This window comes from Schistocerca serialis, chromosome 7 (genome assembly GCF_023864345.2).
Source record: "Schistocerca serialis cubense isolate TAMUIC-IGC-003099 chromosome 7, iqSchSeri2.2, whole genome shotgun sequence".
In the NCBI taxonomy this organism is placed as follows: domain Eukaryota; kingdom Metazoa; phylum Arthropoda; class Insecta; order Orthoptera; family Acrididae; genus Schistocerca; species Schistocerca serialis.
In genome coordinates, this window is record NC_064644.1 from 600967735 (window position 1) to 602061153 (window position 1093419).

Below are 1093419 nucleotides of genomic sequence, written 5' to 3' on the forward strand. Positions count from 1 at the left end.
ACAGACAACACGAGCCGTGTAGCTCCTTCCTGGTCGAATGACTGGAACTAATCGGCTGTCAGACCTCCTTCGTCTAATAGGCGCTGCTCATGCATGGTTGTTTACATCTTTGGGTGGGTTTGTTCAAATGGCTCCGAGCACTGTGGGACTAAACATCTGAGGTCATCAGTCCCCTAGAACTTAGAACTACTTAAACCTAACTAACCTAAGGACATCACACACATCCATGCCCGAGGCAGGGTTCGAACCTGCCACCGTAGCAGTCACGAGGTTCCGGACTGAAGCGCCTAGAAGTGCTCGGCCACCGCGGCCGGCTTGGGCGGGTTTAGTGACATCTCTGAACAATCAAAGGGACTGTGTCTGTGATACGATATGCAACGGTCAACGTCTGTCTTCAGGAGTTCTGGGAGCAGGGGTGATGCAAAACTTATTGTGATGTGTGTTGTATTGTGAAGTCCTGAAACATAGGAATGTACAGTGGTAATGTAAGTTTCACAGAGGACGTGTGTCAAGAGAACGAAATCTCTTAAAAAATTCACTGTGCTGTCTTTGATGGACAGATCACTAACGGTTCCTTATCACCCCCCCCCCCCCCCTCCTCCCTCGACCGACTGCGAAGTGAACTGAGATACTCTGCGCTGTCGAAACTAGATCGTAACAGACGTGACTAGTACAAATTGTGCATAGGCGGTTCCAAAATGTATATCTCTGCAGGGGCCGCGTTTTCAGGACGGGGGCAATCCTCCTTGTTGCCAACAGAAGCGTCGATAGTTGCGTGAGCGTCATAAAGTGATTCTTTACATAGTCTACTTAAAAGTCGACAAAATCATAATATGTAGTGACTCGAGGGATACCCTATAGTTTGTTACAAAGAGACGCGAATGAAAAACTGTATTTTCCTTGGCAGATGATATTCTGAAAAGTTTCAGTCGAGCAAAGCAGCTGCGTCAACTGATTAATTGAGAATGGGTACCGAGACCTGTTGACTTTAGGACCAACAGTCGTTCAGACCTACTGGCGACCATGCCACAGCACCTGCTTCCCACCGACGTAACCCAGACGTACGCGATTTTCCTAGTAGACACGGCAACAAAGCAAAAACGGAATGGATAAAATGGACATGGTCCATAACATAAAGGACGCATGGTGCTGGGCGACTTAACAGGTTTCATGCTTCCTTGGTTTCTTAACTCGGCGCTCACGAGAATAGAAAATATGGCTACTTGTAACAGTCTAAGAGCAGGCCATGTGTGTACTAATAAAACGAAACATTTATTAAAATTAAATCGCTCCAAAAGTAGTGATGCCTGCCTCACTGAAGAGGATATTGTGGTTATATAAATGGAATGTTATTAATGCGATCATCCAAGAAAAATTACGCTGTATAATATTTCAAAAATTAAGAATAATTCTTCCCTTCGTACCATGAATAGATCCGTTGCCAAACGTATTTGACATCTCTACTGCCTCTACAAAAACTTCAAAATCCGAATATCATCCATTATGTGTCAGTACCGGTGCGTATATATCTGAAACCAATAACATAAAAAATTAACACAAAATACATCAGGCTTTCCCGACCAGTGTCACAACGCTTTATTGTCTGCCATAGTCCTAAGAAGTGTGTTCCGAATGTTCGATCTATTCTCACGTGGTAAGTTTATAACAGGACACATTTTACTTTTTAACTTGAAGTGTAATGATTTGGACACTGTGCGCACAGATCAGAGGCAGCGGAAGAATTGCCAGTTCTTCCCGCTGATTTCACGCTTATTTGTATAGAGCTAATAACAGTTGAGTAATGTCGATTTTGTTGCACACATAATAGTTCAGGAATGACCCTGCATAGTTCTGTTAGGGCTTTAAATGGTGAAATAAATATTTAGAAGACGGTATTTTCTCAACTTATGAGCAAATAAAACCTTACATATAAAAGAATAAAGGTATTATAGCTGTATAGGTTCCCAGAGTACACAGCACGCGACCTTACGCCGGCCCAGACGGTAGCAAGGACACCAGAACGAGAGCGAGTGTCTGCACCTGTTGCTATGGACAGAGGTCTTGAATATACAAAGGGGTGCCCATCGATCAAATACATTTATTCAATTTATAGACAATAAACCTTCAGTCCCTTTCAGACTACTCTCCATTCGCTCTTATATACCAGTCTAACCTTTTCATTCCACAGTTCGGAACATGTTTAATTTCGTCGTCTCGTTCTCTTCTTCACCTCAGCAACATCGGCAAAACGCTTTCTTTTCATGTCTCTCTTCATTCAGCTAGGTAAACAAATCGTAAATGGCGAGAACAAGGTGCTTCACAACTTCTTAAATGGTCCGTCGTCTGTCTTCCAGGATGATTTCGCGACTTTTTTCAACATTTTCATCTGTTCCGGCTGTGGAAAGACGACCGGACCGACATTTCACCTCTTTCAGTGCGGGAAAACCACTGACAGTGTTTTATCCTTGAAGACCGTTATTAACATTGCAAGAGTTTCCTTTTCCGAGCAAGAAGGAAAGTTTTACCGCTGCACGCTGTTTACGAGAATTAACCAGTACAACAACAACGCACACCAAGTAGCTGTAACCAAAAAAATTCACACTAACCAAACCGAACCTTCTTTAGCTTACTGAATAGTGATGCATCACTTTCAGTTTGAAGTACATACTGCTATATGTATGAGCACAACGCAATACTGCAAGAGCTCTGCAATCACATCAACATAGGATCGTTTTCTTTTCGGTACCCCCTCAGACAGAGAGCACGGTATTGTGATCGTACGGAAACAGTGAGCCACAGCGAAAACGTGTGTGGCATTACACATGGGCATTGTAGTATATTCGTAATACTGTCATCTTTGGAGCTTGCTAGGTATGTCACAGATGAAATCTCCAATAGCGTCATTTTATGGCTATGGAAACAGTTCCAGGATGGAGAAACATTCAGCAGCGGTACATGCAATACCTACCCAGTCTGGTACCGAGCGCCGCGGGTTTCGAATCCGCGCCAGACGGCATGGACCTCGATTACCACTAGAGGCCTCTGCAGCCGTCGCGCCGTAAGTCGTCGCTGCACGCATTCCTGGCCCGCGTATAGCGTGAGGGCGCCACGGTGGAGCACGTGGTCCCAGCGGCCAATAGCGGTGTACCCTATCCTGTATTTAAGCGCCTGCCTCTCGCTCAGCTAGGCATTCGAGGGTTGGATTCCCTCTCTTCTTCATCGAAGAGTTTCACTGCCTGGGCTACTCTCAGGGTGCGCCTTCGACGTGGAAGATCCTTGCCGTGTCGTCTGTTTGCCGCCGCCGCCGCCGCCGCCACCGCCGCTTGGTCGCCGCCTTCCGGTCCTTGCCGCCGCCGCCGCCGCCGCCGCCGCCGCCGCCGCCTGGTCGCCGCCTGCCGGTCCTTGCCGCCGCCGCCGCCGCCGCCGCCGCCGCCGCCGCCGCCTGCCGGGGCTCGTCGCCCGTCGCCCCCGCCTGGTCGCCGCCTGCCGGGGCTCGCCGCCCCCGCCTGGTCGCCGCCTGCCGGTGCTCGCCGCTGCCGCCGCCGCCGCCGGTGCCCGCCGCCTGCCGGTGCTCGCCGCCGCCGCCGCCGCCGCCGCCGCCGGTGCCCGCCGCCATCCGGTGCCGCCTGGTCGCCACCATCGCCGCCGTCCTGACCCTGGTCTACGGCCGTCTTCGTCTTCATCCGTCTTCGTCTTTGTCTGTCCCCGGTTTCTGTCCTCTCCTCTTCGTTCTGTTCGTTCTTGTTTCTCTCTCCCGTCATGTCCGCCCCCACCACCACTGTCACTACTACCACCACCGCCATTGTCTATACCTCCCCTTCCGCCGCCTCCACCACTATAACTTGGTTTGCCCAGTCCCACCTCCCTCCTTCCATTCCACCTCTCCTCACTGTCCCTTCACCCTCTATCTTTGTCGCCCCCTCTCCCGCTTCTTCCTCCCGCTCCTCTCGTTCTGATCCCTTCCCCCCACTCCCCCAGCCTGTCACTGCAGCTCCAGCTCGGGTGGTGGCCCGTCGGGCCACTGCCCACGCCCAGCTCTCCCCGTCACCTTCGCCATCACCGCCGCCTCTGCCGCCGTCATCGTCATCGTCGCCTTCACCGTCACCGTCACCATCTCCGGCGCCGACTCCGGCCCCGGGACCTGCCCCTCCCCGCCACATTCCCGTTGTTCCCATCCCCCACACCTCCTCCACCGCCGTCAAGCGCCCCGGTGGCACCCCTGCTTCCTCTGCTTCCAAAAAGGCTGCACCTCGTCCTCCTTCCCCCACCCTTGATGCCATGGAAGTCTCCCCGCCTGTCCCTGCCCCCTCATCCTCCTCCTCTCTCCCTTCCTCCTACCGCTACCTCCTCTCCCGTCCTGATCCCTCTCTCCTTGAAGCCCGGAACCTCACCCTCTTCCTTCGCCAGCATTGTCCTGGTGCCCCCATCTCCCTCCTCACTCCTCGCCGAGATTCTGTTCTCATCTCCTCCCCCAGCCCAACCCTCCATACTGACATCCTCTCCCGTCTCCCCATCACCCGTTTTGGTCCCAACGCCTCCCTTACCCCTGCTCCTTCTCCATCTCCTACCCGCCAACCCCAACCCCCGCGTCGCCCGCCGACCCTCACCGCCGTGATCACGCGGCTCAGTCCGTCGATCACGGAGGAGGAGGTGTTGGCGGAGCTCCAGGCCCATCCCACACTGGAGGTGCGGGCGGTCCGCCGCATTTTCAACTCGGCCGGCCCCACCCGCCTTATGCGGGTTTTCTCTGAGGACGCCCCCTCCATTGACCGTCTCCTGAAGGAGGGTGCCCTCCTCTTCCACCAGCGGTACAAGGTCGACCCTTCCCGTTCCCCTCCTCAATCCCTGCGCTGCCAGAGGTGTCTGCGCTATAATGCGCACCCCACAGCTGAGTGCCGCGAGGCCCCCACCTGCCCGCATTGTCGGCAGGCGCACTTCCTCCGGCAGTGCCCTAACCTCCAATCCCCTCCCTCCTGTAATACCTGCAATCTCCCTCATCCCACCTACTCCCAAAAGTGTAAAGCCCGACCCCCTCCAACCACTCCTGAACTCACCGTACCTGTCCGTCCTCTGGACGCCCCCACCCCTCCTGGCAATTCCCTTCGTCCCCCACCCACCGCTGAGGACATCATCAGGTTCCTCACCATCGTCCTCCAGAATGTTCATCCCTTTCAGCGCCCTCACACCCTCCAGCAGATCTCCCTTGCTGCCCGTTCCATCTTCCAACTCAAGATGTACGCCACCTACTCCAACAACCAGGCCCATTTCACCTTCTCCCGTCTTGACACCCTCGTTTAAATCCCAGTCATGGCGCGACAGCAACGTATCCTTTTCAACAACATACGCTCCCTTCCCGCCAACAAAAACCTGTTCCTGCACACCCTTGCCACCCACCGCGTGGATGCCTTCCTCCTCAATGAAACCTTCCTGCAACCCCACCACACAGTCCACACTTCGCCCTACCTCCTCCACCGCTCCGATAATCCCCTCCCGATTGCGCGTGGCGGAGTTGCCATTGGTCACCACCGCCAGATCCCCGTTCGGCTCCAACCTCTCCTTCCCGACCCCACCGAACACCTGATCCTTAGTCTCTTCTTCCCCGGCCTTACCGTTACCTGCGCCACCATCTATGTCCGCCCCAACGCTCCTATTCCCTTCGACTTCCTCTCCCACGTCGATCGTACCTTTTCCTCCTACGTGATCGCCGCCGACCTCAACATCCATAGTCGTTCCGCTGCCCAGTTACGGCGATGGCATCGGTTCCTCTCCACCCTTCAAGGTGACCTCGTCCCCATCCCCCGGCATACCCGTCCTGAATCCAACTCCACTCCTGATGTTATCCTCTCCTCCCCCAACCTCCTTGGCCGCATCACGGTGGATGTCCTGGAGCCTATTGGTAGCGACCATCTCCCTGTCCTCCTCACCGTTTCAGACGGTCGTCGCCCTCGCCCCGACCCTCGTACTGACCCTCCCCCTAAGTATGTCCACGACTATTCCCGAGCCGACTGGAATGCCTACCGGGATACCCTTTCCACCCAGGTCGATAGCCACCCTCTCACCTACCACCACCCTGACGATGTCACCCATGCCGCCTCCTTTCTCCAGCGGACCTTGTCTGAGGCCGTGGAGGCCCACGTTCCTACTGTCGCCATCCACCCCCACCGTCCTACCTTACCCCCACAGGCCGTTCTCCTCCTCCGTGAATCCCGTCGTCTCTACCGTGCCTTCCTCCGCACGCGTGACCCGGACACACTACGACGCCACCGGCAACTCCAGCGACACGTTCGTAATTTGCTCGCGGCTAAGAAACGCCGGGACTGGCGACAGACATGCACCCGTTTAAATGCAACCCTACCAATCAACTCGTCCAAGTTCTGGTCGGCCTTCCGTCGCCTTACCGGAACTAAACCCTCCCCCTATTATCCTCTTCTCCATGATGATCACCCTTTCCCTGACTCCCTTAGTAAGGCCAATCACTTTGCCTCCTACCTCTCCGATGTATTTTCCGTCCCCGATGATCCCCAGTTCGATTACTCCCTCTTCCCAGATATCCGCGATCGAACTGACACCTCTTCCCCTCCCCTCGCTCCTGGCTTCCAGTACTTGGACAACATTACACACACGGAACTCAATGCCCCTATCACTACACAGGATCTCATTGCTACACTCCGCACAAAACGCAACACCGCTCCTGGTCACGATCGTGCCACCTACCGTCACCTTCGTGAAGCTCCTGTCTCTTTCCTCTCCACCCTGGCCAGGCTCTACAATGTAGTCCTGTCCACCGGTTACTACCCCGACCTGTGGAAAACCTCCCGTATCCTCATGTTCCTTAAACCTGGCAAACCGCCGTCCGCCGTCTCCTCCTACCGTCCCATCAGCCTTACCTCGGTCTTCAGCAAGGTCCTAGAATCTATCCTCACCCGCCGCATCCACCAGCATCTCCGCCAGCACCGCCTCCTTCCTGTCACCCAGTGTGGCTTTCGGCCATCCTTCTCTTCCGACGATCTTCTCCTTCACCTCACTCATCTCCTTTCCGAACAGCTTAATTCCCGTCGCTCCGCCATCTTCCTCTCACTTGACCTCGAACGCGCTTATGACCGCGTCTGGCATTCCGGTCTCCTCTTCAAGCTCCAAACCTTTGCCCTTCCCATTAACTACGTCCGTCTGATCGGTTCCTTTCTCTCCCGCCGTCCTTCCTATGTCACCATCCATAACACTGATTCCTACACCTTTTTCCCCTCCGCCGGTGTGCCCCAAGGCTCCGTCCTCTCCCCCCTTCTGTACCTTTTGTACACGGCGGACATGCCGCCGCCGTCGCCCCCCGTCCACCTTCTCCAGTTTGCCGATGACACCGCCTTCCTCGCCCTTGCCCCCACCCTGCAACGCTCCCAACGCCTTCTCCAATCCCATCTTGACCGGTTCACCGCTTGGTGCAACCAGTGGTTGCTCAAGGTCAATCCCTCCAAAACCCAGGCGATCATTGTAGGCAAAACCACCCCTTCCTTCCGCCTCCTTGATTTCTATCTCACCGTCTATGGCCGTCCTATCGCCCTCACTCCCACCCTTAAGTACCTTGGCGTCACCCTCGACCGTCGCCTCTCCTGGACTCCCCATCTCCAGACAATCCAAGCCAAGGCACGTTCCCGACTCCGTCTCCTCAAGCTCCTTTCCGGCCGCACGTGGGGTCTGGACCCCTCCACAATCCTCCACACCTATAAATCCATCATCCGCCCTATCCTTTGTTACGCCCATCCAGCCTGGATCTCCGCCCCCCCTACCTTCTATAAATCCCTCCAAATCCTTGAACGCCATGCTCTCCGCCTTGCCTATCGCATCCGTCTCCCCTCCCCCACACGGATCCTGTATGATCTCATCCCCTTCCCCCACCTCCTCCTTTTCCTTGAAAGGATACGTATCCTGTACACCTCACGTAAACTTGATCCTCCTCACCCGCTCGTTTCCTCGCTCCTCTCCCACCCCCGCCCGCTGCCGCGCCTGTATTCGCACGTCCCACCCGGTCTCCATCTCTCCACCCTCCATACCCTCTCCCAAGGTGGCTTCCGCCAGCTCCCCCTCCCTGATGATGTCCTCGTCCCCTCCATCTACCCCTCCTATCAACTTTGACCCTGCCCCACCCCCCACTTCCCGTGTCCTTTCCTTTCGGCACCCTCCCTCCCTTCTCTTCCCTTCTTTTTCCATCTCCCTGTCCCCTCCCTTCCCCCTCTTCCCCCGGGCTTCCTCTCCCCCTTCCTCCCTCCCCCCTATCTCCCCTGCCCGTGGCATCTCTGCTCTCCCCTCTCGCTCTCCCACTCCCCTTCCTCCTCCTCCTCTCTTGGCAGGTCCCCGGACTCGCACACGTATAGTGAACATTCGCGCGCCAGAGATCGTCGCCTTTTGTGCTTCGTGTGTGTGACGTCATATAGTGTTTTTGGTGTCCGCCATCCCACTCCTACGTTCACTTGTGCCGTCGGACTCACCAGTGTTTTGTGCGCCGTGCCGACGTGTTTTCCGTGTTGTTATCGTCACATGTGAACGACTCCGTGTTTTTTATGTCTCTGTGACCTCTCTCTTTTGCCCCTCACTTTGTTCTTTGTCATTCACCATGTTTTATACTCTTGTAAAACGCTATGGCTGAAGAGCGGCGTAGTGTGCCGCTGCCAGCCTACCTGCATTGTACAGGTTTTAAAATAACAATAAAGTAAAAAAAAAAAAAAAAAAGCTCAGCTAGGGTGTTTTACAGTGAGTGTTCCGTGTTGTGTGTCTTGGGAAGTGTTGCGAACGGCCATCATACTGTCGCTGGGTGTGATTTTTTATCTCTTGCGAACAGAAACCAGACTGTCGCCATGTTTTTTTTTTTTAAATTGTGTGTCTACTATGTTACTTGTCTGCTTCCTGCGTATTTTATTAACAGTGCCAACCCCTTTGCTTTATGTTTTAACTTCCCACAATTTTCCGACGTTTTACAATTTAAGTCACGGTTTTATCGCCTGTTTATCTTGTTTCTTTTCTACTTACGTTTTTAAAAAGTCTGTAGGCTGTAGAGCAGCGTACTAAGTTGCTGCCAGCCCGCCCCCTTCGGGGGGGAATTGAAATTCAATAAAGGAAAAAAAAAAGCTCAGCTAGGCAGTTTGATATTCACGTGAGTCTATATCTCGCCTACAGACAGCGTGTTTACATTACTTGTTTCCGTGTACGAGTGAACGTTGTGGATTCGTTAGGTTGTCGCGTGTGACCCCGTTGCTTCTTGAGTGTTGTTGTTCGTAAGGCCTTGCTCGGTCGTCCGTCGTTGTTCGTGTCCGTCCTTTCCCATTCGTTTGTTTGTTCGCGGCCGTTCCCCTTTGGTCCCACCGCGCTTCGTTCTCGGCAACCGCGCGACCGGAACGGTCGCGGTTACTACACTAAGTGCCACATCGAAGTGCCAGGATCATTACCTTATGTCAAGTGTCCGAATATGTCCAACTGGCACAACACCTGCCGTGGTTGGAGACCTCACAGCGCTGAGCCATACATTTCACGTCATGTCACCAGTCTTCACGCTGGAGATGCATTTCTGGATGCTCGGCGACAGATACGGAGTCAAGAATGCTTCTGAACTCGAAGTACTGTATTGAAGGCATCAAGTGACAAAAAATGTTTGACAGTAGCCGAGGTGCCCGTGCCGGTGTCGGACGATTGACGTCTGCAGACGTACGGTCAGACAGCGTCACCTGGCGGAGTGCAGCGATCCTGTTGACGCATTCCACCTTGTCAGCTTGGCGACGCAAGTACTGCCACCACTCCGTGACGCTGGTGGGAAGTGTTCAAGCCCCACGTCGAACCCACGATCGATAGAGACTGGTTGGAGTGACAGATGGTGGCACCTACTCGACAGTCTCGCATTGGAGGTTTCAGTTCAAAAGCACTCAGCCATCAGCAATAGCTGACACAGCAGCCCATTTAGTGACGTTGCTCGATTAGGAAGGATTATCGTAACCGTACATTCGACCGATGACTGAGGCGGAGTGCACAGTGTCAGAGGAATGATACTACCGGCTGAGCTGGGTGCATTCCTGCTCCTTCTGGCCGCGTGCGTTACCACAGGTGCCAGGCTCCCGTCACGCAGTCGCGTGCGGGAACAGCGTACTGTGCAGCACCAAATACCAACCCAGTCATCCACTGATGGCCGAACGCCTCGAAGCAGGGTACTGCACCAGCGCTGTTCTTGCAGCCAGCTGCAGAAATACGTCAGTGGCTGCCCTGCGCGTCACTTGGCCGGTTGCGAAGGCCTGCCAGAAACTCACACCACACCAGTATGATGTCTTGTCCACCGCGAGCGAGTACGATAGCAAGGGTCATTCTAGATTCAAAGGGACGCGATTTAGAGACACGCAATTTAAAAGAGTTTGATTTTAAGAGAGAGAGAAGATAAGTAGTGTGGGTCCTAGACATAGTGGGAATTGCTGATACGGAGAGTATCAGATTACACCTTCCGATGTCTTGGTTACACGCTTGTGCTAGCTGCATATTCAAAGTCACCGACCACTCTCCTCCATCCAGGGAATCACCGGCAAGTCGACTAGTTATACTCAGTTCATGACGTAGCGAGAGACTGGGCACGTGTGATATAAAATTAGAAGGAAACCCACCCCTCCTTTACCTTCCCCCTCTCACACACAGACTACTCTCCCCCTGTACCAATAAAGGTTCAGGCACAAACCTGCCCCCTTCCTACTTTTGTAAGACATCATTTGAGCGGGTGGCTTCATTCTGGAGTTGTGAACCATGGGGACAGATAAGTGTGTCACTATTTCTTAATAACAAATTAATCTAATTGTAATTACGTCAAGTCCCATTACTCGAGGCCTAGGGTGTGGTTATTTGTTAATAACAAATTAAGTTTAATGTTACGCGACTTTCGTCATTCGAGGCACCAATTTACGAGACCACTCATTTGTCAACTTTTTTTTTTTTTTGTATTTTCCACATATTCCTCAGTTATACGTATTTTTCGACATTTTTTTACAATTATTCGCATTTTTACTATATTTTCCACAATTTTAGGTATTTGTTCAATTATCCGAGTTTCACGCCACTGCTTTTGACGTCACGTCAACGTCGTGTCGTGTCGCGTCGCGTCTCATCGATGTCTCGATGCTCTCAGTTGATAACAATGCAGCATGTGCACAAAAGTATCCGAATTATTTACCGCTGCGAAACCCCCTCTTCAATACTCGTGTGTGCGTGTGTGTGTGTATTTTAGAAAGCGAACATGTACCCCTAGTGGTGAAAATAATAATATCAAGACATTTACCACAAAACTAATGACGTCACACCAAAAAACTCTGACATTCACCCATTTCTGAAAGTGCTGCGTGCCACCACTAAGTTAATAGATTGTCTAACTTCACAGATTATGTTATAAAATGAACATATTCTTCCAGAAAATGATGTCACAGTATATTTGTGATGTCGTAGCATGATTCTGACATTTACTGATTTCCAAGACAGTCAACCAATGTTTCGTAATGTGTTTATAAGAATTAATACAACACTACAAAATACCCAATTTGAGAGCTGATCAAATTCCTCAACCACTGTGGATCATTCGAGGTAGATACATCCAAGCAACGGTACAACTCTACAACATAAGCACAACGTGGCATTTGTTGGGGTAGACCGCGAATCAAACGTGACAGGTGAAGTATGGCCAGGCCTGTGGTCCCAGAAAAGCTAGAGAAATTTGCGTTACGTGTGTGTGTATTCGTCCGTGACGCGAACGACCTAGTTTCTTCAGGAAAAGACACTGGTACTACATCAAGCATTCAGTGAGGGGCTTTTAGCCCACTTTAATTACAAGGCTTCCTTATCAAGCCAGTGTCTATGCGTTTGCTGGCGGATATCTGTGGCCAGCTTTTCAGATTAAGTGCCAAGGACTCACCTTCCCTCTCCGTTTTTCTCTGGATCAATAGCCACTGAACTTTTAGCACTGGAGAAAAAAACGCATAGGCAACGTCAGTTGATCTAACAGAGCTCCCAGACAGAATAAAAAGGCACGTAACCTACCAAAACACTATATAAACTACTGCATTATTAGTGAGTTTGAGACATTGCTAGAAGATTCGTAAGTAATTACAAAAAGAAATCCAAGCAAGAGTGCTGCCAATCCTTCTGTATCTATCACGCTGATAAGGTTGGTCTAGTTTTTCCCTGAAACATGGGCATGAGTCCCCTACACACGGTCCATACTGTGCATATCAGGAAAGCCGTAACGAAAAATACAATTCTACAAGTTCAGTGATGATGGGCGAGATCTGCCAGTGCTCCCAGGCAGAATAAAAGGACATGTAACACGAAATAAACTCTTGCAATATTACTGTGTAATGTCACGCAAATGAGACTAACCGATGCCCACAGTGCAGCAAAAGTGAACTATTTCTACATACAAGGTCATCGACGCACAGAGGTGCTATACGATGGTAGTCACTATTGCTGGGTGCGCACTGTAGCACAGAGGTGCTATACGATAAAATGCGACGTTGGAGAGCTGTAGAGCTCACGCACTGTATGTCGATACGAATATTAGCTATACTGATTCTCCAAAAATGTAACCACAGTTGCAATGAACCGACCACCAACGGGATTCAACTTGTGAACGTCACATGCACATTCATTAATGAGAAAAAGTAACCTTCTAAACATGGCCCTACGTCTCACTCTATTCCACAGAGCCGCCACCCCCCTACCCCCCCCCCCCCTCCACCTCTCCCTTTATACATCGGCATATCTCCCCTGTATGCCACCCGTGTCTAAAACTGCGGACATCTCAAACGTTGGCTGCTGAAAAAGAAGTTCTACACGTACGCGATAACTGTAGAGTCACTGCCACTCGATAGAACAAAACAAAAAACGCTGTTGAAAAACCTACACACATCCTATATTCGTAGCTTGCTGGCTGAAGATGGACTGATGCTCTCTGGAGCTGTGTGCTGGGTCCTACTCGTCTCTGCCCGCAGTAAATACGGCAGAGAGGTCCTTAAAAGGATATGGCAGCATGGGTAAGTACCGCGAGTTTGAACGCTACCGCCTGCCAATTACTGCCGAACATACGAGAAGAAATACCTGCGACAGTGCGCACCCAGCAATAGTGACTACCATATGACAAGCCGTCTCTATATCTTGCGTGTACGTTAGCTACCTAGCGGGCTCAACGCACTTACGCACTGACTCAAATAACCGCGGGAAATCATCTTCGCGTCAGAGACTCCACGCCCTGTGTGTCGCTCGTGGTAATAGTCCAGAATTCCTTTCACCGACACAACGCACGAACCTGTTTCACGCAGATTTAAATCCTCAAAAGATGGCCGCCCGATAGCAAACCCACGCGTGTTAACAGAGGCGCTTCCTTGCACTACAAACCAGTCACTGCACGCGGTATGAAGACGACCTTAAAACGCTCTAAAATTATTTTTATTCCACAGATCAAGTATGACATTGACCCTGTCTGTGGGGTGCTGGAGTTGCCTGTACAGTCTTATTAACAGAAATACCCGATATCCAGCTTTAAGGAAAATTCATTATGTAATAACAAATACATTCCTAGTACTCGTCATAATAAAATAATCGGGTTTAAAGTGTTGAACGTTAAGATTTACCATGAATTCTCTTCTCTTGTTTTTCACGCATTGTCAAAGTTCCGACAAAGCCCTGTCTACGACAGAGTCATTGAAGACTAAGCAGGAATTTACTAAAATAAAAGTCAACTTCACTGTCCGATGCTGCCGAGAGGGGGGTGTCTGTAGAGGATATTATTAAATCTTCAGTTTTCTTCTAAGATGGAAAGTGTCATAGCTCATCGTCTCTTCACTTTTATTTTAGGTAGGAAGCATTTAAAATAATTATATACCACTTTTATTCATGCAAACTAATAAGAATCCGAGCCTGAAGAGCAAGTCATGTTACCTTACGTAATACGCACGTCGGGAAACGCACTTGAAAATTCAAATCATTTCACGAACCATGGAATGTCAGTGGTAAATAATAATTACAGATTAGACTGATCTTAACGGGGTAATGGCGGGTACTTTATGCCAGTATACTGACTTTAGCATAGCGTCGTGGAACTGAGGTGCTACCCTAGCGCTACTACGGATAACATAATATTTGTAAATGCATCAAACACACAAATAGAAAACTTCATGTAACGTGACTTGTTGGTTCGTGATTTTTTTGTCATCCATTGTGTAAATACATATTCTAACTTTTTTAGAAGTCACGACTTGAAGTGATTTCATGATCACATGATCGACTTACACTACACACATAGTGGTTTACAAGGCTAGAAATATAGTTGCGTACATTTATCTGTAATCTTGCAACTCAGTGCCCTTACCGTCCTGAAACTTCTTGAACTTTGATTTCTCAAGGAATTTCACTTCCACCATACGATGAGCGTCATGAAATCATTCACACGTACACCCCTCGAGAGTAATTACGCGTGTTCTTGATTAAGAACGTGTGGAAATAACCATTTACCAAGAGACCTTTAAAACCGAGTCAGTTTCCGAACGGTACGCAAGTTATAGATTAGTTCGCCTTTTTGGTAAACATGGGTAATGTATCAATGTCAGTTTGAAGTACATACTGGTAATTTGTAATGATGGACACGGAACTTTACTCGTCTTCAAGTTTTTGTGTTTTAACTCTGCTACAATAAAGCCATCATACTGCTATGCATTCAGTTTTGTGTATTTACCCATTTTTTCCACAGCATGACGTGATGGAAGCGCTGATGCTAATTTGCAGGCGATTTCTATTTACTGTGCTGAGGATGTGAAGCATCTTTCTGCTGTTGTGGTATTAAGTAAACTACAATTATTTATTGCATAATTGTCGAAAGCAACCTGATTACAATTTCTGTAAGTGTGCATAACTTAATGGAAAGTGCTTGTGCTCACAGCAGTCAGGAGGAACATTGTAAAGAAATGTCTCAAACTCTTTCAATTTAAAATTTTGAATGAACAGTGCACCACCTCTGGGTTCAGGCGCTTATCAGCCAGTTCAGCATGTCTTCACTACAGCCAGACTTCAACACATTGCCTGCAATACCTTCCTTAAAGTTTTAAGCACATTAGCGTAGGTATAGGTAACCATGTGTGTTAGGTAAGCACCCAATACGTTTAACTGAGAATCCAATATGAGTCGTGGATAAGAAATGTGAAAGAACGCTCAATTTACTGGAACTGATATTCTTAATAATTTCGAACGTGAAAAAGTATACCATGCAAGAGATAAAAGCATTTGGTCAGATATTACACATGACTGACATGAATAGCAAGGGCAACCCCTCAATGAATGAAAGCATCAAAGAGTGACAAATACAAGAATGTAATAAAACCAGCGTTAGCAGATGCACATGGTGCAGGCAAAGGAGTTGAAGTTCAACATAAGACAGAACAATATACCCCTTGAGAATATGTGTTACGATGACCCCAATGAAATCATAGACTGATCAGGATACACGCAACATCGGCAGCTACAGGGAATACAGGTCACACAAACGAAATCATGTCAGTCGTATCGGAGCTTCAAGATAGACACATCACTGGGCAATTATGGAGATCATTGTTCATGAGCTTTACAGGCCAGCACACAGAACATTCCCACGCAGACATATGATAACGTAAGGATTGAATGACTTAGGACAAGTTAATCTCACAGATATGTGATACTACTCACGATCGGATAAAGATTTCAGGCACAGTCTAATGGCCACAAATACACATTCCAGATTCACTTGGGCTCTGCCTGTGAAGGTAAAGACAGGAAATAGATTGCAGACTTTTTTGAACAACTGCTGCAGATGGGAAGAAATCACTGTCCTAACAACCTTCAAACCGACCATGGAAGTGAATTTTTCAATAAACAATTCAAAGTGGTAATGGAATGTTACGCACCACTAATCGACACTCTCCCATCTGAAAGCTAGATATGCTGAACATTTAAACAGGATGATTAAAAACCAGATGTGAAAGCAATTTGGCCGGTCGTGGTGGCCGTGCGGTTCTAGGCGCTCCAGTCCGGAGCCGCGCTGCTGCTACGGTCGAAGGTTCGAATCCTGCCTCGGGCATGGGTGTGTGTGATGTCCTTAGGTTAGTTAGGTTTAAGTTCTAGGGGACTGATGACCACAGCATCTGAGTCCCATAGTGCTCAGAGCCATTTGAACCATTTTGAAAGCAATTTAATCTTCAAGGTTTATAGAAATGGCTTAACACTCTACTACAAATCATTGACAAGTGTAGTTGCATCACTCGTCATACAATGAAGAAGAGGCCTATTGGTGTCCATTATAATGGGCTTCAAAATACAGTTCGCAATCATATTAAGATGAAGGATCCATGCAAGCAGAAGTTCAGTGTAGGTGATTTGATACATATTTCGAAATACAAAACTGCATTTGAGAAGTCCTACTTTCTGAACTAGTCAACAGAGATCTTTGCAGTTTCCAAGGAACAGCACACTAATTTGAGAATTTACATCTTAAAGGTCAGTGATGGTGAAGAAATTGCATGAAATTTTTACAGATGGATTACACAAAATCTCTGAACCTGATGTGTTCCTCACAGTACGTGTCATGACTTTGAAGGAGCAGGAGCAACTAAGCTTCTCATCAAGGCACAACAATTGTGTGAATGCTCGCAATTTGGTATATGACAGAACATGCATATTTCAAACCACACAACAGCATTAAGTGGGTGTTAGGAAACGTATCAATAGAGGTGGGGGCGATATTCTCGAGAATCCGTCAGCACACTAATTTGAGAATTTACATCTTAAAGGTCAGTGATGGTGAAGAAATTGCATGAAATTTTTACAGATGGATTACACAAAATCTCTGAACCTGATGTGTTCCTCACAGTACGTGTCATGACTTTGAAGGAGCAGGAGCAACTAAGCTTCTCATCAAGGCACAACAATTGTGTGAATGCTCGCAATTTGGTATATGACAGAACATGCATATTTCAAACCACACAACAGCATTAAGTGGGTGTTAGGAAACGTATCAATAGAGGTGGGGGCGATATTCTCGAGAATCCGTCAGCACACTAATTTGAGAATTTACATCTTAAAGGTCAGTGATGGTGAAGAAATTGCATGAAATTTTTACAGATGGATTACACAAAATCTCTGAACCTGATGTGTTCCTCACAGTACGTGTCATGACTTTGAAGGAGCAGGAGCAGCTAAGCTTCTCATCAAGGCACAACAGTTGTGTGATTGCTCGCAATTTGGTATATGACAGAACATGCATATTTCAAACCACACAACAGCATTAAGTGGGTGTTAGGAAACGTATCAGTAGAGGTGGGCGCGATATTCTCGAGAATCCGTCAGTCGAACTTCATATTGCTGGATAAAAATTTTGTGGAACTGGAACGAAGTTGAAAATGTGTCTAGTTCATGATGGTAAGGGAATTAATATTCTAGGCGAAGTATGCAAGGAGTACAATATCGCTTATGCAACAAATAAAGGTCGTAACATTGCAGACCAAATATGAGGAGTATCCAGAAAGTAACAGGCGTTTTGAAACGAAAAATTAATAATGTGGAAAAACCAACTATTATTATATACATTTTAAAGGTAAACCCTTAAGCTATTTTTCTACATAATCTCCGTTCAAACTGAGGAACTTATCATATCGCGCCACAAGTTCATCGATACTGTCTCTCTAGAAATCAACCACCTGCGATTGCGACCAGTGGTATCACCCAGCACGCAGTTCGACGGCAGTATCAAAGTGTTGTGTAGCGAGCCATATCTTCACTGTTGGGAAGAGGTGGCAGTCTCTTGGCATCAAATCTGTATTTTATGGTGGATGATCAAACACTTCCCATCCAAAACCCCATAGAAGCTATTGGGTACAAATGGCCATATGTCTTGTCGTGAAAAAACGAAACTTGTGCGCTAAGTTTTCCTCAATGCATGTTTTCATCACCAGGCTTAACGTTATCAGTGTCTGTCGTTGATTTCATTGGACATGGAACAACAATGAACTTACAGAAGTACTGACAATCACTTTCTAAACTAGACCCAACCCGATTTTCTTACAGGAAATTGAGAAAGTATCTGCTTAAACAACTAATGGTACAGCAAGAAAAAAATCTTTTATTATTATGAATATTTCTGCCTACATTTAATAATGGAAACTGCACTTCAAATATATCCTTTCATAAAGTGAAAACATCGCGAAGATAGGAATGATTATTTTCGGATCAATCTATATTTTACTGTTACAAATAATTATCTCTGTTGTGGATATTAAATATTTTTCTTTCTTACTCGAAATAAATTGAAAACTCTTTTAATTCTGAAATATCACTCCGTCAGGCTCAAACCAAAGTTAATACAAGCTTGTGCTAGAGTGGTTTTATGTAAAGATAAATTTTCAACAAGATAACCGCTGCGTTAACTGAAAATCGGACTTCGTAAATAACTGTGAAATGTATGTTGTTCAGACTGTGGAGCACGAGAAATGAAAGAAAACTAATTTTAGGGTACTTTTGGGAATTAAATACCACAAGAGCTTACAAACCATTGGCCACGCTTATGTAAATGGGAAAGGAGAGGAAAAGGTTCCCGTTTCACAGCAAGAAATTTTTTTTTAAAATTCATCGGTGATGATTATTTAACGGTATTTCAACTTACATGAGTAGGCAATAAGCCCCCATACGTCGAATGGCACCCAGAGCCACAGGCGCAAGACAAATGCTAAGCAACAACATAAAAAGTACAAGAAATAACATGACGTCTTTCCTTTATATCGTAGTTCACGGAGTCCACATATGTCACAGAGAAATCTGAAGTTTCAATACACCACTTGTGATATATATTCTCTGTTAAGCATATATCACTGTACCAGCAGGCTATTGTGTGTATACGAGCGTGACACTTATCAGCTCCTTTTTTTTCTTTTTTTTTTTTTTTTGTTTAGGGGTATTGACACTTTATGGAGGCAGGTATGCTGCACCACTGCCAGACTCATCTTTCTATTGGAATGAGATTTTCACTCTGCAGCAGACCCGGCACACAGTTTTAATGTGCCAGGAAATTTTCATCTTTCTGCTGCCTCCATAATAGCTGTAGCATGGCAGTACCATCGATGTTTAGAGTCTTTTAGTAAGCATGTGTCTAGATATACTAGTGTGTGTGTGTGTGTGTGTGTGTGTGAGTGTGTGTGTGTGTGTGTGTGTAAGAATTACTAGACAACCTGATATTGCCACCATTGCGAAATGAGGCAGGCTAGCAACACTATTGCGAGACCCATCATTGGAGTGGTCATTGACATCTGGGTCGCCTGGACTACGGCCATCTGTCTATCGTTCCCAGCCTAGCGGCAGCAGGGCAGTACTGTCGACACCTGAGCCAACTTTTGTCTGGAGCCACCTGCCCACTGCCACCAACCTAGTGCTAGCAGGGCGATACAGTCGACGTCCGTGCTACCTTGACCCCAGTTTAGCACTAGCGGCCCCACAGCCAATCCAGTTCACCAACACCACATAAATCAGCCAACCACATTACCCACCTCTGATGGTTGCATATGCTCTCTGGGCAGGCATCCTGCAGTCCAACATTGATAATGTCATTGCTCGAGTTAGAGATCTAGCTACCTTCCTTTGTGAACGACAAGCAGCGTTGGAAAGGGAACTCCCAGAAATCATTAACAGTCGCCATATGCTGCCATCACTGTCAGGTGCAGAGCAGTTCTCTACTGCTCGCCGATGTATGCCCCTAATGAAGGCAGTAATGAGGCTGCACGGACAAGCATTGTCAATCTTTGGGGGAAGGGCATATCACATGCAAAGTTTTTACTAAGATGGTTATACTGAATCGTTTTTCTGGCTATCAAGGGAAGTGGGTCTCGTAAGGCACTCAGCTGGGTACTTCACCTTCATGTGTACCCCCACGGTTTTGCTGCATTTAATGGGAGCGGGAGTCCTTTTCCTCCAAACACTTCCGCTAAAACGCCATGTCTTATGCCTCAGAATGAAGATGAGAATGATAAATACTGCTTCGCATGGTCTCTTCTGGCTTGCGACAAAAATACTCAAAAGATGCATGTTGTCTGAATACGCACGAAACAACTGATGTCTGTGGGCGTTATAACTTCAAAGGCATCTCAGTCCCCATCACGATCTCAGACCTGCCAAAATCTGAGAGGCAGAAACTTAATTATTCAGTTCATGTTTATGGTCTGGATGTAGATGAGAAAAAAAGAAAGCCAGGAGATGTGAAGTATAAAGTAGTTTGACCCATCTACTTTTCCAAAGCAGCTGGTTAGCATCCTAAACATGTAGATTTATTGTTGTCCTCCAATGGTAACAAGCATCACTACGTCTGGATGAAAAATATGACCCGCCTAATTTCCGCACAGTTGTCAAAACATCATGGCACAGGCATTTTCGCAACATATGGCTGAACTCCTTTACTAAGTGTGAATATTTAGAAAGACAACTAAGACTGCTCATTCCAGGAACCACTACATGTGGAAATGCCCAAAGAGTCTAACAATTTCTTAAACTTTAAGAACTCCAGCAGTGATATTCCTTTGTTGTATACGCTAACTTTGAGTGCTCATTAGTTCCTGAGGCGAGTTGTGGACATGATTCCAGTGCCTCTCACACCAATTTCACAGAATGGCACATACCATATCCAGTGGCCTTTCAGTCGCAACAAATTTGAATCATATGTTATGGATGATCCTGTGAGATGGTTGCTTTCTGAGTTCGTGAAACTTGTGCAGGATATTGATGGGTTGTACAGCAAAATCATTCCAATGACCAATTCGCACGAAAACGATACCTTATCTAAGCAGGTAGTTACACGTAATATTTGTGATCTGCCTTTGGACAGAAAAGCGGAAATTCCATGTAGAGACTGTCATCTAATGTGGAAGTTCTGCGGTGCAGCTGGCCGGTGTGGCCGAGCGGTTCTAGGCGCTACAGTCTGGAACCGCGCGACCGCTACGGTCACAGGTTCGAATCCTGCCTCTGGCATGGATGTGTGTGATGTCCTTAGGTTGGTTAGGTTTAAGTAGTTCTAAGTTCTAGGGGACTGATGACTTCAGATGTTAATTCCCATAGTGCTCAGAGCCATTTGAACCATTTCTGCGGTGCAGCTCACAGCACAGGCAACTCGAGGTTTGAACTGCCAAGACTCACACCCTCCTTCGTTCATATTTTTAACAGGTATTACGCTCACTTTTTCGTTGAGCACCGGGGAGTTTCCGGCTGGAGAACAATAAGATCAGTATCATACCTGACAATACAAAAAAAAAAAAATACGTTTCATTCTCCAAGCGAATCACACCAACAATAAATATCACTCCACTTCCTGGATTCTTAAAATTTACGCAGGCACCTTGCTCAGACGATGCAGCGGAAGGATTTACTTATCATTAACCTGCATTTCCTACCTATACGAATACCTCGATCTGATGGAGAGCCTCCTTCAGACCACATTTCCTGATATACACACATTCACCACCAAATTCACAGGCACTGCCATAATGAATGTGAAGTAAAGGCACACAGTGAATCTTTGCCAGAAGTTCAACATCCATGATTCAGATGAATATGCTAAATTGTACATGGAGACAGATGTGTGCTTGCTCGCAGATGTTCAAAAATGTTCAAATGTGTGTGAAATCTCATGGGACTGAACTGGTAAGGTCATCAGTCCCTAAGCTTACACACACTTAACCTAAATTATCCTAAGGGCAAACACACACACCAATGCCCGAGGGAGGACTCGAACCTCCGCCGGGACCAGCCGCACAGTCCATGACTGTAGCACCTGAGACCGCTCAGCTAATCCCGCGCGGCTTCTCGCAGATGTTTTTGAGAAATGCTGGAGTGTATGCCTGGGCACACACACTCTGAACCCTGCCTTCTATTACACTGTACTAGGGCTTTCGTGGTATGCAATGTTAAAAAAGATCTGTATCAGTATCAGATTGTTGATTGATGCTGACATGTTGCTTTTTTCAAGCATGGGATTGACAGGGGGCTTTGCCAGTGTGTCCACAGGTACATCAAAGTGAAGAACTTGTGACTGAGTGAGGAGTAGTACAGGCCATTTATCGGTTTGAGTGACACTGAGTTACATGCCATGCAACATGCTCTGCCATTTATAGGGTCCCGATGGCTGTCCAAAGATGAAATCGTCAGACTGAAGGATAGGATCCACAGAGTCGCTGCCGATGCTGGTAGAAGACATGTGCTGGAGGCAAACCTGGAATATCCCACCGAATTGCGTGACGAGCACAGACTTACAGACTTGCCATTGCACCTGGAAAGCCTAGTCCCACGATATAGTTCGGTCCCTAAGCTGATGACAATGCTGGGGAATAAGCAGAGGAATCTACATTCTACACCAGAGAAACTTCCAGCAGTGTCTCAGGTTGGGGATGCGACTTCTTGGAATCACTCGCTGCATCTCTCTTGACGAGCATTCGTGGTTGAACGTGTACACTGACGTTAATACCGAAAACAGGGTTCTCATGACGTGTGATTTTGAAAATTATTTTTTAAATTAATAAATAATACAGATTTTTGGAAAAACTATGGGTAATGTTTGAAACCGTCACACAATTGTTCCAGTTTACCATTGGGATGGGCGTTATGGAGCAGAGTTTACACCAGGCTAAATTTTAAGCAGATCATATTCTTCAACGACGGACTAGCCACTGTTGAGATGACTTAGGTTTAAATGGAGATTACGCAGTCTGTCTGTATCAGTACGTCCTAGACCTTTGCAAACTCCATATTTGCTGATTCCACTATAAGTTTGCAATTCCAGATTTTGCCAATTGCAAGTTACCTTATATGGACACAGAAAATTTCATCTACTGGGTAAAAGGCTGCAATTCATATGAAGTAATTAGGTGCAACCCCAAGGAATTCGACAGTCTGGATATGTGGCCGATAATTCTTGTGGGATAACAATGCAGTCTGTGTGCCATTCGCTTCGCCTTTCATCAGGAACCTTCTTGATCTGAAGAGTTTTTAGTGGTCAAATCGAAGATGTGTGCATAAGATATAGCTGCAGATGCCACCCAGAGACGGGCTAAGGGAGTGCATTGTGCAGCCTCACAGGCTCTCAAAGTTGAAGACTACAGAGTGCCTGCTTGATGATGATGAAGTAGTCTTTCAGTCACAGGTTCTTACTGCACTCCAACAGAAAATTGGTCTGTCATGCCATGGTAAATGATTCATCTTTGTGGATGAGATCAGGAACACCCCATTTTTCGCATAAGCAATTTGTGTGTGTTTGTGTGTGTGTGTGTGTATGTAGATGAAGAGTTAATCATAGTTGTGCATATGTGAGTTAGTACAAGAGAATTACTGCACACTATGTGTGCTTGGCCCCCCCATGAACCACAGACCTTGCCGTTGGTGCGGAGGCTTGCGTGCCTCAGCGATACAGATAGCCGTACCATAGGTGCAACCACAACGGAGGGGTATCTGTTGAGAGGCCATACAAACGTGTGGTTCCTGAAGAGGGGCAGCAGCCTTTTCAGTAGTTGCAGGGGCAACAGTCTGGATGATTGACTGATCTGGCCTTGTAACACTAACCAAAACGGCCTTGCTGTGCTGGTACTGCGAATGGCTGAAAGCAAGGGGAAACTACAGCCGTAATTTTTCCTGAGGGCATGCAGCTCTACTGTATGATTAAATGATGATGGCGTCCTCTTGGGTAAAATATTCCGGAGGTAAAGTAGTCCCCCATTCGGATCTCCGGGCGGGGACTAATCAAGAGAACGTCGTTATTAGGAGAAAGAAAACTGCCGTTCTACGGATCGGAGCGTGGAATGTCAGATCCCTTAATCGGGCAGGTAGATTAGAAAATTTTAAAAGGGAAATGGATAGATTGAAGTTAGATATAGTGGGAATTAGCCAAGTTCGGTGGCAGGAGGAACAAGACTTTTGGTCAGGTGAATACAGGGTTATAAATACAAAATCAAATAAGGGTAATGCAGGAGTGGGTTTAATAATGAATAAAAAAATAGGCGCTAAGGTAAGTTACTACAAACAACATAGTGAACTCATTATTGTGGCCAAGATAGACAAGAAGCCCACGCCTACGACAGTAGTACAAGTCTATATGCCAACCAGCTCTGCAGATGACGAAGAAATTGAAGAAATGTATGATGAGATAAAAGAAATTATAAAGATAGTGAAGGGAGAAGAAAATTTAATAGTCATGGATGACTGGAACTCGGAAGTAGGAAAAGGGAGAGAAGGAAACGTAGTAGGTGACTATGGATTGGGGGTAAGAAATGAAAGAGGAAGCCGCCTGGTAGAATTTAGCACAGAGCATAACTTAATCATAGCTAACAATTGGTTTCAGAATCTTGAAAGATGGTTGTATACATGGCAGAAGCCTGGAGATACTAAAAGGTATCAGATAGATTATATAATGGTAAGACAGAGATTTAGGAACCAGGTTTCAAATTGTAAGACATTTCCAGGGGCAGATGTGGACTCTGACCACAATCTATTGGTTATGAACTGTAGATTAAAACTGAAGAAACTGCAAAAAGGTGGGAATTTAAGGAGATGGGACCTGGATAAACTGACTAAACCAGAGGTTGTACAGAGTTACAGGAAGAGCATAAGGGAACAATTGACAAGAATGCGGGAAAGAAATACAGTAGAAGAAGAATGGCTAGCTTTGAGGGATGAAGTAGTGAAGGCAGCAGAGGATCAACTAGGTAAAAAGACGAGGGCTGGTAGAAATCCTTGGGTGACAGAAGAAATATTGAATTTAATTGATGAAAGGAGACAATATAATAATGCAGTAAATGAAGCAGGCAAAAAGGAATACAAACGTCTCAAAAATGAGATCGACAGGAAGTGCAAAATGGCTAAGCAGGCATGGCTAGAGACAAATGTAAGGATGTAGAGGCTTATCTCACTATGTGTGAGATAGATACTGCCTACAGGAAAATTAAAGGGACCTTTGGAGAAAAGAGAACCACTTGTATGAATATCAAGAGCTCAGATGGAAACCCAGTTCTAAGCAAAGAAGGGAAAGCAGAAAGGTGGAAGGAGTATATAGAGGGTCTATACAGGGGCGATGTACTTGAGGGCAATGTTATAGAAATGGAAGAGGATGTAGATGAAGATGACATGGGAGATATGATACTGCGTGAAGAGTTTGACAGAGCACTGAAAGACCTGAGTCAAAACAAGGCCCCGGGAGTAGAGAACATTCCATTAGAACTACTGACAGCCTTGGAAGAGCCAGTCCTGACAAAACTGAATCATCTAGGGAGCAAAATGTATGAGACAGGCGAAATACCCTCAGACGTCAAGAAGAATATAATAATTCCAATCCCAAAGAAAGCAGGCGTTGACAGATGTGAAAATTGCCGAAATATCTGTTTAATAAGTCACGGCTGCAAAATACTAACGCTAATTCTTTACAGACGAATGGAAAAACTGGTAGAAGCCGATCTCAGTTTGGATTCCGTAGAAATATGGGAACATGTGAGGCAATACTGACCCTACGACTTATCTTAGAAGCTAGATTAAGAAAAGGCAAACCTAAGTTTCTAGCTTTTGTAGACTTGGAGAAAACTTTTGACAATGTTGACTGGAATACTCTCTTTCAAATTCTGAAGGTGGCAGGGGTAAAATACAGGAGAAAAAGGCTATTTAGAATTTGTACAGTAACCAGATGGCAGTTGTAAGAGTCGAGGGACATCAAAGGGAAGCAGTGGTTGGGAAGGGAGTGAGACAGGGTTGTAGCCTCTACCCGATGTTATTCAATCTGTATATTGAGCAAGCAGTAAAGGAAACAAAAGAAAAATCTGGAGTAAGTATTAAAATCCATGGATAAGAAATAAAAACTTTAGCGTTCGCCGATGACATTGTAATTCTGTCAGAGACAGCAAAGGACTTGGAAGAGCAGCTGAACGGAATGGACAGTGTCTTGAAAGGAGGGTATAAGATGAACATCAACAAAAGCAAAACGAGGATAATGGAATGTAGTCGAATTAAGTCGGGTGATGCTGAGGGAATTAGATTAGAAAATGAGACACTTAAAGTGGTAAAGGAGTTTTTCTATTTAGGGAGCAAAGTAACTGATGATGGTCGAAGTAGAGAGGAAATAAAATGTACTGGCAATGGCAAAGAAAGCATTTCTGAAGAAGAGAAATTTGTTAACATCGAGTATAGATTTAAGTGTCAGGAAGTCGTTTCTGAAAGTATTTGTATGGAGTGTAGCCATGCATGGAAGTGAAACATGGACGACAAATAGTTTGGACAAGAAGAGAATAGAAGCTTTCGAAATGTGGTGCTACAGAAGAATGCTGAAGATTAGATGGGTAGATCACATAACTAATGAGGAGGTATTGAATAGGATTGGGGAGAAGAGGAGTTTGTGGCACAACTTGACTAGAAGAAGGGATCGGCTGGTAGGACATGTTCTGAGGCGTCAAGGGATCACCAATTTAGTATTGGAGGGCAGTGTGGAGGGTAAAAATCGTAGAGGGAGACCAAGAGATGAATACACTGAGCAGATTCAGAAGGATGTAGGCTGCAGTACTTACTGGGAGATGTAGAAGCTTGCGCAGGATAGAGTAGCATGGAGAGCTGCATCAATCCAGTCGCAGGACTGAAGACCACAACAACAACAACAACATGTGTGCTTGTAGATTGTATGTATGTTATTACATGTCTATGTATGTATGGTTCTTCATCTCCTCCTGCTAGTCCTTGTGTAAGATGTCATGGTCCCCTGAGCTTTATTGCTTACATATTTAGCCCTCACAATCATATTCGGTACATCAAGACGCTTCATTCGAACCCAAACTCGATAAGATAAAGTCAGTGTTGTATGAATACATGTAAACGATGTGAAAATAACTAGTAAATCGCAAATGCGCTCCGAGATAGAAATACTTGAGGCTGGTGTACACATACACATTCAAGACACGACGGTCGCAGGGGCTTTTAGTTTGGGAGACGCAAACTGCTCGCCGGGGGACCTGTCCCTTCAGAGGACGACTCAACCCATCTATGTCAGCCGGTGACCGCCCATAGAGAAAACAGCGTTTGCCGGAGTGAAAGGAAGAACGACCCTGTGTTCGGCTTAAAAGAAAATTCGACTACATTGTGTGGGAGTGCCCAGCCTATGCAATTCTTTACAAAAATAGCACGCAGTTTCAGATATTTTCACAGGGACACAGCAAACGCCAAACGCCGATGCTACAGATTTCCAGATTGGTCGCCTTAAACGAAGCGTCATTCTCCCATTTTAGAAGAACAATGCTGATTGGCAGACGATATTTCTGATGGCTTGAGCTGAAGGAGTACTGGAAGAGACTGAAAGATATATCCCTTCACGTCTGGAGTGGAGAGGAGCCGTACCGTTGTCGCTCTTGGAGCGAGAACACGTAACGAGAGTGTGCGCGCTCGTACGTGTACTCAAAGAGCGAGGAACAAGTCTCTCCTCAGTACTTCACTGGGAGAGCACCTCTGTCAAGAGCGAATTGGACTCCGACTCTATATTGAGTCCTTGCAATTAAGCGTTGTTCACTGTGTTGGCCGCCACACTTCTTGTGCGGTGTGAACGGACAGAGTTATAGTTAAATGCCTGCGAGCGAATTTTTTAGTTGCATCACGGTGGACTGGTTATCTTCCTGGAGTGCCACGCCAATAGTTAGACTAGGGGCGAATAGGAGTCCTTGACATCATCAAGGTATAGGGAGAGTTTGATCGGCGAAGGTCAATCCAGATAGAACGAGAGTTATCTTATTTGTCAGCAGCGAGCAGCGCAGACAGCAGTCATCGCAGCTTACGGTATTGTGTGTTACAGCTCTTGCGAGCCCCATATTTTCTCCACAACAGTACACTTCACTGCATTTCTCACACGGCAGTCTCGACCGTACCTAGCAACATTCTAATGGATAATTGTTCAAGTTTAGTAGGCACGGTGGCTCTCAGCCATTCTGCCAAGTCAATAACAATCTTAAACTTTGTATAGAAATTTCATTAGCAAATCCTATCCTTGAGAAGTAACTTCACATTCCGAAAAGAACCCAGAAATAACTTGTTCAGTTCATAACTAAAAGTGCCATTGTGATTTCTCAGAGTTTTTGCAAAAATAAATAATAATTTTCGTTAGTTTCATGTTTTTGTTACACTAACTAGCACTACTCCAGTACCCAAGTATCCCACTAGTTACGTAAGAAATTTTGTGAATTTTTGTGTCATTTCCTTCCAGCGGACGACTCCAGAAGATATTTATTGCTAAAAGTTTTTCAGGCATTTCTCTTTAGAACGTTAGGAGCCTCTGTCTGACTTCTGTAGTAGTGTTGGGGTGGAAATTGCATCTTGCAGGAGCCACAGGGTAAAGGGTACATCTCAGATTAATCCGTTGTGCAGAATGACAGAATAGCACCCACACGCTCACAATATTACATGATAAAACAGATAACTCAACGAGAACGAAGCGCTAGAGAGAGAGAGCTAAGAGTGTTCGTTTTATAAATTGAAACGCCTTTTTCTTGCTGCAACGTATATTTATTTCAATTCGGTACCCTTTTCGCTTTTTACATTAACATATCTTCAGTGTACTTAATCTGGAATGATAGAAGATGCTTTAATGTAAATGGAGAAACGCCTCTGGAACATCAATAAATATAGGTTGCAGCAAGCAAAAGCTGTTTCAATTTATTGGACGATACTTCTTTACTTCCTGAGGATAATGGCCACTCAGATATACTTGTTAGCTACGACTGGGTGGCTGCTGACCCCTGCGACTCGATTGAAACGTTAAACACAAAGTATTTTAATAGGAATACGCAAGTGTAGTGGGAAAGGAAATACAGTGTGGCTGCGGCGTTGTTATCTTGGCAGGAGCAAATATCTGACTGACTGTGTTTCTGGCGCTACTGCAATCCCTATGATGAATAAAGGTGATTCTGCTCTGATATGTACACCTTGTTCCTTGCAGGTGTCGGTGGAAGTGTCAGCAGAAAACAGCATGGCCGCAGCAGTTGCGGTTCTCTAATGCTTCATCTCATCGCGAGTAGATTTTGTTCAACATTTTCAGTGAAACAGATAAGCTCATGAATATACTGCTGTAGGATTTCTGACCACCTGCTTAATGTATGTAATGGGATCAGAGACAGTTACTTAATAAGGCAACTCTGGTTTACCACATTGACTCAGTTTTCCCACAGCGGAAAATGGCTGTTTCCCGTTATTTTGAAAAGTCGGTATTTTGAGAATATATCACACAGAAGGAAAACTTGATGCGTATGTTGAAAACAGGTAGGAAGGTGCAAACGAGCTTGGTGGCAGACACACTTTTCTGGTCTCTTTACTATCATTTTCTAACTTGTTCCACCTCTCTTTTCCGTACATGGCAAGTTGTTTACGGGAGTTTTCACTTCCACATAGATTTTATGGGTTTTTACTAAAAAGAGTCAATAACAGAATTTCAAGTAAGTACAAAATGGCTTATTGTGTGCTCAGAGCGGACTGGAAGAAACTCATAACCGAAGCGTTTCCGTGACTTACCTCATCTGAAGCAAATTATGCGCCCGGTGAACTGCAGCGGCGTCGTCTACCTTGTCCCAGAAGGGCGCTTGGTGGGTACATATAGTGCGAAATGTTGGCAGATCCTATCTGATAAACACACGTTTCCCGGGCATTCAATTTTATCTTATGGAATAACGTACATCAGTCATTTAAAACAAATGCCTTGAAAAAACGGAAATCCGAAGTCAAATGCTCTTTTTGTTACAGAGGTAAATAGTGGTTGGCACATTTATGCTATATTGCTCTCTTTAAATTTCCGGAGTTATTTAAACAGCAGTATTATAAATAAAGCATTTTGCTTCCAGAAACTGATGTTATCTCACGCCAAACAGAGTTTTCAAATAGCGGTATTGATTGCAGTAACTCTCGAGCGCTGCCCTGAGGCAGTCAACCCCTGCACTGAACGAAACAAGGCTTTCCAAGTACCGCTGTTGTCGTTTCATGCAGCCGACGGAGGACATACGAGGAAGTCAAATGGGCAAATACCCTCCATATTAATGTATAAACAAGTTTATGTGAACTTCATCTTGTCACTTTTACGCCATGCTGCGAAGTATCTGCAATCTGATAAACTGATTGACAAATGCAGTCTCCTTATTTCTTTTCTTTGACTTGTTGCGTAGGATGAGTCATTATTCAATCCCATATCTGCTTCATAAGTATGCCATTGAACTTACTAACACAAATTTGATTAGGTTTTTAACTATGATGAAAAGCTTCCGAACAGCAATGGAGATTCTGTGGCAACAGATGTTAATGAGGCAGGTGACGCAATGTAAGGAAGTGTTAGCTGACATTTCTGTGTTGGTTACAGGATATTTAGAGCAGTGTATGGGTGGGCGGAAGAGGGGGGGGGGGGCATATATGAAAGAAAGTGTAATAAGGAAGAGAAACTAGTTCAACAACTAAAATGAGATTCGGAAGCTGGACGAGACCTGAAATTAATAAATAGTTCCTAGCCAATTCTCTGTCACTAAACCTTGAAAAAACATACTGTATGCAGTTGAGAACTTATAAAAGGTTTCCTCCCAGTATATACCTAAAATATGACGACAAGCAGATAAAAGGTGACAGTGTTAAACTTTTGGGATTACAGCTTGACAACAAATTTAAAAATATATTTTTTGTCAAACCAGAGGCTCAGTTAATGGAATCAATGTTAGAAACAAGAATAACTTTGACAAAGATTTAAAATTACTTACTTTGGGTCAGAACGGTGTTCACTATTCCCAGCGCACATATTCAGTAACATATTCAGCCATATAATTTAACTAATAATAAAGCTCAGTTTGAGAAGAGTCTAAAGGATTTATTGGTTGCCAGCTCCTTCTACTTCACTGATGAATTTTTTAGGAGAACCGATAGATGCATGTATATTATTATTAATATCACATAAAGTGAATATTTCGTACAATCTGACTACTGTACAAATTTTGTGCAGTAATACTATAGTTGTAAATAAATGCAGTGAAGTTTTTATTTTATTTTTTTTATTTGATGATGTGTGGCTACAATAGCCTAAGAATTACTATATGCACTTAGGTGTACTGAACATTTAATATTTGTTGACAAGTTTTATATCCTATTTGAGAGGGGTGTTACGATTAATCAAGGGAAACCCCCAGTTGGGAAACGGGGCCAAAATTAGTTGGTTACTGTCGAGTTGCAATTTACAATTTCTTTCTTCAACCATTAAAAGTCATTTCTTTACCACTTGACCAGGAACAGATCCAAAAAACTAGCAGGCATGAGTGCCTTTTCAAAACAATTTACTTTACAGTCAACGGCCAAGCCATTTTATTTAAAACCGGCTTTGATAAAACATTTGATAAAAAATCAAAATTTTCCAAGTAATGAAATTAAACTTTACTTTACCGTCAATAGCCAAGCCACTTTACTTAAAACAGACCTTGATAAAGCATTTAATAACAAAATTAAAACTTTCCAAGTAATGGAACAAAACATCAATTTGCATACAATTTCGCTACCGAATATGTAGGGAGCCACTTATTTAAATTTTGGCACAACAAGATATTAAATTACAAGGGCTCGCTAACAGGGAGGCAGAACTAACAAGGATGCCAAGTAGATTAAAACAATCAAAGTAAAGATACAGTCATTCACCTTTCACAATAACTAACAATTTTAAAGCCACGTAATTTTAAAAAACCCTCCAATGAAAGGCAAACTTAACCTTTTTAAACAGTGGCCAAAAACAATCAGAGTAAAATACAACCATTCAACACTTTACAATAACTAACAACTTTAATACCATGTCCTGCCACCAAAATGTCCTGGGATAGAAATAATTAACCGACCGGGTGTAAGGGCGGCCACAATAGTCTCCGGAAGGATGCTCAGGCTAAAAGCGGACTAACAGACCCACAACGCCTCACATTCAGCAATCACATCGACCTCACGCGAGGCCAGGGGAGGAGGAGGAATCAAATCAGGAACCATAATCCCTGGAAGTACTAATAAGAAGTGAAAAGATCACCGTCTATAATTACACCGGCGACAGGGACAGGAAATCTGAACGCAGGAGGCCACAAGGCAGAAAAAATTTAATCTAAAATAATAATCCCTGCCCAAAAATACAGTTCCTACCGGGCAGTACTAATAAGAAGCGGAAAGATCACTGTCTATAAATACACCGGCAACAGGGACAGGAAACCCGAACGCAGGAGGCCACAAGGCAGAAAAGGCGATGGTTGCACAAACCAAAATTCTTCAATTAACATCTAAACCTTTAACCAACAACTTGCAGTTTATCAGAGAAACAGCAGGTGAACTCCGATGCAAAGGTTCCTCACACCTGACCGTGTCCACGTCGCCAGCGTACCCAACTCGGCACAGTCACGCAGCCACGCGCTCTGTCACCGGAGCCCTCGTCTTCTCTGCACCCACGGCGGCGAAATACGACTCCTCAGGTTAGGCGAGTTACTAGTCCATCATTCCCGCCTCCAGACGGACAATTTAAAGACATCCGTTGCCGCTCCCACCAAGTAGTGACTCGGAACCACAGCCGTGGCCCCCGGGTGTTCACAGCAAGAGCTTACAACCTTGTCCCGTCAACTCGTCCCACTCGTCTCGCACCGCCAGGATAGACCACGTGGCTTCCAGGAACAACAGGCAACTCTCCACCGCCACGCCACACCGCAGTCTCATCGTACGACCTTCTCTAATTCCCCATTTTAAAAAGCAGCCGACCGACTCGTCACCGCTAGGCAACCAACCGGCCATCCCCCCAAAGATCTTATTCCCTTACACAAGACTAACAGGAAGCAACGATTCGAAGATCGATAAGAACAGACACGCCGCCAGAGGGGAATGTCAACAGAATCGTACGCAGCATAACTATAAATATGAAAGAATCAATTAACGTTGGAATGGAAGGACTCAGAACAATCTTAACAGCGCGATATATGTTGAGAGCCGACACACGGCTCACTTTTAAACGTAAATGTGCATTTCACATCCACAAGGGCAATTTCATTTGGAATCTATGGAAGGTACGTTAGCATATCTATTCTTATTTTGTAAATATTTATTGTATATTCTTGTTGCCTGACATGTTTCACATCCCAGAGGATCTCCTCACTATGGATGAATTGGAAGGAGAAGTACATCTAATCTAATCTACGCGAAAATCCAGTGGGAAGCCCGGAAGACAGGAAGGAGTACTTGACAAAGTGTGTGCTCGATATCACGTATTGCGAGTCACTTACGATCGTCTTCGGGGGGCAGTTGCAACATTCCATAGACTTGGTGCTGCACATACTGATGAGGCGTAAAGGCAGTGGGGAATATACTGAAGACTGGCTTCGGAACAGCTGGTGCCGGCGATATAAGGCAGGTTAATGACACTTGAGTACATCTGCAAATCTTGTCTGAGTGGCGTACGACTCAACTCGCTAATCTGGAACAGGTAGTATCGAATAACACTAGATTACTACAGTGGATATCTACGGAGCTCCCTAACTGCGTCAAGGGGTTATATGATTCATGTATCAGGATTTGTTGTTGTACATGCGTGATTAGACGTGTGTTAGATACAGATGGCATCGGCGAGAATTTTGCGCGCCCTTTCTGACAGTATGGCAGATACGATCTAGCAGAATTACAGGAGGCCTAACATCGTGAGTTGTCTCCAGATGCATGCATGCATGCAAGCATGCTGAGGAGGTTAGCACTCCTTATTAGTGTATAGTCGATATAGGCCTCATAAATTTGAGATTCTGGTGATATAACAAACGATCAAGAAGCATAAGAAGAAGAAGAAGAAGAAGAAATCTATAGTTAACGCATGATGGAGCTTCAGACGGAAGGAACGTGACACAATTTGCATACATCACTTGTGCTATCAGTTCTGTAGTATCGTTGGATCCCATACCAAAAAGGTACTGGGAAGAGAAAAATGATCATCTCCTAAGGAATGTGTGCTTAAATTCGACACAGTTCTGCACTTAAGCATGCCATACTGTTAAAGCAGTGTGGTTTCCGATATATTAGTCGCATGGAATGAAACGCAGAAAATATATTTTCAATACCTGACCTACATTTACCCTGCAAGTTTTCTCTCCCACTCACTATGGTGACAGACTTTAATCTTATGGGGAAATAGCCAGACGCACAGCAGCTGTGTTTGACATGTGCAGTTACACGCCATACTGCACTAATGTTGCAAACAGAACACAGTCTCTTCCACACACACACATCTGTCAAGCCAGATGCATACAGGAATTGCAGTACCTCACAAACCTCTGTCACTAACTTAGAATCACTGCACTTATGAAACTGAAAACTAGATTTATGTCAGAGACGTGGCAGGAAAATGAAGTACTTCGCATGCATCTTTATTTGTGTAGATGAGGGTGCGGAAATAGGGATTCCATCGGTTTGGAAGTCCTCCACTGACTGTGGTATGCCGTTAACGATTAGCCGGCCGATGTGTCCGAGCGGTTCTAGGCGCTCCAGTCCGGAACCGCTTGCCTGCTACGGTCGCAGGTGCGAATCCTGCCTCGGACATGGATGTGTGTGATGTCCTTATGTTAGTTAGGTTTAAGTAGTTTCTAAATCTAGGGGACTGATGACCTCAGATGTTAAGTCCCACAGTGCTTAGAGCCATTTGAACTATTTTTTTGCTAACTATTGCAGGCAGGGTGGATAGACTTTTTCAAACCATGTCTACAGTATGTAGGTTAAGGACGCAGGTATCATACACTGCCGCCATTCACGCTAATGGACCATAATTTGCGAGTAATTTACCAAAAAAATCGTAATTTTGTATGACAGTAGCGTTAAAAAAGTTGCATGAAATAGTCTGGTTGCGTGATGTAATGGATAGGATAGTAGCTTCCCATGCAGAAGGTTGTGGGTTCGAATCTCGACAGATGCAAGCAGAGCAGTGGAATGTGGGACACCTGCAAAAGGATGGTCGCAGTGATGAACAGAACACCGTCAACCATTTCAATCACAGCACTCACCGTCCTTCCGTTTTGTTTCCAACGGCAAAACTGGTAGCCACAATGTGGCTATTGGCGATAACAGCCCAGTCGGTCATCACGGGAAAGCAAATGGACACATTGAGTTTCCTGATGAACCCGTAGGAGGAGAACACGTGGGCAAAGCAGCACAAAAGGCACCGAGCCACATTCCAGAGCCGCCTGGAGATCCCACTGACTGCAGCCTTCAGGTACGATATCCGCAAACCGTCGCCGACTCCGGCGCCAACCACTCATCGCGTGACAGCCGCCGACGCCAACCACGCAACCCGTGACAGCCGCCGACGCCAACCACCCAACCCGTGACAGCCGCCGACGCCAACCACCCAACCCGTGACAGCCGCCGACGCCAACCACGCAACCCGTGACAGCCGGGGACGCCAACCACGCAACCCGTGACAGCCGCCGACGCCAACCACCCAACCCGTGACAGCCGCCGACGCCAACCACGCAACCCGTGACAGCCGCCGACGCCAACCACCCAACCCGTGACAGCCGCCGACGCCAACCACCCAACCCGTGACAGCCGCCGACGCCAACCACCCAACCCGTGACAGCCGCCGACGCCAACCACGCAACCCGTGACAGCCGCCGACGCCAACCACCCAACCCGTGACAGCCGCCGACGCCAACCACGCAACCCGTGACAGCCGCCGACGCCAACCACCCAACCTGTGACAGCCGCCGACGCCAACCACCCAACCCGTGACAGCCGCCGACGCCAACCACGCAACCCGTGACAGCCGCCGACGCCAACCACCCAACCCGTGACAGCCGCCGACGCCAACCACGCAACCCGTGACAGCCGCCGACGCCAACCACCCAACCCGTGACAGCCGCCGACGCCAACCACGCAACCCGTGACAGCCGCCGACGCCAACCACCCAACCCGTGACAGCCGCCGACGCCAACCACCCAACCCGTGACAGCCGCCGACGCCAACCACCCAACCCGTGACAGCCGCCGACGCCAACCACGAAACCCGTGACAGCCGCTGACGCCAACCACCCAACCCGTGACAGCCGCCGACGCCAACCACCCAACCCGTGACAGCCGCCGACGCCAACCACCCAACCCGTGACAGCCGCCGACGCCAACCACGCAACCCGTGACAGCCGCCGTCACCAACCACCCAACCCGTGACAGCCGCCGACGCCAACCACCCAACCCGTCACAGCCGCCGACGCCAACCACGCAACCCGTGACAGCCGCCGACGCCAACCACCCAACCCGTGACAGCCGCCGACGCCCACCACCCAACCCTTGACAGCCGCCGACGCCAACCACCCAACCCGTGACAGCCGCCGACGTCAACCACGCAACCCGTGACAGCCGCCGACGCCAACCACGCAACCCGTGACACCCGCCGACGCCAACCACCCAACCCGTGACAGCCGCCGACGCCAACCACGCAACCCGTGACAGCCGCCGACGCCAACCACCCAAACCGTGACAGCCGCCGACGCCAACCACGCAACCCGTGACAGCCGCCGACGCCAACCACCCAACCCGTGACAGCCGCCGACGCCAACCACCCAACCCGTGACAGCCGCCGACGCCAACCACCCAACCCGTGACAGCCGCCGACGCCAACCACGCAACCCGTGACAGCCGCCGACGCCAACCACCCAACCCGTGACAGCCGCCGACGCCAACCACCCAACCCGTGACAGCCGCCGACGCCAACCACCCAACCCGTGACAGCCGCCGACGCCAACCACCCAACCCGTGACAGCCGCCGACGCCAACCACCCAACCCGTGACATCCGCCGACGCCAACCACCCAACCCGTGACAGCCGCTGACGCCAACCACCCAACCCGTGACAGCCGCCGACGCCAACCACCCAACCCGTGACAGCCGCCGACGCCAACCACCCAACCCGTGACAGCCGCCGATGCCAACCACGCAACCCGTGACAGCCGCCGACGCCAACCACCCAACCCGTGACAGCCGCCGACGCCAACCACCCAACCCGTGACAGCCGCCGACGCCAACCACGCAACCCGTGACAGCCGCCGACGCCAACCACCCAACCCGTGAAAGCCGCCGACGCCAACCACCCAACCCGTGACAGCCGCCCACGCCAACCACCCAACCCGTGACAGCCGCCGACGTCAACCACGCAACCCGTGACAGCCGCCGACGCCAATCACGCAACCCGTGACAGCCGCCGACGCCAACCACCCAACCCGTGACAGCCGCCGACGGCAACCACGCAACCCGTGACAGCCGCCGACGCCAACCACCCAACCCGTGACAGCCGCCGACGCCAACCACGCAACCCGTGACAGCCGCCGACGCCAACCACCCAACCCGTGACAGCCGCCGACGCCAACCACGCAACCCGTGACAGCCGCCGACGCCAACCACCCAACCCGTGACAGCCGCGACGCCAACCACCCAACCCGTGACAGCCACCGACGCCAACCACGCAACCCGTGACAGCCGCCGACGCCAACCACCCAACCCGTGACAGCCGCCGACGCCAACCACCCAACCCGTGACAGCCGCCGACGCCAACCACCCAACCCGTGACAGCCGCCGACGCCAACCACCCAACCCGTGACAGCCGCCGACGCCAACCACGCAACCCGTGACAGCCGCCGACGCCAACCACGCAACCCGTGACAGCCGCCGACGCCAACCACCCAATCCGTGACAGCCGCCGACGCCAACCACGCAACCCGTGACAGCCGCCGACGCCAACCACGCAACCCGTGACAGCCGCCGACGCCAACCACGCAACCCGTGACAGCCGCCGACGCCAACCACCCAACCCGTGACAGCCGCCGACGCCAACCACGCAACCCGTGACAGCCGCCGACGCCAACCACCCAACCCGTGACAGCCGCCGACGCCAACCACGCAACCCGTGACAGCCGCCGACGCCAACCACGCAACCCGTGACAGCCGCCGACGCCAACCACCCACCCCTGACAGCAGCCGACGCCAACCACCCAACCCGTGACAGCCGCCGACGCCAACCACGCAACCCGTGACAGCCGCCGACGCCAACCACCCAACCCGTGACAGCCGCCGACGCCAACCACGCAACCCGTGACAGCCGCCGACGCCAACCACGCAACCCGTGACAGCCGCCGACGCCAACCACCCAACCCGTGACAGCCGCCGACGCCAACCACGCAACCCGTGACAGCCGCCGACGCCAACCACCCAACCCGTGACAGCCGCCGACGCCAACCACGCAACCCGTGTCAGCCGCCGACGCCAACCACCCAACCCGTGACAGCCGCCGACGCCAACCACGCAACCCGTGACAGCCGCCGACGCCAACCACCCAACCCGTGACAGCCGCCGACGCCAACCACCCAACCCGTGACAGCCGCCGACGCCAACCACCCAACCCGTGACAGCCGCCGACGCCAACCACGAAACCCGTGACAGCCGCTGACGCCAACCACCCAACCCGTGACAGCCGCCGACGCCAACCACCCAACCCGTGACAGCCGCCGACGCCAACCACCCAACCCGTGACAGCCGCCGATGCCAACGACGCAACCCGTGACAGCCGCCGACGCCAACCACCCAACCCGTGACAGCCGCCGACGCCAACCACCCAACCCGTGACAGCCGCCGACGCCAACCACGCAACCCGTGAAAGCCGCCGACGCCAACCACCCAACCCGTGACAGCCGCCGACGCCAACCACCCAACCCGTGACAGCCGCCCACGCCAACCACCCAACCCGTGACAGCCGCCGACGTCAACCACGCAACCCGTGACAGCCGCCGACGCCAACCACGCAACCCGTGACAGCCGCCGACGCCAACCACCAACCCGTGACAGCCGCCGACGCCAACCACGCAACCCGTGACAGCCGCCGACGCCAACCACCCAACCCGTGACAGCCGCCGACGCCAACCACGCAACCCGTGACAGCCGCCGACGCCAACCACCCAACCCGTGACAGCCGCCGACGCCAACCACGCAACCCGTGACAGCCGCCGACGCCAACCACCCAACCCGTGACAGCCGCCGACGCCAACCACCCAACCCGTGAGCGCCGACGCCAACCACGCAACCCGTGACAGCCGCCGACGCCAACCACCCAACCCGTGACAGCCGCCGACGCCAACCACCCAACCCGTGACAGCCGCCGACGCCAACCACCCAACCCGTGACAGCCGCCGACGCCAACCACCCAACCCGTGACAGCCGCCGACGCCAACCACCCAACCCGTGACAGCCGCCGACGCCAACCACCCAACCCTTGACAGCCGCCGACGCCAACCACCCAACCCGTGACAGCCGACGACGTCAACCACGCAACCCGTGACAGCCGCCGACGCCAACCACGCAACCCGTGACACCCGCCGACGCCAACCACCCAACCCGTGACAGCCGCCGACGCCAACCGCGCAACCCGTGACAGCCGCCGACGCCAACCACCCAACCCGTGACAGCCGCCGACGCCAACCACGCAACCCGTGACAGCCGCCGACGCCAACCACCCAACCCGTGACAGCCGCCGACGCCAACCACCCAACCCGTGACAGCCGCCGACGCCAACCACCCAACCCGTGACAGCCGCCGACGCCAACCACGCAACCCGTGACAGCCGCCGACGCCAACCACGCAACCCGTGACAGCCGCCGACGCCAACCACCCAACCCGTGACAGCCGCCGACGCCAACCACCCAACCCGTGACAGCCGCCGACGCCAACCGCCCAACCCGTGACAGCCGCCGACGCCAACCACCCAACCCGTGACAGCCGCCGACGCCAACCACCCAACCCGTGACAGCCGCCGACGCCAACCACCCAACCCGTGACAGCCGCTGACGCCAACCACCCAACCCGTGACAGCCGCCGACGCCAACCACCCAACCCGTGACAGCCGCCGACGCCAACCACCCAACCCGTGACAGCCGCCGATGCCAACCACGCAACCCGTGACAGCCGCCGACGCCAACCACCCAACCCGTGACACCCGCCGACGCCAACCACCCAACCCGTGACAGCCGCCGACGCCAACCACGCAACCCGTGACAGCCGCCGACGCCAACCACCCAACCCGTGAAAGCCGCCGACGCCAACCACCCAACCCGTGACAGCCGCCCACACCAACCACCCAACCCGTGACAGCCGCCGACGTCAACCACGCAACCCGTGACAGCCGCCGACGCCAACCACGCAACCCGTGACAGCCGCCGACGCCAACCACCCAACCCGTGACAGCCGCCGACGGCAACCACGCAACCCGTGACAGCCGCCGACGCCAACCACCCAACCCGTGACAGCCGCCGACGCCAACCACGCAACCCGTGACAGCCGCCGACGCCAACCACCCAACCCGTGACAGCCGCCGACGCCAACCACGCAACCCGTGACAGCCGCCGACGCCAACCACCCAACCCGTGACAGCCGCGACGCCAACCACCCAACCCGTGACAGCCACCGACGCCAACCACGCAACCCGTGACAGCCGCCGACGCCAACCACCCAACCCGTGACAGCCGCCGACGCCAACCACCCAACCCGTGACAGCCGCCGACGCCAACCACCCAACCCGTGACAGCCGCCGACGCCAACCACGCAACCCGTGACAGCCGCCGACGCCAACCACGCAACCCGTGACAGCCGCCGACGCCAACCACCCAATCCGTGACAGCCGCCGACGCCAACCACGCAACCCGTGACAGCCGCCGACGCCAACCACGCAACCCGTGACAGCCGCCGACGCCAACCACGCAACCCGTGACAGCCGCCGACGCCAACCACCCAACCTGTGACAGCCGCCGACGCCAACCACGCAACCCGTGACAGCCGCCGACGCCAACCACCCAACCCGTGACAGCCGCCGACGCCAACCACGCAACCCGTGACAGCCGCCGACGCCAACCACGCAACCCGTGACAGCCGCCGACGCCAACCACCCACCCCTGACAGCAGCCGACGCCAACCACCCAACCCGTGACAGCCGCCGACGCCAACCACGCAACCCGTGACAGCCGCCGACGCCAACCACCCAACCCGTGACAGCCGCCGACGCCAACCACGCAACCCGTGACAGCCGCCGACGCCAACCACGCAACCCGTGACAGCCGCCGACGCCAACCACGCAATCCGTGACAGCCGCCGACGCCAACCACCGAACCCGTGATAACCGCCGACGCCAACCACGCAACCCGTGACAGCAGCCGACGCCAACCACCCAACCCGTGACAGCCGCCGACGCCAACCACGCAACCCGTGACAGCCGCCGACGCCAACCACCCAACCCGTGACAGCCGCCGACGCCAACCACGCAACCCGTGACAGCCGCCGACGCCACCCACGCAACCCGTGACAGCCGCCGACGCCACCCACCCAACCCGTGACAGCCGCCGACGCCAACCACCCAACCCGTGACAGCCGCCGACGCCAACCACGCAACCCGTGACAGCCGCCGACGCCAACCACCCAACCCGTGATAGCCGCCGAAGCCAACCACGCAACCCGTGACAGCCGCCGACGCCAACCACCCAACCCGTGACAGCCGCCGACGCCAACCACCCAACCCGTGACAGCCGCCGACGCCAACCACGCAACCCGTGACAGCCGCCGACGCCAACCACCCAACCCGTGACAGCCGCCGACGCCAACCACGCAACCCGTGACAGCCGGCGACGCCAACCACGCAACCCGTGACAGCCGCCGACGCCAACCACCCAACCCGTGACAGCCGCCGACGCCAACCACGCAACCCGTGACAACCGCCGACGCCAACCACCCACCCCGTGACAGCCGCCGACGCCAACCACGCAACCTGTGACAGCCGCCGACGCCAACCAGCCAACCTGTGACAGCCGCCGACGCCAACCACGCAACCCGTGACAGCCGCCGACGCCAACCACCCAACCCGTGACAGCCGCCGACGCCAACCACGCAACCCGTGACAGCCGCCGACGCCAACCACGCAACCCGTGACAGCCGCCGACGCCAACCACCCAACCCGTGACAGCCGCCGACGCCAACCACCCAACCCGTGACAGCCGCCGACGCCAACCACGCAACCCGTGACAGCCGCCGACGCCAACCACCCAACCCGTGACAGCCGCCGACGCCAACCACGCAACCCGTGTCAGCCGCCAACGCCAACCACCCAACCCGTGACAGCCGCCGACGCCAACCACGCAACCCGTGACAGCCGCCGACGCCAACCACCCAACCCGTGACAGCCGCCGACGCCAACCACCCAACCCGTGACAGCCGCCGACGCCAACCACCCAACCCGTGACAGCCGCCGACGCCAACCACGAAACCCGTGACAGCCGCTGACGCCAACCACCCAACCCGTGACAGCCGCCGACGCCAACCACCCAACCCGTGACAGCCGCCGACGCCAACCACCCAACCCGTGACAGCCGCCGATGCCAACCACGCAACCCGTGACAGCCGCCGACGCCAACCACCCAACCCGTGACAGCCGCCGACGCCAACCACCCAACCCGTGACAGCCGCCGACGCCAACCACGCAACCCGTGAAAGCCGCCGACGCCAACCACCCAACCCGTGACAGCCGCCGACGCCAACCACCCAACCCGTGACAGCCGCCCACGCCAACCACCCAACCCGTGACAGCCGCCGACGTCAACCACGCAACCCGTGACAGCCGCCGACGCCAACCACGCTACCCGTGACAGCCGCCGACGCCAACCACCAACCCGTGACAGCCGCCGACGCCAACCACGCAACCCGTGACAGCCGCCGACGCCAACCACCCAACCCGTGACAGCCGCCGACGCCAACCACGCAACCCGTGACAGCCGCCGACGCCAACCACCCAACCCGTGACAGCCGCCGACGCCAACCACGCAACCCGTGACAGCCGCCGACGCCAACCACCCAACCCGTGACAGCCGCCGACGCCAACCACCCAACCCGTGAGCGCCGACGCCAACCACGCAACCCGTGACAGCCGCCGACGCCAACCACCCAACCCGTGACAGCCGCCGACGCCAACCACCCAACCCGTGACAGCCGCCGACGCCAACCACCCAACCCGTGACAGCCGCCGACGCCAACCACCCAACCCGTGACAGCCGCCGACGCCAACCACGCAACCCGTGACAGCCGCCGACGCCAACCACGCAACCCGTGACAGCCGCCGACGCCAACCACCCAACCCGTGACAGCCGCCGACGCCAACCACGCAACCCGTGACAGCCGCCGACGCCAACCACGCAACCCGTGACAGCCGCCGACGCCAACCACGCAACCCGTGACAGCCGCCGACGCCAACCACCCAACCTGTGACAGCCGCCGACGCCAACCACGCAACCCGTGACAGCCGCCGACGCCAACCACCCAACCCGTGACAGCCGCCGACGCCAACCACGCAACCCGTGACAGCCGCCGACGCCAACCACGCAACCCGTGACAGCCGCCGACGCCAACCACCCAACCCGTGACAGCCGTCGACGCCAACCACGCAACCCGTGACAGCCGCCGACGCCAACCACCCAACCCGTGACAGCCGCCGACGCCAACCACGCAACCCGTGACAGCCGCCGACGCCAACCACGCAACCCGTGACAGCCGCCGACGCCAACCACGCAACCCGTGACAGCCGCCGACGCCAACCACCCAACCCGTGATAACCGCCGACGCCAACCACGCAACCCGTGACAGCCGCCGACGCCAACCACCCAACCCGTGACAGCCGCCGACGCCAACCACGCAACCCGTGACAGCCGCCGACGCCAACCACGCAACCTGTGACAGCCGCCGACGCCAACCACGCAACCCGTGACAGCCGCCGACGCCAACCACGCAACCCGTGACAGCCGCCGACGCCACCCAAGCAACCCGTGACAGCCGCCGACGCCAACCACCCAACCCGTGACAGCCGCCGACGCCAACCACGCAACCCGTGACAGCCGCCGACGCCAACCACCCAACCCGTGACAGCCGCCGAGGCCAACCACGCAACCCGTGACAGCCGCCGACGCCAACCACCCAACCCGTGACAGCCGCCGACGAAAACCACCCAACCCGTGACAGCCGCCGACGCCAACCACGCAACCCGTGACAGCCGCCGACGCCAACCACCCAACCCGTGACAGCCGCCGACGCCAACCACGCAACCCGTGACAGCCGCCGACGCCAACCACGCAACCCGTGACAGCCGCCGACGCCAACCACCCAACCCGTGACAGCCGCCGACGCCAACCACGCAACCCGTGACAGCCGCCGACGCCAACCACCCAACCCGTGACAGCCGCCGACGCCAACCACCCAACCCGTGACAGCCGCCGACGCCAACCACGCAACCCGTGACAGCCGCCGACGCCAACCACCCAACCCGTGACAGCCGCCGACGCCAACCACGCAACCCTTGACAGCCGCCGACGCAAACCACGCAACCCGTGACAGCCGCCGACGCCAACCACCCAACCCGTGACAGCCGCCGACGCCAACCACGCAACCCGTGACAGCCGCCGACGCCAACCACCCAACCCGTGACAGCCGCCGACGCCAACCACGCAACCCGTGACAGCCGCCGACGCCAACCACGCAACCTGTGACAGCCGCCGACGCCAACCACGCAACCCGTGACAGCCGCCGACGCCAACCACGCAACCCGTGACAGCCGCCGACGCCAACCACGCAACCCGTGACAGCCGCCGACGCCAACCACCCAACCTGTGACAGCCGCCGACGCCAACCACGCAACCCGTGACAGCCGCCGACGCCAACCACGCAACCCGTGACAGCCGCCGACGCCACCCAAGCAACCCGTGACAGCCGCCGACGCCAACCACCCAACCCGTGACAGCCGCCGACGCCAACCACGCAACCCGTGACAGCCGCCGACGCCAACCACCCAACCCGTGACAGCCGCCGAGGCCAACCACGCAACCCGTGACAGCCGCCGACGCCAACCACCCAACCCGTGACAGCCGCCGACGAAAACCACCCAACCCGTGACAGCCGCCGACGCCAACCACGCAACCCGTGACAGCCGCCGACGCCAACCACCCAACCCGTGACAGCCGCCGACGCCAACCACGCAACCCGTGAGAGCCGCCGACGCCAACCACGCAACCCGTGACAGCCGCCGACGCCAACCACCCAACCCGTGACAGCCGCCGACGCCAACCACGCAACCCGTGACAGCCGCCGACGCCAACCACCCAACCCGTGACAGCCGCCGACGCCAACCACCCAACCCGTGACAGCCGCCGACGCCAACCACGCAACCCGTGACAGCCGCCGACGCCAACCACCCAACCCGTGACAGCCGCCGACGCCAACCACGCAACCCTTGACAGCCGCCGACGCAAACCACGCAACCCGTGACAGCCGCCGACGCCAACCACCCAACCCGTGACAGCCGCCGACGCCAACCACGCAACCCGTGACAGCCGCCGACGCCAACCACCCAACCCGTGACAGCCGCCGACGCCAACCACGCAACCCGTGACAGCCGCCGACGCCAACCACGCAACCTGTGACAGCCGCCGACGCCAACCACGCAACCCGTGACAGCCGCCGACGCCAACCACCCAACCCGTGATAGCCGCCGACGCCAACCACGCAACCCGTGACAGCCGCCGACGCCAACCACCCAACCCGTGACAGCCGCCGACGCCAACCACGCAACCCGTGACAGCCGCCGACGCCAACCACCCAACCCGTGACAGCCGCCGACGCCAACCACGCAACCCGTGACAGCCGCCGACGCCAACCACCCAACCCGTGACAGCCGCCGACGCCAACCACGCAACCCGTGACAGCCGCCGACGCCAACCACCCAACCCGTGACAGCCGCCGACGCCAACCACGCAACCCGTGACAGCCGCCGACGCCAACCACCCAACCCGTGACAGCCGCCGACGCCACCCACGCAACCCGTGACAGCCGCCGACGCCAACCACCCAACCCGTGACAGCCGCCGACGCCAACCACGTAACCCGTGACAGCCGCCGACGCCAACCACCCAACCCGTGACAGCCGCCGACGCCAACCACGCAACCCGTGACAGCCGCCGACGCCAACCACCCAACCCGTGACAGCCGCCGACGCCAACCACGCAACCCGTGACAGCCGCCGACGCCAACCACCCAACCCGTGACAGCCGCCGACGCCAACCACGCAACCCGTGACAGCCGCCGACGCCAACCACCCAACCCGTGACAGCCGCCGACGCCAACCACCCAACCCGTGACAGCCGCCGACGCCAACCACGCAACCCGTGACAGCCGCCGACGCCAACCACCCAACCCGTGACAGCCGCCGACGCCAACCACGCAACCCTTGACAGCCGCCGACGCCAACCACGCAACCCGTGACAGCCGCCGACGCCAACCACCCAACCCGTGACAGCCGCCGACGCAAACCACGCAACCTGTGACAGCCGCCGACGCCAACCACCCAACCCGTGATAGCCACCGACGCCAACCACTCAACCCGTGACAGCCGCCGACGCCAACCACCCAACCCGTGACAGCCGCCGACGCCAACCACGCAACCCGTGACAGCCGCCGACGCCAACCACCCAACCCGTGACAGCCGCCGACGCCAACCACGCAACCCGTGACAGCCGCCGACGCCAACCACCCAACCCGTGACAGCCGCCGACGCCAACCACGCAACCCGTGACAGCCGCCGACGCCAACCACCCAACCCGTGACAGCCGCCGACGCCACCCACGCAACCCGTGACAGCCGCCGACGCCAACCACCCAACCCGTGACAGCCGCCGACGCCAACCACGCAACCCGTGACAGCCGCCGACGCCAACCACCCAACCCGTGACAGCCGCCGACGCCACCCACGCAACCCGTGACAGCCGCCGACGCCAACCACCCAACCACCCAACCCGTGACAGCCGCCGACGCCAACCACGCAACCCGTGACAGCCGCCGACGCCAACCACCCAACCCGTGACAGCCGCCGACGCCAACCACGCAACCCGTGACAGCCGCCGACGCCAACCACCCAACCCGTGACAGCCGCCGACGCCAACCACGCAACCCGTGACAGCCGCCGACGCCAACCATCCAACCCGTGACAGCCGCCGACGCCAACCACGCAACCCGTGACAGCCGCCGACGCCAACCACCCAACCCGTGACAGCCGCCGACGCCAACCACCCAACCCGTGACAGCCGCCGACGCCAACCACGCAACCCGTGACAGCCGCCGACGCCAACCACCCAACCCGTGACAGCCGCCGACGCCAACCACGCAACCCTTGACAGCCGCCGACGCCAACCACGCAACCCGTGACAGCCGCCGACGCCAACCACCCAACCCGTGACAGCCGCCGACGCCAACCACGCAACCCGTGACAGCCGCCGACGCCAACCACCCAACCCGTGACAGCCGCCGACGCCAACCACGCAACCCGTGACAGCCGCCGACGCCAACCACCCAACCCGTGACAGCCGCCGACGCCAACCACCCAACCCGTGACAGCCGCCGACGCCAACCACGCAACCCGTGACAGCCGCCGACGCCAACGCCAACCACCCAACCCGTGACAGCCGCCGACGCCAACCACGCAACCCGTGACAGCCGCCGACGCCAACCACCCAACCCGTGACTGACGCCGACGCCAACCACGCAACCCGTGACTGACGCCGACGCAGGCCACCTACTCTCGCTCCTCTCACACCCCACGTTTGGTTGACGTGACAACGCGTCGATAATGGTGGTTTGGATATCCAGTAATTGGGTAAAATGCGTTGAAATTACGGAAAACCAGATAAAATTACGAAAACTGATGGAAAATACGTAAAACTGATGAAAATATGACAAAAATCTGGAGGGATGAGGGTACTTATATGCTTGCTTGGGTGTATGAAAAACATTCCGTTCCTCCACCGGTGAGATTGACAATCGATGGTGTACACTATGCACGCTCAATGGGTTTACGTCCTGCAGAATACCCCCGTGTTCCACATTTGGTTAGTCATTATAAGTCATCGAAAAAAAGGACGAAGTGTCTAAAGATCTGAAGGTCAGGATGTCCATCGCCTAGGACACCAAAACACCGATCATATACCTGCGTGCATTAAGCACCACCAATATGAGGAGTCAATGTTCTAGGTCTCTTCGAAAACTTAACACTGACGTCTGCTGCCTCGTCATTGTGGAATATGGGATTAAATGTAGAAGTCATCGCCTTTGGACAGTTGGTTGGAAACGCTCCACAGTGCCACAAGCTCTTCGAGTTTCCATATATTGCGATGTCTTCCACATTATTGTCAATAAGAAACACTGCCTCTGTCTTTTATTTCAACCATCCTGCGTTTTGTGGGAGCAGTTTAGTTTACACCATGCAATGTCCAGATTTCTGCGAGAGCCAATGGATGCAAACGTGTTAATCTCGGTTTAGCACCTGACACAGGCCTCAAAGTCATGGTACAAAAACGAAATGTGTGGCTGTGTACACAGCTGTATTCGTACACTGCTTCAATGTGTTACAGCAGAAAACAGTGTGTCAAACTGCTTTTGAAACAACGCAAGAACCCTCTATTGTGATTGATAGCCTAGCCTGAGGGATATGGTCTTCCTCCATTATTGGCAACAAAGCTTTACACAGGTCCGTGGAAGTGGCTTTGCTCACTGGCCACCCGATCCAGTGCACCAATACATGTGTACATTTAATTGGATCATCACACATGGTCAATGTCAACAAGCAGGTGGTATTTATTTCTGATACGTCAGGAGAGAGATATACAGTAAAATCTTATTGAGTTCTGTACCAGATGACGATATAGTTCGTAGTTTTACTCTGTTGGATGTTACAAAAATAACGAGAGTGAGTCTTCGTTGACAATACGATCTCTCTCTCTCTCTCTCTCTCTCTCTCTCTCTTTCTCTAACACTACTATACTGTCATATTTCTAGCGTGATGATTATAGGAATACAATACAGGAGATTAGAGCATGTACAGGAGGATATTTATAGATTGTCATTCGATATTGGAGTGTAAAGTTACTTTTGTATCCCACCTGGTAGGCGGCGCGTGTGTCTGCTCCTGTAAACTGAAGGGTAGGCCGAATATAGGATGTGAGTAGGAGCAGGAAAAGGTGAAATGCTTTGGAACTGCTTTTAAATTTAAATCAGCTTTACTATAGGAAGAATTAGGATTACATTAGGCTTACGTAGCTTTGGCTGAGATGAGCACGTAGGTGCGAAGCTGTACAGGTATCAGCGCTAACACAAGTTACACAGGCAAAATCTTTAGTGGCTCGCCCACTGTGAAATAGAAACAATGTTGCTTGGTCGTCTACTCGGAATCAAATGGACTGAATCTGAAGTGGCGCTCGTAGAGTTGCACAGCGCCAGCTAGAGGGCGCTGTCGTCTGTGTCGGTGTCGTGGTGCCAACCTACGAACTTGCACCTACGCCGTGGCATCGCAGCTATCGATACCACAGTTACTGTGGTCAGCGTTCCGACATGTCGTTGAGTGCACCCACTTTCCGAATGGAAGATAACCTGAGGAATAGATTTGATGTGGAAAATTAAGAGTTCAATGCATCGATAGCCGTAAGGCGTATGAAAGATTTTACGTGGAAAATTATGTCCAGTCATAGAGAGCATATAGATTTACATGGCAAATTGATACACTATGAGATCAAAAGTATCCGGCCACCTGACGTCTTAAATCGGTAATGGCGGAATTCGATATGGTGTTGGTCCACCGTTAGCCTTGATGACATCCTCCACTATCGCATGCATACGTCCAATAAGGCTGGAAGGCTTCTTCGGGAATGGCAACCCATTCTTCATGGAGTGCTGCACTGAGGAGAGGTATTTATGTCGGTCGGTGAGGCCCGGCATGAAGTCGTCCTTCCAAAACATCCCAAATGTGTTCTATAGGATTCAGGTCAGTACTCTATTTAGGCCAGTCCATTACAGGGATGTTATTGTCGTGTAACCACTCCGCCACAGGCCGTACATTATGAACAGGTGCTCGATCGTGTTGAAAGATGCAATCGCCATTCCCGAATCGCTCTTCAACAGTGGGAAGCAATAAGGTGTTTAAAACATCAATAAAGGCCTGTGCTGTGATAGTGCCACGCAAAACAACAAGGGGTTCGAGCCCTCTCCATGAAAAACCTGATCACACCATAACATAACCGCCTCCGAATTTTACTGTTGGCACTTCACACGCTGGCAGATTACGTTCACCGGGCATTCGCCATACCCACACCCTGCCATCGGATCGCCAAATAGCGTACTGTGATTCGTCACGCCACACAATGTTTTTCCACTGTTCAATCGTCCAATGTTTACCCTCCTTACACCTAGCGAGGCGTCGTTTGGCATTTACCGGCGTGATGTGTGGTTTATGAGCAGCCGCTCGACCATTAAATCTAAGTTTTCTCACCTCCTGCGTAACTGTCATAATACTTGCAGTGGATCCTGGTGCAGTTTGGAATTGCTGTGTGATGGTCTGGGTAGATGTCGGCCTATTCCACATTACAACCCTCTTCAACTGTCAGCGGTCTCTATCGGTCAACAGACGAGGTCGGGTTCTACGCTTTTGTGCTATACGTGTCCCTTCACGTTTCCACTTCCCTATCACATCAGAAATAGTGGACCTAGGGATGTTTAGGAGTGTGGAAATCTCTCGTACAGACGTACGACACAAGTGACACCCAATCACCTGGAACAGCGCTACCGCTACGGTCGCAGGTTCGAATCCTGCCTCGGGCATGGATGTGTGTGATGTCCTTAGGTTAGTTAGGTTTAAGTAGGTCTAAGTTATAGTGCTCAGAGCCATTTGAACCATTTGAACCCAATCACCCGACCACGTTCGAAGTCCGTGAGTTCTGCGGAGTGCCCCATTCTGCTCTCTCACGATGTCTGATGACTACTGAGGTCGCTGATATGGAGTACCTGGCAGAATGTGGCAGCACAATGCACCTAATATGAAAAACGTACGTTTTTGGGGGTGTCCGGATACTTTTGATCACATAGTATACTTCTAGAGCCACACCCGTCATCAAGAGGTATTTCTGATACTTCACTCATTGTCTAATGTCATCAGACTGACGCTGCGACCGTAATATTAATGTATGTACACTGATAAATATGTGGCTTGTTTCTTAGGAAGACTCTGCTTGGCTTCCAGACACATAGCTGGTGGCCAGAACGAATGGACATTTCTGGGTTAAGGAAATTTGAGAAGATTCAATAGGGTGAGTGTTCGCACTGGACCCCGATGTAAATTGACCGGTGGACTGATCGAAAGTCGTGGTAACAGTCTCTCCAGCTCTCAATGTCCGGTATGGCTGCATATGTGCACACAAGAGTCGGCGTCCCTGATGCGTGCGCCGACCACTACTGACTGACTTTCGTGCGGGAAGACACCATGTCCTGGCTGGCGACGCCTGTCGCTCCAGCAGTTGGCAAATGGTAAGTGCTTTGCAATCATGAATACGCGCGATCAGAGGATTTTTTCACCAGATATGCGTGATGGAAACGTTTTGGTGGAGGAGGGTGCCTGTGTTCCAGTATACTGAAGCATACAAGACCTTAGATATGTTTAGCGCTATGATCCATTTGCAGTAGAAATGTAATTACTAGATTTGCATAATGTTTGCGTGTGATTCTCAAATGTTGAAACCGTGCGGTCTAGGGCGCTGCAGTCATGGACTGTGCGGCTGGTTCCGGCGGAGGTTCGAGTCCTCCCTCGGGCATGGGTGTGTGTGTTTGTCCTTAGGATAATTTAGGTTCAGTAGTGTGTAAGCTTAGGGACTGATGACCTTAGCAGTTAAGTCCCATAAGATTTCACACACAATTTTCAAATGTTGAAAACACGTTTTATTACAAAGAAGGTGGTGGCGAGCGTTTTAAGCGATCTGTTTGACCCCTGTAAATCGTTAAACTATTAATTTCATAGGGTAGTGCAAATGGACTATTTCCCACCATTTTTATATTACAATTGAGCAAGCTCTCCCTTTGTCCCCTAGATTAGCCAACAGCAATACAGTATTCAGAGGAGGGATCAAAACCTCCATTTTCGTGTTTGGAGACGTTGGTTCACACACAAGCAGGAAGTAGCCACTTGAGAGAGCGCGGATGTGGTTTTCCAGGTATCAAATGTCAAAGGACGCCAACTTCTGCTCCATAGTCGCTGAACTATCCAGGTTGTGACGCTCAACATGCCCTCGTGGTGGGTGAATAGTGAACTGATCGCATGGGTTATGGGCAATACATGGAGGAGAGTGCTTGTGCTCTCAAACGTCTCTGCATACAAGAGCCCTCCAGTATGGCGAATGCTTGTGAAATTAATTAATTATGTGATTTGCTTTAGTCTGTCTATACACGTGGGGATGGACCGTATCACTCTTTGTGATGTGGTCAGTGGTTCCCGCCAGTGTTGCTTGGGGTGCTGGGATCATCTGCAGGCCTGGGCGCAAGGCTTCTTGACACTATGAGAGGCAGGCATGTTGTTGTGATGATGTCAGCAAAGAGCAGAAAGGGAGTTATTTTGCTGTTGCCGTGCATCTGCTTGGAACCGTTAGTGGGTATGTGTTTTGTGGAGTCTATTTGTGGTATGCGTGTTAGGCAGCGTTTTTTGGCAATCTTTGTGGAATGTTTAGGTCTTTACAGCGATGTTTTTTTAATGATATGTTATTTCCACAACCAATCTGTAGCACTGTAATCAGAGCAGGACATCACATCTGATATTTGTGGGAGAGGAAAGCTAGTGCTGCCCACAACCTCTACCTGCCAGCACAACAGCATAAAGATTTGCCATCACCTGACACTTCGTTCCTGAATTAGCGAGACTTCTGGTCTGTGTGCCACGAGCCGCGCAAACCGTGACAAGGTGCCTGAAACCGTGCGGCTACCCCGCGTGGCCGCTGCAAAATTCATAGCAGGATTGAAAGTTGAATTCGCCAACCATGTCAGCACCAAAAGAACACGAAGAGAGCTCCATAAGCTGGAATTGCAGGACTAGCTGGAATTCCAGAAGCACAGATTAGTGATGCAAATACCCGTGACAGAAAAAGGTGTTGCCGAAGCAATAACATTTAGTCTGTAGAACAATGGAAGAATGTCATTTGGTCGGATAAGTTTTGTTAGACACTGTTCCCAATTTCTGGCCGGGTCTACGTCCAAAGAGTGAAACATGTCGGGCTTCGGTGACGATTTGGGCAGTCATATCGAGATATTCCATCGTCCCCATAGTTACTCTGCAACGTCGCATTATTGCAATGATCAGGTCCATTCTACGGTACAATATTTGTCCACCAGTTGTGATGGTGTGCTGCAGTACTCCTGTTCACACAGCTTGCATTGCCCAGGACTGTTTCTGACAGAAAGAGGACGGACTGTCATATTTCCTCTGCTCACCACAGTCACCGCATCCTAACATTATTGAGCCTTTATCGTCTGCTTTAGAAAGAATGGCGTGTGGTCGATATCCAACTACATCATTGTTATCTGAACTTGCCACTATTTTGCAGGAAGAACAGTACAAGATTCCCTCAAAAACCACACGGGACCTATATTTACCCATTCCTAGACGACAAAAAGTCATTATAAATTCTAACAGTTTTCCTGAACCATTTTAGGCATGGTAATCTGTTGTATTTTTTATTTTTCCACATTTTTGTCTAATCCCCTGCAAATACTCCTGGACGAGGCGGAAAAATTATTCAGCACGCCACGCGCACACGCAGCAACCGCTGTACTGATATATGAAGTCAGAAGTGGCTACCCCATAACAACAAATAACACATTTTCCATTTCTGCAGAGAACTAATATCCCAGATAATACACTGAAGAGCCAGCGAAGCTGGTAAACCTGCCTAATATCGTGTAGGGCCCCACGAGCACGCAGAAGTGACGCAACACGACGTGGCCTGGACTCGAGGGAACTGACACCATGAATCCTGCTCCTCCAAGGTTCTCCCTAAACCGTAAGAGTACGGGGGGGGGGGGGGTGGAGGTCTCTTCTGAACAGCATGTTGAAAGGCATCCCAGATATGCTCAATAATGTTCATGTCCGAGGAGTTTGGTGGCCAGCGGAAGTGTTTAAACTCAGAAGAGTGTTTCTGGAGCCACTCTGTAGCAGTTCTCGACGTTCGGGGTGCCGTATTGTCCTGCTGAAATTTCCCAAGTCCGTCGGAAAGCACGATGGACATGAATGAATGCAGGTGATCAGACAGGATGTTTAAGTACGTGTCACCTGTCAGAGTCGTATCTAGACGTATCAGGCGTCCCATAACACTCCAACTGCACACGCCCCGTACCACTACAGAGCCTCCACCAGCAGTCCCCTGAGTCCACTGTTGACATGCACACGTCCATCCACTCGACACAATTTGAAACGAGTTTCGTCAAACCAGGCAACATGTTTCCACACATCGACAGTCCAATGTCGGTGTTGACGGGCCCAGGCGAGGCGTAAAACTTTGTGTCGTGCAGCCATCAAGGGTACACGAGTGGTCCATCGGCTCCAAAAACTCATATCGATGATATTTCGTTGAATGATTCGCACGCTGACACTTGTTGATGGTCCAGCACTGAAATCTGCAGCAATTTGTGGAAGGGATGCAGTTCTGTCGCGTTGAGCGATTCTCTTCAGTCGTCGTTGATCCCGTTATTGTAGTATCTTTTTCTGGCCGCAGCGATGTCGGAGATTTGATGTTTTACCGGATTCCTGATATTCAAGGTACACTCGTGAAATGGTCGTACAGGAAAATCTCCCCTTCATCTCTATCTCGGAGATGCTCTGTCCCACAGCTCGTGCGCCGACTATAACACACCTTCAAAATCAATTAAATGTTGATAACCTGTCATTGTAGCATCAGTAACCAATTTAACAACTGCGCCAGACACTTGTTCTCATATCTCTTTATTTGAATACGCGTGCCTGTACGAGTTTCTTTGGCGCTTCAGTGTAAATCGTAGACGATTGTTGTCTTCTGTATGTGACTCTCATTATTAAAATTCCTCAACAAACTAGAAATTATAAGGATACGAACAGATGGACTGCTGATACACCGACACACACTTTTATCAAGATCTGCGGAGAGCTAAAGGTAAAATGCAGAAACTACAGCTTATTTAAATAAATTTTGTATGTTAGTATTTAAATGTAAATACTTAAAGATAAGAATATGAAATACGATTATATTCCTCGAAGGGTCAGCTAAAATTCAGAAAAAGTGTTCAGGTGAAATGGCATAAAAATATTTGAGAGGTTCCTAACTCCTTCTCATAGCTAAAAATCGGAATTTAGGGCTTAACCTTCCATGAACATTTGTTTTTTCCTGACATTTGCATCTTTGTTTCAAAAGAAGAAGGTGTTGCACATACATTTTTCACCGTTGGGTTCGAACAGCATGCGAGTATTACGAAAACGCTCTATGAACATAAATGGGAATGCCTGGAGGGAAGAAGACGTTCTTTTCGCGATGTACTACTGAGAAATCGTTTGCAACAGACTGTAGAACGACTGTAGTGCCACCAACGTGTATCTCATGCAAGGAAAACCAAGACGAGTCAAACCAGGGCTCGTACGGAAACAAGTAGACCGTATATTGTAACAAATAAGCCCTCGGTCACAAATATTAAGTCAAAAATTGACCTGGTTTCGACGCTACTATGAGCGTCGTCTTCAGAATTAGACTAACTGTACTAAAACATTAGGTATATAGCACATTAATAAAATTAAAGTTTGTGCTGACTCGAAAAGATGCAGTACTTACAAGTCACATATTAAAAAAGATCTCAGCCGGAAAGGCGGCGTCATGAACACTTGTCAGATGGCGAGCCGCTAAGGGCTGCTCGTACTGTGGACAAGGGTTGCAAGAAGACCGTAGTTTCTCCCTCGCTCCAACAGCGAGGAACCGTTTTGTGTAGATGTAGATAGATATTTTCATCCATATGTATATAATTATGGAGCCGTCAATATCACTCAAAAGCGGCTCATCTCACAGATTTAAATGACGATAAAGCTTTCGTTGCTAACATCAGCTGAGTGACTGGGGTCGTGTTCTCTTTACTTTTGATGACACAAAGTGTTGCCTGAATGACAGTTAAACAAGCACATCGGCGCTCAGAAGAGACCAGGACCATGCATTTCGAGCACCGTGTATCTGCCCATGGCAGGCGGGTGAGTGGGTGGGTGGGCCATACATGGAAAGCAGGCAACGAAATATTCTAAGATCTAACAAACCTCTTAAAGCCTTGCGCATGCATATCATACCTCCAGCAGCCTGTAGAGGCCGCGTCACACTCTCTGGTCAATTTTCCCTTCTAGTGAATAGCCCCATTGCGACTGGCATATATCATCATTGCTGAATAGGAATAGAAAATGAAGAAAGTCATTCATGTTCTCCTAAAGTGAATGAGCAATTAATCACTGAGAAGTGCGCTGCGTCCCTCAAGTGCAAGTTTCCCAAATCACACATACATTCGAAGTAACGATTCTTTAAAGAACTGCGTGGCTGGTGAAGAGTAATAAAGGAGAGATAAAGTAGGGGAACTCAACGAAAAGTCGTGAGCAGTGCGCTCACTGCCATTACGAGTCAGCGACGCGTTTCACATGGCGCCGAAACTTTTTCGCAGAGCAAAGATTCGAAATGATCACGGCTTCATAGCCTTTCACGAAGTTTACCTCTGCAAATCATGACATATCTCTTCATTTTCTACATCCAGTCACAAATTACCTAACATCGCCGTGTCCTGGCGTGACATTCGTGTAAACCTTGTAACCAAGCCAACTACTTTTTCCCTTAAATACGTGACACACTAACTTCCACTGTGACCGACTACATTCACGGAGGAAAAACGTTTTTATTTTTGAATGGACAGTCCCACATTTTGCACGCGTGAAGGTAAATGCAAAGAAGGTACTGCATTACTGATAGTTACTCGCGTCGTTGACTTGATACATACAGGGTGTTTCACTATTATACGTACAAACGAAACGATCAAGTAGAGGACAATGAAAAAAGCAAACACTCCTAATAAACAGAAGTATGGAAGCCATTGGTTTCCCCTATACGACGTATTACGACTAAGTACAAAATCAAATGGATCTTAGCACTATGAGACTTAACATCTGAGGTCATCAGTCCCCTAGAAGACTAAGTACAGGAACACCTCATGTAACAGAGCCCCCAAGGATCCAAGCTACACGTGTGTGTTTGACATTCGCATTACAACAATTTTGATTTTTGCATATCTTAACGTTTGGTACGTTCGCTCGATAAAGGACTGAACTTCTTTTCGTTATTCGCCATAATTACTGTGCTGCATCAAATTAAATAAGGGACAGCACAAAATTTTAAAGAGTTTCCAGAGATAAAAACGAATTGCGTAAACTTCGCATATGCTTTATTTCAGGCCAAACATTACTTTCTATTAAATCTAGATGGGATGTCGAAGATTTATTTAAATATGAGAGCAGAACTGTATCACATTTGTTCTAGAGATATTTGCTTTTATATCCGTAAAACGGTCGCGTACGACGCGCCCATTTAAGCCCCTGCGCATCGGGCTATGTGCTCGTAACAATCGTCATATTTTATAAATAGTTCAAGATATTGAAACGAGATATTTCGCAAATGATTGCACACAGAGCTGCATGTATATTTTATGACAAATACTCGAAACTTTTATTCGCGGAGACATAGAAGTAATTCATCCACAGCCGCGAGAAGGTCGGTGGAACAGGACGCGAGAACACTGCAATACTGCTTTGTTCTCTAAGAATAAAGTATGACGGATTTTTGAGAAATAGCTCACATATCAGGTCTGTAGCCAACTGGTTAAGCTTACAGGCTGTCAGTTTGTCGACTTCGGTTTGATTCCCACTGCTACCATGATTTTTCAAATTTTATTTTATTCTTCACAATGTTAAACGATTAACTGCAAAATTTAAATATATTTAAATAGTTCAGTTTATATACGTAAAACGAATATATACGTACTTACGATTACTACCCTTGTAAGTCAAAAAATTGCAGCAGACTTGTAAAATTTTGGATGAGGTGCCACTCGTAGAAATAAAAACATTAAAAAATATGACGCAAAGGGCTTGTTTGCAGAGACATTATTTTAATGAGTGTCAGCCACTGACTTTAACTGTGAAGTATATCTGATTTTTTTTCGATTAATTCCACATCTTACTGGCCTGGAATTTCACCCATTGTTGGGATATGTTGTACTTGCACATTGGGACGCCGGCACATTTTAGATGCTGATATAAGACATCTAACGCGCCAAAATGGTTCAAGATGGATAGATTTAGCATGGCCTGTACCCTGGCCTCCACAAGCACTATGATAATCCTCTGGACTTTGCGTTTGGGCTCATCTCGATTGTCTTTACTCTCGTTGACAAGTCTGAAGCAGCGACTTTTACAGTCTTATCAAGATTTACGAGACGATCCGGAAAAGTCTGAAGGAATTACTATATCACTTTAAAAACACAAATGCAGTATTACCTAGAGAAGCGAAACAAGTGGAACACCTCCTTTAACAGATATGAGTGTCCAGTAAATTGTAACATGTAACATTCTCAAGCAGTGTCGTATTGTCGATGTAGGCTATAGACGAAATTTGAGCCCAGTTATATAGCGCCTTTATCGAAAAAATTACATTTCAAATACATTAAGTCATAAATGAGACATTAATTCATACTCAATGATACATTCACAGTTACCATGACAGTGCTTCATCTGTCTGCCCATGTTTACTGGGACATTTTAGATTATATCGGCATGTACTTTCACCAGAGTCAGTTTTCACTATTAATTGTGACATTCCCTGCATAGTATCTACGCTAATATGGTAAAATCAAAGACAGGAACTGCTATATCCGCGAGTCGCAGGACACCTGTGCACACGTCAGCGAACGGGCAAGAAACGATGACTATAACAGGCTAGAAATGACGACGACGACAGGCGGGAAGACCGCCCGCGGTCGGGACTCAAACCGACGCCGGAGTGGAGCAGCACGGCAGACGAACGGCCGACCCGACACTGGAAGAGGAAGGCAGTCTAGTGTGCAACGAAGTGCGATGGATCTTCGGCGCAACGCTGTCAACGGATCAAGTACAACAACAATCCAAAACGAGATCAGAGAGAAAAACCAAAATCAAAGCGAAGTCGTCGGCGAGCAGTTAGTAGTAGGGTGGAGATAGAACGCGAAGCTATCGGTCGAAGTACACGACTGACTCAGCGGTCTTTCTTTCACTTTTCACTGCCATCTCTGAGGATGATGGGCGGGCTGTTTGAGGGCTTGCATTGCCCTTTTGAGTCTTTTGTTTTCCAGGTACATTTCATTTCCTTATTAGTTCAGATTTCTTGCAAAAGTGCAGTTAATCATTTTTACAATACAGAATTACTGAGTCATATTGAGATCGGAGTGTGGAATGTTAGATCCCTTAATCGCGCAGGTACGTTAGAAAATTTAAAAAGGGAAATGGATAGGTTAAAGTTAGATATAGTGGGAATTAGTTAAGCTCGGTGGCAGGAGGAACAAGACTTTTGGTCAGGTGACTACAGGGTTATAAACACTAAGTCAAATAGGAGTAATGCAGGAGTAGATGTAGTAATGAATAGGAAAAAAGGAATGCGGGTAAGCTACTACAAACGGCATAGTGAACGCATTATTGCGGCCAAGATAGATACGAAGCCCACACCTACTACAGTAGTACAAGTTTATATGCCAACTAGCTCTGCAGATGACGAAGAAATTGAAGAAATGTATGATGAAATAAAAGAAATTATTCAGATAGTGAAGGGAGACGAAAATTTAATAGTCATGGGTGGCTGGAATTCGAGTGTAGGAAATAGGAGAGAAGGAAACGTAGTAGGTGAATATGGATTGGGGCTAAGAAATGAAAGAGGAAGTCGTCTGGTAGGATTTTGCACAGAGCATAACTTAATCATAGCTAACACTTGGTTCAAGAATCATAAAAGAAGGTTGTATACATGGAAGAACCCTGGAGATACTGACAGGTATCAGATAGATTATATAATGGTAAGACAGAGATTTAGGAACCAAGTTTTAAATTGTAAGACGTTTCCAGGGGCAGATGTGGACTCTGACCACAATCTATTGGTTATGACCTGTAGATTAAAACTGAAGAAACTGCAAAAAAGTGGTAATTTAAGGAGATGGGACCTGGATAAACCGACTAATCCAGAGGTTGTACAGCGTTTCAGGGAGAGCATAAGGGAACAATTGACAAGAATGGGGGAAAGAAATAGTGTAGAAGAAGAATGGGTAGCTTTGAGGGATGAAGTAGTGAAGGCAGCAGAGGATCAAGTAGGTAAAAAGACGAGGGCTAGTACAAATCCTTGGATAACAGAAGAAATATTGAATTTAATTGATGAAAGGAGAAAATATAAAAATACAGTAAATGAAGCAGGCAAAAAGGAATATAAACGTCTCAAAAATGAGATCGACAGGAAGTGCAAAATAGCTAAGCAGGGATGGCTAGAGGACAAATGTAAGGATGTAGAGGCTTATCTCACTAGGGGTAAGATAGATACTGCCTACAGGAAAATTAAAGAGATAAGAGAACCACTTGTATGAACATGAAGAGCTCAGATGGAAACCCAGTTCTAAGCAAAGAAGGGAAAGCAGAAAGGTGGAAGGAGTATATACAGGGTCTATACAAGGGCGATGTACTTGAGAAAAATATTATGGAAATGGAAGAGGATGTAGATGAAGATGAAATGGGAGATACGATACTGCGTGAAGAGTTTGACAGAGCACTGAAAGACCTGGGTCTAAACAAGGCCCCCGGAGTAGACAACATTCGAATGGAACCACTGACGGCCTTGGGAGAGCCAGTCCTGGCAAAACTCTACCATCTGGTGAGCAAGATGTATGAAACAGGCAAAATACCCTCAGACTTCAAGCAGAATATAATAATTCCAATCCCAAAGAAAGCAGGTTTTGACAGATGTGAAAATTACCGAACAATCAGTTTAATAAGCGACAGCTGCAAAATACTAACACGAATTCTTTAGAGACTAATGGAAAAACTAGTAGAAGCCGACCTCGGGGAAGATCAGTTTGGATTGCGTGGAAATACTGGAACATGTGAGGCAATACTAACCTTACGACTTATCTTAGAAGGAAGATTAAGGAAAGGCAAACCTACGTTTCTAGCATTTGTAGACTTAGAAAGAACTGTTGACAATGTTGACTGGAATACTCTCTTTCAAATTCTAAAGGTGGCAGGGGTAAAATACAGGGAGCGAAAGGCTATTTAGAATTTGTACGGTAACCAGATGGCAGTTTTAAGAGTCGAGGGGCATGAAAGGGAAGCAGTAGTTGGGAAGGGAGTGAGACAGGGTTGTAGCCTCTCCCCGATGTTATTCAGTCTGTATATTGAGCAAGCAGTAAAGTAAACAAAAGAAAAATTCGGAGTAGGTATTAAAATCCATGGAGAAGAAATAAAAACTTTGAGGTTCGCCGATGACATTGTAATTCTGTCAGAGACAGCAAAGGACTTGGAAGAGCAGTTGAACGGAATGGAGAGTGCCTTGAAAGGATGATATAGGTTGGACATCAACAAAAGCAAAACGAGGATAATGGAATGTAGTCGAATTAAGTCAGGTGATGCTGAGGGAATTAGATTAGGAAATGAGACACTTCAAGTAGTAAAGAGTTCTGCTATTTAGGGAGTAAAATAACTGATGATGGTCGAAGTAGAGATGATATAAAATGTAGACTGGCAATGGCAAGGAAATCGTTTCTCAAGAAGAGAAATTTGTTAACATCGAGTATAGATTTAAGTGTCAGGAAGTCGTTTCTGAAAGTATTTGTATGGAGTGTAGCCATGTATGGAAGTGAAACATGGACGATAACCAGTTTGGACAAGAAGAAAATAGAAGCTTTCGAAATGTGGTGCTACAGAAGAATGCTGAAGATAAGGTGGGTAGATCACGTAACTAATGAGGAGGTATTGAATAGGATTGGGGAGAAGAGAAGTTTGTGGCGCAACTTGACTAGAAGAAGGGATCGGTTGGTAGGACATGTTTTGAGGCATCAAGGGATCACAAATTTAGCATTGGAGGGCAGCGTGGAGGGTAAAAATCGTAGAGGGAGACCAAGAGATCAGTACACTAAGCAGATTCAGAAGGATGTAGGTTGCAGTAGGTACTGGGAGATGAAGAAGCTTGCACAGGATAGAGTAGCATGGAGAGCTGCATCAGGCCAGTCTCGGGACTGAGGACCACAACAACAACAACAACATAGTTCTGTCTAGTTTAGTTAGAACGGCTTCTTACTAGCTGAAACTAGATGATACTGATAGCCTTAGTTACAACTAGAATTTACAGCTGGTCAAAATCGAAAGTCTGTAAAACTAGTTTTAACTAGGCAAAACGCGTTTTGACGAAGTGGCTCAGTAAAAACTAGTTTTAACTAGTAAGAACGCGTTTTAACTGAAAACGGGTTTTGACTGTAACTCATACACTCAATTGAACCGTTTTCCGCTGGGTGGTACGCTGTGGGCGACCGCTACGGTCGCAGGTTCGAATCCTGCCTCGGGCATGGATGTTTGTGTTGTCCTTAGGTTAGTTAGGTTTAAGTAGTTCTAAGTTCTAGGGGACTGATGACCGCAGATGTTAAGTCCCATAGTGCTCAGAGCCATTTGAACCATTTGGTCGTCACATTTGTGGAATCGTCCTCGATAATCGTCTGACTAAGCTTTGTCTTTTCCTTGTCTGGCTTAGCAGATAGGTGAGGTGTGTTTTCCAGTCTAGATGTCTGTCTAAGAACACACCTAGGTACCTGACACTATCATTAAGTCTCAGTGGTGTGTTCCAGAGCATCAGTTGTATGTCATCTTATTGAGCAGTCGGGGCACTATCGGCGAGACGGTGGTGCACTCACTAGGCGAGAACAGAGCTGGGGCGGCACTGCCCTCTATCGGCCATCGAGATCCACTTTTCTAGCGGGCATTCAGCTTCCGCGCAGCCCGAGTCTTACTTTGAAAAACGGAATCTAGCAAACCAAGAGCGGAGAGGTACCTTGGAGATACATTTGAAACACATAACGGCGGAAAACTACTGTGAACGATCACAAGATAAAAAATTGACGAGGTGCGACAACTGGCGCACGTTGCGTACAAACTTAATTTCGTATATAAACAGTTTACCCACACCAGAATTCGAGGATCTGACGATTTTTGTCTGTTACCGACACTGATACTGGCAAGATAGCGGTCTCAGGAATTCCAAGACTTTTGAGAATGTTTTAATTTTAAGTTTTAAGAAGGATAACAAATGACAAAAGAAGTTTTTTGCGATATAATTACAGATTAATAATTTCGAAATTTTTTCGTTTACTTGTGCTCTGAATCAGTGCTTTTTGCCACATTTCACGATACTAGGTGAACGTGAACTACCCGACTCGATGAGTCAATTTTCAAGTATCAAAATGGCCGTATCCCTTGGTTGAACTGACACAGAAGCTTAAAACTTTTACACCGCCAAGTACCATAGACCTCGGAACGTGACCGAAATATGAACTTGATACCCAACGTGTTCCACAGAGCAAGTGTCTTGACAGACGGACGGATACAAAATGACCAAGAAAAATTATTTTCTGGATTTTTCCTTTACTTGTACTGCGAAACTTTGCTTCTTGACAAACATCGTCTACATCTACTGGAAGTACTTTATACCCCGAAGAGCCAAGGAAACTGGAACACCCGCCTAATATAGTGTAGGGTCCCCGCGAACACGCAGTAGTGCCACAACACTATTTGGGATGGCGTCGACTAATGTCCGAATTAGTGCTGGAGGTAATGGACACCACGAATCCCGCAGGGCTGTCCACAAATCCGTAAGAGTACGATGGGCTGGAGCTCTTCTGAACAGCACGTTGCCAGGCATCTCAGATATGCTCAATAATGTTAATGTCTGGGGAGTTTAGTGGCAATCGGAAGCGTTTAAACTCAGAAGACTGTTCCTGCAGCCAATTCTGCACGTGAGGAGTGTCGCATTGTCCTGCTGGCATTGCCCAAGTCCGTCGGAATGCACAGTGGACACGATTGGATGCAGATGATCGTACAGGACGCTTACGTACGTCTCACCTGTCAGAGTCGTTTCTAGACGTATCAGGGGTCCCATATCACTCCAACTGCACACGCCCCACACCATTATGGAGGCTCCACCATATTGAACAGTTACCAGCTGACATACAGGGTCCATGGATTCATGAGGTTGTCTCCATACCCGTACACGCCCATGTGCACGATACAATTTGAAACAAGACTCGTCCGACCAGGCAATATGTTTCCAGTCATCAACAGTCGAGTGTCGATGTTGACGGGCCCAGGCAAGGTGTAAAGCTTTGTGTCGTACAGTCATCAAGGATACAGAACTGAGCCTCCGGTTCCTTAAGTCCATATAGGTGATTTTACGTTGAATGGTTCGCACGGTGACACTTGTTCATGGCCCAGCATTGAAGTCTGCAGCAATTTCCGGAAGGGTTGCACTTCCGTGACTGACGTTGAGCGATTCTCTTCAGTCGTCGTTGATCCCGTTCTTGCAGGATCTTTTCCGGCTGCAGCGATGTGGGAGATTTGAAGTTTCACCGGATTCCTGATATTCAAGATAAACTCGTGAAATGGCCGTACCGGAAAATCCCCACACTTCATCGCTACCTCACAGATGCTGTCTCCCATTGCTCGTGCGCCGACTATAATACCACCTTAAAAATCACTTAAATATTTATAATCTGCCATTGTAGCAGCAGTAACCGATCTGACCACTGCGCCAGACCCTTATTGTCTTATACAGTTGTTGCCACCCGCCGCTAAGCCTTGTTCTGCCTGTTTACATATCACTGTATTTGAATGCGCATGCCTATACCACTTTCAGTGTAAATTTTCATGAGAGTTTTCGAGTACCAAAATGAATGATATAAATGCCCGTGTCTTTGGACTGCATTGACTTAGAAGCTTAAAATGTTTACATCGACAAGTGACTACAAACCTTAATATGTGACATAAATATGAACTTGATACATGTACTCGTTTCTGAGAAAACGGGTTCTTAAAAGTCGGTCACATAAACAGGCAGGCAGGCATACAAATGGATAACAAAGCGGTCTCACAGGGGTTCCGTTTTTACAGACTGAAGTGCGGCACCCTAAAAAACGGTGCAATAAGACAAATCAAGAACGCATAAAACTGATGTCATAAGACGAATAGCAAGCCCATGACAACAACAATGGCTTGCTGCATTAACTATTGTGGGTGAAATAGGTAGAGTCATAGGATGGAAAATTAATCTAAAGAAAAAGTTACTAAAAGCTCACTGAGGATATGACAACTGTGGTGGAACACATCTGGGCAAACGTAAACATACACTGTCCGTCCAGAAAGTGCAGAGATTGATTCCATTCCTGACGTAAGTGCAGTAACTATGGCGGCAGCTCGATTCTCATTTTACCAGTCAAATGTTGTTGTGTCACAAGCTGTAATGGAGCAGCGAACTGAACATTTCTAAGTCAAGTGTTCAGGACGTTCTCCCGAATGTTTTTAGGAAGAAAGAAGTGTGTGCAATTTTCGTCGCACTCCCGCTGTCTCCTGAACAAGAGCAACGACGCGCTGACGCCTGCCGCAACTTGACTGAAATTAAAAACGCAGAAAGTTGTTTTCTGGGCAAAATCATTACAGGTGACGACACTTGGTGTTATCATTACGAACTTACCACAAAACGACAAAGCGTAGAATATGTTTCTGATGGTTCACCGAGAACGAAGAAGGTGTGATCAGCTTTCCTTAGAAGGACGTTTCTGATAGCTTCACACGGTTGTATGTGCGTTCCGTGCGCTGTTTACAACTAGAGAGGAGACTGCGTAGAACACCTGAAGCATTAAAAACCACCATCTTAACTCTTCTTGTTTCAATAATCCAGCCTGGAAGCTTTTTAATCATATTTTACACAGCACTAGCTTAAAAATCCACGATGATTGGCTCCGTTTCTTTTTTTTTTTTTTTTTACGTCGGGTGGGAACATATTGAAGAGCTTGTCACGAGAACACAAAAACCCCACTCTGATTCCTAGCCCAGTTGACAAACTTAGCAAGAAAATTATTTTTCTCTATTGTATTGTGAACGTGTAAATCTAAATTCACCTGAAACGACAAACGTCAACAAGGATTTAACATACCGTGGCTTGCGGGTGCGAGTCACAACACATTGTCGAAGTCCTCCGCAAAGCGCTACATTATTCACTCGAGTATTCTCGTTGCCCTTTTTTCTGAATGAACACTTTCCGTACCCAGAAGAAAATTTCCAAGTCGACAGAGCGAAATTACGGGAATGAAGTAGTAAGTACTATCCGTAGGGGGTCTCAAGTTAATTCCATATTTCTACATTTACAGAAGCCTTTTGACGCCATGTCACACACGTGGCTTCCAATCTAATAACATGCCTATTGAGTAACGTCTCAGCTGTGCGACTGGATTCGGTATTTCCTGTCAGAGATGTTAAGCAACTGACGAGAATTCATCGAGTGATACCGATTTGATATCTGAGGTTCCCCAAGGAAGTACTATATGTCTTCTGATGTTTCTAATCTGTATGACCGATGTATGAGATAATTTGAGCAGCACTCTTAGATTGTTAACAGATAATGCTGAGGTTTATCTTCTAGTAAAGTCATCAGAAGATCGAAACTAATTGCCAAGATATCTGTATGGTGTCTAAAGCGGCGATTAACCCTACACAACAAAGAGTGTAGGGACCCACACACAAGCACTAAAAAAGTTCGTTAAGTTTCGGTTACACGTAAATTACATAAATTTAAAGATGGTCGATCTAACTGAATGCTTATGGATTACAATTACGAAGAACTTAAATCCGAACCATGACATAGAAAACGTTGTGGTGAGAGCGAACCAAAGATTGCGTTTTATTGGCAAAACACTCAGCGGACGCAATAAATTTTCTAAAGAGATTGCCTACGCTACGCTTGTCCGTGCTCTTGTAGAGCATAGCTACGCAGTATGGAATCCTTATCTAATAGAATCGACAAATAACATCGAAAAAGTTCAAAAAAGGCAACACGCTCTACATTATGGTGAAACAGTGGCAAGAGTGTCACGAATAAGATAGGCCAGTTGGGGTGGCAACTATTAAAACAAATACGTTTCTCGTTGCAGAAAGACCTTGCCACGAAATTTGAATCAACAACTTTCTCCGCCGAATGCGAAAATATATCGCTGACTAACACCCACATAGGAGAAATGATCTTCGTGATAAAATAATAGAAACTAGATTTGGCACGAAAAGTTTTGTGTGTGTATTTCTCCCACTTGTTATTCGAGAGTGTTATTTGAAATCGGTTCTATCAACCCTCTGCCAAGCAGTTAAGTGCAAATTCAGGAGCAGTCATATAGATGTCGATGTAGAAATTGGGATAGGGTTACCGAGAATAATTTTAATTACCTTTGTTTTCAGCGCTAGTCACAGTGTTACAAATTTACAGCAACATCCCCTTCATTTTTGGGCATATTAAAACGTAATTTCGCCCTCAGAACATTTTAGTGTGGTGATTCCAAAACACTACGTCTTCCTCTAAAGACACACGGCAGTTTTAATTGCTGCTGTCCGTCCGACTTCGCGTTTTATTTACACCAACACAGGGGAATGACAGTTGCATTAACATTTTGAAAAACAACTAGTATTATTCATCCATAAGCGATCCTTAAGTAGAATGGGCCCTTTTTCTCCAGCCGTTACAATTACGGCGGGATCTTTATCTTGACGTATTCGTCACTAATGACGGAGGGGGAAAGAAGTCTGTTGTGGGTTGGCAGGAGAGCCAACACCGGTTTACTAGAGGAAGCCGAAAGGCACGCGTTTTAGCTCACGCAGGCTGGCGTGAGGTCTGGAACAGGACAAGGAAATTAGACTTTAGAAAAAAAGGACGTAGCTGGTGGAATACTTAACTTTAACACATTAATGATGAACATCGCTCTTGACGGTACATTATTCATAATCTCAATAGTAACTGGTAATGGCGCCTTGCTAGGTCGTAGCAAATGACGTAGCTGAAGGCTAAGCTAACTATCGTCTAGGCAAATGAGAGCGTATTTTGTCAGTGAACCATCGCTAGCAAAGTCGGTTGTACAACTGGGGCAAGTGCTAGGAAGTCTCTCTAGACCTGCCGTGTGGCGCCGCTCGGTCTACAATCACTCATAGTAGCGACACGCGGGTCCGACGTATACTAACGGACCGCGGCCGATTTAAAGGCTGCCACCTAGCAAGTGTGGTGTCTGGCGGTGACACCACATTCCTCCCCCGCCAATCGGCGCACGGTTGTGGCATAAAGCTTCCGCCCGCCGTGGGGAGGACCCCATGTTGACGTATGCGACGAGGTGGGGAGCCTAACAACAGGCGAGGCTGTGCCACCCGAACCCTGCCATTCGGACCGCTGGGAGCTAGGAAACGCCTGAAAACCTGCTCCAGGGTGCACGCCAACATGCGGTGTATGCGCCCGTAGAGAGACAGGAGGGGCCGAAGGGTCGACCTCCATCGGGCCGGGGCACCCGACCGGCGAAGACGACATATGGTCCGGAGCGGGCAAGAGCTCCATGTCGGAGGACAACTGGTCACGGGAAGCGATCGGCGGCGCGTGACCCAGGGAGGCGCCTGGCGGTTGCAGCGACGCGTCCACTGCGGGCGTCGCCGGCGGGAGAACAGGCGGCGGCGGCGCGTCACCATGGGGAAAAATGGAAGGTAGCGTCGGTAACACCTGGGGCTGAGGCGAGCCAGTAGATGGGTCCCCAGGGCACTGACCGGACGGCACCGTCGCTGAAAGCAGACGGGAAGCGGCAGATCCCGTGCGGCGACTGAGGCGCAGCTGATTGAGATGCCGACGCACCTCACCAGAGGCCGCCAAAACCAAATACATCGCGCGGCCGAGGCAGCGAAGAATGCGCCCTGCGAGCCAACGCCGTGATCCTCGATAGTTGCGGTAGTAGACAACGTCGCCTGGGGCAAAAGCAGGTGTCTGCCGCTGCACAGGAACCTGATGCGGCGGATGTAGCAAAGACATCAAGGTTCGATGAAGGCGACCGTGGAGCAACTCAGCCGGCGAGCGACCATCTCGGGGCTGAGAGCGATACGAGGACAAAAAGAGCAATAACGCGTCCTCCCGAGAATGCGACTCTTTCAACTTCAACATCTGTGACCAATCGTTCAGCGGCACCGTTTGACTGTGGCGAAAACGGCGCGGACGTCAGATGTTGAATACCATTGGCCTTGCAGAATGACTGAAATTCTGCGGACACGAAATGTGGGCCATTGTCGGAAACAATAGTCTGTGGAAGACCTTCAATGCAAAAGATAGCAGATAACGCTTGGATGGTGGCAGATGACGTCGTGGAAGACATCCGGACAACAAAAGGAAAATTACTGAATGAATCTACCACAACCAACCATCGAACATTCCAGAACGGACCAGCAAAATCGATGTGTAAGCGTTGCCAAGGGGAAGTGGCTTTTGGCCATGCAAAGAATTTCCGCGGTGGTGCTGATTGTTGTTCGGCACACTCTATGAAAGAGGAGCACATATTCGTAATCGCGGCATCGATTCCGAACCAAGTACACTGCTGACGAGCAAGTTGTTTCGTTCTCACTATACCCCAATGTCCTTGGTGGAGAAGCTGTAAGACAGAGGACTGTAACGAACGTGGTACCACGACCCTGGACGGATCATTATCAGAACGCAACAGCAAAACACCACGTCGTACAAAAAGTCTCTCCTTGTGAGCAAAAAATCGGCGAACCAACGGATCCCTGATCCGTGACTTTGACAAGGGCCATTGCGTAGCAACAAAACGCAGAACGGCAGCAAGGACAGGGTCGGCAGCTGTGGCTGTAGCTACACGACGAAAATCAATCGGAAACGATTCGACCACGTCATCGGTTTCCGAATCAATGAACATGCAAGCAAGTACGGAGGAATCGAATGCTCTATCCTCAGCAACAGGCAAATGGGACAACGCATCGGTGTTTCCGTGCTTAGCAGTGGACCGATACAAGATATCGTAGCGATACTGCGAGAGGAAAATAGACCAGCAAATGAATTTCTGAGCTGTCCGTGGAGGTACAGGCTTGGTCGGATGCAAAATCGATGTCAAAGGTTTGTGGTCGGTGATGATGGTAAAGTGACGACCATACAAGAAATCATGAAACTTTGTAACACCAAATACGAGAGCCAATGCTTCTTTCTCGATCTATGAATAATTTCATTGCGCAGACGAGAGCAATTTGGACGCAAAGGCAATAGGGCGATCGTGCGAACCATCTTTGTGCGCAAGCACAGCACCGATCCCGAAATCCCATGCATCCACCATCAACAAAAGGGGCTTCCGGGGATCGAATGGCGTAGGGCAAGTATTGGAAAGCAACGCCGATTTCAACTGGCGAAAGGCCCATTCGCATTCCGTCGACCAGACGAACGGAACACCTTTACGGTGTAAGCGATGAAGCAGAGCTGAAATGGAAGAAGCCTGTGGAACATATTTGTAATAGTAATTTATTTTTCCCAGCATACTCTGTAGCTGCTTCAAATTCTGCGGCGAAGGCAAGTCTTGTATGGCACGGAGGTTCTCTGGACTGGGATGTATGCCTTGGGCATTGAGTACATGTCCCAGATAGGGTAAGTCACGAGCAAAAACCACACATTTCTCCTTCCGCAAGCGAAGATCATTTTGTCGCAAGACCTGAAATAATGTTCTGAGATTGGCTAAATGTTCTTCTTCCGTCTTTCTGGAGATCACAATATCGTCCAGATAGCTTGCTGCAGTAGGGACCGACGCACAAACAGTTTGTAGATATTGCTGAAACAATGCAGGGGCGGATGCACACCCGAATGGCAGTCGTTTGAATCGATACAAACCAAGATGCGTGTTAACCACCAAAACGCGCTGTGATTTTTCGTCCATCGGTATTTGCAAGTACGCATCTGCTAGGTCCAACTTCGAAAAATATTTACCCGGGCACAGTTTGTCAAAAAGATCTTCCGGGCGGGGCAAAGGAAAAGTTGCAGTCACCGGTTCTGGATTCACTGTTGCCTTGAAGTCCGCACAAAGTCTCAATTTTCCAGAAGGTTTTGGCAGAATTACTAAGGGTGATGCCCAGAGAGAAGCCTGCACATGTTCAATTACACCTTGTTTGCGACCTCATTACGCAGTGCGTGGCGAACATTGTGCGCTCTGAAAAATTTCGGTTGTGCGTTTACTTTCAGTTCCAAATGTGCTTTATAGTTCTTAGCGCAACCGAGGCCCGGTGCAAAAATGTCTGCAAATTCTTCACACAGACGAGAAGCACTGTCTGAAGGCACAGTCTGGTTCACTGATAGGACCTGATTTACTATAGACAAGTTAAACAACTGAAATAAATCGAAACCAAACAAGTTCACTGCAGAAGAAGAACGAAGGACGTAAAATGACACAAGTTTTGTTTGTCCCTTGTATGTTGCAAGAAGACTGCACTGTCCTAACACAGGGATCTGGTGAGCCGAATAGCTAGTTAACAGTTGCGGCACGCAACGGAGGTGTGCCCAGCAGTTTGTAAGTGTCTTGATTGATCAGTGAAACTGCAGCCCCAGTATCGAGCTGGAATGGTATCACTTTGCCGTTAATGTCCAAGTCCACAAAAAGTTTATAGTCGTGCTGACGACAAGAGCGACTGTCTCATGCAACGTGAACTGACACTGGTACAAAATCACTTGCGACTTGATGGGAGTTCCGGCGATGTCGATGCACACTATTTTTGGGATGAACACAGTCACTGTTAGAGAGAGTGGCACTGGGCGGAGTGGCATGAACTATATGAATTTCCATGGGCGAAGCGTCGCGAGCCTGAGTATCCTTGGTTCGATTCCGATTCCGGCGCGAAGCAAAGGGCCTGGAATGGTTTTGAGCTTCCGATCTGAGCTTTTTCTGGCATACACTTTGAACATGTCCTTTCTATTACAGTAAAAGCAAATAGCTCGGCGTGATGGGCAATTCTCATGCGAATGCCTAGTAGCACACCGCGGGCATGATTCTAGCACTGCATTTGCTTGCCGGCGTGGTACACATGGATGAGAACCTGGCGGCAGCGGCACAGAGGGCGCGAGGGCTGTTTGCTGTTCCGCGCAGCTCGCCCGGCGGGCCAGCTAACCTGACACATGGGTGGCGAAGTTTCAAATGATTCCTGAGCAAAGTCAAGTGTGTCCTGCCGATCCAATATGTCCATCACTTGTTGATTGGAGGGATTGACTAGTTTCAAAATCTGTTCCCTTATACGAACATCAGAAACATTCTGTGCAATTGCATCACGCACCATAGTATCTGAATAAGGGAGTTCACATTGACACTCAAAAGCACAATCCCTAGTAAGGCCTTGCAAGGTTGCAACCCACTTCCGATTAGTCTGACCTGCCATACGTTTTGTACGAAAGAAGGTATACCGTTTGGCAACTACATTGACTGATTCTTTGAAATATGCATCTAATGCAGACAAAATTTCGTCGTAGGACAGAGTTGCTACGTCGCGTTGGGGAAATAATTTGACTATCACATGGTACGTGTGCACCCCTACGGAGGACAATAAAAAAGGCCACCGCTCGTTACCTTGAATTCTGTAGGCGGCGAGATGGAATCCAAATTGCCATGACCACTCCGTCCAGCTTTCCAGTGCAGCATCAAAAGGACGAAAAGTCGGTGCAACTGCGTGTTGTGGCTGCGTTAGTGGCGGAGCGGCGGCTGCTGCGTCGTTTTGCATTGCACGTTGACCCTGGATGAGCTGTCCCAGGGCATCCAGTAAGGCCTGCGTCTGCTGATTCTGTATGCGATAAAATTCGGACAGTACATCTGGAGATGGTGGCGAAGCCATTACACAAGTAAATCAGGGCAGTATAGTTACGAACGTGGTGTTGCTTCAACGCCAGTGTTGTGGGTTGGCAGGAGAGCCAACACCGGTTTACTAGAGGAAGCCGAAAGGCACGCGTTTTAGCTCACGCAGGCTGGCGTGAGGTCTGGAACAGGACAAGGAAATTAGACTTTAGAAAAAAAGGACGTAGCTGGTGGAATACTTAACTTTATCCATTAATGATGAACATCGCTCTTGATGGTACATTATTCATAATCTCAATAGTAACTGGTAATGGCGCCTTGCTAGGTTGTAGCAAATGACGTAGCTGAAGGCTATGCTAACTATCGTCTCGGCAAATGAGAGCGTATTTTGTCGGTGAACCATCGCTAGCAAAGTAGGTTGTACAACTGGGGCGAGTGCTAGGAAGTCTCTCTAGACCTGCCGTGTGGCGGCGCTCGGTCTACAATCACTGATAGTAGCGACACGCGGGTCCGACGTATACTAACGGACCGTGGCCGACTTAAAGGCTACCACCTAGCAAGTGTGGTGTCTGGCGGTGACACCACAAAGTCTACTAATGTCTTTTAAGACCAGGGTATAATACACATTAAAGCGGAGAAGCAGCGACGAGGGATCTTGAGTAGAAAGCTCAGAGCTATTTGCAAGCTCTACACACTGTGAGATGTGGATTTACATCATTTCTCCAAGTTTTTTATTTCATCTTCACTTTTGCATGAGTTGGAATATTATGGGAGTAGGAAAAAATTTCAACAATGGTTCACTTTATACGTATCCGGAAAATAGGAAACAGAGGAATATCACTCCAGTGTGAAGAAACACGAAAGAAGTTTGAGTGACTTGAGTCCTATAAAATGTCAAATGGGTCTGTTCTGGCTCAAATATTTTTCCTGATACACGGTATATCAATGATCTGCCACTAAAAATGAGAGATGACTAAAAAAAATTTCTTTTTGCAGGTGTTATGTGGAACGTCTTTTTGCGAAAGACGTGGAACGTAATATTAATGATATAGTTAACACTCAATAACTTATGCGCTTGGCTTCCCTAGAACCAATTAGCACTTAAAAATGCAATTTGTACGGATTCTGACGCGAAACTCTTTTAAAACTGAAATTTTACTGTCCCAAGGTGGTCAAACAATCGATGAAGTCGCCCATTGTAAATTCTTGGGATTGAATTTTGACGAAAAGTTTGCTTGGAACTGCACGTTCAAGATTTTGTGTAGAAACTGAATGCGCTGTCCTCACTACTGCAAACGCGAAAGCTTGTTTACTTTGCTTACTTTCACTCTGGTTTCTCGTACGGTGGTTCCTATTAAAAATAGGAATATTCTTACCAACGAAAGGGCTGTCAGACTCATCTGTGGTGTCAGTTCGCGAACTTTGTGTAGGCCATTGCTCAGGTACTTTGATATTTCAACTCTTCCATCCTTGCGTATATTTTTCATCGTGGGCTTTGTTGTTGAGAATTTTGACTCATTCAGAAGGAAGTGATACTGTTGTGGCGTAACAAGCTTGCTACGCCACACTGGGAAGGGAGCCGAAAGGCACGCGTACACACACGCCGACTGGCGTCAAGTCTGGAACAGGATACGTTATGACTGCTATAAAGAAAATACGTAGCTTTGGAATATACTTAACTTTTAATCACTCCTTGTGATACGTCTCTCTTGACTATACAAATGAGACTCGTAAGATACATGCACTGTTACAATTGGCGCCTTGCTAGGTCGTAGCCATGGACTTAGCAGAAGGCTATTCTAACTGTCTCTCGGCAAATGAGAGGAAAGCTTCGTCCGTATTGTCGCTAGCAATGTCGTCCGTACAACTGGGCGAGTGCTCGTCCGTATCTCGAGACCTGCCTTGTGGTGGCGCTCGGTCTGCGATCACACAGTGGCGACACGCGGGTCCGACATGTACTAAATGGACCGCGGCCGATTTAAGCTACCACCTAGCAAGTGTGGTGTCTGGCGGTGACACCACAGATACATTGAATTAGTGAAAACTAGACGGAAAAACGATACGCACTTGTCCTTTATCTTTAAAAAATGTCACACTACCAAAACTAAATAAATAACACCTTCTTAAACACTGTACAATGTAATACTAGAATCTGTTTCGATGGCTTAAATAAACTTACATTCGATAATCTAACCATGCAGGCTCATAAAAGCCATACAATGTGTGTAAAAATTTCTTAGATCGTCGCTGAGCAGCGACCACCCGATATTTCAAAAAATACCTTACGCGCCATGGCGCAGAATACGAATTGTTCGTAAATTGTATCGATAGCGATATTTTGTGTTTCTTATTTTTTGACAGCTGAAGAATTGCAATCCTCTTCTGTTACCACAGTCCTGATATATTTTTTAAAGACGGCGGACGGGTATGCGGCGTGGTCCGCAATCACTAATTAGTTATTATAAAATATTACTATTTTTCAGTGCTATATAAAAATTAACGTGTGCATCTAAGATGAAATATCGAAGATGTTAAAGGACTTTACTTAAAAAACAGCCATCAAGATAGACAATTGAAATTGTACGGAGCCTATTGTTAGCAATACTGACTAAGGTAATTAAATTGGTTATTGTGCTCTCAGTTGCTGTAGTGCCTGCTTATTACTTGAAGTATTTCCATGCTGTCCATCTCCTATTAATGTCAACAGAAATAACAGTGTTTTTATAGTTTTCATACAGCTACCAGGGACCGACTACGTATCTGCAAACGTCGTAGTTCAGGCCGAAGGCGCATTGCCATATACCTTGCTAGTGATTTAAATCCAATTTCTTTTAACGTGTGGTGTAGTATAGCAAAGAAAATTTGCAGCTCTGTCTGTTCCCTTAGGTTTCTCTGTCCGTAATTGCTATGTCTCATATCCGGTCGTGATCGAACATGATCACGCCACAAATAAAGTAAGTGGCAATGCGAACTCTGTTCTTAATGTTGAGAACGCTACGCCTTCTGCAAACGATTTCGGATGACACATAAACTACCACATACAGTACTTAAGTTGTTGAAAAGTCTTTGCTCTTCCCGCCAAGAAATGGTTCAAAACTCACAACAAATTTCTGAATCTTCACAAGAGAATAATAATTTAATAAAAATATAATTAAAAAAAAAAACACCAGACTTGGCGCCCGAACAGGAACTCGACTGAAATCACAAAAATCAGTTCTCTTACGTTTGCTACTAATATAGATCTATCTAACAATACATTTATTTTTCATGTGCACGCTATACGCTTAAAAATTGTGAGCGAAAATTTCACAGAGGAAAGACGAGCCGACGGCGGAAAACGGAGAAATTTTATATCCAGTTTGCCGACTTTCAAGACATCAAACGATAGTTACGAAAAAATTTTCATATGCAGTTGTGACGCTTCAGTAGTACAGTTGTCTTTCGAGCTACATTACAATTCTTCCTTTTATTTCCATCTGCACATTTAAAAAATCAGCTTAAAATAGTTTTTTTAGTCAAAATTTAGTAGGGGTTGCAACGTAGTGTCCAAATTCCATTGTTGAGTCTTGATTTCAATGTGTAAATATGGCGTCATGTTACATGTAAAACGCTAGCGCTGTGGGCTAATTCAGTTGTTTAGTGTTCCCGTCTTCCATCTTGTCTTCTCCGCTTCAGTTCACAGTCGTTTATTAGGCGAGTGCAACTCCCATACTAGACAGACAGCACGTGACCTGACGTCACAAGCCAAGAACAGACGAACCGCGTTGCAGAACACGTGTAGCTGACGTAATATTGTTGACAAACAGACACCGCGAGATGGCGGAGGGTAAACAGAAATTAAACACTACAGCAGGTGATACTGACAATATGAACAGCGCTCAATATTCGTTGCGCTCACGTGCAATTAGCATGCGGGTGGAGGCGGAGGCTAACGCCGGTGATATGGCTGACACAGACCAAACAATTCAAACGATTCCCGCAGGTAGCAACCCAACTGTGGATACGAATGCAATGCTCCTTCAAATCCAGAATTGGATGGCAAACAATGATAAGGAAAAGAAAAAAATTGCGGTTAGAAAAGGAAAAGAAAAATCAGGAAAAGGAACAATTGCGGTTAGAAAAGGAACGAAAAACAAGAGAGAGAGATGAACGAGAGGAGGAAAACAAAAAACAACTAACGCGAGCTTCTACCGATTTAAATAACCAATTTGATGCAGTAAATGAAAAATTTGAAGTGGTAGATGGAAAATTTGACACAGTAAAAATTGAAATAACTACCGACTTGAAAACTGATCTGATTACCCAATTGGGCAAGGTCAAGTCGGAAATAAGTGGGCAAATTGAAGTACTAAAAACTGAGATCCGTAAACAGGTTGAGAATGAGATCAAGCTGGTATCTAGTAAATTTGATGCAGCACTAGGAGCTGCCAAGGGTGAAATTAATGCCACGGTAGAAGCATACCATAGCGAAACTGTAGCATTAAAGGGTAATTGTGATACAATGTCAAAGGAGGTCAGCGCCGTGAAACTGGTTGTCAATAATATGGGAAAGGAGATAGATGATTTGACGAAACAGATAGAATCACTTGACGCAGAGGAGCAGGTAAAAATTACGTTAAAGGCTCACGCTGAAGCGTTATCCGACCACTACACAGAGTGGATAAAAACCAAAGACCATCTGATAGTAATAAAAGGTAAAGACATAACTGAAAAAAGTAGTAAGTGAAGTTACTTATGATCTTTTGGCGGAACCAGGAAAATCGGGAGACACCGTGTTATCTGAGTTAGGACAGATAACGCGAACTTTGGCACAAGACCTTCCTCAATGGAAGCAGCAGGTCATTGAGGAAGTGCAGACACTAAGGAACAAAGTGGGAATTCGCCTATCCGATGGGTAGCGAATGGAATCACTCCCCATACCGAAATGACAAAAGCTAAATTCGTTCAGCGCCCCGCCTGATCACACGTCATACCACAGTCCGACAGACACAGTGCATAACCACACTGAACAGCCCACCAACACTCATAACCCAAAAGCAGGAAGAAAGTGTATTGAAACACAAAACATTTCCAACGTTACACCCGCAAAAACGTGGCATACACTCGATCGTATTTTTGCGAAACTTCTCTGGAGTATTTCCGAACAGTTGGACAGACAAGCAAAGAATACAGTTTGCAACAGGGTATATAACAGGATATGCCGCCTTATGGGGAATAGAAATGATAGACAAGTGCAGGACCTATAATGAATTCGAGCGGATGTTTCTGAACAAATTTTGGAGTGATGGTGTTCAGCAGCGCTTAAGAAAAGAAGTGTTCAATGCCGAAATGTTCAGTTCGAAACACGGCAGTGTCAGAAGATATTTCGAAAAATATTTAGCAAAAATTAAATTCTGGGACTCGCCAATTACTAGTAAAAACGCGATCATGATTTTGAAAACTAAATTGCCCATCTCTATAAATTAGTTAATGTTTCCGAGGACGATACCGAATGCCGGCAGGAGTGGCCGAGAGGTTCTAGGCGCTTCAGTCTGGAACCACGCGACCGCTACGATCGCAGGTTCGAATCCTGCCTCGTGCATGGATGTGTGTGACATCCTTAGGTTAGTTACGTTTAAGTAGTTCTAAGTTCTAGGGGACTGATGACCTCAGATGTTAAGTCCCATAGTGCTCAGAGCCATTTGAACCGTTTCTGAACGATACCGAAGTATTTCTTTCCATGTTGGACTCACTGGATTTCATTCGCGAAGACGCGGTAGCAAATGTTGGTAGCGCTCCGAATGAATTGAGCTGGCGAAACAGTGGAGGTTACTCGGTCAACAATGGCAATGAGGGAAGAGCGCGCGGTAGCGACGCTTACTACCAACCGTCCGGCGGCTACGAATATCAACAGGTGTCGTACGGAAATGGACAGTTTCGACCGGAGGATAATAATAAACAACGGTACAATCCAATGAACAGTACACAGTACGCATACTCAACACACAATTGTCCACAAAAACAGTACGGAAACAAACCACAGCAAGGAAATTATCAGAGTGGACCAGCCTTTAACAGGAAGCGTGAGTGGAAATCAAATAAATGGCATGGGACGAGTGGAGGACAACAACATTTTGCTAATAATGACAACACAATACACCACATGGCCCAGGGCACATTCCGACCTCCGACAAATATAAATTTTTCCGGTCACTCAAATGATTATGCAGTAAATCTGAAGCCGAAACGGCAATCTGTTATGCGCGAAGTGGATCGTACATGGGACAAGATCCTTGTCCACCACCCTTCGTGCCACAGTCACAACACCAACACGAAACGGAGGAGACGTTAAAGGCGAAAACTAGAAACAGCATTTCTTAGCCTCCACAAGAATGCTGCAGAACGAGACGGGGGCACGGAATCTATCAACTCATTTCAAGTATATGCAATAAGGTATGACAAAGGCACCGACTTACGTGATGACTTACTTACTGCAAGTGACTGACAATAAGGTCAGTGACAACATATGGGACGAACAACTTCAGATTTCTACCAAGATTTCAAAAGTCAACATGCCCATAATCGCTATTATTGATACAGGAGCCAATGTTAATGTTATATCTTCATGTTTGTTCAAGCAAATTTCTTCAGTGAGTAAACTTTTATCGCTCCAGTGTCTGGAGCAATAGGGCCTACGACACAGCGTGTAATCTTGCAGGCGCAACTTCAAGTAAATATTGATTATTTCCGTTACGTGCAATTTTCTTATAGTAAAGAACCTATCGGTACCATGCCTCCTTGGAATGGAGTTTCTCAGACTGACAAAAGCAAAAATTGACATTGAAAATGGGACTTGTAGATTAATGGTGAACCAGCAGGAGATAACAATAACGTTGTTACGCAGCAAGGTGAAACAAATCCTGTAGATATTTGTGAGGACGAATATGTTGACGTACTACCTGACAAGACTGTGTTAAATAACAAAGCATTTGAGGCGACTGGTTTGACTAAGGATCAAAGGAGTGGACTTTTTGACTTGCTAGTTAGTCATGTGCAGATACTCTCCAACAAATCAGGAGTATCGTATGGACGTGCTTCCCCATAAGACCTACTGCAAAACGAGCTACGCAGTTCCCCAATCACGACGTGAAGCTGTCAAACGTGAGATTAGGAAAATGTGACTCTGGAATGTGATTGAGCCGTCACTTTCTCCGTATTCGAGACCCTTGTTGTCAGTTTTAAAATCTGATAGAAGTGTAAGATTAGTTTTAGACGCAAAGCTGATAAACAAAATAATAGTGCCGATTCGAACGAGACCCGAAGCCCTGGAAGAACACTTGCTGAAGTTTAATGGAGTTAAATTCCTCAGCACAACTGACTTAAAAAACAGTTATTGGCAGGTGAGATTAGCGCCTGAGTCAAGAAAATACCCGGCATTCATATTTGCAGGCCGATCTTATCACTTAACAGTCATGCCCTTTGGACTGAATGTGAGCTCGGGAGTTTTTATCTCAGCGTTAGACTATGTTTTAGGACCGGAGTTATTGGGTGAAGTAACTGTGTATGTGGATGGCATCCTAACAGCTTCGAAAACATGGTAAGACCATGTGATGACACTGCAGAAAGTATTTAAAAGATTTATAGAGTCACGGTCAATCTTCAAAAGTCAAAATTCGGTAAGAGTGAGACCAAGTTCTTAGGACATATCATCACAGCAGAAGGGATTAGGCCCGATCCTGAGAAGTTGGCAGCGATTAAGAATTTTCCCACACCCACAACAAAAAGACAGCTGAAAGGTTTTTTAGGCACTGCGTCATTTTTCAGACGTTTCATATCGAATCAGGCAATGACCAATGAAGCTCTTCATAATCTGTTGAGAAAGAATATGTATCGGAATTGGGATGCTGAGTGTCAGAAACGGTTTGAACAAATTAAAAATAGTCTTGTTAACAGCAATATTCTTCATCATCCTAAGATGGATATAGAATTTTGTATTATGTCCGACGCTTCGTTTGTGGGCAATGGATCCTGTTTTTTCCAAATCGACATCGTTGATGGACGTGAGCAAGTTCAAGTAATCAGCTTCGCGCTAGTCGAGTCTTATCAGAATGTGAGAAGTCGTATTCGGTTACGGAGGTCGAAGCCCTTGCCATCATCTGGGCATTTAAAAGATTTAACTACTACATCTATGGTAAGAAGATCAAAGTCTTTTCTGATCACTAGGCACTCTCTTTTCTACAAACGTTTAAGCTTCAACATCCCTGCCTAACCAGGTGGTGCATGTTTCTACAGGAATATTTATTTATTTATTTAAACTGGCAAGATTAGGGCCATCAGGCCCTCTCTTACATCTAACCAGGTATTCTACTTATTTTACATTCATTTGTTTTAGTAGGCATGTTAAACTACATCTAGTACAAAAAGTGAAATAAACAATTAGAAAGGTACACCTGGAAAAATACATACATATAGAGTTTATATTCGTAGATCATAAGTACTATTATAATTAGACATTATTTAAGAGACAGATTTTAGACAGGAGTGCTGGCAGCAGGGAGTATGAGGGAGACTCATGGTGAAGGGAGGAGAAGAATAGAGACATGATGAAACATAATTAAGGAAATATAAAGGAAAAGAAGATTGCGTGGCTAATAGAGATAGATGAAGAGGAAGGCATCTCAGGAGCGAGATAGGAGACGCTAGCTTTGCTATTTGACAGATGAGAGGATTGGCCTGGTACATTAATTTTGTGGAGAACTTTATGAGGATGATAGTAGGAAATGCTTCAACTTCTTCTTAAAAGCAGCAGGAGATTGAATTTTGCGCAAGGTAAGGGGCAGTTTGTTCCAGAGGCGGACAGCGGCAACTGAGGAAGAGTTTGCAAAAGTTTTTGTTTTGTGAGTTGGCACAGTTAGGATACCAAATAAGAGTGACCTCGTGTTTCGATTATGATGACATGACAGGTTTTTAATCTCTGAAGCAAGGTACTGGGGTGCTTGCGCGACGAGGAGTCGGTGATTTTCAAATAGTATATATTAAATGAAAAGGCAATCATTGCCAACGCTTTATCCCGATCACCAGAAGGGTTGCCTGAAACCAGCGAGTTAGGGGAACAAATGTCTAATTACCGGATACTCTTAATAAAAGACCCGATCCACAGGAAACATTTTCTTCAGTTGTGTAAAGATATCCGAGCTCTCAAAGATACTATTCGAAAATGGAAAAAAGTTAAGCAGATCCTCACAGAAAAGCCTAATCATAAAGTGTCGAGGTTTTATAAATTGCATTATCAGTTTCTATTTCACAAAACTTCCGGACCGATCGAAAGATGGTATGTATGTATTCCAAAAGGTTTTGTTGAACATCTATTGTGGTACACACCCATTTTCATATTATGTTCCAAAGCTGCATCACGAAGTACATAAGTTGCTAAGAGATTGCATCATCTGCCAGAAGGCAAAAGCACTAAATATTTCTACGTTGATTCCCCTCACTCCTATTCTTCAGAAAAAACCAAACGAACTCCTGAGTATTGATTTGGCTGAACCGTTCCCGACTGGACGGAGAGGTGCAAAGTATCTAACAGCCATTCTCGACAATTTCACAAAACACATTAAATTGTATGCAGTAAAATCTTCTTGCGCCAGGACAATTGTACGGCGATTAGAAAGTGATTATTTCCCACGATTCGGCGTACCCGAGTCGATGCTGTCCGACAATGGTTCGACCTTCACTTGTCCTACTTGGCGTGAATTCCTCGCTTGCCGCAGCATTCAGCAAATTTTAATATCCTTTTACCTACCTCAATCGAATCCGACTGACAAGGGGAGGCCGCCAATTGTGAAATTCAGATTCGATTCATACTGCGCATATTAAAAGCTCATGGGCAGAGGTGTAATGTGGCAAAGCACCAAGATGCACTTCTCAGCCGTTGTCGAGGAAATCGACAGTTAAAAGAAACGGTTGCGGCGAAATACTCTCTACGATTAATAATTTTATACAGCGTCGTGGCGCAGCGGTAAGCGCTCGGGTTCGTAATCCGATGGTCGCTGGATCGAATCTCGCGCTATGCAACATTTTTTCTATTATTTGTTTTTTGTAATTCATATATATATATATATATATATATATATATATATATATATATATATATAAACTATTAATGAATTGCTTATGCATGTTGGTGAAGGCGGATCGCTCTCCAATTGTACCGCCTCCATTTTTCCGTTTGTTTAACATGGTGTACCAAAGCTCTCAAGTCCGCACTGATTTTCGACGATGTTATAAGTTGCGCTAGGGACCGCATCTACCTTCTTTCGAAGTTAGCAGGCTGTTATGCGGCGGCTCGTTTCGGCCCATTCAACATCTGTCCTTCAAGTGTAACGAGCGAGTAACGGAGTTCACATTTCATACCTGCCACAGCAATTTTGTGTTCGTGGGGTTTCTATTCTAATTCGAACGTTTAACTTACGCTATACGTATTCGTTTCGGAATACCGTTTCTACGTCTTCCGTTAACTATACGTGGTTAACCTTATGAAGACAATTAATAACATTTGTGAAATACAACTTTGTTTACGCAATACGTAATGATGTTCGAAGTCGCCAGTTTTTCCACGACAAACGACTTCCAACAACTTATTATATGCATAATTGTTGCAACTGATTGCATATATATATATATGTGTGTGTGTGTGTGTGTGTGTGTGTGTGTGTGTGTGTATGTGTGTGTGTAACACACATTTGAATTACAAAAAACAAATACTAAAAAAAAAAAAAAAGAACTTACATGGCGCGAGATTCGATCCGGCGACCTTCGGATAACGAACCCGAGCGCTTACCGCTGCGCCACGACGCAGTAGATAAACATTAATCGTTGAGGGTATTTCACCGCAACGGTTTATTTTAACTGTCGAATTTCTCGACAGCGGCTGAGAAGTGCATCTTGGTGTTTTGCCACATTACACCTCTGACCATGAGCTTTTATTATGCGCAGTATGAATTGAATCTGAATTTCACAATTGGCGGCCTCCACTTGTGAGAGAATATTCAGGGAATTTAATCGATTCATTAGGGCCAATGTTCCTAACAGGCAGACTAAGTGGGTCGAATTTGTTACTCCGTTTGAAGAGATTATTAATAATCTCCCATACTTGTCAACAGGCTTCACACCGCATGAGCTCATGTCAGCCAACAAAGAGCGAAATGAATGGATCAATCCTCTTCCTAAGGTGGAAGACTAAGAAACTAGTTTAGACACCAAAATCAGGCAGGCGTTGATTTCACTGACAACGTATGTAAACCTCCATAAGAAAGCATTTGACAAAAAGGTAAATAAGTTTATTGAATACAGAGAAGGTGAGAGAATCTTACTAAGGACTCATTTTAAACCATCGAAGCTACGAAAGAAAAATCGTAAGTGGCAACGCGTTTATGAAGGCCCATATGTTATTGTCAGGAAGCCGCACACAGGAAGATACTTGCTAGCCGACCCCGTGACTGGAAGGATTAAAGGTCTGTTCCACCATAGTGACTTAAGAAAATTCCACAATAGTAACACAAGAAATTTACAAGTGTTAGTAGTACGAGGCAATTACAAAGCATCATCAGAGAACAACGTAAGTCGTCGTCGTCGAATGATAACTCAAGAAAAATGACAAGCCAGCATCTGGAGGACATCATACACTGCTGACTGTATGAGGAAAGTTTGTACCGATCTGTTAATTGAGTAGACGTAAAGGAAAATGTCAAAGAGAGAACTTAGTACTAGTTTAAAGTTAGTATATAAGTATATGATGCATGCCCGAGATGTTTAAATCAAAGAGGAAGGAGTGATCAGTGCACTTCTCTCAGGTCTTCTAATGAAGTTTTTTTTCATAACTTTTCATGACTAGAATCAACGAATAACAGAGGATATCGTATTGAGAGCGACACATTACCTAAAAAAAAGAGTAAATTATAATATACTAAAGAACATGTGCAAGATCCGATACTTAGAAGTAATGTATGTGGAAAACTTCATTACGAACAGAGTTTTAAAGTCTATGGGAGATAAGTTATGCTGACGCAAATTCGAAGGTGTAGCAAGTAAAAGAAGGGGTAGAGATAGCGCTATATTATAAGTTCCATGGAAATATTATACTTAGGAAATGCCAGCCGCGATTAATAACAGGAGTCCTCAATGCTTTGCAGAGTGATGCCGCAGAAAAAAAAGTAGAAGGCTACAGAGTCACGTAACCGAGTAAATAATTGGTCAAACAAGCACATGCATAGAGGCATGTAAATGAATCAATTATATTTTCTAAGTAGATGACACGCTAAAAGCAATTGCAGCAGCACAAGCGCTCGCATATTAATGTTTTTTGTTTAGCATGATGATTTTTATAATGCCCAGATTATTTAAATGCTGATTTTTGCGTTCCTTTATAAAATCTTATCCAAAATACCGACACCTGATAATCCTTCAAACATTCAATTCCAAGGACCGGCTCGTAGCGGTTTACTTGTACTGTATGGGCGAAGCAACTCATATGAAAAGCGTCTAGGTTCGCGATGAGATCTGTTAACTTTTGCTTGTTGAAGCCAATTAGTCAAGCCACTTGTTTGGCATGCAATTGAGTTTGTTGTCTTTGTAACGCGCGATTAGTCAGCCATCGCCCGTATATTTTTAAGCGAATAGTAGTCCGCATGGAAAAGGAGGCAGTCTCTCTGTCTGGAGGCTGTATTCAATTTAAATAACACAGTAAACTCAAGTTGATTGACACATAACTGAAGAGAGTAATGAAAAGAGGCGTGTTCTCAAAGAGGAAGTCAATTAGTTTGTCTTTGAGTCAATTAAAAATGTAATAAGATTTTGACGGTAAGGAATAAATGAAACTTGTAGCTGAGTTTATAAGAGGAGACTGAAAAATGGTATTAGGTGGAAGACGTAAATTTTAACAGGTAGGCAAGAGAGAGCCATAAAGAAAATGATCGACAGCAGTTCTGTACCAGACGTGACCATCAGATTTAAAATATATATGTATATATGAGCAAACTATGTAAATATTATTAGTCAAGGTATTTTGTTATCCTTCTGTGAAAGTGTTATTTTTGCAAAGAGAAAGTGAGATGAAGGACGACGTTTAGTTCACGAACACCTATCAAAGTGAAAGTGAAAAATTTGTGCGTCGAAAAGCGAGTCTGTGTCACGACTCTTTATACCATGCCTTGTGTGTATCAGTTTTATTTTTAACTTATGCAACGGTCAGTGAATAAGTATCGTTCGCCATGCAGCCCTCGCAATCCAGCAAAATAACTTCCTTTCACTTACCTGTGAGTACTTTACGAACAGTTGACAAGAGGTACGACGAGACGACTTCGTGCGGACTTCCTCGGTGAAGCAACAGCAGCATTCCTCAAACAACGTGCTTTAAACGCAGCACGTTGTCGGCGGACAACACACACACACACACACACACACACACACACACAATCTACAATTGCGCGCGCGATACTGGCCGGTGTTGGTCTGTCAACATTGCCGCGGAGGGACTTATGACGAAATAATGGATATTTGAAACGTTAATAGCCGGGTCCGCGTCGCTCGCTCCGACAATAATTGAGACTTCGTGCTACTTTGAAGGACATTGTTCTATATGTACATACAAACATATTTTAGAGACTGAAAGAGAACGATTTGTATTAAGTAAAGAATAAAATGGTCACGACTAGAATAAATTTCGGTCATGGTCAGAACGAGGTTGATATTTGCCTTGCCGCTGTCATAAACGAGAGCAGAAATCTGTGCGAAATGAAAGAAAGAAAGAAATGATCCTTAGCCATCCTGACCCCATTGTAAATAAACCGATAATTTTAAGTAATACTAATGCAGAGTATTCTCTATTTATGTTCTATATTCCATGAGTTGATGGAGAACGGCAAGTTCCATTCAGTGAAATGGTAGAAAGGGACCCCCATCGTGAGCGATTCTTGACAAACAATTCGACGGCACAGTGTGATCCACGAACCAATGTACAATGTGTGTAAAATAAGAAGGAATATTACGATGAAATAAACACGAGCCTATTGAGCTTGTTGAGACATTGAAAATTTGGATAACATGTGAAAGAATAATGAAAATGTCATGTCAATTTCATAGTTTGTAAGTATTTTAGAATTATATAGGTACTTCTATGTATATGTATTTTTTTTCTCTGCGACAATGCTGTCGATCTCCACTTAATGTATATAGCTCTTTACTGTGAATAGTAATACTTTCCATGTTGCGGTAGATGTTAAGAAACCCTGTGACCAAAACACAGATGCAGATGATCTGCACAAAGACAATTTTTACTAATGGTCTTAACAATGAATATTTTCTCTATTATGGTAAATTTATGAAACGTGAAGTGTATATCACTATATGACTACTCAGTTTCAGCAACAGACATGTATTAAAAGCCACTAATATTACTAGTGACATGAGGACGGAAGTAATACCTCCGGTATTCCTCCCCTCCTCGTGGGAGGCAGTGTAATATTAGTATCTGTTTCGATAGCTTAAATAAACTTACATTCAATAATCTACCCATGCAGGCTCATAAAAGCCATACAATTTGTGTAAAAATTTCTTAGATCGTCACTAAGCAGCGACCACCTGATATTTCAAAGAATATGGAACGTCAACGCACTTCTTAAATGTGGTAAACTGGAAAATTGAAAATGGAAATAAAACGAATGGATATTGATGTACTGGGAGTCTCAGAAATGAGATGGCCAAACGCTGGTGACATTTGGTCAGGGGATTACAGAATCATACACAATGGAACAGCACAAGACAATACCGGGATTGTGGGAGTGGAAATCATCCTCAATAAAGAGATGGGGTTAAGAGTAAAAGGATTTGTTCAACATAGTGAGAGGATAATTTATGTCAGATTGGAAACTAAACCAAGAGACACAATCAGAATCCAAGTATACATGCCAACTACGGGGCACGAGGATGATAAAATCGACATGATGTATGACCACCTTGAAGAAGTAATTGGCAGAATTAAAGGAGCTGAAAACCTTGTCATCTTGGGAGATATGAATGCCGTTGTTGGGGAAGGTAAAGAAGAGGGTGTCGCAGGGAATTTTGGATTAGGATTAAGAAATGAAACAGGGGATAAACTTGTAGAATTCTTCCAAAGAAATAAACTTTGCATTACAAATACCTTCTTTAATCATCATCCAATAAGAAGATGTACTTGGAAAATGCCTGGTGACATTAACAGATATCAAATTGACTTCATATTAGTGAAGCAAAGATTTAAAAACTAAGTTAAGGAGAGCAGATCATATCCAGGCTGTGATGTGGAAAGTGACCACATACTCGTTATGATGACGACTGAACTAAAATTCAAGAGCATTAAAAAAAGAAGTACATGTAAATGGGATTTTACAAACCTGAAAAATGAAAATACACTGAAACACTATCAATTAGAAACAGACAAGAAAACAAATACAGAGGGCTGCAATGAATCCAAAGCAGCTGGGAAAAAATAAAAACTGGTATTTTAGAAGCAGCAGAAGAAGTAATAGGAAAAGAAATGATGGAAGAAAGAAGGAAATTAAATAATTCTGTGAAGAGGGAAGACCAAGAGAAATACAAGAGTCTGAAAAACAGAATCAACAAAGAGGCAAAACAAGCAAGAGAAAAATACCTTGATGATCTCTGTATTTCAGTTGAGGACAACATGAGAAAGGGAAATATTGACAAGGCATATAAATGTGTGAGACATTTCTTTGGAGACAGAAGAAACAAGTGTAGGGCTGTGATGGATGAAAATGGCAATATGTTGGATGACGATGATGAAGTTTCAAGAAGATGGAAACAATATATAGGAAAACTGTACAGCGGACCAGAACTGTCTGAAAACATCATAGAAGAAGAAACAAAAGTAGATGCACACAACATATGTGAACCTATATTAAAGGAAGAGTTTGAACTAGCTCTGAAAAAATTGAAAAACAACTAATCGCCTGGTATAGATAATATCCCAGCTGAACTACTGAAATCTGGAGGAGCAAAACTGAATCAGGAGTTGTATAGTCTTGTTTTCAATATGTACGAGCAGGGTAAAATTCCTACAGACTTTGAGAAAAACATTATGATCCCCATTCCAAAGAAGGCACATGCTACAAGATGTGAAAATTATAGGACGCTCAGCCCAGTTACTCACGCCTCTCAAATAGTAACCTCGATTATCCTAAAACGCATAGAACAAAAAGTCGTAGCTACACTCTCCGAAGACCACTTTGGATTCCGGAAAGATAGAGGAACCAGAGACCAATATATGCTGTAAAACTAATAATAGAGAAACGACTAGATAAGAACCTGACAAAATACATAGCTTTCGTAAATGTAGAGAAAGCCTTTGATAATGTTAAACGGGATAAGTTGTTTGAGGTACTCAAAAAAGTAGGAATAGACTATAAAGATAGAAAAATTATATGGAACATGTACAAAAACGAGACAGCAGTTATCCGTGGACGGACAAAACAAGAAGAGATGCAGATACAGAAAGGTGTCCGGCAAGGTCGCGCACTATCCCCTGTTGTCTTTAACCTATACATTGAAGAGGCGCTGAAAAAAGTAAGGGAAAATTCACAGACAGGTGTAGTAATTCATGGCCAACGAATAGATATGATAAGATATGCCGATGATATAGCTGTCCCAGCTGAAAGTGAAGATGATTTTGTAGTCCTGCTGAATACAATGGATAAAGTCATGGGGGAAGAAGATAATATGAGAATTAATAAAGCAAAAACAAAAGTAATGGCATGCGACAAAAAATATCAAGTGAAAGTCCAAGGTCATGTAGGCAATGAACTTCTTGAACAAGTTGATAAATTTACTTATCTGGGCAGTAATATTACCAGGGATGGAAGGAGAAGGCAGAAGTGAGAAGTAGAATTGCTCAAGCAAAGTCTGCTTTTAACAAGAAGAAAAACATCTTAACATCTAAGAGCATCAGCCTTGAAATCAGGAAAAGATTTTTTAAATCATATGTGTGGAGTGTGGCGTGCTATGGGTGTGAAAAATGGACTCTCGGGACAAAGGAAGACCAGAAGCTAAATTCTTTTGAAATGTGGTGCTATAGACGTATGCTCAAAATAAAATGTATCGACAAGGTCACAAACGGAGTGGTTCTGGAAAGAGCAGGTGAGAAGAGAAGCTTCTGGAGTTTCATTGTTAAAAGAAGAGTGCAATTTACAGGCCATCTATTAAGACATAAAGGACTCCTGAACACAATCATAGAGGGATATGTCGAGGGAAAGAGACAAAGAGGAAGACCACGGCTGAGGTACATGGATCAAATCGTGAAAGATGTGGGATGTAACACCTATAAAGAAATGAAGAGAAAAGTTGAAAGACGCACAGAATGGAGACAAGCTGCCATTGTAGCTGTTGCAAACCAATCCTTGGATTGACCACTACAGAAGAAGAAAATCTTACGTGCCACGGCGCAGAATAAGAATTGTTCATAAATTGTATCGATAGCGATATTTTGTCTTTCTTATTTTTTGACAGCTGAAGAATTGCAATCCTCTTCTGTTACCACAGTCCTGATATATTTTTTAAAGACGGCGGACGGGTATGGGGCGTGGTCCGCAATCACCAATTAGTTATTATAAAATATTACTATTGTTCAGTGCTATGTAAAAATTAACGTGTGCATCTAAGATGAAATATCGAAGATGTTAAAGGACTTTACTTAGAAAACAGCCATCAAGATAGAAAATTGAAATTGTACGGAGCCTATTGTTAGCAATACTGACTAAGGTAATTAAATTGGTTATTGTGCTCTCAGTTGCTGTAGTGCCTGCTTATTACTTGAAGTATTTCCATGCTATCCATCTCCTATTAATGGCAACAGAAATAACGGTGTTTTTATAGTTTTCATACAGCTACCAGGGACCGACTGCATGTCGACAAATGTCCTAGTTAAAGCAGGAGGCACATTGCCATTTACCTTGTTTGTGATTTAAATCCAATTTCTTTTAACGTGTGGTGTAGTATAGCAAAGAAAATTTCCAGCTCTGTCTGGTCCCTTAGGTTTCTCTGTTCGTAATTGCTATGTCTCATATCCGGTCGTGATCGAACATGATCACGACACGAATAAATTAAGTGGCAATGCGAACTCTGTTCTTAATCTTGAGAACGCTACGCCCTCTGCAAACGATTTCTGGTGACATATAAACTACCACATACAGTACTTCAGTTTTTGAAAAGTCTTTGCTCTTCCACATCTACATCTACATCTACATCCATACTCCGCAATCCACCTGACGGTATGTGGCGGAGGGTACCCTGAGTACCTCTATAGGTTCTCCCTTCTATTCCAGTCTCGTATTGTTCGTGAAAAGAAGGATTGTCGGTATGCTTCTGTGTGGGCTCTGATCTCTCTGATTTTATCCTCATGGTCTCTTCGCGAGATATACGTAGGAGGGAGCAATATACTGCTTGACTCTTCGGTGAAGGTATGTTCTCGAAACTTTAACAAAAGCCCGTACCGAGCTGCTGAGCGTCTCTCCTGCAGAGTCTTCCACTGGAGTTTATCTATCATTTCCGTAACGCTTTCGCGATTACTAAATGATCTTGTAACGAAGCGCGCTGCTCTCCGTTGGATCTTCTCTATCTCTTCTATCAACCCTATGTGGTACGGATCCCATACTGTTGAACAGTATTCAAGCAGTGGGCGAACAAGCGTACTATAACCTACTTCCTTTGTTTTCGGATTGGATTTCCTTAGGATTCTTGCAATGAATCTCAGTCTGGCATCTGCTTTACCGACGATCAACTTTATATGATCATTCCATTTTAAATCACTCCTAATGCGTACTCCCAGATAATTTATGGACTTAACTGCCTCCAGTTGCTGGCCTGCTATTTTTTAGCTAAATGATAAGGGAACTATCTTTCTATGTATTCGCAGCACATTACATTTGTCTACATTGAGATTCAATTGCCATTCCCTGCACCATGCGTCAATTCGCTGCAGATATTCCTGCATTTCAGTACAATTTTCCATTGTTACAACCTCTCGATACACCTCAGCATCATCTGCAAAAAGTCTCAGTGAACTTTCGATGTCATCCACAAGGTCATTTATATATATTGTGAATAGCAACGGTCCTATGACACTCCCCTGCGGCACACCTGAAATCACTCTTACTTCGGAAGACTTCTCTCCATTGAGAATGACATGCTGCGCTCTGTTATCTAGGAACTCTTCAATCCAATCACACAATTGGTCTGATATTCCATATACTCTTACTTTGTTCATTAAATGACTGTGGGGAACTGTATCGAACGCCTTGCGGAAGTCAAGAAACACGGCATCTACCTGTGAACCCGTGTCTATGGCTCTCTGAGTCTCGTGGACGAATAGCGCGAGCTGGGTTTCGCACGACCGTCTTTTTCGAAACCCATGCTGATTCCTGTTGTTGTTGTGGTCTTCAGTCCTGAGACTGGTTTGATGCAGCTCTCCATGCTACTCTATCCTGTGCAAGCTTCTTCATCCCCCAGTGCTTACTGCAACCTACATTCTTCTGAAGCTGTTTAGTGTATTCATCTCTTGGTCGCCCTCTACCATTTTTACCCTCCACGCTGCCCTCCAATGCTAAATTTGTGATCCCTTGATGCCTCAGAACATGTCCTACCAACCGGTCCCTTCTTCTTGTCAAATTGTGCCATAAACTCCTCTTCTCCCCAATCCTATTCAATACCTCCTCATTAGTTATGTGATCTACCCATCTAATCTTCAGCATTCTTCGGTAGCACCACATTTCGAAAGCTTCTATTCTCTCCTTGTCTAAACTATTTATCGTCCATGATTCACTTCCATACATGGCTACTCTCCATACAAATACTTTCAGAAACGACTTCCTGACACTTAAATCTATACTCGATGTTAACAAGTCCCTCTTCTTCAGAAACGCTTTCCTTGCCATTGCCAGTCTACATTTTATATCCTCTCTACTTCGACCATCATCAGTTATTTTGCTCCCCAAATAGCAAAACTCATTTACTACTTTAAGTGTCTCCTTTCCTAATCTAATTCCCTCAGCATCACCCGACTTAATTCGATTACATTCCATTATCCTCGTTTTGCTTTTGTTGATGTTCATCTTATATCCTCCTTTCAAGACACTGTCCATTCCGTTCAACTGCTCTTCCAAGTCCTTTGCTGTTTCTGACAGAATTACAATGTCATCGGCGAACCTCAAAGTTTTTATTTCTTCTCCATGGATTTTAATACCTACTCCGAATTTTTCTTTTGTTTCCTTTACTGCTTGCTCAATATACAGATTGAAAAACATCGGGGACAGACTACAACCCTGTCTCATTCCCTTCCCAACCGCTGCTTCCCTTTCATGCCCCTCGACTCTTATAACTGCCATCTGGTTTCCGTACAAATTGTAAATAGCCTTCCGCTCCCTGTATTTTACCCCTGCCACCTTCAGAATTTGAAAGAGAGTATTCTACTCAACATTGTCAAAAGCTTTCTCTAAGTCTACAAATGCTAGAAACGTAGTTTTGCCTTTCCTTAATCTTTCTTCTAAGATAAGTCGTAAGGTGAGTATTGCCTCACGTGTTCCAATATTTCTACGGAATCCAAACTGATCTTCCCCGAGGTCGGCTTCTACCAGTTTTTCCATTCGTCTGTAAAGAATTCGTGTTAGTATTTTGCAGCTGTGACTTATTAAACTGATTGTTCGGTAATTTTCACATCTGTCAACACCTGCTTTCTTTGGGATTGGAATTATTATATTCTTCTTGAAGTCTGAGGGTATTTCGCCTGTGTCGTACATCTTGCTCACCAGATGGTAGAGTTTTGTCGGGACTGGCTCTCCCAAGGCTGTCAGTAGTTCCAATGGAATGTTGTCTACTCCCGGGGCCTTGTTTCGACTCAGGTCTTTCAGTGCTCTGTCAAACTCTTCACGCAATATCGTATCTCCCATTTCATCTTCATCTACATCCTCTTCCATTTCCATAATATTGTCCTCAAGTATATCGCCCTTGTATGGACCCTCTATATACTCCTTCCACCTTTCTGTGCCTCGTGATGACTGGGTGTTGTGTGCTGTCCTTAGGTTAGTTAGGTTTAAGTAGTTCTAAGTTCTAGAGGACTGATGACCATAGATGTTAAGTCCCATAGTGCTCAGAGCCATTTGAACCATTTTGAACCTTTCTGCTTTCCCTTCTTTGCTAAGAACTGGGTTTCCATCTGAGCTCTCGATATTCATACAAGTGGCTCTCTTTTCTCCAAAGGACTCTTTAATTTTCCTGTAGGCAGTATCTATCTTGCCCCTAGTGAGATAAGCCTCTACATCCTTACATTTGTCCTCTAGCCATCCCTGCTTAGCCATTTTGCACTTCCTGTCGATCTCATTCTGATTCCTATAGAGTAGATTTCTAGTCTCCAAAAAAGTCATTGTACTCGAACGTAATACGTGTTCGAAAATTCTACAACTGATCGACGTTAGAGATATAGTTCTATAGTTCTGCACATCTGTTCGACGTCCCTTCTTGAAAACGGGGATGACCTGTGCCCTTTTCCAATCCTTAGGAACGCTACGCTCTTCTAGAGACCTACGGTACACCGCTGCAGGAAGGGGGGCAAGTTCCTTCGCGCACTCTGTGTAAAATCGAACTGGCATCCCATCAGGTCCAGCGGCCTTTCCTCTTTTGAGCAATTTTAATTGTTTCTCTATCCCTCTGTCGTCTATTTCGATATCTACCAAGAAGTGGTGCAAAACTCACAACAGATTTCTGAATATTCACAAGAGAATAATAATTTAATCAAAATATAAATATATTTTTTTAAACACCACAACAGAAAGGTGTGCAGTATTCGGCAGGTTTCATTTTCAGCAGACTTCCAGCAGAACTGGAAAAGAACTGAGAAACCCCAAGTCTTCAGTTTGAAGCTGAAATGTTTTCTTAGAAGCGCACTGCTTCTGATCTATAATTTTTCTTCTTACTGTGTTATTGATTCGATTACTCTCTCATAACTTTTGTGTTTTGTTAATTCTTTAAACCTTTTGTTTATAAATTTTCTAGCCAGCATTCTGCAAACTATGAATCTACATCTACACCTATACTCTGCAAGCCTCTGTGAAGTGCATAGCATAGTGTTCGTACCATCGTACCAGTTACTTGGGTTTCTCCCCGTTCCACGCACGTGGAGAGCGCGGGAAGAACGATGTTCAAATGCCTCTGTGTATTCCATATTTAATCTAATCTTGTCCTCACGACCACTATGAGAGCGGTACGCAGGAGATTGTAGTATATTCCTGCAATCATCATTTAAAGCCGGTTCTTAAACCTTGTAAGTCGGCTTTCCCGGGATAGTATACGTCTATCTTCAAGAGTCTGGTATTTCATTTCTTCAGCATCTCTGTGACACTCTGGCTTGGGTCAAACAAACCTGTGACCATTTGTGCTGCTCTTCTCTGTACACATTCAATATCCCCTGTAAGTCCTGTTTGCTTTGGGTCACACACACTTGAGCAATAATCTAAAATGGGTCGCATGAGTGACTTATAGGCAGTCTTCTTGTAAACGGGAGTGACCTGGCAAAGTTTTTTGTTCCACGGATCTACGATAGATTGTAAGTTAAAGATAAGCTAACACAGCCGCAAATTCAATACTGGATCTGATAGGGATTCCGTCAGGCGCTGGAGCATTGTTCAGTTTTAACAGTTTCAGCTGTTTCTCAACACCATTGACACTAACACCTACTTCACTCATCTTTTCAGTGGTGTGAGTATTAAATTGAGGCATTTCTCCAGGGTTTTCATTTGGAAAGAACCATTTGAAAACTGAATTCAGGATTTCAGCTTTTGCTTTATTACTGTCAGTTTCATTTCCTGTCAATAATGTACATACCTACAACAGCAGGAGAAAATATGACATTCATTATAGCGTATTAAGATTTTTAGCATTACATGGACAGACCCACCTAATTTTATGTAAATGTAGAAAAAACAACGGAAAGCACAAAAATGTACACTTATCTATTTATTTATTGTAAATAACTTCAAATCTAAGTAACTTATGTAAATTAATTTGTGAAATGTAATCATTATTTCATAAATAATATTTCAAACATATAGCGCCTGTCAACCTGTGGCTGATTGTGATCGATTGTAATAGTTTTTTGTTTTAGAAAGTAAGTGGAAAGCTTTCTGGTCGGATCTCTCTCTATCTTGTCTGTTAGCCTTTATACTGATAGGACGCACTATAGCTGGGTTCCTTGAGTATTATTAATTAATCTTTCATTTGGGTAGGGAAATGTGATGTAATGTATTTGCTTTAGAACCATTTGCAATTAAATTAATCTAAATTAGTTAGGCCTCCTAAGTGCCCATTTTAACAATTCTCCTAATAGATATATGGTACGTGAAATGTTTTAATGCTTTATTGTTACAGCCAAAGACCAATACGAGCTTAACGGATCGTGGCGTACAGACGCAAAGGCCGAATACAGTTAGGATTCTGCCATTGTTCATTGGCAACTTGCTGCAGCGTCCCTGACATTAACTGCTGATCATCACTCCGATGCAAGCGCGGAATCTTAAATGATCTGGCCACAGACTACAGATTCTGTTTCACCCGTAAATAACGGATACCGACCCTTCAAAACTGAAAGATGTAGTCTGTTCTAACTTTTACAGCAGTTTTCTAGAAATCCATTTGGCCACTAACTAAGATGCATCCATCACTGTTTGACATTCCAGCACGCTTCTTCTCGCGAGCTGAGCGAGATAATTTAATATGGCCAACTGTTGTATTTATAAGTAGCGCTAGTGCAGGCAAAGCGAGTGAATTTAACCCTAAAATATATTTTACGGTATGACTAAAATTGGTAAAAGAGAAATCATGGACCCTACAAATAAAGATCAGTCCCTTGAAAATGTCGAAAACGGCAATATTGAGGCGCAAGACGCCGAAATTGTAGGCGCGGCAGCCATTGAGATTGAGGCAAAAGTTCATGCACGTCCTGTAGAAACAGTTTCGCAACAACCGTCTGTAGCGCCAGATCCTTTGACGTCATTATTTCCAAAATTAAAAAATACGATAAAAAACTATTTCGTGCTTATGGCACCGAATCTTGACAATAAAACAGACGCCAGAATAAAACAGAATTTCGAGAAAGTAAGAAACGAACAAACCGAACAAATAGGAGTTACCTTTGATCACATCGTAAAAGAGCAGTTGGAACAAATTGCCGCAAATTTCACGGTAAACCTACTTACAAGAAGCATACCGCTCAATGCCGCAGACATTTAAAGGAATTGGGTGAAGTAGGCGCAAGCAATGAAAACAGAGGAGACCAGTTTTAAAAAGACTTCAATACAGCGACTTACCAACCAGTTCCAAACTTTAGTTATGGAACATGAAAACAAAATCGAGGAAAGTTATGACGCACAGCGCCAGCAACTGATAACTGATGCTTCCGCATAGTCGGAGGCACAGGAAAATCATATAACTGATTCCCTTAATACCAAATTACTGCGCCATAAAAAAGCCAACCGCCAAAATCGTTTACAACCTATATATAGATGGTCCCAAAATGTAAACTAAACAGTAAAATATGTACATATTCCAGGCCACAGAAGATGCCTCGCAACGATAAAGGCGAAATGCGTATGGCACGAAAATGGTGTTTCATTCAGTTGCAAAACTAGGCGGTCCAAAGGTAAAAATTATCAATATACTGTAATACTACACGCAACTGAGGACGACAGGACTACAAAAGTTGATGTTACTTGAAGAAAGCCTAGTAAAACATAGGCAATTCCAGGTATTCTTACCCGAAAAGAACTCACCCCACCCAGTCGTATTTAGAAGCCTCAGAGGTGTCCTACCACAAACGTGCGGTGATCAACAGAAATAATGTTTGTCATAGGATACATACATGATGAGGGAGCCCCAGGCAACGGACGCGGCCGAGAAATACACAAAAATGTTAAGTTCGAAAAGGCTTTCCTAAATCAGTACTGGTCCAAATCAATTCAGGAATGATTACGGAAACAAGACTATGATTCGGAGTCCTAAAATCCAAAACAAGTCAACCTCCGGAAATATTTTGGTTGTTATTTAAATAAAACTCGGTACTGGGAAAGAAAGACGAGATTAAGTTGTCGAAGTACAAGTTGTCAGTGCACATTAAGGAGAAACCTGTAGGGGAGAGTCTGATAAAACAGGGTAGTCTGATGAAACAGGGTATCGTACTTTTCTCGTCTGATAAGTGCTGCCATCTCCCAGGGGAAATAGTAACCTCTTTCTCACTCGATGACTTTCATTCTTAGAGTAGCTGCAGTCCGTTATAAGCAATCGTGAGTTCTCTCGGTGGAAAAATATATTTTTACAGTGTTGTGTTGTAATATTCGACTGTGAATTGTGCGTCTATATTTGCAAGACACTATTTTGAAGACTATAAAGTAAGTATGATATAAGTTAAACGTTGTCTGCACTACAATCGTTCAGTATTTCAAAATGTTTGTCCCGCTCAAGGCCTGTTGAAATCAACTTGATCTTAACATGGCGTTGTCGGATAAAATAGGGTTTCACTAAGCTTGATAAAACAGGGTAGTACCCCATTTTATCGAACTGATTTAAAAATCGCCGTTTGCGATTTTCAAATTGCTTATTTAATTTGTCCTATTAGAAAATTTATTATTATTATTTCTTTCCTTTCTCAGACGTTATGTCTGGTTAAAAATGGAAAGTGACGCGGACCTTGATCAAGCATGACTTCCTTTTAACTGTGTGGTATATGTTACATTGCATTTAGGAACTTTCTGGTAATTGAACATGTATCAATAATTACAGAGGTCTGTAGTTGTATATATACATTTGGATGTAGCTGATTTGCGTTGATGTACTGGTGGATATTGTGTGGTATGACTCCTGTAGTTGACAGTATAATTGGTATAATGTCAACTTTATCCTGATGCCACATGTCCTTGACTTCCGCAGCCAGTTGGATGTATTTTTCAATTTTTTCTCCTGTTTTCTTCTGTATATTTGTTGTATTGGGTATGGATATTTCGATTAGTTGTGTTAATTTCTTCTTGTTATTGGTGAGTATGATGTCAGGTTTGTTATGTGGTGTTGTTTTATCTGTTATAATGGTTCTGTTCCAGTATATTTTGTATTCATCATTCTCCAGTACATTTTGTGGTGCATACTCGTATGTGGGAACGTGTTGTTTTATTAGTTTATGTTGTATGGCAAGTTGTTGATGTATTATTTTTGCTACATTGTCGTGTCTTCTGGGGTATTCTGTATTTGCTAGTATTGTACATCCGCTTGTGATGTGATCTACTGTTTCTATTTGTTGTTTGCAAAGTCTGCATTTATCTGCTGTGGTATTGGGATCTTTAATAATATGCTTGCTGTAATGTCTGGTGTTTATTGTTTGATCCTGTATTGCAATCATGAATACTTCCATCTCACTGTATATATTGCCTTTTCTTAGCCATGTGTTGGATGCGTCTTGATCGATATGTGGCTGTGTTAGATGATACGGGTGCTTGCCATGTAGTGTTTTCTTTTTCCAATTTCCTTTCTTCGTATCTATTGATGTTGTGTGATCTAAAGGGTTGTAGAAGTGGTTATGAAATTGCAGTGGTGTAACCGATGTATTCATATGTGTGATTGCTTTGTGTATTTTGCTAATTTCTGCTCGTTCTATAAAGAATTTTCTTAAATTGTCTACCTGTCCATAATGTAGGGTTTTTATGTCGATGAATCCCCTTCCTCCTTCCTTTCTGCTTAATGTGAATCTTTCTGTTGCTGAATGTATGTGAGGTATTCTATATTTGTGGCATTGTGATCGTGTAAGTGTATTGAGTGCTTCTAGGTCTGTGTTACTCCATTTCACTACTCAAAATGAGAAGGTCAATATTGGTATAGTAGAAGTATTTATAGCTTTTATCTTGTTTCTTGCTGTCAATTCAGTTTTCAATACTTTTGTTAGTCTTTGTCTATATTTTTCTTTTAGTTCTTCTTTAATATTTGTATTATCTATTCCTATTTTTTGTCTGTATCCTAGATATTTATAGGCACCTGTTTTTTCCGTCGCTTCTATGCAGTCGCTGTGGTTATCCAATATGTAATCTTCTTATTTAGTGTGTTTTCCCTTGACTATGCTATTTTTCTTACATTTGTCTATCCCAAAAGCCATATTTATATCATTGCTGAATACTTCTGTTACCTTTAGTAGTTGGTTGAGTTGTTGCTGCCAGTAGTTTTAGATCATCCATGTATAGCAAATGTGTGATTTTGTGTTGGTATGTTCCAGTAATATTGTATCCATAAATTGTATTATTTAGGATGTTGGATAGTGGGTTCACAGCAAGGCAGAACCAGAAAGGACTTAATGAGTCTCATTATTATTATTATTATTGTTATTCACAGGATCTAGCTTAAATTATACCAAATTATGGAGCCTTATCAAAGGAAAACTGACAGACAGCCATGGAGCCAAGAGAGTATGAAAGAAGCTGTAGTGGCATTTATGGCCCAAACAATTGGCTATTTGAAAGCATCAAAGTCTGTCAGTGTTCCTCAGATTACTCTGGAAGCACATGTAAAAAAAGGCCTGGAGTGGAATTTGTTTAGAGGATGTTACAAAGTAAGGTAGGCCTATTTACTATTTTAGAATAAATTAATTAAACTGTTGCAGTTATTATTATTATTATTGTTGTTGTTGTTATTGTTGTTTTTGGTCTAGGCTGCTACAAACCTGTATTTAATCAGGAGAGGGAAAATGAACTGGCTGAATATATCCTGTTAATGGAAAGCAGTTTGTTTGGATTGACCATCAATGAGGTGCGGAGTCTTGCTTTCGAACCGGCAGAGAAAAATAACTTGCCACATAACTTCAGCAAGACTAAGAAGATGGCAGGTAAATGCTAGTTCTATTCGTTTTTGAAGAGGATTCTGGAAATAAGCCTGCGTTCTGCCAAGCCAACATCTCTTGCCAGGGTAATGGGCTTTAACAGTGCAGTGGTGAAGCAGTTCTTTGGTTTGCTGTTAGAACTTTATCGGCTGTGACGTTGTACCTATTATAGAGTCTATAATGTGGATGAGACAGGAATAACAACAGTCTCTGATAAACAATCGAAGGTGCTTGCCTTGAGAGGAAAACGTCAAGTTGGCGGTTTGGTTTCTGTGGAGAGAGGCATCTTAGTGACTGCTGTAGCCTGTATGAGCGCTTCTGGAATTTATATGCTTACAATGCTTGTGTTCCCTAGACTAAGCGCCAAGCCTGAGCTCCTGGATAATGCTCCGCCAAGATCTACTGCGGAGTATGACCCTAGCAGATGGATGCAGAAAGAACTTTCCCTGAAGTAGTTTCACCGATTTGTCCAATTTTCTAAACTAACTGCAGAAAAACCCGTTCTTCTGCTCTTAGATTGTCACTCAACACACACACAAAGAGTATCGAACTTATTGATATGGCTAGAGAAAACCATGTTCATCTCTTATCCTTCCGCCCATACTGCATCCAACGAATGCAGCCGCTGGATGTTACATTATTTATTACTCTTAAGAGGTTCGAAAGTGGCTTCAGTGTCATCCTGTACGAGTGATAACCATCAATCAAGTTGCAGGGCTGTATGGGACAGCGTTCATGGAAGCTGATTCCATTGAGACTGCTGTAAATGCATTCTGTAAAACTGGAATCGTTCCACTGGATGCAGATATTTTCCCTGATTGGATGTGTCAGCCTGCTCAAACAAGAGACACTGACCCACCGCTGGAGAAAGGTGATGTCTGGCCTTTGGAACCTACTTCAGAGTCATTAAACAGAGAAACATATTTTCCAACCACACCAAGGTCTTCCCAGTCAGATAGACCTAAGCCTTCAACTTCAGCTTTCCACGTCTCTCCGAAAGACATAAAAGCAGTGCCATAGCTGAAAGAAAGGAACAAAAATCTGACAAAGAAGAGGAAAGACAGCTGTTCTTACAAGTTCACTATGTAAGGAAGAATTAAAGTCTTCTATGAAAAAGGGGAATGGGGCCACATTTCAACAGTTCTAGACCTATTGAAGTCAGAAATGTTGGACAGAAGAAAGTATAGATAGCTGGAAAAGTACGAGAGTATAACACATCGTCAGAAGAGGAAAGAGAAGATAATAATACAGCTTGCATTTATTGTAACGAACGTTTCTCCAATTCTAAGTCTGAAGAAGGATGGGTGAAGTGTTATAAGTGTAGTGAATGGGCTCATGAACAGTGCGCCAGCATTAATGATGATGATGAACCATATAAATGTTATTTTTGTACATGAAGTAATTGTCAGGGTTTGTAAAAGGAGTTTTTTTAAAATTTTCATTATAATGTAGCACCCTCTTTTATCTAACTAGTCTGATAAAATGGGGTAGTTGACACAAGTGTAAAAAAATTATCTTCTGTGATGAGGCATTTTCTTTAAATGTATGTTTTTCATGCCCAATTGTAAGTAGACAGATTGGACAATTAGTCATTAAAAACTCGACAGATTGGTACACATAGTTCATTACATAAGCCACTTTGTTTATTAAGTACCCTGTTTTAACCGACTCTCCCCTACAGGTGCAGGACAATGACGTGGAACGATTCATGCCAGTACTGGATTTGTCAGATTTCAAGACGCAGCTAGTCGCATACAGCAGTTGCATGTGTGACCTCCTAGTTTTAAAGTGGCGCAACTGAAGAGACGCAACTTCTGTCATGCCACAAAAAGTTCAACTTCATTCTACTTTGTTAATCCTGTCTCCTCCCTGTTAAAGTAAATTCATTTTATTAACGTATTTAAAAAGAAGTTTTGTGTTAAATTATTAATTAACATCATATATGAGCATAATGTTTTGTTTATCTCTGTTTTTTGTTTTGAGTCACAACACTCACACTTTTACTCTTAGGTGTTTTTAGAAGCTCTTTGGTCAAGTAACTTCTTGTGTTAACAGTGCCTCAAGACTCAGAAATAAATCTAAGTATTTGAAAACCAAACTCTTTGTTTTTTGTCAGCACCTGATCTTTATTGAGAATAAATAAGTTATGGGTCCCAGTTACGTGTGTAAAAATGTGTGCAAAAAGTGACAGATACAGTTTTCTCTTAACTTGTATTTGAGAGTGTGTTTTTGGTTTTAGAGTTGAAATGGATCTGGTAAAACATATCAAGCTGTTGAATAGTGAAATTGATTGGCCATTGTGGAAGAGAAAAATACGAGATCTAATTGACTATCATGAAGGAGCTTTAGACGTAATTGATGGCAAGTTAGTAAAACCTGAGCCACTGTCTGAAGGTGCTAATGATGCAGCAATAAAGGATCATAAAGCCAAGTCAGATTTTTATCGTAAAGTGAACAGTTATGCCAAATCGATGATTACAAGTGCAGTTACAGACACTGCGTATCAGAAGATCATGGACAAAGAAACGGCCCATGAAGCATGGGAGACACTGAATCAGAATTTGGAAGCGTCATAAAAGGACCTGCTGTTCAAGATTTGTTCAGATTTCTTCGCATTTAATTGGACTCAGGGACAAGACCTCTCTACACACATAGCGAAGTTAACAAGTCTGTGGAATGAACTGAACAACGGGCTTGAAGCAAAGGGAGAAACTGTGCTACCTGAGCTGATATTGGTATGTAAAGTTTTGCATATTCTACACCAAGCTTTGATTCTTTTAAATCGAGTTGGATGTTATTAACGAAAGATGATAAGAAAACGTTTGATGAATTAAAGGACCAATTGTGCATGTTTGAGAGAAATTTCGCAAAGAGTAGTGACAAAATCGAACAAGAGGCATTAGTAGTCAAATCAGGTGTACAAAACAAAATAAAAACTAACAAATTCAAAGTTAAAGGAAAATGTAACTATTGCAAAGAACCGGCTCACTGGATCAAATATTGTAAGAGGTGAATTGCTGATGGAAGACCAGCTAAAAATACAACTGTGCAGAAAAACATGGACAGAACTGTAGTAACGAATGTAGCATCGTTTACTATTTGTGGCGAGGCTTGTTCATTACAAGTGGATGTATACAATTAGTAGACTGACAATGGTGCAACGAAACATATGACAAATAGTCCTGATTACTTTGTCAGCTTTGAAGCATTCAACAATCCCTGCTGTATAAAGGGCGCTGGACTGGAGTCTCTAGAAGCAACAGGAAGAGGATCAATTCGGATTCTATCAACAGTTGGCAGCAGATGTGAAGAGTTGATCCTGAAGAGTTGATCCTGACTGATGTCTGGTATGTACCAAAAATTTCCAAAAACCTTACTTCTGTTTTAGCTGCCCAAGATCGCAACAAAAATAGTATATTTCAGTCAAGTATTACATATTGCTCTTTGTAGAGTGAGACTGTGTAGAAATCGTAAAGTTGGTGGCACTATATGCAAAGCAGAAATTAAGCCCTTAGTGCCAGAGAAGGATGCAACTGTGAATCTTTAAGTGGAAGATAGATTTGATCTACTTCAACTGTATCATGAGAGATGGGGTCATCAAGACAAGTGTCATGTTAAAACTCAAAAAGGAATTTAACATTGATGTTAAGAAAGGAACAGAGATTTGTAAACCATGCACATTTGGGAAAGTGCATCGTCTACCATTTCGAACTAGAGAAAAGTCAACATGGCCTGCTGAGTTGATATCAACTGATCTGTGAGGACCTTTTCATGAGTCATTCCAGAAGAAACGTTATCTCGTTTAGTTCAAAGACAATTACACCAAGTTTCGCTGTGGTTATTTTTCTGCAGAAAAATCAGAGTTGAGTAAAATTCTCAAAGATTTTCTCTCATGTAAAAAAGCATCGGGGTAGTCTGTTAAAGAGATACTAAGTGACAATGGCTAGGAGTTTGCTAACAAAGGGGTTAGATCCATCTTAAGTTCAAATGGTATAATACAGTGCTTAACTGCTCCCTATACTCCTGAGCAAAAGGGTATTTGTGAGCAGGATAATAGGACAATGGTTGAGGTGGCCAAGACACTTAAGTATTCAAATCCAGATGTCACTTACCCAAAACAGATATGGGCTGAACTGGTTAACACAGCAATTTACATCTTCAATAGAACAGGCAAGTCATCTGTAGAAGGTGTTAGTCCTTACGAGTTGTGGGAACGGAAAAAGCCTCGAACTAAACATCTTAGGATTATTGGCTTGACATGTTATGCACTAATTCCAAGTGAAAAACGAAGGAAAATAGACAAGAAAACTGTGAAAGGACATCTCATTGGTTATGATGGTGATGAACGCTTCAGGATTTGGATACAAGAAAGTAATTCAATTGTGCTGTTCAGAGATGTGCAATTTGGAGAAAAACCAGGATGCTGTACTGAACAAGTTACACTACCATTTCAAGATGTTGAAAAGCCCTTTGCAGATCCAGATTATATTAAAAATCAATCAGAGAGTGAGGAAAATACACACTCAGAAGACAGTTTGGAGCATGAAACTAGTTCAGACACAGAATCTGATGATGACATTCTGGAAACTTGTAAAGAGGAAATAGGGTTCAAGTTAAGAGATCGTACATCATTAAAGAGACCAAAATACCTCAATGATTATGCAATGATAACAGAAGATTTCTTTGTCACAACCGAGGTTCTGAAACCTATGATGGTGCACTTAGAAGTGAAGACAGTATCAAATGGAAAGAAGCAATGGACAGAAAAATGGAATCTCTGATCGAAAATGACACCTGGGAGGTTGAATACTTACCGAAGGGTGCCAAGGCAATACCATGTAAGTGGTTGTTTCGACTGAAAACAAATGAGGAGGGTCAGCTCGAAAATTTTAAGGCTCGACTGGTTGCCAAGGATTTCAGTCAACGAGAATGTGTAGATTACAGTCAAACCTTTAGTCCAGTTGCGAAAATGACAAAGTTTCGGTCTATTCTGAGTGCTGCTGCAACTAAAAGAATGTATCTCGGACAGTTTGATGTGTCAATGGCCGTCATATATGGAAAACTTGAGGAAACGATTTATATGGCACAACCAATAGGTTATGAAGATGGTACCAACGGAGCTTGCAGGTTGAAGAAAAGCCTGTATGGTTTTAAACAAGCACCAAGATGCTGGAACAAGCGATTCAGAGAATTTTTGGTCGGTCTAGATTTCAGAGTAAGCGAAGCAGATCCGTGCTTGCACATTCAAAATAAAAATGGCAAAGAACTTCTAGTAATTTTGTATATTGACGACAGGCATTCTGTTGGTAGCTGCCACTGATTCAAATGATATGAGCATTTTCTTTCAACAGTTCCAAAAGGAGTTCAAGATTACAATGGCACCTGCAAACTATTATTTAGTTCTGCAAATTGAACATGGCAAAGATTGCTGCATCAAGATCCACCAGAAGGCTTATGCACAACGAATTTTAAAACGTTTCAACTTTTCAGAGTGTAAAGCAGATTCTACCTCAATGTTGAAAGTTACAGATGTTTCACAGTCAGGGAAAGGTGATGCGGTAGAACAGCCTTTTCCATATAGAGAAGCAGTTGGAGCATTAATGTATCTGATGCTTGGCACAGGACCAGACCTAGCCTTCAGTGTTGGCGTTCTGTCAAGATCTCTAGAGAATCCCACCAAAGAAATATTAAGAGCAAAAAGGATCTTTCGTTTTGTATCAGGAACGACTGAATATGGAATCATATACAAATAGAGGAAAGAACACAACTCTGGAATGCTACAGTGATGCAGATTTTGGACGCTGCCCAAAATCAGGCAGATCAACTTCTGGAGTAGTCATCAACTACGCAGGAGAGGCGATATCATGGCTAAATCAGCGACAAACCATGATAGCAACATCTACAACTGAAGCTGAACTAGTTGCCGCAAATGAAGCTGTCAAGGAGATTATTTGGTTAACTCGTCTATTCGGAGAAACAACAAGACTATATGAAATTCCACTCCTCCAAATTGACAATTCAGCAGGAGAGAAGTTGGCAGAGAATCCAGAATTTAGTCGCTGAACCAAATATATAGGCATCATGTATTTCTTTATTCGTGAAAAACTTTATGAAGGAAGAATTAGAGTTCATCAAATCCCATCTGAAGAGCAGGTAGCGAACGTCATGACCAATGCTCTACCCAAGACAGGTACGAATATATTGTTATCAAATGGGACTGTTGTAAAACTCAGTTTTGTTTTGTGAGTTTGCCTGTTTATTGATTTCTATTTAACATGGGAAAGTGTTAAAGTAAATTCTTTTTATTAACGTATTTAAAAAGAAGTTTTATGTTAAATTATTAATCAATATCATATATGAGAATAATGTTTTGTTTATCTCTGTTTTTTATTTTGAGTCACGACACTTGCACTTTTACTTGTAGGTGTTTTTAGAATCTCTTTGGTCAAGTGACTTCTTGTGTAAAAAGTGCCTCCAGATTCAGAAATAAATCCAAATATTTGAAAACCAAACTCATCGTTTATTGAGAATAAATAAGGTTATTTTTCTCGGCAAAATACAATACTCCCACAACTGCTCCCTGCTGGCAGTATTTCGAAACACAGGCATTCTGTTGCAGTTATCACGGTGTAAGTGCTGCTGCACTCCACTCGATTTCTGCGCGTTCTCATATTACCAATTACGTATCTCACAACCTTAAAGAGATATTTGGATAAACAAGTAAATAACATATGTTGTCAAAAAAGGGAGTCATATAAACTTTATGAATTGTGAAGCCAAACATTGTATAAATTTTGGATTATATGCAGGAAATGCTACCGAGTGTGATGCGGTAGCTGTTAAATTGAAAGTTAATAATCCTATATGCCTATATCAAGGAATGTAATAAAATCCAAAAATCTTGGAAAAGTGACATGTCTGCAGGTGATATTTACGCGCCAGTTCTCGGTTAGTTTGCCACTACAGACAGCATTTTCATCTCCGAGTGTTTTTTCTTTTATAAATGTGTTTGTGACACCTGATTTGTTCCTGTGTGAAAGCTACTTTTGATCGAACATTTGGGCTTCCTTGTATTTAACTCTTGTCTCAGCTTTGATGCCATAATGCACTCACTATAACATTCATACCCGCCCATACGATTTCAGTTAACGCTATATTGAAAGCTGTGCAACAATTTATGGCGTCCTGCATGAACGGTAGCTCACGACTGCGCTATAGAAAGCCACAAGCTTTGGCGTCACGTTAGTTGAATTTCTTAACCCAGCTTAATACAAGGGAAGTTGTGGCGGCAGTGGTGGCGCACTAGCGACATCTAGTAAAGGCAACGGTAACCGAAGGCTAGCGCGTCAACAGCGAGCAATCTCACGTCGAATCTGTGAACAACAAACCTCCCTCCACATAGTAAGAAAACTCCCTGTTACAATAGGAGGAGGAATGATAGCATGTGGAACCAAGGTTACAGTGGTAACGACAACCCACAGGAAACAGTAATCAAGACTGCCAAAATCAAAGATGGAGCGCCTGGGGCAGAACAGACTATTAGGTAATGCTTCGCCCCACGCGAATCAAACAAATAACGACACAATCAGACAAAACAGCAACCCGAACGGGTCACTGTAAAATAATCCGGACAGGGTATAACAACAAAACCATTCAGTAAGAGTAGTGGAGGTGACAAACGAGCAGACTCCACTAAATCAATTCGAATAGACAAATTAAACAGGCAGCACAGCTTAGCCCTCCAGTGGGTTCTGAGGATTGGTGTGACGGCAGCAGACAAGACGACAGTATAAAAATACTGCGGTATAACGATGATCTGGATATTTGAGATGAATTGTCTAATGACGCAGTCACAGGCAGTGAACAAATGACAGGTCTAGTACACGCAGCTACGAGTGCAAATATAGGATTTTCCACTGTCGTAATAATTGATATCGGAGCAATGACGAACGTTGTGGATAGCAACCTTTATGATAAACATTCCTGATAGTAACAGGCGTAACTGCAAGTTACATAATTGGGATAGAATTCTTAAGAGAAAGGAACAGTATAATTTATCTTTCTCGTGGTGTGTGGATTTTAAATGTTGATGGCGGACAAATCGTTGGAGAACTGTTAAGGCCGAAAGTACGATATGGCAGATACTGCCAAGGGAAATGCATAAAGTTAATACAGAAGATACTGCTGTATATTACCGAAATACGCTCTCACTTCTAGGATGAACTGGAGCCATGTAAAGATAACAGTACCGATGTAGAAACAAACAGGAAACACATTAGGGATAAGGGATCGCAATGGCAGTGCCTCAACTTATCACAGCAAGCGGATTTAATCAATTTGTTTCGTAAATATATGGAGGTATTTTCGGAAAAATGTGGGGCAGTCGAAGGATATCGGTATAATATGGAAGTGATACCGCACAAGGTCTACTATTCCTCAACATATCGCATCCCACGGACAAAGTGTGAGGATGTAAAAATAGAAATAATAAAAACACTTAAGTGGAGGGTAACACAACCGTCTATATCGCCGTACTGCAATCTCTTCGTAGCATTAGCAGTAATATTTTTTTTAATTATTTAGTTATATATGTAAAGTCACGTACATGCTACTGTGAACTAGTAGTAATAGGGTACATACAGTTCTTCTAATATCTGAAATATGGTATGTAATGATTCTTTAAAGTGTGAACAGAGATAAAGATATCGACGACGTATATAATGCTAAGCTGTAATCAGTATGGGGTACTGTACCAAGCACCATAAATTAACAGCGAACAAGGACAGTTATTTACACGAACTGACAATAAGATATCTGTATGCGGTTTGTTGTAGTGTAAGAAATATCTTTTTCCATGAATATTTATATGCCTAATTTCAATATAAAGGTGTACACTGGCTAGCCAGAACGTTATGATCATCTGTCCAATACCCGGTATGTCCACCTTTGGCACAGATAACAGCGACGAAGCTGTGTGTCACCTAATCCGTAATATCCCGGGATAAAGGGGTGGTAGGGGGGGGGGGCTATGAGCTCTGACACACACACACACACACACATACACACACACACACACACACACACACACACACACACGACACCGACACTCAACGATGCTTTGTTCCTACCGATGAAAAGTACTGTTTGTAAAAGATTAGTTACCTAAAAACTGAACTGAATATTGAAACTGTTATTTCATGTATAATGTTACATTTAATAGCATGGATTATTTTATTATACGGTAATATGAAAGGCCTTTCATGAATATAGCTAACTGTTTAGTCATGAAACAAAGAACATAGTTTCACTATGAACACTCTAACTGTTCGGGCGTAACATAAAGCACCAGCACGTCGGCCTGGACCGCTACAGCAGAGAGGGCTGTGATACGACGTCAGCCAATAGTACGCTGACTAGTACGAGACCACGACAGGAGAGGAGCGGCCCCTATACGAAGAGAATAAAAGCGCCGCTCCGTCTAGCCGCGGCTTGACCGGTTCACCACTTGGTGCAACCAGTGGTTGCTCCAGGTCAATCCCTCAAAAACCCAGGCGATAATTGTAGGCAAAACCACCCCTTCCTTCCGCCTCCTTGATTTCTATCTAACCATCTATGGCCGTCCTATCGCCCTCACCCCCACCCTTAAGTACCTTGGCGTCACTCTCGACCGTCGCCTCTCCTGGACCCCACATCTCCGGACAATCCAAGCCAAGGCACGCTCCCGACTCTGTCTCCTCAAGCTCCTATCCGGCCGTACGTGGGGTCTGGACCCCCCCCACCATACTCCACACCTATAAATCCCTCATCTGCCCTATCCTTTGTTACGCCCATCCGGCCTGGATCACCGCCCCCCCCCCTACTTTTTACAAATCCCTTCAGATCCTTGAACGCCATGCTCTCCACTTCGCCTATTGCATCCGTCTCCCCTCCCCCATGTGGATCCTGTATGACCTCATTCCGTTCCCTCACCTCCTCCTGTACACCTCCCGTAAACTCGATCCCCCTCACCTGCTTATCTCACTCATTCTCTCCCACTCCCGCCCACTGCCGCGCCTGTATTCCCACGTCCCACCCGGTCTCCATCTCTCCACCCTCCTTACCCTCTCCCAAGGTTGCTTCCGCCAGCTCCCCCTCCCTGATGATGTCCTCCTACCCTCCATCTACCCCTCCTATCAACTTTGATCCTCCCCTCCCACATCCTGTGTCCTTTCCTTTGGGCACCCTCCCTCCCTTCTCTCTCCTTCCGCACCCCTTCCTCCACCCCTCTTTCCCCGGGCTTCCCCTCCCCCTTCCTCCCTCCCCCCTATCTCCCCTGCCTGTGGCATCTCTGCTCTCCCCGCTCCCTCTCCCACTCCCCCTCCTCGTCTCTTTGCAGGTCCCCGGACTCATACACGCTTAGTGAACATTCGTGAGCTGGAGATCAACGCCTCGTGTTTCTGTGTGTGCCATCGTTTGTGCTTAAGTGGTTTAGTGTTATTCGTTTTGTGCACCTATGTTCGCGTGTTTCAATTTTCGTCTATGTGTGTGTCCAAGTGTCTGAACAAATTTTATCTTGGACTCTACGCCCGTGAATGGCTCCATGTATTTTAAAAAGTGTTTGTCTCCATTTATACGTCCACCGTATTTTTTTCTCTAATTGTCTTCATTTGTATCTTTTGTGTTTCTCTGAGACCAAAGAGCGGCGTAGTATGCTGCTGCTAGCCTGCCTGTAAACAGGTTTAAAAATAACAATAAAGGAAAAAAAAAGTAACCGCGGCCGCACTAGAAGACGAGCCGTGATATAAAAGCTATAGCAATGACTTGTGAACTGTATTATTTGCTTGCATGGAGATTGCATGTATCGAAGGACATCGATAATTTGCTTGTCGTCGTTTGCTTGCGACCCACCTATGTAAATATACAAAATTAAATACTGTCAATTTAATTTACTGTAATAAACTCCATTAATAAGATTTGCTTGAACTGTTGTCTAGCTATCCGAGAAAACAGCTTCCTAGGCACCCTATATTATGCGAGTGGGCAGGATATGACACTGACAACTTTTTCCAGTATAACAATAATTACCATTTGTTAAAGACTTTTGCAGTTTCATATCAAATGAGCAAGTGGTGCACTACTCTAGAAACATTTTATTGTATTATTATTGTTTGTAAACATACCCATTATCACAGACATATTGTAAAAAAAATCTGTGTGATTCTAGTAGTTTCAGCAATCATACTGAGGTTTTGCTATTAACGTGTTCACCCATTTTGGTGCGATACCAAGGGAAACAGATCATAAATATTATCGGGGCACAGCTAAATGTAAATAAGTTTCAGATTACAAGAGCATGTCAGTTGAATGCTCAAACATATGCTCCGAAGTGACAAATTGTCAATTTAGAACTTGGGTGCACAACAAAAAGTAAATGTAATATCTGTTCAACTGAAAAAGCCCCATTTAATTAGTTACTCTTAGCTGAACCCTGGAAGAAAGGTCATGTGTAACGAAAACTTCCAGAATATAGGGGGCAATGAAGTGTAAGAAGTAAAATATTGTGACATTCGTTTTTATTTATCCATACTGTCATAATAAAAGGTACACCATCCAGGCGCAAGATAAACAGAGAAAAGACAATTTAATTGTAGTAAAAGGCAAAGTATCATCTGTAAGAACTGACAGTTGTTGAGAGACGAAGCTCCTTCCTGTTAATCGCTCTTATTGGCCCCATCCCACAAACCAAAAGTAGATATGAGTAACTGGCAAATCTTGTACACTGGAAGCTCGCTTCACGAGCACCTCCCACAACACGCAACACATTTCATTATTGGCTGCACTGCTACGGTCGCAGGTTCGAATCCTGCCTCGGGCATGGATGTGTGTGATGTCCTTAGGTTAGTTAGGTTTAAGTAGTTCTAAGTTCTAGGGGACTGATGACCACAGCAGTTAAGTCCCATAGTGCTCAGAGCCATTTGAACCATTATCGGCTGCAGTATGTGAACAATGTCTTTGGTACCTACTGCAGTCTGGGTTTAGCGCTCTTTCTGCCACCATCTTAGATAAGGCCTAGCTTGTGATGACACATTTTTCTAAACTTGTGTTTACATAGTGTTTTTGTGTCCAAATTTTAATAACCTTCGTAGAAATGTCCCCGAAAATAAAGCCGCAAGAAGAAGATCATAGGAGAAAGAAATTGACCTACAAAAACAGGTCAATGGAGAGAGACTCTTCCTCCCCCAGCCATTAAAATTTTATGACATTGTCAATTTTAGGTACATTTCTCTCGTGAACGGTTCAAGATAAATGCTTCTCTCTTAAGGAGATAGAGGGTTCAAAGGAAGTGACAAGAATATTGAAGCAACAGTTCCGTATTCTGAACGATGTCGAAAGGTTGCTCGTTATATGGATAACTGAAAAACACTTTTAACGAGAATATCATTAGTGAGAAGGCAAGAATGATTGTCCCATACACGTACATCCGCTAGATAAAATTTGAAACGAGACTCGTCCGACAGGCAACATGTTTCCAGTCATTAACAGTCCAATGTTGGAGTTGACAGGCCAAGGCGAGATGTCAAGCTTTGTGTCATGCAGTTATTACAGGTACACGAGTGGGCCTTCAGCTCCGAAAGCCCATACTGATGATGTTTCATTGAATGGTTCACACGCTGAAACTTGCTGTTGTCCCAGCATTGAAATCTGCAGCAATCTGCGGAAAGGTTGCACTTCTGTCACGTCGAACGATTCTCTTCAGTCGCTGTTGGTCCCATTCTTGCAGGATCTTTTCCCAGTCGCAGCGATGGTGGATATTTGATATTCCACTGGATTCCTGATATTTATGGTATATTTGTGAAATGGTAATATGGGAAAATTCCCAGTTCATCAAGATCCAGTTTCTGCCTCCCAACATCACTTGATTATTCCAGCCTATGAACCAGCAGATTATTTCTAACTTTAACAAGCTCTACACTAAAGCACTCTTCAAGTGTTGCTTTGAGTTGACTGAAGCTACCAATCTCTCTCTCAGATAGTTTTGGAAAACTAGATAAGAGGAAAGATGAGGGAAGGGATTATCAAGAGAGCTCTCACTTCTGCTTGAAAGAAGCTTTGGCCAGAGTGTGTTGTCGAATGTGACTCTGAGGCATTTGAGGTAGCACCTACATTAAACAAGATTGTGTCTTTGGCCAAGAGAATGGGACTAGAAGTGGGTAACAATGACATAGATGAGATTGTGGAAGATCACAGACAACAACTGACTACCGAAGAGCTTATGGAGTTCATTGTGTTTCACAGCAGGAAGTTGTGGAGAGCAATTCTTCAGAGGAGGAGGAGGCTGCAACAGCAAAGTAGCAATCTTCTGGCACAATGAGAGAAATGCTGAAAGCATGGGAATCAGTTGCACTGTACCTTGAAAATCATCACCCCAATAAGGCTGTGGCTATGAGGGCTACAAATTTATTTGACAATAATGCTGTGTCACATTTTTGGTAAGTGTTGAAGCGTCGGGAGAGACAAACGAGTATAGATAACTTCCTAATAAAAAGAATTAGTTAGGTATCATGAATAATAAAGTACATAATACCGTATATATAATTTTCTTTGAATAAATAGCATGAATAGGATAACACTTTGAGTACTTTTTCTGCATGGAACGCGTTAGCGTATTTTACATTAATTTATACAAGATAAATTGTTTCGCTTAACAAGTGTTTTGCACTAAAAGTAAGATTTTGCAACGAATTATGCTCGCTTTGCGAGGTTCCACTGTACTTTAAACTGTTCTGAATAATAACTTGGATTGTTTATCAAAAGTTTCTATCATTGATGTGCTCGCCTATAGATCCCTCAAATATGTTTTCATGTTGTTATTTTCCGGTTTCGGCATGGAGTCAGGAAGTGCAATGTACATTGTTCGGTATGAATCAGATGATGCAGATTGTGTCTCGCTGTTTGAGTATTGTATTCTGAATAGACTCTGCGTCTTGAATTATGAAATTAGATTCAGTTTTGCTACTGCTGTTCACAGTAGAAATTAAAGTAAGAATTTTCAGTCAATCTGCATATCGAACAATGATAAGTTCGTCAGCACCCATGGCCCAATACACTCACCAATCAATAACTTTTTTCTGACAGTAATTCACATTAGTGGGCGAATACAAGGTCTACCTGTCAGGAGGCAAAGCAGGAATAGCACAATGGGCTGTACGGCTTTACATCACGAAAGAAATGGAACCCAACATAGTTGCAATAAGGTATGTAAACGAACGACTGATGTGGTTAGATTTGACAGTGTCTAACAAGAAAATTAGGATTGTGTCAGTATATTCGCATTGTGAAGGGACAGATCAAGATAAGATGGATAGTTTTTATGAGGCACTCAGTGATGTAGTTGTTAGAGTAACGGACAAGGACAGTGTTCTGCTCATGGGTGATTTTAATGCCAGGATTGGAAATCGAACAGAAGGGTATGAAAAGGTTATGGGTAAATTTGGAGAGGATACGGAGGCCAACAGGAACGGGAAACAACTCTTGGATTTCTGTGCCTGTATGGGCTTAGTAATCACAAACTCCTTTTTTAAACATAAGAACATTCACCGGTATACTTGGGAAGGCAGAAGAACCAGATCTGTCATTCACTATATAATAACAGATCAGGAATTCAGGAAGGCTGTAAGGGACACACGTGTATTCAGGGGATTCTTTGATGACACTGATCATTATTTAATCTGCAGTGAAATTGGGATTGTGAGGCCAAAAGTGCAGGAGGTCAGGTCCATATGTAGGAGGATAAGAGTGGAGAAACTTCAGGATAAGGAAATCAGGCACAAGTGCATAAAAGTGATCTCAGAAAGGTACCAGTTAGTTGAATGTAGTCAATTACAGTCATTGGAAAAGGAATGGACAAGGTACAGGGACACAGTACTGGAAGTGGCTAAAGAAGGTAGGATGAAGCCAACAGCTTGGTGGAATGACACAGTCAAGGCAGCCTGTAAAAGGAAAAAGAAGGCATATCAAAAATGGCTACATACTAGAACTCAGGTAGACAGAGAAAGTTATGTTGAAAACAGAAACAAACTCAAACAGATAATTGCAGCATCCAAGAAGAAATCTTGGGAAGACTTTGGAAACAGGTTGGAGACTTTGGGTCAAGCTGCTGGAAAACCATTCTGGAGTGTAATTAGCAGTCTTCGAAAGGGAGGTAAGAAGGAAATGACAAGTATTTTGGACAGGTCAGGAAAACTGCTGGTGAATCCTGTGGATTCCTTGTGCAGATGGAAGGAATATTTTGAAGAGTTGCTCAATGTAGGTGAAAATATGACCAGTAATGTTTCAGATTTCGAGGTACAATGGGATAGGAATGATGATGGAAATAGGATCACATTTGAGGAAGTGGAGAAAATGGTCAGTAGATTGCAGTGCAATAAAGCAGCTGGGGTGGGTGAAATTAAGTCGGAACGCATCAAATGCAGTGGAATGTCAGGTCTTAAATGGCTACACAGGATAACTGAAATGGTCTGGGAGTCGGGACAGGTTCCATCAGACTGGACGAAAGCAGTACTCACACCAATCTTTAAACATGGAAACAGAAAAGATTGTAATAACTACAGAGGTATCTCTTTAATCAGCATTGTGGGTAAAATCTTCTCAGGTATTGTTGAAAGGAAAGTGCGAGTATTAGTTGAGGACCAATTGGATGAAAATCAGTGTGGTTTTAGGCCTCTTAGATGCTGTCAGGACCAGATCTTTAGCTTACGGCAAATAATGGAGAAGTGTTATGCATGGAACAGGGAATTGTATCTACGCTTTATAGATCTAGAAAAGGCATATGACCAGGTTTCTAGGAGGAAGTTATTGTCTGTTCTACGAGATTATGGAATAGGAGGCAAACTTTTGCAAGCAATTACAGTGGATAGTCAGGCAGCAGTTAGAGTTGATGGTAAATTGAGTTCATGGTTCAGAGTAGTTTCAGGGGTAAGACAAGGCTGCAACCTGTCTCCACTGTTGTTCATATTATTTATGGATCATATGTTGAAAACAATAGACTGGCTGGGTGAGATTAAGATGTGTGAACACAAAATAAGCAGTCTTGCATATGCGGATGACTTAGTTGTGATGGCAGATTCGATTGAAAGTTTGCAAAGTAATATTTCAGAGCTAGATCAGAAATGTAAGGACTATGGTATGAAGATTAGAATCTCCAAAACGAAAGTAATGTCAGTTGAAAAGAGATATAAACGGATTGAGTGCCAGATAGGAGGAACAAAGTTTGAACAGGTGGACAGTTTCAAGTACTTAGGATGCATATTCTCACAGGATGGCAACATAGCGAAAGAACTGGAAGCGAGGTGTAGCAAAGCTAATGCAGTGAGCGCTCAGCTACGATATACTCTCTTCTGCAAGAAGGAAGTCTGTACCAAGACTAAGTTATCTGTGCACCGTTCAATCTTTCGACCAACTTTGTTGTATGGGAGCGAAAGCTGGGTGGATTCAGGTTACCTTATCAACAAGGTTGAGGTTACGGATATGAAAGTAGCTAGGATGATTGCAGGTACTAGTAGATGGGAACAATGGCAGGAGGGTGTCCACAATGAGGAAATCAAAGAAAAACTGGGAATGAACTCTGTAGATGTAGCAGTCAGAGCGAACAGGCTTAGATGGTGGGGTCATGTTACACGCATGGGAGAAGCAAGGTTACCCAAGAGACTCATGGGTTCAGCAGTAGAGGGTAGGATGAGTAGGGGCAGACCAAGGAGAAGGTATCTGGATTCGGTTAAGAATGATTTTGAAGTAATAGGCTTAACATCAGAAGAGGCACCAATGTTAGCACTGAATAGGGGATCATGGTGGAATTTTGTAAGGGGGACTATGCTCCAGACTGAACGCTGAAAGGCATAATTAGTCTTAAATGATGATGATGAGTAATTCACATTAATATTCAACAAGATTAATTAATATCTTTGGGTGCTTCTGTGATGTGTCCTTCTGATGGTAAACCTTTAATTCATGCACTGCATATTATTGAGCAGGTTCAGTTAGCTTTATCATCTTCAAATTTGCTCACTGTTGTGGCGATTCGTGAATGAGTCGTTCATTCGAATGAGTCTAAATAAAGAATCGTAAGAATCGAATCGTGATACGGACGAATTATCGTTCAAAAGAATCGTAAGAACGATTGCGTGTTTCCGAGTCGTGACGATTCCAACTTCCAACGATTCATCGATTTTTAGTACGCTATGGTACGAAGGCAACTTCCTAATCATGCCGAGCCGTGCCGAATGATTACGACCGCCAGATGGCAGTCAAGTGGAGAATGTGTGTGAACAAAGGAAGCTCAGAACGAACAAACGAAGTTCATGGACCTTAATATTACTCGTGAAATCAAGCTGACACTTGGCGGTGGCTGACGGGAACGAGCGTAAAGGCATTTCCCATTTACTATCGCTACCATCAGCAACCGCGGCGACGTCAGCTTAGTTTGTGCGAGTAATACACGAACTAGTGATGACAGAAACGATATACAGCTCCCAATACACACGACTAAAATCAAGAAATCCAAGTATGATGAATAAATACGTATCTCTTATTTGCTGCAGATGCAATGCAAAACACACACACCTTTACACACAAGCAATAGCACTTGGATTATGTATTATGTTTCGCGTATCTCAAAAACGGCCATTACGATTTGGATGAAATCTTATATTTAGACTGGTTTTTGCTTTTTGAGTTCACCTACATAGTTCCATTCTTTCGAAAAAACTCAATTTTACAATATATATATCCTACATAGTTTCATTTGTAAAAACGCAATTTTATATTATAAAAACGCTACCGTATTTCACATGTTTTTATAACGCCATCTCGTAAAACTTTGTTAGTACGTATTGAATGTAGTTAAGGTTTTGGTTTTTATGTTTATCTGTATATAAGTGTCCTTCCTTATAGCACGCGATTTCACACAAAAGAATTTTTAAAATAAAAACGCGAATTTCGTGTTCCTTGGGAATGGCTTTAACAGTTTGGATAAAATTTTATATTTAGATACGGATTTTGATTTAAGTTTATCTATATTAGTGTGTTTCCTGAAAAAACTCGATTTTACACAATAAGTATTTTGTATCGCAAATTCGTAAATCTTTGTTACTATTGGATGTTACAGTAGAGGTGTATCAAAATTTTGTGAGATGGCGCTATAACATTATCCGAATGCGAACACGTTGGACTTACCGTACATCCTGTAGTAACAATCATCCTAGATGTGTTTTATGTTAGACGTGGTTTCCTCTGATCGCTGGTATCTCGGAAATGAAGCTTTATATTTAGTTAACTGTTTGCTTTCAGCTTTATTTGAATAAGTAGCTTCTCCCAAAAATACGATTTTACAAAAAGAAACAGAGCTAAGCTCGGTCATCCACACATTATGGTATAAAAACTTAAGCTACATTTGCTATGTGCAAGGGCTGTCAGCTGCGTTGTGAATTACAAGGGTGATGTGGACTTGGAAAGACATCTTAGCACAGAAAAACATAGGATGATATGAGCCAAACCACGTCTGCCTCACTGCTAGATTTTGCTACTATAAAACAGACGTCTTTAGTTAGAAACGTTCAAGCCACACAACCAAAATGGCATACCACGTAATTTTGCACCACCTGTCGCACAAATCGACTCCTCTTTCCTGGCATACTGAAATAAAACAATACATGCAATCAAATCAAACGTGACCTTTCATCAATTAAGGCATTACACGTATAAATCGAGAATCACACTTGTAACGTCATATGCATGTTTACTCATAAATAAACTATTTCTTGCATATCTTAAGCATGACACAGTTCGATTCTAACCCCATTGACAATTTCAGACATGCCCTGCCATCTGGGAGTAAGATGTAGAACTTTTTGCATTCCGTAGGAATCGTGCCATTGCAGACTAGAATGAATCGTGAACGAATCGTAGGAATCGATTCGCAATGTGAGATTGAATCGTAGGAATCGAATCGGAGAGAAGAATCGTGTTGCCGAACTCTAACTGCTGCCCAACAAAGTACACATTACACACTGTATGACGCTAATACCAAGACGGATTTTACACCGATGCTACTGGTTACAGGACTAGTGTAGTTCGATTGAAAATACAAAAAGGTTCTAAGAAGGTGATAGCTTATACAGGGTGGTCATAATTAAACTGACAGTGCTCCAGGTGCTGCTCTACAGACTATATACAACGCAGGGTGCTGAAACATTGTACATTCGTTAATCAATGCCTTTGCAGAGTATGCTGAGCCAATAATAGTTCTGCTTTCTGCAACCAGGTGAAAATAAGGCCCAATAAGCAATCAGATTATGGCATAGGTGCAGGAAAAGGAGAGGAAATATCAAATATATGCATGTCTATTTGGATATGGTTACTACTTCGAACATGTGTTCCATATGGTCTCCTGATTGAGCAACATGCTGCATCTGTTACATGATATGGCTGACAGTTGGTTGCAGCATATACAGAGTGCAGAGATAAGCTTATTTGTACCACTTTGTTTCTCACTGGCAACAAGCTGCTGTAGACCAAACAATGCCCATGGTGGAGGGTCCATTTATACCAACAATAATTTGAATCTGGCATATTCAATCATAGACCTCACAAGTCTGTCTGTTGAAGGACGTTTTGAAGCATCTGCCATGGTTATACACACTCAATATTGCAAAAGTTTGCGGACTACCAGCTTCTGATGAGGAGATATTCGCAGAAAAACTATCTGACTTAATCTTACTAACTGCCAAATATAAGCAATATAAAACATTTATCACAGGCAACATTAGTATGGATGTAAGGGTACAGAGAAAAATTGTGGTACACATCTTAAATATCTTAAGATCAATGAATTACTACTGCTTAAATGAAAAACTGACCAGAATGGAGGCATGCCTTGACATTATAATTAGCAATGTTTGTAGGAATCACGTAGTGTGGGACACCATCAAATTAGGACTATCTGACCATGATGGCACGTGGCTCAAAATTAGAAATCTGACACTTGATGATAATAGGATGCTAATTGCATATAGAGCTCTCAAGGAAGAGAACACTGAAATAATGAGGAATGAACTGAGTAGAATAGAATGGGCTACAATACTAATGATCGACAAAGATATAAATGAAAGCTTTTCTGCATTCATATCCAATATAAAAAATACTTTCGACAGTAACAGAGATTTAACCCTAGCAATACGCCTAAACCACAACATACAAATAAGTAGTACACCAACCCCACACCTCAATAAAATTAGAATCCTTTTACTCATGCTGAAGGACAAAATTGAAGGCAGTCAACAAAATAAGAATAGATATATAAACTAAAGAAAAATATACAAATCTGAAATTAAACCAGCAAAAATGAAAGCAAGTGAAAAGTATATTTTAAATTCTAAAAACAATGTAAAGCTACCTGGATAAACATGGGAAAGGAAGAAATCAGAAATCCAATTAACTGTAATACTCTCAACAAACACTCCATAAATTCAGTAAAGCCTATGTACCAAAAAGTGATAATTTAACTGATGTGGAAGCTTTTTGTTTTGCAATCACAGAATAAAACAGGTAAAAGAGTTAACTGGAATAGAATAACTGCTAATCTGTAAACAAGCTGAACAACTCTAGAATAGAAGACTGCTATGGATTCAGAAACTTTGTAATAATGGTTATAATGAAGGAAATTAGAACTTCTCTACTCTACCTTGCAAATAAAATCCTTGATGATGGCATTTTCTCTGCTTGCCTTAAAATTATGATAAGACTCCCCATATATAAAATGGGGACATAGAATAACAGATAACTATAGACCAAGATCAATTGTCCCTATACTGGCCAAAATCATAGAGAGCTGTTCACACACAGATTTACATGTATTCTGACAGCAACAAATTACTTACGACAGCCAGTTTGGATTTAGAACTAATCAATCAATCAACCTTAAAAGCTACTGAATGCCAGATAACCAAACTCCACAATGGTTTTGAAACAGAACTGACCACCTCTGCAACACTTATAGACTTAAGCAAAGCATTTGATTCAATATCACACAAGATAAGTGTTAAAAAATTAGAACATTGTGGTATTGTAGTCAAACCACTTATTTTGATTAAATCATGCCTAAACAACAGGCAAAAGTTAGTGTATGTGAACAATGAAAGGTCAGAACTAATGAAAATTAAGAGAGGAATTCCACAGTGCTCAATTCCTGGACCCTCTTCCTCTTTATTGTCTATGTTATTGACTTCTCAAACTGTATAGCCTTCAAAACTGTCTTATATGCTGAAGATATGACCATGAGGTGAGAGTGTGCAATAGGTGGTAAACAAAAATAATGAACTTTTTGAAAAATGTACGGTGTGGTGTATTGCTAACCAGTTATGTATAAACAACATAAAAATGGTGGAAATTTATTTTAATCTGAAGGTACGGAAAGAAGAGAATCACAGAGTCAAACTACTGGAATTAAAAATAGACCAAAGATATAAGCTATCCGACAGGCAAACTTGCAAATGTGATATTCCTGCTGTATAAACTACTGTACAATATTCTGTCAGTAAAAGTTTATTGACGCTTTGCAACTATGCAGTCTTTCAGTCACAGCTACAATATGGGATTCTGTTCTGGGGTAATTTAACAGGCAAAACTGTGTATTCAAATGGAAAAAAAGAAAGCAATTAGATGTATACAAGGATTGGGTCCAAGAGAAATTTGTAAGGGGCACTTCAGCCTATTAAACATAATGACTCTCCCAAGTCTCTGTATGTATAACTGCTAAAGTAAACATAAAAGAAAATATGAATCAATTTACACAGAGAATTAATTTACATTTGCACAACAATAGAAACAACTGCATGCTTGATATACAGTATTCTAGGCTGCCACTGACACACAACAGTCACAAACACCTAAGTCTAAAGCTATATAATAAACTGCCACAATCAGTCAAAACCCTCACCCTCCTTAACTTGAAGGAAGTATTAGACACATGGTTTAAAAATAAAGCACACTACTCAATTGAAGAATACCTTGGAAGTAATTTGTAAGGAATGTATAAGCAATGAAATAATGCAACTCTCATTAACTAAATGTGTAACTGTGTAATTAATTCTTGAATGTAAACTATATAATGATTAGTAAGAAGTTTATGTAATTATGCATATATATATAATATGGTGATGTGTGTAAAATGTTAAAATTACTAACAACTACTAGAAAGATGTATGTAACTGATATTCCCAGACTGCAGCACTGCTATAGCTGCTGTTCTGATAAAACAACATTGCCAGCAGTGCATGGTCTTTCTTCTCAATAGCCACTGCATTTCATATGAGAAAAACTTTCTTGATCTATTACAACAACAGTCACTTCACAAAAAACATCAACATATGTTGCCAAGCAACAAATACCATATAGACATTGAAACAGGAAACATTTCCTATTCTGACTGCTTAAAGCACTGTATTTTCACCTGGTGGGAGGAAATGGCACTATTATTTTACAGCACACTTCATGAGCGCACTGACTAATGAACACACCTATGATGTTTCAGCATCTTGCAAAGTATATAGCCCACACTGCAGCACTCAGAATATTGTCCATTTAGTTATAGCTACCTGGTACTTCTAGCGTACATTCCAAGTTGGAGAAGAACTATTCTAAAACTGAGAAAGAGTGCCATGCAGTTGTTTGGGCCATCAATAAGTACCAGTTGCATTTGTTTGCCAAATCATTCACTGTTGTGACAGATCACCATTCCCTATGCTAGCTGACTAGCCTGAAGGACCTGTACGACGCTCCCGCGCGCTAATTCAAGCGCGCCGGTGTGTGTGTGTGTGTGTGTGTGCGTGTGTTTGTGCGCATGTGTCAGTGCAGTGCTGTGCGGTCGTAATTACTGTACACGACGTCAGTGTAGTTCCGCACCCAACCTCTAGGGGCGCTGTGTTTTCTAGCTTTTATATACGTTCTGTTTCTTATTATTATTCTTTGTTTTTTGAGTTAATAGGTAGGTCCTTGCCTCCTGGTTGGTGTGGACGAGTACTGTTTTCTCTCCAATAACTACGGACGTTTTCCCAGGATTAAGGATCCTTCTGTAGAGACTGGAAGCAAATTTTATAACTCCGATCAGTCCATGCATGCCAGGCATCATCAGATACCCGCTCCCAATAAAGTTATTGTTGCTGAACTGAAGTTCTTTATTCTTCTGAATCACGTTAAGCAAAGGTCGGACAGCCACCACTTTAGCTGAACCCGACAAGTGGTGACCCCGACGTTATTCAAGCAGAAACCGACGTGATTAAGAAGAAGCAGGCGTGAGCTATGTAAGTAACGAGCACATAATGACCGAACAGCAGGCCGTCTCCAGGATTGCAGTCCGTTTGCTGCCGTTCTGGCCCGACAACCCGGTACTCTGGTTCGCGCAGGCAGAGGCAAGTTTTAGCTGCGCTGGAATAACGGTCGAAGCAACTAAATTTGCGCTGATTGTGAGCCAACTCGACCAACGTTACGCAGCCGAGGTGCAGGACATAATCATAGCACCGCCCGAGGCTGGAGCTTATGCCAAGCTAAAATCAGAGTTGATTAGACGGGTGGCCGCGTCACAAGAGGACCGAATACATCAGGTTCTGACACAGGAAGAAATTGGCGACAGGAAGCCCTCTCAATACCTGAGACATCTACGCAACAAAGTTGACACCGTTACTCTGCCAGACAGTCTGCTCAGAACGCTATGGAGCAGTAGGTTGCCGCCGCAAATAAAAGCCATAATCGCCTCACAAACGGACATGCCGCTGGATGACGTGGCGCAGCTAGCAGACCGAATTCAGGACGCTATAACACCGGCTCAGGTCAATGCAGTCGCGGCGTTGGACAACAGTACAAACAGTACTACGTCTGTAGCACGGGCCGACCATGATTCACTCACGGCCAAGGTTGAGCTTTTGTGCTCCCAGGTCAGTGCGCTGCTGGCACGTGACGCCGACAACAATAGAAGAAGCCGATACAGACGGCGGCGTTCGAGAAGCAGGTGGTACTACCACTCCGCAAGGCGAGGTACCGTTGTGCTGGTACCACCGACGATTCGGCGATCAGGCAAGGAAGTGCACATCGCCATGCTCGCACCCAAACGCCACCGGTGGTCGACAATAGGCGCAACCGACTGCCAGTTATCCTCCAAGCGCCTGGTACCGATAGGAGTTCCGGCGTTAAGTTTTTAATTGACACTGGGTCGGACCTGAGTACCATACCACGAACAGCCATACATCGTTGCCGGCCGCCAACTGCCTTCCGTCTGACGGCTGCCAACAATTCTTCCATCGCAACATATCGCACACAGAGGATGGAGCTTAATCTCGGCCTACGTCGCGCGCACGAGTGTAATTTTACAGTGGCTGACGTCACGGAGGCGATCGTCGGGGCTGACCTCCTGGCGCACTACCACCTGCTGCCGGACGTCGCGAACGCACGCTTGGTAGACAGCGTCACTGGCTTAGCAGTCATGGGTTTCCGTCGCAACACCGCAACGCACAGTGCCAAGTTGGTCCAAGCTACGGAGGGTGAGTACACTGAATTACTGCTCAACTATCCGAACTTGACCAGGCCACTCGGCGCTCCCAGGTTCATACCACATGACACGGTGCATCACATTCAAATGACTGATGGTCCCCCAGTAGCATGCCGACCTAGGCGTCTCGCTCCGGACCGATTGAAGATGGCGAAGGCAGAATTTGACGGCATGATTCGCGAGGGCATAATGCGGCCATCTAAGAGCCCGTGGTCCTCCGCATTACATCTTGTTCCGAAGAAGGGTGGAGCTTGGCGCCCGTGCGGTGACTACCGTGCGCTTAACGCGCGAACAGTGCCGGACAGATATCCCGTTCCGTTACTGAGGGATTATAATCACGCTTTACATGGTGCCACGGTGTTCACAGTTCTGGACTGCGCTAATGCGTATACACAGATTCCGGTGGCCAATGACGACATTCCAAAGACTGCAATAATAACGCCTTTCAGTTTATTTGAAAGCAAATTTATGACTTTCGGTTTACGCAATGCCGCTCAGACCTGGCGAAGGTTTATAGACTCGGTTCTCCAGGGGCTACCGTTTTGTTTCGCTTACCTGGACGATGTGTTAGTGTTCTCTGCTGACCACGAACAACATCGACAACATCTGCGAGAGATTTTCGAGCGATTGGAGCGTTACGGTGTCGTCTTGAACGTGGACAAGTATGTTTTTGGGCAGTCAGAGGTGACATTTCTTGGCCATAAGATTTCTGCTGAAGGCTCTTTTCCTCTGTCCGAGAAGGTGGACGCTATCTTGCAGCTACCCCGACCAACTACGATCAAAGAATTACGTCGTTTTTTGGGGATGCTCAATTTTTATAGACGACACCTTCCTCACGCTGCGGAGCCGCAGGAACCTTTGACGGCGGCATTATCAGGTCCTAAAGTATATAGCAAGTCTCTGAAACAGTGGACAGAGGACATGTGTTCTGCGTTCGAGGCAACAAAGAAGAGCATGGCCGACGCGGCGCTTCTCGCACACCCACGGCTCGACGCGCCATTAGCAATTGTCGTAGACGCGAGCCAGACGGCGATTGGAGCCGCGTTACAACAATGGTCGGACAACGCATGGCAGCCACTGGCGTGTTATTCCCACAAACTTTCGCCTGCACAGAGAAAATGGAGCACATATGACCGTGAGCTCCTGGTGGTATACCGAGCAGTGAAATATTTCCGCCCCCAAGTGGAAGCGCGAACTTTTACAATATATACAGACCACAAGCCACTCACGTTCGCCTTCCGTCGGAATAGTGTCAACTGCTCCCCCCATCAATTTCATCACCTTGAGTTCAAATGGTTCAAATGGCTCTGAGCACTATGGGACTCAACTGCTGAGGTCATTAGTCCCCTAGAACTTAGAACTAGTTAAACCTAACTAACCTAAGGACATCACAAACATCCATGCCCGAGGCAGGATTCGAACCTGCGACCGTAGCGGTCTTGCGGTTCCAGACTACAGCGCCTTTAACCGCACGGCCACCTTGAGTTTGTTGCCCAGTTTACTACCGACATTAGACATATTTCTGGGATCGAAAACATTGTTGCGGATTGCCTATCACGGATCAGCAGTATTTCCAGTACCATAGACTTTCCTGCACTGGCACAGGCACAGAGAGACGACGAAGAACTCCTTGCCTATGTTAAAGATACGGCTTCCGCATTGCAACTGAAAGTCGTTGATGTTCCGGGGGAAGATACACAGCTATACTGCGACGTTTCTCGCGGCCGACATCGTCCTTTTCTGACGCCGGCTTTTAGAAGACAAGCCTTCGATACAGTACATGGATTGTCCCATCCGGGAGTACGCCCGACATTCCGCCTAGTATCGCAACATTTCGTGTGGCCGGGCATGCAAAAAGACTGCCGCGAGTGGGTCCGATCCTGTCTTCAGTGCCAATGCTGCAAGATTAACCGCCATGTACACGCACCGATCGGCGATTTTCCTGATACCACCGCCCGCTTTGCCCACGTTCACTTGGATGTAGTCGGACCACCTCCACCTTCGAACGGACAAAGATATCGGTTTACAATGATCGACTGTTTTACACGTTGGCCGGAGGCAGTGCCGGTGGATAATATCACAGCAGACACATTAGCTTCCGCTTTTGCAAGGACTTGGTTGGCAATATTTGGGTGCCCACTACATATTACCACTGATCGCGGACGGCAATTTGAATCAGACCTGGTCTCGCAGCTGGCCAAGTTCTGTGGTTACACCCACCATAAGACCACAAGTTATCACCCAGCAAGCAACGGAATGATCGAATGCTGGCACCGTTGTTTGAAGGCCGCGCTGATGTGCCACGAGGAAACCTGGACAACCGCACTACCAGTGGTCTTGTTAGGCTTACGGAGAGGACTTTCAAACCGGACCTGGGGTCGTCAGCGGCAGAACTGGTTTATGGAGAAACACTGCACCTTCCTGGTGACTTTGTAGATGCGGATGCCACAGAGACAGTTGCTACTGGCCAGCCGGATTTCTTGCGATGCTTGAGGGACCATGTATCAAAGATTCGCCCTCCGAAAGCCACACGTCATGGCAAGCCGCCCACTTTCGTGCACCAGGACCTGGAACAATGTCGTCACGTCATGCTCTGCACTGAGGGCGTTAAACCGCCTCTACAAGCTCCTTATTCTGGTCCATATGAAGTGCTACGCCGCAGTGCCCACACGATGGATATCCTAGTGAACGGCAAAACCACGACTGTTGCGTTGAATCTGGTTAAACCTGTGTATGTTTTTCCTGACACCCCACTAGCGGCACCTCGTCGTAGGCATCCACCTACCGCTGTTCCACATCTCCGGCGCCGGCTCTTCAACATCCGCCGCCCAACGCAGCACAACATCCGCCCCCTGACGCTGTTCCTCCTCCTCCGACGAGGACGACCCGTTCTGGACGTCGGGTGCACTTTCCGGCGTGGTATCTCGACGCCGATGCTTCGCTTCAGCCCGGGGGGCTGATGTAGCGACGCTCCCGCGCGCTAATTCAAGCTCGCCGGTGTGTGTGTGTTTGTGTGCTGTGCGCGTGTGTCAGTGCAGTGCTGTGCAGTCGTAATTACTGTACACGACGTCAGTGTTGTTCCGCGCCCAACCTTTAGGGGCGCTGTGTTTTCTAGCTTTTATATACGTTCTGTTTCTTATTATTATTCTTTGTTTTTTGAGCTAATAGGTAGTTCCTTGCCTCCTGGCTGGTGTGGACGAGTACTGTTTTCTCTCCAATAACTAAGGAAGTTTTCCCAGGATTAAGGTTCCTTCTGTAGAGACCGGAAGCAAATTTTATAACTCCGATCAGTCCATGCATGCCGGGCGTCGTCAGATACCAGCTCTCAATAAAGTTATTGTTGCTGAACTGAAGATCTTTATTCTTCTGAATCACGTTAAGCAAAGGTCGGACAGCCACCGCTTTAGCTGAACCCGACAGACCCATTAAGTCTACTGGTGAGATGGGTACTGAGGCTTCAGGAGTATGATATCACTAATGGGTGCAAACACAAGGAAGCTGAATGCCTTTCAAGGAATCCTGTGCTAGAACACAGAAGCGTAGACAAAATCTGAGCCATTGTTGCATTAAATGACTGTTACTGAAAAGATGGAAGCTCCAGCATTATTGGTAACCAGAGAAGTCTTGAAGAATGAAAAACTGACCAAAAGAGGATTCCAATTAATAAATGAAACATGCATAAGAGGAATTATTATCTGATGTGGCAGAAATTGTTGCTCATCATTTCAGCACATCAGCAGCCATCGATTCTGAAGTATTTTCATGGTGCTCTAGCATCTGGTCACCTGGAATTTGTGAAGACTCTAGACCGAATCAGGCACAGGTAGCACTGTCCAGTTCTCTCCTGATTCATTAGACACCATGTGAGCCATAGTAAGGAATGTAAGAAATGTCAATGACAGACTCATCTGTTACGATTGCCTCCAAGGCATCTGGTACCAATCCTGCCTGCAGCTGCATCATTCTACTGAATTGGAATTAATGTCTTTGGGAGGTTCTCGAAGCCAACAGACTGAAGGATAACAGTCTGCACTGACTACCTCCCCACTACACTGTGACCAAAGCTATGCTGACTACTGAATCTCCAGAAATTGCGAAGTTTCATATAGAAGACATAATTTTGAAACATGGAGCACCCCGTGTGATGATATCAGGTCATGGGAAAGTTTTCCAGTCGAGGCTAGTATCAGAGGTAATTTCACGTTGCAGAATTACCCACAGGCTGACAACTGCCTAGTAGATCAATGGTCTCACAGAATGCTTTAATAAGACATTGGCAGATATGCCTTAGACATATGCTGATGTCGAACATAGAGACTGGGATACAATACCACCCATCATTATATTCGCCTAAAACACAGTGAAGTAAGACAGCCATCACTCCATTCTTTCTGCTCCATGGTTTTGAGCCCATAACGACACTGGATACACTATTCCTGTTTCAACCAGACAATACACAGGATGACTAAATGATATACTTGATCACCAAGACTGAAGAGTCCAAAAAGCTGGCTAACATACAGACCCTGGATCAGCAGGAGAAAGAATGGGAGCACTATAAAGACATGCACTGGCCAGTGAGATGCAAACAGGGAGACTTAATATGGATTTTTACACCAGTGCAGAAGGTGGAACTATCATAAGTTACTGAAGCCCTACTTTTGGCTGTGTTGCCATCCTTCGTCACTTGTCAAATGTCACATAGAAAGTCAAGATGTGAGGCCCTGCTACAGTCCTGAGGCACAGATTGAAGGAGAAGACCCAATTGTCAATGAAACTGAAGACCCATTCAGTGATCACAAAGCTCTGATTCAAGTAGCTACCTCCAGTAGTCATCATAGTGAAGATGGTGTGACAACACTATTAGAATTTGAGGATGTGCCAGCACTGCTGCACTGAGAACCATTGAAAAGGTCTCCATCCAGTATACTCAATTCCAATGAGAACTTCTGATGCAGATGTTTGCTGTTTCTCCAGGAGAGGGAGCAATACCTGGAGCTGTAGCGCACGCAGTACGGCATGCCATGAATCACTCATTCAAACCCAACCACCAGTAATTATTTGTTATCAGTAACTATTTGTTACATCATTTCCGGAAGGTTCTTGAATTTTCTCATGTGTGTGTATTCGGGAATATTTGATGTCTGTGTAAACAGCAGCACTCTCCATCTAGGAGTTCAGTCCTGTTCTGATGTTCATAAGAAATGTGCTAAGAGCTATACTTCACTGATGACTCTGCCATTTAATTTTGCTTGAATATGGTTATGGTATGGTAATACAAAATCATCTAAAAACTTTTAAAAATGATAAATATTATCCATCAAAGAGTATTTTATGAAACTTTATTTACTTTCATCTTCATCAGTATACATGTCTGACTGCTATGTGGAGGAGCTGGGTTCAATTCCTGATGCTGCCAGGGATTTTTCCTTGTTGGGAGGACTGTAAGAGTGTGTACTCAGCCTTATTATGTCTACTGAGGAGCTATTTGAGTGAGAAGGACCAGATCCGAGGGCTGCGAAATGCAACATCCAGGAGAGTGGTGTGTTGATCCCGTGCCCATCCGTAACACCTCAAAATGAAGTCTTTGGCAGATTACTCCGCAGCTGGTCAGTATTGAAATCATGAAATACTTTGCATGAGCACCAATTTTATCCATTACCAGCCCACTTCTTCTTACAAAATTGAACAATAAAGAAAAACAAGCAGTTAGCCACAATGTTACCTGAAGATGACATGCAGATATGTTGAGGAAATTAAGTGCATTTTAGACAGTACAATCAGATCCAATAACCTGTCAAACAGAAACAAACTGTGTTGACATTATTAGCAAGTAGTGGTAATTAATCTGCTACATTCTATTTGAACTTACGTGGTTTAATGATGAACATAATAAATTAGCTCCCTGCTATGCCCAATAACCAATGTGTATACACATGGTGTCTCTCCTAAGAGTCATTAGGCATATTTCCTCTTGTGTTTCAGCAGGTATTTGCAGCTCCTTTCTTGCAGTGTGTAGCTGAAGTTTGGGAGTTTGACCAAGCAAATACGGTTCATCACATCTCTCATGCAATACCCATTGTCAACGGAAAGCGTCAGTTTGTTTCCGACTATGAACAAAATGATTTTTAAACCAGAATTTTATCTGCCCATTCGATAGAGTGCCCCCAAATTAGTCTAGGCAATTTTCATTTTAATGATATCAATTAACGTGAACAATTAAACATGAAGAATATCAGTACTGCAGCAGCGACTGAACAGTGCGGTGCTGCATGTCGGTCGTGGTCAGCACTGGCCGGGTCAGTGATGTCACTGCTGGACTACTGGCTATTCTTTGACTATTACTGTTGCTGTTACTACATACTGACAAGATGAATATCGCACTAAACTAATTTGTCATTTTGTTCATAAAGGGAAACAAACCGACACTTTCTGTCGACACTGGACATCAGATGAAAGACACGATGAGCAGAATTCTTTTGTGCAAACTCCATCCACACACTGCAAATAAGAAATTACAAACACCAAAGAAAATGTGCCTGGTGACTCTTAGGAGGGACACCATGTATATTGCTGCTTGGTTAATTTTTACATGAAGAGAGCAATATGTGGCAAATAAGTGCCCACCCCATGCTGTAGGAATAAGCATACAATTGCAGTTAACATTATTACATCTCATGCCTCTGACACAGGTATTTTTTAGCCATGAATACAGATCATTAGAACAAAAGGAAAAAGATTTGAAATCGATGCCCAGTCACTAGTGAGGTCATTAGAGATGGAGTGTGAACTGATATAGGAGAAACATTGTGCAACAGATCAGACGTGACCTTTTGAAAGGAAACACTGCAGCAATTTTCTTCAGTAGTTAGGAAAACTATGCGAAATCTGAATCAAGATGGCAAAGCAGGAGCTCTGTCCAGGGTTATGGCCACTACCTCGGCCACTCCAACACAGGTGATGCAACACGTCACCTCCTTCTTGACACAGCATCATCAGTTGGTGAATGAACTGACAAGACAGGAACTCTGACCTCATGGATCAGAAAGAAAACATGGAGCTACCACACACTTACAGTACTGGGTCACACATCCCAGCTCCAGTGTTCAATAAGAATGGGGATTCTTTCCCTTAGAATAACAGATTTTCAACATATGGTCATTCTGTACTTACGATACTTTTAAACTTTGCAAAAAGTCCAAAATACTTAAAATACATTTCAGTGTGCACTGTCTGTACATTCTCATTATTAACTCATTGTTGGACATCAGCCTACATAATTAGTTGCAAATAGCTTCCATGTATCTCAACATGTTGGATTTTGGGATTAAAATTTTGGATATTTGTCTCTGCAATGACTTTTTGGAGAGAGAACCAGAAGTTCTGCCAGTACTACAAATTTCTCATCTTGTCTACAACTATACGACAGCTTTTTACTAGAAGGAAAACAAACACTGGATTTTATGGTGGATTTGTACACAGACATTTTTGACATGCTATAACAGCGGGTTGGTGGGCAAAGAAATGTGAGACGACAAAGTCTTCTCTTTTTCAGTTCTAGTATGTTTCATCTTTTTCAGCTTTTACTGTTACATCAGTGTAATAAGTCTCATTGTCATTATTCTTTTAGAGCTTCAGTCTCCACCACAGAAATTATGTTGCAGAGGCTACTTAAAACTTGTAGTCTTGTTACTGTATGGTTGTCTGAAGTAAATATCTAGCATGTTTTTCAATGCAACAGTAAGTTGTGAATATTGAAATAATGTCCAAAATAGCAATTACAAGTTGTCTGTTGTGTTTTTGAATATATTTGCTTAAACCAGGAGGCATATTCAACAAGATTTTACCCCTGCATCTCCTGCAAGATTCGTCCCTGAAGCACCATATAAAAAAAAAAAAAAGAGAGATGACGGATTGCATAAACATAGGTGGTATTTCTATTTTGTGGACATTTATGGGTGTTAGTGTGCCTATTTATTTTTTACATTTAAATCTGCCTGTTGGAGATCAACATTCTGCAAAATACAAAGTATTTACAGCAGCCATCTTTCTAGTGTTTAAATTCTTCAAATATATTCCAGCAACTATGAGGCATATTTTGTTGGTCTAGTCTAAAAATACATGGTAAATGCAGTATAAATGTGAACATTATAATTCTTTAATTTGGTATTTCAGTTTTATATATAACAGACATTCTGCTCAGGGGGCAATATCTGAAGAAATACTTTGGACCCAGGACTGCATTTAAATATTTATTTTCAATTGATGACTAGTTTCAACAGTCCTTTGCTATCATCTTTGCAAACTTTCTTTTTCGAAACAACGCCATATATTTTGAAAATGTTGAAAATTTTAATAGTATGGAAATGCAAGTGCTACCAGCAGGTAGATCACACCAAATCAGTGAGTTGTTAGTAGAATTGCTATTTACAATCAAGTTGTCATGCAACTTTCACTCATTAAGTGCTCCAGGTGAACATGTGACTGGTCACATGTAATTGGCAGAAGTTGCATGGCAGCATGATTGTCAATATTAATTTTATTAATGAAATGCTGATTAACTGTGATCTACCTGCTGGAAGAGCTTGCATTTCCAAACTATTTAAATTTTCAATATTGTCCAAATATAGGGTGGTTATAATTAAAGTTTAACTTTCAAACTGCTGTAGAAATAACATGACTGGTCAGAATGACATCAAATTGCAACAGAATACTGTCGGAAAAGGGGGAAAACATATGCAGAAGAAAAATAAATAATTACAAACTGTATCAATAGATGGTACTGTAAGCATAATGCTTTAATAGTGGTCAACTACAAATGACAAATGAATCATACAACAATGCCTAAGCTGTACATTTGAGGCTAAACAAGTGTGCATGTGTGTACAAGTGTGGTACTGTATGTTACACAAGCCCATACATCATGGCAAGGTCATATCCACATAGGATGGGAAAAAATTGGTTTTTAATCGTCCTGAGACCAAAAACCGCATAAAAAGCATCACTCACACCAGTTTTTAATTGCCCTGAGGCCAAAAACTGCATAAAAAGTATCAAAATCAAATCGGGTTATCAGTTTCCATGTGACTGCACAAACCACGTTTGATATACAGGGTGATTCAAAAAGAATACCACAACTTTAGGAATTTAAAACTCTGCAACGACAAAAGGCAGTGCTAAGCACTATCTGTCGGCGAATTAAGGGAGCTATAAAGTTTCATTTAGTTGTACATTTGTTCGCTTGAGGCGCTGTTGACTAGGCGACAGCGTCAGTTGATGCTAATATGGCGACCGCTCAACAGAAAGCTTTTTGTGTTATTGAGTACGGCAGAAGTGAATCGACGACAGTTGTTCAGCGTGCATTTCGAACGAAGTATGGTGTTAAACCTCCTGATAGGTGGTGTATTAAACGTTGGTATAAACAGTTTACAGAGAATGGGTGTTTGTGCAAAGGGAAAAGTTCTGGACGGCCGAGAACGAGTGATGAAAATGTAGCACGCATCCAGCAAGCATTTGTTCGCAGCCCAGGAAAATCGACTCGCAGATCTAGCAGAGAGCTGCAAATTCCACAATCAACTGTATGGAGAGTCCTACGAAAAAGGTTAGTTATGAAACCTGAACGTCAAATACCCGAGGTGATGGATCGGCCGCCAGGCAGCACGTGACAGAGCACTTCATCACTGGCCTCCAAGAAGCCCTGATCTTACCCCCTGCGATTTTTTCTTATGGGGGTATGTTAAGGATATGGTGTTTTGGCCACCTCTCCCAGCCACCATTGATGATTTGAAACGAGAAATAAAAGCAGCTATCCAAACTGTTACGCCTGATATGCTACAGAGAGTGTGGAACGAGTTGGAGTATCGGGTTGATATTGCTCATGTGTCTGGAGGAGGCCATATTGAACATCTCTGAACTTGTTTTTGAGTGAAAAAAAAAAACCTTTTTAAATACTCTTTGTAATGATGTATAACAGAAGGTTATATTATGTTTCTTTCATTAAATACACATTTTTAAAGTTGTGGTATTCTTTTTGAATCACCCTGTACTGTCCACCATTTTCTGCAACAAGTTGAAATCAAGATACAGCATAATCCCAACCAGGGTGTATACGCAGACGAGGAAAAAAAATTCCCGGATTTCCCGGTTAAAAATACACTTTCTCCTGGATGAAAATACACTTCTCCCTGATGAAAACACACTTTTTCCATGTTAAGTAACAGTATACTTTTCCTCGGAACTGTAAATCTTATCAATCCTTTCAATGGTTGTGGTTTTATACACTGGTGTAGAATTTCCTAGCACTTTAGAAAACAAAACTCAGGGGGAAAAAACACATTTTGGAAAGATGTCTGATGTGCAGCAACATGTACACTGCATATTTCGTATTACGAAAGTATTAATTCGAATTCCACCAAACACCACATGTTACTTTCCAAAGGATTGAGATCGAGATTGCGATGGGCTTTTGTAAGCCAGTCGTATCTCATGTCAAGCAATCCCGCCAGCCGATGACAGTGCACACTCAGAGCATAGGACACATGATGTAGTCAGCCAATAGCAACATCACTGTTATGTAGTGCGAACACACAAACAGGGAAAGGTAATTGTTTAAATTAATATACATAGTGTTGCTAAAAGAAAAGAAGAGCTTTCATGTAGCCTGTAATATTGGCCTCTAAAATTAATAAGCTGCAAGAGAAGCTAAGCTTTCACACATAATGTTGATCTTTTTTGCGCTTGTTGCACCTTAAGATACATCACACAAATGTGCCAGTAAAATTTTTAACAAAGACATAAATGTGTGATCTTCTGGGCTCAAAAATATTCTAAATGGTCGTTCTCAAAGATCTGAATTTTGAATGAGAGTCAAACGCTCTGTGATTTAAGAAATTCATTGGACATTGGTGGACAGAGTTCATCTTGTGTAAAAGGAAATTTACTTTACTTGAAAGTAACGCTTTTCAAACAACCATTCGGAATATTTTCCCACGACCTGTTAGAAAGAGATTCGTTTCAGCAGTTGCACCAGATGACAGGCGTCACCACACTTGTGCAGCTGCGATGACGCAGGAAGCCCGTATGTTCGTACGTGTAAAACATTAAAAGATCTTACATTATGTCATAAGAGAAACAAGACATTAGAGGATACTCCAAGAGCATGGGAATTTTGTGAACCCTACTAACATGCATAATTCGGCTTAAAGTGCACATTCATATGTTCAGATTCAGATGTAAATTTTCTTGGAGTACCAGTACTGCATTATCTCATGTTTGGTACTTTATTATGGGATAATGCCATACGTGCTAGACAATGAAAACGCGAACTTGAAATGTAGCGAACAGTTGAAACCAGGCAATAGTGTGGAATTAAACATTTCGTTTCAAATAAATTGACTGCCTCAGCAGAAAATATTAATAGAAGTCAAATTTCTTTAACAAACCGACAAAGATAACTTCATTGTTCTGCAAAGCGATTAACGCTTGACTGTCAGAAAGGTAGAAATAAAATAAAATCTAAAACTAATAAATTATTTTAGTTTGTGAATGTATTTTAATTCACTTGATAGCTCCCGACCACAGAAATCCATTTTGTTTTCGTTTGACGTGAGAGCAATAAACGAAGAGGAAACAGCAAAATCATTTAACGTAAACACGGGTCACATGGAGACTACCAACTCCCCACTACAACTCAGACTGTTCTGTGCATCAGGTCTGGATCTACGATATTTCCGAACCGGGCCAATATTAGATAGTGGTAGGACGCAAAAAATTTAAAAAATCAACTTTTCAAAAATATCTTCACATTGTAGCGCACATCTTTCTGAAGGGTCTGATACATAAAATATATATGATTGAGGCAACGTAATACATGTTATTTGTCTTAAGTGTCCCGAAGTGCAGTGCCACTCCTCTTCACAGAATTCTTCCATCGCACATCCCTGTATTTTGCTCTGAGGAATTCAAACGTGTAATATTTTGTAATGGGTGCCATCAAACTATATTCAGTCTAGTGGAAATTAAAATGTCCTGTGGTGCCTCTCCTGCTTCTAGTCGGCCGGTTTGACATCTTGACCCTCTTAAAAAGATCTCGCAATTAGTAGTGTATGGGATTATTTGTAACCGGGAGGACAAGAGCTCTTCAGAAAATTAACAGTCTTTACTGCCTATTAGCTAATAAATTGCTGTTCTGTGTGACATAAAATTAAATATAGGCTACATAAAACGAGTAAAGACATGGGACAAGCAAGGCAGTACACATTTCTTCTATCCTTAAGTCCTAGCTTTTTTCCTCTCTAATCTTGCACAGCCTTATATGGTGTACTTTACTTTCTGGGAAAGAATCTATTACGCCATCAAAGTTTGTCAACGTTTTGCTGCATGAAAAAATGCAGGAAAGCTGTTAATACAAATAGTACCCAAGACAGGTGTGGTTTCTTGGTCTGATTACGTGTATTTTGTCACTGTCTGCTAGATAAAACGAAATAGGCCTGCCTAATATTGCAGCAATTGTTACACGCACCAAATAAACGAGACTGTTTTGGCACAAATGGTCATTTTTATAACACTACAGAATATAATTCACGAAGTACCAATATCAAATGCCTATTAGGCCTACTACAAGCAAAAGGTTTTATGTTAGGAAATAGTTTCACATTTCTTTCATACTCTCTAGCTTCTGAAGCATGAGATCGAAAAGTACTAGTAAGAAATTTTTGTATATATTTGGAATCGTCATTTTCTTCCATAATTTGTGAGTCTCCGTTTCTTCTCCTTCCTCATTCTAATAAACAATCTTGTAATCACTAATTCTGTAACTATTACTGCATGGCAAAATTTATTCTCTGGTTAACTTCACCAACCCTGCCGCAATCACCGGTTTAGTTATCCCACATTCGTTCTCTAGTTAGGCGTTATTAAAGTGTTCGTACAACGCGTTTTCCGCGCTACTCCCAGAATAGAACTTTAGCGGCTGCTAGCCGTGGACTGTATAAGTGGCCCTTAGTAGTGTACCGGTCTGGCCAAAAATTTTCTGTCAAAATTTCATTTTCTTAGATACATGAAGAAGACAATACATAATCTTAGTTGTCTGTTATTCCTGTTAGTCGTTTATTTCCACTCTGGTAGTCTGAACCTGTGAATTCGCTAGTAATTATAACAATGCTGATCATTTGCAAACCCAGTCAGCCACATAAACAGCGATTGTCATTCACTCTTTCGGCTTTATTCGCTCAGCTCGTATAGACCGGTCCCCTTTTGTCTGCAGGAAAGTTTACTTCTAGATGCGACGGGGATTCCCCTGGCAGAGACATCACGTACACTATGCACGCATTCAAAAATCAACTTACGATTCATTCAGAAATCAACTTAGAATTTGATAAAAAATGTTCAGAAACCAACAGGGATGCATTGAAAATCATATGAGTAATCAATAGGCCAATGTGCACTGGATGCTAGTTGCTTTATGAAACAATAATATGGATATGGCTCTGCCCCCTAGTTCCAGGCCTGTTGCGCATTCGTGAATCTGCCAGTTCAGGTGCACCACTAAAATTTTTCCGGATAGCATATGGCTGCTTTCTGCTATTGCTTATACAGCTAACTGCCACACTTCTGTAGCCAGAAGAGGGAGATAGTACTACTCATACGCGACTCAACTGCACATGCACATAAGCTCGCTCGCAACCGCTCAAACGAATCTAATGTAAATAGTTGTGACGTCATGCTCATCGGAGGCAATTTGTTGTTATGAAACATTGCATAGTCTTCCTAAAGCCTTTGACACAATTTGCTGTTGGCAGACGCTTGTATGAGCACTGTGCTTTGTTCCTGTATATGGCGCATTTCCTTTGCAACTTAGGTTTTATTTTCTTTTTTTTCTCTCGTCCGTGTTTTATTGCTGCAGTATTATTCTGCAGTAGCGAGATACAGTAATATACTTTGTTAGAGTATTGGTTCTTACTAGTTAAAGTTACAAAAATGTAACCAAAAACTAAAGCAATGAAAAATTCCCGGAATTCTATAAAAATTCCCGGGTTTTTCCCGGTTGTCCCGAGTCGTATACACCCTGACAACTGATCGAAGTGTTTCCGGGGTCACGTTCAGAATGTGTCTGCAGTGCGTGCCTTCAATGCAGCTAAGTTTGCCATTGGAACACTGAACATCTTTCAGAAGTCACATGGGCTAAGACCAGGTGATCGGGATGGCCAGGCTGTAGGAAAATGGCGGCTGATAATTCTAACATTGCCGAAATGGCGCTTCAGCAGCTGCTCAACTGGATTTTCAATGTGCGGGAGTGTGCCATCTTTGCATAAAAATGATTCCATCCACACTGTTGGAGAGCTGGAATGATGTGGTTGCGCAAAAGACAATCATAGCACTTAGCAGTGACGGTATAGGTAACAAGACCAGAAGCACCTGTCTCTTCAAAAAAAATATGGCCCTATGATAAATGATGCCATAAACCTGTACCACACAGTGACCTTTTCAGGATGAAGTGGTATTGGTTGATTTGTATGTGGATTTTCTGTTGCTGATATTCAACAATTCTGTGCATTGACATGTCTTTTCAGATGGATATGGGCTTCGTCTGTCCACAAACTCTTCCACAGCCAATCATTGTCCACTTCCATGCGAGCAAGAAATTCTAAAGCAAAGGTCTCTCTTGCTGGCAGGTCTACAGGAAGCAACTCGTGCGCATGGTTAATTTTGAATGGATAGCAAAGAAGTGTGTTTCATAGGATTTTACGCACCATGCTCGTGGGCATGTCAATGTTCGGGCAATTCTCCGTGCACTACACGTTTGCACACCACCACTCATCTCCTCCTGCATTGCTGCGGCCACTGCTTCCACTGATGTTAAATCAATTTGTTTCCTCCCTCTCCCAGGTTGCACACCAAAAGAACCCATCTTTTCAAATTTCCGAATCATTTTCTTCAGACCCACTGCAGTCATTGACCAATGCCTTTTTTCAAACCCTTCCGTGTCTGGAACTTCTGAAGAGTGACATGTGCACAGCCCTCATTCTTGTAATACAGCTTTACAAGCAGAGAGCGATCCTGCATGGAAACAGTCATGGTGAATGTCACAGATGTGAAAGGTGGAAAGGCCGTGTGCCCAGTATGTTCATACCAACTTCAATGCGTCGTGCGCATGACAGGTGTTTTCATTTACGTATTCTGACAAGTCCAGCGCCACCTACTGATCAATTTTCACACTATTTTTTTTCTTCTGCCATACATTTTCCCCCTTCTCTGATAATATTCCATTGCAATTTGACGTCATTCTAGTGGTGTTATTTCTGCAGCATTTTGAAAGTTTAACTTATATTATAATCACCCTGTACATGGAATAGTTTCAAGAAAGATGAGATGACATCAAAGTACTGTTGAAACTGGTCATCAATTCAAAATAAAAATTTAATGTGATCTTGCCTCTAAAGTGCTTCTTCAAATATTATTTCATTTTTATTTGTCCTACAGATCCAATAAATACAAATGCTTACACTTATTTGAAAGTGGGTAAGGGCATCTGTGTCCCATGTTTGTTGTTCTAACTGTAATGTGTCAATTTGATGACTCAGATTAAAGAGCAGTGTTTTTAGACACAATATGTGCATAGAAGGCTTAAAACCTGCAAGACAGCAATGGGATATTCTTTTTCTGTGCAAATGAATCTTGTCTCATCTTTTGTATTTATGGAAGTAAACATTATTCTGTAAATTTAAAGCCACAATGTATTTTGTGCTTGTTTTAAGTAAAAGCTGATTCTTCTACAAAATAATGCTCAAATCAATATTATGTATGTTTTATACATTCAAAAATAAATATGTAGATATCATTGCAATTCTTGCAGTTCTAACACCTTTGCACTGTCTTTCAGTGTGACCACAAGAATGAAATAATGCATCTTCTTTCCAAAAAAAGTTGTTCTATAAACTAAATTTATTGTAAAAAAATGAGAGCTACAATTTATATTTGGACACACAAACTCTCTCTCTCTCTCTCTCTCTCTCTCTCACACACACACACACACACACACACACACACACACACACACACAGCCACACACACAGCCATACTTGAATAAATCTCCCACTTTTGAAACAGTAAGCAATAACTATTTACACTTCTTTGTATTCTTTCAGTTAGAATATGCCAAACTTGGAAAAATCATTCATGAGATGGGCACTTGAGATAAGAGATGAAGGAGAAATAACATAACTGTTGCTTGTTTGCACATATTATTACCAGGATGAAAAATTTTCCTATCTTAGCACAAAAAAGGTGAATATATCCAGAGCAGAGTTGGGGATGTAAAAGAAGGGAATTAGCTTTTTGACTTATCTGGCAGCTTCAAAGACATTTAATTCAAAACATCTTGACACATTCACCCTTATTTTGCTTGTGAATATTAGTACCGATGTCGTGCAATGTAATGCACTATGTCAAGTAATGTAATGTGATACATTATGTCATGTCGTACAAAATTCCATGATGGATGACATGGTGGCATGTGTCATTTGTCATGCCGTGCAGTATGACACAGTGTGTCATCAAAGTTTAAGATTTGTGCATCCCCTCTCTGGGATACCTCCTATTGTAATACACCCCCACCACTCTCGGATACTTTCTATTCTAAATGCATCCCACTCTCTAGAAACATATAAATTTGTGTATATTTGTTTGAACACCTCTCATCACACATGTAACAGCGGGTGGATCTAAAAGAGCTCACTGTGCTGGGGAAGTAGGGGTAACTCATAAAAAAGTGTGAATATTTTAAGATATTTTAATTTAAATGTCTTTGAAGCTGCTACGTAAGTCAAAAAACTAGTTCCCTTCTTTTACATCCCCAACTCTGCTCTGGATATATTCACCTTTTTTGTGCTAAGATAGGAAAATTTTTCATCCTGGTAATAATATGTGCAAACAAGCAACAGTTATGTTATTTCTCCTTCATCTCTTATCCATGAGTCTGTCCAGGACATATTTGCCTTTTTTGTGCTATGACAGAGATACACTCCTGGAAATGGAAAAAAGAACACATTGACACCGGTGTGTCAGACCCACCATATTTGCTCCGGACACTGCGAGAGGGCTGTACAAGCAATGATCACACGCACGGCACAGCGGACACACCAGGAACCGCGGTGTTGGCCGTCGAATGGCGCTAGCTGCGCAGCACTTGTGCACCGCCGCCGTCAATGTCAGCCAGTTTGCCGTGGCATACGGAGCTCCATCGCAGTCTTTAACACTGGTAGCATGCCGCGACAGCGTGGACGTGAACCGTATGTGCAGTTGACGGACTTTGAGCGAGGGCGTATAGTGGGCATGCGGGAGGCCGGGTGGACGTACCGCCGAATTGCTCAACACGTGGGGCGTGAGGTCTCCACAGTACATCAATGTTGTCGCCAGTGGTCGGCGGAAGGTGCACGTGCCCGTCGACCTGGGACCGGACCGCAGCGATGCACGGATGCACGCCAAGACCGTAGGATCCTACGCAGTGCCGTAGGGGACCGCACCGCCACTTCCCAGCAAATTAGGGACACTGTTGCTCCTGGGGTATCGGCGAGGACCATTCGCAACCGTCTCCATGAAGCTGGGCTACGGTCCCGCACACCGTTAGGCCGTCTTCCGCTCACGCCCCAACATCATGCAGCCCGCCTCCAGTGGTGTTGCGACAGGCGTGAATGGAGGGACGAATGGAGACGTGTCGTCTTCAGCGATGAGAGTCGCTTCTGCCTTGGTGCCAATGATGGTCGTATGCGTGTTTGGCGCCGTGCAGGTGAGCGCCACAATCAGGACTGCATACGACCGAGGCACACAGGGCCAACACCCGGCATCATGGTGTGGGGAGCGATCTCCTACACTGGCCGTACACCACTGGTGATCGTCGAGGGGACACTGAATAGTGCACGATACATCCAAACCGTCATCGAACCCATCGTTCTACCATTCCTAGACCGGCAAGGGAACTTGCTGTTCCAACAGGACAATGCACGTCCGCATGTATCCCGTGCCACCCAACGTGCTCTAGAAGGTGTAAGTCAACTACCCTGGCCAGCAAGATCTCCGGATCTGTCCCCCATTGAGCATGTTTGGGACTGGATGAAGCGTCGTCTCACGCGGTCTGCACGTCCAGCACGAACGCTGGTCCAACTGAGGCGCCAGGTGGAAATGGCATGGCAAGCCGTTCCACAGGACTACATCCAGCATCTCTACGATCGTCTCCATGGGAGAATAGCAGCCTGCATTGCTGCGAAATGTGGATATACACTGTACTAGTGCCGACATTGTGCATGCTCTGTTGCCTGTGTCTATGTGCCTGTGGTTCTGTCAGTGTGATCATGTGATGTATCTGACCCCAGGAATGTGTCAATAAAGTTTCCCCTTCCTGGGTCAATGAATTCACGGTGTTCTTATTTCAATTTCCAGGAGTGTATTTTTCATTCTGGTTCCCAACTTTTGCTCTACCATAATTTTGACATTAGACCACTAGAGCTTGGCAACTAATGTAGATTTTTGTAGACTCAGGTAATGACTGATCTGGTACAAGTTTTGTTATTGTCTTTCGAACTATGTTGGTTACATTGTGGCAACAGATAATGCTGTCACAAAATGATAGGATGACCATTAATTACACGTATTTTTCTACTACAAAATCTGAACCAATTCACATAAGTTTGAAACACGGAAGTGGCGCCATAAAAAACTCACAAATACATATTTTTTGCATGTAAAATCCAAATAAAGCAAGATTCTTTTCAGACAGTTAAAACTTGTCTTGGAACAATTTTCAATACACTGATGGGCCAAATTTTGACTATCAGTCTTGCTCTAGTGCGGAGTTATTTAACAGTGAACGAGGTTGACTGTTTTTGCATGTAAAATCCAAACACAGCACATACAAATGGTGCAATTAAATGAGCATTAATTTCAGCTGAATTAAAGTCTTTTACAAGAGGAGCTAATCAATTTGCACAATTTGCCTGGTCATACAAAATTTGCTCAATTTACTGTAATGTAGCTAGAGTAAGACAGATGTTCAAATGATTATATAAATGGGCACTGGTCCATGCTAAACTGAAAACCTTTTACCCAATGTTCTTAGCTCAAATAGGAACCAAGCATCAAGAGTGCCCCAAATTGTGATTCTGCATGCAGCCTTTTCAGACCTATTTGTTAAGAGTCCTTTCACGCTGTAATTATTGTACAAAAATGAATGCTCAATTTACTGTAATGTAGGTAGAGTAAGACAGATGTTCAAATGATTATACAAATGGGCACTGGTCCATGCTAAACTGAAAACCTTTTACACAATGTTCCTAACTCAAATAGGAAACAAGCATCAAGAGTGCCCCCAAAATTGCGATTCTGCATGCAGCCCTTTCAGACATATTTGTTAAGAGTCCTTTCACGCTGTAATGATTGTACAAAAATGAATAAAAAAGAAAAATACTGATGGCTGACAGATCGTTTCATTTCTCTTTTTTCCAAAACCATATACAACTGTTACAAGTATACAAACTTTTATTTTTATTTTTGTTGTGAGCTCTCAGAGTGAGCACATTTTCAGATTGGAGATGAATTCATATGGATCACAGTGCCGTGTAAGCCTTTCTGATTGACCCCACCTCGCTGGCATGCATGCTATGTGCCTCAAGTGTAGCTGTATTGTGGGTCTGGTGGTGTGTTGTGTGCATGTGTTGTTAACAAAGAATGAGAAGGGAGATGGCAGAGCCTCAGAGTCAGGGGAGGCAGCAGCTGATGGGTGAGTCAGAAGGGCAGATACTTCACAGATGTAAAGTTTAAGTTTCTTAATTTTTTTTTTTGCATTGATTTTTGAGATATGTAAAATAATGCTTAATTTACTTATGTTGGATTGTCCTATTGTGATTCAGAACATAAAAATAAGTGTGACTTCCTATTAAGGAGTCCCTATTCACATACCAGGTAAAAATATTCAGTTGCTTTATGTGGATGGTATAAATAATCATTGTATAGTAAAGTAGAAACTGCATTACGTATCAGAGTAACAGCAGACAAAGGAGTGACACATGCTCAAATTTGCGCTAGATTTTCGCAAAATGTGATAAATTGCACTTATGTACCTTACCTTCTTGGGTGCTTCATTTTAAATTTACATGAATGCCCACTTTAGCACAGAAAAGAATACGTCACTCCCTTAGCATGAGTACAGAATGTACAGTGATAGTGATACAAACCTGCACAGAGACTGAACACTGCCCATCTTACAAAGCCAATCTCAGGTCTGAGAGTCTGGGGAAGATGACTGCAAGCAGTAACACTCATCCAGAGGAGGCTCAGAACTCATGCCAGCAACCTCACCCACACAGCTCTCCACCACTGAAAATGTGTGACCAATAATCCAGACACATGCTGTCCAACATTCCTTTGGGTTGAAACTTACATGTGTTGCTACAACGTAAGGATCTACTTAAGCGTGGGTAACGGCGGCATCTTTATAGAACTTGGCAGCCACATATTTCCACGTGTAACGGCACACAGAATTGCATCAGCTCCTAAATGTGATTGAGTCACATAAAGGCTCTTGCCATGCTTCCAATCTGTAAGTTAAACTGATGCTCATCTGTGACAGGAAATGTGCCCGACTGATCTGTAGTCTAGCATAGTGGTGGTATCCCCACTGCAAACATTCCCCCAACAGCTGGCAGTGGCCGATATTGTCATGGTATTTCATGCACATCTTCATTATAATAGGACTACCATGCTGTCCCTACTGTTGAATAACAGCAAATAATCTGTCATAGCCTGGGTGTGTGACATGATCCATAAAAGCTTCTCACGACACATATTTACTTTGAAGGGACATTACAGAGTTCTTCCTGCAACTAAAGCTACATATTTTCCAGTTTCTGTAATGCATATCTAGTTAAAGTGCACTTTCCAATATACTTATCACTGTGAGTACCACAGCTCCCACAGGTTGGTGAAACATATGGAGCCTCATCCCTTGTCACTTTGTGTCTGTTCGCTTACTACCTGTTGGCTTCGACAAGAGTCCAGGAGGAATATTAAATAACAAGATTTACATATTTTCTTGTATTAAATGCTTGCAGGGAAAGGTTAAGAAAATTTGAGATATTTAGAGTTTATGTAACAATTTTAATGTGATTTTGGCTAAAGCAATGAAATGGTGGTACTCCTACAGAGACATAATTAGAGAAAAATGTACGACTTGAATTACAGTTTCTCGCTGACAATGAGTCAGACATTTTCATTGAGACTGGAACATGCACATTTTAAAGCTATGAGCCATTGCAACACATACAATAAATTAATTTTATACAACACATACAACAAACAATGAAATTCATACTAACATACATAATTTCATTTCTTAAAGTAAAAGTAAATAGTGAGTATCAGTAATATTTGGGACAGAGGAGGAGTATCTCACAGGCCATATGTTAAATCAGAAACAACTGGAGTACAGTTCACAGACAAATAATTTACCGTTGCTGAATGTCTAACCTTGGGAACTAAATAGAAGTAAATAAAATAAAAATTAAAAAATAAATAAATATCCTTTATGAGGAGAAAGAATATTGTAAGAATTCCTTCATGTACCATGTCTCTCCTCTGACCATTACTACGAGAGATTTTTCATGTTCCGCACTTCTGCATCTCCTTTCCTTTCTTCTAACCACAAAGTAGACCCTTCTGTTTTCACTAAAATATTGCTAATATAACACCAAGACACAGTACATGTTCATTCTCAGCACATTTGATGCAAAATATTTGTTCAATCATTGCTGATACCTATTTTGAGATCATTTTCATATTATGGACTAGAGTAAATATGGCACAATGACTGGTTTTTGGCCAAGTTCATTAAACACAAATATATACAATCAGAAACACAGGAATCTCACCAGATAAAAGTTTTTGATATGTTATAACACCAAATGACAGAGACTGAAGCATTTAGTACAGACTCCAAAAGATGAAGTTGGATTGACATTCACTCCCTACTTGTGCTGCAATGGCATTTCCATTTTCATTCCATTCTACAGTTGGGGAAACAAACAGTAATAAAATAATGAAATAAATAAATGATGAATCACTGCCACACTTCACCACCAGAGCACTTCCCTTCTGGATGGGCTCCCTGGTGTGGGCCCATCTGTTCTGTCACAACCGAACGTGGATCTGCAGAGTGATTTCCATTCACGATGGGTCCACACTGTACACTGTAGCCTCTGCCCATGGACATCTGCAGGGTCACTGAAACTAACTTCACCTCTGCCATTGTCGTCAGCAGCCACCTCCTTCGCCACCCCGTGTGGATCCTCCAGCCCCGTGGCAACTCGAGCAGTCCCATCGAGCCCTGTCCTGCCTCGGCCTTCAGCAGCAATGCCTGTGGACCTAGACCTGCTGCCTTCCCCAGTGGTTGCTCCTCGAGACCATGCACTACTTTGATTTTTCCTCGGGTGGTCACTGTTTTGGAAGGAGGAACTGTAGTGAGGCCACCCGATGTTACCACGAAATACAACGTTGTTACTGACAACTATAGTGCCACCACTCAGATGGTATGGATCCATGCCCTCTGACAGGATCATGCGAGACTCTGGCACATAGACTGGCCCAGGACCAGTCTAAACCAGTGTTGATGCAATCAGTGGAGTGCGCACCGCGAGTATTGTCATATTTGCTACGGTGTTATTCTGATGGACTCTATCTGTAAGAGGCAGAATTCTGATACAATTTGGAACGGACTTTACTTGGGAACATGGCTTGCACTGTTCCTAGTAGGATTTATCAACTCGAGAAATAGTACTGAAGCTGCTATTGTATCAATTAGTTTAGACATATTAATAAAGATATGAAACAATCTGCCTATCAATTGGTTGTAAGCTGTGTGGAAAATGGTGCTCACATTGTAGGACAAATTGTTTGATTTTTCTTTCACTTCATGTTGTCATATATCAATGTAAATCAAAGTTAACAAATGCCGCATGGATTTAAACTGTGATATCCTTTCTGAAACATTACAATTACAGTTCACTCATAACTGTAAATATCTCATGCTGGTTGGCCCTCAAATTCTACTGACTTGAATTGCTCAGTTATGCACTACTGAATTATGAATCACAACTTGATTTGAGGCACATCCTAATTAAAGCTCTTTCTAACTACAATTTATCACAGACAGGGGTACATACACTAATCTTATCTCAGAAAGACTATGATTAATCTTACTTTACACTACAATACTTTTTTCAGCTTTCTTTTCCTTTTTTAAAAAAAATGTTTCTCCTAAGATACTATTTCAAAAAATACTGGGTATTGTAGTGTGTAGGTTGTGACACTTCTGTAGCCATCTGGACTGGTGCTTCAGCTGATACAAATTTAAATAGTCCTTTATACAAAGAATTCTTTCTTTGGCCCAAGTTCATACTCAATTTCGTCATTTTCTATCATTGTAATGAGCTGTAAAGAAAGAAAAATTATCATGTGTGATAAGAGCTCACCTCAATGATCCAGGAATAAGATAAAGACATACAAAAAATTTACAGTTTCTCACACAAGCATCTTATTAGTATGCAATAAATGTGGAAAAATAAGAAAAACATACATAATAGCTACAATGCAAATAATATTGTTGTATACTGAATGCACAGCAATGTGGTATCTGTATTGAGCACACAGCACACAGAGAATACTTTGCAATACATCGGTTGTGGCCTTTGTGGCTCCATACTTTACAGACAAGAACTTATGTTACAGCATGTATTTTGTTGGTTCCCCCTTCTGTAATTTAGTGCTTGTTTCCTACAAACTACGTGAACTCAGCTTACCATGATCATTTCTGTTGTTCACTACATTTTAATTCCCTCTACCCTCATTCTGATATAATTTTCTCACATTTAGTTACTTATGCCAAACATCTGTCTTCTATTTTTATCATTTTCACTTTACAGCTGAACTTCGATTTTACTTTCTCTGACTTTACATTTTCCTGGTCCTATGTCATAAATTTGTAGCCCTTGTGAAAAATCGATAAGCTCAGAGTTAAAAATTAACTGATTTTACGTTTCTTCATGGTACGGTTTACCTCAAATTATGTTCTTACTAGAAGCTTCAATTGACATCACATCGTTTTCCTCCTATTGACATTGGATCTGACTGAATGAGTTGTAAGTGGCACAAGAGATAGACAGATTACACTGCAGTTGGTGGCAGAGTTAAGAGAATATCTGAGGCAGCTGCTGAGAGGGGAGATGCAGGAGAGCAAATGTTGATGTAATCCATGATTGGCACTGCCAACACAACTTGCAACATTTAGCTTCACTGCACAGTTATGATACAACTACAGATAGGTTGGAGCAGCAATGGAAAAAAAGGACAGTCAATGTGAAGTTTTCCGAACTCAACCAATACATGACAAAGAGGTCCTGCCACCATCTTTTCTTGTGCCACTCATAACTCAGTATCGTCTTTTTGCATGTATTTCTGATGTAGTGTATTTGGCAACAATACTGATCATCAACATTTTAAATTTAAACCATGAGTCTCGAAGAATATGCTTGGTCTGAATCAAGGAAACAATGGCCATTTCTGGCTAGTGAGCTCTTACTGGCTGGCGACTTTTTATGTCATCCAACAGCAAGCACTGCCACCACACGACCCTAAAGCCCATTTTACACTAGTGACTTTCTGGTCAAAATCGACTACTCGAAGTGTGTGCACATTTCGTGCCCTCATGTGAATCGGCAACCAGCCGCGACGCAAGTGTATCTATGACATCTATGATCTATAGATTGTGCTGAGTGTAGAGTTCTAAATTTCTGAGTAAGCTACAAGCTGCGCATGTGCAGAGACAAGGGACTATGGTGACGTCTGCTAACATCAGAAGTTATAACCTATTCTGGTCGAGCTCATTCCTATAATAGAAATGGATTTTGTGCTTTCATGTCTTCATCATTTTTGTTAGGTTGTTTGCTTTGTTTTCATGACACACTGAAAAGTAACACAAGGTTGTGATATTCTTCCTACCAACTAGTGTTCTCCTACAGGATAGCCAAATACCTGGAAGCAAAAATCATTCACATTTTACAGAGAAAAAATCTACACTGTTCATAAATAAGAATGTAAGTAGATAAAAGTGCTTTAATGAAAATTATTTTGACAGTGAAAAAGTCAGAATTAATGGACAAGAAAAATAATTTTTGTTGTTATTTGGCACTTGGCAAGAAAACAAAATACAAAGCATAATGCAAAATGGCATTATTTACTGCATTCTACATGTTGTCCGGTGTGTTTGCAAGTATATGTTTCCTCGAGGAAGTATGTGTTCATGTTCTGAAATGTTTAGATGACACTTTTCTTATTCTTTCAGTTCTCAGGAGTGTAGAGAATTTACCACATGACTTTTGGCAAGAACTCCCACAAGGAATTATGCTTAGGTCATTAATGAACTCTACTGTTATTGTTTGTTCCTACATTTTATTATTATATTTCGTTTTTTTGTAAATAGAAAAGTCTCTTATGACCTCACTTTCACCACTCAGATGCCAAACTGCACAGCAGACAGTACGACAACATGGGCAATTTTGGTGCTGGCATGTAAATGAAAATATCCACTCAAAGCAGACAGTGAAAAAGTCAGAATTAATGGACAAGAAAAATAATTTTTGTTGTTATTTGGCACTTGGCAAGAAAACAAAATACAAAGCATAATGCAAAATGGCATTATTTACTGCATTCTACATGTTGTCCGGTGTGTTTGCAAGTATATGTTTCCTCGAGGAAGTATGTGTTCATGTTCTGAAATGTTTAGATGACACTTTTCTTATTCTTTCAGTTCTCAGGAGTGTAGAGAATTTACCACAAGACTTTTGGCAAGAACTCCCACAAGGAATTATGCTTAGGTCATTAATGAACTCTACTGTTATTGTTTGTTCCTACATTTTATTATTATATTTCGTTTTTTTGTAAATAGAAAAGTCTCTTATGACCTCACTTTCACCACTCAGATGCCAAACTGCACAGCAGACAGTACGACAACATGGGCAATTTTGGTGCTGGCATGTAAATGAAAATATCCACTCAAAGCAGACAAGAGTCGGTACGGGAATAAAGCACTGCAATAGATGTGCTTGTCCTGAGTAGCCAATTGAAACAAGAAAGTTGATTGTGTAAAAGGGACTTAACATATGGAAATTGAGCTCACCTACTGTATGTGTGGTGAGAGGAAGTGCAGGTAGGGGTGAAAGCATTTTGTGACATGCTGAAAATATACTTTTTGTGCAGATAATGTGCTATGGCAGAGATTGCACATTTTAAAGGCTTCCATGTTCAATTTGACACAATAAAGTTGCAACAACTATATACACTACTCACTTATATACTTTGCACCACACTGTAGATCATGAACATTGGCAGCACTGGTGGAAGGCATGAAGCGAAACTGTAGCACTTATGTTTTCTTCGAAATTTACATTTTGCACAGTGTACAGAAACTCACACCCTCGCATCAGATTCCCATGCCTTTCACCGTACTTCACAGTTTTCAGTTTAATTTACCATGTTTGTCAATTTTTTTATTTTTTCTGAGTGAGCACAGAGGAAAGATCTCTCAAAAATGTGTCTCTTGACGTATAATTGTTGCCATAGCATGTCAGAATATATCTCGATTACCTTGTATCCAATACCAATTTCAATTTTTTGACCAATTCTGCATTTTCCTCAATTTTGTGTTTTGTAAGTCTAGACTGCATGAAACTGTTAATTAGGGGTTTCACTGTGATTGCTTCTTCTCAAACTGCACCCTTCTGTCCTTATGTTCTATTGCTATCCACCTTCATCGCATCCATACTTGTAGTATCATCCATCCACTCATACATTGTGTTACATGGATCCTTTTCTATCCTGTATGCCATAGGCAGAAACTGATTATCATCATTTGCTCCAGTGGATACACCAAACCACAACGAAAAAAAAGACACATTCCTATAATTCCAGAATAGAGTGAGTTCACAGAGTGAATGAAGCACTAACAAGTCTGGAACATAGCAAAGTCAGTGCAGCAACACAACAGCTCTAAATGAGTAACCACTCAAGACCCGAAACAAACTAAGTTAACTTGACCATGCACTGGCACGATATAAACAATTACAAAGTACGGCAAGCAATGAACCATGTGACAAGCCTGGTCCAAGGCTCAGCCGCAAACAGTCGCCACAGGGAGGCACCACATAATGTGCATATCTCGGTGGCAGCTTCGCTTATGACAGCGGCCCACAGCCACTACTTGCAGCCTTAGTGCCTCTGACATGTCCACATCTGTGCTAGGTGGGGAATCTGAATCACTGTCAGATACAAAAGATCCCACCACAAATAACCTTTCGAGATGCAAAACAAACTAAAGTAAAGCAGCTGTTTGCAGTTTCATTAAAAATTAACTCTACCCGAAGTGCAACAAACTATTTGGGCTTATTCAAGCAAAAACATGTAACAAAGCAAAAGAAACACATAATGAGTACTTTAAGAAAAGCCACAGCTTCCTCAGTTATATAGAAGTACCAAAGGAATAGAAACCTGTTTACTACAATCTGCTGTTTCATTCTACAGTTAACAGAAATCTTCTACGCCGAAATCTAGATACATAATTCATAAGGGTGGCTAGTAATGTATGATTTAATTTACATTTGAATTTGCAGGGATTGTCAATGTCTTGTTCTATGCCAGATAGGAGCATTTTGAAGGCTTTTGCACCAGAGTGAAGGAGGACAACAAAGAGTGAAAGTGAGCTGTCACCCGTATATTCAAGTCAACACAATGCATGATACTCCTAAGTGCTAAACACGGTGATTAGTTTTTTCTTTCTTTTCTTAAGTCTTGGCTCCCTTTTAGCAAAATTTTCCACTCTTTTATTTGTCACCTGCCACCTTTCCTTCTTATAACCTCTCATGTTTACAGAGCTGAATCTTTAAATATTCACTCTCTTGTGGGAGGTGGTGCACTCAGCCTCGTGATGCTAACTGAGGAGCTACTCGATTGAATAGTAGTGGCTTTGGTCAAGAATACCATCATAACGGCTGGGAGACTGGTGTGCTGACCCCACAGCCCTCCTATCCGCATCCTTCACTGAGGATGAGACGGTGGCCGGATGGTTCCGGTAGGCCACTCGTGGCCTGAAGATGGAGTGCTTGTGGGAGATGAGGTAAGACATACTTTCTAAAGCTATAATCTCTGTTATCTTCTACTTGTAATTCTGTCTGCACCATTGTGGCATTGTGGTAAATTGACTGAAAATCATGTATTTGACTTTGAAACTGTCTCCCTCAAAAGATACTTAGCAGGAACAGTTTGTTTATCGCCACAAAAAATATACTAACTGTAAATCCAGTAATGGGACTCCAGGCAGAATTGTGTGAATCTATATTTTAAGGGAAGCATCAGAAAATTATGGTCATTATCAGATTTTTCCTTAGCACCTTGGAAGAATAATAGAATGATGATGCACTGGATGGTGAATTTGCACATGACTGCTGAATGTTCAGAAACATCTATTATTCCCTTGATGGATCCCTAAAGACAGACATGATTTTCCACAACTGCAATGCAATGCATAAAATCATGTTTCACAAACATCACACGGGAATTGAATCAACTATTACAGTTACAGCAATGTATAATAAGTTTTCTAAAAGTGTAATATTTACTATATTTCAAAACTCTAGCTGATTTTTATGTTCATAAAATAAATGTGTGTCTTGCCATAAGCTTTGTTGTAGCTTCATAAAGCTAAATCTAGAGATATTCTTCAACCCCCCTACATAGTGATAACATAGGGATTATGGAGACATGATTAGACTGATTACACAGCACGCACAGAGGCAGTGGACCAATCAGCCTTCCCGTACTCCATATGTGGATGGAATTAGAAGAAGCCCTAATAAGTGGTACAGTACACAGTACTCTCTGCCATGCACATCAGAGTGGTTTGCATAGTATAGGTGTAGGTGTAGAATCAACACAACAAGTAGTTAGCCCCCTACATAAAGTCTTTTACTACAGTCAATTAGTACTACTTCTGTGAGGGATGGCAAGAAGAAAATAGAATGGTATGTATGTCTGCAATGACCATGCCAACATCAGGTTAGGAGTAAGCACTTTATCCAAACAGTTGCTCCTTCTGTGATGTATCCATGAGATTAAGACTATGGTGGTGTCAGTGAGATGTGTCAGTGAGATTAAGACTATAGTGGTGTCAGGTCTGCCTACAGGGGGGCAGATTTATTGTATGCTACAGAGGTAGCTTGCAAGCACTGTGGAGCAAATCGGCAAATGCACCCTAATGACTCTCAATGAATTTTTTAATCATGGACCTCTCTACACCATAAATGAAGACCTTAGCAGAAACTGACAAGGGTGTCTGGCATTCAGATAATGCAGTACACATCAGAGTTCAATTATCTGTTTAGGGTACTTTCTCTGGGTTCCCAGAGTAACCCCCAAGAAAGTACCCAAGACAGATCACTGAAATCTCAAATGTACTGCACAGTCCAACTGCCCGTGAACCAAGGATCTCATCAAGGTGTGGTGGGTTGTGCACCTCACTGATACAGAGAGCAGTACCATAGATGTAATCACAATTGAAGGATGGTTCCTGAAGAGGGGCAGCAGCCTTTTCAGTAGTGGCAGAGGCAACAGCTAATGTGATTTGACTGATCTGCCCTTGCAATCCATCCTGGCCTTGCTGTACTGGTACTGCGAGTGAATGAGTAAGGGAAAACTGTAGCCATTATTTTTCCCTCAAGTGTATGTAGCTGTACTGTATGGTTATAATGATAGCATGCTCTTGGGTGAGGAATTCCAGCAGTAAAATAGCCTCCCATTTGGATTTCTGGACATGGAATATTAAGGAAGATGGTGTCATCACAAAAAATAAAAATGATTCTGTGATTCAGAGCATTGAATCTAGAACCCTTGATTGGATAGGTAGGTAAGAGAATTTAATAAGGGAAGTGGATAAGATGAAGCTAAATATAAGTGGAATAAACAAAGTGTGGTGGCAGGAGGAATAGGACATCTAGTCAAGTGAGTACAAGGTTATAAATACGGAATCCATTATGGATAATGCAGAAAAAGAAAATAGGAATGTGGGTAAGCTACTATCAACAGCAGAGTGAATGCATTTTGTAGCGAAACAGACATGAACTCAATGCCCACAATAGTAGTGTAAGTTTATGTACCAACTGCAGAAGATGAAGAGACTGAAACAATGAGTGACGAGATAAAAAAAAAAAGTTATTCAGATAGTTAAGGAAGGGAAAGAAAAGCAGTACAAGAAAATGGACTGGAGGGGGAAAGGAATGAAAGAGCAAGCTAAGTGTTGGAAATTTGCATGCAGCATAATTTAATCATTGCTGACACATGGTTGAAGAATCATGTAAAAAGGTTGTATACATGGAAGAGAACTGCTTATATAATAACTGTTTATATAATAGTGAGGCAGAGATTTTGTAACCAGATATTAAACTGTATGACATTTCCAGGGCCAGATGTGGACTCTCCCCATAATAAATTGCAGATTAAAACTGCAGAAACTGAAAAAAGGTAGGAAATTAAGGAGATGAGACCTGGATCAAGAGTAACAATGAGAGGTTATTCAGAGTTTTGTTGCTTTGAACAATAAAATAGTGAAGGCTGGAGAGGATCATACACGTTTTTTCTTTTTCTTTTTTTTTTAATGGTTTAATAGAAATCCTTGAACATCACAGGAGATATTGAATTTAACTGACAAAAAATGAAAACAAAAATGCAGCAAATGGAGCAGGTGAAAGGGAATACAGACATCTGAAAAGTGACACTGACAGAAAGTGCAGAATGACTAAGTATGAATAGTTAAGAGGACAAATGCAAGACTAAAAGCATGCATGAAGTGGAAAGATAAAATATGCATATACAAAAGTTAAGGAGACCTTTGCAGAAAAGAGAAGTACATTTATGAATCTCAAGAATTCAGATGACAAGTCAGTACATATCTAAAAATAAAAGCCTGAAGGGCAAAAGAAATGTACAGAACCGATATTACAGGAATAAAAGAGAAAGTAAATGAAGATGAGATGGAAGATACAAAATTGCAACAAGAATTCAACAGACCTACTTAGACTGTAAGAGGTAAGTCAAAACAAGACTCCTAGAAGTAGTCGATATTCCCTCAGATTCCTTCAGAATTACTGATATACTTGGGAGGGCTAGTAATGACAAAACTATTCCACCTGCTGTGCAGGACGTATGAGACAGACAAAATAACTTCATACATTAAGAAGACTGTAATAATTCTGATTCCAAGGAAGACAGGTACTAACAGGTATGAATATAACGAAATATCAGTTTAGTTAGTCACACTTGCAAAACATTCGTACAAATTTATTTACAGAATCGAAAAACTAGTAGAAGCCAATTTTGGGGAAGACTGCTTTTGGAGATAAAGATATAGGAATGCAAGAGGCAATGATGACTCAATGACTTATCCTAGAAGATTGGTTGAAGAAAGGTGAGCCAACAGTTTGTAGACTTAGAGAAAGCTTTTGACGATGTTGATTGGACTATAATGTTTGAAATTCTGGAGGTAGTATGAATCAAATACAGGGAGCAAAAGGTTATTTTCAGCTTGTACAAAAAACTGACAGTAACTGTAAGTGTGGAATGATAAGAAAGGGAAGCTATATGAGAAGGGGGCCAGACAGGATTTTAGCCTGTCCCGCGTGTTATCTAATTTGCACATTGAGCATGCAGTAAAGGAATCCAGGGGTAAATTTGGAAAGAAAAAAAGCTTGTGGAGAAGAAATAAAATCTTTGAGGTTTGCTATCACTTCATAACTATGCCAGAGGCTGCAAAGTAAAATAAAAAAAAGTAAAACACAGGTAATGGAATGTAGTCACATTAAACCAGGTGATGCTGAGGGAACTAGTTTAGGAAATAAGACACTGAAATTAGTAGAGGAGCTTTGCTATTCAGGCAGCAAAATAACTGATGATGGCATAAGTAGATATGATACAAAATACTGATTGGCTACAGCAAGAAAAGCATTTCAGAAGAGGAGGAATCTGTCTACATATAAAATAAATTTAGTATTAAGAAGGCCTTTTCTGAAGATATTTGTCTGGAGTGTAGCCTTATACGGAAGTGAAACATGGAACAGCAGTTTTTGAAATGTTATGATAATAAGTATGCTGAAGATTGAATGGGCAAATCAAATAAATAATGAGAAGGTACTGTACTGACCTGGGAAAAAAGCAAATTTATGGCACAGCCTGATGAAGAAAAGCAATCAGTTGATATTACACTCCTGATGCATCACACAATAATTAATTTCATAATAGACAGAAGCGGTAGTAAAAATTGCAGAAAGAGACCACAGGATGAATACAGGAAGCAGGTTCAAATCAGTGCAGGTGGCAGTAGTTATTCAGAGACAAAGAGGCTTGCACAGGATAGAACTAGAGTGCAGAGCTACATCAGACCGAAGGCCACAACAGCAACCAGAGTAATAAGTGGATTTACAGCTTGCCGGATGTTTGGAATCGGGGAAAGGGCATTTAATTTGATTTTTTGTTGTGAGTTACAGTGTTCTAATGGAAAACACATCTGTGATGTGGGTATATTTTGGCTCCTCTTACATACCATTACATTCATAAAGCAAGTTAGGATACCCACAGTATTTTAAGGATTTTGGCTACACAATACATCAAACATGAATTGGGCTAATAGTTATAAAGCACTAGCATACTGAAGCTGAGGCATATCAAGGTGGCTCAGGGAAGCTGAGTCATTTGGCAAGGACAGCCTACCAAACCTCAGTAGCTGCAACATAAGGAATTTTGTCAGTCGACATGAGGTGTTGCTGCCAAACATGGCAGTGCTACTCACACTCTGCAGTTCAGCGTTGACGTCAGCAGCCTGCTGCTGGTGCTTAAGGGTCAGCTTCTCCCTCTCCCTGTCTTGCCTCATGTCAGCCACATTCCTCTCTTCCACAAACTTCCTTGTATTGTTCTGCTGCTTCTCACGTAGTGTGCGCTCTCTCTCTCCTTTCTTTAATGACTTGTCCTTGCTGACTGTTCTCATTGTTTCGATGGAAATTTTTGCTTGCTGAGTGTACATCTTCTTCAGTTCCCTGAAAATTATATTAAAATGACAACAAACTGCTGCTGAATGAAGTGACTGTGAATATCTGTAAGATGATGTGTTCAGTTTTCTGAGATGCAATGAAAAAAAAAAAAAAAAAAAGATCTAATTGTGTCAGTGTTATCACTAAGATGTAAAGATGGTTTGAATCACCTCCCATAACTACATAAATCTGTAGTTGTTAATGTGGATGTTACTGGCTTAAAACTGAATATTTGAAAACATTTTTGAATTGATATGAGTTTGTTACAGATATGTCTGTAGGTGGCATCATCTATCCCCCATTTAGTCCACATTTAGCTTGTATTCTCCAATAGATAAGTATTTTTCCTACCTTTTATTCTGAGAAAGCTCCCTCTCATAGTCAGTCGCACTGTGAGTATTCTTGATCATGTATTGGCAATATAATACTATGAAAGGGGTAGTTGCTACTCACTATATCCACACACACACACACACACACACACACACACACACACACACACACACACACACGAGACCACTGTCTCTGGCTGCTGAGGCCAGACTGCGAGTAGCAGTGCATGATGGGAGAAGCAAACTGAGTGGTGGGGTTAAGGAGAAGGTAGGGGGTGAGGAGGGGGTGGGATAGCAGGGTAGGGGTGGGGGACGGTAAAGTGAAAGTGCTGATTGTGGGAGCATATAGGGATCAGGTGGGGAGAGGGAAGTGAAGCTAGGTGCAATCAGGAGGTTAGACAGAGAGCAGGGGACAGGAGCAGGGGAAAAGGGGAAAAATAAGAAGACTGGGTGCATTGGTGGAAAAGCAGGCTGTGTAATGATGGAATATAAACAGGGAATGGGATAGGTGAGGAAAAAACAATGACTAACAAAGGTAGAGGGCAGGAGGGTTATGGGAATGTAGGATACATTGCAGGAGAAGTTCCCACCTGTGCAGTTCAGAAAGGCTGGTGTTGGTAGGAAGGACCCAGATGGCGAAGGCTCTGAAGCAGTCACTGATATGAAGAACATTGTGCTGGGCAGTGTACTCAGCAACAGGGTGCTCAGCACAGTCACGAACCTTTCCTCCAATAGCCTTAGCCCCACAGAAGTGTCAGTCCCTTCCAAGTCCTCACCTTTTGCCCCACTCCCAAATTATAGTCATGCAGGACTTGTTAAAGACCCTCTCTCCTTCTCCAGGTCTCTACAGTGGAAACAGTTTTCCCCCACCAACCCTACCAGTCAGAGTCAACCAAAGACCAATGTTGAATCCTGCCTGACTCAGTTCACTCCTCCATCCAAATGTCATGCACCCCCACTGCCCCAAAATCACCTCCTGTAACTTTTCAGAATTTCTTAACCTTGAACCTTGTCTCACCATCATTCCCCGATTCCCTCAACATGCAAGCAAACCTTACTTCCGCAGAAAGAACCGCACTCCACCACCTAAAATCTGGTCCCGCCAACTGTCAGATACATGCTTGTTCATCATTATTACAGAGGTCAAAGGGTGGGTCTCCTGTTTATAAAGCTACTGATAATGTGTTAGTGACTACAACGTCTAAAGTTGGTTCTCAAGTTATTTTGCAAGGGCCATCGTTGTTTGTCGGTTGTGTCTTCAACTTTATTGAGATTAAAATTGATGACGCGCAATGTGGTAATGGTTGGGTAACTGCTGCTGTAGTACATTGTTCTGATGCTCAAAATGTTGCTGGTCTTGATGACTTCAGGAGTCATGATGTCATTGCTTATTGGACATTTCAAATTGGAGAGGCATATAACAAAGATATGGGTCGTTCGTATCTCGTTTCTAGTATGCATTTGATTTTGAGTACTAGGAATCATTATAAGACAAGTGAGACTGAGGGAGTTTTCATTTGGTTTAAAGGTGATTTATATTGTAAAACTATTAAGATTATTGGTGATGTAACATTTTATTACTGAAACTGAAAAATAAAGGTTAATAAAACTACACACTGATCTTTCCAAAAGCCAAGAAATAAATTGTTTTCCTTTATTCTAGGCCCATGGGTTCTTTGGGTCTCATGGTTCTCAAAACAGTACACTGATAACATAGTGTGCCTGCTGACAAATGTACTAAGGTGGTTTGGTTAGGGGGTGGTGTGGGTGGCAAATTCGTGTCATAAATTCTGCGAGCATTGGCCTCGGAGATGTTACAGCATGTTACGTAATCTAGTGTAAATAGCACGTGACCTTGAGTGCTCTCCAGTCTCTCCTCATATCCTTACGCCCATCCCAGTAGCTCTCCCTGTTGTCCATCACTCTCCTCACCCTCCCCAGAGTCCATAACTCTCCTCACTCCTGCCACCCCCCACACTCCTACCTTCTACATCCATAAACCCAACCACCCAAGACACCTCATTGTGACCAGTTACTGTGCCATAATGAGAGAATCTGCTCTCATAGACCAATACCTCCAGCCTATTACCCACCCTACCCTCCTTTATCAAAAGGTACCCACCATTTCCTACACTGACTCTCCACAGCCACAGTTTCTGTTCCTTTACCACATGGCGCCATACTTGTCACTGTTGATGCCATATCACTAACACCACCAATGTCCATGGCTTTACCACTATTAAACACTATCTTTCACAATGCCTGATGGATTCCAAATCTATAACCTCCTTCCTAGTCACCATGACCAACTATATCCTCGTCCACGATTACTTCTCCTTTAAAGGCATCACCTACAAACAAATCCAGCATATGGCTATGGGTACAAGCATGGCACTATCCTATGCCACCTATTCATGGGCCATCTAGAGGAATTTTTTCTAACTACCTAGAATCCCAATCCCAAACCCCTCACCTGGTTCAGACTCACTGATGGCATCTTCATGATCTGTACTGATGGAGAGGACATGCTATCCACATTCCGCCATAACCTTAACATCTTCTCCCCCATTCAATTCACTTGGTCCTCTTCAGCCCAACAAGCCACCTTCCTCGATGTTGACCTCTACCTCAGAGATGGCTACAACAGTATCTCCATCCATAGCAAACCTACGAACCACCAGCAATACCTCACTTCGACAGCTGCCACCCATTCCATACCAAGAAGTCCCTTTCATACAGCCTAGTATCTGTGTCTGTCGCATCTATAGTGATGAGCAGTCCCTCTCGAAATACTGAAACAGGGAATGCCCTATCTACTATCCTTACCATCCCTCCCACAGTGGTATTCTGCTACCCACAAAACCCCCACAATATCCTCCTTGCCTCATGGTTCATATCCCTGTAATAGACCTAGATGCAAGATCTGTCCCATACATCCTCCCACCACCACCTACTCCAGTCCAGTCACAAGCATCACCTTTCCCATCAAACGTGTGGCTACCTGATAAATCAGTCATGTGTTCTATCACTGTGCTGCATTCTACATGGGCGTGAAGTGCAGTGTTACATGCAGTGTAATGCTGTGTGCAAGTGATTGTCATTTGTAATTATTATCTCTGTCACAGTCTCTGATTTATGTTTCTTCATTTGTTTTTATGCTGTTCTGTTGCTTAATTTTCTAGTAAAGGAGTTGTATGAGCTACGGTGTGTTTTTATGTTGCAATTAAGTAAATACAACTTGTCCCACAACATTGGTGACCCCGACGTGATGTCCGATGGTAAGTAACGTGAAATTCAACAATCACTAACAGTCCGTATCATGCCATGTCATGTTAAATACGAACATCTGTGTCAGCCACGTCACGCATCTTCCGTGTTTCATTTCGCCGTAACTCATGATGGCAGACCCACCACCAACTGCAGAAGTGTCTACTGGCGCAGTAATTAATCGTGTGACAGTAAAACCACCACCATTTTGGCAACAGAATCCCATGCTGTGGTTTGCTCAAGTAGAAAGTCAATTTGTGCTAGTGCACATAACTGCAGACGAAACAAAGTACAGTTATGTAGTTGCTGCACTCAATGAAGATATGGCCGCAGAAGTACAAGATATCCTGGAGTCACCACCGAGTACTGATTGTGACACAACCATCAAGAACGCTCTGATACCTGGCTCTCGCAGTCTGAGGCGAAGAGATTACAGAAGCTACTCCGCACAGAGGAGCTAGGCAATCGCACGCCATCGCAGCTACTACGCTGACTGCGTACATTAGTGAGCAACACCGTCAGTGATGACATTTTGTGGAATATTTGGCTATCGCGTCTGCCCCCGACTCGCAGAAAATATTGACAGTGTGTGCTGGCGATCTGGATGCTCTCACACAAACCGTGGATCGCACAGCGGAAATGTATCCATCCTCATGCGTCGCAACAATTTGCTCACAAACTTGGGCAGATAACACTTGCCGCGCTACAAGCACAGGTTGCCGAGCTCACCACACAAGTAGCTGCATTACGGACCCATACTACCAGCTGCCGATCTCGCTGCCACCACTCACCAGGTAAGTGCAGCTGCTCACCTTTATCAACAAGAGTCTGTTGGTATCACAGATGGTATGGTTCCGAGGTGCGCAAGTGTAAACTGCCACGTGAACAGGGAAACTCAGCAGGAAGTCAGTGATGATGGCCATTGGCCCTCCAAGTGGCAGCCGTCGACTGTTTGTAATGGAACATAGCACAAAGTTACAGTATTTGGTTGACACGGGTGCTGACGTGTCAGTCTACCCATCTGCTTGTCTGCCACATCGCAAATGTGATGACTGCCACCTTTTCGCAGCCAATGGTTCCACAATAACAAGATATGGTCATGTCACATTAGTTTTGGACTTGGGCCTGTGGCGCAGATTTGAATGGCAATTTGTTGTAGCAGATGTGATGCACCTCATACTTGGAGCAGATTTTTTTATAATATTATGGACTCCTGCCTGACCTCTGTCACCAATGCCTTCTTGACACTACTACCAACCTAGCAAGCCAAGGTCAAGTGCATTGTGTGGAAGACACAGCAGTACGAGTGGTTACTGGCGATTCTCCATTTATAGAACTCCTCAGACAGTTCCCAGAGATCACATGCTAGACTCCCACACTAGCACCTGTGCAGCCCTCGACAGTGCACTATATTTTGACTATACCTGGGCCACCACTACATGCTTGACTGCACCGCCTGATGCCCCAGAAACTGAAGATAGTTATGCAGGAATTCTCATACATGTTAGCACAAGGAATCTGCCGCCCATCGAGCAGTAGCTGGTCATCTCCTCTACACGTGGTACCAAAGAAGAATAACGGATGGTGTCCAAGCGGCGACTATGGACAGCTCAATGCCAGAACCATTCCAGATTTTTACCCAGTCCCGCATATCGAAGATCTTACTTTCAATGTTTACGGTAAGTCAATCTTTTCTACATTGTACTTATTTCGTGCATTTCACCAGGTACCTGTGGCACTAACGACACTGCTAAGACTGCCATCTGCACGCTGTTTGGGCTCTTTGAATTTACCTGAATGCCTTTTGGACTTTGTAATGCTGCCCAAACATTTCAACGGTTCATGGATGAAGAGACACGTGACTTAGACCTCTGTTATGTGTATATTGACGACGTTTTGGTCATGTCAAATTCAGAGGCAGAACACCATCACACTAACGACAGAACTCCACTCATTTACGTGCACATGGCCTGCTCGTCAACCTGTCAAAGTGCATTTTTGGAGCAGATGAAGTACAGTTTCTAGGCTATACTATCAATGCTCAAGGCATACGGCCACTACAGGAGAAAGTAGATGCTATATTGAATATTCCCCAGCCTACGACAGTTAAAGAATTACGTAGATTTCTTGACATAACCAATTTTTACCATCGATTCATTCGCAATCATGTCTTCCTAGCTGCGCCACTGGATAAGTTCTTGCAAGGTTCACCGAAGCCGAAACACAAACTCCAGTGGGACAGTGAGGCCAAGTTGGCATTTAAAAAGCTGAAGACTGCCGTCACAGCAGCTACATTGTTAGTGCACCCAGTTCCGCAGGCGCCTCTCACCCTGATGGTTGACGCATCTGCAACTGCAATTGGTGCTGCACTGCAATGGCAAATAGACGGGCACTGGCAGCCCTTAGCCTTTTTCAGTAAAAAGCTATCGCCATCTCAAAACAATTGGTCCACATACGATCATGAACTGTATGCTGCATATGCTACTATTAAGAAATTTCGTCACATGTTGGGACAGAAGCTCACTCCCATCACAGATCATAAGCCACTAACATATGCTTTCTGCCAGCATCCTGAGAAGGCATTGCCAAATCAGCTGTGACAGCTTGATTATATCAGACAGTTCACCACCAATATTGTCCACATTGAAGGAGAACTAAATGTGCCAGCTGATGCACTCTCCAGGATTGAAGCAATCACTGAAGCAGTTGATTTTGAAGCTCTTGCCGTAGCGCAGCAATCTGATAGTGAGCTCCGAGATTTGTTGGTGCAACCATTGGGCCTACAACTCTGCTGTATTACACTGCCACTGTCAACTGTGCTGCTATGTTGTGATGTCGCCACCAACAAACTGAGACCTTTTGTGACTACTGACTTTCACCAACAGGCAATTGCCTCTTTACATAACTTGTCGCACCCTGGAATACGAGACACTACCGACATGGAGAAGTGAGCTTTTGTCTGGCCACACATGGACAATGATTGCAAGCAATATGTGCAACAATGAGTGGCCTGTCAATGGAATAAAGTTAGCTGGCATTTGGTTACCTCTTGGCACATTTCTTCCTCCAAATCAGAGATTTGATCATGTCCACCTAGACCTAGTAGGACCTCTCCCAACATCGAAAGGATACACCTACTGCCTTACAGGCATCAATCGTTTTACATGCTGGCCCGAGGTGTTCCCGATCGCCAACATCACAGCCGAAACTGTTGCGACTGCATTCTTCAGGAAATGGATTGCCCGTTTTGGAGTGCCGTTACAAATCACAACAGACCAAGGAAGACAGTTGGAGTCGTATTTGTTCAAAGCACTCTCTATCCTACTGGGTACAAGGTGCATTAGAAGTACAGCTTACCACCCATCAGCAAACGGTTTAATTGAACGCATGCACCACCAACTGAAAGTGTTGATTCATTGTCACGACTCACAGCTGTGGACAGAGACATTGCCCATTGTCCTCCTGGGTCTCTGTGCGTCGCTGAAAGAAGACCTGAATGCCATGACTGCAGAACTTGTTTATGGTCAACCGATATGGCTTCCCAGCGAGTTCTTTGCTAATGTGCCAGACAACAGCATTGACACTTCAGATTTTGTACAAAAGCTGCGTACACAAATCCAGCAACTATGCCATGCTGTTCCAAGGGACCAGTAGACCCGTCGCCCATTTGTGTTTGACGAGCTACGGGAATGCCAACATGTCTTCTTACAGCATGACGCAGTACGCAAGCCGCTGCAGCCACCCTACAACAGACCTTATCGTGCCATCAGTAGGGAGGACAAGATAATCAATGTTGATGTGATGGGTACACCAACCACCGTCTCTGTCGACAGGCTCAAACCAGCTTTCTGCACTCGCTTCTCTGGTACGGACGCATCTACATACACTAAGGACACGACCAAAGCTCCAGCCACTCCGCTGCACATCGCAGGTCATCCTCAACAGACGTCTGAGGCTACCTCTAATGCACCATCAGCAGCCTGCGCATGACCTGTTGTAACCCGGTCCGGATGACGTGTCCGTTTCAACAGAAAGTACAATTGACACTAAGGGGGGAGTGGTGAAGTGCAGTGTTATGTGCAGTGTAATACTGTGTGCAATGATTGCCATTTGTAATTATTATCTCTGGCACAGTCTCTGACTTATTTATCCTCATTTGTTTTTATGCTGTTCTGTTGTTTAATTTTCTAGTAAAAGAGTTGTATGAGTTACGGTGTGTTTTTATGTTGCAATTAAGTAAATACAACTAGTCTGGCATAAGGTACAACAACCAACGAACTGTCTGTCTGCATGAATGACCATTGACAAACTGAGAACAAGAAACAGTACCACCCAGTTGCTCAGTATGCTGCCCAACATGACGTTCCTCATTTCAATGACTGCTTCACAGCCTGTGCCATCAGGAACCTTCTCACCAACACCAGCTCTTCTGAATATTGCAGGTGGAAACCCTTCCTTTGTTAGTCATTGTCCTGTTTCCTTTCCAGTTCTACACAGCCCTCTATTCCACCAATGCACCCACAGTCTTTTTACTTTTCTCCTTTTCTGCTTCGTTCCTCCCAACCCTCCCCCCCCCCCCCCCCTCTACCTTCTTCCCAACTCATCCCAGTATGGCCCCACAACCAGCAATTTACTGTTACCCACCCCTACCCTGCTATCCCTCCCCCCTCCCCTGCCACAGCCTCCATATTGCTGCTCATCACCACCCAGTTTGCTTCTCCCATCATGCACTGCTGCTCGCAGTCTAGCCATGCCAGCCAGAGGCTGTGGTCCTGTGTGTGAGAGAGTTCTGTTTGTGTGAGTGTATATTTGTATGTTGTCTAATTCTAATGAAGGCCTTTCTCGTGAAAAGATTAACTGCTGACAGTCTATCTGCAACTCAGCATCTTCACTATATGGTGAGTAGCAACTATACTTTTCATAATATGTCATTATTCCATTAAAGATTTTCCATTGTTTGATTTTGTATTTGCAATTTTAAGGTTATCAACGTTATATTATAATTTAGTTAACTGTAGCCTTCAGTTCTAACAATCAGAACACAGATATGTTTACAGTGTGAGTGGTTCTCTGGGCCTGTTTAGTTGAAGGGACACTATATAATGTATTCCAATACATTTTGTGATGTATAGAAGTTAATTTGTTTTGTGATTAAGTTTTTTAGTACTGGTATCCCCCTCTTTTATTATTTTTAAACAGATCCTCTAATGATGATGTGGTAATATGTTGAAAACAACAATGATATTACTTATGTGATCTGCTGCACAAATATATTATACAAAGTTTTTGCAAGATAATCACTGAGTTTCCCTAAGGCAGTATGTCTAGTATCAGCATTTTTGTATTGCTGCTGGTTACTGTTGATTTCAAAGTGCACTATACCTACTGGGAATCAGTCACTTGCTTTCATATCAGCCTTTGAAGACTCACATTGGCTTCCTATGTCATTTATCCATGTGCTGTGCACATTTTGCCCTGTCAAAACATAACAACATTTCTTTTTAGCATTTTTACCAATGATGGTGCTGCTCATCATAACGGATGGTGATGAACATTTTCTTGCTAGGATCTGGATGTATATGTGAAATGCATTCTGCACATTAACAAATAGTACAACATTTGTTAAGTAAACCTACCATTCTATTCAATGAAGAAATTTAGACACAATGATCATCGCAAGCTGGTCTTTTATCATTAATTAAGACAGGCATTACATTCTTCTGCACCAGATATCAATTTTTCCAAATAATCTGTTAGAGAGATCACAGAAATTATCAGGTCACTGAAAAGCAGTACATCTTCTGGTTATGATGGTATTTCAGTCATAGTACTAAAATCTTTCGTTGATTTGGTAATGCCCCTCTGGAGTTACCTTTGTAACCAATTGAGGAGTGAAGGTGTATTTCCTGAAAGGCTGAAATCTGCATTAGCAACATCCATTTATAAAAGTGGATATAAGTAACTGATCTTCCTCCCAACTGAATGTTTTTTTTTTTTTAGTATAGCTTACAACAGAACATTGAACCATTTTTCTGAGAATAGTATTTTAGCAACAAGTCAACTTGGCTTCAGTAAAGGCTTCAGCTGATTTCATGAACTCAGTTTTGGTAGAACTAAGGAATAACAATAGGCAACAAATTAAACCCACATACGGCTTTGCACAAAATACTTAATACTTTATTTTTCCAACTTGGAAAAGAAATCTCACAGAACTAACAGTCAAAGAGTAAAAACTTGTATCTAGCATCCACTGCTCTTGCATAGAGTAAACTAAGCACACATCACTGGCTACTCAACCCCCCCCCCCTCCCCCAAGTACTGATTTATCCCAGGCGCTCTGCACTTTAACTTGACTTGTCTCCCTGCTCTCGTATGGAGGCCTTTTTGCTGCGAGGATGAGGGAGCCAGTGTGGGCTGTTGTGTTGTGGTTCCATGTCCTCTTGTCATGGGTTCTTCTGCCATATCATGCATAGTGAGTTCCAAACTTTGGTCCCTCCCCATCTTCTTGAGTCTCATCATACTCCAGTTCTGGTAAGACCCATACTGGTTTTACTCTCTCTATGGACACTCTAATAGTTTTGTCATTCTGTGAGATGTCCATAGTATGGGTGTTGTGTCATACTATTCGATAAGGTCCAGTATTTGGAAGGTGAAGTGGCGCTGTGACTGAATCTGTGTGGAGCATGACATGTGTAAGTCTGCCAACGCCTTATGCATGAAAACTGGTCGCTCACCATGTCTAGATACCGTAGGCCTTCTCATTGTATCCACACACTCACAGATTTCATGTATTAGTGATGAGAGGTTTCTTGGTCTTGGTGATGCGGCAGCAGTTAGGTAATCAGCCGGGATTCTCAATGGTTCCCCATACACCAATTCTGCCACTGAAGCACTGCTGTCCATCTTGTATGCGGTCCACAGTCCAAGGAGAACCAATGGTAATGCTTCTGACCAGCTTCTCTGATGACACGTGAGAGGTGCCTTCAATGTCCTGTGCCACCTCTCCACCATACTATTGCTCGCTGGATGGTAGCTCGTTGTATGGTGGTGCTGGAACCTACATAAATCAGCTAGCTTGTTGAACAGACTAGACTCAAACTGGCAGACTTGACCTGTTGTGATATGAAGAGGGCACCCAAAGCAAGCTAGCCACTGAGAGACAAACATCTTTGCAAGGTTTCTGCCGCTATGCCAGTTTGATCAGAATGGTCTCTGCCCATCTCGTGCATCCGTCTACCACTGTTAACATGTATTTATAGCCATCTGAAACTGGAAGTGGGCCCACTAAGTCCAGATGGACATGGCAAATCTTGCTGGTGATCCTGTGAAATTCCCAATTTCTGCATGAACGTGTTGTCCTATTTTGCAGCACTGACATTGTAAGCATATGTGAGTCCATTCCCTGGTGTCCTTTTTAATTAATAGCCAGATGAAACATACTGTTCAGTGACTTGATTGTGGCATTTGCCCTGGGTGTGCCAGGTCATGAACACTGTCGAATGGTGCCTTACGAAATTGTTGTGGAATGTATGGGCGTGGCTTCTGCCGTGATATATCACACCTTAACTTAAGCCGTCTTCCTGGCATGAGTACCGGCTGTAAGTGTAACCCTGTTGTGTGATCTGTCAATAACTTTTGTAGATCCAGGTCCACTTCCTGTGATGTAGTGAGTTCTTCGTAGTTTATTGTGGTGGTCACAACGCAAACACAAGAAAAGTAATCTGCAACCAGATTCTCCGCACCTCTGGTGTGTCTTATATCTGTGGTTAATTGATTGACAAACTCTGTGCCAGAACTGCCTTTGTGAGCACTTATCGCTGACGTTGCTGAAAGGTTTGTGATCAGTGAAAATTGTTACTGGCCTAGCTTCAATATTTGGGCGGACATGTTTGATGCTTTCATATATTTCCAACAACTCTCTGTCATATGCATTCCATTCTGTCTGTCGGAGTTGGAGCATCTTTGAGAAGAAACTAAGAAGTTGCTAATGTCCATCAACCTGCTGTTGCAAGGCTGCACCAATTGCGACCTGGCTTGCGTCTACTACAATACTCAATGGTGCACGAGTAACGCTGCCTCCTCTAAGCTTCTTTGCAAGTCGCCAAAAGCTTTGGTCATTTCTGGTGTCCATTACAGCTTACACTTTCCTGTGGTATACTTGCCAGCAGTGCGTTCGTAAGTGGTGCCTGTGTTTCGGCAGGAACTGGTAAATGACACTGGTAAAAATTTACCATACTGAGAAAATGCCTAAGTTGTTTGTAGTCCGTAGGTTTGGGTAGGTTACACAACAAGTAGATCTTCTCCGGTAATGGCTGTATACTGTCAGCTGAGACTACATAGCTGAGGCAAGTTACTTGACTCTTGGCCACGACGCATTTGCGTTCATTTAGCATTACTCCATGTGTATCAAGCCTTTGTCATACCTCCTGAATAGGTCTATATGTGATTGCATATCCTCTGAGAATACCAAAATATCATCCAGATATGTATAACAGGAAGGCAATCCCTGGAGCACTTCATCAATGAATCTTTACCAGGATTGGGCCACATTTTTGAGTCCGAATGGCATAAACGGAAATTTGAATAGCCCAAAGGGTGTGATCATCGCTGTCTTTTCCATGTCAGGTGGAGCCACAGGAATCTGATTGTATGCCTTACGACAATCCCGTACTGAGAATACTTTCACACCCGCTAGACCACAGGTAAATTCTTCAATATTTGGTATGCGGTACTTGTTCAGGATTGTTGTCATGTTCACTCGATGGTAGTTGCCACAGGGACACCATGTGCCATCTTCCTTACATATTAGGTGGAGAGGGGACGCACAAGAACTGCCAGACCTTCTTATTACCCCAGCTTGGAGCATCTCCTCAAATATCGCTTTTGTCTCCGCTAATCGCTCTGGGGCTAATCTGCGGACGCGTCTTATTACTGGTGGTCATGGTATGGTGTGTGTGTGTGTATAAAGCACTGTATTATGTTTAACAACAGGAGTCTTTATGGCTTCTTGTTGGGGAGACTGTATAGCTGAGTTACTGACTTCTCCTAAAACAGCGTCTGCCGTACTGCACCGAAAGCCTTGTATCATGCCGCTATTTGATCCAGCAGTATGAGAGTTATTTGTCAAGTCCATGGTGAGAGCAAAATGAGACGAGAAATCTGCGCCTAAGATTGGCTGTAAAATATCTGCCACTAGAAAATTCTACTTGTAACGGATAGATAAACCAATATCTATAGAGAGATCTTTATAGCTGTTCATGTTTATACTTGAATTGTTAACTGCTATCAATATCAAAGGCTCCCTTGTGTCCTCCTTAACAAAGCTTGGAGCCAGCAAGGTAATCACTTCCAAGACGGTGTTGATCCAGAAGTTGAGGCCTATGAGTCTATCAACCACTTGTAATCTGTGCAATGTTAGCTTATACTCCCAGGGTGACGCTGAGTGTCATAAAGGTATACTATATAAGAAGCCTTCAAGTGCCTTATCTTGACTGTGCGTGTTGCTGCTTGCAACTGTCACCTGGTTCCTCGTTTGTATATGGCGCTGTTCATGAGTGCCGCAGCCCATGGCGCCTAGAGTGGGCCTTCGCCATTTGGGTGTCCACAAGCAATCTTGTAGCTTGTGGCCCGAATCATCTGTGATACCAGCAAAAATTGTCAGTGTAAGCTTGATCCTGTTTGGAGTGTGACCTTCTCTTGTTACTGGTGGACCTGGTGGACGTCTGCGGCTCCAAATCATGTAGGCACGTAGCCATACTTTCCATCACGTCTTGCAGTTTCCTGATCCCCTCATCAAAGCCTGGTTTTTGCCTGTAACCTGTGGCTGCACAGCTTAACTTAGATTCTTCTAACCATTCTGATTAGTCATCACTGGCTTCCATTGCAGAAGTGGCAGATGACATTGCTACAGATGCTACAAGTGTCAACTGTAGAGTAGCGAAAGCTCTGTCAGCTATTTGCAGTTGTTTGTCAAGAGACTGTCATTTGTACGCAATCAACGTCAGTTGAACTTGATGAGGAAGCTGCCATTGCCAGACGTGCAGTAACAATTCATTGGATATCATGCTTGCATCGACTATAGTGAGTAAATGTCTCCAAAATTCAGATGGACTTCTGTTCTGCATTTCTCCTGATATGTCATCTGGGAAAGTCGCTGTTCAAGTAATTTCATGCAGCGAGTGATTGATACCATTTTAAGTGTGGTGTATGGGTTGCTTAGGTAACGGTGCGTTCGTGCGTGAAAAATCATCTATGTGTGACTATGTGGTGTGGCTGCTACTACTGGCATTTGCAAATTCATGGAGTCTGCTTTGCTATCATTCTTCAGTGCTGCAAGCACCAAAAGCCCAATCTGTTGCTTTAGCTGTCGCTTCTCATTGTTTGTTTCTTGCAGAATTTTGTTAGGTTCTCCATCTTTGGTGGAACTGTCACACAATATTAAGTTGCGAGAGTTTTTCTTGTTTTTCCTGGGGTCACCAAATATGTAGGCAAGAAATTAAACCCACATACAGCTTTGCACAAAATACTTCATTTTTCCAACTCAGAAAAGAAAACTCACCGAACTAGCAGTCAAAAAGTAAAAACTTATATCTAACATCTGCTACACTTGCACGGAGTAAACAAAGCACAAGTCACTGGTTACTCCCATGCTCCCACATAACAAATACTCTGTTAGCATTTTCTGCAATCTTGTCAAGCATTTCACTTGTGTAGCTTGTAAGATTCTACTGAAGATACTAAAATGGTGTGGTATTAAAAGCATTCCCCTCACATGAAAGGAATCTTATCCTAACAATAGAAAACAGAGGGCCACATTAAGAAATGTTATGACACAAATAAGACTAAATTCTCAGTGAAGCAACATTAAATATGGTCCCACTCCTGTTTCTGGCTTACGTAAATGATGTACCTGGTGCTCTTCAATAACTATAAGATTTGCTGATGACACAGGAATATTAATAAAGGGCCCTTACACATTCATACTACAAACAGTTTAAACTTCAAAACTTCCTGGCAGATTAAATCTGTGTGCCAGACCGAGACTCAAACTAGGGACCTTTGCCTTTCGCATGCAAGTGCTCTACCAACTGAGCTACGCAAGCACGCCTCACGCCCCGTCCTCACAGCTTCACTTCTGCCAGTACATCGTCTCCTACCTTCCAAACTTTACAGAAGCTCTCCTGCGAACCTTGCAAAACTAGCACTCCAGAAAGAAAGGATATGGTGGAGACATGGCTTAGCCACAGCCTGGGGGATGTTTCCAGAATGAGAATTTCACTCTGCACCGGAGTGTGCGCTGATATTAAACTTCCTTGCAGATTAAAACTGTGTGCTATACCAAGACTTGAACTCAGGACCTTTGCCTTTCGCAGGCTAGTTCTGCAAGGTTTGCAGGACAGCTTCTGTAACATTTGGAAGGTAGGAGACGAGGTACTGGCAGAAATGAAGCTGTGAGGCTGGGGCGTGGGTCGTGCTTTGGTAGCTCGGTTGGTAGAGCACTTGCCTGTGAAAGGCAAAAGTTCCGAGTTCGAGTCTCGGTCTGGCACACAGTTTTAATCTGACAGGAAGTTTCACATCAGTGCACACTCTGCTGCAGAGTGTAAACCTCATTCTGGAAACACCCCCCAGGCTGTGGCTAAGCCATGTCTCCGCAATATCCTATCTTTCAGGAGTGCTAGTTCTGCAAAGTTCGCAGGAGAGCTTCTGTAAAGTTTGGAAGGTAGGAGACGAGGTACTGGCAGAAGTGAAGCTGTGAGGACAGGGTGTGAGTCATGCTTGAGTAGCTCAGATGGTAGAGCACTTGCTCGCGAAAGGCAAAGGTCCCGAGTTCAAGTTTCGGTCCGGCACACAGTTTTAATCTGCCAGGAAGTTTCATATCAGCGCACACTCTGCTGCAGAGTGAAAATCTCATTCCAGTTTAAACTTCAATCATATAAAAAGTCATCTTCTATACTACCATTTAAAGACAAATCGGTGTTTAACGTTGTTACCAAAAAGATCAAAAAGTTCTTGACCAATTTACTTCAAATATTTACCCAAAGCTCTAATATAGATTCCAACAAGCATAAGCTGTATACATTTTAATACATATGGTATATAACTGTGTATGTAATATATAAAGGGGAACAGTTGTCACCAAACTTCTCAAAAAATTCTTGACTGATTTACTTCAAATTTTTACACAACCCTCTAATAAATGCTTGAATGGACAAAGCCTATATATTCTTTCAAAGTATACAGTATAGTATATGGCAATATACATACTATGTAAAATGTAAATGTTAGTATCAAAAGTCTCTAAACATTATTGACCAATTTATTTCAAATTTTTCCATGATAATCTAACAAACATTCAGACTGACTTGTAGTCTGCCGAGCATTGGAGGCTGATGTTAGTTCCCCTACAGTTCACTGCCTGTCCTGTTTTATCAGTCTGCCCAGCCTACGACATCTGTAATGATGGGTGGCCACCTAATTCCATGATGTCTGTCCGTGGTTTCACCTTGTGTTGAAGACACTCGCCACAGCACTCCTCGAAAACCCGACACGCTGTGCAGTTCCCAAAGGGCCCACGCTGAGCCTCTGGACCATCACAATCTGCCCTTGGTCAAATTCAGATAGATCACGCGCATTCCCCATTCTACACATGGACAGCACGCTCATTAATACAACATACACTGTGTGTGTGTCTGACTATCAGTCATTCCTCATGAGGTGATGCTGCTATCAACTGGGATGAGTTTATATTGAGAGTAGAGCAGTGGTTATAATGTTCTGGCTGATCAGGAGGTTATGGACAGAGAGGGGTGGAGGGAGGAGGAGAAGGATAAAAAGAGGTGTAAGGCAAAGATGGACAGAAAGAAATAAAGACATATATCTGATCCCTGGACATATTTAGCAGTTGCAAAGCATTGCTGGATCTGCTGGTATTATACAATTCAAAACAAATCAAAATAATTTACAGATTAATGGACATACTGAAAGAGGCTCTATGTGTATAGTTCCCAGACATCCAGATGGATAACAAACTGAGATAGCACCAGCATAGGGATTATTTAATCAAAATGCCCAGTACTGCTGGCTCTGCACTCAGAAATATGTCTCACTGTGTTGACCTGCAGACAGGATTGCTAGCATACTCAGCATGCTTTCACTCATCACTTTTCTGTGACATAACCTCTGACACAATACAGCTAAGATCAAGAAAATATTTATTCTACTGAAGCACACAGTAAGAACATTGTATAGAGATGATAACTAAACATCTTGCAGAAACCTCTTCAGGGACCTGGAGTGTGTTACACTCTTGTGCCAATACATACACCAACAGGTGGTATTTCTGCTAAATAACAAGAGTGAATTCAGGATGAACTGTGAAATTCACAACTGCAACAGTAGAAGCAAAGGACATATCCATATAGAATATGCATTCCTGTCTAGGATTGAGAATAGAGTTTTATATACTGGTGTAATATTATATAAATATATGCCCGCAGGCATCTGGCAGAAAATTTAAAATCCCAAAAGATTCAAAAACAAAATAAAAGTGTAAGCACAAGCTGCTCCTTCTACAGTTCATTAGAAGATTTGGACTTATGGGGAATGTAAATGCTACAATATTCCAATGTTTATGTTAAACAGATTTTGAGATTGCCAATTATTTATCTACTCATTTAAAAGGGCGTGCTAAAAAATAATGCCTCCAAATGTTTTATTCTATTCTCAATATTGGTTAACGCATTACAGGTCATTTATATTACTCAGTCAACATTCCCACTTTGAATTTAACGAACAACTTCAAGGACTTCACTTTAACAGTGATGAAGCAGTGAAGGCATAGATGAGATTGTGACTCCATCAGCAAAACCGAACATTCTACTGTGACGCTATCAACAAACTGCTCTTTCATTGAGAGAAATGCATTTGCGACCAGGGTGGCTGTTGAGATATAAATATGTTGATATGAAGAATAAAGATGCAGAACAATAATAAAGATTTTTATTTAAAAAGCTTTAAGAGCTTTCACATAAAAAATTCAGTGGCATTACTTTTCAGTATGCCCTTGCAGCTTTCAAATACTGCTATTATAGTCTTGGCATTTCTGCACTCAGTTCAGGGTTCCTAATCTGTTTGTGACACTATGCTTCAAAGATAGTAAGAACAATGATTCAGTCAGTGGCCAAATAAAATATTTGTTTGTGAATCACATCTTTAGGTCATAATTTTTCACTAGACCATTGTTTTATCTATTAAATAATATAAAAAATTAACATCTATCAAAAATTACCTGTCATGTTTCAACTTTAGCTGCTTTATCTGGGAACCCTGTACATTCTCCATGATTTTATGGAGGATCTCCTAGAACATAAAGTAAAGTCACATGAAGAAATATATATTTGCTCATTTATTTACTTACTGTACTATTACTCATCATACATGGAGCCCTCGCACACAGGTTTTTCATTATCTGATGGTTAATAAATTAAAATGAAATGTTCACATTGGTATTTTTATAACTACATTCCACCATTTTTTCTAGTTAATGATCTTTCTTGTTAACAACAAAAATTGTTGTCAACAAAATATTACATAAACGTTCCACACAACTTTTGCCTCATTTTCAGACGTGTTGTATTCTTATTTTTGGGCAAAGCTCTGTTTTGGGCTAAAAGAAACTTTAAAACAGAGAAGAAGAAACCAGAATTTTAAATGTCCGTTTTTATCATTTGCTATACTATTCACAATGAAATAATTTTCTAAGCACATCACTGAGAGCAAAATTCTTTAATAGTTAACCAGAACATTTGCTTACAAACATATGCATCCTACTAAGACAATGGCACCCCTCCTGCATATGGGAGTCTCCAAGGAAGCTAAGGCAATAAGGCTCCCACCTTAGGATTACAAAAGAAGGCCTCACTGAAACCTACAGTGGAGGATATGGACTCCTGCACAGTGGAAATAGGACATTACGATGCAATGTGGTACTCAGTGAAAAATTCTTCTTTTCCATGTTGAAACACTCTGACTGTTACATTCTTCTAAACCTACACCCACATGACTAACTGAAATTCACACCAAAGTGTCTGATAGACAGTTCATCAAACCACTTTCATACTATTTCTCTATTGTTCCACTCTCAGAGTGTGGGAAAAATGAACGCTTACATCTTCCCATGTAATCTCTTATGTATCTTATTTCATTACAATAATCGTTTCTCCCTATGTAAGTGGGTGTCAACACAATATTTTTGCATTTGGAGGAGAAAGTTGGTGATTAAAATTTCATAAATGATTTTGGCAGAATCAATATTGCCTTTGTTATAATGATTGCCATCCTAACACTCATATCATATCCATGATCCTCTCTTCCCTATTTTGCAATAATACAAAACAAGCTAACCTACTTTAAAATTTTTCAATGTCCTCCATCAACTGTATCTGGAAAGGATCCCACACCACATAACAGCTCTCCAGCAGAGGCTGGACAAGTTTAGTGTAGGCAGTATTGTTAGTGGATTTGTTGTATCTTCTATGTGTTCTGACAATAAAACAATATCTTTGGTTTGCCTTCCCCGCAATATTATCTGTCTTATTGTTCCAATTTAAACTGTTCACAACTATAATCTCTACCTGTTTAGATCAAAAGACTGCCTTTAGGTATGTGTAATTTATCAAAAAATGGTTCAAATGGCTCTGAGCACTATGGGACTCAACTGCTGAGGTCATTAGTCCCCTAGAACTTAGAACTAGTTAAACCTAACTAACCTAAGGACATCACAAACATCAATGCCCGAGGCAGGATTCGAACCTGCGACCATAGCAGTCTTGCGGTTCCAGACTGCAGCGCCTTTAACCGCACGGCCACTTCGGTCGGCTGTAATTTATCGAACTGAAATGAAAGGATATGTCAATGACCTCACACTTTTCATTGTTTAGGGTCAATTGTCACTTTTCATGTAATACAAATATCTTGACTAAATCATTTTTCAATTGGTTTGATCTTCTGATGACTTTATAGATGGTAAATGACTAGACTATATCATCTGCAAATAATTTAAGAGAGCTGCTTAGATTATCTTCTACATCATTTATATGGATTAGGAACAGCATGGGGCTTGTAATAGTCCTTTGGGGAATGCTTGATATCACTGTTTTACTTGATGACTTTCCATTACCGTTAGTTACCACAAACTTTGACCTGTCTGATAGGAAATCACAAATCCAGACATACAATTGGTATGATACTCCATATGTATACAATTTGATTAGAAACCGCTTGTTAAGGACTGTATCAAAAGCATTCAGGAAATCTAAAAATATGGAATCCACTGGAGATACCTTGTTGATAGACTTTATTACTTCATAAGAATAAAGAGTTACTCATATTCCACATGAATGGTACTTTCTGAAACTGTGCTGACTATGTATCAATATATTGTTTTCTTCAACATAATTCATACTGATCAAGCTCACTATATGTTCCAAAAATCTACTGAAAATCAATGTATGTGATGTGGGTCTGTAATTCAGCTGATTACTCCTATTTCCTTTCTTGAGTATTGGTGTGACCTGTGCAATGTTCCAGTCTTTAGGTTCATGTCTTTCATCAAGCAAGCAATTGTATATGATTGCTAAGTATGGAGCTATTACATCAGCATATTCTGAAAGGAACCAAGCTGGTATACAATTTGGACTTGAAGATTTGCCTTCTTTTAAATGACTTGAGTCACTTCACTATATCAAGGATATCTACATCTAATTTACTCATGTTGGCAGCTGTTCTTGATTCAAATTCTGGATATTTACTTCATCTTCTTTGGTGAAAGAATTTCGGAAAACCATATTTAGCAACACTGTTTTAATGGCACCGTTTTCGATAGCCCCAGATCTTCAATATTTCCAAACTGGGGCAAAACCTTGATCAAAATTTAAGAAAATCAGTTCTCCAAAAATATGTTCATTTTGTAGCACACATCTTTCTGAAGAGTTTGATATGTAAAACATTTATTTTCAAGAAAATGTAAGATATGTTATTTGGTCTTAAGTGTGACAAAGTGAAGTGCCATACCTCTTCACACAGCATCCTTCTATCGCATGTCACTGTATATTGCTCCGCAGAATTAAAATGTGTATACTTTGTAATGGATGCCATCAAACCTATATTAAGGACAGTGGAAGTTAAAATGTCCTGTGGTGCCTCTCCTGTCCCTAAGTTGGTCAGTTTGACATCCTAGCCTCCCTTCTGTCAGGAGAGTTAATTTGGAGTTGGAACGGCTACTTGGGTGGGGTGCGGCGTCACATACTGGTTTGGTTCCTGTTGATTCTCTCAGTGGGTGGGATTATACTAGACATGGCCTACACCTCAACAGGAAAGGGAAGGGTAAACTGGCTGGGCTAATAGCAGGAAATGTAAGGGGGGAGGGGTGGGGGGGGGGGGGGGGGAGGGTAGAGGCACTGCCAAAGTGGTAATATACCAGTGGTCATAGGTGTTGGAGCAGCACCTTTTTAGGATAGGCAGGACAGAACGAAGTCAAGTTCTGAGAGAAGTAAAGATTGAAACAAACCTTCAGTTTGAGAAACAAATCAAACAGCATAATCCTGGCACACTGGATCAGTGAACACAGCTGTTGGTTAAAAATTTACAGCAATCAGCAGAAATTTTGTTTCCACCCAATTTCATCTCAGCAAATGTGAAATGCCAACTATCTTTAGTGCATCAAAATATTCGAGGGCTTAGAAGTAAAATTAATGAACTACTTATGTGCACTGATGAATTATAGTCATCGAACCCAGTTGATATAATCTGCCTCTCTGAACATCATGTGACCACTGATATAGATATGTTAAACCTTACAGAATTTAAATTAGCCTCTTACTTCTGTAGACAAAATATAGAGAAAGGAGGAATTGCCACATTTGTTAAAAACAGTTTTAAATTTAAGAATAAATAAGAATAAATGTTACTTAGAGGAGTACTTAGAAGCATGTGCAACAGAGATAGAATTTCATAATAGGTAGCCATATACAGAGCACCTTCATGAAACTTCAATCTTTTTATAAACGGTCTTGAAGATTTATTATCTCATCTAAAATTAAAAAACAAAGAACTAGTGGTTGCTGGTGATTTTAATATAGATGTCCTGAAAAACACTGTCAGTGAACAGTTACTGAAATCAGTTACATTGTCATTCAATTTAATTTCTACGGTATATTTCCCAACTAGGGTATACAAATGTTCGAAGACTGCCATTGATAATATCTTTATAGACAATTCTAGGAAACTAAGCCACATTATAAAACCAGTAGTAAATGGGCTATCTGACCATGACATGCAACACCTAACAATAAATTTTGAAAATTGTCAGGGTAAAACATCTATCAGAACTGAGTACAGAAGGCCAATAAAACAGTCAAAAACTGAGAAATTTAGGAGATTGCTCAAAGAAATTAATTGGATGGATCTTTACAGCATCCAAGACACAAATGGAAAATACAAAACATTCATTAATAAAGGTAGCACCTTATTTGAAAACTGTTTTCACCTGAGGGTGACTCAAATTAAGCAGAAGTCAAATAAGAAACAATGGATCACACAAGGGATAAAGATATCAAGTGAGACAAGAAGGAAACTCTATCTGATATGTAGGGACACATTTGATATTAGCATTATAGCTTATTACAAAAATTACTGCAACATACTGAAGGAGGTTATCCAGAAATCTAAACACCTGCATTATAAGAAGAAGATAAATACATCCCACAATAAAATAAAAACTATATGGGATGTAGTTAAGTCAGAGACAAGTAGAACCAGAAATGAGGAGGAACAAATAGCTCTAAAAATAAATGAAACCCTGGTAACAAATGCATGTTGTATTGCAAACCATTTAAACTAGTATTTTGTCTCTGTTACTGATAGCATGGGATTGTCAGGTTCAGTAAATAATGCAATGGAATATCTGAGACGAGTGCACACAAGCTATCTCAGTAAAATGGAATTCACACTTACTTCACCCAAAGAAACAGAATCCATCATAAAGGCCTTGAAATCAAAGCATTCTAGTGGTTATAACATATCAATAAAGTTAATAAAAGAGTGTTCATATGAGCTTAGTCATATTTTAAGTTATTTGCGTAATTAATCACTTATCACAGGAACATTCCCGGCCTGGCTTGAATATGCTGAAGTTATACCTCTCCACAAGAAAGGGGACAAAGAAATGCAGTCAAATTATCAACCGACCTCACTTTTGCCAGCTTTTTCAAAAATCTGTGAAAAGGTTATGTTCAGGCTACTTAAGCACCTTGGTGAAAATAACATACTGTCAAAGTCATAGTTTGGGTTTCTTAAGTGTTCTGATGTTGAGAAGGCTATTTACACTTACAGTGAAAATATCCTTAATTCGTTAGACAACAAATTAGAGGCAACTGTCATATTCTGTGACCTGTCAAAGGCTTTTGACTGTGTGAATCACAGCATTATCTTACGTAAATTGAAATATTTTAATATTATGGCATCACAGGTAGTGCTGCAAAGTGGTTTCAGTCATATCTTATTAATAGAAAACAAAGGGTGTCATTACGTAACACTTCAGCAGTAGGCAATCAGACATCATCTGACTGGGAAGAAATTACATGTGGCATTCCCAAAGATTCCATACCAGGGCCACTACTTCTTCTTGTGTATATTAATGACCTGTCATCTGTTACATTACCAGATGCCAAGTTTGTCTTATTTGCAGATTATACAAACATTACAGTAAATAGTAAATCAAATATAAATTTAGAAAGGGCAGCTAATCAAATTTTTACTGACATTAATAAGTGGTTCATAGCCAATTCACTGTCATTAAACTTTGAAAAGACCCACTATACGCAGTTCAGAACTTCCAAGAGATTTCCTTCTAGTGTGTGTATAAAATATGACGACATGCAAATAGGAGAAGTTGAGAGTGTAAAATTATTGGGATTACAACCTGATAATAAATTCAGTTGGGAGAGGCATACTAACAAACTGCTAAAGCGCCTAAACAAGTCTGTGTTTGCAATGCGAATGATATCAGACATAGGAGATATAAATATAAAAAAACTGGCATATTTCACTTATTTTCACTCCATTATGTCATATGATATCATATTTAGGGGTAACTCCACAAACCGAGAAAACATTTTTAGAGTACACAAGTGTATAATAAGAGTGATGTGTAGCGTAAATCCAAGAACATCATGTCAAAACCTATTCAAAGAATTGGGCATACTAACCACAGCTTCTCAGTATATTTATTCCTTAATGTAGTTTGTTGTAAATAAAACATATCTTTTTCCAACTAACTGCTTAGTACACAGTATCAATACTAAGAATAAGAACAATATACATAAAGATTTAAAATTCCAGCATTCAGCAACGCATATTTTCAATAAGTTACCAGCAACCATTAAGAGTTTAGTTTCAGACAATGCACAATTCAAACAAGTCTGTAAATTGTGGAAGTTTAATTTTAAATCTTGTACATAATTTGACTGTTCGTAACTGAGGATCATTGAAATGAACAATTTATTTTAATTTTTGACAATACTTGGTTGTAATAGCCAAGTAACTAGCTACTGTGTGAATGATGGATTTAATGAAAGCAGATATAAGTATTAAACCTGTAAATATTAGAAGTTTAATTTTAATTCATGTACATAATTTTACTGTTTGTTGACTCAGGATCATTAAAGTTAATGGAACTCAAGTTTTTGTAATTACATTTTTGTAATGTGTTTATCTGACATGTTCCACACCCAGGAGGATCCCCTCTTTTGTGGGTCTATGGAATGAATAATTAGCCTAATCTAATCTATACTGGGTGGGATTGTTTATAACTGGGAGAACAGGAACACTTCAGAAAATTTTCACTCTGTATTGCCTATTAGCTAAAAACTTTCTCTTTTGTGTGACACAAAATTAAATATAGGAAACATAAAACCCATAAAGACAAGACACAAGCAAGACAGTATACATTTCTCCAATCCTTAGGTTACAGCATTTCTCTCTCTAATCTTGCTACAGTTTTACACAGTGTGCTTTTCTTTTTGCAAAAGAATCTATTACCTCATCAAAGTTCATCAAATGTTTAGCTTTCATGAAAAATAAAAATGTCATTGTCTAATACTGGAAAAGCTGTTAATATGAATAGTATGCAAGACTGATGTGGTTTCTCGATTTGATTACATCTAATGTGTCATTAGCTGCTAAATAAAACAAAATAGGCCTTTTTAATACTGTAACAATTGTAACACATGCCAAATAAGTGAGACTGCTTTGGCACAATTGGTCATTTTTGTATACCTCATTCACATAAATAACAAGACAGAATGTAATTCATGAAGTACCAATACTAAATTCCTATTATTCCTACTACAAGCAAAAAGATTTATGTTAGGAAATAGTTTCACACTTCATTCATGTACTCCAGTTTCTCAAGCATGAAATTGAAAGTAGTAGTACAAAATTTTTAAATAAATTTGGAATCGTCATATTCTTCCATACAATTTGTGTCATGTTCCCATTTCTTCTCCTTCCTCACTCTAAGAAACAATCTTGTCATCATTAATTCTGTAAATGTTCCTGCCATTGTCAAAACTTATTCTCCGGTTAAATTCACTAACCATGTCGGGATCACCAGTTCAGTCATCCCATGTTTATTCTCCAGTTAGGTGTTATTACCTATTCATACAATGCATTTTCCATGCTATTCTGAGAATATAACTGGAGCGGCTGCTAATCTGGGACTTTAGAATTGGACATTAGTGGTGTAGTGATGTGGTAAAAATTTTCTGTCAAAATATTTTCTTGACTACACCAAGAAGAGTACATATTAATCTTTCTTACCCATTCTTCCTTTTAGTCATTTATTTCCGGTCTGGTAGTCTTAATATGTGGATTCCACTAATAATTATAACAATACTAATCATTTGCACACCCAGCCAACCACCTAAACAAACAGCAATTGGAATTCACCTGTTCAGGTTTCTTTGATTCAGCTCCTCTAGCCCCATCCACTTTTGTCTGCTGAAAAGCTTTTTAATTTATAGATCTGATGGGGACTCCCCTGGCAGAGTTACCTTGTACACTATGCATCCATTGAAAAATCAACTAATGATTTGTTCAGAAATCAACTTAAAATGTGTTCAAGATCTTCTAACCTTCAAAGGTGGTTTTTTTAGTTATGCTGGGAACTGCATTGTACTGTTTTTGGAAATATATGCCCACACATTGATATTTAAATTCTGTATGTATGAAGAAAATAATAAGAACCTGCAGAGGGCAAAGCAGTCAATGAGATCTCCTCTATAGGCTTGGCTGATGATAGTAATATAAATGTTTTATTGTGAAACATCTTATTCTTTATTCAGAATTGGTATGGTCATTAGAAATACAGTTCATTCAAATTTTAGAATGTATATCTTTCAAAAATCCAGTCTTATCAATTTGTAACCCTAGTTCTTCTGCACCCAAAAATGTGTATTTTTTATTGGAAAAAAACATGCTAGATAGTGAATAAATAATTTAAGAGTGAAGGAGGCCACTTGCAGAATAGCAGAAGCATTGCCTTTGCTTGCCCTCAGTAGAAATCCTTTGATGAGCTAACACAGCTGTGTACCTACATTTTGCTGTCTGGACTGCAATTAGTGTTTTTTGTTCATAATATTGCAGGTGTTTCTGCCTCATTATTTATTCATATTACAGTGAGACATTTATTGTGTTGACTTTGGTTCTTCTTCTGTGTGCCAGATACTTTTATCTCACACTGCTGAGTACTGTTCTCTCCTGCCATAATTTGCACACCATTGAGTTATGTTTTATTTGTGACTTACATTTTACTCATATGTTTCATCAGCTTTTCTGTTCGCACTGTCACTCCTTTCCCCTCTTCCTCATCATAATTCATTGACATAAATGACTGTCCTAAAAGGCAGTTTCCACAGTCACTTCCCATGCTCATACTGTGAGGTACCAATGTGCTCTACTTTGATCTAGAATACGGATGTATCTAGCTGTGTGAGCAAGTTAGCCATGTCTGCATCTTCCAAGTATCAAGTAATATCCAAGTGGTGCTGGTGCATATTCAGAAAGGTAAACAAACTAAAGCCAGAGATGGGTTAGACTGGAATATGAGGCAGAGCTAAGATGCGTGGGATAGGTTTTGTATCTTGGTCTTGCACAGACATGTTAAACTTACAAGTAGGGCGTTGGGAGTAGGGGGGCAGGATTTTTGCATGGATCAATTGGGAAGGAGATGGTTTCTAGGCTACCCTTCACAACAGAGCTTGATGAGGCACAGTAGGAGTCCTTATGTTGTGGGCAGCACTGAGTGTGTCTTCACTACATAGTACCTCATCTGTTTGGTGAGCAGTTACCTACTCTCACATGTGCATTATATGCCATCCTGAATTTTAGAACAATAAATAACATGAAATATTTCCTGAAAATTAAAATTGTTTTGTAAAATGTTATTTAGTAATATTTTGTAGTTGTTTTGGGATGGTAAATAACAAATAGTGAATGTTGTAGTGCTGTAGAATCTATGCATCAGTGAACTTGCATGTATTTCACCCATGTCTACAGTGCTTATGCAGATTTACTATTAAAGAAATATTTTTCCATCAAATGCAAACACAAAATTGATTCAGTTGAAATCTCATTGTGTGTCTTGCAAGAAAGTAGTTTTGACGCTTTTCCAAGTCCACCATTCTGGAATTTTGTGTCTGTGCATACAATGTGACATCTAATCAGCTGAGAATTGATGCTAGGACTGTGAAAATGTTTTCTTTCAGTTTATACCTCTTAAGTCAGGCATCAGGCAATCTGGAATTACAGATTTCCTCAACTGTAGTACAGACAGGGGCTATGATTGCTGTCTTAGGATGTGAACTGATTGGATAATCCTTGGCTCACAATTCCAGGCAGTTTTATGCTGTTGTAATGGGCATCACTATGTGTCAGGAGGGTGAGAGTAGGGGGAGGGGGTGGGGGAGGAGAGAGAAAATGCAGTGATCCAAAGGATGTCCAGCACTTCCGACATGTCCCCTGATCGGTTCCCTACTGTGGCCGCCCCTATTTCAGTCTGTACTGAGGTTGATCCCTCACCCATGGTTGAGTGAGGTCCTCTTGAAGTGTGACAGGCTGTGAAAGATTTTCAGGGGTGGGGTTGGCAGTCAGAAGACCTCCCCAACTTGTCTGACAAACAGATTTCAGGAACTATCTGTGGCTACTGAACATCCTGAGTCACATGCTGTTACTTGTCCTGTTCAGAGGAAGCCTCTTAGCTTGTAAGAGCTGTATATTCACAGAGAGTGAGTTGAAAGCTACAACGTTTGGTGCATAATGGGGCTCCTTGGGGATATGGGGATACGGCTGCCATGCAGGGAAAGAAGTCCAGTGTGCACTATTGTGTGCATAGTGGGACGAAACATCCCAGATGTGGAATAGATCCTCCTTCCAGATGCCTGAAGAGCACAGGGTGCAGCCATCTAAAGATGGGGGCCCATGTCAGTACTAATGATGTGTGCCACTTTGGATTGGAATAGGTTCTCTATGGTTTCTAGCTACTATATGAACTGGGAAAGAGTGCCAGTCTTGCTTGTGAGATAAAAGCAGAGGTCACTATCTGTAGCACCACCAACAGGACATGTAGTTTCATTGACATGACTGATTGAATGCAGACATTTGATACAGATCTGATGGAGGATTTGAATCAGATGCTCAGATGCGACCATGTAGGCTGCAGGTTCCTAGACTTACGTTGTAGGTAGTTTCTGTGTATTAGTGTGGGTAGATATTAATAAATAATTAATTAATTAATGTTTGTGTTATTGACACTCCTGAAACAGATTATACAGTTACTGAAAGGTTCAAATAAAACTTGAGTATCATTTCAAATAGCCAGTTATACAGTAACAGTTTGTGGCTTTAATCTGCGTGGTAGGCATTAAAATCGTAAAAAAATGTTATAAACACTTTCCCTGAAAAGTATTTTGGGCCATTAGTTCAGCAGCCCAATCAAAGTGTAAATGGTCGTGGAAACATTCTTGAACTCTTAGAAACAAATAATCCTGAACTAATAGGTAGCATCATGATAGATACATAGATTAGCAACTACAAGGTAGCTGTAGTGAGACTGAGTACCATAACATCCAAACCTACCAAAATAAATGCAAGCTATACTTATTTAACAAAGCAGATAAAAATTCACTTGACACCTCCTAAAAGACAGTCCGTCTTCCTTCTGAACTAACTATGTAAGTGTAGACCAGATATGGCTTGAATTCAAAGAAACAGTGTCAGCAGTGGTTGAGAGATTTATACCAAAAAAATTAATAAGAGACAGTGTAGTTAATCCACATTAACTGCTTCGATGCTCTTGGCAGCTGACACTACTTCTCTTGATTGTTGTAACAAACTGAAAACTGTAAATGACAAAAGCAATAGTTTCAGTGATGCAGCCACACAGTATTTGAAGTTTGAAACCATTCACTTTTACATCCAGCAGTGACATATTTTCAAACAATGGCCAGTTCAACATATTTTCAAACAATGGCCAGTTCAAGTTCCACAATTCTCTGTTGCATGCAGGTAAGGGAAGACCACATATTGTACTTTGTTACAGTTCTTGCTATCATGTTTTTGTGCAGTGAACATGCTCTTGATGAAATAATTAATGATAGTCCAGTGTAGTGAAGGACAGCCAATTAAATAACATAAGCACTGTAACATAACTGATTGGCATAATAATTTCACCAGAATAACATACTGTTTTTTACGTTGGATAGAAAACAATCACATTTAAATGTGATTGTACAGTGAAAAAATGTTTGCACTGATTAGCACTTGTCTGTACCAGGCTGACTAAGACAAACCTACCTGTACAGATTGGCATAGTTACTGGATCTGTAATTTTTGTCACAACCTCTTTCAACATAGGTGTTACACTGTTCATATTTGAAGGAAGACTCTGACACGAAGTGGCATAATGAAGTTACACAATTGCGCGCTGCTTGCAAACTAGCGATTCTGCTCGAGGGGTTGCTATGTAAAGACAAATGTAAGAATATGATGTCATTCCTGAAACTATTTAATGTTTTGAAAATTGGCTAAATTAAATTTTCCCCTTTTGTACAGACTGTAAGACCTTACTGTTATCTGGTTTAAAATATTCAAGGTTTATAAATTATAAAAGTGTATGGAACATCATTAAACTTATGAGTTAGAAATCCCCTACTTACGACTATGACATCCATCTTTTAAATGATCTTTTATAAGTATCAGTTATTCAATATCTTAAATAGTGTCTTAATTACTGAGATGCATCCTCTGATTCGGAAAAATATAGCAACAAAAGTACAGTGTTAAAGTTCAGAATTTTCACTGTCATTATCTTATAAGTTAATTAGTTTCAAGCGATTTTCTAATGTGTCTGTAGCAAGAGTGAAATATCTAATTTCAAGTGAATGGAACAGCACTTCATGTTCTGTATATTTCCTCAAAGTGCTTCCCACTACTTACAACAGTTGAAATGCAAATTAGCCAGAACTTGTAATTACAAATTTCAATGAAATTTGTGCAAATAACAATTTCACATACTCAAGTACATTTTATGTGTTGCTTATACAGCTGCACTACATATGGACTGAAAAGGTGACAAAATTTTATTCGTGGGCTCAGAAAACATAACAGACAGAGGACCTTCCAATGTGCTATGCTTCAATGGAAGTGATCATCCACAGTACACAGATTAGGTCAGAACACTCTTGCAGAAGCAATGAAAAAAGCATGTCAGATTCAAAAGAAAGTTAACTCACCAAGAATAGCGAAATTTTACAAAAGCATGGACTTAAATACAATGTGCTTTTAATAGTTTCTACAATGAAACTCTGTCTTGAAACCTGACAGAAAATCTGAAGAGATTCTAGTCATATTTTAAGTACACCAGTGGCAAGACACAATCAACACCTTAACTGCATGATAGCATTGGTAATGTCACCCATGACCAGGTTTGAATCTGTGTGTGTGTGTGTGGGGGGGGGGGGGGAGGGGGGGGGGGGGGCAAACTGGGGCATCTGCCCCAGTGCCCCAGGCAGAAATTAATGTTCTTGAAGAAAAATACCTTGTTTCACAAAGTGCCTAACACCTGGCATGTACTGGTCTGTCGAATATTCATATGATTTTGAAACACATCACATGTGTTCCAGCCACTGGTAAAAACAAAACATTTTGAGAATATTAATATATTACTTGTTAACTGACTGTGTAACATGTTGTTGTTGTGGTCTTCAGTCCAAAGACTCATTTCATGTAGCTCTCCACACTACTCTATCCTATACAAGCCTTTTCATCTCTGAATAACTACTGCAAACTACATCCTTTTGAACCTGCCTACTGCATTCACCTCCTGCTTTCCCTCTACAATTTTTACCTCCCACACCTCTCTCCACTACTAAATTGGTGAGCCCTTAATGTCTCAGAATGTGTGCTATCAACAGATACCCTCTTTTAGCCAAATTGTGCAACAAATTTCTTGTCACATACACCAATTCCATTCAGTAACTCCTCATTAGTTACTTGATCGATCCACAGAATTTTCAGCATTTTTCTGCAGGACCACATTCCAAAAGTTTCTATTGTCTTCTTGTCTGAACTGTTTATCATTCATGCTTCACTTCCATACAAGACTACACTCCAGACAAATACCTTCAGAAAGGAGTTCCTAACATTTAAATATGTATCCAGTGTCAAAGTTCTCTTCTTCAGAAATGCTTTCCTTGCCATTGTGAATTACATTTTATACCCTTTCTACTTTGGCCATCATCAGCTTTTAAACTGACCAAATAGCAAAGCTCATGCACTACTTTTAGTGTCTATTTCCTAATGTAACTCCTACATCACTTCATTTAATTCTACTACATTCCATTACCATTGTTTTGCTATTGTTAATGTTCACCTTAAATATCCTCCTTTCAAGATCCAGTTCATTCTGTTCAACAAGTCTTCCAAGTTCTTTTATGTCTCTGACAGAATTACAATGTCACTGGCAGATCTGAAAGCTTTTATTTCTTCTCACTCAATTTTAATTCCTTCTCCAAAATATTTTTTTTTAATTTTTTTTTTTATTGCTTGTCCAAAATACAGATTGAAGAACATCAGGGATATGCTATGACTCTGCTTCACTTCCTTCTCAACTACTGCTACCCTTTCATGCACCTTAACTCTTGTAACTACCATATGGTTTCTGTACAAGTTGTATATAACCTTTTGCTCCCTGTATTTTACTCCTATTACCTTCAGAATTTCAAACAGAGTATTCCTATCAACATTATCAAAAGCTTTCACTAAGTCTGCACATGTAGGTTTGACTTTCCTGAACCTATCTTCTAAGATTAGTATTAAGGTCAGCACTGCTTCATTTGTTTCTACATTTATCTGGAATTCAAACTGATCTTCCAATGGTTGGCTTCTAACAATTTTTCCATTCTCCTGCAAATAATTCATGTTAGTATTTTGCAACCACGATTTATTAAACTAATATTCACACCAGTCAGCACCTGCTATCTTTGGAATTTGAATTATTACACTATTCTTTAAGACTGAGGCTTTTTCACCTGTCTCATACGTCTTGCACTCCAGATAGAATAATTCTGCCCTGGATGACTCTCACAAGGGTATTCTTGGTTCTGATGGAACGTTGTCTATTCTAGGAGCCTTTTTTAACTTAGTTCTTTCAATGCTCTGTCAAATTTTTCTCACAGTATCATATCTCCTATCACCTCTTTATCAACATCCTCTTGCCTTTTTACAATATTGCCTTCAAGTTCATTTCCATTGTACAGACTCTCTATATACTCCTTCCACCTTTCAGCTTTCCCTCCTTTGCTTAGTATTGGTTTTCTGTCTGAGCCCTTGATAGTCACACAGTTCCTTTCCTTCTCTCCAAATATCTCTGATTTTCCCACAAGTAGTCTCTTTCCCATATTTTAATATTCTTTTATATCCCTACATTTGTTCTCTAGTCATTCCTCCTCAGCAGTTTTGCACTCCCTGTCAATCTCACTTTTTAAACATGTGTATTCTCTTTCACCTGCTTCATTTGCACATTTTTATATTTTCTCATTTCATCAATTAAATTCAGTATCTACTGTAACATCCAAGGATTTCTGCTAGGCCCTCTCTCTTTATGTATTTGATACTCTGCTGCTTTCACTATTCCATCTCTCAAATCATACATAGCAGAATAATCTAGAAATTGTAATGTTGCTGGTTTGAATCTTACTAGTAACAACATTTTCTTTTTTTACTTTTATTCAAATTTCATATTTATTACTAAAATGAAATATTGATTATCAAATATTGTTATCATCTTATTTGTAGTAAAAATGCCATCTTTAAATTTTAACTATTATTCCTATGAAAATGCTAGTATTCACAATAAATAAAAGTTTGGTCAAAAATGCTAACAATGAACACAATATAAAGTACTTTTGTATTTCTAGAGATTGAATAGTATTACTAATGTACATAATTTCTTTCATTTCACAAAAGGATGTTTCACATATTTGTATCAAATTTTAATTTTTTTAGATGACCAATAACTGAAATTAAAAAGGCAGCATTTTTTCTAAAAAAAGTTTGATCAATATTTGTTAATAACATTTTCATTTCATTTCATAGTTAATATGGACTTAAATAACAATTTTTTAAAAAGTTACTATCAGCACATTTCAAACAAGTGACTTTAGGATAACAGGAATTTTACACTATACAACCAGATACAACTATGTATAATAACAATTTGCAAATGTTTTATACTTAATGGAGTTCAGAAAAAAACTCTAAAAAGAGGGCAGAGCAGTCCATAAAGTCCCCTTGTAAAAAGTTGCATTCTGAACACAAGGAATTATAAAATTACAGCTCTCGCCATGATCCATGGACCTTGCCGTTGGTTGGGAGGCTTGCGTGCCTGAGCGATACAGATAGCTGTACCGTAGGTGCAACCACAATGGAAGGGTATCTGTTGAGAGGCCAGACAAACATGTGGTTTCTGAAGAGGGGCAGCAGCCTTTTCAGTAGTTGCAGGGGCAACAGTCTGGATGATTGACTGATCTGGCCCTGTAACACTAATCAAAACGGCTTTGCTGTGCTGGTACTGCAAACGGTTGAAAGCAAGGGGAAACTACAGCCATAATTTTTCCTGAGGGCATGCAGCTTTACTGTATGGTTAAATGATGATGGTGTCCTCTTGGGTAAAATATTCCGGAGGTAAAATAGCCCCATTCGGATCTCCGGGTGGGGACTGCTCAAGAGGACATCGTTATCAGGAGAAAGAAAACTGGCATTATACGGATCAGAGTGTGGAATGTCAGATCCCTTAATCGGGCAGGTAGGTTAGAAAATTTAAAAAGGGAAATGGATAGGTTAAAGTTAGATATAGTGGGAATTAGTGAAGTTCGGTGCCGGGAAGAACAAGACTTTTGGTCAGGTGAATACAGGGTTATAAATACAAAATCAAATAGGGGTAATTCAGGAGTCAGTTTAATAATGAATAAAAAAAATAGGAGTGCAGGTAAGCTACTACAAACAGCATAGTGAATGCATTATTGTGGCCAAGATAGACACGAAGCCCACGCCTACTACAGTAGCACAAGTTTATATGCCAACTAGCTCTGCAGATGATGAAGAAATTGAAGAAATGCATGATGAAATAAAAGAAATTATTCAGGCAGTGAAGGGAGACGAAAATTTAGTAGTCATGGGTGACTGGAATTCGGTAGTAGGAAAAGGGAGAGAAGGAAACATAGTAGGTGACTATGGATTTGGACTAAGAAATGAAAGAGGAAGCCGCCTGGTAGAATTTTGCACAGAGCACGACTTAGTTACAGCTAACACTTGGTTCAAGAATCATAAAAGAAGATTGTATACATGGAAGAAGCCTGGAGATTCTGACAGGTTTCAGATAGATTATATAATGGTCAGACAGAGATTTAGGAATCAGGTTTTAAATTGGAAGACATTACCAGGGGCAGATGTGGACTCTGACCACAATCTATTGGTTATGAACTGTAGATTAAAACTGAAGAAACTGCAAAAAGGTGGGAATTTAAGGAGATGGGACCTGGATAAACTGACTAAATCAGAGGTTGAACAGAGTTTCAGGGAGAGCATAAGGGAACAATTGACAGGAATGGGGGAAAGAAATACAGTAGAAGAAGAATGGGTAGCTTTGAGGGATGAAGTAGTGAAGGCAGCAGAGGATCAAGTAAGTAAAAAGACGAGGGCCAGTAGAATTCTTGGGTAACAGAAGAAATATTGAATTTAATTGATTAAAGGAGAAAATATAAAAATGCAGTAAATGAAGCAGGCAAAAAGGAATACAAATGTCTGAAAAATGTGATCAACAGGAAGTCCAAAAAGGCTAAGCAGGGATGGCTAGAGGACAAATGTAAGGATGTAAAGGCTGATCTCACTGGGGGTAAGATAGATACTGCGTACAGGAAAATTAAAGAGATCTTTGGAGAAAAGAGAACCACTTGTATGAATATCAAGAGCTCGGATGGAAACCCAGTTCTAAGCAAAGAATGGAAAGCAGAAGGGTGGAAGGAGTATATACCGTATTTACCCGAATCCAAGCCGCATTTTTTTTCCAGTTTTTGTAATCCAAAAAACCGCCTGTGGCTTAGAATTGAGTGCAAGGTAAGCGGAAATTCTGAAAAATGTTGGTAGGTGCCGCCACAACTAACTTCAGCGCTACACAGGCATGCTTTGCAGGCACAAAGATAAATACTGGTGCCAAAACCTCTGTGTCAGTAAATAAATTTAAAAAAAGGTGGAAGACGAGCTTTTTTTCTCCACCCCGAGTTTCGTCCACTGCATTTTCATACATTATCCAAGGAAGTAAATACAAATTCCGTATTGTTCAGCTTTGAATGTAGCAGCATTTCAATGGTCCGACTGGCAGGACTGTTTGGGATGTTAGTCATTATGGCCAACTCTACGTTCTGAATTTTTTCCTAGCTGTGAGAAGAGCTGGTTGTTAATAGGAACTTTTATGAATTGTGAATCACATGCAGTATCCTCTTCACCATAAGAATAATACAAATATAAACATTTTGCCATGTATTCTTTCGTGTTTGCTGTTATCTCATTTAAATCCTGTCAGCCTAATAAACTACGAAACTAGTGTGAGACAACAGCAAACGCGGAACAATATACATATCATGTCATGTTTATATTCGTATTATTCTTATGCCTTATAGTGATACAGGCAGAAATGAAGCACGGCAATTGACTAGATTTTTAAAAATAAGATGACTCTAATTTCTGTGCAGAATGTAATGTACAAAAGAGGTGTCTGCAAAGATTTTCAAATGGAGAAAAATTTTAGCTAAACTCTCATTCAGAACATCTTCTATCATACGCAGTCTATTATTTGCTTCTTGTTGATCAAAGAAAGCAGCAGTGTAAGTAACAAAAAATAGCAGTCTCTTGCCATTGTTTCGCTAATGAGACAATCCCTCTCTTTTTTTTTATTGTAAGCGGCAGTACCGCGCACAAAAGCAAGCCATGCCGCGAGCGGCGACAGGTCGTAAACACATATTATCACAATGCGACAAACAATGCATATCACAGTACAATAATGCATTTTCAGCTTAGAGTGACGTAAACACCTATAACAAAGAGAAAGGAACTTATCAGATCAAAGAAAAATAAGCAATCGATTCAAACCAGACGAAGCACGTGAAAAAGGAAGGGTACCCATATAAATATGGATGGAGCGTCTGACGCATAGCAGTGGCTACCTGGTAAAGCTTAACTGCTAAGCTTATGACTCGAACCAAACTACTGTAGCTGTATCGTCATTCATTCGACCTAAATTGTGTCACATATTACAATGGACCAACTTTGTTTCGGTTTGGAGGTGCGGCCTAAAACTTTTCCCTCCCCTTGAATTTCGAGTCTCAAATTTCAGGTGCGGCTTAGATTCGGGAAATTTTTTTTTCCCTTGATTTCTAGTCTCATTTTTCAGGTGCGGCTTAGATTCGAGTGCGGCTTAGATTCGAGTAAATATGGTAGGGGGTCTATACAAGGGCAATGTACTTGAGGGCAATATTATGGAAATGGAAGAGGATGTAGATGAAGATGAAATGGGAGATATGATTCTGTGTGAAGAGTTTGACAGAGTACTGAAAGACCTGAGTCAAAACAAGGCCCCAGGAGTAGACAACATTCCAAGATGTATGAGACAGGTGAAATACCCTCAGATTTCAAGAAGAATGTAATAATTCCAATCCCAAAGAAAGCAGGTGTTGACAGATGTGAAAATTACTGAACTATCAGTTTCATTAGTCACTGCTGCAAAATACTAACACTAATTCTTTACAGACGAATGGAAAAACTAGTAGAAGCTGACCTCAGGGAAGATCAGTTTGGATTCCGTAAAAATATTGGAACACGTGAGGCAATACTGACCCTACGACTTATCTTAGAAGCTAGATTAAGGAAAGACAAACCTACATTTCTAGCATTTGTAGACTTAGAGAAAGCTTTTGACAATGTTGACTGGAATACTCTCTTTCAAATTCTGAAGGTGGCAGGGGTATAATACAGGGAGCGAAAAGCTATTTACAATTTGTACTGAAACCAGATGGCAGTTATAAGAGTTGAGGGACATGAAAGGGAAGCAGTGGTTGGGAAGGGAGTGAGACAGGGTTGTAGCCTCTCCCTGATGTTATTCAGTCTGTATATTGAGCAAGCAGTGAAGAAAACAAAAGAAAAATTTGGAGTAGGAATTAAAATCCATGGAGAAGAAATAAAAACTTTGAGGTTCGCCGATGACATTGTAATTCTGTCAGAGACAGCAAAGGACTTGGAAGAGCCGTTGAACGGAATGGATAGTGTCTTGAAGGGAGGATATAAGATGAACATCAACAAAAGCAAAACACGGATAATGGAATGCAGTCGAATTAAGTTGGGTGATGCTGAGGGAATTAGATTAGGAAATGAAACACTTCAAGTAGTAAAGGAGTTTTGCTATTTGGGGAGCAAAGTAACTGACAATGGTCGACGTAGAGAGGATATAAAATGTAGAATGGCAATGGCAAGGAAAGCCCTTCTGAAGAAGAGAAATTTGTTAACATCGAGTATAGATTTAATTGTCAGAAAGTCGTTTCTGAAAGTATTTGTATGGAGTGTAGCCACGTATGGAAGTGAAACATGGACGATAAATAGTTTAGATAAGAAGAGAATAGAAGCTTTCGAAATGTGGTGCTACAGAAGAATGCTGAAGATTAAATGGGTAGGTCACATAACTAATGAGGAGGTATTGAATAGAATTGGGGAGAAGAGGAGTTTGTGGCACAACTTGACTAGAAGAAGGGATCGGTTGGTAGGACATGTTTTGAGGCATCAAGGGATCACCAATTTAGTATTGGAGGGCAGCGTGGAGGGTAAAAATCATAGAGGGAGACCAAGAGATGAATACACCAAGCAGATTCAGAAGGATGTAGGTTGCAGTAGGTACTGGGAGATGAAGAAGCTTGCACAGGATAGAGTAGCATGGAGAGCTGCATCAAACCAGTCTCAGGACTGAAGACCACAACAACAACAACAGCTTGTAAAAGAACTCCCATGTTTCAAAACTAACCTGCATATGGATTAGATAAATAAAAAAAAGATAAAGAAAGAAACAAAGGTAGTACTTTTTAGGAGTGATATAAGAGCAATGTAGCTATCCCAACTGACCACATTCCACACTCGACTGTCAGTTATCAGAGTATAATTGTTCACCTGAAATTGTGATAAAGAGGACATTCTGCCTACAGAGAATGAGCTGTGTTTCACCTTACCAACTGCACACCTTTTCAGAGAGGTTCAGGGATCATTGGAAGGGAGATCCAATATGCAGGAAGAGTGCTCAAGGCACAGCAGCGATGGGGACAATGATGAGGGGGAGGGGGGTGGGGGAGAGGGGGGGAGACTTGGGCTGTAGTGATACTAATACCAAACTCTGAATCCACAGCAGATTCCAAAAATGAACTTTTTACTTGTGCGGAAAGTCTCTGTATTGCAACTTCCAGTACAAACAAACTTCAAACAAAAACTATATCAAGAACCATACTTTGCAAGCATTCACCATGAGCAAGTATTTGTGGAATATGGAGACACGATACGAATGCTGCTGCTGCCTACCTGCTGATCCTGCACATGCCTCCTCAGCATCGCCCACTCCTCCCTGTGGTGCCGCTCTAACATTGCTGACCACTCAGAAGTCTGTTCTGCTATTACTTTCTGCACCTGTGGATCTGATATAAGCTCATCTTGGCTGGAACAAAAATTGCAAACAAATACCGGATCAGACAGAGAACTATACTGTGAAGGCAATATCTTACATCTTCTAGACACAAATGTCCCTCAACTTTTTGGTTCAGGCAACACAGAATGCTGCATTGGTGACTGCAATTCTGTTAAAACATGAGTGACTAGATGAATTACAGGAAAGGGAATGTTAAGAGAGGTAGAAGAATGGTTTCGCTTAACAAGTGTGACAGGCAACATATTGCATACTATCTCAGCCATCAACAATGAACATTCAACTCCTTTTGCTTTATGTGGAGTTCACAGGAAACTGACATGTGATGTTGATGCGGAGCTTTGCAGTTCTGTTCACTGTAATGTACTGGTCAATGATCAGTGACCATGAGAAGATGGCAGCAGAACTGCAGACAGCCTCAATGCACTTAATTGTAACAATTAAAAAACATATGTATGTAAAGGCATTGTAACTGTACTATGTATTTTGTGTCTTAAAATTTGTTAATTATAGCTTAACTGTCAGGACAGAATATAAAAAATTATGACACAGAACTGTTCAAACAAATTTTGGGCTTGCAGCTGGTCGTCGTCTAATACCTCGCATGATATTTCAACTGGGCACCTGCCAGTCATCTTCAGGTGAACTGTCGCAGTTCCCTTCTGCAATATATACCATGCTGTAACTATTCTGCGCATGCGTCGAAAACTTGATAGATGGACCACACTGCCCCTGCAGCACCCTCCCTGGTGGAGTAGCGCAACTCAGTCGCCATCTGCATTGCTGTTTGCCGCAGCCGTCAGCGCACTCTAGCGTCTTTGATTTGAGCAAATCGTGGAGATGACCCTTTCTGCAGAGGTTAAGTTACTGCATTGAGTAGGAGGCCTTCAACAGAGCACAGCAAGTTTCTCTTCTTATTTCTTCTGCAGCATCCAAAGGAAGACTTTGTACAGTTTCTTCAACACCACTCAAGAAACTTCTTAATGGCGATGCTGTAGGTGTAGGTGCAAAATTGAGTCCCTTACTCAATACACACAGCATTGCATCATCCAAATTCTTCTCCGTGAAACTGACAACGGAACGTCGTACTATTATCCCTTCTGGTGGTAGCTTCTGTGACAACAGGCGTTCAAATTTTGATATCTGCTGACAATCAGCATCCTTGTGGATCCACTCAAACTTGGTCGAAGTCACTCCATAACCTAGTCCCATGATACAGGAGAAAAATACCTTGCAACATTTAGATGTAACTGGTAAAGATCTGCTGAAATAGCATCTAACCATCTTGTATAGCAAATCCTCTCTTTGACAACAAACAGCATGACTACCCTTCTCAGTAATTTTCTGTGCAGCGGCGGTCTTAATGCAATGAGTCACTCTAGCAAATTTTGGTATAATGCCATGGTCCCAACATCTCAACAAAAACGTTAAAGAACTTAAAAGCTTTGCTCTTTTACCACGTAGCTTCTCGAAAGTTCAGATCTGTGAGGCCATCTTCTCCCCGTAAAGGTGTCTGATGTGAATTTTAAAATTTTCCCAGAAAATTGACTGTTCAAACAAATTTCGGGCTTGCAGCTGGTCGTCGTACAATACCTTGCATGATATTTCAACTGGCCACCTGCCAGTCATCTTCAGGTGAGCCATCGCAGACTCACAAAAACGTCCACCATTCCACAATATATAGCGCGCTGTAACTATATTGTGCATGCGTTGAAAACTTGATAAATCGACCACACTGCTCGCCAGCAGCGCCCTCCCTGGTGAAGTGGCAGAACTCAGTAGCCTTCTGTGTTGTTGTTTGCCACAGCCATCGGCACACTCCATCATCTTTGATTTGAGCAAATTGTGGAGATGATGGGATTTGATGCACTGCCCAGCTGGTAGCCACTGTCATGGTTCAACAGATATTCTGCCAGGTGTATTTCTACAGATTCTTTAATAATGGAGTCCCAGAAAGATGTTGCTGTGGACAAAATCATTATTTTCTCATACTCCATTGACTGTCCAGTGGAAATACAATGTTCAGCAATAGCGGACTTGCTTTGCTGCAAAAGGCGGGTGTAACGCTGATGTTTAAAATTCAGATCAGACGCCTTTATGGGGAGGAGATGGCCTCACAGATCTGAACTTTCGAGAAGCTACGTGGTAAAAGAGCAAAGCTTTTAAGCTCCTTAACCTTTTTATTGAGATGTTGGGACCATGGCATTATACCAAAATTTGCTAGAGTGACTCATTTCATTAAGACCATCGCCGCACGGAAGATTACTGAGAAGGCTAGATATGCTATTGTCAAAGAGAGGATTTGCTATACAAGATGAAGGTTAGATGCTATCTCAGCAGAACTTTACCAGTTACATCTAAATGTTGCAAGGTATCTGTCTCCTGTATCATGGGACTGGGTTGATGGAGTGACTTCGACCAAGTTCGAGTGGATCCACAAGGATGCTAATTGTCAGCAGATATCAAAATTTGACTGCCTGCTGCCACAGAAGCTGTCGCCAGAAGGGATAATAGTATGACGTTCTGTTGTCAATATCACAGAGAAGAATTTGGATGATTTGATGCTGTCTGTATTGAGCAAGGGACTCAATGTTGCACCTACACTTACATCACCACCATTAATAAGTTTTTTGAGAGGTGTTGAAGAAGCTGTACGAGATCTTCCTTTGGATGCTGCAGAAGAAATAAGAAGGGAAACTTGCTGCACTCTGTTGGAGGCCCCTAGTCAATGCAGTAACTTAACCCCTGCAGAAAAGGCTGCATTATGAAATCTGAGAGGGGGCCCTGACATAGTGGTATTGAAAGCTGACAAAGGTAATGCAACTGTTTTGTTACCTCATGGTGTGTATAAAGATAAGATGTATGGTCTGCTAAGTGACTCTACCTATAGGAGCATTGATTACGATCCTACAGGATGTGTGCAACGGTAAACTTCAGCACTATTAAATTCCTCCTCCTTACCGCAGGATACCATCAAGAGGTTAAGATCACATGGTTGTGTACCTCCTAGACTGTATGGCCTTCCTAAGGTCCATATCTTCCTCTGCGTCCAATAGTGAGCAACGTTGGAGCTCCTACATATGATTTAGCAAAACATCTTGCTTCCTTGCTGAGACCTTTCGTGGGCAAGTGCTCACATCACACAAGCAACTCAGCTGATTTTATCAATAGACTGGTGGCCCTTCATCTTAGTAGTGTAGATGTTCCAGTAAGTTTTGATGTGGTCTCACTTTTTACAAAAGTTCCTCTTGCAGATTCTTTGACACTGATTGGTAACATGTTTCCTGTTGATATCACTGCTTTGTTTAGGCAAGCTCTTTCCTCAAATTCTTTTATGTTTAATCAACAATATTTTGAACAGACTGAGTGTCGCCATGGGTAGCCCCCTGTCTCCCTTGGTGGCCAACCTTGTTATGGAGGATTCTGAGGAGAGAGCACTTGAATCAGCTGCCATGAAACCAACAGTTTTTTGGAGTTATGTGGATGATACATTCATAGTGTGGCCTCATGGAGAAGACAAATTAATGGAGTTTCTACATCACCTCAACTCCATTCATAGCAACATCCGGTTCACCAAGAGAAAGATGGTTGTTTGCCTTTCTTGGATGTCCTGTTTTAAAGGAAGAATGATGGTTCTCTAGGGCATTCAGTGTATCGGAAGCCCACTCATATTGATTTGTACTTGCAAGAATCGAGTTGCCACCACCCATTGCAAACCATGAATGTGCTTAAAAAACTTGTTCATACAGCTCATACTGTCTCATATATAGATAGCTTACCTCAGGAACTTGCCCATCTAAAGGCAGTATTCAGTGAAAATGTTTATTCTACCCAGCAGATTAACAGGGGACTAACAGTTAAAAACTAAGAAGCAAGAAGTGGATAAAGAGGAGAACATGCCGGAGGATTGTATTTAGTTTAGGAGATATGCCAGTAGAAGACTTCATGGATAGTGTTAAGTTCTTAGGTATTGTTATAGATAGTAAATTGACTTGGAGACCACATATTAAATACATTATCGCAAGGCTGTCTAGAGTGGTGTATTTGTTAAGGAATTTAAAAAACCATGTACCTGCGGTCTATGTAAGATTGGCCTACTTTACTTTTTTTCAAAGCATTATATCTTATGGGCTTTTAATATGGTGCAATAGCTCACACCTTCAGGACATTTTGGTACTTCAGAAGAAAGTAATTCGAATGATCACAAACAGTGAAAACAGGCCCACTGCAAACCACTGTTTATGAACTTAAAAATATTAACTGTTATAAACATGTATATTAACACTGCCCTACTGCATATAAAGAGCAACTTATCAGAATACTAGCGTGGAAGAGATGTACACACACATGCAACCAGAAATAGTAGCTGTAGTAACCAAAACCAAATGCGGGAACGCCTTGGGCTGCGGATCGGAGCCGCCAGGCGGGGAAGCCGCCGGCAGTGGAGTACGCACCACCGGGTAAACACAGGACGAGTCGGGCGACAGACCAACGACAAATGACAACAACCGACCACGACCGACTATGACCGACACAACAAGGAAGAGATAAACAATGGAGGCTTGTGGAAACCACAACACCAAGCACCAACAGTAAATCCACTCAGAACCAGAGCCAGGCAAATATCAACAACGAGCAACGACCAGAACGCAGTACCGCCGAGATAGAAACGAAATCCAGAGTGAGTACCAGACTGACGGGACTAGGGCAGAGCGGGTCCCTATATATGAAGCCGGAGGGAGCGGCTATTGGCCGCTGTCTGCACGTGGCGTAGCGGTGGCGCAGTCACTGCGTGAGAGCCATTGCACGGAATAGCCGCCGCGGAGGCGGAGCCCTCTATGGGCTGACCACGTCCATTTGTTCTGGCACGTGTTCGACTTCTGCGGTGGAAGGTACTAGAGTAGCCATCTGGACATACATTACTACTGATTATCCAAGTCATTGAACAGCCACGAAGTGATGGGTATGAAGATGTTTAACAAACTGCCACTAGAATGGGTAGAAGCTCCATTTGATTTATTTACGGTCAAATTATTCCATTTGATTTATTTAAGGTCAAATTATTCAGTTGGTTAGCTGCAAATCCTTGTTACTCACTTCAGGAATTTTATGACTGTAAAATATCATAGTGGTACTGGTATGGAGAGTACAGCATAATTTCTTTAACTGAGTAATTTATTATGCAATGTTTTCATATTATTTCGTTTTAAATATTGTATTTTATGGAAAATCAATAGTAACATATTGATCTCCAACCCATGTATAAAGGGTGGTCCATTGATCGTGACCGGGCGAATTATCTCACGAAATAAGTGTCAAACAAAAAAACTTCAAAGAACAAAACTTGTCTAGCTTGAAGGGGGAAACCATATGGCGCTATGGTTGGCCTGCTAGATGGTGCTGCCATACGTCAAATGGATATCAACTGCATTTTTTTTTTTAAAAGGAACCCCCATTTTTTATTACATATTCGTGTAGTATGTAGAGAAATATGAATGTTTTAGTTGGAACACTTGTTTCGCATTGTGATAGATGGTGCTGCAATAGTCACAAACATATGGCTCACTATTTCAGACAAACAGTTGGTAACAGGTAGGTTTTTTTAAATTAAAATACGGAACATAGGTACAATTGAACATTTTATTTTGGTTGTTCCGCTGTGATACATGTATCTTTGTGAACTCTCCATTTCTGTGAGTACATGCTGTTACAGCATGATTACCTGTAAATACCACATTAATGCAATAAATGCTCAAAATGATGTCTGTCAACCTCAATGCATTTGGCAATATGTGTAACGACATCCTCTCAACGGCGAGTAGTTTGCCTTCTGTAATGTTCACACATGCATTGACAATGCGCTGACGCATGTTGTCAGGCGTTGTCGGTGGATCACGATAGCAAATATCCTTCAACTTTCCCCACAGAAAAAAATCCGGGGACTTCAGATCTGGTGAATGTGCGGGCCATGGTAAGATGCTTCAATGACCAATACACCTGTCATGAAATATGCTATTCAATACCGCTTCAGCCGCATGCGAGCTATGTGCCAGACATCCATCATGTTGGAAGTACATTGCCATTCTGTAATGCAGTGAAACATCTTGTAGTAACATCGATATAACATTAATCAGCATACATTACACCATTTAGATTGCCATCGATAAAATGGGGGCCAATTATCTTTCCTCCCATAATGCCGTACCATACCTTAACTCACCAAGTTCGCTGATGTTCCACTTGTCGCAGCCATCATGGATTTTCTGTTGCCCAATAGTGCATATTATGCCGGTTTACGTTACTGCTTTTGGTGATTAGAACGCGTGCAAAAAAACTGTCATCATCCCGTAATTTCTCTTGTGGCCAGTGGCAGAACTGTACACGACATTCAAAGTCATCGGCATGCAATTCCTGGTGCATAGAAATATGGTATGGATGCAATTGATGTTGATGTAGGATTCTCAACACTGACGTTTTTGAGATTCCTGATTCTCACGCAGTTTGTCTGCTACTGATGTGCGGATTAGCCGTGACAGCAACTAAAATATCTACTTGGGCATCATCATTTGTTGCAGGTCATGGTTGATGTTTCACATGTGGCTGAACACTTCCTATTTCCTTAAATAACATAACTATCCGGCGAATGGTCCAGACACTTGGATGATGTCGTCCAGGATACCGAGTAGCATACGTAGCACACAAGCGTTGAGCATTTTGATCACAATAGCCATACATCAACACAATATTGATCTTTTCCGCAGTTGGTAAATGGTCCATTTTTAACACGGGTAATGTATCACGAAGCAAATACCGTCCACACTGGCAGAATGTTACATGATATCACGTACTTAGACATTTGTGACTATTACAGCACCATCTATCACAAAACGAAAAAAGCGGTCCAACTAAAACATTCATATTTCTTTACATACTACATGAATATGTAATAAAAAATGGGGGTTCCTTTTAAAAAAACGCAGTTGATATCCGTTTGACCTATGGCAGCGCCATCTAGTGGGCCAGCCATAGCGCCATCTGGTTTCCTCCTTCAAGCTAGACAAGTTTCATTCTTTGTAGTTTTTTCGTTTGATGTTTATTTTGTGAGACATTTGGCCCAGTCACTATCAATGGACCACCCTGTATATGCTGTATAACTTGTATATATGTAACTTGACTTTGTCAATTACTGTAATAGCTAAACGAAAATAAAATTTCATTCATTCATTCAATCTTTAGCTTTTCTTCCTTTTGTTGGCAACACTTCATTTAAAATAGCAAGAATCCTCCGAAAATTTATGGTAAAAGTGGTTTTCCGCCCATCATTGAAGATTGCAGACCTTGTGGGATCAGTAAAGGACAATCTGCTACTGCGAAAGGCTGGAATTTACAAGATACCGTGCCAACGTGGTATGGCTTACATAGGTCAAGCCACATGCACCGTGAAAGAATGCTGCACTGAACATCAACGTTACACCCGCCTTATGCAGCCAACCAAGTCTGCTATTGCTGAACATTGTATTTCCACTGGACAGTCAATGGAGTATGAGAAAACAATGATTTTGTCCACAGCAACATCTTTCTGGGACTCAATTATTAAAGAATTTGTAGAAATACACTTGGCGGAAAATCTGTTGAACTGTGACAGCGGCTACCAGCTGGACAGTGCATGGAATCCCATTGTTTCCATGATTTGCTCAAATCGAAGACGACAGAGTGCGCCAACGGCCGCGGCAAACAGCAACACAGACAGCGACTGAGTTGTGCTACTCCACCAGGGAGGGCACTGCTGGCGGTTAGTGTGATCCATCTATCAAGTTTTCGGGAGGGCACTGCTGGCGGTTAGTGTGGTCCATCTATCAAGTTTTCGACGCATGCGCAGAATAGTTACAGCACACTATACATTGCGAAATGGAGGACGTTTTCGCCAGTCTGCGACATCTCACCTGAAGATGACTGGCAAGTGGCCAGTTGAAATGTCGTGCGAGGTATTGAATGACGACCGGCTGCAAGCCCAAAATTTGTTTGAACAGTCAATTTGCCAGGAAAATTTTAAAATTTACATCATACAGAACTGCTTGTCAGTACTTACTTTCAGATGAAATGTTAGTACTGCCCCAAACTTGAACACATTAGTTTTAGGCACTGTGATCCACAAATATCTTATGTGGAAAGTTCATATCAGCTACATCGGTAATAAGATTAACTACATCACTTACTTATTAATACATCCCCCAATGGTAATAACTACTCCAGTACTACAACAAAACTACTATAGATTAATCGTCTCACTTCTGCAAAATGGGACTGATTCAGGTTGGGAAATAATTACAATTATCTTCTTAAAAGAGAACTAAGGAAATAGCATAATGAATTGAGACATTCAACATTACAGTCAATGAACCACAAATGAAATTAAATGATCATATTGCGCTGATGGCCGAGAGTCCCCAAATGGGGATGTTTGGCTGCCGACTTGCAAAATCTTTTCAGTCGACACCAGAACGGGCGACTCGCTTCTCGATCATGATGAAATGATGATGAGACCAACACAACACCCAGTCCCAAAGCAGAGGAAACCCCCAACGCAGCCACAAATTGAATCTGCTGTGTGGCATCCAGGTGCACTGACCATGAATCTAAGGGGTCAAATGTGAGCCAGAGGTGATGATCTATGATATTGAGCAATGAAGAAACAACAATATGGAAAGAATAGACTGCTATTCAAAACACACAGGAGGAACTGAGTTGTAGACAGCCATGATGCAAAATAATAAATTGAAATAGTTATGAATTAAAAAGTATTTTACACTCACTTCCAAATTCCATTACATCTGGCCTCTTTTATGTATAATCCAAATAACAATATACTGGTGGTAATAAATGGTGTATCAGAAGGAAACTTCCCTCATATGAACTATAAAATTACAAGGAGACAAAATAGGTGGCCAGTATTTGTTCTTAGGAGATAAAATTCCATGTACAGACAATACATGCACCAAAGTAGAAAAAACTATTACATCTTTTGGAACTTTAAATTCATTCCTAATGAAGAAAAGTGGGACAAGATGGAGGGAGGTTATAAGAGAGGGCAGGTCACTCAGGCTCCAGGATGAGAGGGACCATCCTGTTGTGAGAACAAGGAGAGAAAAAAGAAGAAGGAGGCTTCCGAGACAGCAGGAAGACAAAAAAGGTACATAAATGAAAAATGAATAGAACAGTGCAATTAAAAACTAGTGGGAAAGTGGAAAAGGAGACAGAAAAAATCAAAATGAGAGAAAAGAGAGAGAAACATGTAGATAAAACAAGTAAAAAGCAATTAAATAAACAAATGAAGTAATTCTTAACATGGGCTACCATTATCGTCGACTTGTTCTATGAAGTAAAACTATCCCCTGTTCTACATAATAAAAATTATTATTTGACAAAAATAAAGTTTGAGACTTGCAGGTGATATAATTGGAACAGCGTACCAATGCACATCACCAGGAGACTAACTTTCATCTCATAGCATGTAGGAAGTAATTGGTTTTTAAAATACTGAACTTCGGATTTGGAGTGATTAGGGCTTGGTTTGTACATTAAATAACTTGGCAACTTTTTGCATTTCATCTTATTTTTATTGGTTCCAGTAGCACCAGCTGCAAATACACACTCTACATCTACATCTACATCCATCTCTGCAAATTACTGTAAAGTGATTGCACAGCATATATCTCATTCTATCACTTATTTATGGCTTTTATGTTCCATTCACGTGTGGAGTGTGGGAAAAATGACTAGATTAATTGCAGTACACACAGAGGCATTTAAACAATCTTGTCCTCATTGTCTCTATGGAAGTGGTTCATAAGAGGTTGTAGTTCATTCCTATAGTCATCATTTAAAGCCAGTTCTTGACAGTTTGTAAGTAGACTTTCTAGGGCTAAGTTACAACTAACTTCAACAGTCAGCTAGTTCAGCTCTTTTGCTATCAATGTGATACTCTCCCACAGGTCAAATAACCTGTGAGCATTCTTGCTGCCCTTCTCTGTACATGTTCAATGTCCCCTGTTAGTTCTATTTGGTACATATAAACTATATTCTAGGACAGGTCACACAAGTAGTTTGTAAGTAATCTCCTTTGTAGACTCATTCATTTTCCCTAGTGTTCTAGCAATAAAACAAAGTCAACTACATGCATTATTTACCCACAACTGAGCCTATGTGATAATTCCATTTCATGTTCCTACAGTGTTATAGCAAGGTGCTTCTATGAGGTGACTGATTCCAACTGTGACTCACTGATTACTCATAGGATATTATACTGCCATTTTTTTACTTTTCCACCTTTCTGCCTTCCCTTCTTTGCTTAGAACTGGGTTGCCATCTGAGCTCTTGATATTCATACAAGTGGTTTCTTCTCTCCAAAGGTCTCTTTAATTTTCCTGTAGGCAGTATCTATCTTACCCCTAGTGAGACAAGCCATTCGTCTGTAAAGAATTCGCGTTAGTATTTTGCAGCTGTGACTTATTAAACTGATAGTTCGGTAATTTTCACATCTGTCAAGACCTGCTTTCTTTGGGATTGGAAATATTACATTCTTCTTGAAGTCTGAGGGTATTTCGCCTGTCTCATACATCTTGCTCACCAGATGGTAGAGTTTTGTCATGACTGGCTCTCCCAAGGCCATCAGTAGTTCTAATGAAATGTTGTCTATTCCCGGGGCCTTGTTTCGACGCAGGTCTTTCAGTGCTCTGTCAAACTCTTCACGCAGTATCTTATCTCCCATTTCATCTTCATCTACATCCTCTTCCATTTCCATAATATTGTCCTCAAGTACATCGCCCTTGTATAAACCCTCTATATACTCCTTCCACATTTCTGCCTTCCCTTCTTTGCTTAGAACTGGGTTGCCATCTGAGCTCTTGATATTCATACAAGTGGTTCTCTTCTCTCCAAAGGTCTCTTTAATTTTCCTGTACGCAGTATCTATCTTACCCCTAGTGAGACAAGCCTCTACATCCTTACATTTGTCCTCTAGCCATCCCTGCTTAGCCATTTTGCACTTCCTGTCGATCTCATTTTTGAGACGTTTGTATTCATTTTTGCCTGCTTCATTTACTGCATTTTTATATTTTCTCCTTTCATCAATTAAATTCAATATTTCTTCTGTTACCCAAGGATTTCTATTAGCCCTTGTCTTTTTACCTACTTGATCATCTGCTGCCTTCACTATTTCATCCCTCAGAGCTACCCATTCTTCTTCTACTGTATTTCCTTCCCCCATTCCTGTCAATTGTTCCCTTATGCTCCCCCTGAAACTCTCTACAACCTCTGGTTCTTTCAGTTTATCCAGGTCCCATCTCCCTAAATTCCCACCTTTTTGCAATTTCTTCAGTTTCAATCTGCAGTTCATAACCAATAGATTGTGGTCAGAATCCACATCTGCCCCATGGAAATGTCTTACAATTTAAAACCTGGTTCCTAAATCTCTGTCTTACCATTATATAATCTATCTGATACCTTTTAGTATCTCCAGGATTCTTCCAGGTATACAACCTTCTTTTATGATTCTTGAACCAAGTGTTAGCTATGATTAAGTTATGCTCTGTGCAAAATTCTACAAGGCAGCTTATTCTTTCATTTCTTCACCCCAATCGATATTCACCTACTATGTTTCCTACTCTCCCTTTTCCTACTGATGAATTCCAGTCACCCATGACTATTAAATTTTCGTCTCCCTTCACTGCCTGAATAATTTCTTTTATCTCATCATACATTTCATTTATTTCTTCATCATCTGCAGAGCTAGTTGGCATATAAACTTGTACTACTGTAGTAGGCATGGGCTTTGTGTCTATCTTGGCCACAATAATGCGTTCACTATGCTGTTTGTAGTAGCTAACCCACACTCCTATTTTTTTATTCATTACTAAACCTACTCCTGCATTACCCCTATTTGATTTTGTATTTATAACCCTGCAATCACCTGACCAAAAGTCTTGTTCCTCCTGCCACCGAACTTCACTAATTCCCACTATATCTAACTTTAACCTAACCATTTCCCTTTTTAAATTTTCTAACCTACCTGCCCGATTAAGGGATCTGACATTCCACGCTCCGATCCGTAGAACGCCAGTTTTCTTTCTCCTGATAACGACGTCCTCTTGAGTAGTCCCCGCCCGGAGATCCGAATGGGGGACTATTTTACCTCCGGAATATTTTACCCAAGAGGACGCCATCATCATCTAATCATACAGTAAAGCTGCATGTCCTCGGGAAAAATTACGGCTGTAGTTTCCCCTTGCTTTCAGCCATTCGCAGTACCAGCACAGCAAGGCTGTTTTGGTTAATGTTAGAAGGCCAGATCAGACAATCATCCAGACTGTTGCCCCTGCAACTACTGAAAAGGCTGCTGCCCCTCTTCAGGAACCACATGTTTGTCTGGCCTCTCAACAGATACCCCTCTGTTGTGGTTGCACCTACGGTACCGGCCATCTGTATCGCTGAGGCACGCAAGCCTCCCCACCAACGGCAAGGTCCATGGTTCATGGGGGGATGACGCGAATTCTTTACAGACAAATGGAAAAACTGGTAGAAGCGGACCTCGGGGAAGATCAGTTTGGATTCCGTAGAAATGTTGGAACATGTGAGGCAATACTAACCTTACGACTTATCTTAGAAGAAAGATTAAGAAAAGGCAAACCCACGTTTCTAGCATTTGTAGACTTAGAGAAAGCTTTTGACAATGTTAACTGGAATACTCTCTTTCAAATTCTGAAGGTGGCAGGGTAAAATACAGGGAGCGAAAGGCTATTTACAATTTGTACAGAAACCAGATGGCAGTTATAAGAGTCGAGGGGCATGAAAGGGAAGCAGTGGTTGGGAAAGGAGTGAGACAGGGTTGTAGCCTCTCCCCGATGTTATTCAATCTGTATATTGAGCAAGCAGTAAAGAAAACAAAAGAAAAATTCAGAGTAGGTATTAAAATTCATGGAGAAGAAGTAAAAACTTTGAGGTTCGCCGACGACATTGTAATTCTGTCAGAGACAGCAAAGGACTTGGAAGAGCAGTTGAACGGAATGGACAGTGTCTTGAAAGGAGGATATAAGATATAAGATGAACATCAACAAAAGCAAAACGAGGATAATGGAATGTAGTCAAATTAAATCGGGTGATCCTGAGGGAATTAGATTAGGAAATGAGACACTTAAAGTAGTAAAGGAGTTCTGCTATTTGGGGAACAAAATAACTCATGATGGTCGAAGCAGAGAGGATATAAAATGTAGACTGGCAATGGCAAGGAAAGCGTTTCTGAAGAAGAGAAATTTGTTAACATCGAGTATAGATTTAAGTGTCAGGAAGTCGTTTCTGAAAGTATTTGTATGGAGTGTAGCCATGTATGGAAGTGAAACATGGATGATAACTAGTTTGGACAAGAAGAGAATAGAAGCTTACGAAATGTGGTGCTACAGAAGAATGCTGAAGATAAGGAGGGTAGATCACGTAACTAATGAGGAGGTATTGAATAGGATTGGGGAGAAGAGAAGCTTGTGGCACAACTTGACTAGAAGAAGGAATCGGTTGGTAGGACATGTTTTGAGGCATCAAGGGATCACAAATTTAGCATTGGAGGGCAGCGTGGAGGGTAAAAATCGTAGAGGGAGACCAAGAGATGAATACACTAAGCAGATTCAGAAGGATGTAGGTTGCAGTAAGTACTGGGAGATGAAGAAGCTTGCACAGGATAGAGTAGCATGGAGAGCTGCATCAAACCAGTCTCAGGACTGAAGACCACAACAACAACAACAACTGCGTCATTTGCAAGGTCATTAATACGTAACGTGAACAGTAAAGGACCAAAAGAACCCCAGGCCCCGATATAGGGGGGGGATAAGGTATATCTGCCCTGAGCGGCAATTTCTGTGGGCGCCAAATTCATATTCTTGAAGAAAAAGAACCTTGTTTCACAAAGCACTTAGTATCGGGCATACATTGGTCTATCAATTATTCATATGTGGAATGTTTCTTTCTATTATATTCATATCAAATTATTCACATGATTTTGAAATGCATCCCTGTTGGTTTTTGAGCATTTTTGAACACAGTCTAAGTTTATTTAGGTGATGTCTCTGCCAGGGCAATCCCTGTCACATCTAGAAATAAAATTTTTTTCTGCAGACAAAATGGGACGGCCCTATATGAGCTGAGCTGAATACACCACAATGGATTAATGCCAACTGCTGCTTGTTTATGTTGTTGGCTTGGTGTGCGAATGATCAGCATTGTTATAATTATTAGCAAAATCCATAGATTCAAACTACCAGAGTGGAAATAAATAACTAAAAGGAATAACAAATAAGAACAATTACATATTATCCGAGAAAATGAAATTTTGATAGAAAATTTGTGCCAAATCACTACACTACCAAGGACCAGTTGTACAGTCCTCAGTAAGCAGCCACTTTAGTTAAGTTCTCAGAACAGTGTGGAAAACAAGTTGTACAAACATGGAATAATGCTGAACCGGAAAATAAATGCAGGATAACTAAACCAGTGAGTCTGGCAGGGTGTTAACCGCCGCAAGGGATTAGCCGAGCGGTCTAAGGTGCTGCAATCATGGACTGTGCGGCTAGTCCCGGTGGAGGTTCGAGTCCTCCCTCGGGCATGGGTGTGTGTGTTTGTCCTTACGATAATTTAGGTTAAGTAGTGTGTAAGCTTAGGGACTGACAACCTTAGCAGTTAACTCCCGTAAGATTTCACACACATTTGAACATTTTTTTGAAGTAAACCGAAGAACAGTTTTGACAATGGCAGGAATAGTTGCAGAATCGGTGATGGCAAGATTGTAAAAGTGAGGAAGGAGAGGAAAGGAGACATCACACAAATTATATGGAAGAATATGACCATTTCAAATTTATATAAAGAGTTCGTACAACTGCTTTTCAATTTCATGCCTGAATCTGTAGCACATGAATAAACTGTGACACTATTTCTGAACATAAATCTTTTTACTTGTAGTAGGCTTAATAGACATTTGATTTTGGTACTTCATGAATTGTATTCTGTCATGTTATTTATGTACATGAGGTGTATAAAAAGGATCATTTGTGCCAAAATAGTCTCGCTTATTTGGAATGTGTTACAACTTCTGCAATATTAGAAAGGCCTAATTTGTTTTATCTAATAGACAGTGAGAAAATGAACATAACAAAATTTGGAAACCACACCAGTCTTGGGTACTATTCATATTAACAGCTTTTTTAGCGTTAGACAATGACATTTTGATTTTTCATGTAGCAAAACATTTGATAAACTTTGATGAGGTAATAGATTATTTCACAGAAAGGAAAGCACGCCACGTAAAGCTGTAGCAAGATTACAGAGAAAACAAAAAGGTACTGTCTTGCTTGTGTCTTGTCTTTACTGGTTTTATGTTTCCTATATTTAATTTTATGTCCCACAAAAGAGAAAGTTATTAGCTAACAGGCAACCAGGAGCATAAATTTTCTGATGAGTTCTTATTCTCCCAGTTAAAAAAAATCTCACAATTAATACTGGATGGAATTATTTATAAGGAAGGTAGGATGTCAAACTGGCCGACTGGGAGCAGGAAGGGCACCACAGAACATTTTAATTCCCACTCTCCTGAATATAGGTTTGATGGCTTCCATTATAAAATACATGCTTTTGAATTCCACAGAGCAAAATATAGTGACATACGATTGAAGAATGCTGTGTAAAGATGTGCGGCACTGCACTTTGGCACACTTAAGACTAAATGACATATCTTACACTTCCTTGAACACATATGTTTTATATATCAAACTCTTCAGAAAAATGTGTAGTACAAAATGAACATTTTTTCCCCCATCCTATCCTCCATGTTAGATAAGTTGCTGCATCCTTCCTACCAAAAAATCCTCAATAGTCACAAATTTTGCTTGATGCCCCATACAATCATGCTTTTGATAGTAAGTGTAAGTATGGTAATATGGCAAATGCTTTTTGAAAATCGAGAAATGCTGCATCTACCTCACTGTCTTGATTCAAGATACCTCATTATATTTGAGCTCAAAATATGTCCTAAGATTTATAATATCCCAACCAAATCTGTGCTAGACTGAGATATTTTATTTGTTTCTCTTTTTAAAGCTGCCCCAGTCGGCTGATGGGTCAATGAGTCTCATATCGTTAAAGCTAAAACTGATAAAATAAGTCAACAGCACATTTCGAGTGTGCGAGTGATGCGTTTACTCCGAGAAATAGAGTTGCTCCATGCTGCAAGGTCGACTATAGTAAAAATTTTGTGATTTAAGAAGGACTCGCTATAGAGGTGCATTAATGTATGGACCTATGCGAGTCAGATGCACATAACTATTACTTATTTGGTATCATTTTGTAAAAATAAACTGTTACAGAGTTGTATAAAGAAAGAGAGAGAGAGAGAGAGAGAGAGAGAGAGAGAGAGAGAGAGAGAGAGAGAGAGAGAGACCTGAGATTTTATCATTGTAAACCTATGCGAGAATATATCGTAATTCTATAAAAGATAATTCAATCAATCTCAATTTTTTCTGAAATTAATTTCGAGGAAGTAAATCATGCTAAGCCTCTATAGCAACTTTGGACATTTGGTTGATGATGTCTGCTGGTGGATTTGCAAGCACAAAGGAATTTCGATGTGTTACCTGTTATTAATAGAAATCTGCAAACAGCTGCACTTCATATAACCAAATGCGGACTAAGTCCTACAGAATCAGTATCAGAGGATCCTATACAACCTTCCCTATTTATGAACAGTAAAAGTTTTACAGGCAACCAGAGAATATCAGCACTTGCTTCTGCTCTATGAGATAAAAGAAATTTCACCACTACAGGTTTAATATTCTTTCTAGGTTAAAATCTTATTGCCAGACATTTTTTCACGAAGACTGAATGATATATGCTCATATTCTGTAATACTGTGGAGGTACAATAAGAACAGCAATTTGTGCCCTAGTAATTGAGCCTTTCAAGCATTAGCAAGAGAGTTTTTGCTTATCTGTGACACAAACTTTCTCAGGCAGTACATAGAGATTTAGACATTAGTGCATCGCTATTAGCTTCAAGTTATAAAAGTTTAATTGTTTTCCCTTCATGATTAATTGCACCTTCAGCACAATATTTCCGCACACTCATACAACAATATACACAAACATAATAAGAGATATAATGTAGATTGTGCAACACATGGTTGTGAGGGATACTGGACAGTGGGTTTGTGGATCATTTCAACTACTCTTCTTGGAGACAAGTGTGACCCAAGCTTTCTTCCAAAAACTGGGCATGGGTTTTTGTTTCAGGAATCTGTGATAGATCATAGTTAACAGAGGGGTTAACTCTAGCACAATTGGAGATAAAATCTGTCATCGCACCCAGAAATTTCGTTCAGTTTTAATGATTTCAGCTGCTTTTTCATCACTGACGCCAATGTCTATTTCACTCACCTTTTCAGTTATTCAAGAATTAAACTGGGGCAATACTATTTACCTTTGACAGCAGACTTAAGCATTTCTATTTTGGTTTGCCACTCTCAATTTCTGCTCCAGTCTTGTCCATGAGTGACTGGACACCAACCCTGGTGTCACTAGCATCCTTTATATAAGACCAGAAATTCTTTGAATTTCATGAAACATCTTTCCACAACATGATGTCTGTTTACAAAAACCAGAACTTTGTCCACAAAATTTTTCTACACTTTTCTTTTACTTATTGTGCATGTTCTCCTTCAAACTACTCTCCTCCACAACTGATACACCACTTCCCATGCCATTTTCACTTCTGGATGCAGTCTTGGTACATCTCTTGCTGGATCGCGTGAATTGCCATTTGTGAATTTTCTTTTATTTTGTCTATCATTCCAAGTCTTCATCCTTTTAATGGGGTTTTCAATTTTGTAAATTAAAAAAAAAAAGTAGACAGGTGCCAGGTCTGGAGAGTACGGAGGATGAGGCAGAGCAGTGATTTCATTTTTTGTGCATAGTCACACATCAACAGGGATGAATGCATGGTTGTGTTATTGTGAAGCAAGAGTCATAAATTGTCATGCCATTTTCCAGGCACACCCATCGCAACACGTCCCGATAGGACCACAGATTAATGGTTTGTCCCTGTAACATGAATTCATGATGAACTAATCCTTCAACGTAAAAAAAAAAAGCTATCAGCATGGCTTTGACATTTTGACCTGATCTTACAAACTTTTTTTGGTCTTGGAGAACTTTCCCAACTCATTGTGAAGATTGAACCTTGGTCTCAGCATCATAACTGCAGACCCAGGTCTCATCACCAGTTATGATTCTCTTAAAGACCATCTCATTCTCATTTGCACGATCCAAAAGCTCTTCACAGATTGTGAGGTGAAGAGCTTTGTTTGTGGTTTTGACTCATGAGTTGTGGGACAAACTTGGCTGCAAAACAATGCATTCCAAGATGCTGTGTCAGGATTTAATGACATGATCCAATGGTCCAACTAAAATGTTACATTCTTCTGTACTCTCTTGGACTAGTCTTCAAATGGCACATACAATTTCACTGACATTCTTGACATGAGCGTTGTTAGTAGATGTCGAAGGGTGTCCTAAACGGAGGTCACCTTTAACTTCTGTCCAGCCATTTTTAAACCATGTGAACCATTTGTAATACACAGTACAGCTTAAGCACTCACCACAATAGGCTTCCTGCATCATTTGGTAAGTATGATTTAGTGTGTCTCTGGAAAGGTTTTCTCAAATTTCATCTAAAATTTAATGCAGATGCAATGCTCCTCTAACTCTACTATATCAAAATTCGCAAATTGTATGACACAATGTTCTACTCTATACAGCACTGAACAATAACAGACATACAACAATGAAACTTCCAGCAGTTACACATTAAACAAAGTTGTGTATAGGGATGCCAATCACATTTCGCGCCAACACATCATTTGTGCAAAATTAGAAATGTTTCAGAATTTTTTGAACAGACCTCTTATTCTGCTGTACAGAAGTCACTGAAGATGTCACACACAGTTCTCTTGATAGCCAAATGTGTTTCATTCAGCATCTCTCTATCTATACTCCCATGCTCTGTTTTACACCTATTATGCAATAGTCTTTGTTTCTATAGATGTTTCTTTACAGTGATTGTATACCATGGAAGACCTCTCCCATCATGAAATGCTCTACTCAGTAAATATCTATCCAGTGCATGGTCAACTATTATTTTAAACTTGAGCCACAGTTCCTCTACATGATCCCATCCTGAGATAAAATTTCAAGTTCCTCATTGGGACATGACACTATTGCTTCTTTGTCTAGTTTGCTGAATGTATAAATCTTTCTGCTTGTTTTAGTGGTCCTTTGCATTTTTGTATTCATTGTTGCTATAACTGCCCTAATATATTTCCATCATGAGTGCAGTTCCAAACCATCGATTCTAGGTAGTTTTCATAGACGTCATTTAGTAATGTTTCACAGTATTTTTTTTCATGTCCCCTCACTAACAACACTGTAATTTTCCCAGTTGATATTAGATGATTAAAGTCTCCTCCAATGATTACAGTATGTTCACGGAACTTAGGTACAAGCAGGGGATTGCCTCTAGGAGCGAGGTACAGTGAGGACTGTGTGTGCCCTGGGATCTCTACGTTAGCTATGAAGGTCCTACAGGAAGCCTGAAAAGTGGCAGCTAACGAGGCTCTGGTGGAGCTACTATAGGCCCAGCAAGGATTGATGGAGGACATCAAAAAATTCAAAGAAGGGCAGACTAGTTTGTACTATTGTGAAATAGGGGCGAGAGAGTCAGAGAGTTGGGGTGGCAATCATTAAAACAAAGGATACATTGTCTGAAATTCTTACTCTGCAGTGGAGTGTGTGCTGATATGAAACTTCCTGACAGATTAAAACTGTGTGCTGGACAGAGACTCAAAATTGGGACCTTTGCCTTTCACGAGCAAGTGCTCTGGAAGCATCCTCCAGGCTGTGCCCAAGCCGTGTCTCCACAATATCATTATTTCCAGGAGGGCTAGTCTTGAAAAGTTTTTCAGGAAAGCTTCTACAAAGTTGAAAGATAGGAGACAATGTACTGGTGGAAGTGACGCTGTGAGAACTGGTCGTGAGTTATGCTTGGGTAGCTCAATTGGTAGATCACTTACCCGCAAAAGGCAAAGGTCCCGAGTTCAAGTCTCGGTCCAGCACACCGTTTTAATCTGCCACAAAGTTTCATATCAGTGCACACTCCACTGCAGAATGAAAATTTCATTCTGGAAACATCCCTCAGGCAGAGGCTAAGCATTGGCTCCACAATACCATTTCTTTCAGGAGTGTTGGTCCTGCAGGGAGAGCTTCTGTGAAGTTTGGGAGGTAGGAGATGAGGTACTGGTGGAAGTGAAGCTGTGAGAACAGATTGTGAGTCATGCTTGGGTAGCTCATTCAGTAGAGCACTTGCCCACGAAAGGCACAGGTCCCGAGTTGAAGTCTTTGCCCAGCACACAGTTTTAATCTGCCAGGAAGTTACATATCAACACACACTCCACTGCAGAATGAAAATTTCATTCTGGAAACATCCCCCAGGCTGAGGTTAAGCCATGTCTCCGCAATATCCTTTCTTCCAGGAGTGCTAGTCCTGCAAGGTTTCACAGGAGAGCTTCTGTGGAGTTTGTAAGGTAGGAGACAAAGCACTGATGGAGGTGAAGCTGTGAGGATGGCTCGTGAGACATGCTTGAGTAGCTCACTTGGTAGAGCTCTTGTCCACGAAAGGCAAAGATTCCAAGTTCGAGTCTCGCTCTGGCACAGAGTTTTAATCTGCTAGGAAGTTTCGAAGGTTTCATTTGTTGCGGTGAGATCTTTTCATGAAATTTCAGTCATCAGCATTCTCCTCTGAATCTGAAAATATTCTGTTGACACCCTCCTGCATAAAGAGAAATGACCATCATAATAAAATAAGAGAACCAGGCACTTAGGTGTGAATTACAGAGTAGTGAAGTAAATTTAGACGTAGACCTAAACTTTTGTGAACTCTTAATTTTCCATTATAAATTAATTACTGTAAAGGTTTCAATAATGGACTCATACATTTACATTGTTACATATTTATTTATAGCATGGTGGCTATATGTGCCAAGTTAGTTCATCCCAAGTCAGTTTTAGCTAATTGAAGTTTTAGTTTGTTCCAGGATGAGCTGCAGATCATGTTTGTAGTCATCAGCACACAGTATGTTCTTAATCAGTGATAAGTTTTGTCATCCATTTGAGAGCAAAAATGAAGTTTATACAAAAATGAGAACTATAGGATCCCCCTAAATGAGTCAGGTCTGCACTACACATCTTAGGATCAGGGACAGCTACACAGGTGGCTGTCTGTCTGTAAGGTGCGCAGAAGTGTGTTTTAGATTAGATGAATTTCCATCTAATCCAGATAATGATGACTTCAGGAAACCTGAAAATATCAGTGTAAGAGCCAAAGAAAGGTCCCACAGGTGACCATATTAAAATCCTAGTGGTTAGCTGCTAAACCATTCACAAGAAAGTGTCAGAGTTTGAACCACATCTAAAAACTATATTTGCATAATATTAGATATAGAAAGCTAATTAGATTCTGAAACTAGCAGCAGTGAAATTTCAGAGGAAAATTTTAGCATATACTGAAAGGACAGGCTAATGGCAAATGGAAGTGGTATGTGTTTCGCAGTAGACATAAAACTCAAATCAACTAAGATAGAAGTTGAAGCTGCATGGGAGATTGTTTGGGCTAGATGAGCATAAAATTATAATTGGATTCTTCTGTCAACCACTATTCTCCACTTCCAGTGTAACAGAAAATTCTTGCTTGTACCTCATCAATCTCATCATCATCATCATCATCACCATCATCATCTTGGTTAGTTTCCAGCCTCTTGCCGGGTCTGTATGGAACATAGGCCTCTCCATCCTCTTCTGTCTTACCACCATCTCTCCGTCTTCACCTTGGTCCAGTCTTCTCCTTTCTTCTGGACGCATTCCTCTATTCCTTTCAGCCATCTGTCTCTCGGTCTTCCTCTTGGTCTCTTTCCTTCCAGTTTCATCTCGTGTATCCTCCTGGGTATCCTCCTCCATTCTCATAACATGTCCATACCATTGCAGCCTTGATTTTTCTATCTCCTCCTGTAATGATTCCACCATCATTAACTATCTGATCCTGTTATTTCTTTGTCACTGTTTCGCAAGAATTTCATCTCACTAGCATGTACTTTGCTTTTCTCTCTTCCTTTCATAACCCAGGTTTCTGACACATGTGACATGATTGGGACATAGTGTGACTGCTATATAACCTTTTTACTGATATGGGGTACATCCTTGCTCCATATCAGGCTTCTGACACTCTTCTGAAATGCTTCTGCTTTCTCCCCCACTCATTTATTTCTCTGTCGTTTTTTTCCATCTTCCTGTATCAAGTTTCCTAGGTACTTGAAATTCTCCATTCTCCTCAATCGTTCCCCACCAATTGCTATTCCAGTTGTTCCTCTCTCCTTCTTTCTTGTTGTATAATCATCTTACTCTTACTGATACCAAATTTCATCCTACATTCTTGTACTGTTTATTCCCATACGCCCAACTGCTCTTGTACTTCCTCCACCTTATCCCCCCAAATCATCAGATCATCTGCAAACACCATAGCTTTCATCTTCCTTTCACCAATTACTTGTGCTACTGTACTCATTATATCATCCATCACTACAATGAAGTGTAATGGTGAAAGTGCGCTTCCCTGCCTCAGGTCATTCTTCTGTTCAATCCAAACTGATCTATCTCCTCCCACTTTCACACAGCTCACACTTCCATGGTACATTTCCCTTATCCTCCAAATATTCTGTTTTGCTACTCCTCTGTTCTCCAGGGCTTACCACACTTTGCTTTTACATACACTATTTTACACTTTCCCAATGTCCAGAAAGGTCATTAGTAGATCTATTCCATATTCATAATGCTGTTCCTGCAGTTGTCTTAGAGCAAAAATTAGATCCACCGTGGACCTTCCTGTCCTGAAGCCATGTTGCTCTTCTCTCATTCTTACTTCTAATTTTGCCTGAAGTCATGCTTACAAAATTTTCTCAAAAATCTTTCCACAATGACTCATCAGTGTTATCCCCCAACAGTTCTTTCATTCTTTTCTATTTCCCTTCTTTGAGATCGGAACAATTATTCCCTTCTTCCAGTCTTCTGGGATCGTCTTCTGTCTCCACACAATTTTCATTACTCGATATAGCCATTGTATCCCCACCTCTGCTGCTGCTCTCACCATCTCTACACTTAGCTCATCCAGACCTGGTGACTTCCCTCCCTTCATCTTGACCAATGCCTCTTCCACTTCTCCCCATGTAAGGTCTTTTTCTATTTGCTGTTCCTCCTCTTTTTTTCTCCTCAGCTTGTTCCTCCTCATCCAGGTCTCCATTCAGGCTCAGGAGTTCTTCAGAACACTCCTTCCACATGTTCTTGAGCTCCTCCATATTCTATACATGTTGTCAATGTTTGTTCACCATTCGAGCATAATCTGTCATGCCGTTCTTCCTCTTACTTTTAATCATCCCATATAACACCTTCACTGTCCTCCTCCATCATTCTGGTCCACTGTTACATCCACTTTCTTCTCTTCTCCGCCACCACTCTTTTTGCTTATTTCTTTCCTGCCTGATACTCTTTTCTTGTCTCTACTGCTCTCTTTTGGAACCATACCCTAAAGGCTCTATTCTTCTTCTGTACTATATTCTTTGTTTTATCATTCCACCAGGGTGTTTCTTCCCGTCTCTTTTTGTTGCTTGTCCTTCCCCATATTGCTTCCCCCGTGCTTACTAATGTTCCCTTGAATCTACCCCATTCCTCTTGTATCATTTTTGGTTCATCCTTTGGGATGCTTTCCTTTGTACTTGTAGGTACTGTAGCCTGCTTTTTTCCTCCTTCAACTTCCATACTTTATACATCTTTCCTGGTTTTCTGTCCCTTTATTATCCTTAGTCCCTCTCAGGTTCATTACCAGCAAACAGTGGTCACTATCCAAGGTCTCTGATGGTATTACCTTAATGTCAATGATGTTCCCATTCATCTCACTATCAACTTTCTCTTTAAGTCTTGACTGTATCAGGTAATCTTGTGGCTCTCCCTTTTCCTGAACCAAGAGTTCCCAACCAGCAAGCCATTCCTTTGACAGAACTCCAATAGTCTTTCACCTTGATTGGTGACCCCATGGAGTGCTGTGTGCACAACGACCATATATGTTAAATTAAAAGTAAGGTCCGCGTTTGCCATAATATTGATGTTTTAAGGATGTAAAAATTGATTTTCAATCACATAGTGATCGTCTTCAGTGCTGTGATGTACAAATTAAACTCATAGACACTGGTATCTAGTTATCATTAACCAAAGCTGAAAAGCGATCACAGTAATCTTCAGTTATTGTGATCACTTCTCAGCTTTGGTTAATGATAACTAGATACCAGTGTCTATGAGTTTAATTTGTACACCACAGCACTGAAGATAATCAGTATGTGATTGAAAATCGATTTGGCCATCAATAAAACATCAATATTATGGCCAACACTGACCTTCCTTTTAATTTAGTCCTTCACCTTCCTCATTTTGGCAGCCCCAACACTCTGGTTCAAGCACACTTTCGCAGCCTTGTCTTTCTCTTCCAATGTGTGTGTTTAAATCCCCAATTACTCTCATATTCTTCCTTCCCACCTGCCTCTGCATTTCATCTCCAAACTCTTGCTTCTCCTCAGAAGTGCAACCCACCTGCGGCGCACACACTTTTATTTCCTCTATGGGCATCCCCTTGAATGATATTTTGGTCTTCATCATCCTATCACTTATTCTCTTCACTTCCTCTTTTAATCCATCTCTTACTACTATTCCGACTCCATTTCTCCTTCCCTCCTCATTTCCACTCCAGTACAGTCAGTAGTCGTTCCTCAGTTCTCTCCTTCCTTCTTCTTTCCATCTCATTTCAGCTAACCCCAATAGGTCTAACTTCCTTCATTCCATTATATCTACCATCTGCTCCACCTTTCCAGTCAACGTTTGTAAATTTAATGTTCCAAATCTTGGTCCTTGTTTATAGCCAGTTCGTCATCAATTAAATCCTTCCTGAGGCGTCCTTTCTGATGCCCGTTCTATTTTTGAAAGCAGAAATCATAATCCACTACTCTAGCAGGATGGACAGGCTTAGTGTAGACAGTCTCTTTGGTGCATCTGTTGCATCTTCTAACTGTTTTGCCAATAAAATGCAGCTGTTGGTTCACATTCCCACAACTTTATCCAAAGGATTGTTCCAGTTTAAGATGTTCATAACAGTAATCCCTTGGTATTTAGCTGAATAGACAGCTTTTAGAGTCATGTGATTTATCGTGCAAGAAAATGAAACTGATTGCATTTAGCTCACGCACTTTTCATTATTTTTGGTCAATTGCCACTTTTCACACAACATACACACATCAAAAAAAGTCTTGCATCAATCTGGTTCCCAGAAATCCTGAAGACTGACACTGATTGTGGATATTGTATCACAGACCTGCCCAAAATGTAAACAACTATGCATGGGCAGCGCCTATTAGACGAAAGGGGTCCGACAGCCGATCAGTTCCAGTCATTCCACCAGAAAGGAGGTACATGGCTCATGTTGTCTGTAGTTCAATCATGCCTAGACTGTCAATACTGTGATTCAATCGTGTCCACATTTTTGCTTTGTGTCAGGAAGGGCTCTCAACAAGGGAAGTGTCCAGGCGTCTCAGAATGAACCAAAGCGATGTTGTTCGGACATGGAGGAGATACAGAGAGACACAACTGTCGATGACATGCCTCACTCAGGCTGCCCAAGGGCTATGACTGCAGTGGATGACCACTACCTATGGATTATGGCTCGGAGGAACCCTGACAGCAACACCACCATGTTGCATAATGCTTTTCATGCAGCCACAGGACGTAGTGTTACGACTCAAACCATCTGCAGTACGCTGAAGATGCGTAACCTCACTCCATACGACCATGGCAAGGTCCACTTTGCAACCATGACACCATGCAGCATGGTACAGATGGGCCCAACAACATGCCGAATGGACCGCTCAGGATTGGCATCCTGTTCTCTTCATCTATGAGTGTCACATACGCTTTCAACCAGACAATCGTCAGAGACGTGTTTGGAGCCAACCCGGTCAGGCTGAACGCCTTAGACACACTGTCCAATGAGTGCAGCAAGGTGGAGTTTCCCTGCTGTTTTGGGGTGGCATTCTGTGGGGCCAACATATGCCACTGGTGGTCATGGAAAGCACCGTGACGGCTGTACGATACATGAATACCATCCTCCGAGCGATAGTGCAACCATATCGGCAGCATATTGGCAAAGCATTCGTCTTCATGCCCCCATCTTCGTGCCCCCATAGTGCACATCTTGTGAATGACTTCCTTCAGAATAACAACATCGATTGACCAGAGTGGCCAGCATGTTCTCCAGACATGAACCCTATCAAACATGCCTGGGATAGATTGAAAAGGGCTGTTTATGGACAATGTGACCCACCAATATAAGCTGAATCTCCGTTGAGGAGTGGGACAATCTGGACCAACATTGCCTTGACGAACTTCTGGATAGTATGCCATGACGAATACAGGCATCTGTCAAAGCAAGAGGATGTGCTACTGGGTATTAAAGGTACCGGTGTGTACAGAAATCTGGACCACCAACTCTGAAGGTCTTGCTGTATCGTGGAACAACATGCAATGTATGGTTTTCATGAGCAGTAAAAAGGGTGGAAATGATGTTTATGTTGATCTCTATTCCAATTCTCTATACAGGTTCCGGAACTCTTGGAACCGAGATAATGCAAAACTTTTTTGATGTATGTAGATATCTTGACTAAATCCTTTTGCAGCTGGTTTCAGTCTTTGGATGATTTTACTAAACAGTAAATGACAGCATCATCAGCAAACAAGTCAAGAGGGCTGCTCAGATTGTCTCCTAAATCATTTGCAAAAAAGAGAAACTGCAGAGGACCTGCAACACTTACTTGGGGAATGCAAAATATCACTTCTGTTTCTCTCAATGGCTTCCTGTCAATCACTATGAACTGTAACATTTCTGAAAGAAAATCATGAATTCACTCACACAACAGATGATGCTCCACAGGCATGCAATTTGATTAGGAGCCACTAGTGAGGAACAGAATCAGAAGTCTTCTAGAAATCTAAAAATATGGAATCCATTTGCAATCCCCTACTGATAGCACTCATTACTTCATGAGAATAAAGAAGTATTTTTGTTATGTTGCATGCAAGTGATATTTTCTGAACCCATGCTATGTATCAACACATCATTTTGTTCAATGTAATTCATAATGTTCAAGCACAGTATATCTTCCAAAATCCTAATGCAAGTTGACATCACTGATAAGAGTCTGTAATTCAGCAGCTTACTCCTTTTTTCCTTTCCTGAATATTGGCGAGACCTGTCAAACTTCCCAGTCTTCAGGTGTGGCTCCTTTGTTGAGTGACCACTTGTATATGCTGGCTAAGTATTGAGCTATTACATCAGTATATTCTGAAAGGAACCTAACTGATACACAATCTGGACCAGAAGGCTTGCATTCATTAATGATTTGAGTTGCTTTGCTACACTGAGGATATCTACTTCTAAGTTATTCAAGTTGGCATCTCTTCTTGATTTGAATTCTGGAATGTTTACTTCATTTCATTGGTGAAGACATTTCAGAAAACCACGGCTCCACTTTAGTGGCAGTGTCATCAGTATCATTACCGTCACTATTGCACAGGGGAGGTATTGACTGTGTTTTGCTCTTGATGCTTTACATATGTCCAGAATCTCTTTGGATTTTCTACCAATTTTGAGACAGTTTCACTGCGAAAAGTATTAAAAGCAGCTTGCATTGAAGTCAATGCTAAATTTTGAGCTTTTATAAAACTTCACCAATCACGAGGATTTTGCATTCTTTTAAATTTGGCATGCTCCTTTTGTTGCTTGTGCAACGGCGTTCTGACCTGGTTTGTGTAGTATGTAGGAGTAGTTCCATCTTTTATTAATTTATTCGATAAAATCTCATAATTGCTATGATACTATTTCTTTGAATTCAAGATACAGCATTAGACATTAAAAAATACACAAATATGATTGACATAGGCACAGTTTTGGTATAAGTGTATTTTCTACATAAAAATTAACATAACATGTTCTGTAAAAATTACTTCAGAATAACTTTGAATTTCATTTTAATTACATACGTATTTTGATTCCTAACATTTTACATGGTCCTATACAAAGTTCAAATAATTTAGTATAGCTGATTTTTCCATAACTTTATTATGTAAACTTTTAAACTGATTTAATGGTATCCTGTCATCTCTATAGAACTTTCTAAACAGTAATTTTACATAAAATAATTATACTGAAAGAGCCCAGTAACATACTTTTTAAGTTTAATCGCATTTACACTCACTAATATACTGCACTGTCCACGAGAAACAGCCACATTGCCAATGGCAGTAAGTAGCAATTTATCTTTTCCTACACTGTTGTTACTATCACTGCTGTTACTATGAGAACATGAAGCTCAAAGATATTCTCAGTGGGTGGAGACAGCACTGTATTTCACCTGCCCCCCTCTCTATCTATCATCATCATATCATCATCAGTAATGACTAACAACCAGCATTGTGCCCTGCATGTGTTCATCAGTCACATACATGGAACAGCTGCATTTTAATACAACAAAGTGTCCATCTGGTCTTAATAAAACTAACTTTTCCAACTCATCATACAGCTGCGCTTTTATAGGGAATCCCAGCCTACAATACTATAGGAGACTTACATTTTTTATCATGGACAGAGATGAGTATTATACTGTTGTATTTCTATGCATCATTCTTCTGTTCTTTTAATCAAAGTGCAATCTGTGTTCTCTTCTGAAAGAGCAATCTCTGTTCTCTTCCAATAACTGGTATACTTTCTCTGCAGAAAGCAACTGTGGTATTTCACAGTTAACAGTACAATTTTTTGTAGGCTGTGACAAGAATAATGTTGGACCTTTGGGCCATTTGGATTTTTAGTGATTTCAAGCGTTTTCCAAAAGTACTAGCAACTGAATCAAAGCAGTATTCCTTCATTAGTGCCTCAAGAATTTGATACAGTCCTGAGACAGGATTATGGTATAAAAGTCATTGGAGGAGACACTGTCTTTCTGGAAACAGTTCACATTTAAATTAAGACATGCATACTGCACAACTCCAGTTGCCAGTCACAATGCTAGCTCATACAAATCAATACACTGCATTATCTTTTCATTTCACCTTAAGATCTTACATTCAGTGCACAGTTGTTCTAGCCATTTATACATGCTGCTATACAAGTGCTGACTTATTTCTGTGAAGTCCAAGGACAGTACAAAGCCTGTACTAAGATGTAACATAGCCCAGCATTCTTTGAATAGCCAATTAGAAGGTGTGGGAGAGAGGCCATGTGGCTGCCTTGCGTGTCTGCCTGTAGAGAGCCTCTTCCAATTTTCACTCTCTTGTGTATTGTTCCTGCTCCATGGTGGATGGCTTTAAGCCACCTGGCACTATCTGCCTTGTACTGCAGCTACCTTTGTCTCTCTTGCAATTCTCATCTACCCTCTTGCTATAACTTATTTTTTCTCCCTGTGGCAGAATCTTATCTCTCTCCAACCCAAAGAAATTCGGGTCAATATAAGAAAGGACTCAGTGTCCTCAAAGTTAGCATCCAAACACTCATGGAGAGCACAAGAAATGTAACTAATGGTAGACAAATAAAAAATACTGAACTTCATTTCCAATGTTCCTTTACTGAGAGAGATACATATAAACTGCTCCATTTTATTTCCCACAGCACTGTAAAGTTGAGTGATATCGATATTTGTGTCAGTGACATTGAGAAGCACCTAAAATCCATAGAATTGAATGAGGTTCTGAGGCCTGACTGAATCCTTGTTAGATTCTATATATATTTTGCAGCAGAGTTAGCTCCCATTTTAAGCATAATACATCATAAATTCATATAATGAGAAAGCAGTTGTTGTAACGAAGCATGGGTCACATCTGTCTATAATAACCAAAACCCTGTGGTTGAAGAAAAGCACATGTCATCCCCATTAACAAGGAAAGTAGCAAAAGTGATCCACAAAACTACCAGACAAAATCTGTTACAAAATCTATTACATCCTGTTGTTGTTGTGGTCTTCAGTCCTGAGACTGGTTTGATGCAGCTCTCCATGCTACTCTATCCTGTGCAAGCTTTTTCATCCCCCAGTACCTACTGCAACCTACATCCTTCTGAATCTGCTTAGTGTATTCATCTCTTGGTCTCCCTCTACGATTTTTACCCTCCACGCTGCCCTCCAATACTAAATTGGTGATCCCTTGATGCCTCAGAACATGTCCTACCAACCGATCCCTTCTTCTGGTCAAGTTGTGCCACAAACTTCTCTTCTCCCCAATCCTATTCAATACTTCCTCATTAGTTATGTGATCTACCCATCTAATCTTCAGCATTCTTCTGTAGCACCACATTTCGAAAGCTTCTATTCTCTTCTTGTCCAAACTATTTATCGTCCATGTTTCACTTCCATACATGGCTACACTCCATACGAATACTTTCAGAAATGACTTCCTGACACTTAAATCAATACTGGATGTTAACAAATTTCTCTTCTTCAGAAACGCTTTCCTTGCCATTGCCAGCCTACATTTTATATCCTCTCTACTTCGACCATCATCAGTTATTTTGCTCCCCAAATAGCAAAACTCCTTTACTACTTTAAGTGCCTCATTTCCTAATCTAATTCCCTCAGCATCACCGACTTAATTAGACTACATTCCATTATCCTTGTTTTGCTTTTGTTGATGTTCATCTTATATCCTCCTTTCAAGACACTGTCCATTCCATTCAACTGCTCTTCCAAGTCCTTTGCTGTCTCTGACAGAATTACAATGTCATCGGCGAACCTCAAAGTTTTTATTTCTTCTCCATGAATTTTAATACCTACTCCGAATTTTTCTTTTGTTTCCTTTACTGCTTGCTCAATATACAGATTGAACAACATCGGGGAGAGGCTACAACCCTGTCTTACTCCCTTCCCAACCACTGCTTCCCTTTCATGTCCCTCGACTCTTATAACTGCCATCCGGTTTCTGTACAAATTGTAAATAGCCTTTCGCTCCCTGTATTTTACCCCTGCCACCTTTAGAATTTTAAAGAGAGTATTCCAGTCAACATTGTCAAAAGCTTTCTCTAAGTCTACAAATGCTAGAAACGTAGGTTTGCCTTTCCTTAATCTTTCTTCTAAGATAAGTCGTAAGGTCAGTATTGCCTCACGTGTTCCAGTGTTTCTACGGAATCCAAACTGATCTTCCCCGAGGTTGGCTTCTACTAGTTTTTGCATTCGTCTGTAAAGAATTCGTGTTAGTATTTTGCAGCTGTGACTTATTAAGCTGATAGTTCGGTAATTTTCACATCTGTCAACACCTGCTTTCTTTGGGATTGGAATTATTATATTCTTCTTGAAGTCTGAGGGTATTTCGCCTGTTTCATACATCTTGCTCACCAGATGGTAGAGTTTTGTCAGAACTGGCTCTCCCACGGCCGTCAGTAGTTCCAATGGAATATTGTCTACTCCGGGGGCCTTATTTCGACTCAGGTCTTTCAGTGCTCTGTCAAACTCTTCACGCAGTATCGTATCTCCCATTTCATCTTCATCTACATCCTCTTCCATTTCCATAATATTGTCCTCAAGCACATCGCCCTTGTATAGACCCTCTATATACTCCTTCCACCTTTCTGCTTTCCCTTGTTTGCTTAGAAGCGGATTTCCATCTGAGCTCTTGATATTCATACAAGTCGTTCTCTTATCTCCAAAGGTCTCTTTAATTTTCCTGTAGGCAGTATCTATCTTACCCCTAGTGAGATAGGCCTCTACATCCTTACATTTGTCCTCTAGCCATCCCTGCTTAGCCATTTTGCACTTCCTGTCGATCTCATTTTTGAGACGTTTGTATTCCTTTTTGCCTGTTTCACTTACTGCATTTTTATATTTTCTCCTTTCATCAATTAAATTCAATATTTCTTCTGTTACCCAAGGATTTCTACTAGCCCTCGTCTTTTTACCTACTTGATCCTCTGCTGCCTTCACTACTTCATCCCTCAGAGCTACCCATTCTTCTTCTACTGTATTTATTTCCCCCATTCCTGTCAATTGCTCCCTTATGCTCTCCCTTAATCTCCTCCGGTTCTTTTAGTTTATCCAGGTCCCATCTCCTTAAATTCCCACCTTTTTGCAGTTTCTTCAGTTTTAATCTACAGGTCATAACCAATAGATTGTGTTCAGAGTCCACATCTGACCCTGGAAATGTCTTACAATTTAAAACCTGGTTCCTAAATCTCTGTTTTACCATTATATAATCTATCTGATACCTTCTAGTATCTCCAGGGTTCTTCCATGTATACAACCTTCTTTCATGATTCTTGAACCAAGTGTTAGTTATGATTATGTTGTGCTCTGTGCAAAATTCTACCAGGCGGCTTCCTCTTTCATTTCTGTCCCCCAATCCATATTCACCTACTATGTTTCCTTCTCTGCCTTTTCCTACACTCGAATTCCAGTCACCCATGACTATTAAATTTTCGTCTCCCTTCACAATCTGAATAATTTCTTTTATTTCATCATACATTTCTTCAATTCATCATTCATTTCTATTACATCCATCTGTTGCATAATCTTAGAGTATATTGAAAGCTGAATAATGGTGTATATCTAACAGAATGACCTCCTCCATGCTAATCAGTATGTATTCCAAAAACATCCATCATGTGAAATCCTATTTCTACTTTTCTCACATGACATCTAGCAATCAATGGATCAGGGTAATCGGATACATGCATTTTTTACTGACTTCTGAAAAGCATTTGAAATAGTACCACACAAAATGCTTACTGGAAGTTTGGAAGGTAGGAGACGAGGTACTGGCAGAAGTAAAGCTGTGAGTACCGGGCGTGAGTCGTGTTTCGGTAGCTCAGTTGGTTGAGCACTTGCCCGCGAAAGGCAAGGGTCCCGAGTTCGAGTCTCGGTCGGGCACACAGTTTTAATCTGCCAGGAAGTTTCATATCAGCGCACACTCTGCTGCAGAGTGAAAATCTCATTCTGGAAACATCCCCCAGGCTGTGGCTAAGCCATGTCTCCGCAATTTCCTTTCTTTCAGGAGTGCTAGTTCTGCAAGGTTCGCAGGAGAGCTTCTGTAAAGTTTGGAAGGTAGGAGACGAGGTACTGGCAGAAGTAAATCTGTGAGTACCGGGCGTGAGTCATGCTTCGGTAGCTCAGTTGGTAGAGCACTTGCCCGCGAAAGGCAAGGGTCCCGAGTTCGAGTCTCGGTCGGGCACACAGTTTTAATCTGCCAGGAAGTTTCATATCAGCGCACACTCCGCTGCAGAGTGAACATCTCATTCTGAAAATGCTTTCTGACCAAATCTTCATCATATGGAGCATCAAGTAAAATTTATTATAGAAGTGGAGATTACTTGTTAGGAAGGCTGCAGCAAGTTATCATGGCTGGAGACTCATCAACAGATGTAGAAGTAACTTCATGCATGTCATAGGGCACTGTGATGGGACTCTTGTTCTTCATGTAATATCATAATTACCTTGCAGATATACATTTTTGCCAATGACGCAAATGTTCAGAAATGTAAAATTGTGCATGTCATAAAAGGAAAACAGAGGTATCCTGTATTTGCAATATTAAGTACCTGCAGTAGTGCTCAAAAGTATTTTGACAAACATATTAATTGGATTAATTAAAAACAAATATGAAACATGGAAATCAGTAATTTATTTCATTGATGGATATTCAGTGTTCTACAGAATAGTGAAAAAGTAGCCATTGTTTACAACATAATTGAGTGTAATAGTGTTATGGGGACAATGGTGGAACAAAAGTATTTTGACACTGTTGAAAAAAGCATTTTCATCAATTAATTATCATCTACTGTAATAAGAAAATCAATATTTAGTGGGATATCTCTTGGCTTTTATGACAGCTTCACACCTTGCCAGCACTGAGTCGACCAGCTTTTGGAATCGATCAATCAGAATTTTATCCTACTCATTTTTGAGAGCTTCAAAAAAAGCATCTTTGCTTGAATAATTTTTTATTCTTATACTGCAGTCCAACTCCTCCTTCTGATATTCTATAGGATTCAGATCCAGACTTTGACTTGGCCTCTCTGAAACCTTGATTTTTTTGCATTTTGAAAAATTACTAATATGCTTGGACATGTGCTTATGATGGTTATCTTGTTGAAAATACCATCCAGCTGGTGTGTGGTGTTTAGTGTATGGTAGTATTTGAGTCTTCAATACTTTTTCATACACAAACGGATCCATATTACCTTTAATTCGAACTAACGGTCCAACTCCAGAGCGTGAAAAACATCTCCAAACCATCACAATGCCACCTCCATATTTGACCATGGGACTCTGGTACCAAACGTCATATCGTCTATTTACATGATGTTGAAAACATTTGATACCATCAGATGACATTAAATGAAGTTTGCTCTTATTTTATTAACACAAGTCGGGCCTTCCTGTTTTTCGTAGATACTGAAGGCTTTTTCATTAGTTTTTGTCCATATACTCCAAAGAGTTTCAAGCATCATTTGACAGTGGAAATGCAAATGTTGATGTTATATTTTTCTTTCAGTTCTCTTGTATTATTAGAGCTGACTTGTGAACATCACTTGTTGATAACTTTTTAATGATATGATCAACTTCAGGAGACCTTTTTTTAGATGTCCACTGCGAGGCTTATTTTTGACAGTCTTTTGTTTATTATACCATTTTTTCCATGTACTAATGAGCTGATTAGACACTTTAAAAATATGAGCAACTTTGGTTTGTTTCAGTCCTTGCTTTAGTGCATTTACCATGGCGTTTCTAAAGCCATTGGAATGTTCCTTACATTTTGGATTATTGAAATAATCACTGTAAGTAAATATCAGTATAAATTAGAACTAAGAAGCAAGTAACAGCCATGAATTCATGGATCAAATTGCATGTCAAAATACTTTTCAGCTCACTGAAGGTCAGATTCATCCAGTAGCACAAAGTGTAAACAAGTGAGTCACAATCTGACACCTTCAAATAGTCATAGTTATACTGCTCTTCACTATACTCAAGACACTGTCCAATAGCATTTTATTTTAAGAGAAATAATAACGAATTTTATGTTGTCAAAATACTTTTGAGCCTTACTGTAGGTGAAACAGCTATTAAAAGATATGATCACATAGGCTCAGACACAGCTACATCAGGTCGTAGACTTGAGCTCATTGGTGGGCTCTAGGGAAATGTAATCAGTTTATAAAGGAGATTGCTTACTAAACACTCATGCAAGCCAACCTACAGTACCAAATAAGACTAACAAAGTTTCAAAGAGCAGCTTCAAATGAGAAACCTAGGAACAGGCTTACCCCGTGCATATCACTCCTGCATGGACTGTGGAGACAGGATTAGACCAATTACAGTGCTCAAAGAAGTTTTTAAGTGATCATTATTCCTGCACTGCACACATGAGTGGAATGGTAATGACCCCTAACACAAGGCACCATGCTAAGTTCACTTCCATGCATTTCACTGCAGTCAGCAGAGTATCTATGTATGTGTAGATGTGGAAAATTATTACAAGGTTTATGGAACATATGAGGCATCAGTATACGGCATCATGAAGTCTTCAAATGCATAGAAGAAAGAGAATATAAGATGGGTATTGTGGTTTTTAGTGGAATGCAAAAAGAGAAGAGGTAATTGAAAGAAGGGGGTTACATACATTTTTAATGGAGTCAGTAAGGATAAAAAGCAAATGCTGTAGTGTCCACAGCTCTGTACGCTAAGTTCATAAAGAATGCTTATAGTTGTGAGGTTGCTCATGAAATGCCCCTGCAAGTTGATAAGATTTATAGGAGTGTAAAATGTTTATATAACTGGTATGTACGCACCAACAGATGCAACAGCATATGCAGAAAAAGAAGAGTTTTTTGATAGACAGGCACCCTTGTTTTATAATGATGTCGTACTCACGGACGATTTTGGTGGTTGTATTGGTAGAAAGAGGGAAAACGAAACAGCTGGACCTTTTGTGAAGGACACAGTAAATGATAATGTAGTCTGATTAATAGATGTGAGTCACCAGTTTGACTTAAAAATCTTAGAATGGTTTTCTCTGCACATAAAATAGCAAATATCCAAAATGAATTTTCATTTTGCAGTAGAGTGTGCAAAGATTTGAAACTTCCTGTCAAATTAAAACTTTGTCCAAGACTGGGGCTCAAACCTGGGCCCTTTGCATTTTGCAGGCTAGCACTTCACCACTCAAGCCAGCCAAGCATGACTCATGACCCACCCTCACAGATTTACTTCCAAATTCACAGAATTTCTCCTGTATAGCTTGCAAAACTGGCGCAACTGGAAGAAAGACAAATGAAGTTTGGAAGCTGCCAAAAGTAAATCTGTGAGAATGGATCACGAGTCACACTTGGTAGGATCAGTTGCTAGAGCACTTGCCCACAAAATGCAAAGGATCCAAGTTCAACTTCCAGTCTGGTACACTGTTTTAATCTTACACATACGTACTTGGACTCAGCCCACAGTAAACTTGCAGTCAGAAACTGACAATATTACGACAAAGAAAAACACCTGTATCAGATGGTTTGAAGTATGTTTGAGTGCAAAGAGGACCATCCTGTAGATCACATCACTTTTTAGTGAAGGGGGATGTTTATTTTTCTTTTAGAATACACAAACAACAAGACAGGGACAGAACAGCAATGAGTAGCATTGCCGCAGGTATGGTGAAAAAAGCTGTGACAATGAATCTTGTACAAACTGGGATTGGAAGGGAAATTTCAAAATAATCTATGCTGAAAAAACTGATCTGGCAAACCCTTTAAGATACATGGCAGTTATCCTGTAAAAGCCAACTTACAAATTATTATGTGAGGAATCTAGGAATGTATTATAACCTCAAACATTTTGCTAAGGACCACAAGGCAAAATCAGGTTAACTGTAGTATACGAAGAGGAATTTAAGTAGTCATACTTTGCACATTTCATACACTCCTGGAAATTGAAATAAGAACACCGTGAATTCATTGTCCCAGGAAGGGGAAACTTTATTGACACATTCCTGGGGGCAGATACATCACATGATCACACTGACAGAACCACAGGCACATAGACACAGGCAACAGAGCATGCACAATGTCTGCACTAGTACAGTGTATATCCACCTTTCGCAGCAATGCAGGCTGCTATTCTCCCATGGAGACGATCGTAGAGATGCTGGATGTAGTCCTGTGGAACGGCTTGCCATGCCATTTCCACCTGGCGTCTCAGTTGTACCAGCGTTCGTGCTGGACGTGCAGACCGCGTGAGACGACGCTTCATCCAGTCCCAAACATGCTCAATGGGGGACAGATCCGGAGATCTTGCTGGCCAGGGTAGTTGACTTACACCTTCTAGAGCACATTGGGTGGCACGGGATACATGCGGACGTGCATTGTCCTGTTGGAACAGCAAGTTCCCTTGCCGGTCTAGGAATGGTAGAACGATGGGTTCGATGACGGTTTGGATGTACCGTGCACTATTCAGTGTCCCCTCGACGATCACCAGTGGTGTATGGCCAGTGTAGGAGATCGCTCCCCACACCATGATGCCGGGTGTTGGCCCTGTATGCCTTGGTCGTATGCAGTCCTGATTGTGGCGCTCACCTGCACGGCGCCAAACTCGCATACGACCATCATTGGCACCAAGGCAGAAGCGACTCTCATCGCTGAAGACGACACGTCTCCATTCGTCCCTCCGTTCACGCCTGTCGCGACACCACTGGAGGCGGGCTGCACGATGTTGGGGCGTGAGCGGAAGACGGCCTAACGGTGTGCGGGACCGTAGCCCAGCTTCATGGAGACGGTTGCGAATGGTCCTCGCCGATACCCCAGGAGCAACAGTGTCCCTAATTTGCTGGGAAGTGGCGGTGTGGTCCCCTACGGCACTGCGTAGGATCCTACGGTCTTGACGTGCATCCGTGCGTCGCTGCGGTCCGGTCCCAGGTTGACGGGCACGTGCACCTTCCGCCGACTACTGGCGACAACATCGATGTACTGTGGAGGCCTCACGCCCCACGTGTTGAGCAATTCGGCAGTACGTCCACCCGGCCTCCCGCATGCCCACTATACGCCCTCGCTCAAAGTGCGTCAACTGCACATACGGTTCACGTCCACGCTGTCGCGGCAAGCTACCAGTGTTAAAGACTGCGATGGAGCTCCGTATGCCACGGCAAACTGGCTGACACTGACGGCGGCGGTGCACAAATGCTGCGCAGCTAGCGCCATTCGACGGCCAACACCGCAGTTCCTGGTGTGTCCGCTGTGCCGTGCGTGTGATCATTGCTTGTACAGCCCTCTCGCAGTGTCCTGAGCAAGTATGGTGGGTCTGACACATCGGTGTCAATGTGTTCTTTTTTCCATTTCCAGGAGTGTATGTGAATGGAACAGGAAGAATCTCTAACACCCATCAAAATGAGATGTACTCTGTGCGATGCATTTTCATGGTGGTCTGCAGAGTTTGTATGTATATGTAGACTGGTATGCAACTCACCTGCGGCCCTTTGTGACCTCCTCAATGGCAGCACACTGTTCACTCTGGGCAGCGAGGCTGTCCCGGTGCTGCCGCCTATGCAATGCCTCCAGCTCCTTCTGCTGCCGTCGTGCAGACTTCTGGTAGACTTTCTCAGCTCGTAATGAGTCTAGTGTGATTGCATCAAACTCCATCTCCTCTGTTAAGAAATTGTTCCCATAAGTTAAGTGCATGATTTTATAAAAACACTGCCTGACTAAAAAGTGAAGCACCCATAAGGGAAGAGGAAACAAAATAAAACTTCATGTTATAACAGTAATTACAAAATCAAGTCAAATTTGCAAAGAATGTGACAGTATCAGTTCACTTATGAGTATGATGTATTACACAACGTGTGGCCTGGATGCACACACTGTTTCAGTTGAGAGGGGTGTCATTAAGCCACTGTATCCTCTCCTGAGGCTTGCTGGTACACAGCTGTTGTAAATGGTCCTTGATATACTGGACTGGAAAGGAGTTGACCCCCAGGCTGATTCCACACGTGTTCATTGGGGAAAGATCTGGGATCTTGCTGGCCACAAGAGTACCTTAACACTATGCAGACAGTTCGTATAGACTCATCCCAAGTGTGGACAAGCATTGTCCTGTTGAAAATGGTGCCACAGTACTGTCACACGAGAGGTAACACACAGGGATGCAGGATGTCTTTGACGTGCCATTGTGTCATCATAATTCCCAGCTATGACCTGAAGTCATATCCCTATGTCTGTGCACACCAAGACACCAGGAGTACCACTGTTGTGCCTTCCCACAACAATGGAACCTCTCCCCAGGTCACCACTATACTCAGCAATGATGGTCATCCGGGTCAGTAGAGAATTGTGATGTATTGCTGAAGACAATGTAATGCCATTCAACGGCAGTTATGGCACCAATTCAAACAGGTGTTTGTGTCCTGGCAGCCAACACATAGGACAGTGATTCCCTGGTCTGCATGCTACTAGTCTCTGACCAATGGTGTGGGATGACACAGAATGTTGCAGGGAGTCAATTACGTGTTCCCAGATGGCAAACACAGATGGCAATGAGTTAGGATGTGCTTGGTGCATAATATGGCAATTCTCCTTTTTGGTGGCCTGATGTGATTGGCTGGAAGCTTGACAATGAGTATGCAATTCCTAGGCATTGAAATATGGGACTTCTGTCACATCTAAATGCTAAACAAATCTGGATATTTCACGATTCAACCAACTGTACGAATGGAGACGTCCAATGAGGCCCCTTTCCCACTCTGTAAGGTGCTGATAATGCTGTCTCACATGAACACATGACTTCTACATGTCCTTCATAGTGATCACTCAACTCAACACCTGATGCTGTTCACACCCCTTAAGTATCCTATCAGGACTGATAACACAAAAACAACTAATGCACTCTGGTGGCTGTGCCACCAGTCACAGAGCATTGCAATTCTCACCATTTACATACCCATCCATGGTGAGTATTGTACAAAGTAACACTAATATCCAACAATGTATTCTTGGTACTTTACTTTTTATGTCGACTAGTGTATATTCACTGCTGGCCTTCAAAATTGTGACACCAAGAAGGATAACAAATAAAAGAAGTTTACTGTGGATATACAGTACATTATGAAGAATAAATTGCTAAACTTTTAGTTGGTTTGGGTGTACACATGGTGCCACCTCTGGCAGCAACAACAGCTCTAAATCTTCTGGTCATCAACCCAAGTTGAGCTAGGATGAGAGAGATAGGTACGTTATTCCATCCTGCTTAGCTCTGTGCCAAAATTCATCAATTTTAGTGGCTGGTGAGTGGTGGCATGCCAGTCTTCTGGGAATTTATTACCTGAAGTTTTCACTAGGTGAGAGATCTGGAGAACACGCCAGCCATGACAACAGTTGAATTCCCTTTGTATTACAATAAGTCAGGGAAACATGGACCTTGCTTTACCTTGTTTAAACATAATGTTATATAGATGCTGAAGATGGGCCCCAGCTGCCAGCCTTAACACGGACATGCAATGGCCACTGTCCAAATTACCAGAAATGATTCTGTTGTGCACCTAATCACATCCCAAACCATAATGCCAGTAGCCATATGATGTTGACAAATGTGGTCTAGCAATGTTCATTCTCCTTGGAACCTCCTCACAAGAAGCCAGAAGCCTGTAGCTGTCATGGCTATCCACCATCAGAGAAGAAATATCCAGTCAAATTATTTGGCAAATGTTGACTACTATCAGGAAGACATCTCAGCAGCACAACAGCAATAATATTTTGATAATGTTCTTCTTGTCTCATTATATCCAATCATGATTGCCCACTACTAGCAGCATGAAAAATGTAGTTTGACTTCTGGAAAAAAAGTGCATAAAATATCATTTTCAAAGCAATGTTACAGTGTTAAGCCAGCCGGGAACACCAGAAGAATCCCAAAGTAGATCACAGCAGAATGGACAAAACACAGAGTTTATCAACTTTTGAAAAGTAATATGATGCAGCCTAACAGTCTCAGAAGGTTTACCGTCAATGTGTGAAGATGAGAGGACCCCCATGAAAACTCATAGAGCAGTGAAGCTTTGTGAAAACAATTGTAAGGGCACACATAAGAGAAATAAGTAAACCATTGAAAGAAACACATTTTACTTTTCACAGGAGAGGGTAACACTTGTAAATTGTGTACCATGTTTATGTTCCATATTATAAACAATACTCAATATCACATTATCTGCATGCAAACAGCCTGGGACTGCACTACAGATACCATTTCACAGTTGTTCGCAACACTTTTCAAATGGTGGGCCATGGAATGTTCAGCTGTAGTGACACAGCTCGTGCAGTGCTTTAAAATCACATATTTCATACAGCATTCTTAGCCATGGCAACAGTAACTTCTCCAACAATTTGTGGTACAATTGTCCATCAGTCTCTCCCAGGAGAAATTCCCAAATCTCCAGTTAATTCAAACTGAGACAACACTGGTGAGGAAACAGGACCTCTCAATATTCCACTAATGCATCAATACTTGCAAAGAATATCAAGACAAAAGGAAAAGGAGAGGACCACGGAAGGGGAAAGAAGGGTGGATGCATTGGCAGAGGGCAGGACACAATGAGGATGTAGGAACATGAAAATGGAGGAGGTGGTGAGGGGACACAAACATAACCCACATTGTGAAGCAGCCATTGAAATGAAGTGTGTTATGTTCAGCTGCATGTTGGCCACAGTTTGCTGGTGGCTGTTCATCATGGTGGACAGCAGGTTGGTAGTCCTACCAATGTAAAAAGCTGTGCAATGATTACAGTGGAGCTGGTAAATGACATGTCTGCTTTCACAGGTGGCCCAGCCCCTAATGGAGTAGGATAAACCTGTGACAGGACTGGATCAGGAAGTGCTGGGTGGGTGGAAAGGGCAGATCTTGCACCTGGGTCTTTCACAGGGATATGATCCTTATGACAAAGGGTTGGGATTGGGAGTGGCATAGGGACGGACTGAGGCATGGTGGAGGTTGTGTGGGTGATGGAACACCACTTTAGGAGGGGTGGGAAGGTTCTTGGGTAGGGCGTTTCTCATTTCAGGGCACGATGATACGTAATCAAAGCCCTGACAAAAGATATGGTTCAGATTTTCCGGTCTGAGTTGGTACTGGGTGACGAAGAGGGCTCTCCTTTGTAGCTGGTCTTGGGGGTGATGGGATAGCTGGGGGATTGTGGGGAAATGGCTTAGGAGATCTGTTTATAGACTAGGTCTGAAGTATAGAGCCTGTCTGTGACGGCCTTGGTAGACCTTCAGCATACTTGGCAAAGGAGTACTTGTCACTGCAGATACATGATACCAGGGTGGCCATGCTGTATGGGAGGGACTTTTTGTTTTGGGAGGAATGGCAGCTGTCAAACTGCAGGCACTGTTGGTGGTTTTAAAGTGGACAGAGGTATGGATAGAGCCATCAGAGAGGAGTACCAGGTGAAACAGATGGTGGTGAAGGAATGATTTTTCCATGATTATCAAAACAACTTACTTGATAACGGATCATTCTAAAGTTTTCTCTGGCATTGCATAAATATTTAACTAATAACAAGTATACGTTTAAAGTGTCTATATCCTTGAAATATAATGTACAAATTCTGAAATTCACATACTGTGTAGATGTCTACAATACCTCTGATTGATAATTTGTTCCCAAATTTAATTAATTTTCTTGAAATAGGCAAAATTTTAAGATTCAGTTAAGTTTCCTTTTCAATAATTCACAGGCATGTCATATTTTGAATAGCGGAAGTAAGAACAAAGTGGGAGCTGACAACAATGCCACGACAGAACCTTTGATGTACTGCTGGTGGGATTAGTCCAGTCATTTCCCTGTCAAATGCCAATACTTTAAGTTGGACTACAATACAGAGCAGTACTACTACGATAGGAAGAAATTTGATATCACTCAGATCATACTGTGTTTATCATAAGAATAAACCTGATGTAAACATTGCACTGTATTCTTCCACATTTGCTTGAATCTCATTGGGTTTTGTGTGGTGTCACCGCCAGACACCACACTTGCTAGGTGGTAGCTTAAATTGGCCGCGGTCCATTTAGTACATGTCGGACCCGCGTGTCGCCACTGTGTGATCGCAGACCTAGCGCCACCACAAGGCAGGTCTCGAGATACGGACGAGCACTCGCCCCAGTTGTATGGACGACATTGCTAGCGACAATACGGACGAAGCCTTCCTCTCATTTGCCGAGAGACAGTTAGAATAGCCTTCTGCTGAGTCCATGGCTACGACCTAGCAAGGCGCCATTAGCCTTACCTGGTTTGAGAGTTTTCGTATAAATGTCTCAAGAAGAACTTTGTAAACCAACAAAGAATAAAGTTAAGTATATTCCAAAGCTACGTATTTTCTTGATAGCAGTCATAACGTATCCTGTTCCAGACTTGACGCCAGTCGGCGTGTGTGTACGCGTGCCTTTCGGCTCCCTTCTCAGTGTGGCGTAACTAGCTTGTTACGCCACAACAGATTGGCGACGAGAGAAGTGTTCTTTCTGATTGATTACATTTACTTGTGTCATGGCTTCGCCAGATGTACTGTCCGAATTTTATCGCTTGCAGAATCAGCAGACGCAGGCGTTATTGGATGCCCTTGGACAGCTCGTCGAGGGTCAACGTGCACTGCAACACGATGCGGCAGCCACCGCTTCACCGCTACCGTAGCCACAACATGCAGTTGCACCGCAGTTTCGCCAGTTTGACCAAACCCACGAGACTTGGACGGAATGGTCCCGCCAGTTTGCATTTCATCTAGCCGCCTACAGAATTCAAGGTAATGAGCGGCAGCCGTTTTTGCTTTCTTGTGTCGGTGTGTCCACCTACCGTGTGATAGTGAAATTGTTTCCCCGACGCGACGTAGCAACTCTGTCCTACGAGGAAATTTTGTCTGCTTTAGATGCCTATTTCAAAGAAACAGTTAATGTGGTTGCAAAACGGTACACGTTTTTTCGTACGAAATGTACGGCCGGTCAAACTAATAGGAAGTGGGTTGCAACTTTGCAAGGACTTACGAGGGAGTGTGCCTTTGACTGTGACTGTGGCCTTTCTTATTCAGATACAATGGTACGTGATGCAATTGCACAGAACGTTTCTGATGTTCGCATACGGGAACAGATTTTGAAACTAGTTAATCCCTCCCTTCAACAAGTGATAGACATATTGGATAGGCATGACACACTTGACTGTGCTCAGGAATCTTTTGAAATTTCGCCAGCAGTGTGTAACATTAACCGGCCCGCCGGGCGCGCTCGCGCTGCGCGGCCCGGTCAACTGCCCTCGCATACGTCCGCACAGCTGCCGCCGCGTGCTAAGCCAGGTGTGCCGCGCCAGCCCACAAATGCAGTGAAATCATGCCCGCGGTGTGCTACTCGACATTCGCGTGAACATTGCCCGTCCCGCCAAGCTATTTGCTTTTTCTGCAATAGGAAAGGACATGTTCAAAGTGTTTGCCAGAAAAAGCTCAGATCAGACAATCACAACCATTCCAGGCCCTTTGCTTCGCGCCGGAATTGAACCAAGGACACTCAGGCTCGTGGACCTTCGCCCATGGACATTCATGTAGTTACTTCCACTCCGTCCAGTGCCAATTTCTCTAACAGTGACTGTGTTCGTCCCACAAAAAGTGTGCGTCGACGTCGCCGGAAATCACGTCAATTAGCAAGTGATTCTGTACAAGTGTCTGTTCAAATTGCACAAAACACTCGCTCTTGTCGTCAGCAGGACAATAAACTTTTTGTAGATTTGGACTTTAATGGCAAGGTCATACCATTCCAGCTCGATACCGGAGCTGCAGTTTCATTGCTCAATCACGACACGTACAAACAACTGGGCACGCCTCCGTTGCGTGCCGCAAATGTTACGCTAAAAAGTTATTCAGGACAGCTCATCCCTGTGTTAGGACAGTGCACTCTTCTTGCAACATATAAAGGACAAACAAAACTTGTGTCATTTTACGTTCTTCGTTCTTCTTCTGCAGTGAACTTGTTTCGTTTAGATTTATTTCAATTGTTTAACATGTCTATTGTAAATCAGGTCCTCTCAGTGAATCAGACTGTGCCTGCAGACAGTGTTTCTCGCTTATGTGACGAATTTGCAGACATTTTTGCACCAGGCTTAGGTTGCGCTAAAAACTATGAAGCACATTTGGAACTGAAAGTCAACGCGCAACCGAAATTTTTCAGAGCGCGCAATGTTCCTCACGCATTGCGTGATGAGGTTGCAAGAACATTAAACGATTTGGAATCGCAGGGTGTGAGTGAAGGTGTGCAATGCTTCTTCCATTTCAGCTCCGCTTCATCGCTTACGCCGTAAAGGTGTTCCGTTCGTCTGGACGACGGAATGCGAACGCGCCTTTCACCAGTTGAAATCGGTGTTGCTTTCTAATACTTGCCTTACGCCATTCGATCCCCAGAAACCCCTTTTGTTGATGGTAGATGCATCGGATTTTGGGATCGGTGCTGTGCTTGCGCACAAAGTTGGCTCGCATGATCGCCCTATTGCCTTTGCGTCCAAATTGCTCTCGTCTGCGCAAAGAAATTATTCCCAGATAGAGAAAGAAGCTTTGGCTCTGGTGTTTGGTGTTACTAAGTTCCATGATTTCTTGTATGGTTGTCACTTTACCATCATCACAGACCACAAACCTTTAACATCGCTTTTTCATCCGAACAAGCCTGTACCTCCGCGTACAGCGCAGAAATTCATTCGCTGGTCTATTTTCCTCTCGCAGTACCGCTACGATATCTTGTATCGGTCCACTGCTAAGCACGGAAACGCCGATGCGTTGTCCCGTTTGCCTGTTGCTGAGGATAAAGCATTCGATTCTTCCGAACTTGCTTGCATGTTCATTGATTCGGAAACCGATGAAGTGGTCGAATTGTTTCCGATTGATTTTCGTCGTGTAGCTACAGCCACCGCTGCTGACCCTGTCCTTGCTGCCGTCTTGCGTTTTGTTGCTACGCAATGGCCTTTGTCAAAGTCTCGGATCGAAGATCCGTTGGTTCGCCGATTTTTTGCTCACAAGGAGAGACTTTTTGTTCGACGTGGTGTTTTGTTGTTGCGTTCTGATAATGATCAGTCCAGAGTCATGGTCCCACGTTCCTTACAGTCCTCTGTTTTACGGCTTCTTCACCAAGGACATTGGGGTATCGTGCGAACGAAACAACTTGCTCGTCAGCACTGTACTTGGTTCGGAATCGATGCTGCGATTACGAATATGTGCTCTTCTTGCATGGCGTGTGCCGAACAACAATCCGAACCGCCGCGGAAAGTCTTTGCATGGCCAAAAGCCACTTCCCCTTGGCAACGCTTGCACATAGATTTTGCTGGTCCATTCTGGAATGCTCGATGGTTGGTTCTGGTCGATGCCTTCAGTAATTTTCTTTTTGTTGTCCGGATGTCTTCCACGACGTCCTCTGCCACCATCCAAGCGTTGTCTGCTATCTTTTGCATTGAAGGTCTTCCGCAGACTATTGTTTCCGACAATGGCCCACAATTCATGTCCGCAGAATTTCAGTCATTCTGCCGGGCCAATGGTATTCAACATCTGACATCCGCGCCGTTTTCGCCTCAGTCAAACGGTGCCGCTGAACGATTGGTCCGGACTTTCAAGTCACAGATGTTGAAGTTGAAAGAGTCGCATTCTCGGGAGGGCGTGTTGTTGCTCTTTTTGTCTTCGTATCGCTCTCAGCCCCGGGATGGTCGCTCGCCAGCCGAGTTGCTCCACGGTCGTCCTCATCGAACCTTGATGTCTTTGCTGCATCCGCCGCATCAGGTTCCTGTGCAGCGGCGGAATTCTGCTTTTGCTCCAGGCGACGTTGTATTCTATCGCAACTATCGAGGTTCACGACGTTGGCTCACAGGGCGCATTCTTCGCTGCCTCGGCCGCGCGATGTATTTGGTTTTGGGGGCCTCTGGTGAGGTGCGTCGGCATCTCAATCAGTTGCGCCTCTGTCGTCGCACGGGTTCTGCCGCTCCCCGTCTGCTTTCAGCGATGGTGCCGTCCGGTCAGTGTCCTGGGGACCCATCTATTGGCTCGCCTCATCCCCAGGTGTTACCGACGATGCCTTCCATTTTGCCCCATGGCGACGCGCCGCCGCAGCCGCCGCCGCCGCCGCCTGTTCTCCCGCCGGCGCCGCCCGCTTTCGACGCTTTGCTGCAGCCGCCAAGCGCCTCCCTGGATCACGCGCCGCCGATCACTTCCCGTGACCAGCCATCCTCCGCCATGGAACTCTTGCCCGCTCCGGACCACATGACGTCATCGCGCGTCGGGTACCCCGACGCAATGGAGGTCGACCCTTCGGCCCCTCCTGTCTCTTTACGGGCGCATACACCGCATGTTGACGTGCACCCTGGACTAGGTTTTCAGGCGTTTCCTAGCTCCCCTCGGACCGAATGGCCGGGTGCGGGTGGCACAGCCTCGCCTGTTGTTAGGCTCCTCACCTCATCGCATACGACAACATGGAGTCCTCCCCACGGCGGGCGGAAGCCTTATAACACGACCGTTCGCCGATTTGCGGGGGAGGAATGTGGTGTCACCGCCAGACACCACATTTGCTAGGTGGCAGCTTAAATCAGCCGCGGTCCATTTAGTACATGTCGGACCCACGTGTCGCCACTGTGTGATCGCAGACCTAGCGCCACCACAAGGCAGGTCTCGAGATACGGACGAGCACTCGCCCCAGTTGTACGGACGACATTGCTAGCGACAATACGGACGAAGCCTTCCTCTCATTTGCCGAGAGACAGTTAGAATAGCCTTCTGCTGAGTCCATGGCTACGTCCTAGCAAGGCGCCATTAGCCTTACCTGGTTTGAGAGTTATCGTATAAATGTCTCAAGAAGAACTTTGTAAACCAACAAAGAATAAAGTTAAGTATATTCCAAAGCTACGTATTTTCTTGATAGCAGTCATAACGTATCCTGTTCCAGACTTGACGCCAGTCGGCGTGTGTGTACGCGTGCCTTTCGGCTCCCTTCTCAGTGTGGCGTAACTAGCTTGTTACGCCACAACATTTTGTTTCAAGTACGATGATAAGGATACATTTTAATTGCTGTATTACATGCACACAGACTGAGTGATAACTCAGGCCAACAGCCTTACCGGCACATTTAACTTCGACAACACTAACCAGTCAGCTGGTCCAAGTAACCTACAACGATGTGTGCAGTTTCAGTTCAGACATAAAAAGAGATGAGCAGGGAAACAATATAGCTTCAAATATCATTTAATTTTTAAAGAGGATGAAATAATATTCAGCAAAACTCCAACATGCTTCTTAGGTGACCAGACAGAAAGCTTAAAATGCTCTCGTTCTCACGTAAAATAGTTTTCTAATTACAAACAAGAGTGATGAAAATTACAACCTTAAACATAGGAGAATTTTCCTGAGCAAGCTATGTTTGATGCAAAAGCATAATGAAGGGATTTCACCTTATTGTTGAATACTGAAGCCACTGAAGGTATTAGTTGCGGTCAATCATCTGGTAATCACTCAGCTCCTTTCTTGTCCGAAACCAAGAAGTACATTTCCATTCTGGAACTATCATCTACTGCATTGATAATGAATCGATCAACAACAGAATCCATGAAGCAACACAGGTGCTGCATTTTCTCCCCTTCTTTTATGACATGCCTTTCTATATTCCGCCAGCATTCGGCTGTGTCATGTGAAAAAGCTGCGTGCGTTAGTTCCAGTACATCCAGGAGCTTAACAATCTTGTTATTTCTTACAACAAACCCCTTAACTTGGCTCCAGATCATTTCTGTTTGGTTCATATTGTAATGATAGAGTAGCAAATGTAAAAATGCAGCATTTGTTTCGTGTGCCCGATGCTGTGAAAATGATTGTTTTTCATGTTTCTATGACACTTATCATTCTGGCTCGTGTGAGACTACATCTGTGGAATACAACAATGGACATAGTCCAAATAAAGAGTATTGGTTTTTCACTTTTGCCCTAAAAAAATAGATTGTTATGTTTTCATGATTTAAGCAACCTTATTAACAATCATTTATAAAATTTCGATAATTAAGGATTTATATTTGAAATGAAAACAGGAATTCTGCATGTAATATGTAATTAGAAACAAGAAGATGTGCATTACTCATAAAAAATTATGATGAATTTTGCAATTGCGAGGTGTAGGTATTTCATATTGGGAAAAAAAAAAGGATGACCGAGGCAAGACTTGAACCAGCAATCCATAAACTACACCAGATTCTCATTATACTATGATACTGTGTGTATGTGTATGTGTGCATATATATATACATATATATACACACACACACACACACACACACACATATATATAGTTATAATAGAGGGAAACATTCCACGTAGGAAAAATATATCTAAAAACAAAGATGATGTGACTTACCAAATGAAAGTGCTGGCAGGTCGACAGACACACAAACAAACACAAACATACACACAAAATTCAAGCTTTCGCAACAAACTATTGCCTCATCAGGAAAGAGGGAAGGAGAGGGAAAGATGAAAGGATGTGGGTTTTAAGGGAGAGGGTAAGGAGTCATTCCAATCCCGGGAGCGGAAAGACTTACCTGAGGGGAAAAGAAGGACAGGTATACACTCGCACACACACACACACACACACACACACACACACACACACACACACACACATATCCATCCGCACATACACAGACACAAGCAGACATTTGTAAAGGCAAAGAGTTTGGGCAGAGATGTCAGTCGAGGCAGAAGTAAAGAGGCAAAGATGTTGAAAGACAAGTGAGGTATGAGCGGCGGCATCTTGAAATTAGCGGAGGTTGAGGCCTGGCGGATAACGAGAAGAGAGGATTTACTGAAGGGCAAGTTCCCATCTCCGGAGTTCTGACAGGTTGGTGTTAGTGGGAAGTATCCAGATAACCCGGACGGTGTAACACTGTGCCAAGATGTGCTGGCCGTGCACCAAGGCATGTTTAGCCACAGGGTGATCCTCATTACCAACAAACACTGTCTGCCTGTGTCCATTCATGTGAATTGACAGTTTGTTGCTGGTCATTCCCACAGAGAGAGCTTCACAGTGTAGGCAGGTCAGTTGGTAAATCATGTGGGTGCTTTCACACGTGGTTCTGCCTTTGATCGTGTACACCTTCCGGGTTACAGGACTGGAGTAGGTGGTGGTGGGAGGGTGCATTGGACAAGTTTTACACTGGGGGCGGTTACAAGGGTAGGAGCCAGAGGGTAGGGAAGGTGGTTTGGGGATTTCATAGGGATGAACTAACAGGTTACGAAGGTTAGGTGGACGGCAGAAAGACACTCTTGGCGGAGTGGGGAGGATTTCATGAAGGATGGATCTCATTTCAGGGCAGGATTTGAGGAAATCGTATCCCTGCTGGAGAGCCACATTCAGAGTCTGGTCCAGTCCCGGAAAGTATCCTGTCACAAGTGGGGCACTTTTGTGGTTCTTCTGTGGGGGATTCTGGGTTTGAGGGGACGAGGAAGGGGCTCTGGTTATTTGCTTCTGTACCAGGTCGGGAGGGTAGTTGCGGGATGCGAAAGCTGTTTTCAGGTTGTTGGTGTAATGATTCAGGGATTCCGGACTGGAGCAGATTCGTTTGCCACGAAGACCTAGGCTGTAGGGAAGGGACCGTTTGATGTGGAATGGGTGGCAGCTGTCATAATGGAGGTACTGTTGCTTGTTGGTGGGTTTGATGTGGACGGACGTGTGAAGTTGGCCATTGGACAGGTGGAGGTCAACGTCAAGGAAAGTGGCATGGGATTTGGAGTAGGACCAGGTGAAACTGATGGAACCAAAGGAGTTGAGGTTGGAGAGGAAATTCTGGAGTTCTTCTTCACTGTGAGTCCAGATCATGAAGATGTCATCAATAAATCTGTACCAAACTTTGGGTTGGCAGACTTGGGTAACCAAGAAGGCTTCCTCTAAGCGACCCATGAATAGGTTGGCGTACGAGGGGGCCATCCTGGTGCCCATGGCTGTTCCCTTTAATTGTTGGTATGTCTGGCCCTCAAAAGTGAAGAAGTTGTGGGTCAGGATGAAGCTGGCTAAGGTGATGAGGAAAGAAGTTTTAGGTAGGGTGGCAGGTGATCGGCGTGAAAGGAAATGCTCCATCGCAGCGAGGCCCTGGACGTGCGGAATATTTGTGTATAAGGACGTGGCATCAATGGTTACAAGGATGGTTTCCGGGGGTAACAGATTGGGTAAGGATTCCAGGTGTTCAAGGAAGTGGTTGGTATCCTTGATGAAGGATGGGAGACTGCATGTAATGGGTTGAAGGTGTTGATCTACGTAGGCAGAGATACGTTCTGTGGGGGCTTGGTAACCAGCTACATTGGGGCGGCCGGGATGATTGGGTTTGTGGATTTTAGGAAGAAGGTAGAAGGTAGGGGTGCGGGGTGTCGGTGGGGTCAGGAGGTTGATGGAGTCAGGTGAAAGGTTTTGCAGGGGGCCTAAGGTTCTGAGGATTCCTTGAAGCTCCGCCTGGACATCGGGAATGGGGTTACCTTGGCAAACTTTGTATGTGGTGTTGTCTGAAAGCTGACGCAGTCCCTCAGCCACATACTCCCGACGATCAAGTACCACGGTCGTGGAACCCTTGTCCGCTGGAAGAATGACGATGGATCGGTCAGCCTTCAGATCACGGATAGCCTGGGCTTCAGCAGTGGTGATGTTGGGTGTAGGATTAAGGTTTTTTAAGAAGGATTGAGATGCAAGGTTGGAAGGCAGAAATTCCTGGAAGGTTTGGAGAGGGTGATTTTGAGGAAGAGGAGGTGGGTCCCGCTGTGACGGAGGACGGAACTGTTCCAGGCAGGGTTCAATTTGGATGGTGTCTTGAGGAGTCGGATCATTAGGAGTAGGATTAGGATCATTTTTCTTCGTGGCAAAGTGATACTTCCAGCAGAGAGTACGAGTGTAGGACAGTAAATCTTTGACGAGGGCTGTTTGGTTGAATCTGGGAGTGGGGCTGAAGGTGAGGCCTTTGGATAGGACAGAGGTTTCGGATTGGGAGAGAGGTTTGGAGGAAAGGTTAACTACTGAATTAGGGTGTTGTGGTTCCAGATTGTGTTGATCGGAATTTTGAGGTTTTGGAGGGAGTGGAGCTGGAAGTGGGAGATTGAGTAGATGGGAGAGACTGGGTTTGTGTGCAATGAGAGGAGGTTGAGGTTTGCTGGAAAGGTTGTGAAGGGTGAGTGAGTTGCCTTTCCGGAGGTGGGAAACCAGGAGATTGGATAGTTTTTTGAGGTGGAGGGTGGCATGCTGTTCTAATTTACGGTTGGCCTGTAGGAGGATGCTCTGAACAGCCGGTGTGGATGTGGGAGAGGAAAGATTAAGGACTTTTATTAAGGATAGGAGTCGACGGGTGTGTTCATTGGCTGAGTTGATGTGTAGGTGAAGGATTAGGTGGGTGAGGGCAATGGATTGTTCAGTTTGGAACTGGTATAGGGACTGATGGAAGGAAGGGTTGCAGCCAGAGATGGGAACTTTGAGTGTGAGGCCTTTGGGGGTAATGCCAAATGTCAGACAAGCCTGAGAAAATAAAATATGCGAGCGTAATCTGGCTAGGGCGAAGGCATGTTTGCGGAGGGAATGTAAATAAAACTTATTGGGCTCATTGTGGGGGTGTTGTGAGAGTGACATGGTATTAGAAGGTGGAAAGTGTAACATGAGGTGAAATGAAAATGAAAATAAAAATATATGGGGAGAGATAAAGGTGAACCGGAAAGAAACTGGAGATCTGGAATGAAAAAAGGCGAAAAGGTGTTGGTTACAGCTGGGCTATATTGGACTTGGGTTGGTAGACAACGATGTGCATAAAGGTTAGGTGGTTGTGTTGCCGCCAAAACACGTTAAAGGACGGAGAAATTCGGGAAAATTTCGAAAAAACTGCGTGTAGTATATTAAAAGGAGTGGTATTGTGGTGGCAGATTATGAAAATGAGGCTAACAATTGTTTGACGAAGAAATAATGGCGTTAAAACCTGTGGGAAGCGGCTAAAAATGATCAGTGATGTGGGAAAAACGGAAATGGAAATAAAGCGAAAGTTATTAGAACTGGCTGAAATGGTTGTTTAAAAGGTGAAAGGAGCTGTTTGTGAACTAGAAACGGTGGATATTATAGCGGCGGTAGTGCTGAATGCGGCAAAATGTTTTTTTTTTTCTTTTCTTTTTTTTTTTTTTTTTTTTTTTTTTTTTTTTTTTTTTTTTTTTGTTATGGTTTGGAAGTGGGTTACGTATTATTGAGTATATATATAGGCGGGATAAAATAGTATAGCAGATTAGGGTAAAACGGAGAAGGGGAATACAAAGTGAAACTACTGGCAAAAACAGAAAGAGGAAAATAAGACGACAGAAAAGATTTCGAAATGCAACAGTGACAATAACAAACGTAATTGTTGGATTCAAATTAATGATATCAATATAATGGAAGGAAACATTCCACATGGGAAAAATTATATATAAAAACAAAGATGAGGTGACTTACCGAACAAAAGCGCTGGCAGGTCGATAGACACACAAACAAACACAAACATACACACAAAATTCAAGCTTTCGCAACAAACTGTTGCCTCATCAGGAAAGAGGGAAGGAGAGGGGAAGACGAAAGGAAGTGGGTTTTAAGGGAGAGGGTAAGGAGTCATTCCAATCCCGGGAGCGGAAAGACTTACCTTAGGGGGAAAAAAGGACAGGTATACACTCGCACACACACACATATCCATCCACACATACAGACACAAGCAGACATATTTAAAGACAAAGAGTTTGGGCAGAGATGTCAGTCGAGGCAGAAGTGTAGAGGCAAAGAAGTTGTTGAAAGACAGGTGAGGTATGAGTGGCGGCAACTTGAAATTAGCGGAGATTGAGGCCTGGTGGATGACGAGAAGAGAGGATATACTGAAGGGCAAGTTCCCATCTCCGGAGTTCGGATAGGTTGGTGTTGGTGGGAAGTATCCAGATAACCCGGACGGTGTAACACTGTGCCAAGATGTGCTGGCTGTGCACCAAGGCATGTTTAGCCACAGGGTGATCCTCATTACCAACAAACACTGTCTGCCTGTGTCCATTCATGCAAATGGACAGTTTGTTGCTGGTCATTCCCACATAGAATGCATCACAGTGTAGGCAGGTCAGTTGGTAAATCATGTGGGTGCTTTCACACGTGGTTCTGCCTTTGATCGTGTACACCTTCCGGGTTACAGGACTGGAGTAGGTGGTGGTGGGAGGGTGCATTGGACAAGTTTTACACTGGGGGCGGTTACAAGGGTAGGAGCCAGAGGGTAGGGAAGGTGGTTTGGGGATTTCATAGGGATGAACTAACAGGTTACGAAGGTTAGGTGGACGGCAGAAAGACACTCTTGGCGGAGTGGGGAGGATTTCATGAAGGATGGATCTCATTTCAGGGCAGGATTTGAGGAAATCGTATCCCTGCTGGAGAGCCACATTCAGAGTCTGGTCCAGTCCCGGAAAGTATCCTGTCACAAGTGGGGCACTTTTGTGGTTCTTCTGTGGGGGATTCTGGGTTTGAGGGGACGAGGAAGGGGCTCTGGTTATTTGCTTCTGTACCAGGTCGGGAGGGTAGTTGCGGGATGCGAAAGCTGTTTTCAGGTTGTTGGTGTAATGATTCAGGGATTCCGGACTGGAGCAGATTCGTTTGCCACGAAGACCTAGGCTGTAGGGAAGGGACCGTTTGATGTGGAATGGGTGGCAGCTGTCATAATGGAGGTACTGTTGCTTGTTGGTGGGTTTGATGTGGACGGACGTGTGAAGTTGGCCATTGGACAGGTGGAGGTCAACGTCAAGGAAAGTGGCATGGGATTTGGAGTAGGACCAGGTGAAACTGATGGAACCAAAGGAGTTGAGGTTGGAGAGGAAATTCTGGAGTTCTTCTTCACTGTGAGTCCAGATCATGAAGATGTCATCAATAAATCTGTACCAAACTTTGGGTTGGCAGACTTGGGTAACCAAGAAGGCTTCCTCTAAGCGACCCATGAATAGGTTGGCGTACGAGGGGGCCATCCTGGTGCCCATGGCTGTTCCCTTTAATTGTTGGTATGTCTGAGGGACTGCGTCAGCTTTCAGACAACACCACATACAAAGTTTGCCAAGGTAACCCCATTCCCGATGTCCAGGCGGAGCTTCAAGGAATCCTCAGAACCTTAGGCCCCCTGCAAAACCTTTCACCTGACTCCATCAACCTCCTGACCCCACCGACACCCCGCACCCCTACCTTCTTCCTTCTTCCTAAAATCCACAAACCCAATCATCCCGGCCGCCCCATTGTAGCTGGTTACCAAGCCCCCACAGAACGTATCTCTGCCTACGTAGATCAACACCTTCAACCCATTACATGCAGTCTCCCATCCTTCATCAAGGACACCAACCACTTCCTTGAACGCCTGGAATCCTTACCCAATCTGTTACCCCCGGAAACCATCCTTGTAACCATTGATGCCACGTCCTTATACACAAATATTCCGCACGTCCAGGGCCTCGCTGCGATGGAGCATTTCCTTTCACGCCGATCACCTGCCACCCTACCTAAAACCTCTTTCCTCATCACCTTAGCCAGCTTCATCCTGACCCACATCTTCTTCACTTTTGAGGGCCAGACATACCAACAATTAAAGGGAACAGCCATGGGCACCAGGATGGCCCCCTCGTACGCCAACCTATTCATGGGTCGCTTAGAGGAAGCCTTCTTGGTTACCCAAGTCTGCCAACCCAAAGTTTGGTACAGATTTATTGATGACATCTTCATGATCTGGACTCACAGTGAAGAAGAACTCCAGAATTTCCTCTCCAACCTCAACTCCTTTGGTTCCATCAGTTTCACCTGGTCCTACTCCAAATCCCATGCCACTTTCCTTGACGTTGACCTCCACCTGTCCAATGGCCAACTTCACACGTCCGTCCACATCAAACCCACCAACAAGCAACAGTACCTCCATTATGACAGCTGCCACCCATTCCACATCAAACGGTCCCTTCCCTACAGCCTAGGTCTTCGTGGCAAACGAATCTGCTCCAGTCCGGAATCCCTGAATCATTACACCAACAACCTGAAAACAGCTTTCGCATCCCGCAACTACCCTCCCGACCTGGTACAGAAGCAAATAACCAGAGCCACTTCCTCGTCCCCTCAAACCCAGAATCCCCCACAGAAGAACCACAAAAGTGCACCACTTGTGACAGGATACTTTCCGGGACTGGACCAGACTCTGAATGAGGCTCTCCAGCAGGGATACGATTTCCTCAAATCCTGCCCTGAAATGAGATCCATCCTTCATGAAATCCTCCCCACTCCGCCAAGAGTGTCTTTCCGCCGTCCACCTAACCTTCGTAACCTGTTAGTTCATCCCTATGAAATCCCCAAACCACCTTCCCTACCCTCTGGCTCCTATCCTTGTAACCGCCCCCGATGCAAAACCTGTCCCATGCACCCTCCCACCACCACCTACTCCAGTCCTGTAACCCGGAAGGTGTACACGATCAGAGGCAGAGCCACGTGTGAAAGCACCCACGTGATTTACCAACTGACCTGCCTACACTGTGATGCATTCTATGTGGGAATGACCAGCAACAAACTGTCCATTCGCATGAATGGACACAGGCAGACAGTGTTTGTTGGTAATGAGGATCACCCTGTGGCTAAACATGCCTTGGTGCACAGCCAGCACATCTTGGCACAGTGTTACACCATCCGGGTTATCTGGATACTTCCCACCAACACCAACCTATCCGAACTCCGGAGATGGGAACTTGCCCTTCAGTATATCCTCTCTTCTCGTCATCCACCAGGCCTCAATCTCCGCTAATTTCAAGTTGCCGCCACTCATACCTCACCTGTCTTTCAACAACTTCTTTGCCTCTACACTTCTGCATCGACTGACATCTCTGCCCAAACTCTTTGTCTTTAAATATGTCTGCTTGTGTCTGTATGTGTGGATGGATATGTGCGTGTGTGCGAGTGTATACCTGTCCTTTTTTCCCCCTAAGGTAAGTCTTTCCGCTCCCGGGATTGGAATGACTCCTTACCCTCTCCCTTAAAACCCACTTCCTTTCGTCTTCCCCTCTCCTTCCCTCTTTCCTGATGAGGCAACAGTTTGTTGCGAAAGCTTGAATTTTGTGTGTATGTTTGTGTTTGTTTGTGTGTCTATCGACCTGCCAGCGCTTTTGTTCGGTAAGTCACCTCATCTTTGTTTTTATATATATATATATATATATATATATATATATATATATATATATATATATATATATATATATATATATATATATATATATATATATAAAAAACATTCCATGTGAGAAAAATATATCTAAAAACAAAGATGATGTGACTTACCAAACGAAAGCGCTGGCACGTCGATAGACACACAAACAAACACAAATATACACACAAAATTCTAGCTTTCACAACCAACGGTTGCTGTGTCAGGAAAGAGGGAAGGAGAGGGAAAGACGAAAGGATGTGGGTTTTAAAGGAGAGGGTAAGGAGTCATTCCAATCCCGGGAGCGGAAAGACTTACCTTAGAGGGAAAAAAGGAGAGGTATACACTCGCGCGCACACACACACACACACATATCCATCCACACATATTCAGACACAAGCAGACATCTGTTGATCCAGTGGTGAACTTGGGTTGGTAGACAACGATGTGCACAAAGGTTAGGTGGTTGTGTTGCCACCAAAACACGTTAAAGGATGGAGAAATTTGGGAAAATTTTGAAAAAACTACGTGTAAATGTATTAAAAGGAGTGGTTTTGGGGTGGCAGATTATGAAAATGAGGCTAACAATTGTCTGGCGAAGAAATAATGACGTTAAAACCTGTGGGAAGCGGCTAATAATTATCAGTGATGTGGGAAAAACGGAAATGGAAATAAAGCGAAAGTTATCAGAACTAGCCGAAATGGTTGTTTAATAGGTGAAAGGAACTGTTTGTGAACCAGAAATGGTGGATTTTATAGCACCGGCAGTGTTGAAAGCGGAAAAAAAATTTTTTTGGTTATGGTTTGGAAGTGGGTGATGTATTATTGAGTATATATAGGCAGGATAAAATTGTATAGTAGATTACGGTAAAAAGGAGAAGGTGAATACAAAGTGAAACTATGGCAAAAACAGAAAGAGAAAATTAGACGACAGAAAAGATTTCGAAATGCAACAGTGACAATAACAAACGTAAATGTTGGGTTCAAATTAATGATATGAATATAATAGAGGGAAACATTCCACGTGGGAAAAATATATCTAAAAACAAAGATGATGTGACTTACCAAACGAAAGCGCTGGCACGTCGATAGACACACAAACAAACACAAATATACACAAAAAATTCTAGCTTTCGCAACCAACGGTTGCTTCGTCAGAAAAGAGGGAAGGAGAGGGAAAGACGAAAGGATGTGAGTTTTAAAGGAGAGGGTAAGGAGTCATTCCAGTCCCGGGAGCGGTAAGACTTACCTTACGGGGAAAAAAGGACAGGTATACACTCACACACACACACACACACACACACACACACATATCCATCACAAGCAGACATCTGCACTACATTCAAAAAGGAAAAAGGTATAAGCAGATGTTGTGTTACCATCTGGTGTCACTGAAATTAATCCAAATTTGACATTTCAATTTAAACTGCTTTATTAGGTCCGCCTCCATAGCGCAGCGGTAGCATTACTGCCTACCACGCAAGGGGGCCCGAATTCGATTCACGGCAGGGGATGGAGTGTTGTGTGTCCTTCATCATCATTGACACACAAGTCGTTGAAGTGGCATCAACTAAAAAAGACTTGCAATACGGCAACCGAACCCCAATAGGGGATATGCTGGCCAACAACTGCTATTAATTACAATTTTCAACAAAAACTGATTTATTGGTTTTAGCAACCTAATAAAACAGGAGTTAATGTCAAGTTGACAGGAAAGTGCAACTCTAGTTCCCATAGTTGGGAAGGCTACAACATTTACTGATATGAACTAACCCAGAGTTTGGGCTAGGCTACAGATCAATCTCTCCCCACACCCAAGTTTTCAGAGTAGGGACAGGGGCTGTGAGGGGGGGGAGTGCAATATTGTACTCTATCCAGAAATTTACACATAGTATCTAACTTTGACTGCATAATAAACTACTAAATAAAAATGAAAGCTAAATCCCTGATAGGATCTAAGGTCACCATATTTATCGGTAACATCATATTTTCTTACACTTTATTCCAACAAATTCTATGAAAAGATGAATTTTGGAGAGAGTACTTTAATGCGATGTTTATTTGCTTTGCTGGGTGCTTAATGTTTTTCATACATTCCAATCTAAACTCGAGTCATTTAATGTTTTGTGTGTGTGTAATATGCAATGATTATAGGCTTGTAAGATGAAATTGTGATGTTCCCATGACATCATGGGTCTTGCGAGATTGACTGACAGAAGCAAACCGAGCAGTGGCCACGTTGATTTGTTTGAAAAGCTAGCATGTCATACTTGTTTGTTATCGTATTTATACTTGGGTATTATGGATATATATAGTTTAAGTGATAAACTACATTAAAGATGTCTCCCAAATGTGTTATTTTTAGTAAAGGTCACTGTGCTAAAGTATCATGGAATGTGAGATCGATGTTTCAGCATGTTACCAGAGATTTTTACACATTTCATTTAGTAGGCTAAATTGGTACTTAGGTCTACAACAAATGAATTGCTCATCATCTAGTAATGCACATTCCGCTAATCTTAATTCATTTGTTTATAGATTAAATCAGCTCATCTCCCCTTCTACACTGTGATACGGTCTATGACAATTTCATTAAAATTTGGTCAATACAGTAGTTCTTTTTCAGACTCATGTTCCAAATTTTTGCCTGATAAATTGCAAGCTGAATTCGTGTAGGGCTATTTTCAAGCATGTAGTACGCTGCAGTTATTCATAAGCAATTAAAACTCACTTGAGCTCAGGCATAATACACTCACAAAAAGAAACTGGCTAACAATGATAAAAGGACATTTTTAATGTGTATTTCCTCTATAATTTATATTTCCTCTATGCATTTATAAAACTCCCACTAGATGCTGACACTTGATGTTACCATATTCTAGTGCTCTCTTTTGCGTCATTTACAAATTTATTCGTACACAGATGGAGTTGCCAATAACTACTATCAAAACATTAATACCAAGCATCAAGAAATGATGTATCAAAACATAATACTGATGTACAGAGACAGTGATTCGACAGTGAAATACCAGCCACTCTGTTGATTCCATTTTTATGTAAGCAGCAGAATGTGAAAATCATGTGGAAGCTGGTACGACACCCTTAGGCTCTGCTAGTTGAGCCATTGAGAGGCCGTTCAGATGGCCCATATGAGCTATACTCTGTAGAAGCTAAGCTCCCAAGTTTCTATTACATAGAGCTAATGAGCATTTCAAGATGTAGCCTTAAGACTAGCTACTACCTGTTCGAGAAACATCAGTCTATAACAGTTCCAAAAACATTGACTGTCAATATACATCTACATCGATAATCCACAAGCCACCATACGGTGTGTGGCAGAGGGTACCCTGTACGACTACTGGTCATTTACTTTCCTGCTCCACACGCAAATAGAGTGAGGGGGAAAATGACTGTCTTTATGCCTCATTATGAGTCCTAATTTCTCATACTTTTATCTTCATGATCCTTACGCACAGTGTATGTTGGCAGCAGCAGAATTGTTTGGCAGTCAATTTCAAATGTTGGTTCTCTAAATTCTCTTAACAGTGTTTCTCGAGAAGAATGTTGCCTTCCATCCAGGGATTCACATTTGAGTTCCTGAAGTATCTCCATAGCACTTACGTGTTGTTCAAACCAACTGGTAACAAGTCTTGCAGCCCACCTCTGAATTGCTTCAGTGTCTTTCTACAATCTGACCTGATACAGGTGCCAAACACTCTAGCAATACTCAAGAAGAGGTCGCACTAGCATTCTATATGCAGTCTCCTTTGCAGATGAACCACTCTTTTCTAAAATTCTCCGAAGAAACCAAAGTCAACCACTAGCCTTTTCTACTACAGTTCTCACATGCTTGTTCCATTTCGTATCAATCTGCAACATTATGCCCAGATATTTAAATTCAATATTTAAAGACACTATTAGTACTGTACCCAAACATTGCAGGTTTATTGTTCCTGCTCATCCAGATTAACTTACATTTTTCCACATTTGTAGCTAGCTGCCATTCATCACGACAACTAGAAATTTTGTTTAATTCTTCTTGTATCTTCCTACAGTCACTCAACTTCAACACCTTACCATACACCACAACAGCATCATCAGCAAACAACTGCAGATTGCTGCCCGTCTTGTCTGCCAAATCATTTATGTCTATAGAGAACAAGAGTGGTCCTAACACACCCCCTGACACTACCCTTGTCTCTGACGAACATTTGCCATCAAGGACAACATAACGGATTCTATTACTTAATAAGTCTTCGAACCACCCACATATCTGTGAACTTATTTCATACATCCATACCTTCATTAACAGCCTGCAATGGGGCACTGTGTCAAATGCCTTCTGGAAATCTAGAAATATGGCATCTGCTTGTTGCCCTTCATACACAGTTCACAGTATATCATGTGAGAAAAGAGCATGCTGATTTTTGCATGAGCAATGCTTTATAACATCATGCTGATTCAAGGACATAAGTTTTTCAGTCTCAAGAAAATTTATTATATTCAAACTGAGAATATGTTCAAGGATTCTGCAACAAACCAATGTTAGGGATATTGGTCTGTAATCTTGTGGGTCCATTCTTTTACCCTTCTTATATACTGGAGTCATCTGCACTTTTTTCCAGTCACTTGGTATTTCATGCCGGGTAAAGATTCACAATAAATGCAGGCTAGGTTAGGAGCCAATACCATAGAGTACTCTTTGTAAAACCGAACTGGGATTCCATCCGGACCTGGTGATTTGTTTGCTTTCAAAAGTTTCAGTTGTTTCTCTATGCTAGGGACACTTATTACTATGTTATCCATATGGGAGTCTGTTCAGTGGTCAAATGGCAATATGCCTGTACCATTCTCCTATGTGAACAACTTCTTGAACATGAAATTTAAAACTTTGGCTTTCATTTTGCTATCTTCAACTGGCAAACCAGACAGGACAACAAGGGACTGAGTGGAAACCTTAGACCCAATTTACAATCTTACATAGGACCAGAATTTTCATGGGTTCTCTGCCAGATCTTCTGCCAAGGTGTAACGGTGGTAGTTGTTGTTGTATGCTTCATGCATAGATCTTTTCACATACGCACAAATCTCTACTAACCTTTGCTTGTCATCATTTGTGCATTTTCTTTTGAATCGAGAGTGCAACAGCCTCTGCTTCCTTGTCATGTTCTAAATTTCATTTCCTTTATCCCCTTACTAGGCACATTTATGTGGGCATATTTATGAGGTAAATAATAAGAATGTCTCTTATAATTCAAATTCTGTAATCATTTATTGATAAATATATTTTAATATATATTTTGGGGCAGCTCTGCCTCTTAGCCTTTAACTACAAGCCATACCTGGTTGCAGGCCTCCTGAATGACTTTATGTTACAACATACACTGATACTAATTTTTATGACCCACCGGGCTGTAGGGGCACAATCTCTGAAATGTTTCACTGGAGACTATGACCAGGTCCAGAAAAGAATGACAAAAATATTGAATACAAGCAGCTCAGTTATAGATGAAGGAGATCAAACCTATGTAAAATGGCTCAAAAAGTTTGAGACTCTTTTTGTTTGACAGTTGCTACTGAGGTTTTTGGACTCTGCAAAGAACTGGCTCTCTACAGAACCTGAATATTAATGCAGATGGAGTGAAACATACTGTAGACATTCTAAAATAGCTCTTCAAATCTTAGGACTGAGGAAGCATTTGATATGCTGTCAGAGAAAGCTAAGAAATATTCTAAAACCCTAAATATGAAAGACCCAAATATCTTTATGGCCAAGAAAAACACCTGCAACTCTGAGACACACGGAATTATCATCTGTCGCTGAAGAAATCAAGCGATTCTAAGGTGACTGTCCTATCTTGAAGGGAAACTTGTTATCCCTTCCCAAGCAAATCCTCCATCTACATGAAGTTTCGAAGAGTTGCTTAGAGTACACACACAGCAAACTTTAAACATGGACACACTTCATGAACAGCTCAAAATGCTGCAAGCCATTATGACTGGCTTACTGCCATATAGTGTACCCTCTACTGACAACAACTTACTGTTGAATGTGGTAGGGTTAAAGAACCGTTTCGGAAAGTTATGATTATGACAGATCCAGTACTATTAGCATCCTCCAAGAGGTCATTCATGCATTGTGATAACTTAAAACTTGCCTCGGATCAAAGACACAGTTGAGATTCTCCCATTCACACCCCATCCATGTTTATCAAGAGAGGTTCAGGAAAATTTATATTATGAAAATCATGAAAGACTTTGCTTTACAAAATATGGAAAGGAAAACTTCATCCACAAATTGTTTGTGTAGTATTTGAAATCTAAAAGGGAACAAAGTAAATGCCTTCTTTCTCAAAGAGATCATGTTTTTCTTTTTCCTATTAAACTGTAATGCACAGTGTCCACAACAACAACAACAACAATAATAATAATAATAATAATAATAATAATAACAGCAACAATAACATGAGGTTACATGAGAGACTGATACTGCAGTATACGGTAAATCTGAACTCCTGTTTGTAAATAGTCTCAGAGCAAAGTAGAATTAATATACAGTGAAACCTCTTTATAATGTTCCTACATATAATGTTTTCTTCTATGTTACGTCCACTTTTTTCAGTCCCGACTAAAAGCCCATATAAACAATGTTAAATTTTCCTCTTTACTGCGTTTCCTCTACATTACAATTTCCTCCATGTAACACTCATATTTTTGGAACCTTGGTCAATTATTTACCTCTTTATAACATTTAAGTGACTGGATGTAGACACATCATTTCCGTTCTGTGGATTCACCGGCTCGGAAAGCCCTCTCTCTGCATGATTCATATGTCAGCGGCAGAGCCCGGTCATGTGACATGTGAGGCACATTCTGCTTGCGATCCTTTTGGCGCCATTTCAGTCAATGCTTTGTATTCATAGCGTGTTGTGTGAGCTGAGCAGCAAACGGTTCGTGTGTCTAGTGAGAGTGTGTCTTCGATCTAATGATAACCAGGAAGCCAGCAGAGCTCACAACTGAAGCTGAATATTTTACAGGCAATGAATTTAATTATGTACCCATGGAGGGAAGTCAGTGCTTAAACTATTAAAAACTGTTTCACAAAAGCGGGATTCTGTGAGAATGAGATGGCAGCTCCTGTGGAATATGTTGCAAGTGATTTGCAAGAGTTTCAGGAATTAATAGGCAGTGATTCTGTCACTTTTGAGGACTTTGTGGCTGTGGATGATAACGTAGTAACCACAGGATAACAAAGTATTGAAGAGCTGAATGCAGAGAGAAGCTTGGAGAATAGTTGTGGTAGTGAAAGTGACAGTGACAGTAACAAGGAAGATGACTCTGTGCCCTCACATACTAAGGCAGCTGAAGCCTTTCAAACATTCAGGAGATATATGATGGCCCATAGACTTGAGGACAGAACAGTAGTTCAACTTGCTCATTTGGAGCAAGAAATGATTGCCATAGAGTCTAGGAGAAATAGAAAACAAACATGCTTGCTTGAATATTTAAAAAAATCATAGGTATGTGATTTTCAGATTGCATAGGTTCCTAGCGTTTTGTGCAAATTTAAGTTCTGTTTCATAATTTAATTATTAAAGTAATTTTTCTGTAACTAATTTTTTTAATCTGTACCATTTACTGTGTTTTTATATAATTTGTTCAGTATGTCATAAACAAAATTTGGCTCATATTTTATAATAGGGTCAACTGAAGAATGGGATACCACCTGTCAGCTTTGGACAATGATGTCAATCCTTAAGAATCTGTTATAACTTTTTACAGTACAAACTGATCCATGTACTTTCACCCATCCTCCTACTGGGCCCCATGTTTTAATTACAAAAAGCTAATCATTTGATACATTTGCAATGAATATCATATTAGAGTGTTGTGAAAATTTAAAATGTCATCTATGGCACCATTTGTCAAAGCTGATTAGTGGTATCCCGATCTTCAGTAATGCCCTATAATTATTATTTGGAAGCTTTCCTCTTTATAGTGTTTTCCTTTATATAGTGTTCAGAATTTGTGGTTCCTTGAAAAATGTTCCACTGTATTCCCAACCATATGATGTCTTTTTTCAAAATTGAAAGAACAAAAGTGTTTCCAAGAAGCAGAACATATAAATCTGGGTCGATGTTTATGACTTTTAATACTAATTAATTTATTTTTGTAGAACAACACAACACTGACTCCCTAATACAATGTCCCGCACTATTAATGAATGGAAAATTCAGGGTGGAATAACGAGAATATTGTGAAAAGGATAGCTGCTCCTCACCATATAGCACAGATGTTTAAAAAACAGGGCTTCCTCAGAATAGATAGCATGCATGCATGCGGCACGCGCGCGCCCACACACACACACACACACACACACACACACACACACACACACAGAGAGAGAGAGAGAGAGAGAGAGAGAGAGAGAGAGAGTCTCTGACTGCCAAGGCCAGAGTCACACTCTTCCCACACTACTGGTATACACATAAGCTTAACGGTTTAACTGAAAGCTACATCTCGAAGTTTGCTTACCCCCTCCCTTTCCCCCCTCCACTGTATCATTACTAACAGAAGTAGTTGGTCTGCCAATATAACTAGGTTTACTGACTTAGGGAAATAAAGAAATTTCTTGTAATCTTTAAATTGTATGTTCAGGCTCAGGTACAAAATCTAATCCCACTTGTGTGATCTGAGACTCAATATGTAATTCGAAATAATTGATGTTCCTGACAACTATTGCTGTTTATGTCAATTATTTGCAATTTATGCAAACTGGAAGACAGGTAGCTGTTCAGTAACAAGGAGTTTGGTGAGTGACCCGAGCTTGCAAATATTTCACTTTTCACACTGATACAACATGTTAAGCCCAAATGGGGCAAGTTTACTTGCCATAGTGTTCCTCAAGTGTTGCAGGCCCACTGGACCTTCGGTCGGAAGACTTCCCAGATTTCCTGCTGCCGCCACTGCTGCTGCCCAATCCTCTGCTGCCATCGTCACTACCACTGTCGCCAGCTCCTCCTTCACTTCCATCACCTACCACAGTTTCAGGAGTCAACATTTCCATCTGTTCAGCACCCATTGCCTTCATATTCTCCACCATCTTCTCTCGAGCAGACAAGAAAGCACATGGGTCTGACAGTGCATTCATTAAATCTGAAACATGTACCACTCTTATGTTTTACTGAACATCTCCTTTAAAGATGTCAATTACAGTTCAGTAAATATCACATAAATGTGCTTTGTAAAATGTTTCAAAAAAGTTTCCACAGAAGTGCAGTTTTTCTAGTGTAATTTATATATGTTGGCTTTTCAAATTGGTAGGAAACTGTCCACTAAAAATGTTTATCCCATTTTACCAGTGAAAGTGTTTCACATTTACAGAGGACATTTTTCAGTGTTTTTCAGGGGCTAGTATTGTGCCTGAATACACAAATTATATTCACATAATCAAAAATACACAAAAAAATAATGAGCAAATGCTCATCTCTACTGATACATTCAAAAGGCATTAAAATCATTCCAAACATAAGTACTATATTTGTTTCTCCCTCATGTCATTTCTTTCACATACTGGATACGTATACCACATATATGTAGAAATAGGCTTTAAAAATAAATACAAAGAAAACTGAGTATATGGTGAGCGTGACCAACAACATGATTTACATTATGTAAATTTGGGTATTAAATGCTGTATTCCATTTAAATACCTAGGTGTAACTAACTCCAGATGGAAAAAGTGTAAAAGATAAGATAGCACAAGGGAAATGTGTTATTCAAGAATTAAACTCAATCCTTTGGAATAAAAAGATCACAGTTAAAAACAAACAGATTATATAGAAGACAACTGTAGAAACCAAATGTACATATGGATTGTAAGTTTGAAAAAGAGAAAAAGATCAACTGGTATCCACAGAGATGGAGTACTGGAGACTAAGTACTGGAGTCTCAAGGGGAAAAAATAGATGTGGAAGGGGACATAAGGAAAGCTATGGATATGATGAGGTTACTACAATATGGCCATTTAGAATTAATGGATGATAAAATATGGTCAAGAAACGTATGGACTTGGAAAAGGGAAAAAATGTGCAATGGTCTCATCATTTCAGGTCATGACTCACTAACAAACACATATTTTGTCTCCTACAAGGACTATGTTCTTTACGTGTTTGTGAGTGGCTGAGGAGATTAAACCTGGAATCACATTTTCCACTACAGTGGGGGCATGTCCTGTCCAAGTCAACCTCAGGTTGCTTTGCATTGCTTGTCATGACATTTTCCCTTTCTTCCTACAGTTCTGCTTCTCTGATCTTCATCTATTCCACTGTTGCTCAAAGTACTGTGAGCCACCATAACAGTCCAATGAAAAGCCAGACAATCAGAGCCAGCAATTTTACAACTGTCATTAACAATTTGACATCTTTTTTAAAAATAAGACTAGATCACCTTTGTATCATTTCATGTGTCGTCCTCATTCCCACTGACCATTTTTGCATTAATAATACATTATTTGTTTTGGCCAGCATATGTCTTTGTCTTTAAATATGTCTGCTTGTGTCTGTATGTGTGGATGGATATGTGCGTGTGTGCGAGTGTATACCTGTCCTTTTTTCCCCCTAAGGTAAGTCTTTCCGCTCCCGGGATTGGAATGACTCCTTACCCTCTCCCTTAAAACCCACTTCCTTTCATCTTCCCCTCTCCTTCCCTCTTTCCTGATGAGGCAACAGTTTGTTGCGAAAGCTTGAATTTTGTGTGTATGTTTGTGTTTGTTTGTTTGTCTATCGACCTGCCAGCACTTTCGTTCGGTAAGTCACCTCATCTTTGTTTTTATATATAAATATTTGCACTGGTTTTTTCACCTCACAGTAAAAAATGCACCAGTAGAATGTCACGTACATGTCATATTGAGATGTCAAGATGTGCTACCATTGAGCCACTCATCACATTTTCCCCAGGAATCTTGCAAATCTGTTGATGAAAGTCGATTGGTTTAGTGTTATTCATGTTCAGAATAAAAATTTCAAATATAACCTCACAAGTTGTGGGATTTTCAATCAACTTCATTCTTTAAACACACACTATCCAGCCTAAACAACACACAGATAATTTCAGACAGTGTCATCTCCTCTTCCTTGACTCAAAGCAACCAAACTGTGATTACAGCACTACCACAGAAGGAAATACAAATGAAACTGACATTCTGGGCATACCTTGTATTTTCTTAATGTGAGTTAATATTAAACGTTCTATTTTGTCAAGTAGATTTTTTGGTGTGAAATTTTCTCCTCATGTTCTAGCACAGGTCACTATGAAATTTCTAGAAACTTAAATCTTCTGTTTATAATCTTCACTATGTAAGATATTATTGCAGTATATTTTTTCGAATACTGAAAATTCAGGGCTCCATGATAATATCAACATTTTTTTTATTTTTTTTAAGATTACATTTCAAGTTCTGCCATTCTTATGACCACAAAAATTTTAAATAAAGATTTTTCTTAAATTACATGAGCTTCAGAGAAGACAATAGATTCTGTTGGAAGAAGAGAATGAGACTTTTAAGTAAGGAACATAGGTCCATGCAGTTAACTAATGGTCAAGTTTTCAAGTACATGTTGTTGTTGTGACTATTATGAATATTTCCTTAAAGAAAATGTTTATAAGCAAAATATTTATATTTTTAACATCAGTTACATGTAAATTACTATCTGAACAATAAGGCTCAAAAATGTAGTTTAACAAAGACTTTTGATATTTTACTTGCAAATGATTTGTGAGTTGCTTAAAGCTAATGCTGTTTCTTGATTTTCAGTCTGTGTAGTCTATAACGATGCCAATCCCCCCTCATGGAGAGTCCACAAGTCCCTATATTTCTTGATATATCACCAATCTTGTAGGTGGTTGACCTAATCAGGCTGAAGAACAGTCTGTATTTACACTGAGGAGGGAGAAGTCCCATCTAGGATCCACTCTGCTCACCCTGAATGGGGAAGGGACAATAAAAGATGCTTAAAATCATCATACTGGATACCATTTTTAGAGGACACACCACGTGAGATCAAAATAAACCAATAAATTTAAACCTGACAATCTGTAACATCCATATTCTGTTGGATAATGACAGCCATCAAATATAAAAATGAACAGCAATTACACTCATGAGTTGGGAAGATTTAACATTGACATTGCTGCCCTGAGTGCAACTAGAGGGGCTGATCACAGTTAGCTCTGGAAGAATGCTTTCTTCGGGAAAGGAGAGGGTAGAAACATACCTTGTATGCATGAAGTTCGTTTTGCCATCTTATCTTATCTCTTTGGCAAACTTCCTTCTGGAATAATTGTAACGCTATGAAATGCCACATTAAACTCACAACCAGCAAATTTCTGTAGTTACAAGCTAGCCTCCATCTCTTACATCTACTGATGATCAAAAGGAGAGATTTTGTTATCAAGTTGACACAATGTTAACAGATAATTATACCCCAGTCATGTAAAATCATACTTGTAGGGGATTTCAATGCAAAGGTTGGTAAGGACACTATATTGTGGTCTAGTACTATTAGGAAAGAGGGGTTGGGGAAGAGCAATTCCAATGAAATTGCAGTGTTATCTAAATGTTTGAAACATGACCTATTATTATGGCTAACCCAGGAAACCTGTAAGCAATATGCATTGTGTTCAGTGAGCCATACACAATGGCATACAAATGTTTACATCAGGAGTGATGAAATTTTGCAGAATGCTGAGCACTTTCATCCCCTTGGTAATCATCTGTCCACGAATGCAGTACAGGCACTGAAATCCTGTAGCATATAGGATACGTTGCACTAGCACAGCTTATGGCTGTTTTGTGCTATATGGTTTCCAACAGTCATGATGTCAGCACTCTGACCAAGCTCTTTATTTATCAGACCATCTTATACCATTTCTCATTGATAGGAGTGAGGCCTATGTCACCTACAGATGGCATCTGAAGCTCCTTGAGAACTAATTTTTTCAGTGCTAATATCAGTATCCTGGAGAAAACAAACGCTACCAGTACAGAGGATATCATCACCAAACACAAACTTTTATTGACTCTTTGTCTTTAAATATGTCTGCTTGTGTCTGTATGTGTGGATGGATATGTGCGTGTGTGCGAGTGTATACCTGTCCTTTTTTCCCCCTAAGGTAAGTCTTTCCGCTCCCGGGATTGGAATGACTCCTTACCCTCTCCCTTAAAACCCACTTCCTTTCGTCTTCCCCTCTCCTTCCCTCTTTCCTCATGAGGCAACAGTTTGTTGCGAAAGCTTGAATTTTGTGTGTATGTTTGTGTTTGTTTGTTTGTCTATCGACCTGCCAGCGCATTCGTTCGGTAAGTCACCTCATCTTTGTTTTTATATACACTCCTGGAAATGGAAAAAAGAACACATTGACACCGGTGTGTCAGACCCACCGTACTTGCTCCGGACACTGCGAGAGGGCTGTACAAGCAATGATCACACGCACGGCACAGCGGACACACCAGGAACCGCGGTGTTGGCCGTCGAATGGCGCTAGCTGCGCAGCATTTGTGCACCGCCGCCGTCAGTGTCAGCCAGTTTGCCGTGGCATACCGAGCTCCATCGCAGTCTTTAACACTGGTAGCATGCCGCGACAGCGTGGACGTGAACCGTATGTGCAGTTGACGGACTTTGAGCGAGGGCGTATAGTGGGCATGCGGGAGGCCGGGTGGACGTACCGCCGAATTGCTCAACACGTGGGGCGTGAGGTCTCCACAGTACATCGATGTTGTCGCCAGTGGTCGGCGGAAGGTGCACGTGCCCGTCGACCTGGGACCGGACCGCAGCGACGCACGGATGCACGCCAAGACCGTAGGATCCTACGCAGTGCCGTAGGGGACCGCACCGCCACTTCCCAGCAAATTAGGGACACTGTTGCTCCTGGGGTATCGGCGAGGACCATTCGAACCGTATCCATGAAGCTGGGCTACGGTCCCGCACACCGTTAGGCCGTCTTCCGCTCACGCCCCAACATCGTGCAGCCCGCCTCCAGTGGTGTCGCGACAGGCGTGAATGGAGGGACGAATGGAGACGTGTCATCTTCAGCAATGAGAGTCGCTTCTGCCTTGGTGCCAATGATGGTCGTATGCGTGTTTGGCGCCATGCAGGTGAGTGCCACAATCAGGACTGCATATGACCAAGGCACACAGGGCCAACACCCGGCATCATGGTGTGGGGAGCGATCTCCTACACTGGCCGTACACCACTGGTGATCGTCGAGGGGACACTGAATAGTGCACGGTACATCCAAACCGTCATCGAACCCATCGTTCTACCATTCCTAGACCGGCAAGGGAACTTGCTGTTCCAACAGGACAATGCACGTCCGCATGTATCCCGTGCCACCCAACGTGCTCTAGAAGGTGTAAGTCAACTACCCTGGCCAGCAAGATCTCTGGATCTGTCCCCCATTGAGCATGTTTGGGACTGGATGAAGCGTCGTCTCACACGGTCTGCACGTCCAGCACGAACACTGGTCCAACTGAGGCGCCAGGTGGAAATGGCATGGCAAGCCGTTCCACAGGACTACATCCAGCATCTCTACGATCGTCTCCATGGGAGAATAGCAGCCTGCATTGCTGTGAAAGGTGGATATACACTGTACTAGTGCCGACATTGTGCATGCTCTGTTGCCTGTGTCTATGTGCCTGTGGTTCTGTCAGTGTGATCATGTGATGTATCTGACCCCAGGAATGTGTCAATAAAGTTTCCCCTTCCTGGGACAATGAATTCACGGTGTTCTTATTTCAATTTCCAGGAGTGTATAATTTTTCCCATGTGGAATGTTTCCCTCTATTATATTGAGTGCAAATATTTACTGTGAGATGCTTATGAAACAGCATCATGCAATACAGAACAAGCACTGCAGGAAGATCACAAGTAGTATTGTTTTGATTCATGACTGTACTCAACATCATGCTACAAATGAGACATGACAACTCTTGCCAGATTGTGACCAGAACCAATCTGACCATTCTTTGCACAGCCCTGACCTTGCCCCTAGTGACTTCTATCTTCTTTTGCACCTGAAAACATTTCTTGATGATTGAAAAGTCAACAACAATGACAACATCTGAAAACATGTTACCAAATGGTTGAAAACACAGGCGGTAATGTTCTATGAGGAAGGCATACAAAACTTTTGTCATACTGTGACAAATGCCTAAAAATGGTGGAAGCTATGAAGAAAGATAGTTTACGTTTTCTATTTTTTTTCTCAATATGTATTGCTTCTGTATTTGTACTCATTCTGTTATTATTACTAAATAAAATGTACCTTCCAAATACATCTTGTATAATCAATAGCCAAATTAAATAATTCATGACCAAATGTGATTTTTTAAAAATCAAAGATCTACTGCAAACACTTGCTCTGTATACAATCAATTGCTTCAGGAGGAAGATGGTTTGTTCATCATAACTTGACTCTCATATAATAAAAGTTGGTTCTGTTGTTACATAACAGATACTTTCGCCTACAAGATAAAATTGCTCAAAAATATCTGCTGTTTTCATATAAACCATTTACATATTTACACTTTATCAATTATCCTTCTGTGATTCAGGTTTACACATATGGGTTCTCTTATCAAAATTATCCCCAGCATTACTAACATTTACTGGAAGTAAGAACCATCTCTTATTTGTGAGTGCATGACAGGTTTTGTGCTGAGTAACTCCCATGAACTAATCCAGAAAAGACTGCTCAGCCAACTTTATAAAAACTTTCTTTGAAAGCATTCTAAAGAAACTGATGTTATTAATTAATTAAAACATTTATATACAAGCACTGAAATAGAACTCCAGATTTGTGGTCTATGATACAGACACTTCATAGAGACTCATGCCAAGAGTGGATAAGCATTGTCCTGCTGAAGAATGACATACAATAGTGCTTTATGGGAGGTAACACACAAGGATGCAGAAGATTTGTGATGTAGCACTGTGCTCTCTTGGAGTTCCTTCAATCACTACCAGCCATGACCTGAAGTCATACCCAATAGCTGTCCTCACCAAGATGCAAGGTAAGAATAACATCACTGTGCCTCTCCAAAACATTGAAAGAATGGGACTTCTCCCCATCTCGCTACCATACTCACCGACAATGGTCATCTGGAGCAATGCAGAACAACAATTTACTGTCGGGCACAATGTGACAACATTCATCAACAGACTATGCTTCCCAGAGATGTAGAGGGGATAGGACATGCTTGGTGCATGATATGGCGACTCTTATGGTGGTAAGAAATGGAGGAACAGAACCTTGACAATCAGTATGCCTCCTCTCATGTTCCCATGCAGTCCAATATCAGGTCACAGTCATATCTAAATGCCCCACAAAGCTGGATAATTGCACAATTTGGTCATCTGAGCAAATGGAGACCCACAATGTGGCCCTTTCAACTCTGTCAATTGCTAATAACGCCATCTCACAAGAGTACATGACACCTCTGTATGCTACACAGTGCTCACTCAGCATATGACACTGTTTCTGTCCCTTATTAAATTAACAAGCATTAGACATAAACAAAACTAGGCAAGTAATCAGCAGGGTGAAGAGGACAAAAGTTTCAGATTATTTGATTCTAACAAGTAGTATAGCGGCAGCACATACAACACATGTTGAAGTGAAGCAATAAATTTTTGTTTTGTGATAAATGATAGCAAATAAACATCATGCAAAGTTTTTGTTTGTTTTCCTGCTATTTCAAATAAACTTAGCTATATGAAGCTGCGAGTTTGCAACCCTGGACAAAATAAATCAAGAAAGTGTTACTACATACAATCTACTGATGGGGCTCGCCTTTTATGCCAAAATAATGAAACATATCTAGATATCTACTGTACCTTCAAAGTGCTCGGGCACATATATTTTGAGTTCTATGTAGCAGAACAGCATGGGCAGTGACATGGGGAAGTTGGCCTCCGTCCGGAGGGAGATGTGCCGGTAGCCAGCCTGCAGCCCATCCAGAGGCAAAATGCGCTGCCCCAGAAGCTTCCCTTTCTCACTGTACACAGCAAACCTCAACATCGCAAGCTCAGGCAGCACAACCTGTAGAGTGTCTTGTGAGTAAATTCTGATGTTACATAAAAATGTATGTTAAATAACTAAATGTAAATGATACAACTCATCCTTACCCTTTGAACGAGCTGCAGCATAATGAGCTACATTTTTGGTTAAACATAATCACACTGGATAAAAAATTAGTTACCCCAGGAGACATCATAGTTATAACTTTTAACACACCTCTAAGCTTGATTGTTGTTGTTGTGGTATTCAGTCCTGAGACTGGTTTGATGCAGCTCCCCATGCTACTCTATCCTGTGCAAGCTTCTTCATCTCCCAGTACCTACTGCAACCTACATCCTTCTGAATCTGCTTAGTGTATTGATCTCTTGGTCTCCCCCTACGATTTTTACCCTCCACGCTGCCCTCCAATGCTAAATTTGTGATCCCTTGATGCCTCAAAACATGTCCTACCAACCGATCCCTTCTTCTAGTCAAGTTGTGCCACAAACTTCTCTTCTCCCCAATCCTATTCAATACCTCCTCATTAGTTACGTGATCTACCCACTTTATCTTCAGCATTCTTCTGTAGCACCACATTTCGAAAGCTTCTATTCTCTTTTTGTCCAAACTGGTTATCGTCCATGTTTCACTTCCATACATGGCTACACTCCATACAAATACTTTCAGAAACGACTTCCTGACACTTAAATCTATACTCGATGTTAACAAATTTCCCTTCTTCAGAAACGATTTCCTTTCCATTGCCAGTCTACATTTTATATCCTCTCTACTTCGACCATCATCAGTTATTTTACTCCCTAAATAGCAAAACTCCTTTACTACTTTAAGTGTCTCATTTCCTAATCTAATCCCCTCAGCATCACCCGATTTAATTTGACTACATTCCATTATCCTCGTTTTGCTTTTGTTGATGTTCATCTTATATCTTATATCCTCCTTTCAAGACACTGTCCATTCCGTTCAACTGCTCTTCCAAGTCCTTTGCTGTCTCTGACAGAATTACAATGTCATCGGCGAACCTCAAAGTTTTTACTTCCTCTCCATGAATTTTAATACCTACTCCGAATTTTTCTTTTGTTTCCTTTACTGCTTGCTCAATATACAGATTGAATAACATTGGGGAGAGGCTACAACACTGTCTCACTCCTTTCCCAACCACTGCTTCCCTTTCATGCCCCTCGACTCTTATAACTGCCATCTGGTTTCTGTACAAATTGTAAATAGCCTTTCGCTCCCTGTATTTTACCCCTGCCACCTACAGAATTTGAAAGAGAGTATTCCAGTTAACGTTGTCAAAAGCTTTCTCTAAGTCTACAAATGCTAGAAATGTAGGTTTGCCTTTTCTTAATCTTTCTTCTAAGATATGTCGTAAGGTTAGTATTGCCTCACGTGTTCCAACATTTCTACGGAATCCAAACTGATCTTCCCCGAAGTCCGCTTCTACCAGTTTTTCCATTCGTCTGTAAAGAATTCGCGTTAGTATTTTGCAGCTGTGATATATTAAACTGATAGTTTGGTAATTTTCACATCTGTCAACACCTGCTTTCTTTGGGATTGGAATTATTATATTCTTCTTTAAGTCTGTGGGTATTTCGCCTGTCTCATACATCTTGCTCACCAGATGGTAGAGTTTTGTCATGACTGGCTCTCCCAAGGCCATCAGTAGTTCTAATGGAATGTTGTCTACTCCCGGGGCCTTGTTTCGACTCAGGTCTTTCAGTGCTCTGTCAAACTCTTCACGCAGTACCTTATCTCCCATTTCATCTTCATCTACATCCTCTTCCATTTCCATAATATTGTCCTCAAGTACATCGCCCTTGTATAAACCCTCTATATACTCCTTCCACCTTTCTGCCTTCCCTTCTTTGCTTAGAACTGGGTTGCCATCTGAGCTCTTGATATTCATACAAGTGGTTCTCTTCTCTCCAAAGGTCTCTTTAATTTTCCTGTAGACAGTATCTATCTTACCCCTAGTGAGACAAGCTTCTACATCCTTACATTTGTCCTCTAGCCATCCCTGCTTAGCCATTTTGCACTTCCTGTCGATCTCATTTTTGAGACGTTTGTATTCCTTTTTGCCTGCTTCATTTACCGCATTTTTATATTTTCTCCTTTCATCAATTAAATTCAATATTTCTTCTGTTACCCAAGGATTTCTATTAGCCCTCGTCTTTTTACCTACTTGATCCTCTGCTGCCTTCACTACTTCATCCCTCAGTGCTACCCATTCTTCTTCTACTGTATTTCTTTCCCCCATTCCTGTCAATTGTTCCCTTATGCTCTCCCTGAAACTCTGTACAACCTCTGGTTCTTTCAGTTTATCCAGGTCCCATCTCCTTAAATTCCCGCCTTTTTGCAGTTTCTTCAGTTTCAATCTGCAGTTCATAACCAATAGATTGTGGTCAGAATTCACATCTGCCCCTGGAAATGTCTTACAATTTAAAACCTGGTTCCTAAATCTCTGTCTTACCATTATGTAATTTATCTGATACCTTTTAGTATCTCCAGGATTCTTTCAGGTATACAACCTTCTTTCATGTTTCTTGAACCAAGTGTTAGCTATGATTAAGTTATGCTCTGTGCAAAATTCTACAAGGCGGCTTCCTCTTTCATTTCTTCCCCCCAATCCATATTCACCTACTATGTTTCCTTCTCTCCCTTTTCCTACTGATGAATTCCAGTCACCCATGACTATTAAATTTTCGTCTCCCTTCACTACCTGAATAATTTCTTTTATCTCGTCATACATTTCATCAATTTCTTCATCATCTGCAGAGCTAGTTGGCATATAAACTTGTACTACTGTAGTAGGCATGGGCTTTGTGTCTATCTTGGCCACAATAATGCGTTTACTATGCTGTTTGTAGTAGCTAACCCGTACTCCTATTTTTTTATTCATTATTAAACCTACTCCTGCATTACCCCTATTTGATTTTGTATTTATAACCCTGTATTCACCTGACCAAAAGTCTTGTTCCTCCTGCCACCGAACTTCACTAATTCCCACTATATCTAACTTTAACCTATCCATTTCCCTTTTTAAATTTTCTAACCTTTCTGCCCGATTAAGGGATCTGACATTCCACGCTCCGATCCGTAGAATGCCAGTTTTCTTTCTCCTGATAACGACGTCCTCTTGAGTAGTCCCCGCCCGGAGATCCGAATGGGGGACTATTTTACCTCCGGAATATTTTACCCAAGAGGACGCCATCATCATTTAATCATACAGTAAAGCTGCATGTCCTCGGGAGAAATTACGGCTGTAGTTTCCCCTTGCTTTCAGCCGTTCGCAGTTCCACCACAGCAAGGCCGTTTTGGTTAATGTTAGAAGGCCAGATCAGTCAATCATCCAGACTGTTGCCCCTGCAACTACTGAAAAGGCTGCTGCCCCTCTTCAGGAACCACATGTTTGTCTGGCCTCTCAACAGATACCCCTCCGTTGTGGTTGCACCTACGGTACGGCGATCTGTATCGCTGAGGCACGCAAGCCTCCCCACCAACGGCAAGGTCCATGGTTCATGGGGGGGCTAAGCTTGATAATGTCCTTAATTCAGGGAGAAAGAGTGTGCAAAAGGTTCTTCAAGTATGTTGTACCCAGTTGAAACTACTCATCGAAAATTGATTCCCTTAGAGCTATAACAATGCAAGTATGTTGACTGCTATGTTTTACCTGCAGTTCAAATGGTCCCAAACATTTTCCACTGTATCAAGGTTAGTAATTTAATGGGTCAATTGAGAAATGATAGGGTTTCCGTGCGCTCATCAAACCAGAAATGTAAGCATACAGTCCTGTTACGATAGTTCTTATCATTTTGGGAGATAGGAGTGTCCAGTGTATACTCACCATGAAGATGTAGTAGAAATGGGAACACTTTGTCACTGAGAATGTTGCAATAAACATCCTGATAGATATTCACAGTAACCTCAATTAGTGAACCAAGGTTATGAAATGAAAACCACCACATAACCACTTCTGGCCTGAACTGCACCCACTACACACTGCAGGTTATACACCTCACTGGGCTATGCACTCAGTGCTTCACAACATCTGATAAGAGGCAAAATCACAGCTCTTTGGGACCATACTGTATGCCTCCAGTCACCTACTGAAGAGTTTCTGTGTTGTTTGACCAACAGAATACGTGCTGCTTTATGTGCTGCTGTGAGCAATGGGCTTTTGCTACATACCCAATTCAAAATGCTCACTGGATGTATTTAAAAAATGGTTCAAATGGCTCTGAGCACTATGGGACTTAACTTCTGAGGTCATGAGTCCCCTAGAACTTAGAACTACTTGAGCATAACTAACCTAAGGACATCACACACATCCATGCCCGAGGCAGGATTCGAACCTGTGACCGTAACGGTCGCTCGGTTCCCGACTGCAGCGCCTAGAACCGCTCGGCCACCCCGGCCGGCAGATGTATTTCCTTTCACAATATTTACTCCGAAACTTCTTGAAATTGAGCTGCAGTTCCTCACAGTGGCAATTCCTGTCGGATTTGAAACAGATTGTCATTGAAAAGGCATGAATTTTTCTCCTGTCCTTCTTAAGATATTTTTGCAACCACTATTCTTACGCCAAGTTGCATGGCCTTCCATGCAGACAGATTGTCAGTTTACCTTTATAAAGCAACAAATTGGGCAACTACATTCAAGGTGTGGCCATGGGCATGTGCAAACATGCTAGCTCCTTTCTGTTATGCTATGACATCTCCATGTTGACCCATCTCATTGAGTGGATTGCATACACCTGGCTGGCACATACTCGCCACTTCACTACCATGACCTACATCAACACTGACATTCATGTGACTACCTCGTATGAGTTCTACACTACCAGCAGTGATCCAAAGTGACCAATGTGTCTTTCAAGAGGGTGACCAATATTTTGTCTGATAAGCTTATTTAAAATTATATTTCTATGAGCAAGTGAATTTGTGAGTTGTGAAATGATAAGCATATTAAAACAAACAAACACCTTCAGTGTGATTCATTCCCAACATGCTGTGTAACCAACAATCTGTTTCCATACCGTGAAAGTTAAAAGGAAGGAAGATTAGTGTTTAATATCCCATCAAGAACGAGGTCATTACAGACAGAGAACAACCTCAGAAAAGGAGGGATAGGGGAGGAAATCAATCATGCCCTTTCAAAGAAAACATCCAAGCATTTGCCTTGCCAAGAAATCACAGAAAATGTAAATAAGGATGGCTGGATAGAAATCTGAACCACAGTCCTCCTGGATGCGAGTCCAGATGTCAAACGTAAGGTGAATGTTTCTCATCATGGTTAGGGGAATTTAATTTGATGTACAACTGAAGTTCCATTTTGCCCAACAGATTCAGAGCCATTGTAACTGGTGCTTTTGGCAGACAAGTCTTGCAAATCCATATAACTGTAATTTTATGTAGGTACACGAAAGGTTCAATCCTTGACATTGTTGTTTTGTCCCAAAAATTTCTGTAAACATCTGAATTCATTTTACCATTGATAAAGGTGTGAACATGCTGGATAACTAAATGTTAAACTTGGAGAAGTCAGTCTTGAAAATGTAAAGCAATTTCGTTATCCCAGAAGCAGAATAGACAAAGAAGGAAGATGAAAGAATGGCACTGTAGAAAGGTTTGTAATAGGTAAAAAGTGCTTTCCTCAAAAAGAAATAGCTACAAATATTCAAAAATAGAAAGCTAGAGTCTACAAAAAAACTCACTATAAGCTGTGTTTGCAGCACAGCCATGTATGGAAGGGAAACAAGGACAACGCGAAACACAAAAATGTAACAATTAAAAGTATTTGAAATGGGGCATTATAGAGACTGTTGAGCAACATTTTGTCAGATTGAGTAAGAAGAAAAAGGTATCCCATAATCAGCCAACAAGAAGAAATTCCTAATAAAGAATTCAGTGAATCAAAGAGATTGCATGTTTGAGCACATATTAAGATGCATACCTGAAGGAATGGTGGAAGGAAAGAACTGCCCAGGCAGGCCTGAAGGTGAGTATAGTGGGTCCCTGCCAATAATTATTGTGATGCATTTTCTGAGGTGGTCTGGCAAGTATAAGCATATTTGCTTCCACCATGTAAAGATGGAATCAGCCAAGAAAACATCATTGATTGGATTTTGTGTGATACACAGCACTAACAGAAAGATTCAATTTGTTTCTCATTGCAAATAAAATGTTTGTAAAGTGGAATTTTATGTGCAGTCAGTAATGTTATGACACATTAGCCTAGTGTCATACTCAGTTTAACCCTGCGTATTAACAGGCTGAAGACATTGACATCTTCACCTATATTCTACAAACAACTGTTCAGCACTTTGCTAACAGACACAGAACATTACAGCCCAGCACATGAGGTGATAATAGTAGGGCAAAGAGGACATGGTGAACAAATATTAACATATCTTATGACAGTTTTTGTCTACACAATACTAATTCAGCCTGATACAGTTATCACTTTCAAGAAATTTTTGTGAAGCAAACCACCAGGGTACTTCACATTATATCATGTATTTGGGTTTCTTCCTATTACGTTCACACATGGAGCATGGGAATAATTATTCCTTAAAACCTCTTTGAATTAGCCCAATTTCATCTTTTTGGTCCCTCCAAGAGTTATTGCCCACTCCTGAATTCCTTAGTTAGTACTGTTCCTTGAAATATTGTAAAGAGGTTTTTGTGGAAAAGTTGGCATATATCTTCAACTTTTACCCAGTTCTGGTTTTTCAGAATCACTGCCATGGTCTCCCAAGATTCAGATAAACATGAGAGCGTTTGCAATGGCCTTCTTTGCATTTGTTTAGTGTCTGTCCAAGGCCTTAGCTGGTATGGGTTCCATACACTTGAGCAATATTCTACGATGTGTCACACAAGTGTTTTGTAAGAAATCTCATTTGCATATATTGAATTTTCCCAGTCTGCCACCAATAAACCAAAATCTGTCAGTTGCTTTACTTATGACTGAATCTATGTGATCCCCACAAACAGTTACATGCAGTCACAGGATACTTTATTTATTTAGTGAAGTACACAGTTTTACATTTATGAGCTATTGCCATCCTCCCACCACTTTGAATTTTTATCAAGATTTGACTGAATATTTGTGAAGCTTTTCTATCCAGATGGTACTGCTCCATCAGCAAAAAATTCTGAGGTTACATTGTCTGCCAGCTGATTTGCATGCAACAAAGATATCAATACACTTCTCTGGGGAATGCCTCAAGTTACTTCTGCATCTTTTGGTGACTCTCCGCTCAAGGTAGCATGCTGCACCCTCCCTACCAAGAAATATTGATTCCAATCACATGAGTGAGGTTGTTCAGTTATCAGCACACTGGACTCCCTTTCGAGAGGATTATGCTTCAAATTGGCATCGGCCCATCCAGATTTAGATTTTCCTGCAGTTTCCCTATATTGCCCCATGCAAATGCCGGGATGGTTCCTTTGAAATGGCATGGCTGATTTCCTTCCCCATCCTTGAAATAATCTGAGCTTGTGCTCCATCTCTAATGACCTCAATGTATATACTTGGAAGGAGAGAAAGCATTGGTCATATTTTTTTGTTATATTAACCCCAAAATCGATTTTCGGTCACTTAGTGACCATCCTCAGTGCTAGAAGTTAAAAATTTTTTCACATTACAATCAGAGAGTATAGAACAGAAAATCACAACTACATCTGCATATGAACATAACAGTTGGTAGGAACATACCTGTAATATACAATTTAAATTGGTAAGCACTGGTGTCAACAAGCTTAGAGCGATCACATAAACTGAGGCCGCTGTTTACATGAACTTGTTCAGCAGACCTCGGTGTGACATGGCTTGGCACGCCCTCTATGTGACATGTGTCACGTGAAGACTTAATATTACTGGTTTTGCGAGATATTAACACTAAATAACTCTTGTGCATTTGTGAATCATGAAGTAATTCAAATTTAAAATGTACGTAAAACACATAGCAGACGAAGGGGGAAGGAAACATCTAAAATACATTGGTGTATTGTTTTTAAGAAACAAACTTATAAAACATAAAACAGATCGACGATAAGTTGTCAGAGTTAAGGACAGGTAAAAGAGCAAAAGACAATGAAAAATAATAATATATAAATAACATGAAATGAAGTATAACACAGGTTTTTAAAAAACATAATACCCACCATCTGGCGTGGGAAGTTAGAAGTACAATGTTCGTGATTTATGTAAAATGTTACGTTAAGACTAAGGAGTCAAATATATAAAAATAGTAATAGTACGAAACTGCCATTACGTAATAATTAAAATGCCGTGAAACAAATGTTCATTACAAAAAAGTTTGTAGGTGTGGATAAACAATTTTGTTATCATATTTAACCGACATGCTGATGTACATCTCGTTTGTCCCTTTGGACAAGCTAGCAGTGTTATAACAGTGGTTATAGGCTTCCGCATAAGCATTAAAATAATAGCTTCACATTGTAATGGCGCACCCTCCTCTGACATTACCTTTTTTTATAGAAATATTTGATACCATTTATACTATCAATTCTTGTTTAGGTGAACATTATCTCAGTGAACTAAAAGAATTTCATATGGTTCTGTATATAATGTATTATATTTCAGGCTAAAACGTATAAAAAGAAATTATTGTGTTACAACCAATATGTACTAACAGTTAAAATTACTCTTCTTTTAAAAATATTTGGAAGTACAGCTTATCTGGCATACTTGAAAGTCATATTATTAATTGCACAATCTGATGATAATTAATAAATTTATTTCTTGACTCATTTACAAAATAATGATGAAGTTTAGCGAAGATCTTTCTTTCGTTAAGAAAGTTTGTAAACTCTTTGGCTCTGTAAACTCTCTGGAATATTGTGAGTACCGCAGAATGTAGGGAGTAGTGGGCATGCCTCTGATGGAATCAGATGTGTTTTTGATTGCGTCACTAATAATGTAATTTGTGGTGTGATAGAAGTGGAAATTGTAAAGACACCTCTCAAAGCTTCTGAAAATAATGAAGAGACTTTTAATTTGATGGTGATGTGTGGGAGGACAAGATTACAACATACAGCCCAGTAAATATTAGAAGGAATTTTGCTGAGTGTGGATAGCAGTGTCAACAGAGGTGAAGATGATGTACGAGCTAAAAAATTTAGTTCAACTAGCTCTGATACTTTAGACTCTGGAGTGAATGTGTATTTAGTGCTTACATGAAGTTGTGATATAATTCTACTGAATTATCTGCTCTTGTTTTTAATCAAAGATTGATTGAATTGTAACATTGTAGGAAAATGAGAAAAAGGAGTCAATATGCAGGCTAACTAACTGCGGTTGTTTCTCAGATAACATCGATGAACAGAATTAGAAAGATAGCAAATAATAGTGGTACCATAAAGATCCAAGGCACACATCATTATGTTGTAAATGAGCTTATTCTCTGTCCAAAACAGAGCTGCACATATGTCAAGACACTATTTCTTTTTTTAATTGTGTACTTATTCTATACAAGAAGCACAATTTCCAATACAAACAACATAATTAAGACACCCTGGCAAATCTGAACACTTATTTAAAATGACACCTGCTTGTGTCTGTATATGTGTGGATGGACATGTGTGTGTGTGTGAGTGTATACCCGTCCTTTTTTCCCCCTAAGGTAAGTCTTTCCGCCCCCGGGATTGGAATGACTCCTTACCCTCTCCCTTAAAACCCACATCCTTTCATCTTTCCCTCTCCTTCCCTCTTTCCTGACAAAGCAACCGTTGGTTGCGAAAGCTTGAATTTTGTGTGTATGTTTGTGTGTCTATCGACCTGCCAGCACTTTTGTTTGGTAAGTCACATCATCTTTGTTTTTAGATATACTTTCTTACTGAGATTGAAGTGCACCTAAGATGTTCCAGGGAACGCAATTACTAACTCCTCTTTCTTAGCATCTTCAAATGAAGTTGAGATCCACTGTATTACTTCCAAGGAATCTCATCAGTCATTTATAATCAAGAAGGTAGTGTCTAATAAATCACACCCACATATCATCGAACCTAACAAACAATTCCTCGAACCAGAAGTTTATTTCCATAATTTACAAGAGGTAAAAAATAAACTAAATGAGTTAGAAATTTTAATTATAAGTGGAATTGATCTGTTAGATGTGCAGATATGGTGTATTAATGAATATTTCATGAGGTCTTTCAAAACAGAAAGTGCTGTACTACCACAATTCAAACTTGTGAGTCACTTATCAAGAAAACTGTCAGAGGTGGTGCATGCTGCATACCTGTGACAGACATTACCGCCACACCATTAGACACATGCAGTTCCCATAGTTTTGAAAAAGAACTAGAACTGTCAGGTGTAAAGCTTACAGGCCTGAATATCTAACAATAACTGCTTGCAAAACACCCTATGGCAACATGAGCACTTTATACAAAAATCTAGCATTAGTAGTAGAAAAAATAAGTAAAACAAAATCTTACAGTATCTTATTATGTGGTGATTTTAACATAAATTTTCTCTCAAAAGACACTAGCTATTTAAGCTTCAAAAATATTATGAACAGCTACAACCTTGACCTGATGGTCAAATCTCTGACTAGGGTAACAAACCATGCTATTAGTTTTCTGGACCAGGGAGCCAGTAACATGAGTTGCACAGTATCCTCTGTACATTTAGGATTCTCAGGCCACAATCCATTAGTTATGCAGGTTAACTTGCCAATGAACACACCTAGACCCAGAAAACTTCTTGTACAGAGGAGAAAGTTCAATAAAAACAACATACACACTTTCCTTTCTGATATGCAGGAAGAACACTTGCAAAATTTATATGACGCTCAAACTGTTGACAGCAAATATGAAGCAATCTTAGACATTTCCTGCTATTATCTTAACTGTCACTTTCCCTTACAAACAAAAAGTGTAAACAGGGACAGAAAACCCTCCAGCTGGATCACTCCCAGGAATCATCAGATTACATCAAAGTAATAAAGTATTTATCTCTGTTAGCAAAATTGAATGGGGCAGTAGTGAAGAATTTAGGAAATACTTTACTTCTTATAAAAAGGTATTTATGAATTTAGCTAGTCCACTCAAAAAGCTACAAATGATAACCTCCTCAAGCAATCATAAAATAAAAGCAAATGCATGTGGCAAATCATTAATAGGAACACTGGTAGAGGAAAACAACAACCAAGTGACATTAATCTAAAAGTTTGACTTCCAAGGAAAGAAAACTACTGCTGATGCAACACAAGAATTATTAGTTCTTAGTCTGAAGCTTGTGACAAAAAACTTCCAGACACAGGTATTTTACTAACTTCAAAAGGACATTTCACATGGTTAATCATAGCATATTGCTGCAAAAGATGTATTTCTATGCAATAATAGTAACCGCAGGTGACTGGTTTTAAAGCTATCTGAAAGATCGACATCAGTATGTTGAAGTAAATCAAATCAAGCCCTCAGGAACAGCCACGACTACAAATACTTCCACATAATCCATACATCAAGGCATTCCCCAAGGCAGCCTTAGGCCCCTTTTTGTTTTTACATTACATAAAAGACCTTCCACATAGCCCGTCAGACACCAAAACCCTTCTGTTTGCCAATGACACCACTATTCTCATATCTGCTACAGAATAGACTCTCCAGTTTGCTGTAGATATAACCACAGATCAATTAAACTCATTGCTTAAAGATAAGCCAATACATACTAGAAATATTACATGTCACTAAAAAAAGCATTAACAAACTTGACAGAACTATGGATTACCACTATCGTGGCACAAGATCAAAGACCTCTTTACAACTAATTCCCCACTCAACAAACTTGTACTGTAATGGTGTTAAATGTACGAGAATAAAATTATACACTCACCAAGCAACATCAATAAAAGAAATTCAGAAATAAATTTAAAATGAGTGTAAAACCTCTCTTAGTAAAACACTATTTTTGCACCACTTGGGAATTTTTGTACTCTGACTTGTCCTAATAAACAAAAGTATATTAAAACTTTCATCATTTCAGCCATTTTCATGCACATCTTATGCTATCTGTAGAAATAAAAGTAAAAAATGCTAATGTTTGAGTATATAAGTCACTGTTCATGCAGCCCATAGGAAAATAAGATAATAAACTGTATGAAGTTGTACCTATTAGAACCTGTGTTATAAAGGTAAAATGCCACTATCAGTATTATAATGTTGCTGACTGCTGTTTGTAAACAGCCTTTGGTAAAATTTTGTCAAAATTCTGTATAATATTCATGTTGTATATGTTGTAATATGTATTTTTGTGCTGACAGCCCATGTAATGTCTATTATTGTACTGAATTATTCCATACTAACTGCACAAGCTACCATACTTATTTGACCCATGGGACAAATAACAGAAAATAAAATAGCTGTCACATTTCAGCTAGTAAGTCTCCTTGGCCCTTGAGCTATAACAAGACAGGAGAGTGAAAGTACACATTGACAGTAGAGGTATGGAGAGAAAACTTTCCACTATCTTGCGCAGTGCTGGCAACTCTGGTGCGAGCTTTGTATTGATCTTTTCTGTTTTTTTTTCTTTTTATGATAGAAATGATGCACAGAAGTAACAAGGTTTTGTGAAAGCTTGTTATAGACATTAATGTTCAAACACTGTGCTTATCTGTAGTGACAAATACAAATTACCTAAACAGTGTTAGATCTCATAGAATAGCAGTAGCCAACCCATGACCAAATGTTTTCAGTTGTAGAAAGATCTGGAGAACATGATTGCCAGGCAAACAGTCAAACACTCTCTGTATCAAGGAAGGTCAGAATAGCACAAGAACATGCATCTTTGTATTACCTTTCTGAAAAATAATGTCATGGAAATCATGAGGATAGGGCACAGCCACCGGCCTCAACAAATCAGAAACGTAACAGCTGCTGTCAAAATTACTGGCTATATGTACAAGAGAAAATCATGTTGCATACCCAATGGCACCTATTCCATCACACCAGATACTGGGCTCTATGATGATGATGAATGCAATCTCATAACATTCATCCTCATCAGAACCTCAACATATGGATACATCCATCATGGTGCTGTACACAGGACTGTGTAGAGAAGCAGCCTACTCACGCCTTATAAAATTCACATAAGTCTTTCCATTATGTGCCAGCCAGTCCACTGTAACTAGCTCTGACGTCATAAATGAAGTGGGCACTAGGAATTCTAATTACAGGCTTCACGTTTTGCTAATCACTTTCTGGTTGCCAATATTGTAGTTAGAGAGCCAGTGTTGAGAACGGCAAACAACAGCATTAAATAAATAATAGGAACATTAACAATTATTCCACCCACCGCCCCACAACTGGAAATCATCTGAAAACACAATACTGTGCCGCTACTACGTCCGGTGTTGTTACCAGGTGTGACGCACCTCTTTATACTGCTGTGTCTTGGAAAGCACAACAATGGCTGCCATGCTGACAATTCATGATGCTCCATACCATTATCATACTTCCCCTCTGTATATTTATCATTCAGCAAATAAGCTCATTTCCTAACTCAAGGAAGTGAAATGGCCGTATGATCCTTAATAACAATGCATCTGTCCTCTCAGGCACTAGTCATCTAGGGCCTTCGAGAACCTGAATGGCTTTGAGTATGACCTTCCTGAGCCTATCAATTTGATTTAATAATCACTTACCAGTCATGGGGTCTCAACCAAAATGAAAACAGTATCATATAACAATAAACCACAGTCTCAATAGGCAACGATCATGCTCCTTTCAAATTTTGATGGGTGCTGGTTGACATTTCTCCCTCCTACATGAGGCAGGATATGATCTTCTTACAATGAACCAACACTCAAATGCGATTTATGACTGAGAAACCTGAAACATCATCTTTCTTTATATACAGAATGTTGATGGTGTTACACCCACTTACATTGTGCTGTTGCACTGAAATGGTAACCATTTGTGTAATGAAGCATCCAGCACACTTTACCAATTTTACATTTGTTGCTTACTGCCTTCACAGTGGCCAGCCACCAGTGTATTATGAGGCTGGAGACAACAACATTTATTTACTGGGTAGGATGCTACTTAGGAGATTGCTTACAAAACACCTGTGCAACCTATCCCAAAATATTACTGAAGTGTGTGTGACCCATACCAAACAAGATCAACAAGATTATTGAGTGTACACTGAGGTGACAAAAGTCATGGGCTAGCGATATGAACATAAACAGATGGCAGTAGTATCACATATGTTGTTGTGCAAACTTCTTCATCTCCAAGTACTTTCTGCAACCTACATCCTTCTGAATCTGCTTAGTGTATTCATCTCTTGGTCTCCCTCTACGATTTTTACCCTCCACGTGCCCTCCAATACTAAATTGGTGATCCTTTGATGCCTCAGAACGTGCCCTACCAACCGATCTCTTCTTCTAGCCAAGTTGTGCCACAAATTCCTCTTCTCCCCAATTCTATTCAGTACCTCCTAATTAGTTACATGATCTACCCATCCAATATGTGGTGTCACCGCCAGACGCCACACTTGCTAGGTGGTATATTGTGAAGCTTGTACAGTAACGAGAGATGTTCACCAATTGTGGATTAAAGTTAAGTATTCCAACAGCTACGTACTTTATTCAATATGTAGTGTTGGCAGAAGAGTCAACACCGTGTTGCTAGAGGAGGCTAAAATGCACGCTTTTAAGCTCACGCAGATTGGCGTGAGGTCTGGAACAGTTAAAGGATTTGAGTCTAGCAAATAAAGTACGTAGCTGTTGGAATACTTAACTTTAATCCACAATTGGTGAACATCTCTCGTTACTGTACAAGCTTCACAATATTAATTATCAAATGCTATGGCGCCTTGCTAGGTCGTAGCAAATGACGTAGCTGAAGGCTATGCTAACTATCGTCTCGGCAAATGAGAGCGTATTTGTCAGTGAACCTTTCCTAGCAAAGTTGGCTGTACAACTGGGGCGAGTGCTAGTAAGTCTCTCTAGACCTGCCGTGTGGCGGCGCTCGGTCTGCAATCACTGACAGTGGCAACACGCGGGTCCGACGTATACTAATGGACTGCGGCCGATTTAAAGGCTACCACCTAGCAAGTGTGGTGTCTGGCAGTGACACCAGACAATATACAGCATTCTTCTGTAGCACCACATTTCGAAAGCTTCTATTCTCTTCTTGTCTAAACTATTTATCATCCACATTCCACTTCCATACATGTATACACTCCACACAAATACTTTCAGAAAAGACTGCCTGACACTTAAATCTACACTCAGTGTTAGCAAATTTCTCTTCTTCAGAAATATTTTCCTTGCCATGGCCAGTCTACATTTTATATCCTCTCTACTTCAACCATCATTGGTTATTTTGCTCTTCAAATAGCAAAACTCATCTACTACTTTAAGTGTCTCATTTCCTAACCTAATTCCTTCAACATCAGCAGATTTAATTCGACTACATTCCATTATCCTCATTTTGCTTTTGTTGATGTTCATCTTATATCCTCCTTTCAAGACACTGTCCATTCCATTCAACTGCTCTTCCAGGTCCTTTGCTGTCTCACAGAATTACAGTGTCATTAGCAAATCTCAGTTTTTATTTCTTCCATGGATTATAATTCCTACACCAAATTTTTCTTTTGTTTCCTTTACTGCTTGCTCAATATATAGATTGACTATCATCGGGGATAGGCTACAACCCTGTCTCACTCCCTTCCCAAACACTGCTTCCCTTTCATGACCCTCGACTCTTATAACTGCCATCTGGTTTCTGTTCAAATTGTAAATAGCCTTTTGCTCCCTGTATTTGACCCCTGCCACCTCCAGAATTTGAAAGAGAGTATTCCAGTCAACATTGTCAAAAGCTTTCTCTAAGTCTACAAATGCAAGAAATTCCTAAATCTAACTTCTAAGATAAGTTGTAGGGTCAGTATGGCCTCAGGTGCTCCAACATTTCTACGGAATCCAAACTGATCTTCCCTGAGGTCGGCTTCGACCAGTTTTTCCACTCGTCTGTAAAGAACTCGTGCTAGTATTCGTGACTTATTAAACTGATAGTCTGGTAATTTTCATGCCTGTCAACACCTGCTTTCGTTGGGATTGGAATTATTATATCATTCTTGAAGTCTGAGGGTGTTTCACCTTCATACATCTTGCTCACCAGATGGAAGAGTTTTGTCATGGGGCTATGTCGTATATACAAGGTATAAAAGAGCAATGCATTGGTGGAGCTGTCATTTGTACTCAGGCGATCCATATGAAAAAGTTTCTATTGTGATTATGGCTGCACAGCAGGAATTAAAAGACTTAGAACACAGAATGTTAGTTAGAGTTAGACACATAGAACATTCAATTGAAGAAACTGTTAGGAAATTAAATATTCTGAGATCCAAAGAGTCAAGAGTGTGGTGAGAATACCAAATTTCCAACATGGACAGTGCAGTGGCCAATGGCCTTTGCTTAATGACTGAGAGCAGAGCTTACAGCATGATATCACCTGCAGTGCCTCTCCTGGACTTGTGACCATATCGGTTGGACCATAGATGATTGTAAAACCATGATCTGGTCAGATGAGTCCCAATTTCACTTGGTAAGAACCAATGGTAAGTTCCAAGTGTGGCACGGACCCCATGAAGCCATGGACCCAGGTTGTCAACAAGGCATTGCACCAGCCGGTAGCAGCTCCATAATGGCATGTGGCATGGTCTGCGTTCAGATGGAATGGACTTGGTCCTCTGAACCAACCGAACTAATCGTTGACTAGAAATGGTTATGTTCAGCTACTTTGAGACCACTTGCGGTCATTCATGGAATTAATGTTCCCAATCGAAGACAGCATTTTTTATGGATGGCAATGTGACATGTTACCAGGCCACAATTATTCATGACTGGTTTGGAGGACATTCGTCAATGTGAGCACCCGACGTGAATCCCATCCAACATTTATTGAATATAATTGAGAGGTCAGTTCATATACAAAATCCTGCTTTGGCAACACCTTCTCAATTACAGATGGCTACAGAGGCAACATGGCTCAGTATTTCTACAGGGGACTTCCGACGACTTGTTGAACCCACGCCACATCACACTGCTGCACTACACTGGGCAAAAGCAGGTCCAACACAGTATTAACAGGTATCCCATGACTTTTGTCTCCTCTCAGTGTATACCAAGAGAGGCATCATGATTGGTTTGTTCACTCCCTGAAAAGTATCACATGGAAGCTGAAAAACCTGAACTGGCAGAAGCTTGAAAATAGACTTAATTAACACTGTGAAAGACTACTTACAGAGTTTCCAGGACCAGTACCAAGTGAAGAATCTTGGAATACAATACAGGCCCCCTACAATTGCTTTCATTGGGGCTATTAAGACAAGATTAGACTAATTACAGCAGACATAGACCCATTTAAGCAGTCATTCAACCTGTGCCCCAAACACAAATGGAAAGGGACAAAACTTTAATATGTGGTTCAATGGGATTTACCTTCTGCCATGCACCTCACAACAGTTTTCAGAATATGCTTGTAAATATAGAAATGGGAAATTGTCAAAAAATCCTTCTAATTATCTCCATAAATTGGAAATACATTGTGATTAAATTGATCATTTTCAAATTTAATATTCATTGTGTTCTTAATGATTACTGTTTCAGGTAGGTAGAAGACTCTTTCATTAGTATTTGTCATGAACTGTAATGTAGCTTTCTGTTAAGAAATTCATTTCTTGAACTTCATTTTCCTTTGCCTTTCTCTGCTGTTCTTGTTTCAATATGGAGTGATATTTCATCTGTGAACGTATCAAATAATTGCTACAACACTGAAATTTTCAAGGGATTCTTGAATTTTATGCAATTATTTGGATTCACAACAATGAAATAATGCAATTTATCAGGCATGGAAACCACATATTTTAAAAGGATCTTACCTTTTTGAACAGGAATGGTTCTGCATTGTATACGGGATTCAGGCCATTTCCTGTAACCTTGGACGTTCTGAACTCATCCCTGATTGTATCTGTTGGCAGACCATACATTTCCACTACTACATAAGTAGTAACTTTCTTGTCAGCCAGAAACTGACCAGATATGACCTGTAATGAACACTAATTAGAATTTAATGGAATTTCACAAGAGATTACAATATAATAATAATAATCAGAAACTGTAAATCTGAGGATAAAATATATAAAAATATCTGACTACAAACTCATGGAAGCAGTAATGGTTACTGCGTGCAGAGAGAAAGAGAGAGAGAGAGAGAGAGAGAGAGAGAGAGGGAGAGAGAGTGGAGGGCACTGAAGTGGTAAGGGGGTAAGAGGGAGGGGGGCGGGGGGAAGAACAGAGGCAGAGGCAGAGGCAGAGGCAGAGGCAGAGGGAGAGGTGGATGTGAGTGTATAAAGAGTGAAGTGAGGGACACAGACCCTGAGGGGGTGGAGATGGATGTAACACAGGAGCTAGCAGAGATAGAGGCTGGGGGACTGTGGGGTTGACAATTCCCACCTCTGTAAAGCAGAGATCCAATATTGGGGAGAAGGATCCAGATGGCATGGACTGTTAAGTAGCCATTGAAATCAAACATGTTGTGCTCAGCAGCATGCACCAGTGGGTTGTCAACTCTGCCCTCAGCCACAATTTGGCAGTGGCCATTCACTCAGATGGTCAGATGATTGGTGGTTGTTAAAACACACACATACACAGAGAGAGACAGAGAGAGAGAGAGAGAGAGAGAGAGAGAGAGAGTGCAGAAGTAGATGGATAGATGATGGTTGTTAACAAACACACACTGTGAAGAAGTTACAGAAAAGCTGGTATTTGAAATGACTGCTTTCATAGGTGGCCTTGGAGTGTTGGGACAGTGTAGAATGTAGTCATCCTGGACAATGTAGTCATTTGTGTGTGTGTGTTGGGGGGATGTTGCAGGCATGCACGGTTTCAGTTAGCTCTGAAATAGACCATTGTTGTCCATAAGCTTAGCAATGTGTCTAGTCTTGTTTATATACCTATTGACCTCCTAATGCCTCAACTGCACGGCGAATTGCTACCTTTACTTCTTTTATTATTTGTATTCCTTCCGGGACTTTCCATTATTATATTCACATTGCCATGTGATTGTGATTCATCTTATTATCCCATGTCATCCTTCATGGATTGTTGTTTTCAGTTCTACACCTGTTTCCTTGCTCTCTTATATAAATTAGGTATACTCTTTGCTCTGAAGATCTAAATTGAGGAGACCATCAAAGACACAGAACACTGTAAGACAAGAATACATAATACATATTCAAAAGAAAATGAGTTATGCTAGTGCCTCTCCCAAATATCCTAAATGAAAGGCTCCTGATATCACAAGCTCTCCTATTGTGAGAGTGACGCATATAAATGCAGTAATGAAACATTTGGAGAATGTACAGAGACAGGAACAGAACAACAGGTAGCAGGGAGGCGTCTACTTAAGTATTAGAGTTGATACCAATAAAAATGCAAATATCTGAACACTCATTCCAGAAATTTTAGGTAACACCTCAGGAGAAAGCCTCTCAAAAAACATTAACATGTGCAGGAATGATATACCAGCACTGAACAGAAAAATGAATCACTCCAAACGTCATATCAAGAGAGTCAGAGCATGTAGTGTACAACATTGAAATAACAGTTTCCTAAAGATTAGTACTCACATTACGAACTAGTAATACTGAGTTATAGACAAGCAGTATGATAAAAGAAAATAAGAGCAACAAAAGAAAAAAATGAAGAAAAAGAAGTAAAAACAAAAACATAGAACGTGAAAAATGTTTGAGGGTGCAGAGAAATAAGAGAGCGGCAGGATGAGGCAAACACTAGAAATTATAAATTAACCCTTAGCTTCCCAACTCATTTTTTTGTTACACACTGTACCAGGCGTGGTATGACCACCATACCCATAAATGTAGCATTTACCTATTTTAGTGAAACAATTCAGTTTTTTATGTAAAGAGGTATGCTAATACCACACAAAAATATATTCAAATAAATTTAAAAGTTTATGTGGGGGAAAAAACGCATGTCAATAGAAAACTGCACAAAGTGAACATAACATTAAATAAACAAGAACTCAACAACCCTGAACTCTAACTTTTATGTTTTGCTACATCTTTATTGTTTATTACACAAAAAACACAAGAAACTCCCACAATACATTTTGAAAAATAAAAGTTACGCTAGTACATTTTATAAAGTTAATGGTATAGATAAAAAATCTACTCTTCAAGTGGTGGCAAGAGAACATACATATGAAAGATATTACACTTCACAAGCTTTCGCAGCCAGTGGCTCCTTTTTCTGTCAGAAGGGTTGAAGGAAAAGGACTCAGGTTGGGGAAGCCTTACTGGACAGAATGAGTAGTAAAGATTGATTGTTGGGGACTCCACTGGATGAAACTTGAAAACCTGGGAGCTTTAAGGTGGAAAACATGGTAACATACAAGACAGAGATTATTGCCAAAAAATCATAAATGAGTTAATAAGAACAAAAAGCTAAATGTATTGTATGTGAAAGATGTGGAAGGGGGAAAGAGAAACATAGATCGGTCAGAAAGTGGAAGATGTAGGAAACTGAAAGGAAATGAAGAAAGAAATAGTTACTGAGAAGAAATGCTGAGACCAAAGAAATTAACATAAACTAAGACCAGGTGGGTGGCATGCACTGCAGTAGGATATTGTGTGCTGCCAGTACACACGCTTTGCCTATGCCCATTCATCCTAGCTGATAACTTAGTGGTATCGTGTGGGATGTAGAAGGCTGAACAGTGTTTACATAACAGCTGGTAAATGACCTGTGTTGTTTCACAGGTGGCTCTCCCTTTGACAGTATATGTCTTGCCAGTTACACGACTGGTATAGGTGATGGTAGGAGGGAGAATATGGCAAAACTTGCAGCAGGGACAGTCACATGTGTAGGAGTCATAAGGTGAGGAGATGGGTGCAGAAGAGCATAGGATCTGACAAGGATATTGTGGAGATTGGGAGGGTGACAAAAAATATTCTAGATGCAGGGAGTGGGTGGGGGGGGGGGGTGGGTGGGGGGGGGGGCAAAATCTCGTACAAAATTATCCTTATTTCAGGGCATGATTTTAGGAAGTCATAGCCTTTTTAAAGCAGCTGATTAATACATTCAAGACCAGTAGAGTATTGAGTGACAAGGATGGATCAGCTGTACCAAGACTGGATGTGATGGACTGGGAAACTTGCTTTTGAACTGGGCTGGTGAGATAATTACATCCATTTAAGGCTGAGGAGAGAATGGCGGTGTATTACTGTAAAGAGTGTCTTGTGAACAAACGTGTTTACCTTAAGTACCAAGACTGTATGGGAGGGAACATTTGACAGAAAGGATGGCAATTGTGAGAATGTAAGTACTGTTCTTTGTTAGTAGGTTTAATGTGAACAGAAGTGTGTAATTTACATTAATTTCTTCAGTCTTAGCATTTCTTCTGATAAACCTTCTTTTTTTTCAGACCTCTTTAGGTTTCTATATCTTTCATTTTCTGACCTGTCTATTTTTCTCCATCTCCTCCCATATCTATCACGTAAAACACACTTAGCTTTTAGCTCTCATTAATTCATGTACAATGTTTTAGCAGTAATCTCTCTCTTGCATATCATCCTAACTTCCACCTTTAAGCTCTCATGTTTTCAAATCTTGTCTGATGCAGTCCCCAGCAATCAGTTTCCTTCTCATCCCATCTGGTAAATCCCCCTGACCTTGGCTTCTCAGCAAACTTCCTAAACTCTGCCCCCTTTCCTAAATGTCACCAGTCATTTTCCTTCACCCCTCTTCTTCCCCTTCAATGCTGCTGCCAGAAGGAAGAGCCACTGGCTCCAAAAGCTTGCAAATTATAATACCTGTTACACATGTATTCTCTGTCGTTGGGTGAGTCCTATATTTATCTATGAACTTACATTGTATTTTCAAAAACTGATTATTTTCACAAGCTGCGACATCATCGCGAAAAAACACAGTGACCCATATATGTAATAAGTTTCCTTTAATTTCCGTCTATGGTCACAATTTTGTTCTGTTTGACAGATTACTGGTTTCGGTCTTTAATGACCATCATCAGATCTGTCTCATAAAATGATGTGATGTGCATGTGATGTGATTTGTATGTATTTGACGATGCTGGTGCTGATTCCGCATTTAATAGTTGACTATGCCACTATGGCTGCAGTGCATTAGGACTTTGCTCTTGTTGGTTCCATGAAAAGGGAAGTGATGAAGGTAACAAGGAATAATTTCTTAACAGACAAAACCCAGAAATACTGGGAAACTGTTTTTATTCACCACTACACATACTAATGCTACCACTTTAGAATGGATACATACCATTTAAAATGTACTTCATAGAGAGAGTGTTGTTTGTATGAGATTTGCACATATTACATGTTTTGCTGACCACTTTTCTAGCCAAGTGATTACCGTTGCCACATTTCGTGCAGATTGATCGAGATTCGATTCCCGGGACTTCCTCAGCTTTTTTCCTTGGGTAGGAAGACCTGGAATGGGGTCCATTCAGCCTCATGAAGTCAGATGAGAAGCTGCTTGAATAAAGAAGCATCATCATCATCAAGATTCATGTACTGGCAAGAGCAGCTGATGACAACATGCTGATCATTTGTCCCACAATCATAAATTGCTCCTCTTACTGACTTGTAGACAGCTGTTGGACATTGAAACAGGCCTACGGCCTAATCCCTGAGTGGTATTCATGATATGTTTTTACATATTTTGCTGTCAAGCATGTAATTTTCAGATACATGTGAATACTTTACACATTTTACTAGGGTTTGTTTGTTTTCTTTTTTTAATATGTATGTAGGCTGATACTACGAGCAAAATCATCGTGAAATGGAAGTAATACGCTATCGGAGCCTTACAGTACCGAGAACAATCTTCTATTTTCTGATTCAAGGAGAATGGCTGTGAATGTGAAATAGTTTTGATATTTCATGACAAAAGCCTTTGTGTGCACTTGCTAGTAATCAGCATCCATTATGAAGTCTAGCTTTCTTCAGACTCATATGGAATCAATAAAGCTGCTGATATAGAAAGACAGAACATCAATTTATTATGAGAAAATTGTACTTTCTTTCTCTGGAGAGGTCTAAGGAGGACAGGGGTGAGATGAGGGGAGGGGGAGGGGGGGGGGGGGGTAGGTGCTGCTGCTGGTTGCTGGATACAACCTCACCTAAGAGAATAATTAATAAAAATAAAGAACTCACTCTGGATGTCAAGTGCCTTCTTACAAAACAATGGATCACTACAACAGGTAAAAAGTAAAGCACAAATATGCAAAAAACAGATGTTAATTGAACTACACTTAAACTACCAGAAGGCCACTGTGTAAGGCCTTTGTCATATACCATGGCAGAATATTATGCAGCAAAAAAACCATATGTCATGAGCATCTACAAAAATCGCACAACACACCCACCAAACTAGCATCTTTTGGCATTCACCTTCATTAGTCTGCAATTCACACTTAAGTGTTTGGCAGAAGGTTGGCCTTTTTTGTCTATGTTGGTAGACTAAGTGCTGGCATAGAGACGCAACCACGCCGCCGCTGACCAGAGGGCCTCACTCAATCATCCAGTCTGGTGTCTGTCAGTTTACTTGCAGAGCAGGTTTAGTTCATCACAGGCTATAACAGTACATAGCCACCAGATATGTGACAATAGCAGGACTAGTTTACCTCAGCCAGAATTGAACTTTACTAACAGCGAGAAACTAAAGTTTGTAATAGCAAAATTACCGATATTGACATTACATCAGTCTACAAGAGGACTATCACTGATGAGCTCGTACCACAAAACATTGACTCTATTCAAGTCAAGTAAATGTTTCCAGTTCATGTAAATAAAGAATCGTATTAATCCACATGTGCATTTTTGTTGTACAAAGAGGATATCAGCCACTCATAACAACATCCTCTCCATTGTTTCTTTGCTGTACAAGACTCTACAGAGGCAAGCGAAGATAATTCAGGGTTGATCAAAAGATAATCAACTTGGCCAAAGATTTTGCTTGCTTCTCTTGTGTTTTAGCTTGCAGAGGTGATCGTGCTCAAGTGCTTCTGTTTGCTAGCTTGTTGTTATGTTCTTGCATGTATTCTAGGTGGGGAGCCACATCAAATTTCTCATTTCAGAGGCTTTGCTTGCTTTTTCTTATAACGTATTTGCGTAAACCATGAATTCCCTGCCCCCTCCACTCCCTCCTCTCTTCTCAGCTGCAGACGGCTAATGTGATGGATCTAACACAAGTTTTTCAGTTTCAGAACCAACAAATCCCTACCTTACTGACAATGGTACAACTACTGACAACAAAAACTGCATCAGCCGCAAAAACAACCACAACCGACCAACCAGTCAAGCCCAACAAGTGCTGCCAACCAGTATACCAATATTCCAGCAGTTTAAGGAATGGACCGAATACCTGACCGAGTTCCAGCCACATTATCAAGTTCATCTTGTTCAAGGTACTGTAAAGCTACAATACTTCCTTTTGATTGTGGGGTCTCCAGTGTTCAGGTTAATACAAAAACTATTCCCAACCACATCTCCTGATGAACTAGTCTATGATCAAGTAATTGCTGCACTATGACCAACGAGTCCAAGTAGCTGCTGCTAGATACCGTTCTTTCACTTGCAGAAAAAGCTGGAACAGATGTACACGGAATGATGTATACGGAATAAACATGCATGAGTAAAAGTGTAAATTTAGGTTTAGTTGTGACAACTTTTACAGTGATTTAATGATATGGGTCGCAATAACATTCAATGTCGCAGGTAGTACAATATGGGAACAGATCTTAAAGTACTCTGATCCATCACTTCCCCAAGTATTGCAGATCTTAGAGCAATATGATTCAGGTGCCATAGCAGCCGATAAGTTTGACCAGGCCCCTATTTATTGGTTCGAGCCGCCTCTTGTTCGCGACTGCCTCATTCAGCCACAACAGTGAGCATGTACACAGCTGCGTGGACAGCCACATAGACATGTAAATGTAAACAGGCCTGTGAATTTATTGAAGTCTTGCCCTAGATGTTTTGCTTGCCATAAAAGACAGGAATGTCCATCACGTAATGCAACATGCTACACATGTGGAAAAGAAGGCCATGCCCAAACAGTTTGTTTGCAATGCCCCCAGAAAAAAAGGCTCTTTCACATGCAGTGAATTCTGTGCTTTCAAAACCTACAACACGTTCTGACAAAAGTAAGATTACAGTTGTGCCTCCTTCTCGCCCTAGTGCTCTGTAACGATATTCTAACAAACTATTTGTCTCACTACAGACTGCTGGCCATCATCTAAACTTTCAGTTAGGCACAGGTGTCTCAGTAACTTCGCTTAATTGTGTCACATACAAACAGTTTCTAAATCTAGCAAGCACTTCACTGCTTACAACAGACAGGAAATTGCAGTGCTTGGACAGTGTAGTTTGCCTGCCACTTACAAATCTCCACTAGTACAGTGAATTTTACTGTGTTAAAATCCAGAGACAGTAAGAACATATTCGGTTTAGATGCCTTTGATTTGTTTGGGCATAGCACTGAAGACAATGTACTGTCAGTGTCTGCTTTTGAACCAAAAGACAGTGTAGCTAGCTTGCTTAAAGAATTTCCTGAGACATTTTCATAAGGAATGGGAAAAAGTAATAACGTTGCAGCACTTGTTACACTGAAAAACAATGCGCAGCCTATATTTTTCCGGGCCCACTCCATTCCAATTGCTTTAAGAGCTAGAGTAGCCAGTGGATTGAAAGAATTGCAAGATAACGGTGTAATTGCTCAAGCTAGTCAGTGGGCAATTCCTCTCATTTTGTTGCCTAAGCCTTCTGGTCACATTCACATTTGTGATGACTTCAAGTCTATAGTCAACCCACAGACAATAGTTGACACTTATCCATTACCTCACCCTCAAGAACCCATGGAAAGGCTTGGTGCAGGACGTCACTTTTCTAACACACATTTGGCGATGCCTTCTTGCAAATTCCATTGGATGAAGAATCACAGAAAGTTTTTGTTGTAAATAAACACTTAGGACTGTTCATGTATTTGCATTTGCCTTTCGGCAGTGTTTCGGCGCCCACCATTTTCCAACATTACTTGGAACAGCTGACTGCAAAAGTGCCATTTTGTTCAAACTACCTGGATGATATTGTCATCTCACATCGTACACCAATGGAACACATTGCCAATTTGCATACTCTTTTTCGACTGTTGTCAGAAGCAGGACTCAAGTGTCATCTCAAAAAGTGTGAATTTTTTCAAACTGAACCACAGTACTGGGGTCATGTCATGAAGAGTCAGGGCGTGCACCCCCTCCAATCTCATTTGCTTGCAGTCCGTAACCTGTCTGTTCCTCACAATGTGTCTGTACTGCAGTCAGTACTAGGCAAAATGACATACCACATTCGGTTCATACCAAATGGCGCTCAGATCGCTGCTCATTGCATCACTTGCGTTGAAACATGTACCTTTTGTGTGGATTAAAGACTGTCAAGATGCATTTCAGAAACTTAAAAATGCTTTGCTTAGTGACAGATGTTTAGTGCATTTTGAACATGCCAAGCTGGAAGTTTTACAAGTCGATGCTTCTTCCTATGGAATCGGTGCTGAGCTTTCGCACAGAATTGGTGCACAAGACAGATCCATTGCTTTTGCCTCAAAGTTGCTCACTCAAACTCAGTGCAACTATTCTCAAATAGAAAAAGAGGCCTCACTATTGTGTATGGTGTGACCAAATTCCATCACTATTTGTATGGTCGCAACAAATCACAATCCTTTGCAGCCCTTGTTTCATCTGTCAAAGCCGGTTCCTGCATGCATTGCTCAAAAAATGCAACGTTGGGGTTTGTTGCTTTTGCAGTAACAATATGAAATTGTGTACAGACCTATGGCAAAACATGGCAATGCAGATGCCCTGTCTCACCTTCCGATTGGCCCAGACTCTGATTTTGCTGCATCTGCTGCATCTTGTTGCCAAATCGATGTGCAGGACTCTGAATTGCTGCAATCTTTTCCCTTGCACTACAGAAAAATTGCATAGGCCACGGAAGCTGACCCACATCTCAAGATTTTGTTGCATTACATTCAGACGTCTTGGCCTCTTTCATTGAACAGTATCTAGAACTTAGATGTGAGCCGATATTTTGCACATCGGCATGACCTTTCAGTTAACAAGGTGTGATCTTAGTACAATCTGACAGTGGGCAATCACATGTGCTCATTCCCACAGTGTTGCAAAAGGATATGTTAAAACTGCTTGACCATGGACATTGGGAAATTGTCTGCACTAAACAGATAGCATGTACTTCGCGGGGCATGGACGCCCACATTGAACGTATGATGTCACAGTGTTGCACATGCGTGGAAAAGCAATCTTCTCCACCATAGACATTCTCAGCTTGGCCTAAGACTCAATCCCCATGGCAACAAGTGCACATAGACTTTGCAGGACCATTTTGGAACACTCGTTGGCTCATAGTGGTAGACTTTTTTAGCAAGTTCCTATTTGCAGTGCCTAAGGCTTCTATCACATCACATTGCACCATTCAAGTGTTGTCCTCCATATTTTGCACCGAAAGTTTGCCAGGATTACTTGTGTTGGACAATGGACCTCAGTTCATGATTTTGAACAGTTTTTAACGAAATGGCATTTGTCATCTGACGAGTGCTCTGTTTCACCCCCAGTCCAACAGAGAAGCAGAACACTCCATACGTACTTTTACACGACAGATGGCCAAGTTTCACACCATCCACACATGGGAACAGGCGCTGCATCTCTTTCTTGCCTCCTATCACTCCCACCCATGAGACAGACCATCAGCAGCAGAATGCCTACATGGCCACCACCATCAGACGCTGCTACACTTGCAACACACACCACAGCATCCAGTGCTGCTTTGTGCCACACAATTTTTTCTCTTTTCAGAGTTTATGGCAACTGTGGGCACTGGGAAAGAGGCGTGATCCAGGAACACATTGGCTCTTTTGTGTACTTGATTGCAGGTCCCGATGGTTTGCAGCAGCGCCATCAGAACCAAATCCATGTTTGTTATTTGCCCCATAATTCAGCTGCTTTTCTTCCCAAGATTCGCGGCCTCACAGGATCACACCTTCACAGCCGCCTGACGGTGCCACCAGGGCATACCAGGAGGAGCGGATGGATGATGTTCTCTCACCCATGCTGTCCCCACTTGCCGACCAGATGGACATGGACCCATCGTCGCCATCACTGTCATCACCCCAAGACACTACCTCAGGCCTGGATAGATGCCCAGGCAGCAATTTTCTGGAGGATACCCTGTTGCCTCGCAAGCCAGATGTCGGGGTATGGTCAGGAGCACACCGTCCTCCACAGTTGGGAATACATCAATTTCCACATTCACAGCTCCTGGCCCATCTCTACGTGCAGCGTCCTGACTCTCCCCCCCTCCCCCCCCCCCCCCCCAATTGTTGTTCACATCTACTGACATGACAATAGTGCAGCTTTTCAGAGGGGAGGAATGTGCTGACGTAAGCTGTCAGTGAAGGTGAAGTGCAAAGATCGATACAAGGTGCTGAATCAAGTGTGCTTATCACTAGAGAGGCCAGAGACACTCCCACAAGCAAAATGCCACCAATGCCCTCTCGACACAGCATGTATTTAGGCCACTGCTGCTGACTTGGGGGCCCACTCAGTCATCCAGTTTGGCATCTATCAGCTTACTCGCACAGTGGGTTTAGTTCATCACAGGCTATGACAGTACATAGTGACAAGATTAGTGACTATAGCTGGACTAGTCTACCTCAGCCAGAATTGTACTTTAATAGCAGTGAGAAACTGAAGTTCGTAACACCAAGATTCCCGATATTGACATTACATTAGTCTGCAAGAGGACTATTATTGTTGAGCTTGTACCACAAAACATGGACTCCATCCAACTTATGTAAATGTTTCCATTTTGTTTAATAAAAACCGATATTAATACACGTGTACATTTGTGTTGTAGAAAGAGCACACTGGTCACACATAACAATGTCCACTCCCTTCCTTCCTTGTGGCACAAGATTCCACAGACAGCAACAAAATTTTTTGTCATTCAAAGGAAAATGGTGGGTATTGAAATTTCATGAGAATATCTTGCCACAAAAAAGAGGGGGGATGGGGGGAGGGGGTGGAGAGCAGTATTTTAATGATTGCCATCCAACCTCACTCACCATATTTGTGACACACTCTACCACTGTTTCATGATAATACAAACCTAGCTGCCCTTCTCAACTTTTCAGCGTCCTCCATCAACACAGTCTGGTAAGAATCCAATACTACACAGAAATATTCCAAAAGAGGACAGACAATCACAATGTAGACAGTCTTTTAGCATATTTACTGTGCCTTGTAAGTTTTCTGCCAACAACATGCACTCTTTGGTTCCCCTTTTCCACAACATTCCATATGTTACACTTCCAATTTAACTTGTTTGTAATTGTAATCTGTAGATATTTAGTTGGACACCCTATAAATTTGTGTGATTTACTATGGAACCAAAGTTTAACATGGAGAGCTTGTGTAGCGTCCCATGGATTGCCTGCAACACTGGCAAGGCAGATTACAGCTAGCAATTGCCTTCTTGCATAGGGCCTTTATGCTCATTTTATTTACTCTTTGTGCCTTTATTATTACTCATAAAGCACAATAATCAAAGTTCTTATGTTACACAATGCAAACTTATGTTCAATGCAAAAATAACTGTAGTTGAAGTTCAGCAACTTGAATCTCCCAGATATCATACTCTCCTCCATGTATCAGGATTCATTCCTCCTACTTACAGAGATTAGTCCGGGTCCTTCAATTTAGATTTAGGTCCCTTTATGATTCTTTGAGTTGTTGGTTTGTATTTGTGTAGTATTTTTTGTAGTCTCTCAGCTTCCATCCTACTAATGTGCTCTTTTCATTTCCTTCTATATTCTTCTACTTTTTTCATTTAGAGATATTTACCCTAATTCTTCTCTTACTTGTCTATTTTGCTTTCAGTTCTGTCTTCTGTATCCTGAAACATGCCTGAGAAATCTCATCTCTCCTCTCTGGCTTCTTAGTGTGTTGTCTTTCATTTTCAACTAGGCTCTGCCTCCAAACAATACAATACGATTGGGACTGAAAATGACCCATAAAATTGCAGCAGTAACTCTTACTTTCCTCTCATTAATTTATTTAATACCACAATTAACTAAGGTAAAATCTCTATTTTATGTCAAAAATCAATTTTGCCTTCTTGTAAAAAGCAGTGAATCCTATCAAATATCACATCCATATCATCACATCCTTTATTTTTTTCCATCAACAAGTTGTATGGAGCACAGGTTCTTTGTAGATTATATGTTGCTTCTTGTAGGTTATTATTACTGTTAGCAATAATTACCTGCTCATTTGCAAATAACATTGCCATATTAATATGGATTTTTTAATGTAAAAAGAGAAAAATGTTCCTCTATTTATCCATTCCAAAAGGCTTTCACTTGGGTAGATGTTAAAAAGCACAGGTGATGAGCTCTCTCAATTTTGATTACATTTGCCTGCAACAGATACATACATACCTTTTATGACTTTCGATATCAATTATCTTGAAGAGCTTGTCTCTTTTAATGTGATCAAAAGCATTATTTATTGTATTCCCTACATTTTTAAATGACATGCCTCCCAAATATTTATTTGGTAAATTGTAGAGAGTCAAGTTTAGTTTCCAAGCCTTGAAAACTCATATAAATTTAAAGTAAATGAATACTGATGTGAACTTATATCCTGATCAAGTTTCTGAGGAAGTTCTGTTTACTTCACACTTCACAATAAAGGGTTCATTCTCTCGATTCACAATTACAAGGCTGATAAGCTTGGTGATTAAAAGCATTTTTGTCCTGTTGTAATTATTTTTTCCTCATTAAAACCACTTTCTACCTTTACTTTAGTTCATATATCCCGGGCGATCTTACTTCCAAGGTAAGTAAAGGAATCCACCTCCTCTCAGAATTTATACCCAATAGTAATTTCCAATTTAATTTGATCTCTCTTATGGATGATCCTTGCTATTATTATTATTAAGAAATATTTATTTTCTTATTCTGCCTATTCCTCACAAACTCATTCACCACCACCACCACCACCACCACTACCACCACCCATCAAACATCTCAACCTCCAGTTGCCCAGGTTGCATCATAATGTTGCCTCCACATACTCTGTGTTCTCACCTAGCACAGTAATATTGTAAGAATGTCTGTTTGTTATACACTTTGACATTTATCTTGCCCCTTGCCTGGAGTTTTTTTACAGAATTTTTTTACGTATAAATAAGGCATTGTGGATGTCAGTGAACCATCTTGTTGTACACCAGCATGCTACCCTCTCCAGTCCCTTCCATCATGCTCCACCACCATTCTACCCTACTAACAATTTGTCACATAGAGAGAAAGAACTTGCAAGTGATATATAAATGATAAACTGTAAAATGTCCTATTCTCTCAGTGAGAATGTGGAAGGAGGGTACCTCATCACATAGCTGCACACTTCCTAAAATACTTGAAAGTCTGCACTGGAAATAATAAATCAGTGGACACTGGATGCTGAACATATATAAAGAAGGGCAGCATTAATGTTCACAGGTTTCCAGTATGAATACAGTGGGGTGTGCATGGATCTGAATCTTCCTGGCAGATTAAAAATTAGCTGGATCAAGACTAAAACCTCGAATCTTTTTGTCTTTCGCAGACGAGGTAAAAGTGCAGGTTCGAGGCCCAGTGTGGCACACAGTTTTAATCCACAAGGAAGCTTCAGTTCACAGATTTGTTTGACCAATGGTCACAGATATGCTGGAAAACCTGAACTGATGGATGCTTGAAGATAGATTGAAGGGCATGTATCACATACATCAAATACGGAGCTCAGAGTAAAGATGTGAGTTATTGCAATTAGTTTGTTAACATCAGGCAATATACTGGGGGACAGTATTACTCAATAGGTGCGGAGTCCACCTGCTGGACAGAATTTGTAATCTGTGTGGAGCAAGGGGGAATGAAGGAGCTCTGGTACCATGGAAGACCTCTGTCACCAAGAAAGATGAATAGGATTTATACAATTGATTATTGTTTTATACTGTTCATAGAATGTTAATGAGTTGTCTTTGAGACAACAATTATTAGTCCATTCTTGGAATAGTAACTTCCTATGTAACCATTTATGAAAGTTTGTGACAATGTACAGAGTTAATTGCAACCAGTCTACACTTTATTTAAGTAGATCAACACTGTTTTGTTTTATAGTATTTTCACTTATAGAAATCTGCAAGGAAGAAAGAAGTTTGATACAGAGAATAGCTTGACCCTGGGATAAGGTAATTGCAAGGCTGAATCTCTACACCAATCTAATAGGGGAATGTTAAGGCTGCATGGAGTAATAGTTCTTGAACAGACATTGCCCAAGCAGTCAAAACATCGCCACATAAGCAATCATCAACTATTTCATAAACACGCCATGTGGCGACCATATGGTTATGAGTGGAAAGTAGCAGAAAGAGAGAGAGAGAGAGAGAGAGAGAGAGAGAGAGAGAGAGAGAGAGAGAGAGAGAAGATGATGATGAAGAAGAAGACTGAAGTGAAGAAATTCCATAATAAGTCAGCGAAGAGAAGACAGGTCGCTAATGGCAACAGGTATCATAAGCAACAACATCGATGTGCCTGGTCTAACAGCCTCCACCTAAACTGATAAAACATGCAGTGACAGATGACCTACCAAGATCCAGCACACAGCCAGCGATATCTGGCCAGCATGCAGCCATTGACAACAGATATATCATCAGAATGCAGTCTGCACCACTGTGACACCAGCAGGCAGTCTACAGCACTGTGATGCCAGCAGGCAATCTACGCCACTGTGATGCCAGGAGGTAGTCTATACCAGCGTGATGCCAGCATGCAGTCTAAACCAATGCATTGTCATTACGCAATCATTGGTGACCAGACCATCACCAGCATGCAGTACAACTATGGTGAGCTACACCAGTATTTCACTTCAAAATTGTTTTTGTGGGAGTAGTGCAGTGACTACATAATATTTGTGAGTTTGTTTACACCAGAAATAACAAGGAAAATGTCAACAGAGTTTAATATGGAAATGTCATTATAAAAGCTGGAAGACATAGAGAGACAGCCAAAAGAAAAATTTTCGAAGATTGATAAGAGATTTGTACAAGTATTAGACAATCACAGTAAATTTCAAGACAGTATTAATGATAAGTTTGTGCAACTATGTCAGGACTTAGGAAATCAGGTTCAAGACACGTATGAGCAAGTAATGGAAGATCAAAACAGACCATGACAAGAATTAGAAATTCAGATTAAAGGCACTCTTGGGAAGTTCGAGGCACCTTTAGAACATAAGCTAGGTCAAAGACTCAATGTCTTAAAAGAAGAAATACATATCAAAGTCTTGAAAAAATGTGACTTAGTTCAGGAAGAGGTACATGAACATATTAAAGATACAGACATAGATAGTTTATGTAACTTTGCAGAAACAGAATGTAAGTTGGTAAAAGATCAGATATCAGGTGCACAAATGTGCAATGAAATTTTAGAACAGAGAAGCAATGATGGAGATTCCATACATTAGCATGAGAGACATTCATGTTTGAGCAAAAAATACAAGCATTCTTAGATCAGAAATTTCTGGAGATAACACATTTTAGGATATGGGCAGCTTTCTGGGGATGAAGTCACTAACACCAATGAGTTTAAACAACTATGGGACAAATTCGCAAAAACTAGTAGGGAATTAACAGAAAGTCAAGTTAAAGATAAATCCTTTGATGCAACAAAACTATTAGAGGATTTAGAGTTGAGAAGTGGAATGAACTTTTACAAGCATTTTCCAAACCTTAAACCTGATGGAAACATACATGCAAGATATTTCTTGCTAGTGTTTTCAAGGTCATTAACACAAAAGTGGGAAGACTCTAGAAAAATTGACTTCAGTTTGAGTTATTTCCTAGGGGAAGCTGCTGACTGGGGAAATGCCCACTCGGAAGAGTTAACCTCATGGGACAATTTTCAGGAGAAGTTCAAGTGTAAACATTGGTCTAAAAAAATAAAAGAGAAACTGACACTACAGTTCTTAGACCTGAAACATTTTGACAGTTCATGGAGTAGTTTTAAAAAGCATATAGAATGGCATTTAAATGAACCAGGTATTTAGGTAACCCAATAGATGAAGTACACCTTGCAAAGATATTGATAAGGCATTTACCATACTATATAACAAAGGATTTTTTATGTAGAGGTTAGTCTACCACGAATAAATTGTTGGAATTTGTTGAAACTCTAGATACAATGAACAACAAGTGCAATAATTCCAGTCACGAGGATATGTGCCTGGAGGTAGATAAATTTAATCCTAAATACCAGAAAAAAACAAGAGGTAATTACAGTCAGGTAATTAAACAACAAAGAAGCAGACTACAAAGTGTTGATACAAAAACGTTTACAAACAGTGGCCTAAAGGAAGGTGCTAGAATAGTGGAGCCTTTTAAGACAAACCAAACAACAATAGTAACAGAAAACAATCAAACGTTCTAATCAGGGAGTCATGATTCAGTGTGTGTCCAGCTATGTGTAGGCCCATATGAAAAAAAGTTGGTTGTCTTTAGTGAGGTAACACCACTAAAAAATTGGCTACTTGCTGAAGAAGAGAAAGAAACAGGTATCGAGTTTACTACACGAATAGTTTCGGGAATGGTTGACAATCAGGAAGTGAGTGTGTACATAGATTCGGGAAGTGACATTTCTATTGTTTCTGTATCTTTCTTCGTAGTCTTAAAACATAAGAGAGTGTATCCAATACTGCTGGTTACTGGAGTACACATAATAGGAATAACTGGAAGCAAAGGCAGACAAATTAAGCATGAAGTGCGGTTACTGGTAGCATTAAACAGTTTTACATGTATGCAGACATACTTAGTAGTGCCTTATGTAAATTTGTAGTTGTTATTAGGTATTGATTGGCTGATAAGTAATACTGGATTTTTCAGCACTTGTATTAACATGTACATATCAAGACCAATTATTTGTAGTATCATTTAAAAGAAGAATTACTGGTAATACCATGACGTATAACATTAGGCTTGTAGCAACGAGCAGCATGATGGATTTAGAGAACACTCTGGATACACAAAATACACTGCAGGAACTAATTAGGAAAGCTTATGAATCATATATGTTAACTAGATTACAGAAAAATGATCTGTACCATATATTGATGAAGTATAGTAGTTTTTCTCAGATAAACCCACAGTTTAAAGATCAAAGATGACACCTTTTTTCTGTAAACCCTATCAGCTACCATTAAGTGTACAAACAGCAGTACAAGAGGAGATTAATAAAATGTTAGAAGGAGGAATAATAGAAAGGAGCTCTAGTGTATCCAATAAACCCTTGTTAGTAATGCATAAAGTGACGGGGTGAAATACGTCTAGTGTTGGATGCGTGTATTCTAAATAAGCACATAGAACCTTAAAGAGATTGACCAATCAGTACAGACAAAATATTGACAAAATTCGAGCAAGCAAAGTATTTTAATTTGATGGAACTCATGTCTAGGAACTGACTTGTCAAACTTGATCAGACTTCAAAGTAGTTTACTGCTTTTTTTAACACGTTTGTTTGTGTGGCCATCTTCCGCAGCAAGCATATAAATACTTGTTTTGCAAATCAAACTGCCTTTTCCTGCTGCTATTTATTTTATTTAATCCATATGCATTTCGCCTTCTACTGTTTTAAAGCATTATCAGTGGGATCTACAATTATACAGTTTTGTTAGATATAGATTATCAAACAGTTCACTTCACGATTTTGGGACAAACCACTCCACATTTGCAGAACACCTGAGAGAAAATGACCACAAACCAACCACTAGAGAAGATTACATGAGAATAATTAGAATCAACAATAAAAAGCACCTTCTGACCATGCAAGAAAATTACCACATACATAAACCCAAAGCAGAGGGAAAAATCCTGTTGAATGACGAAGTACACGTGCCAAACAATTCATTACTTACACTAATAGATAAAATAATAGAATAATATATTTTTTCCCATGTGGAATGTTTCTTTCTATTATATTCAAATAATAGAATAATGTTTGCAAAAAGGATAAATACAAAAACAGTGTTCAATGTAGTAATAATAGAACCCAACATCTTTACACTCACTCATCCATGACCCCTCCCCAGAATATCGAAACAGAAAGTCAAAACAGCTGTTACCAAAGTTTCAGCCACTCGCTAAATGCTAGCACAAACGTCTTTCCCCCCCCCTCCCCCTTGCCCCCCCCCCCCCCCCCCCCAAGAAAAAGGCTCTATCCCCCCTTCTCTCTCTCACTCATACACACACACAGATGGTATAAACAGCATTAACAGAAGTTTGTAAGGAACATATACTTCGTTAGGTTGGCGACACATAGCTAAACATACCAAAGACAAGCGCAATATATACGCTGTGAAAAGAAGTGTACGACAAAATAGTTGTATCGAGTGACAGAAGAACGATAGACCACCACAAAAAAGAGTGACAAACATGCTGAACAGTGTGTGGATGCCGAAAACACGAAGAGGTGAATATAGAACAGTGATAAAAGTGGTAGTGCGACCTCCAGACCAGATGTGAGGAAACACAATTCAGCAAATCATAAGTAATTACATTTTTTACAAAAAATCGTCAAGTGACTGTTTGATAATCTATAACTAACAAAACTGTATCATTATGATGCCTTAAAACAGTAGAAGGTGAAACGCCTATGGATTAAATTAAATAAATAGCAGCAGGAAAAGGCAGTTTGATTTGCAAAAAAGTATTTATATGCTTGCTGCGGAAGATGGCCACACAAACAAACATGTTATTCACGCCATGCCAGGCATTTCCAGGTGGCCTATACCAGAAATTCAGAAGACTTCATCTGAACATCCATAAAACCATACAACACATAAAATTCAACAACATATGCAAATGTGATGATCTTGTACCTAAATATATCAATGTAAAGATTAAAAACATTTCACCCAGCACCCAAAAAGCAATGCGTGCTGCTCAGAAAATATGGTTAAAATACGAGATCAAATACCTATACTCTAAAAAACAAGATTTAAATTACGAGTTGTATAAGACACATTTACAACTTGCAGACACCATAAATAAGATGATAGTTTTCTCCCATCTGGTCAACAAGGTCGAAAAGCACACAAAAACTGCTTTACAAAGAATGGAAACAGTTCATAGAAGAAAAATCAACCAACTCAAAAAACTTCAGCCACAACATAACACCTTTGCACACAGCCAGAAAAACACACACACAAATTCTACCCAAGATTAGAACCTTACAGACACACAGTTAAGCAATAAAGGAAGACAGCTGCTGGAAAAAGGATTAAAATACAATGTAAATTCAGAAATAGATGAAAATTACTTAGAAAATCTAATTATAGAAGCAGAAAGTGTTTTGACAAGGTAAGATAGAAATGAAAATAGCAGTGTCAACATTGGATTAACTAAAGAACTAGTAAATAAAGAAATCCAGAATATAATAATCAGTATGAAAACACAAACAACAACAAAAACACAGAAGGTGCAACACTCAGAAAACGTAGGAGAAAACTTCAAAATGAAAATGTTATGATTTCAAAAGGAGACAAGGGGAACACAATAGGACTGATAGACAAAGAACAATACATTGAAAAAACACAAGAATTCATCTCACAGAATAACATTACAAAATTAAAATCAGACCCAACAAACAGATTCCAGACAAAAGTAAAAAACACTCTGAAAAATACTGTCATCATACTGGATAACACAGAGAAAAGGAAATTGACACAGATCAGTCCCACTGCACCGGTCCTCTGAAGCCAACCAAAAATCCACAAACCGAATCTTCCTGTAAGGCCAATACTGGATTTTAGAAAATCCCCGACTTACAAGCTGACATGATACATGTTAAAAATACTGTCTGAAAGTTTCAAAGTACAAGAAGACAGAACCATTAAAAACACTACACAGCTAATACAACAAATAAAGGACATAAAAATCCCAGACACAGCAACACTTCTCTCATTTGATTTAGAAAACATGTATTCCAACATACCAGTACCAGAAACAATAGAAATTATACATAAGAACCTGAAAACCTATAGTCAACGCCCTAACAAACAGATTAAGGAAATATGCATACTAATAAAGCTCATAACAGAACAAAATTACTTCCAGTTCAATAATGAATTTTATTTACAAGAAGATGGATTGCCAATGGCGCCCCAGTTTCAGGAGCCTTACCAAATATTTTTGTAAACCACATTGAACAGATCATTTTCACAAAAATAGTAGCAAAAGAATACAATATATTATATTGGTTCAGGTATATGGATGACATCTTTTGTTTAATAGATGAACCCCGAAACAAAAATAGACAAACTACATAGTGACATCAACAAGATACATAAAAATATAAAATTCACAATTGAAAGAGAACAGAACAACCAAATTAACTTTCTGGATATAACAATCAAAAAAGAAAACAATAAGCATATGTTTGAAATTTACGGTAAACCCACAGCAATGGATATTATCATTCCCCAATCCTCGAGCAATCCACACGCACAAAAGCAAGCAGCACTCCGACACATGCTCCATAGACTCAACACAGTACCACTCACCAAAGAAAGTTACCAAAAAGAAAATTAAAAGTAAAATAAAAGCAGAAAGCTCCAAACCACAGATAACAACACAACAGAACCAAACACAAACACGCAGTCCCATAACAACTACTCCGGATAACCAGAAAAAAAAGAAAGAAAACACAAGATGGTACACAATGACATACAAACACAAACTCACCCATAAAATCACCAACATTTTCAAAAGACAGGGAATAAACATAGCATACGCAACAGACAATTCTATACAAAAATACACCCCAAAACTGACAAAAAACAGAGACATATACCAGAAAGCAGGTATATACCAGTTACAATGTAACACTTGTGAAGGCACATACATTGGCCAAACAGGGAGAACATTTGATGTCAGATACAAGGAACACATGAGGACATGGAAATATGGGACAAACCACTCCACATTTGCAGAACACCTGAGAGAAAATGACCACAAACCAACCACTAGGGAAGATTACATGAGAATAATTAGAATCAACAATAAAAAGCACCTTCTGACCATGAAAGAAAATTACCACATACATAAAACCACGCACAGGAGAAAATCCTGTTGAATGACCAAGTACACGTGCCAAACAATTCATTACTTACAATAATAGATAAAATAATAGAATAATGTTCGTAAAAAGGATAAATACAAAAACAGTGTTCAATGTAATAATAATAGAACCAAACATCTTTACACTCACTCATCCATGACCCCTCCCCACAATATTGAAACAGAAAGTCAAAACAGCTGTTGCCAAAGTTTCAGCCACTCGCTAATAGCTAGTACAACCGCCCCCCCTCCCCCCCCCCCCCCCAAAAAGAGGGGGGGGGGACTCTATCCCCCCCCCACTCTCTCCCTCTCATACGCACACAGATGGTATAAACAGCATAAACAGAAGTTCGTAACGAACATATACTTCGTTAGGTTGGCGACACATAGGTAAACATACCAAAGACGATGAAACACGTAATGGGGTCGCAATATATACGCTGTGAAAAGAAGTATACGACTAAATAGTTGTATCCAGTGACAGAAAAACGATAGTCCACCACAAAAAAGAGTGACAAACATGCTGAACAGTGTGCGGATGCCGAAAACACGAAGACACGAAGAGGTGAAGAGGTGAAATAGAACAGTGATAAAAGTGGTAGTGCGACGACCTCCAGACCAGATGTGAGGAAACGCAATTCAGAAAATCGTAAGTAATTACATTTTTTACAAAAAAAAATCGTCAAGTGAACTGTTTGATAATCTATAACTAACAAAACTGTATCACTATGATGCCTCAAAACAGTAGAAGCCAAAATGCATATGGATTAAATAAACTAAATAGCAGCAGGAAAAGGCAGTTTGATTTGCAAAACTGCTTTTTTTGTTTGAGGGTAAGTCATACCAATTTAGAGTGTTACATTGTGGATTAAATATCTTAGTGTCAGTATTCATAAGAGCCTTGGGTGCAGTACTGGGTAAGGATTTATTGAGAGAAATAATCTGTGTTGATGACATACTCTTAGACATGGGAAGAACACTGTGATTTGTTGGATAGAACATTAAAAATGTTCTTCGATAAAGGAAGCACTATAAGAATGTTGAAATTGATTTTTGGGAGAGAAGAACTTAAGTTTCTTGGTCACTTGCTGAGAATAAATGGAATAAAAGCAGATCCAGACAGGATAACAGCCGTATAATAATATTCAGAACCTAAAAGTACAAAACAACTGAAAGTATTTCTGAGACTAGCAGGATTCTATAGAAAATATATTTGAGGTCAACTTATGACTAATCCTAAGTTACTGAACTTACAGAAGGCAAAAACTAAATGGATTTGGGGAGACAAAGAGTGTAAGGCCTTTAATGAGATTAAAGTAGCTCTAGTAGAGGCACCCACTTTAAAACACCCACATCTACATCTACGTGCTTACTCTGCTATTCACAATAAAGTGCCTGGCAGGGGGTTCAATGAACCACAGATGGAGAGACCTTTTATGTTAGTACTGACACCTCAGAGTATGGAACAGCATGCGAGGTTTTTTTTTTTATTTTTTATTTTTATTTTTATTTTTTTTATTTTATTGAAGGGAGAATGGGACAATAGTATGGAAGAACATAATATAATAGCTTTTGCGAGCCAAGCTCTAAACATGAGGTGAACTACACAGCAACAGAGAAAAAAATACTTGCTATAGTGTGGAGTATAAAAAAATTCCCAACTCCAATTTGGAGATCTAAAATATTTGTGTCTACTGATCACCAAGCACTAGCATTCCTTATGGAATGTTGACTACTACACAGCAGGTTAATGCATTGGATACTATTTTTGCAGGAATATCAAATTGTAATTATGTATATAATGGGTTCACAAAATGTAGTTCCTGACTCGTTATCATGCTTGTCATTGGGCATGAATGATTTGGTAAGAAGGGAAGGTCTTGGAGTTACCGTCAACATTAATTTTTTATCAATAAGTTGTACCAATAATGAAGTAAGAAACCTAGCCTTAAGAATAAAGAAGGAAATCACTGATGATCCGTATTATGGGGATAAGTGGAAAACTTAGACCAAGGAGAGACAATTGATACTGGTATGTTAGAATGGATTATGGTAAATCATGTTTTGTTTTGGAGAGTACAGAAAATTACACTCTATTGGAGACTGTGTATACAGAAATCTGTAGAACTTGGTTTAATTACGTTTATTCTTCAAGGCTATGGACACTTTGGGATACGAAAATGTGTTCAATGTATGGTAAAATCTCACTATTTTAAGAATTTGAGTAAAAAAGTACTGTCTATACTATGTACATGTGAAACCTGCCAAAAGATGAAAGACAACAATCAAGCTATACATATACATAACTTATACATAGGTTATTCATGATAATACCTAAATCCTTACATGACCTAATGGCTCCTGATTTCTTTGGTCAACTGCCAACGAGTAAAGGGGGGAAACATATATCTGTACTATTGGAGTGCTGTTCTAAATATGTTAAATTCTATTCTATTTAGCATGCCAACACAGAGATGATTAGATGGCTATGGAAATCTACATCTACATGGTTACTCTGCAATTCATACTTAAATGCCTGGCAGACATTTCATCGAACCATTTTGATACTACTTCTCTATGATTCCACTCTCAAATGGCGCATAGGAAAAAAGAACGCCGGCCGCGGCGGTCTAGCGGTTCTAGGCGCTCAGTCCGGAACCGCGCGACCGCTCCGGTCACAGGTTCGAATCCTGCCTCGGGCGTGGATGTGTGTGATGTCCTTAGGTTAGTTAGGTTTAAGTAGTTCTAAGTTCTAGGGGACTGATGACCACAGATGTTAAGTCCCATAGTGCTCAGAGCCATTTGAACCATTTTTTTTTTTTTTTTTTTTTTTTTAAAGAACACCTAAACGTTTCCGTTTGAGCTCTGATTTCTCTTATTGTATTATGATGACCATTTCTCCCTATGTAGGTGGGTGTCAATAAAATATTTTTGCATTCAGAAGAGAAAGTTGGTGATTGAAATTTTGTGAATAGATCTCATCGCAAAGAAAACTGCCTTTGTTTCAGTGACTGCCACCCCAACTCGCATATCATATCAGTGACACTGTCACCCCTATTGCACAATAACACGAAATGAGCTGCCCTTCTTTGCACTTTTTCGATGTCCTCCGTCAATCCTACCTGGTAAGGATCCCACACCACGCAGCAATATTCCAGCAGAGGATGGACAAGTGTAATGTAGGCTGTCTCTTTAGTGGGTTTGTCGCACCTTCTAAGTATTCTGCCAACAAAGCACAGTCTTTGTTTCGCATTCCCCACAATGTTATCAATGTGGTATTTCCAATTTATGTTGCTTGTAATTGTTATTCCTAGGTATTTAGTTGAATTGGCAGCCCTTAGTTTTGTGCGATTTATTGTATACCCAAAATTTGTTGGATTTCTTTTAGTACTCATGTGGATGACCTCACACTTTTCTTTGTTTCATGCCAACTGCCACTTTTCGCACCATACAGAAATTCTCTCTAGATCATTATGTAATTGGAATTGATTGTCTGATGATTTTACTAGATGGTTAATTACAGTGTCATCAGCAAACAATCTAAAGGTCAGATTATCATCTACATCATTTATGTAAATCAGGAACAGCAGAGGGCCTATGACACTACCTTGCGGAACACCAGCTATCTATCACATCTGTTCTACTCGATGATTCTATCACTACGAACTGTGACCTCTCTGAGAGAAAATCACGAATCCAGCCACACAACTGATATGATATTCCATATGCACGCAATTTGATTAATAGTCGCTTGTGAGGAACGGTATCAAAAGCCTTCTGGAAATCTAGGAATATGGAATAGATCTGAGATCCCTTGTTGACAGCATTCAGTACATCATGGGAATGTGTTGCACAAGAATGATATTTTCTGAATCCGTGTTGGTTATGTACCAATAAGTCATTTTCTTCAAGGTGATTCATAGTTTTCGATTACAGTACATGCTCCAAAATCCTACTGCAAATTGAGGTCAGTGATATGGGTCTGTAATTCAAAGAAAGGTGCTATTATGTCTGCATACTCTGAAAGGAACCTGATTGGTATACCATCTGGACTGGAAGACTTGCCTTTCTTACATGATTTGAGTTGTTTCGCAACGCCTAAGATATCTACTTTTATGTCACTCATGCTAACAGCTGTTCTGGTTTCGAGTTCTGGAATATTTACTTCATCTTCTTTCATGAAGGAATTATGGAAAACTGTATTTAGTAACTCCGCTCTAGTGGCACTGTTGTTGGTAACATTTCCATCGCTATCGTGCAGTGATGGTATTGACTGTTTTTTGCCACTGGTGTACTTTACATGCGACGAGAATCTCTTTGGGTTTTCTATCATATGTTGAGGCAATGTTTCATTGCGGAAACTATTAAAAGCGTCTTGCATTGATGTCCACACTAAATTTCGAGCTTCCATGAAACTTAGCCAGTCTTGGGGATTTCGTATAGTTCTGAATTTGGCATGGTTTTTTCGTTGCTTCTGCAACAGTGTTCTTACGTGTTTTGTGTACCATGGTGGATAAGTCCCATCTCTTATTAACTTATGTGGTATGAATCTATCTATTGCTGTCGATCTTTGAATTTGAGCCATAGCTGGTCTACATTTACATAATTAGCTTGGAAGGAAGGGAGACTCTCTCTTAGGAAGGCATCAATCAAATTTTTATCTGCTGTTTTAAATAGATATATTTTGCATTTATTTTTAGTGGTTTTGGTTGATACGGTTTTGTGCCTCGCTGCAATGACCTTATGTTCACTAATCACTGTATATGTCATGACACTCTCTATTAGATCAGGATTATTTGTGGCCAAGAGGTCAAGTGTGTTTTCGCAACCATTTACAATTCGTGTGGGCTCATGAGCTAACTGTTCAAAGTAATTCTCAGAGAAAGCATTTAGTAAAATTTTGGAAGATGTTTTCTGTCTACCAACGACTTTGAACGTGTATTTTCGCCAACAAATGAAGGGTAGATTGAAGTCTCCACCAATTACAACTGTACGAGTGGGGTACTTATTTGTAATGAGATTCAAGTTTTCTTTGAACCGTTCAGCTATCATATCATCTGAGTCAGGGAGGGGGGGGGGGGGGGGGGGCGGTAGAAGGAGCCAATTATTAATTTGGTATGGCTGTTGAGTATAGCCTCTACCCATAGTATTCACAGGAACTATCTATTTCAACTTAACTACAAGATAAACTACTACCAACAGATACAAACACCCCACCACCTACTTTATTTAATCTATCCTTTCTGAACACGCTTTGTGCCTCTGTAAAATTTATCTCTGGCTTTAGCGAGCTTTCTGTTCCTATAACAATTTCAGCTTCAGTGCTTTCTATCAGTGCTTGAAGTTCTGGTACTTTTCCAACACAGCTACGACAATTTACAACTACAATACTGACTGTTGCTTGGTCATTTCTTTGCCCTGTACCCTTTGAGACTGGAGCCCTTTTTGATCTTTCCTGAGACTGTCTAACCTAAAACACCGCCCAGTCCACACCACACAGCCCTGCTACCTGTGTAGCTGCCTCCTGTGTGTAGTGGACACCTGACCTATTTGGCGGAACCCGAAACCCCACCACCCTATGGCGCAAGTCGAGGAATCTGCAGCCTTCATGGTCGCAGAACTGTCTCAGCCTCTGATTCAGACCCTCCCCTCAGCTTTGTGACAAAGGTCCGCAATTGGTCCTGTCGACGATGCTGCAGATGGTGAGCTCTGCCTTCATCTCACTAACAAGACTGGCAGTCTTTACCAACTCAGACAGCTGCCGGAATATTTCTTGGATATGCAAAAGCCATGTAGACTGTTGACAGACAACGGCCCACAGTTTATGAGTACAGCCTTTAAAGAGTTTTTAGCATGGGAAAATGTTACACACATTACTACCTCCAAATACCATCCACAAATTAATCCTTGTGAATGTATCACAAGAGAAATCAGTAAGTTATGTAGGATGTACTGTTCAGACAGACATACAACTTGGGGACAGAAAATATCAGAGTTCCAAGTAATACATAATGAACTTCCATATCTGTATACTGGTTTACCTCCCATCGAAACAATGTAAGGTAAATTCATAGGCGAGCCACTGTTGAAATTGTTTAAATGGCCAGACGATGATAATAAAAACACGGATACTACATAGACAATGTTGTAAAAGTAAATTTATAATGAGCAGCAGACAAATGGATGCACAAAAATATAATGAAAAAGCTATGACACCTAACTTTGATGTGGACAACTTGGTAATAATTAAGAACACTATAGCTCATTTTTGAAGAAAGAAATACACCAGTCTTTCCCATAGTATACCGGTCCTTACAAAGTTTTATATGTACCTCATTTTAAAGCAGTTTTCTTGGTTGATCCAGAAAACAGCCAAGAAAAGGGATTCTACAACATTGATATGTTTAAGCAGTATAAGATGCCAAAAATTAAACATGAGAAAGAAACACAGTAACATCAATGATCATTCTTAATGGTGAAAGTGTGTAAACAAATACTGTCAACTGTTATTTAATAAGCTGCTAAGTATTCCTTTAGTGTAAGATCGCTGACCAAAGAGGCAGGTCACTTACCATCACATGGTAGAAACAGTGATTGGGTTTGTATGTGAAGTTTTTGGAGGGGGAAGATTAATCATGGGTAGTGATATAACCTCTATCAAGTATTGACTGATGGACAGACTGACAGAAATTATACTGACCATTGACGATGACTTATGTGAATAAACTTGCCTATTCCATCGCATTTTATAGGAGTTTGTTAGGATCAGCTTTCATGGTTTCTGCAATGGTGAAGCTGTGGCAAGTCTGATCTGTAGGGCATGCCAAATAACATCTCTCTCTGCCACCATGATGAAGTACCTTGGCAGATAGTGTCCCTGGGTTGGGGGTGGTAAGGGAATCCATCTATCGGGTACTGTCTTATTTTCTTCTTCAATCCTAAACTACCTGTCTCTCTATTTCTTTTTCTTACTTCTCCATTAGGAGCACCAAATCTATCTTTCCTCTGTCCATATGCAAAGTTCCTATCACAGGATCTCTTCTTTTACAGTCTATATAATAGAATTTACATCCTACAACAGTAGGAATGCTCTAGTGGGTGTTTCACATATGACAATAAAGATGGACTACTCTAGTGACACAATGTCATCATTATCGAGAATGTAATTGATGATTTTTGTTGATATTTGTTGTAATTTGATGTGTTGTGGGAGGGTTTGTGTATAACTTCTCTCTCTCTCTCTCTCACACACACACACACACACACACACACACACACACACACACACCAGGACACAGACACACACATGTTGCACATACACGAACACAAAAAAACACACACACACACACACACACACACACACACACACACACATATATATATATATATATATATATATATATATATATATATATATATATATATGTGTGTGTGTGTGTGTGTCTATCGACCTGCCAGCGCTTTTGTTCGGTAAGTCACCTCATCTTTGTTTTTATATATAATTTTTCCCACGTGGAATGTTTCCTTCCATTATATATATATATATATATATATATATATATATATTTAAATATGTCTGCTTGTGTCTGTATGTGTGGATGGATATGTGCGTGTGTGCGAGTGTATACCTGTCCTTTTTTCCCCCTAAGGTAAGTCTTTCCGCTCCCGGGATTGGAATGACTCCTTACCCTCTCCCTTAAAACCCACTTCCTTTCATCTTCCCCTCTCCTTCCCTCTTTCCTGATGAGGCAACAGTTTGTTGCGAAAGCTTGAATTTTGTGTGTATGTTTGTGTTTGTTTGTGTGTCTATCGACCTGCCAGCGCTTTTGTTCGGTAAGTCACCTCATCTTTGTTTTTTTATATATATATATATATATATATATATATATATATATATATATATATATATGTGTGTGTGTGTGTGGGTGTGGGTGTGTGTGTGTGTGTGTGTGCGGGAGTGTATACCCGTCTTTTTTCCCCCTAAGGTAAGTCTTTCCGCTCCCAGGATTGGAATGACTCCTTACCCTCTCCCTTTCGTCTTTCCCTCTCCTTCCCTCTTTCCTGATGAGGCAACAGTTTGTTGCGAAAGCTTGAATTTTGTGTGTATGTTTGTGTTTGTTTGTGTGTCTGTCGACCTGCCAGCACTTTCATTTGGTAAGTCACATCATCTTTGTTTTTAGATATATATTTCCTACATGGAATGTTTCCCACTATTACAACCATATCATTTATTTGAACCCAACAATTACGTTTGTTATTGTCGCTGTTGCATCTCGAAATCTTTCCTGTCGTCTTATTTTCTCTTTCTGTTTTTACCAGTAGTCTCACTTTGTATTCACCTTCCCCTTTTTACCGCAATACAATTTTATCCCGCCTATATATACGTAACCCACTTCCAAACCATAACCAAAAAAATTTTTATTTTGCGCTTTCAACAATACCGCTGCTATAAAATCCACCGTTTCTAGTTCAATAACAGCTGCTTTCCCGTATTAAACAACCATTTCGGCTAGTTATAATAACTTTTACTTTATTTCCACTTCCGTTTTTCGCACATCATTTTTAGCCGCTCCCCACAGGTTTTAACATCATTATTTACAATTGTTAGCCCCATTTTCGTAATCTTTCACCACAACACCACTCCTTTTAATACATTTACACGTTTTTTCGAAATTTTCCCGAATTTCTCCGTCCTTTAACGTGTTTTAGCGGCAACACAACCACCTAACCTTCATGCACATCGCTGTCTACCAACCCAAGTTCACCACAGGATCAACTTAACCAACACTTTTTCGCCTTTTTTCATACCAGATCTCCAGTTATTTTCTAGTTCACCCTTATCTCTCCCCATATATTTTTATCTTTCATTTTCATTTCAACCTCATGTTACACTTTCCACCTTCTAATACCATGTCACCCTCACAACACCCCCACCACGACCCCATTAAGTTTTACTTACATTCCCTCCGCAAACATGCCTTCACCCTAGCCAGATTACGCTCGCATATTTTATTTTCTCAGGCTTGTCTGACATTTGGCATAACCCCCAAAGGCCTCACACTTAAAGTTCCCATCTCTGGCTGCAACCCTTCTTTCCATCAGTCCCTATACCAGTTCCAAACTGAACAATCCATTGCCCTCACCCACCTAATCCTTCACCTACACATCAACTCAGCCAATGAACACACCCGTCAACTCCTATCCTTAATAAAAGTCCTCAATCTTTCCTCTCCCACATTCACACCGGCGATTCAGAGCATCCTCTTACAGGCCAACCGCAAATTAGAGCAGCATGCCACCCTTCACCTCAAAAAACTATCCAATCTCCTGGTTTCCCACCTCCACAACCTTTCCAGCAAACCTCAACCACCTCTCATTGCACACAAACCCAGTCTCTCCCACCTACTCAGTCTCCCACTTCCAGCTCCACTCTCTCCAAAACCTCAAAATTCCAAGCAACACAATCTGGCACCACAACACCCTAATTCAGTAGTTAACCTTTCCTCCAAACCTCTCTCCCAATCCGAAACCTCTGTCCTATCCAAAGGCCTCACCTTCAGCCCCACTCCCAGATTCAACCAAAAAGCCCTCGTCAAAGATTTACTGTCCTACACCCGTACTCTCTGCTGGAAGTATCACTTTGCCACGAAGAAAAATGATCCTAATCCTACCCCTAATGATCCAACTCCCCAAGACACTATCCAAATTGAACCCTGCCTGGAACAGTTCCATCCTCCATCACAGCGGGACCCACCTCCTCTTCCTCAAAATCACCCTCTCCAAACCTTCCAGGAATTTCTGACTTCTAGCCTTGCCTCTCAATCATTCTTAAAAAACCTTAATCCTACTCCCAACATCACCACTGCTGAAGCCCAGGCTATCCGTGATCTGAAGGCTGACCGGTCCATCATCATTCTTCTGGCGGACAAGGGTTCCACGACCGTGGTACTTGATCGTCGGGAGTATGTGGCTGAGGGACTGCGTCAGCTTTCAGACAACACCACATACAAAGTTTGCCAAGGTAATCCCATTCCTGATGTCCAGGCGGAGCTTCAAGGAATCCTCAGAACCTTAGGCCCCCTACAAAACCTTTCACCTGACTCCATCAACCTCCTGACCCCACCGACACCCCGCACCCCTACCTTCTACCTTCTTCCTAAAATTCACAAACCCAATCATCCTGGCCGCCCCATTGTAGCTGGTTACCAAGCCCCCACGGAACGTATCTCTGCCTACGTAGATCAACACCTTCAACCCATTACGTGCAGTCTCCCATCCTTCATCAAAGACACCAACCACTTTCTCGAACACCTGGAATCTTTACCCAATCCGTTACCCCCAGAAACCATCCTTGTAACCATTGATGCCACTTCCTTATACACAAATATCCCGCACGTCCAGGGCCTCGCTGCGATGGAGCACTTCCTTTCACGCCGATCACCTGCCACCCTACCTAAAACCTCTTTCCTCATTACCTTAGCCAGCTTCATCCTGACCCACAACTTCTTCACTTTTGAAGGCCAGACATACCAACAATTAAAGGGAACAGCCATGGGTACCAGGATGGCCCCTTCGTACGCCAACCTATTCATGGGTCGCTTAGAGGAAGCCTTCTTGGTTACCCAGGCCTGCCAACCCAAAGTTTGGTACAGATTTATTGATGACATCTTCATGATCTGGACTCACAGTGAAGAAGAACTCCAGAATTTCCTATCCAACCTCAACTCCTTTGGTTCCATCAGATTCACCTGGTCCTACTCCAAATCGCATGCCACTTTCCTTGATGTTGACCTCCACCTGTCCAATGGCCAGCTTCACACGTCCGTCCACATCAAACCCACCAACAAGCAACAGTACCTCTATTACGACAGCTGCCACCTATTTCACATCAAACGGTCCCTTCCCTACAGCCTAGGTCTTCGTGGCAAACGAATCTGCTCCAGTTCAGAATCCCTGAAGCATTACACCAACAACCTGACAACAGCTTTCGCATCCCGCAACTACCCTCCCGACCTGGTACAGAAGCAAATAACCAGAGCCACTTCTCATCCTCTCAAACCCAGAACCTCCCACAGAAGAACCACAAAAGTGCCCCACTTGTGACAGGATACTTTCCGGGACTGGATCAGATTCTGAATGTGGCTCTCCAGCAGGGATACGACTTCCTCAAATCCTGCCCTGAAATGAGATCCATCCATCATGAAATCCTCCCCACTCCACCAAGAGTGTCTTTCCGCCGTCCACCTAACCTTCGTAACCTCTTAGTTCATCCCTATGAATTCCCCAAACCATCTTCCCTACCCTCTGGCTCCTACCCTTGTAACCGCCCCCGGTGCAAAACCTGTCCCATGCACCCTCCCACCACCACCTACTCCAGTCCTGTAACCCGGAAGGTGTACACGATCAAAGGCAGAGCCACGTGTGAAAGCACCCATGTGATCTACCAACTGACCTGCCTACACTGTGACGCATTCTATGTGGGAATGACCAGCAACAAACTGTCCATTCGCATGAATGGACACAGGCAGACAGTGTTTGTTGGTAATGAGGATCACCCTGTGGCTAAACATGCCTTGGTGCACGGCCAGCACATCTTGGCACAGTGTTACACCGTCCGGGTTATCTGGATACTTCCCACTAACACCAACCTATCCGAACTCCGGAGATGGGAACTTGCTCTTCAATATATCCTCTCTTCCCGTTATCCACCAGGCCTCAATCTCCGCTAATTTCAAGTAGCCGCCACTCATACCTCACCTGTCATTCAACAACATCTTTGCCTCTGCACTTCTGCCTCGACTGACATCTCTGCCCAAACTCTTTGTCTTTAAATATGTCTGCTTGTGTCTGTATATGTGTGGATGGATATGTGTGTGTGTGCGAGTGTATACCCGTCCTTTTTTCCCCCTATATATATGTGGATATGTGTGGATGGATATGTGTGTTTGTGCGAGTGTATACCCGTCCTTTTTTCCCCCTAAGGTAAGTCTTTCCGCTCCCGGGATTGGAATGACTCCTTACCCTCTCCCTTAAAACCCACATCCTTTCGTCTTTCCCTCTCCTTCCCTCTTTCCTGATGAGGCAACAGTTTGTTGCGAAAGCTTGAATTTTGTGTGTATGTTTGTGTTTGTTTGTGTGTCTGTCGACCTGCCAGCACTTTCATTTGGTAAGTCACATCATCTTTGTTTTTATATATATATATATATATATATATATATATATATATATATATATATATATATATATATATATATATATATATATATATATAAAAAAAAAACACAGATGATGTGACTTACCGAACGAAAGTGCTGGCAGGTCGATAGACACACAAACAAACACAAACATACACATGAAATTCAAGCTTTCGCAACAAACTGTTGCCTCATCAGGAAAGAGGGAAGGAGAGGGAAAGACGAAAGATGATGGGATGTGGGTGTTAAGGGAGGGGGTAAGGAGTCATTCCAATCCCGGGAGTGGAAAGACTTACCATAGGGGGAAAGAAGGGGTATACACTCGCACACACACACATATCCATCCGCACATACACAGACACAAGCAGACATTTGTAAAGGCAAAGAGTTTGGGCAGAGATGTCAGTCGAGGCAGAAGTACAGAGGCAAAGATGTTGTTGAAAGACAGATGAGGTATGAGTGGCAGCAAATTGAAATTAGCGGAGATTGAGGCCTGGCAGGTCACGAGAAGAAAGGATATACTGAAGGGCAAGTTCCCATCTCCGGAGTTCTGACAGGTTGGTGTTAGTGGGAAGTATCGAGATAACCTGGACGGTGTAACACTGTGCCAAGATGTGCTGGCCATGCACCAAGGCATGGTTAGCCACAGGGTGATCCTCATTACCAACAAACACTGTCTGCCTGTGTCCATTCATGCGAATGGACAGTTTGTTGCTGGTCATTCCCACATAGGAAGCTTCACAGTGTAGGCAGGTCAGTTGGTAAATCACGTGGGTGTTTTCGCATCCCGCAACTACCCTCCCGACCTGGTACAGAAGCAAATAACGAGAGCCACTTCCTCATCTCCTCAAACCCAGAACCTCCCACAGAAGAACCCCAAAAGTGCCCCACTTGTGACAGGATACTTTCCGGGACTGGATCAGACTCTGAATGTAGCTTTCCAGCAGGGATATGACTTCCTTAAATCCTGCCTTGAAATGAGATCTATCCTTGATGAAATCCTCCCCACTCCACCAAGAGTGTCTTTCCGCCATCCACCTAACCTTTGTAACCTCTTAGTTCATCCCTATGAAATCCCCAAACCACCTTCCCTACCCTCTGGCTCCTACCCTTGTAATCGCCCCCGGTGTAAAACCTGTCCCATGCACTCTCCCACCACCACCTACTCCAGTCCTGTAACCCGGAAGGTGTACACGATCAAAGGCAGAGCCACGTGTGAAAGCACCCACGTGATTTACCAACTGACCTGCCTACACTGTGAAGCTTTCTATGTAGGAATGATTAGCAACAAACTGTCCATTTGCATGAATGGACACAGGCAGACAGTGTTTGTTGGTAATGAGGATCACCCTGTGGCTAAACATGCCTTGGTGCACGGCCAGCACATCTTGGCACAGTGTTACACCGTCCGGGTTATCTGGATACTTCCCACTAACACCAACCTGTCAGAACTCCGGAGATGGGAACTTGCCCTTCAGTATATCCTCTCTTCTTGTGACCCGCCAGGCCTCAATCTCTGCTAATTTCAATTTGCTGCCACTCATACCTCACCTGTCTTTCAACAACATCTTTGCCTCTGTACTTCTGCCTCGACTGACATCTCTGCCCAAACTCTTTGCCTTTACAAATGTCTGCTTGTGTCTGTGTATGTGCGGATGGATGTGTGTGTGTGTGTATGCGAGTGTATACCCCTTCTTTCTCCCTAAGGTAAGTCTTTCCGCTCCCGGGGTTGGAATGACTCCTTACCCCCTCCCTTAAAACCCACATCCTTTCATCTTTCGTCTTTCCCTCTCCTTCCCTCTTTCCTGATGAGGCAACAGTTTGTTGCGAAAGCTTGAATTTTGTGTGTATGTTTGTGGTTGTTTGTGTGTCTGTCGACGTGCCAGCACTTTCATTTGGTAAGTCAAATCATTGGAATGACTCCTTATCCTCTCCCTTAAAACCCACATCCTTTCGTCTTTCCCTCTCCTTCCCTCTTTCCTGATGAGGCAACAGTTTGTTGCGAAAGCTTGAATTTTGTGTGTATGTATGTGTTTGTTTTTCTATCGACCTGCCAGCGCTTTCGTATGGTAAGTCACATCATCTTTGTTTTAAATATATTTTTCCCGCGTGGAATGTTTCCCTCTATTATATATATATACACACACACCTAGAAACTATACATGAACAAAGATGATTTCAGGGTATTCTTTTGGTAGGTTTGTCACTGTTTGATGGGGAGGAAGGACAAGGAGACGGTGTCTGACTAATAATCTTCATATAGAAATGACAAGCCAATGCTAAGAAGGAAAAGGAGTTTTGGAGGGAGGAAAATAGACAGGAGAACTCCTAGTTGAAAAGCAGAAGATAGCTGGAGTTCATCGAGGGTGCAGCCGTAAGATGAGGTGAAGTGAATGAGGAGTAGTACTGTAGTACTCAGGAAAGTAATAGAAAAGGAGAGGGAGGTAGTTCATATTGGGAGTTATGGGTAAGTAATCCCCAAACAAGGGAGCTCGTGCCAGGTTTGGGTGGACCCAAGGAAGGGAGGACCCCAAACACTATATGGGTTATTAATACTCAAAGAAGGGAACTTATGCCAGGTTCTGATGGACCCGTGGAAGGGAGGACCCTGACCCCCTTAGAGGAAAGGCGAGGTACATCATGCTCACTGGGCCTGTGAAATTAGAGGAAAAGAGTAGTGAATCCCCAGAAAGATAGCCTGCAGGGAGGAGGAATGCTTAAAGGTAATATTCACGAAGAAAGGAATAAGGACCCTACTTAAGGGAGCATCTCCTCCAAACCGGATAATAAATTGAGAAAGTAAAAATTAGCTAACCTGTAGTTCCCCATGAGGATTTGAGTCTCTGCATAATCTGATGTTTTACCTTAAAATTGTATAAAACAATTGCTTTCTCCAAAGGCAAGAATACAAAATTAATGGACTTAATGTTTAAAGAGCTGAAAGTGCTCTGAAAGAAAGCAATGTAATTATGGTTCACTCTACGTCACTTTGCCATCCAAAGTAGAGGAGCTATTAAAAATAATATAACAATCCACAAAAATTATAATTAGAGGATATGTACACTCCTGGAAATTGAAATAAGAACACCGTGAATTCATTGTCCCAGGAAGGGGAAACTTTATTGACACATTCCTGGGGTCAGATACATCACATGATCACACTGACAGAACCACAGGCACATAGACACAGGCAACAGAGCATGCACAATGTCGGCACTAGTACAGTGTATATCCACCTTTCGCAGCAATGCAGGCTGCTACTCTCCCATGCAGACGATCGTAGAGATGCTGGATGTAGTCCTGTGGAACGGCTTGCCATGCCATTTCCACCTGGCGCCTCAGTTGGACCAGCGTTCGTGCTGGACGTGCAGACCGCGTGAGACGACGCTTCATCCAGTCCCAAACATGCTCAATGGGGGACAGATCCGGAGATCTTGCTGGCCAGGGTAGTTGACTTACACCTTCTAGAGCACATTGGGTGGCACGGGATACATGCGGACGTGCATTGTCCTGTTGGAACAGCAAGTTCCCTTGCCGGTCTAGGAATGGTAGAACGATGGGTTCGATGACGGTTTGGATGTACCGTGCACTATTCAGTGTCCCCTCGACGATCACCAGTGGTGTACGGCCAGTGTAGGAGATCGCTCCCCACACCATGATGCCGGGTGTTGGCCCTGTGTGCCTCGGTCGTATGCAGTCCTGATTGTGGCGTTCACCTGCACGGCGCCAAACACGCATACGACCATCATTGGCACCAAGGCAGAAGCGACTCTCATCGCTGAAGATGACACGTCTCCATTCGTCCCTCCATTCACGCCTGTCGCGACATCACTGGAGGCGGGCTGCACGATGTTGGGGCGTGAGCGGAAGACGGCCTAACGGTGTGCGGGACCGTAGCCCAGCTTCATGGAGACGGTTGCGAATGGTCCTCGCCGATACCCCGGGAGCAACAGTGTCCCTAATTTGCTGGGAAGTGGCGGTGCAGTCCCCTACGGCACTGCGTAGGATCCTACGGTCTTGGCGTGCATCTGTGCGTCGCTGCGGTCCAGTCCCAGGTCGACGGGCACGTGCACCTTCCGCCGACCACTGGCGACAACATCGATGTACTGTGGAGACCTCACGCCCCACGTGTTGAGCAATTCGGCGGTACGTCCACCCGGCCTCCCGCATGCCCACTATACGCCCTCGCTCAAAGTCCGTCAACTGCACATACGGTTCACGTCCACGCTGTCGCGGCATGCTACCAGTGTTAAAGACTGCGATGGAGCTCCGTATGCCACGGCAAACTGGCTGACACTGACGGCGGCGGTGCACAAATGCTGCGCAGCTAGCGCCATTCGACGGCCAACACCGCGGTTCCTGGTGTGTCCGCTGTGCCGTGCGTGTGATCATTGCTTGTACAGCCCTCTCGCAGTGTCCGGAGCAAGTATGGTGGGTCTGACACACCGGTGTCAATGTGTTCTTTTTTCCATTTCCAGGAGTGTATGTTTGTATTAGAGGATATGTATGTTTGTACTGACTGGCTGTTAAGTTTGTGATCATGACATCTTTTCTCTTTTGTTAGTAGAGGGATATGCAGTGAACTATGCCATTCATTGAAGGGAATGTATCACATACATCAAATACAGAGCTCAGAGTAAAGATGTGCATAATCGTAATTAGTTTGTAAACATTGGGCCACATACTGCGGAAAAATATTACTCAACTGGTGTGGAGCCTACCTGCTGAAAATCTCTGTGGAGCTAGGAGGAATGAAGGAGCTCTGGTACAATGGAAGATCTCTGGCACCAAGGAAGATGAATATAATGTATGTAAGTGATTGTTATTTTATACTATTCACAAAATATTAATGATGTGCCTTTCAAACAGCAGTTATTAGTTGGTTCTGGGAATAGTAACTTCCCATGTAACATGTAACCAATTATACATATACAATATCCAAAGGTAATTAGAACCAGTCTACACTTTATTTAAGTAGAGAAGCAGTGTTTGGTTTATAGTCATTTCACTTACAGAAATCTGCAAGGAAGAAAGGAGTTCAATGCCAAGGAGGAACAGGGCACAGCGCAGCTCAACCTTGAGATAAGTCACAAGAGTTGCAAGGCTGAATCTCTACACCAGTCTAGCAAGGGAGTGTTAAAGAGCCGAAGTTAGGTGTAGCTGCATGGGGTAATAGGTCTAGAACAGACATTGCCCAAGCAGTCAAAACATCACCATACAAGCTAATACAGCAGTCATCAGCTATTAATAAACATTCCAAAACTATTCCACAAAAGCCTACTTACATAGTTTCTAGAGCACGTATTAAGTGTATAGTATAGCTTCTTCATATCACTCACACTTGAAAAGACAAGATAAGACATTTACAATGGACCCAGAGGCACTCAGTAATTGCTGTTCCCATACTTGATTCCAAAGCTGGATTTATGCATAGGTCAGGTAGGTCCAGCACTAGGCACTGAGAGGGAAGGAGGGTACTGGGAGACCTTGATCAGCACTGTGTTCCTGGAAGACATGGTCACATAATCTCTCTCTCTCTCTCTCTCTCTCTCTCATAAACACACACACACACACACACAAAGAAAAAAAGAAAAGAAAAGACTACATGTAACCTGAAAATTTGATGATGCTTTGGTTGTCAGTTTTCATCATTACACATTTTAGCCTTTAAGTAATACACCCAACATGATGAGCGCTGTGAAGAAGCTGAGTGGTGTACAAATAAGAAATGATTGTTTTGCTTTTCACAGCATAAAGTTAACTTTTAAGTGTGGAGTCCCTGATATGTTTCTCTTAAGTAATTCCATTAGTTATTACATTTTTGTGGTATTGTATCTTCACTCGTTAGGGCAACCAAAAATGTAAGAAAACTATAAACACCAAAAAGTCAGAAACAAATGAGGTGTGTGCAACAGGCCTCTATCTGTATATCCAGTCCTACTCCCAACGCACATGAAATGTGAAGAAGCCCTAACAAGTGCTACAATCAGAAATACTCCATGTCATGCACTTTACAGTGATTTACAGAGAGCAGATGTAGATGTAGACAGACCAAAGAGCAAATAAAAATTGCTGCTCGTACATGCTTACTTTCACTAGGCACTGCGCGGCAATCACACCATCAACGGGAGATTCAGCAAATGGATCAAAGCTCCGGTCAGCTCTCCGCATAAAATCTGGCTTCAGTAGGTAGCCACAACGTGCATTGTATTCAAACTTTGACTCATTCAGCTGCATGGGTGTGTCAGGAGTCTGGAAGTTCAGTGACACCATCTGGCAGCCTGCATTCCAAAAGTCCTGAAAGCATTAAATTGCAGGTATAATGAAAATGGACATCACATTGATTGACTGTTCTGTTGGTTCTTGCTAGAATATTTTATACACTATGGATGAAAGACACACAACACTGGTCCAATATTACACCAGTGTTGTGTGTGTTCCATTCATAATGAAAATGGACATTTTGATGGATTTATTTTGGCATAAGAGATTTATTTTGAGTTGGTTCTTTTATTATTTATTGACAGAAATTTTGTGTTATTGCTATATACTGGGTGTCTCTTCTAAGAGTCATCAGCTGCATTTTCTCTGATTTTTCTGGAGTTATTTGCAATTTAGTTTTTAGAAGTGTACCTCAAGTCAGTCCAAACAAATGTCGCTCACCACGTCTTTCATGTGATGCCCAGTGATGACAGGAAGTGTTGGTTTGTTTCCTGTTACAAACAAAATTATTTGTATAGCAGAATTTTACATGTCCATGCGATACAGCAGGCCCAAATTAGTCTACTATGGTGTTCATTTTATTGATATGTATTAACAGGGATGGCAGAACACAAAGAATAACCAGTACTGCAGTAGAAATAGCACCTCCCTGCCCTGCACTGACTGCTACTGCCAAGCAGCAGTGCTGCTCAGTTGCAGCAGGAATACTTGTTATTATTTATGTTTAACTGTCCCTGTTAATACATAGTCATGAAACGAATATCACCTGAGACTTTTTTCGCCCACTCTATTGAATGAGAACTAAAATCCTCCTCCAAAAAGATTTTTTTTTTTTTTTTGGTTAACTAACTGATGCTTTCTATCGACTCTGGATGTTGCCTGAAAGAACTGATGTGCAGTATCCATTTGGTGTGACTCCATCTACTCACTGAAAAACCAAAATTGCAAATATCTGCTGAAACGCCAGAGAAAACAGGCCAAACTAGTCTTAGGAGAGACCCACAGTATATGACATTTCTGATTCTCTGCCACTTTTTGCTTCCATCCAGTATGATAAATCATTCAAATGAAGTATTAATAATTTCATTTACAGTGCATATCAAATTCCAGTTTTTTTACAATTTTATATGTTCCCTGTTGAATAATTATCATACCCAACAGAATTATATGGCGGTTATACAATAAGCTAATAATTGTCATTTTTCATGAAATAGTTTGATCAATAACTTGTATTTAAAGCTTTGTATTATTTGAAAATGATGTCTCCATTGCACAAGTTATGCAAAGTTTTGGAACAGTACATAATTTTTAAAATTGTAAAGTGTAACATTAATGTTATAACATTTAATCACCAATAATTGCGTGGATATTCAAACACACTCACTTAGAAACAATAGCTCGTTACATGATAACAACTCAGTATCTCTTCTGCGACTCCCATGCCGTGACATGCGGCCGGCGCTGTTCGTAGTTAGGTGGCGCTCCTGCGCTCAGCCGAGTTGCGGAGCGCCTCTATCGCTGTTTGCGCGTACTGTCGTGGCAGCACTGTTAAATGTCGTGGCACTGTCACAACACTTTTCCCCCCTTGAAAAAAAAAAAAACACTCACTTCCTTGGAGACATGGACAGTGCGGAGACACCCATGGCCTCTTCTGAGGCCCCGAGAAGGTCCCACGGAGAGACACGAGAGTATGGTCGAAAATGTCCAGGACGGAAGCTCATGTGTGGAACGTGCCTCCTGGATGAGATGGTGGGTGAAAACTCCGGAGCAGCATCCATAGGTGTCGTGGACCTGGGGGTGTGCTCCAGCGAGATGGGTCCCGGGAGAAGGCGGCGTCGCGACTGGGGCCGGTTCCGGCGTACTCGGAAGCGGTAGCGACGTCGGCGGCAGCAACACATACGGTAGATTGGCAGCAGCGACAGGACTGGCTTCTCGGGCTGGTGGAGGCGAAGGAAGGGGCGGTGGCACCAGTGTGGCCACCACTCGTGGGCGCATCTGGTCATAATGGCGAACAACCATGCCGTCATCCGTACGTATTTCACAAAGCCGGCGGCGGCGAAGAGCCTTGACCACCCCTGGAATCCATTTAGGGCGAGATCCATACCCTCGTGCCCACACATCGGCACCCACCGAGTATTTTCCCGCACTAGGGGACACAGCACAAGGCCTGACAGGGTGAAGCAGGTGCAGTAGAGTGCATGGTTGGCGGCCATGCAAGAGTTCAGCAGGGCTGCGATCACCCAGATGCGTGAAGCGATAAGAACTCAGAAATTGCAGCAGAGCGTCATCTGTGGAAAAATCTCTAAGGAATTTTTTCATCTAGCTTTTGAAAGTGCGGACAAGGCGCTCGACCTCCCCATTTGATTGCGGATGGAAGGGCGGTGCTGTAACATGAAGAATCCCTTGTCCAGTACAAAAATCACGGAAGGCCTGCGAAGAGAACTGAGGGCCATTGTCCGTGACGATCGTGGATGGAAGACCTTCTAGCGCAAAGATTTTGGACAAAGCCAGCGTCTCGCCACAGTGGTGGATGACGGAAACCAAACAACAAACGGAAACTTCGCGAAGGCGTCAATCAACAGTAGCCAATAGGTACTGAGGAAGGGGCCGGCAAAGTCAGCGTGCACCCGTTCCCATGGCTGCGCCGGATCAGGCCACGGAGAGGGCATTGTACGAGGGGCAGCCAGTTGTTGAGCACACTGACCACACGCAGCAGCCATGCGGGCGATGTCCGAATCAATACTGGGCCAATAAACGTGCCTACGGGCCAGGGACTTAGTCCGAGAAATCCCCCAATGGCCGTCATGCAACAGTTTGAGAACATCTTTGCGAAGAGAGGCTGGCACCATGACCCGTGGAGATGCGCCATCCATTGCCAGAAGAACAACACCATCATGAACACACAGACGAAGGTGCAAGGCATGGTAGTTGCGAAGGGGATCTGATGCCCGGCCCTTGGTCCTGTCCGGCCAACCCCGTTGAACAAAACCGATCACCTGACGCAGGACCAGGTCCTGCGCAGTAGCCGATGCGACCTGCGAACCTGTAAGTGGAAAACCCTTGACCGCACGACATTCGTCCTCATCAATGTGGAAACAGAGTATTTCATCAAGATGGAAAACCGAGTCGGGGCCCATCGGCAATTGCGACAATGCGTCAGCGTTGGCGTGCTGGGCCATGGGGCGATAGGGAATCTCATAGTGAAAATGAGAAAAGTATAAGGCCCAACGTTGCAGGCGGTGAGCTGCCTTATCCGGAAGCAACACCAATGGGCTGAACAGAGAGACTAGCGGCTTGTGGTCGGTGATGAGGTGAAACTTACAACCATACAAAAAAACGCTGAACTTTTTTAGACCATAAATGATAGCGAGCGCCTCCTTTTCGATTTGAGAGTAACACCGTTGCGCATCATTGAGGGTCTTGGAAGCATAGGCGATAGGTCGTTCCGACCCATCCTCATACCGATGGGCGAGAACAGCCCCTAGGCCACACTGTGATGCGTCAGTCGCCAGAACCAAGTGCTGACCCGGACGGAATGTGGCAAGACAAGGCGCCGACTGCAAATGAGCCTTCAGGTGGACAAAAGCCTGCTCACACTCGTTGGACCAACAGAAAGGAACGTTTTTGCGTAACAGCTGATGCAGAGGATGAGCTACCGCCGCCGCGGATGGAATGAATTTGTGATAATAAGCAATCTTGCCTAGAAACGCCTGAAGTTCTTTGACCGTAGACGGCCGGGGTAGAGCGTTAATGGCCACAACGTGCTGACGTAGAGGACGTATACCCTCACAGGACAAGTGGAAACCAAGATACACAATGGAGGATTGGAAGAACTGTGACTTGTCCAGATTGCACTTCAACACAGCTGAATGCAAAACCCGAAACAGTGAATGCAAATTGCGAAGGTGCTCCTCAGTGGAAGCCCCTGTGACAACAATGTCATCCAGATAGTTGATGCAGCCGGGAACGGAAGCCGTGAGCTGTTCCAAAAACCGCTGAAAAATGGCCAGCGCACTAGCGACACCAAATGGTAACCGCTGGTGCTGATACAACCCACAAGGAGTGTTGATGACAAGAAATTCCTTGGAAGAAGCATCCAACAGCAACTGATGGTACGTCTCCGATAAGTCAAGTTTGGAAAAGAACTGGCCCCCAGCGAGCTTGGTACATAACTCCTCAGGACAGGGAAGAGGATAAGTGTCAATGAGGCTCTGAGCGTTGACGGTGGCTTTAAAATCACCACACAATCGCAGACTCCCGTTTGGTTTGGAAACCACCACGATTGGCGATGCCCATTCGCTGGATTTAACAGGAAGGAAAATCCCTGAAGCTGTTAACCTGTCTATCTCAGCCTTGACAGGTGCACGCAACGCCACCGGAATAGGGCGTGCCCGGAAAAACTTAGGGTGAGCTGTAGGTTTAAGAGTAATGTGGGCTTCAAAATCCTTGGCACGACCCAGACCAGCAGAGAACACGGACGAAAATTCAGAACACAATCCATCCAGCTGTTGATATGGAATATCCTCAGATATGAGGTGCACATCATCATCAATGGAGAACCCGAGCAACTGGAAAGCATCATAACCGAACAGGTTTTCAGTGCCCGCATGATCCACCACATAAAACTTGAGGGGCCTAACAACAGACTTGTAGGCAGTGGAAGCATCAAACTGGCCAATGATAGGAAGTTTCTGTTTATTATAAGTTCTCAGATTTCGCGTAACTGGAGACAAGGGAGGGGAGCCCAACTCCAAATACATGCAAGAATTAATGAGAGTTACTGCAGAGCCAGTGTCCACTTGCATGTGAATGTCTTTATCCAGAACACGAACAGTAACAAACAACTTATTTGTTTGAGAAAGCACACAGTTAACATCCACGTCCGATGCCTCGTCCTCGTCGACAGGAACTTTAGGGGACTGACACACAGAAGCAATGTGGCCTTTTTTCCTACATGAATTACATGTGGCCCAACGTTTTGGACACGCGGCCCTGTCATGCTGTGCGAAACAACATGGACAAGAAGGAAGTGCGGAACGAACCTGCTTCTGTGGTTGCTGTTTTTGCTGCGAGCGTTGCGGCCCAACGCGACGTTGTTTACGCGAGTGAACTGCCGCCACATCTTCGTTCTACTGTGAAACAGGCAAATTGTCCGTGTCGAAAGTTGACTGTACAGCGCCTACATCACACCGTGCGTCTATTTGCACGCCAGCAGCGTGAGACACTTCAAAGGATTGAGCGATGCTTAGAACTTCTGACAACGACGGGTTTGGCAGTTGTAGGGCACGTTGTCGAACTTCTTTACCAGGAGCAAGCCGTAGAATAACATCCCTAACCATTGAATCAGCATAAGACTCATGATGAGTGTCCATGACATTTCCTACTCAGACCATGTAGTTCCACAGCCCAAGCCCGGTAAGATTGATGGGGCTGTTTACAGCACCGGTAGAACGCCACGCAGGCGGCAACAACGTGGGTGTTTTTTCGGTAATAGTTAGACAATAAGTAACACATTTCTTGGAAGGACAGGGAGGCAGGTTCCCGCAGAGGGGCTAACTGAGATAGTAGCTGATAGATCCATGGGGAAATCCAAGATAGAAATAACGACTGTCACATAGGAGCATCGACAATGCCGAAAGCCAAGAAGTGTTGCCACAAACGCTTCTCATAATCCTCCCAGTCTTCAGTGGCCTTGTCATAAGGAGGGAAAGGAGGCGGAGAAGAGGAAGACAGACGATGAGTAAGCGACGTCGACAACACTTGAATAGCAGCCGTCAGCTGTGTTTGTTGTTCAATGAGTGCTTGCATAAGCTGTTCCATGTCTGCCCCGTCACGAACACACAAATCCACAATGCAGTGAAAATATCCGACCTCGTCACCAAAAAGTGTTATAACCTTTAATCACCAATAATTGCGTGGATATTCAAACACACTCACTTCGAAACAATAGCTGGTTACATGATAACAACTCAGTATCTCTCATTCAACTGCCGTGCCGTGACATGCGGCCGGTGCCGTTCGTAGCTAGGTGGCGCTCCCGTGCTCAGCCGAGTTGCGGAGCGCCTCTATCACCGTTTGCGCTTACTGTCATGGCGGCACTGTTAAATGTCGTGGCACTGTCACAACAATTAATACCATCATTTTTATTTGCAGCAGATGAGTATCAGTAATGTAATGTAATTAAAATAATTTTTTTTATAAATTACTCAGGAGAATGTTGACATTAGCGCCATGGAAATCAAAATTACTACTTACATGTGAAATGTTATTTATATTAAAATTACCTCATTGTAACAAGATAAATAATAATTTACCTGGACCAAATGAAGGTAATAATTATGAATGGAAGGAATTTATGTAAAATAAATAGAGTGTCGTATAACACTAAAATACTCGAGAACATCAATCATGAAGGTTCACTCTGCACTCTGGATTCAGTGTATACAAGAAACATAAGTAATGTATGGTGTATAGGGAGTACAACTGTGCAAAATAGACACAATGATGAAAGTTGTGAAAATTGTTTCAAGAACCATACAATTCATGGAAATGAGGAAAATGTGAAACATCTCATTTGCATCAAGACATTATAACATAAAAATGAAATGAGCATTTTGTAGCCAGGAATCATTCCCTAGAACATGGGAACAGCCATAACACAAGTGTAAAAGAAAGAAGCAGCTTTCACAGATAACTAGACTTGTCATTCACCTTGATTAAAGACTTACTAGCTGGTCTAAGTATTCCTCACATGTTTCAAGCAGAATATTCACCGCATATGTTTATATTATGATCTTGTTAAATATTGTTATATAGCAATTTTCATTTTCACGAGTACTGACAGTGGTGGAGGTGTGTCATGGCAGTTATCAGAATAATTATTGTAAGAGATATGGTTATATTTGTGGCAACTATAGACCAAGTTGCGTGTAATATCTTTGTTTTGCCAAGCCCTTTGTGGCAGCCTGTGGCTGCGCGTGAAAGTTAACACACATGGAGAGTGACCAAGAATGTATTTAACTGTATATGTGTGCTTCTGAGTAATAAAATAGTGTTTATTACATGTGGTATAGTGTGTATCATTGGATCCTGCAGTCCTACAACACTAAAACCCATACTGGTGACCCTAAATTTTGTTCACAAGTGCTAGAACGAACTTTCGTACCATCGAGCAGTACACAATGGATCGCTTGCCGCCCACCACACCGCGCAAGTGCCAACTAAGTTTCCCAATGGACGCTTTGGCAGGGTTTTCCAATTATCAACCGTGTGTTCATAATAGTTCGACGCAGTTTCCAAACACACCTACTAGCAGTACGCAACAGGACAGTGCTTCTGCATTCTCACCCCCATGTGTGCCGGCATCAGGTGCGAAGAATAACTTTCCGATATCGTATGTGAGTCAGCAGTCATGTGGCAGTATTCTGTACCAACAGAACATTTTTCACGCACAAAGCTTTGAATGCAAATGTTTTATGTCGGGTGTGAACTTTCCATGTGTTCTGAGTGCTCAACAACGGCCGGCGCAATGTGCTCAAACCCCAGTGACTATGTTTGTGGGTTTCCCAAGTGCCAGTGTGAACTTTCCACCCGAATCAGTGGCGGTACAAATCGATCTGGATGCCCAAGATGGGAAATGTCATGTCTATCCCGGAACCCCACAGTTTGTGGTTTGTGCCCCCCCCCCCACCCACACACAAACACAAACACAAACACAAACACAAACACACACACACACACACACACACACACACACACACACACACACACTCTCTACCCGTGTCCACTTTACGAGTGTTTCCGGCAGCACACGCCGTTCCTGCCGCGTCGATCGTGTGTGTTCAACAAACATTAGGTGAGTTTAACATTTTTAATGCACATGTAGGGGAGGGGCCCGGTAACTGTACTCCATCATTCTCCGCAGATCGGTCGACTATGGTTGACTCTACCGCGCCGGTCCATTCTATGCCTGTCGACGTTACTTCAGCGACCGCACGATTCACTGATTTACCGACGAAGGTCGAGCCAGCCGTGCCTAGCGTGCTGCGTGTCACTGACAGCGTCAGAAGCTGGTACACCGCTACTGCACCCGAGCCAATTAGGCTGCAGAACTATGGACAGGGAGTGACAGTTCCTAATACACAGTTATGTCAAGACATCCCCATCCGTTGGCCAAAGCTACCACCCCTTTGCAAGGACCACCCACACACATGGTTTGCCTTGGTCGACCACGTCCTGCAGCTACATGGCGTCGCCGATGACAATTCACAGTTCCTTTGCGTAGTATGTCACCTCCATGATGAACTGGACCTGATCTGTGATATTGTGGCTTCGCCTCCTACTACAGACAAATATGCATTTGCCCGACGCACCATCCTCAAGCGACTGTCCACATCGACAGAGGAAGCTATCCGCCTCATCAGTCATGAATCGCTGGGTTCCCGATCTCTGTTGCAGCTCTGGTGTCATCTCCGCACCATGACAGACACACATCACATGCCAGATGTTACACTTTGCTCCATCTGGTTGCTTGGAAGTTCAAATTCAATTTCTCCATGTGACTTCAGCCCCACTAGATGCCAAACTGAAGATCGCAGACCAGGTATACAACATTCTGCCCGCCCAGCATACTCCGGCCCCAGAGTTTGGCACACCTGCACTGCAGCTTCCAACGTGCGGTACAGAGTGCACACGACTCGCTCCGCGCATGCGCGCGGACCCAATGCCGCCTGGCAGCCTCTGCCGTAACTACTCTCACATCAGTACTACTGCAACGCCACCACCGGAGGAACCTGCAAACAAGACCCTCCCCCCCTCCACCATCAGTTTGACCTCAGCCAGCATGCCAAATGATGCCACGCACTATCCCAATTGGTGTTATTTCCATTCCCGCTTTGGCGATGCGGCTAAGAAGTGTCGTTCTCCATGTGCGTTCCCAAACTAATAACGCGACCCAATTCAGGCACCACAGGCCACGTTTCATCGCACAGATGCCTGTCACTTAATACTTCTTCACCTCATGCACCAAGACACTTGTATGTGAAAGATGCAGTGTCTCCCCTGTCATTTCTAGTCGACACGGGGGCCGAGGTTAGTGTGATAACTTTGTCCGCAGGTATTAAATTCGAGCGTCAGTCTTGCCCCCTGCTTCAAGCTGCCAATAAGTCCCTGATTCCATGTCATGGAATAACTAATTTAAGCCCTAAACTGCAGGACATTAACACTCCCTTACAGTGGACTTTCATTATCGCGGAAGGTGGACAAACCCGTGTCCGGGGTAGATTTTCTCTTAGCCCATTCACTGTCACCCAATCTACAATGAGGTACACTAACCATCAACTCAACAGACCATACCACCGGTTCAGGTATCTCTTCCCTCTCATCTGAGAGCGCCACTCTATTGTGTGAGCTAACTGAAACCGCTGTTGCAGTGCCCTCTCTTAGATCACACAATGACGAACTTCGAGACAGCAATGAAGCCCTCTGCCTACGCATCGCCACCGTGCAAACCAAGCTCATGGATGCTCATAAGCAGGTCACTCAGCTGTCACATACGGCCACACCTCCAACCCCTGCACCACTTCCTCACACCTGCCGCCAACGCCACGTGTCGTTTCTACTGCCGGACAAAATCTGTGCCCGCGACGCTACCAAGTACCCCACTGAGCTCTACGACAAGGACTACCAGTAGGTCACCGCCACAGCTGCTGACCCACCGACCTTGGTCACACAAGCATGTGCATTGAAGATTACTCATACTGCATCAGATGTGGGTCCATCATCCCCATCGGTGTTCAGGATCAACAATGGTACTGTCCACAGAATCAATACCACAGAAGGCCCACCAGTATGTGGAAAGGCTAGGCGTTTGAATCCAGAAAAACTTAAACATGCCAAAGCTATTCCGTAAAAGATTACCTATGTCTAAGAAGATGAGGAATATGCAAGTTCCTGTGTCAGTGTGGGACATCATTTATAGGCCACATGTGTCACCCTGTTAAAGACAGATGTGACTAACAGGCCCCATTGCCAATCAAGACCTTTTATTGAAAGCTTTTATTATTACTACATGAACTATAAAATTCTTAGCTGTTGTCAATGAATGTTATTTTCTCACCACATTCAGTAACAGATTGAGTGTTGTCACATAATATCATGTAGCACACATCAGCAAGAAGAAAAGTGAATGTGAATATGTCATCTCATGCTGAGTATTTAAACTAAAAGCTGTCAATTATAAAATAAACACTGTAGAAGTAGTTAATATCTTAATGTTCCACAACAGCAGAGTTTCATGGGGTATGTAACACATATGCAGAAAGATATAAACAGCATAGAGGATAAGAATGCAAAGTACAGATTTTACCACAGAGATATGATTTACAATATAACAGCTCACCCAGTTCAGTGAGCATAAGGCTACAGTACTGTACCTGTGGCATGTAGTTCGATGAATTGACACGGAGTCCCTTAGGATAGATGCGGCTCAGCTGCCGTTTGTTGTAATCAACAAACTCGATAGCCTGAGACTCCACATACTGAAGGCCATCCCTTTCCTCAAAAGATGACATATGGTAGTGTATATTGTTCTCTGGAAATGAAGAACACGCAAAATCAGTATGGTAAAAGTAAACATAAACATGTGTCACCCAAAACCTCAAACCTATTTCTTCATACACTGATGAGCCCAAACATTATGACCACCTGCTCAATACCATATTGCTTCACCTTTGGAATACACAGCGATTCTATTTGGCATGGATTTAACAAGTCCTCAGTAGGTTTCTAGAGGTAAGTGGGACAGATTTCTCTACACAGGTCACAAATCCAATAAATACAGGCCACTGGTTTTTGGGTGCAGAGATGGCATCCATTAACACTACAGATGTGTTTCATGAGGTTATGGTCAAGCAAATTTGGTGATGAAGACAAAAATGTGAACTACCTATAGTGTGCCTCAAACCACTGTAGGATGATTCTGGCCTTGTGAAACAAACAGTTATTCTGCTGAAAGGACTTATTGCTGTTGGTGAATACATCATGCATGAAAAGATGTAGGTGGTCTGCAATTAGGTACATGTAGTACACAGCTATCATAGTACCTTCCATTACTACCACAGGTCGGTCCCATGCAAGCCTAGATGAATGTACCCCATAGTATAGTATGTAGTGCTCCCACAAGCTTGCATCTGTGGTGCAGTACAAGTTACAAGCAGTGGTTCACCTGGATTAGAGCAAACAACACGATTGACCCAATCAGGCTACTTGTTTCACCTGATCCACAGTCCAACCTCAGTGATTGTGAAATCACTGCAATCTTAACTGACATTTCACTGGGTCAACAAGCGAATACATAGGGGTTGTTTGCTGCAGAGCCCCATGTTCAGCAATTAGAGTTGAGCAGTGTGTTCCAAATGATATGTATCTGCATCAGCGCTGCAATCTGCCATCTGATCTGCTGCCAATCACCACTAATTCTGTTTTACAGAGCGGGTAAACTGTCAACCTCCATGTTCTGTGCTGAGGTGGGATTGTCCAACACCTTGTCACCTACTCATGGCTTCACTGTCCTTCAATCACTTCTCATAGATGATCACAACAGTAGGACATGAGCAGCCAACCATCTTCACTATTTCTGAGAGGTTTTGTCTCCGAGTGATCTATTCTTTATCAAATTTGCATGTCAGTGAATTCTCAGATTTTCAGCCAATATTGCTAGAATCACTCCCCACTGGTATCTCTTCTTCTCATATACTTCCCTCGTTTTGTGTCACATTCCTGCAATACCACCAGGAGGCATTCGATCTCATAGTGGGCAGTGTTCACTATGTTTTGGCTGATCAGTGTTTCTCTCCTTACAGTATCAGTATACATACGTACACACGAGCGTGTGTGTGTGTGTGTGTGTGTGTGTGTGTGTGTGTGTGTGTGTGTGTGTGTGTGTGATGAAGATACCATTTACATGTCACACTGCTTTTTTTTAACTTGTTAAGTGAAAAATTAAAAATGTCTGAATTGGGAAAGCTACCAAAGTTTCTGGGTATAAAATGTTACTACTGATGCTATTTCTCTGTCTGTTGAAAAATAATGTGTTATGTGGCCATCTTTGAAATGTTTCCATCTCTGGCTCTATCCCCAAAAGGTAGCAACAGGAGATAAAAGCAGCCCAGCCCATTGCAAAAAAGCTACCTATAAGCGCTGAGTTTGGTTATTAATAAGGTTCTGGTTTCAGGCCTAACAGCACAAACGTACTGAGAAAAAGTATTAAATAGTCAAGCAAATGCAAATAGGCAAATGCATGCCTCTCTTCACATACTTGCATTGTGTGTCTTGTCAGGTGGCACAAACATGAACACCAGAAAGATAATCTACCACTGTTACTTTGAGTTGGTTTTTCACTGCGGCATAATTTTCTGAGGAAATTCAATAAACATTGCAAGCATTTTTTGCGGGTACCTTCCAACAGCAGCTCTGTTTCATACATACCACAAAAACAGACTTATTTTTTTGAATGTATGAAACAGAGCAGTATTAATAATCTTTTATTAAAACCATTTTCAGTATTGTACCATATGCTTCGTACAAAAAGATTAATTTACTCATATGCAATATCAATTACTGACAAGGAAAACTGTATAATACATCTTCAGAGTTAAACACATACAGAAAGGCAATAAGTGTATTAACACAGAAGAGCAAATAACTGTTCAAAAGCCATGGAAGCAAATGTAAAGGATCAAGGCTTGAGTTAGACAGTGGTATAGCAATGTAACCAAGGGCATACATGAAATTGGGGCCCTATTTAAGCTAAACTAAATACTTTAAAGATGGAAAACTTCATTATCAGATCCTTACCGCCCACTGCATGGCATAATGTAAACCTACATACTACAAAGTAAATTATTAAATTATTATATTTAATCATACTGCTAATAGCATTATACAAGTGAAAGTTAGTTTGTTTAGTACACTTTCATGCAAAAACTACTGGCTGTATTTGTATGAAATTTTGCACGCGCATGCAGTTCAACCTGTGTAGGACGTTGGGTACTTTCTTACTGATGAAAGGATCCCTTGGGATAATTTTCAATGTGGGTCCATTCCAGGAGACTGAAGTCACAGGCAAAAGCTAGTAAAAAATAAACAATGAAGAAGTCTCACTCTGCCATGAAAACTGGCCCCTTGTCGTAAAGCATGCTGGGAACGGTCAGGTCAGGATTTGCGCACCTGCAAAGGCGCAGCGGTACAGGGCTGTTGTCAGTGCCAGAAACACACTGGCGCTAAACGAGTGTGCTGTGAGCTCAGTGCGCAATAACAATCACTCCTATTTTGTTTAGAGCTACGATTTACAATAGGTAACTGTCGGTAAGCACAGCGGCAGCAGCCATGCTTTTGTGGGTATAGTAGATTGCAGTTGTAGTAGATTATTGTTAACAGTATAGGAAGACAATAAAGTGAAGTAGACAATTTTATATTAACATTCTTTTACTATCTTTTTCTGGCTTTAGTTTTTGCAAAATCATCAGTGAATACCATCCTAAGGGCCCAGGTTGAATCCCGACTGGGTCAGAGATTTCCTCCACTCAGGGACTGGGTGTTGTGTTGTCCTAATTATCATCATTTCATCCCCACCAACGCGCAAGTTGCTGAAGTGGCGTCAAATCGAAAGACTTGCATCTGGCGAACGGTCTACCTGACAGGACGCCCTAGTCACATGACATTTTTTATTAAATCTAAATTTGATGTGGCCTTGTTTATAACTGCTATGAGTGCCAAATGTCAGAGTTGGGCCTGATGCAAATTATTCCTTTTTGCATTTTTTCCAACACCATGGATCCTTGCTCCTTCCGTCTGTGTCCATACACAAAAGTTTCCTTACCCTTGCCCGAATCCAGGCCTCACCTTTTGCCCTACTTCCAAATTCAGTTATGCAGGATTTGTTAAAGAACTTTTCCCCTTCTTCTGGTCCCTACAGTCGCAATACTTTTTCACCGCCAACCCTACAATCAAACTCGAACCAAGAGAAATGTTGAACCGTTCCAGACTAAGTTCACTCCTCAATCCCAAAATCACCCCCTGTTAACTTTTCAGAATTTCTTAATCTCAAACCTTGCCACATCTTCATACCCCAAATCCCTCATCATGCAAACTAACCTTAAATCTGCAGAAAGAACTGCACTCCACCATTTGAAAACTGATCCTGATCTTATGATCCTACCCAAGGACACAGGCTCCACCACTGTTGTTTTTAACTGCAAGGGTTACCTGACAGAAGGACTCTGCGAGCTGCAGATACATCTATCTACAAACCTTGGCACAGTGAGCCCAATCCATAAATCCAGCAGGACCCTCAGTCTCTACTCAAATCCTTAGGTCCATCATAGAGCCTCTCCGCAGAGTCTATCTCTTTCCTCAGCCCTACCACTCCCGGCGCTCCTACCTTCTACATGCTTCCTAATATCTATAAACCCAAACACCCCACTGTGGCATATCCTGTGCTCCCACAGAGGGAATTTCTGCTCTCAGAGACCAGCACCTTCAGCCTATTACCTGGAACGTACCCTCCTACATAAAAGATACCAACCGTTTCCTCCACCAACTCTCCACATTTCCTGTCCCTTTACCACACACTGCCCTGCTCGTCACTATTGACGCCATCTCCATTTACATTAACATCCCTAATGGCCATGCCCTTACTGCTATTGAACACTATCTTTCCTAACACCCAACGGATTCCATACCAACAACCTCCTTCCTGGTTGCCATGACCAACTATATCCTCACCCACAAATACTTCTCCTTTGAAGTCATTACTTACAAACAAATCCAGGGTATGGCTATGGGCACTTGCATGGCACCATCCTATGCCAACCTACTGATGGGCCATCTAGATACCTTCCTAAACACGCAGAGTCCTAAACCCATCACTTGGTTTAGATTCACTGATGTCATCTTTGAAATCTGGATCGAGGGTGAGGACACCCTATCCACATTCCTCCAGAACCACAATGGCTTCTCACCCATTCGCTTCATCTGGTCCTATGCAGCCCAACAAGCCACCCCAAAGATGGCTACATCAGTACCTCTGTCCATATCAAACCTATTAACCACAAGCAACACCTCCACTTCAACAGCTGGCATCCATTCCATACCAAGAAGTCCCTTCCATATACGCCTAGCCACACATTGTCGTTGCATCTACAATAATGAGCAATCTCTCTCTAAATCTCACCGTCCAGCCACAGAGGAACATTCCCCTCATAACTCAGTACCACCCAGAATTGCAGCAACTGAATTAAATTTTCTGCCAGGGTTTTGACTACCTCTCGTTGTTCCTTGAAATGAGAAATGTGCTGCCCACTACCCTTCCCACCCCTCCCACAGTGGTATTTCGCTGTTCACCAAATCTACATGTATACTTGTCCATCCCTACACAACCCCTTCTCCCTATCCTTTACCTCATGGCTCATATCCCTGTCATAGAATTAGACGCAATATCTGTCACATACATTCTTCGACTACCCCCTACTCCAGTCCAGTCACAAACATCACCTATCCCATTCAAGGCAGGGCTAGTTGTGAAACCATTCATATGATCTACAAGCTAAGCTGCAACCACTGTGCTGCATTCTATGTAGGAATGATAACCAACAAGCTGTCTGTCCACGTGAATGGCCACCGACAAACTGTGGCCAAGAAACAACTGGACCACCCTGTAGCTCAACACACAGCTGAACATGACATTTTTCATTTCAGTGACTGCTTCACAGCCTGTGCCATATGGATCCTACCCACCAACACCAGCTTTTCTGAATTGTGCAACTGGAAGCACTCCCTGCACTATATCCTACATTCCCATAAGCCTCCTGGTCTCAACTTTTGTTCACCATTGTCCCCACCTATCAGCCCTTTCCCTGTTCCCACTCCAGCACTACACAGCACTTTATTCCACCGACACATTTTTTACTTCTCTCCTTTTCCCCACCCCCTCCACCTCTCCCCAACTCCCCGTCTAAGCTCCTAACTACACTGTTACATACAAACCCTGTATCAGGCAGCTGGCAGCAGAATTTCATAATTGTGAGACCTCATTCACTTTGTGTTCCTTGCGGGAGAGTCAACAAGCGTGAAACAAAATGGCAGCATTTCATCACATTAGCAGGTCAGGTGGAAAGCAGGACTTCAGCGCTTTGCTCGAACTGGGTAGTTAGCATCAGCAGAAGTTTAGTAAAACAATACGACTGAGAAGTCTGGTACCGCGCGCCGTGGAATTTGAATCCGCTCCAGACGTCATGGATGTCGAAGACCCATTGAGGTCTCTGCACCATTGCGCCGTAAGCTGTGGCGGCGTGCGCCTCCTGGCCCGCTTTGAGTGTGAGGGCGCCACCATGGAACACATGGTCCCAGCAGCCAATAGCGGCGTCCCTGATAGGAGGGCCACATCCGATCGGTTTGTCGTAGTCGCTCGACTCGATCTAGTCCTGCCCCTCCTGTGCCTCACGATACCGTCCACGCTCTGCAGTTGGTCGTCCCACAGGATGACCCATCAGTTCGGAAGCTTTTCCTCACATTTTCACAGAGGATGTCAGTTTTCAGGTCGACAATGGGGCCACCGTCTCCCTGATTAATATGGTGACATATACGCGGCTGGGCTCTCCTGTGTTGTCACCTCCCTCTCGCTGTTTGGTCGCCTATGGAGACGGTTCCATTCCCCTTCGTGGGCAATTCGTGGTCCAGGTAATGTACAAGTGGGTTCTATGGCTCCTTGCCCTCTTTGTCGTCGACCATCCGTCGGCTCCGAATATTTTTGGCCTGAATACGTTTCAACTGTTTGGCTTTTCAATTTCCGACAAAGTTAAGGTCGTTTCCATGGCTGTTCCCTTTCAGGACATAGACGATCTGCGCTCCGCTTTTGCATCGTCATTTGCAATGGATCTCGGACGTTCTGCCGAGCGGTTCTAGGCACTACAGTCTGGAACTGCGGGACCGCTACGGCCGCAGGTTTGAATCCTGCCTCGGGCATGGATGTGTGTGGTGTTCTTAGGTTAGTTAGGTTTAAGTAGTTCTAAGTTCTAAGGGAGTGATGACCAAAGTAGTTAAGTCCCATAGTGCTTAGAGCCATTTTTTCGGATGTGCTTCTGGCTTTTAAGCGCACATCACCCTACGGCCGGATACACAGCCTCACTTTATCCGGGCTTGGCCCCTTCCGGTGGCCTTACGGCCAGCAGTCAAGCAGGAACTTGACTGGCTCCAGGTCGCTGGCGTGCTGGAACCTGTAACTTACAGTGCATGGGCGACACGACTGGTGGTCATACGGAAACCCAATGGGTCCCTTCGGCTGTGTGGGGACTTCCGCGCTACAGTCAGTGCTCAGTCCCTTGTTGACACTTACCCCATTCCCTGACAGAAAGATCTTCTTCCCAAGCTTGCTGGGGGAGAGTATTTTTCTGAAATCGACCTGGCTGAGGCATACCACCAGTTGCCCTTGGATGCCGAATCTCAGAACATCATGGTTATTAACATGCCTTTCGGATTGTATAAGTACAAGCGCCTTCCCTTTGGTGTCTCTTCGGCGCCAGCCATTTTCCAGCAATTCCTGGAGAAGCTTACACAGCCTATCCCTGCATGTGTGAATTATCTGGATGACATCTTAGTCACTGGGCGTTCCCTCCAGGAACATTTACAAAACCTCAGCACCTTATTTCATGCTCTGCAGTCTGCTGGTCTCTGCTGTCGGCTGGACAAGTGTTGTTTTTTTCAACCGGATGTGGAATACTTAGGCCACTGGCTCAGCAAAGATGGCATTCGCCAATCGGGTTGTAATGTCGCAGCCATTGAGGCCCTTCCTCGTCCCAAGGACTTATCTGAACTGCAGGTGTTTTTGGGCAAGGTTAATTATTACTTAAAGTTCTTGCCACAGGCTGCCTCCATTGCTCAACCCCTCAATCACTTGCGTCGCTAAGGGGACTCCTGCCTGTGACCTGGCTTTTCTCTGTTTAAAGGCGATGCTGAAGTCCACCCCTTGCCTTACTCGCTTCTCTCTGGACCGCCCCTTGGTTGTGGCAGCTGATGTGTCAGCATACGGCATTGGGGCCGCCCCCACGCATCGGGATGCCGATGGCTCCGAACAGCCCATTGCTTATGCCTCTAAGACATTGACCCCAGAACAATGGAACTACTCCTAGATTGAAAAGGAGGCCCTGGCAATCGTGTTCACCATCCAAAAATTTCACATCTATCTCTTTGGGGCAAAGTTCACCCTCCTGACGGACCATAAACCCTTGGTTACACTTTTCGGGCCCCACTCTCACCTTCCCAAGCAGACGGCTCAACGTCTCCAGCACTGGGCATTGTTTTTACATAATTACGCTTACACCATCCGGTATAAGCACCACGCCCAGCATGCTAATGCGGACACTTTGTCACATCTCCCAGCAGGCCCCAATCCTGCCTTTGACCAACAGGAGGTCCTCTGCTTTCACACTGATTCCACCCGTCAGGATGTGATGGACAGTCTTCCTCTTATGGCTGCTGACGTTGCTGCAGCTACCTGCTGCGACCCTGTCATGCAGCAGGTTCTCAACTTCGTGGTCCACGGGTAGCCGTCCTATGTCGGATGCAGTCCGATTTTAGCCCCTGGTGCCAACTGTCCCATAGGCTCTCCATGGTCGATGATGTCCTTTTGTTGGCCACGGAGTCGGATGCCCACCGGGTGGTCATCCTTCCAGAATTGCAGCTTCGTGTTCTCAGTTTGTTACACCGTGGGCACTGGGGTATGTCCTGTATAAAAGTTTTGGCTCGCCGGCATGTGTATTGACCTGGCATCAATGGCGATATTGAGTGCCTGATCCGTGGGTATACTTTCTGTGCGCGTCACCAGGCGAGCCCCCCTCAGTCGTTTGCACCCTGGCCTGTGCCTCGCCTACCCTGGGATCACGTTTATATTGATTTTGCGGGCCCGTTTTTGGGGTCCATGTGGTTACTCATCGTTGATGCCTACTCCAAATATGCCTATGTTGTCCGAATGGCATCCACCGCCATGGAGACTACACTCACGGCCCTGGCCCAGGTTCTCACCATTGAGGGCCTGCTCCACAGGTTGGTCTCTGATAATGGTCCCAACAGTATCAAACATATCTGTAACCCCCCTTTCCACCCTTCGTTCAATGGCACAGCGGAGAGGCTTGTCCGCACTTTTAAACACCAGTTGATTATGGTGGTCGACACGTCCCCAACCACGTCGGCCATCACCCTGTTTTTGAGCACCTATCGCACTAACCCCATTGACGGATGCAGTCCATCAGAGCTCCTTCATGGGCGACAGCCACGCACCCTGCTCCATTTTCTGATGCCGTCCTCCTCCCGTCCCCACTCCCGGCCGTCATGGTGGTATGCCCTGGCACAGCTGTGTGGGCCCACGAGTACGGGTGCAAGGCGGGTTGGACACCCGCCACAGTCGTCGCGACCCATGGGCAGCGTGTGACGTCGGTGCAGACGTCAAAAGGGTTGGAGCACTGCCATCATAATCAGCTCCGCCATCATGCTGCATTGGGACTCGCACCGCCGCCTCTTTCCCTACCTCCTTCGGGTACGGACGTGGCTGTCGAGTCACCGTCCCAACCCCTGGTAGCCATCTCCCCAGGGGCTTGCCACCAGCCCTCTCCGCCTCCGGGTGTACCGACGGCTCCCTCCCCTGCCTTGGTCTCTGGATCGGCTGTCATGGATACCTCAGGCGTCCCTTCCTCCCTGCCTGTTGTGGCTGATACGTCCAGTTCCTCTTCCCACTGGTGCCCACCTCGGCACCATCCGGAGCGTTTCCGCCCCTACGCGCAGGTTTCCATCATTACTACCCCGCGACCGTTCCGGTCGTCGTTATGACAAGAAGTATCACGTCACTTTGTTATGTGAAGTATCACATCACTTTGTTATGTGAAGTAAGAAGTCACATCACTACTGCAAGAAGGCATATGGAATATTGTTACAGACCAGTCTGTTGGTATAACAAATGCGTTAAGCAAATAGGGGATAAAATGAATTGCTGACATATTCATATTAGGAAAGCCTGTGCGGTCATTACAAGTATATCAGGTCAACACCAGCTGATATTTCACACTACAAATACTCCAGCATTTGAGATCGGAAAGGAGTTGGTCAGAGGGTCAATGGTGTACAGGACACGCTTACTCGATTCCCTGGCACTGTATTAATGCTGGGAATAAGTGTGCTGTGGATTTCCTGCTCATACTGAACACCACCACAACAGCTGCCGGAGAGACATCTTCCCCTCTGTAAGCATCAGTCATGAGTTCGGCATTGTTGACAGCTTCCAACACAGATGGGAAGGCCTGGGGGTCTTCTGTGTCTACTTGGGCCAGGACACCAGCATTCCTGACACTTCAGCGGAGCCACGGGGTCTAATGGCATGGCAGGACAGGGTCAGCGCACTTCTCGACCACACGACAACCATTGTCATGGTTCAGAGAGGAGAGATGAGCCACAGTTACAGGAGGGGATCGAGGACCTCCTTGGCCGGTGTGTGTAGGCCACATAAGCATGTGCTACCTTCTTCAAGTGTGGAGGGTGGAGATCCAGCATCCACTTCCTGAGTAGCTGCCAGGCGCTCGCAGAGCACCCGGACAAGCAGCGGCAGGGGACCGCAGTAGCAATGATAAAGGAGAGATGTGTTTTTGCAGAAATAAGTGGTTAAAAGTCACTATTCTTTTACTGCTCTTGTACACAGGTTACAACCACCTCCTCTTTCTGGAGGAACTGGCAAGTGGCAAACATGGAGAGTGCCTCCTGACGTCTGCCACGCCTCCCAATAGCCACCACTTGCAGCAACTAGCTGCCCTACCCTCTGTCCACATTGAAATGACTCATATACACCAAATTTTAAAGTTACGGTCATGTATGCTGCCACAATCCATTAATTTCTGCTACAGAAACCAATATTATTTCGAAAAGAACTGTGAACTTTCTGTTTCCAGCAATTATACACATGATTCATTGTACATGTTGGTAACAGTGCAGGTTACTATTGTCTGTAAATGATTATCTTTGCAAGTATGTACTTTTGTTTCGCTGAAGCAGTTCGTTCATGTGTTACTGAATGTTTGCTGCTCAAGTACTACATATATGTGTGGAAATACATATCTTTTAGTATGCAATAAATGCAAACTATGCCATGCATCAAAAAATTCAATAAGAGGAAATTCTGTGGTAACCAGTTCACAAACAAAGCCAGCCACACTGTTGAAAGTAACCTACGTATCAGTTCTTCAGGGAAGAAACTCCCAAACGGCATGCCTCCTGATGCTTCAAATATTTGTGTTAACAATGACACTGTTTGTAGAGGATTTGTTGTTGTTGATGTGGGCCTCTTATCTTCTTTGATAAAGGAAGTGGCGAAATGTAAACAATGTGATGGCGTAGGCTGCCTGGATATAACTGAACAACAAAGTTGCAGGAAAGGTTTACCATCAAAATTAGTTGTTCTGTGTACATCCTGCAATAAATCTACCTCGAAAATGACATTGAACATTGTGCATAATTCATATGATGTGAATTTGAAGTTAGTGTATGCAATGCATGCAATAGGAAAAGGAAAAAAGGCTGCTCAAATGTTTTGTGGTTTGATGGATCTTCCTCCTCCTCCTCCTCCTCCCAGTAGGCTCCACAAGTACATAAAAATACTTCTAGGTGCCTTGTCGGTTGTGTCTAAAGCATCTATGAAACGTGCAGTAGAAGAAACTGTAAATATTAGTCAAACCAGGGATACTGCTGTTGCACTTGATGGGACATGGCAACATAGAAGACATCGTTCCTTGTATGGTGTTGTAAGTGCTGCTTCTCTGGAGAATGGAAAAGTTGTTGATGTTGAGTGCTTATCTAAGTACTGCCATGCCATGGTAACACTGAAGGACATATTGAACATCAGTGTTCTAAGAATTATGATGGTTACAGTGGAGTTCGGTGCCCATTTATAATGTTAGATATACAATGTATCTAGGTGATGGGGACTCGAAAGTTTTCAATAAAATTAATGAGTTCAATGTTTATGGTGATACCTTGGTAACAAAACTGAAGTGTTGTGGACATGTGCAAAAGGGGATGGGTGCTAGATTGAGAAAGCTATGAAAAGAAATGAAAGGAAAGTTGCTGTCTGGTGGAAAATCTCTGTCTGGGCGAGGCAGATTGACAGAAACTGAAATAGACCTTCTTCAGAGTTATTATGGACTGGCCGTTAGATGAACTGCACCTCTGAAAGATGTTAAAGCAATGAGAAAAGCTGTATAGGCCACCGACTTTTATAAGTTGTCCACAGATGACCACCATGTTATGGACTTTGCCCCAAAGGAGCAGATTCTTAGGGTGGTTACAAAAAGCAAAAGAAAGTGGTCAAATATACCATCATAAGCATTCTCTTCCTGAGCCTGTCATGAATGAAATAAAACCAATTTTTAGAGACTTGAGTGACCTTGTTTTGCTTGGTAAGTGTCTTCATGGGGGCACTCAGACTACAAAAAAAAGTTTCAATCATTGCATACAGGAAAGATTACCCAAGAATGCCTTTGTACAACTAAATACATTAAAAGTTGGTGCACTAGATGCAGTGATACGTTTCAATGATGGAGTGACAGGAAGGCTGGAAGTCCTGAGAAATTTAGGCATAAAATGTGGCTCTAATATGGAAGATCAATTGCTTGCATGTGACAGACAACGAGTGCATGAAGCTGAAAGATTCGCTCTTTAAGTTACCATAGAAGCAAGAAGTGCTAAAAGGAATGCCAAGAGGAAGCTTGAAGGTGAAGAAATGCTGCAGGATGAAGACTATGCTTCAGTTTAATTGGACTCGTATCTTCATTCACAATTTCCTGCAAGTTGCATTTTTAGGAATTCAGGTACAAATATTTCCCAAAGTTTATAAGCATTGCTCTAATTTTTTTCTGTAACTTGCAGTAGTCCATACTTATGTAGCAGACCTAAGGTTTATTGAAAAATCAACTAAATTATAAAAAATAACATTTTTATTAGGGAAAAAATATAAAAATTAAAATACAAGAGTTAATATTTTTTATCCTTGTAATTTATATAATACGTGGAATTAAATAGGTCTAGTACCTCAGCCATCATGTCATGCATATCTGGTAAAAATCTGGTCTTCTTAGAATGTATAACATTGGATTAAATGGTACCTCAATTCGCGGAAGCATTTTGGAAAAAAAATTGCATCAATTTCTTTGTAATTGTTTTAATAACCCTAAGTAGGTTCAAAAATATTCAAAAGACTTCTAATTTGTTTAGAAAGTGTGCTGCATTACCTGACATCAACAGGAAATCTGTAAAACATATAAATTATAAACAGTGCCTGAAAGAAATAGGTGTGGATTTTTACATAATACTAAGCCAGAAAAGTACCCTGCATCCTTCAGGCAATGAATTAAAATATGGAAGACTTCAGAAATATTCACTGTAACAGCCCGGTGAAAAGCATATGTCACTTCAGAAAAAGAGTAAGTAACGAAAGTGCAGCTCATCTGGTAATCTTTTAACTCCCTCAAGATCTGAATCCGATGGATACAACCATACAGGTCACTACTAGAGCTGTTATTTGCTACATCGATGACAAACCGATCACCAACACAATCCACAAAACCATCCAAACCAAGATCCACATTTTCTACTCCTCTTTTAAGAAATTCAGAGTGCAACTGGTTACAACACTTTATTGGGATCTATGATTAAGGATCGTTTGCTTAGGGGAATTCCCTACACAAACAACTGAGTTACCATACTTAGTGCCATATTATTGTGTGTCCACTACAACATGGCTTCTTTTTGCTGCAGAGGATTCTGGGATTGCACAGAGCAAGGCCTTGGCCAACATGGGGAGAAAAGGTCAGTGCTTTGCATGGCCTGCAATTTCGCATGCAGTACCTATCATTTTCACGAGATGTGGCAGCAACAGTGTTCCGTAATAATACATTGTAGAGGCTTCAAATTAAAATGTGGTCACACACTGTATTATCAAACACACTGTTAGTAAATTAGTGCCAATTACTGTTAGTTCACCAAGATTGGCACCCATGGCAACTCTGACTTCAACCAACAACACCCAAATGGCACCAGGGTCCACGTCTTAGTGGATGAGCCTCACACCCCATTATGTTTCTGCTGTGGAGTTGGGAGAAATTTTTATGATTTCAGTTCATGCCATTCCAGATTTGTTGGTCAGGTCTAAAAAGTTAAAAGTAAAAAATTCTTGATTCAACTAAGATAATATATAACTTTTTCGAACATCGTTCATGAAGGGCGGGGGGCCTGTTAAGCTTGGGAGGCCTGGGGCACTACCCGCTTAGCCCTATGGTAGCTACACCACTGGACTTGTGTGTTAACTGTATAATTCAAATACGTCAGTACTCACAAAATGTAAGTCTAACCCACAGAACTGTACGGCAACTGGCTACAACAGTGAACCATTTCCATATTCTCCTTTACTTTCCTCCTTCCTCCTTTTTATCATGATTTATACTGTTTAAAAATTAATTATTATGGTCAAATATAACAACAAAGTCAATCAATTTTTGACAGAATAATGTAATTGGATACATAAAAAATCTACGGCAGCAGAACACACACATAAAAGAGGTTATAAATAGGCAGTCTTTCAGAACCAGTGGCTCCTTCTTCAGACAGAAGGATTGAAGGGGAAGGAAGAAGGGTGGAGAAACAGGACTGGAGAGGTCTAGGGAGAGGGGTAGATTTCGGAAAAGTCACCCAGAACCGCAGGTCATGGTAGACTTACCAGATGGGATGAGAAGGAAAGACTGATTGTTGGGGACTGTACAGGATGAGATTTGAAAACCTGTATGGGTCAGTGTTCGTCAGTGTTAAATTGTTGAGATATGCAGGACATTGGCATATTAAAACATGTAGCAGGTGACAATGCCCCACTTCTAAGAATATCGTACTGTACATTGTTACTGACTCAACACCTCGTTTCTTGAGCAAAATAGTGCTGCCATTCTGGCCAGGTCTTCAGTTCGCTTTGCTAGTTGAAACATGCATCTGTAAATACTGAGCTCTATTTACAGTTCATTACTACTTTTCATGCAGTTTTACAACAAATACTCCTTGTCATATAGCAAGCTGCACAGGTCACAATGCACTGCGCACAAAAGACAGAGATTTGACTGCAGCTGCCAGACCTGAACACAGTTTTATCTTGCCACATCCCATCATGAGAATACACACAGTGGATAGGGAAGTATCAGAAGCTGAAAAAGTGTCTCACCTTCCATTCAGAAGCTGAGTATGCTACTTGATACATGTTCTCAGAAAGCATGGAGCACAGCAGATTCTCATCCAGAATATGCCCAGCAGTCCACATAATTCCTAAACTGTAATCCTTGCTGGAAAGGTTGACTGTTAATTACAATGAATCCCATGGACCATACAATGATAGCAGTGGTAAATGAGCTCCAAAAGCATACATAGAGTTTTTGTGAACTTAAATACCAGTCTTTATTAGAAATAGTACTAACTATTTTCTGCATCTCAGTATCATTGTCTTATTTAATCACTGAGCCTAAACTTTTCTCAACATCTGTCCTATAGCACTTCCTGTCTTCATTTGACCTATATTTCTAGACAACAACTAGGGTTTCTTAAATTTTCCTTACCACTGAAATATCTTAAAGCTAGGATAGTGTCATGTACATTTATGTTCAGCAGTACTAATCATTTTGCCTCCTGAAGTAAGAACTGGACAACAATTCTGCCTGAATGGTTAGTCCAAAGAAGTTAGATTCCAGTTACTGCTGACAGACATGTTTAAAGTACAGAAAATTATACTTAGCTTTCATAACTGTTACCCGTGGTCTAGGGGTAGCGTCTTTGATTCATAATCAAAACGTCTTCGGTCGCGGGTTCGATCCACGCCACTGCCTAAATTTTGATAAATAATCAGCATTGGCGGCCGAAGACTTCCGGCATAAGAAGTCAGCCTCATTCTGCCAACAGCCTTGTCAAAGAGAGCGGAGGAGCGGATAGAGGTTCAGGGCACTTTCTTGTCCTAGGGGTGGGAAATTGCCCCTAAAGGTGGAAGAATCAGCAATGATCAACAACATGAGGATGCAGAAGGCAATGGAAACCACTGCATTAAAGACACGTAACGTGTATCCACAGGACATGTGGCCTGTATTTGAAGAAGTGTCATCATGATCTCTCCATTGGCAAAAGATTCCGGAATAGTCCCCCATTCGGATCTCCGGTAGGGGACTGCCAAGGGGGAGGTTACCATGAGAAAAAGATTGAATAATCAATGGAAGGATAACATTCTACGAGTCGGGGCGTGGAATGTCAGAAGCTTGAACGTGGTAGGGAAACTAGAAAATCTGAAAAGGGAAATGCATAGGCTCAATCTGGATATAGTAGGGGTCAGTGAAGTGAAGTGGAAGGAAGACAAGGATTTCTGGTCAGATGAGTATCGGGTAATATCAACAGCAACAGAAAATGGTATAACGGGTGTAGGATTCGTTATGAATAGGAAGGCAGCGCAGAGGGTGTGTTACTGTGAACAGTTCAGTGACTGGGTTGTTCTAATCAGAATCGACAGCAGACCAACACCGACAACGATAGTTCAGGTATACATGCCGACGTCGTAACCTGAAGATGAACAGATAGAGAAAGTGTATGAGGATATTGAAAGGGTAATGCAGTATGTAAAGGGGGACGAAAATCTAATAGTCATGGGCAACTGGAATGCAGTTGTATGGGAAGGAGTAGAAGAAAAGGTTACAGGAGAATATGGGCTTGGGACAAGGAATGAAAGAGGAGAAAGACTAATTGAGTTCTGTAACAAGTTTCAGCTAGTAATAGCGAATACCCTGTTCAAGAACCACAAGAGGAGGAGGTATACTTGGAAAAGGCCAGCAGATACGGGAAGATTTCAATTAGATTACATCATGGTCAGACAGAGATTCCAAAATCAGATACTGGACTGTAAGGCGTACCCAGGAGCAGATATAGACTCAGATCACAATATAGTAGTGATGAAAAGTAGGCTGGAGTTCAAGACATTAGTCAGGAAGAATCAATACGCAAAGAAGTGGGATATGGAAGTACTAAGGAATGATGAGAATCGTTTGAAGTTCTCTAACGCTATAGATACAGCAATAAGGAATAGCGCAGTAGGCAGTACAGTTGAAGAGGAATGGACATCTCTAAAAAGGGCCATCACAGAAGTTGGGAAGGAAAACATAGGTACAAAGAAGGTAGCTGCAAAGAAACCACGGGTAACAGAAGAAATACTTCAGTTGATTGATGAAAGGAGGAAGTACAAACATGTTCCAGGAAAATCAGGAATACAGAAATACAAGTCACTGAGGAATGAAATAAATAGGAAGTCCAGGGAAGCTAAGACGAAATGGCTGCAGGAAAAATGTGAAGACATTGATAAAGATATGATTGTCGGAAGGACAGACTCAGCATACAGGAAAGTCAAAACAACCTTTGGTGACATTAAAAGCAACGGTGGTAACATTAAGAGTGCAACGGGAATTCCACTGTTAAATGCAGAGGAGAGAGCAGATAGGTGGAAAGAATACATTGAAAGCCTCTATGAGGGTGAAGATTTGTCTGATGTGATAGAAGAAGAAACAGGTGTCGATTTAGAAGAGATAGGGGATCCAGTATTAGAATCGGAATTTGAAAGAGCTTTGGAGGACTTACGGTCAAATAAGGCAGAAGGGATAGATAAAAGTCCATCAGAATTTCAAAAATCATTGGGGGAAGTGGCAACAAAACGACTATTCACGTTGGTGTGTAGAATATATGAGTCTGGCGATATACCATCTGACTTTCAGAAAAGCATCATCCACACAATTCCGAGGACGGCAAGAGCTAACAAGTGTGAGAATTATCGCACAATCAGCTTAACAGCTCATGCATTGCAGCTGCTTACAAGAATAATACACAGAAGAATGGAAAAGAAAATTGAGAATGCGCTAGGTGACGATCAGTTTGGCTTTAGGAAAAGTAAAGGGACGAGAGAGGCAATTCTGACGTTACGGCTAATAATGGAAGCAAGGCTAAAGAAAAATCAAGACACTTTCATAGGATTTGTCGACCTGGAAAAAGTGTTCGACAATATAAAATGGTGCAAGCTGTTCGAGATTCTGAAAAAAGTAGGGGTAAGCTATAGGGAGAGACGGGTCATATACAATATGTACAACAACCAAGAGGGAATAATAAGAGTGGACGATCAAGAACGAAGTGCTCGTATTAAGAATGGTGTAACACAAGGCTGTAGCCTTTCGCCCCTACTCTTCAATCTGTACATCGAGGAAGCAATGATGGAAATAAAAGAAAGGTTCAGGAGTGGAATTAAAATACAAGGTGAAAGTATATCAATGATACGATTCGCTGATGACATTGCTATCCTGAGTGAAAGTGAAGAAGAATTAAATGATCTGCTGAACGGAATGAATAGTCTAATGAGTACACAGTATGGTTTGAGAGTAAATTGGAGAAAGACGAAGGTAATGAGAAGTAGTAGAAATGAGAACAGCGAGAAACTTAACATCAGGATTGATGGTCACGAAGTCAATGAAGTTAAGGAATTCTGCTACCTAGGCAGTAAAATAACCAATGACGGACGGAGCAAAGAGGACATCAAAAGCAGACTCGCTATGGCAAAAAAGGCATTTCTGGCGAAGAGAAGTCTACTAATATCAAATACCAGCCTTAATTTGAGGAAGAAATTTCTGAGGATGTACGTCTGGAGTACAGCATTGTATGGTAGTGAAACATCGACTGTGGGAAAACCGGAACAGAAGAGAATCGAAGCATTTGAGATGTGGTGCTATAGACGAATGTTGAAAATTAGGTGGACTGATAAGGTAAGGAATGAGGAGGTTCTACGCAGAATTGGAGAGGAAAGGAATATGTGGAAAACACTGACAAGCAGGAGGGACAGGATGATAGGACATCTGCTAAGACATGAGGGAATGACTTCCATGGTACTAGAGGGAGCTGTAGAGGGCAAAAACTGTAGAGGAAAACAGAGATTGGAATACGTCAAGCAAATAATTGAGGACGTAGGTTGCAAGTGCTACTCTGAGATGAAGAGGTTAGCACAGGAAAGGAATTCGTGGCGGGCCGCATTAAAACAGTCGTAGACCGCAAAAAAAAAAAAAAAAGCTGTTAGTTCCTTCAGCAGCTATATACATTCTCAGCAAGCCACCACACAGTGCACGGCAGAGGGTACCTTGTGCCTCCACCAGTCATTCCCTTCCCCGTTCCACTCGCAAATGGAATGAGCAAAAAAACAACTGTCTATACATCTGCTATAGAAGCCTTAATTTGTCTTTATAATCCTTACATGAAATTTATGTAGGTAGCAGTATATTTATACTGCTGTCAACTGCAAATACCTCTTCTCTAAGTTGTCTCAATAGTGTTTCACAAAATGAACATAGTGTTTCCTCCAGGGATTCCCATTTGAGTTCATAAGGCTCCTCCATAATACTAACATGTTGATCAAACCAACCGGTAACAAATCTAGTATCATGCCTCTGAATTGCTTCAATGCCATCCTTCAATCTGATCTGGCAGAGGTCCCAAACACTCAGGCAGAACACAAGAATGGATTTTGCCAGTGCCTATATGTGGTCTCTTTTATAGTACACAACATTTTCCTAGAATTCTCCCAATTAACTGAAGTTGTAAATTCATCTTCCCTACTATTGTCCTTACATGCCCTTTCCATTTCATACTGCAATGCAACATAATGCCTAAATTTTTAATTGATGTGACTGTATCAAGGAACACACCACTGATACTTAAGGAAGTTTAGCAAGAAAGAACAAAGGAATCAGAAATGTTATATGTTTACTTGATGAAAACCACCTCAATCAAAATAAAAATGATTTCAGAAAAACATGACATGAAACTTCAATAAAGTGTTTGGGTGAGTCTCATTGTGTAGTTGCAAAATCATTGTTCTTGAAATGAAAAGTGAAAACTATCATTATCCAAGCACAGAAAACTGCATTAAAAGGAATAAAGCAGAATACATGGCTAATAAAAGAAATTCCAGAGGACTGAAAGGGCACATTAATTCATCATTTTTCTAAGAAAGGAGATAAAACTGTTGCCAACAACAACTGAGGAAAATGAATGTTATTAGTAACATAAAACATCTGCTGGAAAACAATACGTAGTAGGCTATAGGCTACAAGATCAGAGAAAATCAAGGTGGTTTTCTGACAAGAACATCATCCCTTAAGCAGATTCTGAGTCTTATGCTCATATCCAGGACAGAATGGCAAAATGCATGTCCTAAGTTGCTGTTTCTGTTTCTTTTGTTTTTTTTTAGGGCACACAAAGAACTAAGGCCATATGCGCCTATGTCTGAACTGTAGAACACAAAAATGAAAAAGAAGTTAAAAGAGACTACACATTAAGCCCAATCGACGGAAAAAAATACAGCTGAAACCGGGGACCATCTCTTGGAGAAAGGGCTGTAATTGAGGTTCTGAACTAAACACTGAATGTCCTTCGTCACATTCCTATGACAGATAAAAAGTAAAATGTGGTCAACAGCCCATGTGTCATTCGCTAAAATGACCGATACCTAAACACAGATTAGAATGTAAGTGGTTAAAAGAAGGCCATTGCGTCATGAAATGGGGCTAACCATCAAAGGTTGATGACAATGGGCACAAAGTGGTGGGGATCACCACTTTACAAATGGCGAAGGCTAAAAAGACAGTGCCCAATATGCAACCTAGCTAAAATGACCTCCTCATGGCAAGAGGGTGGAGAGGAGATTGGCCAAGCCGCAGGGAGAGGCTTAATTCCACAGAGCTTGTTCTGATGAAGGGAAGACCAGTGGTAACATCAAAGTGACACCAACTTTTGACAGATGGCAACACAGAGATCACCTGAGGGAATGGAAGACCTGGCGGGCGGAGGTACAAGAGCCGCAGCATTGGTAGCAGCAGCAACGGCCTCATTTTCCATCAGACTGACGTGAACAGGGAACCACACAAAAATCACAGCAGTTCCATCAAGAGTGAGCAAGTAAAACCTTTCCTGGTTTGGTTACACTAAGGGATGGACAGTGTACAGCACACAGAAGCTCTGAAGGGCACTGAGAGAGTCGGAGCAAATGACAAAATTGAGAAGTCTGTGTCACTGGATGTACTGTGTGGTCTGATACATGATGAAAACCTGTGCTGTAAATACTGAGCACTGTTCTGGAAGCTGATACCCAAAGTCATTGGTGACAATGACAAAGGTACACCCAGCACCAAGGTCAGTCCGAGACCCATCAGTGTACACAAAGGTACTATCGCAAAGTTACATGTGAAGGTTGAGAAACTTACTGCAATAGATCATGTCTGGAGTAGTGTCTTTAGGAAGCAAATGAAGCCCAACATGAACATGAGCTGCTGCACAAAGCCAAAGTGCCATGTAGCATGAAGTTAAGATGCAGGAGCAATAGCTGAAGCAAACTCCAGGAGGTAACAGAGGAGGGCATGCACCTCATACTGGCAGTCAAAAGAGTCATCAAAGAAGGAGGCATAGGATGGGTGGCCAGGCATGACAGCAAACAGCATTCGTATCCACTAAGGAGAACATCACATCAGTATGACAGTGAGAGTTTGACGGCTTCTGCATACAGACTTTCAAACAGGCTTGTGTAAAAGGTGCCAGTGACCAAATGGATACCACAATGGTGGATAGTGTTGACACAATGTAAGATGGGTGGATGTGCAGATGCATACACAAAACACCCATGGTCTAGTTTTGAATGGACAAGGGAACAATACAAACGGAAGAGGCTGGTCCAATCCACTCCCTAAGATATATCGCTGAAGACACATAGGATATTGAGAGAGCGGGTGCAGCGAGCAGTCAGGTAAGACACGTGGGAGGACCAAAAAAGTTTCCTAACATGCATGAGCCTCAGGAATTTCATAGTTTCAATGAATGGAAGAGCAACAGGCTCAAGATGTAAAGATGGTGGGAGACATCCATTGTGCCATCAGAATTTCATACAAACGGTTTTGTCAGTGGAAAAGTAAAAGCCATTGTTGAAGCTACATGAGTAAAGACAATCAAGACAATGGTGAAGATGCCACTCAAGGAAATAATTCTGTGGAGATCTGCAACAGACGACAAAACTGTCAACAAAAAGAGAGCTGGAGATGCCAAAGGGAAATAGGCCATAATAAGGTTAATGATGATAGAAAAGAGGATGACACTCATGGTGGAACCCTGAGGCACACCGTTTTCCTGGATAAAGGTGTCTGACAAGGCAAAAACAACATGTACCTTGGAAACTCTGTCTTTTCAAAATGCCTCAAGGAAACAGGACAGGCTGCCTCAGAAGCCCCACATGTAGAGAGTATGAGGATATCAGTACTCCAGCAGGCATCATAGGCTTTCTCCAATTCAAAAAACTTGGCCACAGGATGTGGGTTGCCAAAGTGACAAGATGCATGTTCGAAATCCTCATTGTACAGTGGTTAGTAAATGGCGAGACTCAAGCTACCATACCAGCTGGGCATCAATCATACTTTCCATCATCATGCAAACACAGCTGGTGAGACGATGAGACAAATGGGGGTGTGGGGAGGGGGGGGGCTGTAGCTAGAGGGAAGGGGTTGGTCCTTACCTGGCTTAGATATGGGTATGCCAGTGACTTCATGCCGGCGTCTGGGAAACATGTCCTCTGCCCAGATGCGATTGTACGTATGAAGGAGAAAGTGCTCGCCTTCCAGAGATAGGTGCCACAGCATCTGAATGTGAACATCGTGCGTCCCTGGGGCAGAGGACTGGGATGAAGTGAGAGCATGATCTAGCTCCCCCGCAGTAAAAGTGACACAGTAACACTCATGATTCTGAGAAGAGAAGGGTACTGCCCAAGCCTCCTCCACTTGTTTTCAATGGAGGAAGGCAGAGTGACAGAGGGTGGAGCTCAAAATCTCCAAAAAACAGAGGCCCAAGGTGTTGGAGATAGCAATAGAGTCCACTATGACATCATCTGCAGTGGTCAGGCCAGAAATTGGGGATGGATCTTGGTCCCAGAGAGTAGTCAGAGGTTGATACACAAAATGGAAGAGGAAGGGGAACTATTAAAAGAACTAGTAAATGAAATCCAACTACCTTTTTTGCTATCCTGCAGAATACGACGACACTGCACATGCAACTGTATATAAAGAATACAGTTTGTCATCATAGGATGCCTGTTAAAAATGCAGAGAGATATCTCCACATGTGAATTGCTTCATGGTGTAGTGGTTCGCGTCATGCAATAGTAATAGATGCATGGCCAAACAATATATTATTTGAAGCGTACTGGAATGCAACTGACTGTGAGAAAGCAGCATTATTGCTGATGCTCTCTCTATTCCTTGAACTAAAAGAGCTTTGGTTTGATGTTAACTATTGTGAAAAGATATAGTCTAGCTTCTGATCTTAATGACTATGGACGAATGTACTACAGCTTGAGAGAGAAGGCACTGTTGCGAGACCTCCATCTTTAATTGAAAGGCATTTTCTGATTTTGTGTGAGAATAATAAGCCAATAAACCAATTTCTCAGCAGCATAAACAAGGTGTGTATTGCGTAAATTATTCTCCATCTTATGGTTTAACATTTTCAAATATTTGTGAATGCCTACGATACATTTCTTTGGACTGTGGAAGCTCGAACCTGCACACTCTATATGGTCATTAATTTAAAGACTTTAAAACAATTCCACTTTGACGGACAGTTAATGTAGACTAAGATTCCTACAGATTCAGCACACAGTTCAACAACTGGCAGAGACATAGAGTACAGATTACAGTCAGCGTGCAGCAGCAGATCTCTCATCTACCATGCACAATCCCTTGAATATAAACGTCGTCTAGTGAGATCTCTTTGGTCATTTATACATTTCGCACATCTAAACTCTTTTCTTAGAGAGACTGAATACTAAAGAACAAATTCCTTGAATCAGTAATAATGATGATGATGATAATAATAATAATAATAAAAGCAGTTCATCGAGGTTACTTTTTGTCTCTCAAATAAAATTTTCTACACAGATCTCCATACAATAACTGGGTTCAGGGTGAAATAATGACTCCTCTCATGAACCATTACATCTCAGTAAAATTATAACAGTTTAACTTTCATGTGAGAGGGCATTACAATGATGCCCTATGTGACAGGATGTCTAGATGTGGCATGAGAATGAAATAATTACCGAATTTTACATAGGTAAAGTTTTTTTTCATTTGTGTATGCATTACTATTATAAAAGACTAATAGATGCGTGATTTGTTTCATGTCCTCCCCTACCAATATTTCCTGCTGGAGAGAGATGATATCCTGTGAATGCAGAGCCCTGCCAGCATAACTTCTCATCGAAAGGCAAGATCAAGAAACAATTTTGGTGATTCTCTTTCTGTGCCTCATTATAACAATCTCAAACTGACAGAATTAGTAGAACTGCAGACTTTCATTGGTTAAGGATAATAATTTCCTAGTAGTTTGAAGTAGAATAGTATTTATTTATTTGAGATTACTGTAAATTTCTACTAACATATTGTGAGAGTAAGTAATTTGGGTGTTAGAGATTACTGCATTTCGTGTGTCTAAAGTTTACCTAAGGTGTCTAGTGCTTTCGTGCAAATATAGGGTGTACACTTTTCAATTTTTGTGTGCATGTGTAATAGTTAAAACCCATAGCCACTACAAAATGGAACAACAAAAGAATTCAGAATATTTTGAGACGGAATCAAAGCAGAATGTGGTAGTTGAACTTGGTGATGCAAGACCTGCAACATCGGATCAGTCAGATACGACAATTGTGGACAGACTTCTGAGTGAAGTGGGCACTTCACGTGAAACAGAAAATATAGCAATGAGGTCAGTAGAAGACACTATTGCCCGAATGCTTATAGATTTTCAAAAATTAATGGTGCAAGGTATGAAGAACATGGAAGAAGTTAATAAAAGAGAACTCAAAAAGAGATATCTTCACAGATGAAGAATATGAAGAAACAAATAAAGGAAGAATTAAAGACTGTATCAAATGAAGTTCAAATTTTAAAGACTCAACAAGAAGATCTTGTCACACAAATGCAATCTTTATCTATAAAGGATGAAACAATTACCAAGGAAGTTCAAGACTTGAACAAAACTGTTGCTGAAGTGAAACAGAAGCAAGAACAGCTACTTGAGAATGAAGATATACAACAGACGACAAAATAAATGAATGATGTCACTGGAAAACAACAATCAGTAGACGAAAAATTACATAATATGTCAACAGTAGTAACTGCAATTGCTTCAGGGTGTGAGAAATTCATTGCACACAAAATCAACGAGGAACATGCTGCTTATGAACTAAAATTAGACCAGTGGATACAAGACAAAGAAGTTTCAATAAGCACTGTAATTGAGAAGTAAATAGAGGAAGGAATAAATTCTGGTACTATCAACATCCCTCAGATCGAAGGAATAGTAAATAAAGGAATGAAAGCAACGCAAAACAAATTTTCGGAAGAGCTTAATAGTGCGAAAAGGGACTTTTCACACAAATCAGATGAGTTGAAGGAGTTGAGTCAAGCATCATCTATGAATAACAGGCAGGAAGATGTATCGAATAATCCTTGGGCAAATGTCACCACCAGCCTACAAAAGTAACAACAGATCTGCTTACATTCAAGAAGTTGGCAGAAAACAAGCATGTAATTTTGGACAAACTGCAACATATGACAAAGGGAGTACATGCAGTGAAGAAAAGCTACTAAAATACCATCAGTTACAAACATTTTGTCCGGAAAAGAAGACAATACATCAGGTGGTGTTCATAAGGAGTTTTACTGACTTGTTACCAAGAGTTCGGAGAGAGCACTGAAAGATGCAGCATGTAGCAGGTTATATGAGCAGGGAAATCAAAATGTGGGTTCATGATGCCATAAAAACGTGCACTACGTATGAAGAGTTTGAGCAAGCATTCCTGTTGAAGTATTGGTCACGGGGTGCAAAAGAGAGGCTAAAGAAAGAAGTACTAAACCCAGAACCATTTACAATGACATCTGGAGTATTGTGTAAATATTTCGAAAAATATCTGAACAAAGCAAAATACTGGGATAATCTGATGAGCAAAGATGATATCATCCAGATATTAAAATCAAAATTATCCACCACCATCAGAGAAAAGTTCAAGACAATACTGGAACATGACACTGAAGAATTTTTGTCAACATTAGACACATATGTCATAAACCAAGAGGATAACAAAAAGCGTGCAGAGAATAATGGACAAACGACATGCAAAAATGTCAATGGTTTTAGAGAAATGATCAGCTAGCAGTCTGCGACAGCAAATGAGGTGCGAGCGCAACCACAGATGATTATGATTGGAAATAACCAAAGATAATACGGTTATGGGCCAAATTATAGGCAGATCCTAGGTAGAAACGGAAGACCTGACACGAGATATCACCCAGGTTATGTAAGACACAACAGTGGAAATCAAACCTGGAACAATAACCAAGTAAACGTACAAGAACCAAGTATGAATGTACCATTGATTGCGAATGTGACAGACTGGCGTCAGAACATGCCTGTAATAACAGAAGTGCGCAGAGATATAAACAGGAATACCAACACAAATCAGGGAAATGCCTAAAGACCTGCACCAGCTGCAGTGTTAGGGTCGAAAAGAATTGGAGGGGCAGTGATAGTAACTTGGCTATGCTACGATACGATGATGGCCATTTATTAAGAGATGAATTACTCTCAGAGCAGACAAGGTGTAAAGTTGAGGAAAGGCTGTCTCTGGTATCAGCAGTTAAGGGCAGAATTGAAAATAATGAAGTAAATATCATTCAGGACACAGGTTGCAACGGCAAATGCGATTTCAGCCAGTTTGTTTGACAAATTGAGCCAGGACGCAAAGTTTCCAGTATATCCAGTTAATAATTGCAAACTCATAGGTGCTTTTGTATCCAAGAACAAGCTCGTTAGGAGGCAACCACTTACAATTGTTTATTTGGGGAATGGAGCCTATAAGGTCACATTTCTAATTGCTGAACAATTAATTGTGGACTGCACCCTAGGGCTGGATTTTTTTAGGGACACACACACAAACATAGATTTTACATGTGGTATTTTGAGAATGGAGAATGAAGCACGAGATGTTGAGGTACTTTTGCAGACAGAAAATATACATGGTAAGCATTGTGAGGGAGCTTGCATACAGCTGGTAAGAAGCTACAAATCGAGCATGTGTCTAGAAGAGAAAAAAGCAACAGATGTAAATGAGTTATTAAATCATTTACAACAAAAAATTAACAAATCGCTCCAGCTGAGTTCTGAACAGACAGATCAACTTAACAGATTATTGTCTAGATTTATCAATGTATTTAATGAAAGACCTAGCCTGATAAGTGGCTATGTATGTAAAATAGACATCAAACCACACAAGACATTGCCAAAGTTATTACCCTGTCCAGTGGAGGCTATGAGCAGCTGTAGATCAAGAGATACAAAAAATGTTAAATTGGGATATGATTGAATCTTCCACAAGTCCATATTGTAGCCCTCTTTTGGTAGTTCCCAAATCGGAAGGAAAAGTTTATCTTGTACTGGATGGACCTGTAATCAATACTATAATAATACCAATGCAAACACATCTGGAGAATAATGGCAAATTAATTCAATGACTTGTGGGGCTTGAACTGGCAAATAAAACTGCATGAAAGCTCAAGGAAGTACACTGCATTCATTTATGCTGTACTAAGTTATCAATTTAAAGTTTTGCCCTTCGGACTCAACATAAGTGCAGGAGTCTTTATTGCAGCTTTAGATTATATCCTGGGACCTGAACTTGGAAGCAACCTAACTTAGTTCGTCGATGACATGGGATAATCATATCAAAACTTTGGAAAGATTTCTCACAAAATTTGAAGAATCAGGAATCACAGCTAACTTGCACAAATATCACTTTGGTTTGAATTGGATTAAATTTTTAGAAAATTTAATTGATGAAAAGAGTATTTTACCACACGTGAAGAAGATCAGTGCAATAAAGAATTTTCCGATGCCATGTACAAAGGGACTGTCGAAAAGTTTTATGGGCCTAGCATCATTTTTCCGCAAATTTGTATCTGACCAATTCTTGAATTCAGAACATTTATTGAATTTACTGATGAAAAATGCACACTGGCAATGGCCCAGAGAATGTCAGAGAGACTTTGAGAAACTCAAAGAATCTTTGGTAAATGCACAATTACTGTATCATCCTGACATGAATGTGGAATTTGGATTAATGACAAACACATCAAATATTGGTTTGGGCGCATGCCTATTCTAAGTCAGGAAAATTGAAGGGCACACAACATTCCGTACAATAGCATTTGCTAGTAGGACCTTAAGCAACTGTGAAAGAGCTTATACCACCACTAAGACAGAAGCACTGGCAATAATATGGGCATTGGAAAAACAGTTGGGTTGATAATTTGCATGTATTCGAGAGTACTGTAAACAACTTACTGCACATGTCAACAGAATTTACACTGGCTGAATTAATGTTCAATAAGGTAGATGAGAATGAGTGGGTAAACGGTTTGCCAAAACATGCTGAAGAAGAGCAAGAATTGCAGTCAAAACTGCGAGATGAGATAGTGAACACTACTGAAATGGCAAGGAAAAGGAAAATGAACTTTGACAAGAACTTAGAGTGTCTGAATACAAGATCGGAAACAAACTTTTATTGAGGATGTACCCCAGTCTTAACTACTAAAGAAGATGAACAGAAAGTGGCAAAGACTGTATACAGGGCCATATGTAATTAGCAAAGTAGCAAACCCTAGTGCATACGTATTACAGTATGTAGGGTCAGGGAAAGTAAAGGAGATGTTCCCCCACCAACATCGTGAGTAGCAATTGCTCAAACAAGACACGAAAAAAAGGGGGACTCTGATGTAAATATCAGTGTGAAATGTTGGGTATCAGTAATAAGATAATTATTCAAAATTAAGGATGGAAAGGTTTTTTGATTGTGTCAGTGAACATGTGATTTTTCAATGAAATTTATTTAGTAGTAATTTATTACTGGTAGCATGCATTTAATGAGCACTAGTCTTGTCATGCATATGAGGCCAAAGAATTAGCTAGTGATAGAGAAGTTTACTTTGAATTTTTCATTTTTCATGTTATTATTAATTGTTATTAGTAATTGTTAGTTGACACTAAAATAAATTGATTTGCTGTTGAACCATGCTTCAAACTAGATGGTTAGGTACTCTGATGATTTGGTTAGAAACAAATAAGGTACAGATTGAGATTGCTCAAGCTTTTTCCTGATAGTTAGGAGCTTTAATGTATTCAGTATAATTACTATTTTTTAAGGGTGGAGAGAAGTAATGTGAAGGTGAGCAGTCTTGAGTCGGTACGGGTACAGTTCATTGAATATAACGAATTAATGAAGAACAAAGATTCATGAGGAGGCAACGGCCTTGCCGCAGAGGATACACTAGTTCCCGTCAGACCACCAAACTTAAGCACTGTCGGACGTGGCCGGCACTTCGATGGATGACCATCCGGCCCACCATGCACTGTTACCATTTTTCAAAGTGCACTCCGCCTCGCGATGCCAACTTAGGAGCTACTTGACCGAATAGTAGCGGCTCCGGTCAAAGAAAACCATCATAACGACCAGAAGAGGGGTGTGTTGACAACCTGCCCCTCCTATCTGCATCCTCATCTGAGGATGACACGGCGGTCGGATGGTCCCAATGGGCCACTTGTGGCATGAAGATGTAGTGCTTTTTTTAAAAAAAGGTTCATAAGTGAACATTAAACTGGAGACAATGTACAAGACACTGGTTATGTGACTAAACACTAGTGACTCTATATGGAACCTTAGTGAGATAATATAAATCCATTCAAGTGAACACAAGCAACTTCATTTTGGAAATATTGTGCATACTTGGTGAATGAAACCACAATGGTAGTGAACATAGTGCTCTGAAGGATACGAGGAACTTCAGATGGAAGTCTTGTTAGTCGTCTTAGAATAACAGAACTTCACTGGAGAAGGAAAGAATTTCTGGAGCTACAAAAGAGTGACGATGATTTTTTTTTTCTTTTCCAATAACACCATCATGGACAATGGTTGTTGGTGTGGTGTATTATTGTGTTCATTTCTGACAAAGATGTGATTCCAGAATGAGATTTTCACTCTGCAGCGAACTGTGCGCTGATATGAAACTTCCTGTCAGATTAAAACTGTGTGCCCGACCGAGACTCGAACTCGGGACCTTTGCCATTCGCGGGCAAGTGCTCTACCATCTGAGCTACCAAAGCACGACTCATGCCCGGTACTCACAGCTTTACTTCTGCCAGTATGCTCTGAGTACCGGGCATGAGTCGTGCTTCGGTAGCTCAGATGGTAGAGCACTTGCCCGCGAAAGGCAAAGGTCCCGAGTTCGAGTCTCGGTCGGGCACACAATTTTAATCTGCCAGGAAGTTTCATATCAGTGCACACTCCGCTGCAGAGTGAAAATCTCATTCTGGAAACATCCCCCAGGCTGTGGCTAAGCCATGTCTCCGCTATATCCTTTCTTTCAGGAGTGCTAGTTCTGCAAGGTTCGCAGGAGAGCTTCTGTAAAGTTTGGAAGGTAGGAGATGAGATACTGGCAGAAGTAAAGCTGTGAGTACCAGGCGTGAGTTGTGCTTCAGTAGCTCAGATGGTAGAGCACTTGCCCGCGAAAGGCAAAGGTCCCGAGTTCGAGTCTCGGTCGGGCACACAGTTTTAATCTGCCAGGAAGTTTCAAAGATGTGATTCTGTGAATAACCAATACTATCATCATGGACAATGGTTGTTAATGTGGTGAATTATGGAGTAACTGTGAACCAAAATGCGACCTTTTTGGTAGTAGCAATAACATCATGAACAACAATAGTTGACTTGGTGTGTTATGGATCACATATAAACCCGAAAGTGACGCTGGAATCTTTCTAATTGCAGGCACATTACATGTAAGCCATACCATATCAAAATTGCTGCACTGTTACTAAAGGTGCGATTAATGTTTTGAACTTGGCTGTACTCAGCAACCATAATTAATTACAATGTTACAAACTTCCAGCCAACAGGTTGCAAACAACCGGTTGGCTGGAAGTTTGTAACATTGTAAAGGCGTGATTACTCTTTTTAGGGAGTATAGCTTTGGTAAAACATTAATGCCTGTTGAATTATGTTTCATGTAATCAGGTTGAAGGCGGTACGTAAGGTCGACATAACGGTTTCGAGAAAAATCTACTGTCACCCTCACATTCCATTCTTGTGCTGAGGGTCGTACATCTTCCTGCCTCTCCAAAAACATTCCACTTCTGTAACATCACAGCTCCGCCACCAAGAACTGCCTCTCCAGCCGTCTCTTCTCTAACAGATTGTGCGTGCGTGTAAGTGTGTGTGTGTGTGTGAGGTGGTTGGGGGTGGGTGGGGTGGGGGGGGGTGGGGGGGGGGGGGGAGTTTCTTGTTTGTTCACAAAATGAACATTAAATTTTCACAATTTTCAGCAGTTAAGATTCAGATATAAAGTTAATTTCGATCAGTTACATGTCCATTCAAAACATATCTCAATTTTTGTACAACTGATGTATGTAACAGTTACGAGAAGAAAAATTGGTGCTCATCATACAGCAGAGATGCTGAGTCATAGATAGGCAACACAAAAAGACTCTCACAATTAAAGATTTCAGCCATTAAGGCCTTTATCAACAACACACACACACACACACACACACACACACACACACACAGGATATATTGCAGGGAAAGTTCCCACCTGCACAATCCAGAAAATCTGGTGATAGTTGGAAGGATCCATACGGCATAGGCTGTGAAGCAGTAATTGAAATGAAGGATATCATTTTTGCCAGCATGTTCAGAAACAGGGTGTCCCATTTGTTTCTTGGCCACAGTTTGACTGTCGCCATTGATGTGGACAGATAGCTTGTTGGTCATCATGCCTACATAGAATGCAGCATAGTGGTTGCAGTTTAGCCTGCAGTTCACCTGAGTGGTTTCACAGGTAGCCCTGCCTTTGATGGGATAAGTGATGTTAGTGACCGGACCAGAGTAGGTGGTGGTGGGAGGACATAAGGGACAGGTCTTGCATTTAGGTCTATTACAGGGGTATGAGCCATGAGGTAAGGGGTTGGAGCAGGGGTTGAATAAGGATTGACGACAAGTATACTGTGTAGATTCAGTGGACGGCGGAATACCACTGTGGGAGGGGTGGGAAGGATGGTGAGCAGCACATTAGTCTACTTTGCTTATTTTCATTTGCTTATGTTGTATGGTATCTGAAGTGAGTGATTGTTTGACATGAAAATTAGTCTACTTTGCTTATTTTCATTCACTTATGTTGTATGGTATTATATTTTGGGGTAAATCTTTCCATTCTAAAAAGATATTTTTGTCCCAGAAATGGCGGTTTGGGCAATAAGTGGTGTAAGTTCACTAACCTCTTGTCAACCCCTTTTCACAAGTCTGGGCATTTTGACATTGGACTCTCAATATATGTATTCCTTACTGTCATTTCTTTTTAACAATATTAGCTTATTCCCAAGAATAAGCAGCTTTCATTCAGTTTATACTTGGCAGAAATCAAACCTGCATTTGAACTGGACTTCCTTAACTCTTGTGCAGAAAGGTTTGCAGTACACTGCTGCATCCATCTTCAATAAGCTACCACTCGAATTCAAAGATCTTAGCAGTAATCCATGCCCTTTCAAATCAAAACTGAAGAGTTTCCTCATGGGTCACTCCTCCTATTCTGTCGAGGAGTTTCTGTAAAAATTAAGCTGATTCTTGTTGTATTGTTGACCGTGTTAACTTAAAATTATGGATTGACTTTTTCGGGATCATAAACATTTTATTTTTATTTGTTATTACTTTTATGTTGTAATTTCATGTACTGACACATTCCATGACCTTGGAGATTTGCTCCTCAATTTGGTCCTATGGAACTTGACGTGTAAATAAATAAATAAATAAAAAGACTCAGTGTGGTGCAAATATGTGAAACTAGCATGCAACCATGCCACAGAGACACTCTTGCCTCTTACAGCCAATGGGGTGTATTTGAAAGTGGCCAAATTGTGGCCTCCCAAGTAGTGTGATAGTCTTCCCCAACTTAAGTTGGAAATGCTGCATCATTTATGAAACATTCTCACACAAACAGAAGAGATTCTTGACATCCATGCAGAACAGCAGATAGGTAAGAGTATACTATTTTTTGTTGTCCCCCCGCCACCTTTATCACATACGACACTCATAGCTTTTTGCTCTCATTAGTTTATGCATGACGTTTTAGCAGTAATCTATGTCTTGCATATTACCCTATCTTCCACCTTTAAGATATAAGGTTTTCAAATCTCACCTGTGCAGCCCCAGTGATCAGTCTTTCTTTCTCTATCTGTCTGGCAAGTCTCTCCTGACCCAGGGTTGTGGGTGATTTTCCCAAACTCTAACTCTTTTCCCAAATATCACCAGTCCTTTTCACTCGGCCCTCTTCCTTCCCTTTCAACCATTCTGCCAGAAGAAGAAGCAACTGACTCCGACAGTTTGTCTGCAATTGTTACTTATACAAACTGACCAAATGCAGTCTTCAGATCACTTTTCTTTATTTGTTGAAGTAAAGAAAAGTGATATGGAGACTGACTTTGAATAGTTTTGTCAAAATAAAAGTAATGGCATTTGGAGGACGTGAACCATTTAGGGCAAAAACAGTCATTAATAGTGAAATAACAGAGCAAGTTAACAAACTTGACTTAAACAACGAATGATGATTTGTCTAGAAAACTGCAGAAACTCCAGTAGCTATGTGGTACAATCAAACATCATTTTAAAATTAGCAGAAGAAATACATTGTCTAAACTATATAAAGTAATGACACTATGAAAATTGTTGTACGGACGTTAATGTTGGACACTTACTAAACGACAGATCAACAGGATAGAAAGCACAGAGATGAAGATCATGAAAGTGACAGGTGGTCTCACACTACTTCACAGGGAGAGAAATTAAAACGTAAGAAAGCAATTAAACATATTTATTCAAGAAAGAAATAGTCAAGTACACAAACTTATGGAAGTAGCAAATAACAAGAATGCCAGAAAGGTAATATTATGAAAAGGATATGCTGCTCACCATAAAGTGGAGATGTTGAGATGCAGACATGTACGCGCACAGATGTGCACACAGGCACACACGCGCGCGCACACACCCACCCACCCACTCACCCACCCACACACACACACACACACACACACACACACACACACACACACACACAAGCCCACAGTCTCTGGCTCCTGAGGCCAGACTGCAAGACTGAATGAAAGAAAGAAGTACACCAAAGTCTCCTCAGAACTATAACTCAAAACACGGAAGAAGTAAGATTTGTTAGCCAAAGAAAAGATGGACAGAGTTAAATACTGAGTGTGTAACAAACTAGAGATGATATTGTTGCTGATGATGATTATTTTGATTGTAGCATTCAGAGAAAAGATAAATGTTAATGTTATGCAATAAATTTAATCTCTTACCCTCAGCAACATAAAATCCCTGGAATTTGACTGGTTGAGTGTAGTTCACCATGGATGAGAGCCATGGATGAATCTTATTTGTTGATGGTGGATACTTCACAGGGCTGGGGATGTCTCCATTCTCCTGTGTAGCATCATACCCGGGAACATCCTATGATCATTTAGAAGTAGTGTCAATCAAAATCAAGGCTTGTTATAGTTACATGTGAAGCAAAAGGATGTCAAAATGTGCTTGGCAGATCTGTACGCCTGCTATAAACTACAAAACTCTCCATGTCACTGGTATGGCCCCAACAAACAGCCAGGAGAGAACATGGCACCAGCTCTTTATGAAGTCTCATGAAACCTAACGATTCATCAATATCAGGATCATCAAATGTGGATGGTATTGCAGACTCAGACAGGTGGAGAAATCAGTTGTGATGACGCACATACTATGTGAGATGGACAATGTACACAAGCTGCGACATGGACATTGATTAAAACAGAGATCTAGGAGTTGTAGAATAAACTTCTTTTATTTCCGTCAATGATCTCAAAACATGTGGTCCTTGGAGTACTGGTTTCAGTCAGCAATGACTATCTTCAGATCTATTTTATAACATGTCCTAATATAGTAAATATATAGTAGAATTGTCACAAAATATACACAATGATGATAATAAGCTTATTTTCTGATGACGCCACTATGGCTTTATTATATTAGGGCATGTTATAAAACAGATCTGAAGATGGTCATTGCTGACAGAAAAGAAATAAAAGAAATTTACTCTTGAGATCAATAAAATTCTGAAACACATAAGAGCTTGCTGTGGAGAAGAACTACCATGTCCATTTGTTCAAGGAAGCCATTAAAGTTCACAAACATAATAATTTTAACATGGAGCAAGCCTCAAGATAAACTGATTCTGGATTCCTGCACTGCAATGAATGACCATTGCAAGTAACAATGTAGAAGCTACAATGGTGTTGACCAGAGAAATGCTTACTGTAGATGTTAGTGCAAATAGTGCATACAACCCCCACCCATGGCTATGAGTCCAGTCCAGTCTACCACCACCAATGCAGGGCGAATCTTTGAGAATGCAAGACCCTCAAGATGTTGAAATGTCAGAGAAATCATTAAAGAAACAATGGCCAAAGAACCTGAGATGAGAGCTAACAGGTAATACATTAACAGGTGGTCAAAAAAGCTTTGTAAACAAATTAAAAACATAATTTTTTGTGATAATTAAAACTTTATGACAACCAATTATATAACAATTATACCAAGCACATGATGACTTATCAAAAATGCCTTCCTTTTATTGCCATTAATAATGACACCATGTAAGAAATTATTCACTTTTTCTCAACTATCTACTTAAATGTGTGTGACACCTGCTTTTGTCCACTGATCTTATTGCATGAAAATGAAGGTAAGAAAGAATCTTATATGAGATGCACGCGTATACAGGGTGTAGCTTAATGTAATTTTTGTAAGCCAATTTGAGGTAGCATATTGAGGTAGTAAGTAGAGATGATCAGTTTGATGTGGGACCTCAAATTGGCCTACAAGAACTACGTAAACCGCGGCGCATGCAAATCGAGTGAGTCTCTCAACATTCTCGCATTCTCTTCGCACAAACCATTAGTTCTAGAGAAAAGAATGAATATGACTTTTTGTAAGAAATTTAATATAGTTTAATTTTGCACTGAGACACGTTTTCATTGGAGGGTGTGGTTTTCAAGTTATTCAAGAAAAACATACATAAGTGATATTAAATGTGTTCTATCTCGGAACCATTCGAAATAGGGCTTATGTCCATATGAAATTTTTTGTTCAGAATCACTAATATTATGACCCCTCAAAGAAGGTACCTTTCCTCCTGACTTACCCTGTATATTGTACCATGAAATGTCATGTGAACTATTGTATGTCAGCAACTTGCTAGTGTGATGTTTCAGAGCTTAGTCTACTGGCCATCTTCATCTATATCTATAACCTGAAAAATCACCATGAACTGCATGACAGAGCGTAGTTCCATTGTAGCAGTTAGCAGGGTTTCTTCCTGCTCCATTTACATATGCGGAATGGGAAGAAAGATTGTTTGAATACCTCTGTGTAATTATTCTAATCTAGTCCTCGCTATTCCAATGTGAGCAACACATATGGAGCTGCAGTGTATTCCTACAGTCATCATTTCAAGCCTGTCCATTAAACTTCATTATAAACTTTCTGGGGATAGTTTATATCTTCAAGAATCTGCAAGTTCAGTTTCTTCAGCATCCTGTATCACTTCCCTGTGGGCCAAACCGACACCCCCGGGATAACAAGGCCGCCCAGCAGTGTTAGTGACGTCACACTAAGCGGCCCACAGCCGACGCAGCAGTCCACGGACACCTCCGTACAGACGCTCCTGATGCTAACGATCTTCTGTCCGTCGTACAGAAAGGAGCGAACTATAATTCGAACCAAAGACCAAATTATATATATTCTTGTAAACAGCATAAAGGTTCATAACGAAATACCGATTACATATACGGGCAGGAATAAGTTTAATCGATTGAGGAACTTTGCCACTATTTGATAATTGTCAGAACACTATTTAGCTTTAAAACTCGCATACAGGTGGTGACAAATGCCAACTGACAGCAGGACTTAACATTTTCAAGCTATTACACTGAAAGTAAATTATCTTAAACACTGTCAGACATAGCAAAACCCTCACAACTTTCGTTTACAATAAGGTAACAAGAGTTCGCTTTATCTCATAAAACACATGACTATTGTGAATTTACTCATATGTTCATGGTGACAGCTCTTTTCAAGAATTTTTACAAGTGTATCCCCAGTAATAAGGAATGGAAACAAAAGATAGATATCAAATATTCTCCTTTTAACATAGACATCACTGAACACGAGATTCTGTCTTGCACTGTGATACTAAGGGACTGCTCTTTCCTTTAAGAAAAGCCTGACAATTTGAAGTTCACTCTGCTATTGAAGATACACTTCTTGAAACAATATTAAAAACGTTATGAAAGGTAAGGAAATGAAAAACAACCAAGTGCATTACATGTAAGAATGTGAGCAAAAGGCTGAGGCTCTCTTTACTTACCATTTTCAATCTCTCTACAGCTTATTTCCTTTTCCACATAGAAATCACCAACTGCAAGTCTCATTATTGCTGTCTGTTACTAACAAAGTGCTTTTCTATTTAGAAAACCTGACAATTTGATGTTCATTCTGGTACTGAAGATAAACACTTTTCAGAGGAGTTGTAGAACCTATTCCTGCCCGTATATGTAATCGGTATTTCGTTATGAACCTTTATGCTGTTTACAAGAATGTATATAATTTGGTCTTTGGTTGGAATTATAGTTCGCTCCTTTCTGTATGACGGACAGAAGATTGTTAGCATCAGGCGCGTCTGTACGGAGGTGTCCGTGGACTGCTGCGTCGGCTGTGGGCCGCTTACTGTGACGTCACTAACACTGCTGGGCGACCTTGTTATCCCGGGGTGTCGGCCAAACAAACCTGTGATAATTCGTGCTGCCATTCTCTGTATATGATCAATATCCCCCGTTAGTCCAATTTAGTACAGATCCCACACAGGTCTTCCTGTGTGTACTGATGAAATACTCTGAGGTTCCCTATTTAAGACCCCACCTGTGCACATGTGGTGTACTTGGATGTTGCTGCACTAGTTTTAGTTAAGCTAATGTGCTTCTGCTGTAAAGCTCTCTGAGTGCCCTTTGTTGTAAAAGCTCAGTTTATCAATATCACATCGATTACCTTAATTTAATTAAAATTGGAGAATGACATCAGCTTTGCAGAGCACTAAGTTTTCCAGCATCAGTAATACATGAGGCATCCAACTGGAAACCACTGACCCACACAGTCACATTTTCATGATTCTTTAATGATGGCATTCCAAAAATTCTAAGTATGAGACATTATTTTTGTTTCATTGTAATTCAACAAATACCATTATAAATACAGTGCTCATCAATAGTAGATTTGCTGCCTTGGAGGAGAGGTCTATCCTGCTGGTGCTCCAGAATGCACGATTAGCAGTTTTAAAATCAAAAGTACTGTTATGTTCCATTTTGATGACACATTTATAGTTTGGCCTTATGGTTTGTGCAGTCTCTCAGAGATCCTTCAAAATATTAATTCATTAATATGGAGATGGAGAAAGAAGGTTGTCTGCCAATTAAAACTGTGTGTCAGATTGGGACTCGAACTTGGGGCCTTTTCAGAGTTTCCAAGTTAAAGTCCCAGCCCTTTACATAGTTTTAATCTGCCATGCAATTTCAAATCAATGCGCAGTCTGCTGTAGAATGAAAATTCACTCTGGAAAGTTGTTTGTCATTCATAGGTGTCTTAGTGTGATATAAAAGAGATGGCACATTTGGTCATTTGGTGTATCCACACCCCTAACACAGACCTGTATATAAAGTCTACCAGTTGCCACCATACTGCGATGGCAATGAGCATTCTCAAATATCTCAATTCACTAATTCCCTACCATCTCTGATACTTATAACCTTCAGGTAGATTTGGAACACCTTCAAACTCTGTCCATTGAAAATGGATATTCATCTCATAAGGTAAAGAGAGCACTACAGATGTACAGATGGCAGAACAAGGAAGAGAATGAGGCACTTGAGACAACATTTTACCTACAGTATATTGCATATGTTTTTACAAAAATAGGCAGAGAACTAAGTTTAAGGTGGTCTTTCATCTTCCATCTAAAATCTTGGTGCTTTTGGCACTCATGAAAAGTGACCCAGAACTGCACTTGGTGGGGACTTAAGGATTCTGTGTGATCACAGCAGGTCTTGTAGAGGACAACACATGCACACTGTTTAGGAGCACACAGTAGAGCAGCAATCATCTCCTCCGCACAAGCAAGTCTGTTATTGCCAAATGCTATATTTCACTGGTCATTTGAAGAATTACAATGAAATGAAAATTTTGATCCATACTTGAAACTTCTGGAATTCCATCATTAAGGAATCAGTAGAAATACGACTGTCTGAGGAACTTATCAATGGTGATATAGAGTTTCCAGCTTGGAATCTTGTCATTATAAAACTTTGTGATTTCAGTAGCTGATGTCGTTCTGTGACTTTATCATGTGAAGAGAATTGATATGATGCAGAGGGCACTTGAAGCAATGCACAGATTTACAGCAGAAGTACATGCACTCAAGTAATGTGTGTGCAACATTTGAGAAACTAAGTATCTGCTGGTAGTGTCTTACACCTACATCTACATGATTATCTGCAATTAACAATTTAGTGCCTGGCAGAGAGTTCATCAAACCACCTTCAAGCTACTTCTCAACCGTTCCACTCTCTAACAGCGCACAGGAAAAACAAATGTTTAAATCTTTCAATGTGAGCTCTGATTTCTCTTATTTCATTATGATGATCATTTCTCCTTTGTAGCTGGCTGCCAACAAAATAATTGCACACTCTGAGGAGAAAGTTGCTGACCAAAATTTCATGAGAAGATCCAGCCAAAATAAAAAATGACTTTGTTTTAATGACTGCTACCCCAATTCACACAACATATTCATTGCGCTCTGTCCCCTGTTTCGCAGCAGTACAAAACGAGCTGCCCTTCTGTGAACCTTTTTGATGACACCCATCAATCCCATCTGATGCGGATCCCACACTGCACAGCAATACTCCAGAAGAGGGCGGACAATTGTAGTGCAGACAGTCTCTTTAGTACACTTGTTACATTTTCTCAGTGTTCTGCCAACAAAATACTGCCTTTGGTTTGCTTTCCCCCACAACATTATCTATGTGATCGTTCCAACTTAAGTTATTTGTAACTGTAGTCCCAAAGCAGTTACTTGAATTTACAGCCTTTAAATTTGTGTGATTCATCGTGTAGCTGAAATTTAGTCGGTTCCTTTTGGTACTCATGAGGATGATTTCTCAATTTTCATTATTTAGAATCAACTGCTACTTTTTGCACCATACAGATATCTTGTCTAAATAGTTTTGCAATTTGTTTTGATCATCTGGTAACTCTATAAGATGGTTAATGACAGCATCATCTATAAACAATCAAAGAGTGCTACTCAGATTATCTCTCAAGTCATTTATGTAAAACAGGAACAGCAGAGGACCTATAACACTAATTTGGGGAACATCAGATGATACTTCTGTTCTACTCAATTACTTTCTGACAGTTACAATGAAATGTGACCTTCTGACAGGAAATCTTCAGTCCAGTCACACAACTGAGATAATAGCCCATTGGCATGCAATTTGATTAGAGTCACTTGAAAGATAAGGTGTCAAAAGCCTTCTGGAAATCTAAAAATATGGAATCAATTTTATATTCCCTGTCAATAGCACTCATTAATTTATGAGAATAAAGAGCTAACTGTGTTTAACAAGAACAATACTTTCTGAAACCATATTGGCTGTTTGTCAATAAATAGTTTTTTTTCCCTCAAGATAACTCATACTGTTCAACAAAATGTCAGCTCCAAAATCCTACTGCAAATCAATGTTAGCGATATGGGTCTGTAATTCATCTGATTACTCCTATTTCCTTCTTGGGTATTGGTGTGACTTGTGCAACTTTCCAGTCTTTAGGTATGGATCTTTCAATGAGGAACTGCTTGTATACAATTGCTAAATATGGAGCTATTGTATCAGCATACTCTGAGAGGAACCTGACTGGTATACAATGAGGACTGGAGGCCTTGCCTTTTATTAAGTGATTTAAGCTGTTTTGCTACACTGGGAGCTTAGTGTACTTTCACCAGAATACACCTGAAGATGGTCGGAAATCTCAGTACTGAAATATTGTGGTACAAAGTTATCGACATTGAGCTGTTCGCCTGAAAATTTCATGATACATGAGTCTTACATTTAAAATAATAGAACTGTCTGGATTATTTATGTACCAGTTTAGCTTCACTGATGGCAGACGTGTCTTCTTCCTCTTCTTCCTCATCTTCTTCAATGACAAACTGTCCCTGCCAGAACAGTTCCAACTCCTGCTTTTCCACATCAGGATTTAGCTTCTTGTTTTTGATCAGAATTTTGTTTTTGAGGGCATTTGGTGAAGGCAGCGGTAGTCCAGGTTCCAGCTAACAGTATGGAAAAAAAATCAAATGATAGCACAACAGTCTGTTATGTTATTAAGGTATTGTAACATAAAGAAGCATATACCAATAATGTTGATAATAAAAATAATAAGAAGATGAAGATGAGGAAGAAGAAGAAGAAGAAGAAGAAGAAGAGAACTCTGACAACAATCTTACAACAATCTTGTCTGGATAGCACAACACAAATCAACATTTTGAAAAGAACTGTAGGAAAAGCAGGGCGTACAATATCCTACATAAAAACAGAATACACAACAAATATACATTTCATGGACACAGATTACAGGAAAATTGAAAGAGTCAATAAATTTAAATATCTTGGTGAAGCAATACAGAAGAATCGTCGTGATGATGAGGCTAACAAATTCAGGAAGGAAAATGGAACTGGCATTGCAGTTGACCAAAGACGTGTACAATAAGAGATCTATCTCCTCTCAACCAGTGTTACAACACTCCATTACAGCAATAAAACAAGAATGTTCATACACAGCCAAATGTTTCGATTTGACTAAGACAAGGGAAATAGAAAATGTGGAAAAGAGAGAGAGGAAAACCTTCAGGAAAATAATGGGACCAGCAAAATACAAGGGTAAGTACAGGAATAGGTGCAATGAAGGGCTCAACAAGAAAACTGGACTATATATACTGGGTGGTTATAATTAAACTTCCACTATTTAACATGTTATAACATGCAAACTAATTACTTTAAGTATGAGTACCAAACTTGGTAGCATTAATGTCCAGAATATGGGAAGCAAGATTTCCATGAGTCACAGCGCCACTGTCCAGTCCCGACTACAGCTGCCATGATCAATCATCATGACCAGTTGCAGTGCACTTGTTGACGTGTCAACATGAGTTTGGACAAAAGGAGCACGGCATTACTGGTGAAGCTCTATTATCAAAACGATAGTAATGCTGCAACTGCACTTCGAGAATATCGCCGGCTGAAAGGGTCCTCTATCTCCACGTGTTGTGCAGAGGATGATGAAGAAGCTCGAATCAACTGGAGAACTGGGCATTGCTCCAGGAAGAGGCCAACAAGTGGTTGCACCACAGGTGGTTGATGAAGTCCCTGTTGCTATGGAAAACAACACTGCATGCAATTCCTGATTGTCAGGCAGTGCGTGTGCTGTGTCATGACAGCTGAACAACCCATGGTCCACTGTACGAAGGCACTTCAAACCATTCTTAAATGGTATCCGTACAAGAAACATACCATACAGCATCTTGCAACACAGAATGCACAACATCATGTTGACTACACTCTAGACTTTCTCGCAAGAGCTGAAGTTGACAAGGCTGGCCCTCGACCATCCTGTGGACAGATCAAGCTCATTTTCTCTGACAGGTGAGGCGAACACAGAATTTCTGAGTGTGGGGATCTTCACCTCCAGTCACTGCGCATGAAGTCCGTTTGTATGGTGAGCACGTCACTGTATGGTGTGGCTCTACAGCTATGTTCATCACTGGCCCATTCTTTTTTGAACAGGTTGGCACTCAAGTTCCAAAGACGTGCAGTGTGACTGGCCAGCATTACTGCAATATGCTTCGTCAGCATGTCATACCTGCCCTACAGGAGACAGATGCACTGAATTCAACAGTTTTCATGCAAGATGGGGCCCCACCACACATTGCTTGTGAAATTCATCTGCTTCTCCAAAACATGTTTGAATACAATCGAATTATCAGCTGATCATTTCCAAATGCATGGCCGGCACAATCACCTGATCTCACTCCATGTCATTTTTGGTTGTGGAGCTACCTAAGGGACAGGGATTACTAAGGGAACATTCACACGTGCTGATCTGAAGCGCAGCATACCAAGAGAGGTAGCCAGCATACCTATGCACATGTTTCATTCTGCTGTGTAGAATGCAATCCTGTGCTTTCAGAATCTTCTGGACACTGATGGATGCCATTTTAGCCCCTTTTGTAGCAGTAATGGTACTAGTGTAATGGTATGCAGTAGCAGCACATTATAAGTATTTCAATTGAACTGATTCTGCATTATTTATCTTCCCCATGTCATTCACATTAATGCTAACAAGTCTGATCCCCATACAGTAATTAGTTTCCCTGTTACAACGTGTTAATAGGGAAAGTTTCCATCTGGTACAATGACATGGAAAAGGAGCATGCTATTTCATGGCCATGTGGTTCAGATGAATGAAAATATGATATACAACAGAATTTGTGAACTTATCCATGGGATCAAATCTACCTTGCGTGAGTCATTTCAAGAAATCAGGGTTGATGTAAAAGAGATGAAGAGTGAATAAGGTGAAATTTTGATCAGAGACATCTTTCAAAAGAAGGTTTCAGATTTTGCCTGTACATAAAAAAATTAGAAAGTGTAGCAAAGTGGTCAGAAGATGAGAAAAAGAACAATACTCTGACTGAAAGAAGACTTATTGAAAGAACTGAAAGTTAAATTGGAAGTAGTTATTTACCTGAGCAATAGGAAGCCAAAATCGAAAATAAAAAAATGAAGACTAACAACAACAATAATAATATAGATTTATCAGCTTCAGGAAATAAATATCTTCAGGAAAAGGAGGTCACGTGTAGAGCAGATCTGCAGCCCGAAAAGAGTATTGGTTAACTGTGTCAACAAAGAGTAATTCAAGTGGCTCTGAGCACTATGGGACTTAACATTTCAGGTCATCAGACCCCTAGAACTTAGAACTACTTCAACCTAACTAACCTAAGGACATCACACACATCCATGTCCAAGGCAGGATTCGAACTTGCGACCGTAGTGGTCACGCGGTACCAGACTGAAGCACCTAGAACCACTCGGCCACCAGTGGCCGGCCGTCAACAAAGATCTTGTATTAGCCCACCAGTTAGTCAACAGGGAAGCACAATTTTACTTTTCAGAGTGGATACCAACAGAAAGGAGATTAACATGCAGACATTCATGGGTAGAACCTCTGGGGGATCTCTCAAAGGAGTTTCAGATCAAAACGAGAGTCAAGCAAGCTATCTCTAGTTCTCTTCAAGTGTGTTTCAAGAGATCATATGTAAACAAAGAGGGACAGTGGCCTTTTGTACCCTGGTAATATAAACCAAAACAGCATTGCTGCGCTGGTACTGTGAATGGCTGAAAGCAAGGGGAAACTACAGTCGTAATTTTTCCCGAGGGCATGCATCTCTACTGTATGGTTATATAAAGATGATATCTCTTGCATAAAACATTTTGGAGATAAAACAGTCCCCAATTCAGATCTTCAGGTGGAGATTACTCAGGAAGATGTTGTTATCAGGAGAAACAAAACTGGCACTCTACAGATCGGAGCATGGAATGTCAGCTCCCTTAATCGGGCAGGTAGGTTAGAAAACTTAAAAAGGGAAATGGATAGGTTAAAGTTAGATACAGTCAGAATTAGTGAAGTTTGGTGGCAGGAGGAACAGGACTTCTGGTTAGACAAATACAAGGTCATAAATACAAAATCAAATAGGGGTAATAATGAGTAAAAAACTAGGAATGTGGATAAGCTACTATGAACAGCATAGTAAACAAATCGTTGTAGCTAAGATAGACATGAAGCCCACACCCACCACAATATTACAAGTTTATACGCAAACTAGCTCGGCAGGTGAGGAGGAGATTGAGGAAATGTATGATGAGATAAAAGAAATTATTCACACAGTTAAGGGAGCTAAAAATTTAATAGTCATGGGGGACTGAAATTCGACAGTAGGAAAAGGAAGAAAAGGTAGAGAAGGAAAAGTAGTTGGTGAATCTGGACTTGGAGAAAGGAATGAAAGAGGAAGCCACCTGGTAGAATTTTGCACAGAGCATAATTTAATCATAGTTAACACCTTGTATAAAAATCATGAGAGAAGGTTGTATATGTGGAAGAAACCTGGAGACACTGGAAGGTTTCAAATTGTTTATATAATGGTTAGACAGAGATTTAGGAAATTATATTTTAAATCTTAAGACATCTCTAGGTATTGAAACAGAGTATTCCAGTCAACAATGTCAAAGGCTTTCTCCAAGTCTGCAAATGCTAGAAACGTAGGTTTGCCTTTCCTTAATCTATTTTCTAAGATAAGTCGTAGGGTCAGTATTGCCTCACGTGTTCCAACATTTCTGCGGAATCCAAACTGATCTTCCCCGAGGTCGGCTTCTACCAGTTTTTCCATTCGTCTGTAAAGAATTCGCATTAGTATTTTTAAGCAGTAACTTATTAAACTAATAGTTCAGTAATTTTCACATCTGTCAACACCTGCTTTCTTTGGGATTGGAATTATTATATTCTTCTTGAAGTCTGAGGGTATTTCACCTGTCTCATATCTCTTCCTCACCAGATGGTAGAGCTTTGTCAGGACTTCCTCTCCCAAGGCCGTCAGTAGTTCCAATGGAATGTTGTCTACTCCTGGGGCCTTATTTCGACTCAGGTCTTTCAGTGCTCTGTCAAACTCTTCATGCAGTATCGCGTCTCCCATTTCATCTTCATCTACATCCTCTTCCATTTCCATAATATTGTCCTCAAGTACATCGCCCTTGTATAGACCCTCTATATACTCCTTCCACCTTTCTGCTTTCACTTCTTTGCTTAGAACTGGGTTTCCATCTGAGCTCTTGATATTCATACAAGTGGCTCTCTTTTTTCCAAAGGTCTCTTTAATTTTCCTGTAGGCAGTATCTATCTTACCCCTGGAGAGATAAGCCTCTACATCCTTACATTTGTCCTCCAGCCATCCCTGCTTAGCCATTTTGCACTTCCTGTCGATCTCATTTCTGAGACGTTTGTATTCCTTTTTGCCTGTTTCACTTACTGCATTTTTATATTTTCTCGTTTCATCAATTAAATGCAGCATCTCTTATGTTACCCAAGGATTTCTACTAGCCCTTGCCTTTTTACCTACTTGATCCTCTGCTGCCTTCACTACTTCATCCCTCAAAGCTACCCATTCTTCATCTACTGTATTTCTTTCCCCCATTCCTGTCAATTGTTCCCTTATGCTCTCCCTGAAACTCTGTACAGCCTCTGGTTTAGTCAGTTTATCCAGGTCCCATCTCCTTAAAATCTCACACTTTTGCAGTTTCTTCAGTTTCGATCTACAGTTCATAACCAATAGATTGTGGTCAGAGTCCACATCTGCCCCTGGAAATGTCTTACAATTTAAAACCTGGTTCCTAAATCTCTGTCTTACCATTATATAATCTATCTGAAACCTGTCAGTATCTCCAGGATTCTTCCATGTATACAACCTTCTTTTATGATTCTTTAACCAAGTGTTAGCTATGATTAAGTTGTGATCTGTGCAAAACTGCACCAGGCGGCTTCCTCTTTCATTTCTTATCCCCAATCCATACTCACCTACTACGTTTCCTCCTCTCCCTTTTCCTACTACTGAATTCCAGTCACCCATGACTATTAAATTTTCGTCTCCCTTCACTATCTGAATAATTTCTTTTATTTCATCATACATTTCTTCAATTTCTTCATCATGTGCAGAGCTAGTTGGCATATAGACTTGTACTACTGCAGTAGGCATGGGCTTCGTGTCTTTCTTGGTTACAATAATGCATTCACCATGCTGTTTGTAGTAGCTTACCCGCACTCCAACTTTTTTATTCATTATTAAACCTACTCCTGCATTACCCCTATTTGATTTTGTATTTATAACCCTGTATTCACCTGACCAAAAGTCTTGTCCCTCCCGCCACCGAACTTCACTAATTTCCACTATATTTAACTTTAACCTATCCACTTCTCTTTTTAAATTTTCTAACCAACCTGCCCGATTAAGGGCTCTGACATTCCAGGCTCCGATCCGTAGAACGCCAGTTTTCTTTCTCCTGATACCGACGTCCTCTTGAGTAATCCCCGCCCGGAGATCCGAGTGGGAGACTATTTTACCTCCGGAATATTTTACCCAAGAGGACGCCATCATCATTTAACCATACAGTAAAGCTGCATGCCCTTGGGAAAAATTACAGCTGTAGTTTCCCCTTGCTTTCTGCCGTTCACAGTACCAGCACAGCAAGGCCGTTTTGGTTAGTGTTACAAGACCAGATCAGTCAATCATCCAGACTGTTGCCCCTGCAACTACTGAAAAGGCTGCTGCCCCTCTTCAGGAACCATACATTTGTTTGGCCTCTCAACAGATACCCCTCCGTTGTGGTGGCACCTACGGTATGGCCATCTGTATCACTGAGGCACGCAAGCCTCCCCACCAACTGCAAGGTCCATGGTTCATGGGGGTCTATGTCTAAAAAATGAAAATAACAGGAAGTGCAAAAAGGCTAAGCAGGGATGGCTAGGGGCCAAATGTAAGGATGTAGAGGCATATCTCACTAGGGGTAAGATAGTTACTGCCTACAGGAAAATTAAAGAGACCTTTGGAGAAAAGAGGACCACCTGTATGAATACCAAGAGCTCAGATGGAAACCCAGTTCTAAGCAAAGATGGAAAAGCAGCAATGTGGAAGGAGTACATAAACGGGTTCTACAAGGGCGATGTACTTGAGTGCAATATTATGGAAATGGAAGAGGATGTAGAGGAAGATGAGAATGGAGATATCATACTGTATGAAGAATTGGACAAAGCACTGAAAGGCTTACATCGAAATGAGGCCCCAGGAGTAGACAACATTCTGTTAGAGCTACTGATAGCCTAGGGAAAGTCAGCCATGACAAATCTCTTCCATCTGGTGAGCAAGAGGTATGAGACAGGTGAAATACCCTCAGACTTTTAGAAGAATATAATAATCCTGATTCCAAAGAAAGCAGGTGCTGACAGGTGTGAAATTTAATAACTCATGGCTGCAAAATGCTAACACAAATTGTTTACAGAAGAATGAAAAATTGGTAGAAGCTAACCTCGGTGAAGATCAGTTTGGATTCTGGAGAAATGAGGGAATATGCGAGGCAGTACTGACCCTATGACCACTCACGGACGATAGGTTAAGGAAAGGCAACCCTACGTTTACAGCATTTGTAGACTTAGAGAAAACTTTTGACAATGTTGACTGGAACTAAGGGTGGCAGGTGCAAAATACAGGGAATTAAAGGCTATTTACAATTTGCACAGAAACCAGATGGCAGTTATGGCAGTTGATGGGCATGAAAGGGAAGCAATGATTGAGAAGAGAGTGGGACAGGGTTGTAGCCTGCCCTAATGTTATTCAATCTGTATACTGAACAAGCAGTAAAGGAACAAAAGAAAAAAAAATTGGAGTAGGAATTAAGGTCTAGGGAAAAGAAATAAACACTTTGAGGTTCCCCAATGACATTGTAATTCTGTCAGAGACAGCAAAGGACTTGGAAGAGTTGTTGAACAGAAGGGACAGAGTCTTGAAAAGAGGATATAAGATGAATATAAACAAAAGCAAAAGGAGGATAACAGAATGTAGTCGAATTAAATCAGATGATGCTGAGAGAATTAGATTAGGAAATGAGACACTTAAAGTAGTAAATGAGTTTTGCTGTTTGGGACACAAAATAACAGATATTGTCCAAGTAGAGAGGATAAAAAATGCAGATTGGCAGTGACAAGAAAAGCGTTTCTGATGAAGAGGAATTTGTTAACATCGAGCATAGATGTAACTGACAGGAAGTCATTCTGAAAGCATTTGTATGGAGTATAGCCATATATGGAAGTGAAACATGGACGATAAATAGTTTAGACAAGAAGAGAATAGAAGCTTTTGAAATGTTGTTCTACAGAAGAATGCTAAACATTAGATTGGCTGATCATGCAACTAATGAGGAGGTACTGAATAGAATTGGGGAGAAGAGAAATTTGTGGTACAACCTGATTAAAAGAAGGGATCGGTTGGTAGGACACATTCTGAGGCATCAAGTGATCACCAGTTTAGCACTTTAGTACTGGAGGGAAGTGCTGGGGGTAAAAATCATAGAGGGAGACCAAGAGATGAATACAGTAAGCAGATTCAGAGGGATGTAAGCTGCAGTAGTTACTCAAAGATGATGAGGCTTGCACAGGATAGAGTAGGATGGAGAGCTGCATCAAACCAGTCTTTGGACTGAAAATCACAACAACAACTGCAAGAACAACATGTAAATGCGAAAAGAACTGGACATGAAAGAGCTATTCATCAACTGAATATGCATTGGAAGATCAAGATCAACTATCTTGCATTCATGGACAATCCCATGATTCCGTATAGGAATACATAATACAGCTACCGAGCAGATAAATACAGTTAAACAGCAAGCACAAACGATACAGGCTCCAAATTTCCTGTGGGAAGAAAACAAAAAATATCAAAGCAACCCCTGGTCACATAATGGCAGGAGATGACTGAAATAGCTGAAAGCTGTAAAAATCATGGGGAAATCATAAAGCTGAAAACTGGTGAAGGATATACCAACAACACCAGGCAACAGAAGATGGTCAGACATGCTTTATATCAGGTGAAAGCCATCTCAAGGAATGTTAAACAAAGACACTGTAATGCAGAAATTAAAACAGAGTGTCTGTATGCTAGTAAACGCCTCTCAATGGCAGGGTGGTCAAAACTGACACTCTAAGAAATTCAAGAAAAAGATTTCTACACAAGATGAGCCCAAAGATTGTTGTGGATCATATAGATTATGATGAATGAGGAACATAAAAGTTTACTTAAGTAAATTAGAAATGACTGTTAAAATCTTATGTAGTAATCATCAATAAAATAAATAAATAATAATGCCAGTTATAAAAAGAATACTAAAATTTTTTGGACATTTGTTTAAGATCCATGTGAATATTCTGGGAAAAAAAATAATAATAAAAAGTTTTCAGGATATCTGACAGCAGATCCAAAGTTTCCGATGAATTGTGGGATGTAAGAAAGAATCTTGAAAGGACTGCACTAGATTGAAGAGACATCTCGGACCAGACAAAATATTAACAGACTTACAGGCTTCCATGATAAACAGAAACTAAACACGGAATAGACAAAGAAAAGAGGATACCATGAAGAAAGAATGCAAAGATCTCCAGTACACATATAATTATTACTTAATGTGGTCGTAATGGCCATTATTAAATTTAAAAAAATAAAAAGCACAATAAACACATGTCCTTCTTTTCAATTTACTAGGGGCTCAGTGGGTGACGATAAGACTAGAAATTCAGAGTGTCAGATCACCAACATGGCTGGTTGCACATACAGTCATGTAAGGTACATGGTGGGATTGCTTAATGTTGTGGTGATGAATGCTCCAATGTTTTCAGGTTTTACCGAGCAATCAAGAAAGATCTTACCTCCCATAAATGTCCATGCTGATTATACCCATGGAGTGTACAAACGCTTTGAAATTTACATTATCTGTTGATTCATATTCTTCAGTACTAGCTAAAGCAGAGTATTATAACCACACACTTGGGTAAGAAGTTTTCTGGAGAGCTGTGCAGTTATCAAGATACAACAATTGCATTCATTCATTAATTCATTCATTCTATCACACATCATGTCTGCAAATGCTATCATGCAGGAAAGCCTTCAGGGAAGCAGGTTTAGTCAAGTTATACTTTAAAAAGCAGAAGCAACCACTGGTAGCTACTTCTGTTAAGTACACTAACAACAGATCATGATTAGCACTAATCTACTCAAACTGATAATTACTTATAGATTACCTTATATTCATGTGTTAGGAAGAAAACAGCTACTCAAAAAAATATCACTGCTCATCTTCCTACACTATTCAGATACTGTTATTATTTATTACATCAAAGTATTTATGTAATTTTATGAAGACTACTATTAGAAGAGTTATGAGGTATTTACATTTTTGAGTCTATGTATTCTGATTAAATGTATGAATGCCTAATGAAGTATTAATTTACTATGTTCTTAAATATTTGGAGATATTCAGTTTCCCACATAATGTCCATTGGCAATTTGTTACAGACTTTGTTCATGTGACTGTAGAATAAACAGTTTTTTCGCCTTAGCTGCAAGTCCCCAGAAGATTATGCTGTAGGACAGAACTGAGTGAAAGAACACAAACTATGTTAGCAGTCTTGTCTGCTGGTCAATACAATGAGAGAGATTTCGGAGTGCAAAGCAAAACTGAGCTTTTTGGTTAGCTTATCCACATGAACCATGGACCTTGCCATTGGTGGGGAGGCTTGTGTGCCTCAGCGATACAGATGGCCGTACCGTAGGTGCCACCACAATGGAGGGGTATCTGTTGAGAGGCCAGAAAAATGTGTGGTTCCTGAAGAGGGGCAGCAGCCTTTTCAGTAGTTGCAGGGGCAACAGTCTGGATGATTGACTGATCTGGTCTTGTAACACTAACCAAAACGGCCTTGCTGTGCTGGTACTGTGAACGGCAGAAAGCAAGGGGAAACTACAGCTGTAATTTTTCCCAAGGGCATGCAGCTTTACTGTATGGTTAAATGATGATGGCGTCCTCTTGGGTACAAAATTCCGGAGGTAAAATAGCCCACATTCAGATCTCCGGGCGGGGACTACTCAAGAGGACGTCGTTATCAGGAGAAAGAAAACTGGCAGTCTATGGATCAGAGCGTGGAATGTCAGATCCCTTAATAGGGCAGGTTGGTTAGAAAATTTAAAAAGGGAAATGAATAGGTTAAAGTTAGATATAGTGAGAATTAGTGAAGTTCAGTGGCAGGAGGAACAAGACTTTTGGTCAAGAGAATACAGGGTTATAAACACAAAATCAAATAGGGGTAATGCAGGAGTAGGTATAATAATGAATAAAAAAATTAGGAGTGCGGGTAAGCTACTATAAACAGCATAGTGAACGTATTATAGTGGCCAAGATAGACACGAAGCCCATGCCTACTACAGTAGTACAAGTTTATATCATCATCTAGCTCTGCAGATGATGAAGAAATTGATGAAATTTATGATGAGATAAAAGAAATTATTCAGGTAGTGAAGGGAGACGAAAATTTAATAGTCATGGGTGACTGAAATTTGAGATTAGGAAAAGGGAGAGAAGGAAACATAGTAGGTGAATATGGATTGGGGGTAAGAAATGAAAGAGGAAGCCGTCTGGTAGAGTTTTGCACAGAGCATAACTTAATCATTGGTAACACTTGGTTCAAGAATCATAAAAGATGGTTGTATACATGGAAGAATCCTGGAGATACTAGAAGGTATCAGATAGATTATATAATGCTAAGACAGAGATTTAGGAACCAGGTTTTAAATTCTAAGACATTTCCAGGGGAAGATGTGGATTCTGACTACAATCTATTGGTTATGAACTGTAGATTAAAACTGAAGAAACCGCAAAACGGTGGGAATTTAAGGAGATGGGACCGGGATAAACTGACTAAACTAGAGGTTGTACAGAGTTTCAGGGAGAGCTTAAGGGAACAATTGACAGGAATGGGGGAAAGAAATACAGTAGATGAAGAATGGGTAGCTCTGAGGGATGAAGTAGTGAAGGCAGCAGAGGATCGAGTAGGTAAAAAGACGAGGGCTCCTTGGGTAACAGAAGAAATATTGAATTTAATTGATGAAAGGAGAGAAAAAAAATGCAGTAAATGAAGCACGCAAAAAGGAATACAAACATCTCAAAAATGAGATCGACAGGAAGCGCAAAATGGCTAAGCAGGGATGGCTGGAGGACAAATGTAAGGCTTATCTCACTAGGGGTAAGATAGACACTGCCTACAGGAAAATTAAAGAGGCTTTTGGAGAAAAGAAAGCCACTTGTATGAGTATCAAGAGCTCAGATGGAAACCCAGTTCTAAGCAAAGAAGGGAAAGCAGAAAGGTGGAAGGAGTATATAGAGGGTCTATACAAGGGCGATGTACTTGAGGACAATATTATGGAAATGGAAGAGGATGGAGATGAAGATGAAATGGGAGATACGAAACTGCGTGAAGAGTTTGACAGAGCAGTGAAAGACCTGAGTCGAAACAAGGCCCCGGGAGTAGACAACATTCCATTAGAACCACAGACAGCCTTGGGAGAGCCAGTCCTGACAAAACTCTACCATCTGGTGAGCAAGATGTATGAAACAGGTGAAATACCCTCAGACTTCAAGAAGAATATAATAATTTCAATCCCAAAGAAAGCAGGTGTTGACAGATGTGAAAATTACGGAACTATCAGTTTAATAAGTCACAGCTGCAAAATACTAACACAAATTCTTTACAGATGAATGGAAAAACTGTTAAAAGCCGACCTCAGGGCAGATCAGTTTGGCTTCCGTAGAAATGTTGGAACATGTGAGGCAATACTGACACACGACTTATCTTAGAAGAAAGATTAATGAAAGGCAAATCTATGTTTCTAGCATTTGTAGACTTGGAGAAAGCCTTTGACATTGTTGACTGGAATACTCTGATTCAAATTCTAAAGGAGGCAGGGGTAAAATACAGGGAGCGAAAGGCTATTTACAATTTGTACATAAACCAGATGGCAGTTATAAGAGTCGAGGGGCATGAAAGGGAAGCAGTGGTTGGGAAGGGAGTGAGACAGGGTTGTAGCCTCTCCCTGATATTATTCAATCTGTATATTGAGCAAGCAGTAAAGGAAACAAAAGAAAAATTCAGAGTAGGTATCAAAATCCATGGAGAAGAAATAAAAACTTTGAGGTTCGCCGATGACATAGTAGTTTTGTCAGAGACAGCAAAGGACTTGGAAGAGCAGTTGAATGGAGTGGACAGTGTCTTGAAAGGAGGATATAAGATGAACATCAACAAAAGCAAAATAAGGATAATGGAATGTAGTTGAATTGAGTCAGGTGATGCTGAGGGAATTAGATTAGGAAATGAGACACTTATAGTAGTAAAGGAGTTTTGCTATTTGGGGAGCAAAATAACTGATGATGGTCGAAGTAGAGAGGATATAAAATGTAGACTGGCAATGGCAAGGAAAGCGTTTCTGAAGAAGAGAATTTTGTTAACATCCAGTATTGATTTAAGTGTCAGGAAGTCGTTTCTGAAAGTATTTGTATGGAGTGTAGCCATGTATGGAAGTGAAACATGGACAATGAATAGTTTGGACAAGAAGAAAATAGAAGCTTTCGAAATGTGGTGCTACAGAAGAATGCTGAAGATTAGATGGGTAGATCACATAACTAATGAGGAGGTATTGAATAGAATTGGGGAGAAGAGTAGTTTGTGTCTCAACTTGACAAGAAGAAGGGACCGGTTGGTAGGACATGTTCTGAGGCATCAGGGGATCACAAATTTAGCATTGGAGGGCAGCATGGAGGGTAAATCGTAGAGGGAGACCAAGAGATGAATACACTAAGCAGAATCAGAAGGATGTAGGTTGCAGTAAGTACTGGGAGATGAAGAAGCTTGCACAGGATGGAGTAGCATGGAGAGCTGCATCAAGCCAGTCAACATGCTGGTCCGACTTCAGTTATTGTTCATCAGGATGCCCAAGTGCTTTACACATGGAGGCTTGTCTATATCTAGATCTCCACTTATGGTAACTGTAGGTCATTATTTTGTTTGGAATTGCATAACATAATTTTTTACAGGATTAGGGATTAAACACCTGTTGACTGTGAACCAGTTGTAACTCTGTTCCATTATTATCCTGTCTGTGTCTGATATGGATCCATTTTGTACTTTTTAAGTATACTTTCATAATCAGCAAACATTACAGTTTTGGAAGAGTCCTTCAATGTCCATGGTACATCATTTATGTAGAGCAAGAACAATCATGAGCCAAGCACCAAACCTTGTGGCAGATGTTTCCCCACTCCAAATTTAATCTTAATCCCCGTATATCATTTGCTAATGAAATACAATGTTTTTCTACTGTTAGGATATGAAATCATCCATGCAAAGGAAAGACACACCATTTTTGATTCCTTGGAAAATTTTATAAGCTCCAGAATCAAAGGCTCTGGAAGGACCACAGAAATTGCCAACAGGGTAATTTTTGTTGTTTGGTTCTACTGGAATTGTGTTTGTGAGATTATTTATTGCATTATTTTTAACACGACTTTGTGGATTCCAAACAGAGTTGTTAAAAGGTTATTCTCAGAAGATGGTTCAGTATTCTGTAGTAAGTTACTTTTGAGAACACATGAAGGAGTGAAATCAATCTATAGCTACAGATTACCTCCACCTTTGTATATTGATGGTACTACTGCACACTTCAGTCACTCAGCAAAAAAAAATAATTAGAATCATTGGCTGGTTACTTAGGTTACTCAAGGATGGCACTCTAAACTCTCCACAAGATTTAGTACTTTGTCTGTGTAACACATCATAGCCATAAGAGTCAAAACATTTTTGTGATATAAAGATATTTGTGATCTCTGTGACAGACGAATTGGCAAAACTGGTATCTGGTGATGGAGTATGTACTGCATGTATATTTAATGTTATTAGCTCTGCTTTTGATGGACTAGTGTTTGTCCCCCTGTTTTCATATACTGTTAGGAAAAATTTGTTGGATTTAGTGGCCTATGATTCGCATTTCATACTATCTGCCTCACTACTACTGTCATCTGGGAGTGCACTTTCATTTTCCTTGCTGAGTTTATTCATTTCTTGTCTTAGGCTCCAAACTGTTCTTAATTTGTTCTCAGAATTTTGAATTTTTTGTGCATAATATACTGTCCTTGTCTTTCTGATAATTTGCTGAGGAATTCTGCAGCACTGTTTGTAGTGCATATTTTAGCCTTGATTAGAGATACTGCTTTGCATTAAATGAAGCTCTTTCATGTAAGATATGAAGTGGATGGACTGCTCTCTAGTACAAGATATTTTGATCCCAAATGCTAACCATTCTTGACTTCTAATGAAAACGCCCCAGATGTCTTGTAAAAGAAAACTGGATTCACAGCGCAGTGGGAATCTTTTTCGGAAATAATTAAATTTCTCATCTGCTATGTGTCCTTGATAAACATCTTCCCATTTTTCATCCTATAATTTCTCTCTGAATACTTTAACTGAGCCAGCAATTACTCTTTTGTAAAATTTTACTTTTCTTTTCTTTGTTAAAACTATGTGATAAGTCAATGGCCTGGGACTCTATTCCAGTGTTTGTGTATATGGCCTCTACTCCTTTCCTCATATTACATCTATGTTAATGTGATACTAACTTATATCCATCCAAGTGCATCCATTCTGTGTCTTCCAGATGATGGTCTCATATGTACAGCATATTTGTAGAGATACCCTTATATTTATACAGTTTTTTATAAACAAATAATTGGAGGGGGACGATAACAAGTCACAACATGAGGCAGTGGGCAGCAGATAGGAACATAAATAATACTGAAAACATTATTAATTTTTTGGACAACATTCTTCCTCAGCTAGTACATAACACACACACAAACACACACACACACACACACACACACACACACACACACACAACTGCACTGTCTCAGTGCTCCAGCTTGAGGAGCTGAGTTGCAGCACTGGTAAAATGTAGAGTGAGTGTGAGTGTGTATGTGTGTGTGTGTGTGTGTGTGTGTGTGTGTGTGTGTGTGTGTGTGTGTGTGTGTGTGCGCGCGCGCGCGCGCGCACGTACGCAGGCAGCAGGAACATAGTGCATGTGTTATTGAAGAAATATGTCATAAGAAAGACTAGCAATGTTTTTATTAGTTTATCCATATTCGAAGAATGTTGATTTCACAACTGTATGTTCAATTTATTAAGTGATCTGACATTCCTTCCCTACAGCATAACTTTCAGATCCAGTTGAAAATGATCTGATACCAAGGCTGAAACCAGTCATGGGCTTAATAATGTTCTTGTTAACAACTAGTGCTGGTTTTCATGAAGCATTCAGTCTTGTTTAAGTTCGAATTGACTGCTCAATGCCTAGACTGTGTTATACGGTGGCTTGTTACCTCTACTCCTTCAATTATTTGTATTCCACCTAGTATTTTCCATTTTCATGTTTATAACTTATAAAGATACACATATCAGTTATTGAAAATTTGCCATGCTTTCACATTCTTTTGCAATGCAATGAAATTTCTCTCAGGCTTCAAAAATGCGGGTTTGTTGACTTTGCTATCAGCTGCAATGACTGCACCAGAATGATTGGTGACTGTACCATCTGAAACAGGAATTATTTTATTGACGCATTTTCCACTTTTCATTTGTTCCCTTTCTGATGACCAAACAGAAGAGAATCTTAATTTGGCTTCAATTGAAAACCATCCTGTTTTGGCCACACCTGATCAGATCACAATCATTGTTAAGCTCCAACATTCATTTATTAAAATATTTTAATAGACAGAAGTTTCAAAAGAAATTGTGTATATTTTTAAGCCTAAACAACTAACTTCCAGTGTACAACTGATTTATATCTCTTTCTATGCCCTGAAAATTATTTGAAAGCACATGGCAGAGGTCACATATCATGGTACCACATATAAATATTTCTTCTGGTTGCATTTCTGTATAGAAAGCAATAACAGTGACTGCTTAAATGCCTCTAAGCTTCCAGTAATTAGTCTGTAGTGGTTGAGCCGCACTTCTCTCTCAGTGCACTATAGTGCTGTGTCAGTTGTGCTATGTACATGCGTGTGTTAATTACTTTTAGGCTGCAGCTGCCAAATGGCTTTCCATACCAGCTGCCAGGGGCACTGTCGTTGATAACGAATTACACCGAGCCGTCATGAATTTTTTAAATGGAGATGTGTGTATTCTTTCCAAACTACCACCTAATATTTTCAAGATGAAGGATAGATTTTGTCTTTTGAGTAAACTGAGTATCGCCAAGCTCTTTACTATAGTGCCTCGCAAGGAATTCCTGTTCTTTAGGAATATAACAAAAAGACATTTCACACACCTCAGACTAGATGACAGATCAGTCAACGATAATTCACTCAGTGTCCCACTGTGGTCATCCCAATATGATCTGACCTGTGAACCCAGAGGATGAGTGACTAAATCAGATTTGATATGATGGAACTATCAGAGGCAAGAATTCTATCTGCTTCACGGCTAGCAGCACATCTACCCCTGTTCTGGCAGCGCAGCCCAGCCACTGTTCACACAAGTAAAAGCCAGTTTCCTCTACATGTTTATTACATCCAACTCCACTAAATTTTCATTGGTCGTTAGCCAGATGGAGCACAGTTACAGCACTGAAGTGGAAAATGTAATTACTGCTACAATCAAACTGGATCCAATGGGTTTCTATGTCACAGAAACAATGTCTCTGGCAACTGTTAACCCAGGAAAATATAGGGGACTAGAAACCTTCCCAATATTTATGGCATTTGTGCAGTAAAGTGGGCAATCTCGGATAGTGCCGGATAACCTGCTCCACATGTCGTGAAGTGGTTGTCTACTGCCACCAGTGACAGCCATTATAGCACCATAGATGGAGATGCCTGCGGACCAGGTGGCTGACCTGGCCAAGAGAACTGCAGATGCTGTTGTTCCTGCCCAAATTAGGGAGTCAGTTACTGTATGCAATGATGTGATATCGACGCCAAGTAATTCAGTTCCTTCAATGATGTTCTCCACCTCAACTGGCATACTGGTTGTGACGTCACAGTCTAGTATCGTCAATGGTTGCACAAACTGATTACAATAATCTAGCGCCTAAAGTCAGGACCTTACAAAGAGGATTGACACATTACTGTCCAAGAGAGGCAGCAGTGGCAACAGAAAGCAGTACTACTGGAGATCAAGAAGTCATTCCTCCACTGCCCTATTGATATCTGGACAAGGACAGCATATCGTCTGCTGGTACTGCAGAAGATTTGAGGCCATACAAACGAGTGGATTTTGCCATGTGAGTAGCCAAATGCCAGTGGCAGTTGGACAGTAGGCACTGCCTCAGTGTCGGTGGCAACAGGCTCGGACAGCAGGCTGGTGGGGCTGTGGCAACAAGCCCCATGAAGGACCCGGTGAGACAGCAGACACAGCCTGATCTCAAACCGGAGGCTGTTGATTGCGTTGCTCCAGTCGTCTCAGCGTTCGGTGGTGCTCTGGCGCTGTGGTGCAACTACTCAGTGATGACAATGACCCCAAACAAAATGACACCATGTCCTCAAATTCAGCCTCATTTATACTCCATTACTACCCATTTGTTTCTCTAAAACCTTGTCTCTTGTCACGTCGCCCATAACAAAGAGACTTGTTTGAGTCTGGTGGCAACAACCTGCTTACTACATCGTTCCTTGCTGTACGGGGCAGTTTACCACTGTGGTCAGCTATCCTTGCTTTCCAACTCACTTGCACGTCTGTTACTGTACCCTACATGACAACATAGCGCTGCTACCACAGTACTCGGTGGCGGTCTACATGCTACTTTAAGTCATTTACACTAGAAATTTAATGCTTTTACCTAAAATACTTGGTAGTGCCACTACACTTCCTCCCTCCATGGATAAAACCTGTTCCCCATGGTCTTACTCTGACACATTACTGGAATCTGATTACGACTATACTCTTTAACTGTACAGTTACCCCAACTTGTCTATTCCTAACTATTACACAAGTACTATATCAACAAGTTGATCTGCCAACCATTTCTGGCCCTGGGCATCCAATCTACTGGATCTTGTATTACTCCTGGATTGGGTTTCTTCATGCTATGTTGACTCAAATACAAAAATACTAAACAGAGCAAAACCAGAATCACCATGGTGCTAGGATTGCAACACTTAAAAAAAGTCGCTGTTACTTGATGTCTCCTATTCTGATGATGCTCCACATGCTTGTAACATTATGTGTGTCCATCGACCAAATTTAACTGAATAAGTTTTCCAGAGAATGAAAGACTGAGTGAAATTGTAAAAGTCACGTGATATGATGCAAGCTGTTCTGGAACAGAGCACCAAAGATTACTATAGCGATCTGATATACTCAAAAGCAGTCAAAGACACTTTTTAAGCCCGACCGTGGTGAAACAAAATATGAGATACAATGTGAAAACAAAATGTGTACTATATCCTATACCACTTATGTTTTATCTGTTTGTATGTGTAGATGCACATTATTACTGCTCATTATAATTTATAATTAAAAACATGTAATGTGAATAGTTTCGATGTGAAACATCTCAATATATCAAGAAATATGACATATTAATAAAAAGCAATAGATATTTGTCCGTTTCTGAGGAATTGTAAATTTTAGTACAAAAGCTCGTTTACGTAACACTGTCAGCCACCATAATGTGTGAAAAAATGTTTAAAGTAAGTTTCTCTTTAGCTTATTAAAAATTAATTCTAAACTGAATGCCGTTATTTGACTTGTTATTTAAATAGTAATCACCAGTCAATTTCTCAAGTCCTATGTTCAAAATTGCTTAATTATCATTTTAGTACAAATGTTCACTGAAATCATCAACGGTTCCACAGGCTGAAGGAACTTGAAAGAAGTTGTCATAATCACAAAACCACTATTCATCACTGAATGGTAATCTGCTGTACTTTTATTTCCAAATGTAGGTCCCTTTGGTAATCTTGTTGAAATCCAGGCTCAGAAGCTATCCGGCGAAAATTTAATTACAATCCCCATTTTTGTTTCCAGAAACGTGTATCAAAATTATTAATCGCTTCTTTCAAGAATCCAACACATCATTGCATGGAACAAAGTGCGCTTATGTTGAAATCCGGCACACTCGTACGAGGCTAAAAAACGACATCTTCTAAAACATCAGGTACCATAGTTAACAGTAAATACTCTCTCTATTCCCCCCCCCCCCCCCCCCCCCCACCGCCAATTCATAATATTTATAATAACATATGCTGTAGCAATGTACAATGTACAATGGTATAGGAATGTTGATGGAAATATGATCACATTTGAGGAAGTGGAGAAAATGGTCAATAGATTGCAGTGCAATAAAGCGGCTACACAGGATAACTGAAATGGCGTGGGAGTCAGGAAAGGTTCCATCAGACTGGACGAAAGCAGTAATCACACCAATCTTTAAACATGGAAACAGAAAAGATTGTAACAACTACAAAGGTATCTCTTTAATCAGTGTTGTGGGTAAAATATTCTCAGGTATTGTTGAAAGGAAAGTGCGAGTATTAGTTGAGGACAAATTGGATGAAAATCAGTATGGGTTTAGGCCTCTTAGAGGTTGTCAGGACCAGATCTTTAGCTTACGGCAAATAATGGAGAAGTGTTACGAGTGGAACAGGGAACTGCATCTATGCTTTATAGATCTAGAAAAGGCATATGACCGGGTTCCTAGGAGGAAGCTATTGTCTGTTCTATGAGGTTATGGAATAGGAGGCAAACTTTTGCAAGCAGTTAAAAGTCTTTACATAGATAGTCAGGCAGCAGTTAGAGTTGACGGTAAATTGAGTTCATGGTTCATAGTAGTTTCAGGGGTACGATAACGCTGCAATCTGTCTCCATTGTTTTTCATATTATTTATGGATCATATGTTGAAAACAATAGACTGGCTGGGTGAGATTAAGATATGTGAACACAAAATAAGCAGTCTCGCATATGCGGATGACTTAGTTGTGATGGCAGATTCGACTGAAAGTGTGGTGTCACCGCCAGACACCACACTTGCTAGGTGGTAGCCTTTAAATCGGCCGCGGTCCATTAGTATACGCCAGACCCGCATGTCGCCACTGTCAGTAATTGCAGACCGAGCGCCACCACACGGCAGGTCTAGAGAGACTTACTAGCACTCGCCCCAGTTGTACAGCCGACTTTGCCAGAAGGGGATCACTGACAAATACGCTCTCATTTGCCGAGACGTAGTTAGCATAGCCTTCAGCTACATTTGCTACGACCTAGCAAGGCGCCGTATTCAATTGATATTTACTATGTGAAGCATGTATCATCAAGAGCGATGTTCTACAATTGTGGATTAAAGTTAAGTATTATATCAACTACTTACTTTATTTGCTACTATTAATTCCTTTAACTGTTCCAGACCCCGCGCCAGTCAGCGTGTAATTAAACGCATGCATTTCGGCCTCCTCTAGAAACACAGTGTTGGCTCTATTTTAGAGCTGGATCAGAAATGTAAGAACTATGGTATGAAGATTAGCATCTCCAAAACGAAAGTACTGTCAGTGGGAAAGAGATATAAACAGATTGAGTACCAAATAGGAGGAACAAAGTTAGAACAGGTGGATGTATTCAAGTACTTAGGATGCATATTCTCACAGGATGGCAACATAGTGAAAGAACTGGAAGTGAGGTGTAGCAAAGCTAATGCAGTGAGTGCTCAGCTACGATCTACTCTCTTCTGCAAGAAGGAAGTCAGTACCAAGACTAAATTATCTGTGCACCGTTCAACCTTTTGACCAACATTGTTGTATGGGAGCGAAAGCTGGGTGGATTCAGGTTACCTTATCAATAAGGTTGAGGTTACGGATACGAAAGTAGCTAGGATGATTGCAGGTACTAGTAGATGGGAACAATGGCAGGAGGGTGTCCACAATGAGGAAATCAAAGAAAAACTGTGAATGAACTCTATAGATGTAGCAGTAAGGGTGAACAGGCTTAGATAGTGGGGTCATGTTACACGCATGGGAGAAGCACGGTTACCCAAGAGACTCATGGGTTCAGCAGTAGAGGGTAGGAGGAGTCGGGGTAGACCAAGGAGAAGGTACCTGGATTCGGTTAAGAATGATTTTGAAGTAACAGGCTTAACATCAGAAGAGGCACCAATGTTAGCACTGACTAGGGGATCATGGAGGAATTTTATAAGGGGGACTATGCTCCAGACTGAACGCTGAAAGGCATAATCAGTCTAAAATGATGATTATGATGATGATGATGATGATGATGATGATGATGATGATGATGCTGTAGCATTTGTTCTGTAGTTATCTGATCTTCTTGGTCTGCTATCATTTGGCTTAAGGAGTGGTCCACACCTGGCTCCCAAGTATCATTCTGAAAGCTAAGATTCTGATTGAATAAGATCTCTAGTGATTCATCTGGTCAGTACAGCTGTGGCTGTATCACTGTAAATAGGGTAACTCCTATCATGGTTGCTGGTAAATGAAATACAGGTCTTACTGTATCACACCTAGTGCCATTAATTAGTAGTCCCTTGCTCACAACAACTAGCAATCACCACCATGTCATTGTACATTGTACTCTAAATAGACTCAGTGGAGTGCTGCTCTCTGAAAATAAGGGTTTGGTTTAATAACCTCCTTTGGGCAAAGATATTCTCCTATTTTTCCCTTAAATAGTTGCAGGATCCATGTAACCCTCCTCATTATAACCTCGCAAGTTGAGCATATGGTGACCAGCCCATTCTAACATTCCTGAAGCTCACTCACACTCATCTCCACTTGTTGATACTCATCTTCTGCTAACAGTAACACTCCTCCTTCCTTTACTTGCATTAACTTCCCAAATGCTGTGAGCTTCACTGGGTAAATGTGCATTGTGTAACACCTAAATACCAAGTGTTTCTCACCTACTGGTGTTTTTACTGATACGTATAATTGAGCGCTATCTGTTACCACCCACTGCAGTAAGATCTGACTACACTACTACGTGTAATTCTGATGGCAACTCTCCTTGCAACTTGCTCAATCCCTTCAGAAATTGCTCAAGTGACAGCAAGATAGGAACTTACTGACCATGTAGCACCTATTGGACTGCCTCCAGCAAATTTGTTAGCTCGACCCTTGTGTCCTGGATGCTATCACCTGGCGACTGCAGTAACCTTGTCGAGGTTAACCTTGCATCTAATATCTGCATACATGCTTGCAGTGCCTCTAAATCCTGATTTCATTTCATAACTCCCACACATTACACAGTAAACTTGAATACCACTTATGGCTAGAAAATAACACATGTCTCTGTCCAGAAAACAACACTTCATTATCCATGTGATGCACTTGCAGTCCTGTTACGCCAAACCCCCCTCCCCCCCCCTCCCCCCCCCCCCAGAGAAGAGGTATAGTACTGTCAAAACTAGCATTCTTCTTCTTCTTCACCTGACAATCTGAGGACAGGATCCATATCACCTCCGCTCCCCTAAAAAGCCTGCTTTTCTGAAAAGCTCATTGTTCTACTGATAAGACTACCACAAATGGATATATAGGTTTATCCCTACTACTATCAACAATATGTCCTACACTACGCGTACAAATAAACTGCACAAAACTGATACAGATAACTACTCTGTTGACCTTAATGTATAACGAGTCTAAGGTATCCATACTTCCCTTTCCCACTGCTCATTATTTCACATTTTCCTCTTCATGTCCTTACTTGCCTTTGCTAGCACTTTCTGTGGAATAGTCCTTGGCACACCCCTGAATGGTCGCAAACGCCCCACATGCACAATCGTTGTCCTTGTTGCCAACTACAGCTTCACATTCACTAGTGATGTAGTTTCAACTACCTGGTACAGGCCCTAGTACTGTGTTAAAAACTTCTTTGTCCTTCCCTTCAGCTATATGGAGGCCATCACCAATTGGGCCATCTTATCTGCACACACCTCACTACCTCTTCCTGTTTCTCCAAAGCTTTCATATTTGCTCTTTGTGCCCTGTTCCACACCTCCTTTACTTTTCTTGCAATAGTGCGGTCTGCTTCTCCCTTTCTGCTACTCTTCTGGTCAATCATGTTATAACAGAACGTAAGATAGTGTATGTCAGTAATTTCTTTACGTGTAACGTTTTATGTAAATATAGCCTTTGACTGCAAGTTTAACAACTAAGAGACAGTTATCTTTGGTCATGCGGAAAGGAGGTCGATCTTGGGTAGAGGTGGTTAAAGGGCTTTGGATAGGAAGCGTGGGCTGGAGGAGGTGATGATACAGATGTGGTGTAAAACAATGTCTTATTTGATATTTTTGTAGAAGTGTTAAATGTGAATAAATGAATTAAATAGTGATGTGCAAAACTAATGTAACGTTTGCTCTCTAAAAATCAAAATACCACATCACCCTACAAACCAGTTAGTCTCATCCAAACACAAAGAAAAACCGCGGGAACATCGCAGTGGAATCACCTCTAGACTTCATGAAGACAACAACGCAGCCATCGATATGAGTTAAGTACCAAACTGTTCGTACTTGTTAACGACCTCGGACTATAAATTTGAATATCCTGTAGTGCCTGAAGTCACCATGTGGACAAAGGAGTAGGGCAACTCAAAGAACTGTGGAAATCTTAGGAAGAGGTCTGTTAAACTTGGGGGCTCGTCTGGGAGATAACAGTTAAATGCGATGGGACTAATTGTGCTTCGTTTGCGGGACATTACAAACTTTATAATTCGTAAAACGTGAATAACATTGTACACTTTTTCCTGGACCAGAAAAAGTAGTGTGAGAACCGACAAAGTGCTGGCTTATCAGAGAAGTGGACCTGTGATCGACGTCGTGGTGTGAAAAGATAAGTACAATTCTGCTTTGTTTTAAAGTTTTCGTCAAAACTGTGTCCAAACACGTGGTGTCATCATGACGCTATCAGAAGAAATTAAAAAGGAAGTTGGAGAAATGTTAGACTCGAACGTGTGTGGTGTAAGTGACGATCCAGATGACTCACAAACCGAAAGAAAACCGGATCAACAGGACTGGGTAAGTTTACTCTTTGCCAGAATGGGACAAATGCAGTCCGAATTAACAAGGGCAATGAACTCAAATAGTGAATTCCTAGAATCGAAAATAAATGCATCCAGTGAATCGCTGGAAGCAAAAATGAAAAGCAACGGGGATGTACTGAAAGAAGAGATCTCAAATTTAAAACTTCAATTAGGAGAAAGTTTGAAGGGCATGAACTCCAAAACTGCAGCTATAGAAAATAAGTTTGAGACCTTAGAAAATAAGTTAGCCACAGTTAGCTCAAGTCAAGGGAAAGAGATTGAAAGGTTAACTGCAGCTCAAAGAACTGTGGAGGAGAGGGTAGACAAATTAAGTCTAGATACAGAATCAAAAGTTAACTCCTTAGATGCTGAATTAAATAAGATACAAGAGTCTGTAACATGTAACTTAAGTGTAATAGACAAGAGATTCACTGAAATGCAAGATAATTTTGTGTCTAGAAATTTATGTATGAATGTGGAAGTGTGTGGAGTAATTCACCTGTAAAAAGTTTTCCTTGTGATAATTTACACCCTGTAGATTTTTTACAACACTGCTCTGACAACCTTGTTTCTGGCATGTCTCATAATCTAAAGATTAAATTTGTCAAAAAATTTCTTGAGGGAGAAGCTTTGTCTTGGGCAAACCAACATTTTGATGAGTGGAAAACGTTTGATGATTTTAAGAAGAGTTTCTTAAATAAGTTTTGGTCTGAGACTGAACAGGGTAGAATAAAAAGTGAATTTTTAAATGGGACTAGCTTCAGGGGCAGAAACCACTCAATGAAAGACTTTTGCAGCGATCAACTTAGGAAATTGGTGCATCTAGATAAACCCTTTGACGAAATGACGCAAATTGATGCCCTTAAAAGGAGGTTACCTGAAAGAATACAGTGGGAATTAGTGCATGGACCTGATGACTATTTAGACCAGTTTCTAAAATATATAGACAAATTAGACAGGGCAATGGAGAGAAATGTGCAACAGTTTAGTAACGGAAACCATTACAGTGGGAGGTGGAATTCTGATTGCCGTGGGGAGAACCCTAGAAGGGACGATAGAGATTTTCGGAATGAACACCAATATGATAGAACAAGAGAGTACAATGCTAATTGGAGAGGGAGTAACTGGAAAAGCAATGGTGCAACTAGGAACAACAGATTGGAAGGTAACAACAGAATGAATACAAATTGGAGGAGTGACAATAGAGGTAGACATCCGGAAAACTCCGGATCGCCTCAATGAGGGTCCACAGCTTTGGGGCGAACAGATTTAAACATAATAGGACCACTAACTTTCACACAAAACCCAATACTGTAAATAACTGTACCATTAACAAACAGGTTAAAAACCAGGAATACCAAGTGAATTATATAAATTTTGATAAAAAATTTTGGGATGCTATGTGGCACAGTAGACCACCACAAAATAAACATAGGAGAGATCAAAGTTCTGACTCAGTTCTGGATGAGGAGATGTTAAATGATTTTTACAGCTGGGCAAAAAGGGGAGAGCAAGCTAATAATGAAGAGAGTAATAAATGTTTTAGTTCAGAATTGGGGGGGTTGTTCACACAAGAAGGTAATAGTGAATCAGCTGATGATAAACCTAAGCAACAGGAAAAAGAATCAACCATAGAAAGTGAAAAACAGAGAGAAATAGATGAAACTGGCAGTAAAGTATACCATAGTAGTGATGATGTTAGTATTTTTGATGTGAAAAGTATGGTAAGCAAACCAGTAAGTAAGTAAAATGTTTTTATTGAAATAAATAATGAAGTGTTGGAACTTGATGATAGTTGTGGTGACGAAGCACAGGAATATGATAAGAATAATGAAGTGACAGCTGAAAATCAATTGCTACATGTCTGTCCTGATGAGTTCATGGTTAATCAAAGTGCTGATAACAAAAGTGAAAATATTGTGAAAGAATTAGATTTGCGTGATATTATTGAAAGTAAAGGAAGTCAATTCTTAGAAATCCTGTGGAACCAGTATAATGAGAGTTGTAGTAGCAAAGTGTTTTGGTATCAGCTAAGTATAATTAGTAGAGTTTTATGCCCATGCTGGTGGGAGAGTAAAAGAAAGAGTCTGAGTGAAAGGTACATAAACAGTAGGGAGATATTTTGTGTGCAGCCAAAGTGTAAACTTGACACTTGTAACTTAGAATCTGAAAATCATGTAAACCTGATGAAGACTGAAAGGGAGGAAGTAGATGGAAATTATAAAGAAATTGAAAAAGATTTATTATATGAAGTCCCCGAGGGGAAGGCAGATGAAAAGGAATTAGGCTGTCCATACATTAAAATAAGAGTAAATCAGTGGGAAGGGCACTGTCTTATTGATACAGGAAGCCCCATATGTGCAATATCAGAAAAATTTAGAGATAAAATTAGAGATGGTAAGAACTTTGTAGAAATGCCGGTTGTAGGGGTAAAAATCAGAGGTGCCACTGGTAGGCAAAGTAAGGTAGTTAAGAGTCAAGTATTGTTAACGTTTGAAATTGAAAATGTGGAATTTGAGCAGGGTTGCCTTGTGGTCCCAAGGTTAGAAGAAAATATCATTTTTGGCATGGATTGGGTCTTAAAAGTGGGTGTAAGCTTCTCTTGGGAAGTATATGCATATACTATATAATTATGTACCCATCTTAACACGGCTATGCAGCTACCATGATCAATTAAATATAAGGTGCCATATTTTATTGTTAGTTATAAGCTCATTACACTTATTGCTCAATACAGCCAATGTAACTTTATAATTGTATATCATGGAAAGTGTATATATATATAACTAAGATCACTTGGGAAACCAATTTTATTACTAATTTTCGGAACTGGAAATTTTATTATGATGTGTGTATTAGATATATTTTATTCCATAGTGACACACAATCCCATGCACGGACTTGTGTGTGTGTGTGTGGGGGGGGGGGGTATTATAACAGAACGTAAGATCGTGTATGTCAGTAATTTCTTTACGTGTAACATTTTATGTAAATATAGCCTTTGACTGCGAGTTTAACAACTAAGAGACAGTTATCTTTGGTCATGCGGAAAGGAGGTCAATCTTGGGTAGAGGTGGTTAAAGGGCTTTGGATAGGAAGCGTGGGCTGGAGGAGGTGATGATACAGATGTGGTGTAAAACAATGTCTTATTTGATATTTTTGTAGAAGTGTTAAATGTGAATAAATGAATTAAATAATGATGTGCAAAACTAATGTAACGTTTGCTCTCTAAAAATCAAAATACCACGTCACCCTACAAACCAGTTAGTCTCATCCAAACACAAAGAAAAACTGTGGGAACATCGCAGTGGAATCACCTCTAGACTTCACGAAGACAACAACGCAGCCATCAATATGAGTTAAGTACCAAACTGTTCGTACCTTTTTTTTTTTTTTTTTTTTTTTTTTTTTTTTTTTTGCGCAAAACTTCTATGGTCATTAGCGCCCAGCCCGTGACGTAGAAAACAGGAAAAAAAACGAAATTTAAAATCAGCAGCAATGGGAACAAAGTCATAAAATTTGAGAAACTAAAGGCAGAAGGAATGCTTAAAAATCCACTATAGAAAGGGGTTGGTTGTCCCCCAAAAAAAACTTCAAATGACTGACGTCATTTCACTGTCACTAATAAACTGTAGAACGCGGTCAGCTGAGCGCGTGTCATCTGCTAAAATCGACGATAGATCAGGCGATAGCTGTAGACGGGAGCGTAACAGATTAAAATAGGGGCATTCAATTAAAAGGTGTCTGACCGTCCACAGCTGAGAGCAGTGGGGACAGAGTGGGGGAGGATCACCGCTTAAAAGATATCGATGACTAAAAAGACAGTGCCCTATCCGGAGTCTAGCTAAAATTACCTCCTCCCGACGACGCGTTCGGGAGGAAGAGGTCCAAGCGCAAGGAAGGGCTTTCACTTCCCGCAATTTATTATGGGGAAGTGTTGACCAATGCGCATGCCATAAATGAGCAACTTGGCGACATAAACCGCTCCGTAGATCGGTAAACGGAAGAGACTGAATAGCTGGCCGAGGAAGAGAGACTGCAGCCTTGGCCGCTATATCGGCCGCCTCATTCCCACAGATACCAGCGTGTCCCGGGAGCCAGAGGAACGCCACTGAGACGCCCCCCATTTGGAGCAAGCGCAGACAGTCCTGAATCCGGTGGACCAGAGGGTGCACAGGGTAAAGAGCTTGGAGACTTAGAAGAGAGCTGAGAGAATCTGAGCAGATTACGTACTGTATCCGCTGATGGCGGCGGATGTAGTGGACAGCCTGGAGAACAGCGTAAAGCTCCGCAGTATAAACCGAACACTGGTCGGGAAGCCGAAAGTGATTTGGGGTGTCGCCAACAATATAGGCACTCCCTACACCTAACGATGTTTTCGAGCCGTCGGTGTAAATAAACGTGGCTTCCGTCATTTGTGCACATAGAGCAGCAAATGCCCGACGGTAAACAAGTGTAGGGGTACCATCCTTGGGAAATTGACATAGGTCTCTGAGAAAGTCGATCCGGGGACGGAGCCAAGGCGGTGCTGTACCCCAAGTTGCCAAGAAGGTTTTAGGAAAGCGGAAGGAAAGAGAATGGAGCAGTTGACGGAAGCGGACTCCTGGGGGTAGTAGGGAGGAGGAGCGGCCCGCATACCCGACATCAAAGGAGGCGTCGAAAAAAAGGTCATGGGCTGGATTAGCAGGCATGGAAGACAGATGGCTAGCATAACGACTCAGAAGGACTGCCCGCCGATTGGACAGCGGAGGTTCAGCAGTCTCAGCATAAAGGCTTTCCACAGGGCTGGTGTAAAAAGCTCCAGACACTAAACGTAATCCACGGTGGTGGATAGAGTCGAGACGCCGAAGAATAGACGGCCGAGCAGAGGAGTAGACTATGCTTCCATAATCCAATTTCGAGCGCACTAAGGCGCGATAGAGGCGGAGAAGGACCACTCGGTCCGCTCCCCAGGAGGTACCATTCAGGACACGGAGGGTGTTAAGGGAACGCAGACAGCGAGCCGAAAGATAGGAAATGTGGGAGGACCAGCACAGTTTTCTGTCAAACATAAGACCCAAGAATTTAGCGACGTCGGAAAACGGAAGGTTGACAGGACCTAGATGTAAGGAGGGCGGAAGAAACTCCTTATGTCGCCAAAAATTAACACAAACGGTCTTACTGGGTGAGAAACGGAAGCCGGTTTCGATGCTCCACGAGTGGAGGCGATCGAGACATCCTTGAAGACGTCTTTCAAGAAGGCTGGTCCGTTGAGAGCTGTAGTAGATCGCAAAATCGTCCACAAAGAGGGAGCCCGAGACATCAGGAAGGAGACAATCCATAATTGGATTAATGGCGATGGCAAACGGTACAACACTCAGCACGGAGCCCTGGGGTACCCCGTTTTCTTGGGAGAAAGTACGGGAGAGAGTAGTGTTCACCCGCACCCTAAATGTGCACTCTGCCATAAATTCGCGAAGAAAAAGGGGCAGCCGGCCTCGAAAGCCCCAAGAGAACAGTGTGCGGAGGATGCCTGTCCTCCAACAGGTATCGTATGCTCTCTCCAGATCAAAAAATATTGCTACTGTTTGGCGTTTCCGGAGAAAATTGTTCATGATATAAGTGGAGAGAGCAACAAGATGGTCAACGGCAGAACGATGCTTTCCGAATCCGCATTGGGCTGGTGTTAAAAGACTGCGGGATTCCAGCCACCAAGCTAAACGGTAATTCACCATACGCTCCAAAACCTTACAGACACTACTCGTGAGAGAAATGGGGCGATAGCTAGAGGGGAGATGTTTGTCCTTTCCAGGTTTCGGAACGGGAACGACAATAGCTACCCGCCATCGCCTGGGAAAGGTACTGTCGGTCCAAATTCGATTATAAAGGCGAAGGAGGTAACGCAGGCTATGGGTTGATAAATGCAGCAACATTTGGACATGGATACCATCCGGTCCTGGGGCAGAGGAGCGAGAAGAAGAGAGGGCATGTCGGAGTTCCCGCATGGAGAAAACAGTATCGTAGCTTTCGTGATTTTGAGAGGAGAAAGCAAGATGTCGCACTTCCGCTGCACGTTTCTTCGGGAGAAACGCTGGCGGGTAATTTGAAGAGCTCGAAATCTCAGCAAAGTGCTGACCCAATGAGTTAGAAATTGCGACGGGGTCCACTAAGGTATCATGCGCGACAGTGAGCCCAGAGACCGGGGAGAAACTAGGCGCGACTGAGAACCGTCGAAGCCGACTCCAAACTTCCGAGGAGGGAGTGAAGGTGTTAAATGAGCTAATGAAGAATGTCCAGCTTGCCTTCTTGCTATCGCAGATGACGCGACGGCATCGCGCACGGAGCTGCTTATATCGGATACAGTTGGCCAAAGTTGGATGGTGACGGAAAATGCGAAGAGCATGTCGCCGCTCACGTATTGCGTCACGGCATGCCTCGTTCCACCAAGGAACTGGGGGGCGCCGGGGCAATTCGGAGGTGCGTGGTATTGAACGTTCCGCAGCTGTGAGAATAACGTGGGTAAAATGTGTGACCTCATCGTCGATGCTGGGAAAGCGATGGTCATCGAATGTCGCTAGAGACGAAAAACGTGTGCAATCGGCTTGGGCAAACTTCCCGCGTCGCGGGCGCATATATGGCAGTTGAGGCTGCAGTCTAAGAACACATGGAAAGTGGTCACTCGAGTGTGTACCATCAAGGGCGAACCATTCGAAGCCCCGAGCTAGCGGAACAGTACCGACCGCAAGGTCCAAATGAGATAAATTTGTCGTGGAGGCAGACAAAAATGTAGGGACCCCAGTGTTGAGGCAGACTAGATCCGCTTGGTGGAAGACGTCTAGCAATAGTGAGCCACGTGGACAAGGATGTGGAGATCCCCAAAGCGGGTGGTGGGCATTGAAGTCCCCAACCAGCAAATAGGGGGGTGGAAGCTGATCAAGAAGATGAAGGAGATCAGCTCGTGCCATTGGTGTAGACGATGGAATGTATACCGTACAAAGAGAGAACGTGTATCCAGAAAGGGAAAGACAGACAGCGACAGCTTGGAAGGAAGTGTTTAAGGGGATTGGGTGATAATGGAGAGTATCATGGAGCAGAATCATGAGTCCTCCATGGGCTGGAGTGCCTTCAACAGAGGGGAGGTCATATCGGACGGACTGAAAATGAGGGAGAACAAAGCGGTCATGGGGACGCAGCTTTGGTTCCTGAAGACAGAAGATGACCGGCGAGTAGGATCGTAAGAGGATCGACAATTCATCCCGATTGGCACGAATGCCGTGGATATTCCAGTGGATAATGGACATAGGGTGAACAGAAAATGGAGGAACGTGACCAAGGGTGCTGTCAACTCAACGACTGCTCAGAGCTTGCGACCGACAGCATGGAATGGCATTCAGTCGAAGGCAGAAGATCCTGATCCATAGGTTGGTCAGGAGCAACTCCTGCCACCAACGATCGGCCAGTTGACCGGCCACCAGCAGTGCGCCTCGGCGACACAGAAGATGGCCGAGGGCGATTTCCGCCAGGTGGTGCTGTAGATGGGACACGCCTTGGCGGAGAAGGAGAGGAACTGTGTTTCTTCGTAGCCTTCTTGGAGGTATGATGTTTAGATGAAGGAGGAACCGATGGTTGTGAAGTTGCAGTACGTAAAAACTCTTCACGAGAATGCTCTTTTTTCGAAGACTTGGCGTCTGACTTTTGGGCTCGAGATTTAGCAGAACCCGACGAAGGGTGAGCCATAGAGTGGGCAGGGAAAGTGGTGAGGTTGAACGGGCGATCTTTGCGCTGGCCGATCTGACGACCGTGGTACTAAATGTGAGGTCGCAAGTCTGCGTGGCCGCCTCCTTTGTTGGCCGAGGAGAAGCAAGGACAGTGCTGTATTTTCCTTTCTGAGGCACGGTGGGCTGTCGACTGGCGAGTAACTTTCGAGCAGCAAAGGTCGACACCTTTTCCTTCACTCTTATTTCCTGGATGAGCTTTTCGTCCTTAAAAACGGGGCAATCTCGAGAGGAAGCAGCGTGGTCACCCATACAGTTGATGCAGCGAGGGGATGGAGGTGGACAAGCACCCTCATGGGCATCCTTGCCACATGTAACACATTTGGTCGGATTGGAACAGGACTGGCTGGTGTGATTGAACCGCTGACATCGATAGCAACGCGTAGGGTTTGGGACATAAGGGCGAACGGAAATTATCTCATAGCCTGCTTTGATTTTTGATGGGAGTTGAAATTTGTCAAATGTCAAGAAGACAGTGCGGGTTGGAATGATGTTCGAGTCAACCCGTTTCATAACCCGATGAACAGCCGTGACGCCCTGGTCAGACAGGTAGTGCTGAATTTCTTCGTCAGACAATCCATCGAGGGAGCGTGTATAAACGACTCCACGCGAGGAATTTAAGGTACGGTGCGGTTCCACCCGGACAGGGAAGGTGTGGAGCAGAGAAGTACGCAGCAATTTTTGAGCCTGGAGGGCATTGTGTGTTTCTAACAACAGGGTGCCATTCCGTAATCTGGAACAAGACTTTACAGGACCCGCAATTGCGTCGACACCTTTCTGAATAATGAAAGGGTTGACCGTGGAAAAGTCGTGACCTTCGTCAGACCGAGAAACAACAAGGAACTGTGGCAACGATGGAAGAACCGTCTGTGGCTGAGACTCAGTGAACTTACGTTTGTGAGCAGACATAGTGGAAGGTGAGGAAACCATTGCGGAAGAATCCCCCATGATTACCGGCGTCTCCGATGGCGCGCTCCTCCCTTGTGGGGGCCCTCACCGAGGGCACACCCGCCTTAGGTGATTGTTCACACCTCAGGTCACACCTCCCGACAAACGGACGGAGGGACCAATCGGCACTTTCGGAAGGTATCAGCTCGGGTAATCACCCCTCCCTGGGCCTGGCCGTTACCAGGGGGTACATACGTGTCCTACCTGTCTACCCAGGGCGGGGAATTACGCATTACCCCGTCACCGGCTACGCATGGAAGTGCGTGGGCCGGCCTTCAGACACGCACAGGGAGGAAAAAAGAGAAAGGGAAAGGAAAGAAGAGGGGGGGTCTCAAACGCCGCAGCGGAAAAAAGGGCAAGGAGAAGAGGGAAGGAAAAGAGAAGGACAGAGGAAGGACGAGGACTTGCAAGTCTAGAAAGCAAGGAATTTGGAACAGTTTCGAGCATCCGTCTCCAGACGTAGGCACAAACCATACTCCCAGAGGGGGAGAAAGGGAAGGAAAGAGCCAGAGGTGAGGGGGGGGGGGGGGGGGGGGGGCGAAGATGGGGGACGGGGAGGGATGCGGAAAGGGAAGGGAAGGTATGCAGCCCGGAAAGGAAGGAGGGCCACATTAGCTCGGGGTCCCGTGCTCGCTACGCACGTGTCCACAAAAGAGTTGTGGACCCCCTGGGGGGCTGTTCGTACTTGTTAACGACCTCGGACTATAAATTTGAATCTCCTGTAGTGCCTGAAGTCACCATGTGGACAAAGGAGTAGGACAACTCAAAGAACTGTGGAAATCTTAGGAAGAGGTCTGTTAAAATGTGAAAAGGTGTTGGCATCTTTTTGCCATACATTACCTTGAAAAGTGATAACCCAGTGCAAGTGTGTACCATACAGTTATATGCATTTAAGGCAAAAGCTAGGTATGCATCCCAGTTTCAATGATTTGAACCCATATAGTAACTATATATTTTCCCAACTGTTCTATGAACTCTCTCTGTCCTTCCATTAGCTTATGGATGTCAATTCGTTCATTAGGTCTGACATGGAGTTCATACCCTGGTACATTATCATTATCTATGGCACTCCAAACTTCAATATCTGCCTATTAACTATCACCTGTGTGACTTTGATTGCCTGTTGGTTCACCATTAGCACCATCTCAACTTAATGAGAAAAATGATCTATTATCACCAGCTCAAAACGATTACTGGCTGGTGTTTGGCTGAACGGGCCTAAAGTGTCCACCCCAATGAAACTAAAAGGTTCTGTTGCTTCTGGTAATCTTTCTAACAGTACCAGATTCCAACTTAAATTGACCTTCTATGCAAAATCCACAAAATTCTTGACATATCAATCCATATCATCCTTCCTTCTTTTTCACGAGTCTCCTCTGCCACCCTTCTATTTGTCACCCTCCACCTGCTGGCACCACCACTCATGGTCCTAATTTTGTCTCTCTGCACAGTAATCTGTCATGCATACCAAATTGCTGCTGTTTCTTATACTGCCTACATTCCAAGCCTGTGTTCTGTGCTGCTCACCATTCCACAAGATTGTGATCCAGTGCTTGTATTACAGCCATCTTCCTGCTTAACCCTCTGCATGTTTCCTTCCTGGCTTCTGGATTACTTAATACTCAAATTCACTGAGTTTCAATGCCCATCTCATTAATTTATTAGATGAGTCCTTCAAAACTAGCAACCACTTTAAAGCTGCATAGTCCGTTATCACCTTAAACTTCCTCCGATACAAATAACATCGAAAGTATGTTATTCTGTACACCAGACAAAGCATCTCTCTCTCTGTTGTAGAGTAATTTCTTTCTGCTGTGATCGTTTTAATGCAAAAGCAACAGGATGTTCTTAACCATCAACCTCCTGGCTAAAAATGCAGCCAAGGGCATAGTCTGTCACATCACATGACAATACAAATTCTTTCAGAAAGTCTGGAAACACCAAAACTGGACTGGATGTCAACATCATCTTTAACTTGTCAGATGCTCCCTGACATTCCTCTGACCACACAAACTTAATGCCTTTCTTCAACAATTGTGTAAGTAGTCTTGCAACATCCACAAATCCCTTAATGTACCTCCTATAATAATCAGACTGAGGAAATATTGTAACTTCCTAGTTGCTTAGGGTACTGGAAAATCTTGTAATGCTTGCATAAACCTCTGATCGGTCATTACACCATTCTTACTTGTGACATGTCACTCTCCTACATTGGTAGTGTCCCCCATTTGCTAAAAAAGCTGTTTTTCATCTATCTTTAGGAGCCACTTCTAACTGGTGGTATCTGCTCTTTACACCAAATGTCGAGAAATACTGAAATATTTGCTTTTACCTACATTATCAATGGTTTCAGTGATATTCAGAATAGGGTATACAACTGTTGTAGTCTTGCTATTCAAATAGCGATAATCACAACAAGTTACCATATATGCAGAACCAGTCGCAAAATCATGTTGCTGTATATTTGGTAATTTTATGGTTTACAGTTGCTGCCCGACTTGGGAACCACATGGAGCCCACCATTCATCAATCACAACAAAACAAATACTTCTGGGAACCGTCATGACATGTCTTAAGTACGATTACAATTCCAGTGTCCCATGCACTATTGCTTTTTTCTATTAATCTGTCAGCTAAGTGTTGAACTATGAACTCTTGTAAAACTGGTTTCAGTGACTATGGTGTTCTATATGGTCTTCAGTGTAATGGTGCTTCATTTTCTGTTGGAATATTGTGTTGTGTTAATGGTGTGGCAGGCAATGGCGCTCTCAGAAAGAAACATATCCTAGAATACTAGCAACAAGCCCTCCAACTGTGCTCTTTCTGCCCCTTTCAAATGCTTCAACTTCTCATGAAATGCAGCATTAGCAATGTCCTGTGCCCCCTTATAACTCACACCTCCTTGTGTCACTCTTCCTCATCCAGAATTGCTAGTGTAGCTAATAACATTCCCTTCAACTACATTGTATCTTTAGTGCCAAAATTATCCACACTTATGGGGACCATTTTTCCACCACCCATCTCCTGTACATGTACAATAATATTTCACCTAACAACACACTGTGTCTAATGCTTCACTACCCTCCAATGTTTCTATTACATGTCACACCTACTGGTAAGTTCGGTCCCACATTCTGCCGTAGTGGTTTTTCAGTGCCTCTTGATACACAGTCTTGTGAATCAAGCCTTAATGTTATTGCTTGTGGTTTATCTGGACCCCCGCATATACTAGACACTCCTAGTGGCAGATTAACATTGACAACAATTTCCCCCTGTCAGAATGTCTACTCTCTCAGGTTCACTATACATCATCAAAGATGAATTACAGCATGATACTGACACAGAAAATCTAACCCTAGGATCATGCAGTATCCCTTGCTTACATAAGACAGCACTTCCACACACTGCCTAAACTTGGTTGTCCCAACCAAAAGATTCACCACTACTGACCCCAATGGCCATCTATCATTATCCCCTAGCCCACTTAAATCATATCATGGTGGGTTCCACAGCTCTTATCCACTAATTCTCTCAAGGCTACTAACACATATTCTCCTGTGTCAAACAATACTTTATACTCTCTTCCATCCACAATACCCATTATGGCACATTCCACCTCTACAATCATTCTTACTGAACTTATTCCTATCAAAACTCCTTTCAGCGGCCCTGAGGCTACCTTTCAAGTTTCACAGACCCTTCTTGTTTCCTGGACTACCTCTCCTATTATCCCAATAATCTTGCAACTGACCAAAACCTCCTCTACTCCCATTTCCACGAAATTTTTGGTAACCCCCCGTTACTCCAGTTGTGCTGTGAGTTTCACAATTGGTAACATCATCTCCGTACATGGCCTGTTCAAATGCAATTAAAACACTTATATTCAATGTAAATACCTGTTTGTGCTCTCTTACCCCTCTCATCCTAATGATTTCCTCATATTCCAAAGCTAACCTAATCCATTGGTGAAGATCCTTAGGTGCCCCGTGCACACTCTCCAAGACATTTATGGTGTCAAATCCCCTAAAAAAACCTCGAGCGCTCATTGCTCGGACCCCTGCAGCGCCACTTTATTTACTGCCTCCTTTAATGAGAGCTCCTACATGTTAATGTTCATTTTCATAACTCTATCCACAAAGTCTTCTAAAAAATTGTGCATTATTATGTTTTGGGTAACATTGTTCCATCACCTGTCTCAACTGGCCAAAAGTTTCTTCATTTGGCAATGTTTCTATGCAGCTTACAATTAATTCTCCATTTCCTGACAAATGCAATCTTGCGATCTGTAACAACCATTTATCCGACCATCCCCCCTTGTCCACTGATGACTTAGGATCCTCTGTAAATGCCAAAACGCCCTCAGATGCTCTACCAGAGAAAGAAGAAACAATATTCAAGACAGTCAGATCCCCTACTAGAGTTTGTGTATTCAACACTTCTGTCTCACAATTCTTTCCTGCTAGTTCATTACACATAACCACATTACCTACTCTCAACTGACTAACGTGATCCACTACGACTGCACTGTTTCTTCACTGATGACACCTTGCTTCTCTGATTTTGTCTCTGCATCCGCTATGCATGATAAAAATTACAGTACAACAAAACCATACGCACAGAAGTGCTCTACCAAGTTACTTCTTTTCTCCAATCGTGAGCCATCTGGACTCTCCACAATGCCTAACCAAAATGGTTACAAGTAAAGCAGTACTGCTACTGATTCAGTGCAAGGTGCAGAATGCCCAGATAAATCACAATGAGTGCTATGTACAGGTACTAACCATTCATCTTTACCATTACTCCTAAACTGTGACAGATCCACAGATTCCTCTCATTTCTTAAATATAACTTTCGTAAAATCATGCCCTATAAACTTTGATCCAATTATTAACACCACACGAGAACAAAATAGCCTAACTCACTCCAATAATGAGATTGCAGACTGTGGATCAGCGTACTGAAAGGATAGAACACTCTCTGCTGTTGATTGCTGCAATGTTTGCCCTCCCTACACCATTCTGTACGGTCCACTCTGTAAGGGGCAGTGCATGTGTGGTGATACCATAGGCAGTGGGGAACCAGTGGAAATGCTGTGGACAATTTAACAATATGACTTTATTATATGTTCAATTCCACACGAGGCAGGCACACCTCTTCTTGTGAGCTCTGGATGGAGCAGCTGGCATTGGCTACTACGACAATGTCAAGCGATGCTGTGTCAGGACTCCTGCCCTGTGGCGAAGGCAAGGTCATGGCTAGTTGTGACAGCAGCACTTCCTGATGAAGTAACACCCCAGGTGGCGGCCCCTCTTATCCTCACTACACAGTAGCATAAGTGGCTGTGCGCAGGGGTTGACCTGTGCCCCTCGGATAGGTGGCAGACGGTGGCTGGCATTGCAATCCTGAATCCCTCTCTGGGCCTCAGTGTCAGTGGCAGCACACATGGACATCAGGCTGGCAGTATTGTTGCACCAATCCCATGAATGACCCACTGCGGCAGCAGATGCAGTCTGGTGTTAAATCCAGAGGCTGCTGCCCAGTCGTCTCATGGTCCATTGGTGCACTGGCATCGTGGCGCAGCTACTCAGCAATCCTATTCGAATGGCATGCTGTCCTCAAATTCAACCTCATTTATACTCCATTACTGCCTCTTTGTTTCTTTAAAACCTGGTTTCTAGTCACGTCGCCCATAACAAAGAAACTCACTCGAGCGTGGTGGTAATGAATTGCTTACTACACCATTCTTCACTCCACAGGGAAGTTTACCACTGCGCTCAGCTATCCTCACTTCACAGTTCATTTCTTCATCTGTTATTGTGCCATACTTGCTGACGAAGCACGGCTCATGGCTAGTGCTGTTCATGCAATACTCTGTGGCGGCCTCCATGCTACTTTCAGTCACTTACACTAAAGATTTAATAATTTTACCTAAAATGCTTTCTCCTACTGCAAGATATTACAAAACTGCATAACATGGTGAGGCAACTTTTAGTCTGCTGGACTGTGTTAAAGCATATACTCAGCAGAGGAAGACATTCCAAAAACCACAATCATGGATAGCCCACGAATTTCCCATCGATCACAATGTTTGACTCCAGACTGGTAACAGTTGCAAAGTCAGAATTTGACATCATGCAGAAAGAGGAAAATATGCATCAATCCAGTAGTCCATGGCCCTCCCCTTTACATCTCGTGCCAAAGAAATACGGTGCATGGCCATACCATATGGATGGCATCCGTCCGGATAGTGCCGTATTGGCACCCCTTTCTCCTGCTGCAAGATATTACAACACTGCATTACACTGTGCAGCAACTTTTAGTCTGCTGGACTGTGTTAAAGCATATACTCAGCAGAGGAAGGCATTCCAAAAACCACAATCATTATTCCATTTAGTTTATTTGAGAGTTTGAATATGACATTCACATTTCAAAATGCCACGCAAACTTGGTTGGTTGGTTGGTTGGTTTAAAAGAGGGGGGGAAGAGACCAAACTGCTAGGTCATCAGGCCCTTGTTCCGATTAAAACAATGTCCGAAGGGTGAGAATAAAACAAGCAAGACTGCCAACACAAAATGGAGAGAAAGGGAAAACCACAAGAATGACAGAAGGGCAACAAACACTTAAATGGACAAAAGGGAGAAGAAAATCACTGAAACGCAAGAAACAGGTAGAAGAGATTAAAACAACAAAACAGATTACCTGGCTGGCTGACGACGAGAATAAAAAAGAGAAGCCAGCCACACTGCAACACATTAAAACCTCCACCCTTAAAGCACTAGGGTGGAGGACACAGGGGGACAAAGGCCATATGCTAATACTTAGACAGGGTGTATACATGGACAAGGAAAAACAAATCCCGGATTTTTCCCAGATCTCCCAGTTGAAAATACATTTTCTCCTAGGTGAAAATACACTTTTTCCATATTTAGTGACAGTATACTTCCTCTCTGAACTGTAAAACTTATCCTTTAAATGGGCATGGTTTTATACAGCACCATAGAATTTTCCAGCACTTTAGAAAATGAAACTCAGGGGGTAAAAACATGTTTTGGAAAGATCTTAGATATGCAGCAATATCTACACTGCATATTTTCATATTACGAAAGTATAAATTCGGATTCCACTAACAGGAAAAGTTAATGGTTTAAATTAATATACATAGTGTTGCTATAAGAAAAGCAAAGCTTTCACATATAATAGTTGTCTCGAAGATTAAGAAGCTACAACAGAAGCTAAGCTTTCACATATAATGTTGATCTGTTTAGCGCATATTACACTTTAAGATGCACCACACAAATACAACAGTAAAATTTTTAATACAGACATAAATCTCTTATCTTCTGGGCTTGAAATTCTTCTAAATGGTTTGTCATCAAGGAGTTGATTTTTAAAAGAGCGCAAACGCTCTTTGATTTAATAAATTCATCGTAAATTCTCGCACATAGTTCATCTTGCATAAAAGGCAAATTTACTTTGAAAATAACGCTTTTCAATCAACAATTCGCAATATTTTCCTGCGACCTGTTAGAAATACTTTCATTTCAGCAGTTATGAGAAAGTGCCAGATAAGAGGTGTTACCGCGCTCGTGCAGCTACGGTGACGTAGGAAGCCCGTATGTTCGTATGTGTAAAACATTAAAAGACCTTACATTATGTCATAAAAGAAACAAGACATCAGAGGATATTCCAAGAGTGTCGGAATTTCGTGAACCATACTAAAATGCATAGTTCGCCTTACAGTGCACATTCGTATGTCCAGATTCCCAATGACGTAGGCTTCAACCTGATATGAAGCTTTTCAGTGTGGTTTTCGGGACGTAAATTTTCTTGGAGTACCAGTGCTGTATTATCTCATGTTTGGTTCTTTATTATGGCATAATGCCATACATACTAGAAGATGAAAACATGCACTTGAAATGCAGCGAATAGTTGAAACTAACCAATAGTGTGGAATTAAACACTTCATTCCAAATAAATTGAGTGCCTCAGCAGGAAAGCTTATGAAAAGCCAAATTTCTTTAGCAAACCGACAAAAAAAACTTTATTGTTCCTCAAGGTGATTAATGCTTAACTGTGAGAAAGGTGGAAATAAAATAAAATCTAAAACTAGTAACATATTTTAGCCTTCCGTAATTACGTGAATGTATTTTAATTCACAGTGATAGCTCCCAGCCTCAGAAATCCGTCTTGTTTTCATTTGGCGTGAGAGCACAAAACGGACAGAAAACAGAGAAATCACTAAATGTAAACATGGGTCACGTGGAGAGACCCCCCCCCCCCCCCCAACTATAACTCAGACTGCTCTGTGCATCAGAACATCAAAAATTTAAAAAAAAATTTAAAAAAATAAAGACTTTTCAAAAATAAGTTCATTTTGTAGCTCACATCTTTCTCAAGAGTCTGATACATAAAATATATATCTTCAAGGAAATATAAGACACGTTATTTTGTCTTAAATGTGCAGTGCAGTGCCATGCCTCTTCAAACAACATTCTTATACCGTACGTCTGTATTTCGCTCTGTGGAACTCAAAAGTGTATATTTTGTAATGGATGTCATCATCAAACTATTTCAGGACAGCGGAAATTAAAATTTCCTGTAGCGCCTCTCCTGCTCCCGGTCAGCAGGTTTGACATCCTGCCAACCTTGCAATTAGTACTGGGTAGGTTATTTGCAGCCAGTAGAACAAGGACTCTTCAGAAAATCTGGACTCTTTATTGCCTATTAGCTAATAACTTGCTCTTCCGTGTGACATAAAATTAAATATAGGATACCTAAAACCAGTAAAGACAAGAGACAGGCAAGACAGTACACATTTCTTCAATCCTTAGGTCCTAGCGATTTTTCTCTCTAATCTTGCTACAGTCTTACATGGCGTGCTTTCCTTTCAGCAAAAGAACTATCACCTTATCAAAGTTCGTCAAACGTTTTGCTACATGAAAAATAGAAATGACATTGTCTAATAACGAAAAAGCTGTTAATACAAATAGTACCCAAGACTGGTGCGGTTCCTCGATCTGATTACATCTATTTTGTCACTGTGTGCTGGATAAAACAAAATAGGCCTTTCTAATATTGCATCAATTGCAACACACACCAAATAAGTGAGACTGTTTTGGCATTAATGATCATTTTTATAATACGACAGAATATAATTCCCTTAGTACCAGTAAGAAATACCTATTTGGCCTACTACAAGCAAACGGCTTTACATTAGGAAATAGTTTCACATTTCATTCATATGCTCCAGTTTCTCATGCACGAGACCGAAAAGTAGTAGGACGGAATTTTTGTATAAATTTTGAATCGTCATATTCTTCCATAATTTTTGTGATGTCCCCATTTCTTCTTCTTCCTCATTCTAACAAAGTCTTGTCATCACTAATTCTGTAACTATTTCTACCACTGTCAAAACTCATGCTCTAGTGAACTTTATCACCGGTTTAGTTATCCAGCGATTATTCTCTGGTTAGGCATATTACGTGTTCGTAACTGTGGCTCAGAAGGGCATAAATTATGCTGCCACAAAAGTCTTTGGTCACTTACCAAACAGCAACAAAAGTCTGACAGATAGCCATATAGCATTTAAAAGGTAATTAAAAGAATTTCTTAATGGCAACTCCTTCTACTCATTAGATGAATTTTTGGATATAGTAAGTGGGTAATTTCCCCAACCCCCACAAAAATAAATTAAGTGTCATGAAATATTTTGTGTAATGTAGTATCTTGTACAGACACCTTTTATTAACCTGACACATTCCACATCATTCTTACCTGTTATTCCTGTAAGTCATTTATTTCCACTCTGGTAGTCTGAATCTATGGATTTCGCTAGTAATTATAACAATGCTGAACATTCGCAAACTGAATCAACTACATCAACAAGCAGCAGTTGGCATTCACTGGTTTGGCTTTATTCCGCTCAGCTCGCATAGCCCCATCCCATGTTGTCTGCAGGAAAGTTTATTTCTAGATGTGATGAGGATTCCCCGGCAGAGACATCATGTACACTATGCACGCATTCAAAAATAAACTCATAATTCATTCAGAAATCTACTTAGAATGTGTCCAAAAATCAGCAGGGGTGCATTTCAAAATCATATGAATAATCGATAGACCAACGTGCACTGTATGGTAGCTGCTTAGTGAAACAAGGTTTTTTTCCCTCAAGAATATGAATTTGCCCCCTGCCACCAAAATTGCCGCCCGGTTCAGATACCCAGGTTTGCCCCCACCCCCCACTAGATCAGGGCCTGCTGCGCGCGCATGAATCTGGTAGCTTGGGCGCGCCAGTAAAATTTTTCCGGGTACCATGTGGCTGGTTACTGCTACTACTGCTTACACAGCCAACAGCCATATTTCTGTCGCCAGATGTGGGAGAAGGTACTACTCATACGTGACTCAACTCTGCGTGTGCATGAGCCCACTCCTAACTGATTAAATGGGTCTAATGTAAACAGTTGTGACGTCACGCTCATCAGAGGCAATTTGTTGTTACGAAGCATTGCATAGTCTTCCGAAAGCCTCTGACACATTTTGCTGTTGGCAGACACTTGTAAGAGCACTGTGTTATTTTATATGGCGCATTTCCTGTGCAATTTAAGTTTTATTTCGTTTTCTCTCTGGTTCATGTTTTAATGCTGCAGTATTATTCTGCAGTAACGGGATACAGTAATATTCTTTGTTAGAGTATCGGTTCTTACCAGTCAAAATTACAAAAATTTAACTGAAAACTAAAACAATGAAAAATTCCCGGGTTTTTCCCAGTTTTCTCCCAGGTGAAAAGATTCCCGGGTTTTTCCTGGATCTCTCGATTGTCCCAGGTCATATACACACTGTTAGATCAAATGATAAAACCCATCCTCACGAATAAAATGTAAAACTAAATCAGCCGATGAGGCGTTTTCAGATAAAATTAGCGGCAACGAGTCTAGTAACCAAAGATTTTGTCACAGGGCACACAAAGTAGGGCAGTGCACCAGAATAAGGGCCACTGTCAACTGGGTGCCGCATCAACACTGAGGCAGGTCTTCACGGTGCAGGAGGTAGCTGTGGGTTGACCAAGTGTGGCCAATGCAGAGCCAACAGAGAACCACAGAGTCTCTGCGAGAGGCCCACATGGAGGACTGCCACACATTCGTAGTCTCCTTAATGGAACAGAGTTTGTTGTGCATACTGATACTATGCCATTTCATCTCCCAAAGCTGAAAAACCTGGCAGCATAAAAACGAACGCAGGTCAGTAACTGGAAAGCCGATCTCCACAAGCATTTTCCGTGTAGCCTGTTTGGCGAGCTTGTCAGTACGTTCATTGCCTGGGATTTCAACATGTCCTGGGGTCCACACAAACACCACTGAATGACTGGACCATTCCAGGGCATAGATGGAATCCTGGATGGTCACTACCAAAGGATGACGAGGGTATCACTGTTTTATAGTAGGCTTGTGGGCTGCTGAAGGAGTCAGTGCACAGAAGAAACAACTCCCCAGGGCACGAAAAGATGTGCTCAACAGCATGAGATATAGCCACCAGCTCTGCAGTGGAAACATCCCAGCCATCAGGCAAGGATGTTCAATATGTCCTCCGTGGACATAAGCGAAGCCGACGTGACCATCAGCCATTGAGCTGTTGGTGTAAATCTCTTCATGGCCTCAGTACACATCAAGAATTGTTAAGAAATATGACAGTGGAGAGCTGCGGGGTTAACTGAGTCTTTTGGGCCATGTGAAAGGTCCAGGCAAAGCTGTGGCATAGGTATACACCATGGAGGTGTATGCGAATGGACTTCGAGTGAAGGTGGTAAAGGAAAGGACTCCAGTTCAGATAGAAAGGATCGGATGCGAACTGTGATTGTAAGCCCTCACCTGGGCCGCCAATGCAGGAGATGAACCGCCATGGGTGGGAAAATGAGATGGTAATTCAGATGCGCAGGACAACTACGAATGTGTACAACATAACTGGCAAGCAGTAGTGCATGCTTGACCTGCAATGGAGGGGCTTCAGCCTCCGCTAGGATGCTGGTCACCGGATTCGTCCTAAAAGCTCCCGTCACTAGTTTAACGCCAAAGTGGTGCAGTGGGTCGAGTAAATGCAATGCTGATGGAACTGCTGAACCATGAACCAGACTCCCACAGTCAAGGCAGGGTTGAACAAGGGCTGTGTAGAGCTGCAGGAGTGTAGAGTGATCAGCACCCCAGTTGGTGTTGCTCAGGCAGTGGAGGGCAATGAGGTGCTGTCAGCACTTCCACTTAAGCTGATGAAGGTGAGGAAGCCAAGTCAATTGGGCATCGAAAACCAGTCCTAAAAATATATATGTCTCCACTACAGTGAGCGGAACGTCAATAAGGTGAAGTTCTGGTTTTGGATGAACGGTATGATGCCGACAGAAGTGTATAACACACAACTTTGTGGCCGAAAACTGGAAGCCTTTGGCAAGAGCCCATGACTGCGCTTTGTGGATGGTTCCCTGTAGGTGCTGCTCAGCAACATCAGTACTGATGGAGCAGTACGAAATGCAGGAGTTGTGTGCATACAGAGAGGGTGAGACGGACGACCCTACAGCTGCTGCTAGACCGTTATAGCCCACTAACAATAGAGATACACTCAATACAGAGTCCTGCGGGACCCCATTCTACTGGATATGGGAATAGGGGGGAAGGGGGCGGGGGGGGGGGGGGGGGGCGGACTATGGAGGCACCAACTTGGACATGGAAAGTACAAAGCAACAGGAAATTCTGGATAAAAATCGGGAGCACACCTTAGAGACCCCACTCATATAATGTGGCAAGGATATGATGTAGCCAAGTGGTGTCATATGCTTTTCGTAAATAAATAAAGATGGCAACATGGTGTTGGCAGCTGGAAAAGGCTGTTGGGATGGTAGACTTGAGGGACACAAGACTATCAGTGGTAGAGCGAGCCAGGCAGAAACTGCCCTGGCACTGAGCCAGTAGGTCACGTGACTCCAGGACCCAACCCAACCGCCGACACACTATATGTTCCAGCAGTTTACAAAGAACATTGGTGAGACTGATGGGCTGATAGCTACCCACATCAAGCGGGTTTTTGCCAGGTTTGAGCACTGGTATGATGATGTCTCCCGCCACTGTGAAGGAAAAATGCCGTCGCACCAAATGCGATTGAAGATGACAAGGAGATGTCGCTTGTAGTCAGATGAGAGATGTTTAATCATCTGACTGTGGATTCAATCTGCCTCAGGAGCTGCGTCAGGACAATGTGCAAGGGCACTGAGGAGCTCCCACTCTGTAAATGGGGAAATATAGGGTTCAATGAGGCGTGCAGTGAACGAGAGGACTTTCCCTTCCATCTGCCGCTTGAGAGTGTGAAAGGCTTGGGGGTAATTCAACGCAGAGACATGAGCACAGTGCTCAGCAAAGTGCTCGGCAATCGTGTTTGGGTCAATTGACAACAGACCATTTATATTAACACCAGGAACACCTGTTGGAGTGCGGTACCCAAAAACTAATTTGATCTTTGCCAGACTTGGGAAGGTGACTTATGGCACCCAATGGTCAAGACATATCTCTCCCAACACTCCTTTTTCCGTCTTTTGATAAGCTGGCACCGTGGGCACAGAGCCTTTTAAAGGCTATGAGGTGCTCCAGGGAAGGGTGCCGCTTATGCCACTGTAGAGCTCGCTGACACTCCTTAATTGCCTGAGCGACTTTCGGCGACCACCAAGGGACTGTCTTTCACCAGGGGCACCCTAAAGAATGAGGGAGCGCACTTCCCACCACACAAACGATCGTTGTAGTTACCTGCTCAACCACCACATCAATTTTACCCTGTGGGGGAGATTCAACGTTAACAGCAGAGGTGAAACTGCCTCAGTCTGCCTTGTTTAAAGCCCATCTGGGCAGGCGTCCATGGGCCTGATGCCGGGGCAGTGACAGGAAGATGGGCAAGTGGTCACTACCACACAGGTCATCCAGTGCTCTCCAGTGGCTAGATGGGAGAAGGCCAGGACTGCAAATCGAGAGATCAGTGGCCATGTGCCACACTGATATGTATGGGGCACCTGTATTTAAGAAGTAGAGGTTGAGCTGTGACAGTAAATTTCCGAGATCTCTGCCTCAGCCACTAAGAATGGTACCACCCCACAAGGGGTTATGAGCGTTAAAATATCCCAAAAGTAGTAAAGGTTTACGGAGTTGATCAATCAGTGCAGCCAATGCGTTCAGAGGTCCTGCACCATCTGGAGGAAAATATACATTGCAGACAGTTATTTCCTGCGTCGTCCTTATCCTGACAGCCACAGCTTCAAGAGGGGTTTGAAGGGGCACAGGTTCACTGCATACTGAGTTCAGGACATAGACACAAACAACACCTGAAACTCTATTGTAGTCACTACGGTTCTTGTAATATCCCCTATAGCCGCAGAGGGCAAGGGTCTGCATTTCCGGGAAGCAGGTTTCCTGAAGGGCAATGCAGAAAGTGGGTGTAAAGCTTGAAAGTTGCCGTAGCTCAGCTAGGTGGTAGAAAAAACTGCCGCAATTCCACTGGAGGATGACATTATGAGGCTGGGAAGACATGAAGCGTGCTAGGAGGGAAGTTATGCCTCAGGGTCATCTGCTGCCACCAATTGAGTTTTTGTAGCCATTTCTATGGTGGATGAAGCATCCGTAAGATACAGGTCCACAGGGGACATTAAGATCTCCACCACATCCTCAGTGGCAGACTTGATAGTGAGTGGTGGTGTTGGGGCCACCAGAAGGTCCTTTTTCTTGGCAGATTTCTTCTTAGTTTGCTTGATCTCTCACTTCTCTTTACGGGCTCGCTGGAAAGATTTCTCCAAAGCAGCTTCAGGCATGGGGGAAGACTGTGAAGCTCTTTGTCCAGCAGCTTTTGGCTCCTTGAGTCACTGGCAAGAGTCTGCTGTGGCATTAGTGGAGAACTTGGGAGAGAGGGTCCCAAGGGACCCCTTCCGCATGAGAGGAGCCAGAGGAGGCTGCTGCTTCTCTGGCAGGGGGGGAGGAGACCGATGCCCCTGCATTTGGGGAGGCCTTGCCCCCAAAGCAGGTCTTTTGGGGAGCATCGGAGGAAGATTTACTCCCTACCACCAAGGAGGCAGATGTATTCTGGTGGTCTGAAGGGCCCAATGTTCATGACACAGAGTGAGGAACCAACGGCACTCGGGATGGAGATGGTGACATAGCTGCAGCATATGTCTACCTCAACTGAATGGGGTGTAATGTTTCAAGTTTACGTTAAGCCTCTGTGTAAATCAACCGGTCCAGGGTCTTGTACTCCATGATTTTCCACTCCTTTTGGACTACTGGGCAGTCTGGTGAGCAGGGGGAGTGGTGCCCTCCACAGTTGATGCAAGTGGGAGGAGGTGCACATGGAGCATCTGTGTGCAGTGGACGTCTGCAGTCTCGATATATGGCACTGGAAGTGCAGCGGGAAGACATGTGCCCGAACATTCAGCACTTAAAGCACTGCCTAGGGGGAGGGATGTATGGTTTAACATCACAGCAGTAAATCATCACCTTGACCTTTTCAGGCAATTAATCACCCTCAAAGGCCAAGATGAAGGCACTGGTAGCAACCCTGTTGTCTTTGGATCCCCTGTAAACGCGCCAGATGAAATGAAGACCCTGGCATTCTAAATTGGTGCAGAGCTCGTCGTCAGACAGCAAGAGGAGATTGCAATGGAAAATGATCCCCTGGATCATGTTGAGGCATTTATGGGGAGTGACTGAAACAGGAATTTCACCCAGCTTGTCATAGGCAAGTAAATCTCAGTATTGGACTGGGGATGCTGTCTGAATCAAGACTGCACCGTTTCCCATCTTTGACAGCACTGTCACTTCTCCAAACAACATATCCTAAAGGTGTTCAATGAAACATTAAGGCTTCATAGGTAGAAAGGAGTCCCTGTCAGTTCTGCTACAGACTAAATACCGAGGTGAATATAGCTCTCTCCATTCTGTAGTCCTACGTTCCTCCCATGGTATAGCGAGGGAGAGAAACGATTTAGGGTCATACCTGTTGGCATTGTATTCGATCTTGCCCTTCTTAGAGACTGCTGGTGCTGTACAGTCACCAGCAAGAGATGACTTAGTCTGCTTCATTGCGGGTCATCTGCCCTGATGCCATCCACTCTGATCAGGGGCTCTCCCCATGGGCACACCCAGCCAAACCAAAGGCCAACTGGCATGATGGCCATTGCTGGGAATCCTGATGCCCCAGGAAAACAGGCATCTACTCCTTGTCATAAGTGGGGAGTTTACAGCTCAAGTATCAGCAGTGCGATCCCTGTGTTGCCAGGGGGCTAACACCAAATGGGTGCATGACGGTCCCACCACAATGGACTGGATACTGTGCTGGATATTAGGTGCTGAGAAATCCAATGTTGCCATTGGGGTGAAAGAGGACATACCCGGAAAGTGTCCTCACCCAAATAGTTGAATCGCAGGTGGAAATGCAAAACCATGTCAAGAGATTTGGGAGATCAAATCTAAGGGGACTATGGATAACTCGTGCACCACGTAAGGCGTCCTTCCCCAAATGGCCCGCACTTCTGTAGAATTTTGAAAGTGGCAGATCAAACCATAGAATAGGACCTGAACTCATAGGGCTGTAAAGTATGAGACTCCTTTTAGTAGCCTCTTACGACAAGGAGGGATACGTTGGGCCTATTCTAACCCACAGACAGCACACAAATTTGGCAGCAGTTTATAAATGCAGTACTGCAAGGATTACCTTTCTGTTTCACACATTTAGACATTATCCTCATCTTCTTGCTAACTGTAGAACAACATAAGCAACACTTGGTGCAAGATTTGCAATGGTTAAATAAATACGGCGCAGTGCTAAGCGAAGTGAAGTGTATTTTTGGACAACCACAGATGGACATTTTAGGACACTTAATATCTTTCGAAGGCTCACTTTCTCTGCCTGAAAAAGGAGAAGCCATTCTGCATTTTGCAGATCAAATGGCCGTGCACTGTTCAGGAGTTATGGCATTTTCTCTGAATGTTAAATTACTTTGCCAGTCCACTGGTCTGATGCCATGATTTCAGCTCTTGAAGCAGCAAAGCGTAGCATAACAGATGCAACACTCCTAGTTCATCTTAAATTAGAAGCACCCCTTGCACTTTGCACTGGTAGTTGACGCAAGTCAAACAGTGATCAGGGCTGTTCTCCACCAATTACACAACAATATGTGGCAACCTTGGCTTTATACTTCCATAAACTGCGAAAATCTCAGCAGAAGTGGAGCACATATGATATGTAACTCCTCGCAATAAATGAGGTGATAAAATCTGTCCACAACTGAAAGTGAGGGATTTCACAATTTTTACAAACCATTTGCCACTGACACACACATTTTGGCAGAACAACAACACCCGCTCACGTTACCAAAACAATCAACTCGTTTTCGTAGCACAATTCAGCATGGAACATGGATACTGACAACATAGTGGCCAACTGTCTGTCTTTCATCTATGTTATTATTAAATAGTATTCTGTTTGGGAACATATGTCAACATCTGTGTTGGAGATTGTTTTAGTATTAATAATAAAAGTGTAATAGTGTGCAGTTTTAATGAAAGTGCTCTACTGAGCAAACTAAAAGCTGGATTTTTCTCAGGAGTGACATGTAGTCAGAGCGAGAGTGATGAAGATTTTTCTTTTTTGTGAGGCAGTCCCAGCAAGTAACAGTACAGCTGCAGGGGGACTGTAATTCCGACCACTAAACGGATTCACTTTCTGTAGTGCAGCCCGTGGTAAAGAATCATACAGAAATTATTCTGCACATTATTAGATTCATATTAAGCAATGTTAGCGAGTCATCCAGCTAAATATTGTCATGTTCATAGTTAAAAAGCATTCCTTTCCCTGTTACGTAACATTAATAGTGGTTCAATTACATGTGATTTGGACATTTGAAATACAAGAGCAAATTGATCACATGTGGAACCGGCAGATTTGGTTACAAACTATGGATTCAGTCTTATCATAGTGGTAAGAAGCTGGGTGCATGACGCATTCTGGATGGAGAGGGGTGGAGAATACCCTGCAGCGTCACCACTCTGCTCTCTGTGTCCCACACCACGTGCTCCATGTCCTGGTAATAGGCAACATTTTGATAAGCACCACTGATTCTGCTTCTGACCCTACTTAGATAAATTTATATCTCTGGAAAACTGTCACTGTCACTTTCACTTCTTAATTTATTACTTGTTGTGTTTCCTTCATTCCACCAGTAATAAAAACTAGAGTGCTACATATCCTCACCATACTTTAAACTAACATTTCATTAAATGCTTTAGGTTTTCCCCAAAGTGCATGCTACAGAGAGACGCAGAAATGTGATGCTATTTGGTGGAGAGACACATGGTCATTGTAACTCACAACATAAAAACATGAGATGCCATTTCCAGAATAAGTGTATTTAATATTCATACAGTGCAACATGAACCAAAAAAAAAAAAAAAAAAAAAAAACAATATTAGAAATGCCATGTGGCCAACAAATGCAAGACAGTTCATAAAAAGTGAATAGCACACATAGTCAGAACAGAATGACAGCGATTGCCAGGCAACAATCGCATGCAAACACGGTGAGTTGCAGGTAGCACTCGGATGTGCCTGCACAGCTTTTGCTAAGCTGCGGTCTCTCCCTCAAGTGACCGTGCTACACAATAGTGGATGAGCAGTGGCTGACACGTCTTAAGCACCTATCATGCAAGATTGGAGGCATTGTCGGGTCCCCAGCATCTAGGTGGTAACTTGGTGGTTTTCCACTTCCCTTCTCCCATGGGGAAGTGGCAAGCTGGATGCACTTGCAGCTCCCCGAACCAAGTCGATACTGTCAGAACGGTGGGACAGCTTCCTGCCATAGCGAGTTACTAATTGTGAACACGAGTATATGGCCAGAAAGACCTCACCTGGAGGTGCGGCCAAAGTCGTGGTGGCTCTGACACTCGTACTGGTTACCATGTCGTGTCCATGTCTGCTCCTGGCAAGGAAGGGGACAGCAGTGGTGGAGGTAATACTGTTGGGGCTGATACTGCATCTGGAACTCCACCTGATGTCTGGTCCACCTCAGGCATCATAAAAACAGAGGAAGATGAGAGCAGGACTGAGTTTGTCAAACAGGGCTGAGTAACTGGGGGCAGGAACAGCTCAGGAGCAGGGGCAGGAGAAGGTGGAGCAGGTGGTTCGTCAAAAAATAAACAGAAGGCCATCACAATGAGAAACTGCCAGAGTGGCCACGGTGTAGGTGGCTGGGTGCCTTACTGCAGAGGAGAGAATTTTGATGGCCTGTCACTGTTCAGTCCCTCACACATCTCCAGAGTGAACACATGGCATACCCTTTGCTGCCAGATGACCTCTGGAACCCACTTATCTTGGCCACGGAAACCCCCACCCCCTCCACACACACACACACACACACACACACACACACACACACACACAGGGGGTAACCAGACAGATACATGGAGACCATGCAGTGTATGGCCCCTCAGGCAGGCACTGGCAGGATGAGGTAGAGAGTGTGCAGGGCTGATGACCATGTAGGTGCTCTTCCTGACTCTTCTCCCCTACCAGCACCAACTTGTTGGGGGAAAAAAAAAAAAAAAAAAAAAAAAAAATGTGAGCACCTCATCTGGCCATGTACTTCCTCACTTGCATTTTTGCAGTGTATGGCCCCTCAGGCACTGGCAGAATGAAGTAGAGAGTGTGCAGGGCTGATGACCATGTAGGTGCTCTTCCTGACTCTTCTCCCCTACCAGCACCAACTTGTTGGAACCAAAAAAAATGCGAGCACCTCATCTGTAGGAGCACTGGCCATGTACTTCCTCACTTGCATTTTAAATGTTCACATACTCTTCTCAGCCTCACCATTCGGCTTAGGATGGAAAGGTACAAAGGGCATGTGACGAATGCCTTTTCAGCAGCAGAACTCACCAAAGGCCTGGGAACGAAACTGTGGTCTATTGTCTGACACTGTGTGAGAGGAGTCCACTAATGGTGAAGATTCCAGTGACATAACCATAGCCCATGCATTTCAGAATCAGCCATTAACCACATAGTTGGAATATCAGCCAGATGGTATCCAAGAAGGGGCCACAAAATAGACATGAACCTGCTCCCACAGGTGCGAGGGTGGTAGCCAAGAAGGGAACATTTGGCAGGGAGCTGCTTTCTATTATTCACACTGCTAGCAATTGCAAACAGGATGTATGACCTGCCTGTCTATGTCTGACTAGTACACATGGTGCACGGTGTACAGTTTAGAAGAAGAGACACCCTCATAAACTCAGTGTAGGAACCGTAAGATTGTCAGGCATAGAGGCTCCAGTGTGACAACCCAGGGAGACCACTGATCCCTAGTGAGCACGATAACTCTATCCATTAGGACCAGCCAGTGGTGGTAGTGAAGTAATGTCACAATGTTTTGGAGTTCCAACTCAGCCAATCATGTTAGGCATACCTGCTGTATGATGGTGTTCTTGACCATGGCACAGCCTCATGGTTCCCCACAATGGGAACAGGTTTGACTGCCTGTTGGGCCTTATCATTCAACTAGAAACGCAAAATCTCATCTTGGTCAAAGTACTGGACAAAGTCCATTTGAAGAAGGGCCAGGGCATCCATGTTAGGATATTGAGAGGTACTGCAAAAGTGAATTTCATAATTGTACCTGCTCAGGAAAAGCACCCAGTATTGGAGGAGTGGACAGTCCTCCTATAAGATTGAAGATGGAGAACAACAGGATGTGATCTGTAATTAGGTGAAATATTGTTGTGTATAGCAAAATATGGAATTCCTTCAGCACAAAGATAATCACAAGGGCTTCTTCAAATTGCAAACATCTCTTCTGTGCAGGATTCAGTGTTTTTGATCCAAACTGAATCAGGTGTTCAGAGCCATCCGCATCTCTGCTCACTAGGAAGGCCCACAGGTCATGTTCAGTGGTGTTCACCACCATCACCAGCTGTTTGACAAGATGAAATGGGGTGAGGCATGGTGTCAACAAAAGGGCCTGCTTCAGGGTCTGAAATGCCCAGTCACATGCCTCTGACCGTACAAAAGGCACACCCTTCTGAAGACTGTAGAATAAGTACGCAATCTACGTCATTCTTGGGGTGAATTTTCTGTAATACGTGACCTCCCCATGAAAGACTGGGGCTCCTTTAAAATCATGGGAATGGAGAAGTGAGATGATGGCTATGAACAGTTTCTGCACGGGCTTAGGACCATCACAGGTGTTCTGCCGAAGGCTAAAAAAGAGATTTCTTGAGGCTGCATTTGAAGCTCGCAGATTGGAGGGTGTGGAAAAGCCACAGCAAGTTCACTAAGTGCTCTGCTGTTGTGGCCCATGTTACTTCTATGTCATCCAGATAATTAATGCAGCTTGGAACATTCTGTAGCAGTTACTCAAGAAATCTGTGAAAAATGGTTGGGACACTGGCCACCCCAAAAACTACACATCTGAATCTATATAACCCATGTAGCATGTTGATTACCAAGACCTTCTGTGATTATTCACCCAGGGGTAGTTGTCAGTAAGCCTGCAAAAAATGACAGCCCCCCACAACTGCAGAGAGAAGCTCATCAGGTTTCCGAATGGGATACGTGTCAATCTCAGTCTCAGAACTGACTGTAACCTTAAAGTCTCCACACAGGAGCACGTTCCTTGACTTTTCTTTTTATAATAACCAAGAGAATCACTCACTCACTAGCAGACATGGGTTCATTGACATATAATACTTCCAATCTGTCTAATTCAGTGTTGACAGCATCCCACAGTGTGGGGGCACTAGCCCTTCATGGAAGAAGTGAGGGTGCACCGATTCCTTTAAGATGATGTGCATTGTAAAGTTATTTGCTTTACCCAGCCCTCAGAGAAAATTTCAGAATACTCCTTACTAAGGGTTTCCAATTCCTGAAAGAATATTTGCTTCAAAACCAGGTGCACTGACTCACTGATGACAAACGCAAAAGCTGAAAAGGCATCAAGCTCAAAGCAATTCTTTGAATCTGTGCTCTGAACCACAAGAAATATGAAGTGCCACACAACAGTTTTGCACTTCACCATGATTGTGATTTGTTCAATGAGAATGTTTTACACTCCTGGAAATTGAAATAAGAACACCGTGAATTCATTGTCCCAGGAAGGGGAAACTTTATTGACACATTCCTGGGGTCAGATACATCACATGATCACACTGACAGAACCACAGGCACATAGACACAGGCAACAGAGCATGCACAATGTCGGCACTAGTACAGTGTATATCCACCTTTCGCAGCAATGTAGGCTGCTATTCTCCCATGGAGACGATCGTAGAGATGCTGGATGTAGTCCTGTGGAACGGCTTGCCATGCCATTTCCACCTGGCGCCTCACTTGGACCAGCGTTCGTGCTGGACGTGCAGACCGCGTGAGACGACGCTTCATCCAGTCCCAAACATGCTCAATGGAGGACAGATCCGGAGATCTTGCTGGTCAGGGTAGTTGACTTACACCTTCTAGAGCACATTGGGTGGCACGGGATACATGCGGACGTGCATTGTCCTGTTGGAACAGCAAGTTCCCTTGCCGGTCTAGGAATGGTAGAACAATGGGTTCGATGACGGTTTGGATGTACTGTGCACTATTCAGTGTCCCCTCGACGATCACCAGTGGTGTACGGCCAGTGTAGGAGATCGCTCCCCACACCATGATGCCGGGTGTTGGCCCTGTGTGCCTCGGTCGTATGCAGTCCTGATTGTGGCGCTCACCTGCATGGCGCCAAACACGCATACGACCATCATTGGCACCAAGGCAGAAGCGACTCTCATCGCTGAAGACGACACGTCTCCATTCGTCCCTCCATTCACACCTGTCGCGACACCACTGGAGGCGGGCTGCACGATGTTGGGGCGTGAGCGGAAGACGGCCTAATGGTGTGTGGGACCGTAGCCCAGCTTCATGGAGACGGTTGCGAATGGTCCTCGCCGATACCCCAGGAGCAACAGTGTCCCTAATTTGCTGGGAAGTGGCGGTGCGGTCCCCTACGGCACTGCGTAGGATCCTACAGTCTTGGCGTGCATCCGTGCGTCGCTGCGGTCCGGTCCCAGGTCGACGGGCACGTGCACCTTCTGCCGACCACTGGCGACAACATCGATGTACTGTGGAGACCTCACGCCCCACGTGTTGAGCAATTCGGCGGTACGTCCACCCGGCCTCCCGCATGCCCACTATACGCCCTCGCTCAAAGTCTGTCAACTGCACATACGGTTCACGTCCACGCTGTCACGGCATGCTACCAGTGTTAAAGACTGCGATGGAGCTCCGTATGCCACGGCAAACTGGCTGACACTGACGGCGGCGGTGCACAAATGCTGCACAGCTAGCGCCATTCGACGGCCAACACCGCGGTTCCTGGTGTGTCCGCTGTGCTGTGCGTGTGATCATTGCTTGTACAGCCCTCTAGCAATGTCCGGAGCAAGTACGGTGGGTCTGACACACCGGTGTCAATGTGTTCTTTTTTCCATTTCCAGGAGTGTATTTGTTATATGCCACTAAGCAGTGAGCTGTGGACTGAAAGGGTGCTATCCCAACTGGAGATGTGCTTTAAAACTCTACTGGGATGCAGAAGCACTGGTGTCAAAGATCAGGTACACCATTTCCATGAGAGGGACTAGTTAGCACAAAAACTGGTACATGCCAGGCAAGATCCACAGAAGGGAAAGCTATTGATCTGACAGTGATTGGGTGTGTTACCTGGAATGTGGCAAATGCTTTGTGTTACCTGGAATGTGGCAAAATGCTGCTGGAGGTATTACTCATTTGCTTCTCACTCCTTTGCTGAGTCGTTGTACAGTGGGAGCAGTGGCAGATTTGCAGCTGACTGCCATGAGAGCAACATCAACAAAGAGACTTCCTGATGTTTCCATCCTTCTAAATACTGTTGGACGAATTGATGAAGCACAACCTCCATCAATGCATCCAGTAAGGTGCCCTGAGGTGTAGGGTCCATGGTTATGAAATGAACACGAAAAAATCAGCACAATTGTCTGCATTTATGTTGTAACTCACAGCATAAAAATTCAAGATGCCACTTCAAGAACAAGTGTATTTAACATTAACACAGTGCAACATGAACCACAGACACAATGTTAGGAATGTCACATGACAGACAAATACAAGGCAGTTCAATAAAAGTAGAGGATAGCATGCAGACTCAGAACAGAATGAGAGTGATAGCCAGGCAACAATCACAAACACAGACAGTGAGTTGCAGGTGGTGCTGGGATGTGCTTGCGCAGTCATCATGCACTGTTTCTACGCTGTGGTGTCTCCCCTTAGTGGCAACAGTGGATGTGGAGTGGCTGTCGTATCGTATGCACCCATCATGCGACAAAGGCTGACGTGGGAGAAACAGTTTCTTTTCCTCTTTCTATTCTTTTACCTTTAACTTAATTATAACTTCAACTATTATAATGATGGAGGAATGATCACTATTATTTAAAAGAGAAATTTACGAAAGTTCTCTGATAAATTTAGAAACATGAACAAAACCAACTACAGTTATGGTATATGACAATGCTAAGTCAACGTGTAAAGGATGTATTATGTATGTCAGACAAAACTGCAATTAAATGTGATTTGAGACTTTCTCGGCGTATTCCATTCGTGAAATCTTCTCGGGTGATCAGCCGAGTAAAGCTGTCGTCTTCTCGCAACGTTTAGAAGGGTTTCGTACCCATAAAGGCTCCTGGACCAGTGACTGATTCCGGGCGCCGACCAATCAGGTACCTGCGGAATCGGCCGCCGCACCAGTGGTGGAGTGTTCGCGGCGCGGACCGGGCGTCGAGTCCCTGCCGGTTCCTAATACGTCTGTGGCCGCTACCGTCTTCGTGCCAGAGCGTTCTCTTCTAATTTTAGTTATTGCGGGATTCCAAGCTGTACTAAGTTGGAAACCAGTGTCTCGATTGATCAGGTTGCTGTTCAACCGAATTTCTACAGCCTCTTTGAAAACTGAATCCCAAAATCCTTTAGCGTCACACAGCTTCTTCGTACCCTCAAAGAGGAAGGTGTGTCCTTCGTTAAGGCTATGTTCCGCTACCGCCGATTTTTCTGTCTGACCAAGGCGTACATTTCTAATGTGTTCCGAGCGCCTCTGCGTGATGCAGTGCTGCGTTTGTCCGATGTATTTCGTACCACATTCACATTCAATACTGTATACGCCCGGAGTCTGCAGTCCTAGGTGGTCTTTGACTGAGCCAAGTATGTCCTTAATTTTACTTGGGGCATGAAAAATTGTCTTGATGTTGTGTTTCTCCAGAATGCGGGCAATCTTGGCTGTTGGCGGTCCCGCGTATGGTAGAAATGCCAGGCATCTGGTCTCATCTTCTTCTTCTGGTGTGTCTACCTTCCTGCTCTTGTGTAGGGCGCGCGAGATTTGCGTCTCATTATAACCGTTGCTGCGGAAGGTCTTCCTTAGGTGTTGTAACTCTGCAGGTAGGCTGTCATCATCACAGATAGACTTGGCCCTGTGCACAAGTGTGTTAAGCACTGAGTTGCGTTGTGCTGGGTGGTGGCAACTCTGTGCATGAAGGTATAAATCCGTATGTGTCTTCTTCCTATACACAGCGTGACCCAAGGTGCCATCAGGGTGCCTCTTGATTAGAATGTCAAGGAAGGGCAAGCTTCCGTTTTCTTCCACCTCCATGGTGAATTGTATGTTGCTGTGTATGCTGTTGAGATGTCGCAGGAAGTCTTGCAGGTTCTCTCTGCCATGTGGCCACACGACAAAAGTGTCATCCACATATCTGTAGAAGGCTTTAGGTTTCAATGGGGCGGTGTCCAGGGCTATGTCTTCAAAGTGCTCCATGTAAAGATTAGCGATGCCTGGAGCTAAGGGGGACCCCATGGCTACACCATCCACTTGTTCATAAAATTTGCCTCCACACTTGAAGTAGGTGTTTGTTAACACATGCCGGAACAGCTTTATTGTGTCCTCACTAAAGAGTGTTTCGAGCAGCGCTAGGGAGTCTTCCAGCGGTACTCGTGTGAAGAGTGAGGTGACGTCAAATCTGACAAGAAGATCTTCTTTATCCAGGCGAAAGCCTTGTAGTACCTTCACAAACTCTGCCGAGTTCTTGACATGGTGCTCACAGTGACCCACGATCGGTTTGAGCAGTTGTGCTAGGTACTTGGCTAAACCATATGTCGGTGAGTTGATGGTGCTCACTATGGGTCGCAATGGAACTCCGTCTTTGTGGATCTTAGGGAGCCCATATAGCCGCGGTGGTGCCGGTGCTCTGGGGTACAGCTTCCTGATGACGTCCTTTTCCAGTCCAGAGTCATTGAGCAAGGCGATGGTCTTGCGAGTCACGGAAGCTGTCGTGTCCTTGTCCAGTTGCTTGTAGGCAGTATCTTGTAGCAGTGAGTTTTATCTTCTGCCAATAATCTTCTTTCCTCAGTATCACCGTGGCATTGCCTTTGTCAGCAGCTAGAATGACAGTGTCCTCATCCTCACGTAGGGCCTTAAGAGCCTTCCATTCAGCAGACGTTATGTTGTTCTTGGGCATTTTTGCCTTCTCCAGGACCCTGCACGTCTCTCTCCTAACTTCCTCAGCTGCCTCCGTAGGGAGGCCACGCACGGCTTGCTCGATGCTGCTGATAATGTCTCGCTCAGGTAGTGTCCTGGGTACTGGAGCAAAATTAAGTCCTCTCGACAGCACTGATATTGTGGTCTCGTCCAGTTCTTTGCCTGCCAGATTGATGACAGTCTTAGCATTGGTTGTGTGGTCGGCATGTTGCCGGGCTCCAGACAGTCTGGTGAACTTGCCACATTGTTTTTCCGTGGCTTTTCTCTTGTGGATCTCACTGCTTGCATATGTGTTTCCGTCGATCCACTCCCATGTGTGTGGTGGGAGATAGGATGCCAATCGAAGGTGTTGAGTAAGCAGCATCCTTGCGTTCTTATCTAACTCCTGCCTGGTGACCCGTATGTGTTCGCGCACCAGGGCCGCACCGGCTCGTTGTAGTATGCGTCTGGATCTTGTCGTGCTCACAGGGTGTCGCAAGTTGGCAAATTTCGGCAACACTTCTTTATCTCGACACCGTTGTAAGAAGGCCAGTCTGCTAAGCAGCTTGCCCGTCTTGAGTCGTAGTTTCTGTAGCATCTGGTAGCTGCGATGGATATCCTCCCCGTAGAGGTATGTTAAATGTGATTTGAGACTTTCTCGGCGTATTCCATTCGTGAAATCTTCTCGGGTGATCAGCCGAGTAAAGGTGTCGTCTTCTCGCAACGTTTCGAAGGGTTTCGTACCCATCATCTTCAAGCGAAGTGTCGAGATGCTGTGTTGCGCGGTCCTATAAAGGCTCCTGGACCAGTGACTGATTCCGGGCGCCGACCAATCAGGTACCTGCGGAATCGGCCGCCGCGCCAGTGGTGGAGTGTTCGCGGCGCGGACCGGGCGTCGAGTCCCTGCCGGTTCCTAATACGTCTGTGGCCGCTACCGTCTTCGTGCCGGAGCGTTCTCTTCTAATTTTAGTTATTGCGGGATTCCAAGCTGTACTAAGTTGGAAACCAGTGTCTCGATTGATCAGGTTGCTGTTCAACCGAATTTCTACAGCCTCTTTGAAAACTGAATCCCAAATTCCTTTAGCATCACACAGCTTCTTCGTACCCTCAAAGAGGAAAGTGTGTCCTTCGTTAAGGCTATGTTCCGCTACCGCCGATTTTTCTGTCTGACCAAGGCGTACATTTCTAATGTGTTCCGAGCGCCTCTGCGTGATGCAGCGCTGCGTTTGTCCGATGTATTTCGTACCACATTCACATTCAATACTGTATACGCCTGGAGTCTGCAGTCCTAGGTGGTCTTTGACTGAGCCAAGTATGTCCTTAATTTTACTTGGGGCATGAAGAATTGTCTTGATGTTGTGTTTCTCCAGAATGCGGGCAATCTTAGATGGTGTAGCCATGGGGTCCCCCTTAGCTCCAGGCATCGCTAATCTTTACATGGAGCACTTTGAAGACATAGCCCTGGACACCGCCCCATTGAAACCTAAAGCCTTCTACAGATATGTGGATGACACTTTTGTCGTGTGGCCACATGGCAGAGAGAACCTGCAAGACTTCCTGCGACATCTCAACAGCATACACAGCAACATACAATTCACCATGGAGGTGGAAGAAAACGGAAGCTTGCCCTTCCTTGACATTCTAATCAAGAGGCACCCTGATGGCACCTTGGGTCACGCTGTGTATAGGAAGAAGACACATACGGATTTATACCTTCATGCACAGAGTTGCCACCACCCAGCACAACGCAACTCAGTGCTTAACACACTTGTGCACAGGGCCAAGTCTATCTGTGATGATGACAGCCTACCTGCAGAGTTACAACACCTAAGGAAGACCTTCCGCAGCAACGGTTATAATGAGACGCAAATCTCGCGCGCCCTACACAAGAGCGGGAAGGTAGACACACCAGAAGAAGAAGATGAGACCAGATGCCTGGCATTTCTACCATACGCGGGACCGCCAACAGCCAAGATTGCCCGCATTCTGGAGAAACACAACATCAAGACAATTTTTCATGCCCCAAGTAAAATTAAGGACATACTTGGCTCGGTCAAAGACCACTTAGGACTGCAGACTCCGGGCGTATACAGTATTGAATGTGAATGTGGTACGAAATACATCGGACAAACGCAGTGCTGCATCACGCAGAGGCGCTCGGAACACATTAGAAATGTACGCCTTGGTCAGACAGAAAAATCGGCGGTAGCGGAACATAGCCTTAACGAAGGACACACCTTCCTCTTTGAGGGTACGAAGAAGCTGTGTGACGCTAAAGGATTTTGGGATTCAGTTTTCAAAGAGGCTGTAGAAATTCGGTTGAACAGCAACCTGATCAATCGAGACACTGGTTTCCAACTTAGTACAGCTTGGAATCCCGCAATAACTAAAATTAGAAGAGAACGCTCTGGCACGAAGACGGTAGCGGCCACAGACGTATTAGGAACCGGCAGGGACTCGACGCCCGGTCCGCACCGCGAACACTCCACCACTGGTGCGGCGGCCGATTCCGCAGGTACCTGATTGGTCGGCGCCCGGAATCAGTCACTGGTCCAGGAGCCTTTATAGGACCGCGCAACACAGCATCTCGACACTTCGCTTGAAGATGATGGGTACGAAACCCTTCGAAACGTTGCGAGAAGACGACACCTTTACTCGGCTGATCACCCGAGAAGATTTCACGAATGGAATACGCCGAGAAAGTCTCAAATCACATTTAACATACCTCTACGGGGAGGATATCCATCGCAGCTACCAGATGCTACAGAAACTACGACTCAAGACGGGCAAGCTGCTTAGCAGACTGGCCTTCTTACAACGGTGTCGAGATAAAGAAGTGTTGCCGAAATTTGCCAACTTGCGACACCCTGTGAGCACGACAAGATCCAGACGCATACTACAACGAGCCGGTGCGGCCCTGGTGCGCGAACACATACGGGTCACCAGGCAGGAGTTAGATAAGAACGCAAGGATGCTGCTTACTCAACACCTTCGATTGGCATCCTATCTCCCACCACACACATGGGAGTGGATCGACGGAAACACATATGCAAGCAGTGAGATCCACAAGAGAAAAGCCACGGAAAAACAATGTGGCAAGTTCACCAGACTGTCTGGAGCCCGGCAACATGCCGACCACACAACCAATGCTAAGACTGTCATCAATCTGGCAGGCAAAGAACTGGACGAGACCACAATATCAGTGCTGTCGAGAGGACTTAATTTTGCTCCAGTACCCAGGACACTACCTGAGCGAGACATTATCAGCAGCATCGAGCAAGCCGTGCGTGGCCTCCCTACGGAGGCAGCTGAGGAAGTTAGGAGAGAGACGTGCAGGGTCCTGGAGAAGGCAAAAATGCCCAAGAACAACATAACGTCTGCTGAATGGAAGGCTCTTAAGGCCCTACGTGAGGATGAGGACACTGTCATTCTAGCTGCTGACAAAGGCAATGCCACGGTGATACTGAGGAAAGAAGATTATTGGCAGAAGATAAACTCACTGCTACAAGATACTGCCTACAAGCAACTGGACAAGGACACGACAGCTTCCGTGACTCGCAAGACCATCGCCTTGCTCAATGACTCTGGACTGGAAAAGGACGTCATCAGGAAGCTGTACCCCAGAGCACCGGCACCACCACGGCTATATGGGCTCCCTAAGATCCACAAAGACGGAGTTCCATTGCGACCCATAGTGAGCACCATCAACTCACCGACATATGGTTTAGCCAAGTACCTAGCACAACTGCTCAAACCGATCGTGGGTCACTGTGAGCACCATGTCAAGAACTCGGCAGAGTTTGTGAAGGTACTACAAGGCTTTCGCCTGGATAAAGAAGATCTTCTTGTCAGCTTTGACGTCACCTCACTCTTCACACGAGTACCGCTGGAAGACTCCCTAGCGCTGCTCGAAACACGCTTTAGTGAGGACACAATAAAGCTGTTCCGGCATGTGTTAACAAACACCTACTTCAAGTGTTCAGGCAAATTTTATGAACAAGTGGATGGTGTAGCCATGGGGTCCCCCTTAGCTCCAGGCATCGCTAATCTTTACATGGAGCACTTTGAAAACATAGCCCTGGACACCGCGCATTGAAACCTAAAGCCTTCTACAGATATGTGGATGACACTTTTGTCGTGTGGCCACATGGCAGAGAGAACCTGCAAGACTTCCTGCGACATCTCAACAGCATACACAGCAACATACAATTCATCACGGAGGTGGAAGAAAACGGAAGCTTGCCCTTCCTTGACATTCTAATCAAGAGGCACCCTGATGGCACCTTGGGTCACGCTGTGTATAGGAAGAAGACACATACGGATTTATACCTTCATGCACAGAGTTGCCACCACCCAGCACAACGCAACTCAGTGCTTAACACACTTGTGCACAGGGCCAAGTCTATCTGTGATGATGACAGCCTACCTGCAGAGTTACAACACCTAAGGAAGACCTTCCGCAGCAACGGTTATAATGAGACGCAAATCTCGCGCGCCCTACACAAGAGCAGGAAGGTAGACACACCAGAAGAAGAAGATGAGACCAGATGCCTGGCATTTCTACCATACGCGGGACCGCCAACAGCCAAGATTGCCCGCATTCTGGAGAAACACAACATCAAGACAATTTTTCATGCCCCAAGTAAAATTAAGGACATACTTGGCTCAGTCAAAGACCACCTAGGACTGCAGACTCCGGGCGTATACAGTATTGAATGTGAATGTGGTACGAAATACATCGGACAAACGCAGCGCTGCATCACGCAGAGGCACTCGGAACACATTAGAAATGTACGCCTTGGTCAGACAGAAAAATCGGCGGTAGCGGAACATAGCCTTAACGAAGGACACACCTTCCTCTTTGAGGGTACGAAGAAGCTGTGTGACGCTAAAGGATTTTGGGATTCAGTTTTCAAAGAGGCTGTAGAAATTCGGTTGAACAGCAACCTGATCAATCGAGACACTGGTTTCCAACTTAGTACAGCTTGGAATCCCGCAATAACTAAAATTAGAAGAGAACGCTCCGGCACGAAGACGGTAGCGGCCACAGACGTATTAGGAACCGGCAGGGACTCGACGCCCGGTCCGCGCCGCGAACACTCCACCACTGGTGCGGCGGCCGATTCCGCAGGTACCTGATTGGTCGGCGCCCGGAATCAGTCACTGGTCCAGGAGCCTTTATAGGACCGCGCAACACAGCATCTCGACACTTCGCTTGAAGATGATGGGTACGAAACCCTTCGAAACGTTGCGAGAAGACGACGCCTTTACTCGGCTGATCACCCGAGAAGATTTTACGAAAACTGCAATTTTATACCTTCCTATGCTGTGAAATAGTATGGTTGGGTTTGTATGATTTTTTGTATGGGAAGTTACATATCATAAGCCAATAATAGCTTATAAGAATGATTACAATGCACTGACTTACTTGTGATGAGGACTGCCTGATCAATGATGAATTTGGTTTTTACTACATTTTCCATGCTTACAATAGGGGTATGTTAGGATCAATTTTCAGGGCCAATATAAGCGAAGCCAAGACAAGTTTGTTCTGTAGAGCATGCCAACCACACTTCATCCTCTGGCATCTCAGTGAAGAACCCATCAGCATAGGGATTCATCAGGGTGGGGTGCGGGAAGGGATGCGAAATTCAGTCTTTGGGGTTCTTGTCTTCATTCCTTCTTCAATCCTAGCAAACTTTCCTTCTTACTTTTCATTTTTCTTCTCCTCCACCAGGAGTACCTATTCTCTCTTCCCTCTTTCCACATCATACATTCCTATCGACATCAGGGTATTTACAACCTAGCACATTAGGATAGCATGAAGCAGTGACACACATACAACAACACAACACTCATACACACATACAACAACACAACACTCATACAGATAACTGTCATAGACATATACTGACAGGTATTACATAAGTTAGCCATGTCACAAAAATGGGGAAGCACGGGAACAGAAACCATTCCTTAAGTGAAAGTAGGGGTGACAGACTAACATATAAAGATAAATAAGGCAGCACACTGGAGAGAAAATTATCTGGTGGCCCCATTGAAGCTTGTAGTTATCTCTGGAGCAAGAGCACTAATGAACTGACTAACAGATGAGCAGTGGAGGTAAAATAAAGAGACACAAGTTATATCTGATGAGATGGCATTAGTATACAAATTATTGGAACTGACTCCATAACAAGGCTCTGATTAAAATACATCAAGTCTTTTAATCTGAAATTGGAAGACAGATGAGATTTTAAGTAGTTGTATCATATTTATTATTAGGGAAAACAGTAAATACAGTATAAGAGAAAACTAAGTTATTCTCAGTAGGACTTAAGCAGAGGCTTCCAAAATATAATGCAGGTATGCATCACAAGGTGTAAGGATTAGAGGACAGTATCATTAAACTGCAACCTCTGTATGCTTGCTAATTATTTTTAGTATGCTTGGAATGTGACTGTGAAGGCTGAATTTAGTAATTGAGTAGTGCTGAATAGGTCCTAGGTGGACAGTTATCAATAAACAGCACTTGCAGGAAAGTACTGTATAACATTTCAAGAAGTATAATTATAAGTTCTAAATGAAGGAGACAGGTAATGTATCTTAGATTAACCATGTAAAGTTGATCAGTAGTGGGGAAACTTCTGCAATGTATGGCGTAAGGATAAGGGTCAACAAGGCTTTGCATATTGTTTCAAAAATATGGTGTACTCACTTCAATTCTCTATAGGTATTGGAGAGTAAAACGGTAAGCAGACTGCTGGAAGGGAGGGCCTACATTTATATCAGGCAAATCCACAGGAGGAATGACCTGAACCATATAGCTGTGCAGTGATGATATATGAGAGAGAGAGAGAGAGAGAGAGAGAGAGAGAGAGAGAGAGAGAGAGAGAGAGAGAGAGAGCTGCAGCTGTGTAGTAATGATCAGTCATACCGTCAGAGAACTCTCCAAAATAGTTACGGATCAACAGAGTTACTTGGCACTGACACTTTATAGCACTCACGTTTCTGCGTATGTTCGATTTACCACAAATGTGAGATTTGAGATTGTAGAAAGTACTGTGGATTGAAATGTCAGCATGTTACTCATTATGGTAAAAAAGAATATAATCATTGTCTACCTCAATAATTTTGAGAGACTGATGTTCTCAGGATAAACAATTTAAGAGTGAAAAAGAGAGGCAGTTACATTTTAATAACCTCGATGCAACCTGATTGCATAGTTACGCTACTTCTTGTACTCTTCTTTACAAGAGGGAAACAACATATATAAGGAGTCCTATATAACCCCTCCTCCTTTAGCTGAGCCTATTAAACTACAACATATCAATATGTTTTTCTTTAGTGCTAATCCACATGAGAGAGCTTAGCGCTCGCAAAATCTGAGAAAAGAGGTAAGTGTAAGAAGCAAATGATACGTCTAATGAAATATAAGAAAATAAAATGTAAATGTGTTATGGGTACCCATCAGCAAAGAGAGTTAATGTGTCAGGTAATGATTTAGTTTATTTTTGACCACTTGCATATCCAAATGTTTGTCTGTGTATAGAAATGAAAATAAAATTGCTATTAAGGGACTTTAAGGACACATAATAACAAATAAAGGAAAGAAACCTATTGTTATGCAAAGAATAGTTTTGTTAGTGCTCTGAGATGTTTTTAATTGATTGGATAAGTTGGTTTGCACTGCATCTTTTGTCTCAGAGGCAGGATCTGTACTGTAACTTGGGGTTCATGGGATAACATGTTACACTTTTATCCTCTGAGACTGACAAAAGATATTTGTGCAGGTTGAAAATGTGGCATTAGATAGTTTTTAAGTGTGGGACATCCCACTGTGCACACTCTTGTTTTATAAATGTGCAGGTGAAATGTAAGTCATGTTAGTTCTGGACATCACCAATGCATGACAGCGAGTAATCCCCTTCACCTGCTGTGGTGGAGCACTTGTTCTTTGGGCGTCATAGCTTGACAATGCCTTGGAGGCCAAGGAACAAACAAGTAGGTGCAAGAATGTAATTGATTAAAAACAGTTGAAACTTGGTTAATAAAAATGCCATTGATTGAATGGACTCTATAGTTGGTATCAAAGCAAGTCACATATATGTTGTAATCTGTCACTGAGCTATGAAGTTAGATAGATCTGTTCACCCACTATTGTACCTGAATCTGTGTTAGGATAATATAGTACATAAAATCCAGAAGAGTTGAATCTACATTGTTTACATCATTTGGTAGCTTCGACAGATTAAAACTCCCTTCCAGCACCCTCACACTGCAAAAAGATGAATAAGTCCAACAACATGGTTCCGTATCACTGAATGGCTAGATCACAAACATGATTAACTACAAGAGCAGTGACTGGAATTTATTTATGAGGTAAAGTGAACATACGTGCTTCTGAGTGACAGTGTTCCTGAGGGGCAACATTTCATTAACCGAACACTATGAAACACCTCAAAAACTGATGCCATGATTCACTCCCATCCCTACGGAAACCACATTGTCAGCTGTCATCAACACACATTTTATGATGTGCTAGAAAAATCTGTGGGGAATCAACCTTAATGAGTGATTTACAGACATTAAATTATATACTGTTAAAGAAAAGAGAGCTTTGTTGCAAAATTGTTTCACAAACAATTATATAAATTGTGAGCGAGTTAGTTTACATGTTTCTAAATGGATTCCAAGTTTCTGGTGCAATCTGTAAAATGAAACTGTAAATTGTGGTATTTTCGGTATTTAAGCAAAAATTGTGTGGTGGAAGGAAAAGGTGATCTATTACATCAGATTTCAACAAAACAGTTTCATTTAAAAATAAATGAGTGTGTTTCAGTTTCAATGTTAAAAATGTGGTTGAAAGAAAAACTTGATTATCATGTGAAAGTAATATTATGTAAAGTTTCAAAAATTATAATGTATAAATGGTAACCAATGGCCAACTTAACCAATGAGCAGTCAGGCAGTCAAAATCTGCACCTTAATCTTTATGTAAGCATCAGTTCTGTTGGAGTTAAGCTTGTATATAAACAAGGCACATGGTACATTGGTATTACTAAATAACCTGTTTATTTCAAAAGAAAATGCCAGTCAATTTTAATACGTGTAGTAGACCAACAATCCAGCAAATAGTTAAATGCTGGAGTACACTCTTCAATGACAGTGTGTACTGACGCAGTCAACAGTAAGTTAAGTAAAAATTTATTTTTAATTCTATTTCTCACACAATTTTATGGTAAATGAAATAAGTCATACATGTTACAAAATAATGAACTTACTAATTTATATTTTTGGGCCTGAGTAAACTGTAACAATATGAAGAGACAGAATAGCTGGCCAGTACTTATTCACAAAAGGCAGAAGTCTTCTGATGGACAAATTTAAACCCAGCTTTAGGAACTATTAATTCCTTCCTCATAGAGGGAAGAGGGATAGGTTGGGGACCGTTAGAAAGGAGTAGTAGGTCACTCAGATTCCAGGATGAAAGTGGCCCACCTGCTGTCATCATTGGGGGAAGGGTGTTGGGAGGGAGGGAGAGGGAGGAGTGTAAGGAGGGACAGAGGGAGGGGGAGGGGGGTGGGGGAGGGAGGGAGAGAGAGGGAGGGGTGTAAGGAGGGAGGGAGGGAAGGAAGGAAGCTAAGATTAGTATTTTCACTTTTAAAGGTATCTATTGGCATTATTATAACTTTATCTTCTGAAGTTAAGCACTGGCTAGACATTTTGTGTCTTGGGAATTTTACTGCTGAGTTACACAATCACACACTTTGAAGAGTCTGTTTTACTTACTAAATTTGCTTCATAGTATGTTGTCACTGATGGTTGCAGTATCATGTATTTATAATAGGAGTGCCATACTTCTTAAAACTAGAGAAGATGTAATCACAATTAGTGTAAGAACCATTTTGAATTGGCAACCTTAGAATTAACAAAGCTAGACTTCCATAATAAGTTCATATTTCTGTGTGTTTACTGCTCACTGAGTGATAATATGGACACTTTCCTCAATAATTTAACTGAAATTCTCTCAGCCCAAAAAACTAACATAATGACATGAAAACAAAGACAGTTATTGAGGATAAAATTAGTAATAATTTCCTACAGATTTTGAATGCTTTCCTCTTGGTACAAATGGTCAACACTGCTACTAGGGTATCAAAAAGTTTAGCATCATTCTTAGATCATGTACATACAGATACTGACCATGAAACTTGTGAAACCCAAAAAATTGTTTGCCAATGAAAGGATCTTTTTGGAACATAAAATACATGCTTCTTCTAGGGCACTGGTAAATCAAACCTGGTACGAAATGCACATGGATTACAATACTGATGCTAAGTTCTCTAAATTCTGTACATTGTTTAAATTAATTTTTGAGGAGACATTTAGGAAAGTAGCCACTTGAACAACAGCACCTAAGAAAAAAAATAGGTAAATGTGGGTATTAGAAAGTACTCTCAACTACATCAATATCTCAGTTCTTTACCAAAACACCACACTAATTGACAGTTCCTGGATTACTGCCACAGGTACAGAAATATAAGGGTGGGAGTGAGGCAGGTGGGGGGGGTGGGGGGGGGGGGGGGGAGGTGCACTGCTTGCGGTAAAAAAAATGTCAATAAGGAAATAATATATAATGCAGAAAATAAAGGCAAAGTAGCACATGAAACTGGAAATGGCAGACATAAGTATAATAGCAAACATGGGAAGAGTTATAAAAAATCCATAGGAACTGACTAATTTTGTAAGTGACTATTTCTCAAGTACTGCAGAGAAGCTTAACACATGTAGCACTCACAATGAATAACACAGCAAGCACAATGGTGATGTTCACCACAGACCTTGAAGGCAGGAAGACAACACAGAAATTAAAAAATAAGAAGTCAGCGGGAATACAAGAGGTTCCAGTCTGTTCTGAAGGCATGCATGGACAACAAACAAGTGTAATCAACAAATATAATAAATAAGTTCTTTAGTTCGGGTATTTTTCCAGAATGCCTAGAGCATGCTCAAGCTGTGGCCTTACTAAAGAAAAATGTTGTGGAGAAAGTACAAAACAGACCCAGTTCACTACCATCAGCAATCTCAAAAGGAATTAATCAATCATGAAAAACAGAATAATGCATTACCAGAGTAAGTACAAGTTTCTTAACAAAGCATAATTTAGTTTTCCAAAAGCATAAAGTACAATACTGGATATTACAGAGTTCACAAAAGAAGTAAGGAAGAAGAAAGTAGAATATTGTCAAATGATATTTCATAAAACCCAAAGGAATTCTGGTCATATTTAAAAGCTGTTAGTGGCAACAAAGTTAGTGTCTAGTCCCTAATGAATGAGACAGGAACTGAAATTGAGGATAGCAAAGAAAAAGCTGAAATGCTTAACTCCATTTTCAAATGTTCCTTTACAAAAGAAAACCCAGGAGTATTGCCCCAATTTAATCCACGCACTATTCAAAAGATGAATGAAATAAGTTTAGTGTCAGTGGTATTGAAAAACAGCTCACTGAATTTGTGACTGAATTAGCCCCTCTTTTAACTATGATCTATTGTAGAGCCCTCCAACAAAAAATTGTGCCCAGTTCTTGGAAAAAAGCATAGGTCACACACACCTACAAGGAGGTTAATAGAGGTGATCCACAAAACTACGATTCAATATCCTTGAGATTGATTTGTTGTAGGATCTTAGTACATATTCTGAGCTCAAACATAGTGAGGTATCTTGAACAGAATGACTTCCTCAGTGCCAATCAGCACGGTTTCTGGAAAAATTGATCATGTGAAACCCAACATACTGAAAGCTTTGGATGAAGGCACTCATGTAGGTGCAATATTTCTTGATTTCCGAAAAGCATTTGACTCAGGACCACACCTACACTTACTGTCAAAAGTATGATCATATATGATATTAAATGAAATTTGTGACTGGACTGAGGACTTTTTGATAGGGAGGATGAAGCATATTATCTTGGATGGAAAGTCATCGTCAGGTGTGCTCCACAGAAGTGTGCTGGGACCTTTGCTGTTCATGTCGTTTATTAATGACCTTGCAGGCAATGTTAACACTAACCTCAGATTTTTGCAGATGATGCAGTTATCTGTAATGAAGTGCTGTTTGAAAGAAGTTGCGTAAATATTCAGTCAGATATTGACAAGGTTTATAAGTGGTGCAAAGATTGGCAACTTGTCGTCAGTGTTCAGAAATGTAAAATTGTGCATTTCACAAAATGAGAAAATGTAATAACATCAATGAGTCTCTGTTGGAAATGGCCAACTCATATAAATACCTAGGTGTAACACTTTGTAGAGATATGAAATGGAATGATCACATAGGCTCAGTCATGGGTAAAGCAGATGCTAGACTTTGGTTTATTGACAGAATACTGGGGAAATGCAATCAGTCTACAAAGGAGATTGCTTACAAATCACTCGTGTGACCAATTCTAGAATATTGCTCAAATGTGTGGGACCTGCACCAAATAGGACTAACAGGAGGTATTAAATATATAAAGAGAAGGCCAGCATGAATGGTCACAGATTTGTTTGATCCATGGGAGGGTGTCACAGAGACACTGAAGAATTTGAACTGGGATACTTTTTAAGATAGACAAACTACCTTGAGAAAGTCTAGCAATGTTTCAAGGACCACCATTAAATGATAACTCTAGGAATATATTACAACACCCTATGTATCACTCACATAGGGATTGCAAGGAAAATATTAGAATAATTACTGCATCACAAAGACATTAAAACAATCATTCGTCCCATGCTCCATACATGAATGGAATGGAAAGAAACCTTAATAACTGGGACATACCCTATGCCATGCACTACAGAGTGGTTTATCAGCTTTTGATCAGAATATGCTATGCAATCTGAATTGTCCAAAACTTTATCTTCCTACCCATCCACAAACTAAAAGTATATGAAATACTGTCACTCAAGCTACTGTTCTCACTGATCCAGCAATTGGAGAGGTGTCTCTCATAACTTGTGTACCAATGGTCCCAACTGATTTGTCTACTCATTTTAAGTGACTTCAATTCACAATCAAGGTTTCATTTGCAATAACAATAAATGAGGCTCAAGGTCAAAGAGAGGTGTAAGAAAACAGAGGAGGGAGGGTAAGAGCAAATGGACATAGAAAAGGTGTAGGAGATGGACAGAGAGAGGGGGAGACAATGGTGGACAGAGAGAGAGAGGAGGGGTGGAAGACGAGAGAATTGGGTGGGGGGTGGGGGGGGGGGGAAGAGTTTACGATTTATATATGATTTCCATACATATTTAGCAATTGAGAAGCATTGTTAAGTTCACTAATCATATAATAAATTTACTTTCTCATACAGCACAATGTGCAGCACACTAGCTTGCAAATGGGGAGGTGAACCAGACATAGATTGAAGTTGTGTGGTGGATTAATGATTGTGATCTGATACAATGGCAAGCCTGAGAGTGGTTTTAAGGCAGTTTTCCAAACTTATTTATGTGGTACCACATGGCGATACCACCCCACAGACGTTCGACAGCTGGTAACATAATTGCACATTTCCGTTAGATGCCGATAGCAGTCATGTGGGATCTGGCGTACCGTATTTACTCGAATCTAAGCCGCAATTTTTTTCTGGTTTTTGTAATCCAAAAAACTGCCTGTGGCTTAGAATCGAGTGCGAAGTAAGTGGAAGTTCTGAAAAATGTTCGTAGGTTCCGCCACAACTAACTTCTGCCGTCGAATATATGTAGCGCCACACAGGCATGCTTTGCAGGCACAAAGATAGATACCGATGCCAAAACCTCTGCGTCAGTAAATAAATTTAAAGAAAAAGGTGGAAGACGAGCTTTTTTTTCTCTGCCCCAAGTTTCGATCACTGCATTTTCATACATTATCCAATGAAGTAAATACAAATTCCGTACTGTTCATCTTCGAACGTCGTAGTATTTCAATGTACTAACAAAATCTGGCTGGCAAAACTGTTTGGGATGTTTGTCAATATGGCCAACTCTATGTTCTGAATCTTTTCCTACCTGTGAGAAGAGATGGTTGGTAATAGGAACTTTTATGAATTGTGAATCACATGCAGTATTCTCTTCACCATAAGAATAATACGAATATAAACATTTTGCCATGTATTCTTTCGTGTGTGCTGCTATCTCATTTAAATCCTGTCTGCCTAATAAACTACGAAACTAGAGTGAGACAACAGCAAACGCGGAAGAATATACATATCATGTCATGTTTATATTTGTATTATTCTTATGCCTAATAGTGATACAGTCAGAAATGAAGCACGGCAATTGACTAGATTTTTAAATCTAAGATTACTCTAATTTCTGTGCAGAATGTAATGTACTAAAGAGGCACCTGCAAAGATTTTCAAATGGAGAAAAATTTTCACTAGACTCTTGTTCAGAACATCTTCTATCATACGCAGTCTATTATTTAGTTCTTGTTGATCATTATCAAAGAAAGCAGCAGTGTAAGTAACAACAAATAGCAGTCTCTTGCCATTGTTTCGCTAATGAGATGATTCCTCTCCTCTCTCTCTTTTTTTTTTTTTTTTTTTTTTTTTTTTTAAAAAAAAGCGGCAGTAGCGTGCACAAAAGCAAACCATGCCACGAGCTGCGACAGGTTGTAAACGCCCATTATAAGAATGCGACAAACAATGCATGACACAGTACAGTACTGCATTTTCAGCTTAGAGTGATGTAAACACCTATAACAAAGAGAAAGGCACTCATCAGAAAAAAAAAGCAAGCTATCAATTCAAACCAGATGAAGCACGTGAAAAAGGAAAGGTACCCGTATAAACACGGACGGAGTCCCTGACGCAAAGCAATGGCTACCTGGTAAAGCTTAAAATGGCTCTGAGCACTATGGGACTTAACGGCTATGGTCATCAGTCTCCCCTAGAACTTAGAACTACTTAAACCTAACTAACCTAAGGACAGCACACAACACCCAGTCATCAAGAGGCAGAGAAAATCCCTGAACCTGGGAACCAGGGCGTGGAAAGCGAGAATGCTACCGCACGACCACGATAAAGCTTAACTGCTAAGCTTACGACTCGAACCAAACTACTATAGCTGTATCGTCATTCATTCGACCTAAATTGTGTCTCATATTACAATGGACCAACTTTGTTTTGATTTGGAGGTGCGGCCAAAAACTTTTCTCTCCTCTTGAATTTCGAGTCTCAAATTTCAGGTGCGGCTTAGCTATGGGAAAATTTTTTTTCCTTGATTTTGAGTCTCATTTTTCAGGTGCGGCTTAGATTCAAGTGTAGCTTAGATTCGAGTAAATACGGTACCCAATGGTGCATGCCCGCTGAGCCAGTGCATGCCCACTGAGCCACAACTCCAAGGGCTCTGGACTACAAGCACCCTCTTCTGCCACGATACAGGACTGCTGGTGGCAGCCGCTCAGCCGACCTCTGCTTGGAGCCACTTTTCCACCTCACGCTACTCAGACGCTACCCAGTCGTGACTCCAACTCAATTCATTTGTACTTACAACAGGGAGTCTCATCACTGTTGACATTGCGATAGCCAGACTCTGTTTCTTGCTGCATTATTTGTAATTAGTCTTCATTCACTTGGGGAAATAAAAGTCATGTAAATCTTCTGTCTGTTGTATTAATTTGTTTATTAATCATTTCTGCTACCATCCAGCTTTCCTAAGACAGTTGCCACACAACTCTGTAGCCCACCTCTCATTGCCATTGTGTACACAGCCATACACAACAAATCATGGTGAATGGCGGCAGTCCCTATGTGTGCCAATCATCCTGTTGACTTTTCCCTGTTCTGTCATCTCTTTCAACTGCTTCGTTTTGGGTATCCAATGTTTCCCTTGCTTGTATTCTTTATGTTCTAAGTTTCACGGTTGTCAATTTGTACCCCTTTCTGCTCTCTCTGTGTTATTTTTACTCTTTGCTGTTTGCCTTCGCAAGTTGGTTGTTACTACAGCTGCCAAGCCACAATCGCCTGCTGCACTGCCTGCAGCCACTTTATTCAGTTTCAGATTCAACAAGTGGCACAACTTCTTGAAGTGATGAATCACTTCATGACAATGCAGATGACTTCACACAAGACACCAGAACCAACAGCAGCACAACCGCCTCAGCTGCCTGTGTATGTGCTGCCATTTTGTGAGTTTGACAAGGCAAAGAAAGACAGGACAGAATACCTTGCACAGTTCAATGAACACATTGCAGCGTATCACATACAAGGTACTGATGCACATTCTTATTTCTTAGCCATGGAGGGACTGACTATTTATAGGCTGTGTGCCAAGTTATTTCCCAAGTCCTGCTCTGAACTGGTATGATCTGATGACCTATTGCAAGGGCTTACAATGTATTATGAAGACAGGGTATAGGTGGTGGTTGCCTGTTGCAAATTCTTTAGATTGTGTAAACAAGGACAGACATACTGGCAGTGTGTGACCAAACTGCAAGGCCTTGTTAGACAGTGTAGATTCAAATGTGACTGTGGCAAATACTTCAGTTATGCAATGATTTGGGGTGCTATTACACACAATGCAGCTGATTCTCAAATTTGAGAACAGATTCATAAATACCCAGACCATTCTTTGCAATAGGTTCTGAATTATCAAGATTCCTGTGAAAGTGCTGCAGGCAGTTTTGAGGTAGCACCTGTCTGTCTGTAGATAGCCATGACAAACAGGTCTCGCAGCCAGCTCATGAACAGAAACCTAGCCGACCGCAGCTACAGTGCTCAAGTCAACATGTGTCGCATCCGGCAGCACAAGGTGTGAAGCTGTACCCTCGCTGTAATATGGCACATGCTCGCTGACCTTGCCCCTTGTATAATGAAACTAGTCTCTCTTACTACTGCTGCACAATCAGTCCACTTGCAACTTCACACTGGAGCTTCAGTGACATTTCTCAATCGTGGCACTAATGAATTGCTTGGCAAACCTAAGTTGTATGCATTGCAACATATGCTGACAGTGAATAACAACCAAGCCATTCCTGTCTTAGACACTTGTAGCCTTTCTGCAACTTTCCAAAATTTGATGAAGACAGTAACATTTACAGTGTTTTCTTTCCTAGACAGTGCTAATATTACTGGTCTGAACTCTTTTGATTTGTTTGGGTTAAGCAATCAGGTCAATGTATTTTCTGTTTCTTCCTTTGATTCTTGGGACAGAGTTGCTAAGTTATGTGCAGAATTTCAGGATTTGTTTTCTAAGTGTTTAGGCAAAGCCCATAATTTTCCAGCCATGTCACAATGAATGACAATGTACAGCAATGCTTCGTTAGAGCTCTTGTGGATGCTACATCTTACAGCATTGGTGCAGTTTTGTTGCATGAATTTGATTCTGTTGACAGGCTTACTGCCTTTGTTGCAAAGTTATTGAACAAAGCTCAATGCAATTATTCACAAATTGAAAATGAGGATCTCATGAGCACCTATTGTGTCACTAAGTTTCTTCAGTATCTTTTTTGGCACAAGATTTTAATTGGTGACTGATCATAAACCTCTGCAATCTTCGTTTAGCCCTTCTCAGTCAGTCTCAACTCACACAGCACATAAGCTGCAACAGTGGCCTCTTCTTTTGTTAAGTTACCAATATGAGACTGTGTACTGACATGCTTCTAAGCATGCCAAAGTAGATGCTCTTTCTCACCTCCCTGCTGGCCCTGATTCCACATCTGACGAGACCTCTGCTCCTCATTGCTACAATTAATGCACAAGACACAGACATTTTGCATAGCTTTTCACTCATTCACAGAAAAATTGCCCAGGTCTGAGCAGCGGATCCTGATTTGAAAATTCTGTTGCACCATATCCACACTGGTTAACCGTGTTCAACCAGGCAGATTCCCAGTTCTGAAGTTTACCAATATTTTGCCCATCAACACATCCTTGTATTTCATCAAGGTATCATTTCACTTCACACCATTAATGACCAGTCATGTGTAAGGGTTACTCAGATTTTCCAGCCTGACAAGCTTCATTTGCTTCACCAAAGTCACTGGGGTGTCGTTTGCACCAAGCAATTAGAGCAATGCCACTGCACTTGGCAAAGTCTATATGCATTGATTGTGACTAACAATGGCCCTCAGTTTGTTGCTGCCGAGTTTGAACAGTTTGCAGTCCTCTAGCATTGACCACATCATGAGTGCACCACTCCATATGCAATCCAATGACAAAGCTGAACACTTTGTACAAACATTTAAGCAACAGATGCACAAACTTCATGCCTCCCACACACAGGATCAAGCTTTGTTGCAATTCTTGTCTTCCTACTGCTCCCAGGAATGCGACAGACCATCGCCGGCGGAGTTATTACATGGTTGGCACCACCTCACATTGCTTCAGTTGCTGCACCCACCATGGTGGGTGATGCCCACTCTGCCCAGGCAGGCAAAGTGACACTAACAATTCGGTCTTTTACAGATTGTATGGCAGACGGAGGTGCTGGAGGAGGCACCATTGTACGACGTATTCCACATTCTATGTTTCTCCTGCATGACCAGAGGATTGCTGTGTTACCACCAAAATCAAGCTTGTGCTTGTGAATTGTGTGATCCTGCTGCAGGTTTTGTGGCTTCATATTCCATGCACACCTGGATGCAGCAGCACTCACTGCATCCAGCTCCTGCCCGCTTCCACCACTGTTTACCTTAGATGCTGATAGTGGTCATGCAAGATCTGTGGTGAACCCAATGGTGCACGCCCACTGAGGCACACCTCTTGTAACTCTGGACTACAAGCACCCTTTGCAGCTGTGATACAGGATGGCCGGCAGCAGCCACTCAGCCCATGTGTCTCGGAGTCACTTCACTGTGTGACACAACGTGGATGCTACCTAGTCACGGCTCTGACTTCATTTGTTTGTGCTTACTTCAGGGAGCATGTTGACATTGTGATAGCTGGACGTTCTGTATCTTGCTGCATTATTTGCATTGAGTCTTTTTTTCACTTGGAGAAATACAAGTTAAGTAAATATTCTGTTTGTTGTGTTGACTTTTTCACTAATTATTTCTGTTCCTCTCCAACTCTCCTATGGCAAGAGTTGCCACACAACTCTGTGGTCCAAACCTCCTTACTATTGTGTATGAAGTCATACACACCAGTGTTGATAAATGCTGGGCTGGTGCCCAAATTACACTTCAGAGAATACACATGCAGTTAAAATATGATAATACTTAGAACAAAAATTTGCATGAACAGACAGAATTTGCACAAGACCACCCTCCCTTAGGTTACCTTGATGACTGTGGTATCATAAATGGCATGGAATCCTACCACAAAGTTAAGTAACAATAACCCTGTACTAGAAGGGATGAGTGCCAAGGAAACAAAAGAAAGGAAGAATAAAATCACATAATAAATTCCCAAAGATGTAAAAACTATAGTAAAATACATCAGCAACTAAACACACTTCACACTACAAAATTAAAGATAACTTTGGGGATTCAGAGTAGAGAACAACTACAACACCCTGTCACATTACAATGTGCCAAAATCTATAGTGCTTAATACTAATGTTTTATCATTCTTCTGACTTCAACATGTCACTTATTGTGAGAGCAATGCTGACTCACTTTTCCCGATGGACTGAAGGGAGGACACGGAGACAAGTATGGGGCATAGCAGCATGTTTAGAAGCCTGGAGTCAGTTTTCTGATAAGATGAAAGGGAATGCAAGGGACATAATAATATATCCGTGGTCTTGGATTCACCAGTAGGTATCATTAGCCTAGCTTTAGTGGTTCTCAAATGACATTTAATCAGGTATTCAGCTAGCACAAATGCAGTGACAGTGAAGAGAGATACAAAGATACAGTTCAAACCTACTTTTTTATATTCCACCCACGAAATTAGGATGTGCAGTTGTCAAAGACACTGACCTCATACTTGTAAGAGTGGAGCTTTTTTATTGTCAGGCCATTGTGGTTTAAGTTTTCCATGATTTTCCCGATTCATTTCAGGCAAATTCCAGGATGGTTCCTTCAATAAAGCCCACGTGTCCTATCTTCATGAAAATATTCTTATATATTCTATGTGTATGCATATTTTGGAGCTATTTATTGTCATTGGATTGCAATGACAAATCCTATATTGTTGTCAGATGGTCCCTGGATAAAAAGATAAATAAATAAATACTCCTTCATAAAAAATTGCAGTATTCTGTTCAGTCTATTTGATGACATCTTTTTAGAAAAACACTCAAAAATTTTTGTGACGTTTTCACTGCCTGTCCTTTATTTGTGTTTTTATAGTGGAACTGATTGCGTTCTCATAAGCAAAGGTAATTATTTCTAGTTTTACTAGTATAAAACTTGGAGAAGGCCTCACCGGAAAATCTGGGAGTGGTTCCTTGAGCAGCATATCACCCAGGATGTCATTGCAGTATCTGGCCAGTTTGTACTGTTGAGCCTTGCTGCAGTGGTTCTCAAGAGAGAGAATGACGGGGTACTCCGATGTCACAAACGCAGTGTCCCGTATTGCATGTATGACATCCTGTCAGAAAAATCACTTCCAGTTCACACATCATAAAATTAGTTAACAAATCTGCGAAAATTCTTAAAAGTAAATACAATGTTACCTCATTGGTATGACCTAACATACAATTCCTGGGTCAATATGGAGAGAGAAAAAATTAACATGAAAATGATATAGATGTGACTTCGTCTGGAACATGTAGAATAGTGGATATAGGTAAACTGGGCAGACACTTACATCTCAAACACGGATTGCACCTAAATTATGATTGCAAAAGTATTCTGTGTGACAGGGAAAGTGGAATTATCACAGTAAAATATGACTTAAGCAAAATTCTCCATCACACAGGCAATGGGTATAGTTTTTTTGAGTAAAGCACAGAAAATTAATCCCTAGAGCAGATACTGCTACCTTAGCATGCAAAGTTAAAATAACTTAACTGAAAGTCCAGTATGTAACAAATAAAGAAGAGCATTTAGGAATGTTTCTAAATGAAACTAAACCACTTTTCTTTATAGATAGTTCTTTATAGATTGTTCTGTAGGAAGACACACAAAGTGGTAGTTTAGGTATTTATAACAGAAATGATAGAGGATGTCGTTATCAGGAGAAAGAAAACTGGCGTTCTACGGATCGGAGCGTGGAACGTCAGATCCCTTAATCGGGCAGGTAGGTTAGAAAATTTAAAAAGGGAAATGGATAGGTTGAAGTTAGATATAGTGGGAATTAGTGAAGTTCGGTGGCAGGAGGAACAAGACTTCTGGTCAGGTGACTACAGGGTTATAAACACAAAATCAAATAGGGGTAATGCAGGAGTAGGTTTAATAATGAATAGGAAAATAGGAATGCGGGTAAGCTACTACAAACAGCATAGTGAACGCATTATTGTGGCCAAGATAGACACGAAGCCCACACCAACTACAGTAGTACAAGTTTATATGCCAACTAGCTCTGCAGATGACGAAGAAATTGAAGAAATGTATGATGAAATAAAAGAAATTATTCAGATTGTGAAGGGAGACGAAAATTTAATAGTCATGGGTAACTGGAATTCGAGTGTAGGAAAAGGGAGAGAAGGAAACATAGTAGGTGAATATGGATTGGGGGACAGAAATGAAAGAGGAAGCCGCCTGGTAGAATTTTGCACAGAGCACAACATAATCATAGCTAACACTTGGTTTAAGAATCATGAAAGAAGGTTGTATACATGGAAGAACCCTGGAGATACTAGAAGGTATCAGATAGATTATATAATGGTAAGACAGAGATTTAGGAACCAGGTTTTAAATTGTAAGACATTTCCAGGGGCAGATGTGGACTCTGACCACAATCTATTGGTTATGACCTGTAGATTAAAACTGAAGAAACTGCACAAAAAGGTGGGAATTTAAGGAGATGGGACCTGGATAAACTAAAAGAACCAGAGGTTGTACAGAGATTCAGGGAGAGCATAAGGGAACAATTGACAGGAATGGGGGAAAGAAATACAGTAGAAGAAGAATGGGTAGCATTGAGGGATGAAGTAGTGAAGGCAGCAGAGGATCAAGTAGGTAAAAAGATGAGGGCTAGTAGAAATCCTTGGGTAACAGAAGAAATACTGAATTTAATTGATGAAAGGAGAAAATATAAAAATGCAGTACGTGAAACAGGCAAAAAGGAATACAAACATCTCAAAAATGAGATCGACAGGAAGTGCAAAATGGCTAAGCAGGGATGGCTAGAGGACAAATGTAAGGATGTAGAGGCCTATCTCACTAGGGGTAAGATAGATACCGCCTACAGGAAAATTAAAGAGACCTTTGGAGATAAGAGAACGATTGGTATGAATATCAAGAGCTCAGATGGAAACCCAGTTCTAAGCAAAGAAGGGAAAGCAGAAAGGTGGAAGGAGTATATAGAGGGTCTATACAAGGGCGATGTACTTGAGGACAATATTATGGAAATGGAAGGGGATGTAGATGAAGATGAAATGGGAGATATGATACTGCGTGAAGAGTTTGACAGAGCACTGAAAGACCTGAGTCGAAACAAGGCCCCCGGAGTAGACAATATTCCATTGGAACTACTGACGGCCGTGGGAGAGCCAGTCCTGACAAAACTCTACCATCTGGTGAGCAAGATGTATGAAACAGGCGAAATACCCTCAGACTTCAAGAAGAATATAATAATTCCAATCCCAAAGAAAGCAGGTGTTGACAGATGTGAAAATTACCGAACTATCAGCTTAATAAGTCACAGCTGCAAAATACTAACACGAATTCTTTACAGACAAATGGAAAAACTAGTAGAAGTCAACCTCGGGGAAGATCAGTTTGGGTTCCGTAGAAACACTGGAACACGTGAGGCAATACTGACCTTACGACTTATCTTAGAAGAAAGATTAAGGAAAGGCAAACCTACGTTTCTAGCATTTGTAGACTTAGAGAAAGCTTTTGACAATGTTGACTGGAATACTCTCTTTCTAATTCTAAAGGTGGCAGGGGTAAAATACAGGGAGCGAAAGGCTATTTACAATTTGTACAGAAACCAGATGGCAGTTATAAGAGTCGAGGGACATGAAAGGGAAGCAGTGGTTGGGAAGGGAGTAAGACAGGGTTGTAGCCTCTCCCCGATGTTGTTCAATCTGTATATTGAGCAAGCAGTAAAGGAAACAAAAGAAAAATTTGGAGTAGGTATTGAAATTCATGGAGAAGAAATAAAAACTTTGAGGTTCGCCGATGACATTGTAATTCTGTCAGAGACAGCAAAGGACTTGGAAGAGCAGTTGAATGGAATGGACAGTGTCTTGAAAGGAGGATATAAGATGAACATCAACAAAAGCAAAACAAGGATAATGGAATGTAGTCTAATTAAGTCGGGTGATGCCGAGGGAATTAGATTAGGAAATGAGGCACTTAAAGTAGTAAAGGAGTTTTGCTATTTGGGGAGCAAAATAACTGATGATGGTCGAAGTAGAGAGGATATAAAATGTAGGCTGGCAATGGCAAGGAAAGCGTTTCTGAAGAAGAGAAATTTGTTAACATCCAGTATTGATTTAAGTGTCAGGAAGTCATTTCTGAAAGTATTCGTATGGAGTGTAGCCATGTATGGAAGTGAAACATGGACGATAAATAGTTTGGACAAGAAGAGAATAGAAGCTTTCGAAATGTGGTGCTACAGAAAAATGCTGAAGATTAGATGGGTAGATCACATAACTAATGAGGAAGTATTGAATAGGATTGGGGAGAAGAGAAGTTTGTGGCACAACTTGACCAGAAGAAGGGATCGGTTGGTAGGACATGTTCTGAGGCATCAAGGGATCACCAATTTAGTATTGGAGGGCAGCGTGGAGGGTAAAAATCGTAGAGGGAGACCAAGAGATGAATACACTAAGCAGATTCAGAAGGATGTAGGTTGCAGTAGGTACTGGGAGATGAAAAAGCTTGCACAGGATAGAGTAGCATGGAGAGCTGCATCAAACCAGTCTCAGGACTGAAGACCACAACAACAACAACAATGATACAGCATGTGAAAATATCAAATGTGTTGATCTGAGTACCAAAGTGGTACCTGAGGCAGAAATAAATTTAAAACTACAGAAAAACAGCCAGATTATATCAACCCTGTATAGCTCACATGGAAGCAACATTGAAGAATTTTTTAATTGTCTAGAGCCGCCATCTCTCAACCTTGTTTTCCTTTGGTGCACACAAAAGTATATTTCAAACTTTTGTGACACCCCTATGTTTGGTTTTTTCCCTAGGGTTTTTTTTCTTTTTCTTTTTCTTTTTTTAACGATGATGAGGTATGTTTTAGAAACTTATTTCATAAGACTCTTGAATAGGAATATAAGGCGTAAGGCATTTCTTGCAAATAGGGCTACTCCAAGAAATGATTTGGTGATAATTTATAGATGTTTTATATGACATTAAGGCTTTAAAAATTATTTTGTCAGATATTAAGACATTAATGCACCTGACATGTAATAACGACATACTAATGTGTCGCAACATGGCAGTCAGGAAACACTTGTCTAGAGGACTTACTGGAGACTATAAGGTTTTTTTCCTTAAAAAATGAGAAGAACACCATGTGTTGTGTTGTTTGTTGGAGACATTGACATAGAATCATTAAATAATAGCATTAAGTATTTGTATTATGTTGAGTTATGAGAGTATTACAGCTCAGCACCAACAAGAATTTATACAGATGTGCAGACATGCATTGATCATGTTCCCACAAAGATATGAAAGGAGGCAGCACACCTAATAACTTTAGAAAACCACATATCTGAGCACAGAACCCTTACTATAGAGATTAGTGTATGTAATGCAGACACAACAACTGTTCTGAATGAGAAATGGGAGATGTTTTATAAGCTATTCAATAAAACTTTAAACATGTCCTACAATAAAAGAACTAAATAAAGCTCTAAATGATAGTCCTGAGAAGTTCCCTCCTGAAATCAATGAACTGAAAAAGACCATGAAATATTGTTACATATGCTTCAAAGGAACTAAATTACAATACTTTTAACACAGTATGAACTTATGAAAAATTGCAGACACACCTTTACTAAACTTAAAATTTGGTAATATGCCTTTCAAATAACCAACGCCAGTTGTGTTAGTAAAACAGCCCAGAACATAATCTACAAAGACTGTGGGAAGAAAAAAAGCATTGTGAACAAAACAGCATAACATGAAAAGAAAGCACCTGAAATAATAAGTGACCCAGAAGAAGCATGACAGAAGTTTGTACAAAACTTCAGTACAATTGGCACAACTGAACTATATGAGTGGGCCCTCATTTTAGAAAACACTAGACAATGTTTTTCATCCAAGGCATTACTGAGAAAGATATCCTACATCTACATCTACATCTACATCTATACTCCGCGAGCCACCTTACGGTGTGTGGCGGAGGGTACTTATTGTACCACTATCTGATCCCCCCTTCCCTGTTCCATTCACGAATTGTGCGTGGAAAGAACGACTGCTTGTAAGTCTCCGTATTTGCTCTAATTTCTCGGATCTTTTCGTTGTGATCATTACGCGAGATATATGTGGGCGGTAGTAATATGTTGCCCATCTCTTCCCGGAATGTGCTCTCTCGTAATTTCGATAATAAACCTCTCCGTATTGCGTAACGCCTTTCTTGAAGTGTCCGCCACTGGAGCTTGTTCAGCATCTCCGTAACGCTCTCGCGCTGACTAAATGTCCCCATGACGAATCGCGCTGCTTTTCGCTGGATCATGTCTATCTCTTCTATTAATCCAACCTGGTAAGGGTCCCATACTGATGAGCAATACTCAAGAATCGGACGAACAAGCGTTTTGTAAGCTACTTCTTTCGTCGATGAGTCACATTTTCTTAGAATTCTTCCTATGAATCTCAACCTGGCGCCTGCTTTTCCCACTATTTGTTTTATGTGATCATTCCACTTCAGATCGCTCCGGATAGTAACTCCTAAGTATTTTACGGTCGTTACCGCTTCCAATGATTTACCACCTATGGCATAATCGTACTGGAATGGATTTCTGCCCCTATGTATGCGCATTATATTACATTTATCTACGTTTAGGGAAAGCTGCCAGCTGTCGCACCATGCATTAATCCTCTGCAGGTCCTCCTGGAGTACGTACGAGTCTTCTGATGTTGCTACTTTCTTGTAGACAACCGTGTCATCTGCAAATAGCCTCACGGAGCTACCGATGTTGTCAACTAAGTCATTTATGTATATTGTAAACAATAAAGGTCCTATCACGCTTCCCTGCGGTACTCCCGAAATTACCTCTACATCTGCAGATTTTGAACCGTTAAGAATGACATGTTGTGTTCTTTCTTCTAGGAAATCCTGAATCCAATCACAAACCTGGTCCGATATTCCGTAAGCTCGTATTTTTTTCACTAAACGTAAGTGCGGAACCGTATCAAATGCCTTCCTGAAGTCCAGGAATACGGCATCAATCTGCTCGCCAGTGTCTACGGCACTGTGAATTTCTTGGACAAATAGGGCGAGCTGAGTTTCACATGATCTCTGTTTGCGGAATCCATGTTGGTTATGATGAAGGAGATTTGTATTATCTAAGAACGTCATAATACGAGAACACAAAACATGTTCCATTATTCTACAACAGATTGACGTAAGCGAAATAGGCCTATAATTATTCGCATCTGATTTATGACCCTTCTTGAAAATGGGAACGACCTGCGCTTTCTTCCAGTCGCTAGGTACTTTACGTTCTTCCAGCGATCTACGATAAATTGCTGATAGAAAGGGGGCAAGTTCTTTAGCATAATCACTGTAGAATCTTAAGGGTATCTCGTCTGGTCCGGATGCTTTTCCGCTACTAAGTGATAGCAGTTGTTTTTCAATTCCGATATCGTTTATTTCAATATTTTCCATTTTGGCGTCCGTGCGACGGCTGAAGTCAGGGACCGTGTTACGATTTTCCGCAGTGAAACAGTTTCGGAACACTGAATTCAGTATTTCTGCCTTTCTTCGGTCGTCCTCTGTTTCGGTGCCATCGTGGTCAACGAGTGACTGAATAGGGGATTTAGATCCGCTTACCGATTTTACATATGACCAAAACTTTTTAGGGTTCTTGTTTAGATTGTTTGCCAATGTTTTATGTTCGAATTCGTTGAATGCTTCTCTCATTGCTCTCTTTACGCTCTTTTTCGCTTCGTTCAGCTTTTCCTTATCAGCTATGATTCGACTACTCTTAAACCTATGATGAAGCTTTCTTTGTTTCCGTAGTACCTTTCGTACATGATTGTTATACCACGGCGGATCTTTCCCCTCGCTTTGGACCTTAGTCGGTACGAACTTATCTAAGGCGTACTGGACGATGTTTCTGAATTTTTTCCATTTTTGTTCCACATCCTCTTCCTCAGAAATGAACGTTTGATGGTGGTCACTCAGATATTCTGCGATTTGTGCCCTATCACTCTTGTTAAGCAAATATATTTTCCTTCCTTTCTTGGCATTTCTTATTACACTTGTAGTCATTGATGCAACCACTGACTTATGATCACTGATACCCTCTTCTACATTCACGGAGTCGAAAAGTTCCGGTCTATTTGTTGCTATGAGGTCTAAAACGTTAGCTTCACGAGTTGGTTCTCTAACTATCTGCTCGAAGTAATTCTCGGACAAGGCAGTCAGGATAATGTCACAAGAGTCTCTGTCCCTGGCTCCAGTTCTGATTGTGTGACTATCCCATTCTATACCTGGTAGATTGAAGTCTCCCCCTATTACAATAGTATGATCACGAAACTTCTTCACGACGTTCTGCAGGTTCTCTCTGAGGCGCTCAACTACTACGGTTGCTGATGCAGGTGGTCTATAGAAGCATCCGACTATCATATCTGACCCACCTTTGATACTTAACTTAACCCAGATTATTTCACATTCGCATTCGCTAATAACTTCACTGGATATTATTGAATTCTTTACTGCTATAAATACTCCTCCACCATTGGCGTTTATCCTATCCTTGCGGTATATATTCCATTCTGTGTCTAGGATTTCGTTACTGTTCACTTCCGGTTTTAACCAACTTTCCGTTCCTAATACTATATGCGCACTATTTCCTTCAATAAGAGATACTAATTCAGGAACCTTGCCCTGGATACTCCTGCAGTTTACCAATATTACGTTGACTTTTCCTGTTTTTGGTCTCTGAGGACGGACGTTCTTTATCATCGATGATAATGTCCTCTCTGGTAAGCCGTCAGGTATTTTATCGTTTCGCCCAAGGGGGGGTCCCTCTAACCTAAAAAACCCCCGTGTGCACGCCACACGTACTCTGCTACCCTAGTAGCTGCTTCCGGTGTGTAGTGCACGCCTGACCTGTCTAGGGGGGCCCTACAGTTCTCCACCCAATAACGGAGGTCGATGAATTTGCAACCATTATAGTCGCAGAGTCGTCTGAGCCTCTGGTTTAGACCCTCCACACGGCTCCAAACCAGAGGACCGCGATCGACTCTGGGCACTATGCTGCAGATATTAAGCTCAGCTTGCACTCCGCGTGCGGTGCTGGTTGTCTTCACCAAATCAGCCAGCCGCCGGAAGGAACCAAGGATGGCCTCAGAACCCAAGCGGCAGGCGTCATTCGTTCCGACATGTGCTACTATCTGCAGCCGGTCACACCCAGTGCGTTCAATAGCTGCCGGAAGGGCCTCCTCCACATTACGGACGAGACCCCCCGGCAAGCACACCGAGTGCACACTGGCATTCTTCCCCGACCTACCCGCTATTTTCCTAAGGGGCTCCATAACCCGCCTAACGTTGGAGCTCCCTATAACTAATAGGCCCGCCCTCTGTGACTGTCGGGACCTTGCCGGAGAATCGGCCACTGGCCCAACAGGCGAGGCATCCTGTGGTGGCTCGGAAACGATGTCATCACCACTAGGAAGCACCCCGTACCTGTTGGAAAGGGGTAAGGCAGCTGCCACGCGGCCAGATCCCACCTTCGCCTTTCGGCCAGGCACGCGCGAGCCCACCACTGTCCGCCATTCACCCTGGAGTGATGGCTGACCGGTAAGATGCTCACTGCCGGAAGACGCAGCGACATCAGGGGTTCCATGTGATTCCAAGGCCACCGAAGTAGGCATAGGTCTCACCACAGTTGCCCCAACGCCACTACGAGCCGACGCCTGCGCCTCGAGCTCGATGAGCCTAACAGACAAAGCCTCCACCTGCCCCCGAAGAGTGGCCAATTCTCCTTGCGTCCGCTCACAACAACCACAGTCCCTACACATGGCTATGTTTACCCTACAAGCGAACGGTGTACTCGCCTTATTAGCAGCAGGAAATCGAAGTGCTCTCTCACTGACGGTCTAACCGACACTGAGCTGTTCTACCCAAACAAACAAAAGCCTGTACGATACGAGGGTCGATAGCAACGGCGATACTGTACACTACACTGTTATTAAAATAAACGGTTGTGTCTAGTAGGCACTCAAACACGCAAGAAATTACAAAAATAAAATAGTAACTACACAGATAACTGAAAAAATAAGTTGTACCTGTTTGAAGCTCGCAAAAATGTGTAACAAGCGAACGGTGTACTCGCCTTATTAGCAGCAGGAAATCGAAGTGCTCGCTCACTGACGGTCTAACCGACACTGAGCTGTTCTAACCAAACAAACAAAAGCCTGTACGATACGAGGGTCGATAGCAACGGCGATACTGTACACTACACTGTTATTAAAATAAACGGTTGTGTCTAGTAGGCACTCAAACACGCAAGAAATTACAAAAATAAAATAGTAACTACACAGATAACTGAAAAAATAAGTTGTACCTGTTTGAAGCTCGCAAAAATGTGTAACAAGCGAACGGTGTACTCGCCTTATTAGCAGCAGGAAATCGAAGTGCTCGCTCACTGACGGTCTAACCGACACTCTATCCTAGCAATCATCTAAAAAATTTGAGCTAATATGTCTTGTAGCTGGGGTGACATTTCACATAAGCTGCTAAAGAAATGCAGAAGAGGGTTACTAAGTCACTGACACACTAAATAAATACCTTCCTCTACGATGGAAATTTCCTGACCTCTTGAAAATCACTTAAGATTCTACCAGTGTATAAAAAGGAAAAAATGACTGACACAAAAAACTACACAATTAACTATCCAATCACAGGTGACTTTCTGATTTTTCCGTACAAAGATGTGGAGCAATTTTATTTGATAATTAGGACAGTTATAAGAACTGCATTAAAGTTTCAAGAACTGGCTTTAAATGAGACTTGAGGATGTGTAAAATGCAACTCCCGATGTTCCGAAGCAAGTGAAAAAGATTCAGCAGGCAACTAGTGACTTCTAATGTTCCAGAACACAAAATGATCTGATGATAAAATGGCAACTTTGACACACAAATAGCCCAGAAATTATATCTGATGTGATAACACCTTGCTCCACAGAATGTTTTGGAAAGAGCTGAACATACATGTGTACAATGCCTACAGTCATAGTTGTTAACTACAGAACTTGGCCGTCTGCTACGAAAAGTAATATTGAATCAAACAGAGGCACATTTCATCAAATATAATCTATTCTATAATTTACAGCCTAGCCTTAGGAAAGAGAGATCTACTGTAACGCTAATAGCAACTTTTACACATGGACATTAAACAAACTGGGTAATGGAAACAATGTAAAAGGCAACTTCCTGGGTATGAATAACACTTCTAATAGTATAACAACGAAAACAATCAATTAATGATAAAATTATTTAATTGGATGGATAAAAAAATCTACTCACCAAGAGGCGGCAGAAAACACACTTAAAAGACTGTTGTCAATGGCAAGCTTTTGGAGCCAGTGGCTCCTTCTTCAGGCAGAAGGGTTGAAGGAGAAGGAAGAAGGGTGAAGGAAAAGGACTGGAAAGGTCTGGGAAAGGGGTAGATTTTGGAAAAGTCTCCCAGAACCGTTGGTCAGGGGAGACTTACTGAATGGGATGAGAAGGAAAGACTTATTGTTGGAGACTGCATCGGGCAAGATTTCAAAACCTGAGAGCTTGAAGGGAAGACAGGGTCATATGCAAGACGGAGATTACTTCTAAAACATCAAGCATGAGTTAATAAGAGTGATAAGCTAAGTGCACTGTACGTAATAGAAGTGGGAGGGGACAGTGAAAAATAGACGGGAAAGACAATGAAATATGTAGAAAACTAAAACAAAGTGAAACAAAGAGTAGTTACAGTGAAGAAAAGCTGAGATGGAAGAAATAAACGTAAATTAAGGCCAGGTAGGTGGCAAGAACCAAGGACATGTTTTAGTTCCCATTTGCAGTGTTCTGAGAAGCTGGTGTCTGGTGGAAGACTCCACATGGAGTGTGTGGTGAAACATGTGCCAAAGTCATGACAACTTTTCTTCACTGTAACTACTCTTTGCTTCACTCCGTTTTAGTTTCCTACATCTTTCATTGTCTTTCCCATCTATTTTTCACTGCCTCCTCCCACCTCTATTACGTATAATGCACTTAGCTTCTCACTCTCATTAACTCATGCATGAAGTTTTAGTAGTAATATCTGTCTTGCACATTACCCTATCTTCCACCTTTAAGCTCTCAGGTTTTCAAATCTCATCCAATGCAGCCCCAACAATCAGTCTTTCCTTCTCATCCCATACGGTGTCTCCACTGGCCAGTGGTTCTGGGCGACTTTCCCAAAGTCAACCCCTTTTCCTAGACCTCTCCAGTCCTTTTCCTTCACTCTTCTTCCTTCCCCTTCAACCTTTCTGCCTCAAGAAGGAACCACTGGCTCCGAAAACTTGCCAATCACAACAGTCTTTTATGTGTGAGTTCTGCCACTTCTAATACTATGAATCATACCGTTTATCACATAAATGAGAAGAGTATGAGATGTGAGTAGTCTTAAAACTATTTGCCTTCTATTTAAAAGCCTGTAAACAGTGTGCTAAGTTAATTCATTAAAAGAATGCACAGTCAGTAATGACCAAATCAACCTACAGGGCACTTCAATGTGGCATGCCTCAGAAAGGTATTTAGAGCATTTTCTATTCCTTCTGTATGTTAATGATTTTACTTAACAACAAAATTGCAAAGATGTAAGTTGTACGGATGACACATCCATTATCAGCTGGGGCAGAGATTTGCAAGCTGCTGTCAACAGAAGTGAAATCAATTGCAGTAGTCAGTGAACTTACATTACTGCAAATAAAACAATGGAAAATCCATGATGGAATACAACACGAAATGGATAGATCGCTATTTACCACATAGAGGAGGTGTTCTGTGGAAGACAGACATACTGAAAGAAGACTGCTTGATATTATTAGCTATTGAACTAAGTTCCTCATCCGATGTAGACAAAACACACACATTTTCATACGTGGTCATTGTTGTATCTGGAAGCTGAGGCCCAACTATGGTGAGCAGTGATCTTGGCTAGAGAAGGTAGTGGGGGGTAGGGAAGATTCTGTAGTGTTGCCTATGGAAGTGAGCATGGATGTGGTGAGGACAGGATGTTTGGCTGCTATGTGGGGGGTGAAATGACAGTAGAGGAGCAGAGAAGGGGAAGTTTTAAGTTTTATGCAGGTCCACTGTTGTATGGGGCGGGGGGGGGGGGGATAGAACTTGTGTGTAAGAAACTGGAGTGGAATCAGGGAAACGGACAGGGACAGATGGAGGACAGGAACTAGCAATGGCTGAGACCATGGGGTACAGGAATGAAGATATATTGCAGGGAGAGTTCCCACCTGTGCAAAGTTGGTGTTGATGGGAATAATCAAGATGGTATGGATCATGAAGCAGTCACCGATGTCAAGTACATCATGCTGGGTGGCAACGACCATTAATGCAGACAGACAGCTTGTTGGTGGTCATATCCATGTAGAATACCACACAGTGGTTGCTGCTTAGTTGGTAGGCCGCATAGTTGATTTCACAGGCAATCCTAACTTTGATGGGATAGGAGATGTCTATGACGGGAGTGGAGTAGGTGGTAGTGGGAAGATATATGAGACTGGCCCAATAACTGACAATATCGAACAGTCTTCTTTCAATGTGCCTGGCTGCAATTTAGTGTCTCATCTATGTGATAAGTAGCAAGCTATCCATTTAATATTTCTTTATTACTGCAAATAAGCTACTTGTAAATGATGAAAAGACAATGACAACAAAATTCCTTTTTAATTATACTCTAAATATAAATGTTGCTCAATTTACACTTCTGCCGGCATTCAGCCATATAAACAAATACAATTTTTTGGTATTAATACTGGATAAACACCTGAGTTGGAAGGAGCACATTAGGTTATATTTGTAAGAAAGTCAGTATAAGAATGTACATATTAATACAGGTCTCAGCATTCCAGAACCATGATCCCTTAAGGTAAAATTTTTGGACCGATAAATTTGCATCAGCAGTCTATGTAGACAAGCCTTTTAGATTATAAAAGAGTCGGTATGCATGGTAGCTAAGGTAAACAAGAGAGAACCTTGTAACAAAATTTTCAAAAAATAAAAGATACTGACCCTCTACCTATGTATATCCAGCAGACAATGATGTTTGTGAAACTATATCCAGTACATAATGTAATGAACAGCAACATGCATAACTACAACATACGGGGAAGCGAAAATTTTCACAGAATCACACATAATAAAAAGGCTGCAGATGCAATCGACATACAAAAGGGACTTTTTTTTTTTTTTACAATAGACTACTATCTTATTTTAAGATAACTGACTTAAATACCATAAAGAAGCACCTTTTAACAAAGAAACACTTACATTCAATAAAAGATATCAAATTTTAATGTGAACTTGTAAAACTGTTAGTGTACTTAGCAACAAGTTTGTCTTTTAAATATAAAACATAACTTCTGACCCTCACTTTTGATATTAAGGTATGGATTCCACTTTTATATCATAAGAGAATTACAAATAGTACAACCTTGTATCTCATCATGTACATAAACTAAAGCTATGACAATGCCCAAAAACTGATTGTTATATGCACAGTAAATATATAAATAAATATATAAACATGTGCCAAGCTCAACTGTTACAACACATACAAAACAGCAATTTATAAACAATGTACTTAGGTACAAAATAATATAAGAACACATAACTTGTTCATCTTTTCTATGTCAAACTTAGCTATAACAAAATCTTTGAAAAGTTTGGAATCACCTTGAACAAAATATCTGTACATGCTGCTCTGCCATGTGTTATTATTGGTTCTTCATCATCCCTCGTTCCATCCCAACAGTCTAATTCAATGCACCTGTGAATAATTAGAGTTAATTTGCAAGAAGACCGGTTTAAAGAAGAAATAAAAAAATTAGTATTATGTAAGTAGGGTTAATACCTAATAATGGTGATTAGTATATTGCCATTCTGACAAAAGAGAGAGAAGCCGGTAGACCACATGGCTGCTAACACAAGCATTTTCTACTGCATCTAAGATGGGGCAATCTGTGAAATCGGCAATGTGCTTCACCTACTTAGCTGCAACCGCTGTACAGCATTCTATATGGGCATCACTACTAACAAGCCGTCTGCCTGCAACGCGAAAATGTGTTCAAGACACAGCTGGACCACCCAGCTGCAAAGCATGCCACGCAAAATGATGTGCTTGACTTTAACAACTGCTTCATGTGCTATGCCATTTGGATTCTCCCCACCAATACCAGCACTTCTACAGTGTGCAGGTGCAACATATTCTTCATTCTCATCATAAACCCCCCCCCCCCCCCCTCCCGGCCCTCTGATCTCAACCTTTGCTAGTCGCTGTCCTCCACATGCCTCAAATACCCTTCCATATTCCCAATTCAGCCCCAGATATGCCTTCTTCCTCCAAAGCGCACCTCAATTTTCCTTTCCCCATGTCTGCTTCACTCCTCTCCCTCATCCACCCTTCCAGCACAGCCTCCTAAAATGCCACTGGACAGTCAACCATCCTGTCCTTCCACATCACTGCACACTCCAATGGAAGATGTGTGTTACGAACATCTGACAATGCACTTTGTCTGACAGCTAACCTAACAGTCTGTTTTTAAATGTGCCGTTTGGATGCTCAACACACTCTCTATGTGGTGAGTAATAATCTATTCATATTGTTATTCCATCCTGTCTTTCCCTTTCTTTTATTTGTACCAAACACAGAAATGTATTTGACTGGCTGCAAGAATGGTCTATCCTTTGAACACTGTACTGGGTTAGTAGACATCATTGATACAAAATAATGACAGCAGCAAAACCAAACTGGGTGATAGTGGTTTCCAAATAAGATTCCACTGTAGGATGAACTGTTTAGTACTGACAAGAGAGATCTTTATTGACTAATAGTATTTTGTGGGCCAAAGTAATGATTAATGGTTTGTGTGGAAGGAACTATAGTAGCCAAATATTCATATGGTTGAAGTTACTGGTGTCACAAATTGTATCAGAAGTTATCTCAATTCTGTCCATGTCATCTTGCTAGTTGGCTGAAAGTGCTCCCACAGGTTATTGGGTTGTTGTTCTTGTTCAGTGGGGAACTGGGTGGTCTTGTGCTGTCTTGACCAAGGTACTGACTCGAGTGCATATTGTTTGATTTACAGGTGCTAGCGCATTTACGACTGGAATTACTTTGCTTGTTAATATTGACTTTTCCCACAATTGAGTTGATCCTGCTCTTACCAATGTTTAATGTAAAACCCAGTAAAGAGGAACTATCAAATGAACAGCATGTAACAAAACTGAGATTGATTAACTATTAAAGGACTATTAAAGACAATTGGCCAAATTTCATTTCAGGGATTGTAGTGGGTTGCAAAACGTCAACACCTGAAGAAACAGAGATATGCTCCAAGGACCAAATAGGCCGTGGCATGTAGGATTCCCCCGCTTACTATTTTCTGGCACTTGGATACAAACTATGTTTAACTGTACTGAAGCATCTAGAGTTCAAATAATAGCATTGCAGAAGAGTAAATGAAAATAAAGAATTTGTGTTAATAGTTCATTTCAGTAGATAGTAACAATTATGGTCTCTTATCGAAATATTTTGATACTACATATCAACTAAACCTAATTCTACTATTCTGCCAAGGAAAGTTAGAATCACAATTACTGATGAGTTAATTTTATTAAAGGTGGAGAAAATCCATATGGAAAAGTAATTAACATGAATTACATAACAAAAAGTGAGAGCATTCATATCTTTGGTTGGTGAAATCTAAGTTGGTTACATAATTTGCTATTAACATAGTTAAAGTGGGGACAGAAAGATAATTACATAATTAATGCAAGCAAAAGAATTAAAATCACTGCTAATTGGGAAATGAGTTTTGTTTGGAATGCAAACATTTGTTTATGTGATTCTTTTCTGTAGTTGCAGGTAATCAGAGGCTTCGTTATCATTGCAATATATTATGACCAGCTAATGAAGTCACAGATATTCTGAATTAAGGAGAGATATTTTTACAATAAAAGAAAATATTTCCATATGATCTTAGTTACATCATATTATAAAGAAAGAGAGATCAATTTTTCTCATACCAATATTAGGAGAAAAAAATTAACATCAAATTAAATTACCAATACTCTGTAGCAGTTGAGGGTTATCTCTGACTACATACTCAAAGATATAATTTATTTGTCGCAGTTGAATTTATTGCAGTACACAAAGAGAGAAATTTTCACATATTTCGTTACGAAGACTTTTTTCAAAGTTTTTCTTATAAGTAAATGTTTGCCTGTACAAGTGCTGCCTCTTAGTATTAGTCTGAGCTGAGCCGATTTGTTAACTGTTCATTAGTCTTGAGAAGGACCTGTAATAATTGACTTGTTAACCTAAGTTGTTTAAGCCTGCATTGTGTATTGTAAAGTACAGCATGTTTATATGTTTTGAGCCTAAGTTTCCCTTCCTTACAAGAAACAATCTATAGTCATGATAAGAGAGTAGGATTGTGTAGCAGTGTTTTACTTTTCAACATTCAATAACAAACTGTTAGAACTCTCAACAATCCTGGAACCTAACAAGAAAAGTAAGGGATAAAAATTTATGAAATCTTCTATTATAATCACTGCACATATTTCTGGTGTGCTTGACGGAAGATGAAATAGAGTAGTAGCGAATCAGGAAGCTAGTAAAACACAGTGTAGCATATTGTACTGTGGCTCACTCTGTTGCAACATCTTAAACATAAACAGGACTCTGGTTTACGCACCAACATAGTACATCACCCATCACCACATATGGGAGGGTACTGAGCAGCAACATATGGACCCAATCAACATCTGAGCATCATGAGTTGCAGAGCACCAGCTTACAGTGACTTATTCCATTAGTTGTGGAAATACTCAACAGTGCAGCATTTGTCAAGGACATAAATCACTCACAGATTAGGAAGATCTGTTCTGTCAGTAGCAAATACTCATCCATACACTTCTTGTATTGTTCGGTACAGTCTCTAGAGCATTGACAACTATGCTGGAATACATAACTCTGTTGGAATACACATACTGAATTCCTGTCAAAGAAACCAAGCAGCTTTGCATTTTCAATGCAAATACTAGCAAATTCTACTGACATGAGTACACAAAAATAGCATACCACAGATATTTTGAATCTGTCATTACATACAGTACAATTTTCTGGACCAGCATATCTTGAATATTAAAACTGATGTACCTTCACTCATGGTGCACATGATCTCAGAGATCGCACGTCTATACAGTTCACAGGTCCGCTTATAAAGGCCACCTGGGTTGGTGCCCCGGTGTGCTCTGGTGAGTCGCCAAAGAAACAGTTTTATTTAAGTGATCACAAACGAGTGCTTGGCCTGTTTTATAACCAGTATTACAGTTGTCTAGTCAATGTGTTCAGTGCTACGCACACCCTGTACTTCATTTATCTTGTGTGTTCCTCTATAAAGTAAGACATTAGATAAATCACATTTGTTCTTGCTATAGCAAACTTGGCGACAAGTAAGGGTTATGTTTTCTCCATGTGTTACTGTCAGTGTTAAATCATCTGATGAATGTCTTAATGGAAGAAATATCCCAACGTCTCATTGCCAAGCAGCAAGCTTTTTCAGAACAACAGCAGGCTGTCGCCACCACTCTAAACCAAGTGGCATCTGCATGTTTGCAACAGGTTACTCTCCCATCAGTGCAACTGTCACTCTTTCCACCAGATGATGAACCAGCTGAAGATTGGGACTCCTACAAGACACAGTTACACCAACATTTCCAGGTTTTTCACAAGGATGATGTAAACTAATGTAGGGCTTTCTATCTTTCCTCGTTGTCACTGCATAAGTATCAGTTGTCATGCAAACTTGCACTTCTGCAAGAACCGGGCAGCTTATAATTTGATGAATTGTGCAAGCCTCTCTAACCTATTACTGTGACAGAACACATGTTATTGCAATGCATGTAGAATTTTACAATTGTCAGAAATGTAGAAAACAATCTTATGAAGCCTGGGCTCTAAAATTACATGGTTAAGCTGCCGTCATAAATTTTTCACTAGTACTCATCACAAATCATATGCTGATCACATAGTTCGTGATTTGTTATTTGTCTGGCCCTGGATAGGGAAGGCCACAAAAAAAGCTTTACAGTGCAAGAATATGACACTTACAGATGTGCTCAATATAGCACAGTCCTTTGAAGTGTCATGGATCACAGGCAATGAGATTTCTTAATGGGTGGGGGGGTGAGGGGGGGGGGGGCGGGGGTGGAGGTATCAGAAGTTGCTCAATCAACCCCTCTTAGGCACACTACAAGTGTTCAGGATGATGGGACTGCCGTTGCAGCAGTACAACCTTCAACCCAGCGTTGCATGGGGCAGCATCAGTTATGGCCACAGCAGTAACAGGACGTGTCACAGCATTGGCCGCGTGCCCCTTTTCCGTCTTGCCCATACTGCCTCATCCAACATGAGCATGCTGTGTGCCCTAAGCATTGGGCAGTTTGCAACACGTATCGAAAGAAAGGCTACATTGCCTTGGTGTGTAACTCCTCTTCGAACAAGGTGGACACAGTAGTACTGACGGATATAAACAGTACCTCAACAACGACTGTTCACCCGAACAAATTGTTTATTGACTTGCGTGTGTTTAATAAACCACTAAAATGCAAGTGGACACATGATCTGCAGTGACTTTAATAAACACACAAATGTATGTGGACTTGGGCTCCCCTCTCCTCACACAGGTTTCACCGAAGTTTGTAAGCTACAATAAACAGCAGATTGTGATCCTATGTCAGTTCTCCACTCCTGTCTATTACAAATCTGTTGTTCACCCTCTCACCTTCCTTGTTGTGGATCATTCCCTTACCGCAAACCTGTTTGGATCAGATGCATTTAACACTTTTGGTGTCTTCATTACCACTGAGGTAAATTTAGTGTCAGATCAAGTTCTGTGTCAGCAACTGGAATCCCCCTGCTCTGAGTTTTCATCTCTGTTTTCCCCTTGGCTCAGTTGTGGTACTGAATGCCAGGCCCACATTACCATGAAAGAGTCTGCCTGCCCTCATTTTTTCTGGACACGGCAGGTGCCTTTCACACTGCATGACTCTGTCAAGGCCGAATTAGACTGTCTGATGTTGCTAACTGTCACTTGGCCTGCTTCTTCCAGTGAATGGGCTTTGCCATAGGCCGGTGTTAAGATGCTGATGGGTAAACTTTGCCTCTGCGGCAACTTCAGTGTCACTGTTAACGTACAGTCAGTTATAGATACATACCCTTTACCCCATTGGGATGAGTTGCACACAAAAATTGTCAGGTGGCCACTACTTTCCAAGACTGATCGGTCAGAAGCATGCCTCTAGCTCCCCTTGCATGAGGCCGCTACGCACCTTCTCATTGTCAATACACCTTTCAGCCAATACCAATATCAATGTTTGCCTTTTGATGTCACTAGCCTGCCCATGGCATTTTTTAGAACAGCTGACAGCCTCTGTACCTAGCTGCATCAATTACCTTGATGATATTGTTGTTTTGGATTCTTCCACAGACCACCACCTTCGCAACCTCCCAATTGTTGTTTTCTGTTTTGCAGTCTATGGGTCTCATGTGCAATCTTATGAAATCTCAATTTTTTCTGCTGTCAATTGAGTGCCTAGGTTTTGAGGTTTCTCACACAGGAGTCAGCTCTGTTGATGCAATTGCCGCTTGGCCGCTTCTGACCTCTGTTAAGGAATTGCAGGCATTTCTAGGTAAAGTTGTACTACCACAAGTTTTTACTGGATGCATTCACTGTTGCTCAGCCACTGCATGCACTGTTGTGTAAAAATATGCCTTTTTTCTGGCCCCCCTCTTGTGACTGCATGTTCATTTTGCTTAAATCTAAGCTTCAATCTGCCCCATGCCTGGCCACTTTCCAGCCAAGTCAGTACCTTGTGTTGGCTACAGATGTCACTCATCACATTCTTGGTGCAGTGTTAGTGCACAAATACGCAGACAGATCTGAATGACCCATTTCTTACACTTCCAGGACTCGTTAACTCCTGCAGTATTCTCAGAATGAAAACGGGGAGTCAGCAGTTGTGTTTGCCCTTAAGAATTTCACGTCTCCTTATATGATTCGAAGTTCCATTTAATCGCGGACCACAAGTCATTGGTTGCTCTTTTCAACTCTTTGGCTTCTGAGCCAGACATGGCAGCACATCGTTTGCAGTGGTGAGCTCTCTTCCTCTCCCATTATCATTATCAGATCCATTACCAGCCAGCAGCGCAACACTCCAACGCCGATGCCTTATCTTGCCTTCCGATTGGTCCAGACTTGGCATTCAATCAAGATGAGTTGCTTCGTTTCTATTCAGATATTGAGAAGCAGAATGCAATCAATGGTTTTCCAATCACTAGTGCCATGGCAGTGTCAGCTGTCACCTCGGATCCTGTACTTACTTGGGTCCTCTCTTTTGTACAGTACAACTGACCAGAGAAACACCAGGTCCACACCTCGGATCCCTTGTGTAATTACTTCTCCCTCCAGCACCACCTTTCTGTGTTTGACGGCGTCTTTTGTTTGCTATTGAGGACACTGCTCCTGGCTTGTGATCCCTACTTCCTTATGCTGTAATGTACTGCAGCTCCTGCATTTTGGTCGTTGGGGGCCTCTCACACCAAAGCTTTGCCCCGCCAACTTGTGTATTGGCTGGGCATACATGGGGACATTGTGTAGCTTATCGCCACTTGCACTCACTGTGTTAAGCAACAGGCAGGTCCACAGGCATATTTTCCTCCCTGGCCAACGCCACAGCACCCATGGGAATGTCTACAAGAAAATTTTGCTGCACTCTTCCTAAATCAGTATTGGCTCACTGAGGACACCTCTTCCAAGTTTCCCTATCTGGTGCATTGTCCGTTCATACCCACAGTGGCCACTATTTCGACCCTGTCTAAGATTTCTGCAACTGAGGGACTTGCGTATACTGTGGTTACTGATACTAGCCCACAGTTTGTTTCTTGAGAATTTGTATCTTTTTCAGGCTAGTGGTAGACTGTCCATTTGATTTCATACCATTTCACTCCTTTGGGGGATAAGAGCCCAGCAGAACTGCTACATGGACTATGAACCCTCCATCACCTACTGCATCTGATGCCATGTCTGCTGGCACTGCCAGCTCTGTGACAATTCCAGCCAGGTGCACCTGTCTAGGCTGGTGGTTTGAGTGTCACAGGGGCCAGCACCTCTGCGTCATCTGCACTCCGGACAGGCAGACCTCCTGTCACTTCGCACAGCACGGTCTGTTCCAAACAGCTCACCACCTACCCCGCCCCATTGTCACAGATGCCTGTTCCTGTGTCGTTGACAGTGCGGTTTGCACTGTAACAGGTGTCACTGCTTGGCAGGTTGCTGTATGGGGTACCTGCCTCCACCGTAACTCCTGGACTGCTGTCACCAGTGCAGCCCCTGATGCACCTGATGCTGCACTCACCGCCGCCTCCATTGCTGGGTCCTGTGCAGCTGTCATCTCCAACAGTCTCTGACCTCGGGGAGGACGTCGCTATGGAGATGCCATCCATCACTGGTCCTGCCCTATGGCCTCTGACGCTCCCTCACCACTTCCACACCTACTCATTAATGCCTGCCGGGTTGCTTTTTCTGTACCATTGCTTTTTCTGTGCCATGTATTTCTCTGTGCCTAGTGTCTTTATGTATGTATGTGATTTTATCACCCCTGAAAGGGAGTAGATATGTATCTTCACTCACAAGGCATACAATTTCAGAGATTGTGCATCCATACCATTCACATGCCACATTATGTTCTCTGGTCAGCTGGCAAGAAACATATTACTGTTGCCCAGACAATGTGTTCAATGCTATACACAACATGGACTTCATTGTGTCTCACATGTTTCTCTTATAAAGTACAAGGGCTATTCAGAAAGTAAGGTACGGTGGGGTACAAAATGGAAACCACAGAGAAAATCCAATGAAGTTTTTTCACAGATGTTTTGGGCTGTCTCTAGTATGCTCATCGATCACATCACATCGCTCTTTTCAGTTCTGAGTGCGCAATGAGCATGTACAGATACTTAGAACAATGGTGTCTCCTGCAAGTATGAAGGCCTACTATTACATTTCGCTGAGATTATGCAGCCCACATAACATAACTGTCACACGTTTCCTTCGGCATGAAAATTCTCGGCCGCACTCTGAAGGTGCAATGGAGATGCTCCTGCAGCGTTTTTCATGCGATGTGTTTGATCATCCCCAACAGAACCCGAAACTGACTCTCCCTCAGTTTCGTCTCTGCTCACATGAACAGCTAGCTATTAAAACAATGTACTGGTGCAGACAGTGAGCTGTAGACCAGTGTGGAGAGTTGCCAGGAAGCACAGGCGGCTTCCTTCTATGACAAGGGTATTGGAAAGTTGGTACAATGCTATGACAATGTCTAAATCGGAGTGGCAACAATGTAGAGAAGTACCTGGAAGGTGTAGCTAACTGTTGCAAATAAAACATTTTTGATTTTCACAGCAGTTTCCATTTTTTGACCGATCAGACCTTACTTTCCAGACAGGACTCGTACTATGTTCCATAAATCGCATTTGTTCTTACTAAAGCACAAAATGCAGAAGAAAATTATCAGATACTCTTTTACTACAGAGCAAAGAGAACCTTATCACTCATTATTTTGGAAAATTTGAATCTTAACTGTTTATGAAATTAAAATCTTCCAACAAAGCAGACAAAAAATTATTTGAGAACTGTTTTAACCACACATACAACATGAGAAATAAAAATAATTTTTTACTACCCACTCACCAAGTGAAATTATATGCAGCAACTCCACAATACATGGGAATGACAACACATAACAAGTTAATGGGCAAAAAAATATTTAACACAAAGTCAGAGGTTCTAGAAACAAGGCTACAAAAGATTTTGTGGGAGAAATGCTGCTATTCATTATAAGAATTCATAGAGGATGACATAATTTGAGCACAGGGTAACTAAGAGCTACATATTTTTATTGTATGTATATATAACAAAATTAATATTATTATTATGCTGTTTGTTAACATCAGCTGTTCTACATTTATGGTGAAATTTTACCACAATTTAGACCAGTCTTATGTATCTGAATCAAATGATTTAGCTTATGTATGTTATGAAATAATAAATCACAATCCACAACTCACAATTCAATGCACAATAACACAATTCACCAGAATGGCTCCCCACTCAGCACACACAGAGTACAATGGGAGGTCATCTGGTACAGTCTGAATTACTGGCAAGATTGAGTCAACAGGCAGAAGAACTGAGGAACGCAATCTCTGTGATTATCTCTACATAAAGTTGCAGTCCCTATTACATGATGAATTAATATATGAGACAGATGTAAGACACTGGACTCATATTTGCGAGGAAGGCAGTTGAAATTCCCGTTTGGCCACCCAGTTCCCTCAAAAGGGTACAACTGATTACTTTCACCACTGTTCCCCCAATCTGCATACATGCTTCATCTACAATGACCTTTTTGTTGACAGACGTTAAAACCTTAATCTTCCTCCCTTCCTTCTGTGAATGTTGATCAGTTAAATTACTGCTAAAATGCAGTTGTGTAGGCCACAAATTGCAAATGTGATAATTACTGGGTTGATGTGCTCCTTTGGATTCTTTTTCACAGTTTGCACAAATACAGCTGAAACATTTGTACTAAAGCTAAACTTTTACAAAATTATAAACTGCCGAAGACAATTTAAAATATGTGCTCACACAATGTTCCTTCGTGGAAATAAAGCACAAACAAGTTACACATAGATGCTGAACCATATATTTAACTAAAGCTTTCAAATCAAACTATACACTGTGACTGAAACAAATTGTGCAACAGTTCTCTGTGAAATTACCCTACCTGCAACCAGCAAGCAGCACTTGGCGGTACATTTCCACAGAGGATTTGCCACGAAACTGGAAGCCGGTCAGGTATGTGTTGTGGGAGCTGTTAATGTAGTAATGCGACAATGGCTGGTCCATGTCCATGTACAAGTCCAGTCGGTCCAAGTAGACAGGTGCATTCTCATCTGACATCAAGTACTGAATCAAGCCTTCTTTTGATAATTTGTCTGTGAGAAAATGGAAGTAACAATAGTGTATTCAATCAACCTCAATGTAACTATAAACTATATTTAAGCAGGTGAAAATGCAAACTGCTTACCAACAGTGGAAATTGAAACAAATAATTTGGGACACATCACAACAAGGCACAGTATGAGCAAGTGCAATTTTAATAATAATTCATACCGTGGCCAGATCCTTTAAATTACTTTCAGTTGTGGCATTACTGCCTTCGAATGGTAAAGCTCATTATCAGACGGCACATATTACAACTACATCAAATGCTCGTGCCCTACAACATGTAACATCACATATATTCCAAAATTGAACTGTGGTACACTTTCATTTTCTAGTACACTACATGATAAGAACATTCAATTCACTACCTGATCCACTAATATTTCTTGTGTAATATTATTTTTCACTTTACTTTACATTTATATGGGTGCCAGCATGTTGCTTGTTTGTGTAACAATGTGAATGAGTTCTTTTTCATTCAAATATTGTAATTCCAAAATTATAAAACACTTCTTTTTGGAAAAAAACATCAACATTAATTATACTATTATTATTTTATTACTATTATTTTCATTAGAATTAACAGAAAATCACTGATTTCACAACAAAGTTATTTCTTATCTGTAACCACTCACAACAAAGTTATTTCTTATCTGTAACCACTAACATTAATGTCAAATAGCATCTTTGTTTATCTTAAGCTGTTTTAGTGGGAACGTGTTGTACAGAGAGGAGAATTGTAATCTGATGTGTGTGGACGCCAGATATGTTTTATTGTGATGATTGAATTGAAGAAGTATTGATTAACATATAGAAGACTGAAACTAAATTCCTGTAACTTTCATTTATAGTCGTACAAAACACTCTTCCAAAAAGCAAGTAACATCACAGCTCAAGACTAACAGTGCCAATTACATGAAAAACTGGTAATGGACAACGATGAAAAGTTAAGCAATATACACAATGATCAATTACAGTCTTAATTTTTTTTTAAATTCTGAAACCGATTGACTTCTTGCTTCTCAACATATTGAAAATCTTTCGCATGAACCAGTTTACTGCAGAAGTGAGGTTTGTTAAACATTATTTTAATTCCAACATTGTCATTGTTAAAAGGGATTAGATTAGAATATTAATCCAGCTCCAAACTCAGACTTAACAGACACAGCTCATATGATAGCTGAGATGGCCTAAAAGTGGTTCACAGTTAACTACATATGTTTAAACTCACAAAAACTCATATTATGCAATATCAAATGAGCAATAATGACCTGTTAACACCAAAACTAGATGTTAACAATCATGCATTGAGAAGCAGATCGTGTAAAATTCTTTGGGGTCCAATTGGGTAACCCACACAAACTAATCAAGAAGCTCAGTTCAGTTTTGTTGACCTTAGAAACATCTCTCTTTGTGTTGACTTAATGATAAGACTCTTGCTTTGTTTTGGATATTTTAACTCCTTTTATGTCAAATGGAGTTATCTCCTGAGCAATGCACCTAAAGTAAATAAATTATTTGTTCATCAGATACTACATATATAACGTTTTCCTTACAATTCTTTCTCCCTGAGAAAAACACAATTTTTAATTAGGTTTTCTGAATTAATACTAAGAAAAATCAATACTGTTAAATTTGATCACTTCAAGCAAACACATAATAAATAAATTTATACACTGCACTGAAATCATGAATGTGTATGACACAGTGTCACTCATCTTTATAACTTGATAAAGTGTCTGCACCATGCGGCATTGGTGACACTAAATTCTACTATTTTTGTAGTCAGAGGGTATAAGAAGTATAGCCCACACTGAAATCAACACTGTGTACGACACATTGTCACAGTATTGTCACTCAGAGAATATGTCTACACACCACTTTGTTGGGAAAACGCAGCTAGCCTTTACTTAAATGCTGTCCAACAACAGAGAGGTATATTAGAGGAACAAATCGCAGACACAAGGATTTTTATTTCTGTAGTTATTAAGTAATGTTGTGTGATGTGTTGACTCACACTGAGTAATGCATTTTAAGGGTAATTTTGTCACACCTAAACAGAAATCATCAAAATCTTATCCTTTCTGAAAGTGAATTGTGGAAGACTCCAATTTCACATCTGCTGGCTCAGTAATTTTTTGCCATGCCTGTAAAAACCACATAAATAAACACAGGTTACTTTTGTCCTTTGTTTTATCTCCCAGGCTTCTTTCTAGTCTTTATCCCTCAGGTTTTCAAATGGAAATTTAAGATTAATTTACTGATATGCGCATACAATTTAATTGAAGTTGACATATTACATGACCACGTTCTTATTGTTTAGTTACTGCCATCTTCCTAGTGTTCTTTTTTTTTTTTTTTTTTTTTTTAATTCTGATAAGCCACAATGTAAAGTCACTTGTCTTTTACCACAAAGATTCTGCAGCTCACATTATGAGTGACACTAAGAAGAAGAACAAACGACAGAATCAACTGCTTATTTCCTCTATGACAAGTAGTGCAATGGACAGGTTTAATCTAGATTTTTGCATGTATTTAGTGTTGCTTAATATGCCACAGAATGTGCTACTGAACCCCACTTTTAAGGGTTTCTTGCAGAGTATCAGTGGCCACATTATACAAGTTGACAATGGGCAAACATCATTTGAAATACATGTATGAGAAGTTTATTGCTGATATTAAAACAGACATTGGTGACCACAATATTTGGCTTTCAGTCAAGGAGATGACTGACAGTTCTGTAGAGTTGTGACCAATGTTGTGGTTGGGAAATTAAGAGTCAATGGCACCAGGAAAACAACTCTCTGCGTAAAGTGTTGGAGAAGACAAATCACAGTACTGTAGCCCAGATGTCAGGGATGCCCTACACATCCTATGACCAGGAAAAGATAAAGATGAGAAATTTTTGCTGTTTGTGACAGGCTGTACTGCCTATATGATAAAAATGAATACAACAGTCAAAATACTCTGTGACACTATGATCAACTGCACCTTGCTTGCCCATGGCCTACACTATCTAGCACAGAAAGTCAGAAATAATTCTCCTGAGGTTAATAGTACCATTTGCTTGTTAAGAAAGAAGAAAGTGTTTCTTGAAGAGCCTATCCACGTTCAGTCCTTTAAGGAGGTATCTACAAACATCCTCCCCCTACTGCACCTGAACCCATACTTACGCGATAGTGAACTGGCTCTTGGCAGCTTTATATTATGCCAAACTCTATCAAAAGGTCAAGAGGTACAAGAAACATTTCACTCTAACAAAAACAGACACCATCCAAACAGACCCTGAAGGTTCAACAGTACTGACTGGCCACCATGTCGACCTCACCGGATGCAGATACTGGGGTGCATGCAGTCAGCACACCACTCTCCCAGTCGTAGTCAGTTTTCATGACCAGTGCCGCTGCTTCTCAATCAAGTAGCTCTTCAATTGGAGCCACAAGGTCTGAAAACACTCCATTTGCCAACAGCACTTGGCAGATCTGGATAGTTACCCATCCAAGTGCTAGCCAAGACTGACAGTGCTTAACTTTGGTGATATAACAAGAACCGGTGTTACCACTGAGGCAAGGCCATTGGCCTGTTTGACTCTAATGAATAAGCTTTCATTGTAAAAGCCAATATGGGCCTAAGGAATAACAAATATTTTGCATCACTGGCATTTTTATGAGCTCACTTCCAGCATCTGCCTGTTGCAATTCAAAGTCTGCTTCTCTACCACTGAAAGATGCTATAAATGTGACTTGGAAGTGCAGGGGTATCTGGAGGAAATATCTGGTTCAGTGGGTACATCTTGCTTCACTAAATTAAGGAATATTGTTATGAGGAATCCCAGATATGAAGAAGTTGTTTGCCATCATCCAAGGGAAGATGTTCAAAGGTGGATTGTGTGTGATATCACGAGCAACTGCCTAAATGAAATATGTACCATTGACCTCTTGTGTTGTAGAGAGATCTTTCTAGGGCTACAAAAATGTTCTGAGAGACAAGAGAAAAAGTTTAACTTTATAAAACTTAGAAATGTGGTTAATTGTGTATGTAATACCAAAATATAATATAAAATTTATTGTAATCTGTAATGTTAGGCCACATAGGTGCAAATCTTAAGTGTTTGTTTTAATGTGAGTGATGCAGGAAAAGAATTTTTTAGTAGACGACCTATCATTAAAATATTATTAAAAAAATAATTATGGCACTGGTAAATATCACAATTTTTTATGCATTTTTCTTGCGCCAGTATAAGAATAGTTAATTGTTTATTCTCCACAAAGAACAAGAATAAATGTGTCAAAATTATAATAAACATTTTTATGTTAATATTTGGCTTCATTATATTTTTCATTAACAGACTACAAAAAGCTAAAATAGTTTGTCTAAACCTAAAAAGGACTATTCCAAGAAAATAAAAGGTTGAAATACATTTCATAAAAACCTAAAAATGTGGGCCACAGTCATTACTTATGATCAGTTATCACTAGGAAAATTTTGCAGACGAGGTCAAGTTCAACTGCAGCCATCAGTTCACTACAAAGTAGTGGATTTTATTTCATGCAAACACAAGCTGAAAAGAAATAAAAAATAAAGAAGTTTTTGCCATCTCCTTCACAGCTGAAGTTCAAAATAATTTTTTGCTCTGTACAAAGAGAACAAGAAATAAAAATTGTAGATAAAATTAAACAATGGAAACTTCAGGTAGGTACATCACCAACATAGGAAAAGCTAGAGTGCTACCTACCACAAAAAAGGCACATCAAGTTGCAGGCAGGCATAATTAGAAGATACTTACATACAGATTTGGCAGCTCAGCCCAGAATCAATAGTTGATAAATTTAAACATTTAGATGAAATTGTAACTTACAATTAAAATGAGAAACCATCAAGGCAAAATAGAATTAAGAAAACTGAACAGAGCAAGTTACATTACCAAAAAAACATACAGCAAAAAAGGCTATCCATAGATACAAAACTAAAACATTATAAAACAGTTACAATGCCAGAAATAACTTACACAGCTAAATACACATTCAAAATAACTACTACAGCAGAAATTGACAAAATACTGAAGACGGAAAGAAGAATAATTAGGATATGCATAAACAAACTTATCAAGTAAATGAGCACTGAAGAATAACTTCACATATAATACAATACTATACATGAAAATAGAACCACTAATGAGTATAATCAGGAAGAAATATATCTCACTCTTTTGACATCTTATGAAAATACCAGAAAACAGTATTAGTAAGAAAATAGTAGAAAAATTGAGGAATAGTAAGAGCAACATTAAATGGATCACAGAGATTATGGAAGATATATAAGAACTCCAAATTGCAGTTGGTGATCTAAAAAACAAAACAGAGAAAAACCTGAATACTGAAAGACACATAAACCAGACTACAAACCAAGGTCAATAAAAGGGCTACAGGAAGAGTGATCTCAGGTGGAGTAAGAAAGAGAATATGTGAAATAATGAAGAAGAATTGGGCACACAGAAGAGGAAAACATCCTTCGTGTAAAAATAAATTATATTCACTGAACTACTGAATTGTCTTATTGGATTATTATTGAACTGTATCATATTATTGAATAACAATAATTTGTATAAACATTTGTGTAACTGATTTGAGTGGTCCAATGACGGTCACAAAATAAAAACTAAAAAATACATAAAATAATAAGGAGAATATCGGCAATGTAAGTAATGAGTGCAGATAATAAGTGCTCTTGTAAGAATTCTTGGTGATTACATAAAAATGCTAGAAATTTAAACTCTGCAATTTTTTAATCATTTTAGGTGTTTATAATGTTTTTTTGACATACTAATTTCGGAGTTCTAAGGATTTCCTCTAAAACATAAGGTTCTTCCACAGAGTAATGATGAAGATCCAGAAATTTACAAAACAAATACATTTTAAAAAAACTTTCTAAAAAAGAATGATAAAATAAGGCACTCTAACACCATAACATAGTACTATGTTCCTCAAATCTAAACTAAGGCATATATATTGATGTCTCTTGTTTCTCCCTTAAACCTCTGTTACGTGTTCTTCTGGGCACTGACCGAGGATATTCCCTGTGCGGCATCCAGCAGTAGCCAGTTATCATGCTAGCATACCATCAGTCCTGGTACCTACATTTGATTTGTTTGATGCCTTTATCAAACCATTCTCCCTGTTCCTTGGTTGGCTGGTTTGGGGTATAAAGGGACCAAACTGCAGAGTCATCAGTCCCTTTTAACTTACACAAGCAAGGCTCAAGGTACAAAACACCCAAAGTACATTTGAGAAAGTGAAAGGGGGAAAGGTGTGGGAAACCACACCTAAAAATAAAACAAATGGGATGAACAAAAATCAGGGAAAACATACACCACAAGGAAATGTAGAAGAAGGTATTAAAACCATAGAGCAGATGGTCTGGGCTGGCTGGTCACAATAATAAAAGAGGATGAGCCAGCCACTCTGCAACACATTAAAATGTCCACCCCATAAAGACTAGGTGAGATGAACACATGTAGGGAAAAGATGACCACCAAGACAAGCAAATGCAAAGACATTGTGACAGAGTTAAAATGGAGGGAGGGTGGCGGCCTCGATGAGAAGGCTAAATGCTCACCTTTAGCTGGTACGATAAAAACCCACCTCAAGAAATAAAACGTAAAACTACATCTACTGTTGAGGCATTGTCACCCAACACTGAAGGTAGGGTGCTAGTAAGGTTAAAAATCCACCACAGAGGGGCTAAAAGTGGGCAGTCCAGCAAGATGTGGACAACAGTCAAATGTGAGGCACAGTGGCACTGAAGTGGGTCCTCGCAAGGAAGGAGGTTGCCATGGGTTAGCCACGCACGGCCAATGCAGAGCCGGCAGAGAACAACAGAGTCCTTGTGAGAGGCCCGCATGGAGGATTTCAACACAATCATAATCTCCTTAATGGCATGCAGCTTGTTGTGCATATTGAGATTAAGCCATTCCATCTCCCAAAGCTGGAAAACCTTGCAGCATAATAGTGATTGTAAGTACTCTCCAGAAGCGGTTTCCGTGTAGCCTGTTTCGCTGGCAAATTCATTCCTGGGATTCCAAATTGGTCTGGGGTCCACACAAACACCATGGCATGACTGGACCATTCCAGGGCTTAGATGGACTCTTGGATGGTCGCTACCAAAGGATGGCAGGGGTAGCACCGGTCGATAGCTTGTAGGCTGCTCAAGGAGTCAGTACAGAGGAGAAAAAACTCGCCAGGGCATGAGCGGATGTGCTCAAGAGCACGAGAAATGGGCACCAGCTCTGCAGTGAAAACACTGCAGCCATCTGGCAAGGAGTCTGTTCAACATGTCCTTCATGAACATATGCATAGCCAACGTGAGCATCAGCCATCGAGGTGTCGGTGTAAACCACTTCATGGTCCCGTTACATGTCAAGAATCGAGAGGAAGTGACAGCGGAGAGCCACGGGGTTAACTGAGTCCTTAGGACCATGTGAAAGTTCCAGGCAAAGCTTTGGTCTAGGTGTACACCATGGAAATGTACGTGAATGGACCTCGAGTATAGGTGGTAAAGGCAAGGACTCCACTTTAGACAGAAGAGATCAGATGTGAACCGCAATCGTAAGCCCTGACCTGGGCCTCAGATGCAGGAGATGAAGCGACGTGGGTGGGAAAAGGAGACGCTAATTCGAATGCTCAGGAGAACTACGAATGTGTGCAACGTAACTGGCGAGCAGTTGTGCATGCCTAACCTACAATGGAGGGACTCCGGCCTCCACCAGGACGCTGGTCACGGGACTCGTCCTAAAAGCTCCCGTTGCCAGGGAAATGCCACAGTGATGCACTGGGTCGAGTAAACGCAATGCTGAGGGCACTGCCGAACCATAAACCAGACTCCCATAGTCAAGGTGCGATTGAACAAGGCCTCTGTAGAGCTGCAGCAGTGTAGAGCGATCTGCACCCCAGTTGGTGTTGCTCAGGCAGCGGAGGGCATTGAGGTCCTGCCAGCACTTCCATTTCAGCCGATGAAGATGAGGGAGCCACATCAATCGGGCATCGAAAACCAGTCCTAAGAATCGATGTCTCCACTACAGGGAATGAATCATCAGTAAGGTAAAGTTCTGTTTCTGGATGAACGGTACGGTGCAGACAGAAGTGCATGACACACGACTTCGCGGATGACATCTGGAAGCCGTGAGGTAGAGCCCATGACTGCATCTTGTGTATGGCTCCCTGTAGGCACCACTCAGCAATACCAGTACTGCAGGAGTAGTACAAAATGCATTAGTCAACTGCATACAGAGAAGGTGAGATGGACGGCCCAACAACTGCTGCTAGACCGTTAATGGCCACTAAAAATAGAGATACACTCAATACAGAGCCCTGCGGGACCCCATTCTCCTGGATATGGGGGGAACTATGGGAGGCACCAACTTGGACACAGAAAGTAAGGAGCAATAGGAAATTTTGGATAAAAATTGGGAGCGGGCCACGGAGACCTGACTCATATGACAAGGATATGATGTTGCCAGGTCGTGTCATAGGCTTTTTGTAAATCAAAAAAGACAGTAACTAGGTGTTGGTGTCTGGAAAAGAAATATACGGGGGAGACAAGTTTTGGAAAGACTTTCGATAAAAAAAAAAAAAAAAAAAAAAAAAGGGAGAGAAGTTTTGGAAAGACCTTTGATGTGGAGCAACATATACGCTGCATATTTTCGTATCACGAAAGTATAAATTAAAACTGCGCCAAACACAGCACGTTAGTTTCCAGAGGGTAGAAATCAAGACTGGAATGCCCTTTTGTAGGCCAGTCATATCTCATGCCACGTGATCTTCTTCTATACATTCTCCTCCTGTAGGGCATGGCGATGCGTAGCGTGCGGCTGCCTCAAGTCGAATGAGCCTGCAGCTGCCTCAGTACCGGATGACGCCACTGATAAGAGCTCCGAGTGGCAGTTATCACCGCCGTTGCGCAACCGGAACTGAATTATTCTGCAACACGGTCCTAGTAAAACTAGGGACCGTGTTGCGCAACCGCCTCGTTCTGCGGCTAAGTCTCACTCAAGGTCACCCGCCTTACATAGCGGCATACGGTCAACGCACACAGCCAGCCGATGACAGCAAATATTCAGAGCATAGGACACGTGTTATAATCAGACAATAGCAAGACCACTGTTACGTAGCGCGAACACACAAAGAGGAAAACTTAATGGTTTACATTAATATACATAGTAAAGCAACAGGAAAAGCTAAGCTTTCAAATATAATATTGGTCTCTAAGATTAATATGCTACAAGAGAAGCTAAGCTTTCACATGTAATATTGATCTATTTTGCGTGTCTTATACTTTAAGATACGTCACACAAATGTGCCAATAAATTTAAACTGGTGACATAAATGTCTGGTCTTCTAAGCTTGAAATTCTTGTAAGTGGCTGTTCCTCAAAGTGTTCAGTTTAAAACGCTCTGTGATTCAAGAAATTCATCCCACTTTCTAACACGTAACATAATTCATCTTGCATAAAAAGAAATTTACTTTGAAAGTAATGCTTTTCAAACCACTGTTCACAATAGTATCCCAAGACTATTAGAAATAGATTCGATTTAGCATTTGCTAGAGAGTGCCAGAAAACAGGCATTACTGCACGTGCACAGCTCCAGTGGTGTAGGAAGCCTGCATGTTCGTATGTATAAAGCACTAAGAGAGCTTACATTACGCCATAAAAGAAACAAGACATCAGAGGATACTCCAAAAGCACCAGAATTTCGTAAGCCATACTAAAATGTATAATTCGGCATGTAGTGCACATTGGTTTTTTTCAGATTCACAATGAAGTAGGTCCCATCTGATACTAAGCTTATCAGTGTGGTTTTTGAGATGTAAATTTTCTTGGAGTACCAGTATTGTACTATCTCATATTTGGTTCTTTATTATGGCATAATGCCATACATGGCAGAAGATGAAAACATGCACTTGAAATTCAGTGAACAGTTGGAACTAGCCAATACTGTGGAATGAAACACTTCATTTCAAATAAACTGATTGCCTCAGCGCAAAGATTAATAAAGCCAAATATCGTTAGCAAACTGAAAAAAAAAACTTCATTGTTCTGCAAGGTGATTAATACTTGACTGCTAATAATTTGGAAATCAAATAAAATCAGAAAACTGAAACTAATAATATATTTTTGCCCTCCATAATTACGTGGAAGTATTATAATTCACTTGATAGCTCCGGCTGCAGGAATCTGTTTCATTTTCATTTGACGTGGGTGCTGTAAACAAATCGGAAACAGCGAAATCACTTAACGCAAACAGGGTTCAGGTGGAGACCAACCCCCTCCCCACTACAACTCAGAGAGCTGGATGCGCGAAACTGGAAGCTAGGGCAGCGCGAGAAAATTTTTTCTCATTAACACCTGGCTGCTTGCTGCTGATACAACTAACAGCCACACTTCAAGTAGCGGGAAGCAGGAGAAGGTACTGCTCACATGCGAGTCAACTGCGCATGCACATGAGCCCGCTGGCAACTGGTCAAACGAACCTAATGTAAACAGTTGTGACATCACGTTCATAGAAAACAGTTTACTGTTACTAAGTGTTACATAGTCTTCACCCTAAGGCCTTTGACATATTTTTGCTGTCTGCAGATGCTTGTGCGTGCACAGTGTTTTGTTGTTGTAAATGGTGCATTTCCTTTGCCACTCAAATTTTAATTTTTGTTCCTCTCGTTTATACTTTTTTGCTGCAGTATCATTCTCCAGTAGCAGGATACAGTAACATTCTTTGTTAGAGAATCAATTCTTAGCAGTCAAAATTAGAAAAATTTAACTGAAAGCTAAAACAATGAAAAATTCCCGGAATTCTGTAAACTTCCCCAATTTTTCCCGGTTTTCTCCCGGATGAAAAAATTCCCGGGTTTTTCCCAGATTTTCCGGTTGTCCCGGGTTGTATACACACTGAGTAAGTATGGTGCCACCCCACAAGGGGTTCTGGGTATTAAAATCTCCCAAACGTAGGAAAGATTTACGGAGTTCATCAATCAGTGCAGCCAAATTCATTCAGGGATACTGCACCATCTGAAGAAAGATATATGTTGCAAACAGTTATTTCCTGTGTCGTCCTTATACTGACAACCACAGCTTCAAGAGGGGTTTGAAGGGGCACAAGTTCACTGCACACTGAGTTCAGGACATAGACATAAACTCCACCTGACACACTATTACAGTCTCTATGGTTCTTTTAATATCCCCTATAGCCACGGAAGGCAGGGGGTCCACATTCCTGGGAACCAGGTTTCCTGGAGGGCAATGCAGCAAGCAGGTGTAAAGCTTAACAGTTGCCATAGCTCAGTCACGTGGTGGAAAAAACTGCAGAAATTCCATAGGAGGATGACGTTATCTTGAGGCTGGGAAGGCATGAAGCAAGCAAGAAGGCAGGTTACGCCTCAGGGTGACCTGCTGCCACCGATTGAGTATTTGTATCCATTCCTATTGTGGATGAGGCATCAGTGAGATCCAGGTCCTCAGGGGATGCTAAGATCTCCACCTCATCCTCAGCTGCAGAATTGGTAGAGAGTGGTGGTGTTGGGGCCACGGGAGGATCCTATTTATTAGCAGACTTCTTTGTTTGCTTGCCCTCTTGCTTTTCTTTAGGAACTTGCTAGGAGGACTTCTCCGAAATAGCTTCATGCATGGAGGAAGACCATGAAGTTCTTCGTCCAGCAGCTTTTAGCTTTTGGGTTCTTTAGCCACTGTAGAGTGTCTGCTGTGGCATTCGTGGAGACAACAGAGGAGGCTGTTGCTTCTCTGGCTGGAGGGATGGGACGGATGTCCCCTTCATTTGGGGGGAGGGGGGGGAGGGGCCTTGCTCACGAAGTATGTACTTTGGGAACAACGGAAGGAGATTTCCCCCCTACCACCAAGGGAGCGGATGTACTCTGGAAGCCCACAGGGCCCACTGTTCGTGGAACAGAGTGTTGTAATGGATCTGGGAGATGTTATTTTTTTTACCGTATTTGTCGATACTCAATTGAAATTGTTTTCTTATATTTTTGTCAGAATTTATTATAATTTGTCTTATTATATGTTAATTTACTTCTGTTTTTGAGAGTAAAAGCATATTGATTACTATTAGAAAATGTATCGAAGAATAGCAAAGAAACTGATTGTGTAAAATATCTTTGACGTTGGAGTAGTCTTTGACTATAGTCAGTCCGAGTCGGAAGCCAACTCTTGGTGTGTGTTGACGGAAGAACAATGTGAAGGTCGCAGTCATAAATAATTTTGAATTATGTTAACTATTATTTTTGTATTATCTGAAAAGAAGAAACTACATTGGAAGAAACTGTATTTGAAACACCAAAATGAGAGAAACACGCTGAACCACGTCATTTTCTGCAGCCGACAACGATGCATTGTGGAATCATACTTAGACAACTGAAGCCAAGACTTATATTTGCTTGCAAACGTCTAGTGGAAAAGGCACTGTCACGAAATATGGCAAATTTAAGTTTATAAAAAAATAGTGACCATATTTTCAACTTGTGTAATAGCCGGGATGCCATATTTCAGTGTGGTACGACTCATACTTGTGATGGCAATGGTAATGTAGCTGCAGCACATGTAGACGACAACCGAATGGGGTGTTATCATTCAAATTTACGTTTAGCCTCTTGGTAAGTCAACCAGTCCAGGGTGTTTTACTCCACGATTTTCTGCTCCTTTTGGAGTACTGTGCAGTCTGGCGAGCAGGGGGAGTGGTTCTCTCCACAGTTGATACAAGTGGGACGAGGTATACATGGAATATCTGGATGCAGTGGACGTCCGCAGTCTCGACATGCAGCACTGGAAGTGCAACGGGTAGACGTGCCAGAATTTCCAGCAATTAAAGCACTGCATAGGGGGAGGGGTGTATGACATTAAGTCACAGCAATAAACCATCACCTTGATCTTTCCAGGCAATGAATCACCTTCAAAGGCCAAGATGAAGGCATCAGTAGCAACCCTGTTGTCTTTGGATCCCCCGTAAATGCGCCGGAAGAAATGAACACCCCACCATTCTAGATTGGTGTGGAGCTCGTCATCAGACTGCAAGAGGAGGTCGCAATGGAAAATAATCCCCTGGACCATATTGAGACTTTTATGGGGAGTGACAAACAGAAATATCACCCAGCGAGTAATGCCAGAGATTGGGCTGTGGATGCTGTCTCAAGCAAGACTGCACCGCTTCTCATCTTCGACAGCACTGTCACTTCCCCAAACTTATCCTCAAGATGGTCAACAAAAAATTGAGGCTTTGTAAGTCGAAAGGACCCTGTCCATTCCGCTACAGACTAAACACCGAGGTGAATATGGCTCTCTTCTTTCTATAGCCTTTCGATCCTCCCATTGTGTAGAGAAAGAGGGAAATGATTTAGGGTTATATCTGTCAGCACTGTACCCAATCCTGTTCTTCTTAGAGACTGCTGGTACCGTACGGTCACCAGCAAGAGATGACAGTCCTCTTCATTGTGGGTCGTCCACCCTCATGCCACTCACTCCGAGCAGGGGCTCTCCCCACGGGCGCCACCTAGCCACAGCAAAGGCCACCTGGCATGATGGCTGTTGCGGGGAATCCTGATACCTCAGGAAGACAGGCATCTACTCCTTGGCATATGTGGGGAGTTTACAGCTCAGGCATCAGCAGTGTAATCCCTGTGTTTTCAGTGGGCTACCACCAAATGGTTTTATGATAGCCCCACCACAACGGACTGGCTACTGTGTTCGATATTGGGTGCAGAGAAATCCAATATTGTTGTAGGGGTGAAAGAGGACAGGAGACAACAGAAGAAGATGACATACCCTGGAAAGTGTCCTTGCCTAAGTAGCTGAATTGCAGGTGGAGATGCAAATCCGTGACAAGAGGTTCAGGAGATTGAATCTAAAGGCACTATGGATAACTTATGTGTCACGTAAGGTGTCCTTCCCCAAATGGCCCGCAGTTCTATAGACTTTGGAAAGTGGCAGGTCAGACCATAAAATGGGACTTGAACTTATAGGGCTGAAAAGTGAGAGACTTAGTCGCCTCTTACGTCATGCAGGGTTACCTCGGGCCTATTCTAACCCCTGGACCTGCAGGGGGACCTATTCCTTAGTCACAGCATCTAGATTTCATAGACAAAAACTGATGCAGGAGTCTAGAAAGTGCAGCCTCAAGCTCATCGAAGCATCCGATACTTTGGAATTATCTAGCATGTTTCTAACTAATTCTCATAAACAAGGTCTCTGAAGCTGCCAAGAAACTTCTTGGCAATTTGTGTAAAGGATAACCGAGATTACCTTTATATTTCATTCATTTTGTCTTAACTGTTTTGTCTTTTGTTGGTTTCCAAACATCAGGATTGATGAAAACCTCTCTCTCTCCTCATAACTTACCACAGCCATGGGAACTGACTTGACACACAATTGAAAGTGTCACCATAGTCTGGTAGGACTTTAATAAATTATATCAAATTACCATGTTTTATGCGAAGTAGAGGCAAAAGCTTTTTTACGCCCACCTCTGAATCAAATAATATTTTGACATAGTAATTATCCTTATTTTTTGATATCATTGCTTTCTTTTGCATGTCTGTCCAATTTGCATAGGAAGCAGGCGACCTTTCTCACAGCTTGAACACACTCGATGTGGCACCAATGACTTATCTAATCGCTAAAAGTACACAAAGTACATTTCTTTGACAAAGTAATTTCTTTGACAAAGTCTGAGATTGCCCCCTGCTGGTTTTTCACTACCAGTTTGTCAGAGATTTATTGTAAGTGGTCACTAAAATTAATATAGCCTCTTGAAACCATGAAATTCAAAAAAGCAAGTGTCAGTCAGTTTAACACCTGTTGCTGAAGTTTGCTCAAAAATGATATCTACAAGAAACACATACACCTCAACATTACAATACCACCAAAATATAGAGGTAGCTGTATTGTAGACAATAAAATTAAATATTTTTTGCAGCAGGCAAAATTGCAAATCTTCATAAAACTGGCTTTATCATAACAATTAAATAGCTACATTTTTCATACCTCACAGAAATCCTAAATGTGTGTCAAAACTGCATGTTATTGAAACTCTACCTACTTTACCTAAAATTAGCAACCAAAAATACTCCAGCAAAATCCTTTAATTTTATGAGAACAAATTTACTGTCAACCATAGAGACACACACACACACACACAATTACAATCAGTGTGAAAAAGTTTAAAGGAATTTCACAGGCATTATTTGTTGTGAACAGTTTATAGTCTTTGACAGCAGCCGTTAATGATTGATCAAGACTGACAAAAATGTGTCAAACTTTGCATAGCACTGACTACACAATTCAAATTAAATTTTTAACTCCTGAACATGCACTTACATTGCTATGACAACTGCCACACACTGATGAGCAAAAATAGTAAAAACATGTAAATAAGAAGAAGTTTGACATTATTCCACTGAACTGTATTTTAAATTACTTCATTCTGCACAACTAGTTCCGGGCAAAGACCTGTGCCTGCCCTTATAAAGACCCTATCCATGTTGGGTGTCACTGGTGTAGTGCTGCATGCACACAGTGGACTGGGTCGCAGTGGCTGGTGACTGTGCTCCCCTGGCGGCCACCTCGGGTAGCTGTGGGCATGCAGTGTGAGTGTCAGTGCGCACAATGCTTGCCATAGCGGTCCAACTGTAGATAGTAGGTTTAGTAACCAGCAAGGTACAAGTCACTTCCTTCCTTGTGGGGGTAAGACCACACATTGGTGTCCGAGATGCTATGACTGAAGAGACATCCATGGTGTCCATGGTAGTGCCAGGGGCAGCAGCCAAAAGCATAAGAAGTTCCTCAATCCACCAGGACTGGCACACACAGATGAAAGTGAGTGGGGCAAGAGCATCCCTGCCACTCTCGGACACTGGGTGACTGGTGCACAGGACTGGCAGCAAGGGGGTAGGAGCTATCTGGATGTTGTAATCCACAATGATGAGCGATGGCAACGGCAGCAACAATGGCAAACTGAAGAGGAGAAGCTATGGTGATGGAGACGCATCTTCTGTCCCCACTGACAGCAGCATTTTCTCAGTGCAGGGGGAGGTGCCGGCACCAGTTGTAGGGAGCAAAGCCCCTGTTGATGCTGATGAAGCCCCAACTGTCAGGGTAAGTGGACACGACCAGGCCTGCTTGATCCTCGAATCAGCCAGGGGTGTGAAGAATGAGGTGAGGTGTTCGGCCTTCAGCCCCAGGATGCAACAGGTTCTGCTGGAATGCCATAAGTCAATCTTTGGTGTGAACTGTGAAGACACAATGATCGTGCTGGCCTTGAATGATGGCCAGAATCCAGTGAGAGTACTGTCCAAATGCTGTAGCCCAGTCTGGTGTGTCAGGGACAAACATCAACAAAACTGGCATCACTGGGCGATGTTTGCCCACCAGCAAGAGGCTGAGCAGTGTCTGTGGCTGACAGCCATGCAGGAGCTTGGCAGCACTCTTGGCCTCAACTGGCATCGTTCTGTAAGAGCTTCAGTAGGGAAATCTTCTACATACTTGCACATCTGCATTTTAAACAATCAGTCAAGGCATTCCATCTTTCCATTTGACTGCAGATGGAAGAGAGGCACTGTGACGTGGCAAATGCCATTGTCCATATGAAAGTCATTAAAAGATTGTGCCACGTACTGAGAACCATTGCCTGAAACCGGGGTGGAAGGGAAGCCTTCTATGGAGCATGTCATGGCCTTGACAATCACATCTGCTGTCACAGACAGACAACAAATGTAATAAGGAAAACAAGAAAAAGTGTATATTGCTAATAAGCAGAAACTCCAAAAAAGGACCAACAAATCAGTGTGGACTCTCTCCCATTGCTGTGTAAGGGCCAGCCATGGCGAAAAATAATGTGCGTGCCTCCTGCTGACATGAGCACTTGCGCTTGCAACAGGCCACAACATGTTCCACCTCCCATTTGATTCCAGGCCAAAACACATGGCAACATGTGAATAGTTTTGTGCGAGAGATCCCCAGTGACCCTGATGTAATAAGCGGAGGACCTCCCATCACAGAGCTGCTGGAACCATGACACAGGGTTAAACTCTTTTGTGGACAAGAGAATGATGATGATGGTGCAATGCATAAAAATTCTGAAACTGGCCTGATGCCCAGCTTGGAGGACACCTGGGCCATCCATGTTATATTATTGTAGAATCTGTCAGAGCACCGGACCTGCCATCATGCAGAAGCAATATGGGAACTGGTGATAATGGACAAGCCATCAAACCCTGTGCTATTCCTCCATATCCAGATGAAAACAAAGCAATTCCCAAAGCAATTCCTCCTGCTCAAGTGAGTGGCAGGGCCCATGGGAAGCTGGAACAGAACATCCAAGTTCACATGTCATGACATAGGATGAAAATGAATCTCATAATTGTACTGGGATAAGAACAGAACACAGTGCTGATGTTGATGAGCAGCTTTGTTTGGTAAGGACCCCGATGGGCTAAACTGGGAAACGAAGGCTTATGGTTGGTAAATAAATGAAATTTTGCACCATAGAAGAACATGGAATTTTTTAAAGGCATAGACAATAGGAAGAGCTTCTTTTCTGCCTGAGAATAATGTTTCTGAAATGAGTTGACTGTTTTTGATGCAAAGGCAATAGTCTGTTCCCAACCATCTGAATGGTTATGCAGCAGGACCAACCCCGCCCCTTACTTGGATTCATCCATAGCCAGGACCAGATACTTGTAGGGTTGAATTGTTGCAAGATGTGGCATGGAGCAAAGATTATTCTTAAAGCTGCACAAAGGCATACTCACAGGCTGCAGACCAAACAAAAGGAGCACTTTTCTGAAGCAACAGGTGTAAGAGGAGGGTGATAAGTGCTCTGGGAATAAACTTGTGACAGTATGCCTCTTTGCTGAGGAATTCTTGAAGTTCCCATAGGTCAGATTGACGGGGAAAAGCCATAATGATGGTGACATGTTGTCCCATGGGGCACATGCTTTGCCATGAAATTTCATGAAGCAAAAAAATTTTGGAAAGCTGGTAAAAGTGAGACTCAATGAGATTACATTTGAGGACTGTGACTTATAGAACAGTAAATAAAGTGATCTTCCATGGTAACACCAGCATGGTGATATCATAAAGATAGTTAATGTGATGAGGGGCAACCAGCATAAACAAATCTAAAAAATGTTGAAAGATGGGAGGCACACTAGTGACCCCAAACATCAGCCTTTCATACAAATAGAGCCCAAAAGGTGATTAACTACAAGCAACTCTTTTGATGCTTCATCCAGTGAAAACTGAAGGTAGGCTTCAGTCAAGTCAGTTTTTGAAAAGAATTGGCCCCCAGCCACCTTTGTGAGCCTGTCCTCTGGATAAGGCAAGGGTCAAGTGTCGATGACTGCCTGTGCATTGACAGTCATGTTGAAGTTGCCACAGAGCTGAAGCTAACTGGATGGCTTCTTTACAATTACTAAGGGTGTAGGCCACTTACCTGAGGTAATCGATCTCTTCACTTCCACTGATGTTAAATGACCCAGGTTGCATAAAGCTAATGGCACCAGCCATTCCTGAAGAAAACGAAGACAGGAGGACGGTTTGAGGGTGATGTGTGATGTGTGCCATGAAACTGTTTGCACAATCTCCCCCTGGACCAAACAGATCCAAAAACTCAGAACGCAAGGAATCCAATTCATGATAAGCCACTTGGTCTGGCACCTGATACATCACATCATAAACTACCAAGTATGTAACGGAACAGATAACCCTGACAACTGACTTGTAAACTATGTCAGCTGTGAATGTCTGAGAAAAGTATCTGCTGTTTGTTATAGGTTACCAACAGAAGCTTGATGCATGCCAACAGTGGAGATCCTAGCCTGGTATATGTCTGTTAGTAGAGTAGGGGCACAGTGGCCCCATGTTAGTTTGTAGGATTAATGGCTTATCAATCACCTGCACTTCAATGAAAAGTTTGTTGTGGCCTGGAGACAATGATAAATATGATAACAAAACAATATGAATATCGACATATATTGATTCATGCAATGAAACCTGATGAGTGCAGGTGGGAAGGGGAGCTAGATATTAGCGTATGACAGCTATGTGATTGATCTTTCTTTTTTTTCTCTTTTTTTTTTTTCTTTTACATTTATGCCAGGAGACCCATTGCCTGGTGCAGGCCATCCACCCACTTGTGCTGTAAAAAATAAGAGGGGGATGAAAGAAGTCATTCACTGTTTCTGCTGCTGATGACATGTTTGTTGATGTCAGCCTGGTTAGCATGTTTGTACTGCGGCTACCTCCTCCTGCCCCTAGTGCAGTAGGCTCCATGCGCTGGGGCTGCATGCTGTCAACAACTGTGACATCACTCCAAGCCTCTAATTGGTGGCCCAGGTATGGGAGACCTCAGACAGTTGTGTGCAGTATTAAAAACCTCTTCCAGTGTATGTTACCGAAACTGACGGGCACATTGATGCACCTGCTTACCTGGGGCTAAACGAAGGGTTGCATCTCAGACCATGGTTTCCACGTAAGGCTCCTAAGACTTATCCGCAATGTATCAACACTTAATGACTGAGGCCGAGAAACTCAGCTGCCCAAGCTCAATAAGACTGCTACAGTTGTTTGCGACATTGGTAGAACTCAACACATGCAGTGGCTACATGCGTATGCTTCTGGTGACAGGAGGACAGTAAACTACACAAATCATAAAAAGTAAGTGATGCTGGTTCTTGCAGAGGAGCTAACTGGCACAATAAGTGACATATATGAAGGGGTATCCACAATAAGATAAGAGCCTTACCAACCTCTGTGTAGACCATCTGGAACACAATGAAATGTGAGTGAAGTGGCATCTCTTAAGCATCTCAGTCTTCTGCGGATTCACTGTTGAGGGGGAAAAGGCAACAAGTGAACAACTGATGGTAGATCCTGGGTCAACTTAGTTGACAACCGTTCCAACACAGCCATATGTGCCTGCTGTTGATGCAGAAGTGACTGGAGTAAAGCCTCCATGGAAGAGACGAATGGCAGAAAACACCACAGCATCCAAACACAGGAGAGATGCTGTATTTCTCCTAGACTGTTCAACCTGTGTATTAAGGAACAGCGAAGGAAATAAAAGAATGATTGGAAATTGGGATTAAATTTAAAGCTGAAAGGGTAGGAATGTAAGATCCATTGATGCCACATTATTATCTTCTCTGGAAATGAGGAAACATTACAGGACCTGCTAAATGGAATGGACAACTTACTGATTACAAATTGTGAGTTGAGAGTAAACCAAAGAAAGACAAAAGTAATGAGCTGCAGCAGAAATGAGATTACTGACAAACTAAAAATTAAAATTGAGCAATTGAGGTTAACAAATTTCATATCTTGGATTTAAAATAAACTATAGTGCATTAAACAGGGAGGATATAAATCAGACTAGCACAGACAAAGAGGACAGTCCTTTCCAAAAGATGTCCTTTAATATGAAACATATGCCTTAGCAGGAGAAAGTAATTTTTTGATAATGTAGGATTGGAGCACAGCATTACTTTGGAAGTAAATTCCTCTAAGCTCAAAATATGTGAGCATTATGGATCAATGTTATTGCAGTGCAGTTTTTTGACACGTGATATGTGTCCTACAGCAGAGGGATGAGACAGTCAAAACTGTTTTGTTGCTTGGTGCAGCTCCACAGCATGTTACACATGTAGATCAAAAGTTTCTGTAAGGACTGGTGGTACAAATATCGCTGACTGCTGGTCAATTTTGATCTTAGTTCAGAAAATGAACCCAGTTTGTGAGTTCACTGTATTTTTCAAGAATAAACATGGATCAGCTGAATGAAGTTCATTGTTGATGTAAATAGCTTGAAGTTTGCTTGGCAACTTCAGCAAATCAGCTATCAACACTTCGACACAATCACATCAGTTAAATATCTTGGCATAACATTGCAAAACAAAAGGCAGCATGCAAGGTCAGTTATAGGGAAGATGAGTTGGAAGAATTCTAGGAAAGTGTGCTCATCTATAAGGGAGACAGCATACACAACACTTGTGTGACCCATTCTTGAGTACCACTCAATCAGCTGTTGTTGTGTTGCATAAATGCTCTGTGAATTCAAATAGAAATCCCTGGTAGGAAGAAGACATTCTTTTCAAAACACAACTGAAAAAGTTTATAGAGAACCACTATTTGTGACAGACTGCAAAACGATCCTACTGCCACCAACATACATCTCACCTAAGGGGACAAAGACAGGGTAAGAGAAATCTGGGATCATACAGAAGCATATCGATAGTTGATTTTCCCTCGCTCCATTTGTGAGCAGAACAGGAAAGGAAATGACTAGCAATATTATAGGGGACCCTCCGTCATGCACTGTATGGTCGCTTGCAGAGTATGTGTGCAGATGTAGAAGTGAATCATACATTGTAGATAAACAATATTTTTTTATCTAAGGTTTTGTGTTGTAGAGATGGAAGGAAATGAGCTGAAGAAACTTCTCGGAGTTCCTCAAGAAACTTCTCCCCAACTGCAAAACATCAAAGTAGTCAGATAGCTGCCAAGTAAATGAAAGAAACAATATGATTCTCAGCATATAAGGCTCTCGAATGTAGAACAATGCCTACACTAGTGCCCCTGAACATTAAGAAAACACCAAGTGGCATCTTCAAATGATGTGGGTTCAAAATGTAGTACTGTCATAATTATCTTTGTAACCAATATCTTAGACATAGAGGAAACATCTTTTGACAGCTGATCTTGGACAATTGGTGTGTCCATTAGGTGGGTTGACTGACTTGATCGGGAACACAAACTGAGGTGTAACATTATAATTTCAGAATTTACCAAGCATGATGACAACATACATACTGCAGATCATTGGGCATGGATTTAGGTGGATAAGAGTTTCCATGCTTCCCAAGGGTTTATATCATTATTATTCAATGTTAAAGAAACTATTGATGCAGACCATGGCAAAAATATACATTTACATTTTATGTGTAGGCAAAGCTGCATCAGCCTGAAGGGTATACCCATGTCTTCCTCACACCTCTGAGCAGACTTACCCGTCCAAATATATTGGGATTTATAGTTTTATGTGGATTCTACCCCACAATGCAATTTGGCATTTTGCTTATTAACAAATATTGCCAAAAGGTATAAGAAAAGTCATCAGTCTGACCTCCTTTAGTTATTGTGCAGTAAATATGACTTTGACAACTGATTTTATGTTTATTTTCTACTTGGTGGACACAACAGCCTCAAAAAATTTGAAGGACATTGTACCACTTGGCTGCATTTTAAATTTCTGTATTTTGCACTACTAGTTTTGCAAATGGTCCATTCTCAGGTACTTCATCCTTGTCAGAAAATCACATGGCCTGTGTATTTGCAGACAGCACTGTTGTCAACATTGACCATATTGTAATGCATTACTGTAAATCGTACTTACACATTTTTTTCATAGCTCAGTTGTTAAATGTGTTTGAAATACGTAAATTACTTCACCGTATTCTTGTTTCTGTCATTCCATGAATGAATAAATTTTAACTATTTTGCGGCTGTGTGTTTCCTTGTGTTCCTACGTAGAACACAAACAAGGCTGCACTCCACATGAATAATTTCAGAAAAGACTTCATAGTTGACAGCCTGCGTTTCATATCCCATTTACTTTGGCCACCATTAGTTATTTTGCTGCCCAAATAGAAGAACGCACCAACTATTTTTAGTGTTTCATTTATTAATCTAAATCCCACAGCATAATCTGAGTTAATTAGACTACTTTCCATTACCTTTCTTTATTTACTTTTGTTGATGTTCACCTTATGATCTCTTCTCACAGAATTAAAATATCACTGGCAAATCTGCAAAGTTCTTTTATTTTATCTCCCTCAACTTCAATTCTCTTTCTAAATTTATCCTGCTGGCTTCCACATTCACCTGACATTACGTCATCTGATTTTTTTTCCTTTGGGGCTTTAGAAAATATTGCACCTATGTCCTGCCACTATCTAATGGTTTGCAGAGATGGGACATAAACTGAAGAGTCTATTGTTTCTCTTACTTTTGACTTGTCAACCAAAGTTTAGAAGAAATTGCATTTTAGGTTAGATGTGTCTCATAGAAGTACAAGTGCACATATTGAACATTTGTAAGGAAAACTATGTTAATTTACCTTCAACTTGATGTATTACTCTTTGTAATTAGACTGAATTAAACTGTTATAATACACTATTGAAACTGGGACATTCTTTTATGGATGGTTAGTATTTTACTTCTGCTATCCTAAAAATTACAAATTCTCTGGAGCACATTCTCTCTCTCTCTCTCTCTCTCTCTCTCTCTCTCTCTCTCTCTATTTTCTTCTCCCCTCTTTACCAACCCCTCTCCCTTTCTCTCTCCCCTCTCTGTCGCCACTATCATCTACACTTCTACATCTACATCTACATCTATACTCCGCGAGCCACCTTACGGTGTGTGGCAGAGGGTACTTATTGTACCACTATCTGATCCCCCCTTCCCTGTTCCATTCACGAATTGTGCGTGGGAAGAACGACTGCTTGTAAGTCTCCATATTTGCTCTAATTTCTCGGATCTTTTCTTTGTGATCATTACGCGAGATATATGTGGGCGGTAGTAATATGTTGCCCATCTCTTCCCGGAATGTGCTCTCTCGTAATTTCGATAATAAACCTCTCCGTATTGCGTAACGCCTTTCTTGAAGTGTCCGCCACTGGAGCTTGTTCAGCATCTCCGTAACGCTCTCGCGCTGACTAAATGTCCCCATGACGAATCGCGCTGCTTTTCGCTGGATCATGTCTATCTCTTCTATTAATCCAACCTGGTAAGGGTCCCATACTGATGAGCAATACTCAAGAATCAGACGAACAAGCGTTTTGTAAGCTACTTCTTTCGTCGATGAGTCACATTTTCTTAGAATTCTTCCTATGAATCTCAACCTGGCGCCTGCTTTTCCCACTATTTGTTTTATGTGATCATTCCACTTCAGATCGCTCCGGATAGTAACTCCTAAGTATTTTACGGTCGTTACCGCTTCCAATGATTTACCACCTATGGCATAATCGTACTGGAATGGATTTCTGCCCCTATGTATGCGCATTATATTACATTTATCTACGTTTAGGGAAAGCTGCCAGCTGTCGCACCATGCATTAATCCTCTGCAGGTCCTCCTGGAGTACGTACGAGTCTTCTGATGTTGCTACTTTCTTGTAGACAACCGTGTCATCTGCAAATAGCCTCACGGAGCTACCGATGTTGTCAACTAAGTCATTTATGTATATTGTAAACAATAAAGGTCCTATCACGCTTCCCTGCGGTACTCCCGAAATTACCTCTACATCTGCAGATTTTGAACCGTTAAGAATGACATGTTGTGTTCTTTCTTCTAGGAAATCCTGAATCCAATCACAAACCTGGTCCGATATTCCGTAAGCTCGTATTTTTTTCACTAAACGTAAGTGCGGAACCGTATCAAATGCCTTCCTGAAGTCCAGGAATACGGCATCAATCTGCTCGCCAGTGTCTACGGCACTGTGAATTTCTTGGGCAAATAGGGCGAGCTGAGTTTCACATGATCTCTGTTTGCGGAATCCATGTTGGTTATGATGAAGGAGATTTGTATTATCTAAGAACGTCATAATACGAGAACACAAAACATGTTCCATTATTCTACAACAGATTGACGTAAGCGAAATAGGCCTATAATTATTCGCATCTGATTTATGACCCTTCTTGAAAATGGGAACGACCTGCGCTTTCTTCCAGTCGCTAGGTACTTTACGTTCTTCCAGCGATCTACGATAAATTGCTGATAGAAAGGGGGCAAGTTCTTTAGCATAATCACTGTAGAATCTTAAGGGTATCTCGTCTGGTCCGGATGCTTTTCCGCTACTAAGTGAAAGCAGTTGTTTTTCAATTCCGATATCGTTTATTTCAATATTTTCCATTTTGGCGTCCGTGCGACGGCTGAAGTCAGGGACCGTGTTACGATTTTCCGCAGTGAAACAGTTTCGGAACACTGAATTCAGTATTTCTGCCTTTCTTCGGTCGTCCTCTGTTTCGGTGCCATCGTGGTCAACGAGTGACTGAATAGGGGATTTAGATCCGCTTACCGATTTTACATATGACCAAAACTTTTTAGGGTTCTTGTTTAGATTGTTTGCCAATGTTTTATGTTCGAATTCGTTGAATGCTTCTCTCATTGCTCTCTTTACGCTCTTTTTCGCTTCGTTCAGCTTTTCCTTATCAGCTATGATTCGACTACTCTTAAACCTATGATGAAGCTTTATTTGTTTCCGTAGTACCTTTCGTACATGATTGTTATACCACGGTGGATCTTTCCCCTCGCTTTGGACCTTAGTCGGTACGAACTTATCTAAGGCGTACTGGACGATGTTTCTGAATTTTTTCCATTTTTGTTCCACATCCTCTTCCTCAGAAATGAACATTTGATGGTGGTCACTCAGATATTCTGCGATTTGTGCCCTATCACTCTTGTTAAGCAAATATATTTTCCTTCCTTTCTTGGCATTTCTTATTACACTTGTAGTCATTGATGCAACCACTGACTTATGATCACTGATACCCTCTTCTACATTCACGGAGTCGAAAAGTTCCGGTCTATTTGTTGCTATGAGGTCTAAAACGTTAGCTTCACGAGTTGGTTCTCTAACTATCTGCTCGAAGTAATTCTCGGACAAGGCAGTCAGGATAATGTCACAAGAGTCTCTGTCCCTGGCTCCAGTTCTGATTGTGTGACTATCCCATTCTATACCTGGTAGATTGAAGTCTCCCCCTATTACAATAGTATGATCACGAAACTTCTTCACGACGTTCTGCAGGTTCTCTCTGAGGCGCTCAACTGCTACGGTTGCTGATGCAGGTGGTCTATAGAAGCATCCGACTATCATATCTGACCCACCTTCATCTCTCTTTCTCCCCCTCCCCCCTCTGTCTCACCCTCTCTCTGTTATATGTTCTATCATCTCATATCCTTTCCACTCGTTGTGCAGCCACAGAGTCATCTGTTGAAAGACCTGCCTGACACTTTCCCACTTTTCCCTCCTTGCCTTGGGCATCCGTCCCTACCCCCTCCCCATGTCCACCCCTACCAGGCAACTGTTCTCAGCAACAAATAATCAGTAGTAAAGATAGATAATCAATAATCAGTCTCACCACAACTGCATGAACATGTGTTTGGGTGTCTGCATGACTGTGTGTGTGAATGTATGTATTTTCACTGGAGAAAGAGCAAGAGTTTAAAATCTAGTGTAAATAGTACTTTTTGCTACATGTTTCTGTGTGCCATGCTTTGGGTACTATAACTGAATGATTCTCTTGCCCTTATGAAAGAAATGGTTAGTGCTAGATGCATTCTTAACAGTCACTGAAAAGCTTCATACATAAATGCCATAACTTGGAATATTAACTTCACTTAAGACATGTAACGGTACTAAAAGCTTGAACTTAACAGTCACTGTTTCTCCTGCAGGCAGTGTCACCTCTTGCTAAAAATAATCAGTTTACCAAAATCTGCAGACATTTTAAAAATGTGAAACCCTCTGACATAAGTAATATGGGATGTGTATTCCACATGAAACTTGGGCTAGGCCTGAATGGCTTGGGGAGAGAATATCTAGCAAACTTGATAATCAAGGCAATTAAAGAAAACACAAAATAATTTCAAAACCAAAATGACCATCACAATTCCACCATCAGCCCCAACAGGAACACCAACAGCACTTTTAAAAGAGATAGAAGTGTTAGTGCCATCATCAATGCCAGTAAAAACTGCAAAAAGGCAAGGAGTCAACAGAAGCAACAGTGGATAAGAGGTGATTGACAAGAAAACTATACTTCTTCATCATGCAAATGATTTTTAGATGAAGGAAAGAAAAATATTAAGTCTCCAAGATAAGCAGTGCTCAGTATTTCTCAGTTTGCCATCAAAAAATCTAGTCCGCAGCAATAGAGTGCAACAACTAGAAGTGGAACTGCAAATTTTTGATAGCTCATTTGTTTGCATAACAGAACACTGGTGTGGGGGATCTGAACTAACACATGTAATTCCAAACTCATGTAACTTAGCCATCAAAGTAAAACCACTATAAAAGATGGTATCTCATGCATTTATGTACAGGAAGGGATTAATATAAAGTGATAAAAGACATCATTTCACTAAGTGATGGAAAACATGTAGAGAGGGAGAGGGATAGGAAAGTCATATATATTGCAAAGACTAACAACACTTTAATCTTACTGTCCTCCCTGTGGTGATATAGATACTTCCATTTCTAAATCTAAGAGCAAAATTCTCATTTGTGAAGATTCGAACATCAACATGATGAACCCAGATGGGTTCTACAACACATTATTGAACACAATGTACAGCTAAACAACAACAATATTCATTAACACTGCCAAATGGGTTACTGAGCATTCAGTGTCAATCATTGATCATATACTAAATGACATAGAGAGAGAAAGTTGTGATATTGTTGTAAATAATGTTAGCCTTTCAGACCATACCACTCAGATTTTAAAATTAAACATAGGTGTAGAAAACAAAAATCTGAAATAATCACAAACAGATGGGCTATCTCTACACCAAAAGCAGTTGAATTTGTCATGCTGATGAACAATGAAATATTGGAAGATGTGTACAAGGAGACAAGCATGAATGGGAAGCTTTCAAAGTTTCTATTGATACTGAAGTTTCAATCTGAAGAAATGTATCCAGTTGTACTAAGAATAATTAAAGCATAAAACAAAAATAACTGTGCAAGTAATGGGATAAGGAAATCCTCTGTGAATCTTAAGCACCTCAGCAGCATTTTAAAAAATCAAAATGATCCTGTATTTCAAAACTATTACCACACATAAAAGAGGATGCATAGAAAAGCTTCACTAACAGCATAAAAGTCTCGAAGTAACAGATTTATAAAAAAAAGGCAGAAAACAAGTGAACATACAATTTCAGCATAGTGGTACCACAATACATGATCCTAAAAAGCTAGCAAACTTTGCAAATCAATGCCTCACAACATAGCTACCAAGCTACAACACAAGTCTGACAAACCATAACTTGTACAAACTCTGAACTATGAACCAAACTCAATGACACTATGAGCCAGATTGCTTCCCAGTGACAATAAAGTATGTAAAAGTCCTGCCTCTACATAAGAAAGATAACCCATAAAATATAAAAAATTATAGGCTCATCTCTTTATTCTCATCATTTTCAAAAGTAATAGAAACCAAATGAGGAATCAGGGTACTTAACAAAGTACAATGTTATGTGCAAAGAACAGTTTGGTGTCACGTTTAGTAAAAGCACAAGAACAGCTATGGCTCAATTTACAAATGATGTTCTGGAGGAACTAGATAAAGGTGATCATAGTAATCTCGCTTAACTTTACCAAAATCTCTAATACCATAGACCATAAAATTCTGTTAAATAAACTGGATGCACTAGGATTACGATGGGTAGCACATAAGTCATTTCATTTATACCTGAAAAACAAAAACAGAGTGCAATGGATGGAGATATCTGAGACAATCTTCAATGATACCACGAAACACCTTTCAAAGCCAGAATACATTAATACTTGAGTCCCATAAGAAAGTGTGCCAGAAGCAATACTGGTCTTGACACGTATCAAGTATTTTTCCCAGAGTGTCGAAGATAGTGAAACAGGAAGAAACAGAAGTTTGTGTAAGAATGATTGTGTCAAGAAATAAACAAAACTTTGTGATAAGTCAATCACTTTTTTATGGTACAATCATAAATAGTTTCAGCCACAATGGCCATCTTCAGATACTACTAGTGGCATTTGGGGAACACACGTTTGACAATGCATGAACATGTGTTCACCGAAGGCTATTTTTAGCCTCTGATGATGGTCGTTGAGGCCAAAAACAGTTTGACTGTCAAATGAAACTATATGGTTACACAGGCTTTTTCAAGTCTCAAACCTCTGTATAAGGACACTGAAGCCATGAATTAAAATTTGTACCACGGCTGTGATTTGAGCCCAGTCTCTGGCTCACTAGACAGATGCAGTAACCATAATGCTAGCCTGGCACAGTGGCTTTGCACAACTGCACAGACTACCCTAGCACACCTCCATCCTCAATACAAATTCCCATTCATTCCTCAGCCCACTTGGTATTCGCCCTAAACTTGAACTGCATTTCAGGGGCGCCCCAAATGTATTGAAATACCACCTTAGCATTGAACAAACTGGGCAATCCTGCCTGAAATCCAGGCATAGATGCTTTAATCAAAACTACATGGTTCCACACACCGTTTCAAGTCTCAACTATCTGCAATGTATATATGCAGACTAAACAAAGAGTGCTGTCTATGGATGGATAAATAAAATATTTAATTAAAGCAAGTGTTAGTGATGATTCAATTATGCTCTGTGCAAAATTTTACCAGTCAGCTTTCTCTTTCATTCCTTTTTCCCAGTCCATGTTGTTCTACTATTATTCCTTATCTACCTTTTACTACAGTCATATTACAGTCACCGGTTACAATTAAATTTTCATTGCCGCTGACTATCTGAATAATTTCCTTTATCTCATTATACGTTATTTCAATCTCTTCACCATCTGCAGTGCTAGATGGTATACAAACTTGTACTACTATGGTATGCATTGGCTTCAACTATCTCAGTTACAATAATACATTCACTGTGCTGTATATAGCATATTTGATATTTCATATCATTGTGAGTAAGCCAAAAAACCAAAGCCACCAATACACTTTTGCATCAGATATTGTGCAGTATCGGTCTCAATATGGAAATCATTTCAGAATAATAGAATGCACATTTTGAACATAAGACTGTAGGACATTAAGCCTAGTGACAAAGCTTGCTCAGTGTGTGACAACTGGTGTTTATAACAAGCACTGGCAATCCTAACAATGGCAATTTTGCCACTCTCACGTGTCACGCCCAATTGGCTGGAACTTCCCAGCACGAAAAATGAATTTGGCCAGATGCCTCCTGTAATGGACAGTAATATATTTGGTGTTTTTTCTGCATCCTGACTGGCAGCAGTAAGTCCTGTTTTTATATATCATAATAAACATAACTGAAATAAATGAAAGGTTTGAACGATTCTGAGGGGGCTCTGATCCATCCTCACTGTTGATTTTGGGACCTCCCAGATCCATAGGTTTCAATGTGTCGCATAAAACAATGGTGGACTCCTCTTCCAAGTTAGCACTTAGAGTAGTAGTAGAAACTGAGTATTATAAAGGGTAGGAACTGATCCCAAAATAAGGTCAGACTGTTAGTCTGAAATGCTTGTTCTTTGAGGCTTTTTCCATTAGGTTCTTCTATCCTATTTGTCATTGGGAGCTGTGTTAGTTTCTTTGATCAGTGCAGCAAAATAATGTGGAAAAATTGTTTAGTGACAAATAAAACTTGTATTTTATTAACACATTAACACATTTTACATATAGGCTATGCACACAATCTCACTGCCAATCAAAATCCATAGAATATCATTTCACAGAGGTCTAAAGCACTCAGCACTAAGTGTCCTACGCACAACTTTACACACACTGGAAAAATATTTTGTTCACATTTCTCCAAAACTCCCCTGTAAACAAATATTTTTTTCAGATATTGAACAGTACATACCATAGGTTAAACCATTATGTTTCACCAACTTCTGAAACTTGTCTTAATTTAGAAGCTTTGTTAGGAGATCTAATAAATTTCTTCTGAGCATAGATAATTAATAATTTCTCTGCTACAGATGATCTCTGTTAAAGTGATGCTTTATGTCAATATGTTTGGATCTCACACTGGTGACATTACTGTCACAAAATATCACAGTTGGTTTTATTTTTGTAGTACACCCCGATAGCTGAGTGTGCAGAATGGCGGTCTGTCACGCCAAGGGGGCCGGGTTCGATTCCCGGCTGGGTCGGAGATTTTCTCTTCTCATGGACTGGGTGTTGTGTTGTCCTCATTATCATTTCATCCCCATCAGTGGAAGGCAATGGGAAACCACCACTGGAATCACTTCCCTAGACACTCATGCGGTGGACCTGATCCAAAGAACTTCTTGAACAGTGGAGGATAAAGTCACATATTCAGCTTCCATGGTGCTCAAAGCATCTGTCCTCAGTCTCTTACATGACCAGGATATCAATTTATTTATTTATTTTCTGTCCATATAACAAAAAGTTTTCGGACATCCTCTAATTAGTATAAAGCAACTTCCAGTCCCTCTCTGCATCACTGTACCCTTCTAAATTTACAATTCCCTTTTTAGCATATTTCTGCTTATAACCAGTAGTTCCCTTTAAATATCTTAATATTCTCTTGATTGCCATCTGACTTTTTCTCTTGGATCACTGCAAAAACATACTTGGATCTGCTTATGACTGTGACATGCCTAGTTTTATCAAAATTTTATGTAAGGATTTATTCCAACAATGGGCACACTGCTTTAATCCGTACATATCTTCCTTCAATGGCCAAACTTTCCTTTTCCCTTGATAAGATCTTTTACCTTCATCAGGTGGGATCACATACATTTCCTCTTCCACATTTCCATTCAGATAGGCTGTTTTCACATTCATTTGATGAATTAATAGGTCTTCCCTTACTGCAAAAGCTAAAAGGTATGCTAATGCTGAATATTACACCACTGGTGAGAAATTCTCAAAATAATCTATTCCTTCTTTCTTACATCGCCCTTTAAGTACCAATCTGGCCTTGAATTTTGGTACTGCACTCTGAGGATTTTTAATATTGAACACACATCTTGTTCCTAGTGGCTTTTTTATTTTCAAGTATGTCAACCCAATCTTATGCACCAATATCCAAAAACAATTGTAATTCTTTTTCCATTGCCTCTTTCCAACTTTGAGGATTGGTGCCTGCCAAGGCTTCATCGACTGTGGTAGGTACACTGTTGAAGATTTGGGCAACACACATTTCATACTCTGGATATCTTTTTCGTTTTATTATACATGTAGAGCACCTTAAATTGAATTCCTCTAGTGAATCTTCATCCTCAATTTCATTCTCAGGCAGCATGTCAGTTTGCTCTCCATCCATATCTTCCTCTATTTCAATTTCTATCTCTCCTTCAGCATTATCACACTTTATATTTGGTTGAATTACTTTATTATTTTGACTGTTTTCTTTTATTTTAAGTTTAGAATCCTCTAAAAATATTGCACCTCTATTGCTTAATATCTTCTGGAAAATCCAGGATGGAATGTAACCATATAGTTGTGAGTGGCAACTTTCCTTCTCATAATTGTTGCCTATTATCTTCTTATTCACAGGATTACAAAATATGTATCCTTTTGAATCCTCACAGTATACATCAAATATATATTGCTGTTAATTTGCATTCCATTAACCTCTTAATGGTTTCGGAATCTGAACCATGGCTTCACATTCTAAGGCTTTAACTGCCTTAGGACTGTTTCTTCCCAGTCAAAACTTCATAAGATGTCTTGTTTCTCACAGCTTTGGTAGGTGATCTGTTAATTAAATACACCACTGTTGAAACTGCATATGCCCAAAAACACTTAGATAGCTCAGCATCGCTTAGCATACCTCTTCCTTTCTCCACACTGGTTCTGTTGGTATGTTCTGCAACTCCATTCTGAGAGGAACTGTAGTGATGGTAGTCTGGTGCTTGATACCATTTCATTCACCTGTTCCCTAAGCAGTATGTTTACATATTCTGATTCCTTGTCATTTATATATTCTGATCCATTGTCTGATCTAATAATTGTAATTTTTTCCCCTACTGTCTTTCAAACATTTTGCAATAAACAGCAAATACATCACTCACTTGAGTCTTGGTACTTATAAAGTAAACATGAAGGTATCTACAAAAATCACCTACGAATGTCAGGAAATAGTAGCTACCTCCTAAGAATTTATTCTGCTTAGGCCCACAGAGATCAGTATGAATCAGTTACAAGACTTCCTCAGGTCTACTTTGACTTGATTTAAATAGCAATCTGGCCTGCTTCCCTTGAAAACACACCTCACACTGTGTATAATTCTTTCTGTAAGTTTCCATCCCAGTTGCCATATCCTTCAGTAAAGCCATCCTTTGTCATTTCAAACGTCCAACATGAAACCTTTTGCAGCATAAACATGACTGATGTAGCCTTTTCTATGTGAACATAATTTACTGGCTCAATCAAAAGGGTTGGTTTTGATTTTGCCTTCTGATCCATAGCAGAAAAACTTGATTCCATAGACTGCAGTGTACCATTTATGATGCCCACAGGTCACCCACATGCAAATACACCGAAATGGAAAATTTCCAAGTTGCGTAATTCTTGTGGCCTATGAGCTGCTCTATTTGCAGTATCTGTGTTGTACTCACATTAACAGTTACTTTTATTCACTGTACACACAATGCAATTTTATATGAACTTTTGCACACTTTGCACAAAAACAAGTCATTGTGAAATTTATTATTTCACTTTAATACACTGCTTGGTTGATAACCAGTTGGATTTTTTGTTTAGTGCACCAAAACGGCATGGAAAAATAGTTTAGGGAAAAAATGTTATTAATACATGAACACATTTTACATGTAGGATACACACACAACCTGTCTGCCAATCACCAACCACAGAATATCACTTCACACAGGTCCAATGCACTCAGCACAAAATGTCCTATTCACAACTACAAACACTGGAAAAATACTTTATTCATATTTCTCCAACAAACTGGTAGTCTTCTTTTGCCTCAGAGGCTACTTTTTATAGAAATAATCCAAAACAACATTTTAGAAAAATATGCTATATAGCAACAGATTCACAAAGTGGAAAGAGCTTATTATATATAAAGATGATGTGACTTACCAAACGAAAGCACAGGCAGGTCGAAAGACACAAAATTCAAGCATTCGCAACAAACTGTTGCCTCATCAGGAAAGAGGGTAGGAGAGGGAAAGACGAAAGGATGTGGGTTTTAAGGGAGAGGGTAAGGAGTCATTCCAATCCCGGGAGTGGAAAGACTTATCTTAGGGGGAAAAAAGGACGGGTATACGCTCGCACACACACACATATCCATCCACACATATACAGACACAAGCAGACATATTTAAAGACAAAGAGTTTGGGCAGAGATGTCAGTCGAGGCGGAAGTGCAGAGGCAAAGATGTTGTTGAATGACAGGTGAGGTATGAGTGGCGGCAACTTGAAATTAGCGGAGATTGAGGCCTGATGGGTAACGGGAAGAGAGGATATATTGAAGAGCAAGTTCCCATCTCCGGAGTTCGGATAGGTTGGTGTTGGTGGGAAGTATCCAGATAACCCGGCGGTGTAACACTGTGCCAAGATGTGCTGGCCGTGCACCAAGGCATGTTTAGCCACAGGGTGATCCTCATTACCAACAAACACTCTATGTCTGTGTCCACTCATACGAATGGACAGTTTGTTGCTGGTCATTCCCACATAGAATGCATCACAGTGTAGGCAGGTCAGTTGGTAAATCACGTGGGTGCTTTCACACGTGGCTCTGCCTTTGATCGTGTACACCTTCCGGGTTACAGGACTGGAGTAGGTGGTGGTGGGAGGGTGCATGGGACAGGTTTTACACCGGGCGCGGTTACAAGGATAGGAGCCAGAGGGTAGGGAAGGTGGTTTGGGGATTTCATAGGGATGAACTAACAGATTACAAAGGTTAGGTGGACGGCGGAAAGACACTCTTGGTGGAGTGGGAAGGATTTCATGAAGGATGGATCTCATTTCAGGGCAGGATTTGAGGAAGTCGTATCCCTGCTGGAGAGCCACATTCAGAGTCTGGTCCAGTCCCGGAAAGTATCCTGTCACAAGTGGGGCACTTTTGTGGTTCTTCTGTGGGAGGTTCTGGGTTTGAGGGGATGCGGAAGTGGCTCTGGTTATTTGCTTCTGTACCAGGTCGGGAGGGTAGTTACGGGATGCAAAAGCTGCTGTCAGGTTGTTGGTGTAATGGTTCAGGGATTCCAGACTGGAGCAGATTCGTTTGCCACGAAGACCTAGGCTGTAGGGAAGGGGCCGTTTGATGTGGAATTGGTGGCAGATGTCATAATGCAGGTACTGTTGCTTGTTGGTGGGTTTGATGTGGACGGACGTGTGAAGCTGGCCATTGGACAGATGGAGGTCAACATCAAGGAAAGTGGCATGGGATTTGGAGTAGGATTAGGTGAATCTGATGGAACCAAAGGAGTTGAGGTTGGAGAGGAAATTCTGGAGTTCTTCTTCACTGTGAGTCCAGATCATGAAGATGTCATCAATAAATCTGTACCAAACTTTGTGTTGGCAGGCCTGGGTAACCAAGAAGACTTCCTCTAAGCGACCCATAAATAGGTTGGCGTATGAGGAGGCCATCCTGGTACCCATGGCTGTTCCCTTTAATTGTTGGTATGTCTGACCTCTGAAAGTGAAGAAATTATGAGTCAGGATGAAGCTGGCTAAGGTAATAAGGAAAGAGGTTTTAGGTAGGGTGGCAGGTGATCGGCGTGAAAGGAAGTGCTCCATCGCAGCGAGGCCCTGGACGTGCAGAATATTTGTGCATAAGGAAGTGGCATCAATGGTTACAAGGATGGTTTCTGGGGGTAACAGATTGGGTAAGGATTCCAGGTGTTCGAGAAAGTGGTTGGTGTTTTTGATGAAGGATGGGAGACTGCATGTAATGGGTTGAAGGTGTTGATCTATGTAGGCAGAGATACGTTCTGTGGGGGCTTGGTAACCAGCTACAATGGGGTGGCCGGGATGATTGGGTTTGTGAATTTTAGGAAGTAGGTAGAAGGTAGGGGTGCGGGGTGTTGGTGGGGTCAGGAGGTTGATGGAGTCAGGTGAAAGGTTTTGTAGGAGACCTAAGGTTCTGAGGATTCCTTGAAGCTCCGCCTGGACATCAGGAATGGGATTACTTTGGCAAACTTTGTATGTAGTGTTGTCTGAAAGCTGACACAGTCCCTCAGCCACATACTCCCGACGATGAAGTACCCCGGTTGTGGAACCCTTGACCGCCGGAAGAATGATGATAGATAGGTCAGCCTTCAGATCATGGATAGCCTGGGCTTCAGCAGTGGTGATGTTGGGAGTAGGATTAAGGTTTTTCAAGAAGGATTGAGAAGCAAGGCTGGAATTGAGAAATTCCTGGAAGGTTTGGATAGGGTAATTTTGAGGAAGAGGAGGTGGGTCCGGCTGTGACGGAGGACGGAACTGTTCCAGGCAGTGTTCAATTTGGATAGGGTCTTTAATTCTACTCCCAACATCCTCACTGCTGAAGCCCAGGCTATCCGTGATCTGAAGGCTGACCGATCTATCATCATTCTTCCGGCGATCAAGGGTTCCACAACCGTGGTACTTGATCGTCGAGAGTATGTGGCTGAGGGACTGTGTCAGCTTTCAGACAACACTACATACAAAGTTTGCCAAGGTAATCCCATTCCTGATGTCCAGGCGGAGCTTCAAGGAATCCTCAGAACCTTAGGCCTCCTACAAAACCTTTCACCTGACTCCATCAACCTCCTGACCCCACCAACACCCCGCACCCCTACCTTCTACCTACTCCCTAAAATTCACAAACCCAATCATCCTGGTCGCCCCATTGTAGCTGGTTACCAAGCCCCCAAAGAACGTATCTCTGCCTACGTAGATCAACACCTTCAACCCATTACATGCAATCTCCCATCCTTCATCAAAAACACCAACCACTTTCTCGAATGCCTGGAATCCTTACCCAATCTGTTACCCCCGGAAACCATCCTTGTAACCATTGATGCCACTTCCTTATACACAAATATTCTGCATGTCCAGGGCCTCGCTGCGATGGAGCACTTCCTTTCACGCCGATCACCTGCCACCCTACCTAAAACCTCTTTCCTTATTACCTTAGCCAGCTTCATCCTGACTCATAATTTCTTCACTTTCGAAGGTCAGACATACCAACAATTAAAGGGAACAGCCATGGGTACCAGGATGGCCCCCTCATACGCCAACCTATTTATGGGTCACTTAGAGGAAGCCTTCTTGGTTACCCAGGCCTGCCAACACAAAGTTTGGTACAGATTTATTGATGACATCTTCATGATCTGGACTCACAGTGAAGAAAAACTCCAGAATTTCCTCTCCAACCTCAACTCCTTTGGTTCCATCAGATTCACCTGATCCTACTCCAAATCCCATGCCACTTTCCTTGACGTTGACCTCCATCTGTCCAATGGCTTGCTTCACACATCCGTCCACATCAAACCCACCAACAAGCAACAGTACCTCCATTATGATAGCTGCCACCCATTCCTAATAACCGTCCCTTCCTTACAGCCTAGGTGTTCGTGGCAAACGAATCTGCTCCTCCAGTCCGGAATCCCTGAACCATTACACAAACAACCTGAAAACAGCTTTCGCATCCTGCTACTACCCTCCCGACCTGGTACAGAAGCAAATAACCAGAGCCACTTCCTCATCCCCTCAAACCCAGAACCTCCCACAGAAGAACCACAAAAGTGCCCCACTTGTGACAGGATACTTTCCGGGACTGGACCAGACTCTGAATGTGGCTCTCCAGCAGGGATACGACTTCCTCAAATCCTGCTCTGAAATGAGATCCATCCTTCATGAAATCCTCCCCACTCACCAAGAGTGTCTTTCAGCTGTCCACCTAACCTTCGTAACCTCTTGGTTCATCCCTATGAAATCCCCAAACCACCTTCCCTACAATCTGGCTCCTGCCCTTGTAACTGCCCCTGGTGTAAAACCTGTCCCATGCACCCTCCTATCACCACCTACTCCAGTCCTGTAACCCGGAAGGTGTACACGATCAAAGGCAGAGCCACGTGTGAAAGCACCCACGTGATTTACCAACTGACCTGCCTACACTGTGAAGCTTTCTATTTGGGAATGACCAGCAACAAACTGTCCATTCGTATGAGTGGACACAGACATAGAGTGTTTGTTGGTAATGAGGATCACCCTGTGGCTAAACATGCCTTGGTGCACGGCCAGCACATCTTGGCATAGTATTACACCATCCGGGTTCTCTGGATACTTCCCACTAACACCAACCTATCAGAACTCCGGAGATGGGAACTTTCCCTTCAGTATATCCTCTCTTTCCGTTACCCAGCAGGCCTCAACCTCCACTAATTTCAGGTTGCCGCCACTCATACCTCACCTGTCATTCAACAACATCTTTGCCTCTGTATTTCCGCCTCGACTGACATCTCTGCCCAAACACTTTGCCTTTACAAATGTCTTCCTGTGTCTGCATATGTGCGGATGGATGTGTGTGTGTGTGTGTGTGTGTGTGTGTGTGTGTGTGTGTGTGTGTGTGTGTGTGTGTGTGTATACCTGTCCTGTTTTCCCCCTAAGGTAAGTCTTTCTGCTCCAGGGATTGGAATGACTCCTTACTCTCTCCCTTAAAACCCACATCCTTTTGTCTTTCCCTCTCCTTCCCTCTTTCCTGATGAAGCAACCGTGGGTTGCGAAAGCTTGAATTTCGTGAGTGTGTTTGTGTTTATTTGTGTGTCTATCAACATACCAACGCTTTCGTTTGGTAAGTTACAGAATCTTTACTACACTAAAAATGACAGAATCCTGGAAATTAAGAAGCATTGTTGTCACATACAATATAAAAAATAAGAAGGTGAAGCCTGATGTTCTTTGGTCATTGTATGACAACAGATTCTAAAAAGTTTTGGAAAAGAAGCTGATTACAAGCTGGATTGAGGAGGTAAAGAAAGATTTACTAAAAAAAAAAAGAGCAACACTTAGGGGCAGTTTTAGAAAGAAGTGTTACAGATGGAAGTATTACAAGGCAGGGGGGAAAGAAAGCAGGTTGAACAGGTTGAAAATAAGAGTGAGGAGAGGAAAAAGCAATACAGTGAAAGGAAGAAGGGATACTACTAAAGGTAACTGCAGAGAAAACAATAGAATATGAGGAACTAACATTGAAATGTGGTCCTCTGAAGGCCTATAAGAGAGGAGATGTGGAGGAAGCTTGAAGCTACTTTTAGTATGCACATTCCTAAGAACTGGAGGCATTACTTACTTTCCAGCCTTGTCCGCTCATCTGGCTCATATGATGATATTATCTTCTCCACACGCCTTTTGTCATATAGGGGATACAGGATCTCATTCAGTCTTTGATCACGTTGCTTCTCATTGAGAAATGTAATCAACTGTTCAATACTGATCTTGCAACTTTTGCCTTGAGTGCTGGAAAATAATAAGTTATCAATTATGGCACCAATAATAACAAGGAAGAAAAAGGCTTAACAATTATTTGCGCATGTTGAGGAACACAGAATATAATAAGTAAACATTATTTAGAGCTATATTAAAATGTATTTAGTGCTTCCCTACTTGAGCACAAACCCTCATTTTTCCAATGTACTGAAGTACTTGAGACAACCAACTAGCTCATAATCTGCTAATCCCCATTACTAATTACCATATCAACTATAACAACTGCAAAACTGATAGACAAAGAAGTGGAAAAGTGAACCTTGAATTTCAAGCCTTCAGAGCTTTATATGTAATTCCTCCATCTACAGAAAAGGGACAATGCCAAATAGAAAATGCAGACAAGCAGAAAGCTGAAAGAATGAAGGGAAAGTTACTCTAAGCTGTTGATCAGGAAAACACACGGATCAGATGAAATAATTGGCTGTAGGTGTCTTTTAATGTGGGGAGTGTTCTCTTTATTAAACATCACTGTATACAGGGTGTATCAAAAAGAATCATCTCATTTGGCACATCTATATTTCTGGAACTACTATACATACACAATGAATCTTGTTTTTTGATGAAAAGGAAAATGAAAAAGCTTTCCCCCCCCCCATACCATTTCACAGGTGTTCAATACGGCCCCCTTGAGATGCATGGCATATGTCAGTGTGGTATTCCCACACTGCAACAAGCAAATCTTGAGTTACAGCTTCCACAGCTGATGTTATGAAATGTCTCAGTTCATTCACTGTTGTTGGTAACAGAGACACAAAAACAGAGTCTTTTATAAACCCCCACAAGAAATAATCACATACAGTCAGGTCCGGTGACCCTGGAGGCCAGTAATGTCAGGCTGAATAATTTGGTCCAGCACAACTGATCCATTATTCAGTAATCCTTTGATTTAAAAATTCCCACTATTACAGATGCCAGTGTGGTGGTACCCCATCCTGTTGGTAAATGAAGTCGTTCGAATTAGTCTCCGGCTGCGGGAAAAGAAAGTTCTCAAGCATATAAAGATATGTGCTTCCTGTAACAGCATTCTCGGCAAAGAAAAACAGACCATACACCTTCCCCAGTGAAAGTGCACAAAACACATTAAATTTTGGAGAGTCCCTCAGATGTTGTACAACTTCATGCGGTTGTTCCGTATCCCATAATCTCACATTATGGAAGTTCACCTTTCCATTTAAATGGAATGTTGCCTCACGGAAAATGTGTGGAAGAAGATTGCCATCCTCCATCTTGCCAAGAACGACATTAAAGAACTCCACAAGTTGTTCTTTGTCACCTTCATGAAGAGCTTGGAGTAGCTGAATTTTGTATGGTTTCATGTGTAAACGTTGATGCAACACACACCAGAGAGACATTAGGGGCATGTTGAGCTGCACGGCGAAAGGATTTCTACAGTGGATGCGTTCCATGTCTGTGTCAGACTCTTGGGGATGGCCCAGTGATTTTTCCTTACACAATAAACTGTTTCTCAGAATTGTTCATGCCATCATCTAATGATCTGTGCTGTAGGAGGATCCACACCACTCCTAGTACAAAATTCACGCTGAACAGTTATTACTGATCCGCACTGAGTAAACGAGGCAATGATTTACTGACAATAACATTACTGAAGTGGAATTCTTTGCCTAGAGTCTCGACATTAACCAAATGCAGCACCTGCATTGCAATGTCAACTTCACTCCAGACCAGAGCGTGCAACATCACTACCTATTCTGATTCTGGCTCTTGAGGAAGAATGGGCTGCCATTCCTACACACACACACATTTGAACACCTCACTGAAAGTGTCCACAGCAGAGTTCAAGCCCTCGTAAAGGTGAAACATGGACATATCCTGTATTAATGGTTTACTTACTGAAAAACAAATTTTTGTGCCTATGGAACTTTTATTGATTGGAAATAGATTGTAATATACCTTACTTAAAAATTCATTAAAGGAGTACCTAACTATGGGTAGTTTCTTCATTTCAGTCTATTATAAACACAGCGGCAAGCACACTTAGCTGCTATCCTGTGCACATACTGTATGTTGCAAAATTGTCTTTATAACTTTGATCATGTACCACGGAAATAGACAGAAAGGAACAGTTTTCAGCATAATGTTCACACACACGTAAAGCTGTTTTTTTCTTATTTGCCCATATTAGTTATCACATTTTGTTACCGGGTGGGACTTGCATGAACTGTGAGATCACATCAGAGCAGCAACACCACACTTTAATGAGGACATGGAACTGGAATATCACTTAGATAACTTGTGTGCTACAGACAGGGCACGCATTTAAGGTGATCATCCATCACTCCGTTTTTTTGTGGTCATGATTTTTCTAGCTCTGTTCCAAATTTTTTCAAAAGTAATTTGGGACACCTGGATTTAACAATTATGAAATGATTTATCCTGAACTGTATGTTCATTTCACCTATATCGGTATGCTGTTACTGAAAGGGTATTTTCCCAAATGAGTATTGTATGGAACAGTGACAAAACACAGTCTGTTGTAGGAACTACGAAAGCAATGTTAGTGACTAGAAAGAATTATTATGAGACTTGAATGTTTTCATAAGGCTTTTGAGAATACAGACATGCTGAAGAAAATTTATATGACTGATAAATATTGTATGCCTGCGTACATTCCTTCGTCTTAGACGGTACTAATAATATGTAAATTAATGTACCTTTTGTAACAAATTAAAGTGACAATCTGCCTTTATTATGTTCAATTCGGACTTTTTTTATAATGTTACAATTATTTAATGTGTCCCGAATTTGACTCTAGAACATGTGGTCACCCTGATACACTGAACTCTGCTAAGTGGCTACTAGAATCTTAGGTGCATATGAACGTTGTGCCGCAAACTGCACTTTTCTACTAGCCCCATTTCCTAAATATATGTGATCAAAGTAGTAAAGACAATTTTGGAATAACCTGTATTTTCCATACTTCGTTATTGAGACAATGGGAAGCTGCTGACAATGGGCAACGGTGAATAGCGCAATGCCACCCTGCCCGCTGGACAACTGAATGCCTTAAATGTCATTTGCCTTCTATTCATTGAGTTGCAAATTAGTATTACATCTGAATATGAATGTCCCTATAATGCACTTTCACAAAACCTTGCTACTCTCATGTGTAATTTGCATCTGCTGATCAGTAGCAGGCATGCATCCACTGGCGTTGTTAGCACTGAAATGCCAATGAGAAAACATTCCCCCTCTCATGTTCCTGCTCCCCATGGAACATCATGGCCATTGCCCACCTTATCATCTACAGACTTTTTGTGCCTGGGAAAATAATGCAATTTGACACACACATCCAGGGTTTTTGAAGCTTTTGTCTGGCAACGGCAATTTAAGTGATGCCAGGCCTGCCTCGATGATACATCAGGTTGATTAATTATGCGTTAATGGCATCTCGAACAGTTGAATCCACAACGGTATATGAACCAATTTTAAATGATGAAAAGAACAATTACTGGATTCAGTTCATCACTAAATGAACATGTGTACTACCTATGTTAACTTTGGCATACCCCTGAGATATGTCTTCACTTAGGGCAACCATCTGTCAGTATAATGTAGCACTGCTTTAGTTCAGCTAATTAAAGTATTCCAGGCTGGTTTCACTCACAAGAATGAATGGATAGCTCAGTCAGCTAAAACACTGAAGAGTGGTTTCAGTTAAAAGAATAAGTAAATGGTTCAACCAACAGAAGATTATTGATTGTTTTCACTTGAAAAGAAAGAATGAATAATTCAATAAATATGCAAAGCTGCAACGGTGTCAAATCTTTTCATTCAATTGCTCCCACAGACTCCCACAGACCGGTTTCATTCGAAACAATGAAGGAGTAGTCCAACTGGCTAAATCGATTGTTTTCATTTGGTTACTCCTGCAGACTAGTTTCACTCAAAAGAATGAATGAATTCAACTGATATGTATAACTACAACAGAATTAACTGATTGTTTTCCAACAACCGAATGAATCAATTGCTTTCATTCAATTGTTCCCATCACTAACTTTGGTCAGCCGATATGTTCCCAACATACAACAGATAATTATGGATGACTAGATTTTTTTGACTGGTTGTTATTTAAGGGCTACCGGTATATTGATGCAATGTGACATTACTCATACTTCTTTATTTTATTAGGTTGGTGCATAGGTTCATAGTGTTTTTGTTTTGCAAGTTAGTACTTGGTTGCTATGAGTTTATTTATCAATTCTCATTTTTTATTTGCAGTTCACTGTTGCTTTTTGAGGTTATGTATTGTCATTTCAGATAGTGAGTGGAGCTGTGGACATTAAAAATGGAGTAAGTGGAGAAATTGGAACACTTCTGACATAGTCCTCTGTTTGAGATCAATACAGGGGTGACAGCAGTGGAGGCAGCCAGAAACATTTGTGTCATGTATGGGGATAACGCCATTGGGCAGAGCATGGCAAAAAAATGCTTTGATCATTTTAAGGAGAATTATTTTGACATTAATGACTCTCTGCATTCAGGAGGAACTTCAGTGTTTCATGAAGACTGTTTAAACATATTAATTCACAATAATCCATGTCAGTGTACTCCAGAACCGGCAGATGTGTTGAGCTGTGAACATTCCACCACTGTAGAGAGTTGCAAGCAACAGGGAAGGTTCAAAAATCAGGTGTATGGGTACCGCATGCTCTAAGCCAAAATCACAAAAATTAGCCTTATGTACGCCTCTGCTAGCTCATAATCAATTGTCTCGTGAACAAAGCTGACCATTCCTATCCTGTATTATTACTGGTGTTGAGAAATGCTGTCTTTATAGTATTGTAAGGAAAAGAAAGGAATGGTTGAGCCCAAAGAAAGCAGTAACTCCCCATGTAAAGACCTGCATGCATCCACAAAAGATAAAGTTATGTATCTGGTGGAACAGTGACGACATGGTGCACTATGAACTGCTTCCCCGAGTTGTAACTGACGAAAAATATTATTTTAATTAAACTGTGTTGTTTGCCTTTACACGTGTACTGGGCCCATAACCTGATGAAAAATATTATTTAAAGGCAAGAAAACATTTTATTAGCTTTGTAATTACACCCTGGATACGAAAAAAAAAAACAAAACACATTTACTGTAAGAAAAAAACACACAGAAGTTACACACAAGCCAAGAATAAAGATATTGACAGCAGAGTCATGGAGCAGCATGGTAGCAGAACGTGGTTTCGAAGACGATTTTAGTAAATTTCATCGAATTTTCTTTTTAAGACACAAAAGTGAAGTGTGTACTGTGCTTAAGCCGTTTTTAAATGAAGCACGAACTAATGGACATGTTGTCAAACAATTTAGATGTGATGGTGGCAAAGAATTTAACAATAAGAATGTCAGTGAACTGCTTGCAGACAGGGGAATAGAGCTACTGATTCCTCCTCCTTACACTCCTGAACAAAATGGTGTGGCTGAATGGGAAAATAGAACCATTGTTGAAGCTGCCCGGTCAATGCTAAATCCAAGTAAATTACCTAAAGGGTTGTGGGCAGAGGCATGTAACACAGCAGTCTACCTAATAAATCGTACTGGAAAATCTTCAGTTGAAAATAAAACCCCTTATGAACTATGGTTTAATCGACCAGTAGGACGACTTGATCATCTCAGAATTTTTGGTACAGGCTGCTATGTTCACATTAACAAACAATTCCGTTCCAAGTTTGATGATAAGGCAGTGTTTGGACGACTTGTTGGATATGTTAATGACAAAGATGGGTTCAGAGTTTGGATTCCATCTAAAAGAAAAGTGGTGTTGAGTCACGATGTAAAATTTAAGCCAGAAATTGTTTGTGATTTACATAGTGATCATGTTGAATTTGAAGTCCCTCGGGAAGAATTTAATGATCCGAATTCATCTAAAGATGACCAATGTAAATCTCCTAGGCTGTACACTTCTGGAGGAAGCCAAACTCAAGAAAAAATTGGCACTCTCGATTCTAGAGAAAGTCAAGAGTCGAGTGAATCTGAAGAAAGTAAAGAATTAACAGAATTTCTAAAAGCAGAAGCTGCTGACTCTTCTAATGAAGAGAAACAGAAGAATAAAAGACAACGAAGAAAACCAACCTGGATGGAAAGTGGTGAATTTTGTATGGAAACAAAAGTTGATGCACTTGGATACAAAGATCCAAACTGTTTTTCAGAAATATTGCAGTCAAACGAGAAGGAAGAATGGATGCAAGCTATTAGTGAAGAACTTCAATCACTTAAGGAAAACAATACCTGGGTGCTGGTTGACCGTCCGAAGAATGCCAAAGTATTGCAAAACCGCTGGGTTCTACGGCGAAAGGTCGCAGTCAATGGAGGTACTCGCTTTAAAGCCAGATTGGTTGCAAAAGGCTGTATTCAGAAAGCAGGAATTGATTATGACGACGCCTTTAGCCCTGTGGCACGTTATGACACCATACGAACTCTGTTGGCTGTAGCTGCTTCAAAGAAAATGCTGCTAGAACAATTCGATGTAAAGACAGCTTTTTTGAATGGAATACTTGAAGATGAAGTATATATGGAACAACCAGAAGGTTTCGAAGATGGTACAGGCCGAGTATGTTTCTTAAAAAAAGGTCTTTATGGGTTGAAGCAAGCGCCACGTTGCTGGAACAAACGTTTTGTTGAGTTCATGAAGAAAGCTGGTTTTTCAAACAGTGATGCAGACCCATGCCTATTTTATCGTAGACAAAATGGAAATAGCCTTTATGTGGCAATCTACGTTGATGATGGCCTGATTGTCGGCAGTAACGAGAAAGAAATTGTTGTTTTTATGGATGTTTTGCAACATGAATTCGAAATAACAACTGGCAGTCTTGACAATTTTCTTGACATAAAAATAAAGCAATATGAAGATGGAGCAATAATGATAAGTCAAGAGAAATACGCAGAAGAAATTCTGCAAAGATTTCGAATGGCAGAATGCAATACAATCTCAACTCCTATTGGACGTGAGGACAATAATCAAAACGAAGAAGTTTCGTCATCTGTACCCTACCGTGAAGCAATTGGTTGTCTCATGTACCTTTCAACAGTAACTCGTCCAGACATCACTTTTGCAGTCAATAAAGCTGCTCGAGCTATGGAGAAACCAACCACTGAAGACTGGAATAGAGTAAAGCGCATTTTCCAGTATTTGAAAGGGACCTTAAATTTTGGAATTGTATATAATAAAAAAGAAGAGTTAAAGATTTACGCTGATGAAGATTTCGCAGGTGATAACCGGATAAGGCGCTCAACAACTGGAATTCTTGCAAAGTACTCAGGTGGTGCAGTGTCATGGACAAGTCAGTTGCAGAAAGTAGTGGCCACATCCACAACCGAGGCGGAAATAATTGCAGCTAGTGAAGGAGCAAAAGAGTTAGTTTGGTTACGTCGTTTTTATCAGAATTAGTGGAAATGTCAGGGCAGCCTCCAGTTCTTTACATTGACAATGCTAGTGCATTGAAGTTGGCAAAAAATCTAGAATATCATCGACGTTCTAAACATATAGAGGTCTGACATTTCTATGTTCGTGAAAGATATCTGAACGGTGAGATTTTCTTGGAACACATTGATGGACACAATCAGTTGGCAGATATTTTGACGAAACCTCTTGAACGAGTTAGATTTAATTTTCTATGTTCAGAAATTGGCATGCAAGAGACAAAGCAATAATTTCATGATTTTTTCTTTTGGAGAAAGCGTTAAAAGAAAAGAAAAAATTCCTTGACGTCTAATTTATGTGCTGCTCCACGACTCTGCTGTCAATATCTTTATTCTTGGCTTGTGTGTAACTTCTGTGTGTTTTTTTCTTACAGTAAATGTGTTTTGTTTTTTTCGTATCCAGGGTGTAATTACAAAGCTAATAAAATGTTTTCTTGCCTTTAAATAATATTTTTCATCAGTAACCATCATCCCTGACATTTACTGTCAACAACTGAGATGTCTTGCAGACACAATCCATCAACAACAACCAGGAAGACTGTATGAAGTGATGCTACTCCAAGATAATGCCTAACTGCAGTCTGCTAGGGTGACAAAAAACACTGTACAGGAGTTGGGTTGGGAAGTCATTCCATACCCACCTTATCCGTCTAATCTTCCACCCTCAGACTTTCACCTTTCTTGCTCTTTACCCAGCAACATTCAAGGAACTTCCTTTCCAGATCAAAACATCCTTCATACATGCCTCAATGAGTTCTTCGCCTCAAAACCACATGATTTCTACAGTCACTGAACCAAAAAGTTACCCCAGTACCAGCAGACTTCTGTAAAAAGTGAAGGAGAATACATTATTGATGATGAAAATCTCTCTCATTTGTATCTACTGTGTTTATTAAACTTTTGGAAAAAACGCTATGAACTTATGCACCAACCCAATACTTTTCACTTGTTCATACATCCCATGATATGATTTATTCACTTGTTCTCCTTCTTATGTGTCCAATTATAAATTAAAAAACAATGACAACTGATCAGAAATTAGGGATAAGACAGCTATAGAATGAAGCTCTGTTTCGAGTATTAGTACAAAATGAATAAGAAGATTATTCAGATTGCAATAACAGCAAGTTTAGTACAGACTACTCAATATGGATATTAGTGTGTTTCTTAAGGTTACTTTTAACGGTTTCCTTTGCTTTACTAATCTCATTTAATCGTTCTTTTCTATTTTCACCAATTTAAGTAGAGAACAGCCCTCCATTATTTAGTCTGTGTTTCTGGAAAGGAGAGTAAATTTTAAGTTGTTTGACTAAGAATCTTTTCACAAGCAGTTTGTTTACGTACAGCATCCTCTAGACCAAATTTTTGTAAACATGATTTCTTGTTTACCGATAATTTAACTAATTTATTATTAGTAAAATATTATTTTTGCCATAAGTAAATAGTGCCTGTTTTGCCATAGAATTGTTCCACTTGGCTGACTGTATGGCGTAGGAACTGGGGAAGTAAACGAGGCACTTCAGTGATTAGACAGAATTTACAGAAGAGATAGAACAAGAATGAAATAGGAGAGGAGAATTGCTGCCCTTCAAGCTGAATTAGACAAGGCCAGGTAAGATCGGGAGAGGTTAAGAAGGAAGCAGGGTTAAAGAGAGATGGGAAGCGGCAAATGGTAACACAAGGGACAAGCTTAGAACTACGACAGCTTTGTGGTGAATGTGAAAAGTATGTCTGACCAGCTGCTTTAGTCAGAAACTGATGAGCCTCGCGTAGATATAGGTGTAGACAGGGCACAAAAAACTCTCAGTTATAAATTGAGAAATATGATCATAAGGAAGTCAGTAAAGAGAAAGAAAGTTTTGTTGTTAGGTTGTGCTCATGCTGGAGAGCTAGGCCAGCTTTTGGAGGATGAACTAGGAACAGAATACCACATCACCATTTTTTTTAAATGTAGTGCTGGTCTGGATCCGCCTCCATAGCTGAGTGGTCAGCATGGCTGACTGCCATGCGAAGGATCCAGGTTTGATTCCTGGCACTGCCACGGATTTTTCCTGGAGAGGACTGGGATGCTGTGCACTCAGTCTCATGATGTGAACTGAGGAGCTACTTGACTGAGTAGTAGCTGTTATAACTTCAAGTTGAACAAATATATTTCAAGGGAGACGCAATACATGAAAGTCACAGATCAAGTAAACAGAGTAAGACGTGTGTACACTTTAACAGTCAAATCATAACTCAGCAGAAGTCTAGCAGCCGCTGGCTGGCTGGCCCAACGCAGGAGGCGATGTGCAGCCTTGTCGGGAAGTGACGTTGATGGACGAAACAAGGACACAAGTGGTTTGATCCATAGAGAAAAACATCAAACTTATGAAGATCATAAATAATGGCCAAAGCTTCTTTTTCAATTTGAGAATACTTTCGTTGGGCATCCGTGAGCATTTTGGAGGCATAAGCAGTGGGTTGTTCAGAACCGTCAGAAAAACAGTGCGCAAGGACTGCACCGACCCCGTATTGAGAGGCGTCCGTGGCAAGAACAAGATGTTGGCCAGGTTGATAAGTAGCCAGGCACGGAGCCTGTTTCAGCATAGTCTTCAATTTCTGGAAAGCCGCATCGCATGACGCAGACCAGTGAAAAGGCACATTTTTATGCAACAGGCGATGCAGCGGCTGAGCCACCGAAGCAGCAGACGGTAAAAACTTGTGATAGTATGCTATTTTCCCCAAGAAGGCCTGCAGTTCCTTAACAGATGGAAGGCGAGGAAGGGCATCGATCGCAGCGACAGTTTGCTGAAGCGGACAAATACAATCCTGGGAGAGTTGAAACCCCAAGTACGTGATAGATGCCTGAAAAAATTGTGATTTCTGAAGATTACACTTAAGACCAGCAGTCTGTAAGACATGAAAAAGTGTGCGGAGATTTTGAAGATGTTCATCAGTGGTGCAGCCAGTGACAACAATGTCGTACTGGTAATTTATACACTTAGGGACAGTGAGCAATAATTCTTCCAAGAATTGCTGAAAGAGAGCAGGGGCGCTGGCAACCCCAAATGGCAATCGTTGGTATTGATAGAGGCCGAAAGGCGTGTTAAGGACCAGAAACTGCCGGGAAGCAGCATCAAGAGGATGTTGATGATAAGCTTCTGACAGGTCAAAAGTTTAGAAATATACTGGCCTCCAGCAAGTTTAGTGAACAATTCTTCAGGTCGAGGCATAGGGTAAGTCTCGATAAGGCATTGAGCATTTACAGTGGCTTTGAAATCGCCACAGAGACAAATATCACCATTTGGCTTAGCAACGACAATGACAGGAGAGGACCACTCACTGGAAGTGACAGGAAGCAAGACTCCTGAAGCAGTGAGACAATCCAGCTCCCATTTGATCTGATCAGGAAGGGCCACAGGAATAGACCGAGCCCGAAAAAACTTAGGCCGAGCCATGGGTTTGAGCGTGATATGAGCTTCAAAGTCGTTTGCACAGCGTAACCCAGGAGAAAAATGGGACAAAAATGTCGTCGACAAGGAATCCAATTGAGCACATGGAATAGCACCAGAGACGATATTGACAAGAGTCATTTATGGAGAACCCAAAACGGCGAAAGGCATCGAAACCAAAAAGATTCTCCGTGTTACTATGGTCGACCACAAATATGGGAACAGTGCGAATGACAGATTTGTAAGATTCCTCAGCATCAAATTGTCCCAAGAGAGAAATCTGCTGTTTATTGTAAGTCCGTAATTGCCTAGTGACAGGTGACAGCATTGGAGACCCAACTGAAGATACTTCTGAGAATTGATGATAGTAGCAGTGGAATCAGTATCCACCTGCATGCGAACATCTTGACCAAGTATTTGGACAGTGAGGAATAACTTCCCCGATAGGGAAGAAGTACAACTGACAGACAACACAGAATCAGAATCAACGTCATGTTTATGAACATCATGTATGCGGTCGGATTTGCAAATGGATGACACACAACCCTTTTTTTTGCATTTGTGACACATGGCCCAATGTTGTGGACAATCTCCTCGTGAATGTTTTGTAAAACACCGCGCACATGAAGGAAGTAGCCGTGGGTTTTGCTGCAGTTTCTTAGAGGTTTGTTTACGGTTAGGCCGAGGCTGCGCTTGGGAGTGTACTGCGGCCACATTGGCCGGTGGGGACACGCCACACACTTCGTCAACATCGAAAGGTTGTTATTTCCCCGACGTTGCCCCATGCCTCTATTTGCGCTCCAGTGGCGTGAGAAATGTCAAAAGACTGAGCAATGGATAGGACTTCATCTAGAGTCGGATTTGCCAACTGAAGGGCACGTTGCCTAACTTCTTTGTCGGGCGTCGATCTGATAATAGCATCCCGTACCATGGAATCAGCGTAGGATTCTTTGTGAACTTCAGTAACAAATTGACACTTTCTACTGAGGCTGTGATGCTCAGCAGCCCAAGCACGATAGGACTGAATCAGTTGTTTTTGACAACGATCAAAGGCAACACGAGAGGCTACCACATGCGTTTGCTTTTGAAAATGGACGGACAGAAGTGAGCACATTTCAGCAAAGGACAAAGATGCAGGATCTTTCAAAGGAGCCAATTGTGACAACAACCGATACATTTGAGGTGGAATCCATGAAAGGAACAGAGACTTACATGTTTGTTCGCCCGCGACATGAAATGCCAATAAGTGCTGTCGAAGACGTTTTTCGGAATCAGACCAGTCTTCCGCCATCTCGTTGTAAGGAGGAAAAGTAGGTAGAGATGATGACGAGAGACGCAGCATTTGATGCTGCGACGAAATCACGAATGGCATTTGTGAGAAGCATTTGCTGTTCTATGAGACCTTGCAATAGTTGCTCTAAAGTAGCCATGGAAACATGTGGGTCAACGATGGAAAAGAAAAATCCCATCCTCGTTGCCAATTGTTATAACTTCAAGTTGAACAAATATATTTAGAGGAAGACGCAATACATGAAAGTCGCAGATCAAGTAAACAGAGTAAGACATATGTACACTTTAACTATCAAATCATAACTGAGTCCAAGTGTAACGGCCGCTGGCTGGCTGGCTGCTTAGGTGGCGCTGCTGCTGCATGGCTGGCAGACAGCGCCGCACGTAGAGGATGTGCGTAACTGCGCAGCGGCACTTTGAAAGATCGGCGAGTCATAACAGTAGCAACTCCAGATCACAAGAACTAACAGTGTCCAGGAGAGTGATGTGCTAAACCCTCAACCCTCCATCCACATTCAGACATTCAGTGATGTCGTCAGCAGAAGCTGATAAGGCCAGGGCCTGTGGATGGAGTAGTACTGGCCTGAGGTAGGTGACAGAGGATTTATTATCACTATGTAAAGACTTCATCAAGCAAGGCACAGTTGTTATGCTGGGTGGGCTGGATAACAGTACTGACAGAGAGACTGGGTACAATATAGTATGTGACTTGTAAAAATTTCATCAGCATTGGGACACGCTAAAGTTGACTTTGTATCTTTTCTGGGATGACATGACCAATCTCATTTGAACTGTTTTGTTGGGAGAGTTAATTTGGTGTTGGAAAGCTGCTAATGTTGGCTACAGGATCACATATTGGCGCGATTCTTGTTGATTCCTGAGATTATACTAGGCATGGCTTTCTCCTCAACAGGAAATGGAAGGATAAACTGGCTGGGCTAACAGCAGAAAACTTAAAGACGGGTGGAACTGTCATGAGTAGCACAGTACCAGAGGTTACAGAGCAGAACTTTTTTAGGATATGGAGGACAGAAGTAAATAAGATTTTGAGAGAGACCAGGGTTGAAACAAAACTTCAGTTTGAGAAAGAAACTAAACAGCATAATTCTGGCATGCTGCATCAGCATTTTCAGCAATCAGCAGAAATTTTATTTCCACAAATTTTATCTCAGCCACTGTGAAAGCCTAGCTATCCTTATCGCATCAAAGTATTTGAGATTAATAACTAAAATTAATAAACTACTTGCATCATAGATGTGTTAACATTTTGCGGTCTAGCTGCGAGCTATGTTCGCAGTCCCTGCACTAAGCATTGCTGACAAGCGACATGCTATGCCCACAGTGACGTAAAAAAATACACAGAAAAAACTACAGGTTATACTCGCAATTTGTGTGTTTTGTTATGTGGCCTGATGGTTTATTTATGCCAAAAATCCACTAGATAGCAGCACCAACAAAAGAAATGTTTGTGTCTCTAGATTCTGACACATCCACGTGTAATCAGTGCCGGCAAGATGTCATATACTGATATCGCGTACACATGAAGAATTTTTGGATGTTCTATTCAATGATTCAGAGTCTGAAGGAGCATTTTGTGACAATTCTGAAGATGACAGAGATATTGCCAATAATTATAACATATTTACTTGATTTCCGACTTTGTGGTATGTTGAAACATGTAAGAAATATTAGGCTGCTTGTCCATGTTTGCTATGTATATTTCATGTAATATATTTTGACTTCTAATGATAATACGGTTTATCCAGTTGTACATATGAGTTATTTATATACAAAGGAATAGCTTCACAATGATATTGAAATGACGTCTCAACAGGAAACGTGTACAATAGATCGCAAATTTTGGAATGGTAATTACTTTCAATCTCTCTCTATGGCGGACTATTATCCAATGTGTGATGTTGTGCTGTGCATCCCAGAATGCTTTAACTATTTCACATGAAAGCCAATTATGTGTAGAAATAATTTATTAAAAGATAGTAATATAATTTAGCTGTGTATTTTGATTTTTTTAATAAATACCTTTCAGTTGTTTTTATAAAACATAAACAAGTGCAATATTCTTTCTACCTACAATAAATCCTACCATAAAACTCTTATTTTCCTCGTTTCAGCTACAAACTTTTGATATCAGAGCAAATTTAAGTGAAGTTGGTAACTATGATGTGGTATTTCATTTTAAAGTTTAAAATACAGTAGTAAAACAGAAAAAACTGCAATGATTTATCTGTAACCATTCCTGAACTATGATTTTTTTGAAAAATGACAAAAAAACCCAGTCTGATGTGCTAGAATGTCATACTAAGTCCCAGACCTTAACGTGTTAAGTTTCACTTTCTTGAGAATTCTCAACATTTTTAAAAAAAGGTAGTATATAGTTGGCTTTTAATCATCTGGTAGCATAATATATTGTCACAGTCACAGTTCATATTGCTCAAAGGTTCTGATATTGAGAAACCTGTCAGCACACACAATGAGAATTTACTTAATTTGTTACACAACAAATTACAGACCACTTGTATATTTAGTGATCTATCAAAGGCATTTGACTGTGTAAATCACAATATACTTTCAAGTAAATTAGAACATTATTGTGTAGCAGGAAATGTAACAAAATGGTTCAACTCCTATAACCCTGACAGGAAGCAAAGAGTGTTAAAAACGGAAAGAGTCATGTATTGAGCTATCAGCCAACATCCACCTGGAAATGACTTACATTTGATGTTCCAAAATATTCCATATTAGGGCCTTCACTTTTTCCTGTTCATATCAGTGTCCTTTCATCAGTGGCACTGTCTAGTTTGTTCTGTTTGCAGATGATACAAATATTGCAACAAACAACAAATCACGTAAAGCCTTACAAAGATCGGCCAATGAAATTTTCACGGATATCATTCCTAGACATAATGGTTCCTAGACAAATCTTTGTCACTAAACTTTGAAAAAACACACTTTATACAGTTCACAATTTTTAAGAGGTTTCACACCAATATATGGCTACAATACCAAACAACCAGACAGAAGAAGTTGACGCATTAAATTGTTGGAATTACTGCTTGATAATACGTTCAACCAGAAGCATATAACAGAACCCTTGAGGCACCTAAACCAATTTCTTTTTACACTGTGAATGTTGTGAGACATAGTTGATATTAAAAATAAAAAAGCTACCTCATTTTGCTTACTTTCATTCCATAATACCCTGCAGGATTACCTGTTGGGGTAACTCATGCACCCAAGCAAAAGTTTTTCGGATCTAAAAATGTGAAATGACAATTACCTATGATGTGAACCCAAGAACATTCTGATTATCAATAACTTCCGTTCACCATCATTGTGCCGACACTTGGCATTACATCGGAACAATAACAATTTGTTACACTTGGCTGATGAGGCATATCAGTCAGCATACCCAAAACCCAGGAAACACTTAGGACTATGAAGTATGGTTCCTCTAATGTGACATATGGTGTGCAGTCTAGTTGAAACAAGTGGTGCAGTCTACTTATCAACAAGACATCAGAAGTTTCACTGGTGTGGTACTATTTGGGAATGTTTATTTGGCGATACGGGGCTCCAAGTGGCAGCAGTGTTGTTTCCAGCTTCTGATTTCTGTGTAGCTCCATACTCTTCAGCCATACTATATATATATAACATTACAAGGTCTGATGCCAGTGATCAATCATGGCAGGGGAAAACTTGTTGGTAAATATACAATGTAGTAAGTTATGTAAAGGAAGTATTTTAAGGAATTTATTGATATACATGTTGATATAAATGAGTGAAATATAAGAAACATATGATATACCAGAAATAAGGGAATAGAAATTGCTCTTTTGTGTGTGTAGTACTATTTGATTTGAGACATTAGCTTATATCAACACTCAGTAGGAATAATATAAGATAATGCTTCTATAGCGGCACCTATCAATGTTGTCAACCTGCTTAAAACTCATTAACAAAGTGTTTTCAAAGGGAAAAAGAGAACCAGTTTTTGAATAATGCTGAGGGAAAAAGAAGGTGGGGGCAAGGGGGGGGGGGCCTAAGAGGGAAGGGGTGAGTGAGTGAGTAAGTGAGTGAGTAAGTGAGAGTGAGAGTGAGACTGTGAGTGAGTGAGAGAGAGAGAGAGAGAGAGAGAGAGAGAGAGAGAGAGAGCACTAGGAATGACTTTTCTTGAATAAAATTCCATTTGTTTGGACACTGAGGAAGTTTAATGTTTTTATGTTAATTAACCTTACCATTAAGAACATCATATTTTTATGAAGAATCTTTGTAAATAATATAAATAAAAACAGTGACAATGAGGACAAGGCAGAAAGGCATATTCTAGAGGAGGAGAATATAAAAAAAATGTTTTAAAAGTCTGCATGACATGACAGCGAGGGGATGGAGACAGGCAGTGACTGACAGATTTGATAGAGTTGCTGTATGTGTATGAGAAAAGGGCAACAATACGGCAACGTATGCAGATTTGCGAGGGTCTCACAACTGTATTGTTTCAAGAGTTGATTAATCAAAATCTAAAATAATTTGTTGCTTGCAGATTTTTTAAATAGCATTTGCCAGATAACTTTAAGACTGCTGTAACATGTACTAGCGACAATAACTGTGTGACATCAGTATGAATACTGTTATCTGTAAGCACTAATTCAATGTACCATACTCACATTGATTGGAAAAGTTCTTCAATGTCAGTTCTTGGACAGATCTTGTGGTACAGTGCATAAAACTTGTTGAATGTGAAATCTGCCGCATCAATTGAAGCATGCTGTAAATTTAAAAAAATTACAAATATTGTTACATTCCAGTCTGGATTTTACATTGTTGGAAAATTACAAATACAATGTTTATTCTACTGAGCTCATTCGTAAGCAAAGACATAACCTTCAAGAATAGAAAAATATGCATTAAAACATGTCATTATCAAATAAGGTAACCTACTTTTCTGTGGGGCAGACCCAGCTCTGATAGACCTTTGTAGACCAGCTTCTCTGTTTGTCCAGATGCAAAAGTTTTGGCTACAACTCTAACAGGAACTTTGCCCTTGGGATTCACGAGCAACCGCAGACGCATCCAGCTGAAGCATGAGACACATACTTTTTGGCAGAGGAAATGAAATGATAAGAAAAAAAGTCTTTAGGAATTCATGCAGCATAGGTTGTCTCCACAGTAGACTGAAATAAGTTGTAAAGATGCCACACCATATGACCTCTAGTAACATTTACAGGTGAAATAAAAATCCTTTACACTCTTTGTTTCTAAGACAGCTTCATTATAATTGTAGGCTTCACCGTATCATTCCATTATGACTGAATGGTTTAAAGTGAGTGAGTGAGTGATTCTGGCCTTTTGGATTTCCTCACTATGCTTGGTTAACAGTGTGATTTTGGGCGCAGAGCTGAGTTGCTATATCTATTTTATGCAGTGTGTTTCAACAATCAACCAAGTTATCTTCATCAGGTGCTGTGAGCTGCATTACTATGTGTACTGATGTCCAGACAGTGAATATGCATAACAACAATATTTGCAGCACCTGAGGAAGACAATAGGTATACACATTATTTAACTGTACAGAATCACAAACCAGTCAAAGCAGAAGACAAAGGGGTTGCTGTAGTCTCCATGATTCTCATCAACATCATCAACCTGTTGCAAAAAGCACTCAAAAGAGACACTTTTTGTTGCAAGCACAGTTTCATGGGATGCTGTACACTATGCATCTGTGAATTACATCATTATTGGACATGAATCTGAAACTACCATTTCATTATTTCAGTTGAAAACCTTCCATGTGGTTTTGAAATCTCTATGGATTAGTAAACATGTTTTCAAACTCAGAAGTCAGTCACCAGCTCACCTGGCTAGAAGGTTTTTCAGCTGAAGATGATGCAGCTACATCAAAAACATACACGAGGTGAATAAGGAACCTCTGAGAAAGAATCAAAATGCATCTCCTTTTATTTAATAAATCCACACCTACAACTAGTCATATTTACTTGAGCAATGGCAGAATCACCATATTTTATAACAGAAGAATCAGTTGTTGCAGAGAGTACAGTTTATTACAGTAATAACACAAATAAATAAGCACAAAAACACCACAAATTTTAATCTTGTGAAATAAATTAAATAACAAAGAATATTAGTGTTCATATTATGTCTTAATCATTCTGTAAAATTTTAATGGATAGCATGCAAAAATCTGTACTTTACATTGGAAAAACTTACTGTTTCTTTAAGCACATCATTGGGCATATGTTGTCTGCTTTCACATTGTGTGTGATTTTCCTCAGCCCATCTAACCAGACCTAAAAAAGTGGCAAATGAAATATTTAAGTCAGAAACATGCTGTCATACATATTGTTCACTAAAAATCCTCTGCACAGGTATCTAATCTCGTCTAGGCAGTCCCTATGGAAGTGATACTTATTGGGTTAATGTATTCCTATATTCCTCACTCAATACTGATTCTTGAAACATCACAAGCGGGCTTTTGCAGCATAGTTGACGTCTATCGTCAAGCATCTGCCACCTGAAGTATTCAGCTTCTCCATGTTACATTCCCACCAGTCAAACAAACCTTCATTGTATACTTTAAATACCCCCTGTTAGTTCTATTTGATACAGCTTTCACACACTTGAACAATGTAGTAAACTGTGTTGTGTAAATATTTTACAACCCAAATCTTTTGTATATTGATTGCCTTATGGGAGTGACATAACTGACTAATTGATATGTGTCAAATGCAGTGTTTCTTTAACTCTGAAATGCTCTTTGATCTTTCTGTGCTCATTGGCTTGCAGATGTGTTTGGTTTGTGATTTGTGGCTGATTAATAAAAGAGAATATTGTCATACCAATAATGTGTGTATGTGTTTTATATGTAGACAGTAGCATTCCTATATAATTTGTGCCCCCGAAGAAGAAATTGTGTTCTTGCGAATAGGTTATTTGCCATGATTCACATGGATAAATTTCTTTATGGGCAACACAAATAATCGACTGCATGCCATTGAAAGTGCCATCCAGGACATTAAACATGAAACTGAAGTTCTGCAATGGCCTTCTCCTGTATTTCAACAACTGGATTCCACACCACTCGCTGAACGAACTTGGAGCAATGTGCTAATACCCATGCCGGTTTTGTCATCACCAGTTACACTGATGCAAGCACTGATCAATGCCTCTCACAGCCACACTGCACTGTCAAGTTACATTAAACCCACATGAACATGCTATTGGTGCTCGTTGCTCAACCCACGCCAGTACCACCCACAAGAGCAAAAGACTTTCTGTCAGCTTTCATGATTCTCCCATATCATGTTTACAATTACAGGCTCTGCCATGTATGCCCAACCAATCAGATATATGTTTTGTAATCACAGAAAATATTTTTGCCCACCAACAAATCTGTGATGACCCCAAACAATTAACTTTAGCAATCAGAAACCTCGAACAATGGGTGGCCTCTTTGATGTCAGATATTATCTTATGCCTCTCTCCAACATGCCTACAACACTCTCAAAATGGCCCTGGTCTCACATTGCACAAAACCAACACTTCAAATGCTCATGCAGATTCTTAGCATAAGAAGTATGATGATAAGACACCATCTGAATTCCGGAGACATTTGGTCAGAATGATTGATGTATCATTTCGGATGCACTGCTGGTACACATCTGGCAACTGCTATCACAAGTTCAGCTAACCTTAATTGTTCTTGAATGAAAGCTATTATGCAAGCTGTTCAAAGTTGCTTAGAGTGCACACGATACTCATCTCATGTGCCAAAGTGGCCATCGCAACAAATGTTGTTTCTACTGAAGACAGCCAAACCATGCTGGACCAGTCTGATGAATCAATGCTTTACTGTGATGCCACCTCTGCTCGACAACTGTTAGTATACCTGAGGACCTTCGAACCCTCCAGGCCACTGTCAATAAATTGGCTAAGCAGTTAGAGACATTGTAACTACAAACCATAGCTGCAGACAGAACGCATACATACCACATGCTTATTCTTGAGTCTTGTAGTTATGAGCTAATTCGCGCATGCATTTTCTGGTTTCACAGACATTTTGATCATAAAGTTATGAAGTGCATGAAACCATGTTCATACCCAAAAGCCAAATGCGATCTGGTTTAGGTGCAACAGATAGTGACAATCATGTGTAGTGCCTACCCCAGAGGACCTGTGATGCTTTTTTATACACAAGCCACATAGAATTACACATTCTACTGCCAGCTGTAGTATGATACGAACACTGTCGCCTCCAGCATAACTACACTCTACAACGTCACTGAGACAGTCAGTCACTGACTATTCTTCAGGCTTGGTGTTTTTAATCTACATGGGCACAGACGTCAGCACACTGCTGGCCAAATACTATCCTGATGTCAAGCAACTCAGTATGATGCCTTTAATGGCAGCCTACAATTCTGTTATATGCATGTATCGTCACAAGACTTTGGTGTTTCACATCAGACTTACATGGGTCCTTGCATGTTAACTGTCAATGCACAACCAATTTTGGTCACATACTTTCTCAGCAGGCTAAAAGAGGAATGTGATGAAATTGAAGAACTGGACAGGAAGGGAAGATACGATTTACTATACAACAGAGTAAAGACTATGACATGGGAACAAAATAGAGCAGGAAGTGCTACTATGGAAATTCTGAGTAAAGATGAAGAGGTAGTGTATAAAGATCATGACAATGTCCTCCAGAGATGGCAAGAATATATAAAAGAGCTATATGACACAAATAGCAAACCAGAAACTCTGGAACTTGAATGACACAACAGTGTAAGTGATGACGAGAAAGGACCGACCATCATAATGGAAGAAGTAAAGTCTGCCATAGCTGCAATGAAAAATGGCAAAGCGGTAGATACAGATACAATACCGGGAGAAATACTAAAATGCTTGAACCACGATGGAATAAGAGAAATATTGAGGTAATGCAATAAAATATATGACAGTGGTGAATGGCCTGAGGACTTTCTGACAACAGTAATGATTCCATTACCGAAAAAACAAGGAACCAATAAATGCAGCAAGCATAGGACAATCAGCCTCATTTCACATGCAGCCAAAGTGATGTTAAGAATAATTAATAAAAGACTTGAAAAAGTAATGGAGGAGAATCTTGGCAAGGAGCAGTTTGGCTTTAGACGGAATACGGGCACCAGAGATGCAATAGGGCTCCTACAAATCCTGGGAGAAAGGTTTAATGAAAAAGGAAGAGACCTATATATGTGCTTCATCGATCTAGAAAAGGCATTTGACAATGTGGTTTGGGACAAGGTGGCGACTATAATGAGGGAAAAGAGAGTGGACTGGAAAACCAGAAGACTTATAAACTCATTATATCTTAATCAAAAAGTTTCAGTTAAAGTGAGAGGAGAAAGTACAAACTGGATCAGACTAGGAAAAGGAGTAAGACAAGGATGCTGTTTATCACCTACTCTTTTCAACCTCTACTTGGGAAATATAATTGACCAATGTTCATTAGATGACAAAGGAGTAGAAATTGGAGGAAGAAGAGTAGGGTGTTTGAGATTTGCTGATGACATGGTCCTTCTAGCCACAGGGGAAAAAGAATTACAGGATTTGGTGGACATCATTGCAACTAACGGAAAAAGTATGGAATGAAAATTAACACAAATAAAACAAAAGTATTGGCACTAGGAGGAAATAAAGAAATAAAAATTATGCTGAATGGAGAAACACTAGAACAGGTGCAAAATTTTAATTATCTTGGAAGCAGGATAGACACCGACTGAAGTGCACCACAGAAATTAAAACAAGGATAGCAATGGCAAAAGAGGCGTTTTATAAGAAAAGGAGAATCTTCTGCAGTGGTCTGGACATAGAACTCAGAAAAAGACTCATAAAATGTCTTGTGCAGAGTATTCTTCTATATGGCGCTGAAACATGGACTATGAGGAAAAAAGACAGAGAAAGGCTGGAGGCTTTTGAGATCTGGACATGGCGGAAGATGGAAAGAATAAGTTGGATGGACAGAGTAAAAAATGAAGAGGTTCTGAGAAGAGTGGGAGAGAAAAGACAGTTACTAGATGTAATAAAGAGAAGAAAAAGAAATTGGATTGGGCATATATTAAGAAAGAATGACGGACTGATAAAAACAGTTTTAGAAGGTTATGTAGAAGGGAAAAGGAAGCGAGGAAGGAAGAGATTCCAGATACTGGATGACATGATGGATGGTACAACATACAGCAGCCTTAAGAAGGAAGCAATGGATTGCAGGAAATGGAGAGGCAAAGGACCTGCTAATATAGCAGATAACTGATGATGATGACTTTCTCAGCAGACTGCTTCAACTGTATATTTACAGAATGCTTGCCTGATGCATTCCATCAATGGTTGCACTATTCTTGGTGTAAAGGCTCATTTGATAACACACAACTCTCACAGGGTAGATAACTTAAAACACTTCTGTACTGGACAATGAAATGGGCCAGTGAGAGTTCTACCATCAAAAGTTTGTTTCAGAGCTAATAACACTGAAGATGATTACATGACTGTCAAGCACAAAATTACTAGGCTATGTACAGAAAATAGTGTGTTTACAGGTATTTTGAAGGTCATAGTATGTGAACCATAAGTGGCCTGCATTGGAAATGCTTAAGATACACAGCAAATGGTGAAGCCATGAGATGTCACCAAACAAACAAACAACACACACACACACACACACACACACAATGTAACATGGTATTTGTACCACCCATGGTCTGCTTGTTTCCATGAGACCAAAATTATTTTCAAAGAGGTGTTACATGTCTGAATCACACACCATTCACACAGTCCTTGGTGCTCACCATTCCATCTAGTATGCACAAAGAATGGTTCAGAGCATCCCTGTGATGATTATCGTGTGGTGAATGCCCAAACAGTCCCAGATACCAATATCAAACATCCAGGATTTAACCAGTATTCTGGTGAGTGTGACCATTTTTAGTGTGTTGCACTGTCAAAAAGCATATAAGCAGATTCCAAAGGAAATCAATGACATACCTAAGGGCAGAGTGACAGAGGTTAACTGACTATGAAATTACTCTCAACAAGGACAAGTGCTTCATCAGTGAACCTGTGGTAACCTTCCTCAGCTGTAAAGTGTCAGCACATGGCTTCACACCCTTACCTGGGATGTTGGCTACTCTTTGTGTCTGTCCATGGCTGCAGAATTACCAAAAACTGAAGTGTTTCCTCAGCATGGTTAATTTTTATTGATGCCACTTCCCTGGAACCGCTGCAACACAAATGCACTGGCTGGCCACAACAAAACAGGCAAACACCCCCTCTATTGGACACCAGAGACAGAAACTTTCAATGACTTGTAAGAAAGCCTTGCTGATGCTATGGTGCTCACTCATGCCACTCCTAGGGTACACTGAGCTTCGACTGTTAATGCCAGTCAGTATGCTGTCAGCACTACGTCAAAAAGTGAATGGACACTGGCAACCTCTGAGTCTCTTTTCCAAAAAAGTGCAACCCAGCCAAACACATTGGAGCACTTATGACAGGGAGCTTTTAGCAATTTATGAGAGTATCTAACATTTCTGCCCACTGTTACCATTTACACTGACCACAAAACCATCATGTCGGCATTCCAAAAGATCAGTGACAAGTGGTCTCCATGCCAATTCAGACACATCAAATACATCTGGCAACTTACAATGGATGTCTGCTGCATTCATGGCACCAATAAAATTATAGCCAACTATTTTTCTCATATCAGCAGCCTAACACCTGTTTTGAATTACAATGACCTCGCCACTGCTCAGTCTACAGATCAACAACTTCAACTGTTATTGCATGACTTCTACATCAGCCTATACCTCCAACTGTTGGATGTTCATGACACCATGGCAAGTATATGGTGTGATGTATCTAGAAACAAACTGAGGCCTTACATCATGCCTCTCTTTCGATAAATGGCTTTTGACAGTGTCCTCAACCTGCTGCACCCTGGAGTCAAGGACACAGACAAACAAATAGTTGATCGATTTTTATGTCCTTCAGTTAGGAAAGATGCAAGTGCCTCAATTCATGTGCACATACATTTTCAATGCAGCAAGATTGAATATCATGTGCACACAAATGTAGGATATGTTCCAACATCAATAATGAGATTCATGCACATCCACATTGACGTAGTTTTCCCTCTTCCCCCATCTGGCTACGGATATACATTCATGGTGGGGGACAGATGTACACAGTCAGCAAAGGCTGTTCTGATCAAGGATATATCTGCTGCGATGACCGTTAGTTTGTTCGTCGAGATCCGGTTGGTATGTTTTGGTATCCTCTCCACATAACGGCAGACCATGGGTGACAGTTTAAGTCAACCTTTTCAAAGAACTGTCAGAACTGTGTGGTTTCCATCGCCATTGTATCACAGACTACCACCTGACAAGAAACTGCACGACTGAGTGATGGGACAATAGTTTAAAGGCTGCCCCATCAACATAAACAGTCTAAAGTGAACCTCTGAGGATCATAACAGACTTCCTCATACCCTCAACTCCGCCAGGTGAGTCACAGCTTCCCTATCTGGTATAATATCTGCAGGTGCAGTGCCCTTCTGCATTGCACCATAGGTCACACCCAGTTTCTCATGCAAAGAGTTCCAGCGGACCATTATCATGCCATGTTTAACATGGATTTCATCCATCCACCGCTGCAACCTCCCTGCTCTGGACCCTTTCCTATTCTACAGTGAGGGGAACACACAACAGATATTGTCCAAAACAGCAAATGTGCCAAACTCTGTCAAGTGGGTTAAGCCCACCCAGATTTACCACCAACTTCAGATGGCACTACAGTGACACTTGGGGAACAACTACATCGCACTCGTCTCCAACTGTCTCCTACCCAAGTCACAATTTCCAACCTCTGCTCCCCACAATCAGCTGTGTCACATATTATATTTACATGTCCATCACACCCAGCCATCACATATGAGCAGTCCACATATTCAAGCTCAAATTCCCATTTTTCCCCAGTGCCCCCTGGCAGGTGGGGCAGGGGGAGGGGGAGGGGAGGGGTGGAAGGGGTGAGTGACATTGTAGACCTTGTTAATATGTGGTAAGTGCAGTGTTTCCTTAACCTGGAGATGCTTTTTGATCTTTCTGTTCATACTAATGGGCTAATGTGTTCACTCGTGATTTTTGGCTGAGTGTAGCAAAAGTGAAGATTATCATATCACTAATTCGTGTATGTGTTTTATTTGTTGACGATAGTGTTCCTACAGCCTTTTCCCAATATCCCACCAATGATTCAAATCCTGCCATCTGCTTTACCTACTGAAGTATACCAAGATGGAATAACTCCATTTGCTATAATACGTCTGCTAACATAAATTCCAGTCTTTTTGTACTCTGCTGTCTTTCACATTCTTAATATTTATGGTATACCACATATACATGAGAGCTCCAAATTCTTTTCCAAACTGTGTTTCTGAATCTTATTATTCAGTGTATAATTTACATGTTGGTAATGGTAACATTATACATAGTTTATGTAGAAACATTTTACTTAATGAAAAATTCTAAATTTATAATTCATGTAAATCATATGCAAAAACAACAAGTCTGCAATCGCAAGTATTTGTTTTCCTCAATGAATGGTTTCAATCGTAATGATCATCTTCAGATTGATCTAAAACAGAATTATTATTATTATTTTCGATTATTCCCATTTAAGAGAGCGTTTGAACTTGAATTCCTTTATGATGATTGTTTATGTTTTTTCTGAGCCCAAATTTTCTTCATGTGTTCACTGTGTTGTTTCTTTCGCTCCGTTGTCCATTTGCATCCTGGTCTCTTCTGTGTTGTGGTGTCAAATTTATGTTTTTTGATGATGTTCCTGAATTCAGTTCTATTTTCTGCATCGTTTACTGTTATGTGTGCTTGTCTGAGGTCCTCTTCAACTTCTTTTATCCATTTTGTTTTTCCCTTGCCTGAGTTGATGACTTTAAGAATTTGCTTTGAAATTCTGTTTTCATTCATCCTGTGGATATGTCCGTAGAACTGCATTCTTCTTTTCCTTATTGTATCCGTAATCTTGTCTGTGTATTTATATAATTCTGATGTTGGTCTCTTCCTCCAGATTCCTTGCTCTTGTATCGGGCCATAAATTTTCCCGAGAATTTTCCTTTCTTGTTTCTCTATTTCTTTGATCTTAGTTTGCCCACCTATTTGTGTTGTTTCAGATGCATACAGTGCCTCCGGAAGTACGACAGTGTTGTAGTGCCTCAATTTTGCGTTAATGGATATGGACTTTTTGTTATAATAGTTCCACATGAGTTTATATGCTTTCTGTAGTTTTTTTATTCTTTCCTCATTGGCCTTTAGGTTGATCCCTGCTGGCTGGATGATTTCTCCCAGGTACTTAAAATGTGGTACTTGTACGATTTTCCCATGGGTTGTCACAATAGGCAATTTGTCTTGTGGCACTCTTTCTATGTACTGGATTTTCTCATATGAGATTTGCAGGCCAGTTCTTTGTGCAATTTCGTGTAACTCCTCTATGGCGTTAGTGGCTTCTTTTCTATTATTTGTGAGGATTGCAAGGTCATTCGCAAAAGCTAAAAACTTCACATTGAATCTATTATCTTTTCTAATGCCAATTTGGATTCCTTTGACTTCTTTTTCCCATGTCCTGATAATTTTTTCAAGAATGATATTGAAGAGTAATGGTGAAAGTCCGTCACCCTGTCACACTCCAGTTTGGATTTCAAATGGTTCCGAGATATCCCCCATAAATTTAACCTTGGAGACTGTGTCAGTTAATGTTTCCCGAATGATTGCTCTTGTCTTTCTGTCAATGCTGAATTCTTCCAGTGTCTTGCAGAGCGCTACTCTGTCTATTGAGTCGTAGGCCTTTTAAAATCTACAAAAGTAACCACTGTGTTTCAGGTGTTTCTCATCTGGAGAATCATTTTCAGATTCCAGATCTGCTCTATGCATGATCGTCCCTTGCGAAAACCAGCCTGGTATTCTCCTATTTGTGGGTCAGCTTGTTCTTCTAATCTATTCATGAGAACTTTTGATAGGATTTTATATCTAAAACAGAATGTGTATATTTATGAATAAATTATGAAATGTTATCACCAGTACAAGTAGTACTGTGATTCACACTGTCTGAGGAGATGCTACCAAACTTACCCGTGTTCTTAAAGTTAACAAAAGAGTCAATTAAAATATATGGTCATTTTGGCATTGTCACATGGTATAAAAATATGATAAAATCGTGTTATGAATATAATAGAGGGAAACATTCCATGTGGGAAAAGTATATCTAAAAACAAAGATGATGTGACTTACCAAACGAAAGTGCTGGCAGGTCGATAGACACACACAAACAAACACAAACATACACACAAAATTAAAGCTTTCGCAACCAACGGTTGCTTCGTCAGGAAAGAGGGAAGGAGAGGTGAAGATGAAAGGATGTGGGTTTTAAGGGAGAGAGTAAGGAGTCATTCCAATCCCGGGAGCAGAGAGACTTAACTTAGGGGGAAAAAAGGACAGCTATACACTCGTACACACACACATATCCATCTGCACATAAACAGACACAAGCAGACATTTGTAAAGGCATACGCGCGCGCACGCGCACGCGCGCGTGTGTGTGTGTGTGTGAGAGAGAGAGAGAGAGAGAGAGAGAGAGAGAGAGAGAGAGAGAGAGAGAGAGAGAGAGAGAGACTGTCATCTATTGCTGACAAAGTCTTTAATGGCTGAAAGCTTTAATTGTGAAAGTCTTTTTGTTGTGCCTATCTGCGACTCAGCATCTCCACTATATGGTGAGTAGCAGCTTTCCTTTTCATAATATTGTTACATTCCATCCTGGATTTTCCACTGTTTGACTGGATAGCCTCTTTTATCCCAGCCATATACATTCAGAATACTTTAATCATGCAAAATCAACTATGTGCTTTTTCACAATAACAAACAAAGGAAAATCCAGGATAGAATGTAACAATATTAGAGAAGGACAGTTGCTACTCACCATATAGTGGAGATGCTGAGTTGTGATAGGCACAACAAAAAACCAGTAAGGATTTACAAGCTAAGCTGTAACCACTGTGCTGCATTCTATGTAGGCATGACAACCAACAAGCTGTCTGTCCACATGAATGGCCACCGACAAACTGTGGTCAAAAAAAAAGTGGATCACCCTGTTGCTGATCTTGCTGCCAAACATGATATCTCTCATCTCAATGACTGCTTCACAGCCTGTGCCATATGGATCCTTCCCACCAACACCAGCTTTTCTGAATTGTGGGAACTTTCCCTGCAATACATCCTACATTCCCGCAACCCTTCTGGCCTCAACCTTTGTTTGTGGTATCGATAGCAATGATGCCATGGTGTATAAAAGTTCTTAGGTTGGCACTACCATGAGGCACCGATGACAGCGCCTTCTAGCCGGTGCTGTGGAGCTCTACGAGCTCTGCAACAGATTCTGCCCATTTGCATTTGATCAAGAGCAGATGGCCGGGACACTTAGCTTCAGCCTGAGACTGTGCTCATCTGTACAAGTTATGTATGCCTCTGTACATATATTCAGGCTCCAGTAAACCACTTTTACTTACGTGCAGTACCGACGTATTTTCCCTGCTCCTCCTCCTTCCCACACGCCGCCTTCCAGGCAGGACACAAAATCGTTAGTCACTGTCCTCACCCATCCAGCCCCCTCCCTGTTCCCATTCCAGCACAGCACATCCAGTCTTTACATAATAATTTATAATGTGAATTTCTCTCTGGGGTCCTCCAGTTGACAAGTTTCTGTGTAACGTGTTCAAATCCCCTGATGATGACATGGTAGTAAGATGAATCAGGTAATGATACCTGTAGTGTCACCTGAGGCTGAAATACAGTAAAGAAATAAACTTGATTGCCAAATATGTATAAATATTTTCAACCATTCCCATCTTTTACATTGTTACTAACAACGAAACTCCTTAGGCTTTCTCAGTGATACAGTAACATGTAGAGTAATATGGTCTCCTGTTGGTTCTTCATACCATCCTCGTATGATAATTTGACTGTGTGACACAATGTCTTCTTCAGGTGGTCCCTGAGACTGGTCCTTGTGTGGATCTGGTCCAGTATTTATGTCTGGATGGTGCTAAGCACTCCATTTTCTGTCCAAGCCATGTCAGGCACTCCATCACCTGCCACAGGTTACTCTAGTTGTCCTCTCTTGCCGCTGGTGCTCTCACCACCATCCACACCATGCTTGGCCATCCTCTGGTGTCATGGCATTTATCTGATGCATCATATTTGGTCCGCAACATGTTAGGCACTCTGTCTGTGGCTCACACCAAGAGGGCGTCTCTCATTGTCCTCTCCTGCCGCTGCTGCTCTTATTGCTCTCCACACCCAGCATGGCCATCCTCTAGTGTTGTCCCCTTCTGCTGTTTTGTTTCATCTCCACACTGCACCAGGCATTCTACCCACTGATTGCTGTGGGTTTGGCCACCCTCTGTCTGCCTTCGGCATTGTGTGTGAAGTCTCACCTGTTGGAGCAGGTCTCCTGTGTTGTACTTTCCACTGAGCACTCCAGGTGTTCTATCTCCTCTGCGAGAACAGTCAGATGTTCAGTCCTTTGTTGATTACTGTTTGGCCTGTCTAGTGGCGTGTCATCTCCAGTCTATAGTGTTTGCGCTCTGTCCAAGGGCTGTTTTATCAGTCTCCACTGCCATTCCTATTTCTCATGGAATCTGGATATTGTCTCCATTGTGTCTTCAGGGACTCAAGAGCAGGATTCCAGGTGTTGCTGAGCTTGTATCCAGTGTCACAGTTCGTGAGATTTTCCCTTACCTTGATACTGATGGCTTCTTTCATGACACTGTCCCAGTATCTCGGGGTCTGCGGTACAGTCTTGGTGTCATTGTAGTTCACTCAGTGACTGAGTTCTAGACAATGCTCCACAACTGCTGATTTGGTTGCATGTCTAAGTCTGGTATGGTTCTCTTGTTCTTTATACCTGCTGTCCCCCATCCTGGTGGTCTGGCCAATGTATGACATCCCACACTGGCATGGTATGTTGTAAATACTTCGCTTCTGTAGCCCCAGGTCATCCTTTACATTTCCCTACAGTGACCCAATTTTAGTGGATAACAAAATGCACTTTTGATGTTGCATTTAAAGAGAATTCTGCTGATTTTGGCAGAGACAGTTCAGATATGGCAGAGATGCCACCTTCTTTGTCTCTTCTTGTGTGGCAGGGGGAAGTGCCATCTGAATATCTCTGGAAGAGTATCCATTTTTGCAGATCACTGATTTTAAGTTTTCTACTTCAACCACCAAAGTGTCAGGATATGAAACTGTCTGTACCCGATGGACTAGAGTTTTGAGCACTCCATTGTTCTGTACTGGATGTTGGCAACTGTTGGCTTGTAGATTTAAGTCAGTGTGAGTACATTTGTGGAACACGCTACACCCAAGGACTGTGAGTAGTCCATCCTTCTCCACTCCCATGGTGAATTTTATATTAGGATGGTGTGAATGCAGATGTTGCAGGAAATCATCGAGCTTCTATCTGTCATGGGGCTGTATGACGAAGGTGCCATCCACATACCTAAACAAGCATTTGGATTGATATGTGGCCGACATAAGTGCCCCTCTTCAAATCTTCCCATAAGTAGGTCGGCCATCATTTGTGATAGTGCGCTGCCCATCAGCACCCACTCTGCTTGCTCATAAAATTGACCGCATTATAGGACGTACCCCAAGGTCAATATGTGCCTGAGCATGTCCAGGAGAGTCCCATCGAACTCTTCTCCAATATGACTGAGTGAACCATTCAGTGGAACCTGGGTGAACAGGAACATCACATTGAAACTGACCATAATGTCAGAGTCCACAATGTGTAGCTGTCTAAGATGTAAGAAGTCCTTTGAGGTCAAAATGTGGTGTACACATTTATCCTCACAAGTAGACATCTTCTTCAGGTACCCTGCGGGTCTCTTGTTGGACCTCTTCAGAAGGAAGTGTGTTGGCCGCTTGCTCAACTACATTGATGAAGGCAGCAACGGCCATGTTTCTGGGTGTCATTGCAAAACTTAGACTCTTTCTGAGAACATTTAAAGTGGTCTTGTCAAATTCTAACCACTGAGGTTGACCACCATATGAGTATCCCCATTTTTATTAGCCTTGTTGTTGAGGCAATCAAACTTACCTAATTGGCAGGCTGTTGATTTCTTGCTATTGCATTCTCCTAGAACAGGGCTGGCGAAACGCTGCACAATGTGCAGACGTGCAGGAGTGCTGCACATGTGTGACAGTGAGCGACAGCGACATCTGTTATTAGACATGTGTCCTAAATGAACGGCGGCTGCTCCATTTCCCTGTTTATGTGGTACAAGCAAGAGCGCAACATACCCAGTCTTGTTTACCCCTGGTGACCGTAACCTTAACAGAGAAGTACTGAGAAATGGCACGCACTGAGGAAAAGCAAAGGATGAGAGATCGATGTTCTCAGTTGTTTAAAAATGACTGGGAACTGCAATTATTTTTGTAGCCGTTGGTGAAAACTCACAATGTTTGCTGTGCCACCGAATTATGGGTGGCCAGCGTAAGTTTTCAATTGAAGGACACTACAATACATATCACAAAGATGAGTGTAGTGTACTCAACAGTGAAGAACGGCAAGCAAAATTAAATGTCCTTAAGAAAATGGATGAGACACATCAACTCTATTTTACTGCATGTCAAAGTAACTGATACTTCTTGAACTCTTAGTTTCTTGTGTTACATTTATGTCTATTTTACTGTACGCTGTACAATGTACTGTTTTCAATTTTCCAGTTGACCACACTAAATCTCCACTGCGAGCAAGTTTTAAAATCGCATTAAGAATTACACAAACTGGGAAACTCTTTTCCGAAGGAGAGTTTGTGAAAGGGTGTCTGATTGATGCTGCAGAACTTGTGTGTCCCACGAACGTTAGCAGGTTTCAAGAAATCAGTCTATCCAAACAAACAGTGACAAGACATATCAGTGCTATGGCCGGCAATGTGCACAGGCAGCTAATAAATAAGGCTAAACACTTTGTTGCTTTCTCTGTTGCGCTCGATGAAGCAGCAGATCTTACAGAGACAGTCCAGCTTGTGATATACACTCCTGGAAATGGAAAAAAGAACACATTGACACCGGTGTGTCAGACCCACCATACTTGCTCCGGACACTGCGAGAGGGCTGTACAAGCAATGATCACACGCATGGCGCAGCGGACACACCAGGAACCGCGGTGTTGGCCGTCGAATGGCACTAGCTGCGCAGCATTTGTGCACCGCCGCCGTCAGTGTCAGCCAGTTTGCCGTGGCATACGGAGCTCCATCGCAGTCTTTAACACTGGTAGCATGCCGCGACAGCGTGGACGTGAACCGTATGTGCAGTTGACGGACTTTGAGCGAGGGCGTATAGTGGGCATGCGGGAGGCCGGGTGGACGTACCGCCGAATTGCTCAACACGTGGGGCGTGAGGTCTCCACAGTACATCGATGTTGTTGCCAGTGGTGGCGGAAGGTGCACATGCCCGTCGACCTGGGACCGGACTGCAGCGACGCACGGATGCACGCCAAGACCGTAGGGGACCGCACCGCCACTTCCCAGCAAATTAGGGACACTGTTGCTCCTGGGGTATCGGCGAGGACCATTCGCAACCGTCTCCATGAAGCTGTGCTACGGTCCCGCACACCGTTAGGCCGTCTTCCGCTCACGCCCCAACATCGTGCAGCCCGCCTCCAGTGGTGTCGCGACAGGCGTGAATGGAGGGATGAATGGAGACGTGTCGTCTTCAGCTATGAGAGTCGCTTCTGCCTTGGTGCCAATGATGGTCGTATGCGTGTTTGGCGCTGTGCAGGTGAGCGCCACAATCAGGACTGCATACTACCGAGGCACACAGGGCCAACACCCGGCATCATGGTGTGGGGAGCGATCTCCTACACTGGCCGTACACCACTAGTGATCGTCGAGGGGACACTGAATAGTGCACGGTACATCCAATCCGTCATCGAACCCATCGTTCTACCATTCCTAGACCGGCAAGGGAACTTGCTGTTCCAACAGGACAATGCACGTCCTCATGTATCCCATGCCACCCAACGTGCTCTAGAAGGTGTAAGTCAACTACCCTGGCCAGCAAGATCTCCGGATCTGTCCCCCATTGAGCATGTTTGGGACTGGATGAAGCGTCGTCTCACGCGGTCTGCACGTCCAGCACGAACGCTGGTCCAACTGAGGCGCCAGGTGGAAATGGCATGGCAAGCCGTTCCACAGGACTACATCCAGCATCTCTACGATCGTCTCCATGGGAGAATAGCAGCCTGCATTGCTGCGAAAGGTGGATATACACTGTACTAGTGCCGACATTGTGCATGCTCTGTTGCCTGTGTCTATGTGCCTGTGGTTCTGTCAGTGTGATCATGTGATGTATCTGACCCCAGGAATGTGTCAATAAAGTTTCCCCTTCCTGGGACAATGAATTCACGGTGTTCTTATTTCAATTTCCAGGAGTGTACATACGAGGTGTCGATAACACACTTTGTGTAACAGAGGACGTTTTGGACTTAGTACCTGTGAAAGAGACTACTACAGGTGCGGACTTACTACAAGCTGTCGAGCAAGTGATTGATGGTGTCGGTATGGACTGGAATCGGTTAGTCACAGTGACCACAGATGGAGCACCATCAATGCAAGGCCATCAGAGAGGACTCATAGCATGGATGCGCAAAAAGCTAGGGCGCACAGATGAGACATTGTATGGAATTCACTGCATTCTGCATCGAGAGGCACTTTGTGCAAAATCAGTAACGTTAGGAAATGTCATGCAAATTGTTGTGCGTACTGTAAACTATCTGAAGACACATTGGCTTATGCATCACCAGTTTCGGCGGTTCTTGGAGGAAGTAGGAGCAGAGTACGGCGACATACCTTACTATACCGAAGTACGCTGGCTCAGCCGAGGTAAAATGCTGAAAATATTTTTTGATTTACATTTGGTCATAGTAACATTCTTACATGAGAAGGGAAAAAGTGAACCTATGTTAGAAGACCTTGGTTGGATATCAGACCTTGCATTTCTCATGGACATTACATCTCACATGAACAGCCTGAACGTCAGTTTGCAAGGTGAAAATAATTTAATTTCAGACATGTTGGAAAAAGTAAATGTCTTTGAAAGTAAGCTTGCACTTTGGGAGAGCCAGCTTTCGACAGAAAACACTGCACATTTCCTGACTCTTGGACTGGTCCATGGAAGTGCTAGATTTCAAGAATATGTGTCAATAATTGTAAAAATTAAGGAACAATTTCGAGCATGATCTGCAGGTGTTCGAGTTTGTCTCCTGTCATTCGTCTCTTTGCTCGATCGTTCTCGTCGTCAGTTGAAGATGCTCCGAATGATCTACAGATGGAACTGATCGACTTACAGTGCAATACAAGACTGAAGGACAAGTTCTTTGCAGTGCAAAGTACAAAAGAATTCTACGAAAATTTTTCACAACAAGAATTTCCACACCTGCACCGAGAAGCCGTGAGAGTTATGTCCATGTTCAGGTCAACATATGTTTGTGAAAGATTTTTCTTGGTGATGGAAATGAATAAATCAAGGTTTCGATCACGCGTAAGTGATGAAAATCTTCGCAACTGCTTGCGTTTGTCAATGAGCCGTGCTTTTGTGCCCCATATTAACTATATCATTTCTCATGACCAGTGATAAACACGTTTGGATTTATTCCTTTCATAATTAAAAATTATTGTTTACTAACTGTGCATTATTGCCTCATTCTGCTCCATGTTACATTATTATCAGGAAAATTGGTCATTAAACTGATTGTTCTAATGTATACTTACATTTAGGGTTTTTTTTAATGTGTGAAGGGATACACTCAGCTATAGCCAATAAAACATAACATTCATCTAACTGTCGGTTATTATGCAGATTTCAGACGGAACTAATGAAAGACATAGCGATAATGGTATTGAAATAACAGGTGATCATCGAGAGGTCGAGAGGTCTGCGGTTATCATTCTGTTCAGTGATTATGTGGGTGTAACTGAGGGTACCGAGAATTAGTTATAGGAAACCTTGCATTAGTTTAATGTTATTTGAAATCATGAATAAGGTACGTTGGAAGTCGCTAAGTGTTCTCTTTCTTAAATATTACATCAAAAATATTACGCGTATTTACCGTCAGTCAAGCTGCCGATATAAAAACCCACAGTTGTTAACTGTATTACTTGTCTTACTGGGTCAAACTGTTAACATAGAAGTAGACGTCTCAATGGGTAGACTGTGACAGTATTTTAAATGTTTAATACGTGAAATACTTCCCATGGTTGTCTTGCAAGCTGTGGAAAGAGCACCAGAATGTGCCGGTACAGAGTATCCCAGCAAGTGGATAAAGCGACATTTGTGCGTAGAAACATGCACTACATGAATGCTGACAGCTGTGGCGTGCACGCTGTGACCCGGAAGTTGCAAGTGTGCAGGAGCACCGCACACGTGCGGAATTTCTGGCCGGACCTGTCCTAGAACTATGAGGCACCATTAACCTGGTCCCATCTTGACTAGTTAAGGAAGTTGCTCCAGAATGATGGAAAAACAACAACTCACCAGATGTCACATGTACTTAATGGCACATTTTGAACACCCTATCCCTTACCACTGTGAGGTTCACTTGGTGTTTGATTCTGTTCATCGCACTGAAATTGACAAGGCACTTGATCCTAGCAAATGCCAGTGTGGGACGTCATACATCAGCCAGACCACCAGGACACTAGACAACAGGTATAAAGAACATCAGAGGCATAACAGACTTAGAGAGGCAACCAAGTCAGCAATAGTGGAGCACTGTCTATAACTACAATGACATCAAGATTGTGGCACAGACAGGCAGTTGGAGCACCTGTGGCAAGGGAGGGCAACTAAAGCCACCTCTGGCAGTCGCGGACCATGAACGGTGTGTTTAACATGACATGGACTGAAAATGGAGGACCACCTAGCACCATAAAGGCATAAGTACTGGACCCATCCACCCAGACACCACTCTCAGAGAACACCTGAAGAAGACAGCTAGTCACACCATCGAAATATTGTGTGAGAACAATGTGAACAATCGACAGAAGAACGAATTATTCAACATGTCAACAACGAAACTGCTCTGAACATTAACATTTCATAAAAACTTCCACTAGTCTTTAAATAGGCACAGTGGATAATGTGACAGCGAGTCTTCATTGAGCACTTGCAAGATAATGTTCTTGGAACCTCAGAGAATTTAGTTTAGACTGTGTGGAGTTTATGTAAGGTGCTTACCACAAGCTGGTCTGTATACTACAATCATAATATAACTTGGCACTATTCTGGAAACAGGAAAATCTTGGAAGCCAAATTAGTTTGGGCTGGTACGGATTTTATCTGCCCACTGTCAACATTAGCTAGGAAACAATAACAGCACATCACATCATTGTAAATCCAGTGTCAATTCCAGAGTGCTGCCTGCACTTTGAGAAGGAGGTGAGGCTTGTCCACCACCCTGCTAACCCTCCCAGCCCTCTCCGTGCTCACCATATAACATGCCACATGTTAGGCAAGAATCATGTGTTTGTTTGTTGTTGTTGTGGTCTTCAGTCCTGAGACTGGTTTGATGCAGCTCTCCATGCTACTCTATCCTGTGCAAGCTTCTTCATCTCCCTCTGAATCTGCTTAGTGTATTCATCTCTTGGTCTCCCTCTACGACTTTTACCCTCCACGCTGCCCTCCAATACTAAATTGGTGATCCCTTGATGCCTCAGAACATGTCCTACCAACCGATCCCTTCTTCTAGTCAAGTTGTGCCACAAACTCCTCTTCTCCCCAATCCTATTCAGTACCTCCTCATTAGTTATGTGATCTACCCATCTAATCTTCAGCATTCTTCTGTAGCACCACATTTCGAAAGCTTCTATTCTCTTCTTGTCCAAACTAGTTATCGTCCATGTTTCACTACAATACATGGCTACACTCCATACATATACTTTCAGAAATGACTTCCTGACACTCAAATCTATACTCGACGTTAACAAATTTCTGTTCTTCAGAAACACTTTTCTTGCCATTGCCAGTCTACATTTTATATCCTCTCTACTTCAACCATCATCAGTTATTTTGCTCCCCAAATAGCTTAACTCCTTTACTACTTTAAGTGTCTCATTTTCTAACCTAATTACCTCAGCATCACCCAACTTAATTCGACTACATTCCATTATCCTCGTTTTGCTTTTGTTGATGTTCATCTTATATCCTCTTTTCAAGACACTGTCCATTCCGTTCAACTGCTCTTCCAAGTCCTTTGCTGTCTCTGACAGAATTACAATGTCATCGGCAAACCTCAAAGTTTTTATTTCTTCTCCATGGATTTTAATACCTACTCCAAATTTTTCTTTTGTTTCCTTTAGTGCTTGCTCAATATACAGATTGAACAACATCAGGGAGAGGCTACAACCCTGTCTCACTCCCTTCCCAACCACTGCTTCCCTTTCATGTCCCTCAACTCTTATAACTGCCATCTGGTTTCTGTACAAATTGTTAATAGCCTATCGCCCCCTGTATTTTACCCCTGCCACCTTCAGAATTTGAAAGAGAGTATTCCAGTCAACATTGTCAAAAGCTTTCTCTAAGTCTACAAATGCTAGAAATGTAGGTTTGCCTTTTCTTAATCTAGCTTCTAAAATAAGTCGTAAGGTCAGTATTGCCTCAAGTATTCCCATATTTCTACGGAATCCAAACTGATCTTCCCGGAGGTCGGCTTCTACCAGCTTTTCCATTCACTGTAAAGAATTCGTGTTAGTATTTTGCAGCTGTGACTTATTAAAATGATAGTTCGGTAATTTTCACATCTGTCAATGCCTGCTTTCTTTGGAATTGGAATTATTGTATTCTTCCTGAAGTCTGAGGGTATTTCTCCTGTGTCATACATTTTGCTCACCAGATGGTAGAGTTTTGTCAGGATTGGCTCTCCCAAGGCTGTCAGCAGTTCTGATGGAATGTTGTCTACTCCCGGGGCCTTCTTTCAACTTAGATCTTTCAGTGCTCTATCAAACTCTTCACGCACTATCATATCTCCCATTTCATCTTCATCTACATCCTCTTCCATTTCCATGATATTGTCCTCAAGTACATCGGCCTTGTATAGACCCTCTATATACTCCTTCCACCTTTCTGCCTTCCCTTCTTTGCTTAGAACTGGGTTCCCATCTGAGCTCTTGATATTCATACAAATGGTTCTCTTTTCTCCAAAAGTCTCTTTAATTTTCCTGTAGGCAGTATCTATCTTACCCCAAGTGAGATAAGCCTTTACATCCTTACATTTGTCCTCTAGCCATGTCTGCTTAGCCTTTTTGCACTTCCTGTCGATCTCATGTTTGAGACGTTTGTATTCCTTTTTGCCTGCTTCATTTACTGCATTTTTATATTTTCTCCTTTCAGCAATTAAATTCAATATTTCTTCTGTCACCCAAGGATTTCTACTAGCCCTTGTCTTTTTACCTACTTGATCCTCTGCTGCCTTCACTACTTCATCCCTCAATGCTACCCATTCTTCTTCTACTGTATTTCTTTCCCCCATTCTTGTCAATTGTTCCCTTATGCTCTCCCTGAAACTCTGTACAACCTCTGGTTTAGTTAGTTTATCCAGGTCCCATCTCCTTAAATTCCCACCTTTTTGCAGTTTCTTCAGTTTTAATCTACAGTTCATAACCAATATATTGTGGTCAGAGTCCACATCTGCCCCTGGAAATGTCTTACAGTTTAAAACTTGGTTCCTAAATCTCTGTCTTACCATTATATAATCTATCTGATACCTTTAAATATCTCCAGGATTCTTTCATGTATACAACCTTCTTTTATGATTCTTGAACCAAGTGTTAGCTATGATTAAGTTATGCTCTGTGCAAAATTCCACCAGGCAGCTTCATTCTTTCATTTCTTACCTCCAATCCATATTCACCTACCACGTTTCCTTCTCTCCCTTTTCCTACTCTCGAATTCCAGTCACCCATCACTATTAAATTTTCGTCTCCCTTCACTATCTGAATAATTTCTTTTATTTAATCATACATTTCTTCAATTTCTTCGTCATCTGCAGAGCTAGTTGGCATATAGACTTGTACTACTGTTGTAGGCGTGGGCTTCGTGTCTATCTTGGCCACAACAATGCGTTTCCTGTGCTGTTTGTAGTAGCTTACTCGCATTCCTATTGTTTTATTCATTATTAAACCTACTCCTGCGTTACCCCTATTTGATTTTGTATTTATAACCCTGTATTCACCTGACCAAAAGTCTTGTTCCTCCTGCCACCGAACTTCTCTAATTCCTACTATATCCAAGTTTAACCTATCCATTTCCCTTTTTAAATTTTCTAACCTACCTGCCTGATTAAGGGATCTGACATTCCATGCTCCGACCCGCAGAACGCCAGTTTTCTTTTTCCTGATAACGACATCCTCCTGAGTAGTCCCCACCTGGAGATCTGAATGGGGGACTATTTTACGTCCAGAATATTTTACCCAAGAGGACACCATCATCATTTATCCACACAGTAAAGTTGCATGCCCTCGGGAAAAATTATGGCCGTAGTTTCCCCTTGCTTTCAGCCGTTCGCAGTACCAGCACAGCAAGGCCGTTTTGGTTAGTGTTACAGATCAGTCAATTATCCAGACTGTTGCCCCTGCAACTACTGAAAAGGCTGCTGCCCCTCTTCAGGAACCATACATTTGTCTGGCCTCTCAACAGATACCCCTCCATTGTGGTTGCACCTACGGTACGGCTATCTGTATCGCTGAGGCACGCAAGCCTCCCCACCAACGGCAAGGTCTATGGTTCATGGGGGGAATCGTGCTTATGCTCCCAGTATTTTCCCTGATAGGAGACCCAAAATATTTTGTGCAAACAGTATTACATATTGTTTCCAAAACAAATGTTGAGGGCCTACACTTTTATCATCTACAGTCTCACCTTTCTTGCCTAAAATTGTTCCAAGTACCTATCTAGTAATCAAATGAACAAGGGAGAAGACATCTGTCAAAGTATTTTAAGGTCATTAGCTTTACAACTTTATTAGTTTTCAAGCAATGACACAGGAGCATAGATGCATTGGTACTGTGAGCTGTAGTTGAGTGTTGCCTTATACCTTGAAAGGAAACCTTTTGAATGACCTGATCATAGAACTAAGAAACATGTCCACAAAAACAAAGTCTGTCTACATCTATATTTTCATCTATACTCTGAATGCCATTTTACTGTTTGTGGGGCTTTGTACTTCTAGTACTACTACGTGCCCTCTGCCCTCCTCCTTCGCCAATCCATGTGCAATGCTGCATATGGGAGGAATGGCTTGGCAAACCTCCATCTGAGCTCCAATTTCTCTGATTTTCTAACTATGGTCATATTGTAAGACTTATGTGGGTGGAAACAACATACTGCCCAATGCTTCCCAGAACAGACTCTCTCAGAATTTTAAAACTAAACCTCTCCAAGATGCATGACACCTCTGCCACTGGAGTTTGCTGAACACCTATGTATGGCTCATGCACCAACTAAAGGATCTCATGACAAAATATACCATTCTTTGCTGGATCATCTTAATCTCTTCCACTAACCCAGTCTTGTAAGGGGTCTATGCTGATGAGCAATATTCAAGAATCCATTGGACAAGTGTTCCATAAGGTATTATTTCATGGATGAATTTAATATCTTTAATATTCTTCGAATTATTCTCAGCCTGACATCTGCTTTTCCAAAAACTTGTTTTATGTGGTCATTTCACTTCATAGTGTGTTAGATGGCTGCTACTACTAGGTTTCTTACAGAAGTAACTGTTCAATCAAACAGAATTGGATTTCTTGGCCTATTTATGCACAATATGTTACATTCATCTGTCTTCAGGGTCAGCAGCCATTCCCTGCAGTAACCATAAATATTCTGCTGGTCTTCCCACAATTTATTACAGTCTACTGGCATTGCTTTCTTCCTATAGACAATGGCATCATTTGTGAACAGCCTTTGCAAGCTCTCCCTGTTTTCCACTAGATCATTTATATATGTACTGTAAACAGTAACAGCCTTATCACACTTCCTTGGCGTACCTCTAAAAGTAATTTTAAATCAGTTTATTTTCTCGCATTATAAGTGCGTAATGTGTTAGGTTTTATCTGCAAGGAAATCCTGAATCCAATCACAAATTTCGTCTTATACTCAATACACTGGTATCTTTTTCACTGAAGGACAGCGAGGAACTGCATCAAATACCTTCCTCAAGTCAAGAAACTCTGGACCTCAAGGACAAACAGAGTGAGCTGAGTTTTGCAAGATCTCTGTGTATGACATGCATGTTGTTTTTATAGATGAGATTTTCACTGTCCAGAAACAACATAATATATCAGTGTGAAACATGTTCCATAGTTCTACAACAGACTGACAGTAGTGATATAGACCTGTAATGACCTGCATCTGTCCTATGACCTTTCTTAAAAATGGGTGCAGCCTACAGCCTTTTCCATCCACAACGTATCCTTCATTGCTCCAGTCCTGTATGATAAACTACTGATAGAATGAGAAGATGGTTGGTTTGTGGGATTTCAGGGACCACACTGCTATGGTCATCAGTCCCAGAATGAGAAGAGCTGAGTGGGAGAGACAATAGTATAATGACAAAGTAATTGGTCATTATGATTTGAGCTACCTGGGCAAATAACAAGGATATATTGCAAAGCTGTCCTAAATGCAATCCCTCAATATGAAGTGAGTGACTGGGCACACAAACTGGGTACAGTCAGATAAAAAAAAAAGTGCAATGCTGATTATTTGTTTTGCTCAAGGGGGGTTTCTGGTATGTGTCAGTCTTTAGAATGCCCAAATAAAATCATTTTTGTTTTTAAGTTGCATAATTTTGAATAAAATTCTCAAGTTTCTGATACCTACATCTGCCATCATGAAGATGAGAATTCCATGCAAATGCATGTTTTTAATGGCTCATTGAACATAGCTCAAACTCAGGGCTCACCCATTTTCTTAATTTCTGATTCCAAATAAATATACTTCTTCTGTGTACATTTTTATCTTTCTGGGGCTTAAAAACATGCATAATTCATATACATGGCATTATTAGTTTAATTGTGCATATAATATACATTATTTCCAGATTAAATGCATATTTTAACAGTTTTGAGTAGACACCTGTTTTTCAGTTTTTATGATTCTTGTTTTTGTTTTAGGAATGAGGAATGAAGAAAGAAAAGAGGGGAGGGAGAGGGAAGCTAAGAATCTCACAAGAGGCTGCTTTCCCAGAATTTTACCAACACCTGCATGCAGATTTATTCATCCACAACAACCATTGGCAAATTGTTGATTTCATGACAATGGAAATTTAGCCTTCTAAGTCAGGAACCGCAGCTGAGGCAACAATGACACAGCTGCAGAGCAGTGTTGTGGAATTTCAACAAATCTCACTAACAACTTGTCTTTTGTAAACATTACAAAATTTATTTTGTATAATTAATTAAATAAGAATGCTAGTTGTTTTTTTAATCATATCCATGGAACTAGTAGATCCTTTATTACTTCAGATAAAATGTACTAAAAAGTTCAAGTTGAACAGCATGTCGCATATATGTCACCTATGGCGAGAATGTGAAAAACAAAATAACCTGCAGCACACCAAATCCAGGCATTTATTACTACTCCCACACATATGGCATTGAAAAATAATTTTTATATGGATTTGTGTGATGCTTTTGCCGGAGAAGCCCAACTCTAAAGGCTTTTTTGGAGGAGTATATAACAAAAGATGTCCCTTGTCCCTCATTATTGAGGAAAAATTATGTTCTAAGATCTTATTGTCAGGTAGGTCTATGTAATGTATTTTCCAAAATAAATTTAATTTTGTGTAAAAATAAATGAAAACTATTTTCACATACATAAAAATACTTGTTATTTTACCAACCAGGTACAGTATAAAATTTGTGAGGACTTGGAAACTCAAACATATATACATCTGTAAATGAAACAACTGATCCTATGGAGCACTATGTTGCTAATGTAATTATAGGAAAATTAACTTAAGATGGACTCGGTCAAACCCATCTAGTGTGTTGTAAAGTACTGCAACATGCAAATAACTCCACAACTACTAGTTTGTTTGATGATAGATTGTCTAAGTTTTAATCGAATATTGTAACTGAATAAGATATTAAATAACTGCTTTACTCTCATTTAAATCTCTAGTTTTATAAGTCATTTTCTGAGAAAATGCTGCTTACATTTTAGGTGTCTGAGACCAAATAACATAAATAAAAACAGAGTTATTTTGCTGTTAAGTGATGCTGCTCCCTACACACTGTAGGCTATATTTTTCCTGTATGTATCAGAGATGCACAAGCAGCATTTGAATGCAAAAATATGCAGTAGAATTTAATTAACATTAAGACAAACTTCTCAAAATTGCCCTGTACAATAACAAAATCAGAAGTTATTTTGCTGTTAAGTGATGCTGCTCCCTACACACTGCAGGCTATATTTTTCCTGTATGTATCAGAGATGCACAAGCAGCATTTGAATGCAAAAATATGCAGTAGGATTTAATTAACATTAAGACAAACTTCTCAAAATTGCCCTGTACAATAACAAAATCAGAAGCCACTGTCTGCTACCAGTAGACTCAATGTCAATTGCTGAAGAATTCCAGACATTCACCTACAACTACATGGATACTCTTCAAATCACACTTAAGTGCCTGGCAGAGGGGTCATCGAACCACCTTCACAATAATTCTCTGTTATTCCACTCTCCAACAGTACACAGGAAAAATGAAGACCTCTATCTTTCTGTGCCGGCTTTGATTTCCCTATTTTATTATGATGATCATTTCTCCCTATGTAGGTCATCCTAAACATAATATTTTCACATAAGGAGGAGAAAGTTGGTGATTTCCTGCTGCAAAAGGCTTTGTTTTCATGATGTCAACCCCAAATTCTGTATCATTTCCATGACACACTCTCCCCTATTTCTCAATAACACAAAACGTGTTACACTTCTTTGAACTTTCTCAATGTTCTCCGTTAATCCTATATGGTAAGATTCCACACTGCACAACAGTATTCCTAAACAGGATGGACAAACGTAGAATAGGCAGTCTCTTTACTGGATCTGTTGCACCTTCTGAGTGTTCTGCCAATAAAATGCCGTCTTTGGTTCACCTTCCCCACAACATTTTCTGTGTGATCTTTCCAATTTAAGTTGATCACAATTGTAATTTCTAGATATATAGTTGAATTTATGGCCTTTAGATTTGTCTGATTTATCATGTAACCAAATTTTAATGGATACCTTTTAGAACTCTTGTGGATGATCTCACTCTTTTCATTATTTAGGGTTAACTGCCAATTTTCCCACCATACAGATAACTTTTCTAACTTTTTTGCAATTTATTTTGATTTTCTGAGGACTTTACTAGACAACAAGTGACAGTATCATCTGCAAACAACCTAAGACAGCTGCTCAGAATGTCTCCTAAAATTGTTGATATAGACAAGGAACAGCAGAGAGCCTATAACACTACCTTGGGGAATGCCAGAAATCACTTCTGTTTTACTCGATGACTTTCCACCAATGACCTTCCATCAACTACTATGAACTATGACCTCTCTGACGGGATATCATGAATCCAGTCGCATAACTGAGATGATATTTCATAAGTACGCAGTTTAATTAGAAGCTTCTTGTGAAGTATGGTGTCAAAAGCCTTTTCTGGAAATCTAGAAATACAGAATCAATTTGAAATCCCTAGTCAATGGCACTCAACATTTCATGTAAATAAAGAATTTCACAAGAATGATGTTTTCTAAATCCATGCTGACTGTGTGTCAATAGACGATTCTCTTTGAGATAATTCTTAATGTTCAAACATATATGTTCCAAAATCCTTTGCATATCAATGTTAATGATATGGGCCCGTAATTAGTGGATTACCCCTATTGCCTTTCTTGACTGTTGGTGTGACCTATGCAGCTTTCCAGTCTTTGGGTATGGGTCTTATGTTGAGCGAGTGGTTGTACATGATTGTTAAGTACAGAGCTATTGCATCAGCATACTCTGAAAGGAACCTAATTGGTATAAAATATGGACTGGAAGACTTGCTTTTATTAAATGATTTGAGTTGCTTTGCTGCTCTGAGGATATCTACTTCTAAGTTGGCAGATGTTCTTGATTCCAATTCTGGAATATTTACTTCGTCTTCTTTGCTGAAGAAATTTCAGAAGACCGTGTACAGTAATTCTGCTTTAGCAGCTCTGTCATCGATAGTTTTTCCACTGCTATAATGCAGGGAGAGCACTGATTGCATTTTGCTGCTAGCATACTGTACATACAACCAGAATCTCTTTGGATTTTCAGGCTGCTTTCATGACAAAGTTTCATTATGGAAACTACTACAAGCATCTCTCACTGAAGTCCAAATTAAATTTCGAGCTTCAGCAAAATATTGCCAATCTTGGGGATTTTGCATTTGTTTAAATTTGGCATGCTTTTTTTTGTTGTTGTTTCTGCAGCAGTGTTCTGGCCTGTTTTGTGTGCCATGGGGCATCAGTTCTGTCTTTTGTTAATTTATTTGGTATAAATTTCTCAGTTGCCGTTGCTATTTTTTTGAATTCAAGCCACATCTGGTCCACTCTTACATTGTTAATTTGAAAGGAGCAGAGATTGTCTCTCAGGGAGGTGTGAAGTGAATTTTTATCTGCTTCTTTTTGAATAGATATTTTTTTATTTATTTTTGGTGGATTTGGGAGTTAAAGCATTCAGTCTCGCAACAACAACCGTGTTCACTAGCCCCTGTATCTGTTTTGATGCATATTATCATCCCAGGATTATTATATAAGAGGTCAAGTATGTTTTCGCAACCATTTACTAATCCAGTGGGCTCATGAACTAACTGCTCAAAATACTTTTCAGAGAATGCATTTAGCACAATTTTGGATGATGTTTTATGTGTACTTCCTGATTTAAACACGTATATCCACCAATTTATTGAGGATAAATTGATGTCACCACCAACTATAATTGCACGAGTGGAGTACGTGTTTGAAAACAGGCTCATGTTTTCTTTGAACCTTGCAGCATTTGTATCATCTAAGTTGAGAGGTCAGTAAAAGAATCAAATTACTATTTTATTCTGGTTGCCAAGAATGACCTGCACCCATACTAACTCTCAGGAACTATCTATTTCAATTTCACTACAAGATAAACTACTGCTAACAGCAACAAACATGCCACATGTATTAATCCTATCCTTTCTGAACTCCATTAGCTCTTTCATAAATATTTCAGCTGAACTTACCTCCAGCTTTAGCCAGCTTTCAGTGCCTCAAACAATTTGAGTATCAGTGCCAGCTACGACAATTTACAACTGTTATCAAGATTGTTCCTAGACCTATGATCTTCCTGTGTTCAACCTTCACCCTTTGAGAATGAAGCCCCTTTTTTGTTTCCCTGAGACCCTCCAACCTGAAAAACCAGACAGTCCATCCCACACAGCCACGCTACCCATGTAGCCACCTCCTGCATGTAATGACTCCTGACCTATTTACTGAAACCTGAAACCCCACCATCTTACAGTGAAAGTCAAGTAGTCTGCAGCCTATATCGTCGCAGAACCATCTGAGCCTCTGATACAGATCTTCCACTTGGCTCTGTACCAGAGGTCCGCAATCAGTCCTGTCAACTATGCTTGAAATGGTGTGCTCTGGGTTTCATCTCGCAAACAAACTGACATCCTTTACCACTTCTGGTAGACACTCAAAACCAGAGATAATCTCACCCAATTCAAAGTGACACTGATGTGAGCCACCACCTGCAGTTGACTGCTCTCCCGTGCTCTTCACGGCATCAAGAAAAACCCATTCCACATTTGGAATGACTCCAACCGGTATGCAACAGAGTGCACATTGGCTTTCTTCTCCTTCTTGGCAGCCATGTTGCTAAGTGGGACTCATAACGCATCTAACATTGAAACTGCCAACTTCGAATGACCCTACCCTCTACAACTGCCTGGATATTGCAGGCTGAATGGTTTCCTCTGACACAAAACAAAGACAAGCGACTGCATCTGGCTGAGGGACAGTGTCTGCCACAGACAGCATCTAGAACCTGTTTGTCAGACTAACCCAGGACGCCTTATGTTCAGCCGCCCGGCAAGTCTTTCACAGCCTACCACTCCCCGAGGCGACCTCCAACTCGACCACGGGTGAGGGGTCAACCTCAGTGCAAGCAGTAACTGGGATGAGTAACTGGACGGCTACTGGTGAAGGCCAATTGGCAGACTCTGGATCGTGCTGGACATCCATTGAATTCCCATGGCTGGCCCACACCAATGATGCCCATCCACTGCAGCCTCAGGCTTTGTAACTGAAGCCAGCATAGCCTGGGGATGAGAGCTCACATCTGCACGCAGCAATCACAGTCCCTATCCATGCTAAAGATGGAAATATGGTGGAAAACTACACTACACAGACAAACACAGGACTATTGACATGCACTGTGGAACACTGATGAAAATGCAATAAACGTGTTTAAATCATTCTCTCCTGATTACGAACTTGTAATATGTCACAAAATCAGTTTACTTTCTGACACAAACAAAAACGTGAGAACTATGTCCATTAAATATTAAAGTAATATGCAGAAATTAAAAAAAACTGAACTACCAAAGCACAAAGATGAACAATATAATTTGCTTCTAGTTAGGAACTCGTAAAATGTCAAAAAATCTCGTACTTCCGTGTAGCTGTTGTTTATTGACAGGCAGCTACTGTCCGACTGACTGACTGACTAATGCCACTGAGTAATCACTAGTCATGTCCATGAGAAAGTGGGAATAGATACAAAGAACAAATGGGACAGCATCATAAACAATAACCCGGACAATAGATTCTTTTGTTCAGTGAAGAAGGTATTTTGTGGTGAAAGAATGAAAGAAGAATTTGACCTGACACCGTCACAAATATGCCCATTCAAATTTGTGATGCAGGAAGGTCATTTCTGCTTACAAAAATATTTTGACTGATACCACCACAGAAAAAATTTTGAAATGTTTCTACGTTGATAACTGTGCAAAAAGGGAAGTGAATTAATAAATTGGCAACAAAAATGATAGTGCATGTTTTAATGTAGTTTTCACTTGATCATGCACGTACGGTTGTTCGATAGTACATGAATGCATGCATATTTTGGGATTTTATAGTGCATGGAATACTCATCTTTCTACTGACTGGGGTCCGACACAGTGTTCTGCGTACATACGCAAGGCAGCAGCATTTTGAACCTCCTGCAGGAGTGCTAAAATGATGTGTGCACAAGGAGGCAGATTGTGCAGCTTCTGGCAGCCCTACACAGGACAAATAGTTTGCACTGTCACCGAGAATTGTGTCAAGCACACATATCACATGAGATAGGAGGAGGCTGAGAAGTCACATGTGACTGAATAGTCAAGAGAACAGACACAAAATACAGTGTGAAACAATGAGGATGTTGTACCATGAATCTTCGTATGGGAACTTGATCACAAAGGTAAGAGCCAATATCAGAATAATCTGTAACAGTTTTAATTGAGATCAGGGGTACACCCACATTAAGACACGGGACAAGCTTTGGTCCTTGAGCACAGCATACATCGATGATTGATATTTGCAGGGAAGTAGCAGCGGCCATTTCAAATTAGGTACCACAAGATAGCACTGTGCTCCACAAGTGACAGTTGCCACAGGCTGCCTGACTCAAAATCTTGTGTTATTTCAGGGTTCCAGATGGTGCTGCCTTGCCTGTATAAGTGCAATACTGAGCCAACCCCAGCAGCCAGTAGCTTCACTCACAGAGCTAGACAGTGCAAGTAATATTCAGAATATACCAACAAATATGAAAGAATGTGATGACATATTGGTTGAAGAGAGAAGGTTATTACTTCAAAATACGATCAAGACAGAAACAAATGGAAATCTGGAATCAAATTCCACACTCATAGCAGAAACATTGGGAAGATGCCCTAACACCAACAGAAATTTATGTCTTCTTCCTTGACACAAAACTGTCAAATATTCATGAGACTGGAGCTTCAACAATACTGGATGTCATTATTTTGAACCATTTTGTACTTTCACTGATTTCATTCCCACTGACTCTATCCATTTCGTTTCAGCAAATTTAGCTCAACTGATTCAGAGAAAAATTGAGAGAATTTGTCTCTGAATTTTTTGTCGTACAACGCAAATGGATAAAACTAATAGCAAAACTGTTTAGAATTACTTACCTTGGCGGTGTCAGTATCTGGACATATTACATGCTGGTAGTTGATGTTGACATAATCTGTACCACTGCATATAGTTAGTGACTTTTCTTCCACATCATCACCATGTTTTCCACGTAATTGTGACAGCAGTTTCTGATCCTTTGAGACAGAAAAGGGACATACATGTCAATCTAAATTCAAAATGAGACACGTAATTGTTTCACAATGTCGGATTATACATGTTGCAACATGATATGGAAAGAAAGTCTACAACTGTATACAACAGCCCCTGCAATTGAGAACAGTTTTGTGAATCTCTGATCCTACAAATATACACCAATCACCCTAAAAATTATGACTACTGCCCATTATGAGATTGAATGCAGCCTGGAGGCATTGCAGTCATGTGTCACAGTAAGAAAAGCATATAAGTGGAGTGGAGCTGAATGGGAAAATGTATCATCAACAATACAGGCCTCAAATGGGGAAATCCATTGACAAAAAGATAGATTGCGATGATGTGGCACCTGGAAGTGAGCATACTGGAAACAGCAAAGGTGGTTGGCTCTTCACATGCTATTGTTGTGAGCATTATAGAAAGTCGTTGAAGGGAGGGGGACCCACAAGTAGGTGACAAGAAACTGGACATCAACACATCATCAAATAATGTGGACATCAAAGGCTTTCTCACTCTGTAAAGCAGATTATGTGGCGATCTGTGGCAGATCTGATGACAGAAAACAATGCTAGTGCAGGCACAAGCATTTTGAAGTACACAATGCAGTATACACTGTTGAACATGGGGCTCTGCAGCAGACATACCTCTAAGCATTCCCATGGTAACCAACTGACATTGTTATTTATGACTGCAGTGGACATGTGGGCATGGATGCTGTACTGTGGATTAATGTAGGCTGGTTGGATGAATTACATATTTTGTTACTCCAGGTCGATGGCATGTCTGGATGTACTTCAGTGGGGGCAGTGTAATATGTTGGGGGAACATTCATCTGTGCTTGTGTGAGACCTGCTGCAGACCATTTGCATCTCTTCTTGCTTGATTTAGTCTCTCTCTCTCTTTTAATGAGACAAGGACAAAGGATAGCTTGGCACACTCCACAGAAAACATTGTCCAAGTTCTCTAAACCCACTACTCCCAGTAGCCAGTAGTCTACAAGGGTCATGGTCATCCAGAAATTGAGTTTCACTGGGTATTTTGTCTTTTTTTTAAAAAAAGAAAAGAAAAGAAAACCTAGTTACATGGAAAACTTTACTGACAATAAATACTGCAATGACTGAATTATTCTTCACCATAATGTTTGTATTCCTGTGTCGTATAAATCTGGCTCGTGGGAATGGAACCAGTGTGTGACAGTTGGATTTAGTTTTTGTCATTATGAAAGTGGTGTCCAAAGGACAGGAATTTTTTGAGGTGCAAGGAAAGACAGAAATTGCTGGGAGCAACATCAGAACTGTACAGCCAATGATCAAACAGCTCTCAGCTAAACTCTTTTAAAACTGTTGTCGTCCAGAGTACAATGGGCAATGCAGATCTCATTGCCCATGAGGATCCTGTTGAGAAACTTGTCACTGTCATCATGGTACTGTTGCAAAAAATGTCAATGCTGCTCCTAAGTAATTCATTTTGTATTCAGGTATCATGTTTTTCAGCATCTACCTGGCAAACACCTTGAGCAAAAGATGCTTAGCAACTATTCATACCACAGCAATTGCAGTATCTGTGGAAAATGGCTGCTGATATCCATAACCACGGAGCAAATGTTCTCCATCACACACTGCTGCACCAACTTCACAAGTCGTCACTGATGAGGCATATTTTTCTATGGCCCTCTTTGATAGGGACAGTCATAGACCTACAGAAAATTGCCTACACAAATGAAGCACAATCTGTTTGCTTGTAGCCTTCAGCCAATACACCTGACACAGCTAATGTTGAATTTTGATTGGCACTAATGCTTTGAACATCGAGAATCTCTGTCACAGACTAAATCTAGAAATCGGCAGAAGAAAGAATAATAACTGCCATTTTCAACTACTACTGCAGCACTACTGACATAAGTCAAGACTTGTCCGAAACAAGAACTCACATTGTTTGGTAGCCAAGGAAAGCATATAGATGAGAGTTCATATCATTTTGTAGAGGCTCTGTGGGTATCAGGCCAAATGTCCCTTCACCTTCCTCTACTGCCTGCCTACACATTATGCTCACCCCTGGGCAGTAATAATATAAATAATAATAATAATAATAATTCTTGCAATTACTAAAAAGAGGATTATTACTAATCTATTACCAGAAGTGAAACGGTTTATTTATTACCAACATGCATTTTGTTATATTCACTAACAACATAAGCAGTGGTATCATTTTACATCTGATTTTGCTTATATCCAGAAGTGTGATCTGCATACATATTTCCAAGCACTCTGCTGGTGTCTGTGACCTGGTATCACTTTGACTTGCAGCAATAAACATTTCTCAAGGTAAAAAACAATTGATTATTGCACCACTGCCATTTCTTTACATTTTTCTGATTAAATATATGTCTGTCTTTACATAGGTCTGTATCTATATGTATGTGTGTGTAGTCAGAAGAACACAAACATATCTAATCATCTTTCCCTGAGGAAATGTATCAAAGGGACCAAGTGAAATTTATATTAAACTTCCTGGCAGATTAAAACAGTGTACTGGACCGAGACTCAAACTCTGGACCTGTGCCTTTCACGGGCAAGTGCTCTACCGACTGAACTACCCAAGCATGACTCACAACCCGGCCTCACAGCTTTAATTCTGACAGTATCTCATCTCCTACCTTCCAAACTTCACAGAAGCTCTTCTGCAAGCCTTCCTTTCAGGAGTGCTAGTTATGCAAGGTTCGCAGAAGAGCTTCAGTGAAGTTTGGAAGGTAGGAGATGAGGTACTGCCAGAATTAAAGCTGTGAGGACGGGTCATGAGTCATGCTTGGGTAGCTCAGTCGGTAGACCACTTGCCTGTGAAATGCAAAGGTCCAGAGTTTGAGTCTCGGTCCAGTACACTGTTTTAATCTGCCACGAAGTTTCATATCAGCGCACACTCCGCTGCAGAGTGAAAATCTCATTCTGAAATTTATATTAGGCAAAAAGCACCAATACTTCTTCATAAAGTTTGATTTAACTATTTACTCTTCAGCGTTCTTTAGTAACACCATAGTTCACAAGCTTCATTTCTCCTCTTGTCTGTGCTGTTTATTACTCACATAAGGCTACAATCCAGACTTTCAGAAAGTATGTCATAAGAGTTTACATTATATTTGGTGTAAATAAATTTAATTTGTTTCTTGCAACTGCCAGTCTGCATTTTATATCCTCTTTACTCTGGTCATCCTTGGTTATTTTGCTACCCAAATAGCAAAACATGTTAATTACTTTTAATGTCTCATTTTCTAATGTTATTCCCTCAGCATCTTCTAATATAATTTGGACTACACTCCATCAACCTTGTTTCACTTCTGTAGATGTTCAACATAAAACATATTTTCAAGACACTATCCATTCCATTCAACTCATCATCAAAAAGTTTGGCAGCCCTGAAGAGGTACAACACTCTGGATTAGCTTGTATGCCAGATCTAATTACTGACTCTGGCTTTGTCTATCTATCCCATTAAATTAGATCAATTTTTACAGATATCCGAACCTTTCCATGTGCTTGTCTTTCCTTTGCATTGTTGCTAAACATAATTCTCTGATGTTTATGTTCTGTGGAGTCAGTCTTTTCATAAGGCACTTTCAGGCCATTTTTTCAAAGCAAAGCTATGCAAATTGTCCAGCAGATTTTAACATCTTCATTTTGAACTAATAGCACAATATCATCAGTAAGGGCTAAAACCTTAGCATCTAGGTCCTTCCTTTCTATCAAAGGTGTATCTCTCTTAATCCTTCGACTTCCAGAGCTGTTTCCCAGATTGTTGCACCATTCTCCAAAACAATACAGAAGAGGACTAGGACAGCTCATCCAATTGTCTGATCATTGTGTTACAGACTACTATGAGTAACTTTACCACTGAGATGGTGTTTGTTAGAATCTATTGAATGATTTTTGTTTCACTGTCAAATACCAAATCCTCCAAGATGCTGAATAATGTTTGCTAGTCAGTTAAATCACATATCTCTTTGAAGACACCAAGAATGAGAACAGTATTCTAACTTCTTAATGCTCATGTGATTAAATGCATTTAAGGTTACATAGCTGTTTTATACATATTTTCTCCTTGCTGAAGACAACTTAGTTTCTTCCATGAGTTAGTAATACAGCTTAATAGTACACTAGAAATATATGTCACGAAAAATATCAATAAGTCATCCAAAAACAAGGGTTAGTGGTATATTAGCAAAGTAATCATGAAGGACTGAAAAAGAGTGGCCAATGTGAAAATTATAGAGCAGGTAAAGTTGTTTAAAAATTTATGTAAAAACATATCTGTAAACAGATTTAATGCCATCATAGAAAACAACATATAGATATGTAAGAAATCAATCTTTCCTTTTGGAAACATGTAAAGAAAATCCTTTACATCTATACTGTTTTAAATCAGCCAGACTTGGGTATAAGGATGGTAAGACAAGATGATAAGAATACTGGAGATGAGTTTGTTACTTCGTATTAAGGTAGTGACTCAGAAGCAAAGAAATTGTAAGCAATGATACACAAGCACAAAATCTTTTTTATTTCTTTTAGACACAATAGCAGTAAAAGGCGTTTAAATACAACCAGTTTCAGCCATACAATGTCTATTAATGAGACCCTGAATCTGGAGCAGCATATGGTGAACACAGAACACTGACATACAGTCAAATTATATCCAAGCTGAAAGTAAAACTGATAATACAGTTGCAGAAATATAGACCAACCAAAACCAATGTCTACAACGTAAGGAAAAGATAGATCGCTACTCAATGGAAAGATCATATGTTGAGTTGCAGGCAGGCACAACAAAAACACTGTTACAAATTAGCTTTCAACCAAAGCCTTCTTCAGAAAAGGAAAAACACACACACACAAACACACACACACACACACACACACACACACACACACACACACACACACACACACGCGCGCGCGCGCGCGCGCGCACGAACGCGCGTGCGCAAATGTGAAGCAAGCACACCTCATGCACAAGTGACTGACATCACCAGCGGCTCAGCCCAGAATACCGACTTCGAGCTTGAGTTCAGTGATGGTAGTCATGTGCACGTGTGTGTGTGTGTGTGTGTGTGTGTGTGTGTGTGTGTGTGTGTGTGTGTGCTCTTCCTTTTCTGAAGAAGGCTTTGGCCAAAAGCTAATGTGTAAGTGTCTTTTCATTGTGCCTGTCTGCAAGTCAACAGTCTCTCTACGGTGAGCAGCAATCTACCTTTTCCTTATATTGTCGATACTCCAACCTAGAGCTTCCACTGTTCAAAACTCTTGTCTCTCATATCCTCAAAGGACAATCCACTTATCTTTTTAAATGCAAGGAGCAGTCAATAGGTCCATTAATTTCCAAACAAAATTGCACCTATTTTGAACAGAGAAAGGATATGAAAAAGTTTTTGTGAAAGCTTAAAATTCCTTTTTAGCAGTAAGAGGCTGCTATTGGTCCTGTTTCACTTAGCTGTAGCCTCTTTAGCTATTTGAGTATAAGGCTACTACATACAATTAGAATTTTCAGATTAAACTGTGGTTTCTAAATGTTATTCATGTTTTACAAACCTTTGGAAGGCCACCAGCTCTAATGTCACTAACTTGGGACAATTCTATGACGTTTCCATGCTGCAACAAAAATTGTAAAAGTAATTCAAAATGTGATGAAAGCAGTTCTGCAAAACAAGGTAGGATTACTATTAAACACAATGAGAATCAAGTCATTTATCATCACAAGATACACTCCATCTTTTATGCTGAAGCTTTTCATGTTTCAATACATCAGGACAATGTTCAGTCTTGGCTAAGGAAATTCTACTAAAAATGACCTGCATTATATAACAGTACATTGTATTTTACACAACTGGCTTAAAACAGTCATAACACAGCTTTTGTCATTGATACATGTGTGATCGCAATTCTACAGCTCATACCAGTCATGGAAAAATAGCAGTTTTTATTGAACATGACATGTTCAAAAAGTATCTGAACAAGTGGTAATAAAACATACTGAAGTAATTCTGATAGCTGCCACTATTGCTCTCCAGGGGGTAACTTAAAGCCATTCATGAGTACACTAGAGCTCTTTTACAATAAATAACAAAATGGAAGTGTGAAATGTATAGAATTTAACAGAGCTTTCTTACTAAAAGTGTGAGCAGGGAGGTCTTATGAAAATATATAATTTGCACAACAAAGTAATGATCTCCATTAAAATGATGTCCACTTCAAGTACAAGCTTGTATCACAAGCTGTGAGTGAAGATAACTACAACACAACATTGCAGTTATGTGGTTTAGGATTCAGTGCCTCCTTGCACAAATACTAAAGCTCAGTATAAATATAAACTACACCACCACCAAAACCACTTGCAAGCTTTTCAATGAGGCAAATATTTACTGTTTTACTAGCCATCTGTTCAGAGAACAATAAAAAAAACATTCCCGGAGCATACGTGTAAACGAAGAAAATTACTGTTTATTAGAGACTTTATGATATTTATTTTGAATTGTTATTTTCCATAACAAGTGTATTGTTACTAATATTGCTTGTTCTAATTACAAGTTCACATCAGGGGTAAGGCCATCCTAAAAGGAAAATATAAACTTCTGTACTACTTTTCTAAATTGACCAATCCCCCCTTATCACCCAGAATCACACCAGACTGGAGCAACTGAACCATATCCTTCCCCATGGCTTTGATTATCATATATCATCATCACCAGAGCTGCATTCTTGCTATGAAATGTACTTACTAAACAAGATTACGTATGCTAAAAAACGACTACATAAATAGCCCATCAAACAATATAAAAGTCATGTGGAAGCATATAAAAACACAAAATGGGGAAAATAGCGACACAGTGAAAATTTTACAATTACATTAAACAACAATGAGGTCAGTAATCCTTCAGCAGCAGCTATGCTGTTTAATGACTTCTTTGTCGGTATTACAGAAAATATGCTAACAATGACTTTTAAAATGAAATCTGCATCTATGAAGTATAAAACTAACTCTTGTTCCAAGACAAGATTCATTAGCTCTGACACTGGAGGTGGAGTTGTGAAAGCAATAAGAAAACTAGTTTATCATAATTTTGAAGAAATTTGTCCATAATAATACAATTCCTTTAAATAAACAGTTGATTATTTGCAAACTGGGAACTTCCCAGAGTCATTGAAAACATCTAATGTAATCTCCATGTACAAAATGGTAGGAGAGATGGTGCAAATACCATCAGGTCAGTCAGTGTTCCCCCGGTATATCTAAAGCTCCGGAGAAAATTATGCAAGAGAAACTGATTTAACTTATACAGTAGACAAGAATGATGTAGCATGCCCACAGTACAACTTGGCACTCCTTGCAGGGGTGCTGGGAGCAGAGGAATCTCTATGAGTCACCAGTATTGACTAGTTTCTGGTCAGAGAAAATTTTAGTTAGGAAATGATACTGTTCAAATATCAGTGTATATTTGTTATACATGTATGAAAGTGACAGCAGAATATACAGATATGAATCATTTACGAATAATGGAGACAACTCTTTGAACAGAAGAAATATTGAGCCATTGTCAGGCACAGGGATGCACACACACCCCCATCCCCACCCCATACACACAACTGTGCATGGTCTGGGGTGGGGGTTGTGTAGGTAAGTAGGGGGAGAACAGGATTAGAAGCAGGAAGGCAGGTATGGGACAGGTATCTAACATCCTGAAGGGAGGGATAGATGTGCAGCAAGCAGGAGTGGCAGGTTTATGGGCTTGGTGTGCAATACATATGTACCACAGCCAATGAGGTGTGGTGCTTGATGGAGATGATATGGAAGTGTGGATTGGGAGGGTGTGACAGGACAGAGGAAGGGGAAAAATGTTGTGTAGAGGGTGCAGTGCAGAGGGTTAGCAGAGACTGTAGCCAGGAGAACTACAGGGGTGAAGGATTTGTGGCAAGGATAACTGCTGTCTACTTAGTTTAAAAATGCTGGTGCTAAAGAGGCTCCAGACACCATAGGTTGTGAAGCAGCAACTGAACTCGAACATGTTGTGTTCAGCAGTATGTCAACTTTGTTCTTGGTCACAGTTTGGTGGTGGCTATTCATTCTGGTGGACAGCTGGTTGATGGTAATGCCCTTATAAAATTATAAGCAGTAATTGCAGCAGAGCTGTCCTACCACATGGCTGCTTTTCCAGGTGGCCCCACTCAGATGGGATAGGATAATACTGTGGCAGGACTGGTATAGGATGTGCAGGGTTGTTGAATTAGGCAGGTTTTGCACCTGAGTCTTCCACTGGGATGTGACCCCATAGGCAAAGGGCTGGGAGTGGGACTGGCCTAGAGATAGACCAGGGCCTTGAGTAAGTTGAGTGGGTGACAGAATTCCACTTAAGGGAGGGGTGATTCTTGAGTAGGGTGTCCCTCATTTCTGGGCATGATGATATGATGAAGGATATGGTTCAGTTGCTCCAGTCTGGGATGATTATGGATGACAAGGGGGGCACTCCTTTGCAGCTCATTCTTGGGGGGAGAGGGGGGGGGGCATTGAGTGGATTCGAAACATGTAAGGATATGGCACAAGAAATATGTTTGCAGAACTAGGTCTGGGTGGTATGGACAGTCTGTGAAGGCCATTGTAAGAGCTTCAGCATACTCAGAAAGGCAGTTCTCGTCACTGTATATTTACTGTCCAAGGTTGGCCAGCCTGTCTGGGAGTGACTTTTTTGTGTGGGAGAGATCATAGCTGTCTAAACGCATGTACTCTTGGTGGTTAGTTGCATTAATATAAACAGAGGTGTGGATGGAACCATCACAGAGATAGAGGTCAATGTCCAGAAAGGTGGCACAGTGGATTGAGGATGACCAAGTGACGTCGATGGGAGAGAAGGTGTTGTGGTTGTGGAGGAATGAGGTCAGGGTGTCTTGATCCTGAGTTCAGATCATGAGTATATCATCACTGAACCTTAACCAGACAAGGGGTTTAGGTTTTGGTAGGTTAGGAAGGCTTCGTCTAGATTTTCCATAAACAGGTTGGCAAAGGAGGGTGTCATGCAGGTGCCAATAGCTGTGTTGCAGATTATTTTTACATGCCCTGTACCATGCAGAAGTGTACGAGGATATAGTTCGGAATGAGGAACTGGGTGTGGAGTTGGAAGGAGATAGGAGAGCTGGCAAGACCATGAAAATGAGAGAATGGGGTGGGAATCGTCAAGAGTCTGTAAAGGAAGTGTTTCGTATCTTTGATATGAGAAATTAGGCTTCAGACAATTGGTTTGGAGGTGTTGATGAACAAGCACAATAACTAGCTACTCGGTGTACCCAGGATTTTTGGCATTTTGGGAAGTATATAGAAAGTGGGTGTGAGGAGGATTGCTGAAGTGAGAAGGGAGATGAAATCTGGGGAGAGATTTTGGGATGCCTAAGGATTTCAGTAGGGATTGGAGGTTATGTTGAAATTCTGGGATGAACAGACAGAGGTCGTAAGAAGTACGAGAGTAGGCAGAAGCCTTCTGGTCAAGTAGTCTCTGCAATTCATCATGACAGTGGTGGATCCTTTGTCTGCAGGGAGGATGATTAAAACAGGGACTGTTTTGAGGTTGTCCCACCAAAAAATATCATCCACACAATCTCAAAGTTAGCAAGTGAAGTTAAGTGTGAAAACTATAGTACAAGTAGTGTAGTAGCTCACACAAAAAAGTTGCTCTGAAGAATAATATACAAAAGAATGGAAAAGAAAATTGAGGAACTGTTGGATGATGATTAGTTTGGCTGTATGAAAGGTGAAGGCACTTGAGAGCCAGTTCTCACATTGCATGCACTTGATATGGAAGCAAGACTGAAGAAATATCAAGGCATGTTCATAGATTTTTTCAACCTAAAAAAAGCATTGAATAATGTAAAATGGTGCAGGGTGTCTGGAATTCTCAGGAAAGTCAGTGTAAGCTGCAGAACAAGATGCGTAATATACAATGCATTAAAAAAATAAGAATGGATGACCAAGAACGAAATGCTCAGATTAAAAAGGGTGTGGGACAGGGATGAAGTCTTCCACCACTACTATTTGATCTATATATAAAAGAAGCAATGACAGGAACAGAGTGGAATTAAAATTCAGGGTGTAAGGATATCAATGACAAAATTTGCTGATGATTTTGCTATCCTCAGCAAAAGTAAGAAAGAATTACAGGACTTGCTGAATGCAATGAACTTATAATGATTACAGAACACGGACAAAGGGTAGACCAAAGAAAGATGAAAGTAATGAGAAGTAGCTGAAATGAGAATAGCAATACACTTACCTTCATAAAGGTGATTGCAAAGTAGATGAAGTGGAAGAATTCTCTTACCTAGGGAAGCAAAATAACATATGGTGGATGATGTAAGGACATAAAAAGCAGACTACCAGAAACAAAGACAGCATTCCTGACCAAAAGGAGTCTACTCGTAACCAAATATCAGCCTTAATCTGAGCAAGAATACAGCATTGCATGGAAGTGAGTCATGGAACAAGCAAAAACCAGGAAAAAATGATCAAAGTATTTGAGAAGTGATGTTATAGGAGGCTGTCGAAAATTTGGTGGACTAAGGTAAGAAATGAGGACATTGTTCATACAATCAGCAAGGAGAGGAACATGTGGAGAACACTGGCAAGAGTAAGGGACAGGATGACACTGATATTATGTTGGACTTAGTTTGTAGGCCAATAACCATATGAGCCTTCTTCTTCTTCTTCTACTGCTACTACTACTACTACTACTACTTCCATTACAGCCTCAGGATCACATGAACATATTTCTCCTTCTCGCCCCAGAACCTCTTCATCCTTAATCTTCTTCCTTCCCACTCTCATTCCTTGACCTTTGGTATTCTATTCTCTTGGATTGTGCACTGGTGTCTCTCTATCCTTTCTCTGTACCTTTCGCTGCTGTTGATCTCTGGCATTGTGTACTTGTTTCCCTAATTTCTTTCCTGACCACCTGGATCCCTACCTCAGACCAATTGTTCCGGAGTTCAACAATCCACTTGGTTCCTTGTCTTCACCTTTGTTTCCCATGCTCTTTTCATTATTCTGTCCATAGTCATCTTGATCACATGTCCCACAAATCTTGCCCCTTTGGTCTGATTCCTCCTGATATTGTCCTCATGCACTGGTGCAGTTTTTTCCTATGTCTTTGCATCCACCTCTCATTATCTCCTTTACAGCCCAGTATTTTCCTCAGTATTTTTCTCTCTTCTTTCTCCAGTTGTTATGCACCATATCTTCCTGCATATGTTCCTCAACATTGCCTTGTAGTGTCTGATCCTTGCACCTATAGATATATTCTTTTTGTTGTATAACTTCTGGTTGGGCAGAAGGCTGACCTTTTATTTTTCATACTCTCAGATCTTTAAAGCTTTCAACCTTTTTCACAATGCTTTTTGGTGTTTTCCAGTATACTGTGGCTTTGTCTTGTTGTAGGTGATCCATCTTATTGAAAGTTTGCATTGAGTTCTCCAATTGTTTCTTTGTGACTCCTTCCCTCTCACTTGCTACTGATATGATGTCTGTAAAATATTTCTCTGATATTCCCATTACATCGCTTATTGCTCCGCACTGTTTGATTACTTCATTCAGTATTATGTTGAACAAAACTGAAGACAACCCATTTACCAGTTTGACACCAGTCTTCTTCTCAAACTCTTCCAATAGTGCTCCTCTGAATGTTATCCATGTCTTTGTGGCTGTCAGAATTTCTGTTGTCAAGTCTTGTGTACTGCTGTCTAGTCCTCTGTTTTTCAGGGCTCTTCCAGGAGTCTGTTTAATAACAGGGCCATATGCCTTCATGAAGTCCACAAATGTTACTACTGACTTTTTGTTCTTTAAGGTCCTATATTCTATCAGTTGTTCCAGAATATCTACGTAGGCAAGAGGGGTTTTAAGTAGAACTATGATGAAATAAAGACAAAAAAGTTGCCCATTTCCCAGGATCAGCAAACTGACACACACAAATGACAACTACTAGACTCAGTATTCCCTTTCCATGTAAGAGTGGGGAATGGCTGAAGGAGGCATGACTCAACACAAATTAGGTAGGACATAGGGTGGGATATACATGTGACCCATATATTCACTTGCACCAGAACAACCAAGATACAGCAGGGCATTGCCAATGTCCATAAAGTTCTTTTCCTCGCCAAGTATCTGCATGATGTGTGATGATTACCTTGCTTTGCAGCCATCACAGTGTAACTCTACAAACACTTGAACAGTTCTTCAGAAACTCTAAGCCCAGACCACATAATGACTTGTATTTGCACAGCAATATAGTAACAAATATTTTTCACAGAAAAAGAAACTGAACTTGGTTTATTCATTCATTTTTCATGATCTACCAATCCCGAATAAACTATCAGGTACATGTAGCATTTTATGGTACATTTAACAAAGTAAAATGTCAACTATAAGCTGTATTCACACTTACCCATCATTAAATGGCTATTAACTATCTGTGCTTCCTCAAACTAGATTTAACACATTATGCATGAAAGAAAGATACTTTTATCTCAGTTACATTAAACAGATGTTAACACAGCATCTACAGGGTGTCCTGGAGAGAGGCATACAAAAACTTTTGTTTATATTTCAGTCCTTATTAAGGTTTATAAATTTATTTGTCCCACATTGTACACAGTAGCTCAAACATTTTAAGCTTGTTGGTACAGTACAATGTGGGCACTGTTTCTAGTTCAACAGATATCAAACTGGTACTCCACTTCCCATGTTCAGAAGTATGATGGGTGTTCTGGCCTCGACTGCAGCGTAGACCCATTGTCTCAAATCTGCCAGATCTCAAAGTCTTGTTCTGTAAACAATGTCCCTGATAAACCACCACACACTGAATCCAGCAGTCAGGAGACCAGGCCAGGCAATGAGACCCACCCCCCCCCCCCCTTACCCTTTCCAATACTGAGGAAACTTCTCATGTGGGAAATGTGGTAATGTCTTATGGAGAAATGTGGTAACATCTCCACACTAGTGGAGGAGGGGGAGATTTGGAGGGGGGGAGAGGTGGGGGGGGGGGGGGGGGGGGGAGATGGCAACATCCTGCTGGAAGACGGCACTGGGAGGCATCTGTTGAACTGCATAGTTTATCAACAAGTTGCGACAGGTGTGTCCTATCACTGGCATGCAGGTGCCGTTCGACTCAGCGCTGTTCATTAAATGGTGAGGATCATGGCTTGCAGAGTGTCTCTGTTGATTGGGTATTTGCGTAACAACATAAAATGTCAAGGTCTTTTGTTATCAGGATTTGTTTGTGTGTAATTGTAGCCCATACATCATGTATTTTGCCAGACGAATATTTATGATACAACAGATTAGACCTATCTGTGTTCCACAAGAATAAGGACCTGTTTACAATGAACATTGTTACAACCAACAGAAATTTGGATAAATATATAATTTACAGCAAGAATGGCTAATAAGCTATGTTACTAACCTTCTTCTGCATTTAAAGGGAGTCTCCAGTTTTTAGTTTATACCATATGGAAAATTATTATGGGTCCCTACACAAAAACACAGAAACCCCCTATAAAATTTGACAAAGAGGAAAAGTACACATAGACATTATTTTTCTGTCTTGTATTGTGATTGTGTAACTCACAGTTTCACTGAAACTGGTTTTTGTTATAATCAGTATTAAGTACTAAATGTATTCACACTACACACGAGCTCATCATTGATACCATAAATACATCACCTGGAGTGGAAACATATCACCACCAGTTAAAATTTAGCGAAAATGGAATCGCTATTTAAAACAGCAGAAACAAAGTCCGACACAATGAAACTCCACAAATGCATATTTTCATTTTTAAGGAACTCAGATATTAGACTAGAGAACTTCCTATAAATGAATGTTGAAATTGAGAACTCTAAAGTTACAAATTGCAGAAAAAATACACCCAATACAAGCTATGATGCTCCACATGGTTCTGTTTTGCCTTAGTAACAATTTTCATATGTGGCCTTCCAAACCACATATCCAAACTTATGAGATTCATGTATGAAACATGCAACATAGGTTGTCACACTCCAGGTGATGCAGAAGAGGGGAATGTAACTGGAATCAATTGGAATTCCATGGGTGCCCATATCATGGGGCAAGGGGGCACTCATAAAGTAGGTCTTGAGGGATTCTGCCTATTTCTTGGTTCCCAGAACACCTATACACTGTTACATTCAGTGTATAGCAAACAGACAATTCAAATAGACTGATAAGCCCAATGAGCATTGGTGAGTTGTCGAGGAAAATGCTTCTCATCCATTGTCTTTCTTTGGGGCAAACAGTACGTAAGGTTCTGAGATTAAGCCCTTGTCCACCACACATTTAATCTCCTAGAAAATTTCAAAACAGTGCACCCTCCACTGCCACCGCAAGTGAAAGTGCTGCCCCTTTCCCCTCCACAATCTCCTCAACATCATATTTGTGATGACAGACTAATCTACAATGTAGCAAGAGGTCTAGAATAAGTTGGGAGGTGACAATTTGATATGCCAACGAATGAGAATGTGGGTTATGCGTTGTGGTAATAATTGCAACTGAAGCATACCTCAGTGTCTACAATTGCGGCATATGAAATGCAATTTTCGCTATAAAAACGCAAATTAAAATTCTGAAAAGCTGTATTACACAAACCTTCAACGATTATTTTAGTGCATATTATGTAGATATCGCACGTCAACTAGCTTAACGCTGTGGAAGATGAATGGAGGTGAGTGAAGTCAACCACTTATGTCGATATTGACCTACGGTCGAATTTTATGGGGAAAGCCATGATAATGCTTTCATTCAAAAGACATGAAACAGCATGACACCTGAAGTATTTAAACTGCTCCCTCAGAGACGCCTACAGTTGGTTACAAAGTAACAAGCATCATAGATCATTTAAGTCATTTCACACGGCTACATTTAAAATTTCAACACACAAATCTCCATCGCTATTCCTAGTACTCATGAAATGTAGACCATGTACACAACACATCAACCAAAAAATACACAAAACCTGCATAATTTTTATCACTGCACTCCAGCAGCCTACATCAATCGTATCAACAACAGACACAATTTAAGCCGAAACGGAACAATTTCTATTATACCATACTCTGACGAATGTGGTGCAAGCATAGAAATAAAGTTCAAAAGCTTTAAATTCGTATGTTCGATTTGCTTCCATGTTACTATGGTACTTATATGCATGCTGAATCCATATGACCCTGTAAATTTTCATTTTTCACCTACTGCAACTTAGTTACTTAGAACATTTTTGCTCTGCTGCCGGAGCTTATCAACAATCACAAATCAGTTGCCAGTACATCTTCAGAGTACGTCTTCCGAGTCGATAGTTGACCGGTTTTGTTGATAACTATTTTCGAGTAATGGGTATCATGCACGACAACAATAAATTAAGCCGGTTCACACGCCAATAATGTGGCGCACAACTTATGGCTTTTGTAGTGGCATCGTGAGATACTGTTCACAGAGGACGCCACAAAATCTACATAGTAGCATGGCTTTCAATACGGCATTAACTGAAATCATTTGGGCAGGAATGAATGTTATAGTGCAGGTTATAACTTTAGAGCTGTGTCAAGAGTAAAATATAAGGAAGACAAAACCCAAATGTTATATCCGAAAATAGATTTTGCACATCGCTAAATCGGGGGCCACAAACACATGTATAAAAGAAATAACACTCGCAGACGAAAATGCTGTTTGCAATGGCAAAATAGCCAATAGCTGGCATGTGAATATCATCTGCAGGCAAGCCATTCTTCAAAGATTTTGGAATCTTATTGTTTTCGTTGATATAAGCATTTCGAGTAAATAATTTTTAGTTTAACAGCTACCACATCTCACTAGGGAGCTATTTCCTTCATATAATCCACAATTTATACAAGTCCGTGGTTTACAAATATTTTGTTTCCCCCCCCCCCCCCCTCCCCACACACACACACACACACACACACACACACACACACACACACACAGTTGCACAAAACCAAACATAAGTTGTTGTTCTTGTAGTCCCAGAAGCTGTTTTCATTTTATTTCAATAGTAAAATGGAAACACACTGAAATCGAATGGAGTATAGCAGCACAATAATTTCGGCAGAATGGTTGTGTTTTGAATTACAGTCACCAGGTAGCAGCGACGGAACGAAAGTGGCGCAAGAAAGTTCAACCAAGTTGGAACTTTTTGTGGGATGACAAAAGTTGTGTCTCTTCAGTTGTGTCACTAAAAGCTCTGAGTTAGACATGCAACTACATTGCAACTGCAGTTTGCCACTAGCTAAAGCGACACTTCTGTTGCGTGTCTGAACCTGGCTTTAGTCTCTTAAAATATATATTCAGATGCCACGTCTATAATAAAGATAATATAAGTGAAGAATGTTTTTGCGATTTGGAAACAGAATACGTTTCTTCCACTTTCATCTTTCATTACCTGATCATATTCATTACCAATACCATTAAGAATCTAATTTTTCATAATTTCAAACACTTTTATACTGTCGAAATTTCTAAGTACAAAATTTCCATGGAACTGTAAAATTTGATCTTTCGTTCAAAAAAACTACATTACTCTGAGAAAGTTGTTGGCGTACTTAACCCAGCGGTGCACGAACCTCGAAACAGGACGGCAGTATACGCAGCAGTTTCTACCTTTCTGAATTTGCATTTAGATGTATATTATGGAGGGAAGCATTATTAAATGAAGTAATATCATTAAAAATCAGTTTAGTAAATATATTTAAGGGATAAATTTAATATTTTGGTCAAAAATATTTACACAAACAGATATACATAAAATTTTGCTGTTATCAAAATAATGCATGTATTCAATCAGGTATTTTGTCGATACAGGCTTGGCACACTGTAACAGAATGTTCAAGGCAAATGTATTTCTTGCAGTTCTTACAAATATATCTTGTTTTTCTGTTTTTGCTTTTGCAGTCCACACACTGTCCTCGTGAAGTTGCAGTTGATTCCAATTCAGAAATTTTCAGACTGCAAAGCTCTCCAGTTCTCTCAGTTATCTTGCTTGGCAATATTTTTGACATTACTCTTTGCTGAAGATGATCATGCAGAAGCGCAAAAGAAAGCTGCCTCAAAAACTCTTCTCCTCAGTTGTTCTTTCTGATTTGAGTTGAAAATAATTGCAGCATTTATCGCCGCTGTGTTCATGATACTACAAAAAAAAACCATTGGCCATCTTCTTGTGTTTCTAGCTACATTATATTTTGCACTCATTCGGTCTACAACGTCAACTCCACCCTTAGTAAGGTTATAGAAAGTGATAATTTCTGGTTTTTTATCATTCCCTGTATTTTCGTCAATATTTCCAGTGTGGTGCATCTTTGACAGTAGTAATACCACTCTATTTCGTTTCGGCACATAAGAGACTAAGAAGCAATTTTTCTGAAACCCAAACATAGATGACTTTTCTTGTCGGTTTTTAGTGTTAATAAATTTTCATGGGACTTGTCTCTTGTTCTTCCTCAGGGTACCAACGTTGGTCGTCTTCTTATTAATCAATGTGTTTGCAATCTCGTAACTTGTAAAATAACTGTCGCAAGTTATGTCGCGGCCTGTATTCAGGATAGGTTGGCAAAGTCTCTGAACAAGTTCTACTGGTCTGTTGTCCTGTCTGTAAGGGCCTTCAGGCTGTTGCCCAACATACACCTCCATGTTGAGTGTGTAAAACATTCTGGCATCCACTGCTGCAAAAATCTTTACTCCATACTTGTTTGGCTTATTTGGCATGTACTGTCAGAATCTACATCTTCCACGGAATGCTTCTAGCTTTTCATCGACTGTCACATATTCAGAAACTGTACAAGCCTTCTGAAAGTTTTCAACAATTAGACTGAACACCTGTCTTATCGCCGCCATGTGATCTGTTTTCTCCCTTTCCGTTCTCGTTTGTTTATCGTCGAATCTGAGGCATCGAAGGAGAAAACGAAATCTGTTTATGCCCATTGTGAGATGAAATATTTCAACTCCTGTGCCATCTGTTCGCCACAAATCTTGTAAGACTTAGTCGAGGGGCGCGTATTACACCAGCATAGTACAATAATCCCGGGTCTAGTGCAGCAGGGGATACAACCCGTCGGCTTTGAACAATGACGTCATTCCTTAGTCATAGATCGTAATGTCTTCACTTCGAGGCATAGATAATAAAGCAGTTCTGTGTTCTAATAAGCACTATCATTAAAATAATTGAATGTTAATCTAAAAGCGATCGCTTGATATTCGGTACATCATTAAACGTGTGGTTTAATTAACTTAATTGTTTGTTTTTTATTTGGCTGGTACTTAATATTTATTTCACTTTCTTATTCCACCAATATGTGTATTTCCGTGTTGCGAAGTACGTAACAGAAATTTGGGAGCTGGCGATCTTTTTTCGTTTTCCAGCTCTAGTATCAGCATGACATTTTCGAATGTGTACTTCCAAAACCCCCATCACAACAACATCCTTCACTTCGCCTTTACACTGACGACACAACTATAATAAATAATAATAAAGCTGTTATGTTTTAGTTTCGTTTCTTTACTGATTGCTTAATGAAGTAGGATCAGTTTATTCTATCTCGTGAGATTTTTTTTTTTAAAGCCAAAAAACTCTTATTACGTACTGAAGGGAGCTAGAACACTAAGAAGAATCGCTTCTCGGCTTTTGACAAGATATTGCTTGATAAAGTAGGATCAGTTTATTCTATCTCGTGAGATTTTTTTTTAAAAAGCCAAAAAACACTTATTAGGTACTGAAGGGAGCTGCTTAATAAAGTAGGATCAGTTTATTCTATCTCGTGAGATTTTTTTTTTAAGTCAAAAAACACTTATTACGTACTGAAGGGAGCTAGAACATTAAGAACAATCGCTTCTCGGCTTTTGACAAGATATTGCTTAATAAAGTAGGATCAGTTTATTCTATCTCATGAGATTTTTTTTTTTTAAAGTCAAAAAACACTTATGCTTTTGACAAGATCAATGTTTATCTCTCTCGCATTCCTTTGTTTCTCAACATTCTCCTCAGCTCTTTCATCTCTGTAATACATGCTCTCTGGCGACTTGTGACGTCATTGTTCAAAGCCGACGGGTTGTATCCCCTGCTGCACTAGTCCCATAATCCCAATAAGGCCTTTATTTCAGCTTTATTAGTTTGTTGTGCATCTCTTTCCCTTGGAAAATTTCCCTGGATACTCTGAATGTGCAGTCAACGAGTATGTGTATAATGTTTTCACCAGAAAACAGTTCCCAGCACTGTGGAGGATTTGTAGCACGTTTTGCAGCACTTTTCGCAACTGGTAAATGAGTTGTGATGTTATGACAACGAGTGCGGGAGTTCTTTGGCGGAGCACGCGAGTTCCATACTGTTCCGTTTTTAACGACAAACGCATCACTGTCAGCACCAGAATCACTGTCTTCTGATTCATCACTCGAGGTTTTTTGTTCGGTGCCGGAATCACTTTTCCCCTCTGGGTCCTGGATTTCTTCCAAGTCGATTTCTCCATCTTCAGAATCACCAGCGTCACTTTCAGCCATTACTTCTTCAATCAAGTTCCTAATTCTCTCCTCCTGTGCCTCGTAAGAATAAGCCATGATGCAGTTACAACATTTATAACATACTCAAATAAGGTACAAAGCACGAAAAAGTCCGTTCTACCACTAAACTTAGCAGATACCGCAAACATGTGCGCGCGTGGATAACCTTGGCGGAGCTAACAATAAACTGACACCAGTGCACGCGGCTGGCCTGTGAGACCCTAGGCCTCTTTGTTGTGAGCTAACCGAAAGTGCTATTGTTGAAATACCAGATATACCATACCAAACGACTCCTATTACACTCACTTAAAGGTACTGAGAAGATAGCTTCTTGGAAACAACTTTCAGACATTGCATCAATGTGAAAATATTCTCCTTGGTCTGACAGACCGCCTGCGTGTACTGACGGATTAAAATTGTTGTTGCAAAAATTACGACTATGTAATTATCAGCTTGTGGGTTTTGTTCTTTACTGGTACGATTTAGAATCTAATTTTTCATCATTCCGAACACTTTTCCCACGTCGAAATTTTTAATTACAAAATTTCCATAGCTCTGTAAAATTTCAGACATAAATTTAGTATTGATTTTTCATTTAAAGAAAATACATTACATGAGACCGTTACAAAGATGGTTACGTCTGTCTTGTCGGTGTATTTAGAAATGCTTTTTGCGAAAATTACGATTATTAAAATGGCTTAGGCTGTACTAATTTGAGATTTTTGTTTGATGGATGGTAGTTTTTTGTTAATGTTTAATTCTTGCTATACGACTTCTGTTAAAAAGTAAATGCCGGAACATTCGTAATTTCGCGCCAATGGTGTGTTGGTGCGAAATGCCGTTGGCATCCCTGCTCCAGCCTGCGTTTAACGTATAACTACCGGAAGTTCGATTGTTGTATGCCTATTAGTTATTGTTCAGTGGTGTATTGAGTAGAACGTTGTGTCACCTAGTTTACAAATTTTGGGATGGCAGAGTTAGAGAACCAAAGCGTCTGCATTACATTTTGCGTGAAACTCAAGAAAACCTTTACAGAGACACACGAAATGACAGAGAACGCCTACGGTGATGAATGCTTAAGCTGTAGTCGATGTTACGAATGATTCATATGGTTTAAAAATAGGAAGTCGGAAGTTAAAGAAGACCCAAGTACAGGACGCCCATCGACGTCTACCGTCGATGCTCATGTCAGAAACGTCAATGTAATTGTGCGGAGCATTCGAAGTCCGACTGTTCGAGAGGCTGCAGAAGAGTGTAACACTTCAGTTGGATCATGTCATGAAATCCTAGCACAGCATCTTGGAATGCATCGTGTTGCAGCCACGTTCGTCCAACGGCTCATGAGTCAAGAGCTTTTGGAATGCCCAAATGAGATTGTTCAAATGGCTCTAAGCACTATGGAACTTAACATCAGATGTCATCAGTCCCCTAGACTTAGAACTACTTAAACCTAACTAACCTACAGACAACACACACATCCATGCCCGAGACATGATTCGAACGTGCGACCGTAGCAGCAGCGCGGATCCGGTTTGATGCGCCTAGAACCCCTCGGCCACAGCGGCCGGCCGCAAATGAGAACGAGATGTTCCTTAAGAGAATCACAACTGGAGATGAGACGTGGGTCTACGGTTATGATGTTGAGACCAAGGTTCAGTCTTCACAATGGGTCGGGAAAGGTTCTCCAAGACAAAAAAAACGCCGTCCGCGGTGGTCTAGCGGTTCTAGGCGCGCAGTCCGGAACCGCGTGACTGCTACGGTCGCAGGTTCGAATCCTGCCTTGGGCATGGATGTGTGTGATGTCCTTAGGTTAGTTAGGTTTAAGTAGTTCTAAGTTCTAGGGGACTGGTGACCACAGATGTTAAGTCCCATAGTGCTCAGAGCCATTTGAACAAAAAAAAAAAAAAACGTCAAGTCAGGTCAAATATGGAAGCCACGCTGATAATTTTCTTCGACTTTGAAGAATTAGTTCAACATGAATTCGTGCCTCAGGGACAAACTGTTAACCGGTGGTACTGTCGGGAAAAGTTGCGAAGCCTGTGACAAAATTTCAGAAGGAAACGGGCTGAAAAGTGGCGAGACAATTCATGGGTCTTGCATCAAGATAACGCACCTGCACATTCATTCCTTTTGGTACGTGACTGCTGCGCAAAAAACGAAATAACTGCGTTGCCTTATCCTCTGTTCTCTCTAGTTCTGGCCCCCGCTTAAGTTGAACCTGCCCCCCCCCCTCCCCCGTCCCCATTGGAACGACGAAGATTTGCAATGACATACGAGATTAAAGAAAATTCGCAGACGGCCCTCCGCGCGATCCATTAAGGGACGTACCAAGACTGTTTCCGGAAATGGAAACGGCTTTGGAAGTGGTGTATCTATTGTGGAGGAAAGTGTTCTGAAGGAGACCATGCACAATAAGTAAAAGGTAAGCCTAGAAAAATTTTGTGGACACAGTTCCGTATGCATAGTTTGGAATGTCCTATGTACCGAAACGTACGAGGGCTAGGCAGAAAGTGATAGATGTTTTGAAATAAAAAATTAACACTACGGAAAAGCCACATTTCATTATATACATTTTAAATGTATACTCTTAAGACATTTTTGTACACAATCGTCATTCGAATTGGAGCACTTGCCATACCGCGCCACAAGTTTTAAAATACCGTGTCTCTAAAAATATTCCGCCGGCGATTGCAACCACAGTTTTTACTGGCATGCAGTTTGGCGTCAGCATCAAAGCGTTGTGTCGCGAGTCATATCTTCACTGCTGGGAAGAGGTAGTCGTTCGGTGGTAAATCAGGGCTGTGTGGTGGATGATCAAACACCTCCCATTCAAAACCCTGTAGGAGTGGAATTGGCCGTGTTTCGACGTGCGTTGTCTTGGAAAAAAAAGAAAAAAAATGCGCTAAGTATCCCCCGACGCTTGTTTTGTATCCTCTGCCCTAATTTTGTCACTTTATCAGTGCTTGACAATACCTCTCTGAGTTAATTGTTGGTCACGTTCAAGGAAATCAGCGAGAATCACCCCCTTAGAGATCCAAAACGCAGTAGTCATGGTCTTTCTTGCTGACAGCGTTTCAAGCAGTTACTTGGTTTCTTTTTATTTCACAGTTGACTTGCTTCATCCATGTCTTGTGAGCAGATACCATGCGATCAGTAAATAAGTTACCATTATTCTCATTATCTTCGAGGAAGATCAGTGCTTATCCAGTCTGTGTTTCACTGGTCTTCCGTTAGGATTTTGGGAATCCACCTAGCACAAATTTTGAGGTACCGGTACCACAATTTCATGCACCAAACTCCGTGAAAATTGGGAAAAATGTTGTGAAAGTTTCGAAATACCGAAACGACGATTTTCACAAATGTCGTCTGTTATGATGACCAGTTCGTATGTCACAGGGATAGGCCTGTCACAGCAGTCACCGCCGTGACAACTGGTACGGCTGTTTTTGCCTCACTCGGTATTCACTCATTACTCCTTTTCCGCGCACATCACAAAGATCCCGATAAATTTCAGTTGATTTGGAATTTTCTGCCCATAAAAACCCAACCACAGAATGCATCTGACAATTGACGGGATTTTCTGTTGCAGCGCACACGTCCAGGAGTGCACTTTGGAGATCGCTACGTAGAGCTGGAGGCCCCCGGACTCCGCGGCTCAACGGCCGTCCCGTGCCGAAACATTTTCCTTCCGGCGCTTCACTGTGTTGGCCGTACTGCCAGTCGACCGCACGTCGGCATTCCTCTGCTAACGAGTCAGTCCGGCTGAGGCGCGCGCGCCTGGGAAGACACTCCTGTATTTCTACATGATAAATGTGTTGTTGACAAAGATGTTTCCTTGGCGTTCTCGAGCGTAATTAGGACCTCATGCCGTATCCCGCTCAGCTCTCTCCAGACTACTTTAAGAGTCTGCGATCCGACCCCATATTTCTAAACTACGCGGGTTATCTAGAAAGTAACATGTTCTGGTCTATCGCGATGCTACAGCCGCCAGCTTGATGCCATAACGTTCCTATACTCACAGTCAGTACGCATCCAGCAGTGGCAGTGTGTGGTCTTTGTTGCTTTGCTTTCTGTGGGAGTCTGAGGCGAGTTGCATGTTAAAAAAAGCTCGAATATGTTAGTCACTGCAACGACTGATTATTTCACATGTCGACCTCTGCTAGCGACACATCTGTGTAGTTGTCAAAGTTAAGTACTGCGTTTGATTAATTGCAAAAAAACTCATTAATACGACTTGTTTGATTATTTGTCTAGCGAGCCGAGTATGCAGGCTTCCGAGACACTACACAGTCTGTTAAACAAACAGGAACATGTTCACATTTTTTGTGCTCCGATAGGGGCATTTTTCCGTTAGTTCCGTTCTTTTTCCTACTGCAGCAGGGCAGTTAATTCATATGAGAACAAATGTATTGCTCAGTAAAATGTAAACAGTTTACTTATCTGAAACTGAAATATCGCTAAACTAATTTTACTACTTACAGCGGATTTTAAGTGCATAAAAAGAATGAAAGAAAAATGTATGTACTTCAGATACCAGAACATGGGGTTCCCAGATGATGACGGAGACACTTTACAGCATATTTCTCCGTGCTACGTCACTTTATGAACTACGTTTTATCCTCAAGCCGGATTTTACGTGCGTATTTTGTGTGTACAAGTAGGATAAATTTGAATATCTGTATCTCGGAAACGGATAAAGATATGAAGAAAATTTTCAAGGCAGTTCGAGATCGGGATCTTAAGAACATATCGTAAAACGTTCAGCTGCTTTATGTGCACAGTCGTCTTGGAATCCTCGGCTGGGTTTGGGTCCGCAGGGGACAACTCTTCCTTGGGATTTTCCGAGGAACCGCCCATGAAGTAATGGTGCATCCGCAGGTCCCATCAAGCCATCACAGACCACATCAAATGCAAAAGGAGCCAACCGATTTGCTCCATTTGCCTTCGCAAGAGGAAGCGCGAAATATTCATACTTTGCTCCTGTATTGTAGGATAATGACACTACAACGATCCATTTGTTGGGCGTATAAACGGTCCCTAGACCAACTGCGGTCCGAAATATATCACCCCATCTTTTTATCGCCAATATAACCGTAGGTATGAGATCCGAAAAATCCAGTTTTTACGCGTGGCGCTCTGGAACATATTGCCGTCCGGGGTGGCCGATCGGTTCTAGGCGCTACAGCCTGGAACCGCGCGAACGCTACGGTCGCAGGTTCGAATCCTGCCTTGGGCATGGATGTGTGTGGTGTCCTTAGCTTAGTTAGGTTTAAGTAGTTCTAAGTTCTAGGGGACTGATGACCTCAGAAGTCAAGTCCCATAGTGTTCAGAACCATTCGAAGCATCTGGAACATATTAAGTACGCACACTGCCGCTTCCATACCTATGAAGCAGAGCGACGCAAATAAGAAAGAATGAACACAAAACAACTAACATCTCGGATCTGAGGACGATGAAGTAGGACGCGTGTAGTGAGTCTTTAACCTACCCTTAGAGTTGTCTGTGTAGCCGGCCTTACCTTACCGAGCTCAAAAGCTCAGGATTATGACAGACTAATTACAAACCATGAATTATTCCAGTAGGCTAAATAAAGAGAGGTAAAAAAGTCTTACGGCACTGTTGGCTGGGATATCAAAAGGTTGGGATCAACCGCCTATTGGAAAGGATGTTCTTCCTCCGGACACACTGGCCTCTTTCCTTATGGATATTTGAGAGTTGTGTTGTATGTTTACTTTTAGACCATAGATGAGGGTAATGGATGCTTGTGTAATTTAGTGTGATGTATGTGATGTGTGATGATGATAATGAGAGAAGGGGGCGGGAGAAACACGGTGCCGGCACGTAGCCTACTATTATAGAATTGCACGAAGGGCGCCGCCAGGCTTAAAGTCGCCATCCGCCGGACGGATCTCCATCAGCAGTGTCACTTCATGAGGCACTGCAGAAAAATTTTGAATTGAATCCATGACACTGGAGCAAAGACTAATGACCAGGAGCTATACGCCACCACCTCTTCTCTCCTTGCAGACCAATACCGGCAGTGAATATTTCATCCACCACCAGGATTCGAACCGGTTTACCTGCGAGTCGAGCGCCACTGCCCAGGCTTGCATTAGGAACCTCGTGTGCGCAGGCGGGTAACTTGGTAAGACGCAGGGAAGGCCTTTTTTTGTTTCAGGGAGCCTCGGGAGGCGTGTAGTGTGTACGGTGCTACAGTACGGCGTACGTATAAGGGGCGTGCAAAAGGAAACAAGCTGGAGGCATAATTACGTAAACCAATATCTGTATGTTAGAAGTATTGACCCTGGCTGTTAAGACACCTGTCCCACTGTGGCACAAGGCGATGAATGGCTGTCTCATGAAATTCCCGGGGCTGAAATGTTAACCAGGTCCGCAAGCACAGCTGGACATCGCCGTCTGAGGTGAATCGTTTGCCCCTCAGAGTCTTTTTAGGGACCAAAAATGGTGCAATCACAAGGAGAGAGGTCCGGGCTGTATGAAGGGTAGCCGAGAACCTCCCACTTGAATTTCTACAGGAGTGCCACGACTGTGTTGGCCTTACGAGGATTTGCATTGTCGTGGAGCAGAACGACCCCACGGGTGAGATTGCCTTGTCGTTTTGATTTGATCGCTTGGCGAAGGGTGGTCAAGGTTTGCGAGTAGCTCCGAGCATTCACTGTTGTCACGGGCTGCAGGAAGTGAATCAGAAGGGGGCCATCGTAGTCAAAGAAGAACGTCAGCATAACCTTTCCTGCACTTTTGTGGGTGGCCTTGGCATTTTTGGTCGTGGTGACCCTGGATGCTTCCACTGGAGACTTTGTCTGGAATGAACCATACAAATGTTGGCTTGGTTCCTGCTTTCATGCGGTATGACCCGTCCCAGTTGAACAGCTCTGTCAGGAGGGTCAATATGGAGCTAGATCAGCTGCTTCGGGCGGCTACTTTGTCAGGCATAGGTTTGGTTCCTGTTGATGGTAGATGGGACTTCACAAGACATGGCCTGCATCTCAGTAGGAAAGGGAAGGGTAAACTAGCTGGGATGATAGCAAAATCTTTAAAGGGGGGGGGGGGCACTGAAACTCAAGGGAGTACTTTTTTAGTCTAAGATCAGTGTCCAATCATCCTACATTGATTCAAATTAATCTTAATGAGAAGTTCAGACAGGCAGGTACTACAGATGTGAAAATATCACAAGATTCTCATAACAGTACAGTGAAGAATAATGTTAGTATGTCACAAGATTCACATAAAATCACAGTGAAAAATAATGTTAATATATTGTATCAGAATAACAGGGAATTAAAAAACAAAGTAGGTTTAGAAACTGAGGGTGGAATAGATGTACTAAGCCTATCTGAACATCATATAGTCACAGGTATGGAAATGGTAAATGTAAATGGATATAAGCTTTCAGCACATGTAAGTAGAGACACTGTGGAGAGAGGAGGAGTTGCCATATATGTTAAAATCAGTCATAGTGCGAAAAATTTGGATACTAAAAAATTTTGCCTAGAGCAACATATAGAAGCATGTGCATGTGAGCTTAAACTAAATAATGGCACTTTTATAATTGGAGCCGTGTATAGTTCCCCACTGGGAAATTTTCAACTGTTTTAGAAAAACTAGACCTAATTCGCAGCAGACGTTTGTGCTCTCATAAAGTACAAAAGTCGTTATCGCAAATCTTTCACCTTTTTTTTTTTTGTATATACTGTATTGGTCGGACTGTGTAACGCCGGAAATGCATATCCTCCTATTTCCATCTATTGTACTATTATTTTTTTTCCTTGTTTTGTTACCTCAAGATATGACATTTCTGTCTCTTTATATATTGTAATTGTTTTACTGTTTGTATATATATATTTATGCACTCATGTCGATGTATAATTGGTTTGTTTCGTAAATATTATTTGTATTTTTACGCTGGGTCTTGCCTAGGGAAAACTGCTATCGAACGATTACATCGATGGGTCGTGTGAAGAATCAAAGTGTGTAGGATCTTTGGTAGTGTTAACTCTGCCGCGGAGAGCGCGGGCAGAGAGAGTCTGGCTGGAGTAGCGAGTGGAGCAGGTGTGTTGTGTGACGCTCCCGCGAGTTGCCGCACTTTCGGGGTTTGGCAGCATGTAATTGCGCTCGACTCGCGATGATGGTTTCTGACATGGTGTCGCGAACGGGAAGCATTAGCTGGCGCACATCAAGAGGCCGTTTCGCCTGGTGACCGTGTCGAGAAGAAGGCGCGCCAACATCCAGCTTCTGCAACAGCGACGGCCGACAATGAGTGACTGTCGCCACCTCCTCGATCGACGGCTTCAAACCTTCAATCAACCAACAAGGAAGACTAAAAGCACGTAAAGTTTCAGAACTGTATGGCAGACCTCAGCTTTTCAAATTGTTCCATTTGCCTCGCAAAATTACAGCAACTTAGCATGAACCTTTGTTGCTCATTGTCCCAATTGCATTGCCAAGCAGGGTCCCTTCCTTTTCCGAAATGAGCCCGAGGGTCGTTGAAATTCAAACGCCAGCATCATTCGATTTCACTGCTTTAATTTCAAAGTTCAGCTGGCTACAATATTTAGATTGCACAAGCACAAATTAAGAGTGCGAGTTTTGTTACCGTATTTTAGTTACCTGTGACTGCAGCTCAGCTTGGTACGTACTAAATTTTACTATTGTTAATTGTTCAGAATCATTTAATCCAAGTTCAAAGTTAATTCTCTTATTTCTAAATTGTGTAGATTCAAGTAGCTTTTGAAATGATTGTTGAGGTAGTCCAAGACTAACCTTATTTTACTGAATGTCGATGTGCTTCAGAAAGAAAGCTCACTATTAACTTCAGTCACTAAATTAACTTTCGATTTTTCAGTTTTATTAATTCTTTTGCTAAATTAAGTCAGAGTGTAGCGAAATTTATTACTTCTGACAAACTTTCAGTTTTCACACTACACGTGTCAACCTTCAGTTGCCACGCTTCTAGTGCTAATTATATGTGTAATTACCTTTCTTTTTCAGTTACTATAGTAATTGTCCTTAGGACTGGCGACCGTAATTTCCCCCAAATCTCAAATATCTAATTACCGCTAGTTAATTGTTAACGTAACGGCCGCACATTTACTTTCTTCTTTAACTTTACCCCTTTTCAAAATTAATTTCCACCAGTTTCATTTGCATTTTTCCTTTCATTTAGATGTAACCCTTTCCTCCCTCTTTACCGACAGATTAACTTCGGTGACGATTGCTTTTCCCAAATTTCCATTAGGTACACGCGGTTTAATTTTTCACTGTCATTAAGGTCGATAGGTGAGGGGGAGGTTACACGTGGCGACCTGGTGACAGGACAATCTTCGGATTTGAGGTTGTACTGGACACGAATTTTGTATGTTGCAAATCTCGTAACGAAGTACTGGTTACGTACAGGCCGTTACGTCAGCGAGAATAAGTAGTGGGAGTAATCCTAATTATATTTGAGATTTGGCATTTATATTGAAAATTATTAAAATGAGTGAAGGCAACAATTACCAAAATTTGGTAGACTTGGATACGGAGCAATCGGTCGAACAGTGGGAAACGCGCACCGCGGTACCCATTGTTCAGGGGCAGGCGGCGAACATGAAAGACGCGACCGCCGAAACGCAACAAAGAGCAGAAATGGAATTCCAAACTTTAGAAAATGTTTCGGAATCGGAAGTGAAAATCAAATCTGAATCCCTTGATGACGAATACGGGGGAAAAATTAAAGAGGAAGCCGCTGCGGAAGTAAAACCGGTAGTTTCCGGGAATTTAACTGATTTATTGAATGTTTTGATTAACGAAATCAAGAGTCAATCGGCCAAGCAAGAAGATCAGGCTGCCAAGCAAGAAGCTCAGTCTGAAAAATTTGAACGGATGCTAGACAATCAGAACAAAGCTATTAACGTTGTTATCAACAATGTTGGAGTTGTTAACACAAAAGTTGATAAAATCAAAGAAGATATTGTTGTAATTAATACCGAAATCGGTAATCTTAAACAGGAAATGATAGGCGTTCAGGCGGAAATTGCGAGCATAAATACTCGTTTTACTTCTGAAATTAGCAGAATCGAGAAAAGTGTAGGAGAATCAGTTGCTCCGATCATCGAGAATAAGGTGACGGAACAAATTCAATTAATGAAAAAAGAGGATCAAAAGAAGGTGGAAACTTTAAAGGCTTTAGTATCCGAAGTAGATACCAAAGTGACGAAGCAGGCTAATACCTGCGAAGAGAAAAAAAGGGAAGTAGACACGCTTGCGACAACCACTTGCCAAGTAATTACGAGAGTGTCGGAATTAGAAAAGAAAATTGACGAAAAACAGAGCTATGTGCCAATCTATGCACATAGTTCGGAATTGTTGACGAAAGAGGAGCGGTTCGACCCCTTGAAAAAAGGCGGTATACACGCGACGGATTTCATTAAGAATTGTGAAAGAGTTTTACCCAGATCATGGACTGATGAGAGAAAAATTAATGCGATTATTGATGTGTTGGCTGGTGATGCCAAGCGTTGGGGCTTAAACCTCAACATTACGAACCTGACTTTTGACGAATTTGAAAATTTGTTTCTGGCTGAATACTGGTCAGAGCAAAAACAGCAAAGTGTCTGGCGCAAATTTGTCGTATCGAGGCCTTTCGATGCGAATTCGCGCGGTTCGATGAAGGAGTTTTGTGAGGGCTGGATCCGCAAGTTCGAATATTTGCGTGACCGCCGCTCGGAATCCGAAATAGTCTGGGAACTCTACAAGAAGCTTCCAGATGATACAAAACGATACGTAGGAAGCAATTACAGGACAATAAATCATTTCCTGGAAAGAGTGGAGGACGAGGACAATTGGCGCAATAATCGCGACAGTGGTAGAGGCCGTGGTAACAACAACTGGTACCACAGCAACCACAACAACGACAACCATGGGAATAATGCATACCGCAACCATGGCAGCAATAACAATAATGGTTCGGATCGTAATAACAATCGGTACAATGCAAATAATAACAGGAATGACGGAAACCAGTATCATACTAACGTGATACGGGCTTCACAGAATAGTAATAACGCCAGAGGGTGTGATCAGCCGCCTCAGCAGCATCCGGAGACCGTATCTGCTGGGACGAGACAGGGAAACCATTAGCCGCGCCGGTGAGGGGCCGACCGGGCGTGGAGAAATTTTGGCGGCCCAATAGCAGGAGACAACCCAGGTGTCGTCGATATGAAAATTCCGTGTGGAATAATCAACGGCGGGAGAGTGTGCCAGTGTTAAGAGAAAGGAGTGCGCCGACAAGTAGTAGATCAGCTGTATTCACGGCAATAGAAGGTACATTCACTGTCAGTGAGAACAATTTAAGTAGTGTTCCGGAAATCGATTATAAGGTGCCAGCTGTAATACCCACAGCGGAACTGGAGATTGAGTTTAAGAATGATTCGCAATTGTTGAGAGAAGATCAGATGTCGGATAAAACGTCCGTCATCGAGAGAGGGGATGCAGAGAGGGATGAGGTCTGGTTAAGGCAGTTCGGTCGCTTATACGACGAACTAAGAGATTATAGGGGTCTGTATGGGAGAAGTGTTTATGGGGAGCGCGTGCAGTATTTGCCGCGTCTCGTCCCACAGGAAGATAGTATTTGTGAAGTGATTGAAAGTTCTGGCCCTAACCGGCAGACTTTACCAGAAATAGTTGATGTTAATGGGGAGCACGAGCAAGATTCGTCGTGTTTCGTCCCGCAGGAGTTAGATGTTGAAGGAGTAACGGAAAGTTCTGGCCCTAACCGGCAGACTTTACCGAAAGTTATAGTGGTAGAAGTAGCCGACCCATCCGACGCAAACCTCCAGTTTAAACATTGCGAGAGTATTAAGGGGAAAGATTACGAAAATTTTAGTGATAGCCGGACACAATTGGTAAAAAAACACATAGATTTCAGAGTGTATGAAGTTAGAGCTGACATTATACAGTCAGACGATAGCAGTGTGGGTTGCGCAGATCCAGAGGAAGTAATTTCAGATGCTACTGGGCACATTCCAGGTAGATTGGCAGATGAGATCAATCTGACCAAAGTGGAATCAACGAAGGTGACAATTAGTGAATTGATAGCAAAGCAACACTCACTAGTTGACGAGTTACAGGAAAAGGTTTCGGTATTGGAGGCGAAGCTAGAGACTAAGCCTCAGGACAAACGTGTTGAAATTAAAACTGTAAGTGAACAGAGGCTGAAAAAGCCGCCAGATAAACCGGATTTAGGATCAAAGCCGGATGGTTTGTTCTGGAATGACCTGGATATAGAGGAGGATTTACTGTGGGAAAATAAAGAAACAGTCGAGGACAAGTGTAGACAGATAGTAGTGTCTGTTAATATGCACGACCTACAACTAAACGCGTTGATGGACACCGGTGCAGAACTGAGTGCTGTATCTGGGAAAATATTTGAGTTACTGAAAAACAGACCCGGCATCGTAGTTATGCCAGTAACAGGAGTGAAAATTATCGGTGCTACTGGGAAGGCCAGTAAACCGGTCACAAAACAGATTTTTGTCAACTTCGAGATATGTGGGGCACAATTTGAGCAAGAGTTTGTCGTCGTGCCAGACTTAACTACGGAAGTAATTATCGGGTTAGATTGGCTATTAAAAATCGTGCAGTGATTAATTGCGAAAGCAAAACTTTGACATGTACGTCCCAAGATAAAACAATAGTAGTTAGTTTTGACGAGGCAGGAGACGGTGTGCATAGGCAATACCAGCCTATACGCATTGTTAACTGGCCCAATGGTATTGACGTAGGTATGAATTTGAACTACCGTAATGTGAGGAATCTCGGCATTGACAATAGTATAGAAAGTGAATTGGAAATTATTGTAGACGGTGTGTCAAACGTAACACACGAACAAAGACGAGGCCTGTATGAAGTAATAATGAGGAATAAGAGTGTGTTTTCAGACAAACCGGGACTTATGGAAGGATATAAATGCAAGTTGCACGTAATTCCGCACGAACCATTCTTCGTGAGACCGTATGCTATACCGCTGTCCAAAAAGGAAGCAGTGCAACGGGAGATAGATAAGATGATCGAATGAGGTGTGATTGAAAGAAGTACGAGTCCATACAATAACGGTTTGGTCATTGTAGCAAAACGGGATGGTAGTGTGCGTATTGTGATTGACGCACGCACGTTGAATAGGGTCGTTCAACGCGAAACAGACAGACCAGAGAGTATGGAGGAGATTTTGCAACGTTTTCATGACGTTAAGTTCATGACTAGCCTCGATCTGACGGCTAGTTACTGGCAAATAGAACTCGAAGAAGAATCTAGGCCATACACCGCCTTCTTGTTTGCGGGCAGGTGCTATCAGTATAGAGTACTGCCGTTTGGACTTAATATATCTGTGTCCGTATTCATCAGGGCCCTAGATAAAGTGCTAGGACCGGCTTTGAGTTCAAGATTAACTGTATATGTTGACGACCTATTGTTAGCCAATGCCACTTGGCATGACCATTGTGACCTGTTAGATGAAGTTTTTAGAGCATTGCGCCGTGGCGGAATGACTCTAAAGCTAAAGAAATGCGAATTTGTGAAGCGGGAACTGAAATTTTTAGGGCATGTAATTACCACTGCTGGTATTACGAAAGACCCAGAGAAACTAGAGGCAATAAGGAATTGTCCTCCACCCAAGTCTAGGAAACAGTTAAAAAGTTTTCTGGGGCTCACAGGATTTTACCGTAAATTTGTAAAAGGACAAGTGTTTAATGATGAAAATTTGAATAACCTCTTACGCAAAAATGTTCCGTTTGTGTGGACTGACGGGTGTCAGACCGCTTTCGAGAGATTAAAAGACGAGTTGTTAAGATCTAACATACTATGTCATCCTGATTTATCGCTACCCTTCCATCTGGGAACGGATTCGTCGAATTACGGGGTGGGGGTAGAACTGTTCCAAGAAGTTGGTAAAGGAGAGGATAAGGAACACCGGACGATAGCGTTCGCGAGTCGAACTTTATCAAAAAGTGAGCGAAACTACACGATTTCTGAGAAAGAGTGTCTCGCTATCGTGTGGGGATTCAAGAAGTTCAAGGGTTACCTATGGGACCGTAAGGTGATTGTTCATACGGACCATAAGGCGCTCACTTATCTGAAGGATTGTAAACTACTTCACGAAAGACTGACTAGGTGGTCGTTGTATTTACAGCAATTTAACTATGACATCTGTTACGTAAAAGGGACCGAAATTGCGTAGCGGATGCGCTGTCGCGGTTGCCCGAGTCTAATCAAGGTCTATTGAAAGATGAGGCAGATGGAGTGGTCAAATTGTACTATTTTAAAGAAGTTGAGGGACGTAAATTAATAATGAACATCTGTAAGAATCTACGTCGTCATCAGAACGAGGATGATTGTTTAAATATGGTGAAAACCCGATATGATGAAAAGAGTCCAGAAGGAGAGAAATTAAGGAAGTATTACAAGATATACGATCATATCTTGTACATACGTAAGGGTGAAGATAGTAATATTTGGCGGGTATGCTGGCCCACCAAATACGTCACGGAAATAATAGACTACTACCATTTGGCGTATGGTCACTGTGGACCAAAGAAATGTACGGAAAAGCTGAGTGAAGTAGTGCATTTTAACAACATGTTAAAACGAGTTACTGACAGAGAGAAAACTTGCGATTTATGTCAGAAAGTGAAGGTTACCAACTGTACGAGTCGTGGTCCTATGCAAAGTATAAGGCCTAACGACACCTTTGAGTTACTGTGCGTGGACTTGTACGGACCTTTGCCCAAGTCATCAGGAAACTTTGCCTACATTTAGTAGTGCTAGAAGCTTTTTCCAAGTTCATCAAACTATACCCGATTAGGAAAGCTACAGCCAAAGCAGTCTATAGCAAGCTTGTGAACGATTATTTTGTTCATATTGGTAAGCCCAAGGCGATTCTATCAGATAATGGGGCACAATTTACTTCTAAGTTGTGGAATGAAGGCATGGAAAGTAATGGGGTCGAGGTGATCCATATTTCTGCTTATTGTCCGGCTGGGAATCCCGCTGAGAGGTATATGCGCGAGCTAGGCCGACTTTGCCGTACCTATTGCCATCACAACCATAGGGCATGGGGCAAATATGTAGCAGTATTTGAGAGAATTATGAACACCTTGAGACATGAATCGACGGGATTTTCTCCAGAGGAAATCCTGTTGGATGACAGAAGTAAAAGTTTAGTGGAAGAGATAATCAAATTCCCTCCACGGATTGACATTAGTATTGGTGTGAAAAAAGATCGTTTGCGAGAAGTAATGAAGCTTAAAGCCGATGCTCGCATACGTCGTCATGACGCTAAAGCGCGTTTTGCTAAGTTTGCGATCGGAGACTTAGTACTTGTAAAAGCTCATGAGAAATCGAGCGAGATAGACAATGAAATCTCTAAATTTAAGTTTGTTTATAATGGACCATATAAAGTCATTGGTATACCTCACACAAATGCTTATTGCTTAGAGTATCCAAGCTCTGGAAAGCTATTAGGTGTACGAAACATTGTAGACCTGAAATTGTACCAACCAAGGATTGATTAGTACCACAGATAGGGTAATTTGTACAGTATGTAGATATAGAGTGTAAGATTTAAGGATGTGCCATGTGGCGATGCTTTTGCCTGACCTAGAGGTCATTAAAGAAGTTGTAATTAATAAGTAATTTATGTTGATTAAATGATTTAAGAGTTACTGAATATTAATCAATTTAAAAATCCAAGCTGCTAGTTTAAGTTTTCAGCTGAGTCACAGTAGATTAAGCAATGTAAATATGATTTTGTAACTAGCTGTAAGATTCCATGAATATATGTTTTACTAGTCATTGCCGATGTACTTAGACGCTGTTTTAAGTTTCAGGCTTGTACATGTGTGATGATGGACAGTGTTGAGTTATCCACTGTGATAGTGTTAATGGACTCCTTGAGATTACTCGGGAGTGAGTTTTTCCGAAAGAATTCAGTGAAACGGACGTTCTGGAAATGCCGTTACACAGGCGAGTGAGATCAAGCGTGCCGCACAGGCGGGCGCAACAATACTGGCGAGGCGGTGCCGCTGTCGGCTCTTGTGCCGCTGTCGGCATTCTTTGTACTTGCGAGTACGGAAGGCGGTATTGTTTTTCTTCCCGGACAGATGATGTGAAAGAATTCTGCTGTCAATACTTATGTTTTTTTCGATCTACTGAATATTATTTTCTTGTTTAGCATTAAGTGGACTCTCATGGCAAGCGTATTAATTACGAAAAGGTTATATAAAATGTGTATTCTATGTAATTAATAATTAATTTGCGTATTTTGTACTACCTGTTTTTATGACCATGTACTCTGATTAATTTTGTAAATAGTATTCCATTTCATGATAGTATTACGGATTTTGACGATTTTGGAATAGCTAAACCATTTTCTATATCTTCTATGAATTTTAATATGTTGTCAACCTGTTTTATTTTGTGCAAGATGACAGAGTGGAATAAGATTAGGAGTGTCTCCGCTCAGCTATTATGGTCTAAAAATTGATTTATGATTAATTAGACGAATGCTAAATTTTGTTGATGTTTTGAGCATATGCATTTCCGCTGTTTCTTTTTTGGGACATTTTCTGAGTCTGTTTACGTTACACGAACATCCTCAGACAATGTGGGGCACGTGTAACGCCGGAAATGCATATCCTCCTGTTTCCATCTATTGTACTATTATTTTTTTTCCTTGTTTTGTTACCTCAAGATATGACATTTCTGTCTCTTTATATATTGTAATTGTTTTACTGTTTGTATATATATATTTATGCACTCATGTCGATGTATAATTGGTTTGTTTCGTAAATATTATTTGTATTTTTATGCTGGGTCTTGCCTAGGGAAAACTGCTATCGAACGATTACATCGATGGGTCGTGTGAAGAATCAAAGTGTGTAGGATCTTTGGTAGTGTTAACTCTGCCGCGTGGAGCGCGGGCAGAGAGAGTCTGGCTGGAGTAGCGAGTGGAGCAGGTGTGTTGTGTGACGCTCCCGCGAGTTGCCGCGCTTTCGGGATTTGGCAGCATGTAATTGCGCTCGACTCGCGATGATAGTTTCTGACATGGTGTCGCGGACGGGAAGCATTAGCTGGCGCACATCAAGAGGCCGTTTCGCCTGGTGACCGTGTCGAGAAGAAGGCGCGCCAACATCCAGCTTCTGCAACAGCGACGGCCGACAATGAGTGACTGTCGCCACCTCCTCGATCGACGGCTTCAAACCTTCAATCAACCAACAAGGAAGACTAAAAGCACGTAAAGTTTCAGAACTGTATGGCAGACCTCAGCTTTTCAAATTGTTCCATTTGCCTCGCAAAATTACAGCAACTTAGCATGAACCTTTGTTGCTCATTGTCCCAATTGCATTGCCAAGCAGGGTCCCTTCCTTTTCCGAAATGAGCCCGAGGGTCGTTGAAATTCAAACGCCAGCATCATTCGATTTCACTGCTTTAATTTCAAAGTTCAGCTGGCTACAATATTTAGATTGCACAAGCACAAATTAAGAGTGCGAGTTTTGTTACCGTATTTTAGTTACCTGTGACTGCAGCTCAGCTTGGTACGTACTAAATTTTACTATTGTTAATTGTTCAGAATCATTTAATCCAAGTTCAAAGTTAATTCTCTTATTTCTAAATTGTGTAGATTCAAGTAGCTTTTGAAATGATTGTTGAGGTAGTCCAAGACTAACCTTATTTTACTGAATGTCGATGTGCTTCAGAAAGAAAGCTCACTATTAACTTCAGTCACTAAATTAACTTTCGATTTTTCAGTTTTATTAATTCTTTTGCTAAATTAAGTCAGAGTGTAGCGAAATTTATTACTTCTGACAAACTTTCAGTTTTCACACTACATGTGTCAACCTTCAGTTGCCACGCTTCTAGTGCTAATTATATGTGTAATTACCTTTCTTTTTCAGTTACTATAGTAATTGTCCTTAGGACTGGCGACCGTGATTTCCCCCAAATCTCAAATATCTAATTACCGCTAGTTAATTGTTAAAGTAACGGCCGCACATTTACTTTCTTCTTTAACTTTACCCCTTTTCAAAATTAATTTCCACCAGTTTCATTTGCATTTTTCCTTTCATTTAGATGTAACCCTTTCCTCCCTCTTTACCGACAGATTAACTTCGGTGACGATTGCTTTTCCCAAATTTCCATTAGGTACACGCGGTTTAATTTTTCACTGTCATTAAGGTCGATAAGTGAGGGGGAGGTTACAAGTGAACTGAAGGCGCTTTTTCCGCTAAGAAAATAATTTATGTTTGCTGAGCATAGATGTGTTACAGCTATTTGCATAATTAGTTACAACACACGTTAGCCAGAGCCAATGCCAACCGTGGACTTATTTCTTTTTTTGGAGTAACTGAAATGTAACTAAGTGAAACGGCGATGTAGTCTTCGAGAAGTTTATTTTATTTTTGTTTGAACCTTCGACGCAGCTAGACATTAGAGCGTGGGCGTACGGAGTTCATCACAAATGAACAGATATGCCCAGTAAAACATCTTTGCTTGTATACTGCTGCAGAGCACAAATAGAAAAACGGTTATTTGTTATCTTCAAAAGAATGACTACATTCACTAGTGAAACCACTCATTTTTATTTTCCTTCTGATAAATTCATTGTTTCGGTCGTCCGTTATAATTAGTAGCATTCAGTCGTAATTTTTGTTCAGCACACAACTCAATGTCGAACGCCGCAGTTATGTTGGTACACTTTTTAGCATTCTAATGTTGAGTTATGTGTAGGACAAAAACTACGGCTGAATGCTACTAATTATTATATTAAAAACATAACAACCGTTACCGCTCATCCGTAATGGATAATATTAAATTCATTGTTTCGGTATCCGCATTTACGACAAAACCATTATCTATCTAGGAAGTGCCACAGAAAATACCGATTCCCCATAATTACTTTTTGCAGCTGTTAAATGACAATCTTGCGTATTTAAATTAATTTCTAGTGCTTAAAAATGTAGTTTCAGACCACACTCTCAAACACACACACACACACACACACACACACACAGACACACACACAGGAAGTGACATATGCTTCCATATACACAAAAACAAAGCAAAATGCGTTCGCATCCCACACGAGGCAAAGAAACCTAAAGTAAACGAGAAAATATTGTTACGAGCGCAGCGCAGTGTGTTGAAAAACGGACGCCTGTGTATAGAACCCTTGAGAATAATATAAGCCACCAAAGAAACGTGATTGCTGAAGTGTAGTTTTAAACACGAGAACTGTCTGTGATCTTGTTAAACCAACATGTAAAGTAAATCACAAATGTTACAGCGACTTTCGATGATAATTTTAAACGAGATGACTCAGAAACACAATGGTCAACCAGTACAATTGTACATAGTTGGCTTCTTACGTAATACGTTACATACAGGTATTTATGATGCCACTCACTGTCACAGAGACACGTAAGCAAATGGAACAAAGCATTTTCTCAAGAGAATATTACATGTTGAGTTTTCATGAAGATCGTCGGGGCTAACAACACTCTGTCAATAGCAAATCGTGTACAAGATGACAAAAAATGGCTGTGAGCACTATGGGACTTAACATCTGTGGTCATCAGTCACCTAGAACTTAGAACTACTTAAACCTAACCAACCTGAGGACGTCACACACATCCATGCCCGCGGCAGGATTCGAACCTGCGACCGTAGTGGTCGCGCGGTTCCATACTGTAGCGCCTAGAACCGCTCGGCCACCTTGGCCGGCCCAAGATGACAGATAGCAGGTTTCGGGGATAATGTTGCAAATGCTTGTCAATTTCCCCCACAATATACACAATAAACATTCAAAACTAAGGACATACATTACCTGAAAAGAAAATAGCACCTACACTGAAGCTCCAATGAAACTAGTATAGACATGCGCATTCAAATACAGAGATCTGTAAATAGGCAGAATACGGCACTGCGGTCGGCAACGCCTATATAACAAGTGTCTGACGCAGTTGTTAGATCGCTTACTGCTGCTACAATGGCAGGTTATCAAGATTTAGGAGAGTTTGAAAGTGGTGTTATCGTCGGCACACGAGCGACTGGACACAGCATGTCCGAGGTAGCAATGAAGCCAGAATTTTCCCGTACGACCATTTCACGAATGTACCGCGAATATCAGGAATCCAGTAAAACATCAACTCTCTGACATCGCCATGGCCGGAAAAATATCCTGCAAGAACGGGACCAACGCCGGCTGAAAAGAATCGTTCAACGTGACAGAAGTGCAGCCCCTCCGCAAATTGCTGCAGATTTCAATGCTGGGCCGAAGATACACTAGTGTACCCTTGATGACAGCACGACACAAAGCTTTACGCCTCCCCTGGGCCCATCAACACCAACATTGGACTGTTGATGACTGGAAACATGTTGCCTGTTCGGACGAGTCTCGTTTCAACTTGTATCGGGTGGATGGACTTGTACTGGTATGGAGACAACCTCATGAATCCATGGACCCTGTATGTCAGCAGGAGACTGTTCAAGCTAGTTGAGACTCTGTAATGGTGTGGGGCGTTAGCAGTTGGTGTAATATAGGATGCGACTAGATACGACTCTGACAAGTGACACGTACGTAATCATCCTGTCTGATCACCTGCGCCTATTCATGTCCATTGTACATCTCGACGGATTTGGGCAATTCCAGCAGGGTAATGCGACATCCCACACGTCCAGAATTGCTACAGAGCACCTCTAGTAACACACTTCTGAGTTTAAACACTTCCGGTGGCCAGCAGACTCCCCAGATATGAACATTATTGAACATATCTGGGATGCCTTGCAACGTGCTGTTCAGAAAAGATCGCCACAACCTCGTACTCTGACGGATTTATGGGCAGCCCTGCAGGATTCATGGTGTCAGTTCTCTCGAGCACTACTTCAGACATTAGTCGAGTGTGTGCCACGTTGTATTGCGGCACTTCTGCGTGCTGGCGGGGGTCCTACGCGGTATTAGGTAGACGTACTAGTCTCTTTAGCTGTTCAGTGTATTATACCATCTTCAGGTCCCCTGAGCAACGTGTAGATAAGTTCCACCTTCCGTTTCGGTCAAAATAGGGGCCAGCATTAAAAGACTGGCATCTGTAGATTTCTGCTTGACAGAATGATCCTGTTGCCACCCGATAGTGTGTTGTGTGATTGGCGCCGGGAAGTGAATTAATAGTGTAAAACTAGCTTTTTATATTATGAAATTACTTCTTTGGAAGAATGTGCAAACAAAAGAGTATTGTACAATAGGGGTACACCGAATGAGGTGGGCGAATAGAACAAGTTTGTCGCCTTCGAACAAAGCACATAGCGCAAACCGTTGACATTTGCACTGTTGTGAAGATATTTCCAGTGTAATACAGGCACCATCATAAAATTGGGGTAAAAATGTTTCCGATCGAAATCTAGAATCGGTATGCCAGTTCGGCAAAATCGTCGTGAGCATTGAGGAAGATCACCGACGCACCATGTTGAAGCTATCCGTTTGTTAGAACACCGTGTCCTGCTGCGCGTAGAAGTCCGTAACTGCCTGCTACACATCCTCGTCAGACAGGAGGCGGCGACCCTTCAAGGCCTTTTTTTTAAGGGACCGAAGGCGTGGTGATCACACGGGGAGAGATGAGGACCACGGGGCGGATGCTCTATTGTCTACCACATTAAGTAGCATAATTTCTGTGTTGCGTCATGGGGACGTGCATTATCGTGATGCAGCAGCACCCACTGCCGCAGTGTTCCCGAACGTTTCGCCTTACTCGCAAGCTGTAATTTCTCCAGCGTTGCGCAGTACCGTTCCCCCCAGCGGTGGAAACGACAGGTTACTTACATTCAATAAGCAGTGGACCCCGGTAATCAAAGAAGAGGGTGAGAATCATCTTTCCAACAGGTGGCTGGCTCTGGAACTTGTTGAAACGAAGGGGCGATGGACGGCTCGATTGCATTGTCGATGCTTTCGACCCTGGTTCCTGATGATGTCAACAGATTTCGTCGTCTGCAGCCAAGCACCCAAACAACGTGTTGCCTTCGACACCAAAACGCATCAGGTGCTTCAGGCAAACAGCCATCCGGTTTGCTTTTTGTTCGGCATTCAACACTCAACACTGGCCGCAGACCTTACAGTAGCCTTTCTCCCGCCGGATAATGTGTTGTACGACCATTCAAGGCTCTGTTTTAAAATCGCATTGTCAACCGCCCGCTTGTTGTCCGTAATGGATGAGGAGCTGGCCTCACACAATGGCCAGCGTCTTGTGTCAAATCGCGACCAGGATGGAGCTCGGTCCACCATCCCACTTCGGTGGTTTTCAATAGACATGCTGCCCCATAAACGTTCTTCATTCTTTAATCGGTGTCTACCGGAGTTTGTCCTTTGACGGCCAAGAAAATGTGAATAACAGCACGTTGGTTCTGTTTCAAAAACGTCTCCACAGTTTACATTTCAGCATTTACCGAACGCATGTCGGTAAGCCACGAGTGCTACAGTACTCCCTTGCCTACATGTCGGTGCTTATTCACTCGAATTGGACTCGCGCTACGTTGCGTATACGCTGCAGCACCGCCCTCAGACGTAAATGTTTCGATTGTCCCTTGTAAGAGTATCTGACGAGCCACCGGAGCCCCCGTGTCCCACATACCAAAACTCTCAGTAAGTATCGCACAAAGAGCTCCAGAATTTGGCTTCATCTTGTGTACACAATAAGCCCCAACAAATATTTGCAATTTGTTTGTGACATATCAGTTCAATGTATTTTTGGTATTTGAATCAAATGTAGCATCAGCAACGTGGTATTATGCAAGGGTTTCCAGGTACCGGTCAGAAAAATTACATGTATATTGTTAGTGGAACAGCCGAGACATAAAAAACCACTAAATTGTCACGGAATAGCCTATGAGACAAATTTATACTCCAGGAAAGGAAAACATTAACGACGAATGATTAGTTGTGCCAAGTAAAGTCATGCTGCCTCCACTTCGTACTAAGTTAGGTATGGTCAAGAATTTTGCAATGTCTCTTGATAAACAGGGGCAATCATTTACAGTTCTGCCTATGATGAGTGAGTCCAAGTTGAAAGAAGGTGTGTTTATCAGACCACAAATAATCAACTAGTTGACTGATAAGACTTTTGATGCTATAATCACAAATGTCGAATTATATGCTTGAATTTATTTCAAAGGAATTATTCGAGGTTTTTTGGGCAGCAGGAGGGAAGAAATTATATTTCTAAGTGACCGAACTATTGGATAACTACAAGAAATCGTGTATAGACTGTCATTAGGAACACAAGTTTTAGGTTCATACTTTGATTTTTTTTTCATAGTGAAAGTTGCTTGCCGGCCTGTGTGGCCGAGCGGTTCTAGGCGCTTCAGTTTGGAACCGCGCGACCGCTACGGTCGCAGGTTCGAATCCTGCCTCGGGCATGGATGTGTGTGATGTCCTTAGGTTAGTTAGGTTTAAGTAGTTCTAAGTTCTAGGGGACTAATGACCTCAGATGTTGAGTCCCATAGTGCTCAGAGCCATTTGAACCATTTTTTTGAAAGTTGCTTGTTGTTAGCAATAACAGTTTGAAAGATTCCAACAAGACATTTTACCCATGGAAGATCGCTATCAAGGGCGCTGGAAAGATGCTACGAAGAGCCATTCGTTTTTGTTTACAGGAACAGATGTGACTTGTCACAAAAGGAAACCATTCTTATCCCAGTTATCCAAAGAAACTGACATTATATTTCGTGAAACATTAACACTTCTAATTATGATTGCTATGGGTTGACGGCATATGTGATTTCTTGGATAACATGATTTTTTGATGTTTCATGTAAGTATTTCAGTAATTTTAGGGCTATGTGTAAGACTCTACCATTATTTTGTATCTCCTAAATGTGAAGTGATGGAGAAAAAGGTGCTCTAATTAAAAAGGGTGTCAGACATGCATGCACTCTTCCCCACTACTGTTCAGTCTAAACATTGAAGGAGCAATGACGGGAAAAAAGATAGTTCAGGAGTGAGATTAAAACTGCGTGTAAAAGAATATTAATAATATCCTTTGATAACATTGCTATTGTTTGTGGAAGCGAGAAGTAATTACAGGACATATTGAACGTAATGAACAGTGTACTGAATACAGAATATGTAGTAAGGATAGACTGAAGAAAGACGAAAGCAACGAGGAGTAGCAGAAATGAGGATAGTGGTAAACTTAATATCAAAATTGTGGACCACGAAGCACCCGAAGTGAAGGAATTCTGCTGCCATGGAAACAACAGAACGCACGACAGACAAAGTGGACATAAATAGAAAACTAGCACACGAGCTCTTGGTCTAAAAAAGCCTACTACTATCAAACATTTGCCTCAGTTTGAGGAAGAAATATCTGAAAATTTACATTTGGAGCACAGCCTAGAATGGAAGTAAATCATGCACTGTAGGAAAACAGGAAAAGAGGAGAGTAGAAACGTTTGAGACAGAAGGATGTCGAAAATTGCAAGTAGATGAACCAATAAAATAAGAAATGAGGAGGTTGAGAATAGGAGAGGACACAAATAAACGGAAAATACTGACGAGGTCGGGTGGCAGGATGATAGGATGCGTATTGAAATTATTTCCATGGTTCTATAGGGAGCTGTAGATGGTGAAAGCTGTTGGGGGAGAGATGTTGGAATAAATCCACGAAATAAGTGTGACTCTGAGATGAAGAGGTTGCCACAAGACAAAAATGCGTGGCGGGCCACATTAACAGGTCAGAAGATTAATGACTCGGAAAAAAAAGAGAAAGAAAATCCGGTTGCAGCTTTTGATTCTGCATCTCAAAATTACGTAACTCCACCAACTCAGAAACAAATGCAGAAAAATATTTCAATTTGTTGGCCTGAATAGTTACTGCTAACAAAGTGGTATTACGATTGATTACGACTGATTCACATGAAGGGTCACTGTGCTTGTTGCAGTTTGATAGACATTCATGTATACCTAGATCTACATCACCCAATGGTGTGTGGTGGAGGGTACTTTTGTACCACCAACTGCGCCCTTCAACCCTGTTCCACTCGTGAATAGCGCTTGGGAAGAATGATTGTCTGTAAGCCTCTGTGTTGGCTGTAATTTCTCAAATTTTCGCCTTGTGGTCATGACGCGAGACGTATGTGAGGGGCAGTAATATGTTGCCTGACTCTTTCCGGAAAGTCCTCTCTAGAAATTTCACTAGCAAGTATCTCCGTGATGCACAACGACTCTCTCGTAACGTCTGCCTACATAGTTTGTTGAGCATCTCCGTTATGCTATCGCAACGGCTAAACGATCCCGTGACGAAACGCACCGCTCTTCGTTTGATCTTCTCTATCTCTTCCATCAGTCCTACCCGGTAGGGATCGCAAAAAGATGAACAGTACTTTAGGATCGGTCGATCAAGAGCCTTATAAGCCACTTCCTTCGTGGCAGAGTCACACTTCCTAAAATTCTTCCTATGAATCTGAGTATGGAATCTGCTATTCCCACTATTTGTTTTACGTGGTCATTCCACATAAGGTTGTCTGGAGAGTTACTCCTGGATATTTTACGGCAGATACTGTTTCCAAGTCTCTATCAATAGTGTCGCAGTACAGCAGTAGATTTCTTTTTTTGTGATATTTTATCTATAAGGGCGATGACGTGGGGGAGGGAGCGGCGCGACATAGGACATTTGCCTCTTCCTGGAGTCAGGATACAGATTCTTCTTTATTACTTCATGAACTTCCAGCAACGGTTTCTCACCATGAACTGAGACCTTCTCAAAAAGCCGACCGCGGTGGCCGAGCGGTTCTAGGCGCTTCAGTCCGGAACTGTGCGACTGCTACGGTCGCAGGTTGGAATCCTGCCTCGGTCATGGATGTGTGTGATGTCCTTAGGTTAGTTAGGGTTAAGTAGTTCTAAGTTCTAGTGGACTGATGACCTCAGATGTTACGTCCCATAGTTCAAAAAATGGCTCTGAGCACTATGGGACTCAACTGCTGAGGTCATTAGTCCCCTAGAACTTAGAACTAGTTAAACCTAACTAACCTAAGGACATCACAAACATCCATGCCCGAGGCAGGATTCGAACCTGCGACCATAGCGGTCTTGCGGTTCCAGACTGCAGCGCCTTTAACCGCACGGCCACTTCGGCCGGCCGTCCCATAGTGCTCAGAGTCATTTGAACCATTTGAACCTTCTCAAAAACCCAGCGCCAGATGCAGTCCAGTTGGCGCAGCTGTACGATAACGTGACAAAGTTCAGACGAGAACTGTATTGGTTCAACTGTCGAAGGTGAGTTATACCGGCCAATTTCACGGTGACTTTGGGATATTTTCCACGTTGCATTAGTAGTATTCAAATGGTTCAAATGGTGCTGAGCACTATGGGACTTAACATCTGTGGTCATCAGTCCCCTAGAACTTAGAACTAATTAAACCTAACACACATCCATGCCCGAGGCAGGATTCGAACCTGCGACCGTAGCAGTCACGCGGTTCCGGACTGCGCGCCTAGAACCCATTAGTAGTATACCGACTGTAAGCTGCACTGTACCTTACTACCTCAAAAATACAGCTTTCTAAACATTTTTTGCTCAATTTCAGCAGCGACAGTCAACATTAAGAAATAGAAATCATGAAAGCAGTTGAATAAAACTATTAACGTCATCAGATATGAAGTTATATATGAAGATATGCAAAGTTGAATAAGCCTTTCATACAGTTTATTTCCAGTTTATCCACTTCGAGGAGTATTAATTTGCCAAATTCCGTCGGTTATTTTTATTGATGTACAACAGTATTTGTTCATTTGTTCTGCTTTTCTTCTGGAGGAGATTTTTAATTTTCAGTTTCCACTTACACTACAGGAAATTTAATAAACTTCTTGTGAATATTTTTCAGCTTCATTCCAAGACTCACCGAATACCCTGGAACTGTACGAAGATGTAGTTTCAGATCGTTGGATCAAAAAGGTGCCATACATATTCATATTATAACACAAATACTTTGCATACGCTATTGAATTATAGTTCCATTATGAAAGCAGTCTCTCTTAAAATACTACTTGGATAGCTATCAGCCGTTTGAAGTAACAAGAGCTTTGTGTACTTCTTATCTTATTGGGGACGCGAAGTTTTCAAACACACCGACTCAGTTATATCAAAATATACAATTTTTAAAGTTTTCTCTTTCTGTAAAATTTCTGTGGACGCCTCTGTGCAGTCCTATGACATTGCTCCTTTTCTTCCCAAAAGCTGGACAATGCATTTGCTGTATCTGTGTATGGGTCCGAGGTCAGAATCAAGTAGGTCGTTTCCTTTGGGTCTATTCTCATGAAAGACCCAACAACAGCCGTAGTAAACCGACTCCTTACGGAAGTCTCGCGATTATAGCAAGGCTTTCCCTAAGGAAGGAAGTTTGTGGTTTAACTTCCTGTTTACGACGACGTTATTACAGTTCAGTACGAGCTGGGATTGAAAAATTTGGGGCAGGAAATCGGCAGTGACCTTTCCCAAAGCCGCCTTCACACAAGAGGCTGTGACAGCTAACGTCAACGTGGAGGTGGTCGAATTTTGTGACGTCCAGCGCGGAATTCCACGTAGCGGGGATCTCCCTTGCGTTAAAAACAGAATCGGACACGTCGGATTTTTGCATCGTGGAGAAGAACGTGGTCACTGAGATGCAACACCACTTTCCATGTCACAGGCAGAACTTAGGGAGACGCTATACTTGATTACATCGTTTGTAGTTGAAGCCCTTATTTGGTGGTTTTTATACCACAACTTACGTGTTATGACTATATACTGTTTCGAACTACCGACACATTCAGGATCACTCGAAAATGCGTCGTATTTTATGGGTTTTGCTATAATAAAATGCTAGAAAGGCATATCATTGGTTAATGGGTTCTTACATTTGGAAATTTATGGTAAGGCCTTACGGGACCAAACTGCTGAGGTCATCGGTCCCTAAGCTTACACACTACTTAATGTAACTTAAACTAAATTAAGCTAAGGACGACACACACACCAATGCCCGAGGGAGGACTCCAACCTCCGACGGGGGGAGGGGGGGGGGAAATCACGTGGACCGTGACAAGACGCCCCAGACCACGCGGCTACCCCGCGCGGCTATCTTACATTTAACGCGTTTCGTGCAAGTATGTGCCAGTTGTAGAGCGAATTGTGAATTAAAGGGTGCTGGTTCACACACAGCAAATATTTTTTTACTCACCTTGTTGTAATGTTCTTATTAATTTAATAGTAAGTACTGTAATACTCGATGTCGTGTAGAAATGAAAGCGCCCTCTGTTCAAGAGTGAGTTTTTTCGAGTTCGTGAACGCGTCACGGATGTGCACGAATGAATTGCAAAATAGCTGCAAGGTCACTGGCTGATCACTCGCAATTCTATGCACTGCGTATTATAGAGAGAACAACATGGCTAGCGTGTGGACGAGAGACCAAAAGTTCAATTTAACGGATGAAGTGGATAAAGAGCTGTGTTTGTATAATAATGTTAACAGCAATAATTACAGCAATTCTCGCGTATTTGGGAAGTAAACTGCGTATAGCCACAATGACTCAAAAAAACTGACAAAGCAAATTTTTAAATACGCATAACAATTTGATGTTCAGTCCATCTACATGTCCGCCGTCTTCTTCGCAGTTTTCTGCCCTCATCTTCGACGATTGTTTACTGAGATGATGTAGCTATGCTAGGGATCCTTAGTTCTGGATCGGGTAAAGTCGGCAGAAGTCGGTCGACGAGTGTTTTGTGTGTGGCCGCTGTTAACAATGGCAGTGAGTGTGCAGTAGCCATTATGAAGTGACTCTCATGCCGTGGCGTTCCGGGCCAAGGCCACCTAGTATGCGTGAGAGATTTGTGGCGTCACAGGTACTGCTTGAGGCTAGCTGAATCGTGTGCGTTCTTTACATTCGTGGCCTACATGCAACCGAGTATTATATTCAAAATGACTCGCGAGTGTTGTAATCCTAATTGTACAGAAAATTATGAAAATAATTACGATAAAAATAATAATAAAAATTATGATGATAATTAAATTTAGGCCGTTCCAGTCGGATGAAAATTTAAGGCGAAAATGAATCGCGACGGTTCACAGAAGAGACTGGATTCCGAAGAAACAGTCAGTCGCAACTGTCTACACATTTATCATAATACATCGTTAATTTTTTCTAATAACGTAATTGCAGAAAACTGGAAACACTGATAATTAACTACAACAAATAATTATGTAACCTCTCCCTGCGCAGTTCTCTTGAGTCATTGCTCAGTTTGCAACAAATCTTTAACACGAAGATGTATGCTTCATAACTGAAACATTTTTTAACCCTTTCATGACCGAATTATTTTTTCCTCAGTTTTTTAAATTTTTGTTTTGTATTTTGCTTAAGGAATAGCATCTAAAGTGAAATGTACAAACATGTGTGATTGCTACTAGTTTTTTTAATATTTTAAGTGGGATTTACATGTCCCATTGGTCATTAGCTGGGAGTATTGCATAGGTTTGAATAAAAACAGAACGTAAGAGAGAACATTTAATTTCAGCTCCAACTTTTACAAAAAATAATTAATTTCTATGACCAGTTTATAAAAATACAAGGGTTATATTGCAAATGATGTTTGATGTTGATTTTACCAACGCAGATGTCAGGAACATATATTCTCTATGAAATTTTTCGAAGCAGGGATGTGCACATAGAGGAACTTTGCAGTGTATGCACATCATGTTGTTCGTACTTCCTTCTGCTATGTGCTGCAGAACCTGCAGCGTTTCCTCGTGTCTTTTACTGCGAAACGTTTTCCAGCTTGAAGGCGAACTTAGTCTGGGACACTCTTGACGCCCAGCTTGTTTCTTCTTAGAAAATTTGGTATTCCTTTTCTTTTGATTTCATGACCTGCTGTTATTTGTCTGATAAGCAAAAGGCGAAAGGATAACTGGTTATGTCCTCCTCCATGCTTACAGATCCACATCATGAAACTTAACAATTGCCAGGTCAGTTACGAAAAAGAAAAGACGATGCCACCACTTTAGAGATCGGCTTCCAATTGCATATCTCTCACGCATCTGATCAAAGCAATCCACACCTCCCATAAATGTATTATACTCTGCAACTGCTTTAGGACAGAAGACCTCTGATGAAGTACCATCTCTGTTTTTCCTATTGACAAAGGTTACATCTTTTGGGCTATGGTATGTACTTAGTATTGTCGCAGTCTTGTTGTCTTGCCATTTTATTGCTGACACACATCCCTTTGTTTTGAACATAAACTGCCCCCGTTGTAATTTGTCTTGTTTTTTCATCATACCTGGAAGTCCCTTCCTGTTTGTCCTCACTGTTCCAACTCCAAAAAGTCCTCTTTCATTTAGTGACTTCATCAGATTGTACGACGTGAAGAAGTTATCGAACACAATTAGTGGGTGAGACTGCACGTATGACACACTAAGATGGAGCACAACATTTTCTCCCAAACTGAACGATGAGTCTTGGGTGTGCTTCTTTCCAGTATACACCTCAAACTGGGAAACCTGTTTTTGAATCTCCAAGACACCAAATTTTGTAACCTCGTTTTATAGGCTTCGTTGGTTGGTACTGCTGTACCATCGCTGTAGAAGAACGCCCTTTGAATGGGACCATACTTTTATCAACAGCCATGATACGTGATGGAGTGTATACTTCTTTCAAATTGTTATTGATAGCGTCAATTAATGGGCATAATTTGTTTAGTCGATCATAGCCAGCTTCACCTCTTGGTACTGCTGTAACATTGTCATTGCAATGAATGTTCTCAGTCAGTTTTTTGAACCTGGTTTCACTCACTAGTTGATAAATTGGACTTACACGTAAAAGTGGGTCGGTGGACATATAGTGACTCAGCTCAGGCAGCCTATAGAATGTGAATGGCAATAAAATATTTTATTTCTTCAATGTCAGTATGTTTCCAATTGCAGCTGGCCTGTCTTACCTTTTTACCTCTAGTAATGTTGTCACATGTTTGAGTTGCATGGAGGTTAGTCTCATCTTTGAGCTTCCAGAACAAACAATCATCAGTAAAAATTATACAAAAATAATCTATTTCTTTATCATTTTGTCCAAAATCGAACTTTATATCTGAACTTCCATCAAGCGATGCTGATAAGTTTTCAAAATAAGCTACGTCGTCAGTCCACTCTGTTTCAGTTTCATTGGCATGTTCGGCCCCATTCTCTTGTTTTGCACACACAATAACCTCATTTGCAGTGTCATTGGTAATTTCGGCGACATTTTCTTTTACTGCACACGCAATACCATCATTTTCTGCCACTTCCATTCTGTCACTGTCACCATTGTTGTGGTGGCTCAGTCAATGTCCTAGGCGGTGCAGTATCAATAGATGTACTATTGGACGCATCAAGATGGGTGAGTTCAACTGCAGCTTCATCATCACCTTCTTCCTCCGAAAGTTCTTCATTATAAGGAAGTGAAAAGTAATGCTCAAGAAGTTCTTCATCTTTCAGACGTGACATTTCTAAAAAGAAAACGGAAATGAGGTCTGCAATTGGGCTAGCACACTGTATTGTGCAACAAATAATTATTGTTGTTGTTATTTTTATTATTATTGTAGGAATACTTTACCGAGCCAAGTGATGTAGCATCGCACAGAGAAATAAATAAGGTCAAACTGCCTAATGTTGAACGAAGTTATAAATAATATGTGGGACAAATATGTCCCACTGGCCATGTGATTGATATTTCAGGCAGTCAAAAACCAAAAACTATTTCCCAAGTCACTGAAATACATATCACTATGAAATTCCACCTAATATTTACAAATAAATGATAAGAAATACAATAAATACAGTTATTGTGCTTACCTTGCTTATTTACAAAAGAAAAGTTGAAAAATATGCAAAAACTTTCACAGGAGCGATCAAACAAGTGCACTGCATCGGACAACTTCCAGCAGAATGCAGCTGTTTGGCTGGAAGAAGTCTGTAATGGTTTCAAGTAATAGCGAAGGCTTCCAGTATATCGCAGCACACTACAGATACGGGTTTCTATTGTCCCCTTGGTCGTGAAGCACGAAAAAGTGTGATGGGGCACATATGTCCGCGGATGATGAAAGGGTTAAGTTTGTTCCGATGCTGATGTGATACAGCACCAATGTATGATACGCAACAATAAGTCTAGGACAGTATAAAGAATTGCCAGATTAATTTCGTACTTACCTCATTACTTCCAGATGCCATCCGGTCAAATTGCCCTATGTATTTGTCTTCAAAACAGACAGCTGTTCAAGAATATCCAGATAATCGTCGGGAGCGTTTAGAAAACAAGCTGCTCGAGTTAGCCATTCTTGAGTGCAACAGCGATTGGACGATATCATTCAATAATTTTTAAGAATTTTAAACTACACTAAACATTTATGGAATGCGCTGTGACTGGGCATTATAAACAAACTAAGTGTAACGCAGCAAGTTATTACGAGATGACATTCGTTACAGTAAGTCACGCAGCCCTCTAGTACGGTGGCTGCAGGATGGCTATGTTTCTTTCTTTCGCTTTGCTACACAGCACAGCTGACGCTGCCTGCCACGAGTCGTGCATAGCCTAACATATAGTAGATAAGAAGATTCATACCCTCTACGAATCTAAATAATCCATATTATGTATTATCCGATTTTGTTCAAATTTGGTACACAGCCTTTTGTTATTAATGGAATGATGCTGCCAAAATTTCTGATTTTTATTTATTATAATTTTGGAGATAAAGAAAATTACCTAAAACTCCAAAAATCTACGCTTGTTTTTTAAAACCAAGTTAGGAACAATAACAGATTGACTTTCATTATCATTTGAAGCCATTCCAAAGTCATCAGTACATAAAAATCAATTAATTAGAATTTTCTTTTCAAAACTTTAGTCACTGCACATTACGTAATACAAAAATCGGTCAGAATTATTGATTATATTTTGCCATGTGCGTGCGCGAGAATGACTGAGAGTATGTATGTGGGACATACGTTAAAATTTAGTATTTAGTTTTACATAAAACCTTGTACAAACGAACCATGGGAAGTTACGTTGCAACCACGATTCAGGTGACGTAGGTCGGTGTGTGCTTACTTTTGTATAAAAGTAGCCAGAATGAAAGTTAGAGGCGGAATAAGTTTATTTACCAATCTGAAGAATATCTCACACTTCCTTTATTTTGATTAAACAAAATACAAGAATTTGAAGTTTAGAGGCGGAATAAGTTTATTTACCAATCTCAAGAATCCGCGAGAATGATCTGGAAGGAACGTTCTGATTGGTCGTTTAGATCAACAGCCAATCAGAATTAAGCTGTTCCCGTGCGAAAAAAGGAGTGAGCATGTAGGAGAGTACGGTCTACGGTCTACGGATAACACGGTGTCAGATCGCTCCTTAAAATACTCTGTAAGATGAGGAAATAGTGAGCTAATTTCGGTTCGAACATATCGTGACTGAAGCGACTGGAGTTACGAACTTTTTAATGAAAGTTTGGTGTTTCTAAATTAAATAGTTTGAGAGATATGAGCGTGTGAACTTCCCCGGTCGTAGTAACAACTCCGCGTGGCGTGTTTCGTGCTCTCTACGGAATATTTTGGCAAGCACCTCTTACGAAGAAGAAGAAGACCACTGAAACGAGCGAATGTTTAACTCGCTAATAGTTGTGGGTCTGTGACTGGTAGAACGTGAAAATTAGTCGGGTCAGACCTACTAAAATTCTGGCTGCTTTACGAGTGAATATTTGTTATACAGACAGTGAACTTTGAATGATAACGTTTTACCATATTAAATACGGACTTGATAGCCATGTCATGTGTTTCAATATGAATAAAAAGCGGAGTTAATCTAATTTTAAACGCTTTTCTGCAAGTAGACTGAAGATTCCGAACGCCCGATTTTTTAATCATGAACTTTCAGGAACTGACTTTCAACTAGAGTTACGCGGCCTCTGTATGGTAGGTATCAGGTGGTGGTTTCATCAACGCTGCTTTACACTGCCTAGCAGTAAATGAAGCAGACAAAAAGGAATACAAACGTCTCAAAAATGAGATCGACAGGAAGTGCAAAATGGCTAAGCAGGGATGGCTAGAGGACAAATGTAAGGATGTAGAGGCTTATCTCACTAGGGGTAAGATAGCTACTGCCTACAGGAAAATTAAAGAGACCTTTGGAGAATGGAGAACCACTTCCATGAATATCAAGAGCTTTGATGGAAACCCAGTTCTAAGCAAAGAAGGGAAAGCAAAAAGGTGGAAGGAGTATATAGAGGGTCTATACAAGGGCGATGTACTTGAGGACAATATTATGGAAATGGAAGAGGATGTAGATGAAGATGAAATGGGAGATACGATACTGCGTGAAGAGTTTGACAGGGCACTGAAAGACCTGAGTCGAAACAAGGCCCCGCGAGTAGACAAAATTCTATTAGATCTACTGACAGCCTTGGGAGAGCCAGTCCTGACAAAACTCTACCATCTGGTGAGCAAGATGTATGAGACAGGCGAAATACCCTCAGACTTCAAGAAGAATATAATAATTCCAATCCCAAAGAAAGCAGGTGTTGACAGATGTGAAAATTACCGAACTATGAGTTTAATAAATCACAGCTGCAAAATACTAACGCGAATTCTTTACAGACGAATGGAAAAACTGGTAGAAGCCGACCTCGGGGAAGATCAGTTTGGATTCCGCAGAAATATTGCAACACGTGAGGCAATACTGACCCTACGACTTATCTTAGAAGCTAGATTAAGGAAAGGCAAACCTACATTTCTAGCATTTGTAGACTTAGAGAAAGCTTTTGACAATGTTGATTGGAATACTCTCTTTCAAATTCTAAAGGTGGCAGGGGTAAAATACAGGGAGCCAAAGGCTATTTACAATTTGTACAGAAACCAGATGGCAGTTATAAGAGTCGAGGGGCATGAAAGGGAAGCAGCGGTTGGGAAGGGAGTGAGACAGGGTTGTAGCCTCTCCCCGATGTTATTCAATCTGTATATTGAGAAAGCAGTAAAGGAAACAAAAGAAAAATTCGGAATAGGTATTAAAGTCCATGGAGAAGAAATAAAAACGTTGAGGTTCGCCGATGACATTGTAATCCTGTCAGAGACACCAAAGGACTTGGAAGAGCAGTTGAACGGAATGGACAGTGTCTTGAAAAGACGATATAAGATGAACATCAACAAAAGCAAAACGAGGATAATGGAATGTAGTCGAATAAAGTCGGGTGATGCTGAGGGAATTAGATTAGGAAATGATACACGTAAAGTAGTAAAGGAGTTTTGCTATTTGGGGAGCAAAATAACTGATGATGGTCGAAGTAGCGATAAATAGTTTGGACAAGAAGAGAATAGAAGCTTTCGAAATGTGGTGCTACAGAAGAATGCTGAAGATTAGATGGGTAGATCACATAAGTAATGAGGAGGTATTGAATAGAATTGGGGAGAGGAGGAGTTTGTGGCACAACTTGACAAGAAGAAGGGATCGGTTGGTTGGGCATGTTCTGAGGCATCAAGGGATCACAAATGTAGCATTGGAGGGCAGCATGCAGGGTAAAAATCGTAGAGGGAGACCAAGAGATGAATACACTAAACAGATTCAGAAGGATGTAGGTTGCAGTAGGTACTGGGAGATGAAGTTTGCACAGGATAGAGTAGCATGGAGAGCTGCATCAAACCAGTCTCAGGACTGAAGACAACAACAACAGCACGTATCTGCTACCACAGAGTGAAGGGACGTGGGCAAGAATCCTATCAACTGACCGATAGCATTAACAGAAACGCAGACGACCGACCTCGCCCCGTCGCAAAGTAATTGAACTTTGTGTTGCTGAATGATTTTAATCTAAGGATCTTGTGTTATCTTGTTATAAATGATAATTTAATGTTCAAGTGCCTTCGTTAGATGAAGTTGCCTATGCAGTAAGTAATGTGTGAAGAAAATATTTGAGCACATTAATGATGTAGCTGAGGCTCCTGCTGATGCGACTTTTTTCTGTATCGAAAGTGTTTGGACAAATTTTTAGAAAAGTTATCCAGAAATAAAAACAAAATTAAATTCTGTAAAGAGCAAATTTCATTTCTGAGATGTAAAGTCTCAGTGTGATTACAAGGTCAGTGTTTTTAACATCGACAAATAATTGTTCTGTCCACCCAGCGCCAGAGCGTAGATCCGTTTTACAAAGACGTGGCGGATGCCCTCCCAGTTCACTACATTCGGCAGGATGGCACATTTTTCACATGACAGTTGTTTGCTTTGAAACAGTTAAGCTCAAGGAAAGGAACTGAAAACTGGCGAAGTACTGGCGCGTTTATAGCAATAATAATTCAATGGTTGGGATGTAGTTAATCTTAAAACATCGTTTAAAGGTCAAAGGCTAATAAATGTCAATTCACAACGTATTCATAATTTTCTACAAGTTTTTGTTATGGTTGCGATCATAGCAAGATTTCACAGATGGAAAGAAGTTGTTCAGAGAGACACACTTTGCTCTTAAAGACACCCCTGATGCCTTCATTGACTTTAGTAATTACTGGCTGTGTAGAAAAAGAGAACATATTTGCTTCTTGAAAACTTACAGGCAGTTTAGAGGATAGATTTGGGAAATACTGATTATTAAATAGGGAAAATTACCATATCTCTTTAAGGGAAGTGTTTGAAACTGGAGGAAAACTAAGACCACAGAATATATTTTCTCTTGTACTGAAGTCTGAAGCATCTGGTGATGTTACAAAGACTCCTGATGTTGACGCTGCGTGCTGTTTATCTTTCGGCCTTGCATCTCATTGGCCACGTTACTGTCAACGAAACAAAACATCCCACGTGTGTGAGTCTGCCTTTCATTCTCGGGAATGCTTTGCAGTGAGAAATTCCACGTTGTGACGTCATGAAAACAGACCAGTTCTGTGTCCACGTCCCGTGCGAGGGCGGCTGTATCCTCCTCGGTCGCTCAAAACTCTCCGTCGCTATTCCTGGGTGTATTCCTGCCCATTGTATTACTCACAGAGGGAGGGTGCGTACAAAGATTCGCCGAGTTTGTTCATGTTTCGCATGACTGTACAGTAGAACCCCTCTAATCCGACCTTGGATGGTCCGTCACTCCGGTTAGTCCGATCTCGCTGAGGCTCGCGAGCCTGTGCCGACTTGTCACTGATTGGACGCCTGTCGGGCCATTGTTGCGGTGTCTATCGCTGTGCATATTGTTATACTGTACGTTATTGTGCAGTTTTATCCTTTGTTGGGATTAAACTTCGTTGTTTGCTTTATTCCGTGTTCTCTATCGTACTTATTACTGTAGATTCACTGTGTGTACAGTTGTCTGTTTTTGAACATGTCTGGATTCGAACGCAAACACGTACCTCTTTCACTAAATGAAAAATTAGCAGTGCTACAAAGACTGGACGAAGGAGATTCGCTCCAAAAATTGCAAAGAAACTGAATGAAGGTGTTACGACAGTTAAGGATTGGAGGAAGAATCGGGAAGACATTGACTCCTATACAGTTACGATTGGTGGTGAAAACACTCTGAAGAATCGTAAAACATTAAAAAAGCCTAAACTTGAACTGCTTGATAACGCATTGTGGATACGGTTTTGTCAAGAAAGAAGGAAAGGAACTCCAATATCCGGGCCAATTCTCAAAGAAAAAGCGATAGTTTTGCACAAAAAACTGGAAGCCGAAAGTAAATTTGCTGCCAGCGAAGGCTGGATTGATCCTTGGAAAACTCGTCAAAAATGTATCCCTGACTTTTTTTCCAAGTAATTTGTTTTCGCTTTTACTGTAAAAACAATGCATACAGTATAATCATTTCTTAGTTTATACTTACAGTAGTTTATTTGTAAAAAATTACTTTTTATATATACAGTGCTATAAACATTTTTTAGTTTACAGTATATATCGTTTATACGTTATTATGTGCAGTACAGTGCTGTAATTTGTTTGTCGTTTTTCCTTTTAAAACCAATACATATTATAGTGTGTGTAGACGTTTTTTAGTTAATATACTGTTTAACACTGTGGAAAAAACATCTTTTTATATTACTGTAGACATCTTTTAGTTCTTAAATCGTTTAACTTTCTCTACTAAATGTCATTTTATATTTTCTGCGATAAATATTAGATTTTTCTGATAATCCGACCTTTTTCTCGTTCCGACCATAGTCCCGGTCCCGAAGGTTACGGACTAAGGGGTTCTACTGTAGTACATACTTAGATGTAGTAACTGCTGTTCTATAACGAACAAATTGTGAGGCGTTTTCGAGGAACCGAGGTTCAAAATTTTACGAACCTGTTGAGTATGTTACGAGAGCGCCAACTGTCGAGTAGCAGCGTCTGTGCAAACGTCTAATGTGGCACACCAGATGCTTGGCTGTACTGCGTTCCAGTCCTATACTTTTCTTTTCCTTTTTTTAACCTAAACACATCTCAGACACTTGCATCACTACAGCTGCAACTAATCATATTTCTTTGCAAACCTTAAAGCCCTTTGCCATGCGGCGTCACGCGGATGCGGTACGTAAGGGCATGGGATCAACAAACAGTTCGCACGGCCGTTTTGCCAGCTTTCCAGACCATGACCCGCTACTGCTCAAGCAAGTAGCTTCTCAGTTGGCATTAATTGGCTGAGGGTAACTCGCAGCAGACTTCCCGCCAAAGAAAAGTCCATGGAAATAACGGGAAACGAACCCGTGTCCTCCGCGTGGCCGCCATCTACGCTGACCATTCAGCTACAGAGGCGGACAATATTATAACAGAGCTAGCAATAAAATAGCTTTTCATTCTCATTTTAGAAAAAAATGTGGACCTAAAGTACGATACCTGTATCAGTATCTAGATATCTGTTGTTATTTTCCAGAAGGATGCTATTTGGATACATTTGAAGAGCTTGAAATTTTTACCCGATTTAATAAAATACCCGTAACAGTTGTTAAATGAAGAAAGTGAACCCATAACAAAGCGTTACTCGAAGTATTTTCTGATCTGCTTTTTTGCTTTTTGCTTTTTTTGTGGTTTCTTTTTCTGCTTCCTCCCACTTGCGTAATAGTCGTTTGGTATTGCCAGTTCTTTCATACTGGTTGTTAAATGTACATTTACAATCGTCAGCTTCTGGTGCGAATCGCGTCTGCAAGTGCGAGTGTCTCTCCTGCCTCTAGTATACAACATATACCAGTAGTTAAATATTTTTCACTACCTTTCGCTTTTCGAAGGCTTTCTCTCAATCATTTTTGCACAGTGAATACTTTTAGATCTTCCCTTTGCAATATACAAATTGCCAGTTTTGTACTATTACTAGCTGAGCACTTGGCATTGCCTCTCACTCTCACTCTGCACATCTGCTGCTCGCCACACCCTTTCTTCATCCGCATCTTCTCCTCTCTCTATGCCTCACCTTGTGCATATCCTCTTCATGCTCTCCCTGTTTCTACTCCTCCCGCCCCCGAACCCCCCCCCTCCCAACGCCCATGACCACCATCCCCCCTTCCCCCACTCTCCGAACCCCCTCCCTTATCTTTCCCTCTCCTACTCTTTCTGCTCTCCGTCCATTTCCTCCCCTTCTCTCTGCCCAGCTCCTCATCTCCCCCCCTCCCACTGTCCATCCTCTCCTCTTCCATTTCTGTCAATTACCCCTCCCCCTCTCTCCATCCCCTCCTCTCCCTACCTGTGTCCGTCTCCTCCTTCCACTGTCCCCTCTGCCCATCTCCTTCTGCCTTTTATCTCTCCACGTTATCACCTCGACCCCAATACATGGTCACTGGCTCCTACTTCCACAGTGTTTGTTCCAGATAGCAGGAAATATGTGAAACAAGTTTGGTTGAAATTGATCCAGTGGTGTAGGAGGATATGAGCAACATACATCCACTTTTATAATGTGCATGGATGTAGTAAAGTGTAGCCTTCAGTTTCAACAATCATATGTTTACATTATGCTCGTCTTTCTGGACCTCTCCCATTGACGAGTTATTAGGTAAAGTATTCAGATGTGCACATTGTCTGATCACAAGTATACACGTATCCTTATGTAATGCACAAGTGGCAACGGTCAGTCGGTAGACAGTGAGCTGTCACTCGTTGCAACTACTTGACCCACTATGACGAATCTGACCTACACCACTTACGACGAGATAGACTACGATAAACTGGAAAACAGTATAACACAGGAGGCACCACAAGATCAACCAAAATTGGACAGAGTCCAGATACTCGGACAGCACCTACCACACTTCCGACTAAACACACTGCTTCAACACTCACGGCAAATCCACCTCTAGCAGAAGCACCAATATCAACGTCTGAGGGCATGGAAACTGAGACTATCAATCATAGGGATACATGGCGCTGACTCTTATCTCAGCTCAAAAAAGAGTCTGTAACGAGAAGAAGCAGCCGCTGGTAAAAGACCAAGTCTGTTATGACGTTGATCGACGCAGCAGATAATCACCCAGATATGTTACAGGTGCAGAGGTACACACAAGAAACTGCTTCGAAGCCGTCTCAGAGACCGACTCCGCAACATGGAAACCAAGAAAAAGACACCGCCCCTGGAACACTGGTAAAAAAACTATCGAAGCAATGCTACAGTCTTATCCTCATCACAACAAGGTACCAAAGCGATCTCGCTCAGAAACAGTGATTCAACCTCCGCAGAAGCCTAAGCCTCCGTCGACCTATTCGAACACACCTGGTTGTCATTCTCGGCAATGAATCATACCTGGAAGTTCGCCAAGCTGGAAATGACAATATCACATTGATGATTCTGGAAGACTACAGTATAGCATAAAACTCACTCACAGCGCTGCATATTCGACATTCGACCTACGTTCACCATAACGAGCGCTACAAGAAGCTGGTTATCAGGATGATCTAAACGAGCGTCGACTTTAATTATTTGCATGCAAATAATACATCCAAAGACGAAGAAAATCATGCCGCTTCATTTCCTCGCTGGCTCTCACTCTCTCGAGAAAGAAACCTCTCTTACCTGAAGAGGATATGGGTAATATATATCACCAGAAGAGAACCAGAAGAGCGCTATAAATGTTAGGAACACAGTCAACTATCACTACTTTCCGGCATGCACGCAAAATGGGTGATTATGCAGGCAACAACAACTGCAGTGCAGGGGAAAACCAAAATTCCAATATGCGGTGGAGGCCATGTTGCTAGTTGGAACGGCTGTGAGTCGTAGAAGCGAGCACTCAGCAGGCAGCGAAATCAGCACACGAAATCAGAGAAGCGAGAAACTGGAGTCAGTTAGGCAACGGCTGTCTGTCTCAGGTGATAGAAAATTTCGACAAACTAGTGAACTGAAGGATGACAGCGGTTGTCATCCCAGTCACCGCGTCACCGTAGCTTCGTCTAATGAAAGTGACATTGCTACGGAGAGCAGATCTTTGACGTAAAATTCCGAACTTCAGGAAGTCTTAGCCATCCTAACCGACATGTTGAAGCTTTTAAAGGACCTGGTACGCGACGTTCCACGCCATACCCGCTACCACAGTTTGTTCTGCTCCATCAGATATGTCCACAACAACGATGTGCATTACATATCGTGGGTTAACTACCTAGGGAATTTAGCATTCCGAGATCCTCAGTGTCAAGAATGTGCCGAGAATACCAAATTTCAGACGTTACCTCTCGTCACGGACAGCGCCTTCGCTGAACAACCGAAACCAGCGGCGTTTGGGCAGAGTTGTCAGTGCTAGTAGACAAGCATCACTGCGTGAAATAACAGTTGAAATCAATGTGGGATGTAGCACAAACGTATAGTTAAGACAGTGCGCAGAAATTTGGCGTCAATGGGCTATGGCAGTAGACAAGCGACGCGAGTGCCTCTGCTAACGACGCGACTTCGCCTGCAGCGCCTCTCCTTGGCTCGTGACGCGTATCGGTTGGACCGCAGATGACTGGAAAGCCGTGGCTGGGTCAGGTGAGTCTCCCGATTTCAGCTGTAAGATCTGATGGTAGGGCTCGACTGTGGTGCAGATCCCGCGAAGGCGTGGATACAGGTTGCCAGCAAGGCACTATGCAAGCTGGTGGCGGCTATATAATGGTGTGGGCTGTGTTCACATGCCACTGAGTGGGTCGATGATTCGAAATGGTTATGTTCGGGGACTTGGAGACCATTTGCAGCCATTCATAGACTTCATGCTCCCAAACAACGATGAAATTTTTGTGGACGACAATGCACCATGTCACCAGGTCACGATTGTTCATGATTGCTTTGAACAACATTCTGAATATTACTAAGAGATGATTTGGGCACCCCGATTGTGGTATCGATAGCTACGATTCCACGGCGTAGGTACAAGTTCTTAGGTTGGCATTACGGCACCGACACCGACGACAGTGCCCTCTAGCTGGCGCTGTGCAGCTCTACGAGCGCCGATCCGGATTCAGCCCATTCGATTCCGAGCCGACGACCAAGCAACTTAGTTTCTATTTCGTAGTGGGCGAGCCACTACAGATTTTGGCTTTGTAACTTCTAGCCAATGTTAGATTTGATTGATGTACAACTTCGCACCTACGTGCTCATCTCAGTGCAAAGTTATGTATTCCCGTTATGTATTCAAGTTATTGTGTTGTGATGTAGTAAAACCACTTTTAATTGCAGTACCGAGAGTTCTACCTCACCTGCTCCTCATAGCTTCCTACATCCGCCTTCCAGGCGGGATACAAAACTGATCGCCCGACATGAATCGCATTGAACATTTATGGGACACAAGCGAGGGGTGAGTTCGTGCACAAAATTCCGCAGCGGCAACACTTTCGCAATTATGGACGGCTGTAGAGGCAGCATGGCTCAATCTTTCTGCAGGGGACATGCGGCTTCGTGAGTCCATGGCACGTCGTTGCTGCATTGCGTCGGACAAAAGGAGGCCCAGCACGATGTTAGAAGGTATCCCATGACTTCTGTCACCTCAGTGAATTTGTAACTGAGGTATTGCTAATACTGGAATTTGCTGCTGCTGTATGAGAAACAAAGCAGAATGGAGCCTACAGGTGCTGCAGACTGTACTGAACTGCGCCTTAAAACGTGCACTGAAAGTAACTTCTTGGTTTGCTGCTAAAACGATTCACAAAGTGGCTGGGATGCCACTCTTCCGCGAGTGCTTTCAGAACTCGGCAGACAGCTCTGCGAAGAAAAACTACCCAACAATGCAAAAGTTTGAGCTCTGCGCCACAAGTCCCATCTGCACGAAACAACGAACAGTCTGAGCACGTAGACCGTTACTGCGCTACATGCCCAGCGCGAAATCACGACGAAAACGATTAACAAGTAAGGCCTGCTATATCAGTTGCACCTAAATTTCCACAGCTGTAGTTACGCTCGGACGAGGCGCGCGACGCGCACGGCCGCCGCACACACATGGAAGTTCCGGATTTCCCGTCCACTTCGTCAGCAGCGGCTTCCTGGCGTTTGTTCTATTCCTCACGCGTCTTGCCCTACTTCGTTGACGGCGGGAAGCCACGAAGGCAGAAGCCTGTATCCTCTTCTCTAATGAAGTAATATTCGTTCTTCGAAATCTCGATCGCTTCTCGGACTTTCCTTCTACAAACATCGATGTTCTTGGCCAGCACACGTACAGGAGGTGGATAAAAATATGGAAACACAAAAAACTCACTACCTTGTTTCATAAGGTACGGGTAAACTGTTGGCATTGAAAACAGCTTCCATTGGTCTGGGAATGGATAAATACAGACCCTGTATTATACCGTAAGCAAAAGAATAAAACTTAAGGTGTTGACTATGGAGATAGATAGCTGTCACGCGCACTTCTCTCCAATGTAGACCCTAAAGACCATGAAACATTGAGACGTGGTGACTGTGGTGTCAGGGAGAGGTGCGGCACTTCATCCTCGTGCCCACAAAACCAGGCCTGGACGATGCGACGTGTGTGAACAGAGGCCACGTCTTCTTGTAACACAGCATCACCATTGGGGAACAGACACCGTACGTTGGACCCGATCAGCCAGAATCGTCACTTAATCCTTGACGAATGGGCAAAACTATAGACCTATATCTCTGACATCGATCTGTTGTAGAATTTTAGAACGTGTTTTTGCTCGCGTATCATGTCATTTCTAGAAACCCAGAATCTGCTCTGTAGGAATCAACACGGATTCCGGAAACAGCGATCGTGTGAGACCCAACTCGCTTTATTTGTTCATGAGACCCAGAAAATATTACATACAGGCTCCCAGGTAGATGCCATTTTCCTTGACTTCCGGAAGGCGTTCGATACAGTTCCGCACTGTCGTCTGATGAACAAAGTAAGAGCCTACGGAATATCAGACCAGCTGTGTGGCTGGATTGAAGAGTTTTTAGCAAACAGAACACACCATGTTGTTCTCAATGGAGAGACGTCTACAGACGTTAAAGTAACCTCTGGTGTGCCACAGGGGAGTGTTATGGGACCATTGCTTTTCACAATATATATAAATTACCTTGTAGATAGTGTCGGAAGTTCGATGCGGCTTTTCGCGGATGATGCTGTAGTATACAGAGAAGTTGCAGCATTAGAAAATTGCAGCGAAACGCAGGAAGATCTGCAGCGGATAGGCACTTGGTGCAGGGAGTGGCAACTGACCCTTAACATAGACAAATGTAACGTATTGCGAATACATAGAAAGAAGGATCCTTTATTATATGATTATATGATAGCGGAACAAACACTGGTAGCAGTTACTTCTGTAAAATATCTGGTAGTATGCGTGCGGAACGATTTGAAGTGGAATGATCATATAAAATTAATTGTTGGTAAGGTGGGTGCCAGGTTGAGATTCATTGGGAGAGTCCTTAGAAAATGTAGTCCCTCAACAAAGGAGGTGGCTTACAAAACACTCGTTCGACCTATACTTGAGTATTGAGTATCAGTGTGGCATCCGTACCAGGTCGGGTTGACGGAGGAGATAGAGAAGATCTAAAGAAGAGCGGCGCGTTTCGTCACAGGGTTATTTGGTAAGCGTGATAGCGTTACGGAGATGTTTAGCAAACTCAAGTGGCAGACTCTGCAAGAGAGGAGCTCTGCATCGCGGTGTAGCTTGCTGTCCAGGTTTCGAGAGGGTGCGTTTCTGGATGAGGTATCGAATATATTGCTTCCCCCTACTTATACCTCCCGAGGGGATGATGAATGTAAAGTTAGAGAGATTCGAGCGCGCACGAAGGCTTCCCGGCAGTCTTTCTTCCCGCGAACCATACGCGACTGGAAAGGGAGGTAATGACAGTGGCACGTAAAGTGCCCTCCGCCACTGGGTGGCTTGCGGAGTATAAATGTAGATGTATGTAGACAGTAATGCGATCTTGCACAGTAACCATGGGGCCCATGGAATACCACGATACGGCTGCAAAAATCATCACCTAATCCCGGACATCTTTCACTCTTGGGACGTAAACTCGGTCAGGAGTTGCAGAGTAGCCACGGGGTCCGTGAAATACCACGACATGACTGCCAAAAACGTCACTGAATCTCGACATGTCTTACTCTTGGGGCGTAAACTTGGAAACAGTGTGAAGGAATCAACTGATATTCTTCCATTGCTCGATAGTCCAGGTGTCATGGCTTCGGACAGTTGCATTACTGACGAATGGTTTTTGCAATTCTAGTTTGCCCAGCAAATCCCTGTTCATAGAGCTCCGTGTTATTTTGGTTCTGGCAGGATTCGCGACTGCAACATTCAATTCTGCAGTGACTTTGAAAGATCACCAGTATCTGAGGGAACAGATATACAGAGTACCTCAGAGTATACACGAAGGCTCGCTATCATCCCAAAAAGTCATAACACGGAAACTGTTAGAGACAGAGAATTGCAGTTTGTTGTAAAACGTTTAGATGCTCTCAAGATTGCTTTCTTTGCCCTTTGCTGCACATCTGATTTGGATTGCATCAAAATGAAAACTGGTCGGGAGAGGGCACAATGTGTCATCTGGTAAGCACAATCCAAATCTGTGACCATGGTACTGTGGAGTTACCAACGCCAATACGGGTTGCCACCACTGGCGAAAACAAGCATAATGGCGTCTTTTAGAAACTTTAAAGAGACAGTCAGCGTCAAAGATGTTCGTCGAAGTGGATGTCTGCCAGTGTCTCGAACACATATTGACAGTGTCCAAGCGGCATTCCAAAGTAGTCTACAGAAATTAATTTGTCTTGCATCATTCAAACCGCAGACCGCAAAATCAACTGTCCATAAAGTGTTTCATAAGCGGTTACGCCGTTTTGCGTGCAAAGTGCAAAAGGTCCAAGCGTCACAGCCGAACGAGTGTCCTCTGCAGTAAGTATTCGCACGCTCCATGCTGACCTCAATAGATGCTGACAATGACTAGCCGAAAAAGTGGCAATGTTCAGACGCAGCAACGTTCCACATTCATTCCTGGAGATGCGAATCGCCACAACAATTGGATTTAGGGCTCCGAAAATCCATGCAACACACTTGAATACATCCGTGATAGCCGGAAGCTTAATGTTATGTTAAGTTCTAATCCACGATAGTGTGATGAGCCCATTAATCTTCGCTTAGAAAACACGAAGGGGAAATGTTCACCTCGACAAACTGCAACAGTTCCTGCTACCACAGGACGAAGAACTGCAGCGTCTAACAGCATACGCGTAATGATTTTTTTTAATGATAGCGGGACTTTATGGACACTGTGTTATCCTCTCAAGCAGAAATCACGTGCAGGCGTTGAGGTTTGGCACGGCGTCGAGCACGGCCCTCCTGAACTCACCGGTTACACATTTCCATGATAGTCGTGAGAGATCACTACCAACGCGCAGCATCGCCAAACAACAAACCACAGACTTTTACACCACGATCCTGCCGCTCTTCCGGTAAGTGCTATACGAGACATAACACAGTCTTCTTACAAATAACTTTCAACTGTGATTTCAGAATCAGAAATTGCTGCGTAATCTTCCAATGTATATTTAAGACCCAAACAAACTGCTAGATCTGCCTAATAAGGTTTAGGGCCCCCGCGATTACAGGGAAGTGCCGCAACACGACGTGGCATGGAGTCGTCTAATGTCTGAAGTAATGCTGGAGGGAATTGACACCATGAATCCTGCAGGGCTGTCTATAAATCCGTAAGAGTAGAAGGGGGTGGAGATTTCTTCTGAAAAGCATGCTGCAAGACATCCCAGATGCGCTCAATAAGTTCATATCTGGGAAGTTTAGTGCCAGCGGAAGTGTTTAAAGTCAGAAGAGTGTTCCTGGAGCCATTCTGAAGCAATTCTGGGCGTGTGAGGTGTCGGACTGTCCTGCTGGAATTGCCCAAGTCCGTCGGAATGCACAGTGGACATGAGTGATCACGTGTCACCTGTCAGAGTCGTATCTAGACGTATCAGGAGTCTCATATCGCTCCAACTGCACACGACTCACACCATTACACAGCCTCCACCAGTTTGAACAGCCCTCTGCTGACACGCAGGATCCGTGGATTCATGAGGTTGTCCCCATACACGTCCATCCGCCCGATACAATTTGAAACGAGACTCGTCCGATCAGGCAACATGTTTCCAGTTATCAACAGTCCAATGTCGGTGTTGACGGGCCCAGGCGAGGCGTAAAGCTTTGTGGCATGCAGTTACCAAGTACACGAGTGGGCCTTCGGCTTCGAAAACTCATAGCGATGATGTTTCGTTGAATGGTACAGCATTGAAATTCGCAGCAATTTGCGGAAGGGCTGCACTTTTGCCACGTTGAACGATTCTCTTCAGTCGTCGGTGGTCACGTTCTTTCAGGATGTTTTTCCGGCCGTCGCGATGTCGGAGATTTGATGTTTTAGTGGATTCCTGATATTCACGGTACGCTCATGAAATAGTCGTACAAGCAAATCCCACTTCATCGCTACCTCGGAGATGCTGTGTCCCATCGCTCGTGCGCCGACTATAACCTCACGTTCAAACTAACTTAAATTTGTTAACCTACCATTGTAGCAACAGTAACCGATCTAACAATTGCGCCAGACAGTTGTTGTCTTATATGGTTCAAATGGCTCTGAGCACTATGGGACTTAACATCTATGGTCATCAGTCCCTAGAACTTAGAACTACTTAAACCTAACTAACCTAAGGACATCACACAACACCCAGTCATCACGAGGCAGAGAAAATCCCCGACCCCGTCGGGAATCGATCCCGGGAACCCGTTTGTTGTCTTATACAGGCGTTGCCGACCGTAGCGTCGTATTCTGTAATTGAATATGCATTCCTATATCAGTTCCTTCAGCGCTTCAGTGTATATAGAATGTAGATCTCGTTACTACTATCCCCTTTGTCCGGTTGCTCTGGAAAGCACGTCATTTGAACATTCAAGCACGCAATACAGTTCGTTCCAGTTCGACGTTTGTAGCATGCCGCTTTCTCGTTGTTGCAGTTTTACTGCCAGCAGCTTACTTCAGCGCTGGGATGAATCTTCGCTGACCTCTAACGATGTAGCAAGCCTTATGTAATTGTGAGTGCACTGAGATCAGGAACTTATGGTTCAGGCGGTACGACTCTTGAGCAAAGCGTGCGGGGGCACGTGTTTATGAGTTGATCCTGTTTCATAAAAAAAAACTTCCTGCTGTAGAGATATTGGTGAAACACAATACACAGGCGTTAATACTGTATCCAACGTGAAGTCTGGGTATGACAAGATGAGCCAGGCTCCAAAGGCCAGAATTTGCGTCCTTGCAGAATTTTCTTTTACTGACATTAATTCGTGGTCCAAGTATGGGCGTACGCAGAAATTTATGCAAGAGGTGGGTAACAGCTGTTTTCGATATTAAACTCGAGAAATCCCTGTCGATTATTAACAAAATAACTTTAAAAAAGAAACTGATAAATAAACTAAGCCAACTTATTCCACTTATGTAACTGTTTGCTTACAAAGACTAACATCTAATGATGTTAACTGATGTTTTGAAGTTTTCCATCTCAGCTGTTATTGACAAAAATTCAATTCATTACATCTTACACGTGGTACCGAAAACGAAGAAAATGTTTCAATCATGTTTTGAATTTATTACAGTATTTGCATGCCTTCTATTTTTAATGTTGATGTCTATGTTTAATGTTGTTTAACGTTTAATGTTGACAGGCATAGTTACAGGTTAATAAAACGTCTTTCCAGAGTTACATTTTTTTGGGTTGTTCGGGTAAAGCATGACCGGAGCCAGCTCTGTATGAGATGAACGAGGCAAACCTACAGAAATCCAACGCTCGGAGTTTAATAAGGTCCGATACCTTATTGTGGAGACCTTGAATTTTCGCACCCTGTTACCTCTGTGCTAGAGCAGAAAATAGTATTTTCTTTTTTCAACTAGTGCATTTAGATCCATAAAGTAACGTCGTATGGAATTAATTGCTGGGAGACCCCGAAGGGCAGGTTTTGGCGCCTTATTGGAAAGGTTTTCCCTATCCTTCACGCCCAGTGGCACCTTTCCTTCGCGAAGTATGATAACTGTGAGTGTAAGTAATATCTGTTATGTGTAGGTAACTGTAATGTTACTCAGCCATGTTTATTTTATGCTCGAAAGAGGAGCCGTAATTCATGCGCCAGCCAACTGGGATAGTCCCTTTCTGGAGCTCGGTGTGCATGAGAAAGGAACAGAGAACAGTTTGGGGATTATGTTCTCGGAATTTTCTGTAAATCACCACATCCGCCTTGAACGCAGAACAACGCTGAAACCACCGGCGCGCCAAAGAGAAGGCGCAATTTCCCGTGAGCAGCCTGTGTGAAAAGTCTGTTGCACTGTGGGTCCAAGACATGTTTCTGGTCATTCTCCTACATGTGTTTATATATTTTTCTTATTTTATACGTCTAGTTCCGTAGGAACAAATTGAGGAGAAAATTTCAACGTCATGGAACGTGTCAGTACATGAAATTACATCATAAAAGCAATTACAGATAAAATGCTTGTGAACAATAGGTTTATGTAAACCCAGTCAAAAATATAACACGGGAATCAACTTAGTTTTTCAAGGAACTCCTTGATAGAATAGAAGGAGTGACCCATGAGAAAACTGTTCAGTTTCGATTTAAAAGCGCGTGGATCACTGCTAAGATTTTTGAATTCTTGTGGCATATCCACTCATTTCCCGAACCGCCAGTTTCGCAAAGTAGGTTACTTTTTGTGTCGATCAATCACTTACTTCAGATACCGTTCGAACAGTAAAAATGGCAGCATTAAGTCTTTGAACAAGATCCTGAACGTGGGCTTTCCACGACAGTTTACTATCTATCTGAACACCTGCAAATTTGAACTGTTCAGTTTCACTAATCATATGCTCGTTCTCCGAATTGTGTTAGAAACTGTGCAACCCGAGTCTTACTGTGATTTAGCGTTAGTTTATTTTCTACAAGCCATGAACTTATGTCATGACCTGCACTATTTGAAAAAGAGCCAATGTTGCACACAGCATTCTTCACTACCAAACTAGCGTCATCAGCGAGCAGAAATATTTTAGCGCTTCCTGTAATACTGGAGGGCATACCATTTGTATAAATAAGGAACAGGAGTGGCCCCAGTACTGACTCCTGGGGCACCCCCCCACTTGACCGTGCCCCACTCAGACCTCACATCACAGTCATTCTCAACGCTGTGAATAGCAACCTTTTGCTGTCTGTTGTTAAAGTAAGAGGTGAACCACTTGTGAGCAATATTTTGTGACCAACCCAATAAAACGCCTTAGTTACAGCAAGAAAGATTCCTAGTTTTCGAAATTTTTTGTTTAATCCATCCAGTACCTCACAGAGGAAAGAGAATATAACATTTTCAATTGTTATACCACTTCTAAAGCCGAACTGTACACTTGATAGCAAATTATGTGATATAAAATGATCAATTACCGTTACATATTCAGCCTTTTCAGTAACTTTAGCAAAAACTGATTGCGCAGAAATAGGTCTAAAATTGTGTACATTGTCCATTTCTGCCTTTTCATAAAGCAGCTTTACTACTGAGTTTTTAATCGTTCATGAAACTGTCCGTTCTTAAAAGAAATATTGCAGATATGGCTAAGCACAGGGCTTACATGAGCAGCACAGTACTTTAATATTCTGCTAGGTACTCCATCATATTCACGAGAGTCCCTGGTCTGCAGTAATTTAATTATTTTGACAATCTCCCCCTTGTCTGTATCACAGAGGTGTATTTCAGACATCAGTCTCCGAAAGGCGTTTTCCAAGAGAGTTATATGATTCCCTGTAAAAACGAATTTTTTATTTAATTCATCGGTAATGCTAAGGAAGTGATTGTTAAATGCTGTACATAGATCTGACTTGTAACAGAAATATTTTTGCCACGAACTGACTTTATATCGTCGACCTTGTGCTGCTGACCAGACACTTACTTCACGACTGACCATATGGTTTCAATTTTATCCTGCGAATGAGGTGTTCTATTAGCGTACCACATGATCTTTGCCTTCGTAATAACATTTTTAAGCTGCTTACAGCACTGCTTGTAATGGGCCACTGTAGCTCGATTGTGACTACTTCTAACATTCTGATATAATTTTCACTTTGTTCTACAAGGCATCCTCATCAGATTAGTCAGCCACCCAGGCTGCGTTTTACTGCTAGCATCCTGTTTAGAACGTTCTAATGCAAAGCGACTCTCAAAGAGCATGATAAATGTGTCGCGGAAAGCATTATATTTGTCATCTATGTTATCGGCATCCCGCCACTCTTGTTCCTTAACGAGGTTTAAAAGACTCTATTTTCGTTGGATTAGCTTTTCTACATAGTTTGCAGTTATGCATAACATTTGTTTGAGTACAAAAACCTATTAGTGTTAAAATATGCCCATCACGATCTGAAAATCCATTCACCCTTTTACTAATAGAATGTCCATCTAGTAACGAAGATTGAATAAAAATATTGTCCGTCGCTGTGCTACTATTCCCCTGCATCCTGATTGGAAAAAACACTGACTGCATCAGATCATATCAATTTAGGAGATCTTCCAATATTATTCTTCTTGCACGATCACATACAAAAATTAATATTGAGGTTGCCACATATCACTAATTTTTGGTACATTCTATAAAGCTAACCGGTTTGAGCAGAAATGTTCTAATAGGGGACCTAAAAACGACTACTATTAGAAGTTTAGTTTCACTAAATTCAACTGCCCCTCCACAACATTCAAATATCTGTTAAGTGCAGTGCCGTGATGGACTCGAATGGAATACTGTTTTTTACGTACATGCCAACTCCCCCACTCTGCAAAGAACTTGAAAAACAGCCAGCTAATCTGTATCCTGGTAAAGGAAGCCTCTGAACTGCCAAATTATTTAAGTGGTGCTCTGATATACGTATAATGTAAATATCTGTAAGCAGTTCACTGCCTTTTTCTCTAACACCTCTTATATTTTGATGAAATATGCTATTCACTAATTGGATGCCTGTTCCCTTGAAGGCGATTCCTTTGTTAGAGCGACTTTCTTTAAGCAGGCATACCTATCAGCTGACTACAGTCTAAAAAAGGTGCAGCTCTAACATCAACTACTACTACAGGAATTTTCCCATGAGTGATGGCACCACCACCAACCACACTGTCACCTGTAATTTTTGCCAGCCACCCCTTCCCATACCTATTGAGGTGCAGGCCACGCCTAGTGAAACCCGATCTATTGATAGACTCAACTGGCACCACTGCAATGTGAACCATGCCCTCCGCCATCAAACGCCTTCTCCAGCCCCACGTTAACACGCCTAACAGCAGCATTATGATGAGGCCGATCATGACGCTGAAACAGTTGCACGACGTGCACATTAGTGCCAGCAGTTTGAGTAGCTATCTTTACCAGGTCACCACCTAGATTATACTCCCAGTCCCTATCAAGACTATTCCCAACTCCACCCACGATCACTGCCTGATCCTCTTTCGCAAAATTCCTACATAACTCCCCTATGTTAACAGTCACCTGAGCCAACCCTGCACCAGGTTTCACAATGCTGGTGACCTGGTAGTCACTCCCCAACATTTCCTGCTGGCACACACCTCCGCCACGCGAACTACCTAGCAGCAGAACCTTCTTTTTTATCTTAGAATTTGCAACTGACTTGGGCTCCGTAACTGCTGAGGATTACTGCACGTTTCCTACACCAACAGCTACAAGAGGCTCCTCTCCACTAAACTCTGACAGTTGTCAAATCTATTGGTTATACCCCAAGTACTGTCTGAATATCTCCTCCTCCTAGATGCCTTCTTACCAACTGCCAGTTCCTATTCCCCCGCGTCCTTAACCCGCTGCACCCTGCCTGGTTCCTCCTTTGTACTTTGTAACTGCACCTGAAGGGCACAGATCTTACACTCCTGCTCCTCTGTCAACTTATTTCTGCTACAAATTCTGCATTTCCAGCAGAGGATCTCGCTACAATATCCACTGGCTTCCCCACAGCACTCCCCCCCATGAAAATACTTTGAACAGGTCTCACACCGTAACCCACTACTCAAGGTAAAATTTTAACAGTAACTGAAAAATTTAAACGTCTACGTTACCTAAGTTCAATTACAACAGTAGAAATATTTAAAGGACTGACAATAGTGGTGTCGAATTTCGCTCTCTACTAAGAAAGCAACTATTTTTATTAGTACTACTAAACGACAACTAATACCAATACAACAAAAACTTCAGACAATTTCTTATTTAAAACCAAAATTCAAGCGAATATTGGAACACTCTACGAAATTAAACACAGTGAACGAAAGTTTTACTGAAATACTCGTATTTCGCTACGAACAATAAGAAACGTCAGTTGAAAAAGCTACCATACTAAATTTAATAAATGATTCCAACGCACAAGCACCTATACAAAACAGAGTGAATAAAAGTTTATTAAACGGTTATTTCGCCAGGAACATCACGAGATACTGCTGAAAACTACTAAATTTAATAACCGAATAACAGTACACAAACAACATCACGCCGGGAATTGTAAACACACTGCTAATATTTGGATGAGCGATTGAAAGCTACTAAATTTAATACTCGACTACAGTACACAAACAACTTTGTCAGTACTTAGCTTTAGAACCGCCACAGCTACAACGGCAGGCCGCGAAATATAAACACACTGCTGAGACGTCGGTGAAGCAAATTCACGAACAACAGACTACTCGAACCAATACCACAAAAAGAAAGATTGAGATGAATGAAAATCCACTAATAAGTTGCTTTTACAGCAAATATTAACACAAATAATCTTTAAAATAAGTATTTGAAGTCTAAAACTTTATAAAATATTGGCGAGCGATTTGAACAGCAGTCTAGCAGAGGCCCATGAGAAAGACAGGCCGCAGCGCGCACGTCACGAAGGTAGGCTTGAACTCGCTGCTGGGCGTGTACGTACTAACGTACTTTTATGAAGTCTTACTAACAGTACTACAACAAATTTTAATTTTAGATCAATACTCGATATAAATGGTATAACAGCTTGTTTATAGCATTTAGTCTCTTGGGCTTAACAGTCCTCGTTTCATACAGGAAGTGGTGCCTTGCGTAACTGATAATCATTTTGGCATGATTCTGATTTTATCGTACCCCATTACACCTGTAACAAATTATAAGTAGGTCTATGGACTTACGATCATTGTAGAAGTAAGACTCCATAATAGCGGATTCCAGTAGAAGATGCAATTTTCGTTTGTACAAACACATCTAGTTACGAGTTAACAGGTGTAGAGAATTTTGTCTGCCGAATTAAGCGAGCGAGCGAGCGTAGGCCTGTCTTTCTCGTAGGTCTCGAGTCCAACACATGCGACGTCAAGCCAAAAACAATCAAAAACACGGAAAACTAACTTACGTTGAAGATTCTGTGTTTGCTACGGTTCCTCCTAATGAGATGGTTGTAAGGTGTTTTCTCTTAGGATGTGGCCGAGCTCTTTGAAGATCGTCTCAGATAAAATTACTTTCAGTGGGACAGCAAACTCTATCAGCAAACTGATGGCGTGGCCGTCTGGAACCCACTCAGCGCAATTGTATCGAAATTTGAAGAAACGGCTTTTTAGGTGGCCAGGAAGGAAACCTCATGTTGCTTCCGGTAAGCTGATGATATTTTCATTATATGGTACTCTCATAATTTTTAAAGTTTCTGAATAATATTAGTTCAAATATGAAGTTCACTAAGGAAAAAGAGGATGAAGATAAAATTTAATATTCGGAGGTGCAAGTGCTTAGAAAACCTGACGGAACTTTAGAGCAAGAAGTCTACAGAAAGCCCATTCACACGGAAATATACCTCCAAAAATTCCAATCGCCATCCCTTGCAGAAAAGAGGAGTGACCCAAAATTGGTGGATCGAGCCGAAAGAATCCGTGAAGCACAGTACTTGAAGGAGTAGCTCGACGATTTGAGAATTGCTTTCAGGAGGAACAGCTATTCCGACAGAGAGACAAATAGAGACCTGCATCCTAAAATACACTCACGCTCATAAATTAAGGATAATTGCAGAATGTGGTGCCACACAACATGGCACTACACAAAACTGGCGCTAATAGCATAGGCATATAGGGAATGTGGTGTCACCGCCAGACACCACACTTGATAGGTGGTAGCCTTTAAATCGGCCGCGGTCCGTTAGTATACGTCGGACCCGCGTGTCGCCACTATCAGTGATTGCAGACCGAGCGCCGCCACACGGCAGGTCTAGAGAGACCTTCTAGCACTCGCCCCAGTTGTACAACCGACTTTGCTAGCGATGGTTCACTGACAAAATACGCTCTCATTTGCCGAGACGATAGTTTAGCATAGCCTTCAGCTACGTCATTTTGCTACGACCTAGCAAGGCGCCATATTCAGTTACTATTGATATTGTGAATCATGTGCCGTTAAGAGCGACGTTCATCATTAATGGATTAAAGTTAAGTATTCCACCAGCTACGTCCGTTTTTCTAAATTTTAATTTCCTTGTCATGTTCCAGACCTCACGCCAGCCTGCGTGAGCTAAAACGTGTGCATTTCGGCCTCCTTTAGTAAAACGGTGTTGGCTCTCCTGCCAACCACAACAGGGAACACACACGACACAGATCTGTAAGTCTACGGTATTGGTGATAAGTTGAGGAAACCGTCCCGAAACACATGTTCTACAAAACTCCACTGTTGCCTGCGCATGTACCCCGACATCAGTATATGTTCACCATGCACACGTACACAGGCCGCACAACAGGTTGGCATACTCTGGATCAGGTGGTCGAGCAGATGCTGGAGTATAGCCTCCCATTCTTGCACCAGTGCCTGTCGGAGCTCCTGAAGTGTCGTAGGGGTTGAAGACGTGCAGCGATACGTCGGCCCCGCCGTGACCGAGCGGTGCTAGGCGCTTCAGTCCGGAACCGCGCTGCTGCTACGGTCACGGTTTCGAATCCTACCTCGGGCATGGAAGTGTGTGATGCCCTTAGGTTAGTTAGGTTTAAGTGGTTCTAAGTCTAGGGGGCTGATGACCTCAGATGTTAAGTCCCATAATTCTCAGAGCCATTTGAACCATTTGATACGTCGGCCGAGAGCATCCCAGACGTGCTCGATGGGGTTTAGGTCTGGAGAACAGGCGGGCCACTCCATTCGCCTGATATCTTCTGTTTCAAGGTACTGTTCCACGAGGGCAGCTCGGTGGAGCCTTGCGTTATCATCCATCAGGAGGAGGGTGGAACCCACTGCACCCCTGAAAAGGCGGAAATACTGGTGCAAAATGACGTCCCGATACACCTGACCTGTTACAGTTCCTCTGTCAAAGACATGCAGGGGTGTACGTGCACCAACCATAATCCCACCCACCATCAAACCACGACCTCTATACAGGCCCCTTTCAAGAACATTAAGGGGGTTGTATCTGGTTCCTGGTTCACGCCAGATGAAAACCCGGCGAGAATCACTGTTCAGACTTTACCTGGACCCGTCTGTGAACATAATCTGGGAACACTGTTCCAATGACCACGTACTGTGTTCTTGACACCAGGCTTTATGGGCTCTCCTGTGACCAGGGATCAGTGGAATGCACCTTGCAAGTCTACGGGCGTTTAAACCATGTCTGTTCAGTTGTCTGGAGGCAACTGTTCCAGTGACTGCGGTAAGGTCCCGAGCAAGGGTACCTGCAGTACTCTGTGGCCATCTGCGGGCACTGATGGTGAGATATCGGTCTTCTTGTGGTGTTGTACACTGTGGACGTCCCGTACTGTAGCACCAGGACACGTATCCTGTCTGCTGGAATCGTTGCCATATTCTTGAGATCACACTTTGTGGCACACGGAGGGCCCGTGCTACGACCTGCTGTGTTTGACTAGCCTCTAGTCGCCCTAGTATTGTGTCCCTCATAACGTCATCAATATGTGTTCCTTGAGCCATTTTCAACACACAGTCACCAATAACACGTCTGAAAACGCCTGCACACTTACTCGCTGCACCGTACTCTGACATGCACCAACACACCTCTGGGTATGTGGACTGCTGCCAGCGCCACCGTGCGACGACCGCAGGTCAAATGCACCGCACGGTCATACCTGGAGGTGATTTACACCCGCAAACCGCCCACCAGAGCGTTGTTTCACCATGTATCAGCATTATCCTTAATTTATGAGCATGAGTGTTCTTGGAGGTTCTACAGAAAAAGAACGAACAAAGTGGAAAGTTTTCCTCCCGTTAGTCACAGTTCGCTTAAGCATGGTACTAAGAAAACACGGCACTGGCACAGTGTTTAAACGAACGAGTAAGGTGCACTAGTATTTTAACACTTCAGACGACTTGTGCTCGCTGCTTGCCAACGAAGGAGAATATAAAACCCCCTGGACATGCCTCAAATGAACGTAGGAACTAAAAAAAGGAACCATTAACACCCAGCGTAAGGAGCACAAGAGCAATAATTGTCGTCTGGCAAACACGGATAAACTGGCGCCTACGCGTCTGGGCGACCCTATTCCTCACGGTCTTGCCTGGCTTATGCGTAAATTCCACCCTGATTCGAGCTGAAGATCTCCCCAAAGAGCTGTTCGCGCAGTACAATTTCAGGAGATAACATTGAATAACATGGGAGAAGGTTCCTCAATAAACAAGTCATCGACGTGCCTGTGGAACGCGTACATACAAAACTATAGGGCCGCACGCTATTGGCATAGCATCAGTCACACGCCTCCCGTACAGATCGTGTGCAAGCAATGCCGCCAACCCACAGTTCACTTCTGTGGAGGGGTTATCCACAGCGATATATCGATATGAACTACAGAATGTAATGAAAAGTTCAATTTTTATATGTTTTGTAGTTGTTGGATACACGGACAACATGTGAGTCACAATCCATTTCCCACCATACATTTTGAAGCGTATGTGGATTGACCAGCGCGAGCACTATAGAAATGCTCGTTTTGAAACCTGGAATTGGTTTTTGCAAAGGTATTTCACGTAACTCCATAAAAAGACATCGATGTATGTCGAGTCCTCGTTCGAGGTGGCCGAGGGCAAAATGTGGCAGCCGTGCGGTCTAAGGACGCCTTGACACGGTTCGCGCGGCTCCCCCCGTCGGAGGTTCGAGTCCTCCCTCGGGCATGGGCGTGTGTGTTGTCCTTAGCGTAAGTTAGTTTAAGTTAGGTTAAGCAGTGAGCAAGTTTAGAGACCGATGACCTCAGCAGTTTGGTCCCATAGTACCTTAACACCACCAAAATACGGCGACGTCATGTGCAGTACGTCCGGTCCAACTGTTTGCAAGATGTTGATTTATAAATATGTGCGCACCTATATACCCCTTTGCGGAGGCGCTCTAACTTGCTGAAGGGTGTAAGGCGTGCAATATGCATAAAATTGTGGCATCGGCCACTGCTTAAGCATGTCCAGATAAATGAGTCTTATAATACCTAGGTCATTGAAGAAAATGGCTTGGGCAATGTTTGTGCAGATCCCGCACAGAACATTTTAAATTTCTGTGAGTCATGCTGATGCTTAATTACACATGAAAAGTTTTTCTGTTACCCCTATTTGTGGGTTAGGCGATAATCTTGTCCCTTCTGTGTCACGTTGGCTCCTCGTGCGTTGTGTTCCGTGGACTACATTGGAACGAAACGCGAATTCTTTCAGCGTTTTGTGTTGATACACGTGGCAGGTCGGTAGTTTTTCCTTTGCAACAAATATTCTGTCTCTACAGACTGCCGATGCCATTTGGACGTGCTTGAGTGAATCGCATTTTCAGGCTACACTTACAATATACAAAAAATAAAAAATAAAAAAATAAAAAAAATGCGGTGTTCGATTTGCAAGTGCATAGAATTTCGTGCTGCAAAATAATTTTTCTACGTCAGTTGAAACTACGTTTACACCTCAGTTAAGGTACCCCGAGAAAATTATAACAAGAAAAAATAATAATAAGTTCGACGATTTGCTACGAACAGAAATTATGAGCATGTCAGTCCATACAACTGGTACTTTTGATAACCAAAAATCATAATTTTTCGGGTGTATCTTGGTAACGGGTAAAGATTGTCGAAAACAGGAAAATGATATTTATACATAAATTTCTAAAGAGTATACAGTTAAAATTTGAATTTTTTGCTATGGTTAGCTATTTAAATAATTGCGGCCACGGTATAAAAAACGGCTAAAAACTTGTTTTCGAGGTATTCTCAGGAACCACCCACGAATAAATGTCGCTTTTATAAGCCGTCTAAGGTCGACCCTGCACCACATCTAATACGCAAGAACCAACCGATTTGCTCAATTTGCCTGGGCCGGAGAATGTGCATAGTGTACAAACTTTGACCCTGTACTGTAAGACAGTTATAGTATGTCCCTTCTTCCGTCAGGTATACAAACGGTCGCTAGACCAAGGAATATTCAAAACACTTGACCCCTCATCTCTGTGACCAATAGTACGCTATACAGTACGACTGTTTCCACCGTGTACAAACTCTACGGATTGATAGATGAGAGGATACGGAACAAAATAAGTCTAATGAATTTATGTCCGGAAATGCATGGTTTCCATGCTAGAGACCATATTTTGTTGCAGAGGCTGCGGTCTAATGCGCCGTGTACCATGCAGCCTCATTTACAGTGTGCCTGGGTTCCTCCTAGAGGATGCTACTGTTCCTCATATGTCATGCCCTAGTGCCCTCTCCTGCCACAGAAATTGGTAACGTTGTGTTCGATTTACTTCTCTTGCTGACTCACCTTATAGTGGGCGTGACACAGAGTTGTATGCAATTGGGGTGTACGTGTGTATTGGTGCGACTGTTTGGGCAGCCTTTACTGTGACATGCGTGTTTCATTTTACCTGAATTTTTACCATATACTTCTATAGTGATGAAATACCTGTCAGCTCAATTGTCTATCTACATCTAAGTGATTACTCTGCTATTCACAATAAAGTGCCTGGCAGAGGATTCAATGAACCACCTTCAAGCTGTCTCTCTACCGTTGCACCGCCTATAAAATGACTTTGTCCTGGAGGATGTTGCATTTTTTCTGGCTGTGCACAAGTTGCCTCTTGACCTGATGGTTATGGGTCTCGAACCAGTGCCATCAAGGTAGACCTCTTCTAGGGTACCTCCATCCGGCACTCCAGGCGATTCCGAGGGTCCTGGATGCGGCCCTGGTGACCTGCGTGCCAGGCCTACCACTCACGGCCACTGTGGCGTGATCCTGCCGACCTTCGGAAGCGCCTACCTTGTACTAGCCTTCCACTGAAGCGAGCATTACAGGCTTGCGTACACACACACTGCAGTGAGCCCAGCACACAGCTAGGAGTTTCGCTGAGGAAGCAACCACTGCCTGGGTAACCACGCACGCCGCCGAGACGCTGTCATCAATCGCTATACTGGACACTTCCAGCACAAAGAATATTATTACTGATTCAGTTCTCCCGACTCCGTGCTTGCCGTAGTACTGACACAACACAACACGCCAATCTGGGGCAGAAGCGACGTCTACACATCCAACACCATTACATTGTCAATACGAATAATAATATTCCAGGACACCCACTGAGGATCCCTTGTTATAAAATAAATAAATGAACATAAAAAGATCCGGGTGCTGAAACTAATAAAAAAATAATTTGCACCATGCAAGAGTCGTTTTCTTGCTAACCACTGTATATGGTTCTCGGGCGAGACGTGGGATGTCATAGTGAAAACTCCACAGACTGACGGCGTCGCAGTGGGTAGTCCCTTGTCACCCATTGTGGCTAATCTTTTCATGGAAGACTTCGAGGAGAGAGCACTCCAGTCGTCGGATTTGAAACCAACGTATTTTTGGCGATATGTGGACGACACCTTTGGTATCTGGCCTCACGGTACTGCATCGCTGAATGTTTTTCTTGAGCACCTTAACTCGCTTCATCCCAACATCAAGTTCACGATGGAGATGGAGAAAAACGGCGAACTTCCATTCCTGGACGTGTTGGTACGGAGAAAAGAAGATGGCACATTAGGTCACGCAGTGTACCGTAAACCAACACACACGGACTTATTCTTAAAGGCCACCAGCTGTCACCATCCTTCGCAACGAAGTGGCGTACTTAGGACGTTGGTTCACAGAGTACGAGCCATATCAGAAACAGACAGCTTATCCAATTAGCTACTCCATCTGCGTACCACTTTCCAACATAATGGATACTCCGAACGGGAGATTCGCCGTGCCTTACACCCGAAGCGGGTTACCCAACGTGAGGAATTTGAAGAAGGCGAAGAACAAAGAGGAATGGTCACCTTGCCATACATCGGCGGTGTCTCTTTAAAAATATGATCATTATTGAAGAGGCATAAAGTTAAATGTGTCTTTCGTCCGCCGACAGCCTTGGCCTAAGAAGACCCGGTGTTTACGAGATTCCTTGTAGCTGCGGCATGTCGTACATCGGACAAACTTGTCGCACTGTAGAAGAGAGATGTACTGAACACTGACACTACACTCGTCTGGAGCAACCAGAGAAGTGTGCGATGGCCGAGCATTGTCTCAGTACAGGCCATTCTATGAATTATCAACACACCAAAATTCTCGCATTGACGAGCTCGTACTGGGACAGTGTTATTAAGGAAGCAGTGGAAGAACGTAGCTCGACGAATCTTTTAAACAGAGACACTCGCTTTCAGCTCAGTGCAACTTGGGATCCAGCAGTGGCCATGTTGAAGTCGCATCGAGCAGAGAGGAGTACGATTTAATGTAATCCATTATGGAGTCGAGGTAGCATTTGTCGTTGTACTGGTTATCACTGTTAGCATTCAACCGCGACTCTTATACACATATTTTAACAACGCGTTTCAAGAGACAATGCTCTCATCATCAGGTTGTAAAGTCTATGTCATGAAATTAAACGGACGAAAAAGACAAAATACCATCACAAACAGTTGGGAAGTCCATAGAGTAAAACAGAATTAAAACTATATTGGACTATGGGTCCTCGTCTTACATTGCAGTTGTTGACACAAGTCGATGGCCGTCCCATAGCTACCGAGTATGCTGTCGCACTGTGCCGGCTCGGGAGCTGTTGTGGACTGACGTGCCTAGGGGTTGTGGCGTGGTTACAGCCGTGTGCTTGACGGTAACGCTATGCTATTGGGCGCCTTATTTCCTTATTGCATTGGTCTGTCATCGTTAGCCTCTCGCAACTCCGTCAGTGACATGCTACAAGTTTAAAGTGGTATATATGCGGCTACGCCGCAACACCTAGTCACGTCAGTCCACAACAGCTCCCGAGCCGGCACAGTGCGACAGCATACTTGTGTCAACAACTTCAATGTAAGACGAGGACCCATAGTCCAATATACTTTTAATTCTGTTTTACTCTATGGACTTCCCAACTATTTGTGATGGTATTTTGTCTTTTTTTTCTTTATTGTGATTTTGATCACCTTATACAAGGCGGGCTGTCAGCAGCAGAGTACGCCGCTCTTCAGCCTTGAGTTTTACAATAAGTAATACATGTAGGTGGCACAGGGAGTACAATCAAAACGGCGGGCAAAAAATGTAGACACTAAAAAACAAAAAACATGGAGCCGTTCACGCTGGACGAGAAACCTCACTAACACTAGTTGACACGGCGCACATAACAGGGATGATGGCGAGGGTACACGTGAACAGTGGTGGCGTGACGGCGAACAAACACTAAACACAAACGAAGGCACAAACACGAGACACTGATGGCAATGATCTCCGGCACGCGAAAGTCCACGTAGCGTGAGTGAGTCCGGGGACCTGCCAACAGGGGAGGAGGGGGGTTGGGTGGGAGAGGGAGAGGGGAGAGCAGAGATGCCATGGGCAGAGGAGATAAAGGAGGAAGGGGGAGGGGAAGCCCAGGGGAAGAGAGATGGAGGAAGAGGGATGCGGGGAAAAGGAGAGAGAAGGGAGGGAGGGTGCCTAAAGGAAAGGACACTGGAAGTGGGGGGGGGCAGTATCAAAGTTGATAGGAGGGGTAGATGGAGGGGAGGAGGACATCATCAGGGAGGGGGAGCTGGCAGAAGCCACCGTGGGAGAGGGTAAGGAGGGTGGAGAGATGGAGACCGGGTGGGACGTGGGAATACAGGTGCGGCAGCGGGCGGGGGTGTGAGAGGATGAGCGAGACAAGCGGGTGAGGGGGATGGAGTTTGCGGGAGGTGTACAGGATCTGTATCCGCTCAAGGAAAAGGAGGAGGTGGGGGAACGGAATGAGATCGTACAGGATCCGCGTGGGGGAGGGGAGACGGATGCGATAGGCGAGGCGGAGAGTGTGGCGTTCAAGGATTTGAAGGGATTTATAAAAGGAAGAGGGGGCGGAGATCCAGGCCGGATGGGCGTAACGAAGGATACGGCGGATGATGGGTTTATAGGTGTGGAGGATGGTGGAGGGGTCCAGACCCCGTGTACGGCCAGAGAGGAGCTCGAGGAGATGGAGGCGGGAGCGTGCCTTGGCTTGGATTGTCCGGAGATGGGGAGTCCAGGAGAGGCGACGGTCGAGGGTGACGCCAAGGTACTTAAGGGTGGGAGTGAGGGCGATTGGACGGCCATAGATGGTGAGATAGAAATCAAGGAGGCGGAAGGAAGGGGTGGTTTTGCCTACAATGATCGCCTGGGTTTTGAAGGGATTGACCTTGAGCAACTGGTTGCACCAAGCGGTGAACCGGTCAAGATGGGATTGGAGAAGGTGTTGGGAGCGCTGAAGGGTAGGGGCAATGGCAAGGAAGGCGGTGTCATCGGCAAACTGGAGAAGGTGGACGGGGGGTGACGGCGGCGGCATGTCCGCCATGTACAAAAGGTACAGAAGGGGGCAAAGGACGGAGCCGGGGGCACACCAGCGGAGGGGAAAAAGGTGTAGGAATCCGTGTTATGGATGGTGAAGTAGGAAGGACGGTGGGAGAGAAAGGAACCGATCAGACAGACGTAGTTAATGGGAAGGGCGAAGGTTTGGAGCTTGAAGAGGAGACCGGAATGGCATACGCAGTCATAAGCACGTTCGAGGTCCAGGGAGAGGAAGATTGCGGAGCGACGGGAATTAAGCTGTTCGGAAAGGAGATGAGTGAGGTGAAGGAGAAGGTCGTCGGAAGAGAAGGACGGCCGAAAGCCACACTGCGTAACGGGAAGGAGGCGGTGCTGGCGGAGATGCTGGTGGATGCGTCGGGTGAGGATAGATTCCAGGACCTTGCTGAAGACCGAGGTAAGGCTGATGGGACGGTAGGAGGAGACGGCGGACGGCGGTTTGCCAGGTTTAAGGAACATCAGGATACAGGAGGTTTTCCACAGGTCGGGATAGTAACCGGCGGACAGGACTACATTGTAGAGCCTGGCCAGAGTGGAGAGGAAAGAGACAGGAGCTTCACGAAGGTGACGGTAGGTGACACGATCGTGACCAGGAGCGATGTTGCGTTTTGTGCGGAGTGTAGCAATGAGGTCCTGTGTAGTGATAGGGGCATTGAGTTCTGTGTGTGCAATGTTGTCCAAGTACTGGAAACCAGGAGCGAGGGGAGGGACAGAGGTGTCAGTTAGATCGCGGACATCCGGGACGAGGGAGTAATCGAAGTGGGGATCATCGGGGATGGAAAAGACATCGGAGAGGTAGGAGGCAAAGTGATTGGCCTTACTAAGGGTGTCAGGGAAGGGGTGATCGTCATGGAGAAGAGGATAGTAGGGGGAGGGTTTAGTTCCGGTAAGGCGACGGAAGGCTGACCAGAACTTGGACGAGTTGATAGGTAGGGTAGCATTTAAACGGGTGCATGTCTGTCGCCAGTCCCGGCGTTTCTTAGCCGCTATTTCGTCTTTTTAGTCCGTTTAATTTCATGACATAGACTTTACAACCTGATGATGAAAGCATTGTCTCTTGAAACACGTTGTTAAAATATATGTATAAGAATCGCGGTTGAATGCTAACGGTGATAACCAGAGAGGAGTACTATTGGTCATACGACGGATGACGATTCGCCAGCAACATAAATATTCTGTTGACAATGGGAGGATGGCCACGCGCCTACGCGGACGCGCATCTTTCCTTGCGGCTTCCGACAGAGGTCGCTGGGGCGGCCGATGGCAGGCAGCGCAGAGCAGCAGCGGCAGCCTCCGCGCGTGTGCCGAAGTCTTTGGTTATTCATCCTGTAAGTGGCGTTGCTGTTCTTCCAGCTATCGGTTGATATCGTCGCGATTGGCCATCGAATTTGGCGTCTCCACGCATGTGTACTTCCTGCCTAAGACTGACATAAATAGGGTGCTCTGGTCCTGCCTTAGCAGTGTGTTCATTGCACCTGAAGATGTCGGCCAGTTGCGCTGATGAAATATTGTGGAGTTTTCACTATGACATCCGACGTCTCGCCCTAGAACCATATATACAACATGTCCGTCGGGAAAGCCTCAAGCAACACACTATAATTTAAATACTAATTTTCGACCATTGGTCTCTGCTACGTGCAGGATGAGGTAGTTACGATTTCACAGCTACGCGGTACTCACGTGGCCTTTGCTCTTCCAGTGGATGAAGAAGCCGCAGTCGTCGACCCTGAAGAAGCAGCGCGACTCCAGCTTGGGGGCGTCCTTCTCCTCGCTCCAGCGGTCGAGCAGGCATCCCTCCACCAGCGGCTGCGGCACCGGCACGCGCCACTCCAGCTCCAGCCTCTTGGTCATGGCTCCGCTCCTGGTGGCAGCGAGCACACCATCACAAGCTGGCATACGCAAGAGTATCTATGCCGCTGTATCAGCCGTGCTATACTCGGATGCTAGCTCTGCTCCCTGAGGCATGTAGCTTTCAAAATTAGGCAATTAATCATTCAAAAACAGTCTTAATCGCATTTATTATTATACAGCCAACCGGTTTCAACCCGACGTAGGGGTCATCTTCTGGGCGTCCATATTTCCATTACCTCAAATAAATGACACCTTCTCTGTGGATGAAGAGCCATGACATACAGCTACCACGGCAACGAACGCCGTGGCCAGGGCAAAGATAACACCATACGAATACACCACCTGCTACCATGACGACGGCGTCCTCGCTACACAGACTAGAGGGCGCCTGATATAGTCTTTATAAATCCATGGCAACGGCGTCCTCACCACTAGGAGTAGAGGGCGTTGTAGTCCTTCCATATTAGCCGTTTTAGTAAATTGGCCCAATGTTTTCTACGTAAATGTACGAATAGATATAATACAAGACGACACCAGTTTTTTGTGTGTCACAAATTGTTTTACTTTATATTATGGCACATAATGTAATATACTTTTACGAATTTTACTAGTTGACTACGGAACATTTGTTATTATTTTATAATTAACACTATAATTGTAACTATTTTTAAATGGAATGGTTCCGTTTTCTGTTATTTACTGTCACTTAAATTTATGTTAAACCAAGGTGACTAGTAATTACATATAATAAACTGTATTAAATGCCGTTGATCGCCGCTGGGGTTGTTGCCGTCTGTTCACGTGATCTCAGCACGCTATTTAAACCCATACGAAGGACTAGTCTCGCATAGTTTCCTACCGTTATGTAGACAGGAGTGACACCACCAGCAGTCGAACAGTGGGTAACATAATTTAAATTTACGTAATTTTAGCTGTTGTATAATCGAATCTTTCTAACAGATACTTATAATTTCTCAGTTTAAACGCCCAGAAAATGACCCCTACGTCGGGTTGAAACCGGTTGGCGGTATAATAATAATAAATGCGATAAAGAGTGTTTTTGAATAATTGATTAATCATACTAATCGCTGCTTCATCTCCACACCATGTTGTCCAAAATGAAAGATTAGGTCCTCTGTCAGAATCAACATGGATACCGCAAACACAGAGCTTTCGAAACTCAGCTCGCACTTTTCGTCCACGAGATCCACGACTCAGCGTGATACCGTGTTCCTTAGCTTACAGAAGGTATCCGATACAGTTCCGCACTGTCGATTAGTGAACAAAACCGATGCTGGACCACATTTGTGATTGGATTCAGGGCATCGTAGCAGATAGAAATCAACATGTATCTCTCAGCAACACAAAATCGATAGTGGAAATTTCAGGAATACGCCAAAGAAGTGTGCCGGGTCCGTTACTGTTTACAATGTGCAGAGTGATTCAGCCGCCCCTACCTATTGGACTCATGCGACTCGCATCATGTTCAAATACCATGAGCAAGATTTTTACATTCTCTCCCTCAATATGCGCAAACTATTACTCCTACAAAAAAAATGAACAGGAGCTTTTTGTAGAAAATTTAATGTAGTTGAAGTCTGTACTGGTATGAGTTTTCGCTAGAGGCCGTAGCTTTCGAATTATTCAAGAAAAACGTCCAAAGGTGACTTTCTGATGCGTTTCTCTACAATAACTCAAAAACTGTGGCCTCCAGAGAAAACTTATCCCAGTACAAAATTTAACCACATTGAATTTCCTGCAGAAAGATCCATTTCAATTTTTCTGTGGGACTACTGGCTCTCGCGTAGCGAGCGAGAGAATTCGAAAATCTTGCGCGTGAGTTTTGAAGGCGTTACAGGTTGCTTAAAATCCTTATATAGAAGCAGCTGAATATCGCTATTTTTTATTTCAGGGCACGAAGCGTTTCGAGCCCTGGGGACACATCTTCTGGTGCTTGATCAGTCTACATTATTTTTCAGTTTTAGGTTACAACAACAACAAGAACGGCAGTAGGTTACAACTGGTCTGTTAAGTGTACATAGGTATATACAAAGTGGCACATTTTGACTACAATTATAACAAAACTTACTGGAAACAGTGTGTAATTTTTCAGAGTTTTGTAAAAATTGTAGTCACAACGTGCCATTTTCCAATACATCTATAGCTATGTTCTTTTAACAGGACCAGTAGTAAGCTAAAATTGAAAGGTGATGTAGACTGATGAAGCACATCAAGATGAGCCTCCACGGCTCGAAATATATTGTGCATTGAAAAAAAAAAATCACTATTTGTGAATGAGGGCACTCTGGGTTTTATTTTTCGAAAGTAATACAGGAAACAAAACTGACAACAATGGACAAAATTAAGGTATATACCCCAGCGTCAGACAAACAGGTATAGCCGTGCATATTCAAACACAGACACATGTAAACATGCAGAATACGGTGCTGCGGTCGGCAACGCGTATACAAGACAAGTGTCTGGCGCAGTTGTTAGATCGGTTACTGCTGCTATAATGGTAGGTTATCAAGATTTAAATGAGTTTGGAGGTGGTGTTGCAGACGGCGCACGAGCAATGGGACACAGCATTTCCGCGCTAGCGATGAAGTGGGGATTTTCCTGTACGACGATTTCACGAATGTACCGTGAATATCAGGAATCTGGTATAACATCAAATCTCCGACATCGCTGCGGCCGGATAAAGATCCTGAAAGAACGGGACCAACGACGACTCAAGAGAATCATTCAACGTCACAGAAGTACTACCCTTCTGCAAACTGCTGCAGATTTCAATCCTGGGCCATCAACAAGTGTCAGCATGCGAACCATTCAACGAAACATAATCGATATGGGCTTTCGGAGCGAAGGCCCACTCGTGTACCCTTGATGACTGCACGACACAAAGCTTTACACGTCGCCTGAGACCATCAACACCGGCGTTGGACTGTTGATAACTGGAAACATTTTACCTGGTCAGACGAGTCTCGTTTCAAATTGTATCAAGCGGATGGACGTGTACGGGAATGGAGACAACCTCATGAATCCATGGAGTCTGCATGTCTGCAGGAGACTGTTCAAGCTCTTGGAGGCTCTGTAATGGTGAGAGGCTTGTGCAGTTGGAGTGATGTGGGATCCCTGATGCGTCTAGATACGACTCTGACAGATGACATGTGCATAAGCACCCTGTCTGATCACCTGCATCCATTCATGTCCATTGTGTACTCCGACGGACTTGGGCCACTCCAGCAGGATAATGAGACCCTACACACGACGAGAACTGCTACAGAGTGGCTCCAGGAACACTCTTATGAGTTTAAGCATTTCCGCTGGCCTCCAGATTCCTTAGACATGTACAGGAAAGAGCATATCTGGGGTGCCTTGCAACGTGCTGTTCAGAAGAGATCTCCACCCCCTCGTAGTCTTACTGATTTATGGACAGCCCTGCAGGATTCATGGTGTCAATTCCCTCCAGCACTACTTCAGACATTAGTCGAGTCCACGCCACCGCGTGCTGCGGCACTTCTGCGTGCTTGCGGGGTCCCTACACGATATTAGGCAGATGTAGCACTTATAAATGCTCTAGTGGACAGCATCGAAAGTTACATGACGCTATTCCCAGACGATGGCGTAATTTATAGGAATGTAGAAACGCCAGAAGACGGTAGCGAACTGCAGGAAGATCTGCAGGGGATCGATGATTGGAGCAGGGGCTTGCAGTGGGCACTTAAGATAAAATATACCGTATTACGCATAGAATAACAGTGCCTACACGGCCTGCATCCGTGGCGTGTTGTACGTTTCGAGCAGCCGCTCTCCTGCATTACGGCGTATCAGGACGAGACCATTGGATCTAGTGAAGGAAGAAACGTAAATCACGGCCCGAATTCGATGATCCCTTGTTCACTGCAACCGTAATTGACTATGTTGTCGGTGAACATGGAATCACGGGGGGGGGGCGCCTACTGTGTGCCCGCTGAACGGTGCGCTCTTGAAGCACTTGTGCCTGCCCCAGCATTGTATTCTGTCGTCAGATCTGCCACAGATCGCCCCCTATCCTACTTTACAGAGTTGGGAATGCGCATTCGTCACTAAATACGCTGTGTAGCATGTATGGAAATTAGTAAATAATGTAACTAACGCGAGAAAACCTCATTCACCAGAGGTGCGGCTGGAAACGATCTCATCGGAGCTAACCTCCACAAGAATCCTTAGGAGATTTGTTCCTCTAATTCAACAAACAATCAACATGAGGAAGTAACAAGTGTCCAATTTCCAAGGAAATGACAAATAGACATTCGGACTCTGTATTCCGACAACACTGTGCAAACAATGAGGCAAATCATCCTGAAACGTGCCTTAAAAGCTTAAACAAGACATGGAGTTATTACAGTGTCTATATGTTACGCTGTCTGTGCAGTTCGATGTATTCGCGATATGCGAGTACGATTATACATCAGCCGTACCATTTACTAGAAGCACAAGAAAATTTCTGCTGGACCTGGACTTGAACCTGGATTTCCCGCTAATCGCGAGTGATAGCTTTAACCACTTTATTCTTTTCATTTGAATAAAGAAAATTACACAAAATGAATATCAGTTTCACAACATTTAAATAGTTACGAGCTACAAATGATTGATGAAGCTGAATTTAATGACAAGTCCATGAACAGTGTAACTTTTCTTTTCAGGGTACCAACGTATAACAGGTTCATTCAAGAACTGAGAACATCATCAAAATAACGCCAACAAAAAGTAACAAAGAACTGACCTCCTTTCGAAACGAAATAAAACGACGACCGTAGGCCAAAGAGAGATGACTAGGTCCACAATGATCGCCAAAACCCAGGCTCGATTCGATCACATCTTCTCGAAAAATACTCCATAATTCTATTACACAGGTCGACTTCCAGAACAAGCATCAAACTAGAATTCACCTTTTCATACCTGGCACACTCCAATTGCGGGAAGGATCCATGGAAACATGACCCAAAAAACTGCCATAATACTGACGATATCGCGACTGGCACCTTAAAGATCCACAATTTAACCATCGAGCAGAGATAGATGGCAGCCGCTCTAACATGTGCGTTGACGAGACCATGGCCTCCTTCCTAAGGGAGAAGAGTAAGTCAAATTGGACTTTAAAGATGAGACCTGCGCTCACGAAATAGCCACACGCTGCCAGCAACGTGTGTGCCACCTCCTTCAGCACTGGTAAGGTATGGGCCAAATGCGGTACCCTAGACGCCAGATTGGAGTTGACAAAATCAGTCCCTGGTCGCAGCAGATTACCAAAGACGCTCATGCAGATCATTTGAAGGAAGCGTTTATAATTAGCTGTTGCTGTTCTCTGTAAGTCGCACGTGAAGGTAATTCCCAAACATTTGAGCATGTCCATCGACCGCAATGGACTCTTCTGGAAGACCCTTGCCAATGTTCAAAGCAACAGACTTTGTCAAATTCATATGATTGCCAGCAGCAGTTCCATAGAGAGTGATCCATTCTAGTGCTAAATGCACCTCAGCCCTTCACTGAGCCAAAAAGAACAGGTCTTCTCTGTATGTCCGACAGATAAATGTATGTCCCGTCATCGTTATCCCAGTTAATCGACTCCGCAATCCGCATAGTAGTGACACAAGGGCAATGACAAAAAGGATCATCAACAATGGACATTCTTGCCCGACCAATCAAGAAGTTACAATGGGGCCCGCTGCATGTACATTGATCAGCATCTGTGATGAGGCACCTCAGAGGAGACACATAATTGTATGTATAATGTCACAGGGGAGGCCATCCATCACATCACTTCTGCAAGACGCTCATAGCTCACCACATCTAAGGCGTGGTCAAAGACCACCAACGCCAAGGCGCCTCGAAAGTGGCAGGTCGCTGCGAGGACGATACCATCTTGATGGTCGCTGAGCGCTGTCTGTATTTTGCTGTCCCCACCAAGCCAAGTTTGATCCAAAGACATTACTTGATGCATGATGTGCTTGGGACAGGAAAACCGTCAAGGTCCAGTAATACGTTTATCACTCTCTTGTGGAGAGTGCTGTTGAGGTCATCAGCTCTAACCACAGCTATAAGGATCTCCACAGCAGCCCTGTAATAACGCCAGCAAAGACTTGAGGACTTCTTCATCCATCGCTGCTTCTTTCTGACAATGTTGTGCATTGATGGTGTTTCTCCACAGAGCTGATCCTGACATTCCACACATACCTTTGCTCTCTCAAAGCTGCGACGTGTAAGCGAAACTGTACTGCCTACTGAGCTATTCCTTATTGCCGTATCTATAGCCTTAGAGAACTTCAACCGTATCTCGTCACTCCTTAGAACTGCCGCATCCCACTTCTTTGCGTATTGGTTCTTCCTCACTAACTTCAGCCTACTCTTCATCACTAATATATAGTGGTCTGAGTCTATATCTGCTTCTGGGTATGCCTTACAATCCAGTATCTGATTTCGGAATCTTTGCCTGACCATGATGTAATCTAACTAAAATCTTCCCGTATCACCCGGCTTTTTCCAAGTGTACCTCCTTCTCTTGTGATTATTGAACAGAGTATTCGCTATTACTAGCTGAAATTTACTACAGAACTCAATTAGTCTTTCTCCTCTCTCTTTTCTTGTCCCAAGCCCATATTCTCCTGTAACCTTTTCTTCTACTCCTTCCCCTACAACTCCATTCCAGTCCCCCATGACTATTAGATTTTCATCTCCCTTTACATACTGTATTACCCTTTCAATATCCTCATACACTCTATGTTTAGCTTGCAACGTCGGCATGTATACCTGAACTATTGTTGTCGGTGTTGGTTTGCAGTAGATTCTGCTAAGAACAACACTGTCTCTGAACTGTTCACAGTAACACACTCTCTGCCCTACCTTCCTATTCATAACGAATCCTACTCTCGTTATACCATTTTCTGCTGCTGTTGATATTATCCCACACTCGTCTGACCAGAAATACTAGTCTTCCTTCCACTTCAGTTCACTGATCCCTACTATATCTAGATTGAGCCTTTGCATTTCCTTTTTCAGATTTTCTAGTTTTCCTACCATGTTCACGCTTCTGACATTCCACGACCCGACTCTTAGAACGTTATCCTTCCGTTGATTATTCAATCTTTTTCTCATGGTAACCTTCCCCTTGGCAGTCCCCTCCCAGAGATCCAAATGGGGGACGACACTTTTTCAATTGCAGGCCACTTGTGGATACGCGTTAGTGTCTTTAATGCTGTGGTTTCCATTGCCTTCTGCATCCACATGCGTTGGTCATTGCTGATTCTCCCGCCCTTGGGGGCAGTTTCCCACCCCTACGACAAGAGAGTGCCCTGAACCTCAGTACACCCCTCCTCGCTCTTTGAGAAGGCCGTTGGCAGAATGAGGGCGACTTCTATGCCGGAAGTCTTCGGCCGCCAATGCTGAGTATAAATCAAAATTTATGCGATGGCCGGATTCGAACCCAGGACTGAAGACATTTTGATTATTAATCACAGACGTTACCCCCAGACAAGGGCGCGATCTTTTCTGAATAAAACCTCGAATGTTCCAGTCGAATTTTGGAGCCAGTCGGAGCATAAACTTTGATGATCCGAACACCAAAGAAGGTCACACAAGAGCCCTGGCCGACTGCAGATAAAGCAAATCTTCCACCACGATCCCTTTCCACATGAGTTTCGCCATCCTACTACCACCTTCAGTGCACTGTGTACCACAGAAACAGTCCATAAAAGGCCGGAAACTTGTTGAAGCGAACTTCGCGCACGAGAGCAATATCGATGCCCGACGCTCTCAATATTTCCTGTAGCAAGTGAAGTTATGTTGGTAATTATAGAGCCAATCCTATACGCCTGCCGTGGTACTGTAGTCATGGAGACGGTCATTGAAGCAAGAAGACCAGCAGTGTTCATAAACATCTCATCAACAGACAGCGTGACTTCACTCAAATCCGAGATGAGTTGCTGCAGCAGTAACCACAGCTACTTCAATGTCCGTTGACCCATCTTCAATACAACTGGACCACGCGGTAGTGCGTCGCTCAGATTGTCGAGCAGAGCTTCTGTAGCGCCTGAGGACGAAGGTGTGGCCTCTGAGGGAGAACTGTTGTGGCCTGATTGCTGTCCGTCGACAGGGGGCGTGTCGTTAGGTGGGTGCGATGATTGTTTGGTATCCAATGGGAGAAGGGCCTGATTTTCGCCACTGAAGTACCCAACAGGAGATGGCCTTGGAAGGGAGGATCATTATCGTCTATAGAATGTGGCATGTAGCTGTCCAATAGATTAACCAACATTTCTTACGTCTCTTTGGCGACTTGGCTATGCGAGCGTGCTGCAGTATCCATAGGTGGCAGCAGGTCCTGATGGTCAAGCACAAAGACGGCACTGGGCACGACCATGGAATCGATGACCATCCCCCACCAGGCCTCCTCACCACCTGTCAGCACAGGTGCAGCCGGAAGGTTCCTTCCTGAGCTCCCAGATATACAGTCGTACTCGGAAAAGATTCAGCAGCGAGAGATATTGCGGACAGTGGGCTGGAGTCGTTCAGTCGTTCTGGAGATCCTTGACAAATATCAGGTCAGCTGTCGTCGGTGTAATCGAAACCAATGCTATTAAACATTTTTGGAACAGTGATCAAAGATTTTTAAAATTTTTCTTTTTAAAATTCAGTCTTGATCACACCACGTATGTTACAAGAACATAGGTGACCAGTTTCGGTCATATCGCATGCCCATCATCAGACCCGTAATTTAATTTAGAAAGTAATAGAAATCTTACTAGATTGACAATAAAATATGACAAAATGGTTATAAGGATAAAATACAATAGGACGTGTTATACCCATGGCATCCTTCGAAGGATGCATTCACAGGTGACAATTGCGTGGTCATCAACTGCATGCACTCCGAGCGAACATTTCCTTCTCGGCGACAGCCCGAACACATTTTGTTACAATGGCGCTTCACCAGCCTATACACAATTAGGCTGGTACATGTTTGATCAATTCAGAATGGATCTACCACACTCCACTGGGGACCGAGTATGTGGTATAGTGGGCCCTCTTCCCAGCGTTATACTTTATCACCTTCCCAAAAGGTCACAGGACAGAAATCAGCTTCTCCAAAGATGTTTTGAATGGGAATTGAACAGTCCGGAACAGCGCTACTGCTACGGTCGCAGGTTAGAATCTGGCCTCGGGCATGGATGTGTGTGATGTCCTTACGTTAGTTAGGTTTAAGTAGTTCTAAGTTCTAGGGGACTGATGCCCTCAGAAGTTAAGTCCCATAGTGCTCAGAGCCATTTGAACCATTTTTTTTGGGAACTGAAAAACACCTATCACCCACCGTCCATGTACCGCATGGTCTACAGGTATGCCACCAATACTGCCATCTGAATTATGGAACTTGAGACCACTACTAGTGTCGTTTAGAATTCTGTCATACCCTGCATCGTTAATTAATTTGACGTATACTACAGTGTTGACTATGGACAGGTGTATGACGATAAGGTCGTTGTAGTCAGTCTAAAGAACATTTCTGAGAAACTGTTTCATTTAATGTGCTTTCAGACTTCCATATACACTCGCAAATTGATCTTCAATGTCGACTTACGATAAGAGTAGGCCATTCTTCTTCGAAAGGAAATATAGTACGCAAAGACGACTGAAGCACACAAACAACCCCGAGCGCTAACTCTGTGGCAAGTATGTGAACAGACTGACGAAGGCAGACCTACACTTCAGCATCAGAGCTCGCATCAAGGAACGATCCAGGCTCCCACGTGTCACACAGTCACGACTCTTGTGCTCGCGATGAGCGGGAAATGCGGGTTCGAGTTCTGCTCAGGCACAAATTTTCATGTGTTCCAAACAGCTGACGTCAATGCATAGTTGCAGAATGCGAATATATTTCGTAACGTTTACCACAGCTGTAATCGTGACAGTGTCTGTTCCTACAGAAGTGTATGTTGCAGATATCGACACGCTATAAACACAGACGTTGTAACCGTCAATGATGTATCCGTGGCTCGACGGGCTGGAAAATATTTGTCTCCTTCCAAATTTGGACCGGTCGTGGAGGCGTGCTGCGATGGAACCTGCTCCCCCCTCGTGAGCCTTGCGTAATGAACGTAACGCTTTACGACGATGCCTAGCTTCGTATGAATTTCAGAGGAATGGTATTTGAAGCTGAAAGTTACTCTGAAGTGAAATAAATGTGTTGTTTTGGAATTGTAAGTGTACATCGATATCGTGTGAGATGTGTAGGAAAGCAGCAGCTGTGCATATAAATGCAAATAATGGTAGCTAATGCGGTACGTTTCCAGCTGAAGGGCTCCGATTCACTAGTCCATAAGAACAAAGTACCCGAAAAGTGCGCTAGGAGGCGCCTCCTTAGCTAAGTGGCAGAGCGCTGGTCTAGTAAACCAGAGGTCGTGAGTTCGATCCTCACAGGAAGCAAATGAATTTTGTAACAGCACCTCCCACCGTGGCCCTTTCGAAAAAAGCGCTCAACGATAAAAAAAATTATGAATGGGTGCGGTATTTAAGAAACACTCTCGCAAATGAATAGTGCGAATGGTGCTAATAAAGCAGGAACCAGAAAATGCTGTTTTTACTTCGCCGTGACATCTACCCTTCCTTCCAACTATAACCTGGCCTTGTTCCCCCCCCCCCCCCCCCCCCACCTCCCCAGGGCCCTCTTTCCTCCTTCTCCCAGAGCGCATTTTCCTCCGTCCCCCCTTCCCCTGAGACCCTGCACCCCATACTTTCCTCTCTCCTTCCCACATCCCTCCCTACCTGGCCCTCTTCCCCACCCCCCCCCCCCGCTCCCCTCCCCCATCTCTTCCCCTCCCTCCCTTCTTCAGGTCTCCCTCATCTCCTTGCGCCTGGCAGATCCTCTGTATTGATCATCATCAGTGTGCCACGTCAGTGTTGTGTTTAGTGCTATTTCTCGTGTGCGTCAAGAGGTGTGATTTTAATTGTGTACTGCCTTGAGGTTCGCCGTCAGTGTTACGTTATGTGCTATGCCATCCGTCGCTACCTTTATGCTCCTGTCGTACTGTGCCTTGTGTTCTTTTAACCATCGCAGTGTGTGGCTTTTTGTGTGTGCTCCTTTTAAACAGTTTTTTATGTCCATTTTACAGTCACCCCGTTTTTTGTCTATTGCCTTCCATGATGTTCCCCCTTTTTTATATCTATGTTCACCTTATTCTCTCCTTTGCTGTTTTTAAATGTCTTCTATTGTTTTGTTCTATGTCTTTCGGCTGAAGAGCAGCGCCTATGCTGCTGCCAGCCCGCCCCGATGGGGAATTGAAATACAATAAAGAAAAAAAAATGCTGTTTTTGGCAGTCACCAGAGAATGCCGACGTGAAATACTTAGTTCTTGTGATGTATTTTCTACCCCTGATAAAGACCCTCGCGATCGTCGCCGTCGTCGCCGCTTTGGTAATAGCGGCAACTCGCCATTGTATGACATAGGGTGAGGTACCTTCTGCAACCGACTGAGATGGCAGTAAGCGATTGAAGTTGATTTGCAACCTCTTGTTTGATCAGCGTCATAAGGGCTTGAATGTAACTTGCGATGGGACACAGCAAGAGGTAGCGTCGTATTTTTAGTAGTGATATTTGAGATGGAGAATAGCGGCAAAGATGGGAAATTCATTCCGGCAAGCGTACAAATGGCGAAAATGAGGTGTGTGTGGGGAAATGCAGTGCCCCAGTGACCGTGTGGCCTAATGGGCAGCAGTCTCGCCGTCTCAGCCGCGCTGTGCGGATGTGGGCTGGGTTTTGTGCGCCGCAGTCTGCTGCGCTTCGGCGTGGTAAGTCGCAGTGCTTCTTGCAACGTTGCCGAAATTCTAAGCTTATTGAAAGTCTAAATATGATACCGTGATGGCCCATTTGAACAGAAAAGATACTTTGAAATTATCGTTTGAGCGTAATTACACCCGAACCAAGCTACACGAAATCTGAGATTGGGTAGAATACGAAGTGAAACTTGATTCAGAGGATGACATTGGAATGGATCTTTCTGATAGTGAGCAGCGCTGTTTTTGTGAAATTTAAGACTGCTAACTTATGGGAGAAAGTAGTTGAGTCTTGCGGAGGAATTATGAAGTTTAAACATTGTGACGGAAGCGTAGGCGAAGTCATCATAACACATGCAGGATTTGGAATACGGACGATCAGGATATTCGAACTACCATTCCAACAAAGGAACCTCCCCATCGCACCCCTCTCAGATTTACAAATTGGCACAGTGGATAGGCCTTGAAAAACTGAACACAGATCAATCGAGAAAACAGGAAGAAATTTTGTGGAACTATGAAAAAAATTAGCAAAATATACAAACAAGATAGGCAACATCAAGGATAATGTGAGCTCAGGAGCGCTGTGGTCCCGTGGTTAGCGTGAGAAGCTGCAGAACGAGAGGTCCTTGGTTCAAGTCTTCCGTCGAGTGAAAAGTTAACTTTTTTTATTTTCGCAAAGTTATGATCTGTCCGTTCGTTCATTGACGTCTCTGTTCACTGTAATAAGTTTAGTGTCTGTCTTTACGACCGCTATATTTGCTGGATTCATATTGACCACAGAATACAAATGGTTCAAATGGCTCTGAGCACTATGGGACAACTTCTGAGGTCATTAGTGCCCTAGAACTTAGAACTAGTTAAACCTAACTAACCTAAGGACATCACACACATCCATGCCCGAGGCAGGATTCGAACCTGCGACCGTAGCGGTCTCGCGGTTCCAGACTGCAGCGCCTAGAACCGCACGACCACTTCGGCCGGCCCACGGAATACATCTCACGTATTTAGTGCACTCTCGTCCAAAGGAGCGAACAGTCAACTGCCAGCCAGGGAGCCCCGTTAGCTGGAATACTCTCTCTTCCGTGCGCTGTAGTCGACTGACGTCGTGTGTTTCGATGTTTGTTTAGGTGTAGCGCCCCCATACTACGGCGCAGTTACCTCGCATCGGACGGACGGACGGACAGATAATAATTGTCTGAAAATAAAAAATTAAATTTTTCACTCGAAGGAAGACTTAAACCAAGGACCTCTGGTTCCGCAGCTGCACACGCTAACCACGGGGCCACGGCGCTCCTGAGACTATCCTTGATCTTGCACATGGACTACTCAGTTTGTATATTTTGCTTATTTTTTTCATAGTTCCTTACAACTTCTTTCTGTTTTCTCGATTGATCTGTGTTCAGTTTTTCAAGGCCTATCCACCGTGCCAACTTATAACGAAATCTGAGAGGGGGTGCGATGGGGAAGCTCCCTTGTAAGTACCAGCGGAACAGATAAATGCAATGATAGCGCCGTACGGGAAAGTTCTCAGTAATGTTGCCAAACGGTAGTCCCATGCACGCAGATTCCAAGCGCTCAGTGAGACAATTAAAGATCGACTTGCATAAGCATGTACCATAGTACATCAGCATCTGTGGTTTCCGAGGCATCGTTATATACGACGGGCAGCCAAGGACGTGCGCTGCGTGCAACTCTCCCGGCCACGGTCGCGCTAGGTGTTTACAGCGGCGAGTGGCGCAGCTGCCGGCTGGCGAGGCGCCGCGACCGCCGGCTATGACTGCGCTGCCAGCGACTTACGCTACGGCTGCCCGCGGCCAATTCCTGACCCCAAGCCCTGATGTGCATTCGGAGAACCATCCAACCCGAGAAGAAGCCCAGACTGCCAACACTGACACAACAGAAGCTAGACCACCCGAACCTAAGGAAATCGTGACAGCTGTAACGGTTTCAACACAACAGACACCGAACGACATTGGGAGCCACAGCAAATTCTCCGATTCCTCCGCTGTTGAGAATGACATGCAAGAACCATCCCGGAATGAGCAACCTCATAGTGAACCGATGTCTCTATTGACAACATCATCCACCAAGAGCACGGTCGACAACTTGGCTCGAAACACCACCCGCTTCGAAGAATGCTGAGGAAGACAACATCAGACAGCAGCCGATGAAACCTAAACGGCAAACACGAAAACAGACCCCTGAAGAGATTCAAGAACTGGAAAAAAAACTCTCCCGTACCAAAAAAATTCTTAAAACAGATCGAAGCGGAAAGCAAGGCGTGGTAGACATCGGAAAACCAGACATCCCCGACCCGAATGAGGACGTACAGATGAACCTCGCCCCTCCAATTGAAGAACCAATGGACACTGTTGACCGCTGCGGAACTGATACGGGTACAGCATGGTCTGACGACACTGGATGCGCTTAGTTGGACTACCGAATGACGCAAGCGTATAAAATCGCCACGCTCAATGTAAACAGAATAGTTTCGGACGTAAAGTTATAATCTCTGAAGGACTACTTACACGCCGCCGATATTGACATAGCGATGGTACAAAAGATTGTTACGACGAAAATAGCGGATGTGTACGAATATGAGGCAATCTTGAAAACAGACAATGAATGTGGAACGGGAATATTATGCAAACACGGCATACCATGTTCAGCGTAAGCCATACTTGAATACGAGGAATACGAGGCATAACTGCAAAACTATATGACCTACTTCTTGTTAATGTATATGCTCCTTCCGGATCCAGCGGAAAACCTGTTCCTGGACAAAATTGTCCCATTAATAACAGATTCTCGATTGGTCATAATTTTGTTTGGAGATTTCAACTGCGTATTGCGTCCAGAAGGTCAAGCGCCGAACTTCAACTTTTGCGAGGAGCTGTTGTTGTTAACTACTGGACTAGATATGATAGATACTCGGTGCCGTCTTCATCCGCACACCCGAGGATACAGGTACGTAGCCAGTAATTCGGCAAGCAGACTAGACAGGCTGCATATAACGAAAGCTTTATTCATAATGTGACTGACTGTGAAATTGGGCCCTTTAACTTCTCGGATCACTGCGCGTTTCATATAACCGCGCAACACACTAAACAAAAAACATTCCTTGGAATGGGCGTATGGCAGCTAGACGTGTCACTTTGGGTGGCGCAGAACTAAAACAAGAGATCCATGATATATGGCAGCGATGCCTTCGGACGCAATGCAGATATCCAACACGTATCATGTAGTGGCTACAGTCTGCGAAACCGCAGATAAAAAAATGCATCACACGATATGGTAGCATGAAAGCGTACTGGCGAAGACACACGTTGGAGTATCACTTTCTAACACTCTGCGAACTATGTGGTGACCCCATGGGATTAGTAGCAAACAGCTCTAGAATAAAACGCACTAAAGCAAAAATCACAGCGTTGGTACGAGGGGGAGAAAAGGTGGAGCACGCTCTCCGATTGAACTCACACAAGAGAATACGTCCTTATATCACATGACCCGGGAACCCAAGAGAGGTAAGCAAAGTTACTCCATACTCTCAATGATGAACAGGGGAACGAATACGATCAACATATCTCAATAAAAAACTACGTGGTGCAACATAATACAGATTTTTACATCGAGTCGGCAAATGATTCGACGGCAAGTGAGCCGCTTTTATCCTACATTCAGCCCACGGTCAATCCGACTGACAACGTCGACCTTGTAGGCAACATAACCGATGAAGCAGTATTTACCATTACCAAAGATTCGCCTACAAAGAAATAGGCTGGTTTAAATGGCTTACCCTTAGAATTTTATGCTTGCCTTTGGAACATCACAGGACCGGAGTTCACCAAAATATGCAATGAATTATTGGGAGACGTGCAGATGCCATCTCAGTTTACGGAAGGACTGATTGTCCTGATCCCCAAACATACACGTAGCACTGACTCTACTCAATTCCGACCATAAAATCTTCATCCGACTCATAAATAGTAGAATAATGTCGGTTCTGCCGAAGTTACTCGGCCCTTATCAAGTGAGTACTGTCACAGGGAGATCTATGTCAAAGGCATTATGTGAATATAGGGAAAATATAAATTTGTCGTGGCTACGTAAATGCAACGTAGGTCTCATGTTTTTAGACTTTGACAAGGCATTTGACCGTATCAACCACCACTTTCTATTAACGGTGTTCAGTGCTCATTTCATTCAGATCATACGCAAATGTATAGTCGGGACTTCCTCTCAAATCAGAATTAATGCCAACTAAGATCACCAGTCCCGACTGAGCAGTCAATGAGACAATGCTGCCCCCTTTCTATGACACTATACGCAATCGCCGTAGAACCATTACTGTTAAACCTGCATCACAGGTTACAAGGTCTACGGGTGTTGGGTACAAAAACCGTGTGTCACGCTCATGCTGATGACATCAGTGTAATAGTTAACACGCAATCAGAAATTTAAATCGTTAAACAAATAATCCATGCTTACGTCATTTCTTCTGGAGCCAAACTCAATGAACACAACTCGAAAATTTTACCTGTCGGACCCCATATGGAGAACATTCAAATAACATGGCTACGAAGGACAGAGAAGACGAATCACTTAGGTATCCAATCCACGAGGGATGACAGTTGCCAACTGGGACCATAAACTCAATATATTCAGGGCTACTCTCCGTGAACACAAAACTAGAACGCTAAATCGGATACAGAGAGCTCTGTTTATTAACAGGCATGGTCTAAGCAAAATATATCACATCGCAGCAGTGTTACCAGTACCCAAGGATACAGCGCGCAAGATTTTATCTGCAGCGTGTTGGTTCATCTGGAGCGCAAATATCTTTAAAGTCACCATGCCAACCATCGTATTAACCCGCACCGCTGGTGGTTTCAGCGTCAAAGACATCCATATATATGGACCGTATCCGCAAAATACTGCTGACACCCCATCCGACAATACAAAAACGTTATTCAACAGGTTAGCCCCAACGAGCAAAAAGGCTCCAGTCGATGTTGGTCGCATCAACGCTCAACTCGACAACGTCCGGAGTTACTACCTGGAAATGAGCTATCTTCAAATACTCCACAGCAGCTTAACACCAGAAGGACCTATTACCACCTCACGAGACGCCATAAGCAGAACACCGTGGAAGCGAAGTATCCAGCGGTCAACTGGAGAAACGTCTGGAAAAATATTAACAGTCCTATCCTCCACTCCAAAATAGTGTCCTCATGGAATGACATTGTAAAGAAGGTCCCCACAGGTGAAAAACTGCACAGGATCAAATTAAAGCAGAGCCCGTACTGCGATCATTGGCATACCTTGGCAGACATCCTAATCTGCCGAGACCAGTTCCACATATGGAAGTGGACTAGAAAAAAAAACCGCAACAATAACTAGGACTACAGAACCTGCTATAACACTTAAAGCAGTGCTTCAACCAGGCTGACATTTCTTTCCTGAAACAAAGAACAGTAGCTACACTTGGATTATCGGCCAGTTCGCATATTTTACAATTGCGACTAAACATGCGAGTTTAGACGAATATAAACAGTATATAATGGAAGAGCATCATAATCTTAAAAAGAGTCTGAAATACAAAGCTTTGTTTCAGAATTACTTACTTCACACTTTGCCATAATGAAGAGGTAATTTATGGTTGGCGCACAACACTAAAGCGAGTCGCTACAAAGTTTGTATCATTTTAATTAAGTTGGCACAGATTTTTTTTGTTCGTAAGACATGTCAAGGTGCCCCAGGAAAACTAATTTTGGCAGAAGCCATAAAATGAATATATATATATATATATATATATATATATATATATATATATATACAGGGTGAGCCACCTAACATTACCGCTGGATATATTTCGTAAACCACATCAAATACTGACGAATCGATTCCACAGACCGAACGTGAGGAGAGGGGCTAGTGTAATTGGTTAATACAAACCATAAAAAAATGCTGGAAGTATGTTTTTTTACACAAACCTACGTTTTTTTAAATGGAACCCCATTAGTTTTGTTAGCACATCTGAACATATAAACAAATACGTAATCAGTGCCGTTTGTTGCATTGTAAAATGTTAATTACATCCGGAGATATTGTAACCTAAAGTTGACGCTTGAGTACCACTCCTTCGCTGTTCGATCGTGTGTATCGGAGAGCACCGAATTACGTAGGGATCCAAAGGGAACGGTGATGGACCTTAGGTACAGAAGAGACTGGAACAGCACATTACGTCCACATGCTAACACCTTTTTATTGGTCTTTTTCACTGACGCACATGTACATTACCATGAGGGGTGAGGTACACGTACACACGTGGTTTCCGTTTTCAATTACGGAGTGGAATAGAGTGTGTCCCGACATGTCAGGCCAATAGATGTTCAATGTGGTGGCCATCATTTGCTGCACACAATTGCAATCTCTGGCGTAATGAATGCCGTACACGCCGCAGTACATCTGGTGTAATGTCGCCCCAGGCTGCCACAATACGTTGTTTCATATCCTCTGGGGTTGTAGGCACATCACGGTACACATTCTCCTTTAACGTACCCCACAGAAAGAAGTCCAGAGGTGTAAGATCAGGAGAACGGGCTGGCCAAGTTATGCGTCCTCCACGTCCTATGAAACGACCGTCGAACATCCTGTCAAGGGTCAGCCTAGTGTTAATTGCGGAATGTGCAGGTGCACCATCATGCTGATACCGCATACATCGACGCGTTTCCAGTGGGACATTTTCGAGCAACGTTGGCAGATCATTCTGTAGAAACGCGATGTATGTTGCAGCTGTTTGGGTCCCTGCAATGAAGTGAGGACCAATGAGGTGGTCGCCAATGATTCCGCACCATACATTTACAGTCCACGGTCGCTGTCGCTCTACTTGTCTGAGCCAGCGAGGATTGTCCACGGACCAGTAATGCATGTTCCGTAGATTCACTGCCCCGTGGTTTGTGAAACCCGCTTCATCGGTAAACAGGTAGAATTGCAACGCATTCTCTGTTAATGCCCATTGACAGAACTGCACTCGATGATTAAAGTCATCACCATGTAATTGCTGATGTAGCGACACATGAAAAGGGGGAAAGCGGTGACGATGCAGTATGCGCATGACACTACTTTGACTCAGTCCACCGGCTCTCGCAATGTCTCGTGTACTCATGTGTGGGTTCATGGCAACAGCAGCTAACACACCAACTGCACCCGCTTCTCCTGTGACGGGCCTGTTACGGACCCGTTTGCGTGCTACGACCATACCTGTTGCATACAGTTGGCGGTTGATGTTTTGCCATGTGCGGCACGTTGGATGCTCTCTGTCCGGGTACCGTTCTGCATACACCCTGCAGGCTTCAGCTGCATTTCGTCGACACTCGCCATAGATAAGTATCATCTCCGCCTTTTCAGAGTTCGAATACACCATGGTCACAGTTCCTACAACACTACACTATCACAGACGTCTGATAACACGGTGTACTACAGTTGGTCTGCGTGCGGAGACGGTTGCAGAATAACAATAGAAGCAAGCGCTACATGCGGACACTGCGACAGCTAGAGCAAACCACAACAGTGCACTACAGCCACACTCGTAAACACGGTCGTCATCGTAAACATGTCCCTGCAGATGCTGCTCGCCGACTGTGGCCCGTGTTTGTTACAACACGCAACTGAACGTCGGAGGTTTCAAGCGTCAACTTTAGGTAACAATATCTCCGGATGAAATTAACATTTTACAATGCAACAAACGGCACTGATTACGTATTTGTTTATATGTTCAGATGTACTAACAAAACTAACGTGGTTCCACTTAAAAAAACGTAGGTTTGTGTGAAAAACATACTTCCGTGCATTTTTTTATGGTTTGTATTAACCATTTACTCTAGCCACTCTCCTCACGTTCGGTCTGTGGAATCGGTTCGTCAGTATTTGATGTGATTTACAAAATATATCCAGCGGTAACGTTAGGTGACTCACCCTGTATATATATATATAGGGTTAACAAAAAGGTACGGCCAAACTTTCAGGAAACATTCCTCACACACAAAGAAAGAAAATATGTTATGTGGACATGTGTCCGGAAACGCTTACTTTCCATGTTAGAGCTCATTTTATTACTTCTCTTCAAATCACATTAATCATGGAATGGAAACACACAGCAACAGAACGTACCAGCGTCACTTCAAACACTTTGTTACAGGAAATGTTCAAAATGTCCTCCGTTAGCGAGGATATATGCATCTACCCTCCGTCGCATGGAATCCCTGATGCGCTGATGCAGCCCTGGAGAATGGCGTATTGTATCACAGCCGTCCACAATACGAGCACGAAGAGTCTCTACATTTGGTACCGGGGTTGCGTAGACAAGAGCTTTCAAATGCGCCAATAAACGAAAGTCAAGAGGGTTGAGGTCAGGAGAGCGTGGAGGCCATGGAATTGGTCCGCCTCTACCAATCCATCGGTCACCGAATCTGTTGTTGAGAAGCGTACGAACACTTCGACTGAAATGTGCAGGAGCTCCATCGTGCATGAACCACATGTTGTGTCGCACTTGTAAAGCCACATGTTCTAGCAGCACAGGTAGAGTATCCCGTATGAAATCATGGCGGTGAATCGAGGAAGTACAGTACATACTGACGAAACTAAAATGAGCTCCAACATGGAAATTAAGCGTTTCCGGACACATGTCCACATAACATCTTTTCTTTATTTGTGTGTGAGGAATGTTTCCTGAAAGTTTGGCCGTACCTTTTTGTAACACCCTGTATATACACTCCTGGAAATTGAAATAAGAACACCGTGAATTCATTGTCCCAGGAAGGGGAAACTTTATTGACACATTCCTGGGGTCAGATACATCACATGATCACACTGACAGAACCACAGGCACATAGACACAGGCAACAGAGCATGCACAATGTCGGCATTAGTACAGTGTATATCCACCTTTCGCAGCAATGCAGGCTGCTATTCTCCCATGGAGACGATCGTAGAGATGCTGGATGTAGTCCTGTGGAACGGCTTGCCATGCCATTTCCACCTGGCGCCTCAGTTGGATCAGCGTTCGTGCTGGATGTGCAGACCGCGTGAGACGACGCTTCATCCAGTCCCAAACATGCTCAATGGGGGACAGATCCGGAGATCTTGCTGGCCCGGGTAGTTGACTTACACCTTCTAGAGCACGTTGGGTGGCACGGGATACATGCGGACGTGCATTGTCCTGTTGGAACAGCAAGTTCCCTTGCCGGTCTAGGAATGATAGAACGATGGGTTCGATGACGGTTTGGATGTACCGTGCACTATTCAGTGTCCCCTCGACGATCACCAGTGGTGTACGGCCAGTGTAGGAGATCGCTCCCCACACCATGATGCCGGGTGTTGGCCCTGTGTGCCTCGGTCGTATGCAGTCCTGATTGTGGCGCTCACCTGCACGGCGCCAAACACGCATACGACCATCATTGGCACCAAGGCAGAAGCGACTCTCATCGCTGAAGACGACACGTCTCCATTCGTCCCTCCATTCACGCCTGTCGCGACACCACTGGAGGCGGGCTGCACGATGTTGGGGCGTGAGCGGAAGACGGCCTAACGGTGTGCGGGACCGTAGACCAGCTTCATGGAGACGGTTGCGAATGGTCCTCGCCGATACCCCAGGAGCAACAGTGTCCCTAATTTGCTGGGAAGTGGCGGTGCGGTCCCCTACGGCACTGCGTAGGATCCTACGTTCTTGGCGTGCATCCGTGCGTCGCTGCGGTCCGGTCCCAGGTCGACGGGCACGTGCACCTTCCGCCGACCACTGGCGACAACATCGATGTACTGTGGAGACCTCACGCCCCACGTGTTGAGCAATTCGGCGGTACGTCCACCCGGCCTCCCGCATGCCCACTATACGCCATCGCTCAAAGTCCGTCAACTGCACATACGGTTCACGTCCACGCTGTCGCGGCATGCTACCAGTGTTACAGACTGCGATGCAGTGATGGGGAGCTCGTGAATGAGTCGTTCAAATGAACGCTTCACTCCAGTGAAGTGTGAACTAACCACTCAATTTCAATGAACTGGTACTTCAGACTCTTCACAGATGACACACTCCATACTTTTTTCTAGTTCACTCACTCTCTTCCCCTCTCCCTCATCCCATTACATCGGCGCTACGTCACTCATTCTCCCTTCACTTCAGTTCCCCCTCTACTGCCTGTCGACGAATCGCGCGGCGTTTGTGGGAAATGATAGGTTTGTGAGGGGTTGCGGTGGTAGGGGCCGAGGGGAAGGCAGCGTCAGCTGTTTCCTGCAGTGCTGACATCTTGCGGACCAATGAATATTACAGATGCAAACGAAGAGGCTGGCTGTGTGAGCACGCACAGCCAACATGAAAATAAAAGGTTTGTTAATAACACTGAAAGAGGGATTTTACCTGAAATCGTACCAATGACTGCAGGTGACAGTTTAAACTGTTTTGAATCTGGAGGGTTATTATTCTCAACAAAAATAAAATCTACAGGAAAACTTCTGAATAATTACCTAACGTAGATATATAGACTTTGTGACAGTGGTAAACATACACATTCTATTTTGGATTAAATTTTAAAAGGAACATAAAACTGGAATGCATTTCGTTTGTAGCCCTAGTTTTCAGTCCATGAATACAACAAATAATGTTTCACTTGGCAGATAAAGACTTTTTTGGGCGCTTCATGAGAAAATGTCTAGCAAGATTAAATGTAATACCTTCTTTATATGTGACAGGCTTCTCTGTTTATCTTTCCTTTGTCCCCTTCGACCATGCTCTATTTAAGTTAGCTCAGACGCTGTAAGAGCGTAAAACGTTGCGTGCACGTTACTGCATAGTTCGGCCATCTGTTGGTAAATTTATGAAGTATTACGAAGCTTTTTGTGCGAGCGAGGCGATGCGAGCGTAGCCGCGGCTGAGCGGCGAACTGGGCAACTTCGCCAGGCTTCCGTACTTCGTGAATGAACTACTTCATTTGAACGCTTCACGGCAAAGAGTGAAAAGAATGAAGTAGTTCACGGGAATGAACGAGTTCAACCCACCTCTACTGCGATGGAGCTCCGTATGCCACGGCAAACTGGCTGACACTGACGGCGGCGGTGCACAAATGCTGCGCAGCTAGCGCCATTCGACGGCCAACACCGCGGTTCCTGGTGTGTCCGCTGTGCCGTGCGTGTGATCATTGCTTGTACAGCCCTCTCGCAGTGTCCGGAGCAAGTATGGTGGGTCTGACACACCGGTGTCAATGTCTTCTTTTTTCCATTTCCAGGAGTATATATATATATATATATATATATATATATATATATATATATATATATATATATATTTCAGAAGTGTTTGATTTTGTTTTATTTTATTTTACGGATATTGAACAGTTTGTTACGAAAAGAAGATTTACTTAGTTCCTGTTAAAAAAAAAAATAAAAACAATAAAAAAAGATGGCTTAGTGGTTACTGCACTTGCCCGGTAAACAAGAGATCTCGGCTCGAATAAATAAATAAAATAAAAGAAGTTGGTTAAGGTGAAATTGGCAAAAAAAGGTGGCTAAAGCGACCAGTCACGATAAGTGGGAAGTCCTGGTTCGACTCCTGGACTGGGAAAAATTTTCATATGTTTCTAGCAAATGGTACTGCTAATGTATAATCGCATTCGCAGATCGCGAATGCACTTCAGTATTAAACGAAAAAAACATAAAATCACAGAAACTTATATTACCAAGCCAATCTTAGTGCAATTTCACTCTTAAAAACAGGAAAACTTTAGAGCCTTCATGAACTCTCTAAAAGGAAAAATCATAATAATAACAGCACTGCAGGAACAAGATTTACTGATGCACATCCCTTTGATTCAGAAGGATGCAGGATATTTAATGGAAAGCCAGGAAAAGAATTATCGAGACTGTGTCTCAATTTGGAACAAAAAAATGGTTCAAATGGCTCTGAGTACTATGAGACTTAACATCTCAGGTCATCAGTTCCCTAGAATTTAGAACTACTTAAACCCAACTAACCTAAGGACATCACACACATCCATGCCCGAGGCAGGATTCGAACCTGCGACCGTAGCGGTCGCGCGGGTCCAGACTGAAGCGCCTAGAACCGCTCGGCCACCAGAGGCCGGCTCAATTTGGAACAGATGTCATTGTAAACAAAAACATATTAGACTCTATAACAGAAATTAAATTCATTAATGACAGACTTTCCACACAAAGCTTTAAATCACTGAAGAACAAACAGAAAATTTTTGGCAAGCTGTGTCAAACTCCATAGATCACATCCAACTGTAAAACGCCTTAATACTACTTGGGAATTTTAATGCACAAAGTGGCAAAGACTGTCATCACAGGAGGTCTTGTGCAGAGCAAATATTAAATGTAAGGAATGTAACAGATATCCGGAAAAATCAGAAACTTGTGATACTTGTAAATTCTAAAAAAGTCTACGACTCAATTGAAAGAAATGCACTAATCAGCATTATAAAGGAAATGGGAATAGATTAAAAGCAACTGAAATAATTAAAGGAAGTTTAAGAAACGCAGCACCGGAACTAAAATTCATGGGGAAAAAGTTAAAATATTTTGAAATAAAGTCAGGTATAAGAAAAGGAGATGGTTTGTGACTATTTTTTAATTGCGTTAGAGGTAAGTAGTTAGAGAATCGAGCAAATCTATCAACACCAAAGGTTTTCACCAAGAAGAAATCTAAATAACTTCATCATAGATTGCTTAGCTTTCGCAGACGAGATGGCTTTAATTACTACCTGACTAGATAGTGGCAAAGAACAAATCACAGAATTACAAAAAAAAAAAAAAAAACAAGCAGCCAAAATAGAGCTAAAGTATCACTTAAGAAAACACAGTTCATGACAAATATCAATCGGACCCGCCCACAAAATATTAAAATTGATAACAACACAATATCAAAAATAAATTATTTTAAATACCTACAAGAATGGATAACTAGCAACACAAAAAACAGCAACAGGAAGTAGGGTACATAAAATGGACAGAGTATTCCATCCGACAAAAAAAAAATTAACAAAAAGTCTTTCTTCTGCAGCACAAAACTAAGACAGTATCAAACAGCGGTAAGGCCTGAAACAATGTACGCAGCATAAAGAAACTACCTAGATTAGATCTTGCAAAGCTGGATAAAGTTGAAATAAGAATTCTAAAGGATATACTGGGATCCAAATGTAATAGTAATGTTGGACAAAAATTAATGTTAAAGAGAGTTTTTTAAAAAAATTTTAGAGGTAATTTATGTAAGAAAAGAGGAAGAGAAGACCACACGTTTATGGAGACATATGCATAATGGATTATACCAGACTAACCAAGCGGAACTTCAGCTTAATAAACCGCTATAAATCCAACCTCCCTTAGTTCAATAAAAATGATAATGATATGAAAAACACCGGAATTAGAACGGAAATAACATTTTTTTGAGAAGCAAGACAAAAGACGGGAATTTAGGAAGGAAAGATGTCAGCAAATGGAAGGAGGAGTGTACCAAGGAAGAAGTCTGAGAGCAAAGAAAATTAAACACAAAGAACGGGAGCTACAGTTGATTTACCTTATTCTCCAAAGCGATTATTCAAATAAATGAATAAAAATAATGCAAGAAAAGCGCAGAAACATGATCTTTGTAAATCACCGTACGCTGCACTGCACTGTTAGGCGGGAAACTGACACTTGTGTTCCTGCACGGCTGTCGTGGCGTTCTTCCGGGAAAGGCCACTTCCCCTAACGCAAGCGCTGCTCTCTCTTCAGTTTCCAGAGAACTCATTTTTAAACAATGATTCCTTTTATCTGGTTCGGTCCCAACCAACGCACATCATACCAGAGTTGGACGAGAAGATGAAAACGCGGTGACGAACGCAAGCTTCAAACTACACTGGTGTCCGAAATTAAAGCAATAAAGCGCTATTTCCCCGTCCTGTGTCTACTTCGCAATACAGTGATACACACTGTCAATAGATATCCGTATGATCGCATTCTGCACGGGAGATGGCATTCCGGTCAACATACAATCACACCAACAGTGACGTAAGGGCGCCTATCAGACCGGGTAGTGTTTGCCGTGAAGCCTCCCTCACATCCACAGTCGCTGTGTACACAGAGGTTGCAGTAAGGCGCAGAGAAGACGCCTACCAGGCTCTCTGCGATGGATTGCCTTAGGAAGAATAGAAGTGGACGTTCGCAAACTGATGTGGCCCCACAGGTCAATGTGAATCGTTGTGTTGCTTCTCGGATGCGGCGACAATTGATAGAGACCGAAACTTTATTCCGAAGACCAGAACAGGACCGACCACGTTTGACATCAGGCAGAGAGGACCGTTATTTGGCTGTAAGGAGACGACGGTAACGCCTTAGTACTGCACAGCAGTTGGTATCTGACCTCTTAGCATCCACTGGACGTGTTGTATCGAGGTGAACGGCGTGCAGAAGGCTTCGGTGTAGTGGCCTTTATTGTCGGAGACGTGCTGTATGTGTACCTACGGCGCGTCTTCACAGAAGGGAACGTCTAGAGTTGAATCGTTCACATGCCACCTGGACGGTCGAACGCTGGGCCAATGTTCTCTTCGCAGATGAGTCCCGATTTGGTCTGGGGAGTGATTCTAGACGGATTCACATCTGGAGGGAACGTGGAACACGATTTCGGGACCAAAACCATTATGTAAAGAGACCGATATCGAGGAAGGTCGCTAATGGAGCGAGCAGGGATTATGTTGATCGTCTCTGCATGAAATTATGTGGATCAGTCAGGAAGGCTTAAGTGCTGTCAGATATCGTGACGAGATCTTGGGACTTCATGTGCGGCTATTGCCAGGAGCTGTGGGTCCAGACTTCGTACTGATGGACGATAATGCTCGACCCCGTAGAGCACAGGTTGTTGGTCTTTCCTTGGAAACGGAAGACATTGCACGCACTGCGTGGAGTGTTCGCTCTCCTAAGATGAATCGCATACAGCACATCTGGGGTGCATTAGGCAGACGAGGTGCACCACCTCAACCTGAGACTGAGCACGTCATTCACAGCACGCCCTATCGTCGTCAGGCCTGTACTGCAGCCAGACGTCGTCAAACCCCACACTGATCATATTAAGCAGCTATGTGCAAATTCGTTGAGTTGAAAAAAACGAAGAAAAGTGAATTCGAAAGTGGAAAAATTTTTGGTAATAGTGTGATGGGTGCTTCCGTAACCAAGACAGCCGAAGAGTTCGGGTTTCAAGAGGTACCGATAGAAGATTTATACTGCATACAGGAATAAAGGAAAAACCTCATCTGCTAACTCACAACGCAGACGAAAGTGCGTGTTTTGTGATCGTGATAGATAGGCATTGAAGAGGATTATGATGAACAGTAAGGGGACGACAGATCTGAATGTCGCACTTGCAACCTCTGTCAGCACCGAAACAACACCGCGAAGGGAGCTCCGTAAGCAGGGAATTGCATGGGGCGAGTTGCAATTCCGAAACCACTCATCAGTGTTGCAACTATCCGTAACACGAAAAACGTGGTGCCGAACTGTGGAACAACGGAAGAGCGTCATTTGGTCGGATGGGTTTCGTTTCGCTGTTTCCAACTTATGGCCGCATTTAAGTCTCAAGACTGAAACATGGCGGGGGTTCGGTGATGATTTGGACAGCCATATCACGGTATTCCACGGGCTCCGTGGTTACCGTGCAAGGTCGCATCACTGGTACGCATTATATGAAAATTTTGGCTGATCAGGTACATCCCATGGTACAGTGTCTGTCCCCGAGCGGTGACGCTGTGTTACACGGAGCTCGCATCGCCCAGGAATGGTGCCGTGAGCACGAGGTCAGTTGTCGCATCTCCCGTGGCCAACACCGTCACTGAATACAGGAAACCAAAGCAGAGGGGAAAATCCTCTTGAATGACCAAGTACACATGCCAAGAAATTCCTTATTTACACTAATAGATAAAATAATAGAATAACGTTCGCAAAAAATATTAATATAATAATACTGTCCAATATACACTACTGGCCATTAAAACTGCTACACCAAGAAGAAATGCAGATGATAAACGGGTATTCATTGGACAAATATATTATACTAGAACTGACATGTGATTACATTTTCACGCAATTTGGGTGCATAGATCGTGAGAAATCAGTACCCACTACAATCAGCTCTGGCCGTAATAAAGGCCTCGATACACCTGGGCATTGAGTCAAACAGAGCTTGGATGGCATGTGCAGGTACAGCTGCCCCTGCAGCTTCAACACGATGCCACAGTTCATCAAGAGTAGTGACTGGCGTATTGTGACGAGCCAATTGCTCGGCCACCATTGACCAGACGTTTTCAATTGCTGAGAGATCTGGAGAATGTGCTGGCCAGGGCAGCAGTCGAACATTTTCTGTATCCGGAAAGGCCCGTACAGGACCTGCAACATGCGGTCGTGCATTATTCTTCTGAAATGTAGGGATTCGCAGGGATCGAATGAAGGGTAGAGCCACGGGTCGTAACACATCTGAAGTGTAACGTCCAGTGTTCAAAGTGCCGTCATTGGGAACAAGTGACCGAGGCGTGTAATCAATGGCACCCCATACCATAACGCAGGTGATACGCCAGTATGGCGATGACGAATACACACTTCCAATATGAGTTAACCGCGATGTCGCCAAACACGGATGCGACCATCATGATGCTGTAAACAGAACCGGGATTCTTCCGAAAAATGACGTTTTGCCATTCGTGCACCCAGGTTCGTCGTTGAGTACACCATCGCAGGCGCTCCTGTCTGTGATGCAGCGTCAAGGGTAACCGCAGCCATGGTCTCCGAGTTGATAGTCCATGCTGCTGCAAACGTCGTCGAACTGTTCGTGCAGATGGTTGTCGTCTTGCAAACGTCCCCATCTGTCGACTCAGGGATCGAGACGTGGCAGCAAGATCCGTTACAGCCATGCGGATAAGATGCCTGTCATCTCGGCTGCTAGTGATATGAGGCCGTTGGGATCCAGCACGGCGTTCCGTATTACCATCCTGAACCCACCGATTCCATATTCTGCTAACAGTCACTGGATCTCGACCAACGCGAGCAGCAATATCACGATACGATAAACCGCAAACGCGATAGGCTACAATCCAACCTTTATCAAAGTCGGAAACGTGATGGTGCGCTTTTCTCCTCCTTACACGAGGCATCACAACAACGTTTCACCAGGCAACGCCGGTACATTGCTGTTTGTGTATGAGAAATCGATTGGATACTTTCCTCGTGTCAGCACCTTGTAGGTGTCGCCACCGGCGCCAACCTTCTGTGAATGTTCTGAAAAGCTAATCACTTGCATATCACAGCATCTTCTTCATGTCGGTTAAATTTTTGCGTCTGTAGCACGTCAGCTTCGTGGTGTAGCAATTGTAATGACGAGTAGTGTAATAATAATAGAACCCAACATCATTACACTCACTCATCCATGAACCCCTCCACAGAATATTGAAACGAAAAGTCAAATCAGCTGTAACCAAAGTTTTCAACCACTCGCTAACAGCTAGTATACCCGCCCTCCCCCCCCCCCTCCCCCTCCCCCCCCCCCCAAAAAACAAGAAAACAAAAAACTCGTCGGGTCCATCCCCCTCTCTCTCTCACTCATACACGCACACGGTATAAACAGAAGTTAGTCTCGAACATATACTTCGTTATGTTGGTAGCTAATAGGTAAACATACAAAAGAAGATGAAACACGTAATAGAGTCGCAATATTTAGGTTTTGAAAAACAATGTACGACGAAATAGTTGTATCGAATGACAAAAGAACAATAGTCCACCAGAAAAAAGAGTGAGAAACATGGTGATCAGTGTGTGGAAGGCGAGAACGCAAAGATGTGAGCAAGACCGCTACGGTCGCAGGTTCGAATCCTGCCTCGGGCATGGATGTTTGTGATGTCCTTAGGTTAGTTAGGTTTAACTATTTCTAAGTTCTAGGGGACTAATGACCTCAGGAGTTGAGTCCCATAGTGCTCAGAGCCATTTGAACCATTTGAACAAAGATGTGACAATATGGCAGGGTAAAAGTTGTAGTGCGACCTCCAGACCAGATGTGAGAAAACGCAGATCAGCAAATCGTAAATAATTACTCTTTTACAAAAAAATCGCGAAGTGAACTGTCTAATAATCTAAACCTAACAAAACTGTATCGTTATAGATCCCCCTGACGATGCCTTAGAGCAGGAGAAGGCGAAACGCGTCTGGGACAAATAAAGTAACTAGCGGCAGGAAAAGGCAGTTTTATTTAGAAAACAAGTATTTGTATGCTTGCTGCGGAGGATGGCCACACAAACAAACTTGACATATCTGATCATTTACATACCTGCCCATCATGTATACGGATACGAAGTTACGAAGACATCCCCCATACCCTCAGGGTGCTTAACTATTCTTGTGAGGCATTATACACGCTAACCTCTAGTGTATCAGAAAGATCTTCAGAAAATTTTCTAAAATGTGTGTACATAGTTAGTTTTAAGTGCATAGTTCCTGTGGAAACAAGTAAACAGTTTCAAAGTTTGATACAATGGCAGGACTTGGCGTAACAGCCATACAGTGTAGGCGGATGGCACATTCTTCTAGGTGAGTATGTAATGTTATGTGTGCCTCACTGCTTTTTTTAAAAGTAATTTGTGCCTGATTTTATTCTGAGAAGCTCAGTAATGTATGTAAATACCGTAAATGTAAATGTGATTCAAAAAGTACTTGAAGTGAAGTGAAGCGCAGCTGGACAGTAACAAGCTCTTTAGCGCGCAATCCCCGCAACGATAGTAGTTGTGAATGTTTGAGTGTGCACTCTGCATGTATATTAAAAAAAGACAGTTGATTTATTAAAAAAAAAGAGGACTGTTAATCTGTATCTTGTGGAAAGAGGACTTGTTGCTAGGCCGTCACTCAGAACGTTATACTTAATTAAAATTGATATTTTAGTGATAAAACCGAGTAAAGTATGTGTAAGAGTTGCCAAACATTTATGTATACGAATTTTCTGGAAGTGAAGAATAGAAATATCTTGATTTTGGAAAAGGAGGTGAACTTCATTGTCGTCACTGTCTATCAGTCGACAGATTTTAATTGGATTATGTTCTTGTGCAATTGTGTGGTGCTGAACTCCACTGACCAATTTTGATGTAGCAGGACGTGTAGTTTGAAGGAAGTTTGTGTGCTAAGCAATCTCCTTTTCTCACTAAAAGCAGATTGCTGTTTGATCTTATTTACTTACAACAGTTGTCCCTTAGGTATGAAAAGCTACGAAAACTTGTGCTAAAAGCTATCCGCAATACGGCCAAGTAACTAACAGAGTTGCATTTTAAACCTTAAAGAACAATAACTTCCTCCAAATTGTAATACGTCACCAACTGGTGCAGAAGCTGATCATTCAAGGAGAGAGAAAACGAGGTGCTGTTGCAGAGATTATATATATATATATATATATATATACAGGTCGTTTTCCTAAGTTCGGGATTGCAGCTAGTCGGTGTAGGAAGAGTAATTTTAAATTATCAATCTAAACCAATTTGTAAATATAGTTAAATGCTGAACATTTATAGGACAATTCTTTTTAATATACAGACGTGAGTTATCTAATTTCTACCCGTCACAGCCGTCCGCGGTGGTCTAGAGGTTCTAGGCGCTCAGTCCGGAACAGCGCGACTGCTACGGTCGCAGGTTCAAATCCTGCCTCGGGCATGGATGTGTGTGATGTCCTTAGGTTAGTTAGGTTTAATTAGTTCTAAGTTCTAGGGGACTGATGACCACAGATGTTAAGTCCCATAGTGCTCAGAGCCAATTGAACCTACCCTTCACACATTACAATAATAGAAATTTTTCTATGGAATAGAAGGAGTTGTCAAGGAGAAACTTTTTCAATTTGTTTTCAAATTTTAGCTTTCTGTCTGTCAGACATTTTACATCACTGGGAAAATGATAAAAAATTTTAGTTGCGACACTGCAACGTCATGTGCAAAACGAACTAATTCTGCTTGCTGTGTATTACACGGTAGATCATTTACATATTTTAGTAACAGTAGTGGACCTAGACTGAATCTTGGCGAACCAAATACGTGATTTCTCCCTAGACAGAATAACGTCGTCGAGCTATATTTGATGAATTACTAAGTATAGCTTTCTATACGTTTTACTTAGATGTATTATCCACTGGTTGACTATATCATCAGTCCCATAAAACTTCATTTTATCTAGGAGAATACTGTGATTCGCACAGTGAAATGTCCCACACAGGTCGCAGAAAATACCAACCGGCGCTATTTTAGTTTTTAAAGTTTGTAAAATATGATGAATGAACATGAAAATGCCATTCTCAGTAGAGCAGCACTTCTGAAGAAAAAACTGTGATTTGCTGAGGATGTTATTGTTGCTCAAGTGAGATACTATTCTAGAATACATCACCTTCACAAAAATTTGGGAGAATGATGGCAGCAGAGAAACAGGTAACAAATGGCTTGCAACGGTTGTTAAAGCAAAGTCTCTGACAGTTAACCCTCAGCAACTATAATTAAAATGGAAACCAATGAAGACATCCCGGCTCATACCGTCCAGGTGTAGCCTATGGTGCTGCTAACGTGGCACATCAATGAACTACTACACATGATGCAACAGTGCTAATTGCAGATCAGCATCAGTTGGTTAGCATCTACATATGATTACGGGATCACTGTCCCCATAATTATCGGATGGAGGTGTCACACACGTGAGTCACCTAGCAGTCTCAGACAAACATGATCTAGCGACAGAAGCCAAGACAACGATCATTGTCATCACAACAGGTACGAACTTCTCACCCAGATGTGCCAAATAAACTGAAACATTTTGAAACAGGTAGTAGTAATGTCTAGTAGATGTATATATGGCCTATGCTGCAAGTATAGACTACACTGTAGAAGTGGTAGAATTGGCAGTAACTTGTGTGGTAATTCAGTAGATAGAAATTGCAATGGACAACCTACTTCACAAGACTCTGGTAGCCGTAAGGACTTGGACAATAGAGTGACCACAGTTGTAACTCCAGCAGGAAGCAACACCTTTCCTAGCAAAAATAACGCTGTTACATAGCATAATAATTCTATACTGTTTCTTAACCCTTAACCCAAAACATCTCTTTAATGTGCGCAACTAGAAATACGTGGTCTCGTAGACCTCATAATGCTTTTTCTCGCACAACTTCACATCCACTGACAAAAATTAAGTGAATAGTCAACTATTTCATATTACAAGTAGATGCAACACCACCCAGCGCTTACAAAGGATGTTTTGATTAAATTTATCAAAATGAACTCGAATCATCATGAGTGCGCGTAGTCACTCAGTACGAGTCTTGAAATGACTGTTACTATTGTTACACCAGTCACGACATTCATGAATGTAAATGAAAGATTGTAGAAAATGTAAACGAAGGTAATAATCAAATGAACTGAAAATATTAATTCTCAGAACTCTTGCACTGTCGACGCACATCTTCCTACTACATTCCAGGCAATCTGGCTCAGCATATATGGTGCACTTATACGCCGTTTTGCTTTTCTTTGACGCAGGATATTTCATACGCCCCCCTCCCCCCCCCCCCCTGAACCATGGACCTTGTCGTTGGTGGGGAGGCTTGCGTGCCTCAGCGATACAGATAGCCGTACCGTAGGTGCAACCACAACGGAGGGGATCTGTTGAGAAGCCAGACAAACGTGTGGTTCCTGAAGAGGGGCAGCAGCCTTTTCAGTAGTTGCAGGGGCAACAGTCTGGATGATTGACTGATCTGGCCTTGTAACATTAACCAAAACGGCCTTGCTGTTGTGGTACTGCGAACGGCTGAAAGCAAGGGGAAACTACAGCCGTAATTTTTCTCGAGGGCATGCAGCTTTACTGTATGGTTAAATGATGATGGCGTCCTCTTGGGTAAAATATTCCGGAGGTAAAATAGTCCCCCATTCGTATCTCCGGGCGGGGTCTACTCAAGAGGATGTCGTTATCAGGAGAAAGAAAACTGGCGTTCTACGGATCGGAGCGTGGAATGTCATATCCCTTAATCGGGCAGGTAAGTTAGAAAATTTAAAAATGGAAATGGATAGGTTAAAGTTAGATATAGAGGGAATTAGTGAAGTTCGGTGGCAGGAGGAACAAGACTTTTGGTCAGGTACTACAGGGTTATAAACACAAAATCAAATAGGGGTAACGCAGGAGTAGGTTTAATAATGAATAGGAAAATAGGGATGCGGGTAAGCTACTACAAACAGCATAGTGAACGTATTATTGTGGCCAAGATAGATACGAAGCCCACGCCTACCACAGTAGTACAAGTTTATATGCCAACTAGTTCTGCAGATGACGAAGAAATTGAACAAATTTATGATGCAATAAAAGAAATTATTCAGATAGTGAAGGGAGACGAAAATAGAACAACTTAATCATAGCTAACACTTGGTTCAAGAATCATAAAAGAAGGTTGTATACATGGAAGAATCCTGGAGATACTAGAAGGTATCAGATAGATTATATAATGGTAAGACAGAGATTTAGGAACCAGGTTTTAAATTGTAATACATTTCCAGGGGCAGATGTGGACTCTAACCACAATCTATTGGTTATGAACTGTAGATTAAAACTGAAGAAACTACAAAAAGGTGGTAATTTAAGGAGATGGGACCTGGATAAACTGAAAGAACCAGAGGTTGTACAGAGTTTCAGGGAGAGCATAAGGGAACAATTGACAGGAATGGGGGAAAGAAATACAGTAGAAGAAGAATGGGTAGCTTTGAGGAATGAAGTAGTGAAGGCAGCAGAGGTTCAAAAAGGTAAAAAGACGAGGGCTAGTAGAAATCCTTGGATGATAGAAGAAATATTGAATTTAATTGATGAAATGAGAAAATATAAAAATGCAGTAAATGAAGCAGGCAAAAAGGAATACAAACGTCTCAAAAATGAGATCGACAGGAAGTGCAAAATGGCTAAGCAGGCATGGCTAGAGGACAAATGTAAGGATGCAGAGGCTTATCTCACTAGGGGTAAGATAGATACTGCCTACAGGAAAATTAAAGAGACCTTTGCAGAAAAGAGAACTACTTGTATGAATATCAGGAGCTCAGATGGTAACCCAGTTCTAAGCAAAGAAGGGAAAGCAGAAAGGTGGAATGAGTATATAGATGGTCTATACAAGGGTGATGTACTTGAGGACAATATTATGGAAATGGACGAGGATGTAGATGAAGATGAAATGGGAGATATGATACTGCGTGAAGAATTTGACAGAGCACTGAAAGACCTGAGTCCAAACAAGGCCCCGGGACTAGACAACATTCCAATAGAACTACTGACAGCCTTGGGAGAGCCAGTCCTGACAAAACTCTACCATCTGGTGAGCAAGATGTACGAGACAGGCGAAATACCCTCAGACTTCAAGACGAATATAATAATTCCAATCCCAAAGAAAGCAGGTGTTGACAGATGTGAAAATTCCCGAACTATCAGTTTAATAAGTTACGTCTGCAAAATACTAACGCGAATTCTTTACAGACGAATGGAAAAACTAGTAGAAGCTGACCTCGGGAAAGATCAGTTTGGATTCTGTATAAATATCGGAACACGTGAGGCAATACTGACCCTACGACTTATCTTGGAAGCTAGTTTAAGGAAAGGCAAACCTACATTTCTAGCATTTGTAGACATAGAGAAAGCTTTTGACAATGTTGATTGGAATATTCTCTTTCAAATTCTGAAGGTGACAGGGAGCGAAAGGCTATTTACAATTTGTGCAGAAACCAGATAGCAGTTATAAGAGTCGAGGGACATGAAAGGGAAGCAGTGGTTGGGAATGGAGTGAGACAGGGTTGTAGCCTCTACCCGATGTTATTCAATCTGTATATTGAGCAAGCAGTAAAGGAAAAAAATGGAAAATTCGGAGTAGGTATTAAAATCTGTGGAGAAGAAATAAAAACTTTGAGGTTCGCCGATGACATTGTAATTCTGTCAGAGACAGCGAAGGACTTGGAAGAGCAGTTGAACGGAATGGATAGTGTCTTGAAAGGAGGATATAAGGTGGACATCAACAAAAGCAAAACGAGGATAATGGAATGTAGTCGAATTAAGTCAGGCGATGCTGAGGGAATTAGATTAGGAAATGAGACACTTACAGTAGTAAAGGAGTTTTGCTATTTGGGGAGCAAAGTAACTGATGATGGTCGAAGTAGAGAAGATATAAAGTGTAGACTGGAAATGGCAAGGAAAGCGTTTCTGAAGAAGAGGAATTTATTAACATCGAGTATAGATTTAAGTGTTAGGAAGTCGTTTCTGAAAGTATTTGTATGGAGTGTAGCCATGTATGGAAGTGAAACATGGACGATACATAGTTTGGACAAGAAGAGAATAGAAGCTTTCGAAATGTGGTGCTACAGAAGAATGCTGAAGATTAGATGGGTAGATCACATAACTAATGAGGAAGTATTGAATAGGATTGGGAAGAAGAGAAGTTTGTGGCACAATTTGATTAGAAGAAGGGTTCGGTTGGTAGGAATGTTCTTAGGCATCAAGGGATCATCAATTTAGTATTGGCGGGCAGCGTGGAGGGTAAAAATCGTAGAGGGAGACCAAGAGATGAATACACCAAGCAGATTCAGAAGGATGTAGGTTGCAGTAGGTACTGGGAAATGAAGAAGCTTTCACAGGATAGAGTAGCATGGAGAGCTGCATCAAACCAGTCTCAGGACTGAAGACCACAGCAATAATATTTCATACGTGTCTTCTTCTTTTCCAGTCCATCACTTGGTATACACATAGCATGTCGTCATTAAATAAATTCTCTCATATTTGAGATTTATCAGGCATATGCGCCAAAATGCGATTTTTTATTTTAGCCCAGGCATTCCTCCTTTCAGAGTGTTGTGCCTAATGTCTTTCTTCCTCTAATAGACTCTGGACGTTACCACTCGAAATTCCCATCGCCATAAAAGTACTGTATATGCTGTGAGTAATTATTTGTTGTACAGATCACACCAGGCGCTTCTTCCAATAAATAAATTTTTCACCAATATCACTGTTTCATGGTGACTGTTAGCTACCACAGAATCAACATCAGAATCATCAAAAATGTCGTCGTCGTTGTCATTTTCTCCGCCACGTATGTCACGTAATTGGTTTTACATCCAAGCTTCAAAAATAAAATCAACTGCAGTCATCTTATTCCTCTTATAAAACCCCTCCATCATATAGTTAATAAATAATAAAATTCATCCTTATAATAAAATGCTACACAACACGAAAATCCGAAAAAGCAATTGAAAGCAAAATAATTAGTAACTTGAAACATACCTTCTGCTGCGCGTACCTAATTATTACACGTAACGAGAAACGTGTAGTCAGACAGCACCCAATTTCGCGCTCACTTTTAAATAATATGCTTTATCGCTATTCTAACACAGTCAAACTTACTGTTGAACGTTGCTTCACACATGGGATGTATTAAAACGAAGATACTGAAAAAGAGAGACCGTGGTTTTTTGCAGTGCTACCATACTCGACGTTAAACGTGAACGATGGATCTGAGATACCGATGTTTCAGGTTAAGAGTTGAAGCTCCATCAAGTGAGCTCAGAACGGGGTAGGTTAGGCCAGAATTGATGTGGCAGTCGTTATGTCAACATGACATAGAACACCAATACAACAGCCGGCCGTTGTGGCCGAGCGGTTCTAGGCGCTTCAGTCCGGAACCGTGCTATCACTACGGTCGCAGGTTCGAAGCCTGCCTCGAGCATGGATGTATGTGATGTCCTTAGGTTAGTTAGGTTTCAGCAGTTGTAAGTTCTAAGGGACTGATGATCTCAGATGTTAAGTCCCATAGTGCTCAGAGCTATTTGAACCCTTTGAACCAATACAACAGACCTCTGAACTGGGCGAACACAAATGCGAGCACTTCTGTACTATTTAGCAAGGGAGTGTGAGGTAACAGTATGTGAGTCTATGTCCGAGCGCCGCCACAGAGCCAAAAGTCGACAGAAGGACCGAGCTTGGCGGCTTACAACCAGCATTGAAACTATCACAGCGAAGCAGGAGCTCTGACAGATTCGATAAACGGGGACAAATACGCCTACGCACTCACAGCCACCACGTCATAGGCGGGGGCTCGCCCACTATAAATAATGCAGCTTTCAGAGCACAAGACACATTCTGTTGTCCTGGCATTCTGTCCATGTCGAAGAACCAGAAAGGACACTCTAATGAATTTCAGCGCAATGAGCTGTTGGATGACGGTCAGCCTGCTACCTGCTTCGTGCCATCAACACCGAGATAACCAAACTGGATGCATACGACAGTTGGGGTCTGCCATTGCTGCCAACTGAGCTATCGCGGATGAGAAGACTGGTGAGCACCAGCCCTCCGCTGCTACTGACAAGGGAAAGGCCTCACACACGGCCAACCGATTCTGCTCAAATTTGGCAGGTCGCTTGTGTACAACCTAAAACGAAGGAATCTAAGATATTTTGGGTCAACACACCCGCGTTTGTGAGAAAATCGCCCCTAAAGGTTATGACGAGCAATCGACTCAAAATTGGCGGAATCGATAGATAATTGTAAATAGTGCATTTTTCATCATCAGGTCTGGGGTCCGAAAACGCATACGTTTCCAGAAATCGAGGTAAGAATCTTTTACAACTGCCGCTCCTATCAATCTGGAACGCCGAGAAACAGAACTGCCTGCTTCCGGTTGTGCATTGATAATGCATCTGTCTTGCAAAACTTTTACAAACCAAAACACAGCGTCGGTAACTTCCCGCTTGCCATCTTACAGCTAGTCGAAGGGTGTACATCCTCCATTATTCAGATTATGCACCTGAAAGATATGACACAACAAACAATAACTAGTTACTACGGCATAAACAGACGAGCTAATTACTACAAACTACATACAGTACTCGTCATATGTTACTTACAGAAGAACACTGTGTTCATTCACAAAACGTATTTCATTCGGCGCATTAACGATGGAAAAATCACTACACGTATCCGCGAGGTTCGCGGCAGCCTAATGACAACAACTCTTTCCGATTGACTTCTATAACGCTCGTGCTGGACACCTTCACTCTTCCAGGTTCACAACTATGATATGACGAAGAGGCAACCGGGACAACATTACTCTCCCCACGTGCATTCTGTCCCGTGCCTCGCTGTAAACAAGTGTCGCGCGGTCGGCTATCTGTGATCCCTCGTGAGGAATTCGCAGCACTCTTACTCGGAGTTGTTTTCATGTGACAAGGCTTAAAAGTTTAATACTTTAGTAACTCACGGCGTTTGGGAAATTAGTTTGTTTACCTTATTATTATCATTCGTTATTGATTTACTTACCTTATTAACCCTCCTATCCCTATCAACTGAGATATGGAAAAATACAAACGAAAAGAATAACATCAGCTAGGTTTCTTCGAGATTCGAACCCGGGTTCTCAGATTCCCCGCCAGTTACCTTGGTCGTTGCTCTATCGATGATGGCGGCGAGATGTATTTACCATGTGGGTACAAAAGCGGCAGTTGTAAAAGTTTCTTACCTCGATTTCTGGAAAAGTTTGCGTTTGCGGACCCCATACCTGATGATGAAAAATGCTCTATTTACAATTATCTATCGATCCCTCTAATTTTGAATCGATTGCTCATCATAACCTTTAGGGGTGATTTTCTCAAAATTGCGGGGGTGTTGACCAAAAATATCTGAGAGTCCTTCGTTTTAGGTTGTACTCAAGCGACCTGCCAAATTTGAGCCGAATCAGTTCGCCGCGTCTGAGGCCTTCCCCTTGTGAGTCGCAGCTGATCTACAAACTGCCATCTTTGCACTGACCAGGCGAGGAGAGTCCATAAAGCCTGCTTGCCGAGTCGTGAGCGTCTGCTGCACTATTGGTCGATCCGTGATGGGTGGCCAGGTCCTCTTTGCGCGACAACTGGCATCTTGGACCGCAGTCGCAGACTATCTAAGCGCACGGCCGGATTGTCTTCGGGGGCGCTGGGGTGGTGGCCGTTGGCGGTCGCTGCATTATGTCCGTAGGGCCGCGCCTGTCTCACCCGCTTCCGGCGTCAGCACCACATGCAGTCATGATGATGATGATTATGATGGTGATGATGATGCTGATGATGATGATGATGTTTGGTTTGTGGGGCGCTCAACTCCGCGGTTATCAGCGCCCGTACAAATTCCCAACCTTTGCTCAGTCCACAGATGCCACTTTCATGAATGACGATGAAATGATGAGGACAGCACAAACACCCAGTCATCTCGAGGCAGGTGAAAATTCCCCCGTGACCTGCAGTCGTAGCACTGAACTGCAGGCCTCCTCCTACAGCTCTGAGGAAGCTGTACGCTTATAAACTTTTTCCGACAAATAAATATATTTACAGATAACGCTGGATCACTGACACCTCTGGGCGTGCACTGGACCATTCACCGTCACACTTTGCTCGGTTTCTTGATTGTATATGACTCCAGATCTGGGTCACTGCAACAAATATCAATTAACAGATATGGGTGCACATATTTATTGACTTATGAAGAGGGAGAAAATGGTTCAAATGGCTCTGAGCACTATGGGACTTAACATCTATGGTCATCAGTCCCCTAGAACTTAGAACTACTTAAACCTAACTAACCTAAGGACATCACACACATCCATGCTCGAGGTAGGATTCGAACCTTCGACCGTAGCGGTCGCGCGGTTCCAGACTGTAGCGCCTAGAACCGCTCGGTCACCTCGGCCGGCAGAAAACCACTATATAGGGAAGAAACATCCAATAACCCTAGGAAGAATGCTGTTTAAACAAAGTAACAACAACTTACGACATATTAATAATAAATATGTAAAACTGCCAGATCTTTCTGTTTGTCTCTGAACATGCAGATCTCCAAACTTGACTTCTTTTCGTGGGGTTTTCGCAGGTAACTTGAGCGTAGTTTGGCGCACGGTATAGGCTTTAGTTCATCAAAATCGGATCACAGAAGAAACATATAAAGTTTTAATAAAACTTCCTTTTTTGTCTGAGGGCGCTAATCTCCAACATTACTAGGAAGATTTTAGGGAGTTTTCGCTGGGAACTTCCGTGTAGCTAGAGGCACCGTATAGGCAATATTTTATCAAAATAGCATCATGAAAAAATATATATCCATTCGTAGTATAAAAATGTATGTATGTATGTGCGGGAATGTATGTATGTCCCACGTCTCCTCTGAAACCATCGGATTGATTTTAACCATCCTTGGTACACGTATCACTAACTGTCTGGAAAGAATCTCTGTGGGAATAAGAACCACCCACCTATCAAAGGGTAAGGTTGGGGGTGGAAAAGAAGTGTAGGTCCCGATGCGCGGATATCCATATTTTATTCATCCACTGTTTGGGAACGAGAGCAGTTCGTGACTTGCGACAACCTTTAAACGTAATTTCAAACCTTTACGAAACTTTGTCTCGCTAAGAGTCTCAATATAATGATGAAAGGAAAAAAGTTTGTCTCTTACTAAATTTTCACTGTTCATTTTCGCATCAGGTTCAAAATGGCTCTGAGCACGATGGGACTTAACTTCTAAGGTCATCAGTCCCCTAAAACTTAGAACTACTTAAACCTAACTAACCTAAGGACATCACACACATCCATGCCCGAGGCAGGATTCGAACCTGGGACCGTAGCGGTCTCGCGGTTCCATACTGTAGCGCCTAGAACCGCTTGGCCACCCCGGCCGGCTTCGCATCAGAAATGGCGTTTTAATTTATATCTTCTTCATTGCTAACTGTATTCGCAAGGTGCAGATATACTACTGAATATACCTGTACAATTATTCATTGTACGTCACGCAGTTCAGGATATATTACGTCATAAACACTAACGTAAGATGCGAGGAAAAATTCCTGCCCGCATCTCGTGGTCGTGCGGTAGCGTTCTCGCTTCCCACGTCCGGGTTCCCGGGTTCGATTCCCGGCGGGGTCAGGGATTTTCTCTGCCTCGTGATGGCTGGGTGTTGTGTGATGTCCTTAGGTTAGTTAGGTTTAAGTAGTTCTAAGTTCTAGGGGACTGATGACCATAGATGTTAAGTCCGATAGTGCTCAGAGCCAGTTTTGAAGGAATAACTCCGCTTCATGCATGATGTGTAGATTTATTATTACTAACGCCGTTAACGGATTTCGATGAACTTTGGTAAGGGGACAGCTTGAATCCTGAGGAAGAACATAAGCTGCTTTAGAAAGAGTGTAGTACAACATACTTATCGATCTGAAGAATATTATGCGAATTAGGGAAAAATTTACTTTTTGAAAAACTTATTTGCTCTTTGACTTTTGAAGTTTATCATATTTCTGAAATTGATTCTCTTGGTTGATATGTGCTAAGTCATACATTTCAAAGTAATGAACACCATGCTTATACAACCTTCAATGTTTTTGAAATCCGTACTTCCACACTATTTGTTGCTTAACGTGCCCGCTGTTAAGTATTATGTATAGCTACTGTGCGCACTACCCAATATTTGAGAACGAGGACATTGAAGTGACTTGCATTAAATTTTACACGTAATTTCAAACCTTTACGAAAATTTTTCTCTCGTGCAATGCTCACAATATGATGAAAGTCAAAAAATGTTCGTTTACTACATTTTCGCTGATCGTGCAGAAAGATTGTCACATGAGGCATAACGTTTTATTACTTCTTTACTACTGTATTCGCGACACATTTTAAAGACAGTGTGCACATAGAGCTCTGAATATACGGGGAAAAGCACATTATTGTGCGCCACTCGTTCAGGAAATATGAATCATAAACAATAAGATGTGTAGAAAAGCGCCGCATCCTGCATGATGTTTGAATTTATTACTTCTTTGATACTACCTCCATTCGCAACACATTTAGCACAATCCACATATGACGCTGAATCTACCTACAAAATTATATCATTGTAATGCATAGAGAGAGGAGAAGAAGATGGACAAATGATGGGGAAAGGGGGAGACGGACAGGAAGTGAGATGAAGAGGAGATGGATATAGGAGCGAAATAGGAGGAGATGGACAGAGATAGAGGGGAGTAGCATATGGTCAGAGAGAGGGGCAAGAGGAAATGGACAGAGAGTGTGGGTTGGAAGAGAGAAGGGGAAGAAGGAGATGAACAGTGAGGGAGGGGGCAGATGAGATGGCCAGAGAGGAGGGAAGCAGATGTCTGACTAACAGAATTGAAATACCCGGGCAACGCCAGGTACTCAGGCAGCAGCTAGTTGCTAACATTTCAGCTACTGGCAGAAACAGATATAAAACTGAAGCCAAAACTGGGCAGCCTACAAACAGATTAAGATTGCTTAATGTCTTTCGGCAGAAAAATGTGGAGATTTCATCGCCAATTTTCGAACTAATAGGTGCAGGATTATTCGTGGTGATGATGCAGCATTATCTAAAGAAGATATCTTTGCAGAAATGAAGCCTGCATATTTAGAAACCGACGTATGAAACTTCACAAAAATAGAAATTGAAAACGGTGAAGTGAAAGTCCTTCCAATGTGTAATTGCGTCATAGTAATTGAATCTCAGCAGGTTTCTTAATATGTATTAAGGACACACACCTACAAAAGGTCGATTCTGTATTTTAGATCACAGAGAAAAAGTGTGTGTTTTTAATCTTTTTTGCCAATCTCTTTGTCTAGTTAGTCTGTTGTTTGTTTATGATCGAGGATAAAGTGTGTCTCTTGGTGTATCGTATTTATGCTAATAAAGCGGTATAATTTCATTTAACCTCCCGTGAACGTTACTGTTCATTCCTGTTGGCGGAGAATTTACCACATTGGTGACCCTGGACAAGCACACTAACTTACCACTACCTACGTAATACAGAACGTAACACAAAGGACACAATTTGCGACGTGGGAAACGGAAGTGATTAATCCTCGCTGCAAAACTATGTTCAGTGACTGACCTATATTTTTGCGTGAAGCTTCACCACCAAGACAATGTGCTGTATGTTTACCGCTATATTTGTACACCGGAAACTAAGCAGAGGAATCCATTTCTTCACTCGTGTGGAACCTGATCCGTTGGGTTACACGGAAAGCATCCCAATTTTCTCCAGCACGGTGCATGAACAATGGGGTTTCGTACGCTGGCGCTCTCAGAGTTCGTTACCTAAATTGCCACTGTTTCATCCTGAATATCCACAGACTCGGTTTGCTACAGCACAGTTCTGACTACCCACGATCTCGCCGACATGTCAATGTTTTCTACCGTGTTGTGCAATGTTGATGACTACACGTCTCTCACCAGCGACGTGATTCAATCACCTCTGATGAGACACAAATTTGAAACAGCAAAGATGGTGATACTGCAACGGTTGTCCAAATCTCCGGAGCAACAAGTACAACAGGCGACTCATTCTGAGAAGCTGGATGGCAGAACACCTTACCAGTTCTGGAAACATCAACAAAAATTAGTAGACAATGCATTGTGGGCTATATGTTTAAGTCAATTACTTTCTCAAGTACAAGTTCCCTTGATTTAAACAGGGCGACACGCTAGACAACAAATTGCGTCGAATTTTTGCACTGCCGCATCGACACCAATGTTACGAAGGGGTCAACAACGATGGCGAATGCCATCATGCACCCTGTCACAGCGATTTGTAGACGAAGTAAGACGAAAGCGTCAGAAGGAACAGAATTTTGCCACAGACTGTAAACAACAGCCGTCTCTCAGAAATCCTAGCGATCAACTGTGCGTAGCAGACTGCCACACGGCCGACATGACTCACGTTGCAACTACAGCTGAGAGAGGGCATGCGGGTGTTGGTTCCATTCATGTTTCGGAGGAAACACTCGCAAACGTTTTACACTTTGCTTATATACAAACGCCGGTCGCGACCTCCAGTCGTGCACGATGCAAGCAGGTCTACATCTTAAACGTGTGAGCTAAACCGGTTTTACTGAGTTTACACATTATATGTTCTTGACAGAAATAGAAATCGGTGTTCTCCTTCCGACTCGAGCTCCGTAGTGCCGTCCACATAAACAGCAGCTCAATCACACACCTCAAATTCTCGTCTACACAGCAAACGACACCCCAATTAACTCTATATAGCACTACCAACGTCTGTTGGCTGGCGTCAATGAGCCACTGATTGTGCGCGAACCTTTCGCAATACCTCCACCTGCGCCCCGATTTGACGAACGGTAAACTTTACCCAAGCAATATCGGAGATTCACCGCCTGGCATTGTCGGCAATACTTCTGTATCTACGTCGACAGATACCTACATCTCATTAACCAAAGAACTTCAGGACACTTCCCATTCTCTAAAGTCACATCTGGCGACGATGGAACAGATTTATGTATTCGTAAAGGTGACACGTTCAAATTTAGCGGATGAAACTCTGGATTTTCACGAAATTTGTTGGATAAGAGCAGGGAAGATAAAAATTTATTTACCTGTACGAGCGACTAATTGAGACCTAGATGTGATTGGATGCTACAAACACAGGGGGGAGAGAAGGTGTAATATGGATATGCAGGAATGTGGGTCGAAACATGTACGAATGTACTGATCAGTTGCAATTATTAGGGTCCATCATAAAGACTATGGAAGCATTCATTCGGTCTCCCTTCTCGCCCCAGTCACGGACCTGGAGACGTAATTTTGGAGCCAATAAAGGTCAGTGAGAGTGAGGGTGACGTCAGTGGTGTACACCGCTCTCCCCCAGTGTTGTCAGTGCTCTGTCTGGGGCTTACCGTATTCCTACAATACGCTGCTTTACGGGCAACACCGCACACAGAATCAGTACCTCGCTACAACTCCCTGTCTTACCTCAGTAGGTCTTCCTGTCTTCGACAATCAGCGACGTCTGGTGCCAACCAGGTTACACGATATTAAAGCAGCTATTCAAGATTTGTTAAATTCGGGTGTTGCGCAACCGTCAAACAACGCTTGGGCTTCCTTCATCCACGTTTTGCGTAGAAAGAGCGGCACTTGCAGAATGTGCGGGTTTCCCGTGCACTGAAGTCTCGAACGGTGCCTTACTGATACCCGATTCCCTATATTCACGACTTTGCCCATTTACAAGCTGGTGCTTCAATAATCAGTGACTGTGAAAAGACATACCTACAGATTCCAATGACGTCAGAAACTGCCACAATTACTCTTTTCGCCCTATATCAATTCCTGTACATGCCATTTCGGTTTAAAAACGCCACCCAAACTTTGCAGCGTTTCATCGATAGGGTCCGTATTTGAACAACATCCTGATTTTCCCTCATAGCTTGAACAGCACGAAGAGTACTTGCGACTGATTTGCAGAGTGCTTCAGACACTCGGAGCTGTTATAAAAATGCCAAGTACCAGCTATGCAGACAGGAGATTACATTTTCACGCCATTCTGTGAGGCGATATGGCATTTGCTGCACTACAGAAGGTACCGACCTCATCAAACTGCGCCAAGACCAATAGTGTTTCGTGAGCTATGGAGTTTGCTAGAAATTACAGACGTTTATCGGCGTCATGTTCCGCACGCAGCGAAGATTCGAGCATCGCTGACCAGTACCTTAGCTGGAAAGAATGCTCGTGGTAAGCAGCCCCTGCAATGGACCTCGGAGACGTAACAAGCATCTGACGTAGTCACAGATTGACTCCCCAGCGCTGTTACCTTGGTGCGCCTGTTACCGCCAGTACAGCCGTTCGTAACGGCGGATGCCAGCGAAACCACTATCGGTCCAGCGTTACAATAAAGGATAGATGGCCAACAACAGTCACTCGATTCTTTTCTCGGAAACAAATGTGGTCAGCGTATGATCGGGAGCTACTGGCTCTATATGAAGCCGTTGAGCATTTCGGCGAACCCTTGAAGGACGCCCGTTAACAATCTTCATTGGTACAGGGTGACAATTATTCAACTGTATGAAAAAAAATCGTCATAACCTCTGAACGGTTTGCGTTAGGACGTTCAAACTGCGTGGTTGGCCACCGTGGAGCATGATGTGAATTAGTAAAAGTTGTATAGTTTGGTTTAGCAACGAAGCCCACTTTCATTTGTCCTGGAGCAGCACTTCGGGAACCGCATTCTCTCTCTGGGGTACCTAGATGTCACTGGCATGGGCGTCCATTGGGCGCCATGTTCTCCAGATCTGAACACATGCGACTCCTTTTTGTGGGGCTGTATTCATCATCATCATTTATCCCCATTACGGTCAGAGGAAGGCAATGGCAAATCACCTCCACTGGGACCTTGCCTAGTAAGGCGGTGCAGGTCTCCCGCATCGTTCCCCTACGTTCTGTCACGGAGTTTGGGACTTCATCATCATCATATTAAAGGTAAGGTGTACAGCAATAACTAGAAAACCTTTGCTGAGCTGAAAACAGCCGTTCAGGTTATCATCGACAATGTTCCGAAAATTCAGCGGGTCATGCAGAATTTCGCTATTCCTCTGCGCCACATCATCGCTAATGATGTCATAACCTAAATCTGAATATCTGTAGTGACGTTTAAATGTTGAATAAAGAGTGTGCACGCCGTAGTTTGTAACTAATTTATTTTTTTCATGTGGTTCAATAATTGTGCGAAAAGCGGCAATTGGCACTAAACGAAGAAAAGTGCGAGGTCATCCACATGAATACTAAAAGAAATCCGATAAATTTTGGGTATACGATAAATCGCACAAGTCTAAGGGCTGTCATTTCGACTAAATTCCTAGGAATTACAATTACGAGCAACTTAAATTGGAAAGACCACATAGATAAACTGTGGGAAAGGCGACACAAAGACTGCACTTTGTTGGCAGAACACTTAGAAGATGCGACAAACCCACTACAGAGACAGCCTACATTACACTTGTCCGTCCTTCGCTAAAATATTGCTGCGCGGTATGGGATCCTTACCAGGTGGGGGTTGACGGAGGACATCGAAAAAGTGCAAAGGAGCGCAGCTCGTTTCGTGTTATCGCGGAATAGGGGTGAGAGTGTCACTGATATGATACGCGGTTTTCTTTGCGGCGGGATCTATTTACGAAATTTCAGTCACCTACATTCTCTTCCGAAAGCGAAAATATTTTGTTGACACACACCTACGTAGGAAGAAATGATCATCATAATAAAATAAGCGAAATCAGAGCTCGAACGGAAAGATTTAGGTGTTTCTTTTTCCCACGCGCCATTCGAGAGTGGAATGGTAGAGAAGTAGTATGAAAATGGTTCGACGAACCCTCTGCCAGGCACTTAAGTGTGAATTGCAGAGTAACGATGTAGATGTAGATGTACACCACTATAGATCCCCAGTAAGGAATACACTCCTCGCGGTTTGCATAATCTAGACAACTTCGGGTAATTAACGACGGATGTTTGCCATGTTTAACTGTGCCGACAATGCAGTCGTCGACTTTCTGTCTCGCTTTACCAGCTGAGTGCCACAATAGAATTTGATGCAATGGCGGAGGCACAAATGGCTGACCAACAGATGGCAGCCCTCTTGAAAGATGACATCACTGGCTTGACTGTGGGGCAAGTACCGGTTCCTGGCACGGTCGTGCGCCAGTATTGGAATACTTCACAACGCGTCCTCTCGTGCCTCAAAATTTGCGCTTGGTAACTTTTTGCAATTTGCATAGATAGTTGTGCCCCGCCATCCGACCGACCATCAAACTGATCATGGAGCGGTTCGTGTGGCCCAACGTTGAAGCCGAATGTAGGAAGTGGACAAATACATGCGTCAGCTGTTAACACAGCGAGGTCGGCCGCCAAACGTTCCCGCAGGGCAAATGTGACACACCCTAACGGAAGGTTACAACATGCATGCTAACCGCCGGAATTAAATGGTTTCCGTTAAATTCTGTCAGCCATAGATAGAACAATCCACAATGTCGCTAGCGAGAGGCGACACGAAAACAGTAAAGTTCTTGCTATACAGAAAGTCCAGGTAAGCACTTAATACGGATCACGACAATCTGATAGAGTAGCAGAAATGTCCGTGGCAGACTGGGGCGACCTGAGCGGCCAAGGCTAGGAGGAGCGGCGCTTATGTTCACTTCTTCCAGGTGCCGCTCTAGGCGCGGCGTGGTCCAGTTCCGCGCACCGCTGGCCGACGTTTCCCCACCGACTTCTCTGCTCTTGCGTTCCGCACCTTCGTTCCGGCCCTCGCGGTTACGCTAGAATAGTGCAGCGCCCAACGGTTTGCAACAACGTCATACCACCCCCAAAGTAACTGGCACTGCACTCTTAAGGCTGCTCTCATGTGCCATTCCACACAGTGGATGGAAGCGCTGCCATAGTGGTGGTTGGCGTGCGAACAACTTACAAAGAGGACCTTCAGTCATCATTGGTGGAAATTTTTTAGAGCGAATGCCTGTTTCTCCTTGCAGATTTCATTATTCCGTTTCTACCTCTGGACGACAGAAAGTTACTGGCATTGGTAACACAGGTAAAACAGCATATTGCATACCTGCAACTCCTCCTCAGATTCGTGGCATGCACAGAATGTTCATACATAAAACGTTAAAGGATTGTGGGCGTGTCATGCTTCATGATGACACTATCCACGCAACCTACAACCGCGTTATCCCGTACCACATAGATTTCTTCACTGCGGTGGACAAGCATTCAAAATATTACCGAGTGGTAAGTCCTCCATAGTTTCTGCCAAAGGTTGAAACCAGCATGGGTGCTTCAGGATCCAAATGAAGGACATGCCGCTCCGCAGGAGGACAAGAACACACTACTCGGTGGATTTCAACTCAGTCCTCCTCTCATGGAGACACTGGACGCCTCGTCAACGTTTCTCCGTCTCCGGGTGGATGCTGAAGTCGTCCTTCCTCCTCCCCCCCCCTCCTCCCCCCCCCCACTACTCTCTCCTTCCGGCTAGGTTTGTAGTGCCCATCATACCTGCCTACCTGGCTGAGTACCTATGGGAATAAGGGTACCGTCGTAGGACAAGACAGAAATGGTCCAGCCGCGCGTTGCTTGACCTACACATGCATGGTTGCTGACAGTACTCCAGTAGTTCCACATGACCCATCAGCGGTGCTCCGCACTGAACGGAAGGGGTCTGCAGTGACAACAACCTACTAAAAATCGACTGTGCATTTTAGATGTTCAAAATGTGTGTTAATTCCTATAGGACCAAACTGCTGAGGTCATCGGTTCCTAGACAACCACACTACCGAAACTAACTTACGCTAAAGACAACACACACACCCATGTCTTAGGGAGGACTCGAACCTCCGACAGGAGTGGCCACTCGATCCGTGTCTGAAATCTTATGGGACTTAACCGCTAAGGTCATCAGTCCCTAAGCTTACACATTACTTAACCTACATTATCCTAAGGACAAACACACACACACCCATGCCCGAGGGAGGACTCGAACCTCCGCCGGGATCAGCCGCACAGTCCATGACTGCAGCGCCCAGACCGCTCGGCTAATCCCGCGCGGCCCCGATTCGTAACATGGCGCCTCAACCGCGCGGCCACTCCGCGCGGTGCATTTTGGATCATAGAGAAAGGAATAGAGTGTGTGTTTTTATTCTTGTTGTCAATTTCTTTGTCTAGTTAGTCTCTTCTTTGTATATGGTTGAGATTAACATGTTTCTCTTGGATGTATCGTATTTATCCCTATTCGTTGCCTCTTTGCTACATACGACCATTCAGTTCCACAATGCCATAAATGCCATAGAATTTTCCATTTCAGTACACAATTTTGCCAAATACGCTTGAAGACATGACTTCACAATGCTCGCTTAGCGGAGAGCCCAAAGATGTTCCTATGGCATAACAGCTTTATACTTGCATTGCAACACCACCTTGGAACAAGGATCATGGAGGCTATTACATCACCAATAAGGTTTGAAGTAGGTGGCGTTGTCAGACGGAAACTGCATGGTTTGAAACGTCCGTTGACTCTATTTTGTTTGCTATGCTTGTAGTGAATGGAAGTCTGTTTCGTTAGTGTTGCGTATCTGAACACACTTCATTAAAATGCCGCGAAGGCACTGTATGCCAAACTACAGAGGCAAATACGATAATGGTACTAAAGTGAGAGTATTTTATTTCGTAAGAATCTGAGACGTAAATTGCTATCGGCGGTTCACACTATGCAGTAAACTCTCTGTGGTAATTATCAGCGTGTTTTGGTTGATTAGTACATCATAGTTACTTAAAACGCAGTCCAACTGAACTAAATATGATAAACACACGAATATATTTATAATCTAGTACTTGTATAGTTTTCACTACAGTTTTAAAATTGAATTGTATGCTTATTTTTAGATGCGTAAAGTTGATTTCAGTGAAGATGACGTTTTGAGCAGTACCAGTATGTCTGGCCCGACAACTGGTACACTGTTGCCAGCACTAATGGATGTTTGGCGCTTGAGAAAGCTCAGCTAAGCAAATACAGTGTAACACGTAAATAACATACAGTGCCATTAAAGAGTAGATTTTACATTCACAGCGAGAGATCTCTTTGATGTTTAGTTTCTCATTTTCAGACGTTATCCCCTCAAATTCGCCACGATTCCCATCAAACATCAGTAAGAAAGCGTGCCGACCGGAGTGGCCTACCGGTTCTAGGCGCTTCAGTCTGGAACCGCGCGACCGTTACGGTCGCAGGTTCAAATCCTGCCTCGGGCATGGATGTGTGTGATGTCCTTACTTTAGTTAGGTTTAAGTAGTTCTAAGTTCTAGGGGACTGATGACCCCAGCTGTTAAGTCCCATAGTGCTCAGAGCCATTTGAACCATGTTTTAAGAAAGCGTCCTAAAAGTCACAGGAAGCATTTAGATAATAGCACCCTCCAAGCTGTATCCCGTCAAAGCATAGGCACACAAGCGAAAATTGATTGATACGATGTCGTTTCACAATGTTAATGTGAAAAGTTTAGTGGCTGGATAGTGGTAAACAAATCGCACAGTGTGAGCCTAGTGTTACTAAACCATAATTCTTACCCAAGAGTTGCCTGTTACTCTGTAGTAAGAAATGATTTATTTCTCAGTGTGTTCGTTAATGGCGCTGAAGTGAATTATACTGGAAACATGAAATTTACCAATTCAGGAAACAACACCCATGTGGTAGGTGATCCTCTTAAGAAAATTTATTATCTGTATAACGGTTCAAAAATGGTTCAAATGGCTCTGAGCACTATGGGACTTAACATCTGTGGTCATCAGTCCCCTAGAACTTAGAACTACTTAAACCTAACCAACCTAAGGACATCACACACATTCATGCCCGAGGCAGGATTCGAAGCTGCGACCGTAGCGGTCACGCGGTTCCAGACTGAAGCGCCTAGAACCGCACGGTCACAACGGCCGGCTGTATAATGGTACTGAGGCTAATGTTGACAACATTTTGTGTTTAATTGAACAAATGTTGGGAAACATTAGAAAAGTTGCCAGGAAACTAAACTAAAAATCAATTTTTTGAAGGTACAGGTTTCATTCTTTAAGTGCAAGAATTCAATTCGTTGAAGATCATATGAAAATGTGCAGTTATTAAATTCTATCACCCCACGTCATTACAAATTTGTGAGAAGCAATGTTAGTTTTTCTATGCTACGTCCTAACAGTCTCTCAAAGCTTTGTACGAAACTCTTAACAAAACCCAACACTGAGCTGGAGACGGATCAGTTTTTGAGTTACATCACAAATAAAGTAAGGGCTTTAGCTTCAGTTGATAAAACGGTGCTCCTGTTGTTTGATGAAATTCATTTGAAGCCCTATCTTCACTACCAAGGTGTTTGCTCCCGGTAGCTGAGTGGTCAGCGTGGCAGACTATTGATCCTAAAGGCACGGGTTCGATTCTCGGCTGGGTCGGAGATTTTTTTCCGCTCAGGGGCTGGGTGTTGTGTTGTCCTAATCATAATCATTTCATCCCCATCGACACGGAAGTCGCCGAAGTGGCGTCAAATCGAAAGACTTGCACCTGGCGAACGGTCTACCCGACGGGAGACCCTAGTCTCACAACATTGTATTGTACTACAAAGGTGGAAACATTGTAGGATGTACCTTTTACACTGACAAAATTTTCGTATCCAATCATTGCCTAAGTTTTTATAACTCAGAGCAAGGATTAGCCTTACAAAGACGTGGTATTTATTCTGCCAACAAATCCTATTCAGGCTGATGTTCTGTTTTCATAAAGTAAAACTATAATCCTTAAATTAGAAGCAGTTGGACTTATGGTGGTTGGGATTGTAGCAGAGGATACTAATATCTAAGTTTTCTACTACTCCAGATGTGAAAATCAAGTATATTTATCGATCCTCTACAGACTTGTACAAATCGCCCAGTGTACCGTTTTGTGGATACTGTTCATGTTTTGAAGTGTATCGACAACAGCTGGTTCAACCAGAAGGGTATTTTCCGGACAGTGGCAGTCTGAAGGGAGGCTTGGCATCTGCACACAGCACTAACAGAGCTACACATGGTAGAAAAAGAGGACCTGTAGAAGTATGGCATTTCGTTAACATTAAAGTCCCTATTTCCTAATTCAGTCGAAAGCCGAGATGTCAAACTAGTATTGTGTCTTTTTTTAGTGATAAGACGTCGCTTTGGACAAATTTCTATTAAAAAAAAAGGAACTGAAAACGGGGGCCGGCCGGTGTGGCCGAACGGTTGTAGGCACTACAGTCTGGAAACGCGCGACCGTTACGGTCGCAGGTTCGAATCCTGCCTCGGGCATGGATGTGTGTGATGTCATTATGTTAGTTAGGCTTAAGTAGTTCTAAGATCTAGGGGACTGATGACCTCAGAAGTTAAGTCCCATAGTGCTCAGAGCCATTTGAACCATTTTGAAAACGGGGGAAGTACCACCACAATCATGAAAATAATAAATCGTTGATGGGATACTGTAAACGTGAAAACATTACTTAAGAGTCAGAGGTTAAGGAATATGTTGCAAGAACCTGTAACGAATAATTCTCATCACATACAGAATTTCTTACAGCACTTGTTATCATCATTATGTTTGTGGGACGATTTGAGTAATGTAAGAAAACTTACTAGAAAAAAAACATTTTGCTTTGAAATGCACAACTGCTGCTTTGACTTTAGTGGCAACCGGCTGGCTGAGAAAAACAGACCTGATTTTCTGTTTGGAAAAATACAGACAGAGAGTGCGCACGACAGGTTCAGCAAAGACCACAAGCTTAGGCGGAGGGGGCGGAGGAGGGCACAGAACATATTTTCCCCTGTACTGCAGTTAAAAGTAGTTTATGTTGTTAATAACATCACTGATATTTCTGCTGCTCCTACTGAAATTCAGGAGTTAAGAGATGCGGCAATACCAGAATACTTAAATGTAAAAGTAGATCAAAAATTATGCTGATGAAATAAATGAGAATACCTGGCCATTATTTAGTTACGCAACAGGCACACCAAGCTATTAAAAAAACCAATGTGAATATTGTAACGTATTTCTCATTACAAACGAAACGAAGCAGGGCGACGATATGATGATGGTAAAGAATGGAGGAGGGTTGATATATTCTGTAGATGATGTGGCTGCTTGTGTGACAGTTGTCTATTTAACACTGCAGAAAACTCTGAAGGAGCATGAAATTTTATTTTTATAACAAGGTAATCAAAGAAGGGTACTTGTGTAGATAAAGTGCTACAACACTCAGAGCTATATATTTTTTAGATTCACTGACAAAGTAGCCACGTCCTTGATGCAGGTTGGAGATGACTGTTTTTCTGACCAAATATTTTGTTGAACAATTTTACCAAGAGAGGAAGAAACGAAACTACCATAAAAATAACTGTATGAAGGATTGAGAAAATGCTAAATTGTTCTGTGGACTGTAGATTTCCACTGTATGACCCACGCAACACGATGTGAATTACATATTTATTTTCTGGTTTTATTTCTTGCACAATATCTCATTCTCCCCCCTCCCCCCTCCCTCCCTCCCTCTCTCTCTCTCTCTCTCTCTCCCTCTCTCTCTCTCTCTCTCTCTCTCTCTCTGTGTGTGTGTGTGTTTTTGGAGATAGAAATAGTAGCTGTTTTTAATCAGTAGATTCTGTAACGTTAACACTAATTTTTGTACTGATTCCTTAATTACGAATTACGAAACTGCTGAGAAATGCTTAATGAGGTTTTGGTCATTGAAAATAGAAATTGGAACAACTACATATTTCAGATGTCTTTGATTCATTGTCACTCTTTCCATCTACAATTTAAATGACTCAAGGCCACTTACACAGTCAAAATATTGTCATTTAAGAATTACTGAATTTAAAATTCGCATTTGCAATAAGGATGAATGAAGGAAGTTACGAAAATGTCTCTTTGCCTTTGGGGCTATAGTTTACGAAATGTGAACAATTTACCTCTCCAATAAGACGTTTTGATATGTACAGATTCGCATATTAAAACATGCAGTGCGTAGTTTGCCATAATGTTTTCATGTACGTGACTGTTGAACACGCGACGCAGAGCCTACCAAACCCCTCGGGGCCCGTGGGAAACAGGGGTCTAGCAACGAAGTTGTGGCGTGGCGCTAGCAGCCTTGTCTGACGCACATCGCGATTGCTTGACCCAGGGAGTCCGCTATGTCAGTGAAAAAGTACCCATAAAATAATGTGTTTTCGAGTGTATTTAAATGCGCTACCACGAAGTCTGAAATTGTAACTCGCTTCAGGAGACTGTCGCTGCAACTCTTAAAACCTGTAGTGTCACGTGTTGTGACGTATGCCACAGGGCCCGTTTATATCGATTCCAGCTCCTAGATCTTACAAAAATAAAACATTCACTCGCGGTCCGTATTAGCTCGGATATTCCGATATCTTTCTTCTTTTCGCTGACGTTATTATCATCTTCAGACCGTCGCGTCGGCACATTAGTCTGGATTTGATAATGTTTGCGGCAGTAGCCGGATGCCTTTTCTGTTTTCACCCCTTCCGCAACCCTCTACACATTGCACGGTATTCATGCCATCTGTCCGTTTCTAGTGTTATCCCATGCGAAAGTGCGTGAACTTTTTCGAAAAGTTTACGAATAGTGCACCTGATGTGGGACGTGGGTACCAGCCTGGTATTCACATAGTGATATGAGGAAAACCACCTAACAGGCACATCTAAGCTGGCTGCCACACCAGGCCTCGTCGTTAATCCGCCGGTGCGCTTCCGCGAACCCCGAAACCGGCGTGCTAACGTGTGCGACTACTAGGGGAGGTCACTTTTGTTCTGTTACGGTATGTGAATTTCAGGACTCTGAGAGTTGTATACAGAACAATTCATATCCTCTCACTGCTCTAATCACTTCTCACCAGAATCGAGAAGGTGCGATTAACAGCTTTTGCCCTTTCACAATGCTAACTTTTTTTCCCTAAAAATCAAACATGTGTGCAAACGGTAATTGTTATGCGGAACACTGGTGATGACTTATACAAATCTGACAGTAGCCTTTAAAGTTCTTCATTGGAATGCACGATCAGCAATCTGGACATAGGGAACTTAGCAGCAATCAAACACCAGCAGCTTGTATTTCTGAAGCATGGTTTAAGCGGTCTAACCAAATCCAACTGAAAGGATATGCAACGATTAGGAAAAACAGCGCCGATCGAAAAGTAGGCTACCATTTTAATTAAATATAAAACTCAGTTTAAAAAATATGTATTCTTAGGATACAATGCAAAGCAGTGGCTGCTGCAATTTATTCTCTGGAAGGTACAGTTACCACCGTCACCATTCACAAACCTCCTGAGAGTAATCTTGCACTGAATCAAATGAGTTTAGGACGGCGTACACTGAAGTAATTGACGCTTTAACAGAAAGACAGAATGCCGCTTTTATAAATACAAAATACAAAAAGCACGATATCTGAAGTTCCAAGATGAATGCATCTCATGTTATGAAACAGCTATTGACTATCTGAAGGAATCGAGTAAGTCTCTGCACAAATGCAACGTTTTGCCTGGTTACTTCTTCAGATAACAACTGCATGGGTAGGGTAGAATATTCTTCAAACGGCTTAGTAAGCAAAGCAATTGTGAATTAAATGAAAGCATTTTGTTTGATCAGGTCATGAAATTAAAGTCTTCCATGAAAGAAAATAAGTCAAATGTAGAGTTCAACGGTTTGTTAGCTATCAAAAAGTGGGTACTGTTCTTCGAAAGCCGTGTGTCGGAAGAGCAATGCTCCGAACTGCTGGAAATAGACCACTTTTACTTCTCTTATCCCGGCCAGAATGCTAATGTGAAGAGAGTGTTATCACTAATGATTTATCACTGGACTTAAATTCAAAAAACTTAAATTTGGCATCAGTTAGGGTCATTCTTGACATCCATTTTAATATGGTAATTGTCAGTTCTGAATTCTATACATTAGTCTCCAGTGACAGAATGTTAACATGCGTTGACTGTACAGTCATCACAAAAATACATTTGGCATAATAAAACTGAAATTGAAATGTATTCTATTGGAGACAAACTCATGAATGCATGGTCCGCACATGTCAGCAGGGGACTGTTCAAGCTGGTGGAGGCTTTATAATGGTGTGGGGTGTGGGCAGTTGGAGTCATATGGGACCCCTGATACGTCTAGATACGACTATGATAGGTGGCACGTACGTAAGGATCCTGTCTGAATTGCATCCATTCATGTCCATTATGCATTCCGACGGACTTGGGCACTTCCAGCAGGACAATGCGACACCCTAAAGGTCGAGATTTCTACAGAGTGGCTCCAGGAACACTCTTCCGAGTTTAAACCCACTGGCCACGAAACTCCCCACACATGAACATTATTGAGCATATTTGGATGCCTTGCAACGTGCTGTTCAGAAGAGATCTTCACCCCCTCGTACTCTTAGGATTTATGGACAGCGCTGCCGGATTCATGGTGTCAGTTCCCTCCAGCACTACTTCAGACGTTTGTCGAGTCCATGCCACGTCGTGTTGGCACATTTCTCGTGCTCGCGGGAGACTGATATACCAGTTTCTTTGGCTCTTCAGTGTATTTCAATACTTATGATGGAGGCGATGGTTTGATAATAGACGTCGTGCCAGAAACTAGTGACTGGAAATAAAGCATGTTTCTCTTTGCAGCTTCGACAGAATTACAAGTTGACATGTATTGACGATCTGATGACTTGCACGTTGTTACGCTTAAGGCTGCTGGGTACCATCAACGGCACGCCAACGTAGTAAATCAAAGACACAGTGCAGACACCAGGCAAGAGTGGTAGCGTTCAGGTTACCGCAGCTAAATAGTAACACTAGAGCCCTGCAAATTGCAGACGTTGTGGGCAGGAGGTTTCACTTCAGAGAATTAACTGATAACTCTGTCTACCACGTGGACGGTTTTGTACGACGCCACTGTTGAAGATGGCCACGAAAAGGCATGACTTAGCAGAGGGAGCAAGCTTGGTACTTGCTCCTGAGAAATGCAACGTCAGTGGGTTTACACAGATCAGAGCGCTACTACAGCAGCCCCTCATTCACAAAAGGACGGGGGGCGAAGCCAAGCGACGGCAAACACTGTTGTCGCTTTCCATAATAGGAGTGGAAATTACGTTTAGCTGTCAGCCAAGCTTGGAGTTTGTAATGTAAAATCCAAAAGGAAGGCTACCTACCAAGAAGGAGTAGGGGAGCGATCTAAATGAGGTTGGGTAGAGGCGACCTAGAGGTGCAGAGCGACTCACCGGATTGGCTGAAGCTTGTTAAGTGCCGGTGGATCGGTGGGTCGACTATAGAAGGGAGTGCGCCGCCACGATTCTTTATACACGTGTCTTTGTATTCACAGGGAGTTCTCAGTCAGCTCGCTGGCGCGCCCACTCCGTGTCGCCCGTGGCCAGCCTCGGTAGTCTCCGACACGTCTGTTTTCCTCACTCGGAGTACTGACCTCAGGTTTGTACTTCACGTGCTGGTGTACCACCCACCCCCGTGACGTCAGACACTGACTTCCGTTGGGCAAACGATTGCCTCGTTTGCTTTTTCTAATTTGTAGAATTAGCCTTCAGTGTAGAAGATAGTCCACAAATAAATAGTGTTATTCAGACCCCTGAGTTGCACGAGTCTCCGCTGCAAGCATACACTGTTGTGTCCCCAAAATCCCCGCCTCTCGTAGGCGCCCCGCGACATTGTTTGGCGTTGATACAAGCCACCAATCTGCCTTCATTGGGAATTTGACTTTCTGCATTTGCTCCTCACCGCTCGGAAATTGCAGACTGACCTCAAACTTTCTGTCTCCCCTCTATCCTGTGTTACGACATGACAAAATGATAGTTTTTTTTAAAAGAGATTAATACAAAAAGTGTTCCTTGCTTTCGTATTTCTGGGAAAATACAGTACCACAAGCTGCAAGTAAGTATCTTATCTCCACTTCCATAGAACCATGCACAGTTCTTAGCAGTGATATTTCTTTTAGAAAATTCATACCATGGAATCAAAGCCAAGTAGGACTTCGTTGTTAATGGACTTTTCCATGGATTACATGACTCACGTTCCCTAATTTTTAAATTCTTCTTTCTCTAATGTGTTACCATTTAGATTTCTATATTTTAACAGAAAGAGTAATGGGAGGGTCCAGCGTAGCATCAAACACTGCACGCCACGTAAAAGAATTACTAGATGCAGATGTAGTGTCGTATCCGACTGCAGCTCAAACCAGCTTAAACGGCGCGAAGGGCACGTCTTCGGTTTTGTTTCTACTGCATGTTGTTTTTATTTCTCATTCCCTGGCTGATCCGCACTGGAGAGAAAATTCCCACTCTCGGATAGCCGACAGACACGGTCGTAGATACACAGGCGCAGCCGGCAGTCTGTGTCATCTTACAGAAAAATGATTACGTTGTTTTACTGGCATTGTTCTGACAGCGCAGTAACTCGTCGAGTTTCGAACAACAGAAGAAGCAGGTTATGGAATCATCACAGGAATACTGACCAACATTTAGGAATTTTTTTCCGTACATGAAAAACTAAACAACTTCTCTGATAAAGGTTATTCAAGTTGTATAACAATCCGTAGCACACTTCAGTATCTGCTGCAGAACACTGAAGAAAAATTTGAAGACAGAACAAATTTTATAGGAGTACAAGAGGAGAAGGGAATTTGTTTGTGACGATAAAGCAAGCCGAATTAGTGCACAGTCATGTTTTGTAGGAAAACTTTGCACAGAACTCATTACGTCCCATTCATTATACAGATGCGCTTGTATCGTAAGTTTTAAAGGTATTTGTATTTGCGTTTATAGCATTCCTGAGGCTCTTCAGATAGTAGCAAGTGTCGTCATCTAGGATGGCCTCTTGGTTGCCTTCATCAAAGCTAATTTGTCGTCCTTGAGTTACTTTCTTTTTCAAGTTTTCTTTCATTTTCTCTTAATCTGCATCTACAAATACGTGATTACTCTGCAATTCGCAATTAAGTGCCTGGCAGAGGGTTCATCGAACCACCTTTAAGCTACTTGTCCACTGTTCCACCCTCGAAGAGCGCTAGGAAAAAACGAATACTTACATCTTTCCGTGCGAACTCTACTTCCTTTTATTATAACGATCATTTCTCCCTATGTAAGTCGGCACCAACACAATATTTTGACACTTTCAGGAGAAAGTTGGTGACTGAAATTTCACGAGAAGGTCCTGCCGCAGCAAAAAACGCCTCTGCCTGCCACCCCAGTTTGTGTAGTACCGTATACCCGTGCTAGTCTCTCCCTTATTTCGCAGTAATACGAAACGAGCTGCCCTTTTCTGAACTTTTTCGATGTCCTCCGTCAATCTATCTCATGCGGATCACACATCACACAGCAACATTCTAGAAGAGGGTGGACAAACTTAGTGCAGGTAGTCTCTTTAGAAGACCTACTATCTATGCGAACATTCCAATTTCAGTTATTCGTAATTGTAGTGCCTAAGCATTTAGTTGAGTTTATAGCGTTTGTATTTGTACGATTTATCATGGAAGTGAAATTTAGCGCATTCTTTTTAGTGCTCATGTGGATGACTTCACACTTTTCATGAGTTAGACTCAATGACCACTTTTTGCATCATACAAATATTTTTTATGTAGATTGGGAACAACAAGAGCCTATAACACTTCCTTGGAGAACGCCAGATATTACTTCTGTTTTAGTCGACGACTGTCTGTCGATTACTACGAACTGTAATGTTTATGATAGGAAATCACGAATCCTGTCACACAACTGAAACGATACCCCATAGACACGCAATATAATTAGAGGTCACTTGTGAGGAACAGTGTCCCCTATCGATAGCATTAACTACTTCACGAGAATAAAGAGCTAGTTGTGTTTCATAAGAACGATATTTTTTTTTTAATTCCGATTTTGGCCGTCTAGGGACCGCGTTAAACAATTATTTTTCAATGTACATTTCTCCTATTGCGCTCCTCCTCTTTTCTCTTCTGCCAATATGTCTTCATCCTCTCTCTGTGCTGCTCCCTTCGGTCTTCTGTCCACACTGTTCCTCCAGTTCTTCTCTTCTTCACTTCAAATCCTTCAAAATGTTGAATTTTGTCTCTCATTAAGTCTCTGTTGGTTATATCATCTTCTCCTATACCCATCTCCTCTAAGTCTGCTTTGACTTCTTTGAACCAGGTAATTTGGGTTCTGGGGTTCTTATCAAAAAACATGAATATTTTCTTTGTCAGCCTTTCATCATTCATTCTTTTCAAATGGGCGTAAAAGCTTACTCTTCTCTTCCTCATAGTATCTCCCACTTTCTCAATTTTGTCATACACTTCTCTATTACTTCTAAGCTTCCAAGTCCCATTCTCAAACCTCGTCCCAAGTACTCTTCTAATGATTTTTCGCTCCTTTTTTGCTATAGCTTCCATTTCCTTGTTAGTGTTCATTGCTAAACATTCAGATGCATACAGACACTCTGGCTTAATCACAGTGTTGTAGTGTCTTATTTTTGCGTTAATTGATACTGACTTCTTGTTGTACACATTCTTTGTTAGCTGGAATGCCATTTCCATTTTTCTTGTTCTTGTTTTATTTCCTTCTTTATCTGAAGCATTGGGCTGGATGATTTCCCCTAAATATTTGAAATTAGAAACCTTCTTTATCTGGCCATACTTTGTAATCATATTGTTCGGTGCCTCTTTTACATTGGTTAGGTACTCTGTCTTTTCAAAGGAGATTTTCAGTCCTGCTTTTTCTGCTGTTTCATTCAGAATATTGATCTGTTTGACTGCTTCTTCCAAACTTCCTGCCAGAATCGCTAAGTCATCAGCAAAAGCGAGGCAATCTACTTCTAATCCATCCTTTATTCTTCCTAATCTGATTTTTTGTATTCCTTCTTCAGTCGTTTTCTTCCTCCACTCTCTAATAACTTTTTCTAACACACAGTTGAATAGGGTAGGTGACAACCCATCTCCTTGTCTTAATCCTGTTCTGATTTTGAATGGTCTGGATACCTCACCACGGAACTTTACTTTTGCATAAGTATCCGTAAGTGTTTCTTTGACGATTGCGACTGTTTTCTTGTCTGCTCCAAACTCACTAAGGATGTTAAGCAAGGTTGTTCTGTCAACGGAGTCATACGCCTTCTTGAAGTCAACAAACGTGATAAAGATGTCTTTCCCTCTTAATCGTCTATATTTAATAATTAACTTCAAGTTTAAAATTTGCTCCACGCAAGATCTTCCCTTCCTAAAGCCTGCTTGGTATTCACCAATTTCTTGATCAAGTTGTTTCTCCAATCTGTTTTGTAGGGCCTTAGATAGAATTTTATATGTTACCGGAAGTAAAGATATCCCTCTGTAGTTATTTGCATCAGTTTTATCCCCTTTCTTGAAGATGGGGTGGATTAATGCAGTTTTCCATTCTTCCGGTATACGTTCCGTTCTCCAAATCTCATTGATTATTCCCAGTAGTTTTTCTTGAGTTGTATTATCCACACTTTTCCACATTTCTGCAATTATCATGTCTTCCCCTGGTGCTTTATTGTTCTTAAGGTTTTTAATGATTTCTCTGATTTCTATGAGGCATGGGGGTTCAGAATTATTGTTTACTGTGTTTATGAATACAAGTTGGCTATTCGTCAATAAATCGTTATCTTCCAGGTGATTCACTATTTTCTAACACACTATATGTCCCAAACTCCTAACTGAAAATCGTCGTTAGTGATATGTGTGTGTAATTCAGCGGATTACTCCCATTTTCTTTCTTGGGTATTGGTGTGTCTTGTGCAACTTTGCAGTCGTTGAGTATAGATATTTCTACGAGCGAGCAGTTGCATATGACTGCAAAGTATGGAGTTACTCTGTCAGTGTACTCTGCAAGGAACTTGATTGGTACGCAATCTGGACCGGACACCCTGCTTTGGTGTACTGGGGATATCTGCTAAGTTACTCATGTTGGGAACTGTTCTTGATTCGAATTCTGGAATATTTACTTAATGATGTGGCACTAGGTAATTGCGATGGTTCATCAGTTAGAGCTAATAATCACCTCTCAGAATGATCTTCATCTTGTGCTGCATACACATTGAAAACGAAATTTTTTTATATAATTCCGTTTGGCTTATTGGATCTGTTTCCACTGACAAGAAACTATATGCAGTTCTTGGAATTAAAACATCTTACATGAAATTCGTGTAGTGAAACCAAGACCAAGTGAAACTGCGTTATGATCTCACTTTGGCAAAGGTTTCTTCCTGAGATGTTCACATTTCGATTTCACCACTTTATCTGAAATAATAATTAAAAGATGTAAGAAAATATTGCTGCATAATTTCCTGTTGCTCCAAAACTATGAAAAAAACTTTGCCTCTACCATTAAAATACATGCAATTTTTTTCCACCAAATGTGAATGTGATGGAATTTCTTCTTTCTTTAAAATAAATAAATAAAATAAAATAAAATTGCGCAGTGTCACTTTTGACCAATAAAAGACAGTAGATGTGTGAAACGTTTACTGCAGAAAGGGAAGCATGCCTCAACGGGCTCGCGCCGCAAATGTTGAAACGTTCTGGCTGCTGCCGGCTGGGCACGGCCCCGCCGCCCGTGCGAACGCCACCTAAAGGCAGGGCTTCACACCGAGCAGACGGTGAGGGTGAGCGGGGGCCTGGGGACCTATTCTGTATCTCTCCACCCTTCTGCCGATCGGTTCGGTACGCGGGCCCACCGAACGTTCTTGTTTTCGAAGGAGAGCCACAATATTATTCTGTAAGCATTTCGGAAGCGATGCCGAACGGTCCTAGCGAACCGAAACGCTGTTGTCACTTCTCGTATCTGCCTTAGCTCCGCGCATGCGCACTACAGCGACTACTGCACCCTCTACATCGTCATAAGGAACACCGGGGAGGGGGGAGCTGTGTGAGGACGTGTGTACGGGGAAACTGATCCTAGGGGAAATACTTGCGAATATCTAGACTATCTTCAAATTCCCTGTCGCTTTGCAGATCAATTACTTCAAGCAACAGGACCAGTGCGAACTGGGCACTGGGAGCACTTTTCATTTTCCAATTCAGTTGGCCGGCCAGAGTGGCTGTACAGTTCTAGGCGCTACAGTCTGGAACTGGGAGACCGCTACGGTCGCAGGTTCGGATCCTGCCTCGGGCATGGGTGTGTGTGATGTCCTTAGGTTAGTTAGGTTTAAGTAGTTCTAAGTTCTAGGCGACTGATGACCTCAGAAGTTAAGTCGCATAGTGCTCAGAGCCATTTGAACCACTTCAGTTGCGCTACAGTTCCTCATTCATTCTCCATCATGACTGCTGCTTGTCTGTAGATACACAAACTAACAAAAGTCCACAGCTCGTGGTCTAGTGGTTAGCGTTGCTGCCTCTATATCAAGGGGTCCTGGGTCGATACCTGGCCGGATCGTGGATTTTCTCCACCTGGGGGCTGGTTGTTTATGATGTCCTCATCATTTCACCACCACTCAGGAAAATAGCGAGATTGGAAAGAGGAGAGATTACGAATTTGTCTGGGCGCTGATAGCCAAGCTGTTGAGCGCCCCACAAACAAACTCATCATCATCACGAACTCATAAAATCACGACAGACCCACATATTGTGCATTCTTCTACCCCACTAAGAACACCACATCGACCTGTGCGTCTATCTATACACTTTTATAGAGTGCTAAAGAACATTCAACCAACTCTTTATACAGATACTGGCTCTGAACGTCTTCTGTCATAACCTATGTGGGGCGCACAATTGTCGTGTTTGATGACGACACCAAGCGAAAATATGATATTGCAGTACACGTATTTTTCATAAATACGATGCATGTCCGAAGAAACTTTGCATCGTATTTCTGTACGATATAGGCACTGGAATATCGTATTTATCCGCCGACACCGGATAAGCGACTTTCAAGTGAAATGTCTCACCTGTACAGGAATAAACGCAATGGACGTACGAGTGTAGGATGTAGGGACACGGTTGACGACGTAGGGAAGTTTGGGGCTGGCCTGAGTTGTGCTCGGACAGCCAAACGGTAAGGCGGCGGCTCGAAATAAGCTGGAAATCCGGGTTCGAATACGGCGCCAGCACAGATTTTCACTGTCGTCATTCCGTTATACTGCCCATGGTTGTCCATATTCGCAAACTGTGAACACATTTAATGCATCCCAAGCGAAAATGGTATGTCTCAAGTGCGGTTAAAAATGCAGCTGCAACAACTACCGATTATCGTTTTAACAAATCACCATCTGTAAATGGGTTCAACAACTTTGCTAAAAACAGTGCAAGTTTATAGCTCTTATGACCTGCACAGGTACTTGATTTTACATCCTCATTTTCCTCCTCACGAGAAAGCTTCCTTTTAATGCGTCTTTGTACACGCTCAGACAGCTCAAATTTTCGTTTCCGTATAATTTGACATGGTAAGACTTGTAGTGCCTTTGTAAATTGAGCTTCCTGAAGGTGTTTAGTGTCTTATGACACGCTAAACATTTTACTGGAATATCTGTCTGTGCAAAAAAAAATAAGATTCCTCGCACTGCAATTTGAAATGCACGAAGATATTGTCGGTGTTACACAGTGACTTCTTGGCATTGCTGATCCTCCCCATTGAGCCCCAGCTGCTCTGCTCGCGAGCAAAAGCCTGAGCATCCACGAGCGCTCAACCTCAAAATCAGTGAGTTGTTAATCCCTTGCCTAAAGGCAGGTTCACGACCACTTGACATATAAGGCTTGCTATCAGGAACAAAACACCTAGTAAACTGTTAAAAATTACAACGAACAAGCCAGGAACAGTGAAAGTATTTCATTTATCTCACAAAACGTGTAATCATAATGGCGAATCCGTAACTGCAGGGAGCTTTATATTAAGAAAAAAGTGTTGTTGTTGCGGTCTTCAGTCCTGAGACTGATTTGATGCAACTCTCCATGCTACTCTATCCTGTGCAAGCTTCTTCATCTCCCAGTACTTACTGCAACCTACATCCTTCTGAATCTGCTTAGTGTATTCATCTCTTGGTCTCCCTCTACGATTTTTCCCCTCCACACTGCCATACAATGCTAAATTTGTGATCCCTTGATGCCTCAGAACATGTCCTGCAAACCGCTCCCTTCTCTTGCCAAGTTGTGCCAAAAATTTCTCCCCAATTCTATTCAATATCTCCTCATTAGTTATGTGATCTACCCATGTAATCTTCAGCATTCTTCCGTAGCACCACATTTCGAAAGCTTCTATTCTCTTCTTGTCCAAACTATTTATCGTCCACATTTCACTTCCATACATGGCTACACTCCATACAAATACTTTCAGAAACGGCTTCCTTACACTTAAATCTATACTCGATGTTAACAAATCCCTCTTCTTCAGAAACGCTTTCCTTGCCATTGCCAGTCTACATTTTATATCCTCTCTACTTCGACCATCATAAGTTATTTTGTTCCTCAAATAGCAAAACTCATTTACTACTTTAAGTGTCTCATTTGCTAATCTAATTCCCTCAGCATCACCCGACTTAATTCGACTACATTCCATTATCCTCCTTTTGCTTTTGTTGATGTTCATCTTATATCCTCCTTTCAAGACACTGTTCATTCCGTTCAACTGCTCTTCCAAGTCCTTTGCTGTCTCTGACAGAATTACAATGTCATCGGCGAACCTCAAAGTTTTTATTTCTTCTCCATGGATTTTAATACCTACTCCGAATTTTTCTTTTGTTTCCTTTACTGATTGTTCAATATGAAGATTGAATAACATCGGGGAGAGGTTACAACCCTGTCTCACTCCCTTCCCCACCACTGCTTCCCTTTGATGTCCATCGACTCTTACAACTGCCATCTGGTTTCTGTACAAATTGTAAATAGCCTTTCGCTCCCTGTAATTTACCCCTGCCACCTTTAGAATTTGAAAGAGAGTATTCCAGTCAACATTGTCCAAAGCTTTCTCTAAGACTACAAATGCTAGAAACGTAGGTTTGCCTTTCCTTAATCTATTTTCTAAGATAAGTCGTAGGTCAGTATTGCCTCAAGTGTTTCAATATTTCTACGGAACCCAAACTGATCTTCCCCGAGGTCGGCTTCTACCAGTTTTTCCATTCGTCTGTAAAGAATTCGTGTTAGTATTTTGCAGCTGTGATTTATTAAACTGACAGTTCGGTAATTTTCACATCTGTCAACACCTGCTTTCTTTGGGATTGGAATTATTATATTCTTCTTGAAGTCTGAGGGTATTTCGCCTGTCTCATACATCTTGCTCACCAGATGGTATAGTTTTGTCTGGACTGGCTCTCCCAAGGCCGTCTGTAGTTCTAAAAAAGTAACAACTGTCAAATCAACATGCTGGTAACGTCGTTAAGTCTGTATTACGAGTACACATTTTTGCTTCACTTGGAGAATTCATAGAGTGACGTGAGCCATTAGAATGAGTCTGAGACATCTGGTTATTTTATTGTTATTGTGATGAATTTGATTCGCTGGCTGAGCTGCTTGCTACGGGAGCTGAAATTTGTGAAGCGTAGATGTGCAGCGTGCAAGGAATGGCTAGCGGGCAATGAAGATATACGAGACGCTAGAAGTTGGGTTTCCGATTCCATTTGTAAATAAAAAACGATTGTGTGGACACAAATTTCTGCTACCAGGTGGTCATAATGAAAAGTGCATCTCGCACTGAGGTTCAGCATGGGCTGCAGTTAACATACGACAGCGAAACTTGGTAGACATTGTAATGTCTTAATGTAGAACCGATTTAAGCTGAAAAAATCAGTTCCAGTTGTGGCCACCAGGTATACACCAGGAGCTGCGAATACAAGAACGCCATATAGAAATGTATTGATATGTAATGGATTAGAAACGTGACGTGGGCACAAAAGGTCAAAAAAGTGAGAAAAACGTATTAACAGCCACTTATACAGTTTGCTCAACATGAGAACTGGGGACGTCGAGGAGATGCTGTACAGCGTCAGATTTGCAATTGATAGCGAAAATTGCAACTTTTTTCTGCTTAAGTCGGTGCCATGTCAACGCTTTGCATACCTGCCTAGTTTCACCGCTATACGATAATTACAGCCCACACAGGACCCCCGCAAGTAGGTACACTTCAGTTATAGCCACCCAGTATATTTCAAAGTTCTTTTATTTGCTCTCGTCGACGCATGCGGATTCGCGCCAGGAATATCTCTGCTTGTATCGTGTAATCGGGCGACGTTAGCCACACAGCGCTCTGTAGTTCCAGTCATGTACGCCCGGGGCGCTGCTGCACAGGCGTACAACTTGAGCCGCCTTTATACCGCAGAGAAGCGAAAGCGCATTGGCAAACAGTGGGCAGTTGATTCACTTGTGTCTAGCGCCATTGGCTTGTACCCGAAGCAGTATTTACACTGGAGCGCACGGAAGGGAACTTCTTTGGTGGCTCGCCGGAAGACCGACAACCAGCGAAAAACTAGCGAACAACTGCGAATGCGATCTGCGCGAGACAGAATGCCGTTTGTGCGAGCAAGCCTGGCGTTTACACCAGAGAGAACTCCCATTCGCTGTTCCACGCCCGCCTATGTGCGTTTCGTGAAAGGGGCCTCTGCTGCATCGTGTTGTACAGACTTATGTGACTGCGTGTTTTATGATTTACATAATGAAAACTGCAACAGTTACTTATTTTTTAATGCTTAGCACAACGCGTTTCGAGAATTTATTCTCATTTTGAAGTGTATTTGTGCAATTGTTTCTAGGCATATGTTTGGTGATGTTTGCATATGTGATTTTCTGCGTCTTTTTTAATTTAGACTGCAATCGGAAAACCGGACGAAATATATCTGTCAGCATTTTTAAATGCTAGTGTTAGAAATTGTATTTTATGTCTCCTTACAGGTATTGTGCCTCCTCCATTACACAAAATACAACATACACGCGAATCCTCACTTACAGTGTTTGTTTGCTGGCCGCGGTGGCCATGCGGTTCTAGGCACTTCCGTCCGGAACTGCGTTGCTGCTGCGGTGGCAGGTTCGAATCCGGTCTCGGTCATGGATGTGTGTGATGTCCTTAGGTTAGTTAGGTTTAAGTAGTTGTAAGTTCTAGGGGACTGATGACCTCAGATGTTAAGTCCCATAGTGCTCAGAGCCATTTTTGAACAGTGTTTGTTTACAAAACATGCTGCAAAGACATTAGGATGCTATGATTTCACAAAGAGTTTGTGCACAGTCAGAGTTGTTACAGCGTTTGTGGATTACATTATTTTTACCACTACTGACTACTAAATTATCGATTACATTTTTTTCCTAATGAGGAGATGTACATATTTATGAAACTTGTTGCAGTTATCATATGCAGAAGAAATATTTGAAGAAATTAACTGATTCAGTATGTAGTTAATCGTTGAGAATTTTTTTCTCCTTGCTTTTTGTGGTATACAAAAATTTCAAGCTCCTCCTTCAAATCCATTTTATCAGATTTTTGGAAGTAGTGGAGTATCTTAAGGTCTTCTTCTACGTTTCCAAATAGGTGTCAAGTTTTTTTTATGTGTGTTGCTATTGCTGATTTTGTAAACTGGTTATGTGTGTAACAGTTGATGTTTTCAGTGTGTGTAATTTTAAAATTACTGACAGTATGTCCTACGTAGCAGCTTGAGCAACATGATATTCTGTATAACGGAGGAGGCACAATACCTGTAAGTAGACAAACTAAATTCCCATTTCTAACATTAGCATTTAAAAATACTCAAAGATTCAATTTCTCCGATTTTCCGATAACAGTCTAAGTAAGCTTCATAAAGACGTAAGAGAAGCAGAAAACCATAGATGCAAACATCACGAAACATATTCATGTAAAATTCTCGAAACACGATTCGCTAAGCATCAAAAAATAAGTAAGTGTTGCAGTTTACATTATTTAAATAATGAATATCACACGAAACATCTGATGTGCGTGAGCCTTTAGTCCAGCGCCCTGACCGGCGGCAGGTGGCGCCGCGTGCGGACTCACCTGCGAGTGGAACAGCGCAGCTCGCGGCGGCCAGCCAGGCACGCACAGCAGAGCGGCGAGTGGAGAGTGTTGCTGCCTTGCAGCTGCCGTGTCGAACGCGCCTTGGAAGCTTATCGGGGACCGCTTCCGCGTCGGTTAACACGCCTGCAGCCGGCGGGCGCCGCGAGGAAGCAGCCCCGCTCTGTCGCAACGCACGCGCGCGCGAGCCGCATGACCCGTGACGTCACACGCCTGGTCTACTGGGTCCTCGCTGCCACTGTATACAGTCCGTTACGACACAGCGGCGCCTGCTGGTGCACTCGAGCCGAGCAGACCTGTCTGTCCTATGCACTGCGAGTGTCGCCACTTTCGCGACTGGAAATTCCAGAGGTTCCTGAAGCCAGAATAGTCTGCTTTTGCTTGTTGCAAACTAAAGAGGGGATTCGCTGGTTGATTTGGGGAAGGGGACCAAACAGCGAGATCATCGGTGTCATCGGATGGGGAAGGAAGTTGGCAGAGCCCTTTCAATGGAACAGTCTCTGCATTTGCCTGAAGCGACTTACGAAAACCATGGAAAACCTAAATCAGGACGGCCGGACGCGGGTTTGAAGCGCCGTCCTCCCAAATGCGAGTCCAGTGTGCTACAGTGAACCACCACGCTCGATAAAGAGTGGAAGTGTCAAACGTTCTAAATGAAATTTTATCTTCACAAAATGCGATCGCATTGCAGTTGTGTCCTGGGCACTATGTTGCACGTCCCTATACTTGTTCCAAGCATCAAATCGTGGAGAAGAATGTATGAAATATTCATTGCAAGATGACGCATGTTCTTTCTGCTAGCAAGGGAAGCTTACGAAGTTCCCCTCACCGATATGGTTCGTACTGACACGGTGTGTAAGGCAAGACTAGGACTTCAGCATGTGTGATTAGGAAGATGCAACTCTCAATCGTTTTCGAGAACATCGTGTTTGAAAATTGTAGGCATTTTTACTCACCTTGTATGGTAGCTAACATCTGACGAGTCCGCAGCCGAACGAGCAAGCGTTTATTGTCGGAAGCGCCAGGTCTACGGATCGAATCTCGCTGCCGATAATACCACTTTTTGTGAGACATCTGAACCAATATTCGGTGCTATGCTTCGATATGCGTGGTACGCCACGAAACTGTGTGACGACCCAGAACGTAAACCAAGCTAATTTTGCAATATATACATTGAAAAAAAATCATGAACACGGAAAAAATCGGCGTTCCTTGCATCTCCTGTGTCTCGTGATAGTTATTTTTTCCATGTTTCTAAGTTCGGGATTGGAATTGCAATTCAAGATGAAAGGCTTTCAATGCTACGATTCACTGCGAGTAAATCGAAGAAAGACGAAGGTAATGAAAAGTAGCAAAAATGAGAACAGCGAGAAACTTAACATCAGGATTCATGGTCACGAAGTAGATGAAGTTAAGCAAAACAACGAATCACGGATGGAGCAAAGAGGACTTCAAAAGCAGACTACCACTGGCAAAAAGGGCATTCCTGGCCAGGACAGGTCTACAAGTATCAAACACAGCGATTAATTTGAGGAAGAAATATCTGAGATGTACGTTTGTAAGACAGCATTATATGGTAGTGAAACATAGACTGTGGGAAAACCGGAGCAGAAGAGAATCGAAGCATTTGAGATGTGGTGCTACAAATTTCGAAAATTAAGTGGACTGGTAGGGTAAGGAATGAGAAAGTTCTGTGCACAGCTGGAGAGGAAAAGAATACGTGGGAAACACTGACAAGGAGAAAGGACAGGATGATAGGACATCTTGTAAGACATCAGGGAAAGACTTCCATGGTACCAGAGGGAGCTGTAGAGGGCAAACACCGTAGAGGAAGACAGAGACTGGAATGCATCCACCAATTAGCTGAGGACATAGGTTGCAGGTGCTACTCTGAGATAAAGAGCCTGGCACAGGACAGGAATTCGTGGCGGGCCGCATCAGACGAAGACTGATGATTAAAAGGGTTACATGTTTTCACAGTCATAATAAATCTGTTGTTAGAAATACATGGGACTGAAAAATAAACCACCAGCACGATATTCGATCCAGAGACCTCGCAGATCTGAAAATTAGTGCTTAGTCGCTCAGCTGCAGATCCCGTGAACACCAGCGGTCCTACAAAGCTTACAGCATGTGCATGCCTTTAACTTTTCAAACTCGATTTTCTCATAAACGGTTGAAAGTGCGTCTATGGTTGATTGGTTGATTTCGGGGAGGGAGGGGACCAAATTGCGAGGTGAGCGGTCCCATCGGATTAGGAAAGTATGGAGAAGGGCCGTGCCCTTTCACAGGAACCATCCCAGCATTTGCCTGAAGTGATTTAGGGAAACCACGGAAAATCAGGATGGCCGGACACGGGTTTGAATCGTCTTCCTCTCGAATGCGAGTCCAGTGTGCTAACCACTGCGCCACATCGCTCGGCTTGCGTCTTTTTGTGTACATATGTTGGAGTCCTTGTCGTGGTCTACACAAAAAAATGGTTCAAATGGCTCTGAGCACTATGGCACTTAACATCTGAGGTCGTCAGTCCCCTAGAATTTAGAACTACTTAAACCTAACTAACCTAAGGCCATCACACACATCCATGCCCGAGGCAGGATTCGAACCTGCGACCATAGCGGTCGCGCGTTCCAGACTGTAGCGCCTAGAACCGCTCGGCCACCCCGGCCGGCTGATCTACACACCCTGTCAGTATGGATCAAATCGGTGAGGGGAAGATCGTACTGTCTCCTTGTACGCAGTGCTTCTTACTGAAGTTCCAAGTGCCATGAGTCTCCAGTAAGATGAATATTTTGGGGCGAAAGGAATGGAAAAGAAACAAATGGGATGGAAAAGAGGTAGGGAGGATGTATTGTATTCCAGCCGCACAGGGCATTGCGAACAGCGAGAGCTGAGAATTTGTGGCGGGCCGGGACTTCTACGCCCATGCTCCGTTTCTGTAGAACCGTTGCCTTAACCGCCGCGGCCATCCGGGTACACTTTCAGTCAGACCAAAATTCCGAACTTCCCGCTCGCCGTACCGCAGCGGCCACCGCCATTAACCCTGTGCGGCTGGAAGTCATTATTTCCTTCCTATCTCCTTCCCATCCCGTTTCCTTTCTATTCGTTTTACCCCAATTAATCATGTATATGTCCCAACTGCGTCATCGCGAGTGGTGCCTGTATTGTCTGACTGTCAGGAAGAGCAGACAGCACACATCTCTTTAATTCTGTGGGCGCGACGGCTGTTTGGTGAAAAAGATTCAGTGCGGATGCATAACCATCGTCCGAACTTCTACCGAAATCAAAAATCTGGAAGGATTGGGTTACCGGCCAATGGGAATTTAGGAATATGGCTCTGACGCAAAGCGTGTCCGGATGGCCGAGGTGGTTGCCGTCACAGTAGCTCAGCGTGTCTGGTCAGACGGTTGGCTGCCCTCTGTAATGAAGAAACTGAGTGAAGTGATCAACGATGAACTTGCAGGAGTGTCATGTAATGTCCGTCCATACCCAGTTCCCAGAACAGTTACGCAGAAAATGAAGAGAGAAAAAAATGTGGTAGTTAAGACAACCGTTCTAGAGAAATGGAGCACCCCGATCTGGAGCAAAGTTACATTGTCTCGATTCCCCGAGCGGCTGCAAGTCATTATTTCCTTTCCATTCCTTTCGCCCCAAAATATTCATGTACATGTGCCAGCTGCTTCATCGCTAGTGGTGTCTTTCTATCACAAACGTTCGACAGAACAGACAGTCATTCCTATAGCTCTCCATTTAGCCTGTGATGGTTTGAAGAGATTACACAGAAGTTTTTGATGAGTGGCTATAGCTTTTTGAGCTGCGAAAGAGATTTTGCAACTATAGAGAAACGGAGGAAGGTAAGCTAGGCCTTTGTTCCTCAAAATTTACCCAAGATTGTAGATTCAGCGGCAGCTATGAACTCATTCCATATAATTGCAATGCATACAACTGACTTCGTTGAGTTTTAAGATGTTCAGACATCTCCAAGTGCAGTATTATCGAAGTGTCTCAAACTCATCCAACTGATCCAGCTATTAAACATTCTTACCCTCGAATAGATGAAAGGAAAAATGTCCAAATTTTCAAAAGGATGATGTACGTCATGCCGTTCAAATGGTTCAAATGGCTCTGAGCACTATGGGACTCAACTGCTGAGGTCATTAGTCCACTAGAACTTAGAACTAGTTAAACCTAACTAACCTAAGGACATCACAAACATCCATGCCCGAGGCAGGATTCGAACCTGCGACCGTAGCGGTCTTGCGGTTCCAGACTGCAGCGCCTTTAACCGCACGGCGACTTCGGCCAGCCGTCATGCCGTACTTCATCCGAAAGACCAGCCATGTTTATCAGTTCCAAAAGGTTTCCATTTCTTCGCCAACAGCAGTGGGAGCTTTTACAGCAAGTATTAAAACTGTTGATTGCAAGAACTGAACTATGTAAAAAACTTAATTTAGCACTCAGAAATTTTTTTTTCTTGAATTTAATTTTCTTATCCTTTTACAAAAAAATTAAGATGTAAGGAATGGTTTTTGTTGCCTACAGTTCTACTACTTAAAATATTACTGCCGCATTTACGTACTCGTACTGTCACAAATAAAACGTCGCGTCTCTGAAGTAACGACACTTGAAGCAAAAATTCTCACATAGGCTCCCAGAACCCTTCAGTTTCTTGGTATGGCAATTAGAACAGTCGTAATACATTATTTCATTTCTTGCTGCTACGGTCGCAGGTTCGAGTCCTGCCCCGGGCATGGATGTGTGTGATGTCCTTAGGTTAGTTAGGTTTAACTAGTTCTACGTCTAGGGGACTGATGACCTCAGATGTTAAGTCCCATAGTGCTCAGAGCCATTTGAACCATTTCATTTCTAATTTGCCCCATTATTTTTGGCATAGGTGGGCAGCATACCAGAGTACATTCTTAGTTTTTTGGATATGTGCAACCTCTGACAATAAATTTCGGTGAATGAAGTCAGGACTATCGGGCAACCCTGGCGACTCACAACGTTGCACCTGCGTAGCGGCAGGTGTTGACAACCTGCCCCCACCGTACTTCAGTTGAGCATCGTGTGTGTTCCGTGTTAGATCTGTTGGACGAAGTGCTTGTTTCGTGCGTTCGTTCTGAACTGAGAACAGAAAAATGAACGAGCAAAGGATCAATTCAAAGTTCGGTTTAAGCTTGGCAAGACACCGAAAGAAACACATGCAATGCTGGTACGTGTTTATGGTGATCAAGCACTGTCCATGAAGTGTGTGTACGAGTGGTTCGCTAGTTTTCGAGGAGACCGGGAAAGTGTTTCTGACAAGTCCCGTAGCGGACGACCGCCGACCGCCGGCAGTGACGAAAGTAACTGAGAAAGTGAGGAGACTGTGTGCATGATAGCGGATGAACGGCAGATGAACCGTGAACCCGTGAGGCAAATCCTTATCCAGGAGTTAGGGAAGAGTAAAACGTGTTGTGGTCTTGTCACAGGATTTTGTCCTAACGGTGGATGCGACACCCAATTTCTTGCACCGTATTGTCACTGAGGATGAGACCTGGTGTCTCCGGTACGACCCTGAAACGAAACGACAAAGCGTGAAATGGCGTTCTCCGAGATCACCTCGTCGGAAAAAGGTCAGAGCCGAAAAATCACGCATCAAAACGATGTTCATCACATTTTTCGATAGTCAAGGCATTATCAATAGGTTCAAATGGCTCTGAGCACTGTGGGACTTAACATCTGTCATCAGTCCCCTAGAACTTAAACCTAACTAACCTAAGGACAGCACACACATCCATGCCCGAGGCAGGATTAGAACCTGCGACGTAGCGGTCGCGCGATTCCAGACTGAAGCGCCTAGAACCGCTCGGCCACCTCGGCCGGCAAGCCATTATCCAGAAGGAATTTCTACCTGAGGGAATGACGTTGAACGTTGCCCGGTATGTTGAAATTCTGACCCGTTTATGCAACATCTACGTAGGGCACGACCCCAGTACGCACAACAAGGTTCCTGGTTTTTTGTCCACGACAGCGCTCGCCCACATACAGTCAATACCGTCAAACAGTTGCTGGCGAACAGGGGACTGGTGCAACACGAACAGCCACCATACTCGCCGGATCTCAATCCTCCAGACTTCTTGCTATTCCCTCAACTCAAACTCGCTTTGAAAGGAAAGAGATTTTACGATATTCCTGGCATCCAACGAAACATCACGCGGCTTTTGAACATCATCCCAAAGGAAGACTTCGTGCAAAGTTTCCAGGATATGTATCGCAGAGATCAGCGGTGCAAAGTTATGGGAGGTGACTATTTCGAAGGACAGTAAGGGAACTATAGTTCATAGTTCATCTACGTTAATGTTACAGGACTATTCAGCGAACTTTATTGGAAGAGGTGGGCAGCATAATTCACTGGTATCAAAGTACGTTCTTAGTTTTTTGAATATATAAGTCATGGACCAAAAGGGATCCGTTTTTCTGATGCTCCTGACAAATGTCGGATTTGGCTCTTAAAAAGTTTGATGTTTCTGCTCTTCAAATAGTATTACCTGCTACCAGTTACGATTTTCCTTTATTTCTGTTTTCAGCATGCCGCGTTCTGGCAAATAATTCCCGTTATCAAGTGCCTTTGAGTGCAGCGAACTCCCGATTATCCGATTGCGGATTGTCTGTGCTACGATCGGCGATTTTTGACCCAAAAAAATCCAAGCCTGTGGTAATCCGTTAGAATAAGGACGAATATTTTCATTTCTAACATAAATTTGTGCTTGTGAGGAGGAGATTGAGAAAACATTTAACACTTTGTGAACAGAGGTACGATTCTACACTCGATGGAAAAAGATGCATCAGTGATTAGAAAACCGTGCATGTTTATATACTCTGAAGACAAAAACAATGAAAACAGATAACCGACGTACCAGGAAAGAACTACCAGAATGGGACAGAAATCAGTAGGTGTGATGTACATGTACAGACAAACAAATGATTACAATTTCAGAAAATGTGGATGACTTGTTGAAGAGAAAGAGCTTCACAAATTGAGAAGTCAACACCTCTGGCCCTTTTGCAAGCAGTTATTCGGCTTGGCACTGATTGATAAGAGTTGTTGGATGTCCTCCCCAGGAGCATCGTGCCAAATTCTGTCCAACTGTCGCGTTAGATCGTCAGCTTGTCAGTATTCAGTTGTACCTGCTTACTGGATTCGACCATTTTATCCCACACACATTCCACAATTACATAACTGATGCTTAGGGATGCGTACTATCAAACGATCTCTACTGTCAGTCGACGTTTTCGTGGCATACATTTCTTTTCTCTCCAGTTCGGCTCAGTACCCCGAGTTGCGCCTCACATATCAAGATATTTCCTTCGAAAATACAAGTTAAGGGAATGTACACATCTAATATAAATTTTGATCTGTTAATTAGTACAGATTCAGTGAGATTTTATGGCCGAATTTTATATCTTTAATCTCTTTGGACTGGCTGAGAAGAACTTTCAGTAATATCCCCAGAGGTGCAAGAGTTGCTGAACCGAAATAACATTGGCCCCTCGCCAATCTATTGGGAGACGATGGTGCTAGTGACTTGTGCAGTCTCCGGATATTTTGGAAACCGAGCTAACAAAACTGCGAGCGCAACTCATCTTTCTGTCTGCGCGTTGTTCGAGTTGGATCTTGGTGGAGAGTCGTTTTGGCTAGGACACGGATGGCGCATCATTAGTAGAAATGCCGTTAGAACAGGTCGGCTGTTTTTGTATATTGTCCGATTCAGACAAATGGCAATGTCGAGCAAATGTTGGCTAGCAGAGAATTTCATGCATCCCTCTGCATATAAAGCCGCAAATCTTCGTAGTATTAATTCTAGCAACAGCGTAGCGATTTCATTTCGTCGCTCACCGCTGCCGACGCCACCGCAGCTCGCGACGTTGCTGTGCTGCCGCCTACACTCCGGCCAAGTCAGGTAAGGAACCTACGACGGGTCTTGGTCTACATGTGATCTCTCGCTCCTCTCTCTAGCAACTGTATCCAGCCACTTTTAAATATTTTGTGAACCAGAATTTCAGTGTGCTCAGCTGGTTCACGCCAGATATAAATGCTATTGTCAGGAACGACGATTGCCAGTCGAAGTACCTTGTTCGAAGTAGGGACAGACAGTGTTTCCCATTTCTGATTATTTTTCTGTTGAATGATTCCTTACAATGCACTCACGGGAATATGGCTGCAACGGCGATGGGAGAGTATTACAAGAAATCTGTTGTGAAGCCACAGCACGTCTGTATTACGGTGTCCCTTAGAAAAATGTGAAGCATCAGTTGTACACATGTGTGCTTTATTTAATTTAAAAACACACCATGTTTTGGAAAGATATGACCCCATTGTTAAGTTCTTAAAAGTATTGTGGCATGCTATAATCATAATGGAATCATGTCTTTCCAAAACACGTTGTGTTTTTAAATTAAATACAGCACACATATGGACAACCGGTGCGTCATATTCTCGATACTGATAACGTTCTTCCTGTAAACTGTTCTTTTGAGGCGAAAACCCGCTTCCGGATCCTACGCCTTTGCCGCAAGAAGACTACAGACTTCCTTGTTATTTCGTTGCATCAAAAGCTTTTGCTCCAACATAACACATAATGCACTGAAGTGCCAAAGAAACTGGTATAGTCATCGTATTCAAATACAGAATTATGTAAACAGGCAGAATACGGCGCTGCTGCCGGCAACACCTGTTGCAACAAGTGTCTGGCGCAGTTGTTGGATCGTGGTGTTATAGTCGGCAACACCTGTTGCAACAAGTGTCTGGCGCAGTTGTTGGATCGTGGTGTTATAGTCGGCAACACCTGTTGCAACAAGTGTCTGGCGCAGTTGTTGGATCGTGGTGTTATAGTCGGCAACACCTGTTGCAACAAGTGTCTGGCGCAGTTGTTGGATCGTGGTGTTATAGTCGGCGCACGAGCGATGGGACACAGCATCTCCGAGGTAGCGATGAAGTGCGGATTTTCCCCTAGGACCATTTCACGAGTGTACCATGAATATCAGGAATCCGGTAAAACATCATCTCTCCGCCATCGCTGGAGCCGCAAAAAGATCATGCAAGAACGGAACCAACGACGACTGAAGAGAATCGTTCAACCTAACAAAAGTGCAACCCTTCCGCTAATTGCTGCAGATTTCAGTGCTGGGCCATTAATAGATGTCAGCGTGGGAACCATTTAACGAAACCTCACCGATATGGCCTTTCGGAGTCGAAGGTCCACTCGCGTACCCTTGATGGCTGTGTGACATAAAGCTTTACGCCTCACTTGGGACCGTCAACACCGACATTCGACTACTGATGACTGGAAACATGTTGCCTGGTCGGATGAGTCTCGTTTCAAATTGTATGGAGCGGGTGGACGTGTATGGGTATGGAGACAACCTCATGAATCCATGGACCCTGCATGACAGCAGGGGACTGTTCAAGCTGGTGGAGGCTCTGTAACGGTATGGGGCGTGTGCAGTTGGAATGATATGGGACCCCTGATATGTCTAGGTACGACTCTGACAGGTGACACGTACTTAAGCATCCTGTCTGATCCCATGCATCCATTCATGTCCATTGTGCATTTCGACGGACTTGAATTCCATCAGGACAGTGCGACACCGCACAAATATTGAATTGCTACAGAGTGGCTCCAGGAACACTTCTGAGTTTAAACACTTCTGCTGGATTCCAAACGCCACAGACATGAACATTATTGATCATATCTGGATTGCCTTGCTACGTGCTGTTCAGGGGAAACTTAATAACTTTCGTCCCTAGCAAATGTAACATATACGACGTGTTGTGGATTACGAACACAAGTACGAGGATAGCGTACCAATAGGGACAAGAAAGGAGGCATGAAGGGCGCCAACAGAAATAACAATCATCCATTTATTGCACCATTACACACGCACATAATGATATATGAAACATTATGACAGTGTGCATAATGAAGGCCTCACAGTTTTACCAATGCAAGAAATTAAAATAATACTAGCACAAAATTAACTCAAGTGTCTTGAAGGAAATGTTTATGAGAAGAACACGACGGGGCCGCAAGGGAGGAGGCAACACAATACTTAACTCAGCTACACCAAAACAAACAACGGACACCAGGCCGCGCCAACAACGGACACGTAAGGCACGCAACTACTCTCTCCGTTGCGGTTCCGCGCGTTCCACCCAAGTAATAGCTACCTGAAACATTTTAATACTTGGAATAGTACACCAGTGATCAGAAAATTTAAAAAAAAACAATAACATGACATAAAATACAATAATTTAATAAAATCACATCATATGAGTATGAGCTTAAGATCTTTCGGTAATTAACAGATTACGAAAGGTAAAGAGGCATGTGCCACTATTAAATCTTGCGTAATTACACTACTAAATTTTTCAGTACCCAAGTTGCAATTAACGCAACAAGAATTAAATCATTTAAGTGATGATGTTACTTTAAAATAATAATAAAATCATTTCATACCGCAGAGGACCAAGAATGGCTCGATCAGTACTCCCTAGTGAAGCAGTTCACACAAATGGTACTCCACGGCTCCGAGCACACAGCCCCATACAAAATGCAACACAACCACAGCGACCCGGCGTACTACCAGAACCACCAGGCAGTAAACCAAAATCGTACTAAGCCAAAACAAGGACCGACCTTTAAAATAACGAGACCTAGCTCGGGCCGGACAACAGACCAAATCCCGGGAAATCCATAAGAAACCTCAGCCAACTTAATACCGAAACAATAATTTATGAACAATATCCGAAACACAAGACCTCTCAGTCCAAAGGCTTCCGTGTAGTCGCGAAGTAACCTTCGTTGACGGAACCACGTGACAGAAACATGAAGTACTACCTACTGTTGATAGTTTCTGCTCAGTAACTAATTAACAGAATTCCAAGTAATTTAAGCATCGACCCGTTCTAATGGGTCAGAAGTTTCCGAAATGCCGGATCTCAAGTCTTATCGTTGTTTCCATTCATCGAAACAACGATGACAGGGACGTAGAAAAGCATGCGTCAGCGTGAAAAGCTTAAAATGCCGTGGGAAATATAAAATAGCAAATCAGGTAGTGCATCCTTTGTAACGGTTCCGCTATGGCGACCGTAATCTTAATTTTACTCCACACATAAATGATAACGGTAGGAGAATGCATTAAGTATATCGCGGAGCAGACAGACGAAATATCGCGTTAGGGGTCCTATCTTGTGCTAATTTACAATGAAAAATGTAATAGGTGGAAAATTTGCGACGCCATGCAATATCCGGAAGCGCTGGGTGGAGTTAAAGTACCCGACTGGCGCTGTGTGTGCAGCGACAGCAGGGAGCCAGCCACTGCTGCGGCCGCCGCTAAGTAGCGTCGGGACGCCACTGTTACTGTGCAGACGGTATGAAACTAAACGTTGCATTTGTCAGTGTTCGGCTCGTATGACTCAACGACTAACGCAATACTTGATGTTGCGTCATACGAAAGCTCTTACTATGATTAATGTAGCCGCGCGGTATTAGCCGAGCGTTCTCAGGCGCTGCAGTCGTGGACTGTGCGGCTGGTCCCGGCGGAGGGTCGAGTCCTCCCTCGGGCATGGGTGTGTGTGTTTGTCCTTAGGATAATTTAGGTTAAGTAGTGGGTAAGCTTACGGACTGATGACGTTAGCAGTTAAGTCCCATAAGATTTCACACACATTTGAACATTTGATTAATGTAGAATTTGATTTGAAATATAAGAGCAGACGGGAAAAACGTGGCGCTCTGTGTGTAATGTTGTTTGCAGAATATATCTGAACTGCATTACAGCTCTTTTCTTCGTTCTCATCGGTAGCTAGAAGATGTTTCGATGAAATCATTGTAGTGTACCTACCGAACTAAAATTTAATTTGCTGAACAGTTTTATTTTAATGTGTAGAGGAAGCTAAATATTCGTCGGAAATTTATAAATACTTCGAGAGGAATTGAGCTTCGGATTATCTGCAGGAAAGAACTCTAACTACAATGCAGTGAGATCGATGTATAGCGTCAAGTATTGACATTTCAGTACACTGAGACGACAAAAATCATGGGATATCGAAATGCACGTATACAAATGACGGTAGTATCGTACATAAGGAACACGGGGGCAGTGCACTAGCAAAGCTGTCATTTCTACTCAGGTGATTCATGCTGAACGGTTTCCGACGTTGACTATGGCCGCACGACGAGTATTAACACACTTTGAACGTTGAATGGTAGTTGAACTAGACGCATGGAATAGTCCCGAAATCGTTACGAAATTCAACATTCCGAGATCCACAGCGTCAAGAGCGTGCCGAGAATACCAAATTCCTCTCCCCACGGACAACGCAGTGGGCGACGGCCTACACATAACGAGCGAGACCAGGGACGTTTGCGTAGAGTTGTCAGTGCCAATTGACAAGCAGCACTCCGTGAAATAACAGCAGAAATCAGTGCTGGACATACGACGAACGTACACATTGAGACAGTGCGGCGAAATTTCGCGTTAATGGGCTGTAGCAGGAGACGACCGACGCGTGTGCATTCGTTAACGGCACGAAATCGCCTGCAGCGCCTCTCCTGAGTTCGTGACTATGTTTGACACTACGACTGGTAAACCGTGGCCTGGTCAGATGGGTCTCGATTTCAGTCGATAAGAGCTGATGGTAGATTTCGAATGTGACGCAGACCCCACGAAGCCGTGGACCCTAGTTGTCAACTAGGATCTATGCAAGCTGGTGGTGGCTCCCTAATGGCATCGCTGGTCCAACCGAACCGATTATTGACTGGAAATGGTTATGCTTTGCTGCTTGGAAACCATCTGCAGCCACTCATGGACATCATGTTCCCTAAGAACAACGGAATTTTTCTGGTTGACAATCGACGATGACATTGGGCCAGATCTGTTCGCAATTGGTTTGAAGAACATACGGAACAATTTGAGCGAATGATTTGGCCACCCAGATCGCCCGACATGAATCCGATCGAAAGTTTATGGGACATAATTGAGAGGTTAGTTCACGCACTGGCAACAATTTCGCAATTATGCATGGCTATGGAGGCAGCAGGGTCTTCCAACGACTTTTTCAGTCCATGCCACGTCGAGTTTCTGCACTACACTGGGCAAAAGAAGGCCCGACACGATATTAGGAGGATCCAGTGGTTTTTGTCATGTCGGTGTATAGCACGTCTTTGTGCCTGTATTTGGGTTTTAATGTACGTAGGTACGGAACAAGACGTGCCCACAGTATGAGCGAACGGATGTAGGTTGCAGTGGTTACGCATAGATCAAGAGGCTTGCACATTTAGACTAGCGTGGAGGCCTACATCAAATGCTATGTTCTAAGGAATACGAAAAACGCCAAAAATGACAGCTGTCATAAATGTTCAGGGAAAGAAGTACGGGAGTTTCTGTGAAGACGAGTTCACTTGTAGCCAGACTCTGTTTGAGATTCAGGTTGAATTTATTTTCCGGAACTTTTACTCCCCTTTAACGGGTTTTTGTGTGAGATAAAAAACTGATGTGTACGACTAGCACGACGTCCCGTCGACTGCAAGGTCATTAGTGAATCAGCGCTGATGGGGTAAAGGTTGCGATAGAAGCGGGCCACGTCGACATCACACGACTCCTCCCGTCACGCGCGTCAAAGGTTTTAGAGAAACCGTCGGAGTATTTTGCTCCTTCTCATGTAACAGAAAGAGACCAAACTGCAGTTGATATCCTCAAGAATAATAAGACGACTGGAGGCCGTTGTCCATCGAAATGGATCGACCCTGGAACTCAAAAGGGTGTGCTAAAATTCAGTGCTGAAAGTGTGCAAACGGACACGACCCTCAACCCTTTGCCAAATTTGTCGTTAGTTTGCAGAGGGAAGCGGAGAGGTGTAAAATCGGACGTCCGCTGCTCATCACTGTTGAAGAATGCTCTCAAACAGAAACACGATAATGAGAAGGAAAACAGAAGGAAGGACGTAAAAAGAAAACACGATCTTCTAGAATAAAAAAAACCTCCTTCTTCGTAGTAAATTACTCATATATCTTCAGAAAACCAAACCGAAAAAAAAAAAACATTTTCCCATGGTGGAGACGTGGGTTTGGTGGTAATGGGGTACAGAGTAAAATACGGACTATGAGGCTACAGGAAGCTCTCTCTGTGTCCACTACTGAAAAATTTCAACTGCGAACTCTTACGTGCTCTTCTCCCATGTGGAACAAAGAGGACGCAGTTAAAGCTATTGTACTCGCACTTCTCCGTTTTACAACGATTAATACGTACGAGCTCAAATCAGAGACTGGTGTATTCAGTGAATTCAGCGGTCAACAAAACAAAGTGAAGCACCCAAAAGGGAAGAGGAAAGTAACTGAAACGTCGCTTTTTGTGAGGTTATATTATGTTATTTCAGTGATTATTACAAAATCGAGACAAATATACGAAGGACTTGGCACTGTGAGCCCACTTACCAGTGTGTGGTTGCAACCTCTCTGGAAATGCCGTTGTATCTCTCCTGACGCGAACTGGCCTGTAACTGTCGTGACTGGTCCGATATTCTGGGTACTGACGCTGGTACGGAGTCGGCACCGAGGCTGGTTCCACACGTGACATGTCGGGGACACACGTGAGGATCTTGGTGATCGCAGGAGAATGTGTACGTCACGGAGACACGTGCCGCGTGTCGACAAGAACTGTCCTGTTCAGAAACGGCACCACGGTATTGTCACAGCAGAGCTACAGATGCAGAATGTCTATGACACACTACTGTGTCATCGAGTAAAACAGAAGTGATGTCTGACATTTCCTAAGGTAGTGTTATAGGCCCTCTGCTGTTCCTTGTCTATATCAACGATTTAGAAGACGGTCTGAGCAGCCGTCTTAGGTTGTCATTTAACGTAAGGTAAATTCACGAGAAGATCAAAACATTGCAAAAAGGTTTAGAAAAGATATCTGTATGGTGCGAAAATTTGCAGGTAACTACAAAGAATTGTGTGACGTCATCCACGTGAGTGCTAAAAGGAATCCGTTAAACTTTTGTTACACGATGTATATGACAAATCTTAAGGCCGTAAATTCAACTAAATACCTAGGAAATATACGAACAACTTAAATTGCAATGAATACAATGAAAATGTTGTGGGGAAGGCGAACCAAAGACTGCAATTTATTGGTGGAACGCTTAGACGCCGTAACGGATCTACTAAAGAGACTGAGTACACTACGCTTGTCCGTCCTCTTTTTGGTGTTCTGCTGCGCTGTGAGAGATCCTTACCAGATAGGATTAACGGAGTACATCCAGAAAGTTCACGTTTTGTGTTATAGATAAATTGGGAGAGAGCGTCACGGACTTGATACAGGATCTGGGGTGGTCATCTTTAAAACAAAGGCGTTTCTCGTTGCGGCGGTATCTCCTCACGAAATTTGAATCACCAACTTTCTCCTGCGAATGCGACAGTATTTTATTAACGCCGACCTACATGGGGAGAAACCATCGTCATAATAAAAGAAGGGAAATTAGAGCTCGCGCCGAAAGATACAGGTGTTCGTTTGTTCCGCGCGCTGTTCGAAAGTGGAATCATAGAGAATTATTGTGAAGGTCGTTCGACGAACCCTCTGCGAGGCACTTAAGTCTGACTGGCAGAGTATCCATGCAGATGTAGCTGTAGTAGGGGCTTTGATGGGCTTGGTGCAGGACACGGAAGTCCTCCCTTGTGGTCACATTCAATCGACCGGAACATTGACGGCGAGTATGCCATGCAGTCCAGCATCGGGCCTGTGTCACATCCGAATCCCGCTCAAACCTCTAGTACTATCCGACCGGTTGGCCAAATACAGACCCATAATGAGGTCCCTTTCAAACTTTGTCAGGTGCTGATAACGCTATCTCATACGAATACACAGAATCTCCGTGTCCTTCACAGCATCTATCGCTGTTCGTGTCTCTCGAACAGGCCACCGCATCTGGTAACAACACTAAGCACGAACAACACCAATGCACTCTTGTGACCGTTCTACCTGTCACAGAGAACGGTAACTGTCATCGTTTTCAAACACGACGATTGTACGTACGTATACGAAATTACATAGACATCCGACAATATCTTCTGGGTGTGAAACTTTTTTGTCGGGCCGTTCAGTTATATTATGAGAAAAATTTAAGTAGGTATCCGGGTTTTATCTTAATTAAATACTCTTACCTGAAACTCTGTTGTATACATTCACTTCCCTGCCTCGTGATGACTGGGTGTTGTGTGATGTCCTTAGGTTAGTTAGGTTTAAGTAGTTGTAAGTTCTAGGAGACTGATGACCATAAATGTTAAGTCCAATAGTGCTCAGAGCCCTTTGCACCATTTTTTTATACATTAACAATAATAATTATCGAAAAATGTAAGCGTTCCTGAGCGGAGAAGTAACACTTATTAAAATATTACAGGTTAGTGTGCTGTCGTCGAACGAATTTTTTGAAGAAATCCAACGTATCGTCAGCATCAGAGGAGAACGTGTTAAAGGGGACTGTAGCTTTTATGAACGTCTGAATCACACCGTGGCCAACTGAAGAGACGTTTCGTTTCCACGTGCTGCCCACAGAGGCGTGACATCACATGTCGAACGCAACTGTCCGTTGTCGGTTTCTTCCGTGCTCCATGTAAATGCCCCACGCTGGAAAATCTTCTTCAGTATCAAAAATAATCTAGCAACTATACATTCCTGGCAGAAGTAGTCGACCTTGTAGTGAAACTGAAGCAGATAATTCCGGTGAGTTAGTATGGGTAAAGGATATTCTTGACAAAAATTCCTGTGAGTTAGTATGGGTAAAGGGTGTTCTTGACAACCCAAATAAATTAATAATTGATTGCTTTTACCGACCCCTCGAATCAAAGGATATAGTTATTGAACAGTCAAAAACTTGTGTGTAATTTGAAACAGATACCCCAATCATACAGTTATATAGTTGGTGGTCACTTCAATCTGTCGCCAATATGTTGGCGAAAATACATGTATATAGTTGGCGGTAGGTATAGAACGTCGTCCAAAATCGCACTAAATGCCTATTTTGAATTACAGGTTCAGCGGAAACACGCTTGACCTCTTTCCAATAAATAATCCTGACCAAGAAGGGAGCATTGTGCCAGATACAGGGATAAGTGACCAGAAGGTTGTTGTAGCCAAACTGAATATCGGATCCAAAGCCACAAAAAATAAACGCCAAATACATCTATTTAAAAACCACATAAAATTTCGCTAGATTCCTTCCTAAGAGACAGTCTTCACTCCTTCCAGTCTACGTAAGCGTAGACGAGATGCCGTTTAAATCCAAAGAAATAGCATCGACGGCAGTTGAGCTATGCACCAATTAAATTAATAAGTGATAGTACGGATCCCCCATGACGCACAAGACACGTCAGAACACTTTTGCAGAAGCAACGAAAAATCATGTCAAATTAAAAAAAAAAAAAAAGTTCCCAGGATTCGTGAAGTTTTACAGAAGCTCTAAATTTAGCACGAAATCCAATGCAAAAAGTTTTTAACAGTTTCCATAACGTAACTCTGCGTCGAAATCTAGCAGAAAATCCTGAAAGATTCTAGTCGTATGTAAGATACTCCAATGGCGAGACGCAATCAATACCTTCACTGCGCGATAGCTATGCTGATGCTGTTGATGACTGTGCCACTAAAGCACAGTTACTAAACATGACTGTCTCAAATTCTTTCATAAAAGAAGACGAAATAAATATTTCATAACTCGAACCAACAACAACTGCCAACATGAGTAACTTAGATGCACCGGGTGATCAAAAAATCAGAATAAGTTTGAAAACTTAATAAACCATGGTATAATGTAGATAGAGTGGTAAAAATTGACACACATGCTTGGAATGACATGGGGTTTTATTGGAATAAAAAAAACCTCAATTGCTAGACGCGTGAAAGATCTCTTGCGCGCGTCGTTTGGTGATGATCGTGTGCTCAGCCGCCACTTTCGTCATGCTTGGTCTCCCAGGTCAGACTCTGTGCGATTATTGGCTTTGGGGTTACCTGAAGTCGCAAGTGTATCGTGATCGACCGACATCTCTAGGGATGCTGAAAGACAACATCCTACGCCAATGCCTCACCATAACTCCGGACATGCTTTACAGTGCTGTTCACAACATACCTCGACTACAGCTATTGTTGACAAATGATGGTGGACATATTGTGCATTTCCTGTAAAGAACATAATCTTTGCTTTGTCTTACTTTGTTATGCTAATTATTGCTATTCTGATCAGATGAAGCGCCATCTGTCGGACATTTTTTGAACGTTTATATTTTTTTGGTTCTAATAAAACCCCATGTCATTCCAAGCATGTGTGTCAATTTGTACCTCTCTATCTACATTATTCCGTGATCAGTTTTCAAATACATACTGACTTTTTGATCACCCGGTACATATCCTCGGCGTTGCAAAGCAACTGAAAACACTAAAGTAAGGCAAAGCCTTCGGTCCAGATTGTATAACAGTCAGGTTCCTTTCAGATTATAGTGATACAAAAGCTCCAAACTTAACAATTATATACAACTGTTCGCTGGAAGAAAGATCCGTACCCAACGATTGCAAAGTTGCACAAGTCACACCTATACCTAAGAAATGAAACAGTGGTAATCCGCTGAATTACAGACCCATATCACACAACGACGATTTGCAGAAGGATTTAGATACGTATACTGTACTCGATCATTCCGAAACACCACGAAGAAAACGATTTATCGACAAATAGCCATCACAGATTCAGAAAATATCGTTCCTGTGAAACACAATTAGCTCTGTGAAACACAATTAGCTCTTTATTCTCACGACGTAATTAGTGCTATCGACACTGGACGTCAAACTGATTCCATATTTTTATGTTTCCAGAAGACTTTTAACACAAGCGACCTCTAATTAGAAAGCGTGCCTACGGAGCATCGACTCAGTTGCGTGACTGGATTCATAATTTCCTGTCAGAAAGGTCGAAGTTCTTAATATCTGACGGAAAGTCATCGAGTAACATCTGGCGTTCCTCAAGTAAGTGTTAGAGGCCCTTTGTTGTTCCTGATCTACATAAATGACGTAATGAGACAATCTGAGCAGCCCTCTTAGAATGTTTCCAGATTATGCTGTCATTTACCGTCTTGTAAACTATTTAGATAACCAAAACGAGTAGTAAAATGATGTAGACAAGATGCCTATGTGCTGCAAAAAGTAGCAATTTGAAATAATAAAAAGCGTGAAGTCATCAACATGAGTACAAAAAGGAATCCACTAAATTTCAGTTACACGATAAATAACACAAGTTTAAAGGTCGTAAACTCAAGTAAATGCTTGTTGGTGTTGCTGTTGTGGTCTTCAGTCCGAAGACTGATTTTATGCGGTCTCCATGCTACTCTATCCTGTGCAAGCCTCTTCATCTCCGAGTAACTACCGCAACCTACATCCTTCTGAATCTGCTTACTGTATTCATGTCTTGGTCTTCATATACGATTTTTAACCCCCCCCCCTCCCACCCCAACTCCCCATCATGCTTGCCTCCAGCACTAAACTGGTGAAACCTTGATGTCTCAGAATGTGTCCTACCAACCGATCTGTTCTTCTATTCAGCTCGTGCCACAAATTTCTTTTCTCCCCAATTCTATTAAATACCTCCTAATTAGTTACGTGATTTACCCATCTAATCTTCGGCATTCTTCTGTAACACCGCATTTCGAAACCTTCTACTCTCTTCTTGTCTAAACTGATTTATCGTCCATGTTTCACTTCCATACATGGCTACACATAATACAAATACTTTCAGGAAGACTTCCTGATCCTTAAATCTATACTCGACATTAACAAATTTCTCTTCTTGAGAAATGATTTTCTTGCCAGTGCCAGTCTACATTCCTTATCCTCTGTACTTCGACCATCACCAGTTATTTTGCTGCCCAAATAGCAAATCTCATCTACTATTTTAAATGCTTCGTTTCCTAATCTTAATTCCCTCAGTATCACGTGATAAAGCGGTTACAGAATCGGTGATTTCAGCCGTAAATAGAAATATTAAAAAACGTAGGAAGATTTTTCTGTTTAGCAAAAGTGACAAAAAGCACATTTCAGAGTACTTGACGGCTCAACACAAAAGTTTTATCTCAAGTACAGATAGTGTTGAGGATCAGTGGACAAAGTTCAGAACCATCGTACAATATGCGTTAGATGAGTATGTGCCAAGCAAGATTGTAAGAGATGGAAAAGGGCCGCGGTGGTACAACACCCGAGTTAGAAAACTGCTACGGAAACAAAGGGAACCTCACAACAAACATAAACATAGCCAAAGCCTTGCAGACAAACAAAAATTACACGAAGCTAAATGTAGTGTGAGGAGGGCTATGCGAGAGGCGTTCGACGAATTCGAAAGTAAAGTTCTATGTACTGACTTGGCAGAAAATCCTAAGAAATTTTGGTCTTATTTCAAAGTGGTAGGTGGATCAAAACAAAATGTCCAGACACTCTAGGACCAAAATGGTACTGAAACAGAGGATGACAGACTAAAGGCCGAAATATTAAATGTCTTTTTCCAAAGCTGTTTCACAGAGGAAGACTGCACTGTAGTTCCTTCTCTACATTGTCGCACAGATGACAAAATGGTAGATATAGAAATAGATGACAGAGGGATAGAAAAACAATTAAAATCGCTCAAAAGAGGGAAGGTCGCTGGACCTGATGGGATACCAGTTCGATTTTACACAGAGTACGCAAAGAAACTTGACCCCCTTCTTGCAGCGGTGTACCGTAGATCTCTAGAAGAGCGTAGCGTTCCAAAAGATTGGAAAAGGGCACAGGTCATCCCCGTTTTCAAGAAGGAACGTCGAACAGATGTGCAAAACTATAGACGTATATCTCTAACGTCGATCAGCTGTAGAATTTTGGAATACGTATTATGTTCGAGCATAATGACTTTTCTGGAGACTAGAAATCTACTCTGTAGGAATCAGCATGGGTTTCGAAAAAGACGATCCTGTGAAACCCAGCTCGCGCCATTCGTCCATGATACTCAGAGGGCCATAGACACGGGTTTCCAGGTAGATGCCGTGTTTCTTGACTTCCGCAAGGCGTTTAATACAGTTCCCCACAGTCATTTAATGAACAAAGTAAGAGCATATGGACTATCAGACCAATTGTGTGATTGGATTGAAGAGTTCCTAGATAACAGAACGCAACATATCATTCTCAATGGAGAGAAGTCTTCCGAAGTAAGAGTGATTTCAGGTGTGCCGCAGGGGAGTGTCGTAGGACCGTTGCTATTCACAATATATATAAATGACCTTGTGGACAACATCGGAAGTTCACAGAGGGTTTTTGCAGATGATGCTGTAGTATATCGAGAGGTTGTAACAATGGAAAATTGTACTGAAATGCAGGAGGATCTGCAACGAATTGAAGCATGGTGAAGAGAAAGGAAATTGAATCTCAATGTAGACAAATGTAATGTGTTGCGAATACAAAGAAAGAAAGAAAGTTCCTTTATCATTTAGCTACAATATAGCAGGTCAGCAACTGGAAGCAGTTAATTCCATAAATTATCTGGGAGTAGGCATTAGGAGTGATTTAAAATGGAATGACCATATAAAATTAATCGTCGGTAAAGCAGATGCCAGACTGAGATTCATTGGAAGAATCCTAAGGAAATGCAGTCCGAAAACAAAGGAAGTAGGTTACAGTACACTTGTTCGCCCACTGCTTGAATACTGCTCACCGGTGTGGGATCCGTACCAGATAGGGTTGATAGAAGAGATAGAGAAGATCCAACGGAGAGCAGCGCGCTCCGTTAGAGGATCATTTAGTAATCGCAAAAGCGTTGCGGAGATGATAGATAAACTCTAGTGGAAGACTGCAAGAGAGACGCTCAGTAGCTCGGTACGGACTTTTGTTGAAGTTTCGAGAACATACCTTCGCCGAGGAGTCAAGCAGTATATTGCTCCCTCCTACGTATATCTCGCGAAGAGACCATGAGGATGAAATCAGAGAGATTAGAGTCCACACAGAGGCATACCGACAATCTTTCTTTCCACGAACAGTACGAGACTGGAATAGAAGGGAGAACCGATAGAGGTACTCAAGGTACTCTCCGCCACACACCGTCAGGTGGCTTGCGGAGTATGGATGTAGATGTAGATGTAATTCGACTACATTCCGTTATTCTTGTTTTGCTTTTGTTGATGTTCATTTTATGTCCTGCTTTCAAGACTCTGCCCATCCCATTCAACTGCTCTTCCGTGTCCTTTGCTGTCTCTGACGTAATTCTGTCGTCGCCAAACCTCGAAGTTTTTATTTCTTCTACCTGGGCTATAATTCTTAATCCAAATCCTTTTGTTTCTTTCACTGCTTGGTCAATGTACAGATCGAATAATATCGGGAATAGGCTACAACTCTGTCTCACTTCCTTCTCAACCACTGCTTCATGTCCCTCGACTCTGATATGTTACCTCTGCCACCTTTAGAATTTGAAGGAGAGTATTCCAGTGAACAATGTCAAAAACTTTCTCTAAGTCTACAAATGCTATAAATAAGTTTTTCTTTCCTTAACCTATCTTCTATGAGAAGTTGTAGGGTCAGTATTGATTCTCCGGAATCAAAACTGATCTTCCGCGAGGTCGGCTTTTACCTGCTTTTCCATTCTTCTGTAAAATAATAATGTTAGTATTTTGCAACCGTGGCTTAATAAAGTGATAGTTGGGGAATTTTCACACCAGTCAGCGCCTGCTTTCTTTGTACTCGGAATCATTGTATTCTTTTTGAAGACTGTGGGTATTTTGCCTGTCTCATATATCTTGCTCACCAGATGGATGAGTTTTCTCATGGCTGGCTCTCCCGAGGCTATCAGTAGTTGTAACGTATCTGTCACGCAGTACCGTATCTCCCATGTAATCTCCATCTACGTCCTCTTCTGTTCCCATAACATTGCCCTCAAGTACATCGCTCCTGTATAGAACCTCTACATATTCCTTCCACCTTTCTGCTTTCCCTTCTTGGCTTACGCTGGTTTTCCATCCGAGCTCTTGTTATTCACATAAGTGGTCCTCTTTTCTCCGAAGGTCTCTTTAATTTTCCTTTAGGCGGTATCTAACTTTCCCCTAGTGATGCATACTTCTCAATCCTTACGTTTGTCCTCGACTCATTCCGGCTTAGGCATTTTGCATTTCATGTCCATCTCATATTCTAGACGTTTGTATTCCCTTTCGTCTGGTTTATTTACTGCATTTTTATATTTTCTGCTTTCATCAATGAAATTCATTATCTCTTGTGTTTCCCAAGGATTTCCACTAGCCCTCGTCTTTTTACCCACTTGATCCTCTGCTGTCTCTCAAAACTACCCATTTTGGTTCTACTGTTTTCCTTTCCCTTATTCTTGTCAATCGTTCCTTAATGCTCCCACTGAAACTCTCTGGTCCTTTCAGTTTATCCAGGTCCCATCTCCTTAAATTCCTAACTTTTTGCACGTTTTTTAGTTTTAATCTACAGTTCATAACCATTGTATTGTGGTCAGAGTTCACATCTGCCCCTGGAAATGTATTACACTTTAAAATCTGGTTCCGAAATCTCTGTCTTACCATTATATAATCAATCTGAAATCCTCCGGTATCTCAAATTTTCTTCCATGGACACAACCTTCTTTCATGATACTTAAACCAAGTATTAGCTACGATTAAATTATGCTCTGTGCAAAATTCTACAAGGCGGCTCCCTCTTTCATTCCTTCCCCTCAGTCCGTATTCACTTGTTACTCCTCCTTCTCTTCGTTTACCTACTATCGAATTCCAGTCGCCCATGACAATTAACCGAGCGAGGTGGCGCAGTGGTTAGCACACTGGACTCGCATTCGGGAGGACGACGGTTCAATCCCACCTCCGGCCATTCTGATTTAGGTTTTCCGTGATATTCCTAAATCGCTCTAGGCAAATGCCGGGATGGTTCCTCTGAAAGGGCACGGCCGACTTCCTTCCCCGTCCTTCCCTAATCCGATGACACTGATGACTTCGCTGTTTGGTCTCTTCCCCCAAACCAACCAACCAACCAACCAACCCATGACAATTAAATTTTCATCTCCCTTTGCTATCTGAATAATTTCTTTCATCCCAGCATACATTTCTTCAATCTCTTCATCATCTGCGGAGCTAGCTGACATATGAACATGTACTACTGTGATGGGTGTGAGCTTCGCGTTTGTCTCGGCTACAATAATGCGTGCACTATGCTCTTAATAGTAGCTTATCAGTATTATTATTCTTCATTTATTATTAAACCTACTCATGCATTATTCCTATTTAATTTTGTATTTATTACCTTGTATTCACCTGACCAAAAGACCTGTTCCTCCTGCCACCGAACTTTCACCTATCCATTTTCCTTTTTAAATTCTCTAACATGCTTGAGATTTAGGGACTAAAATTACAAATAACTGAAAATGGAACGATCACATAGATAATGTTGTGGGAAAAGCAAACCGAAGTCTGTGATGTGTTGGCAGAATACTTATAAAACGTATCAGATCCACTAGAGAGACTGCTTACACTACGCTTATGTGCCCTCTTCTGGAGTACTGCTGTGCGGTGTGAGTTCCGCATCAGATGGGACTGACGGAGGACGTCGAAAAACTTCACAGAAGGACAGCTCGTTTTGTATTGTACCGAAATAAGGACAAGAGTACCACGGATATGACACAAGAATTAGGGTGGCAGTCATTAAAAGAAACGCATTTTACGCTGTGGCAGGACCTTCTTATAAAATTTTAATCACTAACTTTCTCCTCAGAGTGTGAAAATATCTGTTGGCACCCACCCTGACAGGGAGAAATGGTGATCATAATAAAACAGGAGAGATCAGAGCTCACACAGAAAGATTTAAGTGTTTGTTTCTCCCGCGCGATTCGAGAGTGGAACAGTGGAGAAGTAGCTTAAAGTCTGTTCGATGAACCCTCTGTCAGGCACTTAATTGTGAATTGCAGAATAACCGTGTAAATGTAGATGCTACATTCACTGTCACACACATCCTCCTTGCGAGTTTACTTATCTCTATGACCTGTCTTTACAGTCTATCGTAGAATCGTTCCTAGGATACCATGGTAACATGGGAATATTCAAAAATGCGGAACGAATCAACGTATACATTAACAAATGAATGGAAATCATCAAAATTTAACCTGTAGACCGCATAACAATAAACTACTACCATACTGCTTAATGCATTTCACACTTACACCATCTAAACTTAATCGAGTAAACTAGTAAAGCTACTGCTCCCTCAGTTATATTATGTAGCTGCGGTTCATCTGCTTGTAGCAGATCAATATTCACTTATTATATTTATAAATACCGAGTCTATATCAGAAAGAAATTTTCACTCTGCAGAGGAGTGTGCACTGATATGGAACTTCCTGTCAGATTAAAACTGGGTGCCGGACCGAGATGCGAACTTGGGAGCCTTTCGCGGGCAAGTGCTCTACTGACTGAGCTACCCAAGCACGACTCACGCCCCGTCCTCACAGCTTTGCTTTCGGCTGTACCTCGTCCCCTACCTTCCAAACATCACTGAAGCTCTCCTGCGAAACTTGCAAAACTAGCACTCCTGGAAGAAAGGATATTGCGGAGACATGGCTTAAGTCACAGGCAGGGAATGTTTCCAGAATGAAATTTTCACTCTGCAGCGGGGTGTGCGCTGATCTGCAACTTCCTGGCAGATTAAACCTGTGTACCGGACCGAGACTCGAACTCTACCATTAGAGCACTTGCCCGCGAAAGGCAAAGGTCACGAGTTCGAGCCTCCGTCCGGCACACAGTTTTAATCTGCCAGGAAGTTTCATCGAGTCTATTTATAGAACATTATTACTTCTGATAAGGCGTCGTAACAACACTGCTAGCTGTTTTAGCCTGAGATTGCGTCCGCAGCTGCGACATATTGTTTGAATTATTTAGTACTGCCTCCAGCTGACAATCTCTTTTAAAATAAGGGAAACATGACAGCTGCAGGCGGTATCAAATCAATCAAATTACTTCTTCGCAATCTTTGAATCTAAATATTCAGATAATTTTTAGAAAGAGTGGCTAGTGGAATACGCTTGTCTTTTTGTTTTGAGCTGAAAGGTATTTCGAATTATGTTTGACGAGAGGTTGTTCAGTATCTTACCACCAGAGAACATAACTCCACTCTGAACCCTGCACAAGGAAGCAAAGTCTACACGAAAATTATTTTTCTGCGGTGGCAGCCCGGAAGTGAATCTTATCACATCGAATCTGACGGTCTCCTGGCTGGAAATCAACAGCCAACCTATCTGGTTCTCCCACAGTTGTCCTTGCGTCCTTCCAGTAGTTTTTCCAGCTTTTCTCCTGTTGTATGATACTGGGGGAGGTTCGAGTCCTCCCTCGGGCATGGGTGTGTGATTTTGTCCTTAGGATAATTTAGGTTAAGTAGTGCGTAAGCTTAGGGACTGCTGACCTTGGCAGTTAAGTCCCATACGATTTCACATACATTTGAACATTTTTCTACTGTAGTACCCACGACATTAAACACGTCACTCATCACACGGGGAAGATATTGGAGAAGCGAAATGTCGTTATAGTTTATAAATACATTAAAAGATGCAGCGGCACCTAAGGTCAGCCAAGGACGCAGGAATTTGCAGGATGCCACATAGTTGTGGAGGTGTGTAAATGGGAACTACAAAATGAACTGTCGAAAAAAGACTAAAGGAACATAATGGCAACTAACTGTAAGCGGTTATACTCTGTTCATCATTAGAATAAACCCTGATGTGAACATTACGACATGTATTCTTCCGCGCTTGCTTGAATCTCATTGGATTTCGTTTCACGTGGAGCGGAAGCCAAGCTGTGACCGGTACAGTCAAGTACGATCATAGGGATACGTTTTATGATATGTTACACCCACTTGGACGGAGAGATAATGCGGGACAACAGCTTCACCGGCGCATTACACTTGGACAGGACAGACCAGCCCGCGGTTCAATTAACCTGCAATGACGTGAGCAGTTGTAGTTCAGACGTAAAAAAGAGACGAGCAGAGAAACAATGTAGCTTCGAATGTCATTTAATTTTTAAAGGGAATGATTAATATTCGGCAAAACTTCAGTACTACCGCGCGCTCCTTAGGTTTCCAGCATTCTAATTACAAACAAGAGTGATGAAGGTTCCCAGTTACACACAGGGTAATTTTTCTGAGCGAGCTATGTGTGATGTAGGAGCACACTGCAGGTATTTCACTGAAGCCACTGAAGGTATTAAATACAGTCAGTCGTTTGGTGATGTCTTAGCTCCCTCTTATCCGAATCCGAGAAATACATTTCAGTTCTGGAACCGTCATCTGCTATCTTTATAACGAGTCGATCAACAACAGAATCCACGAAGCCATCCAGGCGCCGCATTTTCTCCTTTTCTTTCATGACCTGTTCGGCAGTGACATGGAAAAAGCTGCGTGCGTTAGTTCCGGTACGTCTGGCAACTTAACAGTCTTTTTATTTCTGAGGCCAAATCCCTTAACTTGGCTGCATATCAGTTCTGTTGGCTTCATATTGCAATGGTATAATGGCATACGTAAAAATGCAGTATTTGTATGGTGTGTTCGATGCCGTGAGAATGATTGTTTTTCAAGTTTCTACGCAACTATTACATCTGTGGTATAAAACATTACACATCCAAATAAAGAGTATTTGGTTTTTCATTTTTCCCTTAAGAATTAAATTGATACGATTCCTTTATTTAAGCAACCTTTAATAACAGTCTTTCATAAATTATCGATAATTAAGAATTTATATTTGAAATGAACACAGGAATTTCCGGTTCATTATGTAATTAGAAACAAAAAGACGTGCTTTATTCCTAAAAATGATGATGAATTTTACAGTTACGAGATGTAGGTATTTCAAATTGAACTAGGAAAAAAATGAGACTGAAAATTGTACCACCAAACCATGAACTGCAGTATGTTACTGATCTACTACGGTACCGATTCCGCTGTACATCCAATGCACACGTGCATCTCAACTATATCTAACACATTTCCTCCGAAAACTTCAAAGTCGATTATTTTTGTAAATTTATGAAAAACATTGAGAATAACCTATTTCACGGCACTTTTTAACCGTGTTCCACAGGCTTGTTTCATTACGGAACAGAAAGCAGCCTCAGCCATTTTCGTATTGCGTATTAACAGCGCGCCAATCAGAGCACAACAGTGCAAAGTCTGTGACTGTACACGATTTTTGAATTATAAGTACATAGCTAAAGCGTGATTAAGAAAAACGTTGATGGCTGTTAATATCTTTGAATATCTTAAGGTTTTATTCAACGTTACTTAGTAGTAGTATATCTAATACGTAAGTCGGGCCTACTTCCAAGAGCGTAACAACACCAGTGTACTTGTGCTGCGGCCTCTAACCAATCATCGCCTGTGTATTTGTTTACACCAGGTTTATTCTTATGATGAACGGATTATAGTCAGAGGTATCAGCTGTTGTCGACTCGCTTTGCAGCCAGCAGCCCACCGGATTTGATTTCATAAGACTCAAGCGGATACAACGAAAGGCTGTAGACATTACTAAACACGCCAATAAGGTTGATAGTAACGAGGAGGGTGCAAGACTGAATGGTATCTAGATTCCGGTGTTGAAGGCAATGAGTGCCACTCTTCCACCGCACGGCAATTGCAATAACGGATGACAGCAAACCGACAACGGCCAATTGCATTCTCGTTCGGAAGACTTCCGACGTCACGACTCTGCTGTGGTGCATCCTTAAACGAATTTTTACCACAGTGAGCGGCGAGCCAGGGTGCGTATCTTCACCCTTGGAGATGTCCTACGCTGATGGGGACGAGACGTTCGGTTTCTACAAGAAATACATTCGACTACGGCATAATGGCGCATATTTTAATAAGTGTGAATAATAAGTATTATATTCAGCCTGCGTACTGTTACTTTATTATCTACAGGAAACGCCATAGTTACCTGGTATTGAGAAAAGAGAAAATTTTCGGCTGACGTTTACCGCTGCACTGCTTCCGGACTTAGCGCACTCACACACGAGACACATACACACACACCGTAAGCCGTCTGCCGTCCATAGGCAGGTCCTGCTAAGCTTCCGCTTGCCTATCCAATCAACACTTGGCGCGTCAGCCGATTGCGACACGCCGTCTTAACGTTTAGATACAGCGCAGATTATCTCTGGCGGGACGCGGGAGACCGGCCAGACGAGTTCTCGCTCGGGCTCACAGATGGCGTTGCTGTCACGGCGGTCTGTCCTCCGCGTGTTGCTGAAACAAGACCTTGTTTCCACTCGAACGGCGAAAGCCGTAGCAAACCCATCTAAAATCATAGTTTCAAAAATTTTGTTGAGTGTTCCTAGACTTTCCGAGTTTTCTACTGGGACCTAAAATTACGCTTACATTTTGCGGAACGTTCTGTTTTATTTGGCAGCATTCTTTTCGAGTGTGAAATCACTTCCTTTGGCCGAGCATCAAGAGTCGTACAGATCCTGAAACTTCTGGCATAAATACTACAGATGCTGCCCCTGAAATGGGACTACCTTCCCATCCCTATTTGAAATTTCTTATCATGTCGACATTCTCTGAAGAGGTCACTTCAGCTCGAATTTTTAAATTTCTGGGCTTCACACTGTTATGTCTATACCAAGTTCCAGTAGTAAACTGCCCTTTAAAAATTATTACAGATGAATTTATTATCTCAGATTAAATTTCACATTAATATACTACCCGATTTATATGAGCAACTAAGGGGAGTAAGTCGTTTCTTAATAACCAAACTTTGAAATTTCGTGATATGAACTGTGCAGTCGTGTTTCAACACATATCCTTGAAAATTTACCTCTACCCTATTTCTGAAAAGGTGCGATATTTATTGATTATGATCATTTAAAATGATTGCTCTACTTGAGAGCAAGCCGAAATACTGTTGACAGTATTTTATTGGCTCAAATGGCTCTGAGCACTATGGGACTCAACTGCTGTGGTCATAAGTCCCCTAGAACTTAGAACTACTTAAACCTAACTAACCTAAGGACAGCACACAACACCCAGCCATCACGAGGCAGAGAAAATCCCTGACCTCGTCGGGAATCGAACCCGGGAACCCGACAGTATTTTATTCAAAATGATTTGTTTATAAATGTAATTTAAATTGTTGTACTGTAAATTCAGTGAAATTGTATATATATAATTAAGTAAACTTTTCCAAATTGAATATCAGAACATGTAGGGCAATATGTGGCCCATTTTTGGATGTAAATAAAAAAAATCATCTCATGACTTTTAATTGTTATTTTGTAAATATTACATTTAACAATCCATTCGATTGTTTTGTTTTGTACAAAAGGAAATGGCGCATGAGCCACGAAGTCAGCAGGCACTATTGAATTTCGGAGGCTGCTAGATGTCCAATGTACATTCGATCTATGTACTTGATAACCAGTAACAATATAAGACCAAAAAATTGTTATACTCTGTTTTTTATTTAAAAATTTAGTACGAGAGCAAGATCCAAGGACTTTCTGACGCAACAGCCTCCGAGGAATTCAAAGTTGTGTATCTCATCATATGGAGCATCTAAGATATTATGTGAAGTTTTATTAACTGTGACTGAAATTTTCTAGTTCCACTCGTCTTCGTACTTATGAATGGTGGAGACCCATATTACTAAGTTGTACCGATGTTATGATTGAGAATTCACTATTACCACTATCCAACTATAGTCACAACTAGAGAAACTGTATATTTTTTCTCACTCAGCGTCAGTAGTAATTGAAATGCTTCCCTCCTCTCACATTTAACGGTGGCATTTTACCTCCTCCCCGCACCCATCCATACACATTTTTTTAATTTTAGAAGTTGGTTTAATAAAAATATAGCACAGCGAAACAGACTGTCCAGTGAGATTTGATACAAAAAGTACAGTATCTGATCTAAAGTATGCGGACATCCCTATGTGATGCAGTATTGACCACTAGATGTCATGAGAGGCAGGTCCACCAGCACAAAAGCAGACGTGGAGCAGAGTTCTGTGTTGCCAGCACAGAAGCAGAAACACCAGATCTCGTCGGTGAGGAGAACTGTGACTTCGAACGTGGACTGGTCCTTGGATGTCATCTGTGTAACAAAACCATAAGGGACATTTCAAACCTTCTAAAGCTGTCCAAGTCGATAGTTGATGATGTGACTGTGAAGTAGAAATGCGAGGGAACCGAGGCCAGGCAGACTTCTTACACTGACGGGCACGAACCACTGAGCTCTGCGGAGGGTAGCTGTAAATACTCCTATGAAACCAGCGGAAGGAATCACACGTGAGTTCCAAATTGGCAGCAGCTGTCCAGCTACCACAATGACTGGGCGTATGGAGTTAAAAAGAATGAGGTACAATTGTCGAGTCACAGTTCAGAAGCCACACATTTTGTTGTATTCTTTTTAGCAGCTTTTATGTCGTCTCGTTGTCTCTGTAGCTGTACTACGGGAAACAAGGAGAGGATGTTGGTTGGGGGCCAGTATCCTCATTCTAATAAAACTGCACACAATTAATAACCAGTTTCTTTATTCGTAAAAATACTGTGCTGTGGTACAAGCTCTCTTCTGTATAGCCCACGTAGCCTCAATGCTGTTGAAGTCCGCTATGTTCACTATACGGTGGCTTGTCTCTGTGCTAGAGGCTAAGTCTGCGGCTCTATCTTGGTGACAAGCTGGAACTCCGTGGGGTATGGACTCTAACTAACTGGCGTAACAGGCTCGAACTAACTGACTAACAAATTGGCTAAACTGTCCCTCCGGTCTGCGGCGGAGATTCTAAATCCTGGTAGCTGGCATGGCTTTGGCGGCGTGCTTCCAGCGAGTCTTGCTGTTGGCCTCTACCGATATTCTAGTAACCTCTATGCTGCAAGGTGTGCTGGTGCCAGCATATGCCAGTAGTTAGTACTAAGCGATGCTTGAGGTGGTGTAAAAAGAGCAGCAACTGTAGAGTGGATGACAGGAAACGAGTGATCTGGAGTGATGTATCACGCTATATCCTGTAGTAATAGAATGAAAGGGTGGCGTTTGGCGAATACCCAGAGAATGTTACCTGCCATTGTGTCCAGTGTTAACAGTTAAATATGGAGGAAGTGGTGTTGTGGCATGCGGATGTTTTTTGTCGTCAGGATGTGGTCTCCTTATTGCACTTACGTCAAAGTTGAATGCAGAAGGACATCAACACATTTTAGACTATAGTGTACTGAGTGCAGTAGAGAAACTGTTTGGACACGAAGGGTTAATCATAACGACAATGGAACCTAAGGTAGCATCTCTGAGACAATGGTTTATGAACAGCAACATTCCTGAAGTGGGCTGAACTGCCCTGAACCTCGTCCTGAACCCAGTGGAACGCTACTGCCGGGATATGTCAGAACGTCGAATTCGCTCCAGACCCAGCGTTCAACATCGCTACCTTCTCCAGTTTCGGCTCTTGAGGATGAATGGGATGCATTTCCTCTACAGACATTCAGACACAACACAGGAAGTGTCTGCAGCAGAGTTCGGACCATCATAAAGGCGATGTCCAGATACTTTTTATCACTTTTTAAGCTTTAAGCAGTGTGACTAACAAAGAAACTGTAGAATTTTGATGCTCCTTTTCAGCGTGTGTATCCTTTGCGAAACAGAAACAGCAGTTTACATGAACATGGTCCAGTAGTCTTACGACACCAGATGCTTGTGCTATGCAGCCGATCGCCAGTTGACAAGCTTCTTTGTTTTCACGACAATTTGACTAAGATGGACATAGAATAGCTGTATACAGGCACCATAACTAACAACTTCCATAGCATTGTTAATCAGCCATAGAAGACTTAGATGTTGATTCACCTTTATTTACACAGCGGGTCATACCACCCGAAACTTGTGAGCATCAAAAGTTCTGGCTGGAGGGGCAGCTAAATTACGTATCCCGACCACCATTTTCACTTGCTTCCTTAAGGTCAGGTTCTCATTCAAAATAGTAAAAAATTCGATTTTTTGCATTTTTTGAAAGGTATATGTGAATGTTGGGACGAAAAGGGTTTTTAATCCGTGCTCTACAAAAGTTTCAACAGCCCATTGTTCGAAGCAGTGTCACGGCCGCCGTGGGACGCCCTTAGCCAGAGACGCCCGGATCAGATAGAAAATTTGTGAAGTGACGCACGTTCACAAAATGATTTATACTGCACTATGCGTGCACATATATTCTCCGAAAAAGTTTACGAACAACGCCCCGCTCAGCCAGATTAGCTTTTCTCGCCAAGAAGAACGAGGGAATTGTCCTTCAGGAACAATTCGAGCTAGAGAAATAGTTGGTAAACGGGCCTGAAATTGCGAACTAAACGTGACGAAAACACTTTTTTGGTCAAATTTTGATCAAAATTTGTTAAAACATAAGTTTTGGTCAGCCATATTGAACTATCCATTATGAGTTTTGAAAATCTATCTTCAAATTTGTGTTCAGTGACATCGAACATGTAGTTTTTATGCAAACTGAACCAATGATGCATACAAAAGTTTTCCCTAAACTTTAGATTTTTCTCCAGTTACGATTTTTCAAAACTGCGTGCAGCATAAAATAAAAACAGTTCAACCTATTAAGTTTTACCTTTGTCACCTGAAAAGTAAACACTTTTCTTAGGAGCTTATAGTACACAAAATTCGTTAATATCAACTATTTTTTGTGACAGCATATGAAGTCAAACTCAAAATTCAGCTTAGCAATTGGTTCAATTGGCTCTGAGCACTATGGGACTTAACTTCTGAGGTCATCAGTCCCCTAGAACTTAGAACTACTTAAACCTAACTAACCTAAGGACATCACAAACATCCATGCCCAAGGCAGGATTCGAATCTGCGACCGTAGCGGTCGCGCGGTTCCAGACTGTAGCGCGTAGAACCGCTCGGCCATTCCGGCCGGCTCAGCTTAGCACCATATCGTTAAATTTTAGGTTATTTCATTGTGATTAGGTACAAACTCTCATAAATTTAATATAGTATCGACTGATGTTATCCATTTTCGATTTCAAATAACCCCTGAGGGGCTACACTGCTTGAAGTATTCGTACTTCAAACTAGCAGGCCGTTGATCGAACCATAATTAAGGGCGCCATTTTGTTTTTTCTATTGAAAATCTAAAATAAAGTTCAAAGTATGCTCAGCCATAATCCCCAAACAGCTCCTTCATATGTCTTTTCATTGTCTCAAAAAAAATTTCCAAACTTTCCCTCTTTTTTGCTCATTTGAATGAGAGCCTAGCCTTAACTGTTGCATTTCGCTCCTTTCTCCATTCGGCGGAAATTGGAAGCTTTTCTTCAGCTAGCGTATCTGCTCAGTCAGTAGCCCCCCCCCCCCACCCTCCCCCCTACCTTTGACATTATAAAGGGTGTTACAAAAAGGTACGGCCAAACTTTCAGGAAACATTCCTCACACACAAAGAAAGAAAATATGTTATGTGGACATGTGTCCGGAAACGCTTACTTTCCATGTTAGAGATCTTTTATTACTTCTCACACATCCCACCCTCCGTTGCATGGAATCCCTGATGCGCTGATGCAGCCCTGGAGAATGGCGTATTGTATCACAGCCGTCCACAATACGAGCACGAAGAGTCTCTACATTTGGTACCGGGGTTGCATAGACAAGAGCTTTCAAATGCCCCCATAAATGAAAGTCAAGAGGGTTGAGGTCAGGAGAGCGTGGAGGCCATGGAATTGGTCCGCCTCTTCCAATCCGTCGGTCACCGAATCTGTTGTTGAGAAGCGTACGAACACTTCGACTGAAATGTGCAGGAGCTCCATCGTGCATGAACCACATGTTGTGTCGTACTTGTAAAGGCACATGTTGTAGCAGCACAGGTAGAGTATCCCGTATGAAATCACGATAACGTGCTCCATTGAGCGTAGGTGGAAGAACATGGGGCCCAATCAAGACATCACCAACAATTCCTGCCCAAACGTTCATCTAGGCGCGCAGTCCGGAACCGCGCGACTGCTACGGTCGCAGGTTCGAATCCTCCCTCTGGCATGGATGTGTGTGATGTCCTTAGGTTAGTTAGGTTTAAGTAGTTCTGAGTTCTAGGGGACTGATGGCCACAGATGTTAAGTCCCATAGTGCTCAGGGCCATTTTGAACCAAACGTTCACAGAAAATCTGTGTAGATGACGTGACTGCACAATTGCGTGCGGATTCTCGTCAGCCCACACATGTTGATTGTGAAAATTAACAATTTGGTCACGTGGGAATGGGAATGAAGCCTCATCCATAAAGAGAACATTTGCACTGAAATGGGGATTGACACATTGTTGGATGAACCATTCGCAGAAGTGTACCCGTGGAGGCCAATCAGCTGCTGATAGTGCCTGCACACGCTGTACATGGTACGGAAACAACTGGTTCTCCCGTAGCACTCTCCATACAGTGACGTGGTCAACGTTACCTTGTACAGCAGCAACTTCTCTGACGCTGACATTAGGGTTATCGTCAACTGCACGAAGAATTGCCTTGTCCATTGCAGGTGTCCTCGTCGATCTAGGTCTTCCCCAGTCGCGAGTCATAGGCTGGAATGTTCCGTGCTCCCTAAGACGCCGACCAATTGCTTCGAACGTCTTCCTATCGGGACACCTTCGTTCTGGAAATCTGTCTCGTGCAAGTAGATACATGAAATGGGCATCTGCCAATTCCGCATTTGTAAACATTGCACTGACTGCAAAACCACGTTCGTGATGAACACTAACCTGTTGATGCTACGTACTGATGTGCTTGATGCTAGTACTGTAGAGCAATGAATCGTATGTCAACACAAGCACCGAAGTCAACATTCCTTCAATTGGGCCAACTGGCGGTGAATCGAGGAAGTACAGTACATACTGACGAAACTAAAATAAGCTCTAACATGGAAATTTAGCGTTTCCGGACACATGTCCACATAACATCTTTTCTTTATTTGTGCGTCAGGAATGTTTCCTGAAAGTTTGGCCGTACCTTTTCGTAACACCCTGTATAGTAGCAGCAAGAACTCTCACTGCTGAACATTTGCAAGTTGTGTAGGCAGCAGCTGTGTGAGCCAAGTGCACTGTTGCCACACAATCCGTATTAGCGACAGACGTCTGTTTGGTAGTTGTCATTTGTTATGTTACTTAGACGAAATGACACTGCATTAATTATGCTGTGTCAACAGCATCCGTTTACAAATGCAAGCCGAGGGAAAGGGTCCTTACCAAGGACGAATGATAGAAACACGAGAGGTTAAAGAATTCACATAATCCAATGACTTAACTCTTAGTCGATCCGCTTTTGCTCCCCTCCTGTGCCTGTGCCCTTGGTAGGGACCTATTTCTCCACCCCTCAGGACTCCCTGGTGTCAGATTCATCCACGGGACAGAGTGCGCACAAAATAACTTGGTCCGTACCTGCGTTGACGGTCACCGTGCGGCTGGAGAGGTGCAGATTGACAGCTGAAGCTGCAGCTAACGAGTCTGCAATCGATCATATCAACAGGTTGTCTCAGTACGACCAATATTTCGACAAATACATTCAAAGTTAATAATCTTACTCTACAATACTAGAAGAGAAATAGTCGCATTAACAAAGCAATACAACGTCCTGCCAGAAAACATCAGACGATATTATTTTTGTGGAATTCAGCTGGCTACTCCTCGTTCACGCAAAGTAAGTAGCGTTGTCGACTTGGAATCTCCAGTTGATTCCATATTTCTAGATTTCCAAGGGGCTTTGACGCAGTTCCTCACAAACAGCCTCTTATCAAATTTCGTGCCTATGGAGTATCACCTCAGTTGAGTGACTGTATTCGTGATTTCTTGCCAAATACGACACAGTTCGTAGTAATTGACAGAAAGTCGTCTAAGGAAACCTAAATGATTTCTGGGGTGTACAAGGAATGGTAAATCCATATTAATGACTTAGGAGACCATCTGAGCAACCCTCTTAAATTGTTTGCAGACGATGCTATCGTTTACCATCTAGTAAAATCACCAGACGATCAAAAGCAATTGCAAAATGATTTAGACAGATACACTGAAGAGCCAAAGAAATTGCGACACCTACCAAATATCGTGTAGGACCCTCGCGACCACGCAGAAGTGCTGCAACATGTCGTGGCACGGGCTAAACTAATGTCTGAAGTAGTGCTGGAGAGAACTGACACGATGAATCCTGCAGGGCTGTCCATAAATCAATAAGAATATGAGTGTGCAGAGATCTCTTCTGAACAGCATATTGCAAGGCATTCCAAATATGCTCAATAATGTTCATGTCTGGGGAGTTTGGTGGCCAACGGAAGAGCTTAAACTCAGAAGAGTGTACCTGGGGTCACTCTGTAGTAATTCCGGACGTGTGGAGTGTCGCATTCAAAATGTTCAAATGTGTGTGGAATCTTATGGGACTTAACTGCTAAGGTCATCAGTCCCTAAGCTTACACACTACTTAACCTAAAGTATCCTAAGGACAAACACACACACCCATGCCCGAGGGAGGACTCGAACTCCCGCCGGGACGAGCCGCACAGTCCATGACTGCAGCGCCTAGACCGCTCGGCTAATCCCGCGCGGTGTCGCATTGTGCTGCTGGAATTGCCCAAGTCGATAGGAATGCACAGTGGACATGAATGGATGCAGGTAATTAGGATACTTGCATACATATCACATGTCAGAATCTACATCTACATCATACTCCGCAAGCCACGTAATGGTGTGTGGTGGAGGTTACTTTCGGTACCACTATCTGATCCCTCCAACCCTTTTCCACTCGCGAATAGTGCGTGGGGTGAATGATTGTCGGTAAGCCTCGGTACTGGCTCTAATTTCTCGAATTTCCTTCTCATGGTCAATACGCGAGATGTATGTGGAGGGCAGTAATATGTTGTCCGACTCCTCCTGAAAAGTGCTCTTTCGAAATTTCAATTGTAAATCTCTCCGTGACGCGCAACGCCTCTCTTGTAACGTCGGCCAGTGAAGTTTGTTTAACATTTCCGTAACGCTCTCTCGCCAGCCAAACCATCCCGTCACGCACGAAACGCGCCGCTCTTCGTTGGATTTTCTCTATCTCCTCTATCAGTTCTACCTGATAGGGATCCCAGATAGATGAACAATACTCAAGAATCAGGCGAACAAGCGCCTTATAAGGCACTTCTTTCGTGAATGGGTTACATTTCCTTAAGATTCTTCCGATGAATCTGAGTCTGGTGTCTGCTTTTCCCGCTATCTGTTTTATGTGGTCATTCCACTTAAGGTTGCTCTGGATAGCCACGCCTAGATCTTATACGGCAGACGCTATCTGCAGCTGTTTGTAATCAATAGTGTAGCTGTACATTAGTGGATTTCTATTCCTACGCAATATGTTACAGTTATTTACGTTCAGAGTCAACTGCCAGAGCATGCACAAACATTAATTCTCTGCAGGTCTTTCTGCAAATTCTTACTGTCTTCTGGCGCTGCTACGTTGGTATAGACAACTGCATCATCTGCGAATAGCCTTAAAGAGCATCCGGCGCTTTCTACTAGGTCGTTTATAAATATTGTAAACAGCAACGGTCCTATCACCCTTTCCTGTGGTACTCCGGATTATGTTCCATAATTCTACAACAGATTGACGTCAGCGATATAGGTCTATAATTGTGTGGATCTGTCTTACGGCCTTTCTTAAAAACGGAAATGACCTGCGCTTTTTTTCAGTCGTTAAGTACCTTTCGTTGCTCAAGCGATCTTCGATAAATTACTGTTAGAAGGGGAGCAAGTTCTTTCTCATAATCTTTATAGAATCTTATAGGTATCTCATCTGGCCCAGGCGCCTTTCCACTACTAAGCGACTGTAGTTGCTTTTCAGTTCCGCGATCGGTTATCTCAGTATCTGCCATTTTGACGTTGGTACGACGATTGAGAGGAGAGACACTGTTACGATCTTCCGCGGTGAAACAACTTCGGAAGACCGAATTCAGTATTTCGGCCTTCTCTCTGTAATCTTCCGTTTCGGTGCCGGTATGGCCGCTGAAAGAACTAGAGGTGTCAGTGCTCCTATATCGTCCAACTGCACACGCCCCACACCATTACAGAGCCTTCACCAACTTGAAGAGTTCCCTGCTGCCACGCAGGGTCCATGGATTCATGAGGCTGTCTGCATACCTGTACACGCCCGTCCTCTCGATACAATCTGAAACGAGACTCGTCCGACCGGGGAACATGTTTCCACTCATCAACAGTCCAATGTCGGTGTTGACGGGCCGAGGCGAGGCGCAAGGCTTTGTTGCGTTCGGTCATCTAGGGTACACGAGCGGCTCCGAAAGCCTATACCGATGATATTTCGTTAAATGGTTCTCACGCTGACACTTGTTGATGGCCCGGCATTGAAATCTGCAGCAATTAGCGGAAGAGCTGCACTTCTGTCACGTTGAACGATCCTCTTCAGTCGTCGTTGGTCCCGTTCTTGCAGGATCTTCTTCACTTGAGTGTACCTGTTTGGTGAAAAGGGTGGCAATTGACGACAATCAATAAAAATTGGAAATACTCCATATTCCTTCATTCAGCGATAGCAATGGCGATCTTACTGTTGAGAGCAAAGCAGATTTACTAAACACAGTTTTCCGAAATTTCTTCACAAAGGAAGACAAAGTAAATACTCTAGAATTCGGACCAAAAACAACTGCCAACATGAGTAACTTAGTAGAAATCCTCCGTGTACCGAAGCAGCTTAAGTGACTTAATAAAGACAAGACCTCTGGTCCAGTTTGTATACCAATCATGTTCCTTTCAGACTGTGCTCATACAATAGCTCCATACTTAGCAAGTCATATACACTGAAGCGCCAAGAAAATTGGTATAGGCATGCATATTCAAATACAGAGATATGTAAACAAGCAGAATACGGAACTGTGGTCGGAAACGCCTATATAAGACAACAAGTGTCTGGCGCAGTTGTTAGATGGGTTATGCTGCTACAATCGCAGGTTCTCAAAATTTGAGTGAGTTTGAAGGTGCTTTTTAGAGTCGGCGCACTATCATTGGGACACAGCATCTCCGAGGTAGAAATGAAATGGGACTATTTCACGAGTCTACCGTGAATATAGGAATGCGGTAAAACATCAAATCTCCGACATTGCTGAGGCCGGAAAGAGATCCTGCAAGAACGGAACCAACGACGACTGGAAACAGTCGTTCAACGCGACGGAAGTGCAACCCTTCCGCAAATTGCAGCAGATTTCAATACTGGACCGTCTACAAGAGTCTGCGCGCGAACCATTCAATGAAACATCATCTATATGGGCTTTCGGAGCCGAAGGTCCACTCGTGTACCCTTGTTGACTGCACGACACAAAGCTTGAAAGGTGGCTACACTGAGCCACAGCGCCAGAGATTGCGCCAGAGAGTATTATTCCGCCGCCTCCACTGGCAGTTCTTGTCGAGAAGTCGTGGTGGAGAGTGCTTGTCGAGATGTGGCAGTAGTCAGTGCTTGTGGAGTAGTAGTAGTGAGTCGGTGTTGAGATGTTGTAGTAGGGAGTGCTTGTTCCATGTTTTATGCAGTTGTTTGATGGGCTACACAGCAGATGTTGTTCGAATGGAGATATTGTAATGATCAGAGTGCTTTTCGTCAATATATATGAAGGTAAAAAAAAAATTCCCTTTTTTTTCATTATTTCAATGTCTTAAATAATGCGTCATTACAGGTTCAGTCAACAAAGCATCTGGCTTGTGTTCTTGTATTAGAGTGTAATTCTGGTTTCCTTAGGCAATTATAGTATTTATATTTTTTTTAATTGCTTCAGTATAAATGGTATTTAAAATTTCTTGTCTTATTGAAGAAGAACCGTGCCAGATGTGTACGTTGAATCACACTTCCACACACAGAACAGTTACACTTGTGCTTTGGTTAAGTACGTTTTATAGTTTCTGGGGACTTAATTAATTAATTGTGTTAACGGAAATTTTCTTTCATTCTTTGTTGTTATTCTATGCAGTCAGATTGCGTACTAAAACTAGTCAGGGCCAACCGTTTACGAGACTTCGTAATCGGACAGACAACCACTAAAAATTAAAAGTATTTGCATTTCATATTTATATAAATAAGCCCCCATGCAAGCTTTACGCCTCACCTGGGCCTGTCAACCTCGACACTGAACTGTTAATAACTGGGAAACATGTTGCCTGGTCGGACGAGTCTCGTTTCAAATTGTGTCGAGCGGATGGACGTGTATGGGTTTGGAGACAAGATGATGAATCCATGGACTCTGCATGTCAGCAGGAGACTGTTCAAGCTGGTGGAGGCTCTGTACTGGTGTGGGGCGTGTGCAGTTGGGGATAGACGGAGGACATCGAAAACGTTCAAAACAGGGCAGCTCGTTTTGTAGTGTAGCGAAATAGGGGCGAGAGTGCCACGGATATGATACTAGAATTGAATGACAATCATGCTGCTGCAGTGCCATTTCATGACATGTCAAACACTATCTTTCTCGTCAGAGGGTGCAGATATTCCGTTGGCGGACATCTACACAGGGAGAAATTATCGTCATAACAAAATAAGAGAAATCAGAAATGGCACGAGAAGATTTAAGTGCTCGTTTTCCCGCACGTTGTTCGAGAGTGGAAGGTTAGAAAACTAGCTTAAAGGTGGTTCGATAAGTCCTATACCAGGCATTAATTATGATTTGCAGAGTAATCATGTAGATGTAGGTGTAGACGAAAATTAAAAAAAAAAAGTCCTTTACATTTCGGTTACACAACAAATAAGACAAATTTGAGAGTTGCCGATTCAACTCAATACCTAGTGATTACAATTACAGGTAACTGAAACTGGTGAAGTAATTCACAGGTGTATGGCCTTATCTCTGTGTCCAACGAACACAATATTTCGGCGAGCAACCGCGTTGCCATCATAAGGTGCGCTGATGATCTGACCACTTGGGCCCCAGCGCGGCGAAGTTCACTCCACCTTCACTTCCCTCCAATACGCCGTTCTAATCGCTGTCTGCGCCCAGCACCACCTCCTACACTCCTCCCACCGAAAACCTGCTCCATCCTAGGTTCACGCAACGGTACGCATGCTTTCAGCACCTGCCCGAAGTCAGTTCGTTGTGGGGAATCTCCTTCCCTTTTTGATCTGAGTAACTGTTTGTTCTCAGATCTTACTAAGGATGCAGACGCTATCACGATTGATGATCAGTTCGATGGCTTCTTTAAAGACATAGTCCCACACCGTGCGAGGTGGCGCAGTGGATAACACACTGGACTCGTGTTCTGGAGGACGACTGTTCAAACCCGCATCCGGCCATCCTGATTTCCCTAAATCGTTTCAGACCAATTCTGGGATGGTTCCTCTGAAAGGGCATGGCGGACTTCCTTCCTCATCCTTCCCTAATCCGATGGGACCGATGACCTCGCCGTTTGGTCCCTTCCCCAGATCAACAAAGCAACAATAGTCCCGCAAGGTAGGCGTCTGTTTCAGGACCTTAGTATGGTCGTAATTCATTCCGTGTAGTTCCAGTTGGCAATGTTTTCTCTGTCAGAGATCAGGAAGCGTTAATGAAACAGTGTTCGTTTGGGCGTTTATTAACGGTAAGTACAGCTTCATCTTGTCCAGATTGTTGGTAGCCTGCTGAGCCAGCTGATCGCCCGTCAGCCGGTATTTGCTGACGCCGGCGTATCCCGCAGTGTCGGCGCGGTGGCCACAGCTCGTGGAGCAGATGATGGAGCCGTAACGCTATAAACATAGTCACCGCTGCCCAGTGGCCTCAAGCTCTGCTAGCAGATTTCCAGGGCGTTCTCGTTGACATCGGAGACAATGCTTGGAAAAGGTGGTCACCACCTCTGCACGAAGTAGCCCTAGTCGTGTAAACTTATGTAACAGCCTCTGTGCAAGAGAATGGTCTAAGACACCAGAGTTTGCTTGTAGCTGTAAGTCAGTTGTACCCTCCCCTGGAATGATGGTGATTGATCAGCTTGCAAGGGACCTTCAGTGAGCCCTGCAGTGCCCTAGTGTTCGAAGGCACCGATGTTTTCCCATTGGCAGGGGTGACGTTGAGACAGCAGTGTCTCTCGGCTGCAGAGTCCTTCGTATCTAGTTGGCAGTGGCATCGCAGATCGTATTTATCTCAGTAGACCACAAACTGATTCCGCCTCAGCATTGGTTAGCTGCATCACTGAGAATCTCGCTGTACCACAGGCGCCGACTCCATGGGGCCTGAGAAGGCCCGAGCCTCCTCAAGAATGCGTTTGGAGAGGGGGGGGGGCAGCGTAGCCCCCCCCCCCCCCGACCCAATAATTTAAGGAAATTATTAGCTGTATTATGCTTTGTAAAATCACAAAATTATGTTGGTATTTTTTATATTTCTTGTTTGACGATAATTACCTTTTAAAATACATTCAGTAATGAGTTAAAAACAATTATTATGGTAGTAAGCAGTTTAACTGAAAACGAGTGGTGTGAATCATGACAGCGTTACGGTGCTGCGGGCACAGTTGGAATTTGTCCCCGTGCGCGAAACTTCAGGTAAAGCGTGGCACCGGCGGGCCAGTGCTGCGGCCGCGGCGACATCAAAAGGACTGGTGCAGAAGCGCCTGGAACCCTCCGCCTCGCGTCACCTTGACGCTTGTAGACATTACGACGCCGCGGCTATGTGAAGCCCGCCCTGCTGTCTCTCATTCAGTGTAGATAGCTCCGTTCAGTGCATGCAGACGTGTTTAGTGTTCCGACTTTAGTGAGCAGTGGACTATTTTATATGTTGTTGTTGTTGTGGTCTTCAGTCTTGAGACTGGTTTGATGCAGCTCTCCATGCTACTCTATCCTGTGCAAGCTTCTTCATCTCCCAGTACCTACTGCAGCCTACATCCTTCTGAATCTGCTTAGTGTATTCATCTCTTGGTCTCCCTCTACGATTTTTACCCTCCACGCTGCCCTCCAATACTAAATTGACGATCCCTTGATGCCTCAGAACATGTCCAACAAAACCGATCCCTTCTTCTGGTCAAGTTCTGCCTCAAACTCCTCTTCTCTCCAATTCTATTAAATACCTCCTCATTACTTATGTGATCTACCCATCTAATCTTCAGCAATCTTCTGTAGCACCACATTTCGAAAGCTTCTATTCTCTTCTTGTCCAAACTATTTATCGTCCATGTTTCACTTCCATACATGGCTACACTCCATACGAATACTTTCAGAAACGACTTCCTGACACTTAAATCTATACTCGATGTTAACAAATTTCTCTTCTTCAGAAACGCTTTCCTTCCCATTGCCAGTCTACATTTTATGTCTTCTCTACTTCGACCATCATCAGTTACTTTGCTCCCCAAATAGCAAAACTCCTTTACTACTTTAAGTGTCTCATTTCCTAATCTAATTCCTTCAGCATCACCCAACTTAATTCGACTACATTCCATTATCCTCCTTTTGCTTTTGTTGATGTTCATCTTATACCCTCCTTTCAAGACACTGTCCATTCCGTTCAACTGCTCTTCCAAGTCCTTTGTTGTCTCTGACAGAATTACAATGTCATCGGCGAACCTCAAAGTTTTAATACCTACTCCGAATTTTTCTTTTGTTTTCTTTACTGCTTGCTCAATATATAGATTGAATAACATCATGGATAGGCTACAACCCTGTCTCACTCCCTTCCCAACCACTGCTTCCCTTTCATGCTCCTCGACTCTTATAACTGCCATCTAGTTTCTGTACAAATTGTAAATAGCCTTTCGCTCCCTGTATTTTACCCCTGCCACCTTCGGAATTTGAAAGAGAGTATTCCAGTCAATATAGTCAAAAGTTTTCTCTAAGTCTACAAATGCTAAATACGTAGGTTTGCCTTTCCTTCATCTATTTGCTAAGATACGTCGTAGGGTCAGTATTGCCTCACGTGTTCCATGCGGCTTTTCGCGGATGATGCTGTAGTATACAGAGAAGTTGCAGCATTAGAAAATTGTAGCGAAATGCAGGAAGATCTGCAGCGGATAGGCACTTTGTGCAGGGAGTGGCAACTGACCCTTAACATAGACAAATGTAATGTATTGCGAATACATAGAAAGAAGGATCCATTATTGTGTGATTATATGATAGCGGAACAAACACTGGTAGCAGTTACTTCTGTAAAATATCTGGGTGTATGCGTGCGGAACGATTTGAAGTGGAATGATCATATAAAATTAATTGTTGGTAAGGCGGGTACCAGATTGAGATTCATTGGGAGAGTGCTTAGAAAATGTAGTCCATCAACAAAGGAGGTGGCTTACAAAACACTCGTTCGACCTATACTTGAGTATTGCTCATCAGTGTGGGATCCGTACCAGATCGGTCTGACGGAGGAGATAGAGAAGATCCAAAGAAGGGCGGCGCGTTTCGTCACAGGGTTATTTGGTAACCGTGATAGCGTTACGGAGATGTTTAATAAACTCAAGTGGCAGACTCTGCAAGAGAGGCGCTCTGCATCGCGGTGTAGCTTGCTCGCCAGGTTTCGAGAGGGTGCGTTTCTGGATGAGGTATCGAATATATTGCTTCCCCCTACTTATACCTCCCGAGGAGATCACGAATGTAAAATTAGAGAGATTAGAGCGCGCACGGAGGCTTTCAGACAGTCGTTCTTCCCGCGAACCATACGCGACTGGAACAGGAAAGGGAGGTAATGACAGTGGCACGTAAAGTGCCCTCCGCCACACACCGTTGGGTGGCTTGCGGAGTATAAATGTAGATGTAGATGTAGATGTGTTCCAATATTTCTACGGAATCCAAACTGATCTTCCCCAAGGTCGGCTTCTACCAGTTTTTCCATTCGTCTGTAAAAAATTCGCGTTAGTATTTTGCAGCTGTGATTTATTAAACTGATTGTTCGGTAATTTTCACATCTGTCAACACCTGCTTTCTTTGGGATTGGAATTATTATATTCTTCTTGAAGTGTGAGGGTATTTCGCCTGTCTCATACATCTTGCTTACTATATGGTAGAGTTTTGTTAGGCCTGGCTCTCCCAAGGCTGTCAGTAGTTCTAATGGAATGTTGTCTACTCCTGGGGCCTTGTTTCGACTTAGGTCTTTCAGTGCTATGTCAAACTCTTCACGCAATATCATATCTCCCATTTCATCTTCATCTACATCCTCTTCCGTTTCCATAATATTGTCCTCAAGAATATCGCCCCTGTATAGACCATCTGTATACTCTTCTTCCACCTTTCTGCTTTCCCTTCTTTGCTTAGAACTGAGTTTTCATCTGAGCTCTTGATATTCATGTAAGTGGTTCTCTTTTCTCCAAAGGTCTCTTTAATTTTCCTGTAGGCAGTATCTATCGTACCCCTAGTGAGATAAGCCTCTACATCCTTTCATTTTTCCTCTAGCCATCCCTGCTTAGCCATTTTGCACTTCCTGTCGATCTCATTTTTGAGACGTTTGTATTCCTTTTTGCCTGCTTCACTTACTGCATTTTTGTATTTTCTCGGACTATATTTTATTCGTTTACTTTAGTCTCTTAGTGTATTGTGAATTAAGTTTGCAATGGATAAATTTGTTACCAAAAATGAGCGCTTGGAAGCTGATGATACTGCAAGTCATCCTGCAACAATTATTTGTGTCGTCAATTGCTTTGCCGTCTTCAAGCGAGAACCGTCCACAGCCGAAACCTGGACAGTCTGGTAAGGGAAGATCATTCAGAAGTCTTGGTTGATCAAATATACATGGCTAGAATATGAAACATCTACCGAAAAAGTTTTTCGCAAAACCTGCAGACAGGCAAATGCTAAAAATCTATTACAATTTTCTTCAAAAAAAGAAGAAGCATTTACTTCTGTAGGGTTTTCTAACTGGAAAACGGCTTTGGAAAAGTTCCGTCTTCTTGAAAATACGTTTACGAATAAAGGAGGTCTTCTGAAACTAAATTCTATCCCTAAGCGAAGTGTGGCATCCCAATTGAATGAACAGTTACATAGAGATATGAAGAAAGACCGTTTAGCTCTTGAGACAACTTTTACTACCGTGCAATTCCTATGCCGACAAGGACTGGCAATTAGAGGGCACGAAGATGTAAACTCATTTTTTTTTCAGTTGTTGGAACTCCGAAAGAATGACATACCTGAGTTTAAAGATTGGTTAGGGCTTTCGGCGTATAAGACGACATCCCACTATATTCAAAATGAGGTCATTGATCTACTAGGAAAGTCTGTGTTGAGAAAGGTATTGGCTTCAGTCAAGAAGACTGAACATTTTTCTATTATGGTTGACGAAACAAGTGAGTCTTCGATTCACGAACAAGTGTCATTTTGTATTCGTACTGTCAATGATTGCTGAATCATTAACGAAGATTTTATTGACTTACACGAGACCCCCAACACTGAACCACAAACTGTTTACTATTTTAAAAGACGTTTATGCTCGTCTTCATTTGTCAGTGGCCGGCCAGTGTGGCCGAGCGGTTCTAGACGCTTCAGTCTGGAACCGCGCGACTGCTACGGTCGCAGGTTCGAATCCTGTCTCGGGCATGGATGAGTGTGATGTCGTTAGGTTAGTTAGGTTTAAGTAGTTCTAAGTTCTAGGGGACTGATGACCTCAGATGTTAAGTCCCATAGTGCTCAGAGCCATTTGAACCATTTGTCAGTGGATAACTTAAGAGGACAGTGCTATGATGGTGCCTCGAATATTAGAGGTAAGTTCAAAGGACTAAAAAAGTTAGTTTTGGATATACTACCAAAAGTACGTTATGTGCATTGCAGTGCCCACAGTTTAATCTTGAAAGTTGTAGACAGTCTAAGCAATCTTGCGTCTATGAGGGATATTATGGCTTAACCAATGACTTAATAAACACCATAAGGAAATCCAACAAAAGGATGGGACTTTTGAGAAACATACGCTGTGAGAGAGCCAACGACCAAGCCCGTCTGCGACCCCTTTCCCCGACTCCATGGAGTACTGAAAAACTTTGAAGAACTTCTAGAGTTCTTTGAAACATTTTCTGCAGTGGACAAAACACAGGCAGATTACAAATGTGCAGGCTATCATGAGTCAATGTTGCAATTCAAGATATTTCTTTTTACGTCTTTATTGCCATGCAATGAACCTAGTAGAGGATGACAACGCCGGCCGTGGTGGCCGTGCGGTTCTAGGCGCTTCAGTCCGGAACCGCGTGACCGCTACGGTCGCAGGTTCGAATCCTGCCTCGGGCATGGATGTGTGTGATGTCCTTAGGTTAGTTAGGTTTAAGTAGTTCTGAGTTCTAGGGGACTGATGACCTCAGATGTTAAGTCCCATAGTGCTCAGAGCCAGATGACAACGAAAAAATTCAATGTCCTCATCTAAGTGTTGCTGATCTGGAAAAAATATATGAGGGCTTGATCTGTATACTGAATGGAAGGCGTGATGGTTTTGAACACTTTTGGGAACTGTGTTCAAAAGAAAAACCTTCACAACTTGATGATCCTTGGCGTCCTCGAAATCGAAGTATACCAAAGAAGTATGAAAAAAACGAAGCCATCTCACCACACACTTTCAAAACCCCAAAGGAGTACTACAAAGCTATTTACATTGAAGTTTATGAAAGGGTGCAATCTTGCATTATTGAGCGGTTTGCTTCAACTGGACTCACACGGGTCATTGCAGCTGAACAAGAGTGCTTGCTTTTAGTAAACAGAGGTGAAACTAATTTGGAAAAGTCAACTGTTTCAAAAATGTCCTAGACCTTGAGAGACTACCCTTACACTTGAATATGTTAGCCGATATCGCTAATAAAAAACAAATGGTCTTAAAAAACATGCGTGATGGAAGAAAGTACATTACACAAGAGCCTGCAGTTGGAAAAATGTTATGTTCATTAAGCTTCTCCATGGAGTTCCAATCACGACAGCAACAACAGAACGATCATTTAGCGCCCTTAGACGTCTGAAGTCATATCTCCGATCAACAATGGGACAGAAGCGATTGAACAACTTGGCTGTTATTCATACCCACCGAGATGTTTTGGATGAATTGGATATCCGACCAGTCATCAACGGCTCCATATTCGGTAATCCAGTCAGACGGTCGACAAAAAAAATGGTTCAAATGGCTCTGAGCACTATGGGACTCAACTTCTGAGGTCATTAGTCCCCTAGAACTTAGAACTAGTTAAACCTAACTAACCTAAGGACATCACAAACATCCATGCCCGAGGCAGGATTCGAACCTGCGACCGTAGCGGTCTTGCGGTTCCAGACTGCAGCGCCTTTAACCGCACGGCCACTTCGGCCGGCAGACGGTCGACATGTGCACCTTTCTAAAGACACTCTAGCCCTAATAATGGCATTTAGAGCAATATTAAAAATCTTTATAAAACATAGAATTCAATACATACAGAATGTTAAATATTCAGTTTCGAAATATTAGTACTAGTTTAGTACTGTATTAGTATTTTACTATAGTACTGTATTAGTTATTTTCAAATACTTGAATATTTATAGGGTGTAAGACCCAATTGAAACCCGCTATTTACATACTTTTTGACTGAAAGTGTTAGGCATACTGTATTAACTTTTTTAACTGTATTAAAGCATTAACACTGAGATATTGTTTTTATTTAATGAACCCTGAGCCTTATTCAAAGTAAGCTTAAATTAGCTATTTCACTTATTAATCAAACTGCTATTACTGTGCGACAGCGATATTTTATGTTTTATTCTTTTAATGATAGTTTAGGATTCATTTAAATATAATTTCATTGTTTTCAGAGCTATATAGTCACTGCTCTGTAATAATCTATAAGCATTGTAAATTAAATTAGCTTTTTACGAAAATACCGTGCGTGTTTATGTTTTGTTTCTTTTTTCAGAGCAAAAAATGTGTTAGTCTTGTAGAGTAGCGCGGAGTGTCGAGTTACCAAGAGTCGAGTTTTCGGGGTTCTAACGTTGATCATATGACTCTAAAATGCTTAAAAAAAACTATTTTTCATCTAAAATTTAGAAAATTTCTCGGGGAAAGACCCCCAGTATGGGCACCCCCAATATTTTTTATAAGTCGGCGACCCTGCGCTGTAAAAGTCACCGTATTTGTGCTTGTTGGGCTACACCGATGACGTTACCCTCAGTTGGGACGACTGAATATGCCCTAGATTTCCGAGATCGTCAACGCTCTGTTCTGCACCACAGTGTCACAGCTCTTCCTTGCATGCCTTCAGTCTGTTTGTTTGTCCAGCATAAGTGTACTGCTACAGCATTATTGCTTCCTACTTAGGCACTGATGCTCCATTGAGCATGATCAACAGAATGATATCATGCTCTTCTCCAAGTGAGGTCGCTCTGCCACATTGGCATCTTGGTTGTCCAGCTCCGGTGGTGTGTGGCAATTGAGTTTGTGGTGTGCCCACAGTATATGCAGTACCATGTTAGCATTCCAATGTAGGTATTGCGCACTCACCTGCTTTCACTTCCACTCTGTCTAGGGAGAACTTAATAATGTTCTAATGTGCGCCTGTAGAATTACTGTCGGATGCAATACTTCTATGTGGATTTTGTATGTCCTTGGTCGAATTTTTTGAGCATTTCCTTACAGCATCTGCCACGTGCCCATTTTTTAGCTTCGGTCATATTGTCAGAATCGAATGTAAGGCAGTATCTGAGATGCCTGAGGAAGACTGTTTCGTGGAAAGTCATATTCCGATCCTCTGATATTAAGTCATGCATAAGATCCATGTTTATGGAACTACAACCGATTTTTGTTGACCTTCAAAAAATTTATTGCTGACGTAATCACAGCCACAATGAAATTCTGCACGCCAAAAGCAAACACTCTTTTTGTTTGTGTGTGATGAATAACCATGCATTGAGTGAGTTCTTTAGCTTTGTTGTTGTGTCAGGCTTTTAAGAAAATCATAAACAAGTATTTCCATTTTTTCACAGTACTACTTCGTTGAATTCCTTCTTCTTCTTCTTGATTTCTAAGGGACTCTACGCTCCTGTGCTAATCTCATATGTTGCCTCCAAATGCTTCTGTCCTGTGCTACTTCCTCTCAATTATTTACGCTCAGTTTGTTGTATATTGTTTTAATTTCATTTACCGTGTTCTCCTGGGTCTTCCCCTTGGTCTCTTACCAAATAACTTCTCAATGAATATTCTTGAAACCATTCCACTTGATCCTCTTTCATTGTCATCAGATGGCCTGCCCACTGTTGCTTGTTGTGATAGCATGGGGACGTATGTGTTGTCTCTCGTCTAACAGCTTCGAGATTCATTATTCATAGTATGGACTAAAGACTTTCCTACAAATTTTGTTTTAAAATACTTGTAAATTATGTTCTTCCATTTTAGTTAAACTCCATGTTCCTACTCCACAGGTCTGATGATTGCGTTATATAGCCTCATTTTATTTTTCCTTGTCAGTAGTTTAGACCTTAGAAGTTTTGGTATGGAGTAGTAGGCTCTTTTAGGATTTTGTAGTCTCATTTTCATTACAATTTTGATTCTGTTCGTCTATCATTGTACCCAGAAATTTCAACGCTTTCTAGTTTATGGTTGGGATTATTAGATGCGATTGGTTGTCTTGTTCACCTCTATTTCTTTCAGGTGTCGTGTACAGGGTGTATCAAAAAGAATCATCCGATTTAAAAAAATCATTACTATTATCTTATTTGAGATAAGTGCGTGAACAACGTACTATTGGAAAGAGCAGACTCTCGAGTTTTACATGGTTCCCACTAGGTAGCAGTAGTGTGCAAAAATGGCTCTGAGCACTATGGGACTTAACTGCTGTGGTCATCAGACCCTAGAACTTAGAACTACTTGAACCTAACCAACCTAAGGATATCACACACACCCATGCCCGAGGCCGGATTCGAACCTGCGTCCGTAGCAGTCGCGCGGTTCCAGACTGTAGCGCCTAGAACCGCTCGGCCACTCTTTTTTTTTTTTTTTTTAGAAGAGGCTATAAAAATATATTATGCCAGCTGCTCTCGATCCACTGACATTATGAACAAAAACAACGCACGCTACCGCTTTTTTTTTTTTCAAAAGAAAACAAAGACTCCAATTCTACTGGTTTCTCCGTCCAGTAAACAAAAATGAGTCTCCTTCGTCTTGTTGGCGAAGAAGCAATCTTTTGGAACAAAAAAAAATTTCTCAAAGCCAAATCAAATTTCTTTTTCCTTTAAGAACAAATTATGAGGAATAAATAAGGAAAAGCTTTTTAAGTCGTCGTGCGACTTGTAGTTAAAGTCCAGCTCTTACAGGAGCTCCTGAAGTGTATCCGCCTACAGCATGCCAGCTCGTCCAAACGTGTCTTCTCATGGCGTAGGCGTGGGTTCTGGGTAGCAGATCTATTCAGTTCGGTTCGGTTCATACAGTTTTCAGCTTCTCAGGGCTTGGACGTTCCAGCTACTAGGTGGGTCATCGATAGTGCTCCGTAAGAAATTGGAAAAATATTGTTTGTAACGTGGGTTGCGTATCAGGACGCAGTTTCGTTCGTTGAGATAAGTCCAATATCCTAGCGTAGACTTGTCGCCAGAAGTAAAAAGATAGCGGATCGTGTGGCCACAGATCCAATTCACAGAGTAAGTTTTGGGGGAGGGGTAGAAAGTCTTATCGGGGTACAAAAGCATGTGGACGTCGATCTGAGCCGGTGTCTGGCGAGTAAGAAACGCCAAAATTCGCCGCGCAAGTGTCCAGACGTCTAGCGCTGTGCCACAGTGGAACCGGTGGACATCCGTGTCATCCACTCCACAGTAGGTGCAGATGGATGAATCGGCGAGATGGATGCGGTGCAGACGATCTCGGTTAACTTGTTTGCCATTCACGGTGATGTACCACGCTGATTGAACGTCTGATTCGAGAAAACGCGCATGGATCGCCTTCCATATGTGTCGCCACACGTACTGTGGATACTTACGTTCGATGGGATTGGACGGGCGGCACTGTTGTAACAATTCGGAGACTGTTTTCGTGAGGTACAAACGTGTAAGTGGTAAGGACCGGTAGATATAACTGAACTCCAGGAAAAATCGTTGGATGTAATAAAAGGGGGTTGGAATGGTCGATACCAGTACTGGGGCGGACAAGGAGGCCGGTGCAAAGTTGTGAAGCAGGAGGCTAGTAAGGCTCTGCGGGCAACGATGCCAAAGTTTTAGTTGGGAGCTGACGTATAGTGCCTTGACACGAGTCGGCACGTGGATGAGTCCCACCCCGCCACGATCTCGTGGCAGTGCAAGGGATTCATACTGCACCTTGAATAGCATCCCCGAGCTGACGAAGGAGCCGAAAGCCATCAATAGTCGTCGCGCCAGGAGATTTGGGACTGGTAGTACTTGAGCCACGTGTGGTATACGGGAAGCATGATACATGTTCTCGTATTGCGCGCGTTGGATAACGTCGAGAGCTCGTAGCCGGTGATCTGCGAGATTTGCTCTGATTGTCTGGAGCAAGCGTCTACCATTGATAGTCGCTGAGCGGCGCAGGTCTGCTGTGAAATCAAGTCCAAGACACCGTATGGCGGCGGCGACACTAAGGGGGGCAGCGCATCTCTCCGGCAAGCCCTCACCAATGAGCAGGACCTTGGATTTTGACACGTTGAGGCAGCTTCCCGACGCTTCTCCGTAAGTCGCCACCCATGCCAGTGCTGCTCGTACTTCATCTTCACTGCGCAGATATAGTACTATGTCGTCTGCGTAGGCCGTACAACAAAAACGGTGGCCATGCACAGCCATGCCATCCAAACGCTGGCGCATGCCCTGGAGCAGGGGTTCCAAGGCGAAAGCATACAAAATCGTGGAAAGAGGGCATCCTTGTCGTACAGATCGTGCGATGACCAGGGACGATGTAAGACGACCATTGTACATGATTTTAGAGGTTGCATTACTCAACAGGCGCATAACCACTGTGACAATACCGCCATGAAAACCCATATGCTGAAGAACTGTCCGTAAATAGAAGTGGTCAACACGGTCGAAAGCCTGGCTAAAGTCCAATGAAGCCAAGGCGCCAGGGAGACGCTGATGATGCGCTAAAGCTATCATGTCTCTGTAACGGCAAAGGGCCGTACGGATGTTGTTGTCGCCTCCTAGGGAAGTCTGGTCGCAGGATGTGACGTAACGTGCGACCTTCTTGAGTCGCGATGCCAGTAGCCGTGTGAATATTTTCATGTCGCTGTTGAGCAAAGTAATTGGTCGATAGTCCTGGACCCTCGATAACCCGCGCGGTTTGTGTACGGGGATAATAATTCCTTCTAGAAAGGCGCTCGGGATCACTGTCATCGGTGACATCAGCTCTTGTGCGATTGCCGTCCACGTGGAAGCCAACAAATAGTGAAAACTTTTGTAAAATTCGATGGGTATACCGTCAGGTCCAGGAGATCTGTTATCGGAACCCGCCTTGATAGCGTCTACCACTTCATCTGTGGGTACGTCGTCTTGGAGGTCATGCACTGCATCCTCCGGAAGAGTGTTCGCAGTGAGCTGAGCGACTTCTGTGACCAGTGCTGCAGAATGCGGTACGGGTGCGTATAGCCCGGCAAAATGAGCATGGAGAGCACGACCGATGCTTTGTTGGGTGTCGTGCCGGCGCCCTTCCACATCAGTGAGGACTTGGATCAGAGCTCGTCGTCGTCGTTGTCTTTCCTGAAGGAGGTGGTACATCGACGGACGTTCTTGAGGGATTCGATTAGAAGCTCGAGAACGGACTACAGTGCCTTCCAAGTTACGCCGCATGATCAAGGAGATCTGCGCCTTCGTGCGATGGACCATCGACTGCCGGGCTGGCGAGAAAGGCATCGTCGTACAATCACGTAGAATGGTGTAGTGGAAGTGCAGGGTATTAGTTTGCCACGCCTTTAATTCCTTCCCATAACTCATCAGAGTCTTCCTGAGGGTCGGCTTTGCACAGGAGAGCCACCATGATAAGGTGGAGTCATAGGCTTCTCGACGATGGTGGCAGCGTGCCCACGCTTCTTCGACCATACGGCGACAGTCTGAGGAGGTCAGGTGAGCGACATTGAGTTTCCACAGACCACGACTATGCCACACTTGCTGTCGGGCGAGAGTGACGTCACAGAGGTACGCATCATGGTCTGAAATGGCCAAGGGCCAGACTTCCGCATGACGTGTGCTATCAGCAAGGGAGCGGGTAACGTAGATGCGATCTATGCGGCTTGACGAGTGAGAGGTGTAGAATGTATAGCCCGGTTGAATTCCGTGGAGCTTCTTCCATGTGTCAACAAGTCGGAGACGGTCGATGACCACTGAGAGAGATGCACAAGGGGAATGTCGCGGGAGTTGGTCCGCGGGCTCTTGTGTCGAGTTAAAATCCCCACCGAGTACCATATCGTCCTGCGAACCGGTGAAGAGGGGTGTGACGCTTTCGGCAAAAAACGTTTGTCGGTCATGACGGCGGCCAGTGCCGGACGGAGCGTAGATATTAATAATACGCACGCCGAACAGTGTGAGGGCCATACCTCGCGCAGTGGGGAGGTAGATGACGTCCTTTGCAGGGAGTCCGTCGCGTAGCAGGATGGCGACGACGCTACCGGTGTCGGATGCGGGGGAAACATGGGCGTTGTATCCGGTGGGAACTAGGAAGTCAGCCACAAGCACCTCTTGTAAGAGTGCTATATCCACATCCGCAGAGTAAATAGTGTCTCTGAACATGGCCAGTTTATGGGGGGCACGAATGGTGGCCAGATTCATCGTGGCGATACGATATTGCTGTGTACGGCCACCCTCAGTATTTGCAGAACGTGCGGTGGAAGTAGCTGGCAGGTGGAGACCCGCCGGTGGTCCCGCCGTGGTGATAATTACTGGCGGGCGCCAGCCCTAGTGTCGCCGAGGTGGACTCCTGTGCAGACACGCTGGAAGTCTGTTCCACTTCTTCTTCAACGTCATCGGCCCAGGAAGTTGACGACGTGGACATGTGACGGTCACGTACTTCCGGAACGGGTGTTGTGGATTCCGCAACATGAGTGGCAGGGGGACCGCCTTCATCATTCGTTGACAACGGCGAGGACACGTCCCTGGCTGGGAGAGTGGGCATCACAGGAGGGGCGCCTGTTGCTGCCACCTCGCGTGACTGGACGCAATGTGGGAGATCACCGTCAGACATCAGGTCGACATCTCGTGGGGCCGTCTGAGAAAGGGCGTCATCGGAAGGCGTTCGTCGTCGTTTCCTGTGTTTGCGAGGCGACCGCTGTTTTCTGATGTGGCCTTCTGAATCAAAATGTGGTCGCCCGTCGTCTGACGCCGAACCCGTCTGGACAAAGGCAGACGTCGGCACGACACCGAGGTCGACGTCCATGGTTCCAACAGGAACATCGGTTTCGGTCTGCAAACCGGACGGTCCTGAAGCGAGCACTGGAGGCGACGCCGTGCTTGGGTCCTCGGCGCGTTGTGCTGCGGCGGGTGGCGTTGACGATGCTGCTGGCGCAATCGAGATTGGTACGACGGGGTCCTGTGCAACCTTGGCGTAGGTGATGGGTAAGGACGTGGGTCTCGTCACGTAACGGCGTCTGTATTAAACGGCGGCGTAAGCATTCGGAACGTACATGTCCCTCCTGGCCACATCCTGCGCACGTTCGTGGCTGTCCATCATACATGACGATGGCCCTCACACCGCCAATCAGCAGGTACGATGGGACATGTTTCGTCAGCTCAATTTTTATTTGCCGGACGCCATTTAATACGGGGTAGGTCGTAAATGTTTGCCACTTCTCCGCGACGTGACCCAAGACGGTGCCATATGGTTGGAAAGCGGCAATGACCACATCCTGAGGCACCTCGAACGGGAGCTCAAACACCCGCAATGTCCGGAGACCGAATCCAGCATGGGCGACCGTCACAGCACCCATATGTCCATCAGAGTGTTTAAATTTCAGTCCGGTGGCTTGACGGTGAATTATGTCATTGCAAATTTCCTCCGTCGACATCTTGATGTAGACAAAACTTCCAGTGATGGAAAAATGTATGCCGATTACGTCCTGGGGGTTCAAACGTAGATCCTCACGTAGGAACTGTTCGACTTCGAAAGCTCTGGGTCGCGAATGTTCGGCCTGAAACGTTACTTTGATCGTTGCACGGCGGTACGAGTGCGCCATGGTGTACGTTAGTACTGGACTCGATAGACACAAACACCGCGACGCGGAAGTAAACACCGCCGAGAGCGGAGCGTCGGACGGCGCGCGGAGCAGCTCCGCACGCTAGCACGGCCGCGAGCCGACGCCTTCGACTCTGGCTGGCAGGAGTAGTGTGCGCAGTTCTAGTAAACATGGTGTCGAGACAATAGAAAGCGTTTTGTGTTCTGCGTTCTGCGCAGTGCGGGTCAGTAATAAGTGTTCAGCGTGACTTTCGTACTAGGTATGGTGTGGATCCTCCTACAGCACAGAGCACTAGACGATGACGTGAACAGTTCGGAGAAACAGGTTGGCTGTGTATAGGCAAATCGCCCGTCCGTCCCCTAGTGACTGACACAGATGTCGAGCGCGTTTCACAAGCAGTTCCGTTCTCCGTCCAGCCCGACAACTCAACATGCCCCCGACGTCTGTCTGGCGTGTGTTGCGTCTACGTTTACATACGAAACCATACAAAGTTCAGCTAGTGCAAGCTCTTCGTGGAGTGACAAACAACAAAGTGTGAAGTTGTGTAATTTCGTTCTTGGCAAGATGGAGGATGACAGTTTTCTCCCACGCTCACTGTTTAGTGATGAGGCAACATTCCATTCAAATGGAAAGGTGAACCGTCATAATGCGAGAATATGGGATGAGGATCAACCAATTACTGTTGTACAGCATGACAAACGTTTTTTGTACAGTTTCACGGGAAAAGGTGTATGGTCTATTTTTGTTTGCCGAGAACACTGTTACAGGAAGCACTATCTCGATATGCTTGAAAATTTCTTGTCCCACAGTTGGAGACTGATTCGAACGACTTAATTTACCAGTACGATGAGGCAGCGTACTCTAGCATCTGCACGCGGGAATTTTTAAATCAAAGGATTACTGAACGATGGATCGGTCGCACTGGGTCAAATGATTCAGCCTTACATTACTGGCCTCCAAAGTCATCGAACCAGACTCTATGTGATTATTTCTCGTGGTGGTTTATAAAAGACTCTGTTTATGTGCCTCCGATACCAACAACAATGAATGAACTGAGACATCGCCTAACAGCAGCTGTGGAAGCTGTAACTCAAGATGTGCTCGCGGCAGTGTGGGAAGAATCAGAATACCGCACTGACAAATGCCTATGAAAAGGTATGATAAGAAACTTTTTGAGTTTCCCGTTCATCAAAAAACAGTTTCAGAAATATAGACATGCCAAATCGGATGATTCTTTTCGATACATCCTGTGATTTCAGCTTAAGCTGAACGCTTTGTGTGAAAAAAAAGAACTGCTTGACCACTTTCTAAAACGTCATTGTTTTCACGATAGTAAATGTCAAATTTTAAAACTTTAAAAACGACATCTCAGTCGTGAGCGTTTGCAAAAACTTGAGGGAGATTCAACTGCCACAAGAATGACAAAGAAAATCATTTTATGTTCTCGCAGCCATTTGGGAAGCGCAGTCTGTGCGTAATTAAGTGCTGAACAACCGTGAATGTGTCTCAGCTGATCAATGTTGTAAATGTATCTGTGTTTGAACGTAGTTACTAAGTACTTGTATGAACGCTGTTAGTTCATGTGTAATTAAATAACAGACGGTTGTGCATTGTTCACAGAACTAGTTAGACATATGTGTGGCACGGAAAGAGTGTTGTCATTCACGAGAGTGCTAAAAGGAAACGAGTAAATGTCGTTGAAATAATAAATAACACATATCTGAAGGCTGTGAATTCAACAATTAATAATAAATCAAATTGGAACGATCGCTTACATAGGGTGAGGAAAGGGCAAACTAAAGACTGCGGAAGTCTTAGAAAATGCAACAAGCCTATTTTTCGATGTTCTCCGTCAATCCTATCTAATGCGGATCCCATGCCGCGCAGTCATTAACCAGAATGGACGGACTACCGTAATGTATGCCGTGTCCTTAATAGGCTTGTTGCGTATTTTTGTCAACAAATGTATTTCGTTTTATTGAAATAAAATAACATCACTCGTTTGTTTCAACGGCACAAAAACGCCAATTTTGTCCGCTCCCAGCAAAGACAGGCTCGAGCACATGCAGTGAATGCTGTGTTTTCAAATCCTACAACAGGTTCTGACAAAAGTAAAATTAAGGTTGTGCCTCCTTCTCGCCCTAGTGCTGTGCAACGACGTTGTAACAGACTATTTATCTCATTACGAATTAGTGGCCGTCGTGTGAACTTTCAGTTAGACACAGGTGCCTCAGCAACTTTGCTCAGTCGTGCAACGTATGAACAGGACAGGAAATGCCAGTGCTTGGACAGTGTAGTTTGCCTGACACATACAAATCTCAGACTAGGACAGTGAATTTTATTGTGTTGAATCAAGAGACAGTGAGAACATATTATGTTCAGACGCCTTTGATTTGTTGGGACTTAGCATCCGAGACAATGTACTTTCAGTGTCTGCTTTTGAACCAAAAGACAATTTAGCTAGCTTGCTTAAAGAAGAAAAGGGAGAAACTAGTAACTATGTAGCGCATGTCACATTGAAAGACAGTGCTCAGCTTTTCTGCGCCCATCGCATTCCAATTTCTTTAAGAGACAAAGTAGCCACTGAATTAAAAGAACTCCAAGATAATAGCGTAATTGCTCCCTTTCAAGCTAGTCAGTGGGGAAGTCCTGCCGTTTTGTTGCCTAAGCCTTCTGGTCGCATTCGCATTTGTGCTGACTTCAAGTCTACAGTCAACACACAGACAGTAGTTGACATCCGTTACCTCGCCCCGAGGAGCTCATGGACAGGCCTGGTGCCGGACGTTACTTTTCTAAGATTTGCGTGATGCCTATTTGCAAATTCCATTGGATGAAGAATCACAGAAACGTTTGTTATAAATACACACTGTTCAAGTATTTGCGTTTGCCCTTCGGCAGTGCTTCGGCATCCGCCATTTTTCAAAAATACTTGGAGCAGCTGACTGCTCAAGTGTCGGTCTATTCGAACTACCTTGACGAGATTGTCATCTTAGGTCGTACACCAGAGGATCAAACTGCCAATTTGCGTACTCTTTGTCGAGTGTTGTCAGATGCAGGACTGAAAAGCGTGACTTTTTTCAGACAGAACTACAATAGGTCATGTGATAAATAGCCAGGGTGTGCACCCCCTCCAGTCTCATTTGCTTGCAATCCGTGACCTGCCTGTTCCTGGCAATGTGTCTGAGCTGCAGTCACTCCTAGGTAAGATGACATACTGCATTCGTTTCATTCCGAACGCCGCTCAGATGGCGACTCCATTGCATCCGTTGCGCTGCAAAAATCTGCTTTTTGTGTGGACTGAAGACTGTCAAGACGCATTTCATGAACTCAAAAATCTTTTTATTAGTGACAGATGTTTAGTGCATTTTGACCCGGCCAAGCCAGTAGTTTTGCAAGTCGACGCTTCTTCCTAAGGAATCGGCGCTGCACTTTCGCTCAGAATTGGTGCCCAAGACAAACCTATTGCTTTGGCTGAAAGTTGTTAACTCAAACTCAGTGCAATTATTCACAAAGAGAAAAAGAAGCTCGTGCTATTGAGTATAGTGTGACAAAATTCCGTCACTATTTGTATGGTCGCCAGTTCTTTTTAGTGACAAATCACCAGCGTTTGCAGTCCTTGTTTCATCCGTCAAAGCCGGTTCCTACGCGAACTGCTCAAAACTTGCAACGTTGGGCTTTGTTGCTTCCACGGTATCAGTATGAAATAGTGTGCAGACCTGCGACAAAGCATGGCAATGCACGCGCCCTATTCGCCTTCCAATTGGCCCAGACTCTGATTTTGATGCATCTGCAGTACCTTGTTGCCAAATCGATGCGCAAGACTCTGAATTGCTGGAATATTTTCCCTTGCACTACAGAAAAGTTGCACAGGCCACGGAAGCAGACCCAGACCTCACGATTTTGTCGCATTACATTCGCACATCTTGGTCTCCTTCATTGAATAGTATCCAGAACTCAGTTGTGCGTCGATATTTTGCACGTCGGCACAACCTTTCAATTCAGCAGGGTGTATGGTGTGATTCTAGTTGAAAATGACAGTGGACAATCGCGTGTGATGATTCCTAAAGTGTTGCAAAAGGATGTGTTGCGATTACTCCGCCAAGGACATTGGGGAATTGTTCACACTAAACAGTTAGCGCGACGGCACTGTGCTTGGCAGGGCATGGACGCCCATACGAAACAGATGACATCACAGTGTCGCGCATGCGCAGAAAACCAATCCTCCTCGCCACAATTCTCAGTCTGGCCTAAGACTCCATCTCCATGGCAACGGGTGCACATAGACTTTGCAGGACCATTTTGGAAGACTCGTTGGCTCATAATAGTGGACTCATTTAGCAAGTTTGTAAGAGGTCCGAGTAGATGAAATGTTATGTAAGAGGTCCGAGCAGATGTAATGTTATGTAAGAGGTCCGAGCAGATGTAATTTCGATGTATTGCTCATGCGCTGCCTGCGATATGCAAGGTATAAGAGAATCTCTGACCAGAGAGCAGTGTTGACTGCAGTAGGAACAGTGTAGCTGTAGCAGTAAGTTGTTGCTAGTCTGCAGTCTGCTCTGGTCTGGTCTGGTGTATCGTGTTGGCTGGGCCGGTCGCGGTGCAGCGATGCCGGAGCCTGAGTATTATTGTATAAGGTAAAAAGCAGCCTCGCGCATATGTAGTAATGTTATCTCAAGTCCCATGTAAATGTTTTAAAAATCTCCTAATAATAATCTTTCTCATATAAAGTAATTTTTAACAACCATTCATTTCAATTTAAAGAATTTACTAATTTCTCCAATCCATGATCATCCCGATTACTGCAAAAGAAAATTCAGTTGTTTCCCTTTCATAAATGACAAATCTATCGGCCAGCATTGCACAGGGCTGTGCCAGAAAAATTTATTTTTTAGAGCAGATATATATACGTTATCCGGCGACTTCATTGAGGTAAGAATTTTCTTTTTTTTTATTCAGATGATCTTTCAGGGCCATGACGCAGCACTGCTGACGTCCAAAATTTACCAGGTTAACTTCACAGTCAATTATTGAAAAGTTATAAGTGAGCGACAATTTAATTGAGAGGTTAGTTACATTGCATTATTACCTGGTTACGGAAATTATTTTGTTGGAACGTTACACTGAATGTGAGCGATATAATTATAATTTGTTACTTTTGAGAGGTTTAGGAATTTTTTTGTTTTGAGGTTACACTAAGATGTAAATGAATTTTGTGTGGAGGTTAATGTGAAAAGAATTTTGTGGGGAGGTTACACTTGGCGACAACCGGCCAGGATCATATTTTCTTTGTGAATTTCTGAGAAGTAGTCGTATATCTGCTCTTATTTACTTAAATGTAGTTTGCATCTGGCGCAACGCATTTACTAATTTGTCACTCTTTCTTTCACAGATCATCGGCAATTTATTGCTCTTTGTTGTAATTGTGTTTGTTCCATTTTTGCTTCGTCTTTGTTTCATTTTGTGCTTAATTTTGATTTGTGAAAAATGCCGCGAAAAACTGTTAATAGTACATCGCGATGTGCAGTGAGTGGAATAGCCGACTCGAATAATTTGACCGATAATACTAGCGACACTCAGTGTCTTAACGATAGTCCTCCATTTACAGACAATCAGTGCGTACCGACCACTAGTAATGATTTTAATGCTAATGATGAGCAAACAAATTCAATTGTGTCCTCTGTTAATTTAACGACAATTGATGACGTTCTGATATAATGAACGCTGCCCAGTTTGACATACCCGATTTGCAAAATTTACGTAACGAACAGATAATTGTTTCTAACGAAGGTGAACAATGTAGTCAGTATACGTCAGATTTATTTGATTCCGATGTAGGGACCAACAGTGCACGTCCGATTGGCAAACCTTTTCGCGAGTCAGACAATGACCTAATAGTTACCGGTACACAAAACGCGACAAATGCAGATACACCAACACACAACATAGAAAATAGAGCCGCTAATTTTGGCTGGGATCAAGTTAGGGCATTATTACTACAACTTAATGAAAGTTTCAAACAGCGGAATGAAATACTAGATAACCATTTCAAACAACTTAATGAAAAATACGACAAACTTAATGAATCGTACAAACAACGTAATGAAAAATTCGACAACCATTTCAGACAACTTAATAAAAAACTAGACAACAATTCCAAACAGTTGAATGAAAAACACGACAACCTTAACGAACAGAACAAACAACTTAGTGAACAGATTACAGCCGTTACCGTGCAACGTCATGATACTAAAGAACAATTAAGTGAGGAAATTAAGGCTTGTGCTAGGAACAGTAGTGAAGAAATTAGATCTGTTGCACAAGAATTAAGTAGTACACGTGTAGCCACAACGAAATTACTTAGAGATGAAATTAGTGCAGTCACTGAACAATGTTCAGAAAACGCAACACAGATACGCGACGAGTTTAAATTAATGTCAGCAGAAGTTTCACGCACTCTGGATACGGAAGTCGATAAGAAATTTGAACAACAGATCAGCCAAATTGACGAACGTTTTAAAGTGACAGAGATGAAAAATATTTCAGCCTTTAACACATCACAGCATGCGCCACTTTCCGAACATTTGTCAGACTCACACAGCCAGTATAATTTAGGTAATTTACAGAGAGTACGAGACTTAGAATCCGAAGAGACACAGACAAACAGATTCTCATTCAATCCTGAACCTGCTAAGACATACAGAGACGATAATTTTTATTACAAACACTTTCTATCCGTGAGAAAATTTAAGGTATTTAAAAATGACAGAGCACAGGTACACACTTTGGACTGGATATGACAATTTGCTTTTGTATTTTCACCAGCTTGGGATGTAATGCAGAAACTAGCATTGGACTGGATACAACAATTTGTTTTTGAATTTTCACCACTAAAATTTATTTGCAGCGCGTAATAGACCTCAGGGGATTCATTACACTTCGACGAATATGTGCCGTATCGTGCACAGGGCCCCGAGCCGTAGTAGTGCTATTTCATCTTTAGTTTTCTACACTGCTGCCTTCTCTTTTACTCTCCTTTATATCTATCAAAACAGCTCTTGAACTATCGATCTGTCTAGGATTAAGAATGTGTAAAGAAAACCTGATACGACAAGTTTTACCAAAAGTGACAGTTTTCATTAGACACTCCCGAAATGACAACCACGAGAACTTTAATACCAGACAAAAGTATAATCATCAGTATGTACAAAATTTTCAGCTATCGCAGACGCATTTTGGCAACAATTGAGTCCTTTCCCCACAACAGCAACAAAACTAGCCAGTTAGCATACCTAACCAACAATGTAATGTGCAAGGTCAACCAAGCTTTAGTGTTTCGCCGCCTGCACGTATAGCGTTGGCCACACCAAATAGTAACGCACAGCAGCAAGGAAATAACTACGTACAGAAAACACATCATTTAAACTCGTATCGCAACGCGCCGTATAGCAATGACTATCATGACAGACGTAAAAGTAATGAGCACAATTTTCAGCGTACGTTTAATAACAGTCGGTCTTACCAGCAGCAGAATCATCCGCAACAACAAATTATCATGAATGAACCAGACAGTCGGTATCATCCCGAACGTAATATGTCAGGACGAAATAACAGAACAGTACAAATAGTTGAAATGTCACAGCATCCTCCCGCAAATAACAGCACGTTAGAAAGAATTTGACTAGATACAGTACAGGTTGCATCTTCCAGCAACGCAAGCAATACTTTTGACACAGAGAATCTTGTTCACGAAAATGTTATTACTTTTGACGACATCCGAGACACTCTTTTGCAGGAAAAACCAGTTATTCAAAAATCCATTTCACACCCTGTCATTGAAGTAAAGATTGGATCATCCGAATTTTCAGCAGTAATCGATTCTGGATCACCTATGTCAGTTATAAATGAGGAAACTTTCAACGAATGTAACAATGAGAATACCTATCCTACGTTACCATTAGGCAAAACTAAAGTAAAAGGAGCAGTATATGGTAAAGGAGTAGATGTAAAGTTACAGACACACTTATCGTTTTGTATTGCAGGTCATACGTTTCACTCAAATTTTTGGATTGTTCCCTTATTGACAACAGACGTTATTTTAGGTAAAGGATGAAAATGTACAACTGACATTAGAATTTCAGCACTCTTTATCACAAACAATTAATCGTACATAGGTTATTTCTGCATCACGTAACATAGACTGTCATTCCACATTCTTCACAGATACGTACGTACACAACTATAATACTCCAGACGAAGCCGACTATGACGTTATGCAGATGATTTCTGATAAAGTTAAACAGAGCAGTGCAAATACAGACGACGAACGCACGCAACTACGCAAAATTCTTTTACAGCAAGCTCCAGTTTTTGACAACATCCCTGGTACTATGTCCGGATTTATGTATGAATTTCAAGTTAAACAGCACGATACATTTAAAGCCAAACATTATCCCATTCCGTATATTCACAGAGAACAAGTTACGAAAGAATTGCAAGCTATGCTTGACCAAGGAATTATTGAACCGGCAGTTAGTCCGTACATAAACCCGCTCCATATTGTTAAGAAAAAGGATGGTTCACTTCGCCTCGTACTTTATTCGCGCCACATCAATGACATTATGATTAATGAAACAGATCGCCCACAGACACTAGAAGAACTTCTACAGAAATTTCATGGTACTGCTATTTATTCCACGTTAGATTTGAAATCGGGATTTTGGCAAACTCAGCTCCATCCGAACTGCAGAAAGTACACAGCGTTTCTCTGTTTTGGCGACTGTTATCAATTTTGTAAATTACCGTTCGGTTTAACAATTTCTTCAGCAGCATTTATTCGCGGTTTGAATACTATACTTCCGACAGAACTAAAAGACAGAATCACAACGTATGTAGACGACATTCTTATTGCAGAAGCTAACTGGTCTGAACACAATTTGATTCTTGAACAACTGTTACAAACTTTTCGTGCACAAGGACTTACAGTTAATCTCAGTAAATCGCACTTTGGCAAAACTTCTATAAAACTTCTTGGACATGTAATTTCAGCAGAAGGCATTGCGCCTGACCCGGAAAAACTTCAAGCTATACGTGACATTACTGTACCTACGACGAAGAAACAATTACGCAGCTTTCTGGGATTAATTAACTTTTTTCGTAAATTTATTCATTACTCTGCTTTAGACACCCCTAGATTATGTCAGTTGACGGGTAAAAACACTATTTGGTCGTGGGATAGACATAGCACATTCTGAGTTTGTTAATTTGAAACATGCCTTGTTGAATGCACCTCTTTTATCACACCCAGATCTTACTAGAAATTTTTCCATTGCCACCGACAGTTCTAACACCGCTTTAGGCGTACACATTTTTCAGGAAATTGAAGAAGATGGTTCTACAGTAATTAAAAACATCGCCTTTGCGAGTCGCATTCTGTCACCTGCTGAACGCAATTATTCTGTTACAGAACTTGAAACATTATGTGTAGTATGGGCATTTACGAGATTTCGACATTTTCTTTATGGAAGACATACGACCGTTTACACAGATCATAGAGCTATCCAGTTTTTTCTTTCCGCTAAATTTACACACGACAGGTTAAGCAGATGGAAACTTTATTTACAGGAATTTAATTTTACAATTGTTCACATTCCCGGTACACAAAATATTGTAGCAGACGCAATATCCCGTTCTCTCAGCAACAATCAGCAAGACATCGCAACCAACTTCTGCCAAGGAAATTTCAGCGTCATGTACATTCAGCAAGTCGCATTCGAAAATTTTATTTCGGCATCATTACGAGATATAGCTTAAGAGCGGAGTAAAGACAACATGTGGAAAGAAATTAAACACCTTTGGCAAGATAGGAATAATGTTACCATCAGAAACCATTACACTGTACGCAATAACATTCTGTTTCGCCGCTCTCACCCTGACAGCAACAACTGGTTACTATGCATTCCTGACGAACTTGTTAACAAATTAATTTGGTATACTCATTTAAGTTACGCACATTACGGAGTTAGAAAATGTTTTCTTATACTGAGACAGAACTGTTATTTTGCCAACATGGAGAAACGTATTCGACGAGCTTTAGCGTCATGTAAAATCTGCCAGAAAGCTAAGTCACACACGACTTCACATATTCCTCCGTTACATCCCATTGTACCTGTTAAATAGAGACACATGGCCGCTGTAGACATTTTTGGTCCGATTCCCAGAACTAATAGAGGTTTTTGCTACATCATTGTCTCTGTTGAACTCACTTCGAAATTTGTTACCTTCACTCCGTTACGCAAAGCTACTGCTAAAACTATTTCGAATGCATTTGTAAAACATTTTTTATCCCATGTAGGACATGTATTGAAAGTAATTTCCGACAATGGATCACAATTTCGATCTGCGATATGGACACGTATGTTACGAGCTAGAACCATTTCTCCGATCTATATATCCAAGTATCACGCTTCTTCGAACCCTTGTGAACGACTAATGAAAGAAATTGGTAAAATGTGTAGAATATACTGCCATAAAAAACATATTGATTGGGATACACACATACTGTCATTCCAGGATGTAATTAATTCCATACCATATGAATCTACTATGCTATCTCTGACTGTTGTATTGAAAAATGTTGAACCACCTAACAAAATTAAAGAATTAGTATCCTTTCCTACATCTCGTCGACTATGCCACTATGAAATAATTGACATTGCACTCAACAACATCAAACGTGCCGCAGAGCGCCGGAGAAGACAGCAAAAACAGGTTTGTACACGCCATGACTTTCACATTGGACAGAAGATATTAGTACGTACACACTATTTATCTAACAGAGGAAAGAGTAGATGCAGTAAATTTGAGCTTCTATACGCAGGTCCATATCGAATTCACAGCATTCCTCACCCCAATGTAGTACATGTCGAAACTTTCAGAACCAGGAAAAGCAAAGGCAATGCCCATGTCTTCAATATTAAACCCTTTATTGAATGAACATACTTTATGATTTATCACACTGTAATGCCATTTCCTGATTTTTATATGACCACTTAAGCAATTATATTTATATGAACACTTACTGATGATTATCATATTTTTTCCTGGCAAGTGCCCGGCAACGTAAGGTTAGCAGGTCGCTTTTCTTGTCGTTACACATCAGACCGTGCACATTTTTTCAGATAAACTTACATATTTTATGACCACTTAAGCAATTATATTTATGTGACTACTTACTGATGATTATCATATTTTTTCTTGGCAAGTGCCCGGCAAGGTAAGGTTAGCAGGTCGCTTTTCTTGTCGTTATATATCAGACCGTGCACATTTTCCATTTTTCGTGTATGTATGATTGTTTTCCTGTTTTGTTTGTATGCACTACGAAATCTTTAAGATATAACAAACACCAGTTGACTTTGACATTTTTCCTCATGATATCTCAATATCTTGACTATTCTACTGCATTATCAGACTGTGTGTTCATTTTTGCACCTTAACACTCTCTATGTTTTTGACATAATAGTTTTCTGTCATGCTATGCTGTATGCTTAATTATATCACTAGAAACAAGTTTTTATTTAATGACTATATGATTTAAATGCAAGATATTAAACCTTATTCATCATTTTCAGAAAGCAATAACGTGTAAAAGAAATAACTTAAACAAACCATGGTGGATTACTATGAAATGGGAATTTCACCTTCGGAATGAACAAAAGAAAATGCAATACCATGTCATGAAGAGTAAATGGATCAGAATTAACAAGCATTAACAAGAATATACTATACACATCGTATGATAGCAGTCTTAACTAATTATTTTTCCTTCAGAATACGAGGCGATTGATGCAGGCTGTCAGACAGAACTACACATCTTAGTTTTAGTGATGAAATATGCTAGAAATAAGAAACTCTATGCTATGAATAGTTGTATGAAGTAAATGGTAATATGAATGTGAATAATCAAGTGTCTTTTTTGCAGATGATAATGAATAATGGTGAATAATTATATGAAGAATATGCTAATATGAATAATTAAGTTTTTCTTTACAGCTGATGATAGTGATGAAGTTATGGTAATATGAATAATGAAGTTTTTCTTTGCAGATGAGAATAATGACGAAGTTTATATATTTACTGTTAGTTAAGAAATGCTATGTAGTTATTTACATATTTGTTGCAGTTCGTTTTGACAGTATGTCTTATGTAGCATGGTATAATGACTGAATGTTTTGGAAAGGACAGCTAGAGTACATACATATTGAGTACACGTTTCATTACCTCTTAATTCGAAGTTCACTACTTTTCAGCATAATATGCGTTTCTTCTTTCAGCTCAATAATCCATTTTTGTATTTTTTCCAGGAGAAGCTATTCATGAAATTAATGTGCTATGAGCAGTTAGTCATTAAACCTGTTCTAGTACTTGCATTTTTTTATCCATTTGTGTGTGTCATTCATGAATGTGATCACATTTACTCTACTTGTTTCATAACCTTGCTACAGCTGACTCATGACGAATGACGTTATTAATTGTTATTTCCAGCAAAAAGTCAAAAGCAAATATTTTCACCCCCCAGCAATTAATTATCGATCCCAACGCAATGCATTGATAGCACAAAAAAAAATTTTTTTTCTTTACCAGTCCCAGCTATTACCAGTATACAACCAAATAATTCTACCAGTTTAAGAGATATTTCTAGTTCTAAATATAATGCAAATTTCTCAGATGTATTGAATCCATTATATCTATGTATTATTGGACCACAGACCTTGAGTAATAGTTACAGTGTGTTACATTTTAAATATGTCACTTAAATGATGAGTTCTGAGTAATACTGAATGATGTTTTGTAATAATGCATAAATGCTATGCCAATAATTTCTGTAAATAATATTTTTGTTATACTCTATAAATGCTATGCCAATAATTAACTCTCATTTTGAATGATGACTTCTGAATAATACTGAATAATGTTTTATAAAACTATATGAATACTTTGTAACTGGCCAATGAATGCCACTGTTTCTTATATTTTAAATTTGTCTTATGTCACTTACATGATATCATATATGAATACCAGTAGCCTGATGCTACACTAATTAACTCTTGTTTTGAATGATGACTTCTGAACAATGCATAAAAATGATTTGTAACTGGCCAATGAGTGCCAATGATTACTATAATTAGATGAATTATGTAAATGCTATGCCATTAATTAACTCTTGTTTTGAATGATCACTTCTGAATAATGCATAAAAATGGTTTGTAACTGGCCAATGAGTGCCAATATTTTCTGTAATCAGATGACTTATGAATAATGTTCTGTAATACTCCATACATAGTACAGAAATGTTTAGTAACTAGGGAATGAGTGCCAACAATTACTCAAATCGGTTGATAGACTAGTGTAATTCTCAATGATGACTAGCATAAGACTTAATGTCCTTCACCTTCTGACCTAATTACCAGAAATTACTGCAATATCCGTTTGTCCTGTCCGTCCTCATGATCATGGAGCACTATATTTGGTTTTTGCACTAATTCTACGTTGGTGAAAGAGTATGGATTCTGTAAGAGTGTGGTGTTGACACATCATGCTGTCCACCAGCTTGATCGATGGAGATGTTATTATGGTCCCACTGTTTGGTGTACCTAATGTACTACCAAAATGATAACATTGAATATTAATACGACATTTCAGTGTCTTGGCTACACTGATTAATACTTCAGGGAAGAAAACTTCAGATTGTCTCACTTGGTGTTGTGCTTTCGTAGAAAGATATGGACTTTCAGTGCAGCTAGGGGCAACCTACTGTGCTACAACCATGATGCAATCCTTCCCTTTCCTTTCCTAGTTCTTGTAAAACGGTAAAAATATATACAGTGCGTGTGCCCTTTATGTCATTTGTTAATATGTTTTGTACTCAGTGCGTATACATTTTATTTCTTGATATGTGCACTCTATTTCATTTTATATTCTGCACTTATATATATGTATATACTCTGTGACTGTAAACTTAGTTAATTAAGAAAAATTTGTTGCTCATGGCAATTCCAGTTGACTCACCATCGCTGCCAAATTTTGGCCCCCCCAGTGGAGGGTTATGTAACAGGTCCGAGCAGATGTAATGTTATGTAAGAGGTCCAAGCAGATGTAATTTCGATGTATTGCTCATGCGCTGCCTGTGATATGCAAGGTATAAGAGAATCTCTGACCAGAGAGCAGTGATGACTGCAGTACGAACTGTGTAGCTGTAGCAGTAAGTTGTTGCTAGTCTGCAGTCTGCTCTGGTCTGGTCTGGTGTATCGTGTTGGCTGGGCCGGTCGCGGTGCAGCGATGCCGGAGCCTGAGTATTATTGTATAAGGTAAAAAGCAGCCTCGCGCATATGTAGTAATGTTATCTTAACTCCCATGTAAATGTTTTAAAAATCTCCTAATAATAATCTTTCTCATATAAAGTAATTTTTAACAACCATTCATTTCAATTTAAAGAATTTACTAATTTCTCCAATCCATGATCATCCCGATTACTGCAAAAGAAAATTCAGTTGTTTCCCTTTCATAAATGACAAATCTATCGGCCAGCATTGCACAGGGCTGTGCCAGAAAAATTTATTTTTTAGAGCAGATATATATACGTTATCCGGCGATTTCATTGAGGTAAGAATTTTCTTTTTTTTTATTCAGAATGATCTTTCAGGGCCATGACGCAGCACTGCTGACGTCCATAATTAACCAGGTTCAATTCAGTTAATTATTGAAAAGTTATAAGTGAGCGACAATTTAATTGAGAGGTTAGTTACATTGCATTATTACCTGGTTACGGAAATTATTTTGTTGGAACGTTACACTGAATGTGAACGACATAATTATAATTTTTTACTGTTGAGAAGTTTAGGAATTTTTCTGTTTTGAGGTTACACTAAATTAGAATCATATTCATATTATTTATTATATTTTGTGGGGAGGTTAAATGAGAAGAAATTTTTGTGGGGAGGTTACAAGTTCCCATTGAGGAGGTATTGAATAGAATTGGGGAGAAGAGGAGTTTGTGGCACAACTTGACCAGAAGAAGGGATCGGTTGGTAGGACATATTCTGAGGCATCAAGGGATCACCAATTTAGTATTGGAGGGCAGCGTGGAGGGTAAAAATAGTAGAGGGAGACCAAGAGATGAATACGCTAAGCAGATTCAGAAGGATGTAGGTTGCAGTAAGTACTGGGAGATGAAGAAATTTGCACAGGAGAGAGTAGTATGGAGAGCTGCATCAAACCACTCTCAGGACTGAAGACCACAACAACAACACATTTACGGTACCTATGTCTTTTACTACATCATGTAGCACCATTCAAGCGGTGTTCTCCATATTTTCCATAGAAGGTTTGTCAGAGGTACTTGTGTCAGACAACTGACCACAGTTCACTTCATGTGATTTTGAACAGTCTTGTGAACGGAATGGCATTCATCATATAACAAGTGCTGCGTTTCACCCCAGTCCAACGGAGAAGCAGAATGCTTCTTAAGGACTTTTAAACAACAGGTGGCCAAACTTCGCAACATCCACTCGTGGGAACAAGCGCTGCGACTCTTTCTCGCCTCCTATCGCTTCCACCCAAGAGACGGACAATCACCGGCGGAACTTCTGCATGACGGCCGCCATCGGACGCTGCTATACGTGCTACACCCATCGCAGCATCTGGCGCCGCCAATGGTCTGCAAGTATCGCTTTGCGTCCTGCGCGATCTTGTTCTTTTCAGGGTTCGTGGCAAGCATGGGCGCTGTGAAAGAGGCGCTATCGAGGAACCCATTGACTCCCAAATTCGTGCATGTCATATGCCCCGTAATTCTGCTACTTTTCTTCCCCCAGATTCAAGGGTTCACGGGACCGTGCGGCCTCTACAGCCGCCCGGTGGTGCCACCAGGGCACCCCAGCAGGAGCAGATGGACGACGAGCCCTCACTCCCACCATCCCCACTCACCGACGCGGTGGACGTCGGCCCATCGTCTCTGTCATCGCCCCAGGACACGCCCTCACGCCTGGACCTGTGACCTCAGCAGTTTTACAGAGGATGTTCCTGTTGCCTCGCAAGCCAGATGGCGAGGCACAGTTCGGCAGTTCGGAGTATGCCATCCCCCACAGTCATGGCTCCCGGTTCATCTCTATGTACAGCGTCCCGCCACACTCCTCCCCCCCCCCCCCTCAACTGTCTTTCGCATCCTCCCTGCAGTACAAGAACGTTGAGGAGGCATTTCCGGGGGGGGGGGGGGGGATGTGCTGGTGTAAGATGTTGCGAGCAAACTGGTTGGCAAAGATGAAGTGTTGAACCAAGCGCACCTATCACAAGAGAGGCCAGAGACACACCCACAAGCAACATGCTGCCAGTGCCCTCTCGACAGCACGTATTTACGCCGCCGCCTCACTTAATCATCCAGTTTGGCGTCTGTCAGTTTACTCACACAGCGGGTTTACTTCATCACAGGCTATGAAAGTACATAGCCACCAGTTTAGTGATTATAGCGGGACTAGTTTACCTCAGCCAGAATTGTACTTCAGTAGCAGTGAGAAACTGAAGTTTGTAACAGATTACCGATATTGACATTACATTAGTCTGCAAGAGTACTATTATTGTTGAGCTTGTACCACAAAACATGGACTCTATCCAAGCTACATGAATGTTTCCAGTTCAAGTAAATAAAGAACCGTATTAATCCACGTGAACATTAGTGTTATAGAAAGAGGATACTGGCCACCGATAACAACATCCTCTCCCTTGCTTCCTTGCGTACAAGAGCCAACAGCTATGAATTTCTTCCTGTACGTTAGTGCGCTATTATTCTCGTTGTGATAGTTCTCTATGTAGTCAGTGACAGACAGACGACTACACGGTCTTCTAACTAATGGATCAGTTCTGTCGAAATGTGATGGGATTTGAAGAGAATAAGTGTATGTCTGTAACTTGACTGGGGGTGGAGATATCTCTTACTCGTCGAAATCAGGTGGCTTCAAATGCTACACATCGAAGACTCGAAGATTCGTGAGAATATGGCAGGTAAGTGATACTGTGACGACTGGTTGAGTGGAGAAGTGAGGGGTGAGCTCTATACCACTTCTTCTAAGTATTGCGGATAAAAACATTACAACATATGACATATGTCTCGCGAAGTGACTGCAATAGGAAAATTAGAGGCTAATACGAAGGTTTCTACAGAGAGACAATTACCAGCAGCACAAGTTCCATCTTTTGTTTTCTTGGTAAATAAGAGACAACATTCTTCGGTGACTTTTGTGTGCCTATGAATGGGTGGACTGACATTTTAAGAAGTAGACTAAATTTACATCGGCAACCGAAGACTTCCGGCATAAGAAGTCAGCCTCACTCTGCCAACGGCCTTGTCAAAGAGGGCGGAGGAGCGGATAGAGGGTCAGGGCACTCTCTTGTCCTAGGGGTGGGAAATTGCCCCCAAAGGCGGAAGAATCAGCAATGATCAACGACATGAGGAGGCAGAAGGCAATGGAAACCACTGCATTAAAAACACGTAACGTGTATCCACAGGACATGTGGCCTGTAATTGAAGAAGTGTCATGATGATCTCTCCATTGGCAAAAGATTCCGGAATAGTCCCCCATTCGGATCTCCGGGAGGGGACTGCCAGGTGGGAGGTTACCATGAGAAAAAGATTGCATAATCAACGAGTCGGGGAGTGGAATGTCAGAAGCTTGAACGTGGTAGGGAAACTAGAAAATCTGAAAAGGGAAATGCAAAGGCTCAATCTAGGCTCAGTGAAGTGAAGTGGAAGGAAGACAAGGATTTCTGGTCAGATGAGTATCGGGTAATATCAACAGCAGCAGAAAATGGTGTAACAGGTGTAGGATTCGTTATGAATAGGAAGGTAGGGCAGAGGGTGTGTTACTATGAACAGTTCAGCGACCGGGTTGTTCTAATCAGAATCGACAGCAGACCAACACCGACAACGATAGTTCAGGTATACATGCCGACGTCGCAAGCTGAAAATGAACAGATAGAGAAAGTGTATGAGGATATTGAAAGGGTAATGCAGTATGTAAAGGGGGACGAAAATCTAATAGTCATGGGCGACTGGAATGCAGTTGTAGGGGAAGGAGTAGAAGAAAAGGTTACAGGAGAATATGGGCTTGGGACAAGGAATGAAAGAGGAGAAAGACTAATTGAGTTCTGTACCAAGTTTCAGCTAGTAATAGCGAATACCCTGTTCAAGAATCACAAGAGGAGGAGGTATACTTGGAAAAGGCCGGGAGATGCGGGACGATTTCAATTAGATTACATCATGGTCAGACAGAGATTCCGAAATCAGATACTGGATTGTAAGGCGTACCCAGGAGCAGATATAGACTCAGATCACAATATAGTAGTTATGAAGAGTAGGCTGAAGTTCAAGATATTAGTAAGGAAGAATCAATACGCAAAGAAGTGAGATACGGAAGTACTAAGGAATGACGAGATACGTTTGAAGTTCTCTAACGCTATAGATACAGCAATAAGTAATAGCGCAGTAGGCAGTACAGTTGAAGAGGAATGGACATCTCTAAAAAGGGCCATCACAGAAGTTGGGAAAGAAAACATAGTTACAAAGAAGGTAGCTGCGAAGAAACCATGGGTAACAGAAGAAATACTTCAGTTGATTGATGAAAGGAGGAAGTACAAACATGTTCCGGGAAAATCAGGAATACAGAAATACAAGTCGCTGAGGAATGAAATAAATAGGAAGTGCAGGGAAGCTAAGACGAAATGGGTGCAGGAAAAATGTGAAGACATCGAAAAAGATATGATTGTCGGAAGGACAGACTCAGCATACAGGAAAGTCAAAACAACCTTCGGTGACATTAAAAGCAACGGTGGTAACATTAAGAGTGCAACGGGAATTCCACTGTTAAATCCAGAGGAGAGAGCAGTTAGGTGGAAAGAATACATTGAAAGGCTCTATGAGGGTGAAGATTTGTCTGATGTGATAGAAGAAGAAACAGGAGTCGATTTAGAAGAGATAGGGGATCGCGTATTAGAATCGGAATTTAAAAGAGCTTTGGAGGACTTACGGTCAAATAAGGCAGAAGGGATAGATAACATTCCATCAGAATTTCTAAAATCATTGGGAGAAGTGGCAACAAAACGACTATTCACGTTGGTGTGTAGAATATATGAGTCTGGCGACATACCATCTGACTTTCGGAAAAGCATCAACCACACAATTCCGAAGACGGCAGGAGCTGACAAGTGCGAGAATTATCGCACAATCAGCTAAACAGCTCATGCATCGAAGCTACTTACAAGAATAATATACAGAAGAATGGAAAAGAAAATTGAGAATTCGCTAGGTGACGATCAGATTGGCTTTAGGAAAAGTAAAGGGACGAGAGAGGCAATTCTGACGTTACGGCTAATAATGGAAGCAAGGCTAAAGAAAAATCAAGACACTATCATAGGATTTGTCGACCTGGAAAAAGCGTTCGACAATATAAAATGGTGCAAGCTGTTCGAGATTCTGAAAAAAGTAGGGGTAAGCTATAGGGAGAGACGGGTCATATACAATATGTACAACAACCAAGAGGGAATAATAAGAGTGGACGATCAAGAACGAAGTGCTCGTATTAAGAAGGGTGTAAGACAACGCTGTAGCCTTTCGCCCCTACTCTTCAATCTGTACATCGAGGAGGCAATGATGGAAATAAAAGAAAGGTTCAGGAGTGGAATTAAAATACAAAGTGAAAGGATATCAATGATACGATTCGCTGATGACATTGCTATCCTGAGTGAAAGTGAAGAAGAATTAAATGATCTGCTGAACGGAATGAACAGTCTAATGAGTACACAGTATGGTTTGAGAGTAAATCGGAGAAATACGAAGGTAATGAGAAGCAGTAGAAATGAGAACAGCGAGGAACTTAACATCAGGATTGATGGTCACGAAGTCAATGAAGTTAAGGAATTCTGCTACCTAGGCAGTAAAATAACCAATGACGGACGGAGCAAGGAGGACATCAAAAGCAGACTCGCTGTGACAAAAAAGGCATTTCTGGCCAAGAGAAGTCTACTAATATCAAATACCGGCCTTAATTTGAGGAAGAAATTTGAGGATGTACGTCTGGAGTACAGCATTGTATGGTAGTGAAACATGGACTGTGGGAAAACCGGAACAGAAAAGAATTGAAGCATTTGAGATGTGGTGCTATAGACGAATGTTGAAAATTAGGTGGACTGATAAAATAAGGAATGAGGAGGTTCTACGCAGAATCGGAGAGGAAAGGAATATGTGGAAAACACTGATAAGGAGAAGGGACAGGATGATAGGACATCTGCTAAGACATGAGGGAATGACTTCCATGGTACTACAGGGAGCTGTAGAGGGCAAAAACTGTAGAGGAAGACAGAGATTGGAATACGTCAAGCAAATAATTGAGGACGTAGGTTGCAAGTGCTGCTCTGAGATGAAGAGGTTAGGACAGGAAAAAAATTACATCAATATTCTTACTTCGCAGGCCATCGTACAGTGTATGGCGGAGGGTATCATGTAGCACTACTAGCCATCCCCATTCCTATCCCACTCACAAATACGGCGAGGGAAAAGGGCTACCTATACGAATCCCTGTGACCGCTAATTTCCCTATCTTTGGTGCCCTTATGCAAAAGGTACATTGGTGGCAGTAGAATCCTTCTGCGGTCTTTTTCAAATGCCAGTTCTCAGTAGTGTTCCTTGAAGGGAACATCGTCTTCCCTCCGGAAGGAATCATCCGCCCATTAATTAGGAGGGAGGCAAAGGAAAGGTTCTATAATACAGGGTGCTTATAAATGAATATCTGGGGTTTTAACGCATTATGATATCTATTATATTAAACTTACATTTATAAATGATATGTCAAATGAAGGAGCAACTCAAACAGTTTTACCAAGAACCTCATAAATGTTCAATGTGATCACCATTTGTCACACGGCACACAGCAAGTCTATAGCCGAGTTTATGGGCTATAGAGAGTCTAAGAGAGGCGATGCATCGGTCGTCTGTTTTCATAGCCCATTAGCGCCGAATTTCGCAAGATTGCATGCCACATTGATTTCTGCGGCTATTTCACGCAGTGTTGCTTGTCTGCCAGCACTGACAACTCTACGCAAACGCCGCTGTTCTCGGTCGTTATGTGAAGGCCATCAGTCACTGCATTGTCCGTGCTGAGAGGTAATGCCTGAAATTGGTCATTCCCAGGACGCTCTTAACACTGTGATCTCGGAATACTGAATTTCCGAACGATTCCCGAAATGTATTATCCTATGTTTCTACCTCCAACTACGATTCCGCGTTCAAAGGCTGTTAGCTCCCGTCGTGCGGCCACAATAACACCAGGAAAGTTTTCACATGAAGCATCTCAGTACAAATAACAGCTCCGCCAATGCACTGCCCCTTTATACCTTGTGTACTCGATACTAGGGCCACCTGTATATGCCGGCCGGTGTGGCCGTGCGGTTCTAGGCGCTTCAGTCTGGAACCGCATGACTGCTACGGTCGCAGGTTCGAATCCTGCTTCGGGTGTGGATGTGTGTGATGTCGTTAGGTTAGTTAGGTTTAAGTAGTTCTAAGTTCTAGGGGACTGATGACCACAGATGTTAAGTCCTATAGTGCTCAGAGCCATTTGAACCATTTTGAGCCACCTCTATATGTGTATATCTCTGTCCCGTGACTTTGGTCAAATATTGTTTTGTGGTCCTTATCCCCGTATCAGTCAGTTGTTGCCTAATAGTCCATTCGAAACTCTTAACCACCCCTTGTTCTTTCAGCTTACCGAGGTCCCATCTTCTCAGTGTCCTTCCTTTCTGCAAATTCTGTACTCTTAATCTGCATTTCCTAACAACAAAATAAGTTCAAAGTTAACATCTGCCCCTGCAAACGTTTTACAATTAAAATCAAATGTCAAAACCTTTGTTTGCTATTGTGTAATTTGTTTACTGTCACTCCTCTGGCTCGCTGAAATCTATTCTTTTACTCGCGGAACTTCTTTGGGCTTCATTACCCGGCTACAGCTTCTCTGGCATCCCGTGTAGGTGGCAGCCATACGGCACCTCTTTCGGGATTTAAGCGCACGCCAGCTCGAACTAGAGTTCTTGCTGGAGACTGCCCGTCAGTTACGGAGTCAGTCTGGATCGCGGGCTGAGCTTGCCAGCTGCAGAGGGCCGCCCGCCGCGTCTGAATGGCGGAAGTTTGCTTTGAGGGGCGACGCTATGCCTGCTGGAGAGCTGCCGGCCCCCTCTACCACTGCGGTAGTGGGTCGGGCTTTGGAGTTGGAGTAGACCTGCTTCATGCTGCCTTGGTTAGTCAACATGCCCACATGCAGTGTCCTTAATTCTCTCAGGCCTGCCGCAGTAATAAACGGTCAACACCATGTCTTGTCACGGTTCGTGGAAACCCATCTGCTTTTGCTGCTGAGCTTCGTTTGGTGTTCTTACCGTAAGCTGGTCTGGCTTATTGTACTGCCATTAAATCAGTCCATGCTCTTAACATGGATCAGTATCCGATAGTAAGAATGTGCCCGTATTAAACATTGATTCAACCGTAAGAGCATTTGCATTTTACCTAATTCCGTTTTGTGAGTACGTGATCTAGAAAGATTTTTTCTGTGCTGGTAGTATTTGTATTTTCTATGTTTAGGTATTTTTAATATTTTTCATTGTCAATTCACTTTAAGTACTTGCGGGTTGGGTTCGTCAGTCAGAATTAAAGGCCCACGCGCATGCAGTAATTGTTTTATGTAAATTGCACTCTGCTAACCTTAAGTCAAATGGACTCAGTTGTCAGCCCTGATTTTCTCTGTCATGACTAGAGGCCCGTGTGACACGTGCCACTTACTTGTTGTGTAAATCTAACGTATGTTGTATGTGTGTGTTTTAAAAGCTGCACTGAATCAAGCAACCGTTTGGGACAAGGGGCGAGTTGAAGCCGGTTATCGAGCATTGGCAGGTACATGTGTTTCTGCCCCTTTATTTGCTTTGAATTCGTTTTCGATTGCTCTTGTGAATAATTGCTTATGTATGTTGACTTTCCAATGCTCCATTTACTATTTTCAGTGTTTGAAGTGTTTTTGCGTTGTGGTTATCGTAAGATAGACTTTCAAGTAGCCAAAATAATTGTTAAATGCATAGAGGGCAGCTGCAGGCGATGTTCAAAATTCAAACGTTTTGCTTTCTTATACATTATAAAAGGAAATTCTCTGAAATATTCAAAGAAAAGTAATTTAAATTTTACTAACTTATTGTGATGTACTCTGGTGTTTCCTTTGAGGTTAATTCTTTGTCATTGTTTATGTTTAATTTGGCCCATGTGGCACATAAAATGAAGAAAATTATTATCTTACTAACGCTTAGTATCTCACCACCTCCAGATTGAAGCTCCCTGTCATTTCATGTACGAGTTACGTTACTACAGGTACCTACGCTATATTCTAATAAAGAATAGTCAAAGTTAATTTTGTCTTACGTTTTTAAGAAGGTTATGTTTATATGGGCGGCTGTGATACATTTCTGAACAGGTCTTGAGTGAAGTGGATTATTAAATAAAAGATGTAGGAAGCTATTTAAAAAAGACGCACTGCTGCTCATATCTTCATAACGGAAACTGTTCCAAGAAAGACAGCCATGCTATTTAAATTCCTTGGCAACTAAAAATAATTGCTTGATACATTTTTTATTTTGCTTCTGGCAAAATGTCATATGGGATGGCCAAGGTAAATGAGACATCCTTTAAATCCCTTGCAGTTCTACAGTACAGAAATTTCCTGCGGCTGTATTGTCTTTACTTTCCTTTGGAGTGTGATTTTTTAGTTCTGTCTGCTGGACTTTGGTCATCATAAATACAGGATGACACAGAAAAACGGGAATATTTCCACCATCCAATAAAACTAGAAGTGATGAAGGAAAGAAATTGCATTCATAGTAATTGAAATCTTTTAACTTTGCCAACCCTACGAAACACTGATGGCATTTATCATTTTCTAAAAATTACGTCGCCGGCCGAAATGGTCGAGTGGTTCTAGGCGCTACAGTCTGGAACCGCGTGACCGCTACGGTCGCTGGTTCGAATCCTGCCTCGGGCATGGATGTGTGTGATGTCCTTAGGTTAGTTAGGTTTAAGTAGTTCTAAGTTCTAGGGGACTGATGACCTCAGATGTTAAGTCCCATAGTGCTCAGAGCCATTTTAAAAATTATTTCCTTTAGATAGCGTCCTCCTGTACGAATACATTCGTGAAATCTGCTGTTGAGATTCCTCATTGACCGCTGCAACATCTCAGCTGGGATACTGTGAATTGCATCCCGAATTCTCTGTTTTAACTCATCCACGGTTCTTGGTCGAGTCGTGTAGACTTTGCTCTTGAGAAAGCCCCACAAGAAAAAAATCACAAACGGATAACTCTGGTGATCTAGGGGGCCATGGAATGTTACCAAATCGTCACACGTTTGCCAAACAATTCTCGCACATGTGCCATTGACTGCCGTGCTGTGTGTGATGTCGCTCCGTCCTGTTGAAACCAGGCTTCTTGAACGTTTGGAAAGTTGTTCAGTGCAGGTGTTCGTAACATCTCCACGTAACGTTCATCATTGACAATTATTGTGTTTCGCTGCTCATTTGCGAAAAAATACGGTCCGATAATCCCACGTGATGAAACGCCACACCATATTGTCACTTTACTAGCGTATAAGGGACGCTCATGAACGTCATTAGGATCTGTGTTTGCCCGGTAACGGTAGTTCTGTTTATTCACATAACCTGTGAGATGAAAATGTGCCTCATCTGACATCCACAACTTGTTTAGAAATTCATCATCATTGTTTATTTTTGTTATGATTTGTTGACAGAATCCTAATCATAACCGGTTATCGTTGTCTTTCAATTGTTGCACCATTCGTAGTTTGTAGAGATGAAATTTTAAATCAAGACGAAGAATTATGTGAACACTCTCTCGGGACATTCCAACCACTGCTGCTTGCTTACGAATTGAACGCCGTGGGCTCCGTAAGACAGGCTCGAGTACAACACCAGTGTTTGCTGGAGAACGCACACTTCTTGGTCGTCCGTTTGGTTTCTTTTTGATGGGAAATCCAGTCTCTTCAAAGTTATTAATTCAACATTTTATCACGTGTTTCGACGGAACGGCATCATGACGTCCTAAATTATAAAAACGTTGAAACTCCCTCTGCGCCGCTACCAAACTATCATTGTTTTTATAAAACATTTTTATGGCTAACGCACGCTGTTGTGCGTTCCACTGATCCATGATTACTGAAATGGCGGACAGTTTACTCGCTGTCACGAACCTGCAGTGCTGCCACCTGCCCACGGCTGCCACAACTCATTTCAAACATTCCCGTTATTCTGTGTCACGCTGTATTTCCGTTGTTTTTTTTTTTTTTTTTTTTCGACGGGACAATTTTTCTAATGCTCTCTTAAGTTTTGGTACACGTGCAGGACTACTCCTAAAGAATGTTGGTCTGTGTGGATCAAGTGTTTTAATATGAATACACTGATAAGCTACAACATTAAGATCACTGCCCACATGGGCGTTGGATGCCGCATGGTGGCGTTGCAGTCACGTGACGCGGTAACGAAAGTATGTAACCGGAGCAGCCAGGGACGGGAGAACACCCTAGCGAAGATAAAGGCTGCAAATGGGGAAATCCATGGAGATAAGGGCGTGATGCAGAACCTGTGAACGAGTATCTCGAAAACGGCGAAGGTGGTCGAATGTTCACGTGCTACTGTCGTGAGCATCTACGGAAAGACATAGCGCAGTGAAACTGCCTCTAGGTGCTAAATGGTTGGACGTCTACGACTCTTTACAGAACTTGGGAGTTCGGAGGCTTGACTGCTCGGTGAAGTAGGACAGATGGTGATCTTTGGTATTTCTGCCAAAAGAGCACAATGCCGGTGCACTCACAAGTGTTTCAGAGCACACCGTTCATCGTACATTGTTGAACTTGGAGATCCGCAGCAGACTACTGCTACCTGTCCACATGTTGACTCAACGACATCGTCAGTTGCGATTGCAGTGAGCGCGGTACCATCGGAATTCGACCGTCGATCAGTAGAAACGTGCCGGCTCGTCGGGTGAATCGCATTTTTGCTACACTAGGTCGATGTTCGTCTTCACAGTCGCCGTCATCGACGTGAATGCCGGGTCGAAACGTGCAGCGCGCCACGGACGCAGGATCGTGCTACCAGTATTATGCTGTGTGAGAGGCTGTCCTGCGCTTGCGTGTGACTGGGGTAGTAACCGAAGACACGCTGACAGCTGCCAAGTACCTTCATCCCTTCATGGATTATGTCTTACCTGACGGAGCCAGATCCGTACTACAGTGGTCTGTGCAGCATTGTAGTGGAATCACGTTGATGTCTCGGCGCGAACCCATCTGGGTGGCTATAGGGCGCCATCAACGCGTACGCAGGTCAGCGGCTTGTTATTGACACCAATTGCATGACCTGTGCGTGGGCACCTATTGCCACATACCTCCAGAAACCTACCAACAAATTGTCTTATCCATGATACACAGGATCAGTAATATATTGTGTTCCAGTGACGGACAAAGAAGCTGTTAAGCAGATGGTCATAATACACTCCTGGAAATTGAAATAAGAACACCGTGAATTCATTGTCCCAGGAAGGGGAAACTTTATTGACACATTCCTGGGGTCAGATACATCACATGATCACACTGACAGAACCACAGGCACATAGACACAGGCAACAGAGCATGCACAATGTCGGCACTAGTACAGTGTATATCCACCTTTCGCAGCAATGCAGGCTGCTATTCTCCCATGGAGACGATCGTAGAGATGCTGGATGTAGTCCTGTGGAACGGCTTGCCATGCCATTTCCACCTGGCGCCTCAGTTGGACCAGCGTTCGTGCTGGGCGTGCAGACCGCGTGAGACGACGCTTCATCCAGTCCCAAACATGCTCAATGGGGGACAGATCCGGAGATCTTGCTGGCCAGGGTAGTTGACTTACACCTTCTAGAGCACGTTGGGTGGCACGGGATACATGCGGACGTGCATTGTCCTGTTGGAACAGCAAGTTCCCTTGCCGGTCTAGGAATGGTAGAACGATGGGTTCGATGACGGTTTGGATGTACCGTGCACTATTCAGTGTCCCCTCGACGATCACCAGTGGTGTACGGCCAGTGTAGGAGATCGCTCCCCACACCATGATGCCGGGTGTTGGCCCAGTGTGCCTCGGTCGTATGCAGTCCTGATTGTGGCGCTCACCTGCACGGCGCCAAACACGCATACGACCATCATTGGCACCAAGGCAGAAGCGACTCTCATCGCTGAAGACGACACGTCTCCATTCGTCCCTCCATTCACGCCTGTCGCGACACCACTGGAGGCGGGCTGCACGATGTTGGGGCGTGAGCGGAAGACGGCCTAACGGTGTGCGGGACCGTAGCCCAGCTTCATGGAGACGGTTGCGAATGGTCCTCGCCGATACCCCAGGAGCAACAGTGTCCCTAATTTGCTGGGAAGTGGCGGTGCGGTCCCCTACGGCACTGCGTAGGATCCTACGGTCTTGGCGTGCATCCGTGCGTCGCTGCGGTCCAGTCCCAGGTCGACGGGCACGTGCACCTTCCGCCGACCACTGGCGACAACATCGATGTACTGTGGAGACCTCACGCTCCACGTGTTGAGCAATTCGGCGGTACGTCCACCCGGCCTCCCGCATGCCCACTATACGCCCTCGCTCAAAGTCCGTCAACTACACATACGGTTCACGTCCACGCTGTCGCGGCATGCTACCACTGTTAAAGACTGCGATGGAGCTCCGTATGCCACGGCAAACTGGCTGACACTGACGGCGGCGGTGCACAAATGCTGCGCAGCTAGCGCCATTCGACGGCCAACACCGCGGTTCCTGGTGTGTCCGCTGTGCCGTGCGTGTGATCATTGCTTGTACAGCCCTCTCGCAGTGTCCGGAGCAAGTATGGTGGGTCTGACACACCGGTGTCAATGTGTTCTTTTTTCCATTTCCAGGAGTGTATTTTGGTTCATCAGTGTATAACTTAACACCAATGTCAGACTCAAGTTTTACAAGTTTTCGAGCTGTACAGGTCTGAAGCACGTTCTCGCCATGACAACCGCAACCACCTGTGGTGCCTTTTTTTACTGGTAAGGCGAAGCGAATTTTGAATATGAATCAACAAGCATCAAACCATATTTTAAACCGCTAGTCTCCCGCGAATATTTCCTTAGATCTAAAAGGTATGCCAGCCGTAAGTCGTCAATGCTTTTTTAATCACCCGTTGATGTGTGAAATGTTTGCAAACATGTTTGTGAAGTTTTCCAACAACAGTCTGCATTGCTGTTCGATTGTATGACGCTATCAGAGCCTTGAAGTGATTTCGTTCCTACGAGCAGAATTTACAGCTACAGTCACCACTGTGTGAAGTTGTAAGCATTATACAAGATCGTTAGGTGTAATATTTTGAATCAACTTTATGGGGAATATCACCCTTAATATACGGCGTCTAAGACGACTGGGAGCTGTTTTGAATGGCAACTGGTTTCCTATAGCGTATTTGGAATGGTTATGTACTGTGTTTTTGGTGTTTCCAAATTTTTGTCCACCCCTGTAACGGACCTCACCGTCAGAAGCGTGCACGGTTACAGCAGTACGACAATAGGGCGTCTGGACACTATTGCCGCTACTGAAGAAATGCGTTAAACCGCTACAGCAGGCTATCACTTTATTGTATAAATAACGGACTCATATAGTGATGTATGCACCAGGCAGGATTAATAATATGAGTTTTATTGTAAATAGTAGGTGAATTATTTAAAGAATGGAAAGGGAATCGTTAGGCGCAGTGCCTATAACAGCAATTGCAGTGTGGTAATTCATTGTGGATAGATTGCAAATGGACGCAGTTGTCTGCCCTGATTTTCTGTGTCATGACTGGAGGCCCGTGTGACATGTGCCACTTACTTTTGAACGGCCAGTGTCGGTTGGTCACAGCCAGTGTGCTCCCTGCCGCCGTTGGATAAGCAGCTGCCAGCAGCAAGTCGTATACTCTTAGCTCACTTATTTGTTACATAGTTTAATTCTTAATTTCTTTGCGTGTTTTTGGTACTTGCATTGTTTAATTCATAAATTTCGGGTGTATTATAGTATTTGAGAGTTGTAGCATCGCGTTTTAGTACCTGAATAGTGTAAAATCTCGTAGTCTCCTTCCGCCGCCGAGCAGTGTGTCAGCAGTGCGCAAGTAGCAGCATTACTGCATTTACTAGGCAATCCTGTATTTTAATAACCGTTTAAATTTTGTGTCTAATTGTTTGTGCTCCCTGTAGATTAGTTCAGACGTTCTTTGCACAGCAGTTTTTAGCATCGATAGGGACTGCAACTGCTGTGTTCGGATGCAGGCTGAGTTGGCATCCCTTCGCTCCCAGCTTCAGGCAGTGTTGGCTTCGGTCACACAGCTTGAGGCTGTTGCCAATGGGCATCACTGTGGGGGTCCGGATGGGCGTTTGTCGGGGACGGGCAGCATCCCCCGATCGGACTACGACTGTGGCTGCCGGGGATACTGCCCACATTGAGGCTGATCCCTCACCTGTGGTAGAGTGGGAGATCGTCTCGAGGTGTGGCATTCCGGAGGGCTGAATGGAATGCCTCTCCAGTTTGTCTGTCGGACCAGTTTCAGGCTCTGTCTCAGGCTGATACTGATCTTCGGCCAGACATGGCTGCTTGTCCTGTTCCAGAGGTTGCCCCTCAGTCTGCAAGATCCGGGCGGTCGCAGAGTGTGGGCTTACTGGTAGTTGAGAGCGCCAACGTCAGGCACGTAATGGGGCCCTTTGGGGATATGGCAGCAAGAGAGGGGAAGAAAACCAATGTGCACTCCGTGTGAATACCGGAGGGAGTCAATCCAGATGTGGAAAGGGTCCTTCCGGATGCCATGAAGGGTACAGGGTGCACCCATCTGCAGGTGGTCGCTCATGTCGGCACCAATGATGTGTGTCGCTATGGATCGGAGGAAATCCTCTCTGGCTTCCGGCGGCTATCTGATTTGGTGAAGACTGCCAGTCTCGCTAGTGGGATGAAAGCAGAGCTCACCGTCTGCAGCATCGTCGACAGGACTGACTGCGGACCTTTGGTACAGAGCCGAGCGGAGGGTCTGAATCAGAGGCTGAGACGGTTCTGCGACCGTGTGGGCTGCAGATTCCTCGACTTGCGCCATAGGGTGGTGGGGTTTCGAGTTCCGCTGGATAGGTCAGCAGTCCACTACACACAGCAAGCGGCTACACGGGTAGCAGGGGTTGTGTGGACTGGGCGGTTTTTTAGGTTAGATGGCATCGGGCAAGTACAGAAAGGGCAACAGCCTCAAAGGGTGCGGGGCAAAGTCAGGACATGCGGGGACCAAGCAGCAATCGGTATTGTAATTGTAAACTGTTGAAGCTGCATTGGTAAAGTACCGGAACTTCAAGCGCTGATAGAAAGCACCGAAGCTGAAATCGTTATAGGTACAGAAAGCTGGCTGAAGCCACAGATAAATTCTGCCGAAATTTTTACAAAGGTACAGACGGTGTTTAGAAAGGATAGATTGCATGGAACCGGTGATGGCGTGTTTGTCGCTGTTAGTAGTTTATCCTGTAGTGAAGTAGAAGTGGATAGTTCAAACAAATTTCGGGCTTGCAGCCGGTCGTCGTTCAATACTTCGTACGATATTTCAACTGGGCACCTGCCAGTCATCTTCAGGTGAGCCGTCGCAGACTGCGACCGGCTGCAAGCCCGAAATTTGTTTGAACAGTCAATTCGCCGGGAAAATTTTAAAATTCACGTAGAAGTGTTCTTGTGAATTATTATGGGTGGAGGTCACACTCAACAACCGAGCTAGGTTAATAGTTGGCTCGTTTTACCGACCTCCCGACTCAGCAGCATTAGTGGCAGAACAACTGAGAGGAAATTTGGAATACATTTCACATAAATTTTCTCAGCATGTTATAGTCTTAGGTGGAGATTTCAATTTACCAGATATAGACTGGGACACTCAGATGTTTAGGACGGGTGGTAGGGACAGAGCATCGAGGGACATTATACTGAGTGCACTATCCGAAAATTACCTTGAGCAATTAAACAAAGAACCGACTCGTGGAGGTATCTTGGACCTACTGATAAAGACCCGAACTTTTCGACTCTGTAAGCACAGAACAGGGAATCAGTGATCATAAGGCCTTTGCAGCATCTCTGAATATGGAAGTAAATAGGAATATAAAAAAAAGGGAAGGTTTATCTGTTTAGCAAGAGCAGTAGGAGACAGATTTCAGACTATCTAACAGATAAAAACTAAAATTTCTGTTCCGACACTGACAATGTTGAGTGTTTATGGAAAAAGTTCAAGGCAATCGTAAAATGCGTTTTAAACGGGTACGTGCCGAGTAAAAGTGTGAGGGACGGGTAAACCCCACCGTGGTTCAACAACAAAGTTAGGAAACTGCTGTGAAAGTAAAGAGAGCTTCACTGCAAATTTAAACGCAGCCAAAACCTCTCAGACAAACAGAAGCTAAACGATCTCAAAGTTAGCGTAAGGAGGGCTATGCGTGAAGCGTTCAGTGAATTCGAAAGTAAAATTCTGTGTACCGACTTGACAGAAAATCCTAGGAAGTTCTGGTCTTACGTTAAATCAGTAAAAGGATCGAAACAGCATATCCAGACACTCTGGGATAATGATGGCATTGAAACAGAGGATGACACGCGTAAAGCTGAAATACTAAACACCTTTTTCCAAAGCTGTTTCACAGAGGAAAGCCGCACTGCAGTTCCTTCTCTAAATCCTCGCACAAACGAAAAAATGGCTGACATCGAAATAAGTGTCCGAGGAATGGAAAAGCAACTGAAATCACTCAACAGAGGAAAGTCCACTGGACCTAACACGATACCAATTAGATTCTACACAGAGTACGCGAAAGAACTTGGCCCCCTTCTAACAGCCGTGTACCGCATGTCTCTAGAGGAACGGAAGGTTCCAAATGATTGGAAAAGAGCACAGGTAGTTCCAGTTTTCAAGAAGGGTCGTCGAGCAGATGCGCAAAATAATAGGCCTATATCTCTGACATCGATCTGTTGTAGAATTTTATAACATGTTTTTTGCTTGCATATCATGGCATTTCTGGAAACCCAGAATCTACTTAGTAGGAATCAACATGGATTCCGGAAACAGCGATCGTATGAGACCCAACTCGCTTTATTTGTTCATGAGACCCAGAAAATACTAGATACAGGCTGCCAGGTAGATGCCATTTTCGTTGACTTCCGGAAGGTGTTCGATACAGTTCCGCAATGTCGCCTGATAAAGTAAGAGCCTACGGAATATCAGACCAGCTGTGTGGCTGGATTGAAAAGTATGTTGTTCTCAGTTGAGGACATGTACAGACGTTGAAGTAATCTCTGGCCTGCCACAGGGGAGTGTTATGCGACCGTTGCTTGTCAAAATAGATATAAATGTCCTAGTAGATAGTGTCGGAAGTTCCATACGGCTTTTCGCTGATGATGCTGTAGTATACAGAGAAGTTGCAGCATTAGAAAATTGCTGCGAAATGGAGGAAGGTCTGCAGAAGACCGTATCTTTATATGAAATGTTTTAAGATATGGCCTTCTGCCTGAAGGCCCCTATAAAGAATAACAATCTCATGCCTTAAGGGCAAGACAAGAACATTAATTTAAGAGATACTGATAGTCGGCTGAAGGCCACACATCAACCAAATAACTAAAACCCAGACAGGGAAATTACTATGTAACACACAGTGAACGGCGCTCGGAAGTTTCCATGCGTCGGCCTGGGGTTGTAACACTAACGCTCGTTTAGGTGAGACAGACAGCCTGTCCAACGACGTCTTCATCTGAAGGCAACGCAACCGACAGACAACAGACCGTCCAATCAACAAGATCAGTTGCGCTCCACGCAACCAGCAAAGCGACCACAAGATTTCAATACAACGACAAACAGAATATTGGCGCCCACAACGACCAACAACACCTCAGCTGTCGAACTACACGCTGCGCTGGACAGCAACAACACGAAGAGGAAAATACACTGCCGAAAATTACGTCAACGACTAGGCCACGTAACCGGAAAGTCAACGGCCACAAGGTCGAAGATACCACTGCCCAACTTCAGTAACAGGGAATAAATAAGTTAACCTCCACAGGAAGACGGCTGGAATCTTAGCCACACATGTTGGTGCGGGGGAGTGTCCCAAAAGCGACAAACATGATCAAACGAAGAAGTGTAAACAGTTGATGCTCGATAGTAGGTTAAGTGAGGAGTCAACTTTCATGTCCAAGATCGGTGGGCGACGAACCTCATAGCACTCGCAAGCAGCACCTCACACTCCAACCGCGCGTGCACACCGCCAGCGGCCCCGGCACAGTACGCACGACGGAGACTTCCTCGCTACTCCACGCCAACCGACTGACTGGTCACACACTGCCCAGCCGGAAACTATATCCGCCACACCAAAGATAGTACTGCAGTACTAGCATCGACAGACGCTGCTACTGCCACTCGTGGAGAGGACAGCAATATTAGCGCGATAACCACAGGAGAAATAATACCACAGAACTGCAACCGAGGTTTAACCCAAGACAAGCATGACTCGAGCCAGCCACGGCTTTCGAACTTTCCGTCATGAACATGAAACAGGATTTGTAGATTATGGTAGCAGACGCTCAAAGTGTAAACAATGAAACATAAAATCAATAACATCACGGAAGTCTGTCAGGACTGGCAAATCTCTCCTCATTGGTGTTGCCGCTATTACGTGAACAATGTACAGCGCGACAATTACTGAACTACATGAAAAAAATGTAAGTTAGTTTCAAACTGTGGCGTGCATACACTTCATTCGCGTGTAAACGTTACTGCATTTATCGGATTTCGGTTAAGACTTGTGCGATATGCCCGCCACTACTGCCGATGGTGTGGGGCAGACGAGTAATGAAATTCTGCATGACCCGCTGAAGTGTCAGAACATCGATGCTGTCCATGGCCTCCTAAATGGTTGTTTTCATCTCACCAATCGTTTTTGGGTTATTGGTGTACACCCTGTCTTTAATATAGCCCGACAAGAAGGAGTCGCATGTATTCAGATCCCGGAAATAAGGCGATCAATCGAGGCCCATGCCAGTGGCCCCTGGGTACCCCAGAGCCAGAATTCGATGGGGTCGATCACTGTCTTGCATGAACCACATCTCGGCAAAATCAGGGTCACTTTGGATAATGGGGATAAAATCATTTTCCAAAACCAAAACCAAAACCTTCATGTACCGTTCGGTAGTCACCGTGCCATCAAGGAATATCGCACCGATTATTCCGTGACTGGACATTACACACCACACAGTCACCCACTGAAGGTGAAGAGACTTCTCGATCGCGAAATGCAGATTCCCAGTCCCCCAAATTGCGCCAATTTTGCCTATTGAGGAAGCCATCCAAGTGAAAGGGGGCATCGTCGCTAAATCAAACCCCGCGGCCTAACCATTCAGAGGTTATGACGATTTTATTTCATATAGTTCAATAATTGTTACCCTGTATGTGTTTCAGTTGGAGAAATTATAGTCTGTAATCATCCTTCTTTTAGATCCATGAAACGGTCACATTCAATTCCAAGTCCTTGAATAGTACGTCTTACGGGAATGCATTAAAAACGAAAATGAAAGACAAAAATCAAAGCGATGGATCTGTAACACTGATAACCTTAATAGTAAGAGCATCTCAGTAGACCTGTCATCAAAATATCAACCGGCCACCAAACAGATGCGTTCACTATGATCGAACGATGATTCCGTAATAATCGAACTTCATACGATTGCAGACAGTGACCTTCAAAGCCATATCAAAGAGGAAGATTGGAAAGATATTTCTAATATAGACAAATCAAATAACAGGAAATTTTCGCGTTTGATTTTTTTCAGCATTCAACGGATCCGGCAAACACGTCGCGAAAGGGTTTTTCATTTCTTATTTTTTTCGTATAAAGTGTCCCGAACTTCACCTATGTCAATGACGTCCAGTATTTCACTCATATACCTTTAATTGTTCACAATAAAGGATGGCAGCCAAAAACAGTTGCAGGATAGAATTTTTTTATTAAAATTCTTGACCAAGGTTTCGGTACATATAAATATACCTTCATCAGAAGTAAAACTTCCTGAATAGAAAGACACATTGATTAGAAAAGTCATATCAACGAAAGTGAGAAACAGAAGCTTAAATAACGGTGAAATTGCTAAAGTAATACAGGCACACAATCTTTAGTACTTACTAAAATTACATCATGCACTGGAGAATAATAAAACAATTATGCCAAAAGGCGTCGTCAGTAATTAAAATATCATCTCCATTTGTATAACATGTGTAATGGGCACAGGATCAAAGCGAACAGTTTAACAATGTTACTTCGCCTATGAACTGTTGAGACACGAGTGTGAAGGCACTAAGGCAGATTGTTTCGCCCATCGTCCAATATCATATTCATCTTCGTCACCGATCAGCGGCGCCCATCTTGTGGATCATTTTCAAGAAAAATTCGACGACGTTTCAGTTCAGCCTCCTATTACGTATCTGTTTACCTTGTAAACGTTAATTAGATATGAAGAAAATTTACGTTGACCTTAAATTGCCAAAGCAGTGAATTTTATGACCGTCCGCTGTCTCAGTTTTTCTATATGAACAACACGAACAGAACTTTGCTTTAAAAAGTACAACGAACTTATTACTTCGATGATAACCTTCACGTACAGACGCGCAACATGTACAAAGTTTCATTTTTATCAAGACCATTTTTACATCAAACGGAGAACATCTCAGGTGATCAGATTGTGGAGCCCGTTGCAAATAGCAATAACGGGGCCATAGGCGTGCTCAAGACACGGCTAGAGGGGCTCTTACCCCCCGTCCCTCCACCGGAATATGAAGCAGAGGTGTCACTTATAAAATGTTGTTCTTATGGCATGGCATGTCTGTAAATTAAAATGCTCTTTAATATCAAAAGGGAAAATTTTAGAGCTTTGCTCCCCCTTGAAAAACTTCCTGCGGACGCCCATGAACATACATTTACTTCATGGGTCAAATGGCTCTGAGCACTATGGGACTTAAGTTCTGAGGTCATCAGTCCCCTAGAACTTAAAACTACTTAAAGCTAACTAACCTAAGGACATCACACACACACCCATGCCCGAGGCAGGATTCGAACCTGCGAGCGTAGCGGTCGCGCGGCTCCAGACTGTAGCCCCTAGAACCGCTCGGCCACTCCGGCCGGCTTACTTCACTTTTTAGTAATTTTAATGATAGTAAAAAGGGAATCCGTCAACATCGACCTTTTTATAGGAAACATCAAGACATTCTTCTCGAAATCCATGCAAAATTCAAAGAATGACTACGCAATAAGATAAAGTCTGTATTCTCGTACTTTCCATAACAGTGTAATGCCTTAAACCTATTACAACAGTCCTGACAGATCTTAGGTGCTAATACATGAATATACTCATACGTGAAGACCTCTAGTGGGTTGCACAGGTGGAGGTACAGAATTTGAACTGGAGCCCTTCCACCACAACCCCTACATACTGAGGGTGTAAAAGTTTCCAAAAAGGGAAAAGTGGGATAACAACACAATTTTACAGATAATTTATGGACTGTACATGAGTTCTCGTCTAATGGTAATTTGTGTTAGACTACACACACATCAAAAAAAGTTTTGCATCACCTTGGTCCCGAGAGTTCCGGAATCTGTACAGAAAATTGGAATAGAGATCAACATAAACATAATTTCCGCCCTTTTTATTGCTCATGAAAACCACACATTGCACGTTCTACCACCATACAGCGAGACCTTCAGAGGTGGTGGTCCAGATTGTTGTACACAACGGTACCTCTAATACCCAGTAGCATACTATCCACAAGTTCATCAAGGCACTGTTGGTCCAGAGTGATCCATTCCTCAATGGCGATTCAATGTAGATCCCTCAGAGTGGTTGCCAGGTCACGTCGTCCATAAACAGCCTTTTTAAATCTATCCCAGGCATGTTCGATAGGGTTCATGTCTGGAGAACATGTTGGCCACTCTAGTCGAGCAATGTCGTTATCCTGAAAGAAGTCATTCACAAGATGTGCACGATGGGAACGCGACTTGTCGTCCATGAAGACGAAAGCCTCGCCAATGTGCTGCCGATATGGTTGCACTTTCGGTCGGAGGATGGCATTCACGTATCGTACAGCAATTACGGTGCCTTCCATGACCACCAGCAGCGTACGTCGGTCCCACATAATGCCACCCCAGAACAGCAGGAACCTCCACCTTGTTGCACTCGCTGGACAGTGAATCTAAAGCGTTTAGCCTGACCAGGTTGCCTCGTAACACGTCTCCGACGATTGTATGGTTGAAGGCGTATGCGACACTCAACGGTGAAGAGAACGTGATGCCAATCCTGAGCGGTCCATTCGGCATGTTGTTGGGCCCATCTGTACCGCGCTGCATTGTTGCAAAGATGGACCTCGCCGTGGACCTTGGGAGTGAAGTTGTGCATCATGCAGCCTATTGCACACAGTTCTTGTCGTAACAGGACGTCCTTTGGCTGCACGAAAAGCGTTATTCAACATGGTGGCGTTGCTGTCAGGGTTCCTCCCAGCCACAATCCGTAGGTAGCGGTCATCCACTGCAGTAGTAGCCCTTGGGCGACCTGAGAAAGGCGAGTCATCGACGGTTCCTGTCTCCCTGTATCTCCATCATGTCCAAACACCATCGTAACGGTTCACTCCGAGACACCTGGACACTTCTCTTGTTAAGAGCCCTTCCTGGCACAAAGTAAAGATGCGGACGCGATCGAACCGCGGTATTGACCGTCTAGACATGGTTGAACTACAGACAACACGAGCTGTATATCCTTTCCTGGTGGAATGTTGGAACTGATCGGCTGTCGGACCCTCTCCGTCTAATTGGCGCTACTCATGCATGGTTGTTTACATCTTTGGGATGGTTTAGTGACATCTCTGAACAGTCAAAGGGACTGTATCTGTGATACAACATCCATAGTCAACGTCTATACTCAGGAGTTCTGGGAACTGGGGTGATGCAAAACTTTTTTTGATGTGTGTACGTCCCTCTTGCGAATGCCATTTTAAGATGGCTACTGTGGCGATATGAGCGCTGTTTGGCTGTTACTGTATAGGATCCGGACTCCGAACCCGGGCAACTAGCCACAACACGCAAAACCACTGTTAAAATATTTTCTCATTATTTAAATCGCGTTCTTTGACCTACTATTTTGTTAGCGTGGTAGTTTTTAGGGTGCCTAAACACCTCAGGAGCAGGCGTTTCATGGTCTTGTGAGCAGTAGGTTGGGAGTTATTAGCGGTTTTTCGAAATTTTAATTGAAACTGAGATCGGCTGCGTATTAAAACTGCGAACACGTAATTTGGTGTTAGGATTTATGTGGGCATTACTCTCGGGGGGGGCCAGGGCCATTTTGAAGTCGGATTTGTAGTTTGAGTTATTTGTGTATCATGTGAAAGGCGGCTACACTGAGCCACAGCGCCAGAGATTGCGCCAAAGAGTATTATTCCGCCGTCTCCACTGGCAGTGCTTGTCGAGAACTCGTAGTAGCGAGTGCTTGCTGAGATGTCGTAGTGAAGGGTTCTTGTCGAGAAGTCGGAGTGGAGAGTGTTTGTTCCATGTTTTATGCAGTTGTTTGATGGGCTAGACAGCAGATGTTGTTCTAATGGAGATATTGTAATGATTAGAGTGCTTTTCATCAATATATATGAAGGTAACAAAACTCGCTTTTTTTTCTCATTATTTCAATGTCTTGAATAATGCGTCATTACAGGTTCAGTCAACAAAGCATCTGGCTTGTGTTCTTGTATTAGAGTGTAATTCTGGTTTTCTTGCGCAATTATAGTATTTCTATTTTTTTAATTACTTCAGTATAAATGGTATTTAAAATTTCTTGTTTTATTGAAAAAGAACCGTGCCAGATGTATACGTTGAGTCACACTCCCACACACAGAACAGTTACACTTGTGCCTTGGTTTCGTAGGTTTTATAGTTGCTGGGGACTTAATTAATTAATTGTGTTAACGAAAATTTTCTTTCATTCTTTGTTGTTATTCTATGCAGTCAGATTGCGTACAAATACTAGTCAGGGCCAACCGTTTACGAAACAGCGTAATCGGACATATAGCGACTAAAAAAAAAAAATTATTTTCAAAATTAATAAATAAGCCCCCATGCACATGTAATTTTAGATTAACGAGTATCAATTTTTCCAAATTATTAATGGGACTGTGTATGGCAGGCCAGATGAGGAACCAGTGCCAACTTTGAGGTCCTCGAGACCGATAGCGTGTAACACTAAATGTTGATAGAATATTTGGTCGCTTCAGAATGCGAATGCTGTCAAATGTCGGAAGTGCGGTTGTACTGCCACGCAGTTTTTGTAGCACGGAATGGCGTGTGTACAGAAATGTTCAGAGTGCCGCACTTGAACATGTTAAGTGAAAGTTATTAAAATTTCCAACTCGATGTAACCATTAGAAATCAGGCTGGCTCACCTGTGAAAATTTCAGTTCGTCGGCATAGTTCGCTCCCGCAGAAATGTTGTGAAGTGGCTACTCAATGCAATTCTCCTGAAACTCTGTGCAAATTTTTAAAGTGCTTTTGCAAGTAACTGCCTGCCCGAAAACATTGGAAGTCAGTTTCGGAGATCAGGGAATCGAACAAAGTAGACTCGGCGTAACTTCACTGCTGATTAGCTCCCGTGCTGCAGTTCCCACTCTTTACATATACAGGGTGTTTCAAAAATGACCGGTATATTTGAAACGGCAATAAAAACTAAACGAGCAGCGATAGAAATACACCGTTTGTTGCAATATGCTTGGGACAACAGTACATTTTCAGGCAGACAAACTTTCGAAATTACAGTAGTTACAATTTTCAACAACAGATGGCGCTGCGGTCTGGGAAACTCTATAGTACGATATTTTCCACATATCCACCATGCGTAGCAATAATATGGCGTAGTCTCTGAATGAAATTACCCGAAACCTTTGACAACGTGTCTGGCGGAATGGCTTCACATGCAGATGAGATGTACTGCTTCAGCTGTTCAATTGTTTCTGGATTCTGGCGGTACACCTGGTCTTTCAAGTGTCTCCACAGAAAGAAGTCACAGGGGTTCATGTCTGGCGAATAGGGAGGCCAATCCACGCCGCCTCCTGTATGTTTCGGATAGCCCAAAGCAATCACACGATCATCGAAATATTCATTGAGGAAATTAAAGACGTCGGCCGTGCGATGTGGCCGGGCACCATCTTGCATAAACCACGAGGTGTTCGCAGTGTCGTCTAAGGCAGTTTGTACCGCCACAAATTCACGAAGAATGTCCAGATAGCGTGATGCAGTAATCGTTTCGGATCTGAAAAATGGGCCAATGATTCCTTTGGAAGAAATGGCGGCCCAGACCAGTACTTTTTGAGGATGCAGGGACGATGGGACTGCAACATGGGGCTTTTCGGTTCCCCATATGCGCCAGTTCTGTTTATTGACGAAGCCGTCCAGGTAAAAATAAGCTTCGGCAGTAAACCAAATGCTGCCCACATGCATATCGCCGTCATCAATCCTGTGCACTATATCGTTAGCGGATGTCTCTCGTGCAGCAATGGTAGCGGCGCTGAGGTGTTGCCGCGTTTGAATTTTGTATGGATAGAGGTGTAAACTCTGGCGCATGAGACGATACGTGGACGTTGGCATCATTTGGACCGCAGCTGCAACACAGCGAATGGAAACCCGAGGCCGCTGTTGGATCACCTGCTGCACTAGCTGCGCGTTGCCCTCTGTGGTTGCCGTATGCGGTCGCCCTACCTTTCCAGCACGTTCATCCGTCACGTTCCCAGTCCGTTGAAATTTTTCAAACAGATCCTTTATTGTATCGCTTTTCGGTCCTTTGGTTACATTAAACCTCCGTTGAAAACTTCGTCTTGTTGCAACAACACTGTGTTCTAGGCGGTGGAATTCCAACACCAGAAAAATCCTCTGTTCTAAGGAATAAACCATGTTGTCTACAGCACACTTGCACGTTGTGAACAGCACACGCTTACAGCAGAAAGGCGACGTACAGAATGGCGCACCCACAGACTGCGTTGTCTTCTATATCTTTCAAATCACTTGCAGCGCCATCTGTTGTTGAAAATTGTAACTACTGTAATTTCGAAAGTTTGTCTGCCTGAAAATGTACTGTTGTCCCAAGCATATTGCAACAAACGGTGTATTTCTATCGCTGCTCGTTTAGTTTTTATTGCCGTTTCAAATGTACTGGTCATTTTTGAAACACCCTGTACAACGCGAGCGGACCACGTACAAAACGTTTGTTGAGACTTCGTAACTTTTGTGTCCTGCTCACTCGTGTAATATAGGGCGGCAACACAGTTCATAAGTCACTGCTGTAGCGTTTGTACGACGGCTCATCTTCGACTCCGCCCGTGGCTAGCTAGCGCGGCGCTGTTATTCTCTTCGTGCAGAGGCCACTCCTGGCTTGGTGTCGTCCTAATTAGCATACTGTTGGCTGGCGTCGTCTCACAGCCCTCTCTGCACTTCCGGTTTTGATGGTCGTCGTTACGCCGGAACAGTAACGTTCTAGCCTTCGCCTGATGCAGAATTCAATTGCTTCGCGCTACCAAACTGTCGCATCAACCAAGGCCCTGAATTTTTCCTTAAAAGGAAATCACTTGCTCTCTCCTCCGTGCGAAGCATATCTTTCAGTACATAAAACTGTGCCCGTAGGAATTTCTCTAACTGACAAAAATTTTGATTCACTACTTACACAAGATCGTTCAAAGCCCGCCTATATGTATTTGAAGGTATCTGAATGAGTTCATACCTGGCACAAATTTCTCATTTGAACAGTCTTACAAAATCCCATTAAATATTTCGACTCAAAATGATATGATCAAATACTGGAACAAATACGAATAACTCAAAATCTAAAATTTCGATTGCAAAAGGCACTGGCTCTCAAGTTAGTCCAAAAGCCGTTAAGTGTGGGTCAATAAAAATAGTGAAAAATTAAGATTATGAGATAAACGTCTCAGGTGTTCAAGATTTTGTGCCTCCCCTCCTCGTTCTCTACTCGTTCAACTCGCACGTCACATTCGCACTTTCTTTGGTCTTGGTAAACCATCGGATATCCACTATGCACTTTGTCGTTTTGTGTTAGTTTCGGACTGATACCACCAAGTGCCTTCAGCAGTGATGACTTTTCGTAGATAAGAAGTGACCACGTTTTTCATTTCAGTCAAGTCGTGGCAGGCGTGGACGTGTCGTCGTCTTTGTTCGAGAGTTAAGACATCTTTCATCAAAATGATATCAGTCTGTGTAACAGCCGTATAGTCTAGTAGTCTCATCTGCCTAATACTAACTACTATTATCTTTTTCCTGGGATATCCTTTATACATGAATAAATAATGACTAGCTGTCTTTTCAACAAAACGAGTAATTAAAGTAATTTTGCTTGTTGCTAATCAGCAGCTCTGCGTCATGTTCTCTGTACTTTTATAGTCCATGGCTGGCTTTCAAGTTACAATGCAATTAGTTACTCCGAAGTCAGATCCTGTAACAACTGACCATGAACCACCAGTAACTACCAGATCACCTGAAAGAGATGTTCCGATGATGTAATTAAATCAGGAATAGGTTATGAGAAAATTCGTTTCATGTCGGATATCGAACAAAAAATAATAGCAGAGAGTAAATCCCTCTGACCGGTTAGCGCACCAGATTGCTGAAGCACTGGTTATATAGCCTCTGGCGTATGAAATTACCGTAACTTATTTCAAGATGTAACTCATGTTCAGAAAAAAACAGAATAGAGGTAGGACGTTCATAATACATAGGACATGTACATTAGTATGTCCTGCAGAAATGATTATTATTTCAGTCATCTCCGTTCAGCATGTGTCCAATTCTCTCGTAGGCAAAAGCTCCCCGTGAGCACTGATAAATGTTCCATGCATGATGGAATCGACGTATATAAGGCGCAAATGGCTTCCATAGTGCATTCACCTGGTTCCAAAGTTTATATGTGCAGGCTGGCATTGGGTCACAGTGCTGCAGCTGTCGTGTCACCATATACCACACATTTTCGATCGGCGACAAGTCTTGTGATCCGGCGGTTCGGGTCAAACACTGACATCCTGTGACACCAAGAAGGCAGCAACGTGTGGTTGTGCGTTGTCTTGCTGGAAAACGACGTCTGGAGTGTTGTGCAGAAAGGGCAGCAGTGTGTCATGCACGTAGGTCACACTGCTCGCATGGCCACGGACACGCATCAACTGTGATTTGTGCTTATACCCAGTAGCACCCCACACCACAAGTCCTTGAGTTGGCGCTGCATCTCTTGTGCGAATGCAGTCACTGTGCTGCCACTCTCCCTGTCTGCGGTAAACCAAAATGCGACCGTCATTTTCAAACAAACAGAATCTGGATTCGTCCGAAAACCCTATCTGATTCCATACCTGTCCCATTGCGGTCTAGCATGTTTCTGCACATTCGTCAAAGGTAGGTGGAGAAATGTGCGACGCGCATGTAACCCATGCGGCGACGGACTGTCACCCTTGATAGTGTACGAAGTGTTACACTGTTCCACAGTTGTGTCAGAGCATAGGAGGACGCAGGTCTGTCCTGCAGTGCCATTAGGATGAGATTGGAGGGGGGGGGGGGCAGTGAGGGTGTTGCGGCTTGACCCCTCACTACGGCCTTCCTGAACCACTCTGCATACACCAGTGCACTGCCGAAAATGTTCATCCCACGCTAGGAGCAGTTTGCCGGATGGATGCATCACATTCTCTCACGTCAATAATGCGTCCTCCTTCAAACTCACTGTACGGTTCGCGCATACGTATGTCAGGCATCCTGCACGTCTGCTCAAGTCAGACTGACCCTTTACCTTCCGTTTATAGCGACAGCGAGAGCCGCAGGCACATTTTATCGGTAGGTGGTGTTGCGCCGCAGTATCGATGTTCATCTTTAACCTACGGCCCGATATAGTTCAAATGCTAATCATTTCTGCAGAACATATTAATTTACATGTACTGTGAAAATGAATGTCCTATCTCTAGCTGTTAAACGTGTTACGTTTTTTCTGAACATTACTATAGAATCGACATGTGCGAGACGGACTTTGCACATACTTTTGTCTTCTTCAGAACATTCTTAAGAATGTTTTGAAATTTTGATTTACGGATGTTGCATTCGTTGCAACATTGCAATTTGTAACACAACAACGTTGCCACGCTTCAGCCGCAAGTCCACTACTTCACACAGCCTGCTCACAACTGACGGGTCGAATACACGTGTGTTGTTTACTGTCGTCAGTTCAAGCTGCCACTGTACTCACTGCGCTGATGGCACTTACATGCCAGTATTAAAATCAATCTCGGAACTTTTTGGACGGGCGATGTAAGTCTACATACAAAAGGAAACGAGCTCCACGCCCAGCGCTTGAAGTCCGAAGGAGTGTCGACCGGCTGCCGTGTCATCCCCTGCCATTCGGCGTCATGAGGATGCGGCACTGCTCAAGAGAGCATGAAACTCCAGCTCTTGTGTCATATAGGTATATTGAATACTGCTCCGCAATTTATATGAGTGCTCGTCATAGAACGTTAACATCCATGACCGGAAAATACACTACTGGCCATTAAAATTGCTACACCACGAAGACGACGAGCTACAGACGCGGAATTTAACCGACAGGAAGAAGATGCTGTGATATGCAAATAATTAGCTTTTCAGAGCATTCACACAAGGTTGGCGCCGGTCGCAACACCTACAACGTGCTGAAATGAGGAAAGTTTCCAACCTATTTCTCAAACACAAACAGCAGTTGACCGGCGTTGCCTAGTGAAACGTTGTTGTGACGCCTCGTGTAAGGAGGAGAAATGCTTACCATCACGTTTCCGACTTTTATAAAGGTCGGATTGTCGCTTATCGTGATAGCCGTTTATCGTATCGCGACATTGCTGCTCGCGTTGGTCGAGATCCAATGACTGTTAGTAGAATATGGAATCGTTGGGTTCAGGAGGGTAATACGGAACGCCGTGCTGGATCCCAACGGCCTCGTATCACTAGCAGTCGAGATGACAGGCATCTTATCCGCATGACTGTAACGGATCGTGCACCCACGTCTGGATTCCTGAGTCAACAGATGGGGACGTTTGCAAGACAACAACCATCTGCACGAACAGTTCGACGACGTTTGCAGCAGCATGAACTATCAGCTCGGAGACCATGGCTGCGGTTACCCTTGACGCTGCATCACAGACAGGAGCGCCTGCGATGGTGTACTCAACGACGAACCTGGGTGCACGAATGGCAAAACGTCAGTTTTTCAGATGAATTCAGGTTCTGTTTACAACATCACAATGGTCGCATCAGTGTTTGGCGACATCGCGGCGAACGCAGATTGGAAGCGTGTATTCATCATTGTCATACTGGCGTATCACCCGGCGTGATGGTATGGGGTGCCATTGGTTACACGTCTCGGTCACATCTTGTTCGCATTGACGGCACTTTTAACAGTGGGCGTTACATTTCAGATGTGTTACGACCGGTGGCTCCACCCTTCATTCGATCCCTGGGAAACCCTACATTTCAGCAGGATAATGCACGACTGCATGTTGCAGGTCCTGTACGGGCCTTTCTGGATACATAAAATGTTCTACTGCTGCCCTGGCCAGCACATTCTCCTGATCTCTCACCAATTGAAAACGTCTGGCCAATGGTGGCCTAGCAACTGGCTCGTCACAATACGCCAGTCACTACTCTTGATGAACTGTGGTATGGTGTTGAAGCTGCACGGGCAGCTGTTCCTGTACACGCCATCCAAGCCCTGTTTGACTCAATGGCCAATGCCGTTATTACGGCCAGAGGTGGTTGTTCTGGGTACTGATTTCTCAGGATGTATGCACCCAAATTGCGTGAAAATGTAATCACATATAAGCTCTAGTATAATATATTTGTCCAATGAATACCAGTTTATCATCTGCATTTCTTCTTGGTGTAGCAATTTTAATGGATAGTAGTGTATGTTATCAACAGAGACAGTAACAATCTGTGCCCCTCAGAACCTACCGTTACTTCCTCACCTGCATGTGAAGAACGTTCTGCAAGTATACGCCGTCAATACTGATAACAACCACTTGTGTGTTGCGGGAGTCTTTAGGTAATTATACGTAATCGCGTTTTTAATGTGTGCACACTTAAGAATATTCGACACAAACAGATAACGTTACGTGAAATGTTGTTTCTGTAACGTGTTTATCGAGACAAATCACAGGTCAGGTAAATAAACTTGTTCATAAGTCTCACAGAGTCAGAAACGAGAAGCAATGTGGACACTGGTGATCGCCCTGTCGGCAGTGCTGGCCACTGGTTGGGCACAGTCCGCCACTTACAGATTCCCGGACGGTTTCTTCCTGGGTGCCTCCACGTCTGCCTATCAGGTAGAAGGCGCCTGGAATGAGGACGGTGAGTCGGCAACACGTAACACAAGCTATGTTTATTCCAGACCTGTAGCATACTAGAGGCATAATACGAGGGACATTCTAAAAGTAAGATATTTTCGTTTGTCCATACATTTTTGTTCAGGATTGAAACTTGCCACTCCTTTCAAAACTATACCTGGATGTTCACACAAGATTATGAACACGGTTTATCCCCTGAAATATACCCCTAGACACTTTTCTTTCTTTCTTTTTTTTTTTTTTTTCATCATCAGTCTTCTAGCTTGATGCGGCCCGTCGCGAATTCCTCTCCTGTTCTAAACTCTTCATTTCAGAGTAGCACTTGCAACTACGTCTTCAATTATTTGTTGGATGTATTCGAATCTCCGTTTTCCTCTACAGTCATTTCCTTTACAGCTCTCTCTAGAATCATGGAAGTTAACCCCTGATGTCTTAACAGATGTTCTACCATCTGTCCCTTCTTCTTGCCATTGTTTTCCGTATATTCCTTTCCTCGTCGATTCTGCGGAGAACTTCCTCATTCGTTACCCTATCAGTCCACCTAATTTTCTACATCCTTATGTAGTACAACATCTCAGATGCTTCGATTCTCTTCTTTTCCGATTTTCCCACAGTCCTCGTGTTTGATACTAGTAGACAACTTTTGGCCAGGAATGCCCGTTTTGCTTGAGCTAGTCTGCTTTTGATGTCCTCCTTGCTCCGTTCGTCATTGGTATCTTGCTGCTTAGGAAGCACTATACCTTATCTTCGTCTACTTCGTGACCACCAACCCTGATGTTAAGTTTCTCATTACTCACTTTACCGTCAGTCCATGTTCTGAACTCATTAGACTGTTCATTCCATTCAGCAGGTCCTCTAATTCTTCTTTACTTTCACTCAGGATAGCAATGTCGTTAGCGATTCTCGTCATTCGTCACCTTCCCCCTTGACTTTTAAATCCAGTATTGAATCTTCTTTTTTTATTTCTGTCATACGTTCTTTGATGTGTAAATTGAACACTAGGAGCGAAAGACTACATCTCTGTCTTATACCGATTTTAATGCGAGCACTTCGTATATTATTCGTCTTTTCCTACAGCTTAACCCTATTTTTTTAGATTTTCAAACATCATGCACCATTTGACATTGTCGAACGCTTTTTCCAGGTCGACAAATCCTATGAACGTGTCTCTATTTTTCTTTAGTCTTGCTTCCATTATCAGCCGCAATGTCAAAACTGCCTCACTGGTGCCTTTACCCTAAAGCGAACTGATCGTCACTTAAGAGATCCTCAATTTTCTTTCCCATTCTTCTATATATATTATTCTTGTCAGCAACTTGGATGCCTGATCTGTTAAGCTGACTGTGCGATAATTCTCGCACTTGTCAGCTGTTGCGATCTTCAGAATTGTGTTCTTCCGAAAGTCAGATGATATATTGCTAAACTCACATATTCTACACACCAAAGTGAATAGTCATTTTGTTGCCATTCGCAATGACTTCAGATATTCTGATGGAATTTTATCTATCCCTTCTGCCTTATTTGGCCTTAAATCTTCCAGAGTAATTTTAAATTCTAATACTGGACACACTATCTCTTCTATAGAGACACCTCTCTCTTTTCCTATCACGTCATCAAATAAGTCTTCCCCCTCATTGAGACCTTCAGTGTACTCTTTCCAACTATCAGTTCTCTCCTTTGCATTTAACAGTGGAATCCCTGTTGTACTATTAAAGTTACCACTCTAATTTTAAATTTCACCAAAGACTGTTTTGACTTGTCTTTTTATGCTGTGTCAGTCCTTCGGACAACAATTTCTATTTCGATTTCTTCACGCTTTTCATGCACCCATTTCGTCTTAGCGTTCCTCCACTTTCTATTTATTTCATTCGTAAGTGACTTGTATTTCTGAATTTTCCTGAACATTTTTGAACTTTTTAAGTATTTCTTCTGTTACCCATGGTTTCCTTGCAGTTACCTTCTTTGTACTTAAATTTTTCTTTCTAACTTCTATAATTGTCTTCTCTTCATCTGAACTGCCTACGGAGATTTTCGTTATCACAGTATCTACAGCCTTAGAGAACTTCAAGAATATCTCATTCCTTAGTAATTGCGTGTCCTACTTCTTTCCACAATAATTCTTCCTGACTAGTCTCGTAAACTTCAGTCTACCATTCATCATTATTACATTGCGATCTGAGTGTATTTCGGAATCCGGCCTGTAATCTAACTAAAATCTTCTTGTCTCTCCCGGCCTTTTCCAAATATATCTCCTCCCCTTGTGATACTTGAACGGAGTATTCGCTATTACTAGCTGAAATTTATTAAAGTACTGTATTAGTCTCTCTCCTCTCTGAGTTATAGTACCAAGCCCATATTGTTCAGTAACCCTTTCTTGTACTCCTTTTCTACAACCGCGTTCCAGTCCGCCATGCATAAGATTTTGATTTCCCTTTACGTACTGAATTACTGGTTCCATATCCTCAAGCCGGCCGTTGTGGCCAAGCGGTACTAGTCGCTTCAGTCCGGATGTGCGTTCCTGCTACAGTCGCAGGTTCGAATCCTGCCTCGGTCATGGATGTGTGTGGTGTCCTTAGGTTAGCTAGGTTTAAGAAGTTCTAAGTCTAAGGGACTGATGACCTCAGATGTTAAGTCCTATAGTGCTCAGAGCCATTTTAACCATCTGAATCAATATCCTCATATACATTCTCTATCTCTTAATCTTCAGCTTGATTCATCGGCATATATACTTGAACTATAGTTGCTGTCGATTCTGATGAGAACAGCCTTATCTCTGAACTATTCATAGTAACTTACTCTCTGCCCTACCTTCGTATTTATAACGAATCATACTTCCGTTATACCATATTCTGATTCTGTTGATATTACCCTAAACTCATCTGATCAAAAATCCTTCTCTTTTTCCCATTTCACTTCACTGACCCTTACAATATCTAGACGTAACCTAAGCATTTCCCTTTTCAAATTTTATAGCTTCCCTACCACGTTCAAACTTCTGACAGTCCATTCCCCGACTCTCGTTTGTTATTCAGTCTTGCTACGTGGCTACCTCCCTCTTTTTAGACCGCTCCCAAGTATCCGGTTGGGAGACTATTCCGGAATCTTTTGCCAATGGGGAGAACATCACGACACATTTTCAATTTCGGCCCACATGTCCTGTGGATAGACATTATGCATCTTTAATCCATTATATATCTTTATCCATTACGTTCAACATCCTCACACAGTTGATCATCACTGATTCTTCCGGCTTTAGGGGCAGTTTCCCACCCCTAGGACAAGAGAGTACCTTGAACCTCTGTCCGCTCCTCCTCCCTCTTTGACAAGGCCGTTGGCTGAATGAGGCTGACTTCTTATGGCACCATTACTGGTGATTTCTATTCAAGAGTGAAGCAATGGCGGGTTTCGAACGTCGGATCGAGGCCGTTTAGACTATTAATTACAGACGCTACCCCCCTTACCTTCGAAAATAGATTAAAGAAAGGCAAACCTACATTTCTAGCCTTTGTAGACTTAGAGAAAGCTTTTGACGATGTTGACTGGAATATTCTCTTTCAAATTCTGAAGGTGGCAGGGGTAAAATACAGTGAGCGAAAAGCTATTTACAATTTGTACAGAAACCAGATAGCAAAGGACCTGGAAGAACAGCTGAACGGAATGGATAGTGTATTGAAAGGAGGATATAAGATGAACATCAACAAAAGCAAAACGCGGATAATGGAATGTAGTAAAATTATGTCAGGTGATGCTGAGGGAATTAGATTAGGAAATGAGACACTTAAAATAGTAAATGAGTTTTGCTATTTGGGGAGCAAAGTAACTGATGGTCGAAGTAGAGAGGATATAAAATGTAGACTGGCAATGGCAAGGAAAGCGTTTCTGAAGAAGAGAAATTTGTTAACATCGAGTATAGATTTAAGTGTCAGGAAGTCGTTTCTGAAAGTATTTGTATGGAGTATAGCCATGTATGGAAGTGAAACGTGCACGATAAATAGCTTAGTCAAGAAGAGAATAGAAGCTTTCGAAATGTGGTGCTACAGAATGTTGAAGATTAGATGTGTAGATCACATAACTAATGAGGAGGTATTGAATAGAAGTGGAGAGAAGAGAAATTTGTGGCACAACTTGACTAGAAGAAGGGACCGGTTGGTAGGGCGTATTCTGAGGCATCAAGGAATCACCAATGTAGTATTGGAGGGTAGTGTTGTAAGACGTCGTGGTCTCCTGACCTTCATTGCTTACATATTCCGCCCTCACAATCATATTCCGCACATCAAGATTCCGCACTCAAGATAAAGTCAATGTTGTATGAATTCATGTAAACGAAATGCAAATAACTAATAAATCGCAAGTGCGCACCGTGGTTGAAATACTCGAGGCTGACGTACACACATACATTCCAGACACGACGGTCACAGGAGCTTTTAGTTCGACAGAGGCAACCGCGCGCCAGGAGGCCAGTCCCAACCCATCTTCGTCGGTCAGTGGCCGCCCGTGAAGCGGACAGCGTTCGCCCGAGGGAAAGGAGGAATGACCCTGTGTTCGGCTTAAAAGCAAATTCCGCTACATTGTGTGGGAGCAGCCAGCCTACACATTCTTTACACATAGCACGCAGTTTCAGAGATTTTCACAGGGAGACAGCAAACGCCAAACGCTGATACTACAGATTTCCGGATTGGGTGCCTTAAACGAAACGTCATTCTCCCGTTTTAGAAGAGCAATGCTGATTGGCAGATGATATTTCTGACGCCTTGAGCTGAAGGAGTAATGGAAGAGACCGAAAGATATACCCCTTCACGACTGGCGTGGAGAGGCGCCGTTCCATTGTCGCTCTTGGAGTGAGGAACAAGTCTCTCCTCAGTACTACACTGGAAGAGCACATCTGTCGAGAGCGAATCGAAGTGCTAATCTCTAATTGAGTCCTTGCGATTAAGCGTTGTTCACTGTGTTGGCCGACACGCTTATTGTGTGGTGTGAACGGACAGAGTTAAACGCCTGCGAGCGAATTTTGAGTGGCATCACAGTGGACTGGTTATCTGACCGGTGTACCACACCAATAGTTAGACTAGGGGCTAATAGGAGTCCTTGACTTCATCAAGGCGCAGGGAGAGTTTGATTGGCGAAGGTCAATCCAGATAGAACGAGAGTTATCTTATTTGTCAGCAGCCAGCGGCGCAGACAGCAATCATCGCAGCTACAGCTCTTACGAGCCCCATATTTCCTCCAGAACAGTACACATCAGTGCATTTCACACGCGATAGCCTCGACCGTCCTAGCAACATTCTAATGGATAATTATTCAAGTTGAGTAGGCGCGCCTCTCAGCCATTCTGCCAAGTCAATAACAATGTTAAACTTTGTATAGAAATTTCATTAGCGAATCCTATTCTTGAGAGGTAACTTCACATTCCAAAAAGAACCAGGATACAACTTGTTCAATTCATAACTAAAAGTGCCATTGTGATTTCTCAGAATTTTTGCAAAATAAATAATAACTTTCGTTAGTTTCATGTTTTTCTTACACTAACTAGCACTACTCCAGCACCCAAGTATCCCACTAGTTACGTAAGAAATTTTGTGAATTTTTGTGTCATTTCCATACAGCGGACGACTCCAGAAGATATTCATTGCTGAAAGTTTTTCAGGCATTTCTCTTTAGAACGTTAGGAGCGTCTGACTTCTGTAATAGTGTGGGGGTGGAAATTGCATCTTGCAGGAGCCACAGGGGAAAGGGTACATCTCAGATTAATCTGTTGTGCAGAATAACAGAATCTCAGATCAACACCACACTCACAGTGTGGAGGGTAGAAATCGTACAGGGAGACCAAAAGATGAATACACTAAACAGATTCAGAAGGATGTAGGTTGCAGTAGGTGCTGGGAGATGAAGAAACTTGCACAGGATAGAGTAGCATGGAGAGCCGCATCAAACCCGTCTCTGAACTGAAGACCACAACAACAACATTCTTATCACTGCATCCATGTTTTGATTTTGATCGTTATTGTTCTTGGCATTTGGTCCGGGCGGACGTCACATGAGACCTGTTCAAGTTGATCGTTGAATACCGCTCTTATTTTTTTTTTTATTACGGAGAGCAGCCAGCCCTCTGACCGAGTGCGGTGTGCTACCGTGCCGGCATCATGACGTGCTTTTTGTCCCTAGAACGTGGGTGCTGACACTGAACACGGTCCATTAATAACGTGCTCGAACTTCGGAGCAATAAAACATGCAAAGCTTACGCAAAGGACAATGAGAAAAAGGGGGGAGCCGAAATTAGTCGGAATTAACACAACTGAATATTAAACCTGAACTTACTACGCAACCTCGAGGTATAAGAAATCGTGCCTTAAAAGACCGATTTGTGCAAGGACAAGTACCTGCAGTACGTAATATCAATAAAATAGAGCTTGGGTGGTGAAAGAGATGATGAAAAATGGCGTCGTCTCCGCTACTGTATCTCAAAGATCTGCAGCACTGTCAGCTTAATCTTGATTTCTGAAATTTCTTTCGAAAAATAAATGCAAGCGTGGGACGCATGTGCTGTGTGACCTGTGAGCAAAATGCAAAGCATGTGTTTGGAACACGTTTCTCATGAAACCAATGTTAAGCACTGAAACATAGAAGCAAAATACACTTGGTAGAATTGATAGGTCAACGATGAGGCGTAATCTAATAAATTCTCGGAGATCAAATGTATGAGAAATCCAGTTCAACATAAAAGCGGATGAAATGTTCAAGTTAGTTATTCTGGCTGTGACCGAATATCAAGTCAGAATATTTAACATCCCTTCCGAAAATCATATCATAGAATTTTTTTAAAAAAGTAAGTTTACAAATGCCTTAGAAACAGACTCGTGAGCGAGAGAACCTCAGTTTACAGATGCATAATACAGAATCGGATGGCAACCACCTCATTTCCGTAGCAACTGAAAACGAGAACAAAGAAAAAATTTCACGGCAAGCCCACGTGGAAAGATAACAAGAAAAGGACACGCTTTTACCTAACTTCAATATGGTCACGTTTCTCAGTCGTAAGAATGCAGCTGAAATGATCCCTGCTTGCTGCAGTCTCACCATTACGCCAGAGGCTCCCTGTAGAGTGAGTGCGTCTGTAGCAAATACACCAGACGTGTGTCTGAGTACTGCCGCTACATGGCGAAGGACGAGGCGAGAGTTCCTCCGTATTTTAAATAGCAGGCCTCAGGGGGAACTGACGGAACGAAGTACGCTTAGCAGTCTGATCGCCTGGGTCCAGTCAGAGCTTTGGCCTCGCAGTAAGAGATTCCTGTGCTTCCCCTGTTTTGGCTAAATGTCAATCTCGAGGACGAAGACGACTCGTTATTGACTTCCTGTGAATCAACGATTGACTTATACAGCGTGCGGTTCCGCGACGTACGAAAAGCGCTCGCTACGAAGCGGTTGCCTTTAAAGGCAACGAAATAAAACCTCTTTCGTAACGTATTTTGATAGCTTAGCTATTCTGTTGCGTAATTGACATTAAGATTTACGCATTTGTCGTAGTACTCCACAAGCTTTCCTGTGCCTTCTCCATACTCATAGGGGAAACTCCCCATCGCGCCCCTCTCAGATTCAGTGGTAAGATGACCCAGTGGTAATCCCGTCAAAAACTTTACAAAGATCAGACATGAAAACAGGAAGAAGTTGTACTGAACGGTGGAAAGAAGAAGTAAAATAGAAGCAGTGAAGCTCAAGGTGTGCAGCGTCGAGTGATTTGAAAGAGCTGGAGGTCGTGGTTGTGTGGTTACGTTATTGGACTGCAAAGTGGAAGATCCGTGTTAAATCTCTCTCATGCCTGATATACTTTTTTTCCACACAATTATGAACTGTCCATCCGGTCATCGACGTGTCCGTTCGCTGTATTCAGGTTTGTGTCTGTGCCGTCTGTAACGCCCGTTACGAGCAACGAGGTGTAAGGAAGGAACCTCCAGACGTACGTACTTCCTATTTGTTCTACACAAGTACCACATGTTACGACTCTTGCGTTCCGTTTTAGAAGTTTTGAATTCCTTTCTTGTAGCAAAGTTCACACTCTATAACCAATGTATTTATGACAATTGTCAAGACTACAGAAGAAGATCAGACACGCCAATGACCAGACGTAAGTCCGCAGCTCGTGGTCGTGCGGTAGCGTTCTCGCTTCCCACGCCCGGGTTCCCGGGTTCGATTCCCGGCGGCGTCAGGGATTTTCTCTGCCTCGTGATGACTGGGTGTTGTGCGCTGTCCTTTGGGTTAGTTAGGTTTAAGTAGTTCTAAGTTCCAGGGGACTGATGACCATGGACGTTAAGTCCCATAGTGCTCAGAGCCATTTGAACCATTTGACCAGACGTAAAGTTCGCAATTTTGTGAAAAAAAGGGGTACCAGTGAGATATGAACACGGATCTTCCCCTTTGCAACCCAACACTGTGCCGACACAACTACGCTGCCGCGGTTGAGAGTTACTCGATGTTGTGCATTTTGAACTTGAACCGTTTCTATTTTACTTCTTTTTCCACAGTTCAGTACACCTTCTTCCTGTTTTCATACTTGATCTGTGTTCAGTTTTTGACGGGCTACCATTGAGCTACTTTGCCGCTAAATCAGAGGGGGATGCGATGGGGAGTTTCCCTTGTCACTGTCTGCCAAGTTACAAAATCCTTTAGTGAGGATGTTAATCACTAGAAGACAAGTCCGGTATATAAGAGGACGTTCAAAAATTTCTCACTTGAGTTGCGGAAGGAAATATTTCTTCAAGGCAACAGAATAAAGACGAGCGTTATAGTGAAGAAGCACACTAATATTCATTCGGCCCCCATAAATATATGATGCAAGATTTTCGATCTGGAGCTTCCATAAAGTTCAGTTATCCATCAGTACATTTCGATGGAGGAGGCTCCTTTTGTACTCAGAAATCATCTTACACTACGAACCTCCTACTTGGCGGGTTCGTTAATTTTGAGACACACTTTGAAACTGCACAAATGCACAGTAAGTGACTCTTCCTGGCAGCTGTCGTCTGTGAAACGGTCGTGCGGGTGGAGGGAGAACTGCGCGACTCGTCAGATAGAAAGGGTCCTTACTTTTAGGATCACCCTCGGCCTTACACGACCACTGTTCAGAGTATTTTATACGACGCCGGACAAGCTGCTTTCTACAGATTTTCAGAAGTGTAATTTTTGTGTCTCTCTAGGTAAGGGAGAAAGTATCCAGGACAACTTCTTTCACAACCATCCGGAATACACATCGGGGGATACAGGAGACGTCGCTTGTGATTCTTACCACAAGTACAAGGAGGATGTGCAAATGCTGAAGGAGATAAACGTGAGTACATATCCCTAAACAAAACATGCAGTTTGCGACTTTTGTTAATACATAAAATCGTAAAGTGAAATCCATCTTCAGCAATCAATTATTTCCTTTCTGAATACGTTATCATGGATTTCAAACAGTGAAAATAATAAATGATTTGTGCAAAAGTGGCGCATGTAAAATTATACCAGTGCCGTACAATGTGGCGGCCTACAGCCTTTTGACTTACAAGAGTAGTAATATGGCTAAATAGACTGTATTAATTTTACGTGTATAAACTGAAGTAGTGAAATATATTTAAATTTTGTTATCAATCATTCAACACTACGAGCAAAAAGCTGATGGCATCACTGGAAATCGCACCTATATCGACAAATTACCACTCCATACCACACACCAGTAGGCTACAGAATACGTGCGACTACTGCTGCCCGAAAATCCATCATCCTCTGCGCTTAGAAAACTTAAGCACTGTTCACATGTTTCTACATCCTGTTCCACAGACCCTCTCACTCCTATGGACGAATTACTTCCACATCTCGGTGAATAAAAGAGGCTCGAGTATATATCAATGCATATACATGTTTCTTTGAGTGCTATCATTTACAAACTGTCTTGTTCCGTTATCATGAACCGTTTATGAAATTTGATGGTTCTCGACGTACAGGGACAGAAATGGGCGCGTCACACATGATCGTCTGACGGATATAATAACATATATCTCCAGAACGAAATGAGAGATCGATCTGCTGTCAGTTTTAAATAAAATTTCGAAGTCTTATCAAAATTCCATACACAGCAATGTTTGGGCTAAAATCAATCATACGCAAAGTTTATGCAATGCGTTTTTATCTCTGCAGACTCATCAAAATTTTGTGCAATGCTTTACTTAATTTCATAAAGCACAGTAATTATTACGAATAACGAAAAGAAATTCAGACCTTCATTACGCGAACATTTCAAACTGTAAGATGTGCGAAAATCAAAGTTTCACTAAATAGTTTTCTTAAAGTTAAGTGATACGTGTTTCATAGTGGCCAGAACTCCCACGTCGCAGCACACATAGCACTAGGCGAGCGGTAAATTAAGAACAAAGCCGCTCTCAGCATGGAATGTAGACAGGACGTCTGTACCAATCAATTGTAATTAATAGTTTAACATTCAGACGAGTAAAATAAAACTAAAATAAAGAAGCTGATAGCGGCAGGATTCGAACCTAGGCCAACGAATTACCGGTCTATCACTCAATCACTGAATGAGAACGGATAGCAACCCAAGGCCTGGGTATCACGTTCCTTCCCTCCCCAACAACCAAGGAATGCCTAGGGAATGTAGAGGAGTAGAGGTACAGAGGACATCAATGAGACAAGGTTTCTTTTTTTACTTTTTTAAATTTTATTTTAAACCATCGAGCCCAGCAGGCAACCAACGTCGTGAGGAGGAGGGAGTGGCAATTGGCCACTTCGTGGAGAACAACATTCCGACGACCAGGGATAATCGATACGATGAATGGAAAATGGAAGGATCCACTTCTCACTGCAGGAACACGCAAATTGCGGATTGCGGACAACTCCATAACGTTGTTCATTAAGGATGTGCCAAAACTCCAGAGCATTTTTCTCTCCGTCAGCAAACAAGTACCGAACTGCGTGTTCAACAAGCCATGTTTTCATTCGTGGGAAGCATCCCGAGTGAGCAGGTGAGGAAGTATCCGATGAGCAGTCGTAGGGGTAATTAACACCAGCATCTGTCGCACCAAGACCCGGACACCTACCACCGATCCGTACACCAGGCGATGCTCGTCGGTGTCCAGAACGAGACAGGTGACGCACAACGGCGTGTCAGCAAAATGTGTCGCGTGAAGGCCTGACTGACATACTCGCTTCTCATTGACTGCAAGGTACCACGCAGACTGGACGTCAGTGGCAAGATAAGGAGCGCATGCCTTCGTGGACATCAAGCGTGTGGGGAATATTGCAGTATGGACATAGTTCAGTTCGAGGAAAAATGATAGAAGTGAATGAAAGGCGATGCGACGTGCGAAATCTGGATAGGGGCTGAGAGAGAACGTGGTGCGGGGGCGTCCTACAGGGACAGGCTCGTATCGCACGTGGGACAACGGTGCCAAAGCACCATTTGAGAGCTGACCAAAGGGACTATCGCTCTGACGGGGATATGATACAGGCCCAAACCACCTGCGCAGCGTGGGAGGGTGACGGTCTGCTACCTTACCTTGAACAGCAAGCCGCAGCATACGTATGAACCCAAGGCGAGCCACGGGCGGCGGAATGGGGAACGTCTGTGACAGGTGAGGGATATGTGATGCCAAATATACATTTACAGATTGTGTCCGTTCCAGAAGATCGAGGGCCCGTAAACGATGATCTAGAAGCCAGCTCTTAAGTGGGTCAGTGGGCGCCGGCTGTTGAGGACAACTGTGCGCCGCAGACCAATCGCGAAATCGAGTCCTAAGCATCGATAGTAGCAGCTATACGCAATGGAGCAGCGCCGTCCTCAGGAAGCCCGGCACCTACTGTACAACCTTACCGCTCGATTTGGGGACGTTAAGGCACAGGTGGTAACTCATGCCAATGACTCCCTGACTTTAACCCCACAACGAAGAACGAGGACGATATCGTCCGTATAAGCAGTGCAGGAAAATACTTGGCCAACGAGAGCCGTTGCAGAAGGGCGTTTGACGGAGGCCACAGAGCAACGATTCCATGATGAAAACATAAGGCAGTGTAGAGAGGGGGCAGCCTTGACACACGGACCGACGGATCGAGATGGGAGGATGAGACAGACATTAGAGAGTACATGCGACATCGCTTCGTGAAGGAGGCGGATTACGACGTCAATAATACTATAAGGGTATCCCATATTCCGGAGCACTCCTTTTAGCTAGTCGTGATAGACGGAGCGAACGCCTGGCTGAAGTCAATAGTGACCAAAAGTCACGGCACACGACGAGCGTGAGCAAGAGTGATTATGTCCCGATAGCGACAAAGATCAGTGCGGATGTTATTGGAACCTAACAAACAGGTTTGATCAGGCGAAACCATATACTGGGTCGTCTGTTGAAATAGTGCAGCCAACAGTCTGGTAAAGATCTTTGTGTCGCTTTGAACAAAGTCAAGAGGCGATAATCGCATACCTGTGATGTGTCCCGAGGCTTGTGGACAGGAATGAGAAGACTGCCGAGGAAATCGTCTAGGATATGCATGATAGGTGACAAGGTCTCGACAGATTCTCATCCGCATCAGCGCCTGTAGGCGACAAAAGTGTGGTAAAAATCTAGTGGCAGGCCATCAGTGCCATCAGGGCCGCATTGCGTCATGGACTTCGTCCTCCATTACGTTGGCAAGCGGATCCATCAGGCACCAAGCAAAAGGGGAGTCGGAAGAACATAATGTTGGCAAAGTGATGACATTATATAGAATACAGCGTAACGTAATATGCATGGTGGGCAAACCGTATCCATGTTGGGTACCTAAGTGCCGCCTGTCATCAGATGTAAGGACATTAATCAGTCCTCCAATGGCGGTGCCATTCCGCTATCATGCAGTACAAAAATGGATACTCTTGCATTAACATGTCATGTGTGAACTCTCTTATCAGTGCGTCTTGAAGATGACATCGACAGAGGGCAGTGGGCTGTGCCTTGGCATGATTTATCATCATCTGATGCTCTGGTGAATACGACATCGTAGTACATTCCTGGAGAATGGTGATGTCCTGTGACCTCCCTTCCATAAGCAATCAAGGCATTGTGGAGGATAGGCTTTGCACAGAGGACGTACCGTAACAGGACAGACTGATATGCATCATGGCATTAACGACAGGTTGTCCATGTAGTTTCGATAAGCTGCCCGTATTTGCATGGATGATATTCAGTCTCCACGCTCTCTGGCCGCGCCATAGCATTTGGCGGCACAGATTGATGGCACAGATATAGCCGTCAAGTTCAGAGAATGCAATGAGCCAAACTTCAACAGTCCATACCCCACCGACAATTTCGCGAGAGATACAAGCACGACTGAGAGGACTGGAAGAAGGGCTACTGAAATGTGTAAGAGCCAGGTGATCACCACGAACATGCTACCAAGGGCTCCCAAGGTTGAAGTGCTCTAATTATTGCAGCTAGACCATGCACAGAGAATGATGTGGCAGTTGGTCTTTGGGCGCCTAGGTGGAGTTCAAGTCGCCTCCCATGATCAAGGCATCCTGCCGACCAAGGATTAGAGGCGTGGCTGCCTTAGAGAAGAAAGTGGAACGTTTGCAGCGGTGACACGAACCAAATGGCGCCTATATATTGGCGATCCTGATGCCATCAAACATGAGAGCCATACCTCTGACATCTGGGAGATAGGCAATTGCTTCAGCGAGGATACTATCGTATAAGGGGATCGCCACCCCACTACCAGTAGGGAAAGCACGGGAGACGTGCTGTAAAGCTATGGGGAACACAAAAAGTTCCAACAAGCACCTCCTCATTGAGGGCTAAGTCGACGTCTACTGCATACAGCATTCCATGAAGTAATACCAATTTATGGTGCATACAAAGGGTGTTGATATTAACCATGCTTATGCGATAAGTTTGGAAAGCTACCATCAGTAGGTGGGTGGGCGATGCAAACATGGAGGAAGAATGGAGAGCTTCCTGTTAGACACAGGTGGAAGGGCACATCACCGTGAAGGGGAGGGAGAGCGAACTGCACCAACGGAGTTTAATCGCTCTGTACACCTCCAGAACGTCTGTCATCATCATCAATGTCAGGAGCAGTCTCACTGGGCCAGTTCAATGAAATGCTATCAGAGCTGCTCCTATAAGTAGCGTCAGACACTAAAAGGGGGATAACCATATCAGATGGAGGAGGGGAAGACGGTATCTAATGGTGGATGCTGACCAGAGATGGAGATGCGGAGATGGTGCCAGGGTGTCAGAGAACAGTGCATCGTTTTGGGATAATCATCATCCTATGCACGCATCCAAGCAGGGGTATGGTGCTATCTCTTCCTAACAGTTGTTTCATGTCAGATGGGGGATGGCTTTCGTCTGACATCCAGCCAGACAACAGAAATGTGGAGAGCAATACACCTCCAAGACCAACAATCACGGGGCCGGTACAGACGGCTTGACTCTTCTGATGGCCATTCACCGTTGGGGCTGGCTCTGGCAGCATTGTAGGAAAGACATGAAAAACATCCATCATCGAGAGGAGTTTATGCCAGTGCCGACTGATTCAGAGTGGACAGATCAGGCAGCCCCGCTGTGGATGCCTAAGATAGAGGTAAAACAATGGCGATCTCAGGAAAAGCGACGTGTCTGAGTGGCGTCTGAACCAGTCTACAGACATGGCCTTCCTGGGCATAACTTCAACAAGTGTGCTGCTGCCCATCGTACATGGCGACAGCCCTGTGGCCGCCAATAATCACGTAAGAAGGCACATGTTGCATCAGTTCAATTTTTATCTGGCAGACACCACTGAGGACACGGTACGTTTCGAACGTCTTCCATATTTCGGCAGCATGACTGACGACGTTGCCATAAAGGCATTCATCACAATGTCCGACATCGTCCCGAATGAGAGTTCGAGAACCCTCAACATTCATAGGCCAAAACCAGCGTGATCAAGCCCCTATAGGGCCATCAGAGTGTAGGAATTTGAGATCGTTAGCATTGCGCCGTGCAACATCGGCGCACAGCTCTTCATTTGCCAACTGTATGTACACACTGATATTATGGATCGAAAAATGAATTCGGAGATATTGTGCTGGGAGAAGTATTTCGTTCCATATAAACCGTCCTTTTTCACACGATTTCGGTCGTTCATGATCCAAAGGAAAAGTTAATTTAATCGTGTCTTGTCGATGGCAAACGCCATGGTGATCGATGAATTCAGACACGAAGACAATCGGTAAGTGGAAGTAAACAAAGGCACACTCACTTGCAAGCAGCACAACGTGCTCGTCTCACTACTGCCAAAGGCAGAATGGGCCACCGAGACACAATGACGCTGAGACAAGAGCTGCTCTGAATCCCCTCATACGCTAGGCTTTCGCAATACTTCACACACCATGCTCGAAGGAAAACACTGACTTGGTGCTGTGAGCAACATAGCACCACCAGTGCCAGCGGGGATGACGAGCATGTCTGGTCGGAAACACACTGCTGCGACCCTTCTCTGAATGGATCGTAGCGTGGCTTACCGTCAGTTCAGCATTTGACACTTGTTTCTAGTTATCGCTGAGAAGGCGACACAAAATATGTTTTCGTCCGTTTCATTTGCATAACAGCACAAATTCAAAGAGAATTTTAGTGTGATTTCTGGCTCGGATTCGAAGAGAAATGGCGTAATTTTAGTGCAATATTTACAGCATACTGTAGCACATTAGCACATGATCACTGGCCTCTACTGGATTGGTGTTGTATTTACCAGATCCACGTGGCGTCAGACATGTAAATGTTGGAAGACAAGCCCCCACCATTGCATTTTGAGGTGGCTTTCTTGCAAGCAGCAACTACACAGATTCGTCACAGGTCTAAATGTGGTTAGGCAACAGCTATAGCAAAAATAGATGGCATCACAAATTAGCAACAGTTTGCAATGATTTTTTGGTAAGAGTTTTACAATACTTAACTGGAATATGAAGATTACGTGTGGCAATATAGTACAATGTTCTCAAGTGCACTGATATGGCTTTAAACATTGGTACAAGCCTAGGTCCAGTGAACGATGAATAACATCACTTGTATAATATCTTGTTTGGATCTTCTTGGCGGCAACTGGAGATGAGTTGCGAGACAATTGCCTTAAAGCATGAAGCGCAATTTGTATGTGAAATTGAGACGTGTGACAGCTGACCCACAACCGATTATATTGAAATATTTATTGTTTTATGGATACACACTGTGCACTTCACATAACGACAAAGTAGTTCATAGTAATTGTTCAACGTGACGACCGCCAGTTTCAATACATGTATCGCAGTGGCATATGCAGTTCTGCTGTATTCTCGCAAAGACCCTAGGGATATATTGAACACTGGAACAGGCAGCAGGTAGTAAACAGTGTACACCCCAGACTACCAAACAGACATACTGCACACAAGTTAGCTCATACCACATATGTCGTATGGCAATGACATGCATCACACAGGCGCATTAACCTGTGCTGCACGCACAACACTATCCCTAGTGTCAATTGTCATTAGCGTCAAACAGCTTGTGATCTCCATGGTGAGGTATGTTACTGTGTACAGTGCATGACATGTAGCCAAAGATGATACATTACTTGTCACGGTAGTTGGCAGACTTGCATTTAATGCTCTGTGCTGCAGGGTGTAGCGCCCATCTAGCAGCACGAATGTACAGATAATGCTTTCCAAATATACTTCATCCGAACTGGAAGAAGCTTGTCTCTGTGGATACCATCTCACAAGAGGCGGGGTCGTTCATGTCACAGACAGCCGACCAAGGTTCCCAGCAAAGACATGCCCAAGCTGCAGACTTTGAGGAGATGGTGTTGGATCGTGTGGCCGAGCTATCAGCGATAAGCACCCTTCGACGTGCCCCTGAAACGCACACTTCGAAGGATACAGTGTCCAGAGTACTGGTGGAAGAGATCTTACATCTCTGTCATAAAGAACGTGTGCGAGCACTGGGACCAATGGATTTTGAGCGCTGCAGTCACTTCTGCCAATGGATTATCCACGGCAATGACAGACCTCGTACAGCTTGTATTGTTTAAAAGACGCGACAGCTGTGCGTGGAGTGAGGACAATCGCAACACCACCCACATCAGTGGCCACCAGCAACGATTCTCTGTCAGCGTGTGTTCAGACTACGCTGCAGAAGTTTCGCTGGGAAGAGATTTTTTTATGTACATTCAGTAGTGTATGGTGTATAAAACATCTAAGTTCGAGGAAATGTTACACATATTATCTGGTCTTAAGTGTACGAAAGTGCAGTGCAACGCCTCTTCACACACCATTCTTCTATCGCACGTCACAATATTTCGCTTTGTGGGATTCAAACGTGTACATTTTGTAACAGCGGGCATCAAACCTATATTCAGAACAGAGGAAATGAAAATTCCTGTGTTGCCTCTTCTGCTCCCAGTCGGCTGATTTGATATCATATCACCCGTAAAAAAATAAAAAATAATAATTTCTCTTTTGAGTGACATAAAATTAAATATAGGAAACATAAAACCAGTAATGACAAGAGACAAGCAAGACAATACACATTTCTTCAATCCTTAGGTCCCAACATTTTTTTCTCTCTAATCTTGCTGCAGCTTTACGCGGCGTGCTTTATTTTCTATGAAAGAATCTATTACCTCATCAAAGTTCGTCAAACGTTTTGCTACATGAAAAATCAAAATGTCGTTGTCTGATACAGAAAAAGCTGTTAATACGAATAGTACCCAAGACTGGAGTGGTTTCTCGATTTAATTACATCTATTTTGTCACTGTGTGCTAAATAAAACGAAATAGGCCTTTCAGATATTGCAGCACTTGTAACACCCGCCAAATTATAGAGACCGTTTTGTCACAAATGCTCATTTCTATCTAGCTCATTTACATAAATAACAGAACAGAATATAATTCACGAAGTACCAATGTTAAATGCTTATTAGGCCTACCACAAGCAAAAAGTTTTGTTTTGGGAAATAGTTTCACATTTCCCTGATACGCTCCAGTTTCTCAAATATGAGATCGAAAAGTAGTAGTTCGAAATTTTTATATAAATTTAAAATCGTCATATTCTTCCATATAATTTTTGATGCGTCGCCGTTTCTTCTCCCTACTTGTCCTAACAAACAAGCTTGTTTTAATTAATTCTACGGAATAATTACAACTGTTCCTGCTTATTCTCCGGCTGACTTCACTAACTCTGCCAGAATCACCAGTTTAGTTATCCCGCGTTTATTCTCCGGTTAGGCGTTATTACGTGTTCGTACAACGCGTTTCCACCGCTATTCCGAGAATACATAGAACTTAAGCAGCTGCTAACCCGGGACTGTGCAACTGGCCTTTTGTAGTGTAACAATCTGGCAAAAATTTTCTGTTACAGTTTCATTTTCTTGGATACGCCGAGACGGTGAATATGTAAGCTTCCTTACATGTTATTCCTGCTGCTCGTTTATTTCTTCTCCGGTATTCTGACTATGCGTTTCGCTAGTAAATATCACAACTTTGATCTTTCGCACTCCCAGGCAACAACAAAAAAGGAAAAAAAAAAAAACGGCTGGCACTCAGCTGTTCGGATCTATTCGGCTCAGCTCATATGGTCTGCGTAAAAGTTTTTTATTTCTATATGCGACGGGGATTCCCCTGGCAGAGACTTCACATAGGCCTATACTGTTGTTGTGGTCTTCAGTCCTGAGACTGGTTAGATGCAGCTCTCCATGCTACTCTATCCAGTGCAAGCTGCTTCATCCCCCAGTACCTACCGCAACTTACATCCTTCTGAATCTGCTTAGTGTATTCATCTCTTGGTCTGCCTCTACGACTTTTACCCTCCACGCTGCCCTCCTATACTAAACTGGTGATCCCTTGATGCCTCAGAACATGTCCTACCAACCGATCCCTTCTTCTAGTCAAGCTGTGCCACAAACTCCTCCCCAATTCTATTCAATACCTCCTCATTAGTTATGTGATCTACCCATCTAATCTTCAGCATTCTTCTGTAGCTCCACGTTTCGAAAGGTTATATTCTGTTCTTATCCAAACTATTTATCGTCCATGTTTCACTTCCATACATGGCTACACTACATACAAATACTTTCAGAAACGACTTCTTGACACTTAAATCTATACTCGATGTTAACAAATTTCTCTTCTTCAGAAACGCTTTCCTTGCCATTGCCAGTCTGCATTTTATATCCTCTATCCTCTCTACTTCGACCATCATCAGTTATTTTGCTCCCCGAATAGCAGGTGTCTCATTTTCTAATCTAATTCCATGAGTAAAAAAAAAAAAAGTTTAAATGTGTGTCATTCAACTACATTCCATTATCCTCGTTTTGCTTTTGTTGATGTTCATCTTATATCCTCCTTTCAAGACCCTGTCCATTACATTCAACTGCTCTTCCAAGTCCTTTGCTGTCTCTGACAGAATTATAATGTCATCGGCGAACCTTACAGTTTTTATTTCTTCTCCATGGATTTTAATACCTACTCCGAATTTTTCTTTTGTTTCCTTTACTGCTTGCTCAATCTACAGATTGAGTAACATCGGGGAGAGGCTACAACCCTGTCTCACTCCCTTCCCAACCACTGCTTCCCTTTCGTGTCCCTCGACTCTTATAACTGCCATCTGCTTTCTGTAGAAATTGTAAATAGTCTTTCGCTCCCTGTATTTTACCCTGCCATCTTCAGAATTTGAAAGAGATAATTCCAGTCAACATTGTCAAAAGCTTTCTCCAAGTCTACAAATGCTAGAAACATAGGTTTGCCTTTTCTTAATCTAGCTTCTAAGATAAGTCGTACGTTCAGTATTGCCTCACGTGTTCCAGTATTTCTACGGAATCCAAACTGATCTTCCCCGAGGTCGACTTCTATCAGTTTTTGCATTCGTCTGTAAAGAATTCGCGTTAGTATTTTGCAGCTGTGACTTATTAAACTGATAGTTCGGTAACTTTCACATCTGTCAACACCTGCTTTCTTTGGGATTGGAATTATTATATTCTTCTTAAAGTCTGAGGGTATTTCGCCTGTCTCATACATCGTGCTCACCAGATGGTAGAGTTTTGTCATGACTGGCTCTCCTGAGGCCATCAGTAGTTCTAATGGAATGTTGTCTACTCCTGGGGCCTTGTTTTGACTCAGGTCTTTCAGTGCTCTGTCAAACTCTTCACGCAGTATCTTATCTCCCATTTCATCTTCATCTACATCCTCTTCCATTTCCATAATATTGTCCTCAAGTACATCGCCCTTGTATAAACCCTCTATATACTCCTTCCACCTTTCTGCTTTCCCTTCTTTGCTTAGAACTGGGTTGCCATCTGAGCTCTTGATATTCATAAAAGTGGTTCTCTTCTCTCCAAAGGTCTCTTTAATTTTCCTGTAGGCAGTATCTATCTTACCCCTAATGAGACAAGCCTCTACATCCTTACATTTTTCCTCTGGCCATCCCTGCTTAGCCATTTTGCACTTCCTGTCGATCTCATTTTTGAGACGTTTGTATTCCTTTTTGCCTGCTTCATTTACTGCATTTTTATATTTTCTCCTTTCATCAATTAAATTCAATATTTCTTCTGTTAGCCAAGGATTTCTACTAGATCTCGTCTTTTTACCTACTTTATCCTCTGCTGCCTTCACTACTTCATTCCTCAGAGCTACCCATTCTTCTTCTATTGTATTTCTTTCCCTCATTCCTGTCAATTGTTCCCTTATGCTCTCCCTGAAACTCTGTACAGCCTCTGGTTTAGTCAGTTTATCCAGGTCCCATCTCCTTAAATTCCCACCTTTTTGCAGTTTCTTCAGTTTTAATCTACAGTTCATAACCAATAGATTGTGGTCAGAGTCCACATCTGCCACTGGAAATGTGTTATTATTTAAAACCGGGTTACATCTGCCCCTGGAAATGTCTTACAATTTAAAACCTGGTTCCTAAATCTCTGTCTTACCATTATATAATCTATCTGAAACTTGTCAGTATCTCCAGGCTTCTTCCATATATACAACCTTCTTTATGACTCTTGAACCAAGGCCTATACTGTGCATGGAAAAAATCAACTTGTGATCCGTTGACAAATCAACTTAGAATGTGTTCAAAAATATTAAAAAACCAACAGGGATGCATTTCAAAATGATATGAATAATCGATAGGCCAACGTCCTCTGGATAGTAGGCGCCTTGTGAAAGACTGTTCATTTCTCCCAGAATATGAATTTGTCGCCTCCTGAAATTGCCCCCCCCCCCCCCTCAGCTACCCCAGACCCGGGCCACGTTATCTGGTGTTACTTGAAGTTAACATTGGTTCACTCGCACGATGCGGGCGATCGTTTTCGTGAGTGTACGCTTAACAGTTTTTTTGGCTGCTCATCTCGTGACATGATACATGAACGCAAGCATCTACACTCATGAATTGTAATTACACACAATTTATAGTCTCTCTCAATTAAAATGCTCACATAACTGTGTTGAACTCCGCGTTTGTTGAGTCTGTAACTGTCGCAGCGTGGCTGAATGAAACTTCCGAAAGGTAGCCGAAGCAATATCGACAACATGTGGACGGGTATTTTGTTGGCAGGATGTTTAGATTACGCTTCAGAAGTTTCGTGGGAAGCGATTTCGTACATTCAGTAGTGTATGTGCACAGTATCTGCAAAATGTGTTGCGAGTGCAGTTATTAGCAAAGAAGTAATAAATGGATATGTCATGCCTTGAGACTCGGGCTCCGTATCAGTATCGAAAGTGTTAAAATTTGTATAGTTGGGAAAAATCAGTCACAGAGAACACAGTCGAATAATGTAACTCCGGTGAAAAGTTTAAGTATGGAACTCACACTTACAAAACTATTCCAAGCACACTGAAATTTTAATACATTTACTTCAATTGGTCGCACAGCCACTCGACAAAAGGACACTCACCAACACTGGCCAAAGACGAAAACACAGAAGAAAAGGTAAAGATTCTATACGCCCTACAGCTCACCCTTACATCATGTCTGTGACGTTAAACACTACTGAAACCAAGTTAGATACTTACACATTGACCAACAATCAAATTTAAAGCTAATGACTCATACTAATAAACAGAGAAAGTTATCTTATTTGTGGATTCTTTCGCAGCCTAACCACATAAGCTGTAATTCTGTAATATCGTGTTAATTATTGTCCATATCGTAAATTGTAATTTATGACGTTAAAAGCTTATTTTGTGAACAACATTAAAGAAGAGTGTTCATTTTGACAGTTTCTTGACCAATGTCTCAAACTTTAGCGTTATAACCATATTATACTGTAATACTGTAATATCTTGTTGTTTAATTATGTACTGCGCTTCGTATTGTCCAATGCGTAAAGTTTGATTTCAAAGTTAAAAAAAAAGGTTGGTTCGCTTGATACTGTGCAAGAGGATTGTATCTTTGCTTATAATGTTTGTTTATTGAAGAACTAGTCTCCCTTCCACAGCGTAGTTAGTTGTTTCCTGCAGATGGCCCAATAATTCGAAAACTAGTTAGAAATGAACAAAAATCAGCAGAAAATATGTACTAGTTATTCATCCTCAAAAAAAAGGAAAATTATTGCAATAATTTTGTGACCTCTCATTAAATGCAGAATTAAACAAATTATTAACGAAGTTCATATAGCATGCCTACATCTCGTTTTGCAATGTGCCAAAATTATATAAAACTGTAAATAGGTGTGAAATAATAAAAAATGGTTGCTCATACCCTAGAAATATTAGTGAATTATCTGGGAAACTCATGCTACCTTCATATTACGTGTTACTGTGGACGATTCATGATACTGACACATCCGCACTTGAATTTTTATTGAATTCTATCTTCTCTGAAGTGAAACAGATCATCATCCATGACCCGTTCAGTTGTTATTTGCGTTCCTCAATATTTTATATCTTAGAACCGTAAATTGTGGAAAGCATTGTACGTTATATTTCATATACAGATCTAGACTAACTTGAATAATTCAGATTTTCACCTGAGTGATAGTTAAGAACAATTGGTTACCCAAAATTGGAGGAGACAAACAAGATTTTGGCCACACAGTGAATATTATGCAGGACTGAAATTTGAGCTGTTGATTATTAAATTATGGAGACACCAAACACAGAACCTAATAAAACTACAGCAGGGAAACACAGAAAAATTTTTAGCAAGCAGACGATAGAGTTCGTCTTCTGGGCATTCTCCTATTTCTTTGAATTAAGAAAAATTGTAATCTTACTGCGTGCGGCACGAACCGTAAGACCTTTATGTTGTTCGTAAACGAAACACTGAATTCATCAGATGACAAATACGAGAGGATCTGGTATCCACAGAGGTTAAACATAGGCAAGCCTGGTTACGTGCTCGAGTAATAGCAGCGTAAACGTCAACCGTTGCGGTTCGCGTGTCCTGGTAGTCCGCGGCTTGCTTGCATGTTACTCAAAGGTACTACCAAAACCACATAAATGATCTCAATGTAAAGACCAAGTTGTACCAACAGGAAAGATTAAAGGGTTGTGACTAATTTGCCATAAGAGATAAAAGACGTCGTTCTAACTAGCTATGCCTCTTACTTCATCAATGTCAAAAGTATATGAATGGCTCCTTGCTCGTAGTGATTGTTGAACGTACTGCATAAAAACGGTAAGGATGTATCACATCTCTTCGGAACGAAATTCCAACAACAGATGCGAAAAATCGATTCACACAGTATTTCCAGTTACATGCTGATACAATCTAAAATATAATAAGAAAGATGGTAGAACACTTGTCAGCTAAAGGCAAAGGTCCCGAGTTCGAGTCTCGGTCCGGCACTCAGTTTGAATCTGCCAGGAAGTTCCATATCAGCGCACACTCCGCTGCAGAGTGAAATTTTATTCTGGTTAAAATAAAATACAAAAGCTGCGACACATCGTGTCTTTTATACATATTTTTGTAGTCTGTTGGCTTCTAGAATCATTACCGGCTGAATATCGCTTCGGAACAAGTTTCAAAATTTCTTTTCTCACTGCCGCACAGTATACGAGTCAGACGACGAAGAACAGTTTAAGAGCATTCAGAGATCTGTACCGGCATATCATTACTCTCTTTTGGATTCATACTAATATATAATACAGACTATTATTGCCTAACAGGCAAGTCTTCAGGACATGAAAGAAATAAACAAGCAAGAGCCTTGTATTAATGCACATATACAAACATTTGACGTTGCTGATACTTGCTCTTTACACACTGTTATCCAATAGGCGGACGTGTACCGATTCTCGATTTCCTGGCCACGCATCCTACCTACTGGGGACCTTGACGTCATCAACCAGGCAGGCATCGACTACTACAACAACCTCATCAACGAGCTGCTCGCCAACGGAATACAGCCTCTGGTGAGTCACTTCAAACAGGATAGTCTAGAAGTGCAATCGTTTGAAGGTTGTTCGTGCATTTCATTAATTCATTCTTCCATTCACACATCATGTTCCGTAAATCCCGTAATGAAGGAGAGCCTTCAGGAATGTGGAAAGGATCAACGTACACAGTAATAGGTAAAAGCTAAAACTACTGGCTACCTCTGTAAAATATATTAACAACAAATTATGACTAGCTCTGATCTACTCGAATTGATACCTATGGTAATTAGTCACAAGTATGATAGTAGCTGAAAAGTTTGTGAGACAAAAATTGCAAGGGACAACGGGGGCCATGATATGACGTTGTTTTTTTTTTTTTTTTTTTTTTTTTTTTTTTTTTTTTTTAGGTGGAGTCGCTTCAGAGACATGAAGGTGAATTTTTTTTTTAAGTGGGCTGCTATAGTTTGGTACTTATTTTCTGATAGCCGCTATCGAGACGAATCTAATGATGTGGACAATTCTCTTGCGTATATCGTGGAAATAGCAAATATTCGTCAAATACGGCGTATCTATTTGCCATTGACATGTGAACACCATTCGACGGTTTCGTAATACAACACTAATAGGAACGGTAAGACTGATATCGTCGAATCAAGCGAATGTGAATGATGCATTCCTTCGAAGAACAAGTCGATATGCTTCTCATTTACGGTGAATGCCAACAAAATTCAGTGAGAGTCAGGAACTTATCGCTGAAAGACATTCTCAACGTACTCACCCTACACGTCGTAGATTTAAATAAGTGTATGATAAATTGAGAACAACTGGATCTTTAATGCATCGGAAACATATCCGGCAAAGGAAAGTTACTAACGAGGAAACGGATATTGGTACTCTTGTCCTTGTGGTTAGAGATCCTCGTGTTAGTTAGCGTCAAATCGCGAGGGAATGTGGCATGAGCCATAAATATCATCCTTACCATATCAGTCTCCACCAAGAATTAAGTGGTACGGATTGTATGCGTCGCATTGAATTCTGCCGATGGGCTCAACTTCAGATTCAGAGGGACGACACATTTATTGATTTTATTTTATTTACTGACGAGGTTACATTCACGAAGCATGGAAATGTGATCTTGCATAACATGCATTATTGGGCAACTGAAAATCAATGTTGGCTGCGGCAAGTTGCATACCAAAAACCGTTGTCGGTGAATGTATGGTGTGGGATCCTGGACGACAGGTTATAGGCCGCTATTTAGTCGAAGGAAATCTTAATGATAGGAAGTACATCACTTTCCTGCAAGAAACGTTAGGTCTGTTATTCGAAGAAATACCTTCAGGAAGAAGGAACAGAATGTGGCATCAACACGATGGGTGTCCGGCTCATATTTCGCTGATGGCTAGAAATGAGTTGCAGAGACAATTCCCAAATCGTTGGATTGGACACAGAGGAGATGTGTCGTGGTCGGCTCGTTCATCAGACTTGACGCCCCTGGATTTTTTCTTGTGGGGATTCGTAAAAGAGATTGTTTATAAAGACGTTCCATTTACACGTGAAGATATGCGAGAGAAAATTGTCGGCGCATGTGCTGCGATAAGTGCCGATGTGATAAGGAATACGACTCAATCGATGATAAGAAGATTGTAGCACTGCATTGATACCATTGGCCATCACTTCGAACACCTTCTGTAAATGGACGTTCATGCCACCTTTGTGACCTTCGTTCGTCTTCAAATACCTTACTGTTACACACCATTGGATTGTCTCGATAGCCGCTATCAGAAAATAAGTACCAAACTATAGCATACCATTTGAAAAAACAAAGTTGAGCTTCATATTTGTGAAGCGACCCCACCTAGCAACAAAAAGCCAACGTCATATTATGGGCCCCATTGTCCCATTGTCCCATGCAACTTATATATATATATATATATATATATATATATATATATATATATATATATATATATATACCGCTGCTTAATCTAATACTTCGGACATAGCATTTATGTAACTTTAAACAACTACTGTGTCTATATTATGTAAGTCATTATATTTAGTAGAAACATTAGAATTACGTGGAATTTAGATTCTTTAGCCCAGGTATTCTCAAATATTATAAAAGGAGTTATCATGAGGGATTCTTGTACTTTGTTTTTTAAGATTTGGAGAATTTCAGTTTCCTGCCTGATGTTCATTGCCAATCTGTTACAGATTTTTGAAACAGAATATAAAGCTCCATTTTTGAAACAAAGAGAGGAAGTTATTTCTAGACTGGTGCCCGAAACTTAAGAACGAAAGGAACTTCCGCATGATGAGTCATTTCCACGTAACATAGGTCGATGAAGCTCGGACCACAAGTCTAAAGACTTGCTACAGTACAGTGCAGACAGTAACTGAAGGAAATTTGCAATAAAACGAACAGAGATGACAGTTTTATTCACAGACGGTAATTACACTGAAGTCACCGTTGTTCGTGGTGGTTCCCTCGACATTGCAAAAGACAGGCCACGGTTCTTCATAGGCTCTGTGGTCGCCACGGACGACAGTGCGTACTCTGGAACGTGCTGCCGTGCAGGGCACGTGTCTGGTAGTGAGTTCTCATTGGGGCGTCCCACTCCTCCAGCAGTGAGGTTAACGACTGCTGGACGGTCGCCCGTGCCTGAGGGAGATCTGCGGTACGTCTCGCCAGAGCAGCCCACGCTCACTCGATGGGGTTTAAGTCGGGGTAACGGACAGGAGAGTCCATTCGCCGAATATCCTCTCGTTCTACGAATCCACGATCTGCGCCCTTCCACACGTATATCTACATGTACGTAGACACTGGGCAAGCCACCGTACGGTGCGTGGCGGAGGGTAGCTTGTACCACTGCTAGTCAATTTCTTTCCTGTTCGGCTCGCAAATAGAACGAGAGAAAAACGACTGCCTATATTCCTCCGTAGGAGCCCTAATTTATCGTATCTTATCTTCGTGGTCTTTATGCGCAACGTATGTTGGCGGCAGTAGAACCGTTCGGCAGTCAGCTTCAAGTGCGGTTCTCTAAATTTTCTCAACAGTGTTTCTCGAAGAGAACGTCGCCTTCCCTTCAGAGATTCCCGCGTGAGCTCGCGAAGCATCTGCGTGACACTTACGCGTTGCTTGAACCTACCGGTAACAAATCCAGCAGCCCATCTCTGAACTGCTTCGATGTCTTCGTTCAATCCGATCTGTTACGGATCCCAAAAACTCAAGATCAGATCGCACGAGCTTCCTATATGCGGTCTCCTTTATAGGTGAACCACTCTTTTCTAAAATTCTGCCAATAAACCGAAGTCGACCATTCGTCTTTCCTAACACAGTTCTCCCATGCTCGTTCCACCTGACATCGCTTTGCAGCGTGTAACGTCGCGAGTCAGTCCGCAGCAGTGTTTCAATGCAGTAGGGGGTCGTAGCTTTGGATTCGGTGGCGGTCACAGCCGCTTGTACCTCGGCGTGATTCACTCGCACCTGTCCCTAGCGCGGCCTTGGGAAGTGCTACTTCTGTCAGTTCCTGCGACAGAATATTCAAGCCCCTAAGAATCTAAATAAAAAATACTAAATATTATTCAATTTTGATAAAACGTAATATGTAGCCTTTTGTTACTAAAAAGCAGCTGGTTCCAAAACTCAGCTTTCTGGCTGGGGTATTTTCAGAATTAGAGAAAATTACCTTAAATTACCAAAAATCGACACTTAGGGAATTAAATTCAGTTAGGAACTGTAATAGTTATCTTTTGATATTATTTGATAACATAAACAGAACTCTCAGAGTGCAGAATTAATTGAGATTTTCATATCAAAACTTTAATTTTCATTTTCGTAATATAAAATTCAGACAAAATTATTATTTGTGTCTTATGTCGTTGTGGGAGTAAATGAGAGTGAGTGGGAGTGTGTATGTGCCACAAATTTAAGGATTAATTTTATATAATGCATTACGCAATTACAGTGTGTCAAAGATGTTCGTACCCACATTGCTGATGACGAATGTACAAGCGTACTTGTTTTTGTAAGAAGGCAGCCAAAATAGTTATTTGTAGAGTAATGTTTTCCTAAATTTATTTCAAGATTAATTTTCATTTAGTTTCAATTAATAAACATTATAGTAATAATTTGCTTGTCGAAGCGACGCCAATGAATCTGATGCAGTGATTGGCTCAGAACAGTTTAGGTACGAATATGATCTTAAAAAAAATGGCTCTGAGCACTATGGCACTTAACATCTGAGGTCATCAGTCCCCTAGAACTTATAACTACTTAAACCTAACAAACCTACGGACATCACACACATCCATGCATGAGGCAGGATTCGAACCTGCGACCGTAGCAGTCGCGCGGTTCCAGACTGAAGCGCCTAGAACCGCTCGGCCACTTCGGCCGGCTGATCTTGAAAGATTGATCTGATTGGCTGTTCATTTGATCAACCAATCAGAGCGAAGTCTTTCCCGCGCTCTATCAAGTAGTATATGCGCTGTGAAAAACGGCATTGAGAGAGTCGTGGACTAGCTTTTCAGACGCGAAGGTCATTTTAAATGTGTCCGTCCGTAAAATGCGTAAGATGAAGAAATGCTTGGTCCTTCGCGTTCAGATGGATTTGTAATGGTAGCTTTTGTTGCTACGAACATTTTGTAAAAGATTGAGAGTCATGGGATATTTTTTTCGGGAGATATACCCGTGTGACTTGTTAGACTAGGAAAATTCGGCGTGGTTATGTTCTGTGTGCTACTACAGAATATATTTGGCGAGCAATCTTTGTGAAAGAAATCCACACAATGACTTATGTAATAAATAAACGTTATGTGTAGAAAGTGACTCTATATTCTCGTGATTATTCTCGGAATCGACTTTGGAGAATTATGGCTGCTTTACGTGTGACATAAACTGGGAACTTATAATCGCAGTTTTGCATACTAAATGTGAGCTGATGACACATGTTTAAACAAAGAAAATAAAAGCTACTTTTACCAGTTAACGGAACTTTCAATGAAGATCAGGACACCGTTTTCCAACCGAAAATTTATTATGAATATTTACAGGAAGAATCGTAACGAGATTTACGCGGCTTCTGTAATTGTAGATATTAGGTTCTGTTTTCATCAAGGCTGCTTTTTCATCACCTTGTAAGTATCTACGTTGCAGAGTGAAGGGACACTGAGCAGACGCCGAACTGAGGTGGGGAATATCAATTTGCAGCTTGCTTCAGTGACAGTGAAACTGAGAAACAGTTCCGTCGCAAACGTAACACCCAGATACTTAAACGACTTGAGTGTGTCAAGCAGGATACTAGCAATACTGTATCCGAACATTACAGGTTTGTTCTTCCTAATCATCCGCGTTAACTCACATTTTTCCACATTTAGGGTTAGCTGCCATTCGTCACACCAACTGGAAATATTGTCAAGTCGTCTTGCGTCTTCCTACAGTCACCCAACTTCGAAACCTTACCGTACACCACGGCATTATCAGCAAACAACCGCAGATTGCTGCCCACCCTGTCCGCCAAATCCTTTGTCTATGGCCGGCCGGAGTGACCGAGCGGTTCTAGGCGCTTCAGTCTAGAGTGCTCAGAGCCATTTGAGCCATTTACCTATGTATGTATGTTCGATGCAGTCGCGCATTGCCATCAATAAAAAATAAAGACAGGGCCAGATACAGCCCTGAAAAGACTCACACGGGGAAGACGTATAGTGCCACAATGACGTTGATCAGTGACTGTACTGTGTCCAAACGTCTCAAGGTCAGTACACCGACTCAACATTATGCCTCCTCACCCTGTAACACCTGAATCATCAAAACGATGACGTTCGACAATATTTCTGCGTGCGTTTCGTACTATGAGGGTACGTCCAGAATCACTACGCAGCCTGAATCTGCTCTCATCCGAGAATGATCACACTCCCCGTTGGTACGGTGCATACGCTTTTGGCACCGTCGCAAATATTTGTATGCTGTACACCCACCAATCGACATTATTGTGCCACTATACTCCTTCACCATCTGCATCTTTTTAGGGCCGTATTCGGTCCTGACTTCATTTTTGTAGCTGACAACGAGAAATCGCGACCGCATCAAGCCGCGCAGGTGAAGGAGCTCTTGCAACGAGAGGGTATTTGGCGAATGGACTGGCCTGCCAGCACGTACAACCATGGGGACACATATTGCAGAACGTCCACAAGCACCACCGGACTATCCAGCGGTTCACAAACCGCACTCCTTAATGAATGGAACACACTGCCACAACAACTCTATAATGAATGGAACACACTGCCACAACAACTCTATAATGAACAGAACTCACTGCCGCAACAAAATAATCAATGGAACACACTGCCACAAGAACTCTATAATCAATGGAACTCTATTACTGCCACAAGAACTCTATAATCAATGGAACACACTGCCACAACAACTCTATAATGAACGGAAATCATTGCCACAACAACTCTATAATGAACGGAAATCACTGCCACAACAACTCTATAATGAACAGAACTCACTGCCGCAACAAAATAATCAATGGAACACACTGCCACAAGAACTCTATAATCAATGGAACTCTATTACTGCCACAAGAACTCTATAATCAATGGAACTTACTGCCACAAGAACTCTATAATGAACGGAATTTACGGCCACAAGAACTCTATAATGATTGGAACTCACTGCCACAACAACTCTACAATGAATGGAACTCACTGTGTAAGTAGGCTGTTTAGGTTTTCTTATTGGTAACGCTACGTAGCGCTCTGTATGAAAATCACTGGCTGTGCTGTGTGCAGTCTGTGGCTAGTTTGCATTGTTGTCTGCCATTGTAGTGTTGGGCAGCTGGATGTGAACAGCGCATAGCGTTGCGCAGTTGGAGGTGAGCCGCCAGCAGTGGTGGATGTGGGGAGAGAGATGGCGAAGTTTTGAAATTTGTAAGACTGGATGTCATGAACCGCTATATATATTATGACTATTAAGGTAAATACATCATTTGTTCTCTATCAAAATCTTTCATTTGCTAACTATGCCTATCAGTAGTTAGTGCCTTCAGTAGTTAAAATCTTTTATTTAGCTGGCGGTAGTGGCGCTCGCTGTATTGCAGTAGTTCGAGTAACGAAGATTTTTGTGAGGTAAGTGATTTGTGAAAGGTATAGGTTAATGTTAGTCAGGGCCATTCTTTTGTAGGGATTATTGAAAGTCAGATTGCGTTGCGCTAAAAATATTGTGTGTCAGTTTAAGCACAGTCTTGTATAATTTTTCAAAAGGGGACGTTTCAACTGTCGGCCGGGGTGGCCGAGCGGTTCTAGGCGCTACAGTATGGAACCGCGAGACCGCTACGGACGCAGGTTAGAATCCTGCCTCGGGCATGGATGTGTGTGTGATGTCCTTAGGTTAGTTAGGTTTAAGTATTTCTATGACCTCAGAAGTTAAGTCCCATAGTGCTCAGAGTCATTTGAATCATTTGGAACTCACTGCCACAAGAACTCTACAGCGAATGGAATACACTGCCACAAGAACTCTATATCGACCTTGTGGCCAGCACGAGAGGATGTTGCACAGCGTGCATCACCGACAGTCGTGAATACACACTATGCAATATCCTACCTTTTGTGATGCTCAGGGGACCATCATAAATCGCAGTGACTTTGGTGTAATAACTGCCTTTGAATAAAAGTGCCGTCTCTGTTCGTCTCATTAGGTATTTCTGTCAGTCACCATCTGTACTGCACTGCACTGTAGCAGGTCCTTCGACGTACGGTCCAAGTTTCATTGAGCTGCGTTACTTGGCAGTGATATGTCATGTGGAACTTACTTTCGTCCTTAAGTTTTGCACACCGGCGTATTTCTAGGATTGTGGTTGTGGACTACTGAATTCGTGCTAATTAATCACAAACGCCTTTAGGGAGTATTGGCATACAAATTTAAGAATCTCTACATCCCCGAAGAGGCTAGTACAAGAGTTCTGTTTCCAACCTTACGTAATACTGCACACTTCTGTAAAATAAATTCTTTTTTCCAGCTTAGATGCAATGCTCCAAAATATTATACTATAGAGCAGAACTGAGTGAAAGTATGCTAGCATCCTGTGTGCAAAGCAACACGGTGAGTGAAATTTCTGAGTGCAAAACCGGCAGCATTGAGTTTTTTGATTAACTTATCCACATGTTTGTGTCAGCTCATTTAATTATCCATCTGGATGCCCAGGAACTTTACACACTGAGATTCGTCCATAGTATGCTCATTGATCTTTGCTTCCGGTACCTTTAAATCATTTTTATTTCTTAGCAATTGCATAATATGCATTTTAGTAAGATTAAGGCTTAAACTGTTACCTGTGAACGAGTTGTAACCCTGTCCCATTATTTTACAGGCTGCGTCTGGTGTGAATATGTTTCGGCCATTTATCGGTCACGCTTTTGTCATCAGCATATACACTATGTGATGAAAAGTATACGGACACCTGGCTGAAAATGACTTACAAGTTCGTGGCGCCCTCCATCGATATTGCTGGAATTCAATATGGTTTTGTCCCACCCTTAGCCTTCATGAAAGCTTCCAATCTCGTAGACATACGTTCAATCAGGTGGTGGAAGGTTTCTTGGGGAACGGCAGCCCATTCTTCACGGAGTGCTGCACTGAGGAGAGGTATCGATGTCGGTCGGTGAGGCCATTCCAAAACATCCCACAGATGTTCTATGGGATTCAGGTCAGGAGTCTGTGCAGGCTAGTCCATTACAGGGATGTTATTATCGTGCAACCACTCCGCCACAGGTCTTACATTATGAACAGGTGCTCGATCGTGTTGAAAGATGCAATCGCCATCCGCGAATTGCTCTTCAACAGTGGGAAGCAAGAAGGTGCTCAAAACATCTGTGTAGGCCTGTGCTATGATAGTGCCACGCAAAACAACAAGGGGTGCAAGCCCCCTCCATGAAACACGACCGCACCATAACACCACCGCCTCCGAATTCTACTGTTGGCACTGCACACGCTGGCAGAAGACGTCCACCGGGAATTCGCCATATCCATACCCTGCCATCGGATCGCCACATCGTGTACCGTGGTTCGTTTTCCCACTGTTCAATCGTCCGATGTTTACGCTCCTTACACCAAGCGAGGCGTCGTTTGATATTTACCGGCGTGATGTGTGGCTTATGTGCAGCCGCTTAACCATGAAATCCACCTCCTGTCTAACTGTCATAGTACTTGCAGTGGATCCTGATGCAGTTTGGAATTCCTGTGTGATGGTCTAGAATCTAGATAGACGTCTGCCTGTTACACATTACGGCCCTCTTCAACTGTTGGCGATCTCCGTCAGTCAACAGATGTGAGTTTCGCGGAGCGCCCCACTCTGCTCTCTCACGATGTCTAACGGCTGCTGAGGTCGCTGATACGCAGTACCTGGCAGTAGGTGGCAGCACGATGCACCTAATATGAAAAACGTATGTTTTTCTGGGTGTCCGGATACTTTTGATCACATAGTGTATTACGGCTTTTGAAGAGTCGTCGAATGTCTCTGGTATATCAATTCTAGACCAAGAACAGGATTGGGTCAAGCACCGAAGCTTGCAGCACACCACATCTAATGCTTGTCCACTTCGAATTTAATCTTAATCCTGTCGTATCGTTTGTTAATACGAGTCTCTGATTTTTACGTTAAGATGCTACTCCATCCATACAAGGGGGTGATATTTAATGACACACCATTTTAATTTCCCCAGCAAGATTTTATGATCTATATAATTACACTCATCATATCTACGTTCTTCTGTAGTTACAGGTTGCAATTCTGGAAGACATTTACCTTTCTTTCTCGTTTTTGTACTTTCATCTTAACATTAATTCTACATCAGACCCACTCTGCAATCTGAGCAACATATCCCAGACTGTACAACACCATACATGTTTTCCTACTTTTTCGTCAGTCCTGTTTTAAATTGAACAATTGAGATGCCTAGTCAGATCAGCTTTTTCTGATGAAGTGTGGCTGTATGTTCTTGACCATTATGTTAATATACACTATTTGATCAAAGGTGTCTGGACACGTATTACTGGACATTAATATAGGATATATCTAGTCTTCGCGATTCCACGGCTTCAACGCTACTGACGACACTTTTAGTGAGGTATCTGAATGTCTCTGAAGGTAAAGCATCCCTTACTTCCTCAACAGCTGAAACCAGAGACGGTAGTCGTGCTGGATACTGGAATCTGGAGCAAAGCCGACGTTCTAACTCATCCCAAAGGTGATCCATTGGTTTCAGGTCGGGACTCCTGACAGAGCAGTCCATTTCAGGAATGTTATTGTTCACCAATCACTGCCTCACAGATACTGTTTTATGAGAGACTTCTCTGTCATGCTGATACAAACCATCACGGTCTCCGAACAGTCCCTCTACTTTAAGCAATACAACATGGTGCACTATGTATTCACATCTTTTTAATTTTAGACAAGATTTTACTTAAAGGCAACAATAGGACCATATCTGAACAACGAAGGAAGCCCCATACCTTAACATCGTCTCCTTCATAATACACTGTTGGCATTCCGTGGGAGGTAGCGTTACCCAGGCTTTCGCCAAACCCAAACCCCTCCATCGTATTGCCACACGGTAAAATGCGATACATCACACCAGATCACTCGTTTTTGTTCAATCAGCCTCCGCAAAGCTAGGTGATTGTTGTCCGTCAGTGAATGATGGTTGCCCGGTTTTGGTTTATTTGTGATTATTCCTGTTGTGTCGGCTACTGTGGGAGTCAGCCGTGGCCGGTGAAATGAATCCAAAATCATTTGTGCATACCACATGCTGATTAATACAACACTTTATTTCTAAAAAGAAAAGAAACTTATCTTCTTGTGCCTCCTACGTTCGATGTCTTTTCTCTATTACTACTCGCAGGACGCAAACTTAAGTATCGTGTTCCTGTTTCTCAGTACTGATGCTCTCGAAGACTGCGACCGAACTGGGTCGACCAGCGACGGGCGGCTGGTTAAATCAGCGTCGACAGGGGGCGTTGAACTCTGTTTTCCATTGGCGCACGGGTCAGCGTCTTCTTGATGGCGCTGCGCTGGTCAGCATGCAGTCCCTCCTTTAGAATTGCAGAGTTCCTTCAAGTTCCCACATCGCCAGCAGTCGACTCTGACAGCGTTAGAAGGGTTGAAATGACCCTGAGGGATTTGTTACTCACGTGACCTCCAATGCCAAGTCCGTTCGAACTCGCTGAGTTATCCTGACCGATCCATTTTGTTGTTACTGCTTCTCTGCTCACAACTGTATACTCCCCCTCTCTTTTTAGTACTGCCCAAAGTCTCCTGACATCTAGTGGTCAGTTCCGTGTTACACAGGGGTGCTCCGTTATTCCTCATCAGATAGAGCGCAGTTGTGGTGTTGAGTCCCTAACTTCGCCCGTTCTGAAATGGAGCACAGGATTAGGCGAGGGGTTGAAGGCAATAATTTTAAAAGACCTGTGGGGAGACGGTGTTAATAATAGCTGGTCACAATATGAGGCCAACCAAGTTGAAGAACCTAGGACGTGCCCGATTAATGTAACCATATTTCTGCTTCGAGCAAGTCTCTGACACTACGAGATTCTTGAGCTCGCCTGATCAGTCATAGCGGACAATCACCCTTCCTTATATTTGAGCATATGCAAAGAAGGGCAGTTTGACCTATGGGGGAGTGTGATGGAGATGCTAGAAAATCTGAACTGCCAAACGCTTGAAGATGGACGCAGAGTATTCCGTGAAAGTCCACTTAAAATGTTTCAAGAAGCAGCTTTAATTTGGGTTTCTAGTAATATATTACAATCCCCTATGCATCGCTCTCGTAGTGATCGGTAAGACATTAGGACAATTAAATAACTTGGATAGAGGCGTTTGCACTGTGTTTGATACCGCGTTCCATAAGCGCACTCAGTGGGAAGAAGTCCTAATAACCGGTACAATAAGATATGACTCCTGCACTTTACAGTGGTTTCACACTGTAGATATAATTTAGAGAATGCGACAATGTAACTACTTATTAAAATATTCCAGGCTATTATGCCGCCGTTGCTACCTCTGGATCACGGGGTCCCGGGTTCGATTCCCATCTGGGTTGGGGATTTTGCCAATGGCCTTGTTGCAGTGGTATCACCGGTTCCCGTCGGACCACCGAAGTTAAGTGCTCTCGGGCTGGGCTAGCACTTGGATGGGTGACCTCCCGGTCTGCCGAGCGCTGTTGGCAAGCGTGGTGCACTCAGCCCTTGTGAGACAACCTGAGGAGCACCACTACTGGCCATTAAAATTGCTACACCACGAACATGACGTGCTACAGACGCGAAATATAACCAACAGGAAGAAGATGCTGTGATATGCAAATGATTAGCCGGCCGGAGTGGCCGTGCGGTTCTGGGCGCTACAATCTGGAACCGAGCGACCGCTACGGTCACAGGTTCGCATCCTACCTCGGGCATGGATGTGTGTGATGTCCTTAGGTTACTTAGGTTTAATTAGTTCTAAGTTCTAGGCGACTGATGACCTCAGAAGTTTAGTCGCATAGTGCTCAGAGTCTTTTTTTCTTTTCTTTTTTTTTCCCCAAATGATTAGCTTTTCAGAGCATTCACACAAGGTTGGCGCCGGTTGCGACACCTACAACGTGCTGACATGAGGAAAGTTCCAACCGATTTCTCATACACAAATACACAAACAAAAGTTGACCGGCGTTACCTGGTGAAACGTTGTTGTGATGCCTCGTGTAAGGAGGAGAAATGCGTACATCACATTTCCGACTTTGATAAGGGTCTTCCAAGGCCTGTTCGAACAGAGTTTAGTTATTATGCCGCAGAAGATTCTCGTACACAGGGAAGAAATTTTTTGCATTTCTCCCAGAATTTCATTCGACCACGGCGCACATGACCGGTAAAATAAGGATGGCATTTACGGCAGTGAGCATTGTAGTTTTGGTTGTTGTGGTCTTCAGTTCGAAGACTGCTTGATGCAGCTGAAGACATTTCTCCTCCTAAATAAACAATCAATGCTTATTAATGTTGACGATGTTACCCTGGCAGTGGAATGCTGCTGACAGATAACTGTTTAGTGTTTACGGCTCATCTGTGTCAAAAGGGTTTACGTGTACCGTCGCATTCTCTTCCTGAAAACATTGTCCTTCGAAAACACCTGTAAATATACACGAATACTTATGAAATAAACCTGATCTCAAATTACGGTAGTCAACACACGTGAAAATTTTATGTATATTAATTGTTTTTTACCCTCAGAGTATGGTGAATTTTAGGACCAGTCGGGCTTAAATGACTTACTGAAGTTAACCCTTTCGCGGGCCGTGAGGCATACACTTCCCACTAAATGTATTTCTTTACATCGTTTAAGGGAGTGTGTGTTATCACTTCTGTACGCTCCTGGCATCTACTGGCAATCCGCTGCACCAGCTGTATTTCTGTTTGTTGTGAAATATAGCACCAAACAGTGGTGTTTTAATGGTTCTTGGGACGTATGGTTACCACCAATGTAGTTTCTGGCTTTGGCTTGGGAATTATCTGTCATTTGTGGTCCTTATGAACTATACTTACCACCAACTTAAGGGTATCCTGGTGGGTCTTACCTTCTGTTGTGTTTCTGGTCTTTGTTCATACTGTACTATTATACAGTAGTAATCATTAGCTGCATTGCAGAATTCAAGCTGTAAGTTCATTTATTTTTTAATGTGGAGCTGTTGACCGTGGTGAACTACACTTTCGTGGAACACGCCGGCACGTCATTGTACGAGGAAGCTCGGCGCAATGGCGTGGCTGTTCGCCAGTTGTATGCCAGACAGTTTCGCACTCCGTCTTTCCTACAGAGTACCAGCGGGCCTCAGAGGTGAGTACATTAGGTAACAGCAGGTGCGACTGCGGTGGTCCACGGCATCGCCGTACACCCCAGTGTGAGGAGACTGTACTCCATACACAGCAACGAGTACCAGCAACGTAGCGGCTAGACTCAATGTGGATCCCCAGACTGCCTGGCACTTTCTGCGTGAGCAGCTGTTACACTCGTGCCTCTCTCAGGAAGCACAGGCAATTCAGCGACGGGATTTTGTGTCACGAGCCCACTTCTGCAATTGGTTTCTCCACCGTGTTGACGAGCCCGAATTCCGACGGCATATCCTTTTCACGGATGAAGACGATTTCACCAGGGGAAGTGGATTCAGTTCCCGCAACAGTATGTGTGGGCTGACGAAAACCGGCATGCTGCGCTTGCTTCATGGGTTTCAGTAACGATACGGTCTGAACATTTGGGTAGGGTTCCTCGATAAGCGTGTGACTGGGCCATACCTTCTTCCACCACATCTCACGGATACCGCCTACTTGCGAATCTTTGAGGGCATACGGCATGGGCTCTCAGAAGCTGTGCCACTGCAGTTGCGTCAAACAGCACGATGGCGCAGCGCCTAACTTTTCACGTGCAGTCAGAGATCGTCCGGGCGATTTGAGCAGCAGTGGGTAGATCGCGGTGGCCCGACTTATTGTCCTCCCGACTTGAAACCGCTAGACTACTGGCTGTGAGGTCACACGAAATCCTTGATTTACGAGACCCTGTGGCATCCGGAAAAGAGCTACTGGCGCAGTTCATGCTTGCGACGGATGGCGGACGACCAGTGATTTGACATCGTGTGTAGGAGAACGTGGTACAGAGGTACTGTATTTGTTTTGACGTTGGTGGTCGTCACATCGAGCCTTACTTGTAAGTGGAGCCAAACGGCAAGCAACAGGAGTCACAGAGCAAAGTGTGTTGTGGTACTTTGCGTGTAGCGGGAAAAAGGTACGTTTCCGCATATGGGTTCCTATGCTAAAGCTGATCGTCATGGCTCCTCTAAAAGTCGTCAAAGTCTGTAAACGGAGTTTAGTTACACCCTCAATAATTTATTATCACCACACCAGACACCGAGCGAGGTGGCGCAGCGGTTAGCACAGTGGACTCGCATTCGTGAGGACGACGGTTCCATTCCGCATCCGGTCATCCTGATTTAGGTTTTCCATGATTTCCTTAAATATCTTCAGGCAAATGCCGGGATGGTTCCTTTGAAAAGGGCACGGCCGACTTCCTTCCCTAATCCGATGAGACCGATGAACTCGCTGTTTGGTATGCTCCCCCAAAACAACCTAACCCAACCGACTACACCAGACAAGTCGTCCATCCGTAGGTACTTAATGTTTCCGATTGCATAGCAGGGCTGGGCTGCTACTTTATATGTATTTTGTTGAAGGGATAAATGTCGATCATTCGAAACGTTTGTATGACTCTTTTCCCAAACTTTAAGTTTTCAGCAATGTAGAGCTACATACTCTATAAATTTTACGTTGGTCATTAAAAACTCTTATTACAAATGCTAGCACCGTAATTCTATTACTCGACTTTTGTTAATGATATCAGTCGCTCACAACTTCACTTCCACCGTTCAGGTGACAAACGTCCAGACCCGGCTTAAGGCCCACAAATAGCTGGGGGCGCCATGCCGAGATGTGCCAGAGGCATGCAAAATTTGTATACAGGGCGTATCATAATGCTAACTGCAATAACTGAAATAGTTGATAGTATATGATAACAGAAGCAGAAGCGTTCCAGTAAACATGGGTCCACGAAAGATACGTGTGCGATACAAATGCGAATTGTGTGGTTATGAGGCGGCACTGACTCCAGTACGAAACATTGTCCTAATCAGTGCAAATCTATTTGTAAAGTTAACTTTTCAAATAAATCCCCATCTAAATGGGCTTATGTTTCACCTATGGCTTATCTTAACAGGCAATACGGTAGTACTCCGGCGCGTTACGTATGGTGAAAGGAGTTTTTCAATTTTCAAGTTGATGAACACATACCGCTTTCTCTAGAGCGATTGTCTCGACAGTCTAGCAACTGAAAGCGATACATCTAAGTGAACAGATTGAGATTCTGTTCCGAAAGCCGGCCGTTGTGGCCGTGCGGTTATAGGCGCTTCAGTCCGGAACCGCGCGACTGCTTCGTTCGCAGGCTTGAATCCTGCCTCGGGCATGGATGTGTGTGATGTCCTTAGGTTAGTTAAGTTTAAGTAGTTCTAAGTTCCAGGGGACTGATGACCTCAGATGTTAAGTCCCATAGTGCTCAGAGCCATTTTGTTCCGAAAGGCTTTCGTAAGTTAAGGACTACAAAAATTTCAATATGTTTTTATTCAACTGTCAACATTATACTCAATAATTTTAGGAATGATACGTGACTCTATTAATGAAATATTTCTCTGTCGTATTTTTATATCCTCGTCGGCGTTTCTAGCACACAGTTTATGATCATTCACACTGCCGATGATGCAGAGAGTTGTGGAAGAAGCAAACGTTCATGTGGTCGATGACGGTGTGGTTCACGCAGTGAACGCCTAGCCAGAAACAAAGTCCAGAGCGTAGCGTAAGTCGTCATAAGCCTGCGCAGACTGTCCAAATAGCGATCTGAAGCGAGAAATATAGACACAGGCAAAGTCGATGCCCTCCTATCATTGGGGCGTTTCTAAGGCATCAGACAAGTGCGGTTATCATCTCTTGACAAACGTTCCCACGCGCACCGCCTGTTATACCAGCCACTGCTGCCTACGGCTCCACTGGCAGCGGCAGCTCGTCCTGTGCAGGACCTCTGAACGACTCACTGGCTTGCGCTGATGCGACTACCGTCGGGGCACTAGCTTTTGATAAAAAGGTTCGGAAAGGAATGTATCTTTCTGATGGAAGCGCATGATGTACAGGACATAAAATCCCTTCTGATCCCTGCGATCATTTTCATGTTAATAATTAGCAACCAATGCTGTACAATCGCAATAAAGTCATGAGATGTTCAATTGACTCTTTTGTTGTTGATGATTCTTCCGGGTTATATTTTCGATCTATTAGTGACGGGACATTACAATAAACTTAAAAGAGACCCGGCGTATGTTATTTTGAGGAAAATTAATACATTGATAAATTCTTCTACTTCCATTGCACACAAGGGTAAAATTTTTTTGCTAAGGTGTGAAGCTAAGTGTCCCAGACTTTATGGTTTACCTAAAGTTCCCAAAATAAATCTCCCTCTGAGACCCATTGTTAGTGCGATTGATTCCCCTGCTTATCAAATACCTAGGTATCTAGCTACTCTTCTACAACCATACGTTGGAAAGACTGATTCTTACGTGAGGGATTCACGTCATTTTATTGAGAAAATTGAAGGTCTAACTTTGACTCCTGAACACATTTTGGTTAGTTTTGATATTGTATCTCTGTTTACTATGATTCCGGTCAAAGAAGTTATGGTTTAAATAACGGAAGTTTTCCCTGAAGATTTGACCGCTCTGTTTAGACACTGCCTCACATCTAGTCAGTTTCAGTGGGATGAAGAGTTTTATGAGCAAGTGGATGGTGTTGCCATGGGTAACCCGTTGAACCCTGCGATTGCCAATTTTTACATGGTTTGGACACACGGTAAAAAAGCCTTAGACGAATTTTTTGATTATCTTAATAGTATAAACCCTAAAATTCAGTTTACCATTGAAGTGGAAAAAGATCAGACTATTTCGTTTCTCGATGTGTTAGTCATGAGACAGACCGATGGCAGTCTAAAACATTAAGTGTTTAGGAAGAGCACACATACTGATAGATACTTACATAAGAACTCCAATCATCACCCACAACAAAAAAGAGGTGTAATCAAAAGTTTAGTGGACAGGGCAAAACGTATTTGTACGCCGGAACATCTGGATACGGAACTGAATCATCTGAAACAGGCCTTCGAAAAGAATGGGTACTCAAACAAAGAAATTAATAGAGTCTTAAGACCTAATTACTGCAGGCCAAAGGACAAGGATGGTACACAACAATGGAAGAACGCGGTGTCTTTACCTTTCATTAGTAAGGTTACATATCGAATCGGCAAAATTTTGCTGAAACATAAATTGAAACCGGTATTCCAACCTACCAGAAAAATAGGACAAGTACTTCGTTCTGTTAAAGATAGAAGGCCACCATTACCATCTAGCGGTGAGTATAAAATTCCGTGTGCCTGTGGCAAGGTCTATATTGGTACTACGAAAAGAAGTGTGAATACGAGGGTAAAGGGGCACAAGTCTTTGCCGACTGGGTAAAATAGATAAATCAGCCGTTGCGGAGCATGCACTTCAGTCCGGTGACCATGTAGTTAAGTTTTCTAAAACTACGGTTTTAAGTGCTACCACGAACTATTATCCACGACTGTATAGGGAGGCTATTGAAATTTATAAGCATGAAGATAATTTTAATAGAAAAGAAGAGGCCTTGAAATTAAGCGAGATATGGACAGTGGCGTTACAGAATCGATAAGTGATTTTTATCTATGACGAACTGTTATCGATATTTACATTTTATCTTTGACTAGTTTTCTCTCTGCTACTATGTGCAAGCTAGACCACGCCCACTTTCCTCGGTATTTAGGCCGCTCTCCGACACTCGACTCGTCAGTCGGCAGCACTCAACAGGACCAGCCATACCTCTGAGGATGTCCAACGTAGTATTGGACGAAACGTTAGGAATAGAAGTATTCCATGGACCAGCGCCATATAACCCGGAAGAATTACTAACAACAGTACCATCCGGTCGTGAAAGCCTTCATTGTATGAATTGACTCTTTTATTAGAACATGTTACGCGTTTCGGAATTACACCTACCTTCAGACATCACGAACTTCAACTCCTTCCTAACCAACCAGTCGTCTTGAAGCAGAGAGTATACTGCTTGTGTCGCAGTCATATCTTATTCGACACTTTGGGTTGTCAAGGCTGTTGTACGCCTGGTTGGTTAGGAAGGAGTTGAAGTTTGTGATGTCTGAAGATTGGTGTAATCCCGAAACGCGTAACATGTTCTAATAAAAGAGTCAATTGAACAGCCTGTACAGCATTGGTTGCTAGTTATTATTCTGATGGAAGCATCACGAAGTTTCATGCCTTGATCTCTGTGATGTACTGTCTTTTAGGTGACGATCTATCACTGGGACATGCCTCAATCGCTGCAGTACCTTGGTGGTTGGCCCAACGAGTTGATTGTCGATTATTTTGTGGAGCACGCCAGGATACTTTTCGAAAACTTTGGGGACAGGGTGAGTCTAAATTCCACTCAATATTGTCAGTGACCTACATATATTAAAAAAAAAATATTAGCAGCACCTGTCTGTACAGGTGAAGTGGTGGACGACGTTCAACGAGCCGGCTGTCTTCCTGAGAGGGTACGCCAGCGCCAATATTGCTCCCGGACAGAACGCTTCTGGAATAGGCGACTACCTGGCGACTCACGCAATGCTCAAGGCGCATGCGCGTGTTTGGCACCTGTACGACGAACAGTACAGGGCTACGCAGAACGGTCAGTGCACTGTCGTAGTTCAGCGTGTCGTGTAACCACCTACACTGATCGTCTCTTGTCTTGTCGTCAGACTTCCGTATTTCCTTACATTTTATTTTCATCCGTCCAAAACTCTTCATGCCTATCACGGTGCTCCAAACCTTCAGGTATAAAATTAAACAGCAGTTAGAGGCTACTAACCCGAGTACTTTCTAATGATCTGAAATGAGTATTTAGCCTTTCGTTATTATCATAATTGTGAAATTTAAAACTTTCCTGGTGTACAGATTTCTTTTATTTTCTTACTCTCGTATCAGAGACGCACATATTGTACAGAGTTACGACTATATTTCTTTTACCTAAAACGTGGACACTTCCAACGCATTTTCCTCCGTGCAAGAGGCTGGATGTAGACGGCACTGGAGTATATGATGGACAGTCCGGTCTTTTCCACAGTTACACTATCATCTTGATCACTGTAGCCCCATCATGCCAAATTAACCTTTGATCTGCCAAATCCAGATGTCATTGACTCCCAGTTAGTCCATTTCTCATCATAGCCAGGAGGTACAGGTTCTGAACCTCTCTTTCAGCAATGGGGAAGGTAGTTCGTAGCTCTCCATACATTTCCATCTACATCTACATGGATACTCTGCAAATCGCACTCAAGTGTCTGGCAGAGGGTTAATCGAACCACCTTTACAATACTTCTCTATTATTCCACTTTCGAACAGCGTGTGCAAAAAACGAACACCTCTATCTCTCTCCCGATGTAGGTCGGCGTCAGTGAAATATTTTCGTATTCGGAGAAGAAAGTTGGTGATTCAAATTTCGTGAAAAGTTTCCGCCGCGACGAGGAACGCGTTTGTTTTAGCGGTGCTCATCGCAAATCCTGTATCGTGTCCGTGACACTCTCTCCCCAGTTCGGGATAATACAAAACGTGCTGCTCTTCTTTGAACTTTCTCGATGTACTCCATTAATCCTGTCTGATAAGGATCCCAGATCGCGTAGCAGTACTCCAAGAGAGGACGAACAAGCGTAGTGTAGGCAGTCTCATCGCTATGTATTCTGCCAATAAAAGGCAGTCTTTGGTTCAGCCTCCCTACAACATTTTCTGTGTGTTCTTTCCAATTTAAATGTGTTCCTAACTGTAATTCCTAGGTACTTAATTCAATTTACGACCTTTAGATTTGATTGATTTATCGTGTAACCGTAGTTTAACGGATTCCTTTTAGCACTCATGTGTATGACTTCACACTTTTAATTATTTAGTGGTAGCTGCCAGTTTTCGCACCATTCAGATATATTTTCCAAATCGTTTTCCAATTTGTTTAGATCTTGTGATGAGTTTACTAGACGGTAAACGACAGCATCATCTGCAGACAACCAAAGACGGCTGCTCATATTGTCTCCTAAGTCGTTCATGTAGATAAGGGCCTTGAGGAACGCAAGAAATCACTTCGGTATTACTCGACGACTCCACAGTTGCAACCTAGCTTTCTCAGCAGTGATTCTGTCGTCGATATTCCATGGAAACGCAGTGGATAACTCGGGTATATTAACACAAAAGCTCAATGCAAAGTGACAGTGCAAGAATTGGCGTGGGACTCATTATTATAAATCAGTTTTGTTCCCTTTGTAAAAATATTAATGTACAAAATTGTCGTTGGAGTGGGATGAACTCAAGTTTGGAAGAGTAGATGATCACAAAGAACGGAAAATAAATTTACGATTAAAAAACATGAGACTGTCATGGATATTCACAAGAATGCAACATCTCTGCCTACAAGTTACTATATTTTGTTGTTACGCTCTAATGCACAGTATATAAAGGTTTTTGTCTCTGGAACCCACTAAGATATTTGTGTCATTCGACCTACCCATCCCACTGCGCGACAGAGCGTAAGATCGGTCGGGCGAATACAAGCTGAATCGTACCGGAATATTGACAGACAGCTTGGCGGCCAAGAAGCGTATATTTTATTATTTATATTTAATATTTAATGTTAATCTCCGTCTCCAGTTCTGCTGCTGTCGTTACTTGTACGGAGAACTTGTTAAAAGTAAGCCGGCCAGTGTGGCCGAGCGCTTCTAGGCGGTTCAGTCTGGAACCGTGCGACCGCTACGGTCGCAGATTCGAATCTTGCCTCGGGCATGGATGTGTGTGATGTCCTTAGTTCAGTTAGGTTTAAGTAGTTCTAAGTTCTAGGGGACTTATGACCTCAGATGTTAAGTCCCATAGTGCTCAGAGCCATTTGAACCATTTTGTTAAAAGTAATTTCTATAACGTTCAATTAGGATTCTGACTAATCACAGATTTCAGTTGCTATTGATAGCCATTGGTATACCAAGAACCAATCACAAGCGAGCCTTTAACCGGCAGACGCAAAACTGTTACGACAGCTCACTACTAGACTATGATCTATTTCCGGGAAGGCAACTAGTGATTTAATGTATGAAGTACAATTTCGCTTGAAGATGGAATAATTTAGTAAAAGTTGCCTCGGGAAATATATATGTGCGATCTCGAGAGAATTGTGAGTCCGTGTGGAGCATTTTGTTGTGACTTTTTACGATGTTCGGGAAATAATAAATATACCGAAAATTCCCTGGCTCTGGGAATCATTTTCTTTATTTTGTGATTCCATTAACAAAAGAAAATCAAGTGGAGTCCCAATATTTCGTAATTTCATTTCTAGCAGCAGTGAGATTTTTCACTTTTGCCGTTTCATTACGCAGTGTTTACTGCATGCACGTTAACGCCCGGGCCCAGGTCGACGACTGTGTGACATTCTTATAAAAGATGAGCAAGTCACCTGCGTTTGTGCTGGGACAAGTGGGCGCCATTGTTACTTTCAGAAATCCATCGCATTTGTTGCACCTGGCATAAGGTTTTGGAGGGAAGTGCAACATACCATATGAGGTTTACAATTTACATCTTTTGGGAACTAATAAATATTGGCGTACCCACGTTTAACGTTATTACTCTTGGCTTCCCTTGCATGGACAAAATGCCGTAACAGCGGGTAATTTTAATACGATGTACTTTCACCTCATTACTCATTATAGAAGGGACATAAAGCTTCAAACGCATGCACGCAATTCACAAAAGACGGTAATTTAGTCTTAACAACCTTTCATGGCATTTAATTAACTAAAAGGTTCCTTAACACACTCAGTAGAAGAAGAAATAATGTACACAAGGGTACCAGGTAGTAAGCACGGCTAGGCTCGTGTTCAAGACGGTTGTGACATGGATGGGTCAGGACAACGACAAGGACAATATGAATTAAGGGACCTCGTTCCAAAATAATGGTTGATGTAGAGGTTGAACATGCCGCTTCAGTTGTAAGGTTCTTTTCATTTTGCAATACTTAAACCACGATCGGTTTGGGGCTCTTACATGCCCACCACCATCAGGTGTGGTACTGAAGATAAGCAAGAGACCGAAGATGATAACAACTTTTACACGCAGTAGTACAGATGAGACGGTTTATTTTTTTATTTTATTTATTTATTTATTGCCAAATTATAGACCTGTTACCTAATGTTTAAAATAGGTCGTACATCTTGCAATTTTCGTTTTTTATCTTTTTACAGTTTTGGTTCAAATGGCTCTGAGCACTATGGGACGTAACATCTGAGGTCATCAGTCCCCTAGAACTTAAAACTACTTAAACCTAACTAACCTAAGAACATCACACACATCCATGCCCGAGGCAGGATTCGAACCTGCAACCGTAGCGGTCGCGCGGTTCCAAACTGAAGGGTCTAGAACCGCTCGGCCACACCGGCCGGCTTTTACAGTTTTCTCTCCTTTTGTTTTATCTACAACATTTACAATGAATGATACTTTTCAAAATATCAATAATTTATGGTTGAAATATAAATAAAATTTTGTTTTTTTAAGAAGAATATAAAAAGATGATAGATTTGTTAGTACCATCACCGAATGTGACTGATGGTGAATAGCTCGGAATGGTTTCTTCGAGCCATTGGCGGCCAGTCACACACACACACACACACACATACACACACACACACACACACACACACACACACACACACAAATGGTTATTAGTAGAGAAATAAAATGAGAAAAGAAAGAAGACCGAGTGAGGTGGCGCAGTGTTTAACATACTGGAAGCGCTTTCGGGAGGATGAAGGTTCAAGCCCGTGTCCGGTCATCCATATTTACGTTTTCCGTGATTTCCCTCAATCGCTTTAGGCAAATGCCGGGATTGTTCCTTTGAACGGGCACGGCAGACTTCCCTCCCCCTTCTTAACCTAATCCAATGGGACTGATGACATGTTTGGTCCCCTCCCCAAAATCAACCAATCAACCAAAAAACAAGTTTCATATAACAGCGGTCGGACTCGATGCGGTAAAACTTAAGTCAACGCCAACGCGACACCAGACAATACAACGGACGACTGCGTGGGTAGAGAAATATGCAATGGACACCAGGACACTTACACTATGTGGTGCGGTCCGAGCGACGCGGTGGACGAATACAGGACGCGGTGTATCACCGGCGAGCGCAGAGTGCGGAGTTGCTTCCACGAAGGAGCAAGTAAACTGGTAAACTAGGTTGGCTAAAGTACTGCCATCTGTTGATGGGAAGAACAACACTGGAACAACTAGCCCGGCCGTTCATAATTTGAACCGGTGACTTACATGAAAGAGGGGAAAAAAATAACATTGCAAGAAAGTAGCACGAAAAGCGTTTAAAGTACTTTACGATAGTGAACGAATGCACTGAACAGAAGCAGTACAGAATTGGAGTAAAACTCTTAACTGAAAGAAGACGACTTAAAGCTCATGTATAACCGTGAAGCACAGCAAAATTTTTTCTCCACTTTCCAAGAATGGCATGCAAATTTTAAATGTAGTGGAAACGCATATGGCGACGTGATCCTGAATTAGGCTTAGCTACTATATGTCCTATAGGGAGGACAGAAAAATCCACCCAGTTTCTATTTTAAATGGCTCTAGAAGTTTCCATATTTTTAACTTTATGACCTATGACTAAGGCGCGTTATCGTGCGTCATTACCTTTGTCCTTATTAAATTAAGAGTTGTCTGACATCCCACAATGTAAAATTTGTCTCACGTATCATCATACGTAAGCCTTATTCAGTTGCCAGCTTTTAGTTAGCAGCTCTTTAATTGCTCCTGCATTTAACGTGTCCCTTTAGTGCTATTGCTGCTAGCTATTCATTGGTGTAGAAGTTTTTGACAGAGTGGATTTTAAGGTTTAGCTACCTCCAGTTTTGTTTAGTAGCGAGACGTTTTGTAATAGGAATGGCACATGTATACTGTGGTGCCACCGCCAGACACCACACTTGCTAGGTGGTAGCCTTTAAATCGGCCGCGGTCCGGACCCGCGTGTCGCCACTGTCAGTGATAGCAGACCGAGCGCCGCCACACGGCAGGTCTAGTCTGGAGACACTCCCTAGCACTCGCCCCAGTTGTACAGCCGACTATGCTAGCGATGGTACACTGTCTACATACGCTCTCATTTGCAGAGACGACAGTTTAGCATAGCCTTCAGCTACGCCATTTGCTACGACCTAGCAAGGCGCCATATTCAGTTACTATAATTACTTCAAGAATGTATTCTGAACAGATAATATTGTGAATCACGTACCGTCAAGAGCGACATTCATCATTAATGGATTAAAGTTAAGTATCAAACTAATTACGCCCACTTTCTGAATTCTTGTCATGTTCCAGACCTCACGTCAGTGTAGTTCTCACCTCCTCACGCCAGGCTGCGTGAGCTAAAACGCGTGCATTTCGGCCTCCACTCGTAACACGGTGTTGGCTCTTCTGCAAACACAAAATATACGTTCTTTCAACTCATGACTGTGGCACGTTATCGCACGTCACCATATGCGTCTCCACTAAATTAAAAATTTGACAGTTCTTTACTGCCTTTGTTCAGTGTGTTCCTTCAGTCATAATGTACTTTTAACTACCTGCTGTTACGGCATATAGTCAGCGCCGGCACGCCAGTCGGGAAAGACAGGAAAGAGAAGGCTGTGAGAAGAGGTCAGCCAATCGTACGCTAATGGACCTCCCTTCAGGACGACAACGCGACATCATCGGCCCGTATGTGAAGACGACGTAAGTGCCGCGCCCGAGTGGTGGCAGCATCTTCAATGTTAGGCACTTGGTTAGCAGACGCACCGTAGCCTATATCATTAGCAAATGCTACCTATCACAAACTTGTGTTTGTCTATTCTGAAGAAGACTGATCGTTTTATATGTCGCCCTTTGCTTGCGGCACATTTATCAAAGTTAAGTATTGTAACTGTGTCGTAATAAAACTCATTAGTCCGTTTTGTTTGTTTGTCTAGCGAATGGACTATGCAGGATTCCTAGACACAAAACTTGCAATGTTCTTTTCCCTTTTGCATGTAATCAGTAAAAAAATATTCAAGTGTGTGAAATCTTATGGGACTTAACAGCTAAGGTCATCAGTCCCTAAGCTTACACACTACTTACCCTAAATTATCCTAAGCACAAACATACACACCCATGCCCGAGGGAGGACTCGGGCTTCCGCCAGGACCGGCCGCACAGTCCATGACGCAGCGCCTGGGACCGCTCGGCTAATCCCGCGTGGCTGTAGTCAGTAATTCAAATTGTTCTTCCAGTCAACAGATGCCAGTGTAAGTAGGCTATTTAGGTTTTTATGTTAGTAACGCCACGTAGGAGATCTGTATGAAAATCACTGTCTGTTCTGTGTGCAGTCTGTGGCTGGGTTGCATTATTGAACTATTCTAGTGTTGGGCAGTTGGCTGTTAACAGCAAGTAGCGTTGCGCAGTTGGAGGTGAGCCGCCAGCAGTGGTGGATGTGGGGAGTGGCGGATTTTTGAGAGCGGATGATCTGGACGTGTGTCCATCGAAACCGTACATTTGTAAGACTTGATGTCATGAACTGATATATATATTGTGACTTTTGAACATTATTAAGGTAAGTGCATTGTTTGTTCTCTATCAAAATCTCATTCGTGACTATACCTATCAGTAGTTAATGCTTCAGTAGTTAGTATCTTTTATTCAGCTGGCAGTATTGGCGCTCGCTGTATTGCAGTAGTTCGAGTAACGAAGATTTTTGTGAGGTAAGTGATTCATGAAAGGTATAGGTTATTGTTAGTCAGGGCCATTCTTTTGTAGGGATTTTTGAAAGTCAGATTGCGTTGTGCTAAAAATATTGTGTGTCAGTTTAGTGATGATCAGAATAAGTAAAGAGAGAAATGTCTGAGTACGTTCAGTTTTGCTCAGCTGTTTGAAAATCAAATAACGTAAGGGGCTTACCAGCACAATCATTCATAAATTTTTCTAATGGGATGTTTCAGCAGTTAAAAAAAAAATGGTTCAAATGGCTCTGAGCACTATGCGACTTAACTTCTGAGGTCATCAGTCGCCTAGAACTTAGAACTAATTAAACCTAACTAACGTAAGGACATCACACACATCCATGCCCGAAGCAGGATTCGAACCTGCGGCCGTAGCGGTCGCTCGGTTCCAGACTGTAGCGCCTAGAACCGCACGGCCACTCCGGCCGGCTTCAGCAGTTCGTTTGCCAATCTAGTTTATCTATTTGCTGCTTCCTTTGTGTACGCTGCTCCGCGGTCAGCACTCGCTGATGGTACCCAGCGTCCTATACTCGCCCATCGCGGTGCTCGGGATCGCACCACAAAGTGTTGAGTGTCAATGCATATTTCTCTACCCAGGCAGTCGTCTGTTGTATCGTCTGGTGTCGCTTTGACATCGACTTGAGTTTTACCGCACCTTGCCCGACCACTGTTTTCTAGAATGTTGTACAGTACTTACTTTTTCTTTTCTCAAATGTACTGCAGCGTGTAAGATTTGTTATTAGCTTTGGTCTCTTGTTTATTTTCAGTACCACACCTGATGACGGTGGGTGTGTAAGAGTCCGAAACCGATCGTGGTTTAAGAATTAGAAAATAAAAAGATCCTTACAAAGTGGTTCAAATGGCTCTGAGCACTATGGGACTTAACATCTGAGGTCACCAGTCCCCTAAAACTTAGAACTACTTAAACCTAACTAACCTGAGCACATAACACACATTCATGCCCGAGGCAGGATTCGAACCTGCGACCGTAGCACTCGCGCGGTTCCGGACTGAAGCGCCTAGAACCGCTCGGCCACGACGGCCGGCAAATCCTTACAACTGAAGCAGTATCTTCAACCTATGGTATAATGTTCAGTTGCGGATTTTCCTGCAGCAGGGTTGATACTGGTTAACGTGTTAAAAATGACAATGACTTCGAAATAATGATTCCCGTGTGCCTTGTGTACAAATATGCATATGCATTAGGAATTTAGCTTATCATGAGTGGCTAAATGCAGTGAACCATATATTATCATGATTGCGTTTTGTAATGAACAAAGTTCTTCGTATTAAACTGGAATCTGCATGTAGAAATTAAATGAAAGAAATGAAAACTTAATCGTGAAATACTTTTTGTTGAGTGATACATCGGAAAGAAACTATCGCGCTATATGTTGAAATAACTCAAGCCTCTACTATCTACAAGTATTATCTTCGTTATACTCACGCGCCTGGACCAAGAGTGTTTGACTATTCGCTATTTTCCGGGGCCCCTTCTTTACTGGAGCCGGAGGGTAGAACGAGCCTGTTATATAGAGTGCCAACTTCTGCCTAGGGCGCTCTGGCGGAAGCGACACATCTCTGACCTCTTCTGAGATCCCTGCTATACTCGACTGCGGAATTACTGTTACAATAAGTGTTTACTCTCTGCTTCCCCACGGAACTTTCAAAACATATTCAGTCACCCACCCAGTCATTCAGAAGTGAGCCCAGGAAAGAATATTGAACAGTGGGTAGAGACACGTAATAAATTAACACATTTCCCATCTCATCCTGGGCTCGCTATTAAGGCAGAAGAGTAAAGTCCAGTGTGACTTGCGTGTTGTCAATGCTCTTGAAAAACCTAAATTGACATTTCTAGTGGTACGAGGCTCATCATACCATTTCAAGCACTCTCCTGTTATAATGACGTTCATTAGTTTACTTTTGTACACTCTTAATATGTTTTAATATATTAATAATTTGTTTGTATAAGTTCTTAGTATTAGCATAGCATCCAAGAAACTGCATTCGTCCAATCAATCTGAGAAGTACGTGTACTATGCAATTGATTTAATAATCATAATAACAATAGACTCGCAGCTTTGGCAACGCCACATTGTACGAAACTCAAAATCGAAGTGTGCTGTAACCATTATCGCCTAGCTCTACGACTTTGAACACAGGTTCGACGAGTATCGCTATGAGAGCGTTTAAGTGACATGAATCCTACTTATGTTTCAGCCGTTACCACCTACGTTGTTTTTTCTTAATGGAGCGTCTTTTCCTTTCTGCCTTCCCTTACTCAGTTTCCTGTAGCTTGTCATTTCCACCCGTGGACGTGCCAAACATGTCCGACTTGATGTTGATAGCATGCCCCGGTAATCACGGAAAAGTGAATCACTGCCTGGCGAGAATGTTACTTTGAGGTCGGAAGCCTATCAACGTGAACAGAACGACCGAAAAGAACTATACTTTATCGTGTATTAAATACGGCCAGTGGCAGCTCTTGAATTTACATTTTGGGTGATCACAGATTTTTCGATTCAAATAAATCTGAGTGTATGAAATGTTCAAATGTTCAAATGTGTGTGAAATCTTATAGGACTTAACTGCTAAGATCATCAGTCCCTAAGCTTACACACTACTTAACCGAAATTATCCGCAGTACAAACACACACACACACACACACACACACACACACACACACACACACACACATGCCCGCGGGAGGACTCGAACCTCCGCCGGGACCAGCCGCACAGTCCATGACTGCAGCGCCTGAGACCGCTCGGCTAATCCCGCGCGGCAAGTGTAAAATAGCATCTGCTGTAAACAATTATAGTTATGAACAAATTTATACAACTGCAGCTACTACGAAAGAAAAATAATAATAAATATACAAAACTTGTCTGAGGAAGGAAAGTATTGTTTTTGTGTAGTTTTGTTGTTTTGTACGTAACAAAGTACAGTTTTGGGCAAGAACGAAGTAACGTGTAAGCTTTCGCTACTCTCCGTTCCGCATTTTTGTGTAAGTGGGAGTTTTTATTTTTTTGCGCAAATGCAGAATATCCCTTCCTAGCTGAAAATGGGATATTCTTACCAGGCACCCACACAACCATTTTGTTTATTGTACACTTCTTTGTTGCTTGTTCGATTGTAGCTACACTTATTTGATTTCGTCAATTTCTCAATCAACGGCTCTCCAGTGGGCGGCTTTAGTTCCTCTGCGGCTAACTTGTCCTGATAATTTATTTTTCTATGAGCAATTAAAATAGTTTCAACAGAGTTCATGTTGAGACTGCATACAATTGCCGATACACTGTTTCATGCTGTCACCTGCACAGCAAAACAACCAACTTCAAACACAAAATGCTGTTTGTGGAAATCATTAAATTCACGTAGTATCATCTACAGGTAAAAGAAACCTACTAAAGCGATGAACTCTCCTGTTAGGAATACAAAAGGATAAAAAGGATAAAATCCAAAACTTGATGTACCATAACTCATGCAGAAACCAACAACATAGGTTTTCCTTACAGTATAACTATAACATTCACTGACGTTCAATCTAATGTTACTATATACGGAATGAATTGTGGTATCTGAGGATGTGGTACCATCTAGTTAGGACCTATGCCAGGCGAATGAGGAGAAACGTCTGCAACAATGTGCTACCACCTAGTGGCAACGATGGAAATACGTGGTTGAGTGGTAAGGACTAGCTGTGCACCTTGTTTATAAAATCTGTGTGTATCTGACACATAAGGCAATTACGTATACCAGTTGCTCATGCGCAAAAGTTACTTAAAACGTGCACAACTGAAGATGGCTAGCGACCCTGATGCCACGTTTCACGGAGTCCAGTGGAGTAGCAGGGTAGCATAGCACGGTAGACATAAGTGAAATATGTTTGAAATTACCATGTCTATATTACGTTTAACAGAGCTCAAAGAAAAATAACCAATAAAACCACAAAGTGTCAAAGGTTAGGATGTTCACGTGCTCTTGTACTCTTACACAGCAGCCGCCAATGAATATAACTTATAATGCATAGAATTTCTTGCTATGTTCGAGGCTCTTAGTTTTCATCAAACTTTATGCACCTATAATTTGGAGTGAAATTCGGAAAGTCATTGACAACCACCGACATTTCGACAGGAGCACACCTCATCATTCCCAAGGCACAACTGCAACGATAGAGGAAGGAAATGTAAAACCTCGGTATGAGAGGTATACGCAGAAAGACAAGATACACACTGTAAATAAATAGCTCCAGCGCACAACTATAGATGACCATTGATAGTGAATATAAATAACTAAATGATGCATAAGTATCACTAACTTTGTCCCTATGGAGTATGACCGGAGAGAGACCAGGATTTACAGAAGAATTTAAGCAAGAACTTCTGTGTTTGTTTGCATGGTCACATAATTCAATGTCAACTGCTTCCTTAATAACACTATTCCAATACTATTAAGTACATATCAGGACCTCCGAGCTGCTACATTCCATTGGATGGCCAGTGCCAAGTTGTAGCTGTATGTGTGACTTGTCCTCTGTCCTCAGTACATGGGTCGTCCACGGTCCTGATGATCTGACCAAAGTATGACATGCCACAGCTGCGAGGGATGCGGTAGAGACACGCCTTAAGCAAACCAAGATCATACACCATAAGACCCCTAACCTTAGGTGACGGCCAAACCATACATTTCACACGGTGTGTCCGCAGGTTATGACAAATCCTGATACAAATGCTTTTTGTGTAAGGCAAAACGGCCGTGGAGTTAGATGCCTGCTTGCTACTTTCATCACAACCGACTCACGGTTGACCTGTTTTTCACTGTAATCATTCTGATGAAAGGTGAATTCTCGGAAGGCTAATTCATCTGACAATCTGTCAGGGTCTGAGATGACGTGGGTCCTAAGAACCAAGGTACGAAATACCCATTCAAGCTGAGCTGGGGGGCGACAACTATCAGCTGAACATGAAAATCAGTGTGAGTAGCCTTCCTACGAACAACATATCCCGACGTACCATCAGCCTTCACCTGACCAAGTAAGGGAAGGCAACTATCCTTTTACACCTCCATTGGAAAGCGTAAATTCGAACGGAGTGAATTCAAACGTTATATAAAACTATTTAAATTATCACTTCCGTGAGACCAAACAACAAAGATATTGTATACATACCTAAGAAAGTACTTGGGTCTCAATGCCGCCGTGTTAAGAAATTGGCGAAATCGAATCTCACGGAGAACGCTTTAGACGGCAAAGTTTTATCCGTGCTACGCAAAAGTTTACGCTTTGGACCAACGGCCAATCTTTTACCAATTGTTGGTTTTATAAGTAATGTCGAACAGCCCCTTTCTAAACTACCTTCTGATTCTGCCGAGGAGGTTAGGACAGAAGCAATCCGTTCGTTGACTGGAGTACGTTCGCCCAAGTCTAGTATCGCAGCAGCTGAGACAAATGCTTTGCATTCACTCAAGGTGGACCCTGATACTGTTATCTTATCCATGGACAAGGACAATGCTACGGTTGTACTGGATGAGCCCGACTATATTCGAAAGTTGCTGTGGCTACTATCTGATTCAAGCTAAGGCAGGCTTAGTGTTGATCCGAGAGGGAGAGTAACAACCCTCCTGAAGAACTTTCCTACTGTATGTAACGTTAAAACTTCGATATAGCGTGTAGCAAAACGCCTTGTTACTCTGTTCTTTCGGAAAAGACAACAGACACCGTCTTTGATTCAGCGGCAGTTTATAAGCATGACACAAGAGAAACTGCTTATGTAACTTGGACGGGAAGTCTGCTCGGGTAGCTGATACGGTTAAGGCAACCGCTCACAGAAAGTGGTAAACGTATGGTCAAGCCCTGATCCGGCACATATTTTCACTAGTCGCCATCGGATATATTTCAGTGCCTTATTGCGGCTGAGATCTTAGTTTCTGTTGTCATTATCAATAAATTTGTCGCAAGAGACTGTCTGGAGTGGTAACTCTTACTGTACTGTCCCCACTAGGTCATATGGCCTTCCGAAGATCCACAAGGCCTCTTTGACCTATTGTCAGTTGGCTTTCACTTGCTTTCAGTTTTGTGACTAGTAATGTGAGTAGACAGACACAGTTGCTTTGGGGATCCATTTGTCACGTATTATTCCCAGTCTGTTTGTGGAAGATTTCGAGGAACGTGTCCTGACATCAGGGGCATTGAAATCTCCGTGCTTTCTTAGAAATGTATACGATATTTTTGTTGTTTGGCCACATGGTTCAAATGGCTCTGAGCACTATGGGACTTAACATCTGTGGTCATCAGTCCCCTAGAACTTAGAACTACTTAAACCTAACTAACCTAAGGACATCACACACATCCATGCCCGAGGCAGGATTCGAACCTGCGGCCGTAGCAGTCCCCCGGTTCCGGACTCAGCGCCTAGAACCGCTAGACCACCGCGGCCGGCGGCTCAAATGGCTCTGAGCACTATGCGACTTAACTTCTGAGGTCATTAGTCGCCTAGAACTCAGAACTAATTAAACCTAACTAAACTAAGGACATCACACACGTCCATGCCCGAGGCAGGATGCGAACCTGCGGCCGTAGCGGTCGCTCGGTTTCAGACTGCAGCGCCTAGAACCGCACGGCCACTCCGGCCGGCTGCCCACATGGAAACGTATCGACGCAGGGTGAGCGGTGTCGTAACGGTGTGTAGGTGGTGGAATGGCGCCGTTTTGAGGCGATGGTACTGACTATTGATGGTTAGGAAAGGTGAAAACCTTTATTGAGTCTTTTACTACAATCATCGAAGTCCTGAAGGCGTGTGGTCCTCCGGCATGCTGTGTAATGCTGTTGAAACGTGCTGGACGTGTGACGTCCATTTCCTACTTAGCTGGAACTGTTTTCGTCACTCAGCAGCACGTGTCCCAGTTATGACTGTGAGGCTGTGAGAGTGAAGTTTCAGCGACGTGAACATCTGCCTGGGTTTTCGTAGAGATCGACTGCTACGAGAAGAGAAGCTCGCCCTGGAGCGGGTTGTTGGCCGTGGTACCACCCTGGTCGCGAACTGCTGCCCTCCAAGGCACAAGTTCGCTGCTTTTGTAGAGCCTGGAGATGGCTCATCCGTTGTACTGCTCCAGGTCCACAGGTGCCGACTTAACCCAGTGGACTGATCTGGTGGCGGTGTCTGCCCAAACCGGCGTTGGCTCGTAACGTGGTGGAGACTTGCGTGGGCCTGGAGCAGCCAGAATGCGCTTAATTGTGTCAGAATCAGACTGTAATTATAGTGGTGAAAGGCGCGATTGCTTCTTGGCTGTAAGTACAGCTCAGCATCTCCGTGGCCGAATGGTGTGGAAGCACCTATGGGGCCGGTTCGTAGTTGCAACGATTTTCTACGACGTCGCCAGTATTGCGCGGATAGGCCTAGCTCTTGTGGCATGAAAACAACCTAGTTTTCGAAATCGAATACCGGCGCCTCTGTGCCTGCCTGCTGTGGAGCAGCTCATCTCACCAAAAAGCCTGAAATTAGCGACGGCGTTACACAAGTGATAACTGAACAGATTTGAAGAACATTTGAATTCAACCCATTCAAATTTTCTCTTCACGATGGAAATTATATTCCTCCCCTCTTGGGAAAGACCTGAACATCTTTGTCTGAACGCGTGATCGGTCTGCAACAAAGACCAAAGACTTCACACACATTTACCGTTTCCCTCTTAACATTAGGTTACTTGAGCTACAAAGCTCAGCTCTTTATGTTACAACATAAAATCTCAGTTCTTGTTTAAGTTAACCCATAAGCGTTAAACCCTCCAAAACATTTAACAACTATTTACATCAGTATCCACTCATCATACCCCTTTGGCGTTGTGGTGTGCGTACTGTAAGACCTTCGGTACACACACCATCAGATTATTTGACTTTTCGCTTCAACGAAGTAGGCGAGTGTCAGCAATAGGTCTCGTGGTCTTATCGTGGCGTGTTTATCTTCTGCCGTTAGGTCAGACGATAGAAATGCCACTGCACGCTTAGAGTAGCAGATTGACGGTGACCAACATTAAACAGAACTTGATTAATTTTCACACACATTTATTAAAATAATAAAAATCATAGACATTACGTAACTTAATTCTGGATGCTGTTTACAATTGACAATCTGAAGTTCCTTTGGTCTTGGTACGTTAATCTTATTCTCACATATCTCTGATACCTGGCAAAGTGTCTATACATTTCTCTTCATAGCTATGTACAGGAATATGATAATCTTATTAGGCGCAGGCTCAAACTTGACTACAGACTAATGCAGACTAATGCAGACTGCTACAGACTAATGCAGACTGACTAATCGGAGGTCTGTACACTCGTTATAATACCTCGCGCGTCCAGGTATCACTGCACGAGTGTGATCCGCGAAGAGAAAAGGTTCTGCGTTAGCAGCAATCTCATTGGCTGCGAGACATATTAATACGCGGATCGACGGAAGCAGAATTTGGTCCGTCTTTAAAGGCAGCGCCATCTCGTAGTGCGGAGACGGACGAGCGCTACGCCTGCGCTGTTGTGCTTAGCAGGGCGCGCTCTAGTGGCAAAGTTGTGTACGCACTGGCTACGCGGAACTATGTACACAACAGGCGTCTTGTATTATAAGCAGAAATGTTTGTCCCAACATCACTCCGTGCCCTCCGAATTACGAGAAATCATAATATTACAATACATCCTGCCGCCGCAGCAGCAGCCTAACATGTCGGCGATTGCTGAACATTGCCTCTCGAAATTACACAGAATGAATTACGACGAGATCGAGGTTCTGACACAGATGTCAGAATATTAGGACTATGTTATTAAAGAATCTACCGAGATTCGAATACAGGAATCGCTGGTCAATCGGCATAGCGGTTACATCCTTAGCAAGGCCTAGGAACCCGCTTTGAATCTGATTAAAAGGAGAAAGAAGATATCCCACCACGAACTGACTTCGAGAGCTGGCAGAGAAACTGAGAAGACGCCGCTGGAACGCGCCCCTGGGCGCAGACTACGTTGGGAACACCTGGAGGGTGGGGGTGGGGGGGGGGGGTGGGGGAGGAGATAAAAGCCCGGCGCCGGCGCCTCGGCGGTCAGTTCGTCAACGCACCTGATGATGGCAACGTGGCCGATTGCCGAAATATTGTGCCCGTTTAACACTCGGCTGTTGGTGGAGACTTGCGTGGGCCTGGTGCAGACCGATCTTTCTTCAGTAATGATCTGCCTATATTCGTCCAGAAAGTCCCGCCATTTGTATCTTACGTGACACAATTGCCTGGGTGATTCCCCTGGGTGACCTCGATCGATTACCAGCGGTTCCCCCAGGGGAGAGGGAATGGGGGAAGCAAGGAGCCTAAGTGTGTAACCCAACACCAAAAGTCCTTATCAGTATCGTCGACATAAGATCGTTATCCCTGTCAGAATGCTCACTATACTCCTACTGATGTTATCTAACAAATGTGGTTTATGCACTACGGTTCTTCACTTATCTTTACACGACTACTTTGACATTATCTCGATAAGCAGTGTCCGAAAAGGTGAATTTGTCGAGGAGGATCCACTACATGACTTACCCGATAGCCAGATTTCAATCCATATGATTTGTTCCATTGGTAATATTTAAAATCATTGGTATATTCAACTCCTGCATACAATGTCGATGTTCTGAGGGGTTGTATCCAAAATGGATTTAACGCGGCGCACACGAGTAGCGTACAACATATGGACCGGAAGATCAGGTGATGCATGGAACCAAAATGTCGTGACGTCGATAAATGTGTTTTGTAATTGTGTTATTTTTTCTGCTTTGGATAATAAATCCTTCCATGATACATCCCTGACGAAGAATTTTCTGACCCATATTCATATGTTCTGATATCAAGAATAAATCTCTAAACTTTCTGATACATATTTTTATAAGTTCTGAGTAAAGCATTTGCTTTCAAAATGTTGCAGGTAGCGTGGGAATCACATTTAGTTTCGGCCTTGAGCCCCTTACTAATTCTACGGAAGACGCAGAAGCTGCCGAGAGAGCGCGTCAGTTCGATGTAAGTACACTAGCACTGACGTACGCTAGTTAAAGGTCCTACAGTTAAGTCGGTACAGGTTGTATATTCTCTGCCTGAAATTCTAATTGCGTCTGACGCCACAAGAAAATTACCATTGGTTGTCTGAAATGCCCAATAGTAAGAAATTGTGGTACTGTGAACATACACTGACGAATCAAAACATTGTGCCCATCTGCTTAATGGCGTGTTGTTCCGCCTTAGGAACGCAATATAGCAGACATTTTATGACATGGATTCGACAAGTGTTCAGTAGATTTCTGGAAGCGTGTGGCATCAGAAGTTTACGCACAAATCACGCAATACTTGTCAAAAGCGGTCCGGCGGTTTGTTGGCTCGATGCTGATGCCTGATGGCGTCCCGGAGATACTCCATTGTGTCCACATCAGGCGAATTTTGCGGCCCAGACATCAGTTCACAAACATGCTTCTCAAACCACTGTAGTACGATTCGAGTCTTGTGACATGAACAGTTGTCCTGCTGGAATATGCCATCGCTATCAGCAGAAGACGTCAACCACGAAGGGTTGCACATAATCCACGGCTGTTATGGCGCCTTTGATTACTACCACACGTCTGATACAAACACAAGTGAATCTCCCACATAGTATATTATTGCACCCAAAGTCCGGAGTCCACAGTGCATGTTTAAAAAAAAAGTGTATGAAATCATACACCCTACTTAACCTAAATTATCCTAAGGACAAACCCACACACTTATGCCCGAGGGAGGACTCGAACCTCCGCCGGGACCAGCCGCACAATCCATGACTGCAGCGCCTTATACCGTCAAAGTCACAGGCGCCGGCGCTGTAAATGTATGTACGTATGTACAGGGTGATTCCGTGATAATGCTACCGACTTTCTAGGATGCTGGAGAAGGATAAATGTATAAATTTGAGGTAAGGATCCCTCTACCGGAAACGAACGAGTCTAAAACAATTCTGATACGTCTGTCAGTGGAATACAAGTACGGGTACTGTTGTTGCTGAGGTTGGAGAGTAGGCAACTCTCAGAGGTGGCATTATGGACTAAAAAAAGGAAAAAAAGTCCAGTAAACATTGGCTATAAAAAGAATACCTGAGGAGTTACGAGCACCCGTTCTTCTTCGCTACTACGCAACACGTCTCTTCTATTGAACAAGTGCTCATCCTCTTAGCGTATGAATCTTCGAGCCCGTATTTAACGGACACTTTTTTCCTTTTTTTTTTGGTCCACACTAGCACTTCTGAAAGTTAGCTCCCCTGCCAACATAGCGACAACAATACCGGTGCCACTTTGAGAGGTATCAGAACGGTTTCCGCTTTAACTTTCGACTCGTTCGTTTCCGGTGGAGGGAGCTTTACCTCAAATTGATAATTTTATTCTTCTGCAACATCGTAGAAAGTTTTCAACTTCATAACGGAATCACCATGTGAATAGATACATTTACAGGCGCCGGCGCCTAAAACATTAACGCTCCTGGCGTTCTTAGATGATGTTTTCGGACATGGGTTCCTAGTAAAACTTCATCTATTAACTCACCTATACGTGTGTGTAAGACGAATGTGAAACATCCTATACCTGTACTTTCCCTATCGCGTCACGTGCTCTCAACATCACTAGGCTGCGTTCAGTCCCTCTATGGATAGTGGCGAGAATGTTTTGATCCATCTGCTTTGTAGTTTATAGTTTCTAAGTCGACTACATAAAAACTATTTTGTGCACGAATGTTTGTTAGGCACAGATATGTAGTGCCTCCCAGAGAAAGGTACTGGTCTACTCTGTATTGCAGATGGGCATTTACGCTCACCCCATCTACAGTGCGGAAGGGGACTACCCGGCTGTGGTGAGAGAGAGGGTGGACGCCAACAGCGCAGCAGAGGGGAGACCGCGGTCCAGGCTGCCGTCCTTCACACAGGAAGAGGTCCAGTACATCAGGGGTGAGCGTCTAAGCAGATTCTACTCTAACACGAGACTCCAGTGGGTTTATCGCCTTTCTATAAACTGCTAAAACAGCCGCTGTAGTTGTGTCTTTCTGCACATTACAATGTTCCACATGGGCTCAAGAGCGAACCCACCGTTTGTTCCTTAAGGGGGGTAGGACGTCAAAGGGGCCGACTTGGAGCAGGAGAGGCACATTTTAATTTCTACTGTCTATACTTTTACAAATAAATTCATAAAACTTTGTCAGCATGACCAGGAAGGATTGAGGACTCACACTCATAGAAGTGGAAGTTCAAAAACGTAGCAAAATACCTTTTTTTTACATGTGAAATTTCATCATTTTTTCACTTACTACTGGCTGCATTTGTTTCTTTAGGTACACTTTTCTTCCTAAGTAAGCGATATTCTTCGATGAATTTTGCACAGCGTACAATCAGTACTTACAGGTGTATGAAACTCTAGAATTTTCCAAATCTATTAAAACTGTGGTAAAAATTGAGATAATTAACTACAAAATTTGAGTTTTTTCTAGACAAGAAGTTTAAAATTTAACAGTTCATTCATTTTTTCATAAATTAAATAAACTCTAGAGTTTCATACACATGTAACTATAGTTTGTATGCTGTGCAAAATTCATCAAAGAATCTCTCTTACTTAGGAAGAAAAGTGTACCTACAGAAACAAATGCAGCCAGTAGGAAGTGAAAAAATGATAAAATTTCACATGTAAAAAAATGTATTTTGTTACGTTTTTGAGCTTCCACTGCTATGAGTATGAATCCTGAATCATTCCTGATCATGCTTTCAAAGTTTTATGAATTTATTTGTAAAAGTATAGACAGTGGAAATTAAAATGTCCCGTGGTGTCTCTCCTGCTCCAAGACTGCCCGTTTGACGTCCTACCCCCCTTAAAGGAGAAACCTCTGTTAGATTTATAGGAAGGGAGGAAACGAAGCACAGTTCCTTACAGAATGATACTCAGAAATATTATGGTATTCACTTGTCGCAGAACGATTTGATGTTAGTACTTTACATTCGGTAACTATTACCTCCAACGTACAAGCGATAATCACAAAGATTTACTTATCACCTCAAAAAAAGAAAGTTATGGAATTAACTGAAAATACATGTATGTAGTCCTGGTACACACTGCAATCCTCTGCGGCACAGTGCTGTTCCACGGCGAAAAGCACGGTCATGTCAGACACTGGCTAGGTGGCGCTGAGGGGCATAATGTTGTCAAGCAAATGTGATCTGAAAGAATCGCCGAAATAAAATGCTAACCTATAAGAGGGAATTTTGACTAGTTGCGTGTTATACGAGGTGAAAATTAATGAAACCTACAACCTGCGTTTTTGACTGGAAATGGAGGAAAAAAAAGTCCTATGAAAAAAAAAATGTTCAAATGTGTGTGAAATCTTATGGGACTTAGCTGCTAAGGTCATCAGTCCCTAAGCTTACACACTACTTAACCTAAATTATCCTAAGGACAAACACACACGCATGCCCGAGGAGGACTCGAACTTCCGCCGGGACCAGTCCTATGAATACGAGCGCGGAAATGCTGCGTTGCCACAGGAGATGACGCTGACGAATGAAAGTTCCTCTACTTGCCGTTGTTTCTTGTGTTGTAAGATTGTGCTTTATGACTGAAGCACCGTGCTGTAAGCAGCAGAATGGTCCGGTATTCATGTTGGGAACAAGCCGAAATGGTGTTTGTGTACGGCCAAGCAGATGGTAATGGTCGAGTGGCAGCATGACTATACCTAAACAATTACCCTCACAGACACCAACCATGTCAGACAACGTTTCAAGCTCTTTTTGGACGTTTGTGTGATTATTGGTGCTTTCACACAGACGAACATACAGCTAGGCGGCAGACTACACCAGATTTGGAGGACGGAGTTCTACGTGATGCTGAGACGAGTCCTAGTACGAGCTCCAGGCAAGTGGCTCGCCAACATGGTGTAAGCCAAAGTACTATTGTGTGTCTCCTGCTTGACAACCAATACCATCCGTATAACCTGCAACGAGTGCAAGGGTTATCAGCAGCGGATTTCCTCTACGGGAAGGATTTCGTCGATGGTTTTTGCACCAGACCATCGCACTCACGGGATTTCTGTATTCAGTCCTCGTTACTGACGACGCAAACTTTACGACAACTGGCATCATCAGTCTGCATAATCGTCATCTGTGGGCTACAGACAATCCTAGGGGAATGGTTGAGGCGTTTCGTTAGTATCGGTTCAGCATCAGTGTTTGGGCGGGGATTCTTGGCGACAATATACTTGGACTGGTTATTACCGCACAGCACCTCGAAGGGGGATGTACCTGGACTTCTTGTGATATACTCCGCCTGGACTACTTGAGAATATGCCTTTGGCAATACGAAAGGTTATGTGGTTTCTGCATGATGGAGTACCACCCACTTCCGCATTACATTTCGGCGACACCCCAACATCGACTTCCCTGGACATTGGATAGCATGTGAAGGCCCTGTAGCGTGGCCTGCTAGATCACCGGACTTCTAGATTTTTACCTCATGGGCATCTGAAAATCGCTGTGTATGCTGCACCAGTTTTTGAAGTGCAGATCCTTCAACAGCGTATTCGCGACGCCTGTGACGCTATTCATAGAGGGGCCGGAACGTGTGAAAGGGTGTGGCAATTCATGATGTCACGCCGGCCGCTGTGTCCGAGCGGTTCTAAGCGCTTCAGTGGGGAACCGCGCGGCTGTTACGGTCGCAGGTTCGAATCCTGCCTCGGGCATGGATGTGTGTGATGTCCTTAGGTTACTAAGGTTTAATTAGTTCTAGGTCTAGGGGACTGATGACCTCAGATATTAAGTCCCATAGTGCTCAGAGCCAGTTGAACCATGATGCGACGTGTTAGCGCGTGCATTGCATCCGATGGGGACCACTTTGAACACCTGTTGTGGTGTGAAACCGACACAGTTCTGATCTGGGACGATTTGTTGCTGCATGCACGCCGTGCGTTTCCGGACACATGTTCATAGGACTTTCCTTCCCCCACTTCCGGTCAGGAATCAGTCACTGCAGTTTGTCGCTTTTGTTAATTTTCACACTGTATGTTTTCATAAATACAAAGAAAGGAATATAAATGTAATAAGGAAAAATAATTAATGTATCAGCCCTCTCTATCGGTAAACGAGGTATTACTTGTTCGCAGCGCATGGTGCATTGGAATATACAGTAGATATGGTGGTCAGAGTAATCCTTACTAAGTTCTTCCGCTGACCCTTTCAATTAGGAAGAAACGGCAGAGAAGTTTTCAGTAAAGAACAAGGAATCACAAGCGAAGTCGAGTACCTGGTCCTCAAAGATTGGCACATCAAAAAATCAGGAGTCGATCAATTTTCAACAACTTTCATGACTTTTTGCCATCCGCTGGATTCCCCGACTGCCCATACACATTCAAAAACCCGGTAGCAGCATCGGAACTCTTGCAGCTATGTCACGCTAATCCAGATTTCTTTACCCTCTTAGTCACCACGGATGAGTGGTGGTTGCATCATTGCGACCCTGAAACGAAGGAGCAGTGAAAACATGTGGATTTACCTCTGCCGAAAATGCAAAAGAGCCGACATCATTCGCAGAGAGAGACTGTAACGATGCGGTGTTAACAGATTATTTTCTTAAGGAGCAAACCGTCACAGCAGCATATTAAAGATATTTCCTTATGACGTTATGTGCAGCTGCCAATAAGAAGTGTCGCGGGAAGCTGATCAAGGGGATGTTTCTGAACCATGATTCATTCTGCTCAGCACGCGATCACGCTTCCTACTTCCTTCGTCTATGAAATTTTGTTTCGCGCACCTTGTTGTCCTGACATAGCACCCCAGTGGCTTCTTCATCTCTCCTCACGTCTAGGAAGCACTGTGTGGCAGACGTTTCCAGAATGACGCCAGTAGGAATACATCAAGCAATGTGAACCATTTTTCGTGTCGTTTACGTCTGCATCATGAGGGTCTGGGCTTATCAGTGACATCAGTCTTACCACTGACTGAGGTCAGTCTTCAAAATCAATTACAGTGTAGCTCCATCGTGTCTATGCTCAAAAGTATTCGAACGACCTGAATTATTTATAAAAAATACGTCACACACTTTAAAAAGTACGTGAAATGTGTAAAATGACGAAAACATTGGCAACTACTTGACTCGTAAAAATTGTTTATATACTGTGTCGCCAGTGCATCGGCAAATTTCATTGGGAGCTATATCTCAGTTTCTATGGAACATCGCAATGGGTATGTAACATACCCTGCACAAACAGTTCAAAATCAACATTTGCTTATCAAATGTAATTAAAAATTACTTTTACATAAAGGATGAAGATGAGTTTTACTTTGAATATTGTTCTGCAAACCCTGAAGAACGTGAAAAAAATCAACTGCTGACTTGTGTCTCAGCTGCTCACTGTCACCAACAGATGTCTGCACTTGTAAAAATGTTTAAACTTCGATCTGTGTTCCATACTTCGTGCATCACACAACAGAGCCTTGAAATAATTGTTTTCCACATCTATGATGCTTCCCAAATGTCACAATTTTCTAAAATGTTCCCAAAATATGTCAGCAATGGAAGAAAAGAGTAATGTTTATGTCATGAATCACAATGTTATTTTCCACTACACACGTTTCCGCCGGAGTGGCACCTTTAAAACATGACTGTGAACTTTAGTGTATGTGTCAGGCGAGAGAGTGAATATAATGTATGACTAGAAAAATATAATTGCTGTCAATAATGGCAAATGATTGAAACCTACTTGACGTTTTACCATAGTGTAACTATTATTTTACCTCATCTTCATGATGATTGTCAGCTGTCGCAATATTCTTCAATGTACGTAAAAATGCGCCAGCAATGCGTAATGTTTACATCACAACAGTGTCTAAATATTGAATCTGATTATGTGTATTATCATCTCCTACCGTTATTTATCACAAACTTATGGGGGAAGCAAAGGTAAAGCATCAACAGAAAAAATAAGATCGAAGTTAGTTATTACAAATGGACTTCACACACTTTGCAACCATACTCACGCTTCATATTAAATATTGTAGCATCTAAATTGTCCATATTACTTATTAAAATGCGCACAGCTTGTATATAGGCATTAGGGATAAGAGCTTTTAGGTTAAGCAGCATACGTTTACGATGATAGTTAGGTATGTGTACCACAATTACAAGCTCTGTGGAGCTTCAAACTAAATATTTACGCTTCCAAATCGTCTTTATAGCTTGTCAAAATATATGCAACTTTCTTATTGGACTGTTGTTGTTGTGGTCTTCAGTCCTGAGACTGGTTTGATGCAGCTCTCCATGCTACTCTATCCTGTGCAAGCTCCTTCATCTCCCAGTACCTACTGCAACCTACATCCTTCTGAATCTGCTTAGTGTATTCATCTCTTGGTCTCCCTCTACGATTTTTACCCTCCACGGTGCCCTACAATGCTAAATTTGTGATCCCTTGATGCCTCAAAACATGTCCTACAACCGATCCCTTCTTCTAGTCAAGTTGTGCCACAAACTTCTCTTCTCCCCAATTCTATTCAATACCTCCTCATTAGTTACGTGATCTACCCACCTTATCTTCAGCATTCTTCTGTAGCACCACATTTCGAAAGCTTCTATTCTCTTCTTGTCCAAACTATTTATCGTCCATGTTTCACTTCCATACATGGCTACACTCCATACAAATACTTTCAGAAACGACTTCCTGACGCTTAAATCTATACTCGATGTTAACAAATTTCTCTTCTTCAGAAACGCTTTCCTTCCCATTGCCAGTCTGCATTTTATATCCTCTCTACTTCGACCATCATCAGTTATTATTGGACTACGTAAGTAAATTATAAGTTAAAAGATGACGGTACTTCGATGTAGATACTAAGCATTAAATTTAGTTAAATATGTAAGAATTGCTCACACATGGGCACTACTGTAGAGCTAATTTACAGCTTAAAATGCACCAGTATTACTCTCACGTGTAAAAATCACCGGAAGTTCTCGCCCTTTGCAAGCAAATCAAGTATTTCAGTATCTAAATTGTCTGTCTAACATATTAAAATACACATGTCTTGCATGGTGATACTACTTAAATAAATTATTGATCGGTAAACAACGAAATTTCGATCGTAGGGGTATCTAATTGTTGTGAGCCTCCTCACTGGATCACGTTCTTTTAACACCAGTTATTAATTTTTCACAGTTAACGAAGTAGAATAGCTTATATTAACAACCCACTTTATATGTGAAAACTATTCATGGATACTGAATTTATTACAAGTATGCTGTTACTATAGATGAAACGCAAACAGCGATGTATCTACACGGAAGGAATAGAAGTCCCCTCTCTTTTTGAAAACAAATTTTACACGGCCGAGCATTGTCAAAAGCTCTTACAGCCACCTGTTGTTCAGATGACGAAGCAACTGTTGCTTTTGGTTTATAAACCATTACATCTTCCTGGAGATTTGGTGGAAGTTCAATCTTATCCGTAACCTTCACATCATTATCATGTCTTCCTTTTGACAAATAGTATACAATCACAACATATTTCCCACGTCATCTTATCCAGTCTAGGTAAGATTTAATGTTATCCTATGAAACTTAGCAATCTTTTGCTTTACTTTCCTGCAACTTCAAGCAATAATCGATGCTTCTCGAAGTTCCGCTTCAGTAGACAGTATTTCAGTATCAATTCAGTTACTGCCTATTGCTTTCAAAGCTAGCAAGAATACTAATCGCTCCACGAATGTATTTGGATCAAAATCTGTTGGTAATTTGTTAGGGACGATCTTCAAATTGTGAATATGATAACACTCATAATTTTGTTCTTCATCTTTATAATCACCTTCATCATTTCCTTTGTCATAATTATCTTCTTCTTCTACAGCTAAGGATTTCATAAATGCATTGGTTTTAACATCATCATCTCTTTTCTTTCGGAATAGCTATCTCAATCTCTCAGAAATGGGTTTGATGGAAAATCAAAGTGCATGCTTCTTGAACCACATTTTCTCTGCTAAAATCTGGTGAGATCTTTTTGTATCTGACATTACGGACGACTGGATTCGCATCTGAAACTTAATGTCTCATTAATGCCTCTATTAAGGAATGACTAGACACTGTATAATCAATGTTGTTTTACGAAAAACTCACTGAGTCGGATGGGAACTTGATTCTTTAAACTCACTGTAGCTTCAGGTGTTTTACTGTGGTGTTCATATTCCTTTCCTAAGCTCGTCCAGTTCATTTCGACTCCTTAAGCTGATTTTCAGTGTGCCAGAAGGCATTCTAAAACTTTCAGTGCTCCTCCTAATTGATTAACATTCAACAACACTTTGTTTCGGCATCTGAAAATCTTCTGGAGTCAATTTTGTATGCATCTGAAACATAAAAATGGATAAGATTAGTTTTCATAGGGTAACCACCAGCGCATGGTCTTATACGATAAGTATGTAATACGAAAAGTAGGACTTATCTTAAGTCCAGTTCATATCCACACTTAATATGTCTCGGTATGTGCTCCAAGGTATTTTAAAATTTCCAACTGACTTTCTAAACGATAAATCTCAAGCAAGAGCTTGTTTTGCTTGTTTCATATCTTCTGAAGTTCATTTTCTACCCATCTGAAACATAAAAATGGATATCATTGCTTCCATGATGGTGAATGAACAATGATGGTCAGTGAAAAATTATGGTCTGTGGGCAGTGATTGCAGTGGACAGTGGCTGCCAGTGAAAAGTGAGTGCCAAAGGAAAGTGACTTGTCAGTGGGCAGTGATTGTCTGTGGCTAATGATGGATTTATTTTTATAAATACTTCTGGTCATTTGTATGCTTTTGAGCTCTTTCATTTTGATGACTACTAAAATACTAGGCTCTGATTGGAAAAGAGGGAAGGGAGGTAGTACACTGTCCAGTGTGTCTTTACATAAATGTAACGAAAGTAATGCAACTTTGAGCCAGTTTTAAACATAATTTTAATATTATGCTCTGATTGGTTAAAAAGAGGAGAGGAAGAGGGGTGTGGGCTGTGGAGCACACTTGAACTAGTTCCCCCAGTTTGGATTTCTGATTGGCTGTTTTGTTTTTAATACTTCGCTGTGACTAATTGGAAAGAGGAGGGGGTTGGGGCATAAAGTGAAATGAGCTATTTCCCTCATTATGGATTTTTTTGTTGGTGGGTGGAGAGGATTTTCAATTTCACACTGACAGAAATGGATTACTTCCGCCCTCTTGAATTTTGATTGATTCTTTCATTTTTAGTATTGGACTATGATTGGTTGGAGATAGGGTGGTGGGCAGGAGAGGGAGAAAGGAGGAAATTGGGCATGGTTTCCCACTGATAAGGACTATGCTGACACTAACAAGGGTGATGAGGTCACCGATAAGGCTGATGACATCACTGTTAAGTCCAGGCCGTCATGGTGCAGATGGTGACGGTGTGAAAATGGTTTAGAATGCCCGCTGTATTTTTACTGACGCCAAGATGATTTTCAAGGTGACACGTTTGCTGACCAATCAAAATGCGTACTTCTACACCGCGGACTTGTACAATCAAGTTCTTCGGCAAGTCATCCATTCTCGAGAAAATACAGTAGAATTGTATCTTGGATATGTGTCCACATATCACCAAATGTCATTGTCAAGTCTTGCTTTTTTGCTAACGGTAATTAAACCTCTTTGATTACCCCTCATACTCAAGCGAGAGAGTATATTTCGTGTTAGATTTGTTCACGGCAAATTGCTGTCGGGCTGGTAATTTTCGGATTTACGCTAATACCTTCCATATTAGCGTTTTGGTAGTTTTCGACACTGGCTGGTAAAAAGAGAAAAGAAAATGTCGCGAATTGAAGGTACAATTTTACAGGAAGCTCTGGAAACCGGATGCATCTGGAATTTTCATTTGCAAACAAAATAAAGGTGGAGGAGGACGTAGTTTTGAAAATTCACAACAAATGGCTCTGGATACGGTTACTGCTACACTGTTTTCGTTCAAACAAGAACACAAAATATATATTTACAAAGTAATAGAGATTTTCTAATCTAACTGCCACATATCTCACATGAAATGCTCCTGATGGATGCGCTTTTTTCATGTAAAAGGTAACAACGAACTTGTCATAGAATATAGAAGGGTGCAATACTCTGAGGACACTGAACTCATTTACAAAAGGGAAACTTAGGACAGCACAGAGAGCCATGGAGAGATCAATGCTGGGCTATACAAGAAAGGACAGGAAAAGGGCAGATGACATCCGGTCTGTGACGAAGGTTAATGACATCTTGGAGACAGTAGGTTCCTTGAAATGGCAGTGGGCTGGCCACGTCGCAAGAAGAAAAGACAACAGATGGACCAAGCTAGTACTGGAGTGGAGTCCGAGAGAGCACCGGAGGCCTAGAGGAAGACCACCAGACAGATGGGACAAAGACATCAAGAAGATCGCTGGTATCACCTGGCAGAGAACTGCCCAAGACCGTCCCACTTGGAGAAGACTGCTGAAAGCCTACCTGAATCCACGACTCGAAGAGGGTACATCATTTAATGATTGAAATGGCTGATGATGATGATGATGATGATGAATACTCTGAGGTGCATACTGTAGTTCTTAGACTATAGCAGCCACATGTCAAAGAGAAAATCAGTTTGCATTTGCAACGTTTATTTACATTAGTAATATTACTGCACTGGAGATGTAGAGAAGACACATTTTACATAATACTCAGATTGTTTGATATTGTTAATGATATATACACATCAGTTGATTCTGTTGAGAAATTCGTCAGTGGAGTACGAGTTAGCCGTCAATAAATTCTTTTGAGTTGTCCTTAATCTGAACTTTATTTGTTCCTACACTTTAATGGCTGCACGAAAATAATAAGAGGACCAACAGTTATATACATCTCTGGAAACAGAGGTAATAACTGCCATACATTAACATCATTGGTTAATAGATAGTGTTACTTAGAAGTGTAATAGTTGTCGAAAGTAATATTTTTACCGATAACAGCTGCACGAGACAATACCAGCTACCTTGATACAATTCTGTCCTATATTGTTCTCTCTTTGTGTTATAACGTGGATTAAGTTACAGCAATTATCTTTCTTGCAGGATCGGCTGACTTTATTGGAGTGAATCACTATCAAACAGATTACGTGACGTCAGGCGTGACTGGTATATCGCCGTCCAAAACCCGCGACTCTGGCGTCATCACTTCCGTTTCTAGAGTAAGCTATTACCATTACTAGAAATATTCAATATTCATATAAAGAAACCACAACTCGCACACAAATCGATTCCCTAACCAGTTTCGCCCCTCAGACGCAATCATCAGACATGTGAAAATTATAGTATTTAGCAACAATATCTGAGGAAGGTAAGCACTGAATGTAAACTTGTAAGTAGTAACTTACAGTCGTTCCTATGGTGGCGACACGCAGAGAGCTAAGAGGTGCATTCGCTCAAACACAAAGTTGGATGTATAGTGATTACTATAGGGTCATTGGTGCGGCGTATAATCCAAGCACAACTGTGGGAGTCAGCGCATCCGGCTGCAGTCGTAAGAGTCATTTAAATGAGTTCAAACAACGTACCATCATAATCTTAACAGTGGGGTGGTTGGCACTGTACCCCGAAGCCCCCATTTTTCTCCTTTTGTAAACAAACCAGTCACTTAGCCTAGCCCAATTTAATGTCTCTTATGTGAATAACCTGCCCTTGTTTTGTTTATTTAGAACATAATTAATGGACTATAACTGTGATTGTGATTACCGTAATTTATGTTCAAGATGGCTTCCGAGTACTGCACTTGTGCTCATCTCTACCCAGGAGTTAACTAGTGGTCAAATTCTTTTAGCTTAAAGTGATAACTGTCGTCATAAAATTCGTAATTTATTACCCAAAACTGCGTCTCCTTCTCCCACTGGCGCAATGTGCTCCTACTGGTCCAGTCCCCACCACCGCAATCCTGAGAGGGGATTTGGCATTCGTAAACTGCACCTCGCTCGCGAAAGCAGCAGTAGCACTAAATTCAGATGATATTCGCAGATTTGCAGCACGGTACTGCATCCAATCGTTTTGGCTCCTGTTTTCTCAAATTTCTGGCAGAGCATTGCAACCAATGCTATTTTGCGCAACATATGACCCTATTCACGATTTCGGGGTAATGTAACTGACTTTTTTTAAGAATCTGCACGTGAATTTCGGCTTCGGTGCTATTTCACCGATTTTCCTCCACCTTTCAAGAAGACACCCGTAAACATGGGTTTCGCAGATGTTTAACGATTTTCCCTCACTTTTCAAGAAGATACGCATAAGTACAAGTTTCGTAACGATTTAATCAGATTTTTAAGAAAACGCACGTAAATACGGGTTTTGATCTAATCTCACGGATTTTTCAAGAAAACATACGTAAATACTGGTCTGTGAATTTTTTAAAATCCCCTCAATGCATTATTTAGTCACAAATAATCTCTTGCTAGGTACCTTCTGTAGGCACACGACTGCTTTTTACGGTTTTACCTTTTTTTCCCCAGTGATGCACAAATAGCCAATACTTTCAGGATGTTATACGTAAAAATGTGGGCCAATCCATCACCGCTACGGGATAATTTTAAAAAAATATACGGATCTTCAGCGTTACATCAGTTTTATTTAATAATAAATATTCACCAGGCCTACGTTTCACTTTAACGAACTTATCCCACGCAGATAGCGAGAGACGACATAATCATGTCCCATAAGAGTCCCTTAGAGCTGGCAAAAATAACGGTAGGAACGCTTCTATAGAAAGGTATTTACGGCCGTAATATCTCGCATTTACGCTGCTACCTACGGGATAAGAACACGAGAGAGAGCTATGCACTTTATTTAAGAACAAACAAAAAAATAGCTTCCGTACTTCGAACAGTGTATTGTTATCGCACAGCAGGACACGCTGTTTTAAGCCCGTTTTGCACGAGCAACTTTCTGGTCAGAATCGACTACTCGAAGCGCGCGCGCCTTCCGTGTTTGCGACCGACCGATGTGGCGCAGTGGCTAGCATACTGCACTCGCATTCGGAAGGACGACGGTTCAATCCCGCGTCTGGCCATCGTCATTTAGGTTTTGTGTGATTTCCCTAAATCGCTTCAGGCAAATGCCAGGATGGTCCCTCTGAAAAGGCACGGCCGACTTCCCTCCCCATCCTTCCCTAAGCCCACGAGACCGATTACCTCGCTGTTTCGTCTCTTCGAGCAAATCAATCAACTTTGGTGTTTGCACGTAAATTAGCAAGCAACCAAGATGCGAGTGTGTGACGTCAGTGATAAGACTGTGTAGAGCGTGGAGTTATAAATTTCCGAGTATGCTGGACGCTGCGCGTGAGCAGAGACAAGGGACTATGGTGGCATCTGCTAACATTGTAAGTTATAAAACTTTCCTGGCGGATTAAAACTGTGTGCCGGACCGAGACTCGAACTCGGGACCTTTGCCATTCGCGGGCAAGCGCTCTACCAACTGAGCTACCCAAGCACGACTCACGCCCCGTCCTCACAGCTTTACTTCTACCAGCACCTCGTCTCCTACCTTCCAAACTTTACAGAAGCTCTCCTGCGAACCATGCAGAACTAGCACTCCTGAAAGAAAGGATATTGCGGAGACATGGCTTAGCCGCAGCCTTGGGGATGTTTCCAGAATGAGATTTCCACTCTGCAGCGGAGTGTGCGCTGATATGAAACTTTCCTGGCAGATTAAAACTGCGTGCCGGACCGAGACTCGAACTCGGAAACTGGTAGAGCGCTTGCCCGCGAAAGGCAAAGGTCCCGAGTTCGAGTCTCGGTCCGGCACGCAGTTTTAATCTGCCAGGAAATTTTCATATCAGCGCACACTCCGCTGCAGAGTGGAAATCTCGTTCTGGATTGTAAGATATAACCTATTCTGGGCGAGTTTACTCCTGGTATAAAAATGGATTTTGTGCTTTCGTGGCTCACTGAAAAGTTACACAAGTTGTTCGTATTTTTTATTCCCATACAAGAGAGACGAAATATCTGAATGAAGGGTGATGAAAAAAACCTACATTATGAATAAATAACAACGTAAATAGATAAACGTGTTTTTATGAAAATTATTTCAATAGTGAAAAAGTCAGAATTAGTAGACGAGAAAAATAATTTTCGTTGTTATTTGGCACCTAGGAAGAAAACAAGATAAAAAGGATAAGAGAAAAAAGGCGCAGTTTACTGCATTCAACATGCTGTCTAATGATGCTAGCATATGTTTTCTCGAGCACGTAAATGTATGTGTTCTGAAATGTTTGGGTGACACTTTTCCTATTCTTTCAGTTCTCAGGAGTGTGAACAGTTTACCACAAGACCTTTGACAAGAACGTCCACTATGAATTCTGCTTTGATTCATTGACTTGAATTATCCAACGTTGGTACTCATCTACTTCAATTTGGCGGAAGCCACGAGAAATACGGTTGCTTACTGCTGAACTGTGCGACTTTAAAATGTGTGGCAAACCTGACCATCCCGCCAAGTGTGAGGTACGCAGTGTTATCCGCTTTTTAAACGCGCAAAAATTCGGACCCATCGAAATTTATAGACAGAGAACTGAGGTTTACGGTGGTGTGAAGAATGAAGCGTCAGTCTGAAAATGGTGTACCATGTTTCATGGTGAGCAGAAAAATGTTCACGATGGAGATCGCTCGGGCCTGCCCTCAGTGGTGAATGACGGACTCAGAGCAAGGAATGAAACAAAAATCCAAGAGGATAGGCGTAGAAATGTTGGAACACGTGCGGCAATACTGACCTTACGACTTATCTTAGAAGGAAGATTAAGGAAAGGCAAACCTACGTTTCTAGATTTTGTAGACTTAGAGAAAGCTTTTGACAATGTTGACTGGAATACTCTCTTTCAAATTCTAAACGTGGCAGGGGTAAAATACAGGGAGCCAAAGGCTATTTACAATTTGTACAGAAACCAGATGGCAGTTATAAGAGTCGAGGGGCATGAAGGGGAAGCAGTGGTTGGGAAGGGAGTGAGGCAGGGTTGTAGCCTATCCCCGATGTTATTCAATCTGTATATTGAGCAAGCAGTAAAGGAAACAAAAGAAAAATTTGGAGTAGGTATTAAAATCCAGGGAGAAGAAATAAAAACTTTGAGGTTCGCCAAGAACATTGTAATTCTGTCCGAGACAGCAAAGGACATGGAAGAGCAGTTGAATGGAATGGGCAGTGTCTTGAAAGGAGGATATAAGATGAACATCAACAAAAGCAAAACGAGGATAATGGAATGTAGTCGAATTAAGTCGGGTGATGTTGAGGGAATTAGATTAGGAAATGAGACACTTAAAGTAGTAAAGGAGTTTTGCTATTTGGGGAGCAAAATAACTGATGATGGTCGAAGTAGAGAGGATATAAAATGTAGACTGGCAATGGCAAGGAAAGCGTTTCTGAAGAAGAGAAATTTGTTAACATCGAGTATAGATTTAACTGTCAGGAAGTCATTTCTGAAAGTATTTGTATGGAGTGTAGCCATGTATGGAATTGAAACATGGACAATAAATAGTTTGGACAAGAAGGGAATAGAAGCTTTCGAAATGTGGTGTTACAGAAGAATGCTGAAGATTAGATGGGTAGATCACGTAACTAATGAGGATGTATTGAATAGGATTGGGGAGAAGAGAAGTTGTGTGGCACAACTTGACTAGAAGAAGGGATCGGTTGGTAGGACATGTCCTGAGGCATCAAGGGATCACAAATTTAACATTGGAGGGCAGTGTGAAGGGTAAAAATCGTAGAGGGAGACCAAGAGATGAATACACTAAGCAGATTCAGAAGGATGTAGGTTGCAGTAGGTACTGAGAGATGAAGGAGCTTGCACAAGACAGAGTAACATGGAGATCTGGATAAAACCAGTTTCAGGACTGAAGACCGCAACAACAACAGGCCTTTCACAATTAGTGGACGGCATTCATTCTTGTCAGACATTTGCATGAAGTGTGTTCAACGAGACTGCTAATGTAGGTATGGGCTATAAAAAGTGTGCCAAGTGGTTTCCTCGAATTTGTCAGATGATGACGAATTTTTGGATCACATAGTCACTCATTATGAGACTTGACTATCACATTTCACACCAGAAACATACCACCAATCAGTGGAATGGCATCATTAGCAATCCCCAACGAAACCGAAAAAAACAAGAAAAATTTTGAGCACTGAAAAAATTATGGCTACGGTATTTTCTGATATTGCGCGTGTCCTGCTCATCGACTACATGCCTGGAGGCGAGGTCACAATTTAAATTCAGCTTGTTTGTAGCCCTGCTTGTGTGCAGTGATGAGATTGACCAACTTGTGACACACACACACACACACACACACACACACACACACACACACACACACACACACACAACGTTTACTACACTTCGCGCAGTGTCACTGAACACATTTCTCACTTATCCACTTACCTGCTATGTTTGGTCAGCGGCAAAACTTGTCGCAACAGATAAACGTATGAATGTTTCCAGCACTATTTTTTGAACAGTACACTATGTGTTGTCACTGAGCCCAACAGTTCAGGTGCTGTTTCAGCAAACACAGTAACTAATGAGACACTAATGTGGCTGCTGTTGGTGGTACTGGTGTTGCTGGTGCTGGAGAAAACTTCAGCATTGATTTGGTCTGCCTCGAACTTGTTGATTAATTGGCTCTCTATGTATGACAGACTGTTGGACAAGCGCTACCACTCAATTTGAGTCACCTGAACCTTCCTACGATGCAATACATTCTCTGTTTCAATTACCACCTTTAACTCAATATCTGATGAAATGGCAACACTGACAAGTTGCAAACCACACTTGGTCAAATAAAACATTCTCGTGTAAAGCAACATTGCATTGATGACTAGATGAAATAGTGGGTTTATATACATGGAAGATAGATGCCTCTATCATTATGATGTGCATTTCATAAAAAGTCAACATTTTTGAAATTTTATGATGAGTGTGTTTCGGACCTCGGGAATTCTACGTTTCGACACTAAAATTGCGATTCTTTACTGCTGGTCACTGCTTCTCTCCGAAGAAAGTGTCAAGATTATGGTGTAATCTCAGCTATCATATCAAGATCAGATCTAAGTGTGACTGATGTAGGAAAGAAAAATAGAATATATTTTAACGATTTTCCACTACGGCTATTGACAATGTGCAAAACATAAATAATAGAATAACAGCATTTTCAACAAAACCGTTGTTCGCTTATCAGAAACAGATCTCTGAGACAGAACATGAGGGAACAGAAGGTCCAAATTTATCGCGGACTGTGGTATGCCTGAATGAAAGGAATAGCACCCTCATTTCTTCCCAGAAGCATATTTTCACAGGCAAGCGATGTCAGAAGCTCTCACAGTCACACAGCATTCTGATGCTGCTTTCTGAAGATACGGTATGATGGGGGTTTAATATCTACTGCATCCACTCCAGTAATTTTTGCATTTATGTGCTGACAAATACTACCCACAAAACCTTTACCTTTCGTAAAAAACAGCAGGAAAAACCACACAGCATGTTGAACCTATGGATTTCTTCCAACAACAGAAACACACTGTTTAATCTCTACTACCACCACAAAAGAAATCCAGCTTCGTTTAGTTTGTCAAAACGTTGCTTACTAGCCAATGGCCAACCACCAAACGATACCAGCCACACATCAGGTATTCTATATTTAGGATACGAAATTGCAGTGCCTGTGTTATTCTGAATTACGATGCAAAGTTCCTTTGGACATGATGAAACGGTGCAGTAGTTTTCGCTCTATAAGCAGCAGGTTTCGCTGCTCGCTCGCACCGGGAAATAGAAACAGAGGCGGCTCCGCAGCCAATTTTATTACACGACGCGGCCGGCCGCGGGTGTAACAGAACCCATGTGGACGGGTGGAAAGAAATGTGTCAGGCTTCATAATAAGTATTTATATGCGTCGTGTATTATGCATTTCTTGTACGTGAATGTGAATCTGCACATGAACTTTCCTAATCCTCCTCACACCTTTCCGTAAAGCGTGGCCGAATCTTTTCTGGGAAGTAGTTCTGCAGTATAGTAGTGCCAACCTTACTCCTGGCTAGGGGATCAGAAAGACAGCACAGGCAGGTAAAAGTCAAAGACCTTCGAGTGTCACAAGATTTGGGGTGGATTGGTTGGTCACGGCCAAGTGGTTCGACCACCCCCTCCAGCGGGGCCCAGGAAGACCTCCGGGTGCCCGCCATATTCTGGGTGTGTTACAGAAGACGGGTAAGTGAGCAGACGTGCCCTCAGTGCGTCTGCCTCAATGTTCACACATGGAAGAGAGGTATTTGAATATTTGTACTAATTCTTTTATTTCCAGCTTCGGATGGTGTAAGGAAATGAATGATCTCGTTAATTTGGGAAATTTGACCCCCTGTGTTAATGTATCTGGTCCCCAGTTTGCCCGTTATCCTCCTCACATAGTGGATGTCCTATGTAAAATATTGGGAGACTTTGGTGGTATACATTTGGCCAACGCAATTCCGTCTTGCCCGTAGAAATGTGCGTGCAGATTAGTATATAATATACCCGAGCTATAAGTTGTAAAATTGTAATATCTGTAAACTGGAACAATTGCTGCAATCGCTGTAAAATCGAGTGATAATATTTAAAATAAATACGTAATCAGTTGTGATCAATCTTTAACATACCTTAAAAATGACAAAGAAGTCAAGTTAAAGGAATTTATTTAAAATAAAAGCTATAGAATGCAGGTACCCAGTCATCAACGTGTGAGCCCTCCAGCCCCTTGCCTAGTATCGTACAGAGAGGGCACGCTCTCTAGGTAGCGCTCTCAAGCTACCCTCCCCAGTTATCCGTTGCGCAATTTTCATTCAGGGCTTGACGACATCAACTTTTATCTGGCGTCCCTAGGCAAGGAGGATAGACGGTAAACTTTCAATGCATGCATGCCGAAAGGAACAGGCACTGTGGCGACAACAGCCGGTGTGAAAGACATTACAACAAGTATTTAAGAAGAAATTAAAAGAATATCTGAATGACAACTCCTTCTACTCCATAGAGGAATTTTTAGATATAAATTAAGAAAAAAAAAATTTAAAAAATAAAAAAAAAATAAAAAATAAAGAAAAACAAAAAACACAAAAAAATAAAGTTGTTATATTAACTTAAGTATGTTGTTAAATTAACCTAATTACGTCATGTATTAGAAAATTTGACTCGTTCCACATCATTACGAAATATCGTATCCATGATCCATGGAACTAGTATTAATCTAATCTAATCTAATTAAATGTATTCGCAGTTGCGAATATGGACGACTATCAGCTGTATAATGGAATGACGACAGTGAAAATTTGTGCCGAACTCGGAATGGAACCCGGATTTCCCGCATATCGCGAGTCGTCGCCTCACCATTTGGCTATCCGTGCAAGATCCACGGCCACACCTAAACTTCCAAATGTCGTCAACCAGGTGTCTGTACTTGTACATCCATGTATATTCCCACACAGGTGAGACATTTTACCTTAAAAGCGCTTGGCCGGTGTCTGCGGGTAAATACGATATTGCAGTGCCTTGTTATTCTGAATCACGATCCAGAATTCATTTGGAAACGCATGCATGAATACGAATCATCCGCCGACACCGAGCAAGCGACTTTCAAGTAAAATGTTTCACTCGTGCGGGAATATACGTAATGGATGTAAGAGTTCGGGTTGTAGTCGCATCATCGACGACTTATGGAAGTTTGGGTCATGACGTGAGCCGTGCACGGGTAGCCGTATGGTGAGGCAGCCGCTCACGATGACCGGCAAATCCCGGTTGTTCAGTCGGAGTGACAGTCATTTGGTCACTAAGTTACGCACACCTGATTCCATTGCTCTCCTGAATGACTGAGTACTTCTTAAACACATATCGGAACTTTGAGACGAAACCAGTGGTTCCGCCTTACTGCGTGACACAGTACCTTGTGACAGTGATTTTATACGTCGCATTAATCATTATTGCAAGTGCAGTACGGTACAGTAAGCCTCTGCAAAAGGGATGTACGCCAATGTGTTCATTCATTTTTTATTTCGTTATGTACCTCTTTTACATTATCTTCATTATGTTGCTGTAAAGTATAGAATTGTTTTATTGTGGGTACGTCTGCAGAACAGCTGTAGGACAGAGATGCATGCTTTACTTAGATTTTGGTGAATGTCTAACTCCTGTATGGACCTGACAAAGACACACCTGTAGAGTCTTCGAGGGTTGGTGGGGTACCCGTCCCATTACCCCTCAGGGAAGAGCGGAGTGACCGTTAAGAACGCTTCGGCATCCAGTTCCTGGTCTGGCTACAGCGCAGGCGGAAGCTGTGATGGGTCCGTCACGTAGTTTCCAAAAGTTCAAGGGGATGAGGTACCTTATTGTTAAGATTACTAAACCATTCTTTTTCAACGAAATTATAGTCAGGGTTATGTGGCGACCACCTGCTGTAGTAGTTTTACAGACACATTCAGTGGTTAGATGTTTCATATTTTATCGAGAGCACGGAGCACAATAGAATCCAATAATACAAAGGCAACCTCGAGGTGCCTTCAACACATTTGGTTTTATTTGAATTCTGTCATCAATTATATTTCCTTTAATGATTAACGTAAATTAGTTCGCCAAATATTAAACGAATTATCTTTGTAGAATGGGGCTCACCCTGTGCGTTAGATAGAAATTTGTGGTCGCCACAGTATCACAAAGATAGCAGAGACCATAGCACGCTGTATGGTTAGGCATTTTGAGCATGAATTGTGTGAAATACTTAAGTAAGCTTGCGAGTGAAACTCTTTGCTAATTTTTTATTTCTGGTCTACTGGTCACTGTGTGCACGCTGCCACGTGAGCAGTTCTGCAATTACACTTGACCACCAGCGTCCTAAATTAGGTTCAAACAGGAAATGCGCATGAGGTTTACTTTTGTAATAAAACCGAAAACGATCCACATGAGTGAGTAATTAAAAGAGCCGTTAATTTACGACAACCAACTGGGCTTGGGTGCACAAATCATGTGTCTCGTGCGAATTTCTGATTATTTTCCAATAACGATCGACTAAGGTGAGTTCCAACATACCGCCTTGACTTCCAACGTGGTATTGACTGCACAGTCATTGAAAAATGATCGTTGTTGTTGAAATTCATATTAGGACAAATAAGTGCATGTGAAGAATTTAGTAGGATGTAATAAATTTTGTATGTGCCTAATTGGAGTATATTTTTGTCTGCTTAGACCCATGCCCAACATTATTAGTACTTCATCGCGTGTTCCGGACAAAATCAAATAGTGCCAGTAACTAAGGTCAGCTGCTATTTTAGTCAAAGCATTTCCAGTAAAATGAGAAAGAATGACGAGCATCATGATCATGCGAGAACTTTAGAAAGAACAGTAGCAACATAATATTCCTTCCCTGTTTCCGCGAATATCTTAAGTTGCACAGACCTCTATGTTAAAGATAGGTCCCATCAGCGCAAAAAAAGACAATAAAAATGTTCCGTCTTTAAATGAGTCGTGGCTTGCATGCCACAATAAATTGCATATTCAGTTGAGAATCTTTAGTTTCGTAGTCTAATAATCTCAGCCCAAAATCATTAAAAATATAACACGTCAGCCTCAGTTGAAAATAGAAACCAATCTTTACCTAGGTTTCAGCCAAAATAATTTGGCCTTCTTCAGAAGCTATTGACACTAAACTATTGCATACCAAACTTTGAGCAGACCCACTGTAGTCCTTGTAGAGAGTATGGTATTGGTGGGCCATCAAAGGTGAAGACCCACTGCAGTCCTTGTAGAGACGGCAAGCATCCATCTGTTGCGGCTGTGCAGGTGCACAATCACCATCGAAGAGTCTTGCGCACAATATAGCAAGTCCATAACCACCACTTGTGCATGCACAAAGTTTTTGGAATTGTCCTTAGAGCCGGCAATGCTGTGATCCAGTCCCTTGCTGAATTATTAACACACGTGCAAACACTAACAGTCCCAACTTCTCACATATTGTGCATATACTATGACCAACAGAAATGTCTGCACTCAAATGAATGCTTACGAGTTACTTAATTTGATGAACTGGTGTCAATTACAATTTTATAACATGAGAATACAATTACAAAGGTACAGAAAACATCATCAAAACCTCTGGGCGCCGTCTGATCGCCGATGACCGTGACAGATGAATCATTAGCATACAGCCCCTCAGTTTTGCACAATTTATACCCTGGTGACACTGAACACAGTCCTTGAGGGTGTGGTATTGGTTTCTGATAATGCAGAAACATTTTAAAAAAAGACGGGAAAGACACTACACAGATAAATAGTGTACATGAAAATACGTTGCTGCAACATTATACACAGTTTTGGTTCAGTCCTTCTGAACAAGAAAACTCCACTGTGCGGACTACAACTAACATGGCTACATCCAACTGACCCGTTAGAAATTGTGCCGAAGACAAATAAGAGGAGCCCTGGTACCGATATTATCAATAGCGAACTTCTGAAACACTCTTCGCAGTAAGTGAAATATAGGTGCTTTCGTATGAGTATACTGAATATATGCGTGTGAGACATGCTGAATACCAACTGAGTGAAAAATGTCTTAATATAAGCGATGTTCCATACAAGTGAAGGTGTTCATCCTATAAGCTACAGAGGTGTAACCCTGCTGAACGTACCATAGAAAATACACGCTGAAGTTACACACAGAGTTAAAGTACTGTCGGAACATTTCCTCAGTGAGGAGTACCATGGTTTCAGGAAAAAAGGTTGTACACTCATAGGAAAGCCAATACTGTGAAAGGGGAGTGAGTGTAATCTGCCAAAACGCACATTGCTTTTAGATAGTGTACAGAGAAGTATATTCTGGTGCATTATCAAATGGAATGAACAGCCAAACCATAAAATAAAAACAGTAAAAGATATTTATAAAATACGATACATAGTAGAAAGAAACGATAAACTATACCACTAGACAAGGGAGCCCTATGTCTGAAGTGAAGTTTTCGATCTACCGATTGTCTCTCTTAAGGGGCTCCGGAACGCCCTATGCTTGCAATGTTAAAATAACGCTTATAAATTACATCTTTCCTCACAAAGTATTTGAGGTAGGAAGTTGAACATTTTACAGATTATTTATTGGAATATGGGCTACAACTTAACACAGAGATTTTACAAAATATTAATTCAGTTATTAAAGATGATTTTTTTTCAATTGTAATGAAAATTCACAACATTTTTTTGCAATTTTTTATTTATATATTCAAAAATATACAGTTTTTTGGAAAAAGGCTGTGTTAAATTATGCAGAAGGTACTGTGTAATATTTACTGAAAGTTTGAAACAAATATGTTTGGAAGATCCTTAGAAAACATGTAATTAGTATGAGAAAATAAAAGTTTTGGGAATCGAGCGACAAAGATTGGATTAACTTTTTAGTGCATTCCAGGTCAATAGGATGGATTATCTTCATCCTCTGCAAACTCCTCCTCCAGCTTCCTCTTGTTCCTCCTCCTGTTTACTCTCGCTTCTTTTCTAGACTCTTTACAGCCCTGTCTGCAGTCCGAAGGCGTTCCTTGTCTAAAGCAAGCATCGCTCGTTGTTGTGTTTGTAGATTTTGCTACCATTTTCTTCAGTTGCAGTTACTGCAACACCGTTCCAAAAGGTGGTCATGTATGAACACTTATCACATTTCAGTTGTATTTCACTAGCAAGTCCTACGTGCTTTATTATGGAGAGTTCCAGACCAACTTCACTACAATGAATACATCTTACACAGTTTGAAAAAATTCCTTTGAGAACCGAAATATCAAATATTTCATTCACATCCGATTCGCCCATAAAACATTCATAGTTTTCACTCATTGAACCAAGCTTCTTCTGTGAAGTATTTTCTTTCCCACTTTGACTGCTATGGGCAGGTGTACTTGAGAGGTTAGGTTCACTCACTTGGTTATCGTCTTTATTGTTTACAGTAATAACACATACCTTTGGCTTTCCAACATTTCTCTTTTTCTTAAAAGCCTTCAGAGGATTTCTAATAACTTTACTTTTACTCATTATTATACTTCAACAAAACAGAGACTCAAGAAACAGAATTAATTACTAATATTTTCGAGATAACGACAGAGTAAATAAACATGAAACAATCGACAATCACACCAGCGATATATATTGAACCATCACAGGTTAGCCACAACACATACTTTATCTCACATCACTAAAATGTACCTGATGAACACGGTCGTTAATAATAACACCATTTGACAGCGGTTTAACAGCGCCACAGTGGGTCACGCCCATGTAGAACACAAAAAAATTTAAAAATGGTTGTAGTCTTCGGAATTGAATAAATTATATATCTATTAAAAGGTAACAAATCATGTGTCTCGTGCGAATTTCTGATTATTTTCCAATAACGATCGACTAAGGTGAGTTCCAACATACCGCCTTGACTTCCAACGTGGTATTGACTGCACAGTCATTGAAAAATGATCGTTGTTGTTGAAATTCATATTAGGACAAATAAGTGCATGTGAAGAATTTAGTAGGATGTAATAAATTTTGTATGTGCCTAATTGGAGTATATTTTTGTCTGCTTAGACCCATGCCCAACATTATTAGTACTTCATCGCGTGTTCCGGACAAAATCAAATAGTGCCAGTAACTAAGGTCAGCTGCTATTTTAGTCAAAGCATTTCCAGTAAAATGAGAAAGAATGACGAGCATCATGATCATGCGAGAACTTTAGAAAGAACAGTAGCAACATAATATTCCTTCCCTGTTTCCGCGAATATCTTAAGTTGCACAGACCTCTATGTTAAAGATAGGTCCCATCAGCGCAAAAAAAGACAATAAAAATGTTCCGTCTTTAAATGAGTCGTGGCTTGCATGCCACAATAAATTGCATATTCAGTTGAGAATCTTTAGTTTCGTAGTCTAATAATCTCAGCCCAAAATCATTAAAAATATAACACGTCAGCCTCAGTTGAAAATAGAAACCAATCTTTACCTAGGTTTCAGCCAAAATAATTTGGCCTTCTTCAGAAGCTATTGACACTAAACTATTGCATACCAAACTTTGAGCAGACCCACTGTAGTCCTTGTAGAGAGTATGGTATGGTTAATGGTCTGCAGATTCAGAAAACGCAAAAAAGTAAAAATTGAACTTTTCATGATTTTGAGCCTTTCCGGAGCCCCTTAAGAGTCGGCAGGCACATTTTCTCTGGTGGTTCAGCAGATATTTGCAATTTTGGTTTCGAATTATGTAGTTTGAGTAAGTCCAAACAATTATCGCTTGTCATGTCTTTCATGCAACACCCAATGTCAACGGAAAACATCAATTTGTGTCAGTTATAAACAAAATTATTTTTAAATCAGAATTTTGCGGGATCATTCTATAGTGCGCTCCCAAATTGGTCTTCTCTGAAATTCGTTTGATCGATATGTGTTAAAGCATGCACAGTAAAATATGAAGAATAAACAGTGTGTGTGTGTGTGTGTGTGTGTGTGTGTGTGTGTGTGTGTGTAATAGTGGGAAGGAGGAGAGAGAGAGAGAGAGAGAGAGAGAGAGAGAATTGTTGACAGAGTGTGAGTTTAAGAATTAAGCTGATGCTGGCCTTCTGCACACTTCTCTTAAAAAAGAGTGTTAAATGGAGAAATTATAAGTACAAGTAAGATTTTTTTTTAATTTTCAGATAGATTCCTCGGGATTTCGAAGATCATTGAACTGGATTGCTAACGAATATCCGGGATACCCGGTTATTATAACAGAGAATGGTCTGAAAGATTTTGGTGGCCGTAACGACGTTACCAGGATAAATTACTTTGCGGTATGTAACACTTATTGTGCTGGGCCGCTATATAACTCATGTTTTTGAGTACGTAAACTCATTTTGGTTACAAGTATTTTAATTTACTATTTTCAGGATTTTCTGGGAGCCCTCCTGGAAGCGGTGAACCTAGACGGTGTTCCAGTGATCGGGTACACATTATGGTCTCTCATGGACGTCCTGGAATGGGATTCAGGATTCACGTGAGTAACCTTTAGAAACTGCTAAATAAAAAGATTTGCACTAACTGTATGTCTGCCGACTTTTGTGCGATTAGAATGAAGGGGAGGATGAAAGAATAACATTTTTGAACGCACACTGATGAGCCAAAACTTTATTACGACTGTGATGTCTTTAGTTTTCTCGGCGTGATTAATTAATGGTGCACTTCTGGGTGTTCCGTCGAGTTTTTGACCCCATTTTATGCGCAAAATCCATAAAACTGAAACTACTTGGCTGTACACCCGGAAGTGCGCTATTAATTTATGTCCATATTGAATGCCGCCTGACGGGGTTACGGCCACGTGACGTGGGAAAGAAAGTACGATGGAAATTTCGCAAATAATGAATACTATTTTTTTGTTTGCTTACACATTTTTTGCAATATCTCTTTACAGTCCAATATAGTATCCTTGCTTCTCTATTAGTGTATCCCAACGCCTCGGAAGTTCTATTACTCCTATTACTCCATCCAGGACACCACTTCTGTTCATCTGTCGAATGGCTCGGGTAACGGCGGTAGAAATCTCTTCCAGAGAAAGATAACAACCTCGGGAATTTGTCCGGGCTATAGGCAGGATGCGGAAACACTTCCAATCCGTATGTTTGGGCTACAACATGCTGATACGCGAGCGAGCATTTTCGTGATGAAGGAGTGGCCCAGCTTTGAGCAACTCATGTCTGGTCTTGTTCATTTTTATGCTTAGGTTTTGCATGAAGTTACGATAGTACACTACTGTGACACTTAGTCTACATGGAACCCTATCTGTCTTGACGATTTCTTGCTGATCATAAGCAAAAGTCATCATTTGCTTTAGCTTCGGCCGGCCGGTGTGGCCGAGCGGTTCTAGGTGCTTCGTCTGGAACCGCGCGACCGCTACAGTCGCATGTTCGAATCCTGCCTCGGGCATGGATGTGTGTGATGTCCTTAGGTTAGTTGGGTTTAAGTAGTTCTAAGTTCTAGGGGACTGATGACTTCAGATGTTAAGTCCCACAGTGCTCAGAGCCATTTGAACCATTTGAACCTTGAGCTTCGATTGAGCGCTTCGAAATTTTTTCGGACGTACAAAACCTGAAGCTCTCCACTCATTGGACTGTGGTTTCAATTCCGATTCAGAGTCTCTAACCCACGTTTCATCAGTAGCGACAATTGGACATCAGAATCCTTGACCTTCACCGTCGAATCGTTGTTTGAGAAAGGTTACAATGACCAGGCGTTTCTGATTCTCTTAGGTAGTCAAACAGTGTGAGATCCATCTCACAGAAATTTTTCTCGTCTTCTAATCATTTGTCATAAGATTTGTTTGGAGAATTCCCGTAGTTTCAGAGAATTCCTCACAAGTCGCACTGCGACCTCCTTCAAGAGCATCTGTCGCAAGTTTCACACGTCGTTCATCTGTTGAAGTTTTTAGTTTTCCGGGTCTTGGATTATCATCTATACTCATGCGACCACTACGAAAACGATTAACCCAACTTGAAACTGTACTACGGTCCACAACAAGCTCGGCACAAACTTAATGCACTGTGGATTTTTATCGGGTTTTAGCCACGTAAAGATTCGATCTTGGTGTACGAGCTTTGTTGTTCAAGTCACAGTACCCGAGAATACTGCAGGGTTCATTTCTACATCTCGAAATTTCTATGTCAGAGTAACCCCAGAAAAAAGAAAAACATATGGTTTTTCCTCAAGTTCCCAACTACAACGTGTGCTTTATTTATGAAAAGTGCACAGAAAACGATGGTCAAACTTTCAGGAAACACTCCTTACACGTAGATGAATAGAATGTGTATGGACGTGAGTCCAGAAACGCTTTAGTTCCATATCAGAGTTCATTTTCTACTCCTCTTCATAATCACATGAATCAAGGGGAAAATGACAGATTTGAAACAATCTTAACAAACAGAAAGCAAAATGCTGTGCTGAATATTTCAAAATACGTTGGAAGAAGAAAAAAATTTAATGACCAGGGAGAAATCACGAAGAAAGTCCCAGAAGGTTCAATTTTTGGTCCACTCCTATTCCTTATTGTGGGCTGTCAAGAATCGTCGTGAAATAATGTTGAACAATCATCAACTAAGATTTTCTGTTAACGTTTGGGCCGCCATTGTTGACTGTTTGTTACGGCCTCATTTTCTTCCGCCCACACTCAACGGAGGAACCTACAGTGCTTTCTTAGAGAATACTTTACCTGTTCTTCTAGAACATGAGCCTTTAGAAGGGTGACACACGTACGTCGCGTACAATGGAGCTCCTCCTCATTTCAGTTTTAATGTTCGTACGCTTACACATAACACGTTCCGTGACGGATGATGTCAGGAAGTGGACCTAAAACCACAAGACCTTTATTTGTGGGGGGCATTTGAAAGCTCTTCTGTACGGAAGCCCGGTACAAGATGTACAGAGTCTTCGTGCCCGTTTTGTAAAAGGCTGTGGAACAATGCACAGTTCTCCACGGCTATAGGAGTGAATAAGGGATTCAGTGCGGCCGCGGGTTGATGTATCTTGCTAATGGAGGGCATTCTGAACATTTCATTTAGAATGGCGTTTCACCTTGTGGCGATACGTTCTTTTCCTGTGTATTCCCCATAATTAATGTGTTGGAGAATTGTAGATACCTAGCTCTAACTTAGAAATGATGTCCATAAAATATATTTATTTCTTCTACGTGTCAGGAATATTTCCTGAAAGTTTGGACATACCTTTTTCTTACAGCCTATATAAGCGAAGTAGAGATCACTGGGGTACTGAACGTATAATTATTTACATTTAACTTTATTGATGCTCCGTTACCTAGGTAACTAAATTGACTGTTTTCTGCATTACCGTTTTTAAAATGGCTCTGAGCACTATGGGACTTAACTTCTGTGGTCATCAGTCCCCTAGAACTTAGAACTACTTAAACCTAACTAACCTAAGGACATCACACACATCCATGCCCGAAGCAGGATTCGAACCTGCGACCGTAGCAGTCGCGCGGTTCCGGACTAAGCGCCTTAACCGCGAGACCACAGTTTTTAAAAAATTGTACAAAAGACGATTTTGTTGTATCCTTGTATACAGTAATGATTTTATAATTAAATAAAAATTTAAAAATTACTTTAGATCGACATATTGGAAGAATAAACGCAAAGATTTTTCGATTAGGATGGCAAAAAAGAAAAATAATAGAATGTGTGTTTCCACCACCGGTGCCATTCCAAACGCGAGACCCTCGGTAGTACACTTCGATCCGCTCACCTCTGCGTGGCATACTGATTTCTAATCCTAGTGATTGACTGACTGTAAGGAAGCATCTCCGAAAGGGCGTGGAGTCGCTACCGTTAGTCTGTCTTCTACACGATTCTATTCCAAAACTGTTCTATTCTAATTTAATGCAAGTACTTGTATCGTTCAAAGTATTGGTTGGCCTATTTCGTTTAGATACCAGTTCAAAATAGTTCAAAATGGTTCAAATGGCTCTGAGCACTATGGGAGATAACTTCTGAGGTCATCAGTCCCCTAGAACTACTTAAACCTAACTAGCCTAACATCACACACACCCATGCCCGAGGCAGGATTCGAACCTGCGACCGTAGCGGTCGCGCGGTTCCAAACTGAAGCGCCTAGAACCGCTCGGCCACATCGGCCGGCTAGATACCAGTTAGGTTCCTAGTGGTACTGCTTCTGTACTATAGCTCTTACACATTTAACGTGCCTATTTGGGGCATACCTCGGCACGGTTAAAGCTAGTTACAGTCTACAGGCGTTAGTCCTTTGTATCTCCTTATTTGGCAGGTGTTAGCCGCCAGTCTGCCAATATTGCTTCCACTGCATCGCTCATTGGTTGTAAACTGTCATTGTCAGAGTTAGTGCTTTCGTTCCTGGTCCGTGTCGGGTATTTCCCACGGATCAGGTTCTCCTCGGGCAACTGCCTGTCCAGTTCTTCTGTACGGTCTTGTTTCTATGTATTTGGCATATACACTCCTGGAAATTGAAATAAGAACACCGTGAATTCATTGTCCCAGGAAGGGGAAACTTTATTGACACATTCATGGGGTCAGATACATCACATGATCACACTGACAGAACCACAGGCACATAGACACAGGCAACAGAGCATGCACAATGTCGGCACTAGTACAGTGTATATCCACCTTTCGCAGCAATGCAGGCTGCTATTCTCCCATGGAGACGATCGTAGAGATGCTGGATGTAGTCCTGTGGAACGGCTTGCCGTGCCATTTCCACCTGGCGCCTCAGTTGGACCAGCGTTCGTGTGGGCGTGCAGACCGCGTGAGACGACGCTTCGTCCAGTCCCAAACATGCTCAATGGGGGACAGATCCAGAGATCTTGCTGGCCAGGGTAGTTGACTTACACCTTCTAGAGCACGTTGGGTGGCACGGGATACATGCGGACGTGCATTGTCCTGTTGGAACAGCAAGTTCCCTTGCCGGTCTAGGAATGGTAGAACGATGGGTTCGATGACGGTTTGGATGTACCGTGCACTATTCAGTGTCCCCTCGACGATCACCAGTGGTGTACGGCCAGTGTAGGAGATCGCTCCCCACACCATGATGCCGGGTGTTGGCCCTGTGTGCCTCGGTCGTATGCAGTCCTGATTGTGGCGCTCACCTGCACGGCGCCAAACACGCATACGACCATCATTGGCACCAAGGCAGAAGCGACTCTCATCGCTGAAGACGACACGTTTCCATTCGTCCCTCCATTCACGCCTGTCGCGACACCACTGGAGGCGGGCTGCACGATGTTGGGGCGTGAGCGGAAGACGGCCTAACGGTGTGCGGGACCGTAGCCCAGCTTCATGGAGACGGTTGCGAATGGTCCTCGCCAATACCCCAGGAGCAACAGTGTCCCTAATTTGCTGGGAAATGGCGGTGCGGTCCCCTACGGCACTGCGTAGGATCCTACGGTCTTGGCGTGCATCCGTGCGTCGCTGCGGTCCGGTCCCAGGTCGACGGGCACGTGCACCTTCCGCCGACCACTGGCGACAACATCGATGTACTGTGCAGACCTCACGCCCCACGTGTTGAGCAATTCGGCGGTACGTCCACCCGGCCTCCGGCATGCCCACTATACGCCCTCGCTCAAAGTCCGTCAACTGCACATACGGTTCACGTCCACGCTGTCGCGGCATGCTACCAGTGTTAAAGACTGCGATGGAGCTCCGTATGCCACGGCAAACTGGCTGACACTGACGGCGGCGGTGCACAAATGCTGCGCAGCTAGCACCGTTCGACGGCCAACACCGCGGTTCCTGGTGTGTCCGCTGTGCCGTGCGTGTGATCATTGCTTGTACAGCCCTCTCGCAGTGTCTGGAGCAAGTATGGTGGGTCTGACACACCGGTGTCAATGTGTTCTTTTTTCCATTTCGAGGAGTGTAGTATAAGTGATGTAGCGTCAACGGATCTGTTCAGATATTGCCATTTGTCTGGGTCCCTTATGGATTCGTAGATGTTATCATGTGCAAAATTAGTTCATCGGGTGCACATGTGTAGTGTGCAATATAAAAGCAGGGTTGCCACAGTTTCTGGATACCAGGGCATTTCAAACAAGTCAGGGAAATATCAAGGAAATTTGAAAAAAACCTGGAAAAATCTCGTTTTTGTTCCAGTAGATGAAATGGTTTGTTTAGTGAGGTGACATGCACCGCCGCTGGCTGGGTGCTGCTGAGAACATGCGCCGCTTCCCTACTCTCTCATCCTTACTGCTTCTCCGCTTCCTACCACTCCCCTCAGCTTGCCGCTAGCCCAGCAGCTGCCGATGAGAGGCAGGGAGTCGTGAGGAGTGGTTTGTTTTGATCTGATTCTCAGAGACTGTAGAGACAGCGGCCGGAGATGGCGGTCATGTGTGCATGATTTGTGGCTCAGTTGTTATGTGGATGTGTGTGCTCTCATTTTCTGACAAAAGCTATTGCTGAAAATTTAGTCGTGAGAGCGTGATTGTGTTTTCTACGTGCCTGCCTGCAGCCCAGCAATCATCTTCACGGTGAGTTGCTACCTATTCTCGTTATTACTGCTCACAGAGTATTTGCAAAAGTTAGCTTTTGCATGGATTGATCACCGTTGTCACATTTCATCAACATTTTGTCTGTGGCTCGTGAATTTCTAGCCACACGAGTGGATTTCCACGACGGGCCAAAACCGCAGGCCATTTCTGCGGGTACCTGTAATGGATAGGCCCTGCTGATCTGGTTCTCACTAACGCGTAGGCCCTGTCTGTTGGATCTAGTCTCACCGACCTGCCCGCAGGCCGGATCTGTCTGTGTGTGGCGTAATCCAGCGTATTTTCACGGCTTGTCCTTGGACTCGGGACTGCAGTGCTCCTCAACAGGCCAGAGGGCATGGACGATGGATTTCAGGACTCGCGACTGTCTCACCGGCAGTACGTTGTACAGTGTGGCATTTTACATTTATTTGTTCTAGTACATTTTGGCTCTTCAAAAGTAGTTTAAATGTTAGAAAGTATGGCTGATAAGAAGAAGAAAATCGTGCCAGCCGCTGGCGGTTTGTATGGTACGTACTCATATACTTCTCGAAAGAAAAATCACACAATACCTGTAAAATAATAGCTATAACACAGTGGGTAATAACTCACAATAACAAACATAGTACAACCAACATTTTACTGGCGGTAACCTACAGTGTTGGTTTGCACAATTCTTTCCCGCCTTATACACTTTTTTCAAGAGGCCTACTTCTTTCTGAACTTATTTCTGAACTCAGTGAAAGAATTTCAAGTCTGTCTTGCGACTCCAAGGATATGCGTATTTTTCTCAACAAATGTATTTCGTTTTACTGAAACGAAATAACACCCTGGTTTTAATGGAATACATGTAACATTTGGCTTGCTTTCTCCGTCTACAAACAGTTCATTACAAAACATTTTGATGTTAATAATAATTTTTGCTCACATCAGGAAACGCCATCTACTTGCAATTTTTTTAGATATTTTCTCGTCTGCACTTGTACCGCAACTGCAAATACATATTGTCAACTTACGTCTTAACTCACCCTTGAGATCTCGAAATCGTCAGGGAAAAGTGCTAAAACTTGTCTGAAAATCGGGATAATAACAGGGAATTTCACTTGGGGAAACTTGTGGTAACCCTGAAAAGGCAATGTCCTGTCTCACTGACTGACTGACACATCATCGCAAAGGATACAAATTTAAAATTTGAAGAAGGTTCGAAATATCTATGCTTTATAGATCTAGAAAAGGCATATGACCGGGTTCCTAGGAGGAAGTTATTGTCTGTTCTACGAGATTATGGAATAGGAGGCAAACTTTTGCAAGCAATTAAAGGTCTTTACATGGATAGTCATCGGCAGTTAGAGTTGACGGTAAATTGAGTTCATGGTTCAGAGTAGTTTCAGGGGTAAGACAAGGCTGCAACCTGTCTCCACTATTGTTCATATTATTTATGGATCATATGTTGAAAACAATAGACTGACTGGGTGAGATTAAGATATGTGAACACAAAATAAGCAGTCTTGCATATGCGGATGACTTAGTTGCGATGGCAGATTCGATTGAAAGTTTGCAAAGTAATATTTCAGAGCTAGATCAGAAATGTAAAGACTATGGTATGAAGATTAGCATCTCCAAAACGAAAGTAATGTCAGTGGGAAAGAGATATAAACGGATTGAGTGCCAAATAGGAGGAACAAAGTTAGAACAGGTGGACGGTTTCAAGTACTTAGGATGCATATTCTCACAGGATGACAACATAGTGAAACAACTGGAAGCGAGGTGTAGCAAAGCTAATGCAATGAGCGCTCAGCTACGATCTACTCTCTTTTGCAAGAAGGAAGTCAGTACCAAGACTAAGTTATCTGTGCACCGTTCAATCTTTCGACCAACTTTGTTGTATGGGAGCGAAAGCTGGGTGGATTCAGGTTACCTTATTAACAAGGTTGAGGTTACGGATATGAAAGTAGCTAGGATGATTGTAGGTACTAGTAGATGGGAACAATGGCAGGAGAGTGTCCACAATGAGGAAATCAAAGAATAACTGGGAATGAACTCTGTAGATGTAGCAGTCAGGGCGAACAGACTTAGATGGTGGGGTCATGTTACACGCATGGGAGAAGCAAGGTTACCCAAGAGACTCATGGGTTCAGCAGTAGAGGGTAGGAGGAGTCGGGGCAGATCAAGGAGAAGGTAGCTGGATTCGGTTAAGAATGATTTTGAAGTAATAGGTTTAACATCAGAAAAGGCACCAATGTTAGCACTGAATAGGGGATCATGGAGGAATTTTATAAGGAGGCTATGCTCCAGACTGAACGCTGAAAGGCATTGTAAGTAGGCTGTTTATGTTTTCTCTATGTAAGTAGGCTGTTTATGTTTTCTTATTGGCAACGTTACGTAGCGCTCAATATGAAAATCACTGGCTGTGCTGTGTGCAGTCTGTGGCTAGTTTGCATTGTTGTCTGCCATTGTAGTGTTGGGCAGCGGCAGCTGGATGTGAACAGCGCGTAGCGTTGCGCAGTTGGAGGTGAGCCGCCAGCAGTGGTGGATGTGGGGAGAGAGATGGCGGAGGTTTCTAATTTGTCATGAACTGATATATATATTATGACTTGTGATGATATTAAGGTAAATACATTGTTTGCTCTCTATTAATATTTTTCATTTGCTAACTATCCCTATCAGTAGTTAGTGCCTTCAGTAGTTTGAATCTTTTATTTAGCTGGCAGTAGTGGCGCTCGCTGTATTGCAGTAGCTTGAGCAGCGAAGATTTTTGTGAGGTAAGTGATTTGTGAAAGGTATAGTTTAATGTTAGTCAGGGCCATTCTTTTGTAGGGAATTTTGAAAGTCAGATTGCGTTGCGCTAACAAAATATTGTGTGTCAGTTTAAGCACAGTCTCGTGTAGAATTGTTCAAAGGGGACGTTTCAGCATAATCAGTCTTAAATGATAAATGATGATGAAGAAGGTGTGAATCTTATAGTGTAGGTATCGATTAAGAAGGGATTGTCCGAAATTACACTCTTAATGTAATGAAATATGGGATGAAAGGCCTTTTGAAAGTATGTCGCTATTAAGGTAATTTTTTAAACTAGAACTCCGAAAACCGGTATTTGGTTTCTCAATCAGAAAATAAAAAATACGCGTTTCAGAGTTTTTGGAAATCAACCACTACTGCGGTCAAATAGTGGGTGAAAGTTTTTATGAAAATAAATAATTACCAAAGAACTACTACAGGATTTTAAGGCTACATATATGACAACTGACAGTGGACCTCTAGGTTAGAAAATAAAAAAAAAAACATATGATTTCAGTCTTTCTGGAAATTCAGTCCCTAAGGAAGTGGAATAGGGTATGAAAATTTTTAAGAAAATATTTCGCTACGTTAAAACAATTTTAAAACTAAATTTATGAAAATTGGTATTTATTTCCCTTCTCGGTCAGAGATAGAGAAAAATTTGTTTTGAAATGAAAGTTGCTATGGAAATATCGCCAAAAGAACGCGAAAGGCATGATTAATAAAAACCTTGGACTCTAGCCATCAGAATCGCTTCTTGGTAAGAAATACACTACTGGTCATTAAAATTGCTGCACCAAGAAGAAATGAAGATGATAAACGGGTATTCATTGGACAAATATATTATACTAGAACTGACATGTGATTACATTTTCACGCAAATTGGGTGCATAGATCCTGAGAAATCAGTACCCAGAACAACCACCTCTGGCCGTAATAACTGCCTTGATATGCCTGGGCATTGAGTCAAACAGAGCTTGGATGGCGTGTATGCAGCTTCAACCCGATACCACAGTTCATCAAGAGTAATGACTGGCGTATTGTGACGAGCCAGTTGCTCGGCCACCACTGACCAGACGTTTTCAATTGGTGAGAGATCTGAAGAATGTGCTGGCCAGGGCAGCAGTAGAACATTTTATGTATCCAGAAAGGCCCGTAAAGGACCTGCAACATGCGGTCGTGCATTATCCTGCTGAAATGTAGGGTTTTGCAGGGATTGAATGAAGGGTAGAGCCACGGTTCGTAACACATCTGAAATGTAACGTCCACTGCTCAAAGTGCCGTCAATGCGAACAAGAGGTGACCGAGACGTGTAACTAATGGCACCCCATACCATCACGCCGGGTGATACGCCAGTATGGCGATGACGAATAGACGCTTCCAATGTGTGTTCACCGCGATGTCGCCAAACACGGATGCGACCAACATGAAGCTGTAAACAGAACCTGGATTCATCCAAAAAAATGACGTTTTGCCATTCGTGCACCCAGGTTCGTCGTTGAGCACACCATCGCAGCCGCTCCTGTCTGTGATGCAGCTCTGGTCTCCGAGCTGATAGTCCATGCTGCTGCAAACGTCGTCGGACTGTTCGTGCAGATGGTTGTCGTCTTGCAAACGTCTCCATCTGTTGACTCAGGGATCGAGACGTGGCTGCACGATCCGTCACATCCATGCGGATAAGATGCCTGTCATCTCGAGTGCTAGTGATACGAGGCTGTTGGGATCCAGCACGACGTTCCGTATTACCCTCCTGAACCCAGCGATTCCATATTCTGCCAACAGTCATCCGATCTCGACCAACGCGAGCAGCAATATCGCGATACGATAAACCGCAATCACGATAGGCTATAATCCGACCTTTATCAAAGTCGGAAACGTGATGGTACGCGTTTCTCCTCCTTACACGGGGCATCACAACAACGTTTCACCAGGCAACGCCGGTCAACTACTGTTTGTGTATGAGAAATCGGTTGGAAACTTTCCTCATGCCAGCACGTTGTAGGTGTCGCCACCGGTGCCAATCTTGTGCGAATGCTCTGAAAAGCTGATCATTTGCATATCACAGCATCTTCTTCCTGTCGGTTAAATTTCGCGTATGCACAACGTCATCTTCGTGGTGTAGCAATTTTAATGTCTATTAGTGTACATTCGGAAAAGATCATGCTTAATTAGCGTGAAAAGCTTAGGAGGTGTTGCAATTTGTGAAAAACATAAAAATTCCATTAAATAAGAAAAAAAAAATCTGCAGGCCACACAGTATGCGCGAGCGAGGCCAGCGAGCGCTAAGCTAGTGTAAAAATGCATTTCAAGGCTGCCTGGCTCTAGATTAATGTCTGTATGGAGCATTTTCAACCAGTTCCGGATGTCGGGGAAAAAGGAATGAACGTTACACTCTTTAACACCGGTTGGCCACTCACGTTGCCTCGCATTCACTCGCCACTGTTTCAGTTGCCGTTTGTCCCTGAAATCTTTTGCCCCCCTGCAGCCAGTATGGCGCAGCTCGCTGGCTGGTTGTTAGGTCTACCCGATATGTTCCGAGCACTACGCACAGTACTTCCACTGACATGGTGCTGAAAGATCCTGATAGTCTCAGCAGAACACTTCTTTGACCTCTCGTAACAACACTTCTGATCGTCTGCGTGGACTGTGTTGTCGGGAGCAACACCGAGATTGTTTTCCGGGCAACACTTTCCCATATTGTGTGGCATGTCACTGGTTTTAGTCTCCCGTTCTCTTCCTGAGTTTGCTGATACCACAGCCAACAGATCATCAGCGTATGCGATAATCCTCTCACTGTGTGTTTCCCGCTCTATGGAAACATCACAAAAGATGGACGCACAGACTGAACCCTACATTTCGCGTAGTTTCCGAACGTCGGTGACTACCAGCTGTTATCAAATGCCCCGGAAGTGGCCAGTACGTACTTGCGGTTGACATTATGCACTAATTTGAGCGCCCAATTAATGTCATCGACAATCGCTCTATTTTCAGGGAGGGCACAGATTTTGCTGCGCTTCGTCCGAGAGTAGAACGGAAGGAAATGTTTATTCAAGGCGCAATAAGAAATACCCTCTCCAACACAAAGTAGTGCTTTGTAGACAATAGACGTAGATGCACAGAGCATTATGTGAATTACGCAGTGTGTGTATGTCAAGTATCAACAAAACTTGTCTTGTAATGTAACAATATTTTGATGCAGGGCGAAGTTTGGAGTCTACGAGGTGGATTTCAGCAGTCCAAACAGAACGAGGACGCCCAAGGATTCGGCCGCATTTATAGCGGAAGTCTACGGCAGCAGGCAGCTTCCGGAGCAGTATCGTCTATAATGACATCCTAGTCACTGAGTCATTAAGTCCCAAACTTCCTTTCTCCCTTCCAGGGCAGTACTTTTTCCAGAAAATGCTTATAGACTGGTATATGGCTGAAGTGAATTATGAGCAAAAAGTATATTTAAAATTGTTGAATGTCTGAAATATTCATCACTAAAATGGCACAAATAAATAAATTAACAAAACTGAGTCGTTTATATTTATTCCTTTAGTAAACACAGACTATGTGAGCACTATACCGTCAATCATTGCTACTCTCTTTGAAAGGGATCCACAGACTGCTTTCATGACAATTAATCTTATCATCTCCTTACTTTGCGATAGTTGTTGCCCTCGAGAAAGAAGAACGTCTATTTCTTCATTTTATCTCTGTCTGAAGAGTATCAGTATTATTCCTGTATTTCCCAATACTGTGTGTGAACTTGAATCAATGATAGAATGAGTTGAACTTATTTCGTTGTCGTGGCGGGATGCACATTCTGCTAACTGAGTGGTGCCAGTGTTTTGGATACCAGTGCACGGACGAGGAGGTAAGTTGTGCCGGCATGACAGGTGTAGTGGACAAGGAGAGCCCCGCTGTGGTGGCGGGAGTACTTCGAGCCTCTTTGGAGGAGTCGTCTCCCGCTCATTGGCTTTGTGAGGATATTTAACGAAGGACGGTTCAAACTGACACACTTCCGGCGCACTCTAAGTAAGACAGAAGTGATTGCTATTCATTTTGTAATGGATACAATGAAGGAATTTGAATGTTCTTTAAGTTCGCTAATATTATGATAAACAATTTTCCTTGAAACGTCGTGATGCTACATGCAGTTTTCATCGTTGTAGTGTATGTGATTTTGTAATTAAACTAGTTCTTTTGTGTTGTGCTTCGTGCTCAGGTCAACTGGTGAATGTGATTGCGATTACACAAAGATACCGCACTTTTTCTTTAAGTTTATCACAGTAAATTCACTATCGTATTTGAGAATTGTTTCAGAGAAACTGATTGCGCTTAAAAAAAAAAAAAAAATGGCTCTGAGCACTATGGGACTCAACTGCTGAGGTCATTAGTCCCCTAGAACTTACAACTAGTTAAACGTAACTAACCTAAGGACATCACACACATCCATGCCCGAGGCAGGATTCGAACCTGCGACCGTAGCGGTCTCGCGGTTCCAGACTGCAGCGCCAGAACCGCGCGGCCACTTCGGCCGGCCGATTGCGCTTAAAGCAAGACCGAAATCCTTAACCTTAAGTGAGTTAGGAGACTTAGGAAATTGTGATTTGTGTTGATGCCATGTCCACGTGTGAAACATTAGGAATCACAATAACTGAATTTAATTCATGAATGAGTGGTTAAATTATTTATTCTGTGAATAATACTCAGATTCTTATGCAATCTTGTGTTGAAATACTTAGCCGTTTCTGTATCTCGATCAACATGTCCTTCACATACATCTACATCTACATGCATACTCCGCAAGCCACCTGACGGTGTGGCGGAGGGTACTTTGAGTACCTCTATCGGTTCTCCCTTCTATTCCAGTCTCGCATTGTTCGTGGAAAGAAAGATTGTCGGTATGCCTGTGTGTGGGCTCTAATCTCTCTGATTTTATCCTCATGGTCTCTCCGCGAGATATACGTAGGAGGGAGCAATATACTGCTTGACTCCTCGGTGAAGGTATCTTCTCGAAACTTCAACAAAAGCCCGTACCGAGCTACTGAGCGTCTCTCTTGCAGAGTCTTCCACTGGAGTTTATCTATCATCTCCGTAACGCTTTCGCGATTACTAAATGATCCTGTAACGAAGCGCGCTGCTCTCCGTTGGATCTTCTCTATCTCTCCTATCAACCCTATGTGGTACAGATCCAACACCGGTGAGCAGTATTCAAGCAGTGGGCGAACAAGTGTACTGTAACCTACTTCCTTTGTTTTCGGATTGCATTTCCTTAGGATTCTTCCAATGAATCTCACATGTCAGTCTGGCATCTGCTTTACCGACGATTAATTTTATATGATCATTCCATTTTAAATCACTCCTAATACCTACTCCCAGATAATTCACGGAATTAACTGCTTCCAGTTGCTGACCTGCGATATTGTAGCTAAATGATAAAGGATCTTTCTTTCTATGTATTCGCAGCACATTACACTTGTCTCCATTGTGATTCAATTGCCATTCCCTGCACCATGCGTCAATTCGTTGCACATCCTCCTGCATTTCCGTAGAATTTCCATTGTTACAACCTCTCGGTGTACCACAGCATCATCCGCAAAAAGCCTCAGTGAACTTCCGATGTTGTCCACAAGGTTATTTATGTATATTGTGAATAGCAACGGTCCTACGACACTCCCCTGCGGCACACCTGAAATGACTCTTACTTCGGAAGACTTCTCTCCATTGAGAATGACATGCTGCGTTCTGTTATCTACTCCGTAGCCCCCATGTTATCTCTTATGAAACACAACACAACATTATAAACTTATTCATCGTCCAATTACACGGATGATTTGGTTCACTTATGAGATACTGGGACTCAGCTTGGTTTTTCGTTGTTCACTAGTGACCGATCAATTTTTCTTCAAACACTCCGTGGGTCCCTGTGATGTTACTGGATGAACTGAACGGAACTTCCAAAACCTTATCGGTACACGCTGTAAATTTCGCTAAAGTACGCGTTTGCTGAGTTGCTCAAATATCTTCATGAATCATTCTATACCTATACTCTGAAGTGAGTGGCGTCACCGTGGTATAGGGGTAGCGTCTTTGATTCATAATCAAAACGTCTTCGGTCCCGGGTTCGATCCCCGCCACTGCCTAAATTTTGATAAATAATCAGCATTGGCGGCATAAGAAGTCAGCCTCATTCTGCCAACGGCCTTGTCAAAGAGAGCGGAGGAGCGGATAGAGGTTCAGGGCACTCTCTTGTCCTAGGGGTGGGAAATTTCCCCTAAAGGCGGAAGAATCAGCAATGATCAACGACATGAGGATGCAGAAGGCAATGGAAACCACTGCATTAAAGACACGTAACGTGTATCCACAGGACATTTGGCCTGTAATTGAAGAAATGTCATGATGATCTCTCCATTGGCAAAAGATTCCGGAATAGTCCCCCATTCGGATCTCCGGGAGGGGACTGCCAAGGGGGAGGTTACCATGAGAAAAAGATTGAATAATCAACGAAAGGATAACGTTCTACGAGTCGCGGCGTGGAATGTCAGAAGCTTGAACGTGGTAGGGAAACTAGAAAATCTGAAAAGGGAAATGCAAGGGCTCAATCTAGATATAGTAGGGGTCAGTGAAGTGAAGTGGAAATAAGACAAGGATTTCTGGTCAAATGAGTATCGGGTAATATCAACAGCAGCATAAAATCAGGAAGGTAGGGCAGAGAGTGTGTTACTGTGAACAGTTCAGTGACCGGGTTCTAATCAGAATCGACAGCAGACCAACACCGACAACGATAGTTCAGGTATACATGCCGACGTCGCAAGCTGAGGATGAACAGATAGAGAAAGTGTATGAGGATATTGAAAGGGCAATACAGTATGTAAAGGGGGACGAAAATCTAATAGTCATGGACGACTCGAATGCAGTTGTAGGGGAAGGAGTAGAAGAAAAGGTTACAGGAGAATATGGGCTTGGGACAAGGAATGAAAGAGGAGAAAGACTAATTGAGTTCTGTAACAAGTTTCAGCTAGTTATAGCGAATACCCTGTTCAATAATCACAAAAGGAGGAGGTATACTTGGAAAAGGCCGTGAGATACGGGAAGATTTCAATTAGATTACATCATGGTCAGACAGAGATTCCGAAATCAGATACTGGATTGTAAGGCGTACCCAGGAGCGGATATAGACTCAGATAGCAATATAGTAGTGATGAAGAGTAGGCTGAAGTTCAAGACATTAGTCAGGATGAATCAATACGCAAAGCAGTGGGATACGGAAGTACTAAGGAATGATGAGATACGTTTGAAGTTCTCTAACGCTATAGATACAGCAATAAGGAATAGCGCAGTATGCAGTACAGTTGAAGAGGAATGGACATCTCTAAAAAGGGCCATCACAGAAGTTGAGAAGAAAAACATAGGTACAAAGAAGGTAGCTGCGAAGAAACCATGGGTAACGGAAGAAATACTTCAGTTGATTGATGAAAGGAGGAAGTACAAACATGTTCCAGGAAAATCAGGAATACAGAAATACAAGTCGCTGAGGAATGAAATAAATAGGAAGTGCAGGGAAGTTAAGACGAAATGGCTGCAGGAAAAATGTGAAGACATCGAAAAAGATATGATTGTCGGAAGGACAGATTCAGCATACAGGAAAGTCAAAACAACCTTTGGTGACATTAAAAGCAACGGTGGTAACATTAAGAGAGCAACGGGAATTCCACTGTTAAATGCAGAGGAGAGAGCAGATAGGTGGAAAGAATACATTGACAGCCTCTATGAGGGTGAAGATTTGTCTGATGTGATAGAAGAAGAAACAGGAGTCGATTTAGAAGAGATAGGGGATCCAGTATTAGAATCGGAATTTAAAAGAGCTTTGGAGGACTTACGGTCAAATAAGGCAGAAGGGATAGATAACATTCCATCAGAATTTCTAAAATCATTGGGGTAAGTGGCAACAAAACGACTATTCACGTTGGTGTGTAGAATATATGAGTCTGGCGACATATCATCTGACTTTCGAAAAAGCATCATAAACAAAATTCCGAAGACGGCAAGAGCTGACAAGTGCAAGAATTATGGCACAATCAGCTTAACAGCTCATGCATCGAAGCTGCTTACAAGAATAATATACAGAATAATGGAAAAGAAAATTGAGAATGCGCTAGGTGACGATCAGTTTGGTTTTAGGAAAAGTAAAGGGACGAGAGGCAATTCTGACGTTACGGCTAATAATGGAAGCAAGGCTAAAGAAAAATCAAGACACTCTCATAGTATTTGTCGACCTGGAAAAAGCGTTCGACAATATAAAATGGTGCAAGCTGTTCGAGATTCTGAAAAAAGTAGGGGTAACCTATAGGGAGAGACGGGTCATATACAATATGTACAACAACCAAGAGGGAATAATAAGAGTGGACGATCAAGAACGAAGTGCTCGTATTAAGAAGGGTGTAAGACAAGGCTGTAGCCTTTCGCCCCTACTCTTCAATCTGTACATCGAGGAAGCAATGATGGAAATAAAAGGAAGGTTCAGGAGTGAAATTAAAATACAAGGTGAAAGGATATCAATGATACGATTCGCTGATGACATTGCTATCCTGAGTGAAAGTGAAGAAGAATTAAATGATCTGCTGAACGGAATGAACAGTCTAATGAGTACACAGTATGGTTTGAGAGTAAAGCGGAGAAAGACGAAGGTAATGAGAAGTAGTAGAAATGAGAACAGCGAGGAACTTAACATCAGGATTGATGGTCACGAAGTCAATGAAGTTAAGGAATTCTGCTACCTAGGCAGTAAAATAACCAATGACGGACGGAGCAAGGAGGACATCAAAAGCAGACTCGCTGTGGCAAAAAAGGCATTTCTGGCCAAGAGAAGTCTACTAATATCAAATACCGGCCTTAATTTGAGGAAGAAATTTCTGAGGATGTACGTCTGGAGTACAGCGTTGTATGGTAGTGAAACATGGACTGTGGGAAAACTGGAACAGAAGAGAATCGAAGCATTTGAGATGTGGTGCTATAGACGAATGTTGAAAATTAGGTGCCGGCCGCGGTGGTCTAGCGGTTCTGGCGCTGCAGTCCGGAACCGCGGGACTGCTACGGTCGCAGGTTCGACTCCTGCCTCGGGCATGGGTGTGTGTGATGTCCTTAGGTTAGTTAGGTTTAAGTAGTTCTAAGTTCTAGGGGACTTATGACCTAAGATGTTGAGTCCCATAGTGCTCAGAGCCATTTTTTTTTGAAAATTAGGTGGACTGATAAGGTAAGGAATGAGGAGGTTCTACGCACAATCGGAGAGGAAAGGAATATGTGGAAAACACTGATAAGGAGAAGGGACAGGATGATAGGACATCTGCTAAAACATGAGGGAATGACTTCCATGGTACTAGAGGGAGCTGTAGAGGGCAAAAACTGTAGAGGAAGACAGAGATTGGAATACGTCAAGCAAATAATTGAGGATGTAGGTTGCAAGTGCTACTCTGAGATGAAGAGGTTAGCACAGGAAAGGAATTCGTGGCGGGCCGCATCAAACCAGTCAGTTGACTGATGACCAAGAAAAAAAAAAAAACTCTTTAGTATAGTCGTTACCTTTGGCAGCCAGAAGATATTTTCTCTTCTTAACGTAATTAGGATGTCCCTTCCATGTCCCCCCCCCCTTTTCTGTGTCATATGGTGAGACACCTAACGTTACCGCTGGATGTATTTCGTGGACCACATCAAATACTGACGAACCGATTCCACAAACCGAACGTGAGGAGAGGGGCTAGTGTAATTGTTTAATACAAACCATACATAAATGCACGGAAGTATGTTTTTAACACAAACCTATGTTTTTTTTAAATGGAACCACGTTAGTTTTGTTAGCACATCTGAACATATAAACAAATACGTAATCAATGCCGTTTGTTGCATTGTAAAATGTTAATTACATCCGGAGATATTGTAACCTAAAGTTGACGCTTGAAACCTCCGACGTTCAGTTGCGTGTTGTAACAAACACGGGCCACGGTCGGCGAGCAGCATCTGCAGGGACATGTTTACGATGACGACCGTGTTTACGAGTGTGGCTGTAGTGCACTTTTGTGATTTGGTCTAGCTGTCGCAGTGTCCGCATGTAGCGCTTGCTGCTATTGTTATTCTGCATTCGTCTCCGCACGCAGACCAACTGTAGTACACCGTGTTACCAGACATCTGTGATAGTTTAGTGTTGTAGGAACTGTGGCCATGGTGTATTCGAACTCTGAAAAGGCGGAGATAATACTCATCTATGGCGAGTGTCGACGAAATGCACCTGAAGCCTGCAGGGTGTATGCGGAACGGTACCCGGACAGAGAGCATCCAACGTGCCGCACATTGCAAAACATCTACCGCCAACTGTATGCAACAGGTATAGTCGTAGCACGCAAACGGGTTCGTAACAGGCCCGTCACAGGAGAAGCGGGTGCAGTTGGTGTGTTAGCTGCTGTTGCCATGAACCCACACATGAGTACACGGGACATTGCGAGAGCCGGTGGACTGAGTCAAAGTAGTGTCATGCGCATACTGCATCGTCACCGCTTTCACCCATTTCATGTGTCGCTACATCAGCAATTACATGGTGATGACTTTGTAAGGTGTCAGGCAAATCCAACACCTTCCATGAAAACCCTGACATGATAAGCAAATCCAGTAGTATGTCACATAGCTCCGAATAAATCGTGACATTAAATTAACCAAAGTAATACGTGTAACGAGTGAGCAAATGGAATACCACAGACTAACACAAGAGTGCCTAAATGCATGTTATACCTTCCCACCGTGAGACAGACGCAGTTCCGAGGGGAGAAACGAGAACAGAAGCCGAGAGCAGAACCATGTTAAGTTAGAAGGCCCTACGATAAGGGACGGACACCCACGTCGCCAGCTAACCGTTAGGACCACCCCCTGCCCATGTTAAAAGCTAGAGCCTTAGTGTGAGACTTTTTCGCGTCTCTGTTACGTTAGGACCACTCCCGAGCCCATGTTAAAAGCTAGAGCCCTCCAGACGAACAGTACACATCTTACGATAACACAAAAAGGGCCACCCCAGTCATATGTTTTAGCGTGAGACTCATTGTATAGACAGAATTTTTGTAGGCAGAGCTTAAGGTTAACATTGAGACCCTGATTGGTCAGATGAAAACACAGCCAGATAGTTTTTTTTATACCAACTTCGGTAAATTCTAGTAAGGAGAAGTTAGGACAGAGTTGCTTCCGAGACGGCGAGGTGAGCGGAGCTGTGCTGTCCGCCGCCCCCTGACGAACACCGACAAGGTAATGAACGCACGCGATCCCGCATAACAGCGCATAAAGCTTCACTCATCTATTACACTCCTTTTTGCGTAATACTAGTGTTGATCGTCAATTAAAGCTCATGGTGTTCAGTGCAGTTGGTATGTTAGCTGCTGTTGCCATGAACCCACACATGAGTACACGGGACATTGCGAGAGCCGGTGAACTGAGTCAAAGTAGTGTCATGCGCATTCTGCATCGTCACCGCTTTCACCCGTTTCATGTGTCGAGACATCAGAAAATTACATGGTGATGACTTTAATCATCGAGTGCAGTTCTGTCAATGGGCATTAACAGAGAATGCGTTGCAGTTCTACCTGTTTAGCGATGAAGCGGGTTTCACAAACCACGGGGCAGTGAATCTACGGAACATGCATTACTGGTCCGTGGACAATCCTCGCTGGCTCAGACAGGTAGAGCGACAGCGACCGTGGGCTGTAAAAGTATAGTGCGGAATCACTGGCGACCACCTCATTGGTCCTCACTTCATTGCAGGGGCCCAAACAGCTGCAACATACATCGCGTTTCTACAGAATGATCTACCAACGTTGCTCGAAAATATCCCACTGGAAACGCGTCGACGTATGTGGTATCAGCATGATGGTGCACCTGCACATTCCGCAATTAACACTAGGCTGACCCTTGACAGGTTGTTCGACGGCCGTTTCATAGGACGTGGAGGACGCGTAAATTGGCCAGCTCGTTCTCCTGATCTTACACCTCTGGACTTCTTTCTGTGGGGTACGTTAAAGGAGAATGTGTACCGTGATGTGCCTACAACCCCAGAGGATATGAAACAACGTATTGTGGCAGCCTACGGCGACATTACACCAGATGTACTGCGGCGTGTACGACATTCATTACGCCAGAGATTGCAATTGTGTGCAGCAAATGATGGCCATCACGTTGAACATCTATTGGCCTGACCTGTCGGGACACACTCTATTCCACTCCGTAATTGAAAACGGAAACCACGTGTGTACGTGTACCTCGCCCCTCATGGTAATGTACATGTGCGTCAGTGAAAAAGACCAATAAAAGGTGTTAGGATGTGGACGTAATGTGCTGTTCCAGTCTCTTCTGTACCTAAGGTCCATCACCGTTCCCTTTGGATCCCTACGTAATTCGGTGCTCTCCGATGCACACGATCGAACAGCGGAGGAGTGGTACTCAAGCGTCAACTTTAGGTTAGAATATCTCCGGATGTAATTAACATTTTACAATGCAACAAACGGCACTGATTACGTATTTGTTTATATGTTCAGATGTGCTAACAAAACTAACGGGGTTCCATTTAAAAAACGTAGGTTTGTGTTAAAAAACATACTTCCGTGCATTTTTGTGTGGTTTGTATTAACCAGTTACACTAGCCCCTCTCCTCACGTTCGGTCTGTGGAATTGATTCGTCAATATTTGATGTGGTTTACGAAATATATCCAGCGGTAATGTTAGGTGACTCACCCTGTATATAGTTCATGATATACAGTATTAGTAATTTACTCTTTCTGATGGACACACGTCCAGATCGTCCGCTCTCAAAATTCTGCCATCTCTCTTCTCGCATCCACCACTGCTGGCGGCTCACCTCCAACTGCGCAACGCTACGCGCTGTTCACATCCAACTGCCCAACACTACAATAGTGAATATTCCAACAATGCCAACCAGCCACAGACTTCACACAGCACAGCCAGTGATTTTCGTACAGAGCGCTACGTGACGTTACCAACATAAAAACCTAAACAGCCTACTTACAAGAGTAGTCAAACTGTCAGACAATATATACCACGCTCCAACACACGAGGCAAGAGGTTTAATTGATTAAATTACCTTCATTTGTCTGAGACACACTACTCCATACACTGAGGTGACAAGTCGTGGCACAGCGATATGCACGCACGCAGTTGGTGGTAGTGTCCCGCACACGAGGTGTAAAAGGGCAGTGCAGTGGTGGAGCTGTCATATGTGCTCAGGTGACTCATGTGATGAGGTGTCCAACGTGGGCATGGCCGCACGATGGGAATCCATAGACTTTCAACGCGGAATGGTAGCTGGAGCTAGACGCTTTGGAGATAAAATTTCGAAAATCGGCATGGAATTCAATATTCTGAATCCATAGTGTCAAGAATGTGCCGACGATACCACATTTAAGGCATTACCTCCCACGAAGGACGACAAAGTGGCCGACGGCCATTACTTAGCGACCGACAGCAGCGGCACTAGCGTAGAGTTGTCAGTGCTAACAGACAAGCAAAACTGCCTGGAATAGCCATAGAAATCAATGTGGCACGTAAGAGGAAAATATCAGTTACGGCAGTGCGGCGAAATCTGGGGTTAATGGGTTACGGCAGCAGACGACCGACACGAGTGCCTTTGCTGACAGCACGACGTCGCCTGCTGCGCCTCTCCTGGGGCCCTATTCTGTATCGTTCATACCAATCGGTGTAGTAGGTTAGTCTCAGTAGTGACGTCACTTTCGGTTCTTATTCGAAATATCCTATTCAGTAAGCTTCTGAGACTTGTTACTGAACAGTCCTCCCACTGATTTTACGACAATTGTACCGAGAGGTTTTGGATTTCGGTCTGGCCCTGTCGATCGGTGAGCTGTGGTTTATGTACGTCTGTAATTTGTTATTTTAAACATAATTAGCGGTTTTAGATTTGGGTTTAGTGATTGTGTTACTAAAGAATCACCAGAGGACACATCCAGTTGGATGGATGGAGGATGGATGGATATGGTGTTATGGGCGCTAAACAGTGTAGTCTTTAGCGCCCGAACGGAAACAACAACGGACGAGTGTCATTAAAATGCAGCAAGTGCAAAAATAGGACTAAAATTAAAGGTGAAAGCCTACGTAGGCAGTTTGCACGTCAACAGTAGCAAAGTGGAAAGCAGCACATAAAGAGGAGAACTGCAAGAGAACGTAGGGGAAGGGGTTAAAATGAAACACATAGCACATGTTTGGAACTGGCCTATTACAAGAATAAAAAGGAGTGGTAAGCCACTCGGCAACACACTAAAAATTCCAACCTAAAATTTTAGGCTGAAGCCCAGAAACATCACAGTACTTTAAAACTTTTTTGACACTCGCCTCGTCATCGGCTAAAATCGAGGGCAGATCCCCACTAATATTAACTCCCGCCCTGACAGAACGATATAAATCACACTCAACTAAAATGTGGCGTACAGTGATTCGTACGCCACAGGCATCAAACAGCGGGGGTTCCTCTCGCCGTAGTAGGAAGGCATGCGTAAGAGGACAGTGCCCTATGCGAAGACGTGTAAGGGTCGCTTCGTCACGCCTAGGTGACCGGCAGGAGGAACACCACGGCTGGATGGTGGGTTCCACCAACCGCAGTTTGTTTTCCCTCACCGCCAGCCATTCCTCCTCCCACAACTGCATATACTTCCGCCGCAGCACAGAAACGACACCTTGCAAAGGAATAGAACATTGTGTCACCTCCGGTAATCTGCAGGCGTCCTTGGCAGCTCTATCAGCTTGTTCATTTCCCCGTATGCCCACATGCCCTGGCACCCAGCAAAAGGACACTTGCTTGCCCTGTCGTTGGAGGATGTACAGTTGGTCGTAAATCAGCTGTTCCAACTTCTCCGCTGGGTACATCCAGTTGGAAAGTGAGTTCGTAATACACTATTTTCCTATGTTACAAATATGGTTAGGTTAGGTTGTTACTGTGAATGATAAGATAAAAGAAAAGTTTTCGGTCAATATTCTCTCAAAAAACGTGTTACTTTTATGCAAATAAGAGTTTAAAGATCATTAAATATCAAGACATCGGCTCTGCTTACGTATATTATATGAGTGTGAACTGACGTTGCTAGTGCCTTTGTGTACTTTTTCCCACAAATGGGTTAGTTAGTAATTATTGAAACGTGTTTACAACTTTCAAGTAACAATGGAAAGCAATTATGTGAAGCCCGATATTGGAAACTTTCCAAACTATCACGCATTTGTGACTCACTCAGCACCGTTTGGCAACGACGTCAGCCTACGTTCCTCTAGACAATACTACAACAAATGAGCACTGTCTGTTGTTTGTCGTGATCAAGTGGTTAGCGCGCGGGAATGCAATACCGAATTCCTGCGTGGGTAGATGCAAAATTTTTTTTTCATCTTCATATATGCAACACGTTCTGAGACATTGTTATTCGTTTAAGTTGAGATTTTTCTGCAATATTCGTCATTACTTACATGTAAGAGTGCACTTTCTCAGGAATGATTTCGTGATTTCAGTGTGTTTAAAATACGAAATATGAAATTGTTGGAGATGAAATTGCTGTGAGTGAAACAACCGATAGTGACCTTTATATTTTTTCTTATCAGAAATAATACACAATTTTTTCCGAATATGTAGCAATTTCGGAGTATGCGGTTAGACAGGAATCTAAGAGTACAACTTAAATTGCTGGGAATGTAACTAGCAGCAGTTATCTTCATAATCTTGCTTGTCACAAGTATTTATCTGCGAACGAATCCTCAACCACAGTAGACAGAGATGAAAGCTCTCTGCCGTCATATTTTTAGACTGTAGCACCATATACGAAACATTTTCATTCATGAGATGCATGTTGTAAACTTCGACAAACTGCAGGAGCTCTCGAAAATGCGTTTATTTTTCAATTTTTATTTTTAAGACCCAAATCGTTGAAGCATTATATAGGGAAGTGAGCTACTTAATCATTTGGATCTCTAGGAGCGTGTTATAAGCACATTCTGTTTATCTTCTTATTCCTTGAAACTCTCAGAATCAATTTTTCGGGTGTATTTATAGATGTATCTGTACAATGTGGTACTACACACTATTCCTAACTCATTTTCCGAAACGTAAAATACTAAGCACGATGTCAGTGTGAATGAGAATAAGATGACATAACGCAGCATTTACGACAATCTGCAGAATACAGTCAAATACGCTACCGTTATTATGCATGCAAGGAAACATACGGTCAGAGAACCTGTAAAATTTTTTATGCATTTCAGCTGAGAATCATGGAAATGGATATATTGCGCTGATACTGTTAAGGAGGAGGCAAACATGATGAAGGCTGGCACGCCAGCTCGATGGAACGCGGCGTCATGCGTTATGGCAACGTAATCGCAATTTTCGGTACTTGGAACAATAGCGCGCCTGTGTCGTCTGCTAGCTGCTTTGTGTTCGTGGCGCCGTGCGCGCTGCAGTGGGCATGCGCAGAGCTGGGACCGCTTGCTTTTGATTGGCTTGTGCGACACGAACCGACAACAGCGCTTCGGTTCTGTAGACCCGAACGGTATCGCTACCGAAATGCATACTGAATAACGCAGAGACTCTAATTCGAGTACTAAACCGTTCGGTGCTATTGAGTACCGAAAAGATCGGCACAATGGCGGAAAGATACAGAATAGGCACCCTGGGCTCATCACTGTATGGATTGGCGACAGGGAGACCGTGGCTTCGTCAGATGAGTCCCGATTTCAGTTCGTAAGAGCTGATGGTAGGGTTCAAGTGTGGCGCAGACCCCATGAAGCCGTGGACCCAAGTTGTCAACAAGGCTCTGTGCAAACTGATGGCGGCCCCACAATGGTGTGGGCTGTGTTTTCATGGAATGGACTGGGCCCTCTGGTCCAACGGAACCGATCGTTTACTGGGTCCTGGTTATGCTCGGCTACTTAGAGACAATTTACAGCCATTCATGGTTTGAAGAAGACTGAACAATGCAGGTGAATGTTCTGACCACCGAGATTGCCCGATGTGAATCGCATCAGTCATTCAAATCGAGAGATAAGATCGTGCACAACATCACGCACTGGCAGCACTCCCGCAATTGTGGACGGCTGTAGAGGCAGTATTGCTCAATACTTCTGCAGGTGACTTCCAACGACTCATAGAGTCCATGACGCGTGCAGCTGCTGCACGAAGCTGGGCAAAAGGAAGTCCGACACGGTTTCTTACTGCCAGCAGGGAGGGGCCGTTTTCATAATTAGCTGACACACGCAATAGCCAAGACCCACACCTACCTGAGCTATATACCGAATTAACTAATTCTCCACCATGAACATCATGAATATGGCGCTGAACTTTTACATACGGTCAAGTAAATCATACATACAGTTCACGAGTTGTGTCTACAGGAATATGGTACTAGTCGTCATATTGTGTAGCATTCACATTTATTGGTTGTGGAGAAATAAACGTTATTAACTTTTTCTGATCAACAGCCAGCCATAGACACTCGATAACATCGATGCTGGGGTCTGAACGGCCCACGGCAGCTGTTCAAATGGTCTGCTTGTTCGTCAGTGCGCGCATTAGTAGCATTAACAGCGTGAAGATATTTAATTTTCTTTTCCGGTAGGAGTGGGGGTGGGGGCATGGGTGGTGAAGCTGTGTTTAAATTTCTTGATGACCCAATATTCACTATTTAACTTCATCGATATTAAGCAAGAAGTCAAATGCAGAGTAACTGGTAGCTCTTACCTTTATCTGTCATGTCAGCTTCAAAAAGAGATTCACGGCTTCCTACGGATAAACTGGAACGCTGCGTGCACAGAGAGGAGAGCAAGGCCACTCCATTCTACTGTTTCTTAGGTAGATTTTCAAACGTTTTAAGGTAGAAAATTCTGGACTTGCTGTTGAAACTGGGAGAGTGACTCGAATTTGGAGCACATGTGTAGTATATGGAAAAAAAATGAATTTTGTGTCTCTAACCCTGCCAAAGCGTTCTCTGATCTTGTATTTGTGAACTTCGGAAAGTAACTGACACCTGTAGTTCCACGCTAAGACCACAGCAAGAGTGGCGCATTGTCAGAAGAGAGTACACGTCCCACATTTCCTGCAGACACAGTTCTGGCGCGCTACGGATAACACGGGCATCACAGCGTGGGTGTGAAACTGCGCAGATAACGGAAACGTACTTCAAGGTGGAAATACGCGGACAGTGCGAGTCATTTGGGCACGACGAGTAAACTACACACAGATTCACTGCGAAAACCGGGCGGTATTTGGACCAAATGCATTCTCGCTTCTAGTCGTAGTAAAATGGTGACAACAATTTGACCAAGGCCGCACTTACGTGGGCCCCGTTGATTGGGAAGCAATGTAATCGTTGTTCACCACAGATGACAATGTTCAGGCAATCGAGGAGGATAATCTTGGGGGGGGGGGGGGGTTGGGAACCGGTTGGCCAACAATGAGGGCGTTCACAGTACGGTTGTCAAACGGCTCCATGGCTTTGGAGCGGATTTCTATCGTCCTGGAATTGAGCGATTAGCAGAGCGTTCCGACCGTTATTTACGTAGACTTTGTGACTATGTTGGAAAAGAGTGTCTAAGTCACTTTGAGTCTTAATACACCATTCAGTAAAAGTTACTTGGCCTGCCATACTAATGAGAGCCTTCGCACTTTGTTTTAAGTCTTTTTTTATAACTGACAGGTAATTCTCCAGCTGCAGGAGAAGGTTTTTTCAAGTTTGACTGATGAATTTTAAAGGACTCCAATACGTTTCGGTACTGTCATTTACGATATTCCTCGCAATTATGTTCTGAAGGGATTTAATTAAATATTCATATCGACGAGCGGCTGGATTCATATGTGATACATAAGGGAAAAAGCTATCATTCTTCTGTAATATATCACCCTGCGCTGCTATCAGGGCTGTTGTTTAGATTTTTCATTGTGGGCACAGACCTTGGTACTGTGTTGTTAATTCCACTACTATTGCGAGTTTTGAGGTCTCTTAACCACATTTTTGAGGTCCTTATCGCTATGCCGTACCATTTCTTCTATACGTGGCTCACACTGCTAACATAATACTTGGGCTGATTGCGTTCAAGCACAGTATAAAGTATGATACAGATTCGCCAACTGGTCTAAGTAGAAAATGGCGGGAAAGTAAGTAAAGAAAAGTGCCCAAAGTCCTACATCTAAAGTGACTGGAAATTCGAAGTAACCCATTTTCCGTAGGAATAAAATGCCAGAGAATTCTAAATATCCCAATTTATTTACGTACAAAGTAGTGGGAAATTAAAAAATCCGTGATGGCGGATCTAGCCAAATTATCCAAAGCATAAATTCATAGATAACTGACCTGAGATGATGTCACAGTCCAGATGGTGGACCTGAGAATACGGTGTTGACATACTGATATGACATCAGACTCCAAGATGGTGATCCAAGACGTCGGATGTGGACATGAAAGTGCAACACTATGACGTCAGAATCAAAGACGATGATCCAAGATGGAAGACCTAGGAATTCATGGCCAGTCTTGTCATACGTCAATCCAGTATGAGAGACCTGCGATAAGGGCAGAGTTCTGAGACCGTCTACGAAACTGCGGTGAGCGTGGTCGCCAGGTAACATAAATGCAGTACAGTGAACCTAAAGATATGGGCACAGTTCAAAGTGCTAATCCAAGACTCAACTTTCCCTTACATCATAATGGAACTAGGTCACTTGTTCTAAGTTTAAAATAATGGTAGCTTGGTTGCCCTAAGTTCAAACAATTTCCCCAACCCTTCTGAACTCACAGTCCACTAACCCTGCTTGCATGTTAAAACAAGTTGTCTGAGCTAGGCTGTCCGAAGTTTAAAGCCCTGGGGACAGTCACCCCACTGCCACCAGACCAAGTTCAACTGCTCAGCAACCCGCACTGCTGTAGACACTTCAGTCAACACCGTACAACTGTAGACCATTGGCACCACGTCCCTATTTAGAAACTAAGAACTCGCCTGCGCCAAGTATAGGTTTGTGGGTATTTCGAGTTTAAAATGTGAGATAGCCTTGTGGAAACCTCCTATACACACCTTGCCCAGCACTGCCTTCACCACCTGCACAGCCTTGCAGACGCCACATCCCCTGCCCCGCAGCGATGCAGACCACTGGCACCAAGCCCTGAATTTAGAATACAACAGCTCAGATGCTGTATGTTAAAAATTGTGTTAGAGATGACGCTACTCCCACTGCATAGCCTCTGCCTACCTTGCAGACCATGGACACCAAGTCTCAAGTTCAGTATGAACAAGGTCACTTAACCTAAGTTAAGAGTTGTGGGCAATTAAAAAATCCAAAACAATGGTTCTGATTTCCTCCACTAGTATGTTGTTTACGGTGGCAGCACTGCGACAACTATTCAGACATCAATGCCTCAGCTACATAAGTTAAAATGGAGGGGACATACGAAAATGCAAGAAGTCCACTTATGTTTTAGCACACTTTAAAAATGGCAGAAATGGAAAATTTTCCTAAGGTTAAAATGACAAACCTCACACACATACATTCTGCTGGGAAATTGTAAAATTCAAGCACACTCGTCCTGTAACAGAATATATGCAGTTTCACAAGGACAAAAAAAATTCTAGGATTATATTTATAAAAATCACTACCAAAAACTTAGTGTAGGTTGGGTAACAGCTTTTAAACAAGCACTAAGCTGCATTGTACACTGCCAATTTCCAATTGGGTAAATACACATCATTCTTAAAAATACAGTAACCGGATTCCACAATATGAGTGCAATAAACGTTTATATGAACTGACAAGGCGAATTGTAACCATTAAACACGAGGATAATAAATGTGATGAGAGAAGGCCGTCTTATGAGAGTAAATATCTGTACCCTTTTTGTCTGATACGTTTCAGGACGAAAGAACTATGTTATCATCAGCAGGAGAGCGCAACCTCAGCTGGTAGGCAGTAGATGAACATAGCACCCGCATCTCAGTTACGGGTGTCACGTGGGCCGTCCAGCATGGTGCAGGCTGACTCAGACGACCTGCCCTCTGCCAGCTGCTGACGTGCTGCATTGCACGCTCCGGTACAGGCGGGGTGCCGTGCCGGTACCAGGCGATAGGGTGGCGGGCAACGGGTGCTTGAAGCAGCTACCTTCTACAACCAACACATCGTAGATTCCGTGTGACTCCAGCCCGTGTTAGGTATCTTGAGATACGTGACATCAAATGTTTATATAAAAAAGATGTAAAACGGCTACATGAAATGTCCAAAACAGGAGTTTCTACATCTACTAGAATGTAAGTGTACTGCAGTGGGCTTTCTAGTCAGGCAATCAGATGGATGAAACACTTGGAAACAATTCAGAGGTCTGTGGGTATTCGTTCTGTTAAACATTATTGAGAAAAACCAGAGGACATACATTTGTGACACACTACAGAACTGTTTACAGCCCTGAATGCACACCTCACGTAATAATCGCAAAGACGAGAGAAATCAAGACTTGTACAAAGCTACACACTCACATAACCCTCGCTGAAGTTTCGTCATTTGATGGTTTAATATGATTGACCAAAGCCTAGCGATTCAGCTGTGTCAGGGAGGGACGAGACATAAGCCCAGTGGTCGGAGCACTTTATCGTTTGTACTGAAATCCCAAAACATGTGGGATTTAGCGGTGCGAGTGCGCATTTCAGGTAAGGACACAAAGACAGGAGAAATCAAGCCTCATACAGAAGTACAGAGGTGTTCACGTTCCACTCCATTTGCGAATGGTACTGGAAAAGGAAAGTCTATCCCTGAGAAAAGCTAGACTCCAGTATGTGCCGTATGAGGGCATCTTGAGTACATATGTAGACTGCAGTTTGAAATGAGATGAAACAGAAACTTGTAGTGACCCTGAAACCAACGCACTTAAGGCCACCTTGATGCTTACAACTACAACACAGGCTTAGGCGAAATACTTGCATAGCACAACGAAAAGGGAGGCAGAAAGATTCGAGGTGGTTATAATGAACATCAGCATGGAGATCAAATTAAACAAAGAAATATAATTAACCGAAACAGCAGAAGAGGAAATTGAGATATACACTATAGCACATTCATACAGCAAATTGGAGAATTCCGTGTCAAAATAAACTGATATAAAAGATTTCAGGAGAGAAGTACACGGACTGAAAGAAACAGTTCCAGTGGTCGGAAGGACACATGGTTTTTGTGGGGCAAGTCTTTCGTTAGCTAAGGAACTCTTCCAGGTTATCTGGGGTATTTGGCAGCACACATACACACAGTATCCCTAACCTGCAGGTGCGGAGCTGAAGTACCACCCCCCCCCCCCAAATAAAAAAAAAACATTTAAAACTAAGGATTCATATTTCACTATGTGTTTACATTGGACAAATTACAACAAACGATTCCACAGGATTTCGAACGAATACTGCTCACACCGAAAATATAATAGATGTCACACTTCTAAAAGCCTGGTACAGATTATAAATGTTTCTATGGAATTTATAAATAATTTCGATGTACATCAGCGTGGTTCTTTCAACAAGGCCACTACTGATTAATTCTTGCATTAATGTGCTTAAGTGTTTTGTCTCCAATGATCTCAGCGTAGGCAGTCCTTAAACTCCATTCTTTATTCCTCATGTTACAGCAGAATTGTAACAAAGAAAACAATAGACTGCTACGTTAGAGGAACAGTGTCACAAATTACTCCCAGCTGCAGCAGAATTGTAACAAACCGACTCCTGTTATGGCACATGTGGCTGACAATTTTTAGCACATTGCCACATCTTACAGTAAAATTGTAATAAATTGACACTATTACAGCAAAACTGTTGCAAAATGTCAATTTCCGTTCGAAAACAGTGAATCTAGGTTAGAATCAACCAATTTTGGATCAAAATAAGTGTATTTTCTCGTCAAAATCGTTTCATTTAATACGTATATAGGAGCCTGTATTATCGATTTTAGCATAGTTTAACACTTTACCAAACGAATGCTCATTAACTGTTGTTAACCTGTCAGTTTTAAACTCTGGAATTCAAAATCCCACTGGATTTCTGCGAGTCCGAATCTGCTAAGGACAGAATCCAACATTGTAATCCAAGCTAGTGGGCCTAATCCACTTGTCCTCCTGCAATTTCCTCTTATGCTGCAATGGAAGTAGTTCAGTTGTGCTACGTGTAGAACACAAAATGATAATCCAAGATTTTCGACTTTACCCACTTGGCTGACATTAGTGCAGGCTGCATGGTGGACAGTCCAAGATGGTGGAACTGAAGGTACTGGCACAGTCAGCATTGTTCTATGTTTAGAATCCAAGATGGTGATCCAAGATAGCGATCCAAGGTCACAGACCATAGCATGATCCGCATAGTTAGCAGATTTCCCAGGACATCACTTGTGACGACAGATTCCACAATGCTGTGCCAAGATGGGAAATCTGGTGATACGGCACAGCTTGCTACACTGTTAGCCCAAATCGTTGTTCCAATTTTTGTGACACTACAGTTGTCTACACCTGCCTCTCATCCACAGCACCCATACTTAGTAGCTATGAGATGGACTCGGAACTCATCCTCTGTAGATCTCTATGGATGGTTATCATTATAAAGTGTCATCAGAAATCTGCTACATACAGACAGAAAAAAACGGAGCCACATAGTCGATTTTAGGTACTAACTCATTCCTCTTTCTCAAGGTCTAATTATTTATAGCGAATGTATATGTTTTTCATGGTTTTTTCTTATTCCTCCCAAGTATGACAGCTTCTTTACATATACGATGCAGTGACATATATACTTGAGCTGCAGCAGAAATCAAGTCAGCATGCAGACACACTCCCTGATGTTGCTTTTGACCATTGGAGTGAAAATCAACTCAAACAGAATTGTTTCCAGACAATGAATTTCAGCTATAGTCAATGCCTACAGCACGTCAAGTTCTTCCAGAATGCTGCTATTCAACACTACTTATGATATGACTGCCAGTGGATACAAATGTGTTAACGTCAATAGAGCACCTGTCATAGGCTTTGAAATTATGGTAGAAGCAGAGAGTGTCCAGTGGGAAATAACTGTGCAGTTCTGTGATAAGGAATACATCAAAGACTGCATACAAACAGACTTCAACACATTACTTGAAGCTCTGATATCTTCAGAAGCAGCAGCAATGCATCCATCGCCAACATCTTTGGAGGTGATACATTGAGAGTAACATCTGAAGACCCAGCACATTGCATATAGTAATATTTAAAGAAACCAAGCATCGTCAACCAGTATGGCTTATACACTGCAGTATGGATCACTGAGGAGAGACTGTCTATGGAGAGTATATATTAAAGCACTTGTCGATAACGTTGTTGGGTGTATGCTCGAACATTACGTTAATATGGAGGAAGAAGAGCTAGACTGATGTATAACGGCATATATGTTTGTTATACCTAAGTCTGCTAGTATCACTCCAGTAATCAGATATTCCATACGAATGGTGTTTACAAAAGCCATACCTAAGCCTATTAGTGCTCCATTTTGGTTTGAACGTACAAGCTGAATTTAAAATACATTAAAAACAGTTAGTTGGAAAATGTTGTAGAAATCTCAGTGGGGCTGATGTAGAGAAAAAAAGAATGAGAGTGTTTAAACAATAACACTTTATTTTTTCAGTGCAAAAATGCACATTAACAATGTATGAATTTTATATCAAATACATATTTTAATAAATAATATTTGTTGTAACGAGCGTGTCAGAACTTTCCATTCCATTGAAAACAACATAGCCAACTTAACGCGATTCTTTGCATTGTGTGGTATTGGAAATAAATAAGCACTCAGATATCGATAGTAAAAATCTGAGGGGGAAACAGGGAGCGCGATTCTAAGTAGTGTCGGTCGAGAGCTCGGAGACAGAAGACGTGTCACGTTGCCCTCATGTCGGTGATCTTACCACACTCAAGGTCCATACTGAAGGCCTGATTTCATTTATATGGCCAGGAGAGACTTAGACGTCTTAACTAAGTTTGAGGATGTAATTCAAGGTAAAATTCGCAAGCATAGCGTAAAGCGCAGTTTCAGGGTTAGGCTCGTGATTGCAAGTTCGAGTCTGCAATAATCCCATGTTTTGCTTGTCAGTTAAAGAAGCCTTCATATCCTCCAGATAAATATCTTGCGGTTATTAAATGTTAATGTAACTTTGAAATTGAAACAATTTGTTAATCTGGCACTCAGCCATTAGTGATACTTATGTCATTGTCAGGCATTTCACCATTATTAATACTCGTCAAACTATTATTGGTCATGATGACTTCTGAAGTTTCAAACAGACTTACTTTATGAGGTCCTTTCTTACAAGTTATTTAGTAGTTGATAGGACCCAAGCAAGCTCCCATTTATTAAATGCTGTTGCTAGTCGACACCATCGAAAATTATAAAAATGCAGTCAGATCAACATTACACACACAGTGGTTACAGCGGCGCTGCCTTATTACTAATTATGTATGTACTTTCTTTTTCAGCAATAACTGTGTATTATTGACGTAAGGTAGTTATAAGAATCGCGTGTGTCATATTTCACTACTCATTGTCGAGGACTCAGGGTTAGGAACATTATTTTTGGGTGTGACATAATTAATGCTAAGTGGCAGACAATTTTTCTTGCGCTAGCAGAACTCATTATTTCTGTTTCGTAAGTGATTTTGTAACAAGATAGATTCATAGGTAAGAAATAATTTTCTGTTATACCTTTTGTGATTATTACTAACGATGGCTCACAACACGAGATCCGCTAGTCGCATTATGGACCTCAGGAAACTTCCAGATAAGAACACCACTAATGACGAGATTAACTCTCCAGAACATTCCCAGCCTTCAGGGACTGAAGAGGAAAACGTTCGCACAAATATTGAGACACAAATTTCTACTGCCTCATTACAAGGGTCAAACAATGTAACAGATGAATTCAGCAGCAATGCAGAAAGCACTGCCGAATTAACAGATAATGAAGTATCACAGCACAGTGACACATCACGACAAATATTTTCCGAGACAGTAAATTCAGGTTCTGTAAATCATTATGAGGTACAAGCAGTGCGTCAGGCGCATTCACATAATAGCAATGTTCAGTTTGGTACAAATGACTCATTGTAGACATGTTTGACAAGTCTACACAGGACACACAAACAATGATAGAGGGCTTGGAAACTCAAATCACGACGTCGCAAACAGAAAATAAAACAATTGTGAATGAACTGACCAAAACACTGCATGAAGAATTGTTCCCTAAAGTGCAGACTTTAGAAACTAAAATTAACACTGTTGAGACTGTGCAAACTCAACAAACAGAACAAATTTCAAAGACTGAGGCAGATTTGCAAAAGCACAATTTAGAAATGAAACGTGTACAGGAAGGGCAAATGCTCATCAACACGGAAGTAAAGTATAGATTACATTCTTTATAACGAACAATTGTTAACGCGAAAAAATACCAGCGCCTACTGGAGCGCATAAAGATTGTAAATTACGCAACCATCGAATTGCCTCAGAGGTCAGATACCTGTCGACCGTATAGGCGACAATATTAGAGGACAGTGTGATTCACAACGTATTTGCACTAGTGTCCATCAACCTGAACATTACGATAGGCAACAAGCAGACCAATCGATGAGATTCCATCCCCACAATTTTGAACTAAGAAGGGATGACAGGATCGACTGCAAACACTGCCTTCAGGTACGAAAATTTAAAACATTTCTTAGTTCTAGTAGAGAAATACACGCAAGGGCCTGGCTTGATCAATTCGATTTTTCTTTACCCCTGAATGGCCGATTGCAAACAAGACGGAATTCGCGTGCTCTTATTTGGAAAATGAGCCAGCTTCTAGAATGAGTTAAATAGCGCAACAATGCCGATCATTGGCAGAATTTCAGCACGCTTTTTTGACCGCATACTAGTCTCCCCCAACGCAGTCACACGTAAAATCCAGCATATTAAACCAGAAACCGCTCGAAAGATCGGAATATATAACCCCAACATTGTACTTTGAAATGGTGCGTAGAAACCAGTATTTAGATAATCCGCACAGTCTAGCAGAACTTATCGGTATTATCATAACAACAATGCCCACTTATATAAAACATGTCATGGTAGCAAGTAGATGCAAAGACGACATTGACGAGTTCACAGGTCTTTTGAAAGACCTGGAAGATGATGACGACAATCACCTCAATAGACAGTGTTCTAATAATAACAAAAGTAGAAATAATAGGCAAATGCAAGCTTCTGTGAACCAGTACGGAAAGAATGGCCACTCAAATGACCATTATAATTACGAAAATCATGCATACCAACATGACTATTCGCAACAATTTGCACAGAATCCACAGTTTGTTGAGAACAATCCACCTACGCAAGGTTTTAACAGTAGTCCTAACAACTACAACAATTACCACCAACAAAACCAGCAGCGAACACATTATGATGAAGTTAGTGTGCCCAGTCAACAATTCAATGGCGAATCTGGTAAGTTCCAAAGAAACAGATGCAATGGAAATTTCCTGAATGGACACTTTAACTGAAAGAAAAATTTTAGAAACAAGGGTAATAGAAGAAACAATTATTATAACAGTCACAGTTCCCAGGGAAACAATGCTCCCCACAACATGCATTATAATAATATAAATCAGTGTAGTTTTGACAATGGTGGTAACCATCCACCAGATAGCTACAAGAGTTACTCGTAATGTGATTTGCCATCTAATGGTCATGGCCACGAAAATCAAGGATGGGCAATTTCTACTCAGAGTAACAGTCCTAAGCATTCTTTCGAATTAGACAACCACAACCTTCAGCTCAAGATTGGCAAGCCAGTGACGATATAAAGCAGCAAAATCTGCGTGAATTTGTTGAAATAAGGTCACCAGATCCTCGAAACAATTCCCGTGAAATAGCACCGCGACTAGCACAGCCAGTAGCAAAAGCACATTTAGTAGAAACGACAATGGCACTACACTATTAAATTTTGTACACTAATACACGATGCCACAATAAGCTTTCGAGAGACAGCGATGAGAGAGTGAAGCAGTTTATTTTTTCACTTTAGCGTGACGCAGCTGGCCACAAGGTAGGTCAAGGTCAAAAGCATTAGCGGGAGTTCGTCGGCCAGCTTAGGACGCTGTTACCAATTCACCTGTTTTTTGTGTACCTCCAGCGGACAGCTCGTAAAAATACTTCAAAGACCTCACTGAAGCGTTCCCTTTAAGAAAAAAAAAACCATTTACTACGTTGCGAAAGGAAATGGTCGTCGTTGTCTCCACGGAAAATAATACCTCTGTCCTTCCACTTTTAAATAATAGACGATACCACTGTTTTATCATTCGCTTAATAAAAGAATCCGGCGCTTTCTAAGTGATGAAACGCTTACTTTTCACAGATTACGACGACACATGTTACGTAAAGAAACTTCCGCTTGCTAAAGCATAATGTTAGTTTTCAGAACACTCCAGAAGTTGATGCATAACAGCACTTATCATTTGTGTCAGCTGCCAGTAGGAACAGATGCGGAAAGTACAATTAAAATAACAAGATGACACCACTCCCAGAAAAGGATTAGTGTTAAGTAATACAAGAGGATTCAAAGGAATTCCACCATTTTAAAGGAAGTAAATGAAGGTAAAATGCCTTGAGGGACCATTGTAGACGCCTCCAATACTGAATATTTTCTAAGAATGTGTGTGGAAGGACACATCGATTATTATATTATTAATAAATCGACATTGTTACGATTATTCCAGGTTAAGCAAACTTTTCTAAGGAGTCAAAGGATAGTCTCACAGAAAATAGTTCAGGGCATAACTCGAAAAAAAGGCAGGAATGCTAACAATGCAGATTATGGAGAAAGGAAATACTAAAACCGTGGAACAAGGTAACATTCAGGTTTGTCTCATATAATTTTTCACTGTAACAAGTAAACATAGACAAATACAGTACTGTAGAATTTCTAATGTATATATGTGTGCCACTAATGAAATCTTTTCGGATAAAAATAGAAATCAAATAAGAAGGGAAAGGACCAGAGATGGAGGTAAATCATAATAAAATGAAAGGAAGCGAACCACACAGTGTTAATTAAAAGACATTAATAATATTTCCTGTACTAATAATATTTTTGCAGGCGTCAGAGGAAACTGAACTTGGCAGCCACTCCAGAAAGAAGAAAACTTATTACTTGTCAACTTACACACTAACGAATTTCTTCCTTTAGAAACCAAAATGACAATAATAAACGTTCCAGCATGAATGTGAAAATAAGAATTAATAACAATTTTCCAAATAACAGGAGCTGATGATCTCCATGATATGAAAGAGTTTTATGTGACATTTATACTACTGTTAGCATAAAGACTAAACAATTTTTTTCAGATAAAAATACAAGAGAGAACATATATTGAACAGAATCCCATAGTGAATACATCAATTAGAAAGCTAACTATACCATTCCCCTTCACTACAGTCCATATCCTGCAGAAAGACGCATCCAATTTATGTGTAGTAGAGATTCCTGTGTGTTTTGTGATACCAGTAGTTAGGGTGATGGTAGGATACTACTTCCATTCCCCAACAAAAGTGCACTTCTGATCATACAAATAAGTGCTAGAACAGTACGATATTATTCAATGTATGATTATTAAGACATTAAGGTTACTTGAATAAAACACTGATATATATGCCATTCTTAAGATTTTTAATCAATATGCACCAAATGCTGCCAGTCCAGAGCAATATCTTTTTAGCATTCTTGCATGTAACTGCATCAAGCAGCATATCCTATGTCAATATATACAAAGCACTTGTTATGCAATGTAATATTTTTGGTATCATTTTGTATATGACGCTGAAATATGCAAAGCATTTCTAAGGCAATATAATTTTTTTGTGTCTTTCGTGCGTAAAACTGTACAATACAGCACACTTTGTTTGATGTTTCTATTATAATCAAACATTGCCTGTGCAGAGTTACTAAATACTCTATTTAAACTTCATATGTTTACCTTAAGCTTCATGAGCAGGTATCTCAATTAGTAACCAAACAGTTCTCATAATGTCACATGTATGAGTTTTATGTACAATAATTTTAGATTCATGTTAATATATCTGTGTCTCACATGTACAATTTACAAACTTTCATTCAAATAAACTACATGTGCAGTTACTTAACTATTTTCACTTTTGTTTACAGGAATATGTAAAACACTTTGTAAAGTTGTTACAATAAATATTTTCTGTCTTTAGAGTACCAAGTAACAGGATTCTGCCAGGGCATAAACAGATTACTAAATGCACATGCTACAATAATGGTGTCACTTCCAGTGATGGCAGCAACCAAATGGTTCAAATGGCTCTGAGCACTATGGGACTCAACTGCTGTGGTCATAAGTCCCCTAGAACTTAGAACTACTTAAACCTAACTAACCTAAGGACAACACACACATCCATGCCCGAGGCAGGATTCGAACCTGCGACCGTAGCGGTCGTGCGGTTCCAGACTGTAGCGCCTTTAACCGCTCGGCCACTCCGGCCGGCCGCAGCAACCAAGAAGGTCTGTCATAATGAAGGATGTCTGCAATAGATACCTGTGCTTGAGTGGCAACCAGCAACCAATGTTGCGCTTTGCCTTCGAGAGGCACAATTACACAGTGCTGTCTCAATGAAAGAACACTGAGAATACCAGCCACTGTGTCAAAAAAATATGCAGTTTCTCCAAGCAAAGGAGTCAGTGAGATGGACACTGTACACACCGCTGCATCGTTCTATTACACTCTACGTTGAGGTTTTAGTGATATAGACAGTAAACACAACTCCACACACAGTTTACAACATTGCTTCTCCTCTCATATTTCTACAAGTATGTGAAGTGCAAAATAATACCAAACTCCCTGTGCAGTGAACATTCCATTTTTACAATACAATAACACTCTACTTGTTTGTCTTGTTATTTTTCTAAATTTTACGGGTTGAAATTGTTCATGTATTAAAATGTGCCTAATTACTTATTTTAAAAGGCTCCCAAAACTGTCTCAAGATAATTGAGCTAATAACGAACAATCCTTATAACATTTATAGTTCTACATCTTTATGTATTTTGTTTAAATATTAGAACATTTTTAGTAAGCAAGAAATGCTTAACGATATTCTTTGTAAAAACAACATTTACTGGTTAACCTATGTGTTTAATATGTTTCATAATTAAGAATTTTTAGATGCTTTTGTGCTATCTGTACGTAAGTCCCGTTCAAATTCATAAAAAAGCAACTGGGAGGCTATGTAAGGAGTGTGTCAGGATGCTCCATTACAATGAAAATAACGTATCCAACTTAACGCTGTTCTTTGCATTGTGTAAGATTGGGAATAAATAAGCACTCAGATATCGATGGTACAATCCGAGGGCGCAAAGGGGAGCGCGGTTCTAAGTGGTGTCGGTCGGGAGCTCTGAGACAGAGGACATGTCACACTGCCCTCATGTCGTTGATGGCAGATCTTACCACACTCATGGCCGGATTTCATTTATATGGCTAGGAGGGATTTAGATGGTTTAACTCCGCTTGAAGATGGAATTCAAGGTAAAATTCGCAAGCTTAGCGTAAAGCGCAATTGCAGGGATAGGCTCGTGATTGTTAGTCCGCGTTTGTAATAATGGCACGTTTTGCTTGTCAGTTAAAGAAGCCTCAGAGTGGTTGGTAGGTCACGTCGTCCATAAACAGCCCTTTTCAATCTATCCCAGAGATGTTCGATAGGGTTTATGTCTGGAGAACACGCTGGCCACTCAAGTCGATCGATGTTATCCTGAAAGAAGTCATTCACAAGATGTGCACGATGGGGACGCGACTTGTCGTCCGTGAAGACAAATGCCTCGCCAATATGCTGCCGATATGGTTGCACTATCGGTCGGAGGATGGCATTCACGTATCGTACAGCCCTTACGGTGCCTTCCATGACCACCAGCAGCGTACGGGATCTACACTGAATCGCCGTTGAGGAATGGGTCACTCTGGACCAACAGTGCCTTGATGAACTTGTGGATAGTATGCTACTGGGTATTAGGGGTACCACTGTGTACAACAATCTGGACCACCACCCAAACCCCACTTATAACGTCATGCGTTTGCCGCGGCACCTTTAGTAAATTACTCAATGGTGCAACTTTTGGAAGACGTAAATTGACCGCGAAAAATTCAACGCTACCACGTCCACTATTAGGAGGAGACTTCCCAACCGTCAATTCTTTCTAGACAGGTGGGATCTCCTCTGGTGTGAATCGCTAAAATTTTTAGGCCTCAAAATTAATCACAAACTAGTTCGGAGTTTACACTTTAGCGGTGCATGCAATAGGGGTTTGCGCATGCTTCATCAGTTATACCCACTACTCAAGGGCAATGGGTTGACAATCACCGCGAAACTTAATTTGAAAGACAATAGTACTTCCGACTATACTGAATGGTCGTGAGTTCTAAGACACAGCTGCTGATACTCCCTGGACAAACTAAAAGTGTTTCAAAAAAAAGCACTTGAATCATTGCAGATACACCTTAGATCGTTCCCAACATGTACATACACCTAGATACAAACATACTATTCATCATATCTATCATATAAAAACACACGCAATACTCTACAACAAAACACTAACATTACCGTTTCATCTCATCTCATCATTATGTGACGACCGTTACCGGACTTCAGCCTTACGCGCTTTACTCAGGATAACACAACTAACTTGTTGAAGTTAGGCTGTTTGTTAAATATGCAACTGAAAGTCAGAATGTTTCCTTTCGTTCGATAAATATTCAAGAATTAATTCCTTTTAAAGTCTGTCGGAGCAGGATGTTTAAGTATAATAAATGTTTTCAAGTATTTTGTAGCTGACGGTGGTTTCTTATGCCGTCTTCGCACAGGTACATTAAAGTGCAGGTGACATGACTCACAATGCCAAGTTTGTGGACTACATAGATGATTCACAGCAGTAGGAAGAAGAAGATACGTTTGTCGAACACGAAATTCTGCATGTTCGAGTAGTAGAAGACAAAAAAAAAAAAAAAAAAAAAAAAAAACTCTAAGTAAGGAAAAAGAAAAATGGAGACATCGTTTGAAGAGGTATAAGAAGACTTCAGGAAAACGGTTCTACTTATGTCAAATTCTAACTTAGATTTCAGGAAGGATTTTTTCAATGTGCGCCTCTCTGACACAGCGTTGTATAGACACGTGAGTGGGAAACACGGATAAGAAGAAAGAGGAAATACAATCAATGAGGCGCGATAGTGGTATTTTGTAATTTAAGTTTATATGTTACGTTAGCCATGTGTAACTTTCAGGTGACCAAACTCTGTTGTTCAGTAACACTGACTCAGCTTGCAAGTCGACACTGCTCCAGGGTCATCACTGTCGACCTACTTGACGTAGATTGGCAAACAATTAAATCATGCGAGCACCTATTGGGGCCCGTTCACGCTCCCTAATTGAGCGTTATTGAGCATCCTCTATGGCCAATAGTGAAGCAGAAAAATTTGATGACTTTCATTGCTCAGTTCCTCTAGACACAGTTAATGAGTAGAATATAGCGTTTACTAGACGTTTTACGACAATTTGTCCATCGCCAATTTAATCATGTTCTAATATATCAGTTATTTCGATCTACAGATCTGCGTGACAGAATAACAACGATTTAGGAGTACACTTCTATCTACGTTCTGTTAACAAGGAGAATAAGTACAAACGATTTATTTTTATAAATTTATTTATTGACACTGATTTTATAATAAATTACTTCAGCCATTCAGTAGTTTCTGAAGTTACATATGGCTTAAAACCTACTTCACTCATAGATATATCTATGAACTTTTTCTACCGCAAGTACTGATCTGGTAGCTCTCTGCTTCCGTAGACTTCTGGTATTGACGCTGGTTTTGAAATTAGTTACCTCAGACATTCAGAAGTTCCTGAAATAACATACAACATATAACTTATATCTCTCACAGACTCAGCTATGAGCTCTTCCTACCAGAAGTATTGCTCTGGCAGCTCTCTGCTCCCGTAGACTTCCGCTATGAAGCCGGCCGATTCCTTGGGCGTTCTCGTTAGGTTTGGGCTGCTGAAATCCACCTGGTACAGACCAAACTTTGCCCTGTGTAAAAATTTTATTACATTACGTGAGATGCGTTGTTGATACTTGACACACACACACAGACACATACACACACACACACACACACACATACACACACACACACACACACACACACACACACACACACACACACAGATCATCAACCATACAGTTAGTACATAAAACTATGAACATCTACTAGATGCATCCCTTGTAAAATAATTCTAGTTGGGTAAGGTGTCAGGCAAATCCAACACCTTCCATGAAAACCCTGACATGATAAGCAAATCCAGTAGTATGTCACATAGCTCCGAATAAATCGTGACATTAAATTAACCAAAGTAATACGAGTAACGAGTGAGCAAATGGAATACCACAAACTAACACAAGAGTGCCTAAATGCATGTTATACCTTCTCACCGTGAGACAGACGCAGTTCGAAGGGGAGAAACGAGAACAGAAGCCGAGAGCAGGACCGTGTTAAGTTAGAAGGCCCTACGATAAGGGACGGACACCCACGTCGCCAGCTAACCGCTAGGACCACCCCCAGCCCATGTTAAAACCTAGAGCCCTCCAGAAGAACAGTATAGATCTTACGATAACACAAAAAGGGCTACTTCAACCTCAAGTTTTAGCGTGAGACTTTTTCGCGTCTCTGTTACGTCAGGACCACCCCCCAGCCTATTTTAAAAGATAGAGCCCTCCAGAAGAACAGTATAGATCTTACGATAACACTAAAAGGACCACACCAGCTGCAAATTTTAGCGTGAGACTTTTTCGCGTCTCTGTTACGTTGCAAACTTTAAAAACATTGCCCCACCACGAAAAGTATAACGTTTCTCATTGGATAGACAGAATATTTGTAGGCGGAGCTTAAGGTTAACATTGAGACCCTGATTGGTCAGATGAAAACACAGCCAGATAGTTTTTTTAAACTAACTTCGGTAAATTGTAGTAAGGAGAAGTTAGGTGAGAGTTGCTTCCGAGACGGCGAGTTGAGCGGAGCTGTGCTGTCCGCCGCCCCCTGACGAACACCGACAAGGTAATGAACGCACGCGATGCCGCATAACAGCGCATAAAGCTTCACTCAGAACTGCAGAAGTCTCACCTGTTACACCCCTTTACGTAATACTAGTGTCGATCGTCAATTAAAGCTCATGGTGTTCACATTTGCCACTTGAGGTAAAAATCTGAAACGCGATGATTTTTCTGTTACATAGTTATTGAGAAGCCACATTAGCCACTGTAATTTACGACAAGTTAGATAAGTAATTAAAGATAATTGAGGGTCACTGTAGACCATTTTGATAGTTTTGTCTTTTGTGAAACTTAATTTAAACCTAGATTATAGATATGATATGGCATAGGTCATCCTTCGATCCATTGTAGAACTTGGAAACCCATTCAGGGAATATCCGTTCACATTTTTGTTGAACGCGGTTGGTTTTTACCATCCTGTATTAAAACATATCCTTTTATCAATAGTGCAATTTATAAACAATGTTTTGTGAGTAGAATAAAATTTCCAATGGTAAACTTAACTGCTTTTTCGACGTTATTTTACCAGATAACTAAAAATAGGAAAGTCTTGAACCCCTTGCACTAAATTTAGTTAGTATTAAGATTCTTTTACAAGGAATACAGTGGAGCTGACGCTGAAATCATTAAGTATTTGGTTATATCATCGCTAGTCTCACTGGACTCTTCTGAACTCTACATGTCATGTGTGGTCTGGCGTCTCCTTACCAGCAACAGGTCGCAGGTTCAAACTGGTCAATTCCCTAAAAAAACACGCTCAGAGCGTCGTTGCGCGGACGTGGTAGGGAGTCACGATATAGAACAAACAGACACCACGCAGAATGTTAGAGTTGATAGGCTGACAGCACTTTTTTCATGTACAATATGTTAACATTTCATTTCCTTCTGTTTACGAAACGAGGGCGAGACAATATTTAAATCATCTGTGTCTATGTTTATGTCAATCTTTAACGTTTTTTAATCAACGTAATTTCTACAGGATCAATAGGTACAGAATTGATGGATATATGTTTTTGTAAAAGGCTACTTCATTTTTACATTCTGTTAAGCATGAATGTGAGGTTACGGCGGAGTCCTCAACATAAATACATACACCTGTCGATATCAGAATCATCAACAATGCATTCGTTTGAGGCTACAGCTCAGCCTTCCACATGGGTGGCGGTACCCCTGTGGATGGCAGAATGATCAACATTGGTACACCTACCTTTGTCAGATCGCACTCCATGTACTCACATGCATTTAGTGAAAAAAGTATTGTGCAATGAATAATTAACGACACGGGATGGCGTTAGCAATCGTGAGACCTGCGTGCTGTAACACAGACAAGATAAAGAACACAGTGTTCATCTAACTACGAGATGAAGCAGTGGTCTTTATTTATCTCAGTTTATTACAATATTCCTTGTTGACATACACAAATAACAAATTAGTACTGGATTAGTTCGACCACAAGCAATGCAGAGAATGAGGAAACTATCAACTGTTAACATAGCGGCAACAGCAGCAGCAGCAGCACAAGTGGCCCGTCGGGACCATCCGACTAGAGTCCTGCATGACCGAGTAAGCGAGCACAAAATACGAGATGGGGCGAGCACACCCTAACTGGATAGGCTGCCCGCACTAGTTCTGGTGACCGAGCATAGAAGCCGTGACCGAATACGTAGCACGCAACTTCAAACACATTACACGTGTCATTATCCGTCTGAGACTGCAGCCAGTACGGGCTTCTCATTTGTGGTCTATCTCTCTCTCTCTCTCTCTCTGCAATCATGCAGTGCGAGGAAACCAGTGCAGTAAGACGTAAGATTGAAATCAATGTTTACACGTTGAAGAGACGGAAAGGTCTAAAAAGCCAAGTACGGAGCATATTTTTGGTGGTTGTAGACGAAACAGTGCGTCTACTGGGTACGTATCGTGCATAAACTGCTCCACATTATTGTGTTTCCAATCGCGAACCACTCTTTTAAAGAAACACAGTTGCAAGAAACCTCACAAACATACAGCTCCTTCAGGAATACCGGCAGTAATAAAAAATAGTATTACAGCAAAGTGTGTTGCAATGTGTGCTAAAGATATGAGACCTTTTAATGCTGTTTGCGGTGAAGGTTTCAGAGAACTAGGGCAAGAATTAATACATCTAGGTGCGCATTATGGAAAAGTTAACGTGGCAGATGCCATGCCACATCCCTCTACTATAAGCAGACATGTCAAAGAACAAGCTGATGCAATACGAAACAGTATAATGCCTTCTGTTATTGCGGAAGTTAGTAATAAAACATGTGCTGCGACAGTTGATATGTGGACTGATTCGCATAATCAGGTGCACTATTTGAGGCTTACATTTCATTACATTAACACAGATTGGTCTCTTGTGATCAATGTTTTATTTACAACAAAATTCCTGGACGTTAGGAAGACGGGAGTAAATATTATAAAAGAAAGTGCTCTATGAAGAACGTACCCGTTCTTGGAAACGTTACTTTTGTATTAAAAGAGAGAGAGAGAGAGAGAGGCGTTGGATTTGTACAGTACAGAACAGCGAGCCGTAGCGAGGCGAGGTGAGACGTCAGCGGAGACCGGTCATGCTCGGTTATCCGCGTCTCCTGAATCCGGACATCAGACATGGGGCGAGTACGTGGCCGAGCCGAGTCGTGTGGAGCCGGACACGAGAGGCTCGGTGCCCCCGTCAACTGGCGAGCCGTGACCGGTCAAACATGGAGCGTTTTGCAGCACTCTACATCCGACCCCCGTGTCATCCTCAGCTGAGGATGTGGATAGAACGGGCTCTCCCGGTCGTTATGATGGTTTTCTTTGACCGGAGCCGCTACTATTCGGTCGAGTAGCTCCTCAGTTGGCATCACGAGGCTGAGTGAACCCCGAAAAACGGCAACAGTGCATGGCGGCCCAGATGGTCATCCATAAAAGTGCCGGCCACGCCCGACAGCGCTTAACTTCGGTGATCTGGCGGGAAACGATGTATCCACTGTGGCGAAGCCGTTGCCTAACTGTTAACATGGATCATTATAAATCTAAGACGTGAATACCTTGTCATAGATTGGGTAATTCAGATGAATGGGACGAAGCTAGAATCTGCACATTACTTTTCAACATTTATATCCGTGATGATTGCAAAGTGGTTGCCTGTATTGTCCAAAATAATGAAATCATTACACACACAACTAACATTTCAGACTGAATCGTAATAAGGTTGCGGACAATCACGAAAGTGTTGGGTTCTGGAATGTGCCTTGCCGTAAGAGCAAGCCGATAAATGCGTGTGAGTTGTAGCACCCTCCTCGCCAAAGCTGCAAGCTATCACCAGACTCAGTGAGGTTCAAGTGATCTGCTGCAGACTGTAACACATCAGCTGAAATTCCTAAGCCTAGTGTTGTCCTTAGAGTACCAAAGTGAAGTTTTCCCTCTGTCGTGTGCTCTCTCCTGAGGACTGTGCATAAGTTTGTCCTCTACTATTCTCTGTGGCCTGTCTCTTTTTTATGCAAGTCTACAGAATTTCAGAGGACCAGTGGCAAAAGCTTTGCAAAGTGTTGGCCAGTCAGCAAGTCTCGCCTCCATGCTATAGATTTATAATGTTTACCAGTCGCTACACAACCTGGCTTTGAACTCTCAAATAATTGTGCGTTTCTCTCCCACTCTCCAGTCTGTTCGATACTCTTGTCAATGCCGTTTTCTCCACTTATACACTTCTCGAAAACTTTCGACTTGGTTTGTCCCGCAACGCAATTTGTTTAGATTAACCAATGAGTAGACCTCTTCCAATTTTATAAGACAAGGGTCGTCCACCTCACCTAAGGTGGTAAAGAGAGGTGGCCAAAGGAGATCAGAATTTACATTCACAAAGCAGGCCAGCCGTATCTGACGGTATGGAGAGATGTTTTCTGACTGCCCTCCACATAGCGTTCCTGGAAAGTGGGGCCTTTGAAATCTGTGTGCCCCGGACGCTCTGGTTCGTAAAACTCGTGGCTTTCTTCTCAGGTGTTCGTCACGCCACGTTATGTATTTCCATGACAGCGACGTTGGACCCACGTCGCACAGAGCGCAAAGTACTGTGTGACACCGGCAGGAAGACGTGTGGTCGTCGCCAGCCCCGGGCAGTAGCGGGGCCCGGCGTGCCGTACCTGCTTCCTCACAGCCGCTGTGGTCTACACAGGCCACTGAAGAGGCAGCCCCCAGCCCCTAGGCGGTCGTTCCAATACTGGGTCACTCGCCTGGACACCCAGCGTGGATAATCATGCACTGAACTGAACTTCAGAAAAATTTATGCAAAACCACCACAAAAAAAGAAAGAATTAACGTAGAATTAGCTGGCTTCATTTGGCAATCAGACGTTACTCATTACAGCTGTTAATTGTTTTAATGAAAATTCGGGAATTAAACTCAGATACAAGGGCTATCCAGAAAGTAACAGACGTTTTGAAATAAAAAAAGTTAACAATGTTGAAGAACCAAATTTTAATACATACATTTTAAAGGTACACTCTTCAGCTATTTTTCTACATAATCGCCTTCCAAATTGAGGCGCTTAGCGTATCTTGGCACAAATTTTTCAATACCGTCACTGTGGAAATCTGCCCCCTGCGATTGCTGCCACCCATTTATACGAGCATGCAGTTCGGCGTCAGTGCCGAAGTGTTGTGTAGCGAGCAACACCTCCATTGGTTGGAAGCAGTCGTAGTCGCTCAGAGGCAAATCCGGGCTGTATGCTGGATCTTCAAACGCCTCCCACCCAAAATCCTGACGGAGCACTCGGGTACGATTGGTCGTTTCTGGATGCGCGTTGTGGTGAACAAAACTAAACTTTTACGCTAAGCCGCACGTGGTAGCCGCGCGGTCTCAGGCACCTTGTCACGGTTCTCGCTGCTTCTCCGTAGGAGTTTCGAATCATCTCTCGGGCATGGGTGTGTGTGTTGTCCTTATCCTCTCTGTGGCCTCGGCAATCCACCTAAATTAAAAATTCAAGTAACCACGCTTCTCTACCAGAGTTTCGTGCACTGAACTCCACAACATTTGGGAAAAATGTTGCGAAAGTTCTATAACCGTGAAACGACGATTTTTCGCGAATTTTGTGTTGATTTTCGTCACCAGTTTGTCAGCCACAGGGTTAGGCCTACCACTTCATCGTGGACACTTGTATGGCCGTTTTTAAACTCAATATACCATTGCCTCCCTCGGCTTTCAGTCGTTATTCCTTTTCCGTACCCATCACAAACGTCACGATAAATTTCCATTGGTCTGCAGTTGTTGCCGACGAAAACCTTATCACAGAACACACGTCACAATTGGTGGGATTTTCTATTACAGCACACATTTTAGCATGTCACAGAAAGCAAAATAAAAGACACACGCCAAACGTTACCATCACTGGATACGTACTGAGAGTAGGAACGTTATGGAACCAAGATGGTGGCTGTAGCTCCACCCACCGTCACGACAGAACAAAACATCTGTTACCTCCTGGATAGCCCTCGTAGTACTGATTGTCAGTCAAATTATGACTGTCATATGAGACGCACCAGTGCGGCAATAGAGTGCCACGTGTCATTTGCTGTCAATCTTTGAACCAGTTTAGCCGGCCGCGGTGGTCTAGCGGTTCTAGGCGCTCAATCCGGAGCCGCGCGACTGCTACGGTCGCAGGTTCGAATCCTGCCTCGGGCATGGATGTGTGTGATGTCCTTAGGTTAGTTAGGTTTAAGTAGTTCTAAGTTCTAGGGGACTGATGACCACAGATGTTAAGTCCCATAGTGTTCAGAGCCATTTGAACCATTTGAACCAGTTTAATGTTTTGTTTAGTTCTAAGTGAACATTAATAAATTTATTTTTGATACTTGTTTCTGACAGCTGCGCACTGTCAGAAATTAAAGTTGATGCTTTTCGAGGAGATAATGTCTTAAGAGAACACCGATGACCCATGCTAACCCCGCCTGAAGAACGGTAGAAATTACTCCAGTGTCCGTCAATTATTCTCCATTCTGCGTCTATGAAGAGATTAACGGTCGAATAGCAGACCTGTGCATCTATCCAGATTGGGAGTATTTGCTGCACCAAGTCTCTGTGTGGTACGTGATGCTGTTTGAAATTTGACACCACTGATAAGTTTTAGGGTATGGTGGGTGTAGGTTTCGGCTAGCATAATCAGTGATTCTGAAATTTATACCAGTTACACTTTGTGTCAGGTTGCCCATTATGCTTCGACTAAACTAAACTAGTTCGTAGAATTCTTACAGCAATGCAGACGAGCAATACAAAACGGAAGCCCGAGTGTGGAGCGTAATGGTTACACACTGAACTGGGTGACGGAATCCCCACTTGGCATTCCAGGTTTAGCTATATCTACGGTTTGCCTAAATCGCTGCAGGCAAATGCAAGAATGTTCAGATAAATGCAGCTGGGTGACGTCTTCGGCAACCACTAACGTTTCGATAGGTGCACCTACTGTAGTTTCTGAGGGACAATGCAACGACAGAGCACTGTGCTAGGAAATTGCAGGTGACATGCTGCACAACTCTCTCTCTCTCACACACACACACACACACACACACACACACGCGCGCTATAAAAAGTTTCGTGACGATGCAACAAAAATGATCAATGTCACAAGTTATCGACAGTGAATATTAGTGACTAATAGAAGACGTAGCATTAATACATTAATTCCGTCCCTCTGTAGAGAGAGAGAGAGAGAGAGTAGGAATCTGCGGAGAATTTAAGTAAAAACCTCCATCAATATAAGGTCACGTGCTGATTTAACCTCAACTGCTCATTTAATAACATTATCTCAATTAGTGGAAGTGCATGCAAGAATCTGCTTGTTGTTATATTGCATATGGTGATCAATGCCCAGGAAATGTTCTGCAATAGCAGATGTGCTATGCTCTTGTAAGAGTGTGTCACGCTTATTATCAATACATCGATCGTCCGTGGTGCTGATGGTCTGACCAATATATGATACGCAACAACTGAAAGGAATACGGTAGACACCCGCCTAACGCCAACGCAAATCATTCTTCACGTACCCTAAAAGAGCCGTTCTCTTAGATAGTGGTCGAAAAATACATTTCATATCACACACTCCGAGAGAACTAAAATATACTACTGGCCATTAAAATAGCTACACCACGAAGATGACGTGCTACAGACGCGAAATTTAACTGACAGGAAGAAGATGCTGTGATATGCAAATGATTAGCTTTTCAGAGCATTCACACAGGGTTGGCGCCGGTGGCGATACCTACAACGTGCTGACATGAGGAAAGTTTCCAACCGATTTCTCATACGCAAACAATGCGTACCATCACGTTTCCGACTTTGATGAAGGTCGGATTGTAGCCTATCACGATTGCGGTTAATCGTATCGCGACATTGCTGCTCGCGTTGATCGAGATCCAATGACTGTTAGCAGAATATGGAATCGGTGGGTTCAGGAGGGTAATACGGAACGCCGTGCTGGATCCCAATGGCCTCGTATCACTAGCAGCCGAGATGACAGGTATCTTATCCGCATGGCTGTAATGGATCGTGCAGCCACGTCTCGATCCCTTAGTCAACAGATGGGGACGTTTGCAAGACAACAACCATCTGCACGAACAGTTCGACGACGTTTGCAGCAGCATGGACTATCAGCTCGGAGACCATGGCTGCGGTTACCCTTGACGCTGCATCACAGACAGGAGCGCCTGCGATGGTGTAGTCAACGACGAACCTGGGTGCACGAATGGCAAAACGTCATTTTTTCGGATGAATCCAGGTTCTGTTTACAGCATCACGATGGTCGAATCCGTATTTGTCGACATCGCGGTGAACGCACATTGGAAGCGAGCATTCGGAATCGCCATACTGGCATATCACCCGGCGTAATTGTATAGGGTGCCAATGGTTACACGTCTCGGTCACCTCTTGTTCGCATTGACGGTACTTTGAACAGTGGACGTTACACTTGAGATGTGTTACGGCCCGTGGCCCTACCCTTCATTCGATCCCTTCGAAACCGTACATTTGAGCAGGATAATGCACGACCGCATGTTGCAGGTCCTGTACGGGCCTTTCTGGATACATAAAATGTTCGACTGCTGCCCTGTCCAGGACATTCCTCAGATCTCTCACCAATTGAAAACGTCTGGTCAATGGTGGCCGAGCAACTGCCTCGTCACAATACGCCAGTCACTAGTCTTGATGAACTGTGGTATCGTGTTGAAGCTGCATGGGCAGCTGTACCTGTACGCGCCATCCAAGCTCTGTTTGACTGAATACCCAGGCGAATCAAGGCCGTTATTACGGCCAGAGGTGGTTGTTCTGGGTACTGATTTCTCAGGATGTATGCACCCAAACTGCGTCAAAATGTAATCACATGTCATTTCTAGTATGATATATTTGTCCACTGAATACCCGTTTATCATCTGCATTTCTTCTTGGTGTAGCAATTTTAATGACCAGTAGTGTACGACGCACTTCAAAGCAGTTTTCCGAATGGGATGGAAATCGGTACAGCCAAACAAATGATTGCAATTTCAGAAAAACTAGATGATTCACGCAAGCGAAAGAGCTTCAAAAACTGAACAAGTTAATAATGCTTTGGTTCATCGCTGGCCCTTAAGCAACCACTGATTCGGCTTGTCATTGACCGATAGAGTTGTTCTACGTCCTCCTGAAGGATATCGTACCAAATTCTGTCCAACTCGCACGTAGATCGTCGAAATCCCGAGCTGGTTGTAGGTCCTTGCCCACAAAGCTCCAAACTTTCTCAACTGTGAGAGAGATCCAGAGACCATGCTGGCCAAGACTGCGTTTCCCAAGTACGAAGACAAGCAACAGAGACTCTCGCCTTATGCGGACAGGCGTTTTTTTGCTGAGATGTAGGCCCAAGATGGCTTGCCATCAAGGGCTACAATAAAGAGCGTAGAATATCATCGAAGTACCGCTGTGCTGCTAGGGTGGCGCAGAAGACAACGAAAGGGGTCCTGCTACGAAAAGAACACACCGCACCATCACTCCTGCTTGTAGGGGTGTATGGTGGGCGACAGTCAGGTCGGTGTCCCACCGCTGTCTCAGGCGTCTCCAGACACGTCTTCGTTGGTTATCGGGGGTCATTTCGTAGCAGGACTCATCTCTAACGGCAATTCCAGTCCAGGCAGTGAGATTCGAGACCGAAGACATGGCTGGAGCCGCAGACATTGGTGGGATACCGACCTCACTGCCGACCACCACACGCCCCTACAAGTGGGAGTGACGGTGCGGGGTGTTCTTTTCGTAGCAGGGCCCCTTTCGTTGTCAGCCACGGCACCCTTGCAGCACAGCGCTACGTCGAAGACATTCTACGACCCGATTTGTAGCCCTTCATCGCAAGCCATCTTTGGCTGACACTGCAGCAAGATAATGCATGCCCGCAAACGGCAAGAATATCTACTGCTCGTCTTCGTGCTCGCCAAACCCTAGCTTGGTCAGGAAGGTCGTCGGATCTGTTGTGGACTAGCGGCATCCACTTTGATGAAAATCTCGCTGTCGCTGAAGAAATTGATACAGATCTTTTGGCAGGACGAATGCTTGGGTTTTCTGGAAAGCACATATACAATGAAAGTAACACAGAGTGTCAAATAGCAAAATATATTACTCAGCTTTGGTAACGTTCGTTACAGCTATTGTAGAATGTGGGTTTAGCGTATCTGTCCTGCGTTGACTACAGTTCCATGAACACAAATTAAATCATGTTCTCTGGACTAAAGTCTGAAGAAAACTTATCGTCTGTCTCGAGGTACTGTACTATTCTAAGAACAGTTCCAAACTAACGGCACTCAGTTAAATCTGTAGGCAAGCGGTCTCTGTCCATACATGTCAATTCTAATCACTTTTCTGTTTCTACTGAAGACTAACCACTATATATCGGCCACTGTTTCTATCTCATTCGACGAATTGAAGGCTTGAAGACACGACGAAAGTTCTGCAGGAATTCCCTAGCAAGCCTCGGACTGACTTCCGACTTGCAGCTGACAACTTCGGCTCTCGCACGACTACTTAATCCCGCCCCTCTCTTCCTGGTGGCGCTGCCGCTCCACTGTGCGTGACTCGCGCGGCAGTTTGATTGATTTGCGCGCAGTACGAGTACGTCCACGGTACTTCTGGTAGCAACTGTTACAAATTCTTCTTGTGTGCTGCTTCAGTACACGACAGGATTTCTCGCCGTTTCAGAACGTTTGGAGCATTATGGGCAGGACCCCGCAACCAGTTCGAGATTTTGACGATCTAACGCTCCAGTTGGACACAATCTGGCACAATATCCCTCAGCAGGATATCCAGCAATTCTGTCAGTCTATGCCAAGCCGAATAACTCCTTGCATAGGGGCCAGAGGTGGACCAAAGCGTTATAAACTCGCACCGTTCGTGAAGCTCTCCCTCTTGAATAAACCACCCAATTTTTCTGAAACTGCGGTCATTTGTTTTGTGTGCATGTACATAATATCCATCGGGATCAGTCCCATTCGGATGACATCTTTTTTTTTCCTTTTTTTCCTAGGTTGGAACTGCTAGCTGCGTAAGATAAAATGGCTGTGGTCTTTGGTACCGCCTCGTTATTGTCATCACTGTCCCGATTGATGGTTAGTCGATAGTGCAATGCACGTCTTTCACTACAACTGACAGACAGTGACTTCGAGGTGGGAAAACTCAGATGACAAACGTTCAGGATGTGAGATGACATGGGTCCTACGAGGCAAGGTACGAAATACCCCTCACGCTGACACGGATGTTGAAAGCTATCATCCGGAAGATACAAATCAGAGTGAGTTGGCTTCCTATACAGGGCACGTCCAGAGGTGACATCAACCTTCCTAAACATCAAGGAAGGCTACTTTTCTTGACAGTAATAAATAAACACTTGACTCCATTACGTTTGAAGAATCTATTAGAAAAATACAGAAATCCTAATGTTTTTAGGACCAAACAATGCTGTCCCTTAAATAAAGCATTCTCAAATGTGATCTTATTTCCTCGATTTATTAATTTTGTCATTTTAGAGTTAGGCACAATATGTCCATGATGGGAGGAGGACAGAAATGTGATCACTCGTGCCACTTCTCTCGTTACTTCCCACTGGGCATTTAATGTGTAGATAGTTGTATTTCTCAAAGAGAAGGACAGCTTTTTCCTAAAATTCAGATGGTCCCACCAACACACTAAAAATACCAACTGCTATCAGGGGCTGTATACTGAAGTTGTAAACAGAATGATATGCCTTACTATTTGTTCCCAAATTAGTGAAAGAAGTACTTCATTACAATTGTATAACTTTCCATAACAGAAAATGTTTTGGAATTTCAGACCACCGGTCAATCCAAACTTATGAGAGGACAGTGTCTGATGAACAAAGATTTCCAGGATTACTCACCTGGTTCCCAAACTCCATTCCACGTTGTCCATAAGAGTCCACGTCGTGTACCCAATCACTGGAACTCCATCAACGTTCACTGCTTCCAGAAGAGCTCCCAGGAAACCCTACAGGTAAAAAAAATACAATCCTTGTAACTGAAATGAGCTCACAGACTTCAAAACCGATGTCGGACTGCAACACAGGGGCGTGAGTGTTACGTACGATATAGTAGTCGATCCTGTCAGTGTCGTTCCGTCCTCCTGAATTCCTCAGACCATTCTCTGTTACAATAATCGGATATCCAGGATATTCGTTAGCAATCCAGTTCAGCAAACTTCGGAATCCCCAGGGAACTGCCTGAAAGAAAAAGAAGACATTTCTTGTATTTATCATTTTTCCACTAATATTTTCTTTTTAAGACAGATAGGAATGTTATGAACGTTCACTCTTTCATCCGCTTAATTCACAGGCTCTGTCCCCGGCGCTCGCTCTATTCGTAACGTTCTCTCTCCCGCTCTTTCTTTCTCTCTATGCCTAGATCTCTCTGTCTGTCTGTCTATCTGTCTGTCTGTCTCTCTCTCTCTCTCTCTCTCTCTCACACACACACACACACATATACACACAAAAGCCTCCCCATCAATCCAAGGCAAGCATAAAATCATCATCCACCACCGTTCCTTTCTATCGTACACCCACTGTGGCTTTTAGTATGTCAGATCTCAGAAGACTAAACGCCTTGGCGTGCAATAAAAACCAGAGCTGAATGCAGGCAATTTTTAGAGCTCCTTCGCTCAATCGGTAGAAACGGAATCCTTGTACATGAAATGTCTTCGCTGTTGCGGATACGAGCAACCATCAGTTACACGAGGGAATGACGACAGTGAAAATTTGTACCCGACTGGAGCACAAAACCGGATTTCCCACCTTACGCGTGCGGTCGCCTGAAGCGGTTTGGCTATCCGTGCACGACTCACGGCCAGACCCAAACTTCGCATACGTCGTCATTCCTGAGTCACAACCTGCACTCTAACACGCATTATGTGGTTCTCGAGCAGGACGGCATTTCAATTGAAAGTCGCTGCCTGGTGTGAGCGGATAAATATGATATTACAGTGCCTGTATTGTTAAGAACGATCCAATATTTCTTCGGACACGCATGCGTGTATGCATGTTCGGAGAACAAGCAGCGTGATGGTATGGGGTGCCACTGGTTACATGTTTCGGTCACCTCTTGTTCACATTGAGGGCAATTTGAACAGTGGACGTTACATTTCAGATGTGTTACGACCCGTAGCTCTACCCTTCACTCGATCCCTGCGAAACCCTACATTTCAGCAGGGTAATGCACGACCACATGTGCAAGGCCTGCTGCCCTGGCCAGCACATTCTCCAGATCTCTCACCAATTGAAAACGTTTGGTCAATGGTGACCGAGCAACTGCCTGGTCACATTACGCCCGTCACTACCGTTGATGAACTGTGGTATGGTGTTGAATCTGCATCGGCAGCTGTCCCTGTACACGCCATCCAAGCTCTGTTTGATTCAACGCCCAGGCGTATCAAGGCCGTTATTACGGCCAGAGGTGGTTGTTCTGGGTACTGTTTTCGCAGGATCAATGCACCCAAATTGCGTGAACATGTAATCACATGCCAGTTCTAGTTTAATATATTTGTCTAATGAATACCCGTTTATCATCTGCATTTCTTCTTGGTGTAGCAATTTTAATGGCCAGTAGTGTATCCTCAGTTGCGAGTAAGAACAACTATCGTCTGTGCTTGGATACATCCACGCATGCACGTTCAAAGGAATAATGCATCGTTCTTCTTAACAACACACGCACTGCAATATCATATTTATCCACTCGTACCAGGCAGCAACTTCTAGTTAAAATGTCCTCCCTGCACGGGAATTACATACTGTGCGTCCGAATGCAGGCTACGACACAGTATCGACGGCATATGGAAGTCTAGGCCGGGTCAACAGTCTCTCACGGCTATCCAAAGCGGCTAAGGCGGCTACTCGCGTAAAGCGGCAAACCAAGGTTCGAGTCCCGGTCTGGCACAAATTTTCACTTTCGTCATACCCTCATGCAGCTCATGGATGCTCGTATTCGCAACTGCAAAAACATTTCATACCGGCTGTAGTCGCTGCAGTGTCTATTACTTCAACACAGGCACTGGAATGTGGAATCCTTAGGTGAACTTTGCTGTCCATCTAGTAAGACCGTTTTTCTCAGGAACCGGGTGGACGTATGAAGTTGAAATTCATGACAAATGCTAACGTCTACGGGCCCATGACGATTAAAATACTTAATCATCCAAATCAATGTAGACTAAAGATGCGGACATTTATGTCACAAACACTACTGGCCAGTAAAATTGCTACACCAAGAAGAAATGCAGATGATAAACGGATATTCATTGGACAAATTTATTATACTAGAACTGACAGAGCTTGGGTGGCGTGTACAGGTACAGCTGCCCATGCAGCTTCAACATGATACCTCAGTTAATCAAGAGTAGTGACTGGCCTATTATGACGAGCCACCATTGACCAGACGTTTTCAGTTGGTGAGAGATCTGGAGAATGTGCTGGCCAGGGCAGCAGTCGAACATTTTCTGTATCCAGAAAGGCCCCTACAGGACCTGCTACATGTGGTCGCGCATTATCCTGCTGAAAATTTAGGGTCTCGCAGGGATCGAATGAAGGGTAGAACCACGGGCCGTAACACATCTGTAATGTAACGTCCACTGTTCAAACTGCCGTCAATTTGAACAAGAGGTGACCGAGACGTGTAACCAATGGCACCCCATACCATCACGCCGGGTGATATGCCAGTATGGCGATGACGAATAAAGACACGCTTCCAACGTGCGTTCCCAGCGATGTCGCCAAACACGGATGCGACCATCATGATGCTGTAAGCAGAACCTGGATTCATCCGAAAAAATGACGTTTTGCCATTCGTGCACATAGGTTCGTCGTTGACTACACCATCGCAGGCGCTCCTGTCTGTGGTGCAGCGTCAGGGGTAACCGCAGCCATGGTCTCCGAGCTGATAGTCAATGCTGCTACAAACGTCATCGAACTGTTCGTGCAGATGGTTGTTGTCTCGCAAACGTCCTCGTCTGTTGACTCAGGGATCGAGACGTGGCTGCACGACCCGTTATAGCCATACAGATAAGATGCCTGTCATCTCGACTGCTAGGGATAAGAGGCCGCTGGGATCCAGCACAGCGTTCCGTATTACCCTCCTGAACCCACCGATTCCATATTCTGCTAACAGTCATTGGACCTCGATCAACGCGAGCAGCAATCTCGCGATGCGATAAACCGCAATCGCGATAGGCTACAACTGGAACTTTATCAAAGTCGGAAACGTGATGGTACACATTTCTCCTCCTTACACGAGGCATCACAACAACGTTTCACGAGGCAACGCCGGTCAACTGCTGTTTGTGTATGAGAAATCGGTTGGAAACTTTCCTCACGTCAGCACGTTGTAGGTGTCGCCACCGGCGCCAAACTTGTGTGAATGCTCTGAAAAGCTAATAATTTGCGTATCACAGCATGTTCTTCCTGTCTGTTAAATTTCGCGTCTGTTGCCCGTCATCTTCGTGGTGTAGCAATTTTAATGGCCAGTAGTGTATAAATACACTACTGGCCATTAAAATTGCTACACCACGAAGATGAAGTGCAACAGACGCGAAATACAACAGGCCATACAAATACCTTCAGAAACGACTTCCTGACACTTCAATCTATACTCGATGTTAACAAATTTCTCTTCCTCAGAAACGCTTTCCTTGCCATTGCCAGTCTACATTTTATATCTCCTCTACTTCGACCGTCATCAGTTATTTTGCCTCCCAAATAACAAAACTCCTACTACTTTAAGTGTCTCATTTCCTAATCTAACTCCCTCAGCATCACCCGACTTAATTCGACTACATTCCATTATCCTCGTTTTGCTTTTGTTGATGTTCATCTTATATCCTCCTTTCAAGAGACTGTCCATTCCGTTCAACTGTTCTTCCGTCCTTTGCTGTCTCTGACAGAATTACAATGTCATCGGCGAACCTCAAAGTTTTTATTTCTTCTCCATGAATTTTAATACCTACTCCGAATTTTTCTTTTGTTTCCTTTACTGCTTGCTCAATATTCAGATTGAATAACATCGGGGAGAGGCTACAACCCTGTCTCACTCGCTTCCCAACCACTTCTTCCCTTTCACGTCCCTCGACTCTTATAACTGCCATCTGGTTTCTGTACAAATTGTAAATAGCCTTTCGGTCCCTGTATTTTACGCCTGCCACCTTTAGAATTTGAAAGAGAGTATTCCAGTCAACATTGTCAAAAGCTTTCTTTAAGTCTACAAATGCTAGAAACGTAGGTTTGTCTTTCCTTAATCTTTCTTCTAAGATACGTCGTAAGGTCAGTATTGCCTGACGTGTTCCAACATTTCTACGGAATCCAAACTGATCTTCCCCGAGGTCGGCTTCTCCCAGTTTTTCCATTCGTCTGTAAAGAATTATTAAATTCTTCTTGAAGTCTGAGGTTATTCGCCTGTCTCATACATCTTGCTCACCAGATGGTAGAATTTTGTCAGGACTGGCTCTCCCAAGGCCATCAGTAGTTCTAATGGAATGTTGTCTACTCCCGGGGCCTTGTTTCGACTCAGGTCTTTCAGTGCTCTGTCAAACTCTTCACGCAGTATCGTATCTCCCATTTCATCTTCATCTACATCCTCTTCCATTTCCATAATATTGTCCTAAAGTACATCGCTCTTGTATAGACCCTCTATATACTCCTTCCACCTTTCTGCTTTCCCTTCTTTGCTTAGAACTGGGATTCCATCTGAGCTCTTGATATTCATACAAGTGGCTCTCTTTTCTCCAAATGTCTCTATAATTCTCCTGTAGGCAGTATCTATCTTACCCCTAGTGAGATTACATCCTTACATTTGTCCTCTAGCCCTCCCTGTTTAGCCATTTTGCACTTCCTGTCGATCTCATTTTTGAGACGTTTGTATTCCTTTTTGCCTGCTTCATTTACTGCATTTTTATATTTTCTCCTTTCATCAATTAAATTTAATACTTCTTCTGTTACCCAAGGATTTCTTCTAGCCCTCGTCTTTTTACCTACTTGATCCTCTGCTGCCTTCACTACTACATCCCTCAGAGCTACCCATTCTCCTACTACTGTATTTCTTTCCCCCATTCGTGTCAATTGTTCCCTTATGCTCTCCCTGAAACTCTGTACAACCACCGGTTTAGTCAGTTTATCCAGGTCCCATCTCCTTAAATTCCCACCTTTTTGCAGTTTCTTCAGTTTTAATCTACAGTTCATAACCAATAGATTGTGGTCAGAGTCCACATCTGCCCCTCGAAATGTCTTACAATTTAAAACCTGGTTCTTAAATCTCTGTCTTACCATTATATAACCTGAAACCTTCTAGTATCTCCAGGGTTCTTCCACGCATACGACCTTCTTTTATGATTCTTGAACCAAGTGTTAGCTATGATTAAGTTATGCTCTGTGCAAAATTCTACCAGGCGGCTTCCTCTTGCATTTCTTAGCCACAGTCCATATTCACCTGGCCGAGCGGTTCTAGGCGCTACAGTCTCGAACCGCGCGACCGCTACAGTCGCAGGTTCGAATCCTGCCTCGGGGATGGATGTGTGGGATGTCCTTAGGTTAGTCAGGTTTAAGTAGTTCTAAGTTCTAGGGGACTGATTACCTACTACGTTTCCTTCTCTTCCTTTTCCTACTGTCGAGTTCCAGTCACCCAAGACTATTAAATTTTCGTCTCCCTTCACTACCTGAATAATTTCTTTTATCTCCTCATACATTTCATCAATTTCTTCATCACCTGCAGAGGTAGTTGGCATATAAACTTGTACTACTGTAGTAGGCATGGACTTCGTGTCCATCTTGGCCACAATAATGCGTTCACTATGCTGTTTGTAGTAGCTTACCCGCACTCCTATTTTTTTATTCATTATTAAACCTACTCCTGCATTACCCCTGTATTTATAACCCTGTATTCACCTGACCAAAAGTCTTGTTCCTCCTTCCACCGAGCTTCACTAATTACCACCATATCTAACTTTAACCTATCCATTTCCCTTTTTAAATTTTCTAACGTACCTACCCGATTAAGGGATCTGACATTCCACGCTCCGATCCGTAGAACGCCAGTTTTCTTTCTCCTGATTAACGACGTCCTCTTGAGTAGTCCCCGCCCGGAGATCGGATTGGGGGACTATTTTACCTCCGGAATATTTTACCCAAGAGGACGCCATCATCATTTAACCGTACAGTAAAGCTGCATGCCCTCGGGAAAAATTACGGCTGTAGTTGCCCCTTGCTTTCAGCCGTTCGCAGTACCAGCACAGCAAGGTCGTTTTGGTTAGTGTTACAAGGACAGATCAGTTAATCATCCAGACTGTTGCCCCTGCAACTACTGAAAAGGCTGCTGCCCCTCTTCAGGAACCACACGTTTGTCTGGCCTCTCAACGCCCTCTCTCAGATGTGAACCAAATTCTTTTGTGTACGCTGCTCCCGCCACACGGGGGCGCGAGGGCCTCCGTCTGACTGCAACATCAAGAACATTAGTTACGTATTGATGCAATTATGTTCAAGTGCCAAACGAAATAATTAAAGCACAACATTCAAAACCTTCAGACCATTCCAAACAACTTTGAGGTGTACTGCATACTTGTTTAGTTTCCTCTATTCCATTCTAAATATAAGTTAAAAATGCTGTCGTTTGTTTTAATGCTCGTATTTGTTTTACTATTAGCTACATTTCATTCCCCAAAACCACAAATTTCACTTTTGCTCGTTCTGTTTCTCATTCTCGTAGCCAACAATCACTATAATAGCTGATAGGGAAGGAGAGTTACTAAACAAGGCGCTTGAAGAGGAATACTAAACATTTTAGGAGATGGAACATGTGTAAAATTTTTATTGTGTACAGGGGTACAGCTGTTAGAATGTAACCTAAAGAAATGGTCACAGGGGGCAAATGATTAAGTCCAAACTTGTTTTCCATAAATTCCACTTCCGACTTCAATGCAATTTCAAATTCTTTGATGTTCTTTTTGAGGGCAGTACTGTTCATAACCCGAATTATCAGTTCGTCTCTTTTATATACTTTTTTCGTTCTGGGCTTCACCTTTCAACCATTTTCACAGAGCCGGCCGCGGTGGCCGTGCGGTTCTGGCGCTGCAGTCCGGAACCGCGGGACTGCTACGGTCGCAGGTTCGAATCCTGCCTCGGGCATGGGTGTGTGTGATGTCCTTAGGTTAGTTAGGTTTAAGTAGTTCTAAGTTCTAGGGGGCTTATGACCTAAGATGTTGAGTCCCATAGTGCTCAGAGCCATTTGAACCATTTGAACCATCTTCACAGATAAATATCTAAAGTATTGATTTCCAGGGACCTTAATGCCGCTTTTGTCGATCCATGTTCCTGGGAGTGTTTGGTTTGGATGTGGTGTCACATGACGAGTAGAGAACCCCCGAGATACCCATCCTTGAAGCCGAAGTATTCTTTTCCTGTAATGCTGGAAGCTAGTTTTCAAGGATTTCTAGATGATGGGACCACGTAAGACAGTGGAGTAAGACGAAAGGCCCAATCGGCTTATAGTCTATCATACCAAACAACGTATTTACAGCAAAGCGTTCTTGAAAATGTGCCTCACGTGTGCTTTTCCATCACATCGACAATGCGTTACGAGCCTTATTGGTATAATCATAACTGAAGGAGACTTCGTCAGTGAACAGTATTGATGAGATTACTCAGCGATTTGCAATTAGCTAACAAAAAAATTCCAATAGTCTGCTTCCATCTTCTTCTCGAAGGTGATGAATCCGCTGAAAATCGTAAGGTCATATGTAATGCCGACCTTATTCTTTTACATGGAACATCGATATTGTGGCGTGCATGTGCAACATCCTTGCTGCTCAGGCATCGATTGTGTCTGCTGTGTGTCTGTCTGTGCTGCATTGCTGGGATACGGAAGGGCACTTGTCCGCAACAGCTGTGGCGGACAAGCATATAGACGTATGCTTAAGCGAAGTGACTTGCCGGCTGCGGGGTGAACAATTGGTGGGCCGGGTTTAACTAGGATGTGTGAGTGCTCTATTGGGCCAAGCATAGCTGGTCTATTCACATCACACCAATTGGATTTTAACTGTCTGCTACTCGACCGCTGGAAGAAGCAAGCATGCTCGGGGAACTGTTGCATGCCCTTCTTGTGGACTATATGGTGGATACTTTTCTAACGGGCAGTAATTTCGTTCTTAGCTTATCCTGGTTCCTTTCGGGTCTTGCTGGTATTTGTGATCGTACCTCCGATTTTCTGTTGTTAGTGAAAATGCTCGTTAATTTGATTTTTGTTGCCAACTCTCCATGTTATTGGTTAATGTGGATTGGTTGCTTGTGTACACTAACGCGCGCTTTCTGTCAAATTTTTCCGTAAAGTTAACTGTAAAGTACTTACCTGGCGCATTACCTATTCAGTGTTTACCGGCCTTGTTTCATTCATTGGTGTTTAGTATTTTATTAGAACAGTGTTTATGCTTTCAGTGCTTGCCAGACTTGTTCTATTCATTAGCGTTTTGTATTATATTAGAACAGTGTTTCATTTGGCTTATGTGTTTGTGTTTCAGAACAGACCTTATTTACGAAATTCAGGGGCAAACCCGGAAAGGGGCATCACTGTATGTTTCGTATGGTCTTTTGTCAATACCTAAATCACTTTTTTATTTAAATTCCTCATGTATCCGTAGAAAAGGTACTTATTTTGGTAAGACAGCTAGCCAGCTGATTCTAGTAAATCCGCCTTACTTGTTATTAGCTGTTTTCCGAACTAGACGCCTGTGTGATAATAGCTTGTGATTTGTTTGTTCAATGCAACTGATTTCTTCTAAATCCCACTTAAGTAAATCGACTCAATACCATCCACAGGTGGCCTTTAGTATAAGTTCTACGGACACTTTTGATCAGCCATTGCACTGGAAAATTAATTTTGTTTGTAGGCGTTATAACCTGCCTTTATGTGAAGGCGTGATCAGACGTAAGCTTAAAATATATCAATTTAGCTACTACTGTTCTTTTGTATTTTAATCAAATTTCGTGTAAATCCTAAAGCATCTTCACCAGTTGCAAGGCTTGTTTGTATGTCCGCCGGCCATTAATTGAGTTATCCTGTGTTTTGCTGAAATGCTGTTGAAGTTCCTCGTAGAGAAATTCTGTTCTCCTAAGGTCGGTCAGCGTATCAGTAAACTGGCATTATGTCCCCTAATGACATCTGTATATACAGTTTAAGTAATTTAAACTAGTTTGGCTTCACCGTGGGAGGAATTCATCATTGGGCCTTAAGTCGTTGGTGCAGTTCTAAGTGACGTTGTTAGTTTCATCTAAGGTGTTCATGACCTGTAATTGTTTGTTTATGCTCTCACTGATAATTGTATGTTGAATCAACGACGTGGGCCGATCTTTATTAATTTACTTATATTATCAACTTGCACCTATGCATTTCAAGGATTGTATTTACTGATGTGGTGATTCTTATCCACCAGCCATCAATGCTGCCAGTATTAAATTGTGCATTTTCTCTTTGTAAAAAGTTTAATTGTTACTGATAATAAATAAACTGCTGTTCAAGTATTCTTTGTTTTGTGGTCTCAGTACTTTGCCACTTCCCAACCAGCGCCCTACCGCTTCAGGTACATGTAGAAATTCTGCGTGTTCTTGTTGAGGGACTAAGTTCTACAAACTGAATAATAAACTGCATCCATGTTCTGTTCGTTTGCACGTTCACATGAAATATGACTTCTTGACACTGCGCCAATTTTACACCGTCTGGTAAAAACAGGAGTAAACACTCCCGAATCTGGTATTCTGCGGTTAGGAAATCGTCTGCCGTATTCTCTACAAGTAGACACAGCGTTTCCATCACAAAACCTATACACAAATAACATATTCGGATACTGCATTAGACGTTCTTGAACGAATTAGTTTATATTACCGTCTTCTAAAATATCTATTACCCCTCCTGAAACGTCGTATATGGTTTAACTACTACTTTGTATGCATGCAGTATGTATCAATTGCTTTCCATTAACATTTTTATGTTTTTAGTTTAATTTCACTCTAACGATTACCTTAGCTTTGATTGTTAAAAACTACCATTCTCTCCAGTCCTGTTATTAACCATGTTGTCATTTTCTAATAGCATTATTTTCCTCTACACTTATTACTTTCATATGCTCGTATTAGCAACTTCTATCTACGAGTGCATGTTAACGTCTCGTAGCACAAGCCATACTAAATCTCGAACTTAGGTTGCTGCGGTTTGCGTATGCCCATACTGTCGCAGGTCTACAAGCACGAAATTGTACTACGTATCTGTTACATATTGCCGCTGTAAAATAAATATTAACACCAGTTTGAAATGTTACACTGATAATAGAATTCCTGAGTAAATAACGCCTTCCAATTCAATGCATTTTTGACAATACAAGTTGTTGAGGGACGAGCGTTTGAAGTATATCATCACATTCAGTTTGGAATGAACTTGGGTGAATTAACTTGGATGTTAAAGGGTGGGAGAATAATGATTCTCAATGGAACTTAAGGACCATTTGAAAGTTTTGGAGCTGAATGAAACTCATTTGAGTGCGTGCAATAAATCTCTGCTGTCACAGTTCATTGTCTTCCGGTTACGTGTGACATTTTGGTGAACATTTCGGCTGTTTCAGCAAACTCACTGTTGTCACTTTTACACAAATGATGGTAACGGTAACAGCTTACCTCATTATATGAACTGATGACGCCGGAATCACGGTTTTTGGAGGGCGATATACCAGTCACTCCAGAAGTCACGAAGTCTGTAGAGTAGTGATTCAGTCCAATAAAGTCTGCTGATCCTGCAAGAGAGTTATTTGTTGTAACTTTCCTGATATGGGTCACACGACATTATAATGTAACAGGAAGAGACACGAATAAATCACAGATTTAAATCTCAGTCCTCGACACGTATTCAAAGAATGACCCCTTCCTTCTGATGTTGATGCAGAACTTGCTGTTTACGTAGCATGCTATTTACCACTCGATCACTAACAGTTGGAGTGGAGGACTTTCTCCTTATACCGCCACAGCCTACAGTGCTGCCAGCTTGTGCTGATCACTTGCCATTTTGAGGATGAATAAGCTTTTTGTCACCTTAAGTTGGGCTGTTCCAGTCAGGGGAAAGTCAGGCGCCCAAAGGCACAGGTTGGCAGCGGTGGGCAAACAGCTGATACTTAGGCAGCCAGATAGGTCTTTGGCTCTGTAGAGCACTTGGGAAGCGTGCGAGAGCAGTGGTGGCAAAATGGTTCGCACTTGCACAGGATGTGTGCAATAGGGCAATAGGGCCCATCTGCTTCTGCCCATGGACGAGATGATGGACATCAGGGAGCGCTCTGTGGGGCAGAATTGGTACAGAATATCTCACTCGTGTGAGACAGCGTTATCAGGATCTCATAGAATTTAAAACAGGCGTCATTGTGGGTATCCATTTGGACACCGAATAGTGGAATATCCAGATTTGTAGGGCATTCGAATATGACTGTGGCTCACTTTTTGGACTGCATGGGAATACGAGGGCAGGTATATTCGCCATCAAGTTTCTAGTCGTCCACGTCTACCCACCACATAGAAGTATCTCCGTATTGTGCAACAAGCACATTGTAGCCTCTTCCCATCTGTACCTGCTATCCGAGAAAAACTAATGGAGCTGTTGCAACATTCTGTGTCATTCCGTACCATTGGTTGGAGACTAGCAGCAGACAGACGAGGCAATTTCCAGCCTGTGCGTAGGCTGCCGTTAACACCACAACTGTATTTGGAGTGGCGCTGTGACCGGAGACCATGGTCGGCTGATGAATGGACTCGCACTGTGTTCAGCCATCAGCTGCGGTCCTGCACTACCATGTATTACTATTGGAGAGTATGGGGGCAACGTGAGGAGAGGGCCCAATCTTCAATTGTTTTTTAGAGCCACTGCGGTGTCACCCCTAGTATCAAGGTACGGCAAGCCATGACTTCAAGTCACAACTGGTAGTGGCTGAGGGATTACGAGAACACAACGGTGCGTCGCGGACATCCTCCATCCTCATATATTTTCTCTCAAGTGATAGTATCGTTGTGGCATTTTCAACGGACAATGTGCGTCCACACATGGCACAGGTCTCTATGAACCGTGCCATGCAGAGGTACTTCTGTGACCAGTAAGATGCCCAGATAGAACACGTGTGGGACCCGGACGTATTGAGGATCACTTGCAACAACTGTGTGCCAACTTGTCTCAGGAGAGAGTATAAAGGCTTTATGACAGCCTGCTCGACCTATTCGGTGCATGCATCCGTGCCAGAGGGGTGCAGCGTCACGCTCATGAGTGTGCTCATACTGCCTACTTGTTTTTGAATTTCACTCGATTTTGTAGTCACTGAAATAACATGACATGGCTGGTGATTCATCATTTCGTTTCCTCCTCCCCTTCACGATACTTCACTTTTTGGTTAGAGATTTTAACTTTGTTTGGACACATGTTTAAGAACTTTTTGACAGAGGAACCACACTAGATACTAGAATACTCCTTTATTATAAAAAATCTTAAAAATGTATGAAAAGAAATTGTCACCTGCGGTAATTAACATTTAGATTTTTGTTCCTGCAACCACTTAAATCTTTTGGTCAGTTAAATCTGGTCTCTCCACAGTAGCATCAAAGCCCTTTTCCTGGATGTAACACTGTTTTATTGCATTGACTGCTTAATCGGTTTTTGTGCTGTACGAGGACTAATTTTAATTAAAATCAAGTCGCCCCTTCTTGACACTGCACTTTTTACTGAATTTGGCGTTTAGACGTATTGCACAGATTCCATAGCTGTGTGACGACCCTTGCCAGAATTTTACTATTCCACAGGGATTATTATGCAAAGTGAGGTACTGCTTTTACACAGTTGATTCAGACATCAGGAAGTTGTAACCATGAGTATCGTTGGCTAAAAATATTAGAATGGTACGAATTGTTTCTAACCTACTTTAAATATTCTGTTCTAATTATACAACTCCTAACTGTCAGCTGCTTTTCTACATAACTGCTTCTACAATCATCATCTACAATAAGGCAGTTGTCACATTGAGGAACGTGTTCTTCAGAACCCTCGTTGTAGAATTCTGCCGCCTGTGAACTAGGACATGCTATGACAGTCTACTTTAACTCGTCTTCGCATTCCAGCAGTGGATCAGAAGTTAGTTTTTCATCTTTGGTAACAGCTGAAAATCATTGTGTGAGAAATCGTGTCCGTGCGGAAGGATGAGCAGATTATTCTCAGTTGGGACTGCTAAGCAACGTTTGTGTCGTGCCGCCGTGTGGGGCTCAACGTTAATGCGCACAGTTTCGGAATTTATCGCAGTGCCTCTTTCCATAAAATCTACAAGCAGTTGTCCCTCTCAGTCCCAAAAAAAGCTGTCATCAGTATTTGTGCAGCACTCTAAAAGGCTCTCGTCGCAAGATAGTGAGGCTCCACTCCATGGATTGGTATTTTGTCTCCACGTTGCAACCTATGTTTCATCACCTGTCACAGTGTGTCTGGAGAATTTGTCTCCTTCTGCATCGCACCGCATCAGAAACTTTGATGTGTCTCCCATGCTCCTCGTATTCCGGGCGTCATCCACAGGCTTTAGGACCCAGTGTACAAAAAAATTTTAATAACCGAGCTTATCCGTCACAATATCGTCCAACACGGTCCGTGATGTCTGAGGGAGACTATGGGTATGGTCACAGAAATTTGAAGATGAGTTGGTAAAGGAGAGTGTCAAACCATGGTTAGCTCACAGGAGGCAGAATTCTACAACGAGGCCACTGAAAAACTCCTTCCTCGATATGGGAAGTGCCTTAATGAACAACGTAATTTCTGAGAAAAACAGCTGACAATTGTAGCTTTATGTTGCATATAATGAAATATCTGTCCATGTACTGGCGTTTTTCTTAAATAAATTAATTGGAACTTACATTCCGTATAGCCCTAGTAGTAGGCCTAAGACTTTAGAAACTGGCAGAGTCTCGTGTTGGAGTAGAATCTGCTGAGACACTCACCCCTGATGTACTGGACCTCTTCCTGTGTGAAGGACGGCAGCCTGGACCGCGGTCTCCCCTCTGCTGCGCTGTTGGCGTCCACCCTCTCTCTCACCACAGCCGGGTAGTCCCCTTCCGCACTGTAGATGGGGTGAGCATAAATGCCCATCTGCAATACAGAGTAGACCAGCATCCTTCTCTGGCAGTCACTACATTCAGGTTTGGGCAAAATACGAGTAAAAGCAGTTCGGAGAATATTTCATTCACCATAATCTCTTTGTTCTTTCTGTCCACAAATGTCGACCTTCGATCATCGTTTCTTCACAGATACGCGCATTTTTTTCGCTTATACGACGATTGTCTACAAGTGGGGACCTTCCTGTTCTTAATATTAACACTAGAATGCAGCGTCTTGCAAGCCATTGCGTGTTCGTTTAGAGTTGGTCGTATGCTGAAAATGGCTTCTTCAACGAACTAGAAAGATTTATAAGTAATTACTATGCCAAAATACTAAACTGAGATTCCGTGTTTTTGTCGAAAGCTCTCCAACTATTCTAGATGGTGAGAATTAGTTAACATTTGGATAAATTTAATTCGTCACTGTGAAATAGCATACTTCCTGCGAGTCCTCGTACATGGACCTTGGTCATATTACAGATAAGAGAAAAAGAAATCAGATGTTCCACAACCAATGATGGAGAAACGCTATAACGAAAACGTGGGAGATGTTCGTCTTTGTGACACATTTCTGTCATATTATAGATGTTACAATCGCACATAAAAATGGCCGGTACGGGTTTTTAGTCATTTTATAGACCCTGTGATTGCCAGTTGTAGGGTCAGGTACCACAGTTAATCAGATAGCTAAGCAGAAAAGACTGTCAGTGACTGACTACAAAACACATGCAGGCAAAGTTAAATTTAATTACAAATATGTCAGGCTAGTTACTGCGAAAAGAGGACATTCTTGTACGGTGAATTTCTCTGATAGTGAAGACGTAAATGATGTAGAAAATCTAAATAGCGAAAATGAGCTGTTTTGCAACCAGTTACTGAAGTAAGGTTTGAGAAAGCTAAGCATCTCACGAAATTTCTACACGCAAAGAGTGTTTCAGAATGCAGGAAACGCAGACAAAGTATGAAATTTATTTATGTATTGTGGAAAGTAATTGTTTTGTAGCTAATACTAAGAAGTAAAGATTTTTTTTACTGGCAGTAGCAAATTATTACTTTCCAGAAACTATTGTATGATTCTTAATTCTTTGCATTCATGAAGTTATTTCAGCGCATCAACAAAATCTTGTATTGGAAATCACATATTTCGAACATGTTAACATTATCAAACCTATTCTCTGTGTATATTAGCATATGCAGTTGACTGTTTTAAATAGGATAAAAATTTTGTTGTAAAAAGAAGAGAAAATACAAAGCAGAGGGTAGTGGGTTTTACTGCAAATGAGACTGAAAATCCAAACACGTGGACTTCCATTTATACAGGGTGGTCCTCAACTATATGTCGAAAATGTAACGGCACGTAGAGGGTATCGAAACAAACACATGTCGTATAGGAATGTGTTTGCGGTAATTCTACCTTAACCCGGTAGAGAGCGGTGATAATGGTGGCGTGTAAAAGCGTTTCGCTTGCTGGATTCACAATTTCCCGCACGGATCTTCAGCAGCATGCATCGGTTCACCAATGCATACCTGGCCGACATACACTTCATGTATGCGGCTGCACAAGGGAATGGATTAGCTGCTCCAAGGATGTTCAGGGAGCGATTCCCGAATGGGAATCATCCGGATCGCTGAACATTCGAGCGTCTTCATAGGAAGTTGCCCACGAGTAGATTGTTTTGCGCTTCCAGGCGTGGAACTGGCATTGGAAGATATCGCAAAACTCCTGCAGTGAAAGAAAAAGTGCAAAACACAGTATATAACCCATCACAAGCTCGAGACCTGTAGGACGTGCGCTTCGTGTCAGCCATCAAAAAGTCTTTACATAAAGACGGAATGCATCCGTAACATTGCCATTTACAGAGAGTGCAAGCAACGACCCCTGACGCTTACCTTCCACATCTCAACTTTGCTCGTTGGTACCTACAGCAGACTGCAGTCTACGAAACCTTCCCTGCAGATGTTTTATTTACTGATGAGGCTACCTTTACGCGATAAGGCAATTGAACATCCATAATTCTCACCCGTGGGCACATGGTAACCGAAATAGCACAATAGTACACACACCTACCAAGAAAAGTTTTTCGTTAATGTTTGGACAGGCATTGTGTACAATAACTTAGTAGTACCGTACACTCTACCTACTCGTTTAACAGGCTACAGTTACATCTTCCTACAGGAGGTCTTACTTTAACTTCTGGGCGATGTTCCTCTACCCTGTTTGCAGACGAATGTGGTTCCAGCACGATGGAACCCCAGCTCAGTCGAAACGTCAAGAATTAGCAGTTCGCTGTGTACGGGCAGCTGCGGATAGGACACTTCAGTTTCCTGGTCATCGCGTTCTCCCATTTAACGTGCGTGGATTTTTTCTTGTGGGGTCGTATGAAAAGCCTGGTGTACGAGAGTCCCGTCACATCTGAAGAAGGTCTCGTCGCCCGCGTGCCTGTTGCTGCTATCGACATGCCTGACGCCTCTTCCGACTGAATTTTGCGCCGTCGCTGTGAATCGTGCATTGCTGTTGGTAGCCGCTCTTTCGAGCGCCTGTTGTAAACTATTGATATATTTCTGATGTCATTTGTCTTTACATGCCTTTTCAGTTTCCTGTGTTTCATACTGCTCTAAAAGCTAGAGCTGTGTCATTACCGCACACACCTTCCTATACGAAATCTGCTTATTTAGGCCTTTACATTTTTGACATATGGTTTAAGACCACCCCGTAAATTAGTGAATCATCAAAACCATATTTATACTGCATTTGTATCATGCTTGTGAATTGGTTTGTTGGAAAACACGAAAAGAAAAATTTCCTGTGAATTTTTTTACTCTCAGGGGTTAAGAGGTTAAGATAAGCAACATAACTTACATTTCCTGCCCTTGATACGGATGATGTTAGTTGGGTTGCCTGTCTTAAAGTGTATGCAATATTTTCCTGGCCAATTTCACTTTAGCCACCCTGTATAAACTCTGAACGGCTAAACTTGTAAGAAATAATTTTTTCTGCTCTCACAAACTATGAACTACTTAGTTCAAAATAACACGACTTCTCAAAATATTACATTTCAGGCTTAACAGAGTACACATTTCAGTACTCTCGGACGTAATTACAGCTTCAGCAGAAGGCTTTTACAGGCTGTATCGATGAAACTTCGGGACGTCAGAGTTATTGTACGCACCTGGAACTGACGGGCTCTGTCGCTAGCTTCTGCATCTTCTGTCGAATTAGTTGCTGGCTCAAGACCTTCAATATTCAGTGTGATACCCACACTACCTGTAAAATATATGTGTAACATTAAGGACAGTTCATGTGCAATTATACAAGAAGGGTAAGAAAACAGACCCACAAAATTCCAGATCAATACCCTTAACAACGGTTTGCTGAAGAACTATTAATCACGTTTCCTTGAAGGAGAAAAGCTTTTGTTCACGAACCAGTTCGGATTTAGAAAGCATCGCTCATGCGAGACTCAGCTTCGTCTTTTCTCATTCGGTACATCCCGAACCACGGATGAGGGGCAATGGCAAATTCTGTATTCCTAGATTTTCGTAAAGGGTCTGACACAGTGTCCCCCTAGAGACCGTTAATGAAGGTCTTAGCATACGGCATTGGTTCCCAGATATGTGATTTGCTCGACGACGTCTTAAGTAATCGAACCCAAATCGTTGTCCTGGGGAATGAGTGTTTATTAGAGACAAGGATCTCGCGGGAGTGCTCCATAGAAGTGTTCTCTGTATACATACACTCCTGGAAATGGAAAAAAGAACACATTGACACCGTTGTGTCAGACCCACCATACTTGCTCCGGACACTGCGAGAGGGCTGTACAAGCAATGATCACACGCACGGCACAGCGGACACACCAGGAACCGCGGTGTTGGCCGTCGAATGGCGCTAGCTGCGCAGCATTTGTGCACCGCCGCCGTCAGTGTCAGCCAGTTTGCCGTGGCATACGGAGCTCCATCGCAGTCTTTAACACTGGTAGCATGCCGCGACAGCGTGGACGTGAACCGTATGTGCAGTTGACGGACTTTGAGCGAGGGCGTATAGTGGGCATGCGGGAGGCCGGGTGGACGTACCGCCGAATTGCGTGAGGTCTCCACAGTACATCGATGTTGTCGCCGGTGGTCGGCGGAAGGTGCACGTGCTCGTCGACCTGGGACCGGACCGCAGCGACGCACGGATGCACGCCAAGACCGTAGGATCCTACGCAGTGCCGTAGGGGACCGCACCGCTACTTCCCAGCAAATTAGGGACACTGTTGCTCCTGGGGTATCGGCGAGGACCATTCGCAACCGTCTCCATGAAGCTGGGCTACGGTCCCGCACACCGTTAGGCCGTCTTCCGCTCACGCCCCAACATCGTGCAGCCCGCCTCCAGTGGTGTCGCGACAGGCGTGAATGGAGAGACGAATGGAGACGTGTCGTCTTCAGCGATGAGAGTCGCTTCTGCCTTGGTGCCAATGATGGTCGTATGCGTGTTTGGCGCCGTGCAGGTGAGCGCCACAATCAGGACTGCATACGACCGAGGCACACAGGGCCAACACCCGGCATCATGGTGTGGGGAGCGATCTCCTACACTGGCCGTACACCACTGGTGATCGTCGAGGGGACACTGAATAGTGCACGGTGCATCCAAACCGTCATCGAACCCATCGTTCTACCATTCCTAGACCGGCAAGGGAACTTGCTGTTCCAAGAGGACAATGCACGTTCGCATGTATCCCGTGCCACCCAACGTGCTCTAGAAGGTGTAAGTCAACTACCCTGGCCAGCAAGATCTCCGGATCTGTCCCCCATTGAGCATGTTTGGGACTGGATGAAGCGTCGTCTCACGCGGTCTGCACGTCGAGCACGAACGCTGGTCCAACTGAGGCGCCAGGTGGAAATGGCATGGCAAGCCGTTCCACAGGACTACATCCAGCATCTCTACGATCGTCTCCATGGGAGAATAGCAGCCTGCATTGCTGCGAAAGGTGGATATACACTGTACTAGTGCCGACATTGTGCATGCTCTGTTGCCTGTGTCTATGTGCCTGTGGTTCTGTCAGTGTGATCATGTGATGTATCTGACCCCAGGAATGTGTCAATAAAGTTTCCCCTTCCTGGGACAATGAATTCAAGGTGTTCTTATTTCAATTTCCAGGAGTGTAAATCATCGGACGTAGGGTGAGCAGCAATCTGCGACTGTTTGCTGATGACGCTGTAGTTTACGAAAAAGTATTGTCTTTCAGTGACTTAGGAGGATACAAGCTGACTTAGAATTTTAATTTGGTGTGACGAATGGCAGCTTGCTCTAAATGTAGGAAAATGTAAGGCAATGCAAATGAGTGACAAAAGCAAGCCGGTAATGTTCCAGTACAATATTGGTGAAGAAATCCTTGACACAGTGACAACGATTAGATATCTAGGCATCACTTTGCAAAACGACATGAAGTGGAACAAGCGCCTAAGGTCGATAATAGGAAAGGCAAATGGCGGACTTAGATTTATTGGGAGAATTTTAGGGAGGTGTGGCTCGTTTTATGAAGGAGATCGCATATAAAACACCGAAATATTCAAAGCTATGCTGCTAGATCTGTATGTTTGATCAGCACATGAGTATTACGGAGTTGTCGCGTGATCTGAAATGGAAATTCCCGGAGAGAATTAGAGAACCGGCATCTGAAGCTGACTGCCGAACGATTCTACCGCCACCAACATACGTTGCGCGTTAAGGATCACGAAAATAACAGACGAGAAATTAGGGCTTGTACGGAGGCGTATAGGCAGTCGTTTTCCCCTCGCTCTATGTGCAAGTGGAACAGGAAAGGAAATGACTAGTGATGATAAAGAGAACCCTCTGCCATGCACAGTACGGTGGCTGGCGGAATGTCTATGTAGATTAGATGTAGATGTACAAACAACGTTACTTTTGCGAAACACTGTTCATGAGGTTTAAACCGCCATTTTTGGCTGATTGCAAAACAACTCTACTGTCTGCCTCGAACATACATTTCACGTAAGAAAGGCGAAGACAAGGTAAGAGAAATCTATCTATCGCAGGCATATGAAAAATCTTTTGTCTCTCGATCGATCTGCGAGTCTAACAGGGAACGGAAATACTAGAAGTGGCGAGAGATGCCTTCCGCTATACCGTATAGTGGCTTGCACAGTATGTTATGTAGATATAGGGAGAAACGTAAATGCTTAACAAAATGTGAGTGAATAGCAACAACATTTTGAATTCACTTGAGAGCTAACTTACAAACGAAGTTCCTTTTGTACCGAGAGTTATTCTGTTCTACAAAGTATGAAGTATTTAACTTGAAAACTGAGTAGTATTACGAGAGTCATTCTGAAAGTGAAGAACGTTTTTATCTTACGATCCGTGCAGTTCTCCTCCATCACTGCGACCCTGCTACAGACCATCATTAACCGTTGGCGCCAGCGTTGTACAGCCGGAGGTCAGCAAAATTAGTGTTGCAGGATAGCTATTTCTGCCTCCAGAGGGTGCGTAGCTTTGGAATGGGATCTCCAGTACTGCGGCGAGCGCAGAGTCAAGAATGGGCACTCACCAACATTATCTCTATTCACTTTTCCATGCAGGGGGTCGACAGCTGCGACGCAGCTACCGACCGCAGCTAACAGACAGCGACTGGTGACGGCGACGCCCTATCTAGCGCAAGTCGCGTGTCAGCCTCACAGTGCAGTGAGGCTCTGTGGCTGGGCTGGTGTACACTGTAGTACGTGGCCCGTGGCAGCTGACAGAAACGTGCAGGCGCCCCGAGTAGAACCGAGGACCCTTGGAGACTGAGTGTCGAGAGAAGGCACTCACTGGCAGGTCTCGGGCTGGTAGATCCAGTTCGAAATCCAGAACCACACAAGGGGTAGCTGACGGCCTGTAGGCCACTGTCTTTGCCTAGTTGACGATGATGATTGGGCTGTAGTCGCTAGTCGCTTAGCCACACACTCGGTCGATGACACGCACGGAAATTCTCCGGTCGAATGTACAGCGCCGAAGGGACGCTATAACCTGCTGAGCTGGCATCATGAACACTGATGAGCCAAAATGTTATGACCACAGGCCACAGCGAGCGTGAACGCCTCATGGTGGTGGTTCGCGCACGTGACGCAGGAGGAAAGAATAGAAGCAGAACAGAAAAGAATGGATAGTCATTGCAGGAAAGATACGGGCCGCAAATTCAGAAATCTACTGATATAAGTGGTTTTGATGAAGGGCACATTGTTGTGCCGCTGCAGCTCTAAACGAGAATCACTTAAACGTCCAATCTGGTCGGCTTTTCTCCTACTACTGTCGTGAGCACCTGTGGAAAGTAACTGAAGTTTGGTGAAATAACGAGAAAGTTATATGGTTTTGGACGCCCCTTCTCGTCACAAAACGTAGCAGTCGGAGGACAGCCCGCTACGTAATCCGTGATAGGCAGCGATCTGTGGCAGATCTGATGACGGAGGACAATGCTGGTGCAGCAAAACTGTTTCGGAGCACACAATTCAAACGCCATTGTTGAACATGGAGCACCACAGGACGCGGTCTCTACGTGTTCCCGTGTCGACCCATCGATTGCAGTGGCCACAGCATCGCTGAGCTTTCGCCGTGGATCGATAGAGACGTGTCGCCTGGTCCAATGAATCGCATTTCTTGCTACACCAGGCAGATGGTTCCCTCATCCAGGCGAATGGCTGCTTGTAACATGCACCGTGCCACAGATGCAGGTAGGTGAGGGCGGATTTCGCTGTGGGGTCGCGCTGACTTCGGATTCCACGGGATCTCTGGTGCTAATCCAGGGCACCGTGACACCAGTGAACTGCACGAACATTTGGAAGGAGAAACAGCATTGGTCGTATTTTTTTTGTTTTATTATCCGCAAAATCGATTTTCGGTCACTTAGTGACCATCCTCAGTGCTGTAATATACAATTAAAATTGGTAGGCACTGGTATCAACAAGCTTAGAGCGGTCACATAAACTTTATGTTTATGAGCCAGCCGCTCAGGCGAACATAAATTTTTCTCATGTATCCGTATTATAATAATTTCTCTGTGTAAGTTTCGAGGGCAAAGAAATACAACAAAATGATCTAAAGAGACGACAAGATACGCTCTTTTGTTAATTTTTTAGTCGTCTTCACTTCTTCTCTTATCTTGGTTGAGTGTAGACGGACATCTTGCGAGTGGTGGCAAATGTAAACATATTTGTACTAATTAAGCAGATAATATATTGATTTAATGTTATCGTTCACGTTTAATCTGTAAGAGGTGATCCTGATTTCATGTCCGCCTTCTTTTGAATTAACCTGCATTCAAGTAATTTACACTTCAACAATCGCAGCGGCCGATGCAGCCAACGACGCCATTACGTGGCGATATTAACTTATAAAAATTAGCGGAAGCGAAAAACTCGCCCGCTATTAACATAATATACATTTTTCTCCACAGCCACCCGACGTTGCAGAAAATACGTAGCTTTAAGATTCTTATTTTGGGTAAAACAGCCGAAAGCCAGAGCCAGGACTCCGACTACAGTGCAATGGTTAACGGAAGTAAGAAAAAATACTCTCGCGCGTGTGTGGGCCGCAATTGTAATTAATAACTTAAGATTTTTTGCTTTAAGGTGAACTGACTAGCCGAGGAAATTAATATGAAAAGTTTATTCCATTGTTCAACTTATATGTTCATGATTTAAGATTCAGCTAGTCTAACGTTCATTAACGTAACAAATAATTTTCACTGAAGATCACTATCGTTAAAAAAAGAGAACTTCACAAAAGCATTTAATTCTAAATACGATTTTGATTAAGGCCCACCACTTAAGTCGGCAACAATCACCGCTACCAATAAATTCCTGTAGTAAACAATAAATTAAAATGCGACGGCCGACGGGCGCGAGACGCGCCACAGTTGTTTGAGGGGCATAGTAGTCAACTCCCATCGATCCTTCGCCAACGATTTTGCCTGACCTGTACCCACTGGAATACATGTCAGGGACCAGATTCATGCGCACAAACCACAGTCTCCTAAATTGCGAGAATTGCTTGACCTGTGCTTCGGCATCTAGTGCTACGTACCTTTGGAAACCGATATAGGACCTGTAGAATCCGTGACACTCACTCTCGGAGGGTGTGTTATGACAAGAGGCAGCATTCCATCATGTAGTCGGTAGTGGAATCGTTACGATGCGCTACAGCAGTTGTCAGTCTAGTACACCACCAACTGTAGAATGCCCCACTGCAGGCCAGCACAGTAAATGCAGCCCCCGGTTCCAAAATTACGTCAGCGGTAGGTTTTCACACCTCTTGGCTGGTTATGTGGGTCTGCCTGTATCTGGTGTCGCAGCAATAACATCGTCATTTAGGTGAGAACTACCTGTATTGTACCGTCTCTTGATTTGTGTCATCCGATATTTAGTAAGGTCTGCATGAACTACGAGCTTCTTGGAGTCATACTATCAGAAGTCAGTTTCAAATGATAACGAATTGTCTGAAGCGTTGATTTGGTTTGTTTTTTCATGTAATGCTTTTGTGTACGTGGTGAAGAGAATTACTGTTATAAGGTAAGAGCCCACGTAATGTTTTGTTTATGGGTGGATATGCATGAAATTACATTACTTTCCAAAGTGTCACGAATCTGTATTCATTGCGATTCGTTAGTAGAAAGCTTGTAAAGAGGAAATGACGACTTTGCCTATAATGTACCGCTATAAGGTTCCGGTATTGTACAGGTACAATTTAAGAAACATGCCGGTATAGTGGGGCTCAGGAAATGGTTAACATTATTAGTGCGTAGTTAATTTGCATTACAATATGCCCACAGAAAGGCATTATGGAAAGTGGAGCGCAGACAAACAGCATGTAGCTGTAACAATACATCTAAATTGGGATCATGGATTAAATGAATGTCCACGCATATAAAATATACCTAAACCAACAATTAAGGAGTGTGTTGAAGATAAAAGTCAAAATCAAACGTGGATGTAAACGTATTTGTCCGCAGCAAATTATTTTGCAACGAGGCTGAAACCAAGTGGTAGAACATATTCTTAGATTTGAATAGATGATGTCCAGTTTATGCATGTCAGACGTAAGAAAATTTCCTTTTGACAGCGTAGAACGAAACAGATTGCCTCATAATTTCAATGCAGAAGAAGTCATGGTAGACAAAAAATGGGCCTAAGGCATCAACCAAGGAATATAATCGAATCCGATAGAAATGATGAAAGCTGCAAGCAAAACCTTAAGGACTAGTGCAGGATCCTCTGAGTTGTCGAGAAGAGTATGGAAAAAAGTGTAGAGGCGTAGGGAAAGGAGTAAAAAAAGTTATGCTGTAATGTGATGTTCCTGGGCTGGTTCGAGAACATTTTTCCTCACAAGTGCTATATCGTACTCCCCCAATCCATCAGATATTACTTTCCTTCGCTTGGACTCTTGGGAAGACCTTAAAAAACATAAACAGCAAGTTTCCGTTTGAGGGTGTTGTTGCAGCTATAGGTAACACAGCGCCATTCCGTTGCGTGTATATAAGCACTGACATGTGGGAAATGGATTAGTGACGCCTTCCAACGGAAACTTTTTTATCGCACCTTATACATCTACCTCTTGTGATCGTGAAAATGGGCTGTTTTTTCTTTCAAATAAAGTTTAGACGGAGATTCCGCTGTAGTAGAAATACATTTCTGAATCATATCTGGTGTAAAATATTAACATGTATTTCATCTTCATCTATAACAGTTCCTAACTTTATTAAAAACTTTTAAAGAAAGCCGGAATAACTAGACTGATTGTATTTTCTAGTTTCTATAAAACTGTGTTATCTATTAAACTGGTTGTAAAGAACAAAAATGCAAAACTTATTTTATTTTCTTAATTTAATAATGGGAATTTTGTAATTCTATAATTTACTAATTATTTCCCTTTTCGATCAGAAAAACTGAAACACAAATACAAAAAAATCATCTAATTTTATATTGATGTGTTAAACAGAAGACACTGTTTACTTGCTTAACTTGTGTGTTACTTTTGAAGAAAATCTAAGCTAAGTTTTGAAAAATTTGCCATGAAAATAGTTGGTATTCGACAAATAAAGTCAAATGTTTTGTGTATGAAACTGGAAAGGAAAACACAAGTTTGTGTGTGATACGAAATAGAAATGTTCTATTGAAAAAGTTAAGTATGATTCCCATCTGACTTCAGTACATGTAGAGGCATTTTTTGCCATTGGTAAGATTATTATACTTAAATTTTTCTAGTCTTTGATGTGTTGTTCTTAATGGCACGAATTCAACAGATTTAAAGGCAATTACTATCCTTGACAATGAAAGATTTCATGATACTCAGTTCAGTATTTCATCGTATTTTACATTCGGCAGGCATTCAATACAGTTATGTACTGTCGTTTATTGACTGTATTTAGGGTTCTTAGACATCTTTCGTGAAAACATTCCCATGTTCTAAATACTTTTCATTAACCAGGACAATTTCTGATAGAGATATCAGTGGCGGCTCGTAACAACAAATTCCCAGTTTCTCTCCCTCGGCTCGTTTGCGAATTCGTGTGTAATCCAAAGTTTGTGCTTCTACCAGCATTATTGTATACGTTCACATGTGGGGATTTTCGCTGCTGATTACGGTACAAATTGTATGTAAATTTTGCAGTCGGGCGCCTCTGGTGTAGCTCTGAGCTTCGCTGCCCAAGTTGCCGCTTCGGTCCATTGGATCGCAAACCAGCTCTGCTTGCAGTACTTTTCTTTTTTTAGTCATCAGTCTTCTGACTAGTTTGATGCGGCCCGCCACGAATTCCTCTCCTGTCCAAACCTCTTCATCTCAGAGTAGCACTTGCAACCTATATCCTCAATTATTTGCTGGATGTATTCCAATCACTGTCTTCCTCTACAGTTTTTACCGCCTACACCTCCCTGTAGTACCACGGATGTCATTCCCTGATGTCTTAACAGATGTTCCCTTCTCCTTGTCACTATTTTCCACATATTCCTTTCCTTTCAGATTCTGCGCAGGAACTCCTCATTCCTTACCTTATCACTCCATCTAATTTTCAACATTCGTCTGTAGCACCACATCTCAAATGCTTCGATTCTCTTCTCTTCCGGTTTTCCCACAGTCCATGTTTCACTACCATTCAGTTCTGTGCTTCAAATGTACATTCTCAGAAATTTCTTCCTTAAATTACCGCGTATGTTCCATAGTAGGAGACTTCTGCTGAACAGGAACGCCCTTTTTGCCAGTGCTAGTTTTCTATTTATTTCCTCTTGCTCCTTGCGTCAGTGCTTATTTTAGTGCGTAGGTAGCAGAATTCCTTAACTTCATCTACTTCGGGGCCATTAATCCGTATGTTAAGTTTATCGTTTTTATGATTCCTGCCAATTCTCATTACCATCGTCTTTCTTCGATTTACTCTCAGTCCATTATCTGCACTCATTAGACTGTTCATTCCATTCAACAGATCACGCTATTCTTCTTCACTTTCACTCAGGATAGCAATGTCATCAGCGAATCGTATCACTGACATCCTTTCACCTTGAATTTTAATTCCACTCCTGAACCTTTATTTTATTTCCATCACTGCTTCATCGATGTACAGATTGACCGGTAGGGGCCAAAGAGGACGTCCCTGTCTTACACCCATTTTAATCTGAGCACTTCGTTCTTGGCCGTCCACTCTTATTACCCCTCTTGGTTCCTGTACATGTTGTATATTACTCATCTCTCCCTGTAGCTTACCCCTACTTTTCTCATAATTTCGAACAGCTTTCACCATTTCACATTATCGAACGCTTTTTCACGGTCGACAAATCCTATAAACGTGTCTTGATTTTTCTTTAGTCTTGCCTCCGTTATCAACTGCAACGTCAGAAATGCCTTTCTGGTGCCTTTACATTTCGTAAACCAAAACTGCTCAATTCATTTTTCCATTCTTTCGTGTATTATTCTTTTCAGCAGCTGTTAAGGTGATTGTGCGATAATTCTCGCACTTATCAGCTCTTGCAGTCTTCGGAATCGTGTGGATGATATTTTTCCGAAATTCAGACACTATATTGCCAAACAAATGCATTCGACATACCAACGTGAATAGTCGTTTTGTTGCCACTTCCCCCAACGATTGTCGAAATTTTGATGGAATGTTGTCTGTCCCTCTGCCTTGTTTTAGCTAAGTCCTCAAAAGCTATCTTAATACTGATTCTAATACTTGATCCCCCGTCTCTTCTAAATCGAATCCTGTTTCTTCTTCTATTATGTCAGACAAATCTTCCTCCTGACAGAGGGCTTCAGTTTACTCTTGCCACCTATCCGCTCTCTCCTCTGCATTTAGCAGTGGAATTCCCGTTGCACTCATAATATTACCACCTTTGCTTTTAATTTCACCGAAGGTTCTTTTGGCTTTCCTATATGCTGAGTCAGTCCTTCCCACAATCATTTCTTTTTCGACTTCTTCACATTTTACACGCGACCATTTCGTTTTAGCTTCCCTGTGCTTCCTATTTATTTCTTTCCCCAGCGACTTTCATTTCTTGTATCCCTGTATTTCCCTGGACATTTTTGTACTTCCTTCTTTCATCGATCAGCTGAAGTATTTCTTCTGTTACGCATGGTTTCTTCGCAATTACCTTCTTCGCACCTATTTTTTTCTCCCCAACTTCTGTGATGGCCCTTTTTAGAGATGTCCATTCCTCTTCAACTGCACTTCTTGCTGAGCTATACCTTATTGCTGTATCTACAGCCTTAGTGAACTTCAAGAGTATATCGTTGTTGCTTAGCACTTCCGTATACCACTTCTTTACGTACTGATTCTTCGTGACTGATCTCTTAAACTTCAGCCTACACTTCATCACTGCTGCATTGTAATCTGAGTCTATATCTGCTCCTGGGTACGCCTTACAACCCAGTATCTGATTACAGAATCTCTGTCTGGCCATCTAACTGAAATCTTCCCGAATCACTCGGCCTTTTCCAAGTATACCTCCTCCTCTTGTGATTCTTGAACAGGGTATTCGCTATTACTAGCTGAAATTTATTACAGAATTCAATTAGTCTTTCTTCTCTTTCATTCCTTGTCCCAAGGCCATATTCTCCAGTTACATTTTCTTCTACTCCTTCTCCTACAACTGCATTCCAGTCCCCCATGACTATTAGATTTTCATCTCCCTTTGCGTATTGTATAAGACTTTTAATATCCTCATATACTTTCTCTATCTCTTCATTTTCAGCTTGTTATATCGGCATGTATACCTGAACTATCGTTGTCGGTGTTGGTTTGCTGTCGATTCAGATAAGAACAACCCTGTCACTGAATCGTTCACAGTAACACACTCTCTGCCCTGCCTTCCTATTCATAACGAATCCTACTCCAGTTATGTCATTTTCTGCTGTTGTTGACATTACCCTGCACTCATCTGTCCAGAAATCGTGGTCTTCTTTCCATTTCACGTCACTGACCCATACTATATCTAGATTGAGCCCTTGCATTTCCTTTTTAGATTTTCTAGCTTCCCTACCACATTCAAGGTTCTGACTTTCCACGTCCCGACTCGTAGAACGTTACCCTTTTGTTGATTATTCAATTTTTTTCTCATGGTCACCTCCCCCGTGGCAGTCCCCTCCCGGAAATCCGAATGGGGGAGTATTCCAGAATCTTTTGCAAACGGAGAGATCATCATGACACTTCTTCAGTTACAGGCCACATGTCCTGTGGATGCACGTTATATGTCTTTAATGCAGTGCTTCCCATTGCCTTTTGCATCCTCATGCTGTTGATCTTTGTTGATTCTTCCGCCTTTAGGGGCAGTTTCCCACTCCAAGTGCAAGTCCGTCGATGAGGTGAATGGCAGAATGAGGATAACTTCTTATGCCGGATGTCTTCGACCGACAATGCTGATTATTAATCAAAATTTAAGCGGTGGCGAGTTTCAAACCCGGGACAGATTTGTTATGAAACCTCCTGGCAGATTAAAACTGTGTGCCCGACCGAGACTCGAACTCGGGACCTTTTGCCTTTCGCGGGCAAGTGCTCTACCATCTGAGCTACCGAAGCACGACTCACGCCCGGTCCTCACAGCTTCGAGTCTCGGTCGGGCACACAGTTTTAATCTGCTAGGAAGTTTCATATCAGCGCACACTCCGCTGCAGAGTGAAAATCTCATTCCAAATTTGTTATATTTGATCTTAGCGGACGTCATATGACATCCGTTGAAGTTCGTTTTCTTGACCCTTCACTCAGTTTTTCTTTTACTACGGAGACCAACCAGCTCTCTGACCGAACACGCTGAGCTACCGTGCTGGTATCCCTAGACCACGGGTGACCTACTACTTTACAAATTGCTATTATGCATCATAAGTCGCATAGTTATTGAGCTTGTTTCTAACAGCATGCCCGCATACGAATAGCGTGTGCCCAACAGGCGTACCCGGAGTCTGACATTTCCGTATTGCTATGCGTGGGGACGGATAATTCATCATGCAGACAATAATTTCCAGGAGAGACACTATTTTGATTATTCAGAGTGACCAAGGGTATCCGGAGTTGCACATTTAATTAATTAACAACAATGCTATAATCTAAGATGTCTATTCTCTAACCGATTATATCACATCTGATTTGGTTTGTATGCCGAAAGCGTGACTGCGTTTCAGCACTTCTCATGGTCTTCCCAGCTATCAAAAACTTAACAGAATCATCCGTCTGTTGTGAGCTGTATAACAAGGAACTGAATTTAGATTACCGATTTCTCACATAACTGATTCGAGTTATATGGTACGAAACACTACAAGGGCTACAAATCTGCTGTGGAAGTAATTTCACACATGTTACGATTGCATTTTGCGGCTAGTCACGTTTGTATGTCACACGAGAGGTCTTCCAACAGTCTGTAACTCAGCTGATACTGAAGTTCCCATTAGAGCAAAAATAAAGTACATGACGAACATATTTAAAGCAATTTATAGGAAATTAAAAACTTTTTCTATAATATTTCTCTGGGTTTGTGATTCTGTCATATGTACAAGTACGAATATCTGAGCTCCTGTTACAGGTAGCCTTCAAGAGAGGAAAACGCATGAGCAGAGTGTAGGGCCGACCCGTTTCACAAGACGAGCGATATTAAGTCTCTCTTTGGTTTAAAAGAGTAAAATATGGGCAACAATGAGAGAAATTACCGACACCTGTAGGTTAATGACATGTTTACCGTGCTCCTTTTCTCCTTTTGTGACAGTAGCTACAGCGATCACCTAGCAACTTTCATAAGGCCATCGGTTTGCAAAGAATATAAACTCGAAAACCTTAGGTCCGTGAATAGACGTGGAGATAACTGACCAAAGAGGTCGAGAGGCTTAAGTTGCTGTATTTGGCATTGGTCACTTGTTTTTCGGTGTCCATTGCGTTTTGGCGGTATGCGTGTGTGGAGCGAGTCATCTCGAGAAAACACGGGCTTCTTGGGGCTGGTCACAGTAGGACCATCCAGTTACGTTTTTTGGCTGCACTGAGGGTCACCATTGGGATCCATAGCTGTTAGAATGTCGAGGCTAGTTAGGGAATAATTTATGATTCCCCAGTCTTTTCAGAGTGGAGTTTATTTGAATACTGTCTTCAGTTATTTTGATGTCCCATGGTTTCTTATTCCTTAAATTAGTCGATACCTCTTAGTGATTCCGACCACGTGTGTCTTGTGGTATCAAACAGCTTCTTACAGTGCTTCTTCTGCAATGTATTTGCTTAAATAATATTTCTCTAGCTTTTGTGATAACTCGTGAAGGTAATTTTAGTAACTGACCCAACTTTTCTTTGTGACTGCTTTCACGTGGTACCAGACAGTGTTTCATGTACCTCACGATGTCAAATACATTCTCAAAGTGTTTTCAGCCTGACACGATTAAATTGTGACAAAATATAGTTTCCATAAATTTGCTTATGTAGTTTCTCTTGTGAGTTCATCCGAGTGCGGACTTGTAGCATATGGACGTTTGTCTCGCTATTTCCGTTATTTACACTGTGAAATAAAAGTTTTTGAGCCCTAGTATAATATGAAGTCTTGTATCTCACCCGGATAGCGATATCGATTTCGTCAGAGAATGAATCGATATTTACGAGCCAAAAAGATTGTACGTGAAAGCAGCTCAGGACAAGTACGGCTCCACGTTATTGGTCCCGCAACCTAGTAGCGACCGCGACCTCCACTGACGTATCATTCACCGAGTGACGGCTGTTGACATCATCCTCGTGAGGCGGTACTGGATCCTGGTTGCCTGCTACTGGATTCGATTATAGACTGCTATACAGACTAATAATTCCTGTACTAATAATGAGACTGAAAAGACTTACAGAGTTTCGGGTACCATTCTTCGACCACCAAGTTTGCTCGACCGCGCCGATGCAGCTTGTTTAGGTAGTGCGAACTTCTGTGGTTGTTTAATTGTGAATTAATAAAACTAGTCCACATTTGTACAAACGTGTACAAAATTAAGGGAATAGCACCAAGTATATAAAAATGGAAGATGTGCAGAGATACACTGAGGCGACAAAAGTCGTGGGGTACCTCCTAATATCTTGACGGATCTCCTTTTCCCCGGCATAGTGCAGCAGCCCGACGTGGCATGGACTCAACAAGTCGTTGGAAGTCCCCTGCAGAATTATTGAGCCACGCTGCCTCTTTAGCTGTCCATAACTGCGAAAATGTTGCCGGTGCAGGATTTTGAGTAAGAACTGACCTCTCGATTATGGCCCATAAAGATTCAGTGGTATTCACGTCAGGCAGTCTGGGTGGTCAAATTACTCACTCTGTCCAGAATGTTCTTCAAACCAATCGCGCACAACTGTGGCCCGGTGGCACGGCGTACTGTCATCCATAAAAAGACCATGGTTTTTTGGAACATCATTCATGGTCTCCAGGGAGCCGAACACAAACATTTCCAGGCAATGATCGGTTCTGTTGGAACATAGGACGCAGTCCACTCCGTGTAAACACAGTCCACACCATTTTGGGGCCACCATCAACTTGCACAGTGCCTTGTTGACAACTTGGGTCCATGGCTTCGTGGGGTCTGTACCACGCTCTAAACGTTCAATCAGCTCTTACGAACAGAAATCGGGACTCATCTGACCAGGCCGCAGTTACTCACTCGTCAAGGGTCCAACCGACATGGTCATGACCCCAGGAGTGGCGCTGTAGGCAGTTTCGTCCTGTTACCAAAGGCACTCGCGTCGGTCGTCTGCTTCCACAGCCCATTAACGCCAGATTTCGCCGCACTGTCCTAGCGGATACGTTCGTCGTAGTCTCAAATTGCTTTCTGCATTTGTTTCACGCAGTGCTGCTTGTCTGTTAGCACTGACAACACTACGCAAACGCCACTGCTCTCGGTCCTTAAGTAAAGGCCGTTTGCCACTGCGTCGTCCTTCGTGAGAGGTTATGCTTGAAATTTGGTATTCTCGACATACTCTTGACCCTGTAGATCTCGGAATTTTGAATTCCCTAACGATTTCCTAAATGGAATGTCTGATGCGCATAGCTCCAACTATTATCTCTCGTTTAATCTCTGTAACTCTCGTTAGGGAATTCAATATTTCGAGATCTACAGTGTCAAGATTATGCCGAGAATACCAAATTTCAAGCATAACCTCTCACAAAGGACGACGCAGTGGCAAACGGCCTTAACGTAAGGACCGAGAGCAGCGGCGTTGGCGTAGTGTTGTCAGTGCTAACAGACAAGCAACACTGCGTGAAACAACTGCAGAAAGCAATTTGAGACTACGACGAACGAATCCGTTAGGACAGTGCGGCGAAATCTGGCGTCGGAAGCCTTTCCACGTGAAACACTTGAGTACAAATGATAGCTCGGCCAATGCACTGCCCCGTTATACCTCGTGTATGCGATCTTACTGCCATCTGTATATGTGAATATCTCGACTTTTATCACCTTAGTGTACAGAAAACAGACTAAAAGGGAAGTGATCAGCATCCGTGATTAAGCGACTAATGATGGTGCAATAGAACACTCACCGTTCTGTGTCGCTCTGTACTGCTCGTCGTACAGGTGCCAGACGCGAGCATGCGCCTTGAGCAGTGTGTGGGTGGACAAGTAGTCGCCGATGCCCGAAGCGTTCTGTGAGGGAGCCATGCCTACGGCCGCGTACCAACTCACGAAAACGGCCGGTTCGTTGAACGTGATCCACCATTTCACCTGTGAAAGGAGATGTTTTCCTAAAGTTCGAAAAAAACACTCCAATAAGAAAGTTCAGCTTGACTGGGACTCACCCTGTCGCCAAAGTTTTCGAATAGTATCCTGGCGTACTCCACAAAGTAGTCGACCATCAACTCGTTGGGCCAGCCCCCGAGGTACTGCAGCGCCTGCGGCAGGTCCCAGTGGTACATCGTCACCTGCACAAGGCGACACACCACCAAATTCAGAAGAGTACACTTCTCCGCAGTCTGGGAGCAGCGATAAAATAGAGGGAACGAGAGCTTAAATAAAACTTGTACAGAATGTTGACTCCAAGTGCAAGAATTAAAGGACACTTAAAGAGCAATGAAACAGGGTTGCAGCCTGTCCCCGATGTTATTCCATCTGCACATTGAACAAGTAGTGAATGAAACCATGGGCAATTTGGAACGGGCGTTAATCTGCAAGGAGAAGAAATTAAAATTTGGAGGTTTGCCGTTGACATTGACATTATGTCAGAGAGGACCAAGGATTTGGAAAATCAATTCTTGAAAAGAGGTTATGCTAAGAATATCTAAAACGTAGAACTGCGGTAATGGAATGTAGACGAATTAACTCAGGTGAGCCGGCTGGAGTGGCCGTGAGGTTCTAGGCGCTACAGTCTGGAGCCGAGCAACCGCTACGGTCGCAGGTTCGAATCCTGCCTCGGGCATGGATGTGTGTGATGTCCTTAGGTTAGTTAGGTTTAATTAGTTCTAAGTTCTAGGCGACTGATGACCTCAGAAGTTAAGTGGCATAGTGCTCAGAGCCATTAACTCAGGTGATGCTGAGTGAATTAGATTAGGAAATGAGGCACGAAATGTGATAGATGATTGTTGCTATTTGGGCACCAAAATAGCTGATGACGGCCGAAGTAGAGAGGATAAGTAATGCATACTGTCAATAGCAAGAAGAGAATTTCCTGAAAAAAGAAATTTGTGTTGCATACAGGTGCGAGGGGACTACGGTGAAGGAGAGGGTTAAATTTAAGATGTAAAGCAAATGTTCACATTTTTGGGGAAATTTTAGTGGCACCTCGCATACTGTCGGAACCGAGATACAGCTGAAGATGTAAATATGTGAAAGGACTAAATGTTAATACTGATTCTCAAAAAATGGTTCAAATCGCTCTGGGCACTATGGGACTTAACATCTGAGGTCACCAGCCCTCTGCCCGAGGCAGGATTCGAACCTGCGACCGTAGTGGTCGCGCGGTTCCAGACTGAAGCGCCTAGAACCGCTCGGTCACACCGGCCGGCTAGATTCTCACCAAGAACGTCATCAGTTTTATTTCCCATCTTTCCGCAGGGACACCATAAAGATAGTGTAATTGGCACTCACCCCTTTCTCCTTTTGCTACCAAAATTTATAACGTTAGTAGCTGACTCATGAACTGGTGGCCAAAACCATATAACACCGATTCAATAAGAAATGAGCTCATGGGACTAGCCATCCGAATTGGTTAATTTAGCAGTAGAGTTGATGAGTAGACAGGAAAACACGCACAGTACTGTTACGAGTCGAATGTGTGGGCCAGACTGTAGAAAATGACGGTTTTATCAGTTATGTTACCATGAAGACATAGACACACACAAGAAAGAAAGAAATGTATTGCAAAATTCAAAGCTAGAATTGCTGAACTGCAAGCTTCAAATGCATACCCTTCTAGATGATCCTGTTTGAAATGAAACCTCTTTACCCTAACTCACCAGAGGCTGAATTCCATTGGCGAGCAGCTCGTTGATGAGGTTGTTATAGTAGTCGATGCCAGCCTGGTTGATGACGTCAAGATCTCCAGTTGGAAGGACACGCGGCCAGGATATCGAGAATCGGTACACGTCCGCCTGTTGCATCACAGTGTGTAAGGGGCGAGTGACAACAACATCATGCGTCAACATATATACATTAATATAATGCACCTGTTTTTTTTTAATTTGAAGACCTAATCAACATAATTTCTTATTTATTGATCAATATTATAAACCAGTAAGGAATAATGATACGACTGTATGTCCCCCTGCAAGTTCTTATATTCTTCCTCTTCATCTAATTGGTATATCGATCGACAGATAGAAAAGAAATTTTGCAACTTATCTAGAACTGATATTCAGTTGGTACTGTTTCTAGAAGCAGTGTGTGTGTCTGTGTGTGTGTGTGTGTTTAGAGCCTATGGACGCTCAATGATGGGGTTCTCGGCGTCCTCACTCTCGTGAAAACAAACGAATGCGGATAAAAATGTTGCAGACAGTGAGGAGGAAATCCATAAAATGACACTCATTCACTCACTTCCAATTCTAGAAGCAGTCGAACTGTAGAAAGCTTATATATATATATGTCGCCAGTTGTCGCCACATCAAACAATATAAACATTTTTCCTGCCTCCACACGTAATTCCTAACACCATGTGAACTGAAATTTCGCTCCTGTTTCAGATACTTCCTTCGGAATAGATGTTATGATGCTTCCGTGTGGTTGTCACACAGTATGTCCCAGTATAGCAATAGATACGATATCTGATCTACAGTGACCGGAGATCACTATATATAATGCGGAATTGAGCGCTGATTGTCACGAGGAGTGAACACGTCAATAACAAAAAGAGGCGGGGAGTATCGTGTTGTCAGTAGAGAAGCAGTGAGGGCAGAGTGGGTCGGTCAGAAGAGCTCATTGACTTGGAACGTGGTCTGCTTACTGCATGTCACCTCATCAATATCTACATATCTACATACATACTCCGCAATCCACCATACGGTGCATGGCGGAGGGTACCTCGTACCACAACTAGCATCTTCTCTCCCTGTTCCACGCCCAAACAGAACGACGGAAAAATGACTGCCTATGTGCCTCTGTACGAGCCCTAATATCTCTTATCTTATCTGTCTGGTCTTTCCGCGAAATGTAAGTTGGCGGCAGTAAAATTATACTGCAGTCAGCCTCAAATGCTCGTTCTCTAAATTTACTCAGTAGCGATTCACGAAAAGAACGCCTCCTTTCCTCTAGAGACTCCCACCCGAGTTCCTGAAGCATTTCTGTAACACTCGCGTTATGATCAAACCTACCAGTAACAAATATAGCAGCCCGCCTCTGAATTGCTTCTATGTCCTCCCTCAATCCGACCTGATAGGGATCCCAAACGCTCGAGCAGTACTCAAGAATATGTCGTATTAGTGTTTTATAAGCGGTCTCCTTTACAGATGAACCACATCTTCCCAAAATTCTACCAATGAACCGAAGACGACCATCAGCCTTCCCCACAACTGCCATTACATGGTTGTCCCGCTTCATATCGCTCTGCAATGTTACGCCCAAATATTTAATCGACGTGACTGTGTTAAGCGCTACACTACTAATGGAGTATTCAAACATTATTGGATCCTTTTTCCTATTCATCTACATTGATTTACATTTAACTATATTTAGAGTTAGCTGCCATTCTTTACACTAATCACAAATCCTGTCCAAGTCATCTTGTATCCTCCTACAGTCACTCAACGACGACACCTCCCCGTACACCACAGCATCATCAGCAAACAGCCGCACATTGCTATCCACGCTATCCAAAAGATCATTTATGTAGATAGAAAAGAACAACGGACCTACCACACTTCCCTGGGGCACTCCAGATGATACCCTCACCTCCGATCAACACTCACCATCGAGGACAACGTACTGGGTTCTATTACCGAAGAAGTCTTCGAGCCACTCACATATTTCGGAAGCAATCCCATATGCTCGTACCTTAGTTAGGAGTCTGCAGTGGGGCACCGAGTCAAATGCTTTCCGGAAGTCAAGGAATATGGCATCCGTCTGATACCTTTCATCCATGGTTCGCAAGATATCATGTGAAAAAAGGGCGAGTTGCGTTTCGCAGAAGCGCTGCTTTCTAAAGCCGTGCTGATGCATGGACAGCAACTTCTCTGTCTCAAGGAAATTCATTATATTTGAACTGAGAGTGTGTTCGAGAATCCTGCAACAAACCGATGTTAAGGATATTGGTCTGTAATTTTGAGGATCCGTCCTTCTACCCTTCTTATATACAGGCGTCATCTGCGCTTTTTTCCAGTCGCTCGGTACTTTACGTTGGCAAGAGATTCGTGATAAATGCAAGCTAAGTAAGGAGCCAATGCAATAGAGTACTCTCTGCAAAACCGAATTGGAATCCCATCAGGACCTGGCGATTTATTTATTTTCAACCCATTCAGCTGTTTCACAACCCCAGGGATGTCTATCACTATGTCCTCCATACGGGAATCTGTACGAGACTCGAACGGCGGTATGTTTGTACGATCCTCCTGCGTGAAAGATTTCTCAAATGCTAAATTTAAAATTTCAGCTTTCGTTTTGCTGTCTTCCGTTGCCAGGCCAGACTGATCAGTGAGTGACTGGATGGAAGCCTTCGACCCGCTTACCGATTTTACGTAAGACCACAATTTTCTGAGTAGCAAATCCATTATGCTGCATCGGGACTCGAACCCGGATCTCCCACTTGTCGCGAGCGATTATACGAGTATTAACCACTTCAGCCATCCAAGAACGTTTCCAGGAGCGGTCCAAATCTCCGTTTGTCGTGATGTCTTCACACTCTTGTGCTCGCATTATAATCCCGTGATTCTCGCACAGGGTGAGACACTGTCTTCACTCGTCACATCACCTTCCTGCGGAATCCAATACTGCAGTGTAGTGTCTGTGTTGTACTACACTGAAGCGCCAAAGAAACTGGCCTAGGCATGCTTATTCAAATACAGATATATGTAAACATCCAGGGTCGGCAACTCGTATATAAGACAGCAAGTGTCTGGCGCGGTTGTTAGATCGGTTACTGCTGCTACAATGGCAGGTTATCAAGATTTAAGTGAGTTTGAATGTGGCGTCATAGCCGACGCACGAGAGGTGGGACACAGCATCTCTGAAGCAGCGATGAAGTGGGGATTTTCCCGTACGACAGTTTCACGAGTTATACCGTGAATATCGGCAATCTGGTAAAACATCGAATCTCCGGCATCACTGCAGCTGGAGCAAGATCCTGCAAGAACGGGACCAACGACGTCTGAAGAGAATCGTTCAACGTGACAGAAGTGCAATTTTTCTGAAAGTAGCTACAGATTTCAATGCTGGGCCATCAACAAGTGTCAGCATAAGAAGCATCGAACGAAACATCATCAATTTGGGCTTTCGGAGCCGAAGGCCCACTCTGGTACCCTTGATGACCGCAAGACTCAAAGTCTTACGCCTCGCCTGGGACCGTCAACACCGACATTGGACTGTTGATGACTGGAAACACGTTGCCTGTTCGGACGAATCTCGTTTCAGATTGTATCGAGCGAATAGACGTTTACGGGTATGGAGACAATCTCATCAATACATGTCAGCAGGGGACTGTTCAAGCTGGTGGATGCTCAGTAATGGCGCTGGGCGTGTACGGTTGGAGTGATATGGGACCCCTGATTCATCTAGATACGTACGAAAGCATCCTGTCTGATCACCTGCATCCATTCATGTCCATTGTGGATTTTGACAGACTTGGGCAATTCCAGCAGGGCAATGCGACACCCCACGCGTCCAGAATTACTACAGAGTGGCTCCAGGAACACTCTTCTGAGTTTGAACATTTTCGCTGGCCACCAAACTTCCCAGATATGAAGATTATCGAGCATATCTGGGATGCCTTGCAAAGTGCTGTTCAGAAGAGATCTGCACCCCCTCTTATGGATTTATGGAAAACCCTGCAGGATTCATGGTGTCAGTACCCTCCAGCGCTACATCAGACATTAGTCGAGTCCATGGCACCTCGTGTTGAGGCACTTCTGCGTGCTGGCGGCGGCCCTACACGATATCAGGCAGGTGTACCAGTTTCCTTGGCTCTTCAGTGTATATAGTACGAAGCAATGTTCCGTCCGACATGCATGCATGGGAACTGCGAGTTAATTCTTAACTTCTGCAAGTACAATTCCCCAAGTCTACACCTCAGAGGCCCGATGTTAAAGTTGCCTGCAATAATAAAGATTATTACCATATTCTGGCACATAATTTCGATTGCTTCTACAGTTCCGAGGCTCCAAAACCAAGTTTCAAGTTCGAAGAAAGCGGACCCAACCGTTCTGACTCGTTACCTCCTACATAAGAAGAAATTAATGAATCTAAAGATCTCAAAAGTATCAGGTGAAGACTCAATAACTGCTGAAATTTGGAGGAAAGCAGAGAACTACCTTTGGTAATCCGATACATCTGAGAAACTGAGGAACTTACGTCTGAATAGTTCTCCACATTGGTCCACCCACTTCACTGGAAAGAAGTCTGAACTGATGTAAGCATATATCGTGGCATCTCTCTTCTCTTAATAATCTAGAAGCTTCTTTCAAAAGCGCTTCAGGCTACGACAGAAAAACAGTTCATGAGCTGAACACAAGATGTGCTTTTGAGAAATTCGTGGTTACCTTCGTAGACTTCAAAAAGGATGTTGATTCAATTGAACGAACTACTCCTACCGAAAACCTCAAACGATTCGGCTTATGTAACAAGACACGGATTATCATCTGACAGACTCTTACCGAAACCACCCCCAAAGAGAAGATCATGGAAGGGAGTCGGAGTCTCGCCCCTTCTATTCAGCTGTGTACTCAAGAAAAGATCCACGCGTGGCCGGAGACAATGAGTGACAAATGTGTTAAAAATGGACTCAGGGTTGGCCGAGGAACATAAATTTGAGGTTGATCTACTTGGTCTTTGCAGATGACCTTGAATGTTTTCTGCGGTTCGTTATATACAGCTGTAGCGTAAATCAATGGACTGGATACACAGGCAGCATAGGTGGGACTTGAGATCTCCTTCGAGAAAACTGAATTTGTTACGACCATAACGTCACTACTCAGAATATTGGAGGTAAAAGAAGGGAACGGTAAAGGGATGGAGAGGTTCAGTTGCGTAGAAGAGTGAGTCTGGTTAAACTACTCTGAAAAAGAAGCCTTCGCATCACGGATCGTAAAAATTTAAACCGCACATCAACTAACTAAAAGTGTCTACAAGAAAAGGACAGTGTTAATGCCGAGGTGTAACATTACTGCACAGAATGCCAAGTTATGATTAAAAAAATTCTGATCGAGAAATTTGAAGGACAAATCTTGAGTTAGTTCCTAGGTCAGATCAAAGAAAATGGCGAATTCAGGAGACCTATACAAACATGAACTCTATACACACGTAGAAACGATCACAGGCACCATTCATAGTTTTCTATAGCCACATTATCAGTATGAGTGCTACAAGGTTGATCGATTTTCCGTCACTTTCTCAACAATAAAATCAAAGTGGTCTGGTTCACCGATTTTGAAAAGATCTCAAGAATTGAGGATAACACCGGAGGACACACCGTAAGATGGTTTGCGGAGTACAGATGTAGATGTATTCCAGATACGACTGAAAACTATTATCCGTAAAGTTTATTTTGTAACATATAACTTCAAGCCTGTCTGAGCAGTATTTGAGCCGCATCATCACATATATAAGAAACACTCCATTGCTATTGCAATTTGTACTACGGAAGAAGGATGAATAGGCACACATCATTATGGATGTGAAGCATTTGATATCTGTTGATTGCATTTGATAAACTGAGGATATCCATAAACTCCAGGAGCACCTTGGTTCCAAGCGAAAACTAAAAACTGGCAAAACGTGGACTGAAGCGAGGAAGGAACACTATAGCAAGCAAATGTGGGAATACTGTGCTAAAGCCCAGGCTCAAGAAATTGGAAAAACCCACTTGAAATAGCGTAATCCTAAAGTGTCCAATGTGAAAAGAAAAAGATGAACAACAGATGCTTTTCGTCTACAACAAGTGTCTCCAGTGTGCTGGCGTACGCTGGCGCCAGCACTCCGTGCGTCATAGAGGTTACGAGAGTATCGACAGAGGCAACGCCCTCTCAGCCGCCAGTATTTAGGATCGCCGCCACGGACCAAAGCGTCAGTTAGTTGGGTAGTTGGTTCGAGTTTTAGCCAGTTAGTCAGTCAGTCAGTTCGAGCCTGTTTCAGTTAGTTCGAGTCTGTGCGCTGTGGAGTTGCAGCGTGTCACCAAGATGGAGCCGCAGACTTAGCCTCTGGCACAGAGACAGGCAGCACATGACCATAGCAGACTTCGACAGCATTGAGGCTGTATGGACTATACAGAAGGGAGCTTGTTCCACAGAACATGGAAACTTGGTTTAAGTAGCTCTTTCTTTATGAATATACACTCCTGGAAATGGAAAAAAGAACACATTGACACCGGTGTGTCAGACCCACCATACTTGGTCCGGACACTGCAAGAGGGCTGTACAAGCAATGATCACACGCGCGGCACAGCGGACACACCGGGAACCGCGGTGTTGGCCGTCGAATGGCGCTAGCTGCGCAGCATTTGTGCACCGCCGCCGTCAATGTCAGCCAGTTTACCGTGGCATACGGAGCTCCATCGCAGTCTTTAACACTGGTAGCATGCCGCGACAGCGTGGACGTGAACCGTATGTGCAGTTGACGGACTTTGAGCGAGGGCGTATAGTGGGCATGCGGGAGGCCGGGTGGACGTACCGCCGAATTGCTCAACACGTGGGGCGTGAGGTCTCCACAGTACATCGATGTTGTCGCCAGTGGTCGGCGGTAGGTGCACGTGCCCGTCGACCTGGGACCGGACCGCAGCGACGCACGGATGCACGCCAAGACCGTAGGATCCTACGCAGTGCCGTAGGGGACCGCACCGCCACTTCCCAGCAAATTAGGGACACTGTTGCTCCTGGGGTATCGGCGAGGACCATTTGCAACCGTCTCCATGAAGCTGGGCTACGGTCCCGCACACCGTTAGGCGGTCTTCCGCTCACGCCCGCCTCCAGTGGTGTCGCGACAGGCGTGAATGGAGGGACGAATGGAGACGTGTCGTCTTCAGCGATGAGAGTCGCTTCTGCCTTGGTGCCAATGATGGTCGTATGCGTGTTTGGCGCCGTGCAGGTGAGCGCCACAATCAGGACTGCATACGACCGAGGCACACAGGGCCAACACCCGGCATCATGGTGTGGGGAGCGATCTCCTACACTGGCCGTACACCACTGGTGATCGTCGAGGGGACACTGAATAGTGCACGGTACATCCAAACCGTCATCGAACCCATCGTTCTACCATTCCTAGACCGGCAAGGGAACTTGCAGTTCCAACAGGACAATGCACGTCTGCATGTATCCTGTGCCATCCAGCGTGCTCTAGAAGGTGTAAGTCAACTACCCTGGCCAGCAAGATCTCCGGATCTGTCCCCCATTGAGCATGTTTGGGACTGGATGAAGCGTCGTCTCACGCGGTCTGCACGTCCAGCACGAACGCTGGTCCAACTGAGGCGCCAGGTGGAAATGGCATGGCAAGCCGTTCCACAGGACTACATCCAGCATCTCTACGATCGTCTCCATGGGAGAATAGCAGCCTGCATTGCTGCGAAAGGTGGATATCCACTGTACTAGTGCCGACATTGTGCATGCTCTGTTGCCTGTGTCTATGTGCCTGTGGTTCTGTCAGTGTGATCATGTGATGTATCTGACCCCAGGAATGTGTCAATAAAGTTGCCCCTTCCTGGGACAATGAATTCACGGTGTTCTTATTTCAATTTCCAGGAGTGTAGAACACAGTTATTAATTGCGTGCAGTTTGTGTTACACAACGAGGAAACCGGCTACCAACAAACACCGTCTCCTTGCTTCCCACGGTACAGCTCTACAGAGACAGCGAGACGACATAAAAACGGCAAAGAGAACAAAACATCTAGAGTTGCGTAAATTGCCTAAACTCGCTACCCTCACCTTCTGGCTTCATGTTACATGGAACCAAAGGCAAGTCTGTTCCGTATCGTTAGCTTTGGTGACTTTTATAACGAAGGCGAGGGTACGAATACCGGCCGAGTCGTCCATTTTCTCCTCTCGGTACGGGGCGTGTACGTTGCCTGAATCACCACTTCATCCTCATCGACTCGCAAGTAAAAAAAAGAAAAAAAGAAAAAAAAACTGGCACGAGGTGACTAACTCCCCAGATGGGATCTCCTGACCAAATACACCGTACACAGAGTTGCATAGCAAATTCAATTCCCGAGTGCGCACATAAATTTTTGAAGTTATTAGTTGGCGGAACGGCAGAGAATCAGATCCGGCTCATACTATGTGTCTGAGATACGCAAAGAGTGTGGCATGTTGCAGGAGGCAGGGCGCTGCTCGTAACCCATTGCCACATGAAGCCGAGCCGTAATCAAGAAACACAAACGGCACAGTGTGGAAGCTGATAATGCGTCAGTCCGCGAACCTTCCACTACGGAAACATAACATGTAAGCTCAGAGCTCAGCTGCTTTTCTTCTTCAGCATAAAACTTGTTTCTTTTTTAAAACTCTTTTTTGAATTCTGGCAGTGTGTTTGTACCGAGTGTCATATAAACTTATGTACAATATACCACGTTACTGAGACACTGCCAAAACAAGATATGATAAAATGAACATCTACATGAGTGGTCCATCTCATCCATAGATGTGTGGACGAGACGGACCAAAGTACTGAGAGAGATGGACGATATAATAATAGGTATGCATGAATAAAAGAATCAATTAAAATAACAAATTTTTATGTGTAGTGCGTGGTAATGAATATAGAATTATAATATTAAATGTGTCACTTTAAAACAATTTTATCAGTTTATTATAAAACTTGATTGAACATAGACTTTTGTAATGAGGTGTTGGTTCTGCTCGAACATTAGCCTGTCTTTCTATAGCCACGGCAGTTGCATTAATTAGCAAATGTCGAGCAGCATTCACGTGAGCAACCTGACCAGAGCAACCTGACCAGGAAGCACACTGAATCCAGTCGTCATTACTAGTACTTTCGTGTAATGGATTTCACCACACCCAGCACCTTCATTTCACCCCACGCATCAACGTTATTTTTGTAATTTTCTACAATGCATGCATCTAATGAACACGGTGAGCAACTTGCAGCAATTTTGTTTTTTAGTTTCTTCAGTCTTTTTTTTTTGTTCACTTGTATTTCCATTTAGTGATCGTATTGTGCTTTTTCTGTTTCCTCTCTTTTGTTATTCTCCTTTTTCTCTACACTTTCAATATTTTGAGCAGAGTTTAACACTCTGAATACAGCTGCTGCCTTCCTCTTTAAAGTCGTGGTTTTATCAATAGACGGAATAGTAGTTCTCTCATAAGTTTGGTCTGTGTTAGCTTAGGGGTAGTAGTTTTTAGGTGTTAATCTTATAGATTTAGAAGTGGTGGAGTCCGAAGTTATGTAGGAATTTGACTTTTGCAGATGACTCTGCTCTTTTGACGTGCTTGGGATCAGTTGCCCTCTGCGTGAGATTCTGCTCTTCATTTTGGTGACATCTACATCTACATCTACATCCATACTCCGCTAGCCACCTGACGGTGTGTGGCGGAGGGTACCTTGAGTACCTCTTCGGTTCTCCCTTCTATTCCAATCTCGTATTGTTCGTGGAAAAAAGAATTGTCGGTATGCCTCTGTGTGGGCTCTAATCTCTCTGATTTTATCCTCATGGTCTCTTCGCGAAATATACGTAGGAGGGAGCAATATACTGCTTGACTCCTCGGTGAAGGTATGCTCTCGAAACTTCAACAAAAGCCCGTACCGAGCTACTGAGCGTCTCTCCTGCAGAGTCTTCCACTGGAGTTTATCTATCATCTCCGTAACGCTTTCGCGATTACTAAATGATCCTGTAATGAAGCGCGCTGCTGTCCGTCGGATCTTCTCTATCTCTTCTATCAACCCTATTTGGTACGGATCCCACACCGGTGAGCAGTATTCAAGCAGGGGGCGAACAAGTGTACTGTAACCTACTTCCTTTGTTTTCAGATTGCATTTCCTTAGGATTGTTCCAATGAATCTCAGTGTGGCATCTGCTTTACCGACGATCAACTTTATATGATCATTCCATTTTAAATCACTCCTAATGCCTACTCCCAGATAATTAATGGAATTAACTGCTTGCAGTTGCTGACCTGCTATATTGTAGCTAAATGATAAGGGATCTTTCTTTCTATGTATTCGCAGCACATTACACTTGTCTACATTGAGATTCAATTGCCATTCCCTGCACCATGCACAAACGAATCTTCCGACAAATAAGCATAACCTGAGACTGCGGCAATGTTCAGTAGGATTATTCAACATGCCTTGAAGCTAAATTTAACTGTTCTCCATCTGTCCCACATTGAAGCAAGTGATCCACTCTCCCAGTCTTACCCTACCACCGATTCTGAAGCCTTAGTCTCAGTGACTTAGTCTCAGTAATCCCGTCTGCTCCCTGATTCCGACGGAATGACAGTTTCGATAGGTACAGGATTACTTGACTGGCGAATCGTGATGTGGTGCCCGTTGGCAAGAGATCACTTCGCCTCCGATGCCACAGCCAGCCGCCTGTAGTGGGACAGCTGCTGCAAGCTGCCACTGCTGCTTTGTCGCCGCCGTGATTCAAGAAGATGTGGACGAGTCTGTGCCTTCCACTGGTGAAGGGCTGCACTGAGTGACCATTAAAAACCGTCTAGAATCTCTCAGGCGACACCTTGGCACCGCCTACCTGGCAGCACCGCCTCTCTGGCAGTACGCTGTGCTGCTGGTTTGGGTCCTGAACACCCGCCTCCACGGCACCCACCGTCACGGTACGCTGTCGGCACCCGCTGAAATGCACGTCCCTCACTGGAGTGACGGGGCGGGCCGCACCACCTGTCAGTGAGCTGTGGCAGGCTGGCGCCTGCAGGTTCCTGTCTGGGCCACCCGCACGACTCGCTGCTGGGTCCTGACCTGCACAACGGACGCGGCTGACGACGCATTCCTTCTCACACTCGAGTGTGCGAATCAGCACACCTGCCGCTGCGCTGGAGAAGACAATCAGACTGTAAATTAATCCCAATATGATGCCCGACAGCGCTGTTTCACTGACCCCCTAGGGCCTACGTCAGCCACCCACACCGAGTGAGCTGTGGACTCGGATTCGGGAGGACGACGGTTCAAACGCGCGTCCAGCCGTCCCGGTTTAGGCTTTCCGTGATTTCCCTAAATCGCTTCAGGCAAGTGCCGGGATGGTTCTTTTCAAAGGGCACGGCCGACTTCCTCCCCCATCCTTCCCTAACGCGATGGGACCGACGGCCTTAGCTGTTTGGTCCCCTCCCCCTACACCACCAGCAGCGGCTGGTGAGCTCGGCCCCCTGCGCTAGTAGCTTCACTCATCACCTCTTCTGCTCAGCTTACGCGACCACCAAAAAATCTCGTGCAGAGGGGTGACTGCTGCAGCGCATTTAATTATTCGTACCCGTGCGCGATATTCTACGAATGTTGCCGACACAATTCGAAGCGTTAACTCACATGTGCGCTTTCAGGCAGTGACGGTGTCCGCATCTGTGCATTCAAAGTTACCGTGGCGATCTGACAAAGTGGTTTCGACAAGAATGACAGCAGAATATGGCAAGATTGTGCAAAGGACACGAGAGTGATTTAATTGGACATTAATAACCGAAGCTGTCTGTTTTTGACATCAGGAGAAAAGATTATCACAACAAAAGCAAACCTGATACAGCATTAATCTGAATATGCTCTATGTTCAAATAGTGTAGATATCAGACAACAGTGCAGGAAATTAAAACTAAAATAGAATTTAAAGGTCACAGGTTCAAGCTGCAGACGCCTCAAAGATAAATGGTGCTGGCAGTGAGGATCTTTACGTACCAAAAACGTGGTTATTTGACAGAGTTTGAAGCACAGGTCCTCGATAGACAGGAATAGCATGTCTAATACGCAGCTAAGACAATGTTTCTAGAGACACGCAATCGAATATTTACATTTAATGAAATTCCGTATTTTCATCGTAACAGTTCGAAGAAATTTAAGGCCTCCACTTTAACCCCGTATGCTCACCCGTAATGAACGTTTTCTTCTACTCGTGCTGCTCAGTGCCACGGCGTGGACTGCAGGAGCAGTGGAGAAATAAAGAACTGCTGACTTCCTGCTAAGACTCGAGGCGATGAGAGCTTCCTCTGCAGGCGTTCTGTACTGACGGCTGTCTGTGAGACGAGTGTAGACACACACACACACACACACACACACACACTGCTTTTTCTGATGCTTTCTTGCGCGTTTTAAGAAAAGTGCAAATGGGCACTAACAGCGAACGGACAAACTTCAACGAACTTTTTTGCTGAACTACCTCCATGAGATCTGATAACTGTTATAAAATAAAGGTATGAAATACGCTCTGAGTTATATTATTTAACCCGGCATTGTATTGATTATTAAAGGATAAACGCTGTAGGGTCAACGAGATTAAAAAAAAGTACAGTTCCTTGACAGAGCGGAATAGAGTAGGTATATGCAGGTGAGGGATTAGCGTAGCATAGTGACTTCCGACACAAGAAGTCACCCTCATTCTGCTAAAGGACTTGCCAAAGAGGGCGCAGGATCAGACAGAGATTCACGGCATTCTCTTGTCCTAGGGGCGGGAAACTGACCCTGAATGCGGAAGAATCAACAAAGATCAACGGCATGAGGATGCAGAAGGCAATGTAAACCATTGCATTAAAGACACGTAACGTGTATCCACTGGACATGTGTATGGCCTGTAATTGAAGAAGTGTCATGATGATCTCTCCTTTAGCAAAAGGGAGAGGATTTCCAAGGAGGAGGTTACCATGAGAAGAAAATTGAATAATCAACGGAAGGATAACGTTCCACGAGTCGGGACGTGGAATGGCAGGAGCTTGAACGTGGTACGGAAACTAGAAAATCTGAAAAGGGAAATGCAAAGGCTCAATCTAGATATAGTAGGGGTCAGTGAAGTGAAGTGGAAAGAAGGATATCTGGTCAGGTCAGTCAGTACGGGTAATATAAACGGCAGCAAAAAATGGGATAACGGGAGTAGGACTTGTTACGTAGAGGAAGACAGGGCAGAGAGTGTGTTACTGTGAACAGTTCAGTGATACGGTTGTTTTTATCAGAATCGACAGGAAACCAACACCGACAACGATAGTTCACGTATACGTGCCGACGTCGCAAGCTGAAGATGAAGAGATATAGAAAGTATATGAGGATATTAGAAGTATAATACAATATGCAAAAGGATATGAAAATCTAATAGTCATGGTGTACTGGAATGCAGTTCTAGGGGAAGGAGTAGAAGAAAAAGTTACAGGCGAATGTCGGCTTGGCACAAGGAATGAGAGAGGAGAAAGATTAATTGACTTTTGTAATAAACTTCAGCTAGTAATTGTGGTGTCACCGCCAGACACCACACTTGCTAGGTGGTAGCCTTTAAATCGGCCGCGGCCCGTTAGTATACGTCGAACCCGCGTGTCGCCACTGTCAGTGATTGCAGACCGAGCGCCGCCACACGGCAGGTCTAGAGAGACTTCCTAGCACTCGCCCCAGTTGTACAGCCGACTTTGCTAGCGATGGTTCACTGACAAATTACGCTCTCAATTGCCGAGACGATAGCTAGCATAGCCTTCAGCTACGTCATTTGCTACGACCTAGCAAGGCGCCATTATCATTTGCTATTTATCTTGTGATGCATGTACCGTCAGACCGATGTTCACCAATTATGGATTAAAGTTAAGTATTCCAACAGCTACGTACTTTATTTGCTAGACTCAAATCCTTTAACTGTTCCAGACCTCACGCCAGCCTGCGTGAGCTTAAACGCGTGCCTTTCGGCTACCCGTCACTGTGAATTGGCTGTCTTGCCAGTCCACAACAGTAATAGCGAATACTCTGTTCAGGAATCACAAAAGGAGGAGGTATACTTGAAAAGGAACGCTTGATACGGGAAGATTTCAATTAGATTACATCATGGTCAGACAGCGAGTCCGAAATCAGATTGTAAGGCGTACCAAGGAGCATATATAGACTCAAATCACAACGCAGTACTGACGAATAGTAGGCTGAAGTTTAACACATTAGCCAGGAAGAATCAACACGCAAAGAAGTGGGATACAGAAGTACTAAGGAATGACGAGACACGTTTGAAGTTCTCTAAGCCTACAGATAAAGCAATAAGGAATAGCTCAGTAAGCAGTAGAGTTGAAGATGAATGGACATCCCTAAAAAGGGCGACAAGAGAAGTTGGGAAGGAAAACATAGGCACAAAGTAGGTAACTGCAAAGAAACCATGAGTTACAGAAGAAATAATTCAATTGATGGATGAAAGGAGGAAGTAAGAAAATGTTCCGGGAGACTCAGGAATACAGAAATACAAGTCACTGAGGAATAAAATAAATAGGAAGTGCACAGAAGCTAAGCCAAATGGCTGCATGAAAAATGTGAAGACATCGAAGAAGAAATGATTGTCGCTAGGCCTGACTCAGCATACAGGAAAGTCAAAACAAACTTCAGTGACATTAAAAGTAAGGGTGATAACATAAATAGTGCAACGGGAATTCCACTGGTAAATACAGACAATGGAGCGGATAGGTGGAAAGAATATACTGAACCCCTCTATGAGGGGGGAAATTTGACTGGCGTGATAGAAGATACAGGGTACCCTGTATTAGAATCAGAATTTAGAAGAGCTTTGGAGATCAAATAAAGGAGAAGGGATAGGTAACTTTCCATCAGAATGTCTAAAATCGTTAGGGGGAGTTGCAACAAAACGACTATTCGCGTTGGTGTGTAGAATGTATAACTGGTGACATACGATCTGACCTTCGGAAAAAAAACATCATCCACACAATTCCGATGACGGCAAGAGCTGACAAGTGCGAGAAATATCGCACAATCAGCTTAACAGCTCATGCATTCAAGTTGCTGACGAGAATAATGTACAGAAGAATGGAAAAAGAAATTTGAGGATGCGCTTGATGACGATCAGTTAGGCTTTAGGAAAGGTAAAAGCGCGAGAGAGGCAATTCTGACGTTGCGGTTAATAATGGAAGCAAGACTAAAGAAAAATCAAGACACGTTCATAGGATTTGTCGATCCAGACAAAGCGTTCGACAATGTAAAATGGTGCAAGGTGTTCGAAATTTTGAAAAAAGTAGGGGCAAGCTACAGGGAGAGACGGGTCATACACAATATGTATAACAGACAAGAAGGAATAATAAAAGTGGACGACCAGGAACGAAGTGCTCGTATTAAAAAGGGTGTAAGAGAGGGATGTAGTCTTTCGCGCCTACTGTTCGATCTGTGTATCGAGGAAGCAATGATAGAAATAAAAGTAAGGTTCAGTAGTGGAATTAAAATTCGAGGTGAGATGATATCAATGATAAGATTCGCTGATGACATTGTTATCCTGAGTGAAAGTGAATAAGAATTACATGATCTGCTCAACTGAATGAACAGTCTAATGAGTACATGGTATGGATTGAGAGTAAATCAAAGAAAGACAAAGGTAATGAGAAGTAGTAGAAATGAGAACAGCGAGAAACTCAAAATCAGAATCGATGTTCACGAAACAGATGAAGTTAAGGAATTCTGCTGCTTAGGCAGTAAAATAACGAGTGACGGACGGATCAAGGACATCAAAAAGCAGACTAGCAATGGCAAAAAGGGCATTCCTGGCCAAGAGAAGTCTACTAATATCAAATATCGGCCTCAATTTGAGGAAGAAATTTCTGCGAATGGACGTCTGGAGTATAGCATTGTATGGTAGTGAAACAAGGACTGTGGGAAAACTGGAAGAGAATCGAAGCATTGTTGAAGAAATGTTGAAAATTAAGTGTACTGATAAGGTAAGGAATGAGGAAGTTCTGTGCAGAATCAGAGAGGAAAGGAATATGTAGAAAACACTGATAAGAAGAAGGGATGGGATTATAGGACATCTGTTAAGACATGAGGGAATGACTTCCGTAGTACTACAGGGAGCTGTAGAAGGCAAAAACTATAGATGAAAAGAGATTGGAATACATCCAGCAAAGACGTAGGTTGCAAGTGCTACTCTGAGATGAAGAGGTTGGAACAGGAGAGGAACTCGTGGCGGGCCCCATCAAACCAGTCAGAAGACTGATGACGCAAAAAAAGTAGCAAATGTAAAATCGCATTAAACTATTTTAAAGCCACTGGAGTGTAGAGGTATCACTGTGCCTCGGCTATCGTTTTCAGCACGAGTAGTTTAATCAAGACGTTCATCGAGTTTACCTGAAGTAATCTGCTTACGGGAAAGTCTCAGCATTTTCCTGTACATCCTAACATCCGTGGGTGTTCTGTTGGAAAAGCTACGTTATGTGCCTCCCCTTTCTTTTTACTGGCCTTTATCCCGTATATTCATTCGGTCGGTGTGTTAATTTGTGGATTTGACGACGTTAGCGTTAGTGGGTGGCGGAAAAGTGCGAACGTTTTCTGAATGTCTGCGAATCGTGTAAGCGAGTAACGACGCTGGTACCAGTCCGAAATTCACCTAATAGGATGTGGGAAGTAGCCTAGAATCCACGTGCAACTGTTAGTCCTGCCATCTACAAGCCTTTCTCTGACGTGTTCATACTGCTCAACACAAAACCCCGTACAAGCCCTGGGGACACGTCTGTTCTTATTAGCGCACAGAGACTATAAATTTTAACATGATCTTCCGGAAACAGCTCTGCAATCGTTCCAACACACAAGTAAACGCTGTTATTTGTTGCGTGAAATTTTGGGCGTAATGATGGATATCTGTAAGTTGACACGATGATACGAGTATATTTCGGCGCTCTCTGTGTCTGTTGAGACGAGTACCCATCGCTCTGGAACACAGTTGGAGGCGTTCGGATCCAGTTTGCAAGTTGTCGATATCTGAGATGATACGGGCTCGGTGAAGACTGCAACAGACATGTAAACGGCACAGCAAGGAAGACGATGAGTCGTTCAAGCCGACAGCTTACTTGCCGTATATTGCAAATGTTTCCGTGATGTATTAATAAAACAAAGTTAAAGCGATCCTTCCACCGGCATAAAATCCTCGGCGGTTCTGAGGCTGGTCAAAAAACTTAGAGCTGTATATTTCAGGTGTTTGTAGGATTCTATGAGAGTGCGTGAAATCTTATATAGGGTAAACGACGTGGACTGTTCAAGGGCGCATCGTAAAACACCATCGAGATACTGGCCTCCTCCAATGCAGCAAATCTGCAATCGCCGAAATCTGTACTTCTTCTGATAATTACATTGTAAGAGGTCCAAGACTAAGGAATTTATTGCTAGCGCACTCGAGCAGATGTAATTTCGATGAATTGCTCACGCGCTGCCTGCGATATGTAAGCTATAAGAGAATCTCAGACCAGAGAGCAGTGTTGACTGCAGTAGCAGTTGTAGTAGTTGTAGTAGTAGTAGCTGCTAGCAGTGTAGTGTATGGAGTTGGCTGGGCCGGTCGTGTGCAGCGATGGCGGTGCCTGAGCGTTGTAGTATAAGGTAAAAGCAGCCTCGCGCATATGAAGTATTGTTATATCAAGTCCCACGTAAATGCTTTTAAAAAGAAATCTCTTAATAATAATCTTTCCTATAAAAATTAACTTTTCAAAATCATTCAAATCAATTTAAAGATTTTACTAATATCTCCAATCCATGGTCATCCTGATTATTTTAAAGAAAAATCAGTTGTTTCTTTTTATACATGACAAATCTATTGGCCAGCATTGCACTGAGCTGTGCCAGAAAAATTTCCTATAGGAGCAGATATATACGCGTTATCCGGCGACCTTATTGAAGTAAGAATTTTCATTTTTTATTCAGAATGATCTTTCAGGGCCATGACGCAGCGCTGCTGACGTCCAAAATTTACCAGTTTAAATTCACAGTCAATTATTGAAAGGTTACAAGTGAGCAACAATTTTATTGAGAGGTTAGTCACATTGTATTATTGGTAGGTTACGCATTTTTTCTGTTGGTAGGTTACGCTAAAATGTGAATGTTATATAGTTATTAGTGGGGAGGTTCTACATGAAACACAATGAAACAAAAATTGTGGTGAGTACTTCAGACTACTAGAGCTCCTTCGTCAATGAATCGCCGCGCACAGTGGACGAACGGTTTGAGGTGCCATGTCACGGACTGCGCGGTCCCTTCCGCCGGAGGTTCGAGTCCTCCCTCGCGTATGGGTGTGTCTGTGTATTGTTCTTAGCCTAAGTTAGTTTACGTAGTGTGTAATTCTAGTGACTCATGACCTCACCAGTTTGGTCCCTTAGGAATTCACACATATTTGAATATTTTTTCTTCAATGAATCAACGGAAATGAAATTGTCTGAGGCCCGAATCAATCGTGACGACAGTTTCCCGTTAGATACTGCATCGAATTCTGCCACAGAAAAACTTTATTCTCTGCGTAGCCGGCATCGTAGAGAGTTTTCACTGTGTGTGGTGGTGGATGTGATATCGATGATACGAGCTTGTAACACAACAACTTCGTGGACTACCAAATTTTTATTTTTCGATGTAATTCTTTTAAAATCAGCGTTTGTAAACAAGTGTACTAATGGTTGTATGATATGTTCCCTCATTGTAAATTTAAGTAAATACCAGTTGTAAATAGACTCGCTGGCTTAGTCAGGGCGATACGATCCTGTCAGAGAGTACAGTGAATTGCCAGTTTTGGCAGTAGCATTATCGCTGTATGCGAAGCGCCCCAGGAGTACAGTTTTTTTCTTTCTTTTTTTTTTTGAGAAATTGTCGTAAAGTAGTGGTGCTAAACTATGTAATGGCTCGGCGTGCATTTGTTGTGTACGGTCGGAGTATATGGCATTAAATGGGCACAGTATAATTACTTCAAGAGGATGCAAATTAAGTCGAGGAGTACTGTGGTCCAAATTTTATTTGTTACGGACCTACAATAAGAAGAGTCTGTGCCACAGATTTTCAACGAACAATGCCTTACATTGCTCCGATGACACCTCAACCTTAGGGAAGGTCGAACTAATTGCTTGGTAAGATTTGTTTGTAAGGCAGCGTCGTAGTTCATTTTGTGTTTGAATAATAACGAGTCATACAGAAGTGTTGACCATCATCTTTATCTAAGACAAAATACCTTACTAGGGTCCGTCCTATCCATTACTGATGATTCGAGAGACTCCTAATGATTGGTTATTTTATTAAAGAAGTAATAGTAATTAAAAATTCAATAATTTGCAAAATAATAATAATCGCAAGTGCTTCAGTCTAGTCAACAGTAATTTGAAAATTCTGTGAAATATTTTTTTTTTTTTCATTTTTACGCAACTGCAACTAGAAATGTGCGTTAATGTCTTGAGCTAATAACAGTAATATCTACACAAAGTGTTTAGCAGAAAATATTAATGAATAGTATTAAAAGCAGAAATTACAAGAAACCAGTGAGTCACTGAAATCATATTATGAGCTTTGCCGTCCTTTTGCAATCGAAAGTTTGACTTTACAAATTACTTAACTGTAACTCATAGGAATGATGCTATATCGTTACGATAAATTTTAAGTGAATGATAGCATTCAGTAATGAGTAGACATAAATAACGTTTTGAGTAAAATTAAAGACAGTAAGCATTACAGTGTGTGACGTCACATAAATTTTGCATTTACGTAACTGTTTACTAGTGATGAGATTTTGTTGTTCTTTGGTTATTACTAATTGATTTCTGTTAGCTGCTACCTAACTGAAAGGTATTTATTCAGTGTGATGTATCCATCTGAAATAACGCTAGAGACATATTCAGCAGTTTAATGCTGTTTTTCGCGTTGAAAAAAAAAAAGAGCATTCTTACGTAAGTCTTTCTCCATTAACAGACAGTGATTACAATGACAGTAATTTTGCTCACTCAGTGAGCTGTAGACCGTTGACTTTCTTTAATTCATTAACTAAACTCGTAACATTTTCCAAATTTAACTGTCTACTGTAATTCCATGCACCCAAATTTTATATTCTTTTAATCTTAACTGAGTTTTTAGTTCTTGTCACCATTGCTGCAAGTACAGAGCATTAGCGACTGGGTAATAACTGCACATACAGTTCACGGACTTCATTTAGCAACAGGGAACTATCGGGACACGGTCCATTTAAATCCTCAGCCGGAAGTGTAGTGGGTGGTTATAAGCTGACGCCATGGGGAAGCGCTCTGGCATGTAGCAGCAGCACAGGGCTAAAATAACGCATGCGCAGTGACAACTGGGCACACCACGCATGCGTTGGCAGTGCTTTAAACAAGGGAACTCTGTACTTTTTCGCGGTATATACCTGAAGATGACCAGAAAACTATGCCCCGAAATATCGCAGCAGGTAGTTACAGACAACAGACAGTTCGCTCGAAACCACACGGAACGATCTATACGGTGGGAATGTTTTAAATTTCTCAACTATTACACGTTGATGATCAGAATCTTTCGGAATTAGGTCTGGAGCCCCTCTAATACACAAGTTTAACATGATTGTGGGTCAGAGCTTTGGTTCACTTTGATGAGAATGTTTCAGTCTATTTCGATGATATGTTTTGCTTACGATATGTATAAAGTCGTTCATGTTCACCAGCTACTATGTGACAAGTAACTCATTTAGTTATCAGGGAGTGAAATCCATGATATCGTATTCAGAAAGGAAATAAAAGTATACTGAAAGCGAATATGACCTTGCGATCACTAATATTAGCGAGACTTGCAAATTGCATATTTCGATTACATACTCCTACACAATACTCACGTTTATACCCTTCAGCATCTGCACGTCTTCCTTATACTTGTGGTAAGAATCGCAAGCGACGTCCCCTGTGCTGTTTAGGCCGAGTAGCGGATGGTTATGGTAAAAATGGTCCTGGATGCTTTCTCCTTTACCTACAAACACATAAAAATTGTACTTCTGGACAAATTCATAAAGTAGCTGCACTGATAAGCCAAACCATTATGAGCACTTTCCACCGATCGATTAAACGCCACTTGGTGTCGTTGTGGACACGTGATCCAGCGAGGCATGTATGTAAGCGGAGCAGAGGACAGTTGGGAATCGTTCTGGAGACGATACAGAGTGCAAATCTGAAAACCGACTGACTTACACGGTGTGTTCCAGGTCCGCAAGGACTGCCTGTGTGAAATTCCAAACTGATATGCCGTCTCGTTTCGAATTGGGCATCTTTGAAGTTTCAACAACAGCTGTGTAGAAGGCCAAAGTAATAACACTGCTGCAGCCGGAAGCCTGGCTGCGAATGTAACAGCACGTGTCTGACACTTGTCGGTGGAGCATCCAGGCAGCATCGTGTTTTGTGTTAACCTAGAATTTGTAAATTTGTGGTAAGATATTATGGGTCGAAACTGCTTAGGTCATCGGTCCCCAAGCTTAAACACTTCTTAATCTAACTTAAACTAACGCTAAGGACAACACACACGCCCATGCCCGAGGGAGGACTCGAGTCTCCGACGGGAGAAGCCGCGCGGACCGTGACAAGACGCCCCTGACCGCGCGGCTACCCCGTGTGTGGTATTTACTTAGACAAATCAGCCAGTGGAACGTCTGATATGATGAAGTGTGTTTATGGTAGTGATTTTTTAAGTCGCTCAAATGTTTTTCGGTGATGTGCTCTAAATCGTGACGGTAAGGAGGTCATCAAGGACGCGCCACGAGTATCGAAGCCGCGAACAAGTCGCACGAACAAAAATGTCCAAAACAATTGCCGAAATAATTGCATCTGCACTCGTCGATGAGCTGTCAACGCTATCGAAAACTGTTGTGCGCGGAATTTTGATCGAGGATTTGCGCAGTTAGGGCTGCATGCACTTTCGGGCATTGAAAAACGTGGCAACGTCGAACACTGCAAAGCCCTGTTACACAGTGATACTAAATGGATGGTAACTGGCGACGAACCTCGTACAAAGTGACAGAGTGCAGCGTGGTCAATCCCATACAATCCGAAACCAAAGAATCTGCACTTGCAGAAGATTTGTGTCATGACAACGCTAAGACTTTCCCTCTAAAGCAAAGGAATCATTCAAAAGGTCCATACACCAGAAAGGCTAACCGTTAATACTGAGTACTATTTCGGCGGCCTCCATCATTTGTGGACGAGAATTAATGGAATTCGACCCAAATACCGAGAGGTAGGTTGCTGTTCGCTCGTCCGCAACGACGCACCAGCCCACAAAGCGAAGATCGTGCGCTAGTTTTGGCTAGCAACGGATTGGAGTCCTGAACCGACCGCCGTATTCGCCGGATTTGGCCCGAGGTCACTTCTGCTTGCTTCCCGAGATTTAAGTTAGAAATGAAAGGACACCGTTACAGCGCAACTGACGACATCTAAGTAATCTGTACTGCAGCGCTATGGTCGAGACGGCGTAAAAAAGTAGCTGACAGTTGCAGCGGGCTGGGCTCTGCACCTTCACGCGCCTACGTCAACCAGTCACGTAACGCGATTCTGTAAACGACTCAGTGTTTCTGCAGTTCTATAGAAGGCTATTGTCTGTCCCACAGTGTTACTATCTGCCATGGATCATCTTACACTGTCTCGATTATAAATACAAATCGAAAAAATGACTACTGTGACTGTTTCAAATACTTTTAATACGATTTCAGCTTTTTTTGTTTATTCAGATACGGCAATATCGTGAGCATAATCCGTGACTTTTATTTTTCACAGCCACAGTCCTAACGGTTCTGGGACACACTGTGTAAGCGACTTTCACAAAGCGCAGATTGTTGTAGTCCGGCCCTTGGTGACGAGCATCTTGCAAACGGTGAAATTTAACTGCTGTCTATTACTGTGCGTCTGTACTGTGGAAAGTGGTAAGGGCCGTGAAACCGCCAGTGGACAAGATTGTGGGTGTCCTAGACATGGAGGTCGACTCTAGAAAGCGGGTTAGTTGGCGATCTGTGGCAAGTCTGACGATAGAGTACAATGTTAGTGCAAGAATAAGTGTTTCAGGGAAAACCATTTAGTGCACAGTGTTGAACAAGCAACTCTGCAAGAGACGTCCGCTATGTATTCCCATTGTCTATGGGTCAATGGAAATGTGGAATCTGGTCACGTGATTCATGTTTCTTGATGCACCGCGTTGCTGATTCCGCCTGCAAAAAGCTACTCAGAACATGCTCAGTGCCATGGGGTCAGACTTATGGGGGCGGTATTAAGGTATGGGGGACATACACCTGCGCTTCAATTAATCGAAGCCGTCGTGGCAGTTGCGGAGGACGTGAACGTTACGGCGGAGCACCTGCATCCCTACACGCTTGGTGTCTTCCCCAACAGTGACGCCAACTTCCAGAAGGATAACTGTTCTTGTACAACTCCAAAGTAGCGTTACATTGGTTTCAGAAGCGTGATAGCGAACTCACGTTGAAGACACGTCTACAACATTCTCCTGATGTGAACCCAGTGGAATACATCCGGGACGCCACCCGGCTCCAGTTAACTGCCCACAAACCACTTGTCCGTTATTTATCGGGTTTCCGTGATCTGTCCCTAGATATGGTGCTAATTACCTCTGTAAACCTACTACGGACTTGTCGAATCCATGAGACGCAGAATCGCTACTGTATTGCGTTCCGTATGTGGGCCAACATGCTTCCAAGCAGGTGGCCATAATGTTTTGGCCCGTCAATGCATGTTACCATAGCATAAAATAAACTGACGAGGAGAGCAGACAAATGCCATAACCCGATTTCCCGAACACTTTGCACATTGGAAGAGGAGGTCAAATAAGCGAACACTTGTCTCAGCTTATTCCTGGATATTCGACCATTTCTGAGAAAACAACTGTCGAAATTTTCGTTTTAATTTAGGTGCCTTTTGGCATTTGATTAGCTCAGCCCAATAGGTGGCGTAGTGGCTAGCCATACACCTCCTCACGTTTTGCGTCCCGTGTTCGAAACCGAGTTATTGTTTTCATTTATTTTACTTTACTTTATTTTACTTTCATTTATCTATCCGGTTTTTGTAGGAGGTTACTACACGAATTTTTCTGATCAAGTTAGGTGATATGAGAGAGCTATATTAATTATAAAATTGCAACTGAAATTCACAACAAGCATCATACATTTTTATACAACATATGTATATATGGTATTTTCAGGGGTTTCAGTCTTCTTAAATTCTCATAATCTTATAATAGTCGTTAATTCTTCTATTGTATTGTTATGTTTATTCTCCACGGAGATTTGATGCATTCCCTTACATGATACTGAAAACATTTGAAACATGGATATTCCAGACACCCCAACCATCGCGCTTAGGCAGGTGTGTCACAGTGACAGTTCTTCCTATGAAACTATCTTGGGAAAAGAACATCGTCAATATCATTACTGAAGATTTCAAGCGTTGGCAATAATTTCACGACGAACCACGCGTAATGGATCACTTTTACGAAAACTGACGCTTGCCATGAGTATGATTCCAGATACACTACAGCCATTTTACCGAAAACAATTTCAAAAAGTTTTTCCTTTCATTTATTAATTCGTTCACCAGATATAACATTATCAGACAAATAACGACAAAGTTATTCCAGTATACATTGGAAAACATTCATGTAGTAATTTCTGCAGACGTGGGGAGAAATATGAAAAATAAAAATAATACAAGGGTTTCGAATACGGGACGCAAAAGTGACAGCCCGCAACTATAGCCACCATACCACCACTTTAGATGAACTGTTTATTCACTAAGAGGCATACGAAGTACTTCGAAAACTTTGACCGTCGGTTTTCACGGTAAAGATAGAATACTTATGGATAGCCTCTGCTACATGTGTTCGCTTGACTCGTCTTCCACTGCGCGAAGCTTCTGGGAAATCGGGTTATGGCACTTGCCATGTTCTCCTCGTTAGCAGTGTTATTGGCGTAAATATTAAGCCTAAGATCTCCTACAGATCTGGAATACAAAGACTACTTCTGTTATTTTCTGCTGACTCACCATCCTCGTTCCAGGCCCCTTCTATCTGATAGGCAGCCGTGGCGGCGCCCAACATGAAACCGTCAGGGAATCTGTTAGTGGCGGTCTGTGCCGAACCAGTGGCCAACACGGCCGAGAGAGCGACCACCAGCCTCAACATTGTTCCACACCAGTGACCGTGTCGCACTTGGAAACAGTTATAATATATACCTCGCCTGTGTTTTAATTTAATAAACATGTTACGCAACAATGCTCCACGTGATGTTATCTATTATCATCTAATGTTTCATAAGAGTAATATCATTAACGAGATAAGCTACAAACAAGTACGTAGATATGCCGCAGTTACAAGAGAGAAGTGGGTATTATCAGTGGAGATAGTGTATATTGGCAGGAAGTCGTTCATATGGAGCACCGCTTTCCTGCTTACTGTTTCAGAAGTATTGATGGCTCAAGTGCTAATGACTCATCAGATAATGCTTATTAGCCGTTTCCTTTATACGAGAGCTTCGATACGGTAGCGTTCGACGGTTTCTACCAGACTGTCGGCAGTTTAATTGATTTTCCGTAAGATACGGCTGATGCTGAACACAAGGTGTTCTTGTGTCGCGATATATCAGTATCTGCGGAGCCATCTAGAGATAAGCAATTATCGCCGAATTCTGTCTTATATTTGTAGGCACTTATAACCTCCATGCCGTTAGACTAATTGTTCGCCGTCTCTTTCCCCCTTCCCCTCAGGGGACTCAGCATTCATTTGCTGGGTACGGGCTTTGCGAACCCGGGGTCTTGGAGCTGTGGACTGGTGTGCGCCGCCAGTCTGCTGATACCGTAAGCTCTGGGCATGCTTCAGCGACCACCGTTTGGTGTAACGATGGAACGTTGTGTGCCGTAGGCACCGGGGATCTTGACTTGATTGCCTGGATCGCGAGGACGGTACATACCTCTATAAAAAAAAACCTTCAATCTTAAGGTGTGCTGCGCGCCGATAAGATGCATGGCTGTTGAGGTGAAACAGTCGCTAGCGGGCAACCTCTGGGGAACCTGCCGCACCTCAGTTGTACAAGGCTTATCCAGGCATGCGGGGCTCTGTCTGGATGGACATAAGTTTCCCTAGTTGCTCGTGGGACGACCATGGATACCACGAATTCTTCCTCTTTTCCTCCTTCTAATTTTTCGCTGGCCAGTGGGATGGGTGGACCGCTGGTAGGCACTACCAGCCAATCCAACAAGAGGGCTAGGTTAGCCAGTCCTCCTGACTCAGGCGTCAGCAAACGTACAGCAGTTCAGAGTAACAGAGCACATACTGACAACCAGAATGGGATTTTTTAATAATAAAAAGGAAAGAGGGTTCCTTTGAAAAGGTTTCTCCATTCTATATCCAAAAGGGTCTAGAAGGAATAGCTGGAACTTTAAAATCAGTGAAGCGTTTACGGAATGGGACACTGCTTGTTGAAACATCAACTGCTCAGCAAGCAGTTAACCTTCGAACAGCTAAAAGCTTGGGGGAATAGACAATCGATACAGAGCTTCACAGAACCCTGAACTCCAGTAAGGGTGTTGTTACCTGTAGGGATCTCGTTGACATTCCTGTAGAAGAATTAAAGAGTGAGTGGGCTCGGGAGGTAATTGTTGACGTTCAGAACATCATGAAAAGGGTGGATGGGAACCTGGTGAAATCTGACTCCTTCATACTTTGAGTACCCCCAAACTCCCAGAAGGCAGGATTTCTTCGACTAAACGTCCGGTCGTATGTCCCAAACCCAATGCGCTGTTTTAAGTGCAGCGTTTTGGGCACACAACTCTAGGGTGTAAAGGAGAAGCAATGTGTCGCAACTGTAGTAAGGCTGCCCATGACGGAGTTGATTGTTCGTCGTCTGTCAGATGTATAAACTGTTCTGAAAGCCACCCTGTTTGGATAGAGACTGTAGAATCTTCCTAGAGGAACGTAAAATACAAGAAATAAAAACAACTAAGCGTATCCCCTACAGTGAAGCCAAAAAGATCTTTAAGGCCATGCAGCCCCCCACATTCGTTACGTCTTTTGCTTCCATTGTTCAGAAGCCGCCTCCTAAAGTCGATGCCTCTTCACAGACGGAGGTTGTTAGTGTTGGCACGAACACCTTGACATGTCAGTGCACTTGCAAGGCAGCACGTGTATCAGAGCCCGTAGCCCCTCCTCGAACAGCAGAGAAAGGTACAGTAGCTAACACTGAAGAGCCCCAGGCATCTCTGATTGCGGAGGCTGTTCCAAAGCCCAGCATGGTCATAAACCCCAGCTCCAGTTCCAGCAAAGCCCCCTAAACAAAGGAAAGCACACGTCAAGCAGCACCAACAGATTAAATCATGTTAATGTGGTCCCACTAGACGCTTCATCAGACTCTTCCCCAGAGCTGATGGAGTCTGAGAATATGGGGCAATCATCTCGGCCCAAGACTGAGCCTCCATCCGCTGCAGTCTCCCCACCTCGGCGGAAAGAGAGGCACAAAACACAACCACCGTGATGGTTCCCATATTACAATGGAACCTGCAAGGGTTCAGGACACATGTGGAGGAACTGCGTCTATTCATTCAGGATAGACCTATGTGTGTATGTCTGCAAGAGACAAATTTCAGTGAAACATAGACCCCTGAGCTACGTGGTTATGTCCTCCACAAAAAGGACGACCTGAGTGGAGAGAGAGCTCGAGGAGGAGTAGGTATCTTCGTCAACACCGAATATCACTCCTCGCCTCTCTCCCTCACGACGAATTTACAGGCAGTTGCAATATCAGTACATGAGCGTCATATGCTAACAGTATGTTCGCTTTACCTGCCCCCATATGATGTGCTCGACGAAGAAGCTCTCAGTGATCTTCTTACACAGCTCCCCCACCCCTTCATCCTCTGTGGTGATTTTCATGCACACAATATACTTTGGGGCTCTGTGAGTACTTGCCCCAGGGGTAGACCAATCGAGAGGCTTCTTCTGTCTTCCAGTGCCTATTTGTTAAATACAAGTCAAAGCACACATTTTTGCATTGCAACTGGGTCGTTCTCTGCCACTGATCTATCGCTTTGCTCTCCAGCCATCGCCCACACTGCTGCATGGGAAGTGGTTGATGACTTACACGGCAGCGATCACTTCCCCATCTGGATTCACCTGCCATATGCAGTGGAACCGGAAAGGAAACCGCCTCGATGGGTGCTCCGTAGAGCCAACTGGGCACTGTATAGTCAACTAGCCCAGTTTGAACATCGGGTCAGTGTCCAGGAATGGGTGGATCATATTACTGAAGTGATCCACCGCGCCAGTGAAGCGTCCATCCCACAGTCGACGGGACAACCGAAGCGGCAGCCTGTCCCTTGGTGGAGCGACGAATGCCGCTCTGCATTCAGGACTGGGCGGGCAGCTCTGCGTAGGTTCAAATGCCGGCCAACTGTAGAGAACCTTGCAGCCTTTCGGGTGGCGAGGGCAAAGTGTCGTCGTATTATACGAGAGAGCAAGAAGAGGTCGTGGCAGCAGTTCCTGAACACCATTAATCGTTCTACACGAAGTTCCATTGTATGGGATACCATCAGGAGGATTTCTGGGAGAGGTGGGAGGTGCCCTATGGCTGCTATAATGTGGAATGGTACTCTCCAAACGACCCCAAAAGATATTGCCCAGTCTATGGCGGCTCATTTTGCAGCTATTACTGCAACCGCCAGTCAGAATCCAGCTTTCCATCCCCACAGAGTGGCTGCTGAGAGGAGCAGTTTTGACTTCCGCTCACCCAATAAAGAAGAGTACAACTGCCCATTTTCCATGCGGGAACTGGATTCTGCATTGTGTGGGGCTCGTGATACATCCCCTGGTCAGGATAGAATCCACTATAGCATGCTGCGGCATCTCACAGGGAGAAATAAAGAAATCCTCCTCCGACTTTTTAATCTTGTTTGGATGTCCGGTCACTTCCCCGACTCGTGGCGTGAAGCAATTTTAATTCCTCTTTTAAAACCTGGGAAAGACCCGCACGTGCCCGGGTAGCTACCGTAGTGTCCCTCACTAGCTTCGTGGGAAAGACCTTGGAGTGGATGGTCAACCGCCGCCTTGTCTGGATGTTAGAATCCAGACAACTCCTTAGTCGCTTTCAGTGTGGGTTCAGGAGGTATCGCTCCACCTTTGATAACCTGGCCCTCCTGGAGGCGGCTATACAACAGGCTTTCCTGCACCAGCACCACCTGTTGGGAATATTTTTTGACATTGAAAAGGCATACGACACTACTTGGAGGCATCTTATAATCAGGCAGCTCCACGAATAGGGTTTTCGTGGATGTCTTCCCAATTTTATTCGGTCCTTCCTGTCGCCACGTTATTTTCGGTACCGAGTCGGAGGCGTACTGTCTAGTCGCTTTGAACAAGAGAACGGTGTCCCTCAAGGTAGTGTTTTAAGTGTGACGGTCTTTGCTATTGCTATTAATAGTATTACGTCTGTTGTGAAAAGTCCTGTGCAGTGTTCCTTGTTTGTGGACGATTTCTCTGTATTTTGCTCTTCTTCAAGCCTTGCAACGACGACTCGTCAGTTGCAACTCACTCTGCGATGTTTGGATGAATGGGCACAGAAGAGTGGTTTTCAGTTTTCAACTGATAAGTCGGTGTGTGTTCTTTTTAACCGTTCTCGTTCCATTTTTGACTTGCGTGATTTTAGGATGAGGGACACCGTTCTTAATTTTAAAGACACGGTGAAGTTTCTGGGCCTAACTTTTGATTCTAAGCTTACGTGGCTGCCACACATTAAGGAACAGAAAAAACGGTCTCTTAAGGCTCTGTCTATTTTAAAATGTCTTAGTCGCCACACATGGGGAGCTGACAGGACTTGTCTGCTCCGGTTTTACAGAGTCTTCGTGCGGTCCCGGCTTGATTATGGATGCACGGTGTATGGGTCTGCAAGACCCACTTATTTGAAGCTGTTGGATGTGGTGCACCATGAGGGGATTCGGCTGGCCACTGGGCCGTTCAGAACGAGCCCCATACCGAGCCTCTGTGCAGAGGCAGGTGAACCGCCACTTCACCTCCGGCGGCGCCAGGCCTATCAAACATTATCCACACCATACACACCTGCATACCACATGGTTGCTCAACCTCCACTGGAAAGGCTTTTTCGCAACCGCCAACGAGCAACAAGGCCCTATGGGATTCGTGCAAAGGATTGCATTTTAGAGATGGGTGTGACCGGCTTTAATGTTTCACGTCGAGGTTGGAGCAGATATCTACCTTGGCTCCTCCAGAGGCCCAGACTGATTTTAGATTTGGCAAATTTTAAGAAAGACAGTACATCAGATTTTACTTTCAAATCTTTGTTTTTTACCATTTTAGATAGGCATCATGATTTTACAGTAGTCTACACTGATGGATCCCAACAGGGGGATTTTCTTGGATGCTCAGTAGTGTTCCCTGAACGTGTCATCAGGATTCGCCTTCCCCAGGAATACACTGTTTTTTCCGCAGAACTTCACGGGATCCTGAAGGCATGGGGGCAGATACGGTTTACTCAGGGCAAACACTTCCTAATTTGCTCTGACTCACTGAGCGCATTACAGTCACTGCAGAACCTGTACTGTGGTGTCACCGCCAGACACCACACTTGCTAGGTGGTAGCCTTTAAATCGGCCGCGGTCCGTTAGTATACGTCGGCCGCGTGTCGCCACTGTCAGTGATTGCAGACCGAGCGCCGCCACACGGCAGGTCTAGAGAGACTTCCTAGCACTCGCCCCAGTTGTACAGCCGACTTTGCTAGCGATGGTTCACTGACAAATTACGCTCTCAATTGCCGAGACGATAGTTAGCATAGCCTTCAGCTACGTCATTTGCTACGACCTAGCAAGGCGCCATTATCAATTGCTATTTATCTTGTGATACATGTACCGTCAGACCGATGTTCACCAATTATGGATTAAAGTTAAGTATTCCAGAAGCTACGTACTTTTTTTACTAGACTCAACTCCTTTAACTGTTCCAGACCTCACGCCAGCCTGCGTGAGCTTAAACGCGTGCCTTTCGGCTATCTCATAGTGGCTTGGCTGTCTTGCCAAGTCACAAAATGTACCCAGCGGAGAAGTTGGAACAGCTGATTTACGACCAACTGTACATCCTCCAACGACAGGGCAAGCAAGTGTCCTTTTGCTGGGTGCCAGGGCATGTGGGCATACGGGGAAATGAACAAGCTGATAGAGCTGCCAAGGACGCCTGCAGATTACCGGAGGTGACACAATGTTCTATTCCTTTGCAAGGTGTCGTTTCTGTGCTGCGGCGGAAGTATATGCAGTTGTGGGAGGAGGAATGGCTGGCGGTGAGGGAAAACAAGCTGCGGTTGGTGGAACCCACCATCCAGCCGTGGTGTTCCTGCTGCCGGTCACCTAGGCGTGACGAAGCGACCCTTACACGCCTTCGCATAGGGCACTGTCCTCTTACGCATGCCTTCCTACTACGGCGATAGGAAGCCCCGCTGTGTGATGCCTGTGGCGTACCAATCACTGTACGCCACATTTTAGTTGAGTGTGATTTATATCGTTCTGTCAGGGCGGAAGTTAATATTAGTGGGGATCTGCCCTCGATTTTAGCCGATGACGAGGCGAGTGTCAAGAAAGTTTTAAAGTACTGTGATGTTTCTGGGCTTCAGCCTAAAATTTTAGGTTGGAATTTTTAGTGTGTTGCCGAGTGGCTGACCACTCCTTTTTATTCTTGTAATAGGCCAGTTCCAAACATGTGCTATGTGTTTCATTTTAACCCCTTCCCCTACGTTCTCTTGCAGTTCTCCTCTTTATGTGCTGCTGTCCACTTTGCTACTGTTGACGTGCACACTGCCTATGTAGACTGTCACCTTTAATTTTAGTCCTGTTTTTGCACTTGCTGCATTTTAGTGACACTCGTCCGTTGTTGTTTCCGTTCGGGCGCTAAAGACTACACTGTTGAGCGCCCATAACACCATATCCATCCACACACATCTTTCCCCCTTGTCCTAAAGCGGGATGATTACGGATCGCTAAACTGAATTTAAATGTCTCATACGAGGGTATGTTGCAACATACTTCTCCTTTATAAACTAATTCACAGTATCCTACATTCCACTGTCCTTAACTAAACTTTCTGGTTGCCAATTTAATTAAACCTTGGACCATTTCGCGTGAATAAGCACTATTTAAGAAAACTTTCTTATCATCCGGAGAGAATTCTTTCTCGCGGCCGACCCGTACAACCGTTTACTACGACAGCACACTAACGATACATCCGACAGACTACCATTGCATGCTTCACTAAACACAGGGCAAGCAACGCCATTGTTGAGGACAGGCATGCTGCCGTACTTATTCTCACAACTTGCCAGTGCTATTCCCTGCAAGTCTTGTAGGCACAAATGAATAATACGATGAACTGAGACAATAGCAGCTTTGTAAAGTGGAGTACGTATCAGAGCCTCTAATCCGTAGAGGGGTGATTTTTCCCCCTTATTCTTATTTCATTCTCCTCACCCCACAACGGTGGAGGGTGGTCTGTAACTGGTACAAATTCCGTTCTTCAGCCAAGAGTTCTACAAAATAAGAATTGAGACAAAATGTTTATCAATGCAAACTTTAAAACATTTATTTTAAAATCTTATAAAGAAAAGACTGTACGATGCTATTTATAGAAAATATAGCTGTTTTCCTCATTTCAAAATATAAAAAAGGAATAAAACTCTGACAGATAAAAACAGAAGCTTGAAATTTTGAACATGGCTTTGAGACAGCAGCCGTACAAGAATATCGTTTGTATAACACAGCCAACCGGTTGCAGCAAGATTTTACTTTCACCTGGGTTCGACGCCTACTATGGGCGCCTTCATCAGAAAATCCAAAAAGTTACACGTAGTAACTGATGAACATATTTTCGGGCAAAATGCTCCCGTCATATAGAATACTTCATAATAAAATATTTTTTATGAAGTATTTTGCATGACGAGAGCGGTTCGCTCGTAAATCTGTTCATCTGTTACTACATATAACTGTCTGGATTTTCTGATGACGATAGCTATAACAGGTGTCCAAACGAGGTTAAACTAAAATCTTGCTGCTACCAGTTGGATGTATTATACAAATCATAAAATGATTGTCTACATATACGACGTCTTTCTGAAATATGTCATGTTTTCTGCTACTTATTATCTGTTTCTTGTTCTAAAAGAGAAACGTTATTCTTCAGTAAATGAATTTCTCGCGAATCGTAAATAAACAGTTCTATAGGTTTGGTTTGGTTGTTTGGGGGAAGAGACCAAACAGCGAGGTTATCGGTCTCATAGGGTTAGGGAAGGATGGGGAAGGAAGTCGGCCGTGCCCTTTCAAAGGAACCATCCCGGCATTTGCCTGGAGCGATTTAGGGAAATCACGGAAAACTTAAATCAGGATGACCGGACGCGGGATTGAACCGTCGTCCTTCCGAATGCGAGTCCAGTGTGCTAACCACTGCGCCACCTCGCTCGGTAAACAGTTCTATAGTCTGTTCTTTCATACCTCTTGTGATCTTAAGAAACGTATACAATGATAGATTTCGTCTCTTCTTTCTCTCACTGCTACAGTTTATTGCGTTTTATATGCTCCCTTTTGTGCAAATAATTAGATTTTCCCTGAGATATTTAAGTCTCATATTTATTACGATAATGCTGGAAGCTGAAGAAATGAATTAAGTTAGTAGCTGGTGCAAGGCTGACAGCCATAGTGCTGCGGTGGTGTAAAGGTCAAATTTATATCTAGTAAGGAAGAAGACCCGGGTAGGAGTCCGGGTCCCGCCACAAATTTTAGTTCATTTCTTGCAGGTTTAGCGTATGAAAGTTAGGATAACAAATTAACTGTGTAAATACAACCCTAGAAATAAGTCACAGTTTGGGCTCTGAATTAGTAGAAGTACAGAATCAATCATATTAAAATTTATGAATGTGATACTTGACGCTTTTGAGAAGGACGAGTATTTTACACGCTCGTTCATAGATGTGTCCAACGCTTTTGATATTGTTGTGGGCGTTTTAAGCTGACTGATAGCTTGGAAATGAGACTGCAACGGGTGAATACCTTGAGAGTTAATCACATGGCCTAAGTACTCAAGTTCAGTCTTGAAAAATACACACTTATCCTTATCACACTTAAGGCCAGCTTTTAAAAGCACTTGAAACAGAGCGCGAAGATTAGACAAATGTTCTTCGGCAGTACTGCCCGACACCACGATATCGTCTATATAGTTTGCACAACACGGCACTGTAGCTGTAAGCTGTTCAAGGTATCGTTGAAATACTGCAGGAGAAGATGCACTACCGAATGGTAGCCTCAAAAATTTAAACAAACACATGTGCATATTAAGCACGAATACCTGTTGGGACACGTCATCCAACGGAATTTGCAGGTAGGCATCGCGGAAGTCGATTTTGGAAAAATAGCGACCAGTACCTAACTTGTCCAGAAGTTGTTCCGGTCGTGGCAAGGGTAAGTGTATCACAGTCTGTGGATTTACTGTTGCCTTGAAATCTGCACATAAACGCAATCTACCCGTCGGTTACTTCACGACAACTAACGGTGAAGCCCACTGGGAAGCAGAAATGGGAGCTAACACGCCATTTGCTTGCCAGAGTTTTAACTCGTCTGATACTTGATCACGCAGTGCGTACGGCACATTGCGGGCACAGAAAAAACGTGGTTGAGCATTTTCCTTCAATGCGACATGTGCCACGAAATTATTGGCCAGACCTAAACCTTCACTAAACAAATCTGCAAATTTGTCGCACAACGACGTAACACTATGTTCAAAACTCACTGAGTTCACTTGCAAAACCTGATTGTGGATAGACAACTTGAAAATATTAAATAAGCCCATACCAAAAATGTGTGCGCGCGACTTAGAACGGATAATATGAAACAGAACAGACTTTGTCACATTGAGATACGTAGCAGGGAAAACACAAGAACCAAAAGTTTTAATCTCGTCTCCATTGTAGGTAGTCAGCACTGTCTGAGATTTCTCTAACTTAGGACAACCTAAGTAGAATAATTGAGCAGTGAGACGGTAGCGCCTGCGTCCAGCTGAAGTATAACAGCTTTATCATAAACAGTTAGGAAAATGTACAATTTTCTAGGACTATGGCACACTGGAAATGAGTGGCAACGTAACGTCATTGTCCTGTGTGCGTGTGAACACGTTACTGGAGTCTGAAACACTGTGCGAAACACATGAGGTGTGTTTTGGGAACTAGCGGTAGCTCGACGTCTACGTCTTGGTCGGCCTTGAACATTAGTGGGCGCCTGTGCCCGGGGAGCACGTTCACAGTTCGGACAGTTCGCTGTGCACCGTGCAAAGGTGTCGGTGCCTGTTATAATGTTACTCTGGTTACACGACGTACGTGTGTTCTTACGGGAATGCGAACATAGGGGCGACGACCTAGAAGCCTGCAAGCAGACCGTGGCAATATGGCCCAGAATGAGATTTTCACTCTGCAGCGGAGTGTACGCTGGTATCAAACTTCCTGGCAGATTAAAACTGTGTGCCGGACCGAGACTCGAACTCGGGACCTTTGCCTTTCGCGGGCATGTGCTCTACCAACTGAGCTACCCAAGCACGACTCACACCCCGTCCTCACAGCTTTACTTCCGCCAGTACCTCGCCTCCTACCTTCCAAACTTTACAGAAGCACTCCTGCGAAACTTACAGAACTATCAATCCTGAAAGAAAGGATATTGCGGAGACATGGCTGAGCCACAGCCTGGGGGATGTTTCCAGAATGAGATTTTCACTCTGCAGCGGAGTGTGCGCTGATATGAAACTTCCTCGCAGATTAAAACTGTGAGCCGGACCGAAACTCGAGTGCTAGTTCTGCAAGTTTCGCAGGAGAGCTTCTGTAAAGTTTGGAAGGTAGGAGGCGAGGTACTGGCGGAAGTAAAGCTGTGAGGACGGGCGTGAGTCGTGCTTGGGTAGCTCAGATGGCAGAGCACTTGCCCGCGAATGGCAAAGGTGCCGAGTTCGAGTCTCGGTCCGGCACAAAGTTTTAATCTGCCAGGAAGTTTAATATGGCCCAGTTTGCCACATGTAAAGCAAGTCTCATTGCGACAAAGACAATTAGTGCGAGAATGAGCATTAAAGCATCGAGGACAAGACTTATTTTTGTTCCTACTGTGGGAACTGAAATCGCCAACTGACCGAGGCGAGCGGGTCTCCTTAGCACGTGAGAGCCGTTTACGTCTAGGTGCGGCGGCTGGGGAAATACGCCGGGCCGTGCGCTGAGGCTGTTTCCTGTTCGTAGCAGCGGCGGAATTAAAAACATCGTCGATTGCGCTAACACCGTGCGGTACGAAATTATCATTCGCTAAATTCGCGGAATCTTGTGCCTCAAGAATTTGCACAACTAACATTAACGTAGGGTCGGGGTGACGGAGAAATTGGTCGCGAAGTTTCACACTTTGAATGTTTCGCGTGACGGCGTCACGAATGGTGCTACCATTGTATTATTCTCCACACGAGCAACGAAAATTGTAGTCACGTGTCAACTCATGGAGCTCAGCGATCCACTGTTTGAGAGTCTGACTGGATGCTTTGCCACAGAGAAAAAATTTAAACCGAGCTGCCGCAACATGCATGCGGGCAGCATAATGGGCGTCAAGGTCCTACAAAATGTCTGTGTGAGGAACTTTATCCGGAGTAGTGATAGGGAAGAGCTTCGCGTTGACGCGAAACACTTCCGTACCTGCCGCCGCTGGAAAATAATTGGCGAGCACTGAGCCTCGTATTCCGTATGCGGCGGTAGGGGCGACATACTGGCAGCGCCACTCATCCCACTGTTCGCGCCGCTCGTCGAACGCCTGGAGCGGTGGAACTGGTGCAGGCAGGACGTTGGCGACACGGGCAGCGGCTGGCCCGGCGGCTTGCGGGGCCGTTGTCGCTGCGCGCACCAACTCCGATACGGAGTGCGCCGTCTGCTCCAGCTGAAACTGACAGAATTGGCCTACAGCAACTGTGTGCTGCGGGGGCGCATGCGCGGCAAGCGGCACATTTGGCATTGCCTGCATAGCAGCCATGGTAACAGCAAGCAAAGGCATACTAACTATACAAAAGTGGCAAAAAATAGAACACTAGAGCACAATCAAACACTTGCTCAAATGTATACGAAGTGATGCATACAAAGGCACTTTGAAAAAGTCACAGTCTGACAAAAGACACAGGAACAGAACCCAAGCACGAGTAAACTGGAAACGTTCAGAAAATATTTTAGGCACACGCAAAAACATTGGCTGGGAAACCTTGGTATATGTAAAATGGCTTGATTCCATACAGTAGCAAGTACCTCAAAGCCATACAAGGAGGACCAGCTTCAGAGGCAGGCTCGTCGCCATCTGATGGCTCTCGAACTTCCACCGTAATCGAGTCCATCAACATGAGGTGGCAAATATGAGGTAACCAAGGAGGTGGAAAAGTGGGTTCTACTATGCCAAGACTGCTTAGTAGCTACAACAGGAAAACACAATTAATTAGCAGGAGTACAAAATAAGGAAGTATTTATTACTCAACTTTGCTGTAGTCCATGATCAGTTGGTTGACAATTATAGAAGATGCGACTAGACTAAGCGTCTGTAGAATGACATAATTTACATGTCACAAATCTTGCAGTGACAATCTCTCGTGTACTTGAATGTTAAATGCGGTGAATTTGAAGACTAACTTGGAATGGAGCTACAAAGGCTTGATGGCAGCAATGACTGAGCTGCAGACGGTGACTAACATCGGCACTGGCTGACCGCTGAGCGCGGCTGCGAACTGTAGACTCGCACAACTGCACTGCTCTCCTGCTGCACATGAAGTGGCCTAGCGGCGCCTCGCAGCGAGAAGTACTGCGACTGGCTCTGTACTTTCTGGCTAGCACAGCCGTCCTTCTGTTCCGTCTATCGACAGAATCGCATCCGGCGGATTGATCTCTCAGGCGGCGGTGTGGTCGTATGACTGACGCCATCACAGTTACCAAGTTAACAGCAGCGTTAAAGGTGTACGTGCCGGCCGGTGTGGCCAAGCGGTTCTAGGTGCTTCAGTCTGGAACCGCACAACCGCTGCGGTCGCAGGTTCGAATCCTGGCTCGGGAATGGATGTGTGTGATGTCCTTAGGTTAGTTAGATTTAAGTAGTTCAAAGTTCTAGGGGACTGATGACCTCAGATGTGCAGATCAGTTAGCCCGAACCACCCCTACCGGCAGAGACTGCAGCAGAAACGGAGAAAGGACGTCGAAGGAGAAGTAATGGAAATAGCGGCTAAGAGGAAAAGTTGGATGATTTGATAACCCTATCCGTGTCAGAAAGTAGCAGCGATAGTGAACCTCAGTCTTCTCGCTCAGTGCGCTGCGAGAACACCGCGAGGCAAGAACGCATTCGTGAACAAACCCAACACCTGAAGGCACTACCGAGCGCCGAGAGGGAACAGAGCACCGTACCGGCCAAGAGGAACAGCGAGCAGAGCAGCGAGCAACGGCAGCAGCGCTCTCGCCGGAACTCGCTGACGTCAGTCGCAGCCCCGATCACCACCACCTAGACTACAGGCCTGCGCGCCCACTTGTGACGTCACATACTGATGGCCGGGTCTGTATCCGAACGCTCCTGTTAAGCACTCTGCAGCTATAAGAACTTCACAAGTTTCAGAGCTGAGACCGCATAGGGATTCTCGTACTTTCCTCTTCTACATGGCCTTGCAATGAAAGTATGGAAATTTATATCATTGCGTAAAATAACTGAACAAAACTAACCTATGATATTTCAAGATGTAAAATTATTTTGACGATTTGCCTTAAATACGCGCTTCTAGGCTCGAATACAAACCGTAATTTTAAATTCTGTCTTTTACCTCAGGAGATATGTTTTGTTGCAGTAAAAAATCAGCAATATGCAATAACAAGCAGACGTTTTCGATTTTAAATAAAGCAGCTGGAGCTGCTACAGAATTTAAGAATTTGTTTCCCTGGTTATTTTCGTAAATTTTCCTCCCCACTTCAAAATTTGCTGATCTCTCACGAAACTCTGATCATTCGATGAAATGTAGCACCTGACGTAATGTTTAATAAATAAAAAAAAACGAAAAAATGTTTTATTTCCCTGTTTCTCCAGAACTTTATAACCTTAAACATGAAAAGATTGTTTCTCCTGTATCCTTGACTGAAATTCGTGTCACAGAGTGCTGTTAATTTAATCACTGCACTTACATCGAAATTCTGCTTTCTATACTGCTTAATCTGTCGAACACTGAATTCATTAAAGCAATTTTGTAACGTAGTTTACTCAAATTGAAATTATTTCCGAATAGCTGTGTATGTAAAACTGAACAAAATCATTCTGTAGCTCTTCCATATAAAAGTACTGGAAACTCAATAATCTGGTAGGAATGATAAGGAATACTAAACATTTTCGAGTCACACTAATTAATATAACTATTCTGTGTGACAGTAGTTGCTTCATATTAACCTCGCAGCAATGGTCCAGAATTAAGAAACAAATTATACTGGTACATGATACATAACTGCTTTTAAAAACAATTGGCAAATGTGGTGCAATGGAAACAAATAACACGATATAAATTTTTGGTCATTTACTTACCCTTGAATGATGCGTAGACACGAATTCCTGTCTCGGAATAGCTGCAATGCAGCGATTTCTCAACCTCACACATTTGGGAAATAGAAACATGTGCACTTTCATGCCATTTTGGGATTTATAATTTCCCTGGCATAAGGGAACGCAACACTTGTATGCGATACTTCGAAGAACTGTAGGGGTGGCCAAGCGGTTAAAGGAGCTACAGTCTGGAACCGCGCGACCCCTACGGTCGCAGGTTCGAATCCTGCCTCTGGCATGGATGTGTGTGATGTCCTTAGGTTACTTAGGGTTTAGGTAGTTCTAAGTTCTAGGGGACTGATGACCTTAGACGTTAAGTCCCATAGTGCTCAGAGCCATTTGAACCATTTTGAAGAACTGTAGGCGAATACTTCATGAAATAAATATCACTTTCACGTGGCACACACTTTCAGCACGCCATCAGGACTGCCGACTACAGATAAGATGGCCAACAGATTGTGACGTCACGTGCCAATATGGCCGCTGTGCGTAGGCCTTGTGTGTAGAAGGCTTTGTTGCCCCGGCGGCGGCGGGCAGGGCGGCGAGCTCACCGCGCACCACCCGGCAGCAGTGAGCCGCGGGGGCGGCTGGGCGAGGAGGTGCAGCAGCAGCGGCTCCCGCGCGTGACAGTGTCACTCCCTGACACGTTATGGCACTGGCGTATCGCCTCACACTGCAGACGTCGCAAAACGAGCTTGGTTTGAAGCTGTCGACGACGATGATCCCAGTAACTCGCCGTATGTGCCGTCGATAGCCAAACTTACAATATTACCACACTTAAAATCAATAGAGTTCAAAGTGCGGTGAATGTCCGTTCGCTAACTGATGTCTTGTATGGTACCAGCGTTCACATTGCCCTGCTGCAGGAGGTAGTCACTGCCTTAGAAGTGCCCGGTTATGTACTTATTAATAACGTCGATATCCTGGATGCTGAAATATCAGCATATCAGCGCACACTCCGCTGCAGAGTGAAAATCTCATTCTGGATGCTGTTGGCACTGACATACTGTTGCGCGACGCTATACCCTTTGCGGACGTGCAGCAGCTGCCTAGTGGTCGTGATTTCTTCTCGAGTGAATGGTGTGCAGATTCTTAACGTGTACGCCCTCTCAGTTAGCAGCCATAAGAGAGAAAGTTCAACGTTTTATACAGTACTGGCCATTAGAACTGCTACACCACGGAGATGACGTGCTACAGATGCGAAATTTAACCGACATTAAGAAGATGCTGTGTTACGCAAATCATTATCTTTTCAGAGCATTCACACAAGTTTGGCGCCGGTGGTGACACCTACAACGTGCTGACATAAGCAAAGTTTCCAACCGATTTCTCATACGGAAACAGCAGTTGACCGGCGTTGCCTGGTGAAACGTTGTTGTGATATCTCGTGTAAGGAGGAGAAATGCGTACCATCACGTTTCCGACTTTGATAATGGTCGGATTGTAGCCTATCGCGATTGCGGTTTATCGTATCGCGACATTGCTGCTCGTGTTGGTCGAGATCCAATGACTGTTAGCAGAATATGGAATCGGTGGGTTCACGAGCGTAATACGGGACGCCGTACTGGATCCCAACGGCCTCGTATCACTAGCAGTCGAGATGACAGGCATCTTATCCGCATAGCTGTAACGGATCGTGCAGCTACGTCTCGATCCCTCAGTCAACAGACGGGATTGTGTGCAAGACAACAACCATCTGCACGAACAGTTCGACGACGTTAGCAGCAGCATGAACTATCAGTTCGGAGACCATGGCTGCGGTTACCCTTGACGCTGCATCACAGACAGGAGCGCCTGCGATGGTGTCCTCAACGACGAACCTGGGTGCACGAATGGCAAAACGTCATTTTTTCGGATGAATCCAGGTTCTGTTTACAGCATCATGACGGTCACATCCGTGTTACATTTTAGACCCGTGCCTCTACCCTTCATTCGATCCCTGCGAAACCGTACATTTCAGCGGGATAACGCACGACCGCATGTTGCAGGTCCTGTAGGTCCTTTCTGGATACAGAAAATGGTGGACTGCTGCCCTGGCCAGTACATTCTCCAGATCTCTCACCAACTGAAAACGTCTAGTCAATGTTGGCCGAGCAACTGGCTCGTCACAATACGCCAGTCACTACTCTTGATGAACTGTGGTATCGTGCTGAAGCTGCATGGACAGCTGTACCTGTACACGCCATCCAAGCTCTGTTTGACTCAATGCCTAGGCGTATCAAGGTCGTTATTATGGCCAGAGGTGGTGTTTCTGGGTACTGATTTCTCAGGATCTATGCACCCAAATTGCGTGAAAATGTAATCACATGTCAGTTCTAGTATAATATATTTTTCCAATGAATACCCGTTTATCATCTGCATTTCTTCTTAGTGTAGCAATTTAAATGGCCAGTAGTGTAAAAACGAGGTTCCCATGCTCCTTAGCGCTTACCGTGCACGTCTCATTTTTGGCGGTGACTACAATTGTGTACTTTGTAAGTAGGCTGTTTATGTTTTCTTATTGGCAGTAGTTCGAGTAACGAAGATTTTTGTGAGGTAAGTGATTTGTGAATGGTATAGGTTAATGTTAGTCAGGGCCATTCTTTTGTAGGGATTTTTGAAAGTCAGATTGCGTTGCGCTAAAAATACTGTGTGTCAGTTTAAGCACAGTCTTGTATAATTTTTCTAAGGGGACGTTTCATATGTCGACCCTTCGCCGAGGATACCTCACTGGAATCTTCTGATTTTTTCTTGTAGTTTGTGTAATTAGTGTAGATTTTGTTTATTGCTAGCGCGTAATTGTAGAGAGAATCTCCTTTGTAGTTGCAGTCTTTCATTGTTGTACAGTAAAACAGTTGTGGCATGCATGTAGATTTGCACCAAGTATTTCGCAACTGCGCTTGCAATTAACTAGATACTATTTTCAATGCTATGTTTGTTGTGGCTTGGCAAGACAGCCAAGCCACTATGAGGAAGCCGAAAGGCACGCGTTTGAGCTCACGCAGGCTGGCGTGAGGTCTGGAACAGGTCAGGAAAATGAGACTAGCAAAACCAGTACGTAGCTGCTGGAATACTTAACTTTAATCCATAATTGGTGAACATCGCTCTTGACGGTACATGTTTTACAGCATCGATAGAACTGGTAATGGCGCCTTGCTAGGTCGTAGCAAATGACATAGCTGAAGGCTATGCTAACTATCGTCTCGGCAAATGAGAGTGTACTTTGTCAGTGAACCATCGCTAGCAAAGTCGGCTCTACAACTGGGGCGAGTGCTAGGAAGTCTCTCTAGACCTGCCGTGTGGCGGCGCTCGGTCTGCAATCACTGATAGTGGCGACACGCGGGTCCGACGTATACTAACGGACCGTGGTCGATTTAAAGGCTACCACCTAGCAAGTGTGATGTCTGGCGGTGACACCACAATGTTAATGTGTTTTGTTATTTTGCTCTTCAAATTGTGCTTTTCTGTGTTGTCGTGTGAAATATTGTGTCAATAATGGCGTATGAAAAACGTAATACTAGGCTCCAAAGTAAACTGAGAAATGACAGTGAAGACGAAAGCGGTGTGCTGGTGCCACCGTGTAATGAATTAACTAATGTTCAACATAGTAATTTGGTAATTGTGCATAGGGAAATGGAGCGGGCGGCAAACAATGGCGTAGACAGTGAAACAAATAGTGAACAGGGAAGCTTTATCGATCGATCGGTCGGCAACAGCTCGCGTCAGGAATCCGAAATGACAGGACACAATCTTGCAAATACTGCAGATTCAGGTTTTGTGTCCTCACCGTTTTCTCAAATAAGTCAAGACACATTTTCTGCTTTTCAAAATGCGAATGTTGCCGGTGAAAATGCACTGCCAAAAAGCATAGGGAAACACATTCCAGACACTAATACATTATTATTGCAATTAATGCAACAAATGGAACAAAATCAGAGACAAACCCAGCAAAAGTTTCAAAAGTTAGACACAATGGAACAAAATCTTCTAAAGTTAAACACAATGGAAAAACATCAGAGACAAACACAGTAACAGTTAGACACAATGGAACAAAATCAGAGACAAACACAGCAAAAGCTTCAAAAGTTAGACATCACACTTGAACAAACACGTGAAGATTTAACTACTGAGTTACATAACATTGAATCGAAATGTCAAAAAGCCTGTAATGACGTAACAACACAAACTTGTGAGCATTTTCAACCTATTTTTTCGCGGCATGAAAATGCATTACAGAATCACGAAGCAGCCATAAAAGAACTGCAAATTATTGTTCATGAAAATCATGAGACCTTGCAAGCTAAAACTGACTCAGTTGCATCTACCGATTCGGTTACATAACTTGCAAAAACTCAGGAAAACTTAAAGGACACAGTAGATACGATTTCAACACAAATGGACACTCTGAAACTTGGTTCAGAAAAACACACAGAGGAAATAATTTCACTATCGGATAAAGTCGCCGAACTTTCAGATCAATTCACTAACTTATCTACAAAGGTAGATGATGATCTGAATGACACAAGACCTGTAGCTTTCACTGACACTGACGAGTATGAACAAATTAGAAAATTCAAACAAAATGAAAATCAAATCAATACACAGTACAAAAGAGAAATCCGGGAAGTACATGATCAGTTGGCACAAGTAATACAAGAATTACATATTTCAGAGGACACTCGTGCTCCAGTACGGGAAGAGGGACAAAGAAATACGGAGCAACCACAAAAGAATAACACAGGACACTTCGGAAATTATGAAAGAAATTGGCAATGCGCATTGAATTTCGAGATGGAACCGCCAAAACGAAGTAACAATGAGCGATGTGCGACTCGCCGACACGATGATTTTGACTATAAGCTGTTCATTACTATACGTAAATTCACCACATTTAAGAATTCTGGCAACGACATTCGTCCACGAGCATGGTTTCATCAATTCTCTCATTGTTTTCCTCCCAACTGGTCATTGCAGCACAGATTAGAATTTATGTGTGGCTACTTAGAGAATGAACCAGCTGTAAGAATGCGATCGGTCATTCACGATTGTCACAGTGAAGGAGAATTTTATCATGCCTTCCTCTCAGCATATTGGTCTCAAGCTACACAAGACCGAGTAAAACATAGCATCATAATGATGAAACATTTCGAACAATCTGAATTCTCCAGTCTTGTGAAATATTTTGAAGACATGTTGCACAAGAATCAGTACCTGTCAAACCCATACAGCCCCTCAGAACTCATCCGCATTTGCTTAATCAAATTGCCTGAACATTTAAGAAATATTATTTTGGCAGGACGTTGCAAAGACGACATTGAAGCTTTTCAGGGACTCTTACAAGAATTAGAATTTGACACAGACAGTCGCGGGATGCGAAAACAGGATAACAATCACTACAGGTCGCATCCGTCACAATTCCGTGGCGACAGAAACAATAACTGGACACGACAAGTCTATTCTTACAACGCAAGTCGTGAACAAAACAGACACCACCCATATGACAACCACTGGCAGAGTAATAGTTACAGAGAAAGATCGCATTTCCGTAGTAATGAATATGACAGAGATTACCATAGAAACAGACAATATGGGAACAAAAACAATTATTATCAAGGGAGACAGAATAAGTTCAGACGCAACAGTTCAGCACGCAGTTACGATTCCGGGAGAAATTCTCCACCACATGACCGACAAACAAGAAACTATGTAAACTACCGACAAAACGACAGACCTGAATTCCATCAGAACTGGCGGGATTCAAACAGAGCTGGGCACTCTCGACAAGGTGAATTTGTAGAAGTTAGGTCTCCTAATCCCAATAACGACGCACGCCAACCAAAAAACAGACAACGACTCGCACCGCAGGCAGCCGCGTGCGCCGGCTGGCTCAGAGAAAAATAACATAGACGCTAACCTTGAGAAAAATTCCAGTATTCTTTACCGACGTATACCGCATGATAACTGCATTCAAGTTGAAACTCTGAGTACTATGAAGAGTAAAGGATTGCACCACATTTCACATGTAAAACCGTTTATTGAGAGATAATCTGCTTTTTAACTTAGTTTCTGCCATAAAATTTTTCACTTCACGCTACTAGTACAATTTGTCACACTGAGAAACTGTTAACATGCAACAATGTTTTGAAGTTAACCATCCAGTCAAGAACCAAGAGAAATTATTTAAACAGAAATTACGAATGCATTGTTATGGTGAACAGACGACACAGTGTTATTATTTGTACATTCTTGCTTGTTAGTTGCACGATTACGTAACGACTATAATGCTTACATACTTAGAACATGTACTAGTACTGCTAATGAGATTGTAATACAACATTTTGGTTTACTTGAAAATACATTCTGGATTTAAAGTACTTTCTGTGAGATACCAGATGACACAGTGGTTAGTTTATGTGACAGTTACACGATTTTATCACGACGCTACTAATGAGTGACAATTTACAATGTTGTTTTTGCGGTGTATCTGTTTTATATCTGCACAGTTTTTCTGAATTCTTCTGGAAAGTAAAACATGTTTTAGTAGTAACTTTTGTGGTATAGGTACAATGAGACACTCTTTTTCGTAGCACAATAATACGTTACATTGTAGTACTTTCTTCATCACGCCAATAAGCATAATAACTACGATATCTATACGCAAAGCATTTCACTTTCGTTTATGATGATGTAAGTACATTGACTTCAGCAGAACTTTGCTTACAGAGGATGATAACTACGACAGTTCTACAGAATTATCTTACAGCAAGACGCACATTTAGTGCTACAGGACACGCATTTGAGTGTTAATTTTGTACTTAAACCATTTATTTTTCAAGATTTTTGAATTACAAAAAAAGTTTTCTGTGATACATTTCATTCCATTGCTGTAATCTGTAACACCTGAGGGTATAATTACATTAATCCTCAGGGGGGTACATGCTTACTTTGTGTACCATGTGTGTGGCAAGCACAAGGAGCCCTAGCTAATATGGTATTTGCTTATACAACTTTACACTGGCAATGGCAAGGAAATCGTTTCCGAAGAAGAGAAATTTGTTAACATCGAGTATAGATTTAAGTGTCAGGACGTCGTTTCTGAAAGTATTTGTATGGAGTGTAGCCATGTATGGAAGTGAAACATGGACGATAACCAGTTTGGACAAGAAGAGAATAGAAGCTTTCGAAAGGTGGTGCTACAGAAGAATAAGGTGGGTAGATCACGTAACTAATGAGGAGGTATTGAATAGGATTGCGGAGAAGAGAAGTTTGTGGCACAACTTGACTAGAAGAAGGGATCGGTTGGTAGGACATGTTTTGAGGCATCAAGGGATCACAAATTTAGCATTGGAGGGCAGCGTGGAGGGTAAAAATCGTAGAGGGAGACCAAGAGATGAATACACTAAGCAGATTCAGAAGGACGTAGGTTGCAGTAGGTACTGGGAGATGAAGAAGCTTGCACAGGATAGAGTAGCATGGAGAGCTGCATCAAACCAGTCTCAGGACTGAAGACCACAACAACAACAACAACAACTTTACACATCAGTATCATATTTATCCAACACAGAATTACACAGCTATCTGATTATTTAACAGAGAAACAAACATTTTTTTACTACATCAGTGACACATGTTTACGCAATTACACAGTTGGATAACTTCACACTTATGAAACTGTATTTTGTCTGTACTTTGTGAACTGTTCATCTTTTTTCGGAACCATTGTGATGCTATGAGAGCTTTGAATGATGTATTTGGTATGGGATCATGATTTTTAAAGTACATTTGAGGTAGATGACACTACTGAAATGAGCAGAGAATTTTTTTTAGGTTTTTAAATTATTGCAGAAAGCTACGACGTTTTTGAGATTTGACTGAGGTGTTATGATGTTATTTTTACGACGATGATGTATATTATGCTGCTGAGGTATGTTTATGATCAATAAGCTGATGGTATATGAGGAATTTGATTATGCTACGTATTTATTATGATGAAATATTGAAGTGTCGCCGCAAGATTGACATGTCGACGAATATGTATATGTGTAATAAGGTAAGGAATAATGAGTAGTGGTGCCTTTCAGAGGCACAGGTGGAGAAAAAAAGAGGCGATTATCCTTGCTATTGACATTCCTTTGTAGAAAGCATCGCAAAGACGACACGGTCGAACTTGAAAACATTAGATTACACTGTGGAGCTCTTAATTTATGATATTTACTAAATTGCCTAATGAAATGACGAGAAACATTTTTACGTCTTTCTAGTTGAGAGATTTTTTTTACTGCCTTTGGAGACGCCATTGGCTAGTGAATGATGTTTCACACATTTGCTCATTTCGTTTAATATCTAGTTTCTAGCTGCACTACAGCATTGGTTAAAATAAAATTTTATAGATGTACTAATATAAATATTTTCTGTCTACAGATTGAGTAAATAATAATTTTTTTCAAAAAAATGAGGGAGCACAAAAAGACATTTACCTTCACAGGAACTGCATTCATAATTTTCTTTTCAAGTACTTGGTAATTTATTTTGCAGAATAAGTTGTGGTGCACCACTTTAATGACATAGATATTAAGATGTGAATATACATTTCCCTTATCTGTGTTGTTGTCTTTAGTGTACTATTTTTTCTGCTTGAGCTATGTCATGTTTAGATATAAGTTATTGCATTTGCTGCTGCTGTTTGCCAGGCATAGTGTTATTAAATTTCACTTTGTATTACTCTGTTAATCTAGTTTTACTACTGATTTATTTTTCTTGTTTGCTGCACATTGCCTTATATTAGTTGTAATATTGCATTTGCTTTGCGAATTTATGCTGCTTGCTTTGCCATTTGTATTTTTTATCATTGCTGTTTGTATTAATTGTTTTATGCTGCTGCATTGCCTCGTCCCTTAGTTTAGCATCTGAGCTCAGTAGATTTAAGTTAGCTTAAGAGGGGTTAGACTATATAAGAGAATGAGTTACGATGAATTGGAAGAAATGCATTGAGAAGTTATACGAAAAAAGTACAGAAAGCAGGTATAGGTAGGATTTTCTTGGAAATAAATGATGAGGTAAGATAATGGAAAATAAATAATGAGGTAAGAAATATGTGAACAAATAAATACAGAAAGCATGCTTGGATAGGATTTTTTTGGTGGAAACAAATGTTGAAATAAGACGAAAGATCTATGGAATGAAGTTTTGTGTTGGACTGCAGTAACAAATGTTACACTGATAACAAACGCTGTCCCGTATTTTTGTGTTATTACACTATGTGAATTTGTGTTTTTCCTGTCTGTATGTGTCTAGCTAATAAGATTTATGTTGTAGAATTTTTCTGATAATATGTTATTTACCTTGTAAACATGCTTACACATTATTTATTCTGTTTTGTTTTAATGCTCATGTGTGAAGTTGATGTTTCAAAAGTTATTCTGATCTTTTATGTATTTACTTATGTCATAATTCCTGTAACACTGATGTACATGTTATTTCAATTCTTTTGTAAAGCCCGTATTACTACAAATGTTATCTGTATTGTTATGTTCTTTGATGATGTATTTTGTACCTTTGTTATTGTATTCTTACGTTATAAAATTGTAATTGACACCAGTTCATCAAATTAAGTAACTTGTAAGTTACATTTCACTGCACACGTTTCTGTTGGTCATAGTATATGGACAATATGTGAGAAGTAGGGACGGATAGTGTTTGCACGTGTGTTAATAATTCAGCAAGGGACTGGGTAACAGCATTGCTGGTTCTAAGGACATTTCAAACAAATTTTTTGTGAGTGGACAAGTGGTGGTTTATGGACTTGCTATATTCTCCGCAAGACTCTTCGATGGTGATTGTGCACCTGCACAGCCGCAACAGATGGCTGCTGGCCGTCTCTACATGGATTACAGTGGGTCTGCATCATTGATGGCCCCCCAATACCATTATTTCTACAAGGACTACAGTGGGTCTACACCTTTGATGACTCACCAATACCATTATCTCTACAAGGACTATAGTGGGTCTGCATCTTTGATAGCCCACCAATACCGTAATCTCTACCAGGACTACAGTGGGTCTGCTCTGTGATGACCTACTTACCAATATTCTTCAAAACTTCGACTGACTCTGCTGTGGGTTTGCTCTGTTGTGGCCCATTACCTGTCAGCATGTCAAGAGTCAGCACTGTCTTTCCGTTGGAAGGACAACACTACTTCTTCAAGACTGCATGGAAATCCACTACTTCCGTGTGGATTGTCTTTTACTGCTCAGACTTTGAGAAAAGAAACGGCAGTTTTACTGTGATGAATGATCAGGACTGTCTTTATGGACTGTGAGAAAATTTTAGCTCTTGACCAACATTGTATCAATAAGTGTGTTCATTTGATTTCTTTGTTATTGTAATTATGGAAAATTTTATCAAATCATTATTGGCCACTGCCCAAAACAATTTGTAAAATTTTTTTGTGGGGAGCATGGGGGCTATGTAAGTAGGCTGTTTATGTTTTCTTATTGGCAACGTTACGTAGCGCTCTGTTTGAAAATCACTGGCTGTGCTGTGTGCAGTCTGTGGCTAGTTTGCATTGTTGTCTGCCATTGTAGTGTTGGGCAGCTGAATGTGAACAGCGCGTAGCGTTGCGCAGTTGGAGTTGAGCCGCCAGCAGTGGTGGATGTGGGGAGAGAAATGGCGGAGTTTTGAAATTTGTAAGACTGGATGTCATGAACTGCAACTTAACAACAGAGACCAAAGTCCTAACACGAACTGGTGTGTAGAACTTCTACATTTAATTCATGGCTTGCGTCTTCACGATACGTGGGAGAAACTGCACGGTGAACGGGTAGCGTACACCTTCGTAACCAGTCATTCTGCCAGTCGGCTGGATAGGATCTCTGTGTCCGATGCCCTCCAGTGCCACACTGAGAACTGTGACATAGCTCCGGTCAACATATCCGACCATTGCGCATATCAGTGTCACCTTAACCTACGTCAGCAAACCTACCGCGGCAAAGGCTACTGGAAATTGAATGTCAGCCTTCTGCAGGATGCCCAACTTGACGAGGAGGTGAACATAACGTGGCTACAGTTCCAGTGGCACCGACGTCGTTACGCTAGCGTTCTACAGTGGTGGATTCAGTGTGCTAAGCCCAAATTACGCCTCACCATCATGCCATACGCCCGACAAAAAAGCTTGTGGCAAAAACAGACTACGGAATTTTATTATCGCTGTTTGAGAGAACTGTACAGTCGCACTACCAATCCCTCTCATGATATCGATGCCAAGGTCATACGATGTAAAGCGAAATCACGGTGATCCAACGCAAACGAATGGAAGGAATCATCGTGCGAGCCCGCCCACAAGACGTTGCCGCCGAAGAACGGGCCTCTCTGTACCATATTCTGAGAACGGCGAAATTGAAGTCGTCGTTGATGACGCCGAGAATGCCGTTACGGAGCAACGTGACATCAATTCGCACGTCTACGACTATTATAGTGAACTTTACAAGAAGCAACCAGTTGGTGAACACTTGTGCGACAATTTTCTGAGGACCTTGAGCTGCCGCTTGTCACAACAGGATAATGCAAATCTGAAATCTGTTTTCGCGGAGGACGAAATCCTACTAGCTGTCCACAGTGCAAAGTAAGAGAAATCACCAGGACCCGACGGTCTCAGCGCTGACTTTTGTCACCGCTACTGGAACATCCTCGGCCCGATACTCCTAGAGATAGCGAATGAAATCTGGCACCTGGAAGTAATACCCAAGGCATTCAAGGAAGGTATCATCTTTCCCTTACCGAAAAAAGGTACCAGCAGGAAGGTAGAAAACATGCAACCCATCACACTCCTGAACGCCGATTTCAAAATCGTTACCAGATCGATTAAGCTTCGGATGCAAACCGCTATGCACAAGGTTTTAGGTAATTACCAATACAGTGCAGTGCAATGCCGAAGTGAAATCTCAATTGCTTGTGATTTGAGGGACATCATCTGTTCATACGCTGAAACCAAAGGAAATGGCGTTCTGATCTTTCTAGATTTTGGTAAGGTTTATGACCGTGTACCTCATTACTTCCTCTTTAAAAGCATGGGGAATCTAGGTTTTGGACCTCATCTCATAGAATTAATTCGCAAACTTACTACGAATGTCTCTTCCCGGTTTCTCATTAATGGCCATTTTACAAAAGAAGTATCCATTGGGCAATCCATCCCACAAGGATGTCCTCTGTCAATGATTTTGTACGCCATTGCAGTAGAGCCGCTACTGCACAGCTTAGTGCACTGTGGGATCGGGCTTAGCATCGATTCTGTTACTATCACATGTATTGCGGATGCTAACGATATATGCGTAGCTGTTTCATCCTCACAACAACTTATGTCAGCAGAAACTCTTTTACAAGCATTCACGTTTCTTTCAGGAGCAATATTAAATAGAACTAAAACCACAGTTTTTCCCATCGGAGGCGATATCAGAGATGTATCCCATGTTACCTGGTGCGATTTAAAGGATTGTCACAAAAATTTCTCGGTGTTAGCTTGGAGGCCATCCCAGACAAATTCCTGACGAAGAACTGGTCACAAATGCTTAACAAATTACGTGCTGTTTTGATACTCCACCCCGACCGTGATTTGAACATAATACAGAAAGTTAAGACCATAGGGATCGCCATTACAAGCAAGTTGAATTATTTGGCCCAAATTCTTCCTATATCCGACCATCTCGCAAAGAGTATCCAACAAGCGCTATGTGGGTTTCTTTTTATAGGACACATTTTAAGAGTTCAATTTGATGCATTAACTTTACCTACGTCCAAAGGTGGCCTTAACCTCATTAAGGTACACAAAAAGTGTGTCATCCTGCTCCTAAATCGCATGAGGAAGGACGTTCGTACCCGGAGGACCAGTATCATCACAAACCTCACCCAGCGATGGAAGGCTCATAGCCTTGACCACCCGCTGATATCACCGGCATTCCGTTTTATTCCGACATGCAACGCATGGAACTGAGCTACATCCGACACAACATCGTCGATGCCGGCAGTCTGACAAATAGGAAACATTATAACCTTGTCATAACAACAAACCACAGGAATCGTCTCGAAGACAAATGTCCGCCTATAAGATGGAGTAAAGTATGGCGGAATGTGCACAGCGACGTGCTACCGTCACACTTTATAGCCGACTGGTATCTCACAGTCAACTATAAAGTAGCAACGACTGACAAGCTACATAAGATACGCCTTCATCCGACGCCAACTGTGACGCATGCAGAAGAGAAGATACACTAATTCATAGGCTTACGTGCGGACATGCAGAAGAAATTGCAATATTTCTTTTTCAAAGATGGTCGGTGATAAGACCGCACGACGCCTAATAGCGTAGACCTTTTAGAAATCATTCAGCTACAAAAACTGAGGTATCCACTAGCAAAAAACAACGCTGCAACGTGGATCATGGGCCACACACCATCGTTTATTACGCAGAATAGGCATCCTACTTTCGTAGATTATTACTATTATATCGAAATTGAACATCTTAAAATAAGACAACATCGTGACTATAGGAGAGTATCTGGAAGTATGCTCCACATCATAATCAACGGTTAAATACTTCAAATCCAGTATTTCGGATACTAGAGGTTGCCACTGATCTGTATATAAGAATCCTACTTGCTTCCTGAGACTTTAGTTATTGTCGAAATTTTAAGATATTATTCCAGGCGCTTACCATTGCAAAAGGCAGTTTTATTTCCCATTTAATGTTCTTACGTTTCCTTTCTCTCGCAGAACAGGAGAGAAAATTGCCTCCAACAATGAAGTGATAGACATTCGCGTAATATAAGTTTTTGTGTTTACTACTTTGGAAACAAGAAATATCAAGAAGAACCGGGCCAAATATCTCACGAAATAAGCGTCAAACGAAAACACTACAAAGAACGAAACTAACTTGTCTAGCTTGAAGGGGGAAACCAGATGGCGCTATGGTTGGCCCGCTAGATGGCGCTGCCATAGATTAAACGGATATCAACTGCGTTTTTTTAAAATAGGAACCACCATTTTTATTACATATTCGTGTAGTACGTAAAGAAATATGAATGTGTGTGTCACCGCCAGACACCACACTTGCTAGGTGGTAGCCTTTAAATCGGCCGCGGTCCGTTAGTATACGTCGGACCCGCGTGTCGCCACTATCAGTGATTGCAGACCGAGCGCCGCCACACGGCAGGTCTAGAGAGACTTCCTAGCACTCGTCCCAGTTGTACAGCCGACTTTGCTAGCGATGGTTCACTGACAAATTACGCTCTTGTTTGCCGAGACGATAGTTTGCATAGCCTTCAGCTACGTCATTTGCTATGACCTAGCAAGACGCCATTATCAGTTGCTATTGATATTGTAAAGAATGTACAGACAAGAGCTACGTTCAACATTTATGGATTAAAGTTAAGTATTCCACAGCTACGTCCTTTTTTTGCTAGTCTCACTTCCTTGTCCTGTTCCAGACCTCACGCCATCCTGCGTGAGCTAAAACGCGTGCCTTTCGGCTTCCTCTCATAGTGGGTTGGCTCTCTTGCCAATCCACAACAGAATGTTTTAGTTGGACCACTTTTTTCGCTTTGTGATAGATGGCGCTGTAATAGTCACAAACATACGGCTCACAATTTTAGACGAACAGTTGGTAACAGGTAGGTTTTTAAAATTAAAATAAAGGACGTTTGAACATTTTATTTCGGTTGTTCCAATGTGATACATGTACCTCTGTGAACTTATCATTTCTGAGAACGCATGCTGTTACAGCTTCAGTACCTGTAAATACCACATTAATGCAATGAATGCCCTAAATGATGTCAGTCGACCTCAGTGCGTTTAGTAATACGTCTAACAACATTCCTCTCAACAGCGAGTAGTCTGCCTTCCGTAATGTTCGCATTTTCGCACATGCATTAACAATGCGCTGACGCATGTTGTAAGGCGTTGTCGGTGGATCATTATAGCAAATAACCTTCAACTTTCCCCACACAAAGAAATCCGGGGACGTCAGATCCGGTGAACGTGCGGCCTATGATGTGGTGCTTCGACGACCAATCCACCTGTAATGAAATATGCTATTCAATACCGCTTCAACCGGACATCCATCATGCTGGAAGTGCATCGCCATTCTGTCATGCAGTGAAACATCTTGTAGTGACATCGGTAGAACATTGCGTTAGAAATCAGCATACATTGCACCATTTTTTTTAGACTGTCATCGATGAAATGGGGGCCAATTATCCTCCCTCCCATAATGCCGCACCATTCATTAACCTGACAAGGTCGCTGATGTTCCACTTGTCGCAGCCATCGCGGGTTTTCCGTTGCCCAATAGTGCATATTATGCCGGTTTACGTTACCGCTGTTGGTGAATGACGCTTCGTCGCTAAATAGAACGCGTGCAAAAAAATCTGTCATCGTCTCGTAATTTCTCTTGTGCCCAGTGGCAGAATCGTACACGACGTTCGAAGTCGTCGCCATCCAATTCCTGGTGCATAGAAATATGGTACGGGTGCAATCGATGTTGATGTAGCATTCTCAACACCGACGTTACGAGATTCCCGATTCTCGCGCAATTTGTCTGCTACTGATGTGCGGATTAGCCGCGACAGCAGCTAAAACACCTACTTGGGCATCATCATTTGTTGCAGGTCGTGTTTGACGTTTCACATGTGGCTGAACACTTCCTGTTTCCTTAAATAACGTAACTGTCCGGCGAACGGTCCGGACACTTGGATGATGTCGTCCAGGATACCGAGCAGCATACATAGCACACGCCCGTTCGGCATTTTGATCACAATAGCCATACATCAACACGATATCGACCTTTTCCGCAATTGGTAAACGGTCCATTTTGACACGGGTAACGTATTACGAAGCAAATACCGTCCGCACTGGCGGAATGTTACGTGATACCACGTACTTATACATTTGTGGCTATTACAGCGCCATCTATCACGAAGCGAAAAAAGTGGTCCAACTAAAACATTCATATTTCTTTACGTACTACACGAATATGTAATAAAAATGGGGGGCCCTATATAAAAGAAACGCAGTTGATATGCGTTTGACCTATGGCAGCGCCATCTAGCGGGCCAAACATAGCGCCATCTGGTTTCCCCCTTGAAGCTAGACGAGTTCCGCGTTCTTTGTAGGTTTTTCGGCTGACGCTTATTTCGTTAGATATATGGTCAGGTTATGCGCTAGGGAGGACTGCAAATAATACTTACTTTTGTTAATTCTACTCACATGACAAATTGGAGAAAATGCTTATTTTTCCTTCCTCATCAATGGAATTCCAGTCTTTTCCTCCTTTTTTTCGCAAACAGAATGTAATGATTTATTTGCAAATATAGCTTAGAAGCTGGCCGATAAAGGCAATGCAGGTGAGAGAATGTCTGGGCTGTAAGGCGAGAAGGGACACACACACACACACACACACACACACACACACACACACACACACACACACGCACACACACAAAGTAAGAAAGAAGACCCAGGTTCGTGTCCTGGCCCTGGCACTTCAGCTTCCAGCGTTAGTGTATGAAAGATAGGATAATGAGTTATCTGTGTTAATACAATCCTCGAAATGAGTCACAGTTCGGGCTCTGGATTGGTAGAACTACAGAACCAATCATATTAAAATTTGCAAATGTGATACTTGACGCTTTTGAGAACTACGAGTATTTTACACGCTCGTTCTTAGATCTGTCCAAGGCTTTTGATACTGTTGATCTTGAGGTTCTACTAAATAGCTTGGAATCGTTGGGGATAAGAGGTACAGCCTGCGGTATGGACGGTGTCTTTGTCGACAGCTACCCACGCCACCGCGAGAGACGATACGTCTCTGTTTAGAGGGCAGTTCGCGTTTGCGCCTCTTCCTCAGCGGGTAACATGCGCCAGAGCGCCCTGGCACTGTGGTGCTGCGTGCTTTTCCTTTATGTTTTCGTTTTTAAATTTAAATTGACATTGGGTAGGAATGAATAAAATATATTGCAGAAGTTAGCAGAAATTCATTTTCATGATATTACAAGTCGTTTTCAGTGTGAAACATTTTAAAGCAAGCTGCAACACTCAAAAAAACTTAGCATTCCACGCACCAGTATGAAGTCTCTTTCCGAAGGCCTTTCGTCATGCACAGCGCACACCTTCTTGTTAGTCTTTCCTTCGTTGTGGGCTGCAGAAGGTGTGGAAAATGCCTGGGTGTAAGGCTTGTTGTTTTCGGTGTTCTTAGGTGGGTGTCCCACTGAAGCACCTTGTTGTGGTGTACATATGGCCAACTGTTCGCCAAGTCTAATAATAAAGCTCATTCTGCTTTGTTCGCTACTATGCTTCTTGTACAGAACGTATGCAGTGAAGCATGCAGTGTCCAGCAAGGGGTGGGAGAGCGTCTGATAGTATTTTTCAACCTATTCCTGGCCATCTCGTACCTGTGTAACTGAGAATCACGCCTATTCACGCCTCCTATATTCTTGTTGTAATCAATGACAACATGTGGCTTTCGAACGATTCCCTTCTTCGAGTTTACATTTAAAAATGTATCGCTGTAGAAGATCCTGACCGTAACGTCTCTTTTGTCCTATTTTATTACATCTACTAGCCTCTGCATCCTGTTATATACTCTCCTTTCTTCAGTTATTCCTTTTTTACGAAGTCAGGGGAACTCCTTCTTGTCTTACCGTATCATTCTAACAGCCTCTGTGTCATTTCTGGTTAGCTTGTCCACCAAATATGGATGGACTGGTACACCAGTTGTCAAGAAAAAAGTGTCCTTTCCAGGGCAGATCATGTGCAAGTTCCAAAACAGTTCGATATGTTATTGTTTCATGTGGATACTGGCTACCTTTCCAGTCCCATACCTACCCAGAGCCGCTGTCACACAGTTCGTAAAGTTTGATGCCCAATCTCTGCTTCAATGGAATAAATTGCCTGCAACCAAGCCATCCGTCCCAGATCGACAACGATTTGTCAACGGTTATGTTCCTTTCTGGTACGTGTAATGATCTGGATTTACGCTGCCAATAGTGCTTAATCGATGATACGAGGTAAAGTGGAGGAATTACAATAAAAGTTGAAACCGCTTTTGACCCATGAGTTACCCGCAGAAAAGCGTGCCAAATGAGTCTATTTGATAAAACTTCTTGTGTTTCCATTTGTGAGGAATTTTTGAAGTATGAGCATTAAAATAAGAGTTTTAACATTATCCTTTGTAGGAAACTGCCACCTGCGAACCCTGAAGCCTGCTGCTAATTTGTGATGAGAAGCAATCAACTGTTGTGCATTTAAGTTCATCTTTTCGGCTATTATTTTGCACATAAAGCGGCTCATCGCATCATATTTTTTAGAGGCGCAACTGTACTACTAGTACCATTGAAGAAATATTAATCATGAACTGAAAATGCACTAGGTATCGTCTGCTGCAGTAGTGTCTCGTCGACAGCTGTTTCTGAATCGAAGTCAGTTTCACTAACCTCAACAACCATATCTTAAAAACTTTCATAACTCTCACTAAAATTATCGTCACTTTCTAAGAGCAACTGTTCTACCTCTGAATCTGATAAACGACTTCTTTTCGCCACCGCCAATGATCACTCACTAACGAGGCGGTAAACATTGACGAATTTTTTTATAATTATTATTAAATTTGGTGTAAGGTCTTATGGGACCAAACTGCTGAGGTCATCAGTCCCTAAAACTATATACTACTTAATCTAACTTAAACTAACTTACGCTATCGACAACATACATACCCATGCCCGAGGAAGGACTCAAACTTCCGACGGGGGCAGCCGCACGGACCGCGAGAAGGCGCCCAAAACCGCGCGTCTACCCCGCGCGGCCGGACGAAAAATGCACGCTATTGGGGCTGCTTCACAGGACACATACTGGCGTCGCGCGCTCCAGTGGAAAATATTATAACTAGCCCAGAATACACTGTGTTGCCTGCAAAGGATTGCCATCAAGCGGATGAAGTTCAACTAATACGTTTAAACGGCGGGCCGGTAATTGGTCATTCCCGCTAGCTACTAGCCACTAGCGGACGAATATATCCGTCCAACCCACTGTGAATTGGCAGACAGTGGACGGATATATCCGTCATGTCCACCAGAGGACGTCGTCTTCGCATTACACACTGCATTCGACTGTTCCGTTGGCAAGTTTCGTTAAGACGCCAGACTCCGAGCTAAACCCCCAGATCTGGGAAGTCTTGCAGCGAGAATACATCGTTATAGCACAACGCTAATCTTAACAATAATCCAGTGATTGTGCTTTATAATTTCTAGCAAGTGAACCAGTTTGTATATAGGACAATTCGGCAGTTGATCAATCACAGCTGCATCGATGGACTCATAGCATTAAAAAAGTTATGTATTTCTCATATTGCAACTTGCACGTATTCTAAATAAATGGATTGATTTTGACGAATTTCTCAGAAATATTTGAAAAGGTTTTGTTCAAGCGTCTCCTTAAGCATTTGACGGCAAATAATATATTTTTAAAGTCACAGTTTGGATTTCGTAAGGGTTCTGATACAGAGAAAGCTATTTACGCTTACAGCGAGAACGTACTTAATTCATTAGATAACAAATTAGAGACTACTGGCATTTTCTGCGACCTGTCTAAAGGCTTTGACTGTGTGAACCACAGCAGTCTCTTAAGTAAATTAGAAAATTATGGTGTCACCAGCAATGCTGCAAAATGGTTTGAGTCTTATCTAGTTCACAGGTAACAAAGGCTGTCGTCGCGAAATACCTGTGCAGTAAGCAGTCAGTCTTCATTTGACTGGGACTTAATTACAAGTGGTGTTCCTGAAGGTTCCATCTTGGGTCCGTTGCTTTTCCTCGTGTACATTTATGATCTCTCATCTGTTACATTCCCAGATTCTAAGTTTGTTTTATTTGCAGATGATACAAACATTGCAGAAAGTAGCAAGTCAAGTACGGATTTAGAATTAGCTGCTAATCAAATTTTCAGTGACATTAATAAGTGGTTTAAAACTAATTCACTGTCATTAAACTTTGAGAAGACCCACTATATGTAGTTCAGAACCTGTAAGAGACTTTCTACCAGCAGTTGTATAACATATGCAGATCGAAGAGGTTGATAGTGCTAAATTTCTGGGATTACAACTCGATTATAAATTCAGTTGGTAAGGGCATACCACAGAATTGCTTAACCGCCTAAACATGTCTGTATTTGCAGTAAGAATGTTGTCAGATGTAGGGTGTATAAATATAAAAAGCTTGCGTACTTTGCTTACTTTCACTCTATGTCATAAGGGATTATATTTTGGGTCAACTCATCAAACCGCGCAAAAGTTTTAGGGTGCAAAAGCGTGTGATAAGAATCATTTGTGGTGTAAATTCAAGAACATCATGTAGAAACATGTTCAAGGAACGTTGTGTTCTAAACCACTGCTTCTCAGTAAATTTTTTCCTTGACGAAATTTGTGGCAAGTAATACATCTTCATTTCCAACCAATAGCTCAATACATAGTATCAATACTAGGAATAAGAACAACCTAAATAAAGGCCTAACATTACTTACCTTGGTCCAAAGAGGGGTTCAATATTCAGGAATACACATTTCAATAAATTGCCAGCAACCATCAAAAACAGGGTTTCAGATAAAGCACGGTTTAAGAGTGTGAAAGACTTTTTGATAGGCAACTCCTTTGTAGGTGAATATCTTAACAGAGACTGTTAAACCAGCTTAAGTAAAAATTGGTCTTAGATTTCAGTTTTGACAACACTTGCTCACAACAATCAAGATTAGGTATTTTGTGTATGAGAAATATGTTAATAGTGCATAACAATGTTTTATTCTGACAGCGTATTAATTCTGTAAATATTAGGTGTTCCAGTTTACCGCATTGTGTTCACCTATTTCGACAATCTCCTGACAAATGATCAGAGTACTAAGTATTGCATTCAAATGTTTTATGTTATACTTTCTGAGATGTTCCACACCCATGAGAATCATCTCATTTTTTGGGTCTGTGGAACGAAATCTGAATCTAATCTTATCTAGTGTCTTGATATTTTATTCATTTCGTTGACGTCCGATGTGTTACGCTAGCTCCCAAACTATGGACGATACGTAACTAACGACTGGTTCCGATCATACCTAGCAGATAGGGTGCAAAGAGAAGAGGTAACACAAACCTCAAATAAGGCTAAACTTGTGGTAAACGTAGAAGAACTAAAAAATACATATAGTATTTTCTTACGACATATTAATAGTATAAATACTGTAACTTGTATAAATCGATGACTTTCCAGACAGTGTAAATCACGGGGAAAAATCCTCTATTCCGATAACATTAACATTACGATCACTAAAAGAGTACTATAGCTCCTTGAAGAGGAAGTAAATGAAACAGTCAGGGTATTTTACTGTTGCTGAATGTGCAGAGAACTTACGCTGAACATTGCGGAAACAAATGCGATGAATTTTAGGTTGAAGAGAGAAACTGACACTGGTAGTATGGCAAAATTTCTAGGAAAGAATGCTTATTGTGAGCTGAACTCATGCTCTTAGTGGTCAGTCATCAGTGTGTGTAACAGGCAATGTCTTTCAGTTACATTCTATTCCTAAGAACACTCAATACCTATCTCTGGAGTTCTTTTCTGGGAAACAAAGCCACAAAATACTAATACAGCTTTTTAAATTACAGAAAGGGCGGGTAAGAATAATAACCAAAGCGAATAACTGGGCTTGCTGTGAGGATCTGTTTAATATATTGGAGATGTATGCTATGGCATACATTTGTCAATCATTTATGCATATAAAAAGTTTGATAAGTACTTGGCAAACAGCATGAATCGTGACTATGGAACAAGATCTAGACTAAACTGAAATTCAACAAGAAAGTTTGAGGATAGGACACAAAAAATCGTGTTCTACCAAGAAATAAATTTTTGCAGTAAACTGCCTATAGAGATTAGTAAAATAACTGGAGACAACATCAACATTGAATGAGCTCCAAAAATATCCGAAGAGCCATGATACACTACCACCCCAACGATCTAAGACTGCTGTTTCGACCAGTGAAACTATGGCAAGGCCATAACAGGTCAAGAGGCCTAGTACTTGCAAGGAAGACGATGCTGATGACGATGACGATGATGTATTTAAAAAGTTCCCTAAAATGTAGCTGGGGGTAAGCAATACATTTTATACAGTTTAGGAATAACTAGACTTCACAATTTAGGGATTTGGAAAAAAACTCAACTTGCGTAACTAATAATAAAACCTACTCTCATGTCACAACGTTCTTCCACAGTATAATTTTTTTGTGGAATACCTTACACCAAAGGTATGGGACAGGTGGCATCTTATTAATTTTTCCAAGCGCAACATCTCACCTGTCATGGACGGAAACAGACGCAATTTGTCAAACAAGCAAATGGGAAACTGAAGTACACAAAATGGATGCCAAACACCGCTGTCTTTGTTGTATCCTGCCTACTCATCAAATGTGGGGTGCCAAGGAAACCTGCTTTCTCGGATCGCTAGACAACCATACTAGCAAATCGTATTAATGAGCTATATTACAGAAAATAAATGACAATACTTAACTTTGAGAAATACAGATGTGTTCGCAGCAATGGGCGACATGCGAAATAAACCATGTCCTTCAGTATATACGATTCCTAAGTCGCTGGTCTTGAAGTGCCTAATCTTGATGCTGCAGAGGAACAGTGCCGCGACCAGTCTGCGCGGCGCTTACGCCCTCTGTGCATGGAGGCCGCTGCCGTCGCGTTGTCGTGCTGGAGAGGGGTCGGTCAGCGTGCGACTGGCTGACATCTTCTCCACAGCCCCCTCTACTCTAAAGTTTCCGACCGGCGTGCCGGCGCCTGACTTTACGCCGTAACAGTCTTGATCCTGACGTTAGTTGATTGTAAGTATAGCGTGTCAAGGGTGTGCTGGTGGAAAATTAACTCAACATCTAGAACAAACTTTTTACACTACGAAATAAAGCGGGTGTAAAACTTTCCGGAAGATTAAAACTGTGTGCCGACCCTGCGAGCCTTGCCTCGTGGATGCATGTGCTTTAACAACTGAACTTCCCGAGCACAACTCACGACCCTACTTCACAGCTTTACCTCCGCCAGTGCCTCGTCCGCTGCATTCCAAACTTCACCGAAGTTCTCCTGCATAATTTGCGGAACTAGCACTCCTTTCTTCCATGAGTATTAGTCACTCAAGTTTCGCAGGAGAACTTCGGTTGAGTTTGGAATCCAGTGGATAAGGTACTGGCGGAAGTAAAGCTGCGCAGTAGGGTCGTGCTCTGATAGCGCAGTCTGTAGAGTACTTACATGCTAAAGGGAAAGGTGCCAGGTTCTAATCCTGGTTCGGTACACAGTTTTAATCTGCGGAAGTGTCACATCAGAAACCACCCCACTGCATAATCAAAATTCATTCTGGTAATGTGCGTATTATTTGTGTGCTCCTTTGCTGAAAACTGACATGGTGAAACAATGGACATGTAAGAGTATATTTTGATTCTTATAAAAAAATGGAAACACCAGTCAGCCACCGTGAATAAATGGCATTATTAACAGCGGCTGGTTGCTGCACTACATAATCAAAATTCATTCTGGGAATGTGCGTACTATTTGTGTGCTCCTTTGCTGAAAACTGACATGGTGAAACAATGGAGATGTAAGAGTATATTTTGATTCTTATAAAAAATGGAAACACTAGTCAGCCACCGTGAATAAATGGCATTATTAACAGCGGCTGGTTGCTGTTTTGCCGCGCGGAGTGGCCGCGCTGTTTGATGCGCCATGTCATGGATTGCGCGGCTCCTCCCGCCGGAGGTTCGAGTCCTTCCTCGGGCGTGGGTGTGCGTGTGTTGTTCTTAGCATAAGTTAGATTAAGCTAGTTTAAGTAGTGTGTAACTCTAGGGACCGATGACCTCAGCAGTTTGGTCCCTTAGGAATGCACACACATTTGGCTGTTTTCACTTTATTGGAATCATTAACCTGTAGACATGCTTTTGTAATGTAAACTGATTCTTCCGTCAGTTCTTGGTAGAACAACATTATAACAAGTGAGAAACACTATACTGGTTATGTTCTAAAGGACTCATCTATTGTGTTAACCAAGACCATCAGCAGACTTCAAGTGACTGTTTTCGCTAAAGAGGTTACAATGTCTGTAAACGGCATCTAGACTGAGGCACAATCACACAGCAAAGGACATCTTTGACAGTGTGGCGATACTGCAATTGAAAGGCAAAAAGTTGAACAAGAAATAAATATAAAGGAAGCAAAAGCAGGAAGTACGTTAACATTAAACTGGGAAACTGTGCCTACATAAAGGTATACCTCAACAAACAAACCCAATAAATTAAAATAAAATTAGGCAGTGATAAGGACACTTCAACAGGTTTTAAACACGGAAAGTATATAGAAACTAATTAAAAGAACGAATTCACAATTGCAAAAAAGTAATATATGTAGTACAAAGACGATCTCAATAAAATAAAAGAAATCAGTAAATACATGAAAATGAAAGAATATGAAACTATGTAAAGTTTAGAAGAGGGGAAGTATTAAGCTGTGTTTGGTCATTTAAGATTAGTTCACGGCTGTGAGATATATGTTTGTTGATTTTCAGGGTTTCCAGCAGACTGATTTTTTGTCTTTCTTTGCTAAGTGAAGGACATGGGAGTGTGGTAGTACATGCTCAGCAAATGTGGAGTCAGAATTCTGTAATTTCCATCTCCGTTCATGTTAAACCAGGCCAAATGCTATATCTCTGCCTGATTGACCAATATAAAACTGATCGCAATCAGAATAAATCTTTTGTATACCTACTGTTGGCTAGTAATTGGTTCTTACCTTTGATACTGAAAATACATTGGGCTGTGATGTTCTACACATAGCAGCAAATCCTATATTTGCTAGATTTCAGTGCTTTTGCTCTAATCTGTGATACCTCTCCTAGATATGGGACTGTAACCACTTCCAGTAGGCAGTGGAAGGAACAGTAGATGGGGCATAGTGGAGGAGTATAATTATCAGTTTTTGTTTCCTATGCAAAATTTGGTCAATCGTAACAGCATGATACGCACTGGATGAGACAGTAAATTTTATTGTATCGAACTCTGAAATCTTCTTTGGACTTGGGAACAGATACAATGCGGTGTCCCTCAGAGTGAAAAACTACGAGTTTGTGTATTACTCGGTGTTGTGAGCAAGAAGGTATTCGTGTGTCTATAGTTGTAGTTTTTCTATACATTCTGAAATAAGGTGTCTGCGTACTGATGTCAAAGGTGAGATCTAGAAAGTTTATGGATTTGTTGTCAATCTCCATTGTAAATGGAATATTTTCTTGTTCACTGTAAAGGTACGCAACAATTTGTTGATTTGTTTTGTAGCGCCAGTCCACATAATCAGAACATCATCTAATTACAGATCAGAACTAGTATTTAATATTTGCAATCAAAGGTTCTTTTTTCAAAAATATTTAAAGTGGTCCTTGGGTATTTCAACTAAAAGAGGACAAAGAAGGGAACCTATAGCTACGAAATCTAACTTTTTCTACAGGGTCCCTTAAAGTGGAAGTTGCTTTGCCCTAACCATGTTTGAGTGGCTAGTCTTATCCCATTCACTTCCACTGGATTGACATTAGAGCTACACTTAAACTGTGTCGTAATACCAATTCGCTCCCCTACTGGAGTGTTTGAAAACAAACTGCAGACATCAAAGGATACTAATTCATCACTGTGTGAGACGGATAGAACTTTTATTTTATTTAAATATCCACTGAGTTTGAAATACAATGATTTGATTTTAATTCTTAGTCCACTTATCGTTGAAATATCCATACACCACTTTAAAAGTTTTTGAAGAAAGCACCTTTGAGTGCAAATATTAAATACTGATATGTTGATGATGTGCTTTATATATGGACTGGCACTGCAAGACAGATAAACACATCCTTGTGCAACCTAAACAGTCAACATAAAAATATTCCAGTGCCAATGGAGCTTGGCAACAAACACACCTCTTGTATCTCACCACTGACATCAATACACAGGCACTTTGTTTCTAAATGAATAGAAAAACTACAACCACAGATGCAGTAATACCTTTTTGTTCAAGACACCTAGTAAAACACGAACATGCAGCTTTCCACTCAATGGTACACCATCTCATATCTGTTTCGATGTACAAAGAAGATTTCAGAGCAGAGTTAGATCAATAAAATTTATTGTCTTGTCCATTGCCTACAACCCTGTCTTGATTGGTCACATCTTTCACAGGAAATAAAAAACTGAAAATCGTACCCCTCCTCTAGACCCTATCTGCTGGCCTTTCCCTTTTCTGCAGGAAGAGGTGCACAGTACCATATCTAGAAGAGGTATCACAGGCTGTAATAAAACACTGAAACCCTGCAACTGTAGGATTTCCTAGTAGGTGATGAACACCACATTTAAGTGTGTTCTCAGCAGCAAAGATAAGAACCAATTACTGGCCAACAGTGAGTCATGTGAAACTTCTTATTTTGACTGTGATAAGTTTTATATTGCTCAATCAGCCAAAGACATTGCAGCTACGCTGCTGAACATGAATTCAGATGGAGTTGCAGAATTCTGACTCCACATTTGCTGAGCAAGTAATGAGTGAATGCCACAGCTATCAGCCAGTCCCATTACCTTTAGTCACCAAACAAAGGCAAAAAATTCAATCTGCTGGAACCCCTTCGAATCAACAAACATCTAGCCCACCGTTCTAATCTAATCTTAAAGAGGAAAGCTTAACACTTTCCCTCTTCTAAACTTCGCATACTCCTCTCAGTTTTCCACTACTTCTCACATTGCCTGTTCCTTTATATTTCTCCATTTTCCTGTATTTATTGATTTCCTTTTTTCACTGTAATTGCCTAATTACTCCAAGTATTATGTTGTTACAGTTCTTAATTTTTTATTTTAATTGATTTCTGTGTCACTTTCCGTGTGTACTATCTCTTGAAGTTGTCTCATCATCTACTAATTTCATTTTATTTGGCGTGTTTATTTTATATAAACTGTTGTAAACGCATGGATTCTGAGAATAGTGTTAATGTTTTTCCTGTTGGATCCCTCTACATTTATTCATTGTTGGACCTTTTACCTTTTAAACTGCAGTACCACCACACTGTTAAAGATGACATTTACCGTGTGTTCCCTCATATTCTTCCATTTGCTGCATTTATTCATTTCTTTTTATCTTGCTGATACTGCTCATATACTCCGCATATTCTGTGGTTACAACTGTTAATTCTTTCTTTAACTGGTATCTATATCAGTTCCTATGTTTAATACCACTTGAAGTAGCGTCGTCAAGTACTAATTTTAATTCACTGGGTTTGTTACTTAACGTAAACTGATGTGTAGGCACGGTTTTCCAGTTCAGTGTTATTGTTTTTTACTATTTGTGCCATTTATATTTATTTATTTATTGTTCAGCTTCTTACCTTTTAACTTGCACTACCACCACACTGTCAAAGATCTCATTTACGATCCAGGTAACGCAATAAATTAATGCTCTGTTGTGCTTTCACTTATTATCTGCTTTTGTACATGAAATATATTCTTTTCAATAATGTATAAACAATAGAGCTTTGTACCCAAGGGGTAAACTAGACGAGGTTGCACTGTTTTCAATTGATTTGCTTGTAGTCGGGGGAAGTGAAGCTCTAATTACCATCCAACCGTCCTAATTCACATTCTTCATGGGTTCTCAAAAATACATCAAAAAAATCCTAGGATGATACATCTATATCGACTTCCACTTACATATTCCAGCGTATGGCACATGATGGAGGGTATCTTGTACTGCTGTTAGTCATTCCGTTTTCTTTTACACTTGCAAATGGAAAGAGAGAAAAGATTATCTGTATCAGGTATAGTTAAGAATTCTACATCATACGAGTGCACACGTTACCTCAATACCACACCACCCTGTCTGTGTGGGAAGAGGAAAAAGATGACAAACAGCAGGGGAAACAGGAATGCTCCACTTAGCAATGTAGACGCACAAGGGATAATGAACAGCTTGCATGTGGCTTGGTATTGTATTTCATGCTTCGCAACAACACAGATCACAAACAAAACATGTTTTTATTATTACTTACTTTTGGAGCATTGAAAACATAATAAAAATTTATATCTGGTATATAGCGTGGGCCTACAGACAGACGTAGACAATTCGCAGATATTCATCACTCAGATTCCCAAGTATCCGTTACTTGTACAGTTTGATAATAGGCACATATGTTGAGCGAAACATTGTATCATGAAACTTCCTGGCAGATTAAAGCTGTGTACCGGACCGAGACACAGTTTTAATCTGCCAGGAAGTTTCATATCAGCGAACACTCCGCTGCAGAGTGAAAATCTCATTCTGGAAACATCCCCCAGGCTGTGGCTAAGCCATGTCTCCGCAATATCCTTTCTTTCAGGAGTGCTAGTTCTGCAAGGTTCGCAGGAGAGCTTCTGTAAAGTTTGGAAGGGAGGAGACGAGGTACTGGCAGAAGTACAGCTGTGATGACGGTGCGTGAGTCGTGCTTGGGTAGCTCAGTTGGTAGAGCACTTGCCCGCAAAAGCAAAGGTCCCGAGTTCGAGTCTCGGTCCGGCACACAATTTTAATCTGCCAGGAAGTTTCATATCAGCGCACACTCCGCACCAGTATGAGAATCTCATTCTGGAAACATTGTATCATGAAACTTCCTGGCAGATTAAAACTGTGTGCCCGACCGAGACTCGAACTCGGGACCTTTGCCTTTCGTGGGCAAGTGCTCTACCAACTGAGCTACCGAAGCACGACTCACGCCTGGTACTCACAGCTTCACTTCTGCCAGTACCTCGTCTCCTACCTTCCAAACTTTACAGAAGCTCTCCTGCGAAACTTGCAGAACTAGCACTCGAGCCTCGACATGCAAGCATGCACAACACTGTGCATGCATGCAGTTTTGCACGGCATGGCCGACGCCTGTCTATACACTTCTGTATCAGCCCTGATTTCTCTAATCGGTCATTAATGTTCTTATGCGAGATGTTGGTGGAAGTAGGATCATTCTGCAGTGTGTCGCAAATGACATTCTCTAAATTTGTTTTGTATAAAGAACGTCTTCTTCCCTTCAGGCATTCCCATATTAGTCTGTGGAGCAGGCTCATATGTGTTTATCGAATGTACCAACACCAAATCTAACAGCACAACTCTGATGTGCATCGATGTTTCCGTTTAATCCAACCTCCACTTTCATAAAAATCTGCCAATAAGCCGAAGTCTACCATTCACCTTCCCCGCAACCGATCTTACATATTCTTTCCATTTCATTTCGTTACACTTAGATATTTTTGTACATGTAGCTGTGTCAACGCTACCAATATTGTGTTCAAACACCACAGTACTTCTTTTCTTATTAATTTTATTTACTTTCATTTTTCCATATTTAAAGCAACCTTCCACTGATAACATCAAATAAGAATTCTATGCAAGCCATCCCGTACCTCCTACAGCCACTCTAAGGAGGTGGTGGTGGTGGTGGTTAGTGTTTAACGTCCCGTCGACAACGAGGTCATTAGAGACGCAGCGCAAGCTCGGTTTAGGGAAGGATTGGGAAGGAAATCGGCCGTGCCCTTTCAAAGGAACCATCTCGGCATTCGCCTGAAACGATTTAGGGAAATCACGGAAAACCTAAATCAGGATGGCCGGAGACGGGATTGAACCGTCGTCCTCCCGAATGCGAGACCAGTGTGCTAACCACTGCGCCACCTCGCTCGGTCCACTCTAAGGCGACACTGTCCTGTACACTATACTGTTAATATCTAACAGTTCCAGACTGCTATTTACACTACTGTCACATCATTTATGTATATAGAGAACAGAAGCGGTCGCATTACATTTCCCTGGGAAACTCGCTACGAGTTTTTTGTCACACCGATGATTCCTACTATCTAAGCCCAGCCGATCACCTACTTAATCCTTGTCAAACTACATCTTGTAAGTATGTAAATGGCTTCATGCAGCAGTTATGTAATATCACGACATGTCCAACATCCTTGCAAAAGTGAGCCACACATCATAAAACCCTTCTCACAGTACGTTGCCAATAGTCCGTGATAGCGCTGTAATCCACGAAACCCAAGGTTCCCCTTTCCTTTTGCTTTTTCCAAGCCTGTAATAATCCAGGATAACACTACGACGGAACATGGTCGTTTTAGTGGTCCAGGCATTATGCTGTAGGGAGGTATTATGTTGCATGGGCGTAATCACCTCCACATCTTTGAACACGGTACACTCAGCAGTCATTGTGACAGTGTGCTTCTTCCCCACGTGCGTCTATTCAAGGTTGAATTAGGTCCTGACTCCATTTTTGTGGATGACAATGCGCGTCCGCATCAAACAGCAATTACCGAACAACTTATATTGGAAAGAAGACATTGAAAATGTTGTGGAGAAGGCAAACGAAAGACTGCGCATTATTGGCAGAACACTTAGAAAATGTAACAGATCTACGAAAGAGACTGCTAAACTACACTTGTTCGTCCTTTCTTGGAGTACTGCTGCGTGATCTGGGATCCTTACCAGAAAGGTTTAACGGAGTACGTCGACAAAGTTCCAAGGAGAGCAGCACGTTTTCCATTATCACGAAATAGGGGACACAGTGTCACTGACTTGATACAGGATTTGGGATGTACATCATTAAAACATTTTCGTTTCGACGGGATCTTCCCAAGAAATTTCAGTTACCAACTTTTTCCTCCGAATGGGAAAATATTTTGTTGACGCCGAACTACATAAGGAGAAACGATCATCACAATAAAATTATGTAAAGCAGAACTCGCACAGAAAGATATAGGTGTCCATTTTCTCCGCGTGCGCTGTTCGAGATTGGAATAGTAGAAAATTATTGTGAAGGTGGTTTGATGAATCCTCTGCCAGGGATTTGGAACAGCGGACTTGGAACAGCTCTTGGAACATGAGGATATTCAGCGCGAGGACGTACTGCAGCAGCACGTCCACGTGCGTCAGCGACCATCCAGCAGTTGTCAACTGCACTGATGGGGGAACCGAACTCCCTGCCACGAGAACTCCGTGTCAGCTGTGTACCCAGCATGGCAGCAAGCTGCACAGCTTTCACTGCAGTTCGTGGGGACCACACACCCTATTAAGAATCACGACCTACTTTTTGTAATGTCACTGCTACACTGTAGCACAGCTATTTCTATGTCTAATCCAAGTTTCATGGAGCTACAGCACCCGTGGCGTATGGGTACCGTCTTTGACTCATAAACGTTCTCGGTCCCGGGTTCGAACCCCTCATTCCCTCAACGGCCTTGTCAGAGGGCGGAGGAGCGGACAGGGAAACCGCCCCTGAAGTCGAAAGAATCAATAAAGATCAACGGCATGAGGGAGGGGACTGCCAAGGGGGAAGTTACCATGAGAAAAAGATTGAAAAATCAACGGAAGGATAATGGTCTACGAGTCGGGTCTTGGAATGTCAGGTGCTTGAACGTGGTAGGGAAACTAAAAAATCTGAAAAGGGAAATGCAAAGGCTCAATATAGATATAGTAGGGGTCAGTGAAGTGAAGTGGAAAGAAGAAAAGGATTTCTGGTCAGATGAGTGTAGGGTAATATCAACAGCAGCAGAAAATGGTATAACAGATGTAGTATTCGTTATGAATTGGAAGGTAGGGCAGAGGCTGTGTTACTGTGAACAGTTCAGTGACCGGGTTGTTCTTATCATAATCGACAGCAAACCAACACCGACAACGATAGTTCAGGTATACGTGCCGACGTCGCAAGCCGAAGATGAAGAGATAGAGAAAGTTATGAGGATATTGAAAGAGTAATCCAGTATGTAAAGGAATATGAAAATCTAATAGTCATGTGGGGAAGAAGCAGAAGAAAAGGTTACAGGAGAATATGGGCTTGGGACAAGGAATGAGACGGGAGAAAAACTAGTTGAGGTCTGTAATAAGTTTCAGCTAGTAATAGCGAATACCCTGTTCAAGAATCACAAGAGGAGAAGGTGTACTTGGAAAAGGCCGGGAGATACGGGAAGATTTCGGTTAGACTTTGATTGTCATCATGGTCAGACAGAGATTCCGAAATCAGATACTGGGCTGTAAGGCGTTCCTAGGAGCAGGTATAAACTAAGATCACAATATAGGAGTGATGAAGAGTAGGCTGAAGTTTAAGACATTAGTCAGGAAGAATACCCAAAGAAGTGGGATACGGAAGTACTAAGGAACGACGAGACACGCTTGAAGTTCTCTAAGGCTATAGATGCAGCAATAAAGCATAGCTCAGCAGGCAGTACAGTTGAAGAGGAATGAACGTCTCTAAAAAGGTCCATCACAGAAGTTTGGAAGGAAAAGATAGGTCCAAAGAAGGTAATTGCGAAGAAACCGTGGGTAACAGAAGAAATACTTCATTTGATTGATGAAAGTAGGAACTACAAAGAGGTTCCGGAAAGCTCAGGAATACGTGTCGCTGAGGAATGAAATAAATAGGAAGTGCACAGAAGCTAAGACGAAATGGCTGCAGGAATATGTGAAGACATCGGAAAAGAAATGATTGTCGGAAGGACAGAGTCAGCATACAGGAAAGTCAAAACAACCTTCTGTGATATTAAAAGCAAGGGTGATAACATTAAAAGTGCAACGAGAATTCCACTGTTAAATGCAGAGGACAGAGCGGATAGGTGGAAAGAATACTCTGAAAGCCTCTATGAGAGGGACGATTGGTTTGGTGTGATAGAAGAAAAAACAGGAGTCGATTTAGAAGCAGAGCATTAACCCGAGATGGCACAACGAGTGACTGTAACCAACGTACAAGCATTAATACTAATGCCGTATCGACATCCGAAACACATTCTTTGAAATTAACAAATCATTTTCCTATGATCTTGTGCTCGTCTGACCAGAAATCTTTGCCCTTCTTCCATTTCATCTCACTAATCCTTACTAGTTGCAGTGTCTCTTTCATTTCAGATTCTATAGCTTTCCTACTACATTAATCTCCATTTTCACATTCCGAGGAGGAAATTGGTGACTGAAATTTCGTGAAACGAGTTACTCTTCTTTGAAATTTACCGATGTCCTCCGTCAATCCTATCCTAAAATGCCCCTATACCGCGCATCGGTACTGCAGAATAGGAAGAACAAGCATGATGTAAAAGGTCTCTTTAGTACATTTGTTGCTCTTCCGAGTATTCTGCCAACAAAGCGCAGTCTTTGGTTCGCCTTCCCCATAACTTTTTCTACGTGGGCGTCCCAAATATTAATATGTTCGTAATTGTAATGCCTAAATACTTAGTCGAAATGACAACCTCTATGTGTGATCTATCTTGTACCTGAAATTTCACGCATTCTTTTTGACCTCACACTTTTCACAATTTAGAATCGATTACCACTTTCCGCATCATACTGATATCTTGTCTAGATCATTTTTCATTGGTTTTCGTCTTCTGATGGCTTGTTAGACAGTAAACAGCAATACCATCTTCAATCTAAGACAGCTGCTCACATTATCTCCTGAATCACGTAAACGGATTAGATACACCAAAAGTACTATAACAGTTCCCTGAGGAACGACAGTTTTCACCTCTATTTTACTCGATGTCTTTCGGTCAGTTATTACGAAGTATGTGACCTTTCTGACAGGAAACGACGAATCCAGTTACACGACTGCGATGATACTCTATACTCACGAAATCTGATTAAGATTGACTTGTGAAGACGGTGTCAAAAGCCTTCTGGAAATCTCGAAATATTTATTCAATTTGAGATCTCCTGTCGAAAGCGCTCATTACTTCGTGAGAACAAAGGGCCATTTGTGTTTCTCAGGAACTTTATTTTCTGAATTCGTGCTCTGTGTCAACAGATCGCTTTCTTTGAGGTAATTCACAATGATCGAACACAATATTCCAAACTCCTACTGCAGATCGAATTGTGGTATGTGTCTTTAACTCAACGAATTACTCCTATTTCTTTTCTAGAGTATTAGAGTGACCTATGCGACTTCCTAGTGCGTGGCTACGTTGCTTTCGTAGAGCGAACGGTTGTATATGATTACAAATCATGGAGCTATTACATCAGCATATTCCGAAAGGAATGTAATTCGTACGCATTGTGGACACGAAGACTTTCCTTTATTAAGCGATTTACTGAAGGACATAATACTCGCCTTTGACTGTATAAATTATTTATTCCACTACTGTTATTTCGGCCTTTGGACATTTGGTAATTTTGTTTCAGCACATATTAGACTTTGAAATCCTCAGGCAAGTATACAGGTACACATAAATTCAGATATGTGCTGAAGCAAAAAAACGAACTGAAAATGCCCCAGAGGCCGAAATTTCAATAGTGAAATAAATAATTTCTATAGTCAGCGGCGAATATGATTTCCTTTAAAAAATTCTAAATGGCTATGAACCCCGACCATAAGTAGTTAATAAGTGATTTACGTTGCTTCGCTACACCGAGAAAATTACCGCAAAGTTACTCACGTTGGTAGCTCTTCTCAATTCAATTTATTGAATATTTACTACGTCTTCTTTGAGAAATAAATTCCGAAACATCATGTTTAAAAACTTGACTTCAGTGGGACTGTTATAGCCATTGCTATCATACATCTCACACTGGAGTCCGCACTAAATTTCGAACTTCTGTAAAACTTCGCCAATCTTGGAGATTTCGCATTCTTTTAAATCTGCAATTCTTTTTCGTTGCTTGCGCAGTAGTGTCCTGACCTGGTTTGTGTACCATGGGGTATCTGATCCGTCTCTTGTCAGTTTAGTTTGTATGAGATTCTCATTTGAGGCCTATGGCGTCACTTGGAAGCCTACATAATGTATGACGCGATTTATTCAACTGATATGAATGTAATGTAAACCTAAAATATAATGCCTATAATATTATGAGTAATTTTGTCAAGTCTGATAATATTTTGTGACAAATATTGTAAATATTTTCCATTAATCTCAGAGATAAAAAATACGATATTTCAATATGTTCCATGAAATGATGGAACTTCAAGTGTGATATATATATACATAAGGGCCATGTTGCTCGCCCCTCTTTTATTCTCTGTTTTCTGCTTGTTTGTTCTCTCTCGCCTGTGGGTCGATGTATGTATAACTCGCTGTCTGTACAATTGTATGAGCTTTAAAGTTACAATATATTGTTAATTGAAAGTATCTTATGTTTCCTTTCAAAAATACTTCTCCTTCCACGTGAAATTTATTTTAAACGGGCTTCGACTGTTTCGGTAGCGCTGAGTCCGTCATTACGTGTACTAAAGAATATTTCAGTGTTTGCGAGCTTCACTCGCAAAGGAAACGAATTCTAAGTGCTTTAATGAATTTTTACATTCAGTTTTCAACATTAAAGTTAGTTAATATTTTTACGAAACTTATTCAGAGATTTAACACCGCAAGGCTTAGGTGAAACTTCACCTCTGATTTAAAATATGTTCAGTTAGTTCAAAGGATTAAAAGTTAAGTCAGTTCTTAAAGAGATAAAGTCAAAGAAATTCTTTAAAATTATTTCAATAAAACGCAGGTGTTCGTACCATTCTTTCTTCCTGTGTAACATTAGATTCATTTGCTGAGAAAAATAAATCATTTTATGCTCTATATTATCGATGGGTTAGTTGCAGGTTACGTTACGTTGTCATTTGTTGAAAGAGAGCGTAACATTTCCATTAATAATAAATAACTTTTTGCCTGCATATTGAGATTACGTCACGATACGTATATTTAAGACGCATTTACTCGTGTTTACTCGTGCTCAAAACATACGTGGCGTTCCAAAACTAATAATCAGAGTTGAAACTGGCACGTTACATTATCATTGCTATAGATTCCGATCGACGCCTGCGCGCGTATTTCAAAGCACACGTAGCAATCTGCACTGACTTATACGAAATAAGTAAATTAATTCTACACCAAACAATTACACAGAAAGGAGGGCACAGTCCCTGTTGCCCATGCAGCACTACGTGTAGGTGGGGCTACGTGGAGTTTTTTGTCTGCACTTTGGTGCTATCTTTTATTTACTTACAGCAATTACAAATACGAGGGCAGTTCAATAAGTAATTCAACAACAGGGGTTGTTTTATTCAGCATTGAAATACACCATGTTATTCCCCAATCTTTTAGCTACACAACACTATTTTTCAACGTAATCTCCATTCAATGCTACGGCCTTACGCCACCTTGAAATGAGGGCCTGTATGCCTGCACGGTACCATTCCACTGGTCGATGTCGGAGCCAACGTCGTACTGCATCAATAACTTCTTCATCATCCGCGTAGTGCCTCCCACCGATTGCGTCCTTCATTGGGCCAAACATATGGAAATCCGAGGGTGCGAGATCGGGGCTGTAGGGTGCATGAGGAAGAACAGTCCACTGAAGTTTTGTGAGCTCCTCTCGGGTGCGAAGACTTGTGTGAGGTCTTGCGTTGTCATGAAGAAGGAGAAGTTCGTTCAGATTTTTGTGCCTACGAACACGCTGAAGTCGTTTCTTCAATTTCTGAAGAATAGCACAATACACTTCAGAGTTGATCGTTTGACCATGGGGAAGGACATCGAACAGAATAACCCCTTCAGCGTCCCAGAAGACTGTAACCATGACTTTACCGGCTGAGGGTATGGCTTTAAACTTTTTCATGGTAGGGGAGTGGGTGTGGCGCCACTCCATTGATTGCCGTTTTGTTTCAGGTTCGAAGTGATGAACCCATGTTTCATCGCCTGTAACAATCTTTGACAAGAAATTGTCACCCTCAGCCACATGACGAGCAAGCAATTCCGCACAGATGGTTCTCCTTTGCTCTTTACGGTGTTCGGTTAGACAACGAGGGACCCAGCGGGAACAATCCTTTGAATATCCCAACTGGTGAACAATTGTGACAGCACTACCAACAGAGATGTCAAGTTGAGCACTGAGTTGTTTGATGGTGATCCGTCGATCATCTCGAACGAGTGTGTTCGCACGCTCCGCCATTGCAGGAGTCACTGGTGTGCACGGCCGGCCCGCACGCGGGAGATCAGACAGTCTTGCTTGACCTTGCGGCGATGATGACACACGCTTTGCCCAACGACTCACCGTGCTTTTGTCCACTGCCAGATCACCGTAGACATTCTGCAAGCGCCTATGAATATCTGAGATGCCCTGGTTTTCCGCCAAAAGAAACTCGATCACTGCCCGTTGTTTGCAACGCACTTCCGTTACAGACGCCATTTTAACAGCTCCGTACAGCGCTGCCACCTGTCGGAAGTCAATGAAACTATACGAGACGAAGCAGGAATGTTTGAAAATATTCCACAAGAAATTTCCGGTTTTTTCAACCAAAATTGGCCGAGAAAAAAAATGTGTTGCATTACTTATTGAACTGCCCTCGTATTTTGTAAGCTAGAATACACGAATTTGGAAGTAGGAAATCACAAATTTATGGAGTAATTTAACAAGAGAATAAAAGAGGACACGAACGAGTAGATATAGGCACCCCTTTACCAACACCACCTGCGGAAAGGGACTTGGTATTGAACTTAAAGTCCAGAGTCCACATGCGGTGCTACCCATTTTAGTATTACCACCCGTCTTCGGGAAAACTCGATTTGCTCAGTCCATTTGGATCTAATTTATGTCGATATTATTTGTTAGAATGCTGTGTGAGTTGATGTTTGTTAGGTTATATATCGGCTACTCTAGGTGAGTTAGTAAACACATTCTGCATGGCTCTGTAAAAATATTCTACTTCTATGTAATCTAATTAAGTTAAATACTGTTCCTCCATAGCTGTAGGAGAAATAACAAGCCACCACTAACCTACTACCAATCTTGTAAAAAGATTTACGGAGAATAAAACTAGACTTTTTGTGTACTGGACTCCTTAATTTTGAATTACTGCGTAATATTCATGATCTGTTTCTGTTTGGTATTTACAATGTTTGATTTTGCTTGCTTACTTTATATTAAATTTATATTACATTCGTATTAGACCCATAGACCTTGCCATTGGTGGGGAGGCTTGCGTGCCTCAGCGATACAGATAGCCGTACCGTAGGTGCAACCACAACGGAGGTGTATCTGTTGAGAGGCCAGACAAACGTATGGTTCCTGAAGAGGGGCAGCAGCCTTTTCAGTAGTTGCAGGGGCAACAGTCTGGATGATTGACTGATCTGGCCTTGTAACACTAACCAAAACAGCCTTGCTGTGCTGGAACTGCGAACGGCTGAAAGTAATGGGAAACTATGGCCGTAATTTTTCCCGAGGGCATGCAGCTTTACTGTATGGATAAACGATGATGGCGTCCTCTTGGGTAAAATATTCCGGAGGTGAAATAGTACCCCATTCGGATCTCCGGGCGGGGACTACTCATGAGGACGTCGTTATCAGGAGAAAGAAAACTGGCGTTCTACGGATCGGAGCGTGGAATGTCAGATCCCTTAATCGGTCAGATAGGTTAGAAAATTTAAAAAGGGAAATGGACTGGTTAAAGTTGGATATAGCGGGAATTAGTGAAGTTCGGTGGCAGGAGGAACAAGACTTTTGGTCAGGTGAATACAGGGTTATAAATACAAAATCAAATACGGGTGATGCAGGAGTAGGTTTAAGAATGAATAAAACAATAGGAATGCGGGTAAGCTACTACAAACAGCACAGCGAACGCATTGTTGTGGCCAAGATAGACACGAAGCCCACGCCTACGACAGTAGTACAAGTCTTATGGCAACTAGCTCTGCAGATGACGAAGAAATTGAAGAAATGTATGATGAGGTAAAATAAATTATTCAGATAGTGAAGGGAGACGAAAATTTAATACTCATGTGTGACTGGAATTCGATAGTAGGAAAATGAAGAGAAGGAAACGTGGTAGGTGAATATAGATTGGGGGTAAGAAATGAAAGAGGAAGCCACCTGGTGGAATTTTGCACAGAGCCCAACTTAATAATAGCTAACAATTGGTTCAAGAATCATAAAAGAAGGTTTTGTGCATGGAAGAAGCCTGGAGATACTGACAGGTTTCAGATAGATTATACAATGGTAAGACAGAGATTTAGGAACCAGGTTTTAAATTGTAGGACTTTTCCAGGGGCAGATGTGGACTCTGGCCACAATCTATGAGTGATGAACAGTAGATTAAAACTGAAGAAACTGCAAAAAGGTGGGAATTTAAGGAGATGGTACCTGGATAACTACTAAACCAGAGGTTGTACAGAGTTTCAGGGAGAGCATAAGGGAACAACTGACAAGAACGGGGGAAAGAAATACAGTAGAAGAAGAATGGGTAGCTTTGAGGGATGAAGTAGTGAAGGGAGCAGAGGATCAATTAGGTAAAAAGACGAGGGCTAGCAGAAATCCTTGGGTGACAGAAGAAATATTGAATTTAATTGGCGAAAGGAGAAAATATAAAAATGCAATAAATGAAGCAGCAAAAAGGAATACAAACGTCTCAAAAATGAGATCGACAGGAAGTGCAAAATAGCTAAGCAGGCATGGCTAGAGGACAAATGTAAGGATGTAGAGGCTTATTTCACTAGGGGTAAGATTGATACTGCCTACAGGAAAATTAAAGAGACCTTTGGAGAAAATAGAACCACTTGCGTGAATAACAAGAGCTCAGATGGAAACCCACTTCTAAGCAAAATAGGGAAAGCAGAAAGGTGGAAGGAGTATATAGAGGGACTATACAAGGGAAATGTACTTGAGGGCAATATTATAGAAACGGAAGAGGATGTAGATGAAGATGAAATGGGAGATATGATACTGCGTGAAGAATTTGATAGAGCACTGAAAGACCTAATTCGAAACAAGGCCCAGGAGTAGATAACATTCCATTAGAACTACTGACAGCCTTGGGAGAGCCAGTCCTGACAAAACTCTACCATCTGGGGAGTAAAATGTATGAGACAGGCGAAATACCCTCAGACTTCAAGAAGAATATAATTATTCCAATCCCAAAGAAAGCAGGCGTTGACAGATGTGAAAATTACCGAACTACCAGTTTAATAAGTCACGGCTGCAAAATACTAACGCGAATTCTTTACAGACGAATGGAAAAACTGGTAGATGCCGACCTCTGGGAAGATCAGTTTAGATTCCGTAGAAATATGGGAACACGTGAGGCAACACTGAAGCTAGATTAAGAAACGGCAAACCTACGTTTCTAGCATTTGTAGACTTAGAGAAAGCTTTTGACAATGTTGACTGGAATAATCTCTTTCAAATTCTGAAGGTGGCAGGGGCAAAATACAGGCTACGAAAGGCTATTTACAATTTGTACAGAAACCAGATGGCAGTTATAAGAGTCGAGGGGCTTGAAGGGAAGCAGTGATTGGGAAGGGAGTGAGACAGGGTTGTAGCCTCTCCCCGATGTTATTCAATCTGTATATTGAGCAAGCAGTAAAGGAAACAAAAGAAATATTCGGAGTAGGTATTAAAATCCATGAAGAAGAAAAAAAAAAAAACTTTGAGGTTCGCCCATGACATTGCAATTCTGTCAGAGACAGCAAAGGACTAGGAAGAGCAGTTGAACAGAATGGACAGTGTCTTGAAAGGAGCATATAAGATGAACATCAACAAAAGCAAATCGAAGATAATGGAATGTAACCGAATTAAATTGGGTGATGCTGAGGGAATTAGATTAGGAAATGAGACACTTAAAGTAGTAAAGTAGTTTTGCTGTTTGGGTAGCAAAATAACTGTACATGCTCGAAGTAGAGAGGATATAAAATGTAGACTGGCTAAAGCAAGGAAAGCGTTTCTGAAGAAGAGAAATTTGTTAACATCGAGTATAGATTTAAGTGTCAGGAAGTCGTTTCTGAAAGTATTTGTATGGAGTGTAGCCATGTAGGGAAGTGAAACATGGGCGATAAATAGTTTGGACGAGAAGAGAATAGAAGCTTTCGAAATGTGGTGCTACAGAAGTATGCTGAAGATTAGATGGGTAGATCACATAACTAATGAGTAGGTACTGAATAGGATTGGGGAGAAGAGGAGTTTGTGAAACAACTTGACTAGAAGAAGGGAT

The 1093419-nt window shown here is 42.6% G+C and overlaps 3 protein-coding genes and 1 non-coding gene across 6 annotated transcripts; 2 read left to right on the forward strand and 2 right to left on the reverse strand.

Annotated features, from left to right (window-relative positions):
* Positions 1-146556: 146556 nt before the first annotated feature.
* On the reverse strand, positions 146557-759686 carry LOC126412277 (1-phosphatidylinositol 4,5-bisphosphate phosphodiesterase-like). Of its 3 annotated transcripts, none has more exons than XM_050081785.1 (23): positions 759562-759686; positions 660202-660382; positions 580266-580325; positions 574536-574673; positions 543393-543472; positions 542106-542241; positions 541832-541932; positions 524799-524965; positions 485514-485724; positions 475338-475431; positions 461539-461703; positions 381315-381500; positions 374392-374542; positions 340191-340348; positions 329626-329832; positions 289952-290116; positions 271852-272056; positions 263852-264115; positions 236222-236399; positions 197400-197532; positions 176464-176534; positions 158340-158583; positions 146557-148885 (listed from the first exon to the last, which is right to left on the reverse strand). In XM_050081785.1, the coding sequence occupies exons 2-23, from the start codon at positions 660370-660372 to the stop codon at positions 148817-148819; spliced, it is 3354 nt and encodes a 1117-aa protein (XP_049937742.1). In that variant the 5' UTR covers positions 660373-660382; positions 759562-759686; the 3' UTR covers positions 146557-148816. The 3 variants fall into 3 exon arrangements, with proteins under 3 accessions (XP_049937742.1, XP_049937743.1, XP_049937741.1); XM_050081786.1 differs by lacking the exon at positions 759562-759686 and adding an exon at positions 730527-730569 and having other exon boundaries at positions 271852-271960; XM_050081784.1 differs by lacking the exon at positions 759562-759686 and adding an exon at positions 730527-730569.
* On the forward strand, positions 670759-670830 carry Trnat-agu (transfer RNA threonine (anticodon AGU)). Its single transcript has one exon. It is a non-coding gene; the product is annotated as a tRNA-Thr (tRNA).
* Positions 759687-834059: 74373 nt separating the features above from the next.
* LOC126413285 (myrosinase 1-like) lies at positions 834060-934209 on the forward strand. The gene is made up of 9 exons (XM_050083186.1): positions 834060-834198; positions 843383-843513; positions 858430-858564; positions 877521-877643; positions 877723-877903; positions 894983-895074; positions 921768-921902; positions 921999-922105; positions 934083-934209. Exons 1-9 carry the CDS (start codon positions 834060-834062, stop codon positions 934207-934209), a joined length of 1170 nt encoding a protein of 389 aa, XP_049939143.1.
* Positions 934210-964945: 30736 nt separating this feature from the next.
* On the reverse strand, positions 964946-1037922 carry LOC126413286 (myrosinase 1-like). The gene is made up of 11 exons (XM_050083187.1): positions 1037784-1037922; positions 1033589-1033719; positions 1012675-1012809; positions 1011022-1011144; positions 1010767-1010947; positions 994947-995041; positions 991621-991768; positions 988291-988406; positions 977692-977826; positions 977488-977594; positions 964946-965072 (listed from the first exon to the last, which is right to left on the reverse strand). Exons 1-11 carry the CDS (start codon positions 1037920-1037922, stop codon positions 964946-964948), a joined length of 1437 nt encoding a protein of 478 aa, XP_049939144.1.
* Positions 1037923-1093419: the final 55497 nt, after the last annotated feature.

Coding starts and splice junctions, on each gene's coding strand:
- LOC126412277 (XM_050081785.1), bottom strand. CDS start 660,372: ATGACCAAGAGGCTGGAGCTGGAGTGGCGCGTGCCGGTGCCGCAGCCG. Junction 541,933..542,105: donor TGGGTCTGCCCCACAGAAAA/GTAGGTTACCTT, acceptor TTAAATTTACAG/CATGCTTCAATTGATGCGGC. Junction 485,725..524,798: donor TGAGCGGACAAGGCTGGAAA/GTAAGTAATGCC, acceptor ATTTTCTCACAG/ACAAATTATCAAAAGAAGGC.
- LOC126413285 (XM_050083186.1), top strand. CDS start 834,060: ATGTGGACACTGGTGATCGCCCTGTCGGCAGTGCTGGCCACTGGTTGG. Junction 877,644..877,722: donor TCGAAAACTTTGGGGACAGG/GTGAGTCTAAAT, acceptor CTGTCTGTACAG/GTGAAGTGGTGGACGACGTT. Junction 877,904..894,982: donor GTACAGGGCTACGCAGAACG/GTCAGTGCACTG, acceptor AAAATGTTGCAG/GTAGCGTGGGAATCACATTT.
- LOC126413286 (XM_050083187.1), bottom strand. CDS start 1,037,922: ATGTTGAGGCTGGTGGTCGCTCTCTCGGCCGTGTTGGCCACTGGTTCG. Junction 988,407..991,620: donor AGAGGTCCAGTACATCAGGG/GTGAGTGTCTCA, acceptor ACTCTCTTGCAG/GATCAGCAGACTTTATTGGA. Junction 977,595..977,691: donor ACAGGATCGACTACTATATC/GTACGTAACACT, acceptor TTTTACCTGTAG/GGTTTCCTGGGAGCTCTTCT.